Source organism: Delphinapterus leucas, chromosome 11 (assembly GCF_059928025.1).
Source record: "Delphinapterus leucas isolate spDelLeu-1000000601 "Yukka" chromosome 11, BTC_Dleu_Yukka2, whole genome shotgun sequence".
NCBI classification, from domain to species: Eukaryota; Metazoa; Chordata; class Mammalia; order Artiodactyla; family Monodontidae; genus Delphinapterus; species Delphinapterus leucas.
Genome location: NC_143139.1, coordinates 64772853 through 65926285, shown reverse-complemented (window position 1 = coordinate 65926285; position 1153433 = coordinate 64772853). Strand labels below are relative to the sequence as shown.

The window sequence follows — 1153433 nt, the reverse complement described above, 5'->3', positions numbered from 1 at the left end:
CAGTTATACATATACATATGTTCCCATATCTCTTCCCTCTTGCGTCTCCCTCCCTCCCACCCTCCCTATCCCACCCCTCTAGGTGGTCACAAAGCACCGAGCTGATCTCCCTGTGCTATGTGGCTGCTTCCCACTAGCTATCTATTTTACGTTTGGTAGTGTACATATGTCCATGCCACTCTCTCACTTGGTCACAGCTTACCCTTCCCCCTCCCCATATCCTTAAGTCCATTCTCTAGTAGGTCTGTGTCTTTATTCCTGTCTTGCCCCTCGGTTCTTCATGACATTTATTTTTCTAAATTTCCATACACATGTGTTGGCATACGGTATTTGTCTGTCTCTTTCTGACTTACTTCACTCTGTATGACAGACTCTAAGTCCATTCACCTCAATACAAATAGCTCAATTTTGTTTCTTTTTATGGGTGAGTAATATTCCATTGTATATATGTGCCACATCTTCTTTATCCATTCATCTGATGGTGGACACTTAGGTTGTTTCCATCTACTGGCTATTGTAAATAGAGCTGCAATGAACATTTTGGTACATGACTCTTTTTGAATTATCGTTTTCTCAGGGTAAATGCCCAGTAGTGGGATTCCTGGGTCATATGGTAGTTCTATTTGTAGTTTTTTAAGGAGCCTCCATACTGTTCTCCATAATGGCTGTACCAATTCACATTCCCACCAGCAGTGCAAGAGGGTTCCCTTTTCTCCACATGCTCTCCAGCATTTATTGTTTCTAGATTTTTTGATGATGGCCATTCTGACTGGTGTGAGATGATATCTCATTGTAATTTTGATTTACATTTCTCTAATGATTAGTGATGTTGAGAATTCTTTCATGTGTTTGTTGGCAGTCTGTATATCTTCTTTGGAGAAGTGTCTATTTAGGTCTTCTGACCATTTTTGGATTGGGTTGTTTGTTTTTTTGTTATTGAGCTGCATGAGCTGCTCTATAACTTTGGAGATTAATCCTTTGTCAGTTGCTTCATTTGCAAATGTTTTCTCCCATTCTGAGGGTTGTCTTTTGGTCTTGTTTATGGTTTCCTTTGCTGTGCAAAAGCTCTGAAGGTTCATTAGGTCCCATTTGTTTATTTTTATTTATATTTCCATTTCTCTAGGGCGTGGGTCAAAAAGGACCTTGCTGTGATTTGTCATAGAGTGTTCTGCCTATGTTTTCCTCAAAGAGTTTTTTATAGTGTCTGGCCTTACATTTAGGTCTTTTATCCATTTTGAGCTAATTTTTGTGTATGGTGTTAGGAAGTGTTCTAAACTCATACTTTTCCATGTACCTGTCCAGTTTTCCCAGCACCACTTATTGAAGAGGCTGTCCTTTCTCCACTGTACATTCCTGCCTCCTTTATCAAAGATAAGGTGACCATATGTGCGTGGGTTTACCTCTGGGCTTTCTATCCTGTTCCATTGATCTATCTTTCTGTTATTGTGCCAGTACCATACTGTCTTGATTACTGTAGCTTTGTAGTATAGTCTGAAGTCAAGGAGCCTGATTCCTCCAGCTCCATTTTTCGTTCTCAAGATTGCTTTGGCTACTCGGGGTCTTTTGTGTTTCCACACAAATTGTGAAATTTTTTGTTCTAGTTCTGTGAAAAATGCCAGTGGTAGTTTGATAGGGATTGCATTGAATAAGTAGATTGCTTTGGGTAGTAATTTTCACAAGGTTGATTCTTCCAATCCAAGAACATGGTATATCTCTCCATCTATTTGTATCATCTTCACTTTCTTTCATCAGTGTCTTATAATTTTCTGCACACAGTACTTTTGTCTCCTTAGGTAGGTTTATTCCTAGATATTTTATTCTTTTTGCTGCAATGGTAAATGGGAGTGTTTTCTTGATTTCACTTTCAGATTTTTCATCATTAGTGTATAAGAATGCCAGAGATTTCTGTGCATTAATCTTGTATCCTGCTACTTTACCAAATTCATTGATTAGCTCTAGTAGTTTTCTGGTAGCATCTTTAGGATTCTCTATGTATAGTATCATGTCATCTGCAAACAGTGACAGTTTTACTTCTTCTTTTCTGATTTGGATTCCTTTTATTTCCTTTTCTTCTCTGATTGCTATGGCTAAAACTTCCAAAACTGCTGAATAAGAGTGGTGAGAATGGGCAACCTTGTCTTATTCCTGATCTCAGTGGAAACGCTTTCAGTTTTTCACCATTGAGGACGATGTTGGCTGTGGGTTTTGGTATCAGGGTGATGGTGGCCTCATAGAATGAGTTTGGGAGTGGTCCTCCCTCTGCTATATTTTGGAAGAGTTTGAGAAGGATAGGTGTTAGCTCTTCTCTAAATGTCTGATAGAATTTGCCTGTGAAGCCATCTGGTCCTGGGCTTTTGTTTGTTGGAAGATATTTAATCAGTTTCAATTTCAGTGCTTGTGATTGGTCTGTTCATATTTTCTATTTCTTCCTGGATCAGTCTCAGCAGGTTGTGCCTTTCTAACAGTCTCAGCAGGTTGTGCCTTTCTAAGAATTTGTCCATTTCTTCCAGGTTGTCCACTTTATGGGCATAGAGTTGCTTGTAGTAATCCCTCATGATCTTTTGTATTTCTGCAGTGTCAATTGTTACTTCTCCTTTTTCATTTCTAATTCTATTGATTTGAGTCTTCTCCCTTTTTTTCTTGATGAGTCTGGCTAATGGTTTATCAATTTTGTTTATGTTCTCAAAGAACCAGTTTTTAGTTTTGTTGATCTTTGCTATCATATCCTTCATTTCTTTTTCATTTATATCTGATCTGATCTTGATGATTTCTTTCCTTCTGCTAACTTTGGGGTTTTTTTGTTCTTCTTTCTCTAATTGCTTTAGGTGCAAGGTTAGGTTGTTTATTCGAGATGTTTCCTGTTTCTTAAGGTAGGATTGTATTGCTAGAAACTTCCCTCTCAGAGCTGCTTTTGCTGCATCCCATAGGTTTTGGGTCGTCGTGTCTCCATTGTCATTTGTTTCTAGGTATTTTTTGATTTCCTCTTTAATTTCTTCAGTGATCACTTTGTTATTAAGTAGTGTATTGTTTAGCCTCCATGTGTTCATATTTTTTACAGCTCTTTTCCTGTAATTGATATCTAGTCTCATAAGCGTTGTGGTCGGAAAAGTTACTGATACTATTTCAATTTTCTTAAATTTACCAAGGCTTGATTTGTAACCAAAGATATGATCTATCCTGGATAATGTTCCATGAGCACTTGAGAAAAATGTGTATTCTGTTGTTTTTGGATGGAATGTCCTATAAATATCAATTAAATCCATCTCGTTTAATGTATCATTTAAAGCTTGAGTTTCCTTATTTATTTTCATTTTGGATGATCTGTCCATTGGTGAAAGTGGGGTGTTAAAGTCCCCTACTATGAATGTGTTACTGTCGATTTCCCCTTTTATGGCTGTTAGTATTTGCCTTATGTATTGAGGTACTCCTATGTTGGGTGCATAAATATTTACAATTGTTATATCTTCTTCTTGGATCAATCCCTTGATCATTATGTAGTGTCCTTCTTTGTCTCTTCTAATAGTTTTTATTTTACAGTCTATTTTGTCTGATATGAGAATTGCTACTCCAGCTTTCTTTTGGTTTCCATTTGCATGGAATATCTTTTTCCATCCCCTCACTTTCATTCTGTATGTGTCTCTAGGTCTGAAGTGGGTCTCTTGTAGACAGCATATATATGGGTCTTGTTTTTGTATCCATTCAGCCAGTCTGTGTCTTTTGATGGGAGCATTTAATCCATTTACATTTAAGGTAATTATCGATATGTATGTTCCTATTCCCATTTTCTTAATTGTTTTGGGTTTGTTATTATAGGTCTTTTCCTTCTCTTGTGTTTCTTGCTTAGAGAAGATCCTTTAGCATTTGTTGTAAAGGTGGTTTCGTGGTGCTGAACTCTCTCAGCTTTTGCTTGTCTGTAAAGGTTTTAATTTCTCCATCAAATCTGAATGAGATCCTTGATGGGTAGAGTAATCTTTTTTGTAGGTTTTTCTCCTTCATCACTTTAAATATGTCCTGCCAGTCCCTTCTGGCTTGCAGAGTTTCTGCTGAAAGATCAGCTGTTAACCTTATGGGGATTCCCTTGTGTGTTATTTGTTGTCTTTCCGTTGCTGCTTTTAATATGTTTTCTTTGTATTTAATTTTTGACAGTTTGATTAATATGTGTCTTGGTGTGTTTCTCCTTGGATTTATCCTGTATGGGACTCTCTGTGCTTCCTGGACTTGATTAACTATTTCCTTCCCCATATTAGGGAAGTTTTCAACTATAATCTCTTCAAATATTTTCTCCATCCCTTTCTTTTTCTCTTCTTCTTCTGGAACCCCTATAATTCGAATGTTGTTGCATTTAATGTTGTCCCAGAAGTCTCTGAGACTGTCCTCAGTTCTTTTCATTCTTTTTTCTTTATTCTGTTCTGCAGTAGTTATTTCCACTATTTTATCTTCCAGGTCACTTATCCGTTCTTCTGCCTCAGTTATTCTGCTATTGATCCCTTCTAGAGTATTTTTAATTTCATTTATTGTGTTGTTCATCATTGCTTGTTTCATCTTTAGTTCTTCTAGGTCCTTGTTAAATGTTTCCTGCATTTTCTCTATTCTATTTCCAAGATTTTGGATCATATTTACTATAAGTATTCTGAATTCTTGTTCAGGTAGACTGCCTGTTTCCTCTTCATTTGTTAGGTCTGATGGGTTTTTATCCTGCTCCTTCATCTGCTGTGTGTTTTTCTGTCTTCTCATTTTGCTTATCTTATTGTGTTTGGGGTCTCCTTTTTGCAGGCTGCAGGTTCGTAGTTCCCGTTGTTTTCGGTGTCTGTCCCCAGTGGCTAAGGTTGGTTCAGTGGGTTGTGTAGGCTTCCTGGTGGAAGGGACTAGTGCCTGTGTTCTGGTGGATGAAGCTGGATCTTGTCTTTCTGGTGGGCAGGTCCATGCCTGGTGGTGTGTTTTGGTGTGTCTGTGGCCTTAATATGATTTTAGGCAGCCTCTTTGCTAATGGGTGGTGTTGTGTTCCTGTCTTGCTAGTTGTTTGGCATAGGGTGTCCAGCACTGTAGCTTGCTGGTCGTTGAGTGAAGCTGGGTGTTGGTGTTGAGATGGAGAACTCTGGGAGATTTTCGCCATTTGATATTATGTGAAGCTGGGAGGTCTCTTGTGGACCAGTGTCCTGAAGTTGGCCCTCCCACCTCAGAGGCACAGTAGTGACTCCTGGCTGGAGCACCAAGAGCCTTTCATCCACACGACTCATAAAATATCTTCATGACACGTTCATGTTATGTTTATAATATCCTATCTTCTTTCAAGTGGCCAGTCTTTGCAGCAAGATTTTCTTAGTGAATCTTGATGAATTTCATTAATAAGTTTTGAAATTTATTTTCCAAAAGCCTGATATGCTTCTTCTTTTAAAAACAAAGAACTCAATAATTACTATCTATCTAACTTTTTTTTTTTGCGGTACGCGGGCCTCTCACTGTTGTGGCCTCTCCCGTTGCGGAGCACAGGCTCCGGATGCGCAGGCTCAGTGGCCATGGCTCACGGGCCCAGCCGCTCCACGGCATGTGGGATCTTCCCGGACCGGCGCACGAACCCATGTCCCCTGCATCAGCAGGCAGACTCTCAACCACTGCAGCACCAGGGAAGCCCTTGTAGGCTATTTTTGAGCCCAACATCATGAGGTCTGATTTAGCTAATGAATGTCCAAATTTCCAGCAGCAGAGACCATTCTTGAGCCTCTAATATGATACCATTCTACATGAGGCTTCTTCTAGGAAAGGCCAGCAATTTGATCTGGCAGGAAAAATACCTTTTCTGAGTATGATTTGCCTTTCTTACCTGCAGATCCTCAACCAATCCAATATCACTATCTGAGGGTTTATGGAGTATTTAATTTCTGGCCTAGGATCTCACATAACATTGCATCAAACTAGGGGACCCACTTTATTGCAAATGAGGACTGTGATCATGGGATCCACTAGCTGTATCACATACTGCACCATGCAGCACCTTTCTGAGAACTGGAATGTCCTGTTGGAGGCATACCTGAGGCACCAGCTTGGAGTTGATATCTTACAATGATGGGACACCATACTCCATGGCACAGTGCATGTCATGAATCAAAGACCTTTCTATGGCACCAGCCATGCTTACTCTAACTCCCAATGGCCCACTTGGGGATGTGTGCTGCCTGTACCAACAACTATGAGCTCTGCATGTTAGGGAACACTTTCACCAGGGGACACATGAGAGAAGCATTGAACTCTAAGCTATGACTGCCATGGCACTTCAGGATGTTTGTGTCCAGGGACCAGTAGGCAAGAGGAGGAGTTACCATCTTGCAGGGGTTATTTGCCCCAATTATCAGGTAGAGTTAGGGCTGCTGTTACTCAGTGGAAGTGGGGAGAACATGTTTGGCACCCAGGCAATCTGCTTAGGTGCCTCTTTTTACTATCCTGTCTGTTGTGAGGGTAAATAGCTAAGTTCAGCATCCCCAACCTGAGAAGATCTTGGTGATTAGGGGCTCAGCCCTTTTAGGATGAAGGTAAGGTCTGGGTTGTGCCACCATATAAACCAGCAAATGTAGTAAGGGGAATCTAGAATGGATGGTGATGAGAGATAAGTTTCAGTTACTGTGTGAGACCAGCTGTAGTACAATTTGAATTCCAAATAAACAGCAAACCTTTATTTTTAGTATTATTACAAGCATGCTTTATGCAATACTTATACAAAAATTATTAGGTATTCTGTTTTTCACTTGCTAAAAATGGTAACCCTACCTCTGATGGACATGGGGTATGCCTGTGTGCCTCCCAGATGTCTCATCAAAGGACTTGTCCCCGGTGCTGGGAATGCTGTTAGCAGATGCCTTCAGCTGTTGGGCCTTTTAGAGATTGCCTCAGATACAGAGACTTCAGCTCAACTGAGCTCACACCTGTCCAGGAATGTCTCACACCCCATCACTCACTGGAGCAGATAGATAAAAGTCTGGCCACTTTTACCCAATGGGCACAACTCTGATAGGACACTTCAGCTTGAGAGGTCCTGGTGGGGTCAGCTGGTGCTGTTGGGCCTCTGCTACATTCAAATACTTCTGCTGCTGAATCCTGCTTCCCCCATCTCCTTTCCACAGGTGTCAATCCCAAAGGAACTCCCAAATAAACATCCTTCACACACCAAACTCTGTCTCAGAATCTGCTTTCTGGTGGAAGTGAACTGCTACATTCTATTCCCCTGGACTTCCTTGTATAAGAGACAGAAAAAATATCTGTCTTTCCTTAAGTAATTTTTTATTGAGATATAATTTATTTGCATTAAAATTCAGAGATTGTATGTGTAAAGTTCAATTAGTTTTGACAAACATACACTCATGTAACCCACACCACCATCAAGATACAGAACATTTCCATCAACCAAGAAAGTTTCCTTTTGTATCTTCCTGATCATTTCCCTGACCTCCACAAGAAGCAACCACTGATTTGATTCTATCACTGTAGATCAGCTTCATTGATTCTCAAATTTAATATAAATAGTCATGAACTATGTATTATTTTGTATCTGGCTTCTTTTATTCAGATTAAGGCTTTTGAGAGCCGTCCATGTTATTAACAGTATCAATATTAGACTTGTTATTGCTGAGTTATTATTCCATTGAAGCACAGCTAGTTAATCATTCTCCTCTTAATGGATGTTTCCCACTTGGGGCTCTCATGAGTAAAATTACTAGGAATACTTTTATCCATAGACTTATGTAGGTGCATGTTTTCATTCCCATTGGGTAAATATGTAGTAATGGAAAAGTGCTGGCCTATAGGTTAAATATGTTTTATTTTTAAAGAAACTGTTAGTTTTCCAGAGTGGTTGTACTATTTTGTATTCCCATCAGCAAGGTTGGAGGTTCTGGTGGCTGTATGTCCTCTCCAACATTTGGTACTGTCAATATTTTTCATTTTAACTACACTGGTGGAAATATACTGATGTCTTGTTGTGGTTTTGATTTGTATATCCCTGATATCTAATAATGTTGAACACTTTTCATGAACTTATTGACCATTTGTATATGTTTTTTTGTGAAGTGTTTGCTCAAATCTTCTGCTTATTTTTGAAACAGGCAAAAGATAAACATATATATGATGTATATAAGATATACATTATAAATATATGATATGTCATTTGTCATATACATGTGTTGTGTATATTTTCTCCCAATCTGTAATTCACCTGTACATTTTCTTAATGATGGATTTTGATGAAGAGAAGTTTAAAAATTTTGTTGGTGTCCAAATTATCAATTTTTCCTTTTATAATTGGTGCTCTCTGTGTCTTTTTAAAAGCCATATTTATTTTGAGTTCTCTTCATAAGAAGCTAAAATTTGTCCTAGCTGATATGCTTTTTCATAGTAACAAAATAAAATTAAAATATTTCAATTTTTAGTTTAAAACAAATATATATGTTCCTTAAGTGTGAATTTCTTTAATTTTTCTTAACCATTTTAGGTCTCAGTTGATAACTGGTAGATGTGAATTCATATTTAAGCATATTTCATCATATCAGAAAAGAAAAACAGATTTTTAAACCTCATAAAATTTATATAGCATATTTAATTAACTAAACAATGTATTCTACTATTAGTGTAAATATTTGAGGACTGAGTATATAGTCAATATTTTGGAAATGTTTATGTTTGACATACTTATTATATTATTAGTCTTTCCCTATATTATAAATGCTAAATAAATTTTCAACATTATAAATTTTCTGATAATGGTGTGTGTGTGTGTGAGTGTGTGCGTGTATTTGAAGTGTGTGCATTTGAAGTGGAAAAATCCACTAAAGATTTTAAAATGAGTACTATATTTTTATACAATGGAAAAAAATAACTCAGTCTAAGAGTACGTTCATTAGATAAGAAAAGCAAATGATAAGAAAGTTGTGCTCAGTAATATTATGCAGAAGAAATCTGCTTACATGCTAAAAATAGAAGACATGATATTGAGCAGGATAATATTTTCCATTGATTTATATGCAACACTTGCATTTGTGCTGAAATGGGAGGCACTTACTTATAAAAGCACTAAGATGCCTTTAAGTAAAGCACTGAAGGAGGTTGGTAGTAAGTTAATAAAATACATTTCAAAAGGAAACACTTAAAATTCTATCCTTTAACAATTTATCTAACCACCAGTTTTTAATTTATAAGGTGACACCTATGGCTGATTTAAAAAATATACATAAAATATCTTTTCTCTATGTCTCAATTTCCACAATGCCTTTCTTTCAGTTTTAAAAAAATATATTTTATGGTGAAGTTTATTTACACCCATTTTTTCCTGCTTTCTTCTTTTTTGCTATTATTAGTTTATCTTGAACTTATTTATTTATCTTGTACAAGTTCAAATCCTGGCTCCACTGAGCATCAGCTATGTGAATGTGAACAATTGATTAACATATGACACTGATATAATAATAATGCATAACTCACAAAATTGTGGTGGAAAGCAAATGAAATTATTCATGTAACTAGCTTAAAATAGCACCTGGGGCATTAAATAAATGTCAACCATTGTTACCAGTATTATATATGCATACATATATCTTAGTCTGCTTGAGCTGACATAACAAAATATTATTATAGACTGTTTATTTTATAGACTAGTTAGTTTATTATAGACTGAGTGGTTTGAAAAATAGAAATTTATTTCTCACTCTTCTAGAGGCTAAGAAGTCCAAGATCAAGGTGCAACTGATTTGGTTTCTGGTGAAAGAGCTCTTCTTGGCTTACAGTTGGCTGACTCCTCACTGTGTCCTCACATAGTAGAGACAAAGAGAACTCTCTCTCTTCCTCTTCCTTTAAGGCCACAGTCTTATCTGATCAGGGCCCCACCCTTATGACTTCATTTAACCTTAATTACCTCCTAGAGACCTTGCTTCCAGATTCAGTTACATTGGGGGCTAGGGCTATGACATGTGAATTTTGGGGGAATACAGTTTAGTCCATAGGAACATATTTATAAAATATCTATCAATTATATTTATTTTATGGAAGGAGTCATATGCATATAATATGAATATATGTATATATATACAAAATATATAAATATTCCTTATAGAAATAAATATATAATATACATTTGTATATAGTTTTGTTTATATTTGTATTTAATATACAAAGTAATAAACATAAATATTTCTTATAGAAATATAATTATTTCTACAATGAAAACTAGATTTTTTGCATCTATTTATCTACAATGATATATATACATATAGCTGATTCACTTTGTTGCACAGCAGAAACTAACACAACATTGTAAAGCAATTATACTCCACGATATTAAAAAAAAAATCTACAGTGACTGATTTTTAAAGGATGCCATAAAAGATGCTATTGGAAGGCCTATAGTGTTTATAAAAGGCTAGATGACTCACACACCATTTCCTCTTCTTATTTTTTTCTCTTTTTTCCCCCACTTTTTTCACCAACATAGCAGATTGCTATAAATGACAACACACTGGTGAAGAATTGTTGTTCTATATGCTACTAATTTTTTCATAAAAAACCATATGCTCATATACTTCCAACTTCAAAAATAATCTCAAAAATAGATGTTCATTCTCTTCCTGGTGAATGCTGAGAAAGAAAATAAAAGTAGTTTGTGGTGGATGATGAAAGCAAATAATCACCCAGCATGTGTATTTGGGGTCAAATAAAGTAGTTTTTTCAAAATGATTTCAAAACTGTCCTAACACCTCTGTTTTATATCTGATAGGAATCCAAAGGGGTGCCAGTCGAGCTGAGCTGCTTGATGTGTTTAGAACATTTCTGGGTATGGATGCTGTTAACCCAACAGTGAATGTATCATAAAATTAACTTCCACTCCTAAGTTTTTTTAAATAATATTTCTTATTCTTTGGGGTACTGGATTTTTTCTCCATGTGGTTTTTATGGTTAAAATCAGGAGTAATATATATATTATATATATATATTATATTATATAATATATAATATATATTATATATATATTATATTATATATATATAATATAATATAAAGTATTTCCTCCCATGGGCACAGTGGAAAAGTACAAAGTGAAGTATGCCATACATTAGAGAGAAGAAATATGGGTGATAGCTGGAGGTCTAAAGTCTAGAGTTTTTTATTTTTAAAATGTTTATTGAAATATAGTTGATTTACAATGTTGTGTTAGTTTCAGATATCTCTCTCTCTCTCTCTCTCTGTCTATCTATCTATATGTATAGATATTCTTTTTTTGATTCTTTTCCAATACAGGTTATTACAAGATGTTGAGTATAGTTCCCTGTACTATACAGTAGGTCCTTGTTGTTTATTTTATATAGAGTAGTGTGTATATTTTAATCCCAAACTCCTCATTTATCCCTTTCTCTCACTTGCCTTTGGTACCCATAAGTTAGTTTTCTATGTCTGTGAATCTATTTCTGATTTGTAAATAAATTCACTTGTATCATCTTTTTAGATTCCACATATAAGTGGTATCATATGATATTTGTCTTTCTCTGTCCGACTTACTTCCCTTAGTATGATAATCTCTAGGACCATCCATGTTGCTGCAAGTGGCATCATTTCATTCTTTTTTTATGGCTGAGTAATATTTCACTGTATATATGTACCACATCTTCTTTATTCATTCATCTGTTGATGGACCCTTAGGTTGCTTCCATGTCTTGGCTATTGTAAATATTGCTGCTATGAACATTGGGGTGCATGTATCTTTTCGAATTATAGTTTTCTCTGGATATATGCCCGGAAGTGGGATTGCTAGATCATATGGTAACTCTATTTTTAGTTTTTTAAGGAACCTCCATACTGTTCTCCACAGTAACTGCACCAACATTCCCACCAACAGTGTAGGAAGGTTCCTTTTTCTCCACACCCTCTCCAGCATTTATTATTCGTAGACTTTTTGTTGATGGCCATTCTGACTGGTGTGAGGTGATTCAGACAAAATGAGGTGGCAGAGGAATATGTTTCAGATGAGGGAACAAGATAAAATCCCAGAAGAACTAAGTGATGTGGAGATAGGCAATCTACTTGAGAAAGAGTTCGAGTAATGATCATAAAGATGATCCAAGAACTTGGGAGAAGAGTGGATGCACAGAGAGAGAAATTAGAAGTTTTTACAAAGAGTTAGAAAATATAAAGAACAACCAAACATATCCAATGTATCATTGAAGACTACAATAACTGAAATGAAAAACACACTAGAAGAAATCAATAGTAAAATAAATGAAGCAGAAGAATGGATCAGTGGGCTGGAAGACAGAGTAGTGGAAATCACTACTGCAGAGCAGAAAAAGGAATGAAAAGAAATGAGGACAGTTTAAGAGACCTCTGGAACAACATCAAGCACACTAACATTTGCATTGTAGGGGTCCCAGAAGGAGGAGAGAGAGAGAAAGTGCCTGAGAAAATGTTTGAAGAGATAATAGCTGAAAATTTCCCTAACCTGGGAAAGGAAAGTGTCACCCAAGTACGGGAAGTGCAGAGTCCCATACAGGATTAACCCACAGAGGAATATATCATGACACATTTTAGTCAAATGACAAAAATTAAAGATGAAGAGAAAATATTAAAAACAACAAGGGAAAAGCAACAAATAACATACAGTGGAACTCCAGTATGGTTATCAGCTGATTTTTCAGCAGAATCTCTGCAGGCCAGAAAGCAGAGGCACAATGTACTTAAAGTTATGAAAGGGAAAAACCTACAACCAAGAATACTCTACCCAGCAAGGCTGTCGTCCAGATTTGACACAGAAATCAAAAGGTTCACAGACAAGCAAAAGCTAAAAGAATTCAGCACCACCAAACCAGCTCTACAACAAATGCTAAAGGAATTTCCCTAGGCAGAAAAGAAAAGGCCACATTTAGAAACAAGAAAATTACAAAATGGAAAAGCTCACCAGTAAAGATGAACATACAGTAAAGGCAGAGTTTTAGATTTTTCCAGAATCATTATTTTTGGACAAAGCTGTTTGTAGAAGGATCTAAATATATATATATATTTATCTGTCCACCATGTATATTTAATGATTGTACTGTAAGGTCAGACTACCTGAATTGTGTCTTGAATTTGCTCCTCATTGCTCTGTCACTTTCTCAGTCCTTCTGCCCTTGGTGGCCTCACCTGTAAAAGAGGAATAACAGTAGTACTTCTGTGTTAGGCTTATTTTATTAATCAGTCCTTGAGATTATACCAAGCAGCCTGCCTGACGCTAAATAAAACAGTAGTGTTACATATTATTGTTAGCTTACTAACCATGTTTTCTTTACTGACTTCTCTGTTAAATCTGGTAACAGAGGTAGGTCGGTAATTCCGACCCTGGACAATCAGAATATTCCATTCTTCTTGTTGCACTCATGGGTTTGTTTGAAAATATGATCTGAAATGAACCAATCAGAGTCTCCTGTGGACTTACTTTATTTCTCAACTTTATTTTTCTTAAACTGAGATTCAAGCTTAGGGATTGTACCACTAGTATCCATCTTTCAAGGAGAGCAAGGAGAGAGGGTCTCGGGGGGGAGAGAGAGAATCTGATAATATTTGAATATCTAAATCCATTTATATCAGAAGGGAGGACAATTTACTCCTAGACCATTTAGTTAGTGGGCCATTAATTTTCTACCCTCCTGTCTTCCCTCCTTCCTTCCCTCCCTCTCTTTCTACCTCCCTTTCTCCCTTCTTCCTTTTACTTTTCTTTTTCCTCTCTTCTTTTATTTATGCTGGTTTAAATTGGTTTTCTATCACTTGCCATTTGACCAATATATAATGAAGAAATTATAATAATAATAATTTTAATATAGTTTAAAAGATTTGAATGGGGACTAATGCAGTGCAGACACAGCACTGGAATCTGAGGTAATTGGGTTTTTTTACATAATATTGAATCAGTCTTGTGAAACAGTAGGGCATATTGCTTAATAAAAATTATTTATAGGACAAAAATCACCCTAAACATTGCCTGCTTATATAATGAAATTTATCTTGCTTCTTCAACTTATTTCTGCTTATTATGAAGGAAATCATTATGTGATAAACATTTATTCAAAGAATTCATTCTTGTGTATTATACATATTGAAGTTTAATGTCATTAATTGAATTTCAGTAAATTGTAGCCTCTTGTTTAGATGAGAATCAATCACTGAAGAAAAAGTTATTGATTTTCCCCCATAAGCATCAGATTAATATTTACAAAGGTAAGGTATACCAAGTTTGGAATCTTGTAGGCTTGGACTTACGATTAAAAATATATGACATACTTATAGACTCACAACAGCCAAATGGAGTGAGGTAATTATCTGATAACAGTTTTCAAAGAAGATATCTTGGCATTTACCAAGATTCGTGGAAAACCTACTAGGATGATTACTATGGCAGTGAATGCAGAACATGACATTCAAAGTAACTGACAAAGTTCACTTTTCTTTGTGCGCTTGCAAGAAAAAGGACTTAGAAGAAGGCTTACAATGGATCAGATTGAGTATCTTAAAATGTTGCTAGCACATAATGCCATATTGGATCTCACTCAAGGTCTCTTCACTGCCACATTGTTTAATGGAATATGTCTGTATGTGCATGGATCTGGCATATGTTCAACACATCCTTGTTAAGCCATCAAGAAAAATAATGGTTTCGTGTTACAGGGAAGCAAGGAACATTACATTTCAGGACTTAACATTTCTAGACTGTCAAAACCTCTCGGTTAGCTCATTGACTTTTCCATATCTTTTTTGTCTTTATTTTATTAAGAAGATACAGTTTCAGAAAATTTTTTGCTGATTTTACTTAGAAGAGATATTAAAAATGTTTATAACTCTAAGTCTCATTTATCTTTCAAATTTGAGGTTAAGTTCTACCTACTTCCCAAATCTTTGTCTGATTTACAGTAATCTTTCTTTGTTGAGATCCTCAGATAATTGTAAAGGTCAATTATCTTTACTAATTGTTTAGTACTCATTGTTGAGGCCACTGGAGGTGGCAATAGAAATCACATCTCTACCCCACCCAAATTCTGAAGCAATTAAAAAACAAGACAAATGGGGCAGACAGGGGATAAAAAATATCATCTTCATTACTGATAGACTTGATATAGGTAAATGTGTCTTATATCTTACAGGCAAACAAGTTTACTGACAGTGCTCACCAGAATATTATAAATCTACTGTAGCAGAGATATCAGCTGCTTACCAAATCTGCACATGCTTTCAATATTCCCCTAGCTCCCTTGCAGTTAAACTGAATAATGTGATGAGTTCTAGACAATGCCCTATGACATATATGGTATGTCACTTCCAGGTTAAAGCATCTAAAAGCTGCTGTGCAATGTTTTGTCTTCACCTTAGCAACATTACCAGAAATTCATATGCTCAAGCGGTACAATGGCAAGACATAAGCTGACTGGATTTCTGACTCATTGCTTGGAAGTGAATAGCTCTTGGAGAGATTTTGTTACCTCAGCATTGCCTATTTCAACAAAACAAAAACTCATTCCCAGCTAGTTCTGTATACAACTTGTAGAATGGGGCAGCAGAGTGGAGCACATTTTTTCTGTAGGGAGAAAGGACAGCAAATGGCTGGGCTAAACATGCCCAATTTCTTTTCACCCACTCATGGATCATTGGTAGGGTGGAATGAGTGAAGAGATGCAATGATAGTGGAGCTCCTGCTACACATAAATAAATATCAAGAGTGTGAAAAAGAGTTCAATTCCCCTAACATCCAGCTACTCTTGTTCTATTAGTCTACTGGGTTTATCTAATAAGCCTGTGGATTACCAGTGTGCCCTTTGGAGGGAAAACATATTTCCTTTGGAGGCCACAATAGAGGCCCGTGTACTGCAAAAAAAAAAATAATAATAAAATAAATAACAAAACAAAACAAAACAAGATGGCTCAATTTGAGGCTTTAATTCATTTGGATTTTGATGTCTTTAATTTTTGTCTCTTAATTTCTTCCTTGGAATATAAAATTGAGAGAAAATTTATTTCACATTTGGGAATCTCTACTGGCTACTATTATTGGAATATCCTAATTTGATTCTATTTGTAGACTCTTAGATAGTTTATGTTGGACAATACGAGTGGGTTTAATTTGAGATGGGAAATAGAAATGAGAGGGTCCTGTTGGATTTAAGTACAAAATGGCCTTGGAGTTAATTCCTAGTGGAACAGGAAATGAGCAATCCTCCACTGCAATTAGTTGTACACAAGGAGAAAATCATCAAGTTCAACTTGTGATGGTACTGTGCCTTCAGTTTGGACATTGTGCAGTTTTATACAGTTATATAATTTTACTTATCACAGGAATGATTGGACTACTAAAAGTATTTTGCACCATAGATCATTTCTCTGATTAAATAAAAAAGAGTAGTTGCCTGGCTAAGTGGGTCATTAGCTGAAATTTTGTGAGTAGTTTCTTCAAGTTTGATTTGCAAGTTCGGCTGTAAGACTTTTAGATAAATCTGAGTTAAGTTTTTAAAAATTTCTAGGCCTAAGAATAAAGATTTTTCTTTCTCGTCATCAAAAGCAGTCTGTAAATATCCCTATTTCCTAATAATTAGATTAGCCTTAAACTTTTCATTTTGGAGGGATTAGTCATAATTCTAAAATTTTTCTCAACCTATTTAATTAATTGGTATTTTAAATCATTTCAGAAATCTTGAGGAGCAAAATCTACACTGTCCACCAATGATTCCAGGAAGGTACTAAAGTAGTAAAGTTTGGTAAAGGGAGAAGTTGCCTCATGAAAGAGGAAAACTGTCAGGATCCTCCTGTAATCTCCATCAAAGGGGACAGGTAAATCCCCATTTAATCATAAACTTAAGGTTTAAACTCAATAGGTTAGGAGAATTAATGGCTAAAGAAGATTAGTGGGGGGATGCTTCTTCCCTACCCCTGATATTTCCTTCTATCTGGAGGGAGTTCCAAAAGTGCAACCTTCCTAGCCTCTCTCCTAATCCCCCTCACTCACTTCTTCCCACAAACGTGGAGTGAGTTATTTTACTGGAGAGCTTGGAAAAAGGTAGTGTGCATGTGTATTTTAGTTCCCTTCTCTCTCTCTCTCTCTCTCTAACTCAGGTGATTTTAAAATTACTTAAAGATGCTCTTTAAAAATTTCTGGTCCCCCTTTCCAGAGATTTAATTCAGTAGGTCTAAGGTGGGTCCATGATTTTGCATTTTTAACAAATTCCCAGGTGGTGCTGATGCTGCCAGTCCAGGAACAACACTTTGAGAACCACTGCTGAAATACAACTCTGCCCAAAGAAAGTGCACATTCTGCTCTGCTCCTCCACCACTAACAGTTATGCAAAGGCAGCTTCTGCCCCTGTGGTAGGCTCAGCACTAGGATTACCTCCAACAAGGTTGGTGTCTGGCCAATCCTGGGTCAATATACGAATGCCTCCTTTGTCACAAATGGAAGTGCTCTCCCTGATTTTGATTTTCTAGCTGTCTTAACATTTTGTCTATATTTTAACTTGATCAGAATTTGAGTAGGAAAGAAGGGTGCTATTGCTGCCTCTCCTCAAAATCTCAAAATTAATATCTATGCCCTCATGTAGTCTACCTGCCTGTATTTTAGGAAATGTAGAAAGATGATAGTTCTCTATCTTTGTAAAGTCAGTATGCAATCCAGTAATGCCCTTTGTGCACTTGAACCCAATGCTGATTAAAGAAAATCTTACAGATAAATATTATTGTCACCTCCCAGACAATGAAATATTTCATTGTTAGCTAGAATTTTAGAAGTTATCTCAAACACATGAAACTCTTTTTCTGTAGATAGTTCTATCAGCAACCTGTTTTGAAGAGCTAATGCTGCTGAAATCATTAGGATGGGACTTTCGGGAATGATGTCTAGTGCTCAGTGAGTAAGCCATCTTGATATATGCTATCCCGGGAAGTTAATTTTTCAAGTTTGATTAATCATCGACTTTATTCCTTCAAGGTTTTCTATCTCATGCTGGGTGGATTACAGTCCAGTGACTACTCCTAGCAGCTAGCCAGCTGGTGATAATTGCTGTTAATTTCCTGGTATTTGGCAACCAATTGCTCCTTGACAACTGGAAGGAGATAACATAAGAAAGTGTCAGAAGGGAACTGCAAAAATAACATTTAATGTTTTTGCTTGATTATAAAAAGTGATACATTCTTACAGTTGAAAGTTTTAAAAACATGGAAAATAAAAGGAAAAAGTAAGAATTTAAGCACAATCCTTTTATTCAGAGAAAAGCATAATTTTTGCATAATTTTAGTGAATTTCTCATCTCTCCATCATCTTTCCTTACACATCCTGATATGTACGTACATACCACCACCATCACTACTACCACTTCTACTAAAAATTTAGTATCGTTCTGTTTTTCCAGCTCTGAATTCTACTTTTTTTCTATTTAAAAATCAATCCTCAGCATTTTCCATCTTTAGTTTTCAGAAGAATTATTTTTCATGGCACTACAATATTCTATTATATGGTTGTGGAGTATAAACCAGGAGCAAAAAGGTAATCAAACTGGCAATTTATCCTGAAATTCTTTGTAGAATCCAGGAGGAGTGATTCTCAAAGCAGTCAGATAATGTTATTTCACTTGATATACTTTAGCCTAAGGAGGGCCTATGCAGCCAAAGAAACAAGTCTAGTGTTGTGGGACATACGTTACGTTTTTACTGTATATATTAATCAGTCAAAAACCCAGACTTGAGGAAATGAGAATTTCTTTATTTTTTAGTAACTAAATCTGAGTCTCACCTAGATCTATCTTTCTGAGTTATAAATAAATTCAGTCATTATTAGGAATTCCCTTTCTCCCAGGTATACAGTGTTTCCATAGTCCAATGCAATATCAAGATATTTTCTACGTGTAAGTGCTGATTGAGGTATAACGCTCGCTTGTCCAGCCTACAGGAGCTCCTCCGATGCTTAAAAATTACTCTGAAAGATTGGTACTTGTATTAGTCAGGGATCCTCAGAGAAGTAGAACTAATAGAATCCATAGAGATAAATGTGAGGAGATTTATTATAGGAATTGGCTCATGTGGTTATGAAAGCTGAGAAGTCCCACAATATGTCATCTGCAAGCTGGAGAACCCAAAAAGCTGTGGAATAATTCAGTCCTATCTAACGCCCGAGAGCCAGGAACTTTGATACCTGAGGGCAGGAGAAGATGGATGTCCCAGCTCAATAAGAGCATCAATTTGCCCTTCCTTTGTCTGTTTTCCATTAGGGTTCCCAGTGGACTGAACGATGACACCCACATTGGTGAGGGGGGATCTTCTTTACCCAGTTTACTGAATTAAATTCTAATCCCTCCTGGAAATACCCTCACAGAAACACCTGGAAATAATGTTTTACCAGCTATCTGGGCATCCCTTAGGCCTGTCAAGTCCACACATAAAATTAACCATTACTGCACTCGTTGGTGCTCCTGGGTGCCTATTCTTTGGGTGCATATCACAAGTATTTCTTTAGAGTCTTACCAACCTCCCCAGCTACTGCCTTAAAGTACCTAGGGGTGGAACGTACCTTCTGCCCTCCAAATTTATTTTAGTCTGTGGGAAATATCTCCTTTTATTTTCATGCTCTTTGAAGATATAATATTTTTAATGAAATACGTTGTTAATTAAAATAGGAAAAAGCACTGTTTTCCAATAGTTCCTGTTTTGGTGATCAAAAATCTCTAAGACAAGGAAGTATCAAGGACTTGGACCGAAGTGAAAAGGACATTATATAAAGTTTGATATATATTTTTGAATACAGGAATGGATGAATGAATGAATGAATGGTTACCAAACTATGAATAACAAGGATTTCTATAATGTGTTATTATTTAAAAAATCACATGTATTGTCTTATTTTACTTCACAATGACTCTGAGGTACAGAGATCATTATTCCCATTTTTTAAAGAAATTGGTGCTCAAAATAGTTTCAACCTGCCCAGGGCCGTATTCGTAGAAAACATCAGGTCTGTGGAGTTTTGATCCTAGGATAAATGTTCATTTTGCCAAACATGATTCATACAATGGAGTAACCACTAGAGAAAGAAGAAATAGTACAAAAGTCTAAGGAAATTGAGTATATAAAAATCCATAGCAAGCATTCAGAGAATGGAGACTGATGACTCAGGAATGAAGAGAACAACTGTGTACATTTCTAACTAGTACCTATGCTACTTGTTGCATCAAGGGAGACACTCAGGAGAAAATGTGCTTTGTAAAATAGGATGAGAAAATATTTGGAAATCGAAACAAAGCCACACAGATAAAGAATTTTAAAAAGTGATGTAAGTAGGAGAGTAGAGAAACAAACTGTTCTACTGGAGCTCTAAAATCAATAAGCATGTTCTATTATAGGAAATCTAGATTTCTGGGAAAAACAATGTAACAATGTAATAAATCCCCTGAGTGCCATTGATTCCAAGAATTCAGTATAGTTCCTGGAAAGTACCTATGGTTGATTATTGACTCTCGACTGAGGGTTGTAGACCTAACATGAGCCACTGGGAGTTGTGCTCGTTGACAATAGCATGTAACAGACAGCCTGCCCCTCCTTAATCTAATCTGCTGGATGCTAGTTGTCCCTGCTAATTTACAAGGAGGTGAATGATATTTCCAGAGAAGGGCTCCCAAAATCTTAAAGAACTGTGCAAAGTGACTTTGAACAGAAAACTGAAGTACTTCAAAGAACAGTGATGTTTTTAAGTGAATTCAGGTATTACAAGAGGTACTGAAAAAGGGCATTTGGAGTCTAAATCATAATGTCAGAATCCTTGGCGTAGAAATTAGCTCACCTCACAGGAGTCAGAGAATGTGTTTGTTTTTAGCCTGCAGACTGCATGGCTTGTCCAAGAATGCACTGAGCTGAATAGGGAGGAGAGATTCAAATTCTAAGATAAAGGAACAAAACTGTGCAGAATAGAAATACTGGCTATTAATAAACATAAATAATTATTTAGAAGAGGCTAAAAAATAAACTTTATGGTCTCAGATGTCTATAATATACCAATTTTTAGCATATGGATAATAAAAAAACTAAACATGAGATTATTGCTTAAGGTGTAATGTTTAACCTCAGTGATGTCATAAGAGTTGTTGGAGTGGATTCACAAAGGAAATAAGTAACTGGAGCTAGTTAAAAAACAAATACAAATCAGGAGAGGAGAACCAGCAGTAACCAACATCAGGAAGACATATGCTAATGTGTTGGATTGTAGAGTGGATTAGGGCTGTTACTGATACATAGATGTGAGTACATTCTCTTCCTAATGGCAGTATATATATTTTTACATCCATTCATCTTCATGGGGTTAGGACCTTCTTGGAGAAAACAATATCAACTATAGAAAAATGAAACAAATTAAAAACCAAACAAGGCTTGACTTTTTCAGTACTTAGAGTGTCAGCTAGGTAAGCACTACTGGTGAATTAAGGCATCAGGAGGCATCAGAAGACAAACTGTAAAGGAGTAGGGGGCTGGGAGTGGAATGTTTGGCACCTGAGAAAGAATTATTTTAAAGGAAAGAACATTTCGGATCATCAAAGGACAGCAGTGGCTTAAACTATAATTGGGAACTGGAAGAAAAGTGAACCTGTAACTCACTTCCTCCCATTTCCCCCGAGGCAGGCAATTTTGACTGGACCAGATCTCCTTGGGAATATTCTGGTGAAATTTGCCAGCTGGAAGATAAATGAAGGTCTTCCAGGAACTGCTGTATACTGACCAGGTATCCTTTTAGCAGACAATTTCTGTTTTTTTAGGACTGTTTATTATAAATAAACCTACAATGGATTTATGAGACATGACTGTATTGGAGAACAGAAGTTAGTCACATAATCTTTGTAGTTACATGAGTAATAGTATATAAAGCCTGAGAGAACCCCAAGCTAAGTACCTTCTCTGTAAAATTTGTAACAGTCTTTGTCAGTGCTGGTTACTCTAACCTAAAACACACTTCAGAGTGAAAGCGATTTTAGGAAGGTGAATCTGATGGGGTTAGTGCATCCCAAATTTTGATTTGGCGTTGATTGTGGCTCCTCTCTTGTGACCTTTGTGGACTAGAAGTAAAGCTCAGTGCTGGATAAGACTTATTCTGTGTGAGTCTGATTGAGAATTGTGCCCTTTGGAGGAGGGCAGTGCTATTACTTGAACTAAAGATGAACTGAGGCCCCATAGCCAGGTATGTGGGATAAATGAGCTAGCAAAATCTAAGTCTCTATGATTTAGTGTTAAAGTGACTTCAAACTAGGGAGCATTTGTGAGAAGGTAAAAGGAGAGAAGTGCTGAAGAAATATCATTATCATTTCAGAGCCAAGTACATAAATGCTGCTTCTCTACAATCCTTACATTTGAAGGTGACAGACTAACAGATGGAAGGAATGCATGATGCATTCCTGACACAAACTACAGAACTGGCACAGAGGCAAACTGAGGGACTTTCTGAACATCTGCTGGAAGTCTCAGTTGGCTAAAATCAGAGTATCTGACAAGTTCTCGACCTGCTTTGCTGGTGACTTCATCTCCCAAAGGGTAAAGAGAGCAAGAACAGAAACTGCTATTCCAATTTTGACCCTCTCTTCAAAAGAATTGGTGGAATAGAAGAGACGGAATGCCTTGAGGAAAAGAAACAATATTATTTTGTAAGTTACTGTGCCATGAAGGGAAGACTGGGCCTAAACTGACCTATAATCTAGATATTGTGAAGGCCGGCTCCATAAAAGTCAGGGGAAAATAGGCTCACTTCCATGAGATAGAGCTCTACAAGGGAAGAGGGTTGTGAGTGTATTGGTTTTCCATTGCCGCTATAACAAAATTACTGCATAATTGATGGCTTAAAGCAATGTCCATTTATTACCTCACAGGTTTGTGGGTTAGAAGTCTGGGCACAGTGTGGCTAAACTGGATTCTCTGCTCAAGTCATTGGAAGGTCAAAATTAACATGTTGTTTGGGCTGAAGTCTTACCTGAAGGCTCTGGTGAAAATTTCACTTCCCAGCTCATTCAGGTTGTTGACCAAATTCATTTCTTTGAGGTTACAGGACTAAGGTTTCTATTTCCTTGCTAGCTGGCTGTCAGCCAAGGGCTAGTCTTTGCTTTTAGAGGTTGCCTGTGTTCCCTCTCCTGCTTTTTATGTGGCTCCTTTCAGTAACACCAGATTGAGTCCTCTGACTTCTGCTGCATCTTTCTGACTCCATCTGGAGAAAATTCTCTGCTTTTAAGGGCTCCTGTGATTAGATTGGGTACACATGGATCACCCAGGGTAATCACCCTTTCTTCAGGTCTGTAACTTTAATTATGTCTGCAAAGTCCCTTTTTCATGTAAAAGGAGAGGGATTAGTGCATGGATATCTTCAGGGCAGCCATTCTGCACATTAAATGAGAATTTTCTTGATAAGATTTAAACAATACATAGGATCAAAGTAAGGCATGGAAAGTGCAGATAAAATTTCCCTTGAGCTAAAAATTTTAAAGAATATGTGTACAAAGTTTTTAGAAACTTACATTTTAAGAATAGTGTCAGGAAGACTAATACCCTAAATGAGCTATGCATCTGAAAATGTTTAATAAATACCAAAAGGACAATTACATTTATATTTTCATTAAGAAGATAGAGAATTTTAGGCTTGGAGCCAGATGAAAGAAAAGTATTAATGAATATCCAAGAAATGAGGGAATTTTCCTTTAAAATAAATTATCTTCACACTGGAAAAAATTCATTCAGGAAGTATATGAAATAATTGTTTTAGCTGTTCAAATGAGTTGCATCTCGACCTACTCTAGCTGAATTATATGCTAGGGCAGTGAGCGGATTTAAGAAAAAAAAACACCAAACATAATCTTTGAGAAATCATATTGAATGGGAGAGATTCAAGAAATACAAAGCATGAAAACACTGACTCTGTCTTGTTCTGTTTAGTATGTTAGACAAGGACTTACACAAGAATACAGAAAGGTTTGCTTAGAATTATCTTGTTCTTTAATTAGGAAGGGGAAAGTTAACACACATTAAACCTTCCCAAAACTCTGATTTGAATGTTTATTATTGGAAACTAACAATGAATACTCATTCAGATGTTATAAACTGATGTGGACAGAAATGGTGCCCAGATAATATTCTTAAAAAGATAAGGGAGGATTGACAGTGCCTGCAGACTCGTTTTTTATGTGTGTGAAACAGAAATATAAAGATGATATATAACAAGTTCTCATATCAATCGCTAGTTTTTCCACATTAAGGAACCAAAAACTTTTAACCAGAATGGAGAAAATAAATTTTCTCTGGTTTGACCTGTAGTTTTTTTTTCCAGAATTTGGTAATTAAAAAAAGATTGTGTCATGCTCCTCTTGTCCTGAACAATTTGTATTTAGTAACCATTTTTTATTTCAAATTGTAAATTAAAATAATGTGTTCATTTTTTAGCAAGTGATTTTTGAATATCTGTTATAGATCAGAGCTGGCTCCAGGCAGAGTTGTACTCTTTCTTGAATCTCTGCTTGTTTGTGGGATCAGTTTTCTTATTCCTGAAATGCATTACTAGGATAATTTCCCCCAGTGAAGGTCTGTTGAAGGTAAACTTCCTCAATTCTTATATGTCTGAAAACGTCTCTATTTCACAAGCACACTTAGATGATAGTTTAGCTGGGTATAAAACAATATAATTTTATTATAAATAAAATTCTCTTAATTTATTTCAGATATTGAAAGGTATAATTCCTTTGTCATGAATTTTTTTGTTGCTGTTGAGAGTTCTGTCATCTATTAATTGTTATTGTTTTCTTGATAATCTGTTTTCTCTCTTTGGTTGCTTCTCCTTGTCTTTAGCATTCTACAATTTCATTTTGAAGTATCAAAGTATGGATTTGGTTTTGTTTCATTTTTCCTAAATTGTTTTTATACTTCTTGATTGCTGATTTTTGATATCCTTTATCAATTCTATATATTTGTTAGCTATTTTTTCCTTGAAAATTTGCCTCTCCCCCACTCTCTCTACTTTTTACATTGTATACCTTCACAATTTGTCTTTTAGAGTCCTTAATCTTTTTATAGAAAACTTTTCTCTTCATCTCTGCCTACTACATTTCAGATAATTTCTCCAGTTCTAACTTCCATTTTACTAATTATCTTTTATTTCTTCCAGTTTTATTGAGATGTAGTTGACACACAGCACTGTATAAGTTTAAGGTATACAGCATAATGATTTGATTTACATACATCATGAAGTGATTATCACAATAAGTTTAGTGAACATCGATTCTCTCATATAGATACAAAATTAAAGAAATGGAAAAATGTTTTTTTCTCTTGATGAGAACTCAGGATTTACTCTCTTAACAACTATCATATATAATATGCAGCAGTGTTAATTATATTTATCATGTTATACATTACATCCTTAGTACTTATTTATCTTTTAACTGGAAGTTTATACTTTTTAACTACCTTCATACGATTCTCCTTCTTTCCCATCCCTCACCTCTGGTGATGAAAAATCTGATCTCTTTTTCTATGAGTTTGTTTGTTTGTTTGTTTTTGAACTACAATTGACCTGCAACACTATGTTAGCTCCTGTTACACAACATAGTGATTCGTTATTTCTATACAACTAATTATCTCTTGAGCAATTGGTCTACTATTTGACCAAGTCATTAAAGTTTATTTTTATTTCAATGACTATATTTTCAATTTTTATAAGTCCTTTGGCTTCTCTTCCAAAGTTGCCTCATTTTGTTTTCTATAGATTTCTTTCTCATATTTTCAATTTTATCTGTATAATTATTTAAAACATCCATTTGATAATATTTAAACTAATAATTACATAATCTGAAATTCATGAGAGTAATTACCATATGTGTTGCTTCCATTGACTCTCACTCACAATGTTTGTTTCCTCCTATATTATGGAAATTTGCATATTTATGCTTATTTTCATGAGAGCTTTATCTATGGAAATCCTATGGGACTCAACTGAATATTTGCTTCTGTTAGGCACCTATGGAATTTTATATATATATGAAATTCATACCCTGAAATTATATGGTGGCAAGACTGGGAATTTTTAGGGGGAAACTTATTTGTTACTACCAGGATTCTAGACTGGACAATGTTTTATTTGTTAGGAATTAGTGATTTTTTGGATATGAATGTAAGAACACAAGCTGGCTTATGCAGGAAAGTGGGGTTTAGTGGGGACAGATGAGTTACAGAAAATCCATAGAGTTAGTTACTGGTGGATAGATAAAACCCAGCTCACCTGTCTGTCTGTCTGTCTCCCTCTTTTCTCTCATTATGAATTATTGGAAAAGGGCATATTGGGTCAATTCATATGGTCTGAAAGCATGTTCACATCATATGAAATGGATTTTAGAGGACCTGCTCTTTAGGTAGGTAGAAAATTAAGGAAGGAATAATAATAATTTTGAGAGACTGGAAACTATTTTTTGGTGTAATGTAAGCTGACTATTAGCTCTCAGTTCCCAAATACTAGGCTTATTTAGCAAATCATATTGGACAATTGACGGTATCAGCACATGAACAGATATACCCAGTGAACATAAAAATTAGAGAGCAGAAAAATCATGAAAAATCTAAATTATTATACCTAAGAAAAGAATGGAGATGGATTAAGTGTGACTATCCCAGAGGACTCCCTCATACATGGCATAGAGCCTATGGAGGGGGTAGTGATTCTCTGGGTGCCAGTAGTGAGCAACATACAGAGGAAAGTGTGCCTGTCATCACCCTCAGATGCTGCAGCACAGTGGCCAGAACACAGAGGTATGAGATATGACATATGATTCCAACATAAATCCAACACATGAGCTCAAGCCAAAGGGTTGGTCAGCAGTATACTGTTGGTAGCTCAAAGCCCTGAACTCACCATGTGCCCCATGTCGGTGAGCATCACACACAATCAGCTTGTCAAGGCCATTCTGGAAGCTCAATCTTATATAAATAATCCTGTGAAAGAAATAATACACTGGCTTGCAGGGAGCAATTGTCTTTTTAGGCCACCCTCTAGGAAATAAGCCCCAGCCCAGTGGGCCCTGAAATGACTTCATAGGCATGAGGCCTGGAGCTCCTTGGGGCCTCTGGTTGAACCATGCATAAGATTGAAATTTGGAAAGTGCCTGGAAAGGAGACATGGGGACCAGGGGCTATACAGGTCCTAATCTAGGCCTGAGACTTTCTATCTGTATATCACTGCAGACTTCAGCTGGCACAGGCACAGGAGGAGGACTTTGACAATTTTGAGAAAGATTCTTTAATATCTAGGGTCCCTTGAAGAGCAGTGCCTGAGACAGGGGCCCCACTTGCCTGGAGCTAAAGGAGTTACTGGTCTCCATTATGAACTCCAAGAGGGCAGGACAGAGAATGTTTTCTTCACTGTTTCCTCAGTACCAAACAGTTGATAAATATTCAGAGAAGGAATGGACTGGAACTTGATTGCCACACACATGAAAGATTAATTAATCATGACAAAATTTTAACTTAGGGTCCTAGCCCTTAAATGTAAAGTATATATCATAATACCTTTCTCATAAGATTTAAAAAATATTACTGTGATAATTCATGTAAAGTACTTAGAAGAGTTACTGGCAGAAATGTATAATTAATACATATTAATTGAACATATAAATTAATTAATCCATGAATGAAAAAGAAAGTGTTTTAGATTTTCTGCTTAGAGATTTAATTCGTCATTTAATTCATGATTTCTGACTCTACTGTGACTTAAAAAATTAATTTCAGAAAGGTAGGTCCTGGGCCTGATTTACCCTGCTTGGGTAAAGGCCCAGCCTTTACCTGGAGAGAATGTAGACTTTGCTGGAGAATATGTAGACTTCGTCTCCTGTCCTTTTTAATTTTTTCTTTATCAAAGAAAGGAACCTCTGGGGTGCCAGGCACCAGTATTTAGCTTAGTGTTTATATACAGTAAGGGCTTAATAAGTTTTTGTAGAACTTAGTTGATTTTACTGAAATAAAATTGATTGGTTATATTGATGTTGCTCTGGTCTTAGAATCTGCCAGGGTCTGTATAGAAGTTCCTAGGATTTTCTTATCTGCCCTATTTGTGTAGAGGCCTTGAAGATTCTGAGAAAAATCTGGGTTTAGGTTTAGAGGCTTCCCACTAGAAAAGCTAGAAGTGAACTTAGAGGGGTTAATTTCCTTGGAGTATTTCCATTTTTTTCATATTAAAAATAGCACTCTCAAAGGCTCAAAGATTACAGGAAACATAACTTAAATATTTGAAGCATGTAGAATAATGCTAATTTTTCTTTTATTCTTAAGTTATGTGCATTGTATAACAAACATAAAAATGTTGGATATTTAATTTATCTGTAGGACTCTAACTCATACTAATAAAAAAGATGCTGAGAGTTGTTCATATCATACCTTTCCTTGGAAAGTCTTTGAGGGCTAAGATTATTCTTTTATACATACATAAAACCCTCATTCTCTGGTGTATTTTATCTTAAAGTAACAACCACTGTCTGAAAAAAATGTATAATTCCTTTGTAGCTAAAAGCTAGATATATCTCTGCAGAGGTCTGGCATATTCCGGAGGAGAATAAAAGAAAGCCTGTAATTTTATTTGAATTTGAGATTAAAATAACCAAAATATGTACTCCTTTAAATTAAAAAATCTTTTTACTGTTTTTGTATTTAAAGTGTCATTAGTATATAATGACACACAACTAGTATCTTAAAACTTTGGTTACATGTTTCTCACCTTACATTGGACTGCATTAGGATAACAGCTGTCAGTATGATCTGACATAAATTGAGGAGTCTGCTCTTTTCCACTGTAGTCCCAGCTACCCATAAAGTCCCAGATACCCATGAAGATGGTGTCAACTTCAATAATAAGTACAAAACTGTCTTCCCCAGAGCATGTCATGATCCTCTTTATCACAAAGATTCAACCTGAACATTAACATCATGCTAACTGGCAACGTGGAGTTGATATTAGAGAGTTTACTTTGTTTCCTTTTCTAAGGAATAAAGGAAAATAAATAGATGAGTTGCACCATGAAGAATGCATAGCTGGACAACAGCTATTGTTCCCTTGATTGCTGATGACTAATAGGCATAGGAATTTCCCATCAACTAATTTAAAATCACTGTTTGAACAGTAGAGCTTAAAATAATTCCCTAAATACCTTCTTATTTAGAAATCCTGAAACAGTGGCAATGGTCTCTATGCTTTTGATTGTTATAATGATCATCACTTTTAGGCTTAATTAATCTGAAATGGAGAGCACTTTTTGGCAAATCGGATTCGTTTCTATTGAGTCTCACCATCAGACCCGTGAAATATATCAGTACACCATGCATTGAATCACCTGTAAAGGTGGAATATGCTCAAAAATTGAGGGAGGGTGTCTTTTAGCTGCTTTTCTTGTTGTAATTGAATTTTGATAACTGAAAGCCTCTACATTCAAAATGTCTTCAAATGCCAATTGCTCCACACTGTATGCTTTTTATTCTTTCTTGAAATTGTAACTCGTTATAACATCAATAACTGACTTTTAGTTCACTTGTGTTCATTTGAGCTATTCTGATGTTGTGTGCATGCAATGTGAATTATAAATGAAGAATTCAAAGCAATGATCTCTCTAACTAACTAATTAGATCTTGCTTTTTAAATTCTATTGCTATTAAATGCAGTAGGTGTGTGTATGTGTGGGGTCAAATAGGAAAGAAAGCTACTATTATTGATACCATTCTTCTGGAACAATGTCATCAATTCAACCCAATGCATATTACCCACATCTAGACATGCCTAACGTTAAAGATATATGGATATTTACAAAAAAGTAATAACATCTAAGTGAACAGCAGAAAAATTAGTGTCTATTTAAAGCAGATTAATAGATGAAAAGGAAGTTCTAAGCAGGTATTTGCTCCCTACATGTCTTACAGATTTCTGGATCTTATTTTTAGAAAAATGTCACCATTATTTCGGGCCATTCATCACTGAAATAAGCAAGATTACAGACAAAATGCAGCTGTAGTAACCTACTTTAGGCTTAACACATATTGGAAACTTAGGCTTAAAATTAATTTGGAAAAATTTAGAATTAAGATTGCTCCATCCCCAAGCTCCTTCAATATCCTTAGCAGAGGATATTCAAGAAGCTTTAAAGCAGCAGCTTGGCATCTAACTACTTTTGCTATTAGTCATGCTCTAATCTTTGCCTCAAAGCCTACATACATCTGAGCTCTTGCCTGAAGTCCATCTCTCCTAGGTGGGTCCCTGCCACAGTTTTGTGCCAATCTCTTTCATGTTGAATTTAACACTGACCTTTTACTATATTTTCTGGTTATCTTGTATTTCCCACCTTCTTGGTCCCTGGATTAGCTTGCTGGGGCTGCCATAACAAAGCACCACAGACCGGGTGGCCTAAACAACTGAAATTTATTTTCTCACAGGTCTGGAGGCTGTAAGTCTAAGATTAAAGTGTCAGCAGGGTTGGTTTCTTCTGAGGCCTCTCTCCTTCACTTATAGATGGCTGTCACTTCCCTGTGTCTTCACATGGTTCTTCCTCTATATTGTGTTCTGTACATGTCTGTGTTGAAATTTTCCCCTCTTATAAGGATACCAGTTACATTGGATTAGAGATCACCCTAGCGACTTCATTTTAACTTAATTACCTCTTTAAAGACCCTATCTCCAGATACAGTTACATTCTGAGGTACTGGGGTTAGGATTTCAACATATAAATTTGGAGGAGGGCTATAATTCAGCCTATAAAAGTTCCCATCCTTTCTTCTCCTTTTACAACAGCAACAACAGTTATTATGATTTTCATAGCTAACATTCATTGAGCGCTTATTAGAGACCAGACACTATTCTAAGTGCTTCACTTCTACTGTGCCGTAAAGACTAGAGCTCTGATCCCACACTTTAGATTGCCAACCTAGTGACATGAGTCTTGTTACCCTCTGCCGGAGTCTCTGATGTTAGCTGGTTGATACCTGACTTTGTAGAGACAGGGTTGCCTAGTAGTTATAAGTGTGGACTTTAGAGCTGGACAGCATGGATTTTAACTATAGATCTGCCCTTTATTGGTTGATTGATCTTGGGAAAGTTACTAACCTCATTGTATTTCAGTTTTCTCATCTGTGTGAAAGAGGAAATAATATTAGCTATAGAGTTGTTGTTGATGGTTAAATGCGTTAGTACCAGTAAAGTTCTTAGTTTTTCTGGGTGTGTGGTAGGCACAGAGAAACAATGAGATTAGTGCATCCTACAGTAATGCAATTTTGGATAAAATGTGATTGGCAATCTGTTCCCATCCTCTGCAGCAGCCTTAGCCCAGTCATTTCATTAACTTCAAATATTTTAACTTCACATTGTACAGGTTATATTTTTTGGATCTCACATATGGTATTATGATGGAGTTTCACTGTACTTGCTATATTTTAACTCTTATTACGGTTTCATTTTTTCCTGACACCGGGATTCCTGCTTCTGTTTCTATACTTGCCTTGATAACATCTGTTATTACCTTTTATGTAGGTATCACCTTCCTGAATTGCCACCTAACTGTTACTCTGTGAACACTATACCAGCCTGCTTTTGCTTCTGACTACTGCCTGTAATAGGTTTGCCCTACTCCATTGAATATGTCTAATTCCTCACCTGGTTTGGTCATTCTAGTGCTGACATCCCGTACTGGAATAAGGCATGAGCCCTTAAGATTCACCATCTGCTGCAAAGAATTTTGCTATCTCTGTGTAAACACAAATAACCAGTAGGTGATCATGTTCACTGGACTGATAAAATTAGTTTACTCCAATTACTCAGCAATGTATGTCTTCAAGGCTCTACCATCTCTCAGTGTCTCACCCAATAGTTAGCTGTCAATAAAACTCTTTGTTGCCCTGTGCTCGAAGTTGTGGGCATGGTAATAATATGTTTAGAAGGTGTTATAGTACATGAGTTAAGTCTATCACCTCTGGCGTCATATTGATGGGTCTGAGGATCAGCTCCACCACTTACTAGCCTAATGATTTTAGCCTCGGTTTCCTCATCTGTAAAACTGGCATATTTGGACCTATGGAGAAGATGCAGTGAAATAATTTACTAATCAATTACATGTGCCAAGTGCTCTACAAACATTATCTTATTTGATAACCATAACAACTCTCTGTGTCAGTTATTATTATTCTTGTTTCATTTACAGAAGTGTTGTGATCCAACCAGAGTAGACCCTGCCATTATTTCTACACTTTGCTACTTACTGTTTTCTTGTAAAATATCTTCTATTATTTGGATGTTCAGATATTATTTATGAGCTTCCTGGACAATGAAAATATGTTATGTTTTGCATCATGCTAAAACCAGCTCTTACTCCTGATAATTACATACTATATATTTTTTGAATAAGTAAATTAATAAATTTCCTGAAAGTGATTTTAAAACAAAGTTTTGTCACATGGGGATCTGTCATGGCAAATAAAGAGAATTGTATTTTTTCACTTTTCTTACAGAACAGTCATATTTGAGAAGGTGTAGAAAGCCCATGAATAAGAAGGATGAAAGCAAAAGACACTGACCAGAAAAGATCATTGTTTTCAGTAGAGGTCATATTGGGACTATCTTTTTTTCTGGAAAAAAAGTTGCATAGCTTTTAAAAAAAGGTCATTCATGGGATGGCACACCTCAAATTTAATTTTGTCTTATTTTAAAAAATGACAGTAGAAATCTTTTAAGAAAAACAACTATAGTAGAAATGTCACATATTAGAAAAAGGTGATACTATAGTTGGCATCAGAACCATAGTCTACTTGGGCTGAGAATGGACTTGAGTGATGATCCAATCAAAGCTCTCAAGATAAAATGAGGAAACTGAGCTCTGACTATGCCATGTGCCTTGCTCAAAATCACACATATAGCATCAGAGCTAGGTTTAGGAACTTGGTTCTATGTCCTTAAAAAATATAATACTAATGGATGTTGAGAAAAATGGTCCTTAAAACTTTGTGTACTTTGTACAGATTTATTCTACTATAACAAATATGTTAGACTTGCCTCATTTAGGCTCACTTGCCATTAATGTAATTAATTCACCTACTGATATGTGTATTTGTATCACAGTCACTCTCAGTTCTGCACTGTAGCTTCTTTGTCAAAACACTCATTTATGCTATGTGCAGTCAGTTTGCTCTTGATTGTACCTTCCTTTTATTTATTTATTTATTTTAAACATCTTTATTGGAGTATAATTGCTTTACAGTGTTGTGTTAGTTTCTGCTTTATAACAAAGTGAATCATCTATATGTACACATATATCTCCATATCCCCTCCCTCTTGCACCTCCCTCCCACCCTCCCTATCCCACCTCTCTAGGTGGTCACAAAGCGCTGAGCTGATCTCCCTGCGCTATGCGGCTTCTTCCCACTAGCTATCTATTTTGCATTTGGTAGTGTATATATGTCAATGCCACTCTCTCATTTCGTCCCAGCTTATCCTTCCCCCTCCCCGTGTCCTCAAGTCCATTGATTGTATTTTTGAATACAAGAATGATGTTATGTAAACATAATTTCAATTTGAATTCCTTTAGAATAAAACCTAAAGCTAATCAAAGGGAAGCTGCCATGACATATGGAACCTGGAACACCTGTCTATCTTTCTTCTTGAGAAGATGGTGATCATCTATCCAAGAATCGGTAGAAGGGGTCATTGTTAGGTTGACCACATTTCCTGCTATTGTTCCTGTTCTTATTCTCCTCAGTATCACCACATATGGACATTTCAGTGTATTAGACTTTTCTGAAGATGTGGGATTTAATACTATACCAATGAAAATAGCTTATAATTGAATATTAAATACACTTTGTTCTAAAACATTCCCTTTAGCCACAAGAAAGTTCTCCTCTGGTTACTCTGTTGCATTCTCATTCTCTCTCACTCTCATCTCTTCCCTCCCCTCTCTGCACCATTCCCCCCACCAATCCCCCGTCTCATTCTCCTCCTCCCCCACCTTCTTATCTTCCTCCTCCTTCTCACCCTGGTCCTCCCCCTTTCTTCTTTCTTCTCTGCTCTTTTACCTTGAAATTCTCATCGATTTATTATGAAGTTCAGTTTAGCTATGGCTTTTGTCTACTTCATTATTGTATAACCTAGATTCAGCTTCCTCCCTAATGAGGTTACATCCCTCTACCAAATTTGGAAACAAGGAGTTTTGCTTCACATCTGCTGCTGAATCAGTTCCATGCTGCAGCTGCTAATCCTACTGCCTAGCCCTCTTCCTCCAAGTGATGTTTCAGGTAGATATTGACCTACACAAAGATGCCCCCCTTTTTTACAAGCATCTAGGGCATCCATGTTGCAATATTAATGTTTTTCCATCTTGAATTTTAAAAATCTTGCTTTACTTTCTCTTTGTATGTGTCATTACTTGACCTTGATATTATCTAATCCACTGCTTGCTCCTCTGTTTACTGAATCATGATATTTCTAATTCTTATTCTACTTGATTTCCACACCATTACAGCAGGTGGTATTTGATAGGCATTTATGTTTCTTGTTAGAGGAAAACACAGATGACTTATTATATGCTTCTGGTCTCTTAATTTTATCTCCTAACCTTTGGCTTTGGCAAATAGCATCAAGATTTAGTAATTATGGAGCAAGAACTTAAATACAAAAAGGAAATGGGTCCTTTGCTAATAATTAGTAAATGTTATATCTAATTTTATAGTTTTATGTCTATTATAGAATTACATAACATCTTCTGAAAATGGCAAGACCCTGAGAACTCAAACAACTTCAAGGTTATAACCTGTAGACATGTCAAACTCATATCCAAAAACCAACTCATCATTCCTACTACAAGTTGCTTTTCCTCCTTGGTTTCTATGGTACTACCATACATGTTCCCTTGACCAACTGTAACACATGGGTTCAGCCTTGACTTTGGTTTCTCCTTCACTTCTTTAATCCAAATCTTCTCCAGTGTCTGCCTATTCTAACTGTTGAATATCTCTTGAACCTTTTATTGTCAGTCTATCCCTACTGATAACACCTTGCAACAACCTGCTAACTAGCTTCCCTGTTTCTAGTCTTGATTTTGTTCATTCTATTCTTCACATTGAAAGAGGAATATTTTTAACATGAAAATCTAAGTGGCTTCTTCCTTTACTCAATTCAATGGCTCTTAGTTGCTTTTATGATACAATCTAATGTTACATGGTGAATACAACAGCTTAGCTGCTCATGCATTCAATTTTCCTTTTCCCATATCCCAAAACCCTTGGTTCTATTGGTTCCCTATGGTTTTAGGGATATTGATTCCAACCAGGCTCCAAGCATTGAGCAGGAGACATGGGTGAGACAAATCAGTCCCTTCTAATACCTAGCTTTCATATGACCTAAATTGACCCAACCAAAGTGAATTTCAGGATTTTTCTGTAAATAGGACTCACCTTCCCTTTTTTTTTTTTTTTTTTAATGCTGGCCATGAAGAGGAAGCAAGTAGATTTGCAGAGCTGCTTACAGTTACTTTAAGACTATCAGTACAGGTATTGGTTTGCCAAAAGTGAATCAGTGGCGAGGTATTGGATCTGAGGAGAGGAAAGAATAAAATGGGTCCTACTTTAATTGTCTGCCCACCCAGCTGAGGATTTAGAGGTGATTTTTCTGTTACTTAGTGCTGAAAGCATCTTAACTGATACCTCTTACCCTTAATTTAATCTCTACAATAGAATTGTATAGAATTTCATTCAGGTCACTCCTTCTCTCCTTTCTGGGTCATTGCACATATAGCTCGCCGCTGTTGAACAGTTTTCTCTCTTTTATGTTCACCTTTTAAAAACTTGGCTAATCTCCAAACATTTTTAGGTCTGAGTTTTGATTTCAGAAAGCCTTCCTCCAGTATCAGAGTTGGTACCACTGTTTTGTTCTCCTCTCCCACAATATTTGTGATATTGGTTCCTGTAATTATAGACTTGTCTGTACCTTCAGTAAAATTAAGTGCTTTCATGATTGGGATCATGTCTATATGGTTCATTACTGCATCTTTGGCACCTGGTTCAGTGCATGGCATGTGATAAACATTTATTCATTCACTCAGTAAATATTTATAAAGTACCTAATATAAACCTGGGACTCTTCTAAGATCTGGGTTTAGAACTGTGTATATTACAGATCTTATATTAAGACCTGGGTTTAGAAGTTAGTGAGTTAGTGAGGTTAATGACTCCTCTTCTCATACAGTTTATATTCTAGTGGGTCGATATGAAAAATACTCCAATAAAACAATAAATATATAATAGGTTAGGTGGTGATAATTGCTATGCAAATGAATAAATCAGAGCAAATGAATGAATAAACTTCAAGAAGTTGGGCTTTTATGTTTATTATGGTATATGTTTATTATGCTAATTTAAGAAACTTAATTGTTCTGGTCACTGTTGACCTAAAATAGATTGCCAGATATTTCTCCAGCAAAGATGGGTTCATTTGGGATCAGCAGAAAACTGCAGTTTATGGTATGCAAACATGGCCAGCTATGTGTAAGTAACCCCACGGCAAAGGGAGGAGAACACTTTTATAGAGGGGAAAAGGAAGTTGGGAGGGCTGTAGCAAACAGAATCCATGGCTTTTCATTGGCTGGAAAGAAGAGTCTTTCTTCTTGCTGTTGGGCTCTGCTATCGTTAAAGGGAGTGAGAGCTCCCCCTTCTGGTCTCCTGACTATTTGAGGTTTCTGATTATTAATTTTTTACACATTTAAACTGTCCCTGACAATTATTTTCTAAAGAAAATGCTTTACTTTTAAAAATAAATGTTCAGTAGTTGGAAGAGCATTGTTAAATCATCACCTCCCAACATTTCTCTTAAACCTCCCTCCAAGTCTACATTTTTAAAGCAATAACATTGTGAAGTAATATTTCTAAGAATCTGTTAGCCATCTTCTTAGCCTTTTATTCATTGTGTTTGAATAGTTCAGATTATTATTAAAGTATAGCTTATTATAACTTAAAATAATAAATCCTAGAGATTATTTATGAATATTTAAATTCCTCAATCATATCTTTGAACAAGTTGTCACTTTAAAATTGCCTTTAAAATGATATCTCAAAGTGACTTTTTCATTTTCTTTCCAGAATCATGAATTATAAATTATAGTATAGAAGTATCTATGAGACAAGACTGAAAAAGAGGTAGTTCATAACATCTTTAAAGTGGTTTTAAATTACCGTAATTTCAGCTTTTGAGTCCTGATATAATTTTCATTGAAACTAGATACATATGCTATCATAAAGGAAAGGTTTTTGTTGTTATTTTTATGAATGTTGACCTTTCAAAAAGATAAAAAAAAACTTCCATTTCTTTAAATTATAGGTATTTGGAAATATAAGTTTTTAGTTTGACAGCAATATTTGCTTCTTGTGTATGTGCTTCTTTTAAAATTTATGTACATATTTATTGATGTATAGGTTTTTTTAGAAAGTCCACTTTCCTTTGCAATATTAACAAAAATATCTAACATATCACCATATTTTATTTTGTTATTTTATATAAAAAGGAGTAGAAGGGTGTATTTATTTAATCAATAAATATTTAGAATGCCTAATGTGTGCCAATTACTGTGTGCTCTTTACTCTCAATTATTAAAATCAGAATATAACTATAACATTATTAAAAAATATCAGCTAGAGTCTCATCAAGCTATCTCATTGAAAAAAAATTCTAACATTGTTTGGAAATCCTTCTGTACAATTTAGATGGATTCTGTAGCTCAGAGATTTAAAGAGCAGAGAGGCAAAGATGTTTCTTCCAGAGGATAAATATGACTAAACTGGAGAACCCCCAAGAGTATCTAGAATTAAATGGACATGAGACAGTATAAAAAGTTTGCTTTAATATTTACTTACTTGGTAACAACTGAGAGGCGTAGTGCTAAACTGACATTTTGTGCTATTCTGCTCTTTCAACTTTGCAACAGTGAAGCTTTCAGAGATCTCTGCTGGTTCTGCATTATACTCTTAGGTTAGAATAAAACCTATGCCTCTGTCTGTCTTACAGCAGCACAGCGCAGGGAGATCAGCTCGGTGCTTTGCCATGACCTAGAGGGGTGGAATAGGGAAGATGGGAGGGAGGCTCACGAGGGAGGGGATATGGGGACATGTGTATACATATGGCTGATTCACTTTGTTGTACAACACAAAGTAACACAGTATTGTGAAGCAATTATACCCCAATAAAGATCTATTTAAAAAACCAAAACCTATGCCTCTAAAGTTTCCTGCTTGCTCAGCACACCTTGTCTGGGCCATTGGGACAAGTAGGGCTCAGCTTACAAGGTGCATCATAGCAGTTTGGTAGCCAGCCTCTAAGATGGTGCCCAATGATTTCTGCCTCTTTGTATCTATACCTTTATGATTGCACCAGGGTTGTCTCTGTGATCAATAGCAATTAGAAGAAATGATGGTATGTCACAAGGTTAGGTGTAAAAGACTGGAGCTTCTGTCTTTTTCTCTCAATCACCACTTGCTTTAGGGAAAGTCATAATGTTGTGTGAGCAGGAGAGGCCTCTGCAGAGAGGTCCATGTGGTAAAGAATTGAAACCTCCATCAGAGGTCACATGAGTGAACTTGGAAATGGATTTTCAGCCCCTTAAGAAGATAGCAGCTTTGGTTGACTTGACTGCAATCTCATAAGAGATTCTGAGCCAGAACAATGCAGCTAATCCCTGCCTGAATTCCTGACCCTCTTAAATAGAGTTGAGATAATACATGTTTGTCAACGTAAGCTGATAATTTGGGGGGTATTTTGTTACACAGTAATAGATAACTAAAACACCTGTAAATTATTTTTGTCTTTTCGTTTTATAAACTAGGCTATGGGTTCAGCACAATGAATTTTCAATAATTGAAATCTATTCTTAGGAAAACTCAGGAAAATTTATAGAAACTTGCCATTTTTTCCGTGAAGTAGAAATGCTTGTCATTTTATTTTTTCAGGCTTCCTTTTCTTAAGCCCATGGACATGTCTTTAAGGAAGGAAAAGAAGGAGAGAGGACATGAAAGAGGGACAGTGGGGCAGCATCTTGAGTGCTTGCTATATTTCAGGACTCTGCTAGGCAACCTATCTAATCTTGTCAACAATGTCAACAAATCTTGCCAACACCCTTTTTACTTAGAAAAGTTAGATGACATCATGCAGCTAAAACACTTCACAACCAGAATTCAAACATGACTATGCTTGAGTCCAATGACTGATTTTACATTACACAAAGCTACTAAATAAAAACATCAAAGACTTAAGTCCATAATGTGTGAATGCTATTCTGTCCAGTTCAGTTAAAATATTTGGGGAATCCACTCTAAATATCTGTATCGAGAAAAATATCTGTCTTGACAGATTTGTTGTAAGGATAAAATGATAAAGCAAGTGCAAACAAAGCTTTCACCACTGCAAAGCACAAGGCAATATAAGACCTGGTATGATTTTTATAGGTCTTGTGATGGATGATCTGTTCATAGATAAAGTTGCTGAACAGAAGTAGATTTTATCATTTTGTATGCAAAATGAGTTTTTAATACACATTAGCTTGATAATCTGCATGTTTCTACATGACTGCATAGATTTAAGTTTTTTCCTATACATGTACCCAATATATATTTATTTCTTGCATTGAGAATCTATTTTTGAAATATTTCTATGTATATAAAATCTGTGAGAGAAAAATAATCTTCAAGTTGAGTGTATAGAATGTTACCACTCTACATTGTCTGAAGTGCAAGAGTGTAGATGGAATAGTTTTAAATTGCTGAAAATATATGTGTTAATGTCAGTTTTGGTTACTTTATCTTATATTTGCCAATTGGTTTTAGATATGTATATCATTTTGTGACTGCTTAATGTTAGCTGAGGCATTACCAATGTGCATTTCTAGGAATGATCTGTTTCGATTAATACCAAAATAGATTTGCAATTGTTCCTTTCAACTTAATGTGTTGGTGGCATGTTTATACTTTTGTTTTACTGCTTTACTAATGTCAATTCTAAAAGCAGCCATATTTACTAACAAAGATTACTAACGTATGGTTATAGCTAGTTAAATAAGGGAACAACTGGGTAATTCTATGTGCAAGCTATTGGTTTCTCATAGGGAAATGAAGAATCAAGTGAAAAAAACCTGAAAATGGAGGTTTGGCTGGCCCTCAATGATTGCTTTGTAATACTGATGAGCCACAGATTAGATCTCAGTATCCTTATATGTTACAGAAATGTTTGTTAAATTCTTTTTGAAATTATTTTGAGTTCCATGACATAGAAGACCAGAAATTTATTTTGTATCTACACATAATGAGTTAAGACTAGAGCCCACGCAGCTGACTGGTTAAGGCTTCTAACATGGGATCTGGGGCAAGGTACATACTTTGGGCCAAAGAATGGGAAATTGTGATTAAAAAGGAAACTACATAGTGATAGGCTTGTGTTGGCCCCTTATTTATTAGATCTTTAAAAAATATATATATATATATGATAAATTTAAAGTAATATAAAATTTTTTAGATTTTTTTATTTTAAAATAAAATAATTAATAAAAAATAAACGAATTAATGAAACTGGAGAAGCAATCGTGTGCCAGTCTTTCAGGTTATGACAAGGTTTTGAATTTTATCCTAATAGAACTGGGGAACCACTGAAGGGTCTTAAAGAGGAGGTGAACAGATTTTAGATTATAGAAAGATCATCTGATGGCAAATGGATTAAACTAGAGGCAATAAGTCTGATCATATGGCTGATCCAGGCAAGAGATGCCAGTTTGTTAATAAGAATCGTTAGAGTGGGATGCGATTCTGAACAGTTGGTATATTAACTAGAAAGTAATATAAATAAAGTAATATGCCAACATTTGGCTGCAAGTAGTAGAAAACCTATCTTGCAGTGGTAAATATCTAGTTTATTTTTTTTAACAGACTCCTAAAAGTAGATGGTGGCTAATGTTGGCTCAGGATCTCAGTGATCTCAGTGATATAAGGACCAGTGTCTTTGTAGTTCTTTGGAAAATCTCATGTTTGTTTTCTCTTGAATACAAAAGTGATGTGGGATAATGGCTGAAGAGAAAAGTGTTCTGCTAGGTACATATATCCCTTTTTATCATGAAAGGAAAAGCTTTCCCAGAAACTCCTTCAGCAGACTTCCTTTTAAGTCTTTTTGGCCAGAGCTAGATCCCATAGTCATCCTAGCTTGAGGGGAGGTTGGGAAATCAGGGAAAAATATGGTCATGATTTATTATCATGATCCATCACTAGGGGGACATATTGCTTCCCTAATTAAAATCATGATGTTAGTAAAGAAGAAGGGAGAATTAACAGTGTCTTCCACAGTTAGCCATTTGACCACAGTGGCACAGTGAAATAGGTTTTCTGTGACTCCCTCTGTATTTAGGTGTAAATGCGCTGCTTCATTGGCTGATTCATGTCCATGATTGTTTGTGATAGCCTTAATTAGTGAATATATAACCTAAATGGATGTGAAAATTCAATTAAAAAATAAAGTTTCTCAAGCAATTTAATCTTCCTTATCTCCCATTTTTATTTATATCATCCATACACACAACCTGTACCAACTAAAGCATCTCTCCCTTTAGCCAGACTGCCATAGACATTTTTGGTTCCATGACGATAAAATGTATGATTTTCATTTCAATGAGAAGGAATTGAAATACAGGCTTCAGAACTAGAATGTCAAAGGATACCATACTACTGACCTGCATTTAAAATTTTTCATTATTCAGAATTCTATTATTTTAAACTTTTTTCATCAAGGCAGTTGATTTTTCTTGTGTCAGTAGTTCCTCAATAGGAGAAAAATCATATGATTATGCAGCCTTCACAATCTGCTTCAGTTCTTTGGCAACAACGGCTGAAAGGATATTAACTCCAGGGAGCCTTCATCAGGCTTGAAGAACTGTGGCATCTGGCGTGTTAATCAGGGATTTTTGTAAAGTCAGTAAAAACAAAATATCTCCCATGTATTTTTAATTCATTTAAAAAAATTAAATGCCTTGGACCTTTAAATGTTATCAATTTAGTAACTGAATAACAGTAATCAAGCTCTTTGTCTGTTGAAGTGAAGGTATTATGTGATTCCCTAAGAGGTAGTGAAAAGAGCTTGCTTCTTAGTTTATCTTTAAGGGAGAACTGAATATCTTAAGCAGTTTTGTTACAGAGTAATTTTTTGGATAGAAACCAAAAACTATGCGACTAAAATATATAATCAGAAAAAAAGAAAAGCTAATAATCTTAGCCAATGAAATTAAATGGATGTCATGTCTTGTACTATTTTCTATTATGTTTTCTATTTTCATATTTTATATTTACATATGATATATTTTTATTGTTATGTACTATAAATAAAAACTAAGATGCAAATAAATATGTCCTATTCCACAAATGTGCTTACATGTTAGAATATAGGCAAAATAAAAATATCTTACTCATCAGAAAAACAAAACAATTGACAATGTAATTTTTAGAGTCATTGAATTTTAGATTACAGAGATGGTTTGAGAGATCAATTGCTTAAACCTATTCATTTCTCAGATAAAGAAATACATAGCTCAGGTCATTGAGTTACCTGTTCAAGATCTCACAGCTTATTAGGAACAGTCAGTACTAGGGTCACAGGCTCCCAATATTCAGTGTTTTCTCATGATCCCAAATGCATATTCCTAAATGTACAGATATAGTCATTGCTCAAAACAGGAAATCCTTCAACTGTAACTAACATCAGATAGATGGTGTTGGTCTATTATGCACCAAAGAGCCCCTTACGTAGTTACTCTTTGAACCTCAATTTGTAGAAGGGTGGAATCTGTGGCAGGGTGGGAGATAGTTGACTGGAAATAATTTGAGGTTTGCCTCATTCATTCATTCATAAAACAGATATACATGAGTACTTGTCAAGTGCCATGTATTGTTTGAGGCGCTGGGGTTATAATAATGTACAAGACATAAAATTCTTCTCTTAGCATTTGCATGTAGAGAAGATAAGTAAGGATTAAGCAGACAAAAGAATAAACAAGAAATGTATTTACCTGGATATGTTCATTCTTAAAACCATTAATTTTCCAACTCTGAGAGATCTTACTCATTCTTTGAAGTACATGCAAAATCCCCTATTCTTCAATATTTTTAAAGTTTGTAGAAATTTCTTTAGTAAGGGAATTATCTAGCCTTCTTCCAGCATTGCACATTAGAAAACTGTGGGCTTTGGAATAAAAAACACCTGGGTTCCTATCTACACTCAAGCACACATCATATTTGTGACTTAACTTTCATAAGCTTATCTCCTCACCTGCAAAATAGACCTAACACTATGCCCAGCACATATTATTAAATAGGTACTCAATAGATGCTATTTCCATTTACTCCCATTATTCTTAGGGTTCGCTCTACATTGAGAAATATAGATTCAGTGTCTGAGTTAAGCCTGAATAAATCTCCTATCTAAGGAACTTCTATCCAGAATCTAATTCTGTTAGAAGTATAGAGTGAGTAATTACTAAGAGTTGGTGGATAGCAACGTCTTGATATTATGTCCTCTAGCTGAGGACATAATCAAGTCTTCACTAGGCCTTTCTACTATTTTACGGGTGATAAGACCAATAAATCCCATGGACATTAGCCCTTTGTCTATGTCTTTTGTCTTTTGTCTGGTGATTAGAAGTAGTGTTGAGTGGGACAAAATGTTGATGCATTAGTAAGTCCACAGATGGTGGCTCAGATAGAAGCATGATGGGTAAGGAAAGCAAATTCAAAAGCATAATGTGTCTATTTCCACAAAGATTATTTACTGCTTCCTTCATGATGGAAGAGATCCAGTGTAGTCAATCTGTCGTCTTCTAGCTGGCTGATTTTATTAAGGCTTGATAGCATGATGAGGTTTTAGATTTAGTCACCACATCTAAAAAACTAGGTGACAGTGGTGGAAGAGAGATAAGTCTTCATGAAGAGAACTCCATGGTGCTATGTCCACGTGTGTTCTATATCCATGCCAGCCTGGCCACCCACCTTGTTATGAGTCCACTGAGAAAGTTCTAGTTTGCTGGGAAGGAGGCTAACCTACTTCCAGAGTAGTTGAACAGGTGCATCAGATTATTAATGGTCTGCTTCACTGTGAAAGTGTTTTGTTGAGTATTTCTTCCCTAATGTTCTAGTCACAAGTCTTTAAACTTGTTTCTTACAAGTCCCTAATCATTAGCCACAGCCCAATAATAATTGGTACAGCTCCTTCCCTCAAGCCATCTATCTTTGCAGACAAAGTGGACAATGAGATATATGGCTAATATTCCACCGGCTGAAAGAATTTTCTTTAGTCTCTGACTTTCAGTCTTTCAGAATGTGGCTAAAATAGTCCACTTTTGGATCTGTGTCTGGGCTTTAGACATCTTCTATCTATTGGTCTATGTCATGTGGTTTTGATTATATTTACTTCATGGCAATTTTAATAAATATTAGTATATATTTCCTTTCAGCATTTTTCTTTAAAAATATTACTACCAATACTTGCATATTTCTTCTTCTATGTGATCTTTTATATTAATTTAGTAAAACTAGGTATTTCTATTGTTTAACTCAGTTACTCAGGGCCTATTTTAAGACTTTTATTAGAACTGAGTATATATTTTGCCTGGTTTTGAAGGTCCTCCATAATAGAACCTCACTCAAACTATTTAACTTCGCCTCAATGATCAATCAGACTCTTTTCCTTAGAGTAACTCACACAGCTATTTAAATTAATAACAGCAATAAAATATTTTGAACGTACTATATGCTAGTTGCCAAGAAGTTCGCAGAGTTGGTCAAATATGCTCCCTTTTCTCTAAAAATTTGCAATGTAGTAGAGAATATTTGTTATTCATGAGTAACAATGGCACAAGCTAATCTGTAATATATGTTCCATAGTAAAAGTGTGAATGAATTATAGACCCAGCCTGCCCATCCTGTCTCCATCACTTTCTCAGTGTTACCCATCTTCAAAACCCAGATGAAAATAATTTCCTACATGAGGTCTTCTATCATGACTACACTTCACAGTGATCTCATTCATTCCACTATATTTCGTAATATTAACTATATAACTAACACTGAATGCATTTCCACTTTGTGCTAGATATTGTAGTAGCTCTTTAGAAAAGTTTATTCTCCAAATCTTATATGGGAGGATGCATTACTATCATTCCCATTTTATTTATGAAAAAATTGAGGCTTGAAGAATTTTCATACTCCAAAGTCATTCAATTAAAAACTGGTAGAGTTAGAATTTGACCCTATATTTGTTTGGCTTCAAGGTTCAGACATTTGCCAACTTATTTTCTCTTTACTCAGATTAACACTAATTTAATAGTCATATGTTTGTCATTTTTTTTTACCTTCCCATTGAGCCATATATATTATTTTATTCCCTCAAGGGCCATTTGTCACTAAAATTCTATCAAAATGTTGGCTAAGCTTATTCAGCATTATAAACAATTATTTTATACATTCAACAAATTTTGAGGTCCATTTCTCCCTTTAAAAAACCTCTCTTTTTTATCTCATTTATCTATTTATTTATTAACATTTTTATTGGAGTATAATTGTTTTACAATGTTGTGTTACTTTCGGCTGTATAACAAAGTGAATCAGCTATACGTATACATATATCCCCATATCCCCTCCCTCTTGCATCTCCCTCCCATCCATCCTATCCCACCCATCTAAGATGTCATAAAGCACCAACCTGATCTCCCTGTGCGATGCAGCCGCTTCTCACTAGCTATCTATTTTACATTTGGTAGCGTATATACGTCAGTGCTACTCTCTAACTTCGTCCGACCTTACCCTTCCCCATCCCTGTGTCCTCAAGTCCATTCTCTACATCTGTGTCTTTATTCCTGTCATGCCCCTAGGTTCATCAGAACCTTTTTTTTTTTTTTTAGATTCCATATATATGTGTTAACATACGGTATTTGTTTTTCTCTTTCTGACTTACTTCACTCTGTATACAGTCTCTAGGTCCATCCACCTCACTACAAATAACTCAATTTTGTTTCTTTTTATGGCTGAGTAATATTCCATTGTATATATGTGTCATATCTTCTTTATCCATTCATCTGTCAGTGGACGCTTAGGTTGCTTCCATGTCCAGGCTATTGTAAATAGAGCTGCAATGAACATTGTGGTACAGTACTCTTTTTGAATTATGGTTTTCTCAGGGTATATGCCCAGTAGTGGGATTGCTGGGTCATATGGCAGTTCTAGTTTTAGTTTTTTAAGGAAACTCCATACTGTTCTCCATAGTGGTTGTATCACTTTACATTCCCACCAACAGTGCAAGGGGTTCCTTTTTCTCCACAACCACTCCAGCATTTATTGCTTGTAGATTTTTTGATGATGTCCATTCTGACTGGTGTGAGGTGATATTTCATGGTAGTTTTGATTTGCATTTCTCTAGCGATTAGTGATGTTGAGCATCCTTTCATGTGCTTGTTGGCGATCTGTATGCTTTCTTTGGAGAAATGTCTATTTAGGCTTTCTGCCCACTTTTGCATTGGGTTGTTTGTTTTTTTGGATATTGAGCTGCATGAGCTGCTTGTATATTTTGAAGATTAATCATTCATCAGTTGCTTCGTTGGCAAATATGTTCTCCCATTCTGAGGGTTGTCTGTTCATCTTCTTTATGGTTTCCTTTGCTGTGCAAAAGCTTTTAAGTTTCATTAGGTCCCATTTGTTTATTTTTGTTTTTATTTCCATTTCTCAAGGAGGTGGGTCAAAAAGGATCTTGCTGTGATTTATGTCATAGAGTGTTCTATCATTTCCTCTAAGAGTTTTATAGTGTCCAGCCTTACATTAAGGTCTTTACTCCATTTTGAGTTTATTTTTGTATACGGTGTTAAGGAGTGTTCTAATTTCATTCTTTTACATGTAGCTATCCAGTTTTCCCAGCATCACTTATTGAAGAGACTGTCTTTTCTCCATTGTATATTCTTGGCTCCTTTATCAAAGATAAGGTGACATATATGCATGGGTTTATCTCTGGGTTGTCTATCCTGTTCCATTTATCTATATTTCTATTTTTGTGCCAGTACCATACCGTCTTAATTACTATTGTTTTGTAGTATAGTATGAAGTCAGGGAGCCTGAATCCTCCAGCTCCGTTTTTCTTTCTCAAGATTGCTTTGGCTATTTGGGGTCTTTTGTGTTTACATACAAATTGTGGAAGTTTTTTTTATAGTTCTGTGAAAAATGCCATTGGTAGTATCATAGGGACTGCATTGAACCTGTAGATTGCTTTGGGTAGTATAGTCATTTTCACAATGTTGATTCTTCCAATCCAAGAAAATGGTATATCTCTCCATCTGTTTGTATCATCTTTAATTTCTTTCATCAGTGTCTTATAGTTTTCTACATACAGGTCTTTTGTCTCCTTAGGTAGGTTTATTCCTAGGTATTTTATTCTTTTTGTTGCAATGCTAAATGAGAGTGTTTCCTTAATTTCTCTTTCAGATTTTTCATCATTAGTGTATAGAAATACAAGAGATTTCTGGGCATTAATTTCGTATCTTGCTGCTTTACCAGATTCACTGATTAGGTCTAGTAGTTTTCTGGTAGCATCTTTAGGATTCTCTATGTATAGTATCATAGTATCATGTCATCTGCAAACAGTGATATGTTTACTTCTTTTCCAACTTGGGTTCCTTTTATTTCTTTTTCTTTTCTGATTGCTGTGGCTAAAACTTTCAAAACTATGTTGAATAATAGTGGTGAGAGTGAGCAACCTTGTCTTCTTCCTGATCTTAGTGGAAATAGTTTCAGTTTTTCACCACTGAGAATGATGTTGGCTGTGGGTTTGTCATATATGGCCTTTATTATGTTGACATAGGTTCCCTCTGTGCCCACTTTCTGGAGAGTTTTTATCATAAATGGGTGTTGAGGTTTGTTGAAAACTTTTTCTGCATTTATTGAGATGATCATATGTTTTTCACCCTTCAATTTGTTAATATGGTGTATAGCATTGATTGATTTGTGAATATTGAAGAATCATTGCATTCCTGGGATAAACTCCACTTGATCATGGTTTATCCCAGGAATGTAATGATTGATCCTTTTAATATGCTGTTGGATATGTTGGCTGGTATTTTGCTGAGGACTTTTGCATCTATGTTCTTCAGTGATATTGGCTTGTAGTTTTCTTTTTTTGTGACAGCTCTGTCTGGTTTTGGTATCAGGGTGATGGTGGCCTAACAGAATGAGTTTGGGTGTGTTCCTCCCTCTGCTAAATTTTGGAAGAGTTTGAGAAGGATAGGTGTTAGCTATTCTCTAAATGTTTGATAGAATTCACCTGTGAAGCCATCTGGTCCTAGGCTTTTGTTTGTGGAAGATTTTTAATCACAGTCTCAATTTCAGTGCTTGTGATGGGTCTGTTTATATTTTCTATTTCTTCCTGGTTCAGTCACAGAAGGTTCTGCTTTTCTAAGAATTTGTCCATTTCTTCCAGGTTGTCCATCTTATTGGCATATACTTGCTTGTAGTAATCTCTCATGATCCTTCGTATTTCTGCAGTGTCAGTTGTTACTTCTCCTTTTTCATTTCCAATTCTATTGATTTGAGTCTTCTCCTTTTTTTTCTAGATGAGTCTGGTTAATGGTTTTTAAATTTTGTTTATCTTCTCAAAGAACCAGCTTTTAGTTTTATTGATCTTTGCTACTGTTTCCTTCATTTCTTTTTCATTTATTTCTGTTCTCATCTTTATGATTTCTTTCCTTCTGTTAACTTTGGGTTTTCTTTGTTCTTCTTTCTCTGTTTGCTTTAGGTGTAAGGTTAGGTTGTTTATTTGAGATGTTTCTTATTTCTCGAGGTAGGACTGTATTGCTATAAACCTCTCTCTTAAAACTGCTTTTGCTGCATCCCATATGTTTTGTGTCATTGTGTTTTCATTGTCATTTGTTTCTAGGTATTGTTTGATTTCCTCTTTGATTTTCTTCAGTGATCTCTTGGTTATTTAGGAGTGTATTGTTTAGCCTCCATGTGTCTGTATTTTTTACAGTTTTTTTCCTGTAATGGATATCTAGTCTCATAGCATGGTGGTCGGAAAAGATATTTGATACGATATCAATTTTCTTAAATTTACCAAGCCTTGCTTTGTGACCCAAGATATGATCTATCCTGGAGAATGTTCCATGAGCACTTGAGAGGAAAGTGTATTCTGTTGTTTTTGGATGGAATGTCCTATAAATATCAATTAAGCCTATCTGGTCTAATGTGTCTTTTAAAGCTTGTGTCTCCTTATTTATTTTCATTTTGGATGATCTGTCCATTGGTGAAAGTGGGGTGTTAAATTCCCCTACTATGACTGTGTTACTGTCGATTTCCCCTTTTATGGCTGTTAGCATTTGCCTTATGTACTGAGGTGCTCCTATGTTGGGTGCATAAATATTTACAATTGTTATATCTTCTTCTTGGATTGATCCCTTGATCATTATGTAGTGTCCTTCTTTGTCTCTTGTAATAGTCTTTATTTTAAAGTCTACTTTGTTGTCTGATATGAGAATTGCTACTCCAGCTTTCTTTTGATATCCATGGAATATCATTTTCCATCCCCTCACTTTCAGTCTGTATGTGTCCCTATGTCTGAAGTGGGTCTCTTGTAGACAGCATATATACGGGTCTTGTTTTTGTATCCATTCAGCCAGTCTGTGTCTTTTGGTTGGAGCTTTTAATCCATTTACATTTAAAGATACGTAGGTTCCTATTACCATTTTCTTAATTGTTTTGGGTTTCTTGTAGGTCTTTTCCTTCTCTTGTGTTTCCTGCCTAGAGAAGTTCCTTTAGCATTTGTTGTAAAGCTGGTTTGGTGGTGCTGAATTGTCTTAACTTTTGCTTGTCTGTAAAGGTTTTAATTTCTCCATTGAATCTGAATAAGATCCTTGCTGGGTAGAGGAATCTTGGTTGTAGGTTTTTCCCTTTCATCACTTTAAATATGTTCCGCCAGTCCCTTCTGGCTTGCAGAGTTTCTGCTTAAAGATCAGCTGTTAACCTTATGGGGAATCCCTTGTATGCTATTTGTTGCTTTTCCTTTGCTGCTTTTAATATTTTTTCTTTGTATTTAATTTTTGATAGTTTGATTAATATGTGTCTTGGCATGTTTTTCCTTGGATTTATCCTGTATGGGACTCTCTGTGCTTCCTAGACTTGATTGACTATTTCCTTTCCCATGTTAGGGAAGTTTTCGACTATAATCACTTCAAATATTTTCTCAGACCCTTTCTTTTTCTTTTCTTCTTCTGGGACCCCTATAATTCGAATGTTGGTGTGTTTAATGTTGTCCCAGAGGTGTCTGAAACTGTTCTCAATTCTCTTCATTCTTTTTTCTTTATTCTGCTCTGTGGTAGTTATTTCTACTACTTTATCTTCCAGGTCACTTATCCGTTCTTCTTCCTCAGTTATTCTGCTATTGATTACTTGTAGAGAATTTGTAATTTTATTAATTGTGTCTTTCATCATTGTTTGTTTGCTCTTTAGTTCTTCTATGTCCTTGTTAAACGTTTCTTGTATTTTCTCCATTCTATTTCCAAGATTTTGTATTCTCTTTACTATCATTACTCTGAATTCTTTTCCAGGTAGACTGCTTATTTTCTCTTCTTTTGTTTGGTCTGGTGGGTCTTTACCTTGCTCCTTCATCTGCTGCATAGTTCTCTGTCTTCTCATTTTGTTTAACGTACTGTGTTTGAGGTCTCCTTTTGCAGGCTGCAGGTTCATAGTTCCTGTTGTTTTTGGTGTCTGCCCCCCGTGGGTGAGGTTGGTTCATTGGCTTGTGTAGGCTTCCTTGTGGAGGGGACTGGTGCCTGTGTTCTGTTGGGTGGGGCTGGATCTTGTCTTCCTGGTGGGCAGGGCCACATCTGGTGGCATGTTTTGGGGTGTCTATGAGCTTAGTGATGTTAGGCACCCTCTCTGCTAATGGATGTGGTTGTGTTTCTGTCTTCCTAGTTGTTTGGCATGGGGCATACAGCACTGGAGTTTTCTGGCCATTGGGTGGAGCTGGGTCTTAGTGTTGAGACAGAGATCTCTGGGAGAGCTCTTGCCGACTGACATTACATGGGGCTGGGCAGTCTCTGGTGGTCCAGTGTCCTGAACCTGGCTCTCCCACCTTGGAGTCTTAGGCCTGACACCAGGCCGGACCACCAAGACCCTGTCAGCCACATGGCTCAGAAGAAAAGCGAGAAAAAAAAAAGAAAAAAAAATAATAAATAAAAATATTATTAAAATTAAAAGTAATAATAATTTTAAAAAAAGAAGAGAGCAATGAAACCAATAAACAAATCCAGCAATAACAAGCACTAAAAACTATACTAAGGGCTTCCCTGGTGGCGCAGTGGTTGAGAGTCCGCCTGCCGATGCAGGGGACATGGGTTCGTGCCCCGATCCGGGAAGATCCCACATGCCGCGGAGCGGCTGGGCCCGTGAGCCATGGCCGCTGAGCCTGCGCATCCGGAGCCTGTGCTCCGCAATGGGAGAGGCCACGACAGTGAGAGGCCCGCGTACCGAGAAAAACAAAAAACAAAAAAAACAAAAAAACTATACTAAGATAAACATAAAAATCAAAAACAAATCAGTGGCAGACAGCAAACCCCAAGTCTACAGTTGCTCCTAAAGTCTACTGCCTCAATTTGGAGATAATTCATTGTCTATTCAGGTATTCCACAGATGCAGGATACATCAAGTTGACTGTGGGGATTTAATCCACTGCTTCTGAGCCTGCACCGAGGTACTTCCCTTTCTCTTCTTTGTTTGCACAGCTTTTGATGTTCAGCTTTGGTTTTGGCCGCACCTCTGTGTGTAGGTCACCCTCAGGCTTCTGTTCCCACCCAGACAGAATGGGGTTAAAGAGCAGCTGATTAGCAGGCTCTTGCTCACTCAGGCCAGGGGGAGGCAGGGGTATGGTATTTATCATTGGAATGTGGAGTGAGTCTGTGGCGGCAGAAGCCGGCGTGATGTTGCAACAGCCTGAGGTGCACCGTGTATTCTCCCGGGGAACTTTTCCCTGGATCATGGGACCCTGGCAGTGGCAGGCTTCACAGGCTCCTGGGGGAAGGTGTGGGTGTAGATAGTGACCTGTGTTTGTACATAGGATTTTTGGTGGCTGTAGCAGCAGCGTTAGCGTTTCATGCCCATCTCTGGAGTCCAAGCTGATAGCTGCGGCTTGTGCCCATCTCTGGAGCTCTTTTAGGCCGTGCTCTGCCTTCTGTGGGCAGACAGGGAAGGAATCCCCTCTCCTCGCACAACCCAAACAATGGTCTCTTGCCTGTTTGGTAGTTCCAGACTTTTTCCCAGACTCCCTCGCAGCTAGCTGTGGCACAGTAGCCCCCTTCAGGCTATGTTCATGCAGCCAACCCCAGTACTCTCCCTGGGATCTGACCTCCGAAGCCCGAGTCTCAGCTCCCAGCACCCACCTGCCCCGGTGGGTGAGCAGACAAGCCTCTCAGGCTGGTGAGTGCTGGTTGGCAGCAATCCTCTGTGCGGGAATCTCTCTACTTTGCCCTCTGCACCCCTGATGCTGCACTCTCCTTCGTGGCTCTGAAGCTTCCCCCCGCCCACCCCCTGTCTCCACCAGTGAAGGGTCTTCCTAGTGCATGGAAACTTTTCCTCCTTCACAGCTCCTTCCCAGAGGTGCAGGTCCCATCCCTATTCTTCTGTCTCTGTTTTTCTTTTGCCCTACCCAGGTATGTGAGGATTTTCTTGCCTTTTGGGAAGTCTGAGGTCTTCTGCCTTTGTTCAGTAGGTGTTCTTTAGGAGTTATTCCATATGTAGACATATTTTTTATGTATTTGTAGGGAGGAAGGTGATCTCCACTTCTTACTCCTCTGCCATCTTGAAGGTGCCCCCTCAAAATCTCTGCTTTTACCTTGAGAATTTTTCAGTACACACCTTTCTATTTTATCACTAAGTGATTCTATAAAATAGTGAGTTTAAAAAGTGATTCATAAATATTCTAGTTTAAAATGTAATGAGAGTCACATTTTGATTGACTATACATGACAATTTTGTCTGAAATATTCATTTCCTTCACTGTTCATTTTTTCAGTGTCTTTTTGTTAAATGCCTAATTTATTATCTTTTTTCTAGACTGGGGATATGGTGGCAACTAAGTGAGGGTAAGATGAGGGCACACAGGCAGGAAACCCATTCTAGTTTGCAGTATTCCCAGAGAATGTGACACCTAACCTGAGATCTGATGGATGAGGATTAGCTAGACAGAATAGAGGAAGAGCACTTTAAACAATGGAAAAAGTATGTGTATAAGTTCAGTGGTTTAGGAGAGCATGGAGAATTACTGAAGCAGAATACATGCGTTGGTATGGAGTGGGACGTGGGAGTGTGTGATAGGAAATGGGTAGAGAAAAGACCTGAGTTGTGTGGAGGGGAATGGTTATCCAGCTTTTGAAAAGACTGGACTCAGTTGTGAAGTCAGTGAACTGCTAGGATACTTCAAGAGGAGTATGATACTCAGAGCATGGTAGGAGAAAGATTATTTTACTCTGGCTGAACTTTGGAGGATGCATTGGGTTGCAGAAGTTGTTAAGATTAAAAGCAGATAGCCCAGTCAAGTGGACAAGTTAAAAAGATACTGGAGGTGGAACCGGCAGGACTTTGTGATTGAGTGAATGCAGAGATTCAGGAGTACCGCACACTAAAAACAGTAGACCAGCCATATGCAACCTGAAGCTACAATTTTTGAAGAAAATATTAAAGAATAATAAATGCAAACATGATTATAATTATAGGTGTTATTTCCTGATAAGTTACACAGTGGAAATGAAATATTTTATAAACAGTATTTAAAAATAATTTCTAGGCAACACATCAAATGTTAAAATGGCCTTCAGATGTGATCAACATGTAAAGGCTGTTTGAGATTTTTGAAGTGCCATAATTTGCTCCATTCCTGGTTTTATTTACAAACAATATTTACTTAGCCAAAGATACTCAGGAAGATAGTGATTCTTTCTTATACACAGTGGATTTGGCTAGTTCAAACCTAACTAACTGCTATATTAACATTTTTCTGACAATGTAGTATGTGATACGGTGTTTTTAAATATATGTATTTCATTGCTATTATATGTTCTTGTTGCTATGAGACATTAGTACTACCCAGAAATCCTTCTTTCTTATTTGCTATTCATTTCCTCATTGCTATCAAACCTCAAATCTTTACAAATTATTGCATTAACATTTTGTTTTTTTCCCTCAGATTATTCCATTATCCCTATAGGTGAAATGTACAAGATGAAAATTAAACTAAAATTAAACGATTTCATCAAACCTCAGCACACATTCTTTAATGAATGGAAATATTTTGTCTCGTTATACACTAATGTCCTAAGAATGAAAGTAAATTACATAGAAAAATTGCCAATAAAGGGGAAGTGAATAAGCTAATTGCAATGAGAGGACAAATGATTATGAATATTGTTATGTTATTTAATTTCGGTGTACTCTTTTGGTGCCAGTATTACTCAGTTATTTAATCCAAGTTACTGTCATTTGAAGTAATGCTTATTCCAGGGTAGAATAGAAGGCAAACACCAGTGGTATAGTAACACTAATTAGAATTTTTTCATCATATTGGTGAGTTAAATTTGTTTTTGATGTTTTATTTATATTCTATCTACCTTTGAGAGTATTTGGATATCTCATTTGATAAACACTTTCATATTCTTTATCTCTTTTGATCCTACTAATAATACTGTTAGAAAATTATTTTTATCATCATGTTATGTAAGAGAAAAATTGAGACCTGGTGAGGTTTAGTGACTTTTCTGACAACACCAAGCTGGTAACTATCAGAGCTGGCACTTGAACTTAGATGTTCTGACTCTAAATCCTATTTTTTTTCCTATATCATCATTATGCTTAAAAAAATGATGAAATGTAGCGGCTCATTTTCAATTCCACTGACATTCATTAAACGCCTAATTAGGTGCTGAATGTTAGTTACGTGCTACACCACTCCGGTTGCAGAGGCTAACAGCAGATCTAGTCTCAGATACAGATAACTTCAATACATTTTGATATACGCCTATTAATTTACATTTTTGTTGAGTTAGTATATTCTTTGAAAATGCAAAAGAAATGCCATCCACTGTGAAAAATGTGAAGAATCGAATTACAATTCAGATTGTTTTCATTAGATTCCGGTGGTAAGATAGGAGGTGACAGTCTATATTGGCAACTCAACTGTGAACAAAGGTTTCCCTACCCTGCCTCGCTGTGGTACTAAAGAAAAGGGTTCAGTGAATCCAATAAGCGTAAGAACCCAAGTATGGTCCTCTGCCATTTGTCAGATTTTGCACAGCTTTATTCAGCCAAACAACTTGGCACACCTCATTGCCCTAGATCACAGGAACTAGTGGACTATTCCAAGTGCCACATTTAAAGTAACCTCTTTTTAAACAAAGAGGACCTATCTTTTTCAGTGGTTTGAGAGATGAACTCTAAGTAGCTTTTCACAAATAAAAAGAAACAAATACATATTTCTAACAGGCTTCCATATAGTTTGGGGAGAAGCTTATTTTTGAACTAGAAATGGGACTTATTGTTTTTGTCCTTCAAAAGTAGTCTTAAAAGGAAGAATAATGTTAAAACTATTTTCTTTTATTGGAGTTCAACATTAAATCTAAATTTCTTGCATTAAAAAATTTCCCCCGTTGGGACTTCCCTGGTGGTCCAGTGGTTAAGAATCTGCCTTACAATGCAGGGGACAGGGTTCGATCCCTGATCGGGGAACTAAGATCCCACATGCCACGGGGCAACTAAGCCTGTGAGCCGCAACTACTGAACCTGCACACTCTGGAGTCTATGCGCCACAACTAGAGAGAAGCCTGCACACTGCAACAAAAGATCCCACATGCTGCAACAAAGATCCCGCGTGCTGCAACTAAGACCCGACACAGCCAAAAAAAAAAAAAAAAAAAAAAAATATTATATATATATATATATATATACATATTTCCTCTGTTATATCAGCTTGAGTCTTGGGTGAGTTTAGATAATGTTTTCAATTACAAATATTGATTTATTAGGAATTTACTAAAAATGAAATGATTGCTGATAGAGCAAGCATTGCTCCCAGTTTGCAGCAAGTTGATTATTAGGTTAATAGACTTCAAGTAGAAATCCTCATAGGTAAATAGTCAAATACAAATTATAATGCTCTGAATGAAATTATCTTGGGGAATGTGAACATTTTAATATGCTTGAGATTTTTATTCATAGCATTTTTTTTCCAGCTTACTTCTTTTCATAGCCAGAGAGAGAGGAAAAAACTGCTTGTTGATCTTTGGAAGCCTAGTTTTTAGTTAGTGCTATTTGCTGTTGAAATTCCACTGGAACCGATTTAAAGCTTAAAGGATATTGAAAACCTTTCTTTCTGTCTGAGCATGAAGTCTCTGAAGCATAAACAAGCTTCAAGAAACTGCCATACAAATCCCAAATTATTGAACTAAGGTAAGGAGCTCCAGTTTTATAACCTGAGCAGATTCTCTGTACTTATTAAAGAATTTTTAAAGAATGTGGCCCTGGAAAGTACCAGTGAATTTACCCTATCTTTAAATGCTTATAAATGCCCTGTATTGGGCTGATGGAAGATTTGAAAGCATTTGCGAGTGGGGAAAATGTTATCTAGTGCTGCTGATGGCAGCTGAGGAGACTGCCCGCGTTTGGTTTTAAGGGGGCTATGTCTGAGGGAATACTGATAGCGCTGCCAAACAGGTTTGTCTGCCAGACACTCAGCAAGCCAAACTGAGATGCCGAGGTTTGCAGCAAAGAGTTTATTCACCAGGCAACCAAGTGAGGAAATGGGAGAACAAGTCTCAAATTTGCCTCCCCAAAGGAGAGGGGCTCAAGATTATATATGAGTTTAAGAAGCAGGGTGGTCTGAGGCGTGGGGAAAGATGACTGGAGATAAGAAAAAGGTGAGGTAATCGGCATTCTGCACAGGGTCAATTAAGCTACAGCCTTCTTCATGGGATGCATGTTTAGAAAATTTCTTAGGCCACTTGATTCATCCAATTTTTCCTTTGAAACCCAACTCCTTCACTAAAGCAACTCCTTCTTCCATTTCCTCCTTCCTCAGATTTTTGAGTATGTTCAACATATTCTGCTGTCTGAACATGATGCTTGAAGACATTCTATGCTAATTGTGGCCATTGATACACAGCACACAATGTTCCCTAGTTACTGCAAAAAGATTATATTGTACCCTGGTATCATGGTAAAGCTTTCTAGAATCAAATATATTTCTACAATTTTTGCTAACTTTCTTACTCATATGTAGGTCCAAGTTTACCACTTTCATGTGCTTTCCTCTATCTTTATAACTTTCAACTTTAAATTAACTTTCGAATATAAGTTTTTATTCTAGCACACGAGCTTTTCTAGGGCTCTTAATTCAGTTAGTTTCCTTAAAGCCTTTTACCTGTTTTTGAAGACTTTTTTTAACTTAATAATGTGGGGGAGATTATAGCCAAAATACAAAACACATTTAAATGACAGAAGTACAAAACATGATCCTGTTGGAAGAAAAGCTGAGATATGATGACAAGTTAATCTTACATTTTCTTTTCAGACTCACAGACAATTTATGTTTTTGTTAACACATGCATATAGATTCACTGTAAAGCTTTTTGATTTGGATACAGAAAATTGAATCTACATGACAGTACTCCATGGAAGCATATATTCAGATAGAGAAACTTCAGCTACAGAGAATGTAGCTAACTGGATTTTTGTTCCAGCTCTTCACTCTCTCTCCTGTAACAGGATTATACATCCATACCCTTTACCATGCAACTTTACAGTGCCCTCCAACTCTGGGAAGGCTGTCCTCCCCTGTCCCTTATCTGGGTTCAGCAAGTGACTTGCTTTGGCCAGATATTGGCAGATATAATAAAAAGAGGCATGAAAAACATATGTGTGATTGTGCCTCCTTTTCCACTGTCATGGGAAGAACATGCCAGGTCAGCACTCTGGTCCCAGGAGGAGGATGACAGATACATGGAGCAGAGCCAACCAAACTAGGTTGACCCCAGATCAGCCAACCCCCATCCTTTCCAGTGAATGAGCCCTGTTGAGACCAGCAGAGGCACTCAGTGAAGCCTAGACTAGAACAGACAAACTCTAGCCAACCCACAATTTGTGGGCTAAAAAAGAATTTATTGTATGCTGATGAAATTTAGTTGCTTTTTTTAAAATGTAGAATTATTGTGGCCATAGTTAACAGATATAGAGGAATACTTACATAAATAACTGAAATATAAGTTTCACATAACAACTCTTTTTGTATGCTAGCTTAACGTTATTAAATACTATGCACTCTGATTTTTTCTATAATTATGCTATTTTTATTTTTCCATTGTTTTGTTTCTATTTAATTATTTAAAAGTGATGGTTATAATCAACTAGAATATATTACATGGCCACTACAGGATCTCCATCCAAAATATCTTTATCATTTTGTTGTTTCAGTTCTCCTGGACTCCTTCCATATTCCTCGTGACATCTCATGTTCTGTCCTTAAATGTGACATAGTCAATTTGGAGGTCTTGTTACTGTCAAGCTAACACATAAGATTGGCAAGGCCAAGCCCAAGGCTTGATTGATCCAACTGGTAAAGATACAATGAGCCACTTACAGATTTAGACCATTTATTACTTACATAGACAATGGAAAGAAGATTAAACCAAAGGTGCCAGTTCCCTGTGATTCTTGTTCCACACCCTAAGAAGGATAATATTGAAACAAAAGGGGCTGGATGATGGCAATGAGATCTGTTGGAGACACCATTGCTGAGGAACCAAAGACGGACTGTAGCTATGTGGGTTTATATTCTGACACTATACTGAGGGGGATGGGGTAGAAAGCCCCATACTTCATCAAAACCCAGAGACAATGAGAAACTGTTTTGTAGATTGCCTCCCAGAGGAAAAAAGGTGAGTAGGAAATGGCCTCATAACAGCTCCTTAGAGGCATCCTATCCTCTTGTACTCCAAGAGAATCATAAGGCATCCTGCCAAGACTCAGATAAGTTGTGATTCAAACCTCTACCTATTTGGATTGTGCAAGGTAACCAGGACTTCATGGCAGTTATTCCCCTAGAGTTAACACTGTATCTGATTTTGTTACAGCAAATGCTCAAAGTTCACAGACTTTACAGAAGTGTGACACGCTCCAGGAGTCTATGTAAAAATAGTAATGGCCTGTTTTACTTGTTATCACAAATGGCTACACAATAAATATATTAGCATCAAAAAAATATATATATTAGCATCTTTCTTATAAGTGCACTTAGTAACTGATTTTTACCTCTGACCTAATAATTGTTTTCTCCTGCATAATTAGCATTATGCACATGCTGGTAATTAAAGGGTTACTTAAACCTCTTTTGGAAGGAAGAGTAATTTTCTGCTTCAAGTCTGAATTAAATATGGACTTAGGCTGCACAGTGCCATGAGGTTTCTTGTGTAACACAAATAATTTTCCTCCAGAAGCAATTTGTTCAAAGGCTTTAATATTTAATCATTTCTTTTGATATTATTATATTATTACTATGCTATAGTAGTTTCTTGATGGCATCCTTAGGATTTTCTATGTATAGTATCTCATCTGCAAACAGTGATAGTTTTATCAATGAATTCCATAAAGTTACAGGATACAAAACTAATATACAGAAATTTGTGGCATTTCTATATGCTAACAACAAAATATCAGAAAGAGAAATTAAGGAAACAATCCCATTTATCATCACATCAAAATTAATAAAATACCTAGGAATAAACCTACCTAAGGAGGCAAAAGACCTATACTCCAAAACTGTAAGACACTGGTGAAAGAAATTGAAGATGACACAAAAAGATGGAAAGATATACCTTGCTTGGATCGGAAGAATCAATATTGTTAAAATGACCATACTACCCAAAGCAATCTACAGATTCAATGCAATTCCTGTCAAATTACCAGTAGCATTTTTCACATAACTAGAACAAAACATTTTTTAATTTGTAAGGGAACAGAAAAGAGCCAAAACAATCTTAAGAAAGAAGAACAGAGCTGGAGGAATCATGCTCCCTGACCTCAGACTATACTACAAAGCTACAGTAATCAAAACAATATGGTACTGGGGCTTCCCTGGTGGTGCAGTGGTTGAGAGTCCGCCTGCCGATGCAGGGGACACGGGTTCCTCTCCCGGTCCGGGAAGATCCCACATGCCGCTGAGCGGCTGGGCCCATGAGCCATGGCTGCTTAGCCTGCATGTCCGGAGCCTGTGCTCTGCAATGGGAGAGGCCACAACAGTGAGAGGGCCGCGTACCGCAAAAAAAAAAAAAAAAACCCAATATGGTACTGACACAAAGACATACAGATGAATGGAAGAGGATAGAAAGCCTAGAAATAAGCCCACACACTTACGGTCAGTTAATCTACAACAAAGGAGACAAGAATATACAATGGAAAGAAGACAGCCTTTTCAATAAGTGGTGCTGGGAAAACTGGACAGCTACATGTAAAAGAATGAAATTAGAAGATTCTCTAACATCATATATAAAAATAAACTCAAAATGGATTAAAGGATGAAATGTAAGACTGGATACTATAAAACTCCTAGAGAAAAACATAGGCAGAACATTCTTTGACATAAATGATGGCAATATTTTTTTGGATCTGTTTCCAAGAGTAATGGAAATAAAAGCAAAAATAAACAAATGGGACCTAATTAAACTTAAAAGCTTTTGCACAGCAAAGGAAACCATAAACAAAATTAAAATACAACCTATGGAGTGGGAGAAAATATCTGCAAATGATACGACTGACAAGGGCTTGATTTCCAAAAGATACAAACCGCTCAATATCCAAAAAAACAAACAACACAATAAAGAAATGGGCAGAAGACCTAAATAGACTTTTCTCCAAAGAAGACATACAGATGACCAACAGGCACATGAAAAGATGCTCAACATCTCTAATTATTGGAGAAATGCAAATCAAAACCACAATGAGGTATCACCTCATACCAGTCAGAATGGCCATAATCAACTAATAAATAATAAGTGCTGCAGAGGGTGTGGAGAAAAGGGAACCCTCCTACACTGTTGGTGGGAATGTAAATTGGTGCATCAACTATGGAGAACAGTATGGAAGTCCCTTAAAAAACTAAAAATAGATTTTCCATATGATTCAGCAATTTCACTCCTGGGCATATATCTGGAAAAGACAAAAACTCTAATTTGAAAAGATACATGCACCCCAATGTTCACAGCAGCATTATTTACAATAGCCAAGACATGGAAGCACCTAAGTATTCATAAACAGATGAATGGCTAAAGAAGATGCAGTAAATATACACAATGGAATACTACTCAGACATAAAAAAGAATGAAATAATGCCATTTGCAGCAACATGGATGGAACTAGAGATTATCACACTAAGTGAAGTAAGTCAGACAGAGGAAGACAAATAGCATCTGATAACTTATATGTGTGGAATCTAAAATTGATACAAATGAACTTATTTACAAAACAGAAATAGACTCACAGACACAGAAAACAAATTTATGGTTACCAAAGGAGAAAGAGGAGCAGGGAGGGATAAATTAGGAGTTTAGGATTAACAGATACACACTACTATATATAAAGCAGATAAACAACAAGGACCTACTGTATAGTACAGGGAATTATATTCAACCTATATACTATGCTAGAGAACGATACTAATTAAATAAATAATAGTTTGGAATTTGTATTTCAAATAGTATTGTCAGATGTAAGTTTTTTTGTGACTAAACTTTTCAGAGGATGCAAAATATTATTACATTAGGGCAGTGAAAATACATTGTATGATGGATACATGTCATTAAATATTTGTCCAAACTCATAGAATGAACCCTAAGGCAAACTATGAACTTTGGGTGACTATGATGTGTCAGTGTAGGTTCATCAATTGTAACAAATTCATTACTCTGGTGGGGGATGTTGATAATGGGAGGGGCTATGTATGTGTGGAGGCAGGGGTATAAAGGAAATCTCTGTACATTCTCAATTTTGCTATAAACCTAAAAATGCTCTAAAAAAACAAAATCTTTTAAAAAAGACAAAGATTTATTACAGTTCAACCATTAAGTTGTACTTACTAAAATGTAGTTTATTTCACAGTAAATTCCATTTCCTTATACATATAGAAAAATATGAATTGGATCATTGAAATTTCTATACAGTCAGAAAATGTCTTTTTCCATAATTGGCATGATTATAAAATTACTAAAATAACTTCATTAGGTTTTTCATGAACATACATGGCTTGAATGTTCTGAGAGAGATAAAGCAATTAATTCTGCACATGGTTTCCACAAATGTTTTGGCTAATGAATCCATCAAAATAGCAATTTATATCTCTTAAGATACTTTTTATAGGACATAGGTAAAAGTAAAAATACCCCCAAATATTAGGGTTAACTCTAATGATTTAAAATAGCTATACTTGAAGAAATTTTGCATGACAAGTTTAAAATTAGATAATGGTTGATGCAAAGATGTTAAAAATAAAAGATGGAAAAGAAGTGTTCCTTTAATATACACAGTCAACAGTTTCAACACTATAAAAAGAAGGCCATTTCACAACTTTCCTAGAAATTGCATTGAAAAAATAAAGTTATAACATCAAGCTTCCGGCCTCATGCAGATCCATCTGGAAATTGACTTCTTGTCTCTCAGCATTGTGTGCCTCAGCTCACTGACATTTGGATAGCTATTGGGCTCTTCTTCCTGGCTTCTCTCCTACCTTCCCATCAAAATCAAGAATCTTTTAGCGATATGTTAACTCTTCTGGGACCAAACCTTCCTTTAAAAGAGTAATCATGATTTTACTAAAAAGTCTTCATCAGTGTTGTGGAAGTGTTGACCCACATTATCTTCCCCAATAGCAACGTTTTGCTAACTGTGTGTGAGTATAGCTGTGCTTGACCAAAATACTTCTATATACAGTTTCCAGGTGTCCTTACATAGCAGAAGCTAAACAATGTTGCTGAAAAGAAAAATAACTAAGCTTTTGAAAGTTTTTTAGAAGATCTCAGCTTCTTTTTGAAATCAAACCCTCAGATTATGTCTAATAAGGAATTAAGAGTCACCTGAAAGAGAAAGAAAAGAAAAGAGAAGGGAGGGGTGCCACAGGAAGATGTTCTTAAAATTATTCTAAGAAGAATATTGGTCTAGAAGCCTGATTTAGTCCTTTTCACCTGACTGGGGAGATACTATATACGGTATTTTACATTCAATTTTATGCAAGGGACAATTTTAATCACTTGATAATGATGAGCTAGAGGGGTAGGACTACTTGGTGTCAATTTCTAGATTTTTCAGAGGGTGCAAGTCATAAGATAGTATTATAGATTTGTTAGGAACTAGAGATTTTACCTGCTTAGTTGAAGTACATCTTTCCCTTTCTCAAAGATATATATACACACACACACACACACACATATATATGTATATATATATGTATATATATACACATATACACACACACTATATATATATATGTATATTAGTTTTTGAGAAAATTTGTTATTTTATTATAGTTTTGTGGTCATTAGGGCTATTCACAAATCTTTCATTTCTCTGCCTTTGTTGCTTTGATTGAGAAATTGTGAGCAGATACTGTATGCATAACTTCCAGGTGTTAACATGCCAGTGTGGGATGTAAACTCTAGCAGCATAGGTCTGTTAAGTGACCTCCATGAACAGCCTCTCTGCTGACCTGCATTGGACATGTAGCATGAGGGAGAAACAGACCTTTATTGTCTGAAAGCAGAGAGATTTGGGGATTGTTTGTTACTGCAGTGTAACTTAGCTGGCCTTGCTTATCCTAATACTCATGATTTTTCTCTTCCAAATATATCCCCATGATTGTTGAATGATTTCTAATTTGTTAAAATTTCTATCAAAATATCTCACTGGAACACATTAGTTTTGTTATTCCAAACGTCATATGCTGTTACAGCATTAAATTACATTCCTCAAAATTCTCATCCTTGTTTCTACTTCTAAGAGAATTTGTACCTGGTTCTCCATGCCACCACTTGTTCAGATCATACTCATATCTTCTCTGATTTTATTGTCTTAGTTGTCATGTCATACAACCTTAGCAGTTAACATTAAGGAGAGCCTCCACTGACCATATGTTTGACTCTTAAAATTAATAAACGTCTTGCATAAATTGGTGTACCTGATACCTACTCATGCCACTGCTTATAATACAGGGATGTATCGTCTTCTGAGAAGTTGCTCTGATCTCACATACTAGGAAAAGAAGTTTTTCCCTCCCTCCATTTATAACATGGAGGAAGACTTCATTTCATTTCAATTGGCAACACTGACTATAAATATAGCAAGTTCTTTGGGGGATTGATTCCACAAAGTCATAAAGTTTTATTTAATAACATTTAAAAATAAGGTCCAAGATAATGTAACTAAATTAGCTTTTCATCCAACAACAAAGCTTTAAATTAAGATGGATATTGGAGAACACAAATTTTGCATCAATCGTTAGAACGTATAATGTTACATATGACATTCATTTCTCAAGAATTTTATTTTTTCTTTTGCAGTCACTCTCTTGTGACTTAATTTGCAGTCTGCCTGCCACAACTAAGACTCCACGCAACCAAATAAATAAACATCAAAAAAAAGAATGGGTAACTATTTAAAAAATTAAAAAAAAATAAAAATAGATAATCTTTCCACCAACTGATGCTCTCTGGCTTTGACCTCTCATTCATCTATCTTGTCTTCTATCCTACCTCAGTCATATATTTCCATGGAAATACCCCTAAGGCCCTGTCCTTACCACAGTTACAGCCACTCCAGATTTCAATTTTGTTGTATTTCACTCTCTAACCACATCCTGTTTTTATTATTTACCTCGAGTAACTAGACCTCAAGCCTCCTTCAATCTAACCAGTACCCTCACTGCATTCATATGGCCATAATTTCACTGTTATTCACCCTCCTCATATCTTTTTCTTCCACTCAGCTTAAAATTGTGATCTCTGATTTTAATTCCTTGTGTATACTCTCTACTCCCTTACTTTATGTTATTCTTGCTTTATTTTACTGCCTTAGCAAAACATAAGTCTTGTCTAATTAAACTATTCTCTTATATACCAGGCTTCTACCTGTGCAACATAAGGCTGGGAAAAAAGCACAACTATGCTAACTTGTCTCACTTTAAATTCATGACTTTGAATCACAGATGGATCCTTCATTATGCCCAGCAATCTTACTCTGTATCCCTAGTCATTTCATATTTCATCTTCCAGATGACTATTTATTTTCTCTCCTCCTCAAACTCTCAACACCTCTTCATCCTCACCTTACTACTTCACTGAGAGAATTGTAGCAAGTATCAGTGAATTTTCACAGAAAGCCACTACTACATCTAACAATCTACCAATATAAGCACGTTCATACTCCAGTCTTCCTGCCTGTCGCCATATGTGTATTCATAGTGTTTCTATTTAAAGACTACCCCTCTGCTTATGCACAAGATGCCATCTACTGTCACATACTCATTGCCTTTGTTCCAGAAATCCTCTCATCTCCAATATGATTTTTTACTTGCTAGTGGATTGTATACAAATATATTGTTATTTCTTCTGTCTGAAAATATTTCTTTCCCCATTAGCCTTAATGACGTTTTTCCAAAGAAGATATACAAATAACCAGTAGGTACATGCAAAGGTGTTCAACATTATTGATCATCAGGAAAACGAAAGTAAAAACCACAGTGAGATATCACCTCACACCTGTCAGGATGGTTATTAACAAAAAGGCAAGAGATAAATGTTGGTGAGGATGTGGAGAAAATGAGCACTTGTACTTTGTTGGTGGGAATAGAAATTGGTACAGCCATTATGGAAAATAATATGAAGGTTCCTTAAAAAATTAAAATTGAACTACCATATGATCCAGCAATCCCACTTCTAGTAATGTATCCAAAGGAAACAAAATCACAAAATCACTATCTCGAAGAGACACGCACTTCCATGTTCACTGCAGAATTATTCACAATAGTCAAGATATGGAAACAACCTGAGTGTCTGTTGACAGATGAATGGATAAAGAAAACATGATATACATGCCCAATGGAATATTATTCAGTGTGAAAAAAAGAAGGAAATCCTGCCATCTGTGACAACATGGATGAAACTGGAGGGCATTATACTAAGTGAAGTATACAGACATAAAAAGACAAATACTGTATGGTATCACCTATACGTGGAATCTAGACCAAGAAAAGTCAAACTAATAGAAACAGAGAATAGAATGGTGGTTACCAGCAGCTGGGTGGTGAAGGACATGGGAAGATATTAGTCAAAGGGTACAAAATTACAGTTATAAGTTCTGAGGAATTTATAGTACAGCATGGTGATAATAATTAATAATACTGTATTATATACCAGAAATTTGCTGAGAGTAGATCTAAGTGTTCTCATCGTACACACAAAGTAACCATGTAAGGTGATGAATGTGTTAATGAACTTGATTGTGGTAATCATTTCACAATGTATACGTATATCAAAACATCAGGTTTTACACTTTAAGTATATAAAATTTTACCTGTCAATCATACCTCAATAAAGCTGGGGGAAACTCAGTATTTCAAATTAGTTCTTTTTAGAGTAGAATATGATTTGTCCCAGACTTAGCCACACATTTACGTATTTTGGCTTTTAATCATTTTTCTTAAGTTGTACACAGTTTCCTTATGAAAAATCTATTTATGCCTTGATTTCATAATGGAAAACTAAATACTATTCCATAAAATAATTGGTAAACCTGATGTTGCAAATTTACCCAATAGGAAATACACTCTTCCAAGAATTTATTTGTCAAGATCCTGTAAACAGATTTTATTCCAATTGTTATTTCTGTCCTCACATGTCCTTTATAGAAAGAGGACATATTGCTGTGTTTCAGATTCATCAGTATATTTGTTTAAGAATTCTGTTAAATATGAAAAGGAAGTTGATCTTAAGTACTATAAATGGTACACATTATTCTATAGGGAGGAAATATCTCATTTAAGTCATATGCCTGCTTATTCCATAAATAATTCACAGATATCTTTGGCCAGCTCAAAATAGAGTCCTGCTAACTCACAAACTAAATGTGGAACTTGTAAGAAAAAAACAATATGGGCAATTCTAGTTGCACAATTTTAATGGCAGATTATTGCAAAGTTTATTTGAATTTTTTGACTTATTTTCTTTATGGATTATATTCTACATATTTTGGATGGGATCTTTACAATATTTAGTTTACAAAAATGGTACCACACTTATAATAATTGTTGCTTCTAGCTAATAGAGGTATATTTATTTACCTGGAAAATACTCTAAGATTCTTAGATTTTATTAGGTTATAATTTATGAAATTGTAAATTGTTTCCTATATATTCATGTAAAAGGTGTTATCGTGTAAAATATTTTGAGCACCTTTTTGATATATTTTTTAAAGTCAAGTTTATGAGCAATAAAAGAACTAGACTGATGAAATTTAATTGTGAATCACTCCATTTCACTGGTTTTTACATTTTTATGTGCATTTGGAAAACCATGCATAGAGTACCTCTATGTATAAATATGTACATACGTATGTATATATGTAGCAAATTCTTATGATTCACTCCACTAATTAAAAACACCATCAGACTTCTTCAACAATCACATAGTTTTATTTGTGATTCTGATTTTTTTTCTGAAGAAGTAGACAAGGTGAGAAGGTGAAGACATGAGACTTTTAAAAATGGAATTAAAATAGTTGTATTAAGTGAGTTTTTACTTAGAAAATAATCACCGTTGGTGACTATATATTTATGTCATGTTTAAAATATTTTAGAGCATGCTTTTGAAATTATTTTTGAGTCAGATTTATGAGTGATAAAATAATTAGCTCATTGTTAGACTTCATATAGAATGGAAATGTAGTTGAAATCACACCCATATTTTTAGAGTCAAAACAGCAGTCTGAAATTTTAGCCTGGTAACCTTGGGCTACATATAAGTTCAAACAAAGAAAACTTCAAACACCAAAAAAGAAAAAATGTTTCATTTCATATACTGAATTAAAGTTCCCACCAAATTCTACTAATCTGTGTTATACATTTCCTTAAGGGATAATGGGGAAAACTGATTAGGGAACACAGTCACACATGTAAAAATTACCTGACATTATAATATAAATGTAACCCAGATCAGAATCCACTCATCAGTTGTACCATTTCAGTGGTTCTTTTCAACCTACCAATGGTCTAAAAGACATGAATTACCTACAGGCATGATATATTGATTTCCATTGTCTAGAAAGAAAGTAAAATATTTCAGTTGAGCCAGTACACCAACACCAAAGTTACTTTCCTGACAACTGCACAATATGCATCCTGCTTTGTTTAGAAAACCGATTAAAGTAAGATAACAAATCAATTTTGATCTCTTTCTGTTGTAGCAAAGTCAATACCATGACATTCCCCCTTTCATTTTTTTCTCATATTTTTATTTTGTCTCCATGAGAGTAGTCCTAGAGAGTGTGCTGGATTTTTCTCTCTTTCCTCTCCACCCCTAGATTCATCAGATGTGGTAAGAAGGAAGTAGGAAGTACCTAAATGATTAGTAAAAATTATGAGTCCCAGAGAATAAGAGATAAACTCCATAAACCTTGGAAGCTTGCCATATATGTGTTGATCCCAGGGACCAGAAGTCTGCAGCATGTCAGGGTACTCTTTTTAGAGAAAAAGACAAATTTCTATACCTTACACAACTCACCCATGAACAAAGAGGCAAAATACCTGCTGAGCTTCTCTGGATGTTGGTGATGTCAGAGGCGACATTTCACTCACTGAATAACCCATGAGCTTTGGGTGGAATCTATCAGAAGTGGATTCTGTGGAAAGTGTATGTAGTGGTGCCCACCATGCTGTCCCTTATCTGGATCCCCTACTGAACTTAGAAGATGAAATAATAACTAAATAGCTGTACCAGATTTTATAAATCTCGTCATTTATAAAAGTTTTGTATCTTGCATTTACGTAACCATGTAAGATAGCTTAAACTTTTTAAAAAGGCATAAATAAACAACGAAAATGTCAGTTGAGTGTACAATAAAAAGAATAAAACTAGAAGTGCGTTTGCTTGCTATTTTTTTTTAAACTTCTTTATAGGAGTATAATTGCTTTACAATGGTGTGTTAGTTTCTGCTTTATAACGAAGTGAATCAGCTATACATATACATATATCCCCATATCTCCTCCCTCTTGCATCTCTCTCCAACCCTCCCTATCCCACTCCTCTAGGTGTCCACAAAGCACCGAGCTGATCTCCCTGTGCTATGCGGCTGCTTCCCACTAGCTATCTATTTTACGGTAGTGTATATACGTCCATGCCACTCTCTCACTTCATCCCAGCTTACCCTTCCCCCTCCCGTGTCCACAAGTCCATTCTCTACGTGTGCATCTTTATTCCTGTCCTGCCCCTAGATTCTTCAGAACCTTTTTTAGATTATATATATATACGTGTGTGTTTGCATGCGGTATTTGTTTTTCTCCTTCTGCCTTACTTCACTCTCTATGACAGACTCCAGGTCCATTCACCTCACTACAAATAAATCAATTTTGTTTCTTTTAGGGATGAGTAATATTCCATTGTATATATGTGCCATATTTTCTTTATCCATTAACCTGTCGATGGACACTTAGGTTGCTTCCATGTCCTGGCTATTGTAAATAGAGCTGCAATGAATATTGTGGTACATGACTCTTTTTGGATTCTGGTTTTCTCAGGGTATATGAACAGTAGTGGGATTGCTGGGTCATATGGTAGTCCTATTTTTAGTTTTTTAAGGAACCTCCATATTGCTCTCTATAGTGGCTGTATCAATTTACGTTCCCATCAACAGTACAAGAGGGTTCCCTTTTCTCCACACCCTCACCAGCATTTATTGTTTGTAGACTTTTTGATGATGGCCATTCTGACTGGTGTGAGGTGATACCTCATTGTAGTTTTGATTTGCATTTCTCTAATGATTAGTGATGTTGAGCATTCTTTCATGTGTTTGTTGGCAATCTGTATATCTTCTTTGGAGAAATGTCTATTTAGGTCTTCTGCCCAATTTTGGATTGGGTTCTTTATTTTTTTGATATTGAACTGCCTGAGCTGCTTGTAAATTTTGGAGATTAATCCTTTCTCAGTTGCTTCATTTACAAATATTTTCTCCCATTCTGAGGGTTGTCTTTTCGTCTTGTTTATGGTTTCCTTTGCTGTGCAAAAGCTTTTAAATTTCATTAGGTCCCATTTGTTTATTTTTGTTTTTATTTCCATTTCTATAAGAGGTGGGTCAAAAGGGGTCTTGCTGTGATTTATATGATAGAGTGTTATGTCTATGTTTTCCTCTAAGACTTTATAGTGTCTGGGCTTACCTTTAGGTCTTTAATCCATTTGGAGTTTATTTTTGTGTATGGTGTTAGGGAGTGTTCCAATTTCATTCTTTTACAGGTAGCTGTCCAGTTTGCCCAGCACCACATATTGAACAGGCTGTCTTTTCTCCATTGTATATTTTTGCCTCCTTTATCAAAAATAAGGTGATCATAGGTGCGTGGGTTTATCTCTGGGCTTTCTATCCTGTTACATTGATCTATATTTCTGTTTTTGTGCCAGTACCATACTGTCTTGATTGCTGTAGCTTTGTAGTATAGTCTGAAGTCAGGGAGCCTGATTCCTCCAGCTCCGTTTTTCTTTCTCAAGATTGCTTTAGCTCTTCAGGGTCTTTTGTGTTTACATACAAATTGTGAAATTTTTTGTTATAGTTCTGTGAAAAATGCCATTGGTAGTTTTATAGGGAATGCATTGAATTTGTAGATTGCTTTGGGTAGTAGAGTCATTTTCACAATGTTGATTCTTCCAATCCAAGAAAATGGTATATCTCTCCATCTGTTTGTATCATCTTTAATTTCTTTCATCAGTGTCTTATAATTTTCTGCATACAGGTCTTTTGTCTCCTTAGGTAGGTTTATTCCTAGGTATTTTACTCTTTTTGTTGCAATGGTAAATGGGAGTGTTTCCTTAATTTCTTTTTCAGATTTTTCATCATTAGTGTATAAGAATACAAGAGATTTCTGTGCATTAATTTTGTATCCTGCTGCTATACCAGATTCACTGATTAGTTCTAGTAGATTTCTGGTAGCATTTTTAGGATTCTCTATGTATAGTAACATGTCATCTGCAAACAGTGACAGCCTTACTTCTTCTCTTCTGATTTGGATTCCTTTTATTTCGTTTTCTTCTCTGATTGCTAGGCTAACCCTTCCAAAACTACGTTGAATAATAGTGGTGAGAGTGGACAACCTTGTCTTGTTCCTGATCTTAGAGGAAATGGTTTCAGTGTTTCACCATTGAGAATGATGTTGGCTGTGGGTTTGTCATATAAGGCCTTTATTATGTTGAGGCAAGTTCCCCCTATGCCTACACTCTGGAGGGCTTTTATCATAAATCGGTGTTGAATTTTGTCAAAAGGTTTTTCTGCATCTATTGAGAGGATCATATGGTTTTTTTCCTTCAGTTTGTTAATATGGTTCATCACATTGATTGATTTGCATATACTGAAGAATCCTTGCATTCCTAGGTTAAACCCCACTTGATCATGGTGTATGATCCTTTTAATGTGCTGTTGGATTCTGTTTGCTAATACTTTGTTGAGGATTTTTCATCTATGTTCATCAGTGATATTGGCTTGTAGTTTTCTTTCTTGTGACATCTTTTTCTGCCTTTGGTATCAGGGTGATTGTGGCCTTGTAGTGAGTTTGGGAGTGTTCCTCCCTTTGCTCAATTTTGGAAGAGTTTGAGAAGGATAGGTGTTAGCTCTACTCTAAATGTTTTATAGAATTCTTCTGTGAAGCCATCTGGTCCTGGGCTTTTATTTGTTGGAAGATTTTTAATCGTAGTCTCAATTTCAGTGCTTGTGGTGGGTCTGCTTATATTTTCTATTTCTTCCTGGTTCAGTCTTGGCAGGTTGTGCTTTTCTAAGAATTTGTCCATTTCTTCCAGGTTGTCCATTTTATTGGCATAGAGTTGCTTGTAGTAATCTCTCATGATCCTTTGTATTTCTGCAGTGTCAGTTGTTACTTCTTTTTCATTTCTAATTCTATTGATTTGAGTCTTCTCCTTTTTTTCTTGAGTCTGGCTAATGGTTTCAAAATTTTGTTTATCTTCTCAAAGAACCAGCTTTGTTTCCTTCATTTCTTTTTCATTTATTTCTGATCTCATCTTTATGGTTTCTTTCTTTCTGCTAACTTTGGGGGATTTTTGTTTTTCTTTCTCTAATTGCTTTAGGTGTAAGGTTAGGTTTTTTATTTGAGATGCTTTCTTGAGGTAGAATGTATTGCTATAAACTTCTCTCTTAGATCTGCTGTTGCTGCATCCCATAGGTTTTGGGTCATTGTGTTTTCATTGTCATTTGTTTCTAGGTATTGTTTGATTTCCTCTTTGATTTCTTCAGTGATTTCTTGGTTATTTAGTAGTGTATTGTTTAGCCTCCATGTGTTTCTATTTTTTACACATTTTTTCCTGTAATTGATATCTAGTCTCATAGCATTGTGGTTGGAAAAGATACCTGATACAGTTTCAATTTTCTTAAATTTACCAGGGCTTGCTTTGTGACACAGGATGTGATCTATCCTGGAGAATGTTCCATGAGCACTTGAGAAGAAAGTGTATTCTGTTGTTTTTGGATGGAATGTCTTATAAATATCAATTAAGTCCATCTTGTTTAATGTATCATTTATAGCTTGTGTTTCCTTATTTATTTTTATTTTTGATGATCTGTCCATTGGTGAAAGTGGGGTGTTAAAGTCTCCTACTGTGATTGTGTTACTGTTGATTTCCCTTTTTATGGCTGTTAGCATTTGCCTTATGTATTGAGGTGCTTCTATGTTGGGTGCATACATATTTACAATAGTTATATCTTCTTCATGGATTGAACCCTTGATCATTATGTAGTGTACTTCTTTGTCTCTTGAAATAGTCTTTATTTTAAAATCTATTTTGCTACTCCAGCTTTCTTTTGATTTTCTTTTGCATGGAATATCTTTTTCCATCCCCTAACTTTCAGTCTGTATGTGTCCCTATGTCTGATGTGGGTCTCTTGTAGACAGCATATATAAGGGTCTTGTTTTTGTATCCATTCAGCCAGTCTATGTCTTTTGGCTGTAGCATTTTATCCATTTACATTTAAGGTAATTATCAATATATATGTTCCTATTACCATTTTCTTAATTGTTTAGGGTTGTTATTGCAGGTCTTTTCCTTCTCTTGTGTTTCCTGCCTAGAGAAGTTCCATTAGCATTTGTTTTAACGCTGGTTTGGTGGTGCTGAATTCTCTTAGCTTTTGCTTGTCTATAAAGGTTTTAACTTCTCTGTCAAATCTGAGTGAGATCCTTGCTTGGTAGAGTAATATTGGTTTTAGGTTTTCCCCTTTCATCACTTTAATTATGTCCTGCCACTCCCTTCTGGCTTTCAGAGTTTCTGCTGAAACATCAGCTGTTAACCTTATGGGGATTCCCTTGTATGTTATTTGTTGCTCTTCCCTTGCTGCTTTAATATTTTTTCTTTGTATTTAATTTTTGATAGTTTGATTCATATGTGTCTTGGCGTGTTTCTCCTTGGATTTATCCTGTATGGGACTCTCTGCGCTTCCTGGGCTTGATTGACTATTTCCTTTCCCATATTTGTGAAGTTTTCAACTATAATCTCTTCAAATATTTTCTCAGTCATTTTCTTTTTCTTTTCTTTTTCTGGGATCCCTATAATTCGAATGTTGGTGTGTATAATGTTGTCCCAGAGGTCTCTGAGACTGTCCTCAGTTCTTTTCATTCTTCTTTCTTTATTCTGCTCTGCTGTAGTTATTTCCACTATTTTATCTTCCAGGTCACTTATCCATTTTTCTGCCTCAGTTATTCTGCTATTGATTCCTTCTAGTGAATTTGTAATTTCCTTTATTGGGTTATTCATCATTGTTTGCTCTTTAGTTCTTCTAGGTCCTTGTTAAACATTTCTTGTATTTTCTCCATTCTATATCCTAGATTTTGGATCATCTTTAGTGTCATGGCTCTGAATTCTTTTTCCAGAAGACTGCCTATTTCCTCTTCATTTCTTTGGTCTGGTGGGTTTTTACCTTGCTCCTTCATCTGCTGTGTGTTTCCCTGTCCTCTCATTTTGCTTAACTTTCTGTGTTTTCAGTCTCCTTTCGCAGGCTTCAGGTTCATAGTTCCCGTTGTTTTTGGTGTCTGTCCAAGGTGGCTAAGGCTGGTTCAGTGTGTTGTGTAGGTTTCCTGGTGGAGGGGACTGGTGCCTGTGTTCTGGTGAATGAGGCTGAATCTTGTCTTTCTTGTAGGAAGTACCACGTCCAGTGTTGTTTTGGGGTGTCTGTGAACTTATTACGATTTTAGGCAGACTCTCTGCTAATGGATGGGGTTGTGTTCCTGTCTTGCTAGTTGTTTGGCATAGGGTGTCCAGCACTGTAGCTTGCTGGTGAGTGCTGGTCGGCAGCGATCCTCTGTGTGGGAATCTCTCCACTTTGCCTGCTGCACCCGATGCTGCACTCTCCTTCATGGCTCCAAAGCTTCCCCATGCCCACCCTCCATCTCCACCAGTGAAGGGTCTTCCTAGTGTGTGGAAACTTTTCATCCTTCACAGCTCCCTTCCAGAGGTGCAGGTCCCATCCCTATTCTTTTGTCTCTGATTTTTCTTTTGCCCTACCCATGTACATGGGGATTTTCTTGCCTTTTGGGAAGTCTGAGGTCTTCAACCAGCGTTCAGTAGGTGTTCTCTAGGAGTTGTTCCACATGTAGATGTGTTTCTGATGCATTTGTGCAGAGGAAGGTGATCTGCACGTCTTACTCCTCCGCCATCCTTAAGGTCTCCTCCTGCTTTGCTTTTTATGCAGTGATCTTGCCATGAGGTATGACAGACAGATCCATGAATAACACTAAATTCCAATTAGTAAATTCGCTCATGGGGTAACTAAATGACTGGTTAAATATTAATCAATTTTAAGTAAAAATGTTGTCATTCATTCACAAGTCTTTTCAGCAGTACGTGGTAAAGAATTTAAAAATTCTTTTGACAGAGATTTCAAATATCAACTTTTTAAATACTTTTCTCATGCTACAGAATTCTGTTTGTGATTTTCATTGTGAGCTGGGAGGTAGTATGATATAATAGTTAAGAATTTAGGCTTCAAAAATTAAATGAACAAACCAAACCAAATAAAAACAAACAGGTAGACACAGAGAACAGATTAATTGTTACCAGAGGAGAAGGGTAGGAGGAAGGGTAAAATGGGTAAAGGGGGTCAACTATATGGTGATGGATGGAAGGAAACTAAACTTTTGGTGGTGAGTGCCCTGTAGTATATACAGAAGTCAAATATAATATTGTACAGGTGAAATTTATTTATTTATTTTTTATTAATTAATTTTATTTTTGGGTGCACTGGGTCTTCGTTGCTGCATGTGGGCTTTCTCTAGTTGTGGCGAGTGGGGGCTACTCTTTGTTGTGGTGCACAGGCCTCTCATTACAGTGACTTCCCTTGTTGTGGACATGGGCTCTAGATGTGCGGGGTTTAGTAGTTGTGGTGCATGGGCTTAGTTGCTCCATGGCATGTGGGATCTTCCTGGACCAGGGCTCGAATCCATGTCCCCTGCATTGGCAGGAAGATACTTAACTACTGAGCCACCAGGGAAGCCCCATGCACACGTGAAATTTATACAGTGTTATAAACCAATGTTACCTCAATAAATAAAAACTAATTAACACATTAAAAAAAAAGGACATTCCTTAGTAGCACACTTCACAAAAAAAAAAAAGAATTTAGGCTTTTTAGTTAAACTATAGATATTCAAATGTTAAATGTGCCACTTTTAAATTTCATGGCCTTTAGTAGATTATCTCTGACCTTCTATTTTCCCCCATGTAAAGTGAGGATAATAATGGTACTTGATCAGAGGGTGATGTGATGTTTAAATGAGATAGAACATGTAAAATGCTGGTGACAGAGAAAGCCTTCGATAAATGCTATGTTTTGATATTCAGGAAACTATATGTTAGCTTATTCAACTGTAAAATTTAAAGTCCTTTATAACCTCAAAATGTTACATTTCTGTTACTTTAGGTCATGTCAATGTAAACTGAAGTAGACATTTAGTCAGTTATTCAGTGAACAGAGAAAAGAACCACTCTATAATCAAGGTTTATGAACAAATTGTAAGGACCAGTTTTATATTAATGACCCACTGAAAAATTACTCATTTTTTAACCGTAAGAAGTCAATCTCATTAAACCTCCTTTTTAAAGCATTTAGATATGCCACAGATGTAGTTATATTGTATGCTAAATTGTCTTAGCTCTCAATTACCTCACCCTTTTCTTCCAAATTATTATATTTTTTATTGTCTCCCTCACATTATGGATTTTGCAGTTAGAACAAAGCATGTATACAATTAGCAACTTAATTTAGGTTGAAATTATGTTTTCATGTTGTGCTTGGTAAAAAGACACAACTTTTTCCTTTTCTAAAACATCTTAATTCTCTCCTTACCTGTCAGTAAATATTTGCTAAAGATGATAATATTAATGGAAATATGGGACCATTTTCTCTTCCAATAGAAGAGCAAAAAAAGACTGGAAAAAAAAAAGTTTAATTGGCATTTGCAATTACAGAGGGTCTCAGAGCAGAAAATAACTGGGTAATTGTTTTGTCAATTTAGAGATCATACACAGAATTATAGCATTTGTGTCATTTCACTGCATGTCTTGAATTGATAGTGTAAACTATTTGGGGATGATTTTGGTTTCAAAATGTGTAATGGATTTTTTCCCATCAAAATCGATATCTCTAAAAATGTGTGCATGATGAATGAAATTTTATGCCTTTAGTGATGACCTCCACATTTCTCAACTATTTCTTACTGTGAAGTACAAAGTAGCTACCATAAAATGAACTTGCATCAGGCTGTCCATTGTTTTCTTCAAATTGTACACTGATTTCTTATATTTGGATTTTACTGCCTGACCTGAAATTGGCTCATTGATTGTGATACATCTCTGTGCTTCTTCTAGTAATTGTTTGCCAGAAAATGTAGCTTACACATTAAATGCTAAACAGCTTGTGTAGGATTGGCAATATCCATGATGACCCAAGAATAAAATGCATGGTATATAATGAAATATTGATAACTTTCATGACATAAATAACACTGAAACTAGCAAATTCCATTGAAACCCTTATAATTAAAAAGGGCTTATAGTCACAGACAATCATAATTTTAATATTGCTCAGATATTGTTATCTAAACTATGGAAGAAATTAATGTGTATATTAATGATGAATGAGAACATCACAAATATCCTGTTGGAAAATCAGCTTTATCTGAGACAGCAAAGAAAGGACTTCTGTCCCCTTCTCTCTAATTCTCTGTTACTCCTAAATTTAGTCCAGGTCTCACAAACATAAATGCCTGAGAGAACTGGAACATAAATGGGTAAAGAGAGTAGAATAACAGAAAATAAATGTGTTTATGAATCCCATGCATGGCATCTGCCTAATTTCACTGCTGCTTATAACAAAGAGCTCAAACAGGTCACACCTTGGTTGAGACTAGTTTTAACGACTTTGTTTAGACTGTATCCTCACTTTGTCTAACCTTTAGCAAACTATTGTCTCTGCTTTCCACCTCCAATAACAAGTACACTCTGCACACCTCTACGCTAGTTGGCTAAATAACCAAACTGATTACATCACTTCTTGTTGAAAATGTCCTTAGTTTTCCTTTTTACTTCATGCAAACACTTCACTTTCCAATACCATCCTCTGCCTCTGGCCTCACTGCAGCAGCCCATGCTCTAGACACATGAATGTCTCACTGAGCTCTTTCAGTCCCTCAAGATTTTTCAGGACTAACATCCATCTTTTAATATCCCTCACTCCTGAAAATTTATATAGTATGTAAATCCTTCTTTTAAAACCAACCGTTTTTCATCCTGATTCTACCTAGATCCATACACTTATCACACTGTATTGCAATTTTCAGTGCCTGTGTATGTTTCTGGAGCTTGGCTTCCAGGACAAGGAAAATTCTTGTTCATATTTGCAGCAAAACCTAACAATATCTATTACTCAAGAGATTTTCAATTAATTGTGTGTGTGTGTGTGTTTGTGTGTGTGTGTGTAGAAACGAATGAGTGAGCTAGCAGTGTGGTAAAATAAAAATTCAAATATGTGCACATCAAATCATGGTAAATGTTTCCTATAATTTTTCATGTAGTGGAGATTGGTTTCAACAAATGTGAAAGTATACAGAGAAACAAAAAATGCAGTGAGAGTTTTCAAAGGAAATGATTCCTTTATTTCCATATTAGCACAGATTAGTCTATACATGTATCTACCATTGTTCCTTAGCTTGACCCAAGTGCCTTTCATATCTGTGGTTCTTTTATGATTTGCTACTTTTCTGTAGAGTTTTCAACTGCTTTTCATTTAAAAAACAGAACTGTCCTTGAAATCTCAATGTTTTTAAAGTAACTGAGCTCTTTAGCTGTCTGTTTCTGAGATAGCAGACTTTTCTATGATATCCTGCACTTGGGTCTCAATTACACCTCAAAAGACAAAGGAAAAAAGCACAATAAACTTTAATTCTGTGCATGAATGTGTGTGTGTGTGTGTGTGTATGTGTATGTGTATGTTTAAATAGTGTGGACTAAAGCTAGTGACCCGAAAATTCAGTGTAGCATTCTAGAACATACATTATTACCTAGGCCTCCATAAAAACCTTTATTTTTCTTTGCTGAACTTAGAATATTGCTATTGCCTGTCTTTGTGATGATTCTTCTCTATTATTGTAACAACTCTTAATTAAGCTTCCATTAAAACTGATTATAAAGACTGATGGAGGAACAAAGTCATTGTCTACATTTCAAATAAAGGCGATTATGTATGTTTAAGATATGGCATAAAACACAATTTTCTTATCTTAATTTGTGTTATTTTTTCTGATCTCTTTAAAAAAATATTATCCACATTTTTATTAAATCACACTTTAAAAATAAGAAATGTAAACAAAAAAATAAAAATAAGAAATGTTTACATTTCTTATTGCTGAGTTACTTTAATATTTCTCTGGCCTTTTCCATTTCTTTGGTTTACTACAAAGTTCTAAAACTGTTCTCTGTGATTTGTGTTCCCCAGAGAGTTCAAATTATGAATTGAAGCTTTAGTGTCATATCCAGTTAGAATAACATCTCTGCCAATTATTTCTATCTTGATTAAGATATTTAACGTTTCTAAGCTGTAGAGAAAATAAGAATAATACTAGAATCCATGTCATAAAGTTGGGAAGATTAAATAATAAAATGCATGTAAAACAGACTGCAAAGTATCTAGCACATTAGCATTCAAAAAATGTCAGTTGTTGGAATAATGATGAGGTCAATGATGATGATGATGCTAAATATTTTCTCAATGTGCATTTACACTGCAACACCTTTGCAACCCAGCTTCTAACTACATTGCTTCACATATATAACAATTGCTGCCTATAATGATAACCATTCATCACATTCAATAAGATCTTCTAACATGCACCAGGCACTGTTCTAGTGGATGGAGATACAGCAATATATGAAGAGACAAAAATCCTAGTCTTTTTGAAGCTTACATTAGGGTTGAGGGGCAATAGATAATATGAAAATAAAAAACGCATTATATTGTATTTTAGGTGATGATAAGTGTCATGGAGAAAAATAAAGCAGGAATGAAGGAAAGATAAATAGGAAGCAATGATGAAGTTTTAAATAGGGCAGTCATGGAGCTCCTACTAAGAAGTTGATATTTGAACAAAGACAAAAAGAGTTTAGAAAACACTGTGTCAGTTTCCTAGGAAAGATCATTTCAGGTACAGGGTAAATCCTTACTAAGTGTGATGATCAGAATAAAGTCAGAGGGTTATAGGGGTCAGGATATTGCTACAGATCAGTTCCACTGTGATATAGGTCATTACCATACTTTACTTTTCTTCAAGGCAGTGGAGGTTTTGAGCCCTTGATCATCATATCTTTTCAGATTAGGATTTCTGTATGTGTCTGTTTACAGAAACAATGGACAAGAGAGCAGTAGAAGGCACCCAGGTGGATCATTTGATTTCCACACAGATCCTTCCCTGTCCTCATTGTGTGAAAGCATCTCTACTTCCTGCTGAATGGAGTCAGTATCCCAGGGAGGATGGTGAACACCTCTTTTTGCCTGTTGCTCCCTTGACACAGGAAGTCTAAAGCTCTGACAACAGCCATAGCTTAAAATTCAGTAGGCCCTTGTGGCATCTCCTGACAAGAGTGTGCCTCCTTTGGGCACTCAGGCCTCTAGAACTGACAAGACCAGAGTCATGGGGCCAGGAAGCACAAAATCCTCCAGTGTGTCATTGGAAGGCAATGATAAGTAGGATAACTCCTGCTTCCTGGAAGGACCTGTGTATCTTTCCTATGGAGAATATAACACTATACCATGGTCTCTGATTTAATGAATACACTATGCCCTGAGAGGATAATGCATCATCTTTTCAGAGTGCTTCCTTCAGTTACACCTTTAGAACACTGCTGCAGCCTTCTATGGGAATAGCTGCTTCTGGATGGCATGGCACAAGATTTGACCAGTGGCTTCAATGGTCATGGCCTCATTCTTCTCTCTTTTTTTTTTTTTTGTGGTACGCGGGCCTCTCACTGTTGTGGCCTCTCCTGTTGTGGAGCACAGGCTCCGGATGCGCAGGCTCAGCGGCCATGGCTCATGGGCCCAGCTGCTCCACGGCGTGTGGGATCTTCCTGGACCGGGGCACGAACCCGTGTCCCCTGCATTGGCAGGCAGACTCTCAACCACTGCACCACCAGGGAAGCCCAAGGTCTCATTCTTACACCTCCTTCACTGTCAAGGGGGTCCCCTGGTCAGATGCTATGCTGTGTGGGATTACATGCCTATGAATTAGACATTTCATAAGCCCCTCACAGTAGGGTTGGCTGAGGCTCTGCAGGGAGGAAAAGCAAACCCAATCCACAATAAGTATCTCACCCTGTGAGGAAAAACCCCTGGCCTAAGGCGGATCATGTAGCTAACTTGCTCCCTGACCTTACTAGTAGTTACAGTAATTACTGCCTCTTGGTTTCTGGCAATTAAGTACTACCTCTAGCATCTATTGTTTCCAGGTCCCCATCATTCCATGAACATTAGCAACACCAGCTCTCTGACCTCCTCTCTTACATCTTCCCTGGACTACAGAGGATATCCACCAAGGGACTTCTTAGTGATGATACCCCTCTCACCACACATTCCTGAAGGACTTGCTGAATGGTGTGTTCTTTGGATCTTCTCATGGATCTTAATCCTCTGGTGGATTTTTTGCCCTTACATAATATAGCCATTTCAGTGTGCCCACTTCTCTCAGCCTCTTAATTCCTTTCCCAATCATCTTCCAGGGTAATTCAGGCATTTTTACTTCACTTAGACTAAACTATCATTTTTTCCAGGCATCTAACAGCCACCCCAGCAAATACTTTACTCCACATGACGGTGTTCTTGGTAGAGTATTAAATTTGTGTCCTGAGAAAATGCCCTACCTCCTCAAGTCAATGAATTCTTCCTTATGCACTCTTACATTCTGGCACTCTTGACCAAGCACTCTTAAAATGCAACCCCGGGATCACCCCTGGCTCCTACTGGTAAATGCCTGCTAAATCTTGCAATTCCTTAATGTATATAGTTTCTATCCTTCCTTATCAGGCTGAGGACATCCTCAGTTGGATTATGTTGGGATGTAACATTTGTCATCAGCTTGGTGTCCAGGAGAGGAGGTGGAAGAACACTTGATGCTTCATGAGAGAGAGGCTCCTGCAGCATATTCCAGCAGAGTGAAATGTTAGCTCTTACCAGGGAAGAGTGGATCACCTCTCTGCTAGACCAGAGAGTCTGAGAAGGTCAAGAGTCTCCATCCAAATGCCCCAAATCATAGTTTAGCATCTCAGGTTTTCTCTACCAGGCCCTAAACTTTGTATAACATACTTGACTTGACTGAGCATTCAGATATCTCTGAGGCTTTGTGACTTCAACAGTCTTCAACCAGATGGTCTACTATGTCTGTCCTTCTACTGCAGGTAATAAGAAGCTCTATCACAGTGGCCCTCTGTCCCAAGTATTTAGCCATTGACTACTTTTTCAATAGCCCTCAATCTCTCCAACTAATAAGAACCTACTGTATACCACAGGGAACTCTATTCAATACTCTGTAATGACCTATATGGGAATAAAATCTAAAAGAGAGTGGATATATGTATATGAATAGTAACTGATTCACTTTATTGTACAGCAGAAACTAACACAAAATTGTAAATCAACTATACTCCAATAAAAATTAATTTAAAAATAGCCCTCAAGGGGCTTCCTTGTTGGCGTAGTGGTTGAGAGTCTGCCTGCCGATGCAGGGGACACGGGTTCGTGCCCCGGTCCGGGAGGACCCCACATGCCACGGAGCGGCTGGGCCCATGAGCCATGGCCGCTGAGCCTGCGCATCCGGAGCCTGTGCTCCGCAACAGGAGAGGCCACAACGTACCTGCGTACCGGAAAAAAAAAAAAAAAAATAGCCCTCAATCTCTCATTATCATTCCATAAGGTATCGATACAATTTAGCAGTACCCAGTAAACTCCACTGCCTTTCTAGGTATCCTCTAATCCCCCAGTTTTTTAAATGCCTATATAATTTCACCTGCCAAGTGAAAGTCTCCATTGGGACTGTTTTCTTTCTTCTTTTTTAATTTTCAAGTCACTACAGGTAAAATTGCTAGCAAGTACACTGACACTTTGTGCCAGTGACTAGCCATGTCCCAGTTATCAGACACAATGACACTCTCTTCACCTTTTGGGTGGTGGGTGAGCCAGTCCCAAATCCTAATCTTATTGCCTGCTTTCTTACATCACCCTACTTCTGATACCACTTATATTAGTCTAGGTTCACCAAGAAGCAGACATTGAGATGCGTTAAGTAAGCAAGGGTTTTACTAGAGAAAATGCCTCTAAGACAGAAAATGAGAGGGAGCTGGAGAAAGCTGGGGGAGGCAAGTCTGACCCATAGTAAAGGAAAGTTAGGGGAAAGTATCTTAGTCTGCCCTGCAAGTTCAGAAGCTTCAGCGAAATCACTAGAGAGTCCTGGAGCTATTTTAGGATTCCTGGTGTGTTCAATCATTGGTGGGGAGCAGCCAATAAGGAGTATGGCCTTGGTGAAGATATGGTGGTGGATTCAGAGTGCAGCAGTTGATACCTGTGGACAATTAAGCTCCCTAGAATTGGAGGTTTGTAGGTGCATCCTCATGGCTGCCACATTAGATGAATAAAATGTAACACATTAGTTCAGGAGTGGAGAGGAGTGGATTACAAACTCAACGCTACAGAGGTGAGGCAGGTAATATAAATTAACAAAGTAGGCAACCTGGCTACTGGAAAGAAACAATGCTCAAGCTTGAAGATAAGAGCCTCAGTGCTGGAAAAACAAAGTTTGGTGCTTGTGAGGGAATGACTGTTGCATGGAGAAATTGGAGTCCGCCATTGTCAAGTCATCTGATATATATTTTTTAAGAAGCCAGAAATGTACATATTTATATAGATATTAGTTTTACATACTGAAAACTAATTTTACAAAAACGTATTGGGCTAGCACAATAGATGGCATTAACAAGTTGATTTTTGTTTAAAGACTTCAAGTTTGCACTCTTCCATTTAACTAATCTTAGTAGAGGATTCATTCTTCTCACCTTCCTTTCTATTTACATACTACAGGGAGAATGCTCTAGCTCATTCTGCAGTCCCAAATGTGAGATGGGATAACTCCATCACCGACTCTTTATTCTCTGTGCCTTCTAGTACTTGAATTCCTGGCAATGCTGCACAAAGGCAAAGGTTTAAGACAACCAGGTGAGGAAAATTCTGCCCTCTTGTGCTGCACCACTGTCATGATCACTGCCAAGGATGCCTTCTGCCTTTCCATTGATACACTCTTTTTTCCTCTGGCCTTTGCCAATGATCTTTCCCAGGCTTATTGCCACCATTGTATATCTGTTACCATTTCAACTCTAAAACTAATAGTCACTTTTACACTATTACACTCTTTTCTTTAGACAAAATACTTTCCACATGTATGTACCTGTAACTTGCCAGCTCTCTTCTTAATGCAGATGGGCAAACTGAGAAAATAAAAGTGCCTGGAATTTTTTTCCCCTTGTTGTAGAACCTCATCATCAAAATTTTTCTAAGGTTAGAATGGGCTGAGAGCTGATGTTTGCTACATTAGAATGTGTTTTTTTTTCCCAGTGAGAAGATACATAGTTTTCATCTGAATCTTAAAGGAGTCCTTGACCCAGAAAATATATATGAAAATTTGTGTTTTTTTGTTTTTTTCTGATTCAGAACCTCTTTTATGAGGGAAATGTAGTTGGCCTCAAGCACCCTTAGGGCACTTTTCTGTGTTCTCTGTTTCAAATCCATGACTTTCTCATCCACCAATAATAGAAATTTAGAGAAGTAAATGTTCTCTCCTGCACACTCCTCCACACTCCAACCGTTCCTCCCTTAGAATCAGTCCCACTCAAGAAATACTTGATTGTATCATTCCACCTTTCTTTCCTTAAGTGTTCATCCAAAGAAAGAGCATTTAGAGAGACTGAGTCCCATTCGCAGACATTATTTTCAACCCCTAGTAACCTCAATCTAAACTACTCAATTGCTTATTCTCAATGCTAAAAGCAGTTTAAACTGAGAAATATGAAATGTTATTATTTTAGCATGTGTAGATATAGAAGTCTCATTCATCCATTTCCTTATAAAAACAATGCCACAAAGCTTACATTTCCCATAAGAATGTTATTGAGGATGTCGTTCAGTGCATTAAAGAGGGTCTTTTGAAAGGGTCCGTGGAATAAATTTCACTCTGATCTCAGAACCAGGAAGAGTTATTGCTTTCCTTGAGAAACTAGTTGTTTTTATCTTAACACACTGAGAATGTAACTGAATAAATGCCATTCTTCTGGAAAGCTTGGAGCCAACCTGTGAACCCTTCAAAAGGTTAATGGTATTTATTTTGTATTAAGCTCATGCTGGCTCCATTTTACTTCCATGCTTATTTTCTCTCTGCCTTGTATTTCTTCTCTTTTTAGAATTTAATATTACCTTGCTATATGGCATAACGTCTTTCATTGTATATCTTCTTAAAAGTCTTTTCTGGACCAAAGCAACATATAAATACATTGCACATAAAGTCAAAACACTCCTCCAACTAACAAGTTCCTAATTACACTGAATGGCCACATCTGAGGCTTAAATATCATGTAAGGTTTTATGAGAGCCTTTAGCCTGCCCAATTCTCACATATTACCTCAGGTGGGATTAATTTTAGAGTTGTTTCTTGAGTACATGGTGACATTTATTGAAAGCACATTGCAGAACGAATGCACAGAGTGAAATTAGGTTATGTCTACCAGAAGAAAACTTGTGAAGTGTGGCTCTACATAGAGGCTGACATTCTTCAATCCCTGCTTCTCACCAGTGTCAAGAGAGTCCTGTGAGATGTGACTTCCTGAAGAAATAATTTGACCTTCTAAACCTAGACATTTGTAGAGAATAATTTGCTGCTCTTCCATTTAGATAGGGATAAAGAGAAGAACATCATAAGCAGGCTAGGGTTTCATTAAATTTCTGAGGCTTCAACTCTGTCTTAGATCAATAACCTCTCATAAAAAAACTCAGACCTTAGTTGATATTGTCTTTAAAAATTATTTTTTTGCATGTAATGTAATGATTGTTGATTCCTCCAGTTTTTTCTCCGAAAACTCTATACTGTTTTATTGCAGTGTGGATGAACTTACTCTTGCTATTTCATGTATTACAATTTAAAATGCCATTCATGTAGCCTACATTTAATTAGACTACTAACAGGTTAAACAGTCATAGGAAAATTCACTGTTTCAAAATGGTGGACATCACATCTCCACTGCCTAGGACCCTTCAAAAGCTTCCCACTGAATTTAGAATGAATCTAAAATCTGTACCACGACTTGTAATTCTCCCCTAGTCTGATGTATGCCTAACTCCTCTGACCTCACCTCCTACCATTCTCCCTTTCATTTTCTGAGTACAGTAATACAAGTCTTCTTTTATTCCTCTAATAATCAGTATGGGTTTCCTCTCAAGCTTTTGCACTCACTCCTCCCTTTTCATGGAAATTCCCCCTAGAATCTTGAAATGGCTGGGTCTTTCTCCTTATAAGTAAACCTAAATAGCGGACTTCTATGAATAATAGTCTATAATATTTATAATAGACTACTTCCCTGTGTCCCCACCCAATCACCTCATCACGTCATTCTTTTGTTTATTTTATACAGGTTACACTAATTCGTTTGTTTTTTTATTAGTTTACTTACTTCCTGTTTGTTTTCCATTAATATGGTATTTCTGCAAGAAGGTATCTTTTGCCTTCCAAAAGGCATTTTGTTGAGATTGACCAAAATGGAAAGTTGAATGGTCTTGAATATCTTTTCTTATGGTTCATTTATTAAACATCCAGTGTAAATAAATGTGAATCTGATGTTTTTTAAATCTCAAATTAAATACATAAGAAAACAATTTTCTACTTATTTGGAGGTGACATCTCTGAACCAGGAGATAAATTCCTAAATAATTCAGCAAGTTTTACTTTGCACCTACTGTGAGTTTACTCTAGTACATGGTGGAGATAAAACAATGAAAAAGACAGATGTTAGTTCCACCCTTAAGGATGGGTTCTAATGGGTTCCTTGTCAGAGCTTCACTGAAGTGTCAAGCTTAAATATTTGTCACACCTTTTGATGAGTTTTGAGGTCTGTGTATCTGCTTTTACTCCATTACCATCTGGACAGTCAAGAAGAATAGCATAATGAAAGGAAAAACTGTCGAAAGTATCTGTCATTTGATTCAATTGATACACATTGTGAAGATAAATCTTACTAATAGGGTAAGCAAGAATGAGCATTGTCATACTGTGTATAGCAAGCTGGAAATACAAACATAAAAGCAAACAAAGGAAACCCAGTTCATGCAACAAATCCAGTTCAAAGTGAATTCAAAGTCTACAGAAATGGGACCTGGGTAAAATTTTTAAACTGCTTTATGTTATTATTCTCTTCAATTACATGCTATAGACTATTTCTAAAATGTGTTCTAATGTGGGAAGATATTTACAAAATAATAATCCCCAGTGATGAAATTCTATTCTCCATTGCTTACCAAAGATGTTTTAATACTTTAAGGTATCATTATTTTTGCACTGACCGAAAACTTTTTGTGGAAAACCACTGGTGTAGTATGTGTGTCTGTGTGCGTGTGTGTGCCTGTGCATGTGTGCCTGTGTGTGTGTGCCCATGTGTGCATTGTTGCATATAACCCTTATATTTTTCCCTATATCATTTGATTCCCTGTCTTATACTATATGCATTCTAGGGTTTCTGCTAAACTACTGTTCTGTATTAAATTGAAAATCCTCATGAGGAAATATCTCTTCTTTCTCTAAATAGATTTAATATAGTCATACAAAGGTTTATTCCCAAGACCTTTAGCTATATTCCATAAATATGCCCAAATAAGAGCATGCATTATTTTTCATATCATCAAACTCAAGGATAATATTCCTGGGCCAGCTTTATAGCACTCTATAATATTAAATGTACGTAACTTTTTTGTTGCAGTTACCTAGGTACACATTGTATTTGAAAATGCTTCCAAGAGTCACAGTGAATTTGTAGCAGTAGAATTGAACCAAGTACAAAATTTTGCTTTATGAATACAGTTTACACTAAACTCCTTTGAAAAATCATACCCTGAGATGTGGTGATAAATTTGCTTCTGAATTAAACAGAAAAAGTGTAGCTTATAATTAGTCATATTTGCTAAAAAACGAAAAATTGCCACATCTTTTCTCATATGACTTGGTTGCTAGACCACATGGTTAATGATGTTTAATCTGTGAAGGTGTGAGTACTCTCTTAGTACTCTGACAGGACGTTTCAGTTAATTATTTCTCCTATAATTTATCTTCAATTTTGAATATGATTCCAGTGGCAAAAGGTTTATAAATAAAAATATATTTGCTATATCATTTTGCTTTCTGGGTGAGGAAATATTGGGGCCTGGAAAGAGTTTTACTCCAAACCAGTGCCCAGTGTTAGGAAATGCATGGCTAGAGAAAGCTGTGCTATTCAAAAGTGTTCTGCTTTTGTCTTTTTGAATAATATAAATAAATGTCCTATTCTTTCTTGCTTATTGAGTTTTTTGCTATGGGTCTAATTTTATTATTTTATTATTAGTCGCTAAATACTACTTCAATCAGTTTACATTTTACACAAAGTATCCTATTAACTTGTACCAAGATTACTGGTGTAAAAAGCAATCTGTATGTGACCTTAATGTAATTAGAGAATTATGTAATTGCATAGAGGTCTGATTGGTTTTATTTGATTTGGACAGGCAGTGATCCACATCTCAAAGATGCAGGGAGCATAAAATATTCCTGCAGCAAATGTAATACTGCCTGAGTTTTACATTTAAGATGATATGTGACAACCTATATTTGTTCTATATAATTTTTTAAAATGGCAGTTCAACAAATTCTGCAGATGAAATAACCCAAAACACCATACTCATTTACATTATATCTATAAGCCAGATATCTTCTAGGTGGAATCTCCCACCCCTCTGAAATCACTTAAGATAGGCTCAAACTTCCAAACATAACCTTTGGAAACCTAAGCCCTTTCCCTAACATTGTGTGAATTTATTGGAGCTTCTGTTGTTATGGTCTCTGCTTTCGGGCTTATGCTTTTGTACATGCTGTTTTACCTCATACAACTCAGAAGTGAAGCTTATTTCCATTCACAATGTTTTTGGGAAAATATCCTACAAAAAAATCACTCGTAACTGAGATGGTCCATCAAATACTGATTGGAAAGCATATTATGATGAGGTGCTAGAGTTGGGAGAGGAGAAGCTGTATATTGAAGCAAGAGAAATAACTAGAAAGTAAATAATTTCCACTGGATACTTCTCACAGGTATTCCTGCCACACACATCTCTCTGGTTCTTCCGACTCTCTCTCTATTCTTTCTTTGTCTCCACACACTTCCCTCTCAAGAGCAAAACAAATGCCTATCCTTGTCTCTTAATACAAAAGTTTAGTCACATTGGATCTTGGTTTTTCCTGATACTAACGTCCATAGGACTCAACCTCTACAGAAAGTAGGTTATCAGGGAAATTACTCAAAGACCTTTCCCTTCCAGGGTAAGTTCTTGTTTTTGCTTTGTCCATATGACTTTTGTGAATGCAATGTTCTTATGTGAATGAAGCAGAAATGGTTCACTTGTAATAGCTGAGGGTTTGACAATCTCTAGTTAGGACAACAGGGGGCGTCTTGAGATGGTTGGTTAACTTAGCTCCTCACAGAGTGGTGGTAGCTTCATCAGTCACCAAGTTTACCCTATGGTAGAGCTACTTCTGTAAAAGTAAAGCAGTATTTTCATAGGAAAATAATTCAAGGGCTGCTTTCTCTGGTTTCAAAGGACCAGACTTACCACTTATCACAGCATTATAAGGAAAGTGAGTCTTCTCTTTTTGTGTGACAAGTATATTCCAGACATTTGTAGTATTAGTAATGAAAACCTACATTTATTAAGTAATAAATTGCTAAATTTTTAGTATCTACCCTCATAATAAAATTATATTAATTATGTAATAATTTCTAAATTTGAATATGTGTTATCAAATCAGGTAATACCTTCTTGTCTTGCTATTTTCCCAGAAATAATATCTGTAAAATATAAAATCTATTTCCAGAGCAGAGTCATTGATCCAGAACATCTGCATAATTGTCTGTTTAGAAGCTTCAAGAGTTACAACAAAGAAACCAAAAGTATTTAGAAAAATTCTGGGCCCTGGCAGGCCAACAGGGCCGATGCAGACCTGAAAAATTATTATTCAAAATTAACACAACAGGGTTGAGATTTTGCTTTCTATTTCACATTCAATCTATCCACTTTCTCTGAATACACACACTGACACATACAATTCATTTTTGAAAGAGAATATTGAAAATATTTATTTTAAAATAATAGACTTGATTATACAAAAATGTCAGACATATTACCATAGACCTTTTACGCTCATATTTTAGACGTGTCTTTGTATTTAAGAATTGTTTTACATAGTTGCTTAGCAACAGTCTGGTCATTTAGTTCAAAAATGATCTCTAAATCACAAAGTCTTTTGTCAAACAGAAATCAAATAGTCTGTTTTTTTTCATGTACAGGAAAAAAAGCAGAAGTCTATTGTTATATATAAAGGGCTATAGTATGAAATGCTGAAAAATAACATTCTGACTAGATTATTTGTTGTGATCTTTATTTTAAGTCTTTTTATCTAAGACATTAATAACAATGAAGTCAACTGTTCTTCACTCTGTTCAGTTGCTGGTTAATGTGACATCCAATTTATATCCAAAAGGTCAAGTGTGTGTGGAGAGCCTAATCTTTTAAGAAAAAGCTATATGAAAATGTGCTCTTTTATTTTCTGTTTTTGTATTGCCTGAGGAAGGGCTTAAGTAGGGACTTAATATTTAAAACACATAAACATGTATTATATGCATAGTACTTACTTGTATTGTAGAAACTTGTAACATTCTCCCTGGTATTAGAGTTTTGTGCATATTTTACCCTCCATACTAGTCTCTGTGGTCCTTAAAATCACAACCCTTTCTTATTCATCTTTGAGTTCCTAAATCTAATATATCTTGTATACAACAGACACTCCATAAATGTGTCAAATTGAATATTTAATAATAGTAATAATCATAATAACAACCATGACATTTTTGAGTAGTTATCTATGTGTCATGTATTATACCAAGTACTCTCTTTTAACTGTAGAGGCAAGTATGGTTATTTTTCCTGTTTATATCAAGGACAGAGGAGAAAGAAATCTTACATTATAGCAACTGTAAGGATTGGGAAACACTGAAGTAGAAGACCAAGAATTGCAGTCTTCCATATTGTGATAAATAAGGTAAATTTAAATGCTTATACTCTTAAGATTGCTGGGTTTAGCTATTGTTTTTCACAAACTTAGATCTCAGAACACAGCAAGAATAATTGTTTATATCTTAGTGTAGCAGGTATCTGTTGATTTAGCCTGTGCACCACCTATTGCCTCTTCTGGTAACAACATTCTGTTTTTTTCTTGGGGCACCTCCTACCTTCCAGTCTCAGTTGATGTGATTACAGTGGGATAGTCCATCCTCCAGCTGCAGGTGTGGGAACATGATCCAGGCCTGGTCTATGACAGTGGTCTTCCCTTTGGTTATCCCTGTTGGTAATCAATTCAGCAATGACTATATGACCCAAACAAAGGAAACAACTGGTAGCACTAGATGTTTTGTTGTAACTGGTGGAACTTCCCCTTTCAATGGGATTGCTGAGCTGGTTGGACTTAATCTAGAGCTACTTGTAGTCACTATTTCTTTAGCAGTGTCCCTGTGAGACTGAAGCTAATGAAGAAGAAACAGTGCCAAGGCAGACATCACAGAATAATCGTTCAACACAATATCCACAGATGGGTGATAAAATCATTGGGTGAAAGTTTGAGGAGAAACAATTTGTTCGCATAGTCTCAAAAGTGTCTCTTCCAAGTTATCAGTTACAAAGGAAGAAATGTTAACTTTATAATGGAGAAACCTGGCAGAGAAACCTTAACTTATCAAGGTTAACATCTCCAGAAATAAGATTTATTGGCATTGTGTTCCTTCAATATTATGCATTTAGAGAAGGAAAAAACTCATTACTTCTGTCGTATTCTTGCCAAAATTGCCTAACTTCAGTGTAATCATTAGACAAGAAGAAATACCAGACAAACTCAAATTGAGACCCATCTACAAAATAAGTGACCAGTACTCATCGAAAGTATCAAGGTAATGAACACAAGGAAAGAATGGAATTTTCACAGTAGGAAGAGGCTGAAGTGACAAAACAACTAAATGCATGATAGCTGTCTGGATTGGATCTTGGGAAAGGAAAAAAAGACTTTAGGAGAAAAAAAAAAAAACCCTAGTGAAATTCAAATAAGGTCTACCGTTTACCTAATATTATTGTTCTAACATTAATTTCCCAGTCATAAAATTGTATTTTGGCTATCTAAATAGTTAACATTAGGGAAAACTGAATAAAGAATACATATGAACCCTTGTGATAGTCTTCTGAATTTTCTGTAAGTGTAAAACTTTCAAAATCAAAAGTTAAAAAAAAACAAAGAAAGAAATGGAGTCAAGAGATAAAGAAGAATAGATTCCTGGCACTTTATATACCTCTATCCAGCTATATTTCCACACACTAGGCTTTTAAGGTACATAAACTGAAAAATTCTTTAATCATTTTAGCTGGATTTCTCTCATTTCCAAGCAAAAGCCATATGCCAAATATATATTTCTTTTCTTTGCCAATGAGTTTACTGTGTCCTGTCTGGAAAATGCCTCATGACCAATGAAATGTTTCACAGAAGGGAATCTTCCAGATGGCTTCTGTATTCAAGGCAGTAACTTCTTTAAATTTTAATACTTTTGCATGGAGGCATTTCTATAATGTACTTTTCACTTTCATGTCTTTGTTGTAGAGTGTACTGAAGTTGATTTTTCATTGTTTCAGTGATTTTCGATTCATCACTCTAAACATCTTGCATCATATAGTGTGTTGGTATCATGATCAGTTGAGGTATAGAAATGTATGTTTCTACATAGATTGACCTTTGATTAAGATTTACTTTGTCTCATAATTTTTATGAATCACCCTTAGTGTGTATGGTTTTACATACATTTTCTCTGCTGATAACCTATTTATAGCAGTTCCTTCCCTCTAGAACTTTCTGCTGTATATTTGCTTTTGGAAAACACAACCTTATTGAAATCAAATCTAAACCAAGAGTCATACTGAAAATGAGGGTGTCTCATATGATCAGAAGGCATGGATTTTGTGATATCCATTTTGGACAAAGCGATTTTGTTGGTTTTGTTTTCTTCATATTTGTAACTATGGACTACAACCTATAATGGTGAATATATTGCATATGTGATTTTGGGATATGATGGTGTGACTTAATTAGAAGTTAAAGTTTGTTTTTATTAATATTTTTCAGCATTTGTTTTCCTAATAAGTCATCAGTACTCCTGTTCACCATGATACATTTCCCAAAATGGCCTAAGAAAAATGAACATCACATACTGACAAGAACTAAGAGTAACTCCCTTGAGCAGATTAAATGTGTCTCCGTGTGCCAGGGCCTGTGATTACCTCGTCCTGCTTACAGAGTCATTCATGATGTCCCTTTTGTGACAGGTCCTTTATCTTAGCTGATGTGAATTAGAGTTTTCTTTTTTGTCTGAATGTCAATTCCCTACAGCCACCCTACCTGCTTACTCCCTTTTATCTTGGGTTCCTTCAAAATTTGTCTCCACATACTTATTGGGCTTGTACTTAATCTGAGCTGATGGCACTTCTTCTTACTGCCCATATGCACCTATTATTATCTATTCTTGTTTTTTTTTTTTTTGCTTCCTTCAATCCAGCAGCAGGTATACTGTGCTGTCATTTCCTTGGCCTGGAATCAATGGTCTCTTCCTGCCAAGTGCCATAGACCTTACAAAGTGCTTCTGCTGCAGTAGTAATTTTGTTACCTAGTAAAAATGAACAGCATAGCTTCAGAGCCTTTACTATAAACAGCATGGAATTTCTCAAAGGTCTCCCACTGATTGTTCACCAGATTAATCTCTACTAATAGTCTTAATTCATAAATTGACATTTTAGCAGTCCTTTCTAAATTTTTTTCCCATCAAAGTGCCAATTAATTTTTATTGTTTGTAGGGATTGGCTCTTAATCATTTATTGTTTGTTTATTTTACAGCACTTACATGTTAAAATATCTACTCTTAAAGAAAGAGAAAAAGAAGAAATAAACATGAAGATTCAGAATCTTCCACCCTGTCTTGTTCTTGTGAACTGTTTGTCCCTCAACCCTTTAAACAGACTATAACTGTGAAGGGATGCTTTCTGTGCATTCTGTCAATTCTGATCATCAGTTGCTAAGCAAATTTATTGATAACTGACTTTGTTCAGAGTACAGTGTTCAGTAAAAGCAAAAGGATATAATGGAGAAAACCTGTGAAGGGAGCCAGAAGAAGTAGCTTTTAGTCCCAGCTATGCCTATATATTTCTGTGTACTATTGTGTAAATTCAATTCCATCTTCTGAAAATAGTTAGGCTTGACTACATAAACTTAAATTGCTTTCATTTCTAACATTTTATGAGTCTACTGTGCTCCTTAAGGAATTCACAATTTAATTGAGATGTGAAATGAGAAGAGTGGCATTGGCTGCAATTCTTATAAGAGTTCTGTAGCATAGGGACCATGTCTTATTGCTCTATGGTCCTTAGTCCAAGCATAAGCCCCAAACAGAAGTTCAATTTTTTCCTACTGAGACACAAATGACAGATGACCTTCACATTCATAACACCTACTCAAAGGGGTACATAGGATTATGAGCTATTCCATGTCCAAATGGTAACTTACATCCTTCTCTGTCATACTGAAATCCAATGATACTCTTGAACCTGCTGTTCTTCATGTATTTAAAAATCTTTATTCAATAATAACTGATAAACTTTAAATAAATTTCACATATTTAAAGTGTACAATTTAGGGCTTCCCTGGTGGCGCAGTGGTTGAGAGTTTGCCTGCCGATGCAGGGGACACTGGTTCGTGCCCCGGTCAGGGAAGATCCCACATGCCGCAGAGCGGCTGGGCCCGTGAGCCATGGCCACTGAGCCTGCGCGTCCGGAGCCTGTGCTCCACAACGGGAGAGACCACAACAGTGAGAGGCCCGCGTACCGCAAAAAAAAAAAAAAAAAGTGTACAATTTAATGTGTCAGCATATGTATACACCTTTACAATTATCACAATCAATATAATGAACATATCCATCAATTCCAACAGTTTCCTTGTGCTTCCTTGTAATTCCTCTTTTCTACTTCTCCATAATATGATTCCATCCTCAGGCTACTACTGATCTGGTTTCTATCACTAGAGATTAGTGTGAATTTTCTAAAATTTTAAACAAATGAAATCAGGGAATGAGGAGATACTATTTTGGGAGGAGGTGGAGGTCTGGCTTTTTGTACTGAATGATTATTTTGATATTTATTCATCTTGTTATAAGTATAAACAGGTCATTAACTTTTATTCTTGGTTATATTTTATTGTATGAATATACCACAGTTTGTTAATCCTTTCCACTATTGGTGGACTTCTGTTTGTTTCAAGTATTTCACTAATGCAAAGTAAAGCTACTGTGAACATTTGCGTATATGACTTATATGGACATAAATTTTCATTTATTATTGGGTAAATACCTGGGAGCAGAATAATTGAATTATATGGTTGGTATATGTTTACATTTTTAAGAAACTGCTATACTTTTTCAAAGTAGTTATACCATTTACATTCCTACTAGCTGTGTATGAGAGTTCTAGCTCCTCAACATCTTAATCAGCATTATGGTCACTCATTTTAGTTTTAGCCATTTTAATAGGTGTGATTGTATATCATTGTGGTAAATTTGCATTTCTTTAATGATTAATGATGCTGAGCATTTTTTTTGTGTGCATATGATAGAGATTTGTGTAGCCCTTGTAATGTGTCTGCTAAAATCTTTTGCTCATTTTTATAAATTTGGGTTTTTTGTTTTCTTATTGCTAAGTCTTGAGAATTCTTTACATATTATGGATATAAATTATTTATCAGATATATGAATTATACGTATTTTCAATCAGTCTGTGGCTTGAATTTTCATTCTCTTTATAGCTTCCTTTGAAGAGTAGAAGTTTTAAACTTTGTGTGCTAATTTATTTTTGAAATAATAAGTGGCTTGCAGATTCTGGAAAAGTAATTTTGGAATATAACCACTGAAAATAGGAGAAGGCGAACACAATAGGTTACTATGTGTAGTCAGATGTAGGAAAGAGCTAAGGACAAATACTAAAAGTCCAACAATATCCATTACCTAATTCTTTAATATTAGAGCCCCCAAGTTTTAGCAGAGCTTATGGCTATCATGTACAGACTATATGGTTATCAACTACAGGCTACATTCCCGGCTTTCTCCACAGCTGGTGTATCTGTGTGACTAAGTTCTGGAAAATAGGGCGTAACTAGAAATAAAGAATGACATTTGTAGTCATGCTCATAAAATGAAATGTACTTGTGGTCCCTTGCCTTCATATTTCCTGCTTGTGGCAGATGGCAAGTACTGGAACAGCATCTTTTGCTCCAAGGATGGAAGTCATGTATTCAGGACTACAGATTGCCTTCTAATCTCAGGCTCCTTACCTCCAAAGAGGTAAGGATTTATGAGAGATATAAGAACCATCTATTTTCTTTGCTTCTTTGTTTCTATAACTTTGGATTTCTTTGTTATAGTAGTTTAGCTTGTGCTCTAATTAATAACATCAGGATTATTAAGGGAAAGCGGGTATCACAAATTTCTAAAGAGGTATAGAAGACAAGTTTGTTTCATATATTTTAATTTTTCTGAAGTTTGATAATGTATGGAAAACACTTTTTAATACTAAAATTGGACTACTTCCTCAAAATAAACTGTGTATATTTTCACATTATAGGGATGTTCAAAGGATTCATCTGCCAAATGCTTTTTTAATGTGTAACCTGAGTAAAATGGGCTTCTTCAGAGGTCATTTAAAAATCTATTGGATACTCTTCTGGAATGGTAAATAAGATATCGGATCTCAAGGTTAGGAATTATTGCCTATTTACATATGCAGTGGTTACTTCCTTCCCAACAAATTTGCTGATGCACACATATACACATACGTATATATACACACCTATGAATGTAATCATGCTTAAAAATGATAACTCAGTCTTTAAGAATTGTACAGATCTGTTTTTTTATTGTATTATTAGGTTTAAGATATGTACATTTCCCAAGGTCTGGACATCTTCTGGTTGAGTCTTGAGTGCAGTTTTAAGCCTTAGGTTAGTAAGTGGGAGTTGTGGTAGTTTTTGACCTTGATAGTATTCAGAAGACTATGTGGTTCTTGAAGTCAGTGTTTCCTGTTTTGCAGTTGACTATTTACCATGTAGGCTGGGGAGGTTGCTTTGATCTTAGCCTTTTGTAAGGGTTGGCCACATGAATTTACGAACTTGCCAGGTTACTACCCTTTATGAAAGCTTTATTCACAGGCTTGTAGCAATTTTTATTTAGGTGAGCAAGTTTTATGCAGGCGATTGGCTATTTTTAAATCAGTAGGACTACAGCAGCAGCCTTAGCAAATGTAGGTGGACAGTACTGCCTTTAGCAATCACGAACGGCAGAGGCAAAGGATTTGGTTATAGAGAAAAAGTGTATTAGATTTCTGTGGCCGTGTAACACATTTCCATAACCTTAATGGCTTAAAACAATACAAATACTATTTCATTGTTTCCATGGTAAGGAGTCCAGGCAAGTGTTGGCTGGATTATTTATTTTTTATTTTTTTGCGGTACGCAGGCCCCTCACTGTTGTGGCCTCTCCCGTTGCGGAGCACAGGCTCCGGACGCGCAGGCTCAGTGGCCATGGCTCACGGGCCCATCCGCTCCGTGGCATGTGGGATCTTCCCGGACTGGGGCACGAACCCGTGTCCCCTGCATCGGCAGGCGGTCTCTCAACCACTGCGCCACCAGGGAAGCCCTTGGCTGGATTTTTTGCTCAGGTCTCCCACTGCTGCAGTCAGGTGGGAGCAGGGGCTGTGTTCGTATCTGAGGCTTGAGGACTTCTACCAAAATCATTCAGTTTGTTGGCAGAACTCATGGCAGATTCCATTTTTCTTTTAGACCAACCCAGAAGAATGTCTCTCTCACACCTCACCTTATTTTGTCTGTCTGTCTATCTATCTATCTATCTATCTATCATATATCAATCTATCCATCCCGCTATTTGTTTTGCTATCTACGTATATATCTATCTATGACCTATTTATTATTGTGGTAAGAATATTTAACATGAGTTCTACCGTCTTGACAAATTTTGAAGTGCACAATACAGTATTGTTAATGGCAGACATAGTGCTGTATAGCTGACCTCTACAACGTACTGAATAATTGAAACTTTACAGCCATTGACTGGCAACTCACTCTTTCCCCCTTCTCCTCACCCCTGGCAAATATCATTCTACTTTTTGTTTCTCTAAACTTGGCTTTTTTAGATATTCATATAAGTGGCAGTATTTATCCTTCTGTGACTGCCTTATTTCACTCAGCATAATGTCCGCCAGGTTCACCCATTTGGTGAATAGTGTTGGGAATACTGAATATTCACATGCACAAGAATTAAATTGAACTCTTGTCTTATACCATACACAATATCACCTAAAAATGGATTAAATACTTAAACATAAGATCTGAAACTGTAAAACCCCTAGAAGAAAACAGGGGAAAAGCCTTATGACAATGGTTTGGCAAAGACAAACAAAAGAAAAAATAGACAAGTACGACCACATCAAACTAAAAAGCTGCTGCATAGCAAAGAAAACAATCAACACAGTGAAAAGGCAACCTGCAGAATGAGAGAAAATATTTGCTAACCATGTACATGGTAAGGGGTTAATTTTCAAAACATATAAAATTGAACTCTTAAACTCAATAGTAAAAAAAAAGAAATGACTTGACTGAAAAACAGGTAAAGGCCTTGAATAAATATTTCTTCAAAGAAGACATACATATGGCCAACAGGTGTATGAAAAGGTGCTCAACATCACTAATCTTCAGGGAAATGCAAATCAAAACCACAGTGTGAAATCATCTCAAACCTGTTAGGATAGTAATTATATATATATAAAAAAGACAGGTATTGGTAAGTTTATGAAGAAATTGGAATCCTTAAATGCTATTAGTGGAAACATTAAATGGTGCAGGTGCTATGGGAACTATGTGGAAGATCCTCAAAAAATTTTAAAAAGGCACTATTATATGAGCCAGCAATCCTGTTTCTGAATATATATCCTAAAGAACTGAAATCAGGATGTTGAAGAGATATGTACACTTTTATGTTCATTACAGCATTATTCACAATAGCTAAGATATGGAAACCACCTAAATGTCTGTCAACTGATGAATGGATAAAGAAAATCTGACATATACATTAATGGAATGTTATTCAGCCTTTAAATAAAAAGGAAATTCTGCCACTTCACTTTACTAAAGGACTTACCTGATCAGGTCAGACTCACCTAGGATAATCTCCCCAATTTAAAGCCAGTTGATTAGGGATTTTAATTATCTGCTAAATCCTTTCACAGTAGCACTTATATTAGTGTTTGAATAACTGAGAGAAGTTGTATACATTAGGGGCCAGAAATCTTGGAGTCAGGGAGAGGCCATCTTACTCTTATCAATTCTGCTTACTTCAGAGAATCTCTCCTAAATAGGTCTTTAGACATTAAGGTGAGAAATAATTGTTCAGCTTCTTAAATTTTTTCTCAGTTGAATCTACAAACTGAGGCCTAAGTTTTTATTCATAAAGAGAATTGAATTCCATGTAGTGCTATAGAGCTCTGATGACATTTTAAACTACGATTGTTCATGCCGGGCATACATGCCTCAAAGTCAAGAGTAACCTTCAACCAACCTGCTCTGGAATTGTAATTACTGAATTTTGAATATAGCTTTAGATATCTGAGCCTCAATGTCATTTCACTCACAATGAAGTGATAGATATTATTTGTAAACAAATAAAAGGAAATAATTTCCTATTACAAAAAAAAAAATCCATCTCTCAGGGCTGTAGTAGTGGAAAAAAACACAATGACATTATTGCAAGCTTCAAGGATAAGACACCAGTAGCTCTCATACAAACAAAATGGCAGGGTAGCCAGAAGATTAGTAAAGAGAACTAGGGAAAGAGACAGTCAATAAAAGCCCTCCTGGGATCATAGACAACACTAGGATTTGGAAAGCACATGTACTAGGCTGAGCCCACTCAAGAACAGACAGGGCAAGAATTGAAAGCATACCCCAAGCCTCACACAGATCAACAGTGTCTGTCTGAAGTTTCACAGGGGCTAAAACACAACTTCTGACTGAACACTGACAGAATAAGTTACTCTAACCAGGGGTGACTCCTCAAAAGCCAAGTTTTTAAATAATACCACAGTCATCCCTGGAAATCGCAAAGACCATGTGCATGCCCAAGGCTGCATTCTCTTAGTAGTGATCAAAGAGAGAAACTTCAAGCTATCATTCCTGGCTGAACATGGGAAGAAATATAAAATCCCTGAAATGTGATAGTCTCCAAGCCACACAAACCCATTCAACAAAAACCTAACTGGCTAAGGAGGCTTATGTGTAACCTTTGACCAATAAGTGGTTGTGCTGACCCAAGTGGCCAGGCTTAAGAAAATAAAGGGTTGGGGGACATGAGCAACAAACATGAGTCTGCACACTGCAGGGGAAATACATTTTATAGAATCATTTTTTTCAAGTCACTAAACAAATAAACTAATGACCTAGCAAGTAACAATTCCCAGGGGTGATAAGTATCTAGAACTCGTACAATATATTATCAAAAAATGTCCAGTTTTCAACAAAAATAATGGAACATGATAACAAACAGGAAAGTGTGACTTATACATAAGGAAAAAATTAGCAGTAGAATAGGTTTTTGAAATTGCCCAGAGAGTGGACTGAGCAGAAGAAAAATTTCAAAGCAGATATTGCAAATATATTCAAAGAACTAAAGGAAGCAAAGCGTAAAGAATTAAAAGACAGTATCTCTTTTATATCTCATAAAATATTGAACATCAATAATGGAATAGAAATTTTTAAAAGGAACCAAATTAAAGTTCTATAGTTGAAAAATACAATAACTGAAATGAAAACTTCACTAGAATGGCTCAACAATAGATTTGAGATGACAGAACTTAAAAAATCAAAGAACTTGAAGAAAGAGCAATAGAGTTACGTAATCTAAAAGAGAGAATAAGGAATTAAGAAAAATTAACAGAGGCTCCCACACAAAAACTGCTAGAATTGATAAATGAATTCAGGAAGGTAGCAGTAAACATGATTAACATACAGAAATCAGTTGCATTTCTTTAGACTAACAATGAAATATCAGAAAGGGAATGCAGACAAACAATCCTTTTTAAAATTGCATCCAAAAAAAAAAAAAACTTAAGAATAAACCTCACCAAGGAGGTGAAAGACTTATTTGCTGAGAACTATAAAACATTAATAAAGGAAACTGAAGGTGATTCAGAGAAATGGAAAGATATCCCATGCACTTATAGAAGTGCATTTACAGACTGGAAGAATTAATATTGTTAAAATGGCCATACTACCCAAAGCAGTCTACTGATTTAATTCAATCCCTATCAAATTACCCATGACACTTTTCACAGAACTAGAACAAATAATCTTAAAATTTATACGGAACCATAAAAGACCAAGAATTGCCAAAGTAATCCTGAGGAAAAAGAACAAAGTAGGAGGCATAGCCCTCTCAGACTTCAGACAATACTACAAAGCTACAGTAATCAAAAGAGTGTGGTATTGGCATAAAAACAGGTATATGGATCAATGGAAGAAAATAGAGAGTCCAAAAATAAACCCACACACCTATGGTCAATTAATCTTCGACAAAGGATGCAAGAATATAAAATGGGGCAAAGACAGTTTCTTCGCAAGTGATGTTGGGAAAGTTGGACAGCCACATGCAAATCAATGAGTTAGAACACACCCTCACACCATAAACAAAAATAAACTCAAAATGGCTTATTGCACAGCAAAGAAAACCATAAACAAAATAAAAAGCGACCTACAGACAGGGAGAAAGTATTTGCAAATAATGCAACCCACAAGGGTTTAATTTCCAAAATATACAAATAGCTCATACAACTCAACAAAAAAACAAACAACCCGATCAAAAAATTCACAGAAGACCTAAATAGATATTTATCCAAGGAGGACATACAGATGGCCAATAGACACATGAAAAGATGCTCATCATTGTTAATTATTAGAGAAGTGCAAATCAAAACTACAGTGAGGCACCACCTCACACCAGTCAGAACGGCCATCATTAAAAAGTCTACAAATAACAAATGCTTGAGGGAGTGTGGAGAAGAGGAAACCCTCCTACACTGTTGGTGAAAATGTAAATTGGTGCAGCCACTATGGAAAGCAGCATGGAGGTTCCTCAGAAAACAAAAATAGAGTTGCCATATGATCCAGATATCCCACTCAATATACATAGACAAAGCTATAATTTGAAAAGATACCTGCACCCTTATGTTCATAGCAGCACTATTTGCAATAGCCAAGACATGAAAAAACCTAAATGTCCATCAACAGATGAATGGATAAACAAGATGTGGTGTATATATATGTCTGTGTGTGTGTATATATATATATATATATATATAATAGAATATTACTCAGTCATCAAAAAGAATGAAATAATGCCATTTGCAGCAACATAAATGGACCTAGAAATTATCATACTAAGTGAAGTAAGTCAGAAAGAGAAAGACAAATACCATATGATATCACTTATATATGGAATGTAAAATATGACACAAATGAACTTATCTACAAAATAGAAACAGACTCACAGATATAAAGAACAGACTGGTGGTTGTCAAGGGGGAGTGGTCTGGGAGGGTTTGATTGGGAATTTGGGACTGGCAGATGCAAACAATTACATATAGGATGGATAAACAACAAGGTGCTACTGTATAGCACAGGGAACTATATTCAATATCCTGTAATAAACCATAATGGAAAAGAATATGAAAAAGAATATATATATGCATAACTGTATCACTTTGCTGCAAAGCAGAAATTAACACAACATTGTAAATCAACTATACTTCAATAAAATTTTTTTAAAAGATGTGAAAAAAAGAAAAAAAAATTAACAGAGTCTCAAGAGAAATGTGAAACACCATTAAACACACCAATGTATATAATAGTACTACCAGAAGGAGAGGAAAGCAAGAGAGAAAAAACAATTAAGGAAATGAAGGCTGAAACCTTCCCAAATTTGATGAAAAATATGCATACACGACAGTCAAGAACTTCAACAAACTACAAGAGAAAAAGGAATCATAACATCAAGCTGACTGCTCATCAGAAACAATAGAGGTCAGAAGGCAGTGGGATGACATTCAAAGTACAAAAGCAGCAACTGTAAAACATAGAGTGCTATGTCTAGTAAAACTATTTTTCAAGAATGAGGGTGAGATAAAGCCATTCCCAGATAAACAAAAACTGAGAATTTGTTGTGAGTAGATCAACCTTAAAAGAAATATTAAAAGACTGAAAGCAAGTGACAGAGAGTAATGCAAAATCATAAGAAAGAACAGAGTGCCACTAAAGGTAATTATGTAGGTAATTATACCATACTACTACCAAAGGCAACCTATAGATTCAATGCAATCCCTATCAAAATACCCATGGCATTTTTCACAGAACTAGAACAAATATAAAATTTGTATGAAAATACAAAAGATCCCCAAATAGCTAAAATAATCTTGAGAAAGAAGAAAAAGCTGGAGGACTTTAACACCCCACTTACATCAACGGACATATCAAAGTATACTACGAAGCTACAGTAATCAAAACAATATGGTACTGGTACAAAAACAGAAAGATAGTTCAATGGAACAGAATAGAGAGCCTAGAAATGAACCCACACTTTTTGGTCAATTAATCTATGACAAAGGAGGAAAGAATATACAATGGGGAAAAGACATCCTCTTTAATATATGTGTTAGGAAAACTGGACAGCTACATGTAAAAAAATCAAACTGGACTACTTTTTCACACCATTTACAAAAATAAATTCAATACGGATAAAATACTTAAATTTAAGACCTAAACCCACAAAACTTCTACAAGAAAATAGGCAGTACGCGCTTTTAAATTAGTCTTAGCAATATTTCAGGGGGTATGTCTCTTCAGGCAAGGGAAACAAAAGCAAACAAATGGAACTATATCAAACTAAAAAGCTTTTGCACAGCAAAAAAAGTCAACAAAATGAAAAGGCTGCCTACTAACTGGGAGAATATGTATGCAAATGATATATCTGATAAGGGGTTAATATCCAAAATATACACAAAACTCTTACAACTTAATATCAAAAACCAAACAACTCAATTTAAAAAAGGGTAGACAACCAGAATAGACATTTTTTCAATGAAGACATACAGACATCCAACAGGCACATGAAATGATGCTCAACATCACTTATCATCAGGGAAATCCAAATCAAAACCACAATGAGATATCACCTCACACATGTCAGAATGGGTTTTATCGAAAAGATAACAAATAAGTGTTGACAAGGATGTGAAGAAAAGAGAATCCTTGTGTACTATTGCTGGGAATATAAGTTGGTGCAGCCACTATGGAAAACAGTAGAGCAGTTACTCAAAAAATTAAAAATAGAATTATCATACAATCCAGCAATTCTACTCTTGGGAACTTATCCAAAGAAAATGAAAACATTAATTCAAAAATGTATATGTACCCCTATGTTCATTGCAGCACTATTCATAATAGCTAAGAAATAGAAGCAACTCAAGTGCCCAGCAACAGATGAATGGATAAAGAAGATGTGTGTGTGTGTACGCACGTGCGCGTGAATGTGTGTACACCCAAAAAACTCTTTAAAGAAGAACAAAGTTGGAGGGCTTAAACTTTCTGATTTCAACCCTACTGCAAATTATAGTAATCAAGACAGTTAGTTATTCCAGTGGTACTGACATAATTATAAACATATGGTCAATTTATTTTTGAAAAGTGTGCCAAGAAAATTAAATGGTGAAATAATAGTCATTTCAACAAATGTTGCTATGAAAATTGGATGACCAAGTGCAAATGAGTGTAGTGGGACCCTACCTCAAATCACATGCAAAAAAACACAATATAATACAACACAGTACAATAAAATGAAAATAACTCAAAATTGATCATAGACCTAAATGTAAGGACTATGAATATAAAACTCCTGGAAGAAAACATAGGAGTAAATCTTAACAACCATGAGTTAGGCAATGGTTTCTTAGGTACTACACCAAAAGCACAAATGCTAAAAGAAAAAAAATGGACTACATCAGTTAAAACTTTTGTGCTTCAAATGATACCATCAAGAAAATAAAGTAAAATAATTTTCATAGACAGGCAAATACATTTGCATATCGTATATCTGACAAAGGACTTGTATCCAGATATTTAAAAAGAACTTATGTTTTAATAATAAAAGACATATAATGCAATTAAAATGGGCAAATAATTTAAACAGCCATTTTCTCCAAGGAAGATATACTTATGACCAATAAGCACATATAAAGATGTTCAACATCATTAATGCAAATCAAATCAAAAGCACAATGATATACTACTTTACACTCATTAAGATGGCTATAATAAAAAGACAGACAATAACAAATTTGGCGAGGATGTGGAGAAATTGGAACTCATACATCATTAGGGATAGTGTATAATGGTGCAGCCATTTTGCAAAACAGAATGGCGGTTCTTCAGAAATTTAAACACAGTATTACCATATGACCTGAAATTCAACTCCTAGATATACACTCAAATGAAATGGAAATATATACCACACAAAAACTTGTATATGAAGGTTCATAACAGCATTATATAGCAGGGGGATTGAAGATGTTCTAAATTAGATTTACCTTAGTGCTGGAGTTGAATGGGGGAGAATGGAGATTGATTGCTTATGGGAACAGGTTTTTTCAGGGGGATTGAAGATGTTCTAAATTAGATTTTCACGATGGTTGCAGAACTTAGTGAATATACTTAAAAATGTTGAATTGTATACTTTAAACGGATAAATCATACAGTATGCGAATTATATCTCAATAAAGCTGTTTGAAAACAAAAACAACAACAAAAAGAGCAATGACATACAAGGCCAGGGACTTTCTGAAGCTGTACAGGATAATGTATTTAAGATCACCTGACAGAAGTTGGTCCATCCTAAGCCTCTGGGGTCACAAGGTACAGAAAAAAACAGAGATGTTTTACCTTAGAAATATGCTGACGGTGATTCTCCAGTTGAAACAAATGAGAAGACTAGAGGAAGCCTTTCTTATGCCACAGATTTCAAAAGTCTCTACCCTTATTAAATGACCTAAAGCACAGGACTAAAATGCTTGCTTACATAATAGTGTGAAAGCATAGAGCCCCAAAGAGAAATAAATTAGAAAGGATTGAATTAAATTTAAAGGCTAGATGGGGAGACAGTAAAACAGCATATGGTGACTGGAACTGGTAGCAGTGCACTTCTAGACTTAGTAAGAAGGCAACAATAGCTCAAATGTTGCATGAGAAAACAGTATGAGTAGGTGGCTTTCCCAGCTCCAAATGAAAAACATTTAGTGAAAAATATTAACTCCTCAATGAGAACTTTCTCCTGATTGTGTTTCTTAAAAGTATGTTTAAATATACACTGACATTGAGTGTCTGACTTCCCACCATAGCTAAAATAAATATTTTCCCCATTTGTTCTCCTTCCTTCAAAAACCATTGAATTTCTGCTGTGGTCTACAGCAGTGATTTTTAACTCTGACTGGACATTAAAATACCCTGAGCCAAGATGTCCTTCAATAGGTAAATGGATAAACAAACTGTGATATATCTATATGTTGAAATTTTATTCTTCAATAAAAATAAATGAGCTCCGTGAAAAGACATGGAAGAATCTTAAATGCATAGTGGTAAGTGAAAGAAGCCAATCTGTTAAGGCTATGCTCTGATGATCCAACTAGGGTATTCATGTGAAAAGGCAAACCTGTGGAGACAGTAGAAAAATCCGCAGTCTCCAGGGGGTGGTTGGAGGAAAGAAGGGATGAGTAGGTGGAACACAGGAGACTTTTAAGGCAGTGAAACTATTCTGTATAATACTATAATGGTGGATACCTATCATTTTTTTAAATAAGGCACATTGGAGACTTTGGCAGAGATAAGCTCAACTTTATTGGTGCTATGGGATTTATAGTTTTCTCATTAGACAAAAACTGATACTATAGCTGCAAGTATCCAGACCTCTTCTTGCAGAGATTAAATGGAATAAGAAATTGGGTAGGACTTTAAATTCATCAGGCTTTAAATTCTTTCATATGAATGAATTATTTCAATTTTAAAAGTAAAATTTCTTTGGACTGCTTTTTTCATATCTTCCTGTGAATTAATAATGGAAGGGATTTATATTCAAATATGGAGCATATCTTAGTTGTTATTTTATCACTAGTAAACTTAAACTCATTTAATCTTATTGCAGAAACTGATGAACTATAATGACATGAACTGACATACTCTGGGTTGGGAAATAGTAAAGGGTATTACATTGGATTGAGTAACACTTGGAGTTAATTTGACTGATATATTAAAATAGTTTTAGGATGGGTTGTGCAGCTTTTTGTGGGATATATCTTACCCATCATCAGATCAAAGATAGTCCAAAAAGGAGCCATTGGTATTTTGGTTGGAGCCTTTTGGTTATAGTAGTGGGATAACTCTGAGGAAAATGCTGATGTGCTCACCTGAGAGGGAAAATCACATCCTAGGTAGATCATAAGTCAAATGATCAAGTCCTATAGCTGAGAGTGGCCACTCCTTTCTTTAGCAAGTCTTCCCTAGAAAGGAGGTTCCTAGGATGAGCTGTACATTAGAATCACCTGGGGAGCTTTAGATAGTACCAGTGCCTTGGTAACACCCAGGCTAATTAAAGAAGAATATCTTGGATGAGACCTAACATCACAGAGAAGTAGACATGACATTATTTAGTGAATTTGGAAGAACACATTGAATGTATGCAGATCACCCACTGCTTCCTGCCCTCTGAGTACAGAGAACTATATTATCTATGCCTTCTTCTTCAGGATCAGGTACTCATGGGTGAGACCTGCAGAATTCCTTTTAGGTTTGTGACTGGGTATGTAAATCTGACAAATTTAGGATATGTTATTAGAAGATTGCCCTTCTCCAACTTAGATTTGATCACTAATTAAAGCTGACAATTTGATTTCTGTTATGCTTCCAAGTTTGTCTCTCCATTGGTTCCAAACTAGGGACCCAATTTATTAGCTCTGTACAATCCTAACTGATATGCCTGTGAAGCACTTAGGAACCAGAGGACTCAAAGAACCCAGTTGCAAAGAATACAGCTAATTTCATATGTGCTAGGTTTATAAGTAGCCTCTCTCCTGTTCTTTTGTTATTCTCTCTTTCTTACACTTGAATTCTCTCTCCTACACTTGAATTCTCTCTCCTAGTTATTTCTCTCAGGCTGTGTACTACATATTGGCTTCATTCTTTCTCTTTAGATAGACAAGCTTGTCGATGAGTCTCTTTGTAGCTCATGGTGACTCTAGGTTTCTATGACACCAGTTTAAACACCAACTCAACAATACCTTATAACTCAAAGAATCAACACCCACAAACTAAGTCCCTGAATCAGAAAACATAAATTTCCAAGAGAAACAATAAGATTAGGTTATTTTGGAATATATGCCCATTTTTGTTCCCATCAATTGTGTCTGCAGGGAAGTCACAGGTGCATAAGAGGGCAGTTCAACCCTTTATCAGAGCCTGGGTCTGGGGATGCTTCTCAGAGGAGTGTTGGCTGGGAAGGCTCCCCATAGTATACCCACAGAATCACCAGCTTTCTTCTATTTCTATATTTATTCCAGGTCTTCTAAGTAACCTTCAAAAAGCCATTGAAACTTCTCATCCCACAATTGCAAAACTACAAAAATTCTCATTGTAAAAAATAAATGAGATAATTGTATGCACCATTTTGAGAATTTTAGGAAAAGCTCATTTCATTGTATTTTTAGGTAGTTCAATTTTATATATGAAAATTCAGGTGAAATAGGAGTAGTTGTGTAAACTTCAAAAGTTGTTACTATTTTTAAAAACATAGAATGATTATTGCAGGTAATACTACCTTGGGAAAGATAATCACAATCATTTTATTTCAGTAATGATTATTTTTTAGGCACTAATTATTGCTCTATAACACTTATTTTAAAAAAATTCTTTAAAGTGCGTATCAACTGCACTCCTGAATATTTGATTTTGTTTAAAAATAGTCTCGACTGAATTTTATCTCTCTCATGAACTATATAAAAATTGATTTTTGCTTTTCAAGAAAAGGGTTGAAAATGTGGCTTGTTAAGAAAGGACTGTTTCATTTTGTTTCCTTCCCCATGTTCTCTTGCATTGTTTGATTCTTTTCATTTAGTTGTACTTTAATGTTGTAGGGCTTGAAAATTTCCTAGGGAAATGAAAGTGCCTGTTTTTGTTTCCCCTTTTATTTATGAATCATTGATTAGAAGCAGTACTTTTTATAGTTGAAAAAGCACTGGACAGAACTTCGGAAGACCTGTATTTGATTCTACCTCTCTGACTAATGAACTGTATGACTTTGGGTTGGTGACGGTATTTCTGAACCTCATCTGTTTTCTGAAACTCCTCACAGTTTTCTCATCTGTGAAAGGAGTTATAATATATTTTCTTTAATTACCCTTCTAGCTCAGATATACTCTTCTATGTATGGCTCTGTGGCATGATTCTTGTTTCACAGTTATTATGGTAAACAATTACATGACCAGAGAATTACATTTTAAAATGTCTGTGAAACACCATCAGAGGTTCACTGTCAATGAGAGACACTTGTACCACAAGAACTTCGCAGAGAATCCTAAAAAATGCTAGTAAATCTTGATTTATTCACATGCATGAACATTTGCTCCAGATCCAATGGTCTCTGAATTTGCCTGAAGAATGAAATGCTATGGTGGTAAAGGCGGGGAGTGACACGTGTGCCCAGAAACAAAAGATATGAGATTTGAAACTTGTGCAAAGAGTAGGATCTTTTCTGAGAATCTGAAAGTAAGTCCACCAAATCCAGGTTTAGGAATGCTTCATGGTTGGTGTCCATTCCCAGCTTTGTTCATTCATCCTGTTATCTTTAATGTTTGCTTTGAGTCATGGGCATATGGATGAAGGGGGGCACACAAAACAGAGGTCCAGGCTCTGAACTGGTATGACATCACTCCCATTGCCTTCTAGGGGTCAAAGAAAGCCACAGGACCAAGCCTTGTGGAGAAATAGGCTTCATCTCTTAAGGGGAGGAGCTGTGAAGTATTGAGGTTATTTTTGAAATCTATACCATCCTTAATTTTTGATAAAATTAGCATATGATATATACCTTACAGAGTTTTCGTGAGCATTGAGTAAAATACAGTGCCTGTTTCAGTGCCTAAAAAGAGTAGCCACTCAATAGATATCTCTTTATCAGCTTCATAGATATTGTTAAAGATCTTACCTGTGTTTAGGTCATCAGGATAACCAAATTCTGTTACTTCTACTCCTATTTTGCACTTCTTCTTCTCTATCTTCTCAACAGTACCTGTTGCTACTGACTGAATTGTGACCCCCCCCACATCACTTCTCACCATTTTTATTGAAATAACCTCTTAAATAATAAGCAACTAGCTATCTATCTCTTTTGAGGAACTATAAACTCCATGAGGGCAGGGACCCTGGCTTTCTGATTTATAGTTGCATATTTATTTCCTGATACAGTACATTCTCACAGATGTTCCACAAATATTTGCTGAGTGTATGAATAGAAGGTTAAACTCTGCATACAAATAAAGTCTTAGAAAAATCTAAATCTTGTTACTCTGTTTCTTTATATTCCTCCAATGGCTCCCCACAGTATTCAAAATAAAATAAAAGTTTCTTAGTTTAATCTACAAGGCTCTCCATGATCTGACCCCTGCCTCTGAAACTTCATCTATCACTCTTCTGGTACATGTAACCTATCTTCCAGGAGTTTTCTGACTCAATTATTATTTACTGAAAGATGTCCTTTTCCCTTGGAATAGCCAGATGTCCCTTATTTAACTGGAGAAACTCCTATCTGTCTTTAAGGCTTAGGTCAGTAATTTCCTTCTCTAGGTCATCCTCTATGAAGTTCCAACATTAGCCAAATGTCACTCTTTTTATCTCTTAGCATACTGTGCATAACCATGTCACAACAATTATCAACCTACAAATCAGATGCTACCTTTTTCATCTCCATATAAGCTGCAAGCATCTAGCATATAGTAGATGTTTCATAGTTACTATGTGAATGAACACAGGCAGGATAGCAGGTATGGAGGAAGTGTAGCTTTAAAATTCATTGCCAGGAATTTGATGGGGTATCCCACTTAAGCCTGGAGATGTATATTTCTTCTATTATTAAAGTCTCATTAGAGTTTTCCCCCACTAAATGGACTAAATTGCCTTTCTTTGCTGTTAAAATAACTCTTGGTAGTAAGCTTGGTGTTACTCTATTCCCAAATGACTATTGTTCTAACCTCTTTTTGCACTAAAGCCTGACTTTATTTCTTTTTGACTGGTGGATTATGTTTTATTCCTGAACAATTTCAAAAGACTTAGACCACCCCAAATGAATCTATGTTTGTATGACGCCAAACGATTCATTTGGTAGTGACTAAATTACTTTGGCATCTTGAGCACAGAGCCAGTCTCAGCTCCTTCAATAATAATAATGATATTTTGTTAGTATAAGTGCCTCCAGGAAAAAAGAGAAATCCAGCATAGATTTGACAAGACTAATGTTTAAGTGGATCCTGCAGCATTTGCTTTTCAAGAGAAAGAAAAATGATAGTTGTACAAAGCAGCTCGTGAATCCTGTGTGCCATTGGTGCATCAGTTAAAGTTGCCACAGGCCACTTTTTACTTACTCTTCTTTGATTTACTGTCTTTCTTAAAGTGGAATACAAATGCATTCTAAACAATTTTAGGTCACCTAGGGCTTTTTCATTTTTCCCAGCTATAGGCCAGATTTCTAAATTCTTAACTATTTAGAGGAAGAATAACAAAAAGCACATAACTTAGTAAAGAAAAATACAGCAGAACATGAAAAATAATCCACAATATGTGAGTAAGCACATTTCCCCATTTCTTAAGATTAAACTAGAGCTAATCCTTTCATAAATACACTTGACAATTTCAAAAGATGAGAGAACTTCTTTTGGGAAAATTTTTATCTTTTATTTTTCTTTGTAATGTTGCCTAAGATTGAGCATGTGCTTTCATCGTGTATTAATTCCTCTCCTTACTGCACTCAATAATAACTGACATACTTAAAATGCAACTTAGGATGAGTAGAGGTTTTCTTGATGAAAACTCACATCCTCTTTATTCAGGTGAGAAAACTGAGGCCCAAGGAAAGCATGTGACTAGGACAAGGTCATACAACTGTGGACAAAGAATGTCACCTGTCATTTCAGTAAAAAAAGGATGTTGCAGCCATAAGGCCATCAGCCACTGCAGCTGCCCCTGATGATGTACGCTGAGGGAAATTCAGGATGGAGAAAAGCAGGATACTGGTCCTAGATAGTTAAGGTACATATCAAGGGAATAATTTCAATAAGCTTAGAATCTTGCATCTTCCCATACATAGGAAAGTACTAAAATCATTAATTTTAAATGTCTGTTTCTGTGATTAATAGTAATCTTTTGATGTTTGACTACTTTCTTTTTTTTCATCAAAAACTCCTATGTATCCTGGCTTCTTTGTACCTCTTTGGAACAATGTCTCACAGCTATCTGAGAGGCAGTATCCTGGGCTTAAGTCCTCAGTAAGCCTGCAAAATAAAATATAATTCTCAACCTTTGGGTTGTACTTTTTTTTTTTCAGTCAACAAAGCTAGCTAATTCAAGAACTAAACCAGGTACTAAGACTTCAGTCTCTTTCTATTCTTTCCACTACATCAATATATTTTTTATTCTACTTGTTCTTTTGGTGTTATCTTTCTGAATTCTTATTAATAAATTATTTTAAAGGTAGCTATACAGTTTAAAAGCAATGAGAAATTTAGCTTAATGAAATTAGTTTTAAGAAGGATTTGTTTATAATGCAAGACAATTATTATCCAGTCCTAATTTTAAAAAGCTCCCTTTTTGACACTATTTTACATAAATAAAAAAGAAATTACTACTTAATTAAGGTTGCTATGAAGATTGTAAGTCTTACTGAGAGGTTATTTTGGGATATACTCTATAGGCAAGACATATTTTGGAAGTAAAATGTATTATCTATTTTTAATTTGTACTGAATTTTATTTTTACTTGATGCATTAGGAATAGCTTGGGAGTATTTTAAAGCATTGTTCTGGACCTGCTTACAACTTCTTATTATGTTGCACTCAGTATCTAAAACAAAATAATCTATATACTGAAACCAGATATATTTATGATCAATCCAACTTTGCACTTCTGGCTAGATCAATATTCATGCAGTCAAGATACAAATATGTCTGTATAGTATTAAATAATGGCTGAGTTCCTTTCCTTTTAAATTAAATCATTTGTACACATGTTGCAGTGCTATAATGTATATGAATTCCATACAGTTTGCAGTTTCCTATATTTGTAAATATATGAAAAGAATTTGCAAAGTTTTATTTACAAAATTATGGTCTAGGGCTTCCCTGGTGGCGCAGTGGTTGAGAGTCCGCCTGCCGACGCAGGGGACATGGTTTTGTGCCCCGGTCCGGGAAGGTCTCACATGCCGCGGAGCGGCTGGGCCCGTGACCCATGGCCGCTGAGCCTGCGCGTCCGGAGCCTGTGCTCCGCAACGGAAGAGGCCACAACAGTTGAGAGGCCCGCGTACCGCAAAAAAAAAAAAAAAAAATTATGGTCTAGATGAACAAGAATGCAAATATTCTTGCATATTTCAAGATAAAAAGGGCATATAGGTAAGTATTTATATGTGTATTTATTTTAAGATCTTGTTCATTTAATATCACCTAATTTTACTTTTAAATGTGTATCTACCTCTTTTAAGATGTCATTGTGGAAGAGCAATTTCTCATGGTTCAAAGCATTTCTCTGCTCTTACTAAATAGGCTTTTGTAACAACACTATGAGGAGTAGGTATTATAATTTTTATTAGGGAAGAACTAAAAAGGCAGAAATACTTTAAAAAGCATGTATTTTCCCATCTAGTTTTATTGTCAAAATAAGTGGGAGGAGTCTCAGGTTTCCTGAGTTTTTGTTTTACTACAGGTCATGCTAAAACCTTATCTCTATCTCTAGTGAAAACAGAGAACTGTGTTTAGATTAACTTTGATAGCTACACATTCTCAAATGAACTGTTTATTAATTAAGAGCGAAATTATAACTAGCATTTTGAGTGTGTGTATGAATGTATGTGCTGATTTGGGAAAGGAAGATCATGATAATAAGAAAGTGAGAATGTTTCTGGAAGAGCATTAAGAGTGTTTTCTGTGATTGCTATCAGCCTGACCTTGGGAGAAAAAGAAAGAAATGACCAAGAAAGGATCTCTGGACAAATGGCAAGAGGAAGCACTGAGGAAGAAACCAGCTTAAAACAATATCACTGAATCAGTCAAATAATATTTGGTTGTAAGTAACAGAAACCCAGTTCAATCTGGCTTAAGCAAGAATAATTCTTATTACAAAACATCCTAGAGACAGATCTAGTTTCAGGCCAGCTAAATCCAGGGTTTTGACCCTTCTGGTGTCATCAAGATTTTGTGCTACAACCTCTCAGCTCTGTTCTTGGTGGTGTTTTACAGCCTGCCACTTAGGAGTGAGATCTGTAAAAGAGGTATAGATTTAGGCATCATCACTGGATCAGTGTTGATTGTATCCCTGAGAAAGGATGAAATCACCCAGGAGAGGGTCCCAGATTAAGAGAAGAGGACCTTGAAGAGAATCCTGGAAAATACTAGCATTTCAGGATGAGGCAAAAGAGCCCAATAAAAAGACTGAGAAAGAATCTCCCGAAAATAAATAATACTAGGAACACAGAGGCCATGGGAAAGGTTGAATGTGCCACAGATATACATTTTCCGGCTATTTGATTTACAACAATTTCTTTTATTTCCAGAAATAGTCTCTATACACAGGGTATGGCCACCAGGATTATATAACTTGACTTCTGGCCACAGCTGAATGCTTTAGTGGGTCCAATTGAGCCAAGCTGGCCCTGTCAGGTTCTTGTTTCTAATAAACTGAAATTTAGAACTGAGAGACAAAGATACCACTTATGCCATGCTGAGTCAAAGAAAACAAGTAAAACAAATTAAGTAAAAGTAAAGCCAGGGACAAGTCAGGAAGTAGAAGAGTTTAAAGAGTCTCAGCAGGGAAAGAAGCATCTGTTGGAGAAGGTTGAGGAAGGAAAAGCATAGGGACTGGGAAAGTTTTTGTTTTGTTTTGTTTTTAAGTTGTGAAAGACTTGAGTATGTTTTAATATATTTGCTTCCCCATTCTCATCAGATGAACTTGCTTCCTGAATCACAGAGAAAACAGAACTCAGTAGCTAGAAAATTCCTCAATTCCTTGCCACCAATGCTGGAACTATCAGCATCTTCGTTCATTCCTTTGTTCTTGTTTGCATTGTATCACAAAGGAAAAAGGTGCCTGTTGGGTAATTTACCCCACTCTAATATTATAAGCAGATCCCCAAATTAAATAACCTAATATGTGGGGGTCACTTTATAGCAAGATTAATGAAATGAAGTCCAAGCCTGCATAGCAACCACCCTAAATTCCAGGGGTCTGTCTGCAAGGTCCAAATCCAATTTGTTCTGGCTATTGTTTGGTACCATCTTATAGCTGCTCTCTACTCTGGCTTAAATATGCATGAAGATGATTCTAGGACCTGAATATGGCTGTGACTTCCAGGACAGCACTTGCAATTCCAATATTCCTAGTCATCTGGCCCTTGAGAGACTGGGACTGAAAAATACTGAAAACATAAAAATCAGCAGTGCCTGCATTTTCCCTGCCTGACTCCAACCACCTTCCATATACTTCTCTTCCCCCCAGGAAACAAAAGCTTTGATCTGCTTCAGTTTGAGAAGGGGAGCTGGGTGGAGGACAGGAGCCGACTGCCAGGTTGCACTGTATGGCAAGTTTCTGCTGTTTTCTCAAGCATATTCTCTAGGATTATTGTATTCTCAATGCCAAGCACAGGGCTCAGTACATAGTAGGATCTCAACACAATTTTGCAGAATATGTGAAAGAATAGATAAATGAATGAACAGGTGGATAATTTATGCCAGTTTGGGAGAGGGCAGGATCCAGAGTACAAGAGGAAGGATACATTTTCAGGAAGAGGAACTTGTTTTTTCTGCTGAAACATTTCTGTTCTGCAGGGAAAGGAACAATATGGATTCTGCCTCACACACTACAGAAAATCAGAAAATAGGTATTTGATGTTCTTTTAAATTCTAAGAATAGTGTTCTGTGTGAATAAAGAATTACAATAGTTGGGAATATCTTTCAATGTTTACTTCTAATTTTCATTTCCAAGTGAATTAATTGAAATAGTCTGACACAATTTTCTTATTTTGGAACAACCAACATTATTAAAATAAGTTATGATTTTAACAGCTGCAAGTTTTAAACTAAGCATGACTATTAAAGCAATAATCTTGGGTTTGAAAACGGAGTGGCTTATTTACATTGCTAGAATTAAAATGTGGCTCTGTTTGATCAACACCTTTGGGTTTGTTTTTCTTTTTTAGAAAAAATACATATACACACGCTTTTAAAATGCTAGTGTTCACTTTCTGCACCTTTCTTCTTTAAATCGGGCAGAGAACAATTCTTATTCCCTAATTCTCTTGGAAAATTAATCTAAGCCAGGCAGAAGCAACTATCTAGAATGGGCTTTATTTTATCATATGTCTAATAGGTTACCCTGGTCTGAATTTTTTCATACTGTCTGGTTTTATCTCCTGTTACTATTAAACCATCCTGCAGCACTGTATCTGTTTGATAGTCCCTTTCTGATGAATAAAAAAGCAAACTCCTTAAAGATCTCTTTTCAAATTGCAAAGCGTTGGAGATCCTTTACAATATAGGGAAGTAGATAAAAATAAGTATAATTTTGTTACTGTAATTGCACTTGGCCTTCGCTTAGAGCAGAAACCAAAGTTATAGTGGGTAATACAGTTTCTGTGGGGCACCTGTCAAGGATAGTTTACAGCGATGGTTGATTCTGTGCCAACTTGACGAAGCTAAGCTATGTCCATATAGCTGGTAAAACATTATTTCTAGTTATGTTTGTGAGGCTGTTTCCAGAACAGATTAGCAATCTATTCTGGAATAGATTAGCAAGAAGGTCCTCCTCACCCATATGGGAGAGAATCATCAATTCCTTGTGGGTCTAAAAAACGAAAGGGCAAGGTGGAAGAAAGGCAAATTCTCTTTCCTCTCTTCTTGAGCTCCCCTCAGACGTCGGAGCTCCTTTTACTTAAGCTTATGGTTTCAGACTAAGAGTTACACTATTTACTCTGCTGGTTCCTGGCCCTTTAGACTAAGACTGAATTACACCACCAGCTCTCCTTGTTCTCCAGCTTATAGTTGGCAGATTGTGGGGCTTTTTGGCCTCCATAGCAGCCTAAGCCATCCTATAATAAATCTCCTATATATGTATAAGAGATAATTATAATTAAAAAAATAATAATTATAATATATTATTATATATAAAAATCTCATATGTATATACATATATATATATCCCACTGGTTCTGTTTCACCCCAATACATTTACATTTATCTTAGAGAAACACGATTGAGATAAGGAAAGACATTTGTAATTTTAAAAATTAATAGTATTATGGCATTTTTCATAGAACTAGAACAAAAAATTTCACAATTTGCATGGAAACACAAAAGACCCCGAAGAGCCAAGGCAATCTTGAGAACAAAAAACGGAGCTGGAGGAATCAGGCTCCCTGACTTCAGACTATACTACAAAGCTACAGTAATCAAGACAGTATGGTACTGGCACAAAAACAGAAATATAGATCAGTGGAACAGGATAGAAAGCCCAGAGATAAACCCACGCACATATGGTCACCTTATCTTTGATAAAGGAGGCAAGAATATACAATGGAGAAAAGATAGCCTCTTCAATAAGTGGTGCTGGGGAAACTGGACAGGTACATGTAAAAGTATGAAATTAGAACACTTCCTAACACCATACACAAAAATAAACTCCAAATGGATTAAAGACCTAAATGTAAGGCCAGACACTATCAAACTCTTAGAGGAAAACATTGACAGAAGACTCTATGACATAAATCACAGCAAGATCCTTTCTGACCCACCTCCTAGAGAATTGGAAATAAAAACAAAAATAAGCAAATGGGACCTAATGAAACTTAAAAGCTTTTGCACAGCAAAGGAAACCATAAACAAGACCAAAAGACAACCCTCAGAATGGGAGAAAATATCTGCAAATGAAGCAACTGAGAAAGGATTAATCTCCAAAATTTACAAGCAGCTCATGAGCTCAATATCAAAAAAACAAACAACCCAATCCAAAAATGGGCAGAAGACCTAAATAGACATTTCTCCAAAGAAGATATACAGATTGCCAACAAACACATGAAAGAATGCTCAACATCACTAATCATTAGAGAAATGCAAATCAAAACTACAGAGATATCATCTCATACCAGTCAGAATGGCCATCATCAAAAAATCTACAAACAATAAATGCTGGAGAGGGTATGGAGAAAAGGGAACACTCTTGTACTGTTGGTGGGAATGTAAATTGATACAGCCACTATGGAGAACAGTATGAAGGTTCCTTAAAAAACTAAAAATAGAACTACCATATGACCCAGCAATCCCACTACTGGGCATATACCCTGAGAAAACCATAATTAAAAAAGAATCATGCACCACAATGTTCACTGCAGCTCTGTTTACAATAGCCAGGACATGGAAGCAACCTCAGTGTCCACTGACAGATGAATGGATAAAGAAGATGTTGCACATATATACAATGGAATATTATGCAGCCATAAAAAGAAACAAAATTGAGTTATTTGTAGTGAGGTGGATGGACCTAGAGTCTGTCACACAGAGTGAAGTAAGTCAGAAAGAGAAAAACAAATGCCGTATGCTAACACATATATATGGAATCTAAGGGGAAAAAAAATGGTCATGAAGAACCTAGGGGCAAGACAGGAATAAAGATACAGACCTACTAGAGAATGGACTTAAGGATATGGGGAGGGGCAAGGGTAAGCTGTGACAAAGTGAGAGAGTGGCATGGACATATATACACGACATATATACACTACCAAACGTAAAATAGATAGCTAGTGGGAAGCAGCTGCATAGCACAGGGAGATCAGCTCGGTGCTTTGTGACCACCTAGAGGGGTGGGATAGGGAGGGTGGGAGGGAGGGAGACGCAAGAGGGAAGAGACGTGGGAACAAAAGTATATATATAACTGATTCACTTTGTTATAAAGCAGAAATTAACACACCATTGTGTAGCAATTATACTCCAATAAAGATGTTAAAAAAATTTTAATAGTATTTAATAAAATTTGAAGTGGGGCTTTTCTATTGCCCTAAATTCAGCCTGTGTTGCTGTGATTATGATTGGTGCTGTCCACCAATGTTTCTGGTTTTCCTTCCAGACACAGGGTAGGCTTTTATGTCCTAGCCTTCTTGATGACAGGCATGGACATATGACTTCCTTTGGCAAATGAAGTGTGAGCAGCAGTGACATGTGTCACCTGACAGTAGAAGCCTGTGAGGACTGAGATATCGTTTGTTGTGTTCTTTCCTTCCTGTTGTGGCAGACTACAACATTTCAGGAGGTGGAATCTCCAGCAGCCTACAACCCTAAAAGAGGATGAAGTAGAGCAAAGCCCCCCTGTTCACCCAAGACAGACAAGCAGCATGAGTGAAATAAACTTTTGTTTTAAATCACACTGATTTGGAGATTCATTTAAAAAAGAAGAAACTAGCTATTTTTACTAATATAGGAATTGATCACGAGTAGTAGGGTCTTCCATAAAAACTAAAAAGCAATATATGATCCTGGCTTAGGAGCTGGTGGTTAAGAAGGCAATCGATGTTATGTGGTGACAATTCATGTTATCCTGTGGGAAAATATTTGCTAAATCTGTCTCCTGAGGAAACCTGGGAGGCAAATCATGTATATATAGACCTCTTAGCTTGAGGCGATAAAGTCAGAAAACAGAATGCCAATGTATATATTGGTTGTTGTTGACTGCATTTGCCCAGGAATTGCAGAAAGACATGAGCTCAAAAAAGAATTTGTTGGCTCTGCAAGTAATAAATAACAGGACTAGATATCCCAGAAACTCAGAGCTTTAAAATATTGGCAGAGACAGGTATTTTTAGACCCTAAACAGTGAAGATAGCATTGAAAAATGCTTTAAGCAACAAAGATTTTATATATATATATATATATATATATATATATAAACTCCATCTTACCACATGTGTCAGATGGCTAAAGTCCAAAACACTGACAACATCAAATGCTGGTGAGCATATGGAGTAACAGAAACTCTCATTCATTTCCGGTGGGAATGCAAAATGGTACGGCCACTTTGGGAGACAGTTTGACAATTTCTTAAATTAGTCTTACCATATGATTCATCAATTCTGCTCCTATGTATGTACGTACCAAAAGGAGATGAAACCTTATGTTCACACAAAAACCTGCACATGAATATTTATGGCAGTTTTCTCATAATTGCCAAAAGTTGGAAGCAACCAAGATGTCCTTCAGCTATACACCTTAAACTTGTACAATGATGTATGTCAATTATTTCTCAGTAAAACTGGAAAAAAAGATGTCCATCAATAGGTGAGTGGATGAACAAACTGTGGTACATCCATACAATGAGGTATTATTCAATGATAAAAAGAGATGAACTGTTAAGCCAGAAAAAGACACAGAGAAACCTTAGATGTATTTTGCTAAGTGAATGAAGCCAGTCTAAAAAGGCTAGATACTGTATGATTCCAACTATACAACATTCTGGATAAAGCAAAACTATGGAGACGGTAAAAAAACAATGGTTTTTAGGGTCAGTGAACCCCACTTCCCCCACACACACCTGAAAGTAGGCTGGATACTAACATGTGGAAACAGCACAATCATTTCATTTTGACTGGAACTTTCTGTTGATATTTGAGTAGCACTGAAGAAGGATGAGGTTCAGCAACTGGCTTAGTTTTCATTCTCAGCATGGCAAAGGAAATACTAGCTGAAATGAGAATGAGAATCTAAGGGTTTGGTACAAATAATTTGCATAATTATGAGTTCTAATTCTATGTAAACTTTGGGGATCTTCAGGTAAATATTTACCTTCTTATTACTCTATTGTTTTTGAGAACAAATAGTTACCTTTTGGAATGTGTATTTTTTGTGTGTGTGTGTGTGTGTGTGTGTGTGTGTGTGTGTACTTAAGTGCATTAACTCAGAGCTGCACAACTGTAAAATTAAGAAGTCTGTGCAAATCCCACTTATAAGAAACCTGGAAGGAAAACAGACTTGGGTCACCAGAGTATAAGTAGACATTGCAGTACTGCAGTGTGGTGGGAAGAACCTGGGCTTGGAGGTCAGGCAAATTGAGATCTAATTCAGGCTTTACTTCTTGGGCCCTTGAGAAATTTTTGTTAACCTCTATGAGTTTTGATTTGCAAGTGGGATTAATGATCCCCATAGGATCACTGTGATCATTAAATGAGATGATACATGCAAAGGGTTTGGCTCATAGTAGAAGCTCAGTAAATGTTAACTAGTTTCATTATGCTGATATTTAGAAACCGTTGAATAAATAGTGAGTCAAATAAGAAAGTAAATCTAGAGAGACACGACCTTGGTCCGGGCACCATAGAGATCTTGGTCTAAGCTCCATATAGATCCTTTTGTACAAATAAGTAAACTTTTCTTTAAATTCAGTCTCAAATATTTACTGAGCAATTACTTTAAGTCCTATATTAGACTAAGGTATATGAATTTTAAAATTATAAACCTTTTCTTCAAGATGCTTAGAATGGAGTTCAGAGAGTGATTATTTATATATCCAAGACAAACATAGCAAACATTGTCAAAGAGTGAATGCTAATTGGCAAGTGAGGCAAGATTACTATGATGTGGGAGTGTTGGCAAAATTCAAGTGGAAAATGAAGGATTTTATCTGGGTCTTAAAAGAGGAAAATGGCTTAAATAAATGAGTATGTGGAATAGAACATGAGAGAGGAGTAAGTAACTGATGTTGAGTGTTTACTATGTTTCAGGCACTATCTACATATATCACAATATATAGATAGGGCCTGATACAGTTTTTGCATACAAACAGATGGATGGTGTGTGTAGGGGGGGAGAGACATGGAGAATGAAGATGAAGACATTGAAAATTACTCCACCAAGAAATTTGTCCAAGCTCTTATAGCCAGCAGGCATAGAAGTGGGTTTACCAGCTAAATTCTGACTCACAAGATTCTAATATAGCATGACATTTCTTGGATATTTTTTTGAAGAGGGGTAGTAAACTATAAGGTTAGAGAGGTTAAAGTCAAATTATTCGCTTAGATCATGTCTGCTCTACCAGATTCACAAAGATTTCTGTATGGATCAAGAGTAAGGCTGGACCCTCAAGTTGGAGAGGGGGAAAAAGATGAAGATGTGTAAATCTTATTATGGAATACTAACTAAATTTTTTACTTGGATTTTTACCTTGTAAGTTCAGAAATAAATTCTTGAGATCACTATTTCTTTTATAACATTTGTTTTCACAAAAATTTTTACCCATTAAGAATTCCTCCTACTTTCATATGTATTTTCTGGTAAGCATTGTGTTCAAAATTCACAAGTTGACTTCAGCTGGCAGGGTGGTGGAATTAGATTGTATTGTATTATCAAAAAGAGAATCTGGTAATTTTTCATTTTAATAAATTTAAATTTGTTTAGATTATAATTTTTGTGCTGGATATAATATGACTTGTATTTACAATACAATTTTATCACTATACTATATAATATTGAAATACAGCAGGCTGCACATTATTAATCATTAATAATGACTAATTTGTTTGTCTGTCAAACATTTATTGGAACATTACCAAGGTCAGTAAAAGAATTATCATAATTTATTCTTACTGTGCTTGAATACTTTATGAATGGCTTTAATTTCTATAATCTTTAATGAGACATCTTCAAAGGTAAGTGAGTATATATGGATTGAGGAAATAGTTACTGATATTCTACATCACAAGTAAGTTATTTTATCAGTTTTATATGTTTGTTTTGCTTCTACTGTTAGTTAACATTACCTATTAACATTGCTATAAAATTTTGTTGGTATCTCCTTTTTGTTCTCTTGGGGTAGAGTTGTTTGACAGTCACATTAATTTTCTACAAAATGCTGTGTGACATATTCGTTGCCTTTCACACAAAGCTTACATAAAGTTTGCTTAGATCGTGACTGGATTTTTCTCTCATCAGCTTAGTATATTATTTTTATGTGAAGTTATTATTGTTGTTTAGTTTGTGCTTAAAATTGTATCTGTTTATTATGATTTTCCTAACAGTTGGCCAACTATCTTATATCATATGTATTACAATTGTAAACTAGTCACAATATTTACTGTCTTTTGGTGTTTTGTATAAAAATGTAAAACATATTAACTGTATATAATATTTATAATATAGGCACATATAAAGAAGAAACTAAGTTACCCATAATTCTATGACCCAGGGATAACGACCATTAACTTTTAGGTACATTTTGAAAGAGAGATAAAATCGATACATAGAGGCAAAAATTATAATAGGAATTTCTCGGTGAAGTTACATTCAGACACACATTTCTCAAAAGAAGATGTACAAATGGCCAACAGATGCATGAAAAGGTGTTGAATATCACTAATCATCAGGGAAATGCAAATCAAAACCACAATGATATATTACCTCACACATGTTAGGATGGCTATTATCAAAAAATCTGAAAGAAACCAACGGTTGGTGAATTTGTAAAGAAATTAGAACATTTGTACACTGTTGGTAGGAACGTAAAATGGTGCAGTCACTATGAACACCACGGGGGAGGTTCCTCAAAACACTGAAAATAGAACTACCACACAGCCACCGCTAAGTATCTAATCTGCCCCTAGCAGAGACCAACACTGAGTCCCCAGTATGGCACCATTCCCCAGGGTGATCAACCAGCTACCTGGTGACAGGTTTATTACACTGTATTGCTTCCATCATGGAAGAAACTGTGCTTTATTCTTATTAGAATAAATACTTACTCTGGATATGAACTTACCTTCCCTGCACACGATGCTTCTGTCGTAACTATCATCCAAGAATTTACAGCATGCCTTATCCACTGTCATGGTATCCCACACACACTGTGATCAAGGAACTCACTTTACAACAAACTAAGTGTGGCAGTGGTCTTATGCCCATGGAATTCATTGGTCTTACCATGTTCCCCATCCTCTTGAAACAACTGGCTTGATAGAACAGCACAGTAGCCTTTTGAGGACTTAGTTATAGTGCTAGTTAGGTAGCAATATTGTGCAGGTTGGCAGCAATGCTCTCCAGAAGGCTATATATGCTCTGAATCAGCATCCAATATATGGTCTATTTTCCCCCTAGCCATAATTCATGAGTCTAGAAATCAAGAGGTGGAAATGGAAGTCACACCACTTACAGTTACCTCTAGTTGCAAAATTTGGGGATCCTCATGCCTCTGAATCAACAGGCAAGGAAGGAAGTTACTATTCTGGCTGGGGTGATTGATCCTGATTACCAAGAGAAATTGGACGGCTACTACACAATGAAGGTAAGGAAAAGTATGTCTGGAATACAAGATATCCCTTAAGGACTTCTCTTATTACCACCATGACCTTTGATTAAAGTCAATGGAAAACCATGATAACCCAATTTTGGCAGGAAAATTAATCACCCAGGTCCTTCAGGAGTAAACGTTTAGGTTATCCACCAGGCAAAGAACCATGAAAACTGAGGTTTCCTGGAGAAAAAGAAATCTCTCTTAAGACTGAAGCACTAACTTCTGCCTGAGTTTCCTTCTGCCCTCTAGACTTCAGACTCAAGACTACAATATCAACTTGTATCTGAGCTTTTAGCTGGCTGACCTGTCCTACAGATTTCAGATTTGCCAGCTCCCACAATCACATGAGCTGGTTTCTTAAAATAAACTCTTAATATATATGTATGTGTATATCCAGTTGGTTCTATTTTCAGGAGAACCCTGACACAGCAAGTTTCTAAAATTTCAGCTTAGCTCTTACATGGGCGAATAAAACTACCTATATTATAAAGTTGTTATGAGTAAAAACTGAGACAATGCAATCAAATTACTTAGAAAAATATCAGACAAATCATAAGTACTTGATAAATACTAGCTTCCACTCTTTTACTATTACTCTGATTTACAAAGAAAAAGTATTCCAAGTATAAACTTCTTTTTTTAGCTGTATCTTTATCTCAACCTATTTTAATGTAATAATTTCACTTTACTTTTTCTCTATCAGACTCCAGGAAATGATTAAACTTTCTAGGTATTAAAAAGACCAGTTCTTTTAGACAGCATATTCATTGACTAACTCAATTTTCTCAGGTTGGCTGAACACACACCTTAAGTCTCTGAAACCATTGTGCAATTAAGATTATTGCTTAGATAATGTCCACAGAAAATCTATGATCAAAGAAGAAAATGACAAGAGATCAACATCTTCCCCAACAAGGCTTTGGTCATTTGGGCCTAAAGGCTGGCTTTTGGTAAAAATATTTAATGAGCACCTACTATGTGCCAGGGTCTGTTCTACAGACTGATTAAATAGCAGTAAGCAAAGCATACAAAGTCCCTTTTTCTCATAGAGGCTGCATTCTATAAGCCCATTGAAGGCTTTTCCTTGGAAAGAAAACTAGCCTTTGGGGGGTTTTGAACACAAGGGAGGTGTATGGGAGAAGAATATGAATAAGGATTCACATAATGTATCCTGTCATAAACAAAATAAACTCTTTGCATGATAGGATAAGCAAATAGAAATTAGGTCACCTTTCTGGTTGTAATTCTCCAAATAAATAATATATGGTACTTTTTCCACAAGTTACAAACTCCTTAGCAAAAACAACTTTACCCTTCACATGCAATCTAATGTCTGAACATACGTTATGTTTTTGTTATATAATCACCACGTTTGAAAACTGTTTTGCTGTCTTGAACAGAATAATGTAAACTTGGTATAGTTAGTCATTTTTCATTTTTCTTTAAATTCCTTTTTTGTGTATTTTTTATTTGATTAAAATTGAATAATAAGGAGAAAGAGAGAAAATTGCTAGAATAAAGTCCTTGAGTAATTGGGAGAGTATTAGGATTTGTGCGCATAAATTTGAACAACCAGCAATCTGGGGAAAAGCCCTGATTTATAGCATTGGCCAATTTTTATGGTATAAATACTCCCTCCCCCCAATTTTCATTGTTTTGTTCAATTTAATAGTGATTATGACCAGGAGAGTTAAGAGCATCTACCTAAAAGTTGTCACTTACCCAGAATTTTTTTCTAGCCTTTTTTTAGGAACATGTAAATATGTCTGCCATTTTATCAGCATTACTGGAACAGTGTTCATGCATGATCACCTCTAAGATGAAACAATATGCAAGCTCATTTTTTAAAGTAATAGTAATTCTCTTCTTTCATTCTAGAAAATGAAAAATAGAAACAATAATAAAGCTACTATATTTATAGTAAAGGCACTGAGAGATTTGAATAAAATGGCAACACTAAATTAAGGTCATTTCTACTCCAGCAGACCAGAACTTAAATTGATTGAAACAGGAGACCTTCAAGATGGGAGAGGAGTAAGACGTGGAGATCACCTTCCTTCCCACAAATACATCCAAAACACATCTACATATGGACCAACTCCTACAGAACATCTACTGAACACTGGCAGAAGATCTCAGACTTCCCAAAAGGCAAGAAAATCCCCATATACCTGGGTAGGGCAAAAGAAAAAACAGAGACAAAAGAATAGGGATGGGACCTGCACCTCTGGGAGGGAGCTGGGAAGTAGGAAAAGTTTCCACACACTAGGGAGCCCCTTCACTGGCGGGGATGGGGGTGGGTGGGGGGAAGCTTTGGAGCCACAAAGGAGAGCACAGGAACAGGGGTGCAGAGGGCAAAGCAGAGAGATTCCCACACAAAGGATTGGTGCTGACCAGCAACTCACCAACCTGAGACACTTGTCTGCTCACCTGCTGGGACGGGTGGGGCCTGGGAGCTGAGGTTCTTGCTTTGGAGGTCAGACCCCAGGGAGAGGACTGGGGTTGGCTGGCTGTGTGAAGACAGCCTGAAGGGGGGCTAGTGTGTCACAGCTAGCTGGGACGGAGTCTGGGAAAAAGTTTGGACCTGCCAAACAGGCAAGAGACAATTGTTTCAGGGTGCACAAAGAGAGGGGATTCCTTCCCCATGTGCCCACAGAAGGCAGAGCACCACCTAAGCAAGCTCCAGAGACAGGCACGAGCCACAGCTATCAGCTCAGTCCCCAGAGATGGGCATGAACCGCTAATGCTGCTGCCACTGCCACCAAGAATACTGTGGGCAAGTGCAGGTCGCTACACACACGCCCCCGGAAGCCTGTGCAGCATGCCACTGCCAGGGTCCCGTGATCCAGGGACAACTTCCCTGGGAGAACGCATGGCATGCCTCAGTCTGTTGCAATGTCACACCGGCTCCTGCCACTGCAGGCTTGCCCCACATTCCAATTATGACTACCATAACCCTCCCTCTCTCCAGCCTGAGTGAGCAAGAGAGCCCTAATCAGCCGCTGCTTTAACCCCTCCTCTCTGTGTAGGGAACAAACTCCTGAGGGTGGCATACACTCAGAGACAGGGCCAAAGCTAAAGCTGAACCCTAGGAGCTGTTCAAACAAAAAAGAGAAAGGGAAATTTCTCCATGCAGCCTCAGGAGCAGCAGATTCCATCCCCACAATCAACTTGATAAACTCTGCAACTGAGGAATCCCTGAATAGACAGTGAATGTTCCCAAAATCGAGACAGTGGACTTTGGGAGGAACTGTACACTTGGGGTTTGCTTTCTGCATCTTATTTGTTTCTGGTTTTATGATTATCTTAGTTTAGATTTTAGTGCTTCTTATTATTGGTGGATTGTTTATTCGTTTTGTTGCTCTTTTCCTTTTTTAAAATTTTTATTTATTTTTTATATGTATTTTTTATTTTTAAAATTTTTTATTTATATTTTTAATTTATATATATATAGTTTTTAATTAAAATTTTTTTTTCGTTTTTCTCTTTTTGTTAGTGTGTATGTATATGCTTCTTTGTGTGATTTTGTGATTAGGTTTGCTTTAACCGTTTGTCCTAGGATTCTGTCTATTCATTGTTTTTTTTCTTTCTTCCTTTTCTTCTGAGCCGTGTGGCTGGCAGGGTCTTGGTGCTCCGGCCAGATGACGGGTCTGACCCTCTGAGGTGGAAGAGCAGAGTCCAGGAATTTGGAACACGAGAAAACTCCCAGCCCAACGTAATATCAACTGGTGAGAGCTGTTCCAGAGATTTTTTTCTCAACACTAAGACCCAGCTCCACCCAATGGTCAGCAAGGTCCAGTGCTTGACGCTCCATGCCAAACAACTAGCAAGACAGGAACACAACCCCACCCATTATCAGAGAGGCTGCCTAAAGTCATACTAAGTTCACAGACACTCCAAAACACACCACCGGATGCAGCCCTGCCCACCAGAAGGACAAGATAAAGTTCCACCTACTAGAACACAGGCACTAGTCCCCTCCACCAGGAAACCACCACAAGTCACTGAACCAACTTCACCCACTGAGGGCAGACACCAAAAATAATGGGAACTACGAACCTGCAGCTTGTGAAAAGGAGACCCCAAACACAGGAAGTTAAACAAAATGAGAAGACAGAGAAATATGCAGCAGGTGAAGGAGCAAGGTAAAAACCCACCAGACCAAACAAATGACAAGGAAATAGGAAGTCTGCCTGAAAAAGAATTCAGAGTACTGAGAGTAAAGATGATCCAAAATCTTGGAAATAGAATGGAGAAAATACAAGAACCATTTAACAAGGATCTAGAAGAACTAAAGAGCAAACAAACAATGATGAACAACACAGTAAATGAACTTAAAAATACTCTAGAAGGAATCAATAGCAGAATAACTGAGGCAGAAGAACGGATAAGTGAGCTGGAAGATAAAATAGTGGAAATAACTGCCATAGAACAGAATAAAGAAAAAACAATGAAAAGAATTGAGGACTGTCTCAGAGACCTCTGGGACAACATTAAGTGCATGAACATTTGAATTATAGGGGTGCCAGAAGAAAAAGAGAAAAAGAAAGGGTCTGAAAAAATATTGGAAGAGATTATAGTTGAAAATTTCCCTAACATGGGAAAGGAAATAGTCAATCAAGTCCAGGAAGCACAGAGAGTCCCATACAGGATAAATCCAAGAAGAAATATGCCAAGACATATATTAATCAAACTATCAAAAATTAAATTAAAAAAAATATTAAAAGCAGCAAGGGAGAAGCAACAAATAACATACAAGGGAATCCGCAAAAGGTTAACTGCTGATCTTTCAGCAGGAACTCTGCAAGCCGGAAGGGAGTGGCAGGACATATTTAAAGTGATGAAAGGGAAAAACCTACAACCAAGATTACATTACCCAACAAGGATCTCGTTCAGATTCAACAGAGAAATTAAAACCTTTACAGACAAGCAAAAGCTAAGAGAATTCAGCACCACCAAACCAGCTTGACAACAAATGCTAAAGGAACTTCTCTAGGCAGGAAACACAAGAGAAGGAAAAGACTTAGAATAACAAACCCAAAACAATTAAGAAAATGGTAATAGGAATACACATATCGATAATTACCTTAAATGTACGGGATTAAATGCTTCAATCAGAAGACACAGACTGGCTGAAAGGATACAAAAACAAGACCCATATATATGCTGTCTACAAGAGACCCACTTCAGACCTAGGGACACATACAGACTGAAAGTGAAGGGATAGAAAAAGATATTCCATGCAATGGAATTCAAAAGAAAGCTGGAGTTACAAGTCTTATAACAGACAAAATAGACTTTAAACTTAACACTATTACAAGAGATAAAGAAGGACACTACATAATGATCAAGGGATCAATCCATGAAGTTGTAACAATTGTAAATATTTATGCACCCAACATAGGAGCACCTCAATGCATAAGGCAAATGCTAACAGCCATAAAAGGGGAAATTGACAGTAACACAGTCATAGTAGGGGAATTTAACACCCCACTTTCACCAATGGACAGATCATCCAAAATGAAAATAAATAAGGAAACACAACCTTTAAATGATACATTAAACGAGATGGACTTAATTGATATTTATAGGACATTCCATCCCAAAACAACAGAATACACTTTCTTCTCAAGTGCTCATGGAACATTCTCCAGGATAGATCATATCTTGGGTCACAAATCAAGCCTTGGTAAATTTAAGAAAATTGAAATCATATCAAGTATCTTTTCCAACCACAACCCTATGAGACTAGATATCAATTACAGGATAAAATCTGTAAAAAATACAAACACATGGAGGCTAAACAATACACTACTAAATAACCAAGAGCTCACTGAAGAAATCAAAGAGGAAATCAAACAGTACCTAGAAACAAATGACAATGAAAACACAATGACCCAAAACCTATGGGATGCAGCAAAAGCAGTTCTAAGAGGGAAGTTTATAGCAATACAATCCTACCTCAAGAAACAAGAAACATCTCAAATAAACAACCTAATCTTACACCTAAAGCAATTAGAGAAAGAAGGACAAAGAAACACCAAAGTTAGCAGAAGGAAAGAAATCATAAAGAACATATCAGAAATAAATGAAAAAGAAATGAAGGTAACAATAGCAAAGATCAATAAAACATAGCAAAGGTGGTTCTTTGAGAAGATAAACAATATCGAAAAACCATTAGCAAGACTCATCAAGAAAAAAAGGGAGAAGACTCAAATCAACAGAATTAGAAATGAAAAAGGAGAGGTAACAACTGACACTGCAGAAATATTAAGGATCGTGAGAGACTACTACAAGCAGCTATATGCCAATAAAATGGACAAATTCTTAGAAAAGTATAACCTTCCAAAATGGAACCAAGAAGAAATAGAAAATATAAACAGACCAATCACAAGCACTGAAATTGAAACTGTGATCAAAAATATTCCAACAAACAAAAGCCCAGGACCAGATGGTTTCACAGGTGAATTCTATCAAACATTTAAAGAAGAGCTAACACCTATCCTTCTCAAACTCTTCCAAAATATAGCAGAGGGAGGAACACTCCCAAACTCATTCTATGAGGCCACCATCATCCTGATACCAGAACCAGACAAAGATATCACAAAAATAGAAAACTACAGGCCAATATCACGGATGAACATAGATGCAAAAATCCTCAACAAAATACTAGCAAACAGAATCCAACAGCACATTAAAAGGATCATACACCATGATCAAGTGGGGTTTATCCTAGGAATGCAAGGATTCTTCAATATATGCAAATCAATCAATGTGATACACCATATTAACAAACTGAAAGATAAAAACCATATGATAATCTCAATAGATGCAGAAAAAGCTTTTGACAAAATTCAACACCCATTTATGATAAAAGCTCTCCAGAAATTACGCAAAGAGGGAACCTACCTCAACATAATAAAGGCCATATATGACAAACCCCCAATCAACATCATTTTAAATGGTGATAAACTGAAACCATTTTCTGTAAGATCAGGAACAGGACAAGGTTGCCCACTCTCACCACTGTTATTCAACATTATTTTGGAAGTTTTAGCCATGGCAATCAGAGAAGAGAAAGAAATAAAAGGAATCCAAACTGGAATATAAGAAGTAATACTGTCACTGTTTGCAGATGACATGATACAATACATACAGAATCCTAAAGATGCTACCAGAGAACAACTAGAGCTAATCAATGAATTTGGTAAACTAGTAGGATACAAAATTAATGCACAGAAATCTCTTGCATTCCTATACACTAATGATGAAAAATCTGAAAGAGAAATTAAGGAAACACTCCCATTTACCACTGCAACAAAAAGAATAAAATACATAGGAATAAACCTTCCTAAGGAGACAAAAGAATCTAAAAAAAAATGGTTTTGAAGAACCTAGGGGCAGGACAGGAATAAAGATGCAGACGTAGAGAATGGACTTGAGGACATAGGGAGGGGGAAGGGTAAGCTGGGGTGAAGTGAGAGAGTGGCATGGACATATATACACTACCAAACATAAAATAGATAGCTAGTGGGAAGCAGCCGCATAGCATAGGGAGATCAGCTCGGTCCTTTGTGACCACCTAGAGAGTTGGGATATGGAGGGTGGTGGGGAGGTGCAAGAGGGATTGGATATGGGTATATATGTGTACATACAGCTTATTCACTTTGTTATACAGTAGCTACTAACACAGTATTGTAAAGCAATTATACTCCAATAAAGATGTTAAAAAAATAAATAAATTGATTGAAACAAGGCATCACAAGCTAATTTGTGGAATCTTGATATAGGGTATTGGTTACTTCTAATGTGGCAAGAAATTCATTCAGTAGTCTTCTCTCAGTTTAAAATGAACATCATGTTTTCTGTTTTGTAAAACAATGGTACAATTCTAATAAATTTAGGTGTTGATCAAAACAATCTTTCATTCCAAGTTTATGCATAGAGATTTTCACTATTCATGGTAACCAACTGTAATGCTTTATATTGCTTTATTAAGCACATTATATTCCAGATGCTGTCTGTGTCCTCGAAATAAAGTAGTAAACTACATGGATAAAGTCTCAGCATTAGAATGTTTTGGAGAGTTAGTCTTACTATTTTGTGATAGGTTTTAGAAGAAAATGTAAAGTATTTTTCATGTGTGTTTTAGAAAGATAAATAAAGGAAATGTTGAAGCATGTCATAGATGGAGCTCCCCAAGAGGGGGATTCTGAGAAGAGATTTGCATGTGAAATTTATTAAGGAGTATTCCCATGCCTGTGGAAGGTACGCAAGAAAGGAGGTTGGCCAAAGGGAGAAGCTGGGCTGTGATGCAGTCTCAGCAAAGTCTTCAGTGAATTCCAAAAGAAATCCTGAATGTGATATGACCCTTCAGAGTTTTCCTTAGTTTGGGCAAGAGTGCCAGATTTAGTAGTCTTGCACTGACCAATCATTAAATGCAGGGTACTCTGGGCAGGAACCATGGCCTTGGTTGAGGAGACTCTCTTCAACTATGGTGATTCTCAAAGAAGGCTACTTGATGGTAAGTTTTACGTATTACCTTGACTAGGTTATAGTCCCCAGTTAGGCAGTCAACTACTTATATAGGTGTGGCTGTGAAGGTAATTTTGGTTGATGTTAAGTAAGGGAGATTGTCCTAGATACCCTGGTTGGCCCTAATTCAATAAGTTGAAAGGCCTTAAGAAAAGAGCTGTGACTTCCTTGAGGAAGAAGAAATTCTACATGTGAATAGCAGCTTTAGCTTGAGCCCCAAAGGTCAAGCTTGCCCTTCCTGATATCCTGCTCTACAGATTCCAGACTTATCTTGCCAGTCCCTATAATTGGGTAAGTCAATTTCTTGCAGTAATTTTCTTCATATATACCTTCTACTGGTTTTGTTTCTCTGAACCCTGACTGATACAAGCTGACAGCTAAAAACTGTCTAGTAACAGAATGCCCAGTAGCTGGTTGATTAACCCTTCAGTCCTTAAGGGGTATCTGAGATGGACTTCACAGTGTTCACTATGGAGTAGTTAAATTATTCCTTGTTCTCTACCTTTCACATTCAAATTCATACTTCCTACCACATGCCAGGCAGAGAAAAATAAGAGAAGACTAGGAAGAGCTATTATGCTATTGTACTAAAGGTGATTCATATTCAGGAAGCATACATCCAATTCAAGCAGTCTTAAAGTACATAAACTGAAAATCTGGAGGCAATGCTAGCTTCAGGTGCTGCTGAACCCAGGGATTCAAAACAAGTTATATATTTTTGGATTCCCATCCTTTATCTTTCACATCTGCTTTCATCTGGATTAAAAACATTCTCACCATTTCTTGGCTTCCTCCACTGCTTAGGATTTCATAAACCTCACACAAGCAAGTCTGATGCAAACAAACTAAGAAAAAAATCTGCATATCAAGCATTCTGATTTTAGAACTAGTATTAAGTTTTATTTCTCGTATTTGAATGATGAGTAACACTTAACCAATCACTATGAGCAAGGAAGATAAAATATGCTGATTGAATAACAAAGTCTGGGTCACTAGCCTACCACTGGAGATGGAGGTTTTTAAGTTTCATGAAAGGAAAGGAGCTGGAACACTGACAAGGAGGTGATAGTGAGATACCTGTCTATAGCTGGGAACAATCATTATAAAGATTTTTTAAAAATCCACTGCAGAATAAGAAGATGACAAGGAAGGTTGTCTTTCTCAGCCTGGACTCTGGGAAGAAAAATAATCTATTATTATTAAATAAGTATTATTATATAAGTGATACGTAAGTAGTCATTAAATAGGTATGTTTAACATATAAAAGTATAAAATAAAAAATCAAAGATAAGAAATGACAATATTTTATAAAAATCAATGGATTTTAAAAAGAATAAAATAAAACGTACAGAATTAAAGTATACAGTTACTGAAATTAAAAGCCCAGTAGATGGGTTAAATTGCCATTTAGTCACAACATAAAATGAGATTAGTAATATAAAAAGTAGGCTGAAGAAAATTACTTAAAATGCAGCACTTCAAATTAAAGAGAGAATATTTGAAAAATTAATATAGAGGGAGATTCAACATGTATTGAATAGGAATTCTATAAATACAAACGAAATGGAATGAGAAACAGCAATATTTGAAGGGATAAAGGCTTAACATTTCCTAGAATTGATAAAAGACCTAAATCCTCATGTTCAAGAAGCACAGTCTGTTCCTGAGAAGAATAAACAAAAAATGGAGCCATACCTCAACACATTATAGTGAAAACAGTACCAAAAGAAGGTGAAGGCAAAAGTCAGATCAGGTACAGATCAATGGTCATTTTTGAACAGTAGACTTTTCTTCTTAAAATCAAAAGAAAGTATACTGTTAGCTTCAATGTAAAGAGAGAAAAATAGGGTCCACCTAAAAGTCTATTCAGTGGTGTGTTGAAGCCAGATCATCCTGACTTGGAAGAGCAAGTTGTTAAACCATTGGCAGCTCCCAGGTTCAAGAAACAAATATAGTCCCTGAGATAGTAGCTATGAATTCTTCTGAACTGAAACAACACTACCTCATATTCCAGAAGCTCAACATAACTTAAATAGGGAAAACAAAAAGAAATACATTTGCTGACACATCTGAGTGAAAATTCAGAACACCAAAAACAAAGACAAGATCATAAGTGAAGATGGAAGAAAAAAACAGGAAAACTAACATCAATCTGTTTGTCAACATTTTTCTCTATATCACTAATAGGAGTCATTAGACAGTGGAATAATATCTTTAAACTAGTCATATATGTGTATTTTAGCTGACCCTGTTTAAGAAATTGTATGTTTTTTGTTTTTTTTTGCAGTACGTGGGCCTCTCACTGTTGTGGCCTCTCCCGTTGCGGAGCACAGGCTCCGGACGTGCAGGCTCAGCGGCCATGGCTCACGGGCCCAGCTGCTCCACGGCATGTGGGATCTTCCCGGACGGGGGCATGAACCCGTGTCCCCGGCATTGGCAGGTGGACTCTCAACCACTGCGCCACCAGGGAAGCCCAAGAAATTGTATGTTTTAATATGAATTAAGCTAAGCATTTTATGCTTTTCTTTAAAAATAGGAATAAATTATACATTATTATCTTTTCATGTTACACTAAACTTAGAATGCGGCTTGGACTTCTAAAAGTTTTATATTCCCTCTATAATATGTGTTGGCTTATTTTGGTTTCTCTTTTATATTTTTATAATAAGAAATCTGATTCAGAAAGTAAAAGTAAATATTATCTCAAATCTTCTGTAAACTTTTTAATATGTTGCTATGGAAGTTATAAAAGTTACCTCTATATACTTAAAGAAGTAAATTGAAACCCAGTTCATCTTTTTCAACAAATCCTTAGATCGTCTGGAAGTACAAATGCAACCTGAGGTTGCTGGCTAGAAAAGATATTTATTACTTCAAAGGAATTTGGCCTATTTGAATTCCTAACTCTTCCTGGAAGTCTGTCTATATCTACAGCCTTTGATCAACTTGTCAGTCTGGTAAATGGACTGATTCACCCCACGGAATAGATTCTGATGGGCAATATGAACAACCTTAGCTGTCTTCTTTTCTTATTCCATTTCTTTGTTTTGTTCTACTTTCACTCTTCATGATAAACTATTTTTAAAAGGATGAATGATATGTATTTTATAATTGTTTTTTTTTTAAAATCTTTATTGGGGTATAATTGCTTTACAATGGTGTGTTAGTTTCTGCTTTATAACAAAGTGAATCAGTTATACATATACATATGTTCCCATATCTCTTCCCTCTTGCGTCTTATAATTGTTTTTGACAAATACTTTGGTTAAAATTTTATATAAAAGGAATTTGATTAATAATAAACCATTGTACTGGATTTATATTTCTATTTTCCTTACCCTGAAAAGTCTACAACATGAATTCTTCAATGTTTATTTGACCTTCATTACTTAAACACTTCAAAATTAGTTTTTGGGGGGATAGGTAAAATGAATTCTACCTACCAAAACTTTGAGTAAGATTTTGTCCTACCCTAGGTTTAGCCTATCATACAAAATTATAATAGTGTGTAATTTGTTCCTGTCTTTAAAGATAATCATAAAATACTTAATTTTAATTAAATTTAAAACATTATTCATAGGGACCTTCAAGATGGTGGAGGAGTAAGATGTGGAGATCACCTTCCTCCCCACAAATACATCAGAAATACTTCTACATGTGGAACAACTCCTACAGACACCTACTGAATGTTGGCAGAAGACCCCAGACTTCCCGAAAGGCAAGACAATCCCCGCGTACCTGGGTAGGGCAAAAGAAAAAAGAAAAAACAGAGACAAAAGAATAGGGATGGGACCTGCACCTCTGGGAGGGAGCTTTGAAAGAGGAAAGTTTCCACACACTAGGGAGTCCCTGCACTGGTGGGGACGGGGCGGGAGGGAAGCTTCGGAGCGACAGAGGAGAGTGCAGCAACAGGGGTGCAGAAGGCAAAGCAGAGAGATTCCCACACAGAGGATCCATGCAGACCAGCACTCATCAGCCCGAGAGGCTTGTCTGCTCACCCGCCGGGGCAGGTGGGGGCTGGGAGCTGAGGCTCAGACTTCCTAGGTCAGATCCCAGGGAGAGAACTGGGGTTGGCTGCATGAACACAGACTGAAGGGGGGTAGGGCACCACAGCTAGCCAGGAGGGAGTCCGGTAAAAAGTCTGGACCTGCCTAAGAGGCAAAAGACCATTGTTTCGGGGTGCGTGAGGTGAGGGGATGCAGAGCACCGCCTAAACGAGCTCCAGAGATGGGCGCGAGCCGTGGCTATCAGCACGGACCACAGAGATGGGCACGAAATGCTAAGGCTGCTGCTGCAACCACCAAAAATCCTGTGTGCAAACACAGGTCACTATCCACACCTCCCCTCCCAGGAGCCTGTGTCCCGTGATCCAGGGACAACTTCCCCAGGAGAACACACAGCACACCTCAGGCTGGTGCAATGTCATGCTGGCCTCTGCTGCCATAGGCACGCCCTGCATTCGGTACCCCTCCCTCACACCAGCTTGAGTGAGCCAGAGCCCCATAATCAGCCGCTTCTTTAACACCCTCCCTCTCTGGGCAGGGAACAGATGTCCTCAGGCAACCTACACGCAGAGGCGGGGCCAAATCCAAGGCCGAACCCCTAGGAGCTGTGCAAACAAAGAAGAGAAAGGGAACTTTTTCCCAGCAGCCTCAGGAGCAGTTGATTAAATCCCCACAATCAACTTGACGTACCCTGCATCTTTGGAATACCTGAATAGACAAAAAATCATTCCAAAATTGAGGTGGTGGACTTTGGGAGCAACAGTGGACTTGGGGTTTGCTTTCTGCATCTAATTTGTTTCTGATTTTCTGTTTATCTTAGTTTAGTATTTGGAGCTTATTATCATTGGTAGATTTATTGATTTGATGCTCCCTTCTTTTTATATATATATTTTTTATTTCCTTTTTCTCTTTTTGTGAGTGTGTATGTTTATGCTTCTTTGTGGGATTTTGTCTGTATAGCTTTGCTTTTACAATTTGTCCTAGGGTTCTGTCTGTCCCTTTTTTTTTTTTTTTTTTAGTATAGTTTTTAGCACTTGTTATCTTTGGTGGATTTGTTTTTTGGTTTGGTTACTCTCTTCTTTCTTTCTTCTTTTTTTTATTATTTTTAAAAATTTTTAATAATATATTGTTATTTTTCATTTTAATAACTTTATTTTATTTTCTTTCTTTCTTTTTTCCTCCATTTTCTTCTGTGCCATGAGCTGACAGGGTCTTGGTGCTCTGGCTGGGTGTAAGGCCTGAGCCCCTAAGGTAGGAGAGCTGAGTTCAGGACATTGGTCGACCAGACACCTCCTGGCTCCATGTAATATCAAATGGCGAAAGCTCTCCCAGAGATCTCCATCTCAATGCTAAGACCCAGCTCCACTCAACGACCAGCAAGCTACAGTGGTGGACACCTTATGCCAAACAACCAGCGAGACAGGAAAACAACCCCACCCATTAGCAGAGAGGCTGCATAAAATCATAATAAGTCCACAGACACCCCAAAACACCACCAGACGTGGTCCTGCCCACCAGAAAGACAAGATCCAGCCTCATCCACCAGAACACAGGCACCAGTCCCCTCCACCAGGAAGCTGACACAACCCACTGAACCAAAGTTAGCCACTGGGGTCAGACACCAAAAAACAATGGGAACTACAAACCTGCAGCCTGCAAAAAGTAGACGCCAAACACAGAAAGTTAAGCAAAATGAGAAGACAGAGAAATACACAGCAGATGAAGGAGCAAGGTAAAAACCCACCAGACCAAACAAATGAAGAGGAAATAGGCAGTCTACCTGAAAATTAATCCAGAGTAATGAGACAAAGGATGACCCAAAATCTTGGAAATTGAATGGAAAAAAATACAAGAAACGTTTAACAAGGAACTAGAAGAGCTGAAGAGCAAACAGTGATGAACAACACAATAAATGAAATTACAAATTCTATAGAAGGAATCAATAGCAGAATAACTGAGCAGAAGAACGGATAAGTGACCTGGAAGATAAAATCGTGGAAATAACTACCGCAGAGCAGAATAAAGAAGAAAGAATGAAACGAATTGAGGACAGTCTCAGAGATATCTGGGACATTAAGTGCATGAACAGTTGAATTATAGGGGTGCCAGAAGAAAAGGGGAAAAAAAGGGACTGGGAAGATATTTGAAGAGATTATAGTTGAAAACTTCCCTAAGATGGGAAAGGATATAGTCAAGAAAGTCCAGGAAGCACAGAGAGTCCCATACAGGATAAATCCAAGAAGAAACAACCAACACATATATTAAACAAACTAACAAAAATTAAACACAAAGAAAAAATATTAAAAGCAGCAAGGGAAAGGCAACAAATAACATACAAGGGAATCCCCATAAGGTTAACAGCTGATCTTTCAGAAGGAACTCTGCAAGCCAGAAGGGAGTGGCAGGATATATGTAAAGTGATGAAAGGGAAAAACCTACAACAAAGATTGCTCTACCCAGCAAGGATCTCAGATTCGACTGAGAAATTAAAACCTTTACAGAAAAGCAAAAGCTAAAAGAATTCAGCACCATCAAACCAGCTTTACAACAAATGCTAAAGGAACTTCTCTAAGTGGGAAACACAGGAGAAGGAAAAGACTTACAGTAATAAACACAAAACAATTAGAAAATTGTAATAGGAACATATATATCTATAACAACATTAAATGTAAATGGATTAAATGCTCCAACCAAAACACACAGACTGGCTGAATGGATAGGAAAACAAGACCCATATATATGCTGTCTACAAGAGACCCACTTCAGACCTAGGGACACATACAGACTGAAAGTAAGGGGATGGAAAAAGATATTCCATGCAAATGGAAATCAAAAGAAAGCTGGAGTAACAATTCTCATATCAGACAAAATAGACTTTAAAATAAAGACTATTACAAGAGACAAAGAAGGACACTAAATAATGATCAAGGGATCAACCCAAGAGGAAGATATAACAATTGTAAATATTTATGCACCTAATATAGGAGCACCTCAATACATAAGGCAAATGCTAACAGAGATAAAAAGGAAAATCGACAGTAACACAACCAGTAGGGGACTTTAACACCCCACTTTCACCAATGGACAGATCATCCAAAATGAAAATATATAAGGAAACACAAGCCTTAAATGATACATTAAAAAAGACGGACTTAATTGATATTTATAGGGCATTCCATCCAAAAACAACAGAATACACATTTTTCTCAAGTGCTCATGGAACATTCTCCAGGATAGATCATATCTTGGGTCAAAAATCAAGCCTTGGAAAATTTAAGAAAATTGAAATCATATCATGTATCTTTTCCAACCTCAGTGCTATGAGACTAGATATCAATTACAGGAAAAAATCTGTAAAAAATAGAAACACATGGAGGCTAAACAACATACTACTAAATAACCAAGAGATCACTTTAGAAATCAAAGAGGAAATCAAAAAATACCTTGAAGCAAATGAGAATGAAAACATGACGACCGAAAACCAATGGGATGCAGCAAAGCAGTTCTAAGCAGGAAGTTTATACCTCAAGAAACAAGAAACACCTCAAATAAACAACCTAACCTTACACTTAAAGCAATTGGAGAAAAAGAACAAAAAAACCCCAAAGTTAGAAGAAGGAAAGAAATCATAAAGACCAGATCACAAATAAATGAAAAAGAAACGAAGAAAATGACAGCAAAGATCAATAAAACTAAAAGCTGGTTCTTTGAGAAGATAAACAAAATTGATAAACCATTAGCCAGACTCATCAAGAAAAAAAGGGAGAAGACTCAAATCAATAGAATTAGAAATGAAAAAGAAGTAACAACTGACACTGCAGAAATACAAATGATCGTGAGAGATTACCACAAGCAACTATTTGCCAATAAAATGGACAACTTGAAAGAAATAACAAATTCTTAGAAAAGCACAACCTCCCGAGACTGAACCAGGAAGAAATAGAAAATATAAACAGATCAATCACAAACACTGAAATTGAAACTGTGATTAAAATTCTGTCAACAAACAAAAGCCTAGGACCAGATGGCTTCACAGGAGAATTCTATCAAAGCTTTAGAGAAAAACTAATACCTATCCTTCTCAAACTCTTCCAAAACATAGCAGGGGGAGGAACACTCTCAAACTCATTCTATGAGGCCACCATCATCCTGATACCAAAACCAGACAAAGATATCACAAAAAAAGAAAACTACAGGCCAATATCACGGAAGAACATAGATGCAGAAATCCTCAACAAAATACCAGCAAACAGAATCCAGCAGCACATTAAAAGGACCATACACCATGATCAAGTGGGGTTTACCACCAGAGTCCAAGGATTCTTCAATATATGCAAATCAATCCATGTGATAAACCATATTAACAAACTGATGGAGAAAAACAATATGATCCTCTCAATAGACGCAGAAAATTTTTCGACAAAATTCAACACCCATTTATGATAAAAACTCTCCAGAAAGTAGGCATACAGGAAACTTACCTCAACATAATAAAGGCCTTATATGACAAACCCACAGCCAACATAGTTCTCAATGGTGAAAAACTGAAACCATTTCCACTAAGATCAAGAAAAAGGCAAGGTTGCCCACTCTCAGCACTATAATTCAACATAGTTTTGGAAGTTTCAGCCATGGCAATCAGAGAAGAAATAAATAAGAGGAATCCAAATTGGAAAAGAAGTAAAACTGTCACTGTTTGCAGATGACATGATACTATACATAGAGAATCCTAAGGATGCTACCAGAGAACTACTAGGGCTAATCAATGCATTTGGTAAAGTAGGAGAATACAGAATTAATGCACAGAAATCTCTTGCATTCCTATACATTAGTGATGAAAAATCTGAAAGAGAAATTAAGGAACGAGTTCCATTTACCATTGCAACAAAAAGAATAAAATACCTAGGAATAAACCTACCTGAGGAGACAAAAGACCTATATACAGAAAACTATAAGACACTGATGAAAGAAATTAAAGATGATACAAACAGATGGAGAGATATACCACGTTCTTGGATTGGAAGAATCAACATTGTGAAAATGACTATACTACTCAAAGCAATCTACAGATTCAATGCAATCCCTATCAAACTACCAATGGCATTTTTCACAGAACAAGAACAAAAATTTTCACAATTTGTATGGAAATACAAAAGACCCCGAAGAGCCAAAGCAATCTTGACAAAGAAAATTGGAGCTGGAGGAATCAGGCTCCCTGACTTCAGACTACACTACAAAGCTACAGTAATCAAGAAAATGTGGTACTGGCAAAAGAAAAACAGAAATATAGATCAATGGAACAGGATAGAAAGCCCAGAGATAAACCCACACAAATAAGGTCACCTTAGTTTTGATAAAGGAGGCAAGAATATACAATGGAGAAAAGACACCCTCTTCAATAAGTGCTGTTGGAAAACTGGACAGTTACATGGAAAAGAATGAAATTAGAACACTCCCTAACACCATACACAAAAATAAACTCCAGATGGATTAAAGACCTAAATGTAAGGCCAGACACTATCAAACTCATAGAGGAAAACATAGGCAGAACACTCTATGACCTACATCACAGCAAGATCCTTTTTGACCCACCTCCTAGAGAAATGGAAATAAAAACAAAAATAAACAAATGGGACCTAATGAAACTTAAAAGCTTTTGCACAGCAAAGGAAACCATAAACAAGACGAAAAGACAACCCTCAGAATGGGGGAACATATTTGCAAATGAAGTAACTGACAAAGGATTAACTTCCAAAATTTACAAGCAGCTCATGCAGCTCAATATCAAAAAAACGAACAACCCAATCCAAAAACGGGCAGAAGACCTAAATAGACATTTCTCCAAAGAAGATATACATATTGCCAACAAAAACATGAAAGAATGCTCAACATCATTAATCATTAGAGAAATGCAATTCAAAACTACAATGCGATATCATCTCACGCCGGTCAGAATGGCCATCATCAAAAAGTCTACAAACAATAAATGCTGGTGAGGGTGTGGAGAAAAGGGAACCCTCTTGTACTGTTGGTGCGAATGTAAATTGATACAGCCACTATGGAGAACAGTATGGTGGTACCTTAAAAAACTAAAAATAGAACTACCATACGACCCAGCAATCCCACTACTGGGCATATACCCTGAGAAAACCATAATTCAAAAAGAGTCATGTACCACAATGTTCATTGCAGCTCTATTTACAATAGCCAGGACATGGGAGCAACCTAAGTGTCCATCGATGGATGAATGGATAAAGAAGATGTGGCACATATATACAATGGAATATTACTCAGCCATAGAAAGAAATAAAATTGAGTTATTTGTAGTGAGGTGGGTGGACCTAGAGACTGTCATACAGAGTGAAGTAAGTCAGAAAGAGAAAAACAAATACCGTTTGCTAACACATATATATGGAATCTAAAAAAAAATGGTTCTGAAGAACCCAGGGCCAGGACAGGAATAAAGATGCAGACATAGAGAATGGACTTGAGGACAGGGGGATGGGGAAGGGTAAGCTGAGACGAAGTGAGAGAGTGGCATGGACATATATACACTACCAAATGTAAAACAGATGGCTCGTGGGAAGCAACCACATAGCACAGGGAGATCAGCTCGGTCCTTTGTGTCCACCTAGAGGGGTGGGATAGGGAGGGTAGGCGGGAGATGCAAGAGGGAGGAGATATGGGGATATATGTTTATGTATAGATGATTCAGTTTGTTATAAAGCTGAAACTAACACACCGTTGTAAAGCAATTATACTCCAATAAATATGTTAAAATAAATAAATAAATAGGCAAGTCACAGAATGGGAGAAAATATCTGTGAAATGTAAAGAACATGTATCCAGGACATATATAATTCTATAATTTAATAATAAAATTCCAACAATCCAATTTTTAAGTGTGTAAAATATTTGAACAAACCTTTCATAAAAAAAGATAAATACTGGCCAATAATCACATAAAAAGTGCTGAAGATCATTAGTCTCCAGGAAATAATAATTAGAATTACTACAAACCCTACCAGACTGAATAATATTAAAGTCTGAGCACACCATTGTTGATAAGGATGTGAAGCAGTTGCAACTGACATATACTGTTCATATAGAAAACGGTACAGTCACTTGGAGGAATGTCTCATGGCAATTCCATTCCTAGGATTTACACAAATAAGATAAGAGTAGATATTCATAAAAAGATTTGTACAATAATGTTCATGGAAGCTTTATTCACAATAGCCTTAAACTGCAAACAGCCTAGGTGTCCATTAATAGAAGAATAAATAAACTGACTATGGTATAATAATAATAGGATGAAATACTATTCAACGATAAAAAGGGAAAATGTACTAATATATAAATGACATGAATAGTTCTCAAAATAATTATGCTGAGTAGAAGAAGCCTTACAGGAAAAAGTGCATACTCTTTGACTCCATCTATAAGAACTTCTAAACAGGCAAAATTAAACTATTCAGGAAAAAATATCAGAACAGCGGTTTACTTTTGGATTGGGGAATGACTGGGATAAAGCACGCTGGCGATGCCAGTGTTCTGTACCTTGATCACAGTTTTGTTACACAGGTCTGTTTGCATCTGTCAAAACTTTGTTAAAAAACACTTAAGATTTGTGCATTTTTATGTGTGTTTTATATCAAAAGAAAAAAAGTATGAGCAAAATATTGAATTCTAGTTATATATGCATGCTGAACTATTTGGGGAGAAATGTACTGATGTCTGAAATTTATTTTGAATTACATCAAAAAATAAGATGGATTGATGGATAGATAGATAAATAGATGGATAAATATGTAGTAAAATAAGTATAAAACATTTTAATGACAGAATTTAATGGTAGATATATGAATGTTTGCTATAAAATTCTTTCAACTTTATTGATGTTTGAAATTTTTCATAAAAATTTTGAAAAAAATAAAAAACACATTATTCTTAAATAAGTTTAGCTAAAATAAAAATTATTAGAGGCCTTGAAAAATATCACTAGATGTAGAAAATTAGTGTTAGGATATGGAAAAATTTGGAGGCTATATTTTACATGAAAAATGTTAGAAAAGAAGATGTTCAGCCTGAAGAAGAAATTAGTAAAAGTAGACATAATGACAGTCATCAAAGATTTAAGAACTTTCAGTTTTCTTTTGAAAGAGAAATTAGTGTGGATTATGAGAAAACATTTTAGGTTACTTTGTAGAAACACTTTTTAATAACCAGCAATCCAACCTTGGAATTAAAATGAATAATTATGTGATACTGGATATATGAAGGTATGATATAAAAACAATTCCTGAATTAGATGAGGTCTGGGATTAGAGTATAGCAAGTATAGCAGATTTTTGGTTTTGCTTACAGGAAGACAAAGAGTGCAGAAAGAGAATGTGGGGCAAGAGAAATTTGTTTTTGTTTTTTAAGAAAGAAGAAAATACAGCATGATTATATGTTAAGAAAGATAATTCAGGAGGAAAGGGAAATATGGGAGAGGGACAGAGAGGGATATAATGGGAGCAAAACTCTAGACTATGATAAAGCAGGTAGAATGTAGTCATAAGTGACAGATAAATCTTTGATAAAAATGCAAGTAGTTCATTCCTTATGATGGAGGTGAGGCAGAGAATACGAGTACAGTGCAGTAGATTGAGGCATATCATGGTGAGAGAACGAAAGTGTTCTAATAACCTATGAATATATGTCTCAACTGCCTAGTCCCTGAAAAAGTTTGATTTTTGAATTTTCTTATTTCATGAGAGAGAAATAGAAAAAGAACAAGAAGGATACCAACATTTACAGAATACGTACTACATTCCACACACTCTAAAGAAACTTTACTTGTGTTATCACATTTTATACTCATAAAACTCCTGAAATAAAGGCATTAGTGTGACTATTGTATTGATATGAAAACTGAGAAACAGAGATTAAGCTCTTTGCCCAATATGATACATTGAAATGACAAAGTCAGGATTCAGAACAAAGGTCTGGCTGATCTTAGACTCCTTGTTCTTTCCATAACTCATCATTGCCTAAATAATTGAAAACCACATGTAAGAAACTCCATTCAAATTCATTTTAATGAAAAATTAATACTAATATGTTTTTAAAATCTTTCCTAGGGTGCAAATATTATGATAATGGTTTGAAACAATTATTATAAGCTTTCTTTATTTTCAGTTTTCAAGGACTTAAGACCACATTGGCACCCTTGTGGTACTTAACAGACAATTCCTAAGGAGGGCACTTAGAAACTAATAGGTACTTTTTATAGTTCAAAATATGTCTTAATTTGCTAATTCATCCATTTTGTTATATAATTTTGATGTCCAATAACTACTTATATTTTTTTTTGAAAATGACAACACACCGTATGTTTAACGTAGAAAATCCAGCACTATTTTCACAGTCTTGAATTTCAGGGAAAATATCTTGTATTTTGAAAATAGTGCAGTGTCAGAAAGTAACTGTCCACATGGTGATGAATATCAGTAATTCTTTTTCATTTGTCTACAGTAGGAAAATCAGTTGTGTATTCTGCTATTTTATTAGTGTGCATGGTCATTTATAAATCAACAGCTTAACTTTAACAAAAATTTTGCATTGTTAGCAGGTAAATATCTGATGCTATCTGTGCATGGGAGATTCGATAATACTTGAGAAATCTTTATAAACTGGAGAAAAGAAACTCTTATTCTGCTTTCTCTAATTATTATTAATATTAAAAAATCTCAGAAATATGTACATCATCAAAAGAGTTATATATAAAGTTAGTAGAATACAAAATAATTTTGTTGGAAGTCAAAAACACTGCTGCACAAAGAAGCATACTAATATTATATGTAACTCCACTCCCCTCCCCTCATCCTTTTTAATGATGGAAACAAATAACCAAGACAGAACAGGTCTTAGAAAATGTTAAAAATGTTAAGGTTGCTCAAAATGCAAATTTTCAGGAAAAGTGTTATACAATATATAGGGATATAGGAGACAAGTCTGTTGTTTTTAGAAATACAAGTTATAACAATTTAGAAATATTTAGATAAATTATTTTATGATGAACACTCTGGATGGTACAGTATAGAGAGTCTGGATTATGTTGACTTCTTAAAAAAAACGAGTATTGAGCTTCTGGAAGGCAGTTAGGTGGATCCTTTTGATCCCATGAAGCTTTTATACTTTGGGCAGTTTATTTTAGTTATATTTTTACTCCTAGGGTGTGGTCTTACTTGGTTGTTGTATGCATGATTCCTACTCTTAAGATCTGGCTTTCAAGGATTTTACCTGAAATTGAGCAAGTGATGGCCTTGCAAAGAATTTCTCTTCACTTTGGTCAAGCTGAAATATCATGGTGTGACCATGATTCAGCCATGCAGCATTAGGTCTTGCCCTTTGCATCTGCAGTGCAGCTATTGATCAAAGACTCATAAGGAACCCCACATAGGCTTCTGGATCATCATCATTAGCCTTTGCAATTAGCAGCCACTTCATTAGCCTTAACTTCAATCTGTGATCTTTAGTTCAGGGAAACCATGGCTCATATTCTCTGTCTAGTTTTGTAATTATTTATGGTACAGAATAGGTCCAATACCAATTACTCCACTGTAGCTGGAAGTGAAAGTTATATAGATAAATTATTAACCCAAACAGAATGAGGGTTTTGTTTTGTTTTTTCTCCTAAAAACTCTTTCCTGAAGGGTATGTATTGAATCAATTTTAAAGTCACAGGTATTCTATGTATATTGTAGGAGGGAGTAAATCAATATTACCTTTTGTAACTTATGCTATTTGTTGTTAACTGAGCTTTCTAGCATAAAGTAAAATTATGCAGGTATTAAATCAAAGAAAGAAAGAAAGTGAAAACACTGTTAACTGTGCAGTTCATGGCAAAAAGCAGTATGACCACTTTAGTTTTTCCTTTTTAAAACTTTACACATTCCCCAGCGCTATTAATTGAAAAGGGCTAGAGGCAATGAAAACATACTAATATTGAGCTCTTCTAGCTTTCACATATTGGTCTCCAAATATCTTTTCCCAGTAGAAAAAGTAGGCTTCTTCAAAACATGACTGATTTCAAGTCTGGGTCAGGAAATGTACAAGAGAAGTCTGACATCCCATTGTGCTGGAAAGTAAGTTATAGAAAATAAATGAGTTGACATCAAAGTTCACAGGAAGTGTCACCGACTAAAGATGAGAGAGTGTGAGTCTCAAAAAAAAAAAAAGGCTGACTTTGTTTAAAACACAGTGAGTACTAAAGGTCATGAGTTTATCACAGTATTTAAAAGAAAGGAGAGAGAAAGAAAATTCACTCCACACCACAGGAAATAGATAGCATAGCAATTATTCTAATTGAATTTAAAGTATGATACTTAAAAAAAAGAATTAATCAATTATTCTACCTTCCCAACATAAACTATAATTCTATGTAACAAAAAGACCCTAGTAGGTGGAGAAAACTGTCTTTTATAAGAGAAGAATTCCACGTAATAAATGCAGAAGAAACGACATAATTAGAAAACACTCTTTTGCTACTACTAACAAAAGAACTGATTTGGACAATGGTCAATAATGGATGCTAAAACAATTAGGTGAAACTTGATGGAGAATTTTGCAAAGAAGGAAACAGACTGCAACCATATGAAACTACATATCAATCAGTATCACTGAACTGAGACAATTGGACAATATGTGCCTCCAAAGAGATGCAATATGATGAAGAAAGCATCATCTATAAAATATTTTTGCAAAAAAAGAAAACAAAGTACTTGAATTGAATCAAGTTTTTAAGGACTTATATTCAGTCTAACAGAATACAGTGTAAAATGCTACAGGAAATAATCACCCAAACCAGACTGTGGATCATCTATAACTAACCTAATTTCCTCAAAAGAGCTATGACAAGAAAAATAGAGTGGGAGGAGGGAAGACTTTTCTATATTAAAAAAATAAAAGAGACAGAGAGAGAATGATTTAGGAAATACAGTACCAAATACAAAGAATGGACCCTTTGGATTGGATTCTAATTTTTAAAAAAGCAAATGTAAAAGGGTATTTTTCAGACAATTAAAGGCATTTTAGCTGATAATAAGAAATTGTTAATTTTGTTAATTGTCCATAGTAATAATGACATTATGAATTTGTAAGAAAATTACTTTCTTTGCTTTTGATGTATACTAAAATTGTGTGAAATGATATGCTGTCTGGGATTAGCTTTAAAATACTTCAGCCCTATCCCCACCCTCACCATTTGTCTTTCCCCCCAAAAAGGGCAAGGAAGATAGATTGAAACAAGTGCAGTAAAATATACAGGATTTTTGAAACTGGGTGATGGGAGTCACAGGAGCTTATTTTACTCTACTGCTGTGTATGTTTGGAAATTTTATTAATGCAAATTTATAACAAGATAATAAAGATAACTGTGAAGTTGTATTTTACTGTCTTCGAAGAGAAATGTTTAAAACAGGCCTTATTTTAAAATGTGATGTTAATTTCCTCAATTGTCCTAGACAGGAACTTGAACTCAGTTCATATGTAGCATCAGTATGATACATATACCCAGCAGGAAACAGATGGCACCCTCAAAGAAGTTAACTGACAAAAGTTTAATGGCTGAATTATTTTTAGAGATGAATTCAGAGTGAAGGAAACCAAGGGATGGTGAATCCTAAGGGATTTATGGAAGCGAGTATTATCCTAGGCCTGAAACAACAAGGGCAGGGAATGAAACAGTGTTGTTGTAATTTTTGAGAGCTGGAGCCCTGGGAATGGGCCACAGGAAAGGAGCTAGAGCTGTGGAGACAAGACATTTACAGGAAAAGAATCATCTTCTATTCCCCTGCTGGTGTCTTCCATCTCCGTAGTCCAGCTAGAAATCAGAGGCTGCAGTCCACAGAGGGTAGACTACAGGAGCACACAGTAGGGCAGAGGTGGGCAGAGAACTGATGGTAGATGGGGGAGGTGAGGAAAAGTGCAATGGAGAAAAGTATTAATCTAAGTGTTTATTCCACTAAAAATCTGGTTCTGATTCGAAATAATTTCGTAATGTAAGGTAAAGTTTTACAAGGTTTTCAGAAGTTTCATAGTATGTACAATATCTGTCAAATTTGTGTTTTTGTAATTCTTAAGTTGCCAATTGCTTCCATATCTTGGCTTTTCTGAGACAACATGGATGGAGCTTAAGGGTATTATGCTAAGTGAAATAAGCCAGAAAGAGAAAAACAAATACTACATGGTATCACTTATATGTGGAATCTAAATAAAAAGTCAAACTCATAGGAACAGAAAGTAGAAAAGTGGTTGCCAGGGACTGGGATGTTTGAGAAATAGGGAGAGTTTGGTACAAACTGTCAGCTAAAAGATGTCTGAGGTCTAAGGTTCTACAGAATAACATGGTGACTATAATTGATAACACAGTATTGTGTAATTTAAATTACTAAGAGAATAGAACTTAAATATTCTCACCAAAAAAAAGAGATAAATATGTTAAATGATTCCTCCCTAGATGGGAGGAATTATTTCACATGTATATGTGTATCTAATCATCATGATGTAAACTTTAAATATCTTACAATTTTGTCAATTATAACTCGATAAATGTAAAAAAAATCATTCATTGCCTTAAGTGGAAATACTAACATGTTAAATTTTAATAATATTTGATCACTATATTTATAGAGTATACTAAAATGTCCTTTTTCCCAATGCTATACTTTCTCTTTCACTTGCCAAACTTTTTAATAATATTTTAACCTCTGTTTTTAATAAATATGGTCACTTGAAAGACAACCTGAAGTTAAAATTAATCTTTAATTCAAATGATAATTTACAGAATTCTAAAATGAAGGTATCCATGAAAAAATGGCATCCAATAATTTTAAAAGCTGTGTCATGAATGTGGCAAGAATTTAAACACAAGAATTTAAATAAAAAATGTGTTGGAAACTATATTTGAAAAACTGCGTGGACCAAGACCATGCTATTTCTTTGAATTTCAAAACTGTACTAAACTGGCAAGAAAAGAATGAATTTAGTCAAGAGATTTTGAGCACCACAGTCCCATTCAATTGTGTATGCATTGTATAACTGAGTGAATAAAAGCTACATTACAAGTTAGGATTCAATCTCTGTCCATTTGACCCACATATTCATATAGTTTTCAGTAAAAGAGAAATTACACCAGGTCAGTTAAACAGGCAATGAAAACTTTTTTCAAGACTATCACAACAGAAAAGAGAGACTGTTGTAATAGGGCAGAAGTATTGAACTCAACTCCACTGAAATGAAAAGTGGAAAAGTACTGAAGGACATGGGGGTGTGGGAGGGGAGGCTCTATCAATGCGAACAGGCTAATTGATGCTTATAGAAGTTAGGTTCCTACCCTCCCACAGAAACTGGGAGATAGGGGTGATATGTTTCTTGATGATTACATTTCAGAGAAATGAATCCCAGGTCCTTGAGAAAGACATTCCTGGGTTGTAGAAGATTTACATCTCCAAAGGGCATAGAAATAATTTACAATTGCAAGTTTTCTAAAGTAAATGTTCTAAGAAGGGAGATCAGGGGCATATACTAAAGAAGAAACTTGGTTGAAGTTTAGTAAAGCTGAGGGGAACATTAAGGAAAGTCCATCTTGGTCAGCTACATCAATATTCAAATTATTGGATTGAAATGAAGATGTCATAAAACAATGTATTTTGTATTTGATGTTTTCAAGGCATTTAGGAATATATTACTATTCAAAGTTAATCTTACATTTAATCTCTAGAGAATCTGGTTAATTGTACATTTTGTTTTACTTCAAAGAGTTACACTTTCATAAAACTAAGGCTTCCATATACCAGTAAAATGATGTGAGGACTCTTTATCTTAGACTGAGTAAGCAGCCAATTTGTTGTCATAGATAACGAGGGGACAGGAGCAGCCCAACTGTTGAAAAAAGTAATAAACCTGCCTGTTAACTACTGAAAGGAATTCTATTTACCAGGGATCCTTTGTGGGAGGGTTGGCATAACCATAAATTGTAAATCAAAGCATAAACAACCACTGCATGACAAAAAATTCTTTCAGGCAATTCAGTGAAGAAAACCCACCAGAAAGTTGTTCTCTTCTCTCTTTTCTAATTGATATGCAATTTATGTTCCAAAAGGCTCTAGTCTCTTTTGGCTTAAAACTTTATACCTGCTGCTCCTTAAGCTGTCTTGTTTTTTAAGCTGGGTGAAAGTACACAGGGGAATATGTTCGTAGAATATTTAAGGGAGAATAATTCTATAAAATCCCTTGGAAAATGTAAGCAAGGAAAAATAAGTTGTATTTTTGAACAAAGACAAATCTAAGGTTACCTTCTCTTAGATATGACCAAAATGCTGGAATTGAAGACATTTGGAATAAATATGTTTTTATAAAACAAAAGAATGATTTATTTAGGTACAGAAAGAATATTTGCAAATGTTTGAGGAAAAAAACAAGAAAGAAAAAAATCAACAAAGGATTATGATGAAAAGTTGTGGAAGTGGGGAAAAGAGGCCATTTTCTGAAAATACTGATGTCCAGTTTACATCTCAATGAGAAACTGAACATTAATATTAGAACCAGTTTATAGATGTAGCCTTATACTATTTGTAGTTTTGTAGCTACTCATGCTTAAATTAATCATTATAACATAAAGTATAGCTCATTTTTGTGTGAGGTCACACACTTAAAAATATATTTATATGTATATATGTTTTTTCCTTTTCAAGCTCATTCTTCTCTATCTGCTAATAAATTTGAAGTTATTCAAAGCAAAGCTCACCACCAAAGCTCTCCCTATCAATTACATCTATGACTGTGTTTTTTTGTTGTTTGTTTGTTTAAGCACCTGAAGGAAGATAGCTAGATGAGTCACAGCTCGTATATCTGATCTAGGACTGTAATCTAAGCTCCAAAGAAAATACCAACAGTTTACCTGGCATCTTCTCCTGGGTGTCTGAAAGCACCTCAACATATCCGAAGTTGAATTAAACCCAAACGCAATCCTGTGAAAGGCAGCACCCTGCTCACTTCCCTTTCCCTCACCACCCTCCTTATCCAGTGCTTTCCCATGACTTGTGACTTTTACATCTTAAATGTCTTTTGAACCTTTTTGCTTCTCTCCATTTGTACTGCCACCACCTTCATCCAAGCTAGCATCCTTTGACATCTACATAATTGCAACAGCCTGGACCATCTACATCTTTCTTCCTTACCCTCTCCTCACCTCCTACACCAACACATTTCTGTCACTTTTCACTTCAGCTGGAGTGAGCTTTCTCAAGTGTAGAGCTAACCACCACATTAACCTCCTCTTTCAATTTTTTAATGGCTTCCCTTTGCTTTTAAAATAAAACAGAATTATTTTATATGACTTTCAAGAGTCCTACCTTGCCAGCCTTATCTCACCTTAGGCTTTCCCTTGCTGTTTCTCAGCAACCACACTGCCTTTCTTTTGCTCTTTTACCACTTCACTAACATACTACATATAGGCATACCTTGGAGATATTGCAAGCTTGGTTCCAGTCTACTGCAATAAAGTGAATATAGCAATATTCACTTTACATGGATTTTTTTGGTTTCCCAGTGCCTATAAAATTCACATTTACACTACATTGTAGTGTGCAATGACATCGTGTCTAAGCAAACAATGCACATACCTTACTTAAAAACTCTATTGCTAAAAATGCTAACCATCACCTCAGCCTTCAGTGAGTCATAATCTTTTTGCTGGTGGAGGGTCTTGCCTCCACTTTAATGGTTGGTGACGACCAGGATGCTGGTTGCTGAAGGCTGGGGTGGCGGTGGCAATTCCTTAAAATAAGACAACATTGAAGTTTGCTGAATCAATGGACTTTTTCTTTCACGAACAATTTCTCTGTAGCAGGCAATGCTGTTTGATAGCATTTTACCCACAGTAGACTTCTTTCAAAATTGGAGTCAATGCTCTCAAACCCTGCCTCTGCTTTATTAACTAAGTTTATGTAATATTCTAAATCCTTTCATAAAACTAAGGCTTCCATATACTGGTAAAATGATGTGAGGACTCTTTATCTTAGACTGAGTAAGCAGCCAATTTGTTGGCTGATTGTCATTTCAACAATGTTCACAGCATCTTCGCACTGTGAAGTTTCCATCTCAAGAAACTACTGTCTTTGCTTATCCATAAGAAGTAACTCCTTATCTTTTCAAGTTTTATTATGAATTATTGTAGCAATTCAGTCCCATCTTCAGGTTCCACTTCTAATCCTAGTTCTCTCACTATACCCACCACCTCTGCAGTTACTTCCTCCACTGAAGTCTTGAACTGCTCAAAGTCATCCATCAGGCTTGGTATAAACTTCTTCCAATCTCCTGTTAACATTGATATTTTGTCCTTTTCCCATGAATCATGAATGTTCTTAACGGCATCTAGAATGGTGTATCCTTTCCAGAGGTTTTCAATTTATTTTGCCCAAATCCATCAGAGGAATCAATATCTATGGCATCTATAACCTTAAGAAATGCATTTTTTAAATAATAAGACTTGAAAGTTGAAATTACTCCTTGATCCATGGGCTTCTGGCGGATATTGTATTAGCAGCATGAAGACAACATTAATCTCTTTGTACGTCTCCATCAGAGCTCTTAGGTGACCAGATGCATTGTCAGTGAGCAGTAATATTTCGAAAGGAATCTTTTTCTGAGCAATAGGTCTCAACAGTGTGCTGAAAGTATTTAGTAAACCATGTTGTAAATAGATGTGCTGTCACCCAGGATTTATTGTTCCATTTAGAGAGCACAGGCAGAGTAGATTTAGCGTAAATTTTAAGGGCCTTATTTGGGAATGGTAGATGAGCATTGGCTTCAACTTAAAGTCACCAGCTGCATTAGCTCCTAACAAGAGAGTTACTTAACCTGTCCTTTGAAGCTTTGAAGCCAGGCATTGATTTCTTCTCTCTAGCTATGAAATTGCTAGATGGCATCTTCTTTCAATATAAGGCTATTTCATCTGCGTTAAAAATCTGTTCTTTAGTGTAGCCACCTTCATTAATGATCTTAGCTAGATCTTCTGGATAGCTTGTTGCAGCTTCTACATCAGTTCTTGCTGCTACACCTTGCACTTTGATATTATGGAGATGGCTTCTTTCTTTAAACCTCATGAACCCACCTCTGCTAGCTTCAAACTTTTCTTCTGCAGCTTCTTTACCTCTCTCAGCCTTCACAGAATTGAAGAGAATTCAGGCCTTGGTTCCAGTCTACTGCTAGCTTCAAACTTTTCTTCTGCAGCTTCTTTACCTCTCTCAGCCTTCACAGAATTGAAGAGAATTCAGGCCTTGCTCTGGATTAGGCTTTGGCTCAAGAGGATGTTATTGCTGGTTTGATCTTCTATCCAGACCACTGAAACTGTCTCCATATCACCAAGAATGCTGTTTAGCTTTCTTACCATTTGTGTGTTCACTGGAGTAGCACTTTTAATTTCCTTCAAGAACTTTTCCTTTGCATTCACAACCTGGATAACTGTTCAGTGCAAGAGGGCTAATATATGGCCTGTCTCAGCTTTCAACTTGCCTTCCTCACTAAGCTTAATCATTTCTAGCTTTTGATTTAAAGTGAAAGACATGTGATTCTTCCTTTCACTTAAATACTTAGAAGCCATTGCAGCGTTGTTAATTGGCCTAATTTCAAAATTGTTGTGTCTCAGAATAGGGATTTTTAGGAGAGAAAGAGAGATGAAGTAACTGCTAGTTGGTCAATGGAGCAGTTAGAACACACACAACATTTATCAATTATGTTGGCCATCTTATATGGGCATTATTTATGGTGTTCCAAAACAATTACAATAGTAACATCAAAGATCAGTGGTCACAGATCACCATAACAAGTATAATATTAATAAAAAGTTTTGAAATATTGGGAGAATTACCAAAATGTGACAAAAAGACACAAAGTGAGCAAATGCTATTGGAAAAATGGTGTCAATAGATTTGCTCAATACAAGATTGCCTTGAAGCTTCAATTTATTAAAAAAAAAAATGTAGTATCTGCAAAGTGCAATAAAATGAAGTATGCCTGTGTATCCTGTCCTCAACTAGAGATTTATGCTTTCTAGTCCCTCTGCTTGAAATGTTTTCTCCTCAAACGGCTGTATAGGTTCTTCTTTAAGGTTTTTGCTCAAATACTGCTTCATCAGCGAGATCTTCCCTGACCATCCTATTTAAAATTTAAAACTTTTACCCCAACTTCTACACTTCCTATTGTTCCCTCTATTCTTTCAATGCCCTAGTTTTTCTCCATGGCTATTATCATCTTGTTGTATACTATATATTTTATTTATTTTGTTTATTTTATGTAACATCCCATTAGAATGTAATCTCCCTGCCTGAAGGCGTTTTCCTCTGTGAACTGGTAATACCGAAGAGCTTAAGAGTACCAAGAACACAGTTCTGCATATTCTCCATTTGCTTTACCAGGTCTGCTTCAAGTTCTTTCCCTGCATGTTCTGTGCTATGGGAAGCTGGCCTCTACAGATTACCAATTTGGACTCGCTTGCCCTCTGGCTTTATACTTGCAGAAGTTTGCCAGTGGGAAATACTTTCAGAGACTCAGAGGAGAAAGGAAATTTAGGGTTTATATTTATTCCCATTGAAGCACCCCAATAGTGGCTATGTTTGCCTATTTAAGGTCACAGCTGTCCCATAACACCTTTCCAAAAGTTCTAGGATCCCCAGGTCTGGTAACTGCTAGCTGTCCTTGCCCCTCAGGGGACAAGTCTTCTGTTTTAATTGCTAGGCTTTTGTCCTGTTTCTTTTGTTCCTTCAACCCTTCCTACACCCTTGTAACTTATCCTTCATTGAATCTCAGTTACCCACTTGAGTGTGCCATCTATTTCCTGCAGGTACGCAGACTGATAAAGCATTTAACAATGAGACCAAAAAAATAGTGTTAATAAAATTATTTCTAGGAAAATAAGATGTGTAAAGCATGGTATATTTCCAAGTACACTGTTAATGCTCAATAAATATGTACTAATTATTAGACCAAAATTTATTCTCAATATTGGCATCAATAAATTCTGTATAGCATTTTGTATACAGTATAGCATTTTAGCATTTACTACAGCACACAGTATAGCATTTTATTAAATCCATCTGCCCTTTCCCAGGTTAAAATATGTCATCAATAACCAGAAAGTAATATAGTAATAACTTTATTAAGACATGGGTTTTCATGATTAATTTGTTGTCATTTTATAAAAATTCAAGTGCGTTCTCTAAAACTGCTGCAGTAGCAAAAATATATTTACTTTGTTTTATGTTGCTGGGTGACTCCTCTGTGTACAATAATGTAGTTCAAATACAGCTTAATTTATGATGCAAGAAGAAGATAAATCATAGAACAAGGATTCTAAAAATAGCCAGTGATTACCTGTCAGCAATCTGAGCTTCAGACTGCTATACAAAGCAACTCACTTCACTTGAGACAGTAGCCACAAAATCCAAATGGCCAAATATAAAGCTATGGGGAATGCAACAATTAATTTAAAGGTATGTTTCGAATTCTGTGTTCTACTTAACGTTGTGCATAATTTTTTTTAGGAAGGTAAATCTACATGATGCTACTTATGACTTTTAAAAATTCTCCCTAGTGAAGAAATCAACACTGCGGCCTTCTGTATGGAATTCCTCTTAAGCTCACACCTGAGCAAAACGTAATCTCTAAGACATTGCATGGGACCCCAGAAGATCTTTAATGAGCTAAGAATTACACTGATGTCTACAGGGAGTCCTACAAGTCCTTCTTTGCCAAGAAGATAAAATTCAAAAGAGGGAGGACCAGAGCCTTTGGTCAAGATATAAACTTAAAAAGAAAATTATACAATTTTATTTCTATAGCCACACTATGTAATTTATTTCATACTGTAATTATAATTTTTTAAACTACATAATTAGCGATTTTAGTTTTAGTCATTTAATCTAGTCATTTACTTTTATCAACAGTACAAAATACATGATTCTAAATAAATCTGATGTTGTTTAAGGCCAAATGTCCTTTGAGACATTTCAAATAAATCCATGTGGAATCTATATTTCTGTCATTCATATCCACTATGACTACAAAAGGCGAAAAAAGCTTCATATTCCCCTACTTTCCACAAATTCATTTAATTCAAATTCTTCTGTGTCAACTACATATGACATTTGTCTTCCACAATTTATAGTTAAGCAATTTGTCAGAAATCTCTTCACTCCTGGTACATAGAACCCAACCAGCTGTTTTCAATTTTTATCCTTTCCAAGCCTTTTGGCTCAGTGACAATATCTCACCTCAAAAAAAAGTCATTGATGTCTTGGGATAAGATGATGAATAAGAAATTCCTTTGGAAATTTCAATATTCTCTATATACAACAATTGTTGAAAATCATATTTTATTCATATTACCTTCCAGATTGATTTGTATCTTCAACAACAACGCATCTTTTTTTTTTTTCCACGCTGTTTGGAAACTTTGTTATCTCTATTCATATCTCTTGGAGCTAGTAATGCCATTCTTTCTAATTGTCACTTATTCTCAGCTCTGGAGTATACAGTGCCCTTGACCAATTTCCACGCAATGCCGAATTTCTGCCTATGCTAACTGTTTGAGGATGTGGACAGACCCATAGCCACATTTTACAATTATAGGGTATGCTTAGGGTTTCCCTGGAGTTGTGCAGTGTGGGAAGTAGGATTTCTCTGTGGATAGGCAAGAGAAACAAGCTTAAAATCCTACAAAAACATTTGCTAAGTATGCCCCTAATGTCATCATAGAATTAGTACAACTACAAATGTAGGTACCCATAATATCACACCATGCAAAAATTGCTTCTGGGAATTAAAGGCTCTTCCAGTTCCTCAGTCTAATGATAAAAATGGCCAAAAGTTCAGTTTGTTCACAGATCACTTAGGATAAGGAAATGCCTTATCATGCTCCAGAGAGTCTAATTCTGCACATTTCCCACTCCACAGTAAAATAAAGACTGCTATGCTAACTGTTGTGAGTGTTCATCTTAATTTGTCTAATATAGCTACATTTTTAAAGATCTAAAAATTCTAAGTTCAATGAAAATCTATGGAAGATTTTTAAACAAAGTTAATTTAAATTTGTTGATATTAAAATAGCTTAAAATGTAGTCAATAAGAAGATCAATAACTTTGTTTTTAATTCAATAACTTCATTAATTCAGTAACTTTATTAATACTTTATTAATCAGGTCATGTGACTTTTTTCCTCATGGAATTAAGATTCCCGACTTTGACTACTCCCACTTGACCAATTGCAAGCTAGTGAGAGGCAGCAGCTATGGCACATCCCTTTGCTGAGCTTCATGCCTATGCCTCTTTGTGATATAAAGGGAAAAGTAGATGGACTGGAAAGAGCAATAAGAAGTGCATAGATGACCTCTATGGTGCCTTTTGGCTTGAAGAGTCTGGGGCCTGAGATTATATACTAAATTACTCATTTAATTCCACTTCTGCCTAGACAGTACTCTTTACATTTAGCAATTACATTTAGCAATTATAATAAGATTAAGTTTTGAGATAATTGCTGCATCAGGCATATTATAACATTTCATTCCAGGGGTTTTTACTGAAGTCATAGAATGTTGCATTTTTCTCTCCATTAACTACCCCCTCCTCTGTTTTTGCTTTCATATAAAAATATTTATCAAAGTAATTTGGACATACAGTTTAAAAATACATAATACTGCAAATCACACTCTCCACTGCTAATCTTCAGTAGTAATCATTTCTCATTCATTCAGTTGTCTCTTATGATATTTACCTACAAATTTCTAAGTAACATGTTAATGTCATTACTTACTAATTTGTATCTTTGTATAATATATATTGACTTCCTTTTATGGCAGGTAAAGATTTTGTTTCCTTGTGTTCTTGCTATTCCCTTTCTTCCACTCAATATGGAAATCATAAGTTTTAGCTTAATCATTATTCAGTACTTAGATTGTATGGCTATGTAAGTGTTAAATGTTATTCATTGTTGAGTATATTGTGATTTATATTTCCTTTCTTGAATATCTTTTTATAAAGTTAATAACTTTTTTATTTTTTCATAAATTTGTTATTGTTTTTGAATTCTCTGGTGAAAGCCTATAATCACAAAGATGATAAAATATGAAAGGGTAAAATATTGAAGAAGACACACCAATGGAAAATTAAAATGCCAAAAGTTCATCATATTAGTAGAGTTTTGCAGAGAAAGAGAACAAATAGGATGTGTGTATATATGTAAATATGTATATCTATTTCTATCTATCTATCTATCTATCTATCTATCTATCTATCGAGAGAGATTATAAGGAGCTGGCTTACACAATTATGGAGACTGGCAAGTCCAGATCTATAATGTGGACCCACAGGCTCAAGCCCCAGGAAAGCTGACAGTGAAGTTCCAATCTGAAGGCCAATAGATGAAGACTTAGGAAAGCAATAGATACATATAAACTCCAAAAATAGTCTGCTGGAGAATTTGCTCCTGCTCAGGGAGGCCATTCTTTTTGTTCTATTTAGGCCTTCAACTGATTAGATGAGGCACACTCACACTGTGGAGGGCAATCTGTTTACTTACACTTTACTGACTTAAAAGTCAATCTCATCCAAAACCACTCTCCAAGTTGATACATAAAAGTAAACATCACATCCACGACTTTATTTAAAATTATATCCCAACATAATCAGGTTTTCCTCCCAATATGCGTATCTTAGGAAAATTTTGAGAAAAAATATGGTCTCCTCCCTACATGATTATTTATTTGAAATAGTAGTTGGCTTTGTTGCATCCCCTGGGGATACAAAAGGTCAAATAAAGAGAGAACATGAGTTTTCAGTGACTAGAATTGAAGCAGAGAGAAAGAAATAAACTATAATTTTTTAATACTTATGCTGCTGTCTCTCTGTTCTTTTTTTTTAAATTGTCTCTCATACTTCCCTAGACCTGTGCTCTACAATGTGGGAGCCACTAGCCACATATGCTTCTTTAAATTTAAATGAATTAAAATTAAATACAGTTAAAAATTCATTTACTTGGTCACACTTTCTACACTTCAAGTGTTCAATGGCCACATGTGGTTACTCTACTGCACAGTGCATATATATAGAACATTCATATTACCACGAAATGGTCTATTGAACAGCACTGCCTTAGACAAATAATATAGAATTATTAATCATGAACAAATACATTGTGCCTGTATTGTGAGAAGACTGAAGCATGAGTTGGGCTTACAAAGGCTGCTTCTTTTTTCCATTAATAAAAGATGCTTGAAATCCAAAACTAATAAAACCTGAAGGAAATCTTACCTTTAAAACACTCCATTAGGATTTCTTGGTTTTTATAACTCAGCCTATGACTCAATTGATAATAAAGGCCAAGACATGAGAAAGAACATGACATATTAGAGGAAAAGCAATGTGCTTCATATTTGGGAATATGGCACACGAGGAAGAGTGCTAGCCTGTCAGGGGCAGGTGAAGGGCTAGGTTCTGAAGGCGTATGTGAAACATATTAAGAAGTTTAGTTTTAGTCCCAAGGACAGTAGAAAAGACATTCAAAATTCTTAAACATGGAGGTAGCATAAGCAGAGTATTTTCTTTAGAAGCAGCTCTCAGTTTTATGAAGAAAGCAAGCTAGAAAGCAGATAGGATTTAGAGTTAATCTTTTCTGGATTCACATTATTTTTTGTCTGTCACAATCTGAATGGTCTGGTACAAGTTCCTTAAATTCCATCTATCCTAGTTTCTCATCTGCAAAATGGAGCTAATAATACTACATGAGTTAAGATAAACAAATGGAATAAAATATATAAAGTACCTATTGAATACTTGATATTTAATAGGAATTTTGTAATTTGCTAGTACATAGTCCTTCCCTTATTCACATATGTTTATATTGAAGCTATCAAAAGATATGAAATGGAAATTATGCAAGTTTATATTATATTTGAGCCCATAGCTCAAGATGATTTGTACATGGTTTAATTGCTGAGAAGTATAAGAAGTTTGAGATCAGGTAACAGCTTGTCAATCAACCTGTGACAGCTCTGAGTCCAGCAACATCAGGATATAAATGAACACCTCGTATCAAGTGGAAGCAGACATCTTGCAGATGTACTGAACACCTAACTTACCAGCTATTCTGAGACCCGTCAATATAGCATTAGGTATGGTCACAATACATACAAAGGAGAAAAGAGTTTTTATCATATCAAAATGTTTTTCAGTTACGGCCATGGTTCACTGGGTACCACAAACCCAGAGATGTGCTTTCAGTCTTCAAGAGATGTGTATAATTTATATTTTCTACAACTGAGAATACATATTATGCATATACTTATTTGATCCCCTCATATGGCTAGAAAGCTTTCCTCCTAGAGAGTCACATAACTTGTTTTTATGCTTCATTCAGGCATCTGCTCAAGTGTCACTCTTCCAAGGGCATCTCCTTGACCACACCACCTAAAATAGCATTTTTCCACACTAATTTGAAAAGAAACATTCACCCCAATGTTCATAGCAGCACTATTTACAATAGCCAAGACATGGAAGCAACCTAAGTGTCCAACAACACATGAATGGATAAAGAAGATGTGGTACATATGTACAATATAGCCATAAAAAAGAATGAAATTTTGCAATTTGCAATAACATGGATGGACTTGGAGGGTATTAGACATAGTGAAATGTCAGATAGAGAAAGCCAAAACTGAATGTTATCACTTATATATAGAATCTAAAAATATAAAACAAACTAGTGAATGAAACAAAAAAGAAACAGGCTCATAGATGTAGAGAGCAAATTTGTGGTTACCAGTGGAGGGTGGGAAGTGCGGAGGAGCAAGATTGGGGTAGGGGGTTAAGAGGTACAAACTACTATGTATAAAATAAATATACTACAAGGATATGTTGTACAACACAGGGGATATATTTTTCTATACTAACTATAAATGAAGTATAACATTTTAAAATTGTGAAACTATGTTGTACACCTGAAATTTATATAATATTGTAAATCAATTATACCTGAATAAAATATTTTTTAAAAATAAAATTCACAGAAAAAAAATAATAAAAGAAACATTCAACTAGTGAATACATTAGTAGTGTTGATAAGGCTTGGTCCTGTAGTCTTGCATTTATTTATCTTGGATTGTTTTTAAACTTCAAATTGCCACATTTGAAATCTCTCACTAAATGTCTTGAAAAATATTTCCAAAGAGGTTACTTGAAGGAAAACCTAACTACTAATTATCTTGTTCTCACATGTGACCTCTAGCATATGACAAGGAATGGACAAAAACTGTGTTTGTACCAAATATTTTCATCTTTGTGTTGGGAACCTGGAAAGGCTTGAGTCCAGATATTTAAAATAGCCTGGGTATAACAGTCAGGAAAGTAGAATTAAAATGATAAAGTACTCATCTTAAGAATAAAGAAAACCTTATCGAACCTACAAGTCTACTCCACACTTTCCAGGAAGTCATTGTCAGTCATTAGTTCTGTTTTGTCTGGATTGTTTTATTATCTGTATAGCATTGTTGATTTATGCAATGATTTGAATATTTTATTTAAACCTATTTTATAAAAATGAGTGGAAAGCAGAAAAATAAAGTGCTAATACTTAATGATTATTCAAGTAAGACAAAGATGGAAATTATTAGGCATGTTAAAAGCAGCAAATATTTGGCCTCAATTAAATTCTTAAAAAAATAGCAGTTTTCCAATGTTTTAAGTTTTACTCAGAGGATCAAATTTGATCTTTGGCAACATATACTGTTAATTGTTTTCTTGAAGTGACAGGCTTACTCTGTTCATTTTCAAATAATTACCCAAGTCTGAATAACCATAGTTTATTTGCCAGTTGTTCTTTCAAGTAAAAATGTTGTTTCATGAAAAAGGCAGCTAGTTTCAGCTTTCAAAGCAAACAATTTGTGCAAGTTCTTTTCCTTGAGACTACCATGGCAGTTTAGGCAGGCAGCAAAAGTGTTTTATGCATACTTCCCAGTTTACCACATAGACTATTAAAATAATGGTCAGGTTTTAATAAAATTAATAATTTTTACTGTTTCATTAAAGACATTCTTAAGGGAAACTGACTTTTTTCTGCAAGTACATGGCAGTGAAGAAAGCAATTATTAGTACAGTTTGGTGATACAGCTTTGATCCATGCTAAGACACCAATAATTTTACCCACTGTTACTTTTGCACTATCTAAATTGCCCACAACAATTAATTAGCATACAGAATAATGTTAAAATAAATAATTTTGTTTACAATTATTAAATTATACAGGCTTTAAATACTCAGAATATTGAATGAAGAAATAACTATGTTAAAGAAAGAAAACACAGATGTACAAAATTTAAACTCAGAATGAAATATAATCACATAAAATATTTTTAAATTATAAGAGATTACTATGTTCAATAGCATTTTCATGAGTTATAAATATTTTATGTAATGGATAATTTTCTACAGAAATGTAAGTTATCACAATGTGCCCAGTAGAAGATATGTATGGAACACCTGAGGAAACCATTAACCATGTAACTTAATATAGTGATACTTAATTTCCTCTGGACAAATAAAGGAGTAAGCTAAGCAAAAAAAATATGGGTTGATAACAATAACAATGGTGAACTTCGCATGTCATATTTTACAATGCACATGAATAGAGAGTTTAATGGAATAGAATAGAAAGCGCAGAAATTGGCACATCACTTTCATCATCATCATCATCATCATCATCACCATAGCTAGCATTTATTGAACACTTACTATATGGGAAGTACTCTCTTAAGTCTGTAACATTCCTTAACTCAAAATCTTTATAACACTCCTGTGAAGAACTCTGCAGATAAAGAATCAAGCCATATAGTCACACAACCTGGATATAGTTTAATGACTGTAGAAGCGTATTTTTTATGATAAAGTTTTTTAAAACAGTAGGAAATGGATAAATTTATCTATAATGTTGATGTGAAAACTGGTTATATGTTTTAAAAGCATCTAAATTCTATTTTAATGAAAGAATTAAATTTAAAATGAAATAAAAGTATTAGAAAAAGTAAATAAAATGATGGTAACTGGTTAACAGTTTGTAAAAATATACTTTACCTCACAATTTCCAAGAAAATTAATTACAGAAAGATGATGATTTAGCTGTAAATATAAAGAAAACCATAAAAGTTTTTATAAAAATACAGCCAAACATTTTTGTGTTTGGGGGATGGAGAAATCTTTTCTGATAATTCTGCAAAGACTGTAATTCAATGTGGTTTGGTAAATTAGATTACATACACATAGAGGACATGTATGGTAAAAACTAACAAACATATAAAAAAGTACATAAACAATAAAACACAAATGTTAATCTCAGGAAAATAGTTGCATCAAGTATGATATGCACAAGATGAACAATCTAAATATATAAAGTTCTATAAATAAATATTTGATTTGATTTAATACTTGATGACAAGTCTAAAAAGAAAAGACTTACAAAACGAGAAAGATAATGGCCAAGAGATATCAGGAAAAGTCTTGTTGTTACAAAATCAAAGACGTAAGCACTAAAACAATATCAAGATCCTGTTTTTCACAAATTACATAGACAATGATTAAAAGAGTAATATCAGCATAGGTAAATAAGCCCTCCTAGTACACTGCTGTTGGAAATTTAAATTCAAAGAATTTTCTGTAGGAAATTTTGTTACCTATCAAAAAGTCTTCAAAATGTCCATATAAAATGCCCAGAAATTCAGTTTACCATATTTTATCCTAAATAAATAACAAAACATGTTATATACACAAGTTTATATACATTGAGGTACTATTTATAATAGTAAGAAAATCAGAAAATTTCTAAATGTATATGAATTAGGAGCTTCATTTAAAAATAAGGGTACATCTAGATATTCGCCCTTTCCAAAAATAATACACAGTAGACTTTTGAACAACATGGGTTTGAACTGCATGGGTTCAAACTTATACGCAGATTTTTTCAATAAATATTTTGGAAAAAGTTTTGGAGATTTACAACAATTTGAAAAGAATCATAGATGGATCACCTAGAATTACTAGAAGAAAATTAAGAAAAATTTAGATATGTCATGAATGCATAAAATACATGTATATACCAGTCTATCTTACATAGCTATAAGGTGAGAAAGAATTATTATATAATTAATATGTATTCTTACAGTTTTATAACTTCGCTTTCAAAGAATTACATTACTATACGGTATATCTCTCTCTCTCAGGTAGTGTCTCTCTCTCTCTTTTCTTTTTTTATATTTTATTTATTTATTTATGGCTGTGTTGGGTCTTCATTGCTGCGTGCAGGCTTTCTCTAGTTGCAGCGAGCAGGGGCTACTCTTCGTCATGGTGCATGGAGTTCTCATTGTGGTGGTTTTTCTTGTTGTGGAGCATGGGCTCTAGGCACATGGGTTTCAGTAGTTGTGGCTCGTGGGCTCTAGAGCACAGGCTGAATAGTTGTGGCACATGGGATTAGGTGCTCCACGGCATGTGGGATCTTCCCGGACCAGGGACCAAATCCATGTCCCCTGACTTGGCAGGCAGATTCTTAACCACTGCACCACCAGGGAAGTCCCTCTCTCTTTCTTAATTTAGAAATTGTCTGTCAGCCTACCATCACAGGTAAACGTCTTTTTAAAAATGTAACAATGTATCCAATACTGTACTATGAATTTGACTATAATACTGTATGTCAAAAAGTTCTATAACAATTCATACTTTAGTGTATAGGTTAGGCTACCTTGAAGCAATTATATCAATTACACTAGGCTATCATAAAGAAATCATACTACTGCTTCTTCATGATCAATGTATGAATAATTATACTTGTAAATAAACAGAAATTTCACTTCACATTATCTTTTCATTTTTGATGTCTAGTATTAGTAATATGTAGAACTACAGTGTTTTGTACCATATAAGACAATATTGATGTAGGTAGTGACAGATGATTCAATTTGAAAACAGAGAATGTAAACTTATGGTATCAAAAAACAGACTGTAGAAAATCCTGCGGCCTGTAGAACAAAAACCACATTCACATAAAGATAGACAAGATGAAAAGGCAGTGGGCTATGTACCAGATGAAGGAACAAGATAAAACCCCAGAAAAACAACTAAATGAAATGGAGATAGGCAATCTTCCAGAAAAAGAATTCAGAATAAAGATAGTGAAGATGATCCAGGACCTCGGAAAAACAATAGAGGCAAAGATCAAGAAGATGCAAGAAACGTTTAAAAAAGATCTAGAAGAATTAAAGAACAAACAAACAGAGATGAACAATACAATAACTGAAATGAAAAATACACTAGAAGGAATCAAGAGCAGAATAACTGAGGCAGAAGAACGGATAAGTGACATGGAAGACAGAATGGTGGAATTCACTGCTGTGGAACAGACTAAAGAATAAAGAATGAAAAGAAATGAAGACAGCCTAAGTGACCTCTGGGACAACATTAAATGCAACAACATTCGCATTATAGGGGTCCCAGAGGAGAAGAGAGAGAGAAAGGGCCAGAGAAAATATTTGAGCAGATTATAGCAGAAAACGTCCCTAACATGGGAAAGGAAATAGCCACCCAAGTCCAGGAAGCGCAGAGAGTCCCATACAGGATAAACCCAAGGAGAAACACACTGAGACACATAGTAATCAAATTGGCAAAAATTAAAGACAAAGAAAAATTCTTGAAAGCAGCAAGGGAAAAATGACAAACAACTTTACAAAGGAACTCCCATAAGGTTAACAGCTGATTTCTCAGCAGAAACTCTACAAGCCAGAAGGCAGTGGCATGATATACTTAAAGTGATGAAAGGGAAGAACCTACAGCCAAGATTAGTCTACCCAGCAAGGATCTCATTCAAAGTCAATGAAGAAATCAAAAGCTTTACGGACAAGCAAAAGCTAAGAGAATTCAGCACCACCAAACCAGCCCTACCACAAATGCTACAGGAACTTCTCTAAGCGGGAAACACAAGAGAAGAAAAGGACCTACAAAAACAAACCCAAAACAATTAAGGAAATGGTAATAGGAACATACATATCGATAATTACCTTAAACGTGAATGGATTAATTGCTCCAACCAAAAGACACAGGCTTGCTGAATGGATACAAAAACAAGACCCATATATATGCTGTCTACAAGAGACCCACTTCAGACCTAGGGACACATAAAGACTGAAAGTGAGGGGACAGAAAAAGATATTCCATGCAAATGGAAATCAAAAGAAAGCTGGAGTAGCAATACTCATACCAGATAAAATGGACTTTAAAATAAAGAATGTTACAGGAAACAAGGAAGGACACTACATAACGTTCAAGGGATCAATCCAAGAAGAAGATATAACAATTATAAATATATATGCACCCAACATAGGAATACCTCAATACATAAGGCAACTGATAACGGCTCTAGAAGAGGAAATCGACAGTAGCACAATAATAGTGGGGGACATTAACACCTCACTTACACCAATGGACGGATCATCCAAACAGAAAATTAATAAGGAAACACAAGCTTTAAGTGACAGAATAGACTAGATAGATTTAATTGATATTTATAGGACATTCCACCCAAGAACAGCAGATTACACTTTCTTCTCAAGTGTGCATGGAACATTCTCCACAATAGATCACATCTTGGGTCACAAATCAAGCCTAAATAAATTTAAGAAAATTGAAATCATATCAAGCATCTTTTCTCACGACAACACTATGAGATTAGAAAGCAATTACAGGGAAAAAAAACGTAAAAAACACAAACACATGGAGGCTAAACAATACTTTACTAAATAACCAAGAGATCACTGAAGAAATCAGAGAGGAAATCAAAAACTACCTAGAGACAAATGACAATGAAAACGTGATGATCCAAAAGCTATGGGATGCAGAAAAAGCAGTTCTAAAAAGGAAGTTTATAGCTATACAAGCCTACTTCAAGAAACAAGAATCTCAAATAAACCATCTAACTTTACACATAAAGGAAGCGGAGAAAGAAGAACAAACAAAACCCAAAGTTAGCAGAAGGAAAGAAATCATAAAGATCAGAGCAGAAATAAATGAAATAGAAACTAAGAAAACAATAGCAAAGATCAATAAAACTAAAAGCTGGTTCTTTGAGAAGATAAACAAAATTGATAAACCATTAGCCAGACTCATCAAGAAAACGAGGGAGAGGACTCAAATCAATAAAATTAGGAGTGAAAAAGAAGTTACAACACACACGGCAGAAATACAAAAGATCCTAAGAGACTACTACAAGCAACTCTATGCCAATAAAATGTACAACGTGGAAGAAATGGACAAATTCTTAGAAAGGTATAACCTTCCAAGACTGAACCAGGAAGAAGTAGAAAATATGATCAAAACAATCACAAGCAATGAAATTGAAACTGTGATTGAAAATCTTCCAACAAAGAAAAGTCCAGGACCAGACGGCTTCACAGGTTAATTCTATCAAACATTTAGAGAAGAGGTAACACCCATCCTTGTCAAAGTCTTCCGAAAAATTACACAGGAAGGAAAACTCCCAAACTCATTCTCTGAGGCCAACATCACCCTGATACCAAAACCAGACAAAGATACTACAAAAAAAGAAAATTACAGACCAACTGCACTGATGAATATAGATGCAAAAATCCTCAACAAAATACTAGCAAACAGAATCCAACAACACATTAAAAGGATCATACACCACGATCAATTGGGATTTATCCCAGGGATTCAAGGATTCTTCAATATACATAAATCAATCAATGTGATACACCATATTAACAAATTGAAGAATAAAAACCATATGATCATCTCAATAGATGCAGAAAAAGCTTTTGACAAAATTCAACAGCCATTTATGATAAAAACTCTCCAGAAAGTGAGCATAGAGGGAACCTACTTCAACATAATAAAGGCCATATATGACAAACCCACAGCAAACATCATTCTCAAAGGTGAAAAACTGAAAGCATTTCCTCTAAGATCAGGAACGAGACAGAATGTCCACTCTCACCACTATTATTCAACATAGTTTTGGAAGCCCTAACCACGGCATTTAGGGAAGAAAAAGAAATAAAAGGAATACAAATTGGAAAAGAAGTAAAACTGTCACTGTTTGCAGATGACATGATACTATACATAGAGAATCATAAAGATGCCACCGGAAAACTACTAGAGCTAATCAATGAATTTGGTAAAGTTGCAGGAAACAAAATTAATGCACAGAAATCTCTTGCATTCCTAAACACTAACGATGAAAAATCTGAAAGGGAAATTAAGGAAACACTCCCATTTACCACTGCAACAAAAAGAATAAAGTACCTAGGAATAAACCTACCTAGGGAGACAAAAGACCTGTATGCAGAAAACTATAAGACACTGATGAAAGTAATTAAAGATGATACAAACAGATGGAGAGGTATATACCATATTCTTGGATGGAAGAATCAATATTGTGAAAATGACTATACTACCCAAAGCAATCTACACATTCAATGCAATCCCTATCAAATTACCAATGGCATTTTTTACAGAACTAGAGCAAAATATCTTAAAGTTTGTACGGAGACACAAAAGACCCCGAATAGCCAAAGCAGTCTTGAAGGAAAAAAATGGAGCCAGAGGAATCAGGCTCCCTGACCTCAGACTATACTACAAAGTTACAGTAATCAAGACAATATGGTACTGGCACAAAAGCAGAAATATAGATCAATGGAAAAGGATAGAAAGCCAAAGATAAACCCACGCACCTATGGTCAACTAATCTATGACAAAGGATGCAAAGATACACAATGGAGAAAAGACAGTCTCTTCAATAAGTGGTGCTGGGAAAACTGGACAGCTACATGTAAAAGAATGAAATTAGAACACTCCCTAACACCATACACAAAAATAAACTCAAAATGGATTCCAGACCTAAATGTAAGACCAGGAACTATAAAACTCTTAGAAGAAAACATAGGAAGAACACTCTTTGATATTAATCACAGCAAGATCTTTTTGATCCACCTCCTAGAGTAATGGAAATAAAACCAAAAATAAACAAATGGGACCCAATGAAACTTAAAAGCTTTTGCACAGCAAAGGAAACCATAAAGAAGACGAAAAGACAACCCTCAGAATGGGAGAAAATATCTGCAAATAAATCATTGGACAAAGGATTAATCTCCAAAATATATAAACAGGTCATGCAGCTCAATATTAAAAAAACAAACAGCCCAATCCAAAAATGGGCAGAAGACCTAAATAGACATTTCTCCAGAGAAGACATACAGATGGCCAAGAAGCACATGAAAAGCTGCTCAACATCACTAATTATTAGAGAAATGCAAATCAAAACTACAATGAGGTATCACCTCACACCAGTCAGAATGGGCATTATCAGAAAATCTACCAACAACAAATGCTGCAGAGGGTGTGGAGAAAAGGGAACCCTCTTGCACTCTTGGTGGGAATGTAAATTGATACAGCCACTATGGAGAACAGTATGGAGGTTCCTTAAAGAACTAAAAATAGGGCTTCCCTGGTGGTGCAGTGGTTGAGAGTCCACCTGCCGATACAGGGAACACGGGTTCATGCCCCGGTCTGGGAAGATCCCACATGCCGTGGAGTAGCTGGATCCGTAAGCCATGGCCACTGAGCCTGTGCATCTGGAGCCTGTGCTCCGCAACGGGAGAGGCCACAACAGTGAACAACAGTGAGAGGCCCGTGTACCGCAAAAAAAAAAAAAAGAACTAAAAATAGAATTACCATATGACTCAGCAATCCCACTACTGGGCATAAACCCATAGATAACTATAATTGAAAAACACACATGCACCCCAATGTTCGTTGCAGCACTATTTACAATAGCTAGGTCATGGAGGCAAAGTAAATGCCCATCGACAGATGAATGGATAAAGAAGATGTGATACATATATACAATGGAATATTTCTCAGCCATAAAAAGGAAAGGGTCATTTGTAGAGATGAGGATGCATCTAGAGGCTATCATACAGAGTGAAGTAAGTCAGAAAGAGAGAAACAAATATTGTATATTAACGCATATATGTGGAATCTAGAAAATGGTACAGATGAACCGGTTTGCAGAGCAGAAATTGAGACACAGATGTAGAGAACAAACATATGGACACAAAGGGGGGAAAGCGTCGGGGATGGGGGTTGTGGTGTGATGAATTAGGAGATTGGGATTGACATGTATTCACTGATGTGTATAAAATGGATGACTAATAAGAAAATAAATAAACATTTAAAAAAAAAGAAAGTTAAAAAAAATAAAAGAACAATGATGAAAAATTTGCCATAATTAACTCCACCCTTGGCAAAGAGGACTAAAACAAAGAGATTAAAAAAAAAAAAAAAGCACTGTAAATGATTTTTCTCTGTCTTATGACTTTCTTATAACATTTTTTTCTCTAGCTTAATTTATTGGAAGTATATAGCACATAATGCACATAACATACAAAATATGTGCTAATTAACAACTTATCTTATCAGTAAGACTTCTGGCCAACAGTAGTCTATTGGTAGTCAAGCTCTGGGGGAGTCAAAAGTTATATGCAAATTTTCAACTGCATAGGGTGTTGGTGTCCCTAACCCTCACATTGTTCGAGGGTCAACTGTGTATCCACATTTATTGACCTAAAACAATGTCCACATTTGTATGTGTATACCTATATTCAACCTGGAAGTTTCTATATAGAGAGTATTCATAATTACTTTTTAAACTTTTTAAATTAATTTTTCCATTTACATATTTTCTGCAGTGAGGTTTTATTCATTATCATAGCAGAAAAAATGAAATTTAATGAAAGATAAAGGGTAATTTGTAAGGACTGTATTTATTAGTGTTAAGAAACAATGTCACTTAAATTGTCCCAATGTTTTCTTAGTTCAGTCTCCCAAGGCAAGAGAAATAAAAGCAAAAATAAACAAATGGGACCTAATCAAACTTACAAGCTTTTGTACAGCAAAGGAAACCATAAACAAAATGAAAAGTCAACCTACAGAATGGGAGAAAATATTTGCAAATGATATGACTGACAAGGGCTTAATTTCCAAAATATACAAACAGCTCTTACAACTCAACAACAAAAAAACAAACAACCCAATCAAAAAACTGGCAAAAGAAAAAATAAACAACAACAAAAAATTGGCAGAAGACCCAAATAGACATTTCTCCGAAGAAGACATACAAATGACCAACAGGCAAATGAACAGATGTTCAACATTGCTAAGTATTAGAGAAATGCAAATCAAAACTACAATGAGGTACCACCTCACACTGGTCAGAATGGCCATCATTAAAAAGTCTACGGATATCAAATGCTGGAGAGGCTGTGGAGAAAAGGGAATCCTCCTACATTGTTCGTGGGAATGTAAGTTGGTGCAGCCACTATAGAAAACAGTATAGAGGTTCCTCAAAAACTTAAAATAGAGTTTGCCATATGATCTAGCAATCCCACTCCTAGGCATATATCTGGACAAAATTATAATTCAAAAAGATACATGCACCCCTATGTTCATAGTAGCACTATTTACAGTGGCTAAGACATAGAAACAACCTAAATGTCTATCAACAGTTGACTAGATAAAAAAGATGTGGTACCTACATACAATGGAATACTACTCAGCCATACATAAGAATGAAATAATGCCATTTGCAGCGACATGGATGGACATAGTGATTATCAAACTAAGTGAAGTAAGTCAGAAAGATGAATACAAAGACCATTTGATATCACTTATACGTGGAATCTAAAATATGACACAAATAAACTTATCTATGAAACAGAAACAGACACATGGACATAGAGAACAGATGACCTGTGGTTTCCAAGGGAGAGGGGGGTGGTGGGTGGATGGCATGGGAGTTTAAGGTTAGCAGATGCAAACTATTACATATAGAATGGATAAACAACAAGGTCCTATTGTATAGCACAAGGAGCTATATTCAATATCCTGTGATAAACCATAACGAAAAGAATACAAAGAAGAATGTATATATATGTATAACTGAATCACTTTGCTGTACCGCAGAAATTAATACAACATTGTAAATCAACTATACTTCAATAAAAATAAAAAGAAATAATGCACTAATAATTAAACTGGTATGAACTCCTAGAATATTACATAACACTTATTAAATTTATTTTATTTCCAATTAAAATATAGCCATATAATTTGGGAAAGATGAAAATTACTTATACAATTTAAGCAGGGGCTGGGAAAATTGATAATTTAAATCATGCTTAATGTGCCTCACCAATTTTTTGGAAAAATGTTTCTTACCTACTGTTTAAAAATTTCTGTAGCAAAAGCTTTTTTTTTTCTTGGATTTTTCCATTAAAACAAACTTTGAACATTTCCAAAAGATTCAAACTTCCTATTTCTTGATAGTTACGAATAATCTGATCTGGAGCTACAATGGATTCCTAACTTGAATGCTTCACTTGGAACTTTTCTGAACTCCAAAAGGCATGTTGGATTAGGAGGTACGGCCTCTAGTCCCAAAGGCAGAATATTTTTGACACAATTTATGTCACAGAGGTTGCAAACCGGGTGCCCACTTGTCACATCCTGCTTGAGGTCATGTTTTCCTTGGCTTACATGATGTTTCAAAAATGTTAAATTATTTAACAACAATTTTAAAATGTTTCATTTCATAGCAAACTGAAATTTGGGATTCTGGGCTCCATTATTGCTACCCTGCATGACAAAAATCTTCTGGAATAAAGCAGCTGTGGGGCTACCAGGATGGGGCTTTCACACTTAAGTTTGCCACACAATATCTGCATTGCTCATTGTCTTACTTGTCCAACTACTCTGTAGAAGTTGAATTTATGACCACTTCTTTAGGCTATGTCCAAAGTCTTGCCTGACAGAAAATGATTTCCCAAAGTGCTTGCTATGTCATCAAATTCCCAAAAATAAAGACATTTTTTGGTTTATGAAACTCTACAAAATTTCCAGGCAGACAGCAGACGTGTATCATGGGAAAGATTAATAATTTCATTCTCCTGTTAACAAAGATTGGTTTGTTAATGCCCAAGTGGGGAGGAGAGTTCTAAGTGAAGGTCATATATAGGATATGTAAATGTTCATGAGGGATGCAATAAGCAATGAGTACCAAATGTCTATAAAGGTCTGAGTGATCAGGCTGTGGAGAGGAGAGTTAAAATGACAGTTCATAAAAAACAAGAGAGTTAATTTACTTTTGAAGTTAATGGGTAAAAATTCCCTGACCTGTGATGAACACAAATAGCAGGTTAAAAAGATGCTCACATTGGCTTTTGAACTATTTTGAATAAGTTGCAGATTTTGAAATATGTGGTTAAATATACATATTTTTAAAAGAAGAAGACCAACATATGTTTAATATTCTATGGTCCTTAATCTCAGAAGTGCTTTTTAATTGTCATGCTTTTCTTGCTTTTCATGAAAAACAATTTTGAAATCTGTTGTTTTCTCTTCAAGACACATGCAATTAGTTTTTTTTTTTTGACATTGCTCTAAGAGTAAACATGATTAAAATGGTAATGAGCCATTCATACAGCCATTAATAAAATGTGGAATAAATCCATACTTAGAATTCCCATGTAGTTCTTTCTGTAAATCTATTCAACTTTTTGAATTTTGTCTCATGTAATTTTGGAACTGAGATTTACCACAGTCAGCCATTATCAGAATTATTTGCTGCCGTAAGGGATGATAAAAACTGGGTCAGAGAATATAGGTCTAATTTGAGGAAATAGAGTATATGCTCTTTTTACTCATTCAAAAACATTTACTAAAATCTGATTACATGTTACTTAACACTAGTCCTTGCTGAGGAGGTTCTTGTTCATAAGGAGCTACCACCTTAGCCAGGCAGAAAGACAGCTATTGACAGAAAGACAATAACTAGTACAATGCGATAACTGTTTAATGATCTGAGGCAACTGCAGAGGGAGCACAGGAGGATAGATTAATATTGCTATGAGAATAGGAGAGTTCCCCCCAAAAAAGCAATAACTGTGAATTGGACTTAGGATATGATATTATCACATAGCAAAGGGATACAGAAAAAGCACATGGTAGGTTCAGGGAGCCATAAGTAAACTCATGATTGAAAAATAACTTTGATGAGAGATAAGACTGCGAAAGGGTATTGAGACCAGATGGCATGTTTCATACTGAGACATTTTCCAAGGAAAATTGAGGACAACTGCAAAATATATACCAAGAGTCTTGGAAGTTATATATACCTTGAACAATTTCATGTATAGCAGTTTTTTCTAAAAAAATAATGTGAAATAGACTATGATATAGTAGTAGGGATGCTCCTCACAGCAATATCTAGAATACAAAAATTTGGAAGCATCTTAATAAATGGGCAAAAATAGGGGCCTGAAATAGGGGTAGAGCTTCAGAATAGATCTTTAGAATTACCTACATTTTGATATTTAAGGATAAGATTTTATAGTTAAAGCAAACTGAGTTATACAAAGATCAACTTCCAATGTCTCTAATTCTTTCAAGACTTGAACTATTTCTCACATCCCCATCTGCAATATTCCCATTGACTTTAACGACTTGTGAAGAAGTTAATAGATTCAGAGGAGGCCTGGGGGAAATGGCTGTTTGGCAAAGTGAGTCTGATGGAGAGAGAGCCAGGTTTCTGCATTGTATCCATTTATTCACCCTCACCCTTTGGTACCTATTGTTCACATGTTTCATTTACACTTTTTTGGGACAAATTTATCACTTTTCCCTAAAATGTGATTTAGTATGTCCAGTATATACTAAGACAACCTCTTATCAAAGGCAGTTTTTTATTCATTCTAACTTCTAATTTCTTTTTAATTCCTAAATTATTTATCTTTTATACAGCAGGTTCTTATTAGTTATTTTATACATATTAGTGTATATATGTCGATCCCAATCTCCTAATTTATCCCACCACCACCCCCCTCTTCCCCCCTTGGTGTCCATACGTTTGTTCTCTACATCCATGTCTCTATTTCTGCCTTGCAAACTGGTTCATCTGTACCATTTTTCTAGATTCCACATATATACGTTAATATACGATATTTGTTTTTCTCTTTCTGACTTACTTCACTCTGTATGACAGTCTCTAGGTCCATCCACATCTTATTTAACTTCTAGATTAAAGAATGGCATATGAAGGCAGACAACTTGACTGCAAATTTTGCCTCCACCATTTTCTTTTTCTTTTTCTGAATTATTTATTTATTTATTTTTGGCTGTGTTGGGTCTTCATTGCTGTGCGCGGGCTTTCTCTAGTTGCGGTGAGCGGGGGCTACTCTTTGTTGAAGTGCGCCGGCTTCTCATCGCGGTGGCTTCTCTTGTTGCAGAGCATGGGCTCTAGGTGCGCAGGCTTCAGTAGTTGTGGCTCGCAGGCTCCAGAGCACAGGCTCGGTAGTTGTGGCACACGGGCTTAGTTGCTCCGCGGCATGTGGTATCTTCCCGGACCAGGACTCAAACCCGTGTCCCTTGCACCGGCAGGCAGATTCTTAACCACTGTGCCACCAGGGAAGTCTGCCTCCACCATTTTCTACCTGAGTGATCTTTGGCAATAAACTTAACCCTTCTCTTCCTCAGTTTAATCATCTGTAAAAATTTGGAATAAATTAAAACTTACCTGTTATGGCTTGAATTGTGTCCCTCAAATATTCAAATACTGACGTCATAACCCCCAGTATCTCAGAATATCACCCTATTTGGAAATAGGGTCATTGAACATATAATTACTTAAATGATGTCATATGGGAGTAGAGTGGGCCCCCAATCCAATGGGACTGGTGTCCTCATTAAAAGGGTAAATCTGGACACAGACATGGACAAAGGAAGAATGCTACAGGAAGATGGAAGCAGAGTCTACAGGCCAAGGAATACCAAAGACTGCCAACAAACACCAGAAGCCAGGAGAGAGGCATGGAACAGATTCTCCCTAATAGCCATCAGAAGAAACCAAACCTGAGATTTTTTGGCTCTAGACTTCTACCCTCCAGAACTGTGAGACAATATATTTTTGTTGTTTAAACCACCCAGTTTAACCAACCAGCCCTAACAAACTGATATACTACCTCATGGTACATTTGAGAGAATGAAATGTAAAGCTTATAGAATGATCCTTCTCACATAATAAGCTAACATTTTTAGCCATCAACTAAAAGAGAAATAAAAGTCTGGGTACAGTTGTTCTTTGCGGTACTCCTCAATTATGACAGCTACCTAGATCTAGTCTGCTCTCTGTAAGTCGGGTAAACTAAAACTTAGCACTTAAATAACCAACTCACCACTTAAAAAACAATTCCAGTGTGAACCCTTCAGCTAGACTGCCATTCATATCCAAAGAATGCTGCCATCTTTTTCTTTTTTTACCCCTTCAATGTGATGCAAAAACTTCAACTCATTTTTAGCTTTTCTATTTCCTTCATGATTGGTCACAAAATCTTATTTTCTTTTTGGTGTATGTTCAGGTTTTTATAACATAACATTTAGACTATGTTAATGGTCTCCATATTGTTTCCCTGTATATAAACTCTGCTGCTCAGCACATTATCCTGAAATGTCTTTCTGAGCATGTCATTGCCTTGCTAGAAAATGTAGTGTTTTCACAAACTGGTTTAAATTCTTTAACTTGACATTCAAGAACTTTTATGATTAGACTAACATTTAATTTCCCAAACTCATATTCCACACTCAGGAAGTTGATTTCCATTTAGCAGGTATGCCCAGGGCAGACAGCATAGCAAAAAAAGCCTCCTGTTTTTGCATTTCATCTTCTGCCAAACAAATATTATGGCTAAATTTTTTAATAAACTGTCTTCTTTGTTCCCAGAATACTTCACTGCTATTTTATTTTTAATAACTATGTTAGACTTAGGAAAAAGTTTATAAGATAATATGGTGAATACTTATTTACTAATTACCCAGAATAAACTACATAGCCTTAAAAAATATCCTCAGAGGTTCATTATGTGCTCTTCCCCAACATAACCTTCTTTCTTAAACTTCAGAGAAAACCAGGTTCATAAATGTCTTTATATTTGTATTATGTTTCTACCTTTTAAAAATATAGTATTATTTTTACATTTAGTATTTTATATTTATGCTGTATGTATCCCTCTACAACTTGTTTTTTACTCCAAATTATGCCCTTGGGACTCATCCTATTGATTCATGTAGCTCTAGTTCACTTATTTTTCCTTTTGTATGGATTTTTATGTGTGACTATATCAAAATGAATCCATTATCCTGTTGGTGGACATTTAGTTGGCATCTGATTTTATTCCATTCATTTATCATTCATTAAAGAAATATTTATTACGCATCAAAGATACAAGAGGAAAATGAATTACCCATCCTCCTGAGGCTTATGTTCTAGTACAAATCCAACCTCTTTTACAAACAAACATGAGTTTATCTAGAGTAAATTTCCAGTGATGAAATTGCTGGGTCATTGGTTATACATGTCTTTAACATCAGTAGAAACTGTCAAATTTTCCTCCACAATGATTATACCAGAATATTAGAATGTTATTTGATCTACATCCTCATTAATACTTGACATTGTCAAACACAAATTTTACCAACCTGATAGTTGTAAAATAGTTTCTCATTATAGTCTTAATATGCAATTCCCTAATTACTATAGATAAAAATTTTTTTTAAGTTCATAGGCCATTTGTGTTTCCTGTGCTTTTCTCTATTTTTTGTACTGGAATATTTGACTTTTTAAAAGTGACTGGTGGGAGTTCTTTATATTTTTTTGCATGCTAATCTTAATGCCTTTAAACAAAGTTTTATAATTTTCTCTACAAAAGTCAACACTTCTTTTGATATATTAGTCTTACCCTATATATTAACTTTTTAAAATGATGTTTATAAATTACATTTTCTAATTGTTTGTGTTTGTAAATGGATTTTATTTGGGGATCTAGGTCAAGGGTTAGCAAATCTTTCTATAAAAGTCTAGTTAGTAAATATTTTCAGCTTTGTAGACCAAGGAGCAAAATCCAGCAACTGTTCTCACCAAAAAGCTAAGAAATTTTTTACATTTAAAATCATTTTTAGCTCACGGGTCTTAGAAAAACAGGCAGCAAAATGGATGTGGTTTACAGGCTGTGTAGTTTGCCAATCCCTTTACTAAACTGTGGCACACTTACCAAATTCTCTTGTTAAGTGTAATAACTTGTAGATTTGTGTGAATGTTCTAGTTAGGCAATCATATTGTCTAGGATGTGGAGTATTTATACTTTTCTTTCTAATCATCATAAAATTACTTCTTTTTTTACTGTATTTGGTTAGGACTTCCAGAAAAATATTTAGTAAAAGTGTGTTGATCGTGTTATACTCTTGTTTTTTGTATAAAAGGGACCATCATAATATTTCACCATTGTGTATGGTATTTGTTATGGGCTTGTATTGGAACATTTGTCAGCTTAAGGGACTGTCTTCTATTCCTAGTTTCCTGAGAGTTTATTACTACTACTATTATTATTATTATTTTATTATAAATGCATATTTAATCATTTTAAACTATTTTTCTTCTTTTAAATTAAAATCATTTTATTTTCCCCTTATGACTAAAGCAAAGCCTATGAAGATATTTTCTCATGTTAAACTTTTTTGATTACTTGTATTAAGCTTTGCTGAGTAAGATTTGCTGCTATTTTACTTAGAATTTTTCATCTATGATAATATATAAGATTAATCCATAAATTTCCTTTCTCATATTGCCCTTTTCTGGTTTTGATATCAACGCTATATTAGCTTCATAAAGTGAATTGGAGAGTATACTCATTTTACGATTATTTGAAAGGATTTGCATGTAATTGAAATTATCTGTTTCTTGAAAATAGGCTTCACCTGCAAAAACATCTGAGCTCAGTAGGTTTAAGTATGTATGTCTGCAGATTTTAAACTATTGATTCCATTTCTTTAGTGGTTCTATATCTTTTGAGATTTTTATTTCTTAAAAATGAGATTTGATAAGATATGCTCTAGGAAAAATTGCTCCTTTTACCTAAGTCTTCAAGTTTATTGGCATAGATTTGTATTACTTTGAGTTTTAAGACATTTTATTATGAAAAATTTCCAAACATTCATCAAATAGATTAATAAAATAAACTCACCTGTACCCATTTGCCAACATCAATTATATATATTGTATAAACATTCTACTGTTTAATTTCATCTATCTTCCTGACACACTTTTTTGGGCACAAATATTTTAAAACAAATCCAATAAATCATATAATTTTTTCTCTGAATAATTCACTATGTATTAATTTAAAAATTAATAATAATAAATAAATATCTTCTAATATCTGTCTGCATTTAACTTTCCTCTATTTTTTTTTTAATGCATCCTTTGGGGGAAAAATTTAAGCTTCTAAGCTCAGTCTGGTTTTCTCTGTAGTTTCTCTCTTAGAATGAATTAGCTTCAGTGCTCATATGGCCTTGTTAGTCATTTTATCTTCATGGTTAAAAACTATTCTGTAATTATAACATTGCATATAGAAAAACTATGCAACTTGAAATTAGAGAATCTGAATTATAGTTCCCACTTACTATCTACATGCAATTTGCAAGTTATTTAGGTCTTCTGCATCTCTGTTTTCTTAATTGGTTCAACAAAGTATTTTATTTATCTCCTACTGAGAATTCAAGAATTTAAATATATATTAATATACTTGTAAATTTTTTAATGCTATAGAGAATGTCATTTGCAAAAGCAATATGAAATGCTGTATTAATCAGTGCAAATTTCTCTGGACTTCTGAATGGAGAACTCAGTGTGCATGATCTACTGATGGAATATAAGTAGCCCAATCTCTGTATATTAGGGATCAAGTTTTAAGTTTGTCCTATAATATTTGATATAAGCAGAATTTTGCAGAGGAACATAATTTAATAATAATCCTACTGCTGTTGGTTTGGAGTTGGGTAAAAGAGGTGATGACATTTTCAACTCTTAAAGATTTATGTTCTATCCAATGGCAAAAAGAATTATCTTCTGTCCCAGTATTTATACTTTGAAAATTATAGCAGAGGTGCTAGGATAATATGTCTCCATACATTTTCCAGCTACCACTTGCAATCTCTTTCATTAATTCTCATACTTATTTTCCTAACCCTCATATTAAAATTTTATACTGGATTCTAGGCTTAAGCCAATTTTTGGTTGTTGAGATATAAATGAGCAAGAAGTGTAAATGGAAAATGTGTTATGTTGTCTTTTCCTACATGCTTGTTTAATTGTGGTACTGGATACATTTGGGTGATGATGGAGTTAATTTAGCTTAGTAAAGAGGAAGAAAAAATGGAGGCAACAAGGGTAACGGTATCCTGAGCTTGTATTAGGACATTTGTAATGCTGAAATATGAGAAACTTGTTCCTATTTCTTGCCTTCCTCCCAATCAGTTTGCATATATACAGAAATGTGTTAGTTCCCAAGGGCTGTTTCAAACTCTTACTGTATGCAAGTATCTGTATGTACATATGTTCACTCACACACACACACACACACACACACACACAACCCTTTGCCATTTGCAATTTTGCCTTTGTAAAAGATACAGTTTTAGTCCAAAAAAGATATGATGAAATTGTCTTAGAAATAAAGGACATGGATGTATTGTCTCTCTATTCTTCTTCTGTGTTTAGGGTGATATTTGAATCTTAAATGTCTACTTTGTGCAATTGCTTATAACATAAATCAATGTGACAATGGCAATAGCCCATGTCAGACTTTTCATGCCAGCTGATGTCCAGTCATTAAATAACTCTATCAGCCACCATGATGCTTGGAATTGAAAAAGTTATTTTATCACACATTAGTCTGGCAATGAATAAAAGGCCGGTGGCCATTTTGAGTGTTAGACTTTTGTTTCTACAGAATATATAAAACTATAAAATCGATCCAACTAATAAATGCTTCCACTTCTGCAGATACTATAAAGTTGTAACTTTTTTTTTTTACTAGAACTATAACTCACTTACCATCAAAGTATCAAAAACTTCTGAGTGCTTATTTTTGACAGCACACTGGAGGATAGATATTGAACCATCAACAATGACGAGAAGAAAACTATGGAGGATAAGATATTGACAACCTGCTCAAGCCACCCTAAGATGAAACCTAAATTTACTAGAGCTTATACTACTGCTATTGTATGATTCAGCAGGTATATACCAGTGTGACATACCACCTGGGTGTTCTGATTTTTCAGGCAGTTCTTATGACATACAAGTTGCTAACAATATTGAACTTTATCATTGTTTAGAGCTAACTTTCTTATTTTAAAGTGATACATGATCAGGAACAAGATGTTACTTAATGTGGGGGAGAGAGAAGAAGTTTTGTGAGAAGTGTCTAGAGGAAGTGAAAAATTGGACGTGGAGAAGGAGAGCACAAGATGGTTTATGCTCAAACTTGCTTCCATTTACTAGTTTTGAAATCTCTAAAAAGAGTCCTATAATTAAAAAGTGAAGGTAAATGTTTTCAAAGTGATTTCGGAATACAGAGAATATACAGTGTCATCTCAGGGCTTAGGGGACAAAGTGTGATCTTGAGTGGTTGGTAGTCTTTTTTCAATATCCATGAGGATCATACTGCAGCTCTGACACCATGAGAACTGAAACATTATTAATGTCCAGGAGAACTTCACATGTAGATGGAAATGAGCAGAAAAACTTGAGAGAATGTCTTTGGAATCATATAAAATAGACATTGGTGACCTTCAAAAATAACTGGAGACTGGGGAAATAGTGGAATGAGTGTTATGGTGCTGAAGTCATTCTCTTTAAAACTAGAAGGTGGCAAAATAGGGTAATATTAATAACCTAATATACATAAATATAAGTTACATAGATAAGAAAGGATGGTGTCTCATGATTTTAACAGCCAGTGGTATAGAGGGAGAGAATCTTTTTATGTATTGCAAAAGGTTAATGAATTATCTCATAGTCATACTGTATTGAGTACTAAGACAAAAAGCAAAAACAAAATTCTGCTTGTGGGACTTTCTGCAGACTGTTTGAAAATAACTGATATGTAGCTGTTCTAATATCTGCAATTCAATATTTTTATAGTTGAACATCTAAATCTTTTTGTTCATTGTTTCATCTGACTTTGACTTATAGTGGCTTCACTTCTTTCACATTTGGTGATCTTTGATAGACTTTATAGCTTCATCTTATCCATTGAGAATCTAGCATAACACAAATTGGGAAATCTTTTTTCCTAAGACAATTTACTTCTACATTTACTACATTTACGTTTCAGCCTCCTGATGATCGTAGTCAGTGGGGAAATCACTGACTCTGAGTCTCAATTTCATTCCATCTAAGACTGAATATCCTCATGGCAGTGTTATTGTTGGAAAATGTCCTCAGAACAACCATTTTTAGGGCCATGTACCGTTCTAGCGGTGGATCATTTTTTTCTTTTCTTTTTTTTTTTTTACTATGAGAAGATAATTAAAGACTACCTTATATCTTGTGAAACTAACTATGCCTTCTGGGAAGTGTTCTATTTAGGATATAGTTGGACTGTTGTAACAAGGTCTATCAATACACTTAGTCACTTGTAAACATAATGTGTGAAGCAGAAGTAACATTAACTATATACAGACATTTCTCATCATTATCTTCTGGAGCTTTTATTGTTAGAATGTACAAAATAATCTGAAATACTGGTGTGCTATGCTTCCTCTTTTACCTGATATTACTCTTTGCCTTTTTTTGAAAATCTTTGAAGTCACCAGTTGGAGAGTTTTCAAACGTGGTAAGGCACTTTATTTCTGGGGGTTTTGTTGTTAAAGTTAATGGTTTTCTCATTTTGAAAAAAATTTATACTTTAATTATTTGGAAAATTGTATTTTAAAAAGAGGAAAAATGATAACTGTGATCCCTTCATATAGAAAAATAGCATTATCATTTTGAATTATTCAATTCTAGTATACATATGCATTTTTACTAATATATTTTCATTTAATATGAAAATTGATAACATATTTTCATTTAGGGAATAGATTTTTTTTTTTTTTTGCGGTACGCGGGCCTCTCACTGTTGTGGCCTCTCCCATTGCAGAGCACAGGCTTCGGACGCGCAGGCTCAGCGGTCATGGCTCATGGGCCCAGCCGCTCTGCGGGCATGTGGGATCTTCCCGGACCAGGGCACGAATCCGCGCCCCCTGCATCGGCAGGTGGACTCTCAATCACTGCGCCACCAGGGAAGCCCGGGAATAGATTTTTTAAAAAATAAATTTATATGATCAATCTAGAAGTTCAAATAAACTTTAAAAATTGAAACAAAATATGGCATAAAATTGTAACACCCTAATGTAACACTCTAATACTTTAATAAACCGTATCAAGATCTCTAAGTATACCCACACACACACACGATTTCCATATATAGCATATTATGTAATATCACGTTATACATGCTGTTCTATAACTACCCTTTTCTCTTAATAGTATGTTCTAAACTGCACAGGAACAACTTTTAAGAAAAATTGCAATAAGGATACAGCTCAAGAGAATAGTTTAATTGAGACAGTGAAAGCTTAGATATATAACATTTATTCTCATCTTTTCATGAGATCTTTCAAATATGTGCCTTTATAAATCATTGCCATCTGTGATTTGGTTCGTTTCCATCCATTCTTGCATGCATGTATACATTAGGCATTAATTTCACTATTGGGAGTCCATTATTTTGAGTGCTAGAACTAGATGCTGGGAAACAAATGTAGCTCTGCCTTTGAGACATACCAACTCAGTGAAGAGGAAACAAAATTAAATACATATAAAACATATTCATGACCTATATAAAAAACACTGGGGGTACTTAGAGGAGTGGGCAATTCTTCCTAAGGGGAAAATTGGTTTAAAAACCCTAAAGAAGAATATCTTAGTTGAGTCTTGAAGATAAAAGATGTTTGTTTAACTTATGGACTTGTAAGACAGGGTGAAGGAGAAGAAATACGAAATAGTATCTGGTATTCAAGTAACAGCAAGTTCAATATAGTCAGTAAGTCAAAAGTGTAAGATTATTAAATTATAGGTAGTAGTGGTAGCACTAAGCAAACCTAATTAACAAGAAAGTTAATCAGATAGAAAAAGACATTTTTCCAAATTCAATTCATTTTTAGTGATATGTACTCCGTGTATTATCAGACAGCAATACATATGTATTATATGCTCTCCTGCTATGATGGTGAGATTAGATATTCATTTCAGTAAACACTTGAGTATGTTTTAATTAAAATGCCTTCTGAGAAAATGGAATGTCGCATTTTTAAATAGAATTTCAGGTTGCTATAGTAACTAATAAAACTGCCATTATTTATTCAGAATAACATAAAAAGCATCTTTAAAGATGGTAAATCACTTTCAAAGTACCCTGACCATTAGTTACTGATATTAAATTGAATTGTATTAACAATTAGTTGAATGTTTCATGTGTGAGAAACTGCAGAAAATGTATATAGAAAAACAGAAAATAGAGATACCTTTTAAAAGCTTATGTGTTAGATGGAAACAAATGTTTAATGCACCTTCTACAAAAAAGAAGACGGTTTCTCTTCACTGATCAGATCATCTGTTAAGTTCAAATCATCCAGTAAAATTATTTTTTGTTGTTGTTCCCATGAAAGTATGCAAGCCACTGAAGCATAAGGGTAGCTAAATGAGGGAAACAGTGACTGACGTAAGTGAGTAATGCATCCTGGAAATATGTAGCTCTTATGGTAAAATTCCTGAAGGAATACCTGTCTCTATGTTGCAGACCTTCTGACACTGGAAACAAAAGGCCAACTGCAAAAACGTTTAAATATTTAGTTTTTTCACAATATAATGAATGCAATTTGAATCTAAGACATTTTCTGATACAGTTTGAAAGTTAGTTTAGTCAAATTAATACATAATCATGTTTGTATTTACCTAATAATGGCAGAGACCGCTAGATTATTAAAAAAAATTAAGTCAGGAGCTTGAGGTCAAGAATCCAAGTATAAAAGTTAAGAAGAATGCCAGCCAAAGATTTCAAAGACACACTCAAGGCTTGAAAGCAAATTCCAAAAATTACACGTGTGCATACTACTAGTGGACACCATGATGCTTTCTTTTCTTTTTTGAGAAAGCAGCATATTTGCTCTATTGTTCTAGATGGTCTTTCTCTGGCCTTCGTTTCCTCATCTTCATTTTCAGGATGATGAAATTAATGCATACTGAAAATGGAGAAATGATTTCAAGGATTCTAGCACAGTGCCAATAATCTTTGGTTTCCTTCTTTTGCCCACTGTGTTCAAGTTTCATAAGATTTTATAAATCCTACTTTGCCACAGAAATTTACAGAAGAGTGTTTTCACTGAAGGCATAATTTTGAAATTAAGGAAGAGTTTAAAAGTCCTGCATTTTTTTTTTTTTAAAAATGAGCAAACCACGCATGGCTAAGCAAAGTAATTGGTTTCAACGATAAAAAGATGCAAACAGATTCTGAGATCCTTTGTCTTATTAGTGCTGACATGATTCATTACTTACATTTAAGAATCCCGTCCATATTGTTTTGCTTCTATGTCGTTGTATTTCCTAGAATAGTAAAAGAAAAAAAGTATATTTTTTCTTTTCTCACTGTTGTGGCCTCTCCCGCCGCAGAGCACAGGCTCCGGACGCGCAGGCCCGGCGGCCATGGCTCCCGGGCCCAGCCGCTCCACGGCACGTGGGGCATGAACCCGCGTCCCCTGCATTGGCAGGCGGACTCCCAACCAGTGCGCCACCAGGGAAGCCCCTTTATATTGTTTTATTTTTCTGTTTAAAGAGCTTGAAAACTTTAGCTGAAATCCTCCTTACATCCTAATGTCTTTCAGGGTTAGTCATTTATCTGTGAGCGTTTCAGGAATTTTTTATGGAGTAATGGTACAGACATAAGCATTTCTTATTAAATGGCTCCATAAAATTTTTTATGATAATTTGGAATCAGAACTTAATTTTTAAATGTAATTTTCGTGAATTAACTATTTTCCTCATTTGTTCTAGCAATATTTGATGGATAGCACATGTTTTCTTTGAGAAGACAGAGTTAGAAGGTATGATCAGAAGAAAAACTTAAATCCTACCAGAGAAAAGAACTGCTGGCATTCATAAGAAAATAATATTTTAAAAATAGGACTGGGGGCTTCTCAACCACTGCGCCACCAGGGAAACCCAGGACTGGACATTTTATTATTATTTTTTTTAAATAGTAAGATGAAATAAAATGATGTATATCAGCCAAAAATTATCCAAGAAACAGATGGCAAGAAAAAAATGTTTTGTGTATCATCAATTAGTTCATGTTAGTTCTAGCATTCTAAGGAAAGAAAAACTCTTTTCTTAAAATTTATTTATTTTTCCAATGTTAAAGATAACTACCCTGATATTAAGGTGGTGAAATCAAAGCACGAAAATGAGGTGCCAGAATTAGAAAGTTCTGAGTTTTCATCCCATATGCACTGCATATATATTGGACATATTACTTAACTTCTGTAAGACCCAGTTTCCTCAACTATAAAAAGGAGAAAATAGTGAACAACTGTAGGTAAAATATGAGATTATATGTGTGACACCTTTAGCAAACACTGTGTGTTATTGATGGTAAACAATCAATAAATGTTATCATTACACTTATATATATTTTTCTCTCAGCATACAGTGTTATACTCAACATAATTAAAATACATTTACTTCATATTTCTACTCCCCTTGCACGGTTAACTCACTGTTGATCAAGGTAAAGCTAGTGGTGAAGCTTCAGGAAAAATATGGTTTTCAACGCCATTTCTACATTTCCCTCAAATTTTAATAATCATTAGAAAAAGATAAAAAATATATTGATATATTTATACTTTTTCCAAGGAATACTATAATATACCAAATAATCAGTTTTTGTTCTAGTATCATATTTAAGTAATTCTTTAAGAGGTGGAGGAGGGAACAAAGTGACTACGATTTCCTTGAGTACCTTAGTATATAAAATATTTGCACATCCTGAATGCATATATATTTAAGACATAGTAGTGTATATTTAGGCCATAAAATGCCCTGAAAAGCATAATGACAGATATTTAAGGATTAAAACATCAAAGGTAATTTCACTACACTGTAGGAATATTCCTGAATTCCATCTAATTTTCAAGTAAGTACTTACACCAAGTAACATGAATAATTATATGCTCCTCTAAATTTGTATAAAACCATTTTCATGTATGCACTATATGACTTTAACATATCAGAGGAAATGCTTACAAAATGCAGAATGTTTTAATCAGTGTTTTATAAACTATTTGGGGAAAAGCTTGACAGTCAATCGGAGAAAACCAGTTTAGAAAGAGTTTACCACACATTGTTTACTGCATTCAATCCCTATCTGCACACAATAATCACAGTAGTTTTCCATTGTTTCTATATATAGGGCTTTATATTTTAAAAATTGTCTCAGAATGAGTTTCTAAATTATGTTATCAAATTTGTAGATTTCTTTTCTCAAACCAGATTATACATTCCTAAAGGATAGAATTCCTTTTCATCTAACTTTGAATGAACACCAATCAGTACATGGTACTCATGGTTGCTTGACTGGATTAAATTGAATTGCATGAAAGACTTCAGGAGTCTGATTTTAGGAGACTTAAATTCACATTCTAGCTCTTCTGTAAATAATCTGTGGGTTACTGAACTAGTTGCAAACACTTTGAGTCTCTGATTCCTCAGCTGTGAAATAGGGATCATAACATGTTCTGCCCTGCTGACCTCAAAGGTCTATTTAGAACAATAATATGAATAAAAGTGTGTTGGTTTACCACAAAAGCATTGCTTCCTTTCTAATCAGGCAGGAGCTCTCCTTTACCAGCTGATACTAAATTATAGAGCCCAGATTTTACAAGGCCAACCTTGGGTGGCAACATAAACAGTCCTATTCTCACTTCCTTTCTCATCAAAAACAAAATAAACTATGTCCTCAAATATTAACTGATATCCTTTTCTATAGAACCAATTATCCAGTAAAATTAAGGAGGTTGCCAAGGACAGGAGTATAGTTATGTCTATTAAAACGTTGAGGCTAATAACAGATCTGGACAATTTTATTAATTTGATTATTCATTTTTAATTTGCATTGTGCTTTGTCAGCTTTGATTTGTGTTTGAATTGGATATTTATGCCTTGTCCCGAGCTGGATTTGCGTCTCAATTGGGCAAATTTTTTTAAACATAAAAAACCTCAAAAACCAACTACAAACTTTTGTCAGTGCTTTTATGATAGTGTTTCTACTGAATTGTTTTCACTATGATACTTAACATATATTTGACACTTTTATTAAACTCTCTATAATCAGCTGTGTGAGTGTACCGTTTCCTGATGGACACTCGCTGATACAAAGTATAAAGGATAGTACTTAAAAAGAGAAGGAAGCTACTGTGTGTGAAGGATTTTCATTTCACTAAAGGAGTAATAACTTTATCCTATAATCAGAGTTTTAAGCAGAAGAATGGTATTTTTAAATTTCCATGATTCTCCTAGTAGTAATAACCCAAGGTCATGGCAACCCAATACATCAAGAGATTCTGAAATTTCAGTATTGAGCACATTCAGATCCTGTGGTTTAATAAAAAAAAAATTAACAAATAGCTTGCTTACATCAGTTTATTGATTGCTTTAAGGTATATTTAACCCAGATGGGACAAGACACTGGGAAGAAGGCTTACCAATATTAGTCTTCTCTCAAAAATACCTTCAGACTCCTCACACGAACATTTATGAGCCTCCATTCTTAGCTCACTTTGCTATTATCATTATTTTTTCTTTGTTCTACTATCTCAAAAGTACTAATTGGCATGCCCCCGATATCTTACCTTAACTCGATTTGTATGTTGTTCTCATTTCTGAGAAGAAGTCTCAGGAACTTTACTATCCTGTATAATGTATTACGCAATTTTTCTTACTCCCTTTTGTCAAAGTCAGCAACAACTTATTCCAAGAAATGTTCTTGTTATTTATTCTTTTCAAGGCTGCTGGCAAATTTCCACATAAAGTTGCTCAATCTTAAGTAAGTTGATGAGGGGGAACAAAGATTTCCATTTAAAATGGTGTGTCTATGGGGGCCAAAGAATCTATTAAACATCAGATTTGGTTTAGAAAATCATGTGGAGGTTGGATGCGGATGAGGCAGGAAGACCACAGAGGATGCTATTTCAATAGCATGAATAAGAGAAGTTAAGTGAATGAGGATAGAGTGTAGGGAAGAGATTTAAAAATTAGTCACCAAATGCAGAAGATGATATTAATAGAAGAGTTGCTGAGTAAATGTGGAAGATAATATAAATAGAAAAGTTGAGGATGGTTGTAACTTGAGCAAAGCTTGGCAAATGACATGACTATTTCTGTCATTCTATGTAGGATCTCATATATCGCTGGTGGGGTTATAAACTGGTATTTCTTTCCTCCCATTCTCTCTTATACCATTTTAATTAGGTCTTCACTTCCACTACTTCAGTGAAAGTGCTCTTGGAAAGGACACTGATGACTTGTGTGCTGCTATACCCAGATGGTCAATTCTGTTCTCATTTTATGTGACCCCTTAGCAGCATTTGACAAAGTTGGTCACTATGTATTCCTTAATATACTTTTGTCACTGGTTTTCTGGACACTAAACTCTTGATCTTTTTCTTTCCTCTCTAATCACAATATTTTTCACAGTCCATCCTCTTGTGAACTTTTAATGTTTGAATGTCCCAAGGGTCAGCTCTTGGTTCTATTTTCTTCTCTACATACAATCACTTCCTTATAGTCTTATCCAGGGTACTCTAACTTTTCTCAAATTTATATCTCCTGCTAAGAACTCACTCTCAAACTCCAAACTCCTCTCTCTCAAACAGAGTATAAAACTTTCTTTAATACAGAAATAGCTCATACAACTCAATAACAAAAAAACAAAAAACAACCCAATCAAAAAATGGGCTGAAGACCTAAATACACATTTCTTCAAAGAAGACATACAGATGGGCTATAGGCACATGAAAAGATTCTCATCATTGTTAATTACTAGAGAAATGAAAAAACTACAATGAAGCACCACGTCACACTGGTCAGAATGGTCATCATTAAAAAGTCTACAAATAACAAATGCTGGAGAAGGTGTGGAGAAAAAGGAACCCTCCTACACTGCTGGTGGGAATGTAAGTTGGTGCAGCCACTATGGAAAACAGTATAGAGGTTCCTCAAAATACTAAAAATGGAGTTGTTGTGTGATTCAGCAATCCTGCTCCTGGGCATATATCTGGACAAAACTATAATTCAAAAAGATACATGCATCCCTACGTTCACAGCAGCACTATTTACAATAGCCAAAACATGGGAACAATCTAAACGTCCATCAACAGATGAAAGGATAAGAAGATGAATATTATTCAACCATACAAAAGAATGAAATCATGCCTTTTGCAGCAACATGGATGGGTCTAAAGATCATCATAGTAAGCCAAATAAGTCAGAAAGAGAAAGAAAAATACCATATGATATCACTTACATGGGGAATGTAAAATATGACACAAATGAACATATCTACAAAACAGAAACAGACTCACACACATAGAGACAGACTTTTGGTTGCCAAGGGGGGAAGGGGGTGGGGAGGGTTGAATTGGGAGTTTGGAAAACAACAAGATCCTATTGTATAGCCCAGGGAACTACTGATATATTCAATATCCTATAATAAACCATAGGGGAGGGACTTCCCTGGTCATCCAGTGGTTAAGAATCTGCCTTCCAATGCAGGGGACGCAGGTTCAATCCCTGGTCGGGGAGCTAAGATCCCATATGCCACGGGGCAACTAAGCCTGTGCACCACAACTACTGATCCCACGTGCCACAACTAGAGAGAAGCTCGCCTGCTGCAACGAAGAGCCTGCATGCCACAACTAGGACCTGACACAACCAAATAAATAAATATTTTTTAAAAAACATAATGGAAAAGAATATAAAAAATCTGTATATTTGACATCTTTACTTGGATGCCAAATATATATATATATACATATATATATATATTTTTGAGGTACGCGGGCCTCTCACTGTTGTGGCCTCTCCCATTGCAGAGCACAGGCTCCGGACACACAGGGTCAGTGGCCATGGCTCACGGGCCTAGCTGTTCTGCGGCATGTGGGATTTTCCCGGACCAGGGCACGAACCCGTGTCCCCTGCATCGGCAGGCGGACTCTCAACCACTGCGCCACCAGGGAAGCCCCCAAATAGATATTTTAAATATGTATGAACACACCCAAAACTACACTCTTGGTCTTTCTTCAACAAACTTTTCTTGCTAGACTTGTCATTTTAGGTGATGGCAACTCAAACTTCTGGTTGCTCAGGCTAAAAGTCTTGGGGTTATATTTGACTTCTATATATCTTTACACACCATATACATTCTCTTAGAAAATCTGTTTCTACTTAACCTTCAAGTGCAGGTATCCTCCGCTTTCTGAAATTTCACATTAGTCCATCTCACTTTTGTGAAACACCTACATTAGTACGTATTGGCTTTTTCCATAAAAGCAAAAATCCTCTTAGAATTTCTTTTGGCTAATGAAAACAGGTACTAAATTCTTACTCAGCTGAATTTTCAATGGAATGAAATTCTTCCCTGTCCCTGCTCAACAGTCCTTCCAATACTTCTAAACCTATTATACTTTTTTCCCCATAATGCTTATCACCTTCTAGCAAACTCTGTAATGTACTTATTATATGTATCATCTGTAGTCTACACCTGAATGTAAACTCTATGAAGGGAGTATCCTTTGTTTTCGTTCATTAATATATTATGGATACGAAATGATGCTTCTCACAATATTTTTGCAATAAATACTTGCTGAATGAATAAACCATTTCACAAATCATTTTAACATTGTGATGTGATATAGAACATTCACATACTCTCCAATAATTCCGCTTCAAATTACATATACCCAAAAGAAATTACAGCATATTTGCACTAGGCGATATATACAATCCAAAATACATATGGGACTCCTATAACTCAATAGCAAAAAAGCAAATAACCCAATTTTAAAAATGGGCAAAGGACTTGAATATATGTTTCTCCAAAGAAGTCATCTAAATGGCCAATAAGTATATGAAAAGATGTTCAACATCACTAATCATCAGGAACATGCAAATCAAGCCACAATGAGTTATCACCTTATATCTTTTAAGATGGCTATTATCAAAAAAACAAAAGATTACAAGTGTTGGCTAGATTGTGGAGAAATGGAACCTTTGTAGGCTATTGGTGGGGCTGTTAAGTGGTACAGCCACTATGGAAAACAAAATGGAAATTACTCAAAAAATTAAAAATAGAGCTACTGTATAATCCCATAATAGCACTTTTCGGTATATATCCAAGAAATTGGAATCAGAATCTAAAAGACATATCTGCCCTCCCATGTTCATTACAGCACTATTTACAATAGCCAAGATATGGAAACAACTCAAATATCCATTAACAGATGAATGAAGAAAATATGGTATATACATACAATGGAATATTATTCGACCTTAAAAAGAAGGAAATCTTGCCATTTGCAACAACGTGGATTAACCTGGAGGACAGTATGCTAAGTGAAATAAGCTGGTCACAGAAGGAAAAATACTGCATGATTCTACTTATGTAAGGTGTCTAAAAAAGTCAAGAAATAGGAGTAGTAGGAAATAGTCAACTATAGGAAAATATGCAATGAATCTTAGTAAAAATGTTGAGTGAAAAATGCAGGTTCAAACAAACTACATATGGTGATGATAAATATAAAACTCAGAATACAGATTTGATTAGGAAAGGAATGCATAGTAAATATAAATTAAGGTTAACGTTATAGTTTTTAGTTGGTGTTGGATTTATGGTACTGTTTGTTTTTATAAAGAAAGAAAATAAGACAGAAAGAAGACTATATATGAACCAATGCTAATAGTATATCATGAACTGTATGATATTTTATAATAAGCCATGGATCTAATTCTCTGCACTTAAGTTCCAATTGGAATTTGGGGAGAAATTGTTTATACTTCCCTTTGCCACCCAAGGTTGGCATCTTATTCTCGTCTCATTAGAAGGCCTAGGACTCTTCAGGGCAATTATCTTTTACTTCCCTGTCCTGGGTGTCTCAGTTCTTATAGGAGCATGCTCAATAAGCTATTTGAATAAAGTTGTATCTGTGTCATAGAATTAACAAATCTTTAAGTGTGATCCAGAATACCAAAAGTTCAAAATACCACCCTATTTGTGTGGTTTCAAAAAGTGGAAATGTATTCTCAGCATATAGGTAGGGGAATTTGGTTCAGCAATGTACTCTCCTTAAATGTAGTCAAAAGCAAAAGTAGTTTAACTTTAATGACACCAGATACTCTGGTTTTTAACTAATTTAGAAAAAAAAGTAGAAATATGAGTAATTAACTACATGGATGAATTAAAATGAAAACAGCTACAAACATGATGAAATAATATTTAAAAATCAATTTCTTTGAAATATTGTCAAATTTAATTTGGGATGTTTTGGCCACTAAGAACTCTCATTTGGCTCTCTAAATGCAAATGTTCATTTTATTGCTTTTAAAATATTTATGTGTATTTTAAAATTCAGCAGTATCTTGGTTTATGAATTTTATTTTATCCTATAGACATAATACAGCAAATGTGATGATGATGGTGAAGATAATATACTGTTTAGCTATGACACTTTCTGAAAATAATAATTAAAAAATATTATCATGAATGCATGCACTAGAAAACCAATGAAAGGGCTTCCCTGGTGGTGCAGTGGTTGAGAGTCCGCCTGCCGATGCAGGGGGCACGAGTTCGTGCCCTGGTCCTGGAAGATCCCACATGAAGTGGAGTGGCTGGGCCCGTGAGCCATAGCTGCTGAGCCTGTGCGTCTGGAGACTGTGCTCCACAATGGGAGAGGCCACAACAGTGAGAGGCCTGCGTACCGCAGAAAAAAAAAAAAAAAAAAAGAAAGAAAACCAATGAAAAATAAAATCCAGATCAAATAATCGTCATAATTTAGGAAAAAGCCTAGAGTTTTAGTCTTCATTATTAGTCATATTTTTCTTACTGGAAGAGACTTATGAAATTACCTCTAATATTCATAATAGTTCCAGGAGAATCATAGTTTAATGTTTCAAAACATGCTTAGCAATACATGAATAATATGCTGCAAATTGTGTAAAAACAGTTATAATTATTTTAGAATCAAAGGGTAGATGATAAATAGGAAAAGCCAAGTTTTTGGCTGGGAAATATTTTATTCTTTCCATAAGGGGATAGAAAGTTTACTCTATCACTTTCCTGGCTCTTTACACTGTCAAAGGACTAGATAAAATGAACATGAAAAATTGTCTCTTGTGATAAAAATATAAATGCCATACTAAAGACTTAGTAAAAATTTCTAATGAAGAAATGGTTTATGATTTTATTAAGTATGTTAATTTTATGCAATAATTTCTATATTTTAAAGTATTAGTTAAATTAAAGTGGGTTTATATTTTAATATTTAAAAAAATACTCTTACATTTCACATGGAGTCAATGCCCCAAAATAAAGTGGGTTTGTTCTTTTTTTTTTTCCTAGAGATGTTAGCCAAAATTATCATTGACCATTATTATAATTAATTCAGATGACAGTGGTCAGCAAAGCAGCATTAAAATCATTTATCATATTAAAGAAGTATTTTCTCATGTTTAAATTAAATATAGGATATCTGAGTTATTATAATATACTAGAAGTTCTTACTCTATCAGCTCAAAACTCCCTATATCTTCACAGTGCATAATCTGTTAGATATTGATAAACAACTTGCTGATTATTTCTTATATTAAACATAACTACATTTTGGATCAATAAGAAAGCTGTAGCCCACTGGAAAAGAGAGAAGAAAACCAAATCATAGTGGGTTAACTGATTTGCATGCTCTATGTTACCAGCTGCTGCTCTTAATAATAAATGAAGTCATCACTTTCAGCAATCTGGAAAATAAACTGAAATAATTACGTTTTCAATTTTGATTTAACTGAAAAACAGTTATTGGGAGGGGAATAAACATTCTCCCAACTGAAAAAAGCTGTAGTTCACTGACAGCCAGGTCAAGAGTGTGTTTTTTACAGTGGCCTAATTTATTGGGTTGCCTATCCACTGAAGTGAAGGCAACCTCAGAGGGCCTTAATGCAGAGGTCCAAGAATAAAACTCAAAAAGCTCTATATTGACAGTTGCCAGATATTACTTAAAGGCACTGTTTTTAGATTAATACTCATTTCTGACCTTACTTTATATAAATAGCTAACATTATTAAACACTTTAACTTGCTTTTCTAGTACAGTAAATATCACATTTAAGCACCAAAATATACTTGAAAGAAGGTTGATGCTATTATGATCCCTATTTTAAATGTAAGGAAACAAATTTATTCACTTGCCCAAGGTCACATAGTAAATGACAGAACATGAATTTCTACAGTCTTTCTGATTCAGACCCTGAGATTTTTTTGCCCTTGTGATGATGACTTCCTATGTGCTCATTATTAAACCACTATTTACACTGAGGAATTAATATATAGATCACATATTTGGTTTAAGAAATGTTTTCAAGAGAAACAAAACAACTCTTTATATTGGCACATAGCATAGTAGCCACAATCTAGTACCATGAACATTTAAGAGCACAGTATTCCAGAAGACAGAGCTAGAAGTACCCCGTAGATAAGTTAAAATATTTATTTTATTTGATCTTATAAGTTAGTAGTTAGATACCAAGCTATAGCAATTCAGGGTTACAATGTACAATTGCGGTGTTGTACACCCACAACTCTAGTGAGCACTATTCATGTTGCAGACTATGTAGCTGAGATGATGCACTGGAAGTATCCAACTTCTGTACACATACTTCCAATACTTTTCAGACTTTTGATTTCAAAGAGCTAACACTGGAACACATACCTTTTCTATGTATTTCACTAAGCAGAAAATAACTAGGAATTAGTATTTACCCTCTTCTAATCAAGGAACTAAAATACAAATTAAGAACAATATAAACTTACATAGTCAAAGCCTTAAGTATGTTCAGAGACAGACCAAAAGCAATATGTCAACTGTAACAGGTTAGATTTTTCTAGGGAAGTATCAATAGTAAGAGTTCTGGAGTCTGTTTTAATCTAGATTCTGTTTTTCCTTACTATCAATAGCACCTATCTCATAATTAGCTTTGCAAATTTAATGAGCTAGTGTATGTAAACCCCTAGGCACAGTGGTTGTGACATAGACTAGTTCAATTAGTGTTCAATAAATGTTAACTAGTTTTAAAACAAAATTGCAAATATGGCAGAAATAATTGCTTGTTTTATGAATAATTCTTACAAATTAATGAGAAAAAATAAAATAAATTATAACTAAAATAGAAGTAGGCAAACAAAAGAGGAAATATAATTAGTACATAAATAGTCATTTTAAAAAATTCAACCTTGGTCATTATTAAACTAATGCAAAGTAAGGCAAAATGAAAAAGCATTTCTTGTTGTACTCATTAAGCATAATATAATAAATAATATTTATACTGGAGAGTGTGATATAAAAGTAGTTTTATCATTGATGGTGACATTATAATTATACAACTGTATTAGAAATATATTAGATAATATGTATTAAAAGGAATCTTTATGTTAATAATCTTTGATCCAGTAATATCTGTACTGTGGATCTTATCTAATGAAGTAACCCTGATATAAAAATAAATACATAAATATACTCTGATAAGGGGCTCTTACATAAATAATAGTTTATATAAGAATATTACATACTATTAAAAATAAACATTATGAAGAATCTGTAGCAAAAAGGAAAATCCTTGGAGTTTTAAGTGAAAAAGAGAGTAGAAATTTTAAGTATGTAAAAAAGAGAAAAGAAATCCTAGCTTGAGATACAACATCACGTCACAGTAGTTGTATTAAATTGGTAGCATTCTGAGTGACTTTTTTCTTGCCTCTTTCCATATTCTGTAATATGGTTACAATACTTTTATAATTTTAAAATACATATTATAATACAAATGATATTAAATAAATTTGTGATTATTTACATTGTCTACATTGGAAAGTTATATTGAGAAACTATGGTGGTAGTCCAAAGAGGAAATATATCAAAATTGTCTGAGAAGTAATTTTTACAGCCTCAAAACAACCACAAATAAAAAGCACGGTTTCTTTGCCTATATTTAGGTATAAAAATTTATAAATTGAAAACATTAAGAAGAAATACCAGGCCTCCATATGAGTTAAAAGTAGAAAGACTAGACAAGAACAGCACAACATATATTATTTCATATATGAACAGTAAACAATATAAAAGAAGATTTTAGTCTTTGGGAACTCTGTAAATAAAAATAATACCTACATTCCTTTATTGTCTGTCACAAATCAGGCATTATGCTCCACACAGGGGATAAAAATTTAAAAGATTTAAACATAGAATGTCCTTTCAATAAGTCTGAGGCACATTTAGGGAAAAATAGTTGAGTTTAGGAGTTTAGAAAACACATTGTGGAGGAGTTTATATCTTAGGCAAATTTTGAAGGATGAGGAATGTTTGATAAACCAAAAATGCTAAGAGGAAGAGAATACAGCATAAGCAGAGATATCATAGAAAAAAATATCATAGAAGAGGTAGTTTGGTATTATTATAATGTAAATTATCAGACAGGAGTAGCAAGAGAGGAAAACAAGGAGATAGGTCATCGAAAAGCATATGTGAAATATTTAGGGAAATAAGCTCACTAGTTCCTCTCTTGCTCTGGGCCATGGACCTCTGATTACCCAACAAAAGTAATTAACTGACTTCCTTTCAAAATTGTATATATTAATAAATGCACTCGATTATTTTGCATACAATTTTAGATAGGTCATTGAGCACCCAAAATCTATTAACTAACTCTGAATCCTGTGACAAGTGAAAAACAAAACAAAATAAAGCAGCAAAAACTAATCTCATTAATTAAGCAAAAATTATGTCAGAAAAAAAGAAGCTGTAATTTCTTTACCAGAAAGTCTACCAGTAAATCTTGCTTGTTCTAATTCTGAAATACATTCCAAATCAATCCACCTTTTCTCACTTCCAAAGCCCTCTCCCAGACCTAAACCACTGTTTGGCTACCTAGAAGACCTCTTAGTTGGTATCACTGTTTCCGTTTTGCCTTCGTATAATCTATCTGTACTCTGCACTGCAGCCAGAATGATCTGCCTAAAAGGCATACCAATTCATGGTACCGCTGATTAAAACTCAAAAGGCATTTTATTGGACTTTGATTAAACCCACAGCAAGTACCAGCGTCCAGAAGACTGGTGCTCTGGCCAGGACTGACTTCCCAGCCTCACCTGATACCCTCTTTCCTTCTATGCCTGAGCTCTAACCCACAGGCTTCTTCATCCTCTTCACCTCCCCAATTTTTTCCTATCTCAGGACTTTGAATCTGCTCTTTTCTCTGCATTATACGCTTCTTCCAACCTTATCATGATTGATTCCTTCCTAGAATAAAAATCTCAGCTCAAATGTTTACCCCTGAGAAAAGAATTCCTTAATAACCCAATCAAAAGTACTCTGCTACCCTCCAGTCACTATTTCAATAATGTATTTTTATAGCAATTATTAATATCTGATACACTGTGATTATATGATTATTTACATTATTAGTCATTTTCTCTCTCCCCCCACCCCACACACCCTTAAGCAGAATTTGACTGTTTTCTTCTCACCATTCCTATCTGCTTGGCACACAGTAGGTAGTCAACAAATATCAGTTAAATCAATTTCTCTAAATAATTGAGACTATGTATAGTACAGTATTTAGACTAAGTCTAAAATATTAGCTTCCATGTGTGTCCTGAACAAATGTGTTAAAGGAAAGGATGATGTCTTTTAGTGTTGTTTCATGTTGACATTTCTGAGATGAACAATTAACCTTTTCAGATGGATTTAGGTTTACATACAGTACCCTAATTTGTTTTTCAATTACCCCTTTTAAAGACATGACTTAAGCAATTTTGCTTAAAAGTTTGAAAGTTCTATATATCTAAAGGGAACATAAAATTCTCTGTATTTTTCCTAACTCCTCTGCCAAGTTGTTTTTCTGCTTATTTGAAGTATAAAACAAACATTGCTGAAAACTGTTTCTCAACATTGCTACTTAGTAGGTACCATACAGTCAGTCCCAAATATTTGGAACTAGTGATATAAAAATTTGGAATTGTAGATATTTAAGTGCTAGAAAAACAATGATTAACATGTAGCATAACTTCTATTTTTTAAAGTGCATTATGAAATATGGGTGGGATGACCATATGTTTTGGTGTGCCTGAGATAGTCCTAGTTTATGTTTGCTGTCTTATCTTTATTATTTACACTTTTATTCTCAAAGTGTCTCAAAAAGGATGTTAACTTATATACTAACTATAACTATGGGTACTATTTAGCTTTGGTAGCATTATTTGTCAAACGGTGAGGAAGGATAATAATAGTTTCTATTTTTATAGGTTGCTATACGGATTAAAGAATTTAGTGCATGTAATGTGCTTAGAAAAGTACCTGGCATATGATGCATGTGAATAAATGTTAGCCATTATTATCTAGTTCTGTTGGAAAGGATGGACGAGCAAAAGCTGCCCAGTTAGGCAGAATGACAGCATTTAGTGGATCCAGGAGCACTCACCCTTCACAGATATCTTTTCCTATTTAGTTGTGTTCAATTTTTCACCTGATTTTTTAATGTAAATGGAAGCCAAATAACCACTCAGATCACCTGCAGTCCTTTAAAATGATTGCTTCCCTTGTAGGTAGATTTTCCTGGTGTTTGACTTCAGTAGGAACAGGTTATGCTGAACAAAAGACTTTGAAACAATATAACATATGGACATTATTTGGTTAGGAATACAGTAATACAATTTTTTTCATGTGAGGAAGGAATTGGACTTTGGATTGTGTAAGAACTGGAAGACTGAGGTAGTCTGTTTGAATAGAGGTATAGTGCATTAGTTAATATAGCTCTTCTAGGCCTCTTGTTTTAGAACAGCATTCATTTATTTACCTTAGGTAAATCACTATCAGATGGAATAGACTCACAACTGAAATGAAAGTATATGTATTACGTTCACGGCCAACACCAGAGGGCTGTACTATTCGTGTGTTCAGGTCCTGTGTTTTATAATAAAAAAGGATTTGGGGATTCCTCTTTTAGAATCTTCAAGAAGCAAAATTTAAGAAATATAACTCTTTTGTTTTTCTTTAAGGGAAACACAATTTCTGTCGTTCAATTTATGCATGGAGAATTCAATCCTAATAAATATGAATCAGTTTACATAAATTTCTCAGGAAACATGTCTAGTAGCAGAAACAAAATTGGTCAGGAGATCTTCACTCTTGAATATGTCTGTGTGAAAGTTCATTATTTATTTCAGAATGCTAAGTTACCATGGTATTTATAATTCTTCTTCATTTATAAATTAATTACAAGAGGATTTTGGAAAAATTGCTGACTTATATTTGTCTTTTTATATTCACTGGTCCTTAGTTTACATTGTTATCCAATTCTAAATATATTCTTCCTTAAGCAGATCTTTTTGGGAAATCTACAGGTAAAAACCATCTTGATCATTGATAGAGAACAGCTGGTTCTTCTACTCCCAAGTTTTGTCTCAGGACAAAGCATATTCAATGCTGATTTTTAGTCCACATTTCCTCAGACTATTGTCTTCCTTGCTCAGACTATTGTATTTGTGGGAAATGTTTTAATTTTACGTTTTTAATTTATAAAAAGTGTCAAAGTGACAAATATAATGCACTTAAATTGTTCATTACAGTGCAAAAATAGATCCTTAATATGAATTTACAATCAGTCATCAGTGGCTTGGATTTATAATACTTCCTATAGAATAAAACAAAAAGTAGAGATCATTGGCCAATTAATTGGTTGTGAAATACTCTGAACCAGTGGAAAATTACCTGGTTTGTGGATGACAGAAATCCTATATGATTGTAAGGAACTGGAGGATGATGGCTTATCATAAAAGGATGCTACTGTGAAAAACAAGAAACTGATGACAGATATTCTGAAAGTGACTAAGAAAATGACAGCCAAGGCAAAGAGAACTCCTAAGAAATAACATGTCTGATATAAGCTGTCAAATAGTAACTTCTACATGAGGTTGGATTTGTATTGGGTTAGCCAATATAAACATCTTACGGAAAACCCCAAATGAACTTTTTGGCCAAAACAATACATCCAGCAAAACTGATAGATTGTTGATTGTGAAATGAATTACTGAAGATTTGATTAGACTCCATTGAAAGAGCAACCAGGAAAAATGCAGTGCTACCGCTTTGTCAAATTAACCATTGGATTATATTAGATATTGACTCTCTTCTACATACATGAAGGCTGAAAAACAATTGTTGAACCCCCTATCCAGTCATTTTTAGTGCATTATCTGAGACCAATCTATAGAATTGCTACATGCTAGTTTTGGAGATGATTATCAATTTGGATCATGCATTTGTTCATTTATCAAATAATTATAATAATAAACATAAAAGAGCAGGCATTTATTGTGCAAAACCCTAGAGATTCACTATTGACAGAATAACTTGTTTTCTTTGGATAATATGAAATACTTTTTGGATCAAATGGCATACTGGTAACATGGGCTTAAAAAGTTGGGTTTGTTGTTTAATTCTCTCAAGTTAGAGTTGATTGACATTTTTCATCTATCTTATAGAAAGAACTAATTGATAAGGCAACTAAGAAAATATCCAGAAATATTTCACAGTTAAAGCACTACTGATAACATTTATTGAGCTTTCACCACGGGTGATGCTATTTAACACCGTAAGGTTGTTAAATCATTCCTCACAACAACCTTAGGTCAGTTGTATCAGAGTAGGGTAATCTACTTTAACAAATGGCTCATCCCAATGGTTCAGTTAAATAGTCAAAGGGGATTATTCCTGGTAGATGGGCAGAGGTATGTCCACATTCACCTGCCATCAGCTGGTGGAATCAGAAAGAAAGCATGAAGGAAAAACACTCTCTTCTTAATAATCTTGGTCCAGAAGAGACAAGCATTACTTCTGTTCAGATTCCTTCAGTAAGAACTAGTAACATGGCCACACCTGGCTACAATGATAGCTAAGAAATGGAGTCTATAGATGGGCAAATCTTGCCCAGCAAAACCTGACTAACATAGAAGGAGAGAGAGTTGAACAGCTAACCTACCTGCCTAACGTGTTAATGTGATCCACGTTTTACTGATGAGGAAATTGGGTCATAGAATTGTTGAGAAACTTGCTCAAGATTACACAGCTAATAAGTGGTATATTTGGGAATTTCACTGAGAATGTGCTGCCTTTCATTTCCCATCTCTTAATTCTCAACTACTATTTTAATTAATTTATAGTAAATTGCAAGTTGCTTTTTAAATTCCCTTAATTTTCTCATGTTTATATTTTGTTTTTCCCTAACTAGCATTTATACTTAATAGCAGAGACTCTGCTTCTTTCTGTTTTTGTAACACTCTAATATTTTTGAGGCTCTGAGATCACTTCAACTCATAATTAATGTTCAGTAAATCTTATCTGAATGTCAGATTACAGATTAATGTTTAACCTAATTTAGAAACATAGGGTATGATGTAGGAACTGATGTAAGAAAGGAATGGAAGTAATGGCTGAGTTCAGCGTCTTGGCAAATTTTCAGAAATAAATTACAACGTAAAGTTAAACGACTAGCACAATCTCTGATCTAACCAAGGAAATGATGCATGTGACGTAAACTATAACTAAACATTTTTTTTCTTTTGGTATCATTTGAAAAGGTCCTTTCTAAATAAGCTGTTAATGTTGTATGGTAAATAAAGGAATGGTTGCTATACAATGCTTAAGCTTATTCTTAAATGCATCAAGGTCTGACTAAATGAATAAAAGCCATACATTTATGACAAATTTTTTCAGAAACAATAGAAACATTTTTCCAGCCCAAAGGAACCAAATTTGTTATGCAGGTAGTAATAAAAACACACCATAGTTAAAAGTACTCTGATGGCCAGGCATAATTGTTAACTTACTGAATAATCTTTAAAAATATTTTATATAACGTTTCCCCGCCAATTTCTGTAGAATATTTTAAATCTAGACTTAAATAGGCAAATGTATTGTATATGTTCTTTTGGAAGGGAGAGGTCAGATTCCAGACATGATCATATCACAATTGTAGAATTCATGGGAAATATTCAAGAAAAATTATATGAGCCAGTCTAAAATTTTCCAGGTTGACTCCCTGTTGAAAGATAAAGATAAACCTTGGAATTAAATGAATGTTGGATTTTATATAGGACATCTGGAAAAGCAATGTCTTTGTAAAAGACAAATTTAAGTGGTCCTTATTTTGACACATTGAAATGCCTGGTCACTACGTTGGTGAATTTAGAATTTTCTTTATAGATTGCTTTCAAATCTTGAACACACTATTTCCCCCAAATTTAGGCACTTTGACCTTTGAAATTTTTACCATTTTGCAAACTGCATTAACTATTATTTACTAAATACTATATTTAAATCAAATTTCTTTATCACTTAAAGAAATTTATTTTAAAGGAAAACTTTATATCGTGACTTTAAATAAAAAAGCATCAATTTTTACAAATAAAATATAAAAATTAATAATAAAAATAAAACAGTTTAATTAATTAAAATAAAATTTATTAAATTTTTACTTTAACAAGCATGCAAATATTTTCCAGATAATTATTACTTGAAAAACATATATTACCAAATCTAGAAAGGTGTTAAATAAAGACAAATAAGCAATAAAGTGAGATTTTCCTTTTGAAATAATTAGAAAGATTGAAAAGAATATTTGTCTCAGTATTTGATTTAATTCTTTTAACATTGTGTTCACATAAATGAAATCATCTTTTACCATCAGGGTATGATCCACAATTGGGATGTATCAAGAAAATGTACTGAATATTTTATTGGTATGAAAAGCATTAGTGTTTCTAAGGGGATCTGACTGCGTCTTGAGCTTTTGTGTTACTTCTACAAAGAACAAGAAAATTGGCTTACTTATTGACAGTAAAATAGGTCATGAATTTTTGCTACAGCCATTCTCTCTGCCTCAAGTATCTTCACTCCCATTTCTGCCTGTTAAACACATCTTCATCTTTTAAATCCCAAATTTAGTGCCACCTCTTCTAAGAATTCTTTCATGATCACAGTCAACAAAACTTTACTTCTGGGTTTATGACTAATGACCTAGAATCTCACCTGGTTTAGCATATGTCCGAGTCTTCACTTTTTAATTATTACCAATAGTGCATTAAAATAAACTGACATGCAGTTGGTTGACTCCACTCTGCCCATTTTGTACCGTCATATTTTCTAGTAGTATCTGAAATACATGTGCAGTGCACAGAGTTTTCACTTGAAAGTGCACACAAAATGGGAAAACAACCATTATCAATCTATCTCTTTTCCACTGCTTTTTCCAGGCACAAGTTAACAAACACCTCTCTTCATGGGCAGCATGAAGAGCAAGACCTTCTGGGCCCCTGCTGGGCACTGATGTGACCATCAGCTGTGTCATGGCCCATTCACAGCCTGTAAGATATGTGAAGCTGTGTGAGAACAGTTAGCATTAACAGTGGGAAATTATAGGTTAGCTGTACAAAATGTGAGCAAGAAAAAGAGCCTGAGCCCCATGGTTTAGAGAGCATAGAGATTCTGAATGTTCTTGCTTCTACAGTTTTGCCATTTATTATTTGATATAAATACATAGTATTAAAATATGCATTTATTTTATCTTTGTTAACATTTTGAAATTTTGTTTGCTTACATTTAACATCTGCCATGGGCCTCATGGTGATATCAATGGCCCATGAAAGTAAAAAGTCATAAAATCCGCTTAAGAGGCATCAGCATCTACTTCAAATGTAAGTCTTCATTTTAAGAAGATGGTGCCCCACAAGATGCATAATTAACTCACGTAGCTGTAGAAAATGTGTTATGGATTTCTCTTGAAACATGACTTTTTTTTTTTTTTTTTTTTTTTTTGTAGTACGCGGGCCCCTCACTGCTGTGGCCTCTCCCATTGTGGAGCACAGGCTCCGGACGCGCAGGCTCAGCGGCCATGGCTCACGGGCCCAGCCGCTCCGCGGCATGTGGGATCTTCCCAGACCGGGGCACGAACCCACGTCCCCTGCATCGGCAGGCAGACTCTCAACCACTGTGCCACCAGGGAAGCCCGAAACATGACTTTTATTTAGAGCAAATAACTATTCTTCTAAATTAATTTCACATTTTTCCCCTAATTTTTTTTACATGTACAAAAGGTAAAACAGTCAGTCACTTTTAATGTGTTGCTCCGTTAGCAGAGCGCTGGGAACAAGTAAAGGATAATTGTTTCATATCAACGATGACATTTTCGTCAGTGTTATCTGATGCTTCAGACAGAAAATCAGTTGTTGAATTAATCTACTGCTTTCATTTCATGAATTCAAAGTAAAGCACTGGGAAGTTCATTTTGTACAAAGTGAAATACCTGACATTGTTATGAATACTACTGTAAATTCAGTTTAAAAATTCAACATTGAACATAAAATTTGTGGTTTTGTAGTGAAAATTCAAACACAAATTTTGATGGAGCACAATGTCATGGAAAACCTGTTTTCTTATCAAATTCAGAACCCTCAGAGGAGTAATGTGGTTTGATTTTGATAGTGGTGCACACACAAATTTATAATTGTGTAGAAACAAGCTGTGATATTCTACCAATCAAAATAAAATTGTCCATGTTCACAAGTATTTTTTTATTATACACTGTTACCTAAATAAACTATTTTACAGTGAAGCTGATATTAAATACCGATACTACAGCATAGCATTATGTGCTTTCTTTCTTCGCTGCCCATCAGCAACTGGATTTTTAAAATGTTGAGCCTTTGATGAAACTACCTTGTAAATTAAGTGCCTTAGAATAATATTGAGTTTATTTTATGAATTTGTGTTCTAAATTGGTTGCATTTGGCCAAAATCATTTGGAAGCCTAAAACAAATAAAGAATGCAATAACAATCTACAGCTTTTAGAACTCTTAGTAAGTTACAATTACTGAAAATGATACTTGCAAACAGGAATTAATTTGTTTCCTACAAAAACAAGGGAGGAAGTAAACAAATTAGATGATGGAAACATAAATAGTATATGAGATATAGCTTTGAAATAGGGTAATTATTATTATATATTGATTTGTCTTAAGACTCTTTAAAGGAATTTGTATACTTAATTGAATAAACTTACTTTTCTATGCCAAAACTAAATTAACTCGAGAAGCCTAATGATTTTGCAGCATCTAAATTTTGTGACATTTGGAAAAGTAAATATAGAGTTAATTTATTGTTTAGTTTGCTGCAAACTGTAAGAAAAAGTTTCTCTGAGTTAAGGCAAAAAAGACAATTACATTTGAAAATATGTGGGTTGAAATAATTATCTATTTCAGTATTAAAAAATAGCAGTGAGAGTATCCTCCATTTACCAGAATCTTCTCTGAGTTTCCTTTACCTCAGTACCTATCGGGAGATTATTTCCTCAAAGAAGATTACGGTCTCTAGAAGAGGTTTAATTAAACACGTCAACCATTTCAAGTGTACCAACCATAAATGCAATTTTGAAGATAATTTGAAGACCACTTTATGAAAAAGAGACTATTTATTCTTCAGAAAGATAGAAGACATTACATTAGAATAAGATACGTTTATAGATTTCAGTAAAGTTTATGCATGCTTACCAAGAATAATTTTGCTTACAGAGTATATCAGTGATTTAAAAAAACTATTAATTGAAGCATATGTGTACAAGTTCACAAATAATATGTGTACATCTCCAAAGAGTTTCACTAATTGAACCCAATGATGTAATCAAGAAACAGAACACTACCAAGAACGCATAAACCCCTCTCATGCCTCTCTCTACTTGCTATTAAGCTATAGATCTGTTTTGCCAGTTTCAAATTTTATATAAATGGACTCATATACTATGTAGTCTTCTTTATTTGGCTTCTTATCTCAAAATATTGATAATAATGTTTCCATATTCCCTAATATTTATAGTTCTGGTTAACACATTCTCATTACTTTGTAGATTTCCATTATGTGAACATACCAAATTTACTTACACATTCTAATTTTGATAGACATTTTGGTAATTTCCAATTTGGGCTATTGGAAAAAAGTGCTTTATGAATACTTTAGTGTATGTTTTAGTGTATTTTAGTCATAAGGTCATATGATTATAGTTATGATTATAACTATTTTATATATCCACCTCAAATAATAAAACAATTTTTAAAGTCAATATATAAATATTTTAAATTATGTGATTTAATTTTATGTCCACTTAACCTCTCAAAACTGTCCCAGTTTGAACAATAAAATAAATGATCACATTAATAATAACATGTTCTACTTTATTTTATCAGGCTGCAAATAAGAAACTATTTTGTTGTGTGTGCTTTTTGTTCCCCAAATAAAAGGACACAATTATTTACTATGAATAAAACATTTATGCAATTTTCAATTTGCTTTGACTGTAATTCAAGTTGAATACAGTTCAAGATGGAGCATTAACAGAAAGTAAAATGTTCCTTGCCATTACTAAAAATTTTTTTCAAATAGTGACAATATCCAATTTCAAGTGAGTAATTAGAAGCACAAAAAATAATTTAAAAACTAAAATGATTCACTTTTAAGATCCATTTTATTTAATGGACAAATGGCAATACTGAAAAAGAAATAACATAATTCAATATTTTGAACACTAAAATTTTCCATACTTGAAACTACATCTTAAAATACTATTGTGACAAGTATAATTTAACATTGTGTTATTAAAGGGAACCCTCTTGCACTGTTGGTGGGAACATCAATTGATACAGCCACTATGGAGAACACTATGGAGGTTCGTCAAAAAACTAAAAATAGAACTACCGTATGACACAGCAATCCCACTACTGGGCATATACTCTGAGAAAAACATAATTCAAAATGAGTCATGTACCAGTGTTCATTGCAGCACTATTTCCAATAGCCAGGACATGGGAGCCACCTAAATGTCCCTTAACAGATGAATGGATAAAGAAGATGTGGCACATATATGTAATGGAATATTCCTCAGGCATAAAAAGAAACGAAATTCGTGTATTTGTAGTGAGGTGGATGGACCTAGGGTCTGTCATACAGAGTGAAGTAAGTCACAAACAGGAAAACAAGTACCGTATGCTAACACATATATATGGAATCAAAAAAAAAACTAAATGGTTCAGAAGAACCTAGGGGCAGGACAGGAATAAAGACGCAAACGCAGAGAATGGACTTGAGGACATGGGGAGGGGGAAGGGTAAGCTGGGACAAAGTGAGAGAGTGGCATTCACATATATACACTACCAAATGTAAAACAGATAGCTAGAGGGAAGCAGCTGCATTGCACAGGGAGATCAGCTCGGTGCTTTGTGTCCACCTAGAGGGATGGTATAGGGAGGGTGGGAGGGAGATGCAAGAGGGAGGGGATATGGGGATATATGTATACATATAGCTGATTCACTTTGTTATACAACAGAAACCAACAGAACACTGTAAAGCAATTATACTCCAATAAAGATGTTAAAAAAAAAAACTTTACATAACAGTACTGTAGAATGAAAGACTTCTATTTGAGGCTTTTTCCTAACTATTCTTACAAACATTTGTAATTATTTTTTTATATTTAAAAACTTTCTTTTCTTTAGTAAATAAATAAAAATCTTTTGAGATAATCATTATATAGCTAAGTATATTGGAAATATCCAAGTTCTAAGCTTCTCACTTCTTATGAAGTGAAATGCTTTGCGGTTGTGTATTTTAAATGCATGTTTTAAATTTTGAATGTCAAGGCATTCCAAAAATGGCAAATACAGCATTGTCCAGTTATATTATAGTTTTCAGTGTTAACTGGCTTTAAAGGAAATGGTGAACTGTTCAAAGAAGAGTGAACTACTGCATTGAGAAACATTACGTTCCCGTACAACAACCTGCTAGGGTTGCTACAAGTTCATGATTTTTCCACAGAGGCACATGTCTTTTGATATTATGACTACTGGCTTGATGCTTTTCACTAAAATATTGGTAAAACTTTAACTAACTGAAATAATATCCTTTAGTAAGGAATGTGGCCTTTAATCCTGATTTATACTGCTTTTATGTATGTAACTATTTTGTTTAAATTTCTACAAGCCATAAAGCACTAAAGAATTCATTCATTTATTTAACAAATATTAATGGAGAACTTACTATTTGTCAACCACTGCCTAGGCTTTGGGACTATAGTAATGAAGTAGATAATTCTAGTGAGAGGAAGCAGATGGGAGGATACATATATCATGAGGAAATTAAAATGGTGATGTGAGAGAAGATAGACTATGTAGTTACTGTATGGTGAGAGAAAGTCTTACAAAAGAAATAATGTTTAAGACAAGACTTTCCAAAATACAGCAGGTGAACCAAAAGATCCTTTCAATTTCTCAAGTTATTTCAATGAGAAAAGATGTTACAAGATAATTCTATTCAGATACTAAATAAAGCATCAGAAGAAACAATATTTAGCTTTAGTTATGAAAGTTAGAATACAATAAGCAAATTACCTACCAACGTGCATTTCTGCCAGCCCTTTCAAAGTTTCATGAAGTAGTGCTCTCTTTTTTTCAGTAGGTATTTGATTAAATAATTTTGGAAATTACAGCACACTTTATTTTACTATTATTGAATCTCAATGCATATTAGACTATTAAAGTGTCTAAGAAGTCCTGCAGTAGAGAAACCTATTTCATTTTATTTAACCCCAAATTTTCCTAGTATAATATTGATATTTGATTTTTTTTCCATAAAGCACCTACTAAAATCCATAGAAAGCTTTTAGTGCATGAAATGCATTTTGAGCCGTGTTGGAAATATGTCTATATCACTAAACACTAAAAAGAGATTTGAAAATTTTAGTCACAGCAGAATAGCTAAAGGTACACTTCAAGCTATATCTAGAAGGAAAAAAAAAAGGATTGCTTAATCTCGAATGAATTCTTAAGGATTTAAATCATTGATATTTACTGATAGGTGACAGGAACAAATATCATTTAGTTCTATATTTAGCTTTTATGTCTTGAATACTTCTATGAACACCTGCAAGGAAAGGTGGCCCGAGAAACAATTCTTTAAACATATATATTCAATAAATATATACATATTTGATATGTATGTACTTAGCTTTCCATTCAAATAAATTAGTAGTTGAAAATGGAATATTTTATGACAGAATATCATGGAGTTATTAATTTATTTAAACATATTTTGTTTTAAAATAGGTTTAAAGAATTTCCTTGTTTAGCATCCATTTATGAAGAGATTTCCACAGCCATAACACCCTTGTTATGTTAAATACTTTTTTTTAAACATCTTTATTGGAGTATTATTGCTTTACAATTGTATGTTAGTTTCTGCTTAATAACAAAGTGAATCAGTTATACATATACATATGTTCCCATATCTCTTCCCTCTTGCATCTTCCTCCCTCCCACCCCTCTAAGTGGTCACAAACCACCGAGATGATCTCCCTGTGCTATGCGGCTGCTTCCCACTAGCTATCTATTTTACATTTGGTAGTGTATATATGCCCATGACACTCTCTCACTTTGTCACAGCTTACCCTTCCCCCTCTCCATATCCTCAAGTCCATTCTCTAGTAGGTCTGTGTCTTTATTCCTGTCTTGCCCCTAGGTTCTTCATGACCTTTTTTTTTTTGTTGTTAGATTCCATATATATGTGTTAGCATACGGTATTTGTTTTTCTCTTTCTGACGTACTTCACTCTGTATGACAGACTCTAGGTCCAACCACCTCACTACAAAAAACTCAATTTTGTTTAATTTTATGGCTGAGTAATATTCCATTGTATATATGTGCCACATCTTCTTTATCCATTCATCTGTTCATGGACACTTAGGTTGCTTCCATGTCCTGGCTATTGTAAATAGAGCTGCAATGAACATTTTGGTACATGACTCTTCTTGAATTATGGTTTTCTCAGGGTATATGCCCAGTAGTGGGATTACTAGGTCGTATGGTAGTTCTATTTTTAGTTTTTTAAGGAACCTCCATACTGTTCTCTGTAGTGGCGGTATCAATTTACATTCCTACCAACACTGCAAGAGTGTTCCCTTTTCTCCACACCGTCTGCAGCATTTATTGTTTCTAGATTTCTTGAGGATGGCCATTCTGACTGGTGTGAGATGATATCTCATTGTAGTTTTGATTTGCATTTCTCTAATGATTAATGATGTTGAGCATTCTTTCATGTGTTTGTTGACAATCTGTATATCTTCTTTGGAGAAATGTCTATTTAGGTCTTCTGCCCATTTTTGGATTGGGTTGTTTGTTTTTTTGATATTGAGCTGCATGAGCTGCTTGTAAATTTTAGAGATTAATCCTTTGTCAGTTGTTTCATTTGCAAATATTTTCTCCCATTCTGAGGGTTGTCTTTTTGTCTTGTTTATGGCTTCCTTTGCTGTGCAAAAGCTTTTAAGTTTCATTAGGTCCCATTTGTTTATTTTTATTTCCATTTCTCTAGGAGGTGGGTCAAAAAGGATCTTGCTGTGATTTATGTCATAGAGTGTTCTGCCTATGTTTTCCTCTAAGAGTTTGATAGTGTCTGGCCTTACATTTAGGTCTTTAATCCATTTGGAGTTTATTTTTTTGTATGGTGTTAGGGAGTTTTCTAATTTCATACTTTTACATGTACCTGTCCAGTTTCCCCAGCACCACTTATTGAAGAGGCTGTCTTTTCTCCACTGTATATTATTGCCTCCTTTATCAAAGATAAGGTGACCATATGTGTGTGGGTTTATCTCTGGGCTTTCTATCCTGTTCCATTGATCTATATTTCAGTTTTTGTGCCAGTACCATATTGTCTTGGTTACTGTAGCTTTGTAGTATAGTCTGAAGTCAGGGAGCCTGATTCCTCCAGCTCCATTTTTCGTTCTCAAGATTGCTTTGGCTATTCGGGGTCTTTTGTGCTTCCATACAAATTGTGAAATTTTTGTTCTAGTTCTGTGAAAAATGCCAGTGGTAGTTTGATAGGGATTGCATTGAATCTGTAGATTGCTTTAGTAGTAGAGTCATTTTCACAATGTTGATTCTTCCAATCCAAGAACATGGTATATCTCTCCATCTATTTGTATCATCTTTAATTCCTTTCATCAGTGTCTTATACTTTTCTGCATACAGGTCTTTTGTCTCCTTAGGTAGGTTTATTCCTAGATATTTTATTCTTTTTGTTGCAGTGGTAAATGGCAGTGTTTTCTTAATTTCACTTTCAGATTTCTCATCATTAGTGTATAGGAATGCCAGGGATATCTGTGCATTAATTTTGCATCCTGCTACTTTACCAAATTCATTGATTAGCTCTAGTAGTTTTCTGGTAGCATCTTTAGGGTTCTCTATGTATAGTATTATTTCATCTGCAAACAGTGACAGCTTTACTTATTCTTTTCCAATTTGGATGCCTTTTATTTCTTTTTCTTCTCTGATTGCAGAGGGTGGAACACTCCCAAACTCGTTCTATGAGGCCACCATCACCCTGATACCAAAACCAGGCAAAGATATCACAAAGAAAGAAAACTACAGGCCAATATCACTTATGAACATAGATGCAAAAATCCTCAACAAAATACTAGCAAACAGAATCCAACAGCACATTAAAAGGATCATACACCATGATCAAGTGGGGCTTATTCCAGGAACACAAGATTTCTTCATTATACGCAAATCAATCAACGTGATACACCATATTAACAAATTGAAGGAGAAAAACCATATTATCATCTCAATAGATGTAGAGAAGGCTTTCGACAAAATTCAACACCAATTTATGATAAAAACGCTGCAGAAAGTAGGCATAGAGGGAACTTTCCTGAACATAATAAGGCCATATCTGACAAACTCACAGCCAATATCATCCTCAATGGTAAAAAACTGAAATCATTTCCACTAAGATCAGGAACAAGACAAGGTTGCCCACTCTCACCACTATTATTCAACATAGTTTTGGAAGTTTTAGCTAAATACTTTTTAATTCCAAAAGCCCACCAGGATTAGGCATAGTAACAGCTTGCATGAAAAGAAGGAGGAGTTGGTCAGGCTCATATCCCATTTCAAAGCACTTTATTTGGTATGGTTTGGAATATGGAAGGCATCTGGCATTTTATTCCAATTAGTTTGCTTCACTCAAGTAATTAGCTGAATGTATATTTCTGAAAAAAACTATATAGCCTGTAGAACATTGGCTTTGTTAGGGATGCACCAAATGATGCAGGCCATGTTGAGGATTTTGAATTAGATCCTAGAATCAAAAGAAAGACATTGAGGACCTTTCAAGTGACATGATCCTATTTGCATTTAAACATGATTTTGGGGGAATAGATTGGATTGAGGGAAAAATAGTGAGCTGAAGGTCAGTATAAAGGTTCAGCTTACTATTTTCCCCTCATTTTGATTATAGATCTCCTTCCTTGCCTGCTCTCCCATTTTAAGCAGAGAATCCTGAATCACTCTCCAGTTCTTATGAAAGTAACACTCATCAAGACCAAACATCAAAAGAGAAATAATCAAGAAGCAGACTCCCAGTGTAGGGGAACAGGAATCACTTACAGGCAGGGGCATAACCAAAGGGAGCATGGAATATGAATGCAATGGTGTAGTCAGTGAATGTTTGAAAGCCCAGAGTCTTAAAAATCACTGCTCAAATCAACTTTACTTAATTTCTATTTCTTGGCAAGATTGTTGGCTATGTAATAAACAAGTATGATAAATGTTAGGAATTAATACTATCCTAATATCATATTTTAAACTTTTAACTGAAAGAGAAAACAGTCTGAAGAGGTAAGGAGACAAATAGGACAAATAGTAAGAAAAATTGTTCTAAAATGATAATATTTAATCTTGAATGATATTTTGGATGCATGAATTTTTGTGTTGGCTCACAAAGCTGAAGATAAATCATATTTGAGTTGATTAATTATTTTTGCTAAACTCAGATTATATTTGATATTCAAATGAAATTTATCATCACTTTTGAAGTAACTTGCAAATTAAAAATGTATTGCTTACTTTTGACTCATCTCATGTACATTATGACCAAATAAAATGTTTTAAAAGAAAAGAATAATTATCCTTTAAATTATGTTTATAGTTTTAATTATTTTGTTAAAATTGTTTTATTATGCAAAACCTTTTGCTTTGATTGTATCAAAGAAAAAGATTTATTAAGCCATACATTTTATGTGAGATAGAACATATAGATTTTATATAAATCTAAGAAATTCAACGTATTTCACATGATAATTGACACTCATGGTTCTAAAAGTTTTTCTTACACAATACAGAAAAGTAAGTACAAATGTAATCAGGTTAATAAATTATTTTTATTTATTTTTTTGTACATAGATGCTCTCTAATTTTAACATCAAGTATTATGGGAAATATGTTCAATTCATTCATTTATATCACTTAATTAGGAGCCTATTAGTACTACAAAATTAAATATGCAACAAAATAAACTTATGTAAGCATTTTCAAGAGATGTCAAAAATATGGGAGCAGGTGGGAGAATGGTAGGCATCCTGGAAACTATAGGTTACTGAAAAGACAAGCTTTACACTGCATTCCTATTTGAAAACCACATCCAGATTAACTATAGCCTCATATTTTGAAGGAAAAAGGAGGTAACAACTTAAGAATACTAGTATTAACAGGATAAAGTTATTAATCATTATGAAGAAAGAAACACATTTTCCTTAAAAACCCTTCCATCTTCAAATGTGATTCATTATGTCAGAATATTAATTGTAAAAGATTCAGGATCTTGTCAGCAAAGTCCCACAAAGCATGAAGAAAACAGAAGGGCATCATTATGTATCAGTCTAAAAAAATTTAACGAGACCAAGTGTTTTTCAGACTTGCTTATGCTTAGTCATGGGCATGAAGCATGTGACAAGATGGCTGGGCACCTCTTCAGCTGAACGTATCACAAGTAAAAGTAATGACTTTCTCCTCTACATTTTCAGAGCATTTGATCATACCTATTCTTGTGTGAGTCTGAGTGTGAGTGTGTGTGTGTGTGTGTATTTTATAACTGAAGTCTACATCTATACAGTTAATTGCTCTAATTTTAAGTGTATGGCTGGAGAAATTTTAATATATGATTCTTCAATATTAATACACTTATATAACCACTACTCAGACCAAGATATTGAATTCCAGAAGGTTCCCTCATTCTGTGTTCCATCCTAGGGTCCTTCCTCTAGAGATAACCAATATTCTGATATTTATCATATTTATCACCATAGATTTGTTTCACTTATCCTTGAAGCTAGTATAAATAGAGTCATATACTATGCATGAGTTCTTTCAATCAACATTTGTGAGATCTATTTATGTGTGGTTATCACTAATTTGTTCCTTTTTATTGCTGTGTAGTATTCCTCTAAGTATGCATAATACATAATCTATATATCCATTCTATTGTTTATGGCCATTTAAGTTTTTTCAAGTACTTGGGTACTGTAAAGAAAGCTCCTATGGGCTTCCCTGGTGGCTCAGTGGTTGAGAGTCCGCCTGCCAGTGCAGGGACGTGTCCCGGTCTGGGAAGATCCCACATGCCGCGGAGCGGCTAGGCCCGTGAGCCATGGCTGCTGAGCCTGAGCGTCTGGAGCCTGTGCTCCGCAACGGGAGAGGCCACAGCAGTGGGAGGCCCGCGTACTGGGCGGGGGGGGGGGGGGGGAAGAAAGCTCCTATGAATAAATGATTTGTAACTGATATGCACTCTTAGGAATATCAAAGAGTATAAATAGTAGGTCTAAGGTAAATGTAGGTTTAATTTTCTCAAATACTACCTAAAAGTTTGCCAAAGTGGTTGTACCAATTTACACTAAAATCAGCAATGTATGAGGGTTTTCCTTACTCATTCTCTGTTCTACCACTTAGAATGTTCTCTCATTTTAATTTTAGCCACTGTGGTGGGTATTCAGTGGTTTTAATTTGCATTTCTTTGATTAATGATGTGAAACTTTTCATATGCTTATTGACTAGCATCCTCTTTTGTTAAATGCTTGGTCAGTCTTTTGGCCATTTTCATTTAAATAGACTTTTTTTTTCAAATCGAGATTTTTAAAATATTTGCTTAGTAGAGTCCTTTATATTCTCAGTATGAATCTTTGGCCAGTATATTTATTGTGAATAATTTCTTCAAGTATGTCATATTTATTAACTCTCTTAATAATAATTTTTGATGAACAGATAATTTTAATGTACAGTTAGAAATTTTCAGTGAATTTTTTGTATGTCTTACTAAAGAGACCTTTGCCTTCTCTAAGGTCATGAAGATATATACTCTTATGTTTCCTTCTGTATTATTTTTTTAATCTTTCTTTTTTGCATCAATAGTCATAATTGAATTTCTTCTTTATTATGGTAAACATGAGTACAGATTTATTGCTTTCTAATTTTATTTAATTTTCTAGTACCATTTATTGAAAAGGCTACCCATTCTCCACTGACTGGCATTGGCATGTTTATTTATAAATAAAATGGCTCAGTATATATAAATTTACTTCTTGACTCCCTAGTCATTGGCTTATTTGAATAGTTTTATGCCAGCATCACACTGTCTTAACTATCATAGCTTTATAGTAATCCTTGTAATCTGATGGTGTAAGTCCTATAAAATTTCTTTTTAAAAAATTGTCTTTGATATTCAGAGTCCTTTGGGTTTTCAATAAATTTTGTTTGGGAACTCTAATTGTGTTAGAGAAAGACCAGTTCATGTTTTAGTCTATAAATCTTTATTACAGTAAGCAAGGCTTTGTTATTTTATTATAATATTATTTTACTGCTCTTTCTTTAGCAGAAATTCTTCCACAGTAAAACTGGAGAAAGCAACAGCGAGATGCAATTTTTATAATGGGCAATTACAGATTTTTTAATGTGCCGTTGGAAATTTTCAGAATATCTAGACTCATCAAATGATATGCAAGAATGGGAAATTCACAGTATATCTGACCACATATTGAAAAAATTTCGAGTTAAAATTCCAAACAATTATCTAGGAAATTTATAGTTTAGCAGTTGAAACTTTTAGAAAAATACTGTGATAGGATTGTGATTTTTTTTTAAATGCAGTTTGAAAAGATCCTTTATGTCGATTTTAAGATTCAACAACATATTTTTTTAATTTCAAAACTCCTCCATATCTTCTTAGCAAAAGCAGGAAGGAGATGGTTTGTTAGCTAGAAAAGTTTGTTTGATTTAGGAAGGTTTTGTGCTTGTTGTTTGTTGTATTATAGGCTTGATAATGCTTTAATGCAAACACTTGAAAGAGAAAATTTGAATGTAAAGGAAAAAGAAATAATAACCAGTGGTGTGAGTTGAGGTTCTTGAGAGGGCAGGAAGGTGTAGGTTAGAAGCTCAGATAGAAAAATTGGGCTTGGATGTGACGAGGGACACCTCTATTGAAAGGGAAAGAACAGAGAGGAGAATGAGTATACATATAGGCTTGCAAGATTGGTGGAAGGAAGCTGAATGACTTCCTCTTTCTTTTCTTCTGTCAAATAGCAAGGGAGATCATTTGCTGACAGGGAGGGGCACAGAGGATAGGATGCAAGGAGTGGAGAAGTTTGCAAATAATTTATAGAGTGAGAAAGCAATCTGACCAGAGAAACTTAGCAGGTCAGCTGTTGGGTGGGACTGAAGGTTAATGTTAGTTTTGTTATCATAAATTTGCTTATTGTAGAATTCTTTCCAGAAGTTAAGTGTAAAATTGTCCTCTTGTGTCACCACAAGCTATTGTGTTTCTAAAAATCTTTTCAAAATATGTTATCTCACAGAGGTTTATTTCAATACAAGTCTAGATATTCTGACTTCATTGGGAAACATTCTTTGATACAGAATGTTAGTTATTATGCTTGGAAGTTTTGAGAAAGTCTTTATTTTAATTTCCCTAGATTACAAAATTTCTTGTTCTGTCTGTGGTAAAGAAGGAAAATAACTGTCAACCATTACGTGTATGATTGATCATCAGCTACTTAAAAGTCATTATAAGGTCAGGTTATGTTATATAGATAGATATAGATACAGATACAGATAGATAGCTCCCCCCAACCTTAGATGACCTTCCCTGCTATCTTCTGTTCTTTATATTCCTTTTAATTGTCAGGTTTACAACTATTAACACCTTATATTTGCATAAAACTTTAAAGCTTGCCAAATATTTTCTCCTTTCTTGCCCAAGTTCACTCAACCATTATGCTACACATTTGGCCACAAACGCAATTCTTCTGAATCTAACTCTAGTTCTGTTTCCACTATACTACAGGAGGAATAGTAATACACTTTTAGCTAAACTGATTTAATTGTACTGGGAGGTATGACTTGTATATATTTCTGCATATGTTTTTATTTGAACATGACTATTCAAATACATGATTTTCTCCTTTTATGTTTCATAAATATCTTGTACAAACTCACTATTAATTAGTCAGATGATGATTAAATCCAGTGGACAAATGTTTTAAAAGAATCTTGTAATCATTTCTTTCTTACTTTTCTAGGCAAAAGAATACTTTATAGTGTATATATAATTTTATCCTAATTTACTTTTTTATTTTTATTTTTTTTGCGGTACGCAGGCCTCTCACTGTTGTGGCCTCTCCCGTTGCGGAGCACAGGCTCCGGACGCGCAGGCTCAGCGGCCATGGCTCACGGGCCCAGCCGCTCTGTGGCATGTGGGATCTTCCTGGACCGGGGCACGAACCCATGTCCCCTGCATCGACAGGTGGACTCTCGACCACTGCGCCACCAGGGAAGCCCTACCCTAATTTATTAGTTTTGTAAATGTAGAGTCTTTTATTGCAGTATTTGTTAGAGTGGGGCATACTTGGATTTATAAAAAGGAACATTAAATAACACTCAATAACCAAGAATTTGAATGTCTGCATTTCAACTCTATGTATATTTTAGGGAACAAGTTCAAGCTTTGAAGACGTGGTTCATGGTTTAAGTCAACACTGGTTGAGATCCAAAAATAAATAGCATGACTAATAAAGGAAAAAAAGTTTCTATTTCCTCATGATCCACATAAATTTTTTTTTCTACATATATAACTGCACAAAAATGACAAGTGAAATGTCCCTTTCAAAATCTTCTCAAACTTGAAAAATCAAGACAAGATCATTTAAAGTTTAGATCTATGTGAAAGATTTGAACAGATATTTCTCCAAAGATGATAAGCACATTAAAAGATGCTCAATTTCATTAATCATTAGGAAATGAAATCAAAACCTCAATGAAATACCATTTTACAACCACTAGACTTGCTGTGATAAAATAGATAGTAACAAGGGTTGGCAAGGGTAAGGTGAAATTTGAACCCTCATACATTGTTGGTGGGAAGGCAAAATGGTACAGCCACTTTGGGAAACAGTTTGGAAGTTATTCTAAATATTACATAAGAAGTTATCCAGCAACTTCACTCCTAGGTATATACCCAAGAAAAATGAAAAAAATATCCACACAAAACTTGTACATGAATGCTTATAGCAGCCTTATTCATAATAGAAAATGGAAAGAACTCAAATGCCTATCAACTGCTGAATGAATAAGCTAAACATGCTATAGCCATCACAATGGAATATTATTTGGCAGTAAAAAGGAATTAAGCACTGAAACATGCTACAACATGATGGAACTTGAAAGCATCATGCCAAATGAAAGAGGTCAGTCACTTCAGTATTATATGATTCCACTAATATGAAATGTCCAGAATAGGCAAATACATAGAGATAGAAGGTAGATTAGTGGTTGCCTATGTGTAAAGAAAATTGCATGAGACAAGTTAAAGAAACAAGGAAGACTTTCTTCAAGACTGTCATAATAGGGGAGGGAGATTGAACTCAACTTCTCTAAACAAAAGGTGAGAGGATTGTTGAGTGACTAAATGTGTAGGAATGCTAAGGTCGATCCCTTCTAGGAAACACAGGACTCTTGACCAACTTTGGTTCAAGCGCACAGATAGCTTTGCTGAACCTCCTTGTCTCCATCCAAAGTTCTCCCTCTCTTTCACTGATTTTCAACATAGTCTGACAACTTTCCCACCCTTCCGTAGCTCCTTCTCTATTTCTTTATACACAAACATTTCAAGGACTATGGCAAACAGAATCTGAGTTGGCATCAACACCCAGCGAACCAAAGCATTGTCTTGCTCTCCTTCTTTCTCTCTTGTTCAAATGAGAACCTATGGGAGCCAGGTAATAAAGTGAGTTGTGGTGAAAGTCTAGCCCATAGTGAATCCACTGGGTCTGCACACCCATTCAGTGCTCATTTTCTCAATTCCTGACCACATAAATGGAATTGGTGTACTTGGCAATAGGGGTGACTCTACACTGAGTCCCTGGTCTATGGCATAAGAGCTAATGTACTTTGGAAAGCCAAATGGAATACTTTGAAGCTACTTCCCCAACCTCAACTCCAACCAAGAAAACAATATTCTTTCCTGAGGAGTATGATGAAGATCAGTGCAACCATTAAACACGTAAGAGATGCAGAGGTAATGGGGTCCTATCACATATCCATTTAATTTGCTCTTGGGGTCGTTGCAGAAATTAGAGAATTACCCATAGCCTATTTCAGGCTCTACCAAGTAGTAACTCCAATAGAGGCTATTGTGTCACTGCTAGAGCAGAGTAATAATACCTCTGGCACATGGTATGTGATTTTTAATTTCACACATGCATTTTTTTAACATTCCAATTATAAAATAAGTCAGAAATAGTTTGCATTCATGTGGGATGGACAAAATTAACTTACAGTTTTGTCTCAGGACTATGTCAACTCTCCTGCCCTGTATCAAACTAAAGTCAAAAAGATTTGGGCTATAGAGAAATCCCATATAAACCATATTGAACCACACTGATGGACATAATGCCAATGTGACACAGCGAGCAAAAAGTGACCTGAGTTAAGAATATATATATAGATCCATGTTACTGACCATTGTCTTGGTCAACTGGTCAGAGGCTTGGATGAAAAAAGACTGAAAGGTCAGAGACAAAATCCCTAATAGAGGTGTGCAAATAGACATATGGCACAGGACACAAAGTAAAAAATTTTGTATTTACTTTACACCAGAAAGCATCCATCATGGAAGAGGCACTGAACAATGAAGTAGACAAAATGACTTAGCCAACTTTCTTCAGTGACCACCCCCAAAATGGGATGAAGAGCAGAATAAAAAAGTGGCCAGAATGGCAGACATGGCGGCTATTTATGGGCCCAATTTCATGAAGTATTTTACCAATGTACATCTAGCTACAGCTGCCTCTGAATGTGTAACTTTAAGGAACAGAAGCCAGTACTGAGCCCACCATATGAGGCTATTCTTTGAGAACCATCAGGCTATGACCCTAATCAGCAGATGGCTATAAGGCAGTTTTACACAATGAGAGCAGGGAATAATGCATGTGAAACCCATATGATCCACTTGGGGGTCCTCCTGATATTCCCTGGTCCCCTGGTAACTGTGGATAGACACATGCACTACACTGAGAAAGGTATGACTATCAAGTGTCCAGACCATACAGAGGGGGTGTTTTGGAAAGGAATTTTTTTTACTTAGTATTGGTTAATTAACTCAATGTTGATACGTTATATTTAGGCTAAAAAACAAACTAACTCTTCTTATTTTTAGACAAAATTGGTCTTCTCTATAGACTTTCTCCATAGACTTTTGAATACACTATCCTATATAAAAGTGATAATGAAGGTTACCTTGAACCCAAGGTGTTAATAACTCTGTAATACCTTTGTTAGAAATTATGAAAATTTTATCCACTATCATACCATTCTCAGTATTTTTTCATCAGTTGTTTCCCATCTTAATTTAGACTGAGATTGATTCAAGAATATTTTATTTAGAAACATATTTCAAAGATAATGATTAATCCATATGTTTTCACTTTCAATAAAGCAACAGACAAATTTTAGAAAATATCTCCCTTTTATTAGTTAACCTTAAATGTTATTGTGTTGAATAGCATCTGTTTACCCCTCCACCTTTTTACACTCTGCTCTCTGACCTAGGAGGCTGACCTGGATAGCCTATATCAATGGGTACCCTTTCTGTATAGCTTCCAGTATAGAAAATTGGAAACTGTGGCAAGAGATCAGAAAAAAGTAGGAAAGTAAGGTTAGGAAACTTGTTACCCTGAAGTCTTTCCCAAAGGGGTTCTTTAAACTGGCTGTTTTTCTCAACAAAAGGTCACATCTCCTCTCAAATTGGTCATTTAAATATGAGCATGTGAGTATGTGCTTCCAAGTTCTTTTAACTGTTCCTCCTTCTTGTCTCTTTTGACATACAGGTGGTACCTACCCTCAGGGTATTACACTTTCCTTTGTGTTTTTCCAAGATCCTACCCATACTTTTGTAAATAGTGTTTTAAATGAAAGTATATAGTAATGCAGTGTTTCTCAATATTTTTTTCATAGTAATTCAGTGTTTCTCAACATTTTTTGCTACCTATCTCCTACAGAATCTTTTTAGACATTGCTTTTCTAATCGTGCCCACCCCCCCATCTTGTCCTTCTCCTTCTATTAAATACTATTATAATATTCCAGATTTTTTACACTCAAAACCCAATATCCCCCACTTGGGGGTACCCCTGTTGAGAATGCATGGAAAACTGATAAAAGAAGAAGTAGCCTAATGGGATTTAGGGTTGCATACTCATACCATCAAGGACCTCAATTTTGGGGAAGAAATACGACATAATAGGCTTCCAGGAGATGTGATATATGCCTTAAATCTCAGCTTATATATGCCCAGAATGGATAGATGTGGGAACCAAGAGATGACAGTGAATGAAGGTGGTTCCTCTCAATATTACATATAGTAATATTTTGAGGAATTTTTCTTATCACTGCAACCTTGAACTTGGTAGGTATGGGGGTTCTAGTACCCAAAGAAGGAATATTTGCTCAAAAAAATACATTCATGATTCCAACAAATTGGAGGCTAAATCTACTCCTGGCCATTTTGGGCTTCTCATGTCTGTAAATCACCAAGAACAGAACTAACTGGCGTTATTGATCCCATTAGCTGGAATGTATTGGGCAAAAAGAAGACTATTATTGGAATCCAGGAGGTTCACTGGGCACCTCTTTTTACTTCTTTGTGCTTGTTAATAGCCCTGATCAGTGGAATACTGTGGCAATGCAAGGTGTCAGATTCTGTAGGAAAGATGATTTGGTTTACCACACTAAGGAACCCTGTCCAGAAACTTACTGGCTAAGGGTAAGGAGAATATGGAATGTATTGTGGATTAAGGTAGTTATAATCATCAACCAAGGTCTTTTGACCAGCTAAAGAAGTGGTGACTTAGCCATATTTAACATTATTTAACTCTTTATCCCTCTTTTTCTCCCACTTTCTTATATGAAAACTGGTCGTGGTTAATATTTTAGATGTCAGATAGGAGTATGACTGAATGAACATGCTGTGGGTCTTTATGTGTCTCCTGTATTGGGAACACATTCAGGCCAAAGACAACAGTGTATGCTGAGAAACAAAAGGATGAACAGTGCCATCTATCTTCTTTCTTTTTAGATTCACTCTTCACTCTACTCTCCTTCCTGAAAAGTACACCTATACTGACCATCTCATCAGGTTCTCTTGTCCTCTTCCAATTGAATTTGGCCAATAACGAATCTCAGACAGATGATCAGAAGGAAGACAGATAAACTGGCTATTTAGCGCACCAGCCATTTCCCCATGGAATTCTTCAAGGGTTGCTACACTACTAACTTTAAAAATAACCTCTTTAATAAACCCTCCTCAATTTATCCTAATTGAATATACCATCTTTATCTTGCTGAGACCTTGACTTACACATTACTTCTGATATATTTTTGTTTATATGAGCCTAATTCCAAGATTATATACTTATGTTAGTCATATTACCTATAACATGATATTCAATAAGAAACTAAACTGGAGGAGTATTTTTTGCCAAAGAAAATAATCTGAATCTTGAAACCTGTAAAATTAATTGCTACTGTGGAAAAAACAGAAAACAATCTGACCTGATAAATTCAACTATAACAGAGTGTAACATCATTCCAGTGAAAACCAAGTTCTTTTCAGAAGACTGTATGGTAATTTACAAACTATTCTACTGACAGGCAAGAAACCTAATTGAATTATTCTCTATATTTGCATTTTTTTTGTGCTCATATGCAGGTAAAAATCATGTATACACTTAATGTGTCTTAACTGTATTTAGCTTAGTATGTGATTATTTTTAAAAACTAACACTTCTATTTATAAAATCTACAACCCCAAGTATAAAACCAGAGGTAAATTCAAGTATTTTTTTAAATGTAATTAAGATGATGTTCGTTTCTGATTAAATGGATTAAATGTATCATCTTCACTGTTTTGTCCCCAGGGTATAGCACAGTGAACGACCTACTTTTCATGAATTACAATAAACTATCAATATTTATTGAATGAACAAAACCTAGTTTTTAAAAAAAAAAAACTACCAAAAATATCCCATAAAAATTCCAAGAGTCTTATGTAAAATCTAAGCTGAAGTCAAAATGACAGGAAAATGCATTCAATGTGACCTTGTTCACAATTCTTGAATTTCTTTTATATAATCTTTTAGAGATATAAAACAGAAAAAAGTTACCATTATTTTAATAACAAAAATATGAAATCATTCTAGTCAACTCTATCAATTAAAATAATGAATGATCCAGATATTTAAATTAATACTCACAATTTTCCAGAATGGGAAATGAACCACTTCGATTTTCCTCCTTGTAGTCTAATAAATTTTGTTGACTTAGGCCTTTCTGGAGATCCACATCTTTCAAATTTGCATTGTGGCCCATCAAATTAAAAAGGAGAAATACCTGTCCTATGATTCAGAGTGACCTCTGTTCATAATGATGTATGTCTACACACCTCATATATGTGTGTGTTTATTGAACCAGCTATTGAACAATTTTTATTAATTTATACCCTCTAAGAAATTGTTCATTCGAACCGTGTCCATGTCATGACTTAATTGTCCATAAAACAGAAAGATAAACTATAATTCAATAAAGGGAAATTTCTAAAATTAACAACTAAAACAATCATCTAACAAATTCTATTAAACTCCTCTCTAGTGATTTTAATGAATATTACTAAGTTCCTTAAAGGAAAAATAATTCAAATCTCCAATCTATGTGCTTCAAAAGCTTTCATTCAAATAAGAGAGATAAAGAATAATTGTCCTTCCCAGTTTCCTCAGGGCAGTCTGAATTTATACGTGTGTTCCTGGCTTAATTAATAAGATGCCCCTTTCATTTTCAAAGGTGGCCTTGTTAAGTCAATAAATCATGTGATCACCCTAGAGATAATGCATATAAACCAACAACTAAAATATAAAGTGGTAAGTAATTAGTATCTGGAAATAAGAAATGTACAAAGCAAGTACCACTGGAATTCATAATTGGGTGAGTTCAGTTTTCCCTAGTGATCAGGGAAGGCTTCAAAGCAGAGGTGGCAGTTACGTCAGATCTTAAAGAAAGAGGAAGATTTCAATGGAGATAAGATGTAGGGCAGGAAGCTTATTCAAAATGTGTATATATTTAATGTAAAAAAATTCACATTAAAGTTTGAATGTAGATTAAAACGTAGTTTTTTATAACAAATCTGTTTCTCTTTTTTTACTGACCTTGAATCCACCATTCAGTGGGAGAAATTTCACATTTTAGTTTTATCCAGTTTTAACCCTCTTCCATGAAGATAATTTAATCAAGAGACATACAAAATAAAACAAAATGTTTAGTCTCTCATATATTTTTAGTCTTCCATTCAGAAGAGCATTTACTGTGCACTATTTGCAATGTTTTAGCATTGTTGATTTTTTATAAGAATTTTAAGAGTAATACTATATTTAATTCTAATTAGTTAAGGCTGCTATATTTTTCACTCCAACAATACGTCCATTGCACCTTTCCTCATCTTGAGTGAAAGGAGAGTGGCTGCTGGTATTTTGGGGTTCCACTGAAAATGTTAGGACTGTGTTTAGTTTGGGTCAAGGGTGACTTTTTTTTTTGCGGTACGCGGGCCTCTCACTATTGTGGCCTCTCCCGTTGCGGAGCACAGGCTCCGGACACGCAGGCTCAGCGGCCATGGCTCACGGGCCTGGCCGCAGACTCCCAACCACTGCACCACCAGAGAAGCCCAAGGGTGACATATTTTTGAAGGTCACCGAGTACTGTCATGTAGAGTTCTGTTATGCTAGCTATCTCAGTGCAGCAATGGCTTCCCAGAACTACTCCTACTACTGTCTACTCTGATAACTCACCCCACTTCATGACATGAGGATGCAGAGCAAGAGGATTTAATATCATATGAACATGTTTTATGGCATCAGAGACCAGATGTATGTGGGTAGTGATGGAGAAAAAAAAAGTCTAAAATGCATGAAATGTATGGAGCCAGAAATTAATCTGTAAACAAATTCTTCCAATTATCAAATTATAAAATTGCCCAGGGAGTCTCTCTGTCTCCGTCCTCCTCTCTCTCTGTCTGCCTTTCTTTATCTCTGTCTTTCTCTCTCAATATGTATGATGGGCATTGCTTGACATAGAATTAATCAGAGTTCAGTTTTGTAGGGCACAAACCTATAGCAATATGACTGAGAGTTAGGTCTGAAATCTGAGACCAGTAACACCCATAATCCATTTCCTTTCAGTTTGGTTAAATCATGATGGTGCTTCCTGACAGTCTCATCACAGCACTTTCTGTGACTCCCCACTTGGGTAGTTCACCTGCCTAAGTAACCTTGAAACAACTCTCAGAATCTAGCAGCCAGCACCCTCACTATCTTCTAGGTCCCACATCAATTTATGCAAGAATTTTGGGGAGTCAAACCCTACCATTATTGCCTAACTATGTCATATGACCACTTACTCTGCTATGGGAACCCCAGGTGTTATCTATGGGAGAAGATAACACCTGGGAGATAGTTTTATTCCATAATCCAAAAGGAAATGAACCAGGACATCCTCTCTCTTTCTCATTATCTGACTCTTCTTTCCATGTCAAAGACTGGAAAGAAAAATCAGAGGAGGAGTTTTGCCGATTTCACTTTCTTCTCTCTCCCTGCTTCCACAATCCCACAGGACAGAGAAGGACTGGCTTATCCCCATTCTCTATGTCCTAATTTCTTTCTACTAAGAACAAAGAGCCTTAAAGCCTAGCTGTCACAGGAGGAAGAGGCATGTTCTCTTTGCTATGGCTGTGTACTTTATTACTACTCTTCAAAATGTTAAGTGAGATATGAAACAAACTGGTAATTTTTTTTCTCTCCATAGAGCTGGTTCTTCTTGTCCAATATTCTTGCTAAAAAGAACAAAATCCTACACTTTCCTTCCCAGGAGCTATAAACTTCCTGGCTTAGTTCTGGAGGTGGGAGATGGAAAACTCAAACATGATTTAAAGGGGAAATTAAAATGCATGTGGGTCATCATGTGCAAAATATTAATCATGATACACAAGCCTGTATCTTTTGGCAGCTTTTCTTTTTCCCTTATCTTGGTCATAACCCTTCTTTTCAGAATGGAATACAGAAAAATGATGAAAACAGATCCTGAAGCACTTTAAAAGTATAGAAAATTGATATTTTTAACTTAAAAGAAAAGTTCTGCTCCACCCCTTGTTAGTACCCTTTGAAACTATGAATTTTATTTTCCTGGGATAAAAAGACTTTCATGACCAAAGTTCAAGAAGCAATACCTATATGAGTATTGAAACTTTTATGCATATTAATAAAAGTAATGTGAGGTTACATTTTTATCAGCACTCTGTCATAACTTACAGCATAACTCTCAATCACATACCTGATTTATTTTGTTTTAAATACATATTTAATAAAAAGAGTTAAATTATGTAGGCTATACTACCAAATGGTAGCATAGAATCCAAACTTAACAGAAAATTCTGTTATTCTGATGCCTAAAAGTAATATAATAAAAACATCCTCCAGTTTGTCATATTTTCTGTGATAGGAAGAAAGGGAAGAATTCAGTCTTGTCTTTAAAATCACTTTTAAAACTACCTTTTTCAATCACTGCAACTATTTATATTAGATATTTGCTGTAGGATAATGAGGCTGTTAATTTTCTTCATGATCAAAAATCTGGAGGTTACATAGTCCAGGTCTAGCAGAGATACTCAAGAATGTCTTCAGGGAACCCTGCTTCTTCTATCCTTCTCTTCCACCCTTAACATACATTTTCTTCCCTGACTTACGAAGACTCTGAACTTCTGATCATCATGTTCATGTTCTAGAGATGAGGAAGGCGATAAGAGAAGGTCAAAGGCAAAGCCTAATTTTCAACAGATTTTGACATTTCATTCAGGAGGTAAAACCTGGGGCATCCTTCTACATTCTACTGGCCAAAACTCTATATCCTGACGAATCCTGTAAGGAGGTTGTAAAGAGACTGGAGTAATGAGTATTTTGCTTCCCAGTCTCTACAGAAAAGGAAGGAAGAGAGGTTTCCAGTGAGTCGTGAGTGAGCCAACTGCCAGCATCTGCCACACTGACATAAGGCTGTCTTTTGGCATGAGTTCAAACTTAAAGGAACTTTGAAAACACCATTCCCTATTTACATTCATGATTAAAAATTACATTTCTATGATAAAGCTTTATTTATAGTAAATGTTTATGATTTGGGATAAAGAGTCCATTAACTAGTAACTATACCATTTTACATACTATGTAGCATCTAGTATAATTAAAAACTAATTCTGATCTATCATGGCAAAGTTTCTTCATGACTGAGACAACAATCCTTAGTCAAAAACAAAGTAAGCTGACAATATTTTAAGTTATAATAAAAAGTCAAGGTGTTCAATGTTAATTTTTTCCCAGGAAACAAAAGCAACTGATTTTCAATTGAAATTCTACTTGAGCCTCGGTGAAAAAATCCTTTGGTCACCACATCCAAAGGTATACAAAAATAAAAAGGAAAAGGCAAAACTTATGAATGAGGATGAACTTATTCACAAGAACATCATATTTAGCTCTTTTATTTTCTTTAGGTAAAGTTCTTTATCATTGCTGCAGTTTAAGTTATTATATCTGATTATGCACTATAACTATGGCAGAATGAGAAGTTTGAGGATAAGGGTCAGATGGCATCTTGAGTTGGTATGAAACAATTTACTGTACAATGATAGACACCTGGTATATGTTTAATAAATAAGGAAAGGAATTTGTATAAATGGAGGGATATATGTAATTCACACAATTTCTATGGCAGAAAATGCCTAAAACCAACTTCTGAAACCAAGGTCTCATAAGAAAATAAATATCCTAAAATAAGACTCATGATGGACAGTTTTGAGAACTTTTAGATAAATATGCGGACATTATCCATTCAGGAAACACTTACAGAGCATCTATTCTACGCTAAGGCAAAGTTCTAAGTGATGAGAATACAATAGCAAATGAGAGAGATGTAAAGATGTTTGAACCATACTTTAAAATGTTCAGCCTACAGAACATGGTATTAGTTTAAGAGCCAAAAACTAGAGGCCATTAGTTGGTGTAATCAAGAGTTACAGTCTAGGGTGGTCAATCTCCATTGTTTTAGAGGACCAACGCTTTAGTGGTGGTTACAATAAGGGCTTCAGATATCAGTGTGTTGAAAAACAAATGGTTTTCTAGTTGGCATACTGGACTCCAGAAGTGGATTTATATTAGTGAAAAGTGTGGCTCTTGCCTATTATGATGAATACTACACTTGGGGATTAGTGGAGAACTTAACAATATTTAAGAAATATCCATTCGTTAAAATGTCTTAGAACTACTTCCTTCCTTTACACAATAGAGCATTAAAAGATAGCAAATCATGAATCTTGTGTCCTATAGTCAGCCTCAGGCAGGGTGATAGCTTGCTGGCTGAAGATGACAGTAACTATGACAGAACATTGTTTTATCTGCCCTTTGTGCAAAGTGTGGTTGGTGTCCCTGAAAGGACAGAGAGCTGGGAGAAGAAAAGGAATACAGAGGAGAAGGGCCAGGCTACCCCAGACCTCTTTGCCAATTGCTGTAATCTACAAATATAAAACTAAAAAACTAAAAATTTAAAAATTGTGCATGACCAAATCAACTTAGGTTGTATTACAACGAAAAAGATCCTACCCTACAGAGCTTACATTCTGGTAAGAGAAATGAACAATACACAAATAAATATAGTAAAATGGTACAAGGCACTATGGGGTATTCCCAGGACAGACTCCCCCTCCCATGTCCTCAGCATGCCTTTTGTCTGCAGAAAAACTTTAGTCAAAGAACAAATTTAATCAGAGAAGTGAGGAAATGCAGAAAAAAACAAAACGCAAACAGGGCAAAGTAATAATAGTTTAGTAATTAAGCAAAGTCAAGGACATTTAGTTCGTCTCAAGGGCTATAGGTAATATTCTGAGCCATATCTTTTGAGCTGTTTTGTAGATATTGAAACCCTCACAGGTGGAAGAAGTTAACTACATGATGACCTGACTGTAGCCATGACATAAGCTGCCACAGTTCTGAGAACTGGCCTCAGAGAAATGGGAACAAACCAACTCTGGAACTGCAGATTAACTATACTTAAAACAATCAAGATGATGCTGATCAGACCACCATATGACTAATTTCAAGATAACTGTCAGAGCTGACTATGCTGTTCTGCATGTAGCTTTATTTCTCCACCTATACATCCCTGAAATTCCCATTTAAAAGCTCTTTCCCCCTGATCAACAGGGGGTGTTGGCCTTTGGACATGAGTCTACCTTCTCCCCAGGTTGCTGGCTTCCTGAATAAAACAACCTTTCCTTTCCACCAACACTTGCCGCTTGAGTATTGGCTTTTGAGTGGCAAGCAACTGGACCTGAGCTTGGTAACAATAGTACATATTAAACTACTTTACTGAGTATTCACAGAATGCCTTTGAGTAAGTGGTTGAGCCAAGATTTGAATGAAATGGACAGAAGCAAGTTCTTTTAAAAAAATTACATCACATAGTTTTTTTTTTTTTTTTTTTCAGGTATCATCAGGATTTTGGAGCTCTTCTCCCTAAACTGTACATAAACCAAGGTTGTTGGAACTAAGTGTCTGCTAACGATACAAAATGAGTGCGAGGTGGGAGAAAATAATCCTCAGTACTAAAGAACAGTTTGAACATCTAGCTATGTCATCTGGGGAGAGTGAGTGACTATTTTGTAGTTTATGATAAACTGAGATTGGAATGTAAAATACCTAATGTCTCTTTCAACTCTAAAATTTAAGTGATTCTTATTCTAAATAGTCTAGGACTAATTGACATTGTAGGCTTTGATATAAGTGAAAGTCAAGACAAGTATTTTTTTATAAGAGCTTCACTGTGATATAATTCACATAACTTACAACTCATGCATTTATGGGGGTACAATTCAATCATTTTCAGTTGATTTACAGAGTCATGCAACCATCACCACAATTTTTATCCACCCCCAAAAGAAGCCCTGTACCTATGGGCAACCTCTCATCACTTCCTCCCAAACTATTCCTCCAGTCCTAAGCAATCATCAATCAACTTTCTATCTCTATGGATTTGCTTACTCTGAATATTTACTAGAAATGGAATCATACAATACAGTATGTGATCCTTTGTGACTGGCTTCTTTCACTTAGCATAATGCTTTCAAGGTTCATCCATGTTATACCATTTATCACTACCTCATTTCCTTCATTGCCATATAATAATATTCCATTGTATGGATATACCACATTTTATTTATCCATTCATCAGTTGATTTACATTTTACGTTTTCTTACTCTTGCCTACTATAAATCAAATGCTGCCATGAGCAATTGTGATCATGTTTTTGTGGGGACTTATGTTTTATTTTCTCCTGGGCATATATCTAGGAGTGGAATTACTGGGTCATATGATAACTCTATGTTTAACATTTTGAGGAACTACCAGACTATTTTCCAAGGTTGATGTGACAGTTTACATTCTACAAGTAGTGTACGAGGGTTCCAATTTTCTACAGGATAAACATTTAAAGGTAAGCTTTTAAAATTCAAAAGTTAATCTTAGGATAGAATAGCAGATCATAGCCCCCCAAGTTTGTACTTAGTAACCTCAAACCTTCATTTTATTGTGACTCTCTGAATGGACCCAAGCAGTTTTATCACCTACTGTAACTACTAAACAGTGTGCATTTATTTTGCTTCTCATTCTTTTAGGCTCTTATTTCATCATCTGCTATTCACTGAAAGTGGTCACATTTCTCAGGTGTGGTAGGCTGAATTATGGACCCCAAAGATAACTAAGTATTAATCCCTGAGACCTTTGTGACGTTGTGTAGCAGAATAGACTTTGCAGATGTAATTAAATTCAAGATCTTGAGATGGAGAAATTATCCTAGATCGTCCAAATGGGCTCTAAATGAAACCCCAAATTGGAAGGCAAAGGTAGATTTGACACAGAAGAAAGCAATGTGACCACTGTAGCAAGATGCTACACTGCTGGCTTTGAAGATAGAGGAAGGGGCCACGGGCCAAAAAATTCAAGGAATACACATCTAGAAGCTGAAAAAGTCAAGGAAATGGATTCTTTCCTAGCACCTCTGGAAGAAGCACAGCAACGGCAACATCTTGATTTTGACCTAGTGAAACTGATTTCAGACTTCTGACCTCCAGAACTCTAAGAAAATAAACGTGTGTTGTTTTAAGCCAGCAAATCTGTGGTAATTTGTTACAGCAGCCATAGGAAATTAATAGATTAGGTAATACATTCACATTTTAATAGGATTCTTAGGGGACCTGTACTGTCTTACCTTATAGGAATAATTCTTTTTTTTAATTTAATTTTCTTAAATTTTATTTATTTATTTTTTATACAGCAGGTTCTTATTAGTTATCTATTTATACATATTATACATGTCAATCCCAATCTCCCAATTCATTACACCCCCACCCCCACCCCCACTTTCCCACCTTGGTGTCCATACATTTGTTCTCTACATGTGTGTCTCTATTTCTGCCTTGCAAACCAGTTCATCTGTACCATTTTTCTAGATTCCACATGTATGCATTAATATATGATATTTGTTTTTCTCTGACTTATTTCACTCTGTATGACAGTCTCTAGGTCCATCCACATTGCTACAAATGACCCAATTTCGTTCCTTTTTATGGCTGAGTAATACTCCATTGTATATATGTACCACATCTTTTTTATCCATTCATCTGTTGATGGTCATTTAGGTTGCTTCCATGTCCTGCCTATTGTAAATAGTGTCACAGTGAACACTGGGGTGCATGTGTCTTTTTGAATTATGGTTTTCTCTGGGTATATGCCCAGTAGTGGGATTGCTGGGTCATATGGTAATTCTATTTATAGTTTTTTAAGGAACCTCCATACTGTTCTCCATAGTGGCTGTATCAATTTACATTCCCACCAACAGTGCAAGAGGGTTCCCTTTTCTCCACACCCTCTCCAGCATTTGTTGTTTGCAGATTTTCTGATGAAGCCCATTCTTACTGGTGTGAGGTGATACCTCATTGTGGTCTTGATTTGCATTTCTCTAATGTTTAGTGATGTTGAACAGCTTTTCATATGCCTCTTGGCCATCTGTATGTCTTCTTAGGAGGAATAATTCTAATGGTAATATCATATACGGAGTAGGTAATCCTAGGAGTATTTGAGGGTAAACAAATTTTTGGTATCTCATCACCACAGATTCTACATGGTAGTTTATTCTTAAACTTCTGTAATTGGGAAATACACAAAGATCTTTAACCTTTGTATAAATAACAGACATTCTAGGGAACAAATTCTATGTTCCACCAACTCAATATGTAAGTAAGAATGTATATTTATTCTTAATTTTTTTCTTTACTCCCAAATCTATGATCACTAGAGGTATTATCTTGACTTTCTTTGGCTCCAGTAGAAGGAGGTATAGCTGAGAGGTTTGCAAACTCAGGCTTTGGGATTTGATTACAAATTGTGCTAGAAGATGCAATGCATGTATATCAGAGCTCATTATGTGAAGAATGAAGGAGATAAGCTTTATAAAGTACTTATTACAGAGCCTAGTGTATAGTAAACATTCAAAAGTGGCCATTATTATTGTTTATTATTATTATCAATGAAGTTATCAATGAGTGACAGTTGCACATTGACAAAGAGCTCAGATTCTGAAGTCAGACTCCCAGGATCTGGGTCCTGGCTCAGCTAGGTATTAGGTGTATTACCCTGGATAAGTCATTTATCATCTCTGTCTCAGTTTCCATCTTTATAAAATGGTTTTAATAACAGAACCAACTCACAGAGATGTTGTAACTACTGGATGAATTCATGAATGGATGTGTGAAGAGTCATGCGTAGCACCTAGAGGCTTGGTAAATTTTAATACTTCATATTATTTATTGAAGAATTACTTTAAATTCCCTACCTTACCACATCTGAGGGTCTCACCTTTTCTGTCTGTAGAGTCTTATTTGTTTGTATGTGGGTACTGTAAACAAAGAATGTTGGCCGCCATTCTAGTTCTACATGGATCAAGCCATTAGCCACTGCTAATGTTGTCCTGCAACGGTGCACCTGAGGGGAATTCAGGGTGGAGAAAAACAGGAAGCATTCTGTGCTATGGGTACTAGCCCTAGATGCTTAAGATGCATATCTAAGGAATAATTTCTATGAACCCAGATTCTAGCATCTTCCCACACACAATAAAGCACTAAAATCATTATCTTGAGATGTTTGTTCTTTGTGATTAGCAGTAATCATTTGATGTTGGACTACATTTTTTTTTTTTTTCCAGCAAAAAAACTCATGAATATCCTGGCTTCTCCCTTACCTCTTTGGAGTAGCTTCAGAGCTATCGGAGAGGCTGTTTCCCAGGCTATAGCCCTAAGTTAGGTCCATGAATAAAACTTAACTTGCAACTTTTAAGTTGTACATTCCCCTTTCAGTTGGCAGTGGAGAAAACCTGAGTAATCTGCTGTTGTGTTTCTGTGTCTCCCAGCCTGTCACATAGCTTTTGTCACAACACTCTGTGTACCAAACAGTGTTGCCTGGATCCCACAAACCAGTGGGGAAAACCCCCTATTTGGTGGCCCCTTTACTCAACCCACTTACACAGTGCTTGGTGATAAAGAGGCTTCTGCAATTCCAAAAGCTTCCTTGGGGGCAACATCCTCAGGCCTGCCACTAGGGTGCAAATTTGTTGCTACTTTTGGGAAAGGAGCCTTTTTTGCCATGATAACTCCCAGGCAAATACCTAATGGAGCTCAGATTACATGGAATCTAGGCTCTAAATTCAGGTTAGGCATGAGGAGGGAGCAAAGCACCCTGCACAAACATACCAGAATCAAGGTCAGAAGGGAACAAACAAAATAATACCCTGAATTTTATGGATCAGCTTTTCTTCAAAAATGTTCATACAAATTCGTATAATTTGATTCCACAAACACTATGTTGATAAATTTTCTTAAGCACAACATTCTTATATTGCACATGTGCAGAGCATCATCATATTTACTCTTGAAAAAATACTCTGGAATAGATACTATTAACCCCATTTTGCATTTGAAGAAACAAAGATTAAGATAAGTTAGGTAACTCAGAAAAAGTCACAGATAAAGGAGAGAATCAGGATTTAAATCTATGCCTACCCATTCTCCCAACAGCAGATAGATGTGACAATGTGCTTTTAATCATTTTCCAAACACTGAACATGTAGGTTGTTTCCAATATCTTGCTATTAAAAGTAATGCCACAATGAATATACATGCACATTAATCTTTGTCAGAATTTTTATTGCCTCTAGATAGAATAGCAGGAAGTAACACACAAGGTCAAAGGGTATGTAATATTTTTAAAGATTACTTTTTAATACCTGAGATTGTTTCTCAGAAGGGTTGCTCTGGGCCTTACTCCCAGCAGATGTAAGAGTGCTTAATTTGTACACTTCCACCCACACTATTATTCTTTATTCTTTGTGAATTTGACAGGTAATACGGAATATTAATTTAAGCAATTCATGATGAGGATGAAATTTTTTGTATGTTTATTAGCCCTTCATATTCCTTCTATGAGTTGTCTACTCATATCTTTTTTATGTATATAATTCCCTGTGCTATACAGTAAAGCCTTGTTGTTTATTTATTTTATGTATGGTAGTTTGCTGAAGTTTCCATGCTTAGATTTTCTTTATGGTGGTCTTGTTTTAATAGATAATTGTATCTAATAATAATATGTTCAGATTAATTTTTCCTGTATGATTTATTTCATGATTTTGTGCTTAGAAAACTTTATTATCTCTCTCCCCTAGATCATACACACATGTTCCCCTGTATTTCCATCTTGTTCCTTTGTAGTTGTATGTTTCACATATAATTCTTCAAACTGTTTGGCATTATTATATTATATGGTGTAAGGTTAAAATATGAGTTTATTTTTTCTCAAATAGCTAAAAATTTGTAGCTATATCATATGTTGATTTATCCTCAGTAGTTCTTATTAAAGTTTTTAATTAAGCCTATGTTACAGATATTATCCTCTACTTTTTGCATTTTTGTACTATCTTTGTAAATTTTTGCATCATTTTAGTTTTCCTTTATTATCTACAAGGATGCTTATGATTCTGTAATGCTAAATAACAAAGTTAAATAATAGCATTAATAAGTGATGTGGCCAAGCCTGGATTTGAATGCAAATTTTCAAACTCTAAATGCCATGTAGCTATCATCCTGCCAGTCTGTCCCCATTATATTTGTCCTCCTTTTTTTCTTCTTATTTCAGATAGCATGTATTGTTCTTATATTTTAGTGATAACACATAGTAAATGCAGTCTAACATTTTCTTACATTTCTTGTGGGACTACATTTCAAGAGTCAACTTTGTGCTACATTTTTAAGGCAATATCCCCATTACACCCTGCAATAGTCTTTTCATTAGCTTAAGGCCCCTTCCTTCCCTTAACACTTCCTCTAGTTTCCTTTTTTTGAATAATGAATACTATATCTCAGTAGTTTGCTGTTCAGCACAGATAAGATATGCATTTTCTCCTTGGAATCTTCAGGTCCACCTGGATGCTGCTAGAATACTCCTCTCAGATCTTCTGCTTGAGTACAGTTCAATGTACAAATTTCTCCTGTCTGGCAGTCTTTAGCCAGTGTGGTTCTGCAAGATTAAGGAATTATCTTGTCCTTCTCATTTTGCCTGTTCTTCCAACACTGAAAGATGGTATTTTCCCCCCTGGATATTTTGAAATAAATGGTATTTGTTTTGCTAACCTCAGAATGGCTGCCCCAACATACAGTGCCATTCATGTCCCAGGACTGACATCCCCGTTTGGAAATTTTCTCAGTTGGCCAAACTACATCGTGGGTGCATAGTGTCCAGGGCAAATGCTTATAGAGAGGGATAGCAATGACATAAAACTGAAGAAAGCAGGTTCAGTTTTGGTACAGATCCTGTTGTTTCAAGGGCACCATCCATGTGACTTTACCTGAATCTCAAACTCATGACTTCCCTGTGTGGTGGTGTTTGTTTCACCCACCAAAATATAGAGCAGGTCTGAGTATTTGCAGAATGTGGCACATCTGCTGTGTAGCAGAGGAAATACCTCCCACAGTTTGGCAAATCAGAATTAGTACTCTCCCTTCTAGGGCCATGGAGACTTGGACACTTATGATTTCATGGGTAATTTGAAGAGAAAGCAGAGGAGGTGGATGAGTCAATCACTGAGAAGTATTAGTCACCAACATAAGACAAAAGCCATACTTGTTTAAGAATTCTAATATTACACAAACTACAAAGATTTAAATACTTGTGACACCTCATTTCAATCCATTTCCCTGAGAACTGTTCTTGCAGTCCATGATTTCAGGCAAGCTAATGCAAAAGTTCTGCCTGCTTCTTGCCCATGCTTTGTACTTTTTCCTATCTATTCCTTTCCATGGAACCCAGCTGTGTGATGTCTTTGTGAGACATGATAAGTGGTTGTAAGTTGACTCTGACAGGTTTCCCTCTCTTACCATTTTGCTCTATTGTTTCCAACTGCCCCTACATAGTTGCTATGCTTTTCTTCATGAAAATCCAGATAAAAGTTACACTGGCCCTGAAAACCATCTGAATCATTTTCCATTCCTTCTCTACTTCACTTATCTTTAAGAGGCACACGTAATGAAGTCCTGTTCCTGTTCTCTTGGATCAACAATTTTTGGTTCAAGAGTATCTTCTATTTTTTTTCCACCTCCTCACTCAGTTATTATTTTGTACTTACTTGAAACAATTTTTCAAAACTTATAAGACAAATTGTTAGGAGCATTTTCAGTGGCTTTCTCATAGTCATATACCTGATAAATCAGTGGTAGAGCCCAAAGTGGATGCAAGGATGTTAATCTTGTAGATTTACAGTTTAAAATTCTTTCTAATATACTCATTACCTCATTGGAGGTTATAATTCATATTATAGCTAATGATTACAAATTAATATGAAATATATTTTTGATACACTATGACATAATGTGAATCCTTCATAAAGCTAAAAAATATTGCCTTGATCATATTTGATTTTATAACAATTGATTAAAGGGAGTAAATGAGACAATAAATATAAGTGGTTAGCACAGGGTCTGGAACATAGTACTCAATAAGTCTTTGCTATCATTAGTTATTAAGTGGCTAATAGATGTCAAGTAAGCTGCTATTCACTCTATAGCTAAGGAAGCCTTTAAAGCAAATTATTAAATTGTTCTGGATTTCTTTTTGGGCTTTGACATTTTCCTTGGGTTTATTATATCTACCCACTATCATTTCCAGTATAATTGAAATCTCAGTATATCATTAAGTGATTTAGAATTTACGTGTCAGAGAGTGGTATGTTTTCTTCATTTATTTAAGTTCCTTTAGTTGCATGTTGTAATGAGCCAGACAGGTCCAGAATTGTGTTTGTTGGAAAGAAACACACTCTCATAAGTCCAGTTATGACTATTTGTCATAGTTTCTGTTTGAAAAAAATTATTAAAAACCTTTAAGATGTTTTTATGCTCTAATATTTCTTACATAATGAGTATATCAAATGAAACCTTGTGACTGAAAATAAGCAAATGCAATGTAATAACATGGCTTCAGTTAGTACCAGATACACATTAAGGCCATAGTTAGGTAAGGGTAGTTTCTAAATCTCTAATGTTTAAAATTAAAGTGTGTAATAATTTATTTCATAAATACACAAAGGCATTTTTTTTTTACAAAGGGTGCCTAACAACTTCTCTGTATGAAACACTATCAGGCTGTATTTCCATTAGCAACCTAGGATGAAAATGACCACCACAGCAATGTCCTTAATACCTCCTTTTCATAGAAGGCATATTTATGGTTATGATTGGGATTCCAAGACTCAGATCCTTCTATTTTCACAGTCTTCAAAGACAAGATCTTTTTATACATTGTTTCTTGCTCTTTCAATTGTCCAAAGTTAACCTTCTGTTCCTTCTGGTGGTTGTGACACTGATCTCTATTCTTCCTCTGGTCTGTGTGAATGATTCAGAAACAAGAAGAAACTGAACATATGTGTATTGCTTACCATCAGTCAGGGCTTTCTGCCTATGCATTATCCTCTTTTGCCCCAATATAAAACAAACCCATGTCAGAAGAGGTACCGTGTCTGAATATGAAGTGAGATAAATCAGAGTAGCATAACATGTAGGATGTGACATATCCCTTGCGGAGAAGCAGAGCCCCAGTTTTCTTTGAGAAGGAAAGGCTGAACCTGCCAGGAACACATATCCTTTTGCATTGTTTAGTTGCTTGCATTGAGAAATGCAGATGAAGAAGCTTGATTACATTCGGAAAGAGGCACACCCAGGTGTTGGAGTTTGCTCATGGTAAATCTCTCTCTTTTCATTACTCCATGTTTCCATTCTTTGCTCTATCCTGTGTCCCAGTCTGAAGAAAACCTCAGTTACCTGTAGGTCAATCCCACTAAAGTATTGATCTGAGAGTAATTTAAGGGAAAGGTTTTCAGACTAGATGTGTGTATGTGTGTGTGTGCCAAGAGGTAAAAGAGAGAATTTGAAGGTCTGGAATAAACACAGTATATCTAGTTAGGAGTGCAGTCAATTGCATGTTAAAGAAACCTGCCTACATACTCAACTAAATAGAGATATAATCTAGTTGTGCTATCAAATATAGTGGCCACTAGCCGTACATGGCTCTTAGTTAAATTTTAAAATACATTAAATTAAAAATTCATTCTTCAGTCTTACTAGCTGCATTTCAAATGCTCTATAACTTTGTGAGGACAGTGGCTACTGTATTGGGCAGCACACAACAACACAGAAATTTCCACTGGACAACAATGACAGTCACAGCACTGGTGACACTCAGCCTCCTTCTAGATTCTTACTAGGTTGTTCATTGTGTATACTTGTCCATGAGTCCAAGCTCAATGCTCCAGGCAAGAAAAAGGGAAAGAGTAAGAGCCAACAAGCTGATTACAGCTGATTCTCTTCTCAATTATTTTTTCCAGAAAAATAATAACTTTTCCAGAATCTCCAGCTACTAGGCTCTTTATAGCACATGGAACTGAAATGGGTCATATGGCTTCCCCTGACTGTGAGAAGGTATAGGGTGATGGATATTTCTATTGACACCTTGCTACTACAAAGAAAGTCAGAGTTGTGATGTAAGACAGAAAGAGAGAATCAAAATTGAGTTGGCAACATCAGAGTTTGAAACTCATGGGATACCTCCTTTACAGCATCAATTTTACTCAACTTTAAACAATTTAAAATATTTGCTTTAAATTTTTGATAAGCAAATTTTAAGTAATTTAGAATATTAAAGTGCACATTAAAAGAAAGATGAATATGATATACTGTACAGTAGAATATAAAGTTATCACGGCTTTTTAGATAGAGCTTGATAATACAAAGAAATGTCCTTTGGCATGACCACTTTAATACATACATCCACAAACTTTGGGGATCCTTATTCTTCCTCTTCTGCTATTAGGAGGATTTTAGTTAATTAGTTTTTAAATATCTATCTATCTATATATATATAAAATATACATAATACTTCCTTTATTAGTAGATTTTTCATTTTTGTACGAGGCTGTAAAGAACTGATAAGTCTTCAGGATGTCAGGAAATAACGAACTCTCCACCATGGTGAGAGTTGAAAAGATTTTGGTTGTTTGGGCTTGTGTGGGAACCAAAGCTTTCTGCAGTCCCTCAGATAAGCCTCAGTGACTATTAAGTATAACTCGTGATACTAATCATCTCCCTTAAAATGCCCTTTAAACTTTATATACCATCTTCTTAAAATTAGAAATTAGATTTTGGATTTCCAAATAATATGGTGATGGAAAGAAAGCATCAATCTAATTCTTCTGCCATCAAATGATTACTCTCATTTACACAGGATGTGACTGTGCATTTACAGGCGCCTTTGTTTTGAAAGTCCTGTAGAAGGTCTTTTCCAAGGTAGCATTTTTGTGTGTGTTTGTGGGGAGAATGATACCTTTTTCCTTTCCCGCAAAATAAGTGATTTTTTGGAATGGCTTGTCTTTCTTTATTCCAATCACATTAACTTTCTTAAAAAGTACGATTTCTTTAATGACCATTATAGATCTTCCAGGACCTGAGCCCAATCGACTTCCTTGATCATGATTTTAGGACCCTCTATGTCTTTTCCTAAGCCTCTACTTTGAACAAATCTGATGACTCATATTCCTCGACAATGCTATTTGCTCCCTCTTAGAGTTTTAATAATGCTGTTCCCTTCACCAGCATGGACACAGACTTAATGTACCACATGCATGGTCCCACCGAAGGCTGGTCTCAGTAGGGAAGAGCTATGATTTTGTAGAAAAAGTGACCAACAGTGGATCAATTGTCTATAATTTTCCTGACTGCGCCCCCACATTCCAAAATTTTCAATTAAAAAGTGGGATTTTGATACATCATCATTCCTTAGCAACTTCATCCTGAAAGCTGCATATTAGTCACAAATATTAAAAACAGAAATGACCCTTCATTTTGTCTCTGTAGCTGTGTGGTTTATGTAATAATTTAAAATGTTTAATATTCCTCAAAATGCAGCATTTTATTCTGTAGCATTGACAAACTTCTACATGTTGTTGTGCTTGGCACTCTTCTAAGTAAAGAAAAGAAGGAAAGGAAATAACAGAGGGGACTCTGCTCTCTCCCTTATACTTACAATTTCAAATGGATACTAGGGCATAGATAAACGCAACCAATAGCAACAAGTGAATAAATTGAAGCATTTATGTCTCAAACGTGAAAATTGAAGTAGTAGAGATTTTACATTTGCTTTTGTTGGAATGACAAGATGGTAAAGAAATTCAAAAGGTCACTGAATTCATTGTTTTAAACTCTTAAAACTAAACTATACGGTACATACATAAAAGTGCACAAATCATAACTGTATTGCTTAAGTACTAAAATAAACACACCTCTGTAACCACTACATATATCATCATGCACTTTGAGAAGGCTCCTTCATGTCACTCTCCAGTGCTCTCTCCACAGATAACTGCTATTCTGACTTGAATCACAAAAAACCTATTTTTTTTGCCTTTTTTGCATTTTACAGGAGTGGAATCATACACTGTATATTCTTTTTTGCATGGACTCTTTTGTCCAACATAATACATCTGAGATTACCCATGTTGTTGTGTGTAGCAGTGATTTATTTATTTATTTATATTTATTTTTTATACAGCAGGTTCTTATTAGTTATCTATTTTATACATATGGATGTATATATGTCAATCCCAATCTCCCAACTCATCCCACCACCAACCCACCCCTACTTTCCCCCCTTGGTGTCCATATGTTTGTTCTCTACATCTGTGTCTCTATTTCTGCCTTGCAAACTGGTTCATCTGTACCATTCTTCTAGATTCAATATGTACGCATTCATATATGATATTTGTTTTTCTCTTTCTGACTTACTTCACTCTGAATGACTGTCTCTAGGTCCATCCAAGTCTCTAAAAATAACCTAGCTTTGTTCCTTTTTATGGCTGAGTATTATTCCATTGTATTTATGTACCACATCTTCTTTACCCATTCGTCTGTCAGCGGGCATTTAGGTTGTTTCCATGACCTGGCTTTTGGAAATAGTGCTGCAATGAACATTGGGTTGCATGCGTCTTTTTGAATTATGGTTTTCTCTGGGTATATGCCCAGTAGTGGGATTGCTGGGTCGTATGGTAGTTCTAGTTTTAGTTTTTTAAGGAACTCCATACTGTTCTCCATAGCGGCCGTATCAATTTACATTCCCACCAGCAGTGTAAGAGGGTTGCCTTTTCTCCACACCCTCTCAGCATTTGTTGTTTGTAGATTTTCTGATGATGCCCATTCTAACTGGTGTGAGGTGATACCTCATTGTAGTTTTGATTTGCATTTCTCTAATGATTAGTGATGTTGAGAAGCTTTTCATGTGCTTCTTGGACATCTGTATGTCTTCTATGGAGAAATGTCTATTTAGGTCTTCTGCTCATTTTTTGATTGGGTTATTTGTTCTCTTGATATTGAGCTGCTGAGCTGTTTATATATTTTGGAGATTAATCCTTTGTCCATTGATTCGTTTGCAAATATTTTCTCTGATCCTGAGGGTTGCCTTTTCTTTGTCTTTGTAGTTCCCTTTGCTGTGCAAAAGCTTTAAGTTTCATTAGGTCCCATTTGTTTATTTTGTTTTTTTTTCCCATTACTCTAGGAGGTGTATCAAAACAGATCTTACTGTGATTTATGTCAAAGAGTATTCTTCCTATGTTTTCCTCTAAGAGTTTTATAGTGTCCAGTCACACATTTAGGTATTTAATCTATTGTGACTTTATTTTTGTGTTTGGTGTTAGGGAATGTTCTAATTTCATTCTTTTATATGTAACTGTCCAGTTTTCCCAGCATCACTTATCGAAGAGACTGCCTTTTCTCTATTGCATATCCTTGCCTCATTTATCAGAGATTAGTTGACCATAGGTGCGTGGGTTTATCTCTGGGCTTTCTATCCTGTTCCATTGATCTATATTTCTGTTTTTGTGCCAGTACCATATTGTCTTGATTACTATAGCTTTGTGGTATAGTCTGAAGTCAGGGAGTCTCATTCCTCCAGCTCCGTTTTTTTTCCCTTAAGATTGCTTTGACTATTCGGGGTCTTTTGGGTCTCCATACAAATTTTAAGATTTTTGGTTCTAGTTTCGTAAACAATGTCATTGGTACTTTGACAGGGATTGCGCTGAATCTGTAGATTGCTTTGGGCAGTATAGTCATTTTCACAATATTGATTCTTCCAATCCAAAAACGTGGTATGTCTCTCTATCTGTTTGTGTCATCTTTGATTTCTTTCATCAGTGTCTTATAATTTTCTGAGTACGGGTCTTTTACCTCCTTAGGTAGGTTTATTTCTAGGTATTTTATTCTTTTTTTGCAATGATGAGTGGCATTGTTTCTTTAATTTCTCTTTCAGATTTCTCATCATTAGTGTATAGAAATGCCAGAGATTTCTGTGCATTAATTTTGCAACCTGCAACTTTACCAAATTCACTGATTATCTCTAGTAGTTTTCTGGTGGCATCTTTAGGATTCTCTATGTATAGTATCATGTCATCTGCAAACAGTAACAATTTTACTTCTTCTTTTCCAATTTGTATTCCTTTTATTTATTTTTCTTCTCTGATTGCTGTGGCTAGAACTTCCAAAACTATGTTGAATAATAGTGAACATCCTTGTCTTGTTCCTGATCTTAGAGGAAATGCTTTCAGTTCTTCACCACTGAGAACAATGCTGGCTGTGGTTTTGTCGTATATGGCCATTATTATGTTAAGGGAGGTTCCCTCTATGCCTACTTTCTAGAGAGTTTTTATCATAAATGGGTGTTGAATTTTGTCAAAAGCTTTTTCTCTGTCTACTGAGATGATCATATGGTTTTTATTCTTCAATTTGTTAATATGGTGTATCATATTGATTGATTTGCATATATTGAATCCTTGCATGCCTGGGATATATCCCACTTGATCATGGTGTATGATCCTTTTAATGTGCTGTTGGATTCTGTTTGCTAGTATTTTGTAGAGGATTTTTGCATCTATATTCATCAGTCATATTGGTCTGTAATTTTCTTTTTTGTAGTATCTTTGTCTGGTTTGGGTATCAAGGTGATGGTGGCCTCATAGAATGAGTTAGGGAGTGTTCCTTCCTCTGCAAATTTTTGGAAGAGTTTGAGAAGGATAGGTGTTAGCTCTTCTCTAAATGTTTGATAGAATTCACCTGTGAAATCTGGTCCTGGGCTTTTGTTTGTTGGAAGATTTTTTTTTTTTCGGTATGCACGCCTTTCACTGTTGTGGCCTCTCCCGTTGTGGAGCACAGGCTCCAGACACGCAGGCTCAGTGGCCATGGCTCACGGGCCAAGCCGCTCTGTGGCATGTGGGATCTTCCTGGACCGGGGCACAAACCTGCTTCCCCTGCATCGGCAGGCAGACTCTCAACCACTGCACCACCAGGGAAGCCCTGTTGGAAGATTTTTAACCACAGTTTCAATTTCATTACTTGTGATTGGTCTGTTCATATCTTCTATTTCTTCCTGGTTCAGTCCTGGAAGGTGATAACTTTCTAAGAATTTGTCTATTTCTTCCAGGTTGTCCATTTTATTGGCATAGAGTTGTTTGTAGTGGTGTCTCATGATGCTTTGTACTTCTGCCATGTCCATGGTAACTTCTCTTTTTTCATTTCTAATTTTATTGATTTGAATCCTCTCCCTCTTTTTCTTGATGAGTCTGGCTAATGGTTTATCAATTTTGTTAATCTTCTCAAAGAACTAGCTTTTAGTTTTATTGATCTTTGCTATTGTTTTCTTTGTTTCTATTTCATTTATTTCTGCTCTGATTTTTATGATTTCTTTCCTTCTACTAACTTTGGGTATTGTTTGTTCTTCTTTCTCTAGTTCCTTTAGGTGTAAGGTTAGATTGTTTATTTGAGATTTTTCTCATTTCTTGAGGTAGGCTTGTATTGCTATAAGACTTCCATCTTAGAACTGCTTTTGCTGCATCCCATAGGTTTTGGATTATCATGTTTTCATTGTCATTTGTCTCTAGGTATTTTTTGATTTCCTCTTTGATTTCTTCAGTGATCTCTTGGCTACTTAGCAACGTATTGTTTACCCTCCATGAGTTTGTGTTTTTTACGTGTTTTTCCCTGTAACTGATTTCTAATCTCAAAGTATTGTTGTCGGAAAAGATGTTTAATATGATTTAAATATTCTTAAATTTACTGAGGCTTGATTTGTGACCCAAGATGTGATCTATTCTGGAGAATGTTTCATGTGCACTTGAGAAGAAAGTGTAATCTGCTGTTTTTGGATGGAATACCTATAAATATCAGTTAAATCTATCTGGTCTACTGTGTTGTTTAAAACTTGTGTTTCCTTATTTATTTTCTGTCTGGGTGATCTGTCCATTGGTGTAAGTGAGGTGTTAAAAGTCCCCCACTATTATTGTGTTACTGTCGACTTCCTCTTTTATAGCTGTTAGCAGTTGCCTTATGTATTAAGGTGCTCCCATGTTGGGTGCATATATATTTATAATTGTTATATCTTATTCTTGGATTAATCCCTTGATCATTATGTAGTGTCCTTCCTTGTCTCTTGTAACATTCTTTATTTTAAAGTCTATTTTATCTGAAATGAGTATTGCTAGTCCAGCTTTCTTTTGATTTCCATTTGCATGGAATATCTTTTTCCATCCCCTCACTCTCAGACTGTATGTGTCTGTAGGTCTGAAGAGGGTCTCTTGTAGACACCATATAGATGGTGGTGTCTATTCAGTGAGCCTGTGTCTTTTGGTTGGAGCATTTAATCCATTCACATTTAAGGTAATTATTGATATGTAAGTTCCTATTACCATTTTCTTAATTGTTTTGGGTTTGTTTTCATAGGCCTTTTTCTTCTCTTGTGTTTCCCACTTACAAAAGTTCCTTTAACATTTGTTGTAGAGCTGGTTTGGTGCTGCTGAATTCTCCTAGATTTTGCTTGTCTGTAATGCTTTTGATTTCTCCGTAGAATCTGAATGAGATCCTTACCAGGAACAGTAATCTTGGTTGTAGGTTCTTCCCTTTCATCACTTTAAATATATTGTGCCACTCCCTTCTGGCTTGTACCGTTTCTGCTGAGAAATCAGCTGTTAACCCTATGGGTGTTCCCTTGTTTGTTATTTGTTGTTTCTCCCTTGTTGCTTTTAATAATTTTTCTTTGTCTTTAACTTTTGTCAGTTTGATTACTATGTGTCTCAGCCTGTTTCTCCTTGGGTTTATCCTGCCTGGGACTCTCTGCACTTCCTGGACTTGGGTTGCTATTTCCTTTCTCATGTTAGGGAAGTTTTCAACTATAATCTCTTCAAATATTTTCTTGGGTCCTTTCTCTCTCTCTCTTCTCCTTCTGGGACCCCTATAATGCAAATGCTGGTGCATTTAATGTTGTCCCAGATGTCTCTTGGGCTGTCTTCATTTCTTTTTTTTTTTTTTTTTTTAATTAATTTATTTTATTTATTTTTGGCTGCATTGGATCTTCATTGCGGTGCGCGGGCTTCTCACTGCGGTGGCCTCTCCTGCTGCAGAGCACAGGCTCTAAGCTCGCGGACTCAGTAGTTGTGGCGCATGGGCCCAGCCGCTCCATGGCATGTGGGATCTTCCAGGACCAGGGCTCGAACCCGTGTCCCCTGCATTGGCAGGGGGATTCTTAACCACTGCGCCACCAGAGAAGCCCTGTCTTCATTTCTTTTCATTCTTTTTTCTTTATTTTTTCCATGGCAGTGAATTCCACCATTCTGTCTTCCAGGTCACTTATCCATTTTTCTGCCTCAGTTATTCTTCTATTGGTTCCTTCTAGTGTATTCTTCATTTCATTTATTGTATTGTTCATCTCTTTGTTCTTTAATTCTTCTAGGTGTTTGTTCTTTAATTCTTCTAGGTCTTTGTTAAACATTTCTTGCATCTTCTCAATCTTTGCCTCCATTCTTTTTCCAAGGTCCTGGATCATCTTCACTATCATTATTCTGAATTTTTTTTTCTGGAAGGTTGCCTATCTCCACTTCATTTAGTTGTTTTCTGGGGTTTTATCTTGTTTCTTCATCTGGTACATAGTCCTCTGCCTTTTCATTTTGTCTATCTTTCTGTGAATGTGGTTTTCATTCCACAGGCTGCAGGGCTGTAGTTCTTCTTGCTTCTGCTGTCTGTCTTCTGGTGGATGAGGCTATCTAAGAGGCTTGTGCAAGCTTCCAGATGGGAGAGACCGGTGGTGGGTAGAGCTGGATGTTGCTCTGGTGGGCAGAGCTCAGTAAAAGTGTAATCTGATTGTCTGCTGATGAGTGGGGCTGGGTTCCCTCCCTGTTGGTGGTTTGGCCTGAGGCAACCCAGCATGGGAAGCTATAAGCTCTCTGATGGGGCTAATGGCAGACTCCAGGAGGGCTCATGCCAAGGAGTACTTCCCAGAACTTCTGCTGCCAGTGTCTTTGTCCCTGTGGTTAGCCACAGCCACCCCCTGCCTCTGCAGGAGACCCTCCAACACTAGCAGGTAGGTCTGGTTCAGTCTCCCATGGGGTCACTGCTCCTTCCCCTTGGGTCCTGATGTGCACACTACTTTGTGTGTGCCTCCAAGAGTGGAGTCTCTGTCAAAATGCTACAATCAAATCCTGCTAGCCTTCAAAGTCTGATTCTGTGGGAATTCCTCTTCCCGTTGCTGGACCTCCAGGTTGGGAAGCCTGACGGGGGCTCAGAACCCTCACTCCAGTGGGTGAACTTCTGTGGTATAAGTGCTCTCCAGTTTGCCAGTCACCCACCTGGCAGTTATGGGATTTGATATTATTGTGATTGCACCTCTTGTACCATCTCATTGCGGCTTCTCCTTTGTCTTTGGATGTGGGGTACCTTTTTTTGGTGAGTTCCAGTGTCTTCCTGTCAATGATTGTTCAGCAGTTAGTTATGATTCCAGTGCTCTCACAAGAGGGAGTGAGCACATGTCCTTCTACTCTACAATCTTGAACCAATCCCCCTAGCAGTGATTTTGTTTATCATTGCTGTTCTGTACTCCATTTTAAGAACGTAACATTATTTACTTATTCTACTGCTGATAGTTATTTGTTTTTTTTTCCAGTTTAGTGTTATTATGATGAGTACTGTAATGAATATGTAGCACTGTGTTCATATTACATGTTTCTGTTCACAATTCTACTGTACATTGTATATTGTATCTACCTGGGGTGGAATTGAAGAGATGATTAGAGTCTGATTTGTTAGAAACTACAAAACCGTTTTCCAAGGAGATTGTACCAATTTCTGCCCCAGCAGCTCTACATGAGAGTTCAAATTGTTCCTCATCCTCACTGACACTTGGCATTGCCAGCTATGCCAGCTATTTTTTAAGGCTTTCTTTTGGGTGTAGTGTGGTATCTCATTGTTGGTTTTCATTTTACTTTTCCCTGATGATTAAGGATGTGAAACACTTCTTCACAATGTTGAAGTGAAAATAGCAATGAAGTTTTCCCTCTACTAAAAGCAAAGAAAACAAAGCGAACAATAAACAGGCTAGAAAAGAAACATAACCTGGCCTGAAAGAGTTAATCACTCCTAGTTTTATTTTAACTGTTGCTAATCTGTAGTGTCTGTAGTTAGATTTGTCCTTCACAAAGCTAACCTGTCACCCCTAATCCTATGTAATTTAGGTAATTTCTCTTGTAGCAAATCACACCTTGTAGCTGTTTGCATTTCAAAAAGGATGTCACAGACAGATAACCCAGAGATGAAGGGGCCCATTTACCAGGCTGCCTGATGCCAGCAGTGACTGTTTTAAAATATTGCAAGAAGAAGAAGAATGCAATACCTTCACCGCTTTGATCTTTCTCACTTACCCTGGATTGTGAGTTCCACCTCTAAGACCCCCTGTAATTCCCCTGGACAGGGGGGCAGTTTTTGAGGCACTGGCCTGCTGTGTCTTCCCTTTGCCTTTGCAAAGAAAATAAAAAACCTCTCTATTTCTTATCCTCCAAATCTGTCTCCTTATTTCTATTCAGCATCGGTGCACAGGGAGCCAAAATTTGTTGGCAACAATATACCTAAAGGCAATTTGGATTTCCTCTTTTTTTTTTGGAAAGGGTCATCTATCTTCTTTTTCTTGTTGGATTTTTTGAATATGAAATATTCTGAATGAAAGTTCTCTTTAGATATAAGTATTACAAATATCATCTCTCTGAAGCTTGGCTTTATATAGGGCCTTTTGATAAATAAGTTTTAATAAAAATGTATTGCAACTGGAGAGACATTGGTACCACGCAGCAGAACTTAATAAAAATTGCTATAGGACTCTGTCTTATTCATCAGTATTTCCTTCCCCCCCAGCTTTTTTTGATGGTCTATTTAATCAATTTGTGCCCATAAGTTCCTGTAAATCTGTGCTATAATTCCCTTTACTCTCCTGTTCCAATCCTTAAATATCTTTTTTTTCAGATATTTATTTTACTTGTGAATAAAAATACATTTGTGACAGGAAAATATTAAATATTTCAAGGCCCCAAAGCTTTATAAGGAACATGTGTTGCTTGCTGAGCTGGGCGATAAGAATGAAGAAATTTGCAAGACCTGAGAGGCTGAGGGATAACTGTATTCTGCTGAAGAAGAACCCTGAGGGCAGATTCCAGAGGTTGAAAAGCTGTAGTCCTGAGGCTAGAGAGGCCTGTGTGGAAAGAGAGAGCTACAGGAGGACGAAGGAATAGAAGGTGCTTAGATTTTTCTGAAGTTCTGCTATGTGGTTGCAGTAAATCTCCATTTTCAGTAAAATCTACATTGCAAGTTGTTGCTTTTTAGAATTGTACTTTGGGGAAGGGTGTGCAAAAAGTTTCTTACTCAGGATGGGAAAAATAAATGAGATGCTGACCATGGGAACCCCATCACACTTGGGTTACCTGCAATTCTAACTTAATATCTGCACAGTGTAAATATGCTATTTTTCAGTTGCATTTTCAGTTAACAATAGAAAAATGATTTATAGCCCTACAGCAATGTATTTATTACAACAAATAAAATTATATCATATTTTTCCAATCCACTATACTTCTCTAAAATGTAGACATGTGAGAATTATACCACAATATATTTGACTTGGGCTTACCTTTGAAAATTAGTCTTTTTTTTTTGCTACATCATATTCATACTGTTAATTAATTTACATTGGTAATATAGAAGGTCACTTGCTATTTTGTATTTACAAAGTAGGTTTTATCTTATTTGATGTACTTTAGCCATGTCCTTGTTCTTCCCTCTCAATTACATAATTTAAGAGGAAGTGTGGTTTTATTGTGTCCAGAAAAAAAGAATACTGATAAGAATGAACAGTAAAAGTAATAATTGCCTGTCTTGTATATTGACATTTCTTTTTGAAAAAAAATGAATGTTGTACCTTCAGAGGGTACTATCAGTACTATTATGTTTAAAAACCATATTTTATTATGGTATACCACTAATCTTTCCTCTTCCACTTGATTCTCTAATGTTTTCTCTTCTATAGCATTAGAAATTGATAAAATTAACTGAACTACTCCCTGACAGATGATAACTCCTGCCCTCCTTCCCACAAAAGAAAGACTTTCACCTAAGATTACTATCAAAAGAATTTCAAGATGTCTACAATTTTGTATGCATGTAAAATTCTTGTAACATGTACATTCACAAAGGCATGTACATTTATTGCTAAAATTATCATTGGCGAGAACTGATATAATGGGGAGGGGTGCCAATGCCCTGGCAGATGAAAAAGGGAGAAGATGATTTCTACAAAGAACCTGAGTGTCAAAACGAGAGTCTTGATGGAATGCTTTGTTTAGACTTTCGACAGAGATTTTCAAAGTCATGAACTTTAAATATTGTTACTTCCAACATTTTAAAAACGACAGATAACTCATTTTGTATTATATCTTCTACCCCCAAAAGTTAATTTTTTGTCTTTGTCTGGTTGTCAAGGGCTGATTAGGTAGCACAGAAACTGATTACTAAAAGATTCCTTTTTTAAATTAAGGAATTCATGTCTACAACCTTCCAGAATGAAAAAGATTTCTACTCTTTTGCCACTGGGATGAAGAGATTTTTTTTGCTAATGGAATGCACATGAAATCAGGCAAAACATTCAACATTCAACAGACACAAAGGGAATATTTGTTGAAGTGCCTCCTCCTTTTTAGAGTCTGGACATAGGAAAGTACTATTTCTGTACATTCTGCCTTCCACGTGTCTATGAACAGTGACCATCAAAAATTCCCAGCAGCCAGTGGCACCTCCTGTTGGAAAAGTCACTCTGCATGAGTTTCAACACTCAAGGAAGGTGTCCTAAATATTCTTTTACTCCTTTCATTAGTCTGGAGAGAATGTTACTGCACAGGTGCCAATTCTCCTTGTGGCTTTTTTGTCTCCTAAGTTGCCTTAAAACTGGTATCTAAATAAGGCAGGCTATTACTCTATGTATATTTTACTGAATCAGGGGACATGTGTCATACAAGAGCAATATAGAGTGTCCCTAGTCCTGCTGAATGTTTTCCCTGCCATCGGTTTCAGGATTCTTCACTTTGCTTCTCTCACCTAGCTCTAACAAGCAAACAGAGAAGGTAGCAGCCATATCATTGGTTTTTCTTTCATCCAGTATGTATCACCCTGTTGATAATTTTGTTTTCTTGGGCCAAATATCATTAAAAGCAAAAACAAATTACTAAAGGCAGTATGTTGTCGTATGAAGAGAGGGCTTTGGAGCCAAGGGTTTTCAGTTTAAAAGTGGCTTTATCATCTACTCAGGAGTGGGGACTTAGTCAAGTTAAACATCTTCTGTGACTTAGTTTCCCTAATATAAGATGGTGAAAACAACACCTAGCAGGAGGTGCTATGTAATTAGATATATGAGATATATAATGTTCTTATAACACAGCAGGTGTGATTTAAATAATAGCCAGAAGTCAAAAGTAAAATTCAATTTCTCTGTCCGTAAGCAGCTTGGAATATAATTGGAAATACATCTCACACACACACACACACACACACACACACACACACACAAAATCAGTATTACGATATAGTATATAATTTTGCCAGATGATTGATAGGGATGATTACTAGGGAATTTTAGAAGGCCAAGAAAAATATTCTGTGACATTCATAAGCTAGTGACCTTTTCTGAGACAAAAGCACCACAGTGAAATCATTGTCTTAGGCAGGTTCTTTTGACAGCAGTTGGCCCAAGACACCAGATGTGGCTGTGGAAAGTTAGAAAGCTACTGCACAAATTTAACAATGTGCTAAAGGCCAGAATTGTACAGACAGATAATTCTGTTTACGCTAAAATTAAAAACATTTAAGTACTGAGGGGAGTAAGCAGTACAAATAGGTAATTCACTCACCAACGTTAAACAGAGATGAGCATAATTTTCTTCCGCAGATAGATTGGTAGCATCATTGATTTGAAATGAATTAAATTGCACTGAGCTACTTATTAATCCATAGAAAACCAACTGGGGCTGTGAATAAGTACCTTTCCAAATTTTTTCCCTAGCAACTTTACACCCTGGTGTTAGTGTTGAATTTAATAAAACAGGGCCAAAGAAGCTGTGGCAATTGAAGCATGAAGCTTAGCTGCAGAGCTGAGGGAGGCCACACAGGGCTTTATCTTGACCATTTCCCAAAGATATGTAATATCCACAGAATGTACCTCAGGATTTGCTCCCCTCCAAATTCTTAGTCCTCCCCTTACTCTTGGCCTCCTACATACAGATGTAGAAAAGATTCATATCCTAGTGCCTAATACAGTAATAATAATAACTGTATTAGTCTCCATTTGCTTAGTACTTTACAGTTGTCAAAGTGCAGTCACATATATTTTCAGTAGTTTTTACTGTTTGTGTTTCCTAAATTTCTAAAGACATTTTAAAAACATACTTTATTTTTTCAAAAGTTGAATAATATTCACATATTATTGGAGGCTTTTCTGAGAATTAAATTAAAAAATCATTTAAGATGTCCCTATTTTCAAATAACTTTAGACATATTAGATGAATGGAAATATAAGAAGCTTAATCAGAATAATTGTGTTTCTTGGTAGGAAAGGAAATGGAAGTGTGAAGAATCTGGATTTTGCTTAAGAAATCAAAATGAGATGATTGAAATGGGGCCTTGAAGGTTCTGGGCAAAAGAGAAAACAGTAACATTTCCCCCTATATCTCAGTTCAGCTTCTTTAATGAATCTCTGTAGCATTAATATGGTTTTATAAGTCTTTAGAGAAAGAGATTGGAGTTTCCAGGACTGTAAACATAGACACTGAGAATAACAAGTATTCTCTGAGTATTGAAAGTGACTCTTAAACACAGCACGCTCAAGGACAAATACCGGAGTCGACAAGCATGTCTTGCTCATCATCAAGTCTAATAAAGATGAGCTGGGCAAGTTGCAATGTATCTACCAGCGTTTCTGACAAGGAAATGAATATTTTTAAGAAGTATTGCCCTGAGTGGATGATTCAGCTCTTCAACTACAGGAAATCAGTAGTAAAGCACAAAAAGCCAAAAACAAGTCAAATAGAGAGCCTTTTACTCTGTGGGGTGTGTGTGTGTGTGTGTGTGTGTGTGTGTGTGTGTGTAAGGGAAAGAAAAGCATCTAGTATAGGTAAAAAGTTGAGGTTAAAAAAACATTGGAAATGATTTTTTAAGTGCTATAAAACATTGAGTATTTCAAAGCAATGCTTCTGAGGTTTCCGTTGATACTATGTTTTCTAAGAGTTTAAACATCCTATTTGGGGAGGGTGCAGAAATAATGAGACTTAATCATGCTATCTCTATCTTTTGGTCTGTTCAAATATGTTGTGAATATAAATTTAATCTACAGCCAATATGAGACTCTGTCCAGGGATATTTTAATATGACAATATAATAATAATAATGTTTAAAGTATTATTAAAATGAGAAGTCTGGGCATTGCTCATGTTTTTCACTTGCTAGGTAAGGTCACAGCAGAAGGTAGACATTTCAAAACAGCAGTTTACTGAATACAACTGGCCATACTTAATGCAAGAGTTAAAAGTTAGATTTTACTAAAAAATGAAAAGTCTTGGACAAATATAAAACTGGATGTGACACCATAACAACAGCAAGCATAATTCAAGTGTCTCCTGAGCAAAACAAGAAATACTGTCATTCTGGTTATATAAAGAGTGTCAGGGCTTCCCTGGTGGTGCAGGGGTTAAGAATCCGCCTGCTAATGCAAGGGACACAGGTTTGAGCTATGGTCTGGGAAGATCCCACATGCCGCGGATCAACTAAGCCCGTGTGCCATAACTACTGAGCCTGCACTCTAGAGCCCGCGAGCCACAACTACTGAAGCTCACATGCCTAGAGCCCGTGCTCTGCAACAAGAGAAGACACCGCAATGAGAATCCCGCACACCGCGACGAAGAGTAGCCTCTGCTCGCTGCAACTAGAGAAAGCCCACACGCAGCAACAGACCCACCTCAGCCAATAAACAAACAAACAAATAAATAAATAAAAAAGAGTGTCAAATGCCCATTTGGTTTAGCAACATGAAGCTCAAAGTTGACATTAGCTAGAGAATATTGGTGTGGGTTGTAGAATGAGTGGGAGCTAATGAAATGGAGAGATTACAGATGAATATATCAGGGGATTGGCTGTAAATGGGAAGAGATCTAGAGTAGTAACTGGGAGAGTAGATGGGTCCTAGGAGGGATTTAAAAGATGGATGAGACTTGAGCAGGTTTATATGTTTGAAATAAGGAGTCAAAAGAAAGCAAGAGGTTGATAACAAAAAAGAGAAAGATCAGTAGAACAAAACATGGTGAGTGCTCCAGAGCACTGGCATATATTTGAAACCAATTTAAATGAATTTTGAACATTCTATACAAAGTTCAGTTTTACTTGTGTGAAACAAACCTAAAGTGAATTAGAACCAACAGAAACAACAGAAAAATTACTCTTACTAAGAAGGGATAAAATAATAAGCTATGAAGACAAGGCTTCAGTAGTTTGAAATGAATTTCCTTATAAAATACATTAAATAAATGAGAAAATATTAAGAAGACTGATCATGGTAGTAATGGGTTTTAAGTTTCATGAAATGCTGTGATAACTAGGTCAGAACTTTCAAGTGGAAATTGAGAGATGCAAAATATTCCTGGAACTTATAACAAGGATGTTATTAAAGTGCTCAGATAAATATAATTCTGGCTCAAAATAATAAGCTTTCATTTATCATCTTAACTCTCAATAAAATTTGCCTCCAAATGTTTTTATGGAAAGTAAAATTCTGTCTTATAGTTTTTATAGTTTCTGGATGAGAACTTCTGAAACCCTTCTAGGATTTAAAAAAATGTTTTTAAAGAGTTGAAAACCAGTGAAACTGCTGCTATAATGAGATATAATTATAGAATTCATCTGTTTAAAACTTTGGTTCAATTCAGTCATTACTTCACTTCTCACATAACAATGTAACTCAATAAAGGTTGAGTTTATTGCCTACATTTGGCTGTGTCATTCCATCCTTTTATTATTTATGCCACTACTGGAAAGAAATCAGTATCTGTTTATATGCTATAGCTGATAAAATTAAGGTTTCTTCATTATTAAGGTACATGAGAGAAACACTATATTGTATTATAAGATTGTGACTTTCTCACTGGGTAACAATACAAACATCAGTCTATCTTTTTTGATATTTCACTGCTGCAAGTGGAACTGAATGAGATAACATTTCTTTTCTACAAAGATATAGCCATCCTATCCTCCATAGCATTTTAACAATACTATGACTATTAATGATATAGTCTATTATTAATGTTACTATTTATTTTATCCAATGTGTTCAAATATTTTTTAATGGAACAGTTTCACCTGCCATCAGAGTGAGTCAACATATCTTAACTGATTTTTACTTGTAGTGCTGAAAAACTTAAAATGTGGGTAAGAAACTAATATTTTTCTCATGCAGTGAAAGAATGCACATGAAAGACACCATATTTGCAGACACTTTGAGAATAAGAGATGGATTTCAAAATTAAACATGCCTTTTAATTGAAATTAAAAAATGTTTTAGTGTGTGACTTCAGTTTAATTTTTTAAATTATTCCAAGAAAAGGTAGAGTAATGTAAAATAAAGAAGCATAAATTTTGACTAGTTTTACTCTCTTTTTTATTATATTGGTTATCCATATGTGAAAACCCTTTGTAAACTGTAAAGCCATATACAAAGATTTTCTTATTAGTGTATTCCTATTCTGGTAATTATTAATAGATTGATTCTTTTAATAAAAACTTGTGGTATCAGGAGAGTAAACATTAAGGATGGGGTTTATGAAACTGAAATTTTATTTTCATTTGCCATAAAGTTTGATAATTATATACCCACACACATCCTGGCCCCAAACCCTTTTGAAGTAGCATACTCTGCATATTCATTATTTAATTAATACATTGTTAATTAACTAATTTGATATTTTTATTATTTTTATTATAGACTAGGCGCTATATAAAATATAAATTGTAGCCCATCATTTAAGTCACATGCACTTAATTAGGTTTTGAAAATCCTAATTACAAAATGATTCAGTGACTTAGCATAGAATTAAAGAAAATTTTTCCTGTATTACTGAAACAGCCTTTCTTAAGGCATCTTTTTGTTCTTCACTGTGAACTTTAGCCATACAATGTAAAGGTAAATGGAAAAAAATAACTTGAAAGATAATTCAGTATGGCATGTGAAGTGGAATAATTAATTCTTCCACACTATACCATATTAAGGGAAATGTCCTATCTCAAGTGAACTTGGGAATGAGAAATGCAGAGAAATTAGTGTAGAGGAGGGCATTTATCCTAAAATGGGGATGAGGAATGAAGGGTGATTGTGAACAAGAAGTAACTGGAAATGGTGATGATATCCAAAGGACAGAGCTTGTCAACAGGAACTCTTAGCCCATAGCATTGCTTCATGGCAGGCAAGGGTCATTTTCTGATTCCTAGAGGTCATCTAGCTCCCTGGAGCACATGAAGAGAAGCTGGTGTCCGGGAGAAGGAGCCACTCTCAGGAGGGCGGAAATTAGAAGTACCAGGCAGAGTGTCACCAGCTACATGGACAGAGGTTCAGAGGAAAACTCCAACCCTATGAAGGGAATTGGAGACATCCGGGGAACTATAGTAGAATCATCAGACTATGCAAATATGACAGAAGTAGGGGGAAGATGCAGCTCACAGGGCCCTAAGGTACTCAGGAATCTCTTCTAAACTGTATCACCAAAACATGTCTTGAGGAGGCTGATTCCAGAATCATACTGCTGACTTCGACACATTTCAATGGAATAAGTAAAATATAATGGAGGCATCAGTGACTGTAGCTGAACCATGAAAAATTCTCAGTAACTTCAAAACACTAGAAATTGTACAGAGCACATACTCTGGCCAGACTGTATGTGTAGTGAGGTGGTTGGACCCAGAGTCTGTCATACAGAGTGAAGTAAGTCAGAAAGAGAAAAACAAATACTGTATGCTAACACATATATATGGAATCTTAAAAAAAAAAAAAAAAAAGAAAATAGTAGTGATGAACCTAGTTGCAGGGCAGGAATAAAGAGGTAGACATAGAGAATGGACTTGATGACATGGGGTGGGAGGGTGAAGCTGGGGCGAAGTGAGAGTAGCATTGATTTATATACACTACCAAATGTAAAATAGTTGCCTGGTGGGAAGCAGCCGCATAGCACAGGGAGACCGGCTCAGTGCTTTGCAATGACCTAGAGTGGTGGGATAGGGAGGATGGGAGGGAGGCTCAAGAGGGAGGGGATATGGGGACATGTGTATGCATATGTCTAATTCGCTTTGCTGTGCAACAGAAACTAACATGGTATTGTGAAGCAATTATACTCTAATAAAGATGTATTTAAAAAAATATACATAGGGGCTTCCCTGGTGGCACAGTGGTTGAGAGTCCGCCTGCTGGTGCAGGGGACACAGGTTCGTGCCCCGCTCCGGGAGGATCCCACATTCCGCAGAGCGGCTGGGCCCGTGAGCCATGGCCGCTGAGCCTGCGCGTCCGGAGCCTGTGCTCCGCAGCAGGAGAGGCCACAACAGTGAGAGGCCCGCGTACCACCAAAAAAAAAACCATATATATATATATATATATATATATATATATTATATATTTATAAAATACAATAAATAAATATATAAAAATATAATCATGTAAAATGAGATACACAAAATAATGATAGATAGCTGGGATCTGTTGGTTCAGAAAGGAAATCAATTTCAAAATTGCTGAGTCTTGACATGGAGAACAGACTTGTGGTTGCCAAGGGGGAGGGGAGTGGGAGAGGGCAGGACTGGGAGTGTGGGATTAACAGATGTAAACTATTACATAGAGGATGGATAAACAACAAGGTCCTACTGTACAGCACAGGGAGCTATATTCAATATCCTATGATGAACCATAATGGAAAAGAATATGAAAAAAGAGAATGTCTCTGTGTATAACTGAGCCACTTTGCTGTAGAGGTTGGCACAACATTGTAAATCAACTATACTTCAATAAAAATTTTTAAAAAATTGCTGAGTCTCTAGGAAATAATAATAAAAGCCAAAAACCTATGTGTGGACTTCTGCTTCTGCCCAAGATGAAGTGACAGAGACTCAATTTACCCTACTACCTAAAAACAATGAAAAAATAAATGGGCAAGATCTGTAAATCAAAGGTATTCAAAACAGTGGACATAAAGCAAGGAAGGACAGTGATCCCTAGAGACATGGCAAAAATGAGGTGAGCTCTTCCCAGCTTTTTGCCTTGAGAGAGCTTCCATGCTGTGTGGCACAGAGAGGGGGTACCTAGGTGGAGACTGCCATGGTCCCTGAGTTAAGGAGTCTGAGCTGAGGTCTGGAGAAACCAAGGTGGAAAGAATTCTGCAAATCCCAACACCTGAAAAGAGAGCTGCACAGAGATCTGCAGTGGATTCCCTGAGTATTGAAGAGAATACTGATCAGTGCATGACTGTGAGAAAACTCCTGGAGGCTGAAGAAAGAAACGCCCTAAAGGATGGGGATGTTGTTTATAAGCATGACATGAAATACAGGACCCCTAAAGTAGTAGATTAGTGAATTTCTTTACATAATAGCTGAGAATACTCTACATCAAAAAAGTTAAAAGACAATGATAGATAAAAATGTATGCAATAAATGGAACAGATGAGAGCCAGTTTTCCTTAATATGCAAAACAACTCATAACTAGTTAAGGAAAAGATTAATAGTCCAATGGAAAATGAAAAACACTGTAAAGGTGCAGAGTATGTGGAAGGGTGATTATTGCAGGGTCATTTGTAATTAAAAAATATTTTTCTATATTCTAGCAAGAAAAATGTGGTTAAATATATTTTGGTACACTCACAAAATGAAATATTATTTAGCATATAGAAAGAACAAGGGAAATCTCTATATCCTGATATGAAGAGAATAGGACAGATTATTTTGGAAATAAAACAAAATTGCAGAATATTAATATAGTATAATCCTACATTTGTAAAAATTATAATAAATAAATGTGTTTGTAATATAAAAAGAAAATAAAATGGAAAAAAGTTTATAAAATTACATCAATAATGAATAAATATAAGAAAATAACATACCAAAGGCCAATATATCTATGAATATATGGATGTATTAATAAAACTACTATCAGATTTGTAAAAATATAAACAGTTGATAAACAGCAGTGCTCATATCTGCTATGTAAAACAGAAATTATCAAACAGTTAGTGTTACAGATTCTGGAGTCTGAGCTTGAGTCCCAGCTATACCATTGACAAGAATGGCTACGGGAAAATGGCTTAACTTCTTTAAGCCTTAATTCCACATCTCTAAATTAAGCAGGTATTGTCTGTTCCATTGGGCTATCATGGGAATTAAATGAGAGGATGAATGTAACATACCAGCCAAAAAGACTTGGGTCATTAGTAATGAAAGGCAACATGTACTGATTGTTCACCATGTACCACATATTCTAAGAACTCTGTATGAACTATTTTAGTCTTCAATAGCTCTATGAATGGAGACTACTACGTAAGTTGATATGTATATATTTATATCGTATATAGTGTCCAGAACATAGAAAATATTATATAGATGTTTGTATTATTGTCATTGTCATCCTAATTTCCAAAATTTAAAGATAAGGGAACTGAGAGTTTAAATATTAAAGGTTAGTTTACCGGGCTTCCCTGGTGGTGCAGTGGTTGGTTGAGAGTCCGCCTGCCGATGCAGGGGACACGGGTTCGTGCCCCGCTACGGGAAGATCCCACATGCCGCGGAGCGGCTGGGCCTGTGAGCCACGGCCGCTGAGCCTGCGTGTCCGGAGCCTGTGCTCCGCAACGGGAGAGGCCACAACAGTGAGAGGCCGGCGTACCACAAAAAAATAAAATAAAATAAATAAAGGTTAGTTTATCTATCAAGGAATTTACCTTGAATGTGAATTTAGAAGTGTGGCTTTAGAACACAATCTTTATTTTATGTGCACTCATTAGGTAAATAATACCTATGATTGTTACTGTTAAATTATTTGATTCATGTAAGTATGAATATTTGTATGTTTACAGACTATGTCAAGATTATGCATCAAGCCATTAATTTAAAAATACAGATATATGAATTAAAAAAAAATTATGTAAGTATATCTGTATCTGTGTGTATATTTGTATACTGTCTACCTGTATACATATGAAGTGTCTGTCTATAAATGTGTACATATATATCACATTAAAATGTAACAACTTATATATGTATAACAAAAATTAGCACGTGCATTTGATTATTTTGCTTGTAGTTCCTAATATAAAGAACATAATTTTTTCTTGTAGCTAATGAACAACAGTCAAAAGTTTGAAACTTGTTTCATTGAATAAAATTGCTAAATATATGTTATGAGTTAAAAATGTACAGTTATAATATATTAGAGAAAATAGTGTTTGTTTTCTATGGATATGAAGAAGAATATCTTCTTCATATATGAGAGGTATGAGCGGTACTTTTGTTTTTGTGCTATCACCAACCTTATAAGATGATTATTTTTATCTGCAGAATGCTATTTCACATGTTAATGAAAGAGTATACTTTGTTCATTTCTGTTTTATTTAGAAGCCTCTGATATTGTTTAATATAAGTAGTTAATCTTTTAAAACCCTGTCTCTTATTGTATCTCCCTCATGAATAGAGGCTGCTTCAAAATACTGAAATGTGCCTCATATGATGGACATAACACAAATTAATAGAATCTCTTGCTAATGCAGAACTTCTAATGTAACCATGGTTTCATCATTGAACATTTCTATTGTTAGTTCCCTATTCTAATGGAGAAGGGCAAAACAGCAGGACTTTTTGATATCAGGATAATCTGAATGTAAAATGACAGAATAAAATACAAAAGGAAGATAGCTGAGATTTATGTGATATGGATTTAAATATAAAATCTTAATTTCCAAAAGGTAAAATGGATTCCTATGCCAAAGCAATGCCTCTAATTTAAACTACAATTTATTGTGAAGAATGAAGTGCATGATGAAACATTAAGGCAAACTGTCAGCACTGATGCTTAAATGTTGTGATTACAGTTGCTATTTGAGGGTAGAGATCATTTTGCTTGAATTACTTGCTGGTAAATTTATTGTTCAAATAATATGGTCCCTAAAATGTGGTATAAAATGGATAGCTACAATCAGTAGACTTGTGATTTACATATCTGTTGTAGATATTTTCATTGTTAAGTTGCTGTGTATAAAAAGAAATAAAGATGGCAAACCTGTGGGAAAAATGTTGAAGATGCAAATTACAGATTATGCTATTAATTCACGCAGTGGCAGGGAAATTTTCAGGCATATACCAGCTTCACAATGTTAATTGGAAGAGAGTAAATGTTCTAAAAATACGTAAAAAAAAATTAGCTTCTTTGGTAAATAATATTAAACAATACTATGTGAGAGTGAAGTTAAATTGTACATCATTTATATTGATGGATAGATCTGTGATATAATTGAGTAAATTAATAGTTGTAATGTGAAGTTTAATTTTAAAAGCTCCCAGAGCAAAATATTCAAAGATAATAAATTGTTTTCTTTGACCTGTCAGCCAAACATTGATGGACACAGGAAAGGATACTCCTTTTTCGATAATTTTGCCCTTACCCTCATCAAATTACATTCAACTAAACAAAACCCTCCTACCTTATCCTTTAGAATACTGTATTAGAGTTCCTAGTTAGGTTTTGGCAGATTTTTAAAAACATGTATACATTCTTTAAACTGAGATATAATAATGATGATCTAATGACCGACAGTTAAATAACATCTTGAAAAAGATCTCAGCATGGCATTTTTAAATTTCCATGACTTATTTTGAGCTACTACAGACTTTCCATATCCATTTTTTTAATTGTCTAGTATTGGAAAACATTTCCCAACTAATTAGAGATGCAGATTACAGGAGTAAACATTTTATTTTAGCTCTAGCTTTGATTCTAAAGCACTGTATAAAATGAAAAGAGTAATTTAATACCTATGGCCTGATTACCTTATAGGACAGGTTTTATTATTATTTGTGTTAGTATTACTGTCAAGGATTAGTGTTTTTTTTAGTTCACAATGGGATCCTGAAATGGTGTCATTTATCATGGTAGGCAAGAATTGGTCTTACTATGGAAATTTTATATTATTCTCAAATACCTTACATGTGAATAAATCGTTTGCACATGGAGGAGTTAGAAACTTACAAATGTATTTCAAGCCTCCTATACTATACCTACTACTGAGCATTTTATCTGATCATACTTGAAATTCTTCGAAGAAATGCAATATAATTAGCTTTCTTATCTTCCACAAATATAAAATGTACGTGTGTTTATATATATATAATCTAGGTAAATGTTTTTAATCTATGATACAAAGATAAGCAAGCAATTTGTTTTATTCTGTGTGTTTTGTGCAGTTTTAATTTAAAGTTTTTTAAAGTAACTTTACTCATTTTCAGAGATCTAAATGAAAGTGTACTGGCAGCACTCTGTTTAAAGGTGTCATATAATGACTACATTTTAGCATGTTTTCCTTTTACAGTGGTTAAATTGTGAAGTGCATGGCCAGAATAGCTCCTGATGTGAAAACTTCGCACTACAGTCATATCATTTAAAATTGATTTATCTTAGAAAACTGACAGTATAATGGATATAACATCATTAACCTTGAAACCAAGATCTAAAATTATCCAAAGTTGAAAGGAATAAAGGTCACCATCTAAAGGTTATCCTCAATACCTTGATCTAATTTCTAAAGGACAAACTACTTCATCTAACATCCACTGTCTAAGTGATCACAAAATAATCATTGTAAATTAGTCTAAACTAAATCACCTTGTCCATCTGTAGAGTTCCTTTGTCCTATAATAGGTAAATGACAAAGGAAGGGAATATTGGATTACTCTTGTTGATGCCTGCATGGTGCCTGCCCCATAAACGTATGCAGCCTATTAAGCTCGTGGTGTTTTATTAATCTTAGCCAGATTGGCCAGTGTGCTTAGTCCTTTCTAAAATGTGTTCTTCCTTCATCAAATAAAGGATTTTCTAAAGTTTTTCATGAAGATGACATCACTGCAACCCTGGAGTCTTGAATAGTTTTCTCACGAGAATAAGTTAAACAAATCTTGAGGTTACAGAAAAACAATTAATCCAGTCATCTGAAGGCCTTTCAGGCAGAAACACTGTCTTCAATTTACATGGTAAATACATTATTCCAGTAAAAGACAAGAAAATAAATAAGTACAAATATTATTTTGTACAAATATTATTTCAGAAATGTTTCAAGTAATGTAATGTGGGTATGTAAGATAATATAAAGCAAGATAAATACCTAATATAAGTATGCATGTAGGAAATAACTATAAATAATATGAAGAGACTGGGTATAAAACATTTCATGGAGACAGTAATTGATAAATGATAAATGATAGTAATTGATAGCAAGTGATAAATGATAGTAATATTCCTTAGTTGTAGGCTCATTTTACAATGTTATGACAGTACCTATTTTATTAGTCATATCTTCAACTATTTGGCCAATTTTAAATGTGCATAATGCCTTATGTGCAGTTTGAATTTACATTTAGAGTACATTCATATGGAATATTATAATTTATTTATTAAAATTAGAGCTTTTGATATAAGTATAATGTAATGTCTTTCCGAAAATGAACCAAAACATAAATTACACATTTAAATTCTTTTTTTTTTTTTTTTTTGCGGTACACGGGCCTCACTGTTGTGGCCTCTCCCGTTGCGGAGCACAGGCTCCGGATGCGCAGGCTCAGCAGCCACGGCTCACGGGCCCAGCCGCTCTGCGGCATGTGGGAGGTGGACTCTCAACCACTGCGCCACCAGGGAAGCCCGACATTTAAATTCTTAAAATGTAATGTTTATGGCAGTAAACATAACAGGATATAATGAAATTCTTAAACACTGACTGACAGGAATATTGAGTTTATTCGTGGAGTAAAATGGAGAAATTAAATTAAATTATATTTTCCCATATCAGGAAAACTAACTCCCAGTTTCAATCTCAATATAATTTTAATATTTAGTTTTTGATAATAAGAACCCAAATATTCAAATTATCTTAAAGTACTTAAGAGATTTTCCTATAATATGCCTCCTGTTTGGAAAAGTAGTATCTGTGAGGTAATTATTTTTAGTAGCCCACATTTTACTTAAGATTTTGAAAATGCTCCATCAAATAAGTGACATCTTGGTGAAGTAGGAGGAATAAACAAACAAATAAACCAGAGTTTGACCTAGAGTAAAGCAATTATGCAGTTATTCAAGTGAACAATCTATCTTTGCATATTTCAGTTTAAAATTCTAAAATGTCACTTTTTTTTTTTAAGTTCAGTTTGTCAGCCACTTTCTGCATTATTAGAGTGATATTTAAGCACATACAAGTTTTTACCCTTTCAAAGCAAAAATAATACCTTAGGATAGTTTAATTAGATGTTGCTTGCTTTTTAAAAATTGAAGTATAGTTGATTTACAATGTTGTGTTAGTTTCAGGTATACAGCAAAGTGATTCAGTTATATATATTATATACATATACATATTTTTTCAGATTCTTTTCCATTATAGGTTATTATAAGATATTGAATATAGTTCCCTGTGCTATACAGTAGGTCCTTGTTTATCTATTTTATATATAGTAGTGTGTATCTGTTAATTCCAGACTCCTAATTTATCCCTTCTCTGCCCCTTCCCCTTTGGTAACCATAAGTGTTTTCTATGTCTATGAGTCTACTTCTGTTATGTAAATAAGTTCCTTTGTATCATTTTTTCAGATTCCACGTATAAGATATCATATGTTATTTGTCTTTCTCTGTCTGACTTACTTCATTTAGTATGACAATCTCTAAGTCCATCCATGTTGTGCAAATAGCATTATTTCATTCTTTTTATGGCTGAGTAGTATTCCATGGCATATACTATATACCACATTTTCTTTATCCATTCATTTGTTGATGAACGCTTAGTTTGCTTCCATGTCTTACCTATTGTAAAGAGTACTGCTATGAACATTGGGGTGCATGTATATTTTCAAGTTAGGGTTTTCATCTTTTCTGGATATATGCCCAGGAGTGGGATCACATGGTAACTCTATTTTTAGTTTCTTAAGAAACCTCCATACTGTTCAAATGCTTATATTCTGATACAAAGATAATAACTACATTACAAAGCATTTTATAAATTCATTAATAAACTAAATGGTATATTGGTGGCTTAAATGATAACATAAATTCTATATAATTTAGTTATGTATTTTTTGGATGAAACCTCAAAATTGAGAGGGTAAAACAAGGTATGTTTATCTATCAAGACCACCCCTGACTTTTACCTGCTTGTACAAATTTGCTCTACTGTTTGTGACCTCTAATTCTTATCTCAGCTGCAAATACTAGGTTTTGCCTGATTTCTCAGGTCTGGAATTACTGGTGCTAAGAATAGCTGGCATTTATTTAGCTCTGTATATAAATGATCTCCTTTATCCTATGATATAGATACTATTTTATCCCAATTTTATACATAATGAAATGGGAAACAAGAAAATCTAAATAATTTGCCTAAGGTCAGCTGTCATATGAGAGGACTTGGAACCAGGCAGTCTGCTTAGATGATGCTTTTAGTACTATATTTTATTTCCTTACTTAGGGTAGATGTCCTCCCTTGCTCTTTCAGCCTCTCATGGGCTGAAATTCTGCTTCTATCTATATATGAGTAAAGCCCACATGCTGCCAGACATTCATTCTACTTGCCCCTACTTGACTGCTGGATTGTGACCTATTATGTATAGACATAATGATTCAGATGCTCTGCCTGCTGAAATATTTGTGTATAATTTATCAGTATATCTCAGTGGTACATCTCCCTGCCTGTTTTTAGTTCCAAGATTCTTTATTTCCTGACTTCCTCCTACACTTGCTGAACTCCTTCAAGATTATTAAAAACAACTCAGACGACTTCTACAATAATGTGGAGTGGAATATTGAGTCACAATGGTAAAAAGAGAAAGAAAAACGGGAATGTTTTGTAGTTAAAACTCAACAAATCTTAGTATCATATTAGGTACGGGATCAAAATTTAGAATTAAATGGAGATTCCAAAATTATGAACCTCAGTTATTGGGAGGATGGATGTGTCATACAGAGAAAAGGGACACCGAGAGGAGTTAGGAATAAAAAAGAAAAGAAAGAAATTTAGTTTTGGCTACATTAAGTTTGAGGCAAAGGAGAAACATATGAAGAGTATCTTGACATGATGTTCACATGTTTATTCAATCACTTTGCATAATATCATGCTTTTTTTTTTTTTTACTTTTTAAATATCTCATAGTGAGATGTAGGAGCTCAGTAAGTTGCACTAAGAGGCACATAATCTTCAGTAATTTCATTGTAAATTTAATTGTAATTATTAGATGAAGGCATAGATTGATATCTAAATTTGCCACTTTCAAGGCCAATTCATTTCAAATTGAATGTGCTATACTTAATTGATAATAAATTCAAAAAATATATCAAATGATCTCACTAAGGCAGAATCTGCTTTACAGATATATTCAATTAATCTCAAAAAATTTCAGTGTTAAATTTGAAAATACTCTTAATAATTTTTATTTGTGACCTTAATAACTTTAAAGCGAAATAAAAAATCAGTCTAAAAATTTCTGATTAATGATGCTTAAGTTTTCATTGCAGGTAATTTTTAAGGTGTTTTAATAAGTATCTTATTACAGAATTCTACATTATAAAGAAACAGAGGTCTGAAGGAAGAGATTATAAGATTTATTCCTGATAATTTGATTAGGCAAATTTATATAATTATTACTTACAATATTTAAAATATTCAATGAATTAATGTATTTATATTTAGAAAGCAAAGAATTTTTTTTCTGTTTTCTTTGACTTTTTCTGTTTCTCTCTTTTTTTTCTTGACTTATTTAATTAGAATACTGAAACCCAATTCAACAGAAATTAATTAAAGGAGAATTATATTTTTTGCTATATCTTTAAAACTGATTGCCCTTAGGTTCTGAAGGGGTTTAGAAATCACTAATACAGTTTTGTGTTTTTTAAAATTTTCAAACATTATTCCAAATTTGTCAACTTTATTGTAACCTTGAAGTATCTTTATAGTCATAAAAACCACACATGATAAAAAACAAATGCAATGAGGAAATAAAGAACAGTTTTGTGAAGAAGTACATTTTGTATTTAAGCTTCTCTGTAACTTAATAGGAATATAGAAGTGAAGTGTATTTTTTAATTGAAGTGTTGATTTACAATATTAGTTTCACTTGAATAACATAGTGATTCAATATATATTATACTGCATATGAAGTTATAAAATGTTGGCTATATTCCCTGTGCTGCACATTACACCCTTGTTTCTTATTTTTTTTATACATAGTAGTTTGTAACTCTTAATCCCCTACCCTTATCTGGCCCCTCCCTGCTTTCCTCTCTCACTGTATCTGTGAGTCTGTTTCTGTTTTGTTATATTCATTTGTTTGCTTTATTTTTCACATTCCACATATAAGTGAAAACATATGATATTTGGCTTTCTTTATGTGACCTATTTCACTAAGCATAACACCCTCCAGGCCCATCCATGTTGTTGCAAATGGCAAAATTTCATTCTTTTTTATGGCTGAGTAGTATTTCATCATATATATGTATATGGCTTCTTCTTTATTCTTTCATCTCTTGATGGACACTTAGGTTGCTTCCATATCTTGGTTATTATAAATAATGCTGCAATAAACACTGGGATTCATATATCTTTTTAAATTAGTGTTTTATTTTTCTTTAGATATGAACCCAGGAGAGGAATTTCTGGATCACATGGTAGTTTTATTTTTAATTTTTTGAGGGACCCCCATACTGTTTTGCATGATGGCTGCAACAATTTACATTCCCATCAACAGTGCACTAGGTTCCCTTTTCTCCACATCCTTGCCAACACTTATTATTTGTTGTATTTTTGATGAGAGCCATTCAGACAGATGTGAGGTAATATCTCATGGTTTTGATTTGCATTTCCCTGGTGATTAGAGATGTTGAACATCTTTCCATGTGCCTATTGGCCATCTGTCTGTCTTCTTTTGAAAAATACCTATTCAGGTCTTCTGCATTTTAAAAGTAAGATATTTGTGTCATGCTTCTAGGGTCAAAAGTTTCTCCCTCTCTCTCTCCACACACAAACACGCACACACACTATGGGTCTATGGTTTGAAAAGTACCATACAATAACTGATATTTATAACCATAATACTGATGAATTGTCTGATGAAAAGAAGACCTGTAATAAATATTCTGGAATGAATACTAGAATGTAAATTCCATGAGCACAGGTTTGTTTTGTTTTGTTTATTCACTGCTACATTCTCAGCATCTATAACATTGTCTGGCATATCAAAGATGCTTAATAAAGCATATATAGTACGAAAAAAATGAAATTTATAAATAAAATTAATAGGAGCAGTGAAAAATTATATGAGCAGAAAAATGTTCCTGGCTACTTGGATTAACACTGCCAATCCCTATAATCTTAATTCCCAACCAAGCATCAACTATCATCTTGCATTTCTAATTTTACTTCTTGTTCTTCCTCTCCCTGTTATTTATTTCCATATAAAGTTAACATAATGCCAAAAGATCTTTACTCCAAATGTCCTTTGGTTTCTTAATCACTAAAATTTTAGGGTCATCTATTTGAGCAAGCTAATAATCTCATGTCTGATAATTTAGATTTCTCACTCCTCTGTATGCAGGTCAACTCTCAGTCAGATGATCCTTCTCATCATTTAACCCTTTTTCTCTGCTTCTCTCATGCCCCAAATAAGTCTGTATATTTGTTCAAGCCATTTACTCATACTTTTCCCTCCTAATGTAACTCACAAAGAACATTTAAAACCAAATTCATATTCACTTAATTTGAGACATTACTCGTTTGATTTGCATAAAATTTCACTGGCTTATAATTTTACTTTTCCATGTTTAAGTCCATTGTGATTTTGTCTTATTTCCCCCTTAGGGGCCCAAGGATTGAGGCCTCAGTTTTCTTCCTGCATAGTTAATGTTAAGCAATATACTGTCATCATTCAATATATACTTGTTCTGTGGGAAAAAAAATTCTTGATGCAGTCCTTCTTTTTCATTGCTTATATAGAATGGAAAAGGGGAAAAAACCTGAAAATGGCAACAATATCCAAAGAATAGTGATATGTGAGCATATTAGAAAAGATACTGTTTTGAAGAGTATACTTGTGTACTAGTCAGGCTGAAGGAATAGCAACTATTGTGGATCTGTGGCAGAGGGAAAAAAGCCACAGCAAATTGTGATGATTCTTCACATTTCTGTTAGGTCCTGGCATGGCCACTTCTGCTCACATTCCATGAACAGAAACAAGTAACATGATAAGGTCTATGTCAATACGGAAGGGACACATACTCCTTCCACAAAGGGCAGTAAAATCAGCATTGCAGTAGGTGGCGATTTATAATCTTCAGGGAATATTGTGAATAATAGCAAACAGTAATAAAATATACCACAACATGCATTATAATAAAGTAACGAGATTTGTTTTCCTGTCCCAAACAAAACCAGTCACAATAATATATTGTCATTGTATACAAACTCAGGTCTATACAAGTTATAAAGATTATACAAATAGTGTATAAAACTAATGGGTATCTAATACATCATATACAGCTCTGATTACTAATATTTTGATCTCTGATTGCCTTAAGAATCTCATGCTATAAATATTCACCTCAAAGAAATGCACTTATGCATATACTTCAAAGTTTGCATACAATTTTGGGGGATTCTGGAATTTTCTAATGCCCACCTAATGACCACCTAGAGCACTACTGACTCCCAATACAAGAGCTCTTATTATATCTTTTCAGCTTGCTTCCATCTCTTTCACACCATTAGTAGCCACATTTCATGGATAGCTACTATTTCTACCTGCAATCTTCTTAAGCCATTGTGATTTGTTTTCTGCAATTATCATTTCAGTGAACCTTCCCTTGCTAAATATTCTAGTAATGTCTATTGCTAAATCTACAAAATGTTTTCCAATTTTCATCATACTTGATTTCCAGGAATATCTGACACTGGTCACCACTCACCTCTTCCTTCAAATGCTTGTTCTCTTTCCCTGGTATCCGTGACATATACCCTCCTATGTTCCTCTCTTGTCTCTGCATATTTCTCGTTAGAATTATTTCTTAAATATTTGTGTTAATTGAAGTTCTGTGACCCTACCCCCATCTTGTCTAATTCTATACTCTCTTCATTGTCAATATTGTTCACTTCCATTGTTTCAAATGTCACTAATGATTTCCAAACATTTATCATAGGCCCAGATTTCTCATTTGATAGATTAGAATTTCCAACTCCTTTTGAATATCTCTAATTGGATGGCTCACCATCAGATAACAGAAAGAAATTAAAGATGATACAAATAGATGGAGAGATATACCATGTTCTTGGATTGGAAGAATAAACATTGGGAAAATGACTCTACTACCCAAAGCAATCTACAGATTCAATGCAATCCCTATCAAAGTACCACTGGTATTTTTCACAGAGCTAGAACATTTCACAAGTTGTATGGAAACACAAAAGAATAGCCAAAGCAATCTTGAGAACGAAAAATGGAGCTGGAGGAATCAGACTCCCTGACTTCAGACTATACTACAAAGCTACAGTAATCAAGATAGTATGGTACTGGCACAAAAACAGAAAGATAGATCAATGGAACAGGATAGAAAGCCCAGAGATAAACCCACGCATATATGGTCACCTTATCTTTGATAAAGGAGGCAGAAATGTACAGTGGAGAAAGGACAATCTCTTCAATAAGTGGTGCTGGGAGAATGGGACAGGTACATGTAAAAGTATGAGATTAGATCACTCCCTAACACCATACACAAAAATAAGCTCAAAATGGATTAAAGACCTAAATGTAAGGCCAGAAACTATCAAACTCTTAGAGGAAAACGTAAGCAGAATACTCTATGACATAAATCACAGCAAGATCCTTTTTGATCCACCTCCTAGAGAAATGGAAATAAAAACAAAAATAAACAAATGGGACTTAATGAAACTTAAAAGCTTTTGCACAGCAAAGGAAACCATAAACAAGACCGAAAGACAACCCTCAGAATGGGAGAAAATATTTGCAAATGAAGCAACTGACAAAGGATTAATCTCCAAAATTTATAAGCAGCTCATGCAGCTCAATAACAAAAAAACAAACAACCCAATCCAAAAATGGGCAGAAGACCTAAATAGACATTTCTCCAAAGAAGATATACAGACTGTCAACAAACACATGAAAGAATGCTCACCTTCATTAATCATTAGAGAAATGCAAATCAAAACTACAATGAGGTATCATCTCACACCAGTCAGAATGGCCATCATCATAAAATCTAGAAACAATAAATGCTGGAGAAGGTGTGGAGAAAAGGGAACCCTCTTGCACTGTTGGTGGGAATGTAAATTGATACAGCCACTGTGGAGAACAGTATGGAGGTTCCTTAAACAACTACAAATAGAACTACAATATGACACAGCAATCCCACTACTGGGCATATACTCTGAGAAAACCATAATTCAAGAAGAGTCATGTACCAAAATGTTCATTGCAGCTCTATTTACAATAGCCCGGAGATGGAAACAACCTAAGTGTCCATCATCGGATGAATGGATAAAGAAGATGTGGCACATATATACAATGGAATATTACTCAGCCATAGAAAGAAACGAAATTGAGCTATTTGTAATGAGGTGGATGGACCTAGAGTCTGTCATACAGAGTGAAGTAAGTCAGAAAGAGAAAGAAAAATACTGTATGCTAACACATGTATATGGAATTTAAGAAAAAAAAATGTCATGAAGAACCTAGGGGTAAGACAGGAATAAAGACACAGACCTACTAGAGAATGGACTTGAAGATATGGGGAGGGGGAAGGGTAAGCTGTGACAAAGTGAGAGAGAGGCATGGACATGTATACACTACCAAACGTAAGGTAGATAGCTAGTGGGAAGAAGCCGCATAGCACAGAGAGATCAGCTCGGTGCTTTGTGACTGCCTGGAGGGGTGGGATAGGGAAGGTGGGGGGGGAGGGAGATGCAAGAGGGAAGAGATATGGGAACATATGTATATGTATAACTGATTCGCTTTATTATAAAGCAGAAACTAACACACCATTGTAAAGCAATTATACTCCAATAAAGATGTAAAAAAAAAACAAAAAACAAAACAAAACAAAAACATGATCAAAAGTGAATTCATTCTGTTTTCACTGAAATGCACTCCTGCCTGCTTCGTATCCCACTGAAGGATGGTTCAATCTTCATATCTTACCTATTGCTTTCTTTCTTAGTTCCCAATTTTTTATCCTGTGCTTTCCAAAATGTGCTCTAACTTTTCTTGATTTAAAACTTTCCTAGGCTTCCTATTCCCCTCAATAAATTTTAAGCTCTAACAAGATTTACATGTTCTTTCACATATGGTGCTTAGATTTTCATTCTTTTCTTTCAGTCTATCTCTACACAGTAGCCAAATGGGCACTTTTCCCTGTTTCCTATGCAAGCTATAGATTATCTGCCTCTGGTTATTTGCCCTTGCTGTTACATTTTCACATTATTTTTTCACAGACTTATTTAGAAAACACTTCTCATCCTCAGCTCTGATCTCCCATAAGTAGATTAGATGGTTCTTTTCTGTGCTCCTATATCACCTCCATTGTATCTCTTGTCATATTGTGTGACTTCTGACTCCCTACACAGCTGGTTCCTAGATGATGCATGGACACCTAAAATTATGAATAAAACACTTATTTACAAATGTATAATATTATAAAATAAGTTTCAATACCCAAAGACCCATTTTACAACTCCAAAACTCTAAAATTCACTGGGAAATTAAATGAAAATAAAACACTGATGTACACCACAACAAATATTTACTAACCATGTTAAAATGATTACTAAAATAAATTTAATTATATAATGTGCCAGTTTTCATAATTTGAAGATTACTCAAAGGATCATAATGAGACTTTAACACCAGCTTGCCAGGAGTCCAGTTATGGTTTCCCTATACAAACCTAACCTGGACCCAGTTACAGTTTGGCATTATTTGATGATAGTTGTCTGCCACACCATACATATCTGTGAGATGATTTTGCATTCTGTGGCTGAATAAGATTTCAGAGAACATCCAGTAGGCTGGCACTTGGTTAGTATCAGGGTTTTTTGTTGTTGTTGCTGTTTTTTGTTTCTTTGTTTTTTTTGTGAGCCAAATCCAGAGAGATAACACCAGAAAAAATATTTGGGGTTATAAAGGACCCAAAATTTCCCTTCCCTAGATAAAGTGTCATGTGGGACATCACCTTGAGGCAATAGGAGCCTCAAAGTACATTACCAGCAATGTATATCAGAGGTCATGGAATTGAAAAGCTCACAAAACAAATGAAAATAGTCAAATCACCCATTTTATCAAGTCTGTTAAAAACACACAGAAACAAGGGAAAAGAGATAAGATATGTTAACACTGATGGGATAAGGTGCAGTGGGGAAGGATCATACTATCTGAATGATGGGGCAATGTATGTTCAAATGTCCTGTTCCTCTTTCTGCCATATCAACCGTCCTCACTGATGATGTGGTTACAAAGGCCAGAGTTAAAGTTTGAGCTGGGGGTAAAAAGGCAGAAGATGCTCTGGGTAAATGACACACACTTGTTCTACTAGAGAGATGCAGGGACAAATACACCTGGCCAATATTTCTAGCTCTCCTATTAGCTATGGATTTTATATGTTACTTGGGCAGAAGGCATATAGGGTGATAACTGAGGTCACCAATGGGTGGCCAAATAAAGACTTCATGAATGATAATTTTCATGTGTATCTTTTGTATCCTGAATACTTAGAGACTCTTGTATATTTGTTCTTACATATATTTACATATTATAAATATATGGTACCCAGATGTTTCATGAGCATTAAGTATCTCTGATCTTTCCATCTTATTCTGTCTATTGTTTATTTTATACTTAGCAATTCCCATGAATTCTGCCCATGTCTAACAAACAGTTTACTTACCAGTTACTAATCTATTCTTAAAACATTTTATATGTAAAACATCTGCCTACATATTGCAAACCACAAATTTATTCATCTAATATAACTGAATAGTTTTAATAGCAACTGTACATCTCACAAAGGTAGATGGTGTGGTTGACTGTATTTGCCAAAAATGGCTTCAAGAATACTCTTCTTACCATGTGATTTTTGATGCTTCTCCCATTGAGAGGTGGGGGTCTATATTTCTTCCCCATGAAACCAAGTTGGCTTGTGACTGTCATCCAATAATAGAGTTATGGTGGAATTGACACTATGTGACCTTAAAAGCTAGGTCATAAAAAGTGAAGGAGCTTCTGCCTTGTTCACTACTTCTTTTGACTTTGGTGTGATATCTGACTGCCCTTAGGCTGCCATGTTGTGAGGAAGCCCAAATCATTCTATTTAGCAATATTACAAAAAGAAGCCATGGGATTAGAGAGAGAAAAAGAGATCTCCCCTGTCAGCCCCAGCTGCTTTAGCTGCCTACACCTCCCCTCTTCCAGATCTAGCCACCATCACACTACAACCACATGAGGAATTCCAAGCCAGAACTACCCATGTGAGCACTTTCCAAATTCCTGACCAACTGATACCATAATAAATAAGAAAATGACTGTTGTTTTAAGTTACTAAGTGGTGGAATAATTTTTCACTCAGTAATAAATACCAAAACACTTGCCATTTCCCCACATGGTCTTGAACTCCCTTCCACATCTCACCCTCCATATTCATGGGCTATGAACTTGAGTCCACCCGATTTAAGACTGAGCAGAATATAAGACTCAATTGCTAAAGACATTACACGTAACTGTCATTTTGAAGAGCATTTTCTACATGACTTCAACTATCTAGGACTTATTATTAAATTATTCTTAGTATTGAAGATGCTGTCTTCTATTCATATTCTTTCTAAAGCATACATTTGTATTCTTCATTGCTCTGTGAATCTTTAAACTATCTAAAATGAGGATTACCCGTATCAGTTATTTTCATCATTTAATTTACTATCCATAACTGCTTGCACATGTCTTTAAATGGTGAACACTAAGGAAAAGCTCATTTTCACATTGGTGATTATTTTTTCCCATGATTTCTCATCCAAAGAACAGCAGTGATCACTGATCTCAACTTCATGCAGTTTATTTGTGTTGCCAATTGATTCAAAGAAATAATTGGATTAGTATCATTGATACCAATGATCAAAGTAGATAGGTAATCATAAATAAGTCTGAATCAAGTTCTGGAAGATTTATATTTAATAGGAAAAGTCAAAAAGTAGATATCAAAAGTCAAGCTGTACCTGCCTAGTTTCTTCAGGTACTTGAGCTAGAAAACCCAAGAATTAGTACTACTGAGTACTCATCTGTAAGATTGGAGTTATATTAAAACTCCCAGCATAAAATTCCATGACTCTTTAATTCCAAAGCATAGCTCTCTGAATTGGAGCAGAAGCAAAAATTAAAATCTTTATTATGGGGCTTCGTGTTAGAATAAATCTCCTCTCTAGATAAAAACAACTGCTAAATATATTTAGAATGTTTCTTTAATATTTTACCTCATAGTAGTCTAAAGAGGAATATAGATTTTTCCCATGAAATATTATTTTTCCTTTAAAAAGGAGAAAAAGTTATTTCATAAGGCATCACTGTTCTAATTTATTTGTTTTCAGTGCCCTCATATTGCTCTTAGATTTGATGTTAGACACTGAATGATGCATAATAAAATTCTCTGAAACTTGTCTTCTCTTATTACACTTTTTTTTTTTTGTGGTACGCGGGCCTCTCACTGCTGTGGCCTCTCCCGTTGCGGAGCACAGGTTCCGGACGCGCAGGCTCAGCAGCCATGGCTCACGGGCCCAGCCGCTCCGCTGGCATGTGGGATCTTCCCGGACTGGGGCACGAACCCGCGTCCCCTGCATCGGCAGGCGGACTCTCAATCACTGCACCACCAGGGAAGCCCTCTTATTACACTTGGGCTTCAAAAAATAACTAAGTTTTTGCTCCCCTAGAACACTAAGATTCCTTAGTTATAAATTGAAAACCCTGCGGCTACTTGTCAAATTGCTACATATTACAGTAATCTCATATAAATGCATAGATAAAGGCTGATTAATGTAGCCTTTTACAAAATTTATCTTGTGAGAAATGATACTTATACATTTGTGTGGAAGCACAAGAATCAGCAGCTATGTGCTTATATAACTTTCATATTCTACAGTCTGCTTTTTTAGACAGGTAAAAAGAATAATGTGTAGCATAAATGCAACAAGTTACATGAAACCTATATAATAAACAATGCTTACTATCTGTGACAGAATTGGGTACTAATTGTATGACCATTGATTCCAATTAATTGCATTTATTTTTTTAAATGTACACATAACAGAAAGTTTAAACATATTGTCTACACACTTTTTATTTCCACTATCACTTTCACAAACAGTATGTGACAGAAACTGGATGAGTTTTTACCAACATCCTCTTTATTCTTCTTCTGGCCTTAAGGCTAGACTACTCTCCTAGGCTCTCTTGTAATTGGAATGCTGCCATGTGAGTTATTCTCACCAGTGGCATATGAGAAAAGTATGTTTCATTTCTGAACCAAGGATTTTAGAAGTGGGTATGCTGCTTCTCCCACCATCTGGGTTCAAAACCCAAGGAAATGGTAGAAATCAGACAAGAAAGGACTCTAAATTACTGCATAGAAAAAAGCAGCCCACTCACCAATTCTCATCTTGGAATATTGAAAAAGTAAAAAATAAATTTCAGTTGGCTTTGTGACCGATTATTTATGCGGGATTGTTTTGTTGCCTGCTCTAAATAATACAGTGTAATAATATTACATGGCCTAATTTTTTTTTTTTGTGGTACGCGGGCCTCTCACTGCTGTGGCCTCTCCCGTTGCGGAGCACAGGCTCTGGACGCGCAGGCTCCAGAGGCGCAGGCTCGGCGGCCATGGCTCACAGGCCCAGCCGCTCCGCGGCATGTGGGATCCTCCCGGACCGGGGCACGAACCCATGTCCCCTACATCGGCAGGAGGACTCTCAACCACTGCGCCACGAGGGAAGCCCCACATGGCCTAATTTTTTAATGGAAATAAAATAAATTTCATGTTCCCACAAAACTATAGGTAGGTAAAATTATGATGGGAGTTATTAAATTATCTATTCAAACCCATCTTAAATTTTAAATTCAACAGTAAGCATAATGTCAGTAAGCATAATAAGAAAATGTAATTTGTTTCAATAATGTTAACATTAATAACAGAATATGAATAATCCTCATAACAGTTAATAAAACTGTTGTGAATATAGGCAAAATATTTTCATAAACGGTTAACTCTGTAGCTGAAATGAGGTGACATTGAAAGTAAAATGTCTATTACAACTATAAATATTTGCTTTATTTTGCTTCAAAATTATATTTGCACTTAAAAGGCAACTTACTGACACTTACTGAATCTTTGTTACTGTCATGGTCCATACTTAATTACTCAGTTTCTTTGGCATCTGATCTTAGTACACTTTACCTTGACATAAAAAATCGTCCTTGGTTTAAATAGAACAGTGCTTTTTATTATTATTACTATATTATGTTACTAATATACCATGTGATATTCAGAATATCTAAAGAGATGGAAGGGCTGGCCGCCATAGTAAAAATGAGAGTAGTTGTATGACATGCTCCCCTTAAAAGAGCATATAGACAAAAAGACCACATTTGAAATAAAATGTGCACATTTTATTTCAAATATATATATATATTTATTTATTTACTGCATGGAAATATATTTATTTCAAATATAAAAAGAATTAGTAGGTGTGCCTAGTGATACTGTATGCCTCTATGGATTAAATTTTTTCATTGGTGTTAGGCACTAAAACTAATAAAAGAGGTGGGTTCCGCTACCTCTGCCTAAACCTAGATGACTTTTTAGAAGATAAGCATATTTCATCTTTTTTTTTTTTAATGGGAGTATAGCTGCTTTACAATGTTGTGTTAGTTTCTGCTGTACAGCAAAGTGAATCAGCCACACGTAATCATGTATCCCCTCTTCCTGGATTTCCTTCCCATTTAGGTCACCATAGAGCAGTGAGTAGAGTTCTCTGTGCTATACAGTCTGTTCTAGCATATTTCATCTTAATCATTGATCCTTGGCTATCAAAAATCATTAGGAGTAGAGGATAACCTCAGCATAATAATTCGTTTTATATTTGTTTGGGAGACCTTTTTGCCTTAACTGCAAAATATCAGCTGTTTTCTTGTTCTGTACTTATTTTGTTCCCAAATTTCTTCAGATTTATTTATTTAGTGTTCTCAAAGTGGGATTCCTGACCTAACAGTATTCTATTACCTGGGAACTTACTAGAAATGCAAATTCTCTGGCCATATCACAGACTTACTGAATCTGAAACTCTAGGCATGGGGCCCAGAAATCTGTGCTGTAACAAGCCCTCTAGAGATTCTCTTGCTTACTAAACTTGAGATCCACTAAACTAGAAGAACTGGTGTAGGGGATGACTACATTGCCTAAACATTATTTACATTCTTTGCAGTGGTGTTAAGGGTGAGAATGTGAGAACACATAGTTTCTAAGCAGAGAATGACCATGAAGAGTATTTCTTCTTACTAAAATACTCTTTACTCCATGACCGTTTCCTGCCATCCATTATCAAACTGTTCCTTTCTGTGATATCAACTCTCAGGTAGCTTTTAACTCTGTGTGTCAATTATATGTGGGTATTATATTTAGAATTAATACTTCTATTTGATATATGAATAGGAGTCAGGCAAATCAAGACTTTCCTTGGAAATACTAACAACATTTGAGTTTGTACTTGGCAAATGTTGATTACCAAGGAAATTAGAACCAAGGTTTAATAAGGAAGGAAATCTTGTACAAAGAGACATTTCAACTGTCTTTAAAAATAAGGTTTCTGAGGTTTAAAGAACATTTTATGTCTTCTGGGGAATTCCAGAGAGTGAAAGTTATGAGTACTGATATATGATTAGTGTGATAAAGCTATTATTAAATTAGATCTATATGAAAATGGACTGGGATGCCTCGTGACTTAACGAGTTTTCCTGTGGTTAAGAGTATTTAAGTCGGGCTTCCCTGGTGGCGCAGTGGTTGAGAGTTCGCCTGCTGATGCAGGGTACGCGGGTTCCTGCCCCGGTCCGGGAGGATCCCACATGCCGGGGAGCGGCTGGGCCAGTGAGCCATGGCCGCTGAGCCTGCGCGTCCGGAGCCTGTGCTCCGCAACGGGAGAGGCCACAACAGTGAGAGGCCCGCGTACCGGGGGGCGGGGGGGGGGGGGAAGAGTGTTTGCGGGGGGGAAGAGGGAAAGAGTATTTAGGGGGAAGAGGGACAGAGTATTGGGGGGGGAAGAGAGAAAGAGTATTTAAGTCAACATCAAATGGTAGCTTAATTGGGTGATCTAGATACTTGTTATGCAAAGTGTGGTTTCATTTGGTAGTTGTTACAGGTGCAGAATCTCAGGGTCCACCCCAGTCCTAGTGAATCAAAATCAACAATATAACAAGATCCATGGGTGATCTATATGCACATTATGTTTGAGAGATAGTGCTCCAGTTGACATCTAATGAATCTTTATATTACCCTTATACTTAATTTAAATAGGTTTATGTTGTGATGCAGAATTTGAATAACAGTCTAGAAGAGATGGGGGTAAATATGTGAGCTTGAGCTCACATTCTACTGTGAGGTCATTAACTTAATTAAATGCTGCCCCCAAAATAAAATAGTCTGTTTCCTGAATACTGACCTTAATGTAAGTGAGCTGGTGTTTGAATACTATTTCTATAGTTAGCTTTGAACTATTTGTTTTACACAAAAGTGAAACATACCTTTTGGGTTTATTGCACTACCTCATGAGGATATTTGTACTAACTTCCAAATTATACTCAATGTTGAACCCTTCTCCCAATTCCCTCTTGCATACCATCTTCCTTTTCACTAAAACTAGGATGTCTTAATTTCCCTTACTGAAACCTTTCCTTTTTGCTTAGAGTAGGTAGTGGTTTTGTCTTCTGCTTCTTCCCTATTCCTGGTGGGTCTATAAGAATGGGCAGCAGAGGCAGAAAGAAAGGAGAATACCTAAAGTGGTGTATAGGTATGGGGGAACTGGAAAAGATCAAGGGAGCAGACTTTGCTCAAAGCTGAAATTTACTCGGGCAAGGAGTACTTAACATACAGTTCTCATTGCCAAAGCAATGGATGGAAAAGAGCTGGAGAGGTAATGAGAAGTGACAGATTCCGCCACACCCTAGATTGACTCAGGTCTCTACAACCAAGACTTCCATGCCCTGGTCCTGGGAGAAGGAAGCCGCTTAAAGAAATGACAAGCACGGAAGGCCAGACAGCCAAAAGATCCCCAAACCTGTTCCCGTCCCCAGCAGTGCGGGCCAACACACGCCTTCCTGTAGAGACCTTTGTGTGTGGGAAGCCCGGGCGAGGAAGAACATACCCCCTTCTCACACCTGCCCATCCCCAGTTCTTGCTTTCGCCGGGGGCACTGGGACCAGCGCCAGCCGGCAGCGGCTTTGGGGGAGTCGTGTGTATCCGCGAGCGCGTGTGCGTGAGGAGGAGAGCAAAGACGTGATTACTTCAGAATTTATTTAAGGGCCGGTGGAAACCACTGCAGCAGCTTCCAGGGGAAGCCCTAGTTTCAGAGGAAGAGGAGGTGGTGGCTGCCAAGGAGTGGGTGGGGGGGGCGGGGGGGTGGAGGGACAGAGGAGGAGGAGCAGCAGCGACAACAGCACAAGGCAAGTAAGGAGAGAAGATGCTACAGCATCCGCACCGGCGCCCAGCAGGTTGCTTCTACGGGCCAACTGATGCCAGCAAAGAGGCTAGGAGGCGAAGCTGGGTGTAGGGGGGCTGGCTGCTTGCCTTTCTGCAGAAGAAACACCTCTTTTAGGTGAAATAAGACACCCTAGCTTGGAAATAGGCAGGGGGCCAGGAGGGGATCTGCCCTGCTTCTCGCGTCCCTGGGGACTCGCTTCCCTTTAGCTTTCCAACTCCTGGTGGTAGCCATAAACTCCAGAGGGGCTCCGGGTGGGTGACTGGGTGGAGAAATTCCCTTCCAGATAGTCCTCACACCTTTCCCCAAAGCTCAGGTTTCGGGGCCACACTCTGGGTGGCCCGGTGGCGGAGGGAGAGCAGCGTCGCTTGGTTCAGTTTCTACAAGTCAAACCCAGTCCCCACTTGCCGGCTCCCCGGGTCTCCAGCAGCACGCGGGGAGCTGCGGCTGTTCGGGCAATCGGGCCGCTGCTGCTTTAAGAGCCGCCTCCCCCTCTCCTCCCTTTGACAATGGTCTGAACCGAGCTCTGCTTCCCAAAGCAAAATTTGTAATATGCCATTTTTCCGATGGACGCTTCTCCTTTTGGCTGCTGACGGAGCCGCGGAAAGATGCCGAGCTGCTGCCACGCCACCCAGCCGGGGCACGTTCCAGAGGACGCCGGGGCACCCGACTGTCTAAGCTACCTTTCTCCTCGCGTTGCTAGGGAAATGGTCCACGAGTGCCGGGTGTGAGCCTCCCCGCTCGTCAAGCCGGAGACTGCGGTTGTCAGTGATCAATTGAAGAAGCAGGACCCGAAATTACAGACATTAGGTACAGAAACTGTATTTGAGTTACACGGTTCCCCCCGCCCCGGCTTTATTTTTTTTTACCCCTTCCCCCACCCACCACCACCACCACCCCGGCCCCACCCCGCCCCCAGGGAAGATGAGATGCAGATTCCCTCCTTGTCAATCACTGTTCCGTACCTCTTGCTTTCCACCCCCAACCTCTCCCTTCTCCTGTTTCTCTACCTTCTCCCTACTTGGATGTCTCCTGTTGGGCAGGATGAACAGTTTTGGTGCAGAAATCATGAAGTCAACTTCTTCAGGGTGGTGGCGGGGGTGGGGGGGGTGTGGCTGAGAGAGAACTGTCCAGCCCGCCGTATGGTGTGTGCAGGCTCTTTGGCCAGCTCTAAATTAACTGGGGTAAAGAAAGTGCAAAATGCTTCCATTAAAGGGTTTAATAATATTTCCTGAGGACAGGGGACTTCAAAGAGTTAACTAGGAGGAGGAATATTCATGTAATGTAATCAGACAATGGCTAGGATTTCTCTCACCGAATTATTCCTTGTGGGTTAACTGAGGTGGAGATAGGTCAGTTCTTAAGACTAAATCTTTGCAGAAGAAACTGACTACAGAGAATAATTACATCTTTTTCTCTAGTAGGATCTAAATCCTAAAGATCTGTTCGAATAAAGTGATTCATTGACAGAAAAAAAGCCTTTTGTAGCACTGTCATATCTGAATAGGTACTGTTTGAACAGCACATATTGCTAAGAAACACACTGGATCTTGAAAGCCCTTGGGTAATGACTCCAGTGGGCATTCAAAACTTTTATTTTGAAATATGAGGGATTTACAAGACAGTCAAGGTTATGTGCTAAGAAAAAGGGAGTTGGTTTTCCTGGTATAAAATTCTTCAAGCTAAATTTAAGCACTGAGATAATTAAACCAGCTAGGTGTTTTGTTTTGTTTTGTTTCTTTTCACAATAAAATAATCTCTAACTAGACCTTGAAACTTTCAGTAATTTAATGAAAAGGGGCATCAACATCTAGAAGAGTATAACATAATCCATATATCAATTGACTTTGGGGAGGGGATGACGAAAAGACAAATATCAAAGCAAATTGTTAGTATGCCCTTTCTGGTTTTTCAGGAATTATGTGGTACACTGCAGTTTTTAATATTGAAAATGATTCTAAAAGTTAAAAGCGGTATATGAAATAGACTAGAGGTTGAATGACCATAGCCTTCTGTACTATGCAAGTTGCTTCAGATTTCATCCATTCTGTAAGAGGGTGTTTGACTCTTACATTGAATACAGATTTTTAATTGCTTTTAATACCTAAAAATGTGCATTTAGGAAATAAGTTATACTATATTTTAAGGAATATACAACTATTTTGTAATTTATATTAGAATCTCAAGATTCTGTTTTATTGCGAGAAACTAAGCTAGCTCATGAAAGTGGCCTTATTTTTTGCAGACAAATTTTTTCCTTCTAATTTTGATGAGAAGACTTTAGGTTTACTTATTTGGGTTGACTGTGAGGAAAAAGAAGCATGTATTCATCTTATTTCCTAAGTAACTTTTGCATAGCTTGATTTTTTTTTTCAATTAAATTTGAAAAGTTTAGAGCACCCATTGGAATTAAACCTTTAGGCATGGAAGCAGAATGAATCATAAAGGTAAAATACTCTTTCTGCAAAGGTGAATGTTTGTCATTTTATAATAGAAATAAATACTTGAATTTGTAATAGTCCTTTATTAATTAACAATCTGTTCTCAGTCAGGTATTCTATTGGACCCCTACAATGGGCTTGCTAAAATAAATGCTTGCATTATTATTCCTACTTTACAGAAGAGAAAACTGAAGTTTGGAGACATGAAGCGACTTGCTCTGGTTCACATGCCTTGGGAGTAAAATTGAATCAAGTTCTTTTCAGTGTAGATTTTCTAAATTCCATCATAGCATCTTTCAACTAACTAAATCAAAGACCAACTTTTATACTGATCTAAGAGCCTGAAGTTTGTGAATGTCTAATGTCTCACGGTGATGACGTTTGTTAGAGTTAGGGTAGAATATTCAGAAGAAAACTGTAGCTGAGGTAATCACTACAGTTATGTTTTTCCTTGGAATTTAAAGTTGTTATAAGTAATTCAGAGTAGAGGCAGGCTAATAGCTTTCTTCAGGAAGGATATGATTTAAAATACAGTTTTGAAAATGTTTAACCTTAAATTTAAACCTTACAAGTGTTTTGGCACAGCTTGTCACTGTGCTACCATTTCCTCTCCCAGTATTTTGTTTTAACCTTAAATGTCAAAAAGAAACACATTGGCTCCTTATAATGATTTCTCAGAATGACATAGCTGTTCAGTGTGTGGATTTTATGCATGGTATGTGAACTAATTGCTTTAAATATTTAAATGTGTTGGAACATTTTTTTTTTGTTTTCCAATTCCTTTTTAATTAGTGTAAAGAAAATTTGTAACAGTTAGAAAAGAGTCTCATCTTTTCCACCTTTGTGATATTGTTTGAATGAAATTCAGGTTAAAAAAAATCAAAAAATATATTTTCATCCATTAAGTGGTTAACAATAATATCAAATGTATGAGTGTGAGTGTGTGCATGTGTGTTTTCGTGAGTTTGTGTTTAAATACATCCTATATATCTACTCTGCTCTATATTTTAAGGTGAATAAGAAATTGAACAATTCAAGTTCTGGTCTTCAGGGAGCCCAGTGTTTTAAATGATGAGCAATAATTCAAAGCATTACCTCGAATTGTTCTAAAATTTACCACCGCCTAATTCTTTTGTATAGGCTATCAGTCACAAAATACTTTCCTTTATCTTTTAAAAAGTTTCTCCTGGTTTTCAGTGGGCCCTGACCAAATTATTCACAGATAATTGAATTCTCTCCTCAGTAACCCAATTTATATCAAGAATCATAAAAAATAATTAACTATTGAGCTGTTAAATCTTGATATTTTATTTGAAAATATCACCAGAAATACTTTCCCCAAGGACAGGAATATGTAGGCAGAAAAATGAATTGACAATGTATTATAAAACCAAAGAATGCTCCAGGATCAACAGCCAAACCAGCCTTTCTCCACATCAGACTTCTGCAAAACCAAGCCCTCTAATTAACAGCTCCTGGCCTCAGTACAACAACTGAAATTGAGATGGATTTGATTTTTTTTAAAACATAAGACAGAAAAGAGAAAATAAGATAATTTCTGATTTTTAAAATGCTACACAACAGGTCAATGTTACATCTTAATGTCTGTGTTTTCTATTTTAAATAAATAATTTAAAAATATTCTGAACAGTTCATTTATTTTATGACTGACTCCTGATTAGCAGTTAGGATGTGAAGTTGCTACATTAGCTAATGTAATTTATGGCATCTGTTCTGTGGAATATTTGAAAGAGTGTTAGTTTGTATTGTTTGGATGGAAACCAGACAAAGCAGCTCACAGGAAACAAAGGAATAAGTGTAATTGGTAGTATAATAACCTAAACAAATTTATGCATCTCAGTCTATTTCATAAAGCATATGTCTAATTCAGTCAGAATCACTTGTCTACTCTGTGTAGACTACTGTAGGAATTCAGGAAGAGAGTATATAAAATTAATGGGTTGGCCAAAATGTTCGTTCGTTTTTCCATAAGCTGGCTCTAGTAGCAATTAGTTATCTTTGACTTCATTCAGAACAATTTTGTTAGACTGTATGTGGCAGCTGTCATATTAGTGTGCATTTAAAAAAACCTTATCAAAATTGGTGAATTTCTGTGTAGTCATTTTAATACTGAAGATGGAAAAAAAAAAGCAACATTTTTGGCATATTATGCTTTATTATTTCAAGAAAGGTAAAAACACAACCGATATGCAAAAAAAAAAAAGATTTGTGCAGTGTATGGAGAAGGTGCTGTGACTGACTGAACGTGTCAAAAGTGGTTTGCAAAGTTTTGTGCTGGAGGTTTCTCACTGGACGATGCACCACGGTCCGGTAGACCAGTTGAAGTTGATAGTGATCAAATCGAGACATTAATTGAGAACAATCAACGTTATACCATGCAGGAGATAGCCGACATACTCAAAATATCCAAATCAAGCATCGAAAATCATTTTCACCAGCTTGGTTATGTTAATCACTTTGATGTTTGGGTTCCACATAAGTTAAGAAAACCTTCTTGACTGCATGCGATTCTCTACTTAAACGTAATGAAAATGTCCCATTTTTAAAACAAATTATGACAGGCGATGAAAAGTGGATACTGTACAATAATGTGGAGCAGAAGAGATTGTGGGGTAAGTGAAATGAACCACCACCAACCACACCAAAGTCCAGTCTTCATCCAAAGAAGGTGATGTTGTGTATCTGGTGGGATTGGAAGGGAGTCCTCTATTATGAGCTTCTTCCAGAAAACCAAATGATTAATTCCAACAAGTACTGCTCCCAATTAGACCAACTGAAAGCAGCACTTGACGAAAAGAGTCCAGAATTAGTCAACAGACAAGGCATAATCTTCCATCAGGATAATGCAAGACCGCATATTTCTTTGATGACCAGGCAAAAACTGTTACAGCTTGGCTGGGAAGTTCTGATTCATCCGCCGTATTCACCAGATATTGCACCTTCAGATTTCGATTTACTTAGGTCTTTACAAAATTCTCTTAATGGAAAAAATTTCAATTCCCTGGAAGACTGTAAAACACACCTGGAACAGTTCTTTGCTCAAAAAAAATAAAATGTTTTGGGAAGATGGAATTATGAAGTTGCCTGAAAAATGGCAGAAGGTAGTGGTACAAAAGGGTAAATACATTGTTCAATAAAGTTCTTGGTGAAAATGAAAAATGTGTCTTTTATTTTTACTTAACAACTAAAGAAACTTTTTGGCCAATCCAATAATAAAATGGGAGGTGTAAAGTCAAGAAGCTTTAAGTTAGTTGTATGAAAAAAATTAATAAAATTAAAAAGTAAAACCTAATTTTTATATAAAATGAATACTCAATTATTTGGGGATTTTCTAAATGACAGAATGAACATTAATTCATTCAATTATTTAATACAAACATCATTTACTTCCCACCTGTTAAATGCCAAACACTATGCTTGCTGTTAACAACATAATAACGAATAAGGGTAAGATGGAGGTATTAGCTATAAGTGATTTGTAAACTTGCAGGGAAAGAAAGGTGATCAATTAATAAGCTTAGTAACATCTTATTATAAACTGAATTAGGTGGGGTTAATCATGAAAAAACTTTGAGAAGTAGGTTAAATCAAGCTGTGTTTTGTAGGTAGGAGATATTTAGACTGTCATGAAAAGAGAAAGCATGTTAGATGGAGGAAGTCAGTGGATCATATTTCATTGAGGTTAAAACTTTTAGCATCATTGGAATTGGGGCAGTGGGTAGAGGAGAAATAGACAATTAGGTTGATGAGTTGCAAAGAGTTTGGAGAGTTGAGGGTCAGGTGGGATTATTGGAAATCATTTTTTTACTAAGACTTCCCTCCCTTTTACTTTCTTTAAGCAATGATGTGTGAAGTGATGCCCACAATTAATGAGGACACCCCAATGAGCCAAAGGGGGTCCCAAAGCAGTGGCTCGGACTCAGACTCCCATTTTGAGCAGCTGATGGTGAATATGCTAGATGAAAGGGATCGTCTTCTAGACACCCTTCGGGAAACCCAAGAAAGCCTCTCACTTGCCCAGCAAAGACTGCAGGATGTCATCTATGACAGAGATTCGCTCCAGAGACAGCTCAATTCAGCCCTGCCACAGGTATGCCTCCTGGGAGCTTCTGTCCTTCCTACTGCAACTGAAAATGTGATAAGACTTAAATAAGCTTTGCTTTATTCCCATTCTTAAAATTACTTTTGCCCTTAGTAGATATGATATACAAATTTTGGTGAGAAAAACTTAAGAATACATAATTAATTCACATGCAACCTTGCCTCAAACAAAATTGTGGTACTTCGGTGGTGGGGGATTTGAAACATGAGTTCCTATCTGGTCTTTCTCTTGAAAATTTTATCTGTTTTTTGGTGGAGGTAGAAAATTACCTGTTGATCAGCTTTTAATTACAAGAATGTGGGAATAGTTTTCTCCTTCTTACTTTTTAAACACTATTATGACATTTGGAAATATGTATTTTACATTTTCAGTTATGTAGTCTGTCTTTGGAAATAATAGTATTTTGGAAGTCTGCTGTCCAATATTTTTTATTTGTCTTTCTTTAATAATGCCTGACACCTGCTTAAAATTCTTGAACTTATTGATGTATTACCCTCTCTTCTGAAAACATTTTGACCAGTTTCTTTTTAAAAATATATATATTTTGGAAATAGGAGAAAAGGCAAAAGTTCAGCTTTATTCTCACAAACTTAAAATTGTAAGATTTTAACAATTTTATTTTATAAGTAAATATTTATAATATTTTATATGTACTATGTAATAACATGTTATATGTATTATGTATATGTAATAATAATATTACTATTATATGTAGTAATATTATAAAAAATAACTTTTTTTTTTGTGGTATGCGGGCCTCTCACTGACGCGGCCTCTCCCATTGTGGAGCACAGGCTCCGGAAGCGCAGGCTCAGCGGCCATGGCTCACGGGCCCAGCCGCTCCGTGGCATGTGGGATCTTCCCGGACCGGGGCACGAACCCATGTCCCCTGCATCAGCAGGCGGACTCTCAACCACTGTGCCACCAGGGAAGCCCCTTGAATTTTAATTATACTGGTGCACAATCTCTTATCTAAACCCCTTGTGTTTTAAAGTTTAGAGTTTCCCCAATTTTTGTATGTGTACAATGTATACTATGGAACACTCCACTAGCCAGATTCTGGGAAGCACCCTATAATTTTACACTTTCATATTTCTGAAGAGAATTCTATGAATATTCCTACTGTGTGGAAAATATAAAGACTATAAATGACCTCATGTTAGTAAGGTCTGGTTTTGCCACCAATCAAGTTTGCAATATACTTACAAATAAATATCAGTTTTCAGAGTATTTGAGTTTGGGAATTATAGATTAGGGGTTATGAGCCTGTACATTTAGATGGTTATAGTTCCAATCTCTTTTATAAATACTTTGACACATTTTTTCAATATTTATTTGTATTCTACTATTAGAAATATTTAATACCCCTAGCAATCCACAGGTCCTTAAAGATAGTGATGGTCCTGTCATTTGTTAAAGCAAGTATTTAATAACCTCATCTGTAACTTTAGGGCTATAAGTTTTTTGCAAGTAATAGAGGAATATAAAATTCTTCTTCAACTGGTATCTTTGAATCTTTTAAAATAGTTTGTGAGCAATGTACCTGCACTGTTTGGTGGCATTTCATTTGACATTTACCTGGAAGGAGAAAATGACTCCCATAAATGTGAGTTTTGGGGCAGAAATAAAGTATGTAAAATTGAAAACTACTACAATAACATAAAAGTAAAATTTGTTTTAGCAAACATGGGATAGAATTCAAAGCAGAGTCAAACTTTATGACATATCATGTTTTCAATTGCCTATACAATATTTTTTAGTTGTTGATGATTTAGTGCTTTGCTTTAGTCATTTCTCTCCTATAACATTTTTTATGAACACATGCAGCAGTGATTTTAACAATCCTAACCATGAAAATATTTTGTAGTCATATTGTTTACTTTTTCATTATGTGATGGAGTGTAACTGTGTTTAACAAGGACTGATAATTCCACATCATTCCACATTCTAGGCCTGATGTTTCTAAGCTATACACCGATTTTCTACCTTTCTAATGCACAGATCCATTTAATGTTCCATGGAACCTGAGATTCAACATGTCCAAACTCAGTTATCATCTGCCTCCCACTCGACCAAATCTGCTCTAACTCCTCACCCAGACACCTGAGAGTCCTCATAGCTGATTGCTTTCTTCACCATCTCTGAATTCGGCCATACTGTTTTTTTTTCTCTTAAATAATCCTCAGATCTCTCTATTCTTTTCTGTTCTTTGGCACCTGACCCTTAATTTCTTTTTTGCTCTATGTCCTAACATTCTCACTTTTGTAAATGTGTCACATTGTTTGCTTGAATAATAGCACACTGCTTGCTGTGTGCTGACAAACATCATGCTATTCCAGTCTTTTTCCTTCAAGCATATTCCTTTCTGCCCATAAGTTCTTCCTCAATATGTTTGTCTGGTTCATTTCTCATCCTAGCCAAGACTTTGTCTGTTCTAGGAAGTCTTCTCTGAATCCCCAAATACATGTCTTCTGTGTTTCTTACCCTTATCATTTTATCATTACATTATCTGTTTATGTGTCTGTTTCCCACCCTAGACTATAAGCTCCTTGAGAACAGGAGTATATCTCAATCACCTACAACCCTCTGGATCAGCAGAGTACCAGGTCCATAGTGAGGGCTTTTAAAGTAAAACTAAACTAAATGTATATGCATTTTGATGTAGAAAGAGGAAAAAAATTGACATAGGAAGATCTGGTTTGTAATGTGTTTCTATCATACATTATTAGCTTGAGTCAGGACTTCAAACTGACATGCTACAAAAAGTGGTTAATATTAATACCTCACAAGGTAGTTTGTGATGATTAAGGAAAGTAATATAAGTAATTGAGGCATTTATTTATAAGGCATTAAATACGTAAATGCTTGCATTTGTTTTATCCAGAATGCTAAAGATGAACTAATTTCTGCATATGTATGTCAATGAGTATTAGAACAATTTGCTAGGAATACTGATAAAATAAACAGTCTTTAACATTTTTGAAAACAGAGCAAATATTTACCAATTACTAATATGTTCACTAAGAATACTTAAAGGAGAGGTAAGGGGAGTGAAACTTCCATTGCAAAAAGTCATTAGATATAAAAGTTTAAAATTTCTTTTCAGCATCTGATTTAGCATGTATTAAGGGTCTTCTGTGTATTATTAAATGATTACATATGTTGTAAAGGGGATAGAAAAAAAGGAACATAGTTTGGTTCCCACAGAACTTAGGAAATAGATATAAATGGATCCAAATTAATACAGTACCAGAAGATTATAGAAGTACTGAAAGTATTTGTACCATAATACTGATATGTTATTAACTACAGAAAGTTTCATGTGGAAAGTGATATTAAAGAGGTATTTTTAAGAAAAGGTTAGAAAGGGCTAGAGGGTATTTCGCATCAGGCAGTACAGCTGTGCATAGAGGACCCTGCTTAAGGACATGTGGGGGATTAAAAGTCAGCCTGTGGTGGCTTCCCTGGTGGCGCAGTGGTTGAGAGTCCGCCTGCCGATGTAGGGGACACGGATTCATGCCCCGGTCCGGGAGGATCCCACATGCCACGGAGCAGCTGGGCCCATGAGCCATGGCCGCTGAGCCTGCGCATCCGGAGCCTGTGCTCCGCAAAAGGAGAGGCCACAGCAGTGAGAGGCCCGCGTACCGCAAAAAAAAAAAAAAAAAAATTCAGCCTGTGTTCTGCTTTCCAGGCTAGGCTTGGTGTTCCTAATTTGCATAAAGGAGACAGTTGATCTAGCAGTACACCTAGTTAAAAAGAGAAGAGTAAATAGGAATTAAATAAGGAGAATAACTAACAGATTGTTTGTTGAAGGGCTGTAGGGTAGGAATGAAGTTTTGTATAGTGACAGTGGAGGATTGCAGCCTGTTCATGTGTGTGGTGGAAGCTAAGGACAGACATTTGTATACTTGGTAAGCAGTAGAAGTTTGAGTGAACTAGTGACATGATAAGGCAATAATGAAGGAATAATGTTCTGCCATTTTGATTTAGGATAGGTTATATAATACTCATGTATCAGTTATCTATGGCTAAAATAATGCTATGTAACAAACGACACAAAACCTCATTGTCATGCAAAATATTGGGTTTATGGAATTCAGCTGACCTTGACTTGGATTGATCTTGGCTGGGCTCACTATGCCACTGGTTGGCTGAAAGTTGGCTCAGTCAACTGTATGTTGACTGGCTTTCTGATCTAGGATGGCCTTAGCTGCACCAACAGGGGCCCCTCAACTCTATTCATGTGTCTAATCCTTCAATAGGCTAGTCTTTGCATGTTTTCATGGTGATGGCAAAGGAGTAAGAGCAAAGCAGAAACAAGCAAGTACTTTTAAGCTTCTGCTTGGGTCTTTTTTTCTTTTTTTTTGTAATACCCCTTGACCAAGCCCAGAGACAGAGTGCAAAGCAATGCAGCATCACATGGAAAAATTACAAAGACAGATGAAACACAGTTAACATCATTTTGGTCATTATTTATGTTAGGAGAGCTTATTGTGATAATGTAATAGTTCTGGTGAGGTGTGGGAATTTGAAATAGGATTGTGAACCTTGAAACTAAGAAAGACATGTTAATGTAAAGAATGTTGAGGGGAAAGAATGGACATAGCCAGATAATGAACTAAATGGCCATGACTTTGGACTTGAGTTAGAAGATCTGAATTTGAGTTGGAGTTCTTCCACTTATTAGCTGAGATACCACTGGTAAGTAACTTGACTTCTCTGAAACTCTGTTTCCTTAATTAGAAGGAGGGGATGATATCTACCCTAGGAGTAGTTGAAAGGAGGTGTGTGTATGTGCTTCAGAAACCCTAAACATTATAAAATGTCACCTGGTATTTTTCATAAACTGGGATGTGCCAGTATATATTCTGATGAGGAATTAAGTTAAAAGAGGCTACTTGTGGAGAAGAGGGATACATTTATATTTTAACATCTTAAAATACCAAATATTTAAGTGAAACTTACAGGGAGTTACAGAAGTCACTTTTATTCTAGAGGCACTCTACCTAGGTATCTTTTGGGCTTGCTACTTACTAGCTTAATAACCTTGGTCAAAGTACTTAGTTCAAATAACGATAGAACCTGCCTCATAGGATCGTTATGAGAAATAAATGAGCTGGAACATGGCAAATGATCAATTCAGTGCCTCACAGGTAGTACATGCTCAATAAATGTTACATGCAGCTATTGATGCTGTTATTATTACCATAGATATTATCATCATTATCCTTAGCCAAACTTAACTGCAAAGTTTTACTGGGTAATAATGAACACTAGCACAAGTTGAAAGCACTAAAAATCCTTACTCTCCACAATCTTTATCAAATTTTGTAAGTTCTTTGATTGATCATTCTTTAAGGAAAAAAAAAATCCTAACTACACTCTCTTAAATGGTTTTCCCCAATTCTTCACTTCCTCACTTCCTGTTGTGCTAAGAAGATAACATCTGGATTGAGCTCCTTCCTTTTCAATGAAACCTAATGCCACAACCCCATACACAAGAGTTATATCCCTCGCTCCTGTCAAAAAGAAAGATGCTGCATATTTTGCTACCTCTGATTATAGTTATTCTATTCTTAATGTGTTTCTCTTTTTTCCAGTTAGGTATTTTTCCCCTGGCCAAATGAAATGGTATTCATCTGCAGCCTTTATTTCCTGTTATTTATAACCCTTTATTTGTCTTTCTTTATATCTCTTTTTTTTGGTGTGGTCATGTCGTGCGGCATGCAGGATCTTAGTTCCCTCACCAGGGGTCGAACCCATGCCTCCTGCAGTGGAAGTGTGGAGTCCTAACCACTGGACTGCCAGGGAAGTCCCTCTCTTTTCTTTTTTAACCCTTATAATCAGGCTTCTCTCATCACCATTCTCCTAAAACTACACTCCTGTATGCCACCAATGGGTACACATTTTGCAAATCTAGTGATCCTCTTTCATTCTTCATGTTCCTTGGCATCTTTGTGCCAAGTTATTCTATTAATTATTTCATCTTGAAATTCCCATGTCCTTAATTCTTCATAACCATTCCCCTCATAGGCTACCAGGGTATGTTGTTCTTCAGTACTCACTCTTTTCCCACATACCCCCATACACTTATTTATACCCATACTCGTCTTTATTTACCTATATTCTCCAATCTTAAGCATTGCCTTTCTTGTTTAAGACCAATACTTCCCTCCAAATCCTTGATCCCCTCCTTTTCATCTCCTCTGACTTTTTTTGTCTCCAGCATCTTCAATTTCTCCCTCTCCCTCTCAGCTGGCTTTTTGGTAACATATTCAGATCTGTTCCTTAAAAGTAAATGATAACAAGTACAATACCAATAAAAGAGTTCCTTAACACTGTGTCTCCACTTAGCTACCAATCTATCTTTTATTTTCCTTTATTTCCCAACTTGTCTGTTTTCACTGTCTCAATATTCATCTTCTATTCACTTTTTGAGCAACTGCAGTTGGGCTTTTCCTCTAATACCTTGCTAAAAATTATACTACCGGTAACCAATTGATGAATGCAATAGGTTTGTTTTATTAAAATTCACTGCAAAATTTGACACTGTGATTAACTCCCTTCTCAAAAATTACCTCCCCAAACAAAAAAAAATGCAAAAAACTATTTTACTCTCTTAACTTTTATGACACCACATTGTCTTCATTCTTAAGTCTTTTTGACTTTTTTCTCATAATTTTTTTCTGTGAGCAATTCCTCATCTAGCCACTTTTTAAATGTTAAATAATAAATAGAAGATGAATGATAGTAATAGCTAACATTTCTGAACACTCTGCCTATACCAGGCAATGTTTTTATTTAAGCATCCAGATATTAAAATGAAGTCTTTCTGTTTGAGGGGAGGCTAAATAAGTGAGGTACAAGACTTTATTTGCAGGATGTGCTAACATATAATCCAACTAATAAATCCAGTATTAGGTAAAACTCTATCTACAGAGGTTGATAAAGCTAAAAGAGAGACAGAACTGTTTTGCATAGCTGTTGGTCTGCTGTGCATAATCTCCTACTCCATGTATGAGGCATGGGGTGATTCCTATTCAACTTAGCCAAGTGAGAAGGGCTTCAGGGGAAACATTCTGAGCTTGATGTGTTTCCTCCAGAAGCTGAAGAAAATAGAGGCTGAAGTCTAAAAGTCACAGCCATGGCTGGAGATGCCCCTGCCTCTACAGCAGATTGAAGAGTCATTTCTCAGATAAACTGCAACTCCTCCAATATCAAGACAAAGATTAATTTTTTGAAGAGCAAATGGTTCCCTCAAAAGGGGATATTACTTAGGGTTATCTTTGTGTAAACCCACAGACTGAGTAGACTGTTAGAAGCCCAGGTTTCTAGATGGTGAACAATGAGTAACAAATTGGGAGATTGATTTCAGAGAAGAGACTGAGAGCAAGTCAAGTAAAACCCGGGAAGAACCTACAGAGGGGTTCTTTGAGAAAGCCACGAACATGCCCCAGAAGAAGGCTCATTGATTGTGTATTTGCCATTCAGAAAGCCCTGATCATAGATGACAACTAGGTCAGCCCATACCACTGTGATCTGTCTCCCCAATTTCCCCCTCCCTGGCCCTGATTCTTAGAAGGGTCAGAAATTGTTGCTATGGGTGGGGGATGTCAGAGTAAAGAGAGACCACCATGCCCTCATCCTCTAATTCAGACCTAGTTCAGGCTCATTTCAAGCTTTGAAGTATGTGTGAGGGGTGGGGGATGGCACATCTTTAGGTTGGATAGGAGCTCAGAACTAGTATATTATGCAGCCCTGTATTGAACCGGAACTATGAAATTGTTAGACTGCATAATTTCATAACAAAAGGACAGATGGTTTATTTTCTAAACATGAGCAGAAAAGCTAAGACATCTGGCTGAAATTTCATTTGGGGTTAATTTCTTCACCTGAGGGAATCAGAGGAGATGTAATAATATTCATTTCTGAAACCAGCTCTTTCATTAAACTGGTTAGATGTATTATCTCAGTTAATCCTCAAAACATTCCAATTGTGGTTATTATTATTCTCATTTTAGAGATGATAAAAACTGAAACTTACTAGGTTAAGTAACCTATTCAAACAGGATTCCATTCATGGCTTACTTTTGTTTTATTCTAAGCCATGTTCTTTACTTCATTATGTTCATCTAGATTTAAAGAAGTATTAAACTTCTGTAGAAACCTTTAAGAGACATGGGCCACTGAAAGCACTTATCAGGACTACTCCTAAGTTCTAATAAGGAAAATTTTATTAAAATAAAATTATTATTAATGAAATGTGAAATGATTATTAGAGTTGGTATAATTATACTGAATATAATTATTCAAGGATCCCAATCCTCATATTTATGATACTATGAATTTGCCTTTTTATGTGCCTTTTTTTAAGTTAATAAGCAAGACAGTATAGGCTTCAGGGAAGAGTATTTAACTAGAAATTACAATACCTGGATTTCAGTTTCAATTTTGCCAAACCCTGTGACAACAGAAAACGATTGAACTTCTCAGGCTTCTGTTTACTTACATATAAAAGATAGAATTCTAGTACTGCTTAATATGTTGTATACTTTTGCCAATTTCAAATGATTATAAAGGGTATGCACCTTAGCTTTATTAATTTATTCATAGTCATTTAATACACAATTATTATTTATTCAACAAATATTTTAGGGCCTGCTGTGTGTCAGGTTCTGTGTTTACAGTATACATATATATATTTTTTATTTTAAGACCTTGGCCAATTATGGTTTCTAGGAATATGCTGTGGTAATAAGAATACAATGCCTATAATCCACTGAATATTATATTTATTTGTAAATTCTCTGAAACTATTGTTTCTAGTTATTTTATTGCCTTTTATTCTCTACTGTGATGAACCGTCCATGTTCCTAGAATAGGCCAGTTCCCTCTTTTGTGTTCTAGATCTCCTCCCCTCTTGCTATTCTAGGACAAAACGTTTTCCCTCTTTTTCCTACATCATCAATGTTTCCATCTGTAATGGATTATAACGAATAGCATTAAATATGCTTATATTTCTCCCATTTAAAAAATCTATTAACAACCCTGCTCTACCAAGCTACCACCCCATTTATCTTTCCCTTTACAGAGAAAGTTAAAAATTTCTTTTCCTATACTTGTTCTAATTTCTCTCCTCTCACTTCTCTTGAATCTACGCCACTCAGGCATTCACCGCATCAACTTCATCTAAAATGCTCTTGCAAACATTATCTATAGCTTCCATATTGGTAAATGCAGTGATCAATTCTCAGTCTCCATTCCTGTTTATCATTAGACACTTTTCTTGTACTTTCTTCGTTTGGCTCTAGGACAGCTCACTTGCCTGGTTTTTCTCCTACCTCACTGGTCATTCCTCAGTCTTTATTTTTAGTTACTTCTCATACTCCTGACTCATTAATACTTGATTACTCCAGGTCTCAATACCTGTACCTTTTCTCTGTCTCTATTGACACCATTGATGATCCCTTCCATCTCCTGGTTTTAAATACCATCTAAATGTTGGTGACTCCGGAATTTACGTTTTTAATCCAGACATTTCCTCTGACCTTCAGACTCATGCTGTCAAATGCAGAAATTTAACATGTCCTAAACTGCGTTCATGATCTTCATTTAGTCTTCTGCATCTCAGTTAATAGCAATGTCAATCTTATGTGGGCTTAAGCCAAAACCTTGGTGTTTTATTTCTTTCACATTCTGTATTCAGTTTAGCAGTTAAGCCTCTCAGTTCTATCTTCAAAGTATGTGTAGAATTGAACCACTAAAATCACCTCTACAACTACATCTTAAGAGTCACCATCCTTTCCAAGAGATTAGGATTTTGCTAGTCTCCTTGCTTGTATCCCTGTACCTTATCAGTTTACTGCAAAAACAACAGCAAGAGAGATCCTGATTCTGATAAAAGGTAGGTCAGATTTTGTTTCACATCTGCTCAATTCTCTGAAATGCTTTTCCATCTCAGTGTAAAATCCCAGGTCTTTAAACTGGTTCAAAGGTCTAACATCTCTGCCTCCTCCTCTTTATCCGTCTGATATCATCTCCTGCTATTGTCTAGCTCACTTACTCTACTCCTACCATCCTGATGTTCTTGTTTTTCAACAAGTCAGGCATTCAACTGCCTTAGGGACTTTGCCCTGGCTCTTCCCTACGCCTGGGAAAGTTGCCTCCCCATAAAACCATGTGACTTGCTCCCTCAACTCATTCTGGGCTTTACTCAGATATCACCTTCTCAGTGAGGCCATGACTGATCACTCATTTAAAATTATAATAGCCCCCTCCTTAATACTCCCAGTCCTTCTTCTCTGCTTTTACTCCATAGCACTTATAACCATCCAACACAGTGCATATTTTATTTCTTTGTCTTGTTTATTATCTCCTTCTCCCTCACTAGATTCTATTCTGTGAAGCCAGGGGATTCTTTTTTACCGGTTCACAGCTGTGTTTTCTGCCTACAACAGTATCTGGCATTTAGTTGTTGTTCAAAAAAACCAAATAATAAAATGAAAGCAAAAATTATTCCTTTGCTTTTTGAACACATTCTCTATATTTTATACTTATATGGCAAGTCATATAGTCATGAACATGTTAGACAGCATATATTAAATATCTTGATAAAACAAAAGAACAAATACAATTTATAAAGCCTTATGGCTAAAGTGTTTATAATGTTAAAGTCATAGTATATATGAGTCTGGTGTTAATATTACACCTCAAAGCCCCTTCCAGAATGAAGTGAGTTTTATATCAAGAGGTGGTGGCATTTTGAATATTTTACAAATCAGAGCATGGGAGATCAGAATGTAAATGACTTGCTTTGAAGGTATGAATAAGGATATTACTCCAAGTTCTTTTGACTTCAAACTTCATTTCTTTTCACATTTTTCATGCTCTTTTACTAAGGAGTTTACTTCCTAAATTAAGCCAGCTTTCATAAAAGAAATGGTATAAATAGTTTTGTGATGTTACAAAACTACTACCACTGTTTGACATCTATATCTGACTTTCATTTCACGGAAAAACAAAGATAAAAGTAGAATGTTTGGGTTAGTTTTTATTTTTGAAGCAGTTTATTTATTTATTGTTTTGCTTGCTCTCATTCTCTAAAAATAAATATTAAGAGAAAAAAGCCATTAGTATTCTCAAGATGAATTTCTAACCTGAGTTTTCCAATAAATTTTATAGTCTACTTTGGTATACTTAATATTAGCACGCATACAATTCATTTGTTTTTGTTAATCTTTGAAGAGTAAATCTAGATTCAGTAACAAAGGTGTTGAAATTCACACTATTTACTTTTTACTGGATATTTCTCTTCAGAGCCTTATGGCTCAAAGCTAGGTAGGAACCATAAAAATGCTGTAGTTTGGGAAAAGAGAGAGAGTTTAGAACTACAGTTGTGGAATTCTTTTAAAACATGACTATCACACCCTAGCTAATTATATCATACATCTTTGTATTGACTTCTGCAATTTAATTAGTTTACAAAATAGTAGCTCTGTGTTAGCTTATGCTGCATGGCCCTTAGTAAGCCCTTAAAATTTCTTGTCTGATTACTTAACAGTCTTAAAGATTATGTGATTTAATCTTATTGAAGACTAGCAGGCCAAAGGTACATAGGACTTGAATTTTAAATTATACTTTGTATTCTAATCCAAGTTTTATTTGTGGTTCTAGTGTTTTTTTACATAAAAGTCTACTAATTTCCCCCAAACATGAATTTATTGTGTGAGATTCTGAATAATAGGTAATTTCTTTCTTGATCCCTGAATTATGACACATTTCTCCCAAAATGAAATTTTTAAACTCTTTTTTGCCTCCCATAAAGTGAGATCCCTTATCCTGGAACTTGGAATGGGTACTATGGGAACAAAGTAAATCTCATCTCTCTTGGCTCTTATCCCCTCCTCCCACCCCTCCCAGGAGGTGTTCAAGAGATAGATCTCAGGCCGCTTTCAAAGGCAGGTATAAGAATTAACGGTTATTCCTCAAGTACCTTGGCAGAAGAAAATTTCCGCTTTGAAATGTTTCTTTGACTGCAAGCCCATGTTAATTTTGATGTTAGAGGAAATTGCTGAAGAATGGGAATGATTAGAATTTGACATCACATTGTTCTACAGTAAACTAATTTTTCTGGTTATTTTTACCTATGATTCTTTTTATGCCCACTTTTACGGTAAGCTGCTTTAAGATATATATTTTGGCTCAAATTTTTTTCTATTCCTGTTAAGAGTTTAGAAAATTCACTTATGTTTTGATGACTTATAGATTTTTAATTGATTAAGTTAAAAAAATACTGGTTATTAATTTGAAAGTTTTTCATGATGAAGTTCTCACCTAATGATCAATTAATTCCAAATAATGGCCATATTATTTTATCATTGTTAATTTTATATATGGGAAATATTATTTAACAATTCTTATTTAAAATGTCATTTAAAGATTTTATTGCCTGATATACTCTGTCATCAGAATGTGGTCCTATGAACTATATTCAGTCTGTACAAAATATTCCATGAGTGTTTACACTGATAGAGATAGAAAAAACTTATCTACTAGCATCTTTTTTATAGAAAAGATGTGATTTCTAAAATCACATTTTTTTAAGTAACATTGCTAAGTAAATGTAACTTTTCTTTTAAAAATGTAATTTCATTTTACAATTCCAAGTCTAAAGTTATATGTTGGTATAAATCACAAGTTTTAATGACTCCCACTATGATTATAGAGTTCCTATTCCTCTTTACAATTCTATTAATTTTTGCATATGTTTTGAGGCTTTTATTAGTTGCATTCAGCTGAATCATTGTTCACTTCATGGCCAATTTAACCTTATGTCATCATGAAGCGTCCTAGACAGGCATTTTCTCATAAATTCTATTGTGTCTGATTTTAATAGTATTATAGCAGATTTCTTTTTTGTTAGTGTTTGCACTGTGCATCTTTTTCTATCCTTTTACTTTCAATGTGTCTGTCTATACATGTATCACAAATAGCAAATAGTTTCTGGATTTTATTTTTATGCAGTCTGTCAATCTTTCTTTTAAAATTATTTGGTCTCTCTATATTTACTGTGATTACCTGTATATTTGTACTTAATCTACTGTCTTACTAAGGGCTTTTTATTTTCTCTATATGTTTTGCATTTCTGTTATTAACATTGCATGTCTCCTTTTGAATTGATTAACTATGTATTTTTTATCATTCAATCTCCTCCCTCTATTACTCTGGCACTTTTACACTCTTGCTTTTCTTCTAATAGTTAATGTATAAATTACAACATCCATTTTCAGTGTACCAAAGTGTAATGTTTTGTTTTTTTTTGTTTGTTTTTAATTTTTATTGGAGTATGGTTGCTTTACAGTGTTGTGTTAGTCTCTACTGCACAACAAAATGAATCAGCCATAAACATACAGATATCCCCTCCCTTTTGGACTTCCCTCCTATTTCCAAAGTGTAATGTTAATGTGTACTTTTCCTGCCTTATATTTCCATTTGTATGATGTGAAGATATTATTTTGTAGCTGTCTAGAGGCCAATATTTCCCTTAGATTATTTATACATTTACCATTTGTGTTACTAATCACTCTTTCTGGATCTCAGATCTTACATCTGAGGTCATTTTTATTCTACCTGAAGAGCAGCCTTCGATATTTTCTTTAGTGTAGATCTAAAGATAAGTAATTTCTCAGCTTAGGACTTTCTGAAGATGCCTTTATTTCACCTTTATTCTTCAAGGACGTTTTGCTAGATATAGAATTTTAGGTTAGTGGTATTTTCTTTTGGCACTTTTAACATATCATTTTATTTTGAACTTCATTGTTGCTATTGAGAAGGCAGTAGCCAATTTAATTGTTGCCTCCTTGAGAATAAATTGTACTTGTTTTTGTTTTTCCTTTTGGCTGCTTTAAAGAATGTTTCTTTTTTTTAAGAAGTTTTACTATGATGATCTTACAATAAAATGTATTTATTTTTTCCTGTTTTGTGTTCATAGGTATTATTGACACTGTAACTTAATGCCTTTTATTATTTTGGGAAAATTTTTATTCATTTTTAGAAAGCATTGCTACCATCAAATTCTGTTTTTCCTTTAATTCTTGAATTCTACTTCCTGTATGCTTATTCTCATTTTGTATTCTATGCCTCATATACCCTTTATTTTCTATCCCTTTGTCTCTTTATGATTTATCAGGAATCTTATTTGTACCTACCTTTATTTATTTATTTGTTTATTTATTTATTTATTAGATCTTATTGTATTAGATCATATGTAAACCAATTATTTTTTTAATATGGAACATTTGTAGTTTTTCTTATCAGCAAAGCTCATTCAACTTGCAGTATGCCATTATTAGAAGCAGAAGGCTATAAGCTTTAATGAGCTCAATAATGTAATTAATTGAAAAGACAGCTTAAAGCAATTTTCTTAAAATAAACATGCCCAGTACTGTGAAAAATAGTAATCAATTATCTTTCTTAATTCATTTTCTGATGTATTCCTAGTTTTGTTACATATTCCTGCTGGATTCTGGTTGTCAGTAACCATTGCAACAGTGTTGAAAAATCATCTCTTTTCCTCCAGCATTTCCTCCTTCTAATACGTCCTCCACACAGCTGCAAAATTATCTATTTAAAATTCTAATATGAGTATGCTACTCCCTTTCTTAAAATGCTTCCATGTCCACAAAAAGAAAACAAAAAACAAACAAAAAACCTCCAAAACTACTAGAACCAATAAACTAGTTCAGCAAGGTCACAGAATAAAAGATTGACTGTTTCTATCTAGTATCAAAAAGTAAAAAAATAAATTAAGAAAACAGTTCCATCCAAAATAAGGTCAAAATAATTGAGAATAAATTTAACAAAATACATAACTTTATATGTACTGAAACTGAATACTGAAAACACACACTGAAAATTATAAAATATTGCTAATAAAAATTAAAGAGATCTAAACAGGGAGAGACATTCCATGTTCACGTTTTGGAAGACTCAAAATTAATATAACACATATACACACATTGATCTATATACTGAGCACAATTCCTATCAAAAATGTCAGCAGGCTTTTTTGCAGGAAGGGAGAAGGTGATTCTAAATTTTATATGAAAAGGCAAAGAACACTGAATAGCCCAAACAATCTTGAAACATAATAACAAATTGAAGGACTTACACTTATTATTTCACAACTTGGTCTAAAAGTGCTGTAATCAAGATAGCTTGGGCTTCCCTGGTGGCGCAGTGGTTGAGAGTCCGCCTGCCGATGCAGGGGACACGGGTTCGTGCTCCGGTCCGGGAGGATCCCACATGCCGCGGAGCGACTGGGCCCGTGAGCCATGGCCGCTGAGCCTGTGTATCCAGAGCCTGTGCACCGCAATGGGAGAGGCCACAACAGTGAGAGGCCTGCGTACCACAAAAAAGATAGCTTAAGGATAAACATATCCTTAAACTAGATTAAGCACAGACATAAGGATAGAACAATGGAAGACAAGAGAAAGTACCAAACAAAACTCTTAGATTTATGGTCAATTGATTGTTAACAAATATACCAAGACAGTTTAATGTGGAAAATATAGACTTTTCAACAAAAAATGCTGGGATAATTGGATATTCACATAAAAATATTAATTTAGATTCTTACCCTATACCATACACAAAACTTAACTCAAAATGGCCCAGAGACCTAAATGTTAGAGCAAAACAGTATGCATTTTAGAAGAAGAAAAATTGGAGAGAATCTTTGAGACCTTGGATTAGGCAAAGATACATGGCACTATAAATATAATCCATTAAAACTGATATATTGGATTTCATCAAAATTTAAAAATGGATACTTTATAAGCCACCATAAAGAAAAATAAAAAGACAAAGACAACTAGAAGAAAACATTCCCAAATTATTTATCTGATAAAGGACTTGTATTCAGGATATAATAGGAACTCTCACAATTCAATAATAAGATAATTAAAATATTCCTAAACAGAAAGTGATGTCAACAACATAGTCTAATAATAGTCCCTCACTCAAACTGCCCCCTCAACAACAACAATTTGGCATTCCATTCATGGATTAAAGTACCTTTGTGGAAGCTGTGGGATTCAGCACTATATGCCCAGAGATTTGGGAGTAGTCTCACCCACTATGTATTGAGTAATAGACATACAGACCCTGGTCCCAGCTGTGGACCCTGCAGTGGCCTGTGAACTGTCTCCAGCCCCTCTTGGCTGGGGTCCAGAAGACACTGGAGAACAATGTCTTAGACAATCACCAATAATCAAGAGAGCCTTTATGGAAGTCCAAGTTTCCAGTGGACAAGTTGCAGCACCAACAAAATTGGTACACTCACTATGGAAAAGAGTATGGAGGTTCCTCTAAAAAGTAAAAATAGAATTATCATATAATCCAGCAATCCACTCCTGGATATATATCCAAAGGAAATGAAATCAGGACCTCAAAAAGAGATATCTGCATTCCCATGTTCATTGCAGCATTACTCACAATAGCCACGATATGGAAACAACCTAAGTGTCTGTTAGCAAATGAATGGATAAAGAAGATGTGATATATACATAAAGGAATACTGTTCAGTCATGAGAAAGAAGGAAATCCTGCTATTTGCAACAACATGGATGGACCTTGAAGGCATTATGCTAAGTGAAATGAGTCAGATAAAGACAAATACTGTGTGATATCACTTATATGTGGAATCTAAAAAAGCCGAAATCATAGAAATAGATTGTAGAATGGTGGTTGCCAGGGACTGGGAGCAGGAGTGGAGACATAGTATGTGGAGGGAAAATAAGGAAATGTTGGTCAAAGGATACAAACTTCAAGTTACAAGATGAATACTTTCTGGGGATCTAACGTACAGCATTGTGACCGTAGTTAATAATACTGTATTACATACCTGAAAATTGCTGAGAGTGTAGAACTTAAATGCTCTCAGCGCAAGGAAGAAACAGTAATTATTTGATGTGATGAAGGTGTTAACTAATCCTGCTGTGGTAATCATTTTATGATGTTTAAATGTAATCAATCATATTGTAGACGTTAAACCTACACAATGTTATATGCTAATTATATCTCAATAAAGCTGCAAAAAATTAAGATATCGGAACATTAAAAAAGTGGGCAAACAACTTGAAGAGACGTTTCACTAATGATGATAAGTGGATATCAATAAACACATGTAAATATACTCAACACCTTTAGTCATTAGGAATTCCAAACTGAAACCAAAATGAGATTGCAGTTCACATCCGAGAATGTTATAATCAAAAAGACAGCCAATATCAACTGTTAATGATGTTGTAGAGAACCTAGAACTTCCATAAATTGCTGATTGGCATCTAATATAGTACAGCCACTATCAAAAACTCCTAAAAAAGTTAAACATAAATTCCATTCTTAGAAATCTACCCAAGAGAAATGAAAACATATGTCCACATAGTCTGTTTACAAATGTTCATAATAGAATTATTCATAATAGCCAAAAATGGAGGTGGAAAAAACATCCCTCAATTGGCAAATGGACAAAATACTGTATATCCATATAATGAAATGCTATTCAGCAATACCAATAGCAAACTACTGATACTACAGCATAAATGAAACTAAAAAGTATTATGCTAAGGGGAAGAAGCCAATCACAGAAGATCACATAAAGTATAATTCCGTGTATATGAAATATCTAGTAAAGGCAAAGCTATAGAGATGGAGAGTAGACTAATAGTTTCCTAGGGATAGAGGTGGGAAAATGAAGTAACTGCAAGTGAGCACTAGGGATCTTGGGGTAATGGGAATATTCTAAAATTGTATTGTGGTGATGATTATATAACTCTATCCATTAAAATCATGGCATTGCACACTTAAAGCAGATGAATTTTATGGTATTTAAATTATTTCTCAATGAAGGTGTTAGAAAAATATTTTTTTCATGGCTCCTAGTCCTCTAGAACAGTTTTCAAAAACTTCACAGAAAATAAGAAATCACAGTGCTTGTTGACAATGACATCATCTTCTCTGGATACTTCCATTTCATACTTTTAATAATCACCTCAGATAACTCATATAATTAGATTTGGAAAACACTAATCTGGAAAATAAATTATTTATCTTCTTACTATATTTCAAAATCTGATTTCAAATCTGCCTCTCTTCCTCCTAATATTCCACTGTGTGCCTCATAATTTAAAATACAAGCCTAAACTTCTTATTAATGCTGTCTTGCTCAGTGTCATTTCATGTATTTTTTTTTCTCCAAATGCATTCTCTGAGAATATAGAGATTTTATCTTATATCTCCATATCTCCCCAAACTACTAATGCAGTGCTGAGCCTGGCTTTATCTGCAGTTAACGATTGTTAGATGTTTGAAGAGTTTCACTTGGGGTTAAAGAGAAAATCAAACTGTGAGCACCAGAGGCACAGGGAGAGCACCTATCATTTTCTCCACAGTATTCTCAGATTTGAGTGCTATATGCACCTTAAATAGAAAACAGTGGTAACATGAGACCATGGTTTTATCTAGGACAAATATCGATCATTTTCAAGCTGAGAGACACTGTATTCCTGCCCTCAGTGATTTTACATATTTTCAGAAGCCACAAATTCCTAATCAAAACATTATAATGAAATGTCTATGTTATAGAGAGGCATGTGACTAGTAGTACGGGAACACAAAGGGCAGGCATGTAGGTTATCCTGGGGTGTTATTGTACTTCACTTATAGAAATGAAAAAGGTAAATGAAAGATGCATTTGCCTTAAGGAATGCTTAGCTTATTTGAGGTGACTGATGATTAAACCTGTATTTATGATTATATATGATAGAAGTTTGACAATGATGGAAGTATGGAAATAATGAACATGAGCAAAAATCTCAGAGTAGTGGAATAGGGGAAGAGAAGAAGCATGTTGATCACAAATTCCCAAGTACTATATTAACTGACTCATTCAACTGTTTTATTTTGTTCTCATGAGAGTCCAATATAAAATAAAACTTCTATTATTAAAAAAATTTAAAAATAAATAAAGAGTATGATGTTCAGGGGAAAAAAAGAAACATTATGGATTTAAAACAATCTCATCAAAAAAAGAAAGAAAGAAAGCGTACTGAAAGTAGTCCCTTTAATTCTGTTTTATGTATAGTAAGATAAAAATCTCAGAGAAGTATGTTTTCTCTCACACTACTGGAAAGTATCAGAAGCAGGATTTAAATACAGGTTTCCCTAATTATTTTATTTTATATATATTTATTCATTTAAAAATTTCTTTACTTATGGTAAGGGCACTTAACATGAGATTTACCATCTTAATTTTTTTTATGTGCACAATACAGGATTGTTAACTACAACACAATGTTGCATAGTAAATCTCTAGAGTTACTCATTTTGCATAACTTAAATTTTATACTATTGCACCTTTAAAATGCAATCTCTTTTTTTTTGAATTTTATTTATTTTTATACAGCAGGTTCTTATATACATATTAGTGTATATATGTCAATCCCAATCTCCCAATTCATCCCACCACCCCCCAACACCACTTCCCCCCTTGGTGTCCATACGTTTGTTCTCTACATCTGTGTCTCTATTTCTGCCTTGCAAACCGGTTCATATGTACCATTTTTCTAGATTCCACATATATGTTAATATACGATATTTGTTTTTCTCTTTCTGACTTACTTCACTCAGTATGATGGTCTCTACATCCATCCATGTCTCTACAAATGACCCAATTTCGGTCCTTTTTATGGGTGACTACTAATATTACATTGTATATATGTACCACATCCTCTTTATCCATTCATCTGTCCATGGGCATTTAGGTTGTTTCCATGACCTGGCTATTGTAAATAGTGCTGCAATGAACATTGGGGTGCATGTGTCTTTTTGAATTATGGTTTTCTCTGGGTATATGCCAAGTAGTGGGATTGTTGGGTCGTATGGTAGTTCTATTTTTAGTTTTTTAAGGAACTTCTATAATGTTCTCCATACTAGCTGTATCAATTTACATTCCCACCAACAGTGCAAGAGGGTTCCCTTTTCTCCACACCCTCTCTAGCATTTGTTGTTTGTAGATTTTCTGATGATGCCCATTCTAACCAGTGTGAGGTGATACCTCATTGCAGTTTTGATTTGCATTTCTCTAATAATTAGTGATGTTGAGCAGCTTTTCATGTGCCTCTTGGCCATCTGTATGTCTTCTTTGGAGAAATGTCTATTTAGGTCTTCTGCCCATTTTTTGATTGGGTTGTTTTTTTAATATTGAGCTGCATGAGCTGTTTATATATTTTGGAGATTAACCCTTTGTCTGTTGATTCGTTTGCAAATATTTTCTCCCATTCTGAGGGCTGTCTTTTCACCGTTTATAGTTTTCTTTGCTGTGCAAAAGCTTTGAAGTTTTATTAGGTCCCATTTGTTTATTCTTGTTTTTATTTCCATTACTCTAGGAGGTGGGTCAAAAAAGATCTTGCTGTGATTTATGTCAAAGAGTGTTCTTCCTATGTTTTCCTCTAAGAGTTTTATAGTGTACAGTCTTACATTTAGGTCTTTAATCCATTTTGAATTTATTTTTGTGTATGCTGTTAGGGAATGTTCTAATTTCATTCTTTTCCATGTAGGTGTCCAGTTTTCCGAGCACCACTTATTGAAGAGACTGTCTTTTCTCCACTGTATATCCTTGCCTCCTTTGTCATAGATTACTTGAACATAGGTGCATGAGTTTATCTCTGGGCTTTCTATCCTGTTCCATTGATCGATATTTCTGTTTTTGTGCCAGTACCCTATTGTCTTGATTACTGTAGCTTTGTAGAAGAGTCGGAAGTCAGGGAGTCTGATTCCTCCAGCTCCGTTTTTTTCCCTCAAGATTGCTTTGGCTATTTGGGGTCTTTTGTGTCTCCAAACAAATTTTAAGATTTTTTGTTCTACTTCTGTAAAAAATGCCATTGGTAATTTGACAGGGAATGCATTGAATCTGTAGATTGCTTTGGGCAGTATAGTCATTTTCACAATATTGATATGGTATATCTCTCTATCTGTTTGTGTCATCTTTGCTTTCTTTCATCGTCTTATAGTTTTCTGAGTACAGGTCTTTTACCTCTTTAGGTAGATTTATTCCTAGGTATTTTACTCTTTTTGCTGCAATGATGAATGGGATTGCTTCTTTAATTCCTCTTTCTGATCATTCGTTGTTAGTGTACAGGAATGCAAGAGATTTCTGTGCATTAATTTTGCATCCGGCAACTTAACCAAATTCATTGATTAGCTCTAGTAGTTTTCTGGTAGCATCTTTGGGATTCTCTATGTATAGTATCAAGTCATCTGCAAACAGTGACAGTTTTACTTCTTTTCCAATTTGTATTCCTTTTATTTCTTTTTCTTCTCTGACTGCCATGGCTAGGACTTCCAAAAGTATGTTAATGGTAGTGGACATCCTTGTCTTGTTCCTGATGTTAGAGGAAATGCTTTCAGTTTTTCACCATTGAGAATGGTGTTTGCTGTGGGTTTGTTGTATATGGCCTTCATTATGTTGAGGTAGGTTCCCTCTATGCCCACTTTTGGGAGAGTTTTTATCATAAATGAGTGTTGAATTTTGTCAAAAGCTTTTTCTCCATCTGTTGAGGTGATCATATGGTTTTTACTATTAAATTTGTTAATATGGTGTATCACATTGATTGATTTGTGTATATTGAAGAATCATTGCATCCCTGGGATAAATCCCAGTTGATCATGGTGTATGATCCTTTTAATGTGCTGTTGGATTCTGTTTGCTAATATGTTGTTGAGGATTTTTGCATCTATATTCATCAGTCATATTGGTCTGTAATTTTCTTTTTCTTGTAGTATCTTTGTCTGGTTTTGGTATCAGGTGATGGTGGCCTCATAGAATGAGTTTGGGAGTGTTCCTCCTTCTGCAATTTTTTGGAAGAGTTTGAGAAGGTTAGGTGTTAGCTCTTCTCTAAATGTTTGATAGAATTCACCTGTGAAGCCATCTGGTCCTGGACTTTTGTTTGTTGGAAGATTTTTAATCACAGTTTCCATTTCATTACTCGTGATTGGTCTGTTCATATTTTCTATTTCTTCCTGGTACAGTCTTAGAAGGTGATACCTTTCTAAGAATTTGTCCATTTCTTCCAGGTTCTCCATTTTATTGGCATAGAGTTGCTTGTAGTAGTCTCTTATGATGCTTTATATTTCTGCAGTGTCATTCATTTGTTGTATTGTTCATCTCTGTTTGTTTGTTCTTTAATTCTTCTAGGTCTTTGTTAAACATTTCTTGCATCTTCTTGATCTTTGCCTCCATTCTTTTTCTGAGGTCCTGGATCATCTTCACTGTCATTATTCTGAATTCTTTTTCTGGAAGGTTGCCTATCTCCACTTCATTTAGTTGTTTATCTGGAGTTTCATCTTGTTCCTTCATCTGGTACATAGTCCTCTGCCTTTTGTCTATCTTTCTGTGAATGTGGTTTTTGTTCCACAGGCTGCAGGACTGTAGTTCTTCTTGCTTCTGCTGTCTGTCTGGTGGGTGAGGCTATTTAAGAGGCTGTGCAAGCTTCCTGATGGGAGGGACTGGTTGTGGGTAGAGCTGGGTGTTCCTTTGATGGGCATAGCTCAGTAAAACTTTAATCTGGTTGTCTGCTAATGGGTTGGGCTGAGTTCCTTCCCTGTTGGTTGTCTGGCCTGAGGCGACCCAGCATGGAGCCTAGAGGCTCTTTGGTGAGGCCAATGGCAGACTTTGTGAGGGCTCATGCCAAGGATTACTTCCCAGAACTTCTGCTGCCAGTGTCCTTGTCCCCGTTGTGAGCCACAGCCACCCCCTGCCTCTGCAGGAGACCTTCCAACACCAGCAGGCAGGTCTGGTTCAGTCTCCCATGGGGTCACTGCTCCTTCCTCTTGGGTCCTGATGCACACATTACTTTGTGTGTGCCCTCCAAGAGTGGAGTGTCTGTTTCCCCCAGCCCTGTCAAAGTTCTGCAGTCAAATCCCACTAGCCTTCAAAGTCTGATTTTCTGGGAATTCCTCCTCCCATTTCTAGACCCACAGGTTGGGAAGCCTGATGGGAGGCTCCAAACCCTCACTCCAGTGGGTGAACTTCTGTGGTATAATTGCTCTCCAGTTTGTGAGTCACCCACCCAGCAGTTATGGGGTTTGATTTTATTGTGATTGCGCCCCTCCTACCATCTCATTGTGGCTTCTCCTTCATCTTTGGATGTGGGGTATCTTTTTTGGTGAGTTCCAGTGTCTTCCTGTCGATGATGGTTCAGCAGTTAGCTGTGATTCTGGTGCTCTTACAAGAGGGAGTGAGCGTACGTCATTGTACTCCGCTATCTTGACTGCAATCTCTTTTAAAGCACTTAAGGTTTTAGAGTCAAAGATAGTTAAGAACAATATTAAACACTTGATACTAGTTGTTTTACATTTCTGAAGTAATCATTTAACTTGAAACTTTCTTAAATAAAAAAATGATTCTTAAGAATGATGACATACTTTAGAACCAGAATTTTTTTCTATTTCATCATCATAAACTTAAATATAATGTATATAATCCTAATATACAGAGGCCTCAAAGGGATTGCTATATTAATTTGTAATATCTCTTCAGTAAGAGATTTGTCAAAAACACAAGATCAGATATAACTAAGAGAATTTTTTTCTGATGCTCTGAGCTGATTTTCAACAGAGTTTGTGACACATATTTTGCTGATTTTCCATTCTGAGTCCCATACTGACCTTGTCCATCTTTGGTCTGTTCTTGGAAGTTGTTTTCTTGTGCATTGCTTTCTTTGTGCTTTGCAGAAAATGTTCAGGTATCTACACCTACAATTATTTAAAGTTCAGTTTAAGTAGACCGTTATCATCTCTTACACTAGTAGAGAGATGCTTTTCTCAAAATTAGAATCATACTATATGTAATTTTATATGCTACTTTTCTCGTCTAACATATTATGAGCAATTTTTCCTGTCATTAAATTTTCTTTCCTTTTTCTTTGATGTTGCCTTTGTTTTTTTGCTTTGGCTGTTGAACTGGGTTTCCTTGCTTTATTCTCTGCAGTATACATAAGAAAAACAAATTATTTGTAATTAAACTAGTGAACACTGTTTTTCTTTGGAAAAAAATCACCTATATTTCTTTATTTAGCAAGATTAGGAGAGTAACTGTATCATTTTTGCACATGGTATAAAGTAGAAGAACTAGATATTTCTCTATTCTTGCTCTTTTCCCATACTGAACTTCCCCATCTGTGTTAGCATAAATCCATATTATTAGAAACTTTTATATAATACTTTTACTCCAACGTATATTGTCTATACTTGCATTCAGGGTTGCAATTAAGTGTTCAGCAGCTATTAAATGCCACTCATGTTTAATATGTTTGAATGTTTGTATCATTCCTGTATATATCATTTACCCATTTTTATATTTTTTACCTTTGGGTTCATCTCTTGGCTAGATGGAATGTAACCTTTCTTTTTTTTTTTTAAAACACAATGGAATTTTTTTTTTTTTTAAGATGTTGGGGGTAGGAGTTTATTAATTAATTAATTTATTTTTGCTGTGTTGGGTCTTCACTTCTGTGCGAGGGCTTTCTCTAGTTGTGGCAAGTGGGGGCCACTCTTCATCGCGGTGCGTGGGCCTCTCACTATCACAGCCTTTCTTGTTGCGGAGCACAGGCTACAGACGCGCAGACTCAGTAGTTGTGGCTCACGGGCCCAGCTGCTCCGCAGCATGTGGGATCCTCCCAGACCAGGGCTCGAACCTGTGTCCCCTGCATTAGCAGGCAGATTCTCAACCACTGCGCCACCAGGGAAGCCCGGAATGTAATCTTAACTAAACTTTCTAGGAAAGATATTTGAGTGGTGGTATATTTTCTGAGCCCTTACAAATATGACAGTTTCTATTAACTTTTTATATGGTCAAATTCCATGTTATATTCACTTATATTCCTCATATCATGTTGTGACCTAGGTTTTAATAATTGAAATCTTTTATAACTGCTCTTCATGCACCCCTGCACTACTAACTCTTCAGACTAGTGACTAGAATCAGAAACAGAACTGATAGCTACTGTTTAAGAGCTTGTGTTCCAGACACAGTTCTAGGACTTTACGTATAAAACAATCAATCTGAACCACTACCCTATGGACTAGAAGTACTGTTATTCCTCTTTTACAGGTGAGGAAACTGATATGGAGAGGGTTTAACTCACCTTCTCCAGGTTGCAAAGTAGTATATGTCAGAGTTTCAATTCTAACTAAGAAAGTCTGATTTCTGAACTCTCACACTATCAGTCTACATGGGTATACTTATATACTGGTATACAACTTTTGGTATTATTTCAAACATATATCTTTTACTTAACTGAACTGTCCTAAAAGGAAAGGTTGTTTTTTTTTTTTTTTTTCCTGTTAAGATATTAGCAAAAGAAAGCCCTTTTGTAAACCTGAGACACTTAGGTCTACTGACTCTAGACCTTGATATACAAAGAAAAAGCATTGCCTCTGAAATTTGAAGTGTAGATTTCAAGTTACATCAACCTATTCAACCTCTCTGTGCTGCAGATTCTTCATTTTTGAAGAGTTAATGAGGTTCACACCCATAGCCAAGAAAAACCAGCAAAAGGGACTGAGCCTTCAAATTCAAGTATTTCACAATGTTATGTGGAGAAATGCAGACACATTGGAAAGTTCCAGTTCTAGTCTTAGTTCTCCCAGACAGACCAGAGATAGTTTTCTTTTAACTGCTGAGTTTAAATAAGAAAAATAGAAAGGGAGATGAAAAAGAAGACAGCATTTTTTGAGCAGCCAGCACCAGGCCATCAGATTAGCATCCAAAGGAGGACTTCTGAAGGTAAAAACTGAATTTAACTGAGCTTTATAGCAGTGGTGGCAGTGATGTTAGCCAATGGAAGTGGTGGTAGTTGCAATCAGAGTTAGCAGTGCCAGGATGTCTGGATTTACAATGTAACAATTTCATTGTACTTTAAAAAAAAAAAGACTGTTTTAGTTGATGGTGTCTATTTTTTATCTTAAATATTTATAATCCTAGGGAAAGTAATGACTGTTTTACATTAGAAATTTCTCAGAAGCAAAGCCTGTATCTAATTAAACTTTGGGTATTCCCAGCACTGTACATTATCTAGCATATTGTAAATTTCCTGCAAATTTTTGGTGAAGCAGGGTGGGCAAAAGGCAGTTTCAGTGAGTTTCAGAGAAAATTAATTGAGTAGAATTAGAGATTTTAGGTGGAAAGAAACGTTTCAAGAAACTTTGCTATAAATAGGAAGATACAAATGGGTGGTAGCTGATGGGTAAAGTGGAATCAAAAGAAATAAATCTTTTCTTTTCTTCCAGATAGAATAACAGGATATTTTTACACCACTGTCGGTACCGATGGAAATAATCTCCATAAATTTGTGATGTATGAAAGAGGGGGGGATCTTTCTGGAGTTACATTTTTGAGGAGATTTTGAGAATGGGAGAATGTATAGCTTTTTACATAGGAGAATACACAGTTTGTTTTTTTCTTTTTTTCTGTGATAGTAAATGAGATGTTAAAGTATGTCAGTAGAGGTGCTAGAGAGCCTGTGAAAGTTCTCTGCTGGTTGTTTCAGTATTCTTAGTGCAGTAGGGAGCAAAAGAATAAATTGAGAATAAATATGGGTGATAAGCTGGGGATAGAAGAAAAGATATGAAATAGTTTTCTGAGAGAATGAAAGAAAAGTGAATTAGGATGTAGAGTATGATTGCTAAAAAGCATTTAAGGATCCTCTTAAGGTTTGTTATAGTACTTATTGTTTACTTGCTATTTTTTCTTATTCACTTTGTGTATTTATGCATTCTCCTCCCCCTTTTTTTCTTGATTAGAGTACTTAAAAGGTTAGCTTCTGTTGTTTTTTTTTCACCTTACTGACTTTTATTTGGCTTATCAGCTTTATAATATTTGTTTCCTTATTCATCAATTTATTTTTTTTATCATTTTCAAATACTTTATTCTCTCTTCTGTAGGTTTATCATCTTGTTCTTTTTCTAACTTTATATGTTGGATGTTTAATTCGCTTATTTTCCATTTTTCTTCTTCATTATTATGAATATTAAGGATTTTTTTCTTCTGAGAACTGTTTGGTTTCTCATCAAAAGGTTCTGATATGTAGTGTTTAAAATATTCTGCAGTTTTTAAAAATTATATAATTGAGTAAATAGTTTTGAACTTTTCAGATGAAGAAACATTTTTGGCTTATTTTTCTAATTTTATTAGTGTTTCTATCTTTAATACATTCTGATCAGAAACTGTGGTCTTTACTAGTGCCAACTTCCAACTTATTGATTTTTAAAAATATTCTAATATGGTAAAATTTGTGAACTTTCTAAGGCAATTTGGGAAAAAACTTTATTCTATTGTTTTTCAAGGTAGAAATTAATGTATACATTATCTAGACCTATCTTATGAAGTTCTTCTAAATTGTTATTTAATTTTGGTACAGTTGATCTCACATGAACTGAGAAAAGGCTGAATTAATTATATAGGAAATTTAATAACATTTTGTCATTTCTTATAACTACAGATCTTTCAAGTTATCAGCCAGGTATAACACAATGTCATTTTGAAACATAATAAGTACAGCAATTAACAATCACTGTTAACAATGTCAAATACAATCTTTTAAAAGAAGATATTGTATAAATCTTTAGTGTTATTTCTAAGATTATTCAAATTTAGAGATAAACAGTTGTAGCCAAGCCAAAAGATGACTGGAAATACTCTCATATGAAACAGTGATATTTTTCTTTTTTTTTCCTAATATTTTCAGATAGCTCCAATATTTAAAATAAGCAAAGTAATAATTTGAAATTCCCTAAAATGTGCTTCAATCTTAGACATTTTAGATAAAATTAACAGAAAATATCATTTATAATTTATCTCATTGAGAAGTGTCTTTTAATTTTATCCTCTAATTTGTACTTTCAGATATAAAGCACCTTAGGGGGGGGAAATTATCCCATTGTAATATGAAGAATTTTCTCAATGAGTTGCTTTTATAGACAGAAATTCTAGAGTGGCTTTATATTTCATAATTTAAATTACAATAGATGTTTTTGCAAAACTTAATGCACTCAACTGGAAGCTTTTCAATGTGTATAGGGAATTGTATTCTATTAAGTGATGACATGATTATTTTTATGAAGAAGAGTAATTATTTTCTTGGACACCTGGAGAATGTGTTAGAATTAAAATACCAAGGAAAGAATAGATGACTATATTGATAGATGAGATTGTGTCTCATTGATTCTCCTAAGTACCTCAGTATGGACAGATTTCTACAGAGTGATACACTTTGGTCATTGTTTTCATGAAAGTAAATTCAAATTATTAACATTATATTTATTAACATTCTTTTAACTTTATATATTTAAACAAAATTGTAAATGTGCCATATATCATTTCAACTAATCATCACTATAAACTGAGGTGGCTTGTGCAATCTTGGCCGTGTATTTTCTGTAAACTGACAATGCATGTCCTTCTTATGTTTTTAGCTGTAGGCAGAAAGGGTACAGTGAACTAGTTAGTATTTCAAAGTGTTAATTATAGGTTTCAAAGAGGTTGTGTAGAGTTAGTGAAGCAGTGAAATATGAGGCAGCCAAGGAAAGGCACAGCATATTCATAACCTTTGTGTTCCTGAACATGTTTGCCTATATGCTTTAATCTGTACACATGGGCAACTAAATTTTTAATTGAGGCTAGGCACAGATGATAGAAGGTTATATCCTCAGGCTAGGTTCTGTTGGCTGATGTTATATAATGCCAGTGGACATGTAATTCATGTATTTCAGAGACCTGACAAGTTGAAGAGGTAATTAGTAATCCTTTATGCTTGACACGAAGCACTTTGTGAACTATCAGAAGAGAAATTTGGAAATAAATCATGTCATGACAAAGCAGCGAGACCAGTTTAGATAAGCATCAAGTGGGCTGGTTTTTCAGAATGGAAATCTTCCTTATGCAGGTTGGAATGAAGCAGCCTATAACATCTATATCAAGACCTAAATTTTGAATAATAAAAAGTTCCTCTGTAGAACCAGAGCTTGCCTGAGGTGGTGTCCTGATTTGTCTTTGGGAAGGCAAGGAGAAGAAAAAACAGTAACTATTTCTTAAGGGATATTGCTGTGGGAAGTTGAAGTTTCATAAAGAAGTGAGATAGGTGTGCTTTCTCTCCTGGGGTTCTGTGATGTTAGATAATCCTTTGCTGATAAATGAAGAATTAAAAAAAAATTTTTGAGGCAAACTACAGAAGCATTGTTACCTTTTATCTTAAAATATATTTGATAGTTTAATCCCAGATCTAGCCAGTTTAGATTTGGGAGTAAGGTATATGTTATATGTACATTATGAGAATTCTCATATGACTTGATGGACAGTGAATCTTGTTTAGAGAAAAGTCTATATTAGAAACAGATTGACATACATGAAATCAAGTTCTTATTGTTGATTGCTGTATAGCATATTTTAGTATTATTGCAAGGCTCAAGATACCACTTGATTTTTGGTTAAGATTAAACTTTGCTGGAAAGTAGGAGTTGGGGGAGAGAGTGAAGGTGTGTCATAACACAGAACTCTGTCTAGGTTATACCTATTTTATGTATTGCAACATCTATGTGAAGTTTTGCATGAAAAAATATTATTTTAGAGATAAATGCTATAGATAAAGTTTTCTCTGAAAAACAGATATGTTTTCCCTTCTGGACAGTAGTAACAATTATAAATCACAGATCTAAACTAGTGACCTACATCTATCACTACAGATATATTTTGGTTCTACTACATATTGCTTTAAATAGTAAAAATGGCTAATGTATTAAATTCTTATAATTTATCAGACACTCCTTTATCTCCTTGAAGTCCTTACAAAACTTCTATGAAGCTGATATTATTATTGTTTTTCCAGATGAGGTATAGAGAGAGTGATTGTTGTGTCCATGGAAAAGCAACAGTAAATGATGAAGCCAAGGCATAAGCTCCAGCAGTCTGATCCCAGAGCTACTTTTTGGTTTTAATCTACTAACTATGGATTAATTTCTAAACTTGAAACTTGGGAGATTTCACATAAATTCTGAAATTCTAATCTCTCTAAAAACTTGGGTAATCTGGTTACTAGAGTTTGCCTTTCTTCATGGGACCAGTAAGTGTGAGCTGAGCAGCAACTGGCCCTTTAGACACATTTCTGCCTGGCTCTCACAATTGCTTATGCTCACAGGGATTGAGACCTTGAATGGCAAAAGTGATCATGTTCTGCTCTTTGTGTGGATTGCCAAGATATTCAGAATGCTGTTTGTGACCAAGTAGTAAATTTTTTCCCTTTGGTATTGATTTTTAATCTTCATAGTTCACTAATTTTTTTTATTAGTCATCAATTTTATACATATCAGTGTATACATGTCAATCCCAATCGCCCAATTTAGCACACCACCATCCCCACCCCACCACGGTTTTCCCCTCTTGGTGTCCATATGTTTATTCTCTACATCTGTGTCTCAACTTGTGCCTGCAAACCGGTTCATCTGTACCATTTCTTTAGGTTCCACATGCATGCGTTAAGATACATTTGTTTTTCCCTTTCTGACTTACTTCACTCTGTGTGACAGTCTCTAGGTCCATCCATGTCTCAACAAATGACTCAATTTCGTTCCTTTTTATGGCTGAGTAATATTCTATTGTATATATGTACCACATCCTCTTTATCCATTCACCTATCCATTGGCATTTAGGTTGCTTCTATGACCTGGCTATTGTATATACTGCTGCAATGAACATTGGGGTGCATGTGTCTTTTTGAATTATCGTTTTCTCAGGGTATATGCCCAGTACTGGGATTGCTGGATCATATGGTAATGCTATTTTTACTTTTCTAAGGAACCTCCATACTGTTCTCCATAGTGGCTGTATCAATTTACATTCCCACCAACAGTGCAAGAGGGTTCCTGTTTCTCCACACCCTCTACATCATTTGTTGTTTGTAGATTTTCTGATGATGCCCATTCTAACTGGTGTGAGGTGATACCTCATTGTAGTTTTGATTTGCATTTCTCTAAAAAGTAGTGATGTTGAGCAGCTTTTCAAGTGCCTCTTGGCCATCTGTATGTCTTCTTTGGAGAAATGTCTATTTAGGGCTTCTGCCCATTTTTTGATTGGGTTGTTTGTTTCTTTAATATTGAGCTGCATGAGCTGTTTATATATTGTGGAGATTAATCCTATGTCCGTTGATTCATTTGCAAATATTTTCTCCCATTCTGAGGGTTGTCTTTTTGTTTTGTTTATGGTTTCCTTTGCTGTGCAAAAGCTTTTAAGTTTCATTAGGTCCCATTTGTTTATTTTTGTTTTTATTTCCATTACTCTAGGAGGTGGGTCAAAAAAGATCTTGCTGTGATTTATGTCAAAGAGTGTTCTTCCTATGTTTTCCTCTAAGAGTTTTATAGTGTCCAGGCTTACATTTAGGTCTCGAATCCATTTTGAGTTTATTTTTGTGTGTGGTGTTAGGGAATGTTCTAATTTCATTCTTTTATATGTAGCTGTCCAGTTTTCCCAGCACCACTTATTGAAGAGACTGTCTTTTCTCCACTGTGTATCTTTGTCTCCTTTGTCATAGATTAGTTGACCATAGGTGTGTGGGTTTATCTCTGGGCTTTCTATCCTGTTCCATTGATCGATATTTCTGTTTTTGTGCCAGTACCATATTGTCTTGATCACTGTAGCTTTGTAGTAGAGTCTGAAGTCAGGGAGTCTGATTCCTCCAGCTTCATTTTTTTCCCTCAAGACTGCTTTGGCTATTCAGGGTCTTTTGTGTCTCCATACAAATTTTAAGCTTTCTTGTTCTAGTTCTATAAAAAATGCCATTGGTAATTTGATAGGGATCTCATTGAATCTGTAGATTGATTTGGGTAGTATACTCATTTTCACAATATTGATTCTTCCAATCCAAGAACATGGTATATCTCTCCATCTGTTGGCATCACCTTTAATTTCTTTCATCAGTGTCTTACAGTATTCTACATACAGGTCTTTTGTCTCCCTAGGTAGGTTTATTCCTAGGTATTTTATTCTTTTTGGTGCAATGGTAAATGGGAGTGTTTCCATAATTTCTCTTTCAGGTTTTTCATCATTAGTGTATAGTAATGCAAGAGATTTCTGTGCATTAATTTTGTATCCTGCAACTTTAAGAAATTCATTGATTAGCTCTAGTGGTTTTCTGGTGGCATCTTTAGGATTCTGTATGTATAGTATAGTATCATGTCATCTGCAAACAGTGACAGTTGTACTTCTTCTTTTCCAATTTGTATTCTTTTATTTCTTTTTCTTCTCTGATTGCCATGGCTAGGACTTTCAAAACTATGTTGAATAATAGTGGTGAGACTGGACATCCTTGTCTTGTTCCTGATCTTAGAGGAAATGCTTTTTTCACCATTGAGAATGACGTTTGCTGTGGGTTTGTCGTATATGGCCTTTATTATATTAAGGTACGTTTCCTCTATGCCCACTTTCTAGAGAGTTTCTATCATAAATGGGTGTTGAATTTTGTCAAAAGCTTTTTCTGCATCTATTGAGATGATCATATGGTTTTTATTCTTCAATTTGTTAATATGGTGTATCACACTGATTGATTTGCATATATTGAAGAATCCTTGCATCCCTGGGATAAATCCCACTTGATCGTGCTGTATGATCCTTTTAATGTTTTGTTGGATTCTGTTTGCTAGTATTTTGTTGAGGATTTTTGCATCTATATTCATCAGTGCAATTGGTCTGTAATTTTCTTTATTTGTAGTATCTTTGTCTGGTTTTGGTATCAGGGTGATGTTGGCCTCTGCAGTTTTTTAGAAGAGTTTGAGAAGGATGGGTGTTAACTCTTCTCTAAATGTTTGATAGAATTCACCTGTGAAGCCATCTGGCCCTGGACTTTTGTTTGTTGGAAGATTTTTAATCACAGTTTCAATTTCATTACTTGTGATTGGTCTGTTCATATTTTCTATTTCCTCCTGGTTCAGTCTTGGAAGGTTATACCTTTCTAAGAATTTGTCCATTTCTTCCAGGTTGTCCATTTTATTGGCATAGAGTTGCCTGTAGTAGTCTCTTAGGATGCTTTGTGTTTCTGCGGTATCTGTTGTAACTTCTCCTTTTTCATTTCTAATTTTATGGACTTGAATTCTCTCCCTCTTTTTCTTGATGAGTCTGGCTAATGGTTTATCAATTTTGTTTATCTTCTCAAAGAACCAGCTTTTAGTTTTATTGATCTTTGCTATTGCTTTGTTTCTATTTCACTTATTTCTGCTCTGATCTTTATGAATTCTTTCGTTCTGCTAACTTTGGGTTTTGTTTGTTCTTCTTTCTCTAGTTCCTTTAGGTGTAAGGTTAGATTGTTTACTTGAGATTTTTCTTGTTTCTTGAGGTAGGCTTGTATAGCTATAAAATTCCCTCTTAGAACTGCTTTTGCTGCATCCCATAGGTTTTGGATCATCGTGTTTTCATTGTCATTTGTTTCTAGGTATTTTTTGATTTCCTCTTTGATTTCTTCAGTGATCTCTTGGTTATTTAGTAACGTATTGTTTAGCCTCCATGTGTTTGTGTTTTTTTCATTTTTTTCCCTGTAATTCATTTCTAATCTCATAGTGTGTGGTCAGAAAAGATGCTTGATATGATTTCAATTTTCTTAAATTTACTGAGGCTTGATTTGTGACCCAAGATGTGATCTATCCTGGAGAATGTTCCATGCGCACTTGAGAAGAAAGTGTAATCTGCTATTTTTGGATGGAATGTCCTACAAATATCAATTAAATCTATCTTGTCTATTGTGTCATTTAAAGCTTCTGTTTCCTTATTTATTTTTATTTTGGATGATCTGTCCATTGGTGTAAATGAGGTGTTAAAGTCCCCCACTATTACTGTGTTACTGTCAATTTCCTCTTTCATAGCTGTTAGCAGTTGCCTTATGTATTGAGGTGCTCGCATGTTGGGTGCATATATATTTATAATTGTTATATATTTTTCTTGGATTGATCCCTTGATCATTATGTAGTGCCCTTCCTTGTCTCTTGTAATATTCTTTATTTTAAAGTCTATTTTATCTGATATGAGTATTGCTAGTCCAGCTTTCTTTGGATGTCCATTTGCATGGAATATCTTTTTCCGTCCCATCACTTTCAGTCTGTATGTGTCCCTAGGTCTGAAGTGGGTGTCTTGTAGACAGCATATATATGGGTCTTGTTTTTGTATCCATTCAGCAAGCCTGTGTCTTTTGACTGGAGCATTTAATCCATTCACGTTTAAGGTAATTATCGATATGTATGTTCCTATGTCCATTTTCTTAATTGTTTTGTGTTTTTGTAGGTCCTTTGCTTCTCTTGTGTTTCCCACTTTGAGAGTTTCCTTTAGCATTTGTTGTGGAGCTGGTTTGGTGGTGCTGAATTCTCTTAGCTTTTGCTTGTCTGTAAAGCTTTTGATTTCCCCATCAAATCTGAATGAGATCCTTGTCGGGTAGAGTAATCTTGGCTGTAGGTTCTTCCCTTTCATCACTTTAAGTATATCATGCCACTCCCTTCTGGCTTGTAGAGTTTCTGCTGAGAAATCAGCTGTTAACCTTATGGGAGTTCCCTTGTATGTTATTTGTCATTTTTCCCTTGCTGCTTTCAATAATTTTTCTTTGTCTTCAATTTTTGCCAATTTGATTACTATGTGTCTCAGCATGTTTCGCCTTGGGTTTATCCTGTATGGGACTTGCTGCTCTTCCTGGACTTGGGTGGCTATTTCCTTTCCCATGTTATGGAACTTTTCGACTATAATCTCTTCAAATATTTTCTCTGGTCCTTTCTGTCTCTCTTCTCCTTCTGGGACCCGTATAATGCGAATGTTGTTGCGTTTAATGTTGTCCCAGAGGTCTCTTAGGATGTCTTCTTTTCATTCTTTTTTCTTTATTCTTTCCTTGCAGTGAATTCCACCATTCTGTCTTCCATGTCACTTATTCATTTTTCTGCCTCAGTTATTCTGCTACTGATTCCTTTTAGTGTAGTTTTCATTCATTTGTTGTATTGTTCATCTCTGTTTGTTTGTTCTTTAATTCTTGTAGGTCTTTGTTAAATATTTCTTGCATCTTCTTGATCTTTGCCTCCATTCTTTTTCTGAGATCCTGGATCATCTTCACTATCATTATTCTGAATTCTTTTTCTGGAAGTTTGCCTATCTCCACCTCATTTAGTTGTTTTTCTGGGGTTTTATCTTCTTCCTTCATCTGGTATATAGCCGTCTGCCGTTTCATCTTATCTATCTTTCTGTGAATGTGGTTTTTGTTCCACAGGCTGCAGGACTGTAGTTCTTCTTGCTTCTGCTGTCTGCCCTCTGGTGGATGAGGGTATCTAAGAGGCTTGATGGGAGGGACTGGTGATGGGTAGAGCTGACTCTGTCTCATTGGCGTTACTTCTTTATATCTTTAGTTGTAGAGATCTTTTCTGGTAGGTTTCAGTCTTTTCCACATGGTTGTTCTGCAGTTAGTTGCCTCTTCAAGAACTGCCTGCTCTTTGCCTTGGTTGTGTCATTTGGCTCTGACACTCTCTGAGAGTTGAACCCAGTTCTGAGGCCATGCCAGAGCCTCAGCTCAACAGTCTCCCATAGTTCACTAAATTTTTGTGTGCATTTATTTTCAGGCATGTCAAAGTCTTCATATAATGCTTTATTTGACTAGTGTGCTAAAATCTCTTCTGTAATTGTATAAAGACCTTGGGTTTTAAACAGACATAAATTTTGTCATAAAGAATTTACATAGATCGGCACTGAAGCGTATTAGAGCTACTATAGTTCTGCCATGTTGTCCTTAGGCTTATGAAGTTTATGTAACTAAAAAAAACATGTGGATGGTATAGTACCAGCGCTATATCATGAGATTATGAAGAAAGAGGTAGAGTTGCTTTTAGAAAAGACTTGTAGTAAAATAATATTTTTTTAATGGTAAAATTGTGTAGAATATTCTTTGTGAGACCCCCAATTCATTTGAAATTATGTCTCAACAGCAGCTACCTAATCATTGAGAGCAGTCTTAGAGATCAAATTGCCAATAAATGTGTGTGTGTGTGTGTGTGTGTGTGTGTGCTTATTAACTGGAATGAAGTCAATATGTGTTAACAGAATAAAAATTCTGCAGGATTCACTCTACCAGATATAGAAAACATAGTAACCACAAGCTCTGCCCAATTTCAGCTTAAAAATGCATTAAAGAATGCAAAAGAGCTTAGAACACATACAAAACAAAATATATAGTCCTACTGAGGGGCAACAAAGTTGATAAGGGGAATTTTTCTAGGAAAATCTCTGGGATCAATGTGAAAGAATATCCAAGATTGACCTCATCTACACCTGTATCTCTATTTCACTTTTATCTTTGTTGTAGAACTAATGTAATTTCTAATAGCTGCAGCTAAGCAATAAAAGCTGTCAATTTTTTTTCCTGCTAGGTTGTTACAGTTTATTCATTAATCACTTGCCTGCCTGTTGTACTTTCCAACTTAAGATTTATGGCACATTTTATGTGCTGATTCTAATTTATTTAGTATTACTTCCCCACAGAAACATTTATTTTTTCTTAACATATAATATTTTATCATTTTTGTGAGCTTTCATTGGCCAGAGATTTTTGCTTGTAAGTAACAGAAGTTGATTCTGCCTAGCTAGAGCCAAAAAAGAATTTATTAGACGTATACAAGGCAGTGTGGAATCTCAGAAAGAAAACCTAATAGGTCTCAGAAAGAGGGACCAAGGAAAATCCAGCGATGTGAACAGGAACAAAAGAACAGTCAATGGGGTGTTTGCATATGAGCTGTATCATCTCCAATTCTTTTCACGCTATACGGCACTCTGTTCAAAATTCACATACCCAGGTGAAAGAATTGAAACAGCCAAAGTTGAGTCACAAGCTCACATCGTGGCCACAAGGGGTCTATACTTTAATTGATGGTCCAAGAGTATGTGACAGAGAGGGGCAGTGTTCCAAAGAAGTTGAATTCTCATTAACAGAAAAAGGGAATAAATGTTGTGCTAAGAAACCCATAGATGACACTTCTGTTGGAGTCTTAAATTCTATCATTTTAGTTCTATTTATATGTATGTAGCTCTTAGCCATTCAAGAATGAAGTCTGTAAATGCATTTGACATGCAGACCCAAATGTATTAATGCCAGTAATTTCAACCAATTTTTCTTCTAAAAAACATTTTAAAATCAGTTAGAGCTTTTTCCAGAACCATTTCTCTTCCTAATTAAAGAATCCTGTTGAGAGCAACTGTCTTCACAGAAGGAAGTAACAATTAGGGATTTGATTCTATTTGAAATTTAAAATGTGGGCATATGTAGGCCATGCTTTCTCACCGATTATATCACAGGTTAGCTCACAAGAATCATACTTGACTTCTTAAAGTAGAGAATGCCAATTCAAAAAGAGTCATGTACCACAATGTTTATTGCAGAACTATTTAAAATAGTCAGGACATGGAAGCAACCTAGGTATCCATCGACAGATGAATGGATAAAGAAGAAGTAGCACATATATACAGTGGAATATTACTCGTCCTTAAAAAGAAACGAAATTGATTTATTTGTAGTGAGGTGGATGGACCTACAGTCTGTCATACAGAGTGAAGTAAGTCAGAAGGAGAAAAACAAATACCATATGCTAACACATATATATGGAATCTAAAAACAAAATGGTTCTGATGAGCCTAGGGGCAGGACAGGAATAAAGATGCAGGTGGAGAGAATGGACTTGAGGACATGGGGAGGGGGAAGGGTAAACTGGGACGAAGTGAGAGAGTAGCATTGACATATATACACTACCAAATGTAAAATAGCTAGTGGGGAGCAGCTACGTAGCACAGGGAGATCAGCTCGGTGCTTTGTGACCACCTAGAGGGGTGGGATAGGGAGGTTGGGAGGGAGACACCAGAGGGAGGGGATATGGGGATATATGTATACATATAGCTGATTCACTTTGTTATACAGCAGAAACTAACACAACATTGTAAAGCAATTATATTCCAATAAAGATGTTTAAATAAATAAATAAATAAATAAAGTTTGTATTAAATATCAAACAGATAAATAAAGTAGAGAATGCCAGCCTATGTTTAAATTGCATTAAATTTTCTTGAGGCTTACTAACTTTCAATACATTTAGAATGGTTACAATTTGGTAACAAATCAAACATCATCTTTCACTGTAAGAAAATTAAATAATGCTCTTTCACACTCAAATATTCTTTATATTTAAAACAAGGAGTTTTAAATAAATTAAGCAAAGTATGTCATGATGTTATTTATCAGACATACCCTATTTTAAACGTCAGTGGACATACACACTATTTTGAAATGAGTCTGTCCCACCAAGGTATTAAAATATATATAATTGCAGGAAGGTAATGAATTTTTATTCAATGATCCTTTTAAGATCTATGGTTGAATGCTGTTTTAAATACTGATTTAATTAAACTAAGATAGATACAGGTGTTCAGGTAAAAAGTTTAACTCCTCCAAATGCATCAGTTTGACTTAAATTTCTCTTTGATATCATTGGTATCTCAACATGTTTAAAAAAAAGAAGCAGAAGAAGTGTGACACAGAGATGAAAATTAGGCTTCTATTTCAAGGACATCTCCTCATTAAGGGGTAATCACCACACTAAGAAGTTTTTAATGGCAAATAATCAGGAAGCACTATTAGGATCAGAAATTTGTATAATGGGAGAATTGACATCAGAATAGTGAATACAGTTACTGATACTGTATTGTGTACTTAAAATTTGCTAAGAGAGTAGATCTCACATTATTGTGGTAATCATTTCACAATACATATGATTATCAAATCATCACACTGTATACCTTAAACTTGCACACTGTTATTTGTCAATTATATCTCAATAAGGCTGGAAAAAATTGTCAATATATAAAGGTCAATCGTATGTATTGAGCTATAATTATGTTGATAATAATACGGTCAATTTTGTTTTAAATTATTTCATAGAGAATATAACTGACATATAAATTTTTACTAGATTCAGGTATACAACATAATGATTCGATATTTGTATATTACACTGGGAAGTGATCACAATAAATCTAGTTAACATCCATCACCATAAATAATTACAAATTTTTTCTTCTGATGAGAACTTTTAAGATCTACTCTCTTAGCAACTTTCAGATGTACAATACAGTATTATTAACTATAGTCACCATGTTGTACATTATATCCCCATGACTTGTTTATTTAATAACTGTAAGTTTGCACCCTTTAAATTAGTCCTAAATGGTAAAATATACAAGGTAAAATGAGATCAAAGGTGTATAAGCCATTAGCTTCTCTTAAATTCATGTGAAATATATACTTTTGCCAATGGTAGTTCATTTGATTTATATAATTTAGATTTCTTTGCCTAAGTTTTGTACATCCAGCTTGCAGAGCATTACTTAAATTACTAATGAGTTTTCGTTATTCACCCTAGCATTGAGGTTTATGTTCATAAAGTCTGACAGCAAATGCTGCATTCCTCTCATTAATGTTATGGCCCTTACCTGAATGTTATGGAAAAAAAAAAAAAAAGCTGAGGAAAAGCACATAACATTTGATCATTATCTAATCTGCCCACACCCAATAGCTTTTTTTCACTTGAGCATTCAACATGAAATCATCTGAGAAAATGTATACTTATTTATCATTCCCTATTTTTAAAAAAATTAAAATGTTATTTATATAAAACTTAGAACACAAGCACGAATTTAAGAACATGTACCAGATTCAGCTATTAGTATGTTGCTATTAACAAGTACTAAATTCAGCTTTAATATAATGAAATTCTCTTAATATTAGTAAACAGGGGAAATAGATGAATGAAGATAAAAATAATTCTGTCTTATAAATGTATAGGAAGTGTTCCCAGGATTAGCACTCTATGTAAAAAAATTGTGTTATTACTATGGTCTGCTGTGTATATTAGGAAATTATCTGTGTATATATACCAGGGTTCTTATGCTGTTTTGTGAGATTAGAGCCAAGGAACACTTTCATTTCTTCAACAACTTGACCTCCTATTGCTTGCAAGATTAATAAGAAGAAGAATGACTCAGGGAAATTTGTAAACAGACTTTGCTTTTCGTTAATATCCATTGACCATTTAAGGATATTTATAACAAATTCTCCATCTTTACCTCTTGGAAATGATGTGTTGGCATGTGCTCTTGACCCAATTCCATGCCAAGAATTAACATATGTATCCCTGTCATTGCCTTTATTTTCATAAAATAATATCAACTTTATATTCTTCTTGGTTCATTGGTAAAGCCAAAGGCTCTTCCCTTATTCAAGTACATTATCTCCATGAACTCTACCGTGTATCTTTTATGAAAGTGTAGTTGCAAAACATAATATTGTCATAAAATATTGTCTGAAGGATGTTAAGATCCTCTATTCCTTCAGATTTTATATTCTAATTCTTTTTCTTGAGCCAAACAATGTAATTTCTCTCTCATATTCATAGCCTCTAAATGTCAACCAATATCAAAATTGGTCATCTGTCTTCTCATTTTACATGAACTCTGAAGGTGAACTCACCCAGTCTCATGGCATTAAATACAATTCATAACATGACAACTCCCAGATTTCATCTCTGGCTAGTAACGCTTCCTCAAGGAGGACTCACAACTGCAACTGGTTGTTCAATAGCTCCATTTTGAAAGTGAATAGGAATCTCAAATGTAACATATCTATAACTTGAACATCTAGCTCCCCGCCAGAATTGCTCACCCAATTGCCTTCAATCTCTCTGTAATAGCTTCCATTCTTCCAGGTGCTTAGGCCAAACATTTGAAGTCATATTTAATTTTCTTTCTCTCATACACACACGAAAACCAGCATTTAATCTTTTTGGCTCTACTTTAAATACATAGAAATGTGTGCATGTCTGTATATATGCATGTACTACACACACACACACACACACACACACACACACACATTTCCCATTTCATCTGCCCCTCTATCTCTTTGACCATACTACTCTCCTCTCTTTCCTTCCCTCCAATCACACTGGTACTCTGGATATTCTTCAGAACTCTTCCTGGAGTGGCCTTCTCCCAGAAATCTACATGGATCATTCCTTTACTTCATTTGGATCTTTAATCAAATGTCATCTTATTGTTGAGATGACATTTATATATAATGTCACCATCTCATATAAAGTGACTTTTCCCATCTTTGACTTTTTCATCCACAGCACTTATTGCTAGTAGACAAATTATTTATCACTCATCACTGTTATCTAGAATATAGGCTTCATAAGAGCAAGGATTTTGTTTCCTTCTCTGCTGTTTTCCCAGTGGCTAGAACAGTAACGGACACATAGTAAGTATTCAATAAATGTCAATGAATAAATGAATCAGGCTGACGTGGGAGTTCAATTAGACAGCAGGAAACTTCACAGCAATGACGCAGGAAGTATGCTATAGACAGAGTACACTGGCAAACCCATGATACACCCCTAACACATTAGGATTTCCAGAACTTCTTAGGAGTAATTGAAATCGGGTTGCCTTAGAACTGTAGAAGTTGGCCTTGCTGGATCAGTGAAATGTTGTCTATTACTTTCATTATAACCCTGTCATAACTTCAGATTACGGAAGCTGTAGGAAACTGTAAGTTTCATGAAGTAGTAGAGAGTATACTCTTTGAGAGGGGCTGTAGAAGCAGTCTGCCTACCTTTGTGTCTTATCTCTGCCATTCCTAGCTGTGTGACTTTGGACAAGTGTCTTAAGTTTCTGGTCAGTCAGGTTTTGCCTGTCAAGTAGGAATATAAATAGTACTAATCTCATGAGTTTGCTATGAAGATTAAATGAATTAATGTTCTTAAAGCTCTTAGCATATAGTCCTTACAACAGCTTTGTTATTATTATTTATGGTATTTTCTAACAAATTTGCACTGAAATATTAAAGGGAACCACAGAAATACTAATCATGGCTATGTATCACACAGGTGACAGTTTGTCTTATTATTAATTTCTATTATGCACAAAAAGAGCAAGAAAATGAAAAAAGTTAACATGAAAATGAAAAATTTAATATTTCAGGCTTCCAAAAATAGGTTCCAGCCCTTGCCTTGAGAATAATGAGTTTATGATAAAAGCAAACTTTACTTACTCAGTGGGACTTTAGCCCCGTCATCACTTCTCTTGGAGATGTGGTTGAATATAACAGAACATTTAAGGAAGTCTTAGGTACTGATAGGATGGTAACTTCATTATCCAAGTTAAAGACAGCACAATTGGAAGTATAACCCAGTCTTTTTTTGTGTGTGGTTGATATCAAAGAAAAAAAAAAGAAAAGTGATGTCACACTAAAAAATCCTTTTATGTTGTTAGAGCCAGAGTGAAAGGAATGAGTCACCCACTAAGCCACCTGTTAAATCACGATGTTTCAAACTGTATCTACCTTCAGAATATATTTGAGAGTGGGCTGTTTTTTAGTCATAACTGAAAACATTATATGGTACCAAAATGCAACCTAAAGACATGTAATCTCTATTACTGGTACTTACTATTAAACTCTTAACTCTAAGTTTCTAAGTCTGTTTAGAAGTTTAGGCAGCCCTTTTTAAGGCACATCCTTATGAAACAATATTAAAGTCAGTTGAGAAAGACACATTTGCAATTAAGGGATTTTAGCATTTTTGTCCTATACAGGAACAATATTATTTATGAGGTTCTCTTTGAGATCAATAGAAAATATTAAGGACTTTGTATCAAACTATCAGGATGGTACACTGATATAAGCCTCAACACTTTCAAACTTGCAAAGTGATTTCTCTAATACTTATAGATTTTTGTTGAATATTAAAGATGAAAATGAGACCAATATATAGTATGTACATATGTGATATATATTATAATATATGCACATTATGTATGTTTTGTGTGTGTGTAATTTTCATAGTCTTGAGATAAAGTGGCACCCTATAAAACTTGATACTAAAAATAAAAAACTTGAAGGGAAAACAGATTTTACTATAAAACAGCTAAACATACATGAAAAAGATAAAATACATATAAAAATTAGAAAAAATTATATGTAACAGAGTTATTTGACCACACATATTAAATAATCTTAATATGTAAATAGATCTTAGAAATCATTGAAAAAGATAAACTTTCCAATGTTCCAAAGGCCATGAACAATTCACTCAAAAAAGAAATGATAGGGACTTCCCCGGGTGGTGCAGTGGTTAAGAATCCGCCTGCCAATGCAGGGGACACGAGTTCTATCCCTGGTTGGGGAAGATCCCACATGCCGTGGAGCAACTAAGCTCATGTACCACAACTACTGAGCCTGTGCTCTAGAGCCTGCGAGCCACAACTGCTGAAGCCCACGCGCCTAGAGCCCATGCTCCACAACAAGAAAAGCCACCGCAGTGAGAAGCCCATGCACTGCAACAAAGAGTAGCCCCCGCTCACCGCAACTAGAGAAAGCCCGCGTGCAGCAACGAAGACCCAACACAGCCAAAAAAAAAAAAAAAAAAAAACAAGATGTGATATATTCTTCCCTACTGAATCGTCAAGTATTGATAATTTCCATATTGCCAAGATTATGGAGAAATAGTCACTTATACACAATGTTGATGTAAGTAGAAACTGGTAAAACTTTTTTGTAGAAAAGTATGATTATATGAGTCAAAATTTTAAATTTGTATATTTTTATTTACTTAGCAGTTTAACTTAGAATTTATCTGGAGGAAATAATCAGGCAAGTGTTCAAATATGTACCTACAAGGATGTAAGTCAAAATATTGTTTATAATATGCAAAAATGGTAGGAACCTAAGTATCCAACAATAGAGGATTTGATAACAAAGTCTAGTGTATTGAAATGGTGGAAGCCCTGTAATCATTAAAATCATTAAAATCATTAAAATCATAAAAAAATCATTTATGCTTAAGCATAAGATATGCTTATGGACTTTGACAGCTCTCAATAGATTTTTTTTTTTAATTATTTATTTTTGGCTGTGTTGGGTCTTTGTTGCTGCACACGGGCTTTCTCTAGTTGCAGCGAGCGGGGGCTACTCTTTGCTGCAGTTCATGGGCTTCTCACCGTGGTGGCTTCTCTTGTTGCAGAGCACGGGCTCTAGGTGCGCAGGCTCAGTAGTTGTGGCACACGGGCTTAGTTGCTCCGTGGCATGTGGGATCTTCCCGGACCAGGGCTCAAATCCGTGTCCCCTGCATTGGCAGGCGGATTCTTAACCACTGTGCCACCAGGGAAGCCCTCTCAATAAATTTTTAATGAAAAAAAAACAAACTACCAAATATCAGGAGCAATATGACAATAAATATATTATATATTTATAAATATGTGTGTGTGTGTGTGTGTGTGTGGCATGTGTGTATGTATACCATTACTTCATTAATTAGTTTGTTAGCAGAGGTGGACAAGCCAAACAATGTTTCTGCTTCCATGGAGTGTATGTTCTACAGAGGAAAGTCTAACAACAACTATGCACACAAATTAACAAGATAAATTCAAATTTGATGATTGTTCTGAGGAAAAGAAAGGAATAATTCTTGCATTAGGCGAAATGATGAGCACTTAAAAAGGGAACTCTGGAAAGAGGACTTTGAAGTAGTAATGTTTGAACTGAGATTTAAATGAAAAGAAGGAGCTAGTTATGAGAGAACTGAGGAACACTGCCTTTCTGGAAGAGGGTACAGCAAGGACAAGGATTCTCAGGCCAGAATAGGCTTGCAGGGCTGGAGGAGGAAGAAGGTCTCTTGCACAATGAGAAGTGTGTGAGAGCAAGTCTGAGATGCTGGTAGTACAATGGCCCTGGTGGGTTGTGAGTATTTAAAAGTATACTTTAATCTTAGCGCAATGTATGAATTTTTTATAGTTACAAAAAATAATGAAACAATTTTATTTTTAAAATTACCTTGCCTTATAAAGTAAAAATTCACATAGAATCTTTAGCATTGCCTTCCTAAAACAACACTGTTTTGCCTTCCCTAACAATTTAACAGGGAATCAGGTTCATTGAATCACAGCTAATTGTAAAGCTTTCAAAATTAGCAGAAATCTTCCATTAAGGGCCCAGTGATTATGTTTATTAGTATTTCTGGCCTGATTTGTTATTAGGTAAAAGATGCTATTACAGTGTAATCTCATGCATTTTAACAGCTGTGTTATTCCCAATCATTCCAAGGAGCCTATAAACTGAGTCTCTTATATTAGCAGAAATTCCCTAAACACAGTGGATAGTAACAATCCATTTTATTTTAAGGCACTTCGCAGAAATTAGTGGCTGTATGTAATTAGTTTAATGTTATTGAATGTCACTATTGCTTCATGTTAACTCAGCTAAATAAATATTAGTTGTAATTTTTGTACAGGTAATAATTTTACCAAAATAACCTCGGAAAACTTTTTATTTGAGGTTTATTGACTTACAAATAATTTCTAAATGCATTTCCTTAATTTTATAGTAATGGTAGATGGGTCCCAAAATGTCTAGTTTTGACCAATAAATATTGACCATTTTTAGCCATTTTCAATTTGATTCTAAATTATGTTGTCATCTTCTTTACTTTTATATTTCTCAAAATTAAAAAAAAACTAATCACAATAAAAATAATTGCTATACATTTCTATCTGATTTCATTTTAATTGTATCTTTAACTTTAATACATGCAAAGTGCTATTAAAAATGAAGAGAGTCAAAGGAAGGGTATCACACGTGGATCAGAAAAGTATTTTTGTATGTTAATTTTCTAAGATTGTGGAAATAACAAAAGTAACACAATAAATAGCCTCATTTAAAAAATAAAGGTGGTCATGAAATTCTCCACTAAGGCAACACAGTACTGTAGAAGCTTTCCAGGTTTAATTAAAATTATAAAATACAGCTTCTCTAGGTAAAACCACATTTTTAAAAAATGCTCAATGCTTTCCCACATGTATAAGAGAATACTTATGTGTCATACAATGCTAAACTTTTATGGTTTTCATTTTAATCACATAAATTTTAGAGAGGATTTTATGGGCTCAGTGTTGAATAATCCCTAATCTTCTAAATTGGTGTTGTCCATTCCTAGAGAATAGTATTAATTTGTTTTATAAACCCTTTAGAACAGTACTCTTTAATAGAAATAGATGCACATGTAGTTTAAAATTTTCTAGAAGTCATTTAAAAACAGGAAAAATAAATACAGGCATCCCTCATTTTATTGCACTTTGTTTTTTGTGCTTTGCAGCTGTTGTGTTTTTTTTACAAATTTAAGGTTTGTGGCAACCCTACCTCAAGCAAGCCTATCGGTGCCATTTCCAACAGCATTTGCTCACTTTGTGACTCTGTGTCACATTTTGGTAATTCTCACAAAATTTCTAACTTTTTCATTACTATTATATTTGTTGTGGTGATTCGTGATCAGTGATCTTTGATATTACTATAGCAAAAAGACTAAGACTCCCTGCAGGCTCAGATGATGGTTAGCATTTTTTAGCAACACAGTATTTTTTTTTTTTTTTTTTTGCCGTACGCGGGCCTCTCACCGCTGTGGCCTCTCCCGTTGCGGAGCACAGGCTCCGGACGCGCAGGCTCAGCGGCCATGGCTCACGGGCCCAGCCACTCCACGGCATGTGAGATCTTCCCGGACCAGGGCACGAACCCGTGTCCCCTTCATCGGCAGGTGGACTCTCAACCACTGCGCCACCAGGGAAGCCCGCAACACAGTATTTTTAAATTAAGGTATGTACATTGTTTTTTAGACATAATGCTATTGCACACTTAATAGACTACAGTTCAGTGTAAACTTAACTTTTACATGTACTGGGAAACCAAAATATTTGTATGACTCGCTTTATTGTGATATTTGCTTTACTGCAGTGGTCTGGAACCAAACCAGCAATATCTCCAAGGTATGCCTGTAGGTGAAATAATATTGATAATGTGTTTTATTTAAACCAATGTATCCAAAATATTATCATTTCAACATGTGATAACAGCCACGTTTCCAGTGCTCTGTGGCCACCTGTGGCTTGCAGCTCCAAATTGGGCAGTAAAGCTTTAGAACATGCATTGATCTGTGATTTAAGGGTCCCTAAAGTTTCTCCAAAAGATAAACTATTTTTCATTTAACAAAGATGGTTAACACAGCAGAAAGAAGTTAAAGGACTGATTAGGCAGTTTTGCATCATGACAAAATAACCAGCTGTATCACCATATTTGGTTTGCGTTTTTGCATTTTTCCTTTAAGTAGAATGTTTTGGCCTGGGTAGAAAAAGTCTTGTATGCTCCAAGAACCTATTGTATTAATTCACTGAGACTGCTTTGCATTCTATATTCCACAGACAACTCGTTTCCTCTCAGGCCTACGACTTTGAACAAGTCATTCCTTCTATCTGGAAAAAGCTTCTCTCATTTTATGAGCAGTCAAAACTCTACTTATATTCAAGGCTTGGCTCAAATGACACACCCTGTGTAAATCCACCTTAGACTCCCACAAGCAAATTAGTTGACTCCTCAATCATGGGGCTTCCATAGCATCTTTGTGTGTATGTATTTTCTATACCACCTGTTGAACTGTAAATTGATTTGGCTTTTATATGATTATTTTACTTCCCTCTCCCTCCAACCGTACTGTGGACACACTGTGAGTAGGTATATACATTATTCATTTTTGCCAGTCTGACACCAGTCAGAGGATAAACGCAAGGTAGGTTACTATTGTTTATATATTTTGCTACCCCAAAGTATTATGTACTTTGACTTTTCTTAGATAAACTACAATTCTGAATTCTTCTTATAAATTATCTGCAGGTATTAAAAATTCCCAAGGCACATGAACTTTGCATGTGCACACATATATGTAATATGATTCTGCAACTTTAGTGGGACCTGCTGTTATTATTTATTTTATCTCATCTCATAGGTGCTCACTTTTTGGAGGGCCATGACTCTTCATCAAATAGATCCTCATTATCATTAAGTTTCATTAAATATTTTACAGCTATTTTTCACATCATGAAATCATTTTATACATCCTTTCCATGTTTTTTGTGTATTTAAACATTAGCTCCTCTAGATTGTAACCTTTTTTTAAGAGTAATGATTAGCTTTATTTTTAATCAACTCTTCCCATAATACCACACAGTATTCTGGGCATAAAGTAGGTACTGGGTTCAATAAAAACGTGTTGGTGAACTCAAAATATTTCTGCATAACAATTATGTGTAATATTTAAGCATTACTAAATAGTAATATAGTTAAACATGTTTATATGGTGTAATTTATAATAAACTCTAATTATTTAGGTGCATGTTGAATGCCTGTTTCACACTTGAGTTCATTCATTCAGCATATTGAGTGCTACGAATCCAGCAAATGTGCTGGATACTGAGCATGCATTAATGAATACAAGGAACAAGATCCTGCCCTTTTGTATTTTACAGTGTAATGAGAAATAAAGATAGCAAATATATAAGCAACAATACATATAAAATACTCTTAATTCAATCAGGAACAAATGGTTGAGAAAGAAAGAATAACAAAGGGAATCCACATAGATGAAGTGGGTAGGCCCTCCAGGAGCAGGGGACATTTAAACTGGGATTTGAAGGATTAATAAAGAATCGCTATATGAAGATCAGCAGAAACAGCATTCACAGGAGAGGGAACAGCATGAGTAAGACAGAGCATGGTCCCTGCTGAGATTTAAGAGATGGCCACTGCACCTAGGACCCAGTGGCATGAAATGAAGGTGGATGGGTAGGCAAGACACAGGATTAAGCTGAGATCTGTAGGCAACAGCAGAATTGGGTTTTACTTAAAAGATTTTGAGTAATGAGGGCATCATTAATATTTTAACAGATGAATCTGCAGAAGCAAGTGGAGGAGGGCAAGAGGGCAAATAGAATAAGAATAAGAGGCACATTGTAGGAGTTCCTGGGATAGAAGATGGTGACTTGGGCCAGAGTCGTAGCAGTGGTGAGGAAAAGAAAAGACATATTTTGGATTGATTTGGAGAAGACTTAAGGGATAGTATGGGAGGATTAAGGAAGGATGAAGAATCAAGAATGACTAACAGTGCTTATGCTTTGCAACTTGTGGGTGTTAAAACTTCTTTTTTTAAAAAAGATGGGCAGACTATGGAGAACAGCATGGAGGTTCCTCAAAAAACTAAAAATAGAACTACCATATGACCCAGCAATCCCATTATTGGGCATATACCCTGAGAAAGCCATAATTCAAAGAGAGTCACGTACCACAATGTTCACTGCAGCTCTATTTACAATAACCAGGACATGGAAGCAACCTAAGTGTCCATCGATAGATGAATGGATAAAGAAGATGTGGCACATATATACAATGGAATATTACTCAGCCATAAAAAGAAACAAAATTGAGTTATTTGTAGTGAGGTGGATGGACCTAGAGTCTGTCATACAGAGTGAAGTAAGTCTGAAAGAGAAAAACAAATACCGTATGCTAACACATATATATGGAATCACAGACGTAGAGAATGGACCTGAGGACATGGGGAGGGGGAAGGGGAAGCTGGGACGAAGTGAGAGAGTGGCATGAACATATATACACTACCAAATGTAACATAGATAGCTAGTGGGAAGCAGCTGCATGGCACAGGGAGATCAGCTTGGTGCTTTGTGTCCACCTAGAGGGGTGGGATAGGGAGGGTGGGAGGGAGATGCAAGAGGGAGGGGATATGGGGATATATGTATATGAATGGCTGATTCACTTTGTCATAAAGCAGAAACTAACACACATTGTAAAGCAATTATACTCCAATAAAGATGTTAAAAAAATAAATAAATAAAAAAGATGGGCAGGACTAAGAAAAATATAATTAGGAGGCTATAAAAAACAATTTTTAAACTTAAGTTTGAGGTATCTGTGAGATGCCCAATAAAATGTAGGATAAGCATATTGTTATAAAAATCTGGAGCTCAAAGCAAATTTGGGGAGCCAAAAGTACAAATTTGGAATTCAATGACAAATTTAGAAAGTCTTGAAAACTTATGGAACTGGATGAAAACCCCTGGAGAAAAAAGTGTAGAGAAAGAAGGAGGAGGTCTCCAAACTGAACCCTGGGGAACACCTGTGTATGAGCTCAGGCTGCCATTATAAATACTACAGACTAGGTGACTTAAACAACAGCATTTATTTCTTACAGTTCTGGAGGCTGGGAAGTCCAAGATCACTGTGCCAGCAGATTTGGTTCTTGGTGAGCGCCCTCCCTCTGACTTGCAGACCTCTGCTTTTTCTCTCTGTCCTCAAATGGAGGAGAGAGTGAGAACTTTGGTGTTCTTCCTGTGTTTATAAAGGGCACTAATCCCAGCCTGAGAGCTTCACCCTCCTGACCTAAAGCTAAGCACTTCCCAAAAGCTCTACCTCCTAATACCATCGTTATGGGGATTAGGCTTCAACATGTAAATCTGGAGGAGATGCAAACATTCAGTTGATAACAACTGGCATTTAGAATTTTGTTTGAGGAGGATACACTAGAGAAGTAGGTGCAAAACCCAGAGACTGTAGTGTCACTGGAGGCTTCCCTCCCAAAAAATCTTTTTGTGGTTTTCTAGTGCACTTTAGATAAAACCTCAAAATCCTTATTGTGATCTATAAATCCCAGGGTTTTGAAAAAGGATACGAACAACTCCAGGAAATTGTACTGACACATAGTAAAATGGACTTAAATAATTTGATGATGTCAACAAGACTGGCTTCCCTGGAATGGTGTATTTGAAGCCAGACTGGAGTGAAATAGGCAATATTCATAGTGGAAGGAACTAGTGGAGACAACAATTATAATTGTGGCTGTCAATGGCAAGAGAGAAACATAGTAATGGGGAAAGAAAATGGACAGAGAAGAGATACATTTAGACAGGGACATGCTACAGCGCCTTTCTGTATTGAAGGGGTGTGTGTGCAGAGCTACATCAGCTTGCAAAATCTGGGCTAGAGCGTCGCGCTAGACAAGAGTAGTCACAGTGCCATTGGTAGTGGGGGAGGGTCTCAGAAAGAGAAGCTAGAGCTGGGTGTTTGCCAGCTGCCCTACTTTTCTTATTCCTATCCAACAACCAGCTGCTAGGAGCGAGTGACGGGAAGTTCCTGCTTACATCCCATGTTTTCTCTCACTTTCTCTAGTTACCAGTCTGCTGTTCTTTCTCTTTCTCACTCTCTTTCCTTACTCAACTCATAATTCTAAGCTTTCAGCCACTTCCTTTTTTACTCTTTTTACCTTCCCAGAATATATACAGCTTACTCTTCTGAGGTTAATCTAAATCAGAAAAAGAGTTCAGTTCAGGGTTTATCAGAAGAACAGTTATGTGGTGAAATGAAGCATAAGTAATAAGCCTCTATTTAGATTGTCTTAGTGGATAGCCTCATTACTATTTTTACAACACACTGAAGGATAAAATGGTAGATTAGGCAGTGATTGATATTTATTTATTGAGTACTATGTTTCATATGCTGTTTTAAGTGCTTTATGTGAAACATGTTATTTAAATTTCACAATAACCCATTTAGTCAACTATTATTTTCATCCTCATTGTATAGATAAATAAAGAGGTTAAGTGACTTAATTAAGATCATGCATGTCCTAAGTCTTGGAGCCAGGAGTTCACTCAAGTAGTCTGACACAAAGTCTAAGCTCTAACCCTTAAATCCTACTGCCTGAGGCACCAGAAATGGATGGATGTCCAAGCAGAGTTCCAGAATCATGTGGTTCCTCAAAGATGGTGCCCTCTAAATGAATGGATCAGTTTGACCCAAGCCCCAAAAGGAGGGAACCATGTCTCTGTCTAACACTTATAAGCAGCAGCTACAACACCCACACTTCATGAGCTGCCCTTTGCTGAATGGTGCCTAAGTGCCAGGCGCTGTCCCAACCACTTTACTTGTGACATTTTCATTTAATCTTCCCAATAATGTTGTTCAGGGGGCCCTTGATGATCTTTATCTCACAGATGAGGGAAATGAGATTCACAGTGGTTGGGTCATTTGCAACCTAACAACTAAGTGTTGGAGGAGGCAACATGACTCCAAAGTCTAAGTTGTCAATCTCAAAATCTTGCATACTTTTACTTGTTCAGAATTCTTACTGAGTTTAGCCATTTCTCCATAGTCCATCTCTATTTTCTAAACCTTTTAATCTCAATTTGGGAGTCACTTGTAGGTGACATTTTGTTGTTTTCTGAAGTATATAAAATATAGGAAGTCCATACTTTGAGCATTCTCAGTGTAGTTTATTTCCATTCAAAATGTTTCTTTTTACTCAATTTTTATAATCAACTAATCTACTTAGATTTCATGTTTGTTTGTTTTCTTCTTTGTTGCTTTTACTGGTAATTGTCCTCTGAAATATTTCTGTGGTAATTTTTAGCCATCACTTTACTTTTTATATTTCTCAACACTGTATGCATTTGAAATGTAAAATCAAACATAGTGCACAATGCCAGAAGTGGCACTAGTAATCTTTTATATAATGATATAAAACTATTTTGCAATACATGTTCTGATACCATATGCTTTGGAATGTGAAAAAAACCCAAAAAACCCAAAACTGTGGACAGAGCAAATTTTCAGGTTCCAAGTTTTATTCCTATAAAGAATAAGAATCTTTATTCCTTATAAGAATAAGCTCTTCATTATTTTTTTTCACACGCTGTGACAAATTTTACATTTGGCAGAAGAAAACATCTTTAAAAAGCCTAAGAACAGGAATTATAACTTATTTTTAAAATTTGAAAGCGATAGACACAGTTAGTACAACTTTGCCTTTGATGAACAACTGTAATGTTTCAAAACATTTTCATTTACATATCCAGTGTGATCTTTGTTATTACTTTTACAGTTACATAGGTTTATCTTTGCTTTTCAAATGAGGCAGTGGTGGTCCTCAGAGGCTAGCCTCAGAGAACCAAATAATTTTAAATACAGGCAAGCCCAGAATTAGCTAGATGGCAAAGATGGAATATCCCCCCCTACCTTTTTTTTTTTTTTTTTTGTCATTTCGGCCCCTACTCAGGGACTTCACTGGCAGTACTGAACAACCCCATGGACGCAAGAGGTGCCCCCAAAGAGAGTCAAAAGTTACTACCCTCCCAAGACCCAGCGCCACTCCTAAAGACAACCAAAAGAAAAAAAACTCAGACAATTCCCCCGAGAGCTGCAACAGTCAGTAGGAACCCAGCCGCAAACAGAGTGCAACCCACATTTCTGTCCAGCCATATTTGGGGGACTCCCAGCCACCTGACTGTTGGCAAGCCAACGAGACAATCAAGAAGGCAGTAGCTTTCCCTGGGAAAGAATCAACAACCAATGGGTATCCAAAAGCAAATTCACAAGTCAGGTCAACGATCTAATTCTTACAAGTGCTTTTTGCCTGCCAGTCTGAATTTGGGAAGGAAGGGACAACCTGAAATTTTACTTTCCTCTCTCAACCAGGCACCACAAATAGAAATCTGGGAGCGCTGCCTTTGATAAGAATTCTTACCCTTTGCTTTCTTCTGCCAGTTTTCCCCAGGATTCTACAGGCTCTGGAGCGAGTGGGATGTCCAAGCGGGTCTCATCCTGTCCACCTGAAGCTCAGGAGGCGGCGGAAAAATAGTTTTCCCTCAACTCTTTTTAGTGAGTTCTTGGCCGAGAACCCCCAATTTTCTAGGGCACCTCGTAGGTGGAAAAGCTTATCCAGGTTAAAAGTTCTTGCTGTGGCCGCTGTAATTCACGGTTTATCTTGGGTAAGGTTAACCCGCTTGTTCGGCCTTAAAACAGAATTTATTCCCCTGACGCCTCACGCTAGGCCCAGTCCAGCTTCAGTCCGGCCCAGTCTGACCCGGAACCAGTCCCTTTTCTAACTTGTCCGCGGTCCGACCCCAAACCCGGTCCCGTTTCTAAGTCGGACCCACATCTGACCGCAAGTCGGTCCGTTTCTAAGTGGGACCCAGTCCGAGGTTTCCGGCAGCGAGCCTGGAAAAAGATAAGTTCAAACACAGTCTGAAAGCTCCTCAGGCAGAAGCCGCGGAGGCTCCTCGAGCGACCGACCCAGCACCTCCTGAGGCGGCGAGAAGGACTCGGGCTCAGGGCTCAGCAGGTACCACGTCGGGGTGCTCGTCGCTCCTGCGGCGGTCGGGGGTCTCCTGCGGTTCCCTCTTGTCACACTAAGGGCTCTTAAAAAATAAACTGAGGCATTTAAAAAAGTTTAGGAGTGGGCTTCCCTGCTGGCGCAGTGGTTGAGAGTCCGCCGGCCGATGCAGGGGACGCGGGTTTCTGCCCCGGTCCGGGAGGATCCCACGTGCCGTAGGCCCGTGAGCCATGGCCGCTGAGCCTGCGCGTCCGGAGCCTGTGCTCCGCAACGGGAGAGGCCACCGCAGTGAGAGGCCCGCGTACCGCAAAAAAAAAAAAAGTTTAAGAGTTATATATGAGCAAAAGCCGATTCAATCGAGAAGCATCCATTCTAGCAAATGGAGAGGAGCTCCAAGGAGCTGTTCAAAATTAAAGACTTTCTTAGGCAGAAGGGAGTAGGAACGAGGAAAATAAACTAGGCAAAAAAGCACGTTGGTTACAGCAAAGTTACTTTCCTTTAAGGGATGGCAGGCGTCTATCAGGCAGATTCCTTAACTAAGGCTGATCTGGCGATTCCTGACTGGTTTAAGATGCCATTTCTGGGAGAGCCAACTCTGTAAGTTGTCTCAGTTTGGTGAGGGGCTTAGCGTAAGCAACTCCATTTTGGGCTTCTTGTTTTAAAAAAAGAATATAATCTTTTCTAATGCAGTATAAAATAGAACAGTAAGACTTGAAAAAGAAGCAGAAAAAAAGTCTTACTGACTTATACAGCTAAGAAAAGACAAGGTCGGGTAAAAATTATAGGATCTTTACCTTTATACATCGCCCACCCCTCCACTACTTTCAAAGTACTGTGCATTACCAAACGTTATAGGACAGATGTCACAACAAACGGGGTGCCTACATGCCTAACAACATTATTAGTTCCCTCTTTTCTTCTTTGGTGATTCCTTATCCACAGCCAATATGCAGCCTGTAAACGTGTTCAGATCTTGCCATCCTAAAAAAACAAACTTCCTATACTAGAAATGCAGATTTTCATCCCCAGATCCTCTGAATCAGAAACTTTTGGATGAGGTGTAGGATATGCCTTTTTATCAGCTTTACAGTTTACTCTATGTGCAAAGAAATTTGAGACTGACTTACAAGGTAAAAGCAGCAGGACTGAGTGATCAATTAAATGTGACAGAGAAAGGAATCATACAGGGGTTTCTCAAAGTTTCATCTAGGTGATGAACGTTGGTATTATTAATTGAGATATGAGGGACAGTTGAAAAGGTAAAAGCTTCAGTTTGGATATACTATATTTGAGATTTCTTGGTGACATTAGGCACCAGGACAGGTAATGATTTAGGAATCGTCAGTATATGTTATCGCTGGTGGTTATGACTCTATGAATGAACGAGATCATCTGAGGGAATCACAGAGCAAGAAGACAGATGGGTCAAGGATAGAATTCTGTGGAATACCAGTTTCAGGGGAGCTCAGGTGAAGAAGCATCCATGAGGAATCTGAGAAGGAGTGATCATGAGGTTAAGAGTGGAACTAAAAGAAAATCCAATATTTTTATGGAAGACAAGTTTCATGGATTAAGATTTTAAGGAGCGAAGATTTACCCATGCTATAGTAGTACTGACATCTAATAAGAATTTTATTTGGCAACATATTGAGATTATTGTGCCCTTGACAAGGTAAGATTCAGTACAAATGTGGAAACGGAGACAAGTTTGGAATTGAATGATTAGTAAAGATATGGAGAGAGAAAAATGTATACTACACCTAAAAGTTGAACTAAAAAGAGAAGGAGAGATAGAGAGATACCTGGGGGATGATTTAGGGCTAAGAAATGTATATTCAGAGACAATAATTAATATTGCTTAATATTATAAGATGGAGAATCAGCATGGTGATAAAATCCACTAAAAGCAAACTTTCATGTTTATAGAACCATCTTAGAATCCAATAATTTGTTTTTCCTTTCATTGTGATTACACTTAACTAACCTATACCTAACTCTAATAATCAAGGTAGAAGCTCACTTTTGTTTTAGGGTATATTTCATAATTTTTAATTCACATATTCTTGACAAAAGCTTATATTACTAATATGAATAAAGTAATTTGACCACTACACAATTTTTGTTACATCAAATATTCATGATAAATACTGAAAAAAACCTTTAAATCAAGAAGAAAATATGTCTGCAAAAAGTCATTTACACAATTATAAAATCATAAAAATTTGAAATAATTTTATGTATTGTATTTATTTTTTTAAAAAAGAATATATAACAGAGCAAGGTCTGCTTAACCCTATCACATTTTTAAACTGCTATTGAAACAAATCAGATTCAAGTCAGTAGTCAATTGGTCCAGTGTTATCTTTGAGGATAAATTTGCCCATTAATAAATGTTTATATACTATATGCCACCTTTAGTAACTTCTTATAATTTCTTGAATCCTACAATGTTTTATTTCTGTGGTTTTGATTTTGAGTATCGTTTGATAGTAGAATATCAGATCTAAAGGCTTTTCTGAGTTAGAAGAAATAACTCTGCTTTTCAAAGTTACTCAAAGATAGCAAATATCTTAGCTCTAACAATATTTACAATACAGTCTTCTGTGCTCAAATATATTTTATTACAGTACATGGTAATTGTCATGGAACATGCAGTAGATAACTTGCATCCAGTCTGCTCAAAGTCACTACTTTAAAGAAGAAAAGGAATGAATCTCTTTCCATAACTGTGTGTGTGTGTGTGTGTGTGTGTGTATATGTGTATGTATAACTGTGTGCATATATATATGAAAAGGATTAGGTAGGTTAAATTAATAACACCTCTAAACCACACATTCCACACACCACCCCTCCACAGGCACAGGAAGTGCCAAAAGTTATGCAAATTAATTTGCCACAAAGGATTTGCCTCAAATTATAAAAAAAATCTGGTTTTTCATCAGGGTCCTATATCTTCATTTTCCTTCTTCTGACTCTTTATCCACAACAATCCTACATAAACAAACCTAATTTCTTAGAAACAAATATTTTCAACTCTTGGTCTACTAAATCAGAAACTCTCAGAGTAAGATATGGGATCTGTATCTTTGTCATCTTCATGTTTCTCTCCTGGAATAGTGAAACCCATGGTGACATTCATGTAAATATATGTTATGTGGCTTATTTTAAAATGTCCCTCAACAAATTTATCTGAATAGGATTATTCTTATCACATTGGTTATGGTATTCTATATTGCAGATTCCAAACCCCATATATAAATTTGTTTAAAAAAATTAATGTCAGGGCTTCCCTGGTGGCGAAGTGGTTGAGAGTCCGCCTGCCGATGCGGGGGACACGGATCCGTGCCCCGGTTCGGGAGGATCCCACATGCCGCGGAACGGCTGGGCCCGTGAGCCATGGCCGCTGGGCCTGCGCGTCCGGAGCCTGTGCTCCACAACGGGAGAGGCCACAAGGTGCTGGAAATTGAGCGGTGAACAAAACAAAGTGTTGGCCTTGAGGAAACATGCTGAATAGTGAAGGGGAGAGAACTTAAGAGCATTTGTAACATTTTAGAAGTTTTTATTGATTGATTTTCATTTTACTAAAGAGAACCCATGTTCTCTTGCAGTTTCTAGGTTAATGTTATTACTAAAAAGTATAAATTGCCCTCTTCTGAATATGTAAATCTAAATCCAATAGTATGATATAGTTATGTATAGATTTTTCAGCTCAAGTGTCCTATAAAACTCTTCATAATTATAAATGTGACTTATTTAATTTATCTGTTTTTCTTTTCCCTTCCTTCCCCAAACTAATTGGATGTATCTCCCTAAGTCTGAGCTCAGAGTTGTCGTAAGGGAAGAGAACTGTAACTATATTTTGTAAATCAGTTTTAAATAATTTATCATATAGCATAACACTTAGTGAATCAGAATAGCCTTAAGGTCTTAAAAATTACTGAGAAATTATCTCATTTGGAGTGTATATTTTCCAGTAAGACCTCTCAGTTGAGAGGGAGGGGGAAGATATCTTCCTTTTTATGTTTAATTCATTACACAATTAAACATGTTCATTACATAAAATTTAGAAATTCAGAGGAAAATCTACATTTTCTATGTAAGCCTTCCACTTCTCTCATTAAGTAATGTCTATCTGTGATTTATTTCAACAACAAAAAATGATTCTAGATTCATAATAAACACAGATTTAAGATTAAAATTATTTTCTTTCACATGCAAAAAAGATCTTGTTCCTTAAGAGAAAAAAATCAAGGTCAAAAGGTAGAACTCTATATCCTTTTAAGTGTATGAGGTTCAAGGATGAAAGAGTATCTTTTCATCTAGTGGAGAAAAAACATAGCAGGAGATCAAATAGGTCAGGACTAATTGGATCCCATTTTAGTAGGTTAATTTTTTTTTGTCTATTTTCAAAAAAACTGTCAAAAAAAAACTTTAATTCCTTTCCTGAGAGAAGAATTCATGAGAAATTCCTTATCAATAATGAATTCTGAAGAAATAAAAATACAGTAATATGTATTGTAGACAAAAAGTTTTGCTGAAGCCATTATATACAAGAAGACTTCAAGAGACCATACTTAATTATAGGTCCCAATTAAACCTGCAAAAGTACTGAGATCGGTTCACCTTGGTTTATGTCTCTGCTTCATAAGATAAGCCTGGTTGCTTCATGGTTTTGTAAGTCAAATGTGCAAGGTTTAAATGTGTAAATATGCATTTTTTAAGTGTTTTTCCCTAAACATTTTATTCAGTCACAATGTCTCCTGATGAAATTATGGTGCCACATTCTTTATTACTGGATTATGAGAGTGGAGAGCCTGCAGGCCACATACCTGGTAGAAGAATTGAAAAGCCAGCTTTTTTTCCACCCCTACCTGTATAAAACAAAACACATCCAAACAATATTGCAATGACTATTGTTGTTGCTACTTATGCTACTACCAGCTAAACCTTATTTGCACTTGCCATGTGCAGTCATTTACTCCCACAACAATCATGTGAGACAGGTACTATTATTAGATAAGTTTCATATATGAGACAGTAAAACACAGAAATGTTAAGTAAGTAGCCCAAGGTTACATATCTAACCAGTGTCAAAGTCAAGATTTGAACCTTGGTATCCTGGCTCTAAAGCTCATACTTCTAAGCAAGCTATACAGCCCCATGTATTAACACGAACACGAAACTACATGACAAAACCACAATATGTTAAAATTAAATTAGCTTATATGTTGATTTTATGATTGCACAGTTCTGGATAAATTCTTTTGTCATTTTGGGGGGGCCTACTGGTTCAGACAATTATGTAACACTGGAAATTAGGAATGAGGTTAGGGAGCTGCCTAAGGAAATTAAGGTTGAGGAATATAAAATGCAAAACCATTGAGAAGAAACAGAAGTCAATTGATGTGTAGTGGTGATCAGTTGAGCAGAAAGATATGTTTTCTAAGGAAAACGTATTCTTATTTTTTTGACTAGTGTGTGTGTGTGCACAGAGTGAGGCTAGATCATCTGTAAATGCTCCTATGGGGGGAATTCTTTACATGGAGTTTTAAGAATGTCATATACTTTCTAGTGCCTCCTTGAAAGCATGTTTTTAAATTGCCTTATTTATTACTAAAGCACTAGGTAGAAATAAATTGGATGCATATGTTCATATTTTTACTATGTGGTCAGATATTGAATGAGGAGTATTTTAATCTATGTTGTAAAATATCTCAGGCTAAAAATAAAGCATGAGTCATCTGCCATGATGGTATATTCAGCAGCTAAAAATCACAGTGCTTTTTAAACATTCTGAGTCATTCGTACATAATTGAAAAGAAATTGCTTTTTCTTTATAAGATTCCATATCATACCTGATAGTTACATGTGCCTTTAAGGTATCAAAGTTCAATCTAGTAGTAGTCACCACAAAAAAATATTTTTCTTAGAAATTTAAGAATTCTTAAATATTCAGAAATGGCCAAGACAACAGAAATGTATATGGAAGAAGATACATTGTGAGTTTTGCATACTTTTTATAATTCATACTGAGAATTGTTAATAACAGTGCAGTCAATCTGTTGATCACTTAATGTTTTTTCCCTAACATTCCTTTACTTTTAGAAATATAATTAGAGTTGTACAAATGCATAAAAACCAGAACAAGAAAAATGCTTATTTCTTTCATTGATTCACTGGTACAAAAAATTTAATTCTGTGAAATATTTTTATTTTATTCATGAGCCCTTATATGGTGAATATTATTAGAACTGTGTGAATATTGAGTTTAGTTGCTGTATTAGTTATCTATTCCTGTTTAGTTGGTGTATTAGTTATCTATCTCTGAGTAATAAACAATTACGCAGTTGTGTAAAACTCAAAACCAACTGACTCAAAACAATAGCATTTATTATCTTACAGTCTCTGTGGGTAGGGATTTGGTGTGGTTTGCCTGGGTCCTCAGACTCAGTCTCTCATAAGCCTGCAATCAAAGTATCAGCCTGGCTGCAGTCATCTTAATCTCAAGTAGGGGAGGAGTGGCTTCTGAGTTCACTTACATGGCTTTATTTCCTGGCTGCTTATTGGCATGAGACATTAGTTTCTTGCCACATGGACCTCCCCATAGCAATACTTGTAATGTGGCAGCCTCTCCAGAGGGTTGAGAGAGACAGAGACTGAGAGAGAGAGAGAGAGATCACAGGTTTTGTAACCTAGTCTCAGAAGTGACATCTCATCACTTTTACTACATTTTCGCTAGTTCCAGCTCATACTCAAGGGGAGAGGATTACACAGACATGAAATTTAGGAAATGGGATCATTGAGATCATCCATTTTAGAGACTTCCTACCACAGTTTCCAAGGATATCGTAAACAATACTGCAAAATAAGTGAGATGTAGCTTTTCTTCCCTTTCCCTTTTTGATAATTTTCTTCTTTATGGAATTCTCTCCCTGGGTGTTACCTCTGGTGTGAAATGATGCATCTCCTTCCCATGACTGATTAAAATTCGCTTTGAGCTATTATCCCTCAATAGGTACTTGTTGAAGTAATCTTATTTTATGTGCAAGACATTTGGCAAATGCATTGTGGACAATGAAAGAATGAGTAACTTAATGTACTTCTTCCCATTGAGTTTGCACTTGAGGTGCTTAAGATTGGATAGAATCTGTGGAAATGATTCACTTAGAGTTAGTGATTAATTATAATAATGTGTTATCTTTTAATTATGCCTTAGGTTTCAATGACTTAGAATAGAAAAATAATGTATCATGGGAGAATATCAGGTACTGGGACCTGAAAGGAGTTACTTTTTGGCAGAGACCTTAAGAAGGCCTTGCTACCACCATATAGGCAACTGTCTACTCCAAGCCTCCTTCCATGGCTTTGGGGTTTTATGAATGAATGTATTTTTTGAGAACCCACAGAACATAGTTAGATAAATCTCTGCTAAAGGAGTTAGAATTTATGTGGAAAGAAAACACATAGAATGATAATGTAAGACAATATATTGGGTTGGCCAAAAAGTTTGTTCGGATTCTTCATAAGATCTTAGAGAAAAACCCAAACAAAATTTTGGCGAACCCAATATATATGAAAATAAATATAATGAAAATTCAGTGGATGGATTTTTTTTAAATTATATTTGACATTTTTATTTTAGGGTGCAAAAACAAAAACAAGCAAACAAACTGCTGGCTGGGATGGTCAAGAAAGTGTTATTTGTTTTGAATCTGAAGTATCCTCATACATCCTGTGATTCAGGCCAAGCCTACTCTGGCTTGCATTTTTAATATCCCCTTGTGGTAGGTTGAATAATGGTCCCCCAAAGATGTCCATGTCTTAATTCCCAGAACTTGAAAATATGTTACCTAACACGGTAAATGGGACTTTGTAGATACATTTAAAGGATCTTGAGATGGGGAGATTGTTCTGAGTTACTTGGGTGGTCCAATGTTATCATAAGGGTCCTTCTAAGAAGGAGGCAAGAGGGTTAGAGTCAGAAAAAGAAGATGTGAAGGTAGAATCGGAAATTAAACTGGTGCTCTTTGAAGATGGAGAGTGACACTATGAGCCAAGGAAAGTAGGTGGCCTCTAGAAGCTGGAAAACGCAAGAAAGTAGATTCTTTACTGAAGTCTCCAGAAGGAACACAGCCCTGCCAACACCTTAATTTTCAGGTTTCTGGTCTCCCAAACTGTAAGAGAATAAATTTGTATTGTTTTAAGGCACTAAATTTGTAGTAATCTGTTAAAGCATCAATAGGAAATTAATACACTTCTTATCCCCGGGGATTCCACTCATCCACCACCAGGCTAGTTTGCTTAATCCTTCTAGGTGGTCCTTTTGGGTCAACTACATTTCAAGATGCACTTCTTCCTGTGCAGCCCACATCTAGTCCTCAGAAATGTGTGTGTATGTGTGTGTATGTGGGTGGGGGGGTGTGCTTTGGGGTTAAGGAGTGAGAAACAGGGACAGGCTTTGGTGCCCATGTCTGAAGATGCCAAACATCCTGAAAAACAAAGATACTGTACTATACACAAAGAAGATAACAAATGTTGGTGAAGATATAGAGAAATTGGAACCCTTGTACACTGTTGATGGGAATGCAAAATGGTGTAGCCAGTGTGAAAAACAGTATAGAGATTCCTCAAACAATTAAAAATAGAAGTACCATGTGATCCAGCAACCTCACTTCTGGGTATTTATGCACAAGAATTTAAATCACAGTCTCAAAAATATTTTTCACTGGGGCACTATTCACAGCAGCTGAGATGTGCAAAAGATCTACATGGATGAATGGATAAAGAAAATGTGATATGTGTACACACACATACACAGATACATGTATACACACAATGGAATATTATACAGCCTTTAAAAAGAAGGAAATCCTGCCAAATGCAACAAGATGGATAAACCTTGAAGATATTATGTTAAGTAAAATAAGGCAGTCACAGAAGAACAAATTCTGCATGATTCTACTTATATGAAGTATCTAAAATAGTCAAAGTCATAGAATTAGAGAGTAGTGGTTTCCAGGGGTTATGGAGAGTGGGAAATGAGGAGTTGATAACCAACAGGTGTAATGTGTCAGTTATGTAAAATGTGTAAGTTCTAGAGACCTGCTGTACAATGTTGCGGCTACAGTTAATAGTACTGCATTGTGCACTTAAAATTTTGTTAAGAGGATAGATCCCATATTAAATGTGCTTAATGTATATAAAATGATATACATATTTTTCTACCCAATATGTCAATAGTGCCCCATTAAGAGAAGATGCTTTTCAATTCTGGCAGAACATTTCTTTACAGTATTTTAGCAAGACCTGGTGCAACTCCTTGCTTGAGGATGTGGGGATTCTTGTCACCATAGCATTGTTCTTAGCCTTTGGGCCAAGCTAAAATTGAGAAGGATTCCAATTTTAATATTGGGTTATACATAGCTACTGCATTATGTATTCAGGATTCACAATCTAGTTTTGGGGATGCTGGAGGCAAAGGAATAAAGACTAATCTACCATCTAAAAGTAACTGCAGGCAGTTCTTACTTTGCATGCTACTGTGTTAACTGAAACCAGTGCATGTTGGAACCAGAGGAGCTGTGGCCTTGCTTTACACAGCAACTGAATTGCCACAGAGCCATGCAAAACCAGGACATAGTTCTTATATTCACCAGATTTGGTTAACACTGTGTCGTGCAAAGTGAGGACTATCTACATTTATTGCCTGGAGGGCTTCATTTAAGAGAAATAGCCAAATTTCTTTGCCACCGCACTAATCTCAAGAGACTTAGAATTCTGTGCACTTTGGAATTCTCTGGCTGTGTGGCTCAGTTGAATGCTCTCATTTACATCTGGGAGGAATAATAAATAAGGAAAAATAAGTTTCAGAAATATTAAAGAAAGGAGAGATCCGAATATAAAATATTCCAATTATATTTGATTTACTATATCTTATAAATCAAAGCATATTTATTATAAACTTTGATACTTGATATTGGTTGGGTTTTTTGGGAACCTGTTCAGTTGAATAGAAGAAAACAAGACTGTCTATAGAACATACATCGACTATAGAGCATTCTGTCATTGACTAAATCTCCAGGTTGGACGTCTCTCACACTATGATATAATCTCAATTAGTTTAATTGCATAATATCAGTACATGTTATGCTCTGATTTCAGTCAGTTTCATTTTCTTTTATTTAATAGTATTTTGAGAATGTGATATTGATATTGCAAACATTGATTCATGTCAGAATCCCGGTAGCATCGATTGAAATGGAGCTGCTCAGAAGAAAAAATAGAGAAATTATAGTCCTCTTGCTATTTCTGGTTACCATTATAGTCATCATTCTTTACTTCAAAAACAGAAGATAAGAAATGAATTTAAAATCTATTTCCTATGATTTAGAACTTGATAAGTTTTTTTCTTAAAAGAAAATAGCAATATAGAGGGAAGTTGTCTGCATATCCCTTAGATTCCAATTAGACTTCTTTCTGAAAATTTTGCATATCTTATTTTAGATAATGCTACTTATTACTGTTTTATCTAGTTCTAATCTCTCTACCTGATTCCTACATGACTATTATTTCCAAAATTAAGGTATTATCATGAAGTACTTAATATTTAGCTGAAAATCCTGTGCCAGACTTGTCTGTCAGTGTGAACTTAATGGATTTGAAAATATTTCATCTGCTTTCTTGCCAATTTCTCATGATTACCTTGAAAAATGATATATGTTAATTGGTCTAATACATAAAATTTAGACAGATCTGGTTAGATATTTGTTAGAAATATCTGTAATATACATATTTATTTTTAAATAGACTACTTGCCCTATTTTTGTTTTCAGTTCACAATCAATTCTTCCTTGTAGTTATTTATAAATCAGAATGATACATGTCTTTAAGGTACTGCAGTCAGTGGAATTGCTGATAATAGTTGGAAAAGAGATATATTTTATTCTTTCCTCTAAAAAAGTCACCTCAGGATAATATCCAGTTGTTTTTTTTTTAACCCAGTAAAAGTTTTAGGCTATTATTTACTGAGTTAAACATAAAACCTGATTTTTTAAAAAGGATGGGATATTGTATTTTTTCCTAGATATCTACTTGTGTTTTGTGTCAGGGAAAGATCAAGCATCATATAATTGAAGGTTTAATTGTAAATTAAGATCGCAGTAATTGAGTCTGACTCTCAAACAATAAAGGCTGATAGATAAATTTCCACAAATTTTGTGTACCTAGGATCATAACATTGATATCCTCTTTTAAATGTTGGATCCTTCCTCTCAATTGCTATAGCACATTTCAAACAGGCTTAAAGCTGCCCACCATGGTATATAAATATGTGACGTCAGATAACACAACACTGAAAGAGGAGTAAATTGTGTATACATTCATAAATTTTATACAAAAAAATAATTCTTACTCTACAGCAAAAAGATTCCTCAAACTTTAGTAGGGAGAATAAAAATTATGTATTTAAAAAATACTATTGGTGAAAAATTTATAAGAACCAAAGTCATAGAAATGCATGAAAATTATAGGGATAATTGAGGAGGTAAAATATGAAACTTAGGATATCTTGCCTTTCAGGGAAAATACATTCTAGAAATTTAATGGAGATTCGTACCTAAAATTAATCTGTATGTTGGTCTCATCTACATGCATGCTAATGCTTATCTGTTTCAATGTATATCATTATGTAATGTGTCCAAGGACTATCTTTATTTTATACATGTATAATCTAATCTGTACCTGTGCATTATTCCATGCTTAATAATAGCTACTTTTAATTGATAATTTACTATAGATTATCAACTTAACTTTCCATGAACAATTGTAATTAATAGTCCAAGGTCCTCCTAAGATAAGTAGTAAGACATAGGTTGACTTATTTTACATGAGGTATATAAAGCAATTTGCCCAAGGTCACATAGCTAGTAAGTAGTGAAGCTAGGCTTGAACCTGTTCTCTTGATCACTAAGATATTTCTTCTTGCATGTGTGTTACATCTTGTAGGCTTGAGGTAGAATTAAAGGGCTGTTGGCTACTCCTCAGCCAGGTTCTCTTGGGATGATTGGTCCTCTATTGTGTTAACAAAAATATCTGATCATCAGTCTTGCCATCCAGAAGTTTAAATTATGCAGTAAACTCAAAGATAATCAGCTTCTCAATGGCTGGTATACACTAACCAAACCAATATATATCCAGAATGAAAATGTACTAATATAGGATAATGAACATTTCAAAGTGATCCCAAGTACTACTGTCAGCCAGTCAGCTTGCCCTTTCCTTATAGGAATTCATGGGAGGATTCAACATAAGTTTATGAAATTCCTTTAACATTTATTGGTCATGCTTTGTGATAACTACCGAAGATACAGAGATGGTAAGTGCCTCACTGAGCTAATTTAGCCCTCAAATGGATGGCAAAGACAGATGAGTAGAATGACAATTATAAAATGATGTGGTAGAGTTGTGAGTGGGTTAAGTGGAAGATGCTGTGGAAGTAACAGCAGAACCATCACCCCAGCTTGAGGGACTCAGGAAAGTCTCCTGAGAGGAGATGATGCCTGGGCTGAGTCTCAAAGGGTAAGATTTAACCAGAGGAGGGAGGGGTGTCTTTCTAGGCAGAAGGATCTGTGGAGCAGAAGCATAGAAGTAAGAAAACACTTGACACAAAAGGGAAGTACAGGGTTCATTATGATAGAGAGTATAAGGTTTCTTTTGAGGAAGTGGTAAAAAGTGAAATAAAAGTCTAGAACTATATAATGAATGACTTCATGCATAAATATGCTTGATATGTTTTTCATCCTAAAAAGAATAGGATCTTATTAAGGATTTTGAGTATAGGAGTGACATATACATATTTCCATTTAAAACACATCATTCTGAAGTAGTGGATCTTAAAGTTTAGCCTGCCTCAGACTCACCTGGAGGGCTTGTTAAGAGTTTCTGATTCAACAGGACTGGAGTAAACCCCAAGAAAATGCATTTTTAAGTTCCTAGGTGACACTGATGCTACTAGTTTCCAGGTCACATTGTGAGAAACACTTCTCTGGAGAAGAGATTGTATAAGGATGAGAGTAGAAAAAAAGAACTCAAAAAGACACTATTTTGGAGAAATCCAGGAATAGGGGAAAAATAAAATGAGGCTTTGAACTAAGGTAGTGAATGGAGTGGATGATGAAAGGAGGTAGTAGATTGAACTAAGCAGATATCTAGAAGGAAAAATTGACTGGCTTGGTATTTGAATACCAGAGTGAGGGAACACTCTGTTGACCTCCAGAAATCTCAATTGACTGTTTATTGGAAACGCCAAAAGAGATAAATGCTGGGAGAAGAAATTGGATGGAGGCAGTTGCCCAGAGTAATGGCAGAGGAGGAGAGGAGATGAGGTCTGATTTGACCATATTAAATCTGAGATAACAAGTACCCATCAATGTGTAAAAGTTGGCAAAAAGGAGCTGAGTCTGAGTCAGGATTTAGCAAAAGGTTCCCTTTATCACCTCAGCCATATGGAAGGGAATAGACAAGAAAAAAAGCAGCACAAAAAAATCATAATGGAAAGTGCTTCAAAGAGGGCACTCCATGGAAAAGGCAGAACCTTAAATCTCTGGTACTTTCTTCAGAAAACCCTATTCCATGCAACACTGACACATTATGTTTTTGATACATATTAGATTTCCTGTCTAGGTTTGAGTTTGAAAAGGATACTTCGAACTTAGAAATATATAACAAAAATCTTTGGAATTTTACTTTTTTGCTAAATCCAGTGGCATTAACGCTCTTATCTGAAGGTCAGACAAGGATATTCTTTTTTCCATCAGAGAATATCCACCTCACCTCAGAAAAATTCTGCTTGCAATTTTAATCATTTCTTCTACAAATATTGAATAAGTATGTTTTCTGCCAAGTCACTATATGGCATGCCAAGATGTCCTCCACATTTATTTCCACACCTCCACTTACTCAAGAGAGCATAATAGTTAAAAATCATTGCCTCTGAAGTTAACCTGTTTCGCTTTGAACACTTAGTAGTTAATGTAACCTTTGTCAAGTCATTTAAACTCTTGAAGACTCAGTTCCATCATCTTAAAAATGGTGAAAATAATCAGCTAAAAGAGCTGGGATGCTTTTTAATGAGGCAATAGAACTCTCAGCATGGCATCTGGTACAGTAAATGCTTAATAAATGTTAATCATTATGTTACCCAACCAAGGTCTTAGGGCAGACTTACCCAGTGTGTGTTCAAAAACAAATACAATTCCAGCAACATGAAATACTCAGACTTACTGTCACTTTATAAAATTTCCCTTTACAACCCCTATATGTTGTAAATTCAGCACCTTATTTCTCTGAATTCTTCCTTATGTTATTCTTCAGATTGACATTCTGAAAGATCCTTGAAGTCAGAGAGGATGTCATAGCGTCTGGATTCCATACACCAGATTCAGTGTGGTGCCTTGTGCTTATTTTGTGTGCAACATGCATTTGTTGACTAAATTGTCTTGTCATTCTCATGCCCTACAGACTGTGAACTCTTTGAAAGCTGTGACCTTGACTTATTCATCATCATGCTCTCTGTGTCCAGCACAGTGCCTCAGTCATAACAGATGCTCAGTCATTCTCATTTGAAGGAATTAATTGTGTGGCTCAGGGAAAATTCAGATTTGGGCTGGACTATGCTTGCAGTAAGAGTGTAGATATTTTCCTTTATTAAAAAAATTTAAAGAATGACTAAATAGGGCTCTTTCTGGCTTCCGTAAGAAAGACGATTTATTGGTTGTGTGTGTTTCTTGCTTCTTCTCTGCCTCCCCGGAAATTTACCCTGTAAAGTTGCCAAGGAAACACTAACAGCTTAAGCCTGGTAGAGGAGGAAGATGCCTCATTAATAAACTCAGCTTCATTATTTGGATGCTTGCCTCAAGGAGCTGGTGTTCTGGGATGAAAGATTGTTTCCATTAAGCCTTATGTAAAAAACTGAATGATTTTTTAAAAGAAATTTTGTTTTCTGACTGTTACGCATTGCCAGTGCTATGTACCTACACACTATGAAATGTTACATAAAAATAAACATTATTGATTTTTAGTTTAATGTTTTTGAACTGTTTATTAATGCTCAGCACATATGTTATATAAAGTTATCAAGCACTGATGTATTTATTGTGCAATAATTAGGGTATCAGGTCTTTAATTTGAAGTATTGACAGTATTTCACCAGAAGATAAACTTAATGTATTGTTTATTATCTATTAAATCATCTTGTGTATTTTCCTTCTTATGAACTAGAAACTCTGGGATATATAGAAATGTATTGCCTCAAGATAATATAGAGTTGAGTGTCTTTTATAAGGAGGATATCTCATTAGTGATGTATAATGGAAAAAAATGTACACTGTGCTTGGGGTTATAACACCCAGGATTTCAAAGCTTCTTTGGAGCATTTACCGGCTGTGTGATCTCGGGCAAGTCATTCATTAACTTGTTCACTCAGGCATTCGAAAAAGATTTGGTGTACAGACACTATTACCTTGAGCCATGCTTTCAAAGTGGTACATTTATACAACAATTAGAAATCCTTCATCATTTGTACACTCTGAGACTTGGCTTTTTTAGGTATAAAATTATATTACCTGCTTCACTCATTCAGTCAGTCATTCATCCATTCAAAAAGTACTTGTTGAGCTCCATGTGTGGCAAACTGCTCTAGAGGCTGATGAGTGGTGCTCATCCCTTGCTGAACTCCTGACAACATTGTTCTTTTACCTTTACTCCTTTGGGCTTGGAGTGGTTATTATGATTTTCCGTCAGTCTCCATGCTTCACATTCCGCTGGATCCATTAAACCCTCCATACCTCTATAAAATATCCTCTGATTAAATGCTCTTTTACATTGTTTTCGAGTTTGCCTTTTGTTCCCGGGTAGACCCTTCACTGATTTAGACAGTTAGTTATATTTGGCTTGTTTTTCGCACAGCAATGGAGCGAGTGTGGTTGGGTGGCATGAGAAAGAAGGATATGGCAAAAGACAAGATCAGTGAAGTGGGCAAAGCCAGATCATCACAGGGCTTGCATGACATAGTAATAAGTTTGTATTTTGTTCTAAGATTAGTGGGAAACCATGGAGGGGTTTGGATCATGGGAGTAATCTGATTTAATGTGCATTTTAAATAGATAGCTCTGACTGCAGTGTGGAGAATATATGAGGAATGAGGATACAAGAACAGATGCAGGGACAACAGTTAGGAAGATCATTCTTTAGCCCAAGGGAGAATATTGTTGATTTGGTCCAAGGGATCAGGTTGGTAGTAATGTAGGTGGTAAGAAATAGTCTAATTCAAGCCATATTTTAAAGATAGAATTGGCAGGATTTGCTGATGGATTTGGACCTAAGAAACTGGGTACATGGTGATGTCAAGATGGACAGTACTGGGACAGAAACCTAATTTGGGGGAGGTTTTTAGGTGAAAATCAAGTTTGATTTTGCATTAAGTTTTAGATAACTGTAATACACCCAAGTGGAGGTTGTAGGCAGTGTAAATCTCTGAGGTTAAAAGGAATCCAGAATTCATTAGCATACATGGTACTTAGGAGCCATGGTACTAAATAAAATTACACAGAAGGTGAAACTCAATGGATACTAAGACAAAAAGTATTTCAAGAAAGGTGGAGTGGTTAACTGTGTCAAATGTGACTTAGAGACAAGAAAAATGATAATGAACATTGACAGTTGATTCAGCTAATTAGATGTCATTGGCAGCCTTGATAAGAGGGGTAGCAGTGATGTAGCGGGGACAAAAGCCTGCATCGAGAGAGAATGGAACGTGAGGGATATTTGGGGGGAATTTTTCCATAAAACAGATGAGAGAAATGCTTAATTTTGATATTTTGAATATATGAATTTTGTAAACTTCTCTATAAACATAAAATATCTCATCATATTTTTAAAGACCTTGAAACAAATTTTAAATTTAATAATTCAGTAAATATGGTTGATGTTTTCCTATTATATTGATTTCACTATACTAATATATTTTTGATAGATTGTTTAGTGCATGAAAATGTACTCTATATTGAAATATAATCACTTTCCTCTAAAGATATTCTAAAATAATTGCAAATTATAAATATGCATAAATCAAATTTCAAAATACTCATAGCTGGTAACAATATTGTAATGCTTTAAGTATTTTCATATTATGTAAAGTGATTCTTTAGAAGAGTAGTACTTGAAAACTTGATATTAACTTTAAATGTAACTATTAGGTTTTAAGATATTCTGGGCCTGATGGCATGTGCAATGTTAGATTCAACTGACTGTTTAGAATTTTCTATTCTTCATTTTTAATGTATTTAATACCCAAGCTACCTTAACATCTTTTCCTTGACCGTAACTGGCTGATCGTACTCTTCAGGGATAAAAATAAGGATCCAGCAATAGCCCTGAGTGAAACCTCAACTTCTAATATCCTCCTTTTTCCTACCTCCACACAGAGGAAGCAAGATTTACAACATCTGAACTTAATGATCTGCAGGGCAAACCACATGATTAATCCCTATAGCTCCATCATTCAAATTGTCTGTCAAGGGAAAAATATGTCAACTTTTAGAGCAAGGGAAAAAGTTGCAGATGGGCAACCAACAGCATCAGTGCAGCACAAACTGGAGTTTATTTTAAACCTGGGTGGAGGTGATACCCATGCTCCAGGCTGCCTTCAAATCTCACTCTGCTTAGAGCTCTGACACTGACTGCTCCACTGCATCTGTGGCTCGCCGTTCCCAAGCCTTAAGACTTCTGATTCATGGGTCAGCCTTGAATTACCAGGTTTCCATCTCAGAAGCAGGGTTTTCCCATATTAAAAGAGACTGACTGTATACAGCTTGTGTCAAGGACTACTAATAACCTCGCTCAGGTATTTGAACCTTGGAGAGGGAAGTGAAACTTTCATTACCTGAATTTTCTTTTTAAGAAGTGAATTGGATTCCATAATTAATAGGTCCTAGTTTATTTGGTTCTGTGTAGATAACAGCAGCCCGTATAAAGGAGGCTATATAATGCTGATATTAAGCAGCAAGCTGTCCCTGAGCAGGGACAGGTGTCAGGTTGGCTTGCCACACTTCTGTAGATTTGACTGGGAAGGAGACAGTGATTCCAAATGGATTGAAAGAATATATTACATATACAGCATAAACAAAGTCTCCGTGGTGTCAGCTTTCCACACCCCTAAAAGGTCCAGGACTAGGGTGAGACAAGTAAGGTACTTAGGGCACAAAGTTTAAGGAGTTATTCACTCTCAGGATTGTACAAGTGTCAGCTTGTTTTTGCAGATGTCTAAGAATGAGGTGCCTAGGGTATAACATTTAAGGAGGCACTCACTGTCAGGATCCTGCAGGGGCAGGATCAACACCTGTATGACCCTCAAAATGAGTGCCTCCTTAAATTTTGCACCTTAGTCACATCAGTAGCCTAAATCCAATCCTGTACGTGGTCGCTAGGCCCACGGGACAACACTAAATTGGATGAGCCAGATGACAGACAACAAGAGTGACAGGCTGCTCTGCTGGGGAGGAGTCCACTCCATATTGCACCTTAGCAGTTTTATAGCCTGCAGATGGATCTGGGGATGGGGGAGATGAGTGAAGTGGAAAGTTCCATGCCTCATTGGTGCCAGGGAGGAGAATAAGAAACAGCCATGTGTAAGGTCTTCATGACTTGCTTACCTGGAGGTCCACAGAATATTCCACCAAGACATGGGCCAACCTAAGGTTAGCCTTGCCTACATGGCCCATGTGGATATGTGCAAGGTCACCAGGACGTCAGGATAAAGCTGTTCTCCTACAACTGGTATTAAAAACATAGGTTTGGAGTCAAACAAATATATTTTGTAACCCCACTTCTTAATAGCTGTGTGATATTGGGTAAATTATATAAACCTTTTAGCCTAAGTGAGAAAAGAAATAACTACTTTATAAGGCTCTTATAACTACCCTATAAAACTGTTTATAATGTATATAAAGCATTTAAAGAGTGCCTGCATGTAGTAAATGTTCAATAAGTAGTTATTATTTTATTAGCTATTAAATCTAAATGAATATGGTATACAACATAGTTTTAAAAAATTCCATAACGTAGTAAAAAATCAGTTTGTTTTGAATGTTTTAATCAAACAAATAACATTATTACAGTAGTAAGTTTAAAAACCATCTAGGAAATCAACGTTTTTACTTTTTAGTGTCTCCCTTTTTGTTATCTCTATAAAAATACATGTAAATAACAAGATAGACAAATTTGTCAAAGATTTAAGTTATATTTTGTAGATAAGATATTCAACAACCATCAGAAAGACTCACTTTCAACTATTTTCAGAGTTTCTCAAGGGATTTATTTCACCTATTAATTTTACAACATAAATGCATTCATGCACACTTATGCTTGTTATTCACACCTGAAAATTTTTTTTGCGTCAAGTGATAGATAAGCCATGTTTAATTTGGGCATCTATCCAAGTAGGACACTGTCTCTCAACTTACACTCAAAATAGAAAATAGGATTAAAAAAAGTTTTTTTAATTAAAAGAATAAACAGGATAAAAGAATATATCTGTATTCTCTTTAGAGCCATGAGTTCATAATTTGCTTTAATTCAACTTGTTAAAAAACAGAAATACCAATGCCTTTTCCATTCATCTCCAAAATTCTATTGTTGCTTTATTTTTTTTCAAGACCATGACTATCATGAAAAGTTTAAAATTTTACAGATCTGAGCATTGGCCCAACTTTTCTACGATGGCAAGAAATCATGGTAGAACTTTTAATTAACAAGATGACAAAATGCCTCAACTAAATTGCTAAAATATTTTTTCTCTGAATTAATTTCCCTATTATCTCTCTGATAATGTCATCAGAAATTCTATTGTTAATGTAATTTATATGCCTTTCTATGAATAACGAAGGTATTAACTCAAAATGTACTTAACGCCTTTTTTTTGTTCTTTTCATTTAAAATGTGCTTGGGAGAAACCTTTCATGTGAATAGAACTTTGTTTTTTGTCATGGTCATAACAGGAGTATTATCAAAAAGTGAAAAGGGCTGTGTGTTTTATTTTCTGTTAATCTAATACTTTAGCCATTTTATTACCATTTTATTTCACTCCATGAAATTCTAAAACAATTTTTAGATTATATTTTAATCTTTGGATTCAAAAGGAATGCTAATTTTGTTTGCAAATTTATAAATATGTTTCATGCTTAATTTTATTGTATACTGACATGATTTACTTAGATAACAATAGAAATGTTAAAGATCACGTAAGATCAAATAATTTAGATGATTTGATTGTTTATGGTATGTGTGGTGTTGGAATAAAGAATTTCAACAGGATGGAGAGGGAGGGCCTTTTCAAAATAGACTTAATATTGCAGACATATTAATTAGGATCTTTTAGTGTTTGGGAGCCAGAAACTTATCTTAAAGTTGCAGGCAGGGAGAACATCCAGTTTCAGACATTGCTCAAATGATATTATCAAGGACTTAAGACACTCCCATTATATCTTATAGAATCCATATTGCCTTAATTCTCTGGCAGGCCCCTACAACATTTGAAACAATTTTTATAAGCCTCTTTTAGAACTAGAACGGAGAGGGAAGAAGTTCCTCAAAGGGATGCTGGGTAGGAAAAAAAATTATATACAATATATGCATTACGAAGAAGACAGTAAGTTTCTTGGCAAGCATTCTTGTGGTTGCCTTATCATTCATGGCCCTTAATAAAATATGCATGCAGAAATTCATCACTCATCAAGTTCCTGTTCAAAGTCAGCTCCTTCAGATGGAAACTTTCACCACACCATCCCTTCCTTCTTCCCTGCCCTGCCTTTAATGTTTCCTGCACGTGCTCATTTGAGTCCCATATTTATTGTTAAGATTCCCCATTTTTGAGATACCAGTGAAATGATGTAATTGAGTCCCAAGTGAATTAGTAGCATGTCTTCTTAATGATATCCAGGTGTTGGCTGTTTCTCTGATCATAGATATTTAAATTTCTTTTCCTTCTATCTTTACTCAATTATCTTTCTTTCATCTTTGATTTCTTACTGAAATACATTTCCCCAGGTTCCTCAAACCTATCCATTCAACTAGATGCAAACAGATAAGAAGTGGCCAGGGTCACAAGAAAGAAACTTTTTAGCAAAAACTAACTTATCAATTTAGCCCCAAACTCCTATTCATCTACCTATGAGCAGACAGGTTTTTTTGTTGTTGTTGTTTTGTTTTTTCGTTTGGGAGGAGTGGGGGGATGGTTTAAAAATTAAAACAGTTGCAAACATTAAAGTCCTGAGAGATTTTACTTAAAAACCTAAAATTCTAGCTTCTTTTGAAAAAGCCATATGATTAGTAACCGTGGGACCAAAGCCGTACAACTGATAAGGCTGAGCTCTAGTTCCTAAAACAGCGCACTTGCTCTCGAGTTTGTCACAGCATCACCCATTTCTTCATTTGTGATACCTTTGTCAATTGTAATCATTTCTCAGGCATGATCTACTGTGGTTACCGATTTAAGATTAGAAATAAATCCTTATAAAAGAACAGCTAATCTGTCCATATCTGTTAATATTTTCATCTTCTATGTATAGTAATAGGGTGAACTGTAGATAATTAGATTTTTTTGTAGTTTAAGCATTTTCCATGGGTTCAGTATTTGCAAATAATATGTTAAATTGCAGTTTCATTAAATTTCTTTTTTCTGTTCTGCCCTCACTTCAGCTTCTTAGAGAATGAAACATCTGCTTTCCCACCTAGAGCCATTTTCTTTACATATTTCAAGAATAATTAGCCTGTTTGTATTTTTTTCTATTTACAGATTATACAGAGTTGGAGAAAATATCTAAATTTTTAGATATGACCATTGGTATAGCATTACAGTGTGTAAGATTGTCTCAAAACAAAACAAAAATATAGCTGAGTGCCCTAACTTTGTAGCTAAAGAAAATATTACACTGTGGGACTGGGAAATTCTCCATGCTGTTGAGTGGCATTTTACAATCAACACCTCTCCCCTTTTCAGGATATCGAATCCCTAACAGGAGGGCTGACTGGTTCTAAGGGGGCTGATCCACCGGTAAGTTAGATCCTTCCTTAAATTTAACTATTGACGAAATGAATTATGTACATACCAGATCATCAGTTACTTGTATACAAGTTGTCATACAGGTAACTTTTTGAAATAGTTTCTTTCAAAACTTTATAGCTATTGCAGTAACTAATACAAAAATGTGAACTTGCTCTGAGGTGTCATTTAGTGTTTTAAAAAGTTTTAATACTCATAAAATTCATCTCCATACGTTGATTCTAAAAATAAGAATAAAAGCTTCATTAGTATGTGTAAACACCTTATGTCCTACTAACAGGCTACAAAAAAAGTTAAAGCTTTTTGGAACTTGAGAGTTTACCATTGTAAATAAGTGTATGATTTCAGTTGCAATATACTTTCTAGTTACTGAGAAAAAATTATTTTATCAGCCCATTTTTTTCACAGTATTGATTCTTGATATTGCTGTTTCTTTCCTGCTTTACCCAGGAAGCTTCTAGAAAATTGGAGAAAGTGCTTGAAAGTTTTAAAAGATTATCATTTTTAGGCAATAGCAAGAGATTGATAGTCTAGTATTGGAACATTGTAGGCCTTTCTGTGATGTCTGATTTCAGAAAACATTGAGTAAAACAACATTCCTGTGATTTCATGCTTGAGGCACAAACATGAGTTCATGGTGTATATCTAAAGTAATAAAATTCAATTTATTTCAACAAACAGCCAATGCATAAATTTGTATCACTGCTTGCTTTTCACTTAGCACTGTGAGGTTTAATGTGGAACACACAGAATCCTGTGTTGTCAATTTTTAGCTATACTTCATCTAGGCATCTAGCTGAAGTATATAACTACTTTAAGACACCACTGAAGTGTTAAAAAGATAACTTTCAATTGTAGCTCTTTCTCTCCTGTCTCACTCTCATGTGTCTCATGATGTTGTCTAATCTTCATAATGCTCCTAAAGTAGGCTAAACAACATATTTTAGTCCTTTCCCTTCCTTTTGTTTTCATTGTCTAAATTTATGCAGGAAAAAAAATGTACTGTCTTCAGATAGCTGCTTATATTTAGTCCCTGAACCTATTATACTGCAGCATAAGACAAGATGAAATGTAAGTCAGTGTAGTAGTATAGGTGACTGCTTATGTGATGTAATTTCATCCTGCTGCTTTGTGTTATGTTTGTGCATAGCATTCAACTCTTATTAGAAGAATAAACTCATTACCTTTAAAATACCTCCCTCACTGTTCACTGATTCCTGAAAGAATTCTGCGATTAGAGATAAGTTGGTTTTAAGAGGATTTGTCCCTTGTTCAAAACTAAACTAAACTAAACACCTCTCTTCTGTATGTGACCATAAAACTCTTACCTGCTATTTACATGTTAAAATAAATTAGTTTATCATATCCTTTCAAGAAAGCAAGTTTCTAAACATGGAAGATTGAGTCAGCATAAATCCTAGTTACTGAAAGAAGCCCCTTACAGGGGAAAAAGGTCACAGAAAGGAAAGATGGTGACCTAAAGGCGAACTTAATCAACTTAATTCCCAAAAGCTAAAAGTGAACTGTATATTTGTCTGTATTTTTATACTATATGTGTGTAAGTCTTTTTTTCTTTGGACATAATTTATAATATTATGAAGATATAGGTTCTCTCTTGGCCATCCCTTACCATGATGATGGGTATTTTATACTGCTACCTACATTTTCTGAAATTCAATGATAGGGCTTACTTTATAACTTTTTGTAGAGTGGAAAACATCACACAAATGCCAGAGTACATAGGAGCTAAGACAATCTAGGGTGTTAACAGTATACATACATTTAGTGTTTCCCACTGTTAAAGAGATATTGAGAGGATATTACCAAGAGCTAGGTAATAAAATCACTTTTTAATCCTTTATAAAGCTAAGTATGAAGGTAAAATGGTAATGGTGTCTAGAGTTGCTTCAGTCATTTAAGAATAAGACTTTGAATTAAGCTATTGTTTTTGCCCCCGTTAGAAAACTGAAAGTCAGATTAAATTATACATAACCTAAGTCCATTTGAAGTTTCATATTACTTTTTCTTTCTTTAAAAAAAGGCCTTTCTAATAGATTATCTGAATACTGTTATCCATTATCCATTTCTAAAGTTGTGTCTTTTTTATAAATGTTGACAGTGTATTACTAAACCCATTCTATGATGAAATTTTCATTGGTAAGAAATTCAAGTTCCTATAATTTTTTCTCATTGAACAGAATATATAAAGTGTTGAATGAATGGTCTCTCACAAGGATATGTAGCTGTGGAGTAATTTCTTTACCAGTATAATAGAAATATCAGATACATCTTTAAATATAAATGGTATATTTAAATATTGAAAAATTTTCTGTGGGTAGATATAAATATTATTTCTGAAGCATTAGGAAAAAGTGAATTTTGCTTTTTTTCAAATAGTAAGCATGTATAAAAAGTTGTGTCAAATTTGCAAATGTCATTATAAATAAATTTGTGTATCTGGTAAGAATAAATTTGAGTAACTCCAGGAATATAGTTTGCATTAATATTTTTAACAATATGTTAAGTACGTTTTTTGAAAATTCAAGAACTCTCAGTTTTAGTGCTAATAATGACAGAGAATCACTCATTCATTATTTTCAGGGACAATTCAAGAAGTTTTATAATGGCTTTCTTCTGAAAAGAATTTCAAAAAGTATGTTTTTAAATTTGTAAACTGGAAATCAGTTGCTGCTGCAAATAGAACTTGCAGACTTTTCTAAATCACACAGTTACCTTAGAAAATAAACCCTTCTATCATTAAGAAAAATATGGCCCATTATGTTAACTTAAAATTGTCTTTGAAAATTTGTATCAAAGATATTCTACATTCTGCATATATTTTTCATTCATAAAAATTAGATCACAGATTAACCTCCAGTGTAAAAACATAGCATATATTTACATATAAAAATAAAAAGGAAATAGATAATTAAAATCTGAAGGGTAAAATATCATTATTAAGTGCTTTTTTAATATACCATTTTTCTATAGTGTTTTAAATTTAAAATATTAACATTATTAAAAATGAAGAGCTTGTGAAATATATAGGTGTCAGGGATATCCCTCATTATCAAGTTGTCAGGTCATCAGGCCGGCCATTAGGAAGGCCAGGGTAAGGTCTAGGTAACTCAGTTTCTGATAGCCAAGGTAATTTTAGATGCTGAAAAACAGGTATAAAGCATGAATAGTTATACTGCTATACCAGCTGAACCTGGTATCTGGAGAGCTGTGGATATGCAGGTCCATGTGGTACCAGTAGTGTGACAGATCACTGTCCTGTTTTGAGCCCATGAGCTGGCGACATAGAGGATTTGGAACCTCAGCCTGGAGCCAGGATTTGTCACAGACTGCGAGCTAGGTCTAAGTCTGCAGGTGGGTTTTAGTAGCTCAGCTGGCTTGGCCACAAAAGTTAAGTTTCGTGATACAGATCTAAGCAGACTAATGTATACAATGAGGGGAGTTTCTCTTTGTCATTTGGTTTAAGAAACTTTCTGATTATTTATAAACTGATATAAACTAGCTAGTTACTTTCCTATTATTTCTGATTCTTTTTGAGGGTTAATATGGACAAAATCTAATAAAGAGTAATGTGGGACAAACCCTAGACTATATGAAACAAATTCCTGAACACACTGGTCAAGTGTCGAAGTGTCCTGATAGTTCACAGTTCTATTATCAGTGTTTGAATCAAGTCCACCTCATTGCCTCATCCAGGACTTACAGCAAGAATGCCACTGGGGCTATTCAGTTCCTCCCTTGTTTTTCTTTCTATTTGTTACCCCGGAGTGAGAAGCTCTATAAATTTGCTTCCTACACAACTTAGTATTTTAATTGTTCTAAGTTTCCGTTATTCAAATGCTAATGGTTCTCTTTATTTCTAGAGTGTGATGAATAAGTGAGTATGCATCTAATTGGTATCCTTGGGCTTGATATGCACACTGTCCTGAACATTCTCCAGCTCTATTAATTCTTTCCCCACTGAGGAACCAGAATTGTACATTCCATGTTTTTGTACTTTCTGTTCTCATTTTAATGGTCTTCCTGATGGTTCTTAGCAATTTGAGTAAACACTCCACAGAATTTAAAACAAATTCAATTTCCTGAGGGTGCTATTTAGACCAGGTTATATATTTTTCATATTGTAGATAGCATTAAAATTTTAAAGTCTCCAAAACTGATCTTAATTTGATTATTCAAAAAATGCCAATGTTCTACCCACTTGCTTCAAAAGATAAGGGAATAAAATATGTGAGTCTGAATTTTTATCTAATTTAATTTCTTTCAGCCTGAATGTTATATTGCTATATTACTAACTTTCATTCTCGTATTTGTTTAGTCAGAATTCAGTGTATATTTGAGTGTATGCTGTTTGCTAGACATTTGTTTAGGTTTTGGGAATACAGTGGTAAACAATTCACAGTTTCTTATTTCAGAATCTTACAATATAGTGGAGTAGACAGGTTGGTAAAAACTAATTACAATATAATGTAAGCACTGGATGAAATGAAAATAAGAGGATCACGTAATCCAATTGATGGGAGCAAAAAGGGGCTGGAGGATCAAGGAGGGCAAATAAAAGAAAATAATGTCTAATTGTAGAATGAGTTGAAGTTTGCCAACTGAGAAAGGTGGAACATGGAATTTTAAGTAAGGAAATACTATATGCATAAGTTAAAACTTAGAAAATAACTTAGAGTGGCTAGAGTATGAAATAAGCTGAAGGATGGGAGGTAGTGGTGAGATAGAAGGTAAAAGATTAATCCAGGGCAAGAAGTAAGAAATTTCATGGAAAAAAATTGTACTCTATACTAAAGAACATGAGGACCCATTAAAATCTTTAAACAGGAGAGTCACTTAATCAGCTCTGTCCTTTAGAAACATTTTTCTGACTCTAGTGGAGAGTGATTTAGAGAAACGACTAAGCAGGAAAACCATTGAAAAAGGCTCTTGCAGTCATCCAAAGGAGGGATGACAAAAATGATAATGGTGATTTTTTTTTGTCTGTCCTACTACATTATAAAACTAATTGAGGCAATGTCTCAGGGGAAAGTCAACATTTTATTTTGTTTAAAACAGTAAATTTTTAGTATGAGCCTATCAAGTGACAGTGAGAATGGAGAGGAATAAACTGATTCATGAGCTATTAAGGACTTAGTGAACACACAAGAATAAGTGGTTGTTTGGAGGAAGGAGAATAAAACTTATTGAAGAGTCAAGGATGATTTTGAACTTTCTAATTTGGCAATTGAATGGATAAAGGTACCATACATGAATCCCATGAGGGTAGAGCATTTCTGGAGGGGGGATATTGAGTTCAGTTTTGGACACATTAAATTGAGGTGACAGAGTTGGGAATATATGAATGATTTTGGAATTTAAAGGTTAGATATCATTTATAGCCATTAATTTGAACATGTAGAATAGTTAATTGATACTGTTGGAGCTGATGAAATCATTCCAAAAAAATGTATTCTGAATGAGAAGATACGAGTTCAGAATAAACCCCTGAGGAAGAAAAGCATTTAAAGGTCAGAGGAAAGGGAAAGGGAAAATTGAGAGGAAGAGTATTTCTCAAAAAAGATAAAACAGGTTGGTTACAGGAAAGAATACCAGGAAAATTTGTAATCATGAATGCCAAGGTCAAGAGAGGGTGGTGAAAAGGGTTATTAGCAGTTTCAGGATGTTGAGAGTTCAACAACAGAGTGCCCCACTGAAATTTAGCAACAAGAGGATAAAGGGTGGTCTAGGTGAGAATAATTTTAGTGGAGTAATTCAGGCAGAATCAAGTTTCCAGTGGCCTAAGAAATTAAATGGAAGGTAAGAATTGGATTCAGTGGCTAAGGAAACAATTTCTAAGTGTTTAATTATGAAGGAAGTGAAAAGAAATAATAGCCAATATAAGCGATGAGGCTGAGAGACAATTATTTTAAGGAGAGAAAATTTGAGTGTGTTGAAACATACGGAAAGCACATAGAGAGGGAAAAGAATTTACTGAGGAAAGAGAAGTTAATTAATAGGTCATTGGATGAAGCAGAAAAAGATGGACTCCAGAGCATGTTACACAGAAAGAGAAATGTCGCTTCAAACGTGAAATGGAAGTAGAAAAAAAGAATGGAAACTGATGCAAACATTTTTGTAGGTGGGGATCTTAAAAAGTTGCAAGAGTTTCCATTTAATCGTTTCTGTTTTCCCCACAAAGTTAAAAAGACCTAATTAGCTGACAGTAGTGGGGAGATGATGGGTTAAGATATTTCAGGAATATAGAGAAGATGCATCTAGCCATTATGGATTGTGGGAGAATTAGGTAGACCATAGATGGATTAGTGGAAAGTGTTGGGGTACACTTGTAGGCAGTGAATTTGTAGTGGTTATAAATAAACTCAAAGGTGTGTTTTCTTTTCCTCCAACAGTGCTCTGTAGCCCAGGTATGGGCGGGGGTGGGGGGGATGCCTACAGTCATTTTGATTTCAGGCTGTGGTTCTGCCAGTCAATTACTGTGGAAGGCCAATGGAGCAAGATAATTGAGAATATTAGCAAGAATGTCATAAAGTCTAAGCTGAATAAGAATTTCAGTGAAGGTAGGAAGGGATTGATGAAGCAGAGTATTCAGGGTCTCAATAAATTTGAAAAACAGGGTGTAGGAAGAGGGACACAGAATTGTGGTGAGAGGGTAAAATGCTTGATTTAAGCATTTTAGGACCAAAACATTCCCAGGTGCTGGTAAGACCCAAGTTGTGGTCATGGAAATGGATGAAGTACAGAGGGAATGAAGCTCATTGAAACTGATGACATCAAGGAACTGAGAGGCCAGTTGGATGGATTATCTATGTGGACCCTGCAGTCTTTTCTACCTATATTTACTCCCTTGATAATCCTAGCCTGTTTTACAGCTTGAGTGCCATCTAGACACTGATAACTGAATAATTTACATCTCTAGACTGGATCACTCCCCTGAACTTCAGACTTGTATATCCAACTAAATATTTGACATGTCTACTTGTATATCCAATATGAATTTAAAGCATACAAATTAAAAACTGAGCTTCTGGTCTTTGTCACTCTCCACAAACCTCCTGCGGTTTCCCACCTATCAATTAATGGCAATTTCATGCACTGTTTACAAAGTTAAAACCTTAGAGTCATCCTATGAGTTCTGTCTTCATAATTTGTTGATAATTTAACCAATTTTCAGAAACACCCCTACAAAATTACCACCTTGATCAGAACCACCATCCTTTTCATATGTCCTTTTTCAGTGAACCAAGCAGGATAAATTTCTTAAAATATGAGTCAGATCATGTCACATCAAGGCTTAAATCATCATTGCTTCCCATCACAATAAAATCCCCAAAGCCCATGGAGTGGTTTCTAAGACGCTTCATGACTTCTCACCTTACAATTCCTCTAGGAACTCATCTCATACCTTCCTTCCCATAGTTCATTCCAACTTGATATCCCTTTACCTGGGTATGCTGTTGCTATTATTCCTTCTGCTTACCATACTGTCTCCACAGATAGCCCCTAAACCTACTCTCACTTTCCTTGGGTCTTTTGTTCAAATGCTAATTTATCAGAAAGATCATCCAATATTCTTTTCTCTGCCCCTATGTGTTTATTGTTTGTTTTCTTCTACTATAATATAAACTCCATATAGTCAGAGGCGTTGTCTCTTTTGTTCACTATTATATTCCAAAGGTCTAGAATAATACTGTCATGTGAGTTCCTCAGTGTATATTTGCTCAATGAATAAGAACAAATACTCTCAAACACATGATTTATATGCTCATATTTGTGTACTTAATGTATTGATAAGAACTCTAGCAGAATACCTTATGGAGAAAGGGATTGAGGCTGTTATAATAATTCTGGAATGAGATTACACAAGTGTACTTCAGATTATGGTAGTGGTAGCAAGAATTAAAATAGAGAATAAAAACCTTACAAAGGCAGTATTAATAGAATCTTCCGGTGGGAAAAGAAATAGGACTCAAGGGTAACTACAAATATTGGCCACTGGGAAAAATAACAGCAGTGCAAAAATCATAAGGATATATTTGGATACTGAATATCTTATTTATCTTGTTTAATATCATTAAATATAACCCCTTTGAAAGCAGAAATTTCTGCGTGGTTTATAACTACACTCCAACAAACAAATGAATGAAGAAGAGGAATTTAATAGGTCTTCAGATGGAACAAATGGAAAGCAAGTATTGAAAATTTCAATAAATAAGGAAGTAAAAGATGTGAAGTGGAACTTCCATTGTTGATTCAAAATTTTACTTAGAGCCTCAAAGCATAGTACCATTGGTGATAAGCATCTCCGCATTTCATGAAGAAGTGCTAAACATACCCACAGACTTAATAATTACAGTAGTATCAGTCCTGCCACTGTGAATCACCACCTTTAGCCTCTCTAAGTGAAAACCAGAAAGGACTCATTAGCAGAATTTCAGCCGGTAAGAAGTAATGCAGGGTTTTTACTCTCATGAAGAAGAGAAGGATGTCCTTCTCCTAAGCCAAATGGGAGTGGACCCAAAGGAATGACTCATAGAAGAAGGCAGTGTTATCTCTGTGTTTAGATTTTATTCAACAGCTATATCAGCGGGCAATTCCATGGAATATATGTAAGGCAAGGGGAGAAGGAAATTAATGTGTATCCCTTAGAGTTTGAAGATATACACATAACAACGGAATCAAATGTTTGCTTCCTATGTGCCGGTGTGGATAGGGGATAGGAAAGAAAAGAATCAATAACTTCATTTTAATTATTTAACTTATCAATATTTTTAACTAGTCAACTAGTCAGAATAGGTACTTAAAATATTGAAGTCATGAATATGTAGCCAAAATAATGAAAGATAGTTCATATGCAGGAATTTTGTCGTGAGAGAAATGTAGTGCTTTGTATATATGATACGAAAAGATTTCTGTGTTAGGTAATTTCCTATTCATTAATGCATTACTGATTAGACCTATTTAAGCATCTGTATTTCAACACAAACTACTTATTTAGAGAGCACATTTGAACATGGTTTCCTATATTCAAACATTTAAATCATGTTTAATATGAAAGTGAGCAAAGAGATATGAATTATAGACTAACATCCAAAAGTTGGGTTAGAATAACACTGAATGTGGAAGCACTTTTGAGATCTCTCAGCATTTTGTTTCACTGGTGATTAATGTGTTAAGAAACATTTTAGAAGTGATTTTTTCCAGGATAGGAGAAGTTATTTGGGAAGCTGAGAGTAATAAAACAACTTCTTGTTAGAAATAAGGGTCTTAGTTGTTATTTACTATTAATTTCTAATCAATCTATAAGAATAAAGGTACTTGAAATTTTTTTGAGGGAAAAACAATATATTAATGAAAAAGGACATAATAAGTAAAATAAATTAGGAACTTGCATTATTGCAAAGATATATTATTTTTGTTAATAATAATAAAACAATAAACTATATATTAATATATACTCAGTTTTCTGATCATATAAAGTTTAATATGAATCATTTTAATTTACCTATCTTTGTTCCTCAAAATCCCTATTACAGTTCTGTCCAAAATAGTAATATAATTTCAATTACAGACATTGTAAATACTTGTATTTTATTCTTATCTTTTCTATTTCTCTTTATTTTTATTGTACATAAATTTATTTGTACATATGTGTGTGTATTTATATATAGCATATATAAGCACATTTAAGTATAAATATATGTAATATATGTAAACATACATATTTATATATATTTCTTTTTTTTAATTTTAGTATGTATTTTCTCCTACAAAAAATGGGATTTTTTTTAGTTTCTTGACTAAACAAGAGGCTGGTTTCTAATTAGACTGCTCTTATCCAACATAATAAAGTGGGACTATTTTTATTCTTGATCAAAGATGCTTATAATTTTGGATGTTTATTTGCAAGACAGATGGATGAATACAGCTTTATACATGTAATTGCTCATTAAAATGTGAAAAATATAAAGTAAGAATAAAAGTTTATTTAGGAAACATTTGTAATGCTATTGTATATGCAGTACTATTCTGGGACTTTAGAAAAAATGAAAGATATCAATTCAGTGCTATAGATTTTTGCACTCTAACTGGTTACCAATTGTTTCTTTTTAAAACATGATTGATAAGTATAAAACAATGGTACATAGATAAATACTTTTGTGTTATATGGAAATAATCACAGTAAGTGTGTTTAGGGGGGATTTTAGTTTTATTTTTTTGGAAGACTTGTTTTGAGAGGTGAATGTTGAGCCAGATGTTGAAGATCTAATTTGCATTAAGCTAAAATCTTTATTTTGGATGGAAGGAATTAAGGGTCTTCCTCTCGTATCCAAAAGTAGTTCAACTCTATAGACTTTAGCAACTCATAAAACTGGCTACTGCAACTTATTTATAGTACATCAGTTTAAATTTAATTGCTGAAGTTTAGAGTATAAAATTAAACCTGGTCTTGGGGTACTTTTTTAAAAGTATGTGTGAGTTATTTTTTTCTAGGAAGCCCCAGACACCTCCAGGGGCCTCTGCAGCTTAATGGCTAAACACCTGTTCAGCCTCAATGAGATTAGACTATGGGCCAATTCTTATTTGGCCATTCCAGAAAAGAGTCATGATTGCACCCAGCTGGCCCTCTAAGAAGGAGGGTCTGATGAGCCACTCATGCATAGCCTGAGGCAGTAGAACTTGCACAGATTTAGGGCTGCTGCTGTTGCTTTTCCAGGGATCCCAGTGAGGTGATGCACTACCTCCTTTGGCAAAATGAGAAAGGAGCTAGTTTTCTGATGATTTGCCCCATTCTACCACTGGTATTCATCAAAGGTTGGCTGGAGAAACTGCACACTTCTGTGGCTCCCCTATTTCCTCATTAGGCTTCCAGAGGAGGCAGCATTGAGGCTTACTTGTCCTTCTAGCCCTGCCTAGGAACTTGTGTTGCCTTGTGAAGGAACTTACCTGGAAGGAAAACAACTTATTCTAACTACCTTTCAGTAACTACATTGTCTTTTTCAAATGCACACTCAGGGAAACATGAATCGGCAAAATGTGAATGCTGAAATTACATGCATATTCTCTTTTTTCACTTAACATTAATTATAACCACTACAGGCACTTTAAAAAGGAATCTGATTATATATTCATAGCAAAGTTACTATTTTGCAAAATTATTATTTTCAGTTGAAATCTGTGTTGTTTCAAGAATACCACATAATAGGAATATGCCTTATGATAGGCCATTAAATTATTTTTCAAAAGGTATTTGAGGATAAGCTATTAAATTATTTTTCAAAAGATATTTGAATATACTTATTTATAAGTATAGGCTATTAAATTATTTTTCAAAAGATATTATTCAAAAGGTATTTGAAGATATTTGAATTCAAATATCTTTTGAAAAATAATTTAATAGCCTATACTTATAAATATACTTATAAAATTATAAGTGTTATAGGAAATATACTTATAAAATTATAATAAGTGTTATAGGAAAAGTAGAAGAGTTATAATATTAAAAATTTAATATTTGGCTAAAAATGTTCATCAAAGTCCCTGGAAAGTTGCAAACTCATCTTTTGGCTATATAACAAATTCTCCAGATATCTTATATTTTACTCATAGGAACAATTTATATTTTTATTGGAGTATGGTGGAAAGTTTTGTGGTAATGTTAGTTATTTTTTCTATTTTTCCTTTTCTTCATCATAGATTAAAATGAGTAATCCACATGAGTGACTATTTTTCTTCTCTGGACAAGCTTTTTGAAAAAAAAAAATTAAAAATCTTGGTATTAATATCCAGAAACACTGGGTTTCATTTAATTTACATTACCATTCTCTAAAAGGCCGGGAAATTCACTAAAATTTGATATTACAACCAACATCATTATTTTAACTTTTAAATAAATGTATATAAGTAATTGTATTAAATATAAGTGGAAGTAATTGCATTAAATATAAGTGGAAAAAATAGTCAATGTGAAATAAAGACTGTCTGAATGAATTTTTTTTTTTTTTTTTTTTTTTTGCGGTACGTGGGCCTCTCACTGCTGTGGCCTCTCCCGTTGCAGAGCACAGGCTCCGGATGCGCAGGCTCAGCGGCCATGGCTCACGGGCCCAGCCGCTCCGCGGCATGTGGGATCTTCCCGGACCGGGGCACGAACCCATGTCCCCTGCATCGGCAGGCGGACTCTCAACCACTGCGCCACCAGGGAAGCCCTGAATGAATTTTTTTAAACTATGTGTAGTTTATAAAAGAAATCTAAAATATGGTAATAAAGGTTGAAACTAAAATGACAGAAAAGGTATACCATATAATACTAGGTAACAAAATAAAGCAGATGCAGCTATATTAATATCAGAAAGTGTAGTCTTTCATAAAAAATAGTAAATATAAAAAGAGAGATACTTAAATATAAAAAATGGTATACCAGGGGGCTTCCCTGGTGGTGCAGTGGTTGAGAGTCCGCCTGCCGATGCAGGGGACACGAGTTCGTGCCCCGGTCCGGGAAGATTCCACATGCCAAGGAGTGGCTGGGCCCGTGAGCCATGGCCGCTGACCCTGCGCGTCCGGAGCCTGTGCTCCACAACGGGAGAGGCCCGCGTACCGCAAAAAAAAAAAAAAAAAAAAGGTATACCAGGAAAGTAGAAATTTTAAATGCTTATGTACCTAATAACAAACACTCAAAATATAGAGAACAAAAGTTAGCAGAAATAAAAAGAGAATTAAAATGCCCTTTGTCATGGTGGAATATTATAACACTTCTTTCAGTACCTGACTGAACAAGAAAATAAAATCTGTAAAGATAATGATAATATGAGCAATGTGATAAACAAGATTGTCCTCAGTGATATATAGAGAATCTTGCATTTTATTTCCCAAAATTGACCAAATGTGGATCATACAGGAAAACTCAACAAATTTCAAAGAATTGAAATCATACAGAATATGTTCTCTTACAATAGCAGCATTCAGCTAGAAATTGATACAAAAAATGAAATTAAAAAATGATAAATAGAAAGTACTTAAGTTTTTGGAAAGTATGCTCTATGCTTCTAATTAACTCGTTGATCAGAGAATTCAAACTAAAAATAGGAAAAAAATGTTGAATTTAGTGATATTAGAGTGCTACATATTGAAACATATTAGGAGGTAAAGCCCCACTTAGAAATTTATATCATTATTATATGTTAGAAAAAGTAAAGGCCAAAAATCAATGATCTAAGCATTATCTCAAGAAGCTAGGAAATAAAAGAGCAAATAAAACCTGGGGTATATAGAAAGAAGGCAAAAATGAAGCTAGCAGCAAAAATTAATAAGGTAAAAATATTTAAATAAACACACCATTGTAAAGCAATTATACCCCAATAAAGATGTTAAAAAAATAAAATAAATAAAATGGAATATAAAATAAATATATATATATATTTAAATAGAGTATAAACAAAGCTAAACGTTGGTTTTTTAAAAATTAACTGATAATTCTCTGGTGGGTTGGTAAAGTTGAAAATAATGAGGCTATTTTTTGAGCACAATTTATGCTGATGAATTTGAAACTGTAGATGAAATGAGAAAATTCCTAGGAAAACACGTCTTAAACCATGTTAACCCAAGAAATTAAAAAGTGCCAATAATACTTCACATGAAAGAAATGGAATCATCAATTAAAAAATCTTTTCACAAAGAAAAATCCAGGGCCAGATGGCTTCACCTGTGAATTCTGTTATCGTTTAAGGGAGGAATTATACTATTAAAATTTCTAAAAGACAATTAAAATGAAGAAGCACTTCCCAAGTCGTTTTATGAGGTGTATTATTTTTCTATTGCTGTGTAACAAATTACCACAACCTAAGAGGCTTAAAGCAACACACTTATTATCTCAGTTTCTGTGGGTCAGAAGTCTGAGGATAGCTTAGGTAGGTCCTCTGCTCAGAGTTTTAACTGGTTGCAATCAAGGTGTGGGCTAGGCAGCATTCTGATCTGGAGCTCTGGGTCTCCTTCTGAGATCACGTGATTATTTGTATATATGTCTATATATACATGTATGTGTATGAGTGCTTGTGTGTATATGCACATATACACATACGTGTGTAATGATGGTTATGATCTCCATTACCTTTGTCATTCATATTCTCTTTAGTTAGAAGCAAATCACAAGCCCTGTGATGCTCAAAGGTACGCCCCATATTCATCCCTTCTATAAACCCCCTGCCCATGCTCAAAGGGAGGGGTTTATAGAATGGATGAACATGAGGGCCACTCTTAGGTCTGTCTGCTACATGAGGCCAAAAAGTCTTAAAGCAAGACCTGAAATATTACCAAAATGTTAGTTAATTAAATGAAGCAATACATAAGTATATGACATCAGGACCTAGTTGGGTTCCAGAAATGCAAAGTTATTTTAACTTTCACAATTCAGTGAATGTAATTCTCTGTGTTAATTAATAGAGAAAAGAATTCATATGATCATCTACACAGATGCAAACTAAATGTAGATAAAAATTCAGCATTTGTTTATAATGATATTTTTATATCATATAATGATCATGTAATGACTTAATATCATTACATATTAATGATATAATGATTATTTGTCATGGTAAAATTTCAACATTCTAGAAATAGAATGAACTTTCTTATTAATTATTGAATGTCATTATTTTATTCAAATGTTTATTGAGCAACTAATATTTGCCAGGAACTCAGCTGTTTTCCCTGTTTATATACACCCATGAGAATGTCTTCCTTTAAAATACTGACAGCTCTCCATGCACATTCACTATACAGAGAAGATTACTCTACTTATCAAAGTACTTACACATCAAAAGTACATACAAAGTACTCTACACTTACCATAATGTATAGCTGGGTTTATTTCTATTTAATAATAAATATTTTTCTCCCACCCTTCTATGTTTATTTCCTTCCTTTTTATTTAACCAAACATAGTAGATCTTCCAGATCTTTCTATATTTAACAGCTAGAGATGTTTAACTTTCAAAATTCATTTAATATAATTACTCCCTTTTAATGGCTAGATCACACAAACTTACTTCTTGGCCAACCATACGAAATTAATGAAATAAAAAATCTTTGAGGAAATGTGACTTTCACCCTAGTTTGATTTTTTTTAAAGTGTAAAGAAGATAGATTATAGAAGATAGAAATAAATTATGTGATATACTTCCCAGATTATAGAAGATAGAAATAAATTGTGTGATATACTTCCCAGATAATTTGGAGCATGAAAATTTTGTAACCTGTAATAGTTACACTCATTGTATAGAAAGATAACCAGCACCCGAATGAAGATTTAAAAAGTTATATTATTTTTGTTTCACCACTCTGTGCAGAACTTTAATTCTACAAACCAACCACCAAAATGCATACATAGTAAATGATAATTAGGTAGAGGTTTATATTAATATTCTTTTAAATGACTGATAAATGTCTGGAATTATGTTTATTTTATGGTTGTTAACATTGGGACTTAATATATCGCAGCCTAAAAAAGTTTCCAGTATAAAATAGCCTTTACCTGGTATTGTTTTTAGAGGATGTAACTAGTATTAAGCTAAAGAGTACAGTTGATATCTTGGATCATATGGTAAGACTCCCTTCCTTCCTTCCCTCCTTTAAAATTTTTACTTGTGGATCTATTTCTTTCAAAGCACTAATCAACTCTTTACATTGGATTACATGGCAATCAGTCTTGATTTGCTTATCTAAACTAAATGATGTTGGATGCCATAAACAACACAGGAAGAATGCTGTGTCCTAGTCCTTAAGAAATGTAGTTCTAAAGTCATCAAGGAATTAACTTACGTTCACATTTTCAATGCTGTTCAAACAATTTTAAATATTTATTTGGACATAAAGCAATTCCATTTTCAAGATATTGTAGTAAGAAAGTTTGCTGTAGATACTCAAAACGAAGTTTCATTTATATTAATGTTGAAGATGTGTCAAGAATTGAAATGTATTGCCAAAGTGTAACTCTAAAAATGCAGATTTTGCTAAAGTATATAAAGGTTTTATTTAACTATCATATCAAGCAGAGTATCCATAGCCACTCATCTAACTCTTTTATTATTTTCTATCAAGGTTAGATTTAATATGAATGACTGAGAAGGCAACTTTCTTTCCTTTTCTTAAGATGTTATTGCCTTCGGCAAGCTAGTTTTTATGGAAGCAACAAAAAGAATTTCCTTTTGCAGATCTATCAGAGAACTCTATAATCCTTACTCTCAGATTAACAGACTACAAGTTTTATATTTAGTTTTCTTGAACTTTAGATGTTTTTTCTCAACAGCTCATATAATACAAAGTGTTATTGCCTTATGTCTTCCCTTTTCCTTTCCATTATTTTCTCATATTTTATCATTAACACCCGTTTAGATTTACAGGTGTCTTTGTTCATTTTATTTTCTTCCTCACTTGTACTCTTTACTCCTCAAGTAATTTTGTTACTCTTCTCCATTTCTTAAATACTCCAGTTGTTTCTTGCTAGCTTCCTTTGAGTATGCACGATGACAAAGTTAAATTAAGAAATACTCCAAAAAAAAGAGAAATATCCTATGTTCTTAACTGATCATACAGAGCATGTGCGTGTACACACATACACACAAACACGTTACTATATAATGTTTTTTCTTACATTTATACATTTAGTATGTATATATGTATACATACACATATATGTAAACTTAAATACTCCAGTGAAATTATACATGTTTGGCTGGTGTTGTGAAGGAAACAACAGGGGGCTATAATTAAGAATGGAAGACAAGGTCAAGCAAGTTCTCTCTGAGGAAGTGACTTCAAAAAGATGAATTACCTGACGAGTAGATGATGAATGATCTGGGAGAATGTAATAACATAAGGAGAGTAGTGGGTTAAATAGTGTTCCCCCCAAATTCATGTTTACCCAGAACCTTGGAATGTGACCTTATTTGGAAATATAGTCTTTATAGGTGTAATTAGTTTAGGATCTTGAGATGAAATCATACTGGATTTAAGGTGGGCTCTAAATCCAATGACTAGTGTTCTTATAAGAAGAGGAGAGCACACAGACATGTAAAGGAGAATGTCATGTAAAAATGGAGACAGGGATTGGAATCATGCACCTATGTATCAAAGAATGACAAGGATTGCTAACAGTCACCAGAAACTGGGAGAGAGTCATGGAATAGATCCTCCCTCAGAGTTTCCAGAAAGAACCGAACCTGCCCAACTACTTGATTTCAGACTTCTGGCACCCAGAACTATCCAGTTCTGTTTTAAGCTACCAAGTTTTTGGTAATTTATTATAGCACCCTTAGGAAACTAAGACAGGAATTAAGAGTGACTAAAGTTTAGTAAGCTAAAGACAAAGTGCATTTTCTTGGAGTATTACATTTGATTGGAGTAAGAGAAAATAGCCAGATCATGTCGTGTCTTACAGAAGTGTGGATTTTATTTCAAGTGCTATAGGAAGTCATAGGAGAGTTTATGTGAGAAAATTACATAGGATTTATGTGTTAAAATAATATGCTGGATGCTCTTAAAAACTGAGTAGAATAGGACAAGAATTGAAGCAAGGAGAACCTGGTAAGCAGGTAGGCTGCTGTAGAAGTCCAGGTAAGAGATGGCGGGAGTTTGGTGTAGAATCATGGCAACAGAGAAGTAAAGCAGGCTGAGATCTATTTTGAAGTTAGAACTGATGACTTACTGATGGATTGAAAGTGCATGATGAGGAAAAAATTTAAATGCCTTCCTAAGTTTTGAGCTGAGCTACTGGGTAGATGTTCATGAAAGTTACCAAAACAGAGAACACAAGGAAGATAAAAATTGGGGAGGAGTGAGAAAGGAGGATTTTTTTAAACTTTTTATTTTAGATTGGAGTATAGCTGATTAACGATGTTGTGGTAGTTTCAGGTGCACTGCAAAGTGACTCAGCCATACATATACATGTATCCATTCTCCCCCAAAACTCCCCTCCCATCCAGACTGCCACGTAACATTGAGCAGTGGTTCCTGTGCTGTACAGTAGGTCCTTGTTGGTTATCCATTTTAAATATAGCAGTAAGTACATGTCGATCCCAAACTGCCTAATTTTCCCTTCCCCCCCACCCAGTAACCATAAGTTCGTTCTCTAAGTCTATGAGTCTGTTTCTGTTTTGTAAATAAGTTTATTTGTATCATTTCTTTTTAGATTCCGCATATAAGGGATATCATACGATATTTCTCTTTCTCTGTCTGACTTACTTCATTCAGTATGACAATCTCTAGGTCCATCCATGTTGCTGCAAATGGCATTATTTCATTCTTTTTAGTGGCTGAGTAATATTCCATTGTATATATGTACCACATCTTCTTTATCCATTCCTCTGTCGATGGACACTTAGGTGGCTTCCATGTCTTGGCTATTGCAAACGTGCTGCAATGAACATTGGGGTGCGTGTATCCTTTCGGACCATGTTTTTCTCCAGATATATGCCCAGGAGTGCCATAAACAAAATGAAAAGACAACCCACAGAATGGGAGAAAATATTTGCAAACAATGTGACTGACAAGGGATTAATCTCCAAAATATACAAACAGCTCATACAGGTAAATATCAAAATAATAACCAACCCAATAAAAAAAAATGGGCAGAAGACCTAAACAGACGTTTCTCCAAACAAGATATGTAGATGGCCAAGAGGCACATGAAAAGATGTTCAACATTGCTAATTATTAGAGAAATGCAAATCAAAACTGTAATGAGATATCACCTCACACCAGTCAAAATGGCTATCATCAAAAAATCCACAAACAATAAATGCTGGAGAGGGTGTGGAGAGAAGGGAACCTTCCTACACTGTTGGTGGGAATGTAAATCGGTACAGCCACTGTGGAGAACAGTATGGAGGTTCCTTAGAAAAGTAAAAATAGAACTACCATATGACCCTGCAGTCCCACTCCTGGGCGTATATCAGGAGGTTGTTATTTAGCTTGACATATGTGAGTTCTTTACATGGATTGAGATTTAAATTTCAGGGACTCCAGTATGTAAATAATATTTAAAGGCATGGCAATAGTTAAGGTCATCCAGGGAGAGAGTGTAGAAAGAGAGAAGTCCAAGCCAACACTGAAGCTAATTAGAGGAAAATATGCAATATAGGACATTAAATAAGAAGTTTCCTCCTGGAAAATATATGAATGTTAATGAATGTTATTTTATAGAAAGAAACAGAGGTAAGTAGGGATTTTCCTCAGCAATACATTCAGAGTAAGTCTCTGGAATTTTTGTGTTTTTAGTCTTTATGCTACTTTTTACTATTTAAGACAGGATAAGGAATTACTGAAGCAAATTGCCAATGACATTTTTGTAAATCCACAAATCTAATTCACATTGCTTTTGATAGCTTCTATGAGCAATAAACTTCAATAGCATTTTGTCCTTAATTTCACAGCCAGTTCAAATAGTAAACTTTAAAATGTTTATATGTAAAATCCAAATGAAAAGAAAGGTGGATGCAAACATATAGCCCATCCAAAGTTTGGTTCATCAATATGGTAGAACTGGTCTTTTACAGTCAGTCCATTTTTACACTTATATACTGTAGAACTGGAATTGACCTTACAAACTGTATGGCTGTATACCTTTACAAATAAGGGATCAAGATTCAGAAAGACAAATAACCTTCCTGTGGTGGTCATATCTTGTTAGTGGCAGAAGTGGAACTAAGATCACTGGTTTTCTTTTGGCTGGTCAAAGCTGCAACTGTGGAAACCCCTCTTTGGAATTAATCACAAGGGGATACTGTCTTTAAAAGGCAATATTAGATTTTAGTTTCATTGAGGGAAAGAACAAAAGAGAGAATATTTATTAAATACTGTGATTATATGAGATAGAAATAAAGTCTTAAGAAATGACCCTAGGGTTTAATCCCAATTTTATCACTTTAATAAGTGCTTTGATTTTAGACCAGCTACTTATTCTCACAGAGCATCAGTTTTCTCATCTGTAAAACTAAACCCGCATTTCATTGTTTTGTGAGGATTTATCATAATCCTTTAGTAACTATAATTAAGATTCTGAGCCTCTTGTAGCCTTCAGACATAACACCATTAAAGTAACACAATTTTGAATCATCACCTTGGAAGCTGGCCTTGACAGGAAGAGTCAAGTAGAGGGAGGAGGGAGAAAATAATGAAAAAAGAGAGAAAAGAAAATAGCATTTTTACGTTTTAGTCATGTACATACAACATTGATACATTGACATTGTATCATGTACATGCCGGGAGATTTGTCTAAGTATTCCTGTAACACCCTCAACTTTCAGAAGACTCTGCATGCCTGTGCTACAAAATGGGTGGGGGGGAAATTTCTCTTTGCATTCTTGGGCCCTCCCTAGCAATAGACTACTGTAGCTTGTTATACATCGTGAAGAGCCAGGAAAAGGGAGACTGGGAGTTCATAGTTCGACTCTTCTAGCCTTAGTGTTAAGCTGGTTCTGTGCATCGAGCCTCAGGACAGGGTCTTTCTCTACTTCCCTGGACCTTCCCTAGTGGTCTAGAGTTTTGTACCCTCCCTCCGAGGCAGCTGACCTCTGTCTCAAATCAGTAAGTGTTTCCACAAGCTAGTCTCCTGCCCTTCCCCCATGGCAATGGACCTCTTTTTTATATCATTGCAAAGTCCTAGAATTAGGTCGGTTTCTTCCTCCTCTCCCAATGGCAGATGTTTTTTTCCTACTGGCCATGATGGTTAGAGGAGGTGGATTTCTATTCCACTCCCAGTGGCAGCTGACCTTGTCCTGGGAACAAGGAGTGAGAGGATTCTCTGTGCCCTCCCTAGTGGCAGCCAACTTCTGCCTGGGACTTAGGGCAGGATTTCCCTTCCTTTCTTTTGCAGATAGATGACTCTTCTTATCAAAGCAGGACAAGAAAGATGTTAGATGCTAAAAGGGTTCTCGCCCTTTCCTCAGTGGCAGACACCTTTTTCTGTTTTTATGCCTATCCCCAAGCAGCAGTTGAGCCCATCTTATAAAAAACTGATGGTGGAGCTGGTGCAGGAATTCTGATCTCTCATGATAGCCCACACTAGGCTTTTAAGAATTTGTTAAAATGTGAGTTTATTTCTTCTCGCCTACTTCTATGACTGCTTTTACTTGTCTCAACAGTTTGAGTATCCTGTGTTTCCTCAGAGGGCCTTGTCAACCTTGAGTATTTGATTTATCTGGTTGCCTTGCATCCTCAGCTCTCTGATTTTTAAAGGAAAAATTATGATGTTTTTAGATCACCTTTTTTTTTTTCTCATTGTTAGCATAGGAGCAATATTCTCTTAACACTTTCTATTATACTAAGTGGAAGTAAAACTCCTCACCCAATTTATTTTATTTTTTTATTTTTAAATTTTATTTTATTTTATTTTGTCCACGCTGTGCAGTATACGGGATCTTAGTGCGGCATGAGGGATCTTAGTTCCCCGACCAGGGATCGAACCCGTGCCCCCTGCAGTGGAATCTCAGAGTCTTAACCACTGGACTGCCAGGGAAGTCTCTCACCCGATTTTTTTTTATCCAGTGTTAGAATTTATTATTCTTCCTTTGGTTGGTTACTAGGTAAACTCTTTACCTAGTACTGATGAGTGATGTGAACAAATAATATAAAATTTTGAACATTATCATGGGCCTTAGAAGGTGAGAAGTAATACTCTGAGAGACTTGAGGGAACTAAGGGCACTGAAGAAATAGCAAATTCAAACTTCCTACCTCATACTCAAGAAATGAGATTCTTGAAAGAAATGGTGGATAAAAAAAAAAACACAGTCATTATTCATTCTCTGTTTTATATCTTTCCTTTCTCTCTTTTTCTCCCCCCCTCTTTTAGCTTTCCCCCCACCTTCCCCAATAGCTGAATTCTAGTTAATGAAATGTGCTTAATGTATGACTTCTTTGTACTTAGCTTGATATTAAAGATTTTCTAGACACTGTTTCCATGCTATATTCTAGCTTCCCTCTATATCCAGAGAAGAACTTCTGTTCCAGACAAACTTATATTCTTATTATCTTTCCCTTCATGTTTTTGCTTATGTATAGAATGCATTTTCCCATTCATGTCCTAACTCTTAATTTTTAAAACATCTAAATTCTCAGTAACTGAATTGCTACCACCACAACTTATTTGTACATTTAACATTTTTTAAATAAAAATCTGACTTTAGGGCTTCCCTGGTGGCGCAGTGGTTGAGAGTCCGCCTGCCGATGCAGGGGACACGCGTTCATGCCCTGGTCCGGGAAGATCCCACATGCCGCGGAGCGGCAGGGCCCGTGAGCCATGGCCGCTGGGCCTGCGCGTCCAGAGCCTGTGCTCCGCAACGGGAGAGGCCACAACAGTGAGAGGCCCGCATACCGCAAAAAAAAAAAAAAAAAAAAAAATCTGACTTTAATCCAATGTGAAATAAAATGATCAATAAAAATAAATTTTAAGTAACAAATGCATTTTCACTGCTCATTTGATCATTTACAATATGCTGAAGGCTGTACTATATCTTTGCGCACTATACAAATATAGAACTACTTTCTGTTGGAATTTTTAAATAAAGAGCACCACCTTGTGGGAATATATGCTTATATGTAATGGAAGACAGGAATAATAATTCATTTAAAAAATAGTGCTTATAATTTATACTAAATTATTAGCGTAGAAATAAAACCTCATGCTTTTTCCTGAGGAAAATTAAAAGGTGGAAAGATGGAATTAGAAAAATTTTATTATGCAGTCATACATCAATTTTTTCATATTTAATGAATCAATAAAAATCCTCTGTAAAATTATAACTACTAATGATTCCTTTTATAGGAACATTATTTTAGAACTAGTTTTTAGCATAGCATAATAAATAGCATTATAAGGAACTATTAAGATGACCTGACCCCCGCAAAAGCCTTTCTTTAAAAGTAGGGAAACCAGAATTGAGGGAGTGAATTTAGTGTGTCCACAAACTCATGTATAACCAGTAGAGGGCTAGACATGGTCACGAAAACATCATTCCTGTTTGCCTGACTGGTTTTGATCAATTGTCAGACATTAGAATATAGTAATAGTTCATTGACCAGTACTGGGGAATCCTTCATTGATCTGTACCGGGGAATAGATTACTTAACAAAAGCGAATTTTGTTATCATAATTTAAAAAATACGTAACATATAATATACTATTGTCTACTTAAAAATAATACTCATTTTCTAGAATCTTTTTGTGGCACATTATCCCTATTTTTCTAACAATAGATAATTAATGCATCTAGTATTTCATGGAATTTAACTTGAAAAAAACTTAACATTTTTTATGGATTAGATTGATACTGGTTCTTTTAGAGCTTCCACATTTGACATTATTTCATCTCAACTTACTTTCAAAGGTTGGACTAAAGTTTGGTGATATTCCTCTTGCAATTGGGAGCCCAGAGCTGGAAAGTATTTCCTCCTCCCAAATATAAAAAGAACACAGGTTTCATCATCTTACAAAATCAAACATTGTACTTATGCTTTGGGATTCCAAATCACCTTACTACTTTTTGATAACAAGTCATATCACTCTTCTATGCTGAAACTGTGGAAGAATAAAATCCATTCTGGTTTTTGTTCTTTTAATGGTTTATTTTTCAAACATGGGATTTTCTTAAGCCAGGTTTTCCCCACCCTGTTCTAACATGTTTGAGTTCGGCAATTATTTCTAATGAAACTAAGCATCTGACTTTCATTCTTTCAGTTTGTTAGAATCTTTATATATCCTGATTCTGTTCTTTGCTCCTTATTTCTGTAACTTTGAGTGATAAATATAATTTGTAAATGTGCCTTTGTGTCTTCATGTACAGCAACAGCAAATTATAAAGGTTCAGTTACAAGAACTTGAGTCTTGCTAATGGTGACCAACATTCAGGTGACTCACAATCCAGTTATTCATTCTGATAAGAAACCATCTCACCATCATATCATCCAGGCTACATGCCCTTATCCTTTCTCCAAAAGCCTCAACTCAGACAATCAAACCCACCAGGATTATTGGACTATAGCAATATTTCTCTCTCTATTCTTATAACCAATTGTAATTCAAATAAATAATTTTACTTGTAGCTGTTTTCATTCATAATTTATTACATCTAATTAAAGTATGACTCTGAGGAACTACTAGTCACAGATTTATTGGATTTTGCATGATTTCAGACATCATTATACAGGGTAATTCATGGTAGCTTTAGGACAGGAGTCTGTAAAGGTATTTTCGTAGTTGAGAGGTCTTTGGTGTTTTTCTTTTAGTTTTTACATGGGCCAGGTGTGTTCAATAGACAGCAGTGGCAGATGTTTCAAGATAGAGAGCAGAGCATGAGAAGTCCCTTGAGACTTTGATTCAGAACTCATACAACCGCATTTCTGGAGCATTCTGTGGTCCTTAGTGTATCACATGCCAGTCCAGATTCAAGGAGTAGGTAACTGTAACTCCACTTGTTAGTGGGTGGATCTGCAAAAAAATTTTGGTCACTTTTGTAATCTACCACAACCAGACTTGTAGCCATGGAAGTAGAAAAGGTACTCTTTTTGGGTTCCTGGACCACGTTCCAATGTGCATGTATGGGGGGGGGATGTCTGATAATTTAATTCAGTTCTGACACTATCTATCCAGAGATAGCATCAGATTCCACAGGTTGAGGGCTCAGTCACATAAGACCCCACCCCCCACACCAGATACACACACACACACACACACACACACACACACACTCTTACACATTTTCAGACACTAGTCAGCTGTAAGCTCTGGCTAAATAACCTGTGCTTCTGACCAATAGGCTATAGACTGGAGGTTCCAACAGCCCCCTCTTTGAGTTTAATTAATTTGATAGAGTGGCTCAGCAAACCTGTTTACTCACTAGATTACTATTTATTATAAAAAGCTATAACTCAGGAACAACCACACGGAATAGATGCATAGGGCAAAGCATGAAGAAATGGTGCGGAGTTTCCATGCCCTCTCCAGGTGTACCACTTTCCCTGAATCTCCACTTGTTCACCAACTGGGGAGCTCTCCAAACTGTGTCCTTTTGGGTTTTCATGGAGGCTTTATTACATAGTCATGATTGATTAACTGCTTGGCCATTGGTGACTGAACTCAATGTCCAATCCCCTCACCCCTCCCTGGAGGTCAGTGGGTGGGATTGAAAATTCAGATCCTCTAATTACTTGGTTGGTTCCACTGGCAACCAACCCCCTTTCTTAGGAGCTATCAAAAAGTCACCTCATTAACATAACACTTTATCACTCTCCACACTTAGGAAATTACATGGGTGTTGGGAGCTGTGAGCGAGGAATCACACAAAGACCAAATGTATATGAGTAATATAATTTGGTCATCTGAATGACCAAATATATATATATATATTTTTCACAGTATCACCATACACACTGTGAGACAATAATCAATGGGACCTGGAATCAGAGAAACAATTGAAGAAGGGAGAAAAGTCAAATTAAATCATTTGACCTAAGAGACTTTGTAAATGAGAAGCAACATAATTTACGTGCTTAAAGATTTGCAGTAAAGTTGACTTGGATTAAAAGTCTGTTCAATTTTATCACTAATTCCCTTCCCTAAAAACTGACCTTAGACATGTCATTTATTTTCTGTAAGTTCTGATTTGTTTCTTCATTTGCAAAAACCTGGAAATGATAATAGCTACTTCATTAGGTGATTGGTTGGATTAAATGAAATCATGAAAATAAAGTGCATAACTGTATGCTTGATAGAGTAAGGGCTCAAAAAATGTCATTAGTATATTATTTGTAGAATTAATAATTTCCTTAGTAGTATTTTGAATAGTGTCCTGATTACAACAAAACACATATCAGAAAGAAAACTCATTTGAAAGTAATCTGTTTTGGACACGGTGTGATTGTATTGTCAATGGAAATAGTTGCTGGGGCGTTGAAAATTTAAAACTGGGGTTTTAGATGGAAATCACAGATAGAAATGTCCATATAGAGATGACATTTGAAACCTTGGGAATGAAGGAAATTTGGAGCAAAGATCTGTACAAGAAAAAGAACAGGCAGCCAAAACTAAATATTTAGGAATTTAGAAGATTAGATTATGATTAATTTGGCAAGTTTGATCAAATATATAGGATAAGATGGTATTTTTGTTGTCGTTTGCTTTCCTGGCACTAATTTTTGCTCATCGTGTTTCCAATCATTGGCATTGTCACCAACTGTTAGAATCCTTTTCCTCTGTAAGGACATTTCATACATCCCCAGCTTTCCATGCTCAATGATCTCAGCCTGAAGCATAGTGTAGGTGAATAATAATAGCTCAAGAAATATTTTAATTTAATAAAAGAGAAGACGTAAGGTTCATAATATAAATAAGATTCCAAAAATGTTATGATAGTCCTTCATATTGCATAAACATTCAATTTAAATGTATCTAACCATATATATTTGTATGTAATCATGTTCACATTCAAGGATCATCTATCATATCTAAGTTTCCCCTAAACTCAAAACTCAAGTATTTATTAAAAAAAAAAAAGTTATTCCTGGTAGTTGAGTATAAAATTAACAGTACCAGGTACAAATGGTAGTAACTAATTGCAGTTAATATAGGAAAACATGGAATCATCTGGTTCTTTCGAAAACAACCTTACATTCATTTTATTAATGGCTCAACATAGGGCAGAATATTGTCCAGATTATGAACAATTTTGGACTCCTATATAGTTATTATAATCTTACTGTGAACTCTTTTTTTAATTGAAGTCTAGTTGATTTACAGTGTTGTGTTAGTTCAGGTGTACAGCAAAGTGATTCAGTTATACATATATATACTATTTTTCAGATTCTTTTCCATTATATGTTATTACAAGTATGAACTCTTTAGTGAAATATTATGACAGTTTCCAGATCTATATAATAGACATTTACTGAGCATATATTCTGTGAAGGATGTTCTTCTTTATCAATTAAGAAAACATTTATAACCTTTGTGTGAAACACATATACTTTAACTTTCTTAGTTTAAATCCAGAAATATTTTCCAGCATTAGTAAAACCTGTTGTGACTGCATAATGTATTATATTTTATTGCTGACTTTAGGAAAACTAAATTTTTCAACTGAGTAGACATTCTTTATAAGTGTGGTTAGGGGGAAAGTGAGTGTTTGAGTCGTGCTAGATGTGGGAGGGGTTGTAGGTGGTTGTGTTTTATTTTTCTAGGCTGTAGGCAGTATGTTGATGTGTCGGAGATATTTCAAGACTCAGGAGTGAATGTTCTATTGTAGTTTCTATCTTCTTTTGTCAGAGATCTGCTGAATGTTGTTTTTGTTGCAGGTGGTATTTGGAAATTTGATCCAGAGGAACATGTTTTAAGAGACAAAAAGTGGGGGGAAATTGATACCAGTCAAACCTACTCCTACACTACTCATCTGGTAGTTGTTATTGCTTTTGTAGTTTTATTTTGTTTCCTCATGAGGCACATAGTGATGAACAAGATTGTTGACTTTCCTATTTGACACACTAAGGGTTTTGACAATTCCCTTGCTAATAAGTACTTCCTTCAAAAGAGAGAAGAGAAAAGCCACAGGAAACTAGGGAAGAAATATGGGAAGGAGTCTCCAAAATATATTGAAGTGGGAAAGAAAATTTAAGACAATAAAAAGAAAGAATTGGAACTGCAGCAGTTTTCATCTCACCATATTAAATATGGAGCTCTAAGAAATCTTTGCATAGAGACCCCACATTTATAAAATGATTATCATCCTGGATAGATCATATGTGGGTGAAATCAATTAGACAAACATTGCTCCAAGACCCATCCTCAGCTCGCTACTTATCTCTCTCCATAAAATCATTCAAACTTGTGACTCCAAGTATAGCTTTAAAAATTATCTATCTCTATAAAGATAAATTTCTCTCAACATGTGCTATTTACTACTTATTATTGATTACTTATGTTTTTCCTGAGTTCTAGATCCACTTTACAACTTGCATGTCACAAACACCTCAAGTACAAATCCAGTATTGCCATCATTTTTTCCTCCTATATTTTATATTTCAGTAAATGGTTCTACCACCAAGTCAAGTGCTTCAGTCCAACACTTAAATATCATTCTTGAATCTTTCTTTTTCCTGAACTACTCTTTCATCACCAACTTCCACCAATGTACTCTCCAATTTCCATCAATTAAATCTTTAAAATACATCTCAAACCCAAACATTCCCTTTTCACTGTTAGAACCCTGGTCCCAATCACTGCTATCTCTCAACTGGACCTCTGCAACAGCCTCCTAATTAGATTCCTTACACACAGCTTCACTCCCTCAAATTGTTCTCTAACTTCTATAGTAAGTGGCTCTGTGACATGTAAATCTGATCACAGCATAGTGGCAATGGAATACAGGAAGAAGTGAGGTGGATCACTGGAGATGGTAGTCAAATACTTAAATTCTTATAGCTGGGCTTTTAGAAAATCAGGCAGTCACTGACGATGAAAGATCAAGCATTGCCATATGAGCATGGGTGTCAGAGACAAACTAACGGAGGCAAGGACACTGAAAAGCCTAAAAAATCAGGTTGTTGAATGAATTTCCTGTCATTTTTCAAGCCATTAAGAATGGCAATAGGAATAGGTTGAGAACCTGGACTTCTGCCCCTACCTGGAATTAATGAGGCAGCAAGCACTTCACCCACTGCAGTAGTCAATGGAGGCTTGCTAAAACATAAAATTTAAATAAGATTCAGGATTCATAACATAATACCCAAAATGTCCAGGTTTCAATAGGAAATTACTAGCATAGCAAGAATGAGGGAGAGTTCAAGCTGAATGAGAAATGACAATCAACAGACATCAATCCTAAGATGGCACAATTGTTAGAATTATCTGTAAAGGATTTTAAAGCAGCCATCATTAAAATGCTTCAATGAGAAACTATAAACATGCTTGAAAAAAATAAAGTCTCAGCAAAGAAATACAAAGTTTCATCAAAGTAGTAGAGGATGTAAATGGAACCAAATGGAAATTTTAGACCTGAAAAGTACAATAACAAAAATAAAAACTCAATGGCTGGGCTCAACAGCAGAATGGAGAAGGCAGAGGAAAGAATCACAGAATTTGGAGATTTAAAAGAAATAGAAATCACCTAATCTGAAAAAAAGAATAAATTGAAAAACAACATAGTCTCACACACATATGGAACTGAAACCAAATCTCTATCATTCATGTCAATGCAGTCTAAAAAAGAAAAGAGAAAGAAGGTGGGCTGGAAACATCTTCTAAGAAATATTAGCTGAAAATTCCCCATTTTCCCATTCTAGTCAAATTTCTGAAAACAAATACAAAGAAAAAACATTGAAAGCAACCAGAGAGAAATGACATGTTATCTATAGGAAAAAATCAATTCAGATGATAGTGGAATTTCATCAAAAACCTTAGATGTCAGAAGAAAGTGGTGTAGTATTTTTTTTTAATGCTGAAAGATGTGTCAACACAATCTTATATCCAGTGAAAATACCCTTTAAAAATGCAGGGGATAATCAAGAAATTCTCAGATGAGAGCAAAGTAAGAGAATTTGGCACCCATAGACCTACTCTAAAAGAATGTCTAAAGGGAATTCTCTAAACAGAAAGGAAATAATAAAAGAAGGAAACTTGGAACCATCAGGAAAGAAGAAAAAACATGGAAGGCGGATAAATATACTTTCTTTCATCTCTTGAGTTTTCAAAATTATGTTTGATGGATGAAGTAAAATTATTACACTGTCTAATATGGTTCTCAAAACTAATTATGATGATGGGTAATGTTTATGAAAATTTTATTATAATGTACAGCAAGTTCCTTAAAGGAAAAATACTTCACTTTTCTCCACAAGAGGGCAGTGCAAGAACCTCTGGGGGCTCTCGTTTTAACTGTGGAGAATTAATGTGTAAGACATGAAAATGACTCAATTTCAAAAAGTTATTAAGCAGCTTTCCCTGCTCTAAGGAACAGCCAAGTTACATTTGGATTGGACCACTTCATCAAGTCACCTGAAGACCAGAAATATTCCCTTTGCTCTAAAGAATACAAAATGAAAGCTTAAACATTTTTTCATTCCATGAAAGAAGCTTATAGAAATCATTCTGGCTATGAAAAATGGGAATAGTTAGCTGCAGCAGGAACATTCAAAGAAAGAATAGAGACTTTTTGCCTTATACATAATTTTAAACCCTTGACTATAAAATTCATATTGCAAGCTACAAAACGATGCCAACCTTCAAACTAACAATTTATGTAGAGCAGCTCATGAGAACAAAACCCACTATTAAAAAGATTACAGACATTTCTAGAAATGAAAAAAGCTCCAACTTCTATTTGCATTCATACATGGTGTGGCAGGGCACAAAAACTGCTTTACTGAAAAAAACAAATGGTAACATTTTACTTATATTCCAAGCCATTCCAAAGTGAATACCAGCTTACCACAGAGAGTACCTATAAATAGATTTTTTACTTCCAAGTTTTGCTAAAGAGTCCAACAGAGTTTTAAGTACCTGGTTCTCTCATTTTTGGCATATATTTTCCTGAGATCCCAGTAAAAATAGAAACAATCCCTCTATTACCCCCCACAAAACACACAGCCACAAAACAAAAATAAAATTACCTTAGATATCATCATAATAAGGGATTATGACTAATTTTACACTCTCCTATCTTGTTTAATAGTTTCCCTTGTCTCATTTTCTTTTTCTATTTAATTATACAGTTTTCATCTGTATAAATGTGTGATCTTTAGTTTATTAAGATTTCTTTCCTTTGATCCTAAAATTCCCCCTGCCTGAAATGCTGTATTGCTATATCTACCATACTCTTCTCTATTGGCCAGTTCCTTTTTAGCTTTCAAGAACAAATTCAAAAGTCACCTCCTCCGGGAAATCTCTGCAAGTATTTTCTTGCTGTCCTTCAAGAAAAAAAAAATGAAGAAGAAGAAGGAAAAAAAAAACCTAACCATGACTACAGCACTAGTTCTTTTAGCTGAGTATCTAGGTGACCGTGCATCACATTGTATTAGAATTGTTTGCATATCTGCTTTCCACAAGGTTGTCAGAAACTGGAAGGTGAGGACAATGAGAAAATTTTCACCAAATCTCCTGTACCTGGCCCAGTACCCAGCACAGGACTCCATTGTCTGGTTTAGTAAATATTTTCTGTTAATGAATATTTTCGAGAGTTGTGTTTTGATAAGAAGTCTACATTAGCACCATGTAAAAACACCCGTAGACAAATATATGATATCGCTTATATGTGGAATCTAAAAAAAAAGATACAAATGAACCTATTTACAAAACAGAAATAGACCCACAGACAGAAAACAAACTTATGATTACCAAAGGGGACATGTAGGGGAGGGATAAATGAGGAGTTTGGGATTCACATATACACACTACTATATAAAAAACAGATAAACAGCAAGGACCTACTATATAGCACAAGGAACTATACTCAATATTTTGTAGTAACCTGTAAGGTTACTACAAAGAATCTGAAAAAGAATATATATATATATATATATATATAGTTGAATCACTGTGCTGTACACCTAAAACTAACGCAACACTGTAAATCAATTATACTTCAATTTTTAAAAAAACACGTGTAAAAATGATTCTAAGAATGCTAGTCATATATATGTGAATAAGGACTGTGTTATTTCATTGAAGAAAAATGTGCTCACCACACTGGCGTATGCAATATATTATGTAAAGGCACATGTATTAAAGATATTTTCTAGGAGAAAAAAGAAATATATTATAAAACACCTACTTCTTGTACATTTTAATGGTTTACAACAGTAGAAACATATGGCCTAAATGAACATAGTGTGTGTCCCTAATAATGGACACAACTATTATTCACTCAGTATATATTTGACTCATCCTTGACTTAACATTGCTGATATATTTTTTTTTAATTTTTTTTTTTTGTGGTACGCGGGCCTCTCACTGTTGTGGCCTCTCCCGTTGCGGAGCACAGGCTCCAGACGCGCAGGCTCAGCAGCCATGGCTCACGGGCCCACCCGCTCCGCGGCATGTGGGATCTTCCCGGACCAGGGCACAAACCCGTGTCCCCTGCATCGGCAGGCAGACTCTCAACCACTGTGCCACCAGAGAAGCTCAACATTGCTGATATTTATAATTAACATGTACTGAGTAGTTAGTTATCCTGTACCAGATAATGTGCCAAATCCCTAAGGCATTATGTTATGTCATTAAGTCATGTTTCTAACTTATGAGATAAGTACTATGATTACTACGGTTTTACATGTGAAGAGGGTTGTTGGGACACTGTAACTAGAACAGGTGAGAGCCAGAAATGGATATCAGGTCTGTCAGGAATGAAGTCTTTGCCACTGAACACACTTCTACACTGCTTAAATGTTTAGGAGCCATCGTAATGCAGTATTGGAATGAAAGTGTTTATGGAAGCATAAACACTGAATAGTAGACATTGTGGTAATTATGTTGTAACTTGGCTGAGATGATATCTTCCAAATTAAAATTCAACAATTCACGAGTTAGATATTCTGTACTTATCACCAGAAAAATGTTGAAAAAGAATGAAAAACAATTTTGAATTTTGCCTTTTGCTTCTGTCTTTTTATATAACAATTTTATAATTTCATACAACATTATCATTTGTTTTCCCTTCATTTTAACATACTATTGACCTTTGGGTTGGGTGAGGTAGAGGATTATTTTATTGTGTGTGTGTGTATGCACACATGCATACACACACACACACACCCCACATCTTCTTTATCCATTTACCTGTTGATGGACACTTAGTTTGTGTCCATATCTTTTTTTTGATATTGAGTTGTATGAGCTCTTTATATATTTTGGATATTAACCCCTTATGGGTTATATTATTTGTAAATATTTTCTCCCATTCAGTAGGTTGTCTTTTTGTATTGTCCATGGTTTCCTTTGCTGTGCAAAAGCTTTTAAGTTTAATTAGGTCCCATTTGTTTATTTTTACTTTTATTTCTTTTGTCTTAGGAGACAGATCCAAAAAAATGGTGCTATGATTTACGTCAAAGAGTGTTCTTCTTATGTTCTTTTCTAGGAGTTTTAAACGTACTAGAGATTAATCAGCTATTTTAAAAATCTTTACATCTAAAAACATTTTTTTAATGATGCATAGGTTTAAAATCTATCGTTAAATCATATATTAAAGCTCATTCAATGAATATACATGTTATTGGTGTAATCGATACATTATAAAATCACTATATATAAATATATCTCCTCAGATCTGTTATGTAAATATTTACAAAGCTTATGTGATCTAATTTATGTCCATTTCTGATCCTGATATTAGCCACAGAGCTTGTTTTACCTTTCTTCTTGGCATATATCCCTTCTGGAAGAGGTAGAAAGGTCAACTAATTTAGTTTACCCAGGGGAGCCTGCTCAGCCTCCCTTTGCCTGTGGTCCTTTTCCTCCATTCTGTTGGCTCTGGGCCACACCTTGCTATTCTAGCACTGAGAACAACAGGAAACTGTAAACACTGTGTGTCATTGAATCCCTTTGCTCTGAAAAGAACTATCTCGGAAGCCTGCAAATGGGATCAGGAGGCAGCAGCTTCAAAAAATGAGAACTCAATAGATATTTTGCCTTGCATTCTAGAAGTCAGGTGGAGAAAGTAAGAACAAGAACAGAACTGTTGATTGCTAGTTTGTTCTTGTGAATGGGATGTAGTCACATCTGAAATAAGTGTTAGTCAAGATTATCTGGCTCAAATTTCTCTCTTTACAAATCAGGAAACTGAGGCCGAGAAAGCTTAAATAGCCAGCCCAGGATCAATACGTATTTAACAGCTTAAGTGCCTGATAGCATAGTGGTATTATTTTAAGCTGTCTTTGAGAATAAAAGTGCTTTACTAAGTATGTTAGATAACCAAGAAGAAATTCTTTTTAATACCAGTAGTAGTACTTTTCTAATACTAACCTTAGATATTACTATTATATTCTAAAATTTCTTTCTCCTGAAAATTATATTAAAGATAGGACTAAAACTTTATTTTATGAAATTAAACCATTATATTAGCTTTATGGATCAATGAATGTTCATGGTTTAAAACTAATAAATAACCATATCAAACCTTCTTTTACTTATTATATTTCTTGAATAATTTTATTGCAGCCAATAGTGAATTTTCAGAAATCAATATTTTTCTTATAATTCAAATTGGAGAATATTCATGGGTATTTTATCATTAAATGTTATAAAATGAATATTCAGGTATTAATAAAACCTCAAGGCATTTACCAGATAGAACGAAACAAAATATATGTAGCATTTTCGTTTTATTGTTCGTAGCATCATATATGGCCACAAGAGGGCAATCTATGAAAATAATTGAAATTCCAAGGACCACCTCAGCAGCATTTAATGTGTGGATGTTGTAAGTTATCCTTGATTATGAATTTAGTATTATTGTCAGAATATATAAAAGGGTACCATTTTAACTATATAGTATTTAATTTTGTTTCAAACTTGGAAATGAAGACAAATTAAGCTACATATTTTCCTTTAGGTTGTGATGTTTACAGCTATGCAATTGATACATCCCATGTGTGACACCAGAATAAGATTACACCCTTCTCGTAATGATGTAGTGGAAAAACAGTTGTAATGAACAGCCAGTACTGTCCTAGGAGAGTGACTGTCTTTCAGTGATCAAAATGACTAATTTTTAAAGATTGTCAAGGATTTTGGTGACCCTTGCCTAATCACCGATAATCTGTTTTCAAGCACATCATAGAGCACACCTAAGGCAAAAAAGGATCCCTTATAGATGTGCTCTATAAGGGATCTTGGGTGTGCTCACATCATAGAGCACACTTAAGGCAAAAAAGGATCCCTTATAGATTAAGATCTATTTTGAGAGGTAAAAGTGGATTGATTAATATTGTCTGTATCCCTATGACTCAAGGTAACGTAGCATAAAATGGGTACTTTCTTTACTAGGATCAAAGAGGAAAAAAGGGTTTAGAGATTAAAGAAAGATTTGGTATACTGAGTACTTCAAAAATCTCTGCCCATGCTAACCTCCCACCCAACAAATTCCCAAAATAACACACATCATTCAAAATGTATGCTTTTGTTCCCAGGGAAATAATGCAACAGAGTTTCCCAGTTGAATTTCTGGAAGCAGGTGTCCCTTATGATAGCATCACCTTAATTCCTGCCAAGAACATAATGTTCAGAACACAATTCCAGTTTTATTTATTTCATTATTGTTTGCAGTACTCTGCCCATTCTACCAGACATACTGCAGGGCGACTCAAACAGCTTGGCAGAATTTCTATTTATATCCAACATTGTGTCTATTTGGTTACATGCCTTAATTTTTAAGAGTATGTGGTTTTTTTAATTTAATAAAGTTGTAATAATAATACTGGATTAAATATTTTCTGGAATTATATTTTTGTGGTCCCTCACACCATGTAAATTTGAGATTTTATAAGTTGAAAAAGGCTACATTAGTAGAAAGCATCCCTTTGATGTGCAATGGAAAAAGCTTGAAAATAGCTTCTTTTTCAATTTACAGAGAAGAATTCTTTCAGGTAGCTTTAAAGTCCTTTTTGACCTAGAATAAGTCCTCTCCACGTGCTTTAATGTTCCTGTAGTACGTAAGATGTGTACATTACATTTACAAACTTGCTATAAATGGTATCAGCATGAGTTTATAATCTAACTTAGAAAAGGAGTAACAAAATCTAGTGTTAAATATCCTGCTATGGGAACTGAACATTTCTCTCAATTAAGTAAGGCTCTGTGTTTGGGTTTTTAATGAAATCTGAGAATGCTTGCTATTGAGAATTGGTCCTCCCTCTTTCTGTGACTTATGCGTCACATTTCTCTCTATCACAAACAGCTGAGGTATAGCACATAAAAGGATTATGGGGAGTAAAAATAAAAGAGAGAAAGAATCAGGAAATAGCAATAATACTTAGAAAAATACTGGAGAATAATAGAAATATAAATGAAATCAATAGATCTTTTATTTTACTACCTATAATGCTAGTTATTTTCAAATAAGATGTTCAAATACAATCTTCTCAAGAACTCTCTCAGGTATGTGTTATTGTAGCCAGTTTACAACCTTAGAAGCCATGACTTTAAAAGCCAAGAATCTTGCCCAGGGACACAAAATAGCCGCTATACAGAGTATCAGAGCCAGGATTCAACTCATGCCATCTGAATCCAAGCCAGGTGATTTTTTTTTTTTTTGGCTCTTGTGAAAATTTTTAATGACCATTACTGAATTACCAGAACACTAGAGATCAACAAATTTCCTGGCCTAATAGAAGTTGAGAGAGAAAGGATATAAAAGGAGGAAAAATAGAGGAAGAGCAAAAAAGAGGAAAAGTTTGCCAGGACTGGAGATGCAGAATGTTAGGCTCTGTATCTGAAAGGCACCAGAGCATAGTGGAGAGATAGAAGCCACTTCTCTACACACATGCTCCTACTCACCTGCATCCCATCCTGAACCCTGCTCTACGCATGTGTTGTCAGCTCTCATGGTCTGTCCATAAGCTGTGTATCACCCTCTCACCAAATGTGATAAGGCTTCCTCTCAGATATTACAGATATGTCAGTCAACTTTGGCTGAATTTTGAAAGCTCTTTGGGGCTTTTTTTCAGGGTTTTTTTTTTTTAAGCTGGGAAATTTTTGCTAAGTCTGACCGAAGAACCTTGCAAGGAAGATCATGTCGTGACATTAATGTATCTATGATACCAGCTAAGGTTTTTAATACACAGCCTTCAGCTCTTTCCTATCACACTGAGTTTTCCTGCGTTCGTGGGGTGCCATCCGAAGGGAGTTCAAATTTCAGTAATGAATCTGAGGGCAAGCATAATTTTTCTTGCTAAATTTCTTGTTTCAAGATGTAAATATAGGCTTTGAATTCCTCATTCACAGCTCTTTCCAAGTGTTTAGGACATGTCCATGCAAATTGGACATATTACAGACAACCTTGACGTATCACAGTTATGGAGATTGATAAGCTTAGGCCCCAACCATAGCCCCTAGTTAAAGTGTATAAGTACACAGTAGTGACATGTCCCACACTATCATGAACTTTTATTTAAATGACGATAGTTTTGAGCCAAGTTTCTCTATGACACAGGACAGCTCTTTGCAAGACGGTGGTGAGCATGGGGTAAATTCTAGTACCACTTCAGACAGTGATTAATTTATATGAACAACATCATAACATCATTACCTATATGCTTTAACAGAGTTAATGTCATTCTACATGAAATTTGCCCAATTATTCACATTTTAACTGAATATTTAAGTTAATAAGGTAGCTCATTGCAAGATGGCTTAATCTCCCTCACTTTTGCGAGTTGATGTCATATTTAACATATGAAAAGACTTCAAAATTTATATAACCTGTATCTTAGAAGTTGTTACTTCTATCAAAATTTTGTGAAAGGCCAAAACCAGTAAAGAGTATGTCATTGTCTAAATTCTCATTGTTGTCTCTGGTAGAATTTGAGGGGGAAACCTTTAAGATATTTCATCATCATCCTTATCCTGATTAGATATTGTATATAAAATTGTGACTTGGGACAAGTGCTAAGCAATGTACAGATTATAGGATTGGCCTGGCTCAGAACCTAAGAAATTAATAATTAAAAAATAGGGTATACAGAAAGTAACAGTCATATATCTACTCTATATTTTTTGGATTTGCAAGTTGGCATGTGATTGTCAACTACTAGGAAGAGTGTATTTTGACCTTTAGTGTTTGTAGAGATGAAGATCCATTTTTCAACCTACCTGTCTCTTCCATTGAACCTGTTCCTTCCTATTCACTGTTTCACATGGAATCTTTTCCCTTGGCAAGGGGAAGATATATTAATCATAATAACCAATTAGTGCAAAATAATAGGTGATTCAATATAAAGGATTATTGGTGTCCTGATCAAGAAAATAGTGTATATTGTTTTAGGTTGTATGTCTATGTGTTTTTTATTATTCTTTTTATGCAGCTATTTGAGTAGTGCCCCAAATTTAGCTGACTTGTTTACAGGAGATAAAAGAGTACTAAGTAAAATTTGCCTTTTTTAACCCCAATATCACAGTCTTACTTTCATCACATCTTAGGTGGAAAATGATGTGGTTAACACTTCTCTATTCAAAATAGACTCCAAACTCAAAAACATGATATCTTTAGCTAGCACATAATAATTTCCATTTCCACAAAAACTTTCTTGATGTCCTGATTTATCTAACTTGAATTCTACTTTTTAAAGTATTCTTGTATAAGTTTTTTAAACTAACATGTATCATAATAACACAGGCTATTTATCCTGATGTCTATTGTTCTTCATAACAATACAAAAATCAGAAATCTTTTAAATTAACCATTCAATAGATATTGTTTTAAACATTGAGGCATAGAAAATATAGTGTTGAATAAGGATCTTTACTTTCCTGAGGCTTACAGTCTTAATTTATAGGTGAAAATACAAAAATACAGATTTGTCTGTCACATTTTATGATTCAACTGTCAATATATTAATGCTAAAGGTTAGTAAGCCATTATACATGCTGTTTAAAAGAACTGACAGTGAATTGAGGGTAATGAATATACAAATAAGTCTAATGTAAGAAATAGTTACAAGCCTTCTAATAAAACTATAAACAGAATCATCTGGGAGTATATGTGAGGAAGAAATTATACCACTGTGGCTGGAGGTTTGTATACAATAATGAATAATTACTATATGAACATTTATATTTTATATCAAATGAATAATTACAACATAGTAATCACACAAGGATGATTGCACCTGTGATAAACTTATTTAGGATGCAAGATTTTCCTTTTCTCTTTCCCATTTTACACACACACAGACACACACATAGAGTCCTTGTAAGAAATCAAAGTTGAATACTCATTTCTCTTTTGGATCACCTGCAAGCTGAATTTTAACCAACCCTGTGGTTCTTTATGCTTGTATACTTTTTGGTTTTGTTTGGTTTTAACTACTTTGGCCTACTTTTAGTCTGAGTGGAAAAACCTTATGCCACCTAACCATGTTTTAAAGCTTTCCTCCTTCCTGAATCACCCCTGATGATTACTGGCTTAGGTAAAATTAGAAAAATCCGTTTCTTCAGAATCAGGGACGTAGAGAACAGACTGGTAGTTGCCAAGGGGGACAGGGGAGGGGGAGGGATAGAGTGGGAGATTGGGGTTAGCCGATGTAAGCTTTTATATATAGAATGGATAAACAAAAATGTCCTACTGTATAGCACACAGAATTGTATTCAATATCCTGTGATAAGCCATAATGGAAAAAATATTTTTTAAAAAACTTGTATATATATATATGTATAACTGAATCACTTTGCTGTACAGCAGAAATTAACACAACACTGTAAATCAATTATACTTCAATAAAAAATATTAAAACTGAAAAAAAAGAAAAAAATGAAAAATTAGTTCCTTAATTTTTATGGTTTGTTTTGATTACCAAATACTGTTATCTTCTTATTTTCACCAAAAACTCAGTGTATTATTTATATATTGGGAATAACTAATGTCTTTTTTTTTCTAAAGAGTGAATATATATTTTGGGGCCTCCTACCTGTGCAAGTCTACAATTCTACTGTGCAAAGTAGCTTGTTTAAAATGGACATTTTACTGACTTCCAGGGAATAGTGTTGTCACTTTGGTTTGTGTATGTTAACTGGTCTTCATTCATTCAATAAATAGTCATTGAGTTGTAATTATGTGAGGCACTGTTCTAAGCCTTAAGGTTACAGCAATGAGCAAAACAAAATTCCCTCCCATTATATAATTTACATAATTCTAGTAGGAGGAGAAAATGAGTGAGTTTCATTCCTTGTCATGTGTTTTTGTATCAAATTTATATAAGAAAATGTCCACATACATATCTTAATCATCAGGACATTTGTTCTTCGTTCAAATGTCTGGTTTTAGGAACTGTACCCATATACCCACCGGATACAATTGGGGATATACTGGATATACAATCTGAAAACAGGTGGTGGTGTGAGTCTTATATTGTAAATGTAAGTTACTCTGACATCTTTGGCAGATCATTTCACTGCTCACATTTGTAAACTAGTGATATATCTTTCAGCCTTAGACAGAAAAAATAATGTCCCAATTCTATGTAGTAGATGGATGAAGTTAATGCTATATCATTTTAAGCCATTAAAATTGCCTAAGTTCCTCATCACTTTAATGAGCATTTATAATTTCCAGTTTGTATCTCTCATGACACTTATTCCTTTTTATCTACTCTTTGAAATTAGTTCATGCATTTTGAGTCTCTATTTTCACTGTTTTGAATACTGCCTGAAAGTCTTTTATCTCTAAATAAGTTGGAATATTCCTCTTGAGGGACCCTACAAGATTGCTTTTCTATTCACACTTCCACTTAGTGCTTGCAGGAAGGCTAATCTCCCATTTGATTAAAATAGATTGATATTGGATGCAGTTGGAGGTTCATTATCAAGTGTGCTCTTCATTGCAACTTCTGTCTTTCCCGAATTAGTTGTGGAAGAGCATATTCACTGTCTTGTTTTAAAAAACTTTTACATGCATTTTTACCCCTTTACCTTAGAGTTAATATATTCCTGAAATGGATAAACTTCACTGTATATTCTTATTCACATCAGTTTTATTTTCTTCTAGACTATAAATCTTCTCTCTTTCTTTAAATTATAATTTACTTAACATTATTGCTAGATGACCCTGGTTGTCCCCAGTATGTTTTCTTTAGTTTTGGAGGTTTTGTAACTGAGATGTCATAATTCTGGGGGAAAATCCAAAGTATTGACAACCTGGGCTCAGTCTATTCTATCCGGTCCATTTTTCCCAGACCTTCCCTGACTGCTTCAAATGCCAATTTTTTTCATCTCTGACCTGCTTTCTTTTTAAGCTTCTGCCAGTGCTTTTAAGCCATGTTTACCAGGACTCTAGGACTGTGTCAAGATGCCCCAAGGACAGTCCAACAGGGACTCTGAACAGGCAGGTCTCTGATTCTGCTACTCTGCCTCAAACAAAGAAATCCCACTCTTGTATATCTTATATTGTGGGCTTCCACATTTAATTTTATTTAACATACATTCTTCCATTTAGAAAAAAGTTCAAATTACTAGTTACTGGATTATATCAACATTTTACTCAAAGAGTCTATATTATACCCCTTAACACTGACATCTAGCCCTCCAGATTATTTTGGTGTTGGTGTTGAACTCTATATCAGTTGCAAACACATGTTGTTTATTGGTATATTCCCAGCCTGACCTTCCATTAAAGTCAGAATAGGATAATAATTATGTGATAATTTGTCACTTCATTGGTCACCACTGTGGGTTTATGTGACCTGGTTGGCCAGGAAAAGGGCACCTCCTTTTTCAATCCACCTGGCTTGTTGTCCAAGTTATCAGCTTGGACAAAAGCCTCCCCACTCTAGATAGGAGGCTCTTGCTTCAAGCAGGAGCATAAGAGTGGGCTGCTCCACCAGTGAAACACCAATCCTAGTGTGATGCTTACTGGCGCCTCCTTTTAGCTCTCTTTAGCTTTTAGCCTTTTAGCGTCTTTTGCTGGTCCTTCCTCATTTCACTGGATTCTGTAATATTGGGGTGCTGGAAGATTCTCTCTCTACATTTACTCCTATACACTTAAGCCTATACACTGAAGACTCCCAAATTTATAGTTCTTTCCAGGATTTGCCATTGAAATCCAAGCTCCTGTGTCCAGCTACCTCCTTGATGTATCCTCATGAATGTCTAATAGATATCTAAAACTCAACATGTTGAAAACTGTGCTCTGGATGGTCCTTACAAACCTGATCCAACCGTAATCTTCCCATCTCAGTTTATGGCCACTCCATCCTTCCATTTGTGGTAGGTAAAATTCTTGAAGTTTTGCTTGTCTCCTATTTCCTTCACATCCAAATCTACCTTCAAAATATTTTTAGAGTCCAGCCAGGTCTCACCAACTTCCCCACTACCACGTTGGTCTGAGCCACCATCTGCATTTACCTGCTCAGCCTCCTAACTTGTTTTCCTTGTTCCACTCTAACCACCCCTCTCCATGCTGTTTTCTCAACCCACCAGTTTTGAATGGTGAGTTAACTCAAAAGAAGCAGTGTGATGATGTTCACAAACAATCTTTGTGTTTTGATTTTTATAATTATATATATGCAAGTTTGTTAATAATTAAAGATGCTTTTTTAAAAAATTATATCCATCTTCTGAATTGTTGTATCCTCAGTGCTTAGTGCAAAAGTTAGAATGTTATAAGCACTCAATTAACAATTGTTGAATTAATGAGTGAGGGATCTCATTTAGAGAAGTTTGGCAGGTTATTGTTATCTATAAAAGTGCCATGGGCATAAAAAGCAGAACTTTTTAATATAAAATGTTTTCCCAATTATTGAGAAATAATATATTGGTGACTAAATTTCAGTTTTCTTGGCTCTACCTTTTACATTTAATAACCATTAGCTGAAGCTAATTATTACCTGCATTCATTTATTTAATAAATATTTATTATAACTTTATGACAAATATTGTCCTAAGCACTGGAAATACAACAGTTAATAAAACAGAAAAATATATATTCATCATAAAATAAACAAATATATAGATATATAATGAAGTGAAGAAAATAAAGCTGATTAAGGGAATAGGGAGCTGCAGTGGGGATTGGTATACTTTTTACACTCTCTTCAGATAGGGACTTCTGGAAGTGTTGACATTTGGGCAGACACTTAAATAATTCATAGAAGGAACTATATGAATATTGGGTGGGCTTGGGGGAGAGCCAGGCAAAAGGAATAGCAGTTGCAAATACTAAGGGGTGGACATGCTTAATATGGGATTTGAAATCACAACTAACTAATCTCTTCTTCCCTTGCTCTAGTTCCTGTCCTCCTCCCCTGCTCTACTTCTTTCCATTGCACTTATTCCTTTTTGGGGTAAAATATAATTTACTTATTATGTTGGTGGTTTCTGCACTTCTTTCCCACTATAGTGGAAGCTCTACAAAGAAGGGTATTTGTTTATTGTATTCACCAATGTACCCTAAATGCCTACAATAGCATATGACTCATAGCTTCTGCTCAGTAGATCGTCACTATATCAGTTGACATTATATTTTGGGGCCTGTAAGGAGACTGTGTGGCCACTGGATAGTGTGCAGGGGCATAATGGCATGAAGTAAACCGGCAGGGCCATGATCAAATATTGCATGGCTTTGTAGGCTTGGGAAGGACTTTGGATTTTCTCTGAAGTGTGATAGGAAAGTATTAAAAAGAGTTGAGAGAAAGAGAATGGAATGATTCATATCATTCATATCAGAGAATGGTCTGATTCATATATTTACAGATCTTATAGGCTGCTGTATGAAGAACACAATTCACATTTTCTAGGAGCTCCTAGTTGAGTGGACAGGTGCACCAATATGCTAATAACTCACCTATTGCAGACCTTGTTAAGGGCTACAACTGAAGTGCAGACTAGTGGAGTGAAAATAAAGATTCTGGACTGGTGAGACTTCATAGAAGAGGGGGCACTGGATCTGGATCCTGAATTTCAGTAAAAAGGGAATTCTGGGTAACAGAAGGCGATCAAGAAAGGCAATACAATCTATTGGTGAAAAAAAAGAAATTTAGAAAGTAGATTTGATTCTGAGTGAGAGGGTAATGATGACACTAAGGGCTTTACATACATTATCTCACTTGATTTTCACACCACCACCAATGAGTTAAAACCTATTTTAATCTCCACTTCTCAGAGGAAGAAAACTGACACTCAGAGAGGCTAACTCAAAGTTTTATTAGTCAAGAAAATAGAGGCATGGGGATTTGAATTTGAATCTGTTTGACACTAGAGCCCATGTACTGAGTTGATGATTTAATGATAATACAATCATAACTCAAAGACATATCCTATTCCTTGCATCTAATCAGTTCATTCAAATTAACATTTTTGCATGACTGGGGTTTCCAGTGTATATAATGCTGTCCAAGACACTAATCATATTACTAATTATGTGTCCTTTGGATAATTAAATCAAAGCATTTATAATACAGATTTCTGCCTTTGTTATGAAATGTTAATATTTATGTTCCTTTCATTTATTTATGTGTGGTGAATGTTAATTACAAGGCAGATAAATTGAAGGAATTAATAAATGCCCACAATTTATCGTGACATAATAAACTCTTAATTCTGTGTCTGCATGGCCTCCTAATCAACAAGCTGCAAAACTGACTTGACCATAGTCATTTAGGTGTCTGTGTACATTTATAGCTAAGAAGGTGTGATTCAGTAATAATAATTCACTGTCAATACGTTCAAAATGAAGTTTTGCTGAGGTCATTCCCTAAGTGGTGGTTAATCATTCATTCCTTATTTAGTTATTGCACTGAAGAATGTACTAATAACACAAAACTGGTCACATGACCTGGATTTAGAAGAGAGGGTAAACATAAAAAATGGAATTTAATGGAGAACAAGGTGAAAAGATAAACTTCTCAGAGAGGAAATACTAGCCAGCAAAATTTGAGGACCAGGGTACACTAGATGAGTGTTTCTCAACCTGGTTCACATAATGGCACAAAGAGAAAATCATGATATTTCTACATCACAGTAATGTAGACAGAGAAGCATACTCAAGCCTACAATTGAGCACCTCAGGAGCTCTGCAAGTCCCAGACTTTGAGGAGTCACCCTGAAACTGAGAAACTGGTGTTGCAGCACACCTGTAACCTATTTGCAGCACACTAGTTGAGATGCTCTGCCCTAGTTAGCTCAGAAAGATTCATGGTGTGACCAAGAAGAGCAGGATATTGTTATCTCTTATATTCAGCTTGACTATAAAATAAAAGAATTGCACTATGTCAGTGATCCCTTAATCTTGTTTGTACGTTGAAAAACAAACAAGATTAGAAAAATACTAATTTGGCATCCTTAAACTAATTAAACCAAGATCACTAGAAGTGAGGCCTAAATATTGGTATTTTTTAAAGCACCCTAGAGAATTCTAATGTTGGAAGATTCTAATATTGCTAGATGATTGCTAGGGTCTTTTATGTCTCTAACTATCTGAGATTTTAAATAATGTTTGGAGATAGTATATAGCAACCTAAGTTTAGAAGCGAGTGAATATGTGGATGCATTAACGGGACAATCAAGGGAAATCCGTAAAAGAGACAGTCCTAGAAAAGAGATTGCAAGCCATTGGCAATGATGCTTAAGAAGATCGCTTGTAGCCCTGAAATTGCCAGGAAGCTTCTCTTTCTCGTTGTGACAAAATCAAATAGAAGTATCAGTCTCAGACTTTGAGATGAGAGAAAAAGATAAGCATAGGTGCAAATACATGTAAGCGTATAAAGAAAGGGATTTCACTATAAAACTACTGTTAATCTGTGGAGGGTGAGTGAGCAAGCAGGGGATAAAGGCCTTAAATAGATTGGAGAAAAGTTTATTCAGCTGCTGTGAAAGGAGAAAGAGGGAAATAATGAGGGGCAGGCAGCTTAGGGAGCACTGTTGAGGTGGAGCCTGGCAAGCTTGAAAGTGCATTGGTTGTATGATGTGCTCCAGCAGCACACATCAACTCAGGTTGTAGCAGAGAAGATGGACAATTGGATTAAGACAATTCTTTACTGAATGAATCAAATAAAATTATATTAGGAAAATAGGATGATGATATCGGCAAGAAAATGGAAGTCATAATAGACCATGGATTCTTGGTTAGGTGTGGAGAGAGTGGAAATAAGAATTGGCTGATAAATTGGGAGAAAACTGGATTAAATGATGTCTATTTTCATGATGTCCAAGAAAAAATATAGTGGAAATATAAGAATATGGGAATGAGAGAATGAGGATTGATTTTTCTGGGAAATACCCTCTCTACCATGTGGCAGGGATCCCATTAAAGTAATACTTCTGGCCTGACTTGTACTCTTCCAAGGAGAAATGATTTCCTGGGTAAGCCAGTCTGAGAGAATGAACTGGGATGCATGGCTTACTTTTTCGGTCCCTCACTTTATCAGTTTGTGGAACTGCCTGCCTCAGGGGCGCAGGCATTCTAAACTGCTTTTTGCCACGCTGTAAACTTTGTAGCTTCTCTTAACCCACTCATCTATAGCCAAAGCCTTTAATTTAAGGAGGTAAAGTCCACTGATTTGCTCACATATCTAAGCTATGTTCTTTAATATGGTTATGTTTCAATATTCTCTCTCTCCCCTACATGATTAATTCATACCATTCTCTCACTTCTTAAACATTCAAAACACCCTTCCCCAACCTACCCTCAGCTGATGGCCTTTCTTCTTAAGTTCCCAAGGATTTGCACAAACTCGTACCACCACAGTTACCAGCATAGGGACTCACATACTCTGCCTTCCACCTGTTATCAAATATGGGGTCCTCTTCCTCTGTAAAGCCAGTCTCTGTTCTCATAGATTCTGTCTCCTCTCAGCTACTCAAGGGCCTTGCTCCAGAAATTTGCCTCTTTTCCTTCTGCATCATCAGTTTTTCATATTCTACTAGAGCCTTTCCCTCAGCACATGTTCTTATTTCTCTCCTTCCTTTCTTTGCCAGCCACTGTCCCACTTCAATTCCCTTTGCAACAATATGCTTTAAAGTGTTGTAGAAACAGTCTCCAATTTCTCTCCTCCCATTTTATCTTAAGCTTAACTTCAATCAGCTTTTCTTCCAACCCTCCACCAAGCCAACCTTCACATTGTTAAATCCGAGGGCCAATCTTCATCTTAATTGATCTCTCAGTATCAGATGATCACTCTCACCCCTTGGATTCAGGTTTATCACTAGCCTTTCAGGATGCAGTACTGTCTTGGTCTTCCCCCTCCTTTGCTGATTGTTTCTACTTACTCTCCTTTGCTGGTCTCCCAGGATGCTTACTGTTGGAGTGCATCAGGGCTTGGGCTCTTACCTCTTCTCTCCTCTATTTACATTCACTTCCTGACGACTTCATTCTAGTCTTTTGGTTTTTACTCTGTATGCTAATTTGGGCTCCAGATTTGTATATTCAACTTCCTTTGTAACATCCCTGTTTAGATGACTAATAGAAACCTCAAACTTGACATGTGTAAAACTGAGCAACTGAATTTTCCCCAAACCTGCTTCTGTGGCAGTCTTCTCCATCTTAGTTGGTGGCAATCTCATTCTTCCATTGATCAAGCCAAAAACTTGAGCAACTGCTCAGGTCAAAGGACTTGCAGTTGTACTGGATTATTTTCTGTCTTTCACAACGACAACTGATCCATTAGGAGAATCTGAACACTTCAATAATATTAAAATAAATAGTTCATCAGATAGCCAGTCACCTAAAAATTTTTGGATGTATGAAATCAATCAATCAATCATGTGTAAATCCCCTTTTCATATTCTGTACTGAATTAAAATCAGTGGTGGATAAAGCAGTGCCAAGATATAATTTTGAGTTACAGGGTGGTTTTGCAATCAGATAAACCTGATTTCAAGTTAAGTGACTTTCTCACTTACCAGCTTTGTGACCCAGACAAGTTATAATTTTTCTAAGACTCAGATTCTTTATATATAACTGAGGAATAAAATACCTCCTTTAGAAGGTTTTGTAAAAGTCAGCACTATGACTGGCATAGAATATCATTCAATAAATGGTAACTATTGAGCCATTGTTTTTGCTCTTAATAGAAAATAAAACAGGATAGTGATTGGCTTTAGCTTCCAAAGAAAATTCTTGGAAAAAGTATAATTAAGGAGGAAATAATGTACTTGCTACCATGACAATTTGGCAGTAGAGATTTTAAAAAGAAAGAAATAGTCTAAAGATTAGTTTAGTCCACTCCACAGTTTTGCATAATATTGCCCTTGTTCCTGTGTTATTGCAATCTTTCTAATCTTAAACATGGGATTATGAATGGAGTGCCCATCCATATAATTTAATTGTTTTAATTGTTTTATTATTCCAAGCTAACCATGGTAATGTTATCCTAAAGGTCCTTGCATAGAATTGGTTACCATCATGATTTCTCTCATCCTATCAGTTAAATCTGTTTCTTCTGGGGTGGTATAAAGTGTTTAACGTAAAGTGAACCGGATGAAAAGCATTAGAACATCTGTCTTGTTTGCTTGGAATATACCTTTATTTTCTTTAATATGGTATTTCAAAGCTCTGTGAATGTGTGCATGGAGAATTTATGTGTACATTTGGGTGAGTGGATACATATGTGTGCAAAGTGAGCTGTCTCAACATATATATTCAAAATCTATTTCCTAAACCGCTACATGGCATTATTTAATAAAAACAATATGGGTTGGTAGTTAGAATATCTGGATTTTTTCATTCTTCTTTTTGTACATTTCATTCAGCAAAGACTTGCCTATTATGTACCAAACAGTGCACTCAGCCCAAAGTTGGACTGTTAAATATACAACATATTAACTGTAAGAATCTGGGAATGAGAATAAAGATTTTTGAATTATCAGGACTAGTCAGCAAGTCAAAAAGAGATAGTTAATATTAAAATGCAATCCATGAAAAAAGAGAAGCAAACCAGCCAGAAGAGAATCTTTAAAGCATTTCCCAAATATTTATTGGATGCCTATTCTATGGCATGCATGGTACTGGTTTTTGTTAGGGACAGACAAGAAGTTCCATATAAGCCACAACTTTTGCACACTAAGGAAGCTTCTTTTACCTCAAACTTTAGCTAGGAATTATGCTTCCTGATTTAAAAAATAAAATTCAAATTCTTTATGAGCAACTGAGAATTCTCTATTCTGATGCAATAGTTCTAGTGCAGAGTATCTGAGAACATATATGGAAACTGGACAGTATATAAGATTTGTCCAGAGTGGAGGTATTCTGTTTGGTAACAAATGGCTAAGAATTTTGTCAATTTGTAAGGAAAATTGAAACTTAATGTAAAAACTGTACCATATAGTACAGCATGTAGGGCATATTCTGGTTCAAGTTCAACATATAATACTATATATGTAGTTATCATGCCATAGAATGGACCTCCTACTTCTCTACTAACTCTTTTCATGTGTATAAAGTCAGAGCTCTGAAACTTTTTCAGGTATCATTATAAAAACCTGAGCTATGTGGACATCTGGTATCCAGAGTGGTAGATGAGGAAATAGCATCCTATCATAAAACTTTAATGTGATTTCTGTAAAATCAGACTAATGACATATATTTCAGAACATGTAATAAACTTAACATAATGTAATGAAATTATTTACTTGTAGAATTTAGGGTTCTAATCAATTAATAATTTTTCTGCTAAAGGGCCAAACAAAACAAAAAAACTGCTGAATTTCATACAATTAATATTTGTAATTTAAGCATAAAGATATTCATAGGCTACCATCATAATACATGTAAACATTTGTGAAAAATGTGGTTCAAGAGGGCTTCCCTGGTGGCACAGTGGTTGAGAGTCCGCCTGCCGATGCAGGGGACACGGGTTCGTGCCCTGGTCCGGGAAGATCCCATCATGCGCGGAGCAGCTAGGCCCGTGAGCCATGGCCGCTGAGCCTGCGCGTCCGGAGCCTGTGCTCCGCAACTGGAGAGGCCACAGCAGTGAGAGGCCCGCGTACCGCAAAAAAAAAAAAAAAAAAAAAATGTGGTTCAAGAGAAACCAGAGTGAAAGAGAACAAAAAATATGAAAACAAGATAGCATTTAAAATTTTTCTAAGTTGAGTTCTGAAGACAGTGTATGTGCAGGTATGTATGTGTATGTATGTGTACACAGGTGTAATGTATATACACATATCTGTGTGTATATATGTACATGTGTGTATAATTTACACAATATATGTATATACATACATATATAGATACATATATAAAACTTTATGACATAATGTAAAAATATAACACATTACTATCAAGATATGGATTCAAGCCAAATTTAATATTTTTGTTTTGCTATAAATGGAAGCTTGTCAATTTCAATTTCCATATGCTTGATTTTTTTTTCTTGGTCTACATGGTCACAAATCTTGAGGGATACTAAGAATTGTCTTTATTTGGGACACCTTCAGTGAATGGTTAACTAGCTAAAAAAAATTCTTGAACTTGGCAAAACGTCTCTGAGGCATTAGAAGATTTTTTTTAATTGAAATACTTTAATGCAAGATCTCATTGCTAGACTTGATGACACCTGTTACATTGAGCATCTCATTGGCATGGTACAAAATGCTGTTTCCCCTTAGTTCACCTGCCTTTCATTTCTGTTCTAACTGTAATAGGGGTCTGGTACATCATCTCCCTTCAATAAAGATTTGTTGAATCAATGAGTGAGTGAATGAATGAACAAACCTTACAAACTTGTGCACAGCCAGCTGTATCAGGAAGTAGGAAACTCAGAAGCAGGATGTAAAAGTTTTGGCTATCTGTACAGGGTCATCTTTGCTGTGTCCTGAAAACTTCATGATATAAATACAAGGATACAGACATAGATAAAGGTGCATAATTATGAATATATATTTAGATAGATAAATAGATGATTGATATATACATGATAGATAGATAGGTAGATAGATAGCAATATATACTTAATTATCTTCCATATGTCATCCATATGGATTCACTAGGATGTATTTCCCATCTGGGCTGTAAATTTCACTCCATCTGGCATGACTTCTAACTGAATGCTTGGCTATAAAATTCTTTGTTATAATGCTGTGATGAAAATTGTATTGATATCTCTCCTCTCTCCTTTCCTCTTCCACCTCCTCCCCGTCTTTCTTTCTCTTCTTCCTTCTTCTGCACTCTCTCTCTCTCCTGTTCTTCATCCAGTATGACACTTACCCCCTGAGCATTTATTGGAAACTAACAGCAAATGAGAAGCCCTTTTCAGTGTATTCCTTTAACTCCCCAAATTCTTACGATTGTAGCAAATTTTTCAGCTTGTTATCCAATACCTATAAATGAATGAAAGAAAAGCTATATTGAATTGCTTGTCTTGAAGCAGAATATGTCTAACAGTTATTTGTTGAAAAAAAATTATGTTGAAGGGATATAAAAATGTTTGTGCTTAATCTTCCTGACAGGATATGAAATAGTAGCTCTAAAGTATTTTTTTTTTACATCTTTATTGGAGTATAATTGCTTTACAGTGGTGTGTTAGTTTCTGCTTTATAACAAAGTGAATCAGTTATACATATACATATGTTCCCATATTTCTTCCCTCTTGCGTCTCCCTCCCTCCCACCCTCCCTATCCCACCCCTCTAGGTGGTCAGTCAAAACTACAATGAGATATCATCTCACACCAATCAGAATGGCCATCATCAAAAAATCTAGAAACAATAAATGCTGGAGAGGGTGTGGAGAAAAGGGAACACTCTTACACTGATGGTGGGAATGTGAATTGGTACAGCCACTAGGGAGAACAGTATGGAGGTTCCTTAAAAAACTAAAAATACAACTACCATATGACCTAGCAATCCCACTACTGGGCATATACCCTGAGAAAACCATAATTCAAAAAGAGTCATGTACCACAATGTTCATTGCAGTTCTATTTACAATAGCCAGGAGATGGAAACAACCTAAGTGTCCATCATCGGATGAATGGATAAAGAAGATGTGGCACATATACACAATGGAATATTACTCAGCCATAAAAAGAAACGAAATTGAGCTATTTGTAATGAGGTGGATAGACCTAGAGTCTGTCATACAGAGTGAAGTAAGTCAGAAAGAGAAAAACAAATACCGTATGCTGACACATATATATGGAATTTAAGAAAAAAATAAAGTATTTTTGAACTTTTTATAAAACCAAACTGATAACATACGTTTCAGAAGGCTTAAGAGTAATTTTTCCCAGAGGCAGAAGGGTATATTATATGACTTCTGGGAATCTGCTCTGTAAGTCTATTAAAAACAAGTGTCTGGCTTGAAGACTTTTATTTTACCCATTTTTTTAAAAAGTGTAATTTAGTGAAAAAGCAACACTTTTGCTTTTTCATTTTCAGTTATTTTCTGTAAAAATTCAAGTGCTTGAGATAGCTGGCATTAAACCTTCTAGAGTTAATATTGTTAATTTACTTTTGTTGGTGAAAGCTATATCTTGAGAGATTTTAGGGAGTGGTTTGTGTGTAACAATTGAAACAGACATATTATTTACCCATCATGTGTCAGACATTGGCTGAAAACCAGTTGCTACCATCAGCACGTTAAATTTTGTTTTACATAGTAATATTGTACTTTTTTTACTTTCAAGTTAATAATTAAAATAATCTTATTTTAAATCAGAGACAGTTAAACTAAGTATGAAATTTCTTGACAAGCCACAGCCATCCTGGAAAGCTATTTGGAAAGCTAACCAAAAGTATGAGAATATGCCTCTACATTTCATATATTTTTATTTTTTATTTTATTTTTAAATTTATTTTATTTTTGGCTGCTTTGGGTCTTTGTTGCTGTGCGCAGGCTTTTCTCTAGTTGCGGCGAGCAGGGGCTACTCTTCATTGCGGTGTGCAGGCTTCTCATTGTGGTGGCTTCTCTTGTTGCAGAGCACAGGCTCTAGGCACGCGGGCTTCAGTAGTTGTGGCACATGGGCTCAGTAGTTGTGGCTCACAGGCTCTAGAGCGCAGGCTCATTAGTTGTGGTTCAGGGGCTTAGTAGCTGCACGGCATGTGGGATCTTCCTGGACCAGGGCTCGAATCTGTGTCCCCTCCAATGGCAGGCAGATTCGTAACCACTGCGCCACCAGGGAAGCCCTCATATATTTTTAGAAGACAAGTATGTTCTAATTTTACTTGATTTAATAGGAATAGGGTGTTCATAGACTGTCTCTTTACTAATTTCACTTGAGCAAATGTTTCTATATGAAAACACACACCTAGCGGACTTAGTTCTTATGCCCTGAAATGTTTTCAGCCATATTTTCCCAACTGTTCTATTTCTATGCCATCTCATATCTTTTCACACATGGATACTTCTCTTTGGAAAGACTTCAACCTCCTATTTTGGCGAGGGTCACTCTGATACATCCCTTGAATTAGATGCTTTTCAGATGACCTCACTTAGTCTCCTTTAGGTTAAGTCAGTCGTATTAATTAAACTGCATTTCAGTTGTCTTGCTAGTTAACTGTCTCTTACTAATTGATGTTTCTCCCACCAAATTTAAAGTTCCTTGAGCACAGATATTGTGTCTTTTATAGGTATGCCCCCAGCATCTGGCAACAGTACCAGGCCTCTATAACCAAAATGGATAAGGTAGGATTCTGTATCCTAGCAATTTTCAGAACTGGGCACCACTTTTATTATTGCTACTAGGCAGAGATAGAAAGTTGAGTTGTCTCCAAATAGACCTTCAGAACAATGAAATAATGTTATTATCATAAATAGCCTACATAGAAAAAAGAAAAGTTTGGGGAAGAATATATACTTTGGCAATTTCAGCGATATTTAGCATAAAGCAGTGTGCTTAAAATAATTATATATTAACACTATTTCTCCTTCCTACTTCTTTCAACATTAATTCATACTGCTTTCCTCCCCTCTCCACAAAAGAAAAATGAAAAAGAAAGAACATATATTCTTATTGACCAAATACTTCAGATTTCCTAGCTTATATAGTTTGCTGGATTATGCAAATTCAGCAAATATATGAGATTATTCCAGGAATATGTGATATTATACCAGAAATATTTGATTTATTGTCTATTCTACAATAATAAGAAGAAATATAGTGAGTCATTTGATCTAAATTATACCAGAACCAACTTACATGTAAGCATAAAAGTAAGTGGGGGTTATAGTTGTACCATAATAATCTACTTGGCAAACAAATTTTTCCTTTAAATCCTGAGTTCCCAAGAAGCTTCAGGTTTGTTTTTGAGACATTTTTTCCACTCACAACTCTTGAGAGTATGAGTTACATGGTTCCACCCACCATAAGAGGAATTATGATCCCAACATTAATTTCAAGGAGGAAGAACCAAAAATTTATATATACATCACTGATTACCACAGCTAATATGTGTATATAGTTACTTTATTTGAGAATCAATGGAATAAACCCCATGTGGGCTAAGAAATCAGAAGGGTAAAAATGATTAATTTGAAAAACAAAATAATATGGCCAATTAAAATAATAATGGAAAAGGAAAACATGACTTTTCAAGTAAACTTGCAGTGATAATTAGAGTTATAGTTAAGGAGACTAATCATTTTAGCAAATAATACATACTTTATACAGGAAAAAACATTTTTTAAAAATAATTATTTGTGCTTAAAGAAAAAAAGGATGGGAGCACATCAAAGGGTAACAGGATCCACCCTGAAGGATCTCCCAGTGGCCAATGCTGGGACAATTTAAGCATCAAATAAATGGTATTATAACCCAAAGTATAAAATAAATATACCTGAGTCCATGCCAATATAAATAAATGATCGAAAAAATAATCGGATGAGAGAAGCAAATCTTCTGTACAGAAGAATTCCGTGTAACATACGTACCTACTCCCACCTCCAGGAGGTAAAGCTCAATTTCACCCCTCCCTATCACTTATTTGAGAGCATGCTAATGACTAACTTCCAAAGAACAGAGTATGGAAAGGGAAAAATAGTAACTTTACAGTTGAAAACCCTAACAAATATTACTTTAACCAAGTGATGAAGGTTAACATCGCTAGTAATATGTGGATATCATGTACACCCAGTATGATGTGATGAGGTCACTTCATTAATATGAGGTGATGAGAAAGTCACTTCACCCCTGTGGTATTCTTTTCCAAAACCCATAACCCTAGTTTAATCTTGAGGAAAACATCAGACAAAATAATATAAGCATCAGATCAGGAGATATCCTACAGAATACTTGACCAGAAATTCTTGGTAGTCTTCTAGAGACTATCAAGATCATGAAAAACAAGGAAAAGCTAAGAAGCTGTCACAGCCCAGAGGAAACTAGGGAACCATAGAAACTAAATAAATGTGGTACTGTAGATTAGAACCTAGGATAGAAAAGGGACATTAATGAAATGACTAGTGAAATCCAAGCAAAGCCTAGTTTAGTGAATAGTAATGTACCATATCAGTTTATTAGTTTTAACAAATGTACCATAGAAACGTAAGATGTTAACAATTACATAAATTGGGTGAGGGATATATGGGAACTCTTCATACTATCTTTGCAACTTTTCTATAAATCTAAAATTATCCCCCAATTAAACAGTTATTTAACAAGTTATCTTCTGATTTATTTAGCAGCTTGCTAAGTAAACAATTACCTACTTACATAATTTACCATAATATAGGAATCCCATCTAAGGAAATGAAAATTTTTTCTACTTCTTCCCTATTGATATTATAAATTTGAATCATGACTAGACAATCAAAAGTAAAAATGAATAATAATTTAAGTTTTAAGAGCTCATCACCATCATATTACTTTTCTAGTCTTCAGGTTCAAAGGAGGTGGTTCCTGGTTCTTGATTTTAAATAACTATGTCATCTTAGATACGTTCACAAAGACACCACTTTTGGTTCATTCTAGTCTCTGTCCTCCTGAAGTCTCCGCCTTTGAATGATGTGTAAATGGAACATTTATTTTTACCTCTAAAAAGTGTAAAGTCATCTGAATATGCTCTTTTATACAGATTGAATAATCTGTGTGAAAAGACATAGAAAAATGAACATGCATTGCAACACAGCCTAAATATTTGTAATCAATATTTTTAGATCTTGGGTCAAAAATTTTCATGTATCTAAAATATGTTTTATTAATTGCTTTCTATATACATGAGATAAAGTTGTAATTATTTAAAACACATGTATGGTACTTTTAAAAGCATTAATTGTGAAACAATTTTTTGAGTTAATGTGGGGGAAATAAGAAAACAATGATTACATTCATATTCATGATGTTCTTTAAGAGTTTAGAAAAGTAAAAATAATTGAAGCATTTTATTTGATAAAGTGCCTAGTATTATATAGCCTTACTGAATTATATGCCTTGCCCCTGAATGTCCTAGCCAGCTAAAATATGACTTGACCTATACATTTTAAAAATAACTGTTCATTAAAAAAAAAAAAAGGATTTAAAATTTAAAATCTCGTTGAACAGACTGGGATTAACAAAGAGATTTAGAAACATACAGAAATAATCATGATGAAATAATAATTTGTTACTAGATACAGCTTTAAACAGTATAGGAAGCATGCTTCAGGTTAGTCAGAAGAGGTCCTCTGAATTACACTGTGCATGCTTCCCTGAAATGAAACTGTATGTTATTGGTTAACCAGGATATTTAGCATAATCACTCTGCTAGACTGTGGTGGAGGGAGGTGATTATCACTGAGAACAGATGGGCAGGTCCACAGCACTGCCAGATTCTGCACAAGCTCCATTTATTGTTGGTTCTTGCTTTTTTTCCTTCGGTGTTTAAATTTTTTTTTTAAACATTGTATGTTCTAAAGAACTAGCTGCACAAAAGGTCAGTAGCCGATGACCTTTCAGCTTAGATTTCAAATGTAGGAGAAAGATTCAAAATGCTATCACTGTGTATCTAAGAAGGATGGGGCAGATTTCATTTTACCCTCTAGCCTCCCTCAATGCATGCACGGATTTATCTGTACGCTAAGCTCTCTGCTCTGCATCTCTAGCTCCTTGTGGATTATATTGTCTCTCTGATCAGAAATGATTTTCTCGGATATGAACACCGTTTCTGGCTCCCCTAAAGTGCATCCTCCTAATGGGACCCGGTTTTACACTTTTCAAGTAAGTGTGCTTTAAATGGCTTCACTACTTAGGAAGTTAATATATAGTCAAACTTTTAATAAAGAGAAAAGTAAGGGAAGGAAAACTGCAAAGTGTGAAAGTATTAAAGGGGATGTAAGATATAGATAATGTGCATGTCAGTTTAATCTTTTTTTTTTATATGGAGATGAGATGGCGTTAAGATTCTCTGTGAATTCAAGCAAAATAATAGTGAACCCTTAATTTTCACAAGGATTCTTAAATCTGCTACAGTATCATCTTTTGAGAGTTTATGAGTTATTCTCCTGAAGTTGTTATTTATGGATATAATATGGTGAAAATTACAGAGTTGCTTCCCTGATATATCACAGAAAGGGTAGAATTAAAAGACATTTTAGGGAACTTTGCAAACTATGTTCTCTGGGCTTAGAAAAATGTTTTGTATTTCATATACATAGCTTAACATAACTCCTGTTATTTAATTTTGTTATGTGTGCAATGTACAATCAATAATACAGTAGCTTAAGTACCAGGTTTAGTATGCTTTACAATTTGAGATAAAGTAGAAACTCATTAAGATGGAAGATTTTGTGTTATCAAAAAGTCAAAATGATTTACAATATAAATGTAAATGTGAGTTACAAAGCTGTTACCTACTAAATGTATTTCAACTGCCTGTGAATAAATCAGTCATCAGTCTAGAAAATGGTTGTCTAAAGTAAATCATATTCTACTTCATTTTTATCCTCAAATTGCATTTTTCAGTACTAAGGATTACTTTGCAATTCAGTCATACCATCATTAGATTAAAAGGAAAAATGAAACTCTTCTCTTTGTATATTTTACACTATGGGAATATAAACAGCCTAACATTTAATTATTTTAGCTATATAGTTATAATGCACTGAAAAAATAAGTGTAAAGACCTAGAGAATTAATATAGTAGAGGCAGCATGAATTCTTTTGAAAGGGGGCTCTGAATAAATGCACATCTGATTGATTAAAGTCTCTTGCCTTTGCAAACTATAGCAGTAGCTATAATTACTCTCTCCCCCCCTTCTTATACTTCTGTTTTTAATTCTGTCGCCTCTCTTGCCTTACACTGATGTCTACTGGTAGCGCAAGTCTGTGCTGTTACAGAATATATTTACTTCCCAGTGGCGATCAGCTTATTGTGGCAGTGACTCAGAATGCAATTGCCCCGGGGCTGCTCTACAGAATTATTACTTTTTTCTTCTCCATACACTGAGATATAAACACTCCTTACAATATATCCCATAGCTGCCTTTTAGGGGCAGCTTTTGACATTGGGTATTCTGCTTCAGTCTCTTAAAGTTTAAGGGTCAGTGAATTCCATGGCTCAGTCATGACACAGGCTTTTTACAATTCTTTCAGTAGATCTTGCTGAGACATTTCCTGGCAGGTGATTTTCTTTGAAAACACACTAGAATGATTTTTAACCACTTATTTTTGTGTTGATGTTATAACAATTCATGTAAAAACACTAGGATTTCAGATAAAATAGAAATGTTGGCAAATATGAACTCTGTTCTACATTTTTAAAATCACAAAATGGTATTTGATCCTGACATTCATGATAACAGGCAATGTGTGTTTAACTTTTTGTTGCTATTGTTTGTTTTTGCTTTTGGTGGAAAAGAAGGAAGAAAGGATGGTTTTTAAAGCATGAATATAAAGGTTTATAAAAGTTGACTCTTTGCTTTTATTTTCAAAGGACTGAATTAAACAGAATTATTTTTCTTATATCTATATTAACCTATTTAATGCGGTATACTTTCTTTGGTTGAAATACTGTCATGAGAAATGAGATGCTGTAAAAGTAACAAACCGTTGTCAAAAAATGTGTCTTGTGGAAATGATTAGTTAAATTTTCAAAAGTGGTTCTCATTATAGAATGGCATAAATGCATTTCTGAAATGATTCTGCATCAAGGAATTGAGATTTTAATGCTTACTTTCTTAAAATTATTCTTGCACAAGAGTTAACATATGCAAAAACATTTAAGGTAGCTTAGCATGAATGATACTGAGTTTCAGTTCCATCTTCTCATCAAATGTTTAAACTAGCTTGTCATTTTTGCTGAAATTGTACAATATTAAATTTTAAAAGTAAGATATAGAATGTATTTGATCTGAAGGGTTCAAAGGTAAAAAGACAACAAATAAGAAGCTGAAGGATATTCTAATTACAAGCCTTTCTTTTCCATTGTATTTTAATTTAGCCAAATACATTCATACTTCTACACACACATGCAAATACTATTTTGTATAGACTAACACTTGATTTAAATTAATTTCCTTATAAATGAGACCTCACTTCAATATTCCGTGAAGATAATTGTGTCTGCATGTTTCTATTCAGAGGTTCTTAGACCCTGGGTGATGCCAACACCCAATTTGCACTATATATTTTGTGCATAACTTATCACCCAAAATCAAATTTTTAGAGTATAGTTGCCGAGAATGATTTTTGATTGATGAAAATTAAAATTAATTATAATATTTGTGCGTATTAGAACTGTCAATTTATGGGGCTCAAATATGTACAAATGGGAAACCTACCTTCAAACAAAATTATATTATATATATATATATGTGAATGCAGTAAAAATTCTTTTAAATTTTATGTCTATAAAAATGATGTCCCACAGCTCGGTGCTTTGTGACCACCTAGAGGGGTGGGATAGGGAGGGTGGGAGGGAGGGAGACGCAAGAGGGAAGAGATATGGAGATATATGTATATGTATAACTGATTCACTTTGTTATAAAGCAGAAACTAACACACCATTGTAAAGCAATTATACTCCAATAAAGAGGTTAAAAAAAAAATGATGTCCCAACATCATTTCACATTTAGCTCTATTTTTGCAAGCAAAACCATTTAATAATGCTTTACTAAACTTCTAGATTAGCTAATCATGACTTAATGTGTTAATTCTCCCAGAGGTATTGATGAGCAACACGCTACCCCCTCATTTCCTAGAGATTATCTTCACCTAGACATTTTCAAAGTCTGCCCAGTCCTAAGATTTCATGGGAGTTTGTCAGTAGTTGCTAGAGACAGTAGGGAAGAGGAATACATTCTTTTGAGGTTCTTAATGTTTTCTTATTCTACATTTACCTATTTTATTCATTGGAGCTTTATGCAAGCTTTCATGAACTACAACAATAACAAACAGTATACTGCTATCAAAAACAAAGCAAAAGTGGTTTGTAAACCACTTCCTCAAACCAAAGGAATATATTTCTGATGAGAGCAGTTTTGATCTATTGAATCCACAGAGCAATTATTTCTGCTTAGAATACATTTCTTTGCCATTTCATCCTAGTATTAATAACATTAACTGCCAAGAACGTGTGTAAAAGTCTTTGACTGTTGCCCCCTGGTATCCACTGAAGACAAGAGAAAGACACTTTGTCACAAAATATGGAAACACATTAATCTGCCATTTCCATGTTTAAAATACTTTATGGGGGCTTCCCTGGTGGCACAGTGATTGAGAGTCCGCCTGCCGATGCAGGGGACACAGGTTCGTGCCCCGGTCTGGGAAGATCCCACATGCCGCGGAGCAGCTGGGCCCGTGAGCCATGGCCACTGAGCCTGCGCGTCCGGAGCCTGTGCTCCGCAGTGGGAGAGGCCACAGGAGTGAGAGGCCCGCATACCGCAAAAAAAAAAAAAAAAAAAAAAATACTTTGTGTATCCCCTGTCCTTAAAGGATAAAATTCACTTCTTTAGCTTGTCATATAAAAGGTCTTCCTGGTCTGGAGCTCATGCAACATACTACTTTATTTACCTGCTTTCCCAGAAATTTGTCTGTATGCTTCTGTTCTTTGCCTCTTCACTGAACCTGCCCATTGGAAAATTGTTTTTGCTTAAAGACTCATCTCAAATGCTACCTACCCCGTGAAGCCTTCACTCATTCACCTGATTCATGCATGATGTATTAAGATGTATTAAGTATATTTCCTTTGATCATTTGCCTGTTTATACCACTACTGAAGCAGTTATTATGCTTTTTTTTATTGGAGTATAGTTGATTTACAATGTTGTGTTAGTTTCAGGTGTACAGCAAAGTGAATCAGTTATACATACACATATATCCACTCTTTTGTTTTTTAGATTCTTTTCCCTTATAAGCGATTATAGAGTATTGAGTAGAGTTCCCTGTGCTATACAGCAGGTTCTTATTAGTTGTCTATTTTATATATAGTGTATATGTGTCAGTCCCAATCTCCCAAGTTATCCCTCCCTTGTTATGCTTTGTTTTAATCTCCGAGAGCATTTTATTAATCTGTGTCCCTAGCAAATGGATACTGCAAATATCTCTGTATAATAAGCAGAGACATATATTTGGAAGGTGATTAAAATATGAAAATTCAACACAATAAACAACAACTTATTTTTGTGTTAACTATATAAGCAGTTGGTGAGACATATATTATTAGAGAAATATCTAAAGATATATAAAGGTAAATGTGTTTAATACTAAGCCTTTGTGTACCAGTGTTGGGTTCTTCAAAATAGATAACAGTTACATTAGTGATCTCAGAAAAGCTTTAATTTTATTGTTTTTAAAATAGATTTCTGTTACAGCTAGACAAAACCTTTTTGAGATTTTTTTCTTTATACCTCTTTACCATTCCTTATTAATTGGGGCATTTCATATTTTATCAAGAGAACTTTAAAATTGATTAATATATAATTTTTCATTTAGCAGATACTATTACTTGAAATATATAGAAGATTAATAGGCAAGTTGGAAATCTCAATTGCATGAAGAATTTCACTCAAATTCTTAATAATTAGGATGGGGCACCATATCTTTGTGATCATATGAGGTTGAGGTAATTCTGGCTTTTCAGGAAAGAAAAAAAACAGATTTTTTAATATTCTATCATTTTTTTCTCCCTGGGAATATGCCATTATTTTTCTATTATTTGGAGCATATTATAACTTCTTACTGTTGATATATATATTTTTTAAAGCTGTGGTTTTCTTTTTTTGAAGATGTTGGGGGTAGGAGTTTATTAATTTATTTTTGCTGTGTTGGGTCTTCATTTCTGTGCGAGGGCTTTCTCTAGTTGTGGCAAGCGGGGGCCACTCTTCATCGCAGTGCACGGGCCTCTCACTATCGCGGCCTCTCTTGTTGCAGATCACGCGGCTCCAGACGCGCAGGCTCAGTAGTTGTGGCTCACGGGCCTAGTTGCTCTGCGGCATGTGGGATCCTCCCAGACCAGGGCTTGAACCCGTGTCCCCTGCATTAGTAGGCAGAGTCTCAACCACTGCGCCACCAGGGAAGCCCCACTGTTGATATTTTTTAAACGCACTGGAAATATCTATCAGAATGCTTGGAACATAAAAAAAAAGAAGAATGAAAGCAAAGTAGCCTAATAGAGATAAGAAAGACAGACCCTTTGGCTCCAAGGTTACAGAGTAATATAAGCAGACTTCCCCAGCTTAGTGAGAGAACTGAGGCTTTTCTCTGTTGCCCAACTGTATGCAGCCATGATTATGATTATGATTGGTGAGCTAACACAAGAGGTATTTCAAGCAAGCTGACTGACATGTTTAAAGGTACATATTGGTGTCTGGGAAAGGCAGAGTTTGGTATAACTGGAACGTAAGCTGAGAAGGAAATGGCTAAAAGTCAATGTGCAAACTCCAGAATATAAAAATAGGTTTGAATGTCAAGTCCAGATCCTCAGGAACTTGAATTTAGGATTCAAGGATTTTCAGCAAAGAATGACAAGCTTCGATTTACTGTTTAGTTAGAATATTGGATTGTGCCTTGGCTGGTTGATAGGACAGGGAAAACTATTCAGTAGCTTTCCAAAAATATCTAGATGAATTGTCATGATTTCCCTGCTTTACAGATGAAAAAAACTGATGCTCAAAAAAGGCACTTAAGTAGTTGTTAATAATGCAGGGTATACGTAACGTAGTTTCTGTCTGAATCTGGGGTTATGGAACCCAGAATTCCACAGTCTTTTCTGTATAGTCTTCTGCTGAAATTGTATTCAGTATTCAAAAGTATTCCAAGCTATATAACTTCTAATCCTGTTGACCTATTAATTCAGAAACTTATAGAAATTTAACTCTACTTCTTCAAAACATTGTACTACAGCCTCATTGGGTTTTTAAACTTGAGGTTCTTATTCAGTTACATCTCCTCATTTAATCCTTATTAACACAGTTTTCTTCTAGTTGGAAATATGTTTTTATAGTAGTCAAATTGCTAATCAAATTGTGCTGAAAGGCAAAAAGGGAAATAGAGGGGGAAAACCTTCCCTAAACACGCACTTTTATTAATATAAGAATGCTCTGTATATCAGTGAGACCAACTGTAGAAAACAATGAGTAGCTCCTGAGCTCCCCATAGGAAATCGTATGTCTTCCATCTGCAGAGGTTTGTGCTTAATAGAATTTGGCTAGGCAATATATTCTAAGAGGACAGGCACTGTGTACTTTTTTTTCATTGTTAAATCACTAGCACCAAGCAGTGTCCAACACACAGCCTTGATTTAGTAAGTAGGTGTTGAATTGAATTACAAATTGAAAAGGAGTATGTATTCTGATCTAGAATGACCTCTCCATAGGAATACATAAATGGTTGTAAGATACCCAGCATAGCATCCACAAATATATTTCACTTATACCTAGCTAACATAGCTTTATATTTCAAGTATTGTCTGCAGGGGAAGGAAATTGGAAGTAGGGAATTAATTAGGAGGCTCTTAAGATAAAGCTTTTAATGCACGGAGCACAGTGCCTGGTGGTTAGTAAGAGCTCAATGAGCAGCAATCACAACAGCAGCGACCAAAAGTGGGGTCTGCAAAACGTACTAGAGAAGGCAAGGGTATGAGCATAAAGGACAAAGGAAAAGTCATTAAGAGATAGATTCAAAGGAATCCATTAACTTACTGAATATAGGAGACGAGAGAAAAAGGCAAGATTACCTCTAGTGAGGGAGAGAGAAATATGGAGGAGGAGCAGCTTTGCAAAACAATGTATTGAGTTTGGGTTTGGACAGATTGAGTAGACAGTTGGAAATAACAGGTTTGGCTCTGAGGAGGCAGGTCTGCCTGAATAGTAGATGTAAATGTGGGAGGCATCTGCTTACAGAGTAGGGAAAACTATGGAAGTGGATGAAATGACCTTGGCAAAGAATGAGGAGAATGGGGGTGGGGGTGGGGCTGGGCGTGAAATCCTTGGACCTGCTGACTTACCCGGAATTATTATCACTTGGAGTGTGTGTGCTTGGTTTATTTTGCAAACACAGTTTGGAAGCTTTTTCCTAATCACCTCTCCTTGAATATCACCTCTGAACCTAATTCAGTTTAGGTGCTCCTGCCTCTTTGTGTGTGTCTTTGCTTTATTTTGTAAATGTGTTTTGGTAGCTAGCATTTCCTTTTAACCCCCTCCTTAAATATTGTCCGCGAACTTTAATTCAAGTTAAACCCTCCTGTCCTTAACACCTTCACAAAGTAACTTGATGTATGTCTATTGTATTATTTATTATACCATATTTAATTTTTTACTTATCTCTCTTCACCACTAGTCTGTGAACTCCTGAAAAGTATAAAATTTATTTTACTTAACTACTCATATTTGTTTATTGACACCTAGACTAATGCTTGTCGTATAGACAGAATCTGTTTTTTGAATGAATGAATTCATGTGTAAATTGAAGGCTAGCTAAAATTAATCCTCTTATATTAATTTCTGAAATCATTTGACACACCTTGTTGAATATCCCCATTATGCCAGACTTTAATGATGGTGAGCAAAATACCAGTTTTCTGTGCTCAAAAGTCTTAGTCGCCTCTTGGAATATTATCCAACAGTCATAATAGCACATTATTTGGTTCTCTGCAAATACTTTGACTTTAAAGGTTCATATAGATATTACTGTTATAATTTATGTAATTCCAATTAAATAATTCTAATTCCAAATCTATTTTTAATTCTGGTTCACAGTTAACTTTGCCACTGTTGGTTCTTTCTTTTATATTTTCAAAATATTTTACAAATAATAAGAATTATTCTCAAAAAATAAAATTGCATGATAGTTTGGAGCATGCCTTTTGAAATTAAACACACGGTTCAAAACTAGTTTCCACCGTTCACTAGAGTCTGCCTATAAGCACGTGAAATTATTTCTTTCTTTTCACTTTCCTTGACTGTCTATTGGAAAACAGTAGAGCACGTCATGAGGTTATCATGATGCTAAATGGATTATTTATAGAATAATATATAAAGTATTTACTTCCAATAAAGATGGCATTCAATCAAGATTAGCTAGTGTTGTTTTAATGATTAATGTACTTTCTAAATAATAGCATAATTTATTCCACAAATGATCTTTTTTCCTTTTGCTTATTTTAAATTTAGGAAAAACTTAATGCTAAGAAAACATATTCACCACTTTAAGTACTTTAAGTGCTTCATATATATGCTAAGGGATCTTATTAAAATATATTTATTAATTTTTCAAGATCTTAATTTTATATTAAATATTTTTGTGCTTATAGAATATAAGCTTTCAGAGAATTGATTTAAGTATCCCTTTGAAAGTATACTTGGATTCCTTTTATAAATACATTTTTGCTATTTTTCAATTGTATTTGGTAAAGTCTTTTGATGTTTACCTTGTATCTTCGTTATGAATTTTATTATCATCTCAAGTTTTACACAGATACAGATGCAAATTTAAAATGACCAGTTTGTGAAATTGGCTAACTTAGGATATAATTCAAAATATCTACAGATTAAAAGAGATTGGCTCACTTTGTATGCTGGGTGCTCCACACAATATGTAAAGATTTAGAGTAATTACTAAATTTATTTAGAGCCAACCAGATTGGATGCTATTATTGGCAGCAGAAATGTCAAAGAATTACTGAGTATGTTAACAATGCTAAGGAGTGTATAACATTTTTAAACAACATCACAAAATTATTCTCTAAGTTATATCACAAAACAGAAGTTGGCAAAGTTACATGGCCAACTGAGCAATGTCATTAGGAAGAAATAAACATAATCTCGTTTTTGCAGCTTAAATATTCTCAATTTTAATTATGTTGGTGAAAAAATACAGAAGATACACAAAAAATGACATACTTATTTGTTGTTTTCTATCAAATAAAATCAATGCAAAAGCAACAGTTGTGAACTACAATGTAATGTTACACTGTTACATAGCATACTGTTTCCTTTTATTTTGTATTTTTGTTTTTCTCATTAAGCACATCATTAATCTTCTCTTTCTCAAATAATCCATCTTTGAAATTACAGTAGGCCTACGAGATGCTAAAAAAAAAAGCATTCTTTGAACTCCTAAAACAAAAAAGCTATTATAAAATATTATAAACTCACTATATTTGAAAAGTTATACTTAATCATTGTTAAAGTATATCTCATGTGTTGTAATATTTTGTTTAGATGTTAAAATATTTAATGCATAAAAAAATCAAATATTTTAACAATAATATAAGGCAGTTCAAATATTTGCATACACATTTCTTTCATTCAAGAAACACTCAGAGAAATTGCTTTAGATGTGGTCGACATTTTCAAGGAGCAAATGTTACAATACATAATAAGTAAAAATAAATATTAGAACAGAGAATCATGCAAAATACAGTGATGTGCTAAAAGAATCAGTTAATTTCAAGTGTGTCTTTGAGAAAGACTTCAAGTAAAGAATTTCAAAATAACTATATCACAGAAATATAAGTGAAAAAAATTTTTTTGGCCATCGTATACCAGCCATGTTCTATGACTGGCCAAGGGGCCATGGTCTGTGGGAACATCCTAGACAGACCTCTGCCACTGCAGGGCTTTCCCCAGATATTCAGTGTCCTGTATCTTCTTGCAGTTCCGAAACATAGTATAGACACCAGGCCTCTGTGTCTTTACTTAATGCTTTCTCTGTGTCCGTGTTGTGTCATGTACATGTAGAGACACTCATTCAATACAACCTTATGTCCCTGACTTCAGATTATACTACAAAGCTAAGTAATCAAGACAATATGGCACTGGCACAAAAACAGAAATATAGATCAATGGAACAGGATAGAAAGCCCAGAGATGAACCCATGCACCTATGGTCAACTAATCTATGACAAAGGAGGCAAGGATATACAATGGAGAAAAGACAGTCTCTTCAATAAGTGGTGCTGGGAAAACTAGACAGCTACATGTAAAAGAATCAAATTAGAACAATCCCTAACACCATACACAAAAATAAACTCAAAATGGATTAAAGACCTAAATGTAAGATCAGACACTGTAAAACTCTTAGAGGAAAACATAGACAGAACACTCATGGACATAAATCACAGCAAGATTTTTTTTGACCCATCTCCTAGAGAAATGGAAATAAAAATAAACATAAGGGACCTAATGAAACTTCAAAGCTTTTGCACAGCAAAGGAAACTATAAACAAGATGAAAAGACAACCCTCAGAATGGGAGAAACTATTTGTAAACAAATCAAAGGACAAAGAATTAATCTCAAAAATATATAAACAGCTCATGCAGCTCAATATCAAAAAACCGAACAACCCAATCAAAAAATGGGCAAAAGACCTAAAAAGACATCTCTCCAAAGAAGACATACAGATGGCCAAGAGGCATGAAAAGGTGCTCAACATCACTACTTATTAGAGAAATGCAAATCAGAACTACAATGAGGTATCACCTCACACCAGTTAGAATGGGCCTCATCAGAAAATCTACAAACAACAAATGCTGGAGAGGGTGTGGAGAAGAGGGAACCCTCTTGCACTGCTGGTGGGAATGTAAATTGATACAGCCACTATGGAGAACAGTATGGAGTTTCCTTAAAAAACTAAAAATAGAATTACCATATGACCCAGCAATCCCACTACTGGGCATATACTCAGAGAAAACCATAATTCAAAAAGACACACTCACTCCAATGTTCATTGCAGCGCTATTTATAATAGCCAGGTCATGGCATCAGCCTAAATGCCCATCGACAGATGAATGGATAAAGAAGATGTGGTACATATATACAATGGAATATTACTCAGCCATAAAAAGGAATTAAATTGGGTCATTTGTAGAGACGTGGATGGACCTAGAGACTGTCATACAGAGTGAAGTAAGTCAGAAAGAGAAAAACAAATATCGTATATTAACGCATATATGTGGAATCTAGAAAAATGGTACAGATGAACCGGTTTGCAGGGCAGAAATTGCGACACAGATATAGAGAACAAATGTATGGATGCCAAGGGGGGAAAGTGGGGTGGGGGGAGTGGTGGTGTGATGAATTGGGAGATTGGGATTGACATATATACACTAATATGTATAAAATAGATAACTAATAAGAACTTGCTGTATAAAGAAAAATAATAAAATAAAATAAAAATACAACCTTATGATGATGGTGATCATGAAGAGGAAATACTTCTTCTTCTAAGAGGCTTTCATGAATAGAATCGTTCCTGAACTAGCATGGTATTCTGAAAAGAGCAATGACTGATTTGTTTTACTAAATCTTAAACATTCAACATTTATTCTTTTTTAAAGCAAAAAACCATTTTGCATAGCAAGAAATAAGCTATATATTTTCTTTGACCCTGAACATACGTATTGATAGAGGGTAGAGAAAGCTAGGGAAATCAAGAAGGGTGAGGCTAAAGGAAGAGCTGCAACATTGGCCTTGGAAAGAAGAATGCTTCGCTTTCCAAGGAATAAAACATAAAAGGTGAAAATGGATCAAGGGATAGAGGCTGTGTCTGGGATAATAGACATCAAGCGGCAAAGAGAGTGGAGCCAAGAATGGAAGCATAGTTTTGGATCAGTCTTAAAAAGTGAGTTTCTGTGTTAATCGCCCTAAATGGAAATTGGAATGGGAATAAATATTGGTAAATGTGGCAAAAAAAAAATCAAGTAAACAAAGAATCAAAGTGCTAACGAGATTAAGTTTAAACTGTCTGAACATGGGTCAGTCTTCAGTCTAATATTGCATAGGAAGTAACATTTTTCATTGAAATTATATTTCACTTTTTTTAAAAGAGGGGGAAAAAAGCTCACTGAAAAATTACGCTTTACTCAATGCTTCTATAATATGATGTTGTAGACATAAGTTCCAAGAAAGTGTATTTTATTTAACAGTGATTCCCAGAACATTCCATCATGCATGGCACATAGTAAGCTCTCCAAAAATATATGTAGAATGAATAGATGTTCTTTAATAATATAAATTTAAAGATTTTTTAACCTCATGAAATATTATAACAAATAAAGTTAATATAGTTTACACTATTAGGTAATTATCAAAGTTATTTAAATATTTTGCCTATATGTAATATAAAGATTAAATGGCAATATACAACATGTATTTAGGGAAATATGAGTAAATAAAACATTGTAAGTAATGATAAGAGTACAGTCATAACTTATTATAAGCTAAACAAAAGTTAGCGGAGTTTGTGCCTTTGTGGGGAAAGCTCAACATACAGTCATATATATAGCATGCCACAGGCTAGATTATCTAGAAAATTGCCCTTACTCTTCACAATACATTAATATAATTTCATTTAATATAGCCTGTTAGGGTACCACATTTTAAGATATATCTTTAATATGGAATGCTGTCTACATAATTTATTAAATGAAAAATAGATCTTTGAAGAAAAGATGGAAAAAATTGTGGACATTACGTAGCCCAGGGAAAGGAATATGGAAGAAAGACATAATCTCTTCCACTCAAAAGAAATGTTCTTTTGATTTGATACACTGTAATTGTTCAACATATGTGGTGAGAAAACTGCAGGAATACATGAGTCTGAATAAAAATAGAAGAGGTTTCAGTTGGATATAGAAAATGAGTTTATGACTATTGGGGTGATAAAACATGAAAGTGGGTAGTTGTCAGTGATAGCTCAATGAAACCTTTATATTGGGGATTTTCAAGAGGAGGCAGAGTACAAAAGGCAAGGTGCAGGTGAGATAGATTTGAGTCTCATATCTGCAACTTAAAACATGTGCATATGCAAAAATTATTAAACTTCACTAAGATTCAATTTCTTCACTTTTAAGTAATGAGAATAATACATTTCTCAGGGTTGATGTGAGAAAATGTACTTGAAAGCATTTTATACATTTAAAAACAGTTCAGTTAACGCTCTTTTACTAGCAACAGAAACTGATTATGGTATGTTAGTCAAAAGAAAAATGTATTTGAATGATATGGGAAACACTTTTATTGACTCATACAGTAAACTGTGTGCCTGGTTCTATTCTATGCATTGGATAATTAGTGAGTAAGTGAAAAATGAGGCTTTTATTCTGGTGGGACAAAACAGATAATAAATAGGATAATGTATAGCAATGAGCAAGTGAACCATGAAGCTTATATTCTAATTGGATGAAACTGATAGTAAAATAAATAGAACAATGTATAGTATGTTAGATGGTGATAAATGCTAAGGAGAAATATAGAGCATAGACAGTGGATAGGGAGCATCGAAGTGCACAGCTTAAACTTTGGGCAGTGGAGGCTTTGTGGAGAAGAGGACATGTGAGTAAAGACCTGGAGGAATCAGAACAGCTTTGTATCTCAGTACTAGAATGAACTGAAGGGTGTACTCTTCACAGTGCTACCACCATATAGGTTAACTCTACCTACATTCCTTCCATTCAAGATTTAAATTCAAGAGAGAGAAGTCTGGTTGGTCCAACCTGGACCTCACTTAATCATAAACATGCCATCATCTACTTGCCTTCTGCCTGGCTTGCTCAACCTCTGTCCCAACACTTTTCCATTTACTATAATGAGGTACACTACAGACAGAATACAGTGCTCAAACAGATTTTAGCCTTTCTTTAAGAAAAGAAAGTATCCATTACATGTCTCTATTCCTCACTCCTCCTAGAACTTCCTTTCCCCATTTTCTACTTGTTTGCACCCAACTCACTCATTCTTTCAAACCGTTTACAATATGTGTCTTTCGTGGATATGTCATTTCCCAGTTAAGTTCACTACCCTCCTTGTTGAGATCCCATAAAATGTTGTGCTTACCTCTATCGTAATAATTAACACCAATCTACTTTAAGTAGGCATGTCTGTTTCCCCATTATACTGTGAGTTCCTTAAAGACACAATATATATTTGTTAGCTGAACGAATTATGAGTGCTCAATAAATGTCTGGGTATATAAAGGATACATGTCATTTTCCCAAAAAGTCACAAGGTGCCTTTTATACCAAGCTTTACGTTGAGACTATGTCAATTAAACTTGACATTGTGACTACAAAATATGAATTATCCAACAGAAGATAGTTATCCTGCCTCTGTGTGTGTGTGCGCATGCACGCATGTGTGCATTATTGTTGATGTTGTTTCCTTTGTTTATTTGGTGGAGAGGAGATGTAATTAACAAAATGTTTGTAAAAATTTTGAAAGAAAAAAATTTAAAACATTCCTAAATTTTAAATAAATATATTCATTCCTATTTAATGTTCACTAAATGGTATCAGGATCTATGCACTTCAGGTGAACTCCATATAACACTTAGATGTTCCATTTCAATCTGTTTGATGCTCTACATTACCATGCTGTACATCAGCTTCAATTTTCTTTCCCTATCTAATATCTTCCGAAAGCTATCAGGTTTGAATATTAAATCTTCATTAATCTATAGTGCTATATAGTATAGCAGTTTGAAGGCAGACAGACCTGAGTATCTCTGCCACCTACTGGGCATAATCTCTCTAAGTTCATTTTCTTCATCTGTACATGAAGTAGATAGAAATATTGCCCTCAAAGGATTGTCATTAAGGTCAAGTGAGATGTTTACTGTGGGGCTCAACATACACAAATGTAAAACAAACGTACTTAAAGCATAATTTTTATTAATATTATTATTAAAGTATCAAATATTTGAATGGAATACTTTGTTTCTCAAGACTATAATTACTTCCTACTAACTATCAATGGAAATTCTCTCTGGGAATTGATATTGGGCTTTCAGATTTTACATTATTGACTATAGTTTATTTTATCCTTCCTCTCTCATGGATCAGAATAAAAGATTCTTAGAACGGTTATATGGATTGTCAAACTTTAGAATACATAATTATCCAGAAATGTAAGCTACCATATACCACCCCCAGAGATGATTCAGAAAATCTGGTAAGGGCCAAGGAACCTTCATTTTTAAACAGAATTCCAAGTGTTGTCTATGCGGAAATGTCACAAATGGGGAAACAGTGGACAGGAGATGGAGTTCTTTTACCACTATAAAAGGTACTTTCTATTTGAAGGATAACTGGTGGGTAGAAGGTTAAATATCCACAAGGCCTTCTTCTAGTTATAAATAGTTATTCTGTTTTAGAAAGACATGATTTTGATTTGTTGTGATGAATTCATTTAGTTATATCTTTCATGGGCCAATTTTTAACTCCAATTGATGTATGAATTATGAGAATTCCAAACCATTTCTTTGCATTAAAATAAGCTAATTAAATCAAGGACCAGCCCTCAGTAATGATGACCTTTAACTTATCCCTCCTTTAGGGGATGTGTTTTTCAGGGAATTTCCAAATTCAGATTTAATATATTGCTGTGTCAAGAATGATACTCATCTGTTGTTAATTAATTTATCTGTCACCCAGAAATTATGTAAAATGAAATAAAACCTTTAAATTATCTACTATAGTAAATGTGACCAGTTCTGTTTTAAAAATTCTGATTTTTAAATTAAATTAGAGCCTGATTAAAGTAATAAGTGTTCATTAGAAAAGTGGTGTTATGTGGTTGCTATTCCTGGACTACATAATTCTTAAATAACAAGAATAAGCCCTCTTGTGTGTTTGACAATTAGCTTTATGCCTTCAGCTGAATTTCAATAATAAGGCCTATGAAGTGTCACTTTGCTTTCATATAATATCTGCCCTTATGTCAAGATGTATTTGCAAGTTCAAAATCACAACAAGTTCATAGGAAAATTATAATGTTGAAACAGTCATGAAGAAAGCACTAGTTTATTATTGGTTATAAGTTCATTAATAGCTGTCTCAAGATTTTTTTGAATTTAGCTTCAGTGAGAGGATAGCAATCTTATTCTAATCTTACAAAATAAGCATCATCATTAGATATATTTTAAGAAAAAATGCTTTTAAAATACTTGAATTATTAGTGTTTATTAATGCCTTGGTCTCCTGCCCTTTGTGCTATTTTTAAAAAGTACAACAGTCACTATGCAGACATTTTTTTAACATCCAGCAGGATCATCCTTAGAACAGACAATATTTTCTGAGTCTTCATGGCATGGTTGAAGGATTGTAAGATTAGAAATCAGATCAACAGATATACGGCCAGTTACCACCTGTGTGAGTTTGGGCAAGTTATTTAACTTTTCAGTTTCAGTTCTCTCACTATAAAATGAACACAATAAAACCTATCTCACAGGAATTTTATGAAGATTAAAAATGGGTAAACTACCAAGTACAGAGTAAGCTTTTAATATTAAAAATAATGATGATAATAATAATAATATTAATGATACATGATTTGGTTTCTAACTTCCAGGGTAACCACCAATGGTTCTCACCTCCTGAAGTTCATGCCTTTGTGTAGACCTCTCCTTCATTAAATTAGAACTGCCCCCGTGTGAATAACAAAATATGTTGTAAGTGGAAGTGCATGCCTTCTGAAAAGCCCCAGAAGCCCTATAGAGATGCCCACATGAAACAGAACTGAGGCCCCCAGCCAATAGCCAGCACTAACTTGCCAGTCATGCAAGTGAAATACTTTGGAAATGGATCCTCTGGTAGTATAGTCAATGCTTTACATGAGTGCTGCCCAAATCAATCTCTAACTGCAACCTTCTGAGAAGTTCCAAGGTAGAACTACCCAATTGAGCCATCCCCTAATTTCTGACTCACAATAATAATGAGATAATAAATAATCACTGTTATTTTAAGCCATTGAATTTTGGGATTTGATATAGCAATAGATAATTAACACGACTGTCAAGGCAACCTTGTCATCTCTAAACAAGTTCATGGTAACCTAGTCTGTCCATTTATATTACATTACCCCTCATATAGCTTTCCTAGCCAAACCAACTTGCTCTTTTGCCATCTGATTTATCTTTGCTCCCCACTTTACCTCCCTGCTTTTACTTCATAAGTTCTTCAATCTTCGAGCATCAATATCCTTCACATGAAAACTATTTCATGGGCCTTTCTTCCTGAAAGTCCTGTCTAAGATGTTTACAAAATAAACATATAAGTTGCTTTATCAGCAGGCAACGTCACTTCTCTTTGGATTCTTTTGGCAGCTCATCTGGTTTAACATTATTTTATGGTGGTTACATAAACATATATGTGCTCTCTGGTACTTGCCAAAGGCTTTTTCTTGGTAAGAAAGACACATGATTTAAGGTCACGTCTACTTGCTAAGATTGTGCACAGGACAGGAGTTTTTCAGGCAGGGGATAACCAGTCCAAAGAGAATATTTGGAAGAAAAAATAAAAGAAGAAACCCCTCATAGGATTTTTTAAGTGGAATATTTTACTGTAATTTACAATTTTCTTATAAGCAGAATAATGTTAATTTTAGTAATCTGGATAGTTAAAATAATTATTTTATGAAAGATACACGAATGTTCATCTTCCTTGAATAAAATACCATTTTGCTTTGAAAGACTTTGAACCCCTATTAAGTAAATATACAGATTAGAGTAGCTTGGTTAGTAATGTATTTTATTATCTTAACAAAATTCAGCATAACATTGATTCTAATATTTGAAGTGTGATAAAGTTTATGTGAAATTTTAATATCTTCAGTTGTACTTTAAAACTGTTCCTGTCAGCTCTGGGTTTGTCAACAAATAAATGATTTATCTAAAAGTATTTGAAATTGTTTTGGATAAATTTCCAAACCCCTTTCCTCAAAAAATAAATGGTCACAGGATATTTTCAGAGTATGTATATATCAGATGAAAACATAAGCAGTTAAATTGACTTATTTTAACATGTGTTTTCATTGAAATATTTCCTAAAATATGAGATTTTATTATCTAAGCATTTTCAAAACCTTTGCTTTAGCTCAGCAAAAAGTGCTTCAAGCAGCTCTTATAAAATATGTGTATATATATATATATATATTCTGATGATATTTATATGATCTTGACAGGAGAGATTTATTTACTGTGTGTCTCTGATAATATTAAAAGCTTATATAAGCTCATAAAAGTAAACCTATTATAATTAATAAAAAAAAATTAATCATATACCAGGCTCAAGAAAAATAGTAATATAAAGAAACTGGATCTTATCTAAGGAGTTAGCAAAGGCTATTATGTTACATAAAATTAGTTAGGATTCAGTTGAATTGAATATTTTAAAATTCTCAAAATAGAATTGACTACAACAAGAGAGAAGTTCTTTTCTGTACTACATAAAAGAATACTGAATACGAGTAGTCCATGTCCAGCTGTGTTGGAGGCTGGTATAGCCATGTGGATTGTGCTTTAGCCAGGAATTCTCTTCACTCTTCCCCTCTTCCCTAACACTTATTCATTCTTCAAACCTCAGATCTAAAGTCATTTTCTCAGGCAAACTATGGTAGATACTGATACTTGCCTCCAAATATCTATTATTTTATTCTTCTCTATTAAAAGTGACTCAGTTCTTAATTAGGCACATTTAATATGGCTATATCATCCTCCCTTACAGCTAGGTATGGCTATATGACTAAGTTTTCACCCACTAATGTAGTAGGACTAGTTGTGTAATACTTCTAGGAAGCTCTTGAAAAGAGATGAAAGGCACCATTCCCCACTTTATTCCTTATTGATAGTTGGAATGCAAAGCTGATTGTTGGAACTCAGGAAGGCATCTTTGATGATGAGGTAGAAGCACATTCTCAAATTGGCAGAAACAAAAGAGAAGGAATATGGGCCTCTGTTAAATTGGAGCTTCCCTAAATAGCCTTGGACCACATACATCTATCAGTCTTTTATATGAGACAGCAGTAAACTTCTCTCTTGCTTCTGTCACTTTTATTTTGTGATTTTTATATCAACTGAACCTTATCCTAACTAATATAACAGCTATTGCTAATCCATTAGATAACTTCAAGTTCCTCTGTTTTACAGGTTTATAAGCACCATACTCTTTTCTAGTTATCTCATTATATAATTATATATATATGGATTTTTTTAAATGAAAACACCAGACAGCAGAGCCCATGTATGTTTTTGCTCACTTTTTTTCACTGAAGCCTGTCTTGATGCTGACCACAAAGTCAATATTTTCATAAATATCTGTTCTATAAGGAATGCTCATAAGGTCAATATGTATGAGCTGAGATTGATAAGCTTAAGTGGAACTTTAAATTTCTCATAAAGCACAGAGGCCTCTGTTTGTACTGGTTGTCTGTCCAGCAGTAGTAGTGGATTTAAGACTATCTCTTTGTCATAAGACTTAGCTGGTGAGAAAAGTAGTGTGAGAAATACTCTCTCTTTTGGTGGGATGATGGAATCCACTGTCCTCATCACTCTGATGAAATTCAGTTTCCAGGTTTCTTAATTACATTTATCTTTACTTTCAGGAACTCTTTCCATTATGGAGATGGGGGTATTGAAAAATAGTTATTAAGCATTTGTTCACAAGTCTACAGTAAGATAGAAATTTAACAATCTTAAGGTGATTTTAAAATCTCACAAATATTGCATCTTTAAACTTAGAGGATATTCTTCACCCTCTTACATGCTTTGAAAAAAATTTGTGTATATATATATATATATATATATATGATTTTTTGCTTCATTATGAGAATTCTGCCAGTTTTCAGAACCAAAAAACCCCACAATCTTGTTTCAGTTTATTTAGCATTCAAGTTAGTTTTGATACAATTCCATGAATGCAGGAGAGAATATCAAAAGAATTTGGGTTGCATGTCATCTTACCTCAGGAACACAAAGCCTTACCGAGCAATTAAACTTGGCAAATGTAAGAGCAGCGAGAAGCACAAAAGAATCAATTAAATTGTTTAATTGATCCTTGTTTAATCAATTAAATTGTTTCCATAAATGGACATGAATGTTAGCCTTCTCAGGGGAGTGGAGGGTTTTTTTCCCAAGAAAAACAGAAAGTCTGTAGAGGCACCATGGTAACTACAGGTAGAAAAGCATTCGTATGTATTTTGCTCATGGGAACTGGAAAGTCAAAGGCTTTTCTAAGGATCATATTACTAAATAGGTAATTGTTGGGTTGTGCAAATTGTTACCATTGCATTCATTTAGTCTTAATAAAAGGATGTAAACATTTATGCTTGGAAAGCTGAGCGCAGTGGCATAGAAATAAGAATCATCTTCCTCTAATTCTGACCATTTTTTATTTAATGGGATTTCTCTAAGGTTTCTTTTTTTTAATACAAGAAATTTTAAAATTCTGATGGGCCTTCTGAAACATCAAGAAAAGAGTCAATAATGGTTCATGAAGTTTTAGTCTTAGATATATTCTAATTGCTTAAAAAAAGATAATCAATTGCTATTAAATAGAATTTTATATTATCTAGAATCCTCCATTAATTCCCTGATTAAAACAAAAATATATTAACAAGCAATACATCAACAGATGGTAAGGCGTGACATGCAACCTGCTGGTTGTACAGAAGTAGATGATAAAAGAGGAAATGTGAAAGTTATTTTTCCTGGGTGTCTACAGAAAATGGATATGCAGCCCATGATAACTGTTTTCATATTGAGATATTAGAAAATTTAACATTAAAAGTGCAATTGAATACCATCTGTATAGTTGTAAGCCAGAATCATGATCACTGATCAGACATATTAAGTAAAGCTCTAATGAGAGGGTGAAAGTCAGAGGTACAATTCCTACTGAGAATGTTTCCAGACTAGAACAGTGTACAGATTGGATGTATTTTTTCTTTCAGTTGAGATATTAGAGTGCTTTTAAGTTAGAAAGAAATATTGATCGCTCTAGGAACTTGGGGTCAACTAAAGCTTCTTTAACAGCAGTAGATATTTCAAAAATAATTTAATACATTTAAGGACTGTAATTAATTTCTATTTTACAGGAGCATTGTAATTAACAGTTTTGAAGCTTCTAGCAACAGTGATTGAAACTGTGCTGCTCTTTTTCTGTGTTCCTTAAGGGGTTTATAAATTCTTAGCTGGGAAAGTGAAGAAAGACTTGTGATTGTGGTTATCAGACCAAACCCAGGATCAGAATCACGAGGTGAAAGCTCTGAAATTAGAGGCAGAGTGGAATGTGGGGATTCAAGTTCACCAGAAAGAACCTAGAAGTAGAGACAGCTTGTGAAACCTAGGTATTGACTCTGCTGTTTCCCCTTTGAGGAATGCAGTCTTGCTAAAGCCAAGTGTGGGTCAAGAATCACAAGAATGGGTGTCTGTAAACATTTTTTAAATGGACATGCATAGATTGTTGGCATTCCAAAATGATGACATAAGGTCTAAGTGTAGAACATTATGTTGTTATTAGAAAGAAATTGGCTATTTTCTCACTACTACAGAGAATGTGATAGCAGTTGTGTAGCCACCCTTTAGGGAGTCAAACGATAAGGAAGAGACAAGCCAAGATATGCTACTGCTTTGGCTGGTACCCCTTCTTTTCTTAAGGTCTGTGACTGTCACCATTTAATTGGGAACTTATAGCACATGAATACATCTGTGCGGTTTCTTCCCACCAATATGCGACAAAATCTGATAAGCTGAAGATACTCATATTTGACATTTGGAGCATGATATTTAATTAAACTTATTATTAATTTAATTAATCAAACTTCTTATTGCCTTCTTATGATATCAACCAAGCTATATTAGTTCCTATTATGTATTTTATAAGTACTTTTGAGTTTAGGTTATGAATTTTTATTAATTTTCTTTAAGCATTTTCTTTACATATGATATGTTAATAACTCACCCTTATTACTAAACAACAAAAAAGACTTTTCTAGAAAAAGAACTTAATTAAGCACTGACCTTTTTTACATGATTATAATTAGAATTATAAGAAAATCCTTATTTTATTCTGTTTTATAAATAAACAGTAAAACTGACTTTTATAATACAGTTTGATGAATTTTAACACATATATAGATTCATGTAACCACCACCACAATTCAGGTACAGAACTGTTCCATTACCCCAAAAACTTCCCTCCTGCTATCACTATGCCATCACACTCTCCCTCTATCTCTATCCCCTGGAAATTTGATCTCTTCTCCATCATTATAGTTCTACTTTTATCTTTCAAGGATGTCATATAAATGGAATCATACATAATTTAACCTCTTGAGACTAGCTACTTTCACTCAACCTAATACATTTAGAGATTCATCCAAGCAGTTGTATGTATTAATAACATGCATGTTTTTAAAAGCTTCTTATACATAGTTCTGGAGGTAATTTTTGTTCCAAATGCCTATATCTTTTTCCTAGTAAATATGCCATCGACCAAATTACAATTTTAATATCTCTTACTAGAAACAGCAAGCCTTAAACTACCAGGCCAAAACAATTTTTATTTAATCTCTATTCACAATAATAGTGTGGGAAAAGACAAGATTTTATTTTTAAAATTTGGTAGAGGCTTTATCATAAAAGCATTTTAAAATTACATGTTTAAAAATGTTCTTTTATTGGCAATCCTTTCAACCATTTTTATCCCCAAGTATCAGAATAGAGACATATACTTTGTGTTTAATGGGAAGAGTTGGATTTTAACAAATGTAGTTTATATTAATGATCAATTAATTTTTATTTTCTAAATATCTGAAAAGTAGCAATTTGGAGAAATGGCCAAAAAATTAAAAAAAATCAACATGTAAAGCAGTGCTTCCCAACCAGAGAAGATTTTGTTCCTCCAGGGGACATAAGACAATGTTTATAGACATTTTGTGGGGTTTTCTTTTTGAGGGGGTGAGGGGACAATATCCTAGCATCTAGTGGATATAAGCTGGAATATTGTTAAACATTCTACAATGCACAGGGCTGTCCCTCGCAACAAATAACTATCTAAAATGTCACTAGTGCCAAGATAAAGAAACCTTGAATAGGGTGTTGTATTCCACAAATGTTAGCAATTAATTTTCATCAACATTTTCTAATTTATATACAAAGACTATATTATTTATTATCATTATGCCAATTTCAAGCATCCAAGTTTTGATACTTATATTTCAACTTTTTGTTATGAAAAATTTCAAACTACAGTGAAACTGAAAGAATAGTACAATGAAGATTTGAATCACCGTATCTTGATGCACAACTGTTAATGTTTTCCAATATTTGGTTATATTATGTCTATTTTTTCTTTTTTCTGAACAATCTCAAAGTAAGTTGTGTAGATCATTGCAATTCATCATGAACTCCTAAGAGTAAAATATTCTCTTCTATAACTACAATCACATCACATGTAAGAACATTAACAATAATACCCCAGTATATATCATCTAATACACAGCTCATATTCCAATTTTTCCAACTGTTCCAGAAATATGTTTTATGACTTTATTTTTCTTTTGAAGAGGATCAAATCAAGGATCACACATTGTATTTGTTTTTTGTCTCTTTAGTCTCTTTTATTCTAGAATAGTTACCCAACATTTTTAGCATTCAAGGATCCGTGGTCCTTGACTATCATATTTTCCTTTGGGAGTTGTGAAACAGTAACTTTATCATCCTATTATCCCTTCTATTTATTAGCTGGGATACTACTGTAAAGAAGAGCATTGTCTTATTAGGTTTGGATGAGCTGTAGTTCCACCTAAAATAGCAGAGCAACTCTGAATTACCAATAGAGTAAAGAACTGATGCTATAGAAACTTTCTTATTTTGTGTGTGTTGTGTGCATAGAGATTTTATAGGTGAAAATTCTCACATTAAAATAGCACAAGAATCATTTTAGACACAGTACAATCAATACAGCAGTTGTTACACAGTATTGACAACTTTGAATTGTCTCACAAAATTTGGATATATGATTTACAAATATCTTTTTCATTCAGTAAGTTTCCTGCTCATTTTGATTATGGTTTTCTTTGTTGTGCAGAATCTTTTTAGTTTGATATAGTCCCATTTGTTTATTTTTGCATTTGTTTTCCTTTGGAGTCAGATCCACAAAAACATCACTAAATCCAATGTCAGTGAGGGTATTATCTATGTTCTCTTCTAAGAAGTTTATCACTTAGGCCTTACATTCAAGTCTTTAATTCATTTTTGAGTTAATTTTTGTGTGTGGTGCAACATAGTGGTCTAGTTTCATTCTTTTGCATGTGGCTCTCTAGTTTTCCCAACATCATTTATTGAAGAGACTATCCTTTCTCCATTGGATGTTCTTTGCTCCTTTGTCGTAAATTAATTGTCCATATAAGTATGCATTTATTTGGGGGCCTTCAGTTCTGTTCCATTGATCTGTGTGTCTGTTTTTTGTGCCAGTACCATATTGTTTTGACTACTGTAGCTTTGTAGTATAGTTTGAAATCAAGGCGTGTGATACCTCTAGCTCTGTTTTTCTTTCTCAGAATTGTTTAGGATATTTGAGATCTTTTGTGGTCTCGAATTCAAATTTTAGAAATTTGTTCTAGTCTGTGAAGTATGCCATTGGAATCTTTATTGCATTGAATCTGTAGATTGCCTGGGTTTTAACAATATTAATTCTTCCAATCCATGAACATGGAATATTTCTCCTTTATTTGTGTCTTCTTCCATTTATTTTATCAGCATCTTATAGTTTTCAATATATAGGTCTTTTCAGCTCCTTGTTTAAATTTATTCCTACATATTTTTTTGAGGCGATTGTAAATGGTATTGTTTTCTTAATTTGTCTTTATGATAGTTTGTCATTAAAGTATTATATAAAAGCTACAGATTTTTGTATTTTGATGCTGTATCCTGTTACTTTACTGAACCCATTTATTGGTTCTAATTTTTTTTGGTGGACTCTTTATGGTTCTCTCTATATAGTATCTTGTCATCTGCAAATAGTGACAATTTTACTTCTTTCTTTCCAATTTGGATGCCTTTTATTTCTTTTTCTTGCCCAATTGTTGTGGCTAGGACTTTCAATACTATGTTGAATAAAAGTGGAGAGAGTGGGCATCCTTGTCTTGTTCCTGATCTTAGTGGGAAGCTTTCAGCTTTTGACCATTGAGTATAATGTTAGCTATGAGTTTACAATATATGGCCTTTATTATGTTGGGATGCATCTCTTCTATACCCCCTTTATTGAGAGGGTTTTTTATCATAAATTCATGTTTAATTTTGACAAATGCTTCCTCTGCATCTGTTGAGATGATCATATGATTTTTATCCTACATTTTGTTAATGAATCTTTCAGTGTGGCAAATTAGTGTCTCCCCTTACCCCCTTCTCTCTCTCTCAAACACACACACACACACACACACACACACACACACACACAAATCTTATTATGGACTCATGCATTTTTATATTTTCAGTAGATTAAGATCAATTAATCAATTGTAAACATTTGTTTTTATACTCAAGTTATCCCAGATTTAGTCAGTGGGAGCTCCTTCAAGCTGACCCTTGTGTCCTTTGACACGCCTGTTAGTCTTTGAATGCTTATTTATTTTCTGTCACAGAAAAGTTGTATTTCAGGCTCACCTTCCTTTCCCTTCTCCAGACATAAAATCAGTCAGTTATCCAAAGGGTCTTGGTTTCTTTTAATGGTAAAATGTCTTTAGAATCCAGGACCTGAGCACAAGAAGAGCTCATTACTAATTTTTAGTAATTGAACACAACTCCAGATTGTCATATGATCTATTTAGATTGTACTCAGGAAAGCAAATAGCTCAAGATGCATTCAAATTGAGAAAGTAACTGCATTTATTCTTCTATTCATTAAATATTTGAGTATGTGCTATGTGGTAGTCACTGTTCTTGAGGATACAAATTGTATCCCCAAGATAGTCACTGTCACTGAAGCTACAAAGAAAGTTTACTGTTGTGATGGTGCTTACACTCTGTGGAAAGGAGATTGAAAATAATAAATAAGCAAATAAATATTTAGTATGTTATATGATGATAAGTGATGTGGGGGAAAACAAAGCAGGACAAGGTAGGGGGCAGAGTAAAGGAGACAGAGTAAAGGTGTGGTGGCTATTTTATAAAGGAGTCCAAGTCGGGGGGGCTTGCTGAAATTGTGACTTTTGAGCAGAGACCTGAAGGAGCTGAGCATGTGAATCAAGTAGGTTATAGGCTGGGGGAATGGTAGGGCTGGGAGGAAGGCTAGTACTTAAACTGAAGGAGCAGCAAATATAAATCTGAAGTGGAAGATAACTTGATGTGTCCTAAGAAAGCAAGGGGACCAGTGTGGCTGGAGCCAGAGTGATCAGATACGGTCAGGCAGAGCTGCATATCTGGCATGTTCTGAGGGATACCCTAAAGCAGTTCTCTCTTTAGCTTCCCTAGGTATCAGTTTTCATAATCTAGTATTAAATTTACTGGTTTGGCTTATTAACAGGATTAGGGAATATTTTACATGGAAGGCCACCTCTACATATGAAATTGGAAAGAACACATTGGCTTTCTCTTCTATTAAGTTCTTAATTCCTATAACGTATCAAGAAATATTGTTTCTCATCATCTTGGACAAAAATATTCTAGGCCCATAAAAGGAAAGAGAAACAGTTACAGTATTCTGTATATAATTTTGGAATAAGTGAATGAAAAGATTATTGAATGGATTTAATTATCATAAGGTTATAAAATAGAAGGAACCAGGGTTGTTTTTTTTTTTTTTCTCCTACCAACATTTAGAGTACACACCATGTGCTCTGTCCTAAGCAGTTTACTCACATATTAGCTAGTTTAACTTTATAATAATTCAGTGTGGTGGTACTGCTATTATCCCATTTTCAAATGAATAACTTGCTCAGGGTCACACAACTAGTAAGTGGCAGAGCCCAGATCTCAGCCCAAGCAGTCTGCTCCCAAGTCCTTGAACCAATATTATAGAGTTCCTCTAAGTATCAACATGCTGCCACGTTGGTAGTAGAAAGGTAAAACAGAGAGAGGGAGAGTTGGTAGTATATACAGATAATTTTTCTCCTAATATTCTGCCTTTATGTCTCTATTAAGTGGTTAGACATTTTTTTCCTTTATTTTTCTCTATCTCCAATGCCCAGTTCAGTGCTCAGAATATAGTTCAGAAAGGTTAATAGCAGTAACTAATCACTACATGGAACTCCAAATCTGGATGATATGGAAGAATATTCTACAGCTGTATTCCCAAGCAATTTTCAACCCTAAAATCATCCTCAACGTAGTCACATTCTAATTAGGTTCTGCAAATGTTGATGCCATAACTGGTTGGCGTAATCATAGCATAGCAAAATGGAAAAAAAAATCCTCAATATGAAAAAAAGATTAAACGAGTTAGTTCTCTGTTGATTACAGGGAATGTTCTAGAAGAATTCTTTTACTAGAAGATGCAATTTAAAATAGGCCATGTAGGGCTTCCCTGGTGGCACAGTGGTTAAGAATCCCCCTGCCAATACAGCGGACACTGGTTTGAGTCCTGGTCCGGGAAGATCCCACATGCCATGGAGCAACTAAGCCCATGCACCACAACTACTGAGCCTGTGCTCTAGAGCCCACGAGCCACAACTACTGAAGCCCACACGCCTAGAGCCCGTGCTCCACAACAAGAGATGCCACCACAACGAGAAGACCACACACCTCAACGAAGAGTAGACCCTGCTCACCACAACTAGAGAAAGCCCGTGCACAGCAACAAAGACCCAGTGCAGCCAAAAATAAATAAATTTATTTAAAAAAATAAATAAATAAAATAAAATAGGCCATGTAAATGAAAAAAAAAATTGTGAATCTAGATTTATAGGTCAGTCAAAACCAGCAAGACAAATTTATCTTCAGTTAGTTTCAAACTGGCTTTCTATGATGGGATAATATCACCTGGTAGACACTGTGGAACTATTTTTATGAGCTGCATTACAGTTTATTATGTTGCAATTAACATATAAAATTGTAACTTTAAGTTTCATCAATAGATACAGACTTTTTTTTTTTACAGTGAATGGGACAAAATTTCTCCCCCTTTTTAACAAAAGTGTCTATCATTCATGAATGTTAATGAATGCATCAATTTTTGAAAATAAAAAAGATAGCATAAAAGGTATATAATAGATTATTTTTAATGAGTCATGCATTCTGTATTTGTCTTGTCAAAAATAGCAGTGTCTCTTATTGCTCATAATTCAACTCCTATCACTCCGCCTAAACACATTTCACGATTTGACAACACAGCAGTTGTCTTTCTCTAAATTTAAGTTGCAAGAAGTGAAGGGCAAAAAAACCCCAAAAACACCCAATAAACTTTAGTATGGACTTGGCAAGTTATCAGTAGGGCCTATGAGTTTTGAAAGTCTTAATTTAAAATTTTATCAACATTTAGGGAAAAATATACAGACTAATGTTAAATGCAATTGTAAAGTTAAAATAGAGTATCTTTTGTCCTATTTTTACTGGGTTTAGTCACAATAGGCTTGTTCTTTGATAGGTTAATTTTGGCTCCTGATGTTAACCATACAGAAAATTATCAGGTATTTGAGAAATAGAAAGTAGAGGTGATGAGCATAGACTGGAAACAAAGAGGAGGGGACAAAGAATTGCTGAGCTTTGAGGTAATTGGGGATAATGGGCTAACCTGTGTCTAGATTTAGAGACTTTGTGAAAGAGCTGGTAGATATGGCTCATTCTCTCAGGATTGTTTTTCAGTAGTAAATTTAAACTCCAACTTTAAACTTGGAGTTTAAATTTTAGATAGGCCTGACTTCAAATACCTTCACAAACTATTACCAGCTCTGTAACCTTGAGTAGTTGACTTAACCGCTTCTAACCTACTAAAAAATCGATACAAGGAATAATGATAGTGCACATATCATGTGTTGCATATTAAGTAAAATAGAATATATAGTTTTGCACAATTCTTATTTTCATTAAGGGTAGTGAAGCTATTGATTGGTGATATTATTTAATAGCTCCTTAATTCCACAATGAAAGTGTTCTGAAATTTTTTAATATTCTAAATTTATATTTATTATTTGATGTTAAATTAAAAATACAGGGCACAATGTACAGTGTAATCCTATTGTTATAAATGTTTTTGAGTGAATGTATTTTTAAAATTCTGGAAGTATACCCTGAAAGATATTACAACCAGATTTTTCTTTCCAGAACAGTAGGATTTAAAGTGATTTTACATGTCACAAAATACTAAAGGTTTTTTTTTGTTGTTGTTAGATTTGCAGATTTTAGGTGATTTTATTTTGTTTTTGCTTACTTGTACATTCAGATTGTTTTAGAGTAAATGTACTTTACTTTTTTGCTGAGAGATAAAAGTTACATACAATGCTAATCTTAAAATATTTTAATTTTTCACTTGTACATCAGAGCTAATAAATAAGGTACAAAGTTCTTTCAAATCATGGAAAGCCTTCTAGGTATTTATCATATATTTTGTTTATTAACGATAAAAGAATATAACAGCTCCATTATCACCAGTGCATGCCTTTGGTCTAAATAAAATTGTTGTGAGCTTGTTTATCATTTGGCTCTGACCTGAGTAAACCTGAAGAACTGAAGCATAGAAAGATGACATGATTTATACAAATCGTGATACCATGTAGGTAAATTTTCAGCAATATTAATGAAAAAGCATGATTCAAGATAAGTGCATATTGGTGACTAAATTAAATAGTTCAAATGTTGGTTTGTTTTAAACAATTCTATTTGAATATCATTATGAAGAAAAGTAGAAAAAATATCTAATTTAGTTTTACTTTAAACAGTGGTTTTCTGTTTTGGGCTACACATTTTTATTATTTTACATAAGTAATAAAAAATCTATATCCTTATTTAACAAAGGATAATGTTTTGAAAAAAGTTAAACTGAAATAATTTTCCCATCAAGCCATAGTTTCATTGGTAGCTTTTAACCTCTGACACTGAGTAATAATGTAGAGAATGGGTTAAAGCCTGACCCTCTCTAGCCAGAGGGGAAATAAGAGGAATGACAGACAGGAATTGAGCAGTCAAGATATAGTAGGTAAAAGAGAGAGAGGCATATAAGGCAGAGAGAAGAGTTGACCATAATGGACTTCCTGTTGAGATTCCCTCAGCTAGGGGCAGAAAGGAATTTGGTTTCCTTAGCATGCCTATTTCCCCTGTAGGGACATATAAACCTGTGAGTTCCCAGACCAAATCTTCCTGAAAGGACACACTGAAAGGAGCTGATTTGAGAATCTGTGGGCTTGCCATTGGGCTAGGTGTAAGAAAAAGCAATTTGACCCAGCAGTAAAGGTGTGTGTGGGAAGCGGGGACACCCATCCAAGGAAAATCAATGGACCTTGAGGCTTAGGTAAGAATAAGCTGGCTGGCAATGTTGACCAGCTCCAGCAGACGTCCCAAGCTACATTAACAAGCTACATTATGACCGTTTGTGAATATAAGAATATAAGATGGGAGATGCACCACTGGACAGACAAGGAAAAAAGGAGGTAGGGATAGCATCCTTTGAGGCCCCTACTCTTGTTCTTCTTTTCTGAGCTTATAGAAACCTTACCACCCTGAGCTGTCATCTCAGAGAGTAGCCAGAGTACAAAATATGGAAGTCCTGGGGAATCAGAGCTTTACCTGAAGGGACTGTTTAAATTGTCAGACTGGATTAAGTTCATTTCTTATCCACCACCCAATGTATGTAGCTTCTTCAGGAGAATTAGGTGAATTACATAGTAAACAAACAAACAACTCGCTCTACCTTCAAACATAGTGCTAGTTACATTTATGACATGGTTACTGTAGTGCAGTTCTGACACTGGTTACCAATAGTTAGCACAGACTTCATAGTTGAGGGCACAATCCTTTGTAAGACTCTTCATACTTCAGACAACAGTGGCAAGCTCTGGGGTTCCCAAGCTACCCATACTTCTGACCAACTGGCTCTAAATTTGAGGGTCCGTACTACTCCCTCAGGTTCAATAATTAACTAGAACAAATCAAAGAACTCAGGAAGCCGCTATACTTACAATTAAAGTTTCACTACAAAGGGTACAAATCAGGACCCTCCAAATGTAGAGACACTTGAGTGAGATCTGGGAGGGTCCCAGCTGTAAAGCTTCTGTGTTCTCAGGATGCATCACCCTCCTGGTACATTGATGTGTATCACCAATCAGGAAGTTCATCAGGCTTCAGGTGTCCAGAGTTTTTGTTGGGGTTTTATTATGCAGGTATGTTTAATTGAATCACTGCCCAAGTAATAGAACTTGATCTACAATCCTATCCTCTCATTGGAGGTCATAAGGTCAGGCTAATATCACCTGGCTCAAAGCTCCAATCCTCTAATCACATGGTTGATCTTTCTGGATTGCTCTGACCCTATCCTGAAACTAACTGAGGACCTATCATGAGTCACCTCATTAGCATAAACTCAAGTATGGCCTAAGGGACCCACCATGAATAATAAAGATACTCATCACTGGGGGCATTCCAAAGTTTCAGAAGCTTCCTCCTAGGAACCTGGGACAAAAGACCAGACAAATGTGTTATTATATAACAGTTTACATATTTTAGAAATTGTATTATTGTTAGGATTTTAACAAAATTCAATAGTTTTCTGAAACAAACTTTTATACCATCAAAACATTTCTTGTACTACATATATGTGTATAGTTGAGTATGCATATACATAGTATACATATGCATAGTATATACATAGTGTATACATAGTATGCATAGTATATATATCAGAGTATATACAGGTATGTCTCATATATATGAGAACAGAGTATGTATTAAGCGGGATGGCACCATTTGCACACGTATCTTATGTAAATTCAACTATTCATGTACTGCAACAACAAAAGGGGAGACAAATAACCATTTAAATGTTACAGAAGATTTCATGCAATGAACATATTCCCCAAGTGAATGTGATATGGGAAACCTAAACAATTTCTGTAGTAGATCCTGTGCTTCTCATGGTGTGAGCACCTTGTGAGGCTGAATGCAACCCCTGTTGTAAAAGATACTTCTCATCCATTAAAAAGTACACATTGTACTTTTCATACAAAGAAGCTCCATGGCAGGGAAGGTCATGCATCTGGTGCTTTTCCTCAGTGGGAGTGATATGTTCTAACTTGGGAGGAGAACTGCCTGGAATGGACTTAGTGTGATGTAGGATGTTGATCTCCAGTGTGATGCCTCCCTGAGGGATTTTCTAGAGTGGTTTTGAATAAATTGGTTTTTGCCTTATGAGCTGACTTTAAAACCTAACCCTCTCCACAGAAAAGGTGTGATTTCCCTGTAAACATGTATATGTGACAGGTTTGAGGACACCATATTCAGGTTAGCCTTTGGCAACTAATTTTTAAAAAAACAAAAGTGAATAGTTGTAGATTTGCCCTAAAATAGAGTGACCAGATGACAGGTAAAAGAAATATTTGTTGCATTATCTGTGACATTTTTTGAGGCACAGCTTGTAATTTTTTACATGAAAGACATTGTTAGGAATCTAATTTTCTCATTCTTGTTTCTTAGGGCAACACAGTTTCAGTTATGTTAAGTAACATCCATTTGAGCATTCCTGGGAGTTTAACACTGTGTTTAGGAGTTGGTCTATCATTTTATAATTGGAGTAAATGGGGGGAACACATGTGATACTCATTAAAATATTTTTCTTTAGCCTATTGTCAATACTTTCAGAAAGAGGTATGTGTATTTCACTATATAGACTTACTATTGTGCTCAATTTGCCTGTTTTAGAAAGATCATTTGGAACAGAGCATCCTGGGTTCTGATTCAATTATGCCCCTACAAATCTGCATGATGTGGAGCAAGTATCTTTCAGAGAGTCACTTCTTTCTTTATAAAATAATAGGTTTGGACTAAATGAACTCTAAGACCCCTTCAGCTTTAAAAGACTATATTTTTATAAATTTTTTTCAGTTCAGATATAAGCCTCTGAAGTGTCATTTGAATAATGATTAATTTCATAAGTATTCAATGAAGATGAATGTTTTCTATTTACAATGTTAATCAGAACTAATATCATTCAAAATAATTGTTCTTCATACTTAAGTCTATTTTACAAAATGAATGAGTCATTCGTTCTGTGAATTTTTATGTCATTCACACAGAACTCTTTAGAAGCTATTTTTATTTCTGTGTAAAGGAAGAGATTTATATAGAGTAATTTTTGTTGATTTTATATACTTGAAACAATGATTTGTATTAAAGATTTTAAAAATGAGTCCTCTTTCATGATACCATACTGTAATGTAAATATCTCTATTACAGCATTTATCACGTTTTATAATAATTATTTGTGTATGTTTTTCCCCTCAAAAGTTCAAAGACCACATCTTACTGAGGTTTATACTTTAGCACCTACAATGATGGCTGCCAAGTGATAATGGTTTAATATCTGTTAAATGAAAAAATTAATGAATAGTGACCAAAGAATGTGTCATTATAGAAGCCAAGAGTGGAGACAGTTTTAAAGAAAGAAGCAATAATTTGTATCAAACTGATTATTAGAAGTGGATTAAAAGGATCACTGGATTCAATTCATTAGAAATGAAGCCAGATTGCAATGAACAAATTAAACCAAGTGGAAGCAGTGAAGTTAGACCACTTAAGAAGCATAGTTATGAAAAGGAGAAATCTAAGGCAGTAGAGTAGAGGTTGTAAATATGTTAAAGGCATTGTTTTTAATTTTTAAATATATCAGTGGTATATAATGTGTGAAGGTCATGCTGAAGGATCCAGTGGAGATGCTGGGAGAGAAAGGTACCCAGGGTGAGTAGTGGAATGACACATCGGAGGAGGTAGAGGAAAATAAAAGTAATTCATAAACAAATTGATATATTTGGAAAGGAATAGATGACTGAGTTCTTTGGAAAAGATACTTTAAAAAGAAAATGAATGCATGTGTAGAAAAGAGGGCAAGATAAAGAGATTCACACGTAAATAAGAAAGACTAAAGATGGAGGCCATAACTTCTCTGGGTAGACAATGTTCATTGTCCATTGCAATGAATAATGACTTGTAAGAATCTCTCTCCTTGCCTAATGCCCTGAAGGAGTGTTCATATTACCATATTAGAATTCTCCAGAGCAAGTGGTTATTGTTCAGTCAACACAAACTCTCTTATAAAATGGCTATACACTTTGAAGTATTCATCAGTGAACCATTTTTAGCTATCACCTTTAGTTCTAACAACAGAAGAGTTTTCAATGTTTTTCTCTAATAGTATTGTTTCTGTAATTATCTGTAGAATAAAAGCAAATTATCTGTGGACAATAAAAACAGTACACTTTCTCTGAATTATTTTCATTTTATATGCTGGCTTAATCATTTTTTACTTAAATTATAATTTTATGATCTGAGAACATTTGCAATTAACCATTGGTTTAGATTAGTTTACTGTATTCTTCTTAGTAACTTACCACTTTTAGATTCATTCAATTTTTTTTCTTCTACTGGGTTTTCATAATTTTCTCCTCCTGTCTCCTAAGTTATATTTATTTTTCTGCAATGCTTGGCAACAGATAACTGCTGTAAAGCTGGGTCTGAAAAACATGCAGGACCATCCTCTTCTCATGAGATAAGAAAACTAGAATTAAGGTAGTTCTGTCAATATTAACTTATTAAATGATTTTTTATCTTTGATGATATCTGTTTTATGTCACTAGCAAAAAAAAAAAAAATGTGAACACGGAGTATTTGTTACAGTTAAAAGAAAGTCTAGCCAGAATTCACTGGACATAAAAGGCTGTCACTGGACTCTGAATATTACTGCCTCCATTTTGGTGGAATGAATTGGCTCTGTCCATGTTGCTGCCTATCACATGTCTCAGATTATAAACTGCAGGTAGAAGCATCCAAATGGCTGAATGTACTGGTGCTCTGGTCGTTAAGGATCAGGGTAAGCATCTGGCTTTTGGCAGTGAAATGCAGACCTTTCCTTCCATCAAGACACATGCATCCATCCCTCTACATCTCTCTCTCCCAACTCAGTCACAGTCTAGGCCCTCTGTATCTGCGGGTTCCGCATGTGCGGTTTCAAAAATTTTGGACAGGGAACCCGCGGATACAGAGGGGCCGACTGGACTAGCCATTTTATATAAGGGACTTGAGCATTAGAGGATTTTGGTATCCATGCATTGTCCTGGAACCAATCCCCCATGGATACTGAAGGATTGACTATACTTAGTTCAAGTGGTGACCACCTTGTCTGAACTCGTCAATGAAATCATTCTAGAGAATTTTAAGAGAAACAGGAAAAGAGGAAGCTCTGTACTTGTACACATAAAGTTTGGGAGCAGTATGGAGTCCCATCTTTTTAAAACTAGGGAACCTAAAGAGAGAAAGCAGAATTTCAGAGGGTAAAATAGAAAAGAAAAAAGAAAGAGAGGGGTACAGATAAAAAGAGTGAGTCTGTTGACATTCAAGTACTCTTTCTTTTCTTCATTCCTGAGACTCAGTTTTATTTCTATCCCTGAATTTTATGACACCCATTATTCTTATAATAATTTATCTTTCTTAAACTAATTCGAGCTGTTTATCTGTTAACTATGGTTGCTGTAAGTACATTCCTTATTTGTAGGTCAATTAAAATTTGATAAAGTATGGTGAAATTTGATGTAGATGAGATAGTCAAATATTTATATAGTGTTTGATATTTATAAACTTTTAAAATTATGAACTAAGTTCTACATAAATAATGTCATATAGGTTGGTATAATATAAAAATCCTATTAAAAAGGAGAAAAAACAAAGAAATTATACCCTTGCAAAAGCCTAATTTTTTTGCTTAGAAACAGAATTAGTACTTCAACGTTTAAACTTACAAACAATAGGTTATTTCCATTTCAACAAATTACTTGCTTACCTGAGTGTATTTCTTTTGAAAATACTTTAGTGTCTACATTCACACTACAAAGGATCTAAAATTCTTCCAGGATTCAAGTAGTGAGTTTTTCTGTTCAGCATATTAACATTTTCAATTAACCTTCACACTATAACATTTCTGGATTTAGGGGCCTCTTCTTGAAAAGCTTTTCAAAATATTTATCCCAACTTATAAGTATTATTTAAGAATAATACAGATAGTAGAATTTTAAGTTGGATAATTGTTGATATTAAAATGTATTTGTGCTTTTTATATCTTCTTAATTGTAGATATATAACAGATAGTTTTTACAAGAGATGCTGAATTATACTCACAATTCCTGAATTATTATCACAATTATTTTTATCAAAATATTATTGCTTTTTAATTTATACATATGATTGGAAGAAGAATAGATATTTTTAAAATTGTTTTTCTTTAAACTATAATGTATGACCATATTTATTCCTTTTTATTTATTGAAAAGTACCCATGTGGAACTTCATTTCTATCAGACAGGTGACTTCACACTTTTCAACACTAGTGCCTATTCCAAGCTCTGTGTGTTATACTTCTCTATACTCGAACCCCCTGGTTCCCTCTTACATCATCCCATTTACCTGAACTCTATGTCTTTCTTCTCTTACCTCCTCCATGAAACATCCTTGATTATCTCCCCACACTCTATTCTCCTTTCCTTGAACTCCGTGTGTAATCTTCTAATAACTATCTCAAAAGAGTTAATGCAAACATGAAATTAGATGGCATCTCTACAATGATTGATATATTTTAGGTGCTCAGTATATACAAACTCTCCCTTTGATGAAGTACATAAGTATCTAGACAGAAATTTTGACTTGACATTAACCAAACCAAGCACCAAATGGGTGATGTTTCATAATATTTTAATTACATAAATATATACACATATATATTTTGAAAAGAAAGTGAAGAATCTTTGGAAAGTGATGGCTTTTACGAAAACAGAAGTTAACTGCTTGCATCTGATACTAATTCCACCAGAACTCTGTGTTATAATTAGGACAAAGTGGTTTGTGAAACTGTCTCAGTAAATGATCCGGAGAATACAAAAAATATTCAACAAGAGAAGACAAACCTTTTATCTACGTAGGTTTAGGAACCCCTGGGGTGCCTACAGCAATGTCTCTACACACTGCGGTTTTCTCCTGAGCCACACTTCATGAAGCCGTATCTTTCCTATGCGCATTCCCATACTATGGGTAAACCTCCTCTGAAAGTTGTAATAAAGTACGAGTTTAGTTGTGTATTTGTAAAATATAAGTAGAAATTAGCAATTAGCTTTTCATTTTGGAATCAAAGCTCATTTATTATAATTTGTGCAGAATGTCTTTTGCATAAAAGATGGTTTGTTGATGTCTATTCTTCCTGATCAGAAGTCTCAATAGATTAAATTTATCGGCTGTTTTTAGATAGATATATTTTGTGAAATTTTCTAAACTAAATCCTCTATAGTCACCAAGATATCATTCCTATAATGATAGAATCTGAGGTACCTATACTAGAGCTGAAACTTAACTTAGGTCTCTGTGATTCCAAATATGGCCTCTTTCTACTATCCTATGCTTTCTCTTGCTTACAAACATAAGGTTCTATGATGTTTAAAAATAGTAAAGGCAAGTTGTTGACATATTTAAGCTAAATTAAAATATTTAGAGCTACAAATTTAAGATCTGGAAAAGTCTTTTTTGAAAAACTGAGAGAGAGCCCAGTTTTCTGCCTGACAAATTGTAGGCTCTTATTGGATATTTATGGACATTTATTAAATAAGTCAGTTCAGTTTTTATTTAAAACATAAGACATCCTGATAAATCTAAGTTCTTTTCAAAATACATATGATTCTGTTAATATTTTATAAGAACAATCAAATTTTGAGGTCATATCAATACTTGTAACTAATATATTAGTACATATTGCTTCTCACAAATAATTCTTCATCCAGTGCTAAAGGATTTTCTCTCTCTTTCTCTCTCTCATACACACATGCAGAGTTATGTTTCTTAAAAGAAAGAGATGCCAGTACTTCTGATAATATTTTAAACATCTTACCTATACTACCTCTGGTTTCTATATCATTTCAAACATATTTTACCATTCTTGCATTTCAGTGTCTGATACCTGTATTCCTCAGGATCATAAGTATAGCCAATAAATGTCATTGAAAAAGACAAAAACAAGAAAGGAGGTGCACAGCTCTTCTGCCTGTTAGTGTGAAACAGAATAAGGTGTTATACTTTGGTTGGAGGAGGCCACGTAGGTCAGCCACAAATTAGCATTTGAACTTTTTATTCAGGCTAAATGAGTCTACTGAGATAGGATGTTAATTAATTTGAGCAGATGCATGTCAACATCACTCTAGGGAAATAAATGAGCAAAAAGACTGCGAAAGAACTTAGGATCATGGAAAAAGCACCAGATGAGAGAAAAAAAATGTAAAATCATTTAATAAATATTTTTACTTTGCAATTTTAAAGAGAATATCCCATTTAAATATGAAAATGTTTTCTTTTGATGTTTTTGTGAACTCTTAGATATAGTAGAACTTGAATTCATTCTTAAGTCTAGAATTACTGAGCCCTAAAAACAAAGAGTCTTTTAAGGGCATCTTGGGTATAATTTTCCATATATTTATAAAATTTCTTTAGCTTGAAGTCATACTTTTGGTCATGCAACAAAGAAAATACTAGTTTAACTTTGGGATAAAAATTATTTTCCTTTCAAATGAATAAAACTATGGAAACCCATAACAGAGAGCTCCATGAAAGTCCAATTTTGCATCATCTTTTCTTGGCCTTTAATTGTCTTACCACCTAAAATATGTGCACGCATGTGTGTGCACACATGTGCATGCACACACACACATACTGCTGTCACCACACCCACACTCCATTTTTAAAAAGAAAAACAAGGCTCTTTAACACTTATTTTTGAAATGTAGCTAGCTATTATTATCTGAGTTTTGTACCAGTTAGAGTATCCTGAAGCAATTCTTGATTCCTTTAGAGAAATGGAGGATGACATTTTCTCCCTGTGTTTTAAAATTGTTTCAACTATTTCGTGTTGTATAGCATTTTTTTAAAAGGTTCAAAATTTCTTAACTTTGGGATGAATTTTAAAAAAGAGATTAAGCTAGCCAAATAGCCCTATATTATATTACAAGAACTTATAAAAACAAGTTTTATGCTTTTCTATTCAAAAAGGACTAAATTTCAGCCTTTTTAATACAAAACATACTCACCTAGAAATGGCACTAATGCCATTGTGTAAAATAGAATGGAAACATACATATGTTCATAACATGCATTGCAGTGCATGTTTCCCCAGGCAACTCCAGCCAGAGTGTAAATTGGCAAGTAGTAACCCATATTTTATTATCTGTGCCCTCATTTGCCATTACAGGTCTTTAAATCCTTAGCATAGGGCCAGCCACAGCTTCAACTGTTTTAAAAGTCTCCAGAGATATCTCAGGAGTTCTCCTAAATAAATTCTTTGAGCTACTGTTATCTTCATTGACTGTCCTGGACTCTTTGATGCACATTGCTCTATAGCTCTGTGATCACACTCAGATGGGCTTGTCTCCACTATCACCAATATGCCAGGGCCATGATGTGTTCCATGCAGAAGCATGGGAATCCTCTCTCTGGGTGGTCCAATTACTGGCGACTTATTTGTATTTTACTTATCTGGGTTTCCTGATTATTGTCAGTGAGCTTATCTCAAGTTATAAATTATAAGAAAATATATTTGCATTAGGGTAAAGAAATATAGATCATATTAACTATGCATCAATCCTCCATTTGTTTTAAATACTGATTTAAGTCCAAGCATCACAAATTGAGAAGTGTAGAGAACATTTGGAAAACCATGAATATAATTCTCTGCGTATTTCAATTTAGTTGTGAGAAAAATCAGGCATGATACAATAGTATTTCTTACTTATAAGGCAGAGTAAATCATCGATATCTCCTCTGAGAAATGAGCCAACATCTGGGATCCCAAGAAACTATACTTGGTAAACCCAGTAGAATATCATCTTTTTAAGAGTGATTTTGTTTCACGGGATATCTTTGGAATAACAAGATAATGACTCAAAAACGTTTTGGACATTATTATTCAAATAATGGCCTTCTATAATGGCAGATTTCAGCAAGGACCACTTGATTCCAGGGAAAAGCCTTTAGTTGTGCCATCCTATGGCTCTTATTTGAGAAGTCTTTAGTTTACCAAAATATGTACATTTCTTGTCAGTGAGAGTAAGTTAGCTTCTACAACTTTTTCTCCATTCTACAACTTTTTTTTCTGCATTCTACAATGTATTTCTATGACATATAGATTTTAAACTTATTCTGTTTCCAAAATGCATGTGGATTTATATGAAAATATTGTTTATTTGCATTCTGTGTAAGATAGCATCAATAAAATATGCAATATAATTTTATTATAATACTAATATTTGCAAATCTAGATAAATTTAGATGTGTCAGATAATTAAATAATTATATTTTCTTACTCCAGTAAGAAAAATAAATGAAAATCTTGTGGTATTATATTTCTACATATTAACACTTTAAGAAAATTGAATTATAAATACATTAACATAACAAGTTCTTCAAAGAGAGCTATTGTAATGGCTGTCATGAAATTTGACCCAGGTACAATTCCATATTTCTACCCTTCAGATTTTAGAGAATGAAGGTGGAACATTTCTATGCCACCTTTTGGCTAATAAGATAGAAAAGGTGATAGCTATTCACCTATGCAAAGACTAACTTTAATGATAGCTGGTGGAAATTGCTGAAATAATGCTGCTTCCCAGAATAATTGATAGGCTTTGTGATAAGATCTTTGAATAAGAAATCATTAATTATAACAATTATACAACTTTTTAAAGTTGATCAATTTTAAAGATCCTTCTCTACTCTGGTAAGCAAAAAAGAAAATATGCAAGAATTCTAACCAGAGTGAGTCTGACAGAAAGGATTTTAAGTATTCCTTTTAGATTTTGGTATTTGGGGATTTTGAGAGTCTATCCTGTACAAGAAACTGCTGATCTGGAAATATCCCAATGAATGAAAGTAGGCCTGATTCCTCCACACATGGAGCTTTCTTTCAGTCCTGTTGGCAGACAGTAATCACTCTAAATAGTGTATAGCTGTAAATCAAGGAAGAATATTCAGTTCTCTAAAAATATGTAAAAATAACTTTCCTTTAATTTGGAGAGGGAATAGAAAAGGCTCCCATAGATGAACATAATTATATTTCTTTTTACTTCAAATCTAATGTCTCATAATTCTCTAGCAGTCTCTGTAATCATAATTTAATGGTAAATTGATATGATTTTACCAGTTATTCAAATCTAAATGTGAACAGGCATGGGAACTTTATCAATCAGAATAAACAAGATTGCAAGAATGCTTGGTAGGATTTACATTGAAATGGTTGGATAATCTTAACTTCATTTTATGAAAAAGACTATTTGTGTGTGTATGTGTGTAAGTTTTGGAATCGAAGAGACCTGATAAACCACTTCTTATTTAATACTTTCTTTTTCTTTTGAAAAAATAAAAGTAGGGGCCATCAAGATAACTTAGGTCATTTATATAAATATAAAAATTTTTTCAGCAGTTTAAGAAATTGAGTTGCTACTCAAAATTATGTTGAATCTGAAAATTAGATAATCTGACACATTCTTGCTAATAAATGAAAATATAAATGTAAGAAGTGCAAGATGTATACTCCTGATGTATACCTTACATTTTAGCTTCTCTTAGATCTATCATGAATTTCAGTAATAAGGACCCCAACAATGGGTAGCTCTCAGGTTTCATGCTACACGTGGAATTTCTCTCTTAAATTGGTTGATTGCCATTGATAAGGTTTTTGCTTGATGTCTTACCAGCCACAAAAGTTAGTGTAGGGGGTAGATAAATTGAATCTAAACAACCTAGTAAGCATTCATTAAAAGCTGGCTCAAATTTCCCCACTTCCGTTTGATGACAAATCCACTTCACCGCCTACCTAATCTCATCTTACGCAACAAGCGTTCAGTCATAGAATGACCTATCAACACATTTTACATTTAGTTGGTGAAAAACAGTTCAGAATTTTGCATCTTTTAAAATGTGTGGAAAATTGTAAGAAATATTCCATAAATAATCACAAAACCAAAGTCAATCAGGTTCAACAGGAGCCTGTTTAAAATGTTAGAATGTCAATAAACCCATCCAATAATTCATAATAAGATGTATTATTCACTTGATAGCCGTAGGTTTTTGTTTATTCGTTGGGTTAATTTTGGTAAAATAACCATCACGCATTTACCAATGAATAATTGGACGATCTTCACCCCAAAGTATTTGGCCTAATCAGTAAGTTTTCATTATGATGAATAAGTAATGATAACTAGAAAGTGTGAAAATATAGTGTACATTATTTAAAGTATTTGGAAACAGTTGGCAAGTGACCTGGATGCACCCAATCCAGTGATTCCTCATGTCATGGCTAGTCATAGACTAGTGGTATCAGAATCACCAAGGGTGCTTCTGAACATAAACATTTATTAGTTCCTTGCCAACAACTTTTTATTCAGTTTATTTAGGGTTAACCCCTGGGAGTCTCTATTTCTAAAAACTATTTGAAGTATCCTGATAGGCAGCAAGCTGCAGGAGCCACTGAATTTGACTGTGTCCTCTTATATTTTATCGGTGCCGTATTCAAACACCCAGAAAAAGTGTAACTGTAGTATGTATATCTCTGAGCCTTAGGCTTTTTGTTCTTCAGACATGGGTTGAGAGTCTGGATATTTTTTTGCTCTTCATTTACATTTAAAGTGCTATTGTTTATTTTGCAAATGATCTCAGCTCTATCAAGTTACTGATTTGCTGATCTGTGCTCTAATCTTATTCTTGTCCTTTATGAAATGAATTATAATGTTTTGTGTTTTACCAAAGTATCAGTGAAAAGGTTAACAGAAACCCATGACTAAACAACTACTTATTTTCTCCTAATGAAAGTCTGCCACTATTTGAAAATTATGCCTGTTAAGATTTACAGATTATCAATTCAAAGAATCTCATATTAATGAGATATAATCTCTTTTGGGAAAAATAGGAAAAGAATGCCAATGTTATTCTTTAGTTATAGTTATCATATTTAATGAGATTTCATTTAATGAATAACATGTGATAATGATTTTATACACATTATTGTGTGTTATAACACTATATTACATACCATATAATCTAAATTGGAATTATAGTTTGAATACTTACCATTTTGAAATCATGGAACTAAGTTTTTAAATTAACATTATCTTATATGCATTTCTCACAACATGTAGTATAGAATATTAGAAAGGTTATTGAAAAAACTTTGTCAACTACATTAGAAAGTACCATATATATGTATATACGTCTATACATACATATATGAAAGAGAGAAAGATATGTTTTCAGAGCTTTTAATCTTCTATATAATGAATGTCTAAAAGGCAGGCACAAAATGTACCACTTCCAGAATTTACATGATCGCAAAAGCCTGTGTTTTTAAAGTATTTAGAGGAGCTCTCTTTGGGAAATGCTGTTCTAAAACCAATTCACTCCCTTAAGATTTGCTCAGAAACCATAGCCTTTCATCCTATTCAGCAAAGAACTTCTACCTTTTTTAAAGACAGGAGAAAAGCCTTAGTTATTCAAATATCCACCCAGCCTTGTCACTGAGAATTTAAAATGAATTCATATGGTACCAAACAAGAAAAACCCTGGCATATATTTCACACAACCTTCAGTTATTGTGCTGAAAATATTGTATAGATTTTTAATTAGCTCAGAAAACATTTCTGTTTCAACTCTCAGAACTAAGAACTTCTACTTGATCTCTTGCCCTTTCACCTGTACAGAAACATTTTCTTCTGTGAGATTATTCACCACACCTCAGACAAAACTCCCCTTTGTCTCAGATATCTGCCCAGAAAATTTCTTAAACATTTTGTTCCTAGATCTGAGGAAGAGAAAATAGGCTTTCTCTTGGATTAGGGACTATTAAGTGTAAATCTTAGCCGATTTGGAGGCCATGTTTTCCTCGATTAAGTTGAAAAAATTGGAAGAAGCCATTGTACAGAAAAAGTAAATAAAAAAGATTTAGGGGAACCCTTTTGCACTGTTGATGGGAATGTAAATTGATACGGCCACTATGCAGTACAGTATGGAGGTTCCTTAAAAAACTAAAAATAGAACTGTCGTATGACCCAGCAATCCCACTACTGGGCATATACCCAGAGAAAACCATAATTCAAAAAGACACATGCACCCCAATGTTCATTGCAGCACTATTTACAATAGCCAGGTCATGGAAGCAACCTAAATGTCCATCGACAGACGAATGGATAAAGAAGATGTGGTACATATATACAATGGAATATTACTCAGCCATAAAAAGGAATGAAATTGGGTTATTTGTAGAGATGTGGATGGACCTAGAGACTGTCATAGAGAGTGAAGTAAGTCAGAAAGAGAAAAACAAGCATTGTATATTAACGCATACATGTGGAACCTAGAAAAATGGTACAGATTAACTGCTTTGCAGGGCAGAAATAGAGACACAGATGTAGAGAACAAACGTATGGACACCAAAGGGGGCAAGTGGTGGAGTGATGGCGGTGGGATGAATTGGGAGATTGGGATTGACATGTATACACTAATATGTATAAAATGGTTAACTAATAAGAACCTGCTGTATTAAAAAAATTTCTTTTTAATTAAGAAAAAAAAAGATTTAGGAAGAAATAGAGAAGAAAGGAAGAAAGAGATCTGAAGACATTAGAGTTCCTAGTTCCAGTTGCCCCAGAGACCCAGACACATCCCAGGCTTTGAGTTCCAGGACAAACCTCACTATCCTGGAAATATGTCCTACTTTGGCTTAAGAAATTTAATTTGGGTTGCTGTCATTTTTGTAGTTGACTGCCCAAAACTGTATCTCCCAGCAATCGAGTTCTACAATGTTTTTTTCCTATATAGATCTTGACACCACTTGTATCCTTCCTTCCTTACTGCTGGCATTTTAGTTCAGGCTCATTATTTTCACTTCAATTATTGAAGCACCCTTCTACCTGGTCCCCTGATTCTAGTGTTAGCTTCTTTCAATTTAAGTTGCAATATCTAACACGTTACTTGTAGAAGATCAATTTCTAACAACCACAACAACAACAAAATTGTATCAACTCAATTAGAATTTTTCTGTCTAACCACTGCCTTTAAGATAAAACCCAAGGGAATTCCCTGGCAGTTCAGTGGTTAGGACTCCATGCTCTCACTGCCAAGGGCCCAGGTTCAATCCCTGGTCGGGGAACTAAGATCCCACAAGCCGTGCAGTGCCACAAAAAAAAAAAAAAAAAAAAAAGATAAAACCCAAATCTTAAAATTCCATCAAGATAATTCTTAATCTGGTTCCCAGCTACTTTTCCAGATCTATCTCTTACCACCTACCCCATCATTACCACCAAAACATACACTCTATATTTCAGTTATCTACTGTTGCTGAACAAAAACTCCAAAACACACTGGCTTAAATCAACAATTGATCACTATTTTTCATTACCTGGTAGTTGACTGGGTGGTTCTCACTTGGAGTCTCTCATGAATTTGCAGTTGGAAAGCAGTTGGGGCTGGAGTCATGTGAAATCTCAACTGGGCTGGATATCAAAGATGGCCTCTTCACTCTATGTCTAGCAGCTCAGCGCTCCTCTGCGTCTTGCCTTTTAGCAGTGCCAGAACTTCTTGCATGAAGGCCTACAAGAAGCAGGAGGCAGAAGTTGTTAGGTCATTTAAGGGCTATGCTTGGAGCTGGCACACTATCACTTTTGCCACATTGTATGGGTCAAAGCATTCACAGGGCCTTTCAAGATTCAACAAGGTAGAGAGATGGAATCCAGTCCACCTCTTGATGATGGCAGGGTAAGATAACACTTCAGAAGAGCATTCAGGGATGGGATACACAATGTAATATATCAAGCGTTTACTTGATCAGGTTTTCTTCCCCACCCCCTATCCCCAGTGTAGAGTTCCAAGGTTTATATATATGAAACTGTTCATTCTTCAATCTGTAATTTTTGAGAGGCTGATTAATCTTATTAAGCAGTTTTACTGTTTAATTATTTTAAAGTACAATAACAATTTTAGTTATATACCATTGTTTGTGCTATTATAGTAATGATAAAACAAATATTTCAATTCTTTAAAATTAAGTTGGCTGTACTGAAATGATTTCTTAGAATTTTTGTCCTCAGCATATTCATCCAGACCTCAGTGTGGTCATATAAAAAAGAGCATGTTGATTAAGAGAGGGATCAAATTATTAATTAGGTTATTTTTATTAAAAAACCCATAGTTTCAGAGTATGATCTTATTCTTTCTGAGAAAGGTTTTGGGGAGATAAAACTGAGACTGTAATTAAGGATGTGGCAAAAAATACATGAATACCCTTGCTTGAAAAGGTATTTATGTATACAACTAAAAAGCTATTGGTAAAATAAGCATTTCACAAAGATAACTCTGAGAAGTAAATTTTTATAATACAGAAATAAGTAACTATAAAAATATAACCTTCCCGGGCTTCCCTGGTGGCGCAGTGATTGAGAGTCCGCCTGCCGATGCAGGGGACATGGGTTTGTGCCCCGGTCTGGGAAGATCCCACATGCCATGGAGCAGCTGGGTCCATGAGTCATGGCCGCTGAGCCTGCGCGCCCGGAGCCTGTGCTCTGCAACGGGAGAGGCCACAACAGTGAGAGGCCCACGTACCGAAAAACAACAACAACAAACAAAAAAATATATATATATATAAAACCGTTCAAAAATAGATCACTTTCTTATGACAGTATCTTCCTCTGAATATTATAGTAATGTAATGTATTGAAGTTTACTAAATTTAATAATGCAGTACCCAATAATAAGTACATTATCACTATTTCATTTGGATATGGATAAACCCAGCATTTTATTTGTCATTCATCTCTTCATTCAGTTACCCCACAAACTTTTATTGCCCATCTGCTAAATGCTAAGTGCTGTTGTCTTGGCCTTGATATGTTGACATTGCCACCAACTTCTGAGTGTGTATTTCTAGCTTGATCATTTCTCACTCCCTGTAATCTGTGTTCACCCTAGCTGTGCCAACTAGATTGCTTTCACCATGTTCTTTGTTGTTCTACTTGCCAAAGTCAATGAATATTTTTCATTGATCTCAGTGTATCATTTATCACTGTTAACTCCTTCCTTCTTGAGTTCTCTCAACGGGATTCTAAGAGAGCTCAATCATAGGGTTCTTCCAATTTCGTTCTCAAATTTCTCCCTATCTCAGACTCTTCCTCTCTTTAGCCATTAAATATTGATTTTCTCCAGAGTTCACTTCTTAGTCCACTGGTCTTTTTCTTCACATTTTTATCATATATTTGCCTTCACTCCCTCTTATGTACTAATGACATTATAGCAAAGGCATCTTGACTTTATTTGTAACTTTTAGTTCTACTAAAGAATTATCCCATATGCATATCAAGATTAGTTCAACTCAAATGCCAAATAAAACCCCCATTAAATAGTACTCTTACACTGCTCTGTGGAGCTACTTCAGCCAGAATCCTCAGAGTCCATTGAAACCAGAATCTGAACAGGAAACTTGTTTCTGTTCAAGTCCTCTAAGACCTGTTTACTTCCACTATCTGCCTTACTTAGATCGTCAAAATATATCACTTTAATCCCCTACCTTCTGGCTAATTGCATCACATCGTTTTGTATATTTAACCCTATCAAAGATATCCCTTTACTATTTTTCCAAATAAATTACTTCCATGATTTTACAGATGCTCTTCCCTCGGTCTGGAATGCCTTAACTTCACAAATGCCTAGCAAATTCTTATCCATCTCTGAAGACTTAGCTCAGATCATATGTTTCCTCTCTGTGAATCCTCCCCTAGGCCATGAGCTCTATAATCTCTGGATTTTCCCTGCTTCTTAAACATCCCATACAGCCCTATTATAGTACTTAATGCATTGTATATAACCTTTTTCACTTGTCTGTCTTCCTGGCCAGGCTGTGAATTTTGAAAGGGCAAAAATTTGTCATTTACTCTGTATCTCCTGTGTCTAGTGCTAATTAATTGGTCCATTTACTTGGGATTAAAGATTAGAAGTGTTTTTATACTAAATTATTTGTTTTACCGTGAAGTTAACAAACTCAATCTCAGCAAGAAAACTCTCTTTGCTTCAGAATGTATCTTAATGGCTTGGTTTTTTAATTAAGATAAAATGGTCTGAGGCTGCTTTGGGATAGACAGAGACAAGTACACTGCTTCACATAATAAGTTAATTGGGATCTGTGGATATGGAGATAAAATAATAGAGCCCCCAACAGGAAAAATGGTCAGTTGGACAGCAACAGATTCACAGTGATGTGGAGAAGGAGTGGCTAAAATAACATTTCAGAATAAGAATGCCTCATATTCAGATTACTATCATTTATTCTGTTGTTACTATGCATTACTATTATTTATTCTGAGATTACTATTATTTATTAAACATGCAAGTGCCATATGTGAATGATGTTTTGAGACTATTTAGGAAAAAAGGCCACATTCAAGAATTCAGTGAGACGAAAACTTTGAAGTGAAGAGGTTGTTGTGAGAACGAACATGCCCATATTTTTAAAAACATTAAGGAATGAGTTGGACTTCCCATAGGACATGATATGGAGGTAACCAATAATGTTTAAATCTCAAAATGAAAAAGGCCTCAGTTGACATCTAGGTCATATTTTTGTAGAAGCTAAAATGTCTATCAGTTTCTCTAGTGTCTATTGTATATCATTAGGTATCTTAAAAGTGGATTTTTTTCTTAGAATACATTAATTCTTCACTTGTCAATTCAAATACAATCTCCAATTATGAATGGTTGTGACTGGTATCTTTCCAATAAAGCTTACTCAACATCATTAAAGAACAGAAAGTTCTAGGAAGGTAGTGGCAAAGCTAGAACTATACATAAATGAAAGCAATAATAAATACATGTGGCAATGCTCTTTCCAAAGAGGCATGTGTGTCTAAAGGATGCAGTCGGGTTGGGACAGATGGGAGAGTATGATTCACTACTTGTGTGGAGGCAAGCTATGGCTCAAAGACATTGATTTCTGCTATTTATTTCTCTTGTGGGAAAGTAAGCTTCCTTATACTTTTGCTGATAAAAAGCTTACCAACTAAAGCTTTGGAATGACACAAATATTTTCTTTGCAAATGTATTATTATAGTTCTATAAGAAGCACCTGCAGTCTCTTCATGTAAAATCATACTATCTATTGTAATGTTAGTTTAATGACTGATCTCAGAATTCCTAACTGAAGCTACAGGAGTCATGAATTAATGTTGTTATTGTTTAAAGGAAAATAAATATTCTAATTCTCTTCTCACTTTTTTTAAGGTAATAATAGTCCTTAGCTGGAAAAACACAACACAGTTCTGCTTCATTTCCTTATTACATTTATCCTAGATACTTTTATTGTTCCTATAATTAGAGATCATTTTCCTTATTAAAATATTAGTCACATGGAATTTACATCATTTGTCAGAGAACTTTACAGCAAATCATGGTGGAATATAGCTCAAATCTGCAATTCTCTTTGTTCTTTAATTTTGTTGCCTCTTCAGTTAAATATATCACTGATCCATTTACAAGTTAGTCAATAAGTTAACAGTTACCATACAGTGAAGAGTATATAATTTTGTATTAGACTGAGGCTCAGAAGTAGACTTTTGATACCTGGATTTGAAATCATTCAAAATGTATAATTGATCAGTACATTTTTTGGTAATAAAATAAAATGTAAATGAAACTTATACACTATAACTTAGGTTTATAGTTAAAGTGAGCATAGTTCCATAAATTGAGCACGATTTCCACAGAAGATAAATACATTTTGTCATGGACAAATAATTTTACTGCCAACACCAGAATCTAGGTACTGGAAAATATTATTTTCTTTTCCCTTCCAGCACTCCCACCCCCAGCCTCTGCCACACTTCTCACTGCCAGGCTTAGGGCATGATTAGGAACTGAGAAGTCACAACATGCTAACTCTTTCCATACTGCAGAAGAAAACAATCACAGGATCAGAAGCGCCTAGATCAGTGGTGTTCAAACTTCCTAGACCCTAAAACCCTGACTTATAATAAGTCCATTGCTTTCCAATGTGATGCTCTTTTTTACATCCTAAAGTGAAATTCATACAAAATATTAATATAATTCATCTAAATATACAATTTTTAAAAAGTCATTGTAACACTCTAACTGAAGTATAAAAGAAGTGTAAAAGAAAGTTAATGCATAGTAAATGGCATGTATTTTAATATGTAAATGTTTAGACATGTTCAGACATAATGAGCGTATTAGATGCCTTTACTTATGTGTAGGATCTTTGTGAATATGACAGATGAGGTATTATATTGGTGACTTGAGTCACTGATAGTTAGACTTTCCAAAATGTTTTCAAATAAAACAGGGTCTGGTTAGTATTCCCTTTGCTGTTGGGGTATCATTACTTCTAGGCCCTCTCAGCTGAAAGAGCAATTAAATATATGCATGTTAATCTATCTATCTGACCACAAAGATATGTATCTAGATAGCTATCTAGATAAATTAGATAGATAGATAATGTAGATATATAGATCTACATTTGTTTCCTGCAGCTGCTGTAACAAATTGCCACAAACTGGATGGCATTAAAATTTTTTTTAAAAAACAGAAATATATTCTCTCACAGTCTGGAAGCTAGAAGCCCAGAATTGAGGCTTTGAGGCAGAGCCACACTCCATCCCAAGGCTCTAGAGGAGAATTCCTTCCTTGCCTCTTCCAGCTTTTGGTGGGTCTAGGCATTCCTTGGCTTTTGACCACATTCCTCCAGTCTCTGCTTCTGTGGTCTCATTGCCTCCTCCTCTTTTGTCTCAAAACTTCCTCGGCTCTCTCTTATAAGGATACATGTGATTGCATTTAGGGCCACCAGGATAAACTAGATTAAGCTCCTCTCTAGACTCTTAACTTAATCACATCTTTTGCCAAGTAAGGTAATATTCATAGGTTCCAGGGATTAGGACAAACACATCTTTTTAGGGCTCATTAATTATCCCACCACAGTATTCCTCTATATCTCTATTAAGCTAAGCATGAATTCATGGAATGTCTCTAACCCTAATTTGGTATCATATTGATTATTCTAGTCTTCTTCCCTTGCTTCTCTATAACCTATGACTCCAAGAGAGAGACCTGGCTGTCACCATCAGCCATCCATTTACTTAATTGTTCAATTCCATTATATATCTATAGTGATTTCAAAACTGTTAAGTTGTAGCCTGGAGCAAGTCAACTCCTGAGCAAGTGAACTCAAGAAAGTGTCTTTTTATCAGAAGCCTGATCACGGTTATCCTAAATACTCAAGAAACTGCTAGTCTTTTGTTTATTGATCACTTTAAAGGCATAATCAATCTGATTAATACTGAAAAAAAAAGGAACTATTTTGTTGAGCAATAACAGTTTTTTCACAAGACTTTTATTTTCCACAAAAGAAAATAAAGGCTTTTTCAAATTATTATAGGTACTGTAAAGATCACATGGGGAGCCACCAAAACAAATTTACTGTGTTGTATATTTCTTCTTGGAGGTTACGATTTTCCTTTGGCACTTGACTTCCCACCACAAAAGACAACTCCTCTCATGAGAACTTCTTAAAGAAACATTAATTTTTACATAAAATTATCTTGCATTAGTATGGACAGCTGTTGAGAAGGCGCTTATGGACAGGGTAGTCAGACTTGACCATGCTGTGGACAATTTCCTACAGCTGGATTCATTTGAATAGCACTCATTAAAAAAAGAAAATGCCTGCCAATGAACAGTGTGTAATGCAACAAGAAAAAAGGTGGAAATGACTGGATTTCTCTATAAAAGAATAAACTGTTCTGTTCTTATAATAGAAGACTGTTTAGCAATTAAAACAAAGGAACTACAGCTACATGTATCCATATGGACAACTTTCAAAAACTTAATGTTAAGTAAAAAAAACTAAGTTATTTATACAAATTTTAAACACAGAATACTACACGTTACTTATAAATACATATATGTATATAATATGCAAGAATCCTTATGGGAATAATATACTCCAACCTCAGGATAGTGGATACCCCTGGAGAAAGAGATAAAGGTGGACTAGCTGAGGAGGTACAGACTTTAATTGTATTTATGATATGTAATTTTTTTTTCCTAAAGAGAGACCTAAAGTTAATATGGAAATATGAAACATCTCTAAAATCTTGATAGGTGTAGGTTGTCTGTCATATTATTACTATACTTTTCTATATGTTACTTTCATTGAAATGCACCAAAATATCTTAGAATTCTAAAATGTAATAATTTTTTAATATAGATAATTATTGCAGTATGTAAATTTTTGTTTGCAATAGTCCCTGTTTTTATCAATAATAACACAAAGGAACACAAAGACATATGCATTATGTCCTTAAAAATATTTTTAAAGCCCTAAAGAACTATACTTATTTAATACTAAATGGTTGATAAATTCCCCATTTCAAAGTTTCCTTCCTTAACGAGAAATAATTTCTTCCATCTATTTTAATGACAACTTAACCTTTGCTGAGTTGGCTTGACAAGGCATTGTCTCATATGAGAGATTCATTTCAACCCTCATGGTGAGTTTGCAGGGAAGGTTTTCTAGTTGTATACATATTTATTGTTGAAAGTGAGGAGGTTCTGAGACGATAAATCACTTTCCCCAAATTAGTTTTTCAGCTGGTATCAAACACAGTTTTTTCCATTCTTAATTGCTCTTACAGTAAATCTTTCTACCTTACTTAAATGTTAAAGAGAACTTCAAAAGGTCTGTCAGGTGATTTGTGTGTTTATTCTCTTGCTTTGATAAGGTAGGAGTGGTAGTTGATGAGACATACAGAATCTGCCTAAAAGAGGCAATTTACACAAACTTCTACTGGTTCACTTGTCCTCGCTCTCTCCTCTCCCTCACATTTTGGGAATTCATTTCAGTAAACAGAGTCCTATTTTGGAATGCTAATTATCCCTGGTTGGGTAAAACCTTAGTTAAGTTTTAATTGCTTTAATCAGATTTAATAGAAAGACATTGAAGTTTCAGAAATCAACTTGGGAGGATAAAATGTGCTCCAAGCAATCATGCCTAAAAGAAGTGGAAAATGAAACAATAAGGAATATGAAAATAAGTAAAAGCATTAACATAAGTATTGTATCAAACCCTGGAAAACACTGGTGAAACAAAGAACTCACTAAGAGGAAGAAGGGATTTGTTGGGTTTTTTTTGTTTTTTTTAACATCTTTATTGGAGTATAATTGCTTTACAATGGTGTGTTAGTTTCTGCTTTATAACAAAGTGAATCAGCTACCTATATACATATATCACCATATCTCCGCTCTCTTGCATCTCCCTCACACCCTCCCTATCCCACCCCTCTAGGTGGACACAAAGCACCAAGCTGATCTCCCTGTGCCATGCGGCTGCTTCCCACTAGCTATCTATTTTATATTTGGTAGTGTATATATGTCCATGCCACTCCCTCACTTCGTCCCAGCTTACCCTTCCCCCTCCCCACGTCCTTAAGTCCATTCTCTCCATCTGTGTCTTTATTCCTGTCATTCCCCTAAGTTCATCAGAACCATTTTTTCTTTTTTTACATTCCATATATATATATGTAAGCATACGGTATTTGTTTTTCTCTTTCTGACTTACTTCACTCTGTATGACAGTCTGTAGGTCCATCCACCTCACTACAAATAACTCACTTTCATTTCTTTCTAAGGCTGAGTAATATTGCATTGTATATATGTGCCATATCTTTATCCATTCATCTGTCGATGGACAATTAGGTTGCTTCCATGTTCTGGCTATTGTAAATAGAGCCGCAATGACCATTGTGGTACCTGACTCTTTTTGAATTATGGTTTTCTCAGGGTATATGCCAAGTAGTGGGATTGCTGGGTCATATGGTAGTTCTATTTTTAGTGTTTTAAGGAACCTCCATACTGTTCTCCATAGTGGCCGTATCAATTTACATTCCCACCAACAGTGCAAGAGGGTTCCCTTTTCTCCACACCGTCTGCAGCATTTATTGTTTCTAGATTTCTTGAGGATGGCCATTCAGAACAGTATGAGGTGATACCTCACTGTAGTTTTGATTTGTATTTCGCTAATGATTAGTGATATTGAAAATTCTTTCATGTGTTTGTTGGCAATCTGTATATCTTTGGAGAAATGTCTATTTAGGTCTTCTGCCCATTTTTGGATTGGGTTGTTTGTTTTTTTGATATTGAGCTGCATGAGCTGCTTGTAAATTTTAGAGGTTAATCCTTTGTCAGTTGCTTCATTTGCAAATATTTTCTCCCATTCTGAGGGTTGTCTTTTGGTCTTGTTTATGGTTTCCTTTGCTGTGCAAAAGCTTTTAAGTTTCATTAGGTCCCATTTGTTTATTTTTGTTTTTATTTCCATTTCTCAAGGAGGTGGGTCAAAAAGGATCTTGCTGTGATTTATGTCATAGAGTATTCTGCCTATGTTTTACTCTAAGAGTTTTATAGTGTCTGGCCTTAAATTTAAGTCTTTAATCCATTTTGAGTTTATTTATGTGTATGGTGTCAGGGAGTGTTCTAATTTCATTCTTTTACATGTACCTGTCCAGTTTTCCCAGCACCACTTGTTGAAGAGGCTGTCTTTTCTCCATTCTATATTCCTGCCTCCTTTATCAAAAATAAGGTGACCATATGAGCATGGGTTTATCTCTGGGTTGTCTATCCTGTTCCATTGATCTATATTTCTGTTTTTGTGCCATTACCATACTGTCTTGATTACTGTAGCTTTGTAGTATCGTCTGAAGTCTGGGAGCCTGATTCTTCCAGCTCCATTTTTCTTTCTCAAGATTGCTTTGACTATTCGGGGTCTTTTGTGTTTCCATACAAATTGTGAAATTTTTTGTTCTAGTTCTGTGAAGAATACCATTGGTAGTTTGATAGGGATTGGATTGACTGTAGATTGCTTTGGGTAGTGTAGTCATTTTCACAATGTTGATTCTTCCATTCCAAGAACACAGTATATCTCTCCATCTGTTTGTATCATCTTTAATTTCTTTCATCAGTGTCTTATAGTTTTCTGCATACAGGTCTTTTGTCTCCTTAGGTAGTTTTATTCCTAGGTATCATTCTTTTTGTTGCAATGGTAAATAGGAGTGTTTCCTTAATTTCTTTTTCAGATTTTACATCATTAGCGTATAGGAATGCAAGAGATTTCTGTGCATTAATTTTGTATCCTGCTCCTTTACCAAATTCATTGATTAGGTCTAGTAGTTTTCTGGTGGCATCTTTAGGATTCTCTATGTATACTATCATGTCATCTGCAAACAGTGACAGTTTTACTTCTTCTTTTCCAATTTGTATTCCTTTTATTTCTTTTTCTTCTGATTGCTGTACCTAAAACTTCCAAAACTATGTTGAGTAATAGTGGTGAGAGTGGGCAACATTGTCTTGTGCCTGATCTTAGTGGAAATGGTTTCAGTTTTTCACCATTGAGAATGATGTTGGCTGTGGGTTTGTCATATATTGGCTTGAGATAATCATCTGGTTTTCTCCTTCAATTTGGTAATATGGTGTATCACACTGATTGATTTGCGTATATTGAAGAATCCTTGTATTCCCGGGATAAACCCCACTTGATCATGGTGTATGATCCTTTTAATGTGCTATTGTATTCTGTTTGCTAGTATTTTGTTGAGGATTTTTGCATCTATGTTGATCAGAGATATTGGCCTGTAGTTTTCTTTTTTGTGACACCTTTGTCTAGTTTTGGTATCAGGGTGATGGTGGCCTCATAGAATGAGTTTGGGAGTGTTCCTCCCTGTGCTATATTTTGGAAGAGTTTGAGAAGAATAGGTGTTAGCTCTTTACTAAATGTTTAAAAGAATTTGCCTGTGAAGCCATCTGGTCCTGGGCTTTTGTTTGTTGGAAGATTTTTAATCACAGTCTCTGTTTCAGTGCTTGTGATTGGTCTGATTATATTTTGTGTTTCTTCCTGGTGCAGTCTCGGAAGGTTGTGCTTTTCTAAGAATTTCTCCATTTCTTCCAGGTTGTCCATTTTATTGGCATATAGTTGCTTGTAGTAATTTCTCATGATGCTTTGTATTTCTGCAGTGTCAGTTGTTACTTCTCCTTTTTCATTTCTAATACTATTGATTTGAGTCTTCTCCCTTTTTTCTTGATGAGTCTAGCTAAAGGATTATCAATTTTATTTATCTTCTCAATGAACCAGCTTTTAGTTTTATTGATCTTTGCTATCATTTACTTCATTTATTTCTGGTCTGATCTTTATGATTTCTTTCCTTCTGCTAACTTTGGGCTTTTCTTGTTCTTCCTCTAATTGCTTTAGGTGTGAGGTTAGTTTGTTTATTTGAGATGTTTCTTGTTTCTTGAGGTAGGACTGTATTGCTGTGAACTTTCCTCTTAGAACTGCTATTGCTGCATCCCAAATGTTTTTGGTCATTATGTTTTCATTGTCATTTGTTTCTAGTTATTTTTTGATTTCCTATTTGATTTCTTCAGTGATCTCTTGCTTATTTAGTAGTGTATTGTTTAGCCTCCATGTATTTCTATTTTTTACAGATTTTTTTCCTGTAATTGATATCTAGTCTCATAGCATTGTGGTTGGAAAAGATACTTGATATGATTTCAATTTTCTTAAATTTACCAGTGCTTGATTTGCGACCCAAGGTATGATCTATCCTTGAGAATGTTCCATGAGCACTTGAGAAGAAAGTGTATTCTGTTGTTTTGGGATGGAATGTCCTATAAATATCAATTAAGTCCATCTTCTTTAATATATCATTTAAACCTTGTGTTTTCTTATTTATTTTCCTTTTGGATGATCTGTCCATTGGTGAAAGTGGGGTGTTAAAGTCCCCTACTACTGTTGTGTTACTGTCAATTTCCTCTTTTATGGCTGTTAGCATTTGCCTTAAGTATTCAGGTGCTCCTTTGTTGGGTGCATAAATATTTATAATTGTTATATCTTCTTCTTGGATCGATCCCTTGATCATTATGTAGTGTCCTTCTTTGTCTCTTGTAATAGTCTTTATTTTAAAGTCTATTTTGTCTGATACGAGAATTGCTGCTCCAGCTGTCTTTTGATTTCCATTTGCATGGAATATCTTTTTCCATCCCCTCACTTTCAGTCTGTACATGTCTCTAGGTCTGAAGTGGGTCTCTTGTACACAGCATATATATGGGTCTTGTTTTCGTATCCATTCAGCCATTCTATGTCTTTTGGTTGGAGAATTTAATCCCTTTACATTGAAGTTTGTTATCATTATGTATGTTCCTATTACCATTTTCTTAATTGTTTTGTGTTTGTTTTTGTAGGTCTTTTCCTTCTCTTGTGTTTCCTGCCTAGAGAAGTTCTTTTAGCATTTGTTGTAGACCTGGTTTGGTGGTGCTGAATTCTCTTAGCTTTTGCTTGTTTGTAAAGGTTTTAATTTCTCCATCCAATCTGAATGAGATCCTTGCTGGTTAGAGTAATCTTGGTTGTACGTTTTTCCCTTTCATTACTTTAAATATGTCCTGCCACTCCCTTCTGGCTTGCAGAGTTTCTGCTGAAAGATCAGCTCTTAACTTTATGGGGACTCCCTTGTACGTTATTTGTTGCTTTTCCCTTGCTGCTTTTAACATTTTTTAACATGTATTTAATTTTTGATAGTTTGATTAATATGTGTCTTGGTGTGTTTCTCCTTGCATTTATCCTGTATGGGACTCTCTCTGCTTCCTGGACTTGATTAACTATTTCCTTTCCCATATTAGGGAAGTTTTCAACTATAATCTCTTCATATATTTTCTCAGTCCCTTTTTTTTTTCTCTTCTTCTTCTGGGACCCCTATAATTCGAATGTTGGTGCGTTTAATGTTGTCCCAGTGGTCTCTGAGACTGTCCTTGATCCTTTTATCTTTTTTCTGCTCTGCAGTAGTTATTTCCACTATTTTATCTTCCAGGTCACTTATCCGTTCTTCTGCCTCAGTTATTCTGCTATTCATCCCTTCTAGAGTATTTGTAATTTCATTTATTGTGTTTTTCATCATTGTTTGTTTGCTTTTTAGTTCTTCTAGGTCCTTGTTAAACGTTTCTTGTATTTTCTCCATTCTATTTCCAAGATTTTGGATCATCTTTACTATAACAACTTTGAATTCTTTTAAAGGTAGACTGCCTATTTCCTCTTCACTTGTTTGGTGTGATGGGTTTTTACATTGCTTCTTCATCTGCTGTGTGTTTCTGTCTTCTTATTTTGCTTAACTTACTGTGTTTGCAGTCTCCTTTTTGCAGGCTGCGGGTTTGTCATTCTCATTGTTTTTGGTATCTGCCTGCATTGGGTAAGGTTGGTTTAGTGGTTTGTTTGCTCTTTAGTTCTTCTAGGTCCTTGTTAAACGTTTCTTGTATTTTCTCCATTCTATTTCCAATATTTTGGATCATCTTTACTATCATTATTCTGAATTCTTTTTCAGGTAGACTGCCTATTTCCTCTTCATTTGTTAGGTCTGGTAGGTTTTTGCCTTGCTCCTTCATCTGCTGTGTGTTTTTCTGTCTTCTCATTTTGCTTTACTTACTGTGTTTGGGGTCTCCTTTTCTCAGGCTGCAGGTTCGTAGTTCCCTTTGTTTTTGGTGTCTGTCCCCAGTGGCTAATGTTGGTTTAGTGAGTTATGTAGGCTTCCTAGTGGAGGGGACTGGTGCCTGTGTTCTGGTGTATGAGGCTGTATCTTGTCTTTCTGTTGGGAAGGACCACATCCGGTGGTGTGTTTTGGGGTGTCTGTGAACTTATGATTTTAGGCAACCTCTCTGCTAATGGGTGGGGTTGTGGTCCTGTCTTGCTAGTTGTTTGGCATAGGGTGTCCAGCACTGTAGCTTGCTGGTCATTGAGTGGAGCTGGGTCTTAGCGTTGAGATGGAGATCTCATATTACGTGGGGCTGGAAGGTCTCTGTTGGACCAATGTCCTGAGCTCGGCTCTCCCACCTCATAGGCTCAGCCCTCACTCCTGGCTGGAGCACCAAGACCCTGTTAGCCACATGGCTCAGAAGAAAAGGGTGAAAAAAGAAAAAGAAAAAGAAAGAAAGAAAGGGGGGGAGGGAGGGAGGGAGGGAAGGAGGAAGGAAGGAAGAAAGAAGGAAAGGAGGGAGCGAGAGAGGGAGGAAGGAAGGAAGGAAAGAAAGAAAAAAAGAAAGAAAGAGGAAAGAAAGAAAGGGAGAGATTAAAGAAAAGGAAGTTATTAAAATAATTTTTTTTAATTATTAACAATAAAAAAATTTAAAAATAATAAAAAAAGGAAAGAAAGAAGTGAGCAACCAAATCAAAAACAAATCCACCAATGATAGCAAGCACTAAAAACTATACTGGAAAAAAAAAATGGACACACAGAACCCTAGGACAAATGGTAAAAGCAAAGCTATACAGAAAATCACACAAAAAGAGAAAAAGGAAAATTTTATATATATATATATATATATATATATATATATATATATAGTAAAAACAAAAAAGGGAGAGAACAACCAAATCAATAAACAAATCTACCAATGATAATAAGCTCTAAATGCTAAAGTAAGATAAACATAAACCTGGAAACAAATTAGATGCAGAAAGCAAATCCCAAGTCTACAGCTGCTCCCAAAGCCAAATTTGGTATGATTTTTTGTCTGTTCAGGTATTCCACAGATGAAGGGCACATCAAGTTGATTGTGGAGCTCTAATCCGCTGCTCCTGAGGCTGCTAGGAGAGATTTCCCTTTCTCTTCTTTGTTCGCACAGATCCTGGAGTTCAGCTTTGGATTTGGCCTCGCTTCTGCGTTTAGGCCGCCTGAGGGCATCTGTTCTTTGCTCAGACAGAACGAGGTTAAAATAGCAGCTGATTAGGGGACTCTGGCTCACTCAGGCTGGGCGGAGGGAGGGGTATGGAATGTGGAATGCAGGGTGAGCCTGCAGTGGCAGAGGCTGGCATGTTGTTGCAACAGCCTGAGGTGCACCGTGTGTTCTCCCAGGGAAGTTGTCCCTGGAACACGGGACTGTGGCAGTGGCGGGCTGCACAGGCTCCTGGGAGGGGAGTTATGGATAGTGACCTGTGCTTGCACACAGGCTTCTTGGTGGCTGCAGCAGCAGCTTTAGCGTTTCATGCCCATCTCTGGTGTCCGCGCTGATAGCCACGGCTCGCACCCGTCTCTGAAGCTCGTTTAGGTCGTTGCTCTGAATCCCCTCTCCTCGCACACCCCGAAACAATGGTCTCTTGCCTCTTAGGCAGGTCCAGACTTTTCCCCAGACTCCCTCCTGTCTAGCTGTGGCTCACTAGCCCCCTTCAGGCTGTGTTCACACAGCCAACCCCAGTCCTCTCCCTGGAATCTGACCTCCGAAGCCTGAGCCTCAGCTCCCAGCCCCCACCCATCCCTGTGAGTGAGCAGACAAGCCTGTCAGGCTGTTGAGTGCTGGTCAGCAGGGATCCTCTGTAAAGGAACCTTTCCACTTTGCCCTCTGTGCGCCTATTGCTGTGCTCTCCTCTGTCGATTTGAAGCTTCCCCCTCCCCACCCCCCGTTTCCACCACTGAAGGGGCTTCCTAGTGTGTGGAAGCCTTTCCTCCTTCACAGCTCCCTCCCAGAGGTGCAAGTCCCATCCCTATTCTTTTGTCTCTGTTTTTTCTTTTTCCTTTTGTCCTACCCAGGTTCGTGGGGAGTTTCTTGCCTTTTGAGAAGTCTGCGGTCTTCTTCCAGCGTTCAGTAGGTGTTCTGTAGGAGCTGTTCTACATGTAGATGTATTTTTGATGTATTTGTGGGGAGGAAGGTGATCTCCACGTCTTACTTCTCCGCCATCTTGAAGGTCCCAAGAAGGGATTTTTAAAGTATTTTGTGATCTGCGCTCTAGTAAAGGTATGTTGACAGTAGAATAAATTGTCTATCAAGAGCATCTACATTTACCAGGAGGTATAAGGAGGCATCTCAGGGATCTGGGTTAAATGAGTAAATTTTCCACAAAGTGTTGGTCCAGACTAAGGCACTGAGAAAACTGATGTATTCTTCGATGTCTTCAGTTCTAGTTGGGGCCACTCTGTACTTTTCTCTCTCTCCTTCCCTTATCTCTTGTACTTCCTTTATTTCTCTCTTTTTTCTTCGAAGTTAGGGAGTAAAGGATTTGGAGACAGTGTCTAGATGGCCAATGGGGAGGATTTGTGAAAAAAATGGGAAAAGTCAGTCAAATGTTTAGAGCTGAATTTCCTCTACTACATAATTGTCCCAGAAGAGATTTTTTTAAACCTTATATCACATCAAATAATTATCCTCTGTTTCTGGTTTCTCTATGACTGTTTCAGATTAAACTTTTTGTTTCATCTGTAGAATACTTATGTACGTATTTAAGTGCTTCATTGGAAGAGACTTATTTTTAATTCTTTCACCTTCTGCTTTCCACCTAGGTTTTAGGGCTATATTGTACAAACAGTATGTGCTTTATAAATTAATATTAACTGATATAAAAAAACAAACTTGTCAGGCACTGGCAGGGAACCATTCATGGCTTTTTAAAAATATTTCTATTTTTTATTTTCTCTAATAAAAGTCATTGGGGAGCGGGAAACAAGATGTCTTTAGCTGGTATCTAAAATAAGGTTGGTACTTGAGTAGTTTGGAATATACAATTAGACACTTTATTTGTAAAGCACAATAAGAATCTTAGATAAAAATTACAGTTTTTATGTAATATTAAATATCTGAATATATTAGAGTAAAATTTGGAAATTATACTGAGCCAATGAGGATTGCTATGTTGATAATTCAGAATGGATGATACATTTATCTTGTTTCCTGTTTATCTTCAGCTAATCTGATATGGAAGTAAGTAATAGCTGTTGGCTTTGCTGTGATTATTGATTAATTTTAAGTGCTTTGATAATTAATTCTTATAGTGTATTCTACACATGCTGAGATGCTGACTATATTTATAATACTTGTATTTTCACTGAGGACCTAGCTTTGATGATGTGTGAAAATGAATTTGTAGAATAAATTTGAAAATCTGGCTTTGCTCATCTTTTATGACTTGCCTGATTTAGTGAAGTGACTAACAGCACAGTTTGCTAATGCTTTTCTCCTAGTTGTTACCTTGTATTTTATTCTCGTTTCATACATAAAGGATAGATCTGTACTGAACTACAACAAAGGCCACATGAGTGCGTTTTTCAAGTTGTTCAAGTCTTATAATAGAACTTAAATTTTCATACAATTCCTAAATATGAAAAAAAGTCCTATAAATATCCTTATTTCCTAATAATGAATATCTTCTTGCTCTTCAGCCTTCATTTCCTCATATGAAGAAACATGTGATAGCATCATAAAAGAGACCAAAATGAATAGCTTTTACATAATTATTCAGTTTTCGGGGGGAGGATAAGGTTGGGGAGGGGTTCTATCCATGTCCATGAACTTTCTTCATTCCCTCCTTGCCCAGATTGTATCTGGATGGAGAGGAAATATTAGGTATTTTTTTGACATTGAATTAGATTTTCTTAGTTTTAGGTGTCTCACCATGATCTCATAGCATCTGCTGCAGTGAAATTTTACCTTCCAGGAAATTGGGCATCATGACCTGGTATCCATTGATGTGTGGCTGGTCCCATCTGATCTTTCAAGTATTGTTCTGGAACCCACTGCTGATAACTGTATACCTGGCCTTTGCCTGTAGTCAAGAGTTCCCAAACTCTGGGATGCTCTTATATTTAACCCAGGCCTCTTGAAATCCACCATCATTCTCAGAACTTCTGTATATCCCTTGGTGTCCATTGTCCAGAAGATTTCAACCACATATTTCATAATTCAGGCTGGAGTGTGCCATATCTGCTGAGGCTACTCTCATGTTTGTTCGTCTAGACAACTTCTCCTGTCATTACTTTGTTGTGTCATGGAGACCATAGCAACTGGTAACACTGGGGTTTCTCTAAGGGCTTTGGAGTTTGCCAAGACTACCCAGGGGGAAGCAGGAAATTTCCAAGATGATCAGTTTCTCCAATCAACCTGAATTGATTCAATCTTCCTAAATCTCTTTATGTGTCTGTTACTTTATCTGCTCTTTCTTCTGACATTATGGTCTATCATCTCGGCTTTGGTTCTTAACAGATATAAACTCTCCTTTGGTTGTTTCTAGAAAAACTTGTACTCTCTCTTTTGAAAGTCTGCTTTGCTATGAATTTTTTAGTTAAGTTTGAAACTCAAAGTTCAGTAATAAACTTTTAGTCCTGGAGGTTCTCTCATGGTCTTCTCTAAAATAATTCTAAAAGAATGAAAAGTAACAAGAAAGTAATTTAATTTCCAAGAAAGGAAAATACAAAACTTTGGCCTCCTTAATTGCACTCCTTCTTTTACTTGGTAAAATATCCAGCAAGGAAGTGATGATTGAAAGATAAATATTATATTATTCAAGGTCACTAGGAAACAGGAGAGCACAATGACTTGAAGCAAGGAAATATGAATTTAGAAACCATTATAATTGAAGATGATCTTTGTCATAACACTGATAAGTTGTAATATATATTTCACACATTTTCCCCTGTAGTACTATTCTAATTCAGAACAATTTTTGCACCCAATTTCATTCCCACTCAAAACTTTTACAAGTTTTAAAAACTCATAAGTAGTGAAAATCACTATAGAAATTCTGCAACTGAGTATAATCTACCAGCCCTTATTGCTATAGATTTTGAGGTCTGCTCCATTGTACTCTTTTGTTTGTTTGTTTTTTAATAACCCGGGCCTGAAGAATAGGATAAAAAGGGTATTAGAGACATACACCATTTAAAGAATATATGTATATATTTGATAGACCCTAGAATCATAAATGATCTTTGGAGAAAATTAGTACGTTTTATAGAATATTATTTTATATTAAAATGTTTCAGCATTATTTATAACAGTACCATATTGAATACCTATAAGCATTTTGAACATTTTAACCAGTGTCCTTTTCATCTAGTTACCCACTGCATTTTATTCATCCCTTTCTTCAGCCAAGGTATTGGTGACATTGGATATGAAACTAAACCCTACTTTGCTCAGACGGCTAAGTGCCCCTTCACAGTATTTCATACCAGTGTTATGATACAAGTTGGAATGTCAGCTAAATTTTGGCCAAAAACCAGTTACATGAGAGACACATTATTAATAGAAAACTCTTAAGGGAAATTTGATAAATGGAGACAACTTCTTAATTGAGATAAAGGGGCTTTTACTTTTATCAATGAGAAGCTACTTCTGTTAATACGTTGAGAGAGAGGAAGATGCAAATAACAAATTTTAAAACTTTCCGAGGCACGCTGCTAAAGAGTAGGTGGTTATGGGATGGGGGAAAAAACAAGCAATAGGCAAAGTTCATGCTTTGATAATTCCATCATAATATCAAGAACTTTCTAATACTTAATACCTAAAATTCTGAAAATGGAATAGACTATCCAAAAAAGTTGTGCTTCTGTTAACTAGATATTCACAGAGAAGCTGGATTTTCTTTTACACATAGAGTAAAGGAAAATCCTAACTGCATAATATCTTATGTGTTCGTTTGATTATTGATTTCTTGCATTTTTCACCCAGTTCTCCTTTGGCTGAAAGCAACAGATGCATGTGAACTAGATCGATAACAGGGAGTATTAATTATAAAGGTTTAAAGGACCTCACAGAATCCAAGGATGGGAGTGAAAGGATTATCTGACTTTATGAAAACTGGCAGGCTGAGCCAGTCTTAGGCTGCCAGCTGAGCTGTATGAACAGGCTCTCAGGGACTGCATGATTATTATCTCACTTTCTTTTTTTATGTCTGCTCTATCCTCCTTTCTCTACAAATTGGCTTAGTCATCAGTTTGCACAAGCCTGAAAATATCCACCCCAGAACCTAAGGGTACATAATCTTCCAGCTATGAAGTCAACAGCTCACTAGTAACAATCTCTAAATCTCTAATTTGATTGGATTAACTCATCTGTTAAAGCCAGACCACCCAAGTCATAAGTTTCTGTCCAGCAAATGTCATGGCTGCATTTATTTCAGAAGACTATTTTTGATCCAACTGTGACTGAAGTTGTGGGTGAGGAGACAGGCTTACATTAAAGATAATGCTGACCTTTTAGGAAACTGAGCAGCACGGTTCTCAGAAAGTGTGTCCATTACATTTATTTTCTTAATTAACATCTACTTAGTTAATTTTGTTATTTCCAGAATTGATATCATAAACCTGGGAACTGACCTCTGAGTTTCTTTCTAATTTTCAGATTCTGTTGTTCCCATTTTTTCTTACCAATTTTGTTATTATTTTAGCCCTTAAATTCACCTCCTTGACTCCAGTCTTACTCCATTTCAGTGTACCCTCCTGAGTCATTCTCCTTAAGAAAAAATAATAATAATAATCTTCAAAACCTCCCCAGTACCCTTATGAGGGAATCTTCCCTTTCATACCCTACAAGGTTTGTGGGAATGAAGACCTTCTTCCTTTCTATCTCATATCTTGCCACATCTTCACATGCCAATATGTCAATCATCTGATCACTTACTGGTTGCCAATTATTATCTTCTTCTTCATCATTTGTTTGTTTTGTTTTGTTTTGCTGTACTTTGATTGATCCAGCCTTAGCCTAGGGAACTCTTCATTATTCAAAATTCCATCCAAATATTAACTCACCCTGAAAGTCTCTGATCCTTTGATGCTGCATTTTGTTTCCCTTTTCTGTGATTTCATGGTATACTCTACTTACACTATCATCATATTTCTTCTGTACAGGTAGTGTTGTTACTTAATTATCTGTCTCTTATGCTCTACTAAAGTTTTCTGAAGGGCAGGGGCATTATCTTTTATCTGTGAATGTGTAGGGCCTTGTTGAGTCCTAGGCACATTGTAACTAATTACTCAACAGGCATTTTTTTAATGAATAAATACCATACTATTTATGACAGTTTGATTTGCTGGTGTGGTTTCCATTTCCTGGATATAATAAAACTGAAAAATTTCCCTTGAGAAAGGTGAATGATATAGTAGGAAAATAATTCAAGTTATGTTTTGAATATAATTCCAAAGAATTATAACTTTTTGCACCTTAGGTTTCTCACTAATCAAATAAAGAACAAGGAATAAATGATCTCTAATAATTCTTCAATACTAAAACACTAATATTATAGAAAAATATTGACTTTTTACTGTTTAGTAGTAACATCAGTAGTTTTTTACTCATAAATATTGCTATGGTAAATCAAAATTATGTGTTGATAATTGTACTCCAAGCTTATCACTAAACTGATATAAATGAATTTGAAGTATATTAAAACATAACAAAAAACCAGATAAACAGGTGTAAGTCTCAAATGTATTTCTGCTGCCCTGACTTCCACAGAGCCCTAAAGTGTATATACAGATGCATACTTCACATTTCCCCTGGGATGTCTAACAGACACCTCAGATATCCTCAAAAGAGGATTTTCCACTCTCAAATCTTGCATCTCTCCAATCTTCTCCATCTCAATAAATAACAGCACCATCTATTCAGATTGCTTTTTCTTTCTTTCTTTTTTATTTTTAGGATTCATTCTTGATCTCTCCCTTTTCCTTATATATACCTCATCCCCCAATTCTCAATGGAAATCAGCAAATTCTATCAGCTTTACCTGATGTCATGCATCCAAATATCCTAATTTCCTTCCAGAGTTAGATGATGTCAACTCTTAACTGAAATATAACAGTAGCCTTTTAACTGGGCCCTGTGCTTCCATATGTCTCCCCACCATAGAAACCAAAGTGATCCTTTAAAATAGCTATCGAGGGCTTCCCTGGTGGTGCAGTGGTTGAGAGTCTGCCTGCTGATGCAGGGGACACGGGTTCGTGCCCCGGTCCGGGAAGATCCCGCATGCCGCGGAGCGGCTGGGCCCGTGAGCCATGGCCGCTGAGCCTGCGCGTCCGGAGCCTGTGCTCCGCAACGGGAGAGGCCACAACAGTGAGAGGCCCGCGTACCGCAAAAAAATAAATAAATAAAATAGCTACCGAGGGACTTCCCTAGCAATCCAGTGGTTAAGACTCCACACTTCCACTGCAGGGGGCATGGGTTTAACACCTTGTCAGGGAACTCAGATCCCACATGCTGCGTGACCAAAAAAAAAAAGTACTGATCGTGTCTCATGTCTTCCATACTTAAACCCTCTAAGGGTTTCCAGTGTACTTGGAAAAAAGAATGCTTCAAACCCTGACTCTGCCCTTCATAACCCTCCTCTACTATGGTCATGCCTGCCTGGAGTGCTCTGACCAAGATCTTTGACTCACTCTTTTTCGTGGGGCGTTTTCTGTTACTTTTATTTATTTTTTAATTAATTAATTTATTTTTTATACAGCAGGTTCTTATTAGTTATCTATTTTACACATATTAGTTTATATATGTCAATCCCAATCTACCAATTCATCCCACTACCACCACCACCCCCACTTTCCGCCCTTGGTGTCCATACGTTTGTTCTCTACATCTGTGTCTCTATCTCTGCCTTGCAAACCAGTTCATCTGTACCATTTTTCTAGATTCCACATATATACGTTAATATAAGATATTTGTTTTTCTCTTTCTGATTTACCTCACTCTGTATGACAGTCTCTAGGTCCATCCACGTCTCTACAAATGACCCAGTTTTGTTCCTTTTTATGGCTGAGTAGTATTCCATTGTATATATGTGTCACATCTTCTTTCTCCATTCGTCTGCTGATGGGCATTTAGGTTGCTTCCATGACCTGGCCATTGTAAATAATGCTGCAATAAACATTGGGGTGCATGTGTCTTTTTGAATTATGGTTTTCTCTGGGTATATGCCCAGTAGTGGGATTGCTGGTAATTCTATTTTTAGTTTTTTAAGGAACCTCCATACTCTTCTCCAATTTACATTCCTACCACACCAACACTGCAAGAGGGTTCCCTTTTCTCCACACCCTCTCCAGCATTTGTTGTTTGTAGACTTTCTGATGAGGCCTATTCTAACCAGTGTGAGGTGATACCTCATTGTAGTTTTAATTTGCATTTCTCTAATAATTAGTGATGTTGAGCAGCTTTTCATGTGCCTCTTGGCCATCTGTACGTCTTCATTGGAGAGATGTCTATTTAGGTCTTCTGCCCATTTTTTGATTGGGTTGTTTGTTTTTGTAATATTGAGCTGCATGAGCTGTTTATATATTTTGGAGATTAATTCTTTGTCCTTTGATTCATTTGCAAAGAGTTTCTCCCATTCTGAGGGTTGTCTTTTCATCTTTTTTATAGTTTCCTTTGCTGTGCAAAAGCTTTGAAGTTTCATTAGGTCCCATTTGTTTATTTTTGTTTTTATTTCCATTACTCTAGGAGGTGGGTTAAAACAGATCTTCCTGTGATTTAGTCAAAAAGTGTTCTTCCTATGTTTTCCTCTAAGAGTTTTATAGTGTCCGGTCTTACATTTAGGTCTTTAATCCATTTTGAGTTTACTTTTGTGTATGGTATTAGGGAGTGTTTTAATTTCATTCTTTTCCATGTAACTGTCCAGTTTTCCCAGCACCACTTATTGAAGAGACTGTCTTTTCTCCATTGTATACCCTTGCCTCTTTTGTCATAGATTAGTTGACCATAGGTGCTTGGGTTTGTCTCTGAGCTTTCTATCCTTTTCCATTGATCTATATTTCTGTTTTTGTGCCAGTGCCATATTGTCTTGATTACTGTAGCTTTATAATATAGTCTGAAGTCATGGAGTGTGATTCCTCCAGCTCCGTTTTTTCCCTTCAAGATTGCTTTGGCTATTCAGGGTCTTTTGTGTTTCCATACATATTGTGAAATTTTTGGTTCTAGTTCCATAAAAAAATGCCATTGGTAATTTGATAGGGATTGCATTGAATCTATAGATTGCTTTGAGTAGTATAGTCATTTTCACAATATTGATTCTTCCAATCCAAGAACATGGTATATATCTCTCCATATGTTTGTGTCATCTTTGATTTCTTTCATCAGTGTATTATAGTTTTCTGAGTACAGGTGTTTTACCTCCTTAGGTAGGCTTATTCCTAGGTATTTTATTCTTTTTGTTTCAATGTTGAATGGGATTGTTTCCTTAATTTCTCTTTCTGATCTTTCATTTTTAGTGTATAGGAATGCAAGGGTTTTCTGTGCATTAATTTTGTATCCTGCACCTTTACCAAATTCATTGATTAGGTCTAGTAGTTTTCTGGTGGCATCTTTAGGATTCTCTATGTATAGTATCATGTCATCTGCAAACAGTGACAGTTTTACTTCTTTTCCAATTTGTATTCCTTTTATTTCTTTTTCTTCTCTGATTGCCATGGCTAGGACTTCCAAAACGATGTTGAATAATAGTGGTAAGAGTGGACATCCTTGTCTTGCTCCTGATCTTAGAGGACATGCTTTCAGTTTTTCACCATTGAGAATGATGTTTGCTGTGGGTTTGTCGTATATGGCCTTTACTATGTTAAGGTCAGTTCCCACTATCGCAGTTTCAGGAAAGTTTTTATCATATGGGTGTTGAATTTTGTCAGAAGCTTTTGCTGCATCTATTGAGATGATCATATGGTTTTTGTTCTTCAATTTATATTAACAATGGCATATCGCATTGATTGATTTGCATATACTGAAGAATCCTTGCATCCCTGGGGAAAATCCCACTTGATCATGGTGTATGATCCTTTTAATGTATTGTTGGATTCTGTTTGCTAGTATTTTGTTGAGGATTTTTGCATCTATATTCATCAGTGCAGTTGGTCTGTAATTTTCTTTTTTTGTAGTATCTCTGTCTTGGTATCAGGGTGATGGTGTGCTTGTAGAATGAGTTTGGGAGTGTTCCTTCCTCTGCATGTTTTTGGAAGAGTTTGAGAAGGATGGGTGTTAGCTCTCCTCTAAATATTTGATAGAATTCACCTATGAAGCCATCTGGTCCTGGACTTTTCTTTGTTGGAAGATTTTTAATCACAGTTTCAATTTCATTACTTGTGATTGGTCTGTTCATATTTTCTGTTTCTTCCTGGGTCTGTCTTGGAAGCTTATACCTTTCTAAGAATTTGTCCATTTCTTCCAGATTGTCCGTTTTATTGGCATAGAGTTGCTTGTAGTGGTTTCTTATAATGCTTTGTATTTCTGTGGTGTCCGTTTAACTTCTCCTTTTTCATTTTTAATTTTATTGATTTGAGTCCTCTCCCTCTCTTTCTTTATGAGTCTGGCTAATGGTTTACCAATTTTGTTTATCTTCTCAAGGAACCAGCTTTTAGTTTTATCAATTTTATCTTCTCAAAGAACAAGCTTTTAGTTTTATTGATCTTTGCTGTCGTTTTCTTCATTTCTTTTTCATTTATTTCTGATCTGATCTTTATGATTTCTTTCCTTCTTCTAACTTTGCGGTATTTTTGTTCTTCTTTCTCTAATTGCTTTAGGTTTAAGGTTAGCTTGTTTATTTGCAATGTTTCTTGTTTCTTGATGTAGGTTTGTATTGCTATAAACTTCCTTCTTAGAACTGCTTTTGCTGCATCCCGTAGGTTTTGGATCATCGTGTTTTCATTGTCATTTGTCTCTAGATATTTTTTTATTTCCTCTTTGATTTCTTCAGTGATCTCTTGGTTATTTAGTAACGTATTGTTTAGCCTCCATGTGTTTGTGTTTTTTACGTTTTTTTCCTTGTAACTGATTTCTAATCTCATAGCATTGTCGTTGGAAAAGATGCTTGATATTATTTCAATATTAGTAAATTTACTGAGGCTTTATTTGTGACCCAAGACGTGATCTATCCTGGAGAATATTCCATGTGCACTTGAGAAGAAAATGTAATCTGCTGTTTTTGGATGGAATGTCCTGTAAATATCAATTAAATCAATCTAGTCTATTGTGTCATTTAAAGCTTGTGTTTCCTTATTAATTTTCTGTCTGGATGATATGTCCATTTGTGTAAGTGAGGTGTTAAAGTCTCCCACTGTTTTTGTGTTACTGTCGATTTCCTCTTTTACAGCTGTTAGCATTTGCCTTATGTATTGAGGTGCTTCTATGTTGGGTGCATATATATTTATAATTGTTATATCTTCTTCTTGGATTGATCCCTTGATCATTATGTAGTGTCCTTCCTCATCTCTTGTAACATTCTTTATTTTAAAGTCTGTTTTATCTGATATGAGTATTGCTACTCCAGCTTTCTTTGATTTCCATTTGCATGGAATATCTTTTTCCATCCCCTTACTCTCAGTCTGTACGTGTAGGTCTGTAGTGGGTCTCTTGTAGACAGCATATAGATGGGTCTCATTTTTGTATGCATTCAGCAAGCCTTTAATCGTATTAAAAAGAAGGGAATTTACATGGCATAACAAAAGATATGCAAAACTTAATGAAACACAGTTCTCTTAAAATTCTCAAACATATTTATAGGATGCAGAATGCACTTGAAATGATTAAATGACTTAAGCTGATTTTTTTTTTATTGCAAACTGTTTTAACATCAGCTTAACCCCCATGTATGGTATTCAAAAAGAACACAGCCTTTGAATTAGAAAGATGACTTTAGTTAAAATGATGATTGAACTTAGGAAAAGGCTGGGGTTTCTTCTGAAAGGAATCTTCAAGTACCAATATGTATAGAGAAAGAATACTAATTTTGGTTACATTTTCCCCCTTAATGTTAAATATAGAAACTACATAATACCTTTCAAAATAAAACACTCACATAAGATAATTTTGGTTGGAGTAATTAATCCATTCACATTTAAGGTGATTATCGATATGTATATTCCTATTACCACTTTCTTAATTGTTTTGGGTTTGTTTTTGTAGGTCCTTTTCTTCTCTTGTGTTTCCCACTTAGAGAAGTTCCTTTAGCATTTGTTGTAGAGCTGGTTTGGTGGTGCTGAATTCTCTTAGCTTTTGCTTGTCTTTTGATTTCTCCACTGAATATGAATGAGATCCTTCCCGGGTACAGTAATCTTGGTTGTGGGTTCTTCCCTTTCATCACTTTAAATATATCATGTCACTCCCTTCTGGCTTGTAGAATTTCTGCTGAAAAATCAGCTGTTAACCCTATGGGAGTTCCCTTGTATGTTATTTGTCATTTTTCCCTCATTGCTTTTAATAATTTTTCTTTGTCTTAATTTTTGTCAGTTTGATTACTATGTATGTGTCTTGGTGTGTTTCTCCTTGGGTTTATCCTGCCTGGGACTCTCTGTGCTTCCCAGACTTGGATGGCTATTTCCTTTCCCATGTCAGGGAAGTTTTTGACTCTGATCTCTTCAAATATTTTCTCAGGTCCTTCCTCTGTCTCTTCTCCTTCTGGGACCCCTGTAATGCGAATGTTATTGTGTTTAATGTTGTCCCAGAGGTCTCTTAGGCTATCTTCATTTCTTTTCATTCTTTTTTTCTTTATTCTGTTCCATGGCAGTGAATTCCACCATTCTGTCTTTCAGGTCACTTATCCTTTCTTCTGCCTCAGTTATTCTGCTATTGATTCCTTCTAGTGTATTTTTCAGTCCAGTTATTATATTGTTCATCTCTGTTTGTTTGTTCTTTAATTATTCTAGGTGTTTGTTAAACATTTCTTGCATCTTCTCGATCTTTGCCTTCATTCTTTTTTCGAGGCCCTGGATCATCTTCACTATCATTCTGAATTCTTTTTCTGGAAGGTTGCCTATCTCCACTTCATTTAGTTGTTCTTCTGGGGTTTAGTCTTGTTCCTTCATCTGGTACATAGTCCTCTGCCTTTTCATTTTGTCTGTCTTTATATGAATGTGGTTTTCATTCCACAGGCTGCAGAATTGTAGTTCTTCTTGCTTCTGTTGTCTGCCCTCTGGTGGATGAGGCTATCTAAGAGGGTTGTGCAAGCTTCTTGATGGGAGGGACTGGTGATGTGTAGAGTTGGGTGTTGCTCTGGTGGGCAGAGCTCAGTAAAACTGTAATCTGATTGTGTGCTGATGAGTGGGGCTGGGTTCCCTCCCTGTTGTTTGGCCTGAGGTGACCCAGCACTGGAGCCTATCCGGCTCTTTGGTGGGGCTAATGGCAGACTCTGGGAGGGCTCACACCAAGGAGTACTTCCCTGAACTTCTGCTGCCAGTGTCCTTGTCCCCACGGTGAGCCACAGCCACCCCCTGCCTTTGCAGGAGACCCTCTAACACTAGCAGGTAAGTCTGGTTCAGCCTCATATGGGGTCATTGCTCCTTCCTCCTGGGTCCTGATGTGCACATTACTCTGTGTGTGCCCTCCAAGAGTGGAGTCACTGTTTCCCTCAGTCCTGTCGAAATCCTGCAGTCAAATCCCACTAGCCTTCAAAGTCTGATTCTCTAGGAATTTAGGAATTTCCCCTCCCATCGCCGGCCCCCCATGTTGGCAAGCCTGATGTGGGGCTCAGAACATTCACTCCAGTGGGTGGACTTGTGTGGTATAATTCTTCTCCAGTTTGTGAGTCACCCACCCAGTGGTTATGGTATTTAATTTTATTGTGATTGTGCCCCTCCTACCGTCTCATTGCAGCTTCTCATTTTTCTTTGGATATGGGATATCTTTTTGGTGAGTTCCAGTGTCTTCCTGTCTATGATTGTTCAACAGTTATTTGTGATTCCGGTGCTCTTGCAGGAGGGAGTGAGCACACATCCTTCTACTCTACCATCTTGAACCAATCTCCTGACTCACTCTAAAATGTCACCTTCTTACTGAAGTCTTCCCTGGTCAAGAGTTCAATTCATGTTTCTTTCAGCATACTATGATCCACTTTCTTTTGATGTATATTACTATGTAAAATAATGTACATTTATGGTTATTTATTTTGGGGGTTTCCTTCCCACCTTTCATATATATCTGTGAGGTCTATTTTAACATGTAGAAAAAATTTATTAGATGATTACTTTAGTTTTAAGAATTAATATTCATTGGTTTAAAGTTATTAGTCTCTTATTCTCTCATTTATTAGCCTTAAATTTTAAATTGTGACTCATATTTTTCTACTCTTAATTCTAACAAATTTTAACATTCACCTTTACAGAGCTTTGTTAAATTTATATGTTGTCATTTACAAACTTAATTAATACCTTTTTATATTTTGGTCTGCATTCATATAGTTAATACCTTGATTTCCCTTTAATGGTTTAAATTGTTTGGCAGATAACATCATTTTAAATTGCACTTTAATAAATATAATATATTCAAGTCTAAATTCCCTTAAATATTTCAATATTGTAAACTTAGTAAATTTTTTTACTTAAAATAACAGTTCTAACTAAGCTGACACAGAACAAGAAATAGCCTTGGCCACCATTGTACCTAGAACAATCTTGATGCATAGATAATTTATCTCTGTCTATCTCCTTCTCCTATCTCCATCTATATATCTATATCTATAATTGGAATAAATATAAAGTTTATATTTTTCCTGGAGGTTATTCCTTCATGCTGGACTATTGGATTGGGCTTAATTCTCTCATTGGACCTCTCATTTTTTTCTCTCTCTTCCCCACAATTTTTTTTGTTTTTGTTTTTTAATGCATTACTCATGATTTTAGAATGGTGCAACATAAAATAAAAGGTTAAGAATATTAGATTGAAAATAGGAAAATACAATTTTGAGGAAATTAATATGTTACTTCATCATTTGATGCTGGAAAGGAAAATGAGATATTAGCATTAGGCTCAGGACTCTTTTTTGATTGGCTATAAAAATCTACAGCAACCTCATTTTTATATTTTGTTTCTTAAATCTTTAGTTAATATAGAGAAATGTCTTCTTTGCTAGTGAAATCCATTAAAATAAAAATAATTCTCATTTTGGCAGTCAGTTTTTTATTCCTCTGACACATTGACTCTGATAGCCGATGCCTTCTTTGCTTTCAGATGAGTTCTTCTTTGTGTTGAAAAGAAAACAGTTTCACTAATGAGTTATATATGAAGATGTTTGATTTCTTGCATCTTATCTTCTAAAATTGTAACTCTTGGTGCAATGCTTTAAATTTAGAAATAATCCAAAATTAGAATATGATACATTTTACTGATATTGAAAAATACCACAAGTGTTTCTTTTCATAGCCATTATTATAAAATATGTCTTTTACACTCATTGGCTTATGTCTAATTGTAGAGTGCACATGATTGTTTTATGTGTAAAATATAATTTTCTTTTGTTCATGCTGCTGATTCTGTTGTGTGGGTGAGCACCACAGTCCCATGACTCTGAGAAAAATAAAACCTGCCTTTAGCACATTTCCTCTGCTGCTGATTATAGAGATAATTATTCTGATGTTTCTGTGGAAATACTTTTAATGATGTGTTTTGTAGCTTGTGTTGCTGGTTTAGTATTGCTGTTTGTTTACTTATTTACAAATTTGTAAAGTTAAATTATATTTTGTGGGCATAGACAATGATAAGTCACTACTGCTTAGGGCTGAACACATAAGTACCCAGTAATTTGAATGGAATGTAGATTCCCTCTCATTGTCAGGAACTCATTTTATTTCATTCCATAGAAGTTATATTTGTCTGCTTCCACTTATAAAAAAGCTCTGTTCAAAACAAGTTCTGTCTCTAGAATATATGCAGTATGTATGAATATTATTTTCAGTAGAAAGCTGATGCTTTATCTACTTCTATTCTGAAAGGTGGAGTCCTATGCATTTTACCTACTCTTTTCTTGAGTCTGATTTCCTGTTACCTATAACATTTTTGGGGTTCTTGATCCTTTTCAATCAACCTGTATGCTTTAAGACTGTACCCTGACATCCTCTGTCTATTAATGATGGCTGCCCTAATTCTTGCTTATTGGATCAATGGTGCTCTCTCATTCATTCAATAAAAATTATTGTGTGTCTACTAATGGCCAGGCATTATTCTAGGAACCGGGATACTGAAGTTAAAAAAATAAATAGAAGACTCTCCCTTGTGGAGCCTACATTCTAGTGGGAGTGACTGATGATGATGATAAATATATAAATAAAATATAGAGTATATCAGATAATCATTAAGCACTAAAGAGAACAGTAATTCTGGAGGTATTAGGAAAGGCTAATCTGAGTATTACATTTGGGCAAGAAATCAAAGGAGGTGAGAAATGAACTGTGCAGATATTTGAGAGTGTGTGTGTGGTGTTACGGTATACCCTTGTCAAAATGAGTTTTAGTCAGGAGGGTTTGGAAGGGAATAGAAAGAGTGGAGGTAAATACCATGAGTAGAGACGACTTCTGTTTTTTTTTTGCATGAATTATGGCTCATTTTTAATTTGTATATGGCTCCTTCCAGAAATTGTAACCCTTGTTCTTACAAAGCAGGTTTAAAATAAAAATATAATTTTGTTTAATAGACTGCTCCTATCAGAGGTTGTCCCTATATTAGTTTTCTTTTGTCTGTGGAATGTGAGCTGGTGCTAAATTTAAATATAATTTTAGAATGAGATTAAGGAAGTATAATCTACTCTTACTTTGCATGTTTGTTAAAAATTATTTAGCACCTCATAGAGTTCCAGATAAAATGATTTATAATTGAAATTACATTGTTACTAATAACTTTTATAGGCATACATTTCTTTTTGTTAATTAATTTTTATTGGAGTATAGTTGCTTTACAATGTTGTATTAGTTTCTGCTGTACAGCAAAGTGAATCAGCTATACTTATACATATATCCCCTCTTGTTTGGATTTCCTTCCCATTTAGGTCACCACAGAGCACTGACTAGAGTTCCCTGTGCGATACAGTAGGTTCTCATTAGTTATCTATTTTATACATGGTAGTATATATATGTCAACCCCAATGTCCCAATTCATCCCATCCCCCCCTTTCCCCCCAGTATCCATACATCTCTATATCGGTGGAGACAACTTTCAAAAATAATTTTATTCTAAAGAAAAGCAGAAAAATGGGATGGTGGTAGGTAGGAGATGGAAGGATTAAAAATGCATTTTTTAGGACAGTTGAAATTGCAGCATGTTTGTATGCTGATGGGAATGGTCCAGTGGAAAGAGAAAAGTAATGATGCATCAGATGCCCATTTCTGGTTTCTTAGTCTGTTTTTATGTCTTGTTTATGTAGTACTGACACCTATTAAAATTCGATATTGATTATCCCACTTCCTACAGGCAAAGAAAACATTATGATTCAAAAAAATAGATCAAGACACAAATATTTTGACCATATAATTGGCATGGATTTTCTTACAAAATTAACTGAATTTCCCATCAGTTTTGCTATTATGCCATTGCCTTGGTTCTGATCAAAGTCTAATTTAAATTCTCATGGAGAGAAATTCTTTATTTTAACCATTAGGTCATACTCCTATCTAGAAGCATAAGTATAATTCTGTTATTAGGATTCAAAAATATGAATAACTATATCTATTAAAACAGATATAAATCATATGTAGACTAAACCTATGCAGAACCATTTGACTGTGAGGAGCTAGAGATAAAATATCATTAAGAAATCAAGTATGTTAAATATTTTTAAATATCTGATATTTGTTACTTCTAGTTTTGTAACTTAACATTAAGCTGAAAAATACATTATTTTCTGTTTACATTATCATATGAGGAATGTATTAACATGTCAAAATTATCAATTCAGTTATTTGACATTCTATAGACAACTAGTTGAATGACTAAATGTTTACTTTATATCAAGTCCTAGTAATGCCTTAAGAACATAGTTTTAGAAACTGTATCCATTTTAGAAATTGTGTCTTATGTTAAAGCAACAAAATCCCATCTAAAACTAGTTTTGAACCATGAAGAGATTTACCAGTAACTCAAAATCCAAAAATAAGGTAGGACTCAGTACTAGATGGTACAGTACTTCAACTGTGTCATCAAGGACACAATTTCATCTGTTTCTCTGCTCTGCCCTCCAGAAATGTCATCTCCATCCCCAAAGAGGCAAAACTCACAGCCACAAGTTATCTTCCATTAGCAACCAGGGCCACATGAATCTTTATTCACATCTAGTAGAAGACAGAACACTTTCTATTTCAGGATTCCAAGTAAGAGATTCACTGAGGGTGCATCGCTAAAATAGTGTCCTGAGGACAAAGAAGTAAAAATGCTGATTTTCTCAAGTCAAAAAGGTATTCTGAAATTAAGAGATTAATTATCTTTTCCCAGACTACCTGGGATGCATGTAGGAGGGGTAAACAATTGTTCTAAAATCTGGATATTTAGAAAGGAGAAAAGAAGCCAACAATGTCCACTGCTGAGACCTAGATTTTATTAGAATGTCTTGATTTTTAAATTTTATCTCTTTTACTAATGACTAGATTTCTTAGACAAGCATAGTGGAGAAATTTATAGGAATTTTATTGTGTAAGTATATTATTCAATTCAGCAATAAAATATTTACTGATTTATTAAATTTTATAGATGAGATACGCTTCTTGCCTTCAAGGAACTCAGAGTCTCACCAGGAAGAAAGATGTGAATGAACCACATTTATAGTATGTTGAGTGTTGTAACCAAGTTAGTACACAGTGCTAGGAAAACATATATAAATGATCTGGATTAGTTTCCTAGTGCTAAATAATAAATTACCACAAACATAGCAACTTAAATTGGATGTAAACAGAGCGGCACTGGGGCCATGGTTTAGCTGCTATTCATGAGTCAGTATGGGTTTAGCAAGGCAAGAGGTTTGGGTAGAAAAATTCAGTCAAAGCTCTTGCTGAAGTTAGTAGAAAATTTTCATTTTTCAGTACCCTTCACATTATGGATGTAAGCTCTAGTTTCTCAGACAACACAGAGTACAGATACCACCCTCAGACTGGGGAAGGAAAGGGCAGGAAAAAAATCCCTTATAAATAGAGCTTTGCCAAAACAAATAGCATTTTCAAGAGGCATGCAGATGAGGAAAAGGACACAGTATTCAAGAATTGAAATAATTCAAATGTTCAAATGACCAGAATGTGTAAAGCAGTGCACACAAGCATCCATGAATATGTAGCAGAAGAGGTGGAAGGCAAAGAATATTTTTTTATGTTTAAATAAATTTAAAAGACAAAACAAAACTGGAAGCTAGGTTTTGGAATGGGTCAACCACATGAAGACTAAAACTTCTCACATTGATGAGAATATAGAAGGTGGTCAATTCTAAGAAGGTGTGATTTCTATACGGGTCTCAATGAATAAAGAACTATTTACTAAATAGAAAAATGCCAGTAAGCCTTATGCCTGTTGTACATGAAGCACAGGAGACTGAGAGAGACTGGTTAGCTGTTTAGCAAAACCGGTTTCCTTTCCTTCCAGGCACTGGGCTACAGGATATGTCCCTTCTTCCCTTGCTCTTAAGAGCAGCCATCTGACAGATTTATGGCCAATGAATTAGTGGCCACAAAAGCAAGCACAAGTTTCTGGCCTGTAAAATCCCATGTAATCTTTTGACAGGTGGGTGTTGATTCCCCAAACAAACTAGAAGCAACATGTTAAAGACCACAGAACTTCCATCATCCTGGGTCCTTGATAGAGTGTGTGGAACAGAGTTCCCTGGCCCACTGATTAGAAAACAATTCCATTGAGGTTTAAGACTTTTTCTGTTGTAGAAGCTACCATTACCTTAACTAATACAGAATATTGTCCCCATGAGTAAGGGGATAGGAGAGTGATGCATTCCAAAGAAAGCTTGGTTTCAGTCAGGGCAGGCAGGTGGAAAGAATTCTGTGAAGAATTAAATAAGAGAGTTATTTTCATGGAAAAGGGCTTCTAAGGAAAAATTTGGATGGGAGGGAAACAAAGTGGGATAAAATGAAGAAGTGATGTAACTTTTGCAGTAATATGTAGGATGGATTTACTACTGAGCTAGAAGGAGCTTGGGGGCAGAAAACTTGTGTCATTTCCTAGTCAGAAATATTTCTATTATGTACTTAAAGAGATGTAGAATGATTGATTCAAGTTTTTATATCTAAAGCTTTCTGTATGAGAACTTTTAAAACATTTTTTTCAGATAGGAATGATAGTCTATTTTAATGTATCATATCTTCTGAACATAGAGACACATAGAGTTACATTGAATTTTGCCTATATTGTATTTTATATATAGAATCCACACTAGAGGGTCAATGCATATTTCTAAAAAGAAGGTATATGTGTACATATAAGAATACTTATTCATTTTGGGGGGAGGTATAGGCAGTAGAATCAAAGGAAAAATATAAACTGCAACAGATTATTTTGAAGCAGTTAAATAGCTAGCTTTAAATATCTTGAATAGTGCATGTTTGCAGTCCAGTTTACATTTTTTCCATATTCAAATCTACAGATTTAATATTTTCAAAAAGTCATGATGGATCAAGTATACATAAAAAGCTATATTTTAAGTATTTTCCTTAATGCATCGTAATTTATTCCCCTAGATAAATGTATTCTCTGATTATGTTTGGTTGGAATAAAAACAATTGCAAAAATCAATTCTTGCTCTTATCTTTACATAACAACCTAGAGTGTAAACTTTATAATACAAAATCAAGCAGTTCTGAATGTATTGATAATTTGACTTCTTCATAAGATAAAAAAATTGATTTGTATATAAAAATGTGCAATGGTTTTAACAAAAGTCTATTAACATTTCAAAATCTTTCCATTTGGATGCCTTATCACTACTAAAAATCATACTTCAATTAAGAAAACAGCCATATTGAGTACTTATACATAAACTGCTCTTGCTATTGTGGCTCATACATTGCAGAAGCTTGCAATATATTGGCTCTTTCCCAAGAATTCATGATTAAAGATTAGAATAAACTTCAATTAGATGATTAATATGTCAAATTACCACTCACCAGCGTTACTGTATTGAGCAGTATTTATTAAGGACTGTTATCTAGGGTGTGTAGAAGGCTCAAAACTCACTCTGATCTTTTGTTAGTGATCATTAGGCCACACATTTTCTTTCGTGTGACTCCTTAGATCTGTAAGTGTCAAGAACAGGTTGTTTTCCATTAACTCTAGTCATTTAGTTATACTCTAGCAATCTGTCTATGAATATTTAACACCACTCTTTTTTCAAAAAAAAAAAGTTCTGTAGTTTCTGGATTTATGTGATTCTCTAATATTAAATAAAAACTAGGACAGCATATAATAAAAAGAAGTTTTAACTATTATCTTTTATGATACTTTGATAATTTGACACTACCCCATTTTTCCTCCCTCCCAAAAAGCACTATACTGGCTTCCCATTGCACTTACAATAGAATCCAAACTCCCTCCCTGGGCTACCAGACACTACATGGTATGAGTGCTGCCTACCTACTCTCTTTTCACACACTTACAGTCATCCATTCTGTTCCCAACACACTAGCTCTTAGAATATACTATGCTTTTCCCACCAGAAAAGTTGTGTGTATGCTCTCAGGAAAGCACCCTGACCCCTCCCTCACAAGTATTCCCTTGACTGACTGCTTCTTAACCTTCAGATCTCAGACACCTTGTCTGTCTTGTTATTTGTTATTCTGCCAAACCTGTCAAAGTACCTGACACATAGTAGGTCACCAAAAAATATTTGTTGAAGGAAGGAAAGAAAGAAGGCAGAAAGGAAAAAGGGAAGAAAACAACAGTTGTCTTTTGCATTGTGAGAGGTTACAAATGAATAAACCCAGATAATTCCATTTTTAAAATAATCCATCATAAATATTATGATAGGGCTTCCCTGGTGGCGCAGTGCTTGAGAGTCTGCCTGCCGATGCAGGGGACACAGGTTCATGCCCTGGTCCAGGAAGATCCCACATGCTGCGGAGCGGCTAGGACTGTGAGCCATGGCCGCTGGGTCTGCGCGCCCATAGCCTGTGCTCCGCAGCAGGAGAGGCCACAACAGTGAGAGGCCCGCGTACCGAAAAAAAAAAAAAAAATTATGATAAGCTCTAAATAGCATTTTGTGTAATATGCCTCTACAGCTAAAGATTATGCAGGTTTTAGCAGCATGTTAATTACACAGGACTTGAAACATTTTTTTAAAATATACTATTTCATGTAATTTGGCATACTATAGATCGCTGTATGGCTCATTATAGTAATGAAAGCAACATCACTGTAAACAATCAAAGTTACATGCATGTAAGTGTACGGATATAGGCTCTCCTATTGCATGCTTATGTAATGTGGATCTCTCTATAATTAGCTAATCAGTTCAAATAATTTTTCTAATTTTCTTCTCCATTTCCTATTAATAGATTGTCATGGTTGACTTACCTGATGTAATTAATAGCTTGGGAACTACATTATGACTACTGAAAGGCATCATTAAAATGAATCTTTAAATATTTTCAAGCTATTTAATTTCCTTTCTTTTTTTACGGTACGCGGGTCTCTCACTGTTGTGGCCTCTCCCGTTGCGGAGCACAGGCTCCGGACGCGCAGGCTCAGCGGCCCATGGCTTACGGGCCCAGCCGCTCCACGGCATGTGGGATCTTCCCGGACCGGAGCACGAACCCGTGTCCCCTGCATAGGCAGGCGGACTCTCAACCACTGCACCACCAGGGAAGCCCCTTTAATTTCCTTTCTTAAAGACAAATTGAAGAGGATAGAATCAGTTTGAAGAGAATAAGAGTTTCAGTACAATATTAATAAAACATATAGTTATTTTAATTGACCAGTTTGAGAATTCATTCAATTAGTTATCTCATATATTTTTAATCTTTAGAAATTATATGGTTACTTTAATTGAAGAAATTATCATTAAAAAGGTGGGAACTTTTATGAGGGAAAATAAAAAAGAGGAAAAATTTCAAATATATATATTCAAATTTCATATAACTAAAAGAATAGGATACCTTTGTATTTCTTGTGTATCACTGACTTTACAAAATGGACTTTTCCATTTAGCTTTAAATGGGTAGACCAAATAGAATTGTAAGGGCTTGCTTCAGCTTAGAATTGCAATTCTTTATGACTCATTTATTCAACAAAATATTTGAGTACCTATAACGTGACAACCAGTGTTCTAGTTAAATTAAGGAATTATTACAAGATAACTATGTCATTTATTTACTCAGTTGATATTTTTTGAGTTCTTAATACATACCAGACAGTATGGTACATTCTGAGGCAACAGCAGTGAACAAAACAGTCTTTGGCCTTGTGGAAATTATTGTCAAGTGAAAAAAGAAGCAGATAGATGGATGGATAGAAAGGTGTTAGGGAAAATTATAAGACAAGAAAAGTGATTTAGAAAGTGCTGGAGAAGACAAGGCGATGCTTGGAAAGGTGAAGATGTCTGTAAGATTATAATGATGGGTTACAGTATCTAAGATGGGTATCTAGGGATGTGAGGACATGAGGCAGAATGAAGAGATGATATGCAGTGGATGTGGGTACTCCTAGCTTTGGAGAATAACTGAATTTTGGGTATTTGAGGGAATAGTTAGAAGTACAGAAAATGGTATATAGAAATGAGATATTTAGAATTTAGATTATGGTAATTAGGGTGTAGCTATTGATGTTAGCAGGACATAGCATGACCTTGAAAGTGGGTGGCTAAGATGTGATTGAGGATCAAATCATTGAAAACAAGAAGGTCAAGTTTCTTTTGCATGAATGTTGAATCATCAAGAATTGACTGGAAAAAAGAAAGTGGCTTTGAGCCAGATGTTAAAATATTTAAGGTATGAGGGAAAGTAATTAAATTACATCTTTAAATTACTACAACAAAGAAAGTAGCAGGCAGTGCAGCCTAAGAGTTTGGGCTTCAAAACTGGAGATTTTCCAGAAGGAAATAGTCTGACAGTGACAGTGAAGAGTAAGGGCTCCTATACAAGAAATTTCATTGGGCACTCAGCTACTTCCATATCAAACAAACATTGCTAGTTTATCTGGTGGGTGTGGTAGATTGATGCTCAACACCATCCCACTTCTAATGGGTCTTGATGAATAGCAGAATATGGAAAGCTAGAACCTACATTTTCAAGATTCTCTTGCAGCCGGAGCTCCTGATATGATTTGATTCAGGTTCAGTCAATCTCAGGACCTCTCAGAAAGCTCTCTTTCTGTGGCTTCCATCCTATCAGCTGGAAAACACAACAGAGAGGTATTTAGGGCTTCTGTGGAAGAGTTAACAGAGGTCTCAGCATCTTGTTAGCCACTTTGTGGATGCTGAGAGGCAGGGAATGTGGCAGAGATCTTATTGCTGCCAGCTGTAGCAGGTATGCTGGGCTTCTGGAGCTGCCACTGCTGTTGTTTTCCTGATCACTGTGTGGTGCCTGAAAGCTAGAGACTTCCTGATTGGGAAAAGATAGCAGTTCCCCTTGATCCTTGTCATGTGGGGTAGCTTTAGGATTCATTACTAAATATTTAACCTAGAGTCGGTTTATTTAGCCCTCCCAGTGATTCAGTAACTTAATATGCTATGACGAATCCCCCACTAGCTAGAGTGGATTCTGGTCTCTGATAGCATCCTCTTTAATAGAACAATATCCAACAGTTACAAAGAGCTACACAGAATTCCATGTGATAGTCATACAGAGAGAACTTAAGGAAAAATGTTACATGAATGACTTTTTTTCAGCTTCTCTTTTGATCACGAGGCCTTCCCTTTGGCTCTGTAGAATGTAAGGGTAATTATTTGAACATGTTTTCCTCTGAGTTTGATAGAATTTCATGTCTGGCATTATAAATATCTTTCATTAATTATCTAGTTACCTGAGAACTTTACTAAGTGCCATGACAAGTGATCTACGTATTCCAAGTGAGTCTTTTTTCTTAATTAACCTTCGAAAACAATTAACACAAGAACGGACACATTTATATAAAACAAATAAAACAGCTGCATTACTTTGCTGAGGTTTCTTTAACAAGGTATTACAAACTGGGTGGCTTAGACAATAGAAATTTATTGTTTCACAGTTCTGGATGCTCAAAGTCTGAAATCAAGCTGTTGGCAGGGTTAATTTCTTCTGAGAGCTGTATGGGAGAATCTGATCCATGCTTCTGGTTGTCTCAGGGATTCCTTGGCTTTAGATAGTCTTCTCCCTGTGTCTTCACATTGTCATCCCTCTGTAAGTGTCTGTCTCTCTACCCAAATTCCCCCTATTTATAAGAACACAATCATATTGGATTAGGACCCAACCAAATGACCTTATCTTAGTGTGATCATCTGTAAAGATCTTATTTCCAAATAAGGTTACATTCATAGATACATCTTTTGGGGGAACACAATTCAGCCCATAACAAAAACCAAATAAAAATATAAATGTCTGGTAACTGAAAGGTAAGTGCATAGTAGAGTTGATAAAGAGACAAGAAGTTTGTATGTTATATCTAATTCACTAATTTAATCTCAGTAAGAACTCTATCAGGAAATATCATCCTCATTTCACTAATGACTAGACTGTCATGATATTTCTTATTTCTTAGTTTGATAAATATACCAGGACTATGTAAGATGTTGATATTCTGGGTATTTGCATCATTCAGCCAAATTTAAACAAAAAACAGTATTTGTACTCTGAAGTTCTAAAACTAATCTATTTGAAACAAATCTAATGCACTTTTCTACTCTTCTATACTGTTTTCCCCAAATAGAAATTTACATAAGAATTATAAATCTAGAAACATCCTTTCCTTGATTTTCACAATCTTCATGGAAAAAGATAATATTGTAAGAACTATTTCAAACATGAGGAACAGAAAAGTTGGTATGCTGAGAATTTAAGGTCCTTCCAGGTATGTGATGCTGCTATGGTGGAAACTTTTCGTAGGAGTTTCAGTAAGAGGTGATAAGGACTGTGGGGAAGGAGAGGAGGAATGAGATCCCAGAAATGTGTCCAGGGTAGAGTTTATAAGTCGATGATTTATTGGATGTGTAGCAATGAGAAGAAAGGAGTTTAGAATGACTCCCAGATTTCTGATTTGAAAATAATGTCATAAAATAATGTCATAAAAGCATCCACGTGTATATAGAACTGTATTCAAAAGGAGAAGACATAGAGAAATTAAGTTTTGAGGACATTGAGTTTGAGGTGACTTTGAAACATTCAGGTGACGTGCACTAAGTTCAAATATGAGAATCTGAGCCAATGCGAGAAGCCAATGATAGTCTTTGGAGGCCTGGACTGAACATCAGAGTAAATGTTCAAGAGCAGCCAATTCCAAATATGAGTCATAAATCAGAAAACAGATGAAGCTGAAATAATTGTGGCACAGTACTTAGAATTTTTTCACTAATTACATTTTTATTAATTTAATTATATAAGCCCAGTATGTTGTGCAATATAAATAATATGCATTTGGATTTGTATATTATTTGCAGTTATTAGAGTGTGTTTATACATGTTAGTTAATCCTCAGGATTTTTGAGAAAAAACAGGTTTTGTCCTACATGTAAGTTTCCTTTTGATTTACACTTGCCAATGATTCAGTACATCGAGTTGGCGGGAAAGAGGGGTGTAGCACTGTCGTAGATTACATTACTGTTAAGTTAGCATTGTCTGCTATTTTTCAAGTGCCAAATACTGCTCATTACAAATAAAGTATAACTTTGTCAGTCCATTTTTTATAAGTGATTTAAAATTACTAAAAAGAAAATGAGTGTTGTAAAATTCATGGAGATGTCAGTAATAGGAACATACTATACTTTCTCATTAAATTCCTCTTAGTTTTCATGTATATGATCTCACAGATTAAAGTTAATAGCAGGAAAGAACACTGAAGGAATGCCAAAAAATACATAAGAAGAAAAACACTGAGAATCCACAAGTGATTATTCTTTAAAATAAAAGCATAAATGACAGCTTAAATACTAAAATGTCATAGAGTAACAAATGAGTTCATTTATTTCTACAATATGTTATCAAGGAAAGGACAGTAGATTGCAGAAAGGAAAAGGCTAAACCATGCAGGATAGTTTAGTAAGTTTACTATAAGAAATAGAAATCAAATCTATTATTCTATAAAGGTAATTATTTTGAATTTCCAACTTTGTCAGTAATGTGTCATTTATTTGTATCAGAATACTATAACTTCCTAAAGTTTTTTTTCCTAATTTCCTGGTCTTAATAAAGTATTTATCTATATGTGAATAAGTTATGAGAGAGTGCATCCCTCCAAAAAGATCCTAACTTTGTGTGGGTGAAAATGCTCATTTAAAAAATAACTTCTAAAAGGGTTAAAATAAAGTATCCTCACTTACAATTAATCCATTTCCTCAGATGATTGCAAAAAGAAGTTACAGGCATTTGTTATTATTTAGCAACTCAGTACGTGAATTACTATCATGCAATGTAAAAGTCAAGGCCTTCATTCTGCTTGTTGCATATTACTTAAATTAGTCTACTCCCAGGGTAAAAGGTAAGGTAAGGTATTCTGAATGATAGCATCAGTAGGAGTGTACATGTGGGTAGGGCTTAAAGAAAAGAAGAACATTTCTGAGCAGGTCTGCTTATTGGACTGACTCTACTTACAGAGTTTGTATGGAAGGGTTCAGGGGAGGAATCTGGGCTGGGACAGAGAAGAGCAGGACCAATTAACAAATACAGTCTTTCCTTAGATTCTTCTAGTTCTATTGAAACAGACTTAAAAAGGTTTTCTATCTATCCTCACAATTCCAATTCAATCTGCTCATGTGGTACTGATTCAGTGTGTCTTTAAGAAATAATCATATAAATAAATGAGAGGATGAAACACAAATACTTGCATATCACTTTTATTTTAATTTTTCATTTGTTTATTTTTATAGAACAATGAGGTTTAGTTGTGGCACTGAGGGGGAAAGAATCATATATAAGACAGGCTGCTAATTTATTGCTATTTAAATGTCACAAATGAGAAGTAAATCGAGATTCATTTGATAAATTGCTATTAGAAAACTGATCTTAAGAGGTCACCTACCTATCTATGTTTGATTATTCTACAGTTACTATATGTTATTGATCTATTTCAAATGACATAGCTTTTTAAAAATACATAAATAATTAAAAAAATAAAAGTGTTAATTTCTTAGTTTGATAAATACACTGGGACTATGTAAGATGTTGATATTAAGAAAATCAGGATGAAGGCTTTATGGGAACTATATCTTTAGAGCTCTTTGAAAAGAAGATAAAACTGTCTTTGTTCACAGATAACATAATAGTCTCTGTAGAAAATTCAAAAAAATCATGAAAAAAACTCCTGGAACTAATAAGTGAGGTGGTAGGATACAAGGCTAACATACTAAAGTCAATCACTTTCCTATATACCAACAATGAACAAGTGGAATTTGAAATTAAAAACACAACACCATTCACATTAGCACCCGAACAAGTGAAATATTTAGGTATTAATCTAATAAAATATATACAGATCTATATGAGGAAAAATACAACCTGATGAATGAAATTAAATAACTAAACCAATGGAGAAATATTTCATGTTGATGGAAAGAGGCCTTCTATAAATCTAACAGTATTTTATAATAAACAGTTAAGAAAGTAAACATTTTTGAAAAAAAGCTAAAATTATAAAAGGAAGTTCAGTAAAAACTAAAACAATCTATTTATTTTAATGGTTGTATAGTATTCCATTGTTTGGAGGTATAATACTGTATGTAATTATACATGAATTAATAGGCATTAAGTTTCTAGTTTTTCTGCTAACACAGAAAGTAGTGCAATGAACATACATTTACATACCTTTAAAATCATTTTAATAGTATATGGCAGGATAAATTTTTAGAAGCAGAGTTAAGTCAAAGAATACCTGAATTTTCAATTTTGATAAATATTACCAAGTTGCCTTGCAAAGAAATGTGTGACTTTACATTTCCCTAGTTGAATGTGTGCCTACTCTGCCTAAATCACCTTATAAATGACATTTGTGACATTAATTATCTTATACATGACAACTATAATACTATGTGGAAACACGGGCTTCCTTTTACAAATGAAGAAAGTATATTTCTAGTCACTTAGGATATTTACTTTTTATGTTTATTGGCCTATTGTGTTACTTGGTAAACCCTCTTTTTCTGCCTTTTACCTTTTCTGCCTTTTTCTGGTTTAGTTTTTTTTTAATACAAGATATTCATGTTTTTAAAAATTTATTTATAAATTTTCATTGTTTTGAGTTAATCTTACTAAGCTCTTATTTTTCATTGATAAACACTGTCACTGTTTGAAAATGAAAAATATCATTTTCTATTTTGTTAGAAAGAAAGTATTAAATCCTTCCCATTAACTGTTAGACTATTTTAGGAAAGGAGTCTTAATGGTATTTGAAATATTATAAATGCCTTTATTACACATAAGGTTACACATATGCTAATAATGAAAAAAAAAGGCAGATGATCAAAGCCTATAACAATAAAGTGCTGTATTAGAAAATGAGGCGTGCCAATGAGATGCCTATGAACATAAAGTGGTTCATTTCTAATTTGCAAGGTACCTCGGAAAGCTAGGTCCATACTAAGTGTGCTTTTATGCTTAATTGGCCTCTTTGGTAAACCTGCCTTAAATTATTAAAATGTTCTATGAAAAATCAAGCCTTTTTGGTTTTGAAACTGAATACTGTAAATTTTAACTAATTCAGTGGAGTCGCACATCAATAAAATGATTTCATAAAGCTCTGTTCTTGTGTCCATACTAAGCCAGCTGAAAACACTATGCTAGGCAATTTATTCATCCCATAATTATGTCTTGAGCCTCTATCTGGGGCTAAGCTTCGTGTTGGGTACTGGAAAAGATAACTAAGACACAGTACTTGACCTTGAACATGTGCCAGTCTAGGTGGAGGTCAGTCAAGGAAAGCTGCAATGACATCAGAGGCCACTTAGGCATGTATGGAAGTGGGACCCCAGATCCAGCTGGAAGAGAGAGAAGGTGACAGTTGTGATTTTAAAGGAAGATTAGAAGTCAGATCAAGGGAAAATTGTATTTCAAGCTGGGGTACAGCATTGCAAAGTCCACAAAGTAGAGAATTGAGGGAATATAAGAAATGTGGTTTGGCTGAGGGCACCTACTCGTGGAAGATGGGACAGGAGAGGTAGAGGTGTGCCAGGCCATCTGGTGTCTCTTGTGTCAGTATGAGTTTAGATTTTGTCATACAAACACAGGGGAGATGTTACGGGATTTTAACTGAAGGATGATAAGGCAAGATCTACTAAGTATTAGACACACTGTTAGCTAACACGCTGACATTGATGGACAGTACGGAAAATAGAACTAAAAGCAGACAGAAGACAAAAAATCACATTGTGCATCTCAATAGGCCCTAAGGGATTCAATTTACAGTCAGCCCTTCGTATCCCCAGGTTCTGCTTCCAAGGATTCAATTAAGGGCAGATCAAAAATGTTCGGGGAAAAATAATCAAGAAAGTTCCAAAAAGCAGAACTTGAATTTGCCACAGGCAGGCAACAATTTACATATCATTTACATTGTATTTACAACTATTTACATAGTATTTACATTTTATTAGGTATTGTAAGTAATCTAGAAATGCTTTACAGTATATCGGAGGATGTGCCTAGGTTATACTCAAATACTATGCCATTTTATACAAGGGACTTGAGCATCCTCAGATTTTCGTATCTGTGGGGGTCCTGGAACCAATTCTCCTCAGATACCAAGGAACAAATGTACTACAGTAATTGTAGCACGTATTTCTTTAGTGCTATATGTTTATGTGTGAAACGCTTTCCATGCCTTGAGTCATCTAAACTACACAAAAATCCTATGAGATTGTAACTAGGCTATTATCTTTTTTTTCATGAACAAATAAAAACACTCTACTGCTTAATTTTGCGATGCTAAAAGAGAATGCAAATGACCCTTCCTCTGAATAGAGGATGTCTGCTTGTGTAGCTGTTCTTGGTCTTTCAATATAAGCAATCAGCTCAGGAGTTGGAAATGGTGAGGTCTTTAAAGGACTCCTGACCAGGTATCCAACTATAAATATTAATTCACTTGTTAATTTTATTTTTTGCATTGAGCATGAATTATGTTCCTGATATTGAATTAGGTGCCTGAAACATGAAAGTGAACAACACAATTTTTTCCCTCATAGACCCTCCAGCTTTCAGTGTAATTTTATATATTTGAAATCAAATTTTATATGTGTATATATATATATATATATATATATATATGACATATATTCTTGTCCAGTGCTTTATGAAACAATACTATTTAGGACTATTTTTCTATACCATTTTTTTTCTTGTTTTTTGGTTTTATTCCCTGCAGAATTAAAGTACTTCTTCACTCATCCATGTATTCCAGAGTATACCATTTAAACTGGCATGATTGTAAATGTATTTTAGTAAGTTTAATTATGAATATCATTGTATATAAATCCTGATTTGCATTTCTGATTATTTCCTTATAATGATATCCTGGAGTATATACTAACTTTGTACAAGGTTATACCAGTTAACACTCCCACCAGAAAAGTGTTCAATAGCAATGATGAGAGGGGTTTTTTTAAATGTAAACATTATCTCTTGATGTATTGTTGGAAAATGTTCAGAGATGGGTCAAAAGTGATCACAAGATTGAACCAGAATTTTTAAGGATCCTCTTTGTATGTCAAGGAGTTTTTCAGCTTTCACTGTTTTGCTTGAAAATTTTCCAGAATTTTCTGTTGCTCACAAAGACTACTTTCGGAAAATCTGTCATTTATTCTGCAATGAAAAGCTTATAATATGTGGCTTTAGCTTTTCCTAGTAAATTGTTGTGGATTTAACAACTACACATCTATCCCATTTCCATTTGAAGGTTATAGAAGAGATGAAGATGGAAAATAAGATAAAAATAAAAGACAGCTAATTAGAATATTTTAATAGGCACATAAACTTCCCTAGGTGAAGCTCAGTTAGTTTTGTGTAGGTGGATATGTTTTCAGACTTGGCCTTCTTTTTATTCTTTCTTGTTATGAATATTTTGTTTACAATAGCAATTTCTTTGAAGGCTCTTCTTTTATGATGACTATACAAAATTAGTACATCATAACATTGGTTTGGAAAAAAAAAAAAACAGAAGTAGTTATGCGTGAAGACTCTGGGGTATACCCTGTGTTTAAATCCCTGCTCTGCCACACATATTTGTGACTTTCTGTACCTCTTTTGTTTTCACTAAAATTGGTATACTCATGGAACTTATGGTGTTGTTTTTAAACACATTAAAATCTGTAAAGAGCTTTGAATAGTATCTTGTACCTAATAGGTGATAAATAAATTTTAAATATAGAATATGATTATAAATATATTTATATATTTTTCTTTTAAAATTCTGTTCAGTAGTCAATGATTTTATTGTGGCTGTACTGATAGATTAAAGTTACCCAAGTATCAAATTCAAACTTAAAAACAAATGTGAATTTATCCGTGAAAATTGGAAAAACTAACATGTAGACAAGCTTGAGGTTCAGATTACCCAAAGCTCATGAGAAATGTATATTTCTGAGGGAAGTTATTATACATAAAATATGTACACATACACACATACACATCTATCTCATATGTTTGTTTGTATATCTATTATTATGGGAATATATATATATATATATAAAATAGCTGTTTGAAAAATATTCAGTTCTTGGGGGTTCAGCTGAAATTTGGAATGTGTGTGAAGATAATTTGGAATCTGCCAAGTGAAGAAATCAAAATATAAGGCATAGGCAATTAGGTGGTTGAAATAGTCAGGTTGCTGTTTATCTGTGGAATATGTTCTTTTCTTTTTTCCTCTTCTAGTCTTCCTTAACATCTAACAGATAGAATATAATGGTTCTGAACTTTTTAAAGTGTTCGTTACTTCTGATGAAGAAAGACAAGGTTGAGTTCTCACAGAAATGATCTTGAGTTCTTTATTGTCAAGGAAAAGGGAGAATATTTTCTTTAAAGGTGGTGTCTGGCTTCCTCTTTTGTTCACGTTCTGTTTTCAGAACTCTGACCTGTCCTGGATCCACAGAAGCCTCATTTGATTGTGGGATTGAGTGGAGGTGACCTGGAGCTTTGAGCTTGGGGCAGAGAGAAGCCAAAGACTGAATTTCACACAAGAAGACATCATGCTATTTCAAGTTTAAAGAGAAAGTTAGGAATCAAAGAGCTAAAATTGAAATGAAGGGTCCTCAAATGGGGCTGGGTAGAGTGAGCAGTTTCAGAAAGCAAGGACTGAAAGTAGTCCCTGAAGCAAGAGGACATGGTTAAGAGGGAGCTATCAAGGGCCCTAAGATCCTTGGGACAGAGATGACTTTATGTAAGTCACTGTAATTAAAAGCTTGTTCACCTCATCTTTATACCTGGGATTTGGCCCAGATATATCATCTCAGATCAAAGGTAGGAGAAGAGGATGATGGAATAGGCACTCTAGTAATATAATTTGAAGGTCTTCTTTCATCAACAGGAGGGCTAGTGTTAAAAACCTTCTTTCCCTTACCATTTTCTAATTCCTGTGTAATATCTGAAGTCCTTGAACCGCTATGGAGTGGTACTACCCGATTTCCAGCATCCGTATATCCATACTTCACTGGGAATTAATGGACAGGTAGTTCTGCTTTGGTTCAGACCCCAGTGAAGTGGTCTTGTTCCTTCTATTCTTTAAAATGCCTTATTCTTTGTATAGTCATGGTAGAGGAAGACTGGTCTAGATGAGAGCCACATCTGTCCCATCACCTATTTTTGTAAATAAACTTTTATTGGAACACAGCCGTACCCATTCATTTACATCTTATCTATGCTTTTTTTGTGTTGCAACAGTAGAGTTGAGTGGTAGGAAAGAGACTGTATGGTCTGCAAATCCTAAAATATTTTCTTTCTGGCCCTTTGCTATCCAACTGATAGTCCTGATCAATGAAGATAATATATCTACTGTAGACCTTCCTGGTTATATAATATCTGAATATTATGTCACATTTTTCACAAAAGACATCGATAAACATTAGCTTCAAGATAAAGATTAACAGAATAGTATAGGAATAGAAAACCTAATATATGTGTTTAATTCAATTTATCAACAAATAGTATCCTTAGTATATATCAGTAATGTATTTTGTTTGGAGTAAAGAATGAGCCACAATCCATGTGCTCAATGAACTAATATTCTAATAGAGAAAATATACATAAACAAATGCAATGCTATGTGGCAATGTTAAGGTAGAGTTATATGCAGAGTGGTATCTGAACATAAGTTAGTTCTGCTCATGGTGAATTGGGAAACGTTCTATACAGAGTAGGCATTTGACCTGGGCTTAAAAACAAACAAACAACAAAAAAAAGAAAAAAACACTTGGAATTTACCAGGCAAACAAGAAAGAAAAAGTATTCAAAGAGAAGGACGTGCATGAGCAAAGCATATCAGTCCTTTTGGGCTGCTATAACAAAAATACCACAGATTGGGTGGCTTATAAACACCAGAAATTTATTTCTCACAGTTTTGGAGGCCCAGAAGTCCAAGGTGAAGCACCAGCAGATTCAGGGTCTGGTGAGGAGGACTAGGGACTGCTTCCTGTTTCATAGATGACCATCTTCTCTCTGTGTCCCCTTATGGTGGAAGGGGCTAGGGGGCACTCTGGGGCCTCTTTTATAAAGGCACTAATCCAATTCATGAGGGCTTTATTCTCATGACCTAATCACCTCCCAAAGACCCTACCTGCAGATACCATCACATTGGAGACGCTTTCAACATATGAATTTGGAGAGAACACAAACATTCAGTGTATAGCAGGGTCTCTGATAAAAAGTAAGCCTAGGAAATATCTTATACGCCCAGTTTAACTGAGCATTATGTATGACCTCCAGTTTCCTCAACCTTGTTCCTTACGCCTGCATGGCAGCATTCTCATGGTATTAGCGGCTGCTGAAATACTTATTGGCACTCCATCCTCACTCTTCATCCAGAACCTGACAAGGTCTGGGTAGCTCCGTTCTGTGTTCTGTGCTTCAATGAGCCCTGCTCCGGTCTTCCTTTGATCTCATTCATCCCACCAGAACAGGTGTTCTTCAGGTCAAGAGGATATGCTCAACTAGGTCCTCCACTACCCCTTTTAGGTCATCTCTGTGTACCAGGAACCCTGAAATGCCCTGACCCAATAACCTGAGCCTGCTCCCAAGGCCTGAAGGGACCTCTTCCTTTGTCTATAGACCTCAACTCTGACATGTGCACCCATAGAACCATTGAGCCAAAGAGAGGCTGTTTGCAGTGGAGGAGCTCAAACCTGTGGGCCAGAATGTACATGTGCACACATGTGTTTGAGCCTCTTCACTGTGTGGGACAGAGCTGTTTTGGGTGGGAAAGGAAGGCGGACAGCACTCAACCTCCTTTTGTACTCTTGTCATAAGCCCTGCAAATGTTATGGGCAAACCTGTAGCCAGATGCCAGAAAACAAGTACTAACTGCTAGGACCAGTACTCACTGTAGCTCTGAGTACAGATCAGACCTGCTGGCCATCACTGTAGTTCTAGATACAGATCAAACCCACTTGCATAGAGAGCAAGAGCTCAACAAAGACATCAAATAAAAACTGTCATGGGGAAAATACTTGGGTAAAAAGAATAGAATGCCAGATCCTGTCCTTTTGATTGATTGACAAGATTTTCTATCTCTTTCCAAAGATGCCTTGTAACAGTTAGTCTTATTACTCTGAATACATTCAGGTGCAGCTTCTTTTTAGCGTTTTAATAGTTTGGCACTTTCTTCTGTTTCCTTTCCATAGTCAACCTGCTTCTGAGCCTCAAAAATTTATGAGAAAGAAGATTCTGTGTTCATTAAGACTTTTAAATACTTGGGAAATACCTAATCTATGTGTAATTAGTTTATAATTAAATTATTTAATATGAAACTGCATGTAAAAGTATCTGACAACAAATAATAATAATCTGCCTCCAGAATATCAGTCTATCTTTAATTGTCTTACTTTAAATATAGTATTATTTTGCTCAAATTGCCTTCTTTGTATTTTTTTCATAAACTATAACAATCCAAAAGATTTTCTTTTAAATGAGTTTTTGAACTAAGCATTACTTAGCAGTCTGCCCCAGTTTTCTATACGTTGTAGATTGGGCTTAAAATAACTTCTTTGTGTGTTTAGGCATAAGCATTTGCATGACTACTTAGACTTTGAGGTCAATTTTAAAAATGTAAGATTTATAAATGGGAAAAAATGAACAATCTCCAGGGACCCAGGAAAATCAATTTCTGTATAAAGATTGTAGATTTCAGTTCCTATTCTACCAGAAGGTTGTCAGAAACTGCATAAATGACAAGAAAACTGTTTGCAGTTTTTTGTTTTATTTTTTCAGTTAATAAAGGTTATTCTTTTTACAAAACAACAAAAGAGTGAATAGTCCTATGTATCTAGACTTGGCTAGCTAGAGTTGCACAAGAAAATTTGGTCAGAGTCAGGTTATGGAAGACTTTGTATGCCGTGCTAAACCACTTGATCTTGGAACTTTATCATGTGGACAGTGGGACTTTGTCAGACTTTTTTTTTTTTAACAGTGTGATGAGCAGATCTGAATTTCAGGGATATTTTTTTGAGATCTGAAGTTTTGTCTGGAGTGTAAAGGTTCTAGAAAGGAAACTAGTTAGAAGGCTGTTACCATATCCTTAACAGAAGAACTGATGTGGACCAGGGCTGTGTTAGTGAAAGGGAGAAAATGAGAGAAAAGGACTCACTAGAGAGAAGTGGTTATGGGAGGTGGGAATGTTTAATAAAACACTGGAGAATAAAAACCACACATAGGATTTCAAAATAATTGAAGAGCTCTTGTTTGGTGTCAAAGTAAAATTAAATATTCTCTCTCTGTTTCTCGTTGTCTCTGTGTCTGCCTCTGTTGCACTCTCTCTTTATTTCCTCTTTTAAAATTTCTGCAGGTAGATGGCTTTTGATGGAGGCTGGGCTTCCTCCTAGAGGACACTTTCCAAGTAAAGGGAGCAGTATAAGTGGTATTAGATAATAGATGATGGCCTACTTTTACTAATTGTAGATATAGTTTAGATAAATGATGAAAAATAAATTTGGATTAACTTGAGTTCAGATTGTCTAAGGCTGAGGCTAAGAAAGAAAGATTGAAAGGTTTGCTTATAATGAGAAAGGGTCATTTGATCTATTTTCTTAAAATTATAAATCAGGTCAAGGCATGGATTCGATGAAAATATGGTATTCCCCTGGGAAACAAAGCAGTGCCCCCAAAATGCACATCCCTTTTTCTGAGAGAAAATGTTCCTTATTATGCAACTTCCTCTCAGTGCCAGGGCTCAGATCTCTTTCTCTTCAAAGCCACACTAATGTCTTTAGCTCTATGCATCCTTGGCTTTCAGTTTCTTATTCTTTGATCTACCTTAGCAGCAAATTGACGATAGGAGTATTAGAAGCACTAAATCTACTTGAGTCAATCTTCATCTTGGAAATAATATTGTCTTTAGCATATTCTTTAAAATTTTTCATTAAAAAATAAAAATATTAATGATAAATGTAAAGATTTAGTAAAACAAGACCATATATTAGCTTCTATAAACTGGCTAGTTTAGTAATATTATTTAGTAATAATAATTACTATTATTAGTTTAGTAACTATTACTAAAAACTAATTACTATTATTAGTTTAGTAACTATTATTTAGTAATAATAATCCATGCCTCAAACATTTGCAAAAGCTGATAATGACATGTCCATTTATTTACTCAATCATTTGGTAAATATGTTTTGAGCATCTGTTTTGTGCCAAATATTTCTCTAGGCTCCATAATATAACATGGTCAAAATAGAGAAATGTGCCTGTGTCATGGAGCTTACATAGTGTTCAGGGGGACTAGACAATAAATGCAACAATTTAAGCAAATATATAGTATGTTAGATAGCAATAAATATCCTGGTTGAAAATAAAGCAAAGAAGGGTGCTGCAAATTTAAATAAGGTGGCAGAGAATGCCTTGATGACATGAGGGAGAAATTCTCTGGGAAAAGGCAAAGAGAGTAGCAAGTGCAAAGGCTCTGAGGTGAAAGCATTCCTGGCATGTTTGAGCAAAAAGGACAATTCTGCTATAAGAGAATAGATTAGGGAAAAAAATAATCAGTGATAAAATCAGAGTAGAGGCATGCAGATCGCGTAGGACATTGTAGGCAATAGCGGTGACTTTGGCTTTCTTTTACTCTGAGCGAGGTAAGAGGCCCCTCGAGGATTGTGAGCAGTGGGTGGTGGTGCTGGTCTGACTTTGGTGTGAACAGAATCTCCCAGCTTGTGTTGAAAATAGACTGAAGTAGGGCAACTGCTATTATTGGCAATGGTTTTGACTTCTTCCCTGAAGCAGCTTTATCTGAATTTATCTGATTATGAAGAGGAGAAGTCAGGAGTACAAGAGTTAAGTCCATGGACAAACAGAAACAGCAACTGAGAAATCAGGCGCAAATTAACAGATAAAATTCAGAAAAGCCCACAGTTCAAAGATATGGGTCATATAGCAGGTCGGAACTTGAACATCATTAGCACAAATGAATGAGTGACCATTTGACACCCTAAATGCTACTTTTATAAATAGCATCTTAAATGCTACTTAATATAATACCCTGGTAAGACAAAAATCTGATTATGTTAATTTAAGTTATATTTTTAAAACAAATAATTTACTGTATTTTTTTGGAAATAGAAATTGAGCAGTTTCTATTGTGTGTCAGTGGCGGCAGGTTGTTAGCTTGACAAGATGTTGGAATCTATTTGCCAAAAGTAGTGTTGTATGTGGAGTGTGCTCTTTGATCTGGAAGCTTTCCAGTCTGAAATGGCTAAAATTTGGGGTAAAATGTATAAATGAACTCAAAATAAATAAAAGCTTATGGAAATTAATTAATGCAATGAAGTTTATGGAATGCTCATTGTATTCCAAGCACCTTACTACAAGCAGGGGCTGGGCAGAGGTGGCTGTCACAGGGATGAATAGGATAAAGAGGGCATATACTGCAGTGGTTATGAGGTCAGGCTTTGGGCCAAAGAGACTAGAATTCCAACCCTGATACTTGGTAGCTTTATGACATTGAGTAAGTAATTTAATCTTGCTAAACCTCAGTTTCCTCAAATGTGAATGGTGATTGCATATCTGCTTTATATTATAGGTCTGATGGAAGATTAAATTAAATGATTGTATAAAGTACTTCGCAGAGAGTCAAGCATATAATAATGACTCATTTAATGATGCTAGTTGCTCTGTTGCTGCTTTTTGTCTGAGTTAAAAGTTCACAAGTTACAAAATCAAACTCTACATTTCATAATGTTATGTGTTATAAAATAGATTGGATAGTATATAGATAGATAGATGGTTCAATGTAATCGCAAGGAAGAAAGTACTAAAGGTATCTGGAGGAATCAAAAAAGATGTCAGGAGGGAGCCAATAAGCCGGATTTTGAAGAATGCATTCGAGTTTCCAGGTGGAGGTCGTCATTCATTCATTGTCAGTCATTTAATTAATATGCATTTATTGTGTGTATGCTATATCCTGGAACTGTGCTGGAACTGCAAAACTTTATAAGAAATAATCTTTGCCAACTCTTTTCCACTATGATGAGAAAGAGCAACTTGTAAAAATCAACGGTTAAACTATGTGAATGTGTATTTCCTAAAGCTGCCTGTAAGTTACATGCCCTGAGAGTAGAGTGGAAAGAAGGTAAAGGTTGATTCTGTTTACAGTAATGAGAAAGGGGAAATCCTGCAATATCCATTCTAGGTGCTTTACACACTCACTTAACCCTTACAACAACCCTCTGAATTAAGTATGTGTTCCTCATGAAACTAAGGTTCAGGGATTTTAACTACCTTGTCCAGGTCACTTAACCAGCAAAGGGAAGAATTAGGATTTGAAGATGACCACAGCTAACTTCGTAGAGGGGAGGGAAGTGCATGTTGCCATGTGCCCAAAAGAAAAGAAGACCTGGAACATTTGTGAGCATCTCTAATGACAACCACAGATGGCTCCCTTCTCTGAGGAACTGGTCAGTGTTGTGTTGGCTGAAGTAAGACAGTGCAGGAGGATCATGTCCTTAGGTTTAAGGTTTCCTGGTAAGGGCTGGAAATAGCAATGCAGAGTATTGGAAGCGTAGTGTTCTGGAGGGATTATCAAGTAGGCACTTAGGCATGAGGAATAATCAGAGACCCAGACACGGGATCTCACAAGAGATGAAAAGTTTCCAGGAAGTGCTGGGCAGCCCATGCTGCCATGAGAGTTATGTGATCAGCCGGACTTCTCATTTTTAATAGAGAGTCCTAAGACCTTGGGCATGAAGAAATTTGTTCTGTAAATTCAGGATCTTTACAGATAAATAATGTTAAAGCCAAGTGTAAAGGTCAGAATCTTTGTGTTTAGTTTCTAATTTTGCCACATTCCTACAAGGAATTCTTAGTTATTGTTGAGTGTGACACAGGGAGCCATCAGAAACAGGGAAATCATTTTTGTTTGTACTTTAGGATTCCAGGATTTCTAATACTCATTTGTATTAGAGTAGGACTAGCCATATGAAAGGGGAGGCACTAAACTCTTTAAGGGAGATAAACAAAATCCTTCTCAGACCTCTAATAGGGTCCAGTCTATATATAATCGAATAAGAACTTTGTGAAACCCTTGTGTGCTATGGATATCACTGTTTACATCATCTCTGCCTTTTAAAAGGGATCAGAGCCACAGAAATAGCCATTACCAAATATCTCAGGGTAATGATTGGAGTACCCACCCTCCAGAAGAATGGGATCAGGATTGGATTTGATTGGTGATATCATGAAAATGTATGCCTTTTAACCTTTGACTCAGAGAGTGTGCATGATTTATACCTCCAGGTGAGAAAGGGAGGGACCTTTGGTCTTTACCCCTTACTACCTGGCTGTCTTTGAAGAATTTTTTTAATCCCACTGAACTCCACTCTCCTCATCTGTAAAATAGGGAAAAATAATATTCACCTCATAGGTACTCAGATTTAAATGGGATCTGATGGAAAGTGCTGAGCATGGTACATACATGGTGACTCATCTTCCCTTCTCCCCCTTTCCCTGTTCTTCAACAATATAATAATTATTAGCTGAGCCAATATCTCCAAGATGAGAATTAACTCAGGGAAGAATGTGGATTCCCATGGGGCATTGCTTTTGACTGTGCCTCTCTGCTCTGATGTGGATTAAAAGAGAGGATTGAGAAAATAAAAGAGAGAAGGAAAGTTAATAGCCCTTTTTTTGAAGTTATCAGCAATTTTCTTAGCTGGAACAACAACAACAAATAACAGTCAGGGATTCCCTTTAGTTGTTATAGTTTTTGACAGTAGAAGATGGAGAGCAGATGTGGAATGGTTCACCCTTCGAAGAGGCTTTGCAGAGACATGGAACAGAGACAGGATGTATGTCCTGGCAGGGAGAATGTTCCATGCGCTCACTGCAGGGTTGGCAGGGCCTACAAAGATGAATGTGGCAGAAGTACTGGAGTCCTTGCAACACCCTACTTGCTAACTTATAGTGTTGGTTTATGGCCAGCAGGCCAAAACAGCTACCAGAGAGAATATCATAATAATTTTTATCTTCCATTACTTGGTGCATAATGCTTTTCTTTCCCAGAGGGAAATATGCATTTTTTAAAACCCTATAATTGTACACCCTGAGATGATGCAATAAGAGGGGCACAAAAGTTCATAACCTCAGTGTAATCATGAGAAACTATCAGATAAACCCCAATTAAGGGTCATTATACAAAATATGTGACCAGTCCTATTCAAACACATCAAGATCATTGAAGACACAGAAAGACTGAGAAACTGTCACAGATTAGAGGAGGCTAAGAAGACTTGATGACTTAATACAGCGTGGTATCTTGGATTGGATCCTGGGACAGACTAAGAATATTAGTGGAGAAATTTAGGAAACCTGAATAGTTTAGTTAATAGTCTTGCACCAATGTTAATTTTTTTAGCTTTGATAAATATTCCATGATTATATAAGATGTTAACAGTAGGTGAAGTTGGGTAAAGGATATATAGGAACTCTCTGCACTGTCTTTGTAACTCTACTGTAAATTTAAAATTTTTTCAGGTTACATATAAAAAAACCTCTATGGCATATACTACAGTGTGCTCTCACCAGCCAAGCTAACTATATGTAAATTTATGAGAAAAGCAGCTATTAGTTTTTTTGTTTATATTATCAGTATTTGGGATACTGTGTCCCCCTCCTCCAAATCAATTTTATTGAAGAGCCTGTGAAAGGACAAATTATGGAAAAAAGAAATTGAGCAATGCCCATGAAATGTGAAGGAAATGCTTTAGAACTAGAACTTTAGGTGTGTTTAAGAGGATCAAAAAAGGTCCTAACTATGAGTTATGGGGATGTATGTAGACACAAGACCATCATGACCATCATGAGAGCAGAGAGGAGACCTTTTTATAGTTCATCCCTATTATGTTTTCTTATGTAACCCATATGCCAAAAACATATAGGGAAACCTGTGTTCTTAAAAAGAAAATTAATATAAAGAAGATTAATTTACAAATAATCTTGGTAAGAAAAGATATTGTCACCAGTCTCATCTAGGAATTCAAAGGCATCTCATTCTTTTTGATACTTAATTTTCAATATTGTTGAGCCAAAAATAATCATGAAATGACCTGAAAATGTAGCCTGGGTGCAAGGGCTTCTGTTTTCATTTTTATTAATCACAAAGAACAATCTCTAAGAGGATTATTTCTGTAGTCACAACTGTCATTGGTGAATAAAGCATTTGGTTGTCTCTAGGGAAGTGGGACTGCTGCCAGACAACTCATATGCATGAGGAACTAAGCATGGGTTAGAACATATATTTTGACCTTTATGATTTGGGACTATTCATTATGGCAGATTTTCATTACTGATTGTTGAATTTTTAAGAACAGTCTGTAACCCCACTCTCCAGGGAAATGGTGCTCCAGTAGGGCTAAAGCCATTTTAAAGTCTATTAAGTCAGCTCTATTTGCTCTGAGGCATGTCATAGTCAAGAAGAAGAGCAAGCTGTGGTATGTTGCATAATATACCACCTTCTCGGGTTTATTTTTACGCCTCAAATCTGTCTCCTTTTCTATCGTACTAAACCGTCTTTCTAGTCTTACTCATATAAACATAACATCATCAACATCCCATGATACACATATACTCAGCATATCCCTTCTGTTTCATTTCTGGCTGTTGAATTATCCCACAGGGTTCGGTGCTAGAAACATTGAACTCTGATCATGTGTATTAAAGCTGACACAGTGTGTAGAGTCAAAGTTTATTGTTATCAGTTTTTTTCCCTTCACCCGCTAGATTTGATTACTTTGCACATTTGTTTCACCTGTTTCTTTCTCTGACTTTTTTCTGAGACATTATAAAGTAAGTGGCAAATAACATGGTGCCTCACCCCTAAAGGCTTAGCATGTCTTTCTCCCGTTATAACTGCTGTACTATTATCACACCAAGGAAATTTCACATGATACAATGCTATTGAAGAAATAATCCATATTCAGTCTTCTCCAGTTCTCCCCCAAATATTCTTATTCTTTGTAGCTTTTTAATTCAGTCCAGAATTTAATCAAGGATCACACATTGATCCATGATTGGATCTTCCATGAGCTCCCTTTCCTCAAACTGATTTGCCTATTGAAGAATCAAGCTGATTCTCCTTTCTCACATCCCGTTTCTCAAATACCTATCTCCCTCTCTATAAAAGAAAGAAATATGAAAGGAGAAAGAAAGGAAAGAAGGAAGGAAGGAAGAAAAGAAGGGAGAGAGGGTAGAAGGGAGGGGGAAGGGGAGAGAGGCAATACCTCACTTTCATCCGTCCCAAATTTTTCATGGTACATTGCTCTAAATTAGAAAAACTTCTGAGACACAAAACAATAAGACAAAACATGCATTGGCATCTGTGAAGTTTTCCTTAATCAAGTTACAATATTTCCTCCCTATCTTTTTTATTATGCTACGCATTGCAAATAAAATTTACTTCCTGTATTTTATAATTAAACATTTTATTATATGTATGTTGCTTTTCTTTGAATAGGAATTTGACTAATAATAATTAGTCAATAATTTTGACTAAAAATAATTTGACTAATAATTTTGACTAACAACAGTTCATGAGAACTCAAGCTAGAAGGAAGGTTTAAAAATTGGAGCCTTATGATATTGCACATTTTTGATTCAATTTATTTAAATATATTTATTGCAGAAATTTTTAATAGGCCAAAATTTACAATATATCAGAAACTGCATACTTTGCTCCCAATTTAACATAGAGTAACAAATTTTATATGTCACTAAAGATGTGTGAGGAGGTGTGTTCTCTAAATTTCTTTTAGGGGATAATTGAACAAATACATTTGAAGACTTGTGTCCTAAACAATACTTTCACACCTTCACTTTCTCTCACATTTGCAACACCACCTTTCCCATCCTCATTCTCAGTCGCTGACTGCCTCTTACTCAGAGAAAACAGAAATTCCCATCACCACATCTCCCCACCCCCTTGCATCTCATGCTGCTATGGTCTTTCTTCCCTGTTGTTACTGTGGAAAAACCTGCCCTGTTCCTGGCAAAGACGAATCCCTTCCTCAGCTCCCTCTTGCTTACTCAGATGATTTCTATCATCTTCCTCTCTCTCTATGCTTTTCTTTTCCATCAGTGTTCAAAACTCTGTTATTTTCCAATATTAATAATAACATTTTTACAAGTTCTCTTGACTCCACTTGTGGCTTTAATTACACTCCCCACCCCAGTTTCTCTCATTTCCTTTACAGCAAAATGACTCAGAAAATCGTGAATGCTCGTTGTCTCCAGTTTCTTCTAATTCTCTCAGGCTCTTGCCCCCAGCTCTCCAGTGAAACTGATAATATCAAGGACATCAGTGATCTCTGTGTTGCCAAATCCAGTGATTAGTTTCTAGTCTCTAGGGGTATTTGGCAGAGTTGATTACTCTCTGCTTGCAACGTCTTCCAGCCTTGTAGTAATAACATTTCTATGTTTTTTTCCCCTCCCTCTCAGACCACTCTCTCCTAGTTTCTTTTATTGGCTCCCTCCTCATCTCCCCAACATCCAAACACTGAGAAGCACACCAGACTCAGTCTGTGAACCTCTTCACTTTTTATTCATTTTATCGCATACCTTTGGTAATCTTGGCTGAATTATAGATTTGAGTACATTTTATAAGTAATGACTCCCACATTAGCGTCTTCAAGGTGGATTCCTCCGGTAAACTTCAGACCTCAAAATAATACATCTTCATTGTCTAAATGGCATCTCAGTTTAACACATCGAAAACTTAGTTCCTAACTCCCTGCCCCTTGCTCCAAACCTGCCCTTCTCATAATTTTCCAGATCTCTATTCTGTTTTCCAGATGCTTTGGCCAAAATTCTCCAAATCATCAGCCATCATCCTTGACTTTCCTCTTTATGTCACACCCTCATATAATTTTACAACATATTTAAAGTATGTTCATATATACACTGGCTACTGAAACTGGCTGTTTCAGTCTGGTCCAAGTCACCACTGCCTCTCTCCAGATTCTTGTAAGAGCCCTCTCATTGATCTCTATGCTTCCTTTCTTGCCACACTTCAATCTGTCTCTCCAGCAGCTACCCAAAGAATTACATTAACACAGAAATCCCATCATGCCACTTCCCTGCTCAAAATCTTCCAGTTGCTTCCCCAAAGCCAAATCCTCACAATGGCCTATAAAGTCCTACATGCCTGAGGCCCAAGTTACTACTGGGACTTGGTCTCCTTCTCTTCCTTGTTCACTCTGCTCAGAATACTCCGTCCTTTATACTTGCCCTTCCATCATACCAGAAGCACTGCACCCACCCCTTAGATATTCACGTCTTATTCCTTCATCATCTCCTGCCTTTGCTCAAATGTCACACTCTCCCTGAGTGCTTTCTGCCCTCCCTATCTACATTGCAACCCCATCCCTCCCTGTTTTGGTTTACTCCTTAGCACTCACCACCATCTACTATTCTTTATATTTGCCTATTTGTCTTCTTTATTTTCTGTCTTCTCAGCCCTTACCACCAGCCCTGCAAGGATGTAAGCTCCCTAATGGCAAGGATTTTTGTCTGTTTTGACTGAATATGGTCTCCTACTATGTTTCCATTTTCTGACAGAGTGCTGGATCCTCAACCAGAAAGTCTTTCAGTGTTTCTGAGTGTAATGAATTTTTGAAAACAATGATAATTGAGAGATTTTCTGGCTTTTCATTTTGCAACTTTATTATATCAAACATAAGCCGTATAGTACTTATAAGATGCTTCTTTCATACAACAATTTGTAAGACTATTTTAAATTGTCTTCATAGTCAGGAACATAAAACTCTTCCTGCTTAGATCTGAGTAAGTAAGAAGAAAAAGGGAATGGTCATTAAATTCTGAAGCATTTAACATAAAACTCTTTCTGCTTAGATCTGAGTAAGTATGAAAAAAAAGGGAATGGTCATTAAATTCTGTAGCAGCTGGAGAAGTGTTCACTGAAGTGCTAGAACTTGACCTAGGCCCGAAATAAAGAACAAAGATTTAGAAATGTAGAAGAGTGAATGAGAGAATGAAATAGGCAAGAGAAATGATGTGAAACTGAACTGAACAGGCAGGAATGTATGTAAACATGATTTTTTATTCCCTGAGGCAGAGCATTCCTTTTAAAGGAGTAGTAGGAGTTATGGTTTAGGGCTGTAGGTAGAGGCTGTACAGGGTGACCTTGAACAAACCGCTAAGGACTTTTATCCTCTAGGCATGGGGTGTTTATCAAATACTGGGTTGGCATATTTTGATTGGAGAATGGGGGAATGAAATGGCCAAACAAGGTGTTGGTTTCAGTGCATTCTAGCTGTAAGATGAATTAAACATAAAAGATTGAAGGTAGAGAACCCAAATTGGGTTTTAGTAGAGTGGGGATAAAGCAAAAAAATATTAATGCTGAATTGAGCGAAAATATCAGAAGGTAATTTTCCCAAAGCATGAAAGAATAGAGAGAGAGATAGTAACTGGTAAGAAAGGGTTGCAGAAACCTAACTTAGAGTAGGTGAAAAGAGAAGCCCTCTCTCAGAAGATGGCATTGAAGAGAGGAGAGCCTTCCAGGCCTAAAGAAAAGCAAATGAGAAGTCCATCTTAAGGCAAGAGACTGATGTAATAGAGGAATGGGTAAAAGTAGCATTATGCTCAAGTGGGAAATGGCAGGAGATGAAGCCAGAAATTGTCAGAGGCCTTGAAGAAATGAAGTCAGATAACCGCTTACAGTTGGCAAGTTAGGCGGCCATTTGCTTTCATTGAAAGATTCTTAATAGAGGAGTTATGCGTCGAAGAAAGTGGAATGAATTGAGGGTGTTAAACATGAGTGAAATCAATGGAACATGTATAAGTAAATGCCTAAGTGCCCAAAGCAGCAGCATAAAATGAGAACAAAGCAGGAAAAGACTGGTGAGACTGAAGGAAAATGCACATTGGAAACGCAGAGGGGGGTTCTGTGATAGACAGTCTGAGGGTCTAAGAAGTCTGAAGAAGTTTTTGTTGCTTTTTCCATTGCACAGAGCTACTTAAGAAAAATTACTTACATCTGATGAATGTGAATCTGACACCCAGATTTCGTATAGGATCTAAATATACAAACTTCAGCAAACCTCTAATTGCATTTAGTGCTCTTACTTTTGCATTTTCTTAAACATAAACTTCCAATTTAGAATAAATAGTATGTTGCTTACTTAGGAACATTAGTGGTGGCAAAATTGTGATAGAGAACCATGGAAAAGATTGATGCTGATAGCCCAGATGCATTTCTCTCTCTTTGACAATTATGAGCTTCCATCAAGGTAGGTATTTATGTTTATGCTGAGTTTCTAATGTTTGCCTTTGCAATTTTCAGTGGGCTGCCTTTCTAGAAATATCCTACAAAGCAAAATAAACAAACAAAAATCAGAATTTTTTGAAAGGTGACCACATAGCTCCTAAAATTCCCTGGGTAGACCTATCTGTGAATCAACAGACATTATATGTTTGAGTTGTGTATTTCCAAACCAATTAATTTGTTTAATTCAATATGAATTTATTAAGCATCTACCGTATGCTCAACACTGCTAAGATGTTTATTCATAATACCAAGACAAATGTTATGTCTTATAATGGGGAAGATCTTGTAATGGGGAAACTGGACATATATTCAAAATAAAGACTATAATAGTAAGAACAAATGATATAAGATAATAGATAGATAGATAGATGGATGAGAGAGAAATATAAGGACCATTTATTTCTAACTGGGGCAATATTTGACTACCCTTCTCTATAGTGGTAGAATACAAAATGGATCTTGAAAGATGGGTAGTATATCAAGAGGAAATTATGCATAAATAAACCCATGTACTTATGGTTGATTAACCTACAACAAAGGAGGCAAGAATATGCAATCCTGAGGAAAGACAGTCTCTTCAGTTAAGTGATGCTGAGGAGTTCCCTGGTGGTCCGGTGGTTAGGACTCGGCTGTTTCACTGCCGTGGGCCTGAGTTCAATTCCTGATCAGGGAACTAAGATCCCACAAGCTCCATGGCATGCCCCCCCGCCCAAATAAAGGGATGCTGGGAAAACTGGACAGCTTCATATAAAACAATGATATTAGAACATTCCCTCACACCATAAACAAAAATAAACTCAAAATGGATTAAAGACCTAAATATAAACCATAAAACTCCTAGAGGAAAACACAGGCAGAACACTCTGTGACATAAATCATAGCAATTTCATTTTGCATCTGTCTTCTAAGGCAAAAGAAAGAAAAGCAAAAACAAACAAATGGGACATGTTAAATGTGAAAGCTTTTGTACAGCAAAGGAAACTATGGACAAAACAAAAAGATAACCTACTGAATGCAAGAAAGTATTTGCAAATGATACGACCAATAAGGGGTTAATATCCAAAATTTATAAACAACTCAAACAACTCAATATTAAAAAACAAAGAACCCAATTAAAAATGGACAGAAGACCTAAATAGATATCTTTCCAAAGAAGATATACAAATTGCCAACAGGCATATGAAAAAAAAAAAGTTCAGCATTGCTAATCATCAGAGCAATGCAAAAACCACAATGAGATGCCACCTCACACCTTTCAAAATGGCTGTCATTAAAAAGTCTGCAAGTAACAGAAGTTGGTGAGGAGGTGGAGAAAAGGGAACTGTTGTGCACTGTTGGTGGGTTTGTAAATTAGTGTAGCTACTATGGAAAACAGTATGGAGGTCCTCAAGAAAACTAAAAATAGAATTACCATATAATCCAGCAAATCCACTGCTGGGTGTAAATCTGAAGAAAACGAAAACAGAAATTCGAAAAGATATGTGCACCCCAATATTCATAGCAGCATTGTTTATAATTGCCAAGTTATGGAAACAATGTATAAGTGTCCATTGATGGATGAATGGGTAAAGAAAATGTGGTGTGTATGTGTGTGTATATATATATATATACATTGTATATATATACAATGAAATGTTACTCAGCCATAAAAATGAATGAAATTCTTTTTCAAAAGAATGAAATTTTGCCATTTGCAACAACATGGATGGACCTAGAGAGTATTACACTTAGTGAAATAAGTCAGACAGAGACAAATACTCTATGGGATCACTTATATGTGGAATCTAAAAAATACAACAAACGAGTGAGTATAGTAATAAAGAAACAGAGTCACAGTTATAGAGAAAAAACTAGTGGTTACTAGTGGGGAGTGGTAAGGCATGAGATAGGGGTACTACTACGTATAAAATAAATAGCCAACAAGGATATATTGTACAGCACAGGGAAATGTAGGCATTATTTTGTAATAACTTTAAATGAATTATAATCAATAAAAATATTATACCTGAAACCAATATAATATTGTAAATCAGCTATACTTCAATTAAAAATTTTAAAAATAAAAGACAATGGTATTGGAAAAGGAGATGATGGATAGATACAGGAGATATCAAAAAAGCAGAATGACAAAACACGATAATCAGTTGGAAATTGTGACAGAAAGACGAGAAATCTTTGTGTTAATTTGTCTCTGCCTCTTTTAATTTGTGTGTTTGTACATGTGTGTGTTGGTGGTAACTGCTCCCAGTTATGATGGAACAGGGAGGGATAGCATGTGATCTTTAAGAACCAATCCTGCAAAAAGACATGTACACCCCTGTGTTCACTGTGGCATTATTTACAATAGCCAAGATATGGAAACAACCTAAGTGTCCACTGATGGATGACTAGACAAAGAAAATGTGGTATATATATATATATATATATATATATATATATATACACAATGGACTATTACTCAGCCATAAGAAAGAAGGAAATCTTGCCATTTGTCATAATGGAACTTGCAAGTCATTTTCACAATGCTAAGTGAAATAAATCAGATAGAGAAAGACAAATACTGTATGATCTCACTTACAGATGGACTCTTAAAAAAAAAAGAGCTTATAGATACAGAGAACAGATTGGTTGTTGCCAGACACAGGGTGAGAGATAGGCAAAATGGATGAAGGGGGTGAAAAGGTACAAACTTCCAGTTATAAAGGAAATAAGTCATGGGGATGTAATGTACAGCATGGTGACAATAGTTAACAATACTGTATTGCATATTTGAAAGTTGCTAAGATGGTAGACTAGACTAGATTTCTTATGGTGATTATTTCACAATATATACAAATATCGAATCATTATGTTATACACCTGAAACTAGTATAATGTTATATGTTAACTCTACCTTAATTTTAAAAAATCCTGAAATGTCAAAATGGCAGGTGATGACAATCGTTAGTAGTGCTGGTGGGAGGAAACAGATGACAAAGTAGTGCATTTTACTCATTTGCAGATAAAAATTGGAGTGGATTCTGGTTCAATATGGCCATACCCTCTGTATGTGACAAATGTTTCACATTTGTCTGATCCTATTCTCGAAATGCAAATATTTTTAAAAACCTGGAATAATAAAATGATAGGAAAAGACAATGAAATTTCAACTTTCTAATTTATTTTGTGTAGTATTGTTACATAACAGAACTCTTCTTTGGACAAGTGCTGGAATTCTCAGCAATGATTAATGTATTCACAAAGTATTTTACAATGTAACATTATTTTAAATCACTAATTTAAATGTGAAAATGAATAAAAATTTAAACAAAATGCAAATGCTAATCAAAAACTCAGCTTATGGGACTCATTACCCTCACACTCATTCCAAATTATTTGTGAGTTTGATATATTTTTTACCTTTTGTCTTCTATGGTCATTTATATTAATTGCTTTTTCTGTCCAGTTCTGTCCAGATCCTTTAAACATCAGGCTGGCCATCAAACAACTGTCATTATTATGATATTAGGCCCAAATGACACTTTTTTCTCTCCATAATAGAAATAACTGGAATTGACTATCATAGAATTCTGAGGGGGAACTTGAGAGCCTGGATATGAAATATCATCCATGGAAGCTGATGACTAATGTGACAGTGCCAGTCCTTATAGATAGGTGGGGCTTGGGGATAAATGGCTTACTCCTAGAATCACCTGTGACATGAGCTTCCTGTCCTTAAAGATATGAGCTGTGTGTTCCAATAATAATTTTTAAAATTAATAATAATAATGTTAATCAGCAAGTACTTATACTTGCTAAGCACTTTACATGAATAATTTAGTAAAGTCTCACAGCAACCTAATGAGGCTGTGTGATTAGTTCTGTGATTCATCCCTATTTTACAGATGAATCATATGAGACACAAAAAGGTAAAGTAAATTTCCCAAGGATACACAGCTGCTAAAGGAATGGAGCTGGGATTCTAACAAAAGCAGTTGTGTCCAGAGCTGGACACTTAAACCACTTACCTAATTTACCTTCCCAGAAGTCACCTTTCTTTCTCATGTGAATAAACTAATGACAGACTCACCCCCAACAGACATTCTAGATCAGCGCAGTCATGGCCATTGGATGTTACAGATGCTTCAAGCTTAACACACGGTGCTGTGCATGTTCAGATGTTTTTCATCCCTAAGGGAAGCTCCCTAAGGTCAGAAATCACATTAAGTTTTACAAAATATGAATATCCATTGAATAAAGGAATCAATATATACAATTTTTATAAAGAAATCTAATCCCAGGGTTTTACATGATTCATCATTTGACTATAAGAACATGGAGTTGACTGGCATATGTTTTCAGGTTTACTTAAACATTAATATTTAGCTAAAAGATGACATATTTCTCTTTAATTTCACTTGCACTTTCTCATCAACAAATTGGAATTGACAGTTATGTAAAAACAATACATTTAGACAGACTAAAAATGTTATTTATTATTGTTATAATGGTTACTATTAGCCAAGAGTGAATATATAACTCTTCTAAACTGAAGATGTATAGTTCATTTCCTGTTGTTACTAGAAAGAGTTACATGAATTAAACATGGCATACTTATTAGTTTTAAGATATAATCACTAGCAGATTTAAGGATTAAGCAACCAAATTTGAAAATATTTGTGTACATTTATTGAATAGAGTTATCATTAGGAATCTGCAATGTTAAAATATTAATATGTTTATAATAAATAGAATATTTCTTAAGTAGTTTGTGCTTGAATATGCATTGGTAATAGCATTTTTTAGAAATACAGTGGTTATTTATCCTTTCTCTGAGCTTATATCCTAAAGTTTCTGCTTTGTACTATATATGAGATTGTGGGGCTTCCCTGGTGGCGCAGTGGTTGAGAGTCCGCCTGCCGATTCAGGGGACACGGGTTCGTGCCCCGGTCTGGGAAGATCCCACATGCCGTGGAGTGGCTGGGCCCGTGAGCCATGGCCGCTGAGCCTGCGCGTCCGGAGCCTGTGCTCTGCAACGGGAGAGGCCACAACAGTGAGAGGCCCGCATACCGCAAAAAAAAAAAAAAGAAAAAGAAAAGATTGTGTTACAGTGTCCATGTAATAATGAATGAGAGTGGCAGTACTGTGTAGTGCTTTAAAAACAGAACATTGACACCAGACAACCGGCTTCAAGTACTAACCTTTCCATATAAGGCATTAAGACATGTAAGACACTGGGGAAATTACTTAAATTCTCTGTGCTTCCATTTCCCCTCATACAAAATGAGATGTGCATAGTAGCAAGATCAAATAATTATCCTGAGTATTAAATAAGTCAACACATGTAACGGTCTAGAACAGTGCTTGAAATATAGTGAAAATTATTGTTTGGTGCTATTATTATTGATCATATGAATTGTGTTGTATCTAGAAACTAATTTAATTTCTACCCCTGAAAATGTATGATAATAGAAATTATCTACAATGAACTGACTGAAATGTGAAGCCTAAAGAGGAAATGTTCTTTCAGAATGTTTAATTTCCTTCAGTAAAAACTTGGTATTGAAAGATACCGAAGTATAAATAAATTAGAAAGTATGATTTTTTTTTTTTTTTTTTTTTTTTGCCGTACACGGGCCTCTCACTGTTGTGGCCTCTCCCATTGCGGAGCACAGGCTCTGGACACGCAGGCTCAGCAGCCATGGCTCATGGACCCAGCCACTTCGCGGCATGTGAGATCTTCCCGGACCAGGGCACGAACCCGTGTCCCCTGCATCGGCAGGCGGACTCTCAACCACTGTGCCACCAGGGAAGCCCCAGAAAGTATGAATTTAAATAGTATGGAAGCATGATAGCAAACAAAGCCTGTTAAATGTTTGAATATATTCAACAATATGAAAACAATATCTTTTAAAGCCAACCTTGGCTCCCACACTTACCATTAATCCCACTCCTCTGGAGTGTTCCTATAGCACTTTGCACACTTTTAATCATAAGGTCCTGTCCCACTGTATATAACTATATGCTTTGTTTTCACCACTAGATAATCAGCATTAATGTGGTTGAAACTACATCTTATTCAAAAGTGTCTAGCAGAGAGCCGGGCTTAAAATAGTGTGGACTAATTTTTTGAATTTGTGCATTATGTGTACCTCAAGAGCTTTTGACTCTTACCCTGGTGGTTTTAGGCTATTTATTTGGTCTTATATAGGGCAGTAAAATGAAACAAGAATTACTAGAAAGCAATGGAGTTATTAATAAAGAAATGACTTTTACCCAGGCACCCGGCATTTAATTTTTTTCAGTGTCCTCTAAGAATATATTACCACAGATGAAGCAGTATGGCATTTTAAAAGTGATTCCTACCCCAAAGACCCTTCAAGTTTCTGCATGAAGACAAGAACCAATTTACCTTTATATGTTCATCAAACCAAAAAAAAAGGGGATGGGGGTGATTCTATCAAGTACTTTGAAATTATTACATTTATAATGTTATAAATTCCCAAGTGTTCAGCAAGGTATTTAATTAAACTTGAAATCTATATCCTATAGAATTGAAAATATTAGATCTCAAAAATGGAAAAGCTGTCTTCTATGAAAGTCATTTTCCATTTTGATTTTTAAAAGCTCTATGTAGCTTTCTTTCCCTTATACTTTTTTCTAATAGCTTTATTAAGATAAAATTTACTAACTTTAAAATTCACTCTTTTGAAATGTACTCCTCAGTGATTTTTAGCATATGCACAGAGTTGTGCAACCTTTACCACTATCTAATTTTAGAACATTTCTATAATCCCCACCAAGAAAAGAAAACTTGTACCTATTAGCGTTAATTCTCCATTCCCCTTCTCCTCCAAGCTCCTGGAAACTACTACACTAGTTTTCTTGGTCTCTGGATTTGTCTATTCTGTGCATTTCATGTACGTTCCATATAATTGGAATCACACAATATGTGGTTTTTGTGACTGCTTTCACTTATCACATTTTCAAGGTTCATCCATGTTATAGCATGTATCAGTATTGTTCATTTCTTTTTATTGCTAAATAATATTCCACTGTATGGATCTACCATCCAACAGATAAAACTTTGTTTATCCTTTCATCAACTGATGGGCATTTGGGTTGTTTCCACTTTTTGGCTATTATGAAAAATGCTGCTATGAACACTCATATACAAGTTTTTGAGTAGAGATGTGTTTTCATTTCTCTTGGGTATATAACTAGGAATGGAATTTCTAGGTTATTTGGTAACTCTATGCTTAACATTCTGAGGGAATGACAAACTTCCAAAGTAACTGCACCATTTTGCAGTCCCACCAACAATGATAAATCCTCTATATAACTTTTCGTGATGCACAGTTGAGTTGCAGAAAAATTGTCTCCACTTTTTAGAATAAATTTCAATTTTTATCACAATATAATATATATCACAATATATCTGGAACATGTCTGTCACCTCCTTAGACTGTAAGCAGAACTTTAGAGCTGAAACCTATTTCATCCATCTTTGTGATGCCAGCACAATTCTGACACATGACAATCACATAAAAAATGTTGAATTAATAAATGGTGATGTGAATTTATAATTTAATAAAAACATTTTTCTGACTTCCTTATAATAATTCCATCTGTGAATTAATTCTTCCAAGTGAAAGGCTTTCAAAGGCTAGCTAGGTAGGTAGCTAGCTAGAAGGTAGCTCTCATCCTCTCTTCTCCTCTCAATCCTGAGGTTTTGCTTTTCTTCTTCAGACCAAACATCTTTAACAGAAAGCACTTTCACTGATGAAATGTGAATTTTTTAGTTGACTGAATTATTTTAAATACAGTTCATATTTTATATGATATAAACCTAGATTTCTTGTGTTTTTCTTTTATGAACTTATTAATTTTTTTATGTCACATTTAATCATGTGTCTCACAAACTAGGTAACTCGCAGAGAAAAAAATTCCAAGGATAATTCCATGATAGCCTGAATCATGTTTAATGTTAATTCAGTATAGGAAATCAACATCTCTAAATATTTTATCATGTTCAACTTCCACTTTCTGCTCATGTGGCAAATATGAAAGTCTGAAAGACCTTCACAGTACAAAAGCCTTGGAAAAATGCAACAAATAGGCTGTTGAAAAGCCAGTGCAGTGTTTTCTGAAGACTTGAGCAGCCTGGTGACATTTGCTGATCCCAAGAACTAAAAACTCGGGGTTTAATGTCAATGGGGTATGCTGGGAGCAGGGGAGGAGACAGGGCCTTGAATCTAGGAAGAAAGAGAATAACTAAAACCCCTGTATAGATCCAGAACCACTGAAGGACTACACTCCCAGAGACAGGATTGCCTTGAAGAATTCTACCATCAGCAAAAAGATGTCAGACTATCAGTATGAACCTGAGTTAAGGTTTAGGAAAAAGAAGTTATTACCACCATACTGCCCTTGAAAAGGATTTGAGTTCAAATTTTAAAATTACTAGTCCCTGCTTCACAGTGCCTAGCAGAAGGAAAAATATATTCTCTCTGAAGGAAGTTCTTTCAGCCAGACCTCACAGAATTCCCACACATTAAGATAACCAAACATTAGCTTGCAATTTCTATTTTAAATCACAAGAAGAACTAAGTTGCCTTGTGCTAGAACCAGAAGACACAATAAGTAGCAAATTTTATTTCCAAGGATATCAAATTTCAGGATTATAATACACATAATATAAGTTTAAAATGTTTAAAGAAGAGCGCTTCTAGGGACTTCCCTGGTGGCGCAGTGGTTAAGAATCCTTCTGCCCATGCAGGGGACACGGATTTGAGCCCTGGTCCGGTAAGATCCCACATGCCACGGAGCAACTAAGCCCGTGCGCCACAACTACTGAGCCTGTGTTCTAGAGTCCGCGTGCCACAACTACTGAAGCTCGCACGCCTAGAGCCCGTGCTCCGCAACGAAGAGTAGCCCCCACTCGCCACAACTAGAGAAAGCCTGCGTGCGGCAGCAAAGGCCCAATGCATGCAAAAATAAAAAAAAAAAAAAAGAATAGTGCTTCTAAAAGAATGAACCTGGTATGGCATGTTTGAAAATTCATACCTCAATAGCTTTATCAGGAACAATATTTTAGTTATGTTTTTTCTAATGCTAATCCATCTGCATTAAAGTTTTCATTACTAAATGTGAACAGTTTAACATTGTCTTTATTTAACAAATGTAATCTCTTTGACAGACCTAGAGTGAGGAGCTGGCAATATAACAGAGGCAAGAAAGTCTTAGTTCTGGCCCTCACAGAATTTACCATCTAGATGCAGAGTTATTTATATTGGATTAGAATGAAAAGCTTTTAGTCTTCTTACTGGGATCTGAAGATTTACTAACCTTGATGAACAAAAATCAAAGGAAGAGTGGAAAGAGTAATTTAAAATGAGAGATATCTCACCTAAACATCTCATTAATTTTAATGTTTTATGTATTATTGTGTTCTAAACAATTCATATTTCAACATCTGTCAAGATTCTTCAACCAATCAGGGTCCTCCTTTTGTGTGTACCATTGACTTCACCACTCAAATGATTCTAAGAGTGATTTTTTTTTCAAAGCAACAGAGCAAAATTAGCAAACTCATGGCTAACTAGAAGAGGACTGAACCTTCTTTGATGCATTAAAAGCAGAGATTTAGAAAAGCTAATTTGATTTTTGCTTACTTGTGAAGTATAGATACAGGGTTTTTAAACAACACAAGCAAAAGGCAATAATAAATTTCAGAGTAATTAAGTTATTGCACAATGAGACTGGGTGCTAGTATGTATTTAATAGTGTGGGGCTGTTAAAGAAAATGTAAAAACTCAGCATGAAGGAAGTGTTGAAAATGTTTTCTTCCCTGAAAAATAATCTCCTTTTACTTCTTCCTGTATAAAATTCTTACTCATAAAATATGTTCTTCTTCTTGATGTACATTATTAAACAAATTATTTCAACAACGAAAGATAAAATTGGGAAAAAAAGAACATCTGAGTATATACTTTGACTCATAGCTATTTGCCATTCTCCCAAGAAACATTAGCTTAAAAACAAGTAAAGAGTGCTATGGTCTCTCAGTCAAATAAAGTGACTTTCCTGTGTTGCTTTATCTGCATAATGTGGACAAGAGTCAATCATTCTAATGCAATTTATGCATGTAAACAAAAGATAATAATCTAAAACATGGTTCTGCAGTTGAAAAAAATTTCTACAGAAGTTTATAACTTGGACTATTTGCAAAGCATTAATTTTTGAAGATGTGAAAAAAAATACAATTTCAGAACAGGATGGCAAATAGGGTTCATCTCCTGTGCCAGTTTGGGTTATTAAGTAGTTGCTACTTAAAGTTCAGATGGAGGAATTTTACAAGGCTGCTTCAAGAAATAAGTGATTATTTCACGTTGTCTCAGGCGAGGGAAGATAGAGTGCCAACACGTGATTTATTTGATGAAGCTGTAGAAAGACAGTATAAGACAGTAAAAATCAATGTATTATGTACATGATTATACATTTCACTCTCTATATGTAATTTTATGCACATGTATGTTTATGTAGCAGTTCAGTATTGCTAAGACTTGTTCTATAAATGAATAAATATCTGTAGGATAGAGGGAACTCAAGAGTTTTTCCTAACTTTGGCTAAGTCTTTGCAGATTTCTTATGAGCAGTTGAAGAGGTTAAGAATATATGTGAGTTATTTTCCATATATTTCCTTCTTGAAAAATTTATCTTGAAGGGTACTTCCCAAGAAAGCAGAGTCTTCTGAGATTCTTCATGCTTCTATTTACCAGAAAGATACTCAGATGTTAGGGGAAGTTTCCTGGAAGGAAAAGGGAAAATGACATATTTCTTATGTACAGTGTTGTTTTAACATCTTTTGTTTTGTTACTGGGGAAGGGGTATCAAGATTGTCAAAAAGGAATGAAAAAATTTCTAATGGCAACAATAAATGAATGCTGTTGAAATTAAAAGAATTGGATGTCTACAAGAAGACTGAATGGTTATTAAAAGGAGTATGCCAGGGTGTTATTGCCTTGATAAATTTAATAAGGCCTAGAATCCTACCCTTAGTTTGGCAAGTCCAGAATTTTGTTGCTTTCAATGTCTCTGAGTGGTTGTTAAATTCATAAGAAGGAAGATAATGTTAATAATGTCATTCACCTGCTTAAATCCCTTCCACGGCTCCCATTGCCCTTCACCAAAGACCAAAATAATTAACATAGCTTACACTACACTGAATCCATACTGAACTGCCTTTTTTAAACAGTTTTGTTGAAGCATCATTCACATGCCATCTAATTTACCAACTTAAAATGCAATTCATTGGCTTTCAGTAGATTCACAGAGCTGTGCATCCATCACCACAATCAATTTGAGAACATTTTATTAACCCCAAAGAACTCCTGCACTCCTTGGCTATCACCTCCCCCAATCTCCCCATCTCCCCTAGTGCTAGCAACCACCAATTTCCTTTCTGTTTCTATATATTTGTCTATTCTGGACATTTGATATGAATGGAATTATACAATACATTGTCCTTTGTGACTAGCTTCTTTAACTTAGCATAACATTTTCAAGGCTCATCCATGATATAGCAAGTATCAGGACTTTGTTTCTTTTATTTCTGCATAATATTCCATTTTATGTAGATACTACATTTTTCATCCATTCTTCAATTGTTGGACATTTCAGTTGTTTCCATCTGTTAGCTATAATGAATAATGCTGCTCTGAACATTCATGTTCAAATTTCTGTGTGAACATATGTTTTCCATATTCTTGGGTATATTCCTAGTAATGGAATTGCTGGATCATATTATAACTCTATTTTACCATTGGAGACATGGCCAGAGTGCTTTTCAAAGCAGTTGTGCCATTTTACATCTCCATCAGTTGTGCCATTTTACATCTCCACATCAAGGATGTGGTTTCTCTACATCCTTGTTAACATTTATTATTTATGTTTTTGATTATAGCCATCCTAGTGCATGTGAAGTGGTATCTCGTGGTTTTGATTTGCATTTCTCTGATAGTTAATGATGTTGAACATCTTTTCTTTTGCTTATTGGCCATTTGTACATCTTTGGAGAACTGTCTATTCAGATTCTTTGCTCACTTTTAAACTGGGTTTTGTTTTGTTTTTTTAGTAAATTTATTTATTTATTTATTTATTTTGGCTGTTGGGTCTTTGTTGCTGTGCTCGGGTTTTCTCTAGTTGGGGTGAGCGGGGGCTACTCTTCTTTGTGGTGCACAGGCTTCTCATTGTCATGGCTTCTCTTGTTGCAGAGCACAGGCTCTAGGCGAGCAGGCTTCAGTAGTTGTGGCACGTGGGCTCAGTAGTTGTGGCTTGTGGGCTCTAGAGCTCAGGCTCAGTAGTTGTGGTGCACGGGTTTTGTTGCTCCGCGGCATGTGGGATCTTCCCAGGGCAGGGCTTAAACCTGTGTCCCTTGCATTGGCAGGCAGATTCTTAACCACAGCGCCACCAGGGAAGCTCCTAAACTGGGTTATTTTTTTATTCTTGAGTTGTTATAGTTATTCATATATTCTAGAAACAAGTACTTATAATAAGATACATGATTTTCAAAAATGTTCTCTCATTCTATCAGTTGTCTTTTCTGGACGATTTCACTTGAAGTGCACAATTTATTAGTTTTGATAGCGTATTAGTGAGCTCAGCCTGCCATAACAAAATACCATAGACTTGGTGGCTTAAACATTTATTTCCTCACAGTTCTGTAGGCTGAAAATCTGAATTCAGGGTGCCAGCATGGCCACGTCCTCTTCCTGCCTTAAACATGGCTGCTTTCTTGCTTCTCCTCAAATGGCAGAGAGAGAAACCTCTGCTGCCCCTTTGTTTTCTTCTAAAGGGCAATAATCCAACTGCTATGACCTCATCTAAATTTAATCATCTCTCAAAGGCCCCATCTCCAAATACCATCACATTGGGGGTCATGAATTTGGGTAGACACAATTCAGGCCATAGCAGATGGTGTCCAGTTTATCTGTTTTTTCTTGTGTTGCTTGAGCTTTTAGTGTCGTCTCTAAGAAGCCATTGCCTAATCCAAGATTACATTTTACCCCTGCGGCTTTTTCTGAGAGTGTTATAATTTTAACGTACTCATGGTTTTTTGGACGTTAGGAAATTATTTATGCTGTTCCCTAATCTGGAAGTGTTTTTACTCAACAGATATTTTGTCTGGCTAACTCTTACTCATTTTTCATATGATGCTCCCTCCATACACATACCCACTACAGGGGTTAGTTGAACTGTGCCTGTGCATGCTCAACACGCTGGTTATAGCTCCATTATAGCATTTCCCACATTGTACTGTAATTGCTTCAGTTACCTTTGTTTACTATGTTTTTTCCACCATTGTACATGTTGTAATATCTGAAAAAAATTACAGGATCTCCTGCATGTTGGACATTCAATAATATTTTGTGGAGTCAATAAAGGAATTATCAGAATGTCAATTTATTAATTTACAGTGAGAAATAGAATTGTCAAATAACCTGGTATCCAAACTGAGCTGACAAATCTCCTCACTGCAGGAAACTACACAGAAAATTCAATTATTCTAAGAATATTTCTTGGTATCCATAGACTCAGAACATGTTACTGAACTTTTAACAGTACTATGTCATGGTAGTGTGTCCTGACAATTCCAGAACACACATACACTTGCCTCTCCCCCATCCCTGATGACTCTAATCCTTGAGCCTTGACTCCCTTTCAAAGACAAAGTCCTTAGAAGAGCCCTGCCAGCTCTTCTTTTCCTATGGCTTGTTTTTCTCTGTTATTTGGTACCATCATCTCCCCCTTCTCACTGACAATTTCTGCTTTAATTATATATCAATACAACATAATAGGACACAAAGTGTTACTCTCTGAGCCCTGTTCCTCTTCTAAATACCGCACACAGTAAAATTCTCCAAGGCAGGGCAACACGTTTTAATATGCTTTATAACTTTATAACTTTCTATAGCACCCACTACCACATTTTAACTCGGTGGATAGCAAACAGTGCCATAGCCCGAATATTTTTGGTTATGTAATTATAACTCTGTTGATTGCTAGAGAGACATGATTTAGTCTGTTTTATTTAGAGTTAGAGCTTTGTTGGGTTATGTTGGGAGATTTAAATATTCAGCTTGAATGCTATTTTGTGTGCCTGGGAGTGTTCGCCACAGCAGGTGTTACCTAACCAGATGCTAAAGCCTTTTAATTTAATATGCGGCATCTTGTCAAACATGCCTCCTGCTTTACACTGTCAGAGCTGTTGAAAATTCACTTTTCCTGCCAACAGGGTTTTCGGTTGGCAGTGACTCAGCCCTGACATGCTTTAGCTACAGTGCGTATTGGGCCAGGTGATTTTACTAATGTATTTAGAATGTTGAGTTTTAATAAATTTCCAAATTTTTCACGCACCAAATAAGCAAAGATATCTTTTGGACATTGGTAGAGATAAAAGATTCTTTCCCTTTCTTTCCATAAAGCTGAGTCAAGATCAAGGACAAGATTATTAATTGGGTTATAGAATTAAAAAGCCTTAGTTCGTCTGTTAGGATTTCCCTCTGGTGACCTTCTCTCTTCTTCCATACATCTGATACAATAAGATCAGGCCTAAGGGCTTTTTCTTTTTTGGCTAAAAATACACTGGGAACTGGAGGAGGTTAAAGGGAAAGCACACTTGAAGTGGGTAACTTTAGTCTTGGTTCTAGGCCATTGATTTTGTGTTTCTCATTCCAGTAATAATAGGCAGAGGGCAGGATCTGGGAGTTACAGAAGCTACTCAAACTTAGTCAGAGGCCAAGGGGGAGGGCTCTTCATTCAACATGGTTCATCCTAATCACCTGGGTTAGGAAATCTATAAAAGGCTTTAGGCTGAAAACCTGGATTCTGGCCAGAATTCTTACAGGCAGCTGGGCTCCTCACAAACAGCATCTCATAGCAGCCAGCACAAGGATTCACTGAAAGCTCCTCAAATATGTTTTATCCTGTCATTTCATATCTGATGATAGACAATATCTTGAGAGTTGTGTAAGCCCCAGGGTAATGGTTATAGATGCAATCAGGGAAGTGAGGAGAGAATAATAGCAGATAAGATCAGAGACATGTGTTCTAGGGCACTTTAAAGAAGTTTTACGATGTCCAGAGAATTTCCTCATAGTTTCTATCTTTATAGCCATTAATATTATGGCTTAGTTTAATAAGAGAACATAGAGTGTTATTTGATGTGTTTTAGGTAATAATAACCCAATTAACTGATCAGCAAGAATTTACTAAGTGCAAAGGAACAAAGAGGTAAGACAAGTCATTTTCTCTTATAAAAATGTGCTGATTTTACTCTATCACAATACTTTTGATAATTTTTTAGCATTCTAGTCCACTAATGACACAGTGACCCTCTCTTCTTTATTGTTACTCTTGAGAACAATCCTGCTGTCCCTGATTTATCATTAGGAGTGATATTAGGATCTTCCCAAAAAAGAGGGGTTGGATGATTAGCAATGAGATTTATGTAAGTGATATATTTGTCAGTTATGTGCCTCTCCAGTTACATTTCAGTTAACATAAAGAAAAAAAAAACTACACAATTTTTTTTTTTATTTCCTGAAGCATCTAATGAAATATCCCATCCTAATATGGAAAATTTGGTCTTGGAAGAAAAAAAAATTGTATGTCAAATAACTACATGTAGCTCAAAAATTACTGAGTATATATAATTTATGGACATCTATTGTAACCAGGACCTGTGCTAGTCACATTTTTACTAATGTCTCATTTTTTTGTTTTACTCTAAGACTTTATTTTTTAAAGCAGTATTAAATTCACAACAAAATTGATTGGTGGGTACACAGATTTACTATATACCCCTGCCCCCCATGCACACACAGCCTCCCCTGTTATCAATGTAACCCCCATCAGATGGTACAGTTCCTACAATTGATGAGCCTACATTCACGTATTATCACTTAGAAGTCCATAGTTTACATTAGGGTTTATTCTTGATATTGTACATTTTATGGGTTTGGAAAAATGTATAACGACATGTATCTATCATCATAGTATCATAACAGAGCATTTTCACTGCCCTAAATATCCTCTGTACTTTGTTTTTTCATCCCAACCCCCTCCAACTCAACCCCTGGTAACCACTGACAGTAAAAATTACTGTCTCCATAGTTTTAACCTTTCCAGAATGTCATGTAGTTGGAATCATACAGTATGTAGTCTTTTTAGATGGCTTCTTTCACTTAGTAATGTGCATTTCAGGTTTCTCTATGTCTTTTCAAGCTCAATAGTTCATTTCCTTTTAGCACTAAATAATATTCCATTGTATGGATGTACCACAGTTTATTTATCCTTTTACCTATTGAAGGACATTTTGGTTGTTTCCCAGTTTTGGCAATTATGAATGAAACTGCTGTGAACATCCATGTTCAGTGATTTTTGTGGATATGAGTTTTCAGTTCATTTGGGAAATACCAAAGAGCATGATTACTGGATCATACGGACTAATGATTTCATTTTTACCCACACCAACCCAATAAGAAGGCACTGCCACCTACATTTCCTAGATATAAAACTGAGGCTTAAAAAGTTCACTGCTATTGGCCTAGATATTAACCTAGCTGCATTTCACTCTGAAGCCGGTACTGTTTGGACCAAGCCACACGTGACTTCCACGTAGGCAGAGTATAAGGCCAATTTACCCATTAGCCACAATGAAAGCACCACTTAGACCTCATGATACTTTTAGGAATCCTTGGAAAAGTTTCGATTACTTTTAAAATTAAAAGAAAATAAATGAATATAATTCAGTCTGTATTATATTAATCTTTATATCAGCACAGCCATAGATTAAGATTTTAATATTTTTTATGAACAGAGGGGCCTACAAAGGCAAAATTACATAGGGCCCGCAGAAGACATAATGCAGTGCTGGCAGAGTCGTCAATTTTGGGGTTCTGAAAAACTAAGTGCCTCTAAATGTGTTCGCTGACAATCTATGATAACATTGCCTGCTCTCCAAAATTCAACCACAAAGCCTAATTATGTCAAACAAATGTTGTTAAAGAGCACACGATACCTGGGGCAGCTCTATACACACACTGGCAAATTAAAGTCTGGAAAGCAGAGGAGGGATAAGATATAAAACGGGCACATTTCAGTGGGTGTGTAGCAAGCGAGGCATGATAGGAACACGACTTGATGGCCAGCCTGAGGCTGCCTGACAGCACCTGTATTTGACTCAACAAGCATATACTTTTTGTATGATGCCAGTTACCTTGATTGGAAGATTTTTGAAAACAAAGTTACCCAGTACCTATGGCCACATCTATACCATGAAGTGTCTCTTGTAGCATGTTTGATTTTAAACAGACTTGGATCTCTCAGGTCATTATTAACATAATCTTCTTACATTAACATAATCTTCTATTACGCAGTTTTAGCAAAAAGACAAAACAGTTGTCTTATTGGAATATGGATACTTAAAAAATCAAGGGAACACAAAATAGTATTTGCATAACGTTTAAATCTTATTTTCCTTTTAAATTGGGCAGCCTTACTCAACAATTTCTGTGAAAACTCTAAAAGTCCTGTTGTGCCTGTCAAATTGTATTATTATGCAGGCATCTCTACCTTCGAGCTGTCTAGCCCAGCGCTGACCATGAGGCACAGCGGTTTCACACAGTAATTTTGGATGACAGCTTTCCCTGAGCTCATGCAAGTCTAGGAGGCAATTATAAGACCAGAGGTCATTAATACCGCATTTGATTATATAACATGAGAAAATAGGAAAAAATATATGTAGAGAGGGAGGGATAGGGTATTGTTTCTATGAAACAAATGCTTTTTTGCTTCCAACCTAAATGATTTCCAAACTAAATTTATAGAGACTCTTGTGAATTTATAACAACGAATATTCTGAGATATGTATACATACAAAAGTTAGGGAATATATTAAGTCTTTTAGCTGCTTTGTTTTCATCTCTCCAATGTAATACTTCTGTTATTAATTCTAGAAAGTATGTTCTATGGTGTGGAGAAGGAGATGGGTATCTTTATACATGTAAATTTATGACTATTTATATCCAAATAAATATACATTTAAAATCCAAAGCTTTCCACCAAGTAATACAAATAGAATTGCTAGAAGAATTTTCAATTTTCAAAAGATGAGACACCAAAATATAGTAGAGTGGGGACACAGCCTAAAGAAGTCATTATAAAAACATGTTGAAGTAACTAATTTGTCTAATTTAAACGCTAGATGGTCAAGTCAGCATGCTTTCCTGCCATATGCTTTCCTCAGAGCTATTTTTGAATTGCACAAATGTTAGATGGTTGGAGAATAAACTTAAAAGATGCTTTTTTGTGGTTGGTGAGGGTGTTGGTGGTGCTTAGGAAAGCTGAATTCCAGCTCATCCTTTATTTTTTCTCTTCTCTTTCTGACTGATTTACACTCATGGTTTTTCAGCCAGTGCTTACTCAGATATATGGTTGCAGAAATAAGGCCATTGTCAGTTCATTAATTAAGTGGCCCACAGAACGCAAGTTTAATTGAAAGATAAAGAGTGTTAAAATTGTAATTATGATGAATGGATTGTCATAGATTACTCTGGAGACTACTGCCTGGTGTCAATGTCTTGAAATTAAAAGGTTGAATTCCCCTTCTGTCATGCAGCTTCTGCTGACTTGCTTTTATGAGGTGAGGACTCATCTATTAAGTCAAGGCCTTTCAAGCTTATGGTTAATGAGAAAATATATCCTTTTTTCTTCAAATAAACCTCCTCAAGTAAGCACACCATCCTGAAGTGAGGCCAGGAAGTTAGTCTCTTTCCGTCCTTCCATGTTTAATATTAGATACCAGAAAATGCACTTAAAGATGAACGTGTATAAGAATAGAATTTTCCATATCTGTGTGAAGATGGGCAGCCTGGTAGGTTGTGGTGATTTACAGGGTGGAAAAAGGAAGGATTGCCTGAGGAATCTCTGAATCTATATAATGTTTGCCTGACCAGGATGTCTCTATAGAGTGTAAGTAGGCACAAGAACTGAATCAGTCTGTACTTTGCCGGTATATCTTTCACTTTGAGAATACACATGGAGAGCCCAAAACAAGAGAAGTTTCTTTCCACTAAACTGACTGAGAACAACCCACTAACTTAAGGGCTGTTAACTGTAATACTAGCAGCTCAGGCACTTGAATTATTCAAGTTCACCCTTAGCTCACTTGCCAGCACTGACATTGTTGTATACTAGCCTGGGCCTTGCTAGAGTTACTTAATCTCTTTCATTCAAGTTTTCTTATCTGGGGAGAATAAGGCTGTCATGATGAATAAATGATATAACATGTAAAATTCCTAACAATATCCCTAACCTATAATAAGTGCTCAAGAAACGATAGCTTAAGAAGAGGATGCGGTGGGTAGGAGAGAAAAGAGGTAACACTAAGAGTTAAAAATTGACCATAAAGAAACTTTGAATTTTATGCAATTTATGAGACTTGTAACTTAGAATTAGGAGGACACAGAAATTAGACGACTCGTGTTCGTTTGTAAGAAATGATGCTTTCCTTTGCTGTACTACTGAAACTAACACAACATTATAAATCAATATAATCTAATAATTTTTTTTTAAAAAGAAGGAAAACAAGGCAAGAAAAAAAGAAATGATACCTTCAATTTTTTAAAAACTACTAACAGGAAGAAATTTATTTTAATTTGCTCTCTTTTTAAAGGAACTGCTGCTCTATATCATGAGTTGAATTAGTACTGAGGGGGATTAATGTAGCTAGAAATGATTCACTCTGAGTAAAGTACATTGAGTGGTAAATGCCTGAAAGTGTATAAACGTTTTGAGAGTAGGGACTTTAACTTGCTTCCTTCACTGTCATCTCCCTAGCACATAGGGAGTGCTCATGTGAATGTTTGTGTGTGTTGTGGTGTTCATGAACACATGCTAAGAAAGAAAAGGGCACTCCCTTCTGTCTGAGGATATTTCTATGGCACTGTGTGTCCTGACCACTCTTTAAAATTCCAAGAAAAAAAATACAGAGTGGGGAAAGTCATTTTGGTTATTGGGAAAGTAAGAATTTTGGCAGGCTGTGTTTGTGGAACAAAATGGTCTGAAAATTGTTGAATATGGTTTGTGATTGGCAACTGATCTACTAATTCTGTCTCAGTGATTCAAAGCAAACTCAGTTCTTCTTATAGACTCCTTTGAATTCAGACATGGTGAGGCATGAATGAAATTTTCCTCTAACATTTATCCTTCACTGCCTTCAGCTTCTGACAATACTCTGTGTTACACATAATGTTCTGTTTCTCACCTTTTTTAATGCAAAATCATAGTTTTGAATTCTTTCCATGTTGTTATATAAAGATCTAGCCAACTTATTTTGCCTTTTACACAATATTCCATCGTGTGTTTTTACTATATTTGATTCATCCATTTTCCTATAGATGGAAACCTGGGTTGTTTCCAATTCTTGGCCACAAAACCAGCTTTCATCAGAATCTCTTATATTCTGATGTCTATAGTATACTTTCAAGAGCAAATTATGAACCTTGCATCATTTCCCAAATCCATTTGGCCATGCTTTGTTTCTGGGGAGCTTGTGGAAATACTGTTGTATGGAATATAGTTTGAGAAACTCTAGATTAGAGAACTAACATATGAGTTAAACATGCATTTTTACTTTGAGAATGAACTTTGTTCATGGGACAAAAATAATGTCCCATGAACAAATGATAAATCTGAATGCATGAATTATTTAGGAACAATAGTTTTACTTCATATATGTGCAATAAAATATAGCAGACAGTAATGCCACTTCTGTGTAGAATGTAGTACGATATAATTTCAGATATAGGCAAATATAATATGGTATAATTTCAGATTTGGCAAAAACAACAGCTACAAAGCAAAAAGAATATCGGGCATGTTATATATTGAGCAAATTCTAACAATCTCACTCAGAAAAAGAAATAACTCTAATTAATTATACCTTTTAAAAAATGTTTCTGATATTAAAGTTAAAGTTTAGGGAAAGTGAACCATTCACATATTGTTACAACAAAGATTTATTGAATATCCTCGATTTGTCAGAAACTCTGCTAAGTCCTGAGGCTATAAAAATAAACAAGGGGGCTTCCCTGGTGGCGCAGTGGTTGAGAGTCCGCCTGCCGATGCAGGGGACACGGGTTCGTGCCCCGGTCTGGGAAGATCCCACATGCCGCAGAGCGGCTGGGCCTGTGAGCCATGGACGCTGAGCCTGTGCCTCCGGAGCCTGTGCTCAGCAACGGGAGAGGCCACAACAGTGAAGAGGCCCCCGTACCGCAAAAATAAATAAATAAATAAACAAGGTAACAAAATTGTCTTAAAGGATCATGCTGTTTATTTGGAGATGAGTACATAATTCAATTATTATGAAAAAATGCAGTAAGTGCATTGATAGACCTTGAACAAGGTATTATAGATCATTAACAAGGCAACCTGGTGCTTTAAAAATAAGTCAGGCAGATAGGATAGGGAAGAGTATTCCTGGTAAAGGAAATAGTATGTGAAGGAAATAGAAAATAAGAGAGATGAGAAAATGGAAAGGTGGAGATAGAAACAGGAAGAAGTAATCTGTGTCAGATGCAATAGACATACTAAGAAGAAGGTATTAGAGAGGAAGAGTTGCCTGTAAGTCAACAGTGCCTCTAAGCACATAAACTAATATTTCTTCCTGTGTGGCACTTTGGTGCTGGGTTTTGAGTGCTTATTAGTGATGAAAATTCCTGATATGCCTCAAATGTGAATCCTGAAAGATCTATGAGGTCAAGTGCAACAACTATGCCTAAGTTATCTCCATATCTACAGCACTTAACATAGAGTCTGGTATGTGTAGATGCACAATAAATGTTGTATGTATGTATGGATAGTTAGAGAGATGATATGTTTGTATTAATTGCTACTGTTGAAAAATTTGATGATTTTCCATTTTCAGTGAGAAGAAAGCAGTGTTGCAGAAATAAAAGAGTTTTGGAATCAAGGAGGATTATTTTTAGCTGTGTGACCATGAGCAAGTTATTCATCCATGCTAAGCTTCAGTATTCTCATCTGAAAAATAGGAAAGAGATGAAGTAATTCATATAAAATACTAAGTTCAGGGCAGAGCAAAGTGGCTTCTGCTCAAAATGGTAGTTGCTATTTTTCAATGAGAAATAAAGCTAATTCATTGTGAAAGGGCCGTGTTTTAGATGGTTTGGATTTTAAAAGTTAAAATCTGTTTAAATTTGATGTGCTTAAAAGTAGGAAGCTCTGAAAAGTTTTGTGAGCTTCAGGAAAATATAATTTTTTAAAGACTGAGGAAGGACAAATTAGAAGGGGAAAGACTGTAATCAGGAGAGGAAAAAAAACCAACAATCTATTTCAGTCATCCACTATGAAACAGATTGTCTGGATTCAAAACCCAGCTATACCATTGACAAAGTGTCTAACTTTTGAAATTTTATTAACTTCTCTAGGCCTCAGTGATTTTTTTAAAAAGATTTTATATTCATAGAGCAGTTTTAGGTCCATAGCAAAATTGAAGGGAAGGTACAGAGATTTCCCATGTACCCTCTGCCCCTACGGATGAATGGTCTCCAGCATTATCTGCATCCCCTGTCAGGGTGGTACATCTGCTACAATTGATGAACCTATATTGACACATCATTATCACCCAAAGTCCATAGTTTACATTATGGTTCACTTTGGGTGTTGTATGTTTATACATTTGGACAAATGTTTAATTACATGTATCTGTCATCAAATATCATACAGAGCATTTTCACAGCCCTGAAAATCTTCTGTGCTCTATTCATCCCTCCACACCCCCAACACCTGTGGCAACCTTTCATCTTTTTACTGTCCCCATAATTTTTTTTTGTCCCCATAATTTTTTTTTTCAAGAATGCCATATGGTTAAAATCATATAGTAGTAACCTGTTTCAGATTGGCTTCTTTCACTTACTAATATGCATTTAAGGTCTCTCCATGTTTTTTCCTGGCTTGATAGTTTGTTTCTTTTTAGCACTAGATAACATTCCATTGTCTGCATGTGCTACAGTTTATTTATCCTTTCACCTACTGGAGGGCATCTCAATTGCTTCCAAGTTTTAGCAGTTATGAGTGAAACGGCTATAAACGTCACGTGCAGGTTTTTTGTGCAGACGTAGTTCTCAGCTTTCTTTGGAGTGACATTACTTTGGAATGAAATACCATGGAGTGAGATTGCAGAATTGTATGGTAAGAGTGTTTAGTTTTGTTTAGTGAGATTTTAGTATTGTGTTACAGAGTTTCATTACAATTAATGAGATAATTAATATAAATTGCTTGGCAGAGTGCCTGGCATATTGTAAGGGCTCAGTCAATGATAACTACCTTTACTGTTACTAGTATCTAGGAAAAGTTGATTTAAAAAATGCTCAGTTCATGTGATAGCATGGATGGAGGAGTAGGTACCGGAGAGAGAAATGTCAGTGAAAAACTGTAAAAACATTTGATGATTAACTCCAAACGAGACATCTGCACCTGTTGCAGTCCTAGATGTGCAGGATGTTCTTGTCTAACACTTGTTGCTCTGAATGGAAGGAGTACCACATTTCCTAGTTCTCCACACTCCCTTTGGACTAATGAAGAAGAATCCTAAACGGTAATTATAAGTAATGATTATATAATTCTCCAGTTAAAAGAAAAAGGATTGCTAAATGCACTCCAAATCTGAACCATATAAACCTGATGGACATAGCCTCATCCACCAGAGGGCAGACAGCAGAGGCAAGAAGAAAGAACTACGATCCTGCAGCCTGTGGAACAAAAACCACATTCACAGAAAGATAGACAAGATGAAAAGGCAGAGGGCTATGTACCAGATTAAGGAACAAGATAAAACCCCAGAAAAACAACTAAATGAAGTGGAGATAGGAAACCTTCCAGAAAAAGAATTCAGAATAATGATAGTGAAGATGATCCAGGGCCTCAGAAAAAGAATGGAGGCAAAGATCGAGAAGATGCAAGAAATGTGTAACAAAGACCTAGAAATATTAAAGAACAAACAAACAGAGACAAACAATACAATAAATGAAATGAAAAATACACTAGAAGGAATCAATAGCAGAATAACTGAGGCAGAAGAAAGGATAAGCGACCTGGAAAACAGAATGCTGGAATTCACTGCCATGGAACAGAACAAAGAAAAAAGAATGAAAAGAAATGAAGACAGCCTAAGACATCTGGAACAACATTAAACGCAACAACATTGACATAATAGGGGTCCCAGAAGGAGAAGAGAGAGAGAAAGGACCTGAGAAAATATTTGAAGAGGTTATAGTCGAAAACTTCCCTGACATGGGAAAGGAAATAGCCCCCCAAGTCCGGGAAGTGCAGAGAGTCCCAGGCAGGATAAACCCAAGGAGAAACATGCTGAGACACATAGTAATCAAATTGACAAAAATTAAAGACAAAGAAAAATTATTGAAAGCAACAAGGGAAAAACAACAAATAATATACAAGGGAACTCCCATAAGGTTAACAACTGATTTCTCAGCAGAAACTCTACAAGCCAGAAGGGAGTGGCGTGATATACTTAAAGTGATGAAAGGGAAGAACCTACAACCAAGATTACTCTACCCGGCAAGGATCTGATTCAGATTCGACAGAAAAATCAAAAGCTTTACAGACAAGCAAAAGTGAAGAGAATTCAGCACCGCCAAACCAGCTCTACAACAAATGATAAAGGAACTTTACTAAGTGGGAAACACAAGAGAAGAAAAGGACCTACAAAAACAAACCCAAAACAATTAAGAAAATGGTAATAGGGACATACATATCGATAATTACCTTAAACATGAATGGATTAAATGCTCCAACCAAAAGACACAGGCTTGCTGAATGGATACAAAAACAAGACCCATCTATATGCTGTCTACAAGAGACGCACTTCACCTAGGGACATATACAGACTGAAAGTGAGGGGATGGAAAAAGATATTCCATGCAAATGGAAATCAAAAGAAAGATGGAGTAGCAATACTCATATCAGATAAAATAGACTTTAAAATAGTGTTACAAGAGACAAGGAAGGACACTACATAATGATCAAGGGAGCAATCCAAGAAGAAGATATAGCAATTATTAAAATATATGCACCCAACATAGCAGCCCCTCAATACATAAGGCAACTGCTAACAGCTATAAAAGAGGAAATTGACAGTAACACAATAATAGTGGGAGACTTTAACCCCTCACTTACAGCAATGGACAGATCATCCAAAAGGAACATTAATAAGGAAGCACAAGCTTTAAATGACACAGTAGACCAGATAGATTTAATTGATATTTATAGGACATTCCATCCAAAAACAGCAGATTACACTTTCTTCTCAAGTGCACACGGAACATTCTCCAGGATAGATCACACCTTGGGTCACAAATCAAGCCTGAATAAATTTAAGAAAATTGAAATCATATCAAGCATCTTTTCTGACCACAACACTATGAGATTAGAAATCAATTACAGGGAAAAACCGTAAAAAACACAAACACAAGGAGGCTAAACAATACGTTACTAAATAACCAAGAGATCACTGAATAAATCAAAGAGGAAATCAAAAAATACCACAGACAAATTACAATGAAAACATGATGATTCAAAACCTATGGGATGCAGCAAAAGCAGTTCTAAGAGGGAAGTTTATAGCTATACATGCCTACCTCAATAAACAAGAAAAATCTCAAATAAACAATCTAATGTTACATCTAAAGGAACTAGAGAAAGAAGAACAAACAAAACCCAAAGTTAGTAGAACAAAAGAAATCATAAATATCGGAGCAGAAATAAATGAAATAGAAACAAAGAAAACATTAGCAAAGATCAATAAATCTAAAAGCTGGTTCTAGAGAAGATAAACAAAATTGATAAACCATTAGCCAGACTCATCAAGAAAAACAGGGAAAGGACTCAAATCAATACAATTAGAAATGAAAAAGGAGAAGTTACAACAGACACTGCAGAAATACAAAGCATTCTAAGACACTACTACAAGCAACTCTATGCCAATAAAATGGACAACCTGGAAGAAATGGACAAATTCTTAGAAAGGTATAACCTTCCAAGACTGAACCAGGAAGAAATAGAAAATATGCACAGACCAATCACAAGTAATGAAATTGAAACTGATTAAAAATCTTGCAACAAAGAAAAGTCCAGGACCAGATGGCTTCACAGGTGAATTCTATCAAACACTTAGAAAAGAGCTAACACCCATCCTTCTCAAACTCTTCCAAAAAGTTGCAGAGGTAGGAACATTCCCAAACTCATTCTATGAGGCCACCATCACCTTGATACCCAAACCAGACAAAGATACTACAAAAAAAGAAAATTACAGACCATTATCACTGATGAATATAGATGCAAATATCCTCAACAAAATCCTAGCAAACAGAATCCAACAACACATTAAAAGGATCATACACCATGATCAAGTGGGATTTATCCCAGGGATGCAAGGATTCTTCAATATATGCAAATCAATCAATGTGATACACCATATTAACAAATGGAAGGATAAAAACCATATGATCATCTCAATAGAGGCAGAAAAACCTTTTGATAAAATTCAACACCGATTTATGATAAAAACTCTCCAGAAAGTGGGCATAGAGGGAACCTACCTCAACGTAATAAAGGCCATATACGACAAACCCACAGCAAACATCATTCTCAATGGTGAAAAACTAAGCATTTCCTCTAAGATCAGGAGCAACACAAGGATATCCACTCTCACCACTATTATTTAACATAGATTTGGAAGTCCTAGCCATGGCAATCAGAGAAGAAAAAGAAATAAAAAGGATACAAATTGGAAAAAAAGAAGTAAAACTGTCCCTGTTTGCAGATGACATAATAGTATACATAGAGAATCCTAAAGATGCCACCAGGAAACTAATAAAGCTAATCAATGAATTTGGTAAAGTTGCAGGATACAAAATTAATGCACAGAAATCTCTTGCATTCCTATACACTAATGATGAAAAATTTGAAAGAAAAATTAAGGAAACACTCCCATTTACCATTGCAAGAAAAAGAATAAATTACCTAGGAATAAACCTACCTAGGGAGACAAAAGACCTGTATGCAGAAAACTATAAGACACTGATGAAAGAAATTAAAGGTGATACCAACAGATGGAGAGATATGCCATGTTCTTGGATTGGAAGAATCAATATTGTGAAAATGACTATATTACCCAAATCCATCTACAGATTCAATGCGATCCCTATCAAATTACCAATGGCATTTTTTACAGAACTAGAACAAGAAAGCTTAAAATTTGTATGGAGACACAAAAGACCCCTGAATAGCCAAAGCAGTCTTGAGGGAAAAAAACGGAGCTGGAGGAATCACACTTCCTGACTTCAGACTCTACTACAAAGCTACAGTAATCAAGACAATAGGGTACTGGCACAAACACAGAAATATAGATCAATGGAACAGGATAGAAAGCCCAGAGATAAACTCACGCACCTATGGTCAACTAATCTATGAGAAAGGAGGCAAGGATATACAATGGAGAAAAGACAGTCTCTTCAATAAGTGGTGCTGGGAAAACTGGACAGCTACATGTAAAAGAATGAAATACATGTAAATAAACTCAAAATGGATTAGAGACCTAAATCTAAGACCGGACACTATAAAACTCTTAGTGGAAAATATAGGCAGAGCACTCTTTGACATAAATCACAGCAAGATCTTTTTTGATCCACCTCCTAGAGTAATGGAAATAAAAACAAAAATAAACAAATGGGACCTAATGAAACTTCAAAGCTTTTGCACAGCAAAGGAAACCATAAACAAGACAAAAAGACAACCTTCAGAATGGGAGAAACTATTTGCAAATGAATCGACAGAGAAAGGATTAATCTCCAAAATATATAAACAACTCATGCAGCTCAATATTTAACAAACAAACAACCCAATCCAAAAATGGGCAGAAGACCTAAATAGACATTTCTCCAAAGAATACATACTGATGGCCAAGAAGCACATGAAAAGCTGCTCAGCATCACTAATTATTAGATAAATGCAAATCAAAACTACAATGAGGTATCACCTCTCAGCAGCTAGAATGGGCATCATCAGAAAATCTACAAAGAATAAATGCTGGAGAGGGTATGGAGTAAAGGGAACCCTCTTGCGCTGTTGGTGGGAATGTAAATTGATACAGCCACTATGGAGAACAGTATGGAGTTTCCTTAAAAAACTAAAAATAGAATTACCATATGACCCAGCAATCCCACTACTGGGCATATACCCAGAAAAAAACATAATTCAAAAAGACACAGGCACCCCCAATGTTCATTGCAGCACTGTTTACAATAGCCAGGACATGGAAGCAACCTAAATGCCCATCGACAGACGAATGGATAAAGAAGATGTGGTACATATATACAATGGAATATTACTCAGCCATAAAAAGGAACAAAGTTGGGTCATTTGTAGAGACATGCATGGACCTAGAGACTGTCATACAGAGTGAAGTAAGTCAGAAAGAGAAAAACAAATATTATATATTAATGCATATATGTGGAATCTAGAAAAATAGTACAGATGAACCAGTTTGCAAGGCAGAAATAGAGACACGGATGTAGAGAACAAACGTATGGACACCAAGAGGGGAAAGTGGCTGGCGGGGGCAGGGGGGTTGGTGGTGGGATGATTTGGGAGATTGGGATTGACATATATACACTAATATGTATGAAATGGATAACTAATAAGAACCTGCTGTATAAAAAAAAAAAAACCTGATAAACAGGTCAAAATGGTATAGTGCAGAAGCACTGGACACATAGTCTGGAGAACTGTGTTCACAGCATAATTCACTCTCTATGGGTTGTGAGCTTCATGAACTTCAACTTATATCTTGATAATTCAGTTTCCTCAGCCATAAAATGGGAATAAGACTCCCTCACTATTTATTTAGAGAGCAAGATGAAATAATGAATGTGAAGATAGTGCCTGAAATTTGCTAGAAAGTTAATAAATGTAAGACTAATCTCAATATATGGAGTCACTAAATAGTTTGCTCAGAATCAGTGCCATGATAGTGAATTAAAAATGCAAAGTCATCTGTCACCAGTAATATCTTGACTAATTTCTGTCGTTGGTTATGAACACATGATTGTTTCAGTGCACTTACAGATTTATATTTTCTTTTTTCACTAAGCATAAAAGCATTTTTCTCTATTATTGAAAGTTTTGATGACAAATACATAGCAGAAAGCTAAAAACAAAATTCACTGATAATTTTACCACCTGGAAATATGTAATGTTAATATTCTGAAATATTTCCTTCTGATCTTTTTTTCTTTCTGTAGATAGCAAGCTAAATCTCTAGAAAGATAAACCAGATACATGTTTTGTTTAAAAATGGTTTGATGTTAAATGTACAGATTTGATTAATATTTTGCCTTATAATATTCATGAGTATAGGATTAATTTTAAATATATATGTTAATAATATACAATGCAGAATCTTTGTTACTTTCTTCTTTTCTCCATCAAAACTGTGCCATTTATATGAAGAAAATTTTTTATGGAAGTGTTTATTGTTTTCTACTTGTTGCTTATTTCCATTCTCCACTTAAATAATATACTCAGAGAATATCAACATTTAAGCAGGTACCAATCAGAGGAGAAAACATTTATCTGTAATGCCAGCCAAATGTAACAATGAACTCTTTCATCTTGATTCTACACTAAGTCTACTCTGAGGTCTTTGAAGTACCCACTTGGTTTGAAGCCACTCAGAGAAACTTAGCACAATAAGTGGTTTGAAGCAAACAAAAATATAAACTCTAAACCTTTCCCAGCTTTGCATAATCATCATATTCATTTACTTTGTGCTAAATTTGCCTTTGTGGAGATTAGGTTAACCAAACCTGTCTCCTCATATTGCTTTTCGTTTTGATCTTCTGACAGTGCTTTCCCAGCCTGGTGCCAAATTTTCCCAAATACTTACATGCATTTGACAAGCATCAATTTTATTACTGAGAATCACTGTAAAGAATTTAATGTTAATATGGATCTTTTACTATTTACTATTTTCCAAAATTATTTAAAAATATTTGTTTGTAAGTTGGAGTAACGGAATAGTTGAATTAAGTGTCTTACCCTTCTTTTTAAGCAAACTTTACTGTGTCTAAATGCATAAATTAATAAGAGAATCTTAGATAATGTTATCAACTCTTAGGTACGTTTATTATTTTGTAAGATACAAGTGCATTCTCTTTCTTCCTCCTATTAAATAAGTAAACTTCTTAATCTCTAAATAGTATATTTAAGAATTTTTTTTTTTGATTGTTGGTGGTGGTTGTTGGTTTTTTCTTATGATGTAGTATGCTCAGTCTAAACATTGCTATCTGGAACGAGAGTATGAGATCTTTGGAGTTGTTCACAAAATTAGCCAAATTTAAATTATTCTATATTATCAATACGCTATCATACTAATGTTAAATTCAATATGATGTATCTGATACATTTTGAAATATATTTTATACACTCATCTGAGCAGCATATTATAATATGTATTTGTTAAGTACCGTGTACTAGCATTTTTTTAAAGTTGGAACCAAGTTAATTTAATAACAGCAATGTACATATAAATAACAGCAATATATAGTCATCTAGGCCATGTTTTCTATTCTCTACACTCAAAAGTTTATATTTTGATTTTTTTTTTCCTGCTGGAATACATTTTTTTAATCTGGAATATGTCTTCAAAATTTTTTATTCCTCTTTCAGGAATTTGCTGCACTGACAAAAGAATTAAATGCCTGCAGAGAACAACTTCTAGAAAAGGAAGAAGAAATTTCTGAACTTAAAGCTGAAAGAAACAATACAAGAGTAAGTATAAAACTGCCTCTGCTTGGAATTAATTCCATGTATAGCTCAGTGCCTTATCTCTAGTATACTCATAGAAATATAAGCCTTTAAAAACTTGAGCAAGACTTTAAGCAGACGCCAACTCATGGTCTGTTACTTAAATTAAAGAAGAATTTACTGTACTACAAAAGTCAAAACAGGAAGACAGGAAACCTAAATTACAGTCTCGGCTACTAAATCATTATGTTGCCTTAAAAAATGTTAGTATTTCTTCTGGTCTTTGCTTTATTCGACTTTAAAAAGAAGGGTTGTATTTCAATAGTGAGTTTCAAACTGTTGCATTGGAATAGGTGGGCAGTGATACTTCAGAAGCTGGTGGTGGGTGATGGGGGAGGGCAATGGGTTTGAGAGGGGAGCATGAGTTTTGACTTTGGGGTGCTATGAGGGCATGACCTAACATTCATCCTCACCTCACCCCAGAAAAATAACAATTTTTTAAAAGGTGTTAAAAACATAAAACCACTGGAACAGGACTCTCCTAATTAAAAGAGGCATACCTTTTCTATTTTAGAAGATCATTAAGGAGACTTCCAGTTCTGATAGTGTGATTTTATGAACCTGATGGAATTTACAATATTCTGTTCTTGGAAACCCATGTATTTGTTTAATCTCATAACATGCCATGTAACATTAAAGTTTAAAATTTCATCAAAGATGCTATATTTTCTACTTCAGAAGAAAAATTCATTAAATTTCATAAAATATATAAATCGCCATATTACCCATAAATAAGAGAAGTTTCTCTAGTAAAAGAATGTAGAGAAAAACCACTTTCGTGTGATTATAGTTCAATCTCAATGTGAAGTAGGTGAAAATATTTTAAGTGTTAGAGCTATGGCAGATTCATGCTGAGAAGGCAAGTTACAGTTAACTGTATATTCATTGCATGCTTGGTCTTAGAGAGTAATATAAAAATGACAGCTCCACAAACAGTCAGCTTGTGTCCCTGGAATGAGCTTGTGCCCATGGAATGAGAGATACCATTGCATGCATAATAGTTATATGATCAAACTCAGTTTCTTATTTTTCAGGGTCTTACTTTATGGTAAAGAGAATTCACAGGGTATGTATGTAAGGAATTGGTTTTCATTGAGACTTTGATGAGCCAATCACATGGACTGCCTCTTATAGGACATAACAAGAGCAATTTAGATCGTGTTATCAGGTGTCAGATTATTTTTTTCTGTTTCTTTCTCCCTCTATATATTTTTCCCACCCTTGATTTTTAAATTATACTTTTTCCATACAAATTTAAAATATATTTCTGCCATGAGATTTATTCTGCCCTATTCCACTATTTTCTATTTTAATGCTTTAGGCAACATTCCCTAGTGTAACTCAATATAGCCAAATGTAAAAGCAGGAACAGGAAGCTAAAAATGGAGGGAAATGCAAACTTCTCAGTAGACTTCCAACTAATCTTATTTAAAATGCAACAGAAACTCTTTTATTAGCCATGTATGTATTTCTCCTTTATACAGCCCTTTAATCCTTTCTACAGCCCTATGAGGGAAATATTATAATTATCCCCTTTTTACAGATGAGGCAGCTGAGCTCAGAAAAGGGCAGATCACTTACCAGAAATCACACAGTTAGTAAATAGCAGGGAAGGGATTTGAAAACTAAGACAAACTAACTCCAGAGCCTGTGCCCTTAGTCATGAGGCCATCAGCACAATTACTCAAGTTAGATCCATGAAGAAACTCAAAGATTTACTACAGTTTAGGGGAAACATTGCCTAAGAGTAGACCACTGTAGTATGGAGTGCGTTATGCCTTCTTGATTGTGACTAATTCCAGAGACTGGGAGGTTTGGCAACAGCATCCTCACAGTTTTCATCACATTACACCCCATGAAGCTTGGAACTACCTGTCGTTATTGCATCTGTAAAGGAATTTGGGGTAACAAAGAAAGCAAGGCAAGCTGTACTTGAAATACCCATTCAGGAATCAAAGTGAGAGAAGTACAAATATTAAGTTCCATTAGGGTAATAGAAAATGAAGCCATTGATTTTTAAACGTGAATCGTAACTACTTTGAAAACATGAATCAAGCTGGAAAACATTTTTCTACCTTTCCTAAAGCAATGATGTGGAGGATTTTTGTTGTTCATTATGTCAAGGAAAATAGATTTATGAAACCTTCCTTGTGCAAAATATTGATTATATAATAACTTCTTAAGTTACATAACCACCTCTCACCCTCCCCCACCACCCCAAAAATACCCAGGGCTGAAAATCAGACCACCTTCTTTCTTCCTCCATAATGCCCTATTAGATTGAGAACATTCAAATAAAATCATCCTAATGTTATTCATGAAAATACAAAAATAAAAACTTCATAAATTGTAGTGGGTATTTACAGAAACATTCAACCAAGCTTTATTGTTTAATGTTTCCATACTACCAAAAATGTAGAAAAAATGATGAAACAAATTTTATTATTCCTAAAACTTCTCTGACCATTCCTAGGCAAGTTATACTTACAGAAAACAGCATTCCTGCCATTATTTCAACATCCTCAAATTGACTACTAAAACTTATGTTTTGGCAGAATTACCTGAATTAATTAAAAAGTAAAGGAAAACTAGAAATATTAATATAATTATTTCTTAACATCAGAGTAGAAAAGTTTTGTTGTTGTTTTGTTGTTTCAACTGTTTTTGTGCCTGAAGATCTCAAAGGATGGTTTATATTATTAACAGTGTTTCAGAATGCAACTATTGTATGACTTTGAAAGAGAAGTTAGGGTTTCAAGAGTTAGTCTTAATGTCAGTTATGAATCATTACACTGTAATTTCATCTCATAGGTTATAAACTAAAAAAAAGACAGTTATCTTTAGTTCAAATGAAAGACTGAATTTGAAACATTCCTTACTATGCCTTTTTGTTTTGAGCCAAAATAATTACGTTAAATAAATGTTCAAATACAATCAGACACCTGCCATTAATAAAGAAAAGCTTCCCGTTCTTGACAAACCTGTTTATACAAGTTAACAAATTCCCTCCAAACTTATTTCCTTGATGAGTAGAACATACAATCCAGTTGAGAAAGGAAGACCCTAGTAGTTGAAAGCAGGTGAAGATATGTGCGTGCATGTATGGATTCATGTATATATATTTATGAAAGTGCTACAACAAGATATGACTGATACAAGAGTGAATAAGATAGGACATATACCCTCCCAACAGCTATTTCAATGTGGGACTCAAACACATACATAAGAAGACACATAGGTTATCTAAACCATACTTGAGAGTAAAGGATGCTGAGTGGACTGATCATGAAAGCAATCAATTTGAAGGTTTTCATTTTCAGATGTTAGTATTGTGTTATGTGACCATATTACAGAGGCCAAATTAATTTACAGGGCAGAATGCATTTCTACTTGAAAGCCGTATGTGATTGAAAATAATTGCACACAAGGTTATGTTGAATTCATATCTAATGGAAAGATTTATAGTTTTAGAAATTTAGCTTAAAAATTCCCAGTGAGGCAGTATGTGTATATGCATATACAATATTATATGTTTGTGTGTATACATATATAGGCTGTGGTCATTTAAAGTGAATTCCAACATAGATGAATGGCCACTCACATGGTCCCTGCAGTCCTTTGAGTGTACCAAAGAGAGTGCCTTCTGCAAGATTTATGAAACATTCGATTAAAGTTTGGCTCCCAGCGAAGGTGTACAAAGTAGTAGACTGTTAGTGGCGTCTTAGGTAAGTTCCTTTTTATTTTTATTTTCACTTGAAGTTTAAAGCTATAGAAACATGCTAGATTAGGACATTTTTGGCCACATTCTCCAATATACATAATGTACATTCATTATTAGTTCAATTCAACAAGTACTAAGCATATATTATATAGAATATTTTCCTAGGCATCGAGAAGTATTCAGAATAAATTTTTAAGCCCTTAAGGAGTCTGTTTTATATGAATAAAAACACAATTGGTTTTATTGTTATATGGATGAGAGTTCCTAATTGCACAAAACAACACAGTTTGCTATTTTAATCAAGAAGGCATTAATTAAAGCATATAAGAAATCTCTAAACTGAACTTTCAGGCACAATTTCTAGGACCATGTTTCTTAGCTTTGTAAGTTTACTTTACACCCCAAGTCCCAGAAACATGCAGCGTCTGCTAATACCTGTGCCAGCAAAATCGATGCCCCATGCCCAGAATGTTTCCTCATCTGGAGCCCCTCAGAATCTGTCCTGTGCAGGGAGCTCTGGTTGGCCGGCTCTTAAGTCACATGTCTGCCACCTGGTGGTAAACATGCCTGAAAAGTGTTCCTTGAATCCTACTGTGGGAAGATGGCATTCAGAATGTGGAGACCTAGCAAACATGGAGGGTATATTCAAAAGATTTGGGGGCAACCTGAAATGGCAGTCTGCACTACCACTCAGATTTAATCATACCCTTTTTTCATATTAAAATTCTAAATAGCAGCAATACTGATATGTATCTACCCAACAATACAAATAGACTTCTTAAACAAAAATAAAATCACCCTTTATCAAAAAAGAAGGTTCATAACCTCTAGTTAACTGCATCCAGCTTCATGGGTTTCTTCAGTGTGTACAGTCTTACTCTCATTAAATCACAATCTTATCTTAATATTCTGTAACCTATGGACTACTTTAAATGTTCATCAGAATCAATATAACCAATATAAAATAGAGTAAAAGGGTAAAAATATAACAAGAAAATGGGAAAATAATATATACTATGTGTATGATACAATAAAAATAGAAAGATCCTATTTTCTCCAACTGGTTACAAGGTCCTATTGGCAAATATAAATTCCAATTCTAAACCTTGATTACTGGACCTGGGTCTATACCCATATATATCAGGTCTGAAACTGAGAGAAACTGAACCTTACTTCCATCACTAATTCTGAGTGTATACTAATTCCAGGATGATAAAATCCCAACCTATCAATGTGTTACCTCTCAATTTAAATTAAAATAGATTCTTCCTTGGGTCACTTAACCATTCTTTAGGATCATCTGCTTCTGAACGGTGTGATAGCATGGCGAAACCAGGGCTGGGAGCATCAGTCAATTACATTAGCCCTTTCACTGTAAGATGAGTTTTTTTGGGCAGAAGTAATATTGTGTATGATAACAGGATTTTAAGCAAAAATCTAATAAGATGGTGTTGCTGGTAGAGGCAGAGCCATTAGATAAGGCAAATCCATATCCAGAAAAAGTTTTTATTATAGTAGCAAAAGACAGCTGCCTCCCTGATGGAAGGGATTTGATGTAATCTGCTTGATTCAAGATGAGTAGTTTGTTTCTAGGTATATTGCACCATGTCAGGACTTCAAGGTTGTTGGCTACAGCAAGTAAATTGGCTATTCAGCTGGGGTGGTAACCCTATCAACCTTAATGATGAGAGGCCCATTTTGTCAGATCAATGAATAACTTCTATCCCAGAAACCATGGTCACTATTTTATGCCCATTGAGCAAATGCTGTGGTGGCCAAAGAAATAAGTCAATACCCAGAGGATGAATCATTTTGTCTACCAGATTATTGAATGCGTTTATACCAGTGGGTACCAAAGATATAGTCCTAGTTTAGAGCTAATAGCCAAAACAGTTTTGTATTCTATTTTCCTTAGCTGTTACCATGCTACATGGTCACAGGTCCCTTTAGGGAAGATTTTCTGATTATCTATTGCTTTATAATAAACTACGCCCAAATTTAATGGCACAAACAATATTTTACTATACACACAGTTCTATGGGTCAGGGATTCAGAAAGGACACAGTGGTGACAGCCCTTCTCTGCTCCATAAGGTTTGGGCTCTCAGCTGGGATGACTTGATGGCTAGTGACTGGTAGATGATTTATTTTTATCAGAAAAAGAAAAAAACACTGATATATACTGTTTGTTAATTTCTGTGGTGTTAATACTCCCACGGTGGCTGTTTTCAAACTTCCAACATGTCACTCAATGCAGAGTTGGGAAAAGATGCACAGTAGTGAACCATTATATAATATTTTCTACTATCAAATACCATTGAAGTAAACAACCCTATAGGCATGAGTAATAGTATAATATAGTAAGATAATTAGGAAGTGATATATTTTGAGCGTTCACTATCTTTTAAAAACATTTTATTAAATCATAAGTTTACATAATTTAAGCTTCAACAATAACTGTGCTTAACTACCAGCTCACAAGATTTCTGAAAATTATCCTCTCTCACAAGATAGTATGGACCAGCTTTAGCATATGATTTTCAGGCGGTGACTCAACTATCTGGAGGCTGAAAGATCTACTTGTGAGATAACTCCTTTGCTCTTGTGCCTAGCACCTGGACTGGAGTGACTGAAGGACAGACACATTTAACTGGGACTTTATATCTGAGAAACTCCATATGACCTCTGTGGCACAGTGGTCTCAGAGTAGTGAGTTTTTGTGTGGTGGGACCTAAGAACAAGTACTCCAGTGAACTAGATGGAAACTGCATTGCCTCTTAGGACCTAGACTAAAAAGTCACAAATTGTCACCATCACCATACAACACAGGTTGATCAAAAGAGTCACAGGCCCAACCAGATTCAAGAGGGGGGAACATAGGCTATGTTTTGCCAGGCACCTACTTAATGATTGAGTCATACATGGTTGTCAAGACAAATAAGATGACACTTATCAGTGAAGCAGGGTGACCCATTGGAATTTGGTGGATAAGGTAAATCAGATTCATCTGAAACTTTCTAAATTTCCTTTCTCTAATTCTTGGTGGTACCTTTTTATTTTCATAGTAGTGCCAACATTTCCAAATAAGACACCTGGCAAGGCTCTGGATTCATCATACATTGTAGTTCAATGACCTCTCCTAGATCAGGCTCTTTATCTTTTTTCCGTTATGTCTTGGGACCTCGATAAGAGGCTGTTATGAGCAGCCATAGCAACTGTTGAGTTCTCTGAGCCTTGACCTAAAATTTAAAACCTTATGCTTGTCATTTTCTTTCTTTAAACTCTTCAATGCAACTCAAAGCACCCAGCTCACCTCATTGTCCTTATATTCTTCCTGCCCTTCAAAATGGTCTTTTGTACATATGACTCAGTCCATCAAAGCTTTACTGTCAGAGACAGCCCATTTCAGGATAACTCAGGTGGTCATTTCAGCAGCTATCCATGAACCACGGGAGACAATGCCCCTTTTTTGACGTTAATCTACTTATTACTTTGTCAAATCTGTCTGGGTCAGATATCCCATATTCCCATTTGTCCGAAGAGTTGTTACTTATAGCCATAGCTGTTAAAAACTACTGTTTTAATCAGGGTTCATTTATTCATTCGACCAAAAATTTATAAGCATCTACTATGCCAATCTTCTAGGCACTGAGAGATACAGCAATGGACAAAATAGGGAAAAAGTAAATAAAAACACTTCATTTCCTCATGGGCCTTATATTATGTTTTGGGAGACAGACTTAAACAAGATAAGTGTATAAAGTAAATAGTGAATTAGATATAGACAAATGCCAAGGGGGAAAAACAAACTGGAAAGGAGATATTTCGTACAGAGGGTGACTAGGGAAAGCCTTGTTGAAAGGTGAGATTTGACAAAAACCACGAAAGAGACAGTGGAATGAGATGGGCATGCATATGTCTGAAAGAGAGTGTTTTAGGCAGAAAAAAACAGCAAGCACAAAGGCCCTGATGTAATAGCATGGATGTCTGATAATGTTAAAACAAAACAAAACAACACTACAAGGAAACCAAATCAGCTAGACTGGAGTGAGCAAGAAGAATAGGAGATGAGTTCAGAGAATTGAGATCCCTTTGGTACTTTTAAGGACTTTGGCTTTTACTTGAGCCAGATGAGAAGACCGTGAGGATTTGAGCAGAGGTATGAATGACCTAGCTTCCATTTTAACTTAAATAGTGTTTTGAGAATAACCTGATGGAAGGATGAAAGCAGGAGGACCAGTTAAGAAGCTACTATAATAATTTGTGGGAGATAATGGGTATTGGGCCCAGGTGGCAAGTGGGTGCAGTGGCAAGTGGTTAGATTCTGGAAGTTGTAGGAACATGGAAGATTGATTTTAAAGACTGAACTATAAATTTTAAGATGGGTAAGAAGAAAGTGAAGGCAAGAGTATGGTGAGAAGTAGTAATAAATTCCTATGATAAAGAGATTGAAGGTGCAAGTATTTTTAGAGTTTGAGCATTTAAATAACTGAACTAAACTAATGATTTGTGAGTTGTATAATAAAAACTGAAATTAGTCACATTTATTGATAACAGTAGAATCTATCATGAAACCATAATTGTGAGTTACTGAAATAGGGGGGAAATTGAGACCATTGGAGTACACAAAGTCTAGAAATTTAGATGCCAATATGCTGGAGAAATCAGCATCTTTAATTCATATATTTAAATGAGTTATCACTCATATTTAAATGAGTTATCACTCATATTTAAATGAGTTATCACTCATATATTTAAATGAGTTATCACTCATATATTTAAATGAGTTATCACTCATATATTTAAATGAGTTATAAAAATCACCAAGAATTACAACCGGGGTAACACTGGAAAAATGACAATAATCTAGTTGCTAAGACATTCAAGGAACAATGACCAGGGTATGGCAGATGACTGTTACAATGAAAGGTAGCAGTCAGTATGACCTGATGTACTGTCATAGCATTCTTACTTGCATATAACAGAATTCACTCTCTAGCTAGTTTAAGTAGACGACAGTGGTTTTTAACAGTAATTAAGAAATTCTTACCCAAAACAGTCTGTAGCCTAACCTTTCAGGCAAAAATTTTAGAACTTCACTGCAAAGCTGGTAAACAGATTTTTTTCTCCTTTTCTGTGCAAAATCATGATTCCACCTCCCATTGAGCAAACTAGATACCTTCACCAACTTATTTATATGGCTTATAACTTATTTATACCGCTCATTTCTTGCATGTGTGTAATTAATAGAACCTCTGTGGCACCAAACACTGAGAATTGTAGTTTTTTGCACTCTATGTTGAGAAGGTGGGATTAACATTGTGAGAAACTTGCCAAATGTAAAGAGTGTGATTGAAAGATTTAGATAATCTCCAATAACAGATGTTCTTTATAGCTTCAATATAATACTCATATTGTGTTTCTTGCCTAGAGGGTACAGATTATATCTTATACAATTTTGTATCCTACCTACTCCCATGCAATATTAGAAGCTCAAATAGTTATTAAATTACTGTATAGATGAAGACATCTCTAATTTACAGTTAGAGAAACCAGTTTTCTTGTATTATGTCTTGTTTCTTTGTAAGTATATCATCTACCTAAAACATACATACATATATATATATATATTAACCATGTTAATTAGCTTAAGCTTTTAGGAAATAATGCCAATTAACCATGGCTGCAGTTTTAACTTTGATATAGGCCAGAATGTACACTGGGAAATTTACCTAATTTATCATTTTTTTCTATTCATTCAATAAATATTTTTACATATGCATAAATACCAGGAACTGAGCCAATACTCAAATACAGAAAAGATCAAGACAGACATGGTGCCTATCCTCATGGAACTTATATTTCAATGAGGAAATAGAGTGAAATTTAGTAAAACTATTTTTAAGAAATTACATTATATGAAGAAATGAAGCAAGAGAATGAAATAGAGAGTTATGAAGACTTGGAAGAGAGAGACCTACAAATGCTTTACCTAGAGTAGTGGGCAAATGCTTTATTGAGAGGGTGATATTTAAACTGAGACTTAAAGGTGAGAAAGAGCTGACCAACTAAGGAGCCAAAGGACAGTATTTCAGGCAGAGGGTACAGCACGTGCAAAGGCTTGGAAGACTGAGGAACTGAAAGTAGGCTGGCATGGTTAGAGCAGAGTTTGCTAGAGAAAGACTAACAGCAGATAAAGTTGGAGAAATAGGCAAATCTCTATAACCTATGTGAAACAGCTTGGATTTAATCAATGCACACATGTATCTATAGAAATCAAGAGAGTAGAATACCATGAATATAATCAGAGATTGGTAAATAAAAGAAAAGCTCTTTGAAAATATTAATTGTATCATCTTCATATTGAAGAACTTTTAATATTATTTTGATGCTTACATATGACTCTGGCCGACTGATCTATATACCTTTAGGATCTCAGATATGTGTGGGGTTTTTTGTGTTAATAACAGGCAAAATTTTCTGACACATTGAACCATAATTAGTGACAGTGAATATAGCAAAATTAACTCATAAAGAACTAAGAAATATGATACTAATATGTGACACTAAAATTAACAGTAGCATTGTTAAAAACAAAAATTTCCTTTACAGTATAAGCTTTAGGAAAAATCTTGAAAGAAAATAGTTTTTCTTTACTTCTTTCCACCTCAGTATCTTGTATCTGCTTTTTACTTTATTGTTTCAGTAACTCCTGCTTATTTTGCCTAGACATCATTTGTTAGCCTATGCTTTTCACTAGCCTTCTGAAAATCTCCCCTCCTTACTAGTCATATATTATTCTCCACTAGTGAAATTTTAATAACTGATAACAGTTTTTAATTTTCTTTTCATATATCTTTGCTTTTAGTTGCAGAACTGACTTATAAAATAAAATGAAGGTGAAACTCCAATTCACAGAACATTTAAAAGCAAAATTTATCTGGGAAGAGTTAGAGCATAGAGTCTGGAACCAGAATGAAACATTGTTCACTGAACTTTCCCCTAGTCTCTATCATGGCACCAGACACTGACTGGTGAATGTAGGTTCCAGAGTAGACAGTTTAAAAATTATGTCCTTTAACCTCTTTTCTCAAAATGACTATTGCTGGTCTCAGTTACCATATTCCAGTTGGCTACATATATTTTTCTATTATGTAATCTAAGAATTTAATTGTGAATAAAATCATTAGTGTTACCACTATAATTGCTATAACAACCTATGATTATAACTATAATCACATTTAAAGCAACATGGTGATTATACTCATTTCCTTCAAATTTAAATGATCATATATAAGTGAAATTAATTTTGACTTTCAGTTCTGTTCTCTAACAAAATCATCATGCTTTGTTCAATGTTCTTCAGTCATTATCCTATTGGATCATATTATGGTGTGTTCCAGTTCTCCTCAATTTAAACTGAAATTATTAAATCTTCTAAAAGAATGCATATAATTCACATTATATTTTAAATTCAGTAAATTGTTACTTGATAGAAATGCAATTTACTTTTAATATACTTTATGAACCCTGGTTTATGAACTCAGATTTGTGCTTCATTGATGCTATCTGTAGTATAATCTGAGGTTATCATTAGATACTATATAAATCTGAAATCTACTAAAATGGAAATCATCTGTATGTATTAGTGACTTGTATCCATAAGATAATTACATTTTCTGTTAAACCCAATAGCTGTTACTGGAGCATTTGGAGTGCCTTGTGTCACGACATGAAAGGTCACTAAGAATGACGGTGGTGAAGCGACAAGCCCAGTCCCCCTCGGGAGTGTCCAGCGAAGTTGAGGTTCTCAAGGCGCTGAAATCTTTATTTGAGCACCACAAGGCCTTGGATGAAAAGGTATAGTATTGTGAAAGGATTGTTACAATTTTATGTCAATTATACTTCAATAAAGCTGAATTTTTTTTAAAAAACTACTGGAAAAAGGGTATAGTATTGACAAAAGATTTCAGGCTTAACTGTGCTTTTGTCATCAGCATCAAGCTCCTTGTCTTCATCCATGACTCTTACTGGCTGCTGAAGTCAGTCAGTTCAGAGGAACACGTTTGAACTACAGGAAAAATCACTAAAAAAAAAAAACGCACCCTGACTATTACATGTATATTGGTATTATTCATTATTCATTCATTATTCATCATTCATTATATTATTCATAACATTTTCTTTTTTTAATACGTCTGAATCTATGGTTTATCAAGACTTCTATTACGGCACATGAGAGTCCTAGTCCAGATGGCCATTTGAAATTTAATATTGTCATTTAACCTTTCTGTTTCTCCCTCTCTCTCTCATTCTCTCCCCACCCCACAGTCTCTATCCTCCGTAACCCCTCTGAAGTGCGTGGCTATAGATGCCAACATAGGAGACTATTAACTGACAATAAAACATATCTTGAAGTGTAAATTGGAAATACTTTAACCTTTAGAGAATCATATTAGAAGCATACAGTTTTATTTTGGGGGTTTCTAATATCTTAGTTCTGAACACACAGTTTTAAGAGTTTCTGCGGGTAACAGCATAAAGTATTAGTAGAAAAATCTGCTTTAGGTCTTTTTTAAAGTAACTGTAAGTTTCTCTTAGCTGTTACTCAAATAAGCTCTATGGACATTAATAAGCCAATACAATGATAATATTCTTTGGATATTAGTAAGGCTTATGACATCATTTCAATTCTGTAAAATTTCAAAGAATGAATTTTTTAAAATTAATAAGCCTTTAGGATTTTGTACAGTGGGAATTGGGGCACTTCATTGTAAAGTATCTGACAAGTTCTGAGCATTAAAATCCAAACTAAGGATTATTACTCAGCTATATATAGGTTTTGAGCATACAGACACTTTTTGCTCTATTTAATATTTATATACATATATATTTTTATCATCAGTCTTTCAGATGTTCTTACAGCAGGGGATTTATGTGGAGTATGTGCATAGCATATCTATAATTCTGTCTTCTAGATTATTAAGAAGAAATTGTATCTTATTTTTAATTTTAGTATGAGAGGCAAATAGTTTATGAATAATTTTGAGTAAAACAGAAATGGATATTGTATAAAAACCCCTGATGAATATAATATCAACTAATATCAAATGTCAAATAATAATTTAATATATTTAATGTTTACTTTCCTATTATATTTCATTTCTTATTACAAAACTGCATTATTAAGAATTTGTAAGACTTTAAATTTATAGAGTATGTATTATGTGTCTTGCTCCTTGGCATATATTTAGCACACAAAGATAAATAAGACATTTTCTTTACAAATGAGGAGTTCATAGTTCTGGAGTTCACATGTCAATAAGAGGGAGTGGTAAGAAGAGATATATACGATGTGATATGGAGTCACAGGAAAAATTGTGACTAATTTTTCCTGAAGAAGTGATGAGAAAGTCAAGAATGTCTTCACAGAGGAGGTGAAATTTGGTCTGGGTATTAGACTGCGTAAGGACTTTTTAAGCAGAGAAGTAAACATACTGTAAGCAATATGATCAATATGTGAACTAACCCAGAACTTTGAAAAGAACATGGCCTGTTCAGAGAAAACTTAACAGTTTTGAGTGACTTGAATGAGGGACTTGAGAATGAGTGATTTGAGATGTCCCCTAGATGTGCTCCCACATCACCTAGGTGAGGGATGCTTTTATGAAAAAATGAATAGAAGGCAATAAACAGCATTTAGGACAAATAACCTAATAGGTGTGAGTACATTTAAGAAGAAAATGGTTGTAGTACAATTTAGGATCTAAAAGTAATTTAGTATATAGATGTTCAGTGAACTTAGCATAACTAAATGAAGTATTTCATACTGTGACCCCAGGAATTGTAATAGGGTTTAGTAACTCACCAAATGTGCCCTGGACATTGGTGAGTTCGGGGCAACAGAACTGATTATCAACTAAGTAATACCTAACAGCCTGAAGGAAAAATATTATGATCTTGGGCTTTGGAGTTAGACAGACTTGGACAAGTACCTTAATTTTCTCTTAGTCTGTTTTCTCTTCTTTTGAATGAAGAGAATAATATTAATACCTACCTAATAGCATTGTCTGACATGCAAAGCTCCTAGCCAGTACTTAGCATATGGCAAATGCTCAGTAAATGTTAATGAATGTTATTGTTAATGATAAATTTCAGCATTTGACAAAAATTTCAAACTAAGTGAAGATATTGGTATCACTGTTGATTCACATGCTTAAATTAACATTTCATTTAGTTATTAAGGGGTTAATATGTGCCTAAGCACCTTCATAAACAATTCCCCTAAGAATAGCTCACAGCTTCTTGTGTAGATCAGGAGAGGTAAGGAGACAGACATATGAACAAGTAATTACAATATTCTATTTTAAGTGCTATGGATATTATGTTAAAACATATGTGGAATATCAGAAGAAGATGCAATTAATCATATCGAGGGCAAGAAACTACCAACTTTACCACAGAAGGTTTAGAACACAGGAAGAGATAAATAAAATACAAAAGATTGAGCATAGCTGTGGACAGTTACAATGACTGGCAGTGTTCATTATTGATGTCCTTATTTACATATCCACTGAGTTGTAGGGTAGAATTTACACAATTATCTAAGACCAGCAGTGATTTTGACATAAGTCTCCAACATGTTTACCAATTCTGTGGACTGGAGGAAATGAGAAGTATACATGTGTTTTTCAATCACTCAGATATCACTGAGTATTTTTAAAAAAGATATACTGGGTATGCATGGGAAATGTAACCAAAACACATGTTACATACACTCCACATATATTCCTGTGATCTAATATCACAGTGCCCAAACTGGATTTGAACGTCTGGTCTAAGATTCCCTCACGATGCTTTCTGTTGCAGGATTGATAATTCCAAAATAAACCCCTGCCATACCTTAATTTAAATTTGAAATGTATGCTCTTCCACCCAAGTCCTTTATCCTGCAACATACTCGTCATTCTTAGGGACTTATTTTAATCCTCAGGGATAACATTTCTCCTGAAACATCTTTTTTTGGGGAAAATGTTTTTCTCTTTAATTATTTTTTCATACCACTATGAAGAAAATAAATGTAACATGAAATTAGAAATCAAAAATTCTAGATGTACATAAATATATTTGGGAGGTTATACTATAGCTCTATAAATAAGCAATCAATATATCTTAAAGACTATGTGGACAATAGATTAATTGAATGTAATTGAATAGCAAAAAACTAGAAAAAGTAAAGTATATAGCCAAGACCATCAACTGTGTACTTATGTTTAGGAAAAAATTAAAACTATAGTTTTTTCTTGTCTAGATAACTTCAAAAGAACACCAAATTCAACAAGAAAAATAAGGATATTATGGCATTCTGCTGGTGCTGTGCTCAGAGCAGTGCAAAAAGCTGCAAGCCTTGTCAGAAATACTATTTTTTCTTACCGGTGGAATTCCAGTTATATAGACAAGATAAAACGTTAGATTCCTTTATACTCTAGAAAGGTTACTCCTTTGGATCCTCCCTTTGTTTTTCCTTTGCCAAGTTTAGCAGAGATTAGTGCAAGAGGAAGCAAATATGTTTCATTCATTTGAGTCTTACCCAAGAAATAAATACAGAGAGAATACTTCATTCTCATATAAATGTGAATAAAGCATTCATATCATAAATGTATTAATATTTGTAACATCAATTTTTACCTTTATAACATGAATTCAAAATATATTCAGCAGTTGTTTTTATTTTCTTGTGAAGAGAGTTTTAGGTTCATTACTTTGTATATAATATAATTTCAAGTTGCAAATGCTGTTATAAATGTATTGAGGGGTGATTTTTCATATTGTTTGAAAAGCTTGATAATTTTTACTGCTCGAAGGCTCAATATAATAAGAATATACATGCTTAACTTGTGGTAAATTTGAAACAGTTTGGAACAGTTTCTGTGATTTTCAGTTTAACAAAGAAAGGAAGACATTTAACCCTCAGTATAGCCTGGTTTCAACTGCTCCTTATGTGGCTTGCATGACTCTTTTAGGAACATCCCAATGCATCAGTATGTCTTTAAATATAGTGCCTTAACCTCTTTACTGCAGTCTAAATGTGATCTGATTATGTTGCGTATGTTGAGATTAATTTATATTTAGACTGTTTCATATTGCTTTTCTCATCAACTAGGATTCTTAGATTTTTATCAGAATACCCATATTTTATAGCTGCTATTTTAGGAAGTGGACATAAAACTTTACAATCATCTCTATTAAATAACAAGGACATCTACTAAGATATTTGTTGATATCTGCATTCCACATATCAGCAATCCTCCTCATTTTCATGCCTTTGGGATGTTTGCTTTGTTTGCATCTATCCAAGCACTCATGAAAGAAGTATTCCCCAAGTCAAATCATTAAAGATTTCCTTCTAAGAAGCTCTTGTTCAGTTATGAATCAGCATTAGTTTTATGCATTTTTATGAACAATTGGATATTTGTCTAACAGCACTGGTACCTGGCAGCCCATCTGGCATACTTAAATATCATGAAGGATCCTCTGTGATTATCTTTGATATGAAATGCCCATTTATATATGTATTACTAATTCTCAGAGAATTTGAACCTAACTAAGTATAATTAATATTAAAATTCCAGTCAGGCATTAATTCTTTCTTATTCAAGATGTATTTCAGGAGTTAAGTGCACCCAGTCACCTGAATATATTTCAGTTATCATTATACATTACTAAAATAATTGAGATTTTTAAAAATTTCTAATTAGATTCTAGATTCATAGGATATCACTTGTTTTTTTGCTAACTAGAAAATAATTTTGTAACTTCAATTTTAAAATTACTATGTATCTAGGTTTTTAGATATTTTATGTATTTATATTCCCAGTTAAATCTTGCTAAAAAAAGAAAAAGACCATTAATTAAAATATACCATTAATAAATTACTAAAATGAATGTTCATTTAAATAATTTATTTCTATAATTAAAATGCACACTGTTATATCCCCATGATAAATCAATGTTAATTCATAAATAATCTAAAACTCACCATGAATTCCATATTGAATTGAAGCTATAAACTTTGTTTTTTTTTTTTTAAGGAAAATTAAATTGCTGTAGTCATTTATTTTAGTTTAACCAAATTTCTTTCTCTGAACTTCTCTACTTTTGACAAATTTGATATGGAGCATACCTATAGATCTGAACATATAATAACTAAAACAATTTTAGAAGTTCTAAGAAAGCAAGGATCAAAGAAACACTTCTCTGAGTTTCATTTGTGTATGAAACATTTGGAAATCATTACTTTCAAACCAAATGTGCAGTCTTTGGTTCTATAAAATATAATGGTTTAACCTTTGGTATCTGAAAAGTATTTAGGAATTCCAGAGTAGATATATACTTTCCAATCCCTCAATAACAATGTAGACCTCTAACTAATACAAAATTAATTTCATGAGCAATGGACAACATTTTTCAGCTTCTAAGAATCCTTTACTTTTAGACAAATTATTTTGTACTAAATGTCAAAGGAAAACATAGTTATTATTTTAAAGAAGTAGAAAGTCTTTTGCCTATATCTTATGCTTAATCATTGACTGTTTTTCAGATGAATTCATAATAAACTTTTGAACTTTGCCTCCACTTACTATGAATCAGAATTCAGAACAAGAGGGGTTGATCTTCAACCCCATTGTAAACTCTGTCACGAAACACTAGAAGGACTTGCTTACAAGAAAATCCCTTAATACAGTCATACTATGAGGTGACAATGTAGTCATAGTATTCCTGAGCACTGAAGGCTATATATACTTTAATACTTTTTCAAATGTGACTGTCTCTGATAATGTTAATGGATTCAGCACAGTTTACTATGTATGGGATGTACATTACTGCACATATTTTGGTTTTTCTTCTAGGTAAGGGAGCGACTGAGGGTTTCTTTAGAAAGAGTCTCTGCACTGGAAGAAGAACTAGCTGCTGCTAATCAGGAGGTAACATACCAAACTTTCTCCTCTTTTGAGGTGCAATATCGCTAACCTTATATCCCTTGTGTTTCACGTCACTTTTATTAAAACTGTCACAAAAAATAAATTACATTTGGTATATGCCACTGAACAAGACCTGTTCAAACTAGTTGCCAGAGTCATGCTTTCTGATTTCTGGTGATTCAGATCTGTCATTAAGAGATGAAAGGAGAATTAGCATGAGCTAGTGATATGAGAGCTAGTGAGGTGGGGATTTAGAAAGACTGCAGTCAGAACGCCGGGCCTTTTGAGAAGTAAAACACAGCTCCAAAACTGGAAAACATGTCAAATATCTGTTAAATTTAGAAAATGTTACAGATGAAGCATTGTTCCCATGTTTAGTGGCATCATTGAATCCACTCTTTTGCTCTCATTCATAACTCTAAGAAAGTATTTTATAATCATCCATGGGATTTAAAGAGTTGTTTTTTCCTTAGAAGATTTTACTTCTTTGGTTATTTGTCTACAAATGAACTTGCGTCATTAGATAAGATATAGATAGGTGAATAGGTGATAGATAGATAGATCTCAAATTAAATGTATATAGGGCATTAAAATAGCCCCATCTCTCTCTCTCTGTCTCTCTGCCTCTGTCTCTCTCTCCCTCTCTCAGATAATTTACAAGGCTACCTTTTTCAGGAGTTTATTCCAGGAATGCAAATGGGGGTATTATTGTTACTAAAACTATTTAGTAATAACTTCCTACTTTTAAATAATTAAGAAAGTGGGAGGCCAGTGTCATTAATTATAAGTCTTACCAAGAGATTCTTAACAAAGTAATATTTACATTTACATTTCACACATAAACAAATACACATTTTCAACCATGCTAAAAATCTTGTTGGTACAAACTCCCTAGTTTTTTTAAATAAGCTAGGCCAATTAAATGAGCTTCTATAGGCTTTTGTTTGTCCTAGGTTCAACAATTTAAACTTAGCAATGAATTTCCCATTCTCACAGATGGTTTTGGAGTTATCACCCTTTAACACTTTTCTTTATATAATCTCTTCCATGAAGACTTCATCCATTTCTCATCCATCCGAGGTTTCAATGATGACTCTGGTGAAAAAGAAACCAAATCTATAGCTCAAAGTCCATGCTCTTTTCTGAGCTCCACAAAAGATTGTAAACATTGGTTTGGCATCTCCACAGGACTTTGCTTTGCTAATGTTTGTATAAATTGTTCTCTGACACACGTGTTCAGCAGGGGTTAATCAAGGATTAAAAACCAGTTTAGGGTTTGATAATGAAGACATGCACTAAAGGGACTGTAACCACTTATAGGGACCAATTTTTCTAGTTTACACAAAGGCACCGTATGTGCTAATGGGCCTGGATCTCCACTTAATTTTTCCTTGTGTCCCCTTAGGTTCTCTATGGTACATTAATGCAGTGAAATAATCAGTCTTCTTAAAAAGAATATGAGATAACTATGTGTTCTGTTCTGAAAAGATCCAAAATGTTCTACTATACACAAAGGAAGAAGTTGCAGAGAATGCTCCCAATTTTCCACAATTACAAGTAATAATAACACATTATTATAGGACTAGGAAAAATAAATTTTGGATATAAATACCAAACTGTTATTATTAGTTGTCTTTGGTGTTTGCAAATATGTACTATATATTTCTGTAGTGTTTGATTTTTTTAATAAATTTTCATTATGCTTATAAAGAAATGAAATAATAAAGATATTTTAGAGTCAGATGCCATTTTCCATATTAGATTATTCTATTGATAAATTAATAATAATGATAGCTAATATTTACCGAGTGCTTTAAATCTCTAGGCTCTAGTCTAAGTGCACATATATCAGCAAAATGATACTGGAAGTTAGGTACTACTATTGTTTTACAACTGAGCCCAGAGAGATTATTTCTCTTAATGTACCACTGTTCTCTCCTACTTGAAAATGTGGTTATCTTTGAATTTATCTTAGCTCTATGTATTCAGGTGATTCCAATCCATACATTTAACTATGTCCACAGTCTACCCTACATCCATTTACTCTCAGCTTTTTCTATATACATTAAAACTAATGTAGTTCAGATCTTCATTATTCTCAACTGGGATATTACAGTATGTTTTCTGCTATATAATTCTTCAGGGTTAAAACAGCTAAGCAAAGCTCCAATCATATTGATTATTTTTCATAATATTTTCAGACATGTAATATAATGTAACATATGCCATATTATGTAATGTTATATAATATTATATAATGTAACATATGCCATATTAATATACTACTAACATAATAATATAATTTACATATTTATATATGTTAAAATATAATGGTATCTACTACTAGACCTGTAATATACTATTGAGCACCTCTTCAGTGGTCCTAACCTAAAAATCACCCTTAATTCCTATTACCCCTACTACTCTGAGTCATTCTAAGTTCTTGTTAAGTTATAGTATTCACTGTTTTTGAAAGCAGCCAACATTCTTCCTGACTCTAAATCTTACTTATGCTAATGTCTCTCTTGGAATGTCTCCACAACCCCAATTCACCCACTGAAATCATACTTTCCCATTTAAACTCAAGTTCAGACATCACCTTTTTAATGAAATCTTTTATGATTTCTTGCCAACAGTCATTGCTTCTTAGTTTAAATTGCTTAATCTCATTGCTTCAGCATTTATTATGACTGTTCAACAAGTATTAGAGTTAATTATATACCTGTCTAAGCCTAGTTCCCTGAGAAAGAGGGCTATGTCTTGCTCATTTGTGCTTATTTCACTCAGTACAGTGATATAAACCTTGTGATCAATATATATTTGTCAGATTGCATTGTATAGAGTTCATTCTACCTGGTGTTTTCACATTATTCCTTGGCTATCCCCTTAATAGATAGTTTGAACAACCTGAGGCATGCTCAATAAACAGCAATACACTGATCATATTATTAAATTAAGTTGTTTGTTATTTCAAAATATAATTATCGAGCAACTACTATGTGCAGAAAATTCTGTGAGTTCCTGACAGGAAGAAATAGAAAAAAATAAAATAATTAATAAAGCATTATGCAAATGTTTATATAATTTGCACTCCAGTGATGGAGACAAACATATAAACATATAAGTAAGATGTAATTTAGTACAGAACTAAATTAATACAAAATAGAGACCCAAACAAAGTGCAAAAGAGCAGAGAGAAAGGTATTCATTCTAAACCAAAGTATCAAAGAAGGCTTCACCCTTGAAGGAAAACAATGATTTGGCTTCAAAACTGTGGAGAAACATTTCAAGCTGAGCAAACAGTATGATTAAGGAAACCTAAAATTGCCTGTTTTAGGGATAATGGATGATATTGTATTGGTAAGAATTAGGGTATGAAAAGATATAGGAGTGTAGAGAGTTGACAGGATGCAGATCCTAGAGAACCCTGAATGCCATGCTCAGAATTTGGAATTTATACTTTATGAAATGAGAAAGCTCTGAAGGTGTAGTTTTGTTTTTGTTTTGTAGTGTTTTGTTTTTTGGTTTTGGTTTTGGTTTTGGTAAAGTGAAATCCACTGAAAGTATGTTCTTTTTTTTTTCTTTTTGTGAACTGTGGGGTTGGGTGGAGTAGAGATGGAAAGTTGACAATCTGATATGGCTAGCTGACATAGTCATCTGATATGTGATTTTGATAATGATGCATCAATTAAACAGACATTTATTGAGCATTTTCTGTTTGTCAGTCATTGCATTAAGTACTGGGTATAAATATATTGATAAACTAAGATATTAATAAAGCAACAATTCTCTCAAGTCTGTTATGGAAGATAAACATGGTAAAAAGTAACTATAATAAGGAGTTATTATTTAAAGGATACAGAATTTCAGTTTGGGAAGATGTGAAAATTTCTGAAGTTGAATGGCAGTGATGGTTGCATAACAATGTGAACGTAATTATTGCCTCTTAGCTGTACAATTAAAATGGTTAAAATGGTAAATTTTATATTATATACCTTTTATCACAATAAAAAGTAATTACAATACAATAAGACTAAAGTGAAAATGAAAGTACAAGCTTTAGTAGTATTACAAAGGAGAGTAATTAATTGTATGGGCATGAATGAGGAAAAGCAGATGGTGTTACAAAAATCTTCCTAGAAAATTCCTGCAATTTGCAACAACATGGTTGAGGATGAACTTCGAGGGCATTAGACTAAGTGAAATAAGTTAGACAAAGAAAGACAAATACTGTATGATCTTATTTATATACAGATTCTAAAAATGTCAAACACAAAGAAACAGAGTAGATTGGTTGCCAGAGGCTGGGGTGTGGGGGAAATGGGGAGATGTTTGTCAAAGAATATAAACTTTCTGTTATAAAATGAATAAAATTAGGGGATCTGATGTACAGTATGTGCACTATAGTTAACAACACTGTATAGTATACTTGAAATTTACTAAGACAGTAGGTCATAAATGTTCTCACCACACACACACACAAATAGTAACCATGGGGATGGGGATGAATTGGGAGATTGGGATTGACATATATACACTAATATGTATAAAATAGATAACTAATAAGAACCTGCTGTATAAAAAAATTAAATTAAATTAAAAAAAACTAATGGTAACTATGTGAGGTAATAGATATGTTAGTTAACCTTATAGTGGTAACCATTTCATAATATATACATATATCAAATATTCACATTGTATACCTTAAACTTACACATGTTATTTGTAAATTATATCTCAATAAAGCTGGAAAAAAATTTTTAAATCTTCCTAGAGCAAAAAATTTACCTAGAATTTGAAGGGCGACTACAAAGAGCTTGTCAGCTGGAGGTGGAGGAAGAAAAGGGAAGCAGGCAGTAGTAGAGATGGGGACGAGGCTGCAGAGAAAGGCAAATCTGAGTTAGGGATGCCTAGAGCCTGGGCTTTGTCCTGTAGACAATGATGGGTCAGCAACGGGTTTTTAAAAGGGAAGAAATATAACCGGATTTTTAAGTTTGCAGACCAGTGTGTAAAATTTAAAGATGAAAAAAAATATATCCTAATCAAGGTACTGTGTTTATAGTTCAGATTTGTAAAAATCACTACTGTTTCTTGAAAGAAAGGGCTAGTGTTGCAAAATACAGAACTTGCACAGAGAACTTGAACTTGAACAATCTGGCATTTCTTATGTTCTTTTAGTAGTGGGAAATATAGATATAAATGAAAGAATCAAAACAATATTGTAAATAAATATATATACATAATGGAAATTTGCTGTCATTTTATGCCTCTTTGAATAGCCCTGCAAGGGCAGATTGTATTGTTAACACTGAATACATTTTCCAGGCCATTGTCCTAAAAAAGTGAGCCCAGATTATTTAGACAGAGAAAATACAATCAAGTCTTTATTTCTCGCAGAATATTTTTGTTACTGCTTAAAATTAGAAAACTACAAAAAATGTACAGTAAAAGGAAATAAAGAGAAATATATAGATTACCTTCTAACAATGTGTTCTCCTTTAGCAGAAGCCCATATGCTTTTTACATTATTTAATTAAACCAGACAAAATGAATTATTCAGAAGCTACAGTAAATATTCAATTGACAGACTAATTTTCAGTGAATACACAGCTGTACGTATTTTAAAAGCTTTTCTGCATGATTGTATTATATATAAAAAAGAACTGGCACATTTAATTGTAGACTGAACTATATTTTTATGTTGCTTTCATTCTTTGGTTTTTTTTATTCCAACCACTGAATTTATCAGCTTTCAATTTGAATTTTCTTAAGGAAATTAGCATTTCATGTTACCTCATCTACAACCAGCCTTATTCCTGAAGTCTAATTTCCTAAGGAAAAATTAAAGAACTTTATGGGCAAACCAGGTATCATTCATATTCAGAAGAATATTGGATCAAGATGGTGAGGGGAGCTAGAGGCAGCAGATTCACATTTTGGGGGTTTATAGGACCACGGAATACAGCCATTGTTTTAAATACATTATGCATTTAATCATCACAACAGTCTTTTGAGTTGAGTTAAGAACCAGTACTCTGTTGAATCCATGGAAATGAATGGAAATATGGAAAAGGTAAATAGATACAGGCAAAGGTGGAACCTACCCCCAAAAGCAAATAAAAGGCAGGGAAGGAGCAACGAGAGATGTTATGTGAGACTCAAGCGAGTCAAGAGTCCCTGAAGCAAAGAAATGATAGAAAGAGGGAGAGAGAGAGAGAGAGAGTGAGGGAGAGAGAGAGTTTTAAGTGTAGGGATTGGATGTGGTCGACAGTATTAAATGTCGCATGAAGGCATGTAGGAATATGTCTACTATGAGGTGATTAGATTTACAATTAGGTCACTGAAAATGTTTGCAAAGACAGTTTTAGTAAACTATAGTGAAAGGAGAATAGCTGTGATGAAAAGAATTTGAGTCAATTAGAAGTCTAAAAATGGGATACAGTGAGGAATACTCATTTGAGAAGTTTGGCAATGAAGGAGAGAGGAGGCTAAAAGCTAAATAATTAGGCAATATTGAAAGACGGCCTGTTGAAAATGCTTACAGCCAATGCAAAGGAAGAAGAGACAAAGGAGAAGGGATTATTGATGGACAACACGGAAGAGGATAAGCGTGATTTGGAGATCAATGGCAAGTAGTGGAACTCCTTCCTCTGAGAAATGCAGGAAGGAGAACAGAATGTGTAGTAGAGAGATGAATGAAGATTTTGATTTGGAGAGGAAAGAAGACATAGCAATTTTATCAGAGAGTCTTGCCGAGGAAATGGGTTATCTGCTAAGGGAAGTGGAAATTCTCCTTAATGAGTTTAAGGAGACTAAGAATACGATAATGTAGAATATGGCAAAGAGTCAATAAGACTAAGCAAGGACATTTTAGGGTGGGATGGTAGACCCAGGGGAAGTTCTCATTACATTACCCTGGCAAATTAAATAAAGCCAGTTTCCACAGAACTTATGAACTGAAGCAACATGGATTCACCATGGTATTTCCTTATCTAATCTATGAAGTTCTGTTATTCATCATAATTTGAAAGGAAGAGATACAAATATGAAACTAACGTTGTCTCAGATGACTTTGGTCCAGAGGTAAAATGTTTCCCTAAACTTGACAGGGATAAAAATCAGGAAGCTTCTGAAATCCATGAGCAACTCTATATTTAAATAGTTAGAAAGATATTTGATAAAGATGATCCAGAAAAACATGTGGAAAGTGGAAAAGTTGTTGAGCAGTAATTATTAGAAAAATTTGCCTTGGGGGAGCTGATAGCAATACTCACCTAAATTTATAGGATCACTTATTTGCAGAATTAATGAAATGACCAAGTAATTTTTTTCTTCAAATTAAAACTGCCATATCTGTCGGTGGAAAATTCCAGATGTAGAAAAAGACACCACTGAAAAAATTCTTAAATTATTTCAGAACCTAAAATTGATAATTATTTATCTTGGTAGACCCTTTGCCAGTTACTCATTTTTTTGGTTCTCTTAATTCTGTTTCTTTCCTGTACTATGAGATAAAAGCAGATTTAATACTTTATGTCTCTCACTGCCTTTAAAAAATGATTAATCTTACAACAGCTTTCTAATTTCCTGCATGTTTATGTATACCACACACCCCAATTCAGCTGATTAATTTAGTTTCATCATTAGTAACTGTATGAAACTGTTTTCATTATTAGTATATTCCATGACCAACTGTGAATTAACATTCCAACAGAAAGTCAAATATAAGTTTTGTGCTTTATTAACATTGAAGCAAGTCACCATGGCTCAATTTAACAAAACATAGTATTTTTTTAAATGACAACAGTGTTTGCAAAAGGTAAGGGCATCCTTGCAGCTCCAAACTTACATCCCTTGAAGACAATGAAAAATTCTTTACCAGTCTCCAGTAAAGCCACATGTTACGAGTCCCCAATAAAGTTACGAGTTAGGAGTCTCCAAAATGTTACGAGTCTCCAATAAAGCCACTTATTGGGAACCTACTCTTCCTGTTGGAGTTGTATCATTTTGGGTTAGAAAATTGTATAGTTCTTAATTGATTTTATTTAATGGAAGAGTTTAATCATAGTTGAATGATGTCCTTTTTTGCTTTATATTGATAAACTCGAAGTTTCAACATTGTCAAACCCATAGTTATTTACAAAGGCCTAAGGTTCCTCATTATACCTCTAGATGTTTCTTTACTATACTGCATTATAAAAATAAGTGTAGAAACTGTAAATTACCCAAATTATTATCATCAATAGAAAAATGTCTTCTTTGCTGTTGATAATTGTACTGTTCCAGTACAAAGAATCTTTCCCAAATTGAAAGAAATCGACATCTTATGACAATGTATGTTAAAACCCAACAGTGAAAAGAGAGCTAAAGAAATTGCTGTTTGCTACTTCCACTGTTTTTACTATTTCCAAGACCTCTATGAAGCAATTGTTTAAAATATAGTTTAAAATTGTCTCCTGTTGTTTATAAGACTTTTGAAGTCTGTTCGTAAGTCTTTTCAAACTCTCCTGTTTTGGTTAGAATCTTTTCTTTAACGAAAGTATAAGGTTTGCTTTTTCTTGTGATGGCAGACTTGGTTGTTTTATCTTTGCACATGGAGATCATGAACTGTTTTTTTCTCTTTCTATTAATAGCAAGATCATGCTTGATATTAATACTTTGATCATAAGCATCACGATTATTTTACACATGTGTTTATTAGAGTAGTCTTATTAATTTTAAAGCTAAATATTTGAGAGATTACTTATCTTTTAAAAAATGTAAGTAGAGTACTGAAATTTAGTGAGATACAAGGTACAAAGTAAAAATAAAAAAGAATATTAAATTCAAGTCAAAAGATTCCAGTTTGAGTTGACTCCTATATCTATCACTTACTGATTCTATAATCCCTGGCAATTTATTTAACCTCTCTGCACCTCAGCTTTTTCATCTGTGAAATGGAATATTAATAAATTTTGGACTAGCCTATCTTTCAAAGAAGTCATGATGTTTAGATAAAATCATATACAAGGAAACACTTTGTAAACTTGAAGTACTAAAGTTGTATTGCTATTATTACGTTCAAAAGGTGAATATCAGGTAGTTATTAGTTAAGTAGATGAAAACTCTCTTCTGTTGACAATTCGAACATGCTGATAAAATAACAGCACTTTATTTTATACTCAGAACAAAATCTCCTTTTATTAAAGGAACAAAAACCTTATTATTCATAGGATGATTCTGTAGCACATGCACTTTATAAATGACTTTGCAATTCACTCCTTTATGCAGCTTGTAAAAATAATAGCATCTACAAATTTGAGGGAGACTATTGTGTGCCTGGCTAAGCACTGTACATATCCCGCAACACATACACACACACACACTTTTCAGTTAATCATCACAATGAACATCTGAGAGAATTGTAATTATTACTAGCATTTTGAAACTGAGGCTTCAAAGAACTAGGTGAATTGTTTTGCATGTTATCACTAGTAAGTAGCAATCCAAGTCCAGGATATCAGACTCCAAATTTGAATGTTTAACAGTAGGCACAAGGCTGCCTGGCCTTCCTCTTAATAGCAAACTTTCTTTATATATGAAAACTGTGTTTCCAAATCAACAGTTTAACTTTTACCAGTTATTTAAATTCATCATGACATCTTTATATTTGTTGTATTTCTGTGGACTACTTCAAGGATCATAGCTTCACTATATTGACAGAAAGATAAAATAGGGATTAATTAATGACACGCATTAAATCAATTAGTTAAATTAACCTCCATTTCAACTGCCATATATTGGGTTGAAATTAAACATTTAACTCTACAGAAAAGATATATTAAAACATCTAGATGCTATTTGCAATTATTTGGATAAATTCAATTACTGGATTTTAAACTTTGCATCTAAATGTTTTCCCTTGGTGTACACTTCGGGGTGATGCTGCCTGAAGTCCTGAAATAAACAGCGTGATAGCATTGTATTAGTCCCTATACTTTCAGTGTAGAAAATGTGAGACCTCAAGTTCTACTAAACAATATCAGAGGATTTCGGCAGCACTTCTCTGTTCCCATTTCATTTTGGCAGGGAAGAACAATGGATCTCAAATGTTGAGAAATTTGGAAGTTCCAAATAGGTGAGCTTTGGGGATGCTAAAAGGAAATGTATGGACAAAAAGAATGCACAAATTGCTTTAATCTTGTTTTGTGTATGTGAGTGTGTGTGTAATTAGTAACTTGACTGCTCATGATTTTACTTTTTAAAAAGTTGATAGCAGAAAACATCATAAATTTGATCAGCTTGTATTTACCATATACTATTTATTTGTCTTAGTCTTTTGGGCAGCTAAAACAAACTATTATAGACTGGGTGACTTAAACAACCAACATTTATCTGTCACAGTTCTGGAGGCTGGGTAGCCAAAGATCAAGGAACTGGCAAATTTGGTGCCTGATAAGAACTTGCTTCCTGGTTCATCGATGGTGCCTTCTTACTGTGTCCTCACCTGGCAGAATGAATGAGAGAGACCTCTGGGGTCTCTTTTATAAGGACACTAAAACCCATTAAATATGGACTGCACCCTCACGACCTAGTCATCTCCCAGAGACCCCACCTCCTACAACTATCACATTGGGGGTTATGATTTAAGATATGAATTTGGTGGAAGGGGACATAAACATTCAATCCATAACACCATTACCAGCATTTAGCCAAACTGCGAAGCTCCAGGGCACAGTCATTCACAAGACTTGCCTCACTTCTGACACCAACTGCAAGTTCCTGTGGCTCCCAGATCCATTCTTAGTTTTGATAATTCACTAGAAAGACAGAACTCACTGAAAACTATTGCATTTACAGTTACGGCTTATTACAGGGCAATGATACAGATCAAGATTAGCCAAGGAAAGAAACACACAAGGCAGAGTCTGGGAGGGTTCCAAATGCTAAATTTCCATTGTCCGCAGGATGCATTACCTTCCTTGAATTGAATGTGAGATAATTCTCCAACCTGGGAAGTTCACTCAAGCTTTGACTGTCCAGGGTTTTTATTAAGTTTTATTTTATTCATTACATAAGCATAATTGATTGTTTGATTGTCCATGTGGTTGATCTCAGCCTCTAGATCGAGACGCAAAGACTCCTAAATCATATGGTTGGTCTTTCTGACATTACCAGTCCCAATTTAAGACTATTAAGTGTGACCAGCCCCATCCTAAGATCCACCATAATTAGACCTCACCCTAAATGAAAACATTCATATCCGGTATGATGCAGATTACCTCCAAAAGCTGAAGGCAAAGGCCTGACCTCTCTTCAGGCAAAGCCAAATTCTTTACTACACAGCTAGAGATCATCTTAACTGGCTATCCTAACTGAAGATTTTTTAATGAACACTTGGTGTTAATAGTACCTCCTTATTTAATAACATGCTGATAAAGCCAATATGTTATTTTCCACTCAGAAAACACTGTAATTGGGAGATAAGGAGGAAGAAAACCTATAGGTGGATTCAGATATGTGTTGAGGAAGTTTTAAAAGATCAATTAACAAGAGAGAAAGTGAGAAAGGGAGAGAGAGAGAGCGAGAAAGAGAGAGAGGGAGAGACGTGTGGAAGGGAGTAGGAGAAAGAAAAATATAGTTTTCTTAAGAGAAAATTGCAATACAGTTATAGTGTCAGAAATATTTTGGGGGCACCTACTGTTTTGGGGCACTGGGCCGGGTCAAGCACTTAAGTGCTGTGTTTCACAGGCTTCCAGGAAGTTTCAGTCATTTACCTCTCTTCACCTTCAGGTTTATGGATCCCCACATTATGAGATATTTGCTGTTATTAACAGAGAGAGTTTATTGAGATCCTGCTAACGTCTCATCACCTTATAGGCAGAATGTACTGTCACTATTTTAAAGATGCAGAAAACATGGTTCTAAAGCTTGAAGTAACTCACCTGAAATACACAGCTAGTAAATAACTGAGCAGCTGCTCTTTTCTTGAGTCTCTCCATTTCTTCAGATCCCTACTTTTAAAAACTCTTCACAAGGTATTGATTATTTCCCACTGATTCGCAGAGGTATAGCTATTTTCTATCCAAGGAATTGGATGGATTTGCACTCTCACTGATGTTTCTGTTGTATCAAGAACAAAAGGACAGGGAAGGAAAATAAGTTAATATTTCAATATTAGAAAAAGAGAAATCTACTGATATCCTTTTAAAAAAAGTATTCTTTCCAATACACAGAAGCCTCTCGTAAAGAGGAGAAATAGAAAGGTTGTCCACCTTAGTGTACTAGTTCTCCATCCTGGCTGTACACCTGCCTCACCTGTAGAGCATCTGAAAAATACAAATGTATCCAGAAATTCTGATCCATTGTTAGCATGAGTCCTGGCCATCTGCACTTAAAAAAATTATATAGTATGATTCTGATTTGAGCCTATAGTTGAGAACTATAGTAGAGAAAAATCATGGGCTTTGAAGCAGACAAACATAGGTTCGACTCAGTCTGCCATTTACAAGCTATGTGACTTTTACAAATAGTATCATTTTATGGAAAAGGAAAAAGGTACAGAGAAGGTAAATAACTTAAGTTCGTACTGTCAGAAAGTGGTAGAACCAGAATTCTACTTCATAGTTCATGATCTTAATCAGTACTCTGTAAAATCTACTGGACATGTACCAAGTACTTCTTGGGTCTTGAGGACATACCAGTAACCAAGTAAGAAGTAACTCCCTGCCCTCAAAGAGCTTATGTTAGAAATTTTTGATTTAAAATTAACTTTAGGTAGAGAAAAATTCTATAAAACAAGTTACACAGAGCTATGGATAGAAAGCACTGCAAATATAATCCACACTTATTTTTAGGTTTTTTCTGTGTTCTCTCAGTTCTTACTTTTGTAATATTAACCAATGCCATCTAAAACATTCTTATTTAGACATGAGTTTAGCAAAGAGCATGTAAAAAAACATATCCACTTCATCAGGTAATTGCATTTCAGGGATAATTTATTCTATGTTTCTACTTATTTAAGTGAAATTGGAAATAATGTATGAAAGTGAATAGAGAGAATAAGTCTAAAAGTCAGGAAGTAGAGTTATAATTCTGACTTTCACTGAGTCCATTTGAACAGTTTATAAAGAAAAAGATGGATGTGGGCCACTATACCAGGGATCAGCAGACTTCTTTAAAGGGCCAGCTAGTAAATACTTTAGACTCTGTGAGCTAGAAGCTCTTTACCACAACTACTCTACCATTATAGAGCAAAAGCAATCAGACAATTATGTAAATAAACGAGCTTGGCCCTGTTCCAGTAAAAACCTATTTATGAGCAATGGAAATTGAATTTCTTTTAATTTTTATGTATCACAAAGTATTATCCTCTTTTGATTTTTTTCAACCATTCAAAATGTGAAAACCTTTTTTATCTAGTGGGCCTGACAAAAATAGGCAGCCTGGAGGATGTAGCTGGCCACCCCTGCACTACATGATCACTTAGGTCATGTCCTAGAGGCTTACTCTGTCACAGCCTTCAGCAGCCTTTCACGGGGCTCCTGCCTCTACCTGCGATACAGCAATAGCAAGAAAAAAATTCTCTGTACTTGAAGACTTCACATGCATTGGTCCTCAAACTGAAGGGTGTATAATGGTCACCTGGAAGAATATTAAAATGCAGATTCCATTTTAATGAAATCTGCATTTTAAGGAAGCATCACGATGATGTTGAACTGCTAATAAGAATCTTGATCTAAATATAACATAAATATAGGACATAGAATCCATAAACTGCAGATTACAACACAGTGAGATATGTATCACAGTAGAAGGAAGGAGACAAAAATATGCAATGTTCTATGAGAAGTGGATAGTAAGAAGCAGTTAGAAGTTAGTGTGGGCAAGTGGAGAGAAAGTGGCAAGTACAAAACCATCATTCTATCTAGACTATTCAATTGGGTACTGTGAATATATTCTGCCCTGGCTGATGACAAGAAAGGAAAGGAGTAAGCATACTCCAAACAGGAGCTGTAACCACCACACCTGGGTATTTACTTTCCCCCTAAATGGTTCTGCTCTCTGCTAGCTCTGTGACTACAGGCGATTTCCTTATAACCTCTTTGCGTCAATTACCTCAACTCTAATAGAATTTACCTCATCAGGTTGTTGTAAGGGTTAAATGAGTTAGTACACTGTCGACTGAAAAAAATGCACAAGGTGAGAGTTGTGAGTTAGGTTTTAGTTGAGGCAAAATGAGGACTATAGCCCAGGAGATAGCATTTCAGATAGCTCTAAGAAACTGCTCCGAAGAGGTAGGCGGGAAGGTCAATATATATGTGATTTTGGTGAAGGGGGAGTACCTGCAATCAAGTACATATTTTTTACAGAAGTTTTCTGCTAGTTTCATGAAGGTTACTGCTAGTCACGAGGAGTAGATATCACCATGAAGGATTTTAGTGCTTTTCTAAATATGAGGAGGTACAAGAATTGGGCTCATAAAATCTTCTCCTGAAAATATCTAACGATCTGAAGACCTGTTCTGCCAGTTTTTCCCAGAGCACAGAGTGCCTCATTCTTGATCTCCACCCTGAACTCCTTTCACGGGGTGTTGAAGGTCAGCAGCTGCAGTGGTTCATAATTTAATCTTCGTAGAGGTAGATGGCAAGTGTCGATGGCAAGTGTCAATTTGTAGGTGACACATGTAGAGTGCTTAAAAGTGCTTGGCACGAAGTATCTTTCAGTAAATATTATTGTTATTGATGTTGACGTTGATCTTTTTAGCCATGATACTGTTCGACTCCATTTTAATAAGATGATTGAACTGAGATCTGGAGAGGTGGAGTGTGTGTCCACCGTGGGACTGACCAGGTGACAATTTACTGGGGATGGGAAGAGGCTTACCATTCATTCTCTGTAAACTTCATTTTCTTCACCCATAAAAATAAGGTATAAAGGCCACATAAGTTGTGGACCCTTCCAATTCTGGCATTTTATAATATGTATACATTTAAAAATCACATAAAAATAAAATTGTAATGCGTGCAAACGAATATAACGCAAGATTACTACCTTTAGAACCCAAGCAAATGGATTACTTTAAAAAGAATTGTTCAGAATAATGGGTTTAGTATGCTGCTTTTGTGATTTCTAAGGAAGGAACTAAATGGATAAAGCCTTTTTATTGCCCTGGCTTGCTTTTTTTATAAGCAAGGATGACTAATGGATATTGTTTCTGCCTTCTACATTTTCTCAAGTACTTTCAAGCACTTTGAAATGCTTTTCTTTCCCTTAAGACTCTTTTCCTTAGCATAACAGAGATAAAAGGAATTGTTCCAGGACACAGCCTATAATTTTGTCACTTCTGCCCTGATTGGAGGAAAACAACAACAACAACAAACCTCAACTATGTACTTACAGTATTAGCCCTGCCTGGCTGAGGAGGTCAAATTTCATGGTGCTGAAAGAATAGTATAGTCCATCTCCAAAGAGATTTATTTTATTTTTTTCATAGGCTTGTTGGCCATTTTGATTTTTTAAGCATTATTGAGGTATAATTAATATACAAAAAATGTACATTTTGTACAAGTATACATTTTGATGAGTTTGGACATATGCATACATTCATGATGCCATCACCACAGTCAAAGTAATAAACATATATATCACCTCCAAAAAAGGTCCTTGTGTTCTTTTGTTGGTTTTGTTTTGCTTTTGTTTTTGTTTTTGTCATAAGAACACTTAGATTAGATCTATCCTCCATTAAAAAATTATTGAGGGCTTCCCTGGTGGCGCAGTGGTTGAGAGTCCGCCTGCCGATGCAGGGGACAGGGGTTCGTGCCCAGGTCCGGGAAGATCCCTCATGCCGCCGAGTGGCTGGGCCCGTGAGCCATGGCCGCTGAGCCTGTGCGTCCAGAGCCTGTGCTCCACAACGGGAGAGGCCACAACAGTGAGAGGCCTGCGTACTGCAAAAAAAAAAAAAAAAAAAAATTATTGAAAGAAAACAATTTAGGTGATAGATACAAACCAGCTTTATTTAACACGTTGTGAAGTGGACAGTCTCTTTTCAGAAAACTACAAAATGGGATGGAAGGCAAGAAGCTTTTATAAGATAGAGAATAAAGAACAAGGAAGAGAAAAATAGAAAATATCTGATTGTCTGGGCCCACACTGTTCACCTTGTTATGGGTGGGAAGGCCCAGAGTTGGCTTGGTGTTTGGAGTTGACTGACTGGATATGCTGCTTTTCTGGTCATGAAGAGCATTTACAAGGACAGAGTTACCTAAGTTACCTAAGGTCTGGTTTGCTGATGTGGGTCCATCTCGGACCTAGAAAGTTATTTCAACATCTCCTAACATATGTTGAAGTGCACAATACCATATTGTTAACTATAGGCACTATGTTGTACAGCATATCTCTAGAACTGATTCATCTTGCATAACTGAAACTTTATATCCATTGAGCAACAACTCCCCATTCTCCCCTGCCCCCAACCGCCAGAATGCACCAGATATCTTTTCTGATCTCTGCAGCTAAGCAGGGTCCAAGCCTGGTTAGTACTCAGATCACAGAGATGAATTTTAATGTGATGTTTTAAAGGATTCAAATATATGTTGATGGAAATATAGCACCTTTGGATTACTAAAACAGAATGTTCATTCTAAAACATCCCAAATTCCCTGACAGCAGATGGACTGCAGTTGAATAAACAGATGACAGAGATGTGATTGATATTATCTAGACCTACCTTTTTAATTTAATAATCAGTCTTTGCTTGATGAATTTAATACTACCTTGTATACATGAAATAACTAAAGAAGAAACTTTTATTCATGTCAGCATAATTCATAAAAGAGTAAATATTGAGACTTTTGAAGACAGACTCTTAGTCACAGAGTGTACCTGCTACTCTATAAACGTAAGTTCTCAATGGACTATTCAGTTTGCTGCGACCCTCTTCTCAGCATAACTCGGTCTCCTCATTTTGCTTTTCTTTTTTGTTTATTTGGAGGAGAAGGGATATATGTAGTCAGTTGTCCCTCTGCCTTTAGCTGAAGCCCAAACCAAATTAGCATATTTTGATACTTCTGACTTTAGAGAGTAAGGGACCTAGTGGTAGTGACTGTGGGGAAAACGAAGAAGTAAGCCTTTGTTCCATGTCAAGAAGTACTTTATCATAATCAATACCTATAGTAAGTCCTATTTGCTTTTTTCATTCTGAGACAAGTGTTAAAAGATAAACTGAGGCATATTAAAATCTTGTAAGAGTTTATTTGAAAAAATCAAATCAAATCGAGCAATGCCAAACCAGAAGTGGTCAGGAGTGCTCCACCATAGGAGCCAGGGGAAACCCTCAGAAATAGTGCAGGAGCAAAGAAGAGAAATTATTTGATTGGCTGTAGCTTAAATCCTAACTGGCTGTTTGTGATCGGTTATCCTAAGCGTTTGGTCGTGTAGTCTTGAGGCGTCACAGGCTTAGATTTTGGTTTGCTTCTGTAGGTTGCTTTGGCATTAGCGCCACCTCAATCTAATGGCCTCCTTTTTTAATTAAACTATTTTTTAAGTAGGATTCTGCTGTCTTCTTTAGGGAGGGAAGTTATTAGCAATGGCACCTTCCAGGGTGATGGAGATTGCAATATACTTTTTCCATGACATTCAAAACTTTCAACTGAATTGCTGCCACCATTCTCAGCACTCAGCACTGAATTATTGCAGTTGTTTACATGTGGTGTTGCACTTCTCAGTGTCACTTGTTTACATCAATGAATATTTTCCACCCCTCCTCATTTATTTATTTGCTTATTTATATTTTCAACTGAGGCTTGCTTTCTTGCAGTGAAAAATAAAATTTGTTCAGTGTGTGTTTTTCTATTATTGACACTTAGGGAAAACTCTTCAGGACTTCTTTTTTGCTTTTGTTCTCTGGATTAATTCCTCTACTTTACCACACTAACAGCCTCCTTGGCCATTTTTATTACTATTCTTTCATCTAATGCCATTCTTAGCTGCTACTCTTCTACAATAGCAGTACTGTGCCTTAACAAAGTCCACTAATACTGTCCAATTTAAGTTGTTTTGTTTATATGCTTCTAATGCATTTATATGCTTCTAATGATAATGCCAGCATTTGATTTTATTATCGTTTTAAATATTAAAGAATTATTTGAATAGTGGAAATAAATAAAAATAAAGAGCAACCAAGTATCAGAAAAATGTAATGACTGAAATACCAATTAGATGAAAAGGATAGAGATAGTTTGATAGAGAGTTGTAATTTAGATCAGAATTACATATCAATAACTATACTAAAATACAGCTATTGTTGAAATTACTATTGTTGAATGTTATAGTTAACGTTGGAAATAGAAATCTTAATCATTCACTGTAAAAACAAATCTATCTAAGGAAACATTTGAAATGTTATTGTTCTTTCAACCATTGTCTTAAAACTAAAAATAACAGTTTTGCATGACAGTTACTGTTTTAAGAATGGTCTTAAAAATCTTTAATATTATCTTAAAAGAATTTTTTCATCATTAAAAACTAAATAAGCTTAGATTCCGTAGTCATACAAGGTATCCTTATGTTTTTAGATATAAGCAGATGTAAAATTTGGAAATAGCCAAATTGCATGTACTGTTTGTGTACTATCTTTTTCATCAAAGCGTCACCAGAAACTTACTGGTGATGTGCTTTTAAATTTTAATATCCAGTCAGTTCATCTAATGGGAATTGGAAAGGCTGGTCAGCCAGAGTGGAGGAGGTTAAAAATAAAAGTATGCAGTATGTTCTAATTAATTCAATAATTATTTATTGACTGAATAGTATAGTGGTAAAAATTCTAAGCAACCACCAAATTAAACTATACTTCCCACCTCCAAGCTACCTGGTCATTCATTAGGATAAATGGATTCATTCTTTAAATCATTAATTAAATAACTATTTTTTAAACTTGACAAGGGGTTAATCCTCACAATACAAACCTCTGATTCCCATCTCAAGACGATTTGATTGTTCATTGGATCAGTTACGTTTCACAGGTTTTCAGTCTATCCATTCTCACTGAAAAACAATGAAAGTTAATGTTACACATGAGCTGATCAAACTGCATTGGAATACATGAAGTTGCTTTTCACTGGTTTTAATATGCTTCAGTGATGCTCATAAATCTTACGTCCATAAAGCCAGAGCTGGAAAGTGAAATGGCTATTGCCTTAGTATCCTTAGTTCTGTTTGAATAAGTGTCTCAATCTTTTTGGTTTCCCAATTAATATATAACAACACAAATCCAAACTATTGTGTCTGGAGAGTTGAGTTGCTTAAGTGTAAATTGTAAATCCTTTCTGTTCTACTAGTTGCTTTGTCTTTGTTTTTTTCATGTTGCAACCTCAGTGTAATCTAAGCCTGGAATTCAGCTAAATTAGAATAAGTTATCTGTGTAGAAGCAAATTATGTGTTGGTGTAGTGAGAATTCTGTAACTCTCACTCTTGGAATTGTTAATTGAGTTTGGGGTAAAAATAGATGAAAAGAATCTTTGTTAATTAGATGTGGGCACTGTCTGGAAGTTGTTGTTAAATACGTAAAGGCAAATATGAATTTAAAAACATCAGAATGAAGGTCCCTGGAGAATTAGCATGAGTATGGTAGACATGATTTATTTTAGAAAGTAGCTGGGAAATTTTCAAGGTAAACTGGAATGCCTGTGCCACAAAAGAATTATAAATAAAAATGATAAATAATGTAAACAGCATGATTTCTATTCCTAAAAATAATTGAAGACATCTTATGTGTCTAAATTGTTTTGCCAAATCAGGGCAGATAAATTCCCCTGCTATCAGACCACAGAACTGTAGTCCTGACCTAGATAAATATTTGGATTGTGTATGCAGTGAATCATTTCATTAATTTTCAAAAGGCATTATAGCATAATGCTTAAAAACCATCCATTTTGAAGGTATCATACCTGGATTGGAAACCTTTGTTGTATCTTTTTCTGTATGACCTCAAGTATATTATTTATGCCCTTTATGTTAGTTCCCTTACTTATAAAATAAAAATACCCAGTTTATAAGGTTACTGGGAAGATTAAATTAAATAATGTATGTAAATTGCTTTGCGTGTATGTGACATATAATTGATGTTCAACATAGAGCAACTATTATTATTGCTAGCAGTTCTTAATTATACATTTAATTTCTAAACTCCTATTCCTTATTTGTCTTCCTTCCTTATCCAACTTCAGGGAAATGTCTCATACATTGACATTTTCAAAAAGATGAGGAAGAGGAAAAAAAGTGAAAATTAAATTAATTTACATTGCTTTTCTGTTTCCACTTTAAGAATTTTGTTGGCAGAAACAAGTTTCTGGATACCCTTGGAATTCCACTTTCCATCTAATGTCAGTCTGTCCTAAGTCTAAAGCATATAAACACAGTGTGTACTTCAGTGCACCTCAATCATATTACCTAGGCTACCATACACTTGTAAGGTTTTTTTTTTTAATATTTTAAGACACAATGAAATTGCCTTTTACTTTATATTTATAGAGCATCTCTTGTAGACTTTCTTTAAGCTGCCCTTCCATGGTCCTATCCCTATCCTCCTTTACAGTTGTCTGTGCCTTCTACATCACCTCCTCACACTGAGAGTTGTGAATATCCTACAAGGCTATGTCAATATTTCTTGTTCTTTTCTTTCTGTATTTCCCCAGTGAGCTCTTCCATGCCCAGGGCTCCTTTTTAACCTTGAATCATGTAATGAACTTTAGGAAAGACTTCAAGTTCATATGGTCTTTTATGTGGATAACTAATTTGCTTCTCCATGTATACATTCTCAAGTATTTTTCCATCCAATTTTTCCAACTCCCTATAGGACTTTTCCATTCATACAGTCTGCTGTCATTCAGTACTCCATAAATATTTCTAAAGTGCTTTCTACTTGTCAGAAAGTTTACTAAGAACTGAGAATAAATAATCAATCAGATATAGTTTCTGGTCTCAAGGCACTCAGCGTCAAAATGGGCAGTCAGAAAACTAACAGCCAGTTGTGCTAACGAGTGATAATTTGTATGATATGAGTTATTGGAGAATGCTAAGGAATTATGTAACTTAAATCGCTGGGATGCCAACCATCCCACAGTGCATGACATATAAGCTAAGACCTGAAAGATAACTGAGAAGAGTTAAGGAGGAGGAAGGGTGTGTAAGGAAAAACTCTGTCCTACCTTCTGTGATTCTCCTTTCCGCTCACACTGCTGCTACACTCGCAGCGCTTCCAACACCAGCTGTACAGGAGTTTTTCCCCTACCAAACAATTCACTGCAACACCAACAGAGTGTCCTATAGTTTAACTCAATTCTGACACTATCTACCTGGAGGTAGCACCAGATCCTACAGGTTAAGGGCTCAGTCCCACTCCCACCCTACTTCAGATGCCAATTGCAAGTCCAATTTGTCATCTGTGCTTCTGACTGAATGGGTATAAATCAGAGACTCCCACTAACCCCTCCTTGGGTTTGATTAATTTGCTAGAGCAGCTCATAGAACTCAGGAAAACATTTACCTAACCTACGTTTACCAGTTTATTAAAGGGTATGATAAAGGATACAGATGAACAACCAGATGAAAAGATACACAGAGTGAGGTCTAGGAGGGTCCCGAGTTCAGGACCTTCTGTCCCTATAGAGTTGGGATACATCACCCTCCCAATATGTGGATATGTTCACCAACCTGGAAGCTCCCCAACCCCTGTACTTTTGGGAATTTTATGAAGGCTTCATTACATAGGCATATCAGTCATTAAGTTCATTTCCAGCCCCTGTTTCCTCTCTGGAGAATGGTGGATGGAGCTAAAAATTCCAAGCTTGAAATCACAGCTTGATCCTTCTGGCGATGAGCCCCCATCCAGGAGCCCACCCAGAATCCCCCATTAGAAAAAAAGATGCCCTGAGTGCTGTTGTCAGGAATTTACAAGGGTTTTAGGAGTTCTGTGCGTGAGCATTCCAAATGAATATAAAAACTCACAGCCAAGATGGCATTTTGGGTGTGTGTAACTGCAAGTCCTTCAATAAGCTAGAACATGAAGTATGAATAAGAAGATAAAGGTGATCATTATTACATTATAAATGCTTACAGTACATCATATACAATTAAGTATTTTACAGTCCAAACACACTAAAACATAGGTATTATTATCCCTCATTTTATAGCAGAGGAACATGAACTTGAGGTTAAGAAACTTGTATAAAATCATACAACCAGTAACACCTAGAAGGGCCAGGACTCATCCTAGGCCTTTTAAGAATATTTAAGAATGCTATGCTTCTCGGAATCACCTTCCAAATAAACTACTGTGTGAAATTACTTGTCTCAGGGTCCGCTCTCAAGAAATCTTAAACTTGGAAGAAAAGATAGTATAGATGAAATGATGTAAAGAAGAAAAATTTATATAATGTGCTGAGCACAGTTTTTGGCACATTGTAAGAGCTCATTAAATGATTGTTATTTTATTGTTGTTGCCTTACTGCTTCTTTCTTTGTTTCCTTCATTTACTAGAATGTAAGCTTTTTGAGAGAAGGGCTTTTTTCCCCAGCGGTGTCTCATATTTAGAACAATGATCAATGAATATTTGTTGAATAAATAGATTAATACATTTTAGGGACTTCTCTGGTGGCACAGTAGTTAAGAATCCGCCTGCCAATGCAGGGGACACGGGTTCGAGCCCTGGTCCGGGAAGATCCCACATGCCGTGGAGCAACTAAGCCCGTGCACCACAACCACTGAACCTGTGCTCTAGAGCCTGCAAGCCACAACTACTGAGCCCACGTGCCTAGAGCCCGTGCTCCACGACAAGAGAAGCCACCACAATGAGAAGCCCGCACACCACAATGAAGAGTAGCCCCCGCTCGCCACAACTAGAGAAAGCCCGCGCTCAGCAACAAAGACCCAGTGCAGCCAAAAATATAATTAATTAATTAAAAAAATAAAGTGCTGCAAAGGACTTCCCTGGCAGTCCAGCGGTTAGGACTCTGTGCTTCCACAGCAGAGGGCATGGGTTCGATCCCTGGTCAGGGAGCTAAGATCCCGCATGCCACGTGACACAGCCAAAATAAATAAATAAATAACAATAATAATAAAGTGCTTCAAGGAAAGAATTGTCAACAACTCTACATCTGGCAAAAAATATCCTTCAGGGATGAAAGTAAAATAAAGACATTCTCAATGAAGGCTAAGAGAATTTATCATCTGTGGGCCTGCTGTAAAAGAAAGTTAAAGGAAGTTCTTCAGGCTGAAGGGATATGACCCCACAGATAAACTTGGAAGTTTAGGAATAAATAAAGAGCAACAAAATATGAAAAAAAAATACATTTTAAACACTTGAGAAATGTGAGAATATAGAGATATGAAATAGACTCTATTATTTTCTCCCAAATCACATTTCTCTTAAGAATCACATGTTTCTGTGCATTTCCTGACACCTGAAGTTTCCAAGATGTCAACTTTCAGTGATGTTTTAGCTGTCTTTTGAAGAGGACATCTTACATCATATGAAGAACTCACTAAAACATTTTTATGAATCTCAAACCTTTGTTTTCAATAATGAATTTCATTTTCTGAACCCTCTGCCTGGAAAGTTTTTCTCCCAGATAGCCACATTGCTTCCTGCCTCTCATCTTCAGGTCTATACTCAGAAATCACCTAATTCCTAATTAAACTGCACCTCATAGCATCCCTCCCTTGCTTTAATTTTACCTTTGCAATTATCGCCATTTAAAAATGTATTCCACTTATTTTTGTTTGTAGTTTGTCTCACCCAACAAGAATGAATTAAAGAACTTTGCCTTTTCCGCCTATTAATTTTCCTAATACCTGATATATCATCAGTGAAATATCAATGAATATATGTGAAATGAATGAATCTCTCCAGGTCATCAAGGAAAACTGTTTTTCAAAGAAAGAGGATAGAAGAGAGTCTGTTGCAAGACATACTAGGAACCCTGAAATAGTCTGGTAGAAAAAGGGATGGGGGCTGGGGAATTTTCCTGACTAGAAGACTGGCCACCAAGACCACCAGTAGTCCACTGTGTGAGCTCAGAGCTTGTCAGAGATTGATAAGAGCCAAAAACAACCTGACAGAGGCAAAGGTTTAAAGAAAAAAACTTGGAAGGCTGCCTTGGGAATATAATGGGTTTGGGAGTGCCTAGAAGCAGTGAGTCAGGCTGTCAGAAGCTTAATGAGCTATCAGGAAACACGAAGAAGGGTCAAGGCAAAGCAATAAGCCAGAGAGCAAGAATCACACAGATGCCAGAGTTTTAGCTGAAGTACGTTAGCTTTTTGAGTCACCTGTCATTCTTTTATCTTCTTCCTTTTTTATTTTTCCTCCTCCTTGTCACCTTGACTAGCCTGAATGAGTACCGGTACACCCTCATGTGTTCTTTTTTTCTAAAGAACTCTTTTTTTTTTTTTGCCCCAGATTTAAAAAAAAAAAAAAATTAACTTTTTACTTTGTATTGGAGTATAGCCGATAAGCAATGTTCTGATAGTTTCAGGCGCACAGCCAAGCTACTCAGCCATATATATACATGTATCCATTCTCCCCCAGACTCCCCTCCCATCCAGGCTGCCACATAACATTCAGCAGAGGTCCCTGTGCTATACAGTAGGTTCTTTTGGTTATCCTTTTTAAATATAGTAGTGTGTACATATCCATCCCAGACTCCCTAACTATCCCTTCCACCCTTCACCCCCCCACCCCCGGCAACCATAAGTTCGGTCTCTAAATCTGTGAGTCCATTTCTGTTTTGTAAATACATTCATTTGTATCGTTTCTTTTTAGAGTCCTCATGTAAGCGATATCATACGATATTTCTCTTTCTCTGTCTGACTAACTTCACTCAGTATGACAATCTCTAGGTCCATCCATGTTGCTGCAAATGGCATTATTTCATTCTTCTTTTATGGCTGAGTAGTATCAGATGTGAACTTGTTAATGGTTGATCCCCAAATTCCACCCCACCTCCATGGGTTGCATGTGTCTTTTTTTAAATAAACACACCCCAAATCTCTGTAACATATGGACCTCCAGGATCAGGAGAGGTGACTGGGAAGTACCTGGCTCGGGTTGGCCAGAAGGGCACATTTCCACCTCCCAAATAAGTGCAAATACACTTTTAGTTGCAAATGACAGAAAACGAATCCAAACACGATTGAGCACAGAGGGGAAATTTTGGGCTTATTTTACTGAAATGCCAGGGATAGAGTTGATTTATGGCTAAAATCAGCAGCAGAAGTAATTCATCAGGGCTCCAGCTTTTCTACCTGCTTCTCTATGAGGAGGAACTGATGGCAAACAGAACTCTGATCATATCCCACCAGCTTACGTTCCATAGTAGAAAGGAGACTCTTCCCCCATATCTCTGCCAGAAATTTCTCTCAAGGAATGTTCTAACTGCCCTGGCTTAGATCATGTGCCCACCCATTGGCCATGAGTCTGGCCCCCTGATTGACAGTCTCTCTGAGGTTAGAGTGGGGAAGGAAAATTCCCCAGTGAAAATGTAATGTCACCAAAAGGAATATGAATGGATTCTGGGCATTTTAAAACAAATGTCAACAAACACTTGACAGATCATGGTTGATCAGTTAAAATGACTGTAGAAAGTTTCTCTTGACCAGTGTTCCATGGGCCTCAGTGGATTGGTATGTGTGGAAATGCATGCAAAATTCTGCCTATATGTGAATCTGTCCAGGGAGGGGTCCATACTTCAATGAAGTACAAAGGATTCCAAGGTGGGAGGGTAGCAGTGCTTGGAAAGGAAATGCTTCCTTCCCATCCTCACCCACCATTAACTTCCCCTGACTTAATAGAGCCCAAATGCAAAGCCATGTGAGACAATGTGACATAGTACAAAGTATAAAGATAAGGACTATTGTTTGATTCCTTAGTTCTCATTAAATTCTCTTTATCTCAGTTTAATCACTTGTCAAATGTGGATCATAAGACCTAATTTGCAGATTAAAATAGTTCAACACAGTTCTTGGCACATAGTGGGTTTCCAGTGCATTGTTGCATTTATGCCACAACTGAGTAAGCAACAGAGACTCCCCAGAAGTGATTTGTCCTAACCACCACGCCATCCTATTTGTAACAGGTCATGCTGTTTAACAGTGAGGGATCCAGTCCTACTTAACTATTCTAGACAAGTCACTTAAGCCCTCCCTTTAACAGCGTTTTCTGTCAGTAGAGCCCAGAGAATGTTTTAAGGCTATCAGCCACTTTCATTCTGCTTGCTATATTTGTAAACCACTTCTGAAGCCACCTACTGCATTCCTTTGTCAGGCCAGCTGGGAGAATTTCCTAAAGAGGCCTGTGCTACCTTCAGCTACAGATTTCTAGGTGACCTTCTCTGCACTTTTGAACACACAGAAGAGCAGACCCAACCCCCAAAGTTGTATTCGCAGGAGAGAACCTCTCACTTTCCCCAGTGTGAAAGGAAGAAGAATCAAGCTTATTAACACCTACAATAAAATCAGATGCTGAAGCTTTGCTTTCATAACTACCCAGGATAATTTGTTATTGAGCAAAAATAGAGCAGAATATAATCATATTAGAATGATAGAGAATGTAGAGGATCCTGCATCAATTCTCCAGTTTCAAAAATCTAATTTGCAGGATTGACTTTTTAGAAAAAGTAGAGTTTGCATGTTAGTGGTTGAAAAGTTTGTCTTGGAATTAATTGTCATGTATATATTTTATGAAAAACTGGAAGTTTGTAATTTTTTAATATAGTGGCACAACCATATTTGCACAAGGTTTTCCATGTGAATTTGGTGTTTTGACTTTTCTAATTAAGGTCATTAATTTATCATTTCACTGAGTCATTCAGTAAATCTTTATAGATGGCCTGCTTTATTTTAGGCACCATGGTGTATTTGATATTTATCTGAACTACTAAACAAATTGAAGTTATTCTGTAAACTGAGAGTTAAGTTTGATGTTTAAATATTTTTTAAAAAGGTCTCTCTTCACTTCTAATTCAATAATGAAAGAAAAAGCATAGAATTTTAAAATTTATTGTTACTGTTGTCTTAACATATTTAAGTCATGGATGTTATCTTAGTGAAATGTTAGCATACAATACTTTAATTTAAAAATTCATAATAAAGTTTTATTATGTATTGATTATAATATTATTGCTTTATGCAAGAGAAAGATGTTAAGAATGTAATATGAAAATGATATATCCAGGGACTATTTCACTCTTGTTTTTCCTTTGATGTAATTCATTTCTACACTAACTAACATGAGAGGAATGTCTGATGATTCTCAAGCACAGTAAATCTTTATCTTTTGTTTTTTCGGAATGAATTAGGTTTACATTCTTTGTTTTTCTATATCCATTTATTATTTAATTTAACATTTATATTAAATCCCTGCACATACTAATGTGATGTGCTGCTTCATATGAAAATGTTGTTTTCAATAATGTATTCCTTTGAAAATTATTTTCCCATGAGATATCATTAGGACTTCTGCTAGCTAAATAAACAAGCAAAGTGAGTAAATAAATAAAGGAGTAAAATATTAGTTTTTAATGAGTAAGATACACACCAAAATAAACACAGATATATTGTAAAAAGTATAATGGCTAGGTACACTTTATCTGAGAAGTAGGTTTTTCAGCTGATTTTTGAAAGCTGAGATTGTGTCAGCTGTAGTCTGAGCTGGGGAAAAATCCTTCAGGCAGGAAGATCAGCAAGTTCCTCAGTTCTGGGTGAGAAAGTGCCAGGTTTGTTTGAGGGACAGAAAGGAGGCCATTGTGGCAGAAAGGATCATGTAGGGTGTTACAGACCTTGTTAAGAAGTTTAAAATTATGCTAAACAAGTTGGGAAAACAGAGAGGTTCTTCGGAAAGCTGAAGAGTGACACAATATAACTTAAGTTTAAAAGATGAATCTGGCTGCTTTGTGGATGATAGATTGTAGATGGGCAAGAATGGGAGTAAGGGAACCAATTATTTGGTGATTGCAGTACTACAGGAGAGAAGAGCTTTTACAGAGTTGTTCTTCATTATGTGGTGATATGCCCTTAAGAAATGATAAGTTATGTGTTGAATTGCTGGAGGTCATATGCAAAATCACTTTTTCTCATGAATATATCATTGGCATGTGGGCAGCAATGGCAGGCAGCAGGACACATACCCAATCTCTCGATGTCTTTTGTTTACTTGATAATTCTTTGTCTGTGTGACACGTTGGTCTCATAATTTCAACATATAATTTTAATATGATTCAATATTTATTTAATATAAATATTAAATATAAAATTCAATAAATATTGAATCATATTAAACTTATATGCTTAATATGTGCTAAATACTATGGACATTGATTTCCCCTAGAACCAATACTGACTCAATATCTGAGTTGATACTATAATAAAACTTGCCAAGAAACAAATAATTTATGGTATTAATATAATGTAAAATATTTTCGAAATAATATGTATAAATAGCAAATATATTTTAAAAATGCTAGGATGTGATTTTCCACTCTGTATATTATTAAGATCACTTAAACTACAACTATCTGAGAATCTGTTTCTAAGTTCAAAGTATCATGGGTATAAATTGAGCTAAAATTTTGCAAGAATTAATTGCCTTCTGAGAATTTTTTTTCTGTAAATTAACTATATTTGGACTAGAATTACTAAAATAACGGCCGTTAAAATAATGACAATGAGACCAATTTAATTTTAAATGCTCATGATAGTAGCACAAATTGTTTAAGTCTAGCTTCTTTATTTGCTTGTTTTAAAATTGCAGATGTGCTGTCTCTTAGGGAAGATGAATGTGCTCATAATAAGTTTTTAGTTGTCAATTTTCTGATTTATCTTTCTTTCATACTTTAAAAATTAAGACTAATACAAATTTTATTACATTTCATAAGTTAAATTAAAAAGTAATTTCTGAATTAATAACACATGTATCATGCCACTGATTTAAAAACATCTCAAGCTAGATAGATACATTTTCCAACTAGAAAATATTTTCTTAATTTCACATTCCTATAAATATTATAAATATTATTTGAAATGCTAGCTTAAATTTTAGAAATATTCTTGAACTTATAATATGAGTAAAATTTAATGTTTATTTTCTATATGTTTGTATTCATTACTTAGCCACATTCAAGTAAACTCAGTTTTCTTATACTTCATGCTCTATTTTAGATTTTAAAGGCATAGTGCTTTTATTTTGCAGATTGTTGCCTTGCGTGAACAAAATGTTCATATACAAAGAAAAATGGCATCAAGTGAGGGATCCACAGAGTCAGAACATCTTGAAGGGATGGAACCTGGCCAGAAAGTCCATGAAAAGGTATGACACATATGACATGCTCTTATGTGGAAGTGTTTATTTGCTGTATCGTTTGACAGGAGTATGAAGTATTTGTGTAATTCATGTAATAAACATTACTGTGTTTTGACTTGTTGATCAAAAGTGCATTATTATTTCCTTTATCATTAATTGCTCCTAATTTGATTCTCTCAAAAATAATATATGTGTGGATTTATGCACATATATATATTTGAATTTCTCATTACTTGCTATTAACTTGATTCTCTTAAAAAGAATTTAATTACGTATCTGTTTGAACATATCTATAATTGAATAAATTATAAATTGAATAAATATCTAAATATATCTATATATCTCTATAGATATATTAATAATCTATATCCAGGACTGTTTAAAATACAGTAAAAATAATTTTGATTTATAAGCGATATTATGTAAAATTCGTGACTAATCTGTGGCTTATCGCTGCAAAAACTTTTTTATAATATCTTATTTGACTTATTTTCCATGTGTTTGATAAGACTACAGCAGTACTCCAGTTGATGAAAATTTACATTGAAAGATATCTGAAGTCATTAGACTTTTACTGTTTTTTAGAAGAAATTGATTTTCCTTTCGGGTGGGGCATAGACCCAGGCCAAGGAAACCAACAGTTTGTTTGGCGCTTTTCTGTGCGGAACCACTTGTTCCCAGCACAAGAGAAAGGTCAGTTGCTGGTAGGTCTGGAATCAGATTAAGATTACATAGGCATTTGCACATCCTGTGCATGAGAGTTAGACCATCTCCTGGATATTTGCAAGTTATAGCCCTGGATGCTTGAGCTCCTTAATCATCAAGACCTCATAAATCAGGTAGCTAAATTGGTGTCATTGTGAATATCAGGAGGTTTTAAAACATAGCGATTAAGAAGCAAGTGACTGTACCACAAAACAAATAGCACTAGACTTCTTATCATAATAAATTGAGCACTTCCTCATTTATCCAGTTGAAACAAATGGAGGGGCTTCTTATGTTTCCTCCTTCAACTGTAAAAGCAAAAGAAGCCAAGTAAACCAGACATTTCCTGAGACCGCCATCAATTCTGGTGGCTGAGAAGCAAACAACTCTTCATTAAAGGCTTTACTATTTTAGCCTTTATCAATGTATTTTATAGAAATCTTAAGGTAGGTATTAACAATAAGCTACAATCTGACAGCTAGATTTCATGAGCTATATTTCAAATTTGAATAAAACTTATTTCTCTTTTCTGCAGATAAGTAAACTGACATTAATTCAGTAAATAAACCACCAAGCTCTTTAGAATAGGGCATTTGCACACAATCCTCAGTTTAGGAAACTAACATGTCATTTTACTATTACTGTTTCATTTTAATTATGTCATCAGTAATACAGTGCTATACCTTTCCTCAGAGAATTACAGAATGACATTGGTTTGAGTATGAAAATGGACTTTATGGTCATCTAGTCTTTTTCTTAGAAGTCTTCAAAATATAGTGATGCCATATTATGCTTATCTGGACGAAAATTAAAGAAATATGCTTTCAGAGGCATAAAGAACTTAAGATCTTGTCTCTTCGATAACAAACCATTTGGTGCTTAAAGCATTCCTCTAGTACTTCTGGGGAGTGGTGCACTCATACATGTAGTTTTGTTCAAATATTATTTTTTTAAGGTATAACCCCTAAATATCTAGGCATTATAGAATATAAGACACTTCATGTCAGATTAATTTTCAGAATCTGATTACAGTATTAGGATGAGGACCTGCGAATAAGTGATGTTTGTCTCTATTGGACTCAACAGATAGTGGTATATACGTGGAGGTTTCTGAGTACTTGAAGACTTAAAGTACTTGTCTTTAACTTTCTTTGCCTTCCAGTTCTCGGTGAAGGCATTTCAGCCAGCGTGGAAGAGAAATTCTGTGCCATTGCTAACTCACTCACACTTTTTTATAGATGTAACTAAAGATTTTTAAACATTGTAATTATCGGCATACTTTTTTTTAATTTCCCAGAATTGTAGGAAGAGTGATTTCCAAATGCTTTGAAATAATGATATACTAGTATTTTTAAAAATATCATGCCCCTATCCTGCAATGTAATCCTAAAGTGTATGTCATATATTTTTTTAATTTTAAAAATAAATAAACTGTGCTTTAATTCATATTACTCCTTAGATGATTCAAGAAAGCACTTTAAACGTTTTATTTATATCATATTTCTTTGCCTGATATTTCCTTTGTTTTCAACTTTATTGAGATATAACTGACATATAAGATTATATAAGTTTCAGGTGTGCAATGTGATGGTTTGCTCTACAAATTGTGTAAAGTTAAGGTATACAGTGTGATGATTTTGTATAAGTATATATTGTAAAATGATTATCATGATAAGATTAGTTCATCACCGTGTGTGTGTGTGTGTGTGTGTGTGTGTGTGTGTGGTGAGAACATTTAAGATTTACTTTCTTACCAACTTTCAAGTATACAATATTAACTATGGTCACCATGCTGTACATTAGATCCCCAGAATTTATTCATCTTCTAACTGCTGACATTTTTTGATAAAAGCTGAAATAATATCCTAATTATTATTTTTATCATCCCTTTATAAATACTGCTAAATTATGCACCTGAACATTATAAATCATCTTTTTGAAATTATCCCCTTTAACAGGATTATTTAAGGTATGTTAAGACCATTGAATAACAAGTGTTATAGGATTGTAATTTAAATCCTAACACTTAATTTTTCAGTAACAAGTGTTTAAAAGGTATATTAAAACAAAGGAAAAGAGAATATTATTTTGGGGAGTGTCTATGTAGCGAAGGTTATCAGCGTAGGATGACTGTAGTATTAGTGTATAAACTGCAAAGGGGTTGTTGGGGAGGAAACATGAAACTATTGTCAGGTGCTGTGGAGCTGTCAGAAAGTGACTTGCAAATCCTAGTCACAAGGATCGCCCTTTGTTTAGGGCAGTAAAGTTACTTAAATTACATAGTCAGGGTGGGTTATTAGCCAACAGGAGAGGTTTTATGGCAGTGGCTTGAAAACTCTGTTGACAAAATAGTTGATAAAAATAGCCTCATAAAAGCACACTCTGAAACAGGCCTACTACTCATAGAAAAGTTGTGTAATTACTACCAACATTTTGAAAACAAAAATGAAAAGAAAAAAAATAAGCTTAACTGAAACAATTTTGTTTCTGTGTGCCATGGATTTAATCAGGTGTTCTAGAAGAACATAATTATTCACGGGATAATAAAAAATTTTTCAGAATACTAAATTTTACCTCATTAAAAGTTCAGGGCTAGGATCCATAACTTTCTTCCTGCTGCTTTCCAGAGAGGAGTTAACTTGTGAAAAATAAATTTTAATAAGCATGCTTCTCTTGTAAAAGAGATAGTAATGCTCCTGGCTCATATATTCTGTACTTCCAGTTATTTTTTCCAGCTGCAAATGTTTGCTAAGTAATGTGGGTAAGTAGTATGTTAGACAGCGGTTGAGATTCAGAAGACATTCCCTGTAAAATTTGCAGGAGTGAAAATAATATGCAGTGAAAATAATCTGCCCAAATTAATATTGCAAAACATTATGAATAAAGTGGTGTCAAAAATGATACTAGAGTTTAAAGGAGAGATACATTAATTGTGACAGGAAGTGTCAGAGAGACAGTGTGGAACAGTGACTTGTTTGAAGTCAGTAGACCTGGATTCAAATCCCATCTCTGCCAATAACTACCTGGGTGTCCTTACTCTGTAACTTCCCTGAGTATCAGTTACAGGTAAATAGTCATGCCTAACTGGTAGCTTCGTTGTAAAGAATAGAAACACTGACTATGAATGACAAAATTCTTGACACATTGATTACAAGCAATAAACAGTATGGTTATAATATTTATTAATACTGTGTTCTCATGGCCATTCATTTTTCAATAAATATTTAGCGGTGACCTTACTGAAGTGCTGGGAAATTTGTCCTGTTCTGAGTGGTTGGGACGCTAATGAATAGGGCAGATGAGGGCACAGACAATAAGCACATACATGTAAAAGGGAGTGAGTGTGATCAAGGGGCAGGTGTGAGGTGGGTGGGGAGGATAGGTAGACATGGCACTGAAGAGCTTTTCAGGAGGTGGAGTTTGAACCAGAACCCAAAAGAATACAGAGAGTTAATGAAAAAGCTTAGAGTTTTTGAAACAAAGGAAACACTAAGTGCAAATGCACCGACAGTGGGAAAGAGCTTCTTGGCACATTCTTGGGAAGAAAGGATGGCAGGGTAATGTAGTCTAGTTGTCAGGAGAGGGAGAAGCAGGAGACAGGCCACACAGGGGCACTGAGCAGGGGCCAGATCATTTAAGTTCTTGTCAGCTGTATTAAGGAGTCCAATTTTATTTTCAGAGCAATGGGAAAACATAGAAGTGTTTTAAACATGGAAGCATCTTGATTAGATACTTTTAAAAAAATCATTTGCACTACAATTTTATGTCCATTTATCATTTTTTCACATATAATGCTTCAGAAGCAGTTAGAGACTTTTTTTCCTTTTCTTAATTTTACAGACAATGAAATTGATGCCTACTTAGAAAAGCTAAATGACTTATTTGTCCAGAGAAGAACGAGAACCCCGGTGTTCTCACCTCCTTTGTACTGTCATGTTCCTTCATGCCAGGATGCTTTCTCTAGGTGTTATTATTGATTTTTGAAAATTCATTCTAATTCAACCTTATTTTTTTCTGATCTTTTAGTCTTTCATAATTACACATATTTATTTGTCTAGAGTTGATTATTTTATTCTACTTGAGTATGATTGTTTTTTAAGTCCTTACTTTTTTTCCCAAAAATCTCTATTATATTTTTTTACTCTGAACAGATGCTCCAAGGCAGTAGCATTTAAAAATTTTAACTACTATGAGTATGGCTTTTAAACCTGGGGAAGAGGGGTCCACAATTTAGCAGGTCTATCTCTGGCCCTCTGTGCCTCTCCCTAAGGATGAAGAGTCCATGGGACCAGGGGAAACTGCACAGGTGTGAGCCACACCAGCACCCCTTTTTGACCACATGCCAAGCTCCTGGCAGCCCAGACTTTCTGACCAAACAGACCTCAGCCTTCAGGGCCTTTATGAGCTTGTTCCTAGGAGCAACATCTGTCCCTGCCCGCCCTCCAGTGCACCCATCCCTGGACCTAAGAAGAGACCAAGGGATACCTGTTTTTTGGGTCCCACAGAGTTTGAAAGCGCTGACTGAGGTATCCACATATATACAGGTAAAGCAGACCGGTATTCTGGAAGGAGCTGAGGCTGAGAAGAGAAGGAGAGCAGGCTACAGTTCAGGGCCATATCTGGGTAACTAAGTTCTGGTGTGGAACTTCAAGGAGTCTGAGAATTATTCATTCTGGCCTAAAAGCCAGTGTGAAGGTATTATTTCAAGGAAGATAGTAGGACATATTTTTATTTGACAGTTTGTTAGCTTGATTTATAATTGTTACATATTTGGAGTTATGGCATGTAGGCCTCTCTTTGCTCGTTTGCCTTGGGCTCCACAAACACTAAGGACCCACCTGTCTGCTACCCACTGTAAGAAATATGATTTAGTTGCAACATTTTACTACGCATGCACACACGCACGTATGTATGCATGTGTATGTATACATCTGTGTGCATGAGGGTGTAAAACTGAAACTGAAGTTTCACAAAAGAATAGTTACACTTTACTATATGCAATACATTTTGATATTTTTTGTTCATTTGTGACTGAGGAATTACTGTAGTTCTTCCCAGAGCTACAGGTGGCTGATCTTTCCAGTGATCACACAACAGCACATCCTTGGCACGTCATGGGAGGTCCTTTCCAAACTGGCTGGCCTCTTCTCACCTCTCAAGCTTCTCTGCTTGTCACCCCACTTTGAACTTAGGTACTCTGAACGAACCGAGCTGATGCTTCCCTTTTCAAAAGTGTTGCTCTCGTTATTCTCTCCTCTTAGAATTTGACATTAATTTGTGACTGTTCTTTAAATTAATAAAATGCAGCATAATAATTGGGTAATATGTAAATATGCAGGCTGAATAAGTATAAAATCAGAAATATATTTTTGTTTGCATTTTTTCAGTTCTTTAATTCATGCCAGATAGGCAGAAGAACTTGGCCAAAAACATGTAAAACAAAATGAAGAATCGGTGGCAAGAATAATTCTGAGATCAGAAAATCTAGTTATTGTCTAATGGTTGCATTCTGTACATGAAGGACACTGAGCTGAAGTTTTATAAAAGATGAAATATGGGATGTGCCTTTACCAAAGTTAAGGGTTTTGTGGATTTTTAGTGATACAAGGCTGTTTTAGACTGAACCACCAAGGACAAAAACGGGCACTTAGAAAAAGTTAATATAACTATGTGAGCAATATGCACCTCAGTAATGACAAAAGACCTTCATTTCCTCATGCTATTGGGCCATATTATGAAATACCATAATATACAGATTCTACACAGTCTCATACAGACCTGTTAGCTGTATATTTAAATGTTTGGCTTATGAACATACCACATATCTATTTAAAAATACTATAAGATACCATTTATCACAAATGCTATTCTTTCAAAGATCTCTGCTCTGTTCCAGCTGAAAGCCCTCATCCATAGGGGTGTGTCCAGTTATTAACTGTATTTTGCCCATTTTTATATGCCTTCTTCACTCCATGTCAACTACTGCCAGTAACTGTTCATCCAAAAATTCAGTTCTTTGTTAATTGTGGCTTATTTTATGCATTATTGATTAAGCCCCAATTTCTTCTCTGTATCAAAGATAATTATCATTTGAATTTTTTTACATCTGAATAGCCCTAACAGAATATTTTCTTCTGTGTGTTGATCCCCTATATAGTTATCTAATTTCTCATAATGACATGATAATAAAGTGTATACTTCTCTTTTAATTCATCAATTGAATTTTCAAGCAGTGAAACCAAACAGAACTATGGGGTTTATGAATTTGCCATTTGGGGATTGGCACACCTCCTAGGAAAAAGAAGGTCCAAGTGTAGCCCTCGATATACGAGGCAGGAGTGGCCTAGAGGACTACGATTGGCTAGAAAAGGGCCCAGAAGAGGCAAGGTTAGGCTGTTTCATGGTTCATCCATATGCACAGGAAGTTAGACTGTATCAATTTTATAGGAATTGAGTATCAATTTTATAGGATAGGAAGATTATGACCAAAAGTCATCTTTTATATACAATGGCAAAAATAAGAAGTAAAAATCATCTAATGTTGTATGGGAATTTACTAAGTTCAAAACAAATCTCTCTCTGAATGCAGTGACTGGATTTTTATGCTTTCACTATTCTTTTAATAGGTGGGAAGTGAAAGTGGAATTGACTCCTCTATCTTTTTTTTTTTTTTTTTTTAATTTATTTTTGGCTGCGTTGGGTCTTTTGTTGCTGCACGCGGGCTTTCTCTAGTTGCAGCAAGCAGGGGCGCGCGGGCTTCTCATCGTGGTGGCTTCTCTTGTTGTGGAGCATGGGCTCTAGGTACCCAGGCTTCAGTAGTTGTGGCACATGGGCTCAGTAGTTGTGGCTCGCGGGCTCTAGAGCGCAGGCTCAGTAGTTGTAGCGCACGGACTTAGTTGCTCCGTGGCATGTGGGATCTTCCCGAACCAGGGCTCAAACCCGTGTCCCCTGCATTGGCAGGCAGATTCTTAACTACTGCGCCACCAGGGAAGCCCTGACTCCTCTATCTTTAATAACAAATTTAGTATCATTTATATTATTAGCCCAGATTCGAGAGAAGCAGAAAAAACAATTTTTTGCTGAAGTAGGATAGTTTCAGACTTTAAAAGGCTGAGTGATTCACAGGGGTTTGACAGAAAGTTTGTTCATTTATCTCTGTCCTTTCGGCATAATTTGAGTGTCTAATCTGTGACAGGGACTCTGCTTTCTTATATGGATATAGAGAAGAACAAATACTTTCCTTCCCTCTTCATTGCTTTGTCTGGTCTTTAAGCCAATCCAGGAGAATTTTTAAGTCTATCATTCAGATGTTCTGCAATTGGTCTAATTTTATTTTTCACTTCGGTAGAGTTTATCCATCTTAACATTTCTCATGAAGCACGAGTTCCCCAGAAATTTAATGGATGTTTTACAGAACCCACTCCCCCCAAAAAAGAGATTTCTCAGGACAAGAATATTAATATATATAATGCTATACAATTTTGAACTGTTATCTTTACTGTACTATTTATTAAAATTTATTAAAATTGCCCAAGAGGAAACATAGTACACAGTGTTTCCTAAACTTGTATAACCAGAAATTCCCTTTATTTGCGGGAGAATTGCACGTGCCAAAATGAGTACTCTGAAAAATATTCCTTAATGCTGGCTCTGGCCTTTCAAAGACAGGCAGACTGTTCTTCAAAGCTGTCTGTAAACCTCATTAACAAAAGGGCTACATGCCAATGAGAACAAGATAAATAACTTGTACAAAGCCCTTTACATTTGCCAAAAGTACTTTTACATAGTTGTTTCATTGGATTCCTGCAATAACCCTGTGATGTTTGTAGAGCAAAGATTACTGGCTCAAAGTCACACAGCTTGTGAGCAGGATGAGCCGAGATAAATAGTGTAACAAGTATACAAATATTAAAAGTGAACATGGGTGAAAAAGGTGGCATATAAACTACCTGATTTCATGGATTGCAAAATATAAGAGTATTTACTTCAAGCAAAGTCTTAAATCTGTCCAGATGTCTAAAAGCATGAAAGAGCTTATTAGGCTGAGCATGAGTCTTTAAAAAATCAAAAAAAACCTTAGACATAAAAAACTTTGTTACACCCGTGAGTTACACCGTGTGATGTCTCCACAGTCATCTAGTCAAGTGTACTGCTCCAGCAATTCTTACTGTGCTCTCCTTTGCCATCAGTTTTTTTCTTCATCCATCCCATTCCTATAACATACAAAGCTCTTCCAACTTAAAAGAAATTCTCTTTTGGTCCTACTTATACCATCAGCTATTGCTCTATTTTCCACTCCCCTGTGCAGCAAAGCTCTTCGAAAGGGTCATCTACTCACTGTCCCCTGTTGCTTTCTGTGCTTTCTTTGTAAACCTATTCCAGGAAGGTCTTTGCTCCACCACTACACAGAAACCTCTCCTGTTACCATCATCACTAATTTTATATTGCTAAATACAGTGGCCAATTCTCAGCCCTTCTTGAGTTGATGTCATAGTTGTTCACCTTTTTCTTTTTTCTTTTTAGATTCGCCTTTATTTTTCACTTGCAGTATAGGAAACTTCACTCTCTGTTTTTCTCTTCCCTCACCAGTGGCTAAGTCTCTTTTCTTGGATCATATTCTTCTTCCTGACTTCTTTTTGTTAAGCATCTAGATATGTACTTTATGTCCAGTGAGATTATTTTATCCTGAGAGTTACGTTAAATTTGCTTTAAACTCCTATCCGCATCCAATGGAAGCTCCTATATACTTTCCAAGATTTTTTCAAATTCCAGAAAGTTTACATTCTCATGGTCAGACCTTGCTCTAATACTTGTTTGTTTGTTTGTTTATTAAGGTATAGTTGATTTACAATATTGTATTAGTTTTAGGTGTACAACATAGTAGTTCAGTATTTTTATAGATTATACTCCATTTAGAGTTACTATAAAATATTGGCTATATTGCCTGTTTTCTTCTTGAATTCTTAATGTTGAGGTGACCCGGGGCTCAGTTCTCCATCTTTTCTCTCAGTGATTTCAATCAGCCTCATAGCCTTAAATGCTGTCCATATGCTAATGACTTACAAATCTTTACCTCTACAGACCCTACAACCAAGTATATATATCCAACTGCCTATTGAACATCTGTCATCTCCACATGTGTATCTAAAGGTCACTAAACCTTAAAATGTCAAAAACCTTACCTTTTTATATTCCCCTCCAAAACTCCCTGCATCTTCTCCATCTCAAATGATGGAAATCTCACCTTTCCAGTTGTTCAATCTAAAGAATTTGTAGTTATCCTCAAGTCCTCCCTGTGTCTCACACCCCACATCAAACTGTAAAGAAATTCTATTTGCTCTACTTTCAAAATATATCCAGAATCTGCCACTTCTCACCACTTCCACTAAGCACTCTGCTCTAAACCACTATCATCTCTCACCTGGATTATTGTAATCACCTCCTTCCAAGTCTCTCTGCTTCTCTTGTGGGCCCTTATTGTCTATTTTTAACATGACATGAATCAGAGTGATGCTTTAAAACGTAAATCTGAACCTGTCAATCATATGCTCAAAACTCTGCAAGTGTTTCCCATTTACACGAGGCTCTGCATGATTTGACTTTCCTCATTCTATGACTTCATCTCCACCATCACCCCAGCCACACTGGCCTCCTGTTGACTTCCGACTTGCTCTTCCTTCTGTCTAGAATGCCCTTCTTCCAGATATCTGCGTGGCTATCCTCACTTCCATCAAGCCTTTGTTCAAATGTCATCAATATATTCTTATATTCTAAAATAAAGTATGATTCATTTATTTATAATGTCTATAATTTATAGTCTGTCACCCCAGCTAAGAATAAACTCCATAGAGTTTAATTATAATATCAGCTTTCGAATTCCCATTTTAAAACCCTATTGATATTTTCACTGAAATTGCTTAAATATATTAATTAATTTGGGGAGAATAGTCACTTCTATGATATATTGTCTTACCATCTGTAATATGGTTTGAGTCTCCATTTATTTATGTATTGTTTTATGTTCTATAAAATTGCTTAATTTTTCACATAGAAGTATTACAGATTGTTGGACTTTATTTCTTATATATTGGTTCAGTATAGTGTGGAATAGCATGGGTCAGAATGGTATGCTTGACTTTATAGTCTTCAAAGTATCACTTCAAAATCGGTGGCCCCTCAAAATCAAATGCCACCCACGTACTATTGCAATAACCCACTGACATACGAGCTAAATGAAACCATTCCATACCAATCACTGGCCTGGTTTTCAAGTTCCACTAACAGTAGTGTCATTCCCTAACTGAGTGGTTCTTCAGAGGTTTTCCTTTCTCCAAGTTATACCAGACTGAGGCTTAGTTTCACACTTAAGTTCCCAAATGCATCAAGATGACTGAGCCAGGAAGGTTTTTCCAGTCTTAGCCACACAGCAAGCTGGAACCTGCTGACATTGGATAGTGAACTCAGGTCTCAGTCCAGACTCTTACTTCCCTCGTGGTAAGTTCTCCTTGTGAACTCTTGGAGCCCTTTCTGATGTAGTCAATTGTCTTAGTCTGTGAGAGAATTTGAAATAACACTGAACTTCATAATTAAATGTAGAGCAATTGAGTCTCTCAACATCATTAATCATTAGAGAAATGCAAATCAAAACTACAATGATATATCATCTCACACCAGTCAGAATGGCCATCATCAAAAAATCTAGAAACAATAAATGCTGGAGAGGGTGTGGAGAAAAGGGATCACTCTTGCACTGTTGGTGGGAATGTAAATTGATACAGCCACTATGGAGAACAGTATGGAGGTTCCTTAAAAAACTAAAAATACAACTACCATACGACCCAGCAATCCCACCACTGGGCATATACCCTGAGAAAACCATAATTCAAAAAGAGTCATGTACCACAATGTTCATTGCAGCTCTATTTACAGTAGCCAGGACGTGGAAGCAACCTAAGTGTCCATCAACAGATGAATGGATAAAGAAGATGTGGCACATATATACAATGGAATATTACTAAGCTGCTAAAAAGAAATGAAATTGAGTTATTTGTAGTGAGGTGGATGGACCTAGAGTCTGTCATACAGAGTGAAGTAAGTCAGAAGGAGAAAAACAAATAGCGTATGCTAACACATATATATGGAATCTAAAAAAAAAAAGAAAGAAAAATGGTCATGAAGAACAGAGGGGCAAGACGGGAATAAAGACACAGACCTACTAGAGAATGGACTTGAGGACACGGAGAGGGGGAAGGGTAAGCTGGGACTAAGTGAGAGAGTGGCATGGACATATATACGCTACCAAACGTAAACGAGTTAGCTAGTGGGAAGCAGCCTCATAGCACAAGGAGATCAGCTTGGTGCTTTGTGACCACCTAGAGGGGTGGGATAGGGAGGGTGGAAGGGAGAAGCAAGAGGGAGGGGATATGGGGATATATGTGTATGTATAACTGATTCACTTTGTTATAAAGCAGAAACTAACACACCATTGTAAAGCAATTATACTCCAATAAAGATGTTAAAAAAAAAAAAAGAAAGTCTCTCTTTTCCTCTCCCTCCAGAGGTTTCATGCTAATTATGCAAACCCCACCCCCCACCCCATCAAGACACTGTGGAAGAAATCATTTATCAAGGCTCCACTAAATATTCTTCCTCTGGGGCAGGATGTATACTTTTCTTATATTTACATATCTAAAAGGACTCCTTAGTAATTCTTACAGCTAGAAAGATCCTCTTCAGTGTTACTTCTTTATTCTATAGCTGAACAAAGAAACATTTGAAGACTTTCAATTGAAAACAAAAATAAAAAACAGCAACAAACAAAAAAACTCCTTATGTACAATTCATCTCCTCATATCTTCTAATTATATAGATTAAGAATTTTACAGATGAGTGTTTTTCCACATTAATAATTCAGTATTTTTATTTCATGTTGTAATATGAGAAATAGCTACTTTTTATATTTATGAGTGTTATTAACATTGATCATGGCAACATTAGAAATTTCTCATCTTTTATTTAGATTTAAGACACTATAAAAATGAAGTATATTTCTATTAAGCCACATACATCAGCTAGTGAATGATGTGTACTCTAGTTTAAGCATTATAAGAACTTCAGAATGACAAGAGATTCCTCAGATGAAAAGATTCTTAAATTCAGTGGAAATTAAAAAGTGGCCTAGAATTTCTGTAAAGATAATAAATCTGTTTTATATTTATTAACAAAACATTATTGATCACATTAAACTAAGAACCGACAAGCAAAGGTCTATTGCTGGATATTTTAATTGAATAAAATTATCAGGAATTTACTTTATCATAATGAGTTTGCAGATCTCAGTGTTGAACAGTAAAATTATTAATGGAGAAGTAACTATAAGAAATCATCTGGGGGGCTTCCCTGGTGGCTCAGTGGTTAAGAATCTGCCTGCCAATGTAGAGGACACAGGTTCGAGCCCTGGTCCAGGAAGATCCCACATGCCGCAGAGCAACTAAGCCCGTGTGCCACAACTACTGAGCCTGCACTCTAGAGGCTGCGAGCCACAACGACTGAAGCCTGCGTGGCTAGGGCCCATGCTCCGCAAAAAGAGAAGCCACTGCAATGAGAAGCCTGTACACCTCAATGAAGACCCAATGCAGCCAAAAATTAATAAATAAAAATAAATACATTTATTTAAAAAAAAGAAATCATCTGGTCTAGAAACCTTCCAAGCAGGGCAATATTTAGTCAATTCTATTATAGAGGTTTGTTTCTTCTCATCATTCGGAATTAAGAGATAAAGTCAAGCCGTTCCATTTGAAATATTACATTAAAAAATAATTAGTTGATTCTAGGGTCTACTATTCTTGGGTCTATTATCACATCTTTTATTACATATATTTCACCAACAATTTTATTATTGTATTACTTTGAAGCTTTTCCTCTTTATGCCAGTTTTTTAGGTTTGATGAATAAATTACATACAGTTATTAGTAAAGTACCTGGATAATATAGATCTGTGGTTCTTAACCTCAACTAAACATTGCAGTTACTTAGGGAGATTTAAAAACAATTATATGTCTGCACCCCACCCTTGGATATGGTCTAGAGTGGTTTCCATTCTATATTTTTATCCAGTTCTTCCAAGGATTCTAATGGTTGAGAATAACTGATGTGGAATACAAATATTAGTTCTGCTTTGTCATAGTCTCTAGGTTTGCAGGGATTGTAAATAAATGATTTACATATAATGAAACAGATTTAAGGAGTCATTGTGGAATTAGAAGTAACAGCTGTGAATTCTGTGCTGTAGAATTTCAAATCAAAGACAAAGTGTTGTTATTTGTTGGACAAGATTTGAAACCTGAAGTCAGGTCTGATTTTTGAGAGCTAAAAGCAATATGGAGATTAACAAAAGCAGTGTAGGCAGATGCCCAAAAGCCATAGCCTTGAAGCATTAGAAATGCCCAGTGCTGAATTGCTATCTGGTCCTTATGAATTTGGTTAATTGGTTGCTTTATTTGGTTTATTCTTTTTTCCCACATTATGCTGCATTTAAGCAGGAGTCTTCATATTCTGAGCACCCAACCTAGTGTCTGGCATATGGTAGAAGCTAAACAGAGTTTTGGTGATTGAATGAATAAATGAAGCAATAAGTAGGTTTAATGAATGGATAAATGAAATGATAAATGAACAAGAGAGAATGAACAAAAAAAGAGAGAAAAAATTGACAAAAGAAGGAAGAAGGGATAGGGGTAGGTAGAGAGAAAGTACAGACTCCTAGGAATAGGAAACTGGAATGCCTTCATTCAAATCTTAATCTTATGACTTTTTAGTAGTGTGACCTTAAGCAAAATATATTCTGTGCTTCAGTTTCCATTTCTGTATCCAATAGGTTGTTACAGGGATTAAAGAGTTTATGCACATGATTCATGTGGAACAGTACCTGACACTTAGAACTTAATAATGTTAGGGAAATGGAGTAATTGTTACAAATGAAAGCTTAGAGCCAGAAAAATTTTTAGCTATAAGTTCTTGGGTAAGTACTCAATAAATGTTAGCTATTATTATAATTTGCCATTATTCTAATGAAAGATACAGTCTTATATGGGGATTTGGAGGCAAATCCAAATTTGAGAATTTGAAGTAAAATGAGGAGTACAACGATCTCTTGGAATAAAAGGAAATATTTGCTAGGGTATCAGATTGACTGAAGTCTTCCAAGTCCCTTCTTTGGTCAAGGCCTGGTCTCAGATTTACTCATATAGTCCACATACAGACTTCATTATCAGCCTATGGAATCCCTGACTGGTTCCATCTTTCATTCTGTTATGTATATTTCTTTCATCCTAATACATTGATGACTCGCGTGGAATTTACAATGAACTATCAGCTCTAATTTTTGTTACTTATTATTTTTATGCCTATGAACACTTCCTTTTTATGGATTTGGGGTTTTTTTCTTTATTCTTTGTTCTACATTTCTTTTGTACTACATTTCTCTTTTCCTCACAGAATGAAATATATTTTATTACTTTCCTGTTTTAAGGATTTCTTCATATCCGCTAAAGAATTATTGGTGCTGGATATTTATGTTAATGAGTGAAAATCTTAGTGTAACTTCTTTGAGCAGATAATCAATAATTCATCTCTAACCATAAAATTTTATAGAACTATTTTCAAAAATGAAATGGAACTGCTTATTGTTTACCCCTTAAATGCTGATGAATTTTAAGTATATCTGTGCCTCTAATACCTGAATTAATAGTAAGATAAATTCCTAATTTCCACTCTTTAGCATCTTTTTCTATTTTCTCTAGAAAGATTAATAAACCATGAGAAGTAAAATGCATAAAAGAAAAAAGAGCTTTTTGAAATTCATTAGGAGAGAATCCAAGACTTATGTTTTAGTCATGAAAAACATGGGCAGGGAGGTGTCAAAAATGTACAAGTCAAGTTCAGAAATATGTTCAGAATAAAGTTTAAATTATCAGCTGCCATAGTGACTGTAGTTAACAATACTGTATTGTGTATTTGAAAGTTGCTAAGAGAGTAGATCTCAAATGTTCTCACCGCAAAATAAAAATGGTAACCATGTGAGGTGATGGCTGTGTTAGCTAACCTTACTGTGGTCATCATTTCACAATGTATATATACGTCAAATCATCACTTTATACACCTTAAACTTGCACAATGTTATATGTCAGCTATATCTCAGTAAGTCTGGGGGAAAACTGTCTACTGCCAAGTGTAATAGCTCCTGAGGAAAATGAAAAAGGTCAACCAAATATTCATTCCGCATGGGCAGCACCATCGAACTCTAAAAATTTATAATTAACATAGTTCCTAAATCCTCTGGAATAGCTTGTCAAGAAATATCTATCCAAGGGAGAAATCAATTATTATTATGTTATTATAGCAATTTAAATGCCCTCTATTCTGTACACTAAAGAGGCACTCTCATCACTTAAAAGCACTGTGAAAAATTATTTATTATTATGTTTAACAAACTGCTATTCTTTGGCAGGAGAGCAATGTATGGCCACAAATATATGCCCAAAATAAATAATAACCATTAAAGGAGCATAAAATGCAGAATTAAAATGATCACATTAGTAATTTAACTGTACCACTGTTTTGTAAACATGTTAGAGTATTCTTTAATATATGCTAAAGCTAGAAGTAGAGTGAAAAAATATTAATGGTTAGGTTATTTTGCTGGAGATTGTCAAATTCAAAGAGAGACCTATTTCCATTTTTTACCTGGTATAATATGGAAGAACATGTGTAAATTCCTGGCTGAATTCATCTCATGAGAAGTCACTGTGACTGTGACATGATGAGGCCTCTGGGGCTTCATTTATTCCACTTGGTCTTACACATAGGCTGTCTATTTTGACCATATTATTTGTTTTAAGGTGAACTTATAACAACGCTTTCCTAATTTTACTTCAAATTTTTCCACTCTTATAGATAATTCATCTATATAGTGCTTTTAAAACAGGATAAAAAAAAGACTAAATTCCCTGTCATAAACTTTATACAATGAAAGCTAAGTATATTGTCTCTATATTTCTTTTCTTTTTGAATCCTTACTGTTTTTCCTAAAACTCATCATATTCATTAATGGAAACATTCATTCATTCATCCAACAAATATATTTTTGTGGAAGATGCTGTTTTGGCCACTAGAGACATAGAAGGAATCAAAACATTTATTTAGTCAACAAAAGTCTATTGCATCATGTGCCAGGCATCTTTCTAGACACTTGTGATACACCAAAGAGTAAACATATAAGGCTCTTTACCTCCTGAAGCTTATAATCCAGCAAGTTGGAGGAGGTTAGCAGAAAATAAACAATAAATATAAATAAGTAAATCATTTGCATGTTAGAAGATGATAAATGCTATTGAAGAAAAAAAAATTAGAGAAACACAAAAGGATCAAGAGTCCTAGGGAGACGTAGGGATGGAGACAGTTTGCACTTTTAAATAAGGTGGTCAAGATTGGTGTCCTTGAAATTGTTGAGGTTTTTAGTCATGTGGGTTACTAGGGGAAGAGCATTCCAAGCAGAAGGAAGAACTAAGCAAAGACTGTAACTTGGGACAGTGATTGACTTTATTAGAGGAACAATGAGTTTGCTAGTGTGGCTGAAGCAAGAGAGCAAATGGGAGAATAGTAGGAGAGAGTTCAGAGAGGTAAAGGCATGGGGGAAGGGGAGGGGAGTAGGGAAGGGGAAGGGGGATGGGGCAGTGGTTATTGCTCACTGTAAGTTTTCGCTCCTGTGCTGAGTAGAATGAAAAACCATTGTAGTGTTTTGAGCAGAGGAATAACTTTATCTATCATGTAACAAGATCACCATGGATCACTCTGGTTGTTTTAAGAATTAACATAAAAGTACAAAGTTAGAAGCAAAGAGACCAGTTAGGAGGTTATTACAGTGATTCTAGTGAGAGTAGATGATGCAGACAAGGGCTGGTGTTGAGCAGGAAAAACCAGCTACCAATCCCAGGTGAGGATTTGCATGGAAGATGGCAAAGATTATAACAGTACCAACCACCAGAAGTCAGAGCCCACATACCTCAGCCTATTGCATCTTCTGGGGTTTCAGAGTCAGCAAAGAGGACTGACAACAAGGAGCTCCTTGACATACAGGAGGTAGCATACATGGGGAAGATTCACATGTACTGCAAAGATAAAGCAAACATGTTTTCCTAATAGATTGCCCCTGCTCTGCTCATAGAATCTTCCTCCGGTTCCCATCTCACCCAGAGTAAAAGTCAAAGTTCTACGGTGATCTCAAGAACCCACATCATCTGCCCGTCTATATCCACTCCCATCCTCTTGCTGTAGTTCATTCCATCCTAGCCACACTGGGTCCCCTTGAAAATTCTAAACCCACTTGTGTCTCCCAACCTTTGACCTGTCCAACTGGAACAACACTACTCACACAAAGGTGAAGAGAGGCAGCAAGATCAGAGTCTGTGGCCTGCACAAATCTCTCGTGGCTAGGGAATTGGTCCTTCCTGGTAGCACAGGCAGGACAATGGACTGCACGCACGCCTCTCATGCTGCAGGAGAAGACCCGTTCTCTTCCCATGAGGGGCAGATACACTGGTGGGGCTGCCAGGTGACATACAGCACATGCAATACAAGGAAGTTCACTGCATACCTAGAAGAGGGAAATGGTTTCTCCTAATAAGGAAGAAGAATCTGGGGCCAAGTTATACCTTGACACCTAGCTTCCATGTAGGGGAATATTCCAGATGCAGGACATTGACTGGGCAATCCTGGAGAGGGTTGGCAGTTTGCATGAAGACTGCTTCCCCAACAGGTGACAGCAGTAGACAGCACAAAAATGAGTCATATTTATTCTATTGCAAAGATAAGGCAAACATGTTTTTCTAATAGACTCAATAGGAGATGGGAGAAAAAGAGAGGACTTGGTGGTGACACCAAAGTTTTTCAGCCTGTGGAAGCATATGGAAGGATGGAGTTTTTACCAACTGAGCTGGTGAAGGTTGAAGGTGAAACAGGTTTGGGGAAGAGGCACAGGAATTTGGTTTTGAACATTCTGAGTTTGGTTGGACTGCCTATTTGATATTCAAGCAGGAAAATGGAGTAGTAGTTGAACATACAAGAATATACAGGTTAAGCCTGGGATAGAGAGAAAATTTAGGAATATATATTTTAGTGAGTGAGACAGACAACAAACAAAATACATATTACATAGCAGGAATAAAAGACCTCTCTGATAAAGTGATATGTGAAGAGATCTTTAAAGATACCTTCTTAGTCACCTTTGATGATCCTCCCCTCTGACTCCACAGGTGATCTCATCCAGTGTTATAATTTTTCATAGAAAACATCCATGCACTGACTACTCCTGACTGCAGGCTCATGCAACAGCCTAAGAGACTTAACTTTGACATCTCACAAGTTACCTCAAACTTTGTTTCCAAAACCCAGTTCTTTATTTTACCCCATCCTAATCCCAAACCTGTTTCTTCTGAAGATTCCCCCTCTTCTATAAATAGCAACACCATTCTTCTAATTGAAGACCAAAATTCTTAAAGTCATGCTTGAGTCTATGCTTTTGGTCACATATCACGTCTAATCCATTGAAAGAATATGACCAATTCTCACAACCTTCACTGCTAACACCCTGGTGCAAGCCAGCATTATCATCCACCTGGATTACTTAAAAGCCTCTATAATTCATCTCTTTAATTTTATCCTTTACTCCTACAGTCTGGCTTTTACAAGAAAGCAGAGGGATGCGTTGAAAATGTGAGATCATGCCACTCCTCTGCTCAGCACCTTCATAGGGTCCCCATCTCACCCAGAGTAAAAGTCAAAGTCCTGCAATGATCTCAAGAACCCACATCACCTCAAGAACTCATATCATCCTTCCACCTACACCCACTCCCATCTTCTTGCTGTAGCCTATTCAATTCTTGCTACAACGGGTGGCTTTAAAAATCCTATACCCACTTGTGTCTCCCAGTTTTTGATTTTTCTGTTTCCTTTGTCAAGTAAACACATAATTTATGCTTTCATTCTGGGTTTGGCTCAATGTTTTCTTTGCATAATCAATTCCCCTAGTATATGCTTGACCCAAATACTGCATGTGACATACTGAACAATTTTTCATTGTCTCTCTGAAATTCAAATTTACCTGGGTAGGTAAAAATTCGGGAGATGGATGATGGTGAGAGTAGCACAGCAATGTGAATATACTTAGTGCCACTGAACTGTACAGCTAAATATGATTAAAGTAGTATGTTTTATATTATGTGACTTTTACCACAATAAACAATTTTTTTAATTAAAAGAAAATAATAAAGTACATTCCAAAGGAAAAAAATGTTTAACTGCGTACCCTGTATTTCATCTGGCAACTCTAACTGTGGGGAAGTGGGAAGGAAAAATGGATGCTGAGCAGGCAAGCAAAAATTGTCCACTACAGGCAGTTAAGAAAGGCTTTACACAGACCACCAGGATCATGAGATGAGCAGGTTGCCAGCAAATGTTTACAGGTAACTTCCCTGTTCAAAAACCTTTGATGACTCTCTGTCATTCTGTTTAGTACCCAAAGTTCATGCTATTTCATATGAGAAGCTAAGGACATCTTAATGTATGCTGGCCCTCCCTTTCAGGTCTCATATCCTCCCATTTCCCCACAGCACATCTTTTGCTCTGCACACAGGGCTACTCATAATCCCCCTGCAGAGAATGCCTCCCTGCCTTTGCTCATGTTGTTTCTCCTTCCTGGAATAACTACCCCCTCCCTTATTTTACTTGAAATATAATTGCTTACCTTTAAAAACCCAACTCAAAGAGTGTCACAAAAGGTATCTTCTTTCTGCTCCCATAACACAAATATGTAAGCAAAACATAACTCTATGATAATATTTCATTGCAGTACTTAATACCTGCTTGTTTGTGTGTCACTTCTCTGCTAGATGAAAATTTCCTTAATGTCGGGAATGTATCATCATATTTTTTAAAAATCCTAAAACCTAATTTCTTCTATTTGGCACATAGTAGGTGCTCAGTAAATAATTATTGATTGAATCAAAATATATATTTAAAACATTTTATCATCTGAGCCTTTATTGCCTTTGAAAACTAGTAATTTAAGTGTATACTTCTACACTTTAAAAGAAAAAAAATTGAAGTCTTTATAAACTTATGTTAAGAAATAACTTCTTGGTATAACACCAAAAGCACATAAAGGAGAAAAATGATAAATTGGACTTCATTAAAATTAAAAACACTTTCAAACTGTGCCATCAGGAAAGTAAAAAAGATAATCAAAATACTGGAAAGAACTATTTATAAGTCATATATCTGACAAAGGACTTGTATCCAAAGTATATATAAGCAATTCTTATAACTCAATAATAAAAGACAAATAACCCAATTAGTAAATGGGCAAATACTTTGAATGGACATTTCCCCAAAGTAAATACACAAAACGTCAGTAGGCATAAGAAAAGATGCTCAACATAATTAGTCATTAGGGATTGCAAATCAAAACCACAAGGAGATTCCACTTCATACCCACAAGAATGACTATAATAAAAAGACAAGTTTTGGTGAGGATGTGGGGAATTGGAATTCTCATGATTGCTGGTGGGAATGTAAAATGGGGCAACCACTTTGGGAAATATTTCTTCAAAATGTTAAACATAGAATTATCATATGATCCAGCAATGCTTCTCCTAGGAGAAGAATTCTTCTCCTAGGAGTCTCCTAGGAGTTCCACAAGAACTGTAAACGTATGTCCACACAAAGGCTTGTACACAAATGTTCACAGGTACATTATTCACGGTAGTCAAAAGGTGGAAACGATTGAAATGTCTATTAACTTATGAATCTATAAATTACATGTAGAATATTCACATGGTAAAACACTATTCAGCAATAAAAGATATGAAATACTGATAATATGCTACAACATGAATGACTCTCAGAAACATTATGTTCAGTGAATAAAGCCAATCACAAAAGACTGTTCTGTGATTCCATTTATGTGAAAGGTACATAATATGCAAATCTGTATTGAAAGAAAGTAGATTAGTGGCTGCCTCGGGCTGGGGGTGGGGGTCTGCTCTTAGGGGACTGCTAATGGGTATGAGGTTTCTGTTAGGGGTAATGAGAATATTCTCAAATTAGATTACATCGATAGTTGCACAACTCTTTAAGTATTCTAAACACCGTTGACATTTACACTTGAAATGGTTGAACTTTATGGTATGTAAATTAGATCTCGATAAAGCTATTTAAAATAAGCATTGGGTTTTCCTTTAATTCTCTCATTTGCCCTTTATGTTAAAGTGCCACAATTTTAAAGGTAGACCAAGATAATAATGATTTGGAACAAAGTTGCATATTCTTTTTCTAAGGTATACACCACAGGTTTAAGATGACCTTTCCACTCCGAAATTATGAAAACATATATTAAGCTCAGCACAAAATATATTTAAGGTGATTTGAACAGATGAAATATTACACATTTTTAAACATATAATGTCAATAAGCACTTCAGAGAAAAATTGTTCAAAAATTTTCCATGGGTAGTACTAAATTCCAAAGTAGCATAAGGACTATGCAGTACACATCTGTCACTTAAAGGAATTGAAGAGGTTAACATTTTGAGAGTTTTTTATTTTCGTTGTCTGATTACTATTTATATTTACTTAAATTTCTCTTACCTTGAGCCCATTAAAAAAATTGCAACTTTTAGACAAGATTTTAATGGACTTCAGGTGCACAGATTTGGAATAATCATTTTTCTAATTAGAAAATTAACATCATTCAGTTGCACTGAACAAATATTTGTAGAATTTATACACGTGTGTGTGTGTATGTGTACTGTTGTATGTATATTCATATAGCTATACATACACACGCTACATTCTTGTTACTTGTCAATACCATCCAGCATGTGTTATTTTATCGTTTTGATTTTTATGTTCTGATTAAAAGTAATACGGTAAAGGGTAGATGAAATGACCTCGGAATTCAAAGTTCTGCATTTTAATTCAAATCAACTTCGTGTAATTACCTAAGTCTCAGTTTCTCCAAAGTTCTTAAGGACTCAAATCTTAAATGTAATTTTTCAATGACAGAAAACATTTTTCACTGCAAAAATGTATTTTCTAATGACTTTTGTAGTTTCTAAAAATTGCCATTTTTTAGTTGACTAGAGGAAATTCTCAATGTGAGGAGGCAGAAATTCTATTAAAGCTTAAGGTTGCCTCATTACTTGTAAGTGGTGTACAGAGTTCGAAGATATTTGCTATTATTACAGAAATCCTGTAATATCATACCTCAGTTATCCCAAATTTGGACATAATTGATTGGCAGGTCGCTCTAGCCTTTCTCCCTAAACCAGTTCTCAATTGCTGTCTAATGAATGTAAATAGGCTTTTCCCAGTTCAGTACAGATAATGGTATCTTATATAAATGTCACTATCAATGTTTTTGGGTTTTGTGTTCATAAAAACTGTCTAAAATGTTGATTTTTTATTAGCTTCACAATAATACTGCTCTGCATTGTATGTGGTATTGCACGCCCCAACGGAGGGGTTTAACTTTGGAAAGGCAGTTCCCTTCCACTAAGAGCAATTGCTAGGCATGTTCTCAGCTCTGATCCCTCCGCAAGCAAGCAATCCCAGCAGCTAGGGGAATCAAGACTCTGAAGGAGCAACTGGTCAACTGACCTTTGATCCTTTCCAACACTCTTACACCTTTCACTAGATAATAAGACGTTTGGCACTTGCAATACAAAAGTTCAGTAATATTTTCAAAGTACTAATTCTGCAAATCCAACTGGTATCTTAAGATGCTATCTTAAGACTGACTCTATCTTTCTCTGCCCTTTTAATTTTGATTTGTCCAACTGTTTCTCCACGTGTTAGGTAACTGGACTTACCAATACCTCTTGCCATTTGTTTGCTTTCCCATTCTCTCTATTTTATTTTTCTCACTGCTTTTGTGATGCTTTCTATACTCCTCCTTTTATCCTACAGTCAGTTTTGTCTAATATGACATTTGCATTCCAAAATATCATGAGTTATGCAAAATTTCAAAATAAAAAACACAGGGCTTATGGGGGAAAGGGGTTTGCAGTACAACACTAAAACCTTTATCAATGACTTTTAAAAGAAATAGAATACTATTTCTAAATACTATTTCTAGTATTTCTAATACTAAAAATAGTAGCACAGTTTTACACATGTTAAATGGTTAAGGATTGCATACCTCCTGTGATAAATTTAACTCTTTACTTTGAAAAAGATCTGAAGTTTGCTGATCACAGTGGATGTCAGAAGGGTGATAGCTGTGATCTATTGTGAAGTGGTGGAAGGAGTATCTAAAATCAGACAGGTGTAACACAGATATGGATGGGCTGACTCAAAGCGCTTGATGAAGTGTGAGGTTGGTGTTAGATGTTTGAGGAAAGTGCATGTGTACATTTTGTATATTCCTACACTGATTGATTCAGCTAGGTCTGGTTTTCTATGTTCAGCCAGTGATTATCAGGAATGAGATTGTACATAAGAAAACACAAAAATTACATTATGTTCAAATTGTTTCTTTTTTTTTTCAAATTGTTTCTTATTGTCAAATTGTCATGCTAGAATGAATTCATATTTTCCAAACAAGCATTCTAACAGAATTGATAGTACTTTTTTTTCTCCATACTTTCCTATTTCTAGTTTATTGTGATCTTTTTCTCTTAGCACTTATTTCTCCCCAGTTCCTGCACTGCCTTCATCACAAAATTTCTCCAGTGCAGCTAGGCTGTAGGTCATCCTTCTGAAGACATGAGTTACCCTGGTTTCCAGGCAGCCCCTTCAAAAAGAGGAAAAATCAATCTCAAAGTATTTAAACTCTTCAGTCTCTTTCCTGTGGATTGTGTGCACTCATTACTTTTATGTTGATAGCAATATAGAAAGCAAGACTTTTCTATGCTATACCTTTGTTCCAGCTAGGTCAGATTCACAGCAGGAATAACTTTCTTTAAAAGAAGAGTGTAAATTTTCTTTTACTGAGAGTCATTGAAAATAAGACTTGCAAATTCACAAAGGATCTTGAATAAAAATAGAAAATATTACATAGTTTCTGTGCCCTTATTTATTATTTAATAATAACATGCTGTGTTACATAAATATTTATTTATAATAAATTTTATATGTAATTGATTAAAAATAGCTGCCACTTATTGAATGTTTATGCTATATCCATGTTTTGTGCTAAACTGTGTATAATGTAGCATATATAATAGTTTCCAGTTCAAATGCATCTATTAACCTATTTGAAAATTACTGATCTACTTTTATATTTTAATGTCAATTATGAGTTTTCTCAGAAACTTAGTTTTCCTCCAAAGCTAGTTCTGTTAGAGTTCTTATTTCCCAGTATGAAATCTTTATCAGTCTCATATCTTTAAGTTCATGAATTTTAAATTAAAGATGAAGAAAATTCTAAGTGCAGTTTCTTTCTCTTTTCCTGCAGCGTTTGTCCAATGGTTCTATAGATTCAACTGATGAAACAAGTCAAATAGTTGAACTACAAGAATTGCTTGAAAAACAAAACTATGAAATGGCCCAAATGAAAGAACGTTTAGCAGCCCTTTCTTCCCGAGTGGGAGAGGTGGAACAGGAAGCAGAGACAGCAAGAAAGGATCTCATTAAAACAGAAGAAATGAACACTAAGTATCAAAGGGACATTAGGGAGGTAAGTGATTCGCGGCACTTTCAGTCTTTGCTTCCTGAATGCTGTCTCTGAGATGCTTTTTCCATAATTTCCCCAATGGCATATACTCTTTACCTTTTCTCAAAAGACCGTAAATCAGTATGCATTATATTAGTTATGAAACTTGTTCACTAAGGCAAAAATAGTTTACTTCATCACCCCTTTTTTTTATTTTTTTATTTTTTTTTCTGCTTTACAACAAAATGAATCAGTTATATATATACATACGTTCCCATATCTCTTCCCTCTTGCGTCTCCCTCCCTCCCACCCTCCCTATCCCACCCCATAAATATGTATGGAAAGAAAATGTTGGTATCAAATCTCAGAAGTAATAAAAACTACAGGTTTTTAAATGAATTTTTAAATGTTTTAAGCTGTTAATTTTAAATAACCCTAGATTCGGGTACGAATAATGAATTGCTATACTCTTAGCAGATGGGAATACTCAAAGACATTACTTTAAAAATATCCCTCTTATTTTGGTTTTCTATCTGTGAATGTGAAAGTACATGTGTGAAAGTGGGAACCTTTCTTTCTCTATATGTTCAGTTCTTACTAAACTTAACATCACTTCATCTATTTGAAAAAGTGGGTACTTTAAAGTTACGACAAAAATTACAAGGAGATGTCTTATTTGTGATATTGCCAAATCATCGTACCAGCTGAGGTGAAAAGTTTAGAATCTTTTCACTGTTATCACTCTATTTAATTAAAAAGAAAATTATCTATATTTATGAAAATTTTATTTTGTGACTTTTCACCTTTTCCATTTTTACATGTTCTTTTAAATCATATTTTTATTTTTTTATCTTTTGTACATCATTAACTAGCTGTTATTGGAGTTGACTCTATGTATCCAATTCTTTTCTTCCAGTTCTCCTTTGAGCCCATTTTATCATACTTTTGCCTCCACGGTCCCATCAAAACTGTTCTTATCCAGTTTGACCTCCATGTTGCTGAATCCAGGAGACACTTCTCAGTCCTTGGAAGCACTTGATCTAATTACCACTTCCTGGTGTATTTCTTCACTTGGCTAATAGCACACTACACTGTTCCTGATTTTCCTTCATTTTTACTTGCTACCCCCATCTCAGGCTCCTTTACTGGCTCTACTTCTCATCCCCAACCGTGGAATGCCTTTCCTCCTCAATTTACCTTAACTCCCCTGGTAAATTCATGCCGTTTCATGGCTCCAAAAACTACCCATGGTCTTATGATTCCCACTTTATATCTCCACCTTATCCATCTCTCCTGATTTCCAGATGCCTGTATCTAGATCTCTAACGGGTATCTCAAAATTAACATTCTCAAGACTGTTTTCCTGATATTCCCCCCAAGAAGCCAGACTTACTTGCAGTCTTACATATCTCAGCTGACGGCAACTCCATTATTGGTGCTTAGACCAAAAACCTTGGAACTGTCCTTGGTACCTCTCTTTCACTCACACACTGCATTTGCTTCATCCATAAATCTTATTACTTCCAACTTCAAAATATATCCGTCCTGTGACCTCTTCACACACTCTTCATGGCTCTGCCTTATTTCACACAACCACCATCTCTCATTGGATTATTCTAATAGTCTATACTCAACACAGCAGCCTGAGTGACCTCTTGCAGTGTAAGTCAGCTCAAGTCACTTTCTCCTTAAAACTCTTCAATGGCTACCTATTCTACTTACAGTAAAATCAAAGTCCTTGCAGTGGTCAACAACCCTGTACAATCTCTACTCCCACCCTCTGACCTCTGGGAACTCATCTACTGCTCTTTCACTTTAATCCACTCAGTTCAGTTACTGTGGCCTCTTAAGCAAGCCAGATCTATTCTGTTGCATTTTCTTTTCCTTCTGCCTTTTACTCAAATGTCTTAGTGAAGTGTTCCCTAACCGTGGTATTTACACATATACACTCTCCTTCTTCTTTCATTTTTTAAAAATCTCACAGAATTACTGCCATCTGACACAGTATGTACTTTGCTGATTTACTTGTTTGTCATATGCTTTCCTCTCCACTGTATATAAAGATTCATAAGAGCTGGGGGTTTTTTGTTTTGTCTAGTTTTGTTCATTGCTCTATTTTAATCACATACACAACTACTGAGTATATACTAGGCACTCAAAAGCTCTTGTTGAAAGGATGGATATTTACGGGTGTTAGGTGTAAACATAAAAAGGCATGGATGAAATCAGAATATGTCCCCAAACAATGCCTACTATCTCAGAGTAAGGTAGATAATCCATGAAGTGGTTCTGTCACGGCACAGATAATGATACACCTTTTTGTGAGTTAACAGTTCGGGAATGCATCTCTCATCTTCACTCCTCCCACAACCCAAACTCAGAGAATTTATAAAGTACATGCAGTTTAACCCCTCTTCTATATTACTGTTAAGGAACACTAAGATTTTTGACTAGTAAACCACCAGGGCCATTTCTTGAGCTTTTGCTCATTTCCTATTTCTTCATTCTCTTAGTCCCACAGATTTAGCTGTTTTTCTTTCACTTAACACTCACCTATTCTATTAATGCTTGTTTAATCCAGTGTCATTTGCAGATAGAGCCCAGTATCTCCAGCTCTCCCTTTCTTATGACCTAAGTAAAACTAACCCTTTGATTCTAATAGTCTTTGGATGTAGGTGACAAAAAGCTAAGTCAGATTTAAAATGTCAGTCATATATCTGATGCCAAATTTTTTTTTATAATTAGGAATACCTTCTCATAGGTAAGGTGTTCTGCTTTCACCAGGAATTCTTTGTTTTTTTCAATTTATTTATTTATTTGTTTTTATTTTTGGCTGTGTTGGGTCTTCATTGCTGTGTGCGGGCTTTCTCTAGTTGCGGTGAGCAGGGGCTACTCTTCGTTGTGGTGCGTGGGCTTCTCATTACGGTGGCTTCTCTCATTGTGGAGCACGGGCTCTAGGCACGCGGGCTTCAGTAGTTGTGGCATGCGAGCCTCAGTAGTTGTGGCTCGTGGGCTTTAGAGCACAGGCTCAGTAGTTGTGGTGTACGAGCTTAGTTGCTCCACAGCATGTGCGACCTTCCCGGACCAGGGATGGAACCTGTGTCCCCTGCATTGGCAGGCGGATTCTTAACCACTGTGCCACCAGGGAAGCCCCTCACCAGGCCACCAGGGAAGCCCCTCACCAGGCCCTCACCAGGCCCCTCTTTTACAATATAACTATTCTTATCAGCTCTATAAGTTCTGGGTAGTTATATCTTAGAAGAGTTTCACAAGAAAGGAGTATTTCTCATCACTCACCTTTGAGGGGGCTTGCAAACACAAATGTCTTCAAAACCAGTAAACAATATAAATGTGTGAAGTGCCAGGTGTAAAAGTAGGAAGTGATAGGGTTAATGAGACCTGAACAAGGAGCCTATACTCTGCCTTTCTAGATGCATCACGTGTGTGTGTGTGTGTGTGTGTGTGTGTGTGTGTATTAAGCACACTGTGAAGACCAAATAAAGTATTTCCCATAAGATTCAGGATGCAAGCCATGGGAGCCTGGTTTATATTTAATTTCTTTAATTCCTTCTGTCCTTTAGGGAAGGTACCTGTAATTGTCCCATTTTTCTCAGGTGATGTAAAGTAACTTGTCCAAGGCCTAACCACTCTTCTCCCCAACACACTACCTTCCCCACCCCCCAGCACCAGGAAGAATAGAGGACTACCCCAGCTTCAAAATCTGTGCTTCTTCCACTATGAGCAGCTTCCCAAATCAACAAGATGCAATCATTTACTCAGTGATAGCAACTATCATAAAAAATGCAGCTGCACTATAACTGCTTCCTAAATAATCAATCTTTTGATCTTTTCAATAAGCAAGAAAATGTGAAAATCACATACTTTAAAATGGTATCACATAACACTGAAAACTCCGGACTTCGCGTTTATGTATTCTTGAGCTGTGGTCACAACAAAGTCTACCAGATTGCATGATTTTAAGTAGAAAAGACAAACAAGGTGATTCTCCTTGCTACCCCTATAGCACTGCTAACCCAGTATGATTTATATATGATATAAGCAATAACTATTTGTTGAATTAATTAGGAAAAAAATAGAGAATAGGAAAAAACTGACCACATAATTAAAAACTGAAATGCATTTTGCTGTGCATGTGCATAGTCTAATATATCTGAAACAAATTGTGTAAATATATTTCATTCATGGTTTCAGAATATATTTTTGCAATTATTCTTTGTCAAGAAATAAATCTATTCAAAGTTTACTTTTCTTTTTTTTCTTTTTAAGCCAGGGTGATGATTACATCTGTTTAATGTCTTGTATATTTACAAAGTTTACTTTTGTTTGAAGTTTTATCTTAAGCGCTCCTTAAATTGACTGTCACTTCTTGGAGTAAGGGTTAAAGCTTGGCATAGTACCCAGACTAGAAAATATAGTCAGTCTCATATGGAGGTTTAGTTTACCTCTCCACTCTTTTTTTTTTTTTTTTTAAATTGGGGTATAGTTGCTTTACAATGGTGTGTTAGTTTCTGCTATACGACGAAGTGAATCAGCTATATGTATACATATATTCCCCTCCCTCTTGGACCTCCCCACCATCCCATCCCTCTAGGTAACCACAGGGCACCGAGCTGAGCTCCCTGTGCTATATGGCAGGTTCCCACCAGCTGTCTGTTTTACACATGGTAGTGTATATATATCAATCCCAATCTCCCAATTCATCCGACCCCCCTTTCCTCCTGCCCCATGTCCACACGTCTGTTCTCCACGTCTGCATCTCTATTCCTGCCCTGCAAATAGGTTCGTCTGTAACATTTTTCTAGATTCCACATATATGCGTTAATATACGATATTTGTTCCACTCTAATCAAGAAGGCTACTAATCGGGTATTTGGATACTAATATCTCATTAAATATATTGATATTCAAAGAGAATTTTCTGTGAAGTATTTCAGTTATATTTTGTTTTGTGAATACAGCTTATCACTCCAACTTCTTATTAAGAGCTCTTTGAATGTTCACTATGTGATTATATGAGTGAATACATATCAATTTTGTCTTTTCTATTATCTGAAACATGGAGTTATATTTTTCACTTTACTAGCTCTAAGTTACTATAGAATTATATTTATTTGATATAATAAAATCCAGTTTTAACATAAACTTCAAGTTAAGAGAAAATTAATCCTTTGTGCAGTTTTTCAACTTTTTTTAGGCAGCAGTTTTCAGGAACTAGAAAAAGCTTTCTTTTTTAAAATTTCCAAGTAACACACAGCAAAAAGATACTGCTCCAACATGTAAATTCAAAATTTATTCTTGGCAACACAGCCTGCAGTTATAAATTGAATCTCCCATATGAATCACTGAATTAAAAATGAAATACCAAAGTCACATCCAATGACTCCTATATGTAATATACGCCATTGTCAGATCAGCTAATTATAGGCATAATAGTAAGAAAAAGATAATACATAAATAATAATAAAAAGCTATTATTTATTTAGTGTGTATTGTACATGGTAATAAAAAAGAATAATAATAAAAAAGAAGCTAGAATTTACTGAGTGTATATTGTACATAAGACGTCATGCAAAGCACTTAAAATATATCACAACAATGTCATGTATTAACATCCCAACCAAAAACCGAAAAAAAAAAAATATAAGAAAAAAGAAAGCACATGAAGTTTAGAAAAGCTAAGCAGTGTTTACCCATAACAGGGTTAATAAGTATCAAAAACTAGAATTTAAAGCAAGTATGTACTACTTCGTGCTCATGTTCTGAAGAAACACGTGTATGCCTTTAACTGAATTTATGGCTATTATAATTTTGTAAGATGTTTATATATGTAGGCTAAATTTAGAATTTTTTCTTGGGCTACAAAATTGACATAACATTCCTAGAGTTCTGTGTGAAAATGAAATTAACAATACAGAATTAATAATTGTAAGCAGCACTTTGAAGGAATAGTCTAAGATTGAAAACTCTACCCTCATTGGACTAAAAAATATAGGAAACAGAAAAAGTCAAAATCTTAAGCAAAAGCTTTTTAAATAGTAGCTTTTGTTTGGATGGCTAAAATCTAGGGATGCATATATAATGTTGAAAAAAATTAGTTTGGATAATTTTTGCCAAATTGATGGATTAATTGTTGCATACATTTGAACATTAATATTAACATAATTAACCAAGTAGTCTTTAGTTTGGTCTTGAAGTTCAGCAAGACTAAGGTAGTCAAAAAGGCAACAAAATCTCATTCCAGATAGAAATGTTGCAGAGTGTGTTAGTTTCCTAGGGCTGCCATAACAAATTACAATAAAAGGGATGGCTTAAAACAACAGTAATTTATTCTCTCATAGTTCTGGAGACTTTAAGTCCAAAATCAAGGTATCAACAGAACCATACAGTATTCCCTCTGAACTTCATTGCGTCTCTAGCTTCTGGTGGTTGCTAGCAATCCTTGGTGTTCTTGGCTGGTGGCAGTATAAAGACAATCTCTGTCTCCTTTTTCACATTGCACTTTTCTCTGTATATCTTCGTCCCCAAATCTTCCTTTCCCTATAAGAACACCAGTCACTGGATTTAAGGCCCACCCTATCCTGTATGATCTCATCTTAACTTGATTACATCTGTAAAACCTTATTTACAAAGGATATCACGTTCCCAAGTCCTAAGTGAACATGAATTTTTCACTATTCCTCTCAGTACATAGAGATATTGTACATAAAGAAAGTGTCAGGACATTAAGCTATGTGTTTGCAAGGCTTTGTAGCTCAGATTTTGCATTGAAGATGGAGGGGAACATACAAAGGTATTGTCAAGAAGCAAGTTGGTCAGCAGGCTGGGAATAAGTAAGCAGGAAAAAAGACTAATGGCAAGATGACAGATTAGGCTATTAAGTGGGAGTTAGGGTAGAGGAGTTTTCAAGGATGATCCTAAATTTCTGTGCAGCATGGTGTCATTCCCTAGTCAAGTAATACTAGGTAGGGGGAGGCAGGGAGACTAAGGAAAACATGATGAGTTTCTTTATAGAATATGACTTTTTAATTAATTTTAATTTTTTTATATACACATAATTTTCAAAGTCAAATACTATCAAGAGAGTACAAATCTAAACACACATGTGCACAAAACACATACATATACAAAAAGCCACCACTTACCTCCCATCTCACTTCCCTGAAATTCTTTTTTTCCCCCCCCACTGTGTCCAAATTTCTTTTTTTTTTTAACATCTTTATTGGAGTATAATTGCTTTACAATGGTGTGTTAGTTTCTGCTTTATAACAAAGTGAATCAGTTATATGTATACATATGTTCCCATATATCTTCCCTCTTGCGTCTCCCTCCCTCCCTCCCACCCTCCCTATCCCACCCCTCTAGGTGGTCACAAAGCACCAAGCTGATCTCCCTGTGCTATGAGGCTGCTTCCCACTAGCTATCTATTTTACGTTTGGTAGTGTATATATGTCCATGTCACTCTCTCGCTTTGTCACAGCTTACCATTCCCCCTCCCCATATCCTCAAGTCCATTCTCTAGTAGGTCTGTGTCTTTATTCCCATCTTACCCCTAGATTCTTCATGACCTTTTTTATTTTTTCTTAGATTCCATATATATGTGTTAGCATACGGTATTTGTTTTTCTCTTTCTGACTTACTTCACTCTGTGTGACAGGCTCTAGGTCCAACCACCTCACTACAAATAACTCAATTTCGTTTCTTTTTATGGCTGAGTAATATTCCATTGCATATATGTGCCACATCTTCTTTATCCATTCATCTGATAATGGACACATAGGTTGCTTCCATGTCCTGGCTATTGTAAATAGAGTTGCAATGAACATTTTGGTACATGACTCTTTTTGAATTGTGGTTTTCTCAGGGTATATGCCCAGTAGTGGGATTTCTGGGTCGTATGGTAGTTCTATTTTTAGTTTTTTAAGGAACCTCCATACTGTTCTCCATAGTGGCTGTATCAATTTACATTCCCACCAGCAGTGCAAGAGTGTTCCCTTTTCTCCACACCCTCTCCAGCATTTATTGTTTCTAGATTTTTTGATGATGGCCATTCTGACTGGTGTGAGATGATATCTCATTGTAGTTTTGATTTGCATTTCGCTAATGATTAATGATGTTGAGCATTCTTTCATGTAATTGTTAGCAATCTGTATATCTTCTCTGGAGAAATGTCTATTTAGGTCTTCTGCCCATTTTTGGATTGGGTTGTTTGTTTTTTTGTTATTTAGTTACATGAGCTACTTGTAAATATCAGAGAGTAATCCTTTGTCAGTTGCTTCATTTGCAAATATTTTCTCCCATTCTGATGGATGTCTTTTGGTCTTGTTTATGGTTTCCTTTGCTGTGCAAAAGCTTTTAAGTTTCATTAGGTCACATTTGTTTATTTTTGTGTCTATTTCCATTTATCTAGGAGGTGGGTCAAAAAGGATCTTGCTGTGATTTATGTCATAGAGTGTTCTGCCTATGTTTTCCTCTAAGAGTTTTATAGTGTCTGGCCTTACATTTAGGTCTTTAATCCATTTTGAGTTTATTTTTGTGTATGGTGTTAAGGAGTGTTGTAATTTCATACTTTTACATGTACCTGTCCAGTTTTCCCAACACCACTTACTGAAGAGGCTGTCTTTTCTCCACTGTATATTCTTGCCTCCTTTATCAAAGATAAGGTGACCATTTGTGCGTGGGTTTATCTCTGGGCTTTCTATCCTGTTCCGTTGATCTATATTTCTGTTTTTGTGCCAGTATCATACTGTCTTGATTACTGTAGCTTTGTAGCATAGTCTGAAGTCAGGGAGCCTGATTCCTCTAGCTCCGTTTTTCATTCTCAAGATTGCTTTGGCTATTCGGGGCCTTTTGTGTTTCCATACAACTTGCAAAATTTTTTGTTCTAGTTCTGTGAAAAATGCCACTGGTAGTTTGATAGGGATTGCATTGAATCTGTAGATTGCTTTGGGTAGTAGAGTCATTTTCACAATGTTGATTTTTCAATCCAAGAACATGGTATATCTCTCCATCTATTTGTATCATCTTTAATTTTTTTCATCAGTGTCTTATAATTTTCTGCATACAGGTCTTTTGTCTCCTTAGGTAGGTTTATTCCTAGATATTTTATTCTTTTTGTTGAATAACTATGTTGAATAAGAGTGGTGAGAGTGGGCAACCTTGGCTTGTTCCTGATCTTAGTGGAAATGGTTTCAGTTTTTCACCATTGAGGACGATGTTGGCTGTGGGTTTGTCACATATGGCCTTTACTATGTTGAGGAAAGTTCCCTCTATGCCTACTTTCTGCAGGTTTTTTTTATCATAAATGGGTGTTGAATTTTGTCAAAAGCTTTCTCTGCATCGATTGAGATGATCATATGGTTTTTCTCCTTCAATTGGTTAATATGGTGAATCACGTTGATTAATTTGCGTATAATGAAGAATCCTTGCATTCCTGGAAAAAAACCCACTTGATCATGTTGTATGATCCTTTTAATGTGCTGTTGGATTCTGTTTGCTAGTATTTTGTTGAGGATTTTTGCATCTATATTCATCAGTGATATTGGCCTGCAGTTTTCTTTCTTTGTGACATCTTTGTCTGGTTTTGGTATCAGGGTGATTGTGGCCTCAGAATGAGTTTGGGAGTGTTCCTCTCTCTGCTATATTTTGGAAGAGTTTGAGAAGGATAGGTGTTAGCTCTTCTCTAAACGTTTGATAGAATTCGCCTGTGAAGCCAACTGGTCCTGGGCTTTTGTTTGTTGGAAGATTTTTAATCACAGTTTCAATTTCAGAGCTTGTGATTGGTCTGTTCATATTTTCTGTTTCTTCTTTGTTCAGTCTTGGCAGGTTGTGCATTTCTGAGAATTTGTCCATTTCTTCCAGGTTATCCATTTTATTGGCATATAGTTGCTTGTAGTAATCTCTCATGATCCTTTGTATTTCTGCAGTGTCAGTTGTTACTTCTGCTTTTTCATTTTTAATTTTATTGATTTTTTTTTTTTTGCTGTACGTGGGCCTCTCACTGTTGTGGCCTCTCCCGTTGCGGAGCACAGGCTCCGGACACGCAGGCTCAGCAGCCATGGCTCACACACCCAGCCGCTCCGCAGCATGTGGGATCTTCCCAGACTGGGGCACGAACCTGTGTCGCCTGCATCGGCAGATGGACTCTCAACCACTGCGCCACCAGGGAAGCCCCTAATTCTATTGATTTGAGTCTTCTCCCTTTTTTTCTTGATGAGTCTGGCTAATGGTTTATCCATTTTGTTTATCTTCTCAAAGAACCAGCTTTTAGTTTTACTGATCTTTGCTATTGTTTCCTTAATTTATTTTTCATTTATTTCTGATCTGATATTTATGATTTCTTTCCTTCTGCTAACTTTGGTGGTTTTTTGTTCTTCTTTCTCTAATTGCTTTAGGTGCAAGGTTAGGTTGTTCATTTGAGATGTTTCCTGTTTCTTAAGGTAGGATTGTATTGCTGTAAACTTCCCTCTTAGAACTGCTTTTGCTGCATCCCATAGGTTTTGGGTCATCGTGTTTTCATTGTCTTTTGTTTCTAGGAATTTTTTGATTTCCTCTTTGATGTCTTCAATGATCTCTTGCTTATTAAATAGTGTATTGTTTCACCTCCATGCGTTTGTATTTTTTACAGATCTTTTCCTGTAATTGATATCTAGTCTCATAGCGTTGTGGTCAGAAAAGATACTTGATACGATTTCAATTTTCTTAAATTTACCAAGGCTTGATTTGTGACCCAAGATATTATCTATCCTGGATAATGTTCCATGAGCACTTGAGAAAAATGTGTATTCTCTTGTTTTTGAATGGAATGTCCTATAAATGTCAATTAAGTCCATCTTGTTTAATGTATCATTTAAAGCTTGTGTTTCCTTATTTATTTTCATTTTGGACGATCTGTCCATTGGTGAAAGTGGGGTGTTAAATTCCCCTACTATGACTGTGTTACTGTCGATTTCCCCTTTTATGACTGTTAGTATTTGCCTTATGTATTGAGGTGCTCCTATGTTGGGTGCATAAATATTTACAATTGTTATATCTTCTTGGATCAATCCCTTGGTCATTATGTAGTGTCCTTCTTTGTCTCTTGTAACAGTCTCTATTTTAAAGTCTATTTTGTCTGATATGAGAATTGCTACTCCAGCTTTCTTTTGATTTCCATTTGCATGGAATACCTTTCTCCATCCCCTCACTTTCAGTCTGTATGTGTTCCTAGGTCTGAAGTGGGTCTCTTGTAGACAGCATATATACGGGTCTTGTTTTTGTATCCATTCAGCCAGTCTGTGTCTTTTGGTGGGAGCATTTAATCCATTTGTATTTAAGGTAATTATCAATATGTAAATTCCTATTCTCATTTTCTTAATTGTTTTGGGTTTGTTATTGTAGGTCTTTTCCTTCTCTTGTGTTTCTTGCATAGAGAAGTTCCTTTAACATTTGTTGTAAAGCTGGTTTGGTGATGCTGAACTCTCTCAGCTTTTGCTTGTCTGTAAAGGTTTTAATTTCTCCATCAAATCTGAATGAGATCCTTTCTGGGTAGAGTAATCTTGGCTGTAGGTTCTTCTCCTTCATCACTTTAAATATGTCCTGCCACTCCCTTCTGGCTTGCAGAGTTTCTGCTGAAAGATCAGCTGTTAACCTTATGGGAATTCCCTTGTGTGTTATTTGTTGTTTTTCCCTTGCTGATTTAATATGTTTTCTTTGCATTTAATTTTTGATAGTTTGATTAATATGTGTCTTGGCGTGTTTCTCCTTGGATTTATCCTGTATGGGACTCTCTCTGCTTCCTGGAGTTGATTAACTATTTCCTTTCCCATATTAGGGAAGTTTTCAACTATAATCTCTTCAAATATTTTCTCAGTCCCTTTCTTTTTCTCTTCTTCTTCTGGGACCCCTATAATTTGAATATTGGTGCGTTTAATTTGTCCCAGAGGTCTCTGAGACTGTCCTCAGTTCTTTTCATTCTATTTCTTTATTCTGCTCTGCAGCAGTTATTTCCACTATTTTATCTTCCAGGTCACTTATCCGTTCTTCTGCCTCAGTTATTCTGCTATTCATCCCTTCTAGAGAATTTTTAATTTCATTTATTGTGTTGTTCATCATTGCTTGTTTCCTCTTTAGTTCTTCTAGGTCCTTGTTAAATGTTTCTTGCATTTTCTCTCTTCTATTTCCAAGATTTTGGATCATCTTTACTATCATTATTCTGAATTCTTTTTCAGGTAGACTGCCTATTTCCTCTTCATTTGTTAGGTCTGGTGGGTGTTTACCTTGCTCCTTCATCTGCTGTGTGTTTCTCTGTCTTCTCATTTTGCCTATCTTACTGTGTTTGGGGTCTCCTTTCTGCAGGTTGCAGGTTCGTGGTTCCCGTTGCTTTTGGTGTCTGTCCCCAGTGGCTAAAGTTGGTTCAGTGTCTTGTGTAGGCTTCCTGGTGGAGGGGACTAGTGCATGTGTTCTGGTGGATGAGGCTGGATCTTGTCTTTCTGGTGGGCAAGTCCATGTCTGGTGGTGTGTTTGGGGGTGTCTGTGGCCTTATTATGATTTTAGGCAGCATCTCTGCTAATGGATGGGGCTGTGTTCCTGTCTTGCTAGTTGTTTGGCATAGGGTGTCCAGCACTGTAGCTTGCTGGTCGTTGAGTGAAGCTGGGTCTTGGTGTTGAGATGAAGATCTCTGGGAGACTTTCGCCATTTGATATTACGTGGAGCTGGGAGGTCTCTTGTGACCAGCGTGCTGAAGTTGGCTCTCCCACCTCAGAGGCATAGCACTGACTCCTGGCTGGAGCACCAAGAGCCTTTCATCCACATGGCTCAGAATAAAAGGGAGAAAAAAATAGAAAGAAAGAAAGAGAGAGAGAGATAGAGAGAGAGAGAGAGAGAGAGGGAGGGAGGGAGGGAGGGAGGGAGGGAGGGAGGATGAAAGGGAATAAAATAAAATAAAGTCATTAAAATAAAAAATAATTATTATGAAAAAAATTTTTAAAGTAAAAAAAAAAAAAAGAACGGACAGACAGAATCCCAGGACAAATGGTGAAAGCAAAGCTATACAGGCAAAATCTCACACAGAAGCATACACATACACCCTCACAAAAAGAAAAAGGGAAGGGGAAAAAAAAAAAAAAAAAAAAATATATATATATATATATAAATATATATATATATATATATATATATATATATATATAGTTGCTCCCGAAGTCCACCTCCTCAATTTGGGATTATTTGTTGTCTATTCAGGTATTCCACAGATGCAGGGTACATCAAGTTGATTGTGGAAGTTTAATCCGCTGCTCCTGAGGCTGCTGGGAGAAATTTCCCTTTCTCTTCTTTGTTAGCACAGCTCCCGTGGTTCAGCTTTGGATTTGGCCCCGCCTCTGCGTGTAGGTCTCCTGAGGGGTCTGGTCTTCGCTCAGACAGGACGGGGTTAAAGGAGCAGCTGCTTCGGGGGCTCTGGCTCACTCAGGCTGGGGGGAGGGAGGGTATGCGGGGTGAGCCTGCGGTGGCAGAGGCCAGCGTGACGTTGCACCAGCCTAATGTGTGCGGTGCGTTCTCCCGGGGAAGTTGTCCCTGGATCCCGGGACCCTGGCAGTGGCGGGCTGCACAGGCTCCCGGAAGGGGAGGTGTGGAGAGTCCCTGAAATTCTTAATTTCGACCCTTTTAGCCATTACTTCTGGTATTTTCTCTTACTTAAACTTATCCTATGTCTTGCTGTTATATTATATGATGATTTTAACTCTCTTCTTTCCCTTCCTTTCTCTTAACACCCATCCTTCCACTATAATCATCTCAAAATCACATTCGGTGTTACCATTATTATGACTATGTAAATAATTCCACAAATGATCCAAGTAGTCGTTTTCAATGGTAATATTTCCTTTTGTTTGGCTTTCTGTTTTTCTAGGATTTTATTAATTACCTGGTAAATAAATTTGCTTACTTATTTTTAAAGCTATGGTAAGTCTTTCCACCCACTTCAACAGTTTGGTTTCATAATTTCAATTCAGATTATGGACAATGGTCCATAATTTATCAGATAATTTATCATTCTTATTTTTAAGAATGAGAATAAGAATTCTCATTCTTATTTTCTTTGAATCATCTCTGTTTCCTCTGCTCTCCACCTCTGATCTGTACCAAATTTTTTATAAGCCTGTTTCATTCTTCTTGCTATTGTTATGGGATTTACCTCTACTAGCACCTTGAAAATTCAGGAGAAAAAGTGACCAAATCCCTGAATCAGAAAAGGCATAGGGTTTCCCTGGTGGCGCAGTGGTTGAGAGTCTGCCTGCCAGTGCCGGGGACACGACTTCGTGCCCCGGTCCGGGAAGATCCCACATGCTGCGGAGTGGCTGGTCACGTGAGCCATGGCCGCTGAGCCTGCGCGTCCGGAGCCTGTGCTCCTCAACGGGAGAGGCCACAGCAGTGAGAGGCCCGCGTACCGCAAAAAAAAGAAAAGAAAAGGCATAAAACCCAGAATACAGATAATGACTGAACTTCGAGGGAAGGTGGAACACCTGTTCTAAACTAAAAGATAGAGGTTAAGGATTTATGTGGATGTATTTAAATTTCCAGATGGTGGTTAGGGAAGATCAGGAAGCTGAAGGACTGTCCATTTAAGGGCTTCTATTTCTGTTGGAAAATTAGAATGGAATTTATCTGTTCTGTGCATGTGGCAGGACTGACTCTGGATCTTGTAGGAGAGTAACAAAGAGACTGCTTAGGAACAAGTGGTCAAAGAAACCTGGATGGTAATAAATGGAAAACACCACCATCTCCTCAATGTCAGGCTCCTTATGCAAAAGAGCTTCCCAAATTATCAGAAAACCACACCAGGCCCAAGATGCTCACTTCTGCAGCTGATTTTTCCCAATATCTCAAAAAAGTAGGTTATCTACCTACTAATAAATTCCCATGTAAGCTATTAGGAAGATAAAATCATTTCCATGTTATCTATGAATTATATGGTTTAAAATTATTGCTTAATATAATAGTTAATATTATATTAATAATATAGTATTTAAAATTATCGCTTCATTTGCACCAATAACTGATTTTCCCCTAGAGATTTGTGTTCATTGAGTTCTATAAATTCTTTTTCATTGGAATATATCATATTCCAATTAAACAAGGGAAATGGTTAAGTTCCAAAGTAAATTTGTCAATTCATTTGTGAGTGTGATTCAAATTTACTTTTTTTTTTCATTTTTGCCTTCTCTTTTAACCACTGAGCTATTCTTACTTATACATGACAATAAGGATACTGATGATATTTATTATCCTTCTTTGAAAAACCCTTTGCAATTTGGAACTATAGCCACCATTTTACCAATTTTATGGTTTGCAACTCTACCCATAATTATACTTATTTCTACTGTGTAATGAACTAATTTTTCTGCCACTTCTTTTCTAAGAATACCAAGTCTACAGTAAGGAGTTTTAAAATGTACTCCATTGCATTCTCAGATAGAGAAAGCTTTTTGCTAACCCAAGATGGAAGAAGAATTCTGACAAATAAGTTGAGAAAACTCACGTGAAATCTTGCATCCCCTTAATGAAAAGAAAGGAATGAATATTTACCTCAAGAAAGCAATAGTTTCTTTTATAGCTCACTATTTAATTTAAATAATAAGACAATATATAAACTAAGAATCTGATTTTTAAAATTATTTTAATTGTAGGCCATGGCACAGAAGGAAGATATGGAAGAAAGAATCACGACCCTTGAGAAGCGTTACCTCAGTGCTCAGAGAGAATCTACCTCCATACATGACATGAATGACAAACTAGAAAATGAGTTAGCAAATAAAGAGGCCATCCTACGGCAGGTTCAGTATCTCTATCTTGGTTTTGTTCTGGTCTGTGTGTTCTCACCATTCTCACAAAACATGGAGTAAATAAAATATGGTATTCTTTGGTAATCAGTCATTCTCTAAAATTTATAACCAAGCTAACTAAACAGATGTGATTTTCACTGTGTAATCTAGAAATCTATCTTAATAATAATAAAAATAATGACTAATATTTACTTTGTATCTAGACATGAACCAGAAACTGTGCTAAACAGTTTACATGTATTACCTCACTTAAATCCAACCACCACCTGTAAGTATAATTAGTATACTGTAAAGTGTAATAATTATTATACAGTTATTATACTGAGGAGTAAAGTAAGTACAATTATTATACTGAGGAAACTAAGGTTCAGAGACATGAATCCTCTCCTAAGGTCACACATATGGTAATTGCAGAGTCAATAATGGAAACCTAGGTCTATTCGGCTCTAGAGGAGTGGGCAAACTATGGCCCATGTGCCAAAACTATGGCTCTGTTTTATAAATAAAGGTTTATTGAAACATAGACATACCCATTCATTTAATCATTGTCTATGACTGCTTTTGTGCTACAACAGTAAAATTGAATAGTTGGAACAGAGACTTTATGATACACAAAGCCTAAAATAATTACCATCTGGCCTTCACAGGAAAAGTCTTCCAACATCATCTCTAGAGCCTGGACTCTCAATCATTATGCTACATTCCCTCTCCTACTCCAGCTAATGTTATGATTTTCAGTATGTTGCTATTACGGTGTATCTGAAGTCTTAGTACTAAGTTGTATTCCATTTGTCCAGGTTAATACTCACTATTAACTTCTTTTCTTTTTGCTGCCGTCAGTAAAAGGTTTTCTTTTTTTAATGTGCTGAATTTATTAAGGATTATGGATAAGTAATATATGAAAACATGAGAACAATAATCTCTTTGCACAGTAGGTATGGTAGTAGTAGCTTATTTTAACTCTAGAAGAGTGGCTTGAAGCCCACAGCCCCTGGTGACTGGTGTTTGGTATCCTAACTGTGACAATTTAAGTGTCTCTTTTTTCGTCCCTATTTCAGATGGAAGAGAAGAATAGACAGTTACAAGAGCGTCTTGAGCTAGCTGAGCAAAAGTTGCAGCAAACTATGAGAAAAGCTGAGACCTTACCTGAAGTAGAGGCTGAACTGGCTCAGAGAATTGCAGCCCTGACAAAGGTACTGCAATAAAACAGTTGGTCAACTTAGATATACTTATAGAAATGACTAGTAATCAAAATGGAATATATGAAGATTTTCTTTAGGCTTTATGAAGATTAAGTTTATTTAATCTTTATTGGTCTGTTTAGATGAATTTTTATGTTACACATATTTATGTTGAAATGAATGACTGATACATATGATATGATGATTCCTTTGCCTATTTAAACATTAACAAAAACGAACAAAATATCACATCCTTAGAGTTAATTTTCCATGGTTATATTTGCACATATGGATATACATGAGACAAAATAATTTAGTAAGCTTAGCATAAATTGTACAGTATTAGAAATGTAGGAGATACCATAAGCAGTTGATTCCTTTCTGACTATGGTATGAAAAAATTTTGTTAGAAGTTAGACATTAGATTTGTAGAAGTCTAAAGCCATTAAATAGTCAGAAAGTGATTTTAATAGTTGTAATTTCTTCTGAACCAATTAAAATCAATAATATTCTGAAGAATGTTCAAAATTAACTGCTATGTTATGGACATTAGATTCTGCAATTATATGCATATTTTAGAACTTAGCAACCATTATAATGCTAAAATGACTATTCTTACCTTTCACAGTCAAATGGAATGGCATTGCTTGAAAGTCACATGTCACTAGAATAAAAGTACAGATTTTGTCACTAAAAGCATGTTTAACTTTTAATATCAATTCAAAAATTTACACACATTTTAGATGTTCACACAGTCATTACCATGTGCTGTTTTCCACACCACTGCAGTAAACGGGTCAGATAGATATATGAACTGCAAGTTATAAATTCTGGCATTAGGGATTATCCAAAACAATTGATGCAACAAAATAAAAGTAGACACATATAGTTACTTTTGGAAAAGTAAATAATTAAAGAGGAACAGTAAACTGTTGCCTATTAGTTAAAATAGGGTAGTTAAACAGGTAGTGAAAAGACAAACAGTTGACAAAGCAGAAAGTATTGGTATAGTTTGTTGTAGAGTATTGGACTAACTAGCTGAATGAAACTTTAGTCTGATTAGGGTGATACAATCTGGATCCTTCCATAGTCACAGACCATGCCATAAACCACTCTGGAAATTTCAGAGATGTGTGATTTCTAAAATAAATATAAACTTATTTAATTTTAGAAATATTATTGAAATTATATAAAAAGTGCAAACATAGTAGTAGTAGCATGCTATTTTTTCTTGCAAACACATTTAAAATTACTATAATATGGATTAAGATATGTATACTTAGGCTTTTCATTTGAGGAATATAAAGAACTTTTATAAAGAATTATCTTATTGAACTGAACTATTTTAGGGGGAGTTAGGCAAGTGGCTAAATAATAAAAGTAACTTTTGTAATATTTTAGTGTAAAATAATCAATAGTGTCATAAGTAAACTACAAGAAAGTCTGGAATCTCTCCCCCAAAAACACAATTTAAAATTCAGCAAAAAATTGCCCCAAATTAACCTCTGATGGATTGAGAATAAAGCATAATTTAAAATATAATACTTGACATATCAGGCTTTAAAAATTCCTAAGAATCCTTAATTTAGAATGTAAAACAAAACAACTTAGAATAGGTGTCTCATCTGTTTTTCCCTCTATTTTATTTTATTGAGGTCATATTTGATACATATATTCACTTATGCACCCAAAGTAATTTCCTCAGTTCACTCCTACCTGATAATATATTGCTAAAATTCCACTTCATCTGGAATTAAAAGAGAATAGAAAGGGAATTAAAAAGGAATAGACCCCTTTGATTTCCTCACTTTTCAGGAGTTTTACCTCTCTTAAATAGTATGAAAATGTTAGAATTCACTCTGCTTGTCCTTTTTACTGCTTTCTCTCCTGACTGGCTCTGTATCAACATTATTTCAGATATACAGTTTGTAGATTATCGCCATATTTAATTCATTATTCACACGCCTCTGGTGCTGAGATTTTATTTTCAGTGTACTCCCTCTGCTTGTAACCCTTTTATAACATTTGAAGATCAGTCTTTCATTTGCTCTCCCAAGCTTTATGGCTAAAAAGATTTTTGACCATTTTTTTATCTCTGTTCTCAAGACCTTTAGGGACTGTCTCTAAAACCGGTTTTAGTTATTCATTACTTCAATTCCAATTTGTTTTCAATGTCTTATTATTGATCTCCATAGTCTTTTCTACGTCATAATGTTTTTGACTTCTCACTAATTTATGATTTATGCTTAGTTTAGTCTCCCTCTCCTATATTTTGAATGATATTGTTAACAATCCCTCATATATTTTAATTGGCCTATAAGTATTTTTTCTACTTTTATTATCTGCCACTATTGTTTTCTTCTCTTTGGTCCTCCTCTCTTTAAATTTGATTGCTTCTCCATTTCCAGATATATTCACATTCTTCTCAAAACTATTTCTGCCTATAAAAGAAAACTATAAAGTTTTCTTCTAAAACTTTAGCTCATTTGAAAATTGCCTTGTCACATTAAAGAGTGAAACCAAGATAAGCCCTATATCCCGTCAAGGAGTCAAAATATACAAGATTGTTCTTATGTGACTATAGTATTTACACCAGTTGCTTAAATTGCAGTCTTCATAAGGTTAAGGTGAACATAAATCAAGTGGTTGCAAATTGATCCAGTGTTTGTTTAGAGATGATGTCTGAATTTATTCTTTGGTTGATAAGAATATCATTTTTTTTGCCAGTGTGGGGTGTGTGTGTGTAAAAATAGGTAGCTAAAGCTCATTTAAGGCTTTTAGAAAGTAAGAAGTATTGAATAATGGCTAGGGATAAAATTTTAAATTTGGCTTTGGTGAGTGTATATACAATTAAATAATAACATTTTGGGATCCCAGTCTTATGATTTATGATGTTTACTTCTTTAATTAAAATGCATATTCCTCAGCAAGGACATAATTCATCTTGAATTCCATAAGGTATTTCATTCATTTTTAGTACCAATAAAAAGTATCAACATTAACAGTGATTTAAACATGACAGAATTCTCGTTTAATCTCTGAAGTGAATCTTCACAATGTTTGGTGTGTTTTCAGTAGTTAAGATGGAAACAGCTAGAAGTTTTAAGGACCTTTGAAAGATCTACTGACTTACTTGTATATTTGAATAAACAGTTTTGGAAATTGAAATGTTCGTGCCTTGACTACCTTGAGTCAGTCACCAGATTAATTGTCATAACGTTAACTGCTTGTTAAAATGTACTTTTGAGAGATTACAGATATGTTTAAGAATTTAAAATACATAATTTCAGCAAAATTTTGAACCATATTCTTAATTGAATTATAAATTTTAAAAAATATTATAAAATCATTTTGTGGCATTTGAAGACTATGGTAGCATTCTGTGTTGCTTCTGGTTGAGGAGAGAAATTGGTTATTTGTTATTTCTTCATTATTTTCCTGATTTATGAAATAAGAATATCAGAAGGAAAATCTTTCAAAATGTAAATATTGAGTTATTATTTGCATAAGCACAGCCGTTAAATGTTTATTTTATAGATTAAGTTGGAATTTGTTGCGTAAAATAGTACATATGCATATGAACCAATACATGAATAGGTTACTATTTCTTTTCAGGTACTGAATGATATATTTATATATAGTCCTATATTTGCATAAAGTACATTTCACTGTTTTAGAATAAACTTATAAAATGTAATAGAATATGCTCTGGAGTTAAATTTTGTTATCCTGACATAGGGTACTTTGGCTGTTGTGATTATTTAACTTGTAATTATGATTAAAATGTTGATGTAACTTTCCATGTAATCTGTACATAACATACTAATACAGTTCAGCTATCAGCAATGTCACATGTGTTGAACACTCTGCATCTGTGGTAACCTGACATTCACCTCCAAGACATGTAACTAACCTTGGCACTGGGCAAACATTAGCTCACAAAAGGCACTGTGCTGCCTATTCACTTTAGGGCACTATTTTGTTTCCATAGCAACAAATCAATGCAGAATCAGTTTTAGAGTGGTCCCTAGTATCATTCAGGAGAATTCACAATAAGTTTTCTTGTCCTCACAGCATTATTGTCACTTTATTTGAGGACTTCTAATCATTTTCATTTAAAATGTCGAATTAAGGCTATGTCTAAGAATAGGCGCTGAGGTTCTACACCTACAGCCATAGTTTGTATTCAGAGACCAGAAGTCATTTTGTAAGTTTGCTAGTGCTGCTGAGGAAACAATCCTGCTTGAATTGGAGAATACTCATAATAATTAACCCCGTGGCTTAGCCTTTTCTCTGATTTCTACAGAGCTGGGTTTATAATAAATTTTGTTCCAAATTTATTTCACCTGAGTCATTGGCTTGGCCTACTCCTCAATATTGAGGTACTTTGTTTCCATTATTTTTAAGTAATATGATAAACAAACAACCCAAAATATAAAACTTTTAACAATCTATCAGAGACATATTCTAGTGTTTGGTTTCCCATAATTCCAATTATTACATGACTCTTTCAGAGTTGCTTTAATTCATTCTGTAGTGGTCTTTCATTGCCAGCCATCACTAACCTTCCATACCTTAGGTTGGTAGCTTTTTATTTGAGCATATCATTATTTTTCACTTATAACCATCAACTTCATCATGTTCACCAGATATCAGTGTAGTTCTTTCCACATAAAATTCTATTAAAGTATTAAATTTGCTGTCACATTTTTCTTTTAAGCATTCTGTGCTATGTTCTGTTCAGTGTCAGTGCCTTTAGTTCTGATTTTTCAATTTTGTCCCTCTCCTTTTCCTTGACTCGTTAGTCTGATCCAACCTCTTCTACCTCATCTGATGATTATCAATATGTTATGGAAGCTAAACTACAAGAAATGATCTCCATACGTAGGAAGGTAGTCCTACTGGACTTTACTTTCTATTGCTAAATAGAATTCATCTAAGTTTTTCTTTTCATTTGTAAAAATTATGTTACTTTTATTTATTGATAATCGACCATCTGTGCAGTTCAGTGCTTCAGGAGCTTAAGATTGGACAATGGCAGGTTTGTGTTCAAACCATGCACAGTCTGCATGTTACATTTGGCTGATTTCATTGCTCATAAATAACTCCGATGTTTTGCTGATGCTTGGATGTAACAGGCCTTTGTAGCTGACACATTTCAAGCAATGCTGTTCAGCTGCCTGTTTAAAAAAAAGTTTATTTTTTGAAAACTACATTTGCGGTTGGTAGTAGCTTGCTTTACATTTTATTTCGGTTTATTTAGAGGAAAAGTGTTAACCGTATCTTACATGTCAGGTGCATTCTTCATACTTCTTAACAGGCTGAAGAAAGACATGGAAACATTGAAGAACGTATGAGGCATCTAGAAGGTCAACTTGAAGAGAAAAATCAAGAACTTCAAAGAGTATGTATTTTAAGACCATCCCTCTCAAGCGTCAGTTTATGGATTTATATTCTACATATAAGAACTGAATGTCTTTCTTGATTATAGGTTATATTTAAAATCATATGAATATGCCCTGTGCATTAAAAAAAGTTTCTGCCAATTTAATCAAAACAGACATAAAATTAAATCCAGTTTTAAAACTAGAAAAAATACAAAAACAAGCCCAAATATTTTAAAGTGATTTTTATGTTAAATTTATTTATTTATTTTTTGAATGTAAGGCTAGGCAAAGAGAGAAAATGAATGAGGAGCACAACAAAAGATTATCCGATACTGTGGATAGACTTCTGACTGAATCCAATGAACGCTTACAGCTACACTTAAAGGAACGAATGGCTGCTCTAGAAGAGAAGGTAAAAGGACCAGTAGAATCACATGATTATCAGCTATGTTCTTATGATCATGTTTGTTTTACACTCTGCTACAATCATTGCATTGTTCAGATGATCCATTTACTTTCCTTAATTTAAAAAAAGCCTGATATATTCTTAAAAGTGAACAAATAGTTTCTGTAAAAATATGTAAGATCAATTTTTAAATGAATAAAAAGTGTTACATGGTATATAAATCTTACATATTAGCATGATCATATAAGACAAAGGTATTAAAACATGGTGCACTTTTGTGATGAAAATATTTCATTTGTCTTTCATGTGGTATGCAAAAACGAAGAGTAAGACAAAAATTAGTATTTTGGAGTGTGTGGGGAGGCTTGCTTTGAACCACACAAATGTTTCAAGTAACTGAATCTACTGCTAGTCTAAAAGCCAAAATGTGAGTGAGTTTATATCACCAATAGCAGTAGTGTCAGTCCCACCACAGAGTTTAGAAATGCAAAACTTTCAGCTGCATTGTTTCCAAAAAAGTGTTTCTGTACAATCTACAATTTAATTCACAGTTAATATATCCGATTAATAGTTGGTGACTACCTGACCAGCAAGATCTAGTGAGCTGGTTGCCAATTCCAGAGTATAAAAAAAGGTAGGGACTAAAACCTAGGTGGAGAAATCATTTTGGAAATTTAGATGGAATGCCAATCACTACCTAAGCTAGACATTTTCCCCTGCTCCATACAATAAACCAAAATAGGAAAAATGTTTCAATGAAATGTTAAAGTAGTTTGATTAATTTACCCAGTAAGAAGTCATAAGGCATGCCTTCTTCCCATTCAGCACCACATGCATGCCAATAACCACACTCTTGTTTTAATTTAACTCTGTAAATTTGAAAAGAATACATTATTTTAAATCATGCTTTGTAATACTATAAGAAAAGCGTAAAGCTTTTACAACAGTAATACTTTTATGGCAAGGATTTTTTTCAAATCTATGATGCAAGTTATTTCTACATCATGATATATAACATTAGTTTTTTAAAAAGCTAATATTTTGTTTTTATTTATCTAATAATTTAAACATTATTAGAAATTGTTAATTCTGTATTTGAAATAAGGATCCAGAAATTGAACTTTTAAAAGAATCTGATCTTACAATTTCTTCTTTCTTCGGGTAGTAAAAATGAGTTTATCTGAATTCTTCTCTATGATAGCTTTGGCTAATATTTTGCTTTTTATTCACTTTTTCTCATTTGAAAAGTAACCTAATTATTTCAAATTCTAAAAAGACTGGGAAGAGGCAGTCAGAAATAGCTTAAAACTTAATATTTATCTTATTTGTCAATCCAAGTGTTACAAAGTGACATTTCCTATTTAAATTATGTATTTCTAAAAATGTTAAGGTGTCTTGTTTAAAGATTCCATTGAAACTTGGTTTCCATGGAAATGAAAAAATAGATGCACCAAGGAAGGAATCAAAGAAGATTCTTGAGTGATAAAAAATTAATCTACACATTTAATTATTTTCTGTTTTATTTATTATTTATGTGTTTTTTTTCTTTTCTGTAGAACGTTTTAATTCAAGAATCAGAAACTTTCAGAAAGAATCTGGAAGAATCTTTACATGACAAGGTATTATGGAAGCTTACATTTTGCCCACTTTTCTATGTCACATTGGTGAATATTTTGTTATAAAATAAATTTGATAATAAATAATTTTAGGATGTTATATTTTAAAAATATTTTAACTTTTATATTATACATACAGAAAAGTGTACGTATATAGGGAGAGCTTGATGAATTTTTACAAACCAAACACACTGAAAATCAACATGCTGGAAGCCCCACTTAGCATATAATCACTACTCTTATCCTAAAGGATAATCACTATCTTGACTTCTAACAGAAAAAAAATGGTTTTGACTTTTTTCATGCTTTATATAAATGGGATAAAAATGTATGCACCGATTTGTGTCTAGTTTGAGATACTATTTTAGCAGAAATGTATTAAATACCTACTGTGCATAAAGTTGTGCTGTTATATTTGCAAACATGAACTTAGTTCTAAAGTACCTGAAAAGTCTAATTGAGGAGAGAAAACACAAAGCAATGAGTTGTAGAGTCACAGATGCCAAGTGTCAAATGAATGAAAGATAGTAAGAACTACGGGTAGGAGAGATCAATATACATTGCTGCTATAAAGAAGGCTTCAGAATGCTTTAAGGAAAGACAGGACTGTTTTGCAAGGCTTTCAAATACAGTGCCTGTGCCATGATTGCAAGTACTTAGAGTGGGGAGGAGGTGAGTAGTGACTTTGATATCTTAAATAATAATGGACATAACAGTTTGGCTGGAATCAGTTATTCTTATTGTAGGATATGTGATAGACTAGACAGATAAGGACCAGATTATAAAATGTTAAAAGCTGTAATTGCTAATGTGTTTTCCTCCTTCCTTAACATGTAAAATTCTTGTTGGCAATTTTGTCTTATTTCATTTTGTTCAGCATCAGTAAATGAAATAATATAAAATCACTAACTTAAGAAGTGACTTATAGATGTATATTAAACAAAAGATGGAAGGAATGGAAACAGAGAAAGGAGGGAGAGAGGGAGTAATGGAAGGAAGGAAGGGAGGAAGAGAGGGAGGAAGGGAGGGAAGGAAGGAGGGAAGGGAAGGAGATCTGGCAACAGTACGTCATTTGGAAGGTATTGGAAAAGATGAGAGAATAAAGATAAGAAGGAACAATTGTACATTTAACTGTATTGAATACTACATATTATGATGTTAATTTAAAAAATAACTATTTAGTCCCATGGTCAGGATGTACACACCCTTAAACCCTGAAAGATAGGTGTATGAGAGCAATACAATATGGTGCCTAGAAGATAGCATCTAATTCTTTCTAAAGTAGTTCAGAAAGTCTACAGTGAAGAAGATAACATTTCATCAGGCTCTTGAAGGCACATTTGATCTTAACAAATAAAGAATGGTACGGAAGAAGATGAAAACTATGCAATAGCACAGAGAAAACAAAGATGGTTGATTTGCTGAATCACCAGAAGTTTGCTGTGACTGGTTGTGTTTAAAGAACTAGGGTGTAAACAGATTGTGAATTCGGGACTTAATCCTGTTATGGAATGTTATGTTATCCAAAGCTCTGTGTGCTTCTGGCAAGATCCCCAGAACCCACTCCCCAACCTCCTACCCAAGCCTGTAGCTCCAAAAGTCTGCCCAGGCAACCCGCAGTACTAATCATTCCATGCTTTGCATTCCTGTTCATGTCAATCACTAGAGGCAGCAAATCCCAGGTCATACCTCATTTCTGAATATCATTCCGTACAGCTGAGCACATTTCCTCATCTAACCACATCTCCTATAACTCCTCAAATTTTCACTCGATTATATTTAACTCACAGTCCATTATTAGTAAATATCCTTCATATACTCAACCTCTTCTTTTCATGTTTCTCTTCATTATTTTGATCTCTAAAATTTGAAGTTCCTAGGACTGTCCTTGGATTTCTTCTCTATGTTCGGTCCCTGGTGAGTTCATGGATTTAAATACCATCTGTAAATTAAGAATTTGCAAATTTAGATCACCTACTATACTTCCTCTTCCCTGAGGGAGTACATATATTCAAGAGTCAACCCAGTATCTCTATTTGGACACATGGCCATCTCAGTCTTAACAAGTAATCCCCCAACCCCCCAAACACCACCACCACCTAACCTATTCACCACCAGCAGCAGTCTTGTCAGTAAATCACAACTTCTTTTTCTTAACTACGCAGGCTAAAAACTTTGGAGCTGTTCTTGACCTCTTTCTTTATCACACACCCCATAGCCAGTCCAAGAGCAAATTCTCTTAATTCTATCATCAAAATACAACCAATATCCTTGCCATTCTCTTCCTAACACTATTGTTGTCCAAGCCATAATTCTCTTGCCTGTTTTTGGAAGAACATAATAATTTTTTATCTTCTCTACTTCCTAATCCCATTCATCAGTCCATTTCACAGCCATCAGAAAGATCAGGTCACTTCTCTGCTCAGAAATCCTCCAGTCATTTCCTATCTCACTCAGAGTAAAAGTCAAACGCTTTAAAAGTAATTTGTAGGGATTCCCTGGTGGCGCAGTGGTTGAGAGTCCGCCTGCCGATGCAGGGGATGCGGGTTCGTGCCCCGGTCCAGGAAGATCCCACATGCCGCGGAGCGGCTGGGCCCGTGAGCCATGGCCGCTGAGCCTGCGCATCCGGAGCCTGTGCTCCGCAACGGGAGAGGCCACAACAGTGAGAGGCCCGCGTACTGCAAAAAATAAATAAATAAAATAAAATGATACATCTAGCAGAGGAATGTGTGGGAAGGAGATTGAAGGTAGCAATACATCGTGGAAGCTGGTAAAGTAATTCAGGAAAAAGGTAAAAACGTGTGTAATGTAGGATGGTGGTAGAAAGAATTTTAAAAAGAGCAGATAAGAGAAACATTGCAAAGGCCACATTGACAAAAAATTGTGGTGAGAAAAGAAGTATGAGTCCAGTAAAATGTCCAGCATTGGCCACATGAAGGGGGAAAAATAACAGCAATAGAAAATCTGGAAGGACACATTTATAATGTTATAAAATTTATAATTACAAAAACAAAATTAAGTCCTTACATGAATATTTAATTAAGGGCTATAAGATCACCCTCATCTTCATAATTTTGCAGACTGAAACTGTTAATGCCAATCTGAAAAAATTATCAGATGCATAAATTATTGTACCAATATCAAGCTAATAATTTTAACTCATATCAAGTGATAATTTTTTTCTCATCCTTTTAATTTAATCTTCCTTCTCTTTCACCCATGTGTCCTTCGACCATTATAGGATGGTTGAAATCCTTTACTTACTGTAGAAATAAGACCTTTTCTTTATTTTTTAAACTGCTATACTTTCTACTCAGATTTTGAAGTGATGTATACATAGCTGGTCATGACCTTAGTTTTCCCATATATTTAGAAAAACTTAGCATTAGTGAATGTTAGGGAATGTAGATAAAATTTTATTGATTTCTGCTGTCATATTTTCATTTCAAGGAGAAAATCAGGCATTTTTTGCTGTCATGTCTAACAATATGTAATAAAAATATGTTAATCATTTTTTCCATTTTTAAAAAGTCATTAAGCTTGGTTGTTTGGTTTATCATAGTTGAGTGTTGGTACTATTGGCATATGCATATCATCTGAGTAACGCCTCTTTGACTTTTAGGAAAGATTAGCAGAAGAAATTGAAAAGCTGCGATCTGAACTTGACCAGTTGAAAATGAGAACTGGCTCTTTAATTGAACCCACAATATCAAGGTAACATTAAATAAAAAGCTTTTTCACCAATAATCATTATGAATTTCCTTATGGTTTCATATCTCCTCAAGTAAAATAAATAAGTACCTCCTGTTTCTCAGCAGGCATTGCCCTATTTTGATCCCTTACTGATTTACAGTTTCTACACTCAAAAATAATTCTCTAATTCAGTAATTCTTCCCTTAAATATTCAATAAAAATATAAATTATTACCTTTTGTATTCTGTATTAAATATATATAGAGCTATGTCTTCTTATATATTATAAATTATAAATGAAGAAGTGGAACCATATATACAGAGATTACATCTCTTTCCAGGAAGAGTCATTTTCTCTACATGCAGAAATGTTTTCAATGTTTAATTTTGCTGAAGAAACATCATCGGTATGATCACTTAGTATCTGACTATTTTGTTAAACTAATTACAATAAAGAGGGAAGGAGAAATTAAATGTGTTTAAAAAAAAAAACTTCAAGTAAACTTGTTTGTACTCATCTACTTTGACTCAATACCTAATCTTAAAAAAAAAAAAAAAAGCAAAGAGATCCTTGTTTACTCTCTAGATAGGCAGATCAAGCTCAATAATTCACGTATAATTTTCCTTTGTGCTTAGAGCCTTTTATTTAAAGTTGATAAAAAAAACCATAGAGAGATTCACCCATTTGAGCATTTATTTGATAGACAACACAGTATCAGCTATTTGAAACTTTTGACCACCACAGACTTCTAAAAGTCCATTTTTCTTGGTCTTATGCTTATCCTAAGAATGTTAGCTCTACAAAGGTTGGATATTTTGTCTGTTTTGAGTACCATAATCTCAGCACCTAAAAAAAGAAACCTTGTATATAGTATACTCTCAATAGATATTGTTGAATAAATGAATATCTAGTAAAGCATTTTTTGGACATTCAGGTGAAAAATCCAAATTAAAAAAAATCCTAAGGGTGCTTACATTCTCGTAAATGTGAGTATTAATAAGAACAAAATTCAGTATTTTGAATTCAGTTTAGTATAAGAAACACAGTTCTGCAGGCATAAATACACCCAAGGAACTTTTAAATAGGTAGGTCTTTAATTATGAAAATAATGTTTATTTTTCTGATGTTTTATTACAGTTTATATATCTGAGGCTATTAATTCAGTGATATACATGGTGATGATGATGATGACGGTAAAGGAGAAAGAAAGAGCTGATAAAATACCAACAGAATAAATACATAGAACTAGCATTATTCAGTCAACAAATGAAACATATTTTAATAAGACCAAATGGCCATTTCATTGTCTTTTTGACCTTCAGTCTCAGAAATACAGAGTTCTAGAAGTGTTGTCTAAAAGTTCATCACCTTAGTGAGTCATCTTGGCAGCCTAGCAATGTGACATTAATCCACAATGAAGGATCATCAGGGAAACTTGGGAACTACATACAGAGCAACTATTCTTTGATACAATGGATTGTAATAGAAACAACACTAGACCAAAAATAAGAAAATTGACATTCCTAGGTCTTAAACATACAATAACTAGCAGTTTGATTTTGGAAAACCCATTTTTCCTTAATAAGTTCAAATATATATATATATATGTATATTTACATAATTATATAAAATAATTTTTATAAAATATATATGTATATTTACATGAATTATATAAAAATATTTTTTATAAAATAATATTTTATGACTATCTCACAAGATTACTTTGCAGATAAATGAGACAAGTGAGAAAAGTGTTTTGTAAACAGTAAATCAACTCACAAATATAAAGTATTATAGGAATTATTAAGACAGCTAATTTATAATGAGGTAACTGAATATTTATTAAAGAGCAATTATTTCTTGAACATTCATATTTCTGAGTGCACATAATTAAAAAAAAACAATAAAGAAGACAGAAAGTGCATGAGAACTTCATCTACTAGTTTTTGATCTTACAGGTGGGGAGGTAAGAAGAGTTGAGCTAAAGTGAGTATCAGTGACTAATATCCTCTACTAGAATCTGAAAAGAAAGTAAAATGAGTTCCAGAGTGGCCGAGAAAGCCTGATTTGGCTCAACTCAGGGGAAAGGGTAGGATCTGGATAATTGGAAAGGACAATGAAGGACATCCTAGGAAGCAGAGAAATGGGTAACAGCTTTTCTCTAAGAAAATTCGTGCTTGATTTATCTATTGAAGCTCCTTTGTGAGATTATATTCAAGAGTCACAGGAGATTCAGGAGGGAAAACTAGCTGGTTCCTTGTTTAAAGGAACCAGTGACTGTATTGTAACTTACATCTGCAAGTGCCTCTCAAAATATTGTACACCAAGAATAATTTTAAAACTGAGATATATGGATATACTGCCTCTGACAGATCACAGAGTTGAATAAAAAGAGAGAGGTGAGGGGTAACTGCTTTAGATGAAGTATAATCAATGGCTCTTCTACAATTGTTGTTGGTTCAGGTCTTTGTTCTCTCAAGATCAATTAAGTACTTTCTACTTGTGAGCCTGTGACATTGGAGATACAGTGGTGATGGTAGTGAAGAATACATGTTCCAGATGGAAAATGCAGGAATATGAATTTGAGGACTGTTATAATAGAGGGAATACCAGGAGCTAGAATAGTATATGAGGATGGGACTTTTAAGCTGAGACCTTAAGAATAGTAACCACATAAATGTTTGAAGAGACAATTTCAGGCAGAAAGAATAGCATGTTCAAAGGCTCGAAGCAAAAGAAAGTATAAGTTTGAGGAAAATGACAGCACAGCTAGACGAAGAGAGAAGGCAGAGAGTAACTAGCAGTGAAGCTGGAATGTAGGAGGGGCCCAGGTAGAGGACCTTGTAAGACACTGAAGAGTTTTGAGCAGGGCTTTGATGGGACCAGATCTGTGTTTTGTTTCATGTTTTTATAAATGACTTGGAGTTGAGAGATAAAACAACAAGAAAAAAAAAAAAACAAGAAAACAGTACTCCTAGTATGAGGTGTTAAAATTTTAGAAATTCTACTCTGATACCCACAGAGACATTACCCTAAGCAGCCACAGACTAAAAGTCGCTAGGATGTTCTGACCTAGACAGTTAGGACTGTGTTATAATCAGTTACATCCATTCACTGTCTTACCAGATATTTATTAAGTTCTTGTTGTATTCTAGGAATACCTCCTTGAGCATACAATAGTGACTAAAACCTGAACTTTGCCTTCATGAAACTTATACCCTCTGCTATAAATAAAGACTGAGAGTTGTGCCATTTAATGACTATGGCCTGGTTGGTTAGTTTTTAATATATGACTAATTTGTAATAAAGCCATTTTGCTTGATTAAGTCTCAAGTTCACTTCTATAAAAACAATAGCTGTCATCTATTTGGGGGATGATTCTTTAGTTCATTTGCTTTAATGTCCAATTTGGCAAAACAAAGACATGCATCAGTTAGGTCAGTGTCTTCTACTCTTTCAGACCTCACCTAACCTTTTATAATCTTGCCGAATATTTGGGGATGTTTGTCTTTGTTCACAAAGAGAGCTAAGAGTGAAAGCATAGTAGATCAGCAGGAGCCCCAGGTTCAAGAGAAGACACGGCTTTAAGCATATTTCCTAATGATGATGGATCATTTTATAGGACAGCATGTTGCATTTGTAATTATCATCATCATCGTAGCAGTAAACTGAATTTGCTGTAAATCTCTATATAAATAATATATTTGGAGAAACCTTTAGTGCACTTTGATTACAGTGTACTTTATTATCATGTCTTTTGAAAACCAGTCTGACGACATTTTCCAGTTAGAATTTTCCAACTGTTTCGTCTCTAAGCAGATTTCAGAATTAAATGTGCTTATTAAAAGATTTTTCTTAATCTTTTTGGAACAATGTCTTATCAAAAGCTGAAAAACTCTTCTGGTGAAATATCCTATTTTATTAAAAAAATAAGATTATTAACCTTGGGCCAATCTGATTTTAAGTATTTTGTTGATTTTCTAAATTGAAAAATAAAACATTGGAAAATAGATAATTTTGTGACCCAAAAGTCTACACATTTTTCTCTTAGCTTAATGAGGAATATTTAAAACAAATACAGTGATAAATAGCATGTACTGGGATATCCACTAAATAGCTCAAACTAAGAGTTGTCGGAATGTAAGCCAATGGATTTTGGTTGTCAATCTTAACATGTTCCATTGGACTACTGCTTTTGAAAATAATGATTAATAAACAGAAAGGTTTTTTAATATTCTAAAAAGAGAAAATGAACTTGACCTTCAGAATGAAGCTGAGACTGGGGTTTCCGACATAAGCCTCCGAAGAGACCTCTGAGAGTTACAACACTTCAACACTTATTTTCTTCCTTGAAGTTTTTTTGTTTCTTCCTTTGAGGATTTGTGCTTTACTGCCAATTAAGCAGTGGATAGTGATTTGCTGGTAAAGTTTAAGTTTTGAGATTGAGCATATTTTATGTTTTCCTTGTTTCCAGAACTCATCTAGACACCTCAGCTGAGCTGCGGTATTCTGTTGGATCCCTAGTGGACAGCCAGTCTGATTACAGAACAACTAAAGTAATAAGAAGACCAAGGAGAGGCCGCATGGGTGTGAGGAGAGATGAGCCAAAGGTTAAACTTTTTATCTCAAGTCTTTGATGGTTTAAGTAAATGCACTCTTCCACTTTGGATAGTATTTTAATACTGAGAGGATTCATTGTTATTAATTTCAGGTGTGATATATAACATATTTTTAAAACTATAACTAACGTGTAACCCCTACGACGTACCAAAAGTTGAACCAAGTATGTCCCAAGTATTTATACACATAACATTGTAAATTGAGTACTATTTTATACTAATTTCAGATGTGAAGATATTGAAGCTGAGAAATTTTAAGTGTTCAGACTTACACAGCCATTAAAGTGATAGAGACAAAACTTGAGCCTGTATTCGTGTGATTTCAAATTCCACACTTTTATCTATTATGCCATATTGCCAAACAAATGGGCTTTTAGTTTGCTTGGGCATTTAAGCAATGGCACTTATATTGTTAATTAAAATTACATATTTTAATAATAATTACTGTTTTAATAACACTTTGAGGAAAATGTACACAGACTGTTGAAAGTGTTTATAGAAAACTGTTCATTATAAGCTGCAGTGCCAGTCTTTCATTCAGTCAATAACTTAAAATCTGTAGGCTGTATATGTTGAGTAAGTATATAGTTGCATTTTATAGAGAAGTAATATATAGTTCCTGTGTGCCCTAAGTATAGTTTGTTTTCCTCAACCTCTTTTATGTGTCCAAAATACTATATAACCTACTTGTCCTTATTTATACAAGGCTCTTGACATCCTTTGATTTTTTAGCTGGCAACTACATGTCATGTATAAGTTAGTCCCTTGTAGTAGGTATTCAATATCTAATGAATGGATAAATAAATAAATGAGCAAACGAAGAATAAATAAATCCATCTCAGTTCTTTTCTCAGTTTTATGTGGTAAATAAATTAGTGCTACTTAGTACCAAAACAATTTGTAACACAAGTACTTACTCAGGTCCTCAAATCTGAAGTAACTACTCAGGGCAGTATCTTGTGGTCCCCCCAAAAATCATTTTACATCATCACAAAAATGAAAAACAATTTTTTTAAAAGCAGAAAATCTAGGACTGCTCTCTTACTTTCAGCCATCTCCTACCTTCAGACCACAGCTTGAAAAGCACTGGTCTGTTGGTTACTCAAGACTTTTGTTCACATGGAGGATTTATTATATTCATTTTAAAAACATAGTCATGTAAATTATTGTAGTATGCCTTGGGTTTAAAGAAATCAGTGAGGCATTTAAGTGACCAGAGCACTGGAGATGAAATTAAACCTCTGCACAATATTTTTATTAATACTTTCTTAGAATGTTGGAGAGAGAATTCTTGTGTAATTTATTGAGTGGTAATATTCGTGCCCTCAGCCTAATTAGTATAAGAGATGAAAATGCTGAAGTACAAGTGAATAGAGATTGTTATATTTGAAAGCAAGTTAAAATGTTGCAAACATAGATGCTTTAAAGTAATTGCTGCCTTGAATTGGGGTTGAACTAAAAATCATGCAGAAGTTTATCATTTTTATTTCTATTAAAATATTGATATTTATGCTGAAAATTAGTACCTACCATTATTTAAGTACCAAGGAACTATTTTATTGAAATGATAAATTAAAATATTAATAATCAGTTCTACCTTTGTCAAGTAAGCTATAAAAACATGTATGTTTTTAGTTTTTATTTTCAGAATAATGCTTTGAAAATGAGCAGCATGATAAATACTGTAATTGTTCCTTTACCATCTAGGTGAAATCTCTTGGGGATCATGAATGGAATAGAACTCAACAGATTGGAGTGCTAAGCAGCCACCCTTTTGAAAGTGACACAGAAATGTCTGACATTGATGATGATGATAGAGAAACGATTTTTAGCTCAATGGATCTTCTCTCTCCAAGTGGTCATTCTGATGCCCAGACCCTAGCCATGATGCTTCAGGAACAATTGGATGCTATCAACAAAGAAATCAGGTGAGTTCAATGATTTCTGATGGTCTCAAGTGATTAGAAGACCTTGATTCTAAAAATGTGATCATCAGATCAGAAACATTGGCATCACCAATAAAGCTTATTAGAACTGCAGTATCTCAGACCTCGCTTCACACCTACTGAATAAGAATGTGCATTTTCACAAATTCCTGGAATAAAATTAGGACAGCTTTTGTAAGAAACATATATGAAAAATATACAGATTAATGATGATATTAGAGCAATATAAAAGAATTAGGTAAAGGTGAAATCTTTGATGAGTTTTCCAAATAAACTGAAAATCTGGGTGGCATTGGATTTTTTGTTTGATTAAACTTCAATCTATCTCTTACTCAACTAGTTCCTCTAAGTTTTACTCTCCTTTACAATTAATAGAATACCTAGAGTTTAAAACTACAATTTTTTGTATAGCAGAACCATATTGCCTCTCACCAGAAGGTTTTTCTGGAATCATTTACCACCAATCATTTGAAAGTACAAAATTTCTTTTTCTTTTTCCTTTTTGAAGAGGAGGCAGTTTTTCCATTGGAATGTGTTTGAACATTAATAATGTACTGTGTTACTTGATTAAACCTTCCTTTCGGATTCTGATCTTTGGGTGAAGTTAAAATGCACCATGAATTCACTTTGTTATACAGCAGAAACTAACACAACATTGTAAAGCAATTATACTCCAATAAAGATGTTAAAAAAACATGCACCATGAAAATAAACTTCAAAGTAACAGAATTCATATTCTTTGTGTAAGTGAAAAATTAAAATTAAGAGTAAATTTGCCTCAGTAATTGTATTGATTTATTTTTTAGAGAAGTTTAAGATTCACAGCAAAATCAAGGGAAAAGTACAATGGTTTCCCATATACCCCCAGCCCCACACATGCATAGCCTCCCCCATTATCAACATCCTTAACCAGAGTGGTACATTTGTTACAACTGATGAACTTACATTGACACATCATATTATTCAAATACATAGTTTACATTGTGGTTCACTCTTAGTTGTTCGGAAAATGTATAATAATGTGTATCTATCATTATGATATCATACAGACATAGTATTTTCACTGTCCCCAAAATTCGCTGTGCTCTGCCTATTCATCCCTCTCCCCGACCCAACCCCCGGAAAACACTGATCTTTTTACTGTCTCCATAGTTGCCTTTTCCAGAGTGTCATATATTTGGAATCATACAATATGTACCCTCTTCAGATTGGTTTATTTCATTTTGTCACATGCATTTATTGTTCCTCCATGTCTTTTCATGGCTTGATAGCTCATTGCATTTTAGCACTGAATATTGTTCCACTGTATATATGTACCAGTTATTTATCCATTCACCTACTGAAGGATATCTTCGTTGTTTCCAAGTTTGGACAATTATGGATAAAGTTCTAAACATCTGTGTGCAGGGTTTTGTGTGGACATAAGCTTTGAAATCCTTTGGGTAAATATGAAGGAACACAGTTACTGGCTTATATGGTAAAAGTATGTTACGTTTCGTAAGAAACTGCCAAACTTTTCCAAAGTAAATACATAAAAAGAAAACTTTGCAGTGATCATAACCTTGAAGTTAAAGGTTATATCATAGGAAATCACAATAAGCCATTTGTAGTTAAGAGGAAAATATCTCAGGAGAGGTGGTTTCTAACTCCATTTTGCAAACAAACTATACTGGTACCCAGTTTTATTATATCAATATGCAAAATGTGTGTAGATTCAACTTAAATAGGATCTTGAAGCAACCCAGCTAAAGTTCTTTATTCTTTGTGTCTTTGTAATAAATAATGTATGCATATTCTTGAAACTTCTCCCTATTTAAAGAAAGAGTAATAGTGTTTTGTCTTCTCAAAAGCATTTATAGCAACAGTATTTTTTAAAAACTTTTCACTATCTGTCTCTCATATCTACATTATTAAATTGCTTGGTGCTTATGTAAAGGCAACTTGGCTAAGTCAGGATTTTATTTGGCCAAATTATAATTATGAATGACCATTTATTGAGAATTCTATCAGTTATACTTTTTCATTGGATAGGAGATAAGACTCAATGACTTTGTTGAGATTTGGGTTTCTAAAAGTCTCATATATTCATTCCTGAGTACAAATGTAAGATTAGGATTAGTGGCAGAAATTAACTAGGCACTCAAGGTTTTAAAAGAGTTTTAACAGGTGGTAGTATAGAAATGGGGTCAAAATGAAAGTTGGGAGGAATTATGTATCATTTGAAAAGAAAGATTTTCTAATTTTCAGCCAGGAAATCTCTGGAATTTATTGAAAGTTATATTGCCTAGGGAAAAAAGAAAATATTAGATTTGATATAAAATGTTCACAAAGTTATTTATTTATTTATTTAGTGAATTCCGATTAACATTATAACAGCATAAAATGTATCAAAAATAAACTGTATCTTTCAGACTAATTCAGGAAGAAAAAGAATCTACAGAGTTACGTGCTGAAGAAATTGAGAATAGAGTGGCTAGTGTGAGTCTGGAAGGCCTGAATTTAGCAAGGGTCCACCCAGGTACCTCCATCACTGCCTCGGTTACAGCTTCTTCGCTGGCCAGTTCATCTCCCCCCAGTGGACACTCAACACCAAAGCTCACCCCTCGAAGTCCTGCCAGGGAAATGGATCGGATGGGAGTCATGACACTGGTATGATGTGTCCAGAGAACCTTTGCTTCCATTAGAATTACTGATGCATTAGCTGAAATCTATTCTAGTCTAAAGACTTTCTGTGTGTTTTATTTTTTTTCTCAACAAACCTATGTGGTAGATACAAATATTAATCCCACTATGAAGTGAGGAAACGAAGCCTACACAGGTGTAACTTTCCCAAGGTCACATAATAAGTAAATGGAAGAGCAGAAATCTAAATATCACATCAGAAATCTGAATGACTTAAACCATTAAATTCATTTTTACTGATGATACCTTGATGATTGAGACTGGGTGGGTTTTTTGTTTTGTTTTGTTTTGTTTTTGCGGTACACGGGCCTCTCACTGTTGTGGCCTCTCCCGTTGCGGAGCACAGGCTCCGGACGCGCAGGCTCAGCGGCCATGGCTCACGGGCCCAGCCGCTCCACGGCATGTGGGATCTTCCCGGACCAGGGCACGAACCCGTGTCCCCTGAATCGGCAGGCAGACTCTCAACCACTGCGCCACCAGGGAAGCCCTGGGTGGGTTATTTTTAACACAATAAGTTTCAAAAATTATTTATTATAATCACTTCAATACACCAACATAGAATGTTATAATTTTATAATATACATAATATAATTTTAAAAGAAGAGCCATCAACAATAGCAGCAGTTTCCCAACTGAGTTTTATAATTCATATCAACATTTTCACCCTTCTTTATTCTTTAATTCTTTATTCCATGTATCTTCTTTTGGGATTAAAAGTTGGAAACCTAAATTAGGAAGTACCCTTAACATAAGAGAGAAAAAAATCAAAGTACTCCTTGCTAAAAATAATGTTAGGTGGAATGACTACTGAATGTCATGATGTTTAGCCACTTGATTCTCGTGATAACATTTGAAAATGTTATTATCTCGAGCGAAAGTAACTGAAATGTTGAGAGTATGGGTAAATTGTCCTTGTTCAACACAGCTTGTAAAGAGGAGCTGGATTTTTTTTCAGATTTGCTAACTCAAAAGCATATACTGTTCTTTTTTTTTTTTTCTGTGATTACCTGGGAATATGTTGAAATGACAACAATAATGAAGATTTAAATATTCTGAACTCTTTATGGAGGTAAAATTCTATGTTTTGTATAATGAATATTAAAACTATGTTATTAAAACAATAAAATTCCAATTAAAAATAAAAGTTTGGGGCTTCCCTGGTGGCACAGTGGTTGAGAGTCCGCCTGCCGATGCAGGGGACACGGGTTCATGCCCCGGTCCGGGAAGATCCCACATGCCGCGGAGCAGCTAGGCCCGTGAGCCATGGCCGCTGAGCTTGCGTGTCCAGAGCCTGTGCTCCGCAACGGGAGAGGCCACAACAATGAGAGATCCGCGTACCGCAAAAAAAAAAATAAATAAAATAAAATTAAAAAATAAAATAAATATATAAAGTTTGGGGATAGAGATTAAGTAAAATGCAAATAGGTCAAATAATAGTTTGTATACTGCAAAAATCTAGCACAAATGTAACAAATGGAGGAGAAATTAATAATATGACAGAAGAATATTAAGTGTATATACTGTTTCTGGTCAGAAGGCTGTGAAACTTCTATAAAAAGTGTCACAATGCCTGCATCTCTCTGTGTATATGGGTGTGTATAATATCTGAACAAAGAAGTTTAACTCAATTTCTAAGTGGTATCTTTAAATAACTATGTTGCAACAATGTGTATTGTGGCAAAAAAAAAACCTGTAAAGATTATTTTCATTAGAATTAATTTATATAAATGCACACATATGTGCATATGTATGTGTGTATGTATATATATGATACTGTCACCCCAAGGGGAAAACTACCTTATAAGTAAATAAGTTTTAAAATTTTATCTTCATAAAATTTCTGTTATGTCTGTCAGTTTAGATATCTTTTTCTTTAACTTTGCGACTAAGAATTGATACAGAAAACCGTTTATATGGTGAGGCAATATTTCCCATATCCAAACTCTTTACAATTATGGAACTTGCAAGTAAATCTGTATAAACGAGAAATGATGAAAAAAAAATTTTTGAAAGGAAATACTTACCTCCTTAGGCCATTGAGTTTACTATTCTTTGCTTATTTCCGGACTTGATATTAAAGATATTTTAAAGTAGATAGCACAGACCATGGCAAGTCCAAACAAAGGCCAGCTAATCAGAGCTGATCCCAGCTAGATACAGCACAAACTTTTAGCCAATGTACTAAGATAAACTAACCCAATATACTGATCTACATTATGATCTGCTTATTTTAGAAATCTAGGAACTGTCCATCTGATTTTATTAACTAAAAATGATATTGTCTCTGGCTTAGTTTATCCATATGTAATTGATGACCTATTTATTATCAAAGCTACGGTAAGAATATTGGCCCACAGAGCATAATTTAGTTGGCATTCAAATTAAGAAAACTTTGGTTATTTCTGTGTTGCTATTATTTCCTTATATTTTTGCAACCTAGTATTTTGCCCTTTTAAATATTTTCATTATATATTAGCATTATAACCCTTGACAGTGTTATTATTTTTATAATAATAAAATAATATATTCATAGCCATTTAGACATAATGTTTATGTATGTATGAATAGGATGCCACTGCTTTCATGCATTTTCTTGAGCAGTTAGTTATAAATAAATCAGTGGTAAATCAGCATTATTATACTATAATTAGAGTACTTAAAAGATATTTAGAGGGACTTCCCTGGTGGTGCAGTGGTCAAGACTCCACGCTCCCAATGCAGGGGGCCCCGGGTTCGATCCCTGCTCAGGGAACTAGATCCCACATGCATGCCGCAGCTAAGAGTTCACATGCCACAACTAGGGAGCCCGCCTCCTGCAACTAAGGAGACTGCCTGCTGCAACTAAGAGACACGGTGCAACCAAATAAATAAATAAATAAATAAGAGACACCTAGTTCAAAAAAAACACAGATATTTAGAGCATTTCCTGAGGGTAAAAAAAAATATTTTAAATGTTTAATATCTGACTCAGAAAAACAAAAAATAAAACCCAGAAAGTCTTTATCACCTAACAAAACTTTGTCGTCAAATTCGTTATTGTTATAGTGAAAGACAGGAAGGTTTTCTTTTACCTGTAGAAAATATTGGAGAAAAAATAATTTTGTTGCATATAATTCATGTTTGAATATTCAGAGCAAAATTTGAAATTTTAGGGACAGAGATTGAAAAGACATTGTATTCATTCATATTGTATATGTTTATATGTTTTGCAAACATTATTATTTGTCCTGATAATAAAGCCTATTTGTATTTACTTTTACCTCACCACAAATCCATAGGCATAAATAACATGTTAGCGATATCTAATTTGAATTTTGAATGAGGTAAATCAACCCATTTTTCAATAGCAACAAAAATGTAAAGTATAATGGAATAGTTTAGTAAAATGTTTTACTTACATAAGAAAAATTAACAAATATTAAGTGAATAAGTTTTATCTAGGATCATAAATAAATAACTATTTTTTAAAAATTCTCTAAAAGAGCACTGACAGGAAAACTGCAGCCCCAGAAATATGATATACTGAGGCCAGAGCTTTTGGTATTTGGAGATGGAAAGTTTGTTAGGACGCCAGGAAGTTTGAGATCACATAGGAACAGCATATCCGCCCTGAGAAGGTCCAAAGCCCTGTGTAGATGAGACAAAAGGGAGTGTTTATAAACTACATATATGTGCATTGAATCTTCATTTACACATAGTCTTCTTCACTCCCATCTATATTTTCTCGGGAGGATATAGTCTCATATTTACTTCTGGCTAGCTCACTCCATATGTGCTTCATATTCCCTAAGGTCCATGTCTCATGTCTCATGTTTTACGTATATACACATGATCCCATCATGAAGACCTGTCCCCTGCAACATGCCATCTAGGAAGTTTCCTCTCTAAAATAGTTCCCTGGAGGAATGCTTTTATAATGGTTAAAAGACATTTATTTTGAAAAGAATGGAATGAAAACAAAAAAAAGGTAGTTAAATTATAGATACTATTTAACTTGTGACATGGTCAAATGGTAATCATTAATTGGTTCTGTTTTATGTCGCTTTTATTACTGCCAATCACAGCCAAGTGATCTAAGGAAACATCGGAGAAAGGTACTGTACACTTCTTTGATCTGATTACTAACTGAACATTGTTTTTTCTGAGATTTAAAATTATATTTCTTCTAACTGAAGCATTTTATTAAAAATATTAAAAGTATTTAAGTGTTTTTGAATTGTTTAAATATGATCATAAGAGCAAATGTCTCAAAATAAAATTGTTTATGCTTTCTAGGGTAATGATTAGACTGTGGGGACTAAAATATCCCGATTTCCCACAGAATTTTTAGATCTCTCTTGGTAGAATTAGATAGTTTACTGTCGATATCTAGAACAACAATGATGCTTGTGTTAAAATATAGGTTTTACCATTATTCAGATACATAAGACCAACAAATCAAGAAACAATTGCCAATAAGTGATAGCTTCTTGCTTCTACTTCCCAAGAGCAAGGGACCTGCTTCACTATGCCGGGTCAATGGGAAGCACCAGGTCAGCAGTCAGAAAGAGTGAGAGGAAAGCATGGGAAGGAATGTTTATTGTGGTTTTTGTAGGAATGGAAAGGCAGGGTAAGCAGGTTTAAGATTGGCTAGTTTGAACAATTTCAGTGGGCTGTAGGGTCTAGGGGCTCTCTCTAGTTGTCAGATACCTGGCCAGGGATGATTAAGGCAGAGGAATAGTGCCTCCTGGAATGTAAGAGCCAGATAGAGAAGAGGATCTGAGGTACTGATGAAGATGATTTGTTTGCATATGGAAGACACACTCCAGGAACATAGTTACCTATCTCTAGGAATTAGCTAGCCCTGCGATGGGCATTCTCAGCATGGTCTCAGATACTAGAGCATCACAAATACAGAAAATATAAAAATAGAATTAATATACTACTTTACTGCTTGGAATGAAGTCAAGAGAATAAATATTGGTATAGGAAACAAAATGCACTACAGTTCTGATTCACAAAATGACAACTTGTTAGATGACTGAGAATGGCAGAGCTCAGACTCACAGGATATCAGATGGGACAAATTTCAAAGGTTCAACCTACTATCCAGTACATCAATCTATTTTCAGCATCTTCAAGATGTGGTAGTCAGCCTATGCCCAAATAATTCTGGAACCAGGGAACTTTTTTTAAATTAAGGGAATCCATACTATGCTTACATGGCCTTAGATTGATTGAATTTCTTTTTATTTTCCATTGTCTATCTTCTTTTAGCATCGTCTCCTGTACACTACCAGTTAGTTCTCAGCTGTCAAATTTACCATGCATAATGTTATTACTATTTTTCTTTGACTTCTTCCACCACTTAAAAGGATTATACTGGGAATAAAGGAAGAAATCTGAGCAGATGATGTAAAAGAATTTCAGTGTGTGTAAGGAAAACAAGATCATAAAGGAAGGTCCCATGCAGAAATATAGCCTCAGGGAATTCAGGGAGTAAAGAGATGATTGGTAAGAAAGGTAGGTCATAAGAAAGAAAACCACAAGTTAAAATTTGTTTTATATATATATATATATATATATATATATATATATATATATATATATATATATATATATATATCAGGGTAAGGAGTTAATATGCATGATTTAATTTGTACATCAAAAGGACAAATTAAACTAAGTATTATCACTTCTATTTTATTGATGAGGAAATTTAGTCTTAGAGTAGATAAGTAATTAGCACATGTCATTCAACCAATAAGAGAAACCAAGATTCAAATCCATCACTGATTATGAAGCTTTTCTCCTCCACTTTGTTTATATAGTGTGAGTTCTAAGTGTTATTCAGAGAAATGGTTTGTGTATGATGTTTTTAAGAGCTGATATTTTGGTAAAGTTGGCCTAGTTTGACCTGCCATGTGGAGAGAGGAGGGCATTTTATGAGTGTGTTTCAGGAAAACATCTGAAACAGAAGTAATCAGGCTTCACAGAAACAATTGTGGAAAACAATCATGGTTAGATAATGGAATTGTGAAAACTTAAGTACGTATTAGGAAGAGTTTAGAAATATGCTTTATGAGTTTAGATGAGATGTGAGTTTAGAAAGGGTTTTCCATAGTGTTGACATCATGCTGAAAGCAGTTCCTGAAAGCAGTTCTTCTGGTGGCACTGTGCTCGTTGAAATGGAGAGAGGAGATCTTATTAAGATGACTGCCTAAGCTGTTAAAAGTAACCTAGGCTTAAATGACAAGAGCCCAGACAAACAATTTCATTAAGTTTCTCCAACACATAGTCTTTATCATATATAACACACTTATGCATAATAGCTTAATGTAGAAACTAGCAAGACATGGTATAGACAAAAGATGAGAACACAGCTTTAAACATTTTGTTATAGCCATATTGAGAAATTTCTTCAACAGAACTTCTAGAACCGTATATCTTTTAGCTATGCTTTCTACAATCTGTCTTTCTCTCTCTCTCTCTCTCTCTCTCTCTCTGTCTCTCTCTCTCTGTCTCTCTCTCTCTCTCTCTCTCTATATATATATATGTTTTAATGCACAATGGTGCTATGAAAAAATGCAGCATTGTTTTTAAAAATATCTTTATTGTACAATTAAGTTGATTTTTGAAAACTCTTACAGTTCTATATATCTCTGACAAAATTTATGGTATCCTGAATTGTTCTGGACTCTGAACTAAATTCTTTAAGGAAATCCCTTCCATCCCATCTGCTTATGGTGCTCTGTATGCCTTTGTCAATTTTCCCATGAGAGGTAATGAAATGAAAAAATTTGCAGAAATTCTGTTCTTACCTTTTATTATTCTCACTTTAAAAAGAAAGCTTTTTTCTTATAAACTGCAACTCTTTTTTGAAACATCTGGGAACACATTTAAATAGCCTAATTTAAAACACTTTATCTGATACAGTTATATTTTGCCAACTTCTCACTTCAAAAATCTCCCACTTAAAAATGTCCATGTTATAATAACCTAACTATGCATATTTTAATGAATTAGCTCAAATATGTGTTCAATAACTTTTTATAAAGCTTTTACATTCTGATATATTCAAATGGATTCCAAGATAGCTGTTTCATAGTCCCTGGATATTGATCTATGGTGTTTACTTACTCTTAAATAATATATTTGTGTAGTGAGTCTATTTCTGTGTCTGTGTGTGTGTGTGTTAACTGGAGTGTCTTAATTTTTAAATAGTTATGAAATTCATACTCTTTAATAATGTGAATTTATATATGTAATACCTATATGCCCCAAGTTTCTTGTTCTGCTTTTATACTAGAATTACTCAAATAGCCTTGCTTTATTGATTCTCCATTTTCATCAGTTTCAGTTGAAATTTAGAAAAAGTTCATCTGACGTATGTTTTTGCTTCTAGATTGCAGTGGTAGAAGAAGATGGTCGGGAGGATAAAGCAACAATTAAATGTGAAACTTCTCCTCCCCCTACCCCTAGAGCCGTCAGGATGACTCACACCCTCCCTTCTTCCTACCACAATGATGCCCGAAGGTATGACTCTCCCAGCACACTGCACATTGTATGTTCTCTTTCCAAAAATATTCCTCCTTCTTTCAGTATCAAACAGACTACTTAAAAATTTATATAAAATTTTTGATTTAAGCTATAATTCTGCTCCCTCTCCACAATGTCACTTGTGAAAAAAACAAATTTTCATTCTGAGATCAAATTTTCAGTTTTAAATTTAACTGTATGTTTATGGTCTTGTTACTAGCCAATATTTATGAGAATAGATTTTCTACTTTTAGTGGATATTTCCTATTAAAATGGAGTCAGACTACAGGAAGGACTTATTAGAATAGTTACAAAAAACTAAAGGATTCTAATACAAGACTATAAATCTGGCTTCTAGCATAAGGATAATTAAGGTCTGAAAAGTCCATGCTTGTACCCCGATTACTTTTAACAGACAGGTATGTAAATCACCCTATTGGTGCTGCAAGTGCCAGCTATAACAGCTCCTCCTTAGAGAAGAAAAAAAAAAAAACACATTTGCCGAAATATTAAAAGAAAAGTTTACATGGGGAAATACCCCATTTGTCATAGCAACTCTTCATACTGTCCTTTCCATCTGCCTAAAAAATTGAAGCAGATCTCTATTAATGCCATAAATAAGTCTAAGCATGCAATTTACATCTTAAATGTATGTTCTTTCACTGTCATCAATTACAGCATCTCTGAACACTTAACTGTTATAACCGAATGTAGTGACTTAACGATTAATACTTTAAGAATCTGTCTTCTAAATAGTATGTGTTTTACAATAAACGGTTTTGAAAACAGAGCTTTCTGTGCCAGCCAACTTTTTTTTTCCTGTTTTGTTTATTTTTAATTTCTAATGTGAAAAAAGTTATTCCAGATTCAAAATTTATACTTACTTTACTCTCAAAATAAAAGAGTGAAATATATTGTAATATATGAAAAGCAGTAGCTTTTGGAGTTTAGAGAATATGAACTCAGATTAATTTGGATGAATAAAGTTAAATATAACTCATCACAATATTGTCAAATTAACAGCTGTAAAGAAGGATAACAGTATCATTGAACCTACCCTATTAATACAGTGTCAGATACATTGACCAGGAATGGAACCTAGATCAGCTTGCTTGGAAATAATTTCAGCTTATCATGTACCTAAAAGAATACCTGAGAACTGTAAGAAAAAATATACAGTGATCACTCGGGTATATGATTTGTTACTTCAAAATCTCACAGGTGATTTAAAATTCAATGAATTAGTCTCCAAAACTGAGAGAGAGAAAGATAGCTAGAGGAAAATCCAGTAAAACCATGGGCTAGAATAGAGCATAAACTTTATTAGCTATATTTAAATTTCTTGTCATAGGTCATTATGTTTAAGATCTAAAAATCAAACTCTGCAAGAAGGAAATAGGTAAAGAGTCAAGGGCTAATTTATAGAATTTATAAGTTAATAAACCAACCTATGTTCATTGATTAGTTTGATATTGTATGAAAAATAAGGAAAATATATTTGAGAAAAAAAGAAATTTTTCTAGAGAAAACCTGGAGGCTCAGGGCCCTAAGCCTGAGGAAATCACACTTTAATATGCTTAAGAAAAAACATGGGAAAAAAGGAGAAAATAACATTCAAAGTGTACTTGTTCCTCCTTTCGTACTTTTATCAAGGAATTTAATCTTGTGTACCTTGTGGATGCTACACCAAAGCAAGCAGTTTGTCCTCTTTCGTGTTTTACAGTAGTTTAACTGCCTCCCTCGAGGCTGAAAGCCTTGGGCTTGGCAGTGCCAACAGCAGCCAAGACTCTCTTCACAAAACCCCCAAGAAGAAAGGAATCAAGTCTTCAATAGGTCGTTTGTTTGGTAAAAAAGAAAAAGCTCGACTTGGGCAGCTCCGTAAGTATGCATGTTTGACTTTCCACTGCCACTCATTTTCCTCACTTCTTAGCATCCATCTGTCTTTCGTTCCATTTCTCATATTTTTATTTTTTTCCTACCTGACAAACTTTCTGTTTTAATCAGCTGTATTTAATCCAATACAGCTGAATCAAGCTTGACAAAACTTTCAAAGGAAGAATACTGTAAAACTTTCAGTCCTTTTGATTTCTCTGTTAATAACAATACTAGAATTTATGTAATGTTAACACTGTGATAGACACAAGGACCCTCTGAGGCAAGTGATATTACTGTCATCCTTATTTATTGATGAGTAAACAATGTATTAGTAATTTGCAGAACTGAGATAGTTGTCCTAGGACCATGTTTCAAAACCAGCTTAAAACCATTGAGTATACTGCATAGATGTGTATAAGAGCTTAGCTGTGTGAATTTAAAAGCTTTTCTGTTGAAAAAATTAAGAAGCCTACAAAAAATCCAAAAGAATTCTTTTTAGGTCAAAATAAAGCATTATAAAGGGCATAAAATGTAAAAAAAGGCAAGGTTTCTTTGTTTTAAACTGTCACAACTTTCCACTAACAAACTCAACAACATGTAGGTGGAGAGACAGAGGGAAGAATCTGGCAATAGAGATTGTGTTAGAATTAATTATTGTTGGTGACTAATTGAATAAAATAGATCAGTACGTTTGAAATGACCCTAGGTAAATATATAAATACATAGATACCTTGTTAATAGATGGATGGATAGATAGATAGATGGATAGATGGAGAGTCTGAAACAAAATGAATATGTGAGATGTATTTTCTAAAATGATGATATATACACTTGATCTTTTTTTTCTTTGGTGTCTTTCTACATATTTACTTTTTTTCTGAAATCTCTTTTCATCATCTTGGTTATTTATGATTGCCTCTTCTTTTTCTCTGCTCTTCTCCTTCTATTTAATTTAGAACTAGAGTTAAGTTACAGGGAAAAGGATTTAGCTCCTACCTCTAATAGTAAGTGATGAACAGAATGATACAAAGTTCTTAGCACTCCCTTTGGATTCTGAAATAAAGGAATTATTATTCACAAGTAATGTCCCAACCCCTAGACTTAGTTTCCTGCCCTGGCACCGCAAGAATTTCTGAGAATAATATTCATTTTTGCAGATTTACAACCGTGATATTATTCAAAAATATCTTTCCCCACTTCCACAGCATGAAACCCACACAAAACATCAGAAACCATAGGAAACCGATGTTTATAACACATGAGCAGCCAGTTGTGTGATTGAGCGTTACCATCAGGAGAATTAAATCCTCTTTGGGTTTCTCTTTCTCAGGATAGGAATCCCTTAGGATATAAAAAAAGAAAAGTATTATTGCATAAGGAAAGAAAAGAAAAGGTGATTACTTGGGGGATATAAAATGTACATGCCAAGACATTGTTATAAAATTTGTTTTATTTGACAACTATTCATAGTCAAAATCAAGGTATCCAGGATATAATTTAAAGTCTAGAAAAATATAGAACCTTCTAGAAACTTAGCCTTTTTACCCATTTTCAGTGACTGTGTGTCTCTATGTCAGAACAGATGAGAAGGGAATCAATTACAATTAGGTTCTTATCAACTCCATCCAAGTCAGAAAATAGCAATAGCTATTCAAGATCGCATTATAGTCCTGAGAGGATTTCTGAGCTCTGAGCAATTTTGTTTTACTCCATAGAACAACCGAGTATAAACAAAGCCAGTGTCAGCAGCATAGTAAGGACTACAATGCTGATGAGGAAGACAAAGACAAAAATCTATACCTCTGGAGCTATACAGAAGCTACACTGAGGGTGAATCAAAGCTCCTGGAGAAACCAAAAATAAAGGTCTTTATTGAAAATAATACTTGAGAAAATAAGAAGAAAACACAGACACAAGTAGGTTTCAGGAATTCATATTTTTTTCCAGAAGAAATGGTACATGGTACCACTAGTGCTTTGGTTGAGGGATATGGACTCATGTTTACTTGTGTCCTGAAAGATGTACATCCAGGTTGTGAGGGGAGGACCATGAAAACTTACCAGACCCAGGGGCTACCACTTAATGCTGCTGATTCATACATCAGAAGAAATTAGGGAAACATCTCTAGTGATCATGATTTTAATATCTTGATCTAGAAAATTCTGACATGGGAGCACTGTCAATGTTCTTTCTTCTACCAATGAAAATAGAAATAGAAGATAGGAAATGATGGCATGGAAAGTAATATGGTAGAGTGATGATGGTGTCAAAGAACCAAATTTGAAATTTTGGACCATGTCCCAATATTTAGAACTCTTAAAGAGTTTAGCTCATAAATGCAAAGAAACGTAAGTTAACCTGAGAGTAGCTGTGCTAGATGCCTTTAAATGAAATGAGGTGTGGAAGAAGAAAACTTTCTAAATAGAACTATGAAAATGTTCACTCAATTCCATCAGGAATGACAAACAGAAAGGGAGGAATTCTTAGTAATTCACAGAGAATAATAATTATAAAGGGGACAATATTTTCCTTATATAACAATCTGAAAAGCTAGGGTAATAAAGTGAACTTCAGTTATGAGTCAGTCAATGTGACTGCATTGATAACCACTAACCATGTAGAATGAAATTCAATATACATATAATCTATTTTTACAAATGTGTTATAGCAGAGGCAATATAAATGTGGAAACTCCAAACGTCAAAGGAAGCAACACATTGAAAAGCATTTGAATAAAGCTAAAAATACTTTAAAGATAAAGTATTTAAAAAGATAAAACATATATATGAACCATGCCTCCTTGAAAGCCACAGTTGAATTTGGGGAGAGTGTCCTGGCAGAGGAAATATTCCTTCTAGCAGACTTAGGGATCTGGTTTTAGTTTCTCTTTCTCTCTTCTTTCTTCTTTCATTTTCCTTATATATTACAAGCACCAATATGAAAAGATGCAAAAACAGGTTCGACAATCTTATTGAGGGACACGGAGACAGCACGGCCAGTAAATACCTCTGCTTACTTCCTAGAGCATACAATAGATACAGGATGCAATAACACCCTTTAAAGACTTAGCAGCCGAATAACCACAGCTTTTCCCCCCTGGGTAATGCATCCAGATGCAAAGCATCTCTGATATTTCCATTAATCTTTTTTTTTTTTTTTTGCGGTACACGGGCCTCTCACTGCGTGGCCTCTCCCGTTGCGGAGCACAGGCTCCGGACGCGCAGGCTCAGCGGCCATGGCTCACGGGCCCAGCCGCTCCGCGGCATGTGGGATCTTCCCGGACCAGGGCACGATCCCGCATCCCCTGCATTGTTAGGTGGACTCTCAACCACTGCGCCACCAGGGAAGCCCTCCATTAATCTTTAAACATGCTCGTGTCTAATCTATATTTTAAAGGTCATCATTAATCCTGCCATCTTCCCAAAATATTGACTTATCTTTTCCCTGCCCTTATAATCCAAGCTTAAGTGAGTTGTCCACAACTACTATTTTTACTTCCTCATCTGTCAATCACTTTACAACTTTCCATATCCTGACTTCCACACATAAAATCCTAGAAACAAGTTCAGTTTTAACCAATATGGAAGGAAAGGCTAGATAGTATCAAAGCAATTTGAGGATGGTAACAAACTCACAACTATATTTATGATAATGTAAACTTAAGTAGTAGATCTGAAATAGGTGACCTCTTCCTAAAAACAGATTCTAAAAAATTTTGGTACAAAAGCTGTATCTAACAAATAATAGATATAAGTGAATGGCATAGACATGTAAGAACAATGTCAAAAAAGCCACCAACCAAAATAAACTATTGGAAAAACTGCCCAGACCAAAAGGGGAATTATAAAATTCTTATTTTTATTATTTTTGTTTAGTAATTTTAAAGTTTAAAGAAAATGAATAAACTGAAGGTGTACCTTATGTGAACAAGATATACAAATAAGTGGACCTATTCCAAAACTCACATTTTTGCCTCTATCTGCTTACTTGAAAAGCAAAACTTCATCCAGAAAAGAGGCACTAACAAGAGGACACTGAAGCCCAAGAGAGTTGATATCTTGAGGGGTGGGACAGGGGGAATGCTGATAATCCAAAGTCATTTATTTATTCCTACTTTGAGTGAATAGCATATGTTGAGCCAATGTGAAGTATAGAGTACCAACCATGGACTTTAGGAAAATGGTTAAAGCATGGCATTGGCGTCAAAGAACATTCAATTTAGTGAGACAGATAGTACATAAACATGGACAACCATTCATTTAAAACAAATCAAAAACTTGAATATGTTTCTGGCCCAGAAAAGTTTTACCTGCTACGTTGTCTGTCCTGTCAAGACAACCATGAACAGGAGTTCTGAACCTCGAGATCCATGATTAGGCATCAGTAATTGGAATCTTGACTGGCTTGACTTTTAATTTTATCTGAAAGCATCAACCTGTTTTGAAACAAAGCAAATTAAATTGTGTTTAAAATAGGCATATCAGATGAAGTTCGTTTGTTTCTTTGACAAAGTTACTTGGTAACAGAACAGGAAAGGCATTTGCGTGAGCTGTAACTCATGACAGCCCTGTAGACAAGATGTCAGAATGGGGCCTGTGATGGAAAACTTTGGTGAGATTTATAACTGGTTGCATAGGCCTCCTTTATAGTGATGATAAGTGGAGTGATGCCACCTTGGATACAGGTTTCTAGTGGCAAGATTAGGATTCACCCTGTTCTTGATCCTCACATCCCCCAATCACTTGGACATGAATATTTTGACAGCCCAGTAATCTGATTTTTGGATCACTGATAGGGAAAGAAATCACAAATGAAAAAAAAAAAAAAATCAGTGTTCTTCCTTAAAGACTATCTCAAAAAACTGAGATTTGGAAGGTCCAAAAATATCCCACTTTAAAAGTATAACTCTCAGGAGCATTTTTTACAAGAAAAATTTAGAATTTTCAGGTAACTCTAAAGTCAATATATAAGTCAGTAAATGTAGTCCACGTTAATAGATGTACAGCATTGAGATAAAAGAAGACTTTTCCATTCTGTTCGGCTGTTGTAAAACAAGAGCCAAGGAATAGTATCCATTTCTGTTTACTACACTTTCGGAGGCATATCATAACCTCGGAAAAAGGTTGGAGGAGAGGATTAAGCTGATGAGGACTGAAATTATGTGAGGAGTAGCTAAGTACAGGGGTATGTTTATTCTCCTTGTTGACCTGTCTGGATGGCTGATTAAGAATATCTGAAAAGCTGTTATGTGGCGGAATCTTTGGTCTTTTTGTTGTTGAGTGAGGGTACAAAACTGTAGCCAAAGTGTTAAAGTTGTAGAAAGATTAACCTCATCTCAGTGTAAGAAAGAGAACACTGGTGAGTCATAACTGTATACAAACAAGCTAGCTTGTCAAAAAATGACTTATTTGTCACTGGAGATGGTCAAGCAGAAGCTAGGTAAATACAAGTAAGAACTGTTGTGGAAGGGGTCCAAGAATTAGAAAGCAGTTGGACTGGATGATCTTTAAGATCTATTTCAACCCCAGTAATCCTGAATCTATGAAGCTCTAACATTTAAGCCTTAGGCCCAGCAACTCTTCCTTCTACAAAATGTATACCATGAGTTATTTACTATGAAAATGCATATTATTTTTAAAATTACAGACTTTCAGAATTAGAAGATATCTAAAGATCATGTAGTGAGCCACATTCTATATTATACAGAAACTGAGATGATTTTAACAATCATCATGGCAAAGCAGCTGCTTGGTAGGAGAATTAGCAGTGGTTCCCAGATGTCACTACCTGGCCTAGTGCTCCAGACAACATACTCGTGGGACTGTTTCCATCAAAAATTACCTCACTGAGCTCCTAGTCCCGTGGAGCATGTTTGGGAACTTAATGAAATTAAAGACATGATTATTTTTTTCAGAAAGTTTATAACTTCTTGAGGATATTACACACAAATGCATAAAAAGTAAAGAATAATTCAAGGCAATAATAAAAAAGATCACAGAATATATTATAAATTTTCTTATAAAACATATAGACATAATGTCAGTAAAGAGTTCCGATTATTATTAGTTTTTCTCTCCCTGGATATGTTTGATTCTACTAGGAACATCTAAGTGCCGTTTTCCTTCAGAATTGAAAAGGTTAAAGCTTGAGTTTCAAATAGGACCTATCTCTGAAAAAAAGGGTACTGAAGCCACATGAAAGGACAAATTCCAAGGGAAACATGATGGAAAGGAACCTGGCTCTTTTTATGGTTAGTTGGGAAGTGGGTACAGTCTGGGGTCCAGAGTGTGAAACCAAATTATTAATATCAAGCAAAAGAAATGGTAAAAATTGAGGGTCAGGTTACCAAGCTGTGGAGAGATTGGAAATGCAGAGATTAGGAGACAGCAAATTGAAGCAGACACAGCACAGGAAATGATCTAGGTTCCAGGGTCAAGTATCCAAGCAGAAGTGAGAGTTAGGAGTCAGAGCAATCAAGTACCACACTTTAGAGGTAGTTTACCAGCTTAGGAAAACGATAATAGAGAGTGAAGAGGTAGTGATGTTAAAAACATTTGCTACTTCTGGGGGAGTCATCTGTTCCATATGATTTTAACACATTTACTGCCTAGGAAACACCAGCCCTCCCAGGCCTTCAGAGAGTCCTAATAATAATGACTGTAAAGAAAAAAGAACAGATCACACGTGACTACCCTAGCAGATGTCAACAGTGAATGGTAAGCATAAAGAAAAGAGGCATTACAAGAAGGAAACAGAAATCAAAGACAGAGATTTTCAAGAATGGGGAATTGATCAAAATATAGCAAAGCTATGGAAAAATGGTAAAAGCAGAAAAATGTATGTAAATTATACAGGTAGTATCTCTGATTACAGATGTATAAAATGCATATATTGTTGAGTAAAAAAAATAAAAACTACTCTTGCAAATTTCCTTTAGGTGTATTTGAGAAGCAATATATTTCAGAGACATTTTTGCCTGATAAATTGCAGTTTTCTTTCCTTTATTGTCATCTGTCAGATTATGTAATAATGGTCTGAATTCTTTGATTTGTTATAATCAGCATAATGAAGAAAATAATTTCACACTGAGAGAAACAACATCAACATTGCACCAGCATTAGTTAGCAAGCACCTTTCTACATGTAAAATTTGAGTGCCTGTGCTGGCCTTTACCCCGAAATTCAGATTGTTCCTAGATGTTATGGAACTAGAAAATACAATATAATTTCCCAAAGTATCAATTAGAGATGAGTCATGCTCTGCATAGTGAAAGGGTCTTCTTTTGAAGAAAGCATTTTTTAGCTTCAATTGTGAATGCATTTATTACATACCATTTATGAGCCAGGCACAGTGCCTAGGTGCATCCTCCAGAGAACTAACAGACTAAGAGTCATGAAACAATTAAGTAATCACTTATAAATTCAAGTGCATTTAAAATCAAAATGAGTGGTATGGATTAATACCGAAGTGAGGTCAAGTAGAAGAAAGATGAAACTACTGATCAGCAGCAGACTATAGTCTTAATCTCCCTGGAATTAGAGTTCCTTTTTAATACGATAACAGGGAACCCTGCGGGAAAAATGGAGATACAGAGCTTTTGCAATGTGGGTTTTGGCCAGAAATTCTTACAGACTTGTACCTCAAGGGTCAACATGAAATATATTATTCTGATTGGAGTCTGAGGCCCAGGCATCATAGAGATATTTGCCTTCACAATCCAAACGAACAGATATCTCCAACGAGTACCATCCAAAGATCTGGGCATATGAAGGTCCTTCCTCAAATTCCTCAGCCTGGGTCTTAGGTAACCTCACAGTCTGTAGCACCTCTCTTGAAATTCTCTAAAACCTTCCTTCTGGTGCCTGGGAGAGGTTGGGGCAGGCAATGCCATCCGGGCAGAACACCCTCACCCAAGACCTGGACCTGTGTAGGTCGAGTCTCTAGAAGCATTCAAATTTTTTTTTTACCTTTCAGAACCTGTAACTAGCCAGGAAGGCAGTGCCATCTGGGCAGGGTGCCTAATCCAACCAAACCATGTGCACCTGTGTCCCTGTTTCTCCCTAACTCCCTCCCTCGTATCTGGGGTTGACCAGATGCCTTGGGAAGCCAGCGACTTGCCTATGGGGTTGTTCTGGACCAGTGGCCTGACCCTGGTTCAGAAGGATGGTCTAACAATTGAATCACTCACTCCTGCTGTTAGAATGGTATCATATGAGATTGGACCACATTAGATTGTCATCCCACTAATTTTGGGTTACTCAAAATGTTTGTATAGGAAGGGGTTGGAAAAATATTTGACTAGGCCCCTCACACCCTAAAAGTTATTCTGTCTCAAACACTTCCAAGTCCTTGACAACCTCACAAAAGAGAGTGTGCCTGAGTGATAGAGTGCCCAGAGAACTTCACTGAGGACATGAATTTTGGCTTGGGCTTTTGCATATGCAAGCACTAGGGGGCCACTGACAAGGTGATAAGCAATTTATTATCTGAATGTACACTGGCTCATGGGACTCGAGCCTTCTATGCCTGAGCACTTTATGCCATGAGATGGATGGAGTTAATGATGCTCTCTCCATATTCCTAAGGGGTCTCCTGGAGAATAAGTAACCCTTAGTATCCACCAGCCAGTGTTTCTCACTGGGGACTCTTGCCATTTCAAGATGGGCAAACTAAAGAATTTTCTACTCATTGAAGGAAGTTTAGATTTCTTGTCTCCTACCTAATATATATGGGTTGCACTTTGCAGTCGTTGTGACATCTAAAAATGTGGCCCTCTTCCTCCATCAACATATGCAAATATTTACATTCCCTCTGGAAACTGCTACTGTGTCCAGTATAGAACCACTACTATATAGCACTGCTGAACAGGAATATAATGCAAGCCGCAAATATAAGTTACATATGTAATTTTTAATTTTCTAGTAGCCATATTAAGATAAGTAAAAAGAGACGGGCGATTAATTTTAATAATGTTTTTTATTTAAACCAATATAGAAAAAATTATTATTTCAACATGTAATCAATATAAAATTATTAATTAGATATCTTATTTTCTTTTTTTTTGGTACTAAGTTTTCAAAACCTTTTGCATATTTTATACTCAGAGCGCTTAATTTGGACCAGCCACATTTCAAGTACTCAATGCCATATGTGATTAATGAATACATTGGTCTAGATGAGTAGATATTCCTAAAGTCCACACAGCCATGGGATCCCACTGATGCCTAGGAAAAATTGAAGCAGACTCTCACCAGATTTAGATAATCATCCACAGAGTAAAAGAGTTCATAAGCTGGTTTGACTGAGGTCATCCTACCAGTTAGCTGGTCAGGTGGTTGGAAAGACGAACCTGGGATTTATGGGGCAGATGGATCAGTTCTATGAAAGAATGTTTTTCTCATCTAGAAATGTTTTATTTGGGCTTAAAAAATGCACATAATTAGACTTTTGCTCCTGCTTAAGGGTACGGTTCTACATATGCTGCTTAAAAATAATTTTGCCTACTTTGGCCTTAAGTGTCATTTTCTATTGGCATTTTCAAACAGGATGTGTCGACAATTCTTTATTAAATTCTTTTCAAAGGATATTAGATTTTGAAGTGCTCAGAGTATTTCCAAGCTCCTCATGCTTTTTATTTTTATAATTTTATTTATGAGAAGAAAAGTCTAATATCTACTTTTTCTGGGTCTAGTTTTGACTCACAAAATTCCTCTAGAGCTCTCTGTTTCTTCTCCAGAGTGTTATTTTTTTTAAAAACTGTTCTTTTCTCTAATTAAAATGTTGGGTTCTTGAAAAAAATTTAAATCATAATTTATATGTTCTTTGCCCAGAAGGGCAAAAAGCCTGGTTCATTCAACCGTGTAGTGGTTGAAAATACCTCATTGTTTATAGAATGGGTCTACTCATCAATCTCTGTGTCCCCATCTGGACTGATCAAGAATTTTTAACTTTTTTTTTTTTAAGAATTTTAAACTTTTAAGTGAATCATTATTCATTTCCATTTATGTTTCAAGAGAACAATTTTATTGTTAATTGCAGATTGTGAATAGTAATTTATGGACATACAGTAGGGCAAGTATACCAATGAGAGAAATAAAATGAAAATATTCACTCACTGTGCATAATGGAAATTCCCACATTTAAAAATGTTTCCTGGGCTTCCCTGGTGGTGCAGTGGTTGAGAGTCCACCTGCCAATGCAGGGGACACGGGTTCGTGCCCCGGTCCGGCGGAGCGGCTGGGCCCGTGAGCCATGGCCGCTGAGCCTGCGCGTCCGGAGCCTGTGCTCCGCGACGGGAGAGGCCACAACAGTGAGAGTCCCAAGAGTACTTTAGTCAACTAGTGGATGACTTTCCTAATGATACCAACAACGAAAATCATTCACAATAAAAAGTTCTTTAAGTATTAATTGCATACGTGCATAATTGAATAAATTTCAGTCCTCAAACTCTGAATCCCTGAATAAGATCTAGACAGCAATCAATGTGTTTTCAATTAAAGAGGACTTTCTTATAATTATCCAGTTCAGTAACAGAGTTAGTAGGCTATGAGATTAACTTATTTATATCACTGATCCAGAATTAATAATACTGAGTATTTAAATTATTTGTTAAATGAATTATGAAAAATAATTACAACAAAATTATCCTTAATAGTACTTATTTACTGATATATTGGTGAATGTTTTTGTGTAGACTTTTAAGAATTAGTATTAACTTAAATCTTTCTACTTAATCTTGAGCTTAAATGGAAATTTAAATCTCTTCCAATTAAAATGACTTAAAAATAATGAGCATTTTTCATTTACCTTGACTTCATGTTTTTCACATAGTAAATAGCAAAGAGAAAACAGAGCCCAGGATTAAGTTCTCATTTTTCAATTACAACAGATAATTTATGAACAATGATATGTTTAAAGATACTAAATAATTGCTTTGTAAAGTTGTTTGATGCCCAACACACTTTCCTTTCTTCCTTCTCTTATTCCAAGGTTATATATATATATATTGGATATATCCCAAAGCCAATAAAACTGACACTACATCAAATAATTTGTGACCTGCTAGGTAAAAACAAGTCTTACCAGGATCTTTTGAAGAAAGATTTAGAATTTTTTCAGGTATTATTATAAAAATTACAAAACAAAACAAAGCCTGCCAGAACATAGGAAGTTCTGGAAGTTACGTTGGTACTGAAGGATATAGGAGTCATCCAGGTGAGCAGAAGAGAGTTCCAGAACAAGATACAGAAAGTTTTGGTAACTCAGCAAATGTTTCTCCATTCTCTCAACTTGGAATTGAAGACATACACCTGAGTTTCTGCTCATTGGGCTATCATTTATTTCATTATATATGAAAAATTTCACACGTTTCAAACATTGAAAAAAACCTCACACACTGCACAGTTTTTTCATTTTTCATAAGGAAAAGTAGACCTCATAGCTTTCAAACTATATATTCAAGTGTTTGTCAGTATACAGGCTACATGTATTATATTGCTACTAGGTGCAATTGAATGGTCTACCAAGAGGTACCTTTTATTTTTTTCATTGTCTCAGCGTATGTTTATGTATGTACCCATGCCATCGAATGCATATTGTGTTAGAAATACAAAGGCAGGCCAAAAAAAAAAAAAATGTAATACTAAACAATTGCTCAAATAAACTTTTAAAAATTTAATTTCAGAATTGACACAATATATCCAACCTAATATGAATAGTTACTTCTTCACAGGAGGCTTTATGGAGACTGAAGCTGCAGCTCAGGAGTCCCTGGGGTTAGGCAAACTTGGAACTCAAGCTGAGAAGGATAGAAGACTGAAGAAAAAGTAGGTTTGGAGATTTTTTTTTTTCCTAACTTTTACTTAGTGTCATTGTTTGTGGGGAATTGAAAAGAGAGTAATTGGAAACAAAGCAATAGACAGAGGCCAGTAGTGTCCTGGTCTTCCCTAAAACTATTTGGTGCACCAGTTTCATGGTTATAATGGGCTAACTATTAAAATAAAAATCTTTGGCCCATAGTAGAAGTAAAGTTTTTTTCTAGAGATCATTTATTTCAAAACTCAAATATATTTAAAATATTCAAATGTAGCCATACAAATAATGTAATATTCCATTTGATGTTAAATTCTACTGAATTGGTATGATAAAATGAGAAAGTATCCAACTTTGTGTTCCTCTCACAACAATTAAAGGCCCTCCTCTTAAAATGGAGTATTTAAAAGGAGAATGTTTCTCTGACTGACTGAACATAAACTTATTTTAGACTCACAGCAGATTGTTTTGCATCTGTCAGGAAACTGATAGTGTATTTTTTTCATTCATGTATAATATGGAACCTTTAAATGACTTGCAAAACTGGCAATTTTGGAGTCTCAGCAGCTGTTAGAAAGCAAGTGGGTCCATATATAACATATTTTTTAAAAGCTTAGTAACATTTTCACTGATGAAATAGGACCTTTAGACCATGTTGTTTAAAATCCAAAGAATTTCTCTATATCCCAGAATCATTTGGTTGGTTACTTCTTTTCTTCCCTCTCAAATATTACATTATGTTTATAGTTTTCATATTAACCTTCTTCCCTATGAAAGAATGTTCATTGCTTTAGGCATCATTATTGTAACATGGTTATATTAGTCATGCTAATGTGCACGTGGTTATACTAGTCAGGCTAATTAATTTATTTCATATTTTGCCTTCTCACTTGCTTTGCAGATGTTTGCTAATAATGAAGAAATATGTAGTTACAAGTTGTACACAAGTCCACTAGTCTAATTGTGTCATTAATTTTCTACTTACTAAAATTAGTTATATACCTAAATTTAGTAGAAATACTGTTCAGAAAAAAGAAGTGACCGTGGGAGCATTATTTCTTGAAGACAATTAAATGCTCAGTCACATTCCACACTAATAAATATTTCCTCTTTCATTACTGATTACTCAAAAGTGTATTTAAATATTATCACAATCTGTTCCTATCAATAAATGTTACATTTTATGGTTATTTACTGAGAAAAAAAATTTTCTCCTTTGATTGACTCTAAAATTTATTTGATGTCTAAAGATTTTGAATGTATTTATTTAAGATTGCTTTAAATCTAAATGAATAATAATAATCAAAACCTAGCCTGACTAATGGACATGGTTTATTTCCCTTAAAAGTTAATTCTCATTTTTCCCACAATGAAATATTTACAAATAATGGCAATCTGGCCAGTTTTCATATTGCATATAAGGCAGTGCCTCACATAGTTCATTTGTTGTTTATGGACCAAGTTAAGTGTCCATTTTAACAGCTACTAAAGTTAAAAAATTCCAATTATACAATGACTTGACAATATCATAAATTTAGAATTAAAGTTTAGCAATTGTTAAGTTTACACACTGTTGGATTGATTTGATATTAATTTTATGGAATTATTTCTTGAATCCTAAGTATTCTCATAGTCAGAAAATGATTTTAGTTCTGGACTTGGTTTGAGATCTTACTATGCTTGACTTTATTTCATTTTGCAATATGTTTTGGCAAAATATAATTTTTAAATGTAGTAAATAGAATACTAGTCTTGAATATTAAGAAGAATGTTAAAAACAAACTATAATACAACAAAGGTTAACATTCCTTAGCACAACTATTTCCTATAGAATAATAATATTTGGGTTAAAATGGATCCAACAAGGCTAGCATTGTTAATCAATGAAAGGACAGAAATATCTCTCTTATTGTTGATCATCTCATAGCAAAGCCCTATGAGCACAAATATGCAACCTGTATTTGTAAGACATATAAGGAAGTGCTAACACTTATTCAGGACTTCCATGGCACCATGCCTGGGTTTCTGGGTTACCAAAGAGTGAAGTGCCTTCATGTAATGGGTTTTACAAGATAAGCAAGGTAAATTATTTTTAAATGACATAGTTTCAAAATTTACTTCTATCAAATGTATTATTAATTATGATTAAATATTGATCACGTTCTCAAATTTTCTAAAGCACTTACAATTTTATTTAAACAATTCCAATATTCTTTTTTTAAAAGATACCATATCCTCTTTAAGTGTGCTTCAAGGAATCATACTCTTTTCTGTGTTCAAATTTCATGTGTACTTGTCTACTTTCAAGATAGAAAAAAATTCAAGTACTTTTTTTGAAAAAATACACATAAAAATGGAGCAAACTCTTTCAAAATGTTGAACACTATAGATTGTACATGCATGGTTGCAATGACTATAGTTTCTTAACAGTTGTTTTTCTACATTTTATCCAATGACCAAGCCAAATGATGTGTCCAGGACATAGTACTTAGACCTATGATCACTGTACCAAAGTTCATATCAGAGATTCATTAGTCTACCTCTGGGAATAGCAGAGCTGGAAAAAAGTCTTCTTTTTAACTTTACTAGGATATCAGGTATCTACAGTTGACAATCTGTGAATTTAAACTTAATTGGAAGAAATCTTTAAATAAGTTACTTATGACACATTTTTAAAAACCATATGGGGGACATACTTTCAGAAAGCAGCATTCAAGACATTCCAAATTCTTGCAAAGTTCAGAAATTACAATGTTAGCAGTCCCAAACAAAGGTCTAATTTGAGGTGCATTTACCATCCAGCAAATTAAACACGTGTAGATTAAAGCATTTTACTTGGTCTGTGTTCCTACTTTGTTCTACTTCTACTTTGCTTTCTGGTGCAGAAATTTGTTTTTCTTATATTTCTAGCTACTGTCCTATAATGATAAATAGGAAATCAACAATACTGGATCTGTTAAAGCACCTACTGTTCTAAAAATTCTTGAGTTGAGTATTATCTTCCTGAGTTGTGTATTATCACTCAGGTGCTATTCTTCCATCAGAACAACATCTAATCTTAAGGTCTAAAGTCAATCTATTGTTGTTCTACCTGGTTCATTTTTACTACATCTTATCTTTGTTGTACTTTACTTTAAAGCTTTAATTCCATAAATTTCTTCACCAGGCTTATATAGAGTACAGTCAATACCTACAATAATTGCATCAAACTGAAACTCATCTTGTAATCCTTCGAGTACTTCATATTAATTTGTCTAGCCTTCCCCTTTAAAGTTGGACCAGTTTTTCTGCAGTCTTGTTGTATAGTTCTCCTAATCTTTAAGAATTGAGCCACTTATTATTTGCAATATGTGTCTCCGTATTAAATTTATGGTTCTCCACAGTTTTCTCAATGTGTCACTACTCTCTGAGATCTTTTCCATCATCCCTTGTTTGATTTCATTGGATGGCAAGCATCTTTTCTGATTTAACACAAACTGAATATCTTCCTCATTTCTAAGACTAGACCTGAGAACTTCACTTCTTCTCTTTTACACTTATCATCCTGATCTTCAAGAACTTATTTCCCTTTCTTAGCTCTCCAACAAATGTTTTCACTAAGACCTAAAGCTACTTGCTCAGGATGGCCAATGAAAATCAACCACACAACTCCAAAAAGTAACTGCACAGCATAATAGAAGCTACTGCAAGGTCAAAAACGTACATGATCTGGCCCACCAAGAACCTCAATTTATGAATATTCTTTAACTCCCTAACTCCCCGAACTTCACTTAGAATCTAGGCGTGGGTATTTTAATACCCAGTAAATAGAAACTCTGTTCTTTGCCAAAGTTTAGAATTTATTTGGTAATAGACAAAGGAGTCAGACAATAAGAGATCAAAATGTCAGCTTTATTACTGACACAGCTGATAGAACATGATTTAGGTATATGGGAAAAAGGGAGGTTCCTAAAACTGAACCCCCAAATTAGATAAAGTTACCTGACACAGAAAGAGCTGGGTAGTCATAGGTTTCCAGGATGTGAAAGTATAAGCCCCATCTCTCCTTGAAAATAACATCTACAATATTATGGTTCCATAAATATGTTACTCTAGAATCAATAACTATGAACTCACAAGGAAGAAAATGAAATTTTATGTCATTAGCATCTTTGCCTAAAAAAGAGTTTTAGAAGTATCAATATATTTGTATTAATATCTCTTCAGATTTCTTACCTTATTTTTTCTCCTGGAACATATTTAGCTGCCAATTTCCCATATCACCATCTCTGGAAATGTGTTGATAAGGTTTATGACAAACTTCTTAAGATCTGTAAATATATTTTATACATAAAATTAATTGAAAATTGTAAAAGTATTGGTTCAAAATAATTTTCCCTCAAAACTTTAAACATAGTGCTCTTCTGGCTTACAGTTATGTCTAATGTCAATTGATTGTCATTCTTTTATGTATAACATATAGGATTTCTTTTTCCTTTCTTTCTCTCTCTCTCTCTCCTGAAAGTTTGAGTTCTCCCTTTATCTTTGAGGTTCAAAAGTGTCATAAGTATGTTTCTATTCAAATGATTTTTATGTTTCATTTTTCTATTTCATACTTTCAATCTAAAGACTTGTTAGGCTCGTCTGTGTTACATGTATTGACTTAAAAGATTTTTATTTCTAGACTTAACTTTGATTCTAAGAAGCTTATTTTTAGAGACTTATGAGATTAAAGATGAAGTTGTCTGTTTCAGTAGTAATACACCTGTCTAACTCTCACGACAGTCCTTGATAGGCAGTGAATGTATTAAAATCGACAGAATACCCAGTGAATGGTTACTTAGCTCCAGAAATACAAATCCTGAAATATCTGTGTCATTTTTTATTTGCTAATGTTTTTCTCCTGCATTTTAACACTGTGTAATTTTTTATTAAAACATATATGCATGTTGAAATCTTCTGTATCTTGAGACTAAATTGAAAGATACCATGTGAATATTAATATACTGACTAATATATCATTTTCAATCTTTAGTTATAATATAGGTAATATATTATTATATGTTAGATTTGCTATGTTCTCCTGAATGGATATCACTGCTAAGTGAATATGGAGTTCGTATTTGAAATCAATTTTTCAATATCACGAAAATGAAATTAACATTCCAACTCAGCTATCAGCAGCATCCTCCAGAGAAGTAGTTTTATCCTTGGAGCATAACAGTCACAGTTAATCACTACCGATGAATCTTTATGTTAGAACTTCAAAGACATAAAAGCGAAGCTCTATAGATTTAGTTAATTTATTTCCATTGCAATCCTAAGGGTCTTCTTCAGTGCATAGACATCAATGTGTTTTGAGACTTGGCACTTTTAATCTTTGGCATTTGTAAGTTTCAGAGTTTGCATATCTCTAAGCAAAATAAATGTCACTGAAAAGATTCATCATTAAAGGTATCACAGAAACTCCACAACATTCTTTCATTCAATAAATATTTATTAAGTGCCTATGTGCCAAGTTAAACTTATAACTGAGTTGTATTCCAGAGGTTAATTTGTAAGACATGTGTTAGAAGCTTTGAATACATTTTCCCATGTAAGTAAGGTCATATATATGGAAGGTAAATGTCTTTGCTTCCCCCACAAAAATATATTTTGTAAGAATGTTATAGGCACTAAATTTGGCTGAACAAAACAAAAAGGGGAATTCACTGGTAGGATATTAGAGTATCTCAGAGATTGCAGAAGCAACAGTGCCAGGACAACTCTAAAATTTCAACTATGACAGATTATGAAATACTTCTCTAGAGTGTTGTCAAGAACTCATCTTTTCTTTTTCACATTTTTAAGTTCTTAGGTGAAAGAATCTGATTGGCCTAATGTAGAAAAGATATTTGTACTTGGATCAATTAGTTATAGTCAAGAGTTCATTTAGCACAGACATGGTTACAGGGGAACACTCTTGGGCAACCAACTCATAAAGCTCTAATAAAAGTAGAAATATTTCAGAACCTAAACCCAATGTTCTCAATATTTATCTGGGAAAATGTGTCAGTTTCCTACTTGGAATTTCAGAAGTTTGTCCGCTCTGCTGAGGAGCTAGAGCTATCGTTGCCTTACCATCTGATCATGGATAGCCCTGCCAAGCTCCAGCCATGGACAATTCTAAGAATTTCTTGAACCTAAAAAATACTAATAGCCAAAGGCTAAAGGCCAAAATCCATTGAAATTCGTTAGGAAAAATGAATCTGAGGAAAACCAATGTGCTCTTATATATATATATATATATATATATATATATATATATATATACACACACACATATGGAGGAAGGAAGAAAACATGGAGGAAATAGGGCTGCTCTTATGAACCTACAGTGCAATGTTAATAGATTACAGAGTACATAGAACCAGAAGCCCTGTATAGTCTCCATATTTGCTGTCCATGAAAATGAAAAGAATAAAATAAGAATTAATAATAGTAAGTGAAAACTCAAGATAGTTACATGTACCAGAAGAATGACCTCCTTTTCTAAAAACTGAAATCCGTATTGTTTGTCTTGATTGAAGTAAATCCTGGATTAATGGAACATGCAAATGATAACTTTTCACTCATTCACTCAGTGCCTATTATGTCCCAAGAACTGTGTTAGAAACTACCGATATTTGAATTATACAGTTCCACTCTTCAAAGAGCTTATAGAGACACAGTCATGAAAATAAATTATTGCACTTAAGTATTTCAGTGGCCATGATCCTTTCTCTAAGTCTCTGGTCTTTGAATAGAATGAGAAAAGTGTCATAAGCCTAAAGCCACCTAATGTTCTTATTTAACGGATGTTCTCTGAGCTAAAGACTGGTCACCTCACTGTTAGTTCCCAAAATAAATGTGAAACATCTATTAGGTTATTTTTGAACAATAAGAAAGGGGATTATTGATCACCAGGGTAAATGGAGTTCCTTAAGAATAAGCTGTGTCCTTAAACTTTTCAAACATTTTCCAGACATGTAGATGAGGAAAAATGCTGTTGAAATACCACATATTGAGTTTAGCAAGGTATTTCAATTACTTTCTAAATGAACATAAGATGAAATGAGACTAACAACATGGAAATATAACTGGTGGGACCGTTGTAATCACAGGGGCTGAATAAGTGAATTGATGATGACTGAGTGAAACAGAAGGCGGTAGACTCAGCCTTTTCATATTTGATTTAAATACGAATATGAGATTTGTGAAAGCATGAAGCTAAAGGACATAGTTAAGTTTTAGATAAATAATTTTGTTTAAGGAAGACCTTTAAAGAGAGATGCAAATCTAACAAGATGAAGTTTAATAGGGTCATTTACATAAATCTGCATTCAACTTCATGACCATACATATTGATTACTTGTGTATAGGGGGATATATATCATTTAACTGCAGCTCCTAAGAAAAATGTTTCTACCAAAAATAGACAAATTAGCAATGCCTGATAAAGATATTGATTTCCAATATCCAAAAAGCAATTGATAAGGCCAAAACTCTATGCACTGACCAGATCATAGCTGGATATTCGGTTAATTTCTGGGAAATAGGCTTGAAGTAGATGTATTCAGACATATATTCAGAGGAACTTGACCAACATAACAAGATGACACCAAACCATGTCTTCAAGCAGTGTTAGAAATAATTAGGAACATGTGGAGTGTAGACAACAAGGATCCAGATGCTGCTAAGAAAAAGAGCAATCAGGTGTATTCTTTTGACTGCATGATAGAATCTTGGGCCAAAAGTGAGAGATTGTTACAAATAAATTTGAGCTGCGTCTAAGAATTGTTAACGATCACAGATCTGAGAAGAATTGACCGCTTAGAAAGAGAGTTGTTCCTCATGATTATGTCCAACATAGACCTGCCAAGCATATGGATGTGGCAAAATTATTAAATGAGGGATTCAAATTTCAGCTGAGAGATTGGATTACATGCTCTTTAAATTGCACCTGTCTTGGGATTCTGTGATTCTCTACACAATTCAAAGAACTAGATGCAGAGAATCTCCACTTTTTTTAAACATTTGCAATGCTTGGCATAGTGTAGGTACTCAAAACATATGTTCAGAAAAGATGAACACAGGACTAGAAGCTGGGTGGATAAAGAAGACGAAAAACTAAGAATATGGTACAGGAACTAGGGCAGTGACTTTCACCCAGATGACCAAACCAGAAACCTGGGCTTTGCCTTTACCCCTCGTTCTGCTTTGTCCTTACCCTTCCTCTAGGCACCTGCGTACATGATCACTGTCACCTCCCTATACTATTAATCCAGATACTAGCTCTTTAAAATCTCTCAAGCATGTTGATTTTCTTCTTTTCTTTCTCAGGCCATCATACTAAAACAATGTCTATACTTCCAGCCTTGCCTTCCTCTAATCCATTCTTCACACTTCAGCTAAAGAGATCTATCTAAATCATATTTCTGAACTTGCCTAAAATCCCTCAATCATTTCCTAGCATCCCTAGGATAAATTCCAAATGCTTTTATATAGCCCCTAAATCCCTATATTATCTGGTTCCTGTTTATCTCACCAGCTTTATCTGTCTCTACTTCCCATCTTACATGTTATGTTCTTAGTATACTTAATATCTATTTCTTGTTTATAACTTCTTCTGCCTCCCTGTGTGCATATATCCTGTTCCATCTTCATCCTTATCCTTTGTATAGTAATGGTAATAATGATCTACTTTATATGTAATAAATATTTAATAATCACACTGAGTAGTTGCAGTGCGCTGGGCACTGTTCTACACATTTTACGTGTATTTTCTCTTTAAGTTTTCACAAAGATTTTGAGGTAGAAACTGCTATTTCCTCCACACATGAAGAAACATAGCTTTCCAAGCACTGTGGTATATAAAAGTGCAGGTTTCCCGAGCCCTGTTTTCTCTGAATTATTTAGGATTCGGGATAAGGCCACAATTTAAAGAGTATGTAGTCCAGTCTTTCAGCTGGACCTTGAGTACCCTATCTAATTTTAAATGGTCTCCATGAGGAGTCAAAAAAAAATCTCTCTCTTTATACTCTGAAAAGAGTAACATAATTTTTTTCATGGAGAATAATTAGTTTCTTATCTGACCCCATCCCATCCTTCAAAATGAGCAACAAATATATTCAAATTAAACACCTTTTTTTAAGAATGAGAAATGGAGGTAATTTCAAAGTGGTGTAGTTGCTTTATAAAGTTGATGTTTTTCTGATATAATTAGCCACACATATTATCCCAAAGTTTGATATAAGAATAGTAATGCTGGACATATAACCCAAGAAAACCATAATTCAAAAAGAATCATGAACCACAATGTTCATTGCAGCATTATTTATAATAGCCAGGACATGGAAGCAACCTAAGTGTCCATAGACAGATGAATGGATAAAGAAGATGTGGCACATATATACAATGGAATATTACTCAGCCATAAAAAGAAAGGAAATTGAGTTATTTGTAGTGAGGTGGATGGACCTAGAGTCTGTCATACAGAGTGAAGTAAGTCAGAAAGAGAAAAACAAATACCGTATGCTAACACATATATATGGAATCTAAAAGAAAATAAAAATGGTTCTGATGAACCTAGGGGCAGGGCAGGAATAAAGACGCAGACATAAAGAATGGACTTGAGGACATGGGGAGGGGGAAGGATAAGCTGGGACGAAGTGAGAGAGTAACATTGACATATATACACTACCAAATGTAAAATAGATAGCTAGTGGGAAGCAGCCGCACGGCACAGGGAGATCAGCTCCGTGCTTTGTGACCACCTGGAGGGTTGGGATAGGGAGGGTGGGAGGGAGACGCAAGAGAGAAGAGATATGGGGATATATGTATGCATATAGCTGATTCACTTTGTTATACAGCAGAAACTAACACAACATTGTAAAGCAATTATACTCCAATAAAGATGTTAAAAAAATAATAATGATCACTAATAAATAAGCTATGTAAGAAATTTAAATGTGTGCTTGACTCAATCTAATGTTATTCATCCCAGTAAAACGTTCAAAGTTAGTGCCTAATAGCAAGGATAATTAAGTTCCTTTATTAAAAGAAAAAAAGTGACTAATTAAGGTAAATTTAAATATAATGCTGACTGACATCTTAATTGAGAGAGTATTCTCTATATTTCCACAAATATAGGCTCTTATATTAGCTCTGTATGGTAATTTTTATAAGGACTTTGAAGATGTGCTTTTTTCCCATAGTTATTTAAAATTAGCCTTTCAGGAAGCAAGCTTCTCTACCTTGTTTCCACATTTCTAAGAAGGCCGAAGGCCACTGATTACGTCCTATTGCTAGGATTTTATAAAACATAGTTCTATAACAAAAGACTTTTCATTCAAAAATATATATGTATGTGTATATATGTTATATTGTATGCATATATATATATATATATATACACGAACATACAATTAAATGTCTTTATTTCAGATTTTACATACTTAAAATTTTAATTTGAGGCTTGACTGTGGTATGATTGCTAGGCAAATGAATAAAAAAAATTCTTGGAAGAATAAAGATTTTTTAACCTCTTTTAAAGAGTCTCAAATATTTTAGCTATTTTGAATCAATATTAACTTTAAAGAAAAATTATTTCTGAAGAAGTATGATGATGAGCCATACTTAAAACTTCTGAACCATTTTCTTTCATTTGTAAGGATCACTAGAAATGTGCTTCGCTATTTATTTTTATCTGTATCCCATCATCTGTCTTTATATGTAAAGCAATTTCTGCCATCACCCCGGGTGCTCTTGTATCCACATAGAACAACCATTCACAACTTAACCTTTAAGTTCACAGCTTCATTACTTCCAATGTCATTCTCTACTCCAAGTCAGACACCTCTCATGCTGTATTCTGAATCTTGTCATCATCCCCAAATCATTCCTGTTCGAAAATTACTAATTCAAGCATATCATTCCTTCCTATCTCCTCCCTTCAGCTCCCTTTATCAACTTCTTCTACTATCGTCTTTTTAAAAACTTCTATCCTTTCCCAGTGCATCAGTCCCATTTGGTCCTCTTCTCTCTCCCTATTTAGCTTAAATTCTATGTCCATAATTTCACCACACTCAAAAATTGCTAAAGCCCATCACTCCTCTTTCATTTGGTGACATCCACATCATAACTACAGCCACCAATGAATATTCTTTCTCCATGGCTACATTAGGGCACCTCTGTGCTGCAGGAGAAAATTAATACAGGGAAATTTGGACCAGCTTCATTTGGGAATTCAACACTGCCAGGTAATCCCAGTACTTTTCTCTCACCAATCTTCTTTCTACTCTCTGCAACTTCTGTTGGAGACCTCCACTGTCCTCAAACCCACATCTTCTGCAGGTGCGTTCACATTCTACTTCAGAGGGAGAGAAAAAAAGAGACCAATCTGAGTCCTCTGAATTATTTGCTGCCAAATCCACACTAACACTTGCCCCCATCCTGCTTTATTACAGAAACTAGGTTAATCTCTTCTTACTTAAGAGCATCCTTTCCCATTTTGTCTGTCACGTTGTGCCAGTTTCCCACTTGTACTTATACATTCAAATTCTGCTCTCTTCGGTGTTGTGGCCATCAGCATTTACACATTCTCAAGTTTCACCTATTGAAAGAAATCCTTTCTTCATTCCACTTTTCCACTTCAGTTACTACCTGTTCACTTCCCAATCTGGTGTTAATGATTGATTTTTTAAATTTCTGAGTCACCAACTTGAACCTTAAGAAGCAAGAGGCAACTATATTCCACATATGGAGTTCATTTAGTAAATTATTTCTAATATGGAGTTGTACATTCAAAGTTAGCTAGTTTATAAACCGAAGGCCCATTCATTCAGTAAGAGATCTAGAAGATTAAAGTGAGGAAACTTAAACATTTAAGAATCCTGTTTTGGAATATAAGATAGACGTTAGTTGATAATGTCTTCTTGTTTGTGTCTGGATGTATGCTGATGTTCCCAAGGAAAATATTGTGCCAGTAACTGGATTGATCTTATTCATTAGTGGGTACCTTAAAACCTGTTTTCTAGGTCAATGAAAAATTGTTATTTGCCTATTACTTACAGTGGTCTTTAACTGAAAAATGTTAATTCTTGACCAGAATCTCTCTTGCCAGTCTCGTAACCTTGACAATCTGGAGTAGAAAGAAAAAGAATAAGAGGTTATGTGTTCCTGTAAATAACTGCATGTAGAAAAGAATATCAACTTTTATAAGAAGAAAAATCACTTTATCCAGACCAAAAAAATTATGCAAATATATATTACCTCTGATATGAATTTATAATATATTATCACAAACTCTCTTAGAGTCATTTATGATTCTTTGCAGAACATATTTTTTTGAAGGTCGTGAGCTGAAATACTTACTATTCTAAAGTGAGATAGCTGCTCAGCATTGCTCTTAAACTAATTGACTATAGAGGAGAAGAAAGTTCATAAAAACTATGAAAAGTCAGATAACATATACATCAATATATATATTAGAACTTTAAGCAATACTTCTTGAGTGATGCCTTTATATTTGTGTTTCCTGTTTATTTTCATCATTTCTCTTATGTTTTATATTCAGGGTATTTCTATAGATACAAGTTTCCTATTTTAAAAATGATAAATATGTGAGAAATATTAATATTCCACTGTGTGCAGATTTGTTCAACTTGTTTTATTGGAGAGCAATTCCTAGGTAGCTAGTAGACTGAGGAAGATTATTTTGTCCATGGTAATAACTGTCCCCAAATACTTTGGCCATTTTCATGAAGAGCACAGAAATTGCCCTTTTCTCAGAACTCATCAAAGTGTTCACAGGTATGTTGACAGGAAAACCACTTTAACCGCCTGGAATGTATCTCTTTTGGGTCTTAATTTTCTTTATGTTGCATATATGATGTAAGAAATATGCCTTAAATTTCTTAGGACATTGTGATGCCAATTTGTATGGACAATTATGTTTTCGTTTATGTGAAAATTTAAAGAGCTTGCCACAGCTGTTCTGCAGCTAAGGTCAAAGAACATGCATTTCTCTAAAATGCACATTTAATGAAAGAATACACAGTTTCTCTGAATGAATGTGTTTGGAGGAGGCATGTGCAGGGTGTGGCATCGCACGTCCAGCTTTTCTTTATAATGATTGTGCAATAAAAAGGGAGCTCTCTAACTTGCCTCATTTCTTAGATAGGAATCTCTGCTTCATATTTTGTTATATTGACTCTATTTTATGAGCTATAGTAAGTTTTATTTTTCTAAGAATTAATCTATTATGCTTGTACAGAAAATTTTAAATAATATTCTCATGGCCTTTTGTTGGATTATTTAAATTCCATATTTTCCCAGTGCCTCTATTCTATCCAGGGAACAAGTGGGCTACTTCAACCACTACATTTAAATCTACGTTTTTGTGATGATTTTTCGTAGCATTTGTGAACCAGTCTAGTTCATTTTCTCCCTCAGAGCAACATTTATGAACATCTGTCCAGATAAATAAATGCTTCTACTGAAAGACACCCAGTTAGCACAGCTCAACATTTATTTTGGCAGTTCAAATAGAGGAGGAAGAATTCCATGTGGCAGGGGAAGAAGAGTGATAGAATTTTTTTATACTTCCTCATGATCTGATTACTGGCACATAATTATTATTGTTACAGCACTTGTTAGAATTATAAAATTGTGGATCTGGAATGTACAAATTTCTTCTTGCCTCAAATTAAGTTCAGGAGATTGAACATCAGAACCTACTAGTGATTTTGACGAAACCATGTATGTGAACTGGAATCCAGACACTCTGACCCTCAAACCAGTGCTTTCTTCAAGTTGCTGCCTTTCCAAGTCTGCTGTATTTTTCTTAAGCTCTAACAGTAAGCTTATAAATCTGTATGAGAATCTGAGCACCACTTAATAAGTTACTGCTTCTATTTGTAAACAGTAGCCTGAGGCAAAAAACATTCTTTAACAAGCTGCCTGACTTCCTCCAGGGGGTTACTAGAGGCTGGGAAAATGTGGTCATGCATGTTTCAGAGTGGCTCATTTTCAAGAGACAGACTTACTGTTCAACTATTAGAACTGCACTCAGCCTGATTATGCTTTTGGACGCAGTGAGTATGTGTGTCATGGTGAGGAAAAAAAGTACCATGTCTTTCTCGTATCTGAGCTTCCACACATCTGAAATGATGCTCTTGTTTTATTCCATGGCTTTCTTTGGATTGAAATGTATCCATTAACATTTGTGTGCTTTTCTTTTCCATCCGTCCTTCTTCATCTCATGAAAAGCACGTCAGGGTAAGTTGAATCACAATGGCTGCTGAACATGTTTATTTTCAGCACCATCCTCTTTTTCTTTTATCTTTAGTATTTCTCTTTTCAGTTGTAACACAAGCTGCACTGCCTCTGACCTAAAATGAAAGTTGTGAAGTGTATTCGTTTCCTTACCATAAAAGGAATCATTGGTTCAGAGAAATGTTGTTCACATTCAGGATTAATCATGTTGTCCTTTCAGGCACTTCAGTTTCTTCGGTTCTATTACACATATATCAAAAGGCAATCCAGATGACATTTCCCCTGTTTCTCAAGTCACTCTCTAGGAGTTAGTGTGACATTCAGTGAGGCTTAAGTAATAGTTGCAGGCCACTTGAGTACTTTTGACTGTGCTGCAAGGCTGAGACTGCCTGTATGTTTTTCCTAGTGCTGTGTGGTTTTCCACCAGCATTATATTCAAGAGATAAGTTTATTTGTTGATTACTAGAACTACACGTACATGAAGTAGGTTAAATGCTGGATCTTCCCCAGAAGGACTTTTACACTTAGATTCCAAAGTAATCCTTGGTTTTGGCTGAACCCTTTGGTTTTGTGTGTTCTTTTGTTTCCTATACTACTAGTTAATTTTTAAAGCTTTGAAAAGGTATATTACTAAGATTACTGTTTCAAATTTCAAATCCTGCTTTTTGAACTAAACTTAGAATTTGTTATTTATTTCTAAAACCAACTGGGCTTCAAAGTAAAACAAATTATGCATAATATTATAAAATATCACCTTCGTGCAAATGTCTGCATTGGTAACATGGTGAGCTACAAAACACTTTAGATCGAGAGAGGTTTTGCTTTTACATTTAAAGCAAAACATTTTGAGGGGACAAGTAAAATGGCTCCAATAAGATGCAATTATTCAGGAATTGTGGAGAGTGTCACTAATTGGCAATATGGATATTTTATATACCAATAAAGGTCATGTGCTTTGTTCATTAATATGGTTTATATTTGTTATATTTTTCCTACTCTAATTTTAAGTTATAGTTACTATTACTAATTATTTAACAATGCAATATTTACTTAAGTAAGGATAATTTATGATATTAAATTCTAGGAAGTGTTCTTGCAAATGCAAGGTAAGCTGTGATTAGAATGCTATTCAACTATGCTGGCCAAATGCAAGTTGTAAGATCTTACTTTTTAAAAACAATCGGTATTCTGACATTGGATTTTTAAAGCATTATTTTCATGTTATCATGAATTATTGGCCTAATGATTTTAAGTTTCATGAGGAAATTGAGATAATGAAAACAATGTCAAGAAATACAACTTCATTCCCCCATCCCTTTTTGAATGAAATATTGAAAAATAATAGATTCATAAGGCATCAATATTTATGGACTTTAAGAAACTGATATAATTACCTTAATTGGAAAATTCAATTTCTTGTCTTGCACATGCTCCTGGAATTTAAACATTTTAAGACCTCAAAATCATTCCCTTAGTACAGTTGCTAAAAGAAAGCTTAGGAGGTTAAATGTCAGGAGAAGATAGTACAAACATAGTAAAGACGTGGGAAGATTTGAAGTGGAAAGAATATTGAATTAGGAATCAGAAGACAAGACTTTAAGCCCCAACTTTCCCATGTGTTTGTTGCATACTTTTGAGTGACTGACTCATATTCTGTGTACTTTCTAATATTACTGTCAACTTCCCAATACTCACAAGAGTATGAGAAGATATGAATAATCTCAGAAGCATAGAAACTATAAACTTCAAATCTGAGTTAAAGAGGGCTCAAAATTAGATGAAGCACTAAAGCCATCTAGTCTAAATGGCATCCATATAAACCTGAAAAATTACCAATGTTCCTCCAGTAAGTCCCCAATGTACAGTCAGGAAGGGACTGGGAAGAACAAACCCCAGTGTCTTGGAAAAGTGAAATTGTTTACTGGAAAGTAATACAAGCCCCTCTAGTTTTTAATAACAGCATGAGTAACTGTATTGCTCCATCGCATTTGTGCGTGCATGTGTGTGTTTATACCTTTTCAGTGGTTTTGAAAGTGATTAAATTCAAAATAAAATGAGGAGTGAAATTATGTAAACCCCTACTCAAATTCACAAATAAATTAAATTTCTTTCCTGAGACTGTGCCCTCCATTTCAAGTAGCTTGCAGGGGAAAAAAAGGTTTCAACATGAATGAACTTTGGTTTTATGTAATTAAATAATTTCAAGCCACCTAGCATGTATTCTGAGAACCTAAATAAAACACTACTTAAATGTATAATGGACTTTTATATGCACTACATGTGAAAATGTGCCATAACAGGATACACAAACACACACACTTGCACTTACACACATACAAAATCACAGCACGCGGTGCTTTCAAAGTCAAGTGAACCTTGTTAATGTCGGATTTGGAACTCTTAATTTTATGGAGCTAACTGTGTTTACTTAGGTCATCAATGCCTGAAGCAGCTGATTGGGATTTGTAATATATTTCTGTTTAGGATAATTATGTTAATTAATATATACATTTTCAGCTTACAGAATTTAAAAAATTTGAAGTGGCACCATATTTCCTTCATATTTGCTGACCAGCATTTCAAACAGTTTCTCAAATATGTAATGTTAATTTTCATGGAATTGATCAACAGATATAGATTTCTGAATGATGAGATTATAGCTCATTGTCTGGTTGAAATTTGAGGAGATCATGTTCTATTTACCCTCTTGACTGTTGAAGTTTATTGGAACAAGATACATTTTATAATTAATAATGGTGTGAAGTCTATGTAAATTTACTGTTATATTATGTAGGGAAGATTTATTCTCTGTGCTACACTTTTAAGAAGTAGATTCAATTGTCAAATTATTTTGACTTATATTTCATTCTTGGTTCTTATCGAGCCACATACTTATTTCTCCCGGTTGTATCAATATGTAAGTACTTGTTGTGTGCCTCAGTAAGTAAATAAGCCCTAAAGATAAATTATTCAACCAGAGAATTACTTTGTATTACAATAATACAAAATTAATTGAACGGAAACAAATTCAGTTTTTCCATCCTGGTTGTATAAATGGGGGTAACCTCCTTCCTCTGGCCAAGATTCAGAGCCTGTTTGTAGTAGGGAACAGCAAGAAAAGAAAAGTCATAGCTCTTTTTTTCTCTTATAGGGTTGAGGACTGAAATGTGTGATAGTGAGGGGGAAAAGACTATCTATATTAGCCAGGAAGTCACATAAATGTATGCCTAAATATGAACGAAAAAAAAGGAGAGAAATAAAGGTGGAAAACTATCATTGTCTTTAATTCTAACAAAGAGGTGGTTGTTACTCTCTTCCTTTTACGTTTATGAAAAGTTCAGAGAGGTTAATTAGCTAAAGGATAGTGTGGGGTGTTAAGAGGCTGACTGTGTGACCAGGTGGCTGGCACTCAGATTCTGGCTCTGCACTCACCAGCTCTGTGCTCCAAGCGGCCTCTTTTCTTCAGTGTCCTCATCTGCAAATGTGTATCGACATGTATCTTATTGGATTGTTGTGAAGATTAAATGACTTACACACATAAAGCACTGAGGATAGTGCCTCACACGTAGTAAGTGATATATGCATGTCAGCTGTTATTATCTGAGCTCTAAACCCTAATTTGCCTGCATAGAGAGACTTTGGTCTTTCAAACCATGATATTATATCTTAGAAAGATATGAGGTGGTTCATATGAATAAGAGAGCACATTAGATAAAGTTCTATTATAGTACTCACTGTATTCAATTATAATACAACTTATTTAATTACATTTAAATACAATTTTAAATTTTAAATGAGAAGTATAGTAAGTGCAATAACTAGAGTATATACAAGTTATAATATTTTTGTAGAAGAGAAAATTTATTCTCCCTGTGAAAAGTCTTGGCATCTTAACAGGAAGGATAAAGCATAAATTTTGTCAGAAAGATAAGTGTGAGTTTGTCACAATTATGATGCGAAGAAGGATGCTCTAGGCAGAAGAAAAAGGCATATACAAAGTCATAGAGGGTAAAACAGAATGAGGTATTTGGAAAATGGCAAGTATTTCAGTATTGCTTGAGCAGAAGAAGCTGGGAGATAGCCAAGGGCCAGATCACCAAGGGTCTTTTTAGTTGAACTAAGATATTTGACCTATATTTTCAGTTGCCTGCTTAAAAACCTCAAGGGGGAGATTTTTAAGCAGGCAACTCTTACAAAAATATTTGTGTTTAGAAAGGTCTTTCTGGAAGTTGGAACAAGGATGAGAGGTAGGGAATACCAAAGGAGAGGCAGACTCTGGGAGTTCATTTCCATGATCTACAAATGAGAATTTGAACAAAAGCTTTGGTAATAGTTGATCAATTTACAAAATGTCATATTTAATGTTAGAGAGGGCACTTTTATTTCTTCCTGCAGCCAATCTGTGTAACAGGTAAGCAAAATTCTTACTTCTTTTTAAGATGTAATAAGTAGTTGGATATTAACAAGGACATAGAATACTTAAAAGCTGCCCTTTGATCAAGGATCCTGGATTGTTGTCAACACTGAGAGTTCATGGATTACAAAATAGCAATCTTGCAAAAGATATTCTTGGCTAGATCCTGCAAAGAAAAATGCATGGTACAGTAGAAGAGCAAACTCTCATCTCCAGGGCTTTAGTCTTGGGTGGGAGATGAGGCCCATGTATGTGCTGCTCATCAATAGTCTTTATGAGCAATGCTGACACTATGAGTTTCCAGATTCTGAAAGATAAAAAAGTCATTGTGGGATCTGGGATGATCAAAAATAAAAGGAAGTTTCATGATTTAGGCAAACAGTAAGATTTTGATAGCGGAGGAAGAAGAGAAAGAACGTACCAACTCTGGAAAATGGTACTTGCAAAGATGGAATTATTCATATTATTTGCCAAAGTAGGTTTTCAGTTCTAGTGAAAAATAAGGAAAGATGATTAGAAAGGAAAATCAAGACTAAACCGATTTCAGTCTTTGTAATCCAGGTTAAGGATTATGCTTTAGGCATTCGAGGAACCATTGAAGGGTTTTCAGAGGATAGTGCAATGATAAATAGCTCACGTATTGGCTGTTTCCTTTGTACAAGTCACTGTTGTCGTCATCACATTACATATATTTTCTTATTCAACTCTCATACCAACCCTCTGAGGTAGGTAGGTACTGTTATCAACTTCATTTTACAGATGAGGAAACTGAGGCACAAAAAGGTAAAGTGACTTGTCTTTGGATGCACAGCTAAGAAGGGAGGGCACCAGGAATCCAGCCCAAGCATTCCCACTTCAGAGCCCACTGTATTACCTACTTTGCCATGACAGCAGATTTTTTTCATGGCAGTGAATTGCAAGGGTAAGAAGCTTGGAGAGTGGGGCCAGTTAAAAGACAGAAAAAAGAATAATGGCAGTGAAAAGAGAAAGTGAAAGAAGATAAAATGCAAAGTATGAATGGGAAATTAACAGGCATTAAATGGAGGGTGACTGAAATGGCCAGTCTGAGTGACAAAGGAAATGGTACCCTATGGTATTTAGACAGTCATGTTGCAAATTGGCAGTCCCAAAATAGCATCCTAGGCTAAGTGGTCTGAGAATAAAGTCTCTTTTCGCTGACAGCAATGAACCATCCACACTGGAAAAATATGGAAAAGGAGACTTTCCTGCCCCCATAGTTTATGAATTTTTGAGTAACTAATGAATTTCATTTCTCAGAGTTTTATCATCTTATTGAATTTGTTGATTTACAAGTTGTTCTCCCAAACTGTAAGGGTAGAAGAACAGGGACTTTGTATGCCCCCAGACTAGGTTTGGCAGTCAGTCATTAGATTTTTGTAGACCTACCATGTATCTGTTTTTTGTCCTCAAAACAAAAAATAAAACTGGCTAAAATCTCTGACTCAATAAAATGTTAAAGATATTCTAGGGAAAATTGTTTAGTACTAAGGGGCCTATAAAAATAAGTAGTAAATATTTCCCCCGGGTCCAGGGTAGGATGGCTTCTGAGAGGAAGTTATTTTTGTTGTGTCTTGAAAATCAAGATAAAGTGAGTGGGAAGACAAGACAGGAAGGTGTGTGGATATTGTTTAGTGTGAAGGAAACAGAGCTTAGAAATGTAAGCATACTCCACCTATGAGGTCAAAACTGAAGTAATTGGAGAAAGACATAAAACCTGAAAAGGAGGAGCCAGACATTTCTATTTGGATGGAATCATTTAAGCAAAATCATACTTGCTTAAATTAGTCTGTATTAGTATTTAGGAGCTACAAGCCTGGAAAATACCCTTGATTTATTTACATTTTTAGACATTCTCAATCCTTTATCTAGAAATCCTTGGGTCTAGACATTACTAGGGTGCCCACGCTTTGTTCCTGTCTTCAGATCAGGCACAGGCAAGTGCAGGCTGCCCTCTGCACATTTCTGTATGAACTTGCCAATTACTCACACACCTGAGCATTCCCCAAGTGCTGGGCCTTCTTAATGTGTCACATTCCATTTACAGTAACGCACTGACACCTTATCAAGAGAGTCTGAGGCCTTTGGAGGGAATCTAATGGTATTCTTTATTGCAGACAAGAATGTGTTCCCTGAAAATACTCAGTGACTCAGAAGTTTTTCTGATTCAAAATGACCTTCCCTTACAATTAGTACTTTTCTTTTTTTGTTTCCACACAGGAAATGACAATCCTGTACCTGAAACTTCCTCTAGAAGGAAGTGCTACTGAATCTGGTCTAAAACTTAAAACAAAAATGGATGCCCATAACTATAGTAATGTATAAGCGATTTGAGGGGAAAGGATGGTTAAATATTAGATTGTCTAAAAGAAAGGAAGGAAGGAAAGAGAGGAGGGAGGGAGGCAAGGGAGGGAGAAAGGAAAGAAGGGAGGGAAGGAAAGAAGGGAGGGAAGAAAGAAGGAAAGAAGGGATGAAGGAAGGATGGAGGAAAAGAAGGAAGGAAGGAAGGGAGGCAAAAATGTTTCTTTAGGCCTGAATAGAAAGACGGTAATTTCAGAGGCAGATGTGTACTGGAGAATGTGATCATGACATCGCTCTGGAAGAACTGTCACTGAACCTTTGAAAAGGTTGAATCTGGGGTACAGAGAGAATGCATAAATTTCTACACATGCACTGGACGGACAGAGAGCACCAGTATATACAAAATGCCTGTTTGGGCCAAATCAGCTTTATATTTAGTATTTCTAATATTTTTCTGACAGTGACTTCAAAATATCTAATGACAACAATGGCCCCATGAAATTAATGCTATACATGCCCTTAATAATGTTAGGAAATCATCATGTATTAAACTCAGTGATTTCCAACAATTAGAGCATTACCCATATTGCTTTATTTTTCTAACAGTGCCTCTCTCTCAAGCCAATATGCCCAGATATATGTCTCTTATAAATTCTGTATAATGCAGACTTTTTTTATAATAGAGAAGAATTAAATGTAATATTGCTTTGAGAATTTCAATGCATTTCTTTACATAATAAAAACTGCCCTTGGGTTAAGGAAAAGCAGGTCTGGAGTTAACATCATGTAGCACACAGTCCTAGAGTAAAATCCAGCCATCCACTCCAATCTGGCCTGTTTCTCACAGTTTCAAGTGTGTCATTTCAAAGGCCTCTACTTGGGATTTAGCCCTGCCAGCTGAGGACCAAAGGGCAGAATCCACTGGACTTGAGCCCCCTTATTTCATTATCTTTGCAAACTCATACTAAAGTTATTGTGCTATGAGAGTTTGTGATTTAAACACAATAAACAAAGCAAAAAAAAGGAAAACTTTTCCAAGGTTTACATCGTCCAATGACTTCTCAAACAATTGTATGATAAATTTCTGTTCAAAAAGAGAATAGGATTATTTGAACACACTGGATTACCTCAACCAGATTCCTATCAGGGGTCGCAAACCAGATCAGACTCTTAGAATCGTGTGGAATGGGTGCTATGCTGACAAAGTGGCTAAAAAAAATGGACTAAAAAGTACATTATGGGATGCAAGTTGCTGAAACAAGAAGCAGCTAAATGTAAATACTGGCTGACGTGTTCAACATTCACAACTATTTACAGAGCACCTCTTTGGTGCCTGACTTTGTTCTAGATGCTTCAAGTGCACCTCTGAACAGAGTATGTATATGAAACATTGGTCCTCCTTGAGCTTATTTTCTTTCATGCGATGACAGATTGAGGAGTAAATGACACTGTATGTTAGAAGCTAAGTGCCATGAGAAAAAAATAAGGCAAGGAATGGGGATAAAGAATGTCTGTTTGCTGTTCTGGGAAGGAGGAGAAGAGATATTCAGAGGGAAGGAGACATTTGAGTAAAGATTTAAAGTATGTGAGGGAGTAAGGCATGTGAAGATAGAGGGGACAAGCATTCAAATAGAGGGAGCAGCAGATGCAAAGGTCCTGAGGCAGAAAAAGGCCTGGGCTGTTTCCAGGGAGCAACAAGGAAACTAGTGTTGCGGAGTGAGATGGGAATTGAGTCAGAAAGATGAAGAGGGTAGGGTGGATCCTATCAGCTGCATGAGCTTTTATTCTCAGTGAGACAGGTAGTAACTGGAAAGTTATGAGCAGAGAAGTTACATTATCCAATTTAACTTTTAGTAGGATCACTCCAGCTCATGTGGTGCATTTTTTTATTAAGGAACTAGTCAGAATTAAAATGTTCTAGTTTTCAAAAATGGCGTATGTACAGTTCATGTAATTCACTTGTGAAAATGTTATGTGCTTCCTAGGTGTTGAGTGCATATTGACTTGCTTTTTTGCTAAATGTAGCAAAAACCAGTTGTAAATGTATACTTGTTTCTTCCCCTTTAATGCCACTCACCTGTCACATAACTGGAAGTATTTTTTTCCCTAATGGATATAATATTACAACTCTCAATAATGCTCTTGGCTCTGTGGAAGCCTACTCTAAATTTTCTTGCACGTATTCTGTGTTCAGTCCTGCCTCTGCCCATCCACCCTTACTGCTCATCCAGATTGGAACATCATCTGTAACTCCTTCCCAACCAGCCCTTCGAAGTCAGTTCAGTTGCTGTAAAGCCTTCACTGATCATTTCCATTGCTACTAACCCCTTCTCCAAAACCCTCACCCTCAGAATATGCCTCACTGAGTTTTGGCATCTAATTGTGCATTGTACTATGTTTTTAAACAATTTCATGTGTTTGCTTTTTCTACGTAACCAGGGATCTCCTGGAAAACTGGGTGCATGTCTGTATTTCCACAGGTCTCAGCTCACAATAGGTGCTCAATAAGTACCTGATGGTTGGTTGTTTAACCCTTCAACCCATTTCTGTCTATCTGTCACAGTGAGACTATGCTATTCAAATCTGGTATTCAATGAAGGAATGTCACTGGGAAGCCTGAGGGAATGGGTGAGGGTAGAGCAAGCCAGGTGAGGGAGTCCCTCTAGTTTCACCTTGGATTCATGGCACCAGTGTTGCTGTTCCCTTTCCCAGGTGCTGAATAGCTTACACATGCTTCTTTGCTATCCCATGAAATGAAAGAGCAGTTGATTTGAGTCTCTTCATCTACTATAACTTTAATTTTTGTTTTGCCTCCCTGTTTTATTTGTCACACTGCATTTTTTTGGTAGCATCCATCACAGACATGGAAAGCTTTTGTGTTAAAAGACATTTTTATCATATATTTTAACATATTATAGTCCACCACAATAAACAATTAATCAGTTGGTACTAGGAAATAATTAAATGCTTCATTTTAGAGTTCCTAAGCATGAAAGACACACAGTCAACATAAAGCAATATGTGTAAAAATGTGTGTGTAGGATCAATGCATCTAAGGAATAGAGAATATATTTTCCAATCTAGTCCTGGCCAGGTATATATCAATTTGAGTTTCAAAGAAAACAGAAACTTGCTATTTCAATCACGAGCGATCTGAAATTGGTTTTGTAGATGGATGTCAAGGGTCAGTAGTAGAAATAGTGATTAAAGATGCATTTGTCAAGGTTCTTTACAACTTTTTGTTATCAGAAACAACCATTTGTTGTCATTGAGATGTTTTGCTTTCATTAAAACCAGTAGTGATTATAAATAGAAATGTGTACTATTGAATTTTACACCTTACATTGCTTTGTAGTGATGGAAGTCAGTTTACCTCGGAGTTCTCTTCAAATGAGAAGTAATTTTGTAGTCTATACAAAAAGCTAACTCCTAAGATAGCCACCTGGACCCAGAGAGCATACTAAAATCAAGCATATCACTTGAATGGGGCTAAAATGACCAACTTGATCTTCTGCCTCTATAAACAGGCATTTATCTACTACTGAAATAATAAGGGAAACAGGCAAGACAGATGGAAGAAGCCTCATTTAGATCCTGTGGTGCATGCCAGAACACGCGTATGTGGGCCAGTTTCCTGTTTAGGGAATATGATATTTGCTGATAATAAAATTCAGCTTCTTAGTCCATTAACATTTCATGTTTGAATTTTAGTGAATAGGTGTTGGGGAAAATTATTTTTAGATGTCAGTGTTTCATTTCTAATAAAATCAATGGATGATTTGCATGTATTATTCAAAGGAAGAAGGATTTCTGTTATTTCTGTATTAACTCATAAAAAGCTTATAAAGGATTATTGGGTTTTTAAAAAATATTGTCATTAAAAATAATCACTGCCGTCTTTTCCCATATTACCTGACTGATAATCTTTGCTGTATACTTCAGGCATGAACTTCTAGAAGAAGCTCGGAGAAAGGGATTACCTTTTGCGCAGTGGGATGGGCCCACTGTAGTCGCGTGGTTAGAGGTAAGAGAGTTAAACCAGAAGGCTCTTAATCCAATCACTGCTAACTTGATAGTATTTTTAGAGACAAGTAAAGACCGGTTCCTGACATCCTAGTTTTCCAATAGTCTTGAATAACTTATAAAGAGAATATTTGCTTTATCTAGGGACCCGTGGGCATTCTTGTGATTTTACTCTGATGTTTTCTTGCGATTGTGGCAGAAGGAAGCAGGCTGTGAGATAAAAGAAAGTTTTGGTAAATTCTATCTTCTTCATATCTAGAGTAAATCAAGAAACGGTTTTTGAGTGATACTTCTGTTGTTGCAAGAAAACACCTGTCCCAGTACATCAGTCCAGAGCCCTTTCTCATCAGCAGGTTAACAGAGAAGAGGCATCTCCATATATTTAACACTTCTGTCTTATCCAAGATATTGCTGCCATTCCTTTGCTTGTAGTATAATTCCTGAACCTAGTTCTTTAAGACTAGGGGCCAGCTAGATTTAGACATTTGGAGTTATGCAGAAGAAGATGCATTCCCTTATTCCCTTCTGTGTCTAGACTGAATGTTTTAATGAAACAAAATCTGCATTCAGCATTTCCTGCATAACACAAGGGTCTGGAAAAGTGAGTTAATACTTGATCAGCTTGGAGGCAGCAGGAGCAGACCAGGACAGTGAACGAAATACATATTTGACCACGAAGGGCCCCTTCATACCACTTATCAATAGTTTTCACTGCCCCTTCCATTCAGTTCTCTAGTGTGGGCTGTTGGTAGCTGCTAGGATATGCTGATGTCAAGGCAAAGAAGAATACAGTCAGCCCTCCCTATCCATGGGTTCCCCATCGTGGATTCAACCAAACACGTCAATCCGAGACAGAATCCGAGGATGATGAGCCTGTGTATCCCAAGGCCCAACAGTAAGGGACTTGAGCATCTGCGGATTTTGGTATGGGGTGTCCTGGAGCCAATTTCCTGAGGGTACCAAGGGACTGACTGTATGAACTTTTCTTGCTTGGCAGAGGCAATTAAAACCCATTGTTTTAAAAGGTTCAGGATTATAAAATTGTCCACCTTCATTATCATATCACATCCAGAGCTAATGAATTAATCAATAAGGAACAATCAAAACTCACTTGAGTTTAAAAAATAATAATATACAGATAAATATAAAAACATGCTGCATTTTTTTCTTGGGCTAAGTGAAAGAAGGCTGTGTCTTGCTTTATTTTATTCTTTTATATCAGTCAGGGAATTTTTAGCTTATTAGTGATCAGAGCTTCTTCTTCTAAATATTTCTTTCAACTTACTATACTTTAAAAGTCAATTATAAGACAAAATGCTTAAGAAAGCCCACCTCAAAACTGAGATCAATTCTTTGTTCAGTTTCACTCCAGTAAAATGAGCTGCAGTTTGACAGAGCGTTAACTGCTGTTTTGGCAAGTGATGAACAAATCCTTTATATATAAAAAAAAAAAAAAAACAGATTTACTGACATTAAGGGGCTAGGAAATGACAAGCAGTGAAGTTTGTGCTAATTAGAACTATCCTGAGCATGCAGAAATTGCTCATAATGTGCTCCGTAAAGTGACTTTATAAAATGACTTTATACAGTGACTTCACAACTATTTACAGAGCACCTCTTTGGCGCCTGACTTTGTTCTAGATGCTTCAAATGCACCTCTGAACAGAGTGTGTATATGAAACATTGGTCCTCCTTGAGCTTATTTTCTTTCATGCGATGACAGATTGAGGAGTAAATGACACTGTATGTTAGAAGCTAAGTGCCATGGAAAAAAAATAAGGCAAGGAATGGGGATAAAGAATGTCTGTTTGCTGTTCTGGGAAGGAGGGGAAGAGACATTCAGAGGGAAGGAGACATTTGAGTAAAGATTTAAAGTATGTGAGGGAGTAAGGCATGTGAAGATAGAGGGGACAAGCATTCAAATAGAGGGAGCAGCAGATGCAAAGGTCCTGAGGCAGAAAAAGGCCTGGGCTGTTTCCAGGGAACAACAAGGAAACCAGTGTTGCATAATAAGTGAAATTATACAATGGAATAAACAAGATGAATGAGGTGGGTGATCCAATGAATGAGAGCTCTTAACTTTCACCTCCTTTAGTATCTCCTTCAGTGCACAGCCCGCTAAGAGTGATGTGAACAAATAAGTCTGATGCTTCACACACCATTTATTGACACCAAAAACTTTGTAAAAGTCTAATCAGGGATGACCTTGGTAACCATGTATTGGCAAGCATTTGGGTAATGTTAACCAGTGTGGAAATCCAAATATCTTAGCATAGAGGAGATGAAAAGAGGTGACAATCTTTAGGGTCCAGTGAAGGTATATTTAGATGTTTAGTTATTTTGAACAACTTGAGTTTACAAACTATGAAGTCAAGTCCCATCTTCTGTCATAGCTAATCATGTCTGTCAAGGCAAGGTCAATTCCTTTGCCTAACCTGTAGGAGATACTATATTCAGTCATGCACTGTACCTATATCCCCTCTCTCCTTCTCTTATCTCAGTCAGGCCACATTGACTGAAAGATTTGACTTTTTGTGTTTCCTCTACAGAGGCAAGCAACCCTTTAATATGGCAGAATTTTTTAATTAAAAAAAATCAGTGTTTCCTATTATCATGTAACAAATTATCCCAACACTTAGCATTTATTTTCCTCCTGGCTTCTGTAGGTCAGGAATCTGGACATGGGTTAGATACTGCCTCTGTTCAAAGTCTCTCACAAGGCTGCAAGCAAGGTGTCAGCCAGGACAGCAGTCATCTCAAGGCTTGACTTGGGGAAATCCAATTCCAAGCTGACTCAGTTCCTTGCTAGCTGTTGGCCAGAGACATCTGTTCCTTTCCATGTGGGCGTCTCAAAGGACAACTCACAGCCCTGCAGCTGGCTTTCCCCAGAGTGAGAGCTCGGAGAAGACAGAGGGGGAGAGGACTGGCAGGAATGAAGCCACAGTCTTTTCATAACCTAATCTGGAAAGTCAGATCCCATCACTTTTATCATAGTCTTTTCATTACAGTAAGTCACCAGGTCCAGCCCAAACTCAGAGGAAGAGGACGATACAAGGGCAGGAATGTCAGGAAGTGAGATCATTGGGAGCCATCTTAGAAGCTGCGTAACACCAAGCCTTAGAAATAATAAAGCCGAATCCCTTCCATTTTACAAATGGGGAAAATAAGGCTGAGGTTTAGAGGACTTACTTGACTTGCCAATGACAAGGAAGGAATTAGAGCCCAAGCCTTCTGATTCTTGATCCAGAGCTCTTGGCATTGTATACTGCTGATTTATAGGTTTTCTTCTCTTACTCTCTCACTTTTTCTCACTCTCATGCTCTCTCCTTTTACTCAATCTGTTCATATCAACAAATAAAATCAACAACAACAACAAAAAAATCAGTATTTTGGCTGTTTAAAACCAAGATTTAAACTGCTCATTTGCATGTGCCTGTTTCTTACTCATAGCTAATGATGGAGGAGGGGTGGAGAGGATTGGAAAGAATATTCCTTATTTAAGTGTATGTAATTCAGATGCTACAACACAGTGCGTTCACCCTGTGCTGCAGATAATATGCCAGGCGTTATGCTGTGCTCATTGCACTACCGATTCAATTGTCTTTCCAGAGCCTCACAGCAAAGCTGAAGAATCACAATCCCTAATTTCCAAAGCAATATTCATTTTGTAACTCTCTTTAGCTAATGTTTTCCAGATGTTTATAATGTTAGCCTCTTCCATTAGCCCAGCATTTCATTCTCCAGAAAGTATTTTCATATTTAGCATCTAATTGAGTTCATACACCTATAGGTAGATAGATTGGAAATGTGGATTAGCCACATTAAAGCCTTTGATCAAAGGCACTCAGAATTCCAAAGGAGAGTTATAAACTGAAGTCGTTTATTAAACAAATGTTAATTGAGCCTTTACCAAACGCAGCTTGTAGCTGTTCTTGTCCTTAAACTCAAGAGGAGATTTGGTGAGGTGCAGCCATTATATGTATCCCTAATAATATAAATTAGTTGTTAAATTGCAGACCCTGAAGTCTACATTTCCAATCTTTGTTTCCATTACTGCCTAACTGGTTTTTTTGAATAAATTATTTAATGTCTTTGTGCATCTGTCTCTTCTCGGGAAAAAATAATAGCATCTCTTTCTTGGGGTGTGGTAATAAATGAGTTCATACAAGTAAGATACTTAAAATAATGTCTAGCGCATAGACATTGTTAATGGTTAACTATTATTATAACCTGGGTATGTATTTTTCCCTATCCAACAGCTCTGGTTGGGAATGCCTGCTTGGTATGTGGCAGCCTGCCGAGCCAATGTGAAGAGCGGTGCCATTATGTCTGCTTTATCAGACACTGAGATCCAGAGAGAAATTGGAATCAGCAATCCTCTGCATCGCTTAAAGCTCCGATTAGCAATCCAGGAGATGGTTTCCCTAACCAGTCCTTCAGCTCCTCCAACATCCAGAACTGTGAGTCCATTTGTGCTCCTTCCCTCTCCCAGTGCTGGGTGAATAGCAGCATCTCCAAGTCCACAGAGCAAAATTGTGGCAGCACACATTTCAATGTCAGCATGAATTATTCCGAGGAGATTTAGCTTGCTCTCCATTAACCTTGCTGCTACTTTTAATAGGTTTTCAACTGAGGAGCTGTGATTCCTATCAGACTTGAAGCCTGCAACCAAGATAGACTTTTGAGCTAGCCTCTAGACTAAAGTTTAGATTTTTCTCCCAAGCAACAAGACCAAGAGTTTACTCTTTTTCAGAATTTTTATTTTTAATGTAATCCAGCATCTCAGGAGATGAGCAATAGGGCATTAGTACTTTTTGAAGATGTAATGCTAGACTCACTACTTCTTAAGCAGTTTTCATAATTATGAAAGTACCTTAGTATTTAATGTTTTATAAATACCAAGTGGATTATCTTCCTTCAAAACCTGTTTGCCTTTTATTTATAAATCCCTATTTCTCTCATAATTTCATCCCTATCTTAATATTAGGAAAGAACAAAATATCTAAAAAAGGCATGCCAGATGACAAATTCAAACACAGAGGAAAAACTCCCAAATAATATTCATTCTTTCTTTAGTCCTTTACCAAATTATATCTTTTGCTGATAAAGGATATGATTTCTGTTGTTAAATGGATTTTTCTGGTCCCTTGTCTTATGCAAAATAGTAAAATATGGAAGAATGAGGTAGGTTTGAATAGTGGACAAAAGGTAGAAAAGTGATATTACTTTATTTCAGTTTTCAGGCACAAAGCTAACTTGAGTATAAATTTTTACACATGGCCTTAAACACAGACCATAAATTAGAGAAATTTGCTTCATTTTTTTTTTTTTTTTTTTTTTTGCGGTACGCGGGCCTCTCATTGTTGTGGCCTCTCCCGTTGCGGAGCACAGGCTCCGGACGCCCAGGCTCAGCGGCCATGGCTCACGGGCCCAGCCGCTCCGCGGCATGTGGGATCTTCCCGGACCGGGGCACGAACCCGTGTCCCCTGCATCAGCAGGCGGACTCTCAACCACTGCGCCACCAGGGAAGCCCCCCATTTTTATTACATATATTCTTGTATTCCTTCCCAGTGCACTAGATTCCAATGCTAGAAATACAAGGGCAAATCACCATTTGACCAATCACCATTTGACCAAGATCACCATTCTTCTCCGACTCATCCTTCATCTAATGATTCCTGAATGTTCTTCCTCTAAAGAGTTTTCACTAAGCCCCAAAGCCTGGGTTTTCTTCCCTTCCTGAGTTACTACTCCGTATACTTATAAAAGCTATTTTATAATTTTCTCTTCTTGATTCATCCCACACTAGGCCAAGCAAGTATATTATCAGGTTTTCCATAGTCCCCAGGCCTTAACTCAGTGCCTGGCAAATTGTAAATAGTCAGTAAATATGCATCTTAAAATGATGATTGTACAAGTCACTCTACTCACTATTATAGAGGATATGATATATGTATGCCCTGATTACAGAGAGGGCAATCAAAGTAAGAAAAGGAAGATATGTTCACCAGCAGGTTTAGTAGAAGATGACATAGTTTAATTCCTTAATGTGAGATAGAAGCAGATTGCCATGGAATTCAAAGGAAGGAGAAATCACTTCTGGTTGAATAAGGCTTCAAAGAGGAATTAACATTTGAAAGACAGGTAATATATTGTTAATTAATTATTAAAATTATTAATACTTTCACTATTAACTTTTTGATAGAGACCTTTTCATTCTATTTTCTTTCTCATTTTATGAAATTGAACTATTTTCACATAATATTTTATTTTGTACTTTTAAAACTTAGTAATATAGCATGAATATTTCCCCCACTTTATTAAGTATGCAATTGTAATATTTTTAATTGCAGCATAGCTCCTTAATGGAAATGCTGTAATTTATTTAACCAAGTCCCTAATATTGGACATTTTGCTTACTTAACAATTTTCTTTGTATTTCTAATACCATAGTGGATAAGCAAGTAGTTATATTATTGCATTAACTGAACTGTAGTAATTTCCATAGCAATATTTGTATACAAGGCATTTATATTCTTATTACTTTTGAACCTTAATTGTCAAATTGTATTGTATAGTCCTTTTTTTCCTTTGTCAATGTTAATGATTACATTGCTTAAATTTACATTTTAAAAATTACTAGTAAAGTTAAATTTTTTCATATGCTTATTTATTTTAGCATTTAAATAAATTACCTATTCATAACCTTTTTCATTTTTCTATAGGATTATAGGAATATTCATTTTTTTACTAATGTGTAAAAGCTCTTTATTCACAGAAGACATATGCCCTTTGCTAAATATTGATGCAAGTTTCATAGGAGATAAGTTGTCTCTATTTGCTTTAAAAATAATCTACTGAGTGCTTTTTATTTCTTTTATTTCATCTACATGGAAGTATTTACTTGTTTCTAATATAGTTCAAATATGATTTGCTTTGCAAAAAAACTACATGTGAATTTCTAGGAATTAATCCACTGCATAAGGTGAAGCTGAAAACATTTTAAAGTCATCACCTAAAATTATATACTAGGATTCACACTTTGAAAATTCAAAAGGAATTGGTTTGGTTTTTTTATTTTTTGTTTTTTTTAAGAAATGTTATCATGTCTTCTAGAACACGGCACATAGTTCTGATCCTACAAGATTTTCCGTGTGTTTAGGTTTGGGTTTGGTTTCTAAGAAAGATGTATCTTGTTCATTCACTCAAGTTCTAAGAGGAAAAAACAAGATACTTAGATTTTTTCTTTTTAAACTGAACAGAACTCTCCCTCCTTTTCTGTCTAGACGAAATGGGCTAACATTAGAAAATTCTAATGTTTACATTTATTATTATTATATTATTTACATTTATTATTTCTTTGGGCCAGCCCTAATCTTCCAGCTTTCTGTTTCCTCTTCCTAAGCTACAGTTACTGTAGAAGGCCTCTTACAAAATAGAATAGAGATGGAGATATCTATCAGGTAATTGAAATATTTGGTTAAAGAGGTGTGTCATAAAAATAGATAAATACTTTAAATATTTTATCTTAAGTAAAAATATGTAAATGTTCAGGCATTTGCAAATTTAGATGAAACCCTAGGACTTTTCTTTGAGTATAATTCCAATGCCTCGAGTTTCACATTATGTTTATTTGATAACTTCATCCATTAAACATCTTCAATTTTTAAAATTTGAGTTTCTTTTTAAAGTGATAACTTGAAGATACTTGAAAAGCTATGTGAGTACAGAATCCTCCTGGAAATTTACAAATTCTTCCCCAGACTTTGCTGAAGCTGTATCTCACTGACAATGTGTTTTAAGATTTACCTTTATCTGGTCTTTCCAAATAATTCAACTTAGTGTTCATACATGAGCCAAGTTTATTTAATTTTGGCTCTATGTAATATTTATTTAAATTGAGTAATTTTTTAAAAAGTGCAGTGGAAGTAGACAGGTTTGGGACCAAATATAAATGATCTTTAGTAAACATAGAATTCAGCAAATTTGAGCAGACACGTAAGGCATAAGATAGGCTTCAGCACAATGTACGGGGAAAATAGCATTTATTAAACTAAAGATTTACTTGGGTAGAGATTGTTTAATGAAAATTCTAGTGAAATTGTAGTAACAGCCAACATCAGTGGAGTACTTACTAAGTGTCAGTCCCTGTTCTAAGTGTTCTACATGCAATAACTCATTTGAGCCTCAGGACAATGCTATGAGATAGGCACTTTTTTGACATCTATTTTACAAATGGGAAAAACTGATGAACAGAGAGGTTAAATGACTTGTCTAAGGTCACACCCCAGGTTGTTTTGCCCCATAGTCTATGCTCCTAACAAGTGTACTCTCCTGCTTCTTGAACTCTACCAGTTTTCCTTCTTCTTTGCAACATTCTTCCAGTCTACTTTGGTTCCACTTTTCATTATTACTAACCTCCTAAGCCTCAACCTTTAATGTAAATAAGGTGAAATATAATTGTGTAAAACTAGTCTTATTATAATGAGAAATATTTCTCTTCTTATGGTGAGAATTATCAATTCAGATAAGGGAAAAATGTGGATCTAGGCCATTTTGAAAGTGAAAAGTAAATTTCAAATTAATTTACTTTGTAATTCACTTATAAAACAAAAAATTCTTCAAAATGACTTATGTAGTAACAGAAGTTACTTCTAGCTAGATGAAGTTTAGGATTATTCTGAGGTCTGGCTGCTTTACTTATTTTGTATTTCTGACAGCAAGAGAATTATTTTCCTCCAATTAATTTTCATGAGTTATCCCTTAAACTCATTTTTTCCTTAAACTCATTTTACTATTAAATTTTATATCATAATTCTGTCCTAAATGATTTAATTAGTTAAGTGCTTTAATTCTCAACATCCTTTAGGAATTTTCCTACTAGATCTCATTTGATAATACTGTCTGAATACTCTACTCCATCTGGACTAAGGTGAGGCCAGCAAGGCACCTCAAATAAAATTGAATGAGGCACTCACTGTCACTACCGACCTTGCACTTGCATGATCCTGAAAGTGAATGCTTCTTTAAATGTAGCCCCCTTGACACCTCACCTACCTCATCCTAGTCCCAGCCCTGTATCAGAATATATTACATCATAATTTTAAATTATTTGTATTTTTTCTAGTATGAGTATGCAGTTTTAGTCTACTTAATGGATGTAGATTCTAAAATTTAGAGAGGTTTAGGAAATGTCCTGGGTAGTTACTGAGAAGTGGCACTGCTAGAACTCAAGCCTCTTGATTATAATTTGGTAAATTTCCAGATAGTTAAAATTTTAGAAATCATTTGCTAGACTCAAACGGTATTCGCCACAAAAAAAAAAAAAAAGAAGAAGAAAAAAAGTCTACTGGTTTGCATTCTCCAGCTCAGATACTGGGGGTTGCAGCGTGGACTGATGTAAATGATTTTCAGCGGCTCTCAGGAAACCACAACCAAATTATATGATACTTGTCCTTTATGCTTTTCCAAGCTAATCTTTGCATTGTCTTTATCCTTGGACCCAAGGCACCAGAGTCCTTTGGTTGCTCAAAGCGTCCCACTCTAGCTATTCTCTAAGATGTGCTCTTTGCTGAAACACTCATGCTCTAACGCACCCTTTTATGACTTACCCTGTTGAAAGTTCTATCCTTTAAACTGGTAGTAAAAAGAAATAAATCTGAATAATTGACTTACTACACATGGGTTTGCTTATAAAATAAACTTGTTAAAACCTCAACTAATGCCTAACTGACTGGGTTGTTTAGAAGTCATTTTATGGATTACTTTACAAGACTCTAGAGCAGGCAGTGCTTCTCAGAAGTAAAACTGCAGAGCATAAGTGAACAGCTAACTTACAACTTCAGAAAGTTTCACAACCATATTTTAGAAAATTGCCCTGGGTATATACTCATTTTGCATGTAAAGATACAGATAAAGCCATAGCTTGCAGAGTCCTACTCACCCCAGAATATGGTGATAGACTGGCAAATATAGACTTTAACCTGTGAAAGAGATTATACATGTATGTATTCTAGTATGAAATAATACTGGTCAAGTTTCTTATAGAAGAAGGGAGATCTTCATTGTTTGGATTCACAATCAAGGTCGAATCCTTAGAAATCATTGTAAAACAATCTGGCTTAAATGAATTTCCTCTCAGGTAACCATCACTGAAGCTCACGTTAAACAGTATAGCCACTCAGGCAAAACACTGTTGTCACTGGGTGTAAAGGGAATGTGACAGATGATTGTAAAATTATTTTTAGCATAGTACACGGCTCAAAAATTCAGTAAAAGCAATTTCTGCCAAATGATTTAATGATTCATATATTCATACACAACTTTCTCTTTATAATGAGCACCATTCCTGGAACCTAGGGATAGAAGGGAGGGGCATTTAATGACATGGATGGCTGCTGTATTCTCAGTATATTTTACAGATGTGCACGGTTTTATCTTTTAGGAAAAAATTCATATATGCTCAAAATTCCAAAATGGTAGGAGAATGAGAATTCTTTACATATATATGATGCTTATCCTTTGAGATTTTATGCCCATATGATTTATTATAATTATAAATATTTACTACTCAACTCTGTTCTGTTACACAACTATATATATGAGTAACTCTCTTATACATGAGATTTATCTTATGTCAAATTATATTCATCAATTTAGTTTATATGTAGTTATTTTAAAAATTATATTAAATTACATTATTTATAATAGAAAATAAGTCAACATGGTACTATGTGTTGGTAGAAAAGGCAAAAGAGAATTATGGTGATGACTTATGTCGGGGTATCAACTTTGCTACTTCCAATTCTTTGAAACTAGACCCCTTCCAAAACAAGTAACAAGCAATACATAAGATTAAATTCCACTGTAACTATAGAATTGATGTGCTTGGACAACATTGAAATGTTCATAAATATTTCCCAGTAAAATGGTGGAATTTAATGGGAGGTGGTTCCCAGTGATCCGTATGTTACTAAGTGGACTTTGGTCTAGAAATTGTATGTATTAATACTTCAGTGTATAAAACAAGCATCATGGGTTGTTTTATTTAGAAGGCAAATGAGACTTCATAATAGAGTAGTGCCTGCTAGAGGGAAAATTTCCTTTTACATCTAAAATAGTGAAGGATACTGCTAAAAAATTAGGAAACCTAGGTTTTGTGACTTCTGACAATATTTAGTGGAAAAATACCTATTATTAACTCCAAAATAGCATTTCTCTTCTTTTTTCCCTATAAGAATATAGGAAAACAACATATTTACTGAACTGTAAAAGGAAGCGGTCATTTGGGAAAAGCTGATACTGGTTTCCAAACAGTTTATGATAGCGCTTTCAGCTTTGTATTTACAACCAGTTTTCTCTTTCCAAGGACTTTGAAGAATTAAAACTTTGTGAACAAAATATAGGTAATAACACAACAAAATACATGTGCCTTTGTTTACTGAAGAAAAAAATAAAAATATTCTTCTACAGATCAAATTTATTCAGTTCTCCATGATTACAAAAAGTGGATCCAATAGCCGCATACCACTGAAATGCAAATTTTGATTAAGCCTTTTTCCTGATTAATAATTACAGAAGTATCATTTTAAGTCTATCACGTGTGAGCTTCACAGCATGCCTCTTTCTATTTAATCTTTTGAAGTAGAAGAAAAAGACAGCTATGAGAAACTAGCACTGCTGTCTCTTGTGCATGCTATAGAAGCAAGAGCATGGTCGTGTCACTGTGGTACCATTAACTTACAGTGGTGCTGCGTTTCTTCTTTACCACTGCTTCCCTCCCATGGATCCCACTGCTTCCCTCTGGGCCTCCTCACTAGCCTTCAGGCAACGTTTGGGTGACCCATGAAGAAATGGAAAATCTTGCAGCTCCAGCAAAAACGGTTAGTCTTTACAGCTTTGTTGAACATGAAGAAAGTTATTTTGCTGCTATTTGGATGGAAAAGCTATTTTGTTTGTGTAGATCAGAGTAATGGGGTATGTTTACATAGTAATATGCAATGATAACTAACATTTTTCATTGTGGTTTTATTTCACTGACCCTAGACATTTTTAAATGAAGCCATACTAGATTGGCATAATGTGGTTAATATAAGAGTTTGTAACATGCAAACAATAATCAAGAATTTAATGACACTTATTTATACATTTTGCAACATTGGAAAGTTTTGATAACAAATATCACTTAAAATTGAACATATTCACAGGTAATGCATGTTACCAAACCCAATTAAATTTGTAATAGAATGTGTAGATTGAATACTCATTTTAAATATAATTATTTAGTTTCTTGTACTTTACCATCTCAAATACAGAGCTTCCTCCTCCCACCTTCATGCAAAGTGTTCATTTAGTATTAAAAGCACAGACTTAAAAAATTCATCGTGACTCATTGTAATTGTCAGCTTTTAAAAATATATTACATATAATCATTTCTCATTTAAAGTAACAAAGTTGGGCATGCCATGCATTTTATTATGAGCAACTTATTTTTAATTTAATGTCCTTTTAATTTTATTCCTGTTTGAAAAATTGATTTTCTAGTTTCTGTTGAATAAAAATGCCAATGTTGTGTGCTAATTACATTTTTAGTTTGTTGTGCTTGGTCTTTTCTTGTTTAGCTTTGTTTGTTGTTGATTCTTGCTGAAACCCATTTGATTACCACAAAGTTTTGTTAGAAGGATGCAGTTACTTTGTCCACTCCATTAATTTACTTTATATAAGATTTATCCATCATATGTATGTATACACATTTGTGTATTGTATATTCGTATGTATATAATCAGAAATTTTTGTCATAACTTATTACATTTGTAAAATCCCACACTTTTAAGAATTAAAAAAGGTTTGGAATGACCAGATCAAATGTATCATGAAAATTCCATATGTTGTATGTGCGTGCATTTAATTAGAATAAATTAGAAACTGTGTAGGTGCCTTTGTAGTTGCCCTTGAACTGCTCTATTGATTACTGTGGATCTGAATAAGGATCTGTGTACTTATTTGTCTGTGTCTTAATTAACATTTTTAATAACAAAGCAATTTTTCTTCTACTAGAAAAAATTTACTGTATTAATTTGAGATTAATTTATCTTTATCTGCTTTATTAATCATTTCCTGCTGCTAACACAGAAAGAATCTGAGGAAGGAAGCTGGGCCCAGGTAGGAAATTCATGTGCTTTAAAACAATATCGTTTAGTAGGCTATGAGGATATAAAGTAAGAAAATTGTATGTCATAATATTATAAGTCTTCACTTAGCTTAAGATTAGGCTAATCATGTATTTGACTTTATTATGTTGAATACTATAAGGTCTTTTAAAATAACCATATTTTGCAAAGAAGATGATCATCATTTTATACCTGGCCTCTTTTGAAAGGAAAATTTCATTTCTCCTTTAAAAGAATGAACTATAACTTAAATTTCTTGGAAATCACCCCTGAATATATTTAATCAGGAATCATTTATGTTGGTTGTAAGCGGGGAGGGGAGATTTCAAAAAACTTATTTGGAATCACCTATTCTTTAAAGTATAATGGAAAGTGTGTGAGAAATGGAGTTGGAGGGACACGTGTTAGCCTTGCGACTACACGTCAGAAGTCACTCCCATTTATTGAGATGGCATATGAGCTAAGCATCTGTACTTTGAACAAACATATATGCTTGCAAGGAAGCTGTTCCTTTTTCAACATTTCTGCATGTTTATTACTAAAAGAATTAATGTGTGTTATAGGTAATGTGATTCAAACTTTGTAAGAAAAATTTTTGTAGTTATTACTAGGACCTACATTTAAACATTGACTAAATTAGGGTTGCATTAGGTTTTTATTTTAGTGAGAATTTCATTTTTTAAGAACACACAAAATAAAGGGAACACCTAGATTTTCATTAGAAATACATGTTATAATTGTGAATTTGTTGTTTGATAAGGAACTAAATAGAAGACATTGTCAAATTAATAGAGATTAATAGTTTTTTTTAAAATTGCTTTAGAGATGATGGTTGATTTTGGTTTTCATTTTGGCTTTTAAGAACAGTGGTAAGATCAGTTCATATTGTTATATTAAAGAATTAGATTGTCTTAGAGTTTGATCATGCTCTGCTTCTTTAAGTACAGAGTCTGTATTGATTGATATCTACGAAAGACTGATTGCATCAATTTTTATAGAATACTGGCTGCATGCCTCACTAGGTAACAACAATGGCCACATAAAGCTTCAGCATTCTATCTCTCTAGCCTTGTGGCTCCTTTCTCTATTCATTTACTGAGGTTTCTATTTTGACATCAAGATTTGCCATTATACCATGGCAATGGTAATAGTAGCATTGAAGAGAAGGAAATGGTGGCGTATTGGCTAACAGATAAAAATAAAATAAGTTGAATTAAATAAATCTATCAATACAAAGAAAGGATCTTTAAGCTCAGCATTTGTATTATATCATTCATTTTAGCTTTTGAATTAAAATGCATATTTGTATAAAATGTAATTCCTTTTGAGCAAACAAAGTGAACCTTATCATTCTCTTTAGGCAAGGACCTTGATACATGTACCCAGAGTTCCACTTTGTACCAAAATAAATCAAATATTTAGGGGCTAAATATTATTTCTACTTTGTTTCAATATATCATAGGAATTAAATATCAATTATAATGATAGCCCATACCCTCCAATTACTGTCTCATTTTATTGGCTAAGAAACTTGACTGCTATAAAACAATTCTAGTGTCCGGTTTTTCTACAGACCCTGGCATATGGAGATATGAACCACGAGTGGATTGGAAACGAATGGCTTCCCAGCCTGGGGTTACCTCAATACAGAAGTTATTTTATGGAATGCTTGGTAGATGCAAGAATGTTAGATCACCTAACAAAAAAAGATCTCCGTGTCCATTTAAAAATGGTGGATAGTTTCCATCGGTACGTTTTTTCCAAAAAGTAATTAAAGTGAAAAATAAATAACTGTGTATATTACTAGAACATAAAGATATTTAAGAAATATAGAATATGTGCTCTTTGAAACATCTGTGTACATCTACTTGGCAAAGTATCTTTATGCAACAAATTGCGGGGACTATCTGATGTAGAGCTGGGTGCATATTACATGCCCAAAGTTTATGGAACTGGAGAGTGCAAAATTCTCATACAGCATAGATCTTTTTTCCCCTGTATCTGTAGGAAATTTCATGTTTGTGATTTGTATCTATATATGTTTTAATATTAGAAAATTATTTATTAAGAATAAAATCATCAGTCTCAACTATATATGGAGTTATAAATTATATAACTTAGGGATATACTAGAAAAAAATTTGAGAAGGAATTCTCTTCTGAAGAAAATTTTTGTTTTTGTGTAAACCTTTCAGTGCTTTTGCTTATTTGTACATTAATTTTCAGGAAAAAAAATACTGAATGGGTTATGAGACATTGGTAAGAGCACAGATAAATGAAAGGCAAATGAAAATTAGTTTTTCAAGTTGCTTATCATCTAGGGAGTAAAAAAATGGTTGTTATAATACCATGTCATAAATGTTATGTTGTAGCCTGATCTCTTTGTAGGTTATCTGCAGAATTGTCAGTTGTATTATGATTATTTTATATACAGTTAGTTATTATAATAAATTAATAAATATAAATCTAGACTTTGGGAAACTGTGTTCACATCCTGTCCAACATTTAATTAGTGACGGAAATTAAAATGGTATAAAAATCATATATGTTAATGACTAAAGTTAGGATAAAGAGATAATAATTGAGATTCTTCAGTCAAATTTATCAAAATGTTTTGAATCTTAACACAGTTGTTTACACTGTTGGATTAAATTTAGTAGAGATAAATATAACATCGTTTTTAAAAACCATTAAAATGCTGGATGGGGAATTCATGATTTAAAAGCAGTTCAAGTGAAAAAGATATGTGATTTATAGTTGACACAAAAATCTCAGTTCTGGTTAATGGCTTGACAGGGCATATTTAGACTGTGTTTATTGGCAGGCACAATAAAAGTCCTATCATGTGGTGAGATAACAATAAGAAACTGTATTAATTTATGGACATTAAATTGTTTTTGATAACGTGGTAAAAATCTGGGGGAAAGGAAGGAATTAAAGAAATTTAGCTTGGATAAGGGAAGACTTTAGATAAGTTTTCTTATGTTTTAATATTATGTGATAGAGTAATATTTGCTGTCTTGAACATGTGCTTTTCTAGTACAAATAGGTATAGATAATAGGGTGAGTGATTTATGTTCAACAGAAAATACAACTTTGTATCACTCTCAATTGCTCTATAGTACACACATTGTGAGGTAGTGAGTTCCCTGTCACTGAACATTTAGGGCCTCAAATTTTGTGTGGTTGCAATAGACTTTTAAATATTAGAATTTTTGATGACACACTTGTGCCTGTTTTCTATTCTTCACTAGATCAACTTTTAATTGCTTTATTATTATAGTAGAAATGATTCATCCAGAGATCAAGTTTTCTTTTTTAAAAAATAAACATTACTCAAATGACAGGGTTCTTGTTTGTTCTGGGAAATACACAAGCTTCATCTTTATGCTATGCTTAGCTCTGACTTAAAGCAAGTAATACTTTACTGCATATGGCATCCCATTGTCTTTACAGCCCAGTTTTCCATCTGACAAGACATTGTTGTAACAACATATATCCTTTTTATAGAACAATTTTACGTTACATACAAAAACTAGGCAGAAGTTAGGCAAGCCCCAGTGGTTTAACCTCAAGCTGGCTAATGTCTATGATGGTTTTTACATCAGTATTATCTGGTATTCCACTGAATTAGTTTGCTTGGGCTAGCATGACAAAATAACATAGATAGGTGGCTTAAACAACAGAAATTTTTTTTCTCAAAGTTCTGGAATCTAGAAAACAAAGATCAAGGTGTCAGCATTATTGGTTTCTTCTCCTTGGCTTGCAGATAGCTGCCTTCTCACTGTGTCCTCACATCGTCTTTCCTGTGTGTGTGTACTTCCCAGGTTTCTCTGTGTGTCCAAATTTCCTCTTATAAGGACACCAGTCATACTGAATTAAGGCATACCCTGATGCTGATTTTAACTTAATTACCTCTTTTAAGACTCAGTCTCCCATCACAGTCACATTCTGAAGTATTGGGCGTTAGGGCTTCGTTGTAAGAATTTGGGGAAACACAGTTTATCCCATAACAGCAATTAATGCAGATTTCTTTCCATTTTCCTCTGATTCTTAAATATTTGAACTCAGCATTGTTCTTATTAAAATGCAGGGCTTAGAAATGAATCCAGCACTTAAGAGTAGCCTGGCCAATGTGTATGTCTAAATTTGTCTATAATTCTAAACATTTAAGAAATCACTAATATTCAGTGCTGTTTGTTCTTGAGGCCTAGAGATTCTTTTTACCTATTATACTCTTCCACATCCTTTATATATAATATCAGTAAGTCTTCTTTCTTCTCTCTGAACATCTCTGGTTTCTAGATTTTCTTTTCATGCTTTTCTTTGTCCTTAGTGGGACCTTTATTTTGACAGCATTTCTTCTTCAACTAATTTCCCTGTCCCCTAGAATTACCTATTTTCCCCAACTCTTGTGTTACTTCCAGATTATTCTCTCTTAAACCAAAACCTTTTATTGTCATTTTTATCCTCCTGTGAAAATTGTCCAATAATTTTTATCACCTTGATGTGTTCTACACTTACTCTGAACGCAAACTTTCCTTAATGTAACCCCATTCTCCGTATAAAATCTTATTCCTCCTAACTTCCTGGCATAGATCTTCACTGTGGACAGAGGATCTATCACCACACATTTAACATTTCATCAGCCATCCTATGTTCATGGTGTTCCATATCCTTTACTAACCCTCCCTTTGCCTGATCCTTTAAGGATCAGTCAGTTTTCTGCTCTTCCACAATATCCTTTCCACATAGAGTTTCAGTATCTGCTGACTTGTTCCTTTCACATATTTCTGTATCACTTAGAGTTGGTGGCTATTCATTTTGGTATTTGGTTCTGTATGTTATCACTTAACTCATTCATCTTTTTATTATTTATTTATAAATTTATTTATTATTTTTGGCTGCGTTGTGTCTTCGTTGCTGTGCTCAGGCTTTCTCTAGTTGTGATGAGCGGGGGCTACTCTTTGTTGTGGTGTGCGGGCTTCTTATTGTGGTGGCTTCTCTCGTTGCAGAGCATGGGCTGTAGGTGTGCGGGCTTCAGTAGTTGTGGCACGTGGGCTCAGTAGTTGTGGCTCATAGGCTCTAGAGCACAGGCTCAGTACTTGTGGTGCATGGGCTTAGTTGTTCCGTGGCATGTGCGATCTTCCCGGACCAGGACTCAAACCTGTGTCATTCTTAACCACTGTGCCACCAGGGAAGCCCTCATTCATGTTTTTACATTATTTTTCTCATCAGCTAAAAAGAAGAGTATCATCCCTTTCTTATAATTTCCTTCTTGTCTCCATAATATTGACTCTTTTCAGAGGAGTAAAATGTTCATTTGTCTTCAAACAATGTTGAAATAGCCTAATGGAAAACAAAGACATGTGGATAAACAACATAATCCAAGATTAATTTTAAGACTATGGTTATTTTATTTTGAAAATACTTTTGTTTTTACTCTTTAGAAACACTGTGTGCTTAGAATAACTATAATTTTAATTCCCTCCAATTCTAGAGGATTTAATTACAAATGGAATTTATTAACCTGTTGCCTGAAGAAGTAGTGCATAGTGTTGACTATGCTTAATCATCTACTGAGTAAACTAAATGTGTTTTCTCCTTTAAAAAAAAATAACAGAACAAGTTTACAATATGGAATTATGTGCTTAAAAAGGTTGAATTATGACCGAAAAGAACTAGAAAGAAGACGAGAAGCAAGCCAACATGAAATAAAAGGTAATATGTCTTTCTTTCATATCAAATGCCTTTTTTTTCTGGGATTTTTAGCTTTCACTTTTATGAACCTAAAATGCTGTATGCATTACAATTGTCATTAAGTAACGTAAGTATTCAGCTAGAAGAGTGTCATCATTATTTCTTTTTCATTACTTTTCTGATTAAAACTCAGAAAAGGATATCATCACTTTTTAAGATAGATATCCCATTTGGGGAATATTCTTGATTTTCTGAATTGAGATTTATTCCTCTGAACCTATTACTTATATATTCTGTTTATCGTAAACATGCCTCCACATAGATAGTTTTGTCAGACTTTTAATAGAACATTCTCATTATGATTCAGAGAAACATGGTATATAATTTATTTATAGCAGTTTATCCCCGGTTTGCATCATTTGAATTCTATTTCAGTGACCAAATATTTTATTTTTGTAATATAGTTGTTGAAATTATACAGGGATTTTTATATAGAAGTTACAGAGGGAATTTTCCCCTATAAATGAGACTAGTCCATTAATAATTTTAGCTAGGAATGATTTTAGAAACATTACTAACTGCTGCAACTATTGTTTGTACAAACCAATAAGACACTTCCTATAACAGACTTTAGAAAAGTACTGTATTTAGTAATTAACTTTTTAAATGTTGAGCAGTACCTTAATACAGGGGAAATAATTGTTTAAAAAGAACAACATGTTAGACTTTATACTTGTTAGAGACCACTTTATTTTTATTATTGTTGTTGTTGAAGGAAAATTTAATGATTAGGTATAAGATATAAATATCTACGGGACTTTTATGGGCAAAAATCATAAGCCCTTTTATGTCTATTTATACTTTTTAATGGAAAAAAGGCTCAAATTTTTTGAAGAAAATTTTGAGTAGAAGCAAAATAAACTCCTTATATTTCTGTTTACCATTACCCAGGAGTTGATACATGGAAGCATTTCATCAAATTCAATAAGTGTTTGTACATTAATTGTTCAAAGTTAGGCACGAGTCTGTTTATTGTCATCTTCACTGCCTTTAGGGCTTACCTTAGACAAGAAAATAGTATATATTACATGTTACCCTTCCTTCCCATATTTAAGTTTAGCACTGTTTTATTCTTTCAGATCACCTCAGACTTCTGTAATTTTCATTTGTGATAAATATTGTCAGAAATCACTTTTATCTTTGGCAGTTCTTGGACAGTACATTAGTTAGCGTGGAATGGGTTTGAATGCCTGTGAAGGTGATTGATTAAAAGTATTTTTCTATATATGGTTCATTGGAGAGTAGACAGACACACAATGGATTTCTTGTAACACTTCATTTGACTCATTACCTAGGAGCAAGAAAGTGTTCTTCCATTATCAAAATTGGGTTATTTGATTTCACTTTATTTTGGGGACCCAGGAAATTGCAAGTTGATTTTAGAGCACTGCTGTTCAGTTGAATTGAAATTTGGGAACTAATTGGCCAAATAAAGACACCAAAAGGAAGTCTGTGCTTGACCTAACAGAGATGTTTTAGCACACAAATAGATTTTACCCGTGGGATACCTGTTTCTGGTTTTCTTTTTTGAAGTATTTTTTCCAATTAGATTTTATTATGCTTGGTCTCATCACATGAAATGCTTCTTATATAGACAGATGATCTGGCACTACATCAAATATTATATTAGTATTTGGCAATTGCTAGTTGGAGTGTAGCTCTGAGAAAAACTGCCAGGATTCACTATGATTATACACAGGCAACTCCATGTGTGACGTAGCTGTGAGTGAGATCATAAATAGCCCGTTTCCTGTAACTGATCTGATGACATTTACAGGAATAACTCTTGACTGTGACTAGGGGTCTCTGTTATTATCTGAAGTGTTAATTAACCTTGACCTTAATGAACAGCTTTCTGAAGTGAAGAGACCATGTGAATATCAAAATCTATAAGCATTTAATTTGTCGCTAGGAAACAGTCAACACGGATCTCTAGACATTTATTGTTTAGGTCAAGAGGATCCTTATAAAGCTTTAAAGTCAGAGCATAAAATTTGCTTGGAAACAGATTTATAGAAAGGGATCTGATTTACAAAATGAAAAGAAAAAACTATGTTGTTCTGAAGAAGAGAATTTGGTATTAGTGTCTTATTTACCTTTACCCTGTAAATAAATGGATTATTTTATACTTATTATTTCATGAATAACTACAGATATGGCAATGGAATTTTTGGTAGACGTATATTTACAGAAATATGGTAACTACAAAATATGTCATAGGCTATCAAAATACAAATCCAGCTCCAGAAAAGAACAAATACTTCCTATTTACAAATCCATTCAGTGTAAAGAAAACTCTACATTTTTGTTGAACTATTGTCCAATTTTTTTTTTATTTTTATTTTTTTTAAGGGCTTCAGATGCTTGGCTTTTTATTCATTTATTTACTTATTTATTTATTATTTATTTTTGGCTGTGTTGGGTCTTCATTTCTGTGCGAGGGCTTTCTCTAGTTGTGGCAAGCGGGGGCCACTCTTCATCACAGTGCGCGGGCCTCTCACTGTTGTGGCCTCTCCTGTTGCGGAGCACAGGCTCCGGATGCGCAGGCTCAGCAGTTGTGGCTCACGGGCCCAGCTGCTTCGCGGCATGTGGGATCCTCCCAGACCGGGGCACGAACCCGCGTCCCCTGCATTAGCAGGCGGACCCCCAACCACTGTGCCACCAGGGAAGCCCCAAAGCAGCACTATTCTTAATAACCACAGTAGAATCCACCCAAATTTCCATCAACAGTAGAAGGGATAAATTGTGACATAATCATACAATGGAATACTAAATAAACAAGCTACTGCTATTTGCCGTAGCATGGGTGAACCCTATATTGAGTGAAGATACATATTGTACGACAGCATTTATAAAAAACTAAAAAATCAGGCAAAATTAATCTGGCGTGAGCATAGTCAGAATATTGGTTATTGTTGAAGTGAGGATAATAACTGAGAAAGGGCATGAGGGGACCTCTGTGGTGCTGAAGTATCACTTTATTGCTTTGATGTTATACACAAGAAAATCTGAATTGGTTATAAATTAATGCATTAGGACAAATTAGTAATGCTTTTGAAAAACTTAATATATAAATACTCTCCCCACACACACACACACAAAGAAGAAAATACTAATAAGATTTTTGCAGATAAGTTAAATTGGGGAAATGAACAGTTGAAGTTGAAGAATAGTTCCCAAAGTATTCTTTATACTTTTTCCGGATAAGGTATAAATTTCATTCTGAAAGAAAAAAAAATTAATAGGAAAACTTACTTTTACTGTACTAGTAAATTATGGGTTTCATTTACCTTTCTAGAAATGAAAAAAAGTTTTGATTCTTTTTTTAGAAAAAAAGTTTTAATTATTTTCTCATTTCCCCTTAAGGATTAGAAAAAAAGGTTTAATTCTTTTCTTATTTCCCCTTAAGTTCCTCAAAATTCTTTCTTTTCAATGGAACATTCTGGCCCTTCTGACTGTTTTGCTGGCTATTATGTAGTATTATGTCAACTCATAATGAGAAGGAATGGAAAAAGGATAAAATATACTTTGATATGGTTTGGTCTAAAAAGGTATATATGACATTTTTCTCTAAAGGTTTTAGTTTTAGAAAATAAAATTCAAAGTGTTTTGTACCTTAGTAAAATATTGCGTTTCAACCTAAAAGGAAAAACAACTTATGACTTGAGAGTGGTTGATTTTTGGATTAGTACGTGACTGAGAAATAATGGATTGACAAAATAGTAGGGTAAGTATCAAACTATTGAGTGCCTGTTCTCTTACTATTCTGTTCTCTGACTTATTGCTTCAGATGGAAAAAAAAAAGTTTCTTCTAGCCTATACACAATAGTTAGGTAGTAGTTTAAAAATACTCTGATGAAGAACCATTTTAGATTGTCATCTTGCTCTCTTGACTGAAGATCTGTTTATGGACACAAATAAGAAACGTCCCCATCTGGTGGTAAAAGCATTGAACTTCAGACAGACCCCTAGAGCTCCAGAATGAAAACAAGAAGCACTTTGAGACATTATGTTCCATGTGATGGAAATGCTCTCATTTCAGTGATAACAAACACTCTTAAAATCACAATTTTTTTTCTGGGCTAAAAGTAGAAAGGGTTAGTTATTAGAAAGGTAAATACATGTAACACAAGGAGCCAGCTGCACTAGGGAGTGGATAAAGAAGCTAGCATAAATGCTAACTTGGCCAGACGCCTGTGGCTCATTTCAGCCAGCAGTTTTTATTTAATATGCAAAATACTGCAGCCTAAAATGATGCACCTCTTTTTCTAGATGTGTTGGTGTGGAGCAATGATCGAGTTATTCGCTGGATACAAGCAATTGGACTTCGAGAATATGCAAATAATATTCTTGAAAGTGGTGTGCATGGCTCACTTATAGCCCTGGATGAGAACTTTGACTACAGCAGCTTAGCTTTATTACTACAGATTCCAACACAGAACACCCAGGCAAGCCCCTTTGTGCTGTAGTTGCACTGTGTCCTGGTTTATGTAAGGACAAAGTAAAGTTTTAGGAAAAAAAAGTCGGCTGTGTATTCATGATTCCTAATGGGAGTTAGTTCAACGTTTGATATATGTCACTGGGACTTTAATTTCAAGCTACTGGATTTCTAGCCAAAACAAAATCATAAAATTAAGTTGAAAGGGATTTAGAAGTTACGTGGTCCAACCTCCCACCTGAATGCCAGATTCCCCCAATCAATATCCCTGACAGATGGCCTTTAGTCTCTGCCTCTCTGAGGGGCAGTCATTTCTATTTACATGTCTGAATTATACAGACACTCAGCTCTGGGTGTGCCATTGTTTCCCAAGTCTGGATAATTATTTGAATTGCTGGAGTTCCTTAAAAACTTAAAATAAAACGTGCAATCTACATCACAAGCCTAAGAAGTCAGATATCAAGAGATAGGGCACAGGAACCCTAATCATTTAAAGTTTCCCCAAATGATGATGATTGGCCAGGTTTCAGAACTACCTGCATAGACTTGATAAAAATGTGGCAGTCTAACTTTACGTTTTATTTCATTTTTGTATATTTCAAAGTTTACATAAAATATTCAATTGGAATAAAGTAACAAAGTGAGGTCAAACCCTTTGACCTCAGACGTTTATGTGAGGCTGTCTCTACTGTCCACAGACTAAGGAAAATTGCCCTTCCTTGTGTTTATAGTGTAAATTTACAATGGCTTATAGATACAGAGGATGAAAAAAATGAGACCCCTGTAAATAAAACAGGGTATTGGAATGTTTTCTCAGGTAAATATAATCGCTATGATTTTTCAAATAAAAGGTGACTTCAATGATGTTAACTCTAATCTGATCTCGACAGGCAAGGCAGATTCTCGAAAGGGAATACAATAACCTCCTGGCTCTGGGAACTGAACGGCGACTGGATGAAGTAAGTCTTTGTCTGTCATTGTCATTCAAAAGGGACCTGGGACAGTACAAGTAAAATGGCTTTCAAGGACTAGTGCTCAAAATTAATCAGATGCTTGTTCTATGGATAGAATCTAGAATTTTCCCCACTAGTATTCTTAAATATTTAATTTTACTAATTTGATTTGGAAAGAACTTTATAAATTCATATATATTATCATATCAGCAGTTAGAAACACTAAGAAGTATTTCAAATTCAGACATTTTTCATGAGCTATGAGAGCAAAATAATGTTGAGCAAATATTTTTTTAAATTGTAAGTAATGACAACACTAGCCCTAATAAATTCAGCTCTTTAATAAGGGATGTGCTTATTTCTTAAATATCAGTATATCTTCACAGGAAATTTTAGGGTATTAAAAGGAAGAAAAAACTTGCTTTCTATAAATGGGAAGCTTTTGATTATTTTAGATATCAATATTGTGTTTTCCTTAAAAATATATGAGTAACATTTTAACAGTCATAGGAATTGAAGGTTATATTGAGTGTAAGAATCTCTACACATAGTAAATGCATGTTTAAATGATTTGGAAAATAGTAAACATGTAAGTAGTCTCCCAAGATGAAGCAATACAAGGGACGTTAGCACACTCTGTGCATTGATAAACTGTGGATTTTAATATTCCTTCTGAGGTTTTCAAGGATCTTTCTGGAAGAAATGGGGAGGAAACCTGAGTATGAAGTGGAAAATACAGTGATGCATAATTCTGTGTTGCAAAATGCAGGTGTTTCTTAGCTGTAAAGAAAAGCTGATTAAAATAGTTTTGTGAATGAACACAGCAATTCCTAAAATGAGACAATAATTCCACATTCAAATGGGCAGGGCAGGTGATCTTGGTTTTATAAAACCCAAGCTGTCCTTTTCAGAGGAAGTTAGACAGATAAGCTCTACAGTCTTGACCTCAGCTAACTTCCTGTAAATTCATACTCCTGTCCAATCAGGATAATGATTAATATTTTTTAAAAACAGTTATTATTTAACTGATTTTAATTTTATAACTTTGATAATCTTTTCAATCCTTATTCTTTTTTTAAAATTTTTTATTGAAGTATAGTTAATTTACAATGTTGTGGTAGTTTCTTGCCTACAGCAAAGTGATTCAGTTCTCTCTCTCTCTCTATATATATATGTATATATATATATGTATATATATGTGTGTATATATACATATATATTCTTTTTCACATTCTTTTCCATTATGGTTTGTATTTTTTTTAATTTTTCTTTTTGTTTTTATTTAGCCACTTAATTTTTTTTTAATTTTAAAATTTTGTTATTGAAGTATAGTTGATGTACAATATTATATGTTATGGTGTACAACATAGTGATTCTCAATTTTAAGGGTTATACTCCATTTATAATTATTATAAAATATTGGCTATATTCCCTGTGTTGTACAACATATCCTTGTAGCTTATTTTATACATTATAGTTTGTACCTCTTAAGCCCCAACCCTATTTTACCCCTCCACCCTTCTCTCTCCCCACTGGTAACCACTAGTTTGTTTGCTATATCTGTGAATCTGTTTCTTTTTTTGTTATATTCACTAGTTTGCTTTATTTTTTAGATTTCACATATAAGTGATATCATGTAGTATTTGTCTTTCTCTGTCTGACTTATTTCACTTAGCATAATACCCTCCGAGTCCATCCATGTTGCTGCAAATGGCAAAATCTCATTCTTTTTTATGGCTGAGTAGTATTCCATAGTATATATACATGCAACATCTTTTTTATCCATTCATCTATTGATGAACACTTAGGTTGCTTCCATATCTTGGCAATTGTAAATAATGCTGCTATGAACATTGGGGTGCATGTATCTTTTCGAATTAGTGTTTTCATTTTTTTCAGATATATACCCAGGAGTGGAATTGCTGGGTCACATGGTAGTTCTACTTTTAGTTTTTTGAGAAACCTTCATACTGATTTCCACAATGGCTGCAGCAATTTACGTTCCCACCAACAGTGTACAAGGGTTCCCTTTTTGCCACATCCCCTCCAGCATTTCTTATTTGTGTTCTTTTTGATGACAGCCATTCTGACAGGTGTGAAGTGATATCACATTATGGTATTAATTTCCATTTCTCTGATGATTAATGATGTTGAGCATCTTTTCATGTGTCTGCTGGCCATCTGAATGTCCTCTTTGGAAAAATGTCTATTCACATCTTCTGCCCATTTTTTAATTGGGTTGTTTCTTTTTGTTGTCGAGTTATATGAGCTATTTATATATTTTGGATATTAACCCCTTATCAGTCATATCATTTGCAAATGTTTTCTCCTGTTCAGTAGGTCGTCTTTCTAGCTACTATTGTGGAATGCTCTATTTTTCCCTTCAGTTCTGTCAGGCGTTGTTTCATGTATTTTGGGACTCTGTTGTTAGGTGCACATAATTATATCATTTTGATGAATTGACTCTTTTATCATTATAAAGTATCTCTGTCTTTAGTATATTTCTTGGTCTTAAAGTCTATTTTATCTAATATTGGTATAGACATTTTATCTCACTTGTGGTTACTGTTTGCATGGTGTATATTTTTTCATTCTTTTGCTTTCAACCTATTTGTGTCTATGCATCTAAAATGTCTCTCATAGGGAGTGTATAATTGAATCTTGTTTTTTTAATCTGGTTTGATAATGTTTAAGTCATTCACATTTAGTCTGAATGTTTATTTATATTTAGAGTAATTATTGATATGGTTGGATTTCTCTCTGCAATTTTATTTTTTTCTATATGCTTCATGTCTTCTTTTGTTCTTGTGCTTCTGTTCTTCCTTTACTGTCTTCTTTTGTGTTAAATAAATACTTTTCTAATGTACATTTTAATTCCTTTGTAGTTTCTTTATTATATTTTTGAGTTACTAGTCTCAGTTTGTTCTAGAGATTATAATATGTAATTTATCACAATATACTTCAGATTACTACTAACTCAATTCTAATAAATTATCAAAACTTTGCTCCAATATAGCTCAATTCCCTCCTTACCCTTTGTGCTATTATTGTCATATATATTACATCCATGTGTTATAAATCCAATAATAGTGTTATAATTATTGCTTTATATGTCTTTTTAAAAATTTAAGAGAAGAAAGGAGAAAAAATGTATTTATAGAATTTTTTTATATTAAACCACATATTTATCATTTCTGGTTCTTTTCATTTTCTTCTGTGGATTCAAGCTACTGTCTGGTGTCCTTTCCTTTCTCCAATATAACTCTATTCCCTCTTTATGTTATAAACCCAATAATTGTTTTTTAACTCAGTTAAGAGAATAAAAGAGAAAAATATGTTTGTAGTGTCTTTGTATTTACCTATATAATTGCCTTTTGCTCTTTATTTATTCATGTGGATTCAGTTTACTGTCAGGTGTCATTTCCTTTTACCCTGAAGGACTTCCTTTAGTATTTTTTATAAGGCAGGCCTGCTAGCAACAAATTCTCATTCTTTGTCTGGGAGTGTCTTTATTTCACCTTCATTGTTGAAGGATACTTTTACTGGACAAAGACTTCTTAATTGACAGGATTTTTTTCTTTCAGCACTTTAAATATGCCATCTCATTCCTTCTGGCCTCCATTGTTTCTGATAAAAAATTAGCTGTTAATTTTATTGTGGTTCCCTTGTATGATACATCAATTTCTCTCTTGTGTTCAAGATTTTCGCTGCCTTTTAACAGTTTTACTATGATGTCTACTTGGACTTTGGATGTGTAGATTAATGTTTTTCATCAAATTTTTGAATTTTTGGACTATTATTTCTTCAAATATGTTTTTCTGCCTAATTCGCTCCTCTTCTGGAATTCCCATTAAGTGTATATTGTGTGTTCAAAGATGTTCCATGGGTATCTGAGGCTCTGTTCATTTTTCTTCATTCTTTTTTTCTTTCTGTTCTTTAGACTGAATAATCTCAATTGCTGTATCTTCAAGTTTGCTGATTCTTTATTCTTCCAGTTCAAAGATGCTACTGAACCTCTCTAGTGAATTTTTTTTTAGAAATGGCTTTTATTTATTTTTGGCTGTGTTGAGTCTTCGTTTCTGTGCGAGGGCTTTCTCTAGTTGCGGCGAGTGGGGGCCACTCTTCATCCGGTGCGCGGGCTTCTCACTATCGTGGCCTCTCTTGTTGTGGAGCACGGGCTCCAGACGCACAGGCTCAGTAGTTGTGGCTCACAGGCCTAGTTGCTTTGCAGCATGTGGGATCTTCCCAGACCAGGGCTCAAACCCGTGTCCCCTGCATTGGCAGGCAGATTCTCAACCACTGCGCCACCAGGGAAGCCCCCTCTAGTGAATTTTTAATTTCAGTTGTTTCACTTTTCAATTCCAGAATTTCCATTAGATTCTCTCTCTCTCTCTGTATATATATTATATATATCATATATATAATACATATCATATATATGTATAATTTCTGTCTCTCTATTGATATCCTCTATTTGATGAGTCATTTGATGAGTCTTTTTTTTTTTTTTTTTTTTTTTTTGCGGTACATGGGCCTCTCACTGTTGTGGCCTCTCTCCCTTTGCGGAGCACAGGCTCCGGATGCACAGGCTCAGCAGCCATGGCTCATGGGCCTAGCCGCTCCACGGCATGTGGGATCCACCCGGACCGGGGCACGAACCCGTGTCCCCTGCATCGGCAGGCGGACTCTCAACTACTGCGCCACCAGGGAAGCCCATTTCCTTTTTTTTTTTTTTTTTTTAACATCTTTATTGGAGTATAATTGCTTTACAATGGTGTGTTAGTTTCTGCTTTATAACAAAGTGAATCAGTTATACATATACACATATCCCCATATCTCTTCTCTCTTTCATCTCCCTCCCTCCCACCCTCCCTATCCCACCCCTCTAAGTGGTCACAAAGCACCGAGCTGATCTCCCTGTGCTGTGTGGCTGCTTCACACTATCTGTCTGTTTTACATTTGGTAGTATACATATGTCCATGCCACTCTCTCTTTGTCCAGGCTTACCCTTCCCCCTCCCCGTATCCTCAAGTCCATTGTCTAGTAGGTCTGTGTCTTTATTCCCTCCTTGCTCCTAGGTTCTTCATGACCATTTTTTTTCTTTAGGTTCCATATATGTTTTAGCATACAGTATTTGTTTTTCTCTTTCTGACTTACTTCACTCTGTATGACAGACTCTAGGTCCATCCACCGCACTACAAATAACTCAACTTCGTTTCTTTTTATGTTCGTTATGGTTTATTACAGGACATTGAATATAGGTTCCTGTGTTGTACAGTAGGGCCTTGTTGTTTATGTATTTTATATATAGTAGTTTGTATCTGCTTTTAATCCTTATTCTTAATTGTTGAATCAAAAAGATAGTCTGCATAAACACATACACACTTTTTTTTTTTTTTTTTGTGGTACGCGGGCCTCTCACTGCTGTGGCCTCTCCTGTTGCGGAGCGCAGGCTCAGCGGCCATGGCTCACAGGCCCAGCCGCTCCGCGGCATGTGGGATCTTCCCGGACCGGCTCACAAACCCGTGTCCCCTGCATCGGCAGGCGGACTCTCAATCACTGCGCCACCAAGGAAGCCCCATACACACTTTTAAGTACAATTATTATCCTTACTTAAAAGTTGGAAAAATAATTTTAATAAAAATGATTAAAGATCTGTCATAACGATTGTAAAATGCAGACTGACCTGAAGTAGAGGTCCAGTCAGAGACACAAGTCTATGTGGGTTCTAGTGTTGCTTCTTAAAAGTAATGAACAAGTTGAAAGTCCTAAATGGAACGTTATTATCTGCCTTTAAAATATGCTACCTCTTTTTATTACTAAAAAAGAACATGATTTTATCATTCAAACCCTCTAGTCGCTTTTGTCTCAGTTTTTCGTTTCTTTGTTTGATTTTGGTTTTGTTTTTTGAATGTGAACAAAAATATCTAAACAACTTAGCTGGAACCAGAATAGACTTGTTTCTGGGGCTGATCGCATTCAGATTCCACTGAAATGATTTGAGAAGTGTTCATGTGCTGCTACAGACAGAGGATATCCTCAGCTGAGAGCGTACCTTTCAATCTCCTCTCATGGAAACCTTCTCCTATGATGTTGTTGCTTATAGTTCCCATTAACTTTCTGCAGTAACACTATGTTGAAAGAACAGAAGTTAAGGAATCATGATTTAAATTCTCAACTTACTGGCATATTTTTGAGCCCTTATCTCACACATTATAGGAGCTGTACATTCCTACAGTGTAATGTAATGTTTTATAGAACTGAAGGAAATTTATGTTCATGCAACAACTTCTCCAAGATTCAAGAAGTCAGAGAGGCCACAACTGTGAAATTCTGCTTCTTTTTTCCATTTATAAACATTTGGAGGTCTAAGACAGTCAAATGCTGCAGTTGAGAAGAGTAGCAGAAATCTCTTAAAATGTAAAATGGCTATCATACCTAAACAAAATTTATATATTAATAATAAGGATTCTAAAAGAAAAATGGATAAATGTAATTACATAAATGATTTTATTTTTCCCAGATTAACCTTGTATGCTACTTAAATTAGTAGTCTATGATGAAGAATACTTTATAGTGTTTCTTATTTATAACAATAATTTAGGCTGAATATCTATCTATATTCTCTATGCCCAAATGAAGTCACCTGAGCTAGCAGAGTCAACCACACATATTTAACTATAATTTTAGGGAGTAGACAGTCCTTCCTTAGATGAAAAACTTAGTGATATAAGAAGATAAGATCTATGTAGAATGATTAATATTTTCCTTAGATTAGAAACAAGATAATCAGTCAAATCGTAAATTACATATTGTTGCTTACCAATTCAGAGAAAATAACTGTTTGTCTGCAGGTACAATGTGTATGCACAGAGAGGGAAGATTTTATGCAATTAAGATATAATAGAATCAGCAACAAGAATTACATTGTAAAACAGCAGCCAGAGTTATATTATGCTTTTAGTGGCATCTAATGAGCACGTGTATTTATTAAAAGGAAGGTGACCATTTGCATAGGTTTTTCAACAAACTACAAGTTAATTCTGTATCAGCTGAAATCTAGCAAATGACAAATTTAGTTTCTTACACAGAATATAAATTATCGTATCCCATATGAGCCAGGTTGTATCAAATATAGATTTCCCATAACATATACCTTGTATACATAAAAGCAAAATTCATGAAATAATCAAGTGTGTGAATCAAATAGTGTTTACCCAATACTTATTCAACTAAGTATATCATCTCATAACATAAAAACAGTTGGCATGAAGTGCAACAAAGTATAACCAAAATTCTTTTTGGAAAAACTTCGGGGTTTTATTTTAAATTTTCAAAGATTTTACTTTCATATGTTTTAGATTCGAAATCATATGAACTTTCTAATAAAAACATTTCTATTTCACATATCCTGCATTCTCATTTTGGAATCAATATAACCCTTGAAATATAGTATTCCATATGTATACTTTACAGACTGAATGTAAATAATCAGAGTTACATGTTTTAAGCACCTGGACTAGTTTACTTGTTTTCATTACATCAAATTGTATCTCTGTACTGGCAGAGTGATGACAAGAATTTCAGGCGTGGGTCGACCTGGAGAAGGCAGTTTCCTCCCCGTGAAGTACACGGAATCAGCATGATGCCTGGGTCCTCAGAAACATTACCGGCTGGATTTAGGTTAACCACAACATCGGGGCAGTCAAGGAAAATGACAACGGATGGTACAGTAGTTTTGCATTTCTGCTTATAAAGTAAAAAGCTTGTTTAGCAAATGCTGTCATTCTCTGATCTTGCACAGCTTTCTGGAATTGATTCTTTTCTTAAGTTGGTTTGCTCTGCTTGAAGTTTACTTTGCTTTCATCAGACCATACTCTTTTGTAAGCTGCTAATGCATGAACTCATGGCACTTTATTCATATTTTAAAAATAATTTAAAATATCCTAAAAAGGACTATTTTGGCTAATGTCCACATCTAGGAAGAAAAACATCTGCATGATTTGTGTTTCTTTACTCTTCTATTCACCAAGTAAATAATTTGTTTAGAGGATGGATTTGGACTAAAGGTCCTTAATAAATGGAAATTAACTGCACTGTCACCCTACATGCTTGAATATTGCAAGTTTTCTATTTCATCTTAAAAACTCAGACTCATCAGATATTCTCACCTATGACCAAGGCAGAAGGCCTTAAATAAACAAGCACAACCATGAGAAGAGAATTAAACAAACACAAAACCGACAGTAATTTCCCAATTAGTATTTCCTTCTGTGGACATTAGACTTGTGTTATATACTTCACAAAGGAAAACAGCCATTCTGGAGGAGAGACAAATTTGAGTTGTAGTCACAAAGTTATGTCTGTCTGGTAAGCATTAAACAAAAAAGTCCCACTCTCTTTATTGAGACAATCACCTAGAATTATTATTTCTTGTCAAGGTGATAGTTATCATGGCCCTTAAAATAAGTTCCAGTATAAACCATGATCTTTGATCTATATTCCATGATCTTTGATCTATATTTCTTCTAAGTTGTTACTATTATGGAACACATTAGCAAAATTCATGAGCAATTTAACATGATTAAAATGAGTATAGAAGCTTTTCAGTATTAGAGGGGAAGATAATCCATCATACTGAATTCTCCAAGAGCAATCTCTGCTTCAAAAACAGGAGCACCCAGGGGAACTGTTCTTGTTAACAGATTTCACCTAAGGAGGAATACACAACTTGAAAGCTCAGGTGAATCACACTGGAATAAATTTTCTTTAGTAGCTTGTCTTGAGAAAAGGAATATGAGTGGCTTCTATCTGAGAGAAAGAAGGTCTATTAATATGTTCAGATCCCTTTATGCAGGGAAAATGAATCTTTCTCATCTGAAATTTTGTACTCAATCATCCAAGTCCCTCTAAAGCCCTTTTCTCCATTTGCAGTTCCTTCATCAAGACTGCAGAGGTTAGACAACTCCACTGTTCGCACATACTCATGTTGACAAGCCACTCAAAGGAGGCAGCACTGACTTGCTGTGAGTAGTTTTCCTTGGCTGACAAAAAACAAACCACCAAAAAAAACGGAACCTACATAGACTAGTAAATATACACAATACTCTTTGTTGTGGCGAAGAGTGAGAGAAGTGAGAGAACCCCTTTGAATTGCTAGAGAGTGCAAAGTTCTTTACATTGTAACTCTTAATCTAGGATTTCCTATCACCATCTGTCTGCTATGGTTTAAGGCCCATCTGTTGGAGGCCTGTCACTATCTTATTACACATCAATGGGTTGCTACTACACTGGTTTCTACTTTCTCGTAGCACTTTATATTGATGCATATAGCATTTTACTGATGAGAGTTTGGCACTTACAGAATAACACACTTTTAAGTGAGTATTTTATATAGGGGAAGTTGAAATAGGCAAATAGTATTTTAGTAGGTACCCAGAGTCAAATAGTGGCAGAATCAGGAAAATGATTTGGAGGTGATTTCACATTAAAAACAAAAGTATAACTGAACAATCTGAACTTCTGGTATGTTGTTTTTCATCAATGTGATTAATACTTGTTGAAAACGTATAGGAATTTTAAGTATCTGGGGTTTACAGCAAATAGAAACCAAGTGAAATAACATTATAACAATGGCGGACAGGACAGAAACCCATCCTATAAAATCATAAGCTATAAGGCATTTGTACTTCGAGAAATACTAGTTGATGGACTCTAATTCCAAATCCATATGAAAATGGAATTTTATTGGAAACCGGTCTTAGTAAAACTGTGTCTTCATAGAAAATAAATGTCAAGAACTCATAAACATTTTTTAATCTACAACTGTGCTTTACCAAAATATTCTACCATTTACGATGAATTAAAATTTTGGAGAAACACTTTTTAGAGCAATATTTAGAACCAAGTATGTGCACAGGGATGGGGAGGGGAACAGCTCATCTTGTGCTGTTTATTCACTGCCTTGAACTAAAAGCTCCACACAACTTACTGTTGGTCTTTGGGGCCTTAATAGGAGCTGATATGCTGCCTTATTTGGGTCACTATTTGAAGCTGCTGATGATAAAACAAAAAGCTTTCAGATAAGAGATTTAATTTCAGAATGTAAAACCCTAACATTAAAAATTTAATTATGGTATACAATTTGGCATCTTATTAGGCATGATCTAAAATCTGTAATAATTTGGCTAAATAAGAGGCTTTCCAAAATACTGTTTGTAATAGTTTCTACACATAACATGATAATTTACCAGGAACTAGAATTAGAATACGTCACTGATTTACAAATGACTACTTAATATGTTGAGTAGTGCTTGCTTCTTAGCTCTTGACTGATGGGTAGAATTACTCTTTAACTATTTATAATCTGTATTTTGTGCTTGGCATTCTAGTTCATATTTCCTAGTTTTTACCATTAAATGGAATAAAGGTATTTATTTCCAATAAGTTAATCTGGGACAACCAATTTCTATTGTGAGGAAACATTAGCATTTTTGTTATTAACACAATTCAGAACATATCATTTATCTCTTGTGTCGGGATAGTAATTGTGATCTTTTCCTAAGTATATTATGACTGGAAAGAATCAGTGATGCCACATCACTAACCCAGATTCTTTATATGTTACTGATTATCATTATGTTTTTGTCACAATTAAACAAAGATCTCTTTTGAAGAGCTCTAAAATATATGAGTTAGAATACAGATCTATTCCATGAAATAGGTCAACTCAACTCAATTTATTAATGAGCAAGCTGTACGCTTTTCAAAAGGACTGCTGAGGTTTTCTGTGACTACCTTTGTTTATATTACTGCCATACTTTCTACAAAGTTGAGCAAATCTTATTTATGAACCTCGCCTGCACAAAATTAGAGAGGAGCAAATATTAATTACATACAGCCATTGGTTAGACCTGAGATGATATCCTACCCTTAGGACAAAAGTGGGCAGGATGCATGGAGGTGCACCAAGAGTCGCAGAGGGAGATTTTCCAATCTGGGATCTTTCAGTAAACTAATGCTGTCCATTACATATTTTAGATGTCGTCTTTTCAGTCTACTCTACCTAAAGTGCACTACCATCTAAGAAGATAAGCAGTGAAAACCTTTGTGAAGACTGAATTCTAAGGAAATAATCACAACTAATGGTTTATTAAGCTGAAAATGTGATTTTGGGGGGAGTCAGATATTAAGTTTGATTAGTTTACTACAATTGTAAGAAAATGCTTAAGTCATTTGAATAATAAGCATCATCCACATCATAAATTCTGTACAACAGATGCTTTTATGAAATGGAGCCACTTGTTTTTTCATGTTTTATTGTAATATACTTGGCATTTATGTATTACTGTGTATGCATTTCTTTTTAAATGTGTAAGTCTTATGTAAATGGATATAAATATGATTTTTTTAAAAATAAAATATATGGTTCATGGAGTCTTGAGTGCAAACATTTGACAATTCCAAGTACTGTTTGTATTTTACCATTCCACCATTTTTACAGTTTTTGAATTGTAACAAATTGATATGTTTCCTGGAAGCATGTTTCATGCTTCCAACATGTTTCTCCTTCAAGTCTGTCAATCCTTAAAGCTGAAAACCTGCCTCTGATCATGTAAAAAAGAATGATTTAACCTGGAACTGGAGCCAAAAATAGACCTTTAAAGGAAATCAGGGATGTCCTATATCTTTAGAAATAGCACTGTGATGGCTCGATCTCCTTTTCAATACAAAACAAAGCCAAACTGTTTACAAGAGTCAAAAGCAATTATTTAAAAAAATTTATAAAGAAAAAAAAAATTCTCTTCTTATTACCTATGGACCAAGGGAAAAAAAAAAAAAAAACTTCTTTACTAAGAACCACATGTTCATCCAAATACCTTGAACCTCCAGCCAGCCCTGTTCAGTGAATGTCAACCACTGCAGAGTCTGAGGTCATTTCCACTGGAAAAAGCAAAACCCCAGAAACCTTTCCCTTTTGTCAATGTAATAGGGCATTAGCCAGACTCATGTCTAACTAACGTTATATGCTCTTAGCCGAGAAGGCCTTGTTGCGACTTCCCTGAAGTCAGTCTTATCAGAGGAAATAAGACAGAATGATTAACATATATAGTGTATAAAAGTATAGAAGAATAACCTCTTCCCTGTGGCTTTATTTGGTGGTGTTACTGTTGTTTATTCTTTGTTTATATGGGAGATTTCAAAGTAAAATCTATTTAAGAATACCATTTATCTAACTGCTGATTTTCTGCTGCTTGATCTTATTAACAGCAAGACCTGTCATTAGTAATTCCTTTTTTGTATTTAATTTGCTATGTTTGCACGTACATTACATTTGTTTTGATGTCAATTTTTGTTTAACAGATTCACTCAAAAGGTAATGGTAACAGAAACCCTCTCCATTGTCAATAAACAAAAATACTTCCAGTTCTCTGTTTAAGCTTTGTTTTCTAGTCACATATAGTTTAAAATTTTACTTAAACTATAATGAAAATCATTCTTTTTAGTGATCAGTCTTTTAGCTTCAAAAGTGAGTCTGCCACAAGAGGGAGCACTAAACTTGCTTATGAAAGTGATTTTAAATTTTCTAAAAACGTTGCCTGATTAGAAACAATGGGAAAGAGCTTTTTAAGTTCGTCTGAATATGGGGATCTTGACTTACAGAAATGAAATATAATATAGAAACTATGGTATCATAATAATACAAACTAGATTTGTATCTACTGTTCTGCACAACTTAATTGCATAAACAGTTCTTCCCCTTTAAGAGATCACCTAATAAGAGATATTAACCATTTAAAATAGACTAACATACAGGGATATAAAAGATCCAGTTACTTGCCTCAAAAACCATAAAATATTCTTCGATGTATAAGATCATTTTGCCAGATTCTAAAACCCATTTCATGGATTAAGCTTAGAACCTTGGTTTTCTTCCTTTTAACTATCAACATTATGAATTTTCATATTTTTAATAATCAGAGCCTTTACAAATATAATTTTATATAAATAAAACTGCTTTTAAATGTAAAGCAGTTCTCATTTGTATACACTTAGTACATTTTCACAGGCAAAATCAATTAATTGGCACTTTTCTATAGATTTTAAAATAAAATATTTACATTTTAATTTTAATACCTTACAGTAAAAAAATTCTATGCAACTACCAAAAGAAGATCATGCAGAATTTATTTCAGCAAATTACATTTTTTAGTAACATTATATTGTTATTTTTAAAGACATTTAATTCAAAATATTTTAAGTACTATTGAGTGAAAGTACCTTATGGTAAGTATTAAAATAGAAAATTCCTTTTTTTCTTCCAAAATTTAAGCAATCTGATGACTGTATCTTTCTTGTCCCACATTCAGTCTTGTGAGAGGAACAGTACTTTCTCTGACCCTGCAAAGGAGATCACTTTCTTTAACCAGATACAAGAAAACACCACTTCCCCGGTCTTGTGCACTGTTTTCCAATCCCACTCAACAGGAAAATAACCCAAGCCTGCTTGCTGAAGTGTCTCTCAGATTGATTACCACGAAAAATGTGCAAGAGGATCAAAGATGTAATCGTTAACACAATTCTTGAATATGCCTGGGTTTATACCTTGCAGATGAACTATGATACACAATCGCCTAAACAATTTGCCATTTCAAATTAACTGAATTTTATATGAAAAAAGAAGGTAATACATCTTAATTCTAAGACATTAAAAAGTGTAAGATTACAGTTGTGATAAGATAAAATGTACTCAAGAGAAGAGACAGTTTAAGGAACCCAACAACTTCAAATTATAAGTTGAATATCTATCTAATTAGTTTAACTCAGTCTGCTAAAATAATTAAAAGGAATAGTTAGATAAATGTATTTTTTCAGGTGTAACAATCAAAAAGCCAATTTTAGCAAATAACAATTTACTTTGAGAAGCCATTTATCTTATAGGCTACAGTCCAAAAAATCCTCACATTTTCAGAATGTCTTTATACAAGTTGTAAGCAATTTTTATGAAACAAACAATAAGCTCTTATCTATTATCTCTCATATATATTTCGTGATATGTTACCAGACTATATGTTAAGACAGTTGCTCTTAAAAATAATGTTCCTGATGGACTGAAAGACTGAGGAATACTTTAAGAACCGTCAAGACATGGGTATGGTATTTTTTGAGTTTAAATATATTCTTTGATAACTGATCTCATGTAGAGCCCTAAGTAAACCAAATCAGTAATTATCTATATCTACCTACTCTGGATAATTGGCACATTATCATATGCTTATTAACAAAGACTAATTTTCAGTTATTTTTTTAATGCTCAATAGTTTTACAGAAGCTTAAATGGAAAGATGTGCTTTGGATATGACAATTTTTTTTTTTTTTAGTGAGTTATTTAAAAATTAGAGATTTCACATAAAATCTGGATTTTTGGTTGCTCTTAAAACTCCTCCCGGTTTTTAGCTAATGTAAAAACTTTTACATTTCTTCCTTAAGAGCTTTCCTTGCCAGTTTCCCCATTTCTACACATTTCCTTGTTTCCAAAAGAAGCTGGAATCATTAAGAGTATACAGTCAGCTAAAGAGCCCTCATCTCCATGACAAAGAGATTGGATTAATTGACCTCTATGCTCTCTGCCAGCCTGTGATTCCCCTTGACTAAGTAACAAAGGATTGAAGAGAGCTGTACCTTGGTTGGTACCCAGCCTTCCCTCAGGAAATATGTGACTAGACAGATTCTCCTACTTAGAAAATCATGTCTAGATGATTACCTAAAACTTCCCATTTCATCCATTTCATTTAAAATAACCATGCATGTGGGCATCTCAAGAATATTAGAAAATATTCAGAATTTCTATAAGAAAATTATAATTGTTTTCTGACTTCACTTGAGTTTTAGGTCTTGGGTCAAAGCTGCAGAGTCCTAATTTCAGCAAGTGGCTCGATATTAGTGTCACTTTCAATTAAAATGTTTTTTTGGGGGGTACAATTTTTATAAATCGTATGTCAGATATATTTTTCTTAAATCAAAGTTCTGGAAAATCTATAATGAGCTATGTTACAGGTAACCAGTAACAGTGCTAATTGGGCTAATCAAACAGAAGGCCTTTTACTAGTTTTCACGTACATTGTTTTTAGACCAAGCTCTACAATTTACATTTCAGTTTGCATGTAATTTCTATTTAAATATTTATTTCTGGGAAATAATTCCAAAATCTAACTCCAATTAGAAAAGTGACAAAAAAAGAAAAAAAAGTCATAATGCCTGCTTCAGCATTTCTTCTATGTGCCCAAAAATGCTGGGGTCTTCAATTGTAGGAGATACCTGGAAAGAAAATTAGAGCCAGATGAAGGTGCTTCATTGAACCCTCCATTCTATACAATTAAACAATTATATGCAATCTTGTATTCCCCATTATCTTATCATACTCATATGGAAAGGTTCAAAAACAGGGAACTTTGAACTCAATATTTTAAAATGTATCTATAGTAAAATAAACTGTTCAGTTAGCAAAACTATTGGTCCTAGATGGTACTTTCTTTTATGGGCCTTTCAATGAGCATCTATAGAAAGCATTTTTTTTTTTGGCATTTGCCCATACAACCACTCCTTACTGTTGCATCACTTTTTATTAGATCTTGATGATTAAAAATACATATATTTGTGCATGTATAGTATGCACAAAAATTAAAAGAATGCATATGCTTGAATCAGCCTAAATTACCTAAAATAATTTTCACTCAAAACAGGAAAAATAATGAGCATATATATCAATTAGAATTTTCAAAATATCTATAGCCAGCCTCTCACTCACTATTAGTCACTAATGACGGCAATGAAGGAAAATTTATCCTTAATTTAATAAGATTGAGTTTCCACAAGTTTGAATTTGACATATTTACTAACAGTAAAATATTTTCACATACTGGTTCTTATAATCAAAAGTGTATGGTCTTAATTAATCTGTGTTTCTCTCCAAAACCCTCATTCCTACAGAGAGAATGGCTATGTAATTTTTCCCCCGTATTATTAAAAAAAAGTACTGTTACGTGTTTTTTAGGGATATAATTCATGCTTGAGAACCATTGAAAGATCTTAGTTGACACCAAAGAAGTGGGGGAAAACATTTCAAAACCAAGCACTCAACATCCTTGATAATTTACCTTATATGGCTTGCCATTGACAAGGGCAGACAGAGCTGAGCGGGGAATTTTGCCAGATCTGGTTTTGGGTAACTGTTTCACAAACACCGCTTTTCGAAAAGCAGCCACGGGGCCAATGCTCTGTCTAACATGTTTCACAATTTCTTCTAAGACTTGTTCCTCTGTTGTATTTATATCTAGGGAGAAAGTTCAGATGGTAAGCTCTGAATTAACTTTAATCATTCAGGGCCCCAGCAGTCGGGGAGGAGAAAGACCTCTCACCTTTCTTCAGCACGCAGAGTGCTAACGGGACATGACCCTTCAAAGGGTCTTCCTTGCCAACAACAGCGCAGTCGGCCACAGTGCCATGGGAAAGGACAGACTGTAATTTAAAACAAGCATTCATTTAGAATATCTATACACATATATATGCAATATTTATAATTTCAATTGGGGAAAATAGTACACATCAGATAACTTAAAAACCCATAGCTACCTCTGTGAAAATTACTACCAATTCACCATTCACATCACTATTACTGAGGTGATTGGTTAGGATCCCCAGGTAGTCACTCAGTAAAGGCTGACTAAGCAATTAAGACAAACTGCTTAGCTTACCTGGAAAGTAAGGGAATGATTTCTTCATCTCAATTGTTTATTAATGAAGTCTGGGAAACTATGCAGTGATACCACTTGGGAACAAATTGCAATGAGCCTCGGAAAACAGATGGCCTCATGGTGTTTTGGCTTCAGCGCTGGCTACCATGAGGACACCTTCCAGAGAAACCCAAGGCAGCCCCATCAATAAACAGTGATTTGGGACTTCCCTGGCGGTCCAGTGGTTAAGACTCTGCACTTCTGCTGCAGGAGGCACCGATGTGATCCCTGGTTGGGGAACTAAGATCCCACATGCCGCATGGCACAGCCAATAAGTAAATAAAATAAAATTTTAAAAAATAAATGATTTTATTTCCACCTCTGTTACTGAGCAATGAACAGAGCACACTTCTCTTCTTGAGTGACCACCCATCCAGAGAGGATTTTCCAAGATGTGGAGGAAAGGCTGCACGTGGAGTGAAGCCCTGACATCAGATAATCACCACTGTTGACCAACCATTTTCATATTGTTCACCCTAAGCTCTAAATGCCTTAAAGAGCAAAGCAAATTTCTATCTGGAATCACAAGAACTCAGAGAATAGAGTAACCACATGAAATACAGAAGCTTAGGATTAAGAAAAAAAAAAAAATCTGCTGTGATGGGACTTTTAAAAATGAATGTTCAAAAAGTTCTTTTCTGAGAGATTAATGTATATTTCAGTGACTCCAAACCCCTATGGCTGGAGAAAACAGTGAGCAAACTTGTAACCAAGGGCAAGTTTGGCAGTCCTCATTCTTTCCTCCATGCATTCAGTCAACAAACATTTACTAATACCTCCTATCCTCCAACCTCCTATATTGCAGTAGACTTGGTGGTGAGCAAAAATAAGCTGGGTACTGTCTCACGGTGCTTACAGTCTAGTAGCAAAGGGTGATGTTAATAAATAATCATGAATATTTAATTACTGTGAATGTCTAGATGTAAAGTGGTACAATCTTTGGGGAAATAACTTGGATTTCTAAATGAGAGATAGAACCAAAGCAACCAACGTGGCAGAAGAATATGAATCTCAGAGAAGCCTTCCCTTAGGAAGTGACTCAGGATGAGCTCAGGTCTAAAGGGTCTGTATGCAAGGACCCTTGCATACAGGGGAGGGGCAAAAGCCCTGTGGAAGCATGGGCTTCTACCATTCAAATCTAAAAGGGACCAGTGTGGCTGGAAAGCAGAGAGCAAAAGTGAGAATGGTGTAAGAGGAAATGAAGCTACAGAGATAGAAAAGGGCTGTGAATGTGAAGGGCTTCCAACTATTTTAGTAGCATTGGAAGGTAATAAAGCACTTTCAGGAGGTAAGGAGGCGATGCAAGATCAGAATGGATTTTTTAACAGACTTTATTTTTTCAGAATAGTTCTAGATTCACAGCAAAATGGAGCAGCAGAAAGTACGTTTTTCCCATATAACCCCTGCTCCCATTCACACACAGCCTCCACACCATCAAAATCCCTCACCAGAGCAGTAGAGTTACAACTGCTGAGCCAACACTGACACATCACTCTACTCCACAGTTCACGTTAGACTTCACTCTTGGTGTTGTACACGCTATGGGTTTTACAGCACGGATCCATGATTACAGTATTTTACAGAGTAGATTCACTGCCCTAAAAATCCACTGTGCTCTGCCTATTCATCCCTCACCTTCCAATAACTCCTGGCAGCCACTGATCTTTTTTACTGTCTCCAGAGTTCTTTTCCAGAATGTTAATATAGTTGGAATCCTACATATGGAGCCTTTACAGATTGGCTACTTTCACTTCAGAGTGGATTTTGAAAAACAAAAACTTACTTTGGTTCATTGTGAAGAATAAATAGAGGATTGTTGAAGATGGGTGTCATAGTTTACCCAGGGAAACACCCAGAGAGGCTACAATAGTAGACTAAGGTTATAGTAGTGGGTATAAAAAGATTCCAGAGTTTTTAGAGGTAAAATGGACAGAATTTGATGATAAATGGGATATGAAGTAAGAAGTCAAAGGGGTTAAAGATGATTCTGTGGTTTTTGGCTTGAGTAGCTGGTTGGATAGTGGTGCCATTTTCTAAGCCAGAAAATGCTGGTGAGGGCTAGGCTTGGGAGGAAAAATCATGTATTAAATCTTGGAGATATTCCATTTGAAGTACCTTTCAGACCTCCAAGTCAAGGCAATTGGATCTGAGGAGAATCTTAATCTGAAAATGTGTATTTGAATGCCATTAATGTATAGATGACAATGAAAGCTATGCACATGGATGAGATTATTTGGGGAGAAAGCAGTGAGAAGAAAAGGTGAAAGCCTTAAAGAACTCTTAACATCTAAGGACGTATGAAAAAGGAAAAGCTGACAAACTGCACTATAAAGGTACAGTCAGAGAGGGAAGAGAAAAACCAACAAAATCCGGGACATGCCACTAAAAATCCCAAACTTTCTATGGAAAAAAACAAGTAATCCAAGCTGAAAATGAGCTTTCTCTTCTCTGAACTCCTAGAAGACTCAATGAACTGCTAGAATGTTTGGTGCAAACCCAGTGGACTATCTCACACTGCCCCTAATTAAGCATGCAAATCAACATTGCCCCGTATCCTACGGTGAGCATCAGCCTTGAAGTATTCAGTTGTGAGGGCTGCCATCCACATAGCTTTTGACTCCTGCAGTGCTCGGGATGGTACGTGATAAATGATTTCTGTACTATATATTTTATTAACTTCATTGCTGAGGTAAAGGTGTCTACGCCCTTTTTCCTTTAGTTGGTCCTGACTCAAAAGCTTCTGCAAAACACATACTACATAGACCATACGATACCACCTTCCCTCACTGCTTCAGTGTGAACTCTCAAAATGTTTCCCATTTGTTAAGTTCTTATTTTCTTTTCAGTCTGTACGTTGAGAGTAGAGACACATTTTATTGTCAGAGCTTTGTTTGGGCAGTTAGTCTTGACGGTCACCAGCCTGTGGAAGAGAATAACTTCTCTGTAGCAGGTAGGACACAGACTTGGTAGGTTCAATCCTTTAAATCCTATTTAGTATTCCCTTAATGAATAGAGAAAAATACTTTTACCTGGCTAACCAGAGTTTTAATGGTCAAAAGCCCATTTATTAAAGTGTTCACTGGTGCTTCTATACCTGAGTTTTTGAAGTTTTACAATTTAAATCACTGTAAAAAAAAAAAATCATACATCTAGATATTTTGCACCTAACCAGTATGACTATAATTTTAACTAAATTGAACAACAAAACTTCTAGTCTGCCATGATTTCACCTTGCTATTTTAACTTCCATCCTTGGTCTCAGTGTTTTTAGAAGTGGATGGGAAAACGCTGACTGGTTTTCTATAAGGGCAGAGAGAGTATTTTAAAATCAGAAGTAATATATAACACAATTCCTTATAATATCAAAGTTTCCCATTTTTTGCCAACTGAAGATATGATTCTTAAAAATCTGTGAGAAACATGTCATTCTCCAGAATTCCGTGCCATCTGTAAATGAAGTTCATTATAGTGGATAAAACATTATATTATTCTATCAGTGTTAAAAAGATGCCATAAAGGAAGAGAGGCAGCTTTCTGTGTTGGCTCCACAAACAGTATTTGCATGCCAAATAATGATTTCAACAACTGAATTGTGAGAAGGGAAAGCATCAAAATATATCTTGGCAACATACTGGGACAGAAGCCCACCAAATGTCCTATGGGGGGAGCGGAAATCAAAAGCCACATTCATGTATTCCCTCCATATAAAATCCATGAAGTATCTGTGGTTAACTGGCATTCATGTACCAAAAAAAGTGACACAACTTAAAAGGTAATTGTTTCACCCAAAGTGAGCATATAAATGTTATGGTAACAGGCCTGGCAAGTAACTGTCATTCTTGGTTTCTGCTGTACTGCCATTTTTGTGTAAATTTTATTTGATTTAAATGGTTTTATGGTTTTAGTGGGCTAAATTATACAGGTTTCTTAATTATGTTTTAAGTATTTTAATTTTAGAAAAAATTAGTTTAAATCAAGCACCCTCGTAAAATACACTCTGCAGAGGGAGATTGTCTTTGCTATGGGAAGAGGAGGAATATTGTTTTACCTCCTCTGACAGTGGAGTCACCTAGGAAACTGCCAGATTCCACATCTTCATCAATATTCATATCAGTGCCCAGGAAAATATTCAGCAATTTTACAACTATTTACATCCAGCAGTCATTTAATGTTGGGTAGAAATGAAATTGCATGGCATCTTTGTTGAATATGCACTTTATGGAAATATATTCAATCTTGAAGAAATTATTCCTAAAATAGTGAACAAAATAGCTAGCTTGAAAAACAAACAGTGATGCTTTGGTCAGAATAACCTTCGAAAGGGAAAACTGTATGCGAACACTGCCCTAGGCTTTAAATGTAGTATTTTAACACCAGATTTCCAAGTTTCCAAGGATACCCGTAGGATTATTTAACAAACTAAATCTTAAGCTACAAGTGGAAGAATGAAATCAGGGAGCCCAATTTGTTCCCTGGAGATGTCTCTGCATGAAAAGATCTGCCCACAACAGTGAAAAAGAACTAAGCAGAAGGACCACATTGACTCCTAGTAACTTGAGCTCGCATGACCTGAACTAGCAGATTTAGGACACATTTTTCTTAAGAATACCTTGAACTTCCACCTAAGTGTCCCAATTGTCCAGCTAGATGGTAGGCTTTCAAAGATTAATCAGCTGTTCAAATAGATTTGGTTATTACTGGATATTTATAGAAGGCCCTCACATGCATTGGGATATGCAAGGATAATGTCCTCTTAAATTTCTAAAAGCCATTGTAGGACTCTATTTTCTTATGTCGAGAACAGAAAAGAACATAGTGCTTCCTGAAATGTTTGTGATGTAGTCATTTTAGTAGAATTTCTGTTTGATTTAGTCTTATGTAAGGTGATAAATTTGTCAAATGTTACTTTGGGAAACTGAAAAAGCTCAGATATTTTCACTGTATATAAATAGACATTCAGTCTATTTTTATTTTCTATAAATAATATTCCCAATGGATTTAAGACCCTCAAGTCCTATTTCAAAAAATCAAAGTGGAATCCAGCATTCATTATTAAGACTCCCAGAAAAGCATTTAAATATAAAATAAGGTTTGGGCAGTTTAGTAAAAGCTGTCATTAATATGAACATTTCATGTACATATTATCAATTTGTTAAGCAACTTTACTAAGGAGCTGGGAAAAAGCCGGTAAAAATGTTGGTTTTCAACCCTCTAATAGATTCTAACATGGAGAAGACAACCCAGAATTGAGATATTAATTTCCTTATTAGACATAAATATACAATAAAGAGTTAATCATTTAATTCATATAAAGGGAGACATTCACTTCAAGAAGGTTTAAGGCTGAGAGGTGTCCTGTTACATGCTATGAGCACTCTAAGACCCATGGACAAAATTCCTGTTAGATGTCATGGATTCTGGCACAGTTTTTTCAATTTTGCTGTTTTAACTGCCTATCTTCTGCCTGCCTCACTCTGCTGTTACATATAGTGAGAAGCATGTCAGTAGAAACATTAAAGCACAATATATATTTGAATAGGTTGGCACTCTTCATTCTAAAAATAAAGAGAGAACTAAGAATTTTGACTGATAATAAGAGCTATGCATATGTAATCTCTGTATTTTGATTAGCTGAGTCTGCCAGAAATGGACGTAATCTCCTATAAGCAAGAAATTAAAAGTTCCTGAAGCCAGAACCACCTTTTGTCAACACACCAAAATACATGAAGCATAAATTTCAATTTCAGGTTATCACAAAATTCAGTTAAAAACAATATTATAACAGCAGATAAAAGTCACATGTTCCAAAATATTTTATAAAATTATTTCCTTTTACTCAAATAATATCACATTGACTGTCACTAAGAAAGAAAAGCCTACATGACAAGAAGTGTTGTGTTAATTTTGGGCTGAAGTTAAGTACAACCTTTTGAGAAAGTGACCATTTTTTTAATTAGAGAAAGGGGAACTATGATTCTGCATACTCTCATCCTACTGCATTATCAGTCATACTGCTTTAAGCATTTTCTTTAATTTAAACTGCAGTTTGCCCCATTCCATTCGAAAACTATTCTGGGTTTGGTTCTGGAAAAGATGGAGTAAATACATTCCATCTTATCACTTCCACTAATTGCGATGGAATACTTTGGGCTAAAATTCATACCAGAAGGGCTTCCCTGGTGGTGCAGTGGTTGAGAGTCCGCTTGCCGATGCAGGGGACACGGGTTCGTGCCCCGGTCCGGGAAGATCCCACATGCCACGGAGCGGCTGGGCCCGTGAGCCATGGCCACTGAGCCTGTGCGTCCGGAGCCTGTGCTCCGCAAAGGGAGAGGCCACAACAGTGAGAGGCCCGCGTACCGCAAAAAAAAAAAAAATCATACCAGAAGACTCTATCAGAACTTGAGAGACAACCTGATAGTGAGTCCCTTGTTTTTTGCTTGTTTAGAAGTTTTTGGTTTTCATTGTTGTTATGGTTCATTGGTTTGTTGATTTTGCCTCCTATATATTCTGGCCTGGGTTCTATATCAGTCAAAAATGTGGAACTGTCAATAAGTACAGACAGAAAAAGCCCTAAGAAATGCCTGCTGTGTCCACCTAGAGGTCCAGGAAAAGGAGCAGAGGAGCTGGGAAACAGAATCATTTTGATTTTATTGTCCCTACTCCAGATGGACACCAATGAAGAAGCAGTGTCCCTCTTCCTTCCTACAGAGCTGTAACCACCTTGTTGACTCTTCACACCTTTCACCAGGTGAATGCAGCCAAAAAGCTGTGTCCTCTCCCTTCTCCACTATCACTGTGCAGCAGATCCTGGGGATGGAGCACTGGGGACTCCCCCATCTTACACCAAGAGAGCCAGGAAAGATTCAGTACCACTTGTCCTCCCCACCAGCAGCCATCCAGTTCCTGAGAGTTGATCCCTGTTGACTAGCTCTGCCCTATACCAGGCAAGTGCTAACAAAGAGACAGAGTCCCTTCCTCTCCCCAGGGACGCTATGTAGGTAGACCTTGCAGGACTGAACCCCAGCAGGAGTACGGGGAGGCTGAAGCCCTGACTTTATACCGAGAAGAGCAGTAAGGGGGAGCCCTGGGAATCAAAAAGTGAAGAGTAGATCGTGGAGAGAAAGGAGCTAGAAAAAGGGATATTTTAAATCTGAGTATGATGTCCTGAGCCTACTGTAAAGTTGTATATGCATGAATCCAACCAGAATCAGCATAGCACAGATTTTGAGCACTTTACTTGAGTTTCAGATTGGCCTCTGGGAGAGAGACACAGTGAGATGTACTAGAATAGCACTGTAAAGGCTTTGAAAACAAAATTGACATTGGAACCACAATCCACAGAAAGTGGGTAAGGACGTGTGGTATGATCTTAAATGGCTTGACCATCTGCTAAAATAAACAATCACAAGAACAAAAATCCAGATGATTTTCAAAGGATCCAAACTCTCATAAAGTAATAGTCAAAATATAAAATGTAAAATTACTGGACATGAAAAGAATTAGGAAAACCTAAACACTCCTTTAAAAAAGATAATCAACAAATGCCAAACCCCAATCCAAATATTACAAATATCAGATAAAGATTTTAATGTAGCTATTATATCTGTAGGGGAATAAAACTTTTCCAGATTTCCTCATTGGCCCTATAAAAAACCCTAGCCTCCTAAGACTCTTCAAATACCTTGAGAATTTGATCTATAGCTGTTTGTTTAGATAATTGCTCTGATATGAAAGGATAATAAAATTTTCTAATTTCCCTGGGTGGGCAAAATGCTTACATCCTAGACTAGATCCCTAGGTTAAACTCATAAGGTGCTGGGGAGACTGGCCCACTCACTATCTTCCTTGGTATTTACATGTCAAAAAGATGAAGGCTTAGAAGTTGGAAACATTTCTAGGTTGTAAAAGTTGAGACACACAGGGCTATCTGCCTCCTGGAGAGATGTTATGTACATATCAAAGAACTGGAGTTTGGATTCAGGCTATTATGTGTCCAAGGAGACCTCTTTAGGAGGGGGAAAGATAGCTGCCTCCTTCCTCTTTATAAGCAGAGAAAAATAATTTTCCTTATTTCTCATCTATGGTGTGGCTGGCTACTTATGTAGGGAAATTTCCCATCGGCTCTTGTTGGGTCACCTAGGGATAAGACCGGGAGTAAGAAAGTGATGACACACTTATTACTAAGAAATCTGTCTTTGACAAAGAATGCCTCATTTGCACATTTAGGATAAAATTAACAAAGATAAATATTAACAACTTCACAGTAACTGTGGCCCAGAAAGTATGGGCAAGCACCCTTGGAATGAATGGAGAAGTTCTCAGCAAAGAAATAGAAGCTACAAAAAAAGAACCAAATGACTTAAAAGAAGGGAGAAAATGTAACATGAGGGAAATAAAAAAGAGAAAAGGCAAGAAGGAAACCAATAATAAACTTGGAGACATAAATATATCAATACTTAAGTTAAATGTTAATGGTCTTAAAAACACCAGTTAAAAGATAGAAATTGTAAAACTGGATTAAAATAAGAACAAGACCCAACTATGTTATCTACAAAAAGGCCACAGGAAACATAATGATCTAGGTATATTAAAAAGGAAAGGATGGAAAAAGATAAATGATACAAACACTATTAAAAACATGATTACCACACAAAGCCAACTTCCGATCAGCAAAAATTACTATAAATTAAAAAAAATCAATATATTAAACAATAATACATTGCAACTAAGTGAAGTATATCCTAAGCAATGCAAAGCTGGTTCAACAGTTGAAAATTAATTAATGTGATTCACCATATTAACAGGCTTAAAAAGAAAACCCACACAATCATATCAATAGAAGCAGATAAAGCATTTGATAAAATTTAACATTCTTTCAAGATAAAAAAAAAAAAGAAAGAAAAAACCCCAGCAAATTAGTAATAGAAGGAAACTTCCTCATCTGATAAAGGCCATCTACAGAAACATCTCCAGGTAACGTCATTCTTAATGGTAAGATATTGAATGCTTTTACCCTAAGATCAGGAACAAGGCGAAGGTAACCGCTCTCATCTCTCTTACTCAGTATCATAGTGGAGGTTCTGACCAGTTCAAAAAGGCAAGAGAGAGAAAGAAAAAATATTCAGATTGGAAAGGAAGCAATAAAACTATCTCTATTCACAGACAGCATGATTGTCCACACAGGAAATCCCAAGAAATACAAACACACACATATACACACAACTCTTAGAACTAGTAAATGAATTTAACAAGATCATAAGATACATATCAGTTCATAAAAGTCAATAGCAGTTCTATATCCACTAGCAATGAAAATTTGGAAACCAAAACTAAAAAAAAATTCTATTTACAATAGCTCAGAAAACTAAATACTTAGGTATAAATTAAGAAAATATGTTCAGAAATTGGATCATTTGTAGAGACATGGATGAATCTAGAGACTGTCATACAGAGTGAAGTAAGTCAGAAAGAGAAAAACAAATATCGTATATTAACGCATATATGTGGAACCTAGAAAAATGGTACAGATGAACCGGTTTGCAGAGCAGAAATAGAGACACAGATGTAGAGAACAAATGTATGGACACCAAGGGGGGAAAGCGGCGGCGGGGGTGGGGTGGGGTGGTGGTGGTGAGATGAATTGGGAGATTGGGATTGACATGTATATACTAATATGTATAAAATGGATAACTAATAAGAACCTGCTGTATAAAATAATAAATTAAAAAAAAAAAATTTGTTCAGAATCTGCATACTAAAAAGTATAAAATGTCAGTGAAACATATCAAAAAAGACCTAAATAAATGCAAAGACATACAAAGTTCATGAATTGGACAATTCAGTATAGTCCAGATATCAATTTTTCTCAAATCCATCTATAGATTTAACACAATCCCAATCAGAATCCATGCAGGATTTATTTTAACTATAGAAAAGCTCATTCTAAAATATATATGGAAAAGTAAAGGAACAGAATATCCACACGATTTTTGAAAAGTGGAGCGATTTTGAAAATAGTGGACACTATTCAACTCTAAGACACTCTATAAAGTATCAAGACAGAATAGTATTGGTGAAAAGATAAACACACAGATCAATAAAACAAGAGATACTCTAGAAATAGGCCCACTCAAATACTGTCAGCTAATTTTTTACAAAGGTGCAAAGGCAATTCAATGGAGAAAGTCCAGTCTTTGCAACATATAACACATGGAAGAATTGGCATCCACATTAAAAAAAAAATCCTCAACCTATATCTTGCACTATATACAAAAAAAACCCTCAAAATGTAAATGTAAATTGATATAAAATGTAAAACTATAAAATTTTAGGTGAAAACAAAGAAGAAAGTATGACCTTGGGTTAGGAAAGAGTTCTTCGATAAACATCATCATCTATAAAAGAAAAAAATGCTGAATTAGACTTCATCAATATGAAACACACTTTTGCTCTATTAAGAGCACTTTTAAGAGAATAGAAAGACCAGTCACAGACAGGAAAAAAATACATATCTTCAAACTGCATATCAAACAAAGGACTTGTATCCAGAATACCTTAAAAACTCTCAAAACTGAACAATAAGAAAAACCACCCAATTTTTAAAAAGATGGGCAGAAGATTTTAATGACAGAGAAGAACACTGATGGCCAATAAACACAAGGAAAGGTTTCCAACATTTTAGTCATTACAGACAATCAAATTCAAAGCACAATGAGATACCTTTACACATCTATTAGAATGATTTAAATAAAGAACAATGGCAGTTCTGAGTACTAATGAAGATGGGAAGAAACAGACCCCCTCAGACACTATGGGTGGGAATATAAAATGGCACAGCCGCTCTAGAGAACAGTTTGGTAGTTTCTTATAAGCCGAAACATACACTTAACATGTAACCCAGCAGACTCACTACAGGCATTTATCCTAGAGAAATGAAAACTAATTTTTGCACAAAAACCTGAACTTGAATGTATATGGCAGCATTATTTATAACTGCCTCAAACTAGAAGCACTTAAAATATCCTCTAATGGGTAAAGGAAACATAAATGGGTTAGTACATCCACACAGTGGAATACTGCACAGCAACATAAAAGGACAAATAATCGACATACACACAACTTGAATGGCTCTCAAACGCACTTTCCTAAATGAAATAGCCCAGTCTCCAAAGGTTACATACTGTATTACTCCATTTATATGAGATTCTAGAACATAGGAACAAAAAAACATAGGAACAGCAAAAAAAAATTAGTGGTTCCCAGGGGTAAGGGGTGGGGAAGGTCAGAATAAAAAGGTGACATTATGGGGAAATTCTTGGGCAGTGTTGAAATTTTTCTGCATCCTGGTTGTTGGTGATGGCTACAAGAATCTATACTATAAGTAAAAAACTCATAGTATTATACAATAAAAAGGAGGATTTTACTCTATTTTAAGGTAAAAAAAATTGAAAACATTTTAAAATACTCTTCTGGGGACTTTGTGTAATTTACATTGGAAGAAAATTCTCAGGATTTAAGAGTACAATAAAATGTTTAAATCACACACCCAGTAAAGACTATATGTATACCTGGCTATCAACAGGTGCAAATCAAGAAGCTAGAAGCAATCAAGTAGCAAGGATCAAGAAGCAAATGTATATAGACTCTCCCATAAATTACAAATATATGTAAGTGCTTAAAATTCCTCTCTACCACTCAGGCAGGAATCGGGGAATCTGGAGAACAGGAAAATCCACAGGAGAGAAAGTGAGGTGAGAGAAATACCAGAGTGACCAACCGAGCCTATGCTTCAAAGGAAGGGTCTGGAAATTTTCCAAGTGGAATGACTTAACCTCAATATTGACAACCTCAATATTGACTTCAGCTCAGTTCTGTCCCTAAATACTACCTGGAATAAAAGACCAATAGTCATCAATACCTCTTCAATGGCACCTGCAGAAATCCTGTGACCTGCAACATTTATCACGTCATCAACTCGAGACATAACATATATGTAACCTTCTTCATCCATGTAACCAGCATCCATGGTGTCATAGTATCCCTGAAAATAAGAATAAATAATGTCTGATTAGCATGTAGTATTAGGTAATGTAATCATTTTTAAGCTTGGTAAAATATAAAATGTGATAGAAATAGGTTTACTGTATTCATTTGAATTTTTTTCATAACTAGCCTATGGAATTAAATTATTTTTGATTTTGAAAGCCTACTAGAATCTCTCTGCTCCCCTAACAGCCAAGAATAAAAGTGTTCTTATATATGTTCACGTTAAGTGTTTGAACTGAGAGTTGTAAAGCTTATGAACCCAATTTCTTCCTTTTAATGGAGAAGTAATAGCTCAATATTTCCAGTATACTTTGGTATTATGAAGTAGTTCTCTGATAAATTTCTTCTTTAATTGTGTTAAATTTTAAAAGCATTAAAGCTCTCTATGAATAATTACAAAATAGACCACTAGTTTGTTAACATAGATTTGGATTGCACTGCAGCCTCAGTGAAATATAGTTAAATAGTAAGTATAAAATTTCATTTTTTTTTATCGACTCAAGAGTAGCAGTACATCTTCACTGGTCCAGCTATCACAATAGAATGAAAAATCAAGAAGAATAAGAAGTAGAAAGAAATAAATATTACTTCCCCTAATGCTTCTGAGTTACATTAATACCTGTATTACAAGCATGGGCTTCAGGACAAATCCAGGTGAGTCACTATTTGTGTTTCTACCTAAGACTCAGCATGCTCATCTGTTAAATAGGGTAATGGACCATACCTTATAAGGCTGTGAGAAGCATACATGAGATGGAGCATCTAAAAAGGGCAGACCCTGGCACATCATGAGCCCTGAATAACTGGCAGCTCTTACTGCAATTACTATCAGAGAGTAAAGTAAAGACATGGGCTCTGGAGCCAGAATATATGGGTCCAAATGTCAGCTCTGTTACTTCTAAACTGGGAGCAAGTTATAGAACCCTTCTGTGCTGTTATTAAGTCCTTAGATGAAAGGGTTGAGGTCAGGGTAACAAGACAAGAGTATAGATTCACTACATATAGTTTAATCGTAAACTATGGTTTATGGGGCTTTGAAGGAGCTTTCAGTGTTAAAGGTGGTCATGCTGAAAACCACATGCACATATTATGAACCACTGTCAGGTTATAATTAATCACATCAGTATTCTGGTGATTTGACTGCGGCCCATCAGGCAGATAGATTGGGCTGATTGGAGTCAACTCTACTGACAAATCTTCTCTGCCACAGTCCCTTGGGGCATGTTTAATCTTGGCTACTGAGGTCATTTAACCCTGAGATGTCTTTCTAAAGGACGCTATTTTAATTCTCGTCATTTGTCTAGTTGATTAGGTTAGCTGTCCTTCACAAAAATGCTAAATAGACTCACCTTTTTTTTAAAATGAAATTCTAATCATTCATTCTTTTTTACCCAGTGTAAACTGAGGACCAGGTATCTCTCTCAGGGAAAGAAATAGAAGCGAAGAAACAGCAGAAAGATGATAGTGGGACCCTTTCGCGTATTATCAATTATGTGCTGTTATAAACACAAACCACAGAGTAATAGGTCAATGATAAAACAGAACACAGAAAGATACTGTTTGTTATCCAGAGCACTGGAGGTTAGGCGTTGAGAACACTGTCTCTATCCTGTATCTGTATTATAAAATAAAGAACTCAGAGGACACTAAGGAAAGAATGTCAGTAATAGCTAAAGGGATTTAAAAAAATACAACTTCTGGCAAACAGAACAAATTTTGCTCACATAACCGGGGGAGAGGAGGTAAAGAGGTCCTAATGACAGTGCCCAGTTCTGATCAGATGCTCTCAGTCTGTGCAGAGGAATCCAATGTAAGAAGTCATACAGGAAGTCCCCAGAAGTTTTAACTTAACAAAACCTTTCTTGATATGAAAGGCTGTTACGTTTCAGAAAAAGCTGCTAAGAGAAACGGAGAAATTCCTACGTCCAGAGGTTGATAAAAAATATTAAAATGACTTATTTAGACATTTGAGGTTTGGGCATTCTTATCCCTGAGATCTGGAAACTGGTCCAAATAACCTTTAAAAGTTGCTTTGTGATCCATGATTCTAAAAGCCAGCCACTCAACTTAATAGGCAAGAACTATAGAGAAGTGTGTAAGATGATTTAAAAAAAAAAGTACAATAAAGTTCTTACAGGAAATTTTTCAAAGTATAAATGCTTGAATGCTTCCTGATTCTTCCAGAGTCCTGAAAAAGCTCCAGGTGGTAATGGCAACCTTATATAAAAACAGAGCAGTGAGAATTATGATGAAAATGGTCATAAAAGCTCCAGGTGGTAATGGCAACCTTATATAAAAACAGAGCAGTGAGAATTATGATGAAAATGGTAATAAAGACAGATTGATTAGAACTAACAGTTTTTCACTGTGATGGACGATTACAATTCAAATCCCACATTGAATTGTAACCCCTAAATCCACTGGACAGATCATGTCTAACTGAGGCTGAAGTGGTTGACCATGACATAGCAAAGTCACGAAGGGATGACTGTGGTTCCTGGGAAGGGCACAAAAGGCACACGCATCTGGCATTCAAATAGTTATTAGCATCAATCATTGTTTCAGTAAGAAGCATAACATCTACAAAAAGGAACCAAAAAATGCATCACTGAATTACTTTTTGAGAGAAATATCCTTCCACCATAGGCAAATGAATCTATTTTTTTGAAGTATCAAGGTGCTAGCTGCCACCTTTGCCAGTCTCTTTGTGATAAGATGTTCCAATTAAACATCCCACAGTCTTTATCTTCACAATCAATGTGCCTCCCCACTCTGAGAATTCCCTCTCACTCTTCTCTCTTCTGTTCTTTCTTTTCGTGAGCATCCAGACCTATGAGATTTCTCACCCCTATGAACACATGAAGATAGGTGAGCATATAAAGTAGAAGGTAGCGTATATCTGTTCTTTTCAATCAATTTCCTCTTATATTTCTTTCATTCCTCCATAGTATGAAACAGGTGTTATACACACAATAAGGGCTTAATCTTTATCACCCATCTGTCTATCTATCTTCATGTAAACAAATGAATTCTCATATCGGTTCCCTGTAGGAAGTATTACCTAACGAAAATAACCGCTCAGTGTATTTTCAGGAAACTTTTTAGATGCTTTATAGCTTGGAAATTTAGATACTGTAAAACTTAAAGATTTTCAAAACCCTACCCTCCTGTACTCACAAAAAACACCAAGTGAAGTGGTGACTTCACAGTGCAGATGTGAGAAAATGGAAAATGAAATAGACATGGTTACTGCCAACATGAGGCAACATCACACACCTTCTACCCCAATATTAGACTTCTGAGACACTGAACTGTATTCTCACATTCTGTCAGGCAGAAAATGCTGTTACCAGTGGGATCAGCGGCCCAGCTGGGATTTCCCATTTCCTCTATGTCTGGCCTACCCATAGGTCCTCCCTTGCTAGGTCTTCTTTTTGTAATATTTTAAGATGGAGGAAAATAGGCTACATCAGCGTTTCTGGACCTCCCGTAATTTCATAAGATGCATGCGAAAGCATTTTGTAACCTGAAAAAAAAACCCAAAACTACAGAGATGCTGCTATATTGTTGCTGTTGCTGTTGACTGTTACTGTTCATCACTAAACCTGCAGGAAGGCAGCAAGCTGAAGCAGATGATCCCTTCAGGTTCTTCTACCTGATTTTTCTATGTTAATCTTTCGAATGAACCTTGTATATAATTTCACTTTATCTGTTTGTTTTAATCGTTAATATTTTTATAACAAGTATAAAAATCATCATTACACATTGAAATACAATGTGAATATGGCAACCACTAAAAATCACTTATTTAGCAGCATTTACAGGATGCTGAGGGTAAACAAATGAAGAGGACGCTAAGAAATGACAAATCAAAAGCCAACATGGGCCACAAGAGGAAACATTAATGAGTGAAGCCTACTATACTCAAAATATACAACTAGAACAATAAACCTGACAGAGATGCATTCCGCTTGCATATTAAGTGAGAAATAATTTTCAGGCGTTCCCCAAAAATGTACCACAAGATATAGTACTTTCTGTGTTTCATGGGGATATTCTTTTAACAGACGCTTGGATATAAGAAAATACCTCCCTACAATAAGAATAAAAAGGCAACTGTGATAATAAATGGCAACTAACATTCAGGCTGTACTGGGGACAACAGAGAGTGGTGCGGTCTGAGATAAGTTTGAATGTACACACCAGGTGGAGTGGCAACAGCTGTTCCTTAGCTCCACAGATACACAGACACACAGATAACCTGATGCAAATCCGTAAACACAAAACACTGCCCATACGAAGAACAATGCCCATAGAAGGGCATATTGCTAAAGAAGTGTCTCATCCGTTTTATCTACCCCAAAGCTAAGACTTTGGTTCACCGGCAACCACGTACCGCCTCTTCACAGCAGAGACTTCTGAGTGTTTGCAATAATAATCCAAGTGAGTTAGTACTTAGTGTATCGAATGTGAGCTGAGTTTCCTGGTGGCCTAGAATGTATCTAATTCAGTGTGTGCACGTGAGACCAAGAGTTTAGCATTTTCCGGCAAGGGTGTTACTGGAGAGAAAAGGAAATCTTACACTTCCCAGAAGTTGGTTAAGTTTGCAATCTCCATTCTTAAAAGAAGATGGCCTGATAATCTGTGTTTTCTCTTACTTCCTGAAAAAAATTTGGTACTAGCAATTAGTAACATATAGATTATATTCTTGTAATTCATTAAAGCCTAGAGGATTACAAGTAGAGGTAGCCATCCTCCAAAATAAATAAACAAATAAATAATAAGCTTTAAGGATACCAGCTTTCTCAGCTGTTGCACAAAACTTTAAATATTTGCATAAATCTTCTGAAGAACAGGGACAGTAGGGATTTTTACATCATGTGTGAGAAAGGTCTTCATAAGTTTGGATATACCTATAGACCTTGGGAATTAAGTATAACATAGCAAGGTATATCCAGGAAGAGATTACAGAATAGGAAGGAGAAATCCAAGGCCAAACACAGTATTAAAGAGGGACCAAGGAAAAGACCATGAACAAAAATAACCAAATCACAACTGTACGAGAACCAGGATAGAATGTGAGGGGCCTCCAGAGCAGAGTTTTAATAATGACTGAGCGTTCAACAAGGTGGAGTGAAGTGCAAATTCTGTTTGAAAGTGGATTCAACAGGGGTCATGGAACTTAGTGACTGAGATGCTGTGTATCTCCCCCAAGATCGCCATTTCTGCAGAGTGGAGCTGAAAGAACTGGAGTGATCAAGGAGTAAGCAGGAAAGTAAGTGCAGGCAGTAAGGTTAGACTATACTTTTTAAAAGTTTGCAGGTGACTGGAAGGAGAGATGTAAGTCAGGGTTTAATGCAGAGAGGCAGGCTGATTTAGGATGGGGAAAAGTTGGGCAGAGTAGCCAATGGAGAGAGGGTGGAGATTTGAGAGTTAGAGAAGAAAACACCAGAATAATTATTTGATCATCTAATTTATTTATTCATTCATGGATGCATGCATTAACTCATGCATTTTCTTTATTCAGTCAAGTATTTGTTGAGTGCTTGGTATTCCTAAATCACTGTGTTAGACATTAATGGAATGAATATATAAACTATTATCTGAGATGCGTGGAGATCCTGGAATATTGTGTATCTACAAGAAATTTAGTAATTTTTAGAATACATATAGGGAGAAAGACTGTAATGAATGATGTCTATTCCATTAAATTAATGACATAACATCAAAATGTAAACATTTAAGATATTTGTCAGGCAAGTTTTACAGCAGATGGTTAAATCCTATACTGCCAGGAACTCTTGGAAGGGAAGTTTTTATCACCAGCCAAGGTATGGACCTGCTGCAAATAGCATATGTGTCTGGTCCCAAGTCATTTTTGAGATGCCCCTAGAAAACTTCTTCATTATCCCCAAGTCTAACTGAGGAACAGGCTGGAAAGCAAGATATGAAATTACGATTGGTAATTAATTAGTAGGATAAAATAAGAGAATGTTATCCATTCTTCACTAATAAAGCCTGGTGCCTAAAAATTCAGATGTTATTTCAAAATTGAGAAGAGACTCTAAAGAAGGTACCTTGGAAAATGCCATTTATTGGTCCTAAAGAAAAGCAGAAAAGAAAAGGGAGTTCCAGAATTGGAAGTGTGTACATATATATATATATAATTGCTTTATACATATATATATATATATACACACACACACATATGTACTTCATATATATATGAAGTAAAACATGTGAGAAGAGAAGCAATAATCTCCAGAAAGAAGTTAGGTGTATATGAAATAGAGCAGAATTTTTTTGCCGTATTTGGAATTAACGCTTTTCTTGTTGCTAACCTAATGATTATTCAACATTAAATGCAGGTTTTCCTTCTGGAATAGTGAGTGCACTGGGGCTCTATTTCTAAAGTTCTAGAAAAAATACTTTTTTTTCTGTAGTTACAATAACATAAAAATTCATTGGACTGGCAGAAGGAAGGAAATTTTCTGAAAATACTAAGAAATATGTCGGGAAATGCCTATCCTCATCCTTCAAATGCAAGATCAAATGTTACCACCCTGTGATACCTTTCCTAACTCTTCCCAAACAGAGTGAAAAGGTGAGTTTTGTTACAAACTATCCAATTGTGAGTGAGGAGTTCCTCTTAGAGAAAACCCTTTCCAAAGAGAACATTCTTAAGCTGTAAGAGAAATAACTGAGGCAGCAGTAATGTGTGTGTGTGTGTGTGTGTGTGTGTGTGTGTGTGTTCAGAGGGAGGTATCATAGAGAAATCCTTAAATAGCTAATGAAGGAAGAGAATGTCCATCACTGTAGAAGGTAAACATCCCTGACCAATCTGAAATAAATAAAACTCCTAGATGCCTCCAATCCCAGATAAAAGACGGTCTGTACTCACTGCTCCATCAGGAATAGCCATTTGCAACACAAATACTGTAAACTAAAGACAAAACTCCTGTTCCCTAGAGAATTCTGGAGTTGGATCCCAACTTTGCACTCCCAGTATTTCCTACAGGGTCTTTAGGCTTTACTTGTGATTTTCCTATGAAGCTGCTTTTCACCTCCCCAGAAGAGACTGCTTAGGCCATAATTTCTTTCTCTCTGGGCAGACAAACAACTGGGTTAGAAATCTGAGGTCTAGCTGTGTAACTGCTAATGATGTTCAGATTCCCATGTCAAAAATGAGATAATATCTGTCCCACCGCCTACCACACAGTGTTGTTGTAAGACTAATAAAAGATCATACTAAAATCTGCAGAGGACATTTAGAAAGGAATGGGATTACAATTACACGACATCCTTGGTTTATTCAAAGGATACACTGGTGAAGGAAAGCCGTACTGATCCTCTCCCAAACAGCAGCACATAAGTGACCAAATCACTCCTGCAAAACTATAAGGATGTGAACCAATATCATTAAGGACCAAGTGTTCAATATCTGGAGGCCGAGAAATCGGCAGGCACCAGAGTAAAAGCCACTTAGACAAGGCCATCCAGCTCCCTGGCATCCCATCACTGCCTGCAGGGCACAGGCCAGTGGGACAGAGCAGGAGGCAGACAAGCTGCACTTCCAATAGCAACAACTGTGTCTGGTCAGAGAAAAATGTGTACCCACGAATCAGGAAGAGTCAGAGACCTATGGCTTTAATAACAGTGAGCACTGTGGTACTGAGGGAGGCATTGCAGTTAACCTTTTCTCTCATGCCTTGCACGGTGTTGCCTGGAAATTACTGACTCATATTTCTGCACTTTGAAGCTCTGGTTGCAATTACAGAAGCACCTTCTAAAATTCATGAACATTTTGTATTCATAGCAATTCAGGTATCATAATTTTCCCACAAAATTAAGTGCCTGGAGTTAAGTTTCAAAATCAGAAGAATTTTCTACCATGCAGGCATACAGTTCGCTCTTGTACTAGAAAGATAAATCCTTTGAAAGCAAGTAATCTACAAGAACTGCAAGATTCATGTTTATTACATCCTAGGGTCTACAGTAGTTTAGGAATCACTTAAATGTCTACCTTCTAGTTTAGGGATCCCCAGAGGGGCAAAACAGAGATTTCTAGAAAGCCTTAACAAAGGAGTTAAAAGAGCTGAAGTGGATCAAGAGGTTTTTTCAAAATTACCACGTATCATTATTTCTGGTTTGGGGATGAGTCATCTTAATATGATAAAATGAATCATTATGCTTAGTACCTTGCAAAACTTAGAAATATGATTATAGCTTCAGGTTTTAAAGAAACTGCCAGAGAAAGATAATTTCAAATGATACTTACACTATTTATAACAGATTTTACAGTGAAACAAGAAGCTACAACTGTATTTACAAAAAACAAATTTGGGGGCTTCCCTGGTGGCGCAGTGGTTGAGAGTCCGCCTGCCGATGCAGGGGACACAGGTTCGTGCCCCGGTCCGGGAAGATCCCACATGCCGCGGAGCGCCTGGGCCCATGAGCCATGGCCACTGAGCCTGCGCGTCCGGAGCCTGTGCCCCGCAACAGGAGAGGCCACAACAGTGAGAGGCCCGCGTACCGAAAAAAAAAAAAAAAAAAAGAAAATTTGGGATTAAAACAGATGTAATTTTTTACTGACTTACTTTAATGCAGTTTGAACCCCATACATTTCAAATATTCTATGCAGCTTTTTCTCTCTATTCTTTCTAATCACTACAGGTATAATTAGTGAACATAAGTAGCATTAGGGAATATTTTTCTTTCAAAGAATATTCCACTTAATTATTATACAAGTAATACAGAAAAGCATGGGCATGAATAATGGAGAAGAATGGACATCTATCTCTGGCTGGTGGTCTCTCCCCACAGTAGCTTTTAATGCCAGCTCTGTTTTAAGCCTCTTAGGGACAGAGTCTTTTTTTTTTTTTTTTTTTTTTTTTTTGTGGTACGCGGGCCTCTCACTGTTGTGGCCTCTCCCGTTGCGGAGCACAGGCTCCGGGCGCACAGGCTCAGCGGCCATGGCTCACGGGCCCAGCCGCTCCGCAGCATGTAGGATCTTCCCGGACCGGGGCACGAACCTGTGTCCCCTGCATTGGCAGGCGGACTCTCAACCACTGCGCCACCAGGGAAGCCCGGGACAGAGTCATTCTTATTATTGATGGCCTCACCTCATATCCATGCAAAGATAGTATAATATAGCAATACACCATATAAACTAGAACTTTTTCTGAAAAAGTAAAGGTTATATTTTTGCTTTTGAAATCATACGGCAAGAAGCCACACCTATAGTTTACCATTGGTTATTATTTCTTAGCAATCACTGTACATACTCAGGAATCATGGGAAGTAAGAAAATACAACCTAAAAATTGTTTGCAAATAAAATGAAAAATTTATGAAGACTAAACTGACAATGAAGTTGTTATGATGTTAAAGTTTATAGATTTTCAATTAAATATATATTCATTTTGATTATAAATTTTTCAAGTTTCTTAAACATTAGAATTTCAGATATTTTGTGAACCCTGGAAACCATATATAATCTCTCATCAAACACCTTTAAAAGTCCACCAAGTGGTTCTGGGGACTCAGGTAGCTGGTCCCTGGAAAGGACCCTGCTTTTCAGATCATAGACCTTTAGAATATGGTCTACATGGAAAAAATTATTCTCTTCTCAAATTACACACTGCTTTTTTAAACCACGCTAATTTTTATTAAGGCAAGAATGTGTGCTTTTTCCCTTCCCTTAATTCAATTAAACATATTATCTATTATGTGCTCTTAAAAAGCATTCATCAGCCATTTTCCATTCTGGATGAATGATGTGTGTCCCTTCAAAGCATACAGAAGAGCTATAGATGGATACAAGCAAGTCTTCTTGATGAAATACAAAAACATCCTATGCATACTGCAAGCAGCTATTGGGACGCATGAACAATTTTCAGGTCAATGAGTTAGACTGGAATGGCTACTGGAGATGAGGGTTTCAAAAGGAAATCCTTACTCTCACAGATAAAAATGAGTTCCTGAAATAAGGTTTCAAGACTGTTCTATTACAAAAAGAGAGATCTTGGTGGTAACTTTTTTTCTTATTATTTCTACCTTACTTTTTGAATATAATTATATATATATAATATTTTCAAATACCTAGTTTCACTATTAACTTAAGGGATGAATCAAAGTCCACTGCATGTCATAATATATTGTATCAGCGAATAATTTATAATGAAATCTCAGAATCCGAGATCTGTACAATAACATTCCCTGTTTAGGAACAGAGAGGGAAGAAAATCTTTCTGAATTGGCGACAACCTAAAGCACAGAATGTTTTAAGGCAATAAACAGTTCTGTTATTTTCAAGTACTTGAAGTAACACTAATGGCTATGAGAAAAAAATTATAGTTTATGTGCTTTATTATTTCTGAATGGATGTGGGGTGAGGCCACTGATAATTAGAGTGACAGGATGCATGACGGGTTTAAAACTCTACTGGCATCAAACGCCACCTTTGGGATCTTGCGAACATTGCTTTATGAAATAGATGACTCACTTAGAGTTAGGGGTTATGTAAAAATGTAAGCTGCTACAGTGCTTTTAAAAGCTCTCACGAACCATGTGCTTCCCTAAGCTAGTCAAGCATCCATCCACAATCTTGTTCAGATTAATCATTTAGCAAGCCTTCCTCTTGTCCCCAACAGTTTTCCCCCTCACAGGGAAGATCTCAATCAGCTCTATGTTAATATGGATTCTGATTCAGAAAAATATGAACAGAAATGGTATATTCAGTATTCATTTTTCCATTTGCCAGCAACGTCTTAAAATTTAAATTAAAAAGAGTAATAAAGTGTTCACATGTTTACTGATAACAATAAAAAATCTGAGAAGAAATATACATATAGTGCATCTCATCTATTAGCCTTTTATAAGGTTAAAGTATCCCTACTTGAAAAAATACATTCTTTTTAAAATAACTATTTTTCATTTAATTTTCAAAGAACTTAAAATGTTTTATTAACCTGAGAAAAATCTTATACCAATCTGAGAATGCCAAGTAATAAGAATTCTTTTAAATAAATAGGAAAATAAAACTTTTTTAAAACCACATGCAACGTTCTTCATTCATAAGAGCTCATTCTGGCAAATTCTACCACTTAAGGCATATCAGTAGAGATGCCAATATCATGCTAATCAGAAGCAATAAAGCTACCTGTGTCAATTATTAAAATGTCACATACTGTGTGTCTCCAACTTAATCAACTTCCAATTCAGCTTCTGCTAGCTTAACAATTTTAAAGTACTGATGTAATGAAAGTACGTTTGAATATTTTTACTACAAATTTTAGCACTTTGTCTATCAAATGAACAATGATAAAAACTGCTAGCAAGAAATTGTGGTACTTGATGAGTCAGGGATTATATATTGTATTATTATCTAACCCAGTAATTACACTTTTAGAAATTTATTCATACTATTGTCATTATCAGAAAAGAAGAATAGACAACACAAAAAGGATGTTCAATACTGCATTATTTATAATCATAAATATTCAAAAAAGACTAAGAGGCCTAGAAAGGGAATAAACATTTTTAAAAGGCCGAGTAAAATTTAAAATGCTTGTGAGACAGGGTTAAGGAAAAACAGGAATACATGAGAATAAACCAAGTTGTTCCAACAACCTAAAACGCGTTTCAAAAAGTGGAAAGTCATGTATATTACAAAATTAACACTGTATTACTGAAGGGTCAGAGTACAGAAACTTTATTTACTTCTTTATATTTTTGGTACTTAAGTTACTTTTATCATCTATGCATTACTCGTATAATCAGAAATATTTTTTAAAAGATGCAAGATTTATGTTTTTACAAGTCCTATCTAAATTGGTTCCACTTTATGGGGCTTCCATGTTAAAATTACAACAGCTGGCATTGAGTATTCTCAAACAATTTACAAGCTTTTTCTGGAACCTCTTCACTAGTAATATCATTGCAACCACTCTATTTTTTCTTAATTTTACATACCAATTCTTGCTCTTTTAAATAGTAGCACTGCAAATTTTGCTTACTTTACCACAATGTTTCCTAAACACCGAGCCTTCAGTTTTTGCATGTTGTCATCCAAAATCATAACTGGAAAGCAAAATATTAAAAATAAATAAGTAAATAATTGAATAAAAACACATAAACTTAAGGCTTAAATGTTTCCGAATATTTCTATATTCAGCTTCCCAAAACTCTAGCTTTAAAAAGGCATCCTTTAATTCCTGTGAGACCACAAACATACATAAATAAGCTAAGATGAAAATTTTAAGTGTACATGTTTTAAATTTTTAATTAGATAATGAATTTTTGCTCAGAATCACCCTTAAATAAAGACATAGTATTTTAAATACACTGGTAATTTTTAAATGTACATTTATATCCATTCAAAAATACCCCTCCATTCTTTCAAAAATATTAAAAGTATGTTCCGCTTTTCAAAAATTAAAGGATACAAAGTGTTAAAACACAGACAAAACATACTTCAAGCAATAAAAATAAAGAATTTAAAAGCCTGGCAAACTCCTTTTTCTGATTTAAGGCTTAATATCCACTTATGAGCTTTAAGGTCAATTTAACCTTCCCAAATATTATCCCAATGTGTTTTATGCTACACTGTAAAAATCCTGAAGGATTTCAAGAGACCAAAGCTTGTATCCACATGCAGTAATCTTCAGTACAAACTAGAGTAAGGATATATCATCATGTTTTAAGCTTTAATAGATCCTTTATGTGGCTTCATCCATCCAGGTTACTCTACTGAAAAATGCTATAAGAAAAGAAGAACATTATCCCCAGAAAAAGTTAATTGCTCCTGTGTGTTCCCAGAGCACTTTGTTTCTGACAATTATTAGCGGTGTAGGTATCTGTCCCTCACTAGATGTGAGCTCATTAAGGGTGAAGCCATGATAATTCATCTTTGTCTCCCCAAATCCCAGTACAGTGGCCAATTTACTATGTGCCCTGGAACACATTCTCGCTCTATTACCCCTCCCATTTCCCTATCTAAAAAGTGGAAAAAATTCCCTTCTCATAGGGTTGTAAAATAATTACTTGAAAAAAAATATAGTGATAACCTTGCATAAGATACTCAATGAATGTGAAATTAAGTATTACATTACGTTGAATGTTTTTCACACAAAAATGATTTTCTTTCCTTTCCCAAAAGGATATGGCTTTTTAACATTATAATATTAAATGTTACATTATACTTTTGAATCTCTGAATAACCATAAAAATCATGCGTCATAAAGTCATTATTTCTTTGGTTATACTTTAGTTCTAGCGTTTAAGCTGTGCTGTCTGTAAGCCAACGGCTTTCAGACAATGAGAAACATCTGTACTGAAATTCCATGAGGCATCAAAGCTTTAACTCTTTCTTACAGCTGGATATGAAAATGGTACTGAAACACTGAAAGGGAACGTAGTTAACATCTCCCACAGTCATCAGCCCCTAAAAATGGTTCAACACAAAAGCAATTTTTCTAATAAAAGGAGTAGGGATGACAGAACCCTTCAAAGGGAAGATTTCATAAAGCTGCATTCACCCTTCCATGCCTGGAGAAGTCACTGACTTCACAGAGTATCTATTTTTGCCCTTAAAAAAAAATCTTACATGTCTTTTTATAAATATATCTGCTAGGTTAAACCAAATGATCCTTAACCAGTCATTGTCCTAGAAGGAAAATGTAATATTTTTACATTAGAGAAGCAAAAACACATCTCTAAATTTTGTAATTTACATGCAGATACAAACTGTATGCAGGAGTTATATTCTGTTCCTAGATGCTGGGTTTAAGCTAAATTGTGCGACTTTATGCAAACAACGTAACTTCTGTACCTCATTTTCCTTGTCTGTAAAATGAATGTGTAAGACTAAATCAAGTCAGCCCCTCTGGCTTCTCTGAAATATTAATGACACTACTAGCTAAGACTCAGTTCAGTCTTTCTACCAGCAGCTGCTATGTTAGTGCTTCATTGTGTTCCATCAGCAACCCTATGAAGCATATAGCACTATTATTCCCACTTAGAAATAAGGAAGTTGAATGTTTGACTTGTGTAACAATGTATAACTTAAATAAGTCACCTTGTATAAGACATACAACTAGGAGGTGAAATCCAGGGGATTATTGAACTATTATAATCACTACCAATAATTTAAAAACAAATATGGAAAAGATAGTGTTTCTCATTGTCACATACTGCCAGCAAGGATGAAATTATTTTTCTTTTTAGAATCCTTACTCTTTATATTCATTTTTTTTAGCCAACAAGATTCAAAAGCTTTATCATCACTTCTAAATTAAAAGATAGCATATATAATGGGAAAAACTGCAGCTTTTATAACAGAAACAAACAAACAAAATAAAACATAATGGTTTGCATTGTCTTCAGGACCTAATGAGCTGTGTTACCTTAGGAAAGTTATTTAGTCTCTCTGGGCACCAGCTAACTCATCTCTAAAATGTGAATAATATCGGTAAATTAAATATACCTCAGCATTAGTTGAAAAGATGTATGCAAAGTACTTGGCACCTAGCATATATTCTGTAAGTGTTAGTCTCGCATACATATGCTTAACTTGCCTTATATTATGACAGTCGTTTAGAATATGTCCTTAGAAGTCTACAATCTTACTTTTGATCAAATTGGCTAATAACAAAAGTTATCACAAAAAATTAGACATTTTTAATACAAGGCATTCATTCAAATACTTATTAAGCACCTAGTATGTTTCAAGCAATATGATTCACACTAAATACAGAAAAATACCAAATTTATTAACATTACATATTTCAAGTAATCAGAGTAATTTCTCACCATTGTATCCTGGAACACTTTTTCCTGCTTGCCCTGGAGGAGGTGTTTTAGAATTACCTAATCCAATGCATGATGCTGTAATTGGGGAACCAGTCTCTGGAGAAATAAATATTATTTATAATTTAATATTTCAACTTGAGATCATGATGTTTCTTCAGTGCCTGCACTGCCCCCTCCCTCCACAGAATTTCACTGCATGAGGAATAGATAAATGGTCCAAATGAACTATTTAAAAATGAAACAGATCCAGTAATTGATATGATATTGACATTTTAAAAATTTAAGGACACAAATTTAGAATAATATATATAGTAGTGCTTCTTTTAAAGAAAAGAAAGGCCTCTCTTAGTGTTTTCAGTTGTGGATCAGCAGGATGGAGAATGGAGAATTACATGACTGTGATAGTTTTACAAAACATGTTAAAAACTGAAAAATCTCTAGAAAAGATGCTTTCTTTTAACTCACCTAAAGCTATTTTATCAGGGTAAATAACAGCAATGGGCAAAATATTTGTTATTTATAGTTTAGTCTCTGGAATAGGTAACATGAAGATTTTTAAAAATATATGAACAGTATCATATTCTAATTTTTTAAGAACTACATTTGCCTAGAGACCTTGCATCTAAAACTGAATTTACCAATGCTTTATCAAATTTCTCTTAAATCTGTTGCCCCTGGACTTCTGAAGGCCCAAAACCTACGAAGGAAGCTATTTATCTTATGCTGATTATTTCCTTAAGACCAGAGACTTATTCACAATTAGCCTTCATTGATTAACAGAAATGTTAAATTTGTCTTCTCTGTCTCAAGTTGTAACAGTCAGAATAACAGCAGCTATTAGATAATAATCATAAGTTCTGAAACTGATAATTTTTTATAAAAGGATGCATTTGTTATTATTGGCAAATACAAGTTTGGAGTTACCAGAATATTTTGAATATGAGATTTGTCTCTATGGAGGGTAAGATAAGAGGGTATTGATTGTAAAAATTTCAGAACTACTGGCTTAATATTATGCACATAAATGTACACCTACATACACCCAAGGGATTAACTGCCAAGCCATTCAGATCCAAAGTAATCCAAGATATTAAAAACATCTATCTTCCTAAGGACTCAGAATGTACTTCCACTCTGGTTTCCACCATTATTTATCATGTATTTATATCACTTTAGAATGATGGGAAGAATTTATTACTGTTCTTTACCTTCCAGAGTAGTTCAGTTTATTATTCACGTTTTGATGGCGGCTCAGCTGGTATCAATAACAGAAGATGAACTCTCGAACTTTAAAACCCAGTTCCTGAGTGACAGTCCAGTGCTTAAGGTGCTAAGCCAGATGGTCACCGCTGAGGAGAAGCAGCGAGTAACCGGAGAAGACATTGCTGGTGTTTGACAAAGAATTCTCAAATACTTTCATATCACGACAAAAAATCGGGAGGTATTTTATGACCATGGCATTCTATGAGCTATGAGCATTCTCCCTACAGCACAATCAAAGCATGGGAGGAAATTCACAGGTTTGGAAATTTAGCAGCACTTTTCCCTTTGCCTTTTGGAAAATGTCTGAGTATTTATCTCAGCTACCCTGCAAGAGCAGTGAGATGAGAGCAGTGGTGATGACAGGAAGCAACCCTGCAGAGTGAGGTGCTTAAAGGAAGGTACTCAGACATAACAAGGTGACAAGAAGAACAGAAGGTACTAAGACACATTAGAAAAAGAGATGTCCCCTTCAAGATGCTGCCGCTCTGCCTCCCACCGTGGTGAGAAGCAGCTTCTGAAGTCAATCTTCTATTTTTAAAGCATATCTTGTCAAGTTCAGGTGCTCAGTAGGGGCACTCCGATCATCTGAAGTACAAACTCTTGACACTTCTCAACACCATAAGGCCTCTCAGCCCTTGTCACCACATAGCTCTAGAATGTACAAATGTACCTTCCAGTGGCTCTAATACCTATCAATGGTTCTAGTATCTGCTGCTTAAAAGAAAAACAAAAACCCTGTAACAACGAAACTGTAACTGCACCCTGCTTCATCTCATCTCAGTGTGGATTCTTATAAAAGACATGGGCACTCTGTTCTTCTGAAAACTGGGAGGAAGGGAGTGTGGGAAAAGGAAGGGAGAATAAAACCTACTCTTAAACAAAGACACAAGAAACTGAAGCGCTGTCAATATCTACTGCCTAAGTTGACATTGTACATCCTTCCTGAGATTCTTAAGCATCTTTTCATAGTGATTACATCCTCATAACCTTTAACCTTCAGCTGTTTTGTTGTAGTTTATGATTGTAAAGCAACTATGAAAAGCATATTTTTCTATATGATTATTTTGACTGAATTTTAAGGGCAATGAAAAGTATTATCCATTCAGTTACTTCAAGAAGATAATGTAAGTTTATACTTTGAACATTAATAATCTGAGCATTTTGTTGTTTTTATTTTGTGCAGGGGCCATGCTCATCTTCTCTATATCGTTCCAATTTTAGTATATGTGCTGCCAAAGTGAGCACTTATTGACTTTATTTTTATATTCATTTAGAGCATTAAAAATGAACTGTTGGTAGTGACATGCAAAGGATACAGTCAGACAAAATGACAGTTCCTAGGAATCTAAGTATAATAAGCAGCCACAGTTAGGACAAAAGTGGGTTGAGAAAGACCATAATGGTTGTTACAGAGACTTTGGTTTTCTCTCTTTATACCCCTGAACGGCCCAAGACCCAAGAACTGATCAATCTGCACCGTAGGCACACAGATGCACGCTCACACATTCATGCACACAGACTGTATAACCACCCTGGCTTCCCAGCAGGTCCACGTGCAGAACAGGCTTCCAGTTAGGGAAAGCCCCAGGCATGCTGCAGTCCTTAATCAAGCTCCAAAGGACTCCCAAAGCCCCATTTCAAAGACGTTCTGAAAACATCTGCTTCACACTGCCCAGGCTATAATTAACTGGCTAGCAGTTATCTAAGCAGACAGGAAATCCAGATGTCACATTTTGACTGGGAAAGAGCTACATTGAACAAACCAGAACATTCTCTTTGAAGAAAAGAATTGGACACTTCATTTGGAGAAATCTTTCCAAAGAGGTCCAACCTTAGAAAGACAATGCTCAGCAATTCACCAGCAAAATTTCCTTAGATAAGAGACAACCAGGAAGAAGATGGCAGGAAATTGAAGGCTCTGAAGAATAAGTTACCTTGGTATGTTTTATATTCACACTGCATGAGAAGCTAATACAGACATTTCACTATTATTTTAGTGTTTTTACTGCCGCACTCCACCTTATTGCATTAGTGAGCTGTTACCTAAATGAATTTTCCTTAAAAATTCTAAAGGAAGAAAAGGAGAACTAATAAACATAATTTTTTCAAACATGAATTATGCCATGTACCATGTGCTAAGTGCTTTTTGTTTATATTATTGCATTTAATCCAAGTATAAGCTGATAGGGAGAAAAGGAAATATTATTTTAACAGAAGAAAAGTACTAAGGCCTAACATAGAAAATTGAAACAATTTGTCCTGGTTCGCATAGTTCTTTCAGAGCAGGAGAAGAATGGCATAGATAAGTGTGCCACTCATGAGGTTCCCGTGTAGAATACAGAGGAGAGAAGAAAATAGAGCTCACCCAGACTGCATCCCAGCAGAGGAAGAAGAACCTTTGTGACACGGAGTGAGTCCAGTCTCTCATGCTTGTAAATGGAAGTAATGGTGGTACGTACCACTTATCAGCAAACATTTATTGAGCAGCTGTTATGTGCTAGGTGCTGTCATTAGAACTGGGGATAGAGCAATAAACAAAAGTGACCAAAATCCCTGCCTTCATGGAGCTCACATTTTAATTGGGGAAACAAACAATAATAACATTCAAAAGTCTAACATACAGCATGTCAAAGAGTGATAACCACTAAGAACATAAAGAAAGCACAGATAGGATATGAGAATAGGATATGAGAAGCGATGGGAAGGGATTGCAATTTTAAACTGGGTAGCCAGATAAAAACTCCCTGAGAAGTGACATTTGAGTAAAGACTTGGAAGAAGTGAGGACGTGTGCCGTATACATATCTAGGGACAAAGAATCCAGGAGAAAGGAACCGCAAGTGCAAAGGTACCGAGGTAGGTTTATTCCTAGAGTATTTGAGGAACAGTGAGGCAGCCACTGGGACTGAGGCAGAACAAATGAGGAAAGTATTAACAGGAAATAAAGTCAGAGACGTAGTGAGGAGACAGCTCACGTAAAACTACTTCAAAGTCCTCTTAAGACCTTAAGTTTTTAGTCTGAGTGATGTTGTGAGCTAGTGTGGACCTTTAAACAAAGAAGTTAACGAATCGCAACAATGCAAATAGAATCTACTTAAATATTTGAGCATCATGTAGGTTTTATGATCAGGTTTATTTAATTTGGGGCTTTAAGAGAGACGTGGGAGAAAATGATGGACAGATGGGAGCTTTTTTAGGATGGCTGGTTAACGACAGAGATTCCTGTGGCTTTCTGAACAGCAAGAATCAATTCACTAGATTGACAGAAAGACTAGAGCTCAGTTAGGTGGTAGATGGGAGACAGATTGCCCGCACAAGCCAAAGACAATCACTTTTGTTATATAAGTGTTAGTGTTTCTACAAATCAATACAGCATTCCTGAAAGGCAAGTTGGCAATTCTTATAAAAAGCCTTAAAAATGGCAATTTTTCTAAAAACTCTTAAAGGTTGAGCATAGCCTCTAACTCAGTTGTTCCACTTTAAGGGATATACACAAGGAAATATTTGTAAGAGCTCACAAATATTAAGCATCAAGGATGTTTACCACAGTATTGTTTATACTAGAGTTTAAAAGATTGTCCAAAAAAATAGGAATTATTCCATATTAAGGAGTAATGCAAAACCAAACACCATAGGAAAATGTCTAGTGATAGGAAATAATTCTCACAAAATATTGTTTAGATAAATGTTGTAAAATGCACAATGCACAATGTGATTTAATTTTTTAATAAATAATATACATTGGGCAAAAATATACATCTTGGCAAGATACACATTAAAATATTAACAGAATTTCTTAACACCATTTCTGAATGGTGAGCAAAGGAGAAATTACATTGAAGACTCCAAAGGCTACACCCACAACCTTGAAATCTCTCCACAGTCGTGGATTACAGGTGGGTACAACTTGTTTAATACTTCTTCTACTGTCTTGTGATGGCTTTGAGTAACAGAAAAGAGTGAAAGTGATGTTTTGTCAGTTTATAGGCACAGGCCTTAAGACATTCAGAACACTGTCTCAGGAACCCGTGAGGTGCCATGTAAGGTGGTCCACTACTCTGAGTCCGCCAAGCTAAAAATGCCACTTGCAGGCGTTCTGGACAACAGTCCTAGCTGAGTCCAGCCTTCCAGCAGTCCCAGGCATGAGAGTGAAGCCACTTTGGAGCCTCCAGAGCATCTCATTCACCACACAATTCTCTCTGTGTTGTCTCAATCAACAGTACTTGGAGCACAAAATCCCTAGCTGATCTCTACTCATATCTTTGATCCATAAAATCACGAGATATGGTGGTTATTTTTAGCCACTAGGTTTTAGGGTAAATATTTTTTACACAGCAATAGATACTTGGAACACTTGACATTAAGAATATTACAAAATCTTTCAAAAAAGAATTGTGCATGTAATTATATGAAAACACTCTCCTAGCCTGCAGTTGAAATCAGGTTCTTCTTGTGTGCTTTGAGAACCATTTGTATCAGCAGGACCAAAGTCTAATCCCTGACATTTTGTGCTCAGGAAATGTTTTCTGACTAGTAAATACATACTTACATAATTTTAGGCTCTGACTCCCATTATTAAGATCAGTGTTCTTAAAAAATAAGTAGCAAATCACACAATGCAATCCCAAAATGAACAAGAGAACAAGAGAAATAGAGGACTCAGGAAAGAGAAAAAAACTGTATGTTACTGTTGCAAGTCTGTTACAATCTTTTTCTTATTCCAAGAATGATATTCAAAGGTCAGTCCTTCAACAAATATTTATTGAACATATCCAACCTACATAATGCATTTCTTTTGGGGAGAAGAGAGTGTTAAAGATGGAAAGACATGCCGAACAGAAATAGAAGTTATGTACAAAGTTGAGACATTAGACCACCAAGGACTGACTGCAAGTTATTTACCAGAGCAAAGCTTACAGGGCTGGGGGGGTGGGGGGTGGGCGAGGGGTGAAAGAAAAGAAATAATAAGGAACAAAATGAGAGGGGGGTGCAAAGGCAGATCGCGAAATGTTAAGAAATTTGGATATTATTCCGGGAACACTGGGGGACTCGGGGAGTTGTAGCAGAGGAGATTTGTTCAGATTTGCACTTTAGAAAAAGCTCTTCAGTTGCAAACTGTGGCACTAAACTGAGAATCCCAACCCAGAGCAAGAAATCAGTTAGATGTAGGTGGTCTGATGCAGGTGAGTGGCAGTGGAAGATGAGACCAAGTTGGAGTTACACTCAGGATCAAAAGGCCTTGCTGATGGTTTGGATATAGGGACAGGGCAAGAGGGAGAAAACCAGGACAACCCCCAGGGTTTTGGCTTATAGATGAAAGACAACACAGAAAGAAGAGTAGATGTGAGTGAGGGCTAAGAGGAAGAACATTATGGCAGGTTCCGCTCTATAAATAGGTGCTCCTGCTGCATCTGGAAATCTGCCATTGTGCTCCCACTGCGGTTCTAGAAACACTACATTTAAGCAGTATGGATTTTAGAAGTTGGTGGCCCATGCAGAGAGCTGAAGTCCTGGAAATAAATCAATTCAGTGGCACAGGGCCCTTGAGTCATATTAATCACAGCATCATTATGGGCACAGAAGCAATTTGTAAAGAAACCATTCTCTACACCTCTAAATCTATACTGTAAGCTATAAATAACTTGCATGGTGGTAGCAGAAAGAAAGTAGAAACAGTGAGATGTACAACAGTGAAAGAAAATCAATTTAATCTTTTGTGTTCACGAGATGGTACAATTACATTTTAAAATACTTGATTCAACGCAGCCTACCTTTTGGTACTGGAAGCAAACCATTAATTCAACCTGAGAGACACTGGTCTTATCCTACTCTCTCACCAGCACACTGCGTCTAACCTTAAGAAAAACTCATAAATCACCTGTAGTTGAATTAGATAAAAAAATGCTGTATTAATGAAAGCATAAGATAAAACATAAGAAGAAAGGGCTCTGATCAACACAGAACAATGAGAGTTCTGGTTCTAATGTTAACTAGCTAGCTGACACTGGGAAATTAAATTCTCTATGATTAATATTTTCATTTATAAATTGAGCTCTTATGTTCTAAGTTTTCTTGAGTCTGGACTATCTACAGACCAGGATGCTAAAAATGGCCTTTATATTCATGAAAGATTATTCACAGAAAGGAAAGGAAAGGAAAAGAAAAATGTTTATTGAATGTTACTATAGGCCAGGAACTTGCTGCATTGTTCATATACATTTCACTTCGTTTCAAGCTTTCTACAAGCCTGTGAGCAAACACATGTGCACTAGATTAGAGACTTGCCAGAGGCTACAGAGTAAGTGGCTAAACCAGGATTTAAACAGTCTAATTGGGATTCAGTATCACTTTTTACTACCCACATTGCTTTTCCAAGGAGAATAGTCATCTGTTGTTTTCTAATTAGAACGGACAGCAAAAGAGGAATTGGCAACTACTACTTCATGGGGCCAAAGGGCCCACAGTGCAGAGAATTACATGCAACAAGGGAAAATCAAATTTCCAGACAATAACGTTTGTTAAGGGAGGGTTTAGGAACTCTTCATCTCGTAAAGATCTACAAAAACATGACATATTTCCACCTTTCTAGAGTGTATTAAATGAGATTCTTGGCAAGGGTAGGACAATTAAAATAAATGATATTTCAAAGACCAAACCAACTTCATATTATTAATCAATTTCTTAGTGTTTAGTCTCTTGTCAAAAATTATCACTAATATAATAATGAGCATAAATAGGGATTCTAAAAAGCAATTATACATATCTGAACTACTTCATGTATAGTAATCATATCTGAAAACAACACCAACTTGGTGTTCTTCCCACATTATAATGCTGTAAAGATGAAAATGTCTGATTCAATGGCTGCTATGTGACTTGGGATATTCATTTTCAGATGGATTAATAATTTGTAAACAGTTATTCATTTCAAAGAGAGAAAGCCTCACCAAGCCTAACATTTGACAAAAGATTATTCCTTCCACAAACCAAATTCACACAGCTTACCTCTAAGCTCCTGCTTCTCAAATTGTCAGTAACAATTACCTACTTTAAACTAACGAAGACTTGCTCTAAACGAGAAAAAAAAAATGCTGTTGCCAGGCAACAAAGATGACATCAAGACATTTTTCCTCCCTCACCAGATGAATACTTTCACAGTCTTACTAGCTGAACATTGCTGACATGACACTGTGTCTATATGACTGCTTTTCCCAATCACAACTTCTCATGCCAAACTATCTACAATTTCTTTCCCGTGAATGAAAAAGAGAGATGAATTTATTTTTGACCACTCTGCTGGGAAAAACAAAATTCATCAGACAATAGTGATTCATTCATATTATTAAAGACTCTTTACATTCTGCTATTTGAAAGCATCATAGGGTATATTCTGGACAAGCCAGTTCATGGGGCAATGGCACTGCCTATCCAGTCTAACCCTGAGTTCCACAGTGTGTATTTCAAAAGTCTACTTCAATCCACCGTCTTTGAAAATGCAGGCCTATACTTTAACCAAACCCTACCACCACAGCCCGAATTTGATGGGCTCAGAAAATATTAAGTAAAACCCAGAAAGCAGGGAATGACAGTTGAAAAGTAAAACCTAGGAAGGCAGCATTTGGTTGTACATAGAAATATTTTACTTCAAGATCTGCAACCAAAGGAATGTATGCTAGTGGCTATTGGCACCCAAACCACGGAGAACAGATTTTTGAATAATTAAAGATAGAGTCATCAAGATAGTCACTAAGAAGATACTTTCCTCGCTGTATTGTCAGCCATACAGAGCTTTTTATCCCTTAGCCCTAGGAAGCCATTTTGCAGGAAAACATACAGGATTTTGCATGGGGCACAAGCTAGGTATGTTTAAGATGGAAGAAAGTCACACACTAGCACATGGGTGTAACAAGGTTTAAAGAAAGGCAGAAATAACAAGAGTCATAAAACTCCCAATGTGGAATTCCAGGGATGAAGAGAATACCCTGTCACAGACTAAACTCAGAACTACACACTGACAGATGGAAATTCCTCTTCAGTACGTATATCAGTTCAGATGCCTGAAAGTGGAAAGTGTGAAAATGCAAGGGTAACCAAGGAAGAGGACGATCCAGAAAAAAATGTGGCTTAAACTTTGACACTTTACCTATCAAGTCTTAAATCACATTTAGTCTACCCAGGAGGAATGAGACAGTACTATATTTGAGCCTGTATCACTTCTCATAGAGATCTCTGGTTAGGATAACTGTTATTAAACTATAATGAATTATTCCATTTTGTGGTTTTGATTCTTGTAAATAAAAGATATTGCTGCCTTTAAAAAATCCTAGGCTAATGGATCTTCTCCAGATACACCTAAGGATAAGGACTGAATTTGGTCAGCTTAACCAATTTTTGTGGGTTAGAACTCTTGTCCCAGTTGTCTATCCTCAGGAAGTATATCCTACCAAACAGCGCAAAAATAAGGATTATCAGGTCAAGTAGCCTTGACACATTTTAATAATATGGTATTAGGATGTGTGTGCCTTTAGGATCAATGATTTTGATTTAAGAATCAGCATGACTGAAGTTTGCTGGAGCCTGTGGGTCCATTTTAGTAAAATCCAGAATTATCAGATTCTTCCTCAAAGGAGGAACATTTAGGCTATATATAGAATATAGTTACTTCAGAACTAGCAATTGCAACTAAAACTGCAGCAGTTCAATCAAACAGGGAGAGAAATGTTGTGAATACTTCAAGATATAAGAACTCAGCAAAGGTGGCTCAAGGCAGATAAAGTAAGATCAATGGCCACCAATGTCTCAATCCATTAGGAGATTACCATTTTCTCATTGAAATCCCTCCTAGGGGTTTTAAAAACTCTACGAAGAATTTTACTCCTCCATTAAAGTGATGGAAACAAAACAAACAACAAAATCACCCAGTGCTACTCAAGTTGGTGGTCATTACCTCATTTCAATTACTTCGTCACTACGGGGTGGAGGGCATCACTTAAAACACTTTAACATAAGGTTTGTATCTTCTGATGGAAACCACACAGATTTGTTCTGCTAGCAGGTGGAAAGAATCATTGATTCTTTTGATCTAAACCCTTAACCAAGTTGTCCCTTATAAAAGCTACTGTGGAACTTGAGTGTTCTAACTTTGCAGTGGTTATCTTTATTTAAGTGACTGATAGCAAGTAAAAGAATAAAGTGTTTCTACATAAAATTAAATAACATTACAAAGTGGGATGCCAAACTTTTTTGCTGCAGTCATTTCTAAACTAGTGCCATATCTTATAGTAAACAGGAAGGAAAGAGAGAAAGAAGGAAGGAAAAAGAAAGGGAAGAGAAGGGAAGGCCGGAAGACAGGAAGGAAAGAAGGAAGGGAAAAAGGAAGGAGGAAACTTCAAAAAGGGATAAGGTCTACTATGTTTTGGGTTTTAGTACTTAGTTGTTTAACTTTTTTTTTTTTTGTACTAGGTGATTCACTCAAAAGGAAAACAGTTCCTTCATAGGCATCTTAAATAAGAAAAAGAAATTCTTGCAAAGGACACAATGCACTTCACTGACAGTTCTTTCTTTGTGCTGTTTGATTTCTGGAAAAGCTCATCTTAGTACTAAAAATGATCTATAGCAGTGCAGTGTTTTATCTGGTGATTGTACAACTGAGGGTAATGAAGTTCTGGCTGTTTATTTCTTTGTACACAAATTATCGTATCTTAAGGGAACAATTATCAATTCTCTTAATTTCCCCTTTTCAAATTATGATTGTAGCACCTCTATTTCTTAATCCCTATTTAAAAAAATGAAAAATTCAGTCAATAATCCAGATGCTTCCAATCATCTTATGGATAAATTACTATAAAGATAAAGCAACTGAGTAAATGACAATTTGTCTATTACCCAGAATTATGAATCAAATATATACAACTCTCCTATATAAACTTAGCAAGACCAATTTCCTTCATGAGAGCATTAAATGTTTACATTATTACAATCCAAAACAAGGGGTTAATGCTTCAGTGGTGTTGAACAGAGACAATTCTTTATTAAAATGCCCCTATAAGGAGTTGATCTGTTCTAGGATTTTCCACAGATTAGTTCTCAATTTAGAATCTTAGGTATTATTTAAATCAGACATCAAAGAGTGTTGATATTAACAGATCAAAAGAGGATGTTAGTCACTAGAAATCTGCTGTTGCTAATACAAATTTCACTTGGGTAACAAAAACAACATTGTAATATAAATGGAATGACTGCAGAGTGCCTTCTTATAGCCCAAGTCACAGGAACTAATCAATTTTCACTCATACATTTTAGTTACTTAACATACCCCTGACTAATTCCAAATTACACATCACAGTTTCTTAACAACTCATTTGTACACATATATTAATGTAATCAGAGAGCAAATTCATAAATTACGCATTGCATGGAAGGCTCATAAAAGTGTGTGACTGTATAAAATAATATCCATTTCTAAGTCAATAACAAGTAACAGCAACCTTGTAGAAGACTTGAAATTTTAAATAAAGAAAAATATTCCTTTGGGCAAAGCTTAATCTTCCTTCAAATGTGATCAGGTTTTTGCTGATCTACCTCTTGGGGAAGGGCATGACCATCTATTTGATACGTAAAATATTAGGAAATTCATAAACGTGCTAGAAATATCAAATTTTTCTTTCTTTTTTCTAAGAGTTAATAATAACCCATAAAGTGTTTGCCTTTCCCCCCATTAATCTGATATCACCTTAAGAAAGGTGAACAGTTGCAAGTATTAAACTTCAGTATCACTTTGCAATTATTTACCACAACATACAACTTTGAAAATACTGAACTGATTTCTTCTATGCAAATAAATAAAGATTCTAACTAAATTTTCTGTTAGTAGCAGACACCTGCACCACGTAGGATAAATTTCTTTTATAAAGGACAAAACCACTAACCTAGCTAGCTAGCTACCTACCTACCTACATACCTATCCCTATGTATGTATTTGTGTACTTCAGTTGGACACAATATCAAATGCTGTAAAATTAAATGTGGGGGATGGAAAGAATCCCTCGTTATTAGTAGAAATACACTCTGTTTTCCACAGTAATGAGCAGCCATTCAAAGCACACTGACATAATGTGTCTACTAATTCCTTCTGAACAATACGTCAAAGAAAAATTGCAAATTCATGTGGAACTCGGTACCCACCAGAGACCTCTTATGCTTGTTTCTCAGGATTCAGTGAGCTTTTTTGTAAGGCTGGATGCACTAACTACATACATCTGCACAGGCTATTATGTGCAACGATATCAATAAGCAAAAGTAAAGGAATCATAATTTTATTTATTAATGTGTTGGTTGCCTTCAACAAGCTTTAGCATAGTCACCTTTAAGGGAGCCAGGGGTGGGGAACAGAACTCTTCTGCAAGCACTTGTGTGAGGTCATTGTGTACTGGAAACAAGTTGTATGTTGACCAGGAAAGGAAAACCACCTTGGAAAACCATCTTAAAGGTGATAAAATATTTTCCTCTTTACGCTCAGAAAAATAACTGTTAGAACTTTCTGGATGAATAGGGGATTCATCAAGTCTATAAACACTCTTCTTTGCAGAGGCAATAATTCTTCGCTTGTTTTTTATGTATTTTACACATAGCACTTCTCTTTCTCCATATTGAATCTTACCTTTTTTTATTTCCCGAATAGTTACAAATCTGAATTTAGATAAGAAATTTCTCCCTTAGCAAATCAAATTACAGACAACAGAAACTTTCTTTCTGATTTGCATCTTATTTAAAGAACATGTATTCTGCTCTGATCATTCATTTTATGTTTCATATTATAATGAATATAGAAAACACATTTTCCAAAAGAGCAATATCCAAGAAAATATAAAAGCATAATTTATCAGAATCAGAGTTCTAAAATATTAAACACTGAACTTCAGTTTTAGTCTCTCACTTGATCTTCTAGATATTAAAATTAGACCTAATTTTTGCTAGAATTTTTAAAATCAGACCTAATTTTTGCTAGAAATTTTATTAATTTTTTAATCCAAATTTGATGCCCTGCCCAAAATGCTCAGAAGATGGAAATTCTGAAAATACTAATATACAATTGTTGATCTAATTAGTTGAACTGAGTAGGACTGAACTGAAGTATACACACAGGAAGTCTGTAAAGGCTCTGATAACTTATAGCTACTTTCAGTGGGCCAAATGGAAAAGCCAACAAAATCACTACATTCGGTGACAAGGAAAACAGATTCCAGGTAAACTACTTACTTTCACATATGTACACAATCATTCCTCAAAAGAAGCAGCAGAAAGTCTTTTTTTTATCTGTACCAAAGTTTTATTCTATCCACTTAATACGACAAGCTGTTTCCCAAGGATCAATTAGTGGGAGGAAAATAGAGAATAAATAAGTAAATAAATAAATTACAGATACAATGATAAGCGTTTTGGTGAAAATACATTTGTCTGTTGAGTGCTAGGCAGAAGAGATTTGATTTTATTGATCATAAGAAAAGAGCCAGAGAACCACAGGAAATCCTATAAAAGAAACAGTGCTTTAAAAAAGTACTCCTGCAGCAGTGTGCAGGGTTATAGGAAAGCAGGGAGCACAGACATGAGTGATGAGGATCATTTAAATCAGGGTAGATGACAGTGTGGCTGCTGCAGCTCAGAGGCAATGGGAGTACTGAAGATGGGATGAATCCAAAGGGAAATCTGAGATTTAGTGACTCACTGGATATAAGAAGCAAAGAGGATGAGAAGCAAAAGTGGTCTTCAGGGCTTTATACCCAGGGACCAAGAGAATGGTAGCATCAATGTCATTTAAGGAGACTTTTTAACAAAAAGATAATCAAAGAATTGCTTATTTCTATCGAAACCAGAACCACCTGATTTCTGAGTTTGTGCCTGATGGTCATAATTCAGAATTTCCTCCTATCCTTGCAGTGCCTCTGAGCGTGTCTGCAATATTTATGTACGTGTTTGGAAAATGCTCACCAGTTTGCCACCAATGGTCTAGGACAGGTACTCTGAAGACCTTTTTGGACCATTCCAGGGTCTCCACGTCACATCGTTCTCCAGCCACAAATAATGTTTTGAACCTGAATATTAGAGAGAGAGTAAATTCAAATTATTCCTTGAAAATAAACTGAAACAATTTCATCTACCTTCTTTTAAACATTGTAGAATCTAATCACATTAATTCTGTCAGAGGAAAACACTGTAGAATGGTTGTAGAATGGTTAGAGGCATTATTTGTTTGGACACGGTATAACTAAATGCATAGCACAGCACTGGAAAGAGATGCTTCAAAAGTAGAATTCACAGCTACAGCTTCTCAGTTCTGAGAAGAGCAACTGAGTTGATCTTTGTAATATATCTATCATATTCACCTAATAATCAAAAACGAAAAACCTTTTTCCTCTTGACATTATCTCTGCTAATTTTAGCTCCAAATTTGATTGCTGTATTCTACTTAAGTCTATACACAAAAATACACTCTGGAGTATCAGCTAAGGCAACAAATATGCTCATAAATATGATGCACTTGCTCCTTCTCATGAGTTACTTTGGTAAAGATTATTATGATTTCAACACATATTTCCCCTATTCCAAGGACATATTTAGGAAAGATTAGTGATTTAAAAAGAAATGCCATTGTGGCCTTCCAGGTTAAAAAGACTCCTATCAAAAAGAATATATGATTACTAAGAGATGAAGAATCCTTTGCAGGGAACATCATGCCACAGTGTAGAAAGGATGAAATAGGAAAAATAGAAATGAGTTGACACTATTGGTGGTTCATTGAGAGAATGACTATTTTTTTCTTCTATTCTCAATGCCCCCGTGGCCTGTCTGTCAAAGAGTCTGTCATACAGAGTGAAGTCAGAAAGAGAAAAACAAATACCATATGCTAACACATACATATGGAATCTAAAAAAAAATAGGGTCTGAAGAACTAGGGGCAGGACAGGAATAAAGACGCAGGTGTAGAGAATGGACCTGATGACACGGGGATGGGGAAGGGTAAACTGAGACGAAGTGAGAGACTGGCATGAACATATATACACTACCAAATGTAAAACAGATAGCTAGTGGGAAGCAGCCACATAGCACAGAGAGATCAGCTTGGTGCTTTGTGACCACCTAGAGGGGTGGGATAGGGAGGGTGGGAGGGAGACATAAGAGGAAGGAGATATGGAGATAAATGTATACGTATAGCTGATCCACTTTGTTATACAGCAGAAACTAACACAACAATGTAAAGCAATTATACTCCAATAAAGATGTTCAAAACAAAAAAAAAAAACACAAAGAATGTGTGTATAAGAGTTAATTCATTATCATCAAAATAAAACCAAAAAAAATAAATAAATAAAAACTAATCAAATAATAACCTGCCTACCCATCCTGAACAATGTAGTATAGCCACAGAAGACTATTTACCCTTCCTTAACTTACATCATTTCATGAAGATCTGACGAAGATTCAAATATTCTCACTCTGTTCTCCAACAACATGCATTTCCTGCCTCTGCTACAAACATATATCTCCTTCTATAGTTGTTTGCTTCTTGCCTATTTCTCACAGTGCACTGTGAGCTCCTTAGAATCGTTCATCTTTATGACCTCGATATCAATCAAAATACCTGGGATTTTTAGGTGCTTAAACTTTAAGCAAACTACATATATATTTGCAATTCAAGCTAAAATTTAGGTAATCAAATATGTATTCATTTATAACTTGCTTGAAATTAAAATTTGGATTATCAATTATGACCTCATCAGACAGAAATGTTATAGCAGGATGAAATAAATAGTAACACATTAAGCTATTAAAAGTAAGTTAAAGTATAAGAAAAACTAGTATAAAGTTTTAAAGTTTAAAATGATGTTGATACAGCTATGATTTTAGATGCTATGTAAAAACAAGACAAAATCAAGTATAAACGTCATATTGTTGATAATCTTATGACTGAAAAATATGAACATATCTTAATTGCATCTTATTAAACTATCAGCTTCCTAATTTTTTTTAAACTTCTGTGATTAAGAATATTATGCATTTCTAGGGTAAACGAGGAACAAGTGATGCCATTTGGAGACGCAGGCCTGGGCCTTGTCATGAAGGAGCTTATAGAGTTTTCTAAGGAATTTGGATTTCTCCAAGAAGGTGGTGAGAAGCTAATTAAAGCCAATTAAAGCATACGGTATTTGTTTTTCTCTTTCTGACTTACTTCACTCTGTATGACAGACTCTAGGTCCATCCACCTCACTAAAAATAACTCAATTTCATTTCTTTTTATGGCTGAGTAAGCTAACACATATATATGGAATCTAAGAAAAAAAAAGGTCATGAAGAACCTAGGGGTAAGATGGGAATAAAGACACAGACCTACTAGAGAATGGACTTGGGGATATGGGGAGGGGGAAGGGTAAGCTGTGACAAAATGGCATGGACATATATACACTACCAAATATAAAACAGATAGCTAGTGGGAAGCGGTTGCATAGCACAGGGAGATCAGCTAGGTGGTTTGTGACCACCTAGAGGGGTGGGATAGGGAGGGTGGGAGGGAGGGAGACGCAAGAGGGAAGAGATATGGGAACATATGTATATGTATAACTGATTCACTTTGTTATAAAGCAGAAACTAACACACCATTGTAAAGTAATTATACTCCAATGAAGATGTTAAAAAAAAAAAGCTAATTAAAGATTTTAAGCAGGAGAGTGGCACAGTGAGATTTTTGCTTTAGGAAGACGCCACTGGCAGGAGTGGGGAGGACAGAAGGAAGGTCAGGACAGGAGCCCAGGGGCCCTGGCTTTGGGAGGCTGCTGCCATCACAGAGATGGTGAGACTTGAACCCAGGCAGCCCCCGGGGACCCCCGGGGAAAAAAAGTGGAGGTGGAGACGGGGGATAATCTAGGAGGTCTGAGCAACGGGACTTGTTACCACTGACAATTCCCGTTTCCTTGAAAAGCCTTTTAGGAATACGTTGTATGTCACTGGAAGAAGAAAAACCAACACATAAATAAACCAAAAACCCAAACTCTCAACTACCTGACCCTAAATAAAAGTAACATTAAAGAAAACATGATTAGGAGGAAAACACGGCTATCCATGACAAATTGTAGAAGCAAAAAAGACTGAAAATGTCCACTATTGCTTGCTTTTGTGCTGCCTCAAACTGTACGAAACAGATACCTTTAACGACTGATCATTGATACATGCTTCACACTTTATCAATAGATTAACTTTCAAATACCATATTGCTGTTGTATAGTATCACAGGAAATTTGAAGAACAGAAAGAACACACACACCTATATGTACATATTGGGATTTTTGTTGTATTTTTGCCGTTTATGACTACAAGGGGTTTCAAGCATGGTTTTCTTACTAACCAACAGAGGAGCTATTCTTTGTATTTCATTGAAGGTGTAATCATTTTCTGGAGCATATTGTACCTTTTCCACCTTCTTTCTTTGTAATAGCACATGTATAACAGAATTTATTAGTCCCAAATTTTTCTTTAAGGGCAGAAGTAAATTTCCAATAGTTTGCTGTCTGAAAAAAAAAGAATATTGTGCATTTGGATGATTTGTATTAAAATTTGTAAAATGCTAGGTTTGGCTGATTCTAACAGTACAGGCAAAGAACAACCAAAAGGAAGAGTTTTATGGATATCAGAGGTCACATTTCCATCATCTGCCAAGCCACAGATTACTTCAAAGAGCTCTGGACGATCCATATAGTCATGTGATTAGTTTATATATGAAACTTAATACATAGAATTTCAAAAATATTTATTAATGAAAATGTAATGCAAAATATTGTCAAAAAATGTTAGCACACCGTATAAAATAATATTTGGCTAATCCAGGGATAATTCATACCTGATATTACCAGCATTTTTACAAGTTTTAATTAATTTTTTGGCTTTTCTTCCCTAGCCAAGTAAACTTCTATTAATTTAAATAATTGATTGTAATAATGAAAAACCATGCATAGCACTGATTCCTTATCTCATGATAAATTTCAGCATTATATATCTTTAAACGTAGTATTGTTTTGCATTACATTTCTATTGCCTTTCTTCTTATCTTTTAATTACATTAGTATCATCATGATAGCAATCTTCATAATGGTGCTAATAAGCAAAATAGAAAGGTGTGATATTCAATAAAGAATAGTAGAAGCGGTGTCTGCCTTCTCTGCAAGTCAGAAAAAATCCCTCCATTTCCATTAAAACCACTTTACTATTTACCAAAAGCAGAGGAAAATTCTGGGGCTCATTGGTAATTTAGAAAAACATCAAATAGTATAGATGATCCCCTTTCCCTAGATACACTAGAAACTATCACTGTACTTTTGTATTAAAGTTCCTAAAACTGCCCCAAAGTTATTATTTTTCTCAATTACAGACTTCAAATTGTATAATATTAATGAGTATAAACACATTATAAACAAAGATAAAATTCAGGAATAAGACATGACTGACAATTTAAAATCTTCTAATAAATATTTAATCCAATATTACTTAACACCTAATTCCTCGCAATAAACAAAACCATGATATGTAATTTTATATTTTTATAACCAAATGATTACTTAAAAACTCTTAGTATAAATCTATAATTGAAAGATAAATTATTAGATAGTTTAAAGATAAACTCATGCCTAAGAGCAAGAGTTATATTCTTATTTTGTAAAGAACATTTAGTCCTTTAGGCTTGCAAAAAAGGAACTGAAACATTTTTCAACAGTGAAATTTCTCACTAATGACCTTGCCATTATTTTATTAATATTACAAACAGATAAATGTCCCATATTAAAAAATTCAAAAATATATTTTTGTTTACAAATTCATTTCATAAAAGTGAATGGGGAGCTAGTGTTTAATGCGGACAGAGTTTCAGTTTAGAAGGTGAAATACTTGAGAGATGGATGATGGTGAGAGTTGCACAACAATGTGAATGTACTTAGTGTCACTGAACTGTACAGTTAAATAGGGTTTAAATAGTATGTTTTATATTATGTGACTTTTACCACAATAAAAAAAATTGTTTTAAGTGAAAATTAGCCATTTTTCACAGTAATTTGGATTCTATGGAGAGTAAATTTACCCATATTAATTATATATGTCCTGTCTCTGCACTGCACAATATGGTAGCTTCCAGCCACCTCTGGCTATTTAAAATTTAAATTAGTTAAAATTGAAAAAAATTAAAAATATCAATTTCTTCATAGTAGTAACCTTTTCTCAAGAGTTCAGTAGTGACATGTGGCTGGTACCTACTATATTGTAGACATCAGTTTTATTGGATAATACTTCCCTAGATTGTTATATACTAATTCAATATATGGGAGATGCTCTGATAATGGTAACACATGGAAAGATGAATCTACTTCCAGATGAATAATACTAAAAGGATAAACAAAATGATAATATATAATACCCAGAGTAGAAAAAAGGGGGAGATTAATGTGAATGAGACCTATACCTCTTTCCTCAATTCTATATAAAATTGAGTATAATTCAAGACTCAAATTAAGTTGAAAATTAAGCAAAAAGGGAAACAGAAAAATGGTTATGTTGTTAAATTAATTTTATTCCAAAATACACAGGAAGCTGCATAGTAATGGATAAAAAGCCAAAGATAGATTATGGTGAAGAATTCTGAGGTAATAAAGTTAGGGCAGGAGAAAACTAAAATGAATATTTCTTTCAAGGTCCATAAACTACCAAACAAGAGAATATTACTCTTCACTTGTGCCAACAGAAGTTAAATAAAAATAGATTATTTCAGTGATGCCTCATCAACTCTAGTTCACACAACAGAACATCATTATTTTTTTCCATCAACGTCCCTGTGGTTATTTCCATCTTTCCTTCATTCTGTTTTCTTCTATTACTCCCCACTAGAAAATTCAAATTACCTTTTGAAAAAACTCTCCACCGTTTTGTTACAGTTATTTATTGCGTTTATTTTGGCTTCTGTTTAAACAACATCCAATTATAATTAGTACAGTAACAACTATATAAATTCAACAACATATTTCATCAGTTTTTGCTGCTGCTTTTTCATATCCCATACCATTTCCCTGTGTGCATTTTTCCTGTCAAGAAAGTCTCTGGGTTTTAAGCTCTCTTAGCTTTGTCCACATGCACATTTTTCTATTTTGCCCTCAGTCTTCAATAAAAGTTTTTTGTTTAACAATTCTCCCTCAGAACTTTGCAGATCTTTCACTATTGTCATCTAGCATCTATTGGCATCAGTTTGGATTTTCCTCTTTGGTGCTCTGTTGATTCCTCTGGTAGTTTTTTGGATTTTATCTATAGCCTCAGTTCACGTTTTGCAATTTTCAAATGACCTGTCCAATGAGAATTTACTTATATTTAACCTTCTTAGTACTTGGATGGCACTTTCCAACTAGGATCCACATCTTTCTTCAATTCAGTAACATATTCAATTATTGGCTCTTCAACTTTCATTTTTTTTAACGATTCTTCCATTTTCTTCTGAAATTCTTACTAGATACATTTGTAGTTTCCTATTCCCTCCAAGTCTCTTTAACAGTTCTTTCAGATTTATTACTTTGTCTCTCTGTTTTACATGCTGGGTAGTTTCCTCAATAATATCCTGTAATTTTTAACAGTCTTTCCTTGTGCCCATATATTTGTTTCATTTATTTAGTTTACACTATCCATTGTACTTTTTAATTTTTTCATACCCAAGTTTAATAATTTTACATAAGAGTTATTAGTTTATGACTCTGATTATCCTTAACATACTTATTTTCACGTTTGATTTGGCTATATTACAAAAATAATCTCAGTTGGAATGAATCCATGTTCTGTTGATTTTATTAGCATTAGAGTTCTTTGTGTGTTTGGAATTTTATTTCCCACACTCTTTTAAAATAGAAGTTCTTTGTCTTTTTCTCCTTCTCTCTCTCCTACGCTCACCTTCTCTGTTCAATAGGTTTGTGAGTGATATAACTATCCTCTAGAGGTCCAATGCCATAATGATGATTCAGAATTATTAATCCACAGTGATACTCAGGATATCACAGATCCTATTCTAGGATGACAGATGGGCAGTTTGGTTCAGTCTCTGGTTGCTTTGTCTCAATCACATCCCTAGACCAAAGCTTGCTATATGTCATAGTCCCAGAAAACAACTGACAGTCATTATTATCAGCCTCCTTTCCTGAGTGGGGAGGAACACCCCAGCCCATCCTCAATCACTGAGCAAGCTCTGACTCCATGACCTAAGCACGGTAATACTGAGTCCCTTTACTCTGCCAATGCATGCTTGTACACCTAGCAAGCCTCTGGCGTCAGCCACCCTTACCGCTTTGCAAACCTAATCCATTTCCAGTCCACAGAAAAGTTTATTTTTCAGCTCAGCTCTGATGCTCTGCTTCTTGTTTTTCATAGTATCTCTCATTGCTGTGTAATGGGGAAAGAAAGGCTGCATCAAAGTACAAGGTACTGTGTTATCTTGAGTGGAAATCCCAGCACAGAATTTTTTCTAACTTTACTAAAATTGAACTAGAAGATCATGGGAAAATAAATCACTATGATGTGACAAAAAAGAGCAGTGAATAAGAAAGCAGAAGATGATAATAACTGCTAAGGCAGTCTATGTTATGAACAGTTCCAAGTGCTTTGCATGGATTATGTACCTTTTATTTTCATTATATTCTTGTACTATTACTGCTCTTATAGTCCACAAAAAGAAAGAAAGAAAGAAAGAAAAGAACAGAGAGGCTATATAACTTTCTCAAGGTCACACAGCCAGTAAATGGTAGGTTTGAACCCAGGGAGTCTAACTCCAGAGTCAGAATCTAAATTACCATACCATACTGCCTAGTCCCAGCTTTGCCCCAGAGTAGCTTTGTAATCCTGGGAATGTTATTTCACCTCTTTGTACCAAAGTTTTCTCTACTGTGAAATGAAATCATTACACTAGATGATTTCTCATCTATTTTTCCAAACTCTAGTTGTCTGATAAAATGAACTTACAGTTCTGGTTAGTTACCTATTTCAGAGTACCCTCTTAAATTGGAGGGAACATCTTTAAATTTATTTTAAAACAATCTTTAATGAGCTATGTAACATTTTAAAAAGAAAACTTCATCACTTAAAATGTTCTATAGAAGGAGAGATAAGCAAACTGCAAATCAATCATGAGCCTGCAATTACAATATCAAGAGAACATCCATTCAGTAAGTTAGTATGAAATGTCTTGAACGTAAATATAAACTTAAAAGTATAGCTGTGTGAGAAGACTTGGGTCCTCTAACTTGGGTTCTCTCTTGTCTCTAACCCAAACAACTTTTCTTGGACCTTGGTTGCCTAGTGAGATAGTTGGATTTTGGAGGTCCCTTCTGTTTCTAACATTCTCTTCAGTCCACAAGTGAGAATCTATCAAAGTAGATCAGTGAAGGTATTATTTGTACAGACTACAAATATATGAAAAGGAAAAGCTGCACTTATGCCATGAATGACAAGAATCCCTGGGTCAAGTTAGTTTCCTAATTTACCTTTCATAGGAAGAGTGTGTTCATGGAATTTAGTTAGGAGTGTGGGCTCTAGTCAGATCGCCTGAGTTACTTTCTTTCTAAAGAGTTACTTAAACTCTCTGGCCCTAACTTCACCCATCTGTAAAATGAGAATAATCACAATTCCTACTTATTGTTATAACCAAATGAGATAACAAACTTTAACTGCTATGCCTAGCACATAGTAGGTGATCAGCAAGTGTTTGCATTTATTAATAGTAGTCATTTGAATAATTGAGGCTGTTTATAGAGTCTGCATTCCTAAATATCTATTAAAAACATAGGTTCACATCATCATGAAAAACTTAGATGCCTAAAGACAAAGGGGCATGATTGGAGGAACTTATTGCAATTTCTCTTACCCTAAAATCTCATACTCCATGTCTATACCTATTAGTTTGAAAGAGTGATGTTTTAATAGGTATTCAAAAAAAAAAAGGTATTCATTCGGTATCGTTTGATGCTTTATATTTCAGGCAAATTAGAAATGGTTCTTGCCTTTACAGTAAAGGTTATCATCTAAAACCCATGTATAAATGGGAAAAGATGATGCAGCAAACAAGACACCTTAGCTTGCTGGCCACACATCTACATGCCCTGTAATCAGAATGCATTTGTCAGAAAAGAGACACTGCAAGAACAACAGTCACTGTTTCTTCAAAACCCCTGGAATTGTCTTAAGACGTGGAGACGATACATAACCTCAGATGTTTTTACCAAAATCTATGTTTCTATGCTTTTGACTGAAATGGAGAAAACTAAGTTGAAATGTAGTGAATAAAGGAACAAAGAGAGAGTGAATAGAAATATAATAGAAGATTCATTTTATGAACACATTGTATGCTCATTTTATGAACACATTGTATGCTCGTTTTATGAACACATTGTATGCTCATTTTATGAACATTTTACGTAAATCTGGATCCATTTTTTCATAAAACAAAAAAAAAACAGAGGAAAAAGAAACAAATAAACAAAACCACTGACCCTGCCCAAATTGAAATCTTCTTGATTATATCTGCAATTGCTGTATGATACCTGTTTTAACCCCTTCTTCGGCCATAGCAGCATAAAATTCATAACATCTGGCATTTAATTTAAAAAATTCAAACTGACTTAATTCAAACCCACTTTTGACTTGAAGAAACTACAAAATACTTTTAGTTCATGATAGCAGTGACCTATTTCAAAAAGGTTCAATAAGATTCGATGTTGGAAACTGCCTTGAAGACACAAATTGCTATAATTATCTTTGAATATACATATCATTAAACTAAAATGAATGGCAATAAACCAGCACAAAAATACCTAAACTATTCAGAGCACATTATTACAAAACAATAGAAAAATAATTTCCTTCACTCTTTCAACATAAGTAATTTGGACTATAGTTTCCACGTTTTATCTCTGTAAGTGAAATCAAATAATATTTCCCTCTATTTAGACTATTAGTCTATTTTCAAAAGACAGATGTTATATATATATGTGTGTATATATATACATACACATATATGTATATATATATATATATACATACTTAATTTAAGTTACACTTAGCATTTTATTTTAAGGAAAATATATAAGCTGAGTAGTTTAAAAAAGAGAACTATTTTGATAAAATTTGAACAGAAATAAACAGGATATGGCATTAAAAAATATTCACAGTATAGTTAAATTTCCAACTATTTCATAGATATGTTTAGAACAGTCATTCTTAACATTCAGAACCTTTGGCTCTTTCCATAGTGGTACTGCAGTGATAGAAAAAATATATAGGATGTTCAGTTATTCATTCTGATTGCAGTTTTTAATGTCATTTGCCCTGTGCATCCCGAGTTCACCTTGTCAGAGAGTACTGCTTCCCCAAGGCTGCCCCAGGGTCCTGTTGACGGATTGCTCTAATGGCAGTTGGCGCTGTAAACAAGGCAGCTACTCCATGCTCCGCGAGCACACGGAAATAAGCACCAGCATCTGGTGTTCCCACAGGCTTCCCCTACAAGGAGATTCATTTAAAATGTCACTGGGTAAAATGTCTCATATTTCATTGACTGTTCAGTACCTACACATTTAACACAGCAATATTAACAAAATGGGGTTCTCAACATTGAAACTATTTATCTTAGTTTTAAAATATTCCCATGTTCCATCATAAATAGAACAAATCAAATGCCCAGGCATCAGAGAGCCCATTTGCTCCAATACTGCATCCTAAAAGCTTTTCAAATTGCACTTTTCCTTTCATAAGTTTTGAAAGATAAAGGACTGGAAATATATATATATATATATATCACATTCAAATTAAAAACATAAAACAGTCTTGTATTTTCCCAGCAATTAAATACATTGTTTTGTCTGGCAGATTATATGAGAAATGTAGTTGCTATGAATTTCTAATATTAAACTTTTTTCATGATAGCTATTAAAAGTGACAATAGCAATTCTCAAAATATATGAGAAGACAGAAAAATCTGGAATCACAGTGATTTCTGAGCAATGACCTTTTCAATTAAATGTCTCACTCCAAGAAAAGCAATTTCTAAGAATTTTTTTTAAAAATCCAATAAGATATCTCAAAATATGTAAGTTTTCCACAGCCTCAAAATGACATTGTGCATGTTCAAAGGATAATCCATTCATAAAAATTTAACAATTTTTATAGACTATACAGTTCAAAATGACACAAAGCATTTTTTAACTAATGTTCCTGCAAAGTGGAAAATGAACATGGCATAAATAAATCAGTAATTCTGCAAAAATTCAAAGTGTCCCATAAAATCTATGTTGGCCCAACCATATCCCCTCGTTTCTCAATACATTCTCATTACTGGTACTTCTTCCTTTGTTTCTAAAGTCAGGTGTCTGGAATGTTTATATATATATATATATATATATAATATATATTTCACAGTCAAATCATTTTGGAAGGGGTTGGGGTAAACAGGTTTCCTATTTTGGACCATTTCTTGAGACTAAAAAGTGTTAAAGTACATCAGGAAATTCTAAGAGATGAGTGACTCTATGTAATATTTCCTAAACTTTGTCCACATCCCCCATCTGAGCATCCCATGGACCTTGTATTCTGGAAAACACACTTGGGAAACACTGAACTATGCTAACAAAAGGAAAGGAGAGGAGAGGGGAGGGGAGGGGAGGGGAGAGAAGAAGAGAGGAGAGGAGAGGGGAGGGGAGGGGAGGGGAAGGGAGGAGAGAAGGGAGGGGAGGGGAGAGGGGAGGGGGGATGGGAGGGGAGAGGGGAGGGAGGAGGGGAGGAGAGGGGAGAGGGGAAGGGAGGGGAGAGGGGAGGGGAGGGGAGAGGGGAGGGGAGGGGAGAGGGGAAGGGAGGAGAGAGGGGAGAGGGGAGGGGAGAGGGGAGAGGGGAGGGGAGAGGGGAGGGGAGAGGGGAAGGGAGGGGAGAGGGGAGGGGAGGGGAGGGGAGAGGGGAGGGGAGGGGAGGGGAGGGGAGAGGGGAGAGGGGAGGGGAGGGGAGGGGGGGGGGAGGGGAGGGGAGGGGAGGGGGGAGGGGAGGGGAGGGGGGAGGGGAGGGGAGGGGAGGGGGGAGGGGAGGGGAGGGGGGAGGGGAGGGGAGGGGGGAGGGGAGGGGAGAGGGGAGGGGAGAGGGGAGGGGAGGGGAGGGGAGAGGGGAGGGGAGGGGAGGGGGGAGGGGAGGGGAGAGGGGAGGGGAGGGGAGGGGAGAGGGGAGGGGAGGGGAGGGGAGAGGGGAGGGGAGAGGGGAGGGGAGAGGGGAGAGGGGAGGGGAGAGGGGAGAGGGGAGGGGAGAGGGGAGAGGGGAGGGGAGAGGGGAGAGGGGAGGGGAGAGGGGAGAGGGGAGGGGAGAGGGGAGGGGAGAGGGGAGGGGAGAGGGGAGGGGGGAGGGGAGGGGAGAGGGGAGGGGGGAGGGGAGGGGGGAGGGGAGGGGAGAGGGGAGGGGGGAGGGGAGAGGGGAGGGGAGGGGAGGGGGGAGGGGAGAGGGGAGGGGAGGGGAGGGGAGGGAAGAAGGCAGGAAAGAAAAAATTTGCTAGAAGTCAACTCAGAGGTCTCCCCAAATAAAGAATAATAAAGGAGTGGATGATAATATGAGGCCAACCATAGCCATTTAATAATTTTGATTCACTATCCACTTCTAACTGGATCTTTGCTAGAGCACTATTTAGTTTTTACATTTATTTTTTTAATAGTTACCCTTAATATTCTTTAATATAGTTATATTTTCCTTTTTTTACTACCTCTTTGTTATATTCTGTTGCTTCTTCCCATGCTCTTTTAATACCAAAGAAGATATTTGTTTCAACTAGAAATTCATTTTTATTATCACAACTATCCCAAAACACTTGATTTCAATTTATTTCATTACTATCCCATACAGGCCAACACATTGGCATAGTATAAAAAGCTGCCAGATACAGTATGGCAACTCATGTATATAATTTAATGCACAAATTTTGAAGTCTTGAGCATATCAGCACTAACTGTATTATTTCTAACCAAGGGAGGTAAACATTTGACTTTTATTTCTTCAAATCTGTCTTAGGCACTGATCACCCTGTGCAGTAGACTGTGTCTTTGGAAACTTGACCTCACCCACGTAAAAATGATTTGTCAACTGACCTTACGCAATTGACTTGCCCTGTCAATGCTGCCATTTTCTTGCCTGCTAAATAAGAATAAATCACTTTTCCAATATGATTCCGATAAGCTAAAAGCACTGAGGTAATATTTTAAGATGGGTTGACCTCTACTGAAGAAAGATATTTTATAGCCAATTAGAGTTGAATTCCACTGCAGTGCCAGTGTCATGGGACAATGATAATATACTCACTAAAGAATGCTATTAGTGTCATAATGAAAATGCTATACCACAATGACTACCTACATGGAGGACACAATTTGATGTATTTTATAGTGCCTTCAAATTAATTGTATCTAATGATAATGAAACAATAGTTAATTAGAAATAATAGTTAACAACTGCACTATACTTTTTATAGATAATATAAAATTGTTACTGTTGCAATTCTGACCCTGCACCAAATTTCCAGCAATATTACATTTATTGAACATAAAAAATCAAAATAACATGTCATTACAATTAGGATACTAATGGAAGTGATGCATAAAAGCTCACAATGTTTTTTGTAAGTCAGATGAATTAAGAAAGCTTCAATTGTTTTGTCTTTTATTGTCCATGCCCCAGAAGATCATTTGAGGCAATGAGTGATATTTCCTTATTTTGGAATTACGTTAATATTTATATATTTTATTTTTTATTTTCTTAAAACTTCTATTTGATCTCAAATTTTGATTAAAATATAAGTTATGACACATCAAAGAAATTATTGTTCCCCCAAACAGCCTGCTGATTAACACATACATTAGGCTCTGAATGATATAAACATCTCAGCAAACATAATACTATCATATACAAATATAATAGCAAATATAATAAATATATAGCAAATATAATACTATTATATACAAATATAATAGCACAGAATAAGATCTTTCATCAGAAATGATTGTTTGCATACAAACAATCATAATACATTAAACAGTGCTAATATATTCATTAATTTAATAAATACTTATTGGTCATCTACTATGGTCTAGACACTTTTCTAAATTCTGGGAATAATTATTTGAACAAGCCAGGTAAGGTCTTGCTCTAAGAGAACTTATACTTTAGTAATCGGGGTGTGTGTGTGTGTAGTAATATTATTAAAAATTACATAGCAGGTGCTATAAGCTATTTTGTGTCTAATAAAGGGAAAGACTACAGTGATAAACGTAGGACCCATATGTTCTCAGCATCTATCACCACTAGCAGCTTCAGAAAACTGAAGCAACGCCAGTAAGCCTCTTTCATTATGAACTGTAAATGCAGATGACTCAATGCCTTATTGATTTGATCGAACACTCTTCTCTCCTGCCCTCCTGCACATCATAGGCTCATGTGCACACACAGACATGCATGCACACATAAGCAATATGACTCCTTTATAATGCTTTTTAAAAGTAACCAGGAACACTCTAAGTATGCTGAGCTGCTTGGAAAAAATGACACTGACTCCAGAACTTGCATATTCAGTAAGGGGCAATAGCCCCAAACCTATTCAATTTTAAAATAAGAGGATTCTAAGATTATAGGGATTTTTAACAACCAACATATACACCCAAAGAAGTAATGCAGATAACTTAAAATCTCTTTAAAACTCAATCGATGTCATTACCAGTTGCTTTGATTCCCTGCCTCTAAACTAAAGTCTACAGTGTTGACTGCTGCCCAGAAAACAAAGGCAGAAAGCAATCCCTAAAGGGCAAAGCAGAGATTATGAGCTTTCAGCTGTTATAAATCATGACTTTTTAACATCAGAGATCTGTAAAATATCAACTGCTTATATTTATATTGTGGTTAGCAAAGGTACAAAGCACAGAGAACATGACAGTTCTCTTCAGATACCAAATATCGTAAAATTAACCTTCACTCATAATTGTCTGCCACTTGCTGCTTCAATGTGTTAATGTTAATGGACCACAGATGTAAGTTCAGAGTTAGAAAACCAGGTAATGCCTAGACTTCTCACACAAGTTCCAGTGAGGTTAAGTTTTCAACACAGGAAAGTAGAAATACAACTTAAATACAACTTAAAATACAACTTAAAACAAAGGTATATGTAAACGTTAGAATTAAATTTTTGAGTAAAAAAAATTGACTTTATTATTAATCCTATGATTTCAGTTTATTCAAGGCTTGGGGGTCAATAGTACTTGTGATTTCTCAGACTTTGACATAAAATTTTTGAGCCAACTACAGTGTTTGCCTCTTTTTGTGGCAGGATTTGAAATACATTTGGTCTCTTTTTGAACACTACTTCTGAGAATGTCATGGAAGGCATGCTTTTACTATAGTTCTAAGGTGAAGACAGCAAAAATCCCTTATGGACTAGTTCTGAATTTCATTTCAGCATACAGGTGCGGCAGTGTCAGTTTATTTATTTAGGAAGAGTGATGAAATTGACAATAGCATTTGTTGAGTTCCTACTACATGCCTGGTATCAAGGGATGCAAGTCTGGATATGCAACATCTAAACCTGAGACTTGTTAAAACATAAGCAGTTTTCCAGGGCATATTATTTAGTGAAAAAAGCAAAATGTAGAATAGTGTGCATACCATTTGTATAATGCTGTCTGTATACAAAAAGAAAAGACACTGCTTATATATGAATGAACTATTGTAAACAAGAGATTGATTGCTTCGAAGTGAGAGAAACTGGACAGCTGGGAACAGAGGGCAATGAGATTTGCACTCTTTACCCTTTTGTGAGTTTTGAAATATGCACCAAGTGCGTGCATGACCTTTTTTAAAGATGGGCTTTTTCTTTCCTGAAGTTCCTCTCTTGATAACTCACATTATCTTGTTCCAATTTTGAAAACATTACTGCTGCTTTAAAGCCAGATGGGATAATTGCCCTATGCCTTAAGACCCTCAGCCCTAGGAGTCTATGTTACTATAGCAGACTCCTTTTTGTTTGTTTTGTTTTTTGGTGGGCTTTTGTAAATTTTTTTATTTTTTTTTGGTGAAAAGGAAAGTTTGCTTTATTTTGGATGCCGGCAACCACGGGGGAGGGGGAAGGGCAGACTCCTATCCAAAGGCCAACTACCCCCTACTGACAACCAGTGGTCAAGAGCTTTTATAAGGAGTTTTTTTTTTAAGTAGATCTTTATTGGAGTATAATTGCCTTGCAATACTGTGTTAGTTTCTAGTAAAAACTTACCTATAAATACAAATTAGTAACTAAAAATTTATATCGACTAACTTATTATTTACTAGAGATTTCCCATCGTTCCATGGGCCTCACCTGTGAGAATATACTTTTATCTTGCTTTCCTTCATCGTATCCATACCACCATCTAATTTTACTCTAAACCAGTGATTGTCAACCCTAAATGTACATTAGAACTTCTTGGAACGCTTTTAAAAGGTACCAGTGCCAGGTCCCCACTCCCTGAGATTATGATCTAATCTGCCTTGAGATGGGGCTGGACGGTGTTATGTTTTATGTGTTCACAAAATAATTATAATCCACAGCCAGGATTAAGAACCAATGCCTAGTCCTTAGATATTAAGCATTACCCAAGGCTAGGCTGTCTTCCAATATCCACCTGCCTGGTTACCCTACTGGATGAGCCTAGAATTTAGGCTCTGCTTTTTTCCATATGTTATTAATAAATGAGCCAATCAAAGTATTGGTAGAAGAATATACTGATAACTGAAATCTGATAATAGGAAGCCACCTACTGAGAAAAAAATTGGAGAGAAATGCCTCATTGCTCCAAATTCTTTATGCCTTGATGTATAAACCAGACTCCAGACTGGATATATATATATATATATATATATATATATATATATATATGGTTTGTAAGACTTAGCATGCTGAGTACAAATGCCTTATCTCCAAAGGTGGAATGATTAACCCCAGCTGCTCTTTCGTGCTTTCCAGAGACCTTTGAAAATTAAGTCTTAGTTTGGGATTTTACTTTGGTTGTATCACTGCTTGAGATCAATATATCTTTATCTTTTAAATGAAGGGTTTCTCACCTGAATTTCAGGGGGTTCATAAATATTCTTATTTTTTTTTAATGTGTATATGTTCATTTTCCTAGGGAGGGAAGTCAACTGCTTTTATCAGATTCTGAAATCCCTTTCATAACCAAAAGGTTTCTACATATATCCCTAGGTTTCTAGGCAAAATCTCTTCAAAGATTTTGTTTTGCTCTGAGAAACAGCTTGGATAAAGCGAGAGGGCAGATGAACAGGTAGATATCATAACATCTGTTCACTTTCTTCTCCACAGGGTAAATAAGTTTCCCTAGTCCTACCCTTTTAATCCACTTTTATCAAAGGGCTACGAATAGTCTCAAAAACCAGACTTAGTCGTCTACCTGAGGTCCCCAACCAACCTGTCTTCTTTTCCCTCCTATTATTTTGATTATAAAAATTTGCCATTTGTGTAAGTCAAAACCAGTCGAATATCAGCAATTTCACCTGGTTCAAATTAATGCTTTCTATAAACTTGTTATTTATTTATTTTTTTTTGCGATACGTGGGCCTCTCACTGTTGTGGCCCCTCCCGTTGCGGAGCACAGGCTCCGGACGCGCAGGCTCAGCGGCCATGGCTCACGGACCCAGCCGCTCCGCGGCATGTGGGATCTTCCCAGGCCGGGGCACGAACCTGTGTCCCCTGCATCGGCAGATGGACTCTCAACCACTGCGCCACCAGGGAAGCCCCTAAACTTGTTATTTTGACAATCCCTCTTTACTATCTCCTGTGGTAGATACCACAGGGATGCAATTCTTCAGGCTTGAGTCCTTGCCTTTCATCAGTTAAGAAGGACATGCTCTAGCTTCCAGCCTGAAAAAGTAAGACTTCTCCATGACTATATTAAGGATGTGTATGTTTATCTGTAACTCCATCTAGATCTATCCCTTTTGTACAAACTTTCACCTGTAAGATGAATAAGGTCTGAGAATCTAATGTATAACATAGTAACTACAGTTGATAACACTGTATTATATAATTGAAAGTTGCTAAGAGAGTAGAACTTAAACATTCTCAACAGACAAAAAAATTAATATGGGAGGTGATGGATGTTTTAATTAAGTAGATGGGAGGAATCCTTTCATAATGTGCACATATATCAAATATCCTACAATTTTACTTGTCAATTATACCTCAGTAGAGTTGAAAAAATCAAAAATAGATCTATTGCTTTTGGTTTGGTTCTTCCCCTGCCTTCTCCCATCTCTAGAGTTGACCATACTGGGCCTTGTGGAGATCCTACCCCCAATGAATAAACCCCTGCTTCCACCTTGGTCATAAAAATACTAAAAAGATGCTTACCCCCAAAAGTATTAATGGCAAGTAAATGAAGCAGAGCAATGGAATTGGTAATTCTGCAGACCCAGTGCTGAGCTAATTAGGGACTCTGACATATTTACCGTTCTCAGCAGTCAGAGAGCATTTATCACTAGGATAGCTGGTAGTTCAAGGCTTCTAGCAGGACTGCTTTCACCTCTGAATTCCTCCAGGCTGATGAGCAATCACTCTGCTACCCTGTACTAGAGGTACAAATTCAGTTTTCTTTACTCATAGTGAGTAGTGAGAGACTTTGCTGTAAGCAGAGAAATTACATGGCTTCTTGCATTATTACCCTAACAGATTTCTGCCCAGAAAGTAAAGTGTGGCTATTCCGTATGTATACTGCTATTCAGCCTGAGGCTGCACAAAGCCTGACTCTTCCGTACATCCAATAATTTACCAGTACAACCTTCAACATGCTCCTATTTCCCCACGTTAAAAAAAAAATGGACACACAAATTTTCTCACAAAACTGCTCTGATCAGGGTGACTAACCATACCCAAATTGCCAAAGCTCTCTTCAATATTTGTCCTACCAGACCTCTCTCTGTAGCACTTGGCACTGCTGATCCCCCATCTTCTGGAAAACCTTCCCTCCACTGGTCTTCAGGACACTTTTCTGATTCTTCCATCGCCTCTCCAATTTCTCACTCTCAATTTATATTGCTTTCTTTTCTCAGTCTTCACCTCTCTGCATATCTTGATCATCTTAGGGACTTAAATTATTAACTCTTCTACATCTCTAATTCTGAAAGTTCTTCTGAGTTTCAAACCTGACTTCCCAATATCATACAAATGTCTGCACAGCCCCTTTAAACTCTACATTACCAAAACTCCTCCACAAGAACTGTCGCTCCCACACTATCGTACTTCAGTTGATAACTGCCATTAATCAGTTGTCCTAGCTGAAGACATCAAAACTATTTTCAACTTCCTTTTTTAGCTCTGTCTTACAATATCCACTTGACACTCTAACATCCTGCCTTTGCCTTAATGTTCAGATCACTGACACCCTGGTTCTGGCCATCTAGTTTGCAATACTCAAGTTTCCCAATTGTTCATCTTAAGATTATGACTAGAGAACACTGCCTTTGGAGCCATAAAACCTTGTTTCAAATCCCAGCTCCATCACTCTTGTGCCACTGGTAAAGTTATTCAATGTCTCTGATACTCAGTTTCTACAGCTGTAAATCGGGATGCAAAAAATTTACCCCATGGGTTTGGAGACAGAATTAATTAAAACCATATAAACTTCTTAGAGGAGTTCCTATCATCCACCACTCAATCCATAGTAGCTATTATTATTACTTGTACTGTCTCATCCACAAAGCTTTTCCTGTCTACTCTAGTCCTAAACTTCTCTTAAGGGACTAGTAGACAGATTTTTGAGCCAAGGTGGAATCCAAACACTGCCATTTACAAGCTATGTGACCTAAGGCAACTTATTTAATTTTTTTGAGCCTTATTTAGTTCCATCATCAGAAAATTGTCTCAAAACAGGTTCAAGACTTTATTGTAGAGTATTAATGGTTCAATGTAATAGTTTCTGGAAATTTTTTCACATCTTCTATACACTGTAAGAAATTTCTTAGGTAGTGTCTCTTCAATTGGTTTGCTTTCTGTCCTTTAATCTTAATTATTTGACTATATTGTCAGTGCTTTCAGTGCAAGGAGTGTATCTGATACACTCTGCTTCCCTATCAACCCTAGCAAAATGTAGAGCTCACAATAGGCACCAATAAATATTGTTGATGGAGCTATGACAATAGCTGCACTTGCTTGTTCTAACGTAAAACACAGGCACACACAGAGAAAAATACACTCAAAAATAAAAACCTTTGAACAACTAGTCATGTGAGAAACCTAAAAGATGCTGGCATCAGCTTTACAATCTTTTCCAATTGAGATGATGAAATTATATAGCTGGGATCAAAGTAATAACTGGGTCATCATTTTTCTCATTCTGTACATACATAAAAGCTCATTGCCATTATACTAGATTTAAAAGAAATAAATAATTTTCTATTATATGAGGAATAAGGGAAAAGTCTCTGATGTGTGCCTACTGAGTGTACTAGTTAGCAACAATTGTGGCTACTAGTATTAAAGAAGTAACATACTCTATGCTGGAAAGAAGCAAATCTCTGTCCTTGAAAAGGGGATAATCAATAAAGAAAACAGGCTAATATAGGTGGAAGTGCAAATTTCTTGCAAAGAGAAGATAACTCTATATATGCAAGTGACAGTTACATTGTTGAAAAGAAGCCTGGGAGGGGCTAAGAATTCAGAACATCCATGTGTGGAAAAATACATCATAGGATGTCTTCATGGAGGTTACAGGTCCAGTGCAGCACAGAGCAGACAACATAACATTGAAGAAACACTGGGGATGATTTAACAAGAGTGTTCAATACAAAAATAATTTGAAAGTAGTTCAAAGAATTATCCTCAATATTCTCAAACACGAGACTTTCATACTGGAAAATGGCTTAACATTTTGATCCATGTATATACAGTGATAATAATGTCTCACATTTTACACAAATTTATATTGTACACACCGTCATATTTTGTATATATTTTATACATACAAATACATACAATCATATTTCTTTGGAGCTTTCAAACTAATTTCACATAGTCTTATTTGATTTTTATACAAATAAAGGAAAGTATAGAGCTCATTTCTAAACTAATCATTCTATAAAGAAAGAAAAAAATAGGGGTATCTAAACTCTTCCATCCTCCTATGAATTCAGGAAAAGAACATTCAGTAAGAGATTATCTGAGCTGAATACTCTGACGTTTTCAAAGACATATAGGCAGTTTAAAAGCTAGTAATGATAAAGCCCATCAAAAATAGAAGTGAAGGGTTATAAATGTTCAGATAATAATGAACCATGAAATGTGTTATATTATTTGCAGATTAAAGACTTCCAGGCCACTCTCATTTCACTCACAAGTTCTACTCTGAAAGGACAGATCCTTGAGGGGAGAGACCCCTGGGTTATTTTCCACAACTGCTGCTCATTCTTCAAAGTTGGTAGGACCAGGATCAACACATCTCTGTGTGCTGATTCCTTTGCCTGGTGCTTAGAAGGGAACTAATGGGCTCCAAAGGGAGTAGCCTCTAGTGTTCTGATGGTCGCTTCACAGTTGTGAGGACAAACACAGTTTGAAAGAAGAAATGTGAGTACCTGAAAATTCAAGCATTACAATGGCCGGATTCCATGGGAATGAATGATTAGTGTTTATATTATAGAATTTTATTCTGAGAAAGAAAAAATTCATAGTTTTAAATAATAATAGTAGCTTATAATATCTAATATTTATTGTACAATTATATCCTGGCAACTCTCCTAAGGGATTTCAATGGATTAATCAATGTAATGCCATGTAAGAAAGGTACTATTAATAGTGATATTTATTTATTTATTTATTTATTTATTTTTTGCGGTACACGGGCCTCTCACTGTTGTGGCCTCTCCCATTGTGGAGCACAGGCTCCGGACGTGCAGGCTCAGCAGCCATGGCTCACGGGCCCAGCCGCTCCGCGGCATGTGGGATCTTCCCGGACCGGGGCACAAACCCGTGTCCCCTGCATTGGCAGGCAGACTCTCTACCACTGCGCCACCAGGGAAGCCCAATAGTGATATTTATAGATGAGAAAACTGAGGCTAGGAACAGTTAAGTAACTTGTCTGAGGCCAAATAATTAATATGTAGAAGTTTCAGGAATCATGCTATGGAAGTCTGAACTTCCATGCTTCCTCTCGAACATTAAAAATTTTCATTATTTTAGAATGAAACCTTTCTTCAGTAAATGCGTTTGGAAGGTGAGCATCACTCACTATGAAAAGAAATTGGAATTAATTCCAGAGTTAAAAAATTAAAATGTTATCAAACAATATATTTATTCTAGGAAAAAAAAACAACCAACTGACTTGGAGAAGATTCACAGACGTGCAGAGCTGGGAGAATACGTGTCAATTCTCCAGCTTTAATGATGAAGAATTACCAAAGAGGGTGAATTCATTTGTCCAGGGTCATATAGGTAGATGAAGGCAGACCAAGATAAATAACATGGATATTCATATTTCCAGTCCTGTGACTATGCTACTACAACACAACTCAGAATCTTAAATCCTCTACTTCTTCTAACTAATGTATTGCCTGAGAAGGCAGAATGTAGTACGTATCTTCAAAGATAATTGTTGAATTATTAACAGACAACCATCTGCCCTGGTTAATCTAGTGAGGATACCAAAGAGTTTATTGAAATGGCTTGCTGCTATGAAATATACAATTTGTGAAATGCAAACAAATATAAAATGAAAGCAAGCTTTCATTCCTTGATTTCAAAGAGACTGTTATTACATAAAAATGACAATTGCCACATCAAGGTCAATTATACCAAGTGGTTTATAATTTAATGCCAAGATAGATTTATGGTGACTAATAACTAATAATCCACTCTAGGTAATAACTTATCCAAATTGATTTCTTTTTCTTTTTTATTTAAAGTACAATCTATTTTATTTTGTGTTATTATTTTTTTTGTTTTGTTTTGTTTTTTTTCTTTAGCAGTACGCGGGCCTCTCACTGTTGTGGCCTCTCCCATTGTGGAGCACAGGCCCGGACGTGCAGGCTCAGCGGCCATGGCTCACGGGCCCAGCCGCTCTGCAGCATGTGGGATCTTCCCGGATCGGGGCACAAACCCGTGTCCCCTGCATCGGCAGGCGGACTCTCAACCACTGCGCCACCAGGGAAGCCCCTATTTTGTGTTATTTTTATATACAAGCAGTTTACTATCATTTTTCTCCATTTACACCTTTGTTGAGGCGTAATTAACAAAATTTATATGTATTTAAGGTGTATAACTTGATATTTTGATACATGTATACATCAACAAATAATCACCACAAACTAATTAATATATTCATCACCTCACATAGTTACCATTTTCTTTTTAATTTCTTTTCTTTGTGTGTGTGGTAAGAACACTTATGATCTACCCTCTTAGCAAATTTCAAGTATGCAAAACTGTGTTGTTAACTATAGTCACATTGCTGTACATTAGATCTCCAGAACTTAATCAGCATGAATAACTAAAACTTTGTATTCCTTGCCCAACATCTTTCTACCCAACAGCAGGAAAATATACATTCTTCCCAAGTACATACAAAACATTCTCTAGGATAGATCATATGTTAGGTCACAAAACAGCCTTTACAAATTTAAGAAAACAGAAATCATTCCAAGTATCTTTTCTGACCACAATGGAATGAAACTAGAAATCAAAAACAGTAAGAAAATAGGAAAATTCACAAATACATGGAAAATAAACAACACACTCTTGAACTACCACTGGGTCCATAAGGAAGTCAAAAGAGAATTTTTAAAGTATCTTGAGACAAAAAGAAATACATACAAAAAGAAATACACAACATACCAAACTTGTGGGATGCAACAAAAGCAATACTAAGAGGTAAATTTATAGTGATAAATGCTGTCAATAAAAAAAGGAAAGGTTTCAGATAAAATAACTTTATACCTCAAGGAGCTAGAAAAAGAATAATAATTAAGCCTAAAGTTAGCAGAAGGAAGGAAATAGTAAAGACTAGAGTAGAAATAAATCAGAGAATGGAAAAAGAATAGAAAAAACTAAAATTACAAGTTGATCTTTTTTAGAAGATAAAATTGACAAACCCTTAGCTAGACTAACTAGGAAAAAAAGAAAAAAGACCCAAATAAATAAAATCAGAAATGAAAGAGGAGACAATATAACGGATGCCTCAGATATTAAAAGAATCGTAAGGGACTACTATGAGATGTTTGTCAGCTAAGCTGGTTTCTTGTTCAGCCACCACTACCATGTGGAAGCCTGAGTTCCATTGTACTAGGCAATTGAAATGTGTGTACAAGATACATATTTGTCCATTAACACCCAAGCAAAGATAAGGAGAAAGACAGGACCAAGGAGAATTTGCTTGCCCTTGAGAAGAAGGGTTGGGTTTTGATTTAGCAGATGCCAGGCCTTTTGAAAAAGGGGGCAAATAGGAAATAGAAGAGAGAGGCCAGAAAACATATGAGTATAACCACCATTTACAAACACACACACACACACACATACACACAGCAGGTTGCTAAATTTGTTTATACATGAAAGTTTCTATATTAGAGTACTGTTTGTTACATTCTTCCTCTTTGACAAAACCTCTGTACCAAGTACGTCCTCGTCCATATGTTGCTGGAGATAGGTCTGTTTCAATCAGCATGCATTAATAAAATAAATTTATAGAAAGGTACTGTTTGTTTTCTTCCTCTCAAAAACAAGGACTGAATTATTCAGAATTGGTTTACATATTTTAATTGGTCAGTCCAATATGGCTTCCAGAATTGCATACATTAAATATGTCCAGGTCAATGAACAAAATTAAATCTTTGCTTATTAAAAAATATAACGGATTACTTAAGTTGCTCATGAAGTTCTCTAGTAAAGAGAATATTAGAATTACTTTTTCCTCTCTCAGGGAAAAAAGTCCTTACTTACAAATGAAGTTGTTGTGTTTCTTTTTCTGATATATTCATTCAGGCATTTATTTAACAAATATTTATCGAGAACTCAGAATGTGTCAAAAACAAGGCTAAAAGTTGAGACTTGATGGTGAGCAAACACTAAAATGATACCTTCCCTCTCAGAGTTCAGAACAGAGAGGGGCAAATAAATGAAAGGAGCCTATAAACTAATGTGAAATGGCAACTGTGACACAAGTCAGGAAGGAAAAACCCAAGGTGCTTAAGAGAGACTAGAAAGATTTGACCTAGTCAGAAAGGTCAAGGGGGGCTTCCCTCAGGAAGTGACACTTGGCTGTGCTCTAAAGTATAAGAGGAATATATTTCAGGCAACAAGTAGGAAAAGTACTGTAGCAGAAATGAGCATAAGAATAACTCCAAAAAAATAGGAGCATGTTGTGCCTTAGAAGGGAAGAAAGTGACTAAGATAGAGTGAAAGTCAACCCTTTCAAATGTTGAAAAGTATGAAGAGGACTGAAAATGTCCATTGGCATCTGAAAAAATAAAGATCACTAGGGAAATTATCAAAAAGCTGTTATTATGAAATGATGATGACAGAGGCCAATTGGAGAGGATTGCAGAGTTAAGTTCTAGGTTAGAAAATGAAGCTATTGGGTATAGGCAAGCCTTTAAAGATGAAGAGAGAGTATTGTAACTGCAAGGGGATAGAGAATCAAAGATTTTTGTGGGGGTTTTTGGTTGTTGTTTGTTTGTTTTAATGAGAGAAACAGGGATGTGTTGAAAATTTGGTAGTTATCAGGAAGCTAAAACCAAAGCAGACAACCAGGATTTCCATGTTTTTACCCTGCAGATGTTGGGCTATATGTCCTCTATGGCAAAAAAGAAAATCTTATTTAAATATCCACTGAAAGCTTTTATGGTGAAACACAGATTGTTTCAAGTGGGTAACTCTTATGTACTTAGAAGTTAAACTGGGGCTTCCCTGGTGGCACAGTGGTTGAGAGTCCGCCTGTTGATGCAAGGGACACGGGTTCGTGCCCCGGTCCGGGAAGATCCCACATGCCGCGGAGCGGCTGGGCCTGTGAGCCATGGCCGCTGAGCCTGCGCATCCGGAGCCTGTGCTCCGCAACGGGAGAGGCCACAACAGTGAGAGGCCCGCGTACCGCAGAAAAAAGAAGTTAAACTGAATAGCCAACTTAGTTATAACAATTTTCAATTTTTTTTCGGCCACTGTAAATAAAGATTTGTATTAAATTCCAGAATATAACTTTTTTTAACTTTGCTGAGAAAAAAAGGATTCATTCATCATTTATTCATAAGATATCATGAACCATTTGCATTTAATAAAAAGAAATGTTTTATGAACTGGTTGCTGTACTCTAGATGATTTGGGCACATAATGAACTGCAAATTTCTTAATACTTCAGAATATCAATTTTTGTTAAATTAAAATATATCATTAAGGAAAAATATTATCACAGATACCAATTCACTGTCTACCTCATTTATAGCTTTGAAATACTATAATTCATTAAGAATGAAAATAAAACTGTGGTCAACTGTATGCTTTTATTTCTCTTTAGAAAAGGTAATCCTATGAAGATATGAATGATCTACTAAACTATTCTGTTTACTATGTAAAGAATGTATTTTTATTATTTAATGGGAGATTTTAGTTTCCTAAATAAAAAATACTAATAATACTAAAGTAAAATAATATTAATATTAATTTGGTAGTCCAACTAAAATTGGGACACATGTGGGACGATTATTTGGTGGAGGTTAATAAAGTTTTTTTCACTTGCTGGCCTAGTGACAAGTCAGGACTCTTCTATACCTTTGTTTGGTGTTAATTAATCAAGCAAGCAAGTTTTTTCCCAGCATTTTGCATGTTCAAGTTGTCAATTAATCTGCTTAGAAATGGTTCATTCACACAACGTATTTTACCTACTTCCTGAAAGGCACTGTGCTGGACCTTGGGGGTACATAAATGACAAACATTCCCTGCCCTCAAGGAGTTTACAGTATCACAGCACTGTATTTACAAGATCAAAGGAATCTAGATGGTATAAGAGAAGTATAAAGAACTTCAATCCGCCTGAGGAAGGCAAAGAAAATATCAGAGAGAAGATGTAATTTAAGGTGATCCCTTAAGAAAAAGAACCACTCGGCTACGTGATCAGAACAAAAGTGGAATTTTAGCAGAGGAAACAACTTAATCACTGGCAGTTCTGTTCATGTAAGTGCCAGTAGGAGTGGATTGTTGGGTGGGAAGCTGAATTACAGGCCAGGAACAAGAGACAGACTTTAGAGGTAGGCAAAGGGCAGATGACTATGGATCATTTGTATCATGCAAATGAGTTTGAATTACGTTCTTTGACAGGAGTTCCCTGAAGCCTTTTTTGTACTTTTTAGTTACATTTTTTATATGAGATAATTGTAGATCCACATGGAATTGTAAGAAATAATACAGAGATATGTCGTGCACCCTTAATACAATTTTCCCTATCAGTAACATCTTGCAAAACTATAGTTTAATATCACAATCAGGATATTGATATAATCAAGATAAAGGACAGTTCCATCTCTACAAGGACTCCTCATGTTGCTCTTTTGTAGCCAAAGGTGTTTATTATGCAGAAAAATAATTGATGTTTGTATGCTTACCTTGTCTCCTGAGACCTGGTTGAACTCACTTATTAATTTAGGGTTTTAAAATATGTTTTATAATTTCCTACATAGACAATCATGCCATCTGCAAATAAAGACAATTTTATTTCTTCCTTTCTGATATGTTTCTCTTTTTGTTTCCATAGATTGCCTTATCAAATTGGCTAGAACTTCCAGGAGTATATTGAATAGAGTGGCAAGAGTGGACATCCTTGATTTGTTCTCAGACATCAGGGGAAGTACTTAGTCTTTTATCATTAACTACTGGCCACTGGCTGTCCCTTTTGGGGAGGCCTAGTGGTGACAAATTCTCTAAATTTTTCTTCCTCTTGAGAATGCCTTTATTTCTCCTTTATTCTCAAAGTATATTTTGGATGAATATAGAATTCTGGATTGACAGTTCTTTTCTTTCCACACTTGAAAAACATTGTCACTTCCCTCTGGCTTCCCTAGTATTTGAAAACTTCCTGTCATTCAAACGGTTTTACCCCTACAGATAAGGTATCCTTTCTCTTTCACTACTTTCAAGATTATTTATTTTGCCTTCAATTTTCAGAAAGTTAAGGTTTTTTTGTGTGAATGTGGATTTCTTTAGAGTAATCTTGTTTGGGGGTTTGCTCAGTTTCTTAAATCTATAGATGTATATCTTTGGCCAAATTTGAGAAGTTGAGAAGTTTTCAGAAGTTTTCCATTATTTTTTTGAGTACTTTTTTCAGGCCCACTCTCTTTCTCCTTTCCTTCCACGACTGAAGTCACAAGTGCTAGATCTTTTGTCATCATTCCACATATCCCTGAGGCTCTGTTAGTTTTTTCTTTTCAGTCTATTTTCTTTCTGTTGTTTAGATTGGGTAATTTCTATTGTTCCTTCTTCCAGTTCATTAATTGTTTCCTCTGTCCCTTCCATGCTGGTATTGAGCCCATCTATTGAGTTTTTATCTTTGTTATTGTATTTTTCAGTTCTAAAATTTCCATATGGTTGTTCGTTATAGCATCTATATCTTTGCTGGAACTTTGTATTTCTTTACTGTGACTGTCTATTTTTTCAATTGTTTCAAGAATGTCCATCATCAATTGTTGAAGCATTTTCACCACAGTTGCTTTAAAATCTTTGTCAGACAATTCTAACATCTCTGTCATCTCAGTATTGATATCTATCAACTGTCTTTTCATATTCAGCTTGAGATCGTTTTAGTTCCTGGTATGAGGAATGATCTTTTCATCAAATCCTGGACATTTTTTTGTATTATATTATGAGACTGACTCATATTTAAATCTTGTTTAAAGTGGCTTACTTAGATTTCACTCCAGCAAAGAAGGCAGAGGTAAGGGTAGAAATCCAGGTTCCTCATTTGGCCTCCATTGATACCCAATTGGGAAGATGCACTTCATTACTGCTGGGTTGCTTCTAGTTCTAACGGTAGGCTTCCAATGGCACCTCCCCGGCTGGACAAGGTGAGAGTTCCCTGTTACTGCTCCCAACATGGTGTCTACTGACACCACAGGGAAGAGACAAGTGATCTTGTTATTGAAGGTGAAAGTCCTAACTTTCTACTAGGCCTCCACTGACCCCATCTATCCCAATGGAGAATGGAAGGGGTACCTCATTACTGATAGGCGAGGGGGATAAGTCCAGCCTCCTTATCTGGTCTCTACTCTCATTGCAAGTTCAAGGGGTCCTCATTACAACCTAACAGGGATGAAAATCTTGGCTCCCTAGTCAAACTCCTTTGACACCACCCTGTGGGAAGAGGGAGGGTTACGGCTCCTCCTTACAGCCTGACAATTCTGGAAGTCTAAGCTTCCCACTTAGCCTTTGCTGTTTGGTGGTGGGGGTGGGATTATGGATTTTTCTGTGGTGTTTATCTGGAGTAGAGCCATCTAAAAGTTTTATGTCTTGCTTAGGCTGCTCCTTCCTAATTCTTTGGCTTGAGAGATCAGGCTTTATTTTTTTCTCTTTGGAGGTTTTGTTTTTTGTTTTTTGGTCTGCAGTTGTTGGCATTTCTGGATTGCCAACTTCTTCAGACACAAATCTAAGACATATGAAGGAAAAGTAAAACCCAAGTTCTCATCATTATGTTGTTTCTTGAGTCCCAGGGTCCCTAAAGACAGTTTTCCTTCTTCTCTCCACCTTTCAGTCTTATGTTTGTTTTAGACATAACACCTAAAATGTTTAGTTCTACTTAGTGGGAGGAATAGAGAAAAGTGTATCATCTCTATCTTCCTGGAGGCAGAACTCAACTCTTTGAAAAATCTTGGCCTTTGCATTTTAGATAGATAATTGTAAGTGAGGAGAGCTCAGAAATTGAAGTTTGGGTAGAGACGGCCTGGAAGGACGTCTGAAGGCAGGAGTATTTGTTAGAACATTCTCTAGAGTGGCTATCTGAAATATACAACTGGAAAGGATAGGCACCACACAAGTGAGATCAGAAGCCAACCACAGAATACACACCAGTCAACAACATACTAGCTAAACTATCAGCCTTGAACATATGGCAGGAGACATGGAAACAAGAGGACACTTTTGATAGGTGCTAAAATGTAAATTCAGTAGACTGTAATGAGCAATAGGTTATGATATGTAAGGAGAATGAAGTTAGAATCACTTCTTGATTCTTAGTTTGGATGACTGAGTGAATGCAGGTAACATTAACAACACTGTAGAGTATATGGAAAGCAATGTCTTTGCAGGGAAGAGAGGAGATAGTGAGTTCATTTCACATTGTCTTGAGCATAAGGGTTGCCTGGGCCATCTGAAGGTGCCTAATAATAAGCTGATGCTTAGCAGGAAGGTCAGATATAGAAAGGAGGAGTTGGGAGCCTTGGTTTAATTAGTAATACTCAAATCCAACTGCATGGAGATTATCCAGGAAATATAAGCAGAATGGGAAAAGAGGGCTAAGAACAAGACCCTATTAATCCCCAATGTTTAGAATCAAAGTAAAGGAAACCAAGAAAGGAAAAGGAGGACAAGCTGTCAGAGAGGTAGAAAGAGAACAGAGGAGTAGCATACAATTTAGTTCTATAAGCATTTATTAAGTGTTTAGTGTGTATTCTGCACTATGCTGAGACTGGTTTTTGAGGCTCCCACACTTTACTAGGTATAAATTCAGGACAGTGTGGTCAGCTCACTAACAGACATATGCTCGGGGGGGCAACAGAACCACAAAAGGGGAACCGAGCACAGCCAAAGACTATGAGGAAATTTTCCAAGAGATGATTACATCTAATCAGAGTCTACAAGGATAGGTAGAATTAACCAAACAAGGAAAGACAGAGGGAAAGTCATGCCAGGCAAAAGAAACAGCCTGGACAATAGCAAAAGGGCAGGGGGCTCAAGAAAACAGAGAGAATTACCTTCAGTCTGCAGGGTTGATGCCACTGAGAGAAAAAATAAAATCAAACTGAAGGGGGCCCTTTGACTTTGTCACTTATGAAGTCACTGTTGACCTCTGATACAGCAGCTTTATAAAGCAATGTGGAGAGAAACCAGACTTCAGTGAGATGAACAATAATTGGAAGAATATAAAGTTCACACAGTATGGGAAGTGTATTTTTTCAAGGAACTTAGTGGAGAAGAATATAAAGATGGGATAGCTAGAAATGTGCAAAAGTCTAAAAGGCTTTGTTTTGTGATCAGAGAGAATTGAAGATGTTTACAAGTCGCAGGAAAGAAACCAGAGTGCAGAGATAAGGTTTAAAAGGTTAAAAAAAAGATCACTCTTTTGTACAACAAATACATTTAGAGCATCTACAATGTTCTTGAGCACATCATTCCAAGATAAAGACAAACAACGGAGCTCCTTGCATGGTGTTAAAATCATGTTTTAAATAAACTTGAGAAATAAAAAAAGGCCAATGGTAAATGCACAAAAATTACATGTACTTCAGTTCTAAAGGCAGGTTAATACTTATAAATATAAATACTTTTCAATATAATGGCACCTTTGGCTTTGTCACTTTATGTTAGCAATTTCACAATTCATTATAAGTATTCAGTGTTGAGGCTTATTTTGTTTACTTCAAGGGGAATTATTATTTTAATAAAAACATTTATTCTATTGCAAGGATTTTGGTATGGGACAGATGTGTCAAGATTATTTTATGTTTTAATTCTTACAAACACCACAGTGCATGTTAAGTCTACAAAGGACAAAGGCATAGTATAAAATATGTGGAGTAGTGCATGATGGCTTAATACTTGGGTCCAAGTCTGCCTTAGTACCTCTGAGCATTCAGAGACAGAAACCAGCCAGCTGAAAATGAAGAAACACTCATGTCTTTAAATGGTGACTGGGACTAAAAGACTTCCATGAAGATCAAGAATAGTCTCTAATTTTTTCAGAATCATTGAGTTAAAGAATTTTAAGATTGTAAAGAACTTTGACATCATCTAATACTATTATCCACACCTCGCATATAAAATTCCCGTCTTCAAATTTCTTTCCTGATGTTGACAGACTTTAAGTGAAAGAGAGCCTCCTATTTGAGAACTTCCCTATTCTACTAACGGACAGTTAAATTTTCTCTGATTATTCCAAAAGATAGGTCTCCGGAACTCCACATTACTACAATTACTACACTACTTCCTTTATATGTGGCAACTCTTTAAATGTCAAAAGATACTTAACATATATGCACACTAAATATATTATTTTTATCAGACTAACCATTCACAATTCCTTCATCTCTTTCTTGTATGACATTTTCACCCTGGTCCCTTTCATCCAAATTCTTTCCAATAAGTTAATGATTTTTTTCTCCTCCTCATTAAACTGAACACAGATTTCCAAGTGTGAAAAAATAAGATTATAACATTGCATGTGGTGAGTATTTTTTTAAAGCAATCCTATCAACCGCTCATGTCTGAACTCATAATACACAGGGATTTAACCACATAAACTGCAACCAACTCAAGTTTCCCTTACTTCATTTTTGCAATTATTTTTAATATAAATATAAGATTGTAAAGATTTCCATATTTTCCCATCTTGTGTTTTTTGTCCCAAAAGTCCAAGATCATTTGTATACTGATCTAGCAAACCACCATTTTGCTGTCCCTCTCAAATTTTGATCTCCTACATATCTGATAGGTATGTGTTTTAAATATTTGTATAAGGCATTTGCTAAAATTAAATAGAATAGGCATAAGAGCAGAATTTTCTAATATACACGCAAAAATATTATTCCTGGGTAACATTAGTCCATGCAACAGAATCTAAAGCAGTCATTTATTCAGCTATGAATCTGATCAGTCTATGACTCTCTCCCTTATACATATAGCGATCATCAGAAACTACCAAAAATGTCTAGCTAAAATCAAGAAACCACGTATTTGAAATCCATTAATCCTATAAGAACACAAGGAGGTGAATCTCTGTTGCTTGTTTTATGATGGCTGTTTTCTAAGATTCTAAATCAGTATCAGTCTAGTAATATTTTCTAGAAAGTGACAGACATCAAGCTTGTTAGTGTATATTTTTCAGAATTAATTTTTATGTCTTTGTTCAACACAATTTAAATAGTTGTTTATTTTTTTCTAAATATATATTTCTTTCTCTTATGAAATAACTGGAAGAAGATATAAAAACGTCCCCTGCCCCCATTCAATTTTCTTTTCCTACTTAGGACTACTTCTCTAAAACTTTTAGTAAAATTAATATTATGTATATGTAGTATTAATTTTATTTTATTACCTCATATAAAACTGTTGTGTTTCCGTGTAGAAGAGGTCCATAACAGATATAGGAATGTCCGACAACCCAGCCTAAGTCAGAAGCTGCCCACCACACCTAAACAAAAAGAAGATAATAAAATGCATATATCTTAACCAGAGAAATGTCATGTAATGTGAATTTAAAACCATGATTACCTCTCCAGGTTTAAGTCCATATATAGAAGACATTGACCAGTTAAGCATTACAGCATATCCTCCAGTGGGCCTCACCACACCCTAAAGAAGAGAAAAGGTGAAATTAAAATCAATAGACAGTGTGCTAAAAGATTCTCTCTCTTCATACTGTCCACTTAAGAAAAGTTCCTGTTTAGAGTATTTCATATTCTATAAGTTATAAATAACTTTGACTTTCATATAATTGTATCTGAATCACTAGGTTCTCTCTCTTCATACTGTCCACTTAAGAAAAGTTCCTGTTTAGAGTATTTCATATTCTATAAGTTATAAATAACTTTGACTTTCATATAATTGTATCTGAATCACTATTTCTTTGGCTCGTCCAGTAATAAAAACAGAATAATTTGTCCATATTAGTCCATTTGTAGAATCCATTCTCACAGACCATTCTGAACCTTCTAAAGGAAACATGATTTCACAGAATCACATGCAATAAAAAACATTTACAGTGGTAACATAAATTATCAACATTACAGGGAATTCCCTGGCAGTCCAGTGGTTAGGACTCTGCGCTTCCACCATGGGGGGCATGGGTTTGATCCCTGGTCAGGGAACTAAGATCCTGCACGCTGTGCACGGCCAAAAAAAAAAAAATCAAAGACTTAGCATGAAATTTTCAACAATTACATTTTCACACATACTTCCAGAACAAAAATGGAAACTCTCAAAATTAAGTGCACAGAAATGTCAAAGGTAGCTGTGTGCCTAAGAAACAGACTACTATAAGGATGTTTATTCCTTAATATTATTAAATAATAACAGGATGCTTAGAGGAAAGAGTCATATTCTAACTGGATCCTTAATACAATGCTACCCTTGGGGTCACACTACCACAGTATCAGAGCTGAGCAGTTATTTAGTGATGAATTCTCAAACTCTGAGGAATCAATCCTGATGAGTTGTATCTAAGGCTGGCAGATTTTCCTTACATTACATTTGGGCAAAAGTAGGGATTGTTACACCACGGTACTATAGTTTCTAGCAGCTATCCTTGACAGCGAACATATTCAATGTTAATACAAGATTAATTTTTGCAAACTGAGCACAAGAGTTATCATAAATAATAACTGATAGTAAATTTAATAATTAATTTCATTTATTGCTTCACTATAAACATTAATCATCACTGGCTCAAAAAGACAATGATGTGAATATTCAGAGCAAGAAGGTGAATGCTTGCTAAGAAATATGTTATATTTCACTCACAAGTATTTTCAAGCACCTCTCAGTAGAGCAACTAGAATTGCTTTGTGAAGAAGATAATTATTTTACCTGAAAGGGCACACATGGTCCTAATTAACGAACGTGCTACTAGTTGAACATTTTTTGGCACAGTTCTGTAACTGTAACACACATACATGAATCAGGAAATGAAAAAGAAATTGACTTTCTGTTTGTTACTAAAATTGCTGCTCTCCTCAGGTACCACTAATAAAACATAGGTATCAAGCTGTGGAATACATTTTATCTGGTCTCTTGGCAAACATCACAGGCAACTTTGTTGGCATTTGATGGGTACTTTCTAGGTTGTATGACATGGTTAGCATGCAGTTGGCTCTCTTGATCACCTTGGGAGTATTAGAAATCCTAAGCCCCTGCCAGTAAATTTCACACATGCATTTTCCCACGTAAACTGAGCAGCTCTTTACCGAGTATATGCTGTATGGTCTTCCACGCATTTTGCTAATTTGTTTGTCCTATTGAGAAGGTCTTTTCCTATAGTTCAATACCTTGATGAATTTGATATTAATCAACTTGCAAACACTCTTTTCTAAAACTTTTTATTCGTTTGGTAGAGGATAAAATGTGAAGTTTTTTCATAGACAATATGCTATCCATATTCTTTGATAATTAATGTCAGTCAAGATTTCACTTAAGATGTTTTAGAATTTCTCTTCACCTGCCTGTCCCTGCATTTAGAGGTCATTTTTATAAATAATTCTAAATATCATTATAAATGGGTAAATTTTTATATTAAATGAGGGTAAGATTAATCAACTGGAAGTTATAGAAAGGAATAAAAGGCTAAGGAGAAAATAAATGAGTAGTAATTCATTTGTAAAACTTAGAAGATATTTTAAAGGATAGGTTATCAAATTTCTGTTTGCCTCTCAAGTGAACCCTTCTTTAAAGGTTATATACCAATGTCACTTTGTCTGTAAAATGGTGGCTACCTAAATCCATTTGACCCCAAAAAGTTAGATTTAAAAATGAGACCATGCATGAAAAAGTATATAAAATTATACAGGTTAGAATTTAATGTCCTCCTAACAAAATTATTTCCTTAATTCTAGCAATTACTGTTTTTTTTAAAATTTTTCCCTGTGCTAATACCACACAAAAGGCAGAAATGTTAAAAATTTAGAGGTTATCATTGAACATTCTCATTAAAAACAACTAAAGTGGAGCTACAGGAGACAGAAAAGTCATGTCTGTTTATCATTGGTCTTTGATATCCACTTATTTTTATTTTTTTAAAGAATGAGTATAAAAATTTTCTTCAGACGTCTTTTTTTATTAATATAGATTATCGATATGAAATATCAGATGACAGTTTTCAATTTATTTGGTATTTGGTATGGCGTAGAAAATAAAACTGCATAATTTCATATTCTCCATGTAGATCTTTTATAAGAAGTTCAAGAGTAAAAAAACTGAAAGATTAGTTTTAAAAAGAGAGTTTCTTTACTATAATATTAATATGTGACTAACATTAAGATGATAAGGCCTTTCTTGTTTGTAATCATATTTTCCAGGTAATGATAATTAAAATGCAAAAGATAAACCCTGTTCAGCCTCCGAAAATACATAAACCATGCTCAGAAAAACCTACAAATTATTATACTCTAGTATGCAAAATTAATCAGAAAAAAAAAATGGCATTTTAAAGTATATTTGAAATCTTGAGTATGAGATATAAATATTCAACATCAGTGCTTACCCCTAAAACACAAGCATGCTGCATTTCACTCTTTTGAATATGTTACTTTATGTATTTATACCCCATCTACCTTCAAAATAAAGATAGATGATCTAATATATTTTCAGAAAAGTCCCGCAACCTGCCAATACACTGTTCTAGTTTTTGTAGTATCAGCCATAATACTTCAAGTCTTCTGGAGAACTTGAAAAACATCCAGGTGGGACTAACACTCCATGTCCCTAATAAAGACATGAAAGTGAATTCTATCTCAGAATAGACAGGTGCTCTTTAAACAAAACACTTTTAATGTATATGGGTATTTTAAAAATTCAGTCCATACAAGTGAAACTAAAGGCTGATTATTCATCATCCAGGGATGGGACGGCAGTTATCACAGATGGTTCTTTATGATTTCCAGTTTAATGAGCTGCCTTTGAAGACAAGGAAAGCCACAAAATATTATAAATGGGGCCATTAACATAAAACAGAAAACATATCTGTATCAAATGTGTACTGTTTGGTTGCCAAAATTAAAAAAAAATACAGTTGAAATAACATCAGTTGTAGTAGAAGAGAAAGGAAGTTTGAGATGTGTGGTAAGATTAAGAGTTTGCGAGTCTTTAAAATGTTTTTTAATAGATCTATAAAAACCTGAATGGCAAATCTCAAACTATTCAGGTAAGAGAAGTCTAGATAGAGTAACCGACAAAACCTCATACTTCCTAAGTTGAGCCCCTCTATCACCCTACTCTGTAATAAAGACTTGTACAAGACAAATATACATATTTACATAGATATTCATTCACACATACATATGTAAATACATATGCATATATGTCTATACGTACACGTGTATATGTCTATGCTTTGTATGTATGTTGATATATACATTTCAATTCAGTCTGGCAAATTAAGTAAAAACAAAACAAGAAGAAAGAGGAAACAAAAATATTACCTGAAGAAAAGAAATCTATCACCAAAGAACAGTTGGAGTCAGTGAGTTGAAAAGTATGAGGTAGTGTTCTGCTTACTTAAAAACTCCAACAAACCAACAATACTCTTGCTCTCATGGTGGTTTTACAGGTGATATCCCCTCTTCCTAGAATGCACCCTCACCCCTTTTCTGAACCTGGTTAGCTCCTACTTGATCACACAAGTACTTAACAACACTGTGAAAGTGTCACCTCTTCTGGAAGCCATCCAAACCCACTAGGTTTGTATTAAAAGCCTCTCCCTCCTCTTTCATGGCCCCAAGACCTGCAAACTTCTCTAAGCCTCTGAGCACTAACAACATGCACCTACTGCTAAGTCTCCTCCACCACTCTGGGCACCATAAGAATGCTTCTGTGTCTTCAGCATAGAATAGGCGGTTAATACATTTTCTGACTGATTAAAAGAGTTAACAGTTAAATGAATAAGCACATGTATGAAAACTATAATTTTTAAAAAACATTCTTCTTTGTTCAAGAGAAACTCTTGAAACCTTCAGAATTTAATGAATCATATTAGTAGAAATGGAATGATTCCATTTGGTATATTTCATCAAACATAAAATCTCTTGCTATAGACAAGACAATGACTCTGAAGCTGCCTCTATGGAGGATACTTTAGCAGCAGTATAACTTTTTATTGGTCTGAACAACTGTGAGATAAGGGGCAAAGGTGTAGCAAATTCAGCATTTTAACTGCAAGAATTGTACCACAGATTAAAAAAAAAAAAGTTCACAGGTTTTTTTGACTTTCTCTTATTTTTTTTCTACAGTATAGAATATGAGTAAGTCACCTAACACGTAGGAATAAAAGTTAATGTAAATTATATAAATTCACATCAGGACAAAGGACTTATCTACCACTTTCCTGTCATGCCTTCTTTTCTAATTCTTTGCTTTTGGTTTCTTTTCCCCTGTGCTCCTTTGGCACTAATTTTTTTTTTTTTTTTGATTATCTCCATACCTCCATGACAGCAAGCCAGAAGAAGATAAATATGACCATCACTAAATCTCCCACTCCCAAAACGACACCCCATCCAGATGAGGGATTCTTCTATTGTGTAGTTCCTTGAAGTAACTTGAATATAGGTACCTAAACCAAACAGGATAAAAGTGTACAACAGGACAGAAATGTATGCAAAGCAGCTCAGCTGTGGTTGCTAGAATATGTGCAGCAGCTAACAGATTAACCTGTCATATAACAACCTGACAAATCCAGGGTTGGCAGATGCAGAGATGCAAATATGCCCTAGATATATCTGAAAATTCTAACCAAAAAACAGACTGCATTGTGTGTGTCTTATATGTGCCTATGAGAAATGAGCATTTTTTTTTAGAAATGAGCATTTTTAAGCAGAATATTTTTATGGGCTCACAACATTATTTTTCCTCATGAAGATCAAAGATCAAGAAAACAAATTATATGATGACATGAAATTTATATTTAAATGCTTCGAAAAGTCATGTGTGCTCATCTTTCCTGTACTTCTATTCTGGGAATCCCAATATTAAAAATTCAGATCCTATTAATTCTGATTATGTCTACCAAAAATGAAGTGATAATCTTATGAATAAAGAGGCATCTGGATACTCAATATCTTGTAATAACCTATAATGGAAAAGAATCTAAAAAAAGAATATATATATATATAACTGAATATATATATATATATATATAAAGTTGAAACACTTTGCTGTACACCTGAAGCTAATACAATATTGTAAATCAGCTATATTTTAATTTTAAAAAAAGGCATCTGGGAGCTAACTGGAAAAGTAGGAGATTATTTAACAAATATTCTGATGATCTACCATGGCCCCATTCTAAGGTTAGTGCCATAGTGGATTCAAAGATGTATGAAATATATTCTAAGACCTCAGAGAACATGCAACGTTATGAAAATAAGTAAATAAAAAGTAATATATTAAAAAGTAGAATAAAATAAGTGGCATAAATATTTGTTGGCAACATATAATTTCAATGCAATTGAAATTCTAAAGTCCACTGGAGGGTTAAAGGAAATGTTTCTGAAAGACCTTGAGAAACGACTACTTTGTCTTGCCATTTTGCATGTCCTACTCTGTTAAAACCTACTCGTTCCCGTGATTTAAACACCATTCCTCTACAACCAATGACGTTCCAAGGGTCTATCTGCAAATCCAGATGTATTCTTGGACCCAGACTTTCACTTCCAGCTACTGGCTGGGCATCTCCATGTTAATGTCCCAAGGATACATCATACTCAATATGTCCAAAACCTCCCAGTTTTCTCAGCCCCAAACCATTTTCCTTTGTTTCTACTTTAGTAAATGTTCGAAACCACTCTTCTATGTTCTCAGGTTCAAGGTCTTGGACTCCTCCTCTGCCTTACTCTTATCCTTGAACCAAATCTGATTGTTCCCTAATAAGTTTGCTGTCCTAAGTAAGGTCCTAAACTAAACACAGCCTGGAAAACCAATCTCCTAGTTTCCATTATATGTATTTGCCTATCTTCTCAACAAAATGTTGCAAGGGTTACCTTCCTTCATATTTTTTCTTAAGAAGCATTAGTACTCTCCATTCCTTACATACAGTATATAAACTAAATTTCTTGGCTCAATTTTAAGCAATTGGCCCCTGCCTATATATCTGGCCATTTCTCTTCTTTATCTGCACCAAATGCACTAGCCATCCTGGAACCTTCCTCACACACTCCTGCCTTTGCTTAAGTCGACCCAATCTACCTGGCATGCCCTCCTCCCTATTATGTCACCTGATGAAGAAGTTCTATTCATCTTTCAAATGTCACCCTGTCGGGTTTCCCTGGTGGCGCAGTGGTTGAGAGTCCCCCTGCCAATGCAGGGGACACGGGTTCGTGCCCTGGTCCGGGAAGATCCCACATGCCGCGGAGCGGCTGGGCCCATGAGCCATGGCCACTGAGCCTGTGTGTCCGGAGCCTGTGCTCCGCAATGGGAGAGGCCATAACAGTGAGAGGCCCGCATACCGCAAAAAAAAAAAAAAAAAAAGTCACCCTGTCAAGTGCTTTCCCTGACATCTCCCTGATAAAACAGCACTCCCACTCTTTCTATCACCCTTATCCTGCTTTATTTTTCTTCATAACACATCACAGATTGTATAGTTCTTTGTTTACTTCCTGTGTCTAGCCATAGAATGTAAACTTCTAAAAGACAGATATATATTTGGGTGCTCAGTAATCTTTGTTGCATTAATGGAATTTAATCCTTCAGACACCATCCAATCTCATCTTTTCTTCAGGAAAGCAAGAAGTAGGGTTGCCCTCTTAGGGCAAGGATCACAGACTATCTTACATTATCTGTGTTGATATATATTGCAATCCCACTATGCTGAAGGGGCTGTGCTTTACTCATATTTTTATCTCTTTTAGCACCTAATGAACACTCAATAATGCATACTGAATAGAGCTAAATTCAACGTGAATAGAAATCTCCAAACAATTAAATCCTTCTCCAACCTATAGAAATAGATTATCTTCAGGATGGGACTACATTACAAGGAAAATAAGGATGATTAAAACATCAAACAATCTTCAGTTTGGGCATCTAGGAATCCCACAAAGAACTTCTTGACCCAGAGAAAACCTGGAATAGCTAGGTTTCTTCCTTATCTGGAACCACCACTTTTCAGATTTAATGTCCTGTATATTGCTTTTATTTTATTTCTACTACACCAGCTGAGTCAGCTTTGAGTTGATGACAAGCTCTTCTTCGGCCCTCTCATAAGAATCCCCATCCAGGCCACAGTAAATTTCAGTGATATAAAGTCTTGAGGTAGCAGAAAAGTTTTTATAAGATTCCTTCAGGCTTTTAAGGAGCTAAATTGATTTTTTTTATTTGGTTAGGTTATACTATGTTTTCAGGGTCAGTGGTTTCATCTCATGCTGATACTTTTATATTAGATTATAACTTGCTGAGTCCCCTTTTATTTTACAGCCAAACGTTCATTTGGACTCTATGTGCATAATGCAGGATTGCAAAAAGTGAAGGGTATGGGCTTCCCTGGTGGCGCAGTGGTTGGGAGTCTGCCTGCCGATGCAGGGGACATGGGTTCATGCCCCGGTCCGGGAAGATCCTACATGCCGCAGAGTGGCTAGGCCCGTGAGCCGTGGCCACTGAGCCTGCGCGTCCAGAGCCTGTGCTCCGCAACGGAAGAGGCCACAACAGTGAGAGGCCCACGTACCACAAGGAAAAAAAAAAAAAAAAAAGAAGTGAAGGGTAAGGATTGCATCCAGCAGATCATTTGGACTGCTTATACAAACAAATCTTAGAGTCTGCAATATAAGAAATATTTATCTTTCAGATGACCAGAGTTCTTAAAATAATCATAGGGCTTTGATTTTACAACAACACAAATATCTTCATGTATATGCATTAATTTATTTATGCACTCAACAAAAATTTGAGTACCAACTACATATAAAACACGATGGTAGACCAAAATGTAATAAAACATGGTCTCTGTACTCCGAGAAAATATATCCCTCTACCAAACGTTCTCTTTTTCACAAGCAAGTGAATTTTATATAAAACGTCTCAAGTCTTAATTTTCCTTTATTTACATCTAAACTAACATAATCACTATTTTAAGAGTGTTAGCAGGTAATTTTTCAAAATTCTGATGCTACAGAGGTCCGATATCAATGAAGAGGCCAATGCCCTATAGGATTCAAGTGATTGTAAAAGTCCCTTTGCCTGCTAACATTCTATGATTCAATGAATATTGAACTCCTTAATAAAGATTAATAGGAAGATGATATCGCAAGTCTTTATGAATTTATATGAAAAAACAGTATTATTTAGAGATACTAGGCAAAAGTGGTATTTGTTTGGTATCTGACACATTCAGGATTATTGACACTTTTGACTTTGTTTTGTGAAAACACCTTTCAGGGTAAAAGACTTAAAAAAATCCTTGAGTGTCTTCAGTGCTGCAAATCAAATAGTTCAATCCCCTGGATAAATTCCCTGTTGTTCAGACTGTCTAGGCCAATTCTCAAAGTTGCATTTTTAACGATAAGTTGAATTCCTCTAAATCAAAAATCAGTTTTCATACTGTATGAAGGTTATGCCTCAATTTAAAAAATAAAAATATTTCATTTAAAATATATTTTATAAAATTTTATTAAACCAACTGATATTCAATCAAATATATATTAATTTTAACAGCTTATTAAAGCAATTGAATATTGCTGATAATTGTGAAGATTCTGAAAGAAATAAGGACAAAGCGTTTGACATTAAACATAATGAATATTTTTATATATTTAGACACAATATGTCTTTAAGATATAAAGTACTTTCAGTCAGTAGTCAAATATTCTCGGTGCAAAACAATCTGCCACTATACATACACTATACAAAGGTTGCATACCTTTGGCAACCCCGTTGTTCCAGATGTGTAAAGAATATACAGTGGATGTTCGGAAAGAACAGGAACACAGTCATGTGACTGTGCTTTTGCCATCTCTTCATCCCAATCAAGGTCACGGCCTGGAGCCAAAGGAACCGGCTCCTACAAAGCAAAAATATAGGAATATGCACTGAACAAAGGAGATTATATCAGGAGAACACTGGAGAGTAGCTAAATCTACATTAGTCTGAGCATCTGACTGAAATCTAGGCCTATAGAGCACTAAATATCAGACTTACGACTCAGTATTTCAGGGTCACGAGTTAAGATAAATGTTCATAACAAAATCCAATAGTTTGATGTTGGCTTCAACTAAACTTACAACAGAAAATGTTTTATTCAAACCTAGAGATATCCTTAAGAAATTCAATATGATGCAGGCATGATTTCATCAACAGTCAGAGCTTAACTAACAGAGGTTCATGCTTCTATAAATGCATGTATACCTTTATAAGCTAACTTCTATTTTCTTTTTGACCTGAAACACACACTTTATTTTTCTTAATTGGGGTATAGTTGCTTTAAAATGTTGTGTTAGTTTCTGCTGTACAAAGAAGTGAATCAGCTATATGTATATATATATATCCCCTCCCTCTTGGACCTCCCTCCAATCCATCCCCCCATCCCACCCATCTAGGTCACCACAGAGCACCAAGCTGAGCTCCCTGCACTATACAGCAGGTTCTCACTAGCTATCTGTTTTATACATGTTAGTGTATATATGTCATTCCCAATCTCCCAATTCATCCCACTCCCCCTTCCCCCGCCCCGTGTCCACACGTCCATTCTCTACCCCTGTGTCTCTATTCCTGCCCTGCAAATAGGTTCATCTGTACCATTTTTCTAGATTGCACATATATGTGTTGATATACAATATTTTTCTCTTTCTGACTTACTCTGTATGACAGACTTTAGGTCCATCCATGCACCCCAATATTCACTGCAGCACTATTTACAATAGCCAGGACATGGAAGCAACCTAAATGTCCACTGACAGATGAATGGATAAAGAAGATGTGGTACATATATACAATGGAATATTACTCAGACATAAAAAGGAACGAAATTGGGTCATTTGTAGAGACGTGGATGGACCTAACTTCTATTTTTCACAACCTATTTCTTTTACTTTGGAACTACTGTCTTCACAATGAAATCTCAACTAACCCACTAAAATTTCTCTTTATACAGGGCCATTTAAGAGTAATACTGCGGCCATTTTTCCAAATGAGAGAATATTAAATAACTTTCAGGGGTGGAGGAGTAATCTACTTCTGCTTTTTCAAGAACAAAAATCAGTTTTGAAGTTAATGAGACATACACAAAAAGCTATCCAAGTTTCCCTCCATCTACGTTATTGACTAATATGGTAGAAATGTTTGTTTTCTTTTATGTTCCTAGAACCAAGCTCTAGTGTTATAAACTTTATAATAATAGAGCCATGAATTAGACAGACAAATCTTAAGTTAGACAGACCTCTTTAAAAATGGTGCCAACGAAATAAGCCAGATAGGTGAAGAAAAAGGAAGTGGCTTATGGAAAAATTACTCTAGTGGGGAGTTATAGCTATTTAATTCCAGTTATGATCCAGTACATATCTAGTTATTTTATGAAATGTTGACTAAGCTCAAGATGACACATCAGGAAGTTTACAGTTGGTGAACTTGTTAGTAGGCACAAGGCAAGACTTGTGAAAGTAAGTTCCTCAGTGAAAGTAAGTTCACCACCTAGAGAGTATGTGTAGCCATTCACTTCACCAAGGTGAATCCCTGAACTAAGTCCAGAGACTCTGACAGATTTTTAAAAGCCAGGCCATTTCCACTTTTCTGGTTCCCTAATGTTTAGATCAGGGTTGTAGAAACCGGTCATATATTTAAATGGGTACATTTACAAATTAACATTTCAATATAATATCACAAATATGATGCCTATATGAATACGCACACTGATAGACAACAATCTGAGTTGACCTTCATGAAGGGGAAGTTTTAGGCCCAACTGGTTTCTCCAGCCTCACCTTGAATGTGCCCTGGATGTGCCATTTAGATAAATAAAAACAGATAACTGTGACCAAATTGTAAATTTCCATTTGTTTTTATGTATCAGATAAACACAACTAATTTCAAATTATCAAGCCCTTGCCATCACAATTATGGACCTATAAACAAATCATAACACTGTGTAATAAAAAAGGTAAATTGATTAATCACAAAAATAATTGCAGATAAAATGAAATGAGGACTTCAATGAACGGTTATTCTTTAGGCTAAGAAATACAGGAATGTATAAAGAAGATCTGATGAAAGGAAGAGAGGGGAAAAATCAACATTAGCCTTTACATACATGTGTTTACTTCTATAGACATGTCCTTCCTAAATGTTATCATTCTTAAAATGCAGTCCTGGGGGAAGCACCAGAGGTGACTGATGTGACCTGCCAGTTAAGCTGTCATTGCTTGCCTGAGGCTTAGGAGTGGCAGCCAGGTTTTTATTTCCTCTGGCAAAAATGCAATCCTGGTTAATGAAATGCATCACCGAGTCTCATAATTTGTGTCTCTCTAAACTCAAAGCAAAGCCAATCCACTGGGCTTAATAACTGCCTCAACAGCATGTCAGATATGAAGGACAAGAGACATCCAACTAAAATAAAGGAAACTCAAAACAGAGGGAAAGGTTTCAAGAAAAAGAAAGAAGGAGAGAAAGGGACCTAGTTATTGGAGAGGGAAAGGGAAAGTGGATCTCTACCTATTAAGAGGGAAGAGAAGCCTACCACCTTTTTTTTTAAATCAAGTGTAAATAGACTAAATATTTATTTAAAAGGCAAAGATGGTCAGATTGGATTAAAAAAATTAAGGCCCCAAAATATGTTATCTATAAGAGAAAATGTTTTAAAATATAAACACATTACTGGTTAAAAAGAAAGGGATGGAAAAAAGTTACACTATGCAACAAAAAGTACAAGCAAGGTTATATGGTTATGTATCAAAGTAGATTTTTACAAAATACCAAATGATAATGAAAATGAGCAACTGGAACTCTTATAATTTTCTGGTGGAACAGTAAAATGATATGTCCACTTTGTAAAATTATTTAATAGTTCTTTATAAAGTCAAATATACATCTAATACATGAATCAGCAATTCTACCCCTAGGTATTTACACAAGAGAAATGAAACCACAGGTCCACACACAGACTTGTGCAAGAATGTTCATAGTAGCCTTAGTCATAATAACTCCAAAGTAGAAATAACCCAAATATCCATAAATAGAAGAATGGAAAAACAATTTTTGATATATTTATGGTATGAAATACTACTCAGTAAAAAAACAATAAACTACTGATACATGCCACACAAGGAGTATATCTCAAGAACATATTGAACAGAAGAGGGTAGACACAATAGAGTATATATGGTATGCTTCTAGTTATATGAAGCCTGGGAATGAACAAAAATAATCTATGACAATACAAATCAGAAAGCATTTGCTTCTGGGGATGGGGAATGGTTGACTGGAAAAAGGAACAAGTATGGAGAAATTCTATACCTGGATTTGGATGGTAGTTACACAAGTGCATGCAATTTTGAAAATGCATCAAACTGTACTCTTATGATCTGTTCATTTTATTGTATGAAAACTATATCTCAAAAATTGAAATAATAATAATTTGAGTACCTACAATGTGCATATTATATTAAGATGTGAATAATGCTGAATAGAGATAGTGTACAAAAATTAATAATAAAAAAAGAGGAAAAAAGATATTTGCCTGAGAAAAATCTGAATAGGAAACATTCATATCCATATCCAATGTATTTGTAAAGTAAAAGAAAATAGCACATATCTTGTTGGTTAAAAGTCATTAAATTGAGTTTAAATCTTGGCTCCACCACTTATTAGCTGTGACTTTGGGCTATGACCCGTCCATGACTCAGTTTCTTCATCCTTAAAATGGGGCCAGTAATAACATCTACTTTATTGGTTTATAAGAATGTAAGAATTAAATAAGGAGTATCTGAAAGTACTTTGTGCTTAGCATTAAGTTTTTTGTAAATTCTACATGAATTCATACATGTGTGAATAGTACACACACACTAAACACTTGTGTGTGTTTGTTCCTACCCTTCCTCTAACCTTCTCTTACCCAAAGCCTTCTTTATTAATGACTTTGCATTCCCTGATTGAAGAGCAACAAGCCTTTTTTAAAAACATGCTGGAGGTCATCTGAAAGAAACTTGAAATTCTTCTTCGAGACAGTAAAAACATTAAAATCATTGAGTGCAACAGTTCATGAACCACAGACTACTAAAACTACACAGGAATTTAACATGGTAATGCGAATTGCTAGGTGGTAATCAAAATGAGAGAGCTTTAATGCTCTCTGTTCTTTTTTTTTGCGGTACACGGGCCTCTCACTGTTGTGGCCTCTACCGTTGCGGAGCACAGGCTCCGGACACACAGGCCCAGCGGCCATGGCTCACAGGCCCAGCCGCTCCGCAGCATGTGGGATCCTCCCGGACTGGGGCACGAACTCGTGACCCCGGCATCGGCAGGGGGACTCTCAACCCCTGCGCCACCAGGGAAGCCCCTCTCTGTTCTTATATCTTGTCATTTAAGCATTTTCCACAGATAACCTCTCAAGAGTTCTACAAAATTATACATGATTCTTTGCACACTTTCAATTTTCCTTCTGCAAAAAATTTTAATCTGCTAGAAACCCAAATTGGTCCCAGTATAAATAGCTGGAGACTTAGCTTGGATTTAGAAATGAGGTGATCATTAGGGCAAATTTGCTAGAAAAAGCATTGTAAAATATAGTCATTGATGTATTTACTGCTTTTCCTTCCTTTACGGATCACAGAATAATTTATCTGTTTAGAATATTCATATTTTGTTTTCCTGAACATAGTTTTTATTTCCAGACCAATTACTTTTCCTAAAGTTTTTAAAAGACATTTTAAATGCAAATTAATCAAGACTGGGTAGCTGAGAGATTAAGCATCCAGTCAGAGTATACACATTCAGATCATGACCCTGACAAAACTTGCAGGTGAACCACATTGCTTAGAAATATCGAAAAAAATAAGAAAAAGTTATGTCATGAATGCATATATGTAGATACTAGTTTATCCTTACATAGGCATAAGGTAAGTGATATTTAATATAAAATTAATAATGTGGTAGTTTTCTTACTGTTTTATAACTTTGCTTTCAAAGAATTACATTACTATATAGTATGCCTCTTTCTCTGGTAACTGGAAAAACTGGGTATCAGCCTATCATCACAGGTAAGTGATTTGTTAAAAAGTTTAACGGTGTTGGGCTTCCCTGGTGGTGCAGTGGTTGAGAGTCTGCCTGCCGATGCTGGGGACATGGGTTTGTGCCCCGGTCCGGGAAGATCCCACATGCCGCGGAGCGGCTGGGCCCGTGAGCCATGGCCGCTGAGCCTGCACGTCCGGAGCCTGTGCTCCGCAAAGGGAGAGGCCATGACAGTGAGAGGCCCGCGTACCGCAAAAAAAAACAAAAAATTTAACGGTGTTTCTAATACTGTAGTATGAATATGACTGTAATGCCATATGCCATAAAAACTGTATAATTATTCACTCATTAGTGTGTAGGCTGGGCTACCATGAAGCAATCATATTGCTGCTGCTTCTTTATCAATGCATGAATCATTATACCTAAATATGAATTTCTTTTTTACATTATTTTTTCATTTTTGATGTTTAGTGTTGTAATACGTAGAACATCTACAGTGTTTTGTATCATATAAGCCAATATTGATATTGACAACCATCTTGTAAACAGATGACATAAACTTATGGTATGAGTAAATATAGTTATAAATCTACTTTCTCTTCCTTATGATTTTTTCAATAACATTTTCTTTTCTCTAGCTTACTTTATTGTAAGAGAATACAGTATATAATACATATAACGTGCTAATCAACTGGTTATGTTATTGGTAAGGCTTCCAGTCAACAATAGGCTATTAGGTAAGTTTATGGGGGAGTCAAAAGTTATAAGCAGATTTTCAACTGCCCAGTGGGCCAGTGTCCCTAACCCGCACATTGGGTCAACTGTATTATTATTATAGTTATAATGTAAATTAATAAAGGACACCACAATAGACTACACATTCATTCTAATTCATTAATATTACAGATACTCCTATGTTCCGCTCTTTTTGTTTTAAGCTTATTTTTTATAATGACAGAAAATATCATTCTTTTTTGCCAAAAATAGTGACATTCCTGAAGTATTGTATATTCAACAGTTTATAAATCAAGGGTTCCTTTCAAATGGTCAAAAAGAGTCATCCTTAGCACATCACCATAAGCAAGGACCAAATTCAATATTCAGATTACCATATTTGGACGATTATAAATGAGAACTTTATCTGGCTTGTGTTGTCCTATTCTCAGAGCTTCTTCTAGAAGTGGTATGTATTCTACCTTCCTTCCAGGTTCAATGCCAAACGATGCTGTAACAACAACCTTGGGCTACAATGAAAAATAAGTAAATAAATACATGAGAAAGCTTAACCATCCTAATTAAGGTAACCACAATATTTCAGATGCAGGCTGACAATTTAACATTTCTTAAGAAATGTTTGAATGATTCTGTTCTCTATTAAATAAAAGGCCTGAAAACCAATAAGCTATTTTTAAATGTTATAGCCCTAACCACTTCCACATAAATCTCACTTACCTGTTCAGAATTCCACACTTAATGATGCTTCTGGCTAATAAACATGAGCTGTTAAAAAATACTTTCGAAAGAATTCATTAAATCAGGTAGACGTAAATTTGCCATGAACCAGTGAAACGGAAGCCTAGGGCCCCCTCACTTGCAGAGGCCTGCATAACAGCTGGTTGTTGCTGAAGTTGTAGCATTTCTTAGGTGGGGAGACCCAGCCTGACTGCTATTAGGAAGTATTTCTAAGGTTTTTTATGTAAGCATCTCTGCCTGAACACCTAGAGAGAACTCAGAAGGAAGAGACCTGAGTCTCCAATAATTATTTTATGATTCTTTTCTCATTCCAAATACATACTCTTTTTCACCAAATTTTATATTGTCATTTTGTCATATTTTTCTTAAAAGGGCCCTCATTTAAGTTTCAAGCCCCACAAAACCTGAACATGCCCCCGTCATTAAGACACACTTGGCACTCTTCTTTACCTGACAACTTGCTAGTCATTCTTCAAGATATGCACAGGTGTAGCTAAAAGGCTTAGGATCAATCTTCCTTCCCTGGTAGATTCTGAGCAGGCCTCAGATATCCAACTATAGTCAAAGTGTTCCTTTGTCCCCACCTCTGCACAGGAAGCTCTCCAAGGCCAAATTTGGACCCTGTTACCTCCCTGTCTCCTATGCCTGTTACAATGCTTGCCATACCATAAGCTCTCAACAAATATTTGTGGCACTGAACCAAAATTCTCGTTAATCTGCAAAACAAGCATATCTTTATTCTTTTAAGTACACTGTTTCTTCATGGAGAAATCCAAAGCAAAGGAAACAGATAATAAATTACTCAGGAGAAAGATAATCAGTCCAACATAGTACACCTATTCCTGAATTTTGATTTCTGGTTACAATACGTTTCATCTAGGGAAGGTTTACATAATGTCAAATATATGCATATATAGCACTTTCTGGTTTTTAATATCATTTAATATTCATGGAGCTGAGGCTCAGTGCAGTTGCATAGCTTGCTCCAGGTTAGAAGTGTTAGAATCAAAAAGAGGGCCAGTACTGACTGATTTCAGAATCTTCCTCTTTCCACTATTTCAAGCTGCCTTTTAAAAGCAAAAAAAAAAAATGGAAAGAAATGAAAAAGTAAATCTTTTGTTTTGTTTTGTTTTGTTTTGTGGTACGCGGGCCTCTCACTGCTGTTGCTTCTCCCGTTGTGGAGCACAGGCTCCGGATGCGCAGGCTCAGCTGCCATGGCTCACGGGCTCAGCCGCTCCGCGGCATGAGAGATCTTCCCAGACTGGGGCACGAACCCGTGTCCCCTGCATCGGCAGGCGGACTCTCACTGCGCCACCAGGGAAGCCCGAAAAAGTAAATCTTGTATCCTTTTTTAAAGGTCAGACATTTGAATATAATTCACATTTTAATATCTGAAATATGTACAAAAATAACTCCAGATAACATTCCCTAAGATTAGAGTTCTGAATTCTGAATAAATGAAAGTAAGTTACACATCAAATTAAAAACATATATAGAATATATCAAAAGTTGAATAATTTAATAATTATTAATAATTTATATTAATATTATAAATAATTATTTGATAATTTAAAGTCAAAATTAAGATTCTTCCTCTAGAAAATAATCCCTTTCACATTTCTATTAACAGCCTTTTATTGGAGGTTTTATTCCATCTCAAGTGGACTACATTCTTCCCATCTTCATCTGTTAAAATAAAACTTTTTCTTCGGCCTAATTAGTTGAAAATTACGACATCAAAATCATCCCTGGTTTCAATTATCATCCAAATATCTCAGGTATGTATCTCTAGCTCCATCTCCTCGCCATTAATTTGACTTGCTCAATGGTCCCGCCCATAAGAATATGCACTTACTGCCTAAACTCCTTAACAAGTTTGGGGGTGGGGGAGGTGTCTATGTGTGTGTGTCTTATGGATGAAAACTCCTCCAGTGATACAGCATAAGTTTTATAAATTTATATATATATATGTATATATATATATAAATTTTCCCACATTGTATAAAATCTTTTAAAAAAGAAACAATATATCTCATACCTTTGCCCAAATGGTGTTTAAGATTTCTGTAGCTGAAAAGCTAGCATCTATAGCTTCCTCAGAGAAGTCTCTAACTGCCCACTGATTTGCAGATCAGTGACTGATATTTCCCCCTAGATTTCCCTTCATAAGCACTAACTCGTTTTTAAAAAGAGAGAAAAAAGAGAATCCAGCCAGTTAGTGTGCAAACCAGCTTCCTAGTTCTAATAACTGTTCTATTACCAGATGAAGTCAGATATGTAAAACCTCACCCCATGCCTAGTACTCTGGAGACCCTCAATATATATTAGTTCCCTTTTTTTTGTTAAGAATGTTTCTCATCCTGGCCTTATAAAACTCTATAAAGGTCAGTCATCTCCTACTCCCATAATGACCTTCCTTCTTTAATCTTCCCACTGCTGTTCCTCTCCTGCACATTGCCCACTAGCCACTGATTCACAAAGAGACCACATACCAAAGGTTCTCGTTCTATCCTCTCTCCCACTCACATCATATTGCAAGACTTGCCTCCTCTGAACGTTGCTTAAAACATGACAGTCACCTGCTCAAAAATTTGACCGGTCAGCGTCTACAGGATGCAACTCAGACAATAACAGCCTTTTCAAGCTCACCTTCTCTCCCTCTTCAATCACATTCGTCTATTTGCTGTCCTTTAAATGAATTTTTACCCTTTCCTGCCTCCCATGCTAGACTCTTATTCTTTTTCTAGCCTTTTGGATCCCACTGTCATTCTCTTCAACTAGCTGAATCTTAGCCAAGATGTAACTCAAATCTCACCTCCTTCAGGAAGCCGCCTCAGCCACCCCAACTAAAAGATATCATTCCTGCCTCTAAATCAGGGATCTGCAAACTATGATTCAGAGCCAAACTCTGCCCAAATTACATTCTGTAAAGTGCTGTTGGAACACTGCTTTGCCCTTAGTTCCTGCAGTGTCTAAGGCTGTTTTTGTGCTACAACAGCACAGCTGAGTAGTTGCAACAGAAACCATGTAACCCGAAATGCCTAAAATATTTACTATCTGGTAACTTACAGAAAAAAGTTTGCTGATTCCTGCTCTAAATTCATAGAATCATAACAGCTAACCTTTTTTTTTTTAATGAGTATTATATGCCAGGCACTGTGTTAGTGCTTTAAACTCGATATCTCAACGATATTTCACAACAGCCTTTCAAGTTTGTGATTTTAGTACCCCACCTAAACGTGTTACTTCACCTGTCCCTAACACACCCTCTTAACCACTGTGCTATACCACCATTCCTGGAAATATATAGATTGTAAAACTAGTCGTGTGTCCCATCCATTTGATAAGTATCATTTCTTAACCAGTTCCAAGGACAGTACCAGGCATAGCGTGGAAGCTTAATAAATACATGTTGAATGAGTAAATTAGTTATTATTTTTCTTAAATGTCTTACACAAATATATGGCAAGTTAACTTGAAAGGCTTGCACCTTATATGTTATATTCTTCACAGTATCTAGAAAGATGTCTACCACATAGGACTGACTCGAAAATAAAATTTTGGTTAATAGTGTATGCCAAATAAAAAGTAAACTTTATCTCAGTTGATAGGAGGATCTAATAAGTACAGATCACTCTTCGATGGTTCATCCACAGATAAATACAGCTGTCATATATGCAGCTACGACTTGATTCCTCCAAATAAAGCACTTACCTTTGCATGATCAATGCGACTGCTGAGTTCTCTGGATGCAAATCCCCCAAATATGAGACTATGGATGGCTCCTATCCTAGCACACGCCAGCATGGTGTACATCGCCTGGGGGATCATGGGCATGTAGATAACCACGGTGTCACCCTTCTTGACATCATGCTTGACCAAAACACCAGCCAGCTTAGAGACCTATAACAACATCATCAGATCAGCAAAGTGTTCTCTGTGGTAATTCACTGAACTTCTCAGTTACGACAGTAATGCAAGAAGATGATCACCACACCCCCCACCCCCCGCCTGTAGTGGATTATAGAAGTCTGAGAAATACATATTTGATGATGGTGGTAAGAGTTTAGATGGTGACAATAATAACAGACATCTGGATTATAAAAACTGACTACAAACCAACTTACTATTATTATCCCATATGAATTCCATGGCTTAAATTTGCTTAATTATTCATTCAACAACATTTTTACTAAGAAACTATCATGCGCCAGACATTGTGTTTAGGGTTGGTAACACAACACAAAGACTTGTCCCTGTGGAGCTTTTATGCTAAAGGGGGAATCTGTCAAGTGAGCAGAAAAATAAAATAATTACAAATTTAGTTATATGTTGGGTTAACTGTTGAAGGAAACAGTTAAGATCAAAAGCCTACACATGATAAAATTTGTTGCAAGAAACCTTTTCATGGGCAATTACAGCAAGCTGTGGGAAGTATGCCAGATCTAAGTGAGGATCTAAGAAGTTCAACATTCTTTTATTTAAAAAATATATATTGAGTTCCTATACATCACACACACTGTTTTCTGATACATCAGTAAACAAACAAGACAAAGATCTCTATCAGAGTACTTATGTTTTAGCAGAGGATATGCAATAAATGTAATAATTATGTATTATGTTAAAAGGTATTGAGTGCTATTTGATGGGGGAATAGAGCAAAATAGAGGGGAGCGGGAGTGCAGGGGATGTAATTCTCAATGGGACGATCAGAATAGTCCCAAAAGGGTCTTCCCTGGTGGTCCAGTGGTTAAGAGTCCATAATGGCTTCCACTGCAGGGGGCATGGGTTCAATCCCTGGTTGGGGAACTAAGATCCCGCATGCCGCAGCACAGCCCAAAAAAAAAAAAAAAAAGACTTAAGAAAGTGACATTTTAGCAATGACACATAAGAGGTTGAGACTAAGTGGATATCTGTGAGCATACTATTTCAGGCAGAAAGGGCACCAGTACAGTGACGTAAGGGGGATCATAGCTGATGTGACTGAGGAACATAGAGGAGACCAGGGGAGCTGAAACAGAAAGAACAAGTGAGAAAGTGGTCATAGATCAGGTCAGAGGGCTAAAGGGTCAGTAGGGATCCACCGGGCAAATGGAAGGACTATGGCTTGGCTTTGAATGTGACTGTTCAAGCTAGTAAACAGAGGAGGCCTGAGAGAAGGAATTAGGCCACACTGCTATTTGAGGTTCCTTTCCTTTCACTCTGCCTCTCCTACTTTTTGAACAAGTTCAAAGGATTCTGAATCCTGATCATTCTTCCTTTTTCTCTCTATTCCCTTCCTCTGTGCAGATGGGGAAAGATGTGGTCAAGGTTAAGGACTCTGGGGAAAGACACACAGTAACAAACAACTCTCTCAGTGTTTTATCCTGCCCTATATTGCAAACTCTAATTTAGTGCAATTTTTTAAGAGCCCCAAGTTGCCCAGTAGAAAGTTACAAGAAAGATAAATCAAAGTAATATCAATCGTGAACTTAAATTCTATTATATGGAGCTCAAGAACCAAGACAAACACTGAACGTCATATCCAAATATCTCAGTGTAAACCCTGCAGAAAGTGGCCATGCTCTGGGGTCGCATTACTTGGTGTCCTGTTTAAGGTACAGCACTGGGAGAGACCAACGAGAAGAGTTTGTCCTATTTACAGCTATAGCCTTGGCATCTTAAATAGTGTTGAATAAAAAGAATTTTCAACCAAAACCCAATCTAGCAATGATTCAGTAACTTTATAATCCTGTCTTACTTCACAACATTGCTGGAAGATGTCCAAAATTTTTCTGTCCTCTGAAAGAAATGAAATCAATAAATTCAAGACTTTCTTTAAAAGAAGGGTCTCACAATGGCTAAATGTAGCCCCAAGATGTATTTAAGGTGGGGTCATGTCACACCTAAAAAAAAAAGAAATGAGCCAACATATTAAACTTAGAAGGTTTCATATGCAAATTCAGATTTCCAGGTTCTCTTGGAAAACTGGAAGGTCTAGCCACAGTAGGTCTGTGTTCTTGAATGACAACAATCAACTGAACCCCATGATCAACTGCTGGGTTTGCCATGAAGTTGCTATTCCCTAGGGCTATTTATAACAGAGCTTGCATTTTTCTTTCCTTCTGGGTTTAAAATATATTCTTCTACATCCTGTTTATTTTGTCATGTGCTTACACCACAGTTCCATAACCATAGAGATGTGATATATACAGATAATTGATTTTTCTCTCATCCATGTCTCCCACTTATATTATCTGCCTGGTTCCTGCAGGCATCTGAGCTGTTAACCACTGCCTTGAAGACAATCTTCAGTCAAATTAAGCTGTACTATGTCTATATCACCAATAGATGGTGCCCATTTGGCCTTGCTAACCTCCCTTCTTGGAGCTATTCCTCAATGTTTACATATGATACTAACCACACCAAAGTTGCTCTGAAGACAAAAGTTTTATATGAGCAATAGAGAAAAATATCTTTTTTAGTAGTTTCTGGTGCTAAATGTCACTCCAGTAAAGTTTTCCATTGTTACTTCTAAATTTTAAAATATATATATTTATTTTTATAAATATGAAAATGAATAGGTAAATATGTTTCAGGTAAGACTTCTAACAAATAAGCTAATGAAAAATGAAATTTTAGCTCATAGCAAAAGACGGGATTGATTTAATATGAAAATATTTGAGAATGTTTCATTAAAAAATATTCCTCATTAATATTATATCTAGTGTTGGGACTTCCCTGGTGGTGCAGAGGTTAAGAATCCGCCTGCCAATGCAGGGACACGGGTTCAAGCCCTGGTCCGGGAAGATCCCACATGCCACGGAGCAACTAAGCCCGTGCACCACAACTACTGAGATTGCGCTCTAGAGCCCACGAGCCACAACTACTGAGCCCATGTGCCACAACTACTGAAGCCCGTGCGCCTAGACCCTGTGCTCCGCAACAATAGAAGCCACCGCAATGAGAAGCCCACACACCACAACAAAGAGTAGCCCTGCTCGCCGCAACTAGAGAAAGCCCGCATGCAGCAACAAAGACCCAATGCAGCCAAAAATAAAAATAAATAAATTTATTAAAAAAATATATTATATCTCATGTTGGTTAATTTGGAAACCCCAGAACAGAATACTTAATAGTCTTACTCAGATGCAAAAGTAATCATTTTGAAGATAAGTGTAAGCAACAGCGAGCAGTTAGAGGAAATATCTAGAAATCTCAGTCACCTAAGAGTTCATAATCACTCAAATAAAGTGCTATGAAACCAACACAAAGGACAATCTGATTATTGCTGTTTCAGGGTTCACCTTGTTTTCATTGGCTTTTTGATGGAAAATGATCAAACGGTAGATATTATTTTTATTCAACGTTATATTCTTATTCTACCATAGGTGTCTGAGTGTAGATTTATAATTTTTATTATTATCCAAAAGGAAAAAATTTTAACATGTATTTCATATAGCCTACAGTTTTTCAACTGAAGAAAAAATTAAATCATGTGCCACTCACCCAATCCATATTAATCTTTGCACCTTCTTAGAACTATTTTAATTTATCAACTATTTAATAGTCTTACACAGGCACAAATCACTAAAATTGGTTTTCTTTCTGACATCAAGCGCAATACATAACCCCTACAATCATGGTCAGGCCATGATACTCCTCTAACATGAGGATAACTGAGCTGGGGACGAAGCCTGAAGAAATGAAACAAATGTATATATACATATTCATTTAGAACAACAGTGTTTGCTTTTTCCCACTAGTTATTTATTACATGAACTAATTATTATTTTGGTACTAATTTAAAGTTATTTTAATATCTAAGTATCCTGCCATTGATTCAAGTTATATAGTATCTGCTATGTGTCCTATACTGAGGTCAAGTTGGCAGGTGCAAAAATGAGGAAGATATGTTCCTTAAGGCAAAGAAATTCACAGTCCAGGAAAAAATATCATACATAAATAGTAATGATAAAATAAGAAAATGCAACAAATACTTATGTAATATAAAACGGTATACACATATATTTGGTTTATATATAACACACATATATTTGGTTTAGATGCAAATAAAAACTTTAAATTTTAGAATGGTAAAATAAAAACATGTAAGCATAAATAATGAAAAAAACTTCAGTAAAATTTTTATGTACTCATTCTGGAAAATCTTCATTCCAAAGCAGTCTGTGAAGAAAGACAAATACCATATGATGTCACTTATATGTGGAATCTACAATATGACATAAATGAACCTATCTATGAAACGGAAACAGACTCACAGACATAGAAAACAGACCATGGGGGGAGGCGAGGGAGGGATGGATGGGGAGTTTGGGACTAGCAGATACAAACTATTATATATAGGATTTTTAAACAACAAGGTCCTATCGTATAGCACAGGGAACTATATTCAATATCCTGTAATAAACCATATTGGAAAAAAAGCGGTCTGCGACTTAGTAGAATTTCATGACCAAAAGCCCATGACAGAAAAATAAACATTAGTCAAAACTGATCAAAGACTATGTTCTATAGAGTAAATTAGCACTTGCTTCACAAACTGTCAGTGTGTCCATCTAAAGAAAATCAGGTTTGTATGACAAAGACAGCGCTGGTGTCCAAACCACAGTAAAAACATAACAATCAGAGGCAACCTCAGGGCCATGTCAAAGAAAATTACATGGAAGAGAAGACAAGAGAAAGCATGCTTTTCAGCGGCGATGATATTACTCTGCAAACCCTGGTCGAATCAATATCAGAAAATGTAACTACTTTAAAATTCAATTATAATATCTGAGGAAACAGTTTACTAAAATTGGGGATGAATGACCTGTTCTTCAGAATATATAGTATTGCCCACAGAAAGAGATAATTACCTAAAATACCTGCATTTTACTTTTAAACATATAAGGTAATCACATATTTTGTACATACACAGACATCATACACACATTGTTGGTTTTTCTTGTACACACAGAGAGAGCCACCGAAAAGGTAAAACTTTATCTCTAATGAATTGTTTCTTCTTTTGGCCATGCACCAGCCATGCATACAGGTAAATAAATACCTGTGAAAAGAATCAGTTATACTAAAACTGCTTAAGATCTGAAATAATACTAAAACTATCTTTTTGAAAGGAAATCTTTCAGGAATGCAAAATATTTTCATCTAACATAAGAAGCTTCCAGAAATGTAACTTTTTAAGACAGTGACTATTTATTGGAGATGAAATTGAGATAATTCTCATTTAAATATGATGCTATATTAAGTCCATTCAATTGTGAGATATTCCTTTCAATAGTAGGAAAGTGGAGGTGATGTGATGTTATTAAAAGAAGAGAAATCTTTCCTCAAAAGATAAAAGTATACCATTTATATTCAAGAGTAAAATGTATTATTACTATCTAAAACAGAATATATTTCATATTTTAAAACAGAATTATATTTTTAAAAAGTATAAAGTAGTATCTAATTTTCAAAACAGTTATCTGACAGTGAGCTAGAAAACATTTACTAACACATTTCCTTTCAAATAATTTTCTCCAAATGAAGAAATAAATATCATTACTCAGAATAATCATTTTTCTCATTCCCATTTTCTTCACAAGTGGGTTTCAATCAATATTTCGTCATTTTAACACTGTGTATTTGCAAGCAGAATGAAATGGAGGATTGTTTAATCCATTTAGTTCAGGCTCAAATTAACCACAATTTCAATAATCTGTGAGCTTTCAAGACTAATGTGATTTCAGACTATATTTCACAGAAAATTAGTTCAGTCCTACATTTCTCTATGCATATGTGCTCATAGACTTGATAAGGAATATGTTCTTCCGTTTCTTTAATATTCATATGTTGTGATTTACAAGTACATCATCAAAATTTATCACATCTTATAAAGGACACTTTGTTCATTTTAAAATAGTACCTCTATGTAACATTCAGGCCATTGTTGACAGAGAAAATAATCTTACATCAAGGAGAAGTCCAAGGTCTAAAAGAACAGAAAATGTAATTGATGCCCACCATTTATTCATGACATGACTACAGAATGTGTAATAAAAAGGAAAGGAATTATATAGAAAAGAAATAATTAATTATTGCCTCCACTTTTTCCCATTTTAACATCTTTCCACTCTGGGCGTTAATGGTCGAGTAATAATGACTTCCTCCTGATTTTCCTCACTTGATAGTTTCTGCCAAAGTTCCTAATCCTCATGGAATTTGCTATTTGGATCAGGAATTTGCCTGAGAAAGTAAAGGCAGTTCAGAATGGATAGAGCAAGAATTCAGGGTGAAAAAGGTTGTGAGATGGCCTGGAAAGGTATAGTGTCGTATACTGTATCTTTTAGAGCCTTGTTAAGCTCTGTTAAGTTTAGATTTATCCTAAGTTCAATGTGTAATAATTCAAAAGTGTTAAATCCTCTGTAGAAGTAGGCATTTTCCTTATTCTTGCAATGCAATGATTATTGCAAGATCTAGGCTTGTGACACTGGGGATAAAAATAAATAATACGATTTGAGAAATACTTCATGTAGACTGTACAGGGACTGATGATTTATGGATGCAGGGAATGATGGGAGGAAGGGAAGAAATGGGCCCAGATTTTTGGTTTTAGCAACTGGTTGGAAAGTGATGCTGTTCACAAAGTTGGTTCCTGGGTTTGAATCAATGTTCCCTGTTAAGCTTGAGGCACGGAGATGGGAAGGTCAAAAGTTTAAAATGGCCTTTGGAGGGCAGAAGACAAAACTTATTAAGGGAATGCTAAAGGAGAAAAAAATACAGCACTGAAGCCCCAGTGGATACCAGGGACCATGAATTTGTAGTAAACCCGTATTTTTAGTGAGTTAATTTTCCTCCAACAGGATTCAACATATTAAGATACAGGAATGAAGATAACAAAGAACTGGGTTGATCCAAAATGTAAACTAGATAGCTAGTGGGAAGCAGCCGCATAGCACAGGGAGATCAGCTCAGTGCTTTGTGTCCACCTAGAGGGGTGGGGTAGGGAGGGTGGGAGGGAGATGCAAGGGGGAGGGGATATGGGGACATATGTATATGTATAGCTGATTCACTTTGTTATAAAGCAGCAACTAACACAACAATTTAAAGCAATTATACTCCAATAAAGATATTTTTTAAAAAAAGGAAACACAGTAGGCAAAATAAAAACAAATTTTTTAAAATAAAGAATTGGGTTGATTGATCCAGGTCTGGAGTTCCACCACAGAGGTGAGGTAGAACAACAACAGGTAAGACAGGTGAGCATATTAGCAAGAGAGTTGTGTTGTTAAAGAAGCTAACCAGGATAGCTGAGAGATAGAAACAGAAGAACTTAGGTAGTGACTACACACAGTCAGAACCATTTAAAACTACGATATTCAAATGATATTGTGTCTAAAAATGCAGACTGTCTGAAAATGTGGTTTTGCTGCATTGTGTACCAGAGGTTTAAAACAGACAGTCTGAAAATTATAAGGCCCAATTTACATATGATCTTGATCCTTTCCCCACCTTCCATCCACCAAAAAAGCCAAACTCTAGGGTTGCCTCGTGCATCTGTTTCCAGCTGATCCTTGCAAAGTCCTCCTTTTGTCCTTGGGACATCTACGACGTCCCCCTTTCCCTCCACTGTTCACCCCATCCCTCAGCTTATCCCACCTCAGGTAAATCTCCTCACAGATCCCTCCATTTACTACATCAACCTCTGTAGCTCTTTAAAATGCTCAGAAAGCCCTCTCAAAACTAACTCACTGGTCTCTATCTATCTCTACACATTCCTCTAATTGAAACTGCTTTTCTCTAGCACCAATATTTCCAATAATTTTTCATTTGTATTCATTTTATTTCCCTCCCTTAATCCCTTGAATTATGAATATTGCAAGAATATTGACTTTATTATTTGTCACTGCTAATGCACTGTATTTCAGCTATATTATGTGTTAAGCAGTTTGGTAGCTACATTGGAACCCGAGCACCACTCAGAAAAGTACCATTCAGAGATATATGGAGAAATGTCATACAAATTCCAATTAAAGAGTTCTCAAATGAATTTTTAAAGCATAGCTGAAGTCAAAGTTGATTACTTTCTGTATGTTTCCTAGAGCATTTCTAAAGAAAATATTCCAAGTCCTGAAGCAAGTTTTATTACATTTTTTAAAATATAACCCACCTGGACTGAAATGAAACAAATTTCACCTATTAGAGAAGTCATTTTTCACAATTTTACACTCACATATCTTTACATAGACATTCTAAAAAAATCTAACAAAGTGTGGTTAAAATATACATTTTTCCAAATTTATGTTTAAAAAGGTACAGAATCTACTGTGTTTTATTAATAAAGAACATTCAATTCAAATTTACGTAAGTCATCTAGATATGGCTATATTCTTCAATGAACATAAAAGCCATGATAATAATTATTGCTCTACATATCTGTATATATAGTAATAAGCATGCAAAATGTAAAACAAAGTTAATATTTTAAAACAGTGTGGCTGCTATAAACACCACATCAAAAGGCTAATGGAGAATACTTTTTTAAGTAGCAGTAAGTGAATTAAAACCAGATTCCTTTCTCTTGGTCTAATAAATTGTTTAATGTTGTGTTTCTCAACCTGGGAGATATTCTCTGTGGAGATATTTTCACAGTTGTCCATGAGTCTTCTATGAGAATTTTTTAATTTTGTGTTTTACTTTTGATGACAATTTTTAAAAATAAGGCAAAGCATATTCTGGATTGTATGAGCACTCATGCAATTTCACTGTATTTATTTGTATTTGTTTTTTATAATCTCATGTATATTAATTAAAAGCCAAATGATATCATGGTTTTTTATAATAAAATTGTATAATAAAAGGCTTTATGAAAGTTCAAGTACTACTATGTGACAAGAGAATTAAGGCATCATAGGGAATGTGTTGCCAGACTCAAAGGACCCAGGGCCACAGCACTCAAACCATAAGCACCTTGCAATCAGTCATTCCATTCTAGCTCAATATCATTCACTATATGAAATTAATATTGTCAATTTGAGATTGACTGACTTTGTACATTTGTTTTTATCCTGCTTATAAATCAGACATGGCTTTATATATGTATTGAGCTATAAATAAAGGATATTAAAACCTAGTATTAATTGCACATTAAAAATAATTAAGTCAATACAAAAAGTATGTAAGAATGTTTTTTCTTTATGAACTGTTTGTATGTCTCAATTTTGAGAGGGGGAAAAATGGTTTCTTTGATTTTTCTTCTCATAAAGAAAGACATATAAAAGAAGCAAGAGATGTCAACAGGAACCTTGAATCATTTAGAACAATTCTGCACTGATTATTTAATCAAAGCTTTAATTGAACAAACACCCCCAGAATTTTTACAAACAGTACATAAAACAGCACAACTAGTCTGGGGTACACCAACCACACTTCCCAGAATTTGCCTGTGTTCCTGTTAACCTTTAATGGTTTTGTTGGTCAATACATCCTAAAAGTCAATCAACATATATAAATGGCTCAATTTATATTGAGAAGTTGCTAAATATCCCAGGAGTGGTACAAGGACATGAGATCATTCCAATAGCTGGGTCTGTTCTCAACAGCATTAAGATCAAAAGGAGGCACACATATCTTTAAAAAATGAAAAATTCACAAATATAATGCATACCCTAGTAACTAATAAACAAAGCAACATAGATCATCACACATGCCAAGAATATATCATAAATATCCATAAATAGATCAAACTTCCCATAAAAACTAAATATGATAACGCTAACATAATTCAGCTTTATAACAGAAACAAAATGATCTTAAATCAAGTACGGTATGAGAAAATGAACAATCAATTTCCCCAAGAGCTCCAATCTTCACAATAATTCTGCCGAATGCAATACGCATGGATTTACTAACACTTATTTAACTAGTACAAATGGCAAAAATATTAGCATAAAACTGTCAAATGAATTAATAATGTTAACAGCATCACTTCCCATGTGTAGATATTTATTGATTTTGAAAAGTCTTATATGAAAATATTTCACTTCATATACTTGAAATATGATTCTATCCTCATATCTTTATTTGCATCACTAAGACAATCAGTGTCTTCAATTTATGTTAATTAGCTTTATCCTCTGCTTGCTATGAAAATTATGTCAGGTCAAATAATTTCATAGTTTCATACATTTATTACTAAAGGTCAGAAACTGAAAGTTGATGATGTACCCAGCTGTCCTAAAGTTGGTGACTATACAACAGGTACAGGTACTTGTCAACAGAAAACGAATAATTGTTGCCAATTCCTTGCACTTCCACCTGTAGGAACATATTATTTTTTTTCTCCTCTGCCCCTTCTTGACTTTAGTAACCGTCTGTCTCCTTCCTTTATTCTTCAACAATCTTTCTATTTGGTTTCCCATTTAATTCATCTTGTTGGCCTAATTTGGGCCAGCAAAGACAACCATTTTTTGTCTTCACAGTGCACACCTTCATCATTAACTATGTCAGGTCCAACTCTTGGATAAATCTGCTGCAGACCAGGGACATCTATAGGGAGGCCTCCTGTGTATGGGGCACGTTTTTCTATCTTTCTTTCATGACTCAATTAATGCATCACTTCCACGCCAAAGGCTTCTCTCAGCTACTGGGGCCAGGCTGGTCCCTTTTTCCTCTGTGCTAAAAATGTTACTGTTATATTACACACAGTTGCTTTTGTGTTTTTCTCACCAGGCAAACTAAGAACTTGAGGGCAGGAACCATTCATCTTTCTGAGCCCACTGCCTAATACAATTAGCATTCTATATGCTGAGGAAAACATCACTGAAGATGTTTTCCTCCTCTACCTCCAGCACACCACCTATGAGACTTTATTTTCAGCTATTATTTACCTCCCTGAACAATTTTTTATTATCAAATAAAATGTCAATTATAACATTAACAAGTTACACTTATTTACATATAAAATCTGGTATTTGCCTATGGAATGAAAAGTATTTGTGGTAAAAAAAAAACAAAACTCCTAATTGCCCATCAAAATCCATCCAGCTACACTACATTTTCCAGGCTTCCTAGAAGCTGATCACCAAATAGGATGTACAGGAAGGTCATTTATGACATTTCTGGTTATGGGTTTAAAACACAGCATGTCTGATCCTCTACATCCTCTTCCACCATCCCGAGAGTTGGGACACATATGCCTTTGCCTCAGCTTCAATGATGCAGATGAAAACAAGGAACTAGGGGATGAAGGTACAGTAAGATTTAATCTGGGTCATGCCAAACTGAACCTCATCATCTTCTGACAAGAAATGCATTTTAAAAATTTTAAGTCACTATATTATTTGGCACATTTGTTTTAGCAGCTTAACCTTTAACCTAAAATTTTAAAGCTTTTGTTTAACATTATCTCAATTATTAGGCAAATTTTTAATGACAGTAATTATCCAAATAGTTTTTTGTGTAATATAACCGAAAGAGGGACTTCCCTGGTGGCACAGTAGTTAAGAATCCGCATGCCAATGCAGGGGACACGGGTTCGATCTCTGGTCCAGGAAGATCCCACATGTGGCGGAGCAACTAAGCCCGTGTGCCGCAACTACTAAGCCTGTATGCTGCAACTACTGAAGCCCACATGCCTAAAGCTCGTGCTCTGCAACAAGAGAAGCCACCGCAATGAGAAGCCTGCGCACCGCAATGAAGAGTAGCCCCCACTCGCCGCAACTAGAGAAAGCTCGTGTGCAGCAACGAAGACCCAAAACTGCCAAAAATAAATAAAATTTTTTTAAAAAGGACTCTCATTTAAAAAAAAATTATATATATAACAGAAAGAAAGAAAACTAAAGCGCTTCTAACTAATAGTCTTCTTTTCCTAGGATTCTGCTTGAAAACTATACAGAAACTTTCCCTTGGGGCATTACACAAAAACACCTCAAAAGATGGAGAGTGGCAGGGCATCTATAGGTGGCTGCCCTATAATAGACTTAATGAGACTTTTTGCAAACCCATTAGATGAAGCCAGAGATCCAAGATAAGATACATATGTGGAACAGCTTCCAGAATCCCATGGCACAAACCATATCCTATCCTTTAACTGCCCACATGCAAGCACATGTTGCTATTGTTAAGGGGATTTAAGCCCAAGTGGTGTCCATTCATTTCTTTCCTGGATCATTTGTCATCTCCTGGTTTCCAATCTTGCCCACTATGTTCTCTGCTTCTTCAGAGATGCCAAAGTGATTCCTTTAACAATATGGAGCTTCCTGTCATACTCAGAATAAAATATAGTCTTTACTGTGGCCTGCGAGGTCCTACATGCCCTGACTCCTAGATACTCCCCCATCCTCACTTTCAACCACTCTCCTCTCATCACCAGCCTTCTGGCTCTCCAAGTCTATTCTTACTTCAAGTCTTTGCCTGATATAATTTCCTCCAAATGTTCAAATGGTTCTTCCCAGCCTTTATTTGAGTCTATGTCACTGGGGCATCTCCTCAATGATACGTAGTTTTCTCTGACAAATCTATATAAAAGGGCAGCCCAAGTTACTCTCTAGCTTTATACTTTTCTTCCCTTATATCGTGCTATCTTTTCACTTGTATTGTATTATCTTTTTATTCATAACGTATCTCCCCAATTAGAATGCAATTTTCCTGTAGATAAAGACTTATCTTTCACTACTGTAATACACGGTGTCCACAGAAGTGGCAAAAATATATTAGGTATTCTAAAAGTACGTTTTGAATAAATAAATAAATTTGGCTCCATCACCATTCCAATCCAAGAAAATAAATTCAAAGCAGACTGCCTACTGATTTTATTGAGTTTACTTTCAAAAAGGTCAGAGTTTAACCACCCTGAAGATAAGACAACTCATCTAATAAGAACCTACTAATGAATGATAAATAAATTCATTAAGCAAATGTAAGAATAAAAACTACTACAGACCAGACTTCCAGGTTTCCAAAATGGCCAAGTAAGGTAAATGTTTTAAGCAGAGCTTTGGATGCAGAAAGATATAAACCTTCACAGCTAGGCAATGTATTAAAATAAAGAAGATTTTCATCCTATTAAAAAATTAAAATTTCCCAATGTAAAAAAAAATTACGGTGTGGAAGAGACAAGTGATATTATTGGAAATAATCATTTCTCTTAGACAAGAATTAAAGTTTTTTTTTTACTTTTTGAATGAAAGTAGAACTATTGAATGTTCTATTCATGAACTTAATAACTTCTCTACTTAATAAAATAAAAGCCACAGAGAACCAGGAACAGGTAATCAAAGTGGAGCACAATGCCTCCGTCTTCCCTAACAGTCCTTCCTTTAGTACTTTAGAGAAGAAAAGCCTGGGGAATCAGAAGCTGTCAGCAGGTGAGAGAAACAGGCCTTTTAAGTGCTCTGATGTCAGGCTAAACTGAAACCAATGAACCAGTACAAATCTCAAAAGGGTCTAAGAGTCTAGACTCAATATTAGAAAATCAAGATGAGTTAGCAGAACGGCTTCTAAGCAAAATGTGTGTGTATACTTATCATATACACTTATTGATTAAAAAGAAAACAACAGAAAATGCGAATAGAAATAACCATTACTTAACTCTTCCAATTTTATGTTTCTAAAGTTTTTCTTTGATGCTTGGTCATGTGTCAAATTCAATATACTGATACAGATAATATATTTATAATGTATAAATAAGTTTCCTTATCAGTATAGCAATTAAGATTAACCAGTATCTTAATATTAACCTAAGTCTTAATAAAATGAGACTATGGCAATATGCCCAAATCACAGAATTAAGTTTTTAAACATAGACTAAACTTTATCTAAAAGCTGAAAATGCAAAACTAAAATAAAACAGAATATAACAGGTTATCAGGAAATTTCTGTTATCTCATAATAAAACACAGCCTCAGATGAAAAACAAGGTCATTTGGTAACAGAGTGCCTTAAATCCTCAGTCCCAGCGTGAGCTCTGTCTCTGTACACTTCATTCTGAAAATACACAGTTCCCACTTACAGACCAATGAAATATATCCAACAGTATATCTGCAGCATTATTTCCTTCTGTTCTGTATTCAGTTGCCCAGTATTTGAACTCCCTTCTTATTAGATTGGAATTCCCCTAGTATGAGTTCTAGAGAGAGGCAGGGCCCCATTCCTACTAAGAAATAAAAAGACAACAAGACAGTTCCTCCCAACTGCCTAGGACTTTGGGCATGTAACCTAAATTCGGCCAACTAGATGTACCTACTCTGTCAATCTAGAAGTCAGGTCAGCAAGTCTACTTACTAGACAATTTGTGGATTCTTAACTTTTCACTGCTGCCCCTTCTCCCTTGGGGTGTGCCATTTTTCTGAGCCTAGTTCTTAAGTCCTCACTTTTCATAAATTCCTCTTATGTTCAAATCAGCTGAAGGTAGAATTTGTTGCTGCAGCCAGGCTGATACCCAGCCTGTGCAAAACCACCTTTTCTCTCCTTATTGTTTGTAGCAACTCAGGATTGGGGCAGTAATTGTTTTGTCTCAGTTGTCTTTCTTGAAATCTCTTAGAAAACTAAACACAAATATTGCTGATGCAAAAGGATATTATTTCAGAGAGCCAGGGGGAGTTGACTGAATACTCTAAAAACTGCATGAAAATTCTAAATGAGGCTTAAAAAAAAAAAAAAGGCAAAGTAAGAGAATGTGATTCAAAAAGCTTCCATTAAAAAAGCAAAGGCTGGGCTTCCCTGGTGGCGCCGTGGTTGAGAGTCCGCCTGCCGATGCGGGGGACGCGGGTTCGTGCACCGGTCTGCGAGGATCCCACATGCCGCGGAGCGGCTGGGCCCATGAGCCGTGGACGCTGGGCCTGTGCATCCGGAGCCTGTGCTCCGCAATGGGAAAGGCCACAACAGTGAGAGGCCCGCGTACCACAAAAAAAAGCAAAGGCCTCCAAAACCTAGCATGACAGACTCTGCTCAACCAGAAGTTCTCAACTAGTGGTGATTTTGCCACTCCAGGGACATTACAGCAATGTTTGTAGACATTTTTGGTTATCACAACTGGGGAAAGGGTGCATCTAACGGGGAGACCAGGAATGCTGCTAAAAATCCTACAGTGTACATAACAGCTCCCCACAATAAAGAATTATCTGGCCTAAAATGTCAATAGTGTCAAGGCTGAGAAACCCTGCCCTCCACTCTACCTCCCTTCAAATCATAAATAAATAAATGCCCTCCCCCAGAGCTAGAATAACTCTCCCACAATTCATAATACCCAAATACTTTTATAGTTACTTATGCAATCCCATTTCTACCCCAATATTAAAAGAAAAAAAAATCTCATAACTTATCTGTCAATATCATGATCCATCTGAGAACTACCCAAATGGGAAAAAACTAAAGAAAGAGCAAATAAGGGAAAGTAATGAGTATGTGCAAAGAGCTTTAAAGGGCCAGGAAGCCTGAGGGAGTGGCAGGAAATATGGGTTGAAAAACGGTTGCGTTCATGGCCAAGAATGTTGGGAAATGAAGCTTGGAGGGATGATGCGATCAGACTCCAAAGTGTCTTGTACATCACAGAAGTCCCGATTTTGCTCTCTGAATAATGATAATTTTTAAAGAAAAGATTTTTAAGTGGGGTAGAGAAATATGTTGTTTCTTAGGAAGAAAATCCTAGTGTCACTTCAGGTGACAATCTGACAGGAGCAGAGCCTGGTAGTAGGGAAGTTAGGAGGTTAGGAGACTACTTCAATAGTACAAGAGCTGAAGACAACAGCTGAGCAAAGGTGATGGCAATGTGGATGGAAAACGAAGGCCAGAGAGATTATAAGCACGTTCTTAGAGATTTGTTAACCTCTTCCTTTAAAATAAGTATCTTCCAGTACTGTAAAGTATAATTAAGGAATAAAAATACTTTAAATGCATTAACACACCTCTATTTCCAGTGTGCACCAAAAGTACAGTAACATGTCAATGAATTAAAGTTACGCAATGAGAATGTATGCTATTTAAATAATTTCTGTATGATTTCCAAATAACATGTACAGAAAGTTTATAATATTACCTGCTCCAGGACTTCTTTATAGGTAATAGTGGCTTTAGTATTTGTAACAGGACTGTCATAAATGATAGCAATCTTATCTCCTTTACCATTTTCAATATGACGATCGATGGCATTGTAACAAATGTTAAGCATCCCTTCCACAAACCTGAAAAATAATTGGGAAGTAAAAGTGAATGACTTCAAAATATATATTGTTACTTAACTAGGTTTCTATAGTCCTAGTATGGCAGAGCTGCCCTTAAAACAGTGTTTCCCCATGCATGTTATGTCAGGTAATGATGGCTGTAAACTATTTAAGATGGTACAGAAGTGACACTTTTAATAAATATGTATTTATTTTCATGTGCACAAGAAGAAAATATACCTCACACTTCAAGATGACAATTTTGTGGATTTTATTGCTTAGGATGAAACTAGAGTACACAGCACCAAAATAAGCTACTTTACATGGATGAAATGAATTGTATATAAGTGCAGCACAGATGCATTAAGCTGAGAGGGCAAATAGGAGATGCATGACTGAAGTTTGGGTACCTGCTGTAAAAAGACAGACTTACTGGAAAAATCAATTCTTCTTTGAAAGATGTATATATATATATGTGTGTGTGTGTGCGCGTATATATACACACACACATATTTGTTTGTTTCAATTAAATGCAATACCCCCAATTTCACAAAGAATAGGTTAGTTCTTTTCTGCATGTGTGAAATGCTTCATAATCTGAATAAACAATCAAAATGCACATAAAACGTTAATAGCTTTTTAAAAACTTTTCAATTCACCACTCTTTATCTCAATTACTGAGTGTGTTCCTTTGAAAATAAAGACATAATGTAGATAGATGGAGAAAATTTTTAAGAAAATATAGCTCATTTTCCTGAGCATGGAATTTGCCACTTTTTTAGAAGGAGAGTATTAGATAAAAAATACAAGTATAGTAATGGTCCATTTGTTCCAATGTCAGACTAGCAAATATTATAAAAATGCAAAATAACAGGAGGAAAATATTGAAGCAACAAGAAAAAGTCCCATTAAATAGCTGAGTATCACTGTCAGGTCTTCACTCAAAGAGCCCTGTGTGAAATGAAGCAGGGAGTTAAGAATGCCTATAGATACAGTGGCAGCAATAAGAAATAACAGATACAGAAGGCAGTAGGAGGAGGAATAATTTATTCAGCGTCAGATGACTCTGTATACATCAGTAACGGTGAATATGGTGACCTTACAGTACAGCACAGTGAGTAATTAATACAATGATTCTGAATTGCCAAGTGCAATAGATTTGATGTTTGCTCAAAAACATTGTCTCTTCTCCTCACCCTTACTTCTATTAAAAATATTTTGTCTCTTCCTCTTGCCTCCATCTTCATCAGTGGAGAGTACTTCCCTTGACTTTGGGGTCATCCATGTGATGTCAGCTCTGGCTAATAAGCAGTCATGAAGCATGCACTTGCTTGAAAGTGCCTGACACGACTGGGCTTGCTATCCTGCACCTACACCCTCTCCAGGAGAAGAGCCTCCAGGTATTACTGCTGCCTCCTCAGCTTGGTGCCAAGAATGAGTATTTGCAGATGGGAGCAGAGCCCAAAAGAAGCAAGGAGCCCAACCCAGCCAGACACATGTCTTAGAACAGCGGCCCCCAACCTTTTCAGCACCAGGGACCGGTTTCATGGAAGACAATTTTTCCATGGACCCGGGGGAGTGGGGCTGCAGGGGGGATGGTCCAGGCAGTAATGTGAGTGATGGGGAGGGACGGTGAGCGGCAGATGGAGCTTCGCTCACTTGCCCGCCGCTCATCTCCTGCTGTGCGGCCCGGTTCCTAACAGGCCGCAGACCGGTACTGGTCCGCAGCCCAGGGGTTGAGGACCCCTGTCTTAGAATAACATTTCCAGTTGTGTTGATCCCATGACAACTACAAATTAACTGATGAATAAATACCTTATGGCTCAGATTTTTATGGTGATATGCAGCATAACTGTGGCCACAATTAACTAATGCACTAAGAAAAAGTAAAAAATATTTACTCAATATTTTGGCAGAAATAAGGAAAGATACTTTATAGAATTTTCCCACAAAATACTTATTCATATTTTTGTGTTTCTGCTTTTATTTCTGAAAAGAATACGTTTCAGACATATGAAAGACTGACTCACTGGAACACTTCTTGATGATGTCATTATCCTCTATCTACCACTTCTACTCTACCACTCTTTGTGCTCAATATTGAATTATGCCCATAACATTTCACAAAACAAGGAGCCCTCTCGATTCCAAAGATTCATGGAGGACTCACTTTGTCATTTGCCTTATTGTTCTACTTCCTACTTGTTCCTTCTAGATATCTGTTGAAGGAGTTCACAGAGAGGATGTGACCCCAGGTTGACCTGTCAGCTGGACCCAGGCAATCAGAGGATCCCCCCATCCTTGGAACATGTGTGCCACCTACTATTCCCATACTAGTAGCTGTTTCAAGGACATAGCCTTGAGAAAGCAATGTGTTGTTGAGTCCATCTGGACTGAATATGTGTCTGAACCCAGATAAGGACATTATTTTCAAGATTCCTGTGGGTGGGTGCAGAGATCTACTCATCTCCTGACCACCCACGACATGCCTCAGACGCAAGTTTCCTTGCTTATTAAATCTGCCACCGACCTACCATTCTGGAGGGGCCTGCCCCTTTCTTTGGGCTCTCCTTGCCCTCCATGAATGGGGGCCAGTTTGCAAACCAACAGCATTTTTCATGAAATCTCCTTCCTTTGCCAAATATTTAACTGACAGTAATTTCTAACATTCTATATCCATCCCTTTGCTCACTCTACGTACATTCCCTAGGTGATCTCTATCCTTTTATGGTTTCAACTTCCATCTTTAGCTCCAGCTCTGATCCCCTTTCTGAACTCCGTTCCCTTATAGCCGACAGCCTGCTGGACATCTCTCCTTGGAAATAATAATATGTCCAAAACGATAATCATTTTCACCCCACCTCCAACTCACAGCCCATCTCAACTGCAAACTTGTTCCTCCTCCTGTTTTCCATATTTCAAGGAACCACCTTGCACCCACTGCAAGGTGTAGAAACTCAAAAGTTAAATTTGATCCCTCATTCTCCCCATTCTATCGATTGTATGTACTGTCACATCTGTCTTTGCAATTGTTCAGTTCTCTCATTGATAACCTGGGTTACAATTCCTTTTTTTTTAATTAATCTCTTTGCCCTAGGTCTTACCCCATCCTCTCAAGTCATCTTCCTTTGCTACTAGAATGTCCTTCCTCAAATTAAATATTATCACATCAAATGGCACTCAAACTCATTTAATACCTTTCCATAAAGCTCAGGATAAAAAGTATATATCTTTAGATGATATAAAAGACCCCTCATCTACTCAGCTTCATTTCCCCTCATGCAACTTCCCATGCTCCAGCTATATTGAATTACAAAATGTGCAATTCCTAGAGTTCACATTATTCAAAGAATTTATGTGGCTGTTTTTTCTGTGGCTGTCCTTCTCCTTTACCACCGCCCTCTCCCAAGTAGTTCCAAAGACCTGTGCACATATCTCTACAATACTACTTATCATATTACATTAACAATTAGTCCACTTACTTAAATGTTTCCCTCATTTTACTATAACCTGACAGCAAGGACTATATTTTCCTTATAGTCTGAGGATCTATATATTAGGCACCCAATAAATATTTGATAAATGAAGAATGAAAATATTAGTAAACCTTCAAGACACTTTGGATTTAGGATCCATGTACAGTAGCCAGGGTAGTTTTTACTATTTTATTTTAAAGTTGAGTGAATGGAGTCTTAAAAAGAATAATGCACAGGACATTTGGCTAAGAATTGGAAAAAGCCATACCTGCAACCCAAGTCTCTGGACAACCTGACTGGTGTTGTCCTAGTCCACAATATCCTATTAATTCATTCATTTATAAATATATATTTTTTCTATCCTTGAGTTCACTGATCCTTTCCTTTGTGATTTTCATTCTGCTGTCGAACCAATTTAGTGAGTTTTTATTTTCATTATCATATTTTTCAGTTCTAAAATTTCCATTTGTTTTTTTCTTTACATCTTTTATTTCTTCGCTGAGTCTTTCTATTTAATTGAGGCTTTTTAAAAAATGTTTCAAATGTGTTCGTAGTTGCTCGTTTAAGCATTTTTTTATGATGGCTGCTTTAAAAATCCTTGTCTGATAATTCCAGTCTCTGTCACCTCAGTGTTAGCATCTACTGATTGCTTTTCTCATTCAAGTTGATATTTTCCTGGTTCTTGGTATGACAAGTGATTTTTGTTTGTATCCTGGACATTATAGGTATTTTATTAGGAGATTCTGGAGCTTATTTAAAGATCGTATTTAAATCTTCTGTTTTATCAGGCCTCCTCTGATACTGGGTCAGTGGGGGAGGGAGACAACTCATTACCACCAGGTTCAGGTGTAAGTTCCAGCTCCCCATTAGGCCTCCACTGACGCTCATGAGAGTAAGGGGTACCTCATTACTGCTGAGCTAGGGTAAAAGTTCAGGATCCCACTAGGCTTCCATTACATCATCCTGGCTGATAGTGGGGAATGGCACCTCATTTTGACTCCCCACATGGACTCCACTGACAATGCCAGGGGCAAGATCCTTCTTACCTCTTTATCTTAGCCATAATGAAAGTTCCAATTCCTGATATAACTTTCTCTAACACCACCAGGGGAGGTGGCGATGTTTAGGACACCTTGTCACAGCCTGGTAAGAGTAGAAGTCTAGGCTCTCTATCACCTTTTCACTGGTGAAGATGGGATGGGAGCCACAGAGCTTTCCATAGTGTTTGACTGTATTAGGGAAGTTACTGGCCAAAAATGTCCTGTCTTGGCAGGCTGTCCCTCCCCACCCCACCCCTTTTATCTTTGGGGGGAAAGGTCCAAAGAAGTTTTTGTTGGAACTTTTTTCTGCACCCATTGGTGTTTCTAGGTTGCCACCTTCTCCAGCACTCAGTATAGGATATATAAGACAAGAAAGAAAGCCCAAGGAACTCAGTGCCATGTCATTTCTCATGTCCCAAAGTTCCTAGATGATTTGGTTTCTTCTCTCCTCCTTTCAGAGTCTTCTTATGTGTATTTTATATATAATGTCCTATGTTTTTAGCTATATTTAGCATGATGAATAGGAAAAAGTGCATTTTGTCCAACTTGTCCCGAAAGTTTCTAAGTAATATTTATTGATCCCTTATTCTAGACCAATATTTCATGTCTATGAAATCATCTAATCAAAAAACAACCCTAGGAACACTTGTGCACTGTTGATGGGAATGTAAATTGGTGCAGCCACTATGGAAAACAGTATGGAGGTTCCTCAAAAACTTAAAAACAGAACTACCATAAAATCCAGCAATTCCATTTCTGGGTGTTTACCTGAAGAAAATAAAAACATTAATTCAAAATGATATATGCACGCTTATGTTCACTGCAGCATTATTTACAATAGTCAAAATGCAGAAGCAACCTAAATGTCCATCAATAGATGTGTTGAGTTGATCAAGAAGATATATATACATATACATACACACACACACACACACACACACACACACACACACTGGAATATTACTCAACCATAAAAAAGAATGAAATTGTGCTATTGGACGTAGAGGGTATTATGCTAAGTGAAATACATCAAAGAAAGACAAATACCATATATTCTCACTTATATATGGAATATAAAAAAACAAAACAAATTAACAAACAAAACAAAAGAGAAAGAGACATACAGATACAGGGAACAAATCGGTAGTTGCCAGAGGGGAGGTGGATAGGGGTTTGGGCAAAATATGTGAAGGGGAATTAAGAGATACAAACTTCCAGTTATAGAATAAGTAAGTCACAGGGATGTAGTATACTACATAAGGATGTAATATAGTCAATAATACTGCAGTAATTTTGTATGGAGCCAGACAGTTACTAGACTTATCATGATGATCATTTGATAATGTATTTTATTGTCAGATCACTCTGTTGTACAGCTGAAAAATAACACAATATCGTACATCAACTGTACTTCAACTTTAAAAAAAACTACCTATGAGGTAGGTACTATTGTAAACCCCATTTTATGTATGAGGAAACTCATCTGACAGCAACTTGCTAAAGGCAGCGTATTACGGAACCAACCCCACAAACATCAAACAGCAGTAACTCTACAGGCAATACTCAAAGAACTTCAGATTTTCTTTCCAATTATTTGCAAATTTTGGGTGGTTTAATATTTAAATTACTTGTACCCTAGCATTTTCTTTTTGAAGGATGCCCTTAAAGAAACTTAAAGAATTTTAAGGGTGCCCTTTGGGACAGACAGGAAGGAAATTCAAGCAGAGGGAAAGGCCTGCAAGCAGTGTTAAGCAAGAACTGTTGGAGAAAGTAACACATTGGCATGGCTCCAGAAATGGTTATAGGTAATGAATATACTGCTATAAACTGGCTAAATTTAAGGACTGGTTTACTGCGGATGACTGGACCAAGTGACCTGCAAAGGGCCTCCTGGCTCAAAGATTTGATTTTTCTACTATGAGAAGATTCTTATTTCATTTAAAATCAAATCATTTCAGTAAAGGTCAACTGAATGCCTTCTATGTGCTGTCTCTTCAGTACCCCTTCTAAATTTATGAGAAGGTTTTAAATGGTTTGTCTCCCCAGATTATTAAAATAACTAATGCTCACTGCAGAAAACTGAGAAAATATACTTTGGAGTATTTTATATTTTCTATATGTAAATATTCTGCCTCTATGTTTAAGAGTACATTATGAGTTTTTTCCAATGATCTGAACAACTCTCAGAATGCGTTTGATGAAGGCATAATATTCCATTCAACTGCTGTTCAGTAATAGCCCCGCAGCACTATTTAAGCACAAAGTTATCCTGCATTGTTGCAAATTCCCTTTCACAATATTTTCGTAATTTTAAATGATCCCAGGATGATGTCTCTTGTACAGAAATATTGGTCACATTGCTTTTTATTAGATATGCCAGCAAGATTCCTACAATCAAGCACACACACACTTTCACACATCAAACAACCAAACTGCTTTCCGGAAATACTGAATCAATTTATATTACCGTCAGCATTACCTGAAAGTTCATTTTATCACACTCCTCTAAACACAGATTCTTCTCAATCTTCTTCAATTTTAGCAGCAGTTTTAGAAGTTTTAATTTTGGTTTATGTGATTACCAGTATTAAACACAATGTCTTACCAATTTTTAAAAGTTCTTTATATAGGACATTGAATTAAGTCTGACATTCTTACAAGTTATATTCTCAGTTTATTCACTAATTTTAATTCATAGTGTTTCCTGATATGAAGATATTTTAAATTTGTATGTAGTCAAATAAACTCATAATATTCCTTCACAATTTTTCCCTCTAAGATAATTCATACTACTCTCTTCTGATTTAACTTTTTATACTGATGCCTTAAATGTACCATTAAATTATTCATATATGTATATAATCTGTATGTAAAATCTGTTATATATTATATACATGTACTATGATATGTGCGTATATATAGATATATATTATGATGTGGCAGTACAATTATATTTATTTATCAGTAGTCAATTTGCCAAGCATCATTTTTTGACTAATCCTTACTGTCCTCATTCATCTGTGATGCTGCATTCTTCCCATACGTATTAGTATTTTATATACACACACACACACATACACACACACACACACACACACACACACATATATCAGCAACTTTGTCAGGGCTATATACTAGATATAACTACTGGAATATTCTACCAATAGAGTCTTTGACTAGCTCTCTTTTTAAACTCAGTAAGATTTAATTCTGTTTTAGAAAGGAAAAATTTCATACTATTTATCCTACCCAACCCCTGCCCTGAATTCCTTCTGCAGAAAACTGGAAGCAACCTGAATGTACCCCATAACCTACTTGAATAACAGAAAAAAATATAAACCTGAAATAAAATTGAAAGCAATATGGAGCCACTAGAAATGGTGCTAGCCCCAGATCAGAACAGTGGAAAAAAATTTTAACATATAAAACAGATAGGAGCAAAGTGACTGCTCAATCCAGAAATCATGAGAAACATGACAGATCCAAGGGTATGATACTGAAAGATTTCCGTGACACTTTATATACTGCTAAGTTAAAAGAAAGAAAAGGAAGGTGTAGAAAAATTTATAGAGCCATACCACAGAATACTCTACATTCATGAGGAACCTATAAACCCTAAGAAGGAAATACAAAGGCTCACCAAAAAACCTCTCTCGGGCTTTCCTGGTGGCACAGTGGTTGAGAGTCCGCCTGCCGATGCAGGGGACACGGGTTCGTGCCCCGGTCCGGGAAGATCCCACATGCCGCTGAGCAGCTGGGCCCATGAGCCATGGCCGCTGAGCCTGTGCGTCCGGAGCCTGTGCTCCGCAACGGGAGAGGCCACAACAGTGAGGCCCGCGTACAGAAAAAAAAAAAAAACTCTCTCAATAAAACTCTGAAATAACTCCCAGATCAGAGGGAGGTAGGAATAAAGAATGGGCATTGATGTTTCGATGGAAAATTAAGACATAATCAAACACACACACATCATACAATATTTAACCTGTCTAAAGTCTTTCTAAACTAAGTATAATTTCTGCATGGATGATCGTCCCAAAGATTCAGGACCTGTAAAATAGGAACAAGGCTCTGTACAACTTCTAAGAGGCCTAGAAACTCTACATACGATTGCCACATGGAAATCCCCTCTTCTCCCTCAAACAATTATAGGAAGAATGACTCTAGCAATCAAAACCTGTATTCATTGACAAGTGAACAAGGATCCTTACTTGGGTTTTGAAATGTACTCAGCTACCTTCTGAATCTTGACACTCAGATGAGCGTGTGTGTGTGTGTGTGTGTATTATGTGTATGTGTGTGCATGTATGTGTGTGTATATGAGTTAGAAGACATAATAAAGCCGAGGTGTGGGGAGGGCATATTCTCAATATAAATAACAAAGGGAAAGGTATATTTGCAACTTCAATAATATTTAAAGTGTTCCTACAAGTCAATAAGAAAAAAATTTTAAATCCAATAGGCAAAGAATTTCAGCACACTACCCATAGAGGAAAAAAAATGATAATGGCAATAAGCATAAAAACAGTGCTCAGTCTTACAAACATCAGGAAAATGAACATTAAAACAATAATGAGATGCCATTTTTCTAAACTGGATTGGTATAAAAATATATACACACTGTTGGTGAAAGAAAAGAGAAACTGGCATTCTCAAGTAAAGTTGGTAAGCAAATAAATTAGTTCAGCAATTTAGGAGTGGATATATATACTTATCTCCAAAATGTACTTTTAACTTAACCAAAGCAAGTTGCTTACATGTTCATCTCTGTTGCATAAAAGCACAAGAAGGAGTCTAGAAAAATGGACAAGAAAATATTAACAGTAGTAAACTCTGGGTAAGAGAAAGTTGGGGGACAGTATGGAGAAGGGATGGTCTATATTTTTATATGATACGTACTTTCTCTGTTATTTAATTTTTATGAGCATGTATTTAAATATTGAATACATGATTTAAATATATTTAAATAACATTAAAAGCTTTAACAGTCTAGATGGCTTGTCTCCTGATGTGACTCAATCATCAACTCTATAATCAGTATAACTACCATTAATGAAAAACACTCTAATAAAAACATCTTCTTGAATATTCTTCTGGTAAAAAGAAGCATTTCTTACACTTATGATAACATCTAAACTCAGTTTTAAGAACTAAAATTTGGACCATAAAAACTTCCTTCTTTTTATTGTTCTCACTAGTATTAACTTCAAGCAGCTGAACAGTCAATAATAAATAGCTAGACAGAATCTTCAAATCACAGAGAGATCTGTCATAAATCTGTGGTCATCATTCCTGCTGTCCATATCATTTTGGTTGTCCTCATTCCAGGCACTTGTAAGACTGCACTTTCATATCCACTTGAAATGAGGTGTGGCCATGTGGCTTGCTCTGGCCCGTACAATGGCAACAGAAGTAATGCAAGGAGTCTTCAAGAGCAAATGCATGCTGACAACTCCTTCTCCCTGCCACAAGGATACTCCAAATGGCAACTGCACTATTAGCTTAGATCCTTGAGTGAGGATGGATGACATGGAACAAATCTCTTGGGTAACCCAAGATAAACCTGTAGTATAAGTGAGATACTCCTGGGCTATTTTAAAACGGGGAGATTTGAGTGTTGTTTATTCCTGCAGCATAACTTAATCTATCCTGACACAAAAGTCTTAAGATCCATAAATTCTCACAAATTCAAACAAGCTTTAAAATTGTCGTATTTCATAATTTAAAAGGCAAAGGGATGCATTCCAGGACAAACGAAACAGGAGGAATCTCAGCTAGTGTAATTCTATAGTCACTACAGTAATGTTAGATTCCTTGAAAAGGAGTCAGAGACAAGCCATCATCATCAGTGTCTGAGTTCACAGAGGCGGGGCTTGAAGGTCTTCAGAAGGGGCTCAGAAAAAAAGAAAGGTTCTGAAATTCGTTCTAGATGTCCTGAACATAATTTTCTATTTTCCTTTGCCTTTTTCTCATCAAGCCCTGCTAGCTTACATCTAGCATAAAACCTTGGACTCAGCTCTTTGGAAAAAATCTGCCTTGAGTTGTATTTCTTCTGTTCTTCACTTTAGCTGACCCTAAGTCTTCTCTGTCTTTCCTAATATTTGATTCTAGCCTACCCTGCATTTGACTTTGGCTTTCTTCATCAAATGAGTTAGACTGGAGTGTGTACTTGGCCCACACATTGGGCTAAGTCAGTGAATGTGGGTGGATGTCTGAAAGATTTTTAAGAGGTAGGGAGGCCTGACAAGCACCATGGTCTTGATCTCTGGATACCAGAAAAAGCTACTGGCAAATTTTCACATGATTCTTTTGTTCCCATCAATTCCTATAACCATCAACTTCCCCTCTGTTCAGGGCTAAATTTTCTTTTTTAAGCATGTATTTATTGTCAGTTTTCAAACATTACAAAAGGAAATAAAACGCTGACACTCAAAAAAAAAATAATCCTCGTGTCAGAGGGGAAAATTGATAGCATTTACTCTGTGGATTTGATTACCCAGCAATGTAAAGTTAAATTGGTAAAGTCTAAAATGTTCCTCTCAATTCCACCACTGCCTCCATTGCCAAGAATAAAATTGATTTAATATACTTTCAACAGTGTAGGCTACGAGACTCTTTCACAAACTGTCATATTTTGATTTGCATAAAATAACTGTTGAAAGCTTCCTCCAGCACAACCATATTTAGTGGTGACAATGTTGTAACCCTCTCTGTACTCTCAGCTGCTCTGTACTCTGCAAATTTTCATTATTAAATAACTGGAAAGTCTAACTTATAATTTACCTTCTGATATGAGTTTACTTCCTTCAGATCAGATTATAATTTCCTTCCTTGATGACCTGTGTGGGTCTTCATTTCATCACAGTTTCAGAAAAAAACAAAAACAAACTCCAAGCTCTTTTTCAAAAGTTAAATAAACCTGAAGCCAACATACTGAGAACAATTCAAAGATGATGGATACATTTGGTTATTTGTATACTAAAACACTATATACTAAAATAGTGATGAACATATAATCTTTATAATTGATAATTCATTATTTTATAAGAAGACTATGGCAGATTATAATCCCCAGTATTAACTGTCAATAATCCTTTTAAAACATTTTTCTGTTCAACAAATTTAACAGTAAATAATTTGTTGTTGATTAGAACTGAGACTGTGAAGGAAGGGGAAAAAATATAACTGGGTACATGTTCTCCACTCTGAAAGGCAGACTAATTTGCAATAACTATAAGAAGAAGCAAAACGTGGCAAATTTCCTGACAGAAGTACAAACTAAGTATGATGAAAGTGCAATAAAAAAGAGTTTAATTCCAACTGCAGATATGTGGTAAGAAGAGGGCTGGATGTTGTAAGCAATGCATCAATAGTTAACAGCTTGGGCTTTCAAGTCAAAAGGCCAGAGTTCAAATCTCAGACATGTTGTTTACTAGCTGTATGACTGTAGGCAAATTAACATGTCTAGGCCTTTCTTCCCTCATCTGTGAAACTAGGAAAATAAAATAAAAACCAACTACATAGCACTTACCAAGACAGTACTATGAGCATTTAATACAAATTAATTCATTTAATTCTCTTAACAACTCTGTGTGTATACTAATATCACCCTCATTTTACAGATGAGGAAACTGAGGTATAGAGAAGTTAAGTGGCCTATCTGAGGTCCACACTGGAGCGTGACAAGCTGGGACTGGATGTCAGGCTGTCAGGCTCTGAGTCACAACCACTATTCTGTGTGGATGAGTTAATGTGAGAGAACTCTACACCCACCATGAGCACAATTTTATACACATTTCATTGACTCCTTTCAGTAATGCTATGAGGTGATTACTATCACTACATACATCTACAAACGAGCATCTGGCTTAGATGAATTATGAAAGAACACTTTTGTGGCAATGGGTACAATGAGCTGGAGCAGGACAAGAGGAGGGAGGACTGATAGAGATATTTTGCAATAATCAAGTGTGATGATAAAGATCGAAATGAGGGAGAGATCTGAGAAATACAGAAGAATGAAAAGAAAATTTTTAGAGTAAAAACAGGAAGAGAATGAAAAAAGTATCAAAGAAACCCGGACTCTAGAAGGGTCAGCAACCCTAGCCTCACGCCAAATCTGGACCACCACCTGTTTGTGTAAATAAAGTTTTATTGAAACACAGCCACACTCAGTTGTTTATATATTCTCTGTAGCTGCTTTTGCTTGACAACAGCAGAACTGAGTGGTTGCAATGGAAGCTATCTGGCCTGCATAGCCAAACATATTTACCATTTTGCACCTTAAAGAAAAACTCTGCCAATCCTTGCTCCAGAGAAGCCCTGTCCAACAGAAATTTCTGTGATGATGGAAGTGTTTCATATCTCCACTGCTCAACAGGGTAGCCACTAGCCACAAGTGGCTGGCTAAATTTAAATTCAAACTAATTAAAAGTAAATAAAATTTAAAATTTAGTTCTTCAATTGCACTAGCCACCTTTCAAATACTCAATAGCATCATTAGCTAACGTAAATTAAATTTTATTTAATTCTAATTAAATTAAACTTAAATTTAAATAACCACAGATGGCTTACTGACTACTATATTGAACAACACAGTTGTGGGGAATTTCAAAGAGGTAGATGTGGTCCCCAGAGTTAAATACTACAGAGAGACCAAGCAAGGTAAGGACTTCAAATCAGTCCATAGAATTAAGCAACAAATAGGCACTGATGAACTTTGGGAGAGTAATTTGGGTAGAGTGACAAGGCCTGAGGCCACCTTTCAGTGGATGCAAGAGTGTAAGGGAGAGGAGGACCTGGAGAATAGACAACATGGCCAAGAAGTTAGCATGTAAAGAGAAGGGGAATGTTCTAGCTCCTCTTATCTTGTGCAAATCTTTCAACTGAATTTTATTAAAAGAGAAGGGTGAAACATGAAGGTAGCTGAGGGGACAGGGACTGAAAACTAATGGAAATACTGTTTGTTTTTTAATGGCACTGGCAAATGGGAAAGTAAAAATCAGGGCAAAGTTCAGGTTCTGTTTTGGAAGTCCAAGTGCATCAGTGCCACTGAAAGAAGAGATGTGTGTTTTGGGGTGGGAGCATAACAAGAGCTAAGGCAAGAAAGAGCAGTGCAAACCTTACCTTAAAAGCCCTGAATACCTCGTTATGAAAGGGGAGGCCATTAAAGGGGAATGCCCTCTTCAGAAAGGGATTTCAGGTCACTCTTGGGAGGCAAGCGAGGAAACAGAATCAGTGAGGATCTATTGACTAGCCTAGAAAGTAACAGGAAGTTAAAAAAAAAAAATGTGGGGGAGGTATAGAAACAAATCAAAGGAGCTAGAAGTAGGAAGAAGGGTGTATCAAAGAAAACTGAGGTCACATCATCTCTGTGTATCAGGTTTATGTTCTCTTTAAGGGACACCTCAAATAAGAAAGAAAAATACATAATTTTGAAGTAAGAGAGGGAATAACATTTTGTTAATTACCAATAATGTGCCAGGTTCTGAGTTTGGTAAATCATTTAATCCATGCACTACCCCTTCAGGAAGACAGTGTTATTCCTATTTTACAGACGAGAAATGAGGCTTAGAGAGGTCAAATAACTTCCCAGAATTATCACACTAACACATGGCACACTGGAACCCAGTGCTTTCCCACTCCAGGGAAAATATGATGAATTTCCAATTTTCCATTTCTGTGTGCTAATTTGAGTAATTCTTATATCCTCACTAGACACTGTTTCCTGTGGGCAAAGACCATGTGCTAGCTCATTAATGGCACACAGCAAATTCTCAATAATTATTTTTATCTTTTTTAACATTTTTTAATTAATTAATTTTATTTTTGGCTGTGTTGGGTCTTCGTTGCTGCACGCGGGCTTTCTCTAGTTGCAGTGAGCAGGGGCTACTCTTCGTTGTGGTGTATGGGTTTCTCATTGTGGTGACTTCTCGTTGCAGAGCATGGGCCCTAGGCACGTGGGCTTCAGTAGTTGTGGCATGCGGGCTCAGTAGTTGTGGCTCGCGGGCTTAGTTGCTCCGCGGCACGTGGGATCCTCCCAGACCAGGGCTCGAACCTGTGTCCCCTGCATTGGCAGCGGATTCGTAACCACTGTGCCACCAGGGAAGTCCCTCAATAATTATTTTTAAATATATGTTACAAGTGTGAATGAATGTGAATTGAAGTAGTACTCTTCAGACACATTAACACAAATAAGTAAAAGAGTCTCATGAGGTAACTGCTCAGCAAAAACAATGACGCGCTCAAAAGACTACTATTGCACACAAACAGAGAAGGCTTTAAGCATTTTTAAGAGAGCATCATATTGCTTTGTTCACACTGTGACATCCCATCTAAATTACAGGTACTTGGCCTTGGGCAGTATGAACTGACTGTTCCGGGAAACCCTCCAAATTGGGTAACTGCTTACTTGGGGCAGCATAATAACCTCATGTTAATTGAACCACTAGGATATTGTTTTTGTAAAAGTAGTTGGAAAGCACATCTCTCTATAGGACAATATTTTAACAGAGAAACATAATGCAAAGAGAAATCTGTTCTTTAGCCCTACTGATACTTTCCACATGAGTACACTTAGAACCTGGACCCATCCCACTAGCTTTCGCCACAGATTGCCCTCATCTCAGCATGAAAGGACAGCCCAGGCATCTACACCTCTGCCAGATCATCTCGGATTAAAACTGAGTGAATTGTCAGTGAGAAATGCAGCCAACAGGAAAAAGAATAAAAAGAAAGGCTTTCAAGAAATCAATACCTGTTATCTGAACTGGATCCACTGTCAACAGAGAGAGAAGGCATGAATGAATGATCCTAAAGATCCCCAGGTTGTGAGTCATGCTTGGCAGCTAAATTCAAAGCAGAAGATGAGGACACAATTTTATCTTGCTTGTTTTATTTTTATTCTAGAGGAAATGCAGGAAAAACAAAGAATTGAAGCAAAAGGAAATAGGATTCAGCTTAATTCAAATGAGGAAAAGATAAAATTATAATTAAAACTAAAGGTCAAATGTAAAAGTGAAGATAGAGATGTTTAAATTTCAAAGCATAAATTTATTAAAATTTAAATATAATCCCCAATAAATATACGTTTAAAAGTACATTCTAAAGGAAAGTAAACTTCATCAGTCAGCCCTATTCAAGAGAGCTACTTAGAACACTCTTTGGAGCAGTGGTCTTCAACCAGCCAACTCAGAAACAGGTCATAATGAGCTCATAAGGAACCAAACTCCAAATCAGAGCAGGTTCCTAGAAAACCAGACAGAGACCAGGATGCCCACGGGGACCCTAAGCAGGTAACCCTGAAACCTCAGAACCATCCAGGGAATCAGGAGGGGGCAGAAGAGGAGGTACACTCTCCAATGTGAACCGATATTTGTTGGAAGGGAGAGAAGATGCCTTTTAGCATTTAATCCTAATGATAGCCATGACAACGTGATGAAGAAGGAACAATAAGGAAAGGGGGAGAGAGAGAAAGGAGAAGAGAGAGCAGCCCCAGCACCATGCAGGGCAGGAGAAAGCCAATTTGTTGCCATAGTGTCATCTTGCTCTGGTTAAGGAGGAATGGGAAGAAAGGGGAGAAATAGGTAAGGATTGAAACTAATGTGCTCTAAACCTTAGGACTTTAGGACTGCATATTTTTTCTGTGTTCATATTACATCTTCATCTTAACTATCCATTTCTCTCTCTTTAAGGCTATAACTCAGGCAGAATGATACGCTGCAATGTTCTGATGAAACTGTCCTCTACAGCTGATGCTCCCAGAAGGCAGACACCACATTCATTAACTCATTCTGCACACTTAGCTCATGTCCACAGAGAGATGTCCTATACAAGCTCTTATTAAAGTGGAAGGATACAATCAATCATTTTAGAAGGTCTAAAAAGAACTTTTTCTTCCCATTGAGCCTTGTAAATTATTCTGAGATTGTTTCTACAAAGACTATGTAATTGAGGGAGATACACAGGGAGCATCAATTTTGTTTGTTTTATTGCTTAAAATAAAACGATCTGAAGCAAATGTGACACAATGTTAAGAGTTTACAACGCACAATGTTCAGGGTCCACTAAATTATTACCTTTATTTATTCTCTAAATGTTTCATAAGGAAAAAGACTGTGGAGTCTTATTCACAATATTTCTTAATATTTTTGGAGAAATATTTTGACAATATACATCAGAAAGTGTATATTTCTCTTTGACCCAGAAATCTTCTAAGAATTCATCAGCAAGAAGGAAGGAAAGAAAGAAACAGAGAGAGACAGATGGACAGTCAGACACAGGGATAGAGAAATCTTTGGAACGCTGCATCCAAAAAAGCAAGTATTTCTGCAAGTAAAGAGAAACCACCCAAAAATCAACAGGAAGGGATTGTGAAATAAATAATCTTACATTCACCCAATATATTTAAATATTCTGCATACACTAAAAATCATGAAATAGAAGAATAGAGGAATGGAAACATCACAACTTATTCCAAGTGGGAAAATGAGTTACCAAACAATATGAACAGTATAATTCTATTTTTCTGTAAGAACAAAAATAGAGACCCAGAGAGTCAAACAGACTGACAAACAGACAGAGATAATAGATTTTTAAAAGGCACAACACATACACATACAAAAATATGTGTGTACAAAAACTGGTGGTGAATCTGAATAAGGTTTGCAGTCTAACTAACTATCGTACAAATGTCAGTTTTGGTTTTGATAATGTACTATAGTCATGTAAGATGTTACCATTGGGGAAAGCTGACTGATGGGTACAAATGACCTCTTTCTACTATTTTTGCAACTTCTTATGAGTCTACAATAATTCCAAAATAAAAATTTAAAAAGAAAATAAAAGACTGAAGGGAAATATACCGACTATACCAAGATATATACTAAGAATTATTTACATATTGAACTATAATTGATACTCCACCTATTTTGGCTTTCCTGAGTTCATCTAATTAAAACTTAAAGTAATACTGCACCTTTGTGGGGGAAAAGCATAAACCTAAATTTCAATCAGAATTACTTTTGAATAACAAATGTCAATGAAAAGTAATTCAAAACTTAGATCTCAAACCTAGGCTTTATGATTATATTATAAAACTGCTGCTCCTTTACCTAAGCCAGATTATATCCCCTCCAATTTCCCACCTTCACTCTCACCAAAACAACTTTACACATAGACAGAAACTAAATCCAACTTAACTAACCAGAAACCACTGAGTGTAAGTTAAAACATTAAGAAAAGTAACCTACTGTACAGCACAGGGAACTCTACTCAGTGCTCTGTGGTGACCTAAATGGGAAGGAAATTCAAAAAAGAGGGGATATATGTATACGTATAGATGATTCACTTTGCTGTACAGTAGAAATTAACACAACACTGTAAAGCAGCTATACTCCAATAAAAACTAATAAAAAAAGAAAAGTAGACAAATTTTTTGTCTTTTTTCCCTAGTTTTATCATCAAAAAATCTAAGAACAAGGTCACAAACTACATCTTTGCTCTATCCTTGCCAATTCTCCCACTATCTACATATCATATCATAGATAAAACATTTTCCACTCACATTTCGATAATTTGAAACTTGGACACAGTGCAGCCTGCTCAATTATCCAAGAGTTCATTATCCAGCTGGTGCTAACCAAGCCCATTATGTCTCTTTATTCTCTTTTTTGTTACTTGTCTTTTCTTCACCTTCCTGTGTGTTAGCCCCTCTAGCAGAAAATGAGAGGCTGCACAAAGGGATAAAATTAAAATTGGTTGACTCTTTTATCTATTAAAGGATTCATTGGTTACAAAATGACCACTGTTCATCAAAATGTGAGCCTGAGTGTTCTAGTTACTCACACCTCAAAAGTCAAAGGTAATTCAGAGTAGATTGTAAAATAAAAGCAAATCTTATTACCCATATTTTCAGAAAATAATAACTAGATATCACTCATGATTACTCTCCTTTTATTAAACAGGAAAATGAAAGCTATCTCATTACAAGCAAAAACACTTTTCTTCTTTAATGTATGAAATCATACCTCAAAGTTATACTCTACCTGGACTCTCATTCAGCACCTGGAATAGTGCCTGGCATGTAGGAGGCATTCAAACATTTGATGAGTGAACAAGAGAAAGAACGAGAGAATAAATGAAGGAACAATTGAGTTAGGAATGGATAAGTTCTAGAGCCAAAAAACTCCACTTTTAACAGGTCAACAAACGTCTGTGTGTGTGTGTCTGTGTGTGCGCATCTGACTTGCTTTTAAATCTGTTAACACCAGTAGTATGAGGATAAAACAGGATTAACTGGAGAGGAAATATGACACAATGAGAAGCTGATACACTCTAAAGTCTAACAGATTTGGTTTTTTCATCCAAGATCTGCCACCTGCGTTCTAAGTGAACATGAGCTAGTTACTTAACTTTCCCTAAATTCTTCTTTAAGAACGTATTCTCTTGAGAAATTAAAAAAACTATGGTAAGGAGTATTACTGGTGCTATTCTTACTGTGATAATATATTTTGTATTGTGTAACACTTCAACACACACTCACAAACACACTCACATATGTGCATGCACACACACTCATACAAGTACACATGTACAGAGTAAAATCATCTTTTAGGATTTAAGAGATTTTGATCTGAGTATTATCATTTCCATCAAATACAATATTTGAAATAACTAGATATTTAATAAGAAAAAGAAAATCTTCCTAATTAAAATTTTTTTCTCATGGACATATATACACTAACAAACGTAAGGTAGATAGCTAGTGGGAAGTAGCCGCATGGCACAGGGATATCAGCTCGGTGCTTTGTGACCGCCTGGAGGGGTGGGATAGGGAGGGTGGGAGGGAGGGAGACGCAAGAGGGAAGAGATATGGGAACATATGTATATGTATAACTGATTCACTTTGTTATAAAGCAGAAACTAACACACCATTGTAAAGCAATTATACCCCAATAAAGATGTTTGAAAAAATTTTTTTTCTAATTATAAATTTTAAAATTAATCCTTTTATAAATTAAACTAAGGAAAGGAAATTTCATTAAGTTGGATCTTAGGCTGTAAGATCTAAGGCTGTAACAACAAATTACATTTCAAACAGTTCTTGAAATATTCAGGTGAAATGAGATGATTAGAGTAGATATATGTTGAAGATCTTGAGCAGTCAGAACTCAACATTTTAAAATAATAATAAAATCAGTTTTGCATTTTTCTAAAATTCAAGCTTTTATCAGATTAAGATCAGCTTTTATTCCCAACAATGTAAATATTAACATTTTTATCATTTGTGGCAATACCATAAATGTATCCTAGAGAAATAATATTTTTATGTTATCTCATAGCTGTCACTTTTTTCTTTCTTTCGTTTTGTTTTTTAAATGGAGGATAATCCATATATAACATTATATTAATTTCAGTATATAACATAATGATTCGATATCTGAGTACACGGTATACAAATTTTTTTTCTTTTCTTTTCTTATGATGAGGACTTTTAAAATGTACTCTCTTAGCAACTTTCAAGTATGCAATTCAGCGTTATTAACTGTAGTCACCACGCTGTCCATTACATTCCAGGACTTATTTATCTTGCAACTGGAGGTCTGTACCTTTTGACCACCTTCACTCATTTCACCTACCCCCAACCCCCTCCCCTTTGGCAACCACCAGTCTGTTCTCTGCATCTATGAGCTTAGTTTTTGTTTTGTTTTGTTATTTGTTTTGGTTTTTAGAATCCACATATAAGTGAAATCATATAATATTTGTCTTTTATTACTTTTAACCAGTGGGCTTTCTTTGTTAAATAAAATTTGGTTTATCTGGTTAAGATATTTACTAAAAAGAAAAAAAAGACTAAAAAATGATAATCTGGTAACATGATACTGATACAACTCTTAAATCTGAAATTCTTGGAACCTGATATGTGCCGAGACAACTTTCCCAGTCCATACTCACATGGGAACTTGGTCTGTACCATATAAGTAAAGTATTTCCCTCCTTGCAGTATGTGTGTCTTTGGCTTGAGGACTCGATAAATATGTTGAAGAGAAGCAAAAGGAGCCAACTGCCTCATAGTAAAACTTAGACTCATGAAGACAAGAAAATTTCAGACCCTCTGATGCCTAGGTAGAAAGAAGATTCATGGATCATTTTGGGTCTTGGTGGGATGGATGATTCAGGTAATATCTACCTGTAATTTATATAAGAACCTAGATTTAGAAGATGGATTAAGAAGGTTAATCTCTATGTGGTGAAGTTTTAAAATCAGTTTGATGGATATATACAAGGTTATGTGCATTCCACTGTAGAGATAACAACAAAGGTGACTGAGATCTGACCCCTGCCCTTCTATCACCTAGTTGTGATTTTTTTAATTACTGGTAAGAGAAAAGTATCAGTGGAGTATGAGCTTATATAGTGGGTGTATAGTGACTAAATGGAGATGGGAATTGAGCATTCTTTGCCAAACTAGCTTAAAGGGAAATAAGATTCAAGGTGATGGGCTTTTTAGGAAAGAACCATTTGTCAAGAAGACATGTGCAAGTTGACTCTGAGAAAACAGTGAAGATTTACATTCCACTAAAATGAGAGGAGAGTGGAAGACACATAGAAACCTAGGAGACATATGGGAGAAAGGAAGTTGCATCTCTGATTAAAATTTTTTTTTAATTTTAACATTGTTTTCATTCCTTTGTACTTTCTAGGTACAGTCATATGACAGCCAGACAGAAGAAGTTAAAGAGTGTAGTCACAACTCATTACCAATATTAGGCTTTTACCATGTGACCCAATGGGTGTGAAAAATTAAGTCTACCGCTATATTACAAGTCACTTAATCTCTCTGTCCTTTAGTTTACACAGTCATAAAAACGCATTATAACTAAACCTATCTCACAAGGCGTCAGAAGGATTCAAAAAATACATACAGTCTTAGCATAGCATCTGACCCAGAGCAAGTGCTCCATAATTAGTGACGGCTGTTGTATTGCCATGGGTGTTATTACTGTTGTTATTATTATTATTGATAGGCATGCCTCAGTTTTAAAGAAAGGAATGAATAGCTCAGTCATGAGCTAGAGAATAATCACATGTGAGTTTCCTTCTCAATCTATTACAGACTCTCCAAATATTATTGTGTTTCACACCCTAAACATTCAAAGGAAAATTTAACATTTTTAGATCATTTGTTCCCCAAAGTTTTGCAACACCTATGGTATAACACAGGTAAGTGAGACAGTCCACAACTCATGGTCCTTGTACTGGATTTCAAAAATAAGATATTCATATTAGAACCAAGAGAGACAGATGCAATATGATTCCTAAAAAAACTCATCTCTGCACTTAACATACGCCATTTATCAAGGCCTGTCCACCTGCACTAGGATCAAGATGAAAAGCAATGAAAGCAAAACAGCAAAGAATACTATACTTGAATGCATTAAAAAAGTAATCAAAATCAACAACTTCCATAATTACAAACATACAACAAGTCCTAGTATTTTCTTTTACTGAGAAGTTGGAGGAAAGGAAAAATTTCAAATATTCATAATTATATGAATTAATTAGGCTACTTATTACCATGTTCTCATAAAAATAATGTTAAAGCATACTACAAGCAATGAGTAATGTGGTCATTATAGATTTTCCTTAAGCCAGAAAACCAACACAGCATTTTTTTTTTTTTTTTTTGCGGCACGCAGGCCTCTCACTGCTGTGGGCCCTCCCGCCGCGGAGCACAGGCTCCGGACGCGCAGGCCCAGCGGCCATGGCTCACGGGCCCAGCCGCTCCGCGGCACGCGGGATGTTCCCGGACCGGGGCACGAGCCCGCGCCTCCTGCATCGGCAGGTGGACTCTCAACCACCGCGCCACCAGGGAAGCCCAACACAGCATTTTTAAGAGAAGGGCTTAATATTGTTTTCTACTGTCCAGGAAACATTTCTAAAGTAGGTAACAATTAATATAAAGCCCCTCTCCCACCACTTTTGGGACTGTTGTACACATTTTAAATATTTTATATTAAAAAAACAGTTTATTTTTTCAAAGAACATCAATCTATTATTCCAGATATAATAGGGATATTTTCCAAATGTTTCTGACATGTAGATCCAGATTTTTTTGTGTGTGTGTGTGTTACACGGGCCTCTCACTGTTGTGGCCTCTCCCACTGCGGAGCACAGGCTCCGGACACACAGGCTCAGCAGCCATGGCTCACGGGCCTAGCCGGTCCGCGGCATGTGGGATCTTCCCGAACCAGGGCACGAACCCATGTCCCCTGCATCAGCAGGCGGACTCTCAACCACTGCGCCACCAGGGAAGCCCGATCCAGATTTTTAAAATTACTTTTAGTGGTTTCAGTGGAGAAGGGGTAAGAAAAGAAAAAAAAAAAAAACCTAAAATTAACTAAGACAATTATTATAGAAACAATATAATGTAGTATATATGTAGATAGAGTACAGACACTAAATTCAGACTGCCTGGGTTCAAATCGTAGATCTGCTATTTACTAGTTTTATATGTTTAGGCAAGTTTCTTAAACTCTCTGTATCTCCATTTCCATACCCACTAAACGAGAATAAAAAGTACCCTACGTCACAGGGTTGTCAGAAATATTAAATGAATTCAAACATTTAAATAAATTTAAGTACTTAGTATTGTACCTGGCTCATAGCATGGATACCATAAAGCTTAGCTGGCTCACTATATGCTGGACACTCACTATTTATGTGCAAGAGCACGCTTACTCATTCTAACAGTCCTAGAAGTTATTATTATAGATTATATATATATTGTTGATTTCACAATCAATGAAGATAGTCTGGATTACACACAGTAACAATGGCAAACTCTCAACTTGAAAAAACGTGTACTTCTCACTCATGCAACTTTACTCAGGCTTCAAAAGGACTCCCTGAAGCATTGTTATCTATGCATTTTTGCTCAGCGATCCAGGCTACAGGTGCTTCCACGATGGATCTGACAGACCAGAGGGGACTAAGGATTGAAGCAATGGCCACTAAATGTTTCACCAGGAAGTGACACGCCTCAGTCTGGTTGCATTAGCCAAAGCTAATCACATAACCACGCCTGGGTGGGGAAATCCAATCCTCCTGTGTGCTCAAAAGTAGAGAACAGACATTGCTGAACGATAATACCCATCACAGTCCCCATTTTATAATTATTTGGGACAATGTATTGTTCAAAGAGTGGGGCCTAAGTTTTAACCCAGATCAGTTTGTTTTTCTCCACTAATAATGATCCTCGGGGCTTCCCTGGTGGCGCAATGGTTGAGAGTCCACCTGCCGATGCAGGGGATGCAGGTTTGTGCCCTGGTAGGGGAGGATCCCACATGCCGCAGAGCGCCTGGGCCCGTGAGCCATGGCCGCTAAGCCTGAGCATCCGGAGCCTGTGCTCCACAACGCAAGAGGCCACAACAGTGAGAGGTCCGCGTACCGCCAAAAAAAATAAAATAAAATAATGATCAATAGTTTTTTTCTCCTACCCACCAAGATAGCTTATCGCAGGGGTCCCTAACCCCCAGGCCAAGGACCAGTAGCGGTCCACTGCCTGTTGGGAACCGGGCCACAGAGCAGGAGGTGAGCAGTGGGCTAGTGAGCTCAGCCTCATCTGCCGCTCCCCGCCGCTCCCCATTGCTTGCGTTACCGCCTGAACCATCCCCCCACAGCCCTCACCGTCCGTGGAAAAACTGTCTTCCACAAAACTGGTCCCTGGTGCCAGAAGGTTGGGGACCGCTGGCTTATCGTACAAATTCCCATTAGTAACAGTGACAAACTTCATTCGGCCTTGATTAAGCAGGGAGAGTTGGGAAGAAGGCAATGTCAGGGCATTTGTGGTTTAGAAAAGCGCTAAATTCTCAACTGAGAATTGATGAAACTCTACGAAAACTTTAAAAAAGTGTGGAGAGAAAGCAAAGTGAGATTAGTGCAAAAGTAGATCTTTCTAAGCTCCGTTGCATTTGCCTATGGTTATTTTAGCAAACAGTCAATAATAATGATTTTATGTCCCTTCGACTACTAAATTTTTTTACCATTTTATTGTACTAATTTTTTTTTGCACAAGTATCTATATTGATCATGTCTACAGCAGATACTGAGTATTCTTTCTTTTCCCTTAATCTTCCCAAATTTCTTTCACTTAACTGATGTCTCTTGGGAGACATCTTAAAAATTATACTTGGGAAATGTTGTTATTCTAACATCAAAACCTAAGGAGAATGTATTCCTATTGTCCAGAGTTATCTCTTAAATCAAAGACCTACAGACTTCAGATGCGTTTCTTCCACTGAGAGCAACTTATATGTTAAATCAGTAAAATTCACTACTTACCTACAAGTTATAAATCAAACGCTATCCAAACAATGTATTTGAAAAACCTGTTTTCAGCTATTCTAAGATTTTCAATTTGACTATTTCATACTGGAAACTCTTAAACTTCAATTTTCCTAGATAGTATAAGAATAATACTTCTCCTTTCTATGCACTGTCGCTTACCTCATTTGGCCATAATATCAGCAAAAGTTTATTTAATTCATACTTTTTACAAGTTCTCTAACCACATGGTTTAAATAATTTCTACATTCAGATGTGCTTCCTAAAACTGTAATTTAAAGAAGTTATTACACTCATATATATTATCACAAAGATTCATTAGCCTCCCACACATTTCTCTCACAAATGTCACACCACAATGGAAAGCAATGATCTCCCTCATGGAGTTGCTGCTTAAGCAGACATTCTTTAAAAAAAAAAAAAAAGAAGAAGAAGAAAGAAAAGGAAAAGAAGAAGGAGGAGGAGAAGGAGAAACAAATAATTTCAACCACTGCATTTTTTTCCCTCAACTACCAGTATATAGCATGAACAAAGGAAAAGTAAGCCACCTTCCAGGAGGTGATAAGAGTTTGGACTTTCTCCCACACTTGGTCACAGCTGATTGAATTTCCATTGTTCACTGATTGTGCCATTTGTCAGGCAATCCATCCTTGCTTATGTAATCATAGCATTCCAGTAGTTCACTCTGTTCTGTCCTGAACATTCAGCAGCATGACAGAGAAAATTACACACAGAACAGCACCAAGCCGCTGACCTTTAGGATATAAAATAAGGCCGATCTTTTGAAATTGGTCTTTGTTAATGAGGTTATCTGAGGGACAGTATTTCTAACAGGCCATTTTTCATGCTGACCAGATACCTTCATAAAATATTTTTTATTTATAAAAAATGATAATTTAAATATTAAATATACCTGTACTGTGCACAATATTATGAATAAATACATTTCATTTAGAGTTTGTCAAAAGGGGACACATTTTTCATCTCTAGGTAAAACTTTCACCTTCAAACCAGAATTAAGTATAATTTTAATAATACCTGATAAATACGAAGGAAGTTTTACAGGAAAGAAAGAAAGAGAGAGAGAGATTAAATTTCTGAAACAGCTTAACGTGGCTGACTAATTGTTTGCCAAAGAATCAAAATTCAGTAGAGGAATTAAATTACTTTCTGGTTATATAAAATCCGCATTATATTTCCTTATTTGTTTTCTTTTGAAAGAATGTCAAACTCAGAAAAGTTGCAAGTACAAGATAAAGAACTTCCTTCCCTCTGAACCACTTGACATGATGTCTGAAACCCCAGAATTTAACAAATCAACAAATCTTAGTTCTTTCACCTTTTTTAACTGTCTCCTTATCTTCTCTGTCAAACTTACAATCAAATGCTTAGATATCTAGCTCACTAGAATCTCTGCAATATACAACAAGAACATATAGATCTGCTGAGTAGCTTTTTACTCCGTCTTTTAGACTTTTCCATTTTGTTTCTTCCATGAACTTGTGGTATCTAAAGAAAAAAAAAAAAGAAAGAAACCACACAAAGTTCAACTTGTAAAAACACGGAGTCCTGTTGATGGGGAACAGGTTTCAAAATAAGCAAAATTCCCTTGATTCCTATTTCACAGGTTTCTTCACTTCTGCCTTTAAACAAAGGATTCTCCTAAAGGGGGAGGAGGGGAAAGTAAAGATAGTGAGGAAACTATTTTTCTGGTAACCCAGACACCTCCACATGCTATCATCTTGTCTCCCCTTCCTGTCACTGTCAAACATCTCCATGGACTCTTTTTCCCTACCATCAGTTCACCCTGTCATGCAGGATTCTGGCTTTGGCTTTCATGTCTCCATTGACATCGCATTATTAAAAGTCACTGAGGAGGGCTTCCCTGGTGGCGCAGTGGTTGAGAGTCCGCCTGCCAATGCGGGAGACACGGGTTCGTGCCCCGGTCCGGGAAGATCCTACGTGCCGCAGAGCGGCTGGGCCTGTGAGCCATGGCCGCTGAGCCTGCGCATCCGGAGCCTGTGCTCCGCAACGGGAGAGGCCACAACGGTGAGAGGCCCGCGTACCGAAAAAAAAAAAAAAAAAAAAAGTCACTGAGGATCCCTGAGTCAAAACTGCTATCTTTCAATCCTCAATAGCCTCAAAACATCTCTGGAGCCCTTTACCGCTACTGATTTGCCCTATTTTTATCTTTTCTCTCCCTCTTACTCCATGGCACAAAAACATCCTGCTGTTCCTTCTCCTACTTCTTTGAACAAGTCTCATTCACTCTCATAGGTTTTTTTTTTCCCCTTCCACTTGTCTTCCAAGTTCAGTTTTTAGTATTTTTTTTTCTTTCTCTCTCTCTCTCCTCTTTCTCCCTCTAAATTGCTCTCTCTCTCTCTCCCCACTTGGCATTCACCAAGCTTCAGCTCTCACCTCTTTACAAATTTCAGTCAAATCTATAATTCTACAAGTCCTCGCCAAGTTTTCAACTCATTATCTTTAATTTCACAATCAATTCCTCCACTTGGATATCTGAGTCAAATTGTCACGTTCACCATAACTTCTTTACTTCCCTACACCCCACTGCCAGGAAGTCACTGTGTCTAAATAGCTTGGAACAGCAGTCACTCAGTTCCGGCCAAGTGTTGCAATGCAGGAATGCTGACTCACTGCTGACAGATATTCTCCTTTTTTTTTTTTTAAGAGAAGCCCCCAAAAACTGAATCATTAAAGGAAATTTAGATTTTAGATGAAATCTTCCAATGTTTAAATACTGACAACTACTTTAAAAAGCAAACAAACAAAAAGCACCTGGGTCACACAAAACCTATCTGCAGGATTACAATCAGGTTGTGACTTACAGCCTAAGAAGTGAAGGCAAATGCCTTAGCTTCTATTCCAAGCCTTCCAAAACCATCCTGAAACTACCTTCTGAATTTGAGTACCAGTAACTCAAAATAACCACGAGAAGCCAACTGGTCTACTGTTCATTCTATCCTACAAGTGTATTTGGTTCTTTCTCACCGCTATCCCTCTGTCATGTTTGTTCTGCACAGAGAAGTGTTTTTCTTTCTAAGTCCTACTTTAAGATTGAGTTTAAATGCTATCATTTCCCTGAAAACTTCCTGGACCATATTAGCTTATATATTCCAAAGACATTAGTACCTAGTACTGTGTGCCAGGCACAGTCCTAGACGTTTTACATGCTCCCCACCACCACTGTAATCCTAAGAAATTGATACTATCATCATTCTTATTTTATTCTTACTCAATAAGGATAATGAAGCCTGTCCAAAGCAAGCGGCGGACCTGGGGTTGAATGCAAACATTTCTTGTTCCAGTGCAGAAAGAAGAGTAGTAAATTCAAGTTTTGATCATCTACTATGTGACATGTGTTTTGTGCCAGGAAATTTTTAAATGCTTAATGAGACTGACCAGACCATTTACAATATGGCTCTCTTCTTCTTCTATTATTTCTTGATAATTTCCCTGCCTCATTAGCCTTCTTTCAGTTTCTAGAATTTACTGAGCTACTTCACACCTCACGGACTTTGCACGTGCTGTTTTCTTTGTCTGCAATGTTCCTCTCTCCTTCTGATTCTAATCTCTACTCATTGTGATCTCAGTTTAACCATCATTTCTTCAAGACTCCTACCATGATCCTTCCAGAAAAGATTATTTTAAATCCCCCTATTATTTCATAGCATCTACTGCAACTCTAAATAAATAGGTTTGTAATAATTTAATGTATGTCTCCCCTACCGCTGTGTAGTGAGTTTCTCCACTATCTCTTTCATCATTTTCTCTGTACTATACACACAGTGAGTGAATGATTGGTGTCTTTATCACTTATGAGCCATTTTAAGACCTAGAGGGATTAAACAACCTTTATCTCATAGCTAGTAAGAAACTGAGATCTTGCATGTTAACCTAAACAATTTCCATCATGGAGATGTGAACCAAGCAGAAATCACTTTCTAATAATCTGCATTTAGTCAGAGACTTTTCCTTTTCAGGTTATAGTCACTGTTAATGCATATTAAATTCTAAACCAAACAGTATGTGAGAGTCCGATCATTGAATGTTGTTTAAATAAATAGAAAATGTTGTTTAAAAAAAACAGAATTGCAATGCTTCCAAAGAAAGGGATAAGGGATGACGCAGACTGAAGAGTTAACCACAATGCACACAAAAGTGAATTGCCTAATTTTTCAGAGTGGCAGCTGGATTTCATTTTCAGGAAAGGCAGCAGGATGTCTAATTCATCAGGAGAAAATAACCAAAACATCCATTCTGTTGTTCCAGGATTAGAGAAATTACTAGGAGTTCTAATTGCTTCACCTTATATTGCAGTTCTCTACTGAAGTCTCTATAATAGAGAATTTAGTCCCCCCAAAGCTAGGTGTCAACAATGTGAATTAACCAACAAACTGTGAGGAAAGTTGGTTCTTCACATGTTCCTAAAGCACCTACATGTAATTTGTCTTTCAAAGATCTCAGCGATTACAGTCCCAGAAATGTATTTTACAGGGCTATTGCCTACAATAGAAAGTCCCTAGTACATCACCCTTAAAGATTTCTATTCCATGCTCACACTACTGCATTCGTAAACTACTATTGGGTAGTGTACGCCATTATGAAAGCTAATATGCATTACTATTTATGCATTGGGGCTTTTGGTAGGCCTGTAGATTCGGAGGGGAGTTTACTTTCATGAAAAATGAACAGACAAGCTTATAATGAGGAAAGAGAATCCCTCTTGCCTCTTGGAAGCCAAAGGGCATCAGAGATCTTGACTACACCTATGTCAGCTCCACCTAGAAGAGAACAATTAGCTGTAGCAACCCCTCCTCATTTTACTTAAGAACTTGGCAGTCAACATCTCCCTTCCCCCATCCCAGCTTCAAAAAGAAGTAAGCAAAGCACCTTCACATCAAATTGTGCCTGTATCCACTTACCACCTCCCAAGACATACAGAATCAAAAATCATCAGATCTATGTAACCTGTTATCTGACTATCACTTTTCAAACTCATATGTCTGTTCTGTCCTAGAATCTACGGACATAAATTTAAAAAAAAAAAAAAAATGACATTTGTCCTGCCCTTGAGTTTACCTTTGCAGAAAAATGTTAACCAATGAGAAATATCTGCAAATAGGATTCAGATTGAAACCACATATTGAATGAAGTTTCAGATTAGATGTATGGTCTGCTGTGTCTACTTGCCTCCCCAACTCTGCTCTGCCAACCAAACTCCTTAGTAAGACGGAATCACACTGCTAAAATAAATACAGACTCAAAGACTTATCTGTTATTCACTTTGATCTGTTGGGCTGCTATAAAACAGGTACAGCCACGTGATTCCAAGAGTACAAAAACAAAGAATTCAGATACAATATTGTCAAATGTCAGTGATCTACAATGTACTGAATTTTTGAAAATACCTACAAGGACCCTTTGACAAAAATCCTCATTAAGAAAGGAACATTTTGGGGCTTCCCTGGTGGTGCAGTGGTTGAGAGTCTGCCTGCCGATGCAGGGGACACGGGTTCGTGCCCCGGTCCGGGAGGATCCCACATGCCGCGGAGCGGCTGGGCCCGTAAGACATGGCCGCTGAGCCTGCGCATCCACAGCGGGAGGCCACAACGGTGAGAGGCCCGCGTACCGCAAAAAAAAAAAAAAAGGAACATTTTATGCATACAAATTTTTTTTAATTAATTAATTTATTTGTTTTTATTTTGGGCTGTGTTGGGTCTTTGTCACTGCACGCGGGCTTTCTCTAGTTGCAGCAAGAGGGGGGCCACTCCGTGCTGCTGTGTGTGGGCTTCTCACTGCTGTGGCCTCTCCCATCGTGGAGCACAGGCTCCAGGCACGCGGACCCCAGCAGTTGCAGCACACGGGCTCAGTAGCTGTGGCTCGCGGGCTCTCTACAGCACAGGCTCAGTAGTTGTGGCACACGGGGCCCAGCTGCTCCGTGGCATGTGGTATCCCCCCGGACCAGGGCCCAAACCCACGTCCCCCTCATTGGCAGGCGGACTCCCAACCACTGCACCACCAGGGAGGCCTGCGTACAATTTTTTTTTAATTTAGGCAAGCAACTAGAAATTAAAAAGAGAAAAAAACATCAGAGAGAAAATCTCCAGATCTTAAATGTCTATCTGATGGACACTTTGATTTCCACATTCTCTGCACTCCCTTGAGCCCTCACCAACTTCAACTAATCCTCTAGAAACCTGTCCTTTCCTTTCCATTGCCACCATTGGCAATGGTCTGACCATTGCCTTAGGTCTGGCCCTCATTGGTTTTTACTTGGAATATCCCAGTGACTTCTTAATTGGGTTCTCTGCACACAGTTTTATGCAAAGGATGCTCACGTAAATAATCTCAGTTCCATACTTTATGACATATATATGTACACAGAACTTTTTGAGAACACATTCTTAGGCGAGACAATAATTCTGTGTTTTGATCTGAGAAACACTAGGATTTCCTGTTCTTAAATAATTGTGGTATGAAAGTACAAACACAACTATTCTTCCTCTAACATTTATAGGGTCTATTTCATTAAGACTTGGTCTTAACCCTTTAATATATTAATCTTCTTACTAGTTCTACATTTATATACGAGAAAACTGAAGCACAGAGACATTAAGCAACTTGCCTATGAACACACAGCCAGTAACTGTAAGGGCCAGAACTCAAACTCAAAATTCCAGCACCAGATACCACGCTGTTGACCATCATGACTCCTACCCCTACTGATTTGCCGCATGCATACCAAGTGCTTGGGCCACTGTCCAGCACATAACAGAGGATCTGAAAAATCCTCTGAAACACTACTAAAAGAATTGACTGGATGGGGAAATATGCTCAGATTCTAAAGATAAAACCACCTAAACAGCTCCAAATAATCGGCAGAAGACAGAGCATGGTGGTGACAGAGAACAGTCTCTGGTCAAGATGTCTTTCTCCATTTCAGGTTCCTACTTTCAACAAGAAGGCATTTGTCACCATCATCAAAAAATCTACAAACAATAAATGCTGGAGAGGGTGTGGAGAAAAGGGAGCCCTCTTGCACTGTTGGTGGGAATGTAAATTGATACAGCCACTATGGAGAACAGTATGGAGGTTCCTTAAAAAACTAAAAACAGAACTACCAGGTGACCCAGCAATCCCACTACTGGGCATATACCCTGAGAAAACCATAATTCAAAAAGAGTCATGTACCACAATGTTCATTGCAGCTCTATTTACAATAGCTGGACATGGAAGCAACCTAAGTGTCCATGAACAGATGAATGGATAAAGAAGATGTGGCACATATATACAATGGAATATTACTCAGCCATAAAAAGAAATGAAATTGAGTTATTTGTAGTGAGGTGCATGGACCTAGAGTCTGTCATACAGAATGAAGTAAGTCAGAAAGAGAAAAACAAATACCGTATGCTAACACATATATATGGAATCTAAAAAAAAAAAACAAAAAAACAAAATGGTTCTGAAGAACCTAGGGGCAGGACAGGAATAAAGACGCAGACCTACTAGAGAATGGACTTGAGGACACGGGGAGGGGGAAGGGTAAGCTGGGACGAAGTGAAAGAGTGGCATGGACTTACCTATACCACCAAATGTAAAATAGATAGCTAGTGGGAAGCAGCCGCATAGCACAGGGAGATCAACTGGGAGCTTTGTGACCACCTAGAGGGGTGGGATAGGGTGGGTGGGAGGGAGACACAAGAGGGAGGCGATATGGGGATATATGTATATGTATAGCTGATTCACTTTGTTATAAAGCAGAAACTAACACACCACTGTAAAGCAATTATACTGCAATAAAGATGTTAAAAAAAAAAGAAGGCATTTGTCAAATGCAAACCTGACCATGTCATTCCCCCATCTCACTGCTGGGAACTTGGAAATGGTAGTAGGAAACCCCACTGCAGTGTTTTGCAAACTTTTACAGGAAACATCTCTCCCTAATGGCTTGCTGATGAAAGCAACCACACTCTTAAGGCCCATGGCCCAAAGAACAGCCACAACTCTTGAGTTCTGACTGTGTGACTCACCCTTAATACTCTGGCAAGTTTGAGATTTATTCTACAAATGTATCTCTGTTTGTTACAATATAAAAACAATGTTTATAACTACTTATAACTGCAACTCTGGGAGGAAAAAGAAAAACAAAAAACTTCATTCCTACCATGATTTCTAGCACCACCTACCTGTATGCAAATTCTTTCTGGGTACCCGGTACTGCAGCTTCATATACACGACAGGGCTGTGGACCTAATCCGAGCTACTTGGCATGATACCTAAATCCCTTCCCAAACCAACCCCTGACTCACCAGCCCCCTTTCCCACCTCTCCAGCCAACACAATTAGTTGCAACCATATCAACAGTCAAATTTCAACCTGTGTTCCACCTCGTGAACTTTAATAATTAGGACCTTGTGGACTTTGAGAAGACATATCCACCCTTCCAAACCCTACTTAGGTGTAATCTTATTGAAGTCGTTCTTCCTCCGAGTGTGTGGTTACTTAGTAACACTCCCCTAGTTTATCCCTCTTCTTGCACTTGTTTCCCCGTGGCTGCTTCCCATACTAGACTGTGCTGTCCCTGGGGGCTGGCTCTTGCTCAACTAAGCAGAGCCCTGCCATACAGGTAAATTTCTGGTCTATAGGAAGCGGGGCTCACAATAGGTAACCTAATCCTTCAGGACAAGGCAAAAGAGCTGACTACGAAATTGAAATTAAACACAAGTTAAAAGGTCTGAGCATATCTCCAATCGCATTGTCTTTCCCAAAAGAACTCCAGGTTCCGGTGCAGGGGACGCCAAGCCTTGGCACCCAAGAGAGAGGGGGGTGGGCGAAGGCGTCACTTACCAACTGGTGGAAGGCGAATGTCTGTTTTCCAGCGTTTTGGTCCAGGGCTTGTACCAGCTGATCTGCTCCGCGGCTTTGCCCCAGAACCTCTCGGGGTCGGCCACCGAGGCCGCGAAGTGGGTCTTGTACTCGCAGCCGCCCGAGGACAGCGCCCGGCAGCCCCGGCCCCCGAGAGCGCCCCGTTGGCCGGGGGCCACGTACGCCCTGCGGGCCGGGCCGGCTCCCCGGGCGGGAGAGGACGCGGGCAGGGACCCCCCGAGTCCCCCGGCGCCGGTGACTTTGCGACACTGCAGCCAAGATGGCTTCATCGCTGCCGGCGGCGCCCCCCTGCAGGCTGCGCTGCCCGCGGTCCCGAGCCCACTCCTCGGGCGACCCCTGGGGCGCTCGCGACTTCCTGGGGCCCGAGGGGAGCAGGCGGGAGGCGGGGGCAAATTCCGAGGTGTGCCCAGAGCCCGGGAGTTTGGAAGTCACACTGGAGTCGCCGGGAAAAACCGACCTGGAGCGGCGGGGGAAGCCACAGGCTGCAGCAGGGGCGGGGAGGGGGGCGCACAGCGTCCCCGCGCCGGGCGAGAGCGGCGCCGCGCGAAACCCGACGCCTCTGCGCGTCTCCAGCGCCGCGACTTCGCCTGGAAAACCGCCCTCAGGCTGCAGAGCGGCCTCCCTTCTCCGACGCACAGGTACCCCTAAGGTGAGGCCGACGGACCCAATTCATTGTTTTCCAGTAAACAAGCAGTGCGCAGCTTCTCGGGGTTGGTCTCTGGAGAGCCAGCCGGTGGAGCGGCCGTGCCTCGGCCCGCAGCGGGAATCCGCCAAGCTGGGCTCTGCGGCCCAGCCCCTGAAGCGTCGAGTTTTGTTTCTTTCTCTTTAAAACAAAGCTCCAACCTCGGCTATTTAGAAAACAAGTGGCTCCTGGGTAAGGGCTGCTCCAGGATTTCCCGACAGCTGTGAGAGGAGGAGAAGTGGAGGGAGGTTGCCCAACCGAGTTGGGAAGTGCTTTGGGGGTGACTGGCGCTGGGGAAGGTTACGCCGTTGGAATGGGGATTCACTTGCCAACTGGACTCCCCGCAGGATCTAGGCAGAAAGCAGAGTGACTTGTTGCTTTTCCTCCCTAACCATTTGCCTCTTTGGAGTTTCTTTGCCCTTTTTTTTGGATGAGACCCCACGCTCCCCCCCCCAAAAAAATTTAAGCACAAAGGAAAAGCAAAGTCAAGATGAATCAAAAGAGAAAAAGAGGAAGCTGAGGAAAATTAAAAGAGAAAGGCGGTATAGGTTACCGTCTGGGTTTAACATTCTTCAGATTCCTTCTCTGTTTTTTCTACCTGTTAGTGAATTTCAGATGCGGTCGCGTTCGCCTTTGTTACGCCAAACATATGCTGTTTGGTGTGACGGTGTTTGCAGTTTTAAATGTAAAGATGTGTATTCCCAAATCTGAAGTGGGAAATAATGAATGCCCCGAGCCTAGGAAGATTGTAAACAGATTTTTTTTTTCTGCAGGAAAAGAATAATGTGAAGATAAAGGTTAAACAGAACAGAGATAAATCTAATGCAAAACAAAGAACATTTCTTTAAATAATCACCTCAGCTATTCCCTTTCAACTAAGAAGGCGCTAGACTTTTCCCTAACACCTGCAGCCTACTCTCTACCAAAGGCCTCACAGCAAATGATTTCCAATAGCAAAAGGCACTTGTCACTATTTGAATGCAGAGAGAGTTAGGAAGCCCGATAACCTCCTGTCCTCCTCCTTTCCTCTGCCCAGCCGTCTAATGCTGCTGTCTGGTCTACAAGATCCTCTGACCCCAAATCATCCCCTATTGTATTACAGTGATGTCCATCCATCTTAGTCGTTTGCTCAACAGATATGTGAGCCCCTGCATTGCGTAAGTTGTGACTTGTTGCGGGCAGGGGGAGGGATATGAAGGAAGCAGGCAGGTCTCTACTGGCTCTTACTGTGTATCCACATTGTGCTGGCACTTTCAAATATGTTAGCTCCTGTATTTCCCAAGTACTAAGAAACGGGAAGTATAATCCCAGTGTTTACCACCTTGAGGCTGTGTGATGGATATCCTGGCACACCAGTAATTCAAGGTGCACAGGCTCCTCAGGTTAGTCCTGCCACCCACCCCAGCATACTATACAAAGACCATTTTCTCTCTGTGCCCCGACTTGAAAAAGGTGGAGAATCTGACTCCAAAGTCCATAATTTTCATACCAGGATGATTATTAAAAAGAAGAAAGATTTTAGACTTCCAATAAAATATGACAAGGTGAATACCCACATCCATTCCTCTTCTTCTAGAAACCTCACTGAAAAAGAAAGTACGGTGGTGGTGGCGGTGGTGGTGATGGTAAACACCCAGAAGAACAAAGAGAACAGGAGAGGACAAGAAAACAAGTGAGAGAATGGAAAGAAAATTAATTCATGGTATGTGACTGGGGTGGGGGCAGGGGGAGGTGAATGCAGAAAATGGATTTCCTCATCACACACCTGAAATGCCTCAGGATTTGGAGGCCCTGGGTTCCCCTGGAGGTTCAGAATGAAGGTTAAGGGCTTAAAAACCAAAGGCCTAATTAAAAGATTGTGTGAGATGAAATTAAACCCCCACACACACACTGCTGGGTGGAACCATTTTCTCTGGACCCTGCAGTACATTGTCATGTTTTAAGTAATTTTACGAAACAGACTGTGAATGTAAGTTCCATTTCAAGCCAAGGGAAGAGCATACAGTACAGCACAGGAGGAGTGTAGTGGACAGGCAGAACAGGAGTGGGCAGTAAGACTAGAAACTTGAGCCAGATGCACAGCTGCAAAATAGCGTCAAATGCAGGCCAGGACCTGAGTTTGAGACCATTCACCTTTGACACTAAAAACCTGTTGACTATGGCTAAGCATGTGAAAAGCTTAAAATCATTAGCCATTGAGACCCGGTTTGAATCCTAGTACTGCCTGTAATTAGGTGGGAAAACTAGGAAAATGAGCTAATTTCCCTACACTGTAATTTCAGTATCTGTGTTTTGAGGCTGATGATCCTTACCTCACAGGATTGTTGCAAGATTTAAATATGTGTAAATTGCTTAGCACCAAGGCAGTAGCAAACGAAGGTAATTTAAAGCCTGTGAACAAACAGCCACTCCAAACAATCAACCCCCAAACCTCCAGCTTCATTAACACCCTTAAAATTTTACCGTTAGAATTTTTTGCAAGAAATTATTTTGATTGAAACATGCATGTACATTCCATACTGCTTCAAAAAATAAAATAAGATTTTTGACTAATTTGGAGACAAGGTAGTTGCAATCTTTTCAGTGTTCAAGCCCTCTAAAATTCCAGCTTTTTATAAGTACAATATTTATTTCATTGTATGGCAATAAATGGTTTATTTAATATGCTATTCAAGATGACATTTTAAAGAAATCTTAAACAAAGATTAATTGATCAGATTATCTGAGAGAAACTTTCTAGTAAATGGGAAAAGCATAATAATGAAGGAAAGAGTGAAGAGAATCAAAAAGTGTGAAACACTGCTCAAGAAGGAATGAGCGGAAGGGAGGAAATTGGAATTGAAATACTTAATGCCTAAGAAAAAGTTGCTGAAAATTAGAAGAGCAGAGTGGAATTAGAATTAAAAGAGAAAAAAGATACAGGAATCCTACAACTTAATTTTTCTTAGGATTACAATTTCTGCCTAGGATCAGTCATTCTTAGTACAGACTAACTTTTTTTGCAGAGAGAGTAAAAGGGATTAAAGAGTACACAATTGAAAAGTAAGTGTAGACTACCCTGGTCATGTATTCTGCTGACCACACAATTCAACTTTTTGCATAAATTTGTTAAGAGTTAAATGTCTAACTTTGGGTAAGTATTAGAACTACTAAGATTTTCACTTATGACAAAAGCAAAAATGTTATATATTGAATTTCCTGGATATTATGAAAACTTGGCAAGTACATATGGAATCATTTGCAAAAATTACTTTATCTCTGCAGCAGGTACATGCTGAGCTGAAACTTGAGCCTCCAGAAACACTGCAGATTTATTCTGATTTAGCAGAGAATTTCTGGAAAATATGCTGACTTTCATGGCTTAGTAAATATTTTTAAAACTTCTAAAGTGAAATGACTCATAGTAATGTAATTATAGACTCCTATTTTGAAACTTTCTTCTTTTTGCCCACATAGTAATTGCAATAAAGGCAAGGAGAAAAAGGCGGATGAAAGAATTGTTTTAAAACAAATAACATTCCAGTGGATGGGAAGAACTCTACAACTTCAGTTCATTCTAGCAACCAAATATAAGGTATGGGATTCATCCACCAGCCTTATTTTTATTTCTTAAAAAGATCCTAAAATTTAGTGTTAATTAGTAAAAGGTAATAAAAATGTAGTTGTTTTTATCTGAGAAAAACTGGAAAAGGAACGACCTAGGCAAATATTTCCAATCATATTTTTCAAGTTCTTAGGGTTTTTTTTTTCATTATTTTGTTTGTTTTTGTTTTTATCTGTATAGCAATTTCCAGTTGAGGGGGGGAAATCTCATCAATGCAGTTGTGATGGAAAATCCAGTAAAAATGGGTAATATTTTAATCAGATCACCGAAATCCTTGAGAGGTCATTTAAATTCTTCTCCACAGATTATTCCTAAGAAAGTATTCTGTTTCTGTTTATATTCTTAAACCAAAGCCACTGCTTGTTACTCAATTTTTTGTAATAATACTTTAAATATGTAAGAAATGATCTCATTTTCAGGGAACAAATGATGAAAAGGAAAAATATCCTTTATAATAAAATTGTTCATAAAGTGTAGTTGATTACCTAACATTACTTTGGGTTACCTGTGTGTGTGTGTGTGTGTGTGTGTTAAGAAGATATAAAATTAAACTAGAAAATGAAAAACAAGTCCAGTTAACCAAAACAAGAGCTGCTCTTATGTAACAAGGAAGTGGGTAATCATTTGGGGGTTTTAAAGACAACACAAGTCTTTCAAATGAAGCTATTTTAAAATTGAAGAAAATATGGAGGCAAAGAAATTGCTTACTTTAAGTAGATCGTGAAAAAAGATATCTCATTTACATGCATAAGAAAATTATAAAGTATTTGGACACTTTTTCCAACCATCATTCTGAATGATGAGACTTCAGATGACTCTTGTGATACTTTTCTGTTTTACCTGTTAATACAAATCCCTACCTGTTTTTAGAATTGAACACCTGAATATTTAGAGCTCTAGAGTGTGTTCAGAATTCCCAGTGGAGATATTTTGTGTATAAAAAGGATTTCAATGGACTTCTCTTTGTTATTTGCTTACACTTGCTTTTTTTTTTGCTTAATCCAGATATTCTTATAACTTGGTATGAATATAAAGTTTGCCTCTTTATATCTATATACTTATAACTGTATGTGGATATAGAGTTTCTCTATAACACTATATTGCTTCTTCCCACTGAAACTTTTATTAGCCTAGTATAAACCAACTTATCAGTTTTGAAAGAGTAAGAAAACTGTTATTGGTATTTTTATTTTTTATCATTTTTTTAGTAACATTGTTTCATACCTACGAACTTCAAGTAATGTTGCTGGGAATCTCCTCCTTTCATCTCTGCTGTGACAACCCCAGGAGACAGTACAAAGATTTAGGTTTTTTGATAGACGATTGCACCTGCAAAACTAACTAAAAATGTATGTGTGTGGGAAATGACTAATTTCTGCTTTCTTCTCCTTTGACATTTCTAAAGTCCATTCCTTCGTCACTCCTTCAGCAAGCTAATCTAGTACCCTGCTAGCCCAACTCCCTTTCTGCAGGTTCAACTATCTCCTATCACTCAATTAATTCATAGGTGTTTACTGAGTGCCTCTCCCTCCCCATGCTCAGCAGGATTCTCGGAACACAAAGAATTGTTTATAAATGACTAAGAGGTACTAATAAATCCATCTCTGTTCCTAAGTAGCTCACAGTCTAGTCAGGAAGAAAACACGTCAGCAAGTGCCATATGGTTTGTTAGGCCCTTTAGAGGCAGATGAAAAAGCAATAGTGGAGGACCCAAAAATGGAATGGAAGACCCTAGGATTAAAGTAATCATTCTAAAACATAAATCAATTGTATCACCATCTTGCCTAAAATCTGTCAGTGGCTTCCCACCTGCCTATGGTGAGAAGTCCAAAGCCCAAAGTCTTTAGCATAGACCTGCCGGTTTCACTTGGGATCTATTCTGCTCCCCTAGAGGGCATTTGGAAATGAGTAGTGTACTATTATCTATTGCTGTCTAATAAATTATTCCCTAACTGAGCAGCTTAAAACAACAGATATTTATTATCTCATATGAACTTCTCTGGATCTGGAATCAGGATGAATTAGTTAGCTGAGTGGTTCTGGCTCTAATCAAGTGGTAGCCAGGTGGTCTGTTGGTCAGAACTATGATCATGCCAATGGGCAGGGGTATCGAGTTCATGCTCACTTACATGGCTGTTGGCAGGAAGCTTCAGTTCAAGGGGCTATTCAGAGGACATGGCAGCTGGCTTTCCCCTGAGCAAGATGAGTGATTGAGTGATGGATTGATTAAGTGATGTGATGTGTGTGTGTGTGTGTGTGTGTGTGTGTGTGTGTGTGAGAGAGAGAGAGAGACCAAGACAGACTCCACAATCTTTTATGACCCAATCTCATCTCAGAAGGGCAATTTATCACTTCTCCTTTATGCTATTGGTCACACAGACAAACTTCGGTACAATGTGGGAGGAGACTATACAAGGGTGTGAATAGGAAGAGTCTGGATGATTGGGGACCATCTTGGAGGCTGGCTGCCAAAAGTAAGAATACTTTTGGTTTGTCGTAGTGACTGGAGTTTACTTATTAACATGGGCAAAGACCAAGGATACTAAAATCTTGTACAGGAAAGAATTATAGCCCCTTACCAAACTGCCAAGAGTGTTGCCAAATAGTTCTTCTACACTTTGTATATACTGCCTTTTCCTGCATGCACACACCTGGCTCTATTCATACCTGGCTTCTCACAGTTCCCTATAAAATCCTAGTCCTTCACCTTCCACAAATCTTCCTTCTGACTGCAGTGCCTTCTTCACCTTGGCAACGCTTCCAACTCTCTCTTTAGGATTTAGTACAAATCTCTTCATCTCCTGGATGCATTCCCTGATCACATTAAGCAGATGAGCCCTTGCTTTTCTCTGCCCTATTCATATATTTGTTATAGCATACACTACTGTAATTACCTTTACCAACCCTTCTCCCCTGGAAGACTGTGAGCCCCTGCAGAAATATGTACTATAATGTTAGTTTAACTTCAGTGTCCCCATACCTTACGCAGTTCCCACACACAGCAAACACTTCTTAATACAAGTTAGTTGAATGAATGACCAAATTAGTGGCATGTTGTCTGTGTTTGTGTACCTGTGTGTATTGGGATTGTGCCACTTAAGAGAGGACTGTAGAGTGTAAAAGCCTGAGAACAACTGATCTGCTCTGTTTCAATCCAAACTCTGCTTGGTTCCATTTGTTTCCCGTTAAAGTACAAATTTGCCTTCACATCCCATAATCTATTTTTGAAATAAACGTTTTATATCTTTGCCAAAAGGATAACCGAAAGTTATATTTTCATAGATCATGTCTATAAATTATAGGGGGCACTACCTGATTAATACACTTATTTTTCAGAAAATGTTTAAGAGTTTAAGATCCTCTCTAAATCAAGAAAGAATAATCCTGCTTCGGTGCACTTAATGATGTTTAACTGTTGAACTCAAAGAGTTAATATAAATCCTAAATGTGCTATGTTACAGCCTATAGACTTTATTAAAATGAATCTGCAGTAATAGGACAAAAGGTTACTATCCTAAGAGAGTTATTACAAGCATTAAATAAGTCAAGTTATGGGCAAGAGCAATCTAAAGCTATGAAGACTGAAGCTTACTATTCTAAAAGAGCTAATGCAATATCCAAATGCATTTACCTAAGGAGTAGTTTATTAACTGAAGCACCTATGCTGTTTAGGAATAATTTGGGAGCCTCTTAGGGCTTGGAGTTTTGCTCCTAGAGGTGGATTCCAGAATTGTCCAGTTTCATGAATTTCTATTTATGAAAGATTCGGCCTCCCAGTCATGATTGTGCCCTGACAGACTTCTGCCAAACCTTCCAGATGTTGAGTGACTTCCTGGACCTTCACCTGCTCCAAAACTCCTCTGTTATTCTGCTTGGAGACATGACTAGTTCGATGTATGCTCATTTGTTCAGGTAGCCCTTTCAGCAAAGAACTATTGAATATCAACTATATGTCAGGCATACATGGATACAGAGGCCAAGAAGACCGACGCTTTTTGTTAGATCGCATGATGTATATGTTCTAGTAGTCAAATATAGAAAATAATAACTTAGCACACTATAACACAACATATAACTATATTTGAGATAAGAATGTGGGCTATGATAAAAATAAAACAAAGTAAAGGGCAAGTGAGCAAATTCCCTTAGGAAGTGATATTAAACTAAGACCTGATCTATAGGAAGGAACTACCAATGGGAGTATCTGGGGGAAGAGAACTTTAGAGAGAGGGACAGACAGAACACTTTCAAGGTCTCTGTGGATGGAACAAGCTTGATAGGTATGGGAGTTAAAAAGTTAACAGGTGATGTTGGAGCATGTTTAAAGTTTGAGAGTTGCTGTATTAGAGACAGGAAGAGCTAGATCCTGAAGGATCTTATAGACTACAGAAAGGAATTTAGATTTTACTCTAAATGCAGTTGAGAGCTATTGGATGGATTTCAAAAACAGAAGTGTATCTGATTTATGCTTATAAAGTTTGGGGGTTTTGAGCCTCCTATTCTGGTCCTTACCATAACCATTAGCTCCTGAATCTGACATCTGTAACAAAAGGCCTTCAAAGAGGTGGCTTTGGGTTTGCTAATGACACACTGTCTCTTTTTTCTACAATGTTTATATTTTATGGAACTTTAATACTGAATCCCACCTTGACTCAAGTTCAGGAAGCCCTTTCTCCTAGATTCTGTATTCTAGTTTTACCTGTCGTGTAGACAGGCACTTAATTCTTCAATCATTCTTAGCCTTTGCTAATTCTCTTGTCAGGTCTGTATTAGATAGCTATAAGGAAATTTCACCCTCTCCCCTTGCAAACAACCAACCAACCAACCAACAAACAGAACAAAACCTAAACAACCAACCAAACAAAACCCCCAAACGTCAACATCTTAAACCCCATTCTGGACTTCATAGGACTCAAGAAAAGTTGAGTGCAGTAGCGACCCCCCAAAAATACAATTTTAATACTGCCAAATAGTGCCAAATACCCCTTATTCATTCACTGTCATAACTGATAGTAATTTTCCAAATTGGATTACACTCAATGGCTATTCTAGACCCAGAACATCCAGTCTGTTTAATAAAGTTCTTAACCTACTAACCTTAGAAAGAAGATCAGTCATTTTAAAGATATTCCTCACCCCTTTCCTCAAAAACATTCTCCTTGACATCATCAAGACCATGCTTTTCCCATGTATGTTCTCTGTGATGGGAAAACATTAAAAACAAGCAAGAGTCACTTGGTATAAACAAGTACAGAGGAGGCAGAAGCTCAGTTAAGTAGATGCCTCCTTTGTAATTTATAATTTGTTTTCCTGGGATCAGATGCTTTACGAAGTGAACTAAATATTTTGTCTTTGAACAACACTGTTTTGAATGACACTTAGACCACAATCAATATTTGAATTAAAAATGTAACTTAAAAGGCTTTCCTGGTGGCGCAGTGGTTGAGAGTCCGCCTGCCGATGCAGGGGACATGGATTCGTGGCGTGGTCTGGGAAGATCCCACATGCCATGGAGTGGCTAGGCCCGTGAGCCATGGCCGCTGAGCCTGCACGTCCGGAGCCTGTGCTCCGCAACGGGAGAGGCCACAGCAGGGAGAGGCCCGCGTACCACGAAAAAAAAAAAAAATGTAACTTAAAAAAACACACAATTTCCTTAAACATGAACATTTATTCTTTTCAGGATTAGATAAGCAATAATAGAAAAGTGACTGCCTTTTGCCCTGTGTACTCCTTTGTTGCTTACCTCATGTGCAATGCCTGTTGATTTTGACAATGCTGCATGTAGTAGCACTCTATAAGACTCTACAGAAGGCAAATAAATTTGAATCTCAACACTGTAAATGCATTGTGGTAATTAAAAAGACCAAACTATTATAATTAAGTTGTAATTAAGATATGTAACAAAAACAACAAAAAAAGATATGTAACAAAATTCTTAAATTTCTATGAAAGACAAAATACATAGAGCAAAACAAAGACTTTTACTGTAAAAACTAAATTAAATCTATACTAGGGATTTAGTTATGTTGTATATAACTGAATGGTACTCAGATTTTTTTGTGATTGTTATGATAACCCCAAAGTTGACTTGTTTCTCCACAAATAGTATTAGAAAATAACATTTAAGTGATTTATTGCAATATACATTTAAATCAATTCAAAATAAATAATCCTGTGAATGTTTAACTGAGCTGCTGCAATTTTACTTTTGGTAATTTGATCAAGGTTTTTGTGCAAGATCTAGATCTAAGAGATTTGGGGTTTGTAGGCAGTATTCTTCCTCTGTCTCTCAAAACTACACTTAATCAGCTTAGGTTAGAAAGCTTCCCAAGGAAAAAACACAACCCACTTCAAATTTCTCTTTGGAAATGGAACGTAGGTTAAAAAATTTTTTTTAAATAACAGTAATACCATTGGCATGCAATCAAAACAGATTTATTAAGAACAAAAGAGCATAACTATTTTAACTCTACTTTAAACTTATCTGTAACCTCCCCTCTTATTAAGAAAAAGAACCAAGATGTCTAACCATATGGTAGAGGCAAATTAACAAAATTTGAGGTGTACACTTTGAAAATACATCAGGTCAAAATACAAGTGGAAGCATTGATAATGAACATGTGTAGCTAACATTTATCCAAGAAGAGAGAGAAATGGAGAAACTTAAGAACATTTAAAAACTATGATTTTTTTCCACTCACTCGAATAACCTTTGATATAGGCCAAACAAGTTGTAAATCCCAGTTCAACAAAAGCAAATGAGTAAATATAATAGGGAGAACCAGGGAGAAATTGTTATAATAGAGAGGTTAGGAGTTCAGGCTCCTAAATCAGACAGTCCTTGCTTTCAGTCCTTGCTCTATCACTTATTAGCTGTGTGATTTGGAGCAAGTCTCCTATTCTAAGACTCAGTTTCCTCGTGTGTAAAATGGGAATAATACTGGTGAGCTTAAGTGAGATAATGCATATAAAGCACTTGGTGCAGTGCCTAATTCATAATTGGTACTAAACAAATGGTTCTTTCCATTCATTGATTCAGCATGTATTTATTAGGCATCAGGTATATGCCAAGCATTCTGTTGGCTAATTGGAATATAACAGGAGCAAGATTCTGTTGTCATCAAATTTATAGTTTAGTTAGGAAAGAAACAAATAATCAATTACAAGAAAAGTGCTGTGGGAGTATGGGAGTACATGATCATTCTTAAAAAAAGTGGGGGAAGGAGGTAAGCCAGAAAGCCTGCTTGAAGGACATGATTTTTAAACGTGGAAATGCAATAATAGACAGGGGTTGAGCAAGAAACAAGTACAAGAGTGTTCCAAGCAGAGGAAAAAGCTTATGAAAATAGCTATAATTTTTTCAGAGGTTCAGATAGACATATGCCTTTCTCATCTTCATCTCTGGCCATGCTGTAACCTCTGTCTGGAGCACACTTGAGCCTCTTTGTATTCTCCCTGCCCCATCTCACCTCACCCAGACACAGTGGTTACTAACGGTCAAGTGAAGACATGGCCAGGACTTGTAACATCGTCTTAGTGCTTTTTAAGCCACATAAAATAATATGGAACTTATCTTCAGGGTCACAGGAAATTGGAGGCTTTTAAGTACATGTACATGAGTGTGTGTGGGTGTGGGTATCAGACAGTGTTGTTTCCTGGAGGGTTATAGTCCCCATTGCATTTTACTAGGGCAGCATCAAGTTACCTTGGAGAAAGGAGAAATGGATCTTCCTGGGCTGCCGAGAAAAGAGGCCCATAGATGGAATAGTCCAGAAGCATCAAGTAATAGCATTAATTTAAGTTTCAGATAGCCCCATGGTCAATGTGCAAACAGTATCTGCCGTGATACTAGACTTTTTTTTTTGCGGTATGTGGGCCTCTCCCTGTTGTGGCCTCTCCCGTTGTGGAGCACAGGCTCCGGACACGCAGGCTCAGTGGCCATGGCTCACGGGCCCAGCCACTCTGCGGCATGTGGGATCTTCCTGGACCGGGGCACGAACCCATGTCCCCTGCATCGGCAGGTGGACTCTCAACCACTGCGCCACCAGGGAAGCCCTAGACTTTTTTTTTTTTTACAGTCACAGATAATTTATTATTCAAAAAAAAAAAAAAACTGAGGCATAAGGACTCAAAGAAATTAACAGAAGATATTTTACAAGGGACCTTGAAATACTAGACTATTTGATATATAGATCACAAAGGAAAACTGTACCCAGCAGGATATAAATGTTTAAATGTGCAGAATATATAGTCCAAAATACTTAGTAATGGCAGTGATGACAACAGAAGCATGACGGTACACTGAGAAAACTCACAGAAGACTTTATGCCAAATTATGACCCAAGAAATGGACCATTCAGGTCAGAGACAGAAGAGAAACTGGGGAATAATTTGATTTGCCTAGTGTACTCCAGATAAACTCCAAATTCTTCAACCTAACTTACAATGCCCTCCATGACCTGTCCTCTCTTTACCTCCCCTTCCTCATCTCTTACCAGATCTCTAAGTTGCTTTATGACTGGTTCTCACTCTCCTCTGCTAATACACATTGTTTTATTTTGCTAGACCATTCTTTTCTTTTTTCCTAAGATAATTCCTCCTCAGCCTGAAGATCTCTCCTTGTACATTGCCTCTTCCAGGAAGACTTTTCTAACTATAGTAGGTGCCTCTCTTTCCACTGTCTTAGCACTTATCACAATCCACTCTCTGCCACAGTAAACTCTAACTTCTGAGGGTAAGGATCAGGCTTATCTTGGTATCCTTGATATCTAGCATGGTAATGTTACATGGTAGATATTTAATAGGTGTCTTCTGGAGACTGTATCTGATTGACCAATTGACTTAAAGAGTGAGTGAATGAATAAGGGAATAAAAGACACACACACAGTCCCTCCCATCAGGAAGCTTGCACAAGCCTCTTAAATAGCCTCATCCACCAGAGGGCAGACAGCAGAAGCAAGAACAACTACAGTCCTGCAGCCTGTGGAACGAAAAACACATTCACAGAGAGACAAAATGAAAAGGCAGAGGGCTATGTCCCAGTTGAAGGAACAAGATAAAACCCCAGAAAAACAATTACATGAAGTGGAGATAGGCAAACTTCCAGAAAAGAATTCAGAATAATGATAGTGAAGATGATCCAGGACCTCGGAAAAATAATGGAGGCAAAGATCGAGAAGATGCAAGAAATGTTTAACAAAGACCTATAAGAATTAAAAAAGAAACACCTTGAAGAATTAGGGAACAAACAAACAGAGATGAACAATACAATAACTGAAATGAAAAATACACTACAAGGAATTTAAAGAAGAATAACTGAAACAGAAAACGGATAAGTGACCTGGAAGACAGAATGATGGAATTCACTGCCACGGAAAGAATAAAGAAAAAAGAATGAAAAGAAATGAAGACAGCCTAAGAGAACTCTGGGACAACGTGAAACGAACCAACATTCGCATTATAGGGGTCCCAGCAGATAAGAGAGAGAGAAAGGACATGAGAAAATATTTGAAGAGGTTATAGTCGAAAACTTCCCTAACATGGGAAAGGAAATAGCCAACCAAGTCCAGGAAGTGCAGAGAGTGCCAGGCACGATAAACCCAAGGAGAAACATGCTGAAACACATAGGAATCAAATTGACAAAAATTAAAGACAAAGAAAAATTATTAAAAGGAACAAGGGAAAAACGACAAGTAACATACAAGGGAACTCCCATAAGGTTAACAGCTGATTTCTCAGCAAAACTTCTACCAGAAGGGAGTGGCATGATATATTTAAAGTGATGAAAGGGAAGAACCTACAACCAAGATTACTCTACCCAGCAAGGATCTCATTCAGATTCGATGGAGAAATCAAGAGCTTTACAGACAAGCAAAAGCTAAGAGAATTCAGCACCACCAAACCAGCTCTATAGCAAATGCTAAAGGAACTTCTCTAAGTGGGCAACACAAGAGAAGAAAAAGACCTATAAAAACAAACCCAAAACAATTAAGAAAATGGTAATAGGAACATACATATCAATAAGCTACCTTAAATGTAAATGGATTAAATGCTCCAACCAAAAGACATAGACTGGCTGAATGCTGAATGGATACAAAAACAGGACCCATATATATGCTGTCTACAAGAGACCCACTTCAGACCTAGGGACACATACAGACTGAAAGTGAGGGGATGGAAAAAGATATTCCATGCAAATGGAAATCAAAAGAAAGGTGGAGTAGCAATTCTCATATCAGACAAAATAGACTTTAAAATAAAGAGTGTTACAAGAGACAAAGAAGGGCACTACATAATGATCAGGGGATCAATCCAAGAAGAAGATATAACAATTGTAAATATTCATGCACTGAACATAGGAGCACCTCAATACATAAGGCAAATGCTAACAGTCATAAAGGGTAAATCGACAGTAAAAAAATCATAGTAGGGGACTTTAACAACCCTCTTTCACCAATGGACAGATCATCCAAAATGAAAATAAATAAATACACACAAACTTTAAATGATACAATAAACAAGATGGACTTGATTTATATTTATAGTACATTCCATCCCAAAACAGCAGATTACACTTTCTTCTCAAGTGCTCATGGAACATTCTCCAGGATAGATCATATCTTGGGTCACAAATCAAGCCTTGGTAAATTTAAGAAAATTGAAATCGTATCAAGTATCTTTTCCAACCACAATGCTGTGAGACTATATCAATTACAGGAAAAATCTGTAGAAAATACAAACACAAGGAGGCTACTAAATACACTACTAAATAACCAAGAGATCAGTGAAGAAATCAAAGAGGAAATCAGAAAATACCTAGAAAAAAATGACAATGAAAACACGACGACCCAAAACCTATGGGATGCAGCAAGAGCAGTTCTAAGAGGGAAATTTATAGCAATACAATCCTACGTCAAGAAACAAGAAACATCGCAAATAAACAACCTAACCTTACACCTAACGCAATTAGAGAAAGAAGAACAAAAAACCCCAAAGTTAGCAGAAGGAAAGAAATCATAAAGATCAGATCAGAAATAAATGAAAAAGAAATGAAGAAAATGATGGCAAAGATCAATAAAACTAAAAGCTGGTTGTCTAAGAAGATAGCTAAAATTGATAAACCATTAGCCAGACTCATCAAGAAAAACAGGGTGAGGATTCAGATCGATAGAATTAGAAATGAAAAAGGAGAAGTAACAACTGGCACTGCAGAAATACAAAAGATCATAAGAGATGACTACAAACAACTATATGCCAATAAAGTGAACAACCTGGAAGAAATGGACAAATTCTTAGGAAAGCACCACCTTCTGAGACTGAACTAGGAAGAAATAGAAAATATAAACAGACCACACGCAAGCACTGAAATTGAGAGTGTGATTAAAAATCTTCCAACAAACAAAAGCCCAGGACCAGAAGACTTCACAGGCAAATTCTATCAAACATTTAGAGAAGAGCTAACACCTATCCTTCTCAAACTCTTCCAAAGTATAGCAGAGGGAGGAAGACTCCCAAACTCATTCTATGATGCCACCATCACTCTGATACCAAAACCAGACAAAGATGCCACAAAAAAAGAAAACTACAGATCAACATCACTGATGAACATAGATGCAAAAATCCTCAACAAAATACTAGCAAACAGAATCCAACAGCACATTAAAACGATCATACACCATGATCTAGTGGGGTTTATCCCAGGAATGCAAGGATTCTTCAATATACGCTAATCAATCAATGGGATAAACGATATTCACAGACTGAAGGAGAAAAAACATATGATCATCTTAGTAGATGCAGAAAAAACTTTTGACAAAGTTCAACACCCAATTATGATAAAAACCATCCAAAAAGTAGGCATAGAGGGAAGTTACGTCAACATACTAAAGGCCATGTACGACAAACCCACAGCAAACATCATTCTCAGTGGTGAAAAACTGAAATCATTTCCTCTAAGATCAGGAACAAGACGAGGTTTCCCACTCTCACCACTATTATTCAACAGTTTTGCAAGTTTTAGCCACAGCAATCAGAGAAGAAAAAGAAATAAAAGGAATCCAAACCGGAAAAGAAGAAGTAAAACTGTCACCTTTTGCAGATGACACGATACTATACATAGAGAATCCTAAAGATGCTACCAGAAAACTACTAGAGCTAATCAATGAAATTGGTAAAGTAGCAGGATTCAAAATTAATGCACAGAAATCTCTTGCATTCCTATACACAAATGATGAAAAATCTGAAAGAGAAATTAAGGAAACACTCCCACTTACCATGGCAACAAAAAGAGTAAAATAGCTAGGAATAAACCTACGTAAGGAGACCAAAGGCCTGTATGGAGAACACTATAAGACACTGATGAAAGAAATTAAAAGTGATACAAACAGCAATCTACAGATTCAATGCAATCCCTATCAAACTACCAATGGCATTTTTCACAGAACTAGAGCAAAAAAATTCACAATTTGTACAGAAACACAAAGGAGTCCGAATAGCCAAAGCAATCCTGAGAAAGAAAAACAGAGCTGGAGGAATCAGGCTCCCTGACTTCAGACTATGCTACAAAGCTACAGTAATCAAGACAGTATGGTGGCACAAAAACAGAAATATAGATCAGTGGAACAAAATACAAAGCCCAGAGGTAAACCCACATACATATGGTCATCTTATCTTTGATAAAGGAGGCAAGAATATACAATGGAGAAAAGACTGCCTCTTCAATAAATGGTGCTGGGAAAACTAGACAGCTACATGTAAAAGAATGAAATTAGAACACTCCCTAACACCATACACAAAAGTGAACTCAAAATGGGTTAAAGACCTAAATGTAAGGCCAGACACTATAAAACTCTTAGAGGAAAACATAGGCAGAACACTCCATGACATAAATCACAGCAGGATCCTTTTTGACCCACTACCTAGAGAAATGGAAATAAAAAGAAAAATAAACAAATGGGACCTAATGAAACTTAAAAGCTTTTGCACAGCAGAGGAAACCATAAACAAGACAAAAAGACAACCCTCAGAATAAGAGAAAATATTTGCAAATGAAGCATATGACAAAGGATTAGTCCCCAAAATTTACAAGCAGCTCATGCAGCTCAATATCAAAATAACAAACAGCCCAATTCAAAAATGGGCAGAAGACCTAAATAGACATTTCTCCAAAGAAGATATACAGATTGCCAACAAACACATGAAAGAATGCTCAACATCATTAATCATTAGAGAAATGCAAATCAAAACTCCAATGAGGTATCACCTCACACCAGTCAGAATGGCCACCATCAAAAAATCTACAAAGAATAAATACTGGAGAGGGTGTGGAGAAAAGGGAACCTTCTTGCACTGTTGGTGGAAATGTAAATTGACACAACCACTATGGAGAACAGTATGAAGGTTCCTTAAAAAACTAAAAATAGAACTGCCATACGACCCAGCAATCCCACTCCTGGGCATATACCCTGAGAAAACCATAATTCAAAAAGAGTCATGTATCACAATGTTCATTGTGTCTCTGTTTACAATAGCCAGGATGTGGAAGCAACCTAAATGTCCATCGGCAGATGAATGGATAAAGATGTGGCACATACATACAATGGAATATTACTCAGCCATAAAAAGAAAGGAAATTGAGTTATTTGTAGTGAGGTGGGTGGACCTAGAGTCTCTCATACAGAATGAAGTAAGTCGGAAAGAGAAAAAGAAATACCGTATTCTAACACATATATATGGAATCTAAAAATAATTAATTAATTTAATTAAATGATTCTGAAGGACCTATGGGCAGGACAGGAATAAAAACACAGACATAGAGAATAAACTTGAGGACACAGGGAGGGGGAGGGGTAAGCTGGGATGAACTGAGAGAATGGCATGGACATATATACACTACCAAATGTAAAATAGATAGCTAGTGGCAAGCAGCCGCATAGTACAGGGAGATCAGCTCGGTGCTTTGTGACCACCTAGAGGGGTGGGATAAGGAGGGTGGCAAGGAGATACAAGAGGGAGGAGATATGGGGATATATGTATATGTATAGCTGATTCACTTTGTTATAAAGCAGAAACTAACACACAATTGTAAAGCAATTATACTCCAATAAAGATGTTTAAAAAACAATTTCTATATTAAAAAAAAAGATGTGGCACATATATACAATGTAATATTACTCATCCCTAAAAAGAAACGAAATTGAGTTATTTGTAGTGAGGCGAATGGACCTACAGACTGTCATACATAATGAAATAAGTCAGAAAGAGAAAAACAAATACCGCATGCTAACACGTATATATGGAATCAAAAAAAGAAAAAGTTCTTAAGAACCTGGGGTCAGGAAAGGAATAAAGACACAGACATAGAGAATGGACTTAAGGACATGGGAATGTGGAAGGGTAAACTGAGATGAAGTGAGAGAGTGCCATGGAAATATATACACTACAAAAAAATAGCTAGTGGGAAGCAGCCACATAATACAGGGAGATCAGCTCGGTGCTTTGTGTCCACCTAGAGGGGTGGGATAGGGAGAGTGGGAGGGAGACACAAGAGGGAGGAGATATGGCGATATATGTATATATATAGGTGATTCACTTTGTTATACAGCAGAAACTGTCACACCATTGTAAAGCAGTTATACTCCAATAAACATGTTAAAAAAAAAAAAAAAGCTGAGAGAATTCAGCACCACCAAACCAGCTTTATAGCAAATGCTAAAGGAACTTCTCTAAGTGGGAAACACAAGAGAAGAAAATACCTACAAAAACAAACCCAAAACAATTAAGAAAATGGTAATAGGAGCATACATATCGATAATTACCTTAAATGTGAATGAATTAAATGCTCCGACCAAAAGACACAGGCTCACTGAATGGATACAAAAACAAGACCCATCTATATGCTGTTTACAAGAGACCCACTTCAGACCTAGGGATGCATACAGAGTGAAAGTGAGGGGATTGAAAAAGATATTCCACGCAAATGGAAATGAACAGAAAGCTGGACTAGCAATACTCATATCAGATAAAATAGACATTGTAATAAAGAATGTTACAAGGGACAAGGAAGGACACTACATAATGATCAAGGGATCAATCCAAGCAGAAGATATAACAATTGTAAATATATATGCACCCAGCATAGGAGCACATCAATACATAAGGCAAATGCTAACATCTATAAAAGAGGAAATCTACAGTTACACAGTAATAGTGGGGAACTTTAACGATTCAATTACAACAATGGACAGGTCATCCAGACAGAAAAGTAATAAGGAAGCACAAGTTTTAAATGACACAATAGACCAGATAGATTTAATTGATATTTATAGGACATTCCATCCAAAAAAACAGCAGATTACACTCTCTTCTCAAGTGCACATGGAACATTCTCCAGGATAGATCACATCTTGGGTCACAAATCAAGCCTTGGTAAATTTAAGAAAATTGAAATCATATCAAGCATCTTTTGCGACCACAGTGCTAAGAGATTAGAAATCAATTACAGGGAAAAAAATGTAAAAAGTACAAATGCATGAAGGCTAAACAATACATTACTAAATAACCAAGAGATCACTGAAGAAATCAAAGAGGAAATCAGAAAATACCTAGAGACAAATGACAATGAAAACACGATGATCCAAAACTTATGGGACGCAGAAAAAGCAGTAAGAGAGAAGCTCATAGCAATACAATCCTACCTCAAGAAACAAGAAAAACCTCACATACACAATCTAACCTTACACCTAATGGAACTAGAGAAAGAATAACAAACAAAACCAAAGTTAGTAGAAGAAAAGAAATCATAAAGATCATAGCAGAAATAAATGAAATAGAAGCAAGCAAAGTAATAGCAAAGATCAATAAAACTAAAAGCTGGTTCTTTGAGAAGATAAACAAAATTGGTAGACCTTTACCCAGACTCATCAAGAAAAAGAGGGAGAGGACTCAAATCAATAAAATTAGAAATGAAAAAGAGAAGTTACAACAGACACCACAGGAATACAAAGCACCCTAAGAGACTACTACAAGCAACTCTATGCCATTAAAATGTAGCCTGGAAGAAATGGACAAATGCTTGGAAGGTATAACCTTCCAAGACTGAAACAGGAAGAAATAGAACATATGAACAGACCAATCACAAATAATGAAATTGAAACTGTGGTTAAAAGTCTTCCAACAAACAAAAGTCCTGGTCCAGATGGCTTCACAGGTGAATTTTATCAAACTTTAGAGAAGAGCTAACACCCATCCTCAAACTCTTCCAAAAAATTGCAGAGGAAGGAACACTCCCAAACTCATTCTACGAGGCCACCATCACCCTGATACCAAAACCAAAGATACTACAAAAAAAGAAAATTGCAGACCAGTGTCATTGGTGAATATGATGCAGAAATCCTCAACAAAATATTAGCAAACAGAATCCAACAATACATTAAAAGGATCATGCACCATGATCAAGTTGGATTTATCTCAGGGGTGCAAGGATTCTTCAGTATACAGAAGTCAATGTGATACACCATATTAACAAACTGAAGAATAAAAACCATATGATCATCTCAATAGATGCAGAAAAAGCTTTTGACAATTCAACACCCATTTATGATAAAAACTCTCCAGAAAGTGGGCATAGAGGGAACCTACCTCAACATAGTAAAGGCCATATATGACAAGCCCACAGCAAACATCATTCTCAATGGTGAAAAACTGAATGCATTTCCTCTAAGATCAGGAACAAGACAAGGATGTCCATCTCACCATTGTTATTCAACATAGTTTTGGAAGTCCTAGCCATGGCAATCAGAGAAGAAAAAGAAATAAAAGGAATCCAAATTGGAATAGAAGAAGTAAAACTGTCACTGTTTGCAGATGACATGATATTATACATAGATAATCCTAAACATGCCAGCAGAAAACTACTAGAGCTAATCAATGATTTTGGTAAAGTTGCAGGATATGAAATTAACGCACAGAAATCTCTTGCATTCCTATACACTAACAACAAAAGATCAGAGAGAGAAATTAAGGAAACGATCCCATTCACCATTGCAACCAGAAGAATAAAATACCTAGGAATAAACCTACCTAAGGAGGTAAAAGACCTGTACTCAGAAAACTGTAAGACACAGATGAAAGAAATCAAAGCTGACACAAACAGATGGAGAGATATACTATGTTATTGGATTGGAAGAATCAATATTGTGAAAATGACTATACTACTCAAAGCAATCTACAGATTTAATGCAATCCCTATGAAATTACCAATGGCATTTTTTTTACAGAACTAGAACAAAAAATATTAAAATTTGTATGGAGACAAAAAAGACCTCGAATATCCAAAACAATCTTGAGGGAAAAAAGCAGAGCTGGAGGAATCAGACTCACTGACTTCAGACTATACTACAAAGCTACGGTAATTAAGACAATATGGTACTGGCACAAAAACAGCAATATTGATCAATGGAACAGGATAGAAAGCCCAGAGATAAACCCATGCACCTATCGTCAACTAATCTATGACAAAGAAGGCAAGGATATACAATGGAGAAAAGGCAGTCTCTTCAATAAGTGGTGCTGGGAAAACTGGACAGCTACATGTAAAAGAATGAAATTAGAACACTCCTTAATACCATACACAAAAATAAACTCAAAATGCATTAAAGACCTAAATGTAAGGCCAGACTCTATAAAACTCTTAGAGGAAGACATAGGAAGAACACTCTTTGACATAAATCACAGCAAGATCTTTTTTGACCCACCTCTTAGAGTAATGGAAATAACAACAAAAATATACAAATGGGACCTAATGAAACTTCAAAGCTTTTGCACAGCAAAGGAAACTATAAACGAGACGAAAAGACAACCCTCAGAATGGGAGAAAATATTTGCAAATGAATCAACAGACAAAGGATTAATCTCCAAAATACATAAACAGCTCATGCAGCTCAATAACAAAAAATCAAAGAACCCAATCAAAAAATGAGCAGAAGACCTAAATAGACATTTCCCCAAAGAAGACATACAGATGGTCAAGAGGCACATGAAAAGCTGCTCAACATCACTAATTATTAGAGAAATGCAAATCAAAACTACAATGTGGTATCACCTCACACCAGGTAGAATGGGCCTCATCAGAAAATCTACAAACAACAAATGCTGGAGAGGGTGTGGAGAAAAAGGAACCCTCTTGCACTGTGTGGGAATGATATAGCCACTATGGAGAACAGTATGGAGGTTCCTTAAAAAACTAAAAATAGAATTACCATATGACCCAGCAATCCCGCCACTGGGCATATACCCAGAGAAAACCATAATTCAGAAAGAGCCATGTACCACAGTGTTCATTGAAGCTCTATTTACAGTAGCCAGGTCGTGGAAGCAACCTAAATGCCCATCGAATTTAAGCCTCAGAAAAATTAATGCCTTGCTGAAGACTAAACTGATAGTATGTAGAAGAGCTTGGAATAGAATCAAATTAGATATAGTAAGATTTTGAGTTACAGAGTAAAGTGTAAACACAAAAATATTTTTATGGAGTTGTAGAAAAAGATAGATTACTGGGTAGACTCACTTGTATTGATATTTACAGTGAAATAAATATGGTCACCTTTGATGCCAGTGTAAACTTTGATGTTCCACAGTTTTATGGACATGATATAATAATTGTACTTTTTTAAAACTTCAAAATATGTGGGTAGAAGTATTGTGGTCTAACTAGTATTTGAATCTTGGGTAAAGCATGTACTTTTCTTCTTGGGTCATGTGGTCATGATTTATTCACGATGCAAAAGCTGAGAGCTGGAAATCCAGCCCAGATATCCTAGATCTGCTGATTAACAAATATCAGCATTTTGACCAGCAGCATTTGCACAATTTTTCTCAGAGTAAAAGTATTATTAGGAGTGGAAATTTTAAAAAATCTAAATCTCAGATACCTTTAATGCACATTAATTAAAATAAATTATAAATGACACCCCCAAGCTTGAGTAACTAGAATATTGAGAGAATAAGAAACTTAAAGTTCCTGATATGAGTATTTTGAAAATACAAAGCAATTGGCCAGGCTTTAACATCAAGTAAATAGTAGAATAGAAGTTTGGAGAATATTTATAAGTCAGTCACCTATCAAGACACTAAAATATAACATTAGCAAGGTTTGGGTGATGCTCCTTTCTTGTTAGATCTTGCTATCATAAGATTTATATCTTATCACCCATAAATGTAGTAATTTATTTGCAAGAAGATCTATGAGATTTTAGTTTTATGATTGTTATTTTTATTATTAACCTTGAGCTTTTGATGCTTGTTTACTTGGGTGTTATGGAAAATTGTACTTAATCTTTGTGGATTTTTTTTTTAGGAAATTAGATTTTAAGTCATTCATATGTAAGCTGCTGGCAATTACTTAATTGATCTTGTTATCACTGACGCAATTTCTTTACAATAGAATTAAGTCCATATGTACACAAGATTGTTCAGAGTCTCACAGAGTTAGAAATGAATGAATTAATGTCACTTATGATTAAATAAAAATAGTGTATGAATATAACAGAAACATCTGTAAAAAATAATATCATTACAATATCAGCAAGAATCTGTGAACTTTGGGTTTCCCTGCTGGCGCAGTGGTTGAGAATCTGCCTGCTAAATGCAGGGGACACGGGTTCGAACACTGGTCTGCGAAGATCCCACATGCCGCGGAGCAACTAGGCCCGTGAGCCACAACTACAGAGCCTGCGTGTCTGGAGCCTGTGCTCCGCAACAAGAGAGGCCGCGATAGTGAGAGGCCCGCGCATCGCGATGAAGAGTGGCCCCTGCTTGCCGCAACTAGAGAAAGCCCTCGCACAGAAACGAAGACCCAACACAGCCAAAAATAAATAATAAATACAATTTTAAAAAGAAAAAAAAAAAAAGAATCTGTGAACTTAAACCAAGTATCCTGAATTTCTATAGAGGATTACCAGACCCCAGCCAGTTGGGACTAATACCTATGTTTTCGTCTTGTTTTTGAATGATGTATAATGTCTGAGCTGGGCCCCAAACCCTTGGATGAGATACTCCAGGTGCTTTTTCCTACCTCTCTGCTGCCTGGCTGCAGAAAACCCTGTGGAAGACTCCAAGACCTTAGAAAATGGTGGAGCTACCTGACAGGAATCTATGTCCCTGACAAATCATAAAGAACAGTCTATGTCCCTGTCACTTCCTAGGTGAGATGGAATGTGAGTGAAAAATAAACTCTATTGTGTTAAGCCGTTGAGATTTAGGGACAGTCTGTTACAGTAGATAGTCTAACATGAATAATACAGAGGGTGTGAGGAAAACCCCATCCTTGTCTCATGCTTTCCTCTCAGCATCCTCAACCTTGCTGTATATTAAAGTATCATTAATTATGTACCCATTTGTCTAAATAAAGGTGGCTTTGATCTGGATATTGCTAGAAAATCTATCAGTTGTTTCCAGCATTCCTACAATAAGAAATATGGGTCTAAATTAGAAGTATACAGTGCTTGCCATAGGGCCAAAATATTCTCCCTTTCTCCCATAAAACACTGAAATGATTTTGTTAATGATTACTGATATTTTCCCCTCCCACAAGGTCCATATTTTCTGCTAAGATATTTCTATTAGACAATTTCCTATCAGTGGAAAAAGAACAATTTGGGATTCTAGGGAGTCTGATTTAATGAAAAGCTATATTGGTAGTTCAAACTCATCAAATCATATAATGAAATGCTCATTCTAATTAGAGTTAATCCTCAAGTTATTTGAACTTATAAGATGAATATATTTTCTATTAGTAAACCAAAATTGTATGCTAGCTACCAGATTGATTAATTTTTAGCAATATAAAGTTTCTCATTCTTTAAATGCACAGAAAAAGTTTGATCATGATGGCTAACAAAAGTAGTACAAGTATTTCTGAAGTAGAGTACACTATTTTCACTTAATTATATCCAGAATCCAAACATCAGAATAATGAGTCTTTGTTATTCTGAAATAACATTTTTAACTTACTGATTTTATGGATGGATGAAATGTTTCTCTTAATTAATTCAACCTAAGAGGAAGTGAGCATTTTACGTTGCATTATATCTGTCATTTTATAGGTGAGAAAACTGAGATTCAGAGAAGGAAGGTAACTTCCCCAAGGATCCACAGCTGGTAAGTGAGGGTGCTGCAATTTGAACCAGATGAGATTGGCTCTATGGCCTGAGCTCTTAATGACTAAGTCCATTAACCAGAATTTCTCAAACCTGAGATCATGCAGACTGTTGAGAATGTATCTGTGGATCCCTAAGGGTCTATGGACCCTAGATTGAGAAATGCTATAATTAAATATTAAACACATTTAAAATTACTACTCAGCACACATAAGCTTCATTATGTAATATCTTGGTCTAATAAAACCATAAACACAAATTTACATAGAAAGTACAACACAGTTGCATGATGATAAAAGAATCTATCAGATGATCTAAAACATGTGTATACATACATGCAAATCTGTCTATCTGTCCATCTAGTTTTTCAGTTATTGAAGAGTATGGACTTGGTTAGGTACAAATAGAGAGTTTTAGTTTTTTTTAATTACTGCCTTTACAATACTCTTTGGAGCAGTTTCTAAACCTAGGTATGCAAAGCAATATAACACCAAGAATTTAAAAGGAATAATGGAGCAAGGATGTGTCCTTTCCTGAGAGGGATCTAGCTGAGAATAAATCTGTAGAAGGGACTTCAAAGCAGGTTCCTCCCTTCTACCTTCCTGTCCCTATCTCTTCTATCCTGCTTCACAAAAGAAAGGCACACATCTCAAAAATCTCTCTGGACGTCAAACAAAGTGACTTCAAAATATTGGCTTAAGAAAACAAATCAGTGTCAATGGATAACCAAGGAAATATAAACCATCTCAGGACTTGGGTCTTTTTCCGTCTTACAGATATTTCTGTTAAAAGTGAAAAACTGGCATTTAAAATGGATTGATATTGATAATTGTTATTTAAATATCTCACCTCTTCCAGCTTTTCACATTGTCAAAGAATGTATCAATTTTCAGGGAGCTCCATAAGAGCAAAGCAAATAACACGTAGGTAAGAAATGTTAAATATCGAAAATAGCTTTTTTCATGTATTTAATTATAAGTAGTTCTTTTAAGCTATTCTCAAGATTCATCCTTGGGACCTGTTATTAGCTAAAAAAAAAACTTTGAAGAGTTGAAGCAGTATAGGTTAGTGAAGTAGATCCTTTTAACGTAATTGGAATATTTTTTGAGATTACTGAGATCTTCAAGATACACTGGATAAAACCCACAGGCAAATTTTTTATGCTTTCTTTCAGATTTGGTATGTATTATTCAACAAAGTAGTTAAAACCTATTTTATCAAGTCATATTGTGAAATATTTAATTATTTAATCCTCCTCTTATTTCATCTTATGAAATGACTATTTTCTACCTTTTATTAATAAAAAGTAAAAGTAAATCTAGCCAGACTGGTTAGTTTTGGCAATAGATAAGTTTCTCTTTATTTAGATACAAGAAAAATGTGATCACAATAGCTAGTAAAATAATAGAGTTCTTTCTGATTTTGTACAATGCTTTAATTTAACTATTTGAATGACCAAGCATCAGAGTTTAATACATGTATGTACACACATTTAACAAGGAAATATTTCTAGGTAAATAAATGATTTATGATCTGAGCTACGTATTACATTGCATTGTTAAAAAATACGTAATGAGAAATAACCCATTGATTTATAATTTTGTTTTATAGCTTATAAAATTGTATGAATTAATCTTGTCTTAAGAGGATGCTATCTTAATCTCATTAAGAATTCATTTCTAAGAAATTATTATATACTTGTAATAAAATTTTACTTTTAGTTATTGTGTTTTGATGAACTACAGATCATATTGAAACAACTGGGTCCAGAAAAAAAATACATATTAAACGTACAATTATAGGAAATTTTTAATAAATCACATTTAATTTATATCCATAAACTAGTTCTCTTACCTCTGAACAGACAGGCATAAATCAACAAGTATGCTGCATAAGAAAACGTTCACCTGGGGAGTGAGATACCAGTGTTGACTTCTAATTTCTGGTGGTGGCACTCCTTGAGGTCTTCTCTCTTGGATTTGGTAAGCACCATTTCTTCACTCTTCAGGCAAGGAAGTAAAAATCCATAGTTTCCTCCTTGGGTAAATAATTCACAACTTGAATAAATTTTGGTTCTCCGTATTTCCTGGGGTTCTGCTTAAATGGACTTGAGGTTGGGATAGGGACTAGGGCAGTAATCGGGAATGGGAACCAGCCATCAGGGAGATAATAGCCTCAATTATTTTCAACATTCTTTTAAATGCAGAGAATTGATGCTGCTTTTTTCTCAGCCTTGCGTTTTTAGTTGTTGAACCTAAGACAATAAGAACATTGCTACTCAGCTCACATACACAGAATGAAGCATAAATTTTTAAAATTATACAGTGAAATGATTGTAAAAACCACAGAATACATCCTCAGATCCAGGGGAGCTGCAGACCCCAACTTCAGGTTCTATAATCAGTATGCTTTCCAACTTTTAGACAGGTGCCATCTAAATCCAAGGTAGCTTGTGAACTGGAGATTACATCAGTCTCCACAGAATATCTATACTACTGTTCATAGAACAAATTTCACTGAGATGTATTTTAAAAAGTCAAAACAGATTTGACCATTTCTAAGTAATCTGCCATTTTATTTAGAAATTTCAGGAAAAATCATGATGGAAATTAAGATTATTATAATAAGCATTGTAGGTTAAAATTCAGAACAACTTTTAATACTTTAGTATCAATCAATTCTTTAAAACTTTATTAAAGAATAAATGTACCAAAACTAGAAGAGAAGAAAAAGCACATATATAGAAATATAATTCTCCAAATTAAATTATATTTTTATAGGGAATTCAACAATCTAGATGAAAAGAGTATTTTCAGTATACAAATATTTTCTAAAAATAATTATCAAACAACATTGCTTTTTTTTGCTTGTTTTTGGTCACCATTCTCTAATTTATCACTGACGTAATCAAGTTAACATCTCTAGGGTCTGGGAATAGACTTCAACTATATGAAAACAAATGAGTTTTAGAGATACATCAAAGTCCTCTATAATGTAGATATAATAGAGACAAAGTATCAATATATTCAGCCTAGGAGATATTAGTAAGAATAAAAACACAGAGAATAGTTTGGCAATATATAAAGAAACCCAGAGAGTTCCCAAGGGATGCTCACTAATCTTGCAGTTTTCAATTTATACCACATTATCCTCTCAGGGTACCGTTACGCAGAATTGATTTTGACCTCACGTGGAAAGAAGCAAATTCTAAAGTTGATGTGTGACTTTTCCTCTATATCTAAACCAATAACTAAAGATAAAAACCATTCAAGGCAAGGCATATATTTGTTAATGTAATAGTATTGCCCAAGAACACAATATATTATTTCCACGTGTCATTTTCTCATTGATAATAACACCTGATTTATTCAGTGGTCAATCTTTTGGTAAATTCAACATCTGTAACAAATCTGAGAACCTGATAGTAAATGGAAAAAGTTCTGACCCACTGAAATACCTAGTATTCTAAGATTCATGCATCTTGTGTACTGGCTAGACCCTTGATTCAACATTAGATATAATGAATGCACATTTTTAATACTTGGGTGTCTTACTTCTCTGTCCACGTCAAATTAGGAAGAGAACTGGAAGCTTCATTTGAGAATTTGTGCATGCATTCCACAAATACTTTTTTAAACTTCTCATGTGCTCAGCATTACACTGACAAACTAAACTGTTATTTAATAACTAAATAACAGTAAGAAAGGAAATAGAGAAGCAACCATACTAAAGCCAAGCATAAAACTGATGATTGTAAAAATGACTCTAAATTGTTAAAAGAAGAGCTTGATACTTTCTGTTTATGTAAGCAAGCAGGTGTGTTTATTTTAGTAAAAAATTTATTTTCATGTTAGTAGGATTATAACTTGAAATACATATTATTAAAAAGGTTATTCTTGGGCTTCCCTGGTGGCGCAGTGGTTGAGGGTCCGCCTGCCGATGCAGGGGACACGGGTTCGTGCCCTGGTCCGGGAAGATCCCACATGCCGCAGAGCAGCTGGGCCCGTGAGCCATGGCCGCTGAGCCTGCGCGTCCGGAGCCTGTGCTCCGCAACGGGAGAGGCCACAGCAGTGAGAGGCCCGCATACCGCAAAAAAAAAAAAAAAAAAAAGGTTATTCTTGATACGTAAAGAAACAATTTGCTATCTGAAATTCATTTATTGAAGCAATGTAATTCATAACAGCAGCAGGTGTATGCCAATAATAACAGGCAGTGTCTCACGGTTTCTTTAGAAACTTTTAGAATTTATTCTTATAAAAATAGTCACGTCTAAAGGCTGGTACAGCAATTTAATAAGCTTGAGATTAATTTTGGTTACATTGTGTCTCAGAAAATAGACATTGTGAAACAAGGCACAGCCAGGTTCCTGGAGAAACCACAGTGGTTATTTTCAATTGGCTATTTCTATTAGATACAGGAATAGCACTGAGAAGCTTTGAAAATTTAATAGTTTCTGGCCTACCTAGAGGACTACATCAGTAGATTGAAATGAAATGTTATGCTGGATTTCAAAATAGAATATTGTGAATTATGTACACAAAATAATATTAGTGGTCATTCAGAAAAACAATCAAGCATTGCACATGTTAAACCAGCCATGTAGACTGGCATGGGTTCATAAGTTCAGGGACTTCATAAAATACTGCTGTGGACAAGTAAACATTTAAATCAAAATTGAAAATACAATCTTCAGGTCTATCGTGTCGTGTATTTTTCAGTCTGAGCTACATATGCGTTATCGCATTTTGTGATCATGTAAAAGCACAGGTTCCCAAAATAAACACAGTCACCTCCAATCAAGTTATTAACAACCCAGTGAAATTGAATTTGGCTAAAACCCAAAATTGGCAGTCTCCTCTCTCATCTTCTATAGATGTTCTTTCTTCCCTGTATAATGCATCCATTGTTTTAATCTAACAACATACATCAGTACTAATCATTAACACAAACAGCTATGCATGACCATCCATATATTTTGACACGTAAAACTGACAATTGTTTCTGAGCAAATGTTTCATATTTTACTTGCCACCTACTGATTTCTAGGCTTTTCCCAGAAATGGCAGTTTTGAATTAATAATCCTACATTATTATTATGTTTCTATAACAGCATTCTGTTAACTGTCCTTAGCACTCCATTATATGTAATTAGAATTATAAGTGCAAATGAAGTAAAAATAAAAATTCTACCAGATGTTTGATTCATCCCTTTAGTAAAGCAATTGAATAAAATGAAAATCTGCCATCTGTTCTATGGATTAAAAATCCACATGTTTGTAACATGGCCTTTTGTAGCCTTTTGATAGCTATGATTTCCAGAGGAAATATATTAAGATAATTTTTTATTATACTTCTCAAAATATTTTGGATTCTCTGAAGTTTTATGAATTTATGATTCTTGATCTATATCAGTTTTTCTTTCCATTCCTTAATTTGTATTATATATCATATAGGTGTTTTAAATCATGAAAATAGCTTTTAGCTTATTTTCTTGAATGCTAAAAAGAAATTAAAGAAAAATCTGTTTTTCTGAGCACTATCAATGAAATCTCAAAAGAATGAGTTTTTAGATCTATTACAATTGGGGAAAATAGAGCTTTTTTTAGTAGTGATATTGTATAAAATCACCAGATGGCATCTCCTAGTCCCTGTAGAAGATTTCTGTTCTCTTGCTAAACAAAATATTCAAAAGAACAACAAAAAATATTACGCTATACCAAAAAGGAGGCGTTTCCAAGTACTAACTGCTTATTTTTGTATTGTACTTCTCTCACTTGTTAGTCTCTTGCTTCCATTTTTACTGATTTCAAAAAATATTTATTGCCTATGTAAACTGTAAGGTTTACAGACAAGGAAAAGTCTAGAATCAACCACTAAAATTCTGTTCTTGAAATCTCTCTCCAAGGACATTAAATCCAGGGTGAATATCAATTATCTTTTTAAAGCTCACAGTACAATAATGGTACTTCTGATTCAAAGCTGAGCTTTGCTACAAGAGGCAGAGCCCAAAAGGCAAAATTAAATGTGCAATGTCTAAACTGAGCTCGCTGATATTCTTCTTTTCCTCTGAGAATCTCAAGCTGTGGTTTACAAACAGTTTTCTTGTGGGGTGTGCTGTGAAATAGCAAATGGAATTTTAACTTATCTGTTACTTCAGGGCTTTGTTTACTTTCCTAAATATGGAGAGCAGCAGGATATAAAGAAAGAATTCTGGAAAACTATACCATCTAGAACTGTTTCCCAACCACTCTTCTGAAGAAAAATACTGTTATGGTCCAATATATTGTAGACGTAACTGATTAACCAGAAATAAGTGTTTTTGTTTATCTGCTTGTTTGAGATGGCTCAGGACTTCTCCTATTCTAATGTGTCTGGTGAATCTCTCAAAAGGAAACATGGATTAAAGTAGTATAAACAGTTATTTTACCCTAGCGTAAGTATTTTGTTGATTTCTTATCAAGATTTTTATTCAAACGAATATGCTTTGGGGAAAGTTGACCAGGAGGAAGGTAATATTAATCATCAGTTTTAAGGGATCAGTTATAAAAATTTCAACAGTATCATTAATGATGCAATTTTTTGTTTGCTCATCCATTAATGGATGAGCAAATTTGGAATTTTTTTTATTCCAACTTCTATTGGAATAAAAGTTTTCTCCGCTATCTGAAAGTTGAGTGTTCCTGTGAAAACTTTGGGAAGCAGAAATGGAGTAAAGTGAAGAAGCAATTACCTGATGGCACATCTTGCTAAGGACACGCAAAAATAAGTTGAGATAAAGCACAGATGCTCACAGATAGTTTAAAGCTTTCGTGGCCTGATGCTAAGGTGCTGAGTGTAGTTCCCGGGAAAAGGGCTTGGAGGTGCCCTCTCGCTGCTGGGGGGTGAGCACTGCCTCTGTAAACGGCTCCCTGCAAAACAGATACTGAATACTATTGTCCCGTTTTTCCTGAAAGGAAAAATCCTCTTAAGATTTCTTTCAGTTAGCAAAAATCGGTACTAATGAGGGTCTTTTGTAAAAGTGAAGTGGTATAAAGCAAACTTTCGAAAAGAGGGGGTTACCTGTATATTGTATTACATTTTAGGTGTGATGTATGTCATCATGTGTTTTCTCAAAGAGAAACTTGTATACATTAGAAAATACCTGAGTAATTGACTGAAATTTTCGCTTTTTATATAAGATGTGTTGATGCAAACTGACAGGGCACAATTGTTTAAGAGATTTTTAAAAACTTTCCTGTTGAATCATACAGAATGTTGAAATATGAAGACATCAATGGGACTATCTTAACAAATTTACCTCCCTCATTTTAAGGAAATTCCAGCTCAGGGAGGTAAAATAATATGTTCAAGTTTGAGTATTTTTTTAAAGCAGAAAATTGAGAGAAAACCATAGTAAACAAACAGAATACCTATGGCATAAATGAGACAAGTTTATTTCTCTTACATATCCAGGGAGCCCAAAGGTTTCCATCCCAGGCTCCTGTCTTGCTACTATGCTATAAAGGACTTCCATTCCCAAGGCCACCTCAAGGTCTCTGATAGCTGTTGGAGTCTCAGCATATAGGTACTCATTTTAAACAGCAAGAAGAGAGGGATTAAAAGGACCCTCTTTAAAAGCATTTTCTGGAAGTTGCACACCCTATTTTCCTTATAGCCGTTAGCTAATATTTAGACATATGATCAGACCTAAAGGCAAGGAAGCTCTGTGCCCAGCTAAAAATTGAGAAGAAAGTGAGAATAGTGATTAGGAGATAATTAGAAGCCTCTGAACTCAGGTAGCTAGTGAAGGAAGAACTTGTGAGTTAATTCAGCTCTTTAGAATTCCTGTCTTTTCTTTCTTTCTCACATTTCAACTTATTATGTGAATATACCCAAGGTTCTTTATTGTTACATTCTTTTTTTTTTTTTTTTTTTTTGCGGTACGCGGGCCTCTCACTGTTGTGGCCTCTCCCATTGTGGAGCACAGGGTCCGGACGCGCAGGCTCAGCGGCCATGGCTCACGGGCCCAGCCACTCTGCAGCATATGGGATCTTCCCGGACCGGGGCACAAACCCGTGTCCCCTGCATCGGCAGGTGGACTCTCAACCACTGCGCCACCAGGGAAGCCCTATTGTTACATTCTTCAAAATGTACTTCAAGTCTCCCCTACGTCACAAAGTTTTTTCTAACAACCACATCTCAAAATAATTAACTCTCTAATTTTGATGTTCAGTCTATACCACAAAGTCTGGGCTGTATTGTATTGTGGACGCTTTGGTTTCTATGCAGCGTTTTTCCAACTGCATTACAAGTTTCAAGAAGCCAGGGAGTATAACTTTATTACAGTTTGTGGCTGGCCCTATCTTTTGATTTGCTGGATCCAGTGGCCTTTGAGTCCTCATCCTAATTTACTGGGTGTAACCTAGTCCTACCCCTTGGCTTCTGTGGCATCTCTCACCAGCTCTTCTTAGTTTTAGAATACTGTGTACCCACAATCCACAGGAAAAGAGATCTTGAACTCTGGTCCCTCTCAGTGTTCATTTGTAGGATATTTTAGTACTGTCGAGGTTTGCAGACTATTGACCTACAGGTCTAGTTTGTAGACATATTTTGTTTGGCTCATATAAGGTCATTAAAAGAATGATTTAGTTGCCAACATTTAAAACTCGGAGATGTCACATTAAAAAAAGGAAATTAAACTTCTGGCTGCTCTTAAAAAATTGAAAGGTCTGGCATCATCAGGTCAACATTCCCACATGCTTAGTAGTGTCATCCCTTGTGGAAGAGACTGTGCTTTGTGTTCACTAAATTTCATTTCTTTCCCTGTGCACACAACTAAATTACATTTCTCAATAAATTAGGTGTGGCTGTTTGATTGAGTTCAATCAATCAAATGTAGATTTATAAGTTCAAGGAATGGCTGTTGAAAAAATTACCCATATGATGCTCAGTGCTCACTTTCTCACCCTGTATGTCACACTGATGCATTTTTACTTCCATAGTTGCTAATATCAAAAATAGATACATGAAATTTTATGTTTCTTTGTATGAACTCTCTCAAAATAGGCCCAATAACTATACAATATAGCCATCTTTAAATTTCATGAGAATTTTTACAGAATCCCAGTTAATGTTAATGTCATCAAAATATAAAATATATTTAAGTGATTTTCCTAAAATAATTCCTTTACCTGAAAACATCAAGTATTTCCACATTTCTGTCCTTCTCTGTACTTTTTCAATCTATATGACCTAACTGGAAATTAAAATGTGAAAGATATAGTTGAAGTCACCTGGCTTCTTTTTCTCCAATCTTATTCACATCATTCTCTTTCCAGAAATAACTGTTAGCCTAAATTTGGAATTTATCATTCCCATGCACATTTAAAAATTATTATTATATAAGTAACAACAAGTTATATATTATTGATTATATATTATTATTGAGTTATATATTATTACTTATATAAGCAAGTATCAATAAGTTATATATTATGATTTGCCTGCTGTAAAAACATGTCCATGCACAACACAGAATGCAATTTTCTTTTTCTTATTCAATGTTATGTTTTGTTTTAGAAAAAGAAAATGCATTTTTGTTAAACATTTTACTTATTTCTTCCCTTTAAGCATTTAAACAGTTAATTAATTTGTGGAACAGCTAATCCATTCACATGGATTCCAAAATCAGTAAACCTAAAACACTATAAAGTTGAAAATCTCCCTCCCACCTCTGTACTTACAGCCACTCAGTTTCTACCCACCTCAGTCCCCCAAAATAGGTACCCATGGTTACTAGTTTTTTCTGTATCTTTGCAGACATAGGCATATGTCTATGCCTATGTTTTATAGGCATAAATAAATGTTAGCATGCTATGCATTATTTTGTACATTGCTTTTTCACTTAATAACATATTGATTATCTTTTCATATCAGTGCATAAAGAGCACTCTTATCCTTTTTTTGTGTAGCATCATGTTTTATTTCATGAATGAACCTCTACTTATTTAAATACTATTCTATTGATGTACATTTTGATTGTCTCTACTTTTTTAGCAATTACAAATAATGACACAATATATAACACACATACATAATTTTGCATGTATGAGTTATATCAGTTATTTATTCTAGCATAATAAATTAGCAGCTTAAATTGATAAATATTTATTATCTCACATTTTCTGTGGGCCCAGAACACAAGCAGAGTTTATCTAGATTCTTCTGCCTCAGTCAGTCTCACAAGGCTGTAATCGGGATTTGCCAGGTCTGTGTCTTCATCTGAAGGCTTGACTGGGGAAGGATCTGCTTTCAAGCTCACTCACTTGGCTGTTGTCAAGATTCAGTTCCTTGGAGATTTTTAGACTGAGGGCCTCAGTTCCTCTTGGACTGTTGGCTGGAGCCCTTCTTTATATCCTTGCCAGATGGACCTCTCCATAGGGCAGCAAACAACATGGCAGCTTGCTTCCTCCAGAACAAGGACTCTATGAGAGAGTGCAATGTAAATAAAGAGCCACAAAGAATAAGAAATAAATTAATAGATGCACATGCACATGTGTGTTTGTATATGTGGAGGAAGAGGCTGCCAGGGGAGAGGGAAGTAGAAGAAAGCAGTGGAGCCACAGATGGGCATGAGAAGAGAGCACTCAAATAGCCAATAAATGTTTGCTGGAAAGCACTGCAAGACAATAACAACCAGAACTGACACTGGGGGGTGTTTTGGCATGCTTCAAATGTAGATAAACAGAAGAGCTTGCAGTAAGGAAGCCTGAAGGAGTGGGGACAATCGAGCTCTCAGAAGGCTTGAAATTGACCTGCCAAGGCCAACTTCCAGGGCAGAGCCCAGGGAAGAACTCAAATTTAGTGTAACATAGATAACAGAGAGGAAGGAAAAGATAATGGTTGTGGAGAGAGTAGAGCCGGGAATGTCAGGAAGCAAGTTACTACTGGAAACAACAGAAGGGGGAGCTCTGTGAAATAAAAGAACCAATCAGAATCAAACCTTCCTTTAAAAATTCAGGAAAACTAATTTCACACTAAAATGAGTAAGAGAAGACTAATGTGTGAATCCCATAAGTAGAAAGAAGAAAAGGAATAGAAGAATATCTACACAATTAAAAGACCCCAGAAAAGAAATACAATAGATAGATAGGCAGACAAATAAATATTAAAACCATGCCTAATATTTCAAAGTGAGCTAAAAGATATCAAGAAAAATACATAAGAAATAAACTCATAAAAATACAACATAAAATCAGAATTAGAAAAACTCAGCAATGACCTGACAGAACTCAAAAAAAATCAGATTTGACTTTTTAAATGCTCTTATAAATATTTTGTACCTTTAACTTGGAACACATGTGCTAGAGTTTCACTGAGGCATATGCCTAGTTGTGGGATTGCTCCATCAAGGTGTGTGAACATCTTCAAATTTGCTAAATATTGCCAAATTGCTATCTGTAATAAAATGGTTGTGCTAGTTTACATTCACACCAATATCTTAGGAGAATCAACAGTTCTGTATATATTACCCACCTTTTTACTGTCAGGCCTGTTTCAATTTTTCCAATCTATTGGGCATGAAATGGTATCAAAATATTATTTAAAATTTTATCTCTGTGCTTACTAATGAGGTTTAGCATTTTTAATGTAATTTTTATCAAACTTTCTCTGAATTACCTACGCACATGCTTTTATCTATTTTCTTCTGGGTTGGTTTTGTTTTTCTTATTGATTCATAATAATTCTTCTATTTATTTTAAAAAGTAGTTCTCTGTTACATGGATTTTAAGTATTTTTTTAAGTTTAAGATACGTCTTTTTAAGATATGTCTTTTTAGTTTACAATGTCTCTTTTCAAAACAAACCTTGTAATTTTAATGTGATATATATTTCAGTAAGTTTTCATACATAGTGGTATAACGTTTTTGTGCTTTTTTTCTCTCCTATACCAGTAACAAAAATAAATGTCCTATACATTCTTGAACACTTCATAAAGTTTGGCTTTTACAGTAGAGTCTTTAACCCATGTGGAATGGATTTTAGGTGTAATGTGAGGTATGGTTCTAATAGTTTATTTTTGTTATATCAATAACCACATTAAAACCAATTTTCACTAATACAAACAATGCTGCAATTGGCATGCCTGTGCTCATGAGCACGTGCTTCTTATGGTAGCACCTAGAAGTGGAGGGACTGGGATGAGGGGCATGCACATTTTCTTATTCAGTAGCTGTTGAGAGATTATTCTCCCAATGGAATTTTTGAATTGACACTCACCAGTGAAGTTTGAATTTTACGTCCCTATGAGTGTCATCAGACATTAATTTGAGCCAATCTGATGAATGTTAATTGTTGTATCAGTGGTCATTTTACAAAGATTTTTTTCTTTCAATTTGTGTTCTTGAAATATATAATCATTTGTTCAAAGTGGACTATTTTCTGAATTTGCATAATTTGTGAATCCCGGAGTATTTCTTTCAGAGTGATAAGCAAATATCCCCAAAGAAGGTATTAAATAACGATTCTTTCCCTGCATTGTTACCTTGTATGTAAGACACTATCTTAAAGATGATTAAGGAGGGCTTCCCTGGTGGCGCAGTGGTTGAGAGTCCGCCTGCCGATGCAGGGGATACGGGTTCGTGCCCAGGTCCGGGAAGATCCCACATGCCGCAGAGCGACTGGGCCCGTGAGCCTTGGCCGCTGAGCCTGCGCGTCCGGAGCCTGTGCTCTGCAACGGGAGAGGCCACAGCAGTGAGAGGCCCGCGTACTGCAAAAAAAAAAGATGATCAAGGAAAAGGAATTTATAATTATTTATTTGAATTTTCTCATCCCCATGCTTTAAATATTCATACTACTACTACTAACATATCTGCATGAGCACTTGACAATTTTAAAGAGTTCTAGCATGCATTTGGACAAGAATTTAAAACTCAGAGTTTCTCATAACTAAACATTAATAAAAATGATAAAATGTTCTTTTTTGTGCTAATGAGTCACTCCCAGTTTTTTAGCTCCCTATTATTTTGTTTCATCAAAAATGTTTGCATATTTATATCAACTTTCTGTTTACCCTTAGATTATTCATGCCTGAGTGGTGTGTCAGCTGCAGAAATAGGTTTAATGAGTTTCATGGGAATACCTCATTCCAAGAACAAAAACTGGAAAAGAAATAAAACACAAATGCCTGCATACTAATATGGCCCCTTGTTAGAACCAGTCTCAGAGTACAAGATGATAGAAAGTCCCTACACAATATACATCTCCTTTAGAGAGGCCTTTACTTTGGCTTTCTTTGTGTAATCTCCTACAGACACCACACTAATTCTAAATATATAAACAACAAATACCCAAAGGTAGAGGTTACCGTTACTCTACCCTGAATATTGTATTTCTCTGCACCTGCTCAGGTTTTATTTTATAAACTATTGCTTTGTTCTGCTGCTTTTTTTCCTTCTTTCTTTTTTAAGAACGATTGTTGTTTATGATAGAAACCGTTCCCATAAAAATAAACATTTAACTTATTAGCATTCTACACAGACATCCTATTTCTTTGAAAGAGAGCCTAAATTTACTTTGGTGAAGATAATGCATTATAAAGCACCTTTTTTACATATTTAATATATGCTATGTAGTGCTATTCTATTGGGACAGCAAGCAAAGTTAATTTAAAAGAGTGAAATTTAAAGTTGATCTATGAAGCGCATAAAAAATGGAGAACTAAGGCAATTACTCATGCTTTTCAGATTAAAAATTCCTATATATATATATATATATATATATATAAAAAGAGAAAGATTTTGGATCTGTATAATTTAGATGTATTATTTTATGTATAGTTCCTCTGTGTGTGTGTGCATGCATGCACGTATGTGCATACACAGCAAAATACATGGAATTATAATCTTGATATTCTAATGCTCATGAAAAATTTGATCTTAAATTTTACAGTAAACATTAAACAAAAGATTTGCAAGGAACCCTCCATTTTTTAAGCCAGGTGAAGTTTTTGAAGCAATATTAACCAGTGGTATTTAGAAGGAATCCCTTAACTTGTCTGAAACATATGGGGAAATATTGTTTGATTTAGTTTTGATCACTTTGAACTATATTCAGCACTTTAAGATGGATTTCCCAATTTCCTTGGATTTCAAAGAGAAAAAATTTCACTCATTAAAGCAGAAAAGTCTTGATTCCTCCACACATAAAAAAATACTCTGATGTGGTGCTTAGGTGACAGTGAAGAAGGAGATAGGCAAGAGGGACAAATAGGAATAAATATTAATGACTAATTTATGCAAACACTTTACACATATATTTATATTATTATCGTGGTTGGTGCTGTCGCTTGTAATCCACTCACTTATTTCATTAAAAATAAAAAAGAATTCTTCTTTTTTGACAAACGACCTGAGAAAAGTTAGCAATTGCTCAGTTTGCATGGTTGGTATCAGAGTTGGGATCAGAATCGAGGTTTGAATTTTATAGTCTGTTTGACTACAAAGTCCATATCCTATCTTATCTAACACACCATGCAACAAGGAGAAGTACACAGTAAATTTTGACTAAGGGTGATAAGATGTGCAAATGTGTCCAGTAAGAGCATAAGTGTTGTTTTTTTTGTTTTTTTGTTTTTGCGGTACGCGGGCCTCTCACTGCTGTGGCCTCTCCGGTTGCGGAGCGCAGGCTCCGGACGCGCAGGCTCAGCGGCCATGGCTTACGGGCCCAGCCGCCCCACGGCATGTGGGATCTTCCCGGACCGGGGCACGAACCCATGTCCCCTACATCGGCAGGCGGACTCTCAACCACTGCGCCACCAGGGAAGCCCATAAGTGTGCTCTTAATGCTCTTCTGTGTTGCCAAGAAGGAATGAATATGTACCAGCACCATTTACCTAAGGAACACAATTGTTTGGAGAAAGTTCAGATATTAGATACTACTACTAACAGCCTCTATAGTGATACAGAGTTTACAAAAATATTTTATATGATTTAGATACCATTTATTGAGGGCTCACTTTCTGCCAGTCATAGTCCTACTATCACATTTCATTTATTCAATAAGCCAGTGAGTGAAGTATTATTAACTAATCTTTGTAGAAGATACTGAGGTTCAAAGACTGATCAATATCATAGAGCCCTTCAGGAATTTATCAGAATTTAATCTAAGGTCTCCAAACTTCTCATCCTCTAAACTTATACTCTTTCCACTGCTCCAAACTAACCACTCAGTACATCAAACAGAGAAGGCACTCAAGAGCCCAACAATAATTCCAAGTTAGAGAAATGGAATAATTATTATGATTGTTCATACTTTCAAAATTCCTTTTTTATACAGAGTAGTCCAACTCTTTGCATTCCAAAACATCCAAATCATTATCTCAGTCCTTTATATAACATTGCCGCAAGAAATTAAGTAAACAAAACAAACAAAAAAACCCAAACAAAAACCAACCTCACCATCAAAATATTTTCAATTAGATGAAGAAATAATAGAGAACACTTCTTTAAACTTTCTTGAATGTGATAATAAATGCTACAGTGTTTTCAAACATCATTTAGGAAGGCCATCTATTGTAACAGTTAAACACTATAGCTGTAGAGTTCTGACTTCCAGAATCCAAATTCTAGTTCTAGAACTTATTTTCTTAGGCGATGACATAGCAAATCTAATTTTCTGCATGTATGTAATGGGGATAATAATACATCTGTGAATCATTTAGAATGGTTGATTATAAGTTTTAAAAAACTACCTCCCCAAAATTTAAATAACCAAAATGAATGCATTTAGCTCATGTAAATTGAGATTTCAAAAGTTTCAAGAATGCTTTGATCGCAGCTGTGGCTGCATTTTTCTAAGGCTGTGTGCCAATGTTGGCTTACTTTGGGCTAGCCAAATGTCTGCAGCAGTTGTGAGCCTCCCATCTCACCCTGTTCCCTCCAGAGTTAAGAGAGCCCTGCTCTTCCCACAAATGTCAAATATAAGGCCTTCAAACTTCATCTGGATTTAATCATCTAGAGGCTTATGCCTACCCTTTAAAATCATTTCTATAGCAGGAAAAATGACAAAGAGTTCTCTTACTGGTGTAGGCCAATGTATAGATTTGGGACTGGGTTCAGTCTTAAACAGACCACATAGCAGCTTTACTGCAGGGAAAGAGAGAGAGAGATGGCAGCTGAGAATGTCAAAATCAATGTCCCCTGCAGCCTGCCTTATAGGGTGAAAGAAATCATCTATGTAATGCACCCAGCAGAGCTTCTGATACACAGTAAAGGATACATAAATGTAGATAATATTATCCTTCTAATGTTTTTACTTTATTTTTATTTTATTTGATAATTTTATTAGTAGGCAATAGAAAATATTGAAGGAAAGATTATATACAGTATCTTAAAAATAATTTTTGTTCTAGAATATAATTCTATATAACTAAATTAGACTGTTGTTACTTTATGTGCTGAATTTGGGCTTAAAAGAGAACCAAATCGTATATCTTGATTTAAACAATTCTTTGCTCTCATCCTCCTTCATTTTTTTTCTATGAAAAATATTTATAAATTAAATTAATCTTTCAGCGACAGTTAATTTGGCAATAAAAACTACATTAGAGTAATTTCATTAACTAGCCTGTTGGTCCTCAAGCTGCATGTATTCGCGATACACTTTCAAATGCACCAGTTTTTGGCTGAATACTTAAAGGGATTAAAAGAAAATGGGTGATTTTTTTAAAGCGCACTTTAGAAAATTGAAGGAAAGAAAACCCCTCATTTCACAGTTATTCAGCTATCCTCTTCAGAGCTGAGCCACAGTGTTGTCTTATTTTCTACTCTGACCACACTCTTGTGAACTTGCAATGCAAAGTTTTCACATGTTCTGATAAAAATGTCATTTCTCTTTTCTTCACCTTCCCTTTCCTTTTACCTCTTTTTTTTTTATCGTAAGAGATCACCAAACCCAGTTTTCCGTAATGATAATAATAGCTAAAATTTATTGAGTGCCCATTATCTCCCAGAGACTGTTTTAAGTTTTTTTATATGCATTAATTCCTTTAATCCTCAAAATGGTGACATTCTTATGAAGGGTTGTTATGGTCCTTTATGCAGGAGCACACATTATTATTGCAAACCCTTGAGTACGTCTATCTTTTGTTGTAATATATGCTTTAAGGAGTTATTTTTGTAGTTTGAATAAATTACTATAAGCAAGAATGCTTATATAGTCATCCCTTAATCCCTTAACACACACACACTCACACACACACACACACACATATCCGTGCTATGTGATTAAGTCTCGAGCTCTTGAACTAGCATGGGTCTCCAGGCACAGGACCCCCACAGTTCTTGCGTTTACAGCTTTGGATTCATGCACACTCAAAGACTGCCTACCTGTCTCTGAATCATAGATTCAAGTCCCTGTAAGGCAGAACCTGATTGGCCTATATAGGGTGAAGTGTCCGTAAATGATTCACTCAGCTATATCTGGGAGGAAGAATTTTATAGGTTGAAAGAAGAAGGAGAAGGAGAAGAAAGGGGAGGAGAAGGAGGAGGAGAAAATGTATCATAGACTCATCAATTTCTGCTATTAGTAATAATGTCCCTGATAAAAGGAAGCAATTTTATATCAGTGCTTAGTGGGATTGGAGGAAATTGGGACATACAGAGATCAGCAGAGGCTGGACAAAGGAAAAGGAAAGATACCTTACAAGGAGAGTTCCTTAGCTTTATGTCTAAGGGTCTGAGCAAGTGCTTTAGTAATGAGCATGAGAAATGTATGAATTATTTATAGTTATTTAATTGTGTTTAACTGCACAGCACACTTGGTTTTCTCTGCAGTGAGTTGAATCATTCTCATTCAATTTCTTATAATTTGAATCAAAGAAACCTTCCTAGTATTATTATAAAGTTATATTGGAATAGAGACTTCCATCAGAAATTATAGTTAAGATTCTTATACTTAGGGCAGATCACATAGTTAGCAAAATTTGTAGAATACTGCAGTAATGATACATTCCTGTCTGCAAGTATTCTGCCATTATACCTACCATTATTTAAAATGTCATTTCTACAAGAAAAGAAGTGAAGGAAGAATATAAAGACAAAACAAAAACAGAAGTGCAATAATCAGTTCCCTGGACATGATGCCTCTAGAAGTCTATTCACATCATTTCACAGAGAGTAATTTATGCTATAACTGAGTTCTGTTCAGAAGCTTTCTGTGAGCCCCTCTCTTCTTGTCTTGTTTGACCTTTTTCCCCACTGTACTGAAGAACACCATAGTTTTCTTTGTTAACATGATGAACCACAGGTTTTCTTTCAAGAAGCTTACTAGTCAATATCCATAACGCCTGTCCCCTGAGAATATTAACATGTAGAGGAAAAGAAAGAATAAGACCCTGAATTATCAATTTAAACTTAATCTCAAATCAAGAATCTGAATTTTACCTCATATCCAAGTTCTTTTAAGTAAGAAAACATTTGGTATTATTAGTCTTTTAATTTTAACAATTCCAGTTTTTGTGCAGTGATACCTCATTACAGTTTTAATTTGCATTTCCCTAATGACGCTGAACATGTTTTCATGGTTTTTGGCCATCTGAATCTCCTCTCTTTGTTTGCCTTTATGTTTCCTCATTTATAAAATTGAGATCTATGTTTTTCTTATTGATTGATTTTCTTAATCTTGTTGATTGATTTCTATTGAACAAGATGTATATTATTCTGAAGACAAGTTCTCTGATGGATGTATGTCAGGCAGTTATCTTGTTCCAGCCAGTGGCTTATCTTTCCACTCTCATAATAGTGTACTTTGTGGAATAGGTATTCTTAATTTCATAAAAACCAATTTATCATTTTTTTCTTTCAACATTCACTTTTTGTGAACTGTTTCAGGGACCTTTGCATACCTCAAACACTTGAAGACCTTCTCCTATATTTTATTTTGGAAGCTTTATTATGTTACCTTTTATATTTATATCTATGGTACATCTCAAATTAAATTTTTAGAGATCAAGGTTTAGCCATATTATTTATGAATATTCAACTGACCCAGCACCATTTATTGAAAAGACTGTTTTTGTACAACAAACTTTAGTGATGTTCTTATCACAAAACTGATGAACGCACGTGTGAATCTATCTCTGAACTCTCTGTTGTGTTTCCTTAATCTATATATCTATCTTTGCACCAATATCACATATTCACAATCACTATAGATTTATGTCTTGATGTCTAGGAATATAAGTAATCCAGCTTTATTCTTCTTCAAGATTTCCTTGGCTCATAAAATTCTTTACATTTCCTTATAAAGTTTTAGAATTAGCTTGTTAATTTTACTTTTTAAAAGCTTCTGGGGTTATTGGAATTTTGTTGAATTTGTAGATTAATTTGGGTGAGATTTAAAATTTTTAGTGTTTTGGGTTTCTATTGCTGCATAACAAATTACCACAAATTTAGGGAATTAAACTGACACTCATTAATTATCTCATTTTCCACAATCCAATGTCTAGGCATCATTTATCTAGGTTCCCTACCCAGGGCTAGGGGTCACACGGCTGCAGTCAAACTGTTGGCAGGGTCTGGGGTCTGATCTGAAACTCAGGGTCCTCTTTTAAATATTCATTTCTTTTTCTTTTCTTTTTTTTTCCTGCACAGAGCACATTATTTGACTAATAGTTGTGACAATTATGGTAGCATCACAGTTTGGCTAAGTCCTGCTCCAGATGTAAAATAAATTGGAGGGTAGGGGATGGGATGGGTAGCAAGAGAGGAGAAATGAAGAGACAGCTAAATAATCCAAGAAGAGAGGAGGGCAAAAGAGGAAAGGAGTTTACAGCAAGAAGAAATATATAAGCCCTAGAGAAAGCAGCCCATCAAGAGTGCCCTAAATTAAACACTTCAAGCAGGTAAAAGCTGGTTGAGATTTTTCAGATATGCATTTGGTAAGTCAGGCCTGGAGGGTGGAGTAGTTAAATAGCCAGCATAAAACAGAGAAGCCAGATACCTTCTAAGATAGGAGGGGCCAGAAAGCCACTCCATCGAGGGATGGAGAAGTTGGGTGGAGGGATAACCAGGTTCCTGCTGGCCCTCCCTCACCTCCTGGTCTTATTCTTGGATGAGTTTAGGAGTGAGCAGGTGGGAAGTGTAAAACTGGCCCCAGGTCTATGTCAATATTCTGGATCAACTCAAAGATAAATTTCACCTGGGTCTCATAGGCTTAGACTGAGATATTATTGTTGATTCCTTGGATGCTCCTGAAGCCCTAAGGCTGGAGGTGGAGCGGGTTGAGCCAATAGATGCTGGTGGTGAGGCTTATATAGTGTCAGCTGTCAGTGTTACAGTAGTAAATACAGTAGTAGTTGGGGGCCAAAACTGACTTCCAGGTATATGAACTACATAATCTGGTGGAGCAGTTGGTAGCCCAAGGCTTGGTCATCAATGAGGCTGATGGGCAGGGGTCAAAGGCACTCAACACATGGAACCGGACACAGTCATCAGCCACAGTGTTCTTAATGAGCTCTAGGGTCTCCTGGACTGTCTGTGTAGGGTGAATCTGGGCGTTCATTGTGGCCTGAATCACTGGGGGGAATAACATTTATTTGACCCCTGCATTAAACGTGGTAAATGCTGTGAAGGACCTTACCAGCTTATTGGTTATGTGATTTCTCTCCGGTAACCTAAGGCCTGAGTCTCCCTCTGCTTTAGATCTGCCTCAGGGGCCCTCAGAGGTCAGGAATCAGACCTTGACCATACAGAAATCTGGCAGCATAGAAATCTGACAGCTTTTGCTTCTTCAAGACCAGGAGGAAAGAGTCTCTGACTTCTTCCTTCTTTGCTGTCTAAACCCTTTTTAAATGGCTCATGTGATTAGCCAGGCCCACTCAGGATAATTGTCCTTTTTCTTAATAATTAGGGACCTTAATTATGTCTGTAAAATCCCATCACCTTTGCCATATTCTATAGGTTAGCAGCAAGTTAAAAGGTGTGCCCACAGTCAGGAGGGGGAGATTACACAATGGTGTGAACCATTAGGGTGCTTTTAAAATTCTGCATGGTACAAAGTAGTGAGTCTTCCAATCCAGGAACATGGCATTCTTTCTGTTCTATTTATTTTTGTTATTTTAAACTTGTCTCAACCATATTTTGTAGTTTTAGCAATCTATTGGAAGATTTATTTCTAGGAGTTAGATTTTTTGTGCTATTATAAATGATATTATATTGTTATTTTCTAATTCTTGTCTACAACTTATAGAAATAAAATTTACTTTTGTATATTAGCTTTGAATCCTGATAAATTTACAGAGCAATTTCTACTAGTTTATCTGTAAATATTACTAGATTTTATATATATACACAATCATGTCATCTGTTTCCCTTTTTCCTCCCAACCTTTATACTTTTTTAATGCTTTTTGACCTGGACAGAACCTACAGTACAGAGTTTAATAGAAGTGGTAATAATGGCATTCTTGCCTTATTCGCAACCTAAGGAAAAAATATTAAATATTTCATCATTAAATGTAATGTTAACTATGAGTTTTTTTATAAATATCCTTTATGCAATTGAGGAAGCTTACTTCCACTGAAATTTGTGGAAATATTTTTTATCATTATTGAGTGTTGAATATTGTCAAATGACTTTTCTGTATCTATTGATATAGTTAAATTATTTTTATTCTTTATTCTCTTAATTTGATTAATTATATTGATAACTTCTCTAATATTAAACCAAACCTGCTTTCCTGAAACAAATCACAGTTCATCATGATAATACATCATATATTTTTATATTACTTTATTTGACTTGCTAATGTTTATTTAAGGGTTTTGCTTACATGTCACGAGAGATACTGGCCTGTAATTTTTCTTTCTTACATTGTCCTTGTCATGTTTTAGTATCAGATTTATTCTAACCTCATAAAATACATAGGAAAGTAGTCCCTCTCTTTATATGCCAAGGAAGGTTTTGTTTTGTTTTGCTTTGATTAATATTATGTATTTTTTATACGTTTAGAAGAACTCACAAGTAATGGCTGGCATTTTATTTTTTGTGAAGATTTTAAGTTATAGGTTCAATTTCGTCCATAGATATAGAACTGTTCAGAGACTTTTTTTTTTTTTTTTTTTTTTTGCGGTACGCGGGCCTCTCACTGTTGTGGTCTCTTCCATTGCGGAGCACAGGCTCCGGACGTGCAGGCTCAGCGGCCATGGCTCACGGGCCCAGCCGCTCTGCGGCACGTGGGATCTTCCCGGACCGGGGCGCGAACCCATGTCCCCTGCATCGGCAGGCGGACTCTTAACCACTGCGCCACCAGGGAAGCCCAGAGACTATTTTTTATTATGTCACTTTTGGTAAATTATCTTTCTTAAGGAATTATTCCTGTCATTTATCCTGTCTTCCTTCTGTGCCAGTCTCAGTCCAGGCTTCTAGAATCTCCACCCCCACTCAACTACCAATGGAGAGTAAGTTAATTATTGACATAAATTCTTCTGAAGCTGTTAGGTAAGCTTAGTAACTATTAATTAACTAAAGAGATTTAGTTGTCTAATTAACTAGAGAGATTTATTTTTTACCAAGTATAAAGAAAAAAGGTTTTCAATTTATACAGTTCTATAAAGTCAAAGAAAAATCAGGCAAATAAAAATTGCCTGATTTTGTTCATTGGTTGGTTGGTGTTTTCACTCTCTTGGTTTGTTTTGGATACTCTTGGAAGCGTGTAGCAAGTTATTGAGGGATTAGTGAGGGATCAAATGGAGGGCATGCATGCTCAGACAAGGACAGCATTCTACAAGTAGAGTTGAATATTCTGAGCTATGTGATAAGCATCATCAGAGTTTCACACACCAGATATACTGTGTTTGCTCTGAAGCCCAACAGATGGCTTTCCCTTTTGTGCGTTTTGATTCTTTCCCCCCTCTCTCTGCCTGTGTAAGTTCTTGTTGATTCTCAGCTGACATGCCAAATACTCTTTCCTCTTACTGCCAAACATCCCTTTGATGGTCTCTCTCTAGACCTTAGTCCCTCATTATCCATAACTTTAAACTAATGCTTAAATGGTTTACACCATTTATTTTCTTATGCCAGTGTGAACCTGAGTTTGTGCCTAAAACCCAAGGAAATAGATCTGTAACCGTTTAATATAGAGGTGCAAATGTACGACCATCTTTCTCTGTAAGTATCTACTTGGTAGTCTGATGGAAGAGAACTTTGCTTAAATATACTATAATATTGAGATTTCATCACTTAGGTATTCACCACTTTGGGTCCTCAGTGTTAAAATCCATGTATTTTTCACTGAGTAGGCTCCTACCTTGCACTGCCCTATAGTGAGGAATCAGTTGAAAACTAGTCTTAGCATTAGTGGGCAAAAAGAACTCCTGTGTTCCAAGGAATTAGAAAAGATATCAGTATAATGGAAGGAGGAGCCCAGCATGAAGATTAAATATTTGGGATGCAAGAAGGTGTCTTCCTATAGATTCTTCACACATTTACCTATGGTTGATTTTGTCAAAATATGTTTATTTTGCAAGTGGGATCAAGTGAAAAACAGATACTTTGATAAAAGTTACAGAATATATTTTTAATTATTTCATATGGGTTATTTAAATGCAAAGAAGAGTTATTTCTCCTTTTCTGCTATATTTGGAAGGGTTTTCAGTTAAACAATATCTCTTCTTTGTGTATAAAAGATTTTTTTCTAAACACAGGAGATGTGTACAGACTGATTAAACTATGAGAAAGAAAAAGATAAGACACATAGCTTATCTTCTGGCAAACTCTTTGCATTTTCCATTAAGCCCTTTTTACAGCAGTTTCAGAACCTTTGTGAATCTAGTATTAGTATCATGAAACGTTAGAGCTGATAAAGACAATCTAATTTACACTCCTCATTTCCCAGGTGACGAACAAAGATCTCCTAAATCCCAGTTCAGAGGTGATTCCACAACATCAAAATGCTGTTGTCTCCTTACATATTTATTTTCACTTATAATTGTTTCAGGAATGGAACTGATATCTGTAAGAGAATAATGTTCAGACTAGTTAGCATATTGGAGTAATTTTTGAGTAAGTGCTTTAGACAAAGCACATTGTTTTAGTATATATTTTGTTCAAAGACTGAGTAGCTGTTTTGCTTATTTTCATGTCATGTGAAGATGCTGAAATGACATTATCAGTATTAAAGGCAGATAAGTTAATATGAAATCTAGTCAAAATTCTCCCTTGGCTAAGTGGACTTGTCATGAGCAACACACATATCATTTGAAATTTCCATTTTAAAAAAGCATAAATCCAAGCCTTCAAGTGAGAAATATTAACAGATAGTCTATCTTTAATTAGAGTTCAAGTAACTTGCACTTTAAAGCATGAAACTTAACTAAAAACCCTTATTTTCAATTTACTCAGTGTTTTTAATCTTATGCAGTGCTTTAAGTATTGAGTGTCCTGCAGCTCTGGTATCCTTCTATTCATTAAATGCATGATTTTGAACAAAGAACTGACTCCTTGAAATGCATGTTGTTGCATTTCACTAAGTGAATTTCTAAGTAGATCAAGAAAATTAAATTCTTCTGACTTAATGCAGAATAATTTAGTGCTACACAATAGAGAACTAAAAAACCAGCTTAGTCACTTGGAATTTTAGGAGTTATATTAAGTAAGAATTACTGGGAGGAAATATTATCATAAAGTACATAGACATAGATATTTAAAATTATTAGATTTATAGGGAATTCCCTGGCGGTCCAGTGGTTAGGACCTCACACTTCCACTGCAGGGGGCCCAGGTTTGATCTCTGGCTGGGAAACTGAAATCCTGGAAGCTGCATGGTGCAGCCAAAAAATAAAAATAAAATAAAATTATTAGATTTATAAAATCACTAGATCTGTAAAATTTAACTAATTATAAGAATGTTTACTTCATTAGTTAGAGAGACCCTATCTTGAGCAATTTTCCCTCCGCCTTTCAACTTCAGAAAGCGGAATACTATGGGAAAAATGAAATAAATGAAATAAAATAACTATTTTTAAAAAATACGTGGCCACTGTTCTTTCAGGTTTGGTCATTACTTCCTATGCTCCTCTAAGATTGTGGTACCGCATTTTAAGAATCACTGTTTTGAATCGCTTGACTCTTATCTACTTTTTCTTCAAATCTACTCCAGTTGCCTCTTTTTCTAAAGCTTTGTCAACCTGAAAAATGAATCCTTGCAAGTTTTCCCCTCTTCTGAATAACATATTATTCTGATACATGGAATGTATTTTTTATTATCTGCTATTATTTTGAATCATATAAAATTGCCATTTGAATAGTCAAGCCATTAAAATGTTGGCAGTTTCATATAATTCAAATTAATATATGCCAAGCAGTTCATGCATGCTTCCAAATGTGTGATTCATTTCGTTCCTTCACATACTCATTGTATACTACATTTTATTTTATTATATGTAATTACATATCAATTTCCCATCTAGCTTATAAACTCCCAAGGAAAAGAACAGTCACATTTTTTGTTTTTAATTAAGAAGAGCACAAAAAATTTCTGTTGAATGAACAAGTGAAAGTAGCAGTAGAATAGAAGCAAATACTGTTATTGCATTAATAAATCCACTTTTTTTTTTTTTTTTTTTTTTTTTGCCGTACACGGGCCTCTCACTGTTGTGGCTTCTCCCGTTGCAGAGCACAGGCTCCAGACACGCAGGCTCAGCGGCCGTGGCTCACGGGCCCAGCTGCTCTGCGGCATGTGGGATCTTCCCGGACCGGGGCACGAACCCGTGTTCCCTGCATCAACAGGCGGACTCTCAATCACTGCGCCACCAGGGAAGCCCCAACTTTTAACATTTCTTAGCTTGTGTTTTTTATATAAGAAGCTAGAGCTTCTTATATAACTTTTTCTTGGTTTAAAAAAAAAAGAGAAGCAATATAAAATTTCTTCGATATGTGATATGTATCTTTTAATCCAGAAGCATAGATATTCATTCATTCATTCATTCAACAATATGTTGTCTGCACCTACTGTTTTGGACATCATACTATAGGCATAAGAGACAATAAATAATATAAAATATTTATTGAGTTCTTGTATGCCAGGCACCATTCTAATGTTTTACATATTTTAAGCTCACATGGAACCTATGAAATACTATTTACACTTATCAAATGGTGAAAATGAGACACAGGGAAGTACCTTGTTCAAGGTATACAGCTTGGGAATTCCCTGGCGGTCCAGTGGTTAGGACCTCACTGGACCGCCAGCTGTATTAAGGTATACAGCTCATAAATAGTAGAGATAGGCTTCAAACCATGCAGTCCAGTTCCAAAGTCTGTCCCCTTAACCACTGTCTAGTACTGCTTCTCACAACAAAATCTGAACACAACACCCACTACACTCTGAGTTAAAAAATCATTTGTATTATTTTTGTCACTGTATCCTGAGCACCTAGACCAATGCCTGGTACATCTTACGTACAGAGTAGCTGCTGTTGCATAAATGAATAAATGTTCAAGAAGTATTCCTCTAGAGAACTGATATGCTGAGATAAAATCTGTTATAGACATATAAAAAAAGTATTGTAGAAGGTCTTAGGATGCAGGACCTAACCTTGTCTGATAGAATTAGGACAGATTTTATGAGTAACATGTGAGCAGTATTGAAAAGATATTAGCCATAAGACTATCCTTGGTGTAGAAAACAGCATTTGCAAAAGTTTTGAGTCTTGAATTGAGTTAGGTTCTACTGCTGGGTGTTAGTAGAAGATAGCAGAGACTGGAAAACTGGAAAGTTACTCTGGGATGGGACTATGAAGGGTGATGTATCTCAATCTTGGGAGATTGCATTTATCCTAAGGGCAATGGGAAGGCAACCGGCTTGTTTTCTTTCTTCGTGTCTCTCTTTCTGTTTGAAAACCTTTTAAAAGTGATTCAATCCAGGGACTTCCCTGGTGGCGCAGTCGTTAATAACCCACCTGCCAATGCAGGGGACAGGGGTTCGAGCCCTAATCCAGGAAGATCCCACATGCCATGGAGCAACTAAGCCTGTGAGCCACAACTACTGAGCCCACGTGCCACAACTACTGAATCCCGCGTGCCTAGAGCCCGTGCTCTGCAACAAGAGAAGCCACCACAATGAGAAGCTTGCGCACCTCAACAAAGAGTAGCCCCCGTTCTCCGCAAACACAGCAACGAAGACCCAACGTAGCCAAAAATAAATAAATAAATTTAAAAGCGATTCAATCCATTAGCAGTGTTGCTGTTGTTATAATTGCTCTCAACTATATGTCAGCTAGATTTAGTGAAATATCAGTCATTAAAATGGTAAGTTTCAGATTTTAAAACAAAGTAGCAATGTATTGAACCAACCCTCCACAAGGTCAAGGAGAATGACCAGTAATTTAACTGTCTGTTAGAACAAAAATAAACACTTTCAGAGGAAGATAACAGAAATTACAGTTTTTACATCTTTCCCCAACAATGTCTAACATGTAATAAAAAGTACTGGACTTCAAAGAAGTAGCGAAATGTGATTCATTGTCAAGAAATTTTTTAAAGTATTCAACAGAAAAAGCTCTAAGGTGGCTGAGGTATTCGAAGGAGCAGACAAGGCCTTTACATATATTCAGTGGGCTTAACAGCAGATTGGAGACAGAAGAAAATGTCAGTGAAATTGAACATAGATCAACTGAAATTCGCCAATCTGAAAGTAGATAAAAAAATTGTAAAAAAAAAATAAAGAGTATCACTGAACTGTGATAACTGTTACGTGGTCTGATACATGCAAATGGAGTTCTAGAAATATAAGAGAGGAACAATAGGGCAGAAAATATTTGGAGAAATTTTTCACAAATTTGGGGACTAACAAGAGGCTCAGCTAACTCCACACAAGGATAAATACAAAGAAAATACACTGAGGGACAGTATAATCAAACTACAAATGAACATCAAAAGAAAAGAAAGTGTCTTAAGTAGCAAAAGGTGGGCGGGGGGGGCGAGATATATGACACTCAGAGGAATAGCTATATGAATTAAATGAACTGATTTCTCATTCGGAAAAAAAAAAAACAAAGAAAATGGAACGGCATCTTTAATTGCTAAAAGAAACCAGAATTCTATGTGCTAAAAGAAATCAGAATTTGATGTTCAGCAAAAATATTCTTTTAACAATAAGAATAAAGAATAGAATTTTCAGATAAGACAAAACAGATAATTTGTTTCAGAGATCTGCACTACTGGAAATGCTGAAGACTTTAAAATATGACTGGGTAGACTTCTTGCTTCTTTATGTATTCTTCCTATTGCCTGTCACAGTACCTTACACAAGGTAGGTGCTCAATAAATAATTTTTTTCAGAATTCATGTTTGTAATTAATTAACAAATAAAAAGCAGTTTTGGACCAATTATCTGAACTATCAATACTATCATTCACCAACTTTTGCAATTTTTGTTTTCCTAGTCCAGTTCTGTTTTTCCTGGCATTTGAAGGTTTTGATTTACCTATACTCTCCAAAAAGCTTTACTAAAATTAGGTCAATATTTAAAGAGAAAATGAGATTTGTGATGCCCACACAAATTCTGAACAACCAACAATTTTCCTTGAAAGATTCATGGTTTCATTTTATTGATTTATTACGCCTGAAGTGTCCAAGTAATTGCCTTGTGTTTAGAGACTTACACTTTATCATAGTATAACGTATTTAAATATATCTACCTTTATTTTCTAGATAAAATATGATTTAAAAAGTATTAGTGTGCATTTTTCTGGGATATGCATTAAACTATGGTCTGCAAGAAATAATTATGGGAAATATTCTGCTGTGTGTGTGTGTATTTGTGTGTGTATGTATGTGTGTGTTTGGCCTGCACAAAATTTATTATAGCCCTAAACCTTCTATTCTGTATTTTAATTATCTTAATTTCCAAAACTAAAATACAAACTCCTCATGAACAGAATAAAATTTGGAATCCTTTGCTACAGTGTTTTCTCCCTAGTAGCTGCTCAGCTATTGGTGAATGAAAGAAAGAATGAATGAATATTATAGGTGATAGAATCTCTAGTTAGGTGTGCAATCTTCTAAGTTCTAGTTATTCCAAAGTTGATATTAAAGAAGTTGGATAGTTTACCACACAATTCAATTATTTATCTATTGTTGACCTCATAGCCAACGTCATAGATTTATCTATATTTCCTCTCTGTATTCTCACTCTATTCTCCCTTCTGCTCCTGAAACTACATTTAGCAAGGTCTCAATACTTTCCATCTTACTTAACACAATGGCTTTCTTTGTATCTTCATTATATTCCAAATCTTAGAACCAACACCCAACCTGTTAACTGAAACATTTTTCTCAAGGTTTCTGTAACACCATACTTGCCTCATTTTCCTCTTGGTTCATAAGCTTTTAGATATGTAATTCTATTATATACAGTTTTGGTTATTTATTGAAATGGTTGTATTTTTTCTATAATACATTCATAATATAATATCACTATATTTCCTAATACTAATATATCCTTGAATTCCTATGAATAACTCTATGTGGTTGTATAGGGTTATTAGTTTGTTGTAATTTTTGTATTGAGGTATAGTTGACTTAAAATGCTGTGTTAGTTTCTGGTATACAGCAAAGTGATTCATATTCTTTTTCCATTATGGTTTATTACAGGATAATGAATATAGTTCCCTGTGCTATACAATAGGACCTTGTTTATCCATTCTATATTTAATAGTTTGCATCTGCTAGTCCCAAACTCCCAATCTAACCCTCCCCCACTCCCCATCCACCTTGGCAACCACAGGTCTGTTCTCTGTGTCTATGAGTCTGCTTCTGTTTCTGTTGTGATTTTTAATCAATCCCAAAGGTTTATTTTTTATTCTATGTAGTCATAAGCAGGTGTGCCTAAAGTGAGTGAGGGAGAGAGAACTTTACTATGTTTTGAGCTCAGAAATATGTTCACTTTGAAAATGACAGAAAAAACTTTCCATTTTTCTAACCTGTGGTAGTTTGTATAGAATCAGTCACATCTACAATTAAACCATTAAGGAAAGAATTCTTTAATAAATTTAATAATGTATTTTTTGTTTCTCCATGGTTATTATTCAATTTTTTTTTACTTTTGTAGTCAATATTGGTAATTTTTCAGAAAATTACCTATTTCAATAATATTTTCAAATTTATTAGTGGGTCTCTGAAAGGTAGTCTCTTAAACTTCATATCTCTCACTTTATCTCCTGTTTTATATCTAAAATTTTTTTTATCACATTTGTCATAGAGTTTATGCTCTATTTTATCACACACCCTCCTCATCCCTACTTTCCACAAACATGCAAAAACAAAAATAATTGCAACAGAAATCACATATTTTGGATTTATTTATGAATTGTTTCTCTCCTAATTTTTAAAAAATTATCACTTTTCTACTTTGATCCCATTTATTTCCATTCTCATATTTCTGTAAACCATTTTCATCCCTTCTGTATTCTTTATTTGAATAATTTATTAACATCTTGGTTTTTTTTAACATGATGCCCTCTTTAAAGCATGTTACTTTACCTCTGAGTATACAGTTGGCTGTATCCCCCAAGTTCTCATTTTTCTTTTCTTTTTATCTAAGAAATTTATTAATGCAGATTTTATTTTCTATTTGAACAGGTAATTGCTTTGGAAAAATTTTAATTAAAGTTTTTAAATTCTTACTCTTTGTAGGTCTCTCTCCTGAGAGAGATTATTTCCTATCAATGTCTGATACTTGCCAATCAGAACTCCCCACTCTTCCCTGACACCCTGCACCCAGCAGTTTCCCCTGCAGACTTCACAGGTCTCATATGCTTTCCTTATGTGTACGTGTAGTTTCCAGAATTTCCATGCTTCCTAGCTTTGCAGAAAATATAGTTTGTGAATTCCCTCTTTCCTCCCTCCATTCTCCTTGATGCTGTATATGGTTTCTAGGAAAGTAATGGGAAGATAAGTAACTAAGCCATTGCTACTTTTTTCTGGAGACTGAATTTGTAAAATATTAATAGTGACTTAATAAATCTGCTACAGCAGAAAGGACCTTTGCTCTCTGCTAAAATTTCTGCTCATTGAATATATATACTTTTTATAGCATTTCATTACTGCTAAAGTTAATGTTAAACTCTTTCATCGACTAATCTAACCTTAATTAATGTTCCGGCCTCCTGTATCTATTCAAAGAATGTGTGATTAACATTTTAAAAGCTAACTTGAGTTAATACCTAGGGAAGTATACCAACAGTGGTAGCTGGATTACAAGGTATTTTGTAGGAAAATGATAAAAATAAAATGAATCCAAGGAAAAACAGTAAGCTGCCTATTTGAATGTCTTCAATGCTTAGAAAACTAAGTAAATCATTAGAATAATCTATTTTTTATCATGGACTCATTAATTATTTATATGACTTAGTGAACTATTCTATGACCTCTTTATAGAGTTTGATTTAATTTGTATGTATGATATGATCAAATCAATTTGTGTCTTAGACTCTTAGCTTTTAAATATAAAATGAAAGGCCATCCAGATTTTTTTAAATTGAGGAAGAGTATTAATATTTATTAATGTAAGTTTTAAAATACCTTTCATTTAAAAAGTATTATCAAGATCCCAATTTTCATGTTTTTGGTAATAGGCTCTAAATAATGGTCTATACACAAGATCTGCTCTTGCCCAAGCTACATGTAAGCCTTCTACATATAAGCTTATTATTCATCACAATATCATAGTCTCTCCTCCGGCTAACAAAATTGTCTCTAAAAATTCTAGTGGTAGATTTATATTAATAAGGACTAACCTGTCTCATAATATTAAACTGCATGCATATTTCAAACTATCATATATCATTACCTTTCAAAGTTGCTACCTTCTACTTGGTTAATTTCCAACACTACATTTTGGTTACAATTGAACACACATAATGTGTGTTTTTTCACACTCTTATTTTACAACTTTAATTTAAACCTTCTATGATTACTTGATTAATAGTTTGCAGGTGCTCTGTGGATTCTGCTTCTAAGAGTAAACTGGATACCTCTGTCAAAAGTATTATAACAGCATTGTGGTTATTGTATTAATAATTTCTATGATTACCTACATTAATGCATTTTTATGTAGCTCATCCCAGCTGCACAAACCCATTCTCTTATTAATAACATAATTGTGATGTCTACAGAGTTTGATCCTTCTCTTCTTTCAGGCCGTAACTCAAATGTTATCTTCTTGGCAACGTCTTCCCTAGCCATCCTATTTAAAAATATACCTCCAATTTCCCTACTCTCTATCCTGAATTATTTTGCTCCATAGCGTTTATCATCCTCTGATAATTTATATTTTACTTATTTATTTGTTTGTTTATGGTCTGCCTCTCCTATTTAGAATTTAAGCTTTATGATATCAGGAATAATATGTGCCCTGTTCATGCTCCAGTCACTGCTGCCAGAACAGTTCCTGGAATGTAGTACGTTCTCAATAAATATTTGTTGAATAAACAAAAAAGCAAAACTCAGAATAATATGGACATTATAGGAAAAGATACATAGGAAGTGTCAGGGGTGTTAAAGAAAGTAATGTTTGACATAATCTTGAGATAGAAAATAAGAATGAAGTCTCTGTACTCTGGATTCATGTTTACAATAAAGATGTTAAATGAGTAGTGAAATTATGATCTGAGCATGGGCTTTGAAAAGGTGGGAATATAGTAGAAGCTAGAAAACTGAGTCAGATATGCTCATGCTACACTGTGTCTTCATTTCCCTTCAGATGCTGGGTCTCATTCAGTCATCCTCATTGTGACTTGCCTCTCACTGTAAAGAATACTTTGCTTGAAAAATGTAAGACAGCTCCATCTCTATTGATTTTTCCCTGTCTTCTGGCATGGATGGTACTCTGGGAAATTAAAAAACCCCATATAGTTGGTTCCTCTACTATTTAAGGCTCTCCTCAGTGCCTAATGAAGCAAAGTGTTCTATAACTGAGTACGTAAGGGCATCAGTACCAAAGCAGCTGGAATCATAGCTCATTTTGCCACTAGTGCCTGATGCAGGATGAAGAAAGTAGCAATATGCCAGGTGGAGATAAGTCACTTAGCTGGCTGATCACATCAAATTGCTCTCAATATAATCAGCTGGGACACATTTACCAAACTGGCATTTTAAATCATTATAAGGAAGTTGAATTAATTACCTGGTTATATGTTTTAATATTATGTTTTCAGTATATGTTCATAGCAAGCACTTAATAAAAATGTTAACCATTATATACAGAAGGAAAAAATAGAACAAATAAAATCATAGCTGATTTCTTGGTAATGTTAGACTTATCTTTACATTATGACTCTGGAATATTGTCCTAATCATAAACTCGTTAGTTATCAATGAATGTTTTTGATTACCCGAAAATCTGTACTGAGGCATCAGCTGAGAAAATTAGGAAAAACAGACTGGAACCTATAACACTTAGCACCCGAATTTCCTTGTGTCATTTTCCATTTAAAGTCAATCAAAATTGGATTACAACTCATTTTTAAATTTCCCTAGTTCTTCGTTGCTGTATGTCTGCCAGCCCCTGAATCACAATTCAGCTGTGCTGTGTCCTGCATACATTCCTCTTAAGAGGCTTTATTGGTTGGTTGCGATGAGGTTTTACACAGTCCCTTGATCACACAGAGCTCATTATCCTGCCGTTTTCACATTTCATTACATGGCATGGAGAAAACGAAACATGGGAAAGACTGGGGCATAGTATACATCATTTTTCTAACCTTTGAAACTGATGACAAATGGCAATAAAAATGCATTTTAAATCCTAGTATAGTGACATTGAAATTAATGTAAATGGTGAGTTCTGTGGGTCCTCTGTCTTCCTCTTCCATTAAAAAAACTACTGAACACTACTGCCTTGATACCATAACAAAAATTTTTTACGCTTTTTTAAATCTGTTTTTGGAACTAAATTATTTTTTTCTTAAGGACTTTAAAACTCTGACAATGTCAAAATTACAATGATAAAGAGTTTATGAAGGCTTTTATTTATCACTTCAAAATAATTGTCAAAGAGCCTCTAAAATTTTACTCCTGGCACAGGAAAAAAAAAAAAAAAACCTACCAAACGTTTAACACTGGCTACGTTATGAAGCCATAGTTTTAAAATTTGATTTATTAAAATCAGAAATATTATTTTTTAATTTAAAATATTTAGCAACATAAATGTGATCAAAAAATAATAACTCTCACTTCAAATAAGCCCTTAGTTTTTACTGAGGGCATTTATGACAGCCCATAAATTCATTTGCCATAAATAAGAAAATGCACTTATTCCACTGTATTTATTTCCCCAGTGTTTTTGCAGGAGACAGTTGACTTCTTTATCCTACTGCCCATTATCCTACCATGCATCACCCTACTGCCCATCTTATTTGGGAAGAATTCCCCTGATTCAAGTGATAAGAGAATTCTGTCTTCTACTACAGAAACTGAAGGATCCAGATATCACCTCTCCCTGACCCCCTAAAGAGCCAGCTCATGATACTGAATCAGTGAAATTCTTCAGCTTTGACTTTGAATCTGCAAAGATGCAGGTACATTTGAAGACATTAGCAAAGCAATACTGTGAGGCTTGCAAAGGTGCCAAGAGTGGTATCCTTAGCATGAACTAGACTGTATTCCCTGATTTCTAACGGAGTCTGATTCTCCGGCTTTTGAACTGAAGTTTTTTAACTAATCATTATTCATCCAGGAAAATAATTTCTCCTTAAGTTCTCCGGAGTTGGTGGTGTTGCTTACAATAAACACTCTGGTGAAGAAATTGGTATTTGTGAATAGATTGTAGACAGCAGATGCTTAGAGAAAGGAGGATTCTTGGGTTCGATGTTGCCTAAACAGTGCTGAAGGGGAATGCAAATCTCCTGTTCTTATTGACAGGTGAAAATCTGGCAATGAAGGTATGCAAGGCATGAAGGATTCAAGACTGTAGGGCGGGGTAGTTACTTATAATCATACTGAAAAGCTTGAGGAGAGAAAAAGAGGATAAAACCTGTGCTGTCCATATGGTAGCCACTAGCCCCATACGGCTAAATAAACCCTGGATACTTGAAAACTTAGTGCTTAAGAACAAAAGAATGTAAAATATCTCATTTTTACTGCTTATATGTTGAAATATAATATCTTAGGCATATTGGGTTAACTAAATTATAAAAATTAATTTCATGGGTTTATTTTTACCTTTTAAATTGTGGCTTACTAGAAAATTTTAAATTACATAAGACACATTTTTTTTTATAATTTTTAAAAAAATTTTTATTGGAGTGTAGTTGATTTACAATGTTATGTTAGTTTCAAGTGTATGGCAGAGTGAGTCAGTTATACATATACATATATCCACTCTTTTTTAGATTCTTTTCCCATATAGGTCATTCCAGAGTATTGAGTAGAAGTTCCCTGTGCTATACAGCAGGTCCTTATTTATAGTAGTGTGTATATGTCAATCCCAATTTCCAATTTATCCCTCCCCCTCTTATCCCCTGGTAACCATAAGTTTGTTTTCTACATCTGTAACTCTATTTGTTTTGTAGATAAGTTCATTTGTACCCTTTTTTTAGATTCCACATATAAGCGATGTCATATGATATTTGTCTTTCTCTGTCTGACTTACTTCACTCAGTATGACAATCTCTAGGTCCATCCATGTTGCTGCAAATGGCATTATTTCATTTTTTTATGGCTGAGTAATATTCCATTGTATATGTGCACCACATCTTCTTTATCTGTTCCTCTGTTGATGGACATTTAGGTCGCTCCCATGTCCTGACTATTGTAAATAGTGCTGCAGTGAATGTCAGGGTGCAAAACATATTTGTGACTCACAATTTATGGCATTGGTTCTGAAAGAGTGAGGACATAATAGGTGTGGTTATATGGGTGAGATTCTTAGGGCTTAAAAATATACCCTCATGGGGCTTCCCTGGTGGCGCAGTGGTTGAGAATCTGCCTGCTAATGCAGGGGACATGGGTTCGATCCCTGATCTGGGAGGATCCCACATGCCGCGGAGCAACTAGGCCCGTGAGCCACAACTACTGAGCCTGTGCGTCTGGAGCCTGTGCTCCGCAACAAGAGAGGCCGCGACAGTGAGAGGTCCGTGTGCTGCGATGAAGAGTGGCCCCTGCTCGCCACAACTAGAGAAAGCCCTCGCACAGAAACGAAGACCCAACACAGCCAAAAATAAGTTAATTAATTAATAAACTCCTACCCCCAACATCTTCTCTAAAAAAATATATATACCCTCATTATCCAATCCCACTAACCAGATAAAGAAACCCCTTTCCATTTGCGTAAAACACTGTAACTCCCTTGCATGAGAGTGTTCTGTGGACAATTAAGTCAATTTTCTTCATATCCAGTGGTCCATCCTTCATGGTCTCCAGGATTCCAACTGGAGCCATATACCAGCATGTTTCCTACAGACTCAGAGAACTTCAGAACTTTGATATTTATGTGTGTAAATATGTGGGAATATTAGTGAAAATAGACGGTGTTCCACAAAAGAGGGAGTAATAATGCACATATATACACTACCAAGCATAAAATAGATAGCTAGTGGGAAGCAGCTGCATAGCACAGGGAGATCAGCTCGGTGCTTTGTGACCACCTAGAGGGGTGGGATAGGGAGGGTGGGAGGGAGGGAGACGCAAGAGGGAAGAGAGATGGGGACATATGTATATGTATAACTGATTCACCTTGTTATAAAGCAGAAACTAACACACCATTGTAAAGCAATTATGCTCTAATAAAGATGTTAAAAAATAAAAAATGAGCAATATAATTTGAAATTGGGCTGAAGGTATTACTGTGAGCACACCTCCCAGAGAGTCCTGATTCATTCAGTGTGTTACTCAGTCAGCTGACATGGGTCTGATTATTTGCTTCCCTAAAATGACTGATGACTGGTTACCCTCCTAACTTGCCCAGACCTTTCAGGGAGTTGTACACTGAGCCAAGTTAATTCCCAGTATCTCAGACTGCCATTGCAATCTGCTGGAAAGAATGAGAATTTATTGCCAGTTAGTAGGTTGGTGGAGTTCTGGCCAAAGTCTGTCTCTTGGTTGACCCAACTGAAGCCAAATTCATAGCGATTTTATTTCACAAGTCCTAACATTATTCTGTAAATTTCATTTCTGCTGAAGTTAACTGGAGTTTATTTCTATTGCTCACAACAGAGGGCACTCACTGGCTGATGTAGATTTATGGAACTTAGCAATGTCTTCCATTGATTGGAAAGGGTACTGATGTTGATACGAATACACCTATTTTAAATTTCAGCTTTGAGACTAAATAACTGTGTGACTTTCAGCACCTACCTTCTTCACTTGTAAATTTAGAATATTTGACCATCATTTGACTTGCTTCCAAGCCTAAAATTCTTGATTCTTTCCACCATAACTGAATCTACATGTAGTGTCTCCAAACTACGTTTATTTTTAACCCAGTGGTTTGACAGCTCCCACCACAAATACTCAATGTGTCAATAGAATTAGAATTATTAAGAAAGCCTGCTCTAAATCTGAGGTTTTTAATTTTCCTGCTCAGTGATATATTCACCAAAGTTCTAAAACATAAACCTACATTCACTAGTTTATCCCCTGAAAAAATGTTTCTCCCTATTTATTTTTAACCCTATAGTTACAGCCTTTGATTGTTAATTTACAACAGTTATAACTAAATCAATTTCTTTAGTCTACAGTAGAACATAATCTCCAGGCCAAAGAGGAAGACAAATTCAAAAAGAATAATTTTACAAATATATCACAACAACTGTGGTAAGTGCCACAAAATTTAATAGGGTGGGGACTTCCCTGGTAGCGCAGCGGTTAAGAATCCGCCTGCTAATGCAGGGGACTTGGGTTTGAGCCCTGGTCCAGGAAGATCCCACATGCCGCGGAGCAACTAAGCACGTGCACCACAACTACTGAGCCTGCACTCTAGAGCCCACGAGCTACAACTACTGAGCCCATGTGCCGCAACTACTGAAGCCCACACACCTAGAGCCTATGCTCCACAAGAGAAGCCACCGCAGGGAGAAGCCTGGGCACTGCAACAGAGTAGCCCCTGCTCGCTGCAACTAAAGAAAGCCCACAAAGCGAAGACCCAACACAGCCAAAATTAATTAATTAATTAATTAAAATAAATTAATAGGGTGTTCTGAGATCACATAATGAGGCACCTGGCAGATAACTGCCTCTGAAAGAAGCAATGTGTTTTTCAGAGGTATGCTAAAGGTGAAATCTGGATCACTCTAAGGCTGGCAGCTGATGGGTACAGGCCTTCTCCAGCTGATGTGTTAAATGCAGATCAAACTGAAGCACAGGGCAATGTGTGGTGTATCAGTTTGCTGACATCAAAATGCTTTATTAATCCTCGTTTCCTCTTGGAGTTATAGAACCTGAAATCTCAAAGGGCTTAGATCCAGGTTTCCTCCCCTCACCAGCCCAAATAGGTGTTCATATCACCTGAGAAGGATAGTAATGAAAAGGCAAATAAATGCCTTCTGTTTGCTTCAAACATCAAGATATCTGCAGAACTCTGCCTTACATGTATGCAGCCTTTCCTGTTTCTACTTTCTTTTAAACTAAGAGAATAAAAGTTCTCACTTGCAGGAAATAAATCCAGAATTCTCCTTAAGAAGCAAGAGTCCCATAAGAATCCACTATCGACAAAGCAGAAAGTAGTTTTTCTTTTAGGCCTAGTGTCCTCATTTTCTTTGCCACTTTAGTTTAATTTAGGTCCCGGGCATGTGTTTATTTTCACAGAGGTATTTATAGAGAGAAGAAGAAAAGAAAGAAAAGTTTAAATTTGAATTTCTCCAATGCCTTCAAGATACTGGGGCTTTCTCTAAGGGACATGAATGTATATATTTCCTTCATAGTGACAGCTTCCTGAACATGATAGCCTGGTTAAGTGCCACCCTCTGGAGAGAGTAGGCTGGGTTATTACTGATACTTCATCTACATGGAAAAATCGCTCAATCACCTAGGCCTCAACTTTCCAGTCTGTAAAATGTGAACAATAACAAGACTGAATAAAATACATTTCTGAAGTGTTTCGCACAGTGCCTGGCCAATATCTACTCATTAAACATTACTTATTAATATAGCCATCATTATTGTTTTTAACAAATAACCAATACCAGAATAGTGGTGGGAGTTGGGGGAGGGGGCACAGAAAGGCAGGGAAAGGAGCACAGTCATGTTACATAGACAACCTCTGAAAATATTTTAATTTATGTAAACCCTATGGTCACCTATACTATACATTTTAACTACTTCTATTGACTATGCATCTTTAGACAGACTTTTATATATTGCATTACACGGCAGCATATTGCAATGTTTAAAAGTAAGGTCTCTGGAGTCACAATACCTGGATACAAATGCAGTCTCTATCATTTTCAAGCTCTGCAATGTCAGGCAAATTACCTGTCTGAGCCTCTGTTATTATATCCTTAAAATAGGGGTAAACATAGTGTCTACCTCCTAGGATTGTTGTGAGAATTGAATGAGATAATATATGTCAAGTTTTCAGAACACAGCCCGACACAAAGTAAACATTCAAGAAATATTAACGCAATATAATTATATCAAATATCATAATTATGTTATATATCAAATATGATATATCAAATATCATAGATTTATCATATTCTTCCCTAAGAATCAATAGTGTTTTCTCATTTCTTAGCCTGGAAAGCCTATTTAAGGGTTTTGCTCAGTGTGGTAAGAGTTGATCTATCAAATTTTCATTGAAAAGTTGAGGCTAAAACAAGCAGTGTTGCCAAATCTCAAATTTTTAAGGTTGATTTAAGCAATTGCATGGTATCAGTCATAGTTCAGTCATAAAAATAAAGAAACCACTCTGCTATTTTAAGTAGGGAGAAATTTAATACAGTGAACTAGTGACTTAAAAATATATAGGAAGGCCTGGAGAAGCAGCGACTGTGGAAAGCATTCATTATTACTCACTATTACTCAGTTTTATCACCAGCCATGAGGGGATTAGAAAGTTTCAGGATCACAGGAAACTTCCACTAACGATCTCAGGTCACCACTACACCAGATGAACAACTTCCAAGGGGATCCAAAGGAACTGCAAAGCATCACAGTTGTTCAAGCCCATGAGGTCTACATACTGGACGAAGAACGATGGTTTCTGCTTCTCTTGGCGTTTTGAACTTTGTGGCCTCTGCTTGGTGGACTCTAAACCAGAAACCCGCTGGCAAGAGATTCTGGGAAGTGCATTTGCTAGACTTCCAGTTGCTGTGATATGAGGACAGGAAGGAAAAGAAATAAGGGTGCAGGCGGTTGGTCCCTCCAAAATAATACACAGCACAGTCATTCCTTTGTCCATTCAGCATTCATATAGAACCTTCTACCTATATTCAAATTTAAAAATAGCATTCTTAAATCTAACATGTTATAATTATTTCTTATTCAAATAAATATATGCTCACTCTCTCCCTATAAAGGTATGATCCCAAATTCCATCAGTTAATTTATCCAAATCAGGGTGATATCCTTCTAGTTTGGTCACAATATTTTGGGGTAAACTTTAAACAATAAATTATAAAGTTAACAACCACAAAAATACTTTATATAAAAATAGGAGAGGGCTTCCCTGGTGGCGCAGTGGTTGAGAGTCCGCCTGCCGATGCAGGGGACACGGGTTCGTGCCCTGGTCTCGGAAGATCCCACATGCCGCGGAGCGGCTGGGCCCGTGAGCCATGTCCGCTGAGCCTGCACGCCCGGAGCCTGTGCTCCACAACGGGAGTACGCAAAAAAAAAAAGGGAGAAACGGAAAAAATGACATAGGTTAATATACATAAATATATGCATGAAAAATTAAGCAAGAAAGTATGCCTGGGCACTGTAGTGATTTCTGCATCTGGATGTGAATCAATAGTTGATACTAACTACTTCCTTTTTCTGGCAACTGTTCTAAGTCCTCTTTGTCCTCACCTGCTTCTGGTTCTTTATCTGGTGGAGTGCCAGGTAAAGAAGAGTTTCCCTTCTATTTCACAGGCCACCCCACTGTGTAGTAGAGACCTTATTTTTCCTTAACAGGACCATTCATCCCAAACTGTTCAGTAAGCCCCTTCATTGCCTGTTGGTTCATTGACAATTGCAACTTCTAGTTTTATAGAAATTTTATTTTGTCCCATGGTAGAAGTATTCCTCCCTTATGCATCAGAGAGCCCAAAGTTGTTAGGACAGGAATTGAGACAGTAGTAATGAGATGAACCACTCCCACTTATTCCCTTAGTGCCAGACCCACATGTTCTCATTGTCCTTTTAGGTGATTGGGTAGCTGATAAGATCAGTAAATCCCAGGGGTATTAGTTTATTGCCACACATGGCACAGTAAATGAGTTTCTTGGTCATAAACAATGTTTGAGATTCTATGACAGTGAGTAAGGCATTCAGTGGGCCCAAGGGTTGATGCTTCTGGGAAAAGATTATGGAACTGAGAAGGGATATCCATATACACAGTGTCTGTTCCACAGAGCTCAGATTGCTACCCTTAATAAGATGTAAAAATTCAATATATCAATTTGCCACCAGGTGACTGGCTGGTCCTAGTGAATGGTGCCATACTGGGGACTCAGCTTTCTTAAGTCTTGACAGACTGGATATTCAGCAATAGTGTTCACTGGCTAGATTAGCCTTGGAGAAAGTACACCCACATGGCTTAACTTTTGTACAACTTCCATCTGAATGGCCTTGGACACTTTGTTCTTGAATTCATTGAGCAAGCACTGGGGTGGCTGTTGAAGGAGACTGATTACCATCTATAGGTCAAGTCATCTTACCTACATGATTATTAAGAGTCTCTGCAGTGTATGCCCTTTGGTGAGGCGGTGTATATATGGGATACAATTACCTTCACACTCAGTAATTACCTAAAAGGTTCTCCTCTGCTGATCTCCCATTTACTCCTCCCCTAACGTCCCTGTTACTTATGCTCCAGTTATGTTCCTTCCATGTTCATCACTATTCAGTAAATCTGTTGAGACCATCTATTAATTGGTATATACAGACTTATGACGGTTTGACCTATGAGTTTTCAACTTCACGATGGTGCAAAAGCGATACACATTCAGTAAAAACTGTATTTCAGATTTTGAATTTTGATCTTTTGGGCTAGTAATATGCAGTATGATACTCTCTTGTGATTCTGGGCCATGGCAGCTAGCCTCAGCTGCTGGTCAGCTACACGGGGGTAAACAACTGACACTTTTACAACCGTTCTATATCTATACAACCATTTTGGTTTTCACTTACACTACAGTATTCAAGAAATTACATGAGATATTCAACACTTTATTATAAAATAGTTTTTGCGTTAGATGATTTTTTCCCAGCTGTAGACTAGTATAAGTGTTCTTAGCACGTTTATAGTAGGCTAGCCTAAGCTATGATATTTAGGTTAAGTGTGTTAAAAGCATTTTCGACTTAACAGTGCTTTCAACTTACAATGGGTTTATCAGGATGTAACCCCATTGTAAGCTGAGGAAGATCTTTATCCATATATCTTGTCATTTCCATCACCAGCAAAGTGAAACACTAAATGTACTGCTCAAGCTTCTACCTGCTAGGAAGATCACCCACTGTCTTCCAGGAACCTAATTGAGTGGAGTTGTTATGTTATATTTTGTAGTTCTGACTGGTTGCAAATCTGTTTTCTTTCTTTTTTTTTTTTAAGATTTTTTTTTGATGTGGACCATTTTTAAAGTCTTTATTGAATTTGTTACAGTATTGCTTCTGTTTTATGTTTTGGTTTTTTGGCCCCAAGGAATGTGGGATCTTAGCTCCCCAACCAGGGATGGAACCTGCACCCCCTGCATAGGAGGGCAAAGTCTTAACCACTGGACTGCTAGGGATGTCCCACAAATCTGTTTTCTTATGTAAACCACCCTTGGAAGTTTCCTTTCTCATACAGTTGTTTATAGAAACTCCCCATGAGGTCGCAATGCATATTGAGAGAGAGGTGTCAATGGGTGCTGCCTGCAGAATTTAGAGGGGCCTTTTTCTCAATGGTGGGGGGGTGGGGTGCAAGATGTAGCAATTTATCTTTTACTCTGGAGGGAATATGTCACCATGACATAGGCTACTGGCACTTTAGAAACTTCACCGAGATAGCAGGCCCCAGAATGATCCTGGAGATTGCTTCCTAACTTCTGGCACATCGTGCATCATGACAAGGCATCTGAGATATTTCTTGACTCTTGCCAACCAGACCTAAAAAGAATGTCATCAGTGTAGTAAACCCCAAACCCTATGGGTTGAAGAGATGGTTAAGATTCCTATAGAGAATTCCTGTGGTGAGGCATAAAATTAAAATAACTCTGCTAGGTACACTTAAAAAAAAAACAACCTGCTACCAGTAATATTTTTTATGGGTATAACTTCAGAGACAGACTGCAGGTTTTGAATTTATGTGAGTTACTATTTTAGGAAGATTCAAAATTGGGTGAAAAATTATTTTCATATCTAATAAGCAGATTTATAAAATAAAGCCAATGAATAAAAGTGATATCTAAGAATAGGATAGGAGTATTACATAACAAGAATAAATAATCATGTAAAATGGCAAGAGGTAACAAATAGAATCATAGAAGTTAGAAATTAAAAATGAATTTTAGAGAGATAATGAATATGATGCAAAAGTACGGATAAGGCAGAGAAAAAAAAGCAATGATTATAAAGAATGCTAGTATAATCTACTTATGAGTTATTCTATCTATCATAATTATTTTTGTTTTTAAATTAGTAACTGTGAAAGGGAAAGTATCCCCAGTGGTAAAAGCATATATGACTGGTATAGAAGAAAAAAAACATTTGCTACAGTGCTGATACCAGAAAAATCATAGATTTTATTTGAAATTTAAATGTGCCCACTTGTTCATCTTTATGTAGACATTTAAAACTCAAATATACTGATTCATTATTTTCATTTTCTTAGTTGCCATTGTTCTGAAAAAAATTTAAGTATTTCTCTTGAATAATTCAATGTCATTCTCTCCTAGTAAAGTTAGTCACCTTCATGCTACTGTTATAAATTAGAAAGATGTTGCTGGTTTTAAAAATAGCTTTCTTTGCTTCAGCTGAAACATAATAAATACAAAAACATATATTTTCCCCCAAGTTTCTTCCAATTTAATGTTATTTAATAATTCTTTTAGTATTTAACATTCACATTTTATTACCTTTATTTTATGGAGATGTACATATAACAGACTTTTAAAACTCAGAATATATGCCTAGATTCTTTAATTTCGCTAAGTCTAAAAGTGTCAGCATTTCACATTCTTAAAACAGCAATGCTGGAAGGGATTGAGAGAGAAGCATCATTAAAAGTTTGTATTAGGCATCCATGTAGTAGGATTGATACCATGTTGACTATAGTATGAAACGTAAGTGCTCATTTTCATCTGGTAACATATAATCTAATTTATAAACCATTCCAAATCCCTCCTCACTGTATATACCTGTGAATAAAAAACGTTTTAATCTCATTTCATTATTTTACAATTTGTTTTGTATTTTATAACTTATAGTTCTAAGTATTTGTCAGCATAAGAGTTTAAATGACTAGCATTCTGTTCTTTGTTTTACTTTCAGATTTCAGCTCTGCCATTTTTTAAATTACCGTTTTATTGAGATATAATTCACATACCATAAAATTCAGCTATTTAAAGTGTACAGTTCAGTAGTTTTTGGTATATTCACCATTATCTAATTTTAGAACATTTGGTCACTCCCAAAAGCAACCCCATAGCAATCATGACTTGTTCCTCCTTAACCTCAGTCCCTAGAAATCACTATCTACTTTTTGTCTCTATGGATTTTCCTATTCAATACATTTCATATAAATGGAATCATATATGTGGCCTTTTAATCTAGTTTCACTCACTAACAATGATATTTTCAAGATTCATCTATGCTGTAGCATGTATCAGTACTTTATTCTTTTAGGGAGGAATAGGACTGTAGGACTATACCACACTTTGTTTATCCATTTATCAGTTGATTGACATTTAGGTTGTTTCTACAGTTTGCCTACTATGAATAATGCTGCAATAAGTATTAATAAGCAAGTTTTTGTGTGGACTTGTGTTTTCAATTGTTTGGGGTATGTATATACCTAGGTAGGAGTGGAAATGCTGCTTCTTATTGTAACTCTATGTTTAACATTTTGAGAAAATGTGAAACTGTTTTCCAAAGTGGTTGTAGCATTTTACAGTCCCATCAGCAATGTATGAGGGTTCCTGTTCCTCCACACCCTAAGCATACTTGGTACTATTTGTCTGTTTTGTTTTAGCCCTCCAAGTGTGTGTGAAGTGGTACTTCATTGTAGTTTTAATTTGCATTTCCCTAATGAATGAATGGTGTTGTGCCTCTTCACATGTATCTTTTTTCTCTTTGGTTTATCTTCATTGGAGATAGGTCTATTAAAATCTTTTGCCCATTTAAAAATTAGATCATTTGTCTTTTTGTCATTGAGTTGTAAGAGTCTTTTATATATTCTGGATACAAGGCTCTTATCAGATATATGATTTGCAAATTTTCTTCCCTTTTGCAAATATTTTCTTTCACTCTTTGGGTGGTCTTTTTACTTTACTGATGCTGTCTTTTGAAGCCAAAAGTTTTGTTTTGATGTAGATGAACTTATCCATTTTTTTCTTTTGTTGCTTGTGCTATTGGTGTCATATTTAAGAAACCATTGCCTAATCCAAAATCACAAAGATTTACTCTTATGTTTTCTTCTAAGAATTTATATTTTTAGCTATTACATTTAGGTCTCTGATCCCCTTTGAGTTAATTTTCATATATGGTGTAAGGTAGGGGTTCAGTTTTATTCTTTTTTTTTTTTTTAAATAAATGTATTTATTTATTTATTTATATTTTTTGGCTGCGTTGGGTCTTCATTGCTGCACACAGGCTTTTTCTAGTTGCAGCAAACGTGGACTACTCTTCATTGTGGTGTGCAAGCTTCTCATTGCAGTGGCTTCTCTTGTTGAGGGGCACAGGCTCTAGGTGCACAGGCTTCAGTAGTTGTGGCTCACGGGCTCTAGAGCACAGGCTCAGTAGCACCAGGGAAGTACCAGTTTTATTCTTTTGCATGTGGATATCCAGTTTTCACAGTGTTTTTTATCAAAAGACTATCCTAATTGTTAATGCCTACAACTAGCATTTCTATTTGCTTGTTATTCATCTATGAAATATATATATTTAACATAACAGTATAAATAAATATACTGAAAGTACACCTATCAATATAAATAAATTTCATTCTTCTTTGAAAAAAATGTTTTAAAATGACCCAGACTAAAAACTTTATGAATGTCTTTACCTATCTTAGCATGTACCTACTTGGCTTAGTGTAAATGTTATTTTCTCTTATCTATGTTTGTTGGCTACTTAGCACCATTCCTGAATCATTCTATTCTCTGTCTGTTTCCCTTGCCAACAAGATTATGGCCTAGATTTACCAAGAAAGGTGCTCATGTGGGAAACAAAATGCATTGCTCCTGGTCAACAGTGGGATGTATTTGAGCTTAATTGGATGTTTTTGCAGTAGCCTCTGAGAATTTCTCTGCAAATTATCTGCCTTGGAGCTTCAGGCAACTATAAACATACATAGTGGATCCCTACATTTCCTGAAACTGCCTGAGTCGCAGAAAGCTTACAGCGAATCTGAAAGTTATGGTAGCTGTTCGTTACCTTTACTCTTCCAACATACACAGTGGTTTTCCAAGCTTCCAATTCTTTGTATTAAACCTCTTCCTTCTTGGACTATTTAGAGTAATTTTTGTGTTTCTTTTTGAAGTATAACTGATATACTTATGTTGGAGGATATGCCACACACATATTTTTAAGTACTATGGAATCAATATTATACCCACACATTTAAGAGGTTTTTTTTTAAAAAAAAAAAAAAACCTTAACTATTTATTTATTTTATTTACTTTGGCCATGTTGGGTCTTCGTTGCTGCCCATGGGCTTTCCCTAGTTGCAGCGAGCGGGGGCTACTCTTTGTTGCAGAGCGCAGAGGCTACTCTTCATTGCTGTGCATGGGCTTCTCACTGCAGTGCCTTCTCTTGTTGTGGACCATGGGCTCTAGGTCAGCAGGCTTCAGTAGTTGTGGCATGTGGGCTCAGTAGTTGTGGCTCAACAGCTCTAGAGCGCAGGCTCAGTAGTTGTGGTGCACGAGCTTAGTTGCTCCATGGCACGTGGGATCTTCCCGGACCAGGGATCGAACGCGTGTCCCCTGCATTGGCAGGTGGATTCTTAACTACTGCTCCACCAGGGAAGTCCCCTAAAACCTTAACGATTACAAAAGCTTTCTCATGCTGTCATCTTCCTTGCCTTGATGCTGCTGAAGCTTTGTCTGGGATATCTACAAAAGAGGGAAAGTTTTCCACTCATACTCCTTGCTGAAGTCACTGACTTAGTGCCTGTGGCATAATGGGCTCCGCTTTCTATCCCCTGAAAAACCATAGCCCACTGAATTTTCTTCCTCTTTTCACCAGATGTCTCCTCATGGACAATATGTAGAACCTTCTCTGATTTCTTATGGGAGGACTGAGTCTTTGTGGGAGTGCATGGAGAGTGTCTTAGTTTCTATTTTTCACCTTGAAAAAAAAGTTCCCAGAGTGTTATTTTCTCTTCATTTTGTTTTCAGCCAATTGTCCAGTTCTTTCTTTTATAATACATTCTGGTAATACAACTACAACCGAGGTACGTAGATAATGGAGATTGATGGAGATGTTGATATCTATAAACACACGAGTAAAGGCTACATTTTCTGAGAACCAACTGTGTTCTAGGTACTGTATGATGCATTTTACATTATAATATTTTTAGTGGATATTATGTTCAAGGCACTATGCTAAGGAGTTTATAATCATTATTTTATTAATTCTATGAGGTGGGTACTATTATCATTTCCATTTTACTGATAAAAAAACAGATTTTAAAAAGGTTAAATAATATCCCCACAATCATAGAGTTATTATGTAGCAAAAACTAGGTTTCAAACCCAGGTCTGTGTGGCCTTGAAGCCCATATATTTTAGATTAGTCAATTCTGTGACTTATATGTGTGCATACATTAAAGAAATTTATACCTTCCTTCTTTATTATTCCAATCCGTCCTCCATTACCATGGGGTGCTTGTTTGTTTCTTAAGCAACTAATACAGTCACCTCTTGTTCATGAATTTTCAGTGGTTCCCTACAACCTACACTCTTTAGTATGGCTCAAAAGCCGCTTTGGTGATTTGACCCCTTGAACCTACTGAGTCTTACTTCCCTTTCCTCCTCCAAACTGTATCTTATTCTAACATGTTTTCCCTCTGTGTGACACACTTACATGACTGGCAAACTCCTAATAATTCTTCAAGTCTTGTCTCCAAACATCACCTTCTCTGTGCAGGTTCTATTGATTCGCTTTCTTCAGGGAGACTTGGACAGAACTTCACCTCTACTCTCATTGCTTCTTGCATATTTGTGTGAGCAAAGTATGCCTCTGTAATAGGTTTGCTGTGAAGATTAAATAAGATTATCCATGTAAAAGACTCAACAGAATGCCTAGCATACAGTAAATGCTCATCAAAATGTTAGTTATTATATTTGTATTTTTATTACTAAGCATTAGCCAAAAATATAAAATTAGAACATTGCAATTTTATTTAGTTTTTCTTATAGCTTTCCATTTTTTATTGTTCTACCTTTTATACTGTAAATTCTTTTACAAAGTGTTTGTGTTTCTGACCAGAGAAAATCCTGGGAATATTCTAGGCAGGGCTTGTTGGCTAATAGTTCCCTGCTGCTAAGGGTGTCTAGTTGGTTATCAAACCAAATTTGAAAAAGTTCTTAGACCCCTATTTGAAAATAATTTGTTACAGTGATGTACCTGTTGGTTTGTATTTAAATAGTGTGATGGGCTGGGAAGATTTGAAGTGAACCAGCTGAGCATCTATGGTCATGGCAGAGAAGAAGCGTAGTTTCAATTGCTCAGCTCTTTGAAAGGAGGTGGTGCTAGGCCTACTTTCAGGGACAGCTTGATGGAGCCACACAAGCTCCTTGCCTGCTCTGTTGGCTGCCACCATGACATGCTGATAAAGGTACCATCACTTGACTGAAAGGAAGAAGAGGATACAACAGGGACTCACAGACTGATAGGATATACCTACTCCTTCGGATAGGGGAGTTCATGCAGTGTGCCCTCAGTGAGAGCCAACAAAAAAGTGGTCTAGAGCTTCCCTGGTGGCGCAGTGGTTGAGAGTCCGCCTGCCGATGCAGGGGACACGGGTTCGTGCCCCGGTCCGGGAAGATCCCACATGCCGCGGAGCGGCTGGGCCCGTGAGCCATGGCCGCTGAGCCTGCGCGTCCGGAGCCTGTGCTCTGCAACGGGAGCGGCCACAGCAGTGAGAAGCCCGCGTACCAGAAAAAAAAAAAAAAAAAGTGGTCTAATGTTCTTAAACTGAAAGTAAGTAGGTATATGTGACTGTGTCATGTCTTTCATCCTAAAGCATAAAAGAACTTGACACAGACATGGAGTCAGGTTTACAAGCTGAGTAATAACATACTTAGGCATTACTAATGCACTATGTTTTTAATCTTTATAACCACAATTCCTAACAATATTTTTGTCCCAATCAGACATTGGAGGAAAGATACAAGGAGAGATGAGGAAAAAAGGGGGGGAAGGGAGAAATAGAGAAAGGAAGAAGGAAAGAAGGGAGGAAGAAAGAAAGGAAGGAAAGGAGGGAAGGAGGAAAGAAAAAAATGAAAGGAAAGTTAAGGAAAGGAAGCAAAAGGAAGGGATGGTTGGAGGTGACATTTTTCCCTTTTACTGACTACACCACACCCTGCTTCATTTTCCTGTTGCCTCTACCTCTGGATTGTTTTCTGCTAAAAAGTGTTTTTTCTCCTTATCTTTTAACATTATGCCACCCTGCAACAGCCAGTTTCTATTGTAACCCTTCTTTTATACTCAGAGCTGTTATGGCAGACATAACTAGAGCTTTCCTGGATAGACAAGAAGAAAATATGTCCTCGTAAAGTCAGGAACGCCCATGTGACTTGCTTAGGTCCATTAAATGTGAGCAGCAGTAATGAGTGCCTCTTTGTCTTCTTTTGGATAGAAGCATTTCCGAGTGGAGAGCAAATGTTCATGCTCTCCTTCCCTGCCAAGGCAAATGTGGAAGCATCATGCTGAAAGAGTGACTTTACTTGTAAACTAGCAGATCCTTGTGCCACCATGATACACACAGTTTTCTGGCTAAACCAAGTTCATATATATAACACAAATAAACAGTAAACGTTATTTTAAGCAACTAAGATTTTGGCATTGTTTACTGCTGCAACATAACCTTTAATATTTTGAATAATACAAACATACCTTTTCATTATACACATGGATCTGAAAAAGACATCAGTCCTCTCAGTCCAATAAAAGGTCCCATTATATCAATTTGACCATGGATAAAGGGAACTTCCTAGACATATATTTCTTTTTCATAAAGTTGATCAGTTGGGCTATACAAGTCATTAGGTACACTGAGTTTCAGCCTGACCTCACAGTATTATTGGTCTGTCTCTCAGTATCTTGGCAGAAATTCTTTATCAACTTCTATACTTGAGTGAAAAAGACGGTTGCATGCCCACATTAAAGCAATAATATAGAAAAATCTCTGACTTACAATGGATGGCTACAACAAGTAGAATAGCCACTCTTTCTATCTATTTTAACTTTTATCCTGATAAAAGACAGATTCTTATGACTAAAAGAATTCTTTCCTAGTCCAGCACCCTTCTTACAAATAAGATTTTTGGTTCATTGTATTCCTAATTATACACAGTTCTAGCCTAGCTCCTAAGGTCTGACATAGTCGAGCGTTCCTTTGGTTTCTGTTTCATAGTACTAAAAGTTAGCTGTAGTTACTCACAGATTTTAAGAAATGTAGGAGTCTGGGTCATTCTGGTTTCCTTTTTCTTGCTGCAGGAAAATCAGAGGTGTGCAAGGAGCGGAACTGTTTCATTATTTCCTAGGGATGTCTATAGTTCTAAACTAAACACATCAGCCTGACAACAATAATTACTTTCCTGGAGAGGAAACCCTCTAAAACCTTAGCGTTCTTCATTTATTTATTTGTTGAACAAATATTTACTTTATGATGATAGGAGTTCAGGTAGTTTTCCAAGTACTGGGGGCCCTGCCATCATGGGGATACCAAATAATATACAAAAAACCAAATGAACTAGAAAATGTTGGATAAACAATTATTGGACTAGGCAGTGCCTGGGGTGGGTCACTTTAGATTGGGTGGTCAGCAAAGACTCCCTACTTAATTAGTGTGATTTAGCACTTATTACTGGGCTCTTCCAGGTGAGTACACACTTGGAAGCAAAACAAAAACAAAAATAGTAGAAGACAGAAAACTGCCCTCCAAGATATTAGTGAATTGGGGAAGAACTATGACCAAATTGACTCCAGAGAACCTGTTCAGCTCCTTCTGTTTTACTACTCACACCATACCCCCTTCCAACAGTCAGGCCTGATCCAAATCTGGTCACATCAGTATCTATCAGAATAAGATCAGGGTGTGGGGGGGCGGGGTTTAATGTGGTGAATCACACTGCAATCTGACTCTGCCTTTGGCTCTGAGCGATGCCCCAGGCATGGAGAACGTGTAAAGCCAATTCATTTCAGATTTGAAAATATCATCAATATTATATTCACTAAACATCCTCATTTTTATCACAGTGCTTTTACTGACAGATATGAAAAGGCAAATTATCCTAATCAGAACCAAATTTTTAAAAGAGTCAATGAAAAAAAGTTAAAGTGCCTTGGAGTACCAAAGATATCTTGTTCTGTGTTGACAGCAAATGAAACAGTCATTTAGAAAAACTAACAGTGTGTGGATTAAGTGGTCAACAAGACTTAATGCACAGTGGATTTGAGTCTTTCATTGGCATCTAGGAGGGCAGTTATTGAGTCTCAGCACATGGAAAGTTAAAAAGTCTCCCTCTGAACTTTTCGCGCATGCTAATGCAGAGGATGACTCTCCAAAAGCTAGGCAGTCATTTAGCTGACACCTACAAACTGATGGAAAAAAGGAAAAGGTAGCCACAATTTATTTAGTGCTTTTGGTGGCTACTCATCCCTGTTGCCCTCACATATCCAGCTGGAGTATTTCACCAGGGCATCAACCCCTGCCCTTATTTACACTCTTCAGTTATGTTCAGGTCATTCTGCAGCATTTACTGGGACATAGACATGGAGGCTCCATGGCTGTGGTTATAGTTTATCAGTTCAGGAGAGTAGTGTGTATATTCCCATAAGACAAGTAAACACAAACTCATAAAAGGTTAAAAGTGCATATTTACAGAATCCCTTTCTACAGGCAAATCTAAGAGATGGAGAATTCTGTGCTGTAACCATATTCGAATTATACATGCACAACCTCTTTGATAAAATAAAAAGGATAGAACAGAAAGGACAAAGAAAGAAAGTAAACAAAGGATTCTATCATCTTGCCTCTGATATTTTTTAAAGCTTTTTATATGGTAAGATCAGCAAAGAAAAGATAATGTCAATACTGGGAGGAGATGAAGGGAAGAACCAAATGCTGGAACACAGGTTGAGAGCCTCTGTGGCATACCCCCTTAGGCTAGGACATAAATTAATCCATTCCCCAAGGGTTGCTTCGCAAGAGCAGACTGTCTATTAAGGCAAGGCTGAGAGACTGTCTTATTTATTGTGTGGGTTTTTGTTGTTTCTTTTTGTAAGTAAAGCATAATGGACTTTTTTTCTCCTATATTTTCATTTGCACCAAGGTTATAAAAGTGATCTGAATTGTATATTAGCCATTTTACATCCTCATGAAATCTCTCAATATGACGCTTTTGAAAGTGAATGATTATGCGAGGTATGTTTAGAATAGCAAAGTTGTACTGGGAAATGTGAATTGCATTTTTGACATTTATCCATAAATTAATTACTCAAGTATTCATGCATAACGGGAAATTGTTGAATTTTTTTCATATGTTAATTATTGACCAAGATCTTATTAATATTTAGATATACATCATTCCGGCATTATTTTCTTATATGGAGTATATCTCCAGAAATAAAATATGAGTCTCTAGGGTAATTGAAAAGCCACTACATTTTACAATTATCAGATAAAGTCTAAGGTGATAAATATTGCTTTTAAAACAACCTGGGAAACTATAATTTCTAAAAATAAATTGGAAACTAAGCATGATTTTATTTTGCAGGGCTTTGAAGCTATAAATCAATTTATGCTTGCCTCTCTATTCATTTAACATATGGTTCCCTCGCTTTCCTATTTACAAGGAACTCATTCAAGTATCCCAGGAAGTGATAATAATAACCCCTCTGTATCTCACAGTGGCTACTATGAAGATAAATGGAATAATATATGTGAGCATGCTTTGGGATACTTGAATGAGTATATATACTGATTTGAAAGAATACATAAATTAAAAAGTGGCTATGGGCTTCCCTGGTGGCGCAGTGGTTGAGAGTCCGCCTGCCGATGCAGGGGACACGGGTTCGTGCCCCGGTCCGGGAAGATCCCACATGACGTTGAGTGGCTGGGCCTGTGAGCCATGGCCGCTGAGCCTGCGCATCCGAAGCCTGTGCTCCGCAACCGGGGAGGCCACAACAGTGAGAGGCCCACGTACCGCAAAAAAAAAAAAAAAAGTGGCTAATATTGATTTTTATTGAGGAACTATAGAATGAACATTTAATAAGATTTTTATACTTTAATTCAGATAAAATTTCATAAATATATTCAATGTATTTCAATAAAAGAATCAGTGATTTAACACATCCTCTGATTCAGGTGATTCAGAATAAATGCTATTGATTTCCTCTTGACTTTGTTATTTCTGATCACTCTAGTGAGTCCTCATGTGCCAGCACTCACTAGCACATTTTCTGGTCTGTTGAGCCTCGATTCAGAAACACACCCATATCCTCCTGCCCTGTGTTACAACTCTAAACAGTTAAGTCAGAGGCTATCTAGAGTTAACAAATTATATTCTTCACATTAAATTTTAAAAGCCATTGTGTTATCTTCAATCTTAATTATGCTATTTTTAATCCACCATTTTACTCATAAATAGAGAAGAGTAATGATGTAAGTTATCAGAAAAAACAGATAATCCATTGATCTTTCCAGCAGAATAAACAGTTGTGTGCAATGGGACAGTTGTGAGGATTGTAAAAATGTGGCTGTAACTGGGTTGAATTTATTCTTCTATGGCTTTAGTATATTATTGGAGGGGAGTCCCAGCTGGGCTCTCCACGCCCCCTCCCAGTGAAATTTTGGCTATTCATGGTTTCAAGGTCATCAACGGTCAGAAAATGAATGCAGATTAATATAGGGAATTGAATTTAATTCTCATTACTCTGGAGAAATAGCACTGGGAATGGATGCTATACTTGCTTGTCTAATAGATCCTTCTTCTGTGTCCCCAAGGCACCTTGCCTACAAAAATATTTTCACTTGGACAAATAAATAAGACAGACTATGGCATATATCCTTTAAAAGACCAAAGCATGGACTGTGCACTTTAACCCTCAGCATCTAGAGTAGTGGCTGGGATGGAGTGAATGTAGTATAAAATATATGAAGAATGAATAAAAAAAAATTCATTAGCCATTTTAGATCTCAATTTGGAAAAATGTTACTCTTTTATTCTGACATCAGATAAAATTAGAAAAAGAGGCTTGGGAAAGGAACTTGGGAGAAAGTGATGGAATTCAAGTCGTCCTTTAAAACATAGATTGCTTTCTTGGGGAAGGGGAAATACCTTATTAGGCTATTCAGTTACACATATATAAAGCAAGAACTCTGCCTCCTGTTTTTTGTTCTTGAGGGAAACTGGTGCAATTATTTGGACCTTTTTAATCAGAACTCTCCTTGTTCTTTCCTTTGCCCAAAATGTCTTTCTCTCTTTCTGTTTTGTTTTGAATACTTTTACAGCAAGATGCCCTGCACTGGCAAAGTATTTGCCTTTGTAAAGATTGTGTGTTCTTCTTTGGGAAGTTACTTATGAAATAAAAAGAGCTGAGTCTTGGTCTTATAAGATGATGAAATCTGACCTTTAACTGTGAATTAAATGATGGGCCATTTGTAGGGAATCTATATATCGCAAACACTGGTCAGGCCCCAGGAAAGGCTACTTCACATCACTTGCCCTGTGTCTTCAAAACAAAGGCAACTGCTGTTAGTAGGTGTGGAGGTTTATGTGTTGTACTGCTGCTGAAGTTTGAGACAGACTACACTTCCAAGCACAGGGATGATTCAAGTGGGAAAAGATAGAAGGCAACTAACTTGTTGAATTCACTCTCTTAGGTATGCAGTAGAATCTTGCCTAACAAAGTACCATTTCCCAGTCATACTGAATGTCCATTTTCTTGCTTCCTGTTCCAATTCATAGTTTCTGAGGTACTTTCATATTGTGCAATAGTTGTGACAGTCACTAATGGAGGCTGAAAAACATTTTACAATATAAAACAATTCATATTTCTCTTAAATTTGAGTATAGGTCAGTCTATACCTACACTGTCAATATGGTAGCCACTGGCCAAAGTGGCCATTGAACACTTGAAATGAGGCTGTTCCCAAATGCTATAGGTGTAAACACTGGATTTCAAAGAGTTGACAAAATAATGTATTATATCGTAATAATCTTTTATATTGATTATTTGTTGAAATAACATTGTTTTGGGTATGTTAGTTAAAACATTATTAAAATTAATTTCATCTTTTATTTTTACTTTTTAAATTGTGACAAGTAGAAAATTTGTAATGACATATGTGCTCACATTATATTTCTATTGGACAGTGCTGGTCTAGACCTAATATGTGTGAAGTGTAATACCAAACCCTCACATAGGCACCTAGTAGGACACTAAACTCTAGAAAGCAGAATAGTAGTATTTGCTACAACTACTAGTGTAAAAATGTTTAGTAAGATTTAATAGAAATTTCAAAAAGTGGTTAAAATTTTCTATTTTATTTAGTTAAAAGACTAAAAATAAAATACATTATTGAAATTAGTAATTTCAAGGGTGAGTTCATGAAATAGCCCTAAATGTGTTGCTAAAGAAGAAATATGTACATTCAACAATTATGGCCAAACACCCAGAATAATTATTCATGCTATGGGGAATTCCCTGGTGGTCCAGTGGTTAGGACTCTGTGCTATCACTGCTGAGGGCCTGGTTTCAATTCCTGGTTGGGGAACTAAAATCCCACAAGCTGCATAATGTGGCCAAAAAAAAAAAAAAAAAATTTATCTGTGCTATATATTCTACTTTGAACTGCCAAAAAAAAAAAAAAAGCCTTCAGCTATATCAATATAGTGGAAAATTTTTTTAAGATATTTGGTGGAATAAATACCAAATCCCACCTTATCACCATTCTCAGACTCACTGTGGAAATGTCTACTACATGCTTTTAAAACAAGATACACTAGAGGAGTTAAGGAAAACAACAAGGTTCTCAAATAAAACCTGAATGATGAAACCACATCCTAAACAGAAGGAATGCTGAGTAAAGGGAAGGCTTGAAGGTCTTGCTCTGTTTGGGGAAAGATTTGTGGAATCTCTGTATTTCACATGTTATCCAAATATTATACCAAACCATTATCTTGTTAAATAAAGTTAATTAGTCCATACATTGCCCCAGAAAGCCCAAATTCTTAAGAATTTGTCTTAAGCACAGAATTTTCTATCTTCTTTGACCAATTCCATAATAGGTCTGAGAATCTCATGGGATGTGTATGAGTATGGAATTGTATCTTTGAAATAGTATAAAATTTTTATACTGTTGTGATGGGAATTTGAGGTTTCAATGTTTATTAATATTTTTAGAATCTGTCTAATTTTATATAGTTGATGCTCAAAATTGTGTGTATATGCTGCACAAAATTAATTGCAGGAAATGTTCATCATGTATTAAAAATCTCCATTTGGCTTGGCATAAATAATTGGATAAAGTATCAAAAATATTAAAACAATCTTTAAATAACCAACAATAAAATAGCAAACTATGGTCTTTGACAGAAAATGAAATCAATTTTGAATTTGTGCTATCTGCTGTTGTTTGAACTTTTGCTTGACATTGATAATGTTAACAAATACTTATAAAGATAAACAAAACTAATTTAGATACTTTAATTTTTGACAGTTTAAAATACACTATTTCAAAATTTAGAGAAAATGATTTTTCTAATTTAAAAAACTTTGTGTAAAATATGCAACAAAATTGAATTTCTAATAAAATGAAGAAATTAAGAAAATTTAAAATATTTGCATAACTATTATAAGGGAGAAGATTCGTAGACAAATAATACTGAAACTAAGTTCTATAGATACTGTTTTCTGGCTATTATAAATTCAAGGTATGGTCTTGATGGAATAGAGCTGAGCAAACTGTGCAAGGCATATATCACTACCTTACATTTTCCTTATAATATCCTAGCAATGAAACAACTCAAAGAAACACGTATGGTTATAGATAGTGCAGTATGAAATGGGAAAAGTCTTGATATAAGTAATATAAAATTATATTAATATAATTAAATTAAGTATTTTTGAAATACTTTCTGTGAAATGTTAATTTTTCAAGTCTTACCCCCATTACAAATATTTGAACATGAAACTTTATAGACTAATTCCAAGTACTGCATTATAACTTTATAAACAGTTCCAGACAAATTTTTCCAAATTGAAGTTTTTAAAGCAAATCAACATATTTTAAGCACTGTAATATTCAGCAAAGGTCTAATATGGCATTATTGTCAATAGAATACAAATTATGTGAAAACCTTGATTATAACAGTGTAATGAGTAATTTTGCTGAGGCCTAAAAAATTAAATTATATGAAATAAATATATAATTTAGAATTTGCTTTGCTTTATTACTCATCCAAATACTTTCCTCTTTTCAACAGACTAATGAGTATGTGCCGTAATATTTGAATTTGTTCATTTTTGGAATTTTGCTGACCTTCGGTAATAAACGTTACCAAAGCCTAATAGATATTTTTCAATGTGTTTATTATGAAGTGATATTTGTCAAAGTAGAAGGGAAGAATATATTTCATTTAATAGCCTGTAGTCATAATTTATAAGTTTCAAATATTTAGGCTTATTGTATAGGGACCTACATTTGTAACGTTTTCCAAGTTCAGACTTGCTCTGAAGGAAGTAGACCTTTCTATTTTTACTAACCTTGTGAAGAAGCCAATCAGAGTATCAAAGTATAATTTTCTAAAAGTTAAAAATATAACTCACAGAAACATAAAGTAAGCTCAAGTCAAAAACATTAGTGAAGGATTAAGCCAAATGTTAAGCTGGTTCAATGGAATATAAGAAAGAACAAAGTATGTACTACAGAGAGAAAAAAAAAAAATGCTGAAATGACATTGCTAAATTAAATACAAAACTGTTTAGTAGACTCCAGGACCATAAAATGTAACCTTTTGGGTTACCTTTTCTATCAGACAGAAATCATTTGTATCTCAAACGGACAAAAATCATTTACAGTTTAACAATCTTCTAAAGGTTAACATTTAACTACATGGAGTGTGGAACTTTGTCAGTAGTAAATAGTTAATCAGACAAAACCGAATCCTCTTAGAGAATTAGATAAGCCTTGAGCAGACCTGTTAAATGGTACTAAAGTATGTCATGGAAAGGACGTGCAGTCATCCTTTTGCATCCCAAGTTTTGGATACTTTTTCTTAGTAAGGGAAAAGAAACAAAAGCTGGGAAATTCAGTCTTGAGAGGGACTTCTTCTCTAACTGGAGCTTGGGCAGTGAGCCAGGAGGCTGATGAATAGAGATAGACTCAAAAACATGCCATGTGGTAAGAGGAAATTGGCCCCGGCCATTTAGAGGCAGGTCTGAAACCAGGCCAGGAGGTGCCCTGTGACTGCGACTCTTCAGGGATGGGCCTGGACTGGCACACTCCAAAAGCAACCTTATTTTGTTGTAATTATAATTTATTCTGTATTTTCAAATCCTTTTTTTATCTTCAGGCTTCAGTAAAATCCAGCCAAGTGGTAGCTTCACATTTAGCTGTGTTGTGGGAACTTAAAGAGAGGGTCTCTTTGTTGTTTGGGTGAGGTATTCATATTAGGCATAGAGAAAATGGGGAAGGCCAGTGTTTTTCCTCATGCTGAAGCCAGAACAGTGATAGTAGCAGTGGCTCAAGGGAATGTGACCAGAAAGAGAAATTACTCACCATTGAAATTGTTGGTTATACAAAAAGGAGGAGCTATGTTGATCAAATGTGGCCAATACCAGTAGCAAGAGAAGATCAGGCCATATGAAATACCTGGGCAGGTATGTATCAGAAATACTTGGAAGGGGGTCTTGGAAAAAATTAGCTTTTTCCTTTGGACAAATGAAACAGGTTCCAGAGCACCTGTGCTTGTTGAATTGTAGTACAGTGATTACAGGTATCAACTCTAGAGTTATATTGCCTGGGTTCAAATCCTAATTCCACCTCTTAATAGCTATATCAAGTTGATATTATCTAGCTTCTTTATGTCTCAGTTTCCTCATCAGTGAAATAGGTATAAAGCATACCTACCACACAGGATTGTTATGAGAACTAAATTAATATCTTTCTATCTGAAAATAGTTAAAATGGTACCCATCATATTGTATGTATTTTGGTAATTTTTTCCTCGAATAAGCTCTATTCTTGCCTTCCTTCATTCACTTTTGAACTGTAGAAGTAGTATCCTGCAAACCGATATATTTCCCTTTTTAGTTGTGTACAGAATTTTGGAAAGCAAGAGGAAGAGAGATGCCATCTTTCCTTGCCTTTGGAGATGCCTTCAGCAGAAGTAGTAGCAGTAGTGTCACATAGTCTCTTCTGTGGGAGTGGGAGTGTGGCTCCCAGGTTCCCACTCATCTGCAATAACAGCAGGGACATAGCCTCCATCAGAGTAGTGGCAAGGCTGGGCTTCAGGGCAGGAATGGTGCCAGCTCTGGATCAATGGATAAAGCACTGTACTCTTTGGTTCACCCAGCTTTTCCAACAATTTTGTAACTAATTCTGCATTAAATCCCTTTACACTTGAAATATCTAGAGTGGTTTCTGTATTTCTGACTGATGGACACAGCTATTATTGTGTCCATTATTATATTATATAATATATATTATATTATTTCCATTATTAATATCAATTATAGTATTAATATTATTATTAATATCCTCTGGAATATTATCTATGAACCAAAAAGTCTAACAATATAACCTTCTTACCCACCTTTTCCAATCTACTACTCTAGTCCTTTTTTCCACAGACTTCTTCCTTGAACCAGAGCATATATAGTGAATGATCAATAGTTATATGAACTGGTGTATCATTTAAATACATCACTGTAGGTTTATATCTATCACTGATCAATGGCATAGTGGGTAGAGAGACTTCTTTCATTTGACGCCAGTCTAACAAAGATCATATTATTTTGGAGAATGAACTTTGAACAATTAGAAACAATTAGTAAAATCAGTAACAGGAGAGTTCTTATGTCCCATATAAGGCATAGTGTGTGATTAACCTGTAATACTTTATCTTTCTCCAGCTCTCTACTGATTACCATGACTTGTAACAGTTTTAAGGAAGAAATATATACCACACAAGTAACCTTGTTTCACAGCTGGACTGCCTTGGTAACGGAAACTTTGATCAATGGATTTAGCATCCAAAATTATAAACTCATAGAAGGATTTGTGAATATGAGGGTTTAAAACTTGGGAATAATTCAAAAAACTGGTCTGGAAAAGACAGAATTGATATAGAGGGAGAGTACCTGGCTCAGCAATGAACTTAAAATGTTCTGAGAGATCAATCTGGCTCATATTTTTCCTTGGTTCTAATTCTTCCCTTTCTTCTTCTTTTTTTTTTTTTTTTTTGTGGTCCGCGGGCCTCTCATTGTTGTGGCCTCTCCCGTTGCGGAGCACAGGCTCCAGACGCGCAGGCTCAGCGGCCATGGCTCACGGACCTAGCCGCTCCACGGCATGTGGGATCTTCTCGGACCAGGGCATGAACACGTGTCCCCTGCATTGGCAGGCGGACTCTCAACCACTGCGCCACCAGGGAAGCCCCTGTACTCTTGATATGATATAATGAGAATGATACTTTGCCTCCCTGGTCTTTCTCCACAATATACATTATCCCGGTCTAATTATGAGAAAAATATCAGACAAATCCCCATTGAGGGACATTTTACAAAATATCTGACCAATATGCCTCAAAACTGTCAAGGTCATCAAAAACAAGGAAAACCTGAGAAACTGTCACAGCCCAGAGTAGGCTAAGGAGACATAACTACTAAATGCATTGTGGTTTCCTGGATGGAATTCTGGGACAGAAAAAGGACATTAGGTAAAAAACTAAGGAAATCTTGGGCTTTCCTGGTGGTGCAGTGGTTGACAGTCCGCCTGCCGATGCAAGCGACACGGGTTCGTGCCCCGGTCTGGGAAGGTCCCACATGCCGCGGAGTGGCTGGGCCCGTGAGCCATGGCCACGGAGCTTGCGCGTCCGGAGCCTGTGCTCCGCAACGGGAGAGGCCACAACAGTGAGAGGCCTACGTACCAGAAAAAAAAAAAAAAAAAAAAACAACTAAGGAAATCTTAAACTATAGACTTCAGTTAATGATAATGTTAGGATTTTATTGCATATCACACTAACGTAAGCTATTAACAATTGCTTATATTGGAAACTAGGTTTGGGGTACATATGAACTCTGTGTTCTATTTTGTAATTCTTCTGTAAATCTAAAACTATTATAAAACAGAATATTAAAAGATTTGGTAGAACACTTGAAAAGTTATTATATTTGGATGACCATAAGTTACATATTTAGATGTAGAAATTATTTTACTATATAGATCCAACAAAGCAGAATAAAATGAAGAAGGAGTTCTAAATATGTTTACTCTTTCATGATAATATACCATACTAAAATGTTTTGTTTGGAAATGTTTGCAGCTTTTGCCTATGTAACTAGTGGGCTTCAATCCTAAAAATGCTAGAGAAATAAGAAACTATATTTCAAGTGGAAAAGACAAAAATCGCAGGAAATAAGAGTCATGCTCTGAAATATAATAAAGTCATTGAGGGGTTCTATATAATAGCAGTACAAAAAAGAGAGAAGGACACAGTTAAAGGGTAAAATCTACTGGGGACACATTTAATTCAAGTATTGTATTTTGGAAACTACCCAAAAGCAGTAAGAGAATTAGCCTAACGTCTGGGAAATCACAGTGAGCAATACAATAGAATGGCAGTTCATTTGTATATTGGGAGGAAAAAAATCAGCATAATAAGGAAGAAAACAAGGTTTTCCTACATATAAAGGAAAAAAATAGTCTACACCATAAACATGTTTCCCAAGTAAATAACTATCTCCCAGGTAGAAAATGTGTAGCTTATAAGGTGCAGCTTGAAATGCAAGGACAATTCTATGTCAAGAATACATCTAAAATTGACACACAGTTCATTGCAGAGATTGCTTTAAAAAGTTTAAGCAAAGAAATCCAAAGCTGTCATCTGAAGCATTTCAAATCTGTGACAAAATGCTTAGTTATAAAATGATGGTTCTAAGCCAAATTAAGCCGCACTGGCAATCTTACAGAAAGAGAAACTGATATTTCGCAAGGGTTGTGTCACATCATGTTGGAATAAGGTATCACTGATACCCTGGGTCTCTGATGCTAGAAGTGAAGTGATAGACCCTGATTTAATCCTCAGGAAATATCTTTTTCAGTCTATTTGAAGATAAGGAAGCAATCTAATCATTTGGAAGACCTATGATAGTCCCTTCAAAAGACATATTATTAGGAATGTAGTTAACCACAAATCAGTGATTTCAAGGGCTTCCCCCAATATAATAGAAAAAAATAATTTAGAACCATCCTGCCTTTGCCTAGAAAATAACTTTTTTTGTTTGTTTGTTTGTTTTTGTTTTCACTAATAATCTCCATTTATTGAGAGTTTATTCTGTGCCAGGCAGCTCCAGGCTAAGTTACTGACCTTATTTCACAGATAAAGAGGCTTGGAGAGTGTGAAGAGTTTGCCCAAGATTAAGAGCTAGCAATTGGGGGAGCTGGGGTTTGAACTCAGGCGAACTTCAGAGGTAATAGATTCACGTGACAGAACATTAGAAAAGGTACACAGGGGAATTCAATGAAAAGTCACCCTTTTCCCCACGTTCCCCAGCCACACATTTCCCTCCTCAGAGACATCTGCTTTTGCCGTGCTGTGGATCCTTCCAGAGAAATATTTATACCCCAACATATATGTATCACAATTTATTGACTAATCTGTCCCACTGATTTGAAATGTCACTTTTATGGTATAATAGCTTCTTATACGTATTAATATTACTCTTTTCAGAGCTGTCCTGACTCTTTTTTGCCTATCTTTTATGTTTGCCATTTCTCTAAAATTCTTTTTATCTTCTTTTTGATTAAAAAAAATTTTTCCTTTTCTTGTTTCTTTCTCTTAAGGCATTATCCATTATGTTCATTCACTCGTATTATTTTATTTAATTTATTTAATTAATTAATTTAGAAAATAACTTTTTAAAATAGATAGTCCTCAAGCAACTCAAGCAATTTAACTTTATCTATTCATGATGCTAGATCAGAGAATATGTGTTAAATAGAAAAAATATTTATTAGTTTTTTGGTACTCTATGCTAATACTTAAATATAGAAAATCTATACAATGTGCTATTGTGAACTTAATTGTCAAAATAATTTTCAAAATCTGATTTTATTGATTAACTCCAAATTAAGTATGTAAATTCTACACATGCTTACTTTGGCCTGATGTCCATAGCTTGAACATTTTTTTTAAAAGCAACTAATAATTCTTTCAATGAAGAGTAAAACACTAAAGGTGAAACAGACAGACTGATTCCTGTGATTGTTGGATAGTTATGTTGTTTAACTTCTTGGCTAAAGGAATTAATTTTGCTTATTCCATTATAGCCTTAGCACAGATCATTATTCACATTCATTTATTTAACAAATATTTACTGATCACAAATTTGCATCAGTCATTGTGGTAAAATTCAGGGGATACAACTGTAAACAACATCAGAAAAGTCTCTATCCTCACAGAGCTTATAGTCTAAAAAAGAAGACAGATATTAATTAAATAATCATATAAGCAAATATGAAATTGCTCTTGTAATAATTACTAGGAAGGACAAGTGTGTGGTGCTGTGTGATTTAGTCAGACTTGGAGAAAGCTTCTCTGAGAGTCACACTTGGGCTCAGATATAGTGAGTAAAAGTTCACTAGACCAAGAGAAGAAGGAAAATTTCCCAGGTAGAGGGTAGAATGTGTGCTACTAACTTATGGCGGAAGATAGTTTGGACCATGAATAAGCTTTGAAGATCATGGTAAGAATGTTTGCCTTTATTTTAAGAGAGTAGGGAAAGCATTCAGGGGTTTTAACCCAAAGTGACATAACTATTTTTGCATTTTAAAAATGTCATGCAGTCTATTATGTGGAAAAAAGGTGAGATGACGCTGGCCTGGATGCAGGTAGATTAGTCAAAGGGTTATTATAGCACTCAGGGGTCAGTTTTTGAGAAGATGAGCCATGATGTTTTTACTGAAAATGCTAAAAAGTGGATAGATTTGAGAGCCATTTAGGAAATAATATATGCTGGATTTGGTAATGGGTTGAATATGGGGGTGAGAGATAAAAGAGATTTCTGGCTAGTGTAGCCTAATGAGTATTGGAGCAATTCATTAAGACAGACTATAAAAGAAGATTATTAAAATGTAGGGAAATACAATGTGTAATTGATGATTCCATTTTGGGATGTTGACTTTAAGATACCACTGAGCCATACCAGAAGGGATGACCCAAGTAGCATTTCCAGAGTGACAGAGTCAAGATCTCCAGAAATCTGCTCCCCATAAAAACAATGAGAACACTAGCAATAATTCTCAAAATCAATTTTTTAAAAACTCTGGAAGTTAACTAAAGGCTTGCAACAATTACAGAAGTCTTTGTGCAATAAAAATGACTGAATCTCAGTAAGAAGAGTATTGTAGCATTTTAACTTGCCTTACTCCCATCACCCACTTCCCAGCTCCATAGTAGAACTGAAAACTCACAGGCTCACAACTAAACAGCTGTAACAACCAGCAGTCTAGCAGCCACTGGAGGGACAGAGTGGTTTTGGATTTTCCTAAAGTCTCATCCCCAGAGAAATGGTATTATCTGACCTTTCTAGCAGCTCCTAGGTAAAGTTTCATTCTTAGAACTTGCCTTTATTTGACCTAACTCAGAACTCTCTATGTGTGAGTCTTATCTCCAGGGTATTTGTAGAAAATAGTTACTGGTAATTGTTTGATATTGCAGCTGCCTGAGGCAGTGATACTACTTGTAGCTAACAAGAGGTTGACCAAAAATCTCAAAAAGGAAATGGGGAATGAGATGTTTATTGGGGGATTTGAAAAGGACTGACATATTCCTGAAAATCTAGGAGGTGATGCTCACATGCAGAGCTGTGCATATACCCAGGAATGACCTGAGAATGCCCACCTCTGGCTGATGTTGATGCTCTACCTAGGTAGGAAGTAAAGACTAAGCCAGAGATTTAACTGTGCTGGAGCACTGAAGGCATACCCTAACACACAAACAAAGGGTCTCAGCAAGACTGAGAGACTTACTGGTTCAGGGCCTTAACGCAAATCTCTGTCTAATCATTAGCTGATCACTAAGTTAACTGAGAAGAGACTTCATTGGCTGGATACAAGAAAGAACACAGACTGAATTAGTCCAAGAAAGCCACTCAACAAACAACATTGCTAGTGGGGTTGTAAAGTGTTGCAGCCACTTTGGAAAACTGTTTGATAGTTCCTAAAATTGTTAAACATAGATTTACCATAAGATCCAGAAATTCTACTCCCAGGTATATGCCCAAGAGAAATGAAAACCAATGTCCACACAAAAATTCATACATGAATGTTCATGGCAGCATTACTTATAATAGCAAAATAGTGGGAAAAAACAAATATCCATCAACTGAAGAATGAATTTAAAATATGCTGTATGAATCAATGTGATACACCATATTAACAAATTGAAGGAGAAAAACCATATGATAATCTCAATAAATGCAGAAAAAGCTTTTGACGAAATTCAACACTGATTTATGATAAAAACTCTCCAGAAAGTAGGCATAGAGGGAACCTACGTCAACATAATACAGGTCATATATGACAAACCCACAGCCAACATCGTTCTCAATGGTGAAAAACTGAAACCATTTCCTCTAAGATCAGGAGCAAGACAAGGTTGCTTACTCTCACCACTATTATTCAACATAATTTTGGAAGTTTTAGCGACAGCAATCAGAGAAGAAAAAGAAATCCAAATCAGAAAAGAAGAAGTAAAACTGTCACTGTTTGCAGATGACACAATACTATACATAGAGAATCCTAAAGATGCTACCGGAAAACTACTAGAGCTAATCAATGAATTTGGTAGAGTAGCAGGATACAAAATTAATGCACAGAAATCTCTTGCATTCCTATACACTAATGATGAAAATTCTGAAAGAAAAATTAAGGAAACACTCCCATTTACCATGGCAACAAAAAGAATAAAATACTTAGGAATAAACCTACCTAAGGAGGCAAAAGACCTGTATGGGGAAAGCTATAAGACCCTGATGAAAGAAATTAAAGACGATACAAACAGATGGAGAGATATACCATGTTCTTGGATTGGAAGAATCAACATTGTGAAAATGACTCTACTACCCAAAGCAATCTACAGATTCAGTGCAATCCCTATCAAACTACCAACCGCATTTTTCACGGAACTAGAACAAAAAATTTCACAATTTGTATGGAAACACAAAAGACCCCAAATAGCCAAAGCAATCTTGAGAATGAAAAACGGAGCTAGAGGAATCAGGCTCCCTGACTTCAGACTATACTACAAAGCTACAGTAATCAAGACAGTATGGTACTGGCACAAAAACAGAAATATAGATCAATGGAACAGGATAGAAAGCCCAAAGATAAACCCACGTACATATGGTCACCTTATCTTTGATAAAGGAGACAAGAATATACAATGGAGAAAAGACAGCATCTTCAATAAGTGTTGCTGGGAAAACTGGACAGCTACATGTAAAAGAATGAAATGAGAACACTTCGTAACACCATACACAAAAATAAACTCAAAATGGGTTAAAGATCTAAATGTAAGGCCAGACACTATAAAAAACTCTTTGAGGAAAACATAGGCAGAACACTCCATGACATAAATCACAGCAAGATCCTTTTTGACCCACCTCCTAGAGAAATGGAAATAAAAACAAAAATTAACAAATGGGACCTAATGAAACTTCAAAGCTTTTGCACAGCAAAGGAAACCATAAACAAGATGAAAAGACAACCCTCAGAATGGGAGAAAATATTTACCAATGAAGCAACTGACAAAGGATTAATCTCCAAAATATACAAGCAGCTCATGCAGTTCAATATCAAAAAAACAAACAACCCAATTCAAAAATGGGCAGAAGACCTAAACAGACATTTCTCCAAAGAAGATATACAGATTACCAACAAACACATGAAGAGATGCTCAACACCACTAATCATTAAAGAAATCAAATCAAAACTACAATGAGGTATCACCTCACACTGGTGAGAATGACCATCATCAAAAAATCTACAAACAATAAATGCTGGAGAGGGTGTGGAGAAAAGGGAACCCTCCTACACTGTTGGTGGGAATGTAAATTGGTACAGCCACTATGGAGAACAGTATGGAGGTTCCTTAAAAAACTAAAAATAGAACTACCATGTGACATAGCAATCCCACTGCTGGGCATATACCCTGAGAAAACCATAATTCAAAAAGAGTCGTGTAACACAATGTTCATTGCAGCACTATTTACAATAGCCGGGACATGGAAGCAATCTCAGTGTCCATCGACAGATGAATGGATAAAGATGTGGCACATATATACAATGGAATATTACTCAGCCATAAAAAGAAACGAAATTGAGTTATTTGTAGTGAGGCGGATGGACCTAGAGTCTGTCGTACAGAGTGAAGCAAGTCAGAAAGAGAAAAATACCGTATGCTAACACATATATATGGAATCTAAAAAAAAAAAAAGGTTCTTATGAATCTAGAGGTGGGACGGGAATAAAGAAACAGACATAGAAAATGGACTTGAGGACACGGGGAGGGGGAAGGTTAAGGTGGGACAAAGTAAGAGAGTAGGATTGACATGAATACACTACCAAATATAAAATAGATAGCTAGTGGGAAGCAGCTGCATGGCACAGGGAGATCAGCTCTGTGCTTTGCAACCACCTAGAGGGGTGGGATAAGGAGGGTGGGAGGGAGACACAAGAGAGTAGGGATATGGGGATATGGGGATACGTATGCATATAGCTGATTCACTTTGTCATACAGCAGGAACTAACACAACACTGTAAAGCTATTATACGCCAGTAAAGATGTTAAAAAAAATTTATGCAGGAGTGAATTGGTACGTCTTAGAGCAGTGGAGTTATGTTATAGGAAAACAACTTTTGAGTGGGATTTGGAACCTAACCCTCATATAAATTGCATTTAATGCCTAAGGGCCTGAGACTGATTCCTGTTCAGTGGGACCTCAATAGTTACTGACAGTCTGGAAAGATAGATGTAAGCAGTCAAGGTCATCTCCATATCTTTTCCAAGAATAGTATGCATGTCCAACTGCTCACATGCAAGATTTAGATTAAAATCCAGTAAGCGTTGTCTACTGTGTGCCAGTGACACTTTATCTTGTTAACCTCCTCCTAAGACACAATTTATTTATATTCATTAAGTTTACAGAGGCTGATTTATTAAAACAGAATGGAGTAAATCCTTCAGGCAAACAGAAACGTTTTATAGTTCTCATCCATCATTTGTTCTCTATTAGGAATTTTATAGTTGTTATAAAGTCAGGAAGAATAGCAAACACACTTACTGCATGCCAGACACTGTTTCAAACAGTTTACACAGATTATGTCATTTGACCTTCACAACAACCTATTCCATAGGTACCATTTATAATCCAATTTTACAGATGTGGAAACAGGGCAAGAGACATTGTCATTTAGCCAGGGTCACACAGGTTCTAATCATTGAATCTAGGATTCAAAATCAGCAGGCTGATTTCAAAGGAGGAACTCTTAACCTTGAAGCCATACTCTCACTGAGCACTGAGTGACTCACTCCTGAGGGTTTCAACTTTGTTTTGACTTAAGTTTAACACAGTACTCCTAAAATTTTAATGCATTTAAGAATTACTATATAAGGGTAGAGACCCCAAATCAAGTTTTATAGGTGATAGAAGGGGTTTTTCAAGGGCAATCTTTTGCCTTACTAGCTGACTTTAAGATTAACCTTAGGAAGAAGCAATCTCACTGTAATTTGCAAAATCACAGCCATCCTGTGAAGTAAATGCAATGTAAGTAGAAGTCAGTCCTCCCTAACAGGGTGCTGGGATATGCTGATTACAGATAACTTATCTATTCATTAGGTCTCAGAAGTTTTTAGGTAACACTAGTCTACTTGCTGTATTGCAGGTGATATATGAAATTTAAGATATAAAATAAATACTTAGAAATATATTTTTATTAGCAGTGTTGCCTTTTCAGACAAGTTTTCATCACTCTTCATTTATTTGTTTATTCATTTGTACCTTTCCTCTTTCCTTCCTTCTTTCCATCTACTCATTATTCATTCACTACTATATTTTAGGTATGTGGACAAAATAAAACAAAATGAAACAAAACTCAAACATGGTCTTGTCCATGTTTAGCTTATGCCCTTTAAAAGAATAAGGAGTTTTCACATTTTTCAGTATTGGTTTAACTCTTAGAAACATGCCCGATGTTAATCAGTGGAACTGGACCTTTTGCCTAAAACCATAGAAAAATGTTAAATGCATTGAATTATGTCTTCATATTAATATATTAGAACTCTGATAGATAACATTCTGGTGCAAGATAAGGATTATAAGAATCTCATTTGACTTTGATAAATGCATTTGTTTGTAATCACAATACTTTCTTTTACTGCTAGATAATAGAGATAATGTGTTTAGCCTAAAAATGTCCACCTATTATCAAGCTGGGAGAATCAACTGCAATTGTCTATATTCTATTTTTATTTGTCTACTTTTAAAATTTTCTTAATGAAAATTCCTGGATTTTAACTTCTAAACTATTCCAGTTATACAAATAGAATTAGGCAAATTTGATGCCCAAATGTTGCTGTGTCCAAATGAAAACTTCTAAGTCATGAGTAACACCAAAATATTAATAAATGAAACCTGTAGGAAGTAGAGATTCCAGGCCAATAAGATGAGTAAGTTCAACCTATATCTCATTCTGGAGGAAACACAGTTACGATCCCTCATCGCAATAAAGTAATGCCCATCTGAAAAGGTCTCGTCTGATGGAGGTGTTGCCACGTTATATTTAATTCGTTTAAATTTTATAACGAACTTGTATTTTGTATAACCAGGAAAATGAGTGTATGACTCATGGTTTCTATACAGTTAAAAGAAAAATAAAAATCACCAATAAGCCTGTGAAACAAATATACAGTATAAGCCTTTCTACCATAGAAGGAAATTTGTAACTTAATGAAAAGTTGTTTTCCAGAGCTCTCTTTGAAAAGTTGAAGACACAAAAGAAAAGTAAGTTTTGTTTATTCCTCTTTAAAAAGGATTTTTGCATTTCATAAGATGACAACTTACAGTCCACAAATGTTCTATATTTCTTTCTGCTACTTTCAGTTCCCTCAGGGTTTGTGTAAACGCTTTCCAAATTTAGCAATGGAATGTCTCAAAAAAGAAAAATTTGGAAGCGCAATATTAATATTGGTAAAAGGGGTGAACATAAAAGCAAACAAAGAAGTGAGAAATTTGAAGAGTGAGAAGGAGAATAAAATAATACTTAAGAAGACAAGAAGCAAAATGCAGGCATTCTTTAATTTACACAAACATTAACTTTCTAAATTAACAAAGTAGTGAAAAAACACTGATAATAAAGTCTCAGATTTAAAGAGAATTTCTACCTGGAGTTGATGATAACTAGGCAGTAGTATCCTTGACACATTATTATACTATAACCCAGATCTAAATCACATTGTGAAGATGAGGACTCAGAGAATATGAAAGCCAAATTATTGAAGCAGCATATTTGAAGTCAGAGGTTCTTTGCTTACATAGAAGAAACTACTAGTCATTGAGTAGGTGGATCCCAAAGGAAACTACTAAAAAAGAAAAATGACCTGTCGGATGATAATTAAAATTACCTGGAGGCTTAGCATTGATGGTGTACCGCAATCCTTAGCATGCCGGGGAGACATATAGTAAAATACCTCTTTCCTCACAAAATCTGTTTTTCAATCATATTACTTGCTCATATTTTCAAGGAACTATATTTCCAACTCTGTATTGAAAATGGATAGATCAATGGCATTTTCTTTATTTTTAAAATGCCTTGAAAGTCAACTTCATGGACCGTATCTCTTCAATAACCTAAGGAGTCAAGGGAGGAAAACATTCAGACATGGGATATAAATAATAAGTGAAGAAAATACAAGTATAGAAATGAAGGAGAATTGAAGGGCAGAAGTATAAATGCTGCAATTTTACCTACACTTTTTCTCCTGAATGATGTTGAATGCAACAATTAACCTGGCTCTAACCTCCACCCACACCTCCCATTGACTCAGTGGGAACTCTTCACAGAGCTGCAGTTATGAGCTGCACATAACACAGAATTGTTAACTTGCTCATTTCCATCTCTCCTATTTCCTAAATATATCATCTCATCTCCTACTATGAAAGTTCCACTGATACCAGATGCAGATTCTTTATGTCTCAAGAGCTATAATATTTATATATATCTCATATGAAAATGAAAGATTAAAAATCTCATATCTATGGTTAAAATATGTCTTTCACACATATGAATCTCTGTTTTATATGACCACTAGTCTGAATAAAAATGACAATCACTATGTACTAACACATTATGATGCTGAAAATCTAGGGTGGGAATTTTGTCCGCATAAAGACTTGGGGTAAGGAGAGGAAGATACCTCCCGCCTGATAATACAATTTCTACAGGCTCAGTAACATGTTCCATTTTTTTTCTTCAGGCTTTGTCTCTAATTTTATATATTTATTTATTTGTCTCTAATTTTAAAACTGATGTTAATATTAATTAGAATTGACATAAATGACCCAGTATAGGCACCACCATTTAAATCTTTATAGCCACTCTCTGTCCTCATCTAGTTCATTTTCCTCAAAACATTTCAACAGAATGAATGTATTATTATCATTATTTCAAAGCTTACTTTGGAATGAAGAAGTTTTCTCAATAATTCCCTAAAATGTCTCCTAATGAATATCTTATTTTCTATGTAATAGCAGTATTTTCATTATATCCTCTCCATAACAAAATCTCTCATTTTTTTTCCTGTTATTTTATTGTTCTTTTTATACTACCTGGAGTATAAGGTAAGCTACTACAGTTAGTAGGAGTTCACAAAAGAGCAAAGAGTTTGGGGGGATATATACAGTGACATTTTAGGGAAGATGTGAGGTGTTAAGAAATCTTGAGTCCTCAGAATTTCAAACTTTGGCCACTGCTTACTTTTCCTTTGTACACTAGAGATACTTCTTTAGCCAGAGTCAAAAGCCTTCAAAAAAGTAATGTTGTTTCATATCTTCCATGATGAACAATGAAGAAAATTGCATTGAGTGCTATCCACCCAATCAACCAAGCTATAGTTTGGTGTGAGGGCCTGTCTGTGTGACCTCAGATTGGGTCTTTTCTCTTCATATGTGACTAGAACATCACCAGTTGATATGGATAATTTTGACTTTCTGCTACTCTATTTAGAATTTGTAATCATTTTTCTATAATAAATTTTAATATACTATTTCAAGAAGAACCTCCTCACCTTCCTGCTCAAAAACTTTAATGGCTTTCTGAATAAATTCTAAACTTTTCTGAGTGACTTCCAAAGCCCCCTGTGGTACCTACCATTCCCCTTCCCTACCAGCTTCTTTCTAATCTTAATATTTTGCTACTTCCTGAAGTAGCAAACATCTTACATGTTTCAGTCAAGTTTAACTGTTTCAATAATAACATACATGCCATTGCTTCCTGAGGCGTACATTTACACATTCTGTTCAGTTCAACTGAAATGTCTATTCAGTTCTGCCTCCACCTAAAAAATCCTTCTGTTTTCAAGGACGCAGCATAAATGACATGTCTTTCATGATGCCTACTATGTTCCATGTAGTCCTTTGTTCATATATTTTAATGTTGTGGCAGTTACCAAGCCCTACCTTATTCTGGAGATAATTATGACAGCTATATGTTACTGTAGGGCAGAGGTCACATTTTATCCTTTTCTTGTAAATCTCCATAGAATATAGTAGAGCAAATATCTTGTACAAATGAAGCAATCAATAAATATAGTGAACTAATTTTTCATTGTAAAATGCATTTAAAGTGAAGTTTATCTTCTAGGAAAAATGATTATTTTACTCATTCTTTTATTCACTAGTGTTTATTGAGCACTGATTTTATGCCAAGCAATGAATATACAGTGGCAAACCAAACATTGTCTCTCTGCTCATGAAATTTACAATCTAGTGTTATAGTGTAGTATAAAAAGGACTGAACTGATTGTCACTTGGCTTTCAGTCTGAGCCCTGTTCCTCACTAGCTAGGAAAAGTTGGGCAGATGATTTAATCTCTCTGGATCTCATTTTCCACTATTGGTCAGATTTGATGTTCTTTAACATCCTTACTGGCTCAAAAATATCATTATATTTTATTTTGACTCTGGAGGAGTACATTTGGGTGGATGCAACTTATTCAATAGTATATATGTCAATATCAATGCTGTCTTTTTTTTTAGAATTAAGTTGCTTTCTCTCTGTTCGGACCAAATACAGTAAGAGCATGTGTGGGTATTTACTAAGTAATATCAAATAGTCATGAAAAATAGTAATCAGCTTCAAACAAATATTTTAGTAGGCCTAATATAATGTACTAAATGTTAGTAATAAATATAGGACTGGTATGTATTGCTTTAGACAAATGATGACCATATTGAAAAATCGTGGCCAGGAAGTTCCCCAGAGTAATGAGTGTTCCTTCCATTTGTGTTCACTCAATCAGGCAGTAATGTTGGAAAAGATAACTTTCCCAAATCAGTTCTGTGCTTAAGAAGGAACTGAGTATACTAAAGAATGGCTGGTATTTAAACATGCTCACGTCTCTCCTTAAACACACCATTAACGTTCCATTTTTGGAGAAGTCATTTCTGAATCCCTAAACATTGATTTAGGTTATAGATTCTCACTGTACCATGTACTTCCCTTAATAGCATTTGTAACTATTTTAATTGAGAAGTAATTCCACAAATACCAATAATTCCAGTGGAGTATCAGTGGTCTTGATTACTGCTTTATCTTCAGTGCACAGGGCTTGGTGCATAGCAGCCACTTGACATGAAACTATATAATGAATGAATGAATGTATTTTCTTTCTCTCTCTCTCTCTATCTCTCTCTAACACACACACACACACACAGACACAGACACACACACACACACACACACACACACACACACTTCTGAAGCAAATAGCTTTCATAACTACCGGTAATAAAATTTGCTCTTAAGCTTTAAAAAAATCACCACTAAGTTGATTTTTTAAATATTTGAGGAGTGGAACAGGAAGGAGTAGTGGAGGGAAAAAAAGAGAAGAGCTCATGATGGTGACCACTGTCCCGTAAAAATTGCTGAATACACACAGCCACCCATTCTCCTCCTAGGAGGCCTTCACCTGTCTTCTCCAGGGATCAGGAAAAGCAAGCACCTTAGATGCTGCCACTGCCTATTAACTGTACTGAAAAACATTATCCCTTGCATTAAAACTATATGCCCATCTTTTTAAATATCTCTGTATTACTGAATTGTGATAATGTATGTCAACAATTCATGTGCAGAGTTCAAAACTGACTTCAGTATGGAAATTCAAAAATGAATATTTGTGTGTCCATGCACGCACACACACACACACACACACACACTTAAAGTAGACACCAAATACAAATTTTAAAAAAACACTAGTAGTCTTTTGGGATAGAGAAAATTTTCATGACCTTTTGTAAATACAAATTTGAAACAGTGTGGTTGCAATAAAGATAAGACCAGTAGAGAGCACTACATGCATTAACATTTAAATATTCTTTTGAATAGTAACTAGTAACAACATTTAATGAAAGAATAGTATTTCTCACTTTAAATTTTACTTAGAGTTTTCTCTAATTAGTGAATCAATGTGTTACTTTATTTGAAAAAACAAGGTACTTAAACATCTTCTTGTGCTTTCACTGTGTTCCTATCTCATTTGGTGGTAATAAAACCTTCAATAAAACAAATATCCAAAAGTGGATTTTTTTAGGCTCTTAATTTTTTTTTTTTGGCTGTACTCGGGCCTCTCACTGTTGTGGCCTCTCCTGTTGCGGAGCACAGGCTCCGGACTCGCAGGCTCAGCGGCCATGGCTCACGGGCCCAGCCGCTCCGCAGCATGTGGGATCTTCCCGGACCGGGGCACGAACCCGTGTCCCCTGCATCGGCAGGTGGACTCCCAACCACTGCGCCACCAGGGAAGCCCTAGGCTCTTAATTTTTAACTTGCTTTAGACATTGTTAGTTTCTCAGTTGAAAATTGGGGTGATCATCATTGATTTACTGGATTGCTGGATGGTGCTTCATACCACATATTTTGAAGACAAAAATGGTCCTCAGTCTATGGCAAATAGTTTTTTTCAATCACTTTGGCATTTTAGGTTCAATTAAATATGACAGTTCTATAGAAAAGAGGTATCAATTTTCATGGGATAGAATGCCTACAATGAAACAGGAATAAAATGGCTGCAGGTATGATAATCTGAGAGCATTATCATTGAAAAGGGCCACATTAGTCCTGGGTTATACGGAAGTACACAGTTATAACCGAGTGGAATTTATGCTCATAAAGATGATATAAACAAGAAAGATTTTCCTTCTTAATGCTGTTTGAGATAGCAAAAACCTAGAAACAGCCTGAAAGTTCATCTATAAGAGAAGATTTCAGTGGAATTTTTTGAAGTAGTTAAGAGATCTTACATATATAATGTACTGATATGAAAATATCACTAGATAAAATAATCAAGGTGTAAAATACGGTGTATAAGGCTATTTGAGTTTTTAAAAAGATATGTGAACACACATGAATGTGTGTAGACACATATATATGTGTATGTACATATAATTTCTGAAAGAAGACACGAAAATCCCTGTTAACATTGGTTACTTGTGGTAAGATTTTGTAATACCTATCAAGAATTGTTTTCCATGTGCCTTGTCTTACACTTAACATTTCAAAAAAAATTCCTCGTTAAAAAGAAAATATATTAACTACATAAAAGACTTAATAGTTTACTTGCTTGTCCTAGGTTAAAAATGGCAGAGATTTGCTTACTTTCTCCACTTATTTGCAATTGCTTTGATTTGGGGTCTAGACAAAAATATTTGTTCGAGCTTGATTTGCCACTACTGACCTATGCAAAATTCGAGGTGACAGGAACCTGATGATATTTAGAGTTAAAACATTTTTCATTTGCCTTATTTTTTTTTAATTTTTATTCTAGTTGAATCCTCAAGAAGCCAAAATAAAGTCATAATTGTATTTATTATTCAAGTAAATGCTTTGAACAAGAAGTAAAATTAAGAAATCACTGAAAGAGGAAGTTTCTCAGAGATCCTGTATTTCAGGATGGTGTCTTGCATAGCTGCGGACTTGGGGAATGGCACAGTAAGATTATAAGCATCAGAAAGATCCACCTACACGAGCAAGGGGATAAGAATTCATCGAGGACCAGAAAAGCAGGGAAGGCAGAGAAGCAGAGAATGAGGCACTTAGTTTAAGAAAAACATAATCTGACCCCACTGAGAAGTTATAGGAAAAAGATATTACACTTTATGCTTCAGGCTGAGCCTAAGAAAGATCACATTTAAATGCAGACTGATTAAAATTGTAGTGATTTTTGCTTTAATTTAGAGATTTGAAGGATAAAAATAAGGGTTTATAACTCTCTCCTGAATGTGCTGTCCATGCTAATGTTGCATTTTGCTCTCAAACTTGCTAATTACTGACAGTATGGCCCTCAGCACACCTACAGTAAATTCTGTTACTGCCTCAATTACTGTATCATGTCACAATCTGGGAAGAATTTGAAGATGGCCTTTTCATCTGTTTCTTCCTAATATTCCTAATTAATTCCATTGTTCCAGAATTCGAGAGAAGTTGGGCAGGATTAAGAAAAAAATGAAAGTCAGGAACTGAGGTGCTTTTCAAGAGAAACCCATTTAAACCATATTTTAAATAAAGCTAAAGTTTGAATAAAACAAGCCTTGAACATCCTTAGTGTCCTTTTTTAAGGATCAAGGCAATAGAGTTCTCTCATCACCATGATAAGATTCTCTAGTAACATAGGCACCCAATTATGATAATCTTGTCCCTCCTTTTCTTTAGTTTTCATGAAATCCCATAGAAGGTCTGGTCCACTTGGTTAGCAATCTTTTTTTTTTTTTTTTTTTTTTTGCAGTACGCGGGCCTCTCACTGTTGTGGCCTCTCCTGTTGCGGAGCACAGGCTCCGGACGCGCAGGCTCAGCGGCCACGGCTCACGGGCCCAGCCGCTCCGTGGCATGTGGGATCTTCCCAGACCGGGGCACGAACCCATGTCCCCTGCATCGGCAGGCGGACTCTCAACCACTGTGCTACCAGGGAAGCCCTGGTTAGCAATCTTTTGATTCAAAATTGCAAAGAGTAGCTTTCTCCTCAAAGGTGTGACATTTTATTATCCGCATACAGGAAAGAAAATATCTCCAAGTCTCCTCTAAAAGTGAATGTAGGGACTTCCCTGGTGATGCAGTGGTTAAAAATCTGCCTGGCAATGCAGGGGACACGGGTTTGAGCCCCAGTCCGGGAAGATCCCACATGCCATGGAGCAACTAAGCCCACGTGCCACAACTACTGAAACTGCATGCTACAACTACGGAAGCCCGTGTACCTAGAGCCTGTGCTCTGCAACAAGAGATGCCACTGCAATGAGAAGCCCTCGCACCACAACAAAGAGTAGCCCCTGCTCGCCGCAACTAGAGAAAGCCCACACCCAGCAACGAAGACCCAACAGAGCCAAAAATAAATAAAATTTAAAAATTAAAAATTTATTTTAAAAAATAAATAAAAGGCCTTCCCTGGTGGCACAGTGGTTGAGAGTCCGCCTGCCGATGCAGGGGACATGGGTTCGTGCCCCGGTCCGGGAAGATCCCACATGCCACGGAGCGGCTGGGCCCGTGAGCCGTGGCCGCTGAGCCTGCGCGTCCGGAGCCTGTGCTCCGCAACGGGAGAGGCCACAACAGTGAGAGGCCCGCATAACGCAAAAAAAAATAAAAAAATAAAATAAAAAATAAAAGTGAATGTAAACTGCCTCCAGGAAGCATTCAAAGAACCCAGACTTTTTTTTTATTATATATGCCTTTAACATATACAAGTTTATACTATCACTTATTCTTGTTGATACATCATTGTGTAATTCATACTATGCCTTTCCATTGATGCTTCTCTTTCCTTTCCAAATATTTTGTAATTCCTCAGAAATAACATGAATGTCTCCTATTTCTTCTAACTTCACCCCAGGCCCAGCATCCTAGTCAGTACTCCATCAAATACAGGGTAGATATGTTATTTTAAAAAATTTTTGTATCAAACACAATGTGACTTATTTTTTGATCATTCTAATGTTGCCTGCTCCCTGCTGCATGTTTCATCACAACTTTCTATTTTATTTTCCTTGTAGACTTCATGGTATGATGGCAAATGTTTAACAACTAGCTTTCCTGAGGAAAACACAAAGCTTCCATATGTAATATTTGCCAATATCCATGGTATAAACACTCCCACCATGGCCAGTCTAAAGATACCAATGTGATGTCACTAAAAGTGACGTTGGGGCAAGATGCACATAACTGGGTCTCAAGTGTGAACAGCCTTCAGCATATCACTGTTTGTGGTTCTTACTACTACCTAAGATTATCTGATTTATTGTTTATTTGTGTTTTATCTGTTTCCCTTCATAAAATCTAAGCTCCATAAGGAAAGTCACTCCCTCCATGTTTACCACTGAACATAGAGCAGTGTCTGGCATATACAGTAGCAGGTGCATCATAAAGATTTGTTGGATAAAAGCATAATTGTAGACTCAAAATTGAGTATATTAAAAACATTTTAAGATGTGATGGTAATAAAAATATTTTTAAAAAAACATTAAAATTGTGGGTTCTAAAAGTTCAGAAGTATCTCCTGAGTAGATGAGAGAAAGAAATGAGTCCAGTATCACTTTAAAAAATCACTTTATCTTGCCTCTCTTGCATCTGTTAGGCTTTCCCAATGGTGTAACTGTGAGGTTGGGATGCATAAAGAAAAAAGGAAAACTGTAAGCTTTGAATTTAAATTTCATCATAAAAGATCAATCATAACTTCTAACTGTGAAAACAGAAAAATGTTCATTTCAAAATGAAACAAAAACATCATTTTATATTCTATGAATTAAATAGGCATAAATAAAATATATAATTACCAGAAAGACTTTGCACTTATTACATGTGCTATTGCCTATGGCAGAATCAGAGCAAACATTATTATATTTATTATTTTCATGATAACTGGTAATGTAAAATAATGCAAATAAGACCCTACAAATGAGGATTATTCAGATTTCAGAATTGTTTCAAAATTTTTTCTTTTGAGGACTTCCCTGGTGGCGCAGTGGTTAAGAATCTGCCTGCCAATGTAGGGGACACAAGTTCGAGCCCTGGTCTGGGAAGATCCCACATGCCGTGGAGCAACTAAGCCCATGCGCCACAATGACTGAGCCTGTGCTCTAGGGCCTGCGAGCCCACGTGCTCAACTACTGAAGCCCGTGCGCCTAGAGCCCGTGCTCCACAACAAGAGAAGCCACCACATTGAGAAGTCCACACACTGCAACAAAGAGTAGCCCCTGCTCAGTGCAACCAGAGAAAACCCGTGCACAGCAATGAAGACCCAACACAGCCAAAAATAAGTAAATTAAAATAAATTTAAAAAATTTTTTTGAAAGAAATGAAAAATAATTAAAATTGACATTTTATATTTTATTTCATCTTCAATTTTCTAACATCCAACACTGAATTAGTAACTCTTTATTTCATTCTGATGTTAGTAGTTTTTAATGTAGATGCTACAACGCAATTTCTTTTCTTAGCCTGGATAGTCTGTACATTTCATTGTATGATGGGCACAAAGCTATTCATGAAAGGTTCATTACATTTCTGTTAAGTACATTATCTTTCACAACCTGACTCTCAATGGCCCTTGTTTAGGCTTGTTTTTCTTATGCTCCAAATTGAACTGCCTATTTTGCCCAAACGCACCATGTCTGCTCTCCTATCCCTGGCTTTTCTCTCCCGCTTCTCAGAATGCCCTTTTCCCTTATCTCTGTCTTTTGTAATCCTGACATTATTCTAGACTCAGCTCAGTCCTCAAATTATTCATTCTCTGCACAGCACATAGTCACTAATTGACCTCTTTCTTGTTTGTTTCTTAGTTTGTTTATTGTCTTTCTCTCCCGTATAGAATATAAGCCAAGTGAGAACAGGGCCTTTTCTTATTCACTGCAATATCCCAGTGCCTAGAACAGAGTCTGGGATATAGTAAGTACAGTATTTATTGACTGAACAGACAGATAAGTAGTTATTAAAACAAGTCTAAGATTCAGATATTTTACCGTGAACATACTTGCCACTCAGTTTAAAAAAGCTCTAAGGAGAGAATAATATAGTAAGGTTCTCTATGATTATTCAAAAAAAACCCAAACCTTTATATTCCAAAGTATAGGTTGGCACTTCATCTTAATCTAGTGCTATTTTGACAAAGCTGTGAGAATTAAAGAAGATAACGTGATATCGTGACTCAGTCAAAAATAATTTCTAACACCCAAGGCTGAAAGAATTCCAGTTTGTGGTGTTATTTTCCTCATATGAAACTGTGCTTATTATACTCCATTTATAATCTAACTAAACACATTTTCTTGGTATGCTAATGCTTTATTCAAACCTTCTCTTGATTTTGTCATTTAATTCACAAAGATTCAGTTAAGTGAAACAGACCTTAACGTAACTTTGAATGAATTTTTTAACAAGAAGAGACCTTATATTCAAAATAGTCATTTTAATATTAACCTGTATTTATATAAAATGGAACCAGTGTCATAGTTCTTTCCTCCTTTGACCTAAATTTCCTCCATGCATTTCTCTCTTTGAGTATATCTCAAGCATAACAAAAAAGAGAAAGGATACACACACACACACACACACACACACTCATACATGGAACTCTGAAATAAAAGACTGAAATCACTAAATCTTGAATAATGCAAGGTGAAGTGTGTTTCTCAGTGGAAAGCACAGGGGCTCTTGAATACAGGTGCTACTATTTTTTTTTTTAAGGCATTTACTTTTTTTAAAAAAATTATTTTATTTATTTTTTGGCTGCATTGAGTCTTTGCTGCTAAACGCAGGCTTTCTCTAGTTGTGGCGAGCGGGGGCTACTCTTCATTGCGGTGCATGGGCTTCTCATTATGGTGGCTTCTCTTGTTGCGGAGCACGGGCTCTAGGTGCGCGGGCTTCAGTAGTTGTGGCTTGCAGGCTGTAGAGTGCAGGCTCAGTAGTTGTAGTGCACGGGCTTAGTTGCTCCACGGCATGTGCTATTGCCTATGGCAGAATCAGAGCAAACATTAATCTTCCTGGACCAGCGCTTGAACCCGTGTCCCCTGCACTGGCAGGCAGATTCTTAACCACTGCGCCACCAGGGAAGCCCCAGGTGCTACTATTTTTAAGCAAGTTGCTTAACCTCTGTGAGTCTCAGTTTACTTATCTATAAAATGGGATAATAATACCTAATCCTCTGGGCTGAAAAGATAAAGAGAAACCAACCTAGCTCCAAGCCTGGCATATATATAAAGTGTTCAATAAGTATTTCTGAATTAATGAATTTCATTGAAAATAAAGTTGCCACAGAGGTAAATTAATATATATCATTTAATGAAAAATTGCACTGATTGTGTAACCAAATAGCTAAAAGTATAATCACAGGTGTTTTTAACAATTCCCTGATCAATACACAATTAGCAAGGCAACACACATGTGAATGGATCAAGTATATTGACCTTGATGAAACACTGTGTTTGATACAGGAGTGGTCCAGGCAGTTACTCAAGAGACTTAAGCATGGTCATATCTACCAAAGCAATACAGTAGATTAAGGATATTTTCTTATGTTTCTGCATGTCTCAAATAGAAATTCACAAGTGTTATCAGAGACAGTAGTTATTCATCCTTCATAAAAAACAAAATCTAACAGATAATGAATTGTTTATTATTCATTTTTTACACCTGTGCAGACATACGCTAAAGGCATTGAACTTGCCACTGTTAGAAATAATAACTAACGAATATATGGTGATTTGTGCTTTCTCGTCCGTCTTTTTCAATCCATACAAAAACCCTACAGAGTCAACAGAGAGGGAGAATGGTAGAGTAAATTTTCAATTAGGGAGCTCAAAGCATAAGTCCAGAAACATTCTATTAAATGTTTGGTGCTGAGGCTACATCAGGAAACAAAAAGACAAAAAGCCTACCTTCATGGACTTCACAATCTGGGATTTGTATTGAAATCATGGCTTTTAGATTTATGAATCAAGCCACTAAAGTACATATTCACAATACAGGATGTTGTTAAGAACTACATTAGTGGCCAAGGGATTTGTATGTTCTTTTCGTCCTCAGTTATTGAATGAGGTTTGGTATTTTGTGCAGAGCCTTGGAACCTACTCTGTTGTTATTGTCCACAATTCAACTTCTGTCTGTTGTTTGATTTAGGGGAGGTGAATAATGATAATCCACCAGAATTGTTGCTTCTTCCTGTCTCCCACAGCACTTCCTTTCTACGGTGCTTAGAGCACTTACTGCTCTCATTTTTGCTCAGAGCTTGCTCATATTCTCACAGCCAGCTCATTATTTGTCTCCCAACCTGTACTGAGTACTGTCTAGAAAAAGTGCCACATCTCATTAATCTTTGCATAGCTAGTGCCTAGCAGAGTGTTGCCATACAGTTCAGGTGGGATGTATGTTTGTTTTATGAATATATTTGTATATACTTTACTGTTTTCAAAGCACATACATGTGCATGATCTCATCAGACCCTCACAAAAACTCAGTGAGATTGCAGGGAAGAATTAGTTCCCTCATTTTACAGAACCTCAGTGAGATTGAAGATTACAAATGCCCTTGTTTGACAGATGAAGAAACTGGGGATCAGTGAGAGATTTGATTTCTGAAAAGCACATAACTAAGACTTGAATTTCCAGATCAGTGTTCTGTCTAAACACTAAATGAAAATATAGGCATGCTGAACTATTATTTTCCGTCTGTCTTTAAGGTCTGTTAGGTGTTTGGCCAATCATTTATGACTTTCTCAAATCACTGGTGAAATCTTGTTTGTTAGATTTTTTTCAGATTTAAACCATGAGATGGGAAAGTTTTCAGAAACCATCCGTATTGTAATCAGAAGACAATGACGTAGATTATATGCAAATATTTTGCTGTAAAACTGCATCTGTCTTCAGGAGTATATTGCTAGCCAAAACAATTCTGCTCTGTCATAGGGAAGGTGAGGGAGGCAGCTTTGTCATTTCCAATCCTGAACCCATAGTCATCACCCTTCTGCTTACACAAGATTTCTATATGCCTCTTAATTTCTTGATCAAGAAAATGAGAGTCCCTACAGTGGCAAGATAGTGAAAGCAGTCTGTTGGGGTGAAGGGGTCACAGCTAATAGTTGAAGGTTCTAGTAACTGAATCTTGATCAACTGATTCTAAAGTCACCCTTTTAAAAACATCATCTCCCATTAGATTACAGGCTACTGGAAGGCAGGGATTGTATTGAATCCCCAAGTCAGGCCCTGGCTTAGTTCAATTCCTGTCACATATGTTAATTAATCAGCAAGTGGCAGCTCTGAGGGTCAACCTGGAGGAGTGCTAGGGACATGTTTTTCAAACTTAGTAACAGAAACTTCTCTTTGTGTTTTTAATTGTTTTCTCATTGTGATTTTTAATTTAAAACCATTATTAAGAAGTTTGCTTGTGAGATAAGTTATTTTCTAGGCAATATACTCAGGTCCTTAACGGGGGCCTAGTGATGGAACTCTGTCTTGTGTACTGTTATAAGTCAACATTCCAAAATAAACTTTAACAGAAATTAGCAGCAACTACAGTGAACCCCCAACATTTCTGAACTAGAAGCATTTTCTTTCTAGGGGATGGGATTAAGGGGTTGACAAATTCTCTTAATCCGAAAAAAAATCATGTCTCTGCCTCCCTCCCCTCTATCCCCTCCCTTTCATTCTTCTCCCTTCCCCCAGACGCACGTACACTCTGACCATTTTGTTTGAGTGGAAAGTTGAAAGAAAGCAACACACTAGCTACACGCATCCAGCGATCCTTGGGGTGGAGGAGCAAAGTTCTAGGGCAGAGCCTTCCTTGCCAGAGCCGGCGATGCTTTCGCTCTCCGGTACCTGCTCAGCTTCACGCCGCATCCGAAGGTCTGCCCCTCGCGGAACAGTTGCGTCTCCATCTGGCTGCCAACCCACCCAAGCCTTCTCTCCTCCACAACCACCACCTTCCCTCCTTCCCCCCTCCTTTCCGTCTTCCCTCTCCACCCCGCCCCCAATCTCCTCCTCTTTTTCTCACTACAAGCGGTTGCTGATGCTGAAGCTGAGCGTCACTTCGGCTCCCACGGCAGACATGGCGACATTGACAGTGGTCCAGCCGCTCACTCTGGACAGAGGTAAGGGAGCAGCTCACCCGTCAGGCCACTGCGTCCCCTCTGCCTCCCCCTCTGCCCCCGCCAGCTCCCACCGGGACTGCCAGACGCGCTCGGGCAGGGGGAGCAGGGCAACGAGGAGGAGCGAAGAAGGCTTTCGCGCTGAGAGCAGGATACTTTCTTCCCCTTTTCTCTGCCCGCCACGTCCCCGCTGCCCCCTTCACGCCTCACTCGCCCGGCACAAGGGTGCCTTCGCCGGGCTGTGGCGTCCCCGCCGCCACTCCCAGCCCCTCGCCGGATCGCCTCCGGGCCGCCGGCTTTGTTGGAGCGGAGGCGCGGGGATCGCTCGGCGCCCGCCTGGGGCTCGGGGCTGGTGAGGGGCAGGGAGGTAGCTTGCCGAGCCGGGCGAGGGCGCCTGCAGCCGGAGACCGGGGAAGCCTGGCGAGTGAGCCGCTTGCCAGCCTACGCTGCCGGGGGCCTGGGAGGAAGGAAGTTTGTCCCCGCGCTGGGGGGCGAAGGTCGGTCAGGCTGCGGGTGCCCGGGCAGCCGCCCGGGAGCGGACAAGGCGTACCCCGTGTGACCTGTGCCGGGGCGCAAGGCGGCTGGACTGCCGCGGCGGGGAGCTGCCCTCGGCCGAAAGGGCAACGCGGAGAGCGTGCAGCCGTGCCGGGGCCGGGGGCGCAGCGTCGCGGCAGCCGTGCCCTGCTCTCCTGGGCTTCGCGCTCTGAAGGCGCCAGGGGTCGCGTCTGCCCCCGCCGCCGGCGGCTCTCCGGCAGTGGCAACTCACAGTTTGTCCTGCCCCAGCCAGCCTCGTCCTCTCCCAGCCCTGTGACACCGCGGTGCCCGGGCTGCGGAAGGCGCTGGGACGCAGCGCAGGCTGGGTTGAAATTCAACTTCTGACCTCCGACCCTGTACGTTCTGCTCTTTGACTTAACTGGGGAAGCAATGTTTGCTTCCTTCCCAGGCCCTCCCCAAGCCTATGGATGGAAACCTCCGCTGCGATCTCGGCCTCTCCGGTGCATCCGTGCGGGGTTATACCTGTCCTTTGCGTGTTCGAGTTTCCTTTCTGGCTTCCGACGTCCAGTTATGAATGCGCTGAGTCTCACGACTCTGCAGCGGAGGACACCTCGTCCTGGTCCGCAGAGGCCGGATTTAGGACCATGGGCAGCCATTTGGAAATGGTGTGCTCAGACGAAAATGATTTAGTCCGATGTGCCTCTAAAAATATTCTTTCTAGCGGATTAAACTGGACTGTGGGGCAAGGCAAAAGAGCATCCTGCTGCGAGTACAGTGAAAAAGCCAGGGCAAACTTAGTGAGGTTTTTAATTTGGAGAGATTGTGGGTGACTTTAACGTAATCTGTTGGCGCCAGAGCGGATGTTATGTGGTGCCCATAGCAACCTTACTTGGGGTAGGAGTTGAAAGATAAAAAAAAATTGATTTTATGTTGGGAAATGTTGTTTTGCAAGCTAGTAAGTTAATAACAGTAGTTAAAAAGGTCAGAAATCCATTGCATAATCCATGATTTCTCCCCAGGATCTTCATCTGCCCTAAGCAGGATAAATCCATTGCCTCTAAAAACCAGACAGATGACAAGCTATTAGAAATTATGGATTTCCCAAGTATTTCTGTTTTAATGTAATGAGATCTTATATTGTCCCATTCCTAAATCATAGTCTTTAAACATCCCAAGTAAAACGACTACGTTAGGAGAGAAAACGAACAAGGAAACAAACTCCAAGAAAATTGCATACCTGAGGAATTTTATATACTACTACTACTAAAAACATTTCACTTTGGGGGGTCTTACTTTAAATGCCTGGATCAGTTGTGGAGAGGAAGTGCAATCAGACTAAGTTCTATTCTTTGTTCTTGTTCACAGCCAGACTGTACCTGTCCTTCCCAGTTGTGATTAGGTTCACGGAATAAGTAGCTCAAGAGGCAAGGGTGGGTGAGACAGTGAATGTATCTGAATAAATTCACCAGCAGCTCACTGCGAGGTCTGTAATTTACAGATGGTGGGTTACTGGCATCATTAATGTGCATGAAGTCAATACATATTAATAATTTCCCCTATACATTATTAAAATATAATTAACTGTTTAATTACATCATTAAATTGATGAAATAAACTGATAAAAATTTTCCTACAAAAAAAAATCTCTTAAAAGAGAGAGCCCAGTAATACTTATCTGGCTCCTAGCTGTAGCTCTGATACTCACTTTGGAGTAGTTGGTTAGCCTCTTTGGGCATCAGTTTTCCTCTATGGCACATAAGGAGTTTGGATTAAATGATTCTGCCACTGTGCAGCTTTAACAGTCTAGAATTCAATGAATTAAAACTAGGACTCAGTTTCTGGTCACCTGCTGGAAGATTTTGCAGATCACTTCCTCTCCCACCTCTTCCAGGTGTCCTTTGACGTGCTCTGAGGTCACCCACTACTTTGGCGTCATCAAAGCATTTCTCAAATTCTGTTGCATCTATCTCCTCATTGAACGGAACTCCTTGAGGGAAGAGACCATTTCTAAATTCATCTTTGTATTCTCAGTGCTTGCCATAGTCCCTGATCACAGTAGAAGATCAAAAATTAATGTAAATTAGTGTAAGGGAACTAAGGATTGTAACAACTTAAGCGCCGTTAAAATATAAGGGTTTCATAGTGAACAGAGGTACAGCTCATAGATTCACAACATTTTGACCCTGGAAAGAATGGCAGGGAGAACATAGGCCAGTGGTTCTTAAACTTTCTTTTCCCCGATGCACTTGACAGATTTCCATCAGCAACCATAGCTCACTTATCTGTGATTATTAACCAAGGGGGATTGTGGCAGGTGAGCACAGGAGAAAAGGAAAGAAGACACTGCATAAAGCCTCCTAAGGGCATCTCATCAAGCAAACCCAAATACATAATCCATATGTATCCTGCTGGCTTTTTTCTAGCATCTTCATTTTTCAAATGAAAAACATGAAATAAGCAGTGATAAGAGATGTTTTCAAGGTTACTAGTTAGTGGGAGATTTTATGCTAAAATTTAATTTTTCTTGTTTGATGCCTTTTGGCATTATCAACAGATTCATCTGGAATCTTCAGGGTAGAGGTTTTAAGCAAACAAAGCAAAGCTATGGCTTGAAATTAAGATTGATCCCTCCCAGAATTCAAAAGATATCTGAAAGTAAGAAGCTCAGAAGTCTGCGCTAGTTTCCTCGGTCTTGTCTGGGAAGCAAGCCTTTGCCAGAACCAGCCTGGCCCCTGAAAGGACAAACAGGGTGGCTTCAGGTTTTCACTGCTCTGTGTGTATCCTAAACTCTTTTCCATCTGCCATTAAGACCTCAGATTACCTCTGTGGGGGCTTATGGGTGGCTGTGGTCACAGCAGGTTCCTGTTCACGCTGGTCCCAGTCCTTAGGATTGCTTATTAAGTGCCTACCGCAAGTCAGACCCTACTGTGGGATTGCTATATACTGATGAGCTGGACAGACTACCACATCGTCTTCATGGTAATTAGAGCTTAGGGGGGGAAAGAAATTACACACACATGCACACACACACACACACACACACACTCGTTCAAACCATTCATTTATTCAATAAATATTCATTTATCACCTGCTATATAAGAGATGCTACAGGAATGCCAGAGACAAAGTTTCTGCTTTTATGGTCCTTAAGAGTCCAGTGGGGAAAACATAATAAGTTCGGAATTCATTCATTCATTCAACAAATTATTGAGTGTCAGCCTTATGGCAAGCACTGTTTTAAGCAATATGGCGGTCCTAATGAACAAAGTAGATAAAGCCTAATGGAGTTTACATACTAATGAGAGAACCACACACTGAACAACGCATAGGTATACAACTATAAGTGCTAGTGAGAAAAAGTAAGACTGAATCAAAGAGAGTGATGGGCTGCTGTTTGAAACATGATAGTCAAGGAAGACCCTTTCCTCCGAGTTGGTGACATTGGAGAAGAGCCCCGATTACAGTGAGGAAGCAAACTTTGCAGATATCTGGAAGAATGTGCTCTGGAGAAGGACCTCACGTGTGTATCCTGGGAGCATTAAGAACGTCAGTGTGAAAATGTGGGCACAGGGAAGAGTGGCAAGAAATGGGATTTGTGAATTGGTGGCCAGGGGCCAGATGATATAAATTATAATTAGGATTTTAGATTAGTTGAAAATATGAAGTGCTCTGAAAACAATAAACATGACAGGAGGATAGAGAATAATGGGGAAGGACCTATTTAGATGGTGTTGGTCAAAGAAGGCTCACTGAGAAAGTAAAATTCAATCTGAGTTCTGGTGTATTAATAAGGTCCTTAGGAAAAGCATTATGGATAGAGGGAAGAATACAAGAAAAAGCTGTTGCACATGTAAAGCTTGGCTACCATCCCATTAATACCTCCATAACCAAGCAAATGACTGAAAAGAAAAATTACCAAGAAATAACAACACTCTAAGTATGCACCTGGGGCAGATAGTTGGTTATAAGTATACCAAGAAAATCTCAACTTTTTGCTTCTTACTGCTAGACTGAAACACTATATATTATAATTAAATTTTCAAAGATACCTTTTTAAAAAAATTAATTAATTTATTTATTTTTGGCTGCGTTGGGTCTTCATTGCTGCGTGTGGGCCTTTCTCTAGTTGTGGCAAGCGGGGGCTACTCTTCTTTGCAGTGCGCCGGCTTCTCATTGAGGTGGCTTCTCTTATGGAGGAGCACGGGCTCTAGGCATGTGGGCTTCAGTAGATGTGGCTCGTGGGCTCTAGAGTGTAGGCTCCGTAGTTGTGGCACACGGGCTTAGTTGCTCCGTGGCATGTGGGATCTTCCCGGACTGGGGCTCGAACCTGTGTCCCCTGCATTGGCAGGCAGATTCTCAAGCACTGCACCACCAGGGAAGCCCCAAAGATATCTTGATCATTGTAATTTACATGTCACTATGCATAGATCTACATGTTGAACCCAAGTGGTCATAATATGAGATATATTCATTTTCAGTGTAATATTTTATATTAGACTGTGATGTAGAAAGTAGTAACTGTAATTTACCCTTGTGGCAAAGAGAAGATGCTGATAAGGAGATTAGTGTGGAATCATCTCTTCCAGAATTTAAAATATTCAGTGCAATTCTTCCCTACACCTTTGCCCAGATTTTAATCTCTACAACCAGGAATGACCTTCAGCTAAAATCAAGGGAACAAAGCAGGGTGCAATCCATGATATTTAATACCATTATAACGAAGAACATAGGAATACTTCACTATATTAAAAAATGCATGGATTTAGGCACTTTCCTTCAGTCCAGTAGCTCCAACTCTCCTTCACTTACCATCTCAAGGTCAGAAAAGATAATACAATGGAATTCTCCAAAATGTTAATTCTGCTTATCTTTTTGCCCTGATTTTAAGCAGAATGGCTTTTTAAAAAAACATGACTTATAAGGAAGTCTTTACATGACTTATAAAGAAGACTGACAAAATCAGTTCTTGGAGAAAAATGGATAATTAAAATAATTTGTATGAGTAATTGAAATTGTGTAATTTTAGGGGCTTCCCTGGTGGTGCAGTGGTTAAGAATCCGCCTGCCAATGCAGGGGACACGGGTTCGAGCCCTGGTCCGGGAAGATCCCACATGCCACGGAGCAATTAAGCCTGTGCGCCACAAGTACTGAGCCTGCACTCTAGAGCCTGTGTGCCACAACTACTGAGCTCTCATGCAACAGCTACTGAAGCCCACGTGCCTAGAGCCTGTGCTCCACAATAAGAGAAGCCACTGCAATGAGAAGCCTGTGCACCGCAACGAAGAGTAGCCCCCACTCGCCGCAACCAGAGAAAGCCCGCACACAGCGATGAAGACCCAACACAGCCAAAAATAAAAATAATTAAATTTAAAATAAATTTATTAAAAACAAAAGAAATTGTTGGGCTTCCCTGGTGGCGCAGTGGTTGGGAGTCCGCCTGACGATGCAGGGGATACGGGTTGGTGCCCCGGTCCGGGAAGATCCCACATGCCGCGGAGCGGCTGGGCCCGTGAGCCATGGCCGCTGAGCCTGTGCGTCCGGAGACTGTGCTTCGCAACGGGAGAGGCCCCAACAGTGAGAGGCCCGCCTACCGCAAAAAAAAAAAAAAAAAAAGAAGAAATTGTGTAACTTTAAATATTTGAGACTTTGCTTATAACATGATCAATAGTTTACAATCTGCATTTAGGCACCTATATAAAATAAAATGCTGGTGTCACAGCCACTGAACTTTTCTGTGAGTTAAATTCAACTTGGATACATTGCAAAAGTGTAAATGTAAATCTTGATTTCTTGAATTCTAAAATAAGTTGTAATCTAAAATATTGATTAAACAAATTTTGCTGTGTTTTCCCTTTAAAAAAATTAAAACTTTTGTCCTTTGAAAATTCTAATAGAAAACCAAGAGCTTTTATTTTGTGGATTTCAAACTTATGAAAAAAAACATGAGTGCAAAAGTTGAATGCAAATGGAAATCCCATGAGTGCCACACTTTTCATAGAATTTTGTGATACATTAAAAGTTTTCTCTCTTCCCTTTTCCCTTTTCAAGGCAATTGGAGCTTATTACTTTATGTATTTCCCAATTCAAGCCTTGGGCAGCCTATAGCTTTTCTAATCAGCTGTATTCACCAATTTTTATAAAATCTGTATTTGCCTGAAAATTGCTTTTGTTCATAGTCCAAAAGGGCCTTCCTCCTCTCTCTCTCTTCGTTATTTATTTATTTATTTTTTAGCATGAGGAGAAATTAAGGAAGAAGGAAAGTGAAAATCAAGCTAGTCTTTATGTTGTTTTAAAGTTGTATGCCCTGATGGTTGTGATGGGGAGGAGAGAGGGGCTGACTATATTTTATGGCTCTTGTCCTAAAGTCTTTTTACATCAGCAGCCAGAAATGTTTTAGTCTACAAACATTAAGTATTTGCTTTCTTTCTCATTTTTTCCATAAGCGTCACTAAACATTTAAAAACATATTGAATTTTTTTTCAAAATCAATATTTGAGTTTCTTTTTGCACTACAGTTACAAAATATTTTCCAGGAGTCAGAATCGTGTCATATTCACTTTTCTTTTTGTTTGATAATGAAAAGTTACAAAGAGAAGGAACCAAATTTCTAAAAAGTCTTAGTTATTGAAAAAGGTATTTTCCATTTAATGAGAGTTTTATACACAGTTTTAAAATTGAAATTGAAAAATTAATGATTGAACTTCCAGGAAAAGAAACAGAAATCTGGTGAATACCTTCTAGTTTGGTGTGTCAGCCATCCAAGCTCTGAGATGTATTTGGTGTTCTCTGGTCATTTATGAAAGTAATGCTTTTGCTTTTGGGGTGCTTTTTCAGGATCACAGCTAGGGCTTAGCTATTTAATAGGGAAAAGAGAACAATTTAGAGAGGAGTATTAAATGGGAAGATATGTGTATTGGGTTTTAAGGATGTTATTATAGGTGCAAAGCCAATACCTCTTGGAGAGAGTTCTTTACTTAGTTCTGACATCTGTCTATTAAGATATAGTCTTCATCAGGTCAGAGACTCTGCTGGATTTGTTTACACAGAGCTCAACACACTCTTAATATTGATTGATTGATTAATTGAATAAATGAATGAATGAAATTGACTTAGTTGGACTAGCTATCATGGAGTCATTCGTAATGCTAAAAAAAAAGCCTTCCAACCTATAATAATGTAAAACTGGTGGCTACCTTACTTTGTCACTTTGCTTTGTGTGTGTGTAGCAGACCTAAAAGTGGAATGCTCTCCAGGGCCAAGAAAGGATGTGAGGTGCTGGTGTTGATACTTATACTTGTAGCCCTACTTCCATTGCTTGCATCCACCTGCCATCTTAACTTGTTAATTGAACCAGGCAAGTTAATGCCAGAGTACAACTGAAAAGGGTAAGAAAAAAAAAAAGACAAAAAAGGAGGAGGGCTTAGCAGAATCTGCCCCCCCACCAACACACACACATAAGCTATACTGCCTTACTTTTTTTTTTCCTTTTAACCACAAATGGATGAATAATAGAGCTATGTCCTGATGATAAACAAGTTAGAATCGATTTAATTTGAAATCACTCTGGGTTGGCAAATGTAAACACAACCTTAAAAGTCATGTAGATTACAATGCTTTACTTCTGTTCTAAGTGATAAAGAGGTTTTTTTTTTTTTTTCTCCATGACTGACTTTTACTAAGTGATGTGCTAGCTGAATTTGAAGACTTGTCTATTAAAAGTAAAAGTAAATATACCGAAAGACTACTTGAAAAAAGTTGGGTTGAATTGAAACTTATATTGAAATTATACTCAGATAGTATCTGACTTGGACAGAAAACAAGGGCTTCTAGTTTAAACTGGTGGTAATTTCCTCTAGAAACACAGTAGCTATTCCAAGTCCAACTGGTTATGCTATTTTTGTTTACTTGCCTACTGTGGTGATAGTTAATGATATTTCAGTATGAGCTCTGTTTTTTTTTTTTTTCTATCAAAGAATCATCTTTCACCAAAAAAGGAAAAAGGTTAGAATAATGGGAATCATAGAATGGCAGTAAGATTTAAACCCCCAAGTTAGATGGGGAAAAATCTCCATCAAATCATAGCTGGGTCTATTTAATGGTATTGAATTTGGAAATATGGCTGAGAGAATGCTGAAAGTGATTTTTGAGGAAAGTTGTCAAAGAGCACTAATTGCTGATGAACAAATATCCTGGCTTCCAAAAAGATGTTAAAGATGTTTGGGGAAACTACAGACCAATCTACTTGTTGTTGCTTCCTGGCAGAAAAATCTAAGGCATATTAATAGAAGAATGTGACACTGGCACTTAAAAAAGAAAGTGGTGATCCCACAGAGCCTACATGGGATCACCAAGAATAGGGTTTTTCAAATTTCAGGTGTGTGCCATAGCAATACCATATACTCATGACAGCACAACTTCCATAGAAGCACTGTGGAAAGTGTGAGGTATGTGAAGTGGATGATTGCACTGATGGATTTCTAGTGGTTGAAACACTATTCCAAGGCGATTTGGTTCTCTGTCCTATTCAACATTGTTACCAATATTTTGGATGAGTGCCACAGAAGATTTTTTATAAGTGACATAGAGCTAAGAAGAATAGCAACTAATTTGGCCAACCAAATCAGTATTCTAAAATTATAACTAGCTTGGAGTTTGGGATTAGCAGACACAAACTACTATATATAGAATAAACAACAAGGACCTACTGTATAGCACAGGGAGCTATATTCAATATATTGTAATAAACTATAATAGAAAAGAATATGGAAAAGAATATGATATAACTGAATCACTTTGCTGTACACCAGAGACTAACACAACATTGTAAATTAACTATACTTCAGTTTAAAAAATATATATATATAACAAATCTATAAAGAAAGTTTAAAGATCATATCTATCATTCACTGGTACCAAATCATTTTCCTGTACTGAATAGAGAAAAACCCGTGAAACAATAGCAACAACTCAAAGTCAAAAATATATATAATGTTTAATAGCCAGGTAAGCTCACAAATTTAGATATTTTTAAAAGTGTAACAAGAATGTAGTGTTTTTCAATAAAAGTTGTTTGCCAAAATCTTTAAAATAAATAAATAAATGAAATTATAACTAGCTTGGACAGGGTACAGTAAAAGAGATAAAATTTAATGAAAATGAATGTATTCTTCATTCATTCATTCACCAGGAAAAGGGAGCCAGCACTGTCTATTCATTGCTCTTGGTTCTACTGCCCAGTGAATACTGCCCCACTGGACTCCACTCAACCACCACTAAAACCTCAGGCAGGCCCTGTACCTCAGTCAAGCCATAATGATTCAGTTCTGGGTCGAGACAGGGATGGTTTAGTATGGCACTTAAAACATGCACCCCAGGACTTCCCTGGTGGCGCAGTGGTTAAGAATCCGCCTGCCAATGCAGGGAACACGGGTTCGAGCCCTGGTCCGGGAAGATCCCACATGCCGCAGAGCAACTAAGCCCGTGGGCCACAACTACTGAGACCGTGTGCCACAACCACTGAAGCCCACGCGCCTAGAGCCCATGTTCCACAACAAGAGAAGCCACCGCAATGAGAAGCCCGCACACCGCAATGAAGAGCAGCCCCTGTTCACTGCAACTAGAGAAAGCCCGCCGTGCAGCAACGAAGACCCAACGCAGCCAAAAATAAATAAATTAATTAAAAAAAAAAAACCAAAAACATGCACCCCAGAGCCAGCCTGCCTGAGTTTGAATCCTAGCTTTTCTATTTACTAACTCTGTAACTTCCAGTGTCACTAGACTGTTTTGAATCTCAGTTTTCTTGTCTGTGAAATGGGAAATGATAAAAATAGCAGTGACTTCATAAGGTCAACGAACCTTAAACGAGTTAATACGTGCAAAATACTTAGAACAGGCCTGACACATGAGCACCACTCAACAATGATAATTATTTCTTCCCTGAGTCCTCAAAGTCAAGGAAGACATCCTTCGATATCCGCCGGATATTGGTTCCAGGACCCCCTGCTGATAACAAAATCAGAGGAAGCTCAGTCCCTTACATAAAAAGCTGTGGTACAGTCAGCCGTTGTTTCTGCATCCGCAGATTCAAGCAACCATCCATCTGCAATTAGTTGAATCTGTGGATGCGGAACCCCCGGATATGGAGAGTCAACTGTACTCCCACTCTACTGCCAGGAGGTAAGGACAGATACTGTTTGTTGACTTCAAGCTATACTGAGAGGCAGAGACCGTGTTTATTTTGGTATGCTGTAGAAGCAGGAAGCATTTGGAGATGCCTGGGGGTCAAAGCAAATATTTCCTGTATAAATACCTAATTTGCCAGCTCACTCTTTCCCTAAATCCTTTCTTTCTTGATGCTTCTATAACACTAATTTTCATAATTGTACTAGAGCACTTACCACACAATATAGAATTTTTTCTTTTACACTGCCGTCACCGTAACAACATAAGTTATTTATATTCATCTTTGTGTACCCATTGCCTGTCACAGTGCCTGAAAGACATGTGCTCAAATGTGTGCTGAATAAATTAGTGTTTTTTTCTTCAAATACTGCATAGCAGTCAGGGGGTAAAACTAGGTGAGTTAGCAAAGGATACAAGATGACAGATTTTTTTTTTTTTTTTTTTTTTTTTGGGGTACGTGGGCCTCTCACTGTTGTGGCCTCTCCCGTTGCGGAGCACAGGCTCCGGACGCGCAGGCTCAGCGGCCATGGCTCACGGGCCCAGCCGCTCGGCGGCACGTGGGATCTTCCCGGACTGGGGCACGAAACCGTGTCCCCTGCATCGGCAGGCGGACTCACAACCACTGCGCCACCAGGGAAGCCCAGATTTTTTTTATTCAAGAAAAAGTCCCTGGGGCTTCTCGCGTGGCGCAGTGGTTAAGAACCTGCCTGCCAAAGCAGGGCACACAGGTTCGAGCCCTGGTTCGGGAAGATCCCACATGCCGCGGAGCAACTAAGCCCGTGCACCACAGCTACTGAGCCTGCGCTCTAGAGCCCGCGAGCCACAGCTACTGAAGCCTGCGTGCCTAGAGCCCGTGCTCCGCAACAAGAGAAGCCACGGCAATGAGAAGCCCGCGCACCGCAATGCTTCAACTGGAGAAAAGCCCGCATGCAGCTACCAAGACCCAGCACCGCCAAAAATAAATAAATAAATAAATTTATTTTAAAAAGAAAGAAAAAAAAATCCCCACATTTATTCTGTTCAAAATTAGAATGGGTGCCTTCTGGGAATTTGTGAACATTCCATTACCAGATTACTGGAAAAGTACAGACAAAACTTGAATGACAAATTGGAAAAGTTGTTACAGATGGACTTTATGATTCGGTAATTGTTAAGGACAGGGACTAGAGTTTATGTAGATGTTCAGGGTTTTAATTTTATTTTATTTATACAGATATCAAAAGTGTACTAAACAGGGCTTCCCTGGCGGCGCAGTGGTTGAGAAGTCCGCCTGCCGATGCAGGGGACACGGGTTCGTGCCCTGGTCCGGGGAGATCCCACATGCCGCGGAGCGGCTGGGCCCGTGAGCCATGGCCGCTGAGCCTGCGCGTCCGGAGCCTGTGCTCCGCAACGGGAGAGGCCACAACAGTGAGAGGCCCGTGTACCGCCAAAAAAAAAAAAAAAGTGTACAAAACAGTTGACTGGGGAAAATATAACCAAGAGTGACTTTTTGACTCTTGTTTAGTGCTGTTTAATTTTGAAGCATCACATGCTGCTGAGAGAGGCATACACATGCCAGTTAGGGGTGTGAGCACTGGATCCAGACGTCTGGGTTCAAATCCTATCTATGCCTGCCTCTTCCTTAGCTCTGTAACCTTGGCCTGTTAATATCTTCTCTCTGTCCTTTACTTTTCATCTATAAAATTGAAAATAATAATAGTTTCTATCTCTTAGGATTACTGTAAAAATTAAGAAAACATATGCAAGTGCTTATAACGCTGCCAAGTCCATAGTAAGTGCTCAACACTGATTGATTATTCCCCACCCCTTCTCCCCAGAGCATGTGTTTTTCCCAGTGCAGTAAATGAAAAGTGCACAAGCTTTGGATTTAGACAGATATGGATTTGAATTGCAGTTCTGCCACTTACTATGTATGGAAGCTTAGAATACTGCTTACTCTCTCCACATTCTGTTTCTTTCATTCTTAATATAGGAATAATGACACCCACTTTATGTGGTGATACATAGGCTACAGGCTGTGGTTACATAGGCTTGCAAGGCTAAGGTTCTTCCTTAGCCTTGCAAGGAAAAGAGAATGAGAATCTACCATGTGGCAGGTACCGAGTCAAAGGCTAGGGGTAGAGCGTGCAGGGAAGACAGACATGAAACATAATTTATGATAACATAGTTTGAGTATTATAGTAACAGCTCACACATGTTGAGCATTTACTACATGCCAGGTGTTGTGCTTAGAGTTTTTCATATTTCATTTCAATTAGTCCTGAAAACAAACCTCTGAGCCACATGCTATTAGTATTTTGAAGATGTGGGAATTGAGGCAGAAAGAGGCTAAATAAAGGGATTGGAACTCAGACTGGTTTATATTGTGACCTTGAGCTTAATCACTATGCTACACTGTGGAGAGCAAGTACATAGGTCTGTAACAGGGTCTGTAACAAGACTTGAGGGACTTGGACTTGTAAGGGATGGCAAACACGGAGGTGCTTGCAAAGGCTTCAAAGAGCAGACAGACTGGTAGGAGGCACTACCAGGACAGTATGTTGTTCAGACAAAAAGGAAAGAATTTTATTCAATGCTTATAAAAGGGGTATATACTAATGCTGGTAAAGACTAATTTAAGTGATGTATTTTAAAAGTCTAGCACAATTATTCAAAAATGGCAGGTGTTTAATAAATGGTTGTGCTTATTATTAATCATGTTTATTACTTTCTTGGTACAAAAGATCAAAATACCCAAATATGGAATTATAAGAAAGTCTAGCAAGATTCTGTTCCTTCTTTCCATGCTGCGCCAGTGAACCAAGAGATTATGACTGTGACATTTAAATTATCTTTCAGTGATCTGTCACGCGCAGATAAAACTTCTTCATATACTTGGAATTTTGACAGGCTCACAGAGGGAGTTGAAAAAGTGATAATAGGGCCCCAAGTCCCTTTCTGTACAGTCTTTGCTGTTAAGTGAGACAAGTGCAGCACAACCTGAGTTTCAGGCATGAAGAGAAAATTGTGACTTCTTTTCTTCCTTCAAGATTGGCTCTAAATGGCCTGAAGGGCATAAACACACTCTGCTAACCCATGATCTTTAAAATATATGCCTTGAAGTTTTAACATGTGTTTCAGTGGCCCAAGCCATGCTGTATTTGCCTAGCATTAGATGTGGGAGAGATGATCCATCTAAGTAAACTGATCTCAGAGACGCAGCAGTGAGTGGTGGCATGAGGCAAGATCTTAATTCCCTGCCCAGGAATTGAACCTGGGTAGCCTGGATGAAAACCAGGAATCCTAGCCACCAGACCCCCCTGGTTCTTGCCTCCTAGTAAAAAATACATTTCTCACGAGGCAAAAACTGTAAAAACATACAAAGTTTATTATTGGAGACATAGCACAACAAGAAGTGGGAGAGCACACAGAGAAACGGTTGGTTTAGTTAAGATAGAAGCAAGGCAGAGATGCACACCCGGAGAGAAAGGTGTGGGCGTCCTCCCTAATGAGGAGGCGTGCAGGAAAGAGGCCGTTAAGTCATCTATATAGGTCAGTTCTTCTGGGTCTTTGTTTATCTTTGGCCAATTATCTGGTTTCTTTTTCCACACCTGCCCTAGGACTTTCCCCAACATGTGTGCACAACTTTTTTCCAAGATGGATCACAGCCCAGAGGCCTATGGGACGGCCTTAGCATCACAAATTATGGGGTGGCGCCCCCTCCTTTTTGACCCCCAAGGGGCCTTTCTGTGCATGTGCAATGTTTCCCTTGCCCTAAGGATGGGAAATGTATGACCTCCTGATCTTTTAACAGCATTTAGTCCCTCTCTGTCCCTGCCATAAAAGTGTCCAATGTCCAGTTATCTACCCTATTCCTGTTGCTGTTTCTTATATTGAAGTGCAGATCTCGAAATATAGAGAGGAGTCCGGTCATAAATATGTAGTCCGGAGCCCGTTTTTCTCTTGCCTCAGGAAGTGTAAGCAGGGGGCTGGTAATGAAAGTCTGGCCTGGAGCCCAATCTTCTTCTCACCCCAGGAAGTGTGAACAGGCCAGGTGTAAATGTCTGGCCCGGAGCCCATCTATCTCCTGCCTCAAAACCTTACAGATAACTGAAAATTAATTAATGGTTAAATTTTAACCATTTTTAACCTGAAAACATAGGATTCATTTTCTTTCCTTCTCCGGTATAGTATATGTTCTCTAGAAAATGGAGCTTTTGTAAAAGAATAGTGGAAGGTAAAACAAGTAAGGCAGGACAACAATGCATATTACTAACGGAATGATGAGATATTTATGTGGATGGCTCAAAGGGAAATTCTGCATCACTCCAGCTTCTCAGACCTGTTTTAGTTAGTTGAGTTTGACAGATACATGCCTCTGGGTAAATAAGGTATTCTGGATCATGTAGACACTCATTTCTTCTGATGACACACATTTTGCGAGTATTGACAGTTTGGCTTCCAAATGATAACTTTGAATAGCAAAGTATTAAGATTGTGTATGCTATGGACTGAATGTTTTTGTCTCTCCCTTCCCCATTCATATGTTGAAATCCTAACTCCCAATGTGATTTGGAGGTGGAGGCTTTAGGCAGTAATTAGGGTTAGATGAGGTCATGAGGGTGGGTTCATGATGAGATTAGTGTCCTTATAAGAAGAGACTAGAGCTCTCTCTTCGCCCTGTGAATATACACCCAGAAGGCAGATGGCTGCAAGCTGGGAAGCGACTTTCACCAGAAACTGAATCTGCTGGCAGATTGATCTTGAACTTCCCACTCTCTAGAACTGTGAGAAATAAAGGTCTGTTTTCGAAGCCACTTAGGTTATGGTACTTTGTTATAGCAATTTAAGCTAAGACAGTGTAGCAATCATCACATGATCTTAGCCTCGGCAATCGTCTATCCTAAGTAGTTGAACACATTAGCTATAGGCAAGATAAGTTGTACACAGATACACACTGAGGTATACCTAATTTCCTCCTTAGTTTCATTATTTTCCCTGTGTGAGTTTTGAAATCTTTGTCTTACATGTACTAACAAGTTTTCAGAGCCTCTTCTCTTGGATTGTTCTCCATTATTTTCAAATACATTGAATTATTTAAATACATTTAATTATTTTTTTTCTTAGTTTCTCCTGGATATTTTTCGAGATGAAATTTTCTATTTGTAAATTACGCATTTTCCAAATGTAAAGGAGCTGTATCTAATCATTTGTCTTACATTCAAACAATACTGATCTAATATTGATGTAGGCCTTTGCTTATTTTGCTATAAGTCTTTCTTTTAATGTTTGTATTGTGGGGGGGGTGTTGGCTAGGGTCGACAGTGTGTATCTTTAACTTATCACAGCCTTCCTTAAAATAATATACTTCCAACTGCTGCCTCTTGTCTTTTGTGCTATTGTTAAATCTATGCTATAAATGCATAATTCATTGCTACTAATTGTGCTTTAAACCAGGGCTCACAAGTTATAACCCCCAAACCAAATCCAGCCTGAGAGCTAAGAATGTTTTTTTCATTATTTTAAATGGTTGGAAAACTCAAAAAGAGAAATATTTTGTGACAATGAAATATTTTAATACAATGAAAATTGTATTAAATTCAAATTTCCATGTTTATAAGTAAAGTTTTATTGGAACATAGCCATGCTCATTAATTTACATGTTATCTATGGCTGCTTTCAGGCTACTTTCAGGCTACAGTGGCAGAGATGAGGAATCTCAGAGACAGAGACCATTTGGTCTATAAAGCTGCAGCTATTTACTCTCAGATTCTTTACAGAAAACGCCTGCCAACCTCTGCTTTTAGAGCATTAAAGAAATAGAAAAGAGAGAATGGCCTTTACATTTGCATTCAGTTGAACCATCTGAGTTGCTTGACCCTCAGCTTGCAGTCTTCCTTGTACACCCGTGTCCCAGCTGATTCTTGCTCTTTGCGCTTACATTCCCACAGGGGTAGACTACTGTCTCTCCTTTCTTGGTACTTACTAGCCTGGTGGTGGGGGACAAAGGAGCTTCTCTGTTGTCCTGGCCCAGCCTTGGTCTCAGGAAGACCCTGTGCCTGAGTCTCAAGGATGGGGCTTTCTCAATGATGCTGCCTCTTCCTGGTCTCCCAGACTAAACTCTGGCTTCATCCTTGGAGGGTCTTGGTGGGAGAGCTCCCTGCCCCTTCCTCAGCGGTAGGGGGCCTCTAATAGTATTGGTATTGGATCCTGGAATTAACACTGTTTCCTGCTTCCCTCTCCCTCCACCTTGGCATACAGGTTTTTCTTTTATCTGTCTCCCAGTTGTAACAGGTTTTTACCTTTATTCTTAACTCTGACCCATTCTTTCTCACGAGCTCCCAGTAAAAGTTTGTAAAAATTGCCTGTATTTGCCACTCCCAGAGGTTTTATATTGTCATGCTAGCTCACATTTGGACTTTCATCAATCAGTTAAACACTTTAGCTGAATTCTTCTTCCCCATTTTTATGGCACCCAGTGTCTCTTCTGCCCATGCTCTGCCACAGATGAGTGAGCCTGTGCTGGGTGTGAGCCTGGCTCACCTCCCCTCTCTGCTTGGATGGGTTTCTATACTCTTCAAGGTTCCTATACTATTACAGTTTTGCAAGGTTAACTTATCCTATGTGAGCTAAAATTCACACTAACCTAATTGAGTAAGAAATTGTGTTCCCAGTTGGGAAGACAGACTTTCAAAGCATTTTTGCAGCCTGGTTAATTTTTGGTATTTATTTGCACATCTGAGCGACTGTTTGGTTAGGCAGACTGTCTTTATGTTGTTGCTCATATTTCAAATTAAAATCCAATTCAGAGACTAATTTGAGTGAATCTGTAATATGGCAGACTGAGCTAACACAGAACCTCTCCCATTACAAAGATCAAGATGTGCCACATAAAATCTAACAATTAAACTCTCTACAGCTTAGAATGCAAGTGAGAAAGCATTATCTCCAGGTGCCAGGAATGAAAGGGGAAGTGAAGGCTGGAATGGCAGTGGTATCACGCTGACATCTTGGTACAAGTGGATGGAGGGAGATGAAGGGGATGCCAAGTGGTCCCAGACTGAGAAATAAGCCCCATGGCTGGGGGCAAAGCAGGAACTGAGGGTGACGTGTTAGATCTTCATTATACCCATACCATAAACTGCATTGCTTAGCTTGGAGTCTGAATATATACCACTGAGCTGGTTCAGGAAACTTTTTCTCAAGGAACTTACATAAAACGAGTCCTAGCCTAGGACAGACTAGAGGAAGTAAAATGAAAGCACTCTTAAGAAGCATTCAGCTACATTACTGGTTTCTCATAGAACAAACAATCCCTGCCAAAGGTGAGCTCGCAAATAAACATTAGAAATGAATGAGAAGGAGGTAGAACATTCGAGTGAGTCAGTGCTGACAACAAACCAGGGGGTTAGTGAGCCCTGTGTTTTGGGCAGAAGGAACAGAAATTCAGAGAGAAGAGGAAGATATGTCTGAAAAACTAAAAGAGCTCGATATAGAAGAAATCAGAAAGAGACTATAAGCATATTTATAATGATTTTTAAATGCACTTTAAAAATAGAAACTATAAGGAGAGAACATGACACTGAAAAAATAAGTAAATTTGAAAAAGATTCCTGAAAAATATGAGAAAAGAATGCTAAAAGCAGATTTTTTAAAAATAAAATGACATTAAATTATATTAAAGTTTTGAAAAACTTGAAAACTTCTATTTATAAGACTTTTTTTGTTTTGTATTCACATACAGGAAAATAATTAGCACCATTTTCACTTTATCTGATTCTAAGGGCTTATATTAGAAATGACTGTGGAACCTGAAAGGAAGCTCTTCTTGGTTAAGTATCAAAACAGCCAGGAACTGGGGGTAAGGCTTATGTTTGGTTTTGATTTTCTGAGATATTAATCTGATCATGTCATTCCTTGCATTAAACTTTTTAGTGGCTTCCCATTTTCCAATATTTTAAATATATCTTAATATGTTCTTAATTTTATTAACTGATCATATGCCAAAAATTATTTATGTATCGCCTTTCCCCTTTACTACTTATGTCCCAAATACCTAGAACACAGCCTGGCACATTGCAGGTGTTTAATAAATATTTGTTAAATAAAGTCAGGATCTTGGCAATGTTGTTCTCTTTGTGGGGAGAACTCTTCCCTTCCTCTTCCTCCCGTTTCTTGGCAAATTCCTACTTGTCTTTTTAGCATTTGGGTTTCAGATTCCTCAAAAACTCTTTTCTTGTTCCCTGAGCCTAGTTTAGTTCCCTCTGTTTTATGCTTCCATAGCACCTTATGATGCCCTTTTGTAAATTCACCCAATTATTCACTCAATTCTTGAGTGCCTACTATATCCCAACTCCTGTTCTAGGTCCTATGTAGCGAACACAGACATAATTTCAACTCTTGTGAAGCTTATATTGTAGTGGGGTGAAGGTGGAGGACGACAAGACAAACAAATAAGTACATAGTACTTTCTATAATTTTAAGTAATCTGAAGAAACATGAAGCAGGTTTGCGGGGGTGGGGGGCGGCAGTGACAGAGCCAAGGAAAGTAGGGGTGGATCCAGGGAAGTCCTCATGTATTAGATACAGTAAGTCCCCTGCATACAAACGAGTTCTGTTCCAAGAGTGTGTTCATAAGCCCAGTTTGTTCATAAGTCCAGCAAAGTTAGCCAGGTACCCAACTAACACAATCGGCTATATCGTACTATTCTGTAATAGGTTTATAATACCTGTCACCACTGCTTTTAAGCTTGTTTCCGGACATCCTGGGCTTGAAATAAAGATACTGTACTACTATACTCTATACAGTACTGGACAATAAAGTACACAAAAGCACAACCACTTGTGGAGGATGCACGCACGTGACAATGTAACCCAGACACGTGAAGTAACTTACGTGATTGGACATGCGAATGCACATGCGCATCTTTGAAAGTTCGCAACTTGAAGGTTTGTATGTAGGGGACTTACTGTATAAGTAAATAAGGAGTTTTCCCTGAGGATAACTGGGGAAAAGTAGCACAGAGGAAACAGCAAGGGTAAAGGCCTTGAGGCAATAATGTTCTGAAAGTATTTTAGGAACAGCAATGAGCCCTGTGCCTGGGGCGCAGTCAACAAGGGAAAGGGTAGAAAGAGATGAAGACAAAGAGGCTTTGGGGTTGTTGTTTTTTTTTTTTCTGGGCAAGTGATGTCATTTTAGTTGTTACAGTTATCTCTGGGATGGGCAGGGCCAAGGGGGAAGGCGCAGGGTGTGGGTTCTGGATGGACAGTCCTAGGAAAGCCAAGTCCTAAAGGTGCAGCCCCGGGAGCAGCCACGAGGTGGCGCAAGGCCGCTCCAGGAACTGCAACCCGAGGCTGGGGGCTGGGAGTGTTGGTGATTCCCTGGGACGCCAGGCCTCGCCCTCCACCGGGCTGGTGGGCCCCCGAACACCCTAGAGGGGTTTCGCTTCCGTCCGGGGTTCCGAAGATGGTGCCCATCTGTTTGAGGGGCAGTTCAGTTGTCCCAGCCTGGGGACTGACACCGCAGAGCATCCACCGCGGCAGGTCTGCGCCCAGCTCCTTTCTGAGCTGCTGGGGCGGTCGGGACAGGGGGCCCCAGGCAGCCTGGTCACCACGCAGCTGTAGGGAACCCGCCGCCGGACATGGTGACTGCGGCCGCTGAGGGCCACCTGGCCGCCCCCGGGAAGACGGCGGCCTGGACGCGTTCCGGGAGCCCAGCCGAGCACTGGAGGTAGGCCAGCGCGCCCTCGGACTGGAGGAGGCTGACGCTTGCTATTTTGAGGACTTTGGCTTTTAGTCTAAGATACTAAAGCCACAGATGGTGGGATTTTTAGTTTGAACGGGCTAGATTAGTTGGGAAGTAAATAAAAGAATCCAGACCAAAGATGATGGTGGTAGGGATCCGGGTAGTAACAGGAAAGGTAGTGATGAGTGGTCAAATTCTGGACACGCCTGGAAGACTTAGCCTGCAGGATTTGATGCAGGTTTGAGTATAAGGTGTGGGAGAAACAAAGCAGTTGATGAAGAATCAGGTGTTTGGTCTGAGAACCTGAAAAGATGAAGTTTCACCTGAGATTGGAAAGACTCCAGAAGAGCGTAGGGGGAGGAGTTTACGTCCAGGAGAAATACCGATTTTGGATGTGTTGAGATATCAGTTAGACGCTAGAATGAAGAGTTTGAGTTGCCAGCTGTATAAAAACTCTGGAGCTCAAGGGAAGAGTCCAGGATGGAGATATAAATACGGGAATTATCAACGTATAGATGGTATTTAAAGCCATCTGGAGGATGAAAAGATGGGACGTTTGATGACTCAGCTCTGCGTAATTACAACACTTAAAGGTTGAGAAGATGAGGAAGCACCAGCCAGGGAGGAAAAGCAAAAGACAGTGGTGATCAGTGGCCAAGTAAATGAAGTCTTTTAAGAAGCTGGGCAGGCTTATCTGTGTGAAATGGTAACAGGTGAGGTAAGACCTCGTCTGGGAATTGACCATTGCGATTAGCAGTGTGAAGGTCATTGATGGTCCTGACACTTTTTTGAAATAGTAGGTAAAAGCTTCATTGGTGTAGACTCAGGAGAGGATGAGATATTTTAGGGACAGTAAGAACAACATTTTGTAGAACTTTTGCTTTCAGAGAAATAGCATAGTAGCTGGAGGGAGATATAATTCTCAGCATGCCTGGAACTCCTGGTAAGAAGTACACACTGTGGTAACAACTGTGTCCATCTTGTTGACTGCTTTTTGCCTGGTACCAATGCTTGACCCAAAGCAGATGTGCAACTGAGTATTTCTTGAACAGTAAGTACCATTTCAGTTAAAATTATAACCTAAAATTTTTTAAGGTTTAGAAGTAATTTCAATAGATGTTACTTTTTAAAAATTGGATAAGAATATGTGTTTTGACACTGGTTAAGGAATGATCACAGATAATATGATCATTCCACATCTGCTTACCAATTTCCCATCTGGCTCAATTATACTAAGCACCACATACCACCTTTATTTCAGGAAAACCATGCAATAATGACAATTTAATTTGTTAAAAATATTCAGTGCATGTAACTATCTACAGCAGAGTTTTTCAAATCATGGAGAGAAGAAAGTAAATATATTTTTCTTTAGCAAAGTAGACTTTGGTTTAAGTTTGGAGAGCATCAGGAAGCCATTAAGTCTTTAAAGAGCTGTTCACAGTACCAGAGTTTTGTGTGAAAGGTTGATTCATTGCTAAATGATGGTACACATTTATTTAATGAAACACATTTATTTGGTTTGAGGATGAGCGGTTGTAGTACAGTAGATCCTAGGCTTGATGTCTGGTGAACTACAGAGATGAACGAAGTCATGAAAGAGCAGATTAAACATGTAGGTTGCAGATAGATAGAGGTGCTTAGCTTTATTTGATGGGTAAGTGAGAGTGTTTGAAAATTTTGAGCAGGGAAGTGAAATCATCTGAGCTGTATATTTATTAGCTGCTATGAAAATTGGCTGCAGGATTGAATCTATGGGGAAGAAGAATGTTTTACAAACATGACTCTGGGAGATTTTATTGGATGCTCTTTGAAAACCTTTCCATGGTAAAATAAATTAGGAGATATTGGGTTTCCCAAACATCAGGTTAAACAAACTTAATAAGATGTTTCTTTACTGTAGCCTTTCAGATACTTTGTGAATCTCTAGGTCGTACGGAATATGCAGATCCTGGAACTCTTTGTTCCAGGAATCCTATTATTCTTTGGAACAGTTTGACAATTTTGGACCACTGTTGTATTATTGTTGTAATCTGGATGACCTAACCTGAATTTGAGGAAGAGTTATAGGAATGAAAAGGAAGGATGAGATAATGATGGGCATGCCTTACTGACTAATAGATGATGAAAATGGGGAGAGGAAAAAAGTCAAAGGGGAGACATGTGGATTCACACACTTGATGAGTTTAGCTTAGCACTTGATGAACTTTAAGATGTTGAAGGACAACCAAGTATAAATCAGGGTTTTAACCTGGAAAGAATTCAAGGCTGGAAACAAGTTTCAGGAGAGCAGATACTATGTATATAGTGCAGGAGGCTAATCTTGAAATGATTAGAGCATGAATTAGGGATATTGAAGAAGTGATAGCTACAGATTTTTTTTTCCAGAAAAAAAAAATGTGGGATAAAGCAAAAGTCTAGCTTTAGAAACGATGTGGCAACAAGTGCTTGAAAGTAAGCACTTGAAAGTAAGCATCATTTTCAGTATTCAGACTGAGACATAAAAAGAAAACCAGTGTAAAATCTGTTTTTATGCTCAGAGTGTTAATTCCCCATGTCAGTAAAGTGTGATGCCTCCTTCAGAAATCCTGACATCCTCAGCATACTTGGGCAATCGGTATATTGTGACAAGCCAGGAATTCCTCACTGTTTCAGCTTTGTCATCCGCCCTGTGATGATTCATTGTATCCACATAAGGAGTACAATCCTAGTTTCCAACTCCTCTCCTTGACGTTGTCAGAGATCTGCCTTCTGGGCCTCCTTGTGAACCACTGCTCTCAGAGAAGCAGTTGTTGCGCTTCCCTGGTGGCGCACTGGTTGAGAGTCCGCCTGCCGTTGCAGGGGACACGGGTCCGTGCCCCGGTCCGGAAAGATCCCACATGCCGCCGAGCGGCTGGGCCCGTGAGCCATGGCCGCTGAGCCTGCGCGTCCGGAGCCCGTGCTCCGCAACCAGAGAGGCCACAGCAGTGAGAGGCCCGTGTACCGCAAAAAAAAAAAAAAAAAAAAAAAAAAAGAAGCAGTTGTTGCTTAGAACTGTGCTTGTCAGCACTTGCAGGTGTATCATGGAATATCTAGGAATTTATTTTTATTTATTTATTTTTTAAATATCTTTATTGGAGTATAATTGGTTTACAATGGTGTGTTAGTTTTTGCTTTATAACTAAGTGAATCAGTTATACATATATGTATGTTCCCATATCTCTTCCCTCTTACGTCTCCCTCCCTCCCACCCTCCATATCCCACCCCTCTAGGTGGTCACAAACCACCTAGCTGATCTCCCTGTGCTATGTGGCTATTTCCCACTAGCTATCTATTTTACGTTTGGTAGTGTATATATGTCCATGCCACTCTCTCACTTTGTCACAGCTTACCCTTCCCCCTCCCCATATCCTCAAGTCCATGCTCTAGTAGGTCTGTGTCTTTATTCTCGTCTTACCCCTAGGTTCTTCATGACCTTTTTTTTTTCTTAGATTCCATATATATGTGTTAGCATACGGTATTTGTTTTTCTCTTTCTGACTTACTTCACTCTGTATGACAGACTCTATCTCCATACACCTCACTACAAATAACTCAATTTCGTTTCTTTTTATGGCTGAGTAATATTCCATTGTATATATGTGCCACATCTTCTTTATCCATTCATCCATTGATGGACACTTAGGTTGCTTCCATGTCCTGGCTATTGTAAATAGAGCTGCAGTGAACATTTTGGTACATGACTCTTTTTGAATTATGGTTTTCTCAGGGTATATGCCCAGTAGTGGGATTTCTGGGTCACCTGGTAGTTCTGTTTTTAGTTTTTCAAGGAACCTCCATACTGTTCTCCATAGTGGCTGTATCAATTTACATTCCCACCAATAGTGCAAGAGGGTTCCCTTTTCTCCACACCCTCTCCAGCATTTATTGTTTCTAGATTTTTTGATGATTGCCATTCTGACCAGTGTGAGATGATATCTCATGGTAGTTTTGATTTGCATTTTTCTAATGATTAATGATGTTGAGCATTCTTTTTTTTTTTTTTTTTGTGGTACGCGGGCCTCTTACTGTTGTGGCCTCTCCCGTTGAGGAGCACAGGTTCCGGACGCGCAGGCCCAGTGGCCATGGCTCACGGGCCCAGCTGCTCTGTGGCATGTGGGATCCTCCCGGACCAGGGCGCGAACCCGCATCCCCTGCATCGGCAGGCGGACTCCCAACCACTGCGCCACCAGGGAAGCCCGATGTTGAGCATTCTTTCATGTGTTTGTTGGCAGTCTGTATATCTTCTTTGGAGAAATGTCTCTTTAGGTCTTCTGCCCATTTTTGGATTGGGTTGTTTGTTTTTATGTTATTGAGCTGCATGAGCTGCTTGTAAATTTTGGAGATTAATCCTTTGTCAGTTGCTTCATTTGCAAATATTTTCTACCATTCTGAGGGTTGTCTTTTGGTCTTGTTTATGGTTTCCTTTGCTGTGCAAAAGCTTTTAAGTTTCATTAGGTCCCATTTGTTTATTTTTGTTTTTATTTCCATTTCTCTAGGAGGTGGGTCAAAAAGGATCTTGCTGTGATCTAGGAATTTATAGAACAGCTGAAAGGCTGAAAAAGTATCACCATCAGAAATAAAACCTTTTAAAAAAAATCAGAAAACTGAGATAAAATAAAATACAGCACAACATGTCCTTTGTTGTGTTAATATCCTTTGCATAATTAAGTCTACCTGCATTTATGTTTAGAAGGAAATGCATGTAGCAAAACATGTAGATGCATTTTCAAGGTCAGAATGGGGAGTTTGGAAGAAAAATATGGAGCAGACGGTAAGCTCATAGGAAAATTAAGTCAGCCAGCTCTCCCCAGATGGTCACCTTTATACTGTTTTTTGTAGTTTGCGAATTAGGCACCTGTGTTTTCTTCAACTCACTCCCTGCCATGTGAATTCTTGCATTTGACATTTTAATTGCAAATAAAAGCGATAAAGTCTTGATTTTTTTCCACCAAAACCCCCATATTTTTTATTCTTATTTTTTCTTGGAATGAAATAACACTTATTCATATTTTGGAATTCCTAAAATGCTTATTTGAATTTTACTATTTTCTATTCACCTGGTATGGTAATGGTTCAATTCACATAAAGGATTTCTTTTTGCACTTCTCAGGAGACTGGCTTGAGTAACTTTTAAGAACTGTTCAATTAAAAAAAAATATATATATATGTATATGTTTTCTCTAGAATGTAGTTTTAAAGGAAGTCTATGATTCATGATAAAAATAGCCATATTGATTTCATATCTAATTTAGTTTAAAATGTTCCTTGACTTTGACAGTCACATGTTAAGTACATCATCTACCCCCATATATAAGGAGAGCATAATGCCTTTAAATACACAATGATTTTCAGGTAAGCAATGTGTTTTTCTTTCTTTTTTTTTTTTTTTTTTTTTTTGTGGTACGCGGGCCTCTCACTGTTGTGGCCTCTCCCGTTGCGGGGCACCAGCTCCGGATGCGCAGGCTCAGCGGCCATGGCTCACGGGCCCAGCCGCTCCACGGCATGTGGGATCTTCCCGGACGGGGGCACAAACCCGTGTCCGTGTCCCCTGCATCAGCAGGCTGACTCTCAACCACTGCGCCACCAGGGAAGCCCAACAATGTGTTTTTCTCAGTCACTGCTTTCAGACTTCTATGGCATTTGAACTGGCTTCTATTATTGAAATGTCAGATAAAAATAGTAAGGCCACCTCTATCCGCACTTAATAAACCAACATGATTTCCTCTTTTCTTTTGCATCGTTTATATGCATTAATAAGTGTTGACACTGAGATGCATGTAGAAGAAAAAGGATCCCTAAGAGAGACATGTTAATCTTTTTCCTTACCTGTTAGAGATATCCTTGATAAATGTAACAAAAATAAATGTGTTTAAAGTATTATTAGAATGTGATGACGTTCTTGCACCTGAGTTAAGGTATTCAGAATACGTATAATTAAAGGTAAGATAAAACTACTCAGTAAACTATGGCAAGAGTGGCTTATGTTAAGGCCACTTGAAAAATAATGCCTTTCAAATTAAACTTGTTTATGTATGAGTAGCTTGTTCTGCATTAAAAAATGTGAATTCATACTCAGATTTAAGTATTGGGATATTAGCTTATTCAAAAGATAAAGCTAAGCTTATTTAATCTTCTCTCAAATGGAGCAAAACCCAGCTATTTACTATAAATTCAGGACCTTGTTGAACAAGTCATTTCGAGTTTATTGCATTTGCCTGTTTGTTTTGAGTCAGATCCTAATGACTCACAAACTAGAAAAGGTACAAGTATAATTTTAAGGACATCTAGTGGTCTATGGGATTAAATTTTTTTCATCTGACAAGAAAATATTAAGTTATTTTTAATCTAATATGAAGTTGTAGCATCTGTTTTTATCCAAATAAATGTTTTATTTGTGAATTTTAAACTTAACTCCTCATGCTTAGAGTCTACAACCGAACCTCCAAACTTCATCTCCTAGAACTTCCTTAAAATTACACTTTAAAAATGTTTCTGATACATTTTCATGCATACAGCAATTGAGTTATGGTTACAGAGTCAATGAACAGTCTTTTGTGTAGTGTGTGTTGAATAGCATAGAGCAAGTCAACACTACTCCAAAATATTTCCTCCATCTCTGGGCAGGTATTTTCTTTTGGCTCATTTATTTATTCAGTAAATATTTAATGAGTACCTGCCCTGTTACAGGCCTTCAGCTGGGCATGGACATCAAAGGAGAACAAAAAACAGTCATGGTTCTTGTTCTCATGAAGCTTACAATCTACAGGAGAGAGGTAGTAGTCAAAGAGTCATGGAGATAAATGTACAATTACAATAATAAGTACTAGGAAACAAAGATGGACGGTACTATGAAAGAACCATGGCACAGAGTGGGCATCTTAGAAAGAATGATTAGTGATAGTCTTGATAACATAAATTAAAATGTTTTCATATTTTTTAAACAAAGAAAAATATCTAAAGCATAGGACTGGAATTTATATTTACCCTATAAACCTCCCCAAGAAGTGAATTTATTTTGTGATTAGGGGAAAAAGGCATTCAAGTTTGTTTTTTGTCATCTTTAAACTTATTTAACTCTACTTATGACTAAATAACACTTCATTAGTTACTATTTGCTATGCAAATGCAATAAGTTACTAAACAATTATTTTTCCTCCTCCTCTATTCCCAAGATTTGTTTTATAAAAGAAACATCAATTGAAAGTCTGACAAAGCAGCCCCAGGGAATCTAATGTAATGAGAAACTCATTATTTCACGATTTTTATTTGGAATTTTAAATCATCTTTTGCACAGCTTGATAGTAGTCATGTTCTCAACAACTATTCACCATAGCAATTTCTGCAAACACCAAGCTTCACTTTGTCCTCTAATCATCTTTTAAAGACACAGATAGCACTGCACTAATCTCACTATACAATTCTCAGAGTAACTAAGCAACTGAGTCATACTATGATATAGTAGTGATAAGGTAACAGAGGAAACATTGCTAAGTAGCTTGATAGCAGAATAATTTATCCAAGTGTCAGTTTAGATAAAAACATTCATCCATTCTCTAGTATAGGAGATATTTGAGGACATGAAAAGTTAAATTTGTAAGGTTTCTTTATAATGAGCTCTTTGAAAACACCGAACTTGATTGGGTGTCTCTCCAGCAATTTCCTGATAAAATTTTCCCTTCCAATTTCCTGAGCAATATGAAGAAGGCGATTGGGATGTCCTAGTAATAATTACCAGGAAAAAAATTCCAATTTCACAATATACACAGGTGGAATCACTACCAGTGTAAAAGCTTGGTTATGTTTTATGTACTAAGCCAGGGAAATACTAAAACTCATAGAGCCTAAGGATCCATATCTTTTTGTGTCTAGTATTTTAAGATGCCAGACAATAATTATTTAACTAACTTTTATTGAGAAAACGTTAGATAAGGAGTTATGGAAGGGAAGGTAAAATATATAGACTTCAATTAAGAGTTAAATTTAAAGCTCTGAGAAGTGTTTTGTTCTTTCATCAAGTGCATCTAAAATCAGTTGAGGCTGTAGATGAAGTGTAAATAAAGCATAGTGTGGACGGACAGGCTGGGTCGCTGGTGATGCAGTGTTGAGGTATCATCTTGCTAATCTGTACGTGGTAGTTGTATTCCTACAACTGTACTCCCAGCACTTAACTGGCTAATGAAGAAATGCTCATTGTATTCATTGTCTAAGAAATTTTAGAAACAATTTGTCTGCATACAAAATGTAGTTTGGACAATGTACTTTGAAATACCTCCCAGAGAGTTGAAAATAAGGCTTCCCTAAAAATTTTCATGAGTGCTAAAATAAACTCTGATCCACTTTCCAAGTCATACCCATGGTTCTTACTCCACCCACTTGTAGAAGGTTAAAGTTGATTATTATAAAAAGATGGAGTCTAGTCCCTTAAATCCTAATTTTCTCAGAATTCACATTTTGTAAGAAATCCAAATCTTGTCAAATTGGGCTTGATATAGTATCACTGTTAACTAGTGAAGACAAATACTTGTATATAATATTAATATAATATATAGGTATATATAAGTACATAATACATAATACTTGTATAATATAACAATAACATTTAATTCTGTACAATCAATTGTATTCAACAACCAGTTTTTAAGGGCCTACAATTGTCATGATTCTGGATTGGATATAATGGCGCATACAAAAATTAACAGGATACAGGTGTTTTAGTATTTAGCGTAAAAGAGGGCAGTAGTTTGTTCAACTTCTTTCAGACATGCAAAAACAGATTACATTTTGGCCAGGTCTAATTTCTCATAGATTCTCCAAACACGATCAAGTCAGGTGTTCATTTGCGTCGTTGCCAAGAAGGCTGGAAACAGAAAATGAGGTGAGCTAATTTCACTGTCATTAGGACTAAGGTTATAGTTGGCTGTCATTATGTAAAGACATGGATGCAAGATTAAAAAGAAACGTGAGGTGAAAATATAGAAGAAAGGGAAAGACATCAAATATGAGATAAAAGAAAGCACAAACAAAAAAGGAAGTTGAAACTCCTGATTTCCTGAGGTCTCAGGTGATGGTAGGCAAATCAAGCTTCAATTTTAGCTGCTTGGGAAAATTAGATGAATTTTTTTTAAAAAAGGAAGAGGAAGGAAAGAAAAAGAAGAAAACGTTGCATATAGTTCCTCTAAAAACTGGGAACACGTTACTCATTCAGACCACATAACAGGGATTGTTTAACAAAGCTGTATCTTAAGCTTTGTATACTTAACGATTTGTTTATTGGGTAAGTAATCACTTTCACATGAAACAGGTACGGGCCACTTCAGAGAATCTCTCAGCAACTACAGCTTTTCATTTTGTAGCGTAAAGTGTTCTTCTGGTTGCAGTAGGTTTGGCAAACAATTTGAGATTCATGATTTAATAATTCTAGTATTGTCAGACTTTTGTGATACACTTCAGTGTCGTCCCAAATCCTAGAAAGAGAATTCATTCAGCTTTTGATAATAAACATAAATTGGGATTCTTTTTCACAGCATACTAAGTAAAGCTTTTAATTTGAGCACATTTAAATTGAGCTAGTCCTAAGGTTTACCAATTAGTGTGCCTCTAAGGAACATGGCAAGTCGTGGGTGGATCCAGAGATGAGTGTCAGATGAGAAGGACACAATGGTTGTCATGTCTCATTATTACTTGTAAATTGACAGAATTTCCTTTCGTATCAGAGCAATGCAAGCGCAAAGCATTATTGGCCATTTATTTTCATTTGTTGGTACACATGCTCTGTTGTGCAGCATGAGATTTTTAAACTGAGCATTCTTTGGTCCAATTTTTAGATACATCATGAAGCTAGTAATCAGTCAGTATTTCATGTACACTATTTAAAATGTAGACTTAATAATGACTTCTACAATACTGTACATGAAATAGTAACTTACGGCTAGATTTAGTTGTCCATAGCCATTTTCCTTAAACTCTGTGGGTCAAGTATGTCTTGAAAAAGAGGACCTCTAGTCACCTTTTCAAAGGAAATTTGAGTAGCATAGTTTCATTCCTATAATTTAACATTTCCTCTTCAAATATTTCCACTAATAGAACAGGAAGTGAGGACCCACAGAAAGAAAGGGTTAAAAGAAAAGATGGTATAGGTGTCAGGTATAGTTCATGTGCCAGGTACTCTATATGAAAATCTCATCGTAATTACATTCTCCTTCAGACCTCACAAATCACTGTATATAATCAGTATTACCACATTTTATACTTCTCAGGTCTCTGACTTTTAGGTTTATATCCATATTCTCCAACTGCTTGGTGCAGTGCTAAAATATTTTATATCATCCCTAATTGACGCTGGATAGAGGGATCTTATATGGATAGGAAGAGACTAACAGGAGAAAGTTCCACACTCTTATTATGTGCTTTTAAAATAATTCTGTCTTCAGGGTGCTGATACTTTTCTTCTCCCTTGTTATTCTGGTTACTTGTTCAATTTGTTGACACCATCTGCTTATGGGTAAAGAGGCAGACACAATTATTGACGGAACAGGCTAAGGCATGTGACTGTATTCACTGATAAATCCTTTTCTGCTGAAGAGACATTCTTTTGAGACCTCATCATACAGCTGTGCACCTCCTCGGGGTACTGGTTCCTCTTCTCCCCACCTGTGCTGTCCGTGCCTTGGCATCCCCGCTGCCACCATTTAATTGAAGCTTTCACCATTTCTTGCCAAGACCACTGTAATAGCCTTCTTCCTAACTGGTTTCCTGTGTATATCCTTGACCCACTGGAATTAACATTTCAAACAGTAGTCATAATGATATTTATAAAATGTGGACCAAATCATATCATTCTTCTGCCCAAAACTCTTCAATGGCTTTCTTTAGTAATTACACCAAAATATAACCTTCTTTTTTTTTTAGATGTTGGGGGTAGGAGTTTATATTAATTAATTTATTTTTTCTGTGTTGGGTCTTCGTTTCTGTGCGAGGGCTTTCTCTAGTTGTGACAAGCCGGGGCCTCTCACTATCGCGGCCTCTCTTGTTGCGGAGCACAGGCTCCAGACGCGCAGGCTCAGTAGTTGTGGCTCACAGGCCTAGTTGCTCCGCGGCATGTGGGATCCTCCCAGAGCAGGGCTCGAACCCGTGTCCCCTGCATTAGCAGGCAGATTCTCAACCACTGCTCTTATAAAATCTGCTTAAAATCTAACCCCTGTTTACTTCTCAAACTTTGTTTCCTACACAGTGGTGTGCCATAATTGGTACTTTCTGCCTTGTGAGAGCTGAGTGTTGAGTAGTCAAGAATTTTTCAAGCCAGTGGTATCATGTTGGTAGCTTGAAACTGGTCATGGTAGCAGTATTTACACTACAGAAATCAGAAAACGCTACAAATAAGGGCTTTTTCTGTTTTGTCCATGTGTTTTGTCGAGCGGGTTGTTAATCATTTACCAGTACACCATTGCTGCTATTGCTCTCTGCCTTACACACTGTGCTCCACTGACACTGGTTTTGTCTGTTCTTCCAATATGTAGGCTTGCTCCCCTCAGTTTAGGGTCTTTGCCCTTGCTATTCTCTTCAGATATTTCTCCTTCGGATTTTCATATGGCTGGGTTGTTATCAATATTCAAGTCTCAGTCCAATGTCACCTTCCCAGAGCGGCTTTCCATGGTTATCTTATTCAAAGGACCACCATATGTGACTCCAGTTTCTCAATAACATCAACCTTATCCCTGCTAGGATAGTGTCTTTAAAGTCATTTCCTCTGGTATTAGTTAGTTTGTATTTGGTTGCAAGTCACAGGGAACCAAATAGTAAAGCATATATTTGTCTCATAGACAAGAATCATGGGGTTGCACAGTTCAAGGCCAGTACACAGCTCAGTGATGACATCAGGGGCTAGGCCCCTTCCTTCTTCCTACTCCACCTGCCTTAGCATGTGACAGCCATTTTCATGATCACAAAATGGCTGATTCACCTCTAGGCACATTTAAGGCTGGCAAGAGAATGGGGAAAGAGTAAGGGTTCGAAGACCAAAAAGCTGAAGCATACGCCCGCATTTTGTTCATCTAAAAAGCCTGCCTGGGGCTTCCCTGGTGGCGCAGTGGTTGAGAGTCTGCCTGCCGATGCAGGGGACATGGGTTCGTGCCCCGGTCCGGGAAGACTCCACATGCCGCGGAGGGGCTAGGCCCGTGAGCCATGGCCGCTGAGCCTGCACGTCTGGAGCCTGTGCTCCGCAATGGGAGAAGCCACAGCAGTGAGACGCCCGTGTACCACAAAAAAAAAAAAAAAAAAAAAAAAAAACCTTCCTGGAAGCCATACCCAGTGACTTTACACTTACAACAACTTGGCCAAATGACAGAAGAGTCTGGAAAGAGAAGTATGATTGCTTTCCAGCTTTTGTAGTAGAAGGAGGCAAGGGATATGAGGGTTTTAGATGACTTTGGGGTAGATCATTCATATTGTTTGCCATAGTACTCAATAAATTTTTATGGAATTAGTGGACAGTATGCCTTAAATAACCCAGCTCTATCTTCATCCAAGTTCCAGATGCAGATGAGTCATGGGTTAAGTTCTGCAGTCTAAATGTTAACCAAGTTAATAAAAAGTCATCATTAAGGAAAGAGAAGATGATAATTGGACTCTTCCAGATGATTGGAAGTTCATTCCACTTAAGTTCCAATATTTTATTGTTTTTGGTTATAATGTTCAACTATTTTAAAGGAAGTCTTTCCAGAATATGTTATCTTACTATCATCAGGCAGTTGATGATAATTTGGTCATTTTTAATTATTAAAATATGTTATCAAGGGGCTTCCCTGGTGGCGCAGTGGTTGAGAGTCCGCCTGCCGATGCAGGGGACCTGGGTTCGTGCCCCGGTCCGGGAAGATCCCACATGCCGCGGAGTGGCTGGGCCCGTGAGCCATGGCCGCTGAGCCTGCGCGTCCGGAGCCTGTGCTCCGCAGCGGGAGAGGGCACAACAGTGAGAGGCCCGCGTACTGCAAAAAAAAAAAAATGTTATCAATATGAGCACATTGATTATACTGTAATGTATTGAAGGGTTACCTTCCAGGACTTTGGGCAGTGTTATATCTGTTTGCCTCAGTTTGCGATGATGCTATATTTAAAAAATAAGCTTGCCATACCTTTATTGTTTTATTTCTAATCCCTTTTCCATGGCAGGATAGAGAAATAAATAAGAGCATGGGCACTGGAGTCAAACACCTCTGGTCTTAAATCCTGGCCCTACTAGCTGTGTAACCTTGAGCCAGATAATTCATCTTTCTGAGCCTTAGTTGGTGTTTTGTTTTGTTTTATTTTGTTTTTAACTATACAATAGGAACAGTAGTAATCCTTTTATATATTTTTGAGGATTTTATAAGATGAGCTAAGTAAGGCAAGTAAACAATGAATAAATGATGGCCTTTAACTCACTTTATTCTGGATCACATATTAAACTATCAGTAACCTTAAAGTGCATTTGTGAACCACTTTCTGCGTCAGCACCATCTGAGATGACTACTAAAAGAGCAAATTTCAAAGCTTCACCCTCAGCCTCTTTTTTTTTATCTTAATTTTTAATAAATGGTCCAGGGTTATTTTGTTGTTGTTGTTGACTAAAATTTGAGAACCACTGTTTTCAGCCCTCAAGCAAGGATTTGTTGATCAGATTAGCATAATCTCTGTTAACAATGTTGGAGAAGTGGTGCTGGGAATGATTTTAACAATATAGATTCCTGAGACACATCTCAAATATAGTCCAGATTCTAGAGCCATATTGCCAGGATTCAAATCCTAACTCTACAACTTACTAGCTCTTTCCTCAGAGAAGTAATTTTAACTCTATAGGTCTCAGTTTCCTTTTCTGTAAAATGGAGATAATAGTACCTACTTCATAGTGCTAAGAGAAGGAAAATGTTTAAAATTCGTGCATACTAAACACTGTACGTGAGAGCAATTAGCAATTGCTGTACGTGACAGCAATAAGTAACATTGTTATTAGATTTCCTGGGGTGTACCTTGAGAGGCCATATCAGTGATTCTCAGCATGGTCATGCATTATATCTCTAGGGATCGCTCTGACGATACTAATGCCCAGACCATATCCCAGAACAATGAAATCAGAAATATATGTAGGTAGGATCTAGGTATCTGTTTTTTGTTTTGTTTTGTTTTTCAGTTAACCCAGGTGATTCCAGTGGGTAGCCAAGGCTGAGAAACACTCTTCCCTATCATTTAAATGCTCTCCAGAGAACTCCCTGGCAGTCCAGTGGTTAGGGATAGGTGGTGGAAGTATGAGCTTGAGAGTTGGCAGACCAGAGGACGAGTCCATTTCAGAAAAAAATTGTGAGATCTTCTTGCCTTCATTGTGTTTGTCAAGCAGCCTTCCCAGTCGTTATCTAATATTTCTTCTAATCTGAGCTATCCTGATAAACCCAGACTTCTGTATTAGTAACCAAATTTTGTAGAATAGTTTCATAAAACAAGTGTGAGGTTCTCAATGAGAACCCTAAGGGAACTCATAAATAAACTACACACACTTTACTGCAATCATTTTAAGAACAAGTATTTTACTTACTCAAAGGCTTCTTTTGCTTCCTTCCAGACCTTGGCTTGCAGGTTTCTGGTACTTTTACAGAGCTAAAGGGAATCAGAATTTCATTTTAAGCTCCAGTCTAACATCCAATTTATCACTCACCACATCTTTGCAGCACCAGCCAGGCCTGGGCTGGAGGGACCTGATCTCACTCACTCTTAGTTTTTAGACTTCTTTTGGCTTTTACCAACTGCCACATACCCCATGACCTCATACTGCTAGATTCCCCTGGGTAGATGCCAGCAAGATGGTTCATGCTCTAGTGCCACTGCTCTCCAGTTCTCTCCCTCTGATCAGATAGGCAGAGGGCAGGCAGATCACCATGTCCGCTGCCTGTGTCACCAGGAAAGGGATTCTAGTCTCCCCCTGTAGGCAACCCCCAATGGCTACAATTGGTTCTATTTGGAACACTCCTCGCTTGGTTAATGGAAGAGAAGCAAAAGACATAGTATTCTGTCCAAAGTTAATGACTTAATAATTTTTCATGAATTTTCTTTCATCTCACAATTAAATCTTTTTTTTTTTAAATCAATTTATTTATTTTTGGCTGTGTTGGGTCTTCCTTGCTGTGCGTGGGCTTTCTCTAGTTGCAGCGAGCGGGGGCTACTCTTCGTTGCGGTGCGCGGGCTTCTCACTGCAGTGGCCTCTCTTGTTGTGGGAGCATGGGCTCTAGGAATGCGGGCTTCAGTAGTTGTGGCTCGTAGGCTCTAGAGCCCAGGCTCAGTAGTTGTGGCACACGGGCTTAGTTGCTCCCTGGCATGTGGGATCTTCCAGGACCAGGGCTCGAGCCTGTGTCCCCTGCGTTAGCAGGCGGATTCTTAACCACTGCACCACCAGGGAAATCCCACAGGTACCTCTTAATAAGGACTGGAAAAGGCCTATGGTATTACATTACATAACAGGACCGGTCCAGCTTTGAATAAGTCTTAATATGGTGGATAGTGTCTAATTTCTTTGATCGCTCTTTTTTGAACTTTATTTCTCAACTTTGGATGGTCATAGGAATCATCTGGAAGCTTAAGAACAAAGAAACAAACAAAACCTCATGACTGGATCTGACACTTAGAGATTTTGAATAATTGGTCTGGGGAAGCAGGCTGGTTTTAAAACTCCACAGGTGATCCAGGTGAGCAGCCTTTGCTAGGAGCATTGTTTCAGGATGGGGCTGGTACTTAACACTAATTACTTTCATTCATGAACTTTTGTCAATAATTCTGAGACTCCCAGAAGAATCCCATTCAGTATCCTGTTCTACAGGGTATCAAAGAATAATAGAAAATGCAAGTGTTTCTGGAATGCTGGGGCTGAAAGAAACCTGAACCATCATTTTGTTCACTATCTCTTGAAATGGGATCTGTGAAACTACTTTAGAATCACTTGAATCATTTGTTTAAAAGGCAAATTCCTGGGCCTTATCCTCATACCTCCTGAATCAACCTCCCTCAAGTGGGGGTGAGGGGTCAGGAACCTACATTTTAATACATTTCCGCAGGTAATTCTTAGGCACACTCATGTTTTAGAACCATTGATTTGTAGTAGAGGTTCTTAACCCTGCATGCACATTTGAATTAAATAGGGCTATAAAACTACCCATGCCAACTAGACCAGTGGTTCTCAATCATGGCTGCACTTCAGCATCACCTTGAGGGCTTTCAAAAGCCTAATGCCTAGGCCTCCCCCATGCCAATCTCACTGGAATCTCTGGGGTGAGACCCAGGTATCCAAGGGTTTTAAAGCTCCCCAGGTGGTTCCAGTCTGCAGCCAAGGTTGAGAACCACTGTTCCGTATATTCTGGTTTAATTCATTTGGGGTGAGTCTCAGGCATTAATAACTTATTGTGGTAATCATTTTGCTGTATACATATATCAAATCATTATGTTGTACACTTAAACTAATACAGTGTTATATGTCAATTATATCTCAATAAAATGGGGGAATAAATAAATAATTTTAAAATGTATTCCAGGTAATTTTAAAGTGCAGTCCAGGGTGAGAACTCCTGAATAGTCACTTTCAGCTTTTCTGAACTTCTTCTAGTTCAGTCACGTGATACCCTTTAGCCTACAGATTCAGGCTTGAGTCCTTTCCCCCCACACCAGACCCAAGCCAGTCTTGATCATGGCTGATAGTGATCTGGAGGTTTCGTCTCAGGAGAAGTTAGTTATATGTCCACCTAGACATAGACCTCTAACCCCTGCCTTCCTAGCTAGTCTCATTAATTAATCCATCATTCATTCAACAAATATAAACACCTAATATCTGTCAAGTACTCCTCATTGAACTATGGATACAATAACAAATAAGATACTGTTCCTGACCTCAAGAAGCTAATATATTTGCAAGGGTGAAGGATGGAGACATATATGCAAAAAGAGCTATAGCAGAGAGTAGTAATTATTACAATGGATAAGTGAACAAAGGACTGTGGGATCATGGCTATGATAGCAACTAAATCAGCCTTGGAGGGTCAGGGAAGACATGCCTAAGGAGATGCTATTTAAGCCAAGTCTTCCCTACATGACCTAACACACCCTCCGTGATATGATTTCTCTCTACTGCATCTCTTGCTACTCTTGGCCTGGTTTCAACTTCAGCCATACTGAACTCTCAGTTCTGTGAATGCCCCACACTCTCTTGGTAAGACTTCAATCCGCACTTATTTGCCGGGAACTTTTTTTCTCCTTTTCCTCACCTGTACCTCCTACCCAGGGCTCTGCTTAGCTGTTACTTTCACAAAGAGCTCCTCCCTGACCTCCTGGATGATGATAAATGTATTGGTTAGACATCCATGTACTAGCCTGTAGAGCTGCTTTTATAGCTCATGCCCTCTCTGTTGGGTATCTGTGATCCGTCAGACCTATAAATGCCATGAAAGCAAGAGCACCCGTCTGTCTCTATTACCACAGTGTCTCTCATGCCTGGCACTATTGGATGAATAAATTAATTGCATTCCAGGAACAGGGGATGATATGTACAAAGTCACAGAGACATGGTGTTCCTGTGGCATGTCCTAGAATAGTGAAAATTTTGGATGGTCAACGTATAGGATGGGCAGGAGGAGGTTTCTAGAGATGAGTCATAAGAGGCTGGTTGTTAAGGGCTTTGTATGTAGCCCTAAGTGGTCCGAACTTCACCCTTTAGGCAGTAGGAAGCCAGAGAAGGTTTTATGCAAGAGAGTATAATAATGAGATTTATCACTCTGGGAGCAGAGTGGACAGTGGACTGTAAAAGAAAAGCCACTTAAAGAACAGTTAGGAGATGTTCCAGTACCTCAGGAGAGAAGTAATGAAGCAAAGGGTTTCCATTCAAAAGACATTTTGAGATAGAACCTGCAGCACTTACTGACTAATTGCATGTGGGGGTGAATCTGAAAGATGATGCCATGGTCTAGCTTGGAAGACAGGCTGGATGGAGATGCTATTAATAGAAATATGGAATATAAGAAGAGAAGAGCTAATTTCAGGAAAAAAATATGATGAGCACAGTTTTAAACATGTTGAGAGTCCCAAGTGCCTGTTGGCATCTAGAGTCTTTCATGCAGTTAGAAATGCATACAATTCTTAGCTTGGTATCTTACTGATTGTGGATGTTGCTGGTGTGGTACAGTTGACTATGTTGACTTTCAGTTTATGTAACAAAGGACAGACTTTTGAAACTGGCAGTGTCTTACTGATTTCAGGATTTATGCTTCCTTGGGCTAAGATTGGCAATCAGTTGGCAGTACGTCAAAGGAGAGTCTCCATTAAAGTTACTTTTTGGTTATTTTCTTTGGTTAGATACATAAACCTATACCAACCCCACCCTAATTCAGAGGTGGTAGAAATTTTATTATAGGTAGCTATACTGTTATGTTTTTTTCTCATTTAGCTGTGAATTCAGAAGTGTGTCTTGTTAAGCTAGTGCCAAGTTTAATAGGAACACAAATTGAGGGATGGATGGATGGATGAATTTATAATCTGATGGCAGGGATACGGGATACTTTCTGGAGTTAATCACTTAGGAATTGAAAATCTCTATTCTATACATAAATGCCTAAGTGACTTTTCAGTGAGTTATTGACTACAGCAAGAGAGGTAGAAGAGATCACTATAAGTATTATTATTATTATTATTTTGCGGTACGCGGGCTTCTCACTCTTGTGGCCTCTCCCATTGTGAAGCACAGGCTCCGGACGCGCAGGCTCAGCGGCCATGGCTCATGGGCCCAGCTGCTCCGCGGCATGTGGGATCTTCCCGGACCTGGGGCACGAACCCGTGTCCCCTGCATTGGCAGGTGGACTCTCAACCACTGTGCCACCGGGGAAGCCCCACCATAAGTATTTTTAAAATAGCCTTCATCATATCATTTTCTTTTGGCAATACAAGACCATCCTGGGAATTTTAAAGCTATGGCTATAAGAGACTGTGTTTCTTGATATATTAACGTGTGTGTGTGTGTGTGTGTGTGTGTGTGTGTGTGTGTGTGAGTTTTATTTGGGGCAAAATGAGGACTATAGCCCGGGAGACAGCATTCCACATAGTTCTGAGAAACTGCTCCAAAGAGGTATGAGGGAAGGTCAACGTATATGTGATTTTTGTGGAGGGGGAATACATGCAATCAAGCTCTTACTTTTTGGAGAAGGTTTCTGCTGGTCCTGTGAAAATTACTGCTAGTCACGAGGAGCAGACACCACCATGAAGGATTTTAATGCTTTTCTAGATACGAGGAGATGCAAGAACTGGGCTCATAAAATCTTCTCCTGAAAATATATAACTATCTAAAGACCTGTTCTGCCAGTTTTTCCCAGAGCACAGAGGGCCTCATTATCGACCTCCACCTTGAACTCCTTTCAGGGGGTGTTGGAGGGCAGCAGCTGCAGCCGCTCATAGTTGGATCCTTGTGGAGGTAGATGGCAAGTGCCAGTTTGTAGGTGACAGGGCCCCCTCACTGTCATAAATTCGACCATGGTTTGAGAGGTATTTCATGACCATTTTGTTCCACAGTGCTAGGAATGCTCATTCCCAGGTGTGGCGAAGATTTTGTTGATAGGCCACTCTATGTGCTATTATTGGACTAGACCTTATTAACAGTAGCCAAAAGTCTCTGGACCGTCTGTCTTACCAGTCTGTTGCAGTCCAGGAAAAAATCCCCTCTTGTTGCATCTTGCCATATCTGGAGTTACACTGTTACAATCAATAGAGCTATATATTTTTGTCAGAGGCTCATTGACACATTTGGTAACGCAAGAAACAACAATCTGGTAAAACAGGCAAAGTGCGAATAACATAGCTAGCAGTATTTTTGAAGTCATAAGTAAGAATTAATTTTATTCTTCCATTAGGTGCGGCCCAGTATACCCCCAGGTCATCCGACTTAGTCTGTTCTCTACTGGTCCTTATCTTTCAGGGAAATTATATATTGGCACTGTCCATAAGGCCCAATTTCCTAGCATTATTAGGCTGGTTATCCTTAGTATAATTTAATTGTTCCCAAGATAAAGGGGGGCCTTAAAACTTAAATGACCGTAGCCTGGTGTTAACCACATAAATTACACCAGACTCTGGGGCTGCAGTGATGAATAAACCCAATTAAGTTCTTACCCTCAAGGAGTTTATCGACAAGTGGAGGAGATGCACATTAATCAAATCGTCATACTAATAACTGTAAAAATGCAGGTGTGATAAATGTGGAATGCGAAAAGAAAACCTGAAAAAAGCATCTCAGAGGTAAAATTAACAGGATTCATTTGGTTATTGGGGTATCAGAATATACAAAAGACATGCTCCCTGCTCTTCTTTCCTGAAAGAATATTCAAACTAATTTGTGTGACAAGAAGTAACTTATGAGAAATGCCATTAAGGAAGATGTATTAAGGGACAAATTGTGTGGAACAGATTTAAATGACCTTTTATCAAAAGATGAGATCAATAAGCTATGAATTGTAAATTCTCATTTTGCAATTAATTCCACTTACTTTTCATTGTCACTGAAATGATGGTACTTCAGTGATGAGATTCAGTTTACTCCATGTCTCTCCATTTTGATTTTTTTTTTTTTTCATTCAGATGTTGCCAGAGCAATTGAATTACTGGAAAAACTGCAGGAATCTGGAGAAGTACCAGTGCACAAGCTACAGTCCCTCAAAAAAGTGCTCCAGAGTGAGTTTTGTACTGCTATTCGAGAGGTATGAGACTAAGATTTTAATAACTATATTCTGCCATATGTCTTCTGAATAGAAAACATGTCTTTTCCACACAAACAGTTGAAATAGTTAAGATTGTAACTGCATCTTAGCTTTCTAACTGCTTGGACAGATGATAAAAATAATTTAGTCTGCTAAATTCCAAAATTAGATTCAGTTAGGATTTATGCATTCATATAAAACCAAATGTTGATCTTATGGTACCAATGAAGTGACTGCCTCAGCAGGGGACTCTGGCGTGTAGTCTAAACTATTTAGTAGTCACAGGAAGTCATCTGGAAATTCAGGGAGAAATAGTCATGATTAATGGGGACTGAGCTTTTCTTAAAAGAACACTCAGCTAAATCTTCCTCAGGTAAATCTGAAAGAGGAGCCTCCTACTGACTAAAGTTATAGTTATCCGGACATTACTGTCTAGTGCAATAAGGGGAAATTGAACAGGCTGATATGCCCTTCAACAAATCTTTATAATGCTTTCCTGGTTAACAGTTTCAAGAAGCCTGGGGTGAAACAAGTGTGTTTAAAATGACTATTTGAATTTTTTATTGACTGGTGGTGGAATTGACTAATCAATTAATGTATTTCACTGGTTACAAGATGTTCACTTAAGATATATACACTACATTGTTTTATTCAGTAAGCCCATCACCCCTTCCCTATCAGGTACTAAATAATAATTCATTAATTAGCACTTAAAGTCCATATATCCAACATATTTGTCCTGCTAGAAGTCCCCAGTAGTGAATTAAGTACTGTCCTCCTCTCCAAAGCCAGCTGAACCCAGTGACTGCCAGGAGAGTTTGTTGTAGCCGAGGGCATGCACCTCTCAAGGAATGCTTGTATCAGCCTCCCTTCCTCTTTGCAACTCTACTTGTGGGTAACGCACATTCTGTGCCTCAACAGTGCTAGTTTATGAGTTGTCACTAAGTGAAAAAACCTCAAGTGCCTAAGGCAGAGACACACAAGACCTCTCTCACTACATATTTAAACCATAGCCTACCCAATGAGGTTAATATTTGGATTTTGCTGGGATTTGACTTAGACTGTGCTTGTGCTAAATCTTTATTAAGTGAAGGTGTTAACTACTTAATTTTTGTTTATAATGAACGCAGCTTAAGGAAATAACCATAATTCTATCTCTAAGCTTTTTTTTTTAATTAATTAATTTATTTATTTATTTTGGCTGTGTTGGGTCTTCGTTGTCGCATGCAGGCTTTCTCTAGTTGCAGTGAGCGGGGGCTACTCTTCGTTGCGGTGCACGGGCTTCTCACTCGATGGCTTCTCTTGTTGTGGAGCATGGACTCTAGGTGCACGGGCTTCAGTACTTGTGGCATACAGGCTCAGTAGTTGTGGCTTGAGAGCTCTAGAGTGCAGGCTCAGTAGTTGTGGTGCACGGGCTTAGTTGCTCCTTGGCATGTGGGATCTTCCCAGACCAGGGCTTGAACCCATGTCCCCTGCATTGGCAGGCAGATTCTTAACCACTGCGCCACCAGGGAAGTCCCCTATCTCTAAACTTTAATCGATGAATTTGACCGAAGACTGAAAGAAAATTCCTCAAAGTGTATGAATTTTCGGCTATCAGCTGCTCAGTGGGAAAGGTATAAGATATGTAGAAACTCCACAGGCCTCCTGTAGTCACTCTGTAGACTAAGGCTAAGTCCCCTATCTTTCACAGAGTGCTACTCCCCTGAGATTTGGTGGCTGACTTTTCATCTTAGATATCCTATCACCTTTCTATTTCCACAGAACTAACTAAAGAATAGGAACCATCAAATATCTCTCTCTGCTCACTGGGAATTTGACTTGTGACCAGTGCAAAGTCTCTACTTTTATGGAACTTACATTCCAGTGAGAAAATGATGATAAATAAATATATAATACAATATCAGAAAGTGACAAGACTATGGAGAGAAATAAAGCAGGATTAAGGGAGTATGGGTAGGGCTCTATTAAATTAGGGTGGTCAGAAAATAACCTAATTGAAGGAACAAGTCACACAGGTATCAGGGGTATAGTGTTCCAGGCAGAGGAAGTCACAAGTGAAAAAACAGAGGCAAGAATTATCTCAGTCCATGGAAGGAACAGTGAAATAAGGAAGGTAGGCTTCCTAGAGGCAGCTGGAGAGCAGATCACACAAGGCCTCGCAGGCCATGGTAAGAACACTGGACTCTATCCTAAGCATGATAAGAAGCCCTTGGAGAGTTTTGACCTCACCTGATTAGCTTTTTAAAAATGTTCCTCTGACTACTGAGAGAATACAAGTGTCTGTGCAAGAGTAGAAATAAGAGAGACCAGTAATAAGGTAAGGAGTAGGTCACGTAAGAGATGAGATGATGGCAGCCTGGACCAAAGTGACAGCAGTGCACGTAGTGGGGAGTTGTCAGGTTCAATATGTATGTTTTTGAGAATAAAGACAATAAGCATCGACATATTGGATATATGGATGAGAGAGAGGCGTCTCAATGGATTCTTAGGTTTGGACTTGAACAATCGGATCAGTGGTGATATAATGAGGTGGGAATCTCTGGGGGTGGACCAGGTTTGGAGAAGACTATGCAAGAGCTCTGTTCTGGGCATAGTAAATTGATGGTCCTTTTCAGACATCCACGTAGAGATGTCTGGCAGGTATCTAAGTCTGAAGCTTAGGGGAGAAGCTGATGCTGGAGATGTAAGTGCGATGTAGATATCTGTTCACATAAACACACAGGCCTTCTTCTTTAAAGACCTTGGTAAGGAAAAAGAGGATGGGAGTAAGAAAAAAAATGAAAAGAAATATGGAGACATTGTATAGGCATTATAAATATATCTTACAAACTCTGTGGTAAAGTGTGCTATGTTTATCATTAGTGGTCCATGCAAATCTATAACTGATCTATAAGCAGTCCAAAAATTTCAGAGGGGAAAAAGAGATGATATAATTTATCTACCTTACATTTTATAAACTTGGACTAAGAAGATTAATTTTATGTTCACAACACCGTCCTTAGTAATAATTTTGTTCTTAAAGGCAATACATGTTATATAGAAATTGGTTTGGTCCCTTCATCTTGGCTAACATTTCATACCAGTTGCATAGTATTGTTTATATTTGTTACGTCTGGGATTTTTATTATTCTTATGGGGTTGTTTTACAGTAACTGTGGGAAGTAATGATAAAAGTGTGAAGCCTATATGTATACAAAAATTCTGAATCATTGAATAATATTGCAAATCCATCTAGTGAAAATTTGTTCAATAAAAATATAAAATATGAACGCATTTTGCTAGACAGGTGAATCCACAAGCCAATAAAGTACAACTAGGAAGTACGATGATGTAAGATGATGAATACCTGAAAATAACGTGTAATTTCACTCCTGGTCTCTTGGGTACTGCCTGTCATGCTGGCATGAAACCTTTGAAGTTTTGGTTTCTTATTCAAATAATGCTCAGAATTTCTGTGGTTAAATTATTTGGCTTTTCAGAAATATTTGCCAGTAAATACTTTCCAGTGTGAAAGTTATAAATGTTGTCAGGACTGTTGGAGAAAAGAACAAGAACTACAGAGCCATGCTTCTTAGTTGCACTTACCAGAGCAAAAACAGGTGCAGGTCACACCACTGCCAACAAGACTGTAAAGCCCAAATTATGCTTTAAAAGAGAGCAGGACAAGCTATTGCCAGTTTTGTTTTTGCCATATACATGTGTGACAGTAGTTATTGTTTCATGTTGAGGCAATCCCATATTTTGCTTTACATTTGGGTGAAACCACCGAATCAGCTTCTGGCGTATGTGCAGCACTTATATGGGAAGAATAGTTTCATGAAATTTTATTTTGTTTTTTAATGTGGATGATTAAAAGAGATGAGGTGTTTTCTCTACTTAACTTTTTCAGTACTCTGTAACAAAGACTGAAAAAGTTTTGTTGAGATCAGTACTGAAATGAGACCATCTATGTATACAACTAAGAAAGTCACTGATCTATTAATAAATGAGTTGCACTTGAATGATAATCCACACCCAGCTTTATTCACAGAATACAGATAGTAGTTGGCAGTACTTACCTTGCTTGTGTTTTTTTGCTCGGTGATCTTAACAAGACCTGATTAATAATTCAATCGTACCTATTTGGTGCAAGTAATTCCGGAGTACATGGCAGAGAAATGGGGTGACAGGTGATGCTGCTTTTCCGAAGTGAGAGATGCCGGTTGACAAAAGAAAGTTCACACAAAGTTTTGAATGAGAGATGAACTTTAAAAATCTATGCTACTGGGCTTCCCTGCCGGCGCAGTGGTTGAGAATCTGCCTGCCAATGCAGGGGATATGGGTTCGAGCCCTGGTCTGGGAAGATCCCACATGCCTCAGAGCAACTGGGCCCGTGAGCCACAACTATTGAGCCTGCGCGTCTGGAGCCTGTGCGCCGCAACAGGAGAGGCCGCGACAGTGAGAGGCCCGCGCACCACGATGAAGAGTGGCCCCCGCTTGCCACAAGTAGAGAAAGCCCTCGTGCAGAAACGAAGACCCAATACAGCCAAAAATAAATAAATACATTTATTAAAAAAAAAAAAATCTATGCTACTGATTCCCAGTAAAAATCATCTCTGCCACTTTAAGTGGCTTCTTCAAGTTTTAGTTCATCACTGTATTAATTAGCTTGAATGACCCAAACTTATAAATTAAAATATAAGGAAAAATAAGGGTTGAAATAAAAGGATTATAAAATGTTGATTTTTGGATAAGAGAATTTCCTAAGAGAATTAAGCTGCCGTTCAGATAGCTCAATTGCCAAAAGATGGACTTCCTCCCAACACTTTATATTCTTGTGCTTCAGAGTAAGAAATCAATAGTATATTGAATGGTCATATTTTAAGAGAAAATCCAATTTCTGCAACAGAATACCAAAAAATTCCTTCTGAAACTAAAATGATAAAAAAAAAAAACACGAACAAACAGAATTAGCCATCTATTTACAATCATTATCTTCCAAGTTTTAAAGCCTTCAGGCTTCCTGCTTTCCAGAGTGATATGCTCACTCATCTGGTGTATGCTGTGCTGAGAGCAGACCGTGGTGAGGACTTACTCCTACATTTATGCCTGTCACTTGCATATTTGAGCCAAATGTACAGAACTGAATGACATAGTTACCCCAAACTGCCTTCTTTGGCCGATCACCAGATGGTATGTGCTAGTATTTTCTAATACAATAGAACTATAGAATAAGAAAATAAAACCAACTCTACATAGACGCTATCATTCTGTGATAGTGGATTATTGAAAAATATTCCAATTCTCCTCTCCTTCTTAGGACATATTACAGTTGGACTTCTCCATCTTCCCTTCAGCTACATGTGGTTATGACAACTGCTTTGACTAAGGAAATGTGAGTGGAAGGGTGCTTGCCACTTCCTCATGGAAACCTTTGAGTCAGTGTAATATTTGCTATGTTCCCTTTCCTTTTCATATGTCTAGTGATGTTTTATATGATAAATGATTTATCAGCCTGGATTACAGAGTGGGAAAATGAGAAATGCAGGCTTTAGCTAACTCTTAATGAACATGTAGGGTCAGCAAGCAGTAAACCTTTGTTACTTTAAGCCCCCAAGATGTTGGGGTTATGGTACCACAGCAAAACTCAAGCTATCCTGACTGATACTAAAATAGTCATCAAACTCAAATATGTTTTCTATTAAATCATGCCTCTCCATTTTCATAGCTAAAAAAAAATAAAATAGTCATCAAGCCAAATTTACCTTGGAAAAAGGTTATAAGCAGTATCAACCCTTTTACTGCTATAAAACAAAATTAATTTTTTAAAACTGTTGTGTTTTTAGTAAGCTGTGATAAATCTTTTTAAAACTATGTGAAATTATTATCTGATATAGTGTACCAATGCCCATTAGATGGCTCATAAATTTTTAAATGTTGAGACACTTTAAATGTTGAGACACTTTGGTCATACATTGCATTTGCTTCTAACTTATCTCCCATTTGCTCCTACTCTTTTTTTTCTTCCTTAGGATGGAGCTCATTAACCCTCCATCACTATCTCACACCCCATCTAAGTCTCATACCATTTCTTTTTTTATTTTTTTTATTTATTTTTTTTTTGCGGTACGTGGGCCTCTCACTGTTGTGGCCTCTCCCGTTGCGGAGCACAGGCTCCGGACGCGCAGGCTCAGCGGCCATGGCTCACGGGCCCAGCCGCTCCGCGGCATGTGGGATCTTCCCGGACCGGGGCACGAACCCGTGTCCCCTGCATTGGCAGATGTACTCTCAACCACTGTGCCACCAGGGAAGCCCGTCAGTCTGCTATTTAAGTGCTCTTAGTTTCCAATGAGATTTTTTTTTTTGGAGGGATGTATAGATTGAGAATTATCACCACCATGCCTTCTACCAGTAATATGTGGGAAATGTCACTGCTAGACATTTTGTCAGATCAGAGTGAGCAGCAAAGTCATTAGAGCCGTGCTGTAGTCAAGTTTACCAATGTTCGAATCCCAACTTAGCTACTTATTTTTGACCTCTCTAAAATTTCGTCAGTTTTTAATAGTGGGAGTAATACCATCAGCCTTGAGGTGATTCTGATAATTAGAGATCATACACGTAAAACCTCCTAGTACAGTCTGGTAGCCAATAATTACACAATCAGTGGATGCTATTATTATTAAAGAGTAGAGCCCCAAATTATTACTGGGTACAGTGTTTTGATAAGTCAGGAAATAGTTAACAGATGGGAATAGGAATGGTAGTTTCTATAGACTAGATCTAAGAAAACCCATAAGACTAATAGACATATTCATTGCCCCACTGTCATGCATTAAAATAAATTGAGCCATTGCATCCTAATTCCACAGTCTCATGGGCCATAACTTTATGACTCAAGTGCTCATTCTTGATGCTGTTTTGTACAGCATCTTAATCTACTTTGTGCATGAAAACACAGATGGCAAATGCAATGAGCTTTATGAGAAAGCTAATGATTGGTTGTGTAATAGCATATAGATTTCTAATTACTTTAAGAAAACATATCCTTGGGTCAGTAGCAACAAGATGAGATGAAACAAGGATACACAGATGGAGAAAGAAGAGTTGGAGGAAGGGAGAGTGAGAGGAAAAAAGGAAGAGGAAGGAAGAGGAAGGAAGGGAGGAGGGAAGGAAGGCTGGTTGATGCTAATCATGGCATAATGTACTATAATATAATAGAAAGGGCTACCCTGGTGGCACAGTGGTTGAGAGTCTGCCTGCTGGTGCAGGGGACACGGGTTCGTGCCCCGGAAGATCCCACATGCCACGGAGCGGCTGGGCCCGTGAGCCATGACCGCTGAGCCTGCGCATCTGGAGCCTGTGCTCCACAACGGGAGAGGCCACAACAGTGAGAGGCCCGCGTAAATCAAAAAAAAAAAAAAAAAAAAAAAAAAAATATATATATATATATATATATAATGGAAAGATAGGAAGAACATCACATGGAATTAGAAAGAGCATTGACAATGGATTCAGATAACCTGGATTCAAAGTTTTGCTTGGCCATTTAATTATGTGATCTTGTGCAAGTTACTTAATCTCTATGATCTTGGTTTTGTTTAATTTTTTTTTTTTTTTACATAAAATAACTTCCTGGGACTGGTGGGAATACTAGATCAAATGAGATAAAAAGTATAAAATACCTTGACTAATATAGTGCCTAGCTAAAAGAGTAACTAAGAAATGGTACCTATTTTGGTGAAATAATTAGTGGTTTTAGTGACAACACAAAATTTTACTATGTTTTAATGGAAATATTAGTTACAACTATAGAGAATAATAGTTCTTTAGTTATTAATCAAACAAATGTAGAATTTTTTTTTACACGATTGCTTTTTTTTTAAATTTTATTTATTTTTGGCTGCGTTTGATCTTTGTTGCTGTGCGTGGACTTTTCTCTAGTTGTGGCGAGCGGGGGCTACTCTTCATTGCAGTGCATAGGCTTCTCACTGCGGTGGCTTCTCTAGTTGTGGAGCACGGGCTGTAGGTGCACGGGCTTCAGTAGTTGTGGCTCGCGGGCTCTAGAGCGCAGGCTCAGTAGTTGTGGTGCACAGGCTTAGTTGCTCCGGGGCATGTGGGATCTTCCAGGACCAGGGATCGAACCCGTGTCCCCTGCATTGGCAGGCAGATTCCTAACCACTGTGCCACCTGGGAAGTCCCTAGAATTTTTTTTTTTAATAGGAAGATCCACATTTTAAGAAAAATGTTGACAGTCTGGAGTGGTTTTAGAATAAACCAATATCGTAAGGAATCTGGAAACCTTGTCATATGTTGAGAAGTTAATAACAACAGAGGTCTTTTGGTCATATTTCTGATTACTTTAGAACAATAGTTTTTAGCTTAAGGTCATGTATAGGCTTCATGTTGTAAGTGTGGTAAGAGCAAATATATATAAGATTTATTTTTATTTCCTTCTCTTTATGTGCAAAGAATTTTATGGCAAACTATGTTTTTTAGTGTTTTACTTTAAATATGGATAGAGTGGCATGGATTCATTCTGTAAAATTATCATCCTTGTCATATAGTGGCATTTAGAATAGCATTACATTCGTCAGAATTAACAAACATGTATCTGAAATTATGTTTATGCATATATTTCTGTTCATACTGAACTTAAGTTGGCAGATGACAAAGAAAAGAAAGCTTGGTGGCTCTTACACTTCCTTTGATTTTATTTGCATTGCTAAATGTGATGGGGCACAAAAGCCAGACTGTTTCTTGTGTGATAAGTTTCCTGCCAACAAGAGCCTGAAGTCAAGAAAGCTTATTTCTGAGCATCCTGAAAATATATCACAGAATATAGAATTTTTGTTTTCTACAGAAAAAGCTCAATTTTAAAAAAGTGAAAATTTACTAAAACTTATATTTGCCACAGTGTGTCTTGACACATTTCCAAGCAAAAGAAACGATTAAATAATTGGAGAAAGCTTGATCAAATCATGCACTCTAGAAATGTTTGAACTGGTGGGTTGCTGAGAAAAACAACACAAAATTAAAAGAGTGCCTCTGTTCACTGGCTATAACCTACTTCTGAACTTTGATATTTTGCTAATATTTTGCAGCCAGTTATGGTGAAAATAATAGCTGTGCCATTTCCACTTGGTATGCAATTGGGTGAAAACTATGATTGTTTCAGTAAGTTCTGATTTTTATCTATCTTGTGAATGATGATATCCTGGTGTGTGTGTGTGTGTGTGTGTGTGTGAGTGTGTGTGAGAGAGGGAGAGATACCCCGTGGATATTTTAAAGGCCAAATTGTTCTAACAGTGAAAAGTTTCTTTGTTAAGCAAAACTCCTAATGGAAGAAAAATCTTGATACTTTGTGTACATGAGGAGTACATATGGAGTTTCTGGGTCTAGCATCCAGCTTGATTAGTGTGGTGAAGAAGACAGACATTCTGCTTTTCATAGAGACTTATTACTTTCAACATCAGGGTGCATTAATGTCAAGGACTCTGACAATAATCCTAAAAGATGCCTTGCTTGCTCTGTGGAAAGTGGTCCAATAATTTCACAGCTATAGCCTGCGACCTATAGTTTCAAGCTTTTATTTAGGAATGGAGCAAAATGTGTTCTTTTTACTGACAAAAGTTTCTTGGCTTTCCAGAAGATGTGTTAATGCTCTTGGTTGAACTTGGGTCAGAGATTTCAATATGTTTATTTTTTAAGTAAAGGATTGCTATATCTTAGAAAAAATTGACAAGAGAGGTTCATTCGAGGCTAGATTTTATTGTAGAGATGTTAGGCCATAAGAAGGAGGCTAGTCCCTAGATTCCAGATTTGCTGATCGTGTACAGTTGCTGTTGGAAACAGCTGCCATTTTAGAGGGAGAGATTTTAGAGCTGAAAATTTGTGACATTTACAGTGCTGAAAGAAGGATATCTGTGAGGGAAAGGGAGTTGAAATGGAGAAAGCCTTGTCAGTTTATCCATGGGGAAGATCTACAACAACTGGAAAGCCTGCAAGACTCTTTTAAAGGTTACTTCTGCTTAGATTCAAATGTAAAAAGGATTCAAACGTCATTCCTTGCTGACAGAGGCTGCATAGTTGACACCAGCCTTTCAAAAATAACATCATTTGACTTGAGGATAAAGGATTTGGTAGAACCTGAATTCAACCTGAAGTGCATTAGAGAAAGCCCATGTGTCAATAGAAGGCTACTCTGCTCTGATAAAGTGTTTAACTGACTTTGCTATTGAAAGTGACGTGAGCTGCAGCTTTGAGCACTTGCTGCTGTGAAACCAGACTCTAATTGATTGGATACTAAAAATGACATAAATATTTCCATGTAAAAGATAACTCCAAATATTAGGTTTTTCTAAACCAAAGAAAACAGCCTTCTTATTGAAACATACTTTAAGCAGGCACAAAGTTTTCTTTTTTATATGATTTGTTTAATTTGGAATTATATTTTCCAGGGAACAGCCATTAATTTTTACGGAAAAAGAGTCACATTATCCTTTGTGAAATGAGTCAATGTCAAAGGCCAAAAAAAAAAAAAAGAAGACATGAACATTTACACATGTATTTTCTTGGGATAACACCATAACTTCATTAGATTCTCAAAAGGGTCTATGATATCTCCTCCCACCCCCATCCCTCAAAAACTGAAGAAAACTCTCTAATAAAGGATGATGGTATCAGTTGAGTAACTACATGACTAGTTCATCTCTAACTCTAAGGTCCTTCCAACTCTATGAATCTATACACAGTTACACAGCAAGTAATTTTCTTTTTAAATATTTATTTATTTTATTTATTTATGGCTGCATTGGGTCTTCGTTGCTACACACGGGCTTTCTCTAGCTGCGGAGGGCGGGGGCTACTCTTTGTTGTTGTGTGGTGGCTTCTCTTGTTGCAGAGCATGGGCTTTAGGTGCGCAGGCTTCAGTAGTTGTGGCGCGCAGGCTTCAGTAGTTGTGGCGCACAGGCTTAGTTACTCCGCAGCATGTGTGATCTTCCCAGACCAGGGATCAAACCTGTGTCCCCTGCATTGGCAGGCGGATTCTTAACCACTGCACCACCAGGGAAGTCCTTAATGTTTTTCTTTATGTAGGTTACATGGAATTATGTAAAGCTGAGTATATATGCATGGTAGGAATATATGACTATGTGAGACTGTATGAATGGGGTGGGAAAGACAGATACTATGAAGATTTCTAAATGGATAAAAATAATAAAAGAATAAGTGTACTCATTTTATTGAGCTTTTCGGAGAAACTAATCTATAATTTTATCACAGGAAATTGCAAAAACAAAATGACTACATCACTCACTGGAAACAGAATTTGTAAACTATAGTTAGAGTTCTATTCCTGCAGCTTTTTCAGAGAGAAGACACATTTTAAACAATGTAAGGTGTGTTTATAACATCAACATATCACTTTCTGGTAGCAAGAACAGGGTCTGTGTGGCAGGAACCATCTTAGAGTATAATTGCACTAATGGGTCATTGATCTTAAAGGTATCTAAACAGACCCTTACAAATAGTCTGTAATGACTCTGAAGGCTGTTAGCATCACTGTTGGGTAAATACTCAGCTCTAGCCTTTCTATTTGCTACTACAAATGATAAAATAAACAGTACATATTTCCAGAAGCTTGTAATTACATGTACTTACACAGTAGTTCAAAATAATAGAGCCCTCAGAGAAGCTGTGTTTTATATCAGTCAGATAAAGTGAACATTCTGTCTTCTGTTGAGGTCATAGGACTGCAAATCAGAACTTCTATTTTTGGCACCACGGATGATAACTTTTTTCTCTCAGTGAACAAGTCATTTAACCTTTTCTTGCTTCAGTATTGCCAACACGTGTAGACAAGTCCATTTGTACAAGCCATCTAAAATGAATGTTAAGTTACAAACCGGTGTTTTTAACCAGCTTGCTGTTATCCCTGAGTGTGATTTGTACATAGAAAAGGGAATGAAATTAGTATCACTTGTAATTCAAATATATGCAAGGCACTTAACTTCCTCCCTCCCTTCTTTGTTTCCCTTCTTCATTCTTTTCTTCCTTTTCTTCTTTCAAAGAAGACTTAGGGTTAAAAACTGACCACCATATCTTGTATGCATCATTTCCTTGATTTTTATATAGTCTGAGTGCCTGTGTTTAATCCTCAGACACATTTATTTTAATTTTATGTGTTTAAAATGTTATAAGGTATCATGCTAACGAAATCTTTGGGGATATTTTTTTTTCACTTAATATCAGTGCTAAGATTCAAACTTTGTGTGTGTGTTGCTGTGATTCACTTGTTTTGACTGCTGTGTGATATTCCATTGTGTAAATGTTTATTAAATCACTCTCCCATTGGAGAGCATTGAGTTGTTTCCAGCTTTTCACTATGATCATTGGTGTGGCTATTAACATACATGCATTTATTTATTTATTAGATGACTAAGACTTCTCTTGGATATATATGTAGATGTGGAATTTCTGGTTCATAAGGTGTAAAAATGTTCAACTTTAAGAGGTAATGCCAGTTTTTAAACTTGGTTGCTCTAATTTATACCCCAGAAAGCAATATAGAAGGTGCATACTCACATTAGCTCCAACTCTTGGCATATGAAACCTTTAAACTTTTACCAGTTGAATAACTAAAATGGATCTCATTGCAGTCATCATTTGCATTTAGTTGATCACTAAATTGTTGAATATCCCTTCTTGTGATTATTGGAGATATGTTTCTTTTTCTGTGAAACATCTGTTCATGTATTTTTCTACTAGTTTGTGCTTTTGTATATGTATGTATACATATATATTTAATATATTCTTGTTATCAATTCTTTACTGGTGGTGTATATAGTGAATATATTCAGCTACTTTGTAACGTGCCTTTAAGATGTCTTAAAATTGTTAAATTTTAAGTATTCACATTGATCATTTTTTAAATAATCAATGCCATTTTGGTATCTCACCTCAGAAATATTTCCCTACGCCAGTGTCTAAAAGATATTCACCTATAATTTCTACTAAAAGCAAAAATTTTATTTTTAAAATTTATGTCCTTAAACTATCTAGAGTTGATTTTTGTATAGTGTGAGGTAGGGATCCATTTTTTTCTTTTTTTATCTATAAGGGTAAATATTTCCAGCTTTATTTATTAAATAATCCATAATTTCCTCCTTGATCCATTACATTAATATATACCAAAAGCTATATACAGGGGTCTGTGTTTGGGTTTTCTGATTAATTGGTCAATTTATCTATCCCTTCATTATTTCCCTACTTATCTCATTTGGGAGATCCAAGGCAATGAATATGGGGATGGGTGGGAGCGGCAGGGAGCGAGGCATAGTTTTAATTCTTGCAGGTTGTGATCCTAGCTTTTGTTTCATTAGGAGGTTTGTCAGTGCCTGCTAATGTGTAAAAGTAAATTAATAAGAGCAAGCCATTCACGGATCAGTGGACAATTATGAGTATGTGCCATAAATTAAAGCTTATGGTAACTCCAATTCTGTTCTTTGCACCCGAGGCCCCAGGAGGGAAGGAAGAAAAAAAGAACATAGCCTAATGTTCTCAGAGCATAGTTTCACATTCACAATTTGTGGGTCTCTTTCTATTTCTTTCATCGAGGTTAATAAAGGGTTTAAAGTAAAGTCATCTATCTTACTAGACTGAAGGCAGAGAATGTTTCAGTCATCACAGTAAAATTAACACCTAGTATAGTGTGTAGAATAATGAGCATTTAATAAGTATCTGTTGGATGCATGAAGAAATTCATTAAGATGGCTCATTTTCATTAGTAGGCAAGCAGGTATTTGATTTTTATAAGTCTTGAATTTCAAATAGGACTCTGAGTTCATACAAATCCCAGACAAAACATGATGACACCTCTAGTTCAAAATAAGATCTTACTCACATTAAAATGGCTTTCAACTTTGAAAGGCTACCTGTAATTAGAAGCAAAATTTTATTTACATTTAAAAGTTGTTTCCAACCTTGAAAACTGACTTGTAATTAGAATCAAATTTCAAGGCTCTTTATGTATTTGCATAAATATTTATGTTGGTATAAATGTGCAAATATGTAACATGTGGGTTCTCATGTAGTAACTGTATTTGACATAAAATTAAATAATATGTATAAGGTGTAAAAGGAATCTTAGGAAGCACTTAGTCCTGTGCTTCTTAACTTTGGGGAGTTATAAACTTCTTTGTGATTCTGGTGATTGTGAGTTTGGTAAAATTATGGACCATTTTTCCAAGAATACGTACATGTGCAAATATTTTTTAAAAATTCAGGAGCTGGAAAATCCTCTGAAACTGATCCATTTGGCATCTTGATTTATTGTAACCTCTTAATTTTACAGATGAGAAAATAAGATCCAGAAAGTTTACATGGTCTTTCAAGCTAGTTAGTGCCTGAATTAGTACAGAATCAGTCTCTTGAATCCAAGTCTAGTTCTGGTTTCACTTGTTAAGGACAGTGGCAAAAATAGAACACTATGCAATGTAGAAACAATGAAACATTTGTTTCACTACTTATTGGTAATGAGCTAAAATGATTGGAAAATTGTATCATGATTCCATTTCCATAACTCCTATTCATATCAGTGTTCCATGTATACCAACAGCGTTATTTAACATTTTTGCTTCTGGTTCTTTCTTTGCCTCATTTAACGCAAGATAATGTATTGTGTTTTTGTAATATATTGTATCATATATTTGTTAAACAAATTTCCAGAAGGCAATGTAAAAATCTAGTTACTAATCTTTGTATACTTGGCATTATATCACCAAAACAGTTACGACATTTCTAGAAAATTTCAGTCCCTTCTGGAATAACTTAGGGCTTTTTTTTTGGAAGTATAGTTAGTTGATTTACAATATTATATTAGTTTCAGATGCACAACATAGTGATTTGATATTTTTATAGATTATACTCCAAACAAAGTTATAAGATGTTGGCTAGATTCCCAGTGCTGTACTTTACAGCCTTGTAACTTACTTATTTTATGCCTTGCAGTTTGTACCTCTTAATCTCCTTTACCTATGTTGCACCTCACCCAATCCCTCTACCCTTTGATAACCACTAATTTGTTTTCTAGGTCTGTGAGTCTGTTTCTGTTTTAATTTAGTATTTTTAAGACTAAGCTTTAGCAAATGTGTTTCAGGATCTATCACAAATATGCTTATCTATTCAAATGTGCCCATAGTCCTTTTCCTAATAAGTTAGCTTGACAGCCAGGGAAACCGTTTCAACCAATAGCCACAACTTTAGGGAGAAGGCCTGCTCTCCTAGATAAAGAGAAAAGAAAACTGTTACAGGTAATCTTGTCTTCCAAAACTACCTTGTATTCTCAAGTCTATTTGTTGGCCATATTATAAGAGACCCCAAATATTTATTAAGCCTGATACTTGGAAACTTTTTTTTTTTAAGAAGATGTTGGGGGTAGGAGTTTATTAATTAATTTATTTATTTTTGCTGTGTTGGGTCTTCGTTTCTGTGCGAGGGCTTTCTCTAGTTGTGGCAAGCAGGGGCCACTTTTCATCGCGGTGCGTGGGCCTCTCACTATTGCGGCCTCTCTCGTTGCGGAGCACAGGCTCCAGATGCGGAGGCTCAGTAGTTGTAGCTCACGGGCCTAGTTGCTCCGCGGCATGTGGGATCCTCCCAGACCAGGGCTCGAACCCGTGTCCCGTGCATTAGCAGGCAGATTCTCAACCACTGCGCCACCTGGGAAGCCCCTTGGAAATTTTTTTTTTTTTTTTTGCGGTACGCGGGCCTCTCACTGCAGTGGCCTCTCCCGTTGCGGAGCACAGGCTCCGGACGCGTAGGCTCAGCGGCCATGGCTCACGGGCCCAGCCGCTCCGCGGCACGTGAGATCCCCCCGGACTGGGGCACAAACCCGTGTCCCCTGCCTCGGCAGGCGGACTCTCAACCACTGTGCCACCAGGGAAGCCCCACTTGGAAACTTTTGAACTGCATTTTCTCCATGCTGCTGTTTCCAATAGGTCAGCAGAAATACATCCCAGACTTGGCCTACTGGCTAAAGTACAGCCAAAAATTTCTTTGCTCTCCATTCACACACTGCTAGCAGCTGGAGGTGCAATCATAGTGTCCAGTCCTACCAGTTAATAGGCAAGAGGCAGCAGTCATTTTTATTTTTTAATTCATATTTATTTATTTTTATTAACGTATAGTTGATTTACAGTGTTGTGTTAGTTTCGGGTGTTTAGCAAAACGATTCACTTATGTATCTATTTTTACACATAAAATAGTTATACACATTTATATACCTATTTTTTCACATTCTTTTCCTTTACAGTCTATTACAAAATATTGAGCATAGTTCCTGGTGCTATACAGTTTGTCCTTGTTGATTACCTGTTTTACATATAGTAGTGTGTATATGTTAATCCCAAACTCCTAATTTATCCCTCCTCCCGCCCCTTTCCCCTTTGTTAGCCATAGTTTGTTTTCTATGTCTCTGGGTCTATTTTTGACAGCAGTCATTTTTAAAGGCATCTTTGCAAATTTCTCAGGGGCTGTGCAAAGACATATGCAAGTATAAAAATCAAATAAAGAACTAACCAAGCAACAACAAAAACAACACAATAAACTATTTACCTCAGAGTCACTGAGGGAGGGATTAGGGCCCAGCAGACACACATACTCTTCCTCTCCTCAGTCTTGCTTCTGGAAAGATGGGGTCAGTTGCCAAGGACAACAGTAACAGGGAAATCATGGAGGTCTGGATAGCTCACAGAAGTGTCACCTTGATGACAATAGACAGATGTGTACCTTCTGCGTTAAATAGTAATGTTCCTGTTTCTTTAAGGTCAAGAAAGGAAACGGAAATTAATCTCTCTGCAACACCCAATAGAATACATTGTTTTTCTTTCACTGATTTCCTTGATATCATTTTCTTCACACACCTTGATCACCATTTTTAGGTCCTGTCTACTTGGAAATATCAACAGGCGTGCAGTCATACAAAGATGACAGTGCTGTAACACATCTAAAAAATACTCAGGGCTAACTATTCTGAGAACTATAAACCCATATGTAGTCAATGTGGGAAAGGTTGCTGGCTGTGTAGAGAAATTAAAATAATACTACTTCCTGAAGTTTCTGATTGAAAGAATATTCTGTTAAATTTACTCTGTGACCACCTGCTTAACTGCCAGATATTTTTGACTCTTTATTTCAGAAAGTGAATTATAACTGGATTCTAATAAAATTCATTTGAAAATCATTGTTTCCTCACAGATGGGACAGCAATTACTTTCGTGTCTAGGATAGAGATTAACCAACTACCACTGCACATTGAGAGAATTGGGATTGCCAGACATTAGCTAAGTAAATTAGACTTTTCTAAACAAGCTATAAAATGGGTCCTTCCTCCAGATATGACAAAGAGTTATGTCATTTATATTTCAATAAAAAATATATCCAAATAATTAGGTTGGAAGAAATTAAAGGACTTAGAAAATTATGAAGGCCTCATAATAGTTCAACAGAACTTCTCAACAATAAATACTTTAAATATTTGAAGATAGTCCCATAGGAGGATGATAATTTATTAATTACTCTGGTGAAGAGTTTATAATTATGAGTGTGATTCAAATCACACTGTTGATGTTTCATGCAAAATACCTTGTCAAGCACAGGCAATTATTCAGACAGTAGTTAAGGGGAGGAAATTTATTGAGAATGTTCATTTGCTTTAATTGTGTCACATGATTACAGCTGAGGGAGGAATTATCAAGATCTCCATGACATAAGGACTAAAAGTAATAGAATTGCTGAATCATACCTGATGTTCAAACTTTCATCTTAGAAAGAATAAACCTGGGTAATAAAAGAATCCATTTAAAATATGATTTAGTCATCATGGTATAAAAATAAAAACAAATGAAATTGACTGTTATTGTAATTACAGCTTTATAATATTTGCATTGCCAAATGCAAAGACAGACTGAAATGTCCAAATATTTGAACATATGACTACACATATGAATTTCCCCAATCTGAATTTCTGTATAATTAAAATTGGACTGTTAAGTTATAGCTTAAAAAAAAAAAAAACCCAGAACATTTATTCTATCTTTAGTTAGCTAGTTATAATGATCTAATAGTGAGAAAAATAAATATTGACTAATGTGATTATATTTCATAAAATATTTGCATTCTGTAGAAGACAAAATGTTTTCCTCTCATTGAATTTCCAGTGATATAAAGATTTACGTTTGTTCATTTATTATAAGATTCCAGAAAGTTTTTTTTTTTTTTTTAAGTTTATTTATTTATTTTTGGCTGTGTTGGGTCCTTGTTGCTGTGCGCGCTTTCTCTAGTTGCAGCGAGCGGGGGCCACTCCTCGTTTTGGTGCACAGGTTTCTCATCACGGCGGCCTCTCCTGTTGCGGAGCACGGGCTCCAGGTACGTGGGCTCAGTAGTTGTGGCTCGCGAGCTCCAGAGCACAGGCTCAGTAGTTGTGGTGCACAGGCTCCGTTGCTCTGCGGCATGTGGGATCCTCCCGGACCAGGGCTCGAACCCCTGCGCCCTGCCTTGGCAGGCGGATTCTTAACCACTGTGCCACCAGGGAAGTCCCAGAAAGTTTTTGACCATCAAATACTTATATTTAACTTTAAGAGATGTTTTACAGTGGATGTCTAATTAAATATGAGTTTACAAGCAAAAGATTCATAAGTTTATCATCTGTCTGGTTATTTTATTTATTTAATGCCAAATGTTCAGATGTTTACAAATATTGATTTCCTTTGAAGAAAGCAATATTTAAAATTGTTAGAAAAACATATGCTTATTGAACTATATTTCAATGTGTGTTTGGTATCAATGTGCATATTAGCAACTAAAAGTAAAAGGAAAGTTTTCCTCAATACAATGGCTAATTTGAATACATAAAACTATTTAATTGGATTTAGAAGCAGTTGCATTGTAATTAAGCTTGTTGACTCACTTTACTAATAGAGAAATAACCTTTTAGAGATAGTGTTTCAGACAATGCAATTCAATATACATAATTTTATAGTAATGTAGCAAGTTATTTAGGAAATAAATAAATAAATAATATGTTGTGTTAACTCTGAGGGACATTTCCTGTTTCCCACTCTTCTCCATCACCTCTACTTTCACTTGGCCTCTAAAAACCGAGTATCCACTGATATATTCTCTTTACCTTCTCTCCTCCCATTGCCTTTGCCTTTTAGTGTCTGGAAGAGAGAAAGAAGCTGAATGAGATGGATGCATTCCCCCTCCCATGCTCCACCCTGCACATTCTGTTTTCAGCCTAAGATTCTTTAATTCTGTGTGTGATATTGGTTCTTTTTCTTTCTTTCTTTCTTTCTTTTTTTTAATGTAGCATTTACTAGGTTTATGACCTTGGGGCTTAGATCATTTTTACATGAATGCATTTTTCCATTTATAGCAGAATTTTCCATTGACCTTTCCTAAGGTGTACAAATAATTCCTTAGAATCCTTGTTTGCTGCTAAAAATGACACAAACATATCACATTTACAGTTTTCACGTACAACAGTAAATTAGGCTCAAAATGAGTGAATCTGAATGTACCTATGATAGTACAGCAAAAATATTTTACCTTATTGCATGAAATGCTAATTTTCAGTTTCCAGCTAGTACCTGAGGAGCTCTTGGTGAAGTTCCTGACTCATCCATACATAGTCTGGCCATAGTCTTGGCTCATATGAAACTTGGAGAGTTCCTGCTCACTGTGTCTAGTAACAAAAGACTCTGTCTTCCTTTGTGGCTTCCCAGTAAGCCATAGGTGATGGTGCCAAACACCGTGGGTGTTTGTGATGATAGTTATAATTTAGTGCACCTTTGGAACATTTCTTCAGTCCTCTATGCTTGCTGTGCTCCCCACTTCTGCTTATTTTGTGGCAGCTGCTTGTCCTTCACCCTTTGCCCAGGACTTGCCCGGTTTCTGTATGTAGCATCAGTTATTATGGGGACAAGCCGGATTCAACTTTTTTATTGAAAAGGAGAGTATACTTACATTAGTAAGTCTTCTGAACTTCTCAAGGGTACCATGTAAGATTATGCACGGAACCTTTTAGGAACACCATTTATTCTTGTGGTTGTCCTGAATTTGAATATTTATTACTACAATTTCCTGGCAGATGGCTGTGTCTTGAGGAAGGGCCAGCTTTTTCTAATAGGCGCAGAAGGACCATTTGTGCAAAGTATAGGACTGGATTTCTCATAACATATTCTTTGTCATTTTGTGCATTTGTCACAGAGGAGCAATACTGTGTACATTGACATTCTACGAGAAACCCCAAATCTATTAGGATTTAGCAGAAGTTCTTGGAGCCTTGCAACCAGCAAGTTTCCTCTCCCTGATTTAAACATCCTCACATCTTTTAACTTTCCTCATGCAGCATGGTTTCCCTTCCTTTTAATCATCTGGTTACCTTCCTCTCCATGAAGAACTCCAAAGTTTATGAGAAATGCTTGCTGGAAGTGTTTGATTCTGTAATTTTATATTTTGTATGATTGGTTTATATGCAACACAGTTACCTAATTCATGTCCACTTACTTCAGTACACCACGGGCCAGATTCAAGAGTATTCAAATGTGACCTTCTCTTACACTGAAAAGAAGAAAATATGTATATAAAAAAATTACGTAAGGGATAATTATGCTCTTAGTAGCTACATAGTCATTTAAATTTGTAACAACACATATACTGTTATATGGCCATCTATCAATACTTCTTAGAATCTTCCAAAAAATGTTATTCAGTGAAATGATTCCCAACAGTTTTAAAATTAAGGATATGGCTATTCTAAGGACACCTGAGAGGTGAATTTAAAAAAATCAGAAGGTGCCAACAGACATGGTTTTCAGCCTAAACTTCTGGGACTCTTTACCGAGCTTATTGCATGGTGCTCTGGTGGCGTGCGGTGCCCTCTGACTGAAGATGACTCCACACACAGCCAACTAAACAATCTGACCATGCAGTTTGAATTGAGTAGAAGGAACAGACATATCAGGTGTCCACAGAACTCCCCCAACTGAGGAATCCTCTAATTCAGATTGAATGCTCTCTTTATTTGTGTGTGACCAGAAAGCACATGCATCTTACAGAACAAAGTGAGTTCACATGACACTTCACTTGGGCTTTGTAGACTTCTGCTCATTTGTCTCATGAACTAAAGGACTTTGTTGTTGTTGTTGTAAAAGATTAAAATACCTTGGTTTAAATTGCTGAATGCCAGCGTCCTTTCTCCACCTAAGCCAAAACTTAGGCTACCTTAACTTCACCTTGTACTTCACCTTGCAGCTTCTTGCTGGCTGTTGTGTCATTGTTTAGATTGGGTATCACACCCTTATCAGTCTTCCTAAATTGTCAAGTGCAGAGCAGTTGAGATGCAGTGGGTTGGTTTTTGACACTGGAGACTGTTGTCTGCTCTAGGATTTCCTCAAGGGTGAGCCTGTCCTGCTACTTGATAGCGATTATGGGTGATAAAAGCCCTTTGTGAAACCAGCCCAGAGGCAGGTACTGCCCTCTAGTGATCTTATCCAATAAGTTGTATATGCTCACTTAGTTAATTAAAGCTGAGTGATAGGTCACCTGAGCAATGTGGCAGGTAGCATTTCTGATGTATCTTGTTAGAGGACAGTTAAATGAGATACTATCCACTTCTTGGTTTCTGAATTAATTAGTTCCTGGGAACTTTGACACAAATAATACCAAAAGACAAATAATACACAACTGTGAAGAAAGACATAACTCTTTTCAGTGTCTTGCCTCTCTTATCATCAGGGCTGGTGTCTCTTTATCCTTGAGTAGACAAACACTGACATGTTTGAAGAACTTTGTGAATGATTACCTTGCTCCTAGGCAGATGGCCTCCCATAATTACTATTACACTCTCCTGGGAGGCAACTTCAGCATTATCGGAGGGAAGAAAAGCTACCAAGGTGCAGTCAAGTTGCTAACCATCCATTATTTCACTACAGGAGGCTTAAAATAGCTGTTCCCAGCTTTCCCTTGCTCTACTATCAGTGTAGTAACGCTTCAGAGATAAGTATTTTCATGTGGACTGTAAGTCTGAAGTATACATTTGGTTTGAGCCATTTTGAATTACATCTTTTATTATTTCCATCTGAGTGCTCCCTAACTGAAACAATAGAATTTAAATTAAAAAAAATTGAACCTAAGAACATTATTTGTATGAGTAGCTATACTGGATTAAAAAAAGAAATAATAGTAAGAAAAATATAATAAAAAGTCAGAAAAAATGCTTTAATAGTTTTCAAAAGGAACTCTAAGTCAGTTACTTAGCAATCTAACTGAACCATATTCAAATGTAATCAAGTACCTACTATTTTTTTTAAATAGATCTTTATTGGAGTATAATTGCTTCACAATACTGTGTTAGTTTCTGTTGTACAACAAAGTGAATCAGCCATATGCATACACATGTCCCCATATCCCCTTCCTCGTGAGCCTCCCTCCCATCCTGCCAGTCCCACCCCTCTAGGTCATCGCAAAGCACTGAACTGATCTCCCTGTGCTATGCTGCTGCTTCCCACTAGCTGTTTTGCATTCGGTAGTGTATATATGTCGATGCTACTCTCACTTCGCCCCAGGTTCCCCCTCCCACCCTGTGTCCTCAAGTGCATTTTCTATGTCTACATTTTTTTTTAACATCTTTATTGGGGTATAATTGCTTTACAATGGTGTGTTAGTTTCTGCTTTGTAACAAAATGAATCAGTTTGGGGTATATGTCTACATTTTTATTCCTGCCCTGCAACTAGGTTTATCAGTACCTTTTTTTTTTTTTAGATTCCATATATATGCATTAGCATATGGTATTTGTTTTTCTCCTTCTGACTTACTTCACTCTGTATGACAGACTCTAGGTCCATCCACCTCACTACAAATAACTCAATTTCATTTCTTTTTATGGCTGAGTAATATTCCATTGTATATATGTGCCATACCTTCTTTATGTATTCATCTGTCGATGAACACTTAGGTTGCTTCCATGTCCTGGCTATTGTAAATAGTGCTGCAGTGAACATTGAGGTACATGACTCTTTTTGAATTATGGTTTTATCTGGGTATATGCCCAGTAGTGGGATTACTGGCTCATATGGTAGTTCTATTCTGTTTTTTAAGGGACCTCCATACTGTTTTCCATAGTGGTTGTATCAATTTACGTTCCCACCAACAGTGCAGGAGGGTTCCCTTTTCACCGCACCCTTTCCAGCATTTATTGTTTCTAGATTTTTTTGATGATGGCCATTCTGACTGGTGTGAGGTGATACCTCATTGTAGTTTTGATTTGAATTTCTCTAATAATTAGTGATGTTAAGCATCCTTTCATGTGCCTCTTGGCCATCTGTATGTCTTCTTTGGTGAAATGTCTATTTAGGTCTTCTGCCCATTTTTTAACTGGTTTGTTTGTTTTTTTAATATTGAGCTGTTTGTATGTTTTGGAGATTAATCCTTTGTCTGTGGTTTCATTTGCAAATATTTTCTCCCATCCTGAGCGTTGTCTTTTCGTCTTGTTTATGTTTTCCTTTGCTGCACAAAAGCTTTGAAGTTTAATTATGTCCCATTTGTTTATTTTTGTTTTTATTTCTGTAACTCTAGGAGGTGGGTCAAAAAAGATCTTGTTGTGGTTTGTCAAAGAGTGTTTTTCCTCTTTTCCTCTAAGAGTTTTATAGTGTCTGGCCTTACATTTAAGTCTTTAATCCATTTGGAGTTTATTTTTGTGTATCGTGTTAGGGAATGTTCTAATTTCATTCTTTTACATGTAGCTGTCCAGTTTTCCCAGCACCACTTATTGAAGAGGCTGTCTTTTCTCCATTGTATGTTCTTGCCTCCTTTGTCATAGATTAGGTGCCCATATGTGTGTGGGTTTATCTCTGGGCATTCTATCCTGTACCATTGATCTATATTTCTGTTTTTGTGCCAGTACCATACTTCTTGATTACTGTAGCTTTGTGGTATAGTTTGAAGTCAGGGAGCCTGATTCCTCCAACTCCTTTTTTTCTTTCTCAAGATTGCTTTGGCTATTAGGGGTCTTATGTGTTTCCATATGAATTGTAAAATTTTTTGTTCTAATTCTGTGAAGAATGCCATTGGTAGTTTGATAGGGATTGCATTGAATCTGTAGATTGCTTTGGGTAGTATAGTTATTTTTACAGTATTGATTCTTTCAATCCAAGAACATGGTATATTTCTCCATCTGTTTATGTAATCTTTGATTTCTTTCATTAGTGTTTTACAGTTTTCTGAGTACAAGTCTTTAGCCTCCTTAGGCAGGTTTATTCCTAGGTATTTTATTCTTTTTGTTGCAGTGGTAGATGGGAGTGTTTCCTTAATTTCTCTTTCTGATTTTCGTTGTTGGTGTATAGGAATGCCAGAGATTTCTGTGCATTAATTTTGTATCCTGCAAATTCACTGATTAGTTCTAGTAGTTTTCTGGTGGCATCTTTAGGATTTTCTATGTATAGTATTATGTCATCTGCAAAGCGTGACAGTTTTACTTCTTCTTTTCCAATTTGTATTCCTTTTATTTCTTTTTCTTCTCTGATTGTCATGGCTAGGACTTCCAAAACTATGTTGAATAAGAGTGGCGAGAGTGGACATCCTTGTTTTGTTCCTGATCTTAGTGGAAATGCTTTCAGTTTTTCACCATTGAGTATGATGCTTGCTGTGGGTTTGTCATATATGGCCTTTATTATGTTGAGATAGGTTCCCTCTATGACCATTTTCTGGAGAGTTTTTATCATAAATGGGTGTTGAATTTTCTCTAAAGCTTTTTCTGCATCTATTGAGATAATTGTATTGTTTTTATTCCTTAATTTGTTAATGTGGTGTATCACATTGAGTGATTTGCATATATTGAAGAATCCTTGCACCCCTGTGATAAATCCCACTTGATCATGGTGTATGATCCCTTTAATGTGCTGTTGGATTCTGTTTGCTAGTATTTTGTTCAGGATTTTTGCATCTGTGTTCATCAGTGATATTGGTCTATAATTTTCTTTTTATGTGTGATATCTTTTTCTGGTTTTGGTATCAGGGTGATGGTGGCTTCATAGAATGAATTTGGGAGTGTTTCTCCCTCTACAATTTTTTGGAAGAGTTTGAGAAGGATGGGTGTTAGCTCTTCTCTAAATGTTTGATAGAATTCGCCTGTGAAGCCATCTGGTCCTGGACTTTTGTTTGTTGGAATATTTTTAATTATGGTTTCAATTTCATTGCTTGTGATAGGTCTGTTTATATTTTCTAATTCTTGGAAGATTGTACCTTTCCAAGAATTTGTCCATTTCTTCATGGTTGTCCATTTTATTGGCATAGAGTTGTTTTTAGTAGTCTCTTATAATCCTTTGTATTTCTGTAGTGTCAGTTGTGATTTCTCCTTTTTCATTTCTAATTTTATTGATTTGCATCCACTCCCTTTTTTTCTTGATGAGTCTGGCTAAGGGTTTATCAATTTCCTTTATCTTCTCAAAGAACCAGCTTTTAGTTTTATTGATCTTTGCTATTGTTTTCTTCATTTCTATTTCATTTATTTCTGCTCTGATCTTTATGATTTCTTTCCTTCTACTGACTTTGGGATTTCTTTGTTCTTTCTCTGGCTGTTTTAAGTGTAGGGTTAGATTGTTTATTTGAGATTTTTCTTGTTTCTTGAGGTGAGATTGAATTGCTATAAACTTCCCTCTTAGAACTGCTTTTGCTGTGTCCCATAGGTTTTGGGTCATAATGTTTTCATTGTCATTTATTTCTATGTATTTTTAAAATTTCTTCTTTGATTTCTTCAGTGACCTTTTGGTTATTTAGTAGCGCACTGTTTAGCCTCCATGTATTTGTGACTTTTACAGTTTCTTTTCCTGTAATTGATTTCCAGTCTCATAGTGTTGTGGTCAAAAAAGATGCTTGATATGATTTCAATTTTCTTAAATTTTCCGAGGCTTGATTTATGACCCAAGATGTGGTCTATCCTGCAGAATGTTCCGTGTGCACTTGAGAAGAAAGAGTATTCTGCCACTTTTGGGTGGAATGTTCTATAAATATCAATTAAATCTATCTGGTCTTTTGTGTCATTTAAAGGTGTGTTTCCTTATTTATTTTCTGTTTGGATGATCTGTCCGTTGGTGTTAAGTGGGGTGTTAAAAGTCCCCTACTATTATTGTGTTACTGTCACTTTCTCCTTTCATGGTTGTTAGCATTTGCCTTTGTATTGAGGTGCTCCTATGTTGGATGCATATATATTTATAATTGTTATATCTTCTTCTTGGATTGATCCCTTGATCATTATGTAGTGTCCCTTCTTATCTCTTGTAACAGTCTATTTTTTAAAGTCTATTTTATCTGATACAAGTATTGCTACTCCAGCTTTCTTTTAATTTCCATTTGCATGGAGTATCTTTTTCCATCCCTTCACTTTCAGTCTCTATGTGTCCCTAGTTCTGAAGTGGATCTCTTGTAAACAGCATACAGATAGGTCTTGTTTTTGTATCCATTCAGCCAGTCTTTGTCTTTTGGTTGGGGCATTTAATCCATTTACATTCAAGGTTATTATCTATATGTATGTTCCTATTACCATTTTCTTAATTGTTTTGGGTTTGTTTTTGTGGGTCTTTTTCTTCTCTTGGGTTTCCCACCTAGAGAAGTTTCTTTAGCATTTGTTGTAAAGCTGGTTTGGTGGTGCTGAATTCTCTTAGCTATTACTTGTCTGAAAAACTTTTGATTTCTCAATCGAATCTGAATGAGATTTTTGCTGGGTAGAGTGATCTTGGTTGTAGGTTTTTCCTCTTTCATCACTTTAAGTACATCCTGCCACTCCCTTCTGGCCTGCAGAGTTTCTGCTGAAAAATCAGCTGATAACCTTGTGGGGATTCCTTTGTATGTTATTTTTTGTTTTTCCCTTGCTGCTTTTAATATTTTTCTTTGAATTTAATTTTTGTTAGTTTGGTTAATATGTGTCTCGGTGTGTTTTTCCTAGGGTTTATCCTGTATGGGACTCTCTGTGCTTCCTGGACTTGACTATTTCCTTTCCCATGTTAGGGAGGTTTTCAACTATAATCTCTTCAAATATTTTCTCAGACCCTTTCTTTTTCTCTTCTTCTTCTGGGACCCCTATAATTCGAATGTTGGTGCATTTAATGTTGTCCCCGAGGTCTCTGAGATTGCCTTCAATTCTTTTCATTCTTTTTTATTTATTCTGCTCCTCTGCAGTTATTTCCACCACTTTGTCTTCCAGCTCACTTATTCGTTCTTCTGCCTCAGTTATTCTGTTGTTGATTCCTTCTAGTGTATTTTTCACTTCAGTTATTGTGTTGTTCATCTTTGTTTGTTTGTTCTTTAGTTCTTCTAGATCTTTGTTAAACATTTCTTGTATTTTCTCAGTCTGTGCCTCCATTCTATTTCTGAGATTCTGGATCATCTTTACTATATTACTCTGAATTCTTTTTCAGGTAGATTGCCTATTTCCTGTTCATTTATTTGGTCTTGCAGGTTTTTACCTTGCTCCTTCATCTGTGACATATTTTTTTGCTGTCTCATTTTTAAATTTTTTTTATGAGTGGGATTGTGTTCCTGTCTTACTGTTTTTTTGGCCTGAGGCTTCTAACACTGGAGTTTCTAGGCTGTTGGGTAAAGCTGGGTCTTGGTGCTGAGATGAGGACCTCCGTAAGACCTCACTCCAATGAATATTCCCCGGGATCTGAGGTTCTCTGTTAATCCAGTGGTTTGGACTTGGAGCTCCGACCACAGGAGCTTCACCCGACCCCTGGCTCGTGAACCAAGATCCCCCAAGCAGCATGAGAAAAAAAAAAAAGAACAATAACAAGGTTAAAAAAAGATTAGACTAGGAAACTAGCAGATATGTTAGAAAGAATATAAAAATAAAAATATAGATGAACCAGCAACTGGGAGGTACATCAGTACCACAATAGGAAAACAGAGGAGGAGGGAAAAGAAAAAAAAGAAAGAAAGAAAAGAAAAAAAAAGGGGGAGAAGGTGTTGGCTATGGAGGGCGGGGCCTAAGCAAGGGTGAGGTTTGGGTGGTGGGTGGGGCCTATGCTTAGGACAGGGCTGAAATAGGCCCTGGAGGCTGTGGAGGGTGGGGCTTAAGCTCCAGGAACAGAAGGGGCCCAGTCATGCCCCCCACTCATGGTCTCAGAGGTCAGAGGACCTCACCTGGGAGCCCAGCTGGCTCCCGATGCCCGAGTGGGTGGGGCAAATGCCGTCTGCTGCTCTCCTGCTCCTCCCAGAGGGCCCCTCCCACCTGCCTTTCCTGTTCTTCCCCTCGCCCTCCTTCTTTTGCCCCCAGGACCAATGCAGCGTTGTCGGGGGGGGGGGGGCTTGGAGGGCAGGGGATCAGCCTGGGAGCTCAGCAGGCTCCCTGTGCCCGAGTGGGTGGGTCAAATGCCCTCTGCTCCTATCCAGCTCCTCCTGGGGGGCCCCTCCCACCTGCCTCTCCTGATCTCCCTGGCCTCAAAGGCACCAATCCTGTCTGGCCTCCACTTCTCCTCCCCCCTCAGTCCCCCCACCTCCTACCGGTTCACTTGGGGGTTCCTCTCGTCTCCTTGGGCATCAGGGCCCCCCACCAGCGGCCGGCAGGCGCCCTAGTTGTGGGGAGATGCTAACTCGGCGTCTTCCCACACTGCCAGTTTGACTCTGTCCCCCCACTACTCTTGATAGAGTAGTCTGATTATTTCTTTTTTTAAAGCTTTATATCTATTTAATAACCTGAAATTTAATTTATGTGAGATAATTAAAAGTGAGAGAATCCTTTCATCTTTATTACATTTAGTCTTTCAAGAATATGTCTACATAATAGAAACAAATATGGGCTTTTATTATATATAATTTCAAGAAAGGAAGATTTATTTTTCTTGTCAGCTGTTACAAATCCCCTCAACCACACGCACACACACACACACACACACACACACACACACACACACACTTTTATTTAACACTGGTGAATTAGATTAAGGCCATCTGCTTTCTTACCTTGTTACCTGGTCCATGATTATCATAATATTGAATTTAGAAAATCATCTAAGAAATGGTCCACAGTGGCTTATGCTCCACTTGGGAGGCACAGGCAAGAATCCTAACAGCTCAAGGTAAATCATGGCAATAATTCTATGACAACCACTTTATAGAAGAAACATTTTCCACTCTCTGGAAGGCTGTACTTCCTCTTATTTTGAGGAGGGTAACTTCTTGTCATCTGCCTTTTCAGGGTGGAGATCACATAGCAGTAACTCTTCAGTTCATCTCCTTATCTAAGAGCCAGAGGACAACGGCCTGTTTGTCTTCTCATAGTTTCATAAAACACTATGCAGTGGACTCTGAATCTTGCTGAGAATTTCAGTGTCACCTTATGTGTAAGAGTAGATATTTTGGGTATGATACATGCTGACCACATATGTGATCACACTACATCATGACAGCTGCCAAAGAAAACTTCTGGTTTCTCCAAAGATGTTGTTAATATCACACGGCAGTCATTGATCCTATCCCTCTTTTCCACTGCTCAGTCGTTGGACTGGGCTTTTTTTTTTTCCCCCAAGGCCAAAAAAAATTTATATACATATGTATACCAAAAAAATTATATACACATATATATAAGTATAGAATTTTTTTTATATTGGAGTATAGCCAGTTAACAATGTTGTGATAGTTTCAGGTGCACAGCAAAGCGACTCAGCCATACATATCATGTATCCGTTCTCCCTGGACTGGGGTTTCGATTTCTTACTTTGTCTTAAAGTAAGATAATAAGAACTGTATATATAGTATATAATAAGTAGGCACCCCTAGTCTCATTAGATAGCAGGATAGGCCACTCAGTTTAAAAAAACAAGCCCGGTAAAATTTCAGATAAATGGGCTTTTCATTTCATTGGTCATGTCAATGTAGAATTTCTTTAATTTTATAATACAAAGTGATAATTTGCTTAACAGATGAGAAAAGTGACTATGCGAACTTATTCTTTCAATAAAAGCTTTTAAAAATATGCATTTACATAGGCAGTAAGAAAATAAAGAGGAGACTATAGACTTGCAGGCATGGAATCAGAAGTTGTTTTCCTTTAATGCTGAGTTATGCTGACAGTTATCTCTGATAAAAATGAATGGGCCATGTGACAGGAATAATCAGTGGCTGAGAAAGAGATTCTTTGCATCAATCTGAATTGATAGCATTTACCTGATGGAGGGTAGGTAGTAATGAAGCAGTTCAACCTAATTACAACTTCCTGAGCATTTTTCCCCCTTTCAAAAGTTAGATTTTTATAGGATTTAATTTGCAGGATATGGAAATACAAAGGCAGATTTTTGTCATGCCTAAGGGCCGGTTAATAATGCATTCGGATTCAAATCATCTTCCACATTGATAAAACTGACCTACTTTTTCTTTCAGAGAGAAAACGTCTTATGAAATATTTTCACATATAAAATGTTGCATTTTGGTGTCTTTCTTTTTACATTCTATAATTAAACCTGGCATATCACTCCCAAAAGTTAAATGAAGTTCAGTTCTTTTTCAGGTCTGGGCTTTTTAATGAGTTAGCATCTCTGCTGCCTGAGACAAGTGGCATTCCCTGCTTTGCGTGCCAGAGAATTTTTCTGACAGTAGTAATAATGATGCAGATGTTTTTCTTTGTGGGAATCTTCCAACAATATCCCTAATGAAAACACATGCCTACTTCCTGGCAAATAAAAAAAAATCATTTTTCAAAACAAAAATATTCAAAGGCCTTCATCCTAAAACGGCAAATATAAACAGTCTGTTATTTTTTTCACATCATTTTTGCTGTGTTCTGTTGTAGCAATAAAGTGATTTTCTTAAACTTTTCTTTCTGGTCTTGATATGGAACCAACTTTTACAAAATCTCATATAGATTCCAAGTAGAGTGGGGATATTTAGAGCAGTAAGGTTATAATTAGATCACAGGGGTCAAGCTTTGGGAATTGACTATTGAAATTGATTTGCCATGCCATCTTGAACCTCATGTCTAGCTCCTTTGGTTTCAATAAAGAAATAAATACAGTTGCTCTTAGTATTATGCCCTTAAACTTATGAGTGTAACTTTGTCTGTAGATATGGAAATAATGAAAGATCTGTGTAAATAATCTTAAACAAATCATTTTTTTAGAAAATTGAGGTATAATTGACATGTAATTTGACAAATCTTTTTTATTTTTAAAAATGTGAAATTTTGCAAAAACGCAGATGAGGTTTTTCTAAAATAAAATCTAGATATATTTTGGGGTTTAAGTGAATGTTTGCTGCTGCCCTATCCTCAAAGGAATATTTTAATGTGTTTTCCCCCAAAAAAGAGCCTTTCATCAGTTAGCTTTTAAAAAAGAATTTCCAGTTCAGGGCACAAGAGGTGTCCTTACCCTATTCTTTGTTAAAAATGATATTAAGAAGACTGAACATGAGGTATATCCTCTTAACAGATTTTTAAGTGTGCAATACAGTATTGTTGACTCTAGGCACAGTGTTGTACAGCAGAACTCTAGAATTTATTCATCTTGCTTAATTGAAATTTTATGCCTATTGTTTAGTAATTCCCCATTTTCCCATTCCTCCCCCCACCCCCGCCACTTGGCGACCACCTCTACACTCATTGATTCTATTAATTTGACTTACATGCCTCCTGTAAGTGAAATCATAGAGTATTTGTCTTTCTGTGACTGGCTTATTTCACTTAGCGTAAACAAAAGACAAAAATGTTGGTTGAGGTGGAGAAATTGGAATCCTTACACACTGTTGGTGGGTTGGTGGGAATGCAAAATGGTGCACCTGCTATGGAAAACAGTATGGAGGGTCCTCAAAAAATTAGGAATAGAACTACCATATGATCCAGCAGCCCCTCTTCTGGGTATTTATCCAAAAGAATTGAAATCAGGATCTTGAAGCGATATTAGCACTTACCCTATTCCTAGGCATTATGCGTGCCTGCAGTCATGACAGCTTTATTCCTGAGCCACACCCCCAGATGTGGTTCAGGATGGATGAGGACCAGAGATGTCTGTTGTACCCATTGCTTGGTCATTAAAAAAAAATAGTGTTTTACATTTACTTGTCTGTGTTAGGAGGACTATGTCAAAATGCCACATCAGATGGGCCACATCAAAATATTCTCATTTTCCACACTTATTTACCACAAGGGGGGTTATTGTGAGCCTCCTTTCTCCCTTCTTGGGTGACTGAGCAATCATAGTCATTAGGACATATCATCAGAATAGAATGGGAAGGGACATGAGCAATCTGGATAATTCAGGCCAAATGAATCTGCCATCAGTAGCAGCTTGGTGAAGTTTGTGTGCACCTATGGGTAGGTGCTGTCCACTGTTCCTAAGGGCCAGAAGGCTGTGATGTACCTTTCAGAGAGAATGCTCTTGCTAGATTAACTTTGTTCAGGCATGAGTTATAGTGCTGTTGGCCTGGAGTTCAATGTTAATTATCAACAGTATATATTGAATAAGGTGTCTTTAAACAAAAAGTCACATAAAACAAGCTGATAAATTCATCAATTGATGGAAATGTAACCAGAGGCTCATAGGATCCCAATTCTGAATTTTCCATAGGAGCAGTGGTCCAGTATTTGCTAATTCAATGTTTGCAGAGACTTTATAGACCATAACTATTGCAACTAACAAGAGTCAGTGGTGGTGTTCATTTTCAATATAGTCAATTCAAGAAGAGAGATCAGGCCTAGGAATGCAGTTGTATAATATAAAGGATCATAATTCATAATTTTCCAGTTTACCTAAACATGTGAAACATGATGAAACTATTTTTATAGGTTTCACAGAGATTACCAAAACGTGCCTCACTGTAGGGTTAGTGTACGCTGAAGGATTTGGTCATAACTGAGACAGTTAAAACTTCTGCCATCTGATAACTTATTTGAGAAAGGACCAAATCTTCTCCTGCTCTATTTTGAAGACTACTTGAAGGCTGCACAGCTACTATCTAAAAAAGTCTTGGGGCTTCACTGGTGGCGCAGTGGTTGAGAGTCCGCCTGCCGATGCGGGGGACACGGGTTCGTGCCCCGGTCTGGGAGGATCCCACATGCCGCCGAGCGGCTGGGCCCGTGAGCCATGGCCGCTGAGCCTGCGCGTCTGGAGCCTGTGCTCCACAGTGGGAGGGGCCACAACAGTGAGAGGCCCGAGTACCGCAAAAAATAAAAAATAAAAAAAATAAAAAAGTCTTTAAGTGGTGAGTTAGCACATGTTTTAAAAACACTTTCTAAATAGTAGGAGGAACTATGGAACCTTTGGAAAATTTAAGTGATGATGCAATCATTTGGTATTAAAACCCAGACCAGAAGTCAGGATTCTTTTTTTACTCATTTTCAGCATGTATCTGCAACCGCTTCCACTCTGAAGCTTCATTTATTAAACAAGCTTTTTTGGTACTGACTTAATTTCAGAAATAATATGTTAGTAATTTTCACTATTTGTTATAGAAAAATTTATCTATAGCAAGCATTGCTTCCTGTAGTAAGTATAAAAGATCTTTATTTCTGTGTACCACATAAATTGGCAGAAAACCAGATAGGGAATTACTAGAATTATAATTTGTTAATATCTTCTCTCCTTATTGAACTGTCCATAACAGTTTTAACTTCATTTAACTTTCAAGTAATCAAAATAGAAAGAAAAGAAGCAAAGCAAAACAAAAATAATTAGTAGATTATGAAATAAGTCACACAATCTGATTCTATTTTTTTTTGCATTAGGAGTGAAATTCTGTGGTTTAAAAATCATATGTCTATCTCCAATAGGATTTTTTCTAATTCACATTTTCTTATGAAAATCAGGAGGACCGACTACTTAACATGTCTGTGCCACTAGGGTTCTGATGAGTAATGCTTATAGATACAATTCGTTTTTGTGTTTTGATGATCTGGCTCTGATCTAATTGGTAAAATACTGAGTTAAATTATATAGTGTATACTTTCATGCTCAGGAGTTAAAGAAAATCAGGACAAGTCTAATATGAATTTGGCAGTGAATATCCCAAAGTTGATCAGGAAATAGATAGTCTGTTTCTCTTTTCTATCGATCCCATCCCTTTCCTTTTTTATCAGACTTCTAGTTACCAGTAAATGGGCCTGTATTTTCTTGAGTCTATCTGAACAGAAGCAAGAAGAGGTAGGAATCACTAAGTATGAAGTATATAGGCTATAGTAAAAAGGGTAATTGATAAACTCTGTCTTTTGGACAGGTGATAAGATCTATACATGGAGCGCCTTTCATTTTTCAGTCATTTTTTCATAAATACATTTGGCACATTTATAAGATTAAATATGATAGCACCATTAAAATAATGTAGAAGACTAATACATGGCAAAAATATTCCCAGTATCTTAAGTGAAAAATCAGATTATAAAAGGTATGTAATGACTGACTTGGTATTGATTTCTTAAAATCAGTAAATAAAGCAGACTAGAAATAAATCCCCCAAAATGTTAACAGTGGTTATATCCTGGTATGGAATTATAAATGATTCTAATTTCTTGCTTGTACAGTTGTACAAATTTTCTATAGTATATATCGATTACTTTTACTGTCAAAGCACTTTTTAAAATTTTATTTCTTTGTATTCCCTCTCTCCTGAATATATTTTATTTGAAAAGGCCTATATATGAGTTATTTAAATTCAAATAGATGCCTTGGCTCTATAGGTTAAATATAATACTAAGGCTCAGCTTATAAATTACATAAATAGATGTTGGAACCCCTCAAGACCCTCACATCTTCTCACTCTAAATTTCTCCCAAAGGATAACATATACGCAAAGGACTTCATTTGCCAACTAAATAAATAGATAACTCACAAATTATATCTTATAGCCCATATACTTCTTCTAATATTCAGTCCTACATATCTAGCTGTCTACTGAACATCTCTTGGAGATCACACAGTGACTCAAACTCATTATCCTGCATCCCTGCCCATTGCCAGCAAACTAGACCCCTTTCCATCTCTTCTCACCCAGAGGCTTCCAACACCAAATTCTGTTCAGTTTACTCCTTAATCATATTCACCATTCTACTCTGAATTATATCCAGCATCTCTTTCTTGCCAAGCTATAATAGTTTCCTTTTCAACCATGATCCATTTATGATGTCCTAAATATTGCACAGAACATAATTTAACTAAAACTTTTTCATCGTTTATCTGAAACTCCAATCTAACTGTACGTCCTGTATTTTTACTGTTACCTCTGGCAACTTTATTACTAGCTGTAATAATTTTATCTCAATCAACTGAATAATCAGGTTGATTTTTACTGAGTTAAAGTTTTTCTTTACTATTCATTTGATTAGCTGATATGACTCATATGACACTGACAATATACTCCTAATTATCCAAAATGATTAGTTCATTTTCCTGATAAATACCTATTTTAAGAAGTAGAAATTGATTTTACAACTCTTGCAAACTTTTAAGTACGCAGGTAAATTTCAACCCTGCTGAGCCAATATCCTAGAACTTTGGAATCCTTCATGAGATTTCACATTGTCTTAATCCAATCAGAAAAAAAGGAGACAGATTTTAAGCCCCAAACTTTGTTTGAATTTTACCCAAAGTAAGCAAATAGAGATAATCCAGCCCCTTTGAATGGTGCTATACTAATTGGAAATGACATCTTTCCAAAATTTTGCTCAGGCGTTTCCTGTCACAGGGGACTCTTGCTGTGTAACAACGACAGGACAGGAACAGCTGCCTTAAGGGAATTGTTTTTTAGACAACCATAAGGAAAGAGATTTCTCCCTGGTGGCTTGGCCACGTGCCACGTGGACCCTGTGGAAATCATCCATTATTTGTGATCTCATTTTTTCCTTGCAGTTATTAAATAATTTGTACAAAATATTTGTACTACCTTATGAAAGTTATGTGTGTTAAGAACCCACTAGGCAATATAAACCAATTATAAAAATAAGTAGAGAAATTAATGGTTAATGGCATAGTTTCAAAAATTATAGTCATTCTTCAGTTTTATAGTTTCACAACTAATGCTTCTGCTTTTATATAACAGAATAATTATAATTAGTTTTAAAACTATAAAACTATACAGAGTATTTTCTGTTCCCTTTGGAAAATGTAAGTATATGGCAGAATCGTTTTAATTCACTTACAACAAATGATATAACTAACTTTTGGAAATTTTAAAATTGATGGCGATTCTGAAGACTGTGATATGTAACATACCAACAGTCCTGATGCCTCCCTACTGAGTTCCTACAGAACTAAAAAAAGAAGAAGAAAAAAGAAAGGATGTGCCATCCATTTACTGTCAGGCATGAAGGGGCATTTAATCCTCTTTGGGAAGTGATCTCAGGTTATCCTCCTTGAGGGTCCTCTCATCCCTGCCACATCATTTGGGAAGCAGAGTGCTGGAGAACTTTCTTAGTGTGCCCTTCTCATTAGAATTAACCTATAACAGCATTTTAGAAAAAGTTCCTGTCCCTTTATAACTTGGCTAGGAAGACGAGTAGGTATTGAAAGACATCAATTTGTCCAAAACGTTCCTTATCTTCATCTATATCTAAGCATTGGTGATCACTTGCAATTTGAGACTATATTTTCCTTCAGTCTAGTAATACCTTTTTCATAAATTCACTTTAACACACGAGTTAGGTCACAAATGATGGACCATTTCAATTCAGCTTTTCTACTGCTGTAGTCTACTTAGTGCCCTTTAAAGCAGATCACAAATGGCATGTATCAAATTGCAGCAGGAAGTCTTAGTTATGGAGTCTCACGTGTGGACTGTGAGAGGTAGACTTGAGATTTCAGTGCTGTTAAGATGGTATCATAGCCAGTGGTCCAGGAGTACTCAGATCCTCTCCTGCATTCTGTCGTTCTTCTCAAGGAGTTACCAACCAAGGAAGCAACATGAAAGGCCCATAACCAAATAGGAAACAAACGACCACTTTGTTATTAGCATGGAAAGCACCCAAATCCTCTCTAGTACGGCTCTTTCTGGTAAAATATAGATTGGAGAATGAAGTTTGGGTCCTTACATCTAAATGAATCCCCCTTTTTCTCCAGTCTGAATCTGAGATGTCAGGTTTGGCTTAAGAAGGTATTATAGAATAGAAAACGAGAGCAACAGCTACATCTCCTCCAAGCAGGCAACTCCTACCTGAATTCTTGTGACATGGGTGCAGAAAGAGTACAAGATGGGTCTTGTGGCTCCTAACCCTTTTAGAGACACTGTCAGTAACCCTGGTAAAACCATGGCTTAATACGGTTCTTGGGTGCTGACCAATCATGTGAGCAGATAGGTCTTCCTTCTCTGGGGATATTGAGGCAATAAGTAAGCAGGTGTACAGAGGCCCACACTTGAAAGAGAGGGGTCAGAAATGTTTAGTTACCCCAAATGTCACATATTTTTCAATCTTCAAATTCAGTGATTTTTGTTTTTGTTTTTGATTGTAGGTAATGCCACCATTTCTGGCAAGAATGTCAGTCGACATATTGATTTTACCAGTAATATTGTCAAACGTCTGTTTTAATGACTGAACTCTCTTTTTTTTTAATTATTTTTATTTTTTTATAAATTTTTGGCTGTGTTGGGTCTTTGTTGCTGTGCACGGGCTTTCTCTAGTTGCGTTGAGCAGGGGCTACTCTTTGTTGTGGTGCGCAGGCCTCTCATTGCAGTGGCTTCTCTTGTTGTGGAGCACAGGCTCTAGGCACGCGAACTTCAGTAGTTGTGGCACGTGGGTTCAGTAGTTGTGGCTCGCGGGCTCTAGGTGTGTGGGCTTCAAGTAGTGTGGCACACAGGCTTAGTTTGCTCCACAGCATGTGGGATCTTCCCAGACCAGGGCTCGAACCCGTGTCCCCTGCATTGGCAGGCAGATTCTTAACCACTGCACCACCAGGGAAGTCTCTGAACTCTCTTTTTAAATCATTTCAACCTAATAGAGATGTATTATCCTTTGCTTCTCTATACCTGTCAGTGTTTTTCTTGGCCAATGGGTGGCGTGTTTTCATCAAAGTTGATGGCCAAAGAGAGATGTAGCAAAAGACATTACCCAAGATAATTTATTCTTGGATTTTCACAGGATTGATTTGACTCTTGATGGTCTTACTGTAGTAGACATGAATTGTAACCAGTGTGTACCATTTTCTTTTCTTTTCAAAAAATGGTTGGTTCTAGACATTAAATTTTATACCCTAAATTTTGTGGTTTATAAGAATTCTAACACTGTGATTTTAAATGGAACATTTCCACAGTTAGAAAAGCATATGGGAACAGTATAGATACATGGATTGCTATAGATTTAAATGTATAACATTTAATTATAGCTGCCATTTTTCCAAAATGGAAGAAAAAATTCAAGGCAAAAATTAGATATTTTTTGAATATCTCTTCCTTAATAGATGAGCCAATTTTCAATTGGTCTGGAACTATTTCTACAAAGCCTCCTAAAATAAGTAGACCATGTGTTTGGTGACGAAATCTCTATTTCTATTTTATTCTAGTCACATTGAGTACAGTATGCACATTCACATCAGGGCACTCGATTTCTGCATGCATGGACTCCACTAGATGCAACTAAATTTAGAGCCACATATTTCTTTTAGATACCTCCCTTGGCCTAAAATTTGCTTTCAGAAAAACTGCCAAGTTTTTATTATAAATACACTGTGGCTTAATATTGTGAATGTTGTCCAACTACCCAGGTGGCCTCTAATTATATAAGGACATGAGGGGGCTCAGTCTTCACTTTTAGTGTTATGAAAATATTTAAGTATTTTAAAATCAGAGTCCACATCAAATAACTTGATTCAAATCTTATCTCAGTTTCCAAATCTGAAAAATCAAGAAATCCTTTAAAAAAATTATAGATAGCTATAGATATAAATATCAGTCTTAATACTTACATTGCTTTTTTTCTTATTAAAAAAGTACATTCTTGCTTGCTTTTTAATAAAAACCTACATATAAGAAGCTTTAATTAATATTATAATGTGGTAGCATTTGGACCATGTAATTTTCTCATTTAGACTTTCTCATTCATTTTCTCTAATCTGATCATATGTCTTTCTACTATTTTCCCTCTTGAGGTAACTTGGTTTAATGCCATTTTCATTTTTCACAATGTTGCTGAAAATTTTATTTCTTTTTTCCAGTCACTGATATAGAGAAGTTTATTTAATCTTGATTATAATTCTATTGACATTTTAGTAGCTAGCCCATCTATAATAAGACACTTTGAAAGAGATATTACCATCCATTAAAGTATATGTTGCTTTCCACACTGATAAACTTTGAGGAATGGGGGCTAATGTTATCTTTTTATCATATTAAATACTTTCTTAAATATCTGTAGGTTTTTGTGTTTTAAGGTTTTTATTTTAGGTTTCCAAAATAACAATTAAGTTTCTGAATATTTTCATCTCTTAAGAAATATTTTCTGCTTTTTTAAAAGTCAGGTTTATTGAAGTATAATTGCCATCGAGTAATATTGCCCCTTTTCAGTGTACAGTTTCAGAGTTTTAGTAATCCCATACAATCATGTTAACCATAACCTTCATCAAGATATTCGAACAGTTCCAACACCCCGCAGATTTTCTCATACCTGGAGGTCAATTCATCCCACCCCCAGCTTCTGACAACCTTTGATCTGTTTTCTGTCCTTATTATTTTGCCTTTTCCTGAGTATCATGTAAATGAAATCTATGGAGTCTGGCTTCTTTCACTTAGCAACATGCATTTGAAATTCATCCACGTTGTTGCATGTATGAGTAGCTTGTTCCTTTTTATTGCCTAGCAGTATTCCATTGTATGGATGTGCTTCCATTTGATATTCATCCACAGTTGAAGCCTATTGAGTTTTTTCCAGTTTGTGGTGATTATGAATAAAGTGTGCTTGTATCTAATTTTTGTATGAATATACATTTTTTATTTATCTTGGATAAATAGCTAAATGTAGATAAGTGAATCTTACAAGTTTAGGTTTAAATCTGTGGAAGACTATTAATTTGCTTTCTCAAGTGGATGTGCCATTTTCTATTACCACAAGAGTTCTAGTTGTTCAACATTCTCCCACATACTAGGTATTGTCGGGATTTTTAAAAATCTAGACATTCTAATAAGTGTGTACATGTGTCTAATTATGATTTTAATTTGAATTTCCCAGCAACTAATGATGTTGATTATCTTTTCATATTTGCCACCCATACACCTTTCTTGATGACATGCCTGTTCAGATACTTCACCCAATTTTTAATTGGGTTGTTTTCTTGTTATTGACTTTTGAAAACTCTTTCTATATTCTGGATAGAAGGCCATCATCAGCTATGTGTTTTGCAAATATTTCCTCTTAGTCAGCTTGTCTTTTCATATTCCTAACAGTGTTTTTCCAAGAGTTAGTTTCTGCATCTTTTTTTTACTGTGACTTTAGTCTATCCTCTCTTAGTTTCTAAACCCTCATATTAACAAATTTGCTTTGATTTCTAATGAAAAAATTGTAACTTTTGGAATTGGAAGAGGCTAGAAGAAAACAGGCTCTAAATATAGCATAGTTCTGTATAACATTTACTTGAGTAATGTAGCAATGAGGAATTCTCTTGGCTGAAAGTAGCAGAAAATCCAACTTCAGTGGCTGAAACAAATAGACTGTTTTTCTTCATTACAGTTAGTTGAGAGTAGGCAGCTGCTCACAGGGATTCTGGAGCTCCAAGTGATCAGAGCTGATGTCTATGTGTTTCCCTGGCCTTTCCCTTGCAGTTACAGGTTGCTACTACAGCTGATAATATCCACAATCAGGATGAGAAATAGAGGTGGGGAAACAGACAGTGTTTATACCAAAACAGCAACGCTTTCATAGAAGCCTCTCATCTACTTCCAGTTGAATTCTCGCTGGACAGAACTGGTTCATGTGGCCAGGCAGTGCTGGGAGGAGGGAGTGGAAAATGGGGGTGGGGTAAGGTGAGCCTAAGTAGTGTTTGCCTCACGCAGCAACTTTAAATAACATCAAAATACAAGAGTCAACACAGCTATCTGCAAGAGCGGAAGACAGAACAATCAGAATCTAGTTTTGAACTCAAAGTCTTTTCCACACTTCTCACCAAGCAGCTAAATTCTAAAGACATTGTTCCAACCAAATCTCAGACACACATATAATAGTAATAATAGAAATACAGCAGCTATTATAATAAAAGTATAAGAATAACAGGTTATGGTTCATGAAGCCACATACTTTGTCTTCTTTGGCTGACTCTTGAAGGTAGCATTTTACATAGTAGAAAACTAAGGTGCACAGATAGTAGGTCCCTTAAAGTCACATAGAAAAGGAGCAAAGGGCAAGAAACTGATGATATAGATTTGTCATCCCTTTCCTACATCTCTGTACCAATCAGGGTTTTCAAGATCAAGAAGAATGATTCAGTGTAAAGTTTATATTGTGATATTGTCTACATAGTCTATGATAAATGAGAGCTAAGAAGCAAGAATCCTCTTGCACTTGAATTTTAGCTGTTTGTTTTAACTCTAACTGGGAATTCTGTTGTAAATTTGGTCCACAAGAGAAGCTTTTATGACATTTGTACTTGATATTCTCCCAGTGACAAACTTTCCATCCAGAAAAGATAGGCTATCTGCTTTTTAATATAAAGAAAAGTAAAATTTAAACTATTCACTTAAAATATTTTAAAACACTCCTTCTATAATGAACATTAATACTAATTCAAAGTTTTAGAAACAGCCAATATTTTTTTTTTCATATTTTGGCCCAGGTGCCTAACCTACTGACTAGAATAGCTTGTAAGTAAATATTAGTTGAATGAATGAATAAATGGATCTTTTTGAACCAACTCACCACAATTCCACTGCCTTTATTGAATTGATCTGTATTTGTAAATTTTCAATAGCTTAGAATAGCTTCTAAATATACAAAATGCTATTGAATTTGTGGGATTTATTCAAGGTTAGGAAATTATTGACTAAGATGTAAACTAAAACTCTATACAAGAGTTTTTATAAATTATTTGACTTTCACTAGGAATTAAACCCATAATATCCAATAGAATGTGCTTAGAAATGCTGTAGGTAAGGTTGCCAGACATTTGGGGACCCAAAAGATTCAGAGGACCATAAGCCCCATGCACTGTCCCTTGAAGAAGCTCATACAACCATTTTCTGTTTTCCCTTCAGAAACTTTCTCAGGGTATCTGGGAAATACTTTAGCTTTCCATAACACCTTTCTTCAAAATTTTGTACTTTTACAATTATCCTTGAAAAGTAAGATAGGCAGGGATAGGTTTTGCCCCTTAGGAAGTAAAAAGCTAAGAAACGTTCCTAAGATGACATAGCTAATGGAAGTAGAATTAATATCTCCAAGTTTTGACTTGACTCTGTAACCAGACCATGACCTTTTTAGCTCACTTTTGAAAACCAACTATCAGAATCTATTGTATTTTATAGGAAAAAAGACTGGCAATAACACTGGATTTATTTCACTTAATCTTAGTATGTTATAACCAGAAAAGAGGATTAAAATGCTATTTCACTTTCATTTGGAGTGGTGCATTTGTTGGTTGCAGAATCGTATTGTTGATTGGCAGCCACCACTTGTATAGTGGTAGACACCGTATAAAACCCAGAAACTTTTATGCAAAATATAAGTACTTGTGACATCTGCACATCTGTTTCAACACATGCTGCAAAATAGTAGTGGTCTGATGTTGTCTCAATATAAGAAAACTTGATGCGGTTAAAAGAGGAAACATTTGGGAGACAACTAGATATCAATTTCTGTACCAAATTGGCCACTAACTAGCTGTGCAGTTGTGGTTTTGTTATCATCTCCATGGCTCTTTTCTTGTGTGTAGAATGCCTGAATCACAAGTTGTGAGAATTAAATGAACTCATAAATATAAAATGCTTAGCACTACTCTTGGCCTACAGTAAGTCCTTGTTAAATGTGCACCAGAATCATATTTGACTCCAAAAATTATTTACTGAACATTTACGAGACCCTTCACTCAGTGCGATACAAGTGTTGTTTTATAGCTCACTAATTATTACACATCAAAAGAAAATATATAGCTTGATTCATTAGTTCAGGGTTTCGCAATCTCAGCATCATTGACATTTTGGCAGATAATTCATTATTGTGGGGAGCTGCCTTGAGCATTGTAGGATGTTTAGCAGCATCCCGGCTACTGGGCATGTTGACTATTAGATGCCAGCAGCACCATCCCTCTCCCCATTTGTGACAACCCAAAATGTCTCCAGACATTGCCCAGTGTCTCCTGGAGGTAGGGGCAAAATTCCCCTAGTTGAGAACTACAGTCTTTGATCAGTTCTTTCTAAAAGTGTTCATAGACTCCTAGTCCTAGAGGATTCTTCCTCAAAGACCCCAGGGTCAAATACATTGGGAAACATTAAATAATAATGATAATAGTAATGATAATAACTAATTTTTTATGCACTTACTACATCCTACAAGCTGTTCTTATCTTATTGAATCTTCACAACAGACCTAGAAGTTAGTTGATGTTTTAAGCACATTTTTCAAATGCAAAAATTGAGCCCCAGAGAAATGAAGTAACTGACAAAAATCATACAATTAATAAGTGGCCCAGGGTTTGTTTCCAAGCCATCTCCAGAGCCTGTGCAATTATCTACATATAGTACTACTTCTTGCATAGCACGTTTTTAAGTTCACAGTTCAAATTGGGGTGTTAAGGATAATTATTCTTAATTTGTATTTGCTTTATCTCAGGCTCTTACAAAATTAGTTTTTCTTCTGTGCTTCAGTTTTCCTCATTTTTATTTTTTATTGAAGTATAATTGACATATATTAGTTTCAGATGTACAACATAGCAATTTAATATTTGTATACCTTGTGAAATAATCACTACAGTAAGTCTAGTTTAAATCCATAACCATGAATAGTTACAATTTTTTTTCCTTGTGATGAGAACTTTTATGATTTACTCTCTTAGTAACTTTCAAATATGCAATACAGTATTATTAACTGTAGTCACCATGCTGTCCACCGTATTCCCATGACTTATTTTGTAACTGAAGTTTGTACCTTTTTGCCCACTCCCAACTCCCCTCTCTGGCAACCACCAATCCATTTTCTGTATCTATGAGCTTGGTTTTATTTGTTTGTTTGTTTTATTTTTTTTAGATTCCACATATAAGTGAGATCATGTGGTATTTATCTTTCTCTGTCTGACTTATTTCACTTAGCATAATGCCTCCAAGTCCATCTACATTGTTATGAGTAACAAGATTTTACTCTTTTTTTTTTTTTTGGCTGACTAGTATACCATTGCATGTATATACCATATCTTCTTTATCTATTTATCCACTGATGTCCACTTAGGTTGTTTCCATACCTTGGCTCCCCTAAATAATGCTGCAGTGAACATGGGTGTGCATATATCTTTTCAAATTAGTGTTTTCATTTTCTTTGGATAAATACCCAGAAGTGAAATTACTGGATCATATGGTAGTTCTATTTTTAATTTTTTGAGGAACCTCCATAATGCTTTCCATAGTGGTGCACTAATTTACAATGGCACCAACAGTACATGAGGGTTTCCTTTTCTCCACATCCTCTCCAACACTTATTTCTTGTCTTTTTGGTAATAGCCATTCTGACAGGTATGAGGTGATATCTCATTATGGTTTTGATTTGCATCCCACGATGGTTAGTGATGTTGAGCATATTTTCATGTGCCTCTTGGCCATCTGTATGTCTTCTCTGGAAAAATATTCAGATCCTCTACCCATTTTTATATTGGATTGTTTCATTTTTGTTTTTGCTGTTGGATGAGTTTTTCATATATTTTGGATATTAACCTCTTATCAGATATATGATTTGCAAATGTTTTCGCCCATTGAATAGGTCGCTTTTTCATTTTGTTGATGATTTCCCTTGCTGTGTAGAAGCTTTTTAACTTGATGTAGACCCATTTGTTTATTTTTGCTTTTGTTGTCTTTGCTTTTAGAGTCAGATCCAAAAAATAATCTTTAAGATTGATATCAAGGATCTACCACCTATGTTTTCTTCCAGGAGTTTTATGGTTTCAGGTCTAACATTCAAGTGTTTAATCCATTTTGAATTAATTTTTGTGTATGGTCCAAGATAATAGTTTAATTCTTTTGCATGTGGCTGTCCAGTTTTCTCAACACCATTTATTGGAGAGAATGTCCTTTCCCTATTGTGTATTCTTGCTTCCTTTGTCATAAGTTAATTGACCATACATGTATGGGTTTATTTTTGGGCTCTCCATTCTGTCCTATTGATCTATGTGTCTGTTTTTATACCAATATCATACGGTTTTGATTACTACAGCTTTGTAATATAGTTGGAAAACAAGGAGTGTGATGCCTCCAGCTTTGTTCTCCTTTTTCAAGATTGCTTTGTCTATTCAGGTCTTTTGTGGTTCCATATAAATTTTAGGATTGTGTTCTATTTCTGTGAAATATGCCGTTGGAATTTTGTTAAGAATTGCATTGAATCTGTAGATTGTTCTAGGTGACATGGTCATTTTAGCAATATTAATTCTTCCAGTCCATGAGTACAGAATATCTTTTCATTTATTTGTGGCTTCTTCAATTTCTTTCATCGACATCTTATGAGTTTTCAGTGTACAGGCCTTTCACCTCCTTGGTTAAAAAAAAGTAGTTTTTCTTTTAATCAGTTGATGACAACCATTCCTCCTCCCCCAATTATTTGCTACATGATTGTCCTCATAAACATCCTTGAATGCAAACAAACACGTCACTCCTCCGGAAAAGATGACCACAATGACTCCAGACAAACTCAGTTGGCCAGGAGCCAAGGAGGGAGAAATTTACTCTGCTTGGGGAAGGCAGAGAATGTTTAACAGAGAAGACAATATTTGAATTAAGCCTTTAATGATTGTGTTAAACTTAGATAAATAAGAGTCTTTCTGATGGAAGGGCATTCCAAACAGAACATACAGCATGTGCAAAAGCCTGGGCAACTAAGAGGGTACGATATGTTTGGGTAATGCTCAGGGAGGAGAAAAGGAAGTAGGAAAACAAGACGAAAGAGGAGGCTGTGCTCTGCATTATTTTCACTAGCTTGACTTTTGTAAGAATTTGACTTTGCAACCTTTACTGTAAGGGCAGCAGACAGCCAAGAGCACAGCAGCAGTATGGTCAGGTAGGTACTTGATGTTGATAACTAAAGCCTATAGTGTTTTGGTGGTAGAGAGACCCAATTAAGACACTAATTCCGTGCTTCAAGCAACAGATAATAAATAAGTTAGGATGGAGCAAACGGGTCAGATTTGAGAGAGTTTATTAACAAGAGAAACAGGCAAACAGGCTGGAGAAAATCCTCCTCTTAAATGGGCTGTAAGAGCAAGTAAGTGGCATTTATTTGTGGAAGGACCATTTCTGTGAAACAAAACGATACACTTTCAAGGAAATAACATGGAAACATGTTTAGCGGTTATTTTGGTAACCTAAAGAATTTGCATGAACAGGTCCCAGTTCCACAAAATGGTCTTCTGGAAACTTGCTCTCTTCCTGTTCAGATTTCCCACAGAAACTGAATACCCCAGTTATTTAGTGGAAACATAAGGATTTAAGGTGGATCCTCAGTAGTGCTCCTACCTTTCTACTCCAGACCACTTTGTCTTTCTCCTCCTAAATATGCTACCTGGGAAAGATGAATCAGCATTAGTGGAGATTCAACCAAATATATTTGAGACATGAGCCAATAAAAAATGTTGGGAAATCAGTCCCAGACATTCAATGAATGGTTGTTGAATGGATGAATTAATCAAATTTTGAATTCACCTTAATAATTTTTGACTTAAGCACATAAAATAAGATCAGTAGAAAGGAAAAAATCTTCAATTAAAATTTTCCTGTTTCATCTTTTACTGATGTAGCTAATGGGTCACTCCTGAAAAATACTCCAGCATAATACCAAATGGACTTTTACCTGTGCCTTATGCAATAGATATTTACAAATTTATTATTTAAATCTTCAAAATGAGCATATAATCAAGCATATTTAATCGTGTTATTTTTTCAAAATATCTTCTTCAAACTATCCTTTAAAAGTCATCCTCTATACTTCAGTTTATTTAAAATTGAGCAATTTATTTTACTACTGATTTCCTAACCCCCCATCCCTGGTAGTTTAAAGGAAAAACAGTTTTTCTGTTATGTTTCAACAATTTGTATAGTTGTGTCTAGAATCATAATTAGTAATAATACCTGCTGTCTAAGGAGTACCTGCTGTGGATGGCATTTTGAAAGTATTCTTTCAAAAAAAAATAACCATACTGGCCGGGACAACCCCCATCTTCTTGAGGTGCATTGGGCAAGCCGGCGGTGCTGGGGAGGGGAGATGTTGCGGTCGCTGTTAGTGACCCTGTGGCGCGTCTCTGTGGGACCAGGAACTTAAAGATAGCCAGAATGGCAGAAAATGTTGATAATGAAAAAATGGCTGCTCTGGAGGCCAAAATCTGTCATCAAATCGAGCATTATTTTGGTGATTTCAATTTGCCACGCGACAAATTTTTAAAGGAACAGATCAAACTGGGTGAAGGCTGGGTACCTTTGGAGATAATGACAAAATTTAATAGGTTAAACCGTCTAACAACAGACTTTAATAGTAGAAGCATTGAGCAAATCAAAGGCAGAACTCATGCAAATAAGTGAAGCAGAACTCATGGAAATAAGTGAAGATAAACTAAAATTAGAAGATCTCCAAGCAAACCCTTCCCTGAAGTGACTGATGAGTATAAAACTGATGTAAAATACAGATCTGTTTATATTAAAGGCTTCCCAATTGATGCAACCCTTGATGACATAAAAGAATGGTTGGAAGATAAAGGTCAGGTACTAAATATTAAGATGAGAAGAACATTGCACAAAGTATTTAAGGGATCAATATTTGCTGTATTTGATACCATTGAATCTGCTAAGAAGTTTGTTGAGACCCCTGGCCAGAAGTACAAAGACACAGACCTGCTAATACTTTTCAAGGACGATTACTTTACAGAGAAAAATGAAGAAAGAAAGCAAAATAAAATAGAAGCTAAATTACGAGCTAAACACGAGCAAGAAGAAAAACAAAAGTTAGCAGAAAATGCTGAAATGAAATCTCTAGAAGAAAAGATTGGCTGCTTGCTGAAATTCTCGGGGGTCTTAGATGATCAGATGTGTAGAGAAGATTTGCATGTCCTTTTCTCAAATCATGGTGAAATAAAATGGATAGACTTTGTCAGAGGGGCCAAAGAGGAAATAATTCTGTTTAAAGAAAAAGCTATGGAAAGCAAAAGACGCAAATAATGGTAACCTACAATTAAGGAACAAAGAGGTCACCTGGGAAGTTCTAGAAAGAGATTTGGAAAAAGAAGCATTGAAAAAAGTAGTAGAAGATCAACAAGAATCCCTAAACAAATAGAAGTCAAAAGGTCGCAGGTTTAAAGGAAAAGGAAAGGGAAATAAAGCTGCCCAGATTGGGTCTGCTAAAGGAAAAGTACAGTTTCAGGGCAAGAAAACTAAATTTGATAGTGATGATGAACATGATGAAAATGGTGCATCTAGACCAGTAGAAAGAGCAAGAGAAGAAACAGACAAAGAACCTTCATCAAAACAACAGAAGACAGGGCTTCCCTGGGGGCGCAGTGGTTGAGAGTCCGCCTGCCGATACAGGGGTCACGGGTTCGTGCCCCGCTCCGGGAAGATCCCACATGCCGCGGAGCGGCTGGGCCCATGAGCCGTGGCCGCTGAGCCTGCGCGTCTGGAACCTGTGCTCCGCAACGGGAGAGGCCACAACAGTGAGAGGCCCGCGTACTGCAAAAAAAAAATTATAATAATAATAAAACAGAAAATGGTGCCAAAGACCAGTAATTTAGTAAACATTTTTTATTCATTTTAATTAGATTTTAAGCTGCTTTTGTCTTTGGAGGCTTTTAAACAGAAAACCGAATTAGGTCCACTTCAATGTCTACCTGTAAGAAAGGAAAATTTTTTTGTTGTTTAACTTGTCTTTTTTTTGTTGTTGTTGTTGTTATCCAAACGAGTATGTTTTTATGTATAATTCTGTTTGTGTTCTTTCAGATTATTCAAATATCAAAAGAAACATTCTTCCACTAAATTGCCTTTGTAATATGAGAATGTGTTAGTACAAAGTAATAAAATGAATACTGCATAAAAAAAAAGAAACAACCATAATAAATAAATATTCTTTACCCATTTTTCAGATGGGCAAAAAGAGCGTCAAAGTGGTAAAGTAGTTCAACCAAGACCTCATAGTTCCCCAATTGTATTATAAGGCTCAAACGTAGGTCCATTAGTCAGCAAAACCTGTATGCTTTCTATGACATCATTCTGGGTCCAGATTTTACCCCCCATTTTTTCTATTTCATCTAAATGTTAACATGAACCCATAGTTGATATGTTGTTCTGTATTACTAATTCCAAGAATCTCTTACTTTACTTGTCTTTGCTCCTGAATCTCTATAGTTATGAATTATGAATGTATCAGTAACACATTCCAACTTGCATACCTTCCAACATTCAAGGAAAAGATATTGTAATCCCAGCTCTGTGGAATATTAACTTAGAAAACTATTTTTAAAGTGTTACCTAGATTCAGGAAATAACTATATACATTATTTTTATTACGTATTTGAGAGATAGAACTATAAATAATGGTAAAAATTTTTACCAACAGCGGTTTTTATAAAACCAAATATAAAAGTTTTATTACTTGATAAACATGGATAGCCAAATTAAAAAGTGAATAAAAGTGATTGCCCTCTCTTCTCTGCCCTAACCACCACCTGCCCGCTCCCCCGCCCCCAAAAAAATAGGAGGGATTTTTGGTCCAAATCATCAGGATAATTGATTCAAACCTATTTCACTTTGTGATAGGGAACTTCTGTCTTACAATGAAAACTTATTGTCCTATCTGCAATAAAAGAATTGATATTCTTAATGTTCTTACACGTTCTTTTTTTATGTGAACATTTTAGGTGTATCAATATATGCATGAAACGATAACTGTTAATGGCTGTCCTGAATTCCGTGCCAGGGCCACAGCAAAGGTAAGACTTGAGTAACTTTAAAAATATACTTAACCCCAGTGATCTAGTAATTGATTGTGCGCGTGTGTGTTTCAGGTATTCTCGTGTGTACACTGTAAGAGAATTTAGACATCAGTGGCAGCCCAGAGTCTAGAACCAGTACTACTTCCCAGGTAAAAATCCTAATGGAAAATTGAACGTTTCTGCTGTTTCTGTAGCTTAAGAAAGGAGAATGATTTCATTAAACTCACTGAATGTTCATTTGGCACAAGCAAATCTGCTGGTTCATTGTATAAATACTTCTTGGTTTTCTGACACATTCCTCTGATCCAAAAGAACCTGTTCCCTATTCAACGCATGAAGATTTGTACAAGTCTAAAAGTTTGACTCAAGCTAGGCATGACAAGAACTCACCTGATACCCACTGATGCAGGATTCTTCCATGTACTCAGCAGAGTAGCTGAATGAATATGATGTTGACCTAAAGGGAAGGTCTGTTACCTGTTTTGGTAGTGACCACATTTGCTCTTGAAAAACTCAAATCCAGAGATTGCAGAGACCTTCCGAATGAAAATGTTACAGCAGTAGGATCATGAAATTATCTGGGAAACAGACCATAGGAAACAATAGTTTTAAACTAAAATCACTAATGCAGTTCTTACTTTACAAGTACAGAAATGTTATAATAGATACACATTTGCTTTTTAAAAGCTTTTCTCTTTCTAATATGTGTAAGAAATAAGAACTGCTGAAAATAATCAGAATTTTCCATTTAATTCTTTTGTGTTACATCACCGCTTGTTTGGTTTCTCTCCTGATTTTTTCAGTTTTCATTCTGTAACTGAACACTATAGATTTGTGATTTTTTTGTTTTTTGGTTTTTTTAACCCAGGCAAAAAGAGGGTATTATTATCATTACATCATGCTTTGCTTGTACTGAAGTGGAACACACACAGAAAAATGATCCCTACATGGTTTAATTAAGGGGAAAGTGAATTATGTAGTGTTTTACCATTCTCATTTCTTATTCATGTAGAACAGCAGGATAGCAGCATAATGTTGCAATAGCACAATATTTTCTGGTTGTTTCTGGGCTGTCTGCATTGCATCCATGTCAGCCATTAAAATCTATGCATGACAGCAAGGTTTGCATGAGCAAATGCATGTAGCTAAAAGCAAGCCATTATTTCCATATCATTCACTATCTTTCACTAAATGCAGACAGTAGCATAATGCTAAATTGATGTGATAATGCTGTGTGTGGAAAAGAATGTACAGTCGTTGGGAATCAATATTTTCACAGTGTTGAGTAAATCACTTTATAGTAGGTATCTAACCAACTGTTAAGGCAGTTTACTAGAGGTGGAAAGTAAGAAGCAGGCAGAAGAATCTTTTCTTGATAGAAACTATTTAAATCTTCTCCATGGAGGGGAGGGGGGTGAAAACTAATGGTAAGTTGTTTCCTTCAACTTATTTTTTAAATTAATATATATGAATTTTAAAATAAAGTTATATCCATATTAAATGATATTTTGTACATCTAGGTATAAAACCATGGACTGCTCATTTTGCCTACGTTACTGCAGTAGTTGAAATATTAATGTAAAATATAGGGGGAAAAAACCTGTGCCAGATAAGAGGACCTCATAATAATATGGAATATTGATATGAAATAATTATAATCTGTTTGAATCTATTATTTTCTTTTAGCTTTTCTTTCTTTTAGGCATTTTCAATCAAAAAAGAAAAAGAAACTAAATTTTCTAAGCCAGTGGTTTGGCAATAGCAAAATTCTAGATGTATTCACCAGTATATATACATATAAGTGCTCCTCAGTGTATTGAATACATTTACGTGCAAACACCAAGTTAGACCGTGTGTCATACAAAGAAGTGGAAGCCACGATCTCGGCCCTTCGGGTGCCCATGGTCAACATATATACAATATATACAGTATAGTTTATGTACCATATGTAGGTATTATATGTACCAAAGCTATTTGGAGTCCAAGAATAGGAAGATTTGCATCTAACCAAGGTTAGTGGGAAAGATGTTTATGAGGAAGGGAAATTTTTATCATAATGGGCAAGGTCTAGAAAGGTGGAAATATCAATAGTTGGGCTGAGCTTTACCAAAGAAAGGGATTATAAAGGACATCTAAATGAAGAAAGCCCCCTCCCTTTCGTGTTCTTTCTTTCACAGGAGAATGCTATAAAATAGGAGGAGTTGCCAGATCTACACACTGCAGGTCATGTGATGAGCCTTATTTCCCTCGTTTTTATCACCAAATGACCATCTTTTCTTTCAGGCAACAGTTGCAGCTTTTGCAGCTAGTGAAGGCCATTCCCACCCTCGGGTAGTCGAGCTGCCAAAAACGGATGAAGGCCTTGGTTTTAATGTGATGGGAGGAAAGGAGCAAAATTCCCCCATTTATATCTCTCGCATCATTCCTGGAGGGGTGGCCGAAAGACACGGAGGCCTCAAGCGAGGAGACCAGCTACTATCAGTGAATGGAGTGGTACGTTCATAACATAATCAGAGGTTTTTCTCTCTAAGCACATTCTTGTTTTTCCCCTGCTGTTACTAAAGTCAATGTTGAAATCCTAGAACAAATCTTAATTTTGTGTCCAAACAGCTTCCTCAGCATTGATGGATATTAAGCCTACAAAAGCAGCAATTTTATAGTTTTGATGTCTCATTTTGTCTTATTCAGGGATGATAAGTAGGACCTAGTGGGAAAATCATCCCAAGATATTATCCCAACTAGTAGAATTTCCCCCATATAATACTATAATTGAATTAATATTTAAAAGAACATAATTTTAAGTCACTTTTATTCAGTTATTATAAGCAAATATACACATTTAAAAAATAAAGCTAAAACTTCTCACTCTATATATTTTTTCATTTTCATTAAAGAGGAAGAATAATTTTAATATGTGTAATAATAACACACATGGAAAAGGCTAATGCACAGATAATTCTGTAAGCCGGGTATACAGCTATAGTATAACAAAAATATATCAGCCTCTTTCCTGGAAAAGTTTGATTATATTATCTATTCATCATATTTATTTTAGTTTTCACATGAAGTTAAAACTAAGAATATACATTTTTTTCATAACCTCATATTCTTTGGATGCCATTACCTCCACATGTAATAACGAGTTGTTAATGAAATGGCTTCATGTGAAATGAATAATTTTTCCCCATAACTTCTACTTAAATAAAAAATAATTAACCTAAAAGCATAAATTTCAGAAGTATAGATAGGAACATATCAAAGCTTACTTTTCTGTTCACCTAGGATCTGTCTTCTAAGAACTTAAGATTTTAAAAAATAAATTAGATTTGGGTTATTTGTGGCCATATTGATTTCTGCTAAGGACATAGTATCCAAAATAAATGAATTTGGAATGTGATATTTTGTTGGTAACTATGGAGTAAATTCTTCTATTTATATCTTGCATTTTTTTTTAGCCTGATAAGTAGCTTTATAGGACCCAAAATCATTCATTCAACTCCACTGATCCCTGCTGTACATCAAAATCATCAGTCCATGAATATTTTATTTCCCTTAAGCATTTCAATTCTAAAATTACCATTTCATTTACTTTTTTCTATGCAACAATGCTTTGAGATGAGCTTTTTATTGACCTTTAGATAACTATGACTTTTCAAAGCATGTTTCAACTGACAATTTTATAGTCAAGCTTTCTAGGAGAGGGCTCTAGAGCTAGGTCATGCAATTATGTCACAGAGTAATCTGTGCCTCAGTGTATGAAATTACAATTTCTCTGAATATATTGGGTAGATCAAAAGAGAGTATAGATTTTAAAACATGAGAAGTACAAAAAAAGAACCAAAACTATATTAATAGTAAGTGTATATATATATATATAAAGGAACAGTAAATATCTATCAAATCAATTTAATATGAGTTGACTTTAAGCTATCTGTCAAAAGGGCTAAAGAGCCTTTGTTGAACCCATACATTTGCAGGGAACCCAGCTGCTGCCATTTCATAACCACTCATCCATTCCTTGCAATGACCATGTGACTTTATCTGGGAGTCCGCGGGAGCAGTTGGAGCAATGAAATCAGACACATCAGGCTCTACCACTCAATATCCATATTTTTATGGATTAATATCCCCTAAACCTGAATTTTCTAATCTGAGTAAGGGGAGTAGTGACTAATTTGAAGGGCTCTGATGAAAATTAAAATGAGGCAAAATGTCTGTTGAGAGCTATCCTGTGATAATTTGGTTATACACACCTTTGATAGGTAAGTGTGGTTACTGCAGAATGTTGAAAAGGGTTAGCAGTCCCTCTATGATATTGCTATTGCCAGCTATAAGTTTTAAAGCAAATTCTGCTACACATATAGTCATATTTTAGCAAACATTTACTAGCAAATAGGCATTAATAGACTCATACAACCTCTTCCGTAAGTTTGATGATATCCTAGTTCTCTGCCCATTCAGATATTCCAGTCATTACCTTGAAAAAAAGGTTTACTTGAGGCAGATGAAACAACGTTCCAGAGCCAGGATCTTGTTATCTTTATATTCAGCATCAAACAACCAGAAATTCTACTAGACTGACAGTTGGAAATAAGAAGCTTTAGTGTTCAACTTAGGCCACTGATCCTTTGGTACAGGCTGTGGGCCTCCTTAAGAGTTTTGTAACCTGGTCATGCAAAGGTGGGGGACGTCTCCAAAATCTCTAGTATTCCACTTATATTTAAAACCTTTAAGTTTGTCGATTAAGTTCCATTTATAATGCTAGTTAATAAGTCACTAATTGTGCCAGTGGGAATCCATTTCTGACATATGTTGCTAATAAAACAAAGCATCAAGATGGGTATAACAAATGCTTTTGTAGTGACCAACCTCTAGAATGTTGCCTTGGTAACAATCTATAATGTTTGCTGACCACCTAGACTGCTTTAAGCTTCTAAGTTTGGAGTTTAAAACATTGTACATCTGTATAATCAAACTATACATTATAAACTACCTATTTTAAAGTACTTAAAAGTAAGTTATATACATTTTAACAGTACTAATATTTGTCAGATATTCATCAAAAGGTAGTTTTCCTTCTGTAAATGAGAAATTTCATGACCCAGTGGGTTTCCAATAGTCACACAAAGTAGTTAATCCAAGGCAACAACCCTGGGCTCCTAACATTGAATCCACAAGTCTTTTCAGGATAAATAATTCCAGGCAGATAGCAGTATTTAATGAAAAAAAAAATTCTGTAATGGAAGGGCCAAAAAGAGAAAATGTTAGCAAATGATCAAATTTACACTTTAAAATAAAGTACCATTTGGGGAAATTAATATAGATTTTCAGAACATGCCATTCTAAACTGAGAACAAATTTTGGAAGGAAGTGATTTGAAAGGCTGAAGCAAACCTTACTACTTCAGTACAAGTACTCTGGGGAAAATTTCCTAGTGTCCTACTTGAAAAGTAAAGAAATTGTTGCATGGACCTTTAGACGTCTGAAAAGACACATGAAAAGATGTCTTAATTATGCATGTTCGTTTTTATGCCCTACCTGCTTTTAGAAAGGATATATCATGATATCTGATAAAAAGTAAAATATGTTAATACAGATTTATTAGCATGGCATGTTAGGTAATGAAGTGGGATAGAAAGGAAGAAAATCAATAAATAGAAATAAAGAAAAGATACAGCAGTAGAGCAAGTACTGTTTTTCCTCTTAGCCTCTTAGAAATCAAAGCAGAAGGAAACTTATACCAGCTCAGCTAGCATTGGTAGGGATTTTTTTCTGTCCTTGAGTTCCAGGAGAAATTTCCCATGGGATTTATACAAATGAGATATTGAATTGCCTAATAAAATTTTATAGAAAACGCAGAGGCTTTTTGCGCATGGCTACTTCTTAGGTCAATCCTCAGTAAAAACTTAGAGCTGAATGCTCAATTAAAATGTAACGGTAACAGGAGGTCACAGTGTTATAGTTAGAATTTATAGCTTTCTAATGATCTCCTTTTTGCCCTTTTATACCAAAGTGTTTCATCAGCAATTTTGAGAAGGACCTAAAGGGCTGTATATAAAGGTTACAGCCAACATGCAGCCAGCAGGGTCATTAAATACATTTAGTGATCGAATCTGGTTACAAAAAATATCAATAGAATGGTACAATAGGCCTAATTTAATAAGAATCTACATGAAGTCCTGCTCATTTGCCCAGAAAACTAGCTACCTATGTGCAGAATCAGGAAGGAATGGCTAAATAACAAAACCAGGGAAAAAAAAAAAAAAAAAAGCCCAGGGGATTTCAATTGATTTCAAGAGAAAAATGAAGCAAGTTGAGGGGAAAAAAAGAAAAACACAAAAAGATGTTAATGTAATCATAGGGGCCATTAATACAAATATCATGTACAGACAGAGGAGGAGACTGGTCCAGCTCTGAATATGCTGTTCAGCTCACACCCCACTGTATTTTGATCGTGGTTCCATCCTTGGAGAGAACAAGAAGCTCATCCAGAGTCGAGCAGTCTTGTATGGAAAGAAGGACTTGCCTTGTTCAGGGTAGAGAAGAGACTCAGGGGAACGATGGCTGCCTTCACTTGTCCTCCATTGTGTGTGGCAGCAGATGGCAGAACCAAGACCAGTGGATAAAAGCCACAGGGAAGGCAGATTACAGCTTATTATAAGGAAGGACCTTTAAACACATAGGGAAAGACTGAATCATTAGTCAGTATGTGCCCATCGTTTGAAGTTTTAATCAGAGATTAGAAGACTAACCAGCAAGAGTATTTCAAAATATGTGTACAATGTAGAGGGCTGGAACAGTTGGTCCCAAGGTCCCTTCTAACTGTGTACTGTGTTTTCAGATGGGATTTTGCTGAGACTTCTAAATACCCCTACACACACACACACACACACACACACACACACAGCCTCCTTATACAGGTAAGTAGGCTCTACCTACTCTCTGTGTACCCTACTAATGAGACATTTTTTCTTGAACAGAGCATTAGACATATACTACAATATAATGCTTTTTATTTATCTAGCATTTTACAGTTTATGAACAGTATTTACCTAAAATTCTCCCATTTGTTCCTCAAAAGTCTCATGAAAAGGGTAGGGTCAGAGTTTGTTCTCTCTCTCTCTCTCTCTCTCTCTCTCACACACACACACACACACACACACACACAAACGGATACACACACACGCCCACACCAAATACACACACAAGAAGTGAATTTCAGCCTTTATTGTGATCATAACCGATGCTTACCAAATGTAATAACTGGTTACTTAAAAAGTAAATCCCAATGAAATCTGAATAAGCTCTGTGGATTGAGCCTATGTCAATGCCCTGGTTTTAATATTATACAGTTGTTTTAAAAGATGTTAATATTTAGGGAAGCTGGGTAAAGGGTGCATAGGACCTCCCTGTACATTTCTTTTTAACTTCCTGTGACTCAATAATTATTTCCTAATAATTTTTTAAAAGGGAGAGAGTCCACAAGAATCAACCTGAAATATGATATCCTCCTGGTGCTGATGGGAGAGAGGACAGGTGGAGACAGGAAGGCACAGGGCAGAAAGATAAAATAAAAGCATAAGAACTTTAAAAATATGTCATAGTCAAAAGAGACCTTCATTAGCTCCTGAAATCCAGGCATTGTTTTAGAGCATCATTGGTAGGGAAATTGCAGTTAAATTTGCCCAGTAGTTAATCCTAAATAAAGCTGTTGATACAGTGTATGAACAGTGCTAATTGATTTTTAAGCATAACAGATGAATGAGTAAAACTTGAGGGATGGAACAGCATAAATTGTTTTCCTGGAATCTGGCTTTTCTCCCATTTTATAAATACCTATGCCAAGTTAAGGGTGAGTCCTCACAGCCCAAATTATTTTTACAGAAAGACTATCAGGTGTGGAATGAGGGTGAAACACAAATTAGAACTGTCTAGATCTGAGCTCTGTGAACCTACAGCATCCCAGATGGGAAATCTGTATTAAATCTTACTTATCTATTATCTGAACAAAGAGAAAATATACATAAGAAGATATTTTTAATTACTATGAAATACACTATAAGATTTCTATGAAAATTTAAGCTCTACATTAAAAACACATGCCCCATTGACAGCAGTAATTTTTGTTCATTGCCTTCAGTCTTAGAACAGCACCTATCTAGTCAAAGCTCCATATATATTTGTTTAACTCCAGGCACCATTGTAAGCACTTTACATATTGAATTTATTATTTCCTCATAATGATCTTTTGTGGTAGGTGCTCTTATTGTCACTCTTATTTTACAAATGAGGAAACTGAGGAAGAGCGAGATCAAATGACTTGCCCAAGTTTGTACAGCTACTGAATGACAGAAGTGGAGAGTCTAACCTGGGCAGTCTGGCCTTATTCATCCTAATTTAAGGGTAAATAAATATCTTAGCCCTTAAAAGATGAGTATTTTCCTGTATGGTATAGAAATGATCAAGTGGTTTTTAAAATTTTTTTTAACTTTTATAGGTTTGCATAAGCATTTTTTGTTGGGAGAGGGTCTGTTGTTTTTCTGTTTCTCATAAAGGGCTTTGACCTTTAAAAAGTTAAGAACCATTCCTAAAAAACAGTAGCATTTTGGAAAAGGAGGCATTTACTTGAATTCAAACGGCTCAGAATCCTGAGGTGGTGCAGAGAGTTTGGTATGAATGTGTTTGATGGTTCCATCCCTGCCTAACCCATCACTCCACCTTGTGTCAGGCACAGAAAGCACAGGGCCAGAGTGTGGCCTGAACAGCCAGTGACAGCCCTGATCCACACTCACTCTTGGGGGTCCACGTGGCTGTTAGAGGGAAGCCATACAGGCATAAAGAGGGGGAAGGCAAAGCAGAGCCTTAGCCTTTGGGTCCTTGTAGAGGCCTGGCATGAGCATCCCTGAGTTCTAGGCTAGGAGGCCTCAAGTAAAGCTATTCTCAGATTCTCTTTGCCAAGGAATTGTTACCAGATTCTTTACCTTGCTGGGCAGCTGAGTGCGAGATTGTTTGGGTTATAATTAAATAGGAGTGCAAGCTGGAATTTCAGTTAAATGCTGAAAATTTTTGTTCTCTGAATAATTTCATGTGACACTCCACTCACAATTGTGAAGGCTCCAAGACAAGTACGATTATGTTGCCTTAACCCAGTCACTTTAGGAATGGCACAAACAAGGCAACATAATCCGGTATATTTTGCAACATTGAATAGGTAGTGTTCTAGTCCCCTTCATTCTGAATTGGCTCATGATAGATCTTCTCACTTAAAAAGCAGAATAGAAGAATATTGTGCTATCCCAACCGAGCAGGTAACAATAGCTCACAGGCCAGAACTGCTACATTCCTCGCCCTGCGATTTCAGCCTACAGGAACGGGCACCAGGTACATTAGCTCTCAGACGTTAATAGACCAACTTGAGCTTTGAGCATACCCCGAGGTTGTGCTGATGCAATTGACCGAAAATGTATCAATGCCAGAATACACTCACATTTAGCAAGTATTAAAGTACAGGTCTCTATATGCTGGAAAGCATTCCCACCCCTGGGGTCAGACTGGCCTAAATCTCTATTTAGATTGCTAGTAATGGGTATTTGACTATTCAGTTTTCTTCTGGTACAGTCTTTTTCGTAGTTATTTTTACCATTTGTTGTTTGTGTTATTCTCATTTTGTGCTATTTTAGCAATACTTTTCATTCATTCAACAATTATTTGTAGGGGCTTCCCTGGTGGCGCAGTGGTAGAGAGTCCGCCTGCCAATGCAGGGGACATGGGTTCGTGCCCCGGTCCGGGAAGATCCCACATGCCGCGGAGCGGCTGGGCCTGTGAGCCATGGCCGCTGAGCCTGCGCGTCCGACGGGAGAAGCCACAACAGTGAGAGGCCCGCGTACCGCAAAAAAAACAAAAACAAAAAAAAAGCCCAATAATTCGTAAAGCACTTATTATGTGACAGCTGCTAAAAAGAGACCTGGGTATAAATGTGAACAAAAGAGAAAGGGTTATAACCTTCGTGGAACTTTCTGTCTGGTAAAGAGTAGAAAAATAGTGATGATGATAATAATAAACATACAGGCATACCTTGTTCATTGTGCTTTGCAGATAATTGAGTTTTTTACAAATTGAAGGTTTGTGGCAACCTTGCATTGTAAGATGATGGTTAGCATTTTTTAGCAATATTTTAAAATTTAGGTATACATATTTTTTTAGACATAATTCTATTGTACACTTCATAGATTACAGAGTAGTGTAAACATAATTTTATATACACTAAGAAACCAAAAATTACGTGTGCCTCACTTTATTGTGATATCTGCTTCATTGTGGTGGTCTGGAACCAAACCCTCAGTATCTCCAAGGTATGCCTGTATACATATCCATGTATATGTAACTGGTGGTATAGCCATCACTTACCCCAGCATAAAGGAAATTCCCCCAGAGATTCAGTTCAGTTCCACACTAGTCAGAGTAATGAGATTTTTACTCCATGTGTGTATTAGTTTCTGTGGCTGCTGTAACAAATTACCGTGAACCTGACTCCTTAAACAATAGAAGTTTATCCTCCCACATTTCTGGAGGTCAGAGCTCAGAAATCAGTTTGAATGACCCCAAACCAGGGTGTTAGCAGGGCTGGACTCCCTCCAGAGGCTCTAGGGGAGAATTTGCTTCTTGCTCCTTGCAGCTTCTGTGTTGAATCTCCCTCTACTTCTTTCTTACGAGGACACTTCTGATTGCATTTAGGGCATAAGTCAAAGTAATCTCATCTCAAAATTCTTAAGTTGATCATATCAGCAAGGACCCTTTTTCCATACAAGGCAACATTTACAGGTTCCAGTGAATAAGACCTGATGTCTTTGAAAACCATTATTCTAAATTCAGAGGGCTTACAAGTTTCCAGGACTATGGAAAGGGATCACTTGTCCACAGACCATGAACACACTCGTTTTCCACTCTCAGGACAGTATGTGCTGAGTATTTTCCACCAACTCCTGGTTCTGACAATGCAACTTTCTCTTTCCCCTCCCACTTTGAATACTTTTCTCCTTTTACTTCTGCCTGTATAATCAGTGAAGCTTTTTATCCTTCTCTTCCTCCTGCCCCCCGCCCCCTGGCCCCAATCTCTATCTAGTCTTTGGATAACGGGGGGAAAAATGCATTTCTGCCTTACTGTCAAAGTCAAAGTCTTTCAGCTATTTCTGAGTTCTTTGTTTGCTCTGTAGATGTAAACTGAAGGAAGCAAAGGGGGAGGGGAAGTACAGAAAAAACACAAATTTATATCAGTACTTCAGAATATAACACTGCCTCATAATGAAGTACTATAACAAGTGTTAAAGGGGAAAAAGGGGAAGAAAACGAGGTGCCATATAAAAGAATAAGAGGAGCTCCTTTTAATAGTGTTAGGGATAGCCTCTTTGAGGGGTGACATTTAAGCTGAGACTAAGGGCAAGGACGAGTCAGTCATCATCAGAAGAAAGGTTGCGTGAAGGTATCCAGGCAAGAAAGTCCATGACTTGTAGTGTAGGATTGTTACCTACCAGGGTTCTTGGCCTTCCTTAATCAATAGAAATTGATAAGAAACCAGACAAGAAATTCAGGCAAGGCTTTACTGGGGCCCCTGCTACAGCAGGGGGGAGCGAAAATAAGTAACAGGTTCCCTTGCTTGCTCCCCAAGGAGGGGCGAGCTCATTCCTATATGGGGCGAGAGTAGGGGTGTGTCCAGGGGTCTGGCAGGAGGGATGGCTTAGGTGCTTTGCCCACCCCTTTGGTGGTGTTGAGTGCAGGGGGCATGCGCAATACCCTGCTTTTGCTCCCAACATCTTGTTTTTGCTCCTGGCTCTTCAGAAGTAGCAATAGGATTTGGTCCTTTTGTTATCTTGTTGTCCGTAATTTGCCCCAACTGTGCATGCACGCAGTTATTTTTGGTCCCTTATAGTTTCTTTGTATTTTGTTGCTGGAGGAGACGTTTGTCCAGGTGCAAGCCCTGCAGCAAAGGGTCCCAGTCTCAGGTCCCAGCCTGTCTCAGGATTGGCTGAAAAAAGAGCAGAGAGACTGGGTCATGGAGAGTTGGATAAGATGAGCTGAAGAGTGGTGGGAGCCAGATAGGGCAGATTCCTATAGGTGCTACCAAAAAGGTTATATTTTATTCTAAGTGCAATGGGAATCTCGATGTTGTCCGTCAATTCTGAAATCTGGTATTATGCTAAGAATTTCTGATACCTACTATGGCTAGTCACTAAAAACTGAAGTGTCTTATACTTTTTCTGTTTTAGTGTAGTATTATTATTTTTTCTATATTGAAATTTTCTTACTAAACCCTTAAACCACTTAAATAAGATCTGGCATCTGATAACTTTAGAAGTAGTTTTCTGTCTTTTTATCGCTACTTTTAATGGAAATTAGAAACCTTTTACTTCATTGTCAATTGATATTTTCAACATTTCAAATAAGTCATTACATTTCAAGTTCTTATAGTTTCTGAGGAGTTTAAGGATAGTCTAACCATAATATGACCATTTACAATTTGGGGACTCTATTTCATCATCTGTAAAACAGAGATAATACTATCTTTCTCACATGGCTGATCTGAAGATTAAAATAAGAGAAAGTGTGTGAAAGTATCTGCCACTGTGGCAGGTATCTTTTAAAAACCCAATACCTGGGACTTCCCTGGTGGTGCAGTAGTTAAGAATCCGCCTGCCTGTGCAGGGAACACGGGTTTGAGCCCTTCTCCGGGAAGATCCCACATGCCGCGAAGCAACTAAGCCCGTGTGCCACAACTATTGAGCCTGTGCTCTAGAGCCCACAGGCCACAACTACTGAGCCCATGTGCCACAACTACAGAAGCCCACGTGCCTAGAGCCCGTGCTCCGCAGCAAGAGAAGCCACTGCAGTGAGAAGCCCGTGCACAGCAACAAGGAGTAGCCCCCACTCGCCACAATTAGAGAAAGCCCATGCACAGCAACGAAAACCCAAGACAGCCAAAAATTATAAATAAATAAAATAATTAAAAAAACCCCAATAGCTGCTAACTATTAATTATTGTTAACTGTTAATATAAATTTCTTTAAGGCAGGTAATAGTCTCCTTCCTGTCTTACAATTTTCTTGCATGTAGATATAAACTTTCAGCTCAGACTAAGTCATTTCCTCTGCTCTGTTTATTTTCAAGAGACAATAAAAGTCTTTCATTAAATATTCTAATTTCAGAGGCAGTTAGCTCCCACTCATGTGCTGTTGATTATTGGCAAGTCATTGGATTTTTGGGTGTCCTTACATCTGTAAAACTGATGTAATGACAGCGTCCTGTCTACCTTTCCTAATGAAGGTAAAAGAGAGACTTGATAAATATAGCACTGGCAAAAATATGACTTTATCTTTCCACAAAAATATAGCATTATTGCTGTATATTATTATAAAACAGGCTTTTCATCAAACCTCCAGATGGATGTCTTCATAGTTCTTGTGGCAGCAAAGTCTTAATTTACAAAAGCAGAAAATGTAAACAGAGTAAGGATCCTTCTGTTGGCTGAGAAATAAGCGGTTCACCTTGAAGGAATACAGTGCTTGCCTTCAAGTTCTGTGCTAGGTCACGTTCTGGCATCATTTATGCTTTATGAAGCTCATCAAACCCAATTACCAGTTACTGTTTTAACCATTACTGGAGAAACCAATTTCTGTTGCCTAAAAGCTATGCTTTATGATTCGATTTAAGCCCAACTTGCTTGAGAAGGACCATTCTTCTAACTTACTAAATGTTGGCCTGGAGACTACTGGTACCAGCATAAAGCGAAGTCGGAATGTTGTTAATATAACCACAGCTCCATAGGTGTACCCGATGAAATGCAAACCGAGTTAATTCTCAGAGTTTGTACAGTTTTATAGAATGGATTATGATCTTGTTCCTGATTATACACTCAAAGAAAGAAGACACTGATACAGATGGGAATCAAATAGCACTTCATGAGCTACATGTGATTACTGGGGGGGTTCATGTAACATGCCCAAACTTTAACTCAAATGTTAGTTGCTGAGCCTCAGCTATGGGAAATTCAGTGAGAGAGTCTTAGATGTTGTGGTGCCAGAACCACAGTTTCTAAGTTCAGCCATGGGGTGTGGACAGTTTTAATGAAGTTGCAAAGGGTCTCATATTGAACCATAAGCCTTCCCTCCTTGGTTTGCTCTGTCTTCTCATAGATAAAGAATCATTTGTTGGTAACTTTTTTACTGCTGACTTTACTCTGAAATGTAAATTACATTGTAGCCCTTCAGTGGCACCTAAACACTTCTCAGAAGTCATGTTTTTATTCATAGGTGTGCCTGTTATCACCAACAACTATGCAAATATGGCGTAGCTTAAGACTTAGGAAGGTAACTTTGAATATGAAGCAAGGCACTGAGACTTTACATCCTGGAGTTAAAGACTGAATATGTTGCAGTTACGTTTTTGACTGAGCATGAATTTAAATCTCTGCAAGGCTGGTATGCACAAGATTTGATCTCCTAAAATCAGCCTGAGCCTAGCTTATCACCCAGCACCTGCATCTCAACTCAGCTTTTTCGTTCTGAACTCATCACCACATATGCAGTAGTCAGTACATATTCAGAAATATAGTAAAATGTGACATTAGAAAACTTGAGGATTCTAGACAGTCACTGAGCTTCTACTTCTGAAAGCCAAGGGAGCATGATGCTGTAATAGATTTGGTTTTGTAAAAGTAGATTTGGCTCCCCTTAGAGTAGGAGTGATAACTTTGACTGCAGTGGGGACCAAGAGGAGATTATATAAATGAATGGAGATGACCAAGTGGGAACTGTGGCAATCTAGAGAGGAAATGTCCCAACACAGTTCCAGCCAATTATTGCCATTGGATAATGTGGACAGTGTTGGCAGACAGTTCAGAATTTTTAAAAACAAGAAACACTTTCTGGCTTTGTAGAGGAGATGATATATAAGTAGAATTTTAAAAGGATAAATAGTAGTTATCTATAGAAATGTCGGTTGTTGGAGGGTTACTCCAGGCAGAGGAGACAACATAATGCACAAACATAAGAAACAGCATGATGTCTGTAGCGAAAGAGTAAGGCCAAGTGGGGTGGGATTGGGTTTGGAGGGGTGGGCAGGGGCCATGTCGTAGTGTGCCCCATAAACCATGATAAGTGGTCTGGACTTACCATTTGAAGGTGGTAGGAGATGGCCAACATAACATGTGTTTTTTTTTGCGTTTAGATAAGTTGGTCTGGCAACAGCCAGCATGTGGGAGTGGGAGTATGTGAAGGAGTGGAGAAAAAACTGGACGTGGGGAGACCAACTAGGAAACTCCTAGGAGTTTTGGAGAGACATGATGAACGTCTTGCAAGAAAAGAATTAGGATGGAGAGAAAGGAAGAGATTTCAAAACTATTTTGGAGGTAATGGTACTATAAGCAAGACCTGGCGGTTGACTAGATGTGAGAGGTAAAGGAGAGGGAATTACCAAGGAAGTCCTAAGTTTCTGGCATGGTTCCTGCCTATTGTGGATACAGGAGAAAAGATGTTTCAGGCTGAGCTCTCAGGAGGACTCGGTGACGTCAGGTCAGAGGCGGGAGCCCACAGGCATCATGGACGAATGTAAAGAAAACTGCATTTCGGGGCCTAAGAGTACAGTTCCACTTGGTGATGGTCCAAAACGTGTTCCAGTGACTTGGCAATTAAAAAAAAAAAAAAAAAGGTGTTTCAGGCAAGAAAGTGAGGTGCCCATTACTCAGCAAATTGTGGTGTCTGCAGGTCATCCATGTGAAAGTATACAAAATAGAACGATTTCATCTGGTTTTGGAGAGGGCATAGGTTTTAGGCTGCGGGTAATTTTAAATGAATTAACTGAGTTCTAGCAGACTGGCAGCATTTTAAAGTAGAAAACTTTATTTTTTTTAAAAAATTCTGCTTCGTAAACTTTTCACTAAATTAATTTGTCTTAATCAGAGTTTTTCAACCTTAGAACAGTTGATATTTTAAACTGGATAAGTCTTTGTTGGAGAGGCTGTTCTGTCTATTGTAGGATGTTTGGCCGGCATTCCTGGCCAGTCACACTCCCCGCCTCCAGTGGTGACCAACAAAAGTGTCTCCAGACATCGCCAGCTCTCCCCTGAGGGGTGAAATCATGCCTGGTTGAGAACCATTTTCTTAAACTAAACTGGTCCAATTTCAAGGAGACTGATACAAACCAAATATTAGGTGCACCATTAAAATCTAAATTGCATACATTATACACTGTATGGTGTATGTGAATAGAATGGACTTCTACCAAATCATAGCATGCGCGGAATTTCACAAATGAGGCCAATTCTTGAAAAGAGACTTTATCTAAGGCTTGTCTCTGAATTGAGGATCTGTGAGGAGGAGCCCTGCAGTTGACCCTAATTACCTTCTATAACAAAGGCAAGGAGATTGACCGCTCACCATTATTGAACCTGTCTCTACAGGCAAACAGTATTTTAAGAATACCACTTTAAAGGCTTCAATCAGACTGCCAAAAAAGAATTATTAACCACGTGCCATGTGCTTGGCACTGGGAAAGGGACAGTTTAAACAAATCATAGCTCATACCCTAAAGGAGCTCACTTCTATCTAATTCTCCTAGAAACATCAAGTTAAGTTTTTCATAAATAGACAGGACCACATTACTTATAATTGGCCTGAGCTGTAGGTTTGGGTGATTTGGAGAAATTGTGTGTCAACATGTCATAAACAGAAATATGCTAAGGCCTTGCCACTTTTCTCTTCTGCCTAAGTCTAGAAGACACAGTGTCTATTTGACTACTCAATAAAGTCTAAAAATGAAGTCTTCAGGGTACCAGAGCCCTCTGAGTTTTACAACAGATCTGAAATAAGGCTGGCCACAAGGCTAGGAGTGGGGCAGCTGCTAATCCTGAAATTCTCTTTATTTTTGTGCCCATGATCTGTTTAAATTTTTTTTAAGTTTATATTAAATGATCATTATTATGTTGCTCTTCACTCTTATACAATGTTAGAAGCAATTTTAAATATTACTGACCGGGATGTAGTAATTTCTAGCTAATTACCACAGGGACCCATTGCACACATCATTTCACATGGGTCCTGTTTTGTTGGATGCAGTTGGCAGGAGGGATAATGCAAAGCTGTCTGATGCTAGTTATCAGATCACACATCATTTTATGGTGTCAACATCTGTAGGTATTAAAATATTTTTCTTCCAGTTGCATTGAATACAATTTTGCACATATTTTGAGTGTTCCACAAAGTACCCCAATCACTTAAACCTGCTTGGCCTCTAATAAATTTATTTAATTTTTAAGGAGATCATCGAGAGTTTAATTATGTGGAATTTTTTAGTAAGCATGTTTGATTATTCTGTGAAGAAAACAAGTCAAATATAGTCATTAAAATTCCCTCTGACGCACCTTCAATTATTTATAGGAAGGTGGGTAACCTAAGCTGAACTTTTAGCTTTACCTCTCTTCGTTGTGTTGTTACTCTTCCTAGATCAAACCATGATCACCTGCTCAGCTACTCCACCAAACCCTAAGTTTGAGAGCTACTAAATAGGGCAGTATATTGACAAAATATACGTAAATGCCCTGTATCTGGAGCACATATGTGGCCAAACGAGGTTGTAGAACATTGCCTGGACATAGTCTTAACATGCATTCATTCATTTAAAAAGTATTTATTATCAACCATAATAAAGATTAGGGAGGATAGGGGGTGTCAGGGTAGAGAGAGGAGGGTGTGCTGCTGAGCAGAGTAGCCTCAGTGAGGAGGTGGTATTTGAGAAGAGGAATCAAGGAGATGAGCGGGGGAGCAGCATGAGTATCTAGGGAGGAACATTCCAGGCAGGAAAGAATCAATGCAAAGTCCCTAAGATGGAAGAGTACTGGCATGTTGGAGAAGAAACAAAGAAGGTTAGAGGTGAATTTGGCAGTAGTAGCTCACAGTTTTAATTTTTAAAGTTTTTGCTAATTAAAAATATGCAACTTTTCAAAAATGTATCTTCTACTCAGTGTATATGCCACTATATTAATGGTAGTTTGAAAATCCCCAAACACTAGGTGTAGAAATAAAGCAGGCAGCCCTTTAAGTGTAGTAACAAAATTGACTTTTCTGTAGTAACAGAAAGACCTTCCTTTGAGAGCTTACAGGCCAGGCATTTCCTAAGCACTCTAAATGCACTGGGCAAATTAACTCTCACAGACTAATTCAGTGTAATTTATGGAGCTTACGAAGCAATCTGGTAACTTCTCTGAACCTTAGTTTCCTCACTGCTAAGAGATGGTAATAATAGTGGCTACCTTGTTTTTATGTTTTGGTGCTTAAGTGGCATAACATAGTTCCTGACACGTAGTAGGTACTATATAAATTATTTTAATTAATTAATTAATTATAAATTATTTACTATATAAATTAATTGTGTTGATTGTTACTAGTTCATAATTAAGGGGGTAGCCATTGGTTTAAATAAGAAATCATTATGTTTTCTCTGAGAAGTGACAACATCGTTAAGTTATAAGTTTGTTGATGAACATTAATCAATCCATAAAACTTAGATAATTATTCATTCATTCATTTGGCAAAGTATTATTGGGCCTGGTATTGTCTTAGTCACCAGTGAAATAAAAAATAAAACCCCCTGATTTCACGCTTACAGGTATGGGGAGGAAATAGGGAAGAAGACGATCTTTGCAACATAGGCTATTTTGTAAATAAGGATAAGTATGGGGTTCCATGGGAGATCATAACAGGGGCATCTAACCCAGGCGTGGGAGGGCCAGCGGTGGTTCCTTCTGTGAAGAAAACTCATAGGCAAGTAGGTGCTGGGTAGGTGGATGGAGGCAGCAAAGAGCATGAAAGGGCCACCTCAGAGTAAACCATGCTAGAGTCCAGACACGAGAAAACATGGCCAGGCCAGTTCTTCCATTTGGACCCTTAAGAGTTGGCAAATGAGGCTAAAAATGTAAGCAGGGCCTAGATTGTAATGCACACTGGACTGCAAAGCTAGGACTGTATCTGAGCAGTATGGGGATTTAGACGGATTTTAAGCAAGAGAGTGATACGATCAAATATGCATTTTAGAATGACTGCCGTGATTGCAATGTGAAGAGTGGTCTAGAAGGGGCTGGAATTTGAGGCAGGGTAACCAAGGGTAGATATAACTTAATGTTTTAATGAGAGAAGAAACAGATCTGATGATGAACCTGTTATGTAGGGAACAGCTATGTTTCTTTGTTACATTGTTATTTGGGGAAATGGGAGGAGAGGATCAATAATAATTGTACTAAAGGAGAAATATAAAACCAACTCATTTCATTTTCAAAAGAATTTCTAGGTCGACTGATTCGTAACTCTCTCTGGGATCTCACATCTGCCAGCCTCGAAATCACTGCAGTTTTTCATCTTAGGAGCCATTAGTGAAAAACAAAAATTCGAACATGTGGTGTTTCATAATTCTTCTTCACCAGTTCTTAGTCAAACATCATCCTTAATTTATATCATTCACACTTAAACATGAATGATCTAGCAGGTCATGTAACTGAAGCTAGCATGGACAAATAAACAACCAAGAGTTAACGGAGGAAAGGAAAACTCAGGTTTCAGCAAATTAACGATGCCAGGAGAAAAAGCGTTCGGTCATGATTGAATGGAATTTTGGTGGCCTTCCCTTATAATTGGGGTTTTGAAGCTCCCACAAACCACACTTCTACGTCCATAATTTCTGAGGTAATGTAGCTAAAACCCCTTCATTTCACCTAAATGGCCCAGGCAATTGCAGGTATAATTTATTTTTTGCTCAAATTACCTCAAAGCTGTGCCTCAAAGCACTTTGAAAACAAAATTATCCTTTGTCCCACCTTCTTCAGTTTATTCTAGAATGACTCACTTTCCTCATGTTGATTCTGGGCTACAGTAGTTATACAAGAAATATGTGAATGCATCCTTATAAAATTTCCAAAGAATTCAATGTTAAAAAACTGGTCAGATTTTTTTTAAAAGCCTCTTTAATCATTTTCCTCACCATCACTCCATTCCAGTTCCTTCCTCTCCCCGCCTGAGGAAACACTATGATGGTGGGTATTTATCCAAGTGTTTTCCTTTGCACGCAAGCACACACACACACACACACACACACACATATATTCAATTATTTGTTTATTTATTTTTAGATATAAAGTGTATGAGACAATATAGAGCCGTGATTAAGAGGCCAGGCTTGGAGACAGATTTGTTACCCGTTAATGGTGCACCCATGGAAACTTACTGTTCTTCAGTTTCCTCATATATAAAATTGGGATGATAACGTTACATACCTCACCAGGTATGTAGGAAGAGTCACTATTTTGATAAATTTAAAGCACTTAAAACAGTACCTGATAGTAAACACTCAATGAATGTTAGTCATTATTTTTTTTAAAATACACTAATATTTTCATATATACTTATTTTTCTATGACTTGCTTTCTCAGAACTATGTCTTGGATATCTTGTCTTCTCAGTACATACTTATGTTTTTTAATCTGCTGTATAGTATTCCATGGTATGTGGGTACCAGAGTTCATTCAACCGTTCCCCTGTTGATGGACATTTAGCTTGTTACCCAATTGTTTTTTTTGTTTTGTTTCATTTTGTTACTGTGAACACTGCTTCAACGAAAATCTTTATGTATATGAATGACTATTTTTTTAGGGTGAATACTGATAGGTGGCAAACCAGGTTAGGAGCACATGGGCACACTTTATTTTAATAGATGCTGCCAAATTGACCTCCAGCTTCTATTGCCAATTGCATGAGAATAAAAATTTCCACCAAATCCTCGGCAATAGTTACCAATTTTTAAAAATAAGTGAACAATTTTTATTCCATTCTGGATTTAATCTGCATCTCTCTAACTAATATTAAAGTTGAACATCATTTACCTGAGAACTTTATGAGAGGGAACTAGTCATACAAAATCCTGGCAGGAATGAACCAGGCATGTATAATACAAAAAAGAACTCCAGTGTAATTTGGGGTTTGAATGAGAGGGAGAGTCTTAGAAGGTGGAGTTGGAGAGGCCAGGTGGGAGCGGAGAGCAAAGGTCCTTACAAGCCATTGTAAGGTGTTTACACTTAATTTTGAGCAAGAAAATAACATATTAGAGAATAAGTGCTATTTGGAATGGACTTTGAATGATGAGTGGAGGTTTCCTACGACAGGAGAATGAGGAAGAACCATCTAGTCTGAGGGAATAAAACTGAGAGATTACAGGAACACGAAAATATGTGGTAAAATCAAAAGCATGGTGCTCATAATGTTGAAGCTGAATATAAGGAAATAGAGCCGGACCTGCCTGTGTGATGGAAGTGCTTTGCATGCCACAGGATACTTTTATTTTCATTTCTAGAAAATGGGGAAATATTCATGGGGTAAGGGGACCCTCATTTATTGGGTGCATTCTATGGGCCAGGTGTAGCACTTGGCACTTTACATGGGTAGTTCATTAAATTTTAAATGACATCTTTAAAGGAAATATATTATTCACATTGTTTTGCATGTTGGTAACTGGGCCTCAGGAAATGAAATAACTTTCCCTACAGTATACAGCTGGCAATCTTTGGGCCTATCCTTCAAAGCCAGCACTCACCAGATTGGGTGGGTACTATGCACTGTGCTGGGTCCTGCCTGGGAAGAAACAATCAATGTAGCTCAGTAGCCCCTGCCTTCAAGGACAGGGTCTACCAGAACTGTGTTCTTTCTGCCCTTCAGTAGATTGTCAGCAAGGACACAGGAAGACCAAGTGACTCAGGCTAGAATCTGGAGAAGAATTTAGACGAGAGAAACTAGAGGATATTTTAAGATGGTAGGAAATAAGAGGGAGGAGAGGATGAGATGAGTTGGTAAATGGGGAATAAATATCAACCAGTATCCGTGGTTAATTGGATGTGGGTTGAGGGGAGAGTTAACAACATCCCCTGGATGCCTAGTTTGGGTGGCTGCATGCTAGTGATAGCAGGAGCCAGAGGGGAGGGGTGAAAATAATCTTTGGGGATTAGAGCCAGTTAGAACATTTAAAATAAGTACAGTTTTATTTTGTTGAATTACCTGAAAAATCTTAGTATAAGTCACTGGTGACAAATCCACAGAATATTCTGTGGTGTGCTCTTTTTTTTTTTGCGGGCCTCTCACTGTTGTGGCCTCTCCCATTGTGGAGCACAGGCTCCGGACGCGCAGGCTCAGCGGCCATGGCTCACGGGCCCAGCCGCTCTGTGGCATGTGGGATCCTCCCGGACCGGGGCACGAACCCGCGTCCCCTGCATCGGCAGGCGGACTCTCAACCACTGCGCCACCAGGGAAGCCCCTGTGGTGTGCTTTTAATTGGAAAAGACATTTATATGTAGAGCCAGTGAGATATTTGACAGTAAAACCTGAAATATCCCTTAAATTTTCACTCCTTCTCCTACAAGAAGGCATCTGTAATTTAGAGTCTCTGTAATTAAATTAAGCATTATAGCTATTATTACTGTATATTATTCATGGTACAAAGCAACATAAAAGTCCCTGCTGCTTTACACTGTACAGGAAACACATTTGACAGCTCTGGACTCAGACAACTTCTGCCTAGTTTTGTTTTGTTTCTCCTTTATGCTTTATATAATTGGTAGGGCTTCTAGAATTCTAAGACAGGTTAAATAATAAAGGGTACCCTTTGAAGGGTTTGGGTGAATAATTTCAGATACCTGTTATTGTCTCCATTGATACCCCTTATAAAACAACGGTCTCTCTGAGATCACTAGAGTAAGATACTGAAGGAAAAAAGAAAACTATTCTGGTTGACAGAATCCTGATGTCATTGCAGCATAATACAAGCTGACATCTAGGGAGAGGAGATGGGATGATGTATGCCACGCTTAGTGAAAGGGAGATTTCCCAAAAACTTCCTATAGGCTAAGCCTTTTTCTATGTTGCAAAGTCTTTCAAAGAACCTTCCAGTGTTGGTCCTGTCTGCATCACATCATAACCCACCTGCCATAAAAATCAGTGGAGAGTATCTGAAGGATGGGCTTTGGTATTTGTCCTCGGGGATCCAACCGGTGTCCAGGTATGCAGGCCTGGTTCATCAATTTAAAAGCCTCACCTGAATCTGGATACTCCTCCTAAACTAGCTTTGCCATTTAAGCCAGGCTCCATCATCCTTGGGATTCTACAGTACCAGAAGGAGATAATGCTCCATGGTACTAGATCTGTCTTTAGGGTGTTGGCAGGGTTTCAGAGTGAGCAAAATTGACTCCCCCGCCCTCGAACATATTCTTCCAAACCTTTCTCTTAACTCAGATCCCTCCTTCCCTTCCCTTTCCTTTCCTCATGCTGCCCTTTGGTGTTCAACAGACCCATCCTTCTTTGATAAAATTGCTCCCCCCATGTCCACTGAAAATTCAAATTCCACAAGGGCTACTGCAAAAACAAACATTTACTGAAGATATATCACGTACCAAGCACTACTATGCATTCTTCAATCTTTACATTTTCCTGCGTCTTAGTCAGTGACCAACTGTCTAGGTTTGCCCAGGACTGAGGTATTTTCTAGGACTTTCAGTCCTAAAACCAGGACAGTGTCCATCGGAGACCTGAGACACAAAGAGGTGAGGTCATTCTCTAAAGGTCACACTCTTCGACAGTGATTTGTTATGACTCAAACCGGGATCCTCCTAATCCAAATCCCTGGCCTTTCTGCCCTGTTACACTGGCTGTACTAAGGGTTGGTCTGACGATTTGATTAGGAACCACACTAGATTTTAGTGACTGAGATGTATTTGCATGTTTAAGTGGAGCTGTAATAGTAGCACGTATGGGTATGAGGGAGGGGATTCTTGGTGGGTATGTTATCATCACCTCTACAACCCCCCTCTCAGGCCAAACCAGACCTGGAAGCAAATATCAAGAGTCGGCAATTTTGATATTCCTGCTTCTGAACATTTGCGAGAGGCTCTGCTCCTGGGGGGGTTTAGTGTCACAGAGTGTCACGGCTTGGGAGAGTGTGGGTGGGCAGAGCACGTATTTTGGAAGCACAGATCAGTGTGAATCATGATTGGAAGTGTACCCTGTAACTCGACTTCCGGGGTGAAACCTACCACTCAAAAATTAACAGACCGATTTAAAGATCTCACTTTCTAGGAATATTTTTCCACACAGCTTTGTTCTGGTTCCAGATGTCTAGTGTTCACATTTGTACTCTTGAAGATGGCTGTATGTATGTGTATGCGTATACGTGTGTGCATGTGTGTGCATGTGTATATATGTTTATTGAGTGTATATGTATAGGTATACATGTATGTGTGTGTGTGTGTGCATGTGTGTGTTGTATTTATCCCAACAACCATCAGGACTTTTTTTTCCTCTTGTCAGTGCCAGAACATTGAGGGTTAAGCAGAGTTACTATAAAGCATTACAACTGATATGTAGTAGCTGTATTTGTTTCCAGTTTTAGGCTCCGGATCTGAAAAGGTGGGCTCAGATCAACCACATGTTAGATCTGTGATTTCTGGTGCTGATTTTTTTCTTAAAGCTTTTGCTTGCTTTAAATTTTCTGCCCCTGGGCCGACTGCTAGTGCTCTGCATTCTCTACTTCCATGGTTCAAAAAATTTTATATGTATAACTACTCTCACAGGATAAACATGTGTGTAATTACATACACTTTTTTCCCCATTAACCTCTTTGCTCTCTTGTCGTGTTTGGCTATTTGATGATTTTCCCCTCTCAAGTTTGCTCACATTATGCATGCTCCTATCAAGAGAATCTCCTGCACGCTCTTCCTTTCCCTAACAAAGTCTGGCACCGTGGAGGGACTGAGAGAGCAGTTTTTCATGAATAAATGATGATCATTTGTAATTAGCATATCAACTGTATGTATGGAAACGATGCTTCTAAATTACTTGACCGTGATTAGAAGCAGTTGATTTACCTAAGTAGTTTCAAACCTTCTTCCAACAAACTCCATACATAATTAATTTAGTAAATACATTTTCTTTGGCTTCCTAGATAATATAAAAGAAACTTCTACCTATTCCAAAGGCAAATTATATTTTGTTGTTGCTGTTATTATCCTTAAGCACCTGAAGCCCTCCAGTAACATGATCACCCAGGAAACAGTTCAACAACCAGCTAACATTTTTTGGACCCTTTTAAAGTGTCAGGTGCTCTTCCAAGTGCCTTGTGTATATTATCAATAAATGTAATGCCCATAATGATTCTATAAAGTAGACACTCTATGATACCCTTTTTACAGATGAGAAAATTGAGGCGTGGGGATGCTAAGCAGCTTGTCTGAGCTCACAAAGCTGCTAAGTTAAGAAGCTCAAATTCAAACTTGGGCAGTACTGGCTCCTTAGCAGCTGCATAGCACAGGGAGATCAGCTCGGTGCTTTGTGACCACCTAGAGGGGTGGGATAGGGAGGGTGGGAGGGAGGGGGATGCAAGAGGGAAGAGATATGGGAACATATGTATATGTATAACTGATTCACTTTGTTATAAAGCAGAAACTAACACACCACTGTAAAGCAATTATACTACAATAAAGATGTTAAAAATATATATATATAAATGTGTGTGTGTGTGTATGGCTTATTCATTGACTAAGTATTTATTGAGCACAAAATAGACGCTGGGCACAGAGATAAATAAGACTCATCTTGCCCTCGGACAGTCTAGTGACAGCAGAATGGTTGAAAACTAATAAATTACAGTGCACTGAAATAGATATTAGCATTTAGGCAGGAACAAAGTACTATGGGAGAGAATTAGCATATTTTTTCCAGAGGATAAATGTAATACTTTTTATATTTGCCACTTTTCTTCAGGAAAAGAGAATACATTTAGAACAGAATATTAACATATTTGAGAAAAGGAAAGGATCAAAGAGTCATAAAGGTTTTTTTCTGAATATATCCTATAACTTGTGTGGAGGTAGTTCATTTTTTTTTTAAACATCTTTATTGTAGTATAATTGCTTTACAATGGTGTGTTAGTTTCTGCTTTATAACAAAGTGAATCAGCTATACATATACATATATCCCCATATCTCTTCCCTCTTGCGTCTCCCTCCTACCCTCCCTATCCCACCCCTCTAGGGGGTCACAAACCACCAAGCAGATCTCCCTGTGCTATGTGGCTGCTTCCCACTAGCTATCTATTTTACATTTGGTGGTGTATATATGTCCATGCCGCTCTCTCACTTCGTCCCAGCTTACCCTTACCCCCTCCCCATGTCCTCAAGTCCATTCTCTACGTCTTCGTCTTTATTCCTTCCTGTCCTGCCCCTAGGTTCTTCATAACCATTTTTTTTTTTTTAGATTCCATATATATGTGTTAGCATACGGTATTTGTTTTTCTCTTTCTGACTTACTTCACTCTGTATGACAGACTCTAGGTCCATCCACCTCACTGCAAATAACTCAATTTTGTTTGATAGTCCATACTGAATTAAACATCCAGTCAATATGGTTTTTTTTTAATGACCAAAAATGCTGACTACAGTGCTACACCAAGGCAAAATTGTAAGATTTCCCTCACCTATCCAGCCCTCTTTCCTGGAGTAACATAGTGAAGACACTCTTAAGATGGCATTTACTATTTGAAGTGGTTATAGTCTAGGGCACTAGGTCTAAACACTAATCTGCACATCAGTGGCTGGCTGGCTGTATCAGAGTTTTATAATGTCACATGTTCCTAGCTCGTATTGCTGTGGACCTTGATATGGCAAGTCTGGGATACAGCCTAGGTCTCTATATTTTAAAAGTGTTTAAGTTGATTTCTGTGTACATCCAGGTTCAAAAACAACTGGTCTGAAAATACCCATGAATAGGAGAACCACTGATATGCTATTTACTTTCTCTTTATTATCTTATTTAAGGCTATGGATTAGTAGGTAAGAGCCTAGTCTCTGAAAACAGATCTCAGTTAAGTTCCATCTGACTAGCTGGGGACTTGGGACAAATTTCTTAAGCTCTCCATTACCTCTCCATTACAAAGCAGCTAACAGTGCCTTGCACTCAATAAGTGCTCAATGAATGTTAGAGTATACACACACACACACCCCCCCCACACACACATTTATTATGTATAGACACACACACTCTTAAAATAATATCAAAACACCTTCATGGACTAAAAGCAAAACTATCATAAGAACAAAATGAACAGTCACAGTTACCTTCGTGGGAAAGGAGTAGGTCTGTCTTTGGCTATATTTGGCCTTTTCAAAGTTGAGAATAATAACCCACTAATAGTGAGCATCTTCACTGGCCAACTCATACACTTTAGAACTAGGAGTTGACACATCCTTGTCATTAGTTTCTATCCTTTCACATCATGTAAAAACCGACCCACCATTATCTGAATTAGTTAATCTAAAAAAGCAGAATGAGGCTGTTGAAAGAGCAGTCACTAAGAATAATGAGTTCTAATCCAGCACTGCAACTAACAAATTGATAAAATGGACCAAGTCACAGCCACTCTTGGTCTTTACTTCCTTATGTATTAAGGTGCAAGGAGATAAACGAGGTTGCTTCTAAGGGCCTTTGCGGGTATGATATTCTGAGTTTGTGAGCTACTTAATTGTACTAACATATCATAACTCAATATCCTTGATATCATTTTATTTCCTGATAACATTATTTGGTCCTTAATCCAAAAGAATGACTGATGCATTTAGGAGCCTATGCATAAACCTGGCTCTAGATACTCCTACAGTAACTGAGAGGTATAGCCAACTCTCGGTTATCCAACGAAGTGTTTAAGCAACTTATCAGCAAGCTGGGTCAGGATTACGTCCATGTAATCCTCACAGAGAAAGAACCACATGCCCATGAAGACCTGGGCGTGGGCCATTGGGCAACTGATTGTGCACAGATATTGAGATCCCTTTCCAGGGCAGGCATCTCTTCCGTCTGAGGTCTAGCCAAGGTCAAAATTTAACAACTGGTTTTTCTATAACGGGGGAGAGCACATATTGTGAGCAAATTCATGTATGCAGTGTAATCCAAAGTTCTCTCTTATTAGAGGGGATTCTTAATCAACCAAGATATTGAGTGTACCAAGAAATAGCAGCCATTTTGATAACTCATATTGTGTGGGGGGAAAAAAATACTACTGAAAAATCAGAATGCAACACTGTTTAAAAGTTGATTCATTTATCAGCCACTGACTTGCCAAATTTGCATCAAAGTAACTAACTTTAAAATTTCCCGGAGCTTACTACTGCTACATGAGATTACTAATGAATGAAACAAGTATGCATCTGGTTATTTACTGAGATCATTTTTCCCAGCTTCCTGAATGAAAGTATATTCCTTTATATATTAACATTTTAGAAGATCCAGTTCTTACGGTTTTTCTTCAGTTTAGTATTTTATTAGTTTGTATTTATGCATTTGGAAATGGTAATATTAATAAAACCACTTGAACTCTGCTTTTCATTTGGATTTCTATCTATGTTTTTTAAAAATTTAGCAGGGGAAAGAAATATTTTCAGGATGGGAATGTCCATTCTTCCTGTGCATTTTAATTTACTTTGGTAAAGGCTTGTGGCCAGACTAGGCACTACTGTGGAGTAGGTAATATTTCTCTTTAGGGGCTTTTCTTTTTTCAGACCACTTCTCTTTGGTCTAAATTTCCTGGATACCTAGTATATCCCCATGCCTTCCCCACCACCCCTCACCTCCTTAATGACATCCAACTTTTACCAGATGTCTGTTGGAAAGCCTTGTTAAATTAACCCATGCTAATGACTTCCTCAAATTGCAATAGGTACAATAAACTCTTAAAGCAAGAGGATGAAATCTAAAACTACAGAATTTCTTTTAGAAAGTATAGAAAGCTCTTATGGAAAGTATAAAGTTCAGGGTTTTTTAATAGAGGAGGGAATTTCACTTTGAAATTGGAAGTTTTCCTTGGTCTCCTCGAATCACATAAGGGCCACGTTTTCATCCTATGTGATAAGCTGGTGTTACAGGTTTTCAGTGACTGCTCAAACTGAGCTAATTGTTATAAAGGACAATTCCTGAATCAGGAGGGTGTGTGTGTGTGTGTGTGTGTGTGTGTGTGTGTGTGTGTGTGTGTATACACATATCTATATCTGTAATAGAAATCTTAACTGTTTACAAATAAACTATTATATTTCAAAACATGTTTTAAATATTTTAGCTTGAAATGAGGCATAGTTTCATTAAGAGTGAGAGAGACTAAGTCAAAAGTAGGAATAAATGATAAACTTTCAGGGCTAAGGGAATACCTGCTGACAGGTGTTTGTTCCTCAGCGTGTATGCCCTAACTGATCAGATAGCTTTTTCTATGCATGGAACAGGAAAGGTTGTCTGCTTTTTTGTTCTTACTTTAAAAGGGAGAGAAAGGAGAGAAAACTGCCTTATTCTTATTAAAAAGTTATACTGAAGGACTAAAAGCACTCCAGAGATAAATTATAGCTTAAGAAGACAAACATGCCCCCCAAAGTATTTATAAAGTAGGCAAAGCCAGTGGAAGAAGAGAGCCACCCAGAATAATCCTCACGATTTTTCTGAAAACAATTTTAAAAACAAAGTCATTGAGTGTTTGAAATGATAGTCTTATAAACTTGCTTATATTTCTTCAAATCTCTGAGTTACCTCTTAGTTTCTGTTATACTGCTTAATCATGTGATTTGTATTATTTTTAACAGAGCATTTTTAGTAGTAGAAATGAAGAAGTGTGACACTGCCCAGATCCCATGTGGGTTCTGTGCCCTGGTGGGAAAGAGAGTGAAAAGGTAGAGTCAGACTAGGAGACCTGTTAACTCTGCCGCGCCCGAAAGAATCTGAGTCACCGTCTAAACCAAAGATAGAGCACTGAGGCAAAATTCTGGATTTAAAGACCGTGGAGTCTGCTTTTTTTTTTTTTTTTGCAGTACGCGGGCCTCTCACTGCTGTGGCCTCTCCCGTTGCGGAGCACAGGTTCCGGACGCGCAGGCTCAGCGGCCATGGCTCACGGGCCCAGCCGCTCCGCGGCATGTGGGATATTCCCGGACCGGGGCACAAACCCGCGTCCCCTGCATCGGCAGGCGGACTCTCAACCACTGCATCACCAAGGAAGCCCCCGTGAGATCTGCTTTTTATCAGCTGCTAACTGTATTGGGGAGAGCAGCGCTGGGGGTGAGAGAGGTAATCCTGCCAGTTCTGCAGGGCTGAGTATGGCACACCAGCCGTGTTTCTCAGCCATTCTCTATGGTGAGAGCCTGATGGTCCCATGTATTAGTCCCACAGCCCTCCTGTGGCAACTCTAAATAGTAGGCAGAGTGCCTAAACTGGGATAATGGGCCTCCAAAGGTCCGGCCTAGAATTTCCAACCCTATTAAATGAAAGAAAATAGAACAAAAGCTAAAAAGAAGTCTGGAGACTAATCATCTGGCCTAGAAAATGGGTGAACCATTGTTATTAAAACATATAAACATGTAAGTTTTAATATTAAAAAAGAAACTAGAGAAGGGTATGAACAAGCAAATCAGCCAGTTTTCCTTTTAAAGGAGAATTCCATACATTAATTGTTAATACATTAACAATTCACCTTGGGGCAAATTACAAAGAAATTACAAGCACACTGAAAACAGTTTGTGTTGTCAAAGTTTTCCCCTGTCCATGTTCTTCCAGAGAACTTAGTAGAACATGACTGGTAAAATAAACGCTTAATAAACATCTGTTGAGTGTCCAAGTCAATGACTGAGTGAATAATTAAAGGAATAAATTAATCAGTGAATAAGCCTATTTTCCTAGGCTTCCGCCACAGATAAAAATTCACTCGGCTCAACAGCTATTTATAACCCCTCGCTCTCTATTTAACCCAGACTTGGCAAAGGAGTGGTTATATAAGTTGCCTCCAGGGCTCTCCACAGTCATTTCTTAAACCCTTAGTATCTGCCTGGTTTTCAAATGACTGAAAGCCACCAATGGCTACCTCATTGCTAAGTTCAAAGCATTTTTTTTCTGCAGTCCACATCCACCTCGCTGAAGCAAATGACAGAATGGAACACAATTCTTAAGTCTCCAAATCTGTACAATAGTCGTAATTAGGAATCTCAAGATATAATTTGTGTGCTTGAAATGCAAATTGTCTTTTGTAACTCAAGATAATATTCATTTTAGCCCCCCTTCTCCTTGGCTTGTGAAAATGTAATCTCAACCAATTTTGGGTGGCCTTCTCTGCCACTTCAGTGCCACTCTTCAGTATTCTGGCAGTGTTTAAGCCTATCTTGCTCTCTATCTGTCACATCACACACGTTTCTCCCCCGAGTTTTACCCAGGAAGCAAGTCAAGAAGGCCTTTGCACTTGGATCCTATAAAATAGGAGTTATGTCATCTACCCTGGGGATCAGCTGAAAGGGAAGGACTGCCTCCTTTTCTCAGGGTTCTATTATGTCTGATTACAACTTTTCTTCTCTTTTACTACTCCCTAATCCCAACCTGGAGAAACCTTAAAAGGGTTGGGAAGTGTATATATGTCCATGCCACTCTCTCACTTTGTCACAGTTTACCCTTCCCCCTCCCCATATCCTCAAGTCCATTGTCTAGTAGGTCTGTGTCTTTATTCCTGTCTTACCCCTAGGTTCTTCATGACATTTTTTTTTTCTTAAATTCCATATATATGTGTTAGCATACGGTATTTGTCTTTCTCTTTCTGACTTACTTCACTCTGTATGACAGACTCTAGGTCCATCCAGCTCATTACAAATAGCTCAATTTCGTTTCTTTTTATGGCTGAGTAATATTCCATTGTATGTATGTGCCACATCTTCTTTATCCATTCATCCAATGATGGACACTTAGGTTGTTGCTTTGTGACCACCTAGAGGGGTGGGATAGGGAGGGTGGGAGGGAGGGGGATGCAAGAGGGAAGAGATATGGGAACATATGTATATGTATAACTGATTCACTTTGTTATAAAGCAGAAACTAACACACCATTGTAAAGCAATTATACTCCAATAAAGATGTTAAATAAATAAATAACACACACACACACACACACACAAAGGGAGCCTCTTTGAGTTTACTTATAGTAAACATAGTTTCCCCAACTATTGTCTGTGCCATGACGTTCAAAGAGTATTTCTGAAACTCAAAAGCCAAGAATTTATTTTTTGTTTTCTGTCACATCACATCTATCTTATAGGTATGTGTGTATATCTGATTTTATCCTTAGTAAATTTTCCTGAAAGTAAAAATCTTCATTTATAAAGGGTTTATCCAGTGCATAACGATAGTGCCCTCCAGAAAAACTGTACCAGTTTGTGTTATATTAACAGTATATGAGTACCTTTTCCCTACGTCCTTGTCAATACACCATATTTAAAAATACATCTTTACCATTTTTAAATTAAAAATGAAATATTTTTTCATCTATATTTCTTTAATTATTAGGGATCTTGGACCTTTTTTCATAGGTTTATTGGGCATTTTAAAAATTATTATTTGTCCATGAGTTCTCTCACCTATTTTGCTTAGACCTTTACTGACTTGTAAGAGCTCTTCATTTGAAGAATATTAACAAATTGACTGTCGTGTATTGAAAATATTTTTTATAGTTTGTTATTTGACCTTTCATGGTGTGTGAGACATAGAAACTTACAATCTTTAAATCTGATTTTTGTGGGGGGGTTTCTTGGTATTTTTACTTAAGAATTCCTTTTGCATTGCAAGATGATGAACACTGACCTGTGCTTTATTTTAGTTGTTTCAACATCATTATTTAACAGTCCTTTTCCCCTTTGGTCCAAATTTCACATTTATCATACAATCAAGATTTATATATGATGGATCTACTTCTAGACTCTGTTTCGTTCTACTGTTCCTTACTACACCAATAAGACACTGCTTTAAGCATTGTAGATTCTTTTTTTCTTTTAATTAATTAATTTATTTTTGGCTGTGTTGGGTCTTCATTTCTGTGTAAGGGCTTTCTCTAGTTGGGGCAAGCGGGGGCCACTCTTCATCGTGGTGCGCGGGCCTCTCACTATCGCGGCCTCTTGTTGGGAAGCACAAGTTCCAGACGCAGGCTCAGTAGCTGTGGCTCACGGGCCTAGTTGCTCCGCGGCGTGTGGAATCTTCCCACACCAGGGCTCGAACCCGTGTCCCCTGCATTGGCAGGCAGATTCTCAACCACTGTGCCACCAGGGAAGCCCTAGATTCTTAATGAATGTTAATATCAGATAGGCAAAGTCCCCATTCGTTACTCTTTTTAAATTTTTTCCAAAGTGTCCAGACTAGTGCATTTACTCTTCCAGGTGAAATTTAGAAATTCCATTCTAAATGTTAGTGTTATCGTTTAGTTCTTCACTGTTTCTCACCCTCCTAACTTGAACCTCCATTCAATCCATCCTGTACCCTAGTGCAGCCTAACCTGCCCACGATTCAGCTACAAATGTAATAAATAATAACAATGGCAATACATCTCATTTGCCATATCTTTTTGAAATTTCAGAGTAGGATTGTACTATGACACTAATTTCACATTTGGCTCTCGAGAAAAGAACATGGAAACTCTCCCCTTTAAGAAATGTCACTGTCTTTTCAGAGTGTGGAAGGAGAACACCATGAGAAAGCTGTGGAACTACTCAAGGCTGCTAAAGACAGCGTCAAGCTGGTGGTCCGATACACCCCGAAAGTCTTGGAAGAAATGGAGGCTCGCTTTGAAAAGCTACGGACAGCCCGGCGTCGGCAGCAGCAACAATTGCTAATTCAACAACAGCAACAGCAGCGGCAGCAACAAACACAGCAAAACCACATGTCATAGGTAAGAGGTGCCTTCTTCTATACAAGGAAAGTCCCTTACATGGTTTTTTTTTTAAATATAGTTTCTTAGACAGCTGGAACATAATTACTAGATTTAATAATCCAAACAAAATCAAACAAATAAAAAAAATGACCTCAGAAAATGTAAACAAGACAGTTGCTTACTTTATGTGTCATTCAGCCATATTCCTTGCAAATGTATTTTTGAAAAATGATATTCTTTAGGAGGCCAGGTACATACTATATGATGCCTTTATACAAGCTACAAAAATGCAGCCTCTGTGCAAACCCAGATCCTCAGGCACATGGCTATATGACAAGAGTGTGGGCTAGATTCCAGCCCCCCTCACCTCCTTGGCCAGTTGCCTTTGCACAGTGTACAAACTAAACTGAAACAGTTTACTAGAAAACTGCTCCACTGAAAAGAATGCAGTAGAGACCTGGCAGTGTTTATGCTCTGAGAGATTTTGAAATTCTGTCTGGGTGCTCAGTTAAAATGTGTCTAAGGTACACCTGCCTTTTTCTAAATTCCACTTTGTGACAGAGAATGCTAAATCAGGTTTTTGCTACATGTTTTAAAGAAAATTCAAGAAAAAATGTTAAGAGTGAAAATCACCATGTCTGAAGAGCCTGTTATGTGCTAGGCTCTCACATGTCATTCCTAATCCTCAAACACCCCTTCACAGTAAGTATCACTAAAACACCATGTTTTAGATGAATGATACAAAGCTGCAATAGCTTCAATGGATTCCCCACAACCACACTTACAAGAATTATTGTAATAGAATATTTTCCCTTCTTATTTTGCCAAGTATTTCATGTGCCAACATCAGAAATTCTGGAGTTACATAAATTTTCCTTGCTATCCTTTGGAAGAGACAGTTCATATTGTTATATACCTCTATGCTGTGATGTCTGCAAATGTGTATTTGAAATGAGGTTCAAATGTTGTTGGGAAGATGACAGTGGGTAATGGTGGTTTTAACTCATTCAATATCAGATTACTATTTGCACACACTGAATTCGAGAAGAGATTTTCAACATTTTTGTGCCACTCATGAAAAGAAGCTGCATGGGGAAGTAAAAAGAGTATGGGATTTATTCACAGAGTTCTGGGGATTCAACTATCTTTCTTTATAGCCTGCTAGTTTTGTTATATATATATCACAGATTGGTGTCTTTATCTAAAATTACATTCCATTCTAAAAACTACATTTATTTAACAATAGATATTTATTTGTTACCGTGATGGGCCAGGCACTGTTCAGTGGGCTGTAGAAACAGCAGGAGCAGAGCAAAATCCTTGCTGTCATGGTGTTTACATTCTGGTTGGAGGAGATAGTTAATTTACAAGTAGATAAAAAATATCCTATTGAGACCAGTACTTTGTAGAGTTAAAATCGTGTGCTTTGATAGAGACTGGCTAGGTGGTGACCTTCTGTGAGGTGATCAGGGAAGACCCCTCAAAGGAGGTGACATTGAAGCTGAGGTTGAATGACAGTGCGAAGCCAGGAAATGAGCATAAGAAGAGGAGGAAATAGCCAGTACGGTAGCTCTGAGGCAGATGTGAGCCTATTTGACGTTTGAGGAATAGAAAGAAAGCTGAGGTAGTTACGCAATAAAGAGTGAGAAGGACAGTTAGATAGATGGGGGCCAGGTTATAGAGAGCTTTTTAAACTGCTTAGGGAAGTTAGATGTTATTGCAGTGGGAACCACTGAAGGTTTTTAAGCAAAAGAGTGACATGATTTATGTGTTAAAAAAGATCACTCTGGCTGCTATGGGGAGAATAGATTAGTGCAGGGTAAGAGTAAAAACAGAGACCAGTTAGGAGACTATTATATAGGAGTCCAGGCAAGAGATATGGTGGTTTGGGCTGGGATGACGCAATGATTTGGATGCATACAGACAAGTCATTTTGTCCATATCCTTCTTCTCTCTAATCCGTTTCAAACATAAAGGTACTTCACATTTGTACTTTCAGAATCCTTGCAAAGGTCTTCTTGCTAATAATAACAATCCAGTATTCTTCAAACATTGACACTCTTCTCCTGAACACATTTTTTCTTCCATTCTCAATAATACAGACTTGTACCAATTCTCCTAAATTGTTTTACCACACTGGCCCATAGTAAAATTGTTTTAAAATGTTTTAAAAGTATGTTGTCATTCCGACTTCTGAGGTCTTACTAAAAGCTTCCAGTATTTATGCTCATTCAGTCATCTTTGGAAGTATACAACTTGGCTATAAATACTGCTGGGCCACGTACTCAATTCCATTTCTCTGTTCCATCAGTCTTCATTAAATCACTTGAGAATTTCCTACTGTCTCATTATCGAAGAGTAACATTTTTAATAAAAGGCATTTAAAACCATGTTTATTTGTTGCACAGGATACGGTAAAGCTCTGTTTAAGTGAACATGAAATTTATATCTATGCCTGCCAAGACAGCACTTGTAGTGCACAGGATCATGGACCCTTGAGATGAAACTGCAGTGACCATTTCAAGTACAAGCAAAGTACAACTCTGTCATGTCATCCATGGATTTTATGGTGGATTCAGTCAAAGAGACCTACGTTAGCTCTTGTTCAACTTTTAATTAATTAGATTTTTTAAGGATTAAATGGGATTTGTTACACTTGCTAACTCATACTGTGGTTGCTTTTGAGAAGAGATCTAAAACTATTTACTTTGAACAGATCTCTGATTTTTTTTTTTTAAGTTTGACAAGTCAAGCAAAGACCAGGTAAAGCAAAAATACTTGTCAGATATTGTCTTACTGTTTATCACATGAAATGTAACTTCTGTTCTATAAATTAGAAATAATATTTTGTCTGAGATGGTAGAAGTTATTAAGTAACTAGCAATGGTCAGTGGTACATACAGATGGAAAATAGGTTGAATGCAAGTAGTGTGTGGAAAACGTGTCTTATGCCTACTTTTAATTTTAAACTTCTCCTGAAGTGAATCTCAGTTGTCTTTTTCCCTCACTTCCATCTTTGTTAATCAGGAAGATTATACTACATTTCTTAAATGTAGTAAATATGATCACTACATAATTACATTACAGAAACCTAAGCAGATAATATGAATATAGGTTTCTTTTTAATACTATACCCACTTTTTGTGAGAAAGTGTCACATTTATTCAGCTTTAAGCATTTTTTTTCTTTTTCTTTTTTTACTGAAGTGTAGTTGACTTTGATTATTAAGTTTTAGGCATACAGCATAGTGATTTGACATTTATATGCATTATAAATTGATCATCACGATAAGTCTAGTTACTACCTGCCACCATACAATGTTATTACAGTATTATTGACTATATTCCCTATGCTATACATTGTCCCATGATTTATTTATTTTATAACTGGAAGCTTGTACCTCTTAATCCCCTTCACCTATTTTGTCCCCCACCCCATAAGCAGCTCATTTATTTTATTTTGTTTTATTTATTTTTACTTTTGGCTGCATTGGGTCTTCATTGCTGCCTGTGGGCTTTCTCTAGTTGTGGCGAGCAGGGGCTACTCTTCATTGCGGTGCACGGGCTCCTCATTGCGGTGGCTTCTCTCGTTGCGGAGCACGGGGTCTAGGCGCGCGGGCTTCAGCAGTTGTGGCACACGGGCTCAGGAGTTGTGGCTTGCGGGCTCTAGAGTGCAGGCTCAGTAGTTGTGGCGAGCAGGGGCTACTCTTCATTGCGGTGCGCGGGCTCCTCATTGCGGTGGCTTCTCTCGTTGCGGAGCACGGGGTCTAGGCGCGCGGGCTTCAGCAGTTGTGGCACACGGGCTCAGGAGTTGTGGCTTGCGGGCTCTAGAGTGCAGGCTCAGTAGTTGTGGCGCACAGGCTTAGTTGCTCTGCTGCATGTGGGATCCTCCCGGACCAGGGCTCGAACCCATGTCCCCTGCATTGACAGGTGGATTCTCAACCACTGCACCACCAGGGAAGCCCATCATCTCATGTTTTTTTGTGTGTGTGTGTGGTACGCGGGCCTTTCACTGTTGTGGCCTCTCCCATTGTGGAGCACAGGCTCCGGACACGCAGGCTCAGCAGCCATGGCTCATGGGCCCAGCCGCTCCGCGGCATGTGGGATCTTCCCGGACCGGGGCACGAACCCGTGTCCCCTGCATCGGCAGGCGGACTCTCAACCACTGCGCCACCAGGGAAGCCCGCCTCTTTCCTTTAACAGCTGTGCTGCTCTACCTCTTTCTTCAATGGCACCTGCCCTTTTATATCCCATCCCGCCTCATAGACACATTCACATGAGCTTTCCAGGAAGTCAGTCTTACACTGCTTAGAGTTGGCGCTAACCCTCACCACTGACCTCTAAAACAGTGCCCTGTGCTTCAGAGTACTTCGCCATTACAGCTCTGTTAGTGTCCTGTTGCTGCCCTAAAAATTACAAAACACATTTAATGTCTTAAAAGAATACAAATTAATTTTCTTGTAATAATGTAGGACAGAAGCCCAAGACAGTCTCACTGGGCTTTCAGAGGCTCTAGGGGAAGATTCATTTCCTTGCCTTTTCCACCTTCTAGGGGATGCCTGCATTCCTTGCCTCCTGGTTCCATTCCTCACCCTCCAAACCACCAGTGATGGTCGAGTCCTCACATTGCGTCCCTCTGACCTCTGCTTCTGTCATCACATCCCCTTCCCTGAGTCTTTCTTCTCTCACCGTCTTCCACTTCTAATTACATTGGACCCACCTGGACAATTCAGGATACTCTCCCTATTTTAACATCAGCTGTTTAGCAAGCTTACTTCCATCTACAACTTTAATTTTCCTTACCATGGAATCTAACATATTCACAGGTTCTGGGGATTAGAACGTGGACATATTTCAGCGGCCATTATTCTGCCTACCACAGTGGCTCATTGAAAAATTAGCAAAGCAATTTGATCAACAAAATTTAAACTAATGTGAAAATGAGGCTTTTATTTTTAAAAACAATGAACCATTAATCTGTTCAATTGTAAATCATGGGAATGAGGGGAATAATGAGAACATTTGGTGCAGGTGGTTCTTCCCAGTGGGTATCTCAGTGATGCACAGTTTGGATGCCCAGTGCTCTCTCAGCTGCTGGCATATCCCTCAGGCCTACTCCCCCTCTGGGTAGATGAAGAGACCCAAGACTCTTACTAAAATTCATCTGCTCTAAGTCCCATTCCCTTAGGACATGTAACTGTATGATAAGTTAATGGATTAAAAACTCAGTCACTTGGTAGCTCTGTCACCTGGTAGCTAAGGGACTTGAAGGAAGTTATTCAATGTGAGACTCATGAAAATGGTCTGTTCTGGAGATTAAATAAGAAAAAATATGTAAAACTCTTTACAAAATATGGGCAATTGGTGAGCACTCAATAGTAATAGTAGTGGCAGTAGTATAGTAGCTAGAATGTTAATGGCAGGTGATATTTTTACGCAGTGTCTTGTTAGGTGACTCCTGAAGAAGCACAGTGGCCTCATGCTTGACTTTCCGTTCCATGCTGTAGGCCCAAGGTGCTTTTAGGCATTTCTCTAGAAGGCTTGGTGGCTGGAGAGTTCTGATGCAGAGGAGGCAGATGGCAAACCTACCCCCCACGCACACTTTCACATCAACCAGGACAATCCGTTAAATTTTTTTTTTTGTATGTGGTGCTCTGCATTCATTGAAATAAAAATATCTGCAGCTTTGAAAACAAAGATTGAAAACCACTGTTCTTTCTGAAAGAAATGACTCCATAATGGTAGAAAAGTGACAGGTCTGGGGGAATGTTTGGGGAGGCTGCTCCCCCAAATGTGACCACGTGGGGCATCTGCTTACTCTGTTCTACTCTGTGTCAGGCTGGCTGACCTCGTAGGCCTACTATCTGCTTTACAGAAGGGATATTGGTGCTTCCAGCCTATCAGAGAGAGGCTTTGCTTGCATGTATCTCAGCAGGAGCAACACTAATCACCCTAAGAGTCATAATATATAAAAGTTATCTCTTCTTTGCCTTCGTGAAGAAAAATAGAGTCATCTGGAATTGGGAGGAAGAAATGTTTTACATTTGAAATGTTTCCAAACTGATTTTTTAAACTTTAATCTTAGGGAATAACTGTGTCTTTTCCATCCTCATTTGATAATTACTTCCTTTGCAGACATCAAACAGTTTTTTCACATGTGGAAGGCTGTGCATGAATGATAGCGCCCAAAATAATCCTTGCTGTTCTCACATAGCACATGCTTCTTTGATATTTTTAGCATATTGTAGTTGAATACTAATCACTGATTTCTCTTCACTCTTTCCCCCCCCTTTCAGGTCCTTGAAGCTACTTGATCAAACACCCAATAGTCACAAGTTTGAAACCGTGCTTCAGAATCCCAGCACATAGTAAAGGAAAAGACAACACTGATAATTATACCTGTCAAGAAACTGTGAACACGTGGTGTATAAATTCTTTACAAAGGCAACTCGACACCTTCTTTCTCTGGGGCTAAACCCCCGCTGCTCACGTGCTCTTTACACACACAGACCTTCCATTCACTGCAGTGGGAATTCTCAGTGTGTAAAGGGAGAGGTTTTCCAGTCTGCAGACTGAAACAGAATAAGAAGAATAAAGTCCGTGACTTTCAGATAAATCACCAGGGCCAGGGTTAAGTGAATCTTGGGTCTATAGCTTTTCCAGAGAATAACAAATCCCTCATTAGGCTATAGTTCAAACTGCATCAGTTCAAGGTTGTCGCCACTTAAAAGAAACCTACACATTGCCCCTCACCCAGACCTGTTCCACTCTGTATTGCTGAGTTGTCTGAATTAGAATTCCAGTTAATTGCAAATTCAACCTCTGTTCCCCTCTTGAAAATGGCAAGTTATTATACTATATTTATACTCAATTCAGGTTCTAGAAGCATTTGGCTTTTTATTTTCTGTTTCCATGAATTTTATTATGCATTAATAGAGTGGGCAATTTCAACTCAACTTTTAGTTAAAAGCAAGGATAGAGAACTCTAGTACTGTTTCTTGTTGTTTTTTTTTAATTTAAGTCTTGCTTGTATCTATTCTTATTAATTCTAACAGAATATAATGTCTTTTATTCCACAAAATATATATTATCAGAGTGTATTTGTTACAAACTTAGGTCTTTTCTTACCAAGTGTTATGAATCTGGTAAGAGAATACTAGCAAAGGACCCGGCTTCATGAACTGATCCTCGTATGATATTTATATATAACCCTGCTCTCAATATTTTTTGTTAATTTTATATTTTTGATTGATAAACTGGAGAAATTTAAACTCTTTTTACCTACACGGATGTGCTGTCATAGAAGTCTGTTTGATATTTCACAGCTTAGGGCTTTACAAAACTAAATTATGGATGTGCATATATATATATATATATATATATATATATATATATATATACACAAATATATGTCATACAAAATCTAGATCATTTTTCCCAAGTATAAACTGGATATGTTTGGCAATATAAGATCAAAAGTATTATTCCTCTTAAAATTAGGCATATGGAAACCAGAGATACTAATATTGTGAATGAAAAGATACTGCTGCTTCTAGGGTAAAAATATACCTACTTCATTACACATATTCATGTACGTAAATAGTGAGATGTCTTTCAGAAAGTATCATTTACTATAAAATGATCTGTTAAAATCATCTATACTGATCATAACTTTTAACTTATGGTGAATCTAGGCACATAAGTCTGATTTTACTTTATGAAATTAGCAGGAAGCAATAATTATTTGGGCACTTAAATACCTTAGCCACACAAATGTACCTGAAGAAAGAATAAATGTCCAGTTGAAACATTCTAGAGAGATCATTAAAACTTGAGGCATATATTTGAATATTCCGTTTTCTCAAATGAAGAAACTGATTCCCCAAGAGACAATAAATTTCACATTTCAGATAGTCCCTCAAATTAGAAATTTATGAAGCTCAGTTTAGGAACTGTTTTCTTGAAAATAAAACCAATTGGAACTACCCCACGTTTCATTTTGCCCTGTCGGGTGGTGGTATTGTCAATACCAAGTTCTGCCTACTCTTCATAGCCCATCACTCAACAGAGGACAAACAGTAAGGAAACCAGGAGGTGCACCTATTTCAGCAATGTCCTGCCGTGGTAACAGATTCCCATTCTTGAACACGTATCATTTTTTACTAGAGAGAACTGGAGTGGGGGTGGAGCAAGGGTGAGGACCCTGAATGTTATGTAAAATAGGGTTACAAAAGAGGTAAGCATGACTAAGGGAATGAATGAAGAATACAGGAGTATTATTCAGTTTGAAAGAGGTAGTTCCCATTTTTATAAGAAAAATTTAATAAAACATATATTTTAGTTATCATTTAACAGAAAAATATTCAAGCTATTCAGGCTATACCACAGACTGTCATAAAGGGAAATCATTGCACCCTTGTGATGAGGAAATGGTCATTTCAACACATCTCAGTACACTGTATAAATTTGGAGCTTAAGGTATGTTTTCGTTTAGCCGTAAGTGGTTGGTTACTATTAAGTTATCATATGTTTTCATGGCAATATAAATATTGTCATGGTGTTACAGAAGCAACTGTCAAATGGGCAGACAGCTTACATTTGTGTTTTCTGGAAACCTTTGTATTTTATGCTTCATTTGCATAATGTTTTGTGCTAATAAATGTATAACAAGTCGTTTGTCCAAGTGAAGGGGCAATCCGTCACACCTAAGGCATCTAAGGACAGATTACATGTCACACTAGTCCTGTTTACAAATGACCAGTCAGATGGCCAGTTTTCTTCAGTAAAATCTAGTTGTTGAAATGTAAGCCTTCCCCTAAAGTTTTCGTCAAAAGTAGCTACTTTCGTCAAAAGTAGCCAGTAGACTTAGAGAGGCTGCTTGTGGTTGTCTAAAGGTTCACTGAAGCCAGAGGGAAAAGGAAGAAAGTTACTACAACTTGTATTAATGCCTTTTATTATTACTGATCATATTAGAGCCACTGACAAGTCCAAAATCATATTAAAATAAAGACATATCATGTTGCTCTTACATGAAGCTTTACTATAAACAAATGAGATATTAAAAGTTGGGGGAAGATCTGTTGCGACTATTCATCAGTGATCCTGCTGAATTTTAATTCTTTCCCTTGACCTAATTGGTGGCCAGATTTTTCTAAACTCGATCCTGCTGAATTTTATTTCTTTCCCTTGACCTAATTGGTGGCCAGATTTTTCTAAACTCTTTCCTGCTGTGATTTTGAAGGCAAAATACACAGCATAGTTCAGTAAAAGAATCCTTAAACCTTTTCACTGAGGCATTTACATTTTGATTCTGTTGCCATTTGAAATAGAACCTCCACAGGGAGATAATGAGCTTAAATTACAATTGACTTTGGAAAAAATAACAGATTTTGTGCTTCCTCAATCATGTAATCAATAGGGAATTCTCTAGTTATGTGAACTACGACTATCTTTTAAGACAATGCTAAGATCTTAATACAAAATCTGTCATTCAGGAGCTTTTTAAGAATTCAAGGCTGTCTCTGAAGAACTTGGCTGGAGATGGATTATACCAATTTACAAATGCAGTTTTCAACCATGACAAATCAAACTGATCTGATCTCAGTTCATTTTACTCAACTGTGCCCATAGGACTCTGAGACGTTGGAATACTTTGTCTACATTATTTTTAACATCTATAGATATTTGTGGATGTGTGAATAATGCTTGAATTTCTCATCTTTTGGCTAGTTTGTGTTTATCACACAGACACAGCCTGTTAGTAAGACCAGCTTTAACAGCATCATGAAGTAGAAATCAATGCTCTGAAGATTCAGGGAGGCCAACGTAAGGCAAAATCTCCTGAAACATGGGGTAGTCCTACCCATCTCATCCCTCTCTAGATCATAAAATCCCTGAGAAAGGGCTATAACCGCCTTGTGGACTGCTGTATCCCTAGCATCTGGGATAATGCCAGCACAGTAGAGGCGCTCAATTAATATTTGTTGAATGAATGGACAACTAAATAAATGAATGAAATTAGACAAAAAAATGAATTTTGCCTTCTGATAATTTGAAAAATTTCACCAATTTATATTATCCTGATTGGCATTATAATTTCTGAATTACATAATTAGAACCAGAATTGACTCTTTATAAATACTTTTTAGATATATGAATTTGGAATCAATTACTTCAAAGGCTTCAAGGGTTTGAGAACACTTAGATAGGAATGTTTGGGGATTCAGAGTTTTTACAATGAATAAAACTCAACTTTTCTAGCTATTTATGAAAGGTCCCTGAGTTATAGGACAAGGATGATCCAAACATGGAACTCCATTTATAAATTTTGTAAAATATTTTCATTTTTTAAAAAGAAAATTCATATCATCAAGCATATTATTAATATGTCCTTCAATATATATTAACCACTTTTCTCTAAGGCTTTCATTGTAATTGGAGACACCATCTCTAAATCTTTTCCTGCTTTCAAAAGATCACTTCTCCTTTCTTATTTGACTCTTAGAATGTACCTGAGCTAAAGATTAATCACATAGCAATTAAGACTTTCCCATGTGTTTATTCATCTAACAAATATTTATTGTATACCTAGCATATGCTACGTTTTGGAAATACAATGGCAAACAAGACAGATGCGGCACCCCCATGGAGTTTGCTGTGAGGGGCTCCTCAACACTTGCTCTAGCAATAACTAGGGTTACTGTCTAATGGATCCTTCTTCACAGCTAATAGAAGAAATGAAATCCCTTACCCCATGGAAATCATGAAAGACTCTGCACATATTTATGTGAACTTGGAAATCATGGAAATCATGAAAGACTCTGCACATATTTATGTGAACTTGCTTTTCTAAACACACCACTCAAAAAATGCTGCTCAGTGTACCCAAACATCATAGTTATACCCCAGTGAGGTAGGTAATAATTTATTCATAACTAACACTTATTTAGCTCTTGCTCCTACCAGTGAGGTAGGTAATAATTTATTCGTAACTAACACTTATTTAGCTCTTACTATGCTCAGTACATTCATAGACTATATCATTGAATCCCTTCAACAACTCTATTTAGTAGGTTCCATTTTATAGACAAGAAAACCGAAGCACAGATATGTGACCTGTCCAAGGTCACACAGTTAGCAGATGGAACTGGGATTTGAACCCACACAGTATAACACAAAAGCTCATGTGTCTAAGCGTTATCTGTGGCTTGGGGGACACCATTACATTAAAATAAATGTCAGTAACATAAATGGGTCACTGTATATAAAAGTTCTTTGAAATTGTAAAGTAGTATATAAAAAGATATTAGTAAAATATTATGATCAACAAACCACATCAGTGGCAGAAACAGAGTGAGAACTCAATCTTAAGTTGCAGCTTACTCTCATGAAGAACACTTCAAGCCAGGGAAATGGATAAAAGTACAGATCCAGAAAATTTCTGACATGTGATAACTATTGCAATGACTTTTGAGAATTACTTATTGTTAGCCACTGTGTCTATTTGGTGCTACAAAAAAAAAAACAACAACAAAAAAACTGAAAGAACAAAATCCCTTGCTGTAAGGGCTTATAATAAATACACAATGGGGAGATGAATCGAGGATATTCCACATTTATGGGGAAAGATTGGGTCATAGTACTATTTTCTCACCATTGCATGTGATCTTGTCTTTCTAATTGTTTTCATTATTTTTCTGAAAGAGCTGCAAAATTGTGCAGTGGTTCAACCTGACCAAAGTGGTAATATGCTGCTGGGAAGTAAAAGTATTAGATACCAGACTGGAATTATTGTCTTCATTCTCAAATTTAAGTTCTTTTAAAGCATGAATATAGAGGGACTTTTAGATGCTGAAGGCACCTGAATATTTGGATTTATTAAGTAAAATGAATTAAGTTC

General features: G+C 35.9%; 3 protein-coding genes and 2 pseudogenes across 10 annotated transcripts; 3 read left to right on the top strand and 2 right to left on the bottom strand.

The window, feature by feature from the left end:
* Positions 1-284137: 284137 nt before the first annotated feature.
* PPFIA2 (PPFI scaffold protein A2) lies at positions 284138-756970 on the top strand. 2 transcript variants are annotated; one of them, XM_089920005.1, is made up of 33 exons: positions 284138-286407; positions 291899-292149; positions 368372-368425; positions 563924-564025; positions 575477-575641; positions 581692-581766; positions 610982-611098; positions 636305-636526; positions 652184-652330; positions 653398-653532; positions 658326-658412; positions 658841-658924; positions 659188-659319; positions 660870-660932; positions 664552-664643; positions 669097-669232; positions 670949-671169; positions 673599-673836; positions 677934-677963; positions 681254-681384; positions 683111-683265; positions 694994-695087; positions 720023-720104; positions 724363-724563; positions 731923-731985; positions 733235-733264; positions 734828-735021; positions 738895-738992; positions 743304-743479; positions 744360-744428; positions 751990-752149; positions 753357-753448; positions 755463-756970. In XM_089920005.1, the coding sequence occupies exons 2-32, from the start codon at positions 291901-291903 to the stop codon at positions 753413-753415; spliced, it is 3861 nt and encodes a 1286-aa protein (XP_089776131.1). In that variant the 5' UTR covers positions 284138-286407; positions 291899-291900; the 3' UTR covers positions 753416-753448; positions 755463-756970. The 2 variants fall into 2 exon arrangements, with proteins under 2 accessions (XP_089776131.1, XP_089776132.1); XM_089920006.1 differs by lacking the exons at positions 284138-286407; positions 658326-658412; positions 753357-753448 and having other exon boundaries at positions 755463-756967.
* A 623-nt stretch (positions 756971-757593) lies between these two features.
* ACSS3 (acyl-CoA synthetase short chain family member 3) lies at positions 757594-906575 on the bottom strand. Of its 7 annotated transcripts, none has more exons than XM_089919998.1 (18): positions 905875-906295; positions 872021-872165; positions 855715-855903; positions 851637-851771; positions 845231-845371; positions 835888-835968; positions 835712-835807; positions 812737-812888; positions 802320-802423; positions 788071-788166; positions 785277-785340; positions 775396-775477; positions 773133-773255; positions 771572-771609; positions 770229-770295; positions 760841-760940; positions 760580-760755; positions 757594-757823 (listed from the first exon to the last, which is right to left on the bottom strand). In XM_089919998.1, the coding sequence occupies exons 1-18, from the start codon at positions 906180-906182 to the stop codon at positions 757680-757682; spliced, it is 2241 nt and encodes a 746-aa protein (XP_089776124.1). In that variant the 5' UTR covers positions 906183-906295; the 3' UTR covers positions 757594-757679. The 7 variants fall into 7 exon arrangements, with proteins under 7 accessions (XP_089776124.1, XP_089776129.1, XP_089776127.1 ...); XM_089919999.1 differs by having other exon boundaries at positions 757706-759740; XM_089920003.1 differs by lacking the exon at positions 872021-872165 and having other exon boundaries at positions 905875-906575.
* Positions 790480-790578, bottom strand: LOC115803529 (U6 spliceosomal RNA; annotated as a pseudogene).
* Positions 906576-1015706: 109131 nt separating the features above from the next.
* On the top strand, positions 1015707-1148945 carry LIN7A (lin-7 cell polarity scaffold A). Its single transcript, XM_022559946.3, has 6 exons — positions 1015707-1016514; positions 1057556-1057674; positions 1107688-1107759; positions 1110046-1110255; positions 1141335-1141553; positions 1147831-1148945. Exons 1-5 carry the CDS (start codon positions 1016223-1016225, stop codon positions 1141551-1141553), a joined length of 912 nt encoding a protein of 303 aa, XP_022415654.2. The 5' UTR covers positions 1015707-1016222; the 3' UTR covers positions 1147831-1148945.
* On the top strand, positions 1065146-1107681 carry LOC149748045 (lupus La protein homolog pseudogene; annotated as a pseudogene).
* Positions 1148946-1153433: the final 4488 nt, after the last annotated feature.

Coding starts and splice junctions, on each gene's coding strand:
- PPFIA2 (XM_089920005.1), top strand. CDS start 291,901: ATGATGTGTGAAGTGATGCCCACAATTAATGAGGACACCCCAATGAGC. Junction 292,150..368,371: donor TCAATTCAGCCCTGCCACAG/GTATGCCTCCTG, acceptor TCCCCTTTTCAG/GATATCGAATCCCTAACAGG. Junction 681,385..683,110: donor TACCACAATGATGCCCGAAG/GTATGACTCTCC, acceptor CGTGTTTTACAG/TAGTTTAACTGCCTCCCTCG.
- ACSS3 (XM_089919998.1), bottom strand. CDS start 906,182: ATGAAGCCATCTTGGCTGCAGTGTCGCAAAGTCACCGGCGCCGGGGGA. Junction 845,372..851,636: donor TTTATAATCGTCCAAATATG/GTAATCTGAATA, acceptor TTTGCTTTGTAG/GAGCCGGTTCCTTTGGCTCC. Junction 773,256..775,395: donor TATACTTTGAAAAATTTCCT/GTAAGAACTTTA, acceptor TCTTATTTTCAG/GGATACTATGACACCATGGA.
- LIN7A (XM_022559946.3), top strand. CDS start 1,016,223: ATGCTTTCGCTCTCCGGTACCTGCTCAGCTTCACGCCGCATCCGAAGG. Junction 1,057,675..1,107,687: donor TTTGTACTGCTATTCGAGAG/GTATGAGACTAA, acceptor TGAACATTTTAG/GTGTATCAATATATGCATGA. Junction 1,107,760..1,110,045: donor GTGCCAGGGCCACAGCAAAG/GTAAGACTTGAG, acceptor CTTTTCTTTCAG/GCAACAGTTGCAGCTTTTGC.